This window comes from Diabrotica virgifera, chromosome 1 (assembly GCF_917563875.1).
Source record: "Diabrotica virgifera virgifera chromosome 1, PGI_DIABVI_V3a".
In the NCBI taxonomy this organism is placed as follows: Eukaryota; Metazoa; Arthropoda; class Insecta; order Coleoptera; family Chrysomelidae; genus Diabrotica; species Diabrotica virgifera.
In genome coordinates this window covers 210,523,701-211,358,269 of record NC_065443.1, presented here as the reverse complement: position 1 = coordinate 211,358,269, position 834,569 = coordinate 210,523,701, and the positions used below count along the sequence as shown (strand labels likewise).

General features: G+C 33.1%; 8 protein-coding genes, 1 long non-coding RNA gene and 1 other non-coding gene across 18 annotated transcripts; 5 read left to right on the top strand and 5 right to left on the bottom strand.

Annotated features, from left to right (window-relative positions):
- Positions 1-44,040: 44,040 nt before the first annotated feature.
- LOC114346262 (uncharacterized) lies at positions 44,041-47,739 on the bottom strand. The gene is made up of 2 exons (XM_050662499.1): positions 47,574-47,739; positions 44,041-44,834 (listed from the first exon to the last, which is right to left on the bottom strand). Exons 1-2 carry the CDS (start codon positions 47,737-47,739, stop codon positions 44,041-44,043), a joined length of 960 nt encoding a protein of 319 aa, XP_050518456.1.
- Positions 47,740-61,362: 13,623 nt separating this feature from the next.
- Positions 61,363-85,675, bottom strand: LOC114346214 (60S ribosomal export protein NMD3). The gene is made up of 7 exons (XM_028296991.2): positions 85,246-85,675; positions 84,905-85,190; positions 84,530-84,773; positions 75,829-76,122; positions 73,017-73,284; positions 65,384-65,563; positions 61,363-61,603 (listed from the first exon to the last, which is right to left on the bottom strand). The coding sequence occupies exons 1-7, from the start codon at positions 85,293-85,295 to the stop codon at positions 61,408-61,410; spliced, it is 1,518 nt and encodes a 505-aa protein (XP_028152792.1). The 5' UTR covers positions 85,296-85,675; the 3' UTR covers positions 61,363-61,407.
- Positions 85,676-88,919: 3,244 nt separating this feature from the next.
- Positions 88,920-97,111, bottom strand: LOC114346206 (uncharacterized). 2 transcript variants are annotated; one of them, XR_007697157.1, is made up of 3 exons: positions 96,845-97,111; positions 96,481-96,784; positions 88,920-90,362 (listed from the first exon to the last, which is right to left on the bottom strand). It is a non-coding gene; the product is annotated as an uncharacterized LOC114346206 (long non-coding RNA). The 2 variants fall into 2 exon arrangements; XR_003654985.2 differs by having other exon boundaries at positions 88,920-89,948; positions 96,845-97,110.
- Positions 97,112-97,491: 380 nt separating this feature from the next.
- LOC114346198 (protein FRA10AC1 homolog) lies at positions 97,492-101,003 on the top strand. The gene is made up of 4 exons (XM_028296980.2): positions 97,492-97,863; positions 97,921-98,217; positions 98,275-98,434; positions 100,686-101,003. Exons 2-4 carry the CDS (start codon positions 97,936-97,938, stop codon positions 100,964-100,966), a joined length of 723 nt encoding a protein of 240 aa, XP_028152781.1. The 5' UTR covers positions 97,492-97,863; positions 97,921-97,935; the 3' UTR covers positions 100,967-101,003.
- A 13,138-nt stretch (positions 101,004-114,141) lies between these two features.
- On the top strand, positions 114,142-262,666 carry LOC114346174 (mediator of RNA polymerase II transcription subunit 14). 4 transcript variants are annotated; one of them, XM_050646918.1, is made up of 14 exons: positions 114,142-114,459; positions 136,638-136,770; positions 143,046-143,345; positions 154,389-155,251; positions 164,500-164,659; positions 166,685-166,889; positions 184,462-184,631; positions 186,930-187,176; positions 191,310-192,071; positions 198,260-199,008; positions 209,038-209,199; positions 226,041-226,310; positions 227,487-227,811; positions 256,652-256,910. In XM_050646918.1, the coding sequence occupies exons 1-14, from the start codon at positions 114,290-114,292 to the stop codon at positions 256,687-256,689; spliced, it is 4,554 nt and encodes a 1,517-aa protein (XP_050502875.1). In that variant the 5' UTR covers positions 114,142-114,289; the 3' UTR covers positions 256,690-256,910. The 4 variants fall into 4 exon arrangements, with proteins under 4 accessions (XP_050502875.1, XP_028152767.1, XP_028152773.1 ...); XM_028296966.2 differs by lacking the exons at positions 227,487-227,811; positions 256,652-256,910 and adding an exon at positions 262,195-262,666; XM_028296972.2 differs by lacking the exon at positions 227,487-227,811 and having other exon boundaries at positions 256,318-256,910.
- Positions 262,667-293,675: 31,009 nt separating this feature from the next.
- On the bottom strand, positions 293,676-794,442 carry LOC114346117 (E3 ubiquitin-protein ligase RNF19A-like). Of its 4 annotated transcripts, XM_028296914.2 has the most exons (14): positions 794,168-794,435; positions 707,942-707,988; positions 552,628-552,703; positions 480,942-481,190; positions 451,443-451,558; positions 433,728-433,923; positions 426,464-426,769; positions 422,502-422,646; positions 417,453-417,589; positions 415,429-415,526; positions 325,495-325,763; positions 316,719-316,908; positions 314,156-314,344; positions 293,676-301,983 (listed from the first exon to the last, which is right to left on the bottom strand). In XM_028296914.2, exons 4-14 carry the CDS (start codon positions 481,108-481,110, stop codon positions 301,714-301,716), a joined length of 2,085 nt encoding a protein of 694 aa, XP_028152715.1. In that variant the 5' UTR covers positions 481,111-481,190; positions 552,628-552,703; positions 707,942-707,988; positions 794,168-794,435; the 3' UTR covers positions 293,676-301,713. The 4 variants fall into 4 exon arrangements, with proteins under 4 accessions (XP_028152715.1, XP_028152721.1, XP_028152708.1 ...); XM_028296920.2 differs by lacking the exon at positions 707,942-707,988; XM_028296907.2 differs by lacking the exons at positions 707,942-707,988; positions 794,168-794,435 and adding an exon at positions 610,641-610,899.
- LOC114346146 (uncharacterized) lies at positions 336,298-366,694 on the top strand. 2 transcript variants are annotated; one of them, XM_028296938.2, is made up of 5 exons: positions 336,298-336,445; positions 339,788-340,042; positions 347,780-347,906; positions 362,992-363,088; positions 365,697-366,694. In XM_028296938.2, the coding sequence occupies exons 2-5, from the start codon at positions 339,837-339,839 to the stop codon at positions 366,521-366,523; spliced, it is 1,257 nt and encodes a 418-aa protein (XP_028152739.1). In that variant the 5' UTR covers positions 336,298-336,445; positions 339,788-339,836; the 3' UTR covers positions 366,524-366,694. The 2 variants fall into 2 exon arrangements, with proteins under 2 accessions (XP_028152739.1, XP_028152746.1); XM_028296945.2 differs by lacking the exon at positions 336,298-336,445 and adding an exon at positions 336,507-336,775.
- On the bottom strand, positions 408,824-408,895 carry Trnas-gga (transfer RNA serine (anticodon GGA)). The gene has a single exon. It is a non-coding gene; the product is annotated as a tRNA-Ser (tRNA).
- Positions 584,363-589,902, top strand: LOC114346251 (uncharacterized). Its single transcript, XM_028297026.2, has 2 exons — positions 584,363-586,326; positions 589,878-589,902. Exons 1-2 carry the CDS (start codon positions 584,363-584,365, stop codon positions 589,900-589,902), a joined length of 1,989 nt encoding a protein of 662 aa, XP_028152827.2.
- Positions 794,443-813,343: 18,901 nt separating the features above from the next.
- Positions 813,344-833,605, top strand: LOC126892779 (uncharacterized). Its single transcript, XM_050662488.1, has 3 exons — positions 813,344-814,780; positions 814,907-815,470; positions 833,573-833,605. The coding sequence occupies exons 1-3, from the start codon at positions 813,344-813,346 to the stop codon at positions 833,603-833,605; spliced, it is 2,034 nt and encodes a 677-aa protein (XP_050518445.1).
- The last annotated feature ends 964 nt before the right edge of the window (positions 833,606-834,569 follow it).

The following is an 834,569-nucleotide window of genomic DNA, read 5'->3' as shown; positions in this document are numbered from 1 at the left end:
AATTCGGGAGGCAATTGGCATAACTGGCTGCGATGTACACAAACCTTGTCACCATTTAACGGAATGAGTATTATTCGCACTATCCCATAAAGAATTTAGAGCAAAAGAATCCAGTTTTTGTTCTAAATTGGGCCAGATTTGCCATCACTTTCGCTACATCTAGATTTAATAAATAAGCCATTTCAGAATTGTAAGTCTATAGCTTCCATTAGTTGGTCTTTATTCAATTGTTCTCCTTTAAAGCGAGCACCAAGAAGATTGGCTGCAAAGTGAATCTACTTAGAACAAAATTCGTAGCATTCTTCAACATATTTTAGCAAAATTTCGATATGAGAACTAGTCTGGTCAACTTGTTGGAGAATATTTAATATTGTGTCTTTTACAATTAAAGAAAAGAGGCACTTCTGATAATATAGATCTATCCAATTCTACAAATTTATCGATTTTAATACGGGATGCAGAATTTGTTTAGTATATTGTAACAAATTTCAATTTTTCCGTATTTTTCCTTTTTTCCTGTTTTTTTTTCGGAAAAACAGGTTTTTTTCCTGTACCCAATTTTTCCGGAAATTTTAAATCTCTAGGCAGGACATGTAGCGTAATTAGACAAACTCTAATCGACCAGAATGAACAGAACAACTCACCCAGAAGAATTCTTACTAAGTAAGGTGAAGTAAACGTGCCTGTAGGTCAAAACTTATATAGAAGGATGGTGTGGATGAGGAGGCTAGGAAAATTATTGCCACAAATTGGCAACTGTTGGTCACTAAATAAAACTAAATAATAAAGACTTGGGAAGACTAGGACTTGGCACTAGTAATACAAGATACGAGACTAAAGACGGAAAGAAACGGAAAAATAATTATATCATTCACTATGTTATGCAACTTAATTTTTTTATATATCTTTTATTTTATGAGCCCTTCGTTAAACAAATTTTGTGATTCATTTTTGTAAATTTCAAAAATCATATTCTTTACCATCTACCTATTTACATCTACATTTTATATTCTTATTTAATTATATTATAAATTAAAAATATTCTAAGATTGTAATGATAATAATAAATGTGCCATGTAGAAATGATATAGTTTCCTAAATGCCTCAAAAACCTGACTAAATAGCAACTGCCTCTCGCCTTATTATTTCAATGCTAGTTATTACCTCATATTTTTATATATTTACATTTTTGGATTGTTTTTTAGGACATTTTAATATTGGCTACTTACAGGAATAGCTGTTTTGTTCTAAGTTTTTTCAAAACCAGTTTTTTCTTAATGATAACTACACAATTTTTTATATAAAAGAAAATACTCAAATACAACAACCGACAACACTTGATATCTATAAGCATTAAATCCCGGACTCTAGCCCTCTAATAGACAAGATATTCTCAGATTTTTAAGAAAGTAGATGTTCAAGATACATGATTTTTTTGCAATTGATTTTTTGCATAGATATGAAAATGAATGCACAAAGAATATGCGTTTTCGTACTTTTATCAGTCAATTGTTCAACCAATTGAAAAGAAAAGCTTTATATGATCAATTAGGAGATATAGAGATATTCCATCAGAGAAGAGAGTTATAATAGAAGGTAATTTTGGTTTACATACGGGCCAATCCAAGATAGAATATAAATCAACATGGAGGACTATGCTTTGAAACTCGAAATGATGCTGGAGATGATACGTTGGATTTAGCAACGGCATTAGATATAACGATATTAACACCTTTATAAATGGAAACTGTTTCCTTATTACATACAAAGTTGACAATATCACTCTAAAATATTATTGTACGACAAAAAAATATATTCGTGACGTAAGATTTGCAAGGTACGGTACCTAACAGCTAATGAGACTGTCAATCAACAACAATGTTGCTTTTGCTAGACATTTAACCAAAATATCGAAGAGGACGAATATGAAAAAAAAGAAGGTCTATTTGGAATACGAAAATAGGAAAAAAGTTGAGCTGGAACATAAAAGACGTCCTAATACAATTTGGAGGGATATGACTAGTATTATTAGAGATATTGCTATTGATTTACTTAGAAAAACCTCAGAAAATAAGTTTGAGAATAAGGAAACCTGGTGACAGCAAGAAGAAATTAAGAAAAAAATAAACGAGAGCAGGAATCAGCACATAGGTCATAGGTCAGACAGAGATCTTCAAAACTATACGGTCAACAACAAGGAAGCGAAAGTTGCAGTAGAAAAAGCTAAAGCAGAAGCGTATACCAATTTATATGATCAGCTTGATGCGAGAGAAGATGAAGCACGTATATGTATAGTGATTATAGTGGAACAGAGAGCAACGGAAGTAAAATATTTTAATCAGAGTAGATATATTCGAAACGCAAATAATCTGATACTAGTTAACCAAGAGGATGTGATAAAGCAATGGAAAAATATTTTGACAGTTTATTAAGTGATTTCTTGGTTGTGAAAGCTTCGCAAATTGTTAAGAATGACATCGGTCGAAATATTGCAAGAAAATATTGATTTAATATCAAAATCTCTTTATATTGTCAGCTCTTTCGCCAGTTAGTTGTATATGGTGATATTCTATGCTGCACCTAACGGTATTACTTTGATTATTTATTCGACCATAACTAATGTATGTTAATAATATTCCATACGCTATGGGTTAGCTACATTCGGAAAAATGAAAGATTACCCATGAGCAATTACATCAATGACTTATTTTGTATTTGCTGTATTTTTCTGTAACAAACGTTTATTATTTCTAGAAAAAGAAAGCAAATACAAAAAAGTGATTGATGTGATCGTTCAAAAGTGCTATGTGACATCCAGGCGCAGTGGTGGAGAGAGGAACGTTTATGCGAACATTTTAAAAGTATATGTAATGGCTAAACAATACACATTTAACTATATTCACGAATAACACAAAAATTATAATTACAGTATTGATATTCGTTAGACAAACAACTTGTCTAAAGTTCCTAAATAGGTAATTTTTAGAATCATGGTGAAATAAACGCTTATAAAAAAAGATAACACTTGGTTGTTTTATTATTTCTCTTTCGCACGTCGGAGATATTTTAAGGAAGAACTGGTTGCAAAACATTACAAATATGAATTCTGCATATTTATTAGAATGGTTCGGATTACGTACTTCAAAACAAAAACCCAATTTCTCTCAAAAAGAGCTTAAAACCTATCCAAAAATAATTAAAGTATATCTATAAAACTACAAAATGAATTATGGTCAATTCCTTTTTGAAGTTAGACTTTCCACCACTAACATTTTTTGCATCATTATTAGTGGGGATATAATCTATGATCGATCCTTGCCATCTTGAATTCTATAATTTGTAGGTACATACTTATGTTATAATTTAAAATTATACTTATTCTCAGTTTATTAGTAGAGCAAAAAGATATCATGAATTCCATATAACTATTGTTTACACGTTCATTTAACTGCTGCTTCACTTCTGATATTATCGATTCTGGCATTGGAATTACCCAAGATTACTGCTTACTATTTCTCTTTATTAAATTCATCACGTGTTGTAGTTCATCATAAAAACTTGTTTTCCTCACCTTGTTGCAATTTTCCGCTGCATACCGGCATACGAGTATACTTGAATTACATTAAATTTGTAACCTGCCACTTGTGACTTTCATTTTTTGCGGTATAATATGTTACCGGCCAAACCCGATTTCAGGACAAACTAGTTCTAGTTTGTCCTGAACGCGTTAGGATAAACTAGTTTGGCCTAAGCAAAACTAGTTTGTCCTGAACACGATAGAATAAACTAGTTTGGCCTAGGCCAAACTAGTTTATCCTGATATAAATATGAATACTGCAAGATAAACTAGTAAGGCCTTTAATAATATACCTACAAAACCAAAATAAATAGATAAACTGAATAAAATACTCTGTAATTGGACAACAATCATTTCTATTAAAAGATAATGACTCGTCGGTAAAATGTATGGACAATTCGTAATACAAACAATCATATTTTAAAAAATAACCAGTCATAATTATACCTCAATTGTAAAAATTATTTATTTTTCCGTGGAGTGTTTTGGTCACACTTATAATGGCGAATTATCATTGCTTTTTTGCTTTTGCATCTTTTTGTGGAACAGTTTATGTTACTGCTACATTTGACAAAACCTTGTCTTGATCCAACTGAACCTCTCGTAGCAGCAACTCTTAACGATATTTTAGAGCCTTAGTTTATATCTACGACCTCTAAAAAAGTTTGATGGCAGATGACGAATTTTGATTTGAAAGAGACAGACATTAATACCCCAAAAAGTTTGATGAATTATCTCTAAAATATCGCTAAGGGTTGCAGCTACGAGAGATGCAGTTGGATCAGATAAGGTTTTGTCAAATGCAGCTAGAACAAAAACTGTTGCACAACACAAACAGATGCAAGTGCAGAAAGTCAATAATAATCTGCAATTCTAAGTGTCACCAAGACACTCCATGGAAGAATAAATAGTAATTTTTATAATTGAGGTATAATTATTGCATTGCTTTTATAAAAGAAACACTGATTATTTTTTATATCATGATTGTTTGTATTACCAATTGTCCATAAATTTTACCGACGAGTCATTATCTTTTAATAAAAATAATGATTATTTTCCAATTACAGAGTATTTTATTCAGTTTATTTATTTATTTCGGATTTGTAGGTATATTATTAAAGTTCTTACTAGTTTATCTTGCAGTGTTCGTATTAATATCAGGATAAACTAGTTTGGCCTAGGACAAACTAGTCTGGCCTAGGCCAAACTAGTTTGTCCTGAAATCGGGTTTGGCCGGTAACATATACATATAATAACAGTATTTTTTTTTCAATTTTGAACCTTAGTCAACTTTTACAACATTGTCTTTTATTAATTAGGTTATACCTATCATTTTAGGGCTTTTAAACACTGATGATGGATTATTTGTTAATCCGAAAAGGTTTTGTTTATATGATGTAACCCTTATTTGGGTCTTTTAAATATACCTTTTACAAAGGATCCAGTCTTTTTAACAGTAATTTATTATATCTTTGTATTTCTTTCTATTCATAAATACCACCCTCTCTCATGCTCCCTGGCCTCTTGGTAAACCTCTATAATATATCAATATAATATAACCTCCAATAGCCTCTTCTCTTTTCCCTCCTTTTTCGTCTCCTTTAAGGAATATGTATGTGTATGTCTATGTAATATTCTTTTAATTATTTTTCTATTAAGTTGTCTCTATTATTTTTGTTTTTCAGTTCGTTGCTATTTTTCTGGCGTGTGTCGTATTTTTAGTTTCCATCAAGTTCCGAGGCATCTAATAGTCTGGTTTAGTCCGTGGATGATATTGTATTTTTCACTTACTCTTTCTATCAACCATCTCAAACCCTCATGATGGAAGGCAACAAACTTCACAAGGGGTCATTCAAATGTCATTTATCTCTTATACGCTCTGTCATATGTCAGTATCTTTTCACGTGTCAATGGATTACCTCTCTAACTTACCTAGTTTTATCACATTTTGTAAAAAAATATTTACCTGCTATATATAATTTATGTGCTTCCCAAAAGTCTTCCTAAATTTTATTCTTTTACAATTATTTTCCTACCTTTTATTTATTTTTTTCATAACTGCATTCTTTTTTATTAAATTAGATATTTTTAGTCAATTTTACAATATAACTTTACAATCAATCTGAAGCAGTTATATTACTAAAGGTATCTTGATATTTCCTATTTTGGAAAAAGACTGTATGACCTACAGTCGGAAAAATGAAAGGATACCCATGAACGAACATATAAAACACGCTGTATTTTCCTGTCACCGTGTCACTGATGGTGGACTTGCGCTGGCCAATTTTTTGTATGACACGGTGACAGAAAAATACAGCGTGTTTTATATGTTCGTTCATGGGTATTCTTTAATTTTTGCTACTGTATATTTCCTATTTAATCCTAAGTTCCTCAATAGTTTCAATAGAGATGTATGTATCCACCCCTTTCTGCATCGTGTAGCACTCTCAAGTAGAATAGGTATATATGCCTGCTTTCTCATTTCTCCATTATGTGTACCATTTCTCTTTTTGATCTTCTCCTATTATCGTTATTATTATTTATCCTTATTAGCAACATTAAATTTCTGTTGCTCATGGTTCTTCCGTCTTTTTTAGTTTCTTTTCTTTTTTGTGTTGTTATATCACAAAATACTCTTAAATATATTATCATTAATATCTATTGATTATTAGCCATTTAAGCATCAGGTGCCATCCGCCTTTTATCGACTATGTCAAACGCTCTTTTTAAGTCAACAAACGCACATGTACATATTAGATAAGTGAATGTCCAAGCACCGCATAAATTTGTTTTGAAGTACGAGAATCACAACGAAATATCAAGGAAGGAGAATTTTGTTTACAGGGTGTCGTTATAAATTACTTATTTTTGTAATGAATTAAAAAATCACAGATGGTGGTTTAAAATGTACAGGGTGGTTTAAAAACAATTGCTGCGAAAAGGCGTTATTGAATATTGTTGGTAATACATAAAAGTATAGCTGTTGTTTTTGAATTATTTAATTTTTAAACGACCCTATGCAAATGTTGCTTTTGTACTTGTATTTGTTAACACATTGGGCAAAATCCTTATGTATTGATATCACCCTGTAACTTTACGTAAGATCCTATATCGTAAATCTATTCAGCCGAAAAATAAGCTTTTTGACTCTTCTTGGCAGTTTATACTCTCAGTGATGATAAAAGCAGAAGAAAATATATAGTTATCAAATGTTGTATTATATTTTTCCCCCAGTTTATATATTTTACAAAATTTTAAATACAAATACAGAAAAAAACTAATAATGCTGATACTTTTTTCTTGCTAAAAAAAAAGAAAAAAATGTTAATACCTAAATCTATATATCGGCAAAAAAATTAATCTTCAACTACAACTAAGGAGAATTCAAAAAAAGTTCAAATTCTTATTATTTCTTACCATTAATTTCAATAAGTGTGGTTTCCACTCAATGTAAGTTTAATTTAAAGTAAAAGAAATAATCGTTTTCGTTTTGATTCAATTCGAGTCTCTTGCCATCCTCTGACACCGTGTTTCGGGGTCTATCCCTTTTCAAAGAGGCTATGCAAGTAGACTGAATTGAATCATAACGAAACGAAGAAGAACTGCATATATTAAAATATTTGCAGCAGAGTGTGGTTAGACTGTCCTCTAACGGGGAATGACGAAATGAGTAAAAATAAATTTCGACCACGAGTCAGTATTATGTTTACCGAGATACACTAGTACCAAGCGGCGCCGCTAGGAGAACACTCCAACAATGCGTCTCATATTACTTTAACGAAACGTGGTCATTTTGTACTCTAAAGTGGTCATCGTGTAAGGTATGAAAAAGAAAAGAAAATAATCGTTTTCATTTTGATTCAATTCGAGTCTCTTGCCATCCTCTGACAACGTGTTTCGGGGTCTATCCCTTTTCAAAGAGGCTATGCAAGTAGACTGAATAGAATCATAACGAAACGAAGAAGAACTGCGTGTATTAAAATATTTGCAGGAGAGTGTGGTTAGACTGTCCTCTAACGGGGAATGACGAAATGAGTAAAAATAAATTTCGACCACGAGTCGGGTCTGTATCTCGGTAAACAGAACACTGACTCGTGGTCGAAATTTATTTTTACTCATTTCGTCATTCCCCGTTAGAGGACAGTCTAACCACACTCTGCTGCAAATATTTTAATATATGCAGTTCTTCTTTGTTTCGTTATGATTCAATTCAGTCTACTTGCATAGCCTCTTTGAAAAGGGGTAGACCCCGAAACACGGTGTCAGAGGATGGCAAGAGACTTGAATTGAATCAAAACGAAAACGATTATTTTCTTTTCTTTTTCATACCTTACTCGGTTTAGAGTACAAAATGACCACGTTTCGTTAAAGTAATCTGAGACGCATTGTTGGAGTGTTCTCCTAGCGGCGCCGCTTGGTACTACTGTATCTCGGTAAACAGAATACTGGCTCGTGGTCGAAATTTATTTTTATTCATTTCGTTAATTTAAAGTATTAATCTTGTTAACTTAGTTATGGCAAAATAGATGCAGAAATAACAAATAGTGGAATCAAATCTACACGGTTATACTACTTATACTACACAATTAATAAAACAATCTTCTTCAAGTGCCATCTCCGCGACGGAGGTCGTCAATCATCATAGCTATTCGGACTTTGGAGACGGCTGCTCTGAAAAGTTCATTTGATGTACATCCGTACCATTCTCTCAGGTTGCGCAGCCACGATATTCTGCGTCTTCCTATGCTTCTCTTTCCTTGAATCTTTCCCTGTATAATAAATTGGAGCAAGTCGTATCTCTCTCCACGTGTAATATGTCCAAGATATTCCAATTTTCTGGTTTTGATTGTATTTAACACTTACATTTGTTTATTCATCTTTCTCATAACCTCTTTGTTTGTGACGTGTTCTGTCCATGACATTTTCAGAATTCTTCTATATACCCACAACTCGAATGATTCCAGTTTTTCATTGATGCCGAATTCAAGGTCCAAGCTTCCATTCCGTAAAACAGAGTCGAGAAAACGTAGCACCTAGCAAACATTACTCTTAGCTCTAGCTTTAGATCTCTTGTGCAGAGCACTTTTCTCATTTTGTTAAAATTCTCTCTAGCCTTTTCTATTCTAATTTTAATCTCCTGGAAGTAATCATTTGTGGAGTTGATCATTGTTCCAAGATATGCATATTGGTCTACTCGTTCGACATTGGCTCTGTTAATGAGGAGATTTTCGTTATTTCTTTGAGTTTTAGATATTCTCATAAATTTTGTCTTCTTGATGTTGATTGTTACACCGTATTCTTGGCTATATGTCGCTATTCTGTTAACCAGCCTCTGAAGATCTTCAATATTTTCGGCTTTAACAAAACAATACTAGGACACAAAGATGTAAAAATGGAAGTCAATAGATAAATTCACAATTCGACTGTCAATTCGACAAACAATGCCAATAATAGCATAAGCAAGCGAAAAATGGAAAATTCAGAAAAAACATAAATGAAAAATCAACGCAATCGAAATGAAACATTTGAGAAAAATATACGGAAAACAAAATGGAACATAATACGAAGTAAAGATATCACACAAATCACAAAGCAGAAATCTATTAGTGAGTACATAAACAGAAGTAAATGTTCTGGTTCGGATATAATAAGAGAATTAAACCAGAAATAATTACAAGGCAAATATTAAAATTGGGAAATGTAATAAAAAGGAGTAGGGGGACACCCAGAAGGAAATGGATAGATCAGATCAAAGAATTAGGAAGGAATAAACGGAAAACTATTGAAGAATAAAGAACGATGGTCAAAAGTAGAAATCCATGGAAAAACTGGTTAAAGTAAGAACCGGAATACCAATAATTCTACGCCTGAGAGGACAAAAGGATATGAGAAGAATAAGACTTCCGGGTCATTGTATTCTCCATGTTACTTATTATTTATAAGAATAGAGATGTCCCCCTAGATATTATAAAAACTATTGAAAAGATCTACCAAAACAACAAAATGGAAGTCAGAATGGATGGACAACATACAGAACCTATAGAGATGAGTCGAGTCCTATGATCTTCAATTTTATCATGGATGAAATCATCAAAAGCGTCAATAATGGAAGAGGATACAGAATGGTAAACAAAGCCCAAATATTGATAGCCCAAGAAGAAACACATTGTCAAGCTAGGGAGACGTGGACAAAGAAGTGAGAAATCAAGTACAAAAATCAAATAGAAAAAATCATATAAACTGACATATTAACACTGAGATTAAGTCAAAAATTTATAAAGCCAGTGTAAGACCAATAATGACATATGCGCATCAGAAACAAGACCCGATATAGCCACAACACAGAGACTATTATTATAATCGGCAGAGATGAGAGTACTGACAAGAATTACAGAAAATATGCTGAGAGATCGAAAAAGGATATCTAAAGACATTAGAAGACAATGTCCAGTGTACAGTGATAAACGAATGGACACTAATTAGAAAAAAAGAATAGAATACATAAACACATAAGCTGAATAGGGGAGACACGTGTGATCAAAATAGCAAGAGTATATCACCAATCGGTAGAAGAAGTATCGGTAGACCGCGCAAAAGATGTAGTGACAACCTTCCATAGAGGTATCTATCATCCGCCAATGAACAAGCAGAATTGCTTATAAAGATGAAGAAGAAGAAGGAGACTTGTCATTTAAATTATAAAATTTTCCAAACAGATTTAAATCCACTATAAATATTTACAATGAACAATAGCCAATCTTATTTAAAATGACCATGCCAGACCACTATAATAGGCGTAACAATGGTACAGTTGGTGGCCAAATTATTAGGGAGAAAACAAAAACCTCTATATTTTTAAATTTAACTGATTTGATTTGGAAACTACTTGATTATGTGTCTTGTAGTTATTTTTTTATGTGCAAAAGGCATATTACTAAGATTATCAAAACAAGTTTTGGAAGGCCAAGACAAGAGGGAAATATTTTCTTTAACCATGAATGCAGTAACATACCTGGATTTGTAGAACAGTGCTAAATTCGGTGCGTGCTCTACATTTTCTTGGAAAATAAAATCTGAAGTCTTAACTACGTTAAAAAAATTTAGAATTTATGAAACAAAATGTTTACGAAATTGGCTCAAGAGATGCAAACGAACATCGTGCAAGAGATCGTTATCTACCAAAAGATGTATAATTTTATTTTTTCTATATATAACACCGGTTTATAGCGTCCTGCGCCTTCCGGTTCCTATTCTCCAGCCGCGTCGATCTGTCCAATCTCCTGGTCGGAGATCTCTCTCAGACATGGCTTTCTGGATTCCACTTATCCAGGTTGTTTTCGGTCTGCCCCTTTTCCTTCTTTCCGGGGGTTGCCATTCCATTATTTGCTTTGGGAGTCGATGTTCCTCCATTCTTTGTACATGGCCATACCAACAAAGTTGTTTTTGTTGGACTTCTTCAATTATGTTTGTTTTTCTATTCATAACATCTCGTACCAGTTCATTCGTTATATGTGAGACTCTGGAGATGCAGGCCGATCTTCGCCAGAAGTCCATTTCCAGTGCAAGCAACTTCTGTTCTGTTCGCTTATTCAGTTGCCAGGTTTCACATCCATACAGTACCACGCTTTTAAAGATGCTATTATAAAGCTGTGTTTTCTTTTCTTTTGATATGGTTTTTGACCAAAGTAGCGAGTTCAAAGCTCCTATTACCTTCTTTCCTTTCATAATTCTTTCCTCTATTTCGAATTCTGTCCTTCCACTTTGTTGGATTCTCGTTCCAAGGTATACATAATCAGAGCTTGGCTCGATAACCATATCATCCTCTAGATGTAACTCACTTTTCTGTCCTCCTATACACATATATTTGGTTTTCTTCATATTAACGTATAGGCCCCATTTTTTGTATTCTCGAAACAGCCGGTTTGTCATAAATATTAGATCATCTTTATCCTGAGCAATCACCACTTGATCGTCAGCAAAATGCAGTGTGTATAATGTTGAGTCGTCGTTTAGCTGTATCCCCATTCCAGAACACGATTTGCGCCACTTATGCAAGACCTCATCTATATAGATTTTAAACAGTGTTGGCGATAAGCTGCATCCCTGTCGTAGTCCCTTATTCACCATGAAGCTATCGGATAATCTGCTGTTGATTTTTATGTTTGCTTGGATATTGTTATAGAATTGTTGCACTGCTTTTATTAAAGTTATATTAATAGGGGATTTTTCCAGGACTTGCCATAATTTACAAAGTGGTACGGTATCATATGCCTTAGTTAGATCAACGAATAGTAGATGTATTTCTCTGTCTCTGGCTACTTTTTTTTCATTGAGTTGGTTGAGCGTGAAGATGTGGTCGATACAGGATCTTCCTGCTCGGAATCCTGCTTGTTTTTCGAGCTCTATAGGTGCATATTCATTTTCTATTTGAGCTTTTAAAGTTTTCCCATATAATCTGCTATAGGTGCTGGTTACAGTAATACAGCGATAGTTCTTGCAGTCTTCCTTGTTACCCTTTTTGTGTATTGGGGTTATCCATCCTGTTTTCCAATTTTCTGGTATGTTTTCTCCATTTGTGTAGTTGTTGAAAATTAAGGTTATTAGTTTGATCAATTTTGCAGTTCCATTTTTTATAAGTTCCGCTTATAAGTTCCATTTTTATTTTTTCTCTAAAATCTAATCCTGCAGACTTGACACAAAATGATATGAAAAAATTGGAAGTAAAAATATTTTTGCAGATATTAAGCAAAAATTTAGAGTGGTATTGAAATTTGTCACAAATTTCAAGCAGCAATATCACTTTCATGGCAACTAAGATTCATGTTGAAATATTAGGTTTGATAACGTGTAAACGTAAAGTTAATAATGTACATAAGTGCATTACTTCTTTCATTAAATTTTTATGTTATTTGAAACATTTTTTTCATAAAGTGGTTGGTTATTATTAAAATTATTTAAAAATTATAATTAATCATATCTGTTGATAGATGGTGTTCTTTGGTGACTCCTAGCTTAGTGGACTTTAACATTTTAAGTTGTAATAACTTCGTTATTAAATTATATATGTAATTGAAATTTTTTTTATCTCAAATTTCTAAATCCAATGGCGTACGATTTTTTCAATAAAAAATTTCTTATACAAATTTTCCATTTTTGATTAAGGAAAAGTATTGTGATATGTAGTAAGCTCACGAAATTGAAATAAACATTTTAAATTATGTATTGAAGTAGACCTTTTATTTTATAGGCCAAACTGGCAACAGGTGTAGGTATGTTATCAAAAAAATTCATATTGTGTGAAATTATTTATTAAATTCAGCTAAGCACTTTCGGCATAGCACATGCCATCATCAGAGATTCATTTTACAGGTCATAAATGCCTCATAAAAGAATAATCGTTGATAAACAACACATTAAACATTTATAAAAAATCATATGCCTACGCCTCTTATCTAGGGTGAAAACCCTTTCAAAAACTCTTCTATGATGAGGCATTTATGATCTGTAAGATGAAGCACTGATGATGGCATGTGCTATGCCGAAAGTACTTAGCTGAATTGAATAAATAATTTCACACAATATGAACATACACCTGTTGCCGGTTTGATCTACATTTAGAAGTGTGTAAAGTCATACAGTTTTTATCAATTTCGTTTGTTTTATGATATTTAAAAAAAAATAAAATCGGTTAACTTCAAATTTTATAAAGGTGTTTCCGACCTAAATAGGTCTCACTATATGATAACAAAATAATGTTTATAAAGTAAATGTCTTCTTACTTAGTAAAGTCGACTTAATTGTCTTTACAAAGAGTCGCTAATTGTATCCAAACGTCTGCGATCCCTCTTGTGGAATCGGTACTCACCTGAGGAAACTCAGATGTTCGGATACAATTAGCGTCTCTTTGTCAATAAAGACAATGAAGTTGAATTTACTAAGTAACAAAATATTTACTCAACACATACACTACAAATTACAATATAATATGATTGCCACTAGCCGGATGATTAATATTCTTGGCCATATTAATACATTGCCTCATTAATATCAGATAAGTCTGCTTCAGGTAAATTATTACCATACACTGATATGGAAACAAATATAGTTGATAAGTTTGCTTATTGTCTTTGACCTGTGGAAAAATATATTATAGCATTTGATATACAAAAACACATAATCATTTACCTACAGAAAGCAGAAAAGGATTTGTTAAAATTGTTATTTAAAATTATATCGGGATCAAAAAATTCTATATTATCTCTGTTTCTGTTGTCTGTGGATAATAAACTATTTCGTTAAAACTTGTACAGTAAAAATAAAAGAATGGATATAAAAAGAGGTTGTTAGTCAATATTAAAATAAAATTATGCGAAATAAAACTTAACATTTGAGGAAGTTACTTACAGAAACAATTTGTTGTATAATAAATACAGAAATTAATAAATGAGTTTTAAATATTTAACATCATTTTTCAAAAATGATTTATCTGTACCTATCTTAGTTCTTTGCCACATTGAATAACCATCTTATAAACTCGGTTCTATCTGACTCTCACTTACAATATTACTAACTTGTAATATTATAATATCAAATGTACAGTTGAGCACGCGAATCTTTACCCGTGCGTCATCATTTTAAGCATACGAAATAAGTCGATGATAAGTCGGAAATTGAAATTTACTAAACGCAACACCAAGTCACTTACTGAGACTTGCTGTTGCGTTTAGTAAATATCAATTTCCGACTTATCATCGACTTATTTCGCATGCTTTAAATGATGAAGCACGGGTAAAGATTCGCGGACTAAACTGTATGTTAAATACCTACACATTTTCTGACATGAAAATTCTGCAACTTTACTGTATGTTTGAAGTTTTATTTGTCTATAATGTAGGAGTTATTTCTCTATCTTCTCCATCCATTTTCCTGAAAGTGTGTAAAAAATCGGTGGCGCACAAAATCCCGACAGCCAAAACCCCGACAGCCAAAATCCCGAGGGCCAAAAGACCGACACGCCAGAATCCCGACACACCAGAATCCCGACACGCCAGAATCCCGAAAGGCCAAAATCCCGACATGCAACAATCCTCGCATAAGTAAAAATTCCGACCACTACATTTTGAATATTTATTGTTTCGTTTTCAAATGCAATACCAAATCATATTGTAGAGTATTAAATTTGAAAAATGATTACTTACTAATAAGTACGGGTACTGATTATTATGTATTTTAAAAGAAAAAATTATTTAAACACTTCATTTTATAATATAAAAGCTATACTTACTGAAATGGAAGGTTGTAAGTGACATGATAATTATTAGATATTATATCTATTATATGAAGGTAAACTTGAATTCAGGATTTGATTTTACATAAATATTATTGGACTTTATATTGGCAAAAAAAAATAATTTAATTCATATACCCATGTTAGAAATTTTATTTAGAAAATTAGTTCATATTAAATGGTACATAATTTTGTTTAGTAACACAAAATAAAACAGATGGCCATAAACAAAAAAACAAGAAATAAATGTAATTATATGTTAAAAAGGAACTTATGAAACCTGTCGGGATTCTGGCCTGTCGGAATTTTGGCTGTCGGGATTTTGGGGTAGACCCGTAAAAAATATATTGTGTTTCTGTTTTTCTGTGGCTTTCCATTTTAGTTGTACATAAGTAGGTACATACCCCTTCTGTTGATATGGCTTGTACCATATTAATTATTTTTGGCGTATATGGCCAATGACAGATCTTTATCTTCCGAGTATTCTTCTGGTTTGCAATTCTTCATCTCCATTTCTTTTCCGTTTGGATTTTCGTGCTGATCTTCTATGAAACTTTCCATATGTGTAAATTCTTGTTTTTAGTATCTTAACGCCTTCCAGTAGGCACTAACGAATGAGTGTTTTATTTCTCAGAATGATTTATTTTTATACTGCTACGTTTGAAGTTTTATTTGTCTATTGAAGGGTTATCACCTATTTGTCAACCATTTTCCCACCACTCCTGAATGTAGATCTATCCCAAAAGCTTGTATCTGTTTCTATTTTACGCCATCTTACCCATTGTTTCTCTGCCACTATTCTTACATTATCTACCCATCTCTTTTAAGATCTTCCAATGCTTTCTAACGTCCCCCATGGTCTCCATTCTCGGCTTCTCTGTGTTCACCTGTTATCATCTTATATGGCTATTTCGGCTCAGTACCATTTTATTTTTTGTTATTTCTTCCACGATATGCCTGAGCTTCGTTTACGCTTTATCTCGGTGTTTCTGATCTTATCTCTTAGTGAGATTCCATACATGTTTCGTTTCATTGTTCATTGCGTTGTTTCTAGTTTTTTAGCAGATTTCCTGGTAAGGAATACGGCCTCTAACCCATAAGTATCAACTGGTACTATGCATATATGTTACCTATACATCTTTTTCTTTAAAGAGTTAATAGGAATGAAGATGTTTTTCAAGATAAATGCTAGTTTATCGAAAACGGCCCATTCTTCTTCTTCTTCTTCTTTTTGTATAGACATGACTCTGTCTGTTTTTTCAATGTGCCTCTAGTAAGTTTTCGTTCCATCGTTTTCGTGGTCTTCCCACTGATCGTCTTCCTATTGGGGAACCGTCTCTCGCTGTCCTTACTACCTATTTCTTGTCATTTGGCTTGTGGTCATTCCATTCTCTTATTCTGTTTCTTACCCAATTATTAATGTTGTCCACCTTGCATCTCCGTCGTATAACTGTACTTCTAGCTCTGTCCCATAGAGTCTTGCCATCGATTTTTCGGAGGGTTTTCATCTCCGCTGTTTCGAGCAATATTTTTGTTCTCTCCGTGTCTGGTCGTGTTTCTGCCGTGTATGTCATTATTGGTCTGATGACTGTTTTGTAAATTCTGCCTTTCATTTCTTTTCCGATATGTTTATTTCTCCATATTGTGTGATTCAGGCAACCTGCGGCTCTGTTTGCTCTATTCACTTGATCTTCCACTTCTGTTTCGAGCCTTCCGTAGCTAGATAGTGTGATGCCTAGATACTTAAACTCCATCACTTGTTCTATTGTCTGACCCTCTAGCTCTAATTTACATTATATTTGATTTGCTCTTATAACCATGCATTTTGTCTTTTTTGGGGAATTTAACATGTTAAATTTTCTGGCGGTTTTGATACATTGGTGCAGCATACGTTGTAAATCATCTTCACTTTGAGAGATTGCATCGTCTGCATAGCAGATTATTTTAAGTTGTTTTTCTCCAATTTGGTATCCTTTTTTAGTTCTTACTTTTTTTATTATTTCATCCATGATCAGGTTGAACAATAAAGGACTCAAGGAATCTCTCCGACGCTCGACGGCCTATTCTAATTGTGTTTATTTGATACATCAAATAAACATGTAAATGCAACGAAAAATTTGGTATTGTCAACAGGTTTAATCTAATTAATGTGTTCTTCTTTTAATTTCAGCATCCTGATTTAGTTTTCCCATTTTGATGGCATGGCCCGAGTTAACATAATGTTCAACATTTATGGTATGGTTTTGTATTGTTATATTTGTCTGGTTCTGCCTCATTATTTTTGTTTTACTGTAGTTTATTTTTAGGCCTGCCGCTCCAGAGACTGCATTTAATTGTTGTAACATTTCATTTAGCTGTTGGATATTATCTACTATTAAAATTATGTCATCCGCAAATTATAAATGGTTTAGGTATGATCCATCGATGTTTATACCCTTTATTGTTCCATATGAGTTATAATAAATGAAAAAGAACATAGGAATCTTGACGTACAAGCAGAATTTTCAGATTGGCAATTCTGAATTTGCAAAGGAGGACAATAAAATCAGATATGGAATAATTGGGTTCCTAATATTATTTTATTCTTTGTCCATTGTAAGTAAATAATCTGTCTCTGAAAGTAACTTTCTTCATATGAATGAAATACCCTGCCTTTCATAAAAGATACTTTTTGATAAAGAGATCTCGGCTTCAAATCTATAAAAGTATAAATATTTTCATAATAGCATGTAAGTTTATAAGTACAGGGCGGCAAGAATCTTACGTGTCCTGAATTTCAAAAAGTTCAAGCCAAATAAAAAGAAACAAAACCAAATATACGTATTATTCCGAAGTTGTTATAGTCACTTCCGTTTATTGCACTCGTTGAAATTAAAGATTTTATCGCCCTGTATGTTTTATAACTCCTGGATTACGTAAAAACCTAACCTTTTTCAAGCGAGTTATATCTTAAGCGACAAAGACGTTTTGGTCGGTTTGTTATATTTGAAATATCCCCAATTTGAAAGCTAGGAATTTTTTATATCTAGAAACAAGTTTTTAGTTGGTTACTTTTGTGAAACTTACATATATAGGCGCGTCTACATGTATCCAGTAACTGGCGCCAGTCGCACTGGAACGACAGTGCTGGCATCATGTAAACGCTTTTTTGTTCCAGTCCAGCGCTGTCTGCCAGCGCTGTCTCGAATAGAAGGCTGGTCTATTTTTCGTGCCAGTGGCACTCGTCCGCGTCCCCTCTAACCCTGTGCCAGTGGTTGTAGACACGTGTAAACACAGCGTTCCAGTCGCTGTCGCTGTCGTACCTGTGGTTTCAGTGGCCGTATTAGGATTTTTAATAAGAGTGCCAGTGAGATTGGCGCCAGTTACTGGATACGTGTAAACGAACCTATCCAGCGCTGTCTTAGTCAAGCACTCGCATTCCAGTGAGATTGGCGCCAGTTACTGGATACGTGTAAACGTTACTTCATGTACACGCTTTTTTGTTCCAGTCCAGCGCTGTCTGCCAGCGCTGTCTCGAATAGAAGGCTGGTCTATTTTTCGTGCCAGTGGCACTCGTCCGCGTCCCCTCTAACCCCATGCCAGTGGTTGTAGACACGTGTAAACACAGCGTTCCAGTCGCTGGCACTGTCGTACCTGTGGTTTCAGTGGCCGTATTAGGATTTTTAATAAGAGTGCCAGTGAGATTGGCGCCAGTGTAAACGAACCTATCCAGCGCTGTCTTAGTCAAGCACTCGCATTCCAGTGAGACTGGCCCCAGTTACTGGATACGTGTGAACCTTACTTATTACATATACTTATATAAGAAATAGCAGAATATCATTAAGCCGACAGACTTATTGTCCTTGTTTAATTAAAATTTTGTTAGATTTGGTATTTGTTAGATTTAAGACTCTATGAAGTCCTTATCTCAGTCTGAAATTTTATCTGCATCTATTTTGATGCCTACTCGATCTTCATTATCAACATCATTCTCTTTGTCTTAATCCTTCTGCCGAGTCTGCTTGGCTTATTTCATTTTTCAAATGTTTATATCTTTTTAAAGCGAATTTTCTCCGCAGCCATAGTTCTTGTTACTATCCCCCACCATGTCTTCTTTTGCGTATATATACTATTCTTTCTATAAACTTACTGCCACTCAATTGTTTATAGTTTTATAGTGACCGCAAAAAGCTTTCCATCTTCTTTTCACCGCTCTGTATTTGGTCTTTTAATATCGTTTAAATTTAGTTATAATAACGCCTGATACTATTTCTTCTGTTTAGCACTGTTCAGTAGTTCTAAATAATAGTAATTTTATAATAAAGATATTATTTAATGCTATTGAAATATTAGGGCAGTCAATGAGAGCAAGGACAGGTTATTACCTCCGAATTCTATCCTATACTGCATGGATTTTAATAAAATTTTAAGAATAGCATGAAAATATCTCCTTATTCAAAGTCTACCCTATGCCGATGTGTGCTTTTGTCTTGGGGGCGGTTCCCACCCCTTCTCGGGGGTGGAAAATTTTTTGGTTAAACAACTACGGAAGTTGCTAGAGAACCTAATTCTAAGGAAAAACTGTTCTATAATTTTTTTTTCGAAAACTCAATACTTTTTGAGTTATTCATGGTTGAAAAGTGGCCATTTTCATTGAAATATAACACCTTTCCAAAATGTTTTTTGCGAATACCTTAAAAACAATGCATCTAACTAAAAAAATTATATAAAACATTTTTGTAGCTCATAAAAATCAAAGAGGTTTGTTCCTTCTTCAATCTTCTAGTTACAACACAAAAAGAGATATGGTAGGTAAAAAAATTTGTTTTTTTTGGTGCATGATCAAATCAGTTTATTCAACTTGAAATAACAGAGAAACGGTCGATTTTAGTTGTATAATGCTACCGATACCTTTTATTGTGCTTGAAAAGTCCTTTCAAATATGCAATATTAAATGTCGATTACATTCAAACTAAGCGAGATATGCTGCAAAAAATTGATAACTAACGAATTTTAAGAAAAAAATTGAGAAATATATTTAACCCCTCATCCACAAGAATTTAAATGCATCGTTTTCCTTCTACAATACATTTTACTATAGTGTTATTTTTATGTTCAAAAAGTTGAGCGTGCTTAAAATGAATAGTTTTTGAAAAAAATAAGATCAAATTATAGAGCGCATATTTAAATTTTCTTAAAAATCTTCCTTTTTCTCCATGTAACTTGAAAATCATAAGAGATACTGTTATAAAAAAAATCAAAATGTTTATCTAGAAGAAAGCTACATTTTTGTATGGCATCTTTTTTTTTTTTGGCATCTCTTATCATTTTCGAGTTACATGGAGAAGTAGGAAGATTTTTAAGAACATTTAAAAATGCGCTCAATAATTTGATCTTATTTTTTTCAAAAACCATTCATTTTAAATCCGCCCAACTTTTTTAACATAAAAAGAACACTATAGTAAAATGTATTGTAGAAGGAAAACGATGCATTTAAATATACTTTTTTTACTTTTACTATGCATTTTTTTCTTAAAATACTTTATTCATCAAATTTTTTACAGTTTATCTCGCATAGTTTGAATGTAATGGACATTTAATATTGCTTAATTTATAGGTCTTTTCAAGCACAATAGAAGTTATTGGTAGCATTATACACCTAAAATCGACCGTTTCTCTGTTATGTCAAGTTAAATACACTGATTTGAGCATGCACCAAGAAAACAAGTTTTTTCACTTACCATATCTCTTTTTGTGTTATAACTAGAAGATTCATAAAGAAAAGAATCTCTTTGTTATTTTATGAGCTACAAAAATGCTTTATATAAATTTTTTAGTTAGGTGCATAGTTTTTAAGGTATTCGCAAAGGTGTTATGTTTCAATGAAAATAGCCAATTTTCAACCAGGAATAACTCAAAAAGTATTGAGTTTTCGAAAAACAATTATAGAACAGTTTTTGCTTAGTATTAGGTTCTCTAGCAACTTCCGTAGTTATTTAAGCAAAAAATTTTCCACCCCCGAGAAGGGGTGGGAACCGCCCCCAAGACAAAATCACACACCGGCATATGGTAGACTTTATTTCTTGGGCTATTCCGTACTTACTGTGAAAATATCACGTAAATCGATGTAGTAGGATGGAATTCGGAGCCACATACCCTCATTGACTGCCCTATATGTCTTGAAATCAGTTTTTACTTGACGACACTGACGATTTGTGCTGTTGGATTCCTCTAAAAAAAAGTCAAGTCACTTGGTAAATTATATGTTGTTATACACCACTTTTCCATTCGACCTAAGTATATCGCTGCTCATCTCTTCGAAGATCTGTTCTTACGAGTGGTTAAGTTTCATCCATTCCAGCCAGTCCGATATCGTTCTTTTGGCCGTATTTCTTGCTGTGCCAACCACCTATAAATATTCCTTTTGTCCCTCCCCTGGCAAACAACTAAAAAGGCTCTATTGCATAGCTTTCTGTGTACTGCACAGCTTTCAAAAATGAATTATTTTATGCGATTTTGCTAACACGTTATAAAATTATCAAACTCTTTATAAAATAGGGAATGTAGTACTTGTAGTACACCTTACATCGGGAATGTACGACGTACCTTCAGTCTCAAAATACGCCAGTAGATATCTCACCAGTTAGGGAAGTCCAGGTACAGTATACCTAATGCTAACGAATCAGTAGGGTCTTCTTCTTGTTGTAGTGCCTATCCGTTTCGGATGTTGGCGACCATCATGGCAATCTGTACTTTGCACCCTGCTGCTCTAAAATGACTTGTGGTTGTTGTGTTGAACCATGTGCGTAGATTCTTCAGCCAGGAAATTCTTCGCCTTCCTGGTCCGCGTTTTCCCTTCACTTTTCCTTGCAAGATTAGTTGCAGTAGTCCATATCTTTCGCTGTTTTAGTTCAGAGAAATAAGGGGGAAAAATATCGTGTTGGTGACACATCCCCCTCCAGGCTGAAACCAAATTTTTTGAGTAATATGGTAATCTATAATAATAACCTATATGTTTCCTGCAGCCGATTTTGATGATATACATAGTTATAAACAAATGAAGATCAAAAAACGGTAAATTTTCGCTTTTTTCGTCTATAACCAAAAAGTTAAGTATTTTAAACAAATTTGAGAGTAATAAACTCATAAACCGTATAAAAACTTCAATATGGCGTTCGCTGAATATGTCTATCCTTATTGGTTACTTAGAAAATTGCCAAATAAATCATAAATTTTGAGTTTTTATAAATATTCATAACTTATGTAAAAATTAACTTAGAACCTTCTTATTACATGGAATGCTGAGACTTATGGTGCTTAAATTATACCCTAAATTCCAAAGCAATTGATCAAATAGTTTAAAAGTTATTTAATTTGTTTATCCAAAATTAATTTTTTTTTTTTGCAACACTGTAAGTCAGAAAATGATGAAGTTACAGTAATATTTTGGATAGTTTATGAAAGAAGAAAATTTACAGTATTAATTTAATTTAAAAAAATGACAAAAAATAATTATAGATATTTCAAAATAATTTTGCAAAAACATGTGAATTAAAAAAATGGGGGGGGGCTAACTTTGTCCCTAAATGTCCTAGAACAGTTGTTTTTCTTTCTAAATGTGTATAAAAATTCAGTCTTTCTAAATATGAAAAAATAATTTTTCTACGGGTAACGGTTAAAAAGTTATTCTAATTGTTTATAAGTAAGCAAAGAATGGACATGTTTTTGCAAAATAATTTTACACTGTTTAAAATTATTTTTTGTCATTTATTTTTAATTAAGGTAATAGTATAAATGTTCTTCTTTCATAAACTGTCAGAAGTATTATTGTAACCTCATAATTTTCTGACTTTAGTGTTGCAAAAAAATGAATTTGGGAAAAATAAATTAAATAACTTTTAAACTATTTGACCAATTGCTTTGAAATTTAAAATATAATTTAAGTACAAGAAGTTTCGGCATTCCGTGTAATAAGAAGATTCTAAGTTAATTTTTACCTAAGTTACGAATATTTATAAAAACTCAATATTTATAATTTATTTTGCAATTTTCTAAGCAACCAATAAGGTTGGACATATTCAGCGAATGCCATATTGATGTTTTTTATACGATTTATGAGTTTCTTACTCTCAAATTTGTTTAAAGTGCTTAACTTTTTGGTAATAGACGAAAAAAGCGATAATTTACCGTTTTTCGATCTGCATTTGTTTATAACTATGTAGATCATCAAAATCGGCTGCAGGAAACATATAGGTTAATAATATAGATGTCCATACTACTCAAAAAATTTGGTTTCGGCCTGGAGGGGGATGTGTCACGAGAAAAACCTTATTTCTCTGGACTATTTCTCATGATGTGACCGAGGTATTCGATTTTGGCTGCTTTTGTTGTGGTTAATAGTTCTTTTTCTTTTTGCATTCTCAGCAAAACACCCTCATTAGTATCGTGGTCGGTATAAGATACCTTCAGGATTCGACGATAAAGCCACATCTCAAAAGCCTCAACTTTCTTGCAGGTGGCGTCTGTGAGAGTCCACGACTCAACTCCGTATAACAGTATAGGAAAGATATAACATCGCAGTAACCTGACTTTTATGGGCAATAATAAATCATGACATTTGAATAATTTAGCCATTTTTTGAAATGCCGATCTTGCTTTCTCTATCCTACATTTAATTTCCATGGAATGGTCCCAGTTTTCATTGACGTTCGTAACAAGGTAGGTTTATGTTTTTACTCTTTCTATTTGTTGACCGTTCACTCATCATCAGCCTCTCTCAATCCACTGCTGGACATAAGCCTCCCCTGTTTGTCTCCAAAGTGTTCTATCTTGTGCTTTCTGCATCCAGTTTTTTGTTGTCTTTCGTAAGTCGTCTTGCCATGGTGTTGGTGGTCTTCCTCTACTACGTTTATCGGCTATTGGTCTCCATTCAACTAGTTTGCGAGTCCATCTTCCATCCTTCATTCTGGTAACGTGTCCAGCCCATTTCCACTTTAAGTTACAGCTTCTTTCATGACGTCTATGACTTTGGTCTTAGCTCGTAGATCTTCGTTTCTAATCCTGTCTCGCAGAGTGGCCTCTATCATTGATCGCTCAATGATAGGTGTATGTTTTTACTCTTTCTATTTGTTGACCGTTCACACTGATTCTTCCAAATTGCTGTTCCTTCTTGGAAATCATCATACATTTTGTTTTCTTAGTGTTTAGTGAAAGTCCGTATCTCTGGCTGACTTCTGTGATTCTGTTCATTAACTCCTGGAAAGCTTCAGAACTGTCAGCGAATACCACCGTGTCGTCTGCATATCTTATGTTATTGACACATTCTCCGTTAATTTTAATTCCGGCTTCAACATCATCCACTGCTTCTTGAAAGATTTGCTCAGAGTAGATGTTAAACAGCAGTGGTGATAATATACATCCCTGACGGACCACACGTTTGATTTTGATATCGTCTGATTCTCCTGCCTCTGTCCGGATAGTTGATGTTTGATTCCAGTACAGATTGCTGATAATTCTTAAATCACAGGTGTTTATTCCAATATTAGTTAGTATATCAGTAGGGTCACTCCGCGAAAAATCCTTTGTTCTCTGTTCCATTTTGTGAGAATGAGTTGGTGCCGTGATTGGTCGTTATCGTCGCTCATTCAAAATTTTGTCTCGGGAGTGGATTGCAAAATTGGAGCCGTCAAAATCGAAAGTGACCCTACTGATTCGTTAGAATTCGTTAGAATAGATTCGCTAGACCGTGGTCCAGGTAAGTAAGTAGTCTCTATGACTACTGGATAGCCCAGAACTCAAAGAAGCATCTCTTCTACTTCTTTTTTTTTAGCCTTATATCGTCCATTTACGGACATATGCATCCCCCAACTCCTTCCATCGATACTTCCGATACTTCATACATGTCCGATGAACAACATACTTCCAATATGTGCTCTTCCTCTTGGTCGTTTTGTAAGGTATTCAATATTTGTTTTGTCCAGCAGTGTGGCCTGCGAAGCTCCGTTTGAGTTTGGCAATTTTTGTTGTGATATCCTCGACTTTTGTTTTTGCTCTTATCCAGTCGTTCCTCTTTTTATCTGACATCGTATGTCTAACATTATTCTTTCCATTAGTCTTTCTGTTATGGCTAGTTTATTCATACTTGCCTTGGTAAGGGTCCACGGTCCAGGTCCATGTCATCATAGGAAGGATACTCTGGTTGAACTTTGCTCTTCAGGTATTGGGGTATTTTGCGATTTTTAAGTATCAAATTAAGTTTTCCAAATTCTGCACATTCCAGTCTTTTTACATTTAGTAAACAGTCTTCCTGTATGACCTCAATAGTTAACCTGTAGCACTTTTCTTGCATAAAATTTACCGCTCGTTCCCCTAGTGCGCGCAAAATTGCCTTACGCCCTACGGTTCTTGAGAAAAACGCTTCCGTTTGGAGACATATAACTGCAAAAAATTCTGAAAATTTAAAACAATCATATTTTCTCCTGTACGACCTCAAGAGTTAAGCTGTAGCACTTTTCTTGCATAATATTTACCGCTAGTTCCCTTGGTGTGTGCAGAACTGCTCTAAGCCCTACGTTTCGTGAGCCAAACTGTTCCGTTTGGAGACATAAATGTAAAATATCCTGAAAATTTAAAAGAATCATATGTCTTCCTGTATGACCTCAAGAGTTAACCTGTAGCACTTTTCTTGAATAAAATTTACCGCTCGTTCCCCTGGTGTGCGCAGAATTGCCCTACGCTCTACAGTTCGTAATAAAAACGCTTCTGTTTGGAGATATATGAATGCAAAAAATTCTGAAAATTTAAAACAATCATATTTTCTCCTGTACGACCTCAAGAGTTAAACTGTAGCACTTTTCTTGCATAAAATTTACCGCTCGTTCCCTTGGTGTGCGCAGAACTGCTCTACGCCCTACAGTTGGTTAGCAAAACGCTTTCGTTTAGAGACATATGAATGTAAAAAATCCTGAAAATTTAAAACAATCATATTTCTTCCTGTATGACCTCAAAAGTTAACCTGTAGCACTTTTCTTGCATAAAATTTACTGGCAATGCTACACTCTTTTTTTATTGATTTCCGCCCTTTGGTTCTCTTTGTCAAGTTTTTGGCCTAGATATATATATTCTTGGACTTGTTATATCTCATTGTCATTTATAGTTATACTTCTGGGGTTTTCTGTGTTTGAAGCATCGCTAGTTGCTTGAATAGCAGGACAGTATATCAGAATATCAGGATCGAGTCAATGATCCGGATTCAATCGGCAACATGTGATGTAACGGATATGAGGGGAGAGACGATCGATTCATTGTCCTGACGTCCCTGAGAAGCCGGCATGCCATATAAATAGAGTTTCAACAACCGTTGAGGGAGGTATGAAGGTAATCAGTGGCCAGTTAGGGAAAAGCTTGATGCGACCAATTTAACTCCAAAAGTAGTAACATAAGGCCCAAATTTAACCTTCGTCATAATCAGGCACGATTTCAGTTTGATCGAGAAGTCAAATGCGACCTTCTTCAATGGAATATAATTTTATTCTTTCAATAGAACCTAATGTGTTTACAGGAGACTCGTTATATTCTAGGATCTTTGTTGTTAGTGATGACCTTTTTTACAGTTTTAGAACAAATCTGAGAATTTCTGCAATTTCCAGCTGTAAATATTTTTTGTTTCTTATTTTAAAGATAGCATTATTGTGCTGGTGCCATTCCTCTAATGGTGGGTCCGCATTGGTAAAAATTTGCGTCGAACAAGCTGTTCGTCGTAAATATTTGCGTGCTCGAAGTAAATTGTGCTAGTGTGGACGTGTTCGTCGCATAAATCGGACGCAAGAATTTTCGACGCACACAACGCACACGCTCCATCGGTTATCGTTTTCGAGCGAAGATCAAATGATTGAGCACCGCTTCCTCACTGGTAAAAATTTGCGACGCAAATTCTTGCGAGGAACCATTAGTTCAATACGCATGAAAAATTTACCAATTTGGACGCGCCATAAGATTACGTTGGTTAAGATTAGGTTGATTTTATTAATTTTACATATTTAAACATTTAAACTGGAAAGAAGAAGTTTTAAGAAGAAGTAACATTTACGGATAACAATTGCATTATCTAAGATGTGCAGAGGATATAATATTAATAGCAAGCAGTACGGAATATTAGAAAAGCGAGCTATACCAGCGTAGGGCTTAAAATGAATCATAGTAAAACAGCGACTAGCTCAGTAGATAGTAAAACAGGCCACTGATTACTTATATTTATAACATCTTACAGACTTTTAGAAAGACAAAGGCAAGCTATCAAAAGCTAAATAAGTATGTATATTCAAATGGGAAATAAGCCACAATTTTACCTAAAAATGATTTTATTTTAACGTTTCGACGCCCAAGTCGGGTGTCGTTGTCAAAATACAAAATAATATTAAATAAACAAAAATGTGGTTGCTTAGTAAAAAATTCTTCTAATAATTTATTTAATCTGACTCATTTATATCGGCAATTCTTAAATAAATACTCAATACATAAACAACGACACCCGACTTGGGCGTCGAAACGTTAAAATAAAATCATTTTTAGGTAAAATTGTGGCTTATTTCCCATTTGAATATACTTGATTATAAAAATGCCACAAGAAAATAGCTTCAGAACAACACTAAATAAGTATAGAACTAAATAATAATATATGACATCAGATATGAAAATGAAAGATGGAGTAATGTAGTCGTATAGTGCAGACCTTGAATAAACAGAAAAGGATAAGGAAAACCATGTATGCGAGGTGCATAAAGATCGGTACACATATGCGAGCCGAACTCTTTGCGAACGCTATATTCGTATAGTTTGTACGGCGCGGCGGGCCGAACAGCTTGCGAGCTGTTCGTTCGTCGCTCATCTCGAACTACGACCTGTCGGTTTTGGGGCGAACACAGAGAATATTCACAATTCAATTACGACGGCGCGCGCCGTACGCAGCGATATTGTCTGTACGTGTCGTCGCATCGAGATTGTGTGAATGACGTGTTCCTTCTTGACTTGAAAGAGATAATATGAAAAACGCAATGTAATTTATTTATTAAGCGCAACAGGCCTTGTAGGCCTATGGCTAAAATGTTTACATTTCTGATTACATAAATAATATACTAAATAACTTAATATAACTTACATAACTTATAAAACTTATAAATTTTATTTAATTACACTTCAGTCTTTTTATACACTCCTTCACAACCTCTCTCCATCTCCTTCTGTCCAATGCTAGTTGTTTCCATCTCTCAACGTTACTTTTCTTCAAGTCTTCATACACACTGTCCTTCCATCTTTTCCTTGGCCTAGCCTTTCCTCCTCTTTTGTATTGGTCTTCGTGAAAGTACCATTTTTGGCATTCGTTTACTTCCCATTCTCTCGATGTGCCCCAAGTATCATTCTCTGTGCTTTGATCGTCGTCGTGATCGTTGGCTCTTGATATAGTTCTTCCAATTCTTTATTGGTTCTTCTTCTCCACTGACCTTCTATTTTCACACCTCCATATATTGCGCTTTGCATTTTTCTCTCCCATCTTTCTAAAAGGTCTGTTTCTGACTTTTTGAGCACCCATGTTTCGCATGCGTATGTTACTGTAGGTCTGATAACAGTCTTATAAATTCTTATTTTTGTTTTTCTTGATACGTATTTGGATTTCAATAATGTGCGTAATGCTCCATATTTTTTATTTCTTTTGGCTATTCTTGCCTTTATCTCCCCTTCTTCATGACCATTTTCATCTATTTTGGCTCCCAGGTAAATAATTTCTTTGGCTCTTTTGAACGAGTATGTTTTTTCTCCATCTATTTGTACTATGATGTTATTCTCTTTTTCTTTTTGGATCTCTCCCATTATCATATACTTTGTCTTCTCTTCATTTATTTTAAGTCCGAATTTTTTGGCTTCTGTTATTATGTTTTTCATTAACTTTTGTAGTTCTTTTTTGCTTGTTGCTAATAGCGTCAGATCATCTGCAAATGCTATGCATTGGTGGCCGTTTTTAAATATCGTTTCTTGCATGTTTATTCTGCTTTTCCTGATTATTCCTTCCAATGTTAGATTGAATGCCGTTGTTGATAGTGGGTCTGCTTGTCGTAATCCTTCCTTGGTTTCAAACTTTTTGGATGTATACCCTTTCCAAGCTATTTCGTTTGTTGTGTTTTACATCGTCATCTTTACCATCCTGACAATTTTACTTGGTATCCCCAATTCTTTCATCAGTTCGTACATCTGCTCTCTGTTTACTGTGTCGTAAGCCTGCTTAAAGTCTATGAACAAAGCATATAGTACTGTTTTATGTTCGTAACAGGTAGTCTGTATTTCTTTTAAGGCAAATATTTGGTCAGTCGTTGATCTGTTGTTTCTAAAACCTGCCTGGTATTCTCCCAGTATTTTTTCCGAATATTGACTTAGCCTTTTTCTTATACTTTGTGCCAAGATTTTGTAAACTATTTCTAATAGTGCGATGCCTCTGTAGTTTTCGCATAGCATTCTATCACCTTTTTTATGTATAGGGCATATCCTTGCTATGGTCCACTCTTCTGGCATTTTTTCTACTTCCCATATTCTTTTTATCAGGTCATATATCTCTTTCTGTAGTCTTTTCCCTCCTGATTTTATCATTTCGGCCGATATTTCTGTTATTCCTGGGCTTTTGTTATTTTTCAAGCTCCTTATTTCGTTCTTTATTTCTTGTTCTGTGGGTATTTCTATTTCTATCTGATCATCTTCAATTTCATGGTTTGTTTCATTTTGTACTTCGCTTTTATTTAGCAGTTCTGTGAAATAGTTTTGCCAGTTTCCCATTATTTTTTCCGGCTCATTTAGCAACATCCCTTTTTCATCTCTCATATATGGGTTGTTTTTTTGATATCCTCTTTCCATTTTTTTTGCTTCCTGGTAGAATGATTTTTTTTTCTTTTTTTTGAAATTTTTCTTCTATTTCTTTCAGTTTGTTCTCGTTGTATTTTCTCTTTTTGCTTCTACATTTTCTTTTCATGATTTTTCTCAATTCTCTGTATTCTTCTCTAGTGCTTTCTTCGTCATTTGTGAGATTTTTGAGTCTTACCTTTCTTATTGCTTCTGCTACTTCTTGACATTCTTCATCATACCAATCTTTTGTTTTGTGTTTTCTTTTGGTTTTCGCTAGGATTGCTTTACTTGTGTTCAATATTGCTTCTTTTATATTTTCCCATTGTTTGTCTGGGTTTGACGTTTCTTGTTCCCTGATTAGTCTGTTGGTTATTCCCTGTTCATACTTCTTCTGTGTGTTGTTATCTTTTAGTAGTCCTATGTTGAATTGTTTTCCAATTTTTTCTTTTGTTTTATTGTTTTTCTTTATGTTATGCTCGATTTTGTATTCTGCTCTCACCAAGTAGTTGTCTGCTCTATTACAGTCCGCTCCTCTCATGCTCTTTACATTTATTACATTGTTTGCATGTTTCTTCTCTATTAAAATATGGTCTATCTGATTTACTGTCTTTTTATCAGGGGAAATTCACGTTCCTATATATATATATATATATATATATATATATATATATATATATATATATATATATATCTTTTCGACGTAATTGTGTGCTTCTTATCACCATTTGCCTTTCTGTTGCAAAGCCTATTATTCTTTGGCCATTATCGTTCGACACCTCATGCTTACTATATTTCCCTATTATTGCTCGTATATATTCTCTCTTCCGACTTTGGCGTTGCAGTCTCCCATTATTATTTTGATGTCAAACCCTGGTAATTTATCATATTCTCTTTCCAATTGTTCGTAGAATTCATCTTTTTCTTCTTCGGTGGCATCTTCAATCGGTGCGTGTACATTTATTATACTTATGTTTCGTTTGTCCCCTTTTAATCTTATTGTGCATAATCTATCTGATATTGGTTGGAATGCCATTACTCTTTCCTTCCATTTTCGCTGTATTATAAAACCTGTTCCTAACCTTCTGGTTTCTCCCCCGCTTTTAAAAAATACCACGTCTTCTATTTCTACTATTTCTGTTTCCAATTGTTTTGTCTCTTGTAAAGCTATTATTTCTACATTATATCTTTTAATTTCTCTAATGTAAACGCAATGTAATCAATACCCAAATTATAAATTAAATGAATCATTTATATAAACTTTGCACAAGTGTTGGTTTGTCGCTTTAACGTTGGTTCGTGTACCCGGTTTAAGACCTCAAAAATTCCATATATGCTCAAATATATTTGAGCAATGTGCTAAAAATCTCAACATAGTCACAACTTATGTTATTTCTTTTAGTTGGTTAATCTGAATGGATTTCTGATTCTTTTAGATGTAGTTTATCTTCAGATGTCGTTTATTTTCGAATTATTCTATAATGTCGTTGGATATATCAATGGCACAATATTTGTTGCAAAATCATTGATTATTACCTATTCAGAAATTTAGCTTATTTTTAAATAATAATTTTAATATGCTAATAAATTTAATATTCCCAAAATATTATATTTTTCATATCTACCGTTCATGTATTTATTCATAACAATATTTTTTCATATTAGTCTATTCTATTACTTTATGAAATCACCTTGTAAACATTAAAATTTACTTCTCAGAAATGTTTATTTGCTATTAACTCATTTCTAAGTATACTACTTTTTCTGTGACTAAACTACTAAAATTCAAAAAGAAAAAGTGTAGTGCAAAAACTTATCCCATATTTTGAATTACCGGTACAAAACTTAATTATTTAGTTGTTCGCGCTTTTAACGTGGTACAAGTGTATTGTTTTACTATTTTGAAGTTGGTATTACTAATACATATTACGTTTTTCGTTATTGAAGTAAATTAAAGTTAAAGATGGAAAGTCATTCAGAAGCTGATGATATTGAGCGCACAGAAGATCTACACGCTGCAGATTATGAAGGAACTTCTAGTTATGACTCCGGTGAGTTATCTTAGTTTTCTTGACTATACTCAAAAATTTGAGTTTTGAATTATGAATAATTCCCAACATAAAATTATTGTAAGAAGATAACCCGATAATTTTTTCAATTTCTCATTCGCCGTTCAATCCTTTCGGATTATAGCTTACGCTTTCCTGTATTATCCTATTCTTAGGTGGTTAGTCCTCTTTCTTTCTGTTTTGGTTACAATATATTATGTGGTTTTAGTCTGTGATCTTTGGCTTCTTTAACTGTTACGATATTATTTTGCAGCAGAATTTTCCAAACGGATTTTTGACCTATATTCTGTAATATGATGCTTAGGCCATCGTGAGACAGATTGGATTTACCGTACTGACAACTCATTATGAAAGGTAGTTTTTTTTTTCTTAGACTTTGGTCATAGAACCATAAGGACCACATTTGACATTTGATTCACGAACTTACTGGAACAAGTTCTTGTAGTCTTATAGTACCGTGAACATTGGCGAAGTTGCTTAAGGCCAGACGTATATATCTTTCGCAACATAACAGAGCTCGCCAGTGAAGTTGTACAGGTTTATGTCTGTCTACTGTCCAGTTCTATATATTTCGTAGCCAAGTTTGTTTGCGACCTATCCCTCTTTTGCTATCAAACTTCCCTTGGATAAGTAGTTGAGGAATTTCATATCTTTTTCCTCTCAAGATGTAACCCAGGTATCCAATTTTTCGTACCTTGATCAAGTGGATCAATTCTCTTTGCTCTTCTTATAACTCCTTGTTTCCTATCTTACATAGGGTAGATTTTCTAATTCCCAAATATTAAGAATCATGTTGGGATGATCAATTAATTACCTTGTGAAGTTCGGCGAATTTCCACATTTCGGCCAAAATATCTTCACCACCAGATATGTTGTCTTTTATGCCACGTATATTAAACTCAAGATGTTTTCAAAAATATCGGTAGGACCAAATTACCATTCGATAAATAGACCAGGGCCCATCTGTAAAAATATTAGTACATTTGGACGTTGAGAGGTGACTCAAATTTTTTTGCAGAAATTGCTTGAAAATAAATCAAATAATAATATTTGAGTTATCCTCCCTCTCAAAAAGGTCCGGAACATTGTTTAAATAATCAAAATGTCAAAAAATTAAGGAAAAATTCGATTTTTTTCTTGGTTTTTTGATTATAACTTTAAAAGTATTCATTTTCGAGAAAAGTTGTACTAACATAAAAGTTGCGTAATTAAATTTTCCTACAATATAGAATTGGTTAAAAATTTAAAAAATAGTCACCCTTGTTGCAAAATAGCAATAATTGTGAAAAAAACACAAAAACAAGTATTCGTATTTTACGTTTTTCAACCATTTATGCTACACTTATGACCTTCATATTTCATCCTGAAAAACTTTATGATACAGTAAAACATTACTGTAAATTTCATTATGATCAGTTCAATAGATTTTGCAAAATAAATTTTGCAATCCGGCTTTCGTAAAAAAAATTCATTTTTTCAAAATGTTACAGGACTAAAAATAAAGCAGATAGCAAGTTGAAAAATTTTTTGCGTATAGAAGTGTACTGTACCTTTCATTTGCAATTTTGAAAATTAAAATCGATTAACACCACGGCGTCAGGAATTTTTTTAAATAAACATTAATTATTGGTGCTACGCGCAGGACAGCGGATAGTTTGCTCTGATTGGGCATTCCAATGACCTTTGATAATGATTAATACATTTTAATTTTTATTACATTTCGATATAAATAAATAAATTTGTTTATTGCAAAATAAAAACACCTACTCTATCCTTTGAAATAACACTTTTATTAGCAAAAACTTTCTTTGTTCATATATTTTAACTTAAATAATAAAAGTTTATTATTTTTAAACATATGCAATTGTTTAAACAATATTTCACAAACAATAATAAAATTAGTTTGATTTTTGTGGAATTAAAATATTAAAATACAACAAACTATAGAGTAAGAAAATAATATATTATATAAAGATTGGAAGAAATTTTGGTGGAAATCAACTTGTGTGAATCGAACACCGCTGTCCTGCGCCTAGCACCAAAAATTATTGTTTATTTCAAAAATTTTCTGACTCCGTGATAATTAATCGATTTTAATTTTGAAAATTGCAAATGAAAGGTACAGTAAACTTCTATAATCAAAAAAAAATTCAACTTGCTATCTGCTTTATTTTCAGTCCTGTAACATTTTGAAAAAATGAATTTTTTTGGCGAAAGCTGGATTGCAAAATTTATTTTGCAAAATCTATTAAACCGATCTTATAGAAATTTACAGTATTGTTTTACTGTATCATAAAGTTTTTCTGGGTGAAATATGAAGGTCCTAAGTGTAGCATAAATGGTTGAAAAACGTAAAATGCGAATACTTGTTTTTGTATGGTTTTTTCGCAATTATTGCTATTTTGCAACTAGGGTGACTATTTTTTAAATTTTTAACCAATTCTATATTGTAGGAAATTTAATTACGCAACTTTTATGTTTGTACAACTTTTCTCAAAAATGAATACTTTTAAAGTTATAATCAAAAAACGAAGAAAAAAATCGAATTTTTCCTTAATATTTTGACATTTTGATTATTTAAACAATGTTCCGGACCTTTTTGAGAGGGAAGATAACTCAAATATTATTATTTGATTTATTTTCAAGCACGTTCTGCAAAAAAATTTGAGTCACCTCTCAACGTCCATCTCAAAACAGATGCACCCTGGACTAAAAGGGCTGTCTTTTTAACAATAAATAATTCTTTTAAAAATTTTAAACACGTAATAAATATGTTACAAAGGAATACGCATTAGGTGGACATTTTTTACCCACCCTTGGGCGTTTAATTGTTAACTGTTACGATAGTATTTTGCAGCAGAATTTTCCAAACGGATTGTTGACCTATATTCTGTAATATGATGCTTAGGCCATCGTGAGACAGATTGGTTTTACCGTACTGACAACTCATTATGAAAGGTAGTTTTTTTTTTCTTAGACTTTGGTCATAGAACCATAAGGACCATATGATTTCATCTAAAGTGGGTAGAGAACAATCAGAAGGAAATATACATATATATTTACTAGGATAGAAGTCTAGTCTTTCGTTAGGGATTTCAGATTAAGTGATGGAAATAATCTCGAAAAGCTTCAGCACATGATTGGTCATTAAGGTTTAAATTAAATCAAGTTCTCAAATATATTCAGTTGGAGGTTTAAATTTGCTAAGTTGATGGGATAGTATAATAAGGTTTTATTAAGATATAAGATATAAGATATTATCTTGATACTACGTGATCTTATACTGTCGCCTGTGTTATTTTAAGTTTTTGTCTTATTTACCTATTTTCGTGTCAATTCACTTATAATATTATAGTTCAGGTGTGTTCAGGTTCTGGTATTTTATAGCAGGTGCCATATCAGAAAACGTTTATGCATTATGAACAATTTAATTAGATAATAATAATAAACATTTTCTGTTCAGGTTTATTACTTTCTACTTTTATACATTCTACAAAGGTTCACAAAAGTAATCAAAGTTTTATTTGCATTTTTTCTCCATTTATATTTTCCATTAAAATGTACTGCTATTATACCGGATCTGACAAAAGTGAAATTAAGAAACAAACAACAAATGGTGTAAAAATAATATTTTTTGCATCATAATTTCATAGGAAAAGTTTCAATAGTTAAGTTGCATAGAATAAAAAATTGTAAAAATTTTTATACCTTTAAATAATAATTCAATCTAATCTAGAGATAACTGAACTCATTTCAGCGTTTTTTTGTGAGTTATTAAGAAAACCACAAAAATCAAGTACCTATTATTATACTTATCAACAGTTCCACTACCAAAACAGAAGCCATTACCAATTGATCATCAACTGATTTTCCGTAAAAAATAGTCAATTAATGACAAATACTTCCGATTTTTAAATTGAAACATCAGTAAGAATAAGTTTATTACCATCTGGTTTTTCCAGAAAATATTTTAAAAAATAAACTTAAAATAATGGTAAATAATTTAAATACAGGTTATTTTCTTAGAAATGTATATTTTGCTTTTAATCGCTTAATAATTATTTAATCGCTTAATAATTCAATAATGTTATTCATTATAGTCCAAGTAATGAAGCTTGATATAGGACAAAACCTCGCAATTTTTACAGAATGGATCGATTTGCTTGAAAATTTGAGAATAAGTAGTGGATAGTCCAAGGATCAAAATCTATATGATGCCGAAAGGCGCTTTTACCATGGGGGTGGTTGCCACCCCATCTCGGGGGTGGAAATTTTATACTATATTTTGACTGCAAAAGTTGATAAAAACATTAATTCTAAGCAAAAAATGTTTTATACATTTTTTTTATAAAATTAATAGTTTTCGATTTATTCGGTATTGAAAGTGTTAGTTTTATATCGAAAAAATCAATGTTTTTCGATATAGGCTCATTTACGATTCACTAAATTTTTGCCGTAGAAAAAAATTTTTCAAACCAGCTTCTTAAAAATTAGATGACCTACAATTTCATATTTAAATATTTTTTCGTATCTCTGATGCTAATCTTTCTATTCTGAAGAAAATGGCATTTTTTTACCAAACTACAAAAATTCGTTATTCGCTTTTAACTCCAGTTTTATAAAAACTAATCATTCTAAGCCAGTCAAACTTCAAGAAAATATTAATAATACATAAACAAAGAAGAATAAATCAAGTATCATTCCGCTATCATACTTTAAAACCATCTTGGGGCTGGGAATATTTTAACCATGTAATTCGATGGAAAAAGTGATTGTAAGAGAAAAATGTTTTTTACATTTTCTTCGTAAAACTAATATTTTCGAGTTATTCGCGCTTGAAAATAACAGTTTTTCGACGAAAAAATCGACTTTTTTAGAGGGTTTTTTGAGAATACCTCGAAAAATATGCATTTAATCAAAAAAACTGTAGATATCAAAATTGTATCTTTTAGTAACACAAACCAAATTCTTTTCCAATAATATCATTAAGACCAATACAAATCGAGATACGGCATGTTCAAGGTTAGTTTTTTTCGTCAAGCAAAATTTGAAATATTCAAAGCCAAATAATGGGAAAAATTTGTATTTTTCGAGGAAAACTTTAATAATCTTTTTTCAAGTATACAATTAGACCTTTTAAAAAAAATAATATAGTTATTTTCCTAACAAGTGCAGAAAGTCATACTTTTCCGCACGCGATTGCAGTTTGCCGAACGACGCGAAGCGGGACTTCGGCAAGCAGTCAAGTGCGGAAAAGAGACTTTCTGCAAGAGTTAGGAACAATATTTTTTCTACGAGTCTTTAAAAAATGACCAAATCTTAATCAATTAATTTAATTAATATGAAAACACATACACAAATTAATTCTTTGACAAGGTTGTCAAAACCAAACTTTCAATATAATTAGTTAGCATGACGACGATCTTGGTTTCCATGACGATGATTCAAAACGACTGTTATTGTCTACCCATTCGACTTTCGAATATTATGTCAAAATAATTTTATTTCATCGAATTTTCGCGTTAATTTCATTAAAACAGGAACACAATAAGATACATTTGAAATAAAATACTAAATAGTATCTAAATATTAGTTTATTGCATGTATTATAATTATTTTAAGGCCATATTAAAATATCTAAACGCGTGCGTAAAAGTAAAACGCGTGCGGAAAAGTAAAACGCGTGCGGAAAAGTAAGACTTTCTAAACTAAAACGCGTGCGCGAAAGTAGACATTTTTGCACGCTCGTAGAAAAAAGTTTCTAGCATGAAAATTAAGCTACCTTCCTAAGCTAAATAAAACTACCTTCCTAATTCAAAATTGGTCTTCACCTTTCTGTAGTTCCTTTTATATTTATATTATATCAATACACTCAAGGAGTTTGACCTATTTAAAATGCCTAATTTTGGAAAAATTGGAGTTTAAAGAAAAACTGATTTTTTGCAATTTGGTATTTTTCACCTTTTACTTCAAAATATCTCCGAAAATACTGAAGATACGAAATAAATTATAAATTACTAAATTGTAGCTTTTTTAATGACTAAAATTACCCTGTGCATAGATTTTCATTACAGTGAATAATTAGCCAGATATAGCTGTTTAAAACCTCTATTTACCAGCAAACACCCCCTTACTCGAGCCCTTTAAACCCGCCCCAATTAAAAACTAAGGGATCTTACGGAATTTAATTTACATAGTCTTATAGCTCATTAAAAATCCTACAAAATCATTTTTGAAGAAACTTTTATCGCCAAAAATATATAGAATATTTTTCGAGGTATTCTCAAAAAACCCTCTAAAAAAGTCGATTTTTTCGTCGAAAAACTGTTATTTTCAAGCGCGAATAACTCGAAAAATATTAGTTTTACGAAGAAAATGTAAAAAAAATTTTCTTAGAATCACTCCTTTCATCGAATTACATGGTTAAAATGTAATACAAAATTCCCACCCCCGTGATGGGGTGGCAACCACCCCCAAGGTTTTAGCGTATGATAGCGGCATGATATAGAAAATGATCCTTGGACTATTCCCTACCTTCTGTGAAAATTTTAAGTAAATCTATGCTGGACGAAAAAATTGCGAGCCAAAATGCTTCATTTCCTCAATCGACTATTGGGGCCGACTGACCGGCTCTGTCTCGTCATACAGCTGACCGACTATAATAACTTTTATTTATATTTAATTTAGAATGTGCGTACTGATTTTCAGCCTTAGTAAATGGATTTAATTACCTTCGTAGGAAAGCAACTTTGATACCCTCTCAGTAACCCCTGTTCTACGTTTCGCTTGACCGACCGCAGTATGTTTCTCTACACAATCACAGTAATCAACTGTGAAAAATCTAGCTTTAGTAAATTCAAAGAGATTTTTCAGCGCTGCCTCTTTAGTCCTGTCGCCAGGGGGGGTACAACGGCCTCGTTAATTCAGATGGACTTACCCAAATTTTTTTTATGTATTTTGACCCGTAGAACACGAATTTTTTGGGTAACAGTTGATCCGGATGTCGATAAGATTGTTATAGACCAAGAACTTGAGGAATCAAATAACAGCGATTTTTGGCAAAACAAAACAATATTTTGTATTTTTTGGGTCATTTTAAGCAAAAAATATTTCTACAAGTTTTTTAGTAGGATGCACAGTTTTCGAGATAAACGCGGTTGAACTTTCAAAAAATCGAAAAACTGCAATTTTTAAACCCGAATAACTTTTGATTAAAAAATAAAATAGCAATTCTGCTTAGCGCCTTTGAAAGTTCAAGTCAAATTATGTCGGTTTTGATTATTTGCATTGCTAAAAATTTATTGTGTTATTGCTAAACAAAGCTACAAACAACTAGTGCGTGAGTGATGTTTCTATGATTTCTCATTTAAAATCGAACGAGTAGGTAGAATAGGTACTAGTGCAATCAAGACTATTTCTACGTTACATGCGTTAAAACGCATGTAAAAGCACGGGAAACCCTACGTGTTTATAGCTTTGTTAAACAATAAAAAAATAAATTTTTACCAATGCAAATAATCAAAACCGATATAATTTGACTTAAACTTTCAAATGCGGTAAGCAGACTTGCTATTTTATTTTTTAATCAAAAGTTATTCGGGTTCAAAAATTGCAATTTTTCGATTTTTTTAAAGTTCAACCGCGTTTATCTCGAAAACTGTGCATCCTACGAAAAAACTTGTAGAAATATTTTTTACTTAAAATGGCCCAAAAAATACAAAATATTGTTTTGTTTTGCCAAAAATCGCTGTTATTTGATTCCTCAAGTTCTTGGTCTATAACAATCTTATCGACATCCGGATCAACTGTTACCCAAAAAATTCGTGTTCTACGGGTCAAAATACATAAAAAAAACTTGAGTAAGTCCATCTGAATTAACGAGGCCGTTGTACCCCCCCTGGCGACAGGACTACTTGGTCTAAAAGACTCGCGGACTCAACTGTATTTATACTCCACATAAACATAATATTCAAGTGATAATATAGCTACAGATTCCAAGGAAGCGTATATTGTATATATGTGATAGCCTAGGCAAATTATTTGTTGTTGCAAAAAATAGCGTTTTTTTTTAGTCTGAGACTTTTCTGTGATTCTAAGCCCTTTGATTCGTAATCAATCATTTTAAATTTGCTGCGATTACTTATACACATATTAATATATTATAACTATAGCCTAATAAAATAAAAAAAGTCAAAATATAAATTCGTACAGGTTAAAACAAATTTTATATCAAAGTTTAGGTGGGTACAAAAGATATTTTTAAGAAAGTATCCAAATCATACAAGGGGATCATTGTTTAAATAATTAAAAAGGGGTCATTTTTGCAAAAAAAAATACTTTTTTAACTGCTGAGGTAATTCACTTATTAATGAAGGTCTATGGGATTTTTTTTCTGCAAATTTGAAGGGTAAATATTTCACATAAGACTTACGGAATTAAATTTGACCCCATATTTATTTAAATAATTGTATATAAATCTTTAAAAACAAATTTGCAAAAAATTATTTTTAGCGTTTTAAATAGGCAATATAAAATATCTTACTTTACAGATTAAGTTGCACTATATTACCAGTATAAAGCAAAAAAAAAATTGGTCGAAAATATTTAATATTTTTTGAGATATTGAATTTGTTTATTAAATGTTACTATATTTTCAATTGCAAAAACGCGGTTGTTCCCAAAGAAATATTCACCTGCTCAAGACCTCATTATTTTCGTTTTTATGTATATTTTCGATAAATGTATTGATAAATTCAAATTTCAATTAAACTTCCCCCTAAAATGGCATTTGAAAATTATTCAAATTTGTTTATAATTTGTTTTTTTAATAACGTCGCGGGGATTACGTATTTTGATATGCCGTTTCGATAATTGGATTCCTGGGAATTTTTTACTAATTAACAAAATTTTTTGTCGTTTTTTCTTCTTCTTTTTTTTTTCTTGGATTTACATTACTACGGGCCCTTTTAGGGTTAAATTTTATTTAGAATAAATGGAAAGAATGTCGAATCTCTCAGTTGTAGATTCTAGACCTAAAAATATTAAGATTTAACTAAAATCTCTTAAATAAAATGTGGCTACTTACTGAATTACAGGGTGTTTTATTTAAAAATTTAAAAATTATTGTTACCAAGTACTTTAAAACTATTTGACGTATCCTTATCATATTTGGCAGAAAGTGTGGCTATTATACACCCTACTAAATTGTGATTAATAAACGTTTCTATCTAGTGCCAGAGGCGTACGACAGGGGATAATGGATGATTGAACCTTCCCAAATTCTACGCCACTGCGTGAATTACTATTTTAGCGAAATTTTTCGATTCTCCAATACTTTGTATGTAAACTACTTTATTAGTATCGATAAAGTCATCAGTTTGAGAGATATTGGAAGTTTAAAATGAATGAATGAATGAATCAAAGTAACTATGCCGTTTCATTTTTAACGTCCAATATCTCGAAAACTAATGACTTAATCGTTACCAGTAAAGAGTATATTATTTACGTAGAAAGTATTGGAGAATCTAAAAATTTTACTAAAATAGTAATTCCCTCAGTGGCGTAAAATTTGGGAAGGGTCAACCATTAACTATCCCCTGTCGTACGCCTCTGGCACTAGCTAGAAACGTTTATTAATCACAATTTAGTAGGGTGTATAGTATCCACACTGTCTGCCAAGTATTATGAGGATACGTCAAATAGTTTGAAAGTATTTGGTAAAAATAATTTTTAAATTTTTAAATAAAACACCCTGTAACTCAGTAAGTATCCACATTTTATTTAAGTGATTTTAGACCAATCTTAATATTTTTAGGTCTAGAATCTACAAATTAGAAATTCGACATTCTTAATGAAACTTAACCCTAAAAGGGCCCGTAGTAATATAACTCAAAGAAAAAAAAAGAAGAGGAAAAAAAGACAAAAAAATTTGTTAATTAGTGAAAAATTCCCAGGAATCCAATTATCGAAACGGCATTTCAAAATATTTAATTCCCGCGACGTTATTAAAAAAACAAATTATAAACAAATTTGAATTATTTTCAAATGCCATTTTAGGGGGAAGTTTAATTGAAATTTGAATTTATCAATACATTTATCGAAAATATACATAAAAATAAAAATAATAAGCTTTAATACAGGTGAATATTTCTTTGGCAACAACCGCGTTTTTACAATTGAAAATAGAGTAACATTTAATAAACAAATTTAATATCTCAAAAAATATTAAATATTTTTTGACCCATTTTTTTTTAGTTAATACTGATAACATAGCGCAACTTTTGCTGTAAAATAAGATATTTTATAGTGCTTATTTATAACGCCAAAAATAATTTTTTGCAAATTTATTTTTAATGTTTTATATATAATTATTTAAATAAATATGGGGTCAAATTTAATTTAGTAAGTCTTATGTTAAAGATTTACCCTTCAGCTTTGCAGAAAATAATCCTATAGAGCTTCATTAATATTAAAATGACCTCAGCAGTTAAAAAAGTAATTTTTTTGAAAAATGACCCCTTTTTAATTATTTAAACAATGATCCCCTTGTATGATTTGGATACTTTCTTGAAAATATCTTTTGTACCCACCTAAACTTTGATATAAAATTTGTTTCAACTTGTACGAATTTACATTTTGATTTACATGTAGTGTAATTTTATTTTACTAGACTACTATTGCGTTAATTGATTTGGTGGCACTCCAAACTTATTTATTTGTCCTAAGCGAGACTCTTTTTATACTAATTCCTGATTAGCTATACAGTGATGAGTGTGCTAATAACCAGCAAAATAACGGAAAAGATAGAAAACATAATACGTTGTGAAATAAAAAGAGATGAAACTAGTAGAGATGTGGGAAATTATCAATAGAAACCTATAAATGTACAACATATTGATAGTTTCCCACCTTTAAACGTATCAGAGTCAAACTGTCACAATAAAATTCTCCTGTCACAGTGGCAGTTACCAAACTCCTCCGATACGTCTAAAGGTGGTAGACTATCAATTTGATATAAGATATGAAGCTATATGATAGATGTAAATTTATAGGTTTCTATTGATAATGTTCCACCTCTACTAGTTCCATCTCTTTTTATTTCACAACGTATTATGTTTTCCGTAAGAACTAGCTTTATCTCACACACAACTTAATATCGCAGGTCCGAAAAAAAATGACGTAACTGCAAATTTTGTCAATTTCTATTTATTGCATCATTAACTTCTAAAATACTGTGTACAGATGATACAAAAGCACCAGTGGTGTCATGGTCACCAATTTTTCTTTACAAAACCTAAATTCTCTATTTATTTTTTTTTCTTTTCTTAACCAGTGCCGGAACGGCGCGGCGTTCCCGCACCATGACACCACTGAAAAGCACAGAACTGTAATTATGTGCTGAGCCACTATAGGGTAGTTGCGTCGTTATTGAATTACACACCATTTTAGACTTTTTTTCAGATGAATAATGACGCAACTGTAAATGGGGTTAAAAATGAGGGGACTAAATTAAGATAATGAAATTCGGACCAATAGGGATGAAAATAAAAGCCATCGCTGTAAGAAAAAACGGTATACTAAATATTTAAAAATAGTTTTTTTGTACAAAAAAATTGTAAGATCAAGAATGGCGCAACTGTAGATATGGTTGAAAATGGGGGGATTAAATTAAGATAATGAAATTCGAACCAATACTGCCCTGTTAAGCATAAGAGTCGTATCTCCATATTTAAATATTTTGAGAAAATAAGGAAAAACCTCTTGTCTTTCTGCCATCCTAAGTACTAATATGATTTAAATTGTAATAACCTTAATGTATACATTTTTTAACGTAGAATTTAAATACAAACTTGTTTTTTACAATCTAAGAGTTTAAAACATGTTTTTGTTAGTTACGACAAATTTGCCTAACAATCATCAACTAAAATAGTAATGATGATTAGTTTAACAAATCGTAAGTGACCATCTCTATAGAAAAACTACACTTACCAAAGGTTAAAATGTATATTATAACTTCAATTTTTTCATATAAATGTTTTACAAAAAAATATATTTAATGCTCATGAGACGCTGAGCTGTAACTTACTAGTAAACTATACTGTTTAACTTAACGTTTTACATAACTAAAAAACAACTAAAAAACATTATTATAATTTGTATTTGTAACTAAAACGAAAACTCTAACTTATATCCAATAAATACAGAGCAATATTATGTCAACTGAAATTTTGATTATGATTAGTAATTTATTCATCTTCAGTTACAGGATTTTCGGATACCGGCAAATCATTCCAAAAATTCATTCTGGCAATGGGAATAATTCCACGAAGTCGGTTTATAAGAGTGTCCTTCCTATTTTGACTTATGCCGCGATAGTCGATCTTGCTTTTAGGCTTTTCCAAACCATTCTTTTGGTGCTTTGCTACTAAAAAATTCAATACTATAGCCTCTTGTGCATTAAATGTGCATTTGTACGACAATGACTGATATCCTCTTTCAAAATCAACCTGCACCATATTGTTTAAATATGGCCGAGGATTTATTCTGCTTAATTTATACTGAGAACTTTTGTCTTCCCAGTTGAAAAAATTGTTAATTTTCATTTCAATTAATTTCACTTTGGACGAGTTAGCTTTTTGAACAGCATCTTTATAATCTTCGAAATCAAACACCTTTTTCATTTGCTTTAGGGACTTTTCTACCTGGTGGTGAAATGAGTCTGCCGACATAAATGTATGTCCCGGTTCAAAAAATTTTAGAGATAAAGATTTTAAAGCGACGTCAGAAGAATTTACCAGATACACACAGAAACTAAAGAAAGCCCAGTTTTTATTTTGGGCTGCACAGTTGTCCAACCACAAAATAATATTTTCCACGTCTCTGTTATCCAGAAAAAAAGCATAGAAGGCACTAATAATGTCTTCTTTGGATCGTCCCGATATAGCTTCATGCCAAACTACTGCTGTGGGGAATTGCTTGTGTTTTCTTCCTATTGGAACAATACTTTCATTAAATGCTATAATACGAGGTACGAAACCTCCTTAAACATTTCGCACCGCGGCAGCATAATGACCTAAAAAAATATTACTTTGGGAGAAGAAAACAATATAATGTGACTAGGGCTGTCACGACTAATATTAAGAAACATGTTATCGAAACGTCGCGTCAGGAAGAAATTCCAATTTCCTGTAACTAGCATCGGAGATGGTAGTTGCAGTAAATTGGAATTTACTGCAACTTCTAAAGTAGCCGCCAGCCGCCCATAAGCCCAAAAAATATGTTAAACATTATAATATTTTCTTACCTTCTGAAGATCTGCTGAACATGCCAATGGAGCATGTTCAATTTGGGATTATCCGCTTCTGCATCAATTTGATATTGGTGTCGAGCTGAGTTTGCCTTTTCAATATGTTTATTCCATGAATCACACTCGGCGCAATCATTTTCAATATTTTCGGGATCATGGTTGGTGTTATTTTTATGGTTTTTGAATGCTGCACAAGAAAAGCACTCTTCATATCCAAGTGCAGCGAATGAAATGTTCATTTTACTGACGACTTCCCTATATAAATAATAGGAAAAATTAATTGTTGAATGTTTCTCCTTGAAGTCTTTGTACATAATCACTATGGTGATATCACTTGGAAGGTATCTCCTATTTGGAGCGTGCTCCCTCCGGTAGTGTGAAATTGTAGGCTTGAACGACTCTATATGCTCTCTGATTATAGAGCGATCTATCTTTTTCGAGGAACTAGCGGTACCTCTTTGGGATTTTTTTGCCTTTAACTGAGATGTAGTAGTGGAAGAGAATGCACTTCTGATAATTCGATCATTGTTTGGCAAATATCCAAGGGTGGCCAAGAAATAGCTATTTGTATAACAAGGGAGGAAAGTGCTACTTTTCCTCCCGAGAATGAAGTTTATTGCCCGACGCGTAGCGGAGGGCAGTAATCATTCAAGGGAGGAAAAGGCACTTTACTCCCATGTTATACATATGGTTTTTCCACCTTCCTCAAATAACAAGTAATTTTTTCATTTTTACTTAATTTATTTATGTAACTAACCAACAAAATTTATTAGAATTAAAACTAGCAAGTAGGTAATATATAACTGTCAACTGTCAAATATAAGTCAAATTATTAATGTAAACATTGTTAAATCAGAATAACAATTTACTGTTTTTTACCATTCTGCAAAATACAGTGTTTTTAAATAAACGTTAAAATGTATAGATACTTACGTAATAGAAAATCGATATTGTACGGGGCGTCAATAAGTTATATTTTATGAATGAAATACCATGACATCACTTTTACTTTTCCTCCCTAGGGAGGAAAAATATTTTCCTCCCTAGGGAGGAAAAGTACAACTTTGCTCCCTACAATCAGGTCCGGAAAAGTATACTTTCGGTAGAGGTAGGTGGAAATAGCTATTTGTATAACAAGGGAGGAAAGTGCTACTTTTCCTCCCGAGAATGAAGTTTACTGCCCGACGCGTAGCGGAGGGCAGTAATCATTCAAGGGAGGAAAAGGCACTTTACTCCCATGTTATACATATGGTTTTTCCACCTTCCTCAAATAACAAGTCATCTTTTCATTTTTACCTAATTTATTTATGTAACTAACCAACAAAATTTATTAGAACTAAAACTAACAAGTAGGTACAATATAACTGTCAACTGTCAAAAATATAAGTCAAATTATTAATGTAAACATTGTTAAATCAGAATAACAATTTACTGTTTTTTACCATTCTGCAAAATACAGTGTTTTTAAATAAACGTTAAAATGTATAGATACTTACGTAATAGAAAATAGATATTGTACAGGGCGTCAATAAGTTATATTTCATGAATGAAATACCATGACGTCACTTTTACTTTTCCTCCCTAGGGAGGAAAAATATTTTCCTCCCTAGGGAGGAAAAGTACATCTTTGCTCCCTACAATCAGGTCCGGAAAAGTATACTTTCGGTAGAGGTAGGTGGAAATAGCTATTTGTATAACAAGGGAGGAAAGTGCTACTTTTCCTCCCGAGAATGAAGTTTACTGCCCGACGCGTAGCGGAGGGCAGTAATCATTCAAGGGAGGAAAAGGCACTTTACTCCCATGTTATACATATGGTTTTTCCACCTTCCTCAAATAACAAGTCATTTTTTCATTTTTACTTAATTTATTTATGTAACTAACCAACAAAACTTATTAGAACTAAAACTAACAAGTACGTACAATATAACTGTCAACTGTCAAATATAAGTCAAATTAATAATGTAAACATTGTTAAATCAAAATAACAATTTACTGTTTTTTACCATTCTGCAAAATACAGAGTGTTTTATAAATAAACGTTAAAATGTATAGAAACTTACGTAATAGAAAATAGATATTGTACAGGGCGTCAATAAGTTACATTTCATGAATGAAATACCATGACGTCACTTTTACTTTTCCTCCCTAGGGAGGAAAAATATTTTCCTCCCTAGGGAGGAAAAGTACAACTTTGCTCCCTACAATCAGGTCCGGAAAAGTATACTTTCGGTAGAGGTAGGTGGAAAAATATTTTACATACTTCCTGTATTTTACCGTTATCACCTTTGAGCCTATAGGTAAAACTCATTGACCGTCTTGAATTTAAAGATACTTTTCTTTTCGCATTTTTCTTTTCCGTCATATTTAACACAAAAGTTTTTTGCTCTAAATTCGTTAATTGCCAAAAACTTAAATGTATATTTGCACGTTGTGCTTCTGAAATTTTTTTAGTACAGCATTTTTTGCACTTGCTTTCACATGGATCTTTCAGTAAAAACTTATTTTTCTTGTCTTCTAATTTTTGTTTTTTTCTACTCTGTAAAGACATACTAAATCTTCTTCGTTTACGTAGCTGTCCAGATTTTGTATATAAACTGGCTTTTCGATTTTCGGATTGCTCAATTGCAGCATCAATCATGTTATCGACAATTTCGGTAACCAAGTCGATAACATTATACTGGTTATTGTTATTTGAATTTGTATTTATAGTGTTTTCAGGACAAATAACTATGTTTTGTTGGATAATAATCGAAGGACGTCTAGGTTTTTTGTTAAGCGGGTTTTAGCATTTTTTTCTTTAAATTCCTTTAATTTACTGACCAGTTCTTTATTCTGCTTTGCTAACTGCAATATTCGCATAGATCTGCTATTAGAATTAGCAGCTATTGCCCTAAAAAAGGCTAGTTTATCAAACGAAAAGGCTACGAGTAAAAAAATAATTTCCAAGAAAATAATCAAGTATATTCAAATGGGAAATAAGCCACAATTTTACCTAAAAAGGATTTTATTAACGTTTCGACTTATTTAAAATTGTGGCTTATTTCCCATTTGAATATACTTGATTATAAAAATGCCACAAGAAAATAGCTTCAGAACAACACCAAGAAAATAAGTGTTGGTATAGATCAAAATATATTCAAAATGGTTTTTCTAGTTATAAAGTGTCTGACATTAAATAATTGGTCTCTAAATAATATGTTAGAACATAGATCATAAGTATGGTAGCTACTAATTTACGTCAAAAAAATGTTCATACTGTGGTATTAGTTTTTGTTTTACATTGTAATTACAGTTAAAAAAAACTTATATCTTTTTGAAATGAAACCCCGTATCTCCATAAATTGCCAATTTACATAAGAAAATCATTAAACACAGTAGTAATTATAATAACTCCAAATATTCTAATATACACAAAGCTTTAAAGAGTTTTTAGCTTCTTTTGTAACATTTACAATTTTGGAGTTACGAGGTATTCGCATAAGGCCGACGAAAGGACTAGCTATTTGGAATAACAATAAATTTACAATTTACTCACCTTCTTTTAAAGTCCTCCAAAGTCTGGGTATCACTTTAACACTATAAGGATAACGTTTATTTATTTCTAAAAGAACAATACCCACTGTCCCAACAGAAGCAACAAATGGCAAACAAATAGATTTTTTAGGTTATGTCAAGCGTCAAAATACTAGATTGCCCGCCAAAGCCGGTGTTAAATCAATTTGACGTATCTACTTCATTGTTAAGTAAATATGTCGCATGTACGCTGTGTTAGGTTTATTTGTCGTTAGTCCAGAAAGCCACTGCGCATCCGCTAGGAAAAATATTCTAATTCGGATTTTTTGCACAATCTTACTCAAAAAAGGCTCCTTTTAACAAATTTGCATGTTGCCAGGACCAAAAGGTGGTCAAAAATTTTTTAAACGTTTTTTTTTTGTTTTTTTCCTAAAATTATTTTTTTTGCATGGAAAAAGTTTTTTTAGGTTTTTTGGATCATTTCAAACAGAAAAGGTCTTTAGTGACTTTTCTCTGAAAATGATAGTTTTTGACATATAAGCGATTAAAAATTGAAAAAAATGCGAAATCGGCCATTTTTAACCCTCAAAAACTATGTGAAAAACTAAAAATTTGAATGTTGCCAAGGTAACTAATATTCTTTAAACATCGATTAATGAAATCCCGAAGAGTTTTTTACAATACAATATTCAAAACTCCTTTGTTTTTTAATTGCTAATCAAGCGTGCGCGACACTATTTTTCACCGACATGCGACAGTATGGTGCAAATAAAAGGAATAAATTCGTTATTTCGTAAACCGGCGACTATAAGGAAAAATCCCGAAACAGGTCGATTTTTATTTATAAGTTATGCTATTGTGGCATATATGGTATACTAGTGACGTCATCCGTGTGGGCGTGATGACGTAATCGATGATTTTTTAAAAGAGAATAAGGGTCGTGTGGTAGCTCATTTGAAAGGTTCTTCAATTCTCTATTCAGTAATGTAAACATTTACATAATTATTTATACAGGGTGTCCTTCTACTTCTCTTTTTGTCAAATAATTTAATTTAATAATCTTTTTTGGACACCCTGTATAAATAATTATGTAAATGTTTATATTACTGAATACACAATTGAAGAACCTTTCAAATGAGTTAGCACACGATCCCTATTCTCATTTAAAAAAATCATCGATTACGTCATCACGTGCAGATGGATGACGTCACTAGTATATCATATATGCCACAATATCATAACTTAAAAATAAAAATCGACCTGTTTCGGGATTTTTCCTTAAAGTCGCCGGTTTACGAAATAACGAATTTATTCCTTTCATTTGCACAATACTGTCGGTGGAAAATAGGGACGCGCACGCTTGATTAGAAATTAAAAAACAAAGGAGTTTTGAATATTGTATTGCAAAAAACTCTTCGGGATTTCATCAATCGATGTTAAAAGAATATCTAGCTACCTTGGTAACTTTCAAATTTTTAGTTTTTCACATAGTTTTTGACGGTTAAAAATGGCCGATTTCGCATTTTTTCAATTTTTAATCGCTTATATGTCAAAAACTATCATTTTTAGAGAAAAGTCACTAAAGACCTTTTCTGTTTGGAATGATCCAAAAAACCTAAAAAAAACTTTTTTCCAAGCAAAAAAAAATAATTTTAGGAAAAAAACAAAAAAAAACGTTTAAAAAATTTTTGACCACCTTTTGGTCCTGGCAACATGCAAATTTGTTAAAAGGAGCCTTTTTTGAGTAAGATTATGCAAAAAATCCTAATTAGAATATTTTTCCTAGCGGATGCGCAGTGGCTTTCTGGACTACGTATTTAAACTGCAAATACGACATATATACCTAAAAATATGCAGTTTGGACAATTTTGCTTAACAAAGTGAGCATAATTTCAGATACGACAAACAAATAATATGGTTTAATTGGCCAGTAATGAATGTTTTACGACATTTTGATCTAACAAATAGATGTAAAACTTTAATATGATGTGAAATACCAGAAAATTTCAAAATTACCAAAAAGTGCAGATACGACTCTTATGCTTAACAGGGCAGAATAGGTATGAAACTAAAAGCCATCATTGTAAGAATAAGCGCCATACCGAAACTCCGGACGGTGACTCTTTATTTAATCACTATTTTAAATGTTTAAAAAATTTTAGATGAACAATGACGCAACTGTAGATATGGTTGAAAATGGGGGGATTAAATTGAGATAATGAGATTGGAACCAATAGTGATAAATATAAAAGCCATCATTGTAAGAATAAACGCCATACCGATGCTCCTGGACGATTACTCCTCATTTAATCCCTATTTTAAATATTTAAAAATCGTTTTTTCTTCAAAATACCTTCAAAATATATCATGAAAATTCTCATAGAAAACGAAGTCCCGCCAGAAGAATCCCATCGGAAGTTTTTTCGCAATCCTTTGTTGAATTGTATTAGAGATTTTTGTAGGTCCGATAAACAAAATTTAACGTTAACTGAATAAGTGAGAAGAAGAGCCCAAATTTAAAGACAGATGAGCGAACAATAATGAACAAGACTATATTCGATTCCTTTTTGTAAAATTTAAGATAAATTCATGTTGTTTTATAATCTAAATTTAACCTGAAAATCTCCTGAAAAATTTGGCTTTTTGCAGTTACGGCATTCTTCTTCCGTACCGGCGATATGTTTTCCATCTTTTCCGTTATTTTGCCAGTTATTCGCCCACTCATCACCGTATACAGCTCTGTTCTTTATTATTACATAAATTCTTCTGTTTTTAATTAGGACTTGTATAGAGCTGGATCTTTTGCCATTAATAGGACATACAGTGGAACCCCGATAAGTCGGCCCCCGATAACCCGGAAGTCCGGCTAACCCGGACCGATTTTCATCAGATAAACATTTTGATTATCAATATTTTGTATTTTTCAATTTAATTGTGGCTTATTTCCAATCAAAATAGTTAATTATCAGACAAACCTTTCAACAATAAAAATGTATGTAATATAATATTTGAGAGATAATGTGTATATGTGTAATTTGAACTATACGATATTAAAAATGACTCATAGCACACGCTGCAGAAACAACAGCCACCTGTCTGTAGTATCTATTCCTTTTTATTTCAAACTGTCAGCATTGTTTAGGAAAGACTATTTAAAAAATTCTTTTATAAACAATGGTCTTTAGTATTGTGTGTCTTGTATTGTTCACGTTTGGGTTTGGTGTTTTTTTTATTAATTTTAATGAGTAGGTAGGTACTGTGCATATTTATAAATATATTTCATGTTATTTCAATTCTAACGGAGTTTATCTGGAAGTATACCGTATTTTATTAATTTTTACCATATTCTCCGGCTATCTCGGATTTTCGATAACCCGGATCGGTCGCGGTCCCGATTAATCCGAGTTATCGAGGTTCCACTGTACTTCATTTCCTTTTTGGCTGTTCCAGCTCTTGGCCGATCCATGTCCAAAAACTGTTTCTTTTTTCCAAAGGTATCTGTTCCTAATCACAACTTTAAATGTCGCACTCACTATTGAGGACAGGGTTTGTTAGAAAATAAGTCTTAAAATTAAATTGCATATTTTTGTTAGTGAGATGTTTCAACATTATTTTGAAGCACACAAAACAAAACAAACCTTATCGCAACTTTGAGAAAGTCTCTAACATGACAATGGTGCCAAAATGATAATTAAAAAAATTTAGTGGATATGCAACATTCTAATAAGTAAATAAAATAAAATGATTAAATCGGAAAAAATGCAAATAACGGAAACTCAGTACTGTATATTTTTATTACGGAAGATAATTTGTGTAAAATTTCCTTTTTATTTTAATCTACCTATGTAAAACTCTATCCATGATATACTTACATCTTCCATCCAAACATGTTCAACCAAAACCTATATGAAAACCAACTAAATTGATGTATTTTAATAATTAAGGAACATATTCCCTAGCTTTCATATTATTGTAACAGAAGTCAGACTATTTTAGATCTAGAGTATTTATTATCTACAACGGAACCAAAAAAGTACTGTAGAACATTTTGAGTAATGAATAAAAACATTATGAGTGATGGTTTTATTTACACCAATAACCTGCTTTCTTTTCCTATAAATTTATTGTGAGAACTTTGAATATATTAGACCTGGATCCCGCGAACCAAAAAAAAGTTGATCAATAGCAAGCCGAAAAATTTGTTAATAGCTTAACGCTGTCTAGTCGGACAACCTTTGATGATTGGGAACACTTCAGAGGAAGTTTTAATTGTGGAACAGGCTAAAAATTTGGAACGCCAGACTACGAAAACGTTCCATGTATTTTGTCGGACAGAACTTCCAATTGATTTGTTAGCATTTCATTAAACTCTCATGCAAAAATCAGACTGCTTTTAATCACCAACTGGGTATTTTAATGAGTGGAACACGAAGAATATGTCAAATGACAGGAATCATGTTGGGTAGTAATAGCAGTCTGATTTTTGCATGAGAGTTTAATGAAAGGGTAACAAATCAATTGGATTTTCTGTCCGACAAAATACATGGGACGTTTTCGTAATCTGACGTTCCAAATTTTTAAACTGTTCCACAATGAAAACTTCCCCTGTTCCAGTGTTCCCGTACATCAAAGTTTGTCCGACTAGACACCGTTAAACTATTAACAAATTTTCAGCTTGCTATTAATCAACTTTTTTTGGTACGCGGGATCCAGATCTATATTGAATATTTATATTTATATACAAACTTGGCCACTCAGAATAACTGCCCACCCTGATTTTGTCAATATGTATTGGTTTTTGAGAAAATCGGATCGGTAATTTTAACCTGTGCAATTTTTTTGTAGCTATATCTGTTTTTTTTAACAATTAACATATTTCCTATTTAAAGTACGGTAATTATATTCTAGCGAAATTTATTTATGTTATTTCTATTCTTTTAAAAAATTGAAATAATTCAAATATGCCAAAATATTCTGAAGTAGAACAAAGAATGCAAAGAATAGATTGCCATCACGGTCCGAAACGGTTAAGCACTAAAAGAAGAACAAGAATTGATGCTAAGATTGCTGAAATATTGTGAGACCGAAAAGGAAGCTGGAGAAACTTTATGGCCTCTTGCAGTTCCTCGCGCAGTGAATTTAAAATTATTCTACGCAGTATTTTATCTGAGCACAACTGGCATTATGAGACGATACTTTCAAAATGTTCATGCTAAAACTGATAATCAAAAGACAGTGACACAAGAATCAATAGAAAAGTGACTAATATTATACTGTTTTATTCTCTCTTTTTCTCGTCTGTAATATTCTTAATGCCTAGCTTTTCTTTGCATTTTGCATCTGCAGCATGTGCCCCAGCCATCTCACTTTTTTGAGCCATCCGTATAAGTCTAGCTATTCTTTTCTCTAATTTTCTTCTTCTTTCAATATACCTGACGACAATTTGCCTTTTTCTGTAGTTCCATCAGGGCCCCCGCTACCATATGTGCAAAGTGTGCAATGCACACGGGCGCCATCCTTTAGGAGCGCCAAAACCCGGGGTCAAAAATTTAAAAAAACAAAAAAAACCAAAATTAATTTTAAAATAAAAGTTGAGACATTAAATAGGATTCAGTTTAAACACACACGAAGTTTTATTAGTATATTCAGGTAGTCAGGCATTTTAGTTTATTTTGTTATGCTTTTATTCTGTTCGTTTCATTTTGATATTTTAGCCTACTAATAATAGTCCATTTACCCACGGTTTTGTTGTAAATTTTAAAGAACCGCTTATATTGACATACAATTTTTCATACACCTGAGGGTATTCTCGGGGGTGAGAAAACATTCGTTCAAAATAAGTCCGGAATTGGATAAACTGACTAATTCTAAGCAACTTTTGTTGTATAGAGATTTTCACTAAGTCAATTCTTTTTGAGTTATTTGCGAGTGAGTATGTTCATTTTTCAACAAAAAAAACCGTTTTTAGACGGTTTTTCGCAATTAAAAACTAATTATTTTATCGAAAAAATACTCTTAGCAAAAATATAGCTTACAAGAAAGTGAAAAAAATAATTTATATAATAATATCAAGTCTGCAAAACCCAGTAGAAAGCAGAGTTGTAGCTAATGAAAAGTAGGTTCTTATTCGTCAAATTCCAAATAGAATATTCAACGTGAAATAACCAAAAAATTAAGCACTTTTCGGGGAAAACTCATTACAACTTCTTTAAAATGTATAAGAAAAGCTTTATTTATATGATCTGTAAGTTTCATCGGTTTAAAGTGCTCATTTTTGAAAAAATTTGGTTTTAAAGTAATTTTTTTTTAATCTTAAAAAAATTTATTTTTCCAAATAACTTTAAAATTAATAAGTGATACCAAAAATCTTACGCAGTAAAAAATGTAGATTTTGCTTTTCTGAATATTCTGGATGTTTTCTTTTCCTGTAAGACAAAAATTGGAAGATATGGCTGTTTAAATTTTGCATACACTCATGATTAGTGACTCGTTCAGCCCTTTCGCCCTTTTAAAAATAAGCACTTTGAACCGATGAAACTTCAGATCATATAAACAATACATAAGTAAAGTATCTTGTGGTGAAGCGGTAACGATTAATTTCATTTGGGATGCTAATTAGGGGGTGGTTTACTTGATTTTTTTACCAAAAAAAGGGACCAACATTATTTTAACTTACTTACTTTTGATGTTAAAAAATGTAGGTTCTTTTAAACACTTTAAAAAAATTGTAATGAGTTTTCCCTGATAAGTGCTTGATTTTTTGGTTATTTTACGTTGAAATATTTGTAATTTGACGAATAAGAACCTCCTTTTCATCAGCTACAACTCTGCTTCTACTGGGTCTGCAGACCTTATACATAGGTACTTATACCATTTTTTTTTCACTTTTTTATAAGCTATATTTTTTTATAAATTACTTACTTTTTGAGTTATTTGCGAAAATCCCTCTAACTTGTTTTTTTTTTGCAAAATGAACATAAATTTACTCGAAAACTATCGAAAAGTATTGACAGAGAAAAATCTTTATAGAAGAAAAGTTATTTAAAATTAGTTATTTTATCTAATTCCGGACTTTTTTAAACGTATGTTTTTTCACCCCCGAGAAGGAGTGAAACTCACATTCTAAAGTTCAGTTTTCTGGTTTATTTCAAGCACCTACCCACCTTCAAAAAATAAATAAAGAACATGATCCAAAATGCCTTAAGTGGCGCCAAAATCCTTTTTTGCACACAGGCGCCTGTACCTCTTACGGGGTCCCTGAGTTCCATTATTTTTTAGTGCCTTTATTACTTCTTTTGTCTATGCTTCTATTGTGTCTTGTATTATTTCTTATTGGATTTTCCCATATTCGGTATTTTCTATATTATTTTTCCATGTCATTTTATGTCTTTAAAATATCCAGTAGGCTCATACATTTAGTTTATTTACTATATCATCCAATAGTATTATATACATCGGGGCAAGTCCCACTTGTGAAGTTGTGAGCCCTTCAGACACTTAGACCTCCTACGGCGAGGTCATTTTATCACCCCTATCATACGGACTACATAAGTCCATAAGAACGTGGTCTTCGGCGTATCTGGGGGCCAGGCTGTACCGGGCTACCATGCATGTTAGAAACAGCAGGAGCTGTAAATCTGAGCTCCTCGCCCTGCCGCGCCGAACCTCTAACCGTTCAGCAACCTTATGGCCTCACAAAAAGCCACAAGTCTCTTCAAGGGCAACTCCCTCACCTGGCTCGGCTGTATAAAGGCCGAACCCAGAATCTGCCACCTCTGATAGGCCAATGCCGGAATCTTCCAGCTAGTGATGTTGAAAAAGTAACTATTCGTTACAAAGTACTCGTTACTTACGAATACCGAAAGTAACGATTACTATACAGAGAGGTAAATCGTTACTTTGATTACTCTGATTACTTCGTTACTTCGTACCAATCGTATCAGAACGAGTACCTATTTTGATTTTGAGTATTGTATCTACTCGGTTGATATCGGAGTCGGACCGGTATTCCACGAGTGTTCGGTATCAAGTATTACAGTTAACTAAAATTTTACCTATAAAGGGCGAAGGCTATGAAGAGTTTTACAAGATTACAGGGCGCTGAGAAGTAGCTGAAACAGAGGGAGGTATTAAATGCACCCAGAAACAGATATCTATACGATTTGTCGAGGTAGATAATTCACAGAATTTCACAGATGTTAGTTTTTTTTAAATAAAAATGCAACACATTAGATTTTAATAATAAATACACACTATTCTTTTCAGGCCTAGAAAAAAATACCTTTGATTGACCGGAAAATATGTAGAAATGATAATATTTTTAGACTATGATCATCAACTTTAATTTTATATGTAGATATGGCATTGTTTTTATTAGGCCAGGGCATTTAACACTAAAAACACAGGAATAAATATATTTTTAAATATAGTAGGTACATAGAGACTTGCAACTTTTGCATTATATTTAGGATCAGGATGACGTCTGGAAAAGTCCACAATAAAACAAGAATGTGTGTGTACTTTGTACGCACGTAAGAAGTTATACTTCTACTACATATTATGTGATTTTTAAGACTATACCAAAAATTTAAAAAATAAAAGAATAAAACGCACACAAACACATTGAAAAATGCCACAAAGAAAAAATGATTTCTGGACGATAATAAGTTGGCAAAAATTTTAAATACGCATTTGCTGAAAAAAAAATTATATAACAAATATACTTACAATCATAATATGCATAAAAAAATAAAAAAATAAAACTTGCATCGGGAATTGAACCCTTGAATTTCGTGCCGCTTTGACTCGTAATCGAAGCGTAGACTCACTCGTCCAATCGCACATTATTTATCATGTGGAAAAATACGGTAACTGAACGTTTTACTGTTTGACAATTGTTTTGAAAATTATGTAGTTTAAATTTTGTGGAAGAAAATATAAAAATATAACAAAACAGTAAGAAAACAATATATTAGATGAAGATTGGTAGAACTTTTGTTGGTAATCAAATTAAGTATGTAAATCAAAGCATTACATACCTACTAGATAAATAAATCTACGCCAAAAAATCATAATTTAAAAATAAAAATCGAACCTAATTTGGGATTTCTCTCTAAAATCCGCATTCTTGAGAAAATAAATGTATGTATTTCAACCTAACCCAAATGTATAATTACAATATGATTATAATAAAAACTAGGTACTTACCAAATTAGAATGAGTTTTCCTTGTCCAAAATAGTCCAAAAGTCCAAAAATATAGGTATATGAAAACTATTTAAAAAGGCAGTATAACTATTAACTAACTTTTGTTTGTTGTTTCTTTTCACACAAATTTTAAAACGCAACAACCATAAATAATCTAACTACAGCTGTGCCACAGCCACCATATTGAATAATTTTTGACATGTCATTTGAACATCCAATCAGAACAAAGTTATAATGCGCATGCGCCCGGTCGCTAGGTTTTCCCATATAAAAATTTACCCTCTATCGCCGGTAAAGAAGTATAACTTCAAAAATATGTGGAAATGCATTATTACATTTTAAAGTGTATTAAACGCATCGAAAAATGCATAAAGATGTTAAAATGAGTATATTAAGGGCCAGATTTTCTTATTTCGGGGTATTTGGGGTCACTGAACACGAATTTGCAATCAGAACAGACCTCCGAAGCACCTGGGTGCCCAGGGTTACTGCTAAGGTACGTCATCTAGAGTTTCGACGGTTTGTTTTTGGCACGTAATTGATGAAAATAGATTACTCGAAATTACTGATATTGTGGAGCAGCAATGACAGAACAATTACATATCATTTAATTTCTATCCACTAAATAGATCGGTGGAGGTCGTTATATCGGATCTTATACTTATACGAAATACTGAGAAATGCGATTCTCGATAAATATGATTACCGGTATTCAAATACAAGAGTAATAGTAATCAAAGTATCCTACTAATACAAAATATGTACTGAGAAATGCGATTCTCGATATGATTACCGGTACTCAAATACAAAAGTAACAAAAGTGATCAAAGTAACGAATACTTTAAATGATTACTTTATACAAAAGTAACGATCTGTAAAGAATACTCGAAAGTGACTATAATCAACATCACTACTTCCAGCGGACATGTGAGAAGGTCTCCTATATACTATATCCCCCAAAAGTAACCATTTTTTTTTCTACACTTTATATACTCTTATAACTCTTGCGAGTATAACTCTTCAATGCTCCTCTTGTCTATTTTATTTTCTTTACTACTAAAGTTTTCCTCCGTTATTTCTAGCTGTTTTTCCAATTTTTTTCTCTTTTTTTGTCTACGTCTCCCATGTCCCAGTGATTGCAATTATTGTTCACAATCAGTATGGCATGAAAAGAGATCAAATCCAGAATTGAAAAGATGAGGTCAAATTTTATAAAGATAAAACAAATATTTACTAACAGCGACTGTTCACTACCACTAAAAATCAAACATGGTTTTCTGATTTTACTGTATGGTGTGGAAGTATGACCACAACAGAACACTACTACTACAACTAGCAAATTGGAAACTTGTAGATGTGTCCATTCTCGTTAATACTTTGAAAAGCAAATGACCTTTCATGCACTTTTATATGGTAAGCTGTATGTAGCAATATTATTGACATTTCCCAAGTAACTAAAAGTGGAATACTATTTATTTTCCAACAAACCAATTTATAATTATTACCAGAGAACGGCAGTTCTCGCCAGTGGCGCACATCCACACTCCCCTACACGCGACACTATATATACACGAAATTTTCGATTTTCTAAATCTGACTGAATTGAAAATTGGGCCAACTCCCATCTTAATGTTCAGGAAAAGACTCACCCATTCATATGTCAACCATCCATTTTGGTCCACGGGTGTGGATTTTACGGCCCTTCCTATTTAGGGTCTGTTTTTCGTTCCCGTCCCCAAAACTCCCAAAAACTTCGAAAATTTAATTCCGACCTTTGCGGCTTCTGATAGTACTAATCATTACCTTTCTAACGCATGTCTAATTTTGAGAATCGGTTATACCATTCAAAAGTTACCGAGCTCAGAAATATGACTCATTTTTATTTAAAAAAGGGAAAATGTTTGTCGATATGTATGTATGTATGTGGAAAAGTTAAACCGATCTGAATTTTATTTTCTGTGTTTGAAGAGAGGGTCAGGGCCGATTCAGAACCGATGTAGTTTGTGACTTGACCACCCATAAGCCAGCTATAGGACTTGGTAGGTACAAAACGGCATATTTTTTGGGTGTATATATCTTCGGTTCAAGAAGAGACAGGAGAACCGCAAATACACCAAATTAATAGTATTGAGTTAAGCTTTCAAATGGTGTCTAAGCCGCCAGGATCAGACATACATACGGCTCAGTATAGCCAAAAAACTAAACTTTGAAAATTTTGGTTTTTTGACAATCACTCAAAATTTCAACCTACGAATTGCGCCAATAACTGAGCGTTTGTAGGACTCTAGGCGAATCTAACGGTGTATACCTCATATCCGGGAAAATTCGAATTTTTAAGTTATAGGCTTCATAAGTATGATCAAATATATTTCTTATGGGAAAAACGGTTTTTCAAGCTCAATAATTCCAGTAAGAGCTTCAGTTATCATACTTGACCTTAGAATTATCAGATACTACTTGTCAATACGTTTCAAACTCATGTTTAGTGATCAAAATCGGTTAAGCCGTTTAGAAGTTATTAAGCTACAAAAGTATAATCCAATTAACGATTACTCCCTAAATGGTTTATGCAGTTGTAGTGGTTACGACGCTAAATTTGATCTGGCAACGGGCAATTCGAGTTCATTTACCGGCCATCCCAATATTTTTTTCAATCTATTTCGAATAGAAAAAAAAATCTAGTGTACATTCGATGGACACTAGACCATTTGGGAGATAATGCGACAAAGGCGACTATTTATAAAGCTTAACGTGTAATCGAGAAACATTGCATCTAACTTCATACATTTAATTTATAAATAACTCTGAAAAACTCCTGATACAAAAATAAAAAACCGCTAAACGCCGTAAAAATGAGTGGCGCATACAATATTCCAGCTACAAAAGATCTGATATGAATATTACGTGGCGCGAAAATGTATTTTCATTTCGATGCAAAACAAAATTCTAGTTTTATTTTAAAAGATTTTTCTATAATATTTGCTAAATTTGAAGTAAAACGCGCCACAAAAGAGCAACTTTGATACAGTTTGAATTATGGAAATACATTATGGAAAAATCTTCTAAAATAAAACTAGAATTTTGTTTTGCATCAAAATGAAAATACATTTTCGCGTCACGTAATGTTCATATCAGACCTTTTGTAACTGGAATATTGTATGCACCACTCATTTTTACGGCGTTTGGCGGTTTTTTATTCTTGTTGTTTATACAAAAATAAGTTTAAACTCAAGTTTTGTTTTTCAATGCTAACTGCAATAAAATACAACTTTAATTTCATAAAAAGAAGTGTACATTTGATTAATACAATCCAAGCAGCCGTTATATTTTTCTTGAATTACATGCAATAATTCTCTATCTATATACATGTCTAAAATACACCAATAGATCACAAGTGAAAGAGGGCTCCGAGAAGAAACAGTAGAGTAATGTAATGTACCGAACGACTCTAAAATAAGAGGGCTCTTATGAGGATTGTAAGCATTAAATTGTAAAGACTATACTGGATTAACTGAATTGACAGGTGAAAATAAACTCAGAACTTTAACAAAAATTATATTTATTCCCTTTTTATTTTAACAATAAAATTACTCAACTTCTTCCATTTCGACATCATCAAGAACTAAATCATCCAACATTTCTGCCAAGGTTATATGAGGTGCTGAATCACCATTATCATCAAATGTATCAACAGGTATCTGCTTTGACTTATCTTTGAAAATGTTGATGTTTTGTCTCAGTTCGGGATCTTCTTCCAAATCATCCAAGAACTCGTGGTAGTCACTGCAAAAATTATGTAAAATGAATTATCAAATTAATTAAGAGATTCTAGAATAGTTTGGAAGCAAAAGGATGTTCCCAATAAATTCAAGTTATAGACAACGAGTAATAATAGATAAATTAATATAATGTGGGCAAAAGTCAAAGGAATGAGTCAGTCAAAAAAAGTCACCTTTTAATACAATCAACTGTGGATTAAATAATCCCATATAATATTTGACTTAGACATGCTATAAAAAAGTAGTTTTAGAATCTCGTCAAAGAAATAGTTATTTTATTTTAATTAATATTTTAAACATCTTATAAAAAAAATTTATTTTGGTGGAATGGTTTTGAAAATTCCCTAGGAACTTATTTAATAATAACAGGGTTACAGCATGATCTTAAGCTATACAGTGATGAGCGCGCTAATAACCGGCAAAATAACGCAAAAGATGGAAAGCATAATACATTGTGAAATAAAAAGAGAAAACATGAAACTAGTAGAAGCGGAAATGATCGAGTTAAACGTATAAATTAACATTACAAAATAGGTTCCTACTTTTAGACGTCTTTGACAGGATTATTTTATAAAATTCTCCTGTCACAGTCACAGTTGTCATATTCCTCCGATACGTCTAAAGATGGGGAAACTATGTAATGTAATGTTAATTTATATGTTTATATCGATAATTTCCACCTCTACTAGTTTCATCTCTTTTTAACTTCACAATGTATTATGTTTTCCATCTTTTCCTTTATTTTGCCGGTTATTAGCATGCTCATCACTGTATGAATGAAGACAAGATATCAACACCAGTTATCAATCTCGAATGAAAATTAGTTTTAAACAATTTTCTTGTGACATTTTAACATTAATTATGAACTAGCTAACTCAAAGAGAAAAATTTATAATACAAGGGTTTGTGGTAAGGCAAATGTGAGCCTTGTTCAATTGAAACGCATCTTTGATCAAGAAAAAAATTATCGGCAAACATATCTACAAATAATTACCACTATACTGCCGTCCTCAAATAAAACGCGGTACGTGCAGCCAACTTAAAACCGAGAAATCGGCTCTCAAAATTTTTTCTCAGGACTCTTATATTTTTTGACAACTTTTTAACGCAAAACATGTTCTAATGATAGTTGAACATTATTTAAAAATATATTCTTCAAAAAAATCATATTTTTATCAAAGCTATAAATAAAAATGACATACCGCGTTTTAATTGAGCAGCGGACATATTACTGGATCAGAAATAGTGCCGTATTTCCGTAAGAATAGTTACCAAAAAAGAAAAATAAATAGCTTATAATTGTTTATTATACAGTAAGAGTCACCGTACTAGACACATGGGTATGTACTTAATTGCTATGCTTATGGGCTAATCCGGTCCGTTCTCAGATGTGACTTTCATCCCTGTCATGTTACTGTCAAGAAACTATTCAAAATAATTGTTTTTTGATACAAAAAAATACATTAGTTAATAGTATTACTTACTCTGTTTTAAAATAATTTTATTCAAACACCAAGAATAGTACAATACTTTAAGTTTTTACAACTTTAACAAAATGACAACTATAAACGTCAAAATTAGATCAGCTGTATTTAATACAGCTGATCTACGATTTGTCAACTTTCTATGTTAATATTCAGTTTTTATACATTTTCTGATGTTCTAAACGTCACTTGACATAAAAATAAACATTGCAACAAGTGACGGGTCCAGGACTGTAACAGCTCAATGTTCCTATGTGTCTACTACGGTGGCTCTTACTGTATACGCAAAATACCTACATGTCATACATGTTCAAAATACGAGGTCGCAACACGAGACTCGATAAAAACGCGGTAAATGCGCTGTGCTCAATTAAAACGCGGCAAGTACATGATACTCGCTAGCACATACCGCTTTTTAGTTGAGTACTCTGCAGATACCGCATTTTAATTAAGCAGCTATTGAGATTTAGCACATACGGCATATTCCAATTTGTTTATTTTGGAAGTAAATCAAATGATACGGCTTTCAGACATTGCAGAAGCATAAATAAGGTCACAAGGAAACCACATATAGCAAAAACTCGATTTTCAATTTTTTTGCAGATACCGCGTTTTAATTGAGGACGACAGTATATTTAAGGCATATATTCCATTGTTTCTCCAACCGATGTATACCCTGTTTAAATAATTCTGGTGGCTGTAGTCCAAAGAATTCTTTTACAGCATTTGGTATTTCTTGGCCCATCTGAAAACAATATTCGAAGAGCAATAAATCGGAACTATAGGGTGAATGCTAATATCCTCCATTTCTTTCGTTGTACAGTAGGAAAAATTAAAGAATACCCATGAACGAACATATAAAACACGCTGTATTTTCCTGTCACCATGTCACACAAAAAATTGGCCAGCGCACGTACATGTAATAATTATTGTTACATGTACTTGCACTGGACAATTTTCTTTGTGACACGGTGACAGGAAAATACAGAGTGTTTTATATGTTCGTCCATGGATATTCTTTCATTTTTTCGACTGTAGATTTTCTTTCACTACTTTGGCGACATAAGGACGAGTATTGTCGTGCAGAAGAATGACACCACATGAAAGCGTTTCTGGGCATTTTCGTCATATTGCTTCATGAACCTTATTTAAAGTTTATATAAACTCTATGAGCAAGGGTCCTTCATGGTTGAACAAAATGTCAACATGACCTTGCCCGCAGAAGGTTGAACCTTGAATGAACGCACGCTGATTATATTTGGATGGATTGTTAACAACAAACGCCATTTTTAAATCACAATACTTAAAATCGCACTCAAATACAAATGATAGAAACTGATGACTGTGACGATTACAGACCAATGGACTGTCAATACTGATGGAATGGCCCCGACCCATTCAAACAGTGAATCGAGATTGCGGCCAACATACAAGAGAGAGGTCCTAGAGAGAGACAGAAAAGATCCAAGGAAAATTTGGGCCGTGAATTTCAGTTGCCTATATAAACTTAAATCGGGGAAATGGACCTCATATTTTTAATTTGGTATCAGCGCTGATGGACAAAATTTAAATACTTTTTTGTATCTAAATACGTCAGAACTCTCTTCATCATTAAAGAAGTACTGGTTTTAGTCTTTCTTTTTGGCATATTCTAGTTTGTAGGTTTTAGACGTGCACCATGATATATTTAATAAATATAACTAATTTTATTGTGTATCATTTAATGACAATGACAAAAAGAAAGACTAAAGCCAGTACTTGTTTTAATGAAGAAGAAAGTTCTGACGTATTTAAATACAAAAGTATTTAAATTTTGTCCATCAGCCCTGATACCAAGTTAAAAATATGAGGTCCATTTCCCCGTTTTAAGTTTATATATGCAACTCAAATTACACGGCCCAACTTTTCCCTGGCTCTTTTCTGTCTCTCTCTCTCTCTCTAGGACCTCTCTCTTGTATGTTGGCCGCATTAAATTCGCTTCATACCCATTCCATCAGTATCGACAGTTTGTTGTTACAAACATAACTAACATTACAGAACGTCAGTTGAGTGATTACAATTATTGTTTCCAAGGCTAACCTGACAATGATATATTTCAATTGAACAAGCTTATACATACAAAGTGAATCAATTTTCATAATTCAATATAGGGCAATATAGTAAATTATTGAACAGACAGGTGTCCAAAAGTCATTTAAATCAATAGTGGATTAATAATAGAATTTTAAAGCACAAAAAGTATCAAAGAAAAGTAAAAGTACTAACAATTTTTATACCAATGATTTTTCTATTGAACTTACTTTGCATCAGGATCAAAAGCTGTATCACCTTCAGCAAGTCTTTTGAGTTTCCAAATCCTCTGTCTTCTTCTAAATGACCTGTCTCCATAGTGTTTCTTTACTAAAATAACATCTGGAACTGAACTTATATCAAGTTTGTCGAAGTTTGTGTCATTTATGTTACTGTCTTCTATATTGTACCTAAAAATTAATTTGTTTATATAAACTAGGATGTTCAATAAGTTTTGCGGTTCGATAGGAAAGGGGGTTGCTACTAGCCTAATTTTATTTTGTTATGTTGGTAGACTCTTTATATGAACATGTGTGAAATTTCACTTCAATCTGTCAATTCATTTTTTGTTTACAAGCCATTTTGTATCGACGTGTCGCAGTATTTTTTTTACAATGAAAACATTCAAGTATCATATAGTGAATGAATTTTTCTTTTTGGAAAGTTTAAAAGCAAGGGAAATTTATAAACGAATGTTGAAAGTGTATAATAGACCAGGGCGCATCTGTAAAAATATTAGTACATTTGGACGTTGAGAGGTGACTCAAATTTTTTTGCAGAAATTGCTTGAAAATAACTCAAATAATAATATTTGAGTTATCCTCCCTCTCAAAAAGGTCCGGAACATTGTTTAAATAATCAAAATGTCAAAAAATGAAGGAAAAATTAGATTTTTTTCTTCGTTTTTTGATTATTACTTTAAAAGTATTCATTTCCGAGAAAAGTTGTATTGACATAAAAGTTGCGTAATTAAATTTCCTACAATATAGAATTGGTTAAAAATTTAGAAATAGTCACCCTACTTGCAAAATAGCAATAATTGCGAAAAAAAAAACATACAAAGACAAGTATTTGCATTTTACGTTTTTTAACCATTTATACTGCACTTAGGACCTTGATATTTCACCCAGAAAAACTTTATGATACAGTTAAACAATACTGTAAATTTCATTAAGATCGGTTCAATAGATTTTGCAAAATAAATTTTGCAATCCAGCTTTCGCAAAAAAATTCATTTTTTCAAAATGTTACAGGACTGAGAATAAACCAGATAGCAAGTTGAATTTTTTTTTTGCTCATAGAAGTGCACTGTACCTTTCATCTGCAATTTTCAAAATTAAAATCGATTAACTACCACGGCGTCAGGAATTTTTTTAAATAAACAATAATTATTGGTGCTGCGCGCAGGACAGCGGATAGTTTGCTCTGATTGGGCATTCCAATGACCTTTGATAATGATTGATACATTTTAATTTTTATTACATTTCGACATAAATAAATAAATTTGTTTATTGCAAAATAAAAACACATACTCTATCCTTTGAAATAACACTTTTTTTAGCAAAAACTTTCTTTCTTCATTTATTTTAATTTAGAGAATAAATGTTTATTATTTTTAAACATATGCAGTTGTTTAAACAATATTTCACAAACAATAATAAAATTAGTTTGATTTTTGTGGAATTAAAATATTAAAATACAACAAAATATAGAGTAAGAAAATAATAGAAACTGCGCGTCATAGAAAACGGGCACCCTAAAAAATGGGTCATTTTTTATGTCGCGTATCTCCTAAACCTGTTGTCCGATTTAAATGATTTTTTGAATATGTTATAGCCCTATTCTTTGTCAATATCTCTGTAATAATATTTTTGCAAAACAGGTAAATTTTCATTGTATACCGGGTGTACGAATCAAACTGTGTTTTTTTCTCAAAGTTCGCAACACTCTGTGGATTATTCTAGCATTTATAAAATACTGAAATTAAAATTCAACTATAGCCTCAGGTTTTCTTAACATTGTGTTTTTTTATTCATTCGCTTATGTTGGATAATGCAAAAGTTATGTACTTTAACAACTAGCCATGTTCTTCATCAGTATAGGGTGTTATAAGTCTAAAGTGTTTCAGGGACGAAATAAGTTCGACAAACTTTAAGGGGTAATTCTGCATTAAAAATAATGACAGTTTGCTTTATAATCATATATCCGCAAAAGCTTCGTTTCCGAGATACGGGATGTTAAATTTTTTCTTACAAACTGATGATTTATTTATTGCTTTAAAACCGGTTGAGATATGCAAATGAAATTTGGTAGGTTTTAAGAGATGGTTATTGGGCATTTTTTGACATTCAACTAAGAATTTTATATTCACTATTGGAGCGCATACGGGTAATATGACCGATCATATTATTCGTATGTACGCCAATGGTGAATAAAAAATTCTTAATTGTATATCCAAAAATGTTCAAAAATTACGTTTTAAAACCCACCAAATTTCATTTGCATATCTCAACCGGTTTTAGAGCAATAAATAAATCGTCAGTTTTTAAGAAAAAATTCAGCATCCTGTATGTCGGAAACGAAGCATTTGCGGACATATGTTTATAAAGCAACCGGTCATTATGTTTTCATGCATAATTACCCCTTAAAGTTTATCGTACTTCTTTAGAAACACCCTGTACTGATAAAGAGCATGCCTAGTTGTTAAAGTACATAACTTTTGTATTATCCATCATAAACGAATGAATCAAAAAACAGAATGTTAAGAAAACCTGAGGCTATAGTTGGGTTTTAATTTCAGTATTTTATAAATGCTAGAATATGCCACAGGGTGTTGCGAACTTTGAGAAAAAAACACAGTTTGATTCGTACACCCGGTATACAATGAAAATTTACCTGTTTTGCAAAAATATTAATACAGGGATATTGACAAAGAATAGGGCTATAACATATTCAAAAAATCACTTAAATCGGACAACAGGTTTAGGAGATACGCCACATCAAAAATGACCCATTTTTTAGGGTGCCCGTTTTCTATGACGCGCAGTTTATTAGATAAAGATTGGAAGAAATTTTGGTGGAAATCAACTTGTGTGAATCGAACACCGCTGTCCTGCGCGTAGCACCAATAATGAATGTTAATTTAAAAAAATTCCTGACGCTGTGGTAGTTAATCGATTTTAATTTTGCAAATTGCAAATGAAAGGTACAGTACACTTCTATATGCAATAAAAATTTCAACGTGCTATCTGCTTTATTTTCAGTCCTGTAACATTTTGAAAAAATGAATTTTTTTTGCGAAAGCTGGATTGCAAAATCTTTTAAACCGATCTTAATGAAATTTACAGTATTGTTTAACTGTATCATAAAGTTTTTCTGGGTGAAATATGAAGGTCCTAAGTCTAGCAAAAATGGTTGAAAAACGTAAAATGCGAATACTTGTTTTTGTATGGTTTTTTCGCAATTATTGCTATTTTGCAACAACCAATTTTAACCAATTCTATATTGTAGGAAATTTAATTACGCAACTTTTATGTCAGTCCACCTTTTCTCGAAAATGAATACTTTTAAAGTTATGATCAAAAAACGAAGAAAAAAATCGAATTTTTCCTTCATTTTTTGACATTTTGATTATTTAAACAATGTTCCGGACCTTTTTGAGAGGGAGGATAACTCAATAATTATTATTTGAGTTATTTTCAAGCAATTTCTGCAAAAAAATTTGAGTCACCTCTCAACGTCCATCTCAAACAGATGGGCCCTGGACTATAAGGACTCTTCACCTTCAATTAGCGCAGTAGAAAGATGGGTTGCTGAATTTAAGTGCTTGTACCGGGTGTCCCAATAAGAATGGCTCTCGGCCATATCTCAGGAAGCGTTTATAGTACAGCTTTAAGAAAAAAATATTTATAACAAAAGTCGCCTCGGGAAAAGCCTGGAAATTATTTTCATAATTGTAGGTCCACCGCTAGAGGGCGTAATTAAATATCAAAAATAAAAAAATCAAAATTTTACAAAATTTACCTAATGAAAGGGCACTGGAAATCCAATCATCGTATTCTTCATAAAATTCTGCGCATATTTGATTTTACAAATTTAAGTCTACCTTTGCAAATAAGAGGTGGGGGTGAGTGGGAACCTTCTTATGAAAAAATGGCTGTAAGTCCGGTTCTGCTAAATCGAATTTTGCATAGGTACTTGGTCTTGTTGAAAACAGCTCTTTTTCGTCAATGTAATTATCTTATTTTCGAAATAGCCTAATAAGTAATATGCAAGCTAGGAGGCGTTAATTATTTTCAGAAATCTATTTTTTTTTTTTTTGGAAAATATTAAATACAAGTATGCATTTTTAATCCTTTATTACAAAATTAGACCAAATTAGCAACATAATACCGAAAACATAACTGTTACTGGCACCAGTAAACGAGGTTAAGAAAAAGTAGTGTGCTATGGAAAAAACAAATAAACATTTTCCAGATGTAAACGTATATAATTAATTAAAACAACAATAAGACAAACAACACTATAAAATATAACAAAGAAATAAAAGCAACTACTTACTTAGTCTTAGTGACTGCCTAAATGTTCAAATCGTTGCCCATCATTTTCGATGCAAGCATTTACTCTTTCAAGAGTAGATTGAATAGCAACAGATTTAACTGTTTTAGACTTTTATTTATCTGCACGGATTAAAGTCCTTGTTTTTGCAGCTAGGCCCACTACTCGAGAAAACATGATCTAGAATCTAGAGAATACGACACGCCATTCAAAGCATTGAGAAAGCAGAAATTGAGACTGCTGTTCAATCTACTCTTGAAAGAGTAAATTCTAGCATCGAAAATGATGGGCAACAATTTGAACATTTAGGTCGTCACTAAGTAGTTGCTTTTATTTCTTTGTTATGTTTTATAGTGTTGTTTGTCTTATTGTTGTTTTAATTAATTATATACGTTTACATCTGAAAAATGTTTCTTTGTTTTTTCCATAGCACACTACTTTTCCTTAACTTCGTTTCCCGGTGACATTAACAGTTGTTTACAATTTACACGTTTCTTAAGATATCTCGAGATAGAAAAAAGGTATTGACATGCGGTTTTCGGTATTATGTTGCTACTTTGGTTTATTTTTGTAATACAGGATTAAAAATGCATACTTGTATTTAATATTTTCCAAAGAAAACTAGATTTCTGAAAATTATTAAATAACGCCTCCTAGCTAGAATATTACTTATTATGCTATTTCGAAAATAAGACCAAGTATGCAAAATTCGATTTAGCAGAACCGGACTTACAGCCATTTTTTCATAAGGTTCCCACTCACCCCCACCTCTTATTTGTAAAGGTAGACTTAAACTTGTGAAATCAAATATGCGCAGAATTTTATGAAGAATACGATGATTGGATTTACAGTACCCTTTCATTAGATAAATTTTGTAAAATTTTGATTTTTTAATTTTTGATATTGAATTACGCCCTCTGGCGGTGGACTTACAATTATGAAAATAATTTCCAGGCTTTTCCCGAGGCAACTTTTGTTATAAATATTTTTTTTCTAAAAGCTGTACTATAAACGCTTCCTGAGATATGGCCGAGAGCCATTCTTATTGGGACACCCGGTACAAGCGTTGAAGACGATTCACGTCAAGGACGTCCAAAAACAGCAACAACACCATAAATCGTAGAAAAAATACGGGATATGGTGAGCGAAAGAGATTTAGTAAAAGCCCTAGGAATCTTATTGGACAGTGTAAGCAATATTTTTAGACTGAAGTATTGGGTATCAGAAAGCTGTGTTCATAATGGATGCCACATTCGCTAACAACGGAACAAAAACACATTCGAATGTGACTTTCTCAGCAACATTTAAAGCGTTTGCAGTCGAAAAAAATTATTTTTCATCAGGACAATGCACCGTGTCATATGAACAATTTAACCATGGATAAAATTCATGAATAACGTTCAAATTGTTGGTGCATCCACCGTATTCATCAGATTTGGACCATAGCGACTTCCGTCTATTTCAATACCTCAAAAAGTTCATGCGTGAAAAGCGTTTTTCATCAAATTATGAGGTCATAACAGCTGTGGAAGCGTATTTTGCAATCCTTCCAATTTCTCACTTCAAGGATGGAATTTTTAAATTGGAATCTCGTTGGAACAAGTGTATTGATGTTCAGAGAGACTATACTGAATATTAAAGTGTTTTTCAAATCATAAAATTGTATTCTTCTTATCGAACTGCACGACTTCTCCTTCTTCTTCTTAACTCAGGCGAGACTCGTTAGTCTCTGGCACTTGGTCATAAGACCTTTGTACCAAACCCTGTTCTTCTCCTTAAACTTTAATAAGTCCTGTGGCCTCAACGAAGGCCAACAGTTTTCTTATTGGTAGTTTTAGGATCTCTTCTGGTTCGAACCTCATTTGACCAGTGAAGTCCTGCCTTACATCACCTAGCACACTGAAATGGCATAGTATGTGTATGGCAGTCTCTTCTTCCATTTCGCACTTTCTGCACCATGGTTCATTTATCTTACCTAGTTTGTATAGGTGATTTCTTTAACGGCAATGTCCAGTCACCATTTCAGTGACCGTTTTTATCTCTCGTTTATTGAGGTTCATCAAACTGTTCGAGAGTTTTTTTATCAATATTCTTGATTATTTTTTTAGTCTGGATTTGCCCTTGAGTGGTTCTCCATTTATTTTGATGATTCTTTATCAGCCATTTCTGAACCTCGTTTTTTATAGCATCTTTAGTGATGCCACAGAAAGGTTCTGGGCCTTCAAAAGTTTCTCTCGAGCCTTGTTTCGCTAACATATCTGCTCGTTCGTTCCCATGCACCCCTTCATGACCCGGCACCCATATTAAAGACACTTTATTGTCTTTTGCCAGGTTATTGAGGAGATCTTTGCAGTTGCTCACCAGTTTTGATTTGGTGAGAGGGTTCTTTACAGCCAGAATAGCCGATTGGCTATCTGTGTAAATGTTGATTCTCTTAGCTTTAGGGTCTTCATCAATTATTTCATCAATGCAGGCCACCAAAGCAAAAACTTCAGCCTGGAACACCGTTGTATGTTGACCTAGGCTGTAAGATTTATTATAGTTACATGTTTGCCCAAAGACTCCTCATCCAGTACCATGGGCAGTTTTAGATCCATTAGTGAACCATATTAAGTCCCCATTAATATTTCGGACTTTTTGCTTTCTAGATGGTATAATTTTGTGAGTGAAGATTATTTCTGGTGTCATCATATCTGAGTTCATCATAAAGATGGATTCCTCAAGTATAGTCCCAGTAATGTTTGTGTGGCTATTCAATACATAATTCGGCCTCCAAGTATTGTTTGCTTTAAGTCTCAGGATGGTCATAAGTCTACCGCCGAAATATATAATTCCAGCAGAGGGAGACCTGTGATAGCCTCTAATGAAGCCGTTCCTGTACTATTCAAGGCTCCTGCTATATTTAGAAGCGTTTGTCTTTGTAGGGTGGTGAGAGTGGTCACACAAGATTGCAAAGCCGTCTTTCTCCACCAGAGTACTGACCCATAAGTGACTGTCGGTCGTATCACTGATGTGTACAACCAACAGATCACCTTTGGTTTCAATCCACAGGTTTTACCTACAACTCGTCTGCAGTTCCAGAAGAGTCGCTTAGCCCTATTGGTTATATTGGTAATATGAGTATTCCAATTGAGTTTCGAATCCAGGGTTACCCCTAGATACTTAACCTCATTGGTTCTTTCCAGTACCTCTCCCAATAATTTCAGTCACTCAGACTGCAAGACTTATTGAATGGCTGTTCAATAGTATTTAAATAAGCAAAATCATGTTCCTTCCCATTAATAAAAATCTTTAAAAATTACTCACCCTAAAACGGAATCTCCAGGTTTTAAGACATGACCCAAGTGAGTTCTAGTATGAATAGTATTATCATTTACACCCAATTCAGATGCTTTAACTACCCAAATATCAGCCAGAACATGTCTGTGGGAAATAGCTCCTTGTCCAGGGAATATCTTCCTATCTTTATCCATGATGGGTTCTATGTCCATTACAACATATTCTACTAACTGCTTTGGATTACAAATGGCTCCAAATGGATAACGGTAAAATACTGTAGCACTTATTTCTGCAACTAAGTTTAAACATTAAGTGAAAATTTAGTGAGCAAATTAAAAAAAGAAAATGTAAAATGCAGAGTATTGTATATGTATTTGTTAGATTGCCTGTTTGAAATTACAGTTTTTGGCATAGTTATAGTTATTGTTTCTTTATAGTTTGCTACAGTGTAATTATTCTTAGTAATCAAAACTCTTGACCCACTTGTTCTCTCCATCCTGTTTTAAATTCTCTCTTTGATCTTCCTATAAGTGGTTCAGGTTCAGTGATTTCTGTTATGTGATACCATTTTTTCTTCAGAATATAGGTTGTTAAAACTTACAAGCATTTATTTTCTTCCACTGCTTAGGTCCCAGATATAATTATTATTTCTTCAACAAAATGTAACTCCACCGTTGCCTTGATCATTAATAGATATGTACATGAATGTATTGCCACAAAATTGTAGTAAGTCTGATCTCATGGAAGGGTTCTTTCTCTCTCCTATTAAAAGGCATGCATTTTTCCTCTACTTTTACTACTAGTCCTATTATCATTTTGTTCATTTTTATTTTAGTTTTCTGGTATGTTCCTTGCCATTATCAGTATCCAATCTACTCAGTACCTTGTGCTGTGCCTTTGTTAACTTTATCCTGTCCAGAGCCGGATTTAAGGCAGTGGGTTTCCCTGGGCAGAATTGGTGTGGGGACTCTACCTCCTACCATTAAAAAAATGTTGATCTACTTTTCTTAACCGTAGTCAAAATTTCAAAATCTTTGCATTATTTTACCAGGTTATATTCATTTTAGGTAAGCACTGATGATGATTGGTAAACCAATCGAAAACTACTTATGTGATCGTGATGTAGCCCTTTTTAGGGACTTTAAATATATACCTTTTATAAAGGATTTTACTGTTTTTTGTATTACATGGTATACAGCCAACTACAGGAAAACTTTTTCCTTGTGGATTTTTATAAATATATTTTTAAACAATAAAAAATGGAAGAACTGTAACTTGTTACAGTAATATATTAAAAATAAACATTAAAGTCTGGGTACTCTTCGAGATATTTTGATTGAAAATTCTTTGATTATGTCGGACATATCTAGTTGCTTTAAGACATCGTGTTCAATGCTCATTATAGAGAGATAATTCAAAAGCTCTTGACCCGTCATAGACTGAAGTCGATTTTAAATTAACTTAAGTTTTGAGAATGATCTCTACCCACTGCAGTTAACGGTTAACGGCAGTAATCAGAACGGAATATAAACTAGGTGTCACCTCAACGTTTGGAAGCACATCATTCACATTCTTTTTGTTTTTGGAAACGTATTTGATTATAGGTACAAACCATTTGCATCGCTACGAGTTTTAAATTGTTGCTCACTGTCTTATGAAATTTTGGATAATGCTCCTTTAATCTGATTATGACTTTTAACTAATTATTTTGTGACATCACCTCTAGATGACCATCTATTAGTATTTACTCTTTTAAGAACAATAATATTTCTGCCACGGTCTGCTTTGCTGTCTCTTAAAGACACTGCGTTGCTGTCGCAAAATCAAAGAATGCTATAGCAGCACGACATCACTCAGCTGCAGCTTTTGCAACTAAATTTAGAAAGTGAGCGGCACAAGGAATCCACAACGTCAAGATATGTTCCATAATTTTGCCTGAAGACCATTGTATTTTTCACTCATAACTGACACATTATCGTAGGACTGTCTCCTGCAGTTTTTCAAATTGATATCATGTTCTTGCAAACATGTCATTAGAGAATTAAATATATCTTCTGCTTTATGACCGCACTTGGGCACAAATATGATAAACCTTTCAATAGGAGTGAAAAATTTCTATGTAACGAAATATCACAGTTAATTGATCAGTATGTCATTCTTCAGGTGTCGAGTTAAGAGAAACTTAATAATGTTTTACTTCTTAATCCCTGAAACTATTTCATTTAATACGCTTTGACCTATCAGATATAGGTACAATTTCCTGACATATATGGTTGATGAAAGATAGTTGGCATGTTCGCTTGCAGAATTTGAATATTTGTTAATATGGTGCTTCAAAAATTCATCATATTCAGCTAATAACTCAAGTATTCCCAAATAATTTCCAGTTTGTGATGTATCCTGCATGTTTCCAATTACAAAATCCACTGTGGCTAGAATGTGTATGAACACTAGATAATAATTGACAAACGAAGCAATACACTCGCCCGGTAGAAGGTGAAAAACATAACCATGAACCATGAATATATTATATCACAACCACCATTACACTCCTCTCTTTTAAACATACTTGTCATATTTTGTCGAGTTCCGGTATTTCCTGCCAATATCTGTTTAAATAAACACCTCTTACGATTAAGGCTTTGTGGGGGCACCCGGAATGTGGGAGCTCCGGGCAGCTGGTCAGCATGCCCCCTGCCCTAGTTATGTTACTAGTTTTTAAATCAGCATTGACAATTTTGGTTGCATCTAACAATATTCTCTACATTAATAATGTATTTACCCATTTATACAAAATATTCACTATTAATAGTGTTGTTCGAACAGAGCTAATACTTACTTTGAGCTGTAGAAGGATCTATAAGATGAACTGAATTTGTAACCCTGTAGATTAAACAAATTGGTGAAATTCCTCCCAGTTGTTGAGTTAACTTTTTTGGTAAACAAATAATGCTATCTTTTGATACAGGAACAATATCCACTGAATAGGTAAACTTATAATTGTAAATGTTGCTGTGAATATCATGAGAAATTAATTTCTTTGAATGTTGGTATTTACATGGAAGAACAGCTGACAAGAAATCAACCATCTTTCTTGCATGACCCTCTGTTGTGTAGAAGAAATCCAAGCCACCTAGATAAGCAAACAACATAATCATTTTTACATAACGTAACATATAACAACTATCTCTATGTAGGTCTTACAATATTTTCTATTTTTAAATATGGTAATTTTATAAAGTCAAATAAAAAATGACAAACTAAGGATGTTCACAGTTTTTACTGTATTCCTTCACTCAACGGTTCTCTCTAGTTCTTTATATTTTACCAGTCTCCTTCCTGTAAATTTCTTTTTTCCACTGCTTCGTCCACTTCATCTCTGAAACATCTTCAGGGTATGACTCTCTTCCTATTGAGCTCCACTCAGTTATTCTGTTTATACAGCGTTTTTTGTCTGCTCTTCTGACATGTCTGTACCAGGGTAATCTCTTATGTAGTCTGAATTATATATGAGTTCATTCCCATCATTTCTTAACCTCTCTTATACTGAATTCGCTCTATCGATATTCACTTTGACACTGACGTTAGTAATTTCTTTTTTGGGAAGTTCAGTTGTCAGAAGTGACTGGAAATTACTACACAACCAACGCAGCTGCTCATAGCCAATATTATTAATAGTAAACAATAAACCTTACGCCAATCAATAATTATTTATTTACACCATTATAATGAAATGTATTGATAACAAATGAGAAAATTATTTATTGTACAAAATAAAAATATTTTGTAGAAATAAACGCCATGGCACTTTAACATATCTGCAATCTACAGCCCACCTCGTCATGCAATTTCCACAGATGAATACAAAGCCTTCTTTCAATTACTTGGCAGTAAATTTGTAGCCGGGGGAGACTGGAATGCGAAACACACACATTGGGGCTCAAGACTCCTAACAACAAAAGGTCGTAACCTTTTAAAAGCAATGACCGACAACAACTATGATTGCCACACCAACGGAATCCCTACTTACTGGACAAGTGACCCCAGAAAACTTCCAGATGTGCTAGACGTTTACATAAGCAAAGGAGAATCCAGAAACAACTGTCTAATAGAATCCAGCTATGACCTCTCATCTGATCATACACCAGTTATTATGAACAAGAGTACCACAGTTATCAACAACACACCCCCTCCTCGACTAGCGTCAAAAAACACCAACTGGGCAGATTTTCAATACTACCTAGAAGAAAACATTAATCTTAATTTGCGAATCAAATCTCCAGACGAGATAGATACAGCAGCTCAATATTTCACCACCCTTGTGCAAGAAGCGGCATGGCAATCTACACCACAAACTGAACGCAGACTGACACATACAACAAATGTTTCCCTACACATTCGGCAACTCATTGCTGAAAAAGGTCGTGCGAGAAGAAACTGGCAAAGATCTAGAAACAACATAGATCAACATATATACAATAGACTACGTAGACAACTTGGAGTAGCCATCAAAGCTGCAAACAACGAAACCTTCGAACATTACATTACAAACCTTACAGCAAATGATCAGACGCTATGGAAGGCGACTAAGAAACTCAAAAAACCATACACAACTATTCCTCCCCTCCATAAACCAAATGGTGAATGGGCTCGTTCCAACAAAGAAAAAGCGGACATCTTTGCTGAACATCTTACGAGTGTATTTCAAGCCGAGCCACCAGACCCTGATGAAGAAGTGGAAGAACTAATTAGCGCAGCATGTCAAATGTCCCTTCCAATCAAAAGTTTTACTCCTATAGAAGTCAAGAAAGAAATAACCAAACTCAACTCACGAAAAGCTCCAGGTTATGACTTAATCTCGGCACAAGTACTAAAACAACTTCCTCGTAAGGCCATTATTATGCTAACAGTACTATTTAATCGCATGATAAGTTTATCATACTTTCCAAAAATATGGAAATTTGCAGAAATCATAATGATCCTTAAGCCAGGCAAAGCGCCCAATGAAGTAACATCTTATCGACCCATCAGCCTACTCCCAATCGTCAGTAAAGTTTTTGAAAGATTGCTGCTACAAAGAATATACGCAGATCATGAATTCCTAACATTACTACCAGAACATTCTTTTGGTTTTCGGGAAAATCACTCTACTACACAACAAGTCCATCGAATAGTAAATGAAATATCAAAAACTCTCGAAGAAAAGAAATACTGCAACGCTGTATTCCTAGATATCTCACAAGCGTTTGACAAAGTTTGGCACAGAGATCTGCTTTACAAAGTAAAATTAGCACTATCCAGTAACTATTTCCTCCTAATCAAATCCTACTTATCAAATAGATATTTCTCAGTAAAATTCAAAGACCAACAATCCAGCCTCTGTCCTATTAACTCCGGAGTTCCGCAAGGTAGTGTTCTCGGGCCGCTGCTTTTCTCACTCTACACAGCCGATATACCAGAGTCTCATAATACTACGATCGCTTCCTTTGCTGATGACGTAGCAATACTAGCGGTAAATGAAGATCACATACAAGCCTCACAAGACCTGCAACACCATCTGGACATACTCAGTGAATGGTACACAGCGAACAAAAGTAAATAAAACAAAATCATCTCAAATCACGTTTACAAACCGCCACAACACATGCCCACCTGTAAGAATGGAAAATGTACGAATACCAACAGTAACAGACGTTAAATACCTTGGCCTCCACCTTGACCAACGTCTTACTTGGAAAAAACATATACAGACTAAAAGAAGACAACTATACTTAAAATTTCGGCAAATGTATTGGCTCCTTGGACGCGGATCAAAACTCTACATCCAAAACAAAATTCTTCTGTACAAAGCAATACTCAAACCTATATGGTACTACGGACTACACCTCTGGGGCTGTGCAAAGTTAACATCACTGAATATCATCCAAAGATTTCAGTCTAAGGTTCTAAGATCAATAGTGGATGCACCATGGTATGTAACTAATCAAACAGTTCACGAAGACTTAAATATACCTTTCATCAGAGAAGAAATCCATCGAGCCTCGGAATCACAAAGCGAGCGTACCATTCACCATGACAATGAGTTAGTAAGGGAATTATTCCATAATGGTCCTGTCACAAGGAGACTAGATAGAACCTGGCCTCAGGACCTATTTTAAAACTTTAACATAATAGAATAAGATGAGACATCATTGGAAGTCTCTTCTTCATGCCGAAAAACATGGAACAAATTTACTTAATGATGTAGATTGTAAATAAACATAATTACATAAAAAAAATAAACTCCACAAAATTTTATGAGATTAGTAGACACTCCCACTATTTCTAATAATTCTTCTTTTTTTAATGAAAGATTAAGTTGATTTTAGCAGTTAATAGTGTGAGGTAGGAATTTTTGTGTTGTATGTTTCCTATTCCGAATGTGTCAAAGTGAATCTCGGTAGAGTGAATTCAGTATATTTATTCTATCTCTTCTTGTTACTCTGCAGCTTCTCCTTAGGAATTCCATCTCTGTTGCTCTTATATTGTTTTTGGTTTTCTTATGTATTATCGAGTTTTCACACCCATAAGTCCTTTTTGTTTTTATATACTGATGTTCTTATCCCATGGTACTGGATTAAATTTTCGTATGCAGTCTTTTCTTTGTCCTAGCATATTTTTTATATGTTCTCCAGTTGTTCCTTTATTTAATATTATATTCAATTCAATTCAATTCAGTTTATTGATGTCAATATACAAAGTATTTACATAAGTCAAAGTCTGTTAAAATGCATCATTGAAATACATTGGCAAGCTAACACTTAATAAGTAAAATCTATAAAATTTTATCACCTAGTCTAAATACTTAACACAAAGTTAGAATATTAGCATAAAAACACAAGAGCACACAGAACATTTAAGAGAGCTGTAGGACTATCACAACAGGGTAGCCCCGAGATATTCCTCCTGAGAATAGTAAGCACCCACCAAAAGAAGTTCTTTGATTTTTATTTTGTATGTATCTAAGGGCAGTTCTCGAATTATTAGGGGTAATTTATTAAAGAAATGTATAGCCAGACATGATGGGCCATCTCTGCACCTCTCCAGCCTACGAAACTTTGGGGCAAGGTTCCCTCTAAAGCGTGTGTTAATATTATGAATCTGTTCATGAGTCTGGAATTAATGCATATTGCATTTTACATATATAAGATTATCATATATAATATACTGGCAAGGTAATGTTAATATTTTCCAATCTATAAAAACTTGTCTGCAATCGGCTCTATATGGCAAGCCTGCGACAATGCGAATGGCCCTTCTCTGCAGTCTGAATACATCCTTCGCTCCTGCACTATGGCCCCATGCGAGAATAGCATAGGAGATATGTGAGTGACACAAAGAAAAATATGCCTGCTTTAGTATGGAAGCGGAAACACAGGATGAAAGTCCACGAAGCAAAAATGTATTTGATGATAGCTTTGCCACTAAAGAGGTGGTATGAGCATCCCATATCAGACCAGGGTCCAGCAGAACACCAAGAAATTTAGCACAGGATGCATTGTCCAGTTCATCAGGAATATTTCTAGTTGAAAAAAGTAAGGACTGTGTTTTGGTTGTATTGAGAAACAGCCTATTAGAATGGAACCAATGTTCTGCCTCCGACACTGAACCCCACGAACTCCCCACTGCTGTTACCAAATCCTTACTGCAGGATGAGATTGTTGTGTCATCTGCAAGGAGAGTGAAATGCGCAGTTTGACATGAAAGTGGTAAATCATTGATGTATATCAAGAATAATAAGGGACCCAACACAGAGCCCTGAGGAACTCCTATGCGCAAGCATCCTCTCTCCGATTCAACACCTGCAAATCTCACCCTCTGGCAGCGGTCTGTCAAATAATTTTTTATCAATGATATACTGGAGATTGGGAAGTTATATTTACTCAATTTAGCAGTAAGATTTCGTGGGACACACAATCGAAGGCTTTACTTAGGTCGCAAAAGTTGGAAGACACATAGTTTACCTTGTTCAAAAGCATCTTGGATGTATGTTACAAGATTCAAAATACCCTGAACAGTCTTCAAACCCTTTCTGAAGCCAAATTGAGATTCAACGAAGAGCCCGTTAGACTCAAAGAAACTTGCTATTTTTCCAGCAAGACATTTTTCAAATATCTTCGAGAATATAGGTAACAGAGAGATAGGTCTGTAATTAGACATTTGATCTGTCTCTCCCTTTTTAAAAACCGGAATGACCACCGCAGTTTTTAAAACTTCAGGAAAAACCCCCTCAGCTATACATAAGTTTATGAGCTTGGTCAGAGGACATATTATTAGATTTTTTATCCCTTTGATTAAGCTGACAGTTAAATTAAATGGGTCCCTACTTTTTTTATTTTTGAGAGAGTTCACAATATCTCTTCCCTCATTAAAAGAGACTGGTTGGAATTCAAACATCTGTTCAGCATAAGGTGGTGCATAGTTGAGTGGGTCATTGTGGGGTGCAGGAGTAGGTACGGCTAGGCAGCTCGGAGGTAATGTTTAAAAAATAATGATTAAATTGATCAGGTGTTATATTAGAATTAGTTTCAGTTTTTGTGATGCCTCTATACTCATTAATGATATTCCACATTGTTTTAATCGGGTTATGAGAGTTTGAAATTAGTTGGTCATTGGTAGCTTTCTTTGCTGCTTTTATTGCTGTCCGATAATCATTTTTAATATTTTTTATGTATTCCTGTAGGTAATTTGGTGCATCAAGCTGTTTATTAAGTTCTATAAAAAATTGAATATTATCACGCATTGTTCTCAAGCTATCATTAAACCAACTCACCACACCCGCCTGACCCTTTCTTTTAGAGTAAGACTTTTCCGGGAAACAGGTCAAGAATGCATTGGAAATGATGTGAACAAAATAGGAAAAATTATTATTCGCATTCATATTAGTGTCATTAATAAAGTCCCATGAAATGTCCTCTATCATAGAGAAGAACAAGTATCTTCCTCTCTCAGTGATGGGTCTAAGATATCCAAATACTTGTACTTGTCTGTTCCTTTGATTTGTTTACCTCTATCTATTTCCAGCTGTTTTATTTCTGTATTTTCTGTTGTTAGGTATTTAGTTTCTTTAACTTTATTTCCATTTCATTCTTTGTATATTCCAGTTTTCTCATCATAAAGATGAGATCATCTTGATCTTGTGCAATCACTATTTGGTCATCAGCAAAACTTAGGGTATATAGTTATTCGTTTCTTACTGGTATGCCCATTTCTTTGCACTTTCTTTTCCATGGTTTGAGGGTTTTTTCCAGGAATATTTTAAAAAAGGTAGGGGATGTGGAGCAGGCATGTAGCAGTCCCTTTGTCATCTTAAACGTACTGCACATTCTATTGACTGTTTTGATAGCTACTTTGTTATTCTTGTATAGTGCTTTTACTGCTTTTATTAATACAACCATGGCTTGGTTCTAGGTATCGAGCCATAGACCTTCTTAAGAACCACAAAAGCCAGATGGATGTATCCATTTTCCTTTCAATTAGTTGTTCGACAGTGTATAAAAAATGAAATGCAGTAGAACTCCGATTATCTGTGCTATAATTTCTATTACTCAAATTGCATTTTTGAGGTTTTATCAAAATAGCGTCACTGTAAATCACTTGACGGAAACTCTATATGCCGAGAGGGAGACTCATAATGAAGGATTTATTTTTTTCTCTTATCTTTTTATGGTAGGTGCATATATATGTATATGGTAGGCACAGATGTAAGTATATACATATATATGTATTATACAGGGTGTTTCATTAGTAATTGTCTATGTAGTAACTGGAGAAACCTTAGCACAAAATATGAAGATTTAAGCTAAAACACTTAATAAAATATTCCTCCAGACTGAGATACAGAGTGTTTTATTGCAAATATCCTAAAATGATTTTAGCCCATTGTTTTAACATGTTCCAATATTTTTTGTACAAGCTTGACAAATGGTTTACACATGTTAGAATACTTTAACCAGTGTTAAAAGATAGTTTTCGTCGTATCATTTCAGCATGTTTTTTTGATTCTTTGTTACTGTTTACATACATATCATCCTTTTGCCTCAATGCGATAGAGTGAGTAGATTTGAAGTTATTTGCGTTTAAAGGTAATGGATTCAATAAGATTATGTATTTTAAACATTAGATCAGATTATGTGTTTAAAATACACATAATCTTATTGAATCCTTTACCTTTAAACGCAAATAACTTGAAAACTACTCACTCTATCACATTGAAACAAGCATATTTACATAAAAAGTAACAAAGAATCAAAAAACACGCTGAAATGATTATTACGACAGTGGTGTAGATTGTGAGGGGGAAAATTAAGTAAGTATATATCCCTACAGCACGCCTCTGGTAACAGCGGAAAACTATCTTTTAATAGTAAAGTATTCTAACATGTGTAAACTGTGTGTCAAGTTTGAACAAAAAATATTGGAAGGTGTTAAAACAATGGGCTAAAACCATTTTAGGATATTTGTAATAAAACACTCTGTATCTCGGTAAGGAGTAATATTTTGAAGTGTTTTAGGTTAAATCTTCATATTTTGTGCTAAGGTTTCTCCAGTTACAATATGGACAATTACTAATGAAACACCGTGTATAAAGGCTGTATGACACTATGCATTTTCTTGTATCATTTCTAATATCGTTTCTGATATGTCAAAAAAATGTATAGTGTCATACACAGATACAAGAAACGATATCAGAAACGATACAAGAATTTGTGTCAGGCACAGATTCTTGTACAATAACTGCGCCAATTTCTGCGCAAAGAGCAAAAACGTAAAACCTGCTGGTAAAACTTCTAAATGTCATAATGGCGGCTGAAAATGAGATCATATGATTTATATCTTGATGAATTTATTTGTGTTTTGTAGGTATTATTTATAAATATGTTATTGATACTTAATATACCGTTTGGTATGGACTACTGTTCTACTAATAACCATATATTTAGAATAACTGGGTTTCATATTGCATAATTTTTTAATAGAGGAAAATACAATAGTTCCAATTTGGATCAAACTGAAGATAATTATAATGCAAATATTTTAGCACAAATATCAAAACAAAATAAAAAACACCAATAATCAACAGTCAACGTAAAAATTCTAGTTATTATAACATTAAAATATTTGTTTTTAAAAGTTTATAAATTTTATAAAATCCTTAAAATCAGCTGAAGACGCAGTACTACCATACCAATGTAACGTGACAGGGTGACAAACAAAATTTCGACCAATCACGCGCCGAATTTCATACAGTTTTCGATACAAGAACTTGCATAGTGTCATACAGGGCACAAATGTACGTACAAGAAATGATACAAGAAAATGTATACAAGAAACGATATCAGAAACGATATTAGAAATGATACAAGAAAATGCATAGTGTCATACAGCCTTAAGGAATAAATGTTCTGATTATCTGTACTTTTCAATTATCTGTGCTACATCCGGTCCCGAGGAGCATGGATAATCTGGGTTCTATTGTAAATATAATTCACATAACTTACCATGAATAGGCTTAATTCCTAATGTATTTTCATGTGCCTTGTGTTTTAATATAAGCTGTTCTAAATAGTAAAAAGTTTTCTTGTTTTCCGATTTTTGTCTAACTTGAACCGAGGCTCTCCAAAAGTCTTGAGCTTCTGATCTATGGCATTCATCGCACATTTGATGTGCCACTGTATATTCAACTACAAATACTTGTTGCAATATTGCACCACCTGCAACTTCTCCATGAACAGTAAGCTTTATCTAAAAAATATTAATAGTTGCTTAATATGATTGTCTATGATATTAACATTTTTTTTCTACAATGAAGTATTGGACAACATACAGTTTAGGGCAACCAAACATAACCAATTTGTAGTATGTATTTAACAAACCTTGATTCTTTTTGAGTGAGGTTCAGTCCAAACAAAAGAAGCATCTATAAGCTTAACTCTATTTAAGCCCTTAAGTTTTTTAAGACACAATGTTAAGAGTTCTCTAGACTCTAATGTACATTTGACCCATTCCCCAGGTGGTTGAAAATATCTTTCACATCCTCTGCAGAAATGCAAAGTAGCTTGTTTAGGGATTCCTTCTGTTATGTCCACTTGTGATCGAAGACACCCCACGCACATATTAGCAGGGTTGGGTTCTATAGCTATACCACATTCACAACATAATCTGAAAATAAAATTTTATAAAAATGACATGATTAATGATAAAGAAATATATTTACATTGTTGTTTTTAATGGTTCACTTGAGACTGGTTCTTGAATGTACTCCATCGTTTTAATACGTATTAAAGCTGGTAATGGTAGATCACAGTTTAAGTAAAATATAACGAAAACCCGAAATCGAAACGAAAACGTCAACCTAACTTAAAAGACATAACCTTAAAAAGAACTCGTGTTGTTTTTGAAGTGACATTTCTTGTCTCTTCTTTTTAGTCAAGTCAAAATTTATTAAATCTTGTATGTATAGCGATATAAGCGCTAACAAGCGTTTTGAGAATACGCGATTACAACTACACACACACACATGTTATATTTTACGTAGACTGTTTAACGCGCGTTAGCATGTGAACGGCCTGAAAAGAATGCATGCATGTAGCTGTAATCGCGCATTATCAAAACGCGCGTTAAGAGCTTGTCATGTAAACGTGCACTCAGTGATATGACAGATTGACAGTGACAGCCGGAGCACAGTATATAGGTTTATACAACAATCAGTATAGTCACTTGCCGTGAAGTACGTTATGAAAAAATGTTCCATTTTTCCCACTGCGCATCGAGACCTTGCAGCCGGACGCAAGCGCATAACAGCGTGTGTTATACTGCTCAACATTATTTTTGATACACTGCTCGAAAATAAATAGGACAAATTTGAAATAGATTTTTCGAAATAAGGAATACTTTTCTACAATTAACGTTTACGAAGCTCTTGACAATTTATCGATAGTTTCATAAATAATTATTACTGTTGTTCTGAAGACTAAATGTATCAGCTTTAATGGATTCATTGAGATAATAAGTGCGTTCGCGGGTGCCTGTCGGCGACAAATTAGCAGCAAAACGCATGCGCACTTTAAAATTATATAAATAATATCGTTAATAGATAAATATACAAGGTATATTTACCTATTATAATTTAATAATTAGTTATTAATATTAATTAAAAGTAAATATACCTTGTTTATTTATCTATTAACGATATTATTTATATTAAATGAGGTTAGAAATTGTCGGCGACAATTTGTCAACTGTACCCGCGAACGCACCTTATGTACCTACGATTTTCAACTAAATAATTTTTTCTATATAAACAAAATTTTAGTCTAACAATGGGCTCTACTTTATCTTCATTGGTCTTCTTCTTCTAATGCCTACTCCACTAATGAAGGTTGGCTATAACCACTGCAAATTAGTTTCATTATTAGCGAATATATTTATGGATTTCTAAAGAAGTATTGTTTTCACTCAGTTTTGAAAAAAATGTGAAAGCGTTGAATTATATACGTCCGTCTGTCCGTAAACACAACTCCTCAGTCATTAAACCAGATAGAATGACAAATGAGGTGTCGGATGAAAGCTTATATAATCCAAGGATGGTACTAAAGGTGAGATATTTGGCAAAGGACTTCCAGTTTTAAAAATGCAATCGGAAATACGGTTTTAAATTCTCCGGGATAGTACAAGCGATATATTATTCGACGCACCGTAGCAAGAGGAGTCTTCCTTCTTGTAGGTAGGCTTTAAAGACTGTTTCTTCTTCAATATTAGCCTCCTAAATTGTTTAAATTATCGCACCATCTTTTTCTTAGTCTGCAAATACCTCTTCATCCATTTGGTGACTTATCTCGTACTATCCTATCCTCTGCCATTCTACTAATGTGTTCGTTCCACTCCAGTTTCCGTTTTGTCACTCATCCATTTAGGTATGTCTTCTACATTGCATGATCTTCTTATGTTTTCGCATCTCTCTCTATCCAATAGACTTTTCCCTGATATTCGTCTAAGTATTTTCATCTCGGTTGTTTCTAGTAGTCGTCTCGTTTTAGATGTTTCAGGTCTTGTTTCTGCCGTGTATGTCAATATAGGTCGAAATGCTGCTTTATAGATTCTTGCTTTTGTGTCTTGTCTTAGGTGTTCGTTCTTCCAGATTGGAAGAGATTAAGAGATCCCAGCGCTTTACTTGCTTTTAAGCTTTCTTGTAGTACTTCCTCTTCAACATCTCCGTAACTGGGTATATCTATTCCCAGATATCTAAACCTTGCTTCCTGCTTTAATATTTTCCCATCAATTTCGATTTTACCTCGTAGTGGGTATTTAGATGTCATACATGTGTTTTTTCTGCTGATATTATCATATATTGATATTGTATTTCTTGGCTGTTGTATTGAAGATGTGTGTTAATCTGGAGATTGTCTTCTGTCTTGGCGATTAATGCGGCGTCGTTTGCATAACCTAATATTTGGAGTTTTTTGTTCCCCATTCTGTAACCATGATCTTTAAATACTGCTTCTATTATTTCGTCCATTATTAGATACATTAAAGAGCAGTGGGCTTAACGGGTTCCCTTGTCTGACTCGGCTTTGTACTGGTATAAACTGTGTTAGTTTTCCATTTATCTTTGCCTGTATTCGATTATGGAAATAGATGTTTTCGATGGTTCGTATAATATTGATTGGCATGTATCTTTCGACTTGGATGCGATCGAAAGCCTTTGTCAGGTAAAACATAGATATGCTGGTTTATTGTACTCGATGGCCTTTTCTGTGATTTGTCTTAGTACGGAAATAAATAGTACAATACTGGCGTCTACGCTACAAACGCATTCAATATGCTAAGGAAAATGTGGTCTTCACATCAGATGACAATTAAAACCGAAAGACTATTCAACAGCAACGTGAAGACTGTATTACTATATGGAGCAGAAACTTGGAAAGTGTCAAGAAAATGTATTGGACAGATGCAGGTATTCATAAATAAATGCCTAAGGAAGATTCTTAACATTTACTGGCCAAACCGTATATCAAACCAAGAGCTATGGACAAGAACTAACCAGAAACCTATGTATATCTAAGATAATATGCAAAAGGAAATGGAGTTGGATGGAGCACACACTAAGGAGACCTGACACAGACATAGCGAGGCAAGCCCTAGAATATACACCACATGGAAAGAGAAGACCAGGTAGACCCGTAGAAATGTGGAAAAGAAATTAATGCTATAGGGCTTTTCATTGATTGTCATTTGCTTCGAGCTGCTGTCATATGTTGTATAATCTGTGTATAATACTAATATACACAGAGATATGTCAACAATAGATCAGGCTAGTCATATGCCACTCAATGCATCGGGGTGTAACGCTGATATCAAGTACGGTGGTCTAGCTATCTTTGTCTGTCGTGCGAGTGTGAGCGTATCTACCAAGAGGTGGGAGTAATGGAACGACAGTTACACAGAGGCGGCAGCCATCATATGCTAGAGAGAGAAAGCTGAGCGCCAGTAGAGAGAGAAAGATAGACCACCAACCCGAACTTTTCTGCGTTACTCTATTTTTCGAACTGGCCTAATCTATTGTTATATCTATGAATATACACGGATTATACAACATATGACAGAAGCTCGAAACAAATGACTGTGAATGAAAAGCCCTATTGGGAAAACCTGGACAGAAATAAAGATCAGTGCAAAGGATAAGACAGAATGGAGGCAGACAGTTGACGCCCTATGCTCCGCATGGAGTGAAGAGGAATAAGTAATTAAGTAAGTACTGGCGTCTACGCAGGATCTTCCGGATCTGAATCCTTGTGAGAAATCTAAAAAACGAGGTACTGATGTCTTGTCAAGAGCTAATGAGAAAACTAATAAGAGGACTTTTCTATAGAGGAAAAAAATAATAATACATTCGAATTATAAATTATATTTTGAGAATTTCAATTTTACAATACCAATTTTATTTTTTACAGATATATTCCCTACAAGCATTTCAAATTCATCCTTAAAATAAAGTTTAATAGGTACATAAAATGAACTTATAAATTTCTGTTTTGAAAGGGTTGTAGATACCTACTATATACCTACTCAGATCTATACCTACTCAGCATCATATTGAGAAATCACAGAATCGTAAATATACAGTAATGAGCACTCACACTAATAACCGGCAAAATAACGCAAAAGATGGAAAACATATTAACTTGTGAGATAAAAAGAGATGAAACTGGTAGAAGTGGAACTTATCGTTATAAACGAATAAATTAACATAACCTTGGATAAGAGTTTTAACCTCCATTTTTCACTTTGAGTGATATTGGGCTAGTTTCTGGGTCCGTGTATTTTCATACACCACCACACAAACCCGCCGACACCAATGTAGTTTAGAAATAGCTATCTCTAAACTACAGTGGAACCAGCGGGCTTGTGGGACATGGTATGAAGGTACACAGACCTAGAAACTACCCCAATATCACTCACAGTGAAAAATAGAGTTAGCAGGTTAACACTCTTAGCCGATGATAACATTACATAGTTTCCCACCTTTAGATCTCTGTGACAGGAGTATTTTATAAAATTCTCCTGGCACAGTGACAGTTCTCTTACTCATCTGATACGTCTAAAGGTCGGAAACTATGTAATGCAATGTTAATTTATATGTTTATATCGATAATTTCTCTCAGTTTCATCTCTTTTTACTTCAGAATGCATCCCATGTTTCCCATCTTTGGCGTTATATCCCATATTTTGCCAGTTATTAGCATGCTCATCACTGCATATTGGACTTTTTACACATAGTATCTTAGAATCCCTTGGAAGTAAATAATAAATCATGTACCTAGTTTTATTTTCATCAATAAATTCATGAAAGTATGACTGATGTTGAAAATTCATTTGACATACTGGCAAATAATTGTAATTCCTTCAGAGGAGGTGTCCCTAGAAAGAATAACATATGTTTTATATTAAAATATATTAAATTCATATTGATTAGCAGAATAAATAGAGTTTTTAGGTTTAATTCTCCTCATTCACATAATTTAATACCAGATAATGTCGCCCTACTTCCATATGCTAATGACCTAGTTTTTTATATAACAGCCTAAACCCCATTTTGGACTCCATTCACATTAACCAATATTATCAGATATTCATGAATAGTGTCACCACAATCTTCTTTAACAACATACTATTCTTTCATAGATCTGGTCGTTATCACAATATAATCCCATATATACCAAAAATTCATGCTCGAGTGAGAAATTGGAAATCCAAGCAAAGGATAGGAAAGAGTGGAAGCTGATTCTGGAACAGGCCAAGACCCACCATGGGCTGTAGAGCCAATGCTGATACCTAAAAATGAACTCAAATATTTAGTGGTCTTTTTGTCCCGCAATCTTAACTAGAATAAGCATATTGAAAATATAATTGGAAAAACTATTAAAGGCATGGCTGTGCTGCCTAGTAAGGCCCATATAGATTTTTGAAGCATCTTTATGAAACCAGCACGTAAACAATTATTATAGATTTAAAAATTAGACTCACTATGGATAGAGTAGTAAGATGATACAACGAATGCAGAGGTAACCGTCTATATTTGTTATCAATGGTTTCTAGGAACATGGTTCTTCAAAACAGATGTCAATGATTTTTAGAGTTTAGATAAAGACGGTTATGTACCAAATTCATGAAAAAAATTTACACTTTCTCAGAATCATCCAACGATTTGAAACATATACTCATGTTATGGCGAGCACGCCACTGTGTGTGTTTATATTTCAATATTTAGACTACGTGACATGATAAACACCAACGCTTGTAATTTCGCGGTGTCAGCGAAATGTTCATGGACTATGAAAGGTTTTAAGAAATATGTAGTTTGTATTCATTAATTTTAGTATCGTTTTGTATCTCTTAACTGTTAACATCTCAATAAATTTGTGCATTTCCTTCAGTAGTTACGTTACTCAATTCTCCAACGAACACACCACATTTTATAAAGAATAAGACTGGCGCAGTCAGTAGGATTTTCCAATTAGAAAAAGTAAAGCCTTTTTCTAATCGATTTTAATCGTTAATTGGGAAATTGGAGAATTAGTGACTTAGTAGTTGAGTTCCGAGTGTAAGGCCACGAGGAAGGAAAACTGAAGGAACCCGTAAGCAACTTGAAGAATTCCAAGTGTAAGGCCACTTGTTGTGTAAAGCCACAAAGCAATTCGGAAGTTCTGGAGAGGCGCAACTAGCAACTTCGTGAAATCTTCTCAACCACCAGCTTCAGTGAAAAGCCACTCGACCCTGGAAACGGTGAAGCATTTCCACAGAAGAAGCAACTACATACAGTTTAGAATTTCGACCAGTTCCAGTGTACAGCCACTTGATCCAGAAGGTACAACGTTCTCCACCCGTTCTCTTCCCGTTCCAGTGTAAATCCACCTGATCTGAGACGCTGCAACGTTCTCGACCCGTTCCGGTGTAAGGCCACGTTCTCACGGAAGTACTTGAGGTTAGTCGAATTATAGTAATTTTGTATTTGTTTTCATTTTTTTATTTACTCTGTTCCGCTATTTTCAAACTTTTAAGATATCATATCTAGTATTTGCATTTTTTTTATTTTTTTTATTTGTTTAACTTATTTTTTGTTAATATAATGGCAACTAACGACGTAACAGCAAATACGTCCATAATTTCCGCCAACACTTCTAATAATTATATTAATAGTGACAAAGCTATCAAGCTTATAAATGTTTTTGATGGGTCTTCTTCAAAATTACACTATTTTATAGATTCTGTTGATTTCATTTTTGCAAAATTTGACCCAGCGGATTTACAAATTTTTCCTTTTATTGTAAAAAGCAGGTTAGAGGGAAAGGCTCTTGATTTCATTGGCTCGAAAGAATTTTCGACATGGCAAGAGATAAAAAATGCTCTCCTTTCTCAGTTTGGTGAAAATTTGGATTTGCAGTGTCTAAATTTTGAGTTATGCCATTTTAAGCAACGTTCTAATGAAAAACCGGTAAATTTCGTTGATAGAATTGAAAAACAATTGATAAGAATCAGTAAAGTTATCAAATACGATTCAAGTTTGAACAATGTTGAAAAAAAATGTTTAAATAATTTTCACAGTAAGACTGCAATTCTGACCGCTATTACGGGCATAAAAGAACCTTTGTGTCAAATGCTTCGTTCTTTAAATCCCAGTTCGTTGATTCAAATTAAGCAAATTTTAAACGATTATGAAAACCAACAATATTTCAAACAAACAAATGACAATTTTTCTAAATTAAATATAAATAATGACAATACAATTTCTTCAAGTAATGCAGGTACGCAAAAAACATTTTCTGCGCCCGGTTCAACAAATCAATCGATAAATCCAAATCCACCAATTAAATTAACCATTCCAAAGTGCACTTTTTGCCATAAATATGGACATAAAGCAGAAAAATGTTATCGTAAACCACAATCTCACAATGTTGTTCATAATACCTATTGCGACAACGACAGTTCAGAAAACGAAAAAGACATAGAAATCGAAGTTGATCAGGATTTTTTAGAGCAAATTCCGCTGACAACTTTACAATTTACCAAGTAGCAAATAAACCGCTTCTTTACGCGCATATTAAAAATTTAAATTTAAAGTTATTAATCGATTCAGGGGCAGCTATATCAATATTGAAACCAAGTAAAATTTTAGACTCTTATCAGTTTAATCATGAAAATTTTAAAATATTTGGTATTAGTAACGAACCAATTCAAGTTACAAAGAGCGTAAACTTTAAATTATTTTCGAGTGTTGAAAAATTCTATATAGTAGACATAAATTCACCTTTTGATGGAATACTTGGTTATGATTTTTTAGAAAAGAATAAATGTGTTATTGACTTTGGTTTGAATACTTTATTTGCTAATCATGAGGAAATCCCATTGTTTTCGTCTGATCGGGAACATAATATATTTAGTCTAAATAATATACACGAAAATCAAGTCCGAAGTAATGTTATCGACTCAACTGAAAAAATTGATACTATTATAAGTAAACTAAAATTAGACCATCTTGATGAAAGATTACAAACAAAGATAAAAGATATTCATGTGAAGTTCCAAAATATATTCTCGTTACCTAACGAACATCTAACTTTTAGCAGTCGAATAAAACATAATATCCGTACTAATCCTGAAAATGCCAGTCCGATTTATACTAGAAATTATCGGCACCCTCACGTTCATAAAAAAGAGGTCAATAAACAAATAACAAAATTATTAGAGCAGGGAATAATTCGCGATTCTGTCAGTCCTTGGAATTCGCCATTTTTTATTGTCCCCAAAAAACCTGACGAAAATAATGTTCAAAAATGGAGGATAGTAATTGATTTTAGAAAATTAAATCTTATCACGGTTGACGATAGATTTCCTATCCCGAATATTAGCGATATTTTCGACCTTCTCAATACCTCTAAATTTTTTTCTACAATCGATCTGGCGTCGGGTTTTCACCAAATTCCCATGAATCCCGAAGATATCGAAAAAACAGCTTTTTCCACAGAAAACGGGCACTTTGAATTTACTAGAATGCCGTTTGGGCTTAAAAACGCTCCTAGTACCTTTGCTAGAGTGATGAATGACATATTTCGAGAGCACATAGGCAAAACATGTTTCATTTATATGGACGATATTTTAATTTTTAGTAATACAGTCGAAGATCATCTTAAAAATATCGAAATAATTTTTGAATTAATACAAAAAAATAATTTAAAGATCGAACCTGATAAATGTAAGTTTTTAACGGATGAAATAACTTTCTTAGGTCATTTATTGACACCGGAAGGTATTAAACCAGACCCGAAAAAGATTCAAGCTATTTTAGATTTTCCAGTCCCGCAAAATCAAACTGAATGTAAATCATTTCTCGGCTTATTTGGCTATTATAGGAAATTTGTAAATAATTTTGCTGATTTAACTAAACCTCTAACGGGTTTGTTGAAAAAAAATATAAAGTTTCATGTTACACCCGAAGTAGTGGAATGCTTTGACAAATGTAAACAATTTTTGACCTCGAAAAAAATTCTGGTTTATCCTAATTTCTCTAAAGAATTTATTTTGACGACCGATGCATCGAATGTCGCTGTCGGTGCGGTTTTGTCACAGATGTCCGATAACGGTGAGGATCGACCTATCGCTTTTGCATCGAGAACATTAAATGAAACTGAAATGAAATATTCCACTACAGAAAAGGAATTATTGTCTGTTGTACACTTTACAAATTACTTCCGTCCATATCTATTTGGAGTTAAATTTCGATTAGTCACAGACCATAGACCACTTATATGGCTTTTAAATTTAAAAGATCCTAATTCTAAATTATCACGATGGAGACTGAAATTAAGTGAATATAATTTTGATATTCAGCATATTTCGGGCAAAGCAAACAGAGTTGCAGACGCTCTGTCAAGAATTCGATTAAACCATGTGCATCAAAAACAAAATGAATATACCGAATTTGAGAATGTTAAAACTAACTTAGTTTTAAATAATTTTTCCTACTCTAATGAGCAAATCTTAGACGTTAACAATAAGAGTATTTTATATCTATACGATGAGAATGACAGAAATATAAATCATTTCGAAATTATCAATGATAATTTTCCCACAGTTGGTGACTCGGATTTTGAAAAAATTTTAAAGTTATATAACGAAAATCGTAGTAGAGAGATTAATATAGTTAAAATTAAGCCACACCATTGCCTTGAGAATTTTAATACTTTGAAAAAACTAGTATTAGTCCGAAATAAAACTTATAGCATACCTTATTTTGAAAGCAATATTTATTATAAAATGCTCAGTTTCCTTTATCCAGACGTTAACTTTGTAATTTGTAAAAATATCGTTACTATGCCGCCTGTAGAAGATAGGCAAAGGATAATTTTCGAATATCACAACGACCCGAGTAATTATCACAAAGGAATTAATGAAACTGCAGACAAAATTCGACAACTTTATAAATGGAAAAATATGTATAGAGAAATAACCGAATTTATTACTTTATGCCCTACTTGTCAACTCTCAAAATTTGATCGTAGGAATCGTACTCAAGGTTTAAATGTAAGGCATTCTCCGGAGAAACCATTTGAGGCTTTATCTGTAGACCTGTTCTTTTTTGATAAACAGAAAATGCTCACCGTTATAGATAATCTAACAAAATTTGCGCAAGCGTATATTTTAACTGATAAAAAACCAGAAACGATAATTAGTAAGTTAAAAAATTATTTTTCGCTTTTTGGCCTTCCTAAGATGATTATGTCAGATCACGGGGGCGAATTTAATAATAAAAAGATACAAAGTTTTGTTAATTCGTTGAATATCGAATGGCACCTTACTTCGTCTGAGTACCATGCCTCTAACGGTATAATTGAGCGTTTCCATGCTACCATAACAGATACTTTGCGAAGCTATCTTTTAGAACATAACCAGTGCGACTTAGAAGATGCACTTTTAGTCGCTATATACTCATATAATTCTAGTAAACATCATTCAACATCCACTACCCCCTACAGTTTAGTATTTCCATATAAAAATGATAGGGAATTTGATGAAATTTCGTATAATAATCAGTTAGAAAATATAAGGGAAAAACAATGCGATCAAAGGAAAAAGCAAAAGAACCGTTTTGATAACTTAAGAACGAGTAACTTGGAAGTAAAGTATAAAGTTGGAGATAATATTCTCTTAAAAAGACCAAGAAATCCAAATACACCAAAATCGATATTAAATACAGGACCATATGTTGTTCTGGAAGTCAATGAAACCAATAAAACTCTAAAAATTAAGTTAGATAACGAGGTTATTCGAAAATTTCATTTCAATAATGTAAAACCATTTTATGAGGTTATTAACTAAACGAAGTTGAAGTGTAACACGGCAAGTAGTAGATATGAACTTTCATTTTCCATATTATAAATGACTTTAATCAGTAATAATTGCAACATATAATTCGATTACCTTGTGGTACACTTCATCTACGGCCTTCTCACAACAACACAAATAGAATGAGTTATTGCCGGTGGGTTTCTTTGTTTCATGTGGCCCTACCTGCCCTGTTCGGAGCATATCCAGAGAGGCTCTACACTACAAGCCCAAAACTTCGAAGCTGCAAAGAGGCCCTTCTTGGACACCCCAGCTTCGGTTTTCAGGAGGGAGGTGTTATGGCGAGCACGCCACTGTGTGTGTTTATATTTCAATATTTAGACTACGTGACATGATAAACACCAACGCTTGTAATTTCGCGGTGTCAGCGAAATGTTCATGGACTATGAAAGGTTTTAAGAAATATGTAGTTTGTATTCATTAATTTTAGTATCGTTTTGTATCTCTTAACTGTTAACATCTCAATAAATTTGTGCATTTCCTTCAGTAGTTACGTTACTCAATTCTCCAACGAACACACCACATTTTATAAAGAATAAGACTCTCATACCTTCAATTATATATGTCATAGATTCCCTTAAGGCACTTTGCCACTGGTTGTAACTTCTCAATAGATGTGCCTACAGAATTACAAAATTATCATTCCAGTTTAAGAAAGAACACACCTTCAACTTGAATGTTTAATCTCAAGACATATTTCGTTTATTTTATTTTGCGTTGTTTTGCAACCCGCTTTTCAGTATTTCTGCAAAGGCCTGCTCCTCAAGATGCATATTTAAAAGTTAATGTAACAACACTGAGGACTGTTCATAGAAAGTTTATCACATTGAACAATTTCTTTTCATTCTGCAAACCTAAAACGACAGCACGTCAAAAATGATGTCAATGATATTAAATAGAATTTACGTTCTTACCGATTTTCATCCATGGGCAACAGGAAGAAACTCAAATTTTTATGCTGCCTGGAATTTTGCCACATAAATAAACACACACATTGCCTTTGGGTTAAATTCATCATAATCCCAATTCAAAATCACCAACCTTCTTAGAAAACTGGAGAAATACCACAGTAATGCACATTAAATTCGAAGTAAACCAACTTAACAATTGCAAAATATGAGAAAACAATAATAAATAACTCTAAATAAACAACTGTTTGTTTGGTTATGTTTGGAATAAACGAATAAACATACATAAATAAACCAGATCTACTCACTGTTGCCAAATGTCACCAATTTAGATAGTTACTTGTGATTAATTGTTTGAATACATTCAATCAATAATCAGAAAATATTATTTTTCAAATTTTATACAAGTGTGTACGTAAAGGATTTTACCATTTATGAATTTAATTTTCAGCTTTTTGAAAAAAATCGATAATCATAATTATTTTATTATAATTTTGGAATATTCTTTATCGGAATATTTTAAATCTTGCAACAGCAACATTTTCCTCCTAGTCTACTACGCAGTCTGCTAGGAGTTTCTGCAAGCGCAGGAACCGCATAAAAACTAGAGTGAACTAACTGTTTCGAATAGCAAAAAAACTGTGGCCGGAGTAAAGGCGGGTTGACACACTACTAGTGAATAACGAACGTGGCTCACGCTTATTTTATTATGTATTTTAAAACTCGAGCAGTACGTTTGTATTTATGCAATGCATAGATACAAATGTAATTTACTGCTCGAGTTTGAAAATAGATAATAAAATATGTAACAATGGCAGGGGCAAAATACGTAAGCGTGAGCCACGTTCGTTATTCACTAGTACTAGTAATGTCAATGTCAACCCGCCTTAAAGTAAACTGACTTGATGATATGAGGATTTGACAGTTAAAAAAATAAATATTTTTCTTGGAAAGGAATGCTGATTATTTCCTATTGAAGTTGGATTAATTATATTATATTATATATTACAGAAGTTATGTGAAGGGTAAGTAGAAGCTCCATCATGAATTACATTTTCAATTTATGGGTATATACATTTTAGAATAATTACCTGAAAATGGCTAAAATCCTATCCCAAATGAGATATTTGACTCCTTATGATGTCCATAAGATGTTAATAAATGACTACATACTAAAGAGACCTGGAGATACATCACTTTTAAAAAGGGATAGCTCAAAAGACAAAAACGATTACCATGTTATAGCTGAAAATCACAAATTTTTATGGGAAGAAGACGACCCCGCAGACACTTGGGAACAGCAGTTTGCCAAACGATATTACAACAAACTATTTAAGGAGTACTGTATTGGGGACCTCAGCAGATACAAAGAAAATAAGGTAAAACATTGAATATGTAGTGTAATATATGTTTACTAACTAATAAGAGTTTACAAGATTGCCTTGAGATGGAGGATAGAAAAAGAAGTCATTTCAGGCAAAGGCCAGTTCATATGTGGAAACAAGAAATGTAATGAGGAAGCAGATTTGAGAACATGGGAAGTAAATTTTGGATATATGGAGCATGGGGAAAAGAAGAATGCTTTAGTAAAAATAAGTAAGTACAGCAGAACCTCGATTATTCATCAGGGCACCGGACCAAGGGTATGACGGATAATCGAAAAGACGGTTAACAGAACATTAAAAAAATTAATAATTCATAGTACAACTCACAAATTTCATTTGTATGTTTTGTTTGACAATATAAGAGGGATTTGTGTTCGTACAATCGAATCAATTTAAAATATTCTGAAATCTTTGTTTGTTTTACTGTTGCTTCACATTTTGCGACGGCTGAATTTCTTAATCGGCATAAGATCTTGCAATCTACTTTATTGGCTTCTTCTTGTTGAGAATACCACTCGATGAATTATTGCATGTGCGATGCAGCTAGTGATGTTAGAAGAGAATATTCTCGAGAACGAGAATATTCTCAGCAAAAATTTTCTATATTTTCAAAAACCGAAACAAAAATAAAAACTAGATACGTGTCAAATTATTATAATTTAAAAAATATGTAGGTATATTGTTTTTGCCAATCCCATGAGCCACTAGCAAGGGTGTTTACAGTGTCAATATTTATTGTTTTGGTGCAATATTAACGTGCAAATATTTAGAATGGTGTTCATTTAAGCAGAGAGGAACAAGTTGAGGAAACTGAGTTTGTGGATAAATTAGCAACTTTAAAATATGGTGATGAGTCGGCTGAAATAATGGCAGATTTGGCACTTTATCAGTCTAAGGAGGGATTTTTTGGAAAACCATACGTTGTAAAATCAATTGAAAAACTAGACTGGTAGTTCATCATATGGTGAAAAGGTACATGTTTCGGAACAAAATTAACTAAAATAGTAGTTGATATATTAAGCATGCCTTCATCCAGTGCAGCGACTGAAAAAAGTTTCAGTACTTATGGTTTTTTATCCACTCCTCTAAATGAAACCGGCTCACTGCTGAACCGGCTCGTAAGGTAACTTTTATTGCTCACAATTTAAAATTGTTAGAAGTAGACCAATCCGTGACTGAGCTGGCCACTCGTGAAAAACAAAATCCCACAACTCATCAGTACATTAAAATGCAGATTGTAGATGACTAGGACCCCTAGGATGAGCTAATGATAAAAATAGATTCTGAATCTGAGGTCTCATATTTTATCATACCACATCGATTATTTGCTGTTAAAAAGAAAATTTAATTTTTTTATCAAAAAAATTTTGTGTTTTCTGTTGTTTTTGTAATTTTTTATTTACAAAGAACACTGTTGTTTTGTCTCATAATTTTGTATATAAGATCATGATTTTTAAAACCCTATTTTTCATCTTCAACAATATTCTTAAGTGCGTCATGGGGTTCATTCTCAGAAAATTCTCCATATAGAGAATATTCTCCGATTTTTCATTCTCGAGAATTTTCCAACACTAGATGCAGCTTCTCTAGATTATTTACGCAAATCTTTGTCAATTACAGTAGGTTCATCAACATAATATCTGTGGCTTAGTTTTAAAAGGGCCAATGTCAAATTTTTGTATTTTTGTACAGCTTTCTTTTGAATTTAATATTGACCAAACAAAATGCAAAAAGTTGAAATTGGCCATTTTAACACCGTGGCTTAATGCTAAAAGGGCCAGTGTCAATTTTTTTTTGCATTTAGTTTGGTCAATATTAAATTCAAAAGAAAGATGTACAAAAAAACCAAAATTTGACATTGGCCCTTTTAGAACCAAGCCACACATATATTATCTACAGTCAAATTCCAAGCCTGTGTCAGCTTCTGAATCTGTTTGATCCGCCGTTGTTGCCATTTCAATGATTTCTTTATTTGTCAGCAATGGATAGCCGTTTGTGTCCTCATCACAAATCAAATTAACTTTTTTTTATTTGTATTACATTAAAATGTTTGCTTATGCAGTCAATAAAACTTCTCTATATACACTGACGGTTAACAGAGGCGACGGTTAATGGAGAGACGGATAATCAAGGTTCCACTGTAATTGTGAAATATGTATACTTATTATAAAGTATAAACAACATTAAGACAGTTAAATACCGAAACCTAGTACATAAGTCAAAATCTACAACTTTTCAGGAGAGCGAAAAAAATTCGCAGCTTAATACATGTTTCTTCATTCTCTTTTTTCTTTTCTGTTGAAAAGTATGTGTTGGCATCATTGGCATGTTTTTTCAAAGTAACAAATAAATATTGTAACAAAGAAAAAAACATGTGCAAAGCAGTGAAGTTTTTTCGCTCTCCTGAAAAGTTGTAGATTTTGACTTGAGGTTTCAGTATTTAACTGTTGATTACCTTTTAGGACTGTGTGTTGATTGTTCTAAAAAATTAAACTATCATAGCAAAAAGAAGGAAGTAAAAAGGTTAAATAAAAAAAAGTATTTGCCAAAAATAAACAAATTGAAAGATGCAAGTACTTCAAGTGCTGCTGTAGAAACTATGGAGCCAACAGAAAGTACTGCTATTGAAGAAGTAGTAGATTCTACACCTGCTGATGAGTCTCCTTGGGAAAATCACAAGCCTGTAGAGCAAAAATCAAGAGAAGAAGAAATGGAAGAATATTTGCAAGATTTACTTTTATAATATATATTTTAGATAAGAATAAAATATTAATAAAATAGCTGGCTTTATTTTTATTTAGACAATAATCACCTTGTGTTAAATCTGAGAATCTAGGCAGTCATCGTGTATTTCTTTTTAATTTTTAATCATCTGTTTCATACATCTAACTAAACCATGTTATAATAGGTAAGCAGTTTGATTCTTAAATCATTTGAATGCTAAGATTTGTTCTAATTAAGCGCACCCGAAGTCCCATTTAACGACAATGTTAACATTATGTCACATAGCTCTGTAACCAAAGCACTTAGAGACCTAATTTTTATTTTATTTTGTTACTAGATGTATTGTTTAGTCCCGACTAGATTTTTGTAAAGTTAGAGTGAAGGTAACATTTATTTTAAAATTTTTGAAAATACTCTTAAAAAAACCCAAAAATGTTTAGATTTTATTTTTTATTTTACTTGCTTTTGTACATTTATTAGTAAAACTTTACGCGGGACTTGATATTATCTATCTACAACTACTGTAAAAATTTGGACCTTCTATCATCTAAGGATCCAGAGATATTTGACATCAAAAGTTAAAAAACCTAGTATTCAGGAAATTGCAAAAACACTAATAGGTTATAAAGAAAGCTACCGGTACCAGTGGCGTAACCAAGAAGGGTTTTTGGGGTTATAACCCCCATTGGGATGTACTTTGAGCTTAATTCATACCCCCCAGAGATCCTCCAGTAGTTTTAACCATCCTGCTTATGCCGTTGACCGGTACATGGTAAGTTGAGTGCGGATGTTCAAAAAACAAAATAATTTTGTAGCCATGGATATTTTCCACTATAATGTGTTATATTATATCGTTGGAAAGAGAAGATATCGGACAATAATTTTCAATCGTAACCCAAAAAAACTTAAAAAATCCAATTTTTGGACTTTGGCTGCTCGTAAGCATATTTTTTAGTTCTTTTACATTTCTTGTCTAGATTTGTTGTTTGCTTCACATTTCTGTTAAAATTTTATGGTATAGTATTTTTACTACAAAAGCGATATTACGTAGGTCAAAATTTTTGACGTAAGAGAACTGTCAAAACATTAGAATGTGACTTTTCTTATTGCCACGTTATTATAAAGTCACATTCTAATGTTTTGACAGTTCTCTTACGTCAGAAATTTTGACCTACGTAATATCGCTTTTGTAGTAAAAATACTATAAGTTCATTTATCCATTAGTCCTCTTCATGTGCTGTGCTCGATTATCCAGTGTTGGCTATAGTAATTTTGTTGACGGCAGCTTGGAAAAGGGATGCAAAGGATATGTTAAACCATTTTCTCAGGTTTCTAAGCCATGACGTTCTTCTTTGACCTAGCCCGCTTCTTCCGTCTACCTTGCCTTGTATTAGTAATTGGAGTAGGTATATTATATCTCTCTGGTTGGTGCGTAACATAGGCAAAATGTTTAAGTTTGTGATTTTTAACTGTTCTGATGACTTTTCGTAACTTTTCCCATCTGATGCAAAACAACTTAGTTACAAACTCTATCCACCCAACTCTGGATTCTCTCTGATACACCCAGATTTTTCAAAGGCTTCCAATTTCTTGAGAAGTGTATCTGTTAAAGTACAACTTCGACACCATACAAAAGAGTGGGGAACACAACATCTCACTAATCTAATTTTCAGACTTAAAGTAATTATTGCTTCTCTATATGTATTCTAATTTCTTTGCAAGTGTCCCAGTTCTGATTTAGATTTAAATTAAGCTAGGTGATACACTATACTGTTGGTTCTCTCCAGTTGTTCACCATAAGCTCTTACCACTTCCGGTTGTATTGGCGTTTTACTAACAACCATCACCTTTGTCTTTGCAGTGTTAGCAGAGTTTAGCTATAGATAAATAGATAATTTATTTGACTATTTACACAAAATGGTCTATAGCAAGTCATCAGTACATTATAAAAGTATAGAGCAAACAATACATTAAACATTTGAAAACATTAAAATAATATTTATGGTGTTACAGCTTTGGCAATCAACCTTCTTAATATTCTCCCAGTGTGTATAAGGACACATGGTCACGTTACAGCTTTGGCAATCAACCTTCTTAATATTCTCCCAGTGTGTATAAGGACACATGGTCACTATATACATAGATGATCTTTAATTTGGGTTTTAAACGCCGTAGTTGCGTTTATATTTTTAAATTTTTGAGGCGGTTTATTACCTATACCAGGGTTGGGCAAAACCCGGCCCGCGGGCCGGATCCGACCCTTTTGCTTACTTTATCCGGCCCATTGAGAAATCCCGCAAGCAATTTTTTTAAGAGCGTAATGCACTCATTTATTTCTAATCATAAGAAAACTAATAAGTATTTGTGAAAAATATAAACGCAGAATGAAATATTACATTATTACCGAGGGCCGAAAGTCCCTGAAAACTTCTTTAATGTTTATCACAGAGGTGAAAAAAAAGAGAAAATTTAGTGTGATTTTTAATTTCAAATTATGTCTTTCTCCTTTTAATGATGGTCAAAAGTTCTCTGTTCCTTTTCCATTCTGTGCAACACCCAGTGCCGGATTTACCACTAGGCCGCAAGCAAAAGGGGGCCGCAGCGTTTCGCAAAAAAAATTTTTTGGCAAAAAACTTGAATTTTAATTTTCGAAAGTCTAATTAAAATAACCAATGTTCATATCAAAAATAAATATTAACTCTTGCCAGGGTATAGGAGGCTACAGATTGCAGGTGGATTGTGGAAAGTTCTAGATAGGAATGTGATGAATTGATGTAGCTTGCACTGGCATACGGCAGGGGCCCCGTGTGATCACCTCCTTTCTTATCAAGGCGCCGGGATGACGGATGCGCCCCCCCCCACATCCATCGTCTCCGCTATTATATACAACATAGTATTTGTATATGTAACACATACAAATCTCTAAAGGAGTAGGTACGTATTGAGTCTGAGAGACAACCTTGATTCCTATGAACAAAGAGGAAAAGAGATATAATGCAAAAAACATACAAAAATAAAACAGATTATTGGCAAAATGAAGAGGACAATCAGGAAACAGAAGAAGAAACGGACTCTCGGGTGCAGAGAGCTGATTACTCACTCACCTTAAACTCTAAAATCAATGAAACTGAAGCGAAGCAAAACAAACCCAATAATACCTTTTATCTCAAAAAACGTTACAGAATCGGAGCTTGGAACGTCAGGACCATGTATGAAGCGTCAAGACTAGCGCAAGTAGTAAAAGAAATGGAAGAATTAAGGATACACATTATGGGGCTATCTGAAATAAGATGGCCTGGGCAAGGAGAGACAACAATATCAAACGGAGGAGTGCTGTTACACTCAGGAAACGATATAAAAGAAGACAGGAGGAATGGAGTTGGGATCCTTCTAAGTAAAGAGGCAAAAATAGAGGGCTAATAAAATGGCATCTTATATCAGACAGACTAATAGTAGCACAATTCAATTCTCAAATAAGAAAGATAACCATTATTCAATGTTACGCACCGACAGAGGTAAGCGCAGAAGATGAGAAAGAAAATTTCTACCAACAATTAACAGATACTATCGGAAAGGTGAACAAAGGAGATATACTAGTAGTCATGGGAGATCTGAACGCGAAAGTTGGCAAAGACAACAAGGGAGTGGAAACATGCATGGGAACACATGGACTAGGGAATAGAAACAATAATGGAGAGAAACTCATAGAACTTAGCCTAGAAAACAATCTTGTCATTGGAGGAACGATTTTTCCACACAAAGACTGCCACAAAATAACCTGGATATCACCAGATAATAAAACGCAAAATCAAATAGACCACATTTTGATTAATAAAAAATGGAGAAGTAGCCTTCTAGATGTACGAAATAAAAGATCAGCAGATGTAGGAAGTGATCACCACGTACTAATAGCAGAAATAAAAGTAAAAATTAAAGCAAAACGCGGGAGTAAACAATATAACAAACGAAGAAGATACAATATACAACGACTGAAAGACAGTGAAACCCAAAAAATATGGAGTAACAAAATAAAGTTGAACACAGAAACTGTAAACAACACACAGACAAATATAGCAAACAAATGGGAGATGATCAAAGAGGCCGTACACCAAACCGCACAATAAGAAGTGTTGGGCTACAACGAAGAAAAGAAATCAGAGTGGCTAAGTGATAACACATGGCAACTGATAAAAAAGAGGAAAGACTTAAAAGCCGAACTAAATAGAATACAAAAATTAGAAGATAGAATCAGAATAACCCAAGATTATGCAGATATACAAATAAACAAGTAAAAAAGAGCGCTAGAAATGACAAAAGAAAATGGACAGAGAAGATGGCGCGCTTAGCAGAAGAGGCAGCCGAAACAAATAATCAGAGAGAGCTATATAGAACCACTAAACGTCTTGCAAACAAGAACTTCAACAGTGACAAACCACTAAAAGACAAACAAGGACAACTGCTTACAACAACTGAAGAGCAAACACGAAGATGGCATGAGTACTATAGCGAGCTTATGACAGAAGAAGAAAATGAGCCGCCGTTCCAAGAGGGTAACGACGTAGAGCCAAATGAAAATGATCTAAGGATAAACGAGGAATTCCAACGAAAAAAGAAATAGCTGAAGCAATCCGGCACCTGAGGAACAACAAAGCAGCGGGAATGGACGATATCCCAGCAGAACTGTGGAAAGCGGACACTGAGAGAACCGTGGACCTAATAGCACCATTATTAGCAGATGTATGGACTGAAGAAATCCTACCTAAGGAATGGAATAATGGAATTATAGTCAAGCTTCCAAAAAAAGGGGACGTACAGCTATGCGAAAACTGGAGAGGAATAACGCTGTTATGTTCCATAAATAAAATATTAGCATTTATTGTTTATCAAAGAATCAACAATATAATAGACAAAACTCTCAGAAAAGAACAAGCGGGTTTCAGAAGGGGAAGATCCTGTATAGACCAAATCTCGACGGCAAGAATCATCATAGACGAAACTATAGAGAAGGACGCAGCCTTGATAATGGCCTTTATAGACTTTGCTAAAGCCTTCGACAGCATAAAACATACAGCCCTGTGGAAAATCTTAAGACTAAATAGATTACCTCCAAAGATCATTGGAATAATCAAAATGATGTATCAGCAAACAACATGTCAGGTATTGCATAAAGGGCAAATGACAGATAAAATACCAATTGAAGTAGGTTTAAAACAAGGTTGCATACTGTCACCTTTGCTCTTCAATATATGTCTTAATCATATACTGGAAAAAACAATTGAAAGAAAAAATGGGATCCCTTGGAACTACCTTCAGAATAAGAAACTAGCAGATATGGAATACGCAGATGATATCTGTTTCGTAGCGAACACAATAGATGATATGAAGAACATGTTAAGGAAGCTAGAGGTGAAATCGGCAGAAGTGGGTCTTAAAATCAACACGAACAAGACAGTAGAGATGAGAATAGAAGTAACTAACTGTGACAAACTATACATCAACCAACAAGAAATAAAACAGGTTCAAGAATTTTGCTACCTAGGCAGTATAATCAGTGCAAAAGATGGAGCTCAAGCAGATATTAAACAGAGAATACGAAAAGCACAACAAGCCTTTGGAGCCCTCGCAAATATATGGAGATCAACACAGATCAGCCAAAATACTAAAATAAGGCTATTTAATAGTAACGTGAAAACTGTGCTACTTTATGGGAGTGAAACATGGGCAATAACTGACGGAAATGTAAATAAAATCCAAGTTTTTGTAAATAGATGTCTACGTAAAATTCTAAAGGTATACTGGCCCAATATCATAACAAATGTAGCACTATGGAAAAAACCAAACAAGAACCCATCAGAACAACAATAAAGAGGAAAAGATGGAACTGGCTGGGACACACACTGAGGAAAGAAAATGCAGACATACCAAAACAGGCACTCAAATGGAATGCAGTAGGACGAAGAAGCAGATGACGCCCGACCAAAACATGGAGGAGTACCGTTGAAGAAGACCACAAAAGTATGAAGAAAACCTGGGGAGAAATAGCAACCATGGCCAGAAATAGAGGAGAATGGAGAAGCTTCGTGGATGCCCTATGCTCCTTCACGGAGTAACAGGATTGGATATATATATAAAATAATATTTATGGTGTTACAGCTTTGGCAATCAACCTTCTTAATATTCTCCCAGTGTATAAGGACACATGGTCACTACATAGATGATCTTTAATTTGGGTTTTAAACGCCGTAGTTGCGTTTATATTTTTAAATTTTTGAGGCGGTTTATTACCTATACCAGGGTTGGGCAAAACCCGGCCCGCGGGCCGGATCCGACCCTTTTGCTTACTTTATCCGGCCCATTGAGAAATCCCGCAAGCAATTTTTTTAAGAGCGTAATGCACTCATTTATTTCTAATCATAAGAAAACTAATAAGTATTTGTGAAAAATATAAACGCAGAATGAAATATGACATTATTACCGAGGGCCGAAAGTCCCTGAAAACTTCTTTAATGTTTATCACAGGGGTGAAAAAAAAAAGAGAAAATTTAGTGTGATTTTTAATTTCAAATTATGTCTTTCTCCTTTTAATGATGGTCAAAAGTTCTCTGTTCCTTTTCCATTCTGTGCAACACCCAGTGCCGGATTTACCACTAGGCCGCGGCCTAGGGCCGCAAGCAAAAGGGGGCCGCAGCGTTCCGCAAAAAAATTTTTTGGCAAAAAACTTGAATTTTAATTTTCGAAAGTCTAATTAAAATAACCAATGTTCATATCAAAACTAAATATTAACTCTTGCCAGGGTATAGGAGGCTACAGATTGCAGGTGGATTGTGGAAAGTTCTAGATAGGAATGTGATGAATTGATGTAGCTTGCACTGGCATACGGCAGGGGCCCCGTGTGATCACTTCCTTTCTTATCAAGGCGCCGGGATGACGGCCGGATGCGCCCCCCCCCCCCCATCCATCGTCTCCGCTATTATATACAACATAGTATTTGTATATGTAACACATACAAATCTCTAAAGGAGTAGGTACGTATTGAGTCTGAGAGACAACCTTGATTCCTATGAACAAAGAGGAAAAGAGTTGTCTAAAAGTGAAACCTATATTCTTCAAATAAAAAGACGCCCGAAAAGAAAAGCTCTCCCTGGCCCTGGCGAAGACAAAGAAGATGAATCCACTGAACCCAACTTTAGTGGCAAAGAATATCTACTTAATTAAGAAGATTAATACATTCAATGTTACAATAATTGACAGGCTTTATTCAGAATTGAATGAAAGGTTTATTTCAGTCTTAATGAAGAATTTGGATTTTTAACCAACTTATCGTCAATTTCTAATGAAGAAATCAAGGGAAAAACTTCTATTTTGGCTAAAAAGTATCGACATAGATGGTGACTTTGAACAAGAGTGTGTACAGTTCAAAGGCTTTGTTGAAGGTATATTTTATGAAGAAACAGAACCTCATGATAACAACATTACCAAGCCTCCGAGGAATACACTTTTAGAGTATCTGAAACTCATTCGTGAAAAACAGTTAACTTATTTTCGAATATGGACACGGCTTTGCGCATTCTACTATGCATGGTGACATCTAATGCATCTGGAGAAATACGATTCAGCGTGTTAAAAAGAATCAACAACTACTTGAGGAACTCGACTTCTGAAGAAGATTCTAGATTATCTAGTTTGGCTAGTTCTATTTCAAATTCTGAGCTTTTTCAAGCCATAGACTTTATATAACGATTTGATTAAAGATTTTGCAGTTAAAAAAGATAGAAAAGTAAGTGTTTAGAGTTTAGATATGAGATTTATTATGAGTATGGAGTGGTGTAAGTGTCAATGTTAATCACTAATCCAACTTTATCCAAATTAAGAACATTACATTGACGTTTTTCAGTATAAGAGAATAATGTGAGAATTGAACGATCTAAAAGTATATTTTTTGTATTCTTAATACTTTTATTTTTTAGTGCCCTAGCCTATTACTATTACAGTTCATATTATTTTGCTTGTTATTTTACTTATAATGTCTTTTTAACTTTTCAACCTTTCGTTGTCACCTGTACTTTTACCCCCGAATGAAACAAATGTTATTTAATTTTAACAATTAACTGCAATACTAATTTATAATATACAGTGCTAGTCAAAAGTCCGTACCCCCCCTCTTATTTTTTGAACGGTTATACCTATAATAGTGAAATTTGGAGGGAGGAAATAAACCTTAGAATATAAAAAACCAGGAAGGAGTACAATGCGAACTGACTTCTTGCCAGGAAGGAGGTTGCAAATGGCGATCAGCTGTCAGATTTGCTTTCTATCTCCAGTGACGTACCTTTGAAAGAGGGAAGAAAATAAATTCTTAACGATTTTATTACATCTTTTATGTTAAACAAACAGCTATAGATCAAGAGAAAATACGTATTAATATAATATTTTGTTGAAAAGTCAGTTAAATAACATTTTATTATACTAATAACTTCAGTTAATTGATTGCATATACAGGAGCTTTACCCGATGGTACGCCTATGCAAACAGCTGATCCAATACACAAACACCTTCTATCTCGTTGACAAAAACTTATGAGTCATCCACAGACGTTCAAGATGGCCGGTTCCGCTAGAAATTTTAGGTGTTGTTAATATATGACAGACTCCTTCCTGTTTTTTTATATTCTAAGAAATAAACGGACGTAAGCTTCTCAACTAGTCATGACAGGTGACATAATAGTGACAGATGACGTTACAGAGCCACTGTGACCGATAATTTTAAATGGGACCTTATGGCAAGTGATACCTTGTTTGAAAGGTATTCAAAATACCTATTCAGTCATACTAATTTTTTTGAGTTTAAGTTGATTTTGATTTTGGTGAATAAATTAAATAAACATAATATTATAGTTTCGCATTTAATTAATAAAAATTCAAATGTCCGCCTATAGTTTTTTTGTCAAAAAAGTTGACGTTTTTCAATTCTCTAGTAGTTTTTACGACAACATCAACCTTTTTGACAAGTAGCCATAGTTGGAATTTAGAATTTTTATTTATTAAATGCGAAACTACAATTTTATATTATTTCATTTATTCATCAAAATTAGCTTAAACTCAAACAAAATTAGTTGGTCTGAATAGGTATTTTCAATACCTTTCAAATGATGTGTCACTTGTCATAAGATCCCATTTAAAATTATCTGTGACAGTGGCGCTGTAAAGTCATCTGTCACTATTACGTCACCTGTCATAACTAGTTAAGAAGCTTACGTCCGTTTATTTCCTCCCTCCAAATTTCACTATTATAGGTATAATCGTTCAAAAGATACGAGGGGGGTACGGACTTTTGACTAGCACTGTATAATAAGTTTAGCAATATTAATAATTTTACGAATAACTGCTGTTTGCTAACTTTTTGAATTATGTATTTTCTGTCAATATAGACATTGTTGTTAGAGCTGTTTTGGGGTTTTAGCCAAATTTGTAAACCAAGATTATTTAATTAGTGAATACAACATTTCCCCCTATTTATGTACCTACCGTAATCAAATAGAACATGAGTGGTATTTCTATTCATTTATGTTATGCTTTGTATGTTATACTAATTTTAAAAAGTAAAATTAAAATAAACGTTATGTATTAATATGAAATGTGCTTTATGCTTTAATTACATAATCGTGAAGTTATAGGGGGCCGCTCAAGGTAATTTGGCCTAGGGCCACAAGTGCCCTAAATCCGGCACTGGCAACACCATTTCGTTCGTAATATGATCGGTCCATGGTATTTTCATAATTCCCCTAAAAAGCCACATCTCAAAAGCTTGCAGCTTTTTCATTAAGTTAGCATTGACAATCCAATAAAGAAGAAGAGAGTGGACATAACATTTTTATTATTATCCCGTTTTTTTTTCTAGCGTTCTCCGGTTGCCAGTTTCCAGCTTCGTCCGTCGTTGCATTCGTCAGGGTGAAGGTTCCTTTCCGACATTGCCTTCTGAATGCCGCCTAGTCAGGATTGTTTCGGCCTTCCTCTCTTCCTTCTTTCCCTTGGCGTCCATTTTAAAATTTGTTTTGGTAGCCTGTCGTCGTCCATTGACGTCGTACATAACCATACCAGATCAGTGGTCTCCTTTGAATTTCGTATATGATGGTTGACTTGACATAACATTTTACCATCCGATATATTAGATTTGCAGATTGAATCTTTGGTTACTCAGAAATTTCCTCCTCTTCAAAAAGGCTGCTCTTGATTACTATATTCTCGATCGAATTTCTGAAGTTTATTTTTTATCTGGATCCTTATTGTTATGGCTTAATATAATGGACCATATTAATAATTTCGTAATTTTACTGGGAACAAATTGTTCGCATGTACACACCAGAAAGACAATTGATTATTATTATAACAGTTAAGTGTCTTTCTCCAAATGCTTTAAAATGATTTTATAGTATTTTTGTCAAAAAAAAATTCGTGGGCAGAGAAAAACCTCCACCAAAAACATTAGCGTACATACTGGGTATAGTCCTCCGGCCCGGGAGACATTTTAAAAATTTCATTTTGGCCCGCGCTTAAAAGTAGATATTTGCCCACCCCTGACCTATACAGTAGTCAACCACAAACAGTAGATGACTTCCTACTTATTTTTAAATGTCATCGGTATATATGGTACTACAAACTGTCTCTTAAATATCCTTGTATTGTGCGAGTGAATATCACTGTTACATAAAAAAGTTCTTTTATTCTTATGGATTAGTATCAGTAATTCGAAAATGTAAATTCCATACACTGTTATTGAACCCAGGCAACCAAGTGACGTCATATAACGTTGAGGAAACGTCAGTTTTTTGTTGAATATAACACGTGTTTGAACATTACGTCATATAGACGTCTTTTGTAGGTGATTTTAAATACGTAAGATTAATGACGTTAAAATTACGTTTAAAAAACGTTTTAATTTCAGACAGCCTAAGTCTGACGTCACAAAATTGGGAGGAGCTTGCTTGTTTTTATTGACTCCAAATAATTTCGTTTAGGTATAACGCTAAATATTCATAAGAAATTTCTCATTTATTGTTTGCGCGGTTTGTGTCTTGTGTGATAAAATAAGACTTTTCATTTAGATGTAGTTGAAGAAACATGTTAATTAAGAGATTTTTATGCGTTCTTGCTCAGTGAGTTAGTTTAATGCAGTAATTCTTCTTGACAACTTTGAGATTATGTTTATTTGTTTTTAATTAAGCGTTAAATGAAGATATTAAGACAGCGTTAAATTAAGATATCAAGTATGCTGGAAAATAAATTATTTATTAGTTTCATATATATGTTGTTTCAGTTTTGACACAGTAAGTAGGTATATATAACTAGTGAAAATTTTATAATGTGAGGGCTGGTGCAATCATGCAGAATCAATGTTGCTTCTAGCGCACAAGCGACAAGCGATCTTAAACAAGTGGTAGTATATCTTCGACACATGGGACGTAGGCCTATAGGTTTCATGTTACCTATTTTTATACTATTTTGAAACATCTGAAAGAGGTCACTTTTTGAAAGTATTAAAGACGTGATTTTACCGTCGTATAAAGGTCGTCATATTTTTGACGTTTGAAAATCGTCACAATTATGACGTCAAATCGATGAGACAAATACACGTGATTTTCAACGTCAGTACTACGTCATAGAAACACGTCAATTGGTCATTTTTATGACGTGTTAACTACGTTATAAAAACGTCGTTTGGTTGCCTGGGAAGTTCTTAAAATAGGCCTCTGCAAGAATAACCATACGAAACACCCGCAATACATATCACAATACGCTTTTGGGTCTTGAAAATATCCTTTATACTAGGATAGAGCTACCCCAGAGAGTTATACCATAACCATCGTGGACTGTTTCTTATAGTAATGGCGAGAGTTTTTATTTGTGAATCTCACCCCACCGTGGCGAAAAGGGGTTAATTATTCCCTTTTGCCCAATTGGACATCGGTGAATATTTTTGGACCACACACGACGTCCTGGGAGAAGAAGAGTTTGTCCTTCGATATTAAAAATAGTGAACTTTAGGGCAACTGTTCTACGATTTATTTGGTCTGGCTTTAAAGTTACTAATAAACACGAGAGGGTTGTGCAGAGTAGAAAAATAAAAATATTAAGCGACAAAACATTTATTAACCCGGCATCCGACAGGGGGTGTAGTACACCCCAACAATACTTAAGAGCTTAAAACATAAGGAAATTTTGCACAGGGCCACAGCGGCTAGGGCTAGATAGCTTTCTATTGTATAATCATCCACGCGATGACACATAGTTTTAGTAGTCGTCAGTTTAGTTTCTATAAAGCAATTTTTAAACAGAAAGAGACTAAGTTTTCACTCTAATGGCATACAAAACAACATAATGCTATTCTACACCCCACCAGAATGAAAACAATGGGAACCTTCTCTGGTTACACCTCCGAGGCTTCTACAATTTGCAAGCCATACGGATGCTGAGACTAAGGAAGATGAGGGAATTCTACAATTTACAATTCACGTCCCATCTGCTCAGCGTGGTAAAGTTCCAACGAGAATGGTTCCCTTCATACTCCAATGAGAGTAAATGTAAATCAAAAATGAATAACCATTTTCAATTCCGTTGCAAAACGAAAATACAGCCGAACCATATTCTAGTCCAATCAGAGAGTGCAGCAAGCACCTCTACCGGTTTCGAAACTTATTAAGGCCCCGTCTCACCATCAAATAATTGACAGTTATTTGATCAAACTTGACAGTTAGTGACACAAAGTGACAGTTAGTATGTATAGTTTGTGTCACTAGTCAAGTTTGATCAAATAATTGACAGTTATTTGATCAAACTTGACAGTTAGTGACACAAAGTGACAGTTAGTATGTATAGTTTGTGTCACTAGTCAAGTTTGACTGTCAAGTTTGATCAAATAACTGTCAATTATTTGATGGTGAGACGGGGCCTTTAGTCTCTCATCAGGAGGCATCATCTCAATTTTTAATCATTTAGATTGGAGCCAAACGACATGAAATTTGCCCAAAGGTATAACAACGGTATAACACTCCCCTAGACCTCCGACCTGACCCCGACTTTGCCCGAACTGCTCCGCGTTACGCTATTTTTCGGACCTTGCCTAATCTATGTGTTATTATATCTATGATCCAAACTCTTGCGCAGTTACTCGCACTGTCAACGTCAACACTGTCAGTTTCAGTTTTCATTTTCATGATATGATCATGAGAGTTATTTGTTGCACATACAAACTCTTCAATTCATTTTAAGAAAAAAATGTAAATAACAAATAGTAGGTGTAGAAATATCGTTAAATTTTAGCCGAAGAAACGGATAGCTCAAGTAAAATGGCCCCCGTACCCTTAGAGGGGCTCCAAACGCCCGTTTCCAATGCAGTGGCCCAAAATAATGTAGCTGGTCCCCAGGAAGGCAATAGAGGAGGAATGATGTCTTTAGCTATGTTAATAGATTTTATTGTACAACGCACATACCATGAACTCACAGTCTTGGCTGAGTTGTAAGTAGTTACATTAATAATTTCTTTTGATAATGTATCTTTGCATGTAGAACAGAACATAGTATAGGTTTTTCAAGTTCTGTTCTGTTTCATATGACAACAAATACCTCAACATAAATATGCATGCTGTAGTCTCCATTACCTTTAGTCATTTTACAGGCTTCCTCAATAGGGCACCAGTGGTTAATTGATGTGATTGGCTGGTCAATTACTAGTTAACCAACAATCTATAACACAAATCACCAACTTTTGTTATTTGAGTGCAAACTTAAATGAACAGTGGGACCAATTGATGGAAATCAAGATAAGGATCAAGAAGGCAAGATCAGCTTTTGTCAAAATGAAAAAAATCTTTAACAGCCACGATATAAAATTGGAAATAAAAGTTTGTTTACTAAAATGCTACATATTCTCCGTTCTTTTATATGGCGTGGAGTCATGGACCTTAACTGAAGCATTACTGAAGAGACTCAAAGCATTTGAGATGTGGTGCTATAGATGCATGTTGAGGATTTCCTGGATAGACAGAGTTACCAACGAAGAAGTTCTACATAGAATGGGTAAAGAGCGTGAACTAGTCCTAACCATAAAACGTCGCAAACTGGAATACCTGGGCCATATAATGCACAATGAACAACGATATGACCTTCTTCGGACCATACTTCAAGGTAAAGTGCATGGGAAAAGAGGTCCAGGACGAAGAAGAATATCCTGGCTGCATAACCTCGAAAATGGTTTAACTTGACCACTACTGGACTTTTCAGGGCAGCAGTCAACAAAGTCAGAATAGCCATGTTAGTGTCCAATATCCGTAAAGGAAAGGCACCATAAGAAGAAGGCTAGTTTTATTTTTCATAAGTAGATCATTAATCTTTTCTATTAATATGTTTCTGAAACTCTTTCCTTGTGGCATGTTTTTACTAAATATTTAAAATAAAATTATTGGTATTTTTTATACTGGCATTACTTACAGCTCCTTCTTCTTTTGGCATCATAACCCTGGATGGGTCTTTGCCTGCCTAGCTATGTCCTTCTATTCAGATCTCTCGTGTGCCCTTGTCCTCCATTGTCTTACATTCATAATTTTCAGGTCATCTTGTCATCCAACCATCTTGTTCTAGGTCTTCCTTTTTTTGTCTTCCTATAGTTTTCCATTGTAATATTTTCTTTGTTGATTTTGTATCTTCTTCTCTGGACATGTTCCAACCATGACACCCTCTGACTTTTAACAAATCTTACAATATCGCACCCTTCATTCAATTCATTAACCTGTTTGTTTCTCCTGATTCTCCATGTGTAGTCATCCTCTTGCACCAGGCTATATACTTTTCTCAGTATCTTTCTCTAGAATGTCCTGAGTTGGTCTTTATCTTTTTTTGTCATTACCCAGGTCTAACTACCACAGGTTTCGATGGGTCTAATTAATGTAATTGAAAAAGCTTTAATTGAATATAATTCTATAATAATTTTAATCATTTAATTTAATACAATTCTTAAATTAATTTATATAGGAAAACTTAACCTTCAGTGTAAAATAGTCTAAAAAGTTTTTTGTTATGTAATCTGTTATTATTATATTTATGTTTATTATGTTACCACAAAACCAGCATAGCTACGGCTCTTGGTTTTTTAATGTATTTTTTTGTATATTGTTATTATGTACAGTGGAACCCCGTTAACTCGGATTAATCGGGAATGCGGCTGATCCGGGTTATCGAAAATCCGGGTTAGCCGGAGAAAATGGTAAAAATTAATATAATATGGTATGCTTACAGATAAACTCCGTTATAATTGTCACACAGACACTGGTAAACCACGTTTGCGTTACGCACAAAACCACACATACAAAGCGTCGTCGAGTCTTTTTTAGCTTTATTAGCTTTGCACCGATTGTCCAAACTGTCTTTTGTTATCATTTTGAAACAAAATTCTTCGATTTTAGTTCTATTTTTCTTCCAATCCGATACTGTAGATGTACTGACACCATATGATGCTGCAATATTCGCCTCTATCAATTCTACTTAATGCTTCTAGTTTCTTTCCCATTGTCACTACAACATTTTTACGTTTTGTTGCCCTTACGCAGACAAAAAACACGCAAACACAAAATCTGAATAGATTTACAAACGGAAGCGAAACGACTTTACTACACACAATACCGTCTCTGATGTTATGTTATTTAATAACAGTGATGACTAAGACCATTGTTAAAAAAATAATTTTAATAGTCTTTTAGTTTCTTCTAAACAATGCTAAGGCAGTTTCAAATAAATAAAGGATACTACAGGTGCCTGTTGTTTTCGATAACACGACAATGAATGTGGTGTGCCATGAGTCATTATTTTTACTATGGTATATGTAGTTCAAATTACACAAATACCCATTATCTCTCAAATATTATATTACATACATTTTTTATTGTTGAAATGTTTGTCTAATAAAAATCGGTCCGGGTTAGCCGAAGTTCCGGGTTATCGGGGGCCAACTTATCGGGGTTCCACTGTATTTTAATAAATGGAATAAAAAAAAATGTTCTGTAGATAGTCATATTTGTTCTTTTGCCTATTAATTTTGATATCATCGATCTTTTATTAGCATAGTATGGACAATTCTTACTGGAAATATGTGCATTAATTTTAATTTTACTTAATAGTAAGTTTAAATCTACGCATCTTACCACTCACTTTATTAATGTTGAACATCTGTTTGTTTCTTTGTCAAGCCATAACGAAACTGTTATTATTGGAGCTGTTTACATTCCACCATCATCAAATCAGGATATTTATGTGGATCATTGCTCTGCAGTAGAGTTTATTGTTGAAAACAACCCTAATAGTAGCTTATATATTTTTGGAGACTATAATCTTCCACAAGCAACTTGGAATTATTCTACTGAGGATGGTCTTTCTGTCTCTTGCCCTGCAGAATATCCTGCATTAACAGTTTGTGAAAGTTTTTCATATTTGAATTTAAGGCAGGCCAATGTAGTTGCAAATCAGCATGGAGTATTACTTGACTTATGTTTGTGTAATGATGATGCTGTGGAATCAATTACTGTTGACACAGCGGTGGACACTTTATTGTCAAACAATTACCACCATGTTGCACTTTCATGTGAATTAATTGTTAGTGATATTAATCATTTGTCTTGCGATATTCTGTATTATGATTTTAAGAATGCTGATTATATAGCTTTAAATGATTATTTTGCTCCAATTAATTGGGAGTATTTCTTAGCTAATGATGATATTAACATTAGCATTGAATTAGATTTGTTTGTACCTATTAGAAGATACAAACCATCTGTATATCCTCGTTGGTTCTCATCTGAACTTAGAAAGTTGATATCTTGTAAGAAGGCAGCTCATGCTAAGTTTAAAAATACTAACTCAGCTGGTGATTATTCAAACTTTTCTAATCTTCGAGCTCAGTGTAAAACTTTGACAAGAACATGTTATGATAATTATATTTCTAGTACTGCTCTGAAGGTTAGTGAAAATACAAAATACTTCTGGAATCACATTAACTCATTGAAACAAGATCACGGTATCCCCAATAAAATGCATTATAATGGTACAATTGCTGATAGTGGTACAGACATTAGTAATTTATTTGCTACTCATTTCTCTAGTGTTTATAAAAATGATAATATAGATGTGTCAAATATGCAATACGATATTTTTAGGCAGACTGACATTCCATTTATACAATTTTCCCTAAGCGAAGTTTATGAAGGAATTAGCTCTTTAAAAGGTAAACTGGTTAGTGGTCCGGATGGTATCCCTGCATATTTTTTGATAAATTGTAAATGTAGTCTTTCCAAACCACTAAATTATTTATTTAATTCTTCGTTAAAATTACAACCATTTCCTGTTAAATGGCGGGATAGTTTTATTACCCCTGTATTCAAAAATGGTCTGAAAAATGATATTGCTAATTATCGTCCCGTAGTATTACTTTCTGCAATACCTAAATTATTTGAACTGTTGTTATATAAACCCTTGTCATGGTATTGTAAAAATATTCTGATTGAACAACAGCATGGTTTTACGAGTGGGAAGTCTACCAACACAAACTTACTGCTTTATCAACATTGTATCACTTCTGCCTTTGAAAAGAGGTGCCAAGTTGATTCGATTTACACTGACTTTTCGAAGGCATTTGATACAATGAACCACGATTTACTCTTACAAAAAATCTGATTTCCACACTATTTAGTGAATTGGTTGGAAAGTTACCTACAATGAAGGATTCAGTATGTGAAAATAAAAAATTTTACTTCGATTCCTATAAATGCAAGTTCTGGCGTCCCACAGGGATCACATTTGGGACCCTTACTATTTAAGATTTTCATTAACGATGTAGCTTCATGTTTTAAATATTATAAGTTTTTATTATTTGCTGATGACCTGAAATTATTTATGGAAATTTCTGAATTATCTGACTATTTCAAGTTACAAGATGATTTAAATTACTTTATTAATTGGGCTACCAATAATGCCATGTCTTTAAATCCATGCAAATGTTTTACAATAACTTTCTCGAGATCAACAAATCCTGTAAATTTTGTTTATAATATTAATTCTGTTCCTTTAGAGAAAATTAGTGAAATCAAGGATCTAGGAGTAATTTTTGACAGTTCTTTGACATTTGTCTCACACTTAAGATCTATTACTAGTAGAGCTTTGAAAACTTTAGGATTTATAACTAGAAACTCTAGAGAATTTTCTATTTCTACTTTATCTTTGGAAGCAGTCCAGAATAGGTTTTTGAGAACTTGTGGGTGGAGATTACATATGCCTCAATTTTCTTCTTATCAGAGAATAAATAATCATTTAAAGTTGTTGTCTATTGAAAAAACTTTAATTATTAATGATCTTTTATTTCTTCATAAAATCTTGGAGGGTAATATAACTTGCCCGGATTTGTTGGAGCTAATCAAGTTTAAATTAAACACTATAAATATTAGAGATAAACCATTATTCTCAATTAGTTTTCATTATACCAACTACGGATATACTAGTCCTATACCTAGATTTCATAGACTGGGTAATGAAATTAATAAAACTACAGATCTGCTGGGAGTTAGTCAAACCAGGTTTAAGAACCAACTGAGGGAGTATTTAATGTAATATGTTATTGTGATATATTTATTTGTTAGGAACCAACTGAGGGGGTATTTATGTAATTTTTGTATTTTATATATTTTAAGTATTTTATGTAGGTAATATGTTATTGTGATATATTTACTTGTTAGTAGGTTAGTGTTAAAAATGTCCATATATCTTTATATTGTAAAAAGGAGATTTTCCGTTAAATAAATAAATAAATTAATTAATTAATTTCGCCACTTACAAAATTATTTTAATTGATTTCTGAGTTTGTGTAGTTGTCTATTACAATATACAGTGATGAGTGCGCTAGTAACCGGCAAAATAGCGCAAGAGATGGAAAACATATTAAGTTGTGAGATAAACAGAAATAAAACTAGTAGTGTTGTTAAATTTAGCGATAGTAACATATAAATTGACATTATATTGATTGTTTCCCACCTTTAGACGTATCAGAGCAGTATGTCAACTAAAACTGTCACTGTGACAGTGGCATTTCTCAAACTCGTCCAATTCATCTAAAGGTGGGAAACGGTTGTTTCGTTTTAAACATTTTGTTTTAATCAACTGTTTTAAACATTTGTTTATGTTTAAAACAGTTTTTGTTTAAAACACTTGAATTAAACAAGTGTTTTTTTTTTCATTTTCTTTATTAATATCTATAATGAACATCAAAAAAAATTATTAAATATATTATATAATTTTTTAACATACATATTATTTATTTATTAATAATCGGAACACAGAAAAAAAATTGTAAAACTTAAAACATTTTGCATACAAGAGTTAATCAATCTCTCAAAATTGTTTTAGTCTCATAGTAATCTTGTAATCTAAATCATCAATATGATCAGTCACGTCATCACTGATGGAATTAAGTTCTTTAAAAATGGAAACCAACTTAGAAGCTTTGACAATGCCTAGCGAGCCTAGCCGATTACATAGTTTGGAATGGTAAACCGTATAATAATAATAATAATAAAGGTCTTTATTTTTCCTTCAAGTACATACAGTACACAAAACATCCAAAATATAAACGCGTAATATAATAACAAGAAAGAAAAAAATGTTGAAGATCAATTGGTACTGATTTCAAGAAATCAGCACCTCTGCTTTTTATCTTAAGCAAGAGAAAAAAAATGATATATTTTTTTTCATGTTCTGTAACAAATCGAAAACCGTGACTAATAGGAACATTTTGTAATTAAATATTGTCCAAAAACTATCACATAGTCTATACATGCTACATAACAGGTCATTAACTATGGCACATGTGTTACTCAGTTAGCAATTTAGTTTTAAGATATTTCTTAAAAGATACAATCGACTTTAATTTTAATTCTTTTGCTAATCCATTATATATTTTTGATATTTGATATGTAAATGAGTTTTTGAATTGCTCTGTACGATGTGGTGGAGCTGTAATTTTATTTTTATATCTTGTATTGACATTATGTATGTCAGTTATATATATATATATATATATATATATATATATATATATATATATAAATGTAAAGAAAAAAGAAGTACTTTGTTGACTTGTTTATAAAAAACACTTTTGAGTTTCGGTGGGTTGGAGTCAATAAAAAGGGGCTGTTAGAATACTAATGTGATTGACAAAGATCATATCATGGATTTTGACAACATAAAAATTTTGTGCAATGAAGGTAATAAATTCAAAAGGACTTTTTTGGAAATGGTATCTATTAGTAGAAGTGATCATAGTTTAAATAAAAGATCAGAAATTCAAAATTTAAGCAAAATTTATAATTACATCATTTCCTTATAATTTTAAATAATATTCAGAGCACCATAAATATTTCACTTTTTTCACATCCTTATTACATTTCTTTTGTACTTCTGTAAACTACTAAAATATTTTTTTCTCTACTTATTTATTTCTTCTTTCTTTTTTTAACAAATCATCACGTTATAATATATTTAAATAAATTACTTTTAGCTACTTGTCGATGTAGGCTGATTTTTTCACTGACATTGACTTTTTGTATTAAAATTTTTTTCCAATTTACCGATCATTCAAATTCAAAATTCATTTCAAAAATTTAAATCTTTTGGCCATTAATTTATATTATGCAGTCTGGGAAGAATTCATTTTATGGATATTAATAGTTTTCCTCTTATTTATATGTATTAATGTTAGCAAGTTTTAATAACCAATCTAGATTTATCTGGTGAGTTATATTTTTACATGATCTTTGTTTCCACTTTATCAGTTACTTTTTAGCTCTTGAAAATGAATGTAAACACATTCGAAAGCTCGAGTAATAAAAAATAGTATTCTAACAGCCCCTTTTTATTGACTCCAACCCACCGAAACTCAAAAGTGTTTTATATATATATATATATATATATATATATATATATATATATATATATATATATATATATAACTTTTTTAAAAATATATGCTGGTAATGAGTTTTTGATGATTTTATGGAATAGACAAGCAACATGTAGATATCTTCTCTTTTCCATGCTCAACCATTTTACGTGTTTTAGTTTGTGAGAAATAGGCTGGTGTCTTCTTACACCACAGATCAGACGAAGACACGAATTTTGAACCAACTGAATTCTTCTCTTGTCATCTGAACTAATACAAGGCCCATACACAACATCACCATAGTTAAATTTAGATAAAACTAAACTTTCACACAGTATTATTTTTACCTTGTAAGATAGATAGCGGCGATTATGATAAATTGTTCTTAAACTGAGAAATGCTTTACTCCCACAGGTGTTAATATGTTTTGTAAATTTTAGGTGATTATCTAAAGTTAAAACTAGATTTTTTGCACTAGTTACAGGTTTAATGATTTCATTATTAACAACTGTTTCAATGGTGTTACTCATCTCCAGACATACCCAGCTAGGACCACAAACCACCAGATTAGTTTTTTTAGAGTTTATATTTAATGCATGATTTCTTGCCCAATCAACCAATGATTTAATATCCTGATTAACAGTCTCAATAGCACTTGCTCTGTCAACCGGGTAAAATGAATGGTAAATTTGTGTATCATCTGCATATAGATGAAATTTACAGGTATTCAGGAAAGTCCCAATATTGGTGGTGTATAAAGTAAATAAGATTGGACCTAAGATTGAGCCCTGAGGCACCCCTGACAAAATGATTACAAAATCAGAGCTCCTTTCATCTACTTTGACGCTCTGCTTCCTATGGCGCAAGTAAGACTCAACCATATTCAATGCATCCACGGAAAAGCCTATTGACTTCAAAATTGCACAAAGTAGCGAATGATTAAGAGTGTCAAATGCCTTAGAGAAATCGATCAAAACTAAAATGGTAACTTTAACATCCCTTTCTCTCAAAATGTCATCAGTTATTTTAAGGAGTGCTGTTTCACAGTTAAGATATTATTATTAGAAATATAATCGCGAAGCTGCATTTCCATAATGCGTTCTTACACTTTTGATAGAGTTGGCAAAATACTAATAGGTCGTAGATCCTTATATTCGGTTGGATTGTTACATTTAGGTATGGGTCTAATTAATGCTTTTTTCCATTCATCTGGAAAATAGTTATTAGAGAGGCAACAGTTTATTATACAGGGTGGTGAATCGGAAAACGGGCCATAGGAAACTCAATGTAAAATTTTAAACTGTTGAATTCCTGCTTCCCTAATTATGTTAGATCAAAAGTCATGAGAAGTTATTTGTAGAGGATTGAAGTCTGTATTAAAAACAGAAGTTAAAATTGTTTTACGATTTAAACACATTCCTACACTATCCTACACTATTGACTGAAGAAAATATCTTTATTATTAATACTTTCTCCTTAACTGAGGGTATCTGATCAATTTTATTCTGTTTTAAACAATAAATGATCAAATAAATAAAGAAATTGACAGTTCAAATTGTAAATATAATAAATTCATTGTCACCGAATGCAAACTTATACACATTATTGCAATGTGTGTGGCGTAACTTTGGCGTATTTCTCTGAAAATTGTATTATATTTTTACAAAATTTTGAATAATTATTGTTCGTAGAACAATATTAACAGTTGTTTTCAATACAGATTTCAATTCTCTACAAATAGTTTCTTATGACTTTTGATGTAAAATAATTAGGGAAGCAGGAATTCAACAGTTTAGAATTTTACATTGAGTTTCCTATGGCCCGTGTTCCAATTCACCACCCGGTATGTGTTATATAAGGAATGACTAATGGGCAACATTGAAGTAACATTTTTAAGTTCAAACCGTCTGAGCCTAAAGCAGGGGTTCCCAAACTTTTTTGTACCACGCCCCCTTTTGTTGAAATGAAAGTTTCTCGCACCCCCCCCCCACCCCTTAACAATAAATTGTATATGCCTGGGAACAAAACAAAATCAAATAAGTGTTACATAAAAAACAAAACATTTATTTATATATACATACTGCCATAAAATACAACAATATCAGTTTTAATAAAATACAAAAATTATTAATAAAAGAAAAAATAGATTAGGTTGGTTAATGAGATGGATGGGCTTGCATTTTCTTTACTAGTATGCCTATTCGAGGCTGAGTTTTAGTAAGTGCACAACGCAAGTCACTAGCAGCATCAAGTTTATTTCGATACTTTGTTTTAATTGCCACAAGTGTTGAAAATGCTTTTTCGCACAAATAGGTACTTGAAAAAGGCAAATATAAACGAAGAGCTTCCCGTGATACACTAGGATACACTTTGAAATATTTTAACCAAAATGAAGGTTTGTCCATTATATCAAAGTTGTATTTGGCAGAGGAATCATGTTTTATTTGCAAAGCATCTTCTTGAAGTGATTCAGGCAAGGAGTCTATGTTGACATGGAATGGGTCGGTTGACATTCTGAAAATACTATCGTCACAAGTGTTTGGAAAGTATTTCTGGAACTCTGCAATTAGGCTCTCCAAATGGTTTGATATTCGGATTTTCAAACTTGATCCTTCATAAATATCTCTGAAGCGTGTTTCTTCTGACATTGACTCTACTTTAGGAAAACTCGAATAATTGCAGGGGTTTGCTGACATTTTACGCCTCCAAAGTTGCAGTTTCTCAATATACATATTAATCGCATCACGATGAGTAACTATATTTGAGTTTCCACCCTGCAGTTTTAAGTTAAGGCTGTTCAACGAGTCAAAGATGTCTGACAAATAAGCCAATATTACTTGGGTACAACTTTTTTTGAAGGCCACGCTTAGTTCATTTTGCTTTTGCTGTTCCAAGAAGTTGATTACTTCATCTCGAAGGTCAAATAATCTTGCTAACATGTTTCCTTTTGAGAGCCATCGTACTTCTGTATGAAATAGCAGTGTTTTGTGATCACTTCCTAAATCTTCACAAAGAGATTTAAACAGTCGAGTATTCAACGCACTGTTTTTTATGTAATTCACTACTTTAATACACAACTTTAAGACAGCATTGCATTCATTTGAAAGAGTTTTTGCTGCCAAGGCTTGTCGATGTATAACACAATGTATCCCAGTCACATCAGCATTTTTCTCTCTTACTAATTGTACAAATCCTGAGCGAGAACCAAGCATTGAAGGCGCGCCATCCGTACATACACCGATTAGTTTTTGCCAAGAGATTTCCTGTTTGTCAAAAAAGTCTGACACTGCTTTCATAACATCAATAGCTTTTGTCGTGGTCTCCAACTCTGTAAAAAAGAGTAGCTCCTCTTTCACTCTATCATTTTCAACATACCGAACATAAACAATTAACTGAGAAAGATGAAAAAGGGGTTCGAGGCAGGTTTTGTCTATATTTGATTCAGAGTTGGACGACCATCTCCATATAGCTATTTCAGCATCCTTATGCGTCTTCAGTGAAGCTCAGAAGTCACAATTAACTGAGAACATTGTGCTATGTCGGTACTCTCGTCTAGCTGACTAGCAAAAAATGGCGATTGTTTTACTGCATCAACTACCTGGTTTTGTATGTCTTCGGCCATATCATCAATGCGACGTTTCACGGTATTGTCAGAAAGAGGTATTTGAGATAACTTTTGCTTAATCTGCGTTCCAAGAATAATATCAGCTGCCTTTAACAAACACGGTTTAACAAGCGTCTCTCCCATAATATGGCTCTTCTTTTCTTTAGCAATCAGAAGTGATAGCTCATATGAAGCTTCAAGAACTTTTTCAGATGACTGAGCAGTAGAACCAGTACTATCTAACTTCATGCGTTTTAAATTTTCGGATTTTGTAGCAAAAAATTCCTTTGGTTTGTCTTTAAAAGGGTTATGTTTGGATGACAAATGTCTTTCAAGACGATTAGGTCTCATTGCATCATTACTTAATACTTCATAGCAAATTACATACTGAGGATGTTCGACATTATCTTTACGCATACAAATAAACCCATATTTGATATGACCATCATTATACTTGCGTTTCTTTGCTGAGCTCATCTTGACTACAATTATCTTCCCTCACTCAAATCAACGAAATCAATAAAAGTCAACTACCACAATTAAAATTTCACAACACGTACGCTTTTATAATGCAAAAATAAGTGGTATCTCATCACCTACGCCAAGGTATCTCAAACACTGAGTCACAATCAGTGTTGCCGATGTCACGATATGAAATTATGTTAAGCGGTTGCTAAAATTATCAGATTTGGCCAAAAATTATGTTAAAATTTTTTATCGCCAACCCCTGCCGCAAGCCACAGAACTTGGACAAAATTTCAGTAGAAGTGCTCCTAATTTTTCGGTAGAAATCGTCAAATTTCGGTTGATTTTATTTTTTACTTCTTTTGCTATCACATTGCAAAAAAATGATACTTTATTATACTTCTATTATAGGTACAAGTATTCAAAAATAAACTACCTTCGTCATAATATGATGATCAATAATCATCATTCATCATAAAAATCACTCAAAGTTCAAAATCGGTTTACGTTAAAAAATGTATTTTCTCGGCTTTTTATAAAGCAATTGTCTTCATTTTTTTAATCCATAAGTTACTTAGTTTGATATTAATGATATTGTTTATATGAAAACCACAATCCTCAAAAGTATTCACTATTCAGGTAGGTACATTAGTCCCAATATCAAATATAAAAGGACAAAGGTGGTCATAAAATTGTGTCGCAAGTTGCAAGCTAGTAAATGCAAATGCAAACAAATTGAAGAATTCTTGAAAATTTACTAAACTCTATTGCCAAATCTATCCGTATAAAATTATGTTAAAATTATCAATTATGTTAAAACAATATTTATTATCAGAATGCCATAAAAATTATGTTAAAATATGATAATTATGTACAAATCGGCAACCGTGGTCACAATTGATAAGAGCTGCGTCTGCGGTTAGCTGGCCTGCGTCTGGCGGTTAGGAGGGAAGGAGGGAGGCAGTGCTTCTTCTTCTCTTCATTTGAATGGCCTTAGCTACTAGGGCTATCCGGCCAGGATCCGTGAATATAGACTTGAATATTCAAGAGCCGTACCTGAGGTACATCTGGGCTTAAGCTCATAGCTCCTGAATCTGAAATAATTAAGAGCTAAAAAAAAACTTTGTAATTGTTTATAAGTTCCATAACTAAAGTTCTACTATTAATGGTCTAGTACTACCATGCAAAACCGCACTAAGCACAAAGCACATGCATTGCAAGCAAGCATAAAGTCTAAAGTTTTTAAGCAAGCTACACACGAGTCATTGTTGATGTTAAAAACTTTTGCACTGCGATTAATGTCTTTGAGTTTAAATTTTTAAACAACGCATCAGTTAATGTCGGATCACGTTCTAGTTCCCTTCTAAGCAACTGGGACTCTCTTTGGAACCTAGTACATTCCAATAAAACATGTTGTAAAGTTCCTACACTGCCACATAAACACTGGTTTGAATTCACTACCTTCAATCTAAATAAATGTACAGGAACACTACAATGTCCACTTCTCATACGACACATTTGTGTGATTATACCTCTCCCCAGGTTGGGAAATTTTGTAAACCATGCCTTTTTATATGGAACTGTAACTTGTGAGCAATAAGTAATTCCTTTTGCCTGTCCTATTTGTTGGAAACGATTTTCCCAACCAATCCATAGATTTTCTTTATATTTAATTCGAAAATCTTTAAAGGGGGCCTTTGGTTCTTCACTAATAGGCAGCTTTCTTCCAAGATTCGCAAGATGGTTAGGAGGGAATTTCCCAATAATTCCAGTGTGACTTGGAATCCATGCAAATTTAATTTCTCTTTGTTGTTCATCAAATTCACATAGTTTTTGTTTTAGTTGGAGAGTTTGTGAGTCTATTGCCGCCTTGTAGCTTGGTCTTGTGATTTTTTCTAGAGCACTTTTAGAATCACTACAGATGAGGCACTTTGTAAAATTATTCTGTTGGATTAACTCTAATGCTTTTTTAATGGCAAATACTTCTGCTGAGCAAATTGAATTAGCGGATGGTAATCTTGCTGTTAACTGTGTTCTCTCGTTAAGGTATATCCCAATACCTACATTACCTTGTTTATCTTTGGATCCATCTGTGAAAATAAGTTTATATTCTGACCAGTTATTGAGGTACCATTCCATAAACTTGGTTTGGTTATTTGCCTCTTTGCCCATATTGACAGTTTCATAAGCCATAGGAGAAATCTGAATATTAAGTGGAAAGGAGTGACAAGGAAATAAGGAGCTATGTGCTACCTCATGAATTTCATGTAAAGTATTCTGGAAAGCAGCCAGTATTGGTGGGAAATATTTTCTTCTCCAAAAACTAAAGTAACCCAGAAAAACATTGTGAAATTGCTCAATTGAGGCATATATTGGGTTGTCATAGGCTACTACTTTTAAAATGAATTTAGATGCTAGCCATATTCTTCTAAGATCTAACGGTGTTTCTCCACACTCTGACAAAATTATATGAACTGGAGAAGACCTCATAAATCCCCCTACCACTCTAAGAGCTCTATACTGCACCTTATCCAATTTTGCAAGTAGAGAACGTGCACAACCTCCCAGAAAAATAGATCCATAGTCAAGATGTGATCTAATGTATGCCTTATATAGAGTGAGTAAAGTTGCAGGATGTGCTCCCCACCAAGTTCGACACAAACAACGAATAATATTGACTCCACTGGAAGCCCTCAATGCCATCTTTTCAATTTGACTTCTCCAAGAAAGGGAACTATCTAGAATAACTCCCAAATGAGAAACTTCTTGTTTCCAATCTAAACGTGTGTTATTCACTGATATTAGTGAATTCGGAATATTATTCCTATTTCTATCAAAAAAAATTGCTTGACTTTTGCTAGATGACAGACACATTCCCATATCATGAAGTTTATTAGAAATACTTTCTACTGCACCATTTAATTTTTCCACAACATCCACCCAGCTGTTACCGGAGCAATAGAGGGCAACATCGTCTGCATACTGAGTAATTAGAACATCCTCTGGCACACAAAATGAGATTATATTGATGACAATATTAAATAGTACTGGACTCAAAGGGGAACCCTGAGGAAGGCCCACATTGGTAGTTCTTGGTCCTAGCAGATTTAAGGAAATGGGATCACGAACAGACACCAAACGATTAGTCAATAAATGTTTAACCAATTCAATAAGGAACAATGGCAAATTGAGATCTCCCAAAGCGTCCAATAATTGGATGATTGACACTTTATCATATGCAGAAGAAATGTCTAACATAACAGCAGCGGCTGGTTTCCTTTTTGAGATATTCATTGAGATTTCATTGACCAGATGAATTAAGTTTTCAGACACCCCTCTACCTTTACGAAAGCCAGTCTGGAAAGGCGATAGGATCATAAAATGTTCTACATACCAATCTAACCTTATTTTTATCATGTTCTCTAAAAGTTTACTAACACACGATGATAAAACGATTGGTCTCCAGCCCGAAAGACAATTTATATTTTTATTGGGTTTGGGAATTAAACACACTGTTTGTGATTTCCATTGAGTGGGAATATGCATTCCCTCCTTTAAACATAAATTGAAAAATTTTAACAGGAACTTGATTGCTGACTCTGGAAGATGTTGCAACATAGAAAATGTTATACCATCCTGGCCCGGCACAGTATCCTTTCGTTCAACCAAAACCAATGAAAGTTCGTTTAAAGTGAAGAGTTCACACTCGATAGTATTAGATTTCACTGGGTGAGACGCAATGTCCTCAAATACAGGTGGAGTCAATGAACAAAGCATTTCCTCCCCTAACGATGAATTACTAGGAGTTCTAACTGAGGCTTTAGTGAAAGCCTTATGGAAACTTCTCACTTTTCTCCACATTACTGATATTGGAGTATCAGGTGAAATTGTGGAACAAAACACAACAAATGATTTTTTCTTTTTGGATTTAAGTTCCTTTTTACAATGTGCCCTAATTTTTTTAAAATTAATGAAGTTTTCTAAAGAAGGTACCTGTTTGAACTTCTTGACTGCCTCCCTCTTTGATTTAATTAAAACTGAACACTCTTCATCCCACCAAGGTAATTGTGGTTTATGGAATCTAACACGCTTTTTCTTAGGGATGAACCTGTTTGCTGCGTCTAATATTAGGTTTTGAAAATCTGTGTAAGACTCATTAGGGATGTTGTTAATGTTAGACTCAATATATTGGTTGAATTGTTCCCAATTGGCTTTTTTCACATTAAAGATACTGCGATCTTGAAGAGGGTCATTTCCTTGGGGACTATTTCTATCCTGCCCGTAACACACTACAAAAGGAAAGTGATCACTTGCTCCTATCTCTGGAAAAACTTCCCAGAGGCAGTCCACAGCCAAACCTGGAGATGCTATAGCTACGTCAGGGACACTGTTTGAGTCAGGCGGTGAGATTCTTGTCGCCTCACCTGTATTGAGAAAACACAAGTTATCCTCCTCCAAAAGATCTGCAAGACGATTGCCGTTCGGATTGTTAGATGATGAACCCCATAAAGAATGTTGGCAATTCAAGTCACCTATGAAGAAAAACGGTTTATCACACATTTGAACCAATTCTCTAAAGATCTCCTTACGAAAACGAACATCTGGTGTCTTATACGATCCTATAATAAAAATTTTTTCAAATTTGATAATGATAGCCTGCCATTTTTCAGGCAAGTGAATATGTGAAATATCTATCCTATCAGCTGCCAGAGACTGATGAATAAGTACAGCTATTCCACCCCATCCATCAATCCTATCATCCCTATAGCAGTAAAAATTGGGAATATGCAAGTGCTGTGAAAATTTCAGATGTGTTTCATTTAGAAGAATGATATTAACATCATATTCGTTAAGAAACACCATTAGATCTTGCTTATTGTTAAAGAAACCTTAATATTCCAATGCAAAATATTAAATATCATAACCGTATATATATAATTTGTTACTATTATTATTATTTTTTCTTTTTAATATAAAAAATAATATATTATATTATCTGTAAGAAATAAATGAAAATTCAGTCAACACTACTTTTACTAAAATTAGATGTATTATGTGACTCATCAAAACCTGCAAAATCCATATTATTATCAGAGGTTAAATCAACGTTTTTTGAAAATACACTATCCTGAGGATGTACACGATTGCTTGTTAATGAGAGTGCAAAACTTGGGACTTGTGATCCCGTATACTTTTGTGAATCATTTAATTTGTTTAAAATCGGTAATCTAGGTAAATTTCTGCTTAGATCCTCATTTAATAAAGCTTTATGCGCCTCTTTGTCATAACTAATGTCTTTAAGAATTACTTTATTTTTCCTTTTAACTGGGACCACATGACTTTGACTCTGGAAATGGGGAGTGGAGGATGGGGATTTTTGAAGTGCTTGAGTAAATGCTCTGGGTGAGCTGGATAGTAAAGAAGGAAAATCCCTACTTCTCCTCTGAAACATTCTCGAATTCTCTGGTTTTTCCTTAATTGGGGGAAACAGCTTGGCAGCTTCAAAAAAGGTGAGATCTTGGAAGACCATTACTTCATTTATCTTTTTTTGCCTTTCGAATTCTTTGCAAATTTTATTTGTGGCAAGGTGGTCAAGATCGCAGTATAGGCATTTTGGTACAGAAACTGTGCAGCTTTGTACTGTATGTTCATCGGAACATTTCGGGCATCTTGCTTTTCCCCTGCACTGTCTTTGTGAGTGCCCAAATCTTAGGCATTTGAAGCATTGCTGTACAGGAGGGATGTATGGATCTACTGTTACCAAGTTTGAATATATGATTATTTCTTTAGGGGGAGTTCTTACGTCAAAGAGTAGTTGTACAGTTCCTGTTGGAATGTATGTAACGGTCCCATTGCTATCTAAAACTCTTCTGTTAAGTCTTCTGGCCGATATAATTTTCACGTTTTTTTGTAATTTACTGTCGTTAACTATGTTTTCCATTGAAATATTTATACTTACATCTCTAATAATACCCCTTGATGTTAGCATTTTTTGAGGTATATAAGCAAGAAATCCTTTCTCAAGGATTTCTGTGCTATTTAGTACCATATTTGCCTGTTTGGAGGTGTTAAAAATTACTCCAATTCTATTCATGCCTTTTCTACTAATTTCTTTAATTCCAGTCGTACCCATTGTATGAAATACGTTCCCAATATCCATAGGATGGATATTTCCTGCTTTTCCCTTGTCACTCTCTATCATAATAAGGAATGGGCCGAAGTCAGTGTCCTTGTATTCAACTTTTCTTCTACTAATATTTTCAATCCTAGATGATAAGTTATTAACTTCTGTTAACATGATCTGATCGTTTTGGAATTTATTTTTTAAAGCACAGAGTTCTTTTTCTATTAAATTAATGTTATTTTTATGTCTCGGGGCTAGCATGTGTATGGAATTTAAAAAAATTTGCGAGTTCAATGAAAGCAAAGCATAGATCCCGCCCCCTTTGTCAGGGGGGCCGGGAGAGTTTGTGTCCATCTCCTAAGCCAGCCTCTACTCTACTATACTACTGCTACTATGATTATATAAAGGCAAAACTTACAGAAAAGTCCTTAGTATTTCTTATTCACTACTAACGTATTAACCCGTTTTAACTTTTAACTTAACTACTAAATTAATGTTCAAACACTAACTAACTATATCTACAGTATAATTACTTAATTTATAACAATTTTAACGCGATGATTTAAGATTTTTCTGAAAAAACCGTCCTTATGCTGAGCTGATTTGACGTTTTTCGGGAGGCAGTGCTTGGAAACGCTCGGTTGTCAAATTATGCGCGCTATTGCCACATTGAACGGCTCACATTCCATTCTTTCAAGCCTTCGATTTCAAATTTATGTAGTAAAGTCAGATGTTACAGTGGTTTGTTTTAATTTTCTAAACATCATGGTTAATTTAGAATTTTAGAAAGACTAGGTAGGCACCTGAATTTAATTTAATTTTCGACTTGTCTCGCGCCTCCCCTGACATGTCCTTACGCCCCCCAGGGGGGGCGCGCCCCCCAGTTTGGGAACCCCTGGCCTAAAGCATTAGATTTTATAGTATATAACAGTTTTTGCACCAAATCACAGGATACTGGAGTAAAGGAGAAAAGTTCTCGATTAAGTATCGATTACAGTATTTAAGTAATAGTCGATTGTATTTTGATTGATTGGTAGTTGCGGGATGCATGATGTTTAATACTGATTAATCTCATAGGGTTCTTTTAAGGTTTCTGGAATTGTGTGTTCATTCTTCCCAATATTAAGGAGTTGTAAATTTTTCCAAATATTTTTTATTCCACCCACATTCAGTTTGTGTTGAAAGAAGGCTTTTTTTCATTCTCATATGCTAATGTTGTATAATTTCTAATCATTTTGTAGTACTTAAGGTGAGCTGGCTCCTTAGTTTCCTGCCACTTTTTTTAGCCTTATCTCTTAGTGACATAAGAAGTTTCACATTATCTGTTAAACAAGGATTATATTTTTTTTTAGTGACTTTAATCTTTTTAAAAGGAGCATGTTTGTCGAAAAGAGCCACAATGGAGCTGCTTAAGAATTTTACTTTGTCGTTGATGTTTTCAATGTGATAAATGTTGGTAAGCAGAGTAGAGTTTAAATTAAGTAAAAAAGATTTGCATCAAAGTGTTTGAAATTTCTAACAGTCTTAAAGATTGGGTCAGATTTCTCTGGGAAGATATTGATGTCACAATAAATAAGCTCATGATCTGTTATGTGATCAACAGAACATACACCAAAGGAGTTAATTCTATTTTCATTTGAGACAATTATATAATCAATCAGAGTCTGCGATGTAAGGGTTATGTGAGTTGGCTTATCAATAATCTGTACCAAATTAAAACTGTATAGTAAATCATTAATTTTATGAGCTGGACTCAGATGTGAATTAAGTAAGTCAACATTAAAATCACCCAGACAGAAAATTTCATCACAATCTGTAACCATATCAGCAAGAGATTTTTCAAAAGATTCAATAAAGGTATTAATTATGTAGTTTGGTGGTTTATAGACAACACCTATACCTATCAACAAGTCATTAATATTGAGTTTAATCCACACTTGTTCTATGTGATTGTTAAATTTAACTTCAGAAAATTGCAAATTATTCTTTATATACATACAAACTCCTCCACCTCGACAGTCTGCTGTTCTGTCCTGACGAATTAAATTATAACCATAAATTTGTATAGCACTATTCGGTATTGTTGGCTTGAGCCATGTCTCAGATACACAAAATATATCAAATTGTTTATCAATAACATAATTACCTAAATCAACTATTTTAGGAAATAAAGAACGAATATTAACATGTGCAATTTTTAACCGACCTGTTATATCTTTCTTCAAAAATTTCCTCTACCATTGCCTAAAAATTCTTTGTATCGATTCATGTGGAATCTTTTTACACCAACTCCAACAGGCTAGAAATCCGATTTATACATATCCTTGTTGAAGGGAGCCGAAACCACAAATCGCTTTAGCATGTTTTCTTGGCTGGGTAGCTCCTTAACCATAATATATTTCTCTTTCATTCCCCGTTTGTCTCGTAAAAATTTACGAATATCTTCTTCTGTAGATGTTCTCCTAACACTGTATAGGTATAGCCAAACCTTACTCTCCTCTCCTGTAAAACCACTGAGCTATTTCTGCAGTGCCAATATTTCTTCTAGTGCGAAGTTTTGTCTTTCTCTTCATTACCTCGGTGTAGTTATCGTCTAGTGAGGCTTTATCATCAAATTCAGCATCAATCTCCAACCCTTTTTCCGTAATTGAACCATCACAAGAAGTTTTGTTTATTTGTTTTTGATTATTTTTAGTGTATTTACTAATGACGTATTTACCATTGTCGTCTGTCAACGGAGTGGCAAATGATCTACTGTTTACTACCATCTGACTGTATGTTTTATCTACTGTTTGTGTAGGCAGCATGTTCTGTGTTGACATCAAAGTGGGTTCACTTTCACTTTTTTTCTCACTTTGTTGATAATTACTGTTTACAGTTTTTTTATCTGTGGTTTTTCCAGATACATTTTTTTCTAAAAAGTTGATTCTTTGCAACAATAATCTATTATTTTCTTTTAGAATACCATTTTTATCTTCCATCTCAGTAATCAGTCGTTTTAGCAACTTATTTTCTACCTTTAATATATTTTGGTTGTCTTGTGATGCTTCTACTTCATTAAGGTTATGTTCAGTTTTTTCACAGCATTTTGTCAGGTTCTTCCAACGAACTGTCAACACTGATGGAATGGCCCCGTCCCATTCCAACAGTGAAGCGAGATAGGCGCCAACATACAAGAGAGAGGTTCTAACACTTCTAGAGAGACATGAGAGAGACAGAGAATTTGTCAGGTAAAATTTGCTACAACTACAACGTACCTGACTAGCACTGTCAATGTTTGTTTACGAAAGATGGCGATTATCTTCCCTTTTACCTGATTATCTTCTATCTCATCCTGGCGCCATTAAATTTGCTTCATGGCGATTCCATCAGTGTTGACAGTTCGTTGGGTTCTTCTCACAAACTTCTAAACCACCTCTTTTTGGGCAGCTTGGGTGGAACACATTGTAACACAATTTGCACACTACTATTTTGCACTCTTTCTTTATGCAACATTTGTAATAAATTGAAAAATTATCTCCATCAACTGAACGTGCGTCTTCATCGCCCGCCATCTTGAATCCCCCTCCTGATGTATGATGAGAAGAGCCTTTCTATGTTGGCTGACGATGCAATAGCACTGTGAAGCTGTTGAGCAAGTTTCAATGCTATAGTATTTATATTTTTCTTAGAACGCCACCATGCCAATGGTTTTACATTCTCAATTAGATGTTTAGAAAACATATGGTTTAAAGGGTACACACTTTGCCTGTTAATAATAATAATAATTGAAAATGCTTCTGGATGATAATTTATAATGGATGTATGATAAGTTTATTTCCACTAAAGCGATGATCAAGCAAATTTGCCAACAAATGAGCTGGGGTCACCACAAAATAACTGACAATAGATGTTATTGCAATAGCTAACTTGCAATGCGAATTTATAAATAGTAAATAGTCTGGGGTTCCCCAGGCAATTTCTTATCTATTATTTAGTAGAATAATAGATCAAACACCTTCAATTAATGTTATGTATAAGAAAATATGATTTAAACAATGTTTTCTTCTAAGTTTTATTGGTTAAAAATATTAAATTTAAAAACAAAAAAACATGTTTAAAGCAAAAAAAAACGTTTAAAACAAAAAAAACATGTGTTTTAAACAAGTTTTATTTGTTTAAAACATACATTTTAAAAACAAAAAAAAACATGTTGAAAACAAAAAAATGTTTAAACCAAAAAGAAAACATGTGTTTTGTTTAAAATTAAAAAAACATGTTTTTTTGCAACCCTGGTGGGAAACAACCAATATAATGTCAATCTATAAGTTACTATCGCTAAATTTAACACCTCCAGTTCATCTCTTTTTATCTCACAACTTAATATGTTTTCCATCTTTTGCGTTATTTTGCCGGTTATTAGTGCGCTCATCACTGTATTCATCATAAATATGCTTTTTCAAGAGCAATAAGTATCATAATATGGGCATTATTGTAACTAAATTATGCAATATAAGTATTCAGTAATAATTAATTAACATTTACTTTCAGACTACCTCGGAAAACTGACATGGAAAGAAAGATTGAAATATATAATTTTGCAACCAGAACCAGGCAACTTTTTGTCAGACTGCTAGCATTGGCTAAATGGGCCAATAGTGCTTCCAAAGTTGAAAAATCAGCAGTAAGTGTTATATGTAGTTAAGATTTCAAGTTGTTAAACTAAAAGTCAAACAATTAGGAATTCATGTCATAGATTTAATGACATCATAACCCACCGGTAATTTTTACTCATATATTAGTTTCTTTGCTACCGTCAAGTTTGGCAGGAAAACGCTGTTGCCAAATAAAAACCATATACAGTACAACCTGCCATATCCGGACCTGCCATATCTGGACCTCCCCATATCCGGACGGTTCTGCGCCATCCGGATCTACCAAAATCTACCGAGAAAGGCAGTCCTGCTGTTAAACAACGCACTAAAAGAAGAGCTAAAAGATGGCGAAATAATGTATTATAGAATCTATAAAACGCGTCTATCGACGAAAGTTATTGACGGCGTTGGTTACTGGAATGTATGAAGGAGAAAACGTTTCAGAGACTGTAAAGAAGTAGTGGTCTTGATATCTGGATTTTGTCATATCCGGATCGGTCTGTCGCCACATTGATCCGGATATGGTAGGTTTGACTGTATTTTTATCACAGCAACTACCTGCTACACTGTTTCTCTTTGTCTTTAAGAGTGTGAAACAAAGATAACTATCTGTAATATAAGTGTCAAAGTCATGTAGTCTATAGAAGGTTATGTAAGATTTTTGATTGTTTATTTTTCAAGTTATACTTCTTTAGGCGCGATGAAAAATAAAATTTCATAATTCTGCGCGCATGCGCACACAGACAGTATGCCGTTTAATTGCTAAATCTTTCAAGTTATGTACAGTCCGTCTAATTTACTTACCGTTGCACGTCATTATCTACGCCAGAGATCTAAGTTGACATAGTTGCCAAAGTATAAAAAAATCCTGAATCCATTTTAAATCAAATAAATCACATAATTATTGTAAACGTGGATTATACAACAAAACAAATTAATATTCAATGTAAATAAATAAAAACTTAAGAAATAGAGAACAAGAATTAAGTTATAATCATTTAAGATTTGCAGTGCAAGCGTTTTTGCACTGCATTGTTTAATTATTAAAAAACGGCTCCGAACTCTTGGGAGAAGCCGATAGGTTTCTTTGTATATGTCTACAATAACAACTAAAAGAGTTGTCAGATACCTCGATTATTCCAAGTCGTGATAAAATTAGGTGAAATTTATATTTTTGTAGTAGAGGATCTTTTTATAGTAAATTAAATAATAAAAACAATAAATATAATAGAACAGATACTTATAGTAAATAATATAAACAAATATGAAGTGTCATCACCGCAACTGCCAAATAAATGTTACCAATTTATTCTAAAATGACACCTTCATTCGATTACAGTTACAGTGTGTTCCGAACAAATGTGCTTCATAAAAACGCTTTATAATCCATTGATACAAATTAAATGAAACATATTATTGTGTATTTCTTTAGGTTAACATTAATAGAAATCTTCAAATATTATTTCTACGCGTATATAATAAAATATGTCTAGTGGCTGTAATTCCAGTGTACTCGGCAAAATGATTCTAAAAAAGAACACAGCTACCGCCAAATATTTCGTGTTGGTATCATGCGACGTCACAGGCTATGACGCGGATGACGTGCAACGGTTAGTAAATTAGACGAAGTATATAAATATATCATTGCAAGAAAAGGCGTGAAAAGAATATATTAGTGTTTTTAGTAAATATATTTATTATAATTTTTGTGTCTTTGGATTTGTCTTCCTCAGGAGTAAGATGAGTATTATTAAAACATTTTATTGTATATTTATTATACTTCACCTTGTCTGTTTGTTACCGTGAATTGTCATTAGGTACGTCCGAACCGATACAGACACAGTCCTCGTAGCGTATTTGGTGTAGTATTCGGCCAGAGATCGAGAGGTCTTGAGTTCGAATCCGGAGCAATCCTATACTTTTTTTTATTTTTTTGAAAGCGGTAAGCACAAAATTAGTTTGGTGTTTAAAAAAAATTAAAACAAACTGTTTAAAGTATATTTATTTTTAAGAAATCACATAATAGAATTATAACTTCTTACGTGCGTACAAAGTACTCACACATTCTTTTTTTTTTTCTTCTTCTTTTATGGCCTTTGGGAGATGTTCCCATTAAGCCAGCAACACTTCTTAAACTAAACCTACCATACAACAAAACTATTACGAACCTAATCGACTAATCAAGGATAGGGAAAGGAAAGTGAAGCTGGTTAAAAAATAAAATGTCATTAAAATATAAACTAAATAAATAAAATATAATTTGAAAACAATAAATTTGACATTATATTTAACCTCCAATATTATGACAGATGTCAGTTACCATTTACAATCTCACCAAATATAATAATGACATATAAATTCGTCACTAATTCTAGCCAATGAAATGCTCGCTGTAGTAGGACTAGCATGTCAAAAAAATCTGATTAATTCCTATATATTTTTTCAAATTTAGAATATGGCAACAAGGGGAAAATTACGTGCATTTCTTATTGTTTGACTTTTCCTATACAGTGGAATCTCGATAAGTCAGATTAATCGGGACCGCCGCTGATCCGGGTTATCGAAAATCCGGGCTGGCCGGAGAATATGGTAAAAATTAATAAAATACCGTCTCCTTACAGATAAACTTCATTATAAACTCAAAAACATGAAATACATATGCACACTACATCTAAATTACGTACAGTTTTATACAGCATTGTTCATATCTTGGTAAACAATTCAGTCAGTTTCGGTTTTGTCAATATTATGCTTTATTGTTGAAATGTTTGGTGAAAATTGGTCCGGGTTAGCCGGATTTCTGGATTATCGGAGGCCCACTTATCGGGGTTCCACTATATATTATTATTGCACTATTACAAAAATGCTGTGATCAAAGAATATATATATTTGCATGCTTCGTGGACTTCAAAAAGTCATTCGATAAAGTACAGCATGTAAAATGAATGCAGATGCAAAAAAATATGGGAATAGATGACAAAGATATTCGTGTCATTAAAAATTTGTACTGGAATCAAAATGCTATTGTAAAAATTGGAGATAACTACACTGATGAAATCACTATACAACCAGGAGTTAGACAAGGTTGCATTTTGTCCCCAACATTAACTACTACTTAATGTAAACTACTTAACGGGAATGGGAACTTAATGGGAACTACTTAATGTAATTAGATATGTGGACCATACAGTAATTCTGTCAGAAAATATTGAAGTTCTTCAAATTCTGCTTAAAGGTATTTACAAAGTAGGAGAGATAATGAGCATTAAAATAAACTCAAACCAAACAAAGTTTTTAGTTGTAGATCCACATCCAGATGCAGAAATTTAATTAAATGGAGTCCAAGTTGAAAAGTTCACAAAATAACATATTCGGGAACTGTCATAATGGACGAACTAGATACAGATTTAGAAAATAAAACACAGAATAGCAATGACTGTTACTACTATTATTACGAAAATGAATTTCTTTGCAATAATAATCTAAGTTTAGAACTAAGACAAAGAATGGTTAAGTACCATATTTGGTATGTATTTTTGTATGGTGCAGATTTTATAAAATTTATTTCGAGGTTATAATGTATATTTTAGTTTTTAAATTATTTTTACTGTAATAATGGGTAAGGCCCATAAATAAATAAATAAATAATGGCCAAATAGAGGGCTATAGAAGTGTAGGAAGAAAGTTTCTTAGTTAAAAAACATTCGAGAATGGACTCAGATATCAAATGCAGGATAATTATTCCACATTGCACAGGAATGAGACACATTTTAAATATCTTGGTTGTCATATTACTGAACAATCCAGATAAAGGGATAAAATGTAGAATCGACATTGCCTCCACACGACATTTTTAAAAATGAGGTCATTCTTCTGTAATGATAACTTCTAACTTCAACTTCCATGGACATTGACTCCGAAGCCAATAATGCTCAAACACACACACACACACACACACAACTTCAACTTCGAAAGCGCATGATTAAATGTTACATTTGGTTTGTCCTCTTGTATGATGTCGAAGCATGGACATTAAAAATATCCACCATTAATCGTTTGGAGGCCTTTGAAATGTGGCTGCACAGACATGCACTGAAAATACCATGGACGGCTATGCTGACAAATATGGCAGTCCTTAAGAGAGCAAATGCTGCCCGCGAGCTGCTTGATAACATCAAATATAGAAAGATTGCCTATTTTGGACGTAAGGGGAGACCGGTATAGTATTCTTCAACTTATTATGTTGGGTAAAATCGAAGGACGCATAGGAATTGATAGAGAGCAGGCCTCTTGGTTGAAGAATATCAGGGAGTGGACAGGAATAAAGAAAGCAGAATAACTATTTAGAATAGCTCGAGACAGAGACAGTTTCGCCATGTCAATCGCCAACGTCAAGGGGACTTGATAGGGCACGTTAAGAAGAAGACAGGAATGGAGAAGACTTAGCAATGGTGATGGCGAACATTGGATAATTCTGATGTGGCACATGAAAAAGAATATTATTATCACATATTATAGTAAAGAACAAACTTAATGCACTGAGATTGAACCTTTACAATTTCAATTAGAATTTGTATAAATACTTCCGATTATGAAAATACATAGAAGTACAGCAAATCATCAATATAAATTATTTATTGTTTAAACAGAAATTAGGTACCCTTCAAAACCGGGACTAAAGATTCAAGCTTGACTTTTCAATACGCTTCGATTGACATGTTACCTGTATAATTTGTGCGACTATAATATGGCACTTCCGGTTAGAACTTTTTTAACCGGAAATGATTTAAACACTAAATGTACACGTTTGTTCTTATCTTGCTTAGGTACGTCGAATATTATATCGCTTCCGGTTAAAGCTCTTAAACCGGAAGTCCGAGGTCAAATGTGTCATCTTTAATACCATCTTCGAGTTATAAGCTTTCTTTCGACACCTGACTTGTCATTCTAAACGAAGGATATTCGCGGACGGACGGACACACAGCCTGTCATGAAACCGGAAGTGCATATTTGTTCTCGTCTTGCTAAGGCGCGTCGAATAATATATTGCTTGTACTATTCCAGTGACTTCAAAACAGTAATTCCGGTTGCATTTCTAAAACTGGAAGTACTAGGTAAAATTTCTAAACTTTAGTACCATCCTTGTATTATAAGCCTTTCATTCAATACCTCATTTGTCATTCCACCTGGTATAATGACGGAGGAGTTGTGTTTGCGGTCGGAGGGACGGACAGACGGACATGGATAATTCAAAGTTTTCATATTTTTTCAAAATTGGATGAAAACAATATTTCTAAGCTTATTTTAAAGTACAATTGTGGCACATTCCCAATAAAAATAATGAGATGTCATTTAAATCAATTCGCCCAAATTTGATTGTCATAGAACATTGGTCAAATGCTGAGAAGACGACATGCAACAGGTCAAGTAAAAACAATAAGTTTGGCAACAATGTGAAACCTCTCCTCTCTAGGTACTTCCACTACTGAATTTTTGGATAATATTAGGCGGACCTAATATACCTACCTCTTTTTAAAGTAGTTGTTTTTCACTCCCTCTCACGTAAGGTCAATACCAACCATGAAAATTTGCCGACTCGGTATAGTCGGTTCGCTAAACTAAGACACAACTGGCTAATGATTTTAGTAGGTAATTTTTTAGTTTTTTTGCCAATTTTGCCAAAATTGGCAAAATTACTAATTACTTAGTAATTATTAAATTATTAACTATTTAGTAATTTTTTTTGCCAAATTAGCAAAATTACTGTCTAAAATCACTAGCCAGTTGTGTCTGAGTTTAGCGAACCGACCATAGTAATAATTTCTTACTACACACATCTAAATCGCCCACTTCGTGTTTCTCTATTAGATTATTTAGATTAGATTTTTTATTGTATTTTTTTATTTTGTATAAGCTTTGTCCACAAATTGGTAAAATTTTATGACAATAAAGCATACCTTATTACTTAGCTACTCTAAACAAAGCTCTTCTAATTTAGATTTCATGTGTAGGCGCTGAATTCGTTGGCCATAACATAACACAAACAGAGAAGGCATTCAATTATCTGACATCATTAGACCTTCTCATTTCTAGAATTACTAACAGCAAATACATGTTTCTGAATACAAATGGATCATCTGTTCTGGATCATAACCTAGTTACTGGTAACATTTTAGGTTGATTAGAAGACATATGCTTCATAGACTCTTCAATTACATCCGACTGCCTTCTAATTCGGGTTAAATTAAATATCTTTTCTCCGGTTACTTAAGTTTTTTTTATTAAATTACTTTTTGTTTTTCAGAGAATCATGAACTTTTTGGATAAACAATCCCTCCTATTTGTGGAAACTGCAGACATGTTGGCGAGAATGGCAAGAGAAACATTGGTACAAGCTAGAGTACCAAATTTCCACATCCCAGCAGCTGTTGAGGTACTTACAACAGGTACTTATGGAAGACTTCCTGCTTGTATAAGGGAAAAGATTGTCCCACCCGATCCCATAACAAATTCTGAAAAGAGAAATACATTGTTGAGGTTGAATCAGGTCATCCAGCATAGACTTGTGACTGGAAATCTGTTACCACAGATGAAGAATTTGAAGGTATGTGTTAAGCAAACAATATTATAATTGAAGGAAATATAGTATTTTGAAAACTGCTTCTAATTTGGAAGTTAAAACGTTAAAAATGTCTAAACATTTTCAATTTCTTTGCAACACGAAAATGCAGCAGCTGCATAATGCTCTGGTTAAATCGGAGAGTGCAGGAAGAGTCTATACCGGTTTCGGAGGTCTTTTCCCCCTCATCAGTAGTCCCATATCCTCTTCTCTAAGATTTCCCCAGTCATCACACTTTGGGCCCTTAAAACGTTAAATAAAGAGAAATTGGAAAGAAATCCTTTGTAAAAGGTATAAAATTTTTTTATTAAAAATCCCTTAAAAGGGCTACATCACAACAAAACGTTTTCGATTTTTATAAAAAATCATCATCAGTGTTCGATCTAAAAATAAGTATAACCGATTTAATGAATATAAAGTTATTATTTAAATTTTGACAAAGGTTAGAGCAAGTTGGTTATACTTACAAACTGGATGCTAGCTGAGCCACAAAAGAAAAATATCTGGGTAAAAACCCTTTACATAAAATATAGATGCCTTAAAAGTGCATACTTCAAGAAAAAGGCCTGTGATGGTCACATGGCATTATCCTGTTTGCCAATCATGGCAATCAGTACTAAATTATGTCAAACTGTAAAATTTACTTTCGTACTTCTTAATGTTGAACTGTAAAATATTAGTTATTGCTAAAATCAAAAACGGTCACGTATATTCATGAAATAAACAGTATAACAAATGTTTTTTTATATTGTTACCTTGTTGTATAAAATCAAAAGGCTAATAATTTATATACTTTTATTTACAATTTGTTTTTTTACACAATGTAGCTTAAATAATAAATCTAACATCCTTTTTGATTTTAAATACACCATAAATTGAACGCCAGTCTTTCGAAAAATCATGACAATCATAATATATCAAATTTGTGTTCCAAAACAATACGAAGTGTTGTTAGGAACTTTTTGACTTTTTTTTTTGTTATGTGACAGTTTCGTAGAAGATGAAAAGAAAATAAAAAGAAGATTTATGTTTGCATGGTGATGCATGCACCTTGATAAACAATATAGAAATAATTGAATTTTTACCAAGTTGTCAGAATAAACTTCAAATTAAAATATAATTTTCTTAATGCAATATATCCATACCAGCGCAAATAATTACAGTCCATACCAGATTTAAAACCTAACATTTTGGTCATTAGAGCCGCATTTGGTCCTACATCGTCGGATTAAGGATATATTCATGAAGAAAAGTGCCAACAGCCACGTTTCCAAGTGGGTTTGAAGTTACAATATATTGGTATATTTTCCAGTTATCGTTCACCAAGCGACTTCCAAGACTAGAAGATATAAGCAATTCCAATAGATTCCTTTATTTTCAAGGTACCGTGCACCAAGCGACGTCCAAAACTTGAAGATAAGTCTGTCCTTTTTGCTATTATATCATAAACCTATTTTTATTTCTGAATTAAGCAAAACAGTGCATTTTGAAGTTTTGTTTTTGATTTAATATAGAATAAATTTAATTTCCATTAATATTAATTTGCTAACAAGTTTGTGGGATTGCCATAAATCGACAAAAAATGACTTTAGCCAATCATATAAGAACAAGGGGTTCTTACAAGGGAAAATTGACCAATTTAGAGTCTTATGTTAATATAATAAAAGCTGCTACGCCAAGTAGTAAACCACTTCTTTCAGAAGTTCAATTAAGATATGAAATGAATACCAGTCTATTAAAAGAATTTCAAGATGTTCAACTGCAAATTGAAATTTTAACACCGGAAGACAAATTAAAAGAACAGTATGAGGAAAATGAATTATTTGAAAATAGGTATTTTAAAGCTATGGGTTTTTTGAAAGGTTATATTGAAAGTAACATATTTCAGTCTTCACATGATACTATGAGTTCTACTCCTCAAGTAGACTCCTTAAGTCACCTTTTGTTACCAAAAATGAAAATCAAAGTCTTCACTGGGGAGTTAGAAACTTTGTTAGAATTTAAATCCACGTTTACTAGTGTCATTCATAACAGTCCTTTGTCAAACAGTCATAAGTTTCAGCTTTTGCGACAATATGTGGATGGATATGCAAAACCTATAATAGATAAAATTGAATTTTCTGGTGACTATTACCAAACTGCCTTTGATGCTCTCTGTCAGAGATTTGACAATAAAAGGTTATTAGTAAACAAACACATTAAAACCATTTTTAGTTTAGAGTCAATTAATAAAGAGTCTCCAAAGCATCTAAGACAATTGTTAGATATTGTGTCAGATAGTGTCACTTCAATTGAAAGTTTGCAGATAACAAAAGAGTGCCTAAGTGATTTATTGTTAATAAACATTATTTCTGATAAACTTGATAAACAGAGTTATAGAGAATGGAAAGAGTTTCGCACCAAAGAGGAACTCCCTACCTTAATGGAATTCTTTAATTTCTTAAAAACGAAAGTAGATACTTTGGAAGAAATCCAAGACCAAAGTTCTCATAATGCCCATCACAATAATAATAATAATTCCAATTCTAATTACAAATATACAAACCGTGAAGGTCATAAGAGAGCAGTCCAAGTAAATTTAGCACAGAAAAAGAGTTGTATTTTGTGTAAAGGCAATCATTATATATATTCTTGTATTCAATTCCTCAAACTAGATACCAAAGGCAGATTAGGTAAAGTTAATGATTTAAATTTGTGTCACAATTGCCTAAGAATTGGGCACAGGGCTCAAGAGTGTACACTAAAACCATGTTTGAAATGTCATTTAAAACATAATTCCTTAATACACTTTGATGACATTCAACATGTTTCAGTGGACTCTGACAACAATGTCCAGCCATATGAAACATCAGTAAATAGTATACAGAATGTTAATATGCCACCAATGGCAACTCACCAGCTATCTGCACAAGCAGTAGATTTGCAAAATAAACAAGTTCTTTTGTCAACAGTTGTTTTTAATGTCAGGTCAAATGATAATAAATTAATACCATGTCGTGCGCTTCTAGACAGTGGCGCTCAGATAAATATGATAAGCGAGAGCTTTTGTAAAAAATTAAATCTTCCATTGATTCCAACTAACCTTGCTGTTAGTGGTATAAACCAGGTAGTGTCAATTATCACAAAGAAGTGCCAAATTTCTTTGTTGTCTAAGTTCAATAGCTTTAATATTACATCCATATTTTATGTTGTACCAGTCATTTCAAACCAAATTCCGTCAGCTAGTTTTGATACTTCAAATTTTGTTATCCCATCTAATATTCAGCTATCTGATCCTTTATTTAATGAATCCACTAATGTTGATGCCATTATTGGTGCCAATTTATTCTGGGATCTCCTTACTGATGGCAAAATCAACCAGGGAAAAGGTTTACCAAATTTTCAAAATACACGTTTAGGCTGGATTGTAAATGGAGTTGTTCCCTATCAGACAACTCATGTGTCATGTAACTTCACCAGAGTCATCGCCGAAGATGACCAGTTAAAACATTTCTGGCAAATGGAAGAACTGCAAGATTCTACACCATGGTCGAAAGATGATGATAAATATGAAGAAATATGTCAAAAAAGCACTGCCAGGTCCGCAAGTAGCCAATTTATAGTAAAACTTCCACTGAAGTTTCCAGCTGATTTGTTAAGAGACTCCATGGATACTGCAGCCAGCAGTATTTCTAATACTCCTGATACTCACATTGATAAAAATGATATTTCCAATAATATCAATGAAATTGGAAACTCTGAGAGTACCAAAACTCTTGGAATTCAATTGATGAGTCGCCAAGACCTCCTTTGTTATAAAATATCACTTTGTGAATTGCCTGTTTTATTTACTAAACGTCAAATTTTATCCATTATTTCTAAAATTTGGGATCCAATGGGTCTTCTCAGTCCAGTTATTATACTTGCCAAAATAATTATTCAAAAATTGTTCCAACTTCAAAAACCATGGGATGAACCTGTACCTCCAGAGTTAAATAAATCCTGGAGGCAGTTATATAACCAGTTGCCTCAGTTGAATTCATTACGTATTCCAAGATCCGTTGTTGGACCATACAGTCAAATCATTGGCATCCATTGCTTTTGTGATGCTTCTCTTAATGCAAGTAGCATTTATATATCCAGTGTTGGTAAAAATAATGAGTACAATTATCATATTTTATGTTCAAAGACAAAGGTTACAGCTCTCAAACAATTAACAATCCCGAAACTTGAATTATGTGTAGCTCTCTTAGGTTCTCAACTTATTAATAAGGTTGTAAAAGCCTTACCAGTTGTGAATGTTCCAATTTATATGTGGTCTGACTCAAATATAGTATTATGTTGGTTGAAACTAGAGCCGCACCAGCTACAGGTATTTGTATCTAATAGAGTAGCTAAAATCCAATCTCTCACCACTGTGAATAGTTGGCACTATGTTAACACTAAAGAAAATCCGGCAGATATTGCTAGTCGCGGAATTCTTCCCAAATCTTTTATTGAATCCAACCTTTGGTTTCATGGGCCATATTTTTTGAGACAACATCCCAATAATTTGCCGATTAATTCACTTCGAGAACTAGAAGAAATACCAGAACCAGAACTTAAGCAGTCAGTCCAAACAACCTTATCTTCCAATATACACATAAGTTGGATTTCGAATTTTATTAGTAGATTTTCAAATTTACATAAACTAAAAAGAGTATTTGCATATCTTATAAGATTTACAATATCTATTAAAACTAAAACTAGAGCAGATAGCATGCTTTTAAATGTAAGAGAACTAAATGACTCCTTTTTAATATTAATAAAACTTGTTCAAGCAGAATCTTTTCAAGATGAAATTGTTAGCTTGGCAAATAAAAAACCATTAAATAAAAAATCCAAATTAATTCATTTATCACCTATTTTAGATAATGATGTATTAAAGGTAGGAGGACGACTTTTACATACAATGTTACCAAATAATATAAAAACTCCAATCCTATTACCAAAATTTCATGCTTTAACAAAATTAATATGTACACATTACCATGTAAACTATTTGCACCCAGGACCACAACTATTATTGTCACTAATCAGACAAAAGTATTGGCCAATATCAGGAAAAGTATTAACCAAGCAAATAGTGAGACAATGTATTAAGTGTTTTCGAGTAAAACCACCTAATACTTCAGTGACCATGGGTCCACTTCCTAATGAACGAATTACTATATCACCACACCCTTTTGAAAATGTGGGATTAGATTTTGCAGGACCGTTCCTTTTAAAGGAGAAAAAGGGACGAGGAAGCAAAATTCTAAAAGGTTATGTTTGCATATATGTCTGCTTTGTTACAAAAGCTATGCATTTAGAATTATTAACTGATATGACAACTGACTGTTTTTTATCATGTTTTAAACGATTTATATCTCGCAGGGGTATTCCCACTAATGTTTACTCCGACAATGGTTCCACTTTTAAATCAGCCAATAGAGAATTAAAGTCTATTTATCATTTTTTGAAAACAAATAGCCATACTATTCACAATTTTGCTTTAACTAAAAATATTGCATGGCATTTTTCTCCACCATATAGCCCAAATTTTGGCGGTTTGTGGGAATCGTCTATAAAACAAATGAAATTTCATATGAAACGCACACTTACCAATATTAATTTAACATATGAAAAATTTTTTACTTTATTAACCGAAATAGAGTGTATTTTAAATTCAAGACCACTTTTTGCTAGTTCAGAAGATCCATCTGACCTTGAAACCTTAACTCCTTCCCATTTTTTGACATTACGTCCTTTAACTTCACTTCCTGAACCCAATGTTCTATCAATTCCTACAAACAGACTTAATCGTTTCCAACAAGTTCAGCAACTTCATCAACGATTCTGGGCTCGCTTTTCAAAAGAATATGTCAGCCAATTGCACCAGTCTTATAAATGGAACCAGAATTCATCGAAACCTCTCAATCCAGGTGCTTTAGTGATTATCCATGATTCAAGTTTACCTCCATGTAAATGATCTTTAGGACGAATAGAGAAGGTATTTCCTGGAAAAGATGGAAAAATCAGGGTTGTTCAAGTTAAAACCTCGAAAGGCATCATCACCAGATCCTCCAGACATCTAGCCCAATTGCCTTTAGAAGAATCTCAGTGATCCTCTAACTATTATAACAACTTCCCAAGTGTATTATGTGTCGTGGACTTGTTTGAAGTGTACTTCAACGCGGGGAGTATGTTAGGAACTTTTTGACTTTTTTTTTGTTATGTGACAGTTTCGTAGAAGATGAAAAGAAAATAAAAAGAAGATTTATGTTTGCATGGTGATGCATGCACCTTGATAAACAATATAGAAATAATTGAATTTTTACCAAGTTGTCAGAATAAACTTCAAATTAAAATATAATTTTCTTAATGCAATATATCCATACCAGCGCAAATAATTACAGTCCATACCAGATTTAAAACCTAACAAGTGTATCATCAAATATTTTGAGTCTTACTAATCATAAAGATTTCTGTAATTCTCTGTAAGCGCATCATACAAATAATATCTACTTTAAATGCTTGTGGGTTCTCATTTGGTGTCTGGATTCTACTTTGCAGTTGTGCTCTGTATAGGCTTTATAGATGGGTAGTACCATAGCGTTTTTAAGTTGATTGAATAAGGTCTGATAACATAACATTGAGCTTTACCTTTAGCAATCGATCCTTTGCCATGTTGGAAAGATCACTTAATCCGAAATCAAGGAGTCTTTTCCTTTGTTAATTGGTTGGCAGCCTTGTGATTAAAAAAAATATGGTCATATGATGTGTTTTTACTCCTTTAGTCGTTTTTATTTGAATATCAGACTTGCATCTATTGCTTCTCTTTCTGTCTCAGTTGATGATAGATGTGTCGTTGAGATCCCAATAAATATCATTTTTCTCTTCTAACCTTCCTTCTAGACTATATCATTTTTCTGTATTGTATCAAATGTTATAGAAACTTTTTTGAAGTTATACTTCTTTAGGCGCGATTGAGATTGAGGGTGAATTTATATTGATCTGCGCGCATGCGCACACCGACAGTATGGTATTAGTCGTTATACTGGCTCTGATTGGGTGTTGAAATGATCTGTCAATAATAAATAATTGTTCAATATGAAGGTAAACAAATGTGTAATATATTAGTTTTATTGTTGTGAGGACAGAAACAAAAAAGTTTATAATTGTAGTGACATTTAAATAGTTTTTAAAAGCAACAGGTACGTAATAATTGTAAATGTATCATAGGTACCTACCTATTTGAACCTACCAAAATACATAGTATGTAATACTTTTATTTACATAATTTGATTACCATCAAAATTTCTATCAATGTTCACCTAATATATTGTTTTCTTACTCTATGTTTTGTTGTATTTTTTCAATTCTAAATCATTTCAATTCAAAATCAAAATAATTTAATTTAATTCAAAAATGTCAAAAGCTTAATCCGTTTAGTTAGTCGATCTTCGCACATAATGACACATTGCCTCCGTGGCGAAGCGTTTAAGGCGAATGAACCCCAATATAAGTATATTTATTATATAATTTTATTTTCAGAAAATACGTATTTAGTTAAAAAAATTTCCGACAATTAATATTCAGAAATCATTTGTGGCATTTTTAATGTGTTTGTGTGTTTTATTATTTTATTATTTTAATTTTTGGCACTGTTTTAATAAAAATGTTTGAGAAGTAGTAAGTATAAATTAGTTTAATATTTAAATAAAATATAAATAAAAAGTATATTAATTTCATTTAAATCATATAATAGAAGTATAACTTCTTACGTGCTTACAAAGTACACACACATTCTTTTTTTAATTTCTCTTCTAATCTTCCTTCTAGATTCTAGACTATTAGAGTACAGTAAAACCTTGATATAACGGACCTCTATTTAACGGACTTCGGGTATAACGGACAAAAAATCCGATAAAATGTAAAAAAATTTAAATCGTCCTGCTAATACTATACATGCTTAATCCTGCCCATACCAAAGTACATTTCATAACAACGGGGTCCCCGTGGAACCCAAACGCTGTATTTTACAAAGAATTTCAATAACTTTTTTATTATAGCATATTCAGGACACATTTCTAAATAGTCTGATTTATTTTAAACATATTTTTTAATAACGGACTTTCGGCTTTAACGGACACACCGTCTCCCCAGTTAGTCCGTTGTATCGAGGTTTTACTGTATGTAATTTTCTGTATTGTATCAAATGTTGTAGAAACTTTTTTGAAGTTTTCGAAATACTTTTTAGATGTTTCTTCGATCATTTTAGATACTTATACAAATTCTTTGGCAGTTTTTCTAAAAACTTCTAATTTTTCGAGAGTTTACCTAGACTTTTAATTTATCATTTTAGAAGTTTGATAACAAAAAGATCCAGATAGTTCTACCGATTGAAGCATCTTGATTTATTTGCACAACTCCTGCCAGCGTAATGAATAACTGCCCGAAAAGATTCTAGGCTGTTATTCTGCGAGTTGATACTACAAAATATAAGAAATTTTGGATCAACATTCGCTCGTCCGGAACAAAAGTGACATAACTCAAAAAATGCATAATTCCAGTTATCTTGTTAAATCGACTCCAAAAATTCTATATTTTACCAGGAAAAGTGTCGCATAGGTGTTTACTTCCTACTTCGTCAGATAGCGGTAGTGTCATTATTCATTTGGCGCTAAAATGAATATTTTTATTCGGGAACAATGACACGTTTAAGTTATGCTCTAACGTTCGACGTGAGCGTATCGTTATTTATCACGAAAATTGTTGTATTGGCTCCGTGCGTCTCCCCTCTACTTACAGTCACGTGACACGCTGTCAGATTTTGTCAGGACGTTTTAACATTGAGCCTTATGGGATTATTTTGTTAAACTTGAATATTTTATTTTGTAGTGATAATAACCGAATACAATTGTTAGAATTTATTAGTTATTAATTTATACTGTAATTTATAGTGCAACAAAAATATTTTCTTTTATTCAAGATATATATATATATATATATTCAAGATTTATTGACATAAACTGCGATAGTGAGGTTATGTATACAAAATCAAACTGATAATCAATATTGGAAATAGAAGAATTTATATCAGATTAAGTGCGTTTTTATTTTCTGTTTATATTAATACATAATATCACTAGCCTGACACGGCATTTTTTTAAATGTCTCATTTAAACATACACAAATCGTCCTGATAACATTTCAAAAAACCGCCACCATGAGCAGGTCGGTCGATTTTGCTTTGACACTTTTTAACGCTCAGAGCGAATTTCGAGAAGTGTAGGTATTTTTCGTTAATGTTTAAAAAAGTGACCTTTAGTTTAAAAGAAAAGTGACATGAATCAAAATGTTTACTTTTTTTCTTTGTTAAATCAGATATCATAGTTTTTTTGGTTTGGCTTCTTACACAATTAGAAACATTTACTTATCCATATTTTTTGTTTTTAATTTTGAAATTTTAGCAGTTACTGTTAAGAGCGCAGGCGCGAATATTTTACGGCTGTCCCTACTTTTTCTTTCTTTACACGGCAAACTACGTGTAGTAAAATTCTCACTGGTATGAATATGTAGGGATGACTTTTGAATGTTCTTGAATAACAGTTACTTGTATAATCGCTTAAATTATTAATTCAGTTAATTAATATGATAATTTTGTCACTAACTATGTATTCAGTGATTATAATAAATAATTTATATGCTATGCAATTAAAAATAATACTTAATCGAGAAAAGTGGAAAAGTGATAAACTGATTTTTTAATACTATATTGTTACTATGGAACGCTTACATAAATTTTGAACATCTTTAACAACAAAATACTTGGATAACAGAATATATCCTGGTGTATTCTCTGCTTGGGATCTTCTATAAATAATAAACAATAAATAACTGTTTATTAATTTCACGTCTTTAATCAATTAATTATCAAATACACTATCAATATTATTTAATAAACAACTCAAAATATTCCTGAAGCCGTGTCAAATATCTAAAATTGTCACTGTCTTGTCAGAACATTCTCTTCGCATTGTATGACAAAGATAGCTAATGTTCGATTTGGAATATATTACCACGGACATGGTATTCATTTTTTTCGAATCCTGAAAGAACTAATAAATATTTTTGAAAAATTTAAACGCAGAATGAAAGACTAAATTATTAGCGAGGGCCGAAAGTCCCTTAGAATAAATAAAAAGTTTCTTTTGAATGAGATATTTGAAATTAAAAATCACACTAAAGGACATCGCACACATCTTATGGAAAATATAATGTCACTCAAATTCAATAAAATTTATACCAATAGATTCGTTTTAAATTAACGATCAAATCTTATCATTGCGCCAACTCTCTATTTTCAAAAATAAGAGCAGAAATTGATATAAATAAATCTGAAATCAAATGGGTAGGTACATAAGTTAGAGAGAGAAAAAATATTTTAAAATACCCAGATTTTCGGTACTCCATAAATCGGCGGATTAGTTTCACTAATCCGCTTAGGCCCAGCGGGATTTAAGCTGTTATGAATAGCACTCAGAGCAATAATGATTGTAAACTAACATTTTATGGACTCCAAAAATGTGATTTCGATAAACTTTAATTGCAATTTGCGCCGTAATTAATCATAATTAAGAGTTGGCGCAGTGATAAGAATTGATCGTTATATTAAAACGAATCTAATCGTATAAATTTTATTGAATTTGAGTGACATTATATTTTTCATAAGATGTGTGCGATGTCCTTTTCTCTTAGTTTTTAACACCTGTAACTTATTAAAATAAACATTATAGAAGTTTTTAGGGACTTTCGGCCCTCGATAACAACGTAATCTTTCATTCTGCGTTTAAATTCTTCAAAAATACTTATTAGTTTTCTCAGGATTCGAAAAAAATGAATCCCATTTAAATCTTGAATGAATCTATCTAGCGATATCTAAAAAATCCATTTTTGTCTCTCCTGAAAAAAGTTTTTTGGGTTATGACCTTTCTTCCGGATAAGCGAATATATTATTTGTTTTAGATTGAAAATGGAAGAGTAACTTTCCATGTGCAACATGAATTTGAGGTATCCTTAACAGTAATGGGTGATGGTCCGAACATACCATGGAGACTCTTAGAAATTGACATCTTAGTAGGTGATAAAGAAACAGGTGACGGAAAAGCTCTTGTGCATTCACTCCAGACTCAGTACATCCATCAGTTAATCCAAACAAGACTCGTCGACAACCATCAGCCCCTAACTGAGGTTTACAACTGTCTACACTTTTTCTGCCAGTCACTGCAGTTGGAGGTCTTATATTCCCAAACTTTAAGGTTGATGAGAGACAGGTTAGACGATCACATACATGTTGATGAGTATGTCCCTGGAAAATGTCTAACAGTATCTTACTGGAGGGAGTTAACGAGCAAAGGAAAAGAACAGAGTAATAAAGATCTTCGCTCTGAATTAGGATATCGTTTATCAGTACAAGTTGACGTTCATGATCCGGCCAGGCCTTTGGCTGTGGTACACGTACCTTCTTTAGGCAACAAAGAGAGTGAGATTGCTGATCGAGCCATTAGATCTGAGGTGTTATCTATGGAAAGACTGCTAGTTTACACAATTTATTGCAGAACCAGAAGCAGATTATCAGATATCAAATTAGAATTACAAGGAATGCTTAAAGATATGGAGTGTACGCTTCAAGGATCTCCAGCAATTCTATCAGTAGCTATACTTCAACCTTGTCTGAGAGCAGAACAACTATTGATAACAGTTGATACTCATACTGGCATGCTCCAATGCCATGTACCACAGTATGATGGTGCTCCACTTATACCAGAACTGAATAATGCCTTGAATGGAGACCACGCTAGATTACCTATGCTTATATCAGAATTAAGGTAAGAAAAATCGTATGTATACAGTGATGGACGCGCTAATAACCGGAAAAATAGCTCAAAAGATGGAAAACATTTACATTGCGAAACAAAAAGAGATGAAACTAGTGGAGGTGGAAAGTATCAGTATAAACTTACATTACATAGTTTCCCACGTCTGTGACAGGAGTATTTTATAAAAGTCTACTATCACAGTGACAGTTGTCATACTCCTCTGATACGTCTAAAGGCGGGAAAATATGTAATGTAATGTTAATTTATACGTTTATAACGATACTTTCCATCTCCACCAGTTTCATCCCTTTTTGTTTCACAATGTATTATGTTTTCCATCTTTTGAACTATTTTGCCGGTTATTGGCGCGCTCATCACTGTATACAATTCTAATATAATTGTTTTGATGCAATGTATTATTTCCCCAACTCTTTATCTTTATAGCAACAATTTTATTAAGAATCTAGCTGACCCGGCGAACTTCGTACTGCCTTAGAAATAAATAATGTGTCAAAGTTCAATAAAGAAAAATTAACAGAGAACCAAACAAATACTCAAAAATATTATGGATAAAAAGTTGGATCAATTTAATCCTTTTGATAAACAATATTTTGTTGCGGTGCAGAAATATACAACTATGGCGGTTTTCCAAAGTGCCATTAATTTCTACTATGGTTTGTTTTTAAACCAAGAGGAGTGATTCAAATTTACCGCGCTGTAATGCTTGTTTGTAATTGGTCCAACCGCAGGAAAGTTTACTCCACTGATATAAAATTTTGACACTAATGACATTTATCACATTTTGACACGATTGACATTTCATAGGTTTTCTATTATTCCTTTAATTTTTAGATTTTTAGTCTGCCTTTATATAAGAAGCAGTTATTTTTAGAACTCTTTAGTGACGTATTAATATAATATAATATTTATGGATTACCGTTGTTCTGAAGCTATTTCCTTGTGGCATTTTTATGATTAACTATTTAGATGTATTTTTATTATTAACTATTTAGTATTTTGTATTTTGACAACGAAACCCGATTTGGGCTTCGAAACGTTAATAAAATAATTTTTTCAATTTAATTGTGGCTTATTTCCCATCTAAATAGTTAATTATGGATTACGGTTGAGGGCTGACATGATCAACCAAAAAAGAAGATGTATTTTATCATTTTTGTAGTGACTTTCTTGGGTGTGAATCTGTCTTTTCAGTTTACTCCTCCTGGTTAAAAAATAAACTATAGTAAAGTTTATTCCGAAATTTCGGTTTCGAAAACGAAACATAGGTTCATGCACAACAACTTTGCTTATGATCATCACGTGATCAAATGTGTAGTTTACGATTCTATAAAGGACATACAAACATTCTTTTTTATTTAAGTATATACAGGGTGTAACAAAAATACAGGTCATAAATTAAATCACATATTCTGGGAATAAAAATAGTTCGAATGAACCTAACTTACCTTAGTACTAATATGCACATAAAAAAAGTTACAGCCCTTTGAAGTTACAAAATGAAAATCGATTTTTTCAAATATATCGAAAACTATTAGAGATTTTTTAACTAAAATGGACATGTGGCAATTTTATGGCAGGATAATCTTAAAGAAAAATTATAGTGAAATTTGTGCACCCCATAAAAATTTTACGGGGGTTTTGTTCCCTTAAACCCCCCCAAACTTTTGTGTACGTTCCAATTAAATTATTATTGTGGTACCATTAGTTAAATTCAATGTTTTTAAAACTTTTTTGGCTCTTAATATTTTTTCGATCAAGCAGTTTTTATCGAGTTGCGGCTTCTTTTTTAATATGTTTACATAAAAAATTTATGGGGGTTTAATAAAATGAGGGTACATAAAAATTGTTCCTGGTTAAATTTCCTATCTAAATATTACTTTTTAAAGTCAATGATACTTTTTTTACAAAAATATATTCAAAAGAAAAAGCACAAAGAAACCCAAAAGAAAGAAATTTTGTTTTTTGTCCCATAACTTTTGTCCACGAGGATATAGGTATAGACATTGCTTTACAGAAAAAAAACCCACATATTTCTTCTTTAAAATGTTGTTTAGTAGAGGTAATTAGGATTTACAGTTTTCGAAATATGATTTTTCAAACTTCGCCACTCACAGCAATTTTGGGCAATTTTCCTTGTTATTTCGCAAATATTGTTCTGTAACTTTTTTCTACGTAACTTTGGGTATATGCAATGGTACACGTAATAGGAATAGAAATCAATTACCTTTAAAATGGTCTACTATATAACGTTATACGACTTTTTTTAAAGAAATTATAGTTTTTCAAGGTTTTATACTTTTAACGATTTTTTATAATATAATATAAAAATAAAACAATATTATTATATAATATATTATATATTATATTATATATGTATAGTATATATAATATACTATCATAATAATAATAATATAATGGTATATATAATATAATATATTATATATTATATAATAACTAATATAAAAAAAATATTTTTACATTTTTTAAGATTATTTTTGAATTTTCTCATTATAACTTTTTTTTCTTGTACATGAATATACTATATATTGCTCAATAATGAGGGCTTACTCTCCGTTCTTTAAAATGGTGTATCATATATATTTAAATATGTAATGGAAACCCAGTGATTCTTTGATATTTTTTTACCTGTATTATTTAAAATTATTTCTTTTACAAAAATTACATAAACATTAGTCTTAGAAAACATCACTTTAGTTAAAATCATTTAAACGTTGACATTTAAAAAAATTTCAAAATCAAAGTCCATCTCCTCGTTAGCATTAGCTTCAATATCTTCCTCTGACACTTCAGTTTAGAGTTCCCACAATTAGTACCCATGCACATGCACCTTTTGCAGAATATTGAACAACTAGTTCCTATAGCGATACGCTTTAATTACTATTTTTGCTAATTGTAATTTTAATATTTTTTCTCAAAAACAAAACAACGTTAGTCATTCAAACTGCATATTCAAATACGAAGGTTATGGCCTTATCCTGTGACATCTGTTGTTCGTCTATGCGGCAACAAACTGCACCCTCATTAATTAAGTATTTTATCAGACAGTTAATGTGTCAACAGCTAGCTATGCATTCGGAATTGTTTTTCTTAAAAACCGTAAAAGTAGACGCCAGACTTGATAGTGATTTATGTGATCATCTGGTCAGGGGAAGAGGAATACAAACATGATCATCGTTTGTGGTTGCTTTCTTTAGTCACTACGCAGCATGCGAACCATTCACACATACCGACGCGACCCTCTCCGAGAGACCTAAACGAACACATTTTCGTTGCAAAAATAAAATTACCGTTTGTTTTATTATATCCATTTTTAATTAAATTCCGCAACTCACCCATCGGAATATTGGTGACCCTCGCGAGTATTTTAAACCGCCGCGAAAATTTAAAAAAGAGTTAGTGTTAATAATATTACATTTTTGCCGGTTAATAATATACAGTGAACATCGAAAATGACGACCAGTGCCAACAATAGTGTTTCAGATCGGATTGCAGTGGCCATCGGGAAATTGACAGCCGAATTAGCTGACATGAAAATCCAGCTAGCTAGCTTGTCGCGCGCTCGAGCACAAGCTAACACATACCGTCGAAACCGCAGCAACTCAAGACAAAGACCACATCCTAGAGACAGTAGCTACAGTAGTGAACATAATAGTGACATTTGTTGGTACCACTACCGTTTTGGTGATCAAGCTCAAAAGTGCTCTCCTCCGTGCAAGCTCCAGGGAAACGTCGCGGGCAGTCGGTAGATGCGGCATCCGATCGAAGCCCAAAGTCTCGCCGCCTTTACGTAACAGACTGTGATACAAAAAAACAGTTTTTAGTCGACACCGGTGCCGATCTGTGCGTTTTCCCGCGGAAATATGTACGGGGTGCACGCGAAAAGACTTCATACGAACTATACGCGGCCAATGACACTAAAATCGCGACATACGGCTATGTGAACTTGACATTGAACATCGGACTACGGCGTGATTTTACGTGGCGATTCCTAGTGGCGGACATTTCAAAGCCCATTATCGGAGCCGATTTTCTTTCCCATTTCGCGCTCCTAGTGGACATTGCTAACCAGTGCTTAGTAGACAGTACGACAACCCTTCGAACAAAGGGACTCGTCAAAGAGTGTTTCGACGGCAGCGTAAAGACTATCGCGGAAGCGTCGCGTTACCACGAACTGCTGCTACGATTTCCGGAAATCACGCGACCCGCCGGTATCGTGAAAGACATTCAACATCAAACGAAGCACCACATCGATACAACACCAGGTCCACCCGTTTTTTCGAAGCCTCGACGATTAGCACCTGACAAACTGCAATGGGCTAAAAAAGAGTTCGAAAATCTTCTACGGCTAGGCATCATAAGACCATCGAAAAGTAACTGGTCTACTCCACTGCACATGGTCCCGAAGAAAGGTGAGGAATGGAGACCCTGCGGAGATTATCGACGTCTCAACCAAAAAACAGTTCCAGATCGATATCCAATTCCGCACATCGAAGATTTCGGTCAGGCGCTAGCTGGTAAGACAATTTTCTCTACAATAGATTTAGTGAGAGCATACAACCAGATACCAGTAGCCACCGATGACATACCAAAAACCGCCGTTACCACACCATTTGGGCTGTACGAATACTTATATATGCCTTTTGGTTTACGAAACGCAGGACAGACATTCCAGCGTTTCATAGACGAGATTTTACGTGGTCTAGACTTCGCCTACGCCTACATCGATGACATTCTCATTGCATCAGAATCCGAAGAGCAGCATATGTCGCATTTAGAAGAGATTTTCAAAAGGCTCAAGCAGTTTGGCGTTGTGATAAATCCAGCGAAGTGTCAATTCGGCAAAAACGAGATTACCTTTTTGGGATACACAGTATCAGACGGAGGACTCACACCTCCACAAGAAAAAGTAGCAGCTGTACAGAATTTCACTCAGCCAAAAACAGTGAAAGACCTACGCAGATTTCTAGGTATGTTAAACTTCTACCGAAGGTTCATACCCAATGCAGCTGAGCTACAAGCACCACTACATGATGCCCTAAAAGGTAATGTCAAAGGAAAAGCACCAATCGAATGGACACCACAGCGAATCCAAGCCTTTGACGACTGCAAAAACAGTTTAGCTAACGCTGCTTTACTGAGCCACCCTGTAAACGATGTTGATATCTCCATCACTTGTGACGCTTCTGATTTTTGTGCGGGAGCTGTACTACAACAAAAAACGAATACAGGTATGAAACCTTTAGCTTTCTTTTCTAAGAAATTCTCACCTAGCGAAAAGAAATATAGTGCATACGACAGAGAACTATTAGCTATATATCTAGCCATAAAACACTTCAGACATATGATCGAAGGCAAGGACATAACGATATACACAGACCAGAAACCAATCACCTTCGCCTTTACTCAGAAGCTAGATAAATGTAGTCCTAGACAGTTTAGATATTTAGACTATATAGGACAGTTTTGCACTAACATTCAGCACATTTCTGGTTTAACAAATATTGTGGCAGACGCACTATCTCGAGTCGATAGCATCAAGAAAGATATCGACATCACTGACTTAGCTCTCGCACAAGAAACTGATCCAAAACTGCAAACTTTTTTAAGTGAGAAAACATCACTACAAATGAAGAAAATACGTTTTCCCGAGCAAAACGTGAGTTTGTACTGCGACATATCAACATCTACAGCCAGACCATTTATACCGAAACCACTTCGAATGGCAATTTTTCGCACCATGCATAACCTAGCACATCCCGGAATCAACAGTTCTGTGAAGATGATCACACAGCGATATGTTTGGCCATCCATTAAATCAGATGTGAGGAAATGGACTCGAGCGTGTCTACAGTGCCAAAAAGCGAAAATATCGCGCCACATTGTTTCACCTAGTGGAAGTTATGTACCACCTTCTAGCCGATTCGAACATGTCCACATAGACATTATAGTGATGCCGATTTCAGAAGGAAACAGATACTGTTTAACATGTGTCGATCGTTTCACACGTTGGCCAGAAGCTTTCCCGATGCCTAATCAAGAAGCAGACACAGTAGCCAGAACATTTTTTTCTGGTTGGATAGCTCGTTTCGGCACTCCCAAGCGCATCACAACAGATCAAGGCCGACAATTCGAATCGCATCTTTTCAAGTCATTATGCAAATTAACTGGAACTTCCCATTTAAGGACAACCGCCTATCATCCGCAAGCAAATGGTATGGTAGAAAGGTTTCATCGACAGTTAAAAGCAGCAATTCGATGTCATGAAAACATCCGATGGACCGAAAGCCTACCTTCAGTGTTACTGGGCATACGAGCAGCGTGGAGAGAAGATTTAGGTACTTCCGCCGCCGAACTCGTGTACGGAGAACCATTGTGTTTGCCAGGTGAACTATTGTTTTCGTCACAAAGAAACACCGACGACAATGCTCACATTTATTTAAAAACACTTCGAAACCATTTCGAAAACCTCCGTCCTACGCAACCGTCGCATCATGGATCCAAAAGTACCTTCATTTTCAAAGACATGAAAACCACCTCTCACGTTTTCATCCGCCGTGATACAATCAAAAGCAGCTTAGAAAACCCATATCACGGTCCTTTTCCAGTTGTTAAGCGAGGTGACAAGACTTTTGTCGTCCGGGTAAACGGGAAGGAATCAACAATTTCCATAGACAGATTGAAACCTGCTTACGAACTTCACGACTCTACCCATCACGAAACAAAAGAAATGACCAGCAAAACAAACAACAACAGACCGAAGAGGAAAGCAAGATTTACTGGAACTTACCAAGAAAGTGTTAGTTCAAAGTGAATCGAGTGATTTTTTTTTCTTTCTCCTTGTATAAACTTTGCATTATTTTTTTTTTCCTATTTTCAATTTTCATTATATGTAATTTGTATATATTATATATTATCTATCGTTTTAGTCTCTCAGAAGGGGGTGTATAGCGATACGCTTTAATTACTATTTTTGCTAATTGTAATTTTAATATTTTTTCTCAAAAACAAAACAACGTTAGTCATTCAAACTGCATATTCAAATACGAAGGTTATGGCCTTATCCTGTGACATCTGTTGTTCGTCTATGCGGCAACAAACTGCACCCTCATTAATTAAGTATTTTATCAGACAGTTAATGTGTCAACAGCTAGCTATGCATTCGGAATTGTTTTTCTTAAAAACCGTAAAAGTAGACGCCAGACTTGATAGTGATTTATGTGATCATCTGGTCAGGGGAAAAGGAATACAAACATGATCATCGTTTGTGGTTGCTTTCTTTAGTCACTACGCAGCATGCGAACCATTCACACATACCGACGCGACCCTCTCCGAGAGACCTAAACGAACACATTTTCGTTGCAAAAATAAAATTACCGTTTGTTTTATTATATCCATTTGTAATTAAATTCCGCAACTCACCCATCGGAATATTCCTATCTTCCTACAACCGCAGTTTTTTGTACATCCGTTGGTACATTTACATGCTATTTTTTCAAGTAAATTTGTGGTGCAGGAGCTTTGACAGTAAATATTGGAATTAATCCATATTTTAAAGTTTGCCCTTCCGAGTCAAGTCGATTCAAAGTATTACCTATAAAAAATAAGATTCAATCATAACACACAATCACATAAAAACGTTATAATGAGGAATTTAAAAAATAATCCTATAATCAAAAATCGTTGCAAGTACTTATTACATTTTGAAAAAGCATATCTTATTCAAAAATAATCCTAGAATTTTTTATAATACGTCATTTTAAAGTAAACAGAATAAGCTTTCTTGTTTATTATATAATATATACCTAAATGTAGAAAAAAAAGTTATAATGGGAAATTTAAAAAATAATCGTAAAAAATATAAAAACTCGTTAAAAGTATAAAGTCTTGAAAAAGATAACCTCTTTAAAAGAAGTCGTACAACATTATACAGTAGAACATTTTAAAGGTAATTGATTTCTATTCCTCTTACGTGTACCATTGCATATGCCTAAAGTTACGTAGAAAAAAGTTACAGAACAATATTTGCGAAATAACTAGGAAAATTGCCCAAAATTGCTGTCGCAATTTTGTCGCGAAATTTGAAAAATCATTTTTCGAAAACTGTAAATCCTAATGAGCTCTACCAAACATCATTTTAAAGACAAAATATGTAAGTCTTTTTTCTGTGAAGCAATGTCTATACATACCTATATCCCCGTGGACAAAAGTTATGGGAGAGAAAACAAAATTTCTTACTTTTGGGTTTCTTTGTGCTTTTTCTTTTGAATATATTTTTGTAAAAAAAGTATCTTCGACTTTAAAAAGTTTTATTTAGATAGGAAATTTAACCAGGAACAATTTTTATGTAGACGTGTTTTGTACCAAAAGTGCATAGAACTCACCCTAATGTAACCTGTGCCCAGGGACTAATTCACCCATTTCTCAAAAACGCACCCCTTTAAATGGTAGCACTCCGCGGTTTTTTCATATATAGAGATTCATTGACCATATGAAATAATAAAATCCCGTTAACGTTGTAGTTCCTTTCTATAGTACATAATCAATAGCCTACTAGTATTATAGTTTAAGTACTGAACACAAAATACTTGAAATATTGAAATAAATCAGAGTCCTACAGACGAACCTTCAGCAGCGCAAGGCAGCTTCTTCATAACATGTCCATCCAAGTAGACTGCAACATTTTTGTTGGTCAATAAATTCTCGATGAAATGGTATATATTTTCAGATTGATTACATTATTTTTAAGTTTTTCTAGGATCCGTGTCCGTAAGGCCGTATTAAAGGCGTGTTCTATATCAAGAGGGACAGTTGTAGCTACATATTAATATTGATATTTATGAAAGCTGGATTTTAGAGTCAATGATTAGAACAACATTGTGTAACGGTTTGGATGAAAATCTAATTGAACGGCATTTAAAAGATTGTGCTTCTCAAAAGTAGACGTTTGCTTCAAAGTTTGAATACTAGAGCTTAAAGACCTTAAAGATTAAGGTCCTTAAGGAGCTTAAAGAGTTACTGGTTATGGTAAATGTCTTTTTCTTTGGAGGAGTAGTACTTGATGTGATTTAGAAATGTGTAGCTTTTTTAAAATTCTTCTTTTTACAATTACTGGGGCCAGTGGCCTAAAATTATATTTTGATTAGAATAAATATTATGTTTGTTCTTAAACATATTTAAAACGGTATAACATATGATAAGTTATACGTTGGTTTTAGATATTGGATTACTCAGAGACGCTGTGAAAAGACGCTTCAACATTTGCCTGCCACTGCATTCGAAAAACTACCTCTTTTACATCATAGCGATCATCCCATAACTAAAATTGGTAAACATAAAATGTTTATTCAGCTGCATAGACATCCAAATGTTGTCTTGGTAAGTAAAAATAAGTTTATTACATGTGTTATATTAAAACGGCCCACACACGTCCCGACTAAACCACCCAACTGACGGGTGTGACAATGTTGGGTCTGACCGTTGGTGTGTGTGTGTGTAGGTTTGTACGATAAAAAAAGATGTACAAGACGGTTCGGCCGACCGATTTGGTCCGTGCTATTCTGACAGCTTGACAGGCTAATTGTAGCAATGGTCAGAACGTGTGTAGCAACAAGTATGGTCGGGGCGTTCTGTCGTGGCGGATGACACGGTCGGGACGTGTGTAGGCCGTTTAAATATGTTTAAAGTTGTTTTCTCGTCTTCTGCTGTCTTAAAATATTTTGGATGATCTGATCAGTAACATTTAATTCGGTTTTACCGATTTTTAATTTCGGAAAGCTGAAACGCCAGATGATGTTGTATTATTTGTGGTTTATTTGTTAGTAGTAGAAGAATGTTGGAATGAAATCAAAAACTGCATCCAGCAGGCTGCGGAAGAGTCTATCGGCAAAAGAAAAACAAACACCAGCGCAATAAGAAACAACAAACCATGGTTTTGTCAAGAAGTCAAAGAACTCGCAGAACAAAAGAGAAAATGCTATCTGTTACAAAAGCACTGGAACGCCGGAACAACGCGCCATCTATATAGAAACAAGAAACAGAATAAATTCGCGAATAAGAGCAATAAAAAGAGAGCATTGGATCAAGTTCACAAGTGACATGGATCACGACATCTATGGCGCACAGAGGAAAGTTTAAAAAATGCTAAAAAACAGAAAAAAACAGTAACTGAATTTGTACAGACAAAGGGGATACCAACTGAGACATGGGAAACATATTTCAGAGAACTCTACAAAGTTGAAGACGCCAATGACGAACACGCTTACAATAGAGAAGACAGGTATATCACTAAAGAAACTGAAGTAGAAGCGAGAATGAAGAGCTTAAAGAATAGACGATCGCCAGGTACTGATGGAATACCGAACGAACTGCTGAAATACGGCGGTTAGAAACTTACTAATTGTCTCATAACATTGTTTAACAAAATCTTAGACAGAGCAGAGATACCACAATATCGGCACACCAGTATCACAATACCGATTTTTAAGAAAGGACAAAGATCATGCCCGGACAACTACAGAGGAATAAATCTCTTAATACGACAATGAAGTTATTCACCGGCATACTCGAGGATAAATAGGAATCACAGATAAAGAACAGAGAAGAACAGCAAGGATTCAGAAAAGACAGGTCAACGACGGACGCAATATTTGTCATGAAACAAGTGAAAGAGAAGTCGATAGAATATAACAAACCTGCATATATTTGCTTAGTAGACCTAACGAAAGCATTTGACAGAGTCAGACTTAGCGATATAATAAAGAAAATTAAGCAAAAAAGGATACCGGCAAACATTCTTGAAGTCATAAAACAAATGAACAATGACAACACGACAAAAATTAAAACAAACGACACCACTACGGCCAACATACCATGCATGCCAAAAGCATGCTACGAGCAGCCGAAATGAAGACACTAAGAGCAATAGCAGGGAAGACAAGAAGAGATAGAATACGAAACAACATCATCAGGGAACAATGTGGCGTGCAAGATATAGTAAGATGTGGTAGGCAAAGACGAAGAGAATGAATCAGTCATTTAAAAAGAATGGAGGAGCACAGACTACCGAGAATTGCGCTAGAAGGAAAAACAGCTGGCAAGCGTCCACCGGTGAGACCACCAAAAAGATGGAGAGATAGTTGGCAGTCTACCTCTTAAGAAATACTTCAACGTCGGAATTAACAGATATACAACAAGTATAAGAAGAAGAAGAAGGTTTATTTGTAACAATATATTTGATAAAGGTATATTACATATAACTATTATTTTAAGTGAGAAACTCAAAAAGTATTGTAATGTTTCTCTAACGGTATTGCTGTGATATATCTTACGCAGTCTTACTGTTAAATGTTGATGTAACTTGAAATTAGTCGTCTTTAAATATATATATTTTCTATTTTTAAGATTGTGGAATTAAAAGAGATAGAAAGTAATCCTTGCGAGCTGGATTTCCTATTCTATTTAGCAGTCGTCAAACATTCAAGTATCGATGATAGTCCCGACGATGATTCCATAGAAGCTGAAGCGCCCAAAGTTTTTCTAAAGGTGCAAACATTGATAGAATTTGATACATTTGTTTCTACACACGGACCGTTTACGAGCGTCTCAGGTAAGGAAAATATACATACATAATTATTGTCAAGAGTAGCATTTATTTTTCTATCTTATGAACATAAAAACAAAGTTAAACTATTTTGAAAGTAAAAATAAGTCGACAAGGGAATCTATAATTATTGCATTCACGATTTGTCGTTCACCGTGATAACAATCTTTATTGAACTAGTTCCTTTTATACTCACAAAAGTAAATAAAAATAAACTAAAAGCATTGATTATAAACACACACATAGACACCTCACTCTAAGGTAAAAACGAATTCAGTGTTAAACTCCTCCTACTTACACCTCTTTGCCCCTCAAGCCTAAGTACTACCTGACTGTATGGTGGCGACATTAATTGAAATATTTGCCAAGATTGAAAAACAAATTTGAGTTACCTGCTCCAGCCATTGTCCAGTGCAATAGACGACAATATAAGGGTGGCATTCAGCATTTTCACAAATAATTTTAACGTGCTTGTAATCTATATTATGGAATTCCGATTTTACTTAAGAAAAAACGCTAAAAATTGATTAATGAAAACAGTAGAGGATTTTTAAAATTTATTTATTTATCAATACACTACAAAAGAATAACAAAATGTAAAATACATAATAAAATTAGCAGTGATAAATTACATGTCATGTAAATTACTTTTTTGTAACTTTTCAAACAAATTAATTTCCAGAATTGATGCAAACTAAAATATTTCAAGCTAAGATACATAATTTATTTCCAGATTTAGTCCATTCACTCACGGTAAAATATTGCAAAAAACCTCCTAATTTTAAAGAATCGCTTGGATTGACATGAAATTTGGCTTACGCCTAGCTAAGATGTCAAAGAAAAACAAATGATGTACCGATGTGTGCTTTGGCCCTATGGTTCAGTATCACCCCTTCTCGGGAGTGAAAAAATATATGTTCAAGATAAGTTCAGAAGTGCCTAAAATCACTAATTCTAAGCAACTTTTGTTCTATAGAGTTTTTTCACTACGTCAATACTTTTCGAGTTATTGAAAAATAAGTTCTTTTTCGTTAAATTCCATGTTGAATATTTCAACGTGAAATAATAAAAAAAATGAAGCACTTTTCGACGAAAACTCATTACAACTTTTTTTAAAGTGTTTAAAAAAGGTTTATTTATATTATTTTTGCAAATTTGCAAATTTTGAACAGCCGCATCTTAACCAATTTTTGCCTTACAGAAAAACAAAAAATCCAAAATATTCAGAAAAGCAAAACCTACATTTTTTTACTCTTTGTGATTTTTGGTGTCACTAATAAATTTTAAAAAAAAAATTGTTAAAAAATAAGCCCTTTGAACAAATGAAACTTACAGATCAGTATAAATAATACATAAGTAAAGTAACTTGGGAAGCGGTAACGATTAATTTGATTTAAAATGCTAATTGGGGGCTGATTTTCCCGAGTATTTTTGACCAACTTTATTTTGAGCGTAACTTACTTTTTATGCTAGAAACTTATTAAAAAACAAAAATGAATATTTTTTTGAACACTTTAAAAAAGTCGTACTGAGTTTTCCCCAAAAAGTGTATACTTTTTTGGTTATTTCACGTTGAAATATTTGCTTTGAAATTTGACAGATATGAAACTATTTTTCATTGGTTACAACTTTGCTTCTACTGGGTCTAGAGAGTTCATACATACACCATTTTTTTCTCTTTTTTAGAAGCTATATTTTTGCTGGAAACCTTTTTTTCGGTAAAATACACATTTACTTTTTGAGTTATTTGCAAAAAACCACCTAAAAAGTGTTTTTTTTTTTTTTTTGTTGAAAAATGAACATATTTACTAGCAAATACCTCGAAAATTATTAACTTGCTTAGAATTACTTTTCTTCTTTCCTATATGTATGCCAAAATTTCATGTCAACCCAAGCGGTTCTTTAAAATTTGGAGTAAAAACCGTGATTCAATGGTATTATTGGTTTCTATTATAGTTTTCTACTGTAGTTTTAAAAATAGTTTTAGTTATAGTTTTATAATAGTTAAGATTATATTTAGAAAATTGTATCATATTGTGACTGGCTGTATGGCATTTACCAATGCCAATTAAATAAATAAATAAAAATGTTATAAAACTAGACAATAATACTACTATAATTACAGCTAAATTAATCGCAATAGTTGAAGTATTCAAATATCTACATTATTAATTTACCGAAAATAAAGCCTAATATATAGCTATAAATTTTTACAAAATAACTACAAATATCTAGGAACCTGGGTAAATAAAAACGATGACCAATGTATCTATTAAAGAAATCAGTACACGCATTGAAATTGCAAGACAAGCATTTATAAAAATGAAAAAAATGTTTGTTAATCGAGATCTTCCTCTGGAGCTGATAATAAGAGCCTTAAGATGCTACGTGTTCTCGACTTTGTTACATGGAATGGAAAGCTAGACACTAAAAGTAGACAATATAAATAAGTTGGAAGCATTTGAGATGTAGTGCTATAGAGGGATTTTGAAAATACCTGGATCTAACGAGTTACAAATGCAAAAGTATTAAGAAGGTTACAATGTTACCAAAGGATTGCGAGGTGATAAAGAACATCAATACAAGAAAGCTGGATTTAGGCCAAATTACCAGAGGTGCGAAATATGAGATATTAAATAAATATTGGCAAAGCAGGCGCCAATAAGGTACGGATAGCTGTAGTGATGGCCAACCTTCGATATGAGAAGGAACTTCGACAAGAAGAAGAGGATATAAATAAATGTTGTTCTGATAGTAACATTGTACTGCAAAAAATTGACAATTTATCTAGAAAAAGCAATATAGAACAGTGGCGGCCCGTGAGGTAGTGCCATAGAGCCATGGCACTACCTTGCTAACTATGCAGAAACATATTTTTTATCTTAAAAACATTTTAATGCCTGTTTATTTTTTTTTTGTGAATATTTCTCTTTATTTTTATAAATTATATCAAATCTGGCAACTGTGTAGCGCAATGCAAATCTACCGACTCTGGCCACCCACAGCTGACCGGATAAAGGATGAAAATCATAAAAATCCCAGTGCCGAACGGCATAGTGGCTCGTGAGAAAAGAGAAAGATTGTATGAGCATCCTGTGTAAGTGACAGAGAGAGAGCGGTATTGCACTTTTAACATACGTTTAAATTGGAGTCTCCGTGCCAGGCTCGAAATCTCGAAAAGGAAGTTAGTGGATCTTAAGATACAATGTTTTAGATCTACATATTTCTAGTTTCTTTACGCGTTCGCTTGACGCTATTGTGTTTATTGTCTACTACTGTATTGTATATTTGTGTTTATACTCTACTATATTTTTTAATTTGTAATTATTAGTTAGTGCGTTGTGATCGTGGGTGTCGTAGGTATAAAAATAATATTTTGATTATTTTCTACGTTTAATTTATTTATTGACAATGAATCAAATTAGTATATTAAAAAACTCTTTTGGTGGTTTTTCGTTAGAAAAAAAAACTACAAATTAAAGAACTCGGTCGGCCTTTACCCGATTTAAAAATTGAAAAACAAAGTGGAAATGGACAAAAACTTCGCTGTCGTAAGTTTAATAAAATTATTTATGATAAAAATAGCTGGTTGTGTGGTTGCGAACAAACTAATAAACTCTTCTGTTTTGTATGCGTTTTGTTTGGAGGTGACGAGACTTGGTCAAACAAAGGCACCGATGATTTTGTACATATATGGGAGAAATTGAAATCCCATGAAAAATCTAAAGTGCACATCAATAACGTTTTTAGCTTTTCAATGCTTGGTAAGTTAAATATAAAAACCCAATTAAATTCAGCTTATCGTGATACTCTATTTATATTTTATATCCTTTTTGACCATATCGTAAAACCGCCACAAAAAATTTAGGCAGCTGCCCGGATTCTGGCACTACCTTCCTAAAGTTATACGAGCCGCCACTGATATAGAAGTCTGTGCAAAATAAGAAATTGTACAGAGGTGAACTAAAATCAATATGATTTACTGTTCGATCGCATACTTTTTACATTTAAAAATTATCTAAGGACTTTCTGGAATTACGTCATCGATGTTTTAAAAGAAACTAGTGGTGAGTACCAAATACAATAGATTATTATATTTCTTTGAAAAAATACAACAAATTCCCAACGTTCAAAATGAATAATGTAAGTACATATCTTGATAAAGTGACAGGGAATTTCCAACATATAAATAGTTGAAGGCCATTTGCCTAGGAACAATAGGTAAAAGCTGGATTAAACAGACAGGATTAGAAAGTTTAAAACATCACTAATTAGATCATATTTAAAACAAAGTAAATAAGTAAATTTGAATGTTAATTCTTTTCAAACTAAGATCACAGTATAAAGAGGGAACCTCTATATACTGTGCTAAGATTGTAAAATTAAAATATTGGGAAAAAAAGATATATATTTATTATTTCTTTTTCTGAAGAAGTACTTTCATTGTTGACAATATTGAAACATTTTATTATTATTAAAAGTCGAGAACAATTAAAAACCACGTTAATATTTATATGAAAGTGCTTTAAAAATGAAGGTATATGACTCTTGAGAAGAATTAATATTTTTTAACAAACTTGGTATACGACTCATAATTTTTGACATCTGATTCTTTTATTTTGAGTTTTGAGACATGCAAGTTTTTATCAATAATACATTTTTCCCTAAACTTAATAAAAAAGTTTTCTATATGATTCCAAGGTTTTAAGACATACTGATATTGTTTTCCTGATATTATAAAATACTTGTTAATATCTACTGTATATAGAGACTAAAGCTAATAGTGTAGTTTAACATACAGTTAAGTCCACGGTTATTTACCCGTGCGTCATTCATACCCGGCGAGATAAAACATATACTTTTTATCTAGCATCATTCTCTTCCGCGCATGAAACTAAAGACAAACCAGTTACCGCCTGTTATTAAGTAAAAACACATGTTATTTTTATGAACGCACTAAACTCAGTACATTGAAAAGATCTAGGTAGAAAAAAAGACGTTTTCATATTTTAAATACAATTTGTGACGTTTCTGGTTTGTTTACTTTTGTGGCTGTCAGTATGTTGAATTTTTTGCTGTTTATTTGTCGAATTTTTGCATTTTGAAGTTTGTTTACCTTTACTTTTATCGAAAATAAGTAATTTTCTGTGAATCTTTTCCCTTTTAGTTTTCTGTTTGCTTTCATTAACGTTATACCACTGACAAGTTTTAAAAAGTTTGATTTTTACCAAAAATTTTATAATTTTCCTTTTATGGTCTTCGCAGCTTTCAAGCCAATTAGTAGTTAATAAAATATGGTTAGTCACATAGGTTTCAATTTTTTCAAAAACTGCATTATCGACTTTAAATAAATTAAAAGCCTCGTGAAACTTTTCTAACAATATTGTAGTAATAGTAACAAACAAATCTGATGGTCTCTGAAGAAACTTTTTTTTTTTTTATTGAGAAATTCGCATCAACCCGAAGGTTATTAGCGAGGAGCAGATTTACAATATTAAATATTATATATTTATAAAATTAATAGCTTTTAAATAGTTTAACATATTTGTGAACGAACAATTTGCACCAAGTGCTTTCTCTAAGTTTGTTGGAATACCGTAAATTCTTCTTGCTGTGGAGAAAACTGGACAGTCTACAATTATATGTTTTACCGAGAGTTTAACGTTACACTGATCACATTTCGGTTCAGGTTCTTTTGTTATTAAGAACTTGTGTGTGGCACTGGTATGACCTAACCTAAGGCGGGTTATTGTCACTTGATCCCTTCTTTTGGTGGGGAAACATGTCCATGGTTTAATGTTCGGTTTAATATTCCAAAGATTGGACACTGAAAATTGCCACCGGTTTTGCCACTCACTTAGGATACGCGATTTGATAACACTTGAAACATCACTAGTTGTCACATATTGCACGATAGTAGAGTCAGCTGAGTTGACGGCTTCACGCGCACACTTATCTGCTTCTTCATTGCCTCTTATACCAATATGTGACGGGATCCAGATGAAGATTACCTCCTTATTACGATTTTGTATCTCGATCAGATTTTGTTTTATTTTTCCCAGAATGTAATTCTCTGGGTATATTTTTCCTATGGATTGTAGTGAGCTTAGTGAATCAGTCAAAATGATGTATTTCTGATTTGGTGAGGATATAATATATGTCAGTGCCCCGTATATGGCATATAATTCTGCATTAAAAGTACTGCAGTGTATTGGCAACTTATATTTTTGGCACATATTCGAGGATATAACTGCTGCTCCCACGCCATCTGTTGATTTTGAAGCATCTGTATATATTTGAGAGAAGTTTGTATACTTTGATAATAAGTTTTGCAGATTTTGATGTATTATACTATGGTTAGTAGTATGTTTGTCCAATGAAGTTAAGGTGGTAATTATTTTTGGTACTCCCAAATTCCATGGCGTAGCAGGTTCAAAACTAACAGGATAGCAAGGAGGTAAGGTGGTGTTAAGAGATGAGAGATCCATTTTGATTCGGTGGTAGAAAGGTTTGTGTAGACGTGGTTTATTGGAGAAAAATGTTGATAATCGGTTAAGGTGATCATATTTGAAGGTGTGGTTATTAGGATTTGCATTTGATTTAATTGCATAGGTTAACTTTAAGTACATTCTTCTGTAATACAGTGATGGTTCAGCTGCTTCACAATACAGGCTTTCTATTGGTGTGGTTCTGAAAGCTCCCAAGACAATGCGGAGTGCAGTATTGTGGATTGAATCTAAAATTTTAAGAGAAGACTCAGTAGCCGATGAATATGCTATCGCGCCATAGTCTAATTTAGATCTGATTAGAGTTCTGTAGAGAGAGAGCATAGTTTGTCTATCTGCTCCCCAGTCTTTTTTTGACAATGATTTAATGATATTAAGTCTTCCTTGGCATTCGATTGCCAGTTTCTTAATATGTTCTTTCCAATTTAGATGTTGGTCGAATGTCATTCCTAAAAATTTTACAGTATTTTTCCGAACTAACGAATTGTTATATAGTGAGAGTGAAGGGTGATTAGGGCAGCTTTTCTTTGAGAATAATATAAATTGTGTTTTTCTGTAGAAAATTGAAACCCACAACTTTGCGACCATTTCTCTAGTTGATGTAAGAACGTTTGTAGCATATTCGTGATGTTTTCCATATTTTGACTTCTCGCATAGATAACAAGGTCGTCTGCGTATAAGAGACCTTTCAGTGGTAAGTTCATATTGGTTAGGACATCATTTATTGCTACTAAAAAAAGTGTAGGGCTTAACACTGATCCTTGTGGAATACCATTCTCTAGTTTTGTTTTTGGTGATAGCATACCATTAGTTTTAAGTTGGAATGATCTATTGGTAAGGAAATTGTTAATGAACGCTAGGCAGTGTCCCCTGATATTTAAATTATGTAGTTTCTTGACTATTAGGTGTTTCCAAGTGACATCATAGGCTCGCCTGATGTCAAAAAATATAGCGACGCATTTTTGATTGACAGCAAAAGCTTCAAGTATGTCATTTTCTAATGCTAAAATATTGTCTATTGTTGATCGATTTCTACGAAAACCACTTTGATTTGGAATGATTAGGTTTCGATTCTCAAGAGTCCATAAAAGCCTTTTATTTACAATTTTTTCCATTAATTTACCCATAGCACATGTCAAAGATATTGGTCTATATGCATTTGGATTACTTTTTGGATTGTTTGGTTTTAAAATTGGTATAATAATAGATTCTGACCATTTTGGTGGAAATTTATGTTGAGTCCAGATTAAATTAAATAACCTTAGTAAGTACTGGTGAGCGTTCGAAGGTAAATTTTTTATAAATTTTACCGGAATATCATCAGGTCCCGCTGCCGAATCTTTAAATGAGTTAAGGGCTTCGTTGTATTCTTCCATTAAAAAAGGAGAGTTTATAGGACTTTTATCTATCTCATCGAAGTTAATTAGATTACGTTCTTCATGTTGCTTAAGTGTAATAAAGCTCTGGTTATACTGGGTATTACTAGATCTGTGTTTATAAGTGTTAGCCATTTCTTCTGCGATTTCGTTGTCGGAGGTAATAACCTTATCTTGAATATTTAGTGAGTTGATTTTTAAATTTAAACTTTTTCCCGATATTCGTTTTATCTTCTTCCATATGTCACTCATAGGAGTAGAGCTGTTTATTTTAGAAACATAATCAATCCAGGATTGATGTTTAGCTGTCTTTATTGTCAATCTAGTTATGGCTCGAGTTCTCTTATATTCTAGTTGGTTTTCAAGTGATTTATTTCTTTTATATTTATTAAAGGCAGTTTTACTTTCTCTAATGACCTTTTTACAAGACTCGTTCCACCATGGAACTGGTGTTGAATGTTTCGTTGGAGCTGTTTTACCGATTGAGTTTTCAGCTGCCTTAATAATTATTTGGGTCAAATTGTCTAGACATTCTTCGACATTAATTATTGTTGTCGAGCACTTGTTTATATATGATTCTATCTGTTGGGCGAAATGCTTCCAATCGGCTTTATCTATTTTCCATTTGGGAGAGAAATGGGTTGTGCGTTTATTTTGATTGTTTTCTATAATTAATGGATAATGGTCACTGTTGTATGTGTACTGCATTGGATACCAAGACAAATGTGGGTAAAGATCACTGTCACATATTGTTAGATCAAGTGGTGTAGCTTCTCCAGTTCTTATATTAAATTTAGTCGGGCTTCCGTCATTTAAGAGAGACAAATTAAGATGATCTATAATTTCTTCAATGGCGGTACCCCGTTGATCTTTATATGCGGATCCCCAGATGTGATTATATGCGTTTAGGTCACCCAAAATGATTCGAGGAGTAGGAATTTGTTTAAAAAGATCCTCTAGTTCGTTTCTGGAAATTACTGCTCCAGCAGGTAGATATATGTTGCAAATGTTTATATTAGTTTTCCCAATAACGGTGACAGCAATGGCCTCTAAGTTAGTATTTAGAGGTATTCTTATCGAGTCATATGAATTATTAATTAAAATTGATACACCGCCACTAGCAATGTTTTGGTTAAGTCTTATTTGATTATGACAAACATAGTTTCTTAAGATTATATTTTGATTTGGTTTAAAATTGGTCTCTTGTAAACATACAAAATCTGGATTTTGTTCTGAAAGAATGATCTGTAGCATGGGTAAATTATTGAAATAGCCATTTATATTCCACTGTATTAATTTATTAAACTCCATTTTAATTTATTAAATTTATTTATTGATTTGTTTGTGAGGAGTCACTTTCTGTATCGGATACTAGGTCCTGTGGGATTTGCATCTGTAAGTGTTTTAGAAGAATTTTCCTTAATTTGGTATTTCGGGTCTTTGTAGCTCTGTCTTGAGTATAGGGATATATTTTGTTTAACATATCGATGAGAGCTGTAAAGTTATCTGTATAATTTTCAACGGTAATAAGTGGATCGGGTGAACTCTTTATGTTTTCGAATAGGTCTGTTATCTGAACATAGCTTAGAACAAATGGTGGCGACTGCTGGTTTATGAATGCTTCTAGAGATTTTCCTTTATTTTGTTTTTTCTTTTTCTTGGGATTAAGTGCTATTTCTGCTGGATTGGTAAACATCGGTTTATCAGTGGTATCATTAGGGGGCGGGGGAGGACTTAAGGTATCGTCAATCGTTCTTTTTGAACTATTTTGTGAAGACTCAATATTCATATGTAAGGAAGTTGATTCGCTCTCAGTTTCTTTGGGGTTCAGTTGATTGTTTGTAGTTGGGGTAGCTGATTGAATTGAAACAGATGCTGGTGTGATGGTTGATATTTCTGGAGGATTTAATATTGGGTTTTTTTCTGCTGTGGTTGGAGCAATAGGATTTGGTTTTGGATTGATAGGTTCTGGTATGCTGGTTGATATTTCTGGAGGAGTGAATGTTGGGATGTTTTCTACCGAGGTCGAAGCGATAGGATTTGAGTTTGGATTGATAGGGTTTTTGCAGTTAGTTGCCGTATGCCCATTTTGTTTACAGTTGTAACATGTCAAGTTGCCACTCGATAAGAATATTCTGTATGAAGTATTATCGTAGTTGATTAAAAACGATTCTGGAATTGTGAGGTCTGTTGGGCTGATAAAGATTTGCCTTCTGAAGCTCATTATATGACTAAATTCAGGTAACGGTGCACCAATTTTTAAAAAGGACATTGTAGATTGAATAACAAGTCCCATTGACTCAAGTTCTTTAATTAATACATCATGAGGAATTGATGGACAAACATTAGAGAGAATAATTCTTTCGGAAGGGGTTATATACCTTCGAGCTTGTATAATCTGATTATTAACCACAATGTTGCCGTTATTTTCAGTCATGAATTTTTCTACGATATTTTCAGATGATAAATACAAACATATTCTATTGTTTGATAATCTAGAGCAGAATAGTATATTTTTTGGATGAATGATTTTTCCCAGCGGGAGGAGGTAATCTTGTATTTTCGCATCTTCAATGGAATTAAAAATGATTGCCTGGCGCTTAGAGGGATGTTTTTGTTGAATAAGGGCGGTAGAGTAACTTCTTGGTGTAGAATTATCCATTTGAGAATTTCCTGGTAAATTTATTTCACCGCTTTGTGACATCTTGATCGATTTTTAAACATTTCTAAGTACGGACCTGTCCCCGGCTGGGAAAAAAGCCGAGTGGACACACAGGTCGATGGTAATTAAATGTTTTTGTTTAACGTCAAGCAGATTTCGATATAAAAATTTACAATATTGTTAAATACTAATTAGATGTTTTCTGTGGAAATTACAGTAAAACTGTACTTACAAATTTGGAAAGTTGAGATTCAATTGATCACTAATAATTTCACCAAGTTTGGTTAAGTTTTGAAAACTTATTCTCACTTAATTTGAACTATTTTGTAGAGCCAAAATAAACACACCGTTCCGACATACAGTCAGGATCGGCCTCCTGAAGAAACTTTATTTCTTCATTTGCGCCATAATCTCTGAAAAGTAACATTAATTCGTGTTTCTGTAATATAATTTTATTGTCTTTTAGCAAGTCTTCCTGGCATTTACTACAATTCAAGTTCTTTATAATCTTATAGTAAATATAACCAGCGACATATGTAAGAGCACACGTTTCTAAATTTGTTATGCTACATTTGCTGGAATTTGCCGTGCTTAAAATTTGGTTGTCATTATTTTCCTTTTGCATGTCTAAAGATTGTTCTACATTCTACATGAACTGTTTGGGTTTCAATGGACTCGTCAGATATTTCGACGCTGGTTACTTCGTGGGTTCAATCTAAATTATCAGTCTGTGCTATTTCACAATTTCCATTGTCTAAAGCAATTTTTAGTTTAATATTTGTGTTATGCTTAATGGTAATTCTTAACTGACTAACACTAGGTGTTGGATTGTAACCACCCCGATTGCGCACAGTAGAGAAAAAATTTTCTAGGGGATCTTGGTTCAGAAAAGATGTTAAAAGATATGACACATTATATTTTTGAAGTTCCTCCCACAAACATAAAACTGACAAAATTGTCCACTGAAAGCCGTGTAGACAGTGAATATTATTTCTCTCTTTCTGATTTTCAAAAACTTTAATTTTTTAAAAATATTCTAAACCTGCTTTCAAGTTTTCAGTTGACTTGCTTAAAGTTGACATTGGCTTTCTGTTTGGGTTACTATCACTACAATATTTGCTGTTAAGACCATCAAAAATATTATTTATAAATTTTAAAAATTCGGCAGTATGAGGAGCCGTTTTGGTGTGTAACTGGCCTACAGATTTGGCTGTTGATATTGCTGAGGCAACTGAGTTGGAAAAAATTTGGGCTGCTAATTTTACACGCATTTTTTGGAAATTATTAGGGTTTATGTGAACGTCTGTTATTTTCACCATGCATCGTGCTCTCACATTGGTTCTATCGATGTTGTATGTGTATTCAATATCTTGCCACGATATCTGATTAGAATCGGCAAAAAACGTCAACTTTTTGTTAAGAAAATTATTTCTTAGACTTCTTAATAAGTGGGGTGTATCAAAAACAGTGAAAATCCTCTGATTTCCTATTTCTATTGCAGGTTGATCCTTACATGCGCCTAACAGCTTAAATAAAGCTCTATTATTAGATGCTTGATCACACACTAACACTTTTGGTATATACCCAATATTTTGTAATTTTGAAACAACTTCAACTACAATGTTTTTTAAGTTGTCGCTATGTATTGGACCACCTGTAACAAAATAGCAAATCGGAATCTTCCAGTTATGTAGCAAGCCGCGCATCATGAAAACCAGACCTGTGTTGGCAAGTTTGTTTGTTTTTCCTAAAGCACCTAAATCTTGAAACCCTGCTATAATGTCATCTAATTTATTGTACTCCAATTTTTTTTTCAAACAAATTTCATCAAACATTATCACACAAATTTTTTCCAACTCATCCATTGTCTCTGCTTTTTTCTTCAACTTGTCAATTAAGGAAATGTTTAAACCAGTTCTTAATTTTATGACACGCAACCAAGTTTGAATTGTTTTTACTGAAGGTAATATAAAGTTAAGAGATCTAATTAAAAATTTGTAACAACTAGGAGACCTATAATAAATGGCCAGAGCTAAATCCTTTTCATTGTGACTCCATTGTGAACGAGTTTTGTGTGAAAACTGCTTATTAACAAATGTGTGCACGTATTTGCTTTTATTTTCTAACAGTACCTGTAACATGAATTTGGTTGCCGATTTTTTGTTTTTTGTTGTTTTTCTACAACGCTGACTGTTCTTCTGACGGCACTTCTTCTTTAAAGCACTTACTTGATACTCCAATTTTTTTACCTTCTCCGTCAATTCAGTTTCAAGTTTTGTGGGCAAATTAATTTCAAAACTGGAAATATCACTGAGACTACTACTTGATCTCTTAGGCGATGGAGTTGACCTAACCATACAATCGTCACTTGTAGATTTTTTACGTTTCGTACCGCAATAAACGTATGTAGAGCATACTGTTGTGGTATCACCTAAAATAGGTGTAATCATTGAAATGTAATTTTAATTAAAGCAAAACAAGCATCATCATTATTTCTGGAGTGATAGTAACAGCGCATTAATATTTAAAAAAATCTCTTTTGATTTAATTGTATAAAAATATTTAAATCATTCAATATCCACTGATTTTATATAAAATATATTTTAATAGTAGTATTCTCATTGACAAAGCGCATTAGGCAAACATAAAAATATTTATAAAATTGAGTACTCACCTAAATCAGTTGTTAACTGTGTAAATTTTAGGGCAACAGCATTTTTCCTTAATAACTTTCTTTGGCCACTTTGGTAAATATATTCCACTGCAAAATTATGCTGGCAAATTACCCTCTGTTCAAGGTCACTGATATCCATCAATATAATATCAATGTTCCCGCAGTTTTTTTGCCAAATTTTTGTACTCTCTACGTCTTTCAGTGGAAATTTAAAGAAAGATATATTATTATTTGTTCCATCGTTTCTTTCAAAACAGTAAATCGAAATCGGTAATTCCTATTTCACGTGCTCAGGAAGTGGTGGCAACCCCGCATTGACAAGCGAAATGAGTGTTCTGTGACTTGGTTGTTACTGGATCTAAAACTTGAAATATGACACCGTTGCCGTATCCTCAATTTTTTCATACTATCACATTATGTATATAAAGTTACATTTAAAAAAGTTTTGAAACACCAAAAAGAAAAGCTTTGAAAAGTAAATAATAAAATATTAGTGTAAATACTGGATACAAAAAGCTCAAAAGAGGGTAAATGGTTTTAAATCAAAGTTAATTAAAATTGTTATACAAAAGAAGATAAATTGATATAGTATGAAAAAGATAAATGAAGATAAGATGTATAAATGCTTTTAATTCAAAGATAATTTAAATTGATGTTATTAATTATTATTAATAAATTATTTAAAATCGATATTACTAATAATATGCAATCTTTAAGAGTTGATTGCATCTGAAATATCTGCCTAACAACTTTTCCCAAAAATGGCCTCTTTTCTGTAATTTGTTCAGACTATGAGCGTTGATTGATAAATATACAAGTATACTGGTATAATATTATTTATCAATCAACGCATAAGAAGTCTATCGTATGCCATTCTTGTACATTATGCCATTGATTGAAATTGTACAAGAAATAAACAAAAAAAAGTATGGCAACACTGTGACTGGCAAACATTCAGACGCCAAATAGCAAATAAATTAAGGTTATGTTCGATGCATAGGTACTCCTACAACATGTCTAAATTAAATATATAATTCTCTAAACAAATAACACCGCAGACTAAAAGTTAAGCTGCTACAAAAAAGTACAAATACTATAAATAATTATAAATAAGTAGTAATCAATTATTTTTAGTAGATATAAAATATAAACGTCAAAACAAAACAAAATGCGCTTGCGTCAAGCACAATTTCGATATCGAAATCTCATCTCGACAGGGTAAATGCTGTCGAAGTGATTTCTATTCACTATTACTATTGTAGAGATTCCGAAGTAGTTATGGAATACCGATTTGGACTATTTCTATTCGACTTAGCCACTTCTATTCGATTTTACTTACTTCTATCATCGAAATGAGTTACAGAATAGGCATGAATCTCATCAGATTACCTGGTAGAAGCACAGAACTGGAATCAAAGCTGTTCATATTTTCGGTATAATTATTAAAATCATTACAATAGATGCAATTAGCACCATCTACGAATCATAAGTCAAAAGGCAGGAACTAAAATTCGAATTGTTATCCTCTGCGCTTTTTAAGATGAAAAAATATAAAGCAGAACAGAGTGGTGAATTAGTCGACAAGGGAATCTATAATTGCATTCACGACTTGTCGTTCACCATGATAACAATCTTTAGCGAACTAGTTCTTTTTATACCCACAAAAGTGAATAAAAATATAAACTAAAAGTAAATATGATTCAGATTTGATTACAAAATCGGGCGTCTACTATGTGCTTATACGTTTTTCGATCTCAGCTTAATTTCTTCAGAGCACCTGTGTAGAAGCACTGAACTGGAATCAAATATTTTCATCTTTTCGGTGTAATTATTTAAATAATTACAAAAGATGCAACTATACTCCAGGGAAATAAGCTAGAAATAGACCATGTTCGGGACACTCAAAGATCCAGGTAGCTGACTACTTTTTTAGTTATTGTAGACCTATAGGAAGAAAACCTACCTGTTTCCTGTCTATAGTTCGCGTCCGTTTTTTAATTTTTAACAATTTACTGCAAAAATCGCGATTTTTTCGATTTTTTGCACCCTATTCAAAAGCTAAATAGTTGACATAAAATTACAAAGTTCAATTTTTTAGAACATTAAAAAACTTTCAAACAGCCGATTTTTGAAAGTTAAAAAAGTTAATTTGTTGCTACGCAAACTGCAAAATTAGTTAAAATCGTTATTTGTTAATAACTTCTACTAAAACTACCTTAGAACTTTAGTGTTTCACCCAAAGTTGGGTTTGGGGTACTTACCAAACCCTCAAAATTTGAGACCGATCCATTAATTAGTATAAGAGTTATTCTAATTGTTTATCCCAGAGACCTTTATTTTGTAATAAGATAAGACAGAAAATAATGAAGAAAGGGCAATTCTGCGTATGTCAAATGAAAGTAGAAATCTGATGCTAACAAAATGTACTAAAAAGAGATAAAAAAATTATCTAATATAGTCAAAAATCCTAATGCCAAATTTGTGAAATTTTGTAGTTTATAAACATTTAGAAAAGCTGGTATTTTACACGAATTTTTAAAAATGCAGTTCAGTTGGTGACTAGTCGTGGTAAATGAAGGGGGAGCTGGGAGCCGACAAATGCATGAGTTCAAAAACTAAAAAAGGCAACTTAAATCTACTATCATTTTCTATATCTCGGGATTTACTGAGTATATTTTGATCGTCCTTTTTTTAATTTGTATGTAATTTTTCTGTACATTACAAATATACAATTTGTCTAGACATTTATTAATTAATAAACAGTCTAATTTGTTTAAGCAATTTTTGAAAAAATAATTTTTTTCCAAATATCCCTGATTTTAATCATAGTATCGTTATTAATCATAGAAAAAGTTAAGGTATACTTTAATAAATAAATTATCTTCAATAAATAATTATCTAATAAAAATCATTTATTTATTAAAGTGTATTTTAACTTTTTCTATGATCATTAATGATACTATGATTAAAAAATAGATTTTTGTAAAAATAAAATTTTTTTCAACAATTGTTTAAACAAATTAGACTGTTTATTAATTATTAAATTTATAAAAGAAAGATCAAAATCCGTTGAGTTGATCCGAAAATAAAGAAAATTATATTCGTTTGAAATTGCTTTTTCGGTATTTTAACTCGGTGGATTTGTAGGTTCTCCCTAGGAATCGTTTGAACTACATTTTTGAAAAATCATAGAGGGTGCTGTCAAGGTACAATGTTTGTGCAAATTTTTTAAGAAAAAATACAAATCTCATTCTTTAAAATGGCAATATTGAGATTCCTTAATTATTATAAACAAATTAGCTGTGAATTAAAAAAAACATATGCCTAACTTTGTCCCAAATGAACCTAGGCTAAATTTTTTTATTTGAAAAGTCGTGTTAAAATACTATCTTTTCAAATATATAAAAATATTGTTTCTAAGGACAACACTTTTAAAGTTATTCTAAATGTTCACAAACTACAAAATTTCGAAAATTTGGCATTAGGATTTTTGACTATATTAATTATTTTTTTATCTTTTTTTAATACATTTTAATAATATCACTTTTCTACTTTCATTTGGCATACTCAGAATTGCCATATCTTCATTTCTGTCTTATCTTATTTCAAAATAAAGGTATCTGGGATAAGCAAATACAATAACTCTTAAACTAATTAATGGATCGGTCTCAAATTTTGAAGGTTTGTCAAGTATCCCAATACCCAACTTTGGGTGAAACACTAAAGTTCTAAGGTAGTTTTAGTAAAAGTTATTAACAAATAACGATCTTTACTTATTTTGCAGTTTGCGTAGCAACAAATTAACTTTTTAACTTTCAAAAATCGGCATTTTGAAGGTTTTTCAATGTTCTAAAAAACTGAATTTTGTAATTTTGTCAACTATTTAGCTTTTGAATGGAGTGCAAAAAATTGAAAAAATCTCGATTTTTGCACTAAATTGTTAATAATTAAAAAACGGACGCGAACTCTAGGCAGGAAACAGATAGGTTTTCTTCCTATAGGTCTACAATAACTTAAAAAGTAGTCAGCTACCTGGATCGTTGAGTGTCCCGAGAAAATCCTTATTACTCTGGACCACTAGCACCATCTATGAATCGTAAGGCAGAAATAGAATAGAATAAAAATATTCTTTATTGTCACTAAAAATTTTTACAATTTTATGGACAAAGCTTACATACAGTCAAAAAAAAAATAATATCAATAACAAATACAATTTACTAAAATTAGAATTGTTATCCTCTGAGCTTTTTAAGATGGAAAAATATAAAGCAGAACAGAATTGTGAACAGAGTGACTAATTCACGAATTTTAGTTACTGCCTCTTTTGACTTACGATTAAACTATTTTATTTATTCTCTAGGTACCTTGGATTCAGATCAAACGGAACCTGGGAGTCTGAAAAGAAAATGTGGAATGAAACAAGAATCTTCATCTAGGAGAGCAAAACAACCGGCTTATTTTATTGCTGAGCTAGCGCATGTGATAGCCATGTGTGACGAGAGATTACCATTCGTCACTCTGGCGAGCGAGGTAAGATTCCTTTGCTCTATTTGTTTTTAAAATACGTCATAACTTACACAAATTTTATCTGTTATTAGTACCGTTGGTTGTATTCGTCCGAATGATTTTTGATTGTTTCAGTTGTACTACGTTATAGCCCTACGTATTTCTTTATTTGCTTATCTTATATTGCTAGCACTTTGCTTATCCATAAAAAATCCCATATTTTCCTAAATTTTGCGTCATTTTATGGACCTGTATTTTATTGTGACAGGATGTGTCATAATCTCAAAAAATCCACATGTGTACATTTGTACTTTGTTCTTTATTCTGTTGATTCTTAAATATTTTTTCCTCTTAGGTACCTCACTAACTTAATTATAAAAAATTGCAAGTACGTTGGGGTACTATACTCCAAATTGTAGACATATAGATTTCAAGAGGATAGTATTGTTTCTTCATCCCCGCAGCTGTCCTGAACAATAATCCAGTTACTACCGCATCTACCCGTCTACAACTGTTAGTCTCCATTCTGGTTTTCTACCATCAAGGTGACCTCTTTAGAGACTTGGATCTTCATCAATTCTACTCGATATCAGCGTGGAATTGAAGTTATTATGTGTGCAACATGCTCTATATTAAATAAAGTAATACTAAAATGAATAACAATTTTCAATTTCGTTGCAACACGAAACTACAGCCGCATCATTATTCCAGTTCAATCAGAGAGTGCAGCAAGCACCTCTACCGGTTTCGAAACTTATTAGTCTCTCATCAGGAGGCACATATGATGCTCTCTCTCTCTCTGACCCAACTAGGACAAACCCCGGCGTGCAGTCACGGATTGCAACAAACGAAATGGCAGGGATGCCCTAGCGGCAACTGTTAGCAAAAGACTAAGTTTTCAATGTAATAGCACATAAAACAACATCCAAAAATGTTACTCTACATCCTACCAGACTGAAAACAATGGGAACCTTCTCTGGTAACACCTCGGAGGCTTCTACAATTTGCAAGCCATAACGGATGTTAAGACTAAGGAAGATGAGGGAATTTTACAATTTATAATTCACGTCCCATCTGCTCAGCGCGGTAAAATTCCAACGAGAATGGTTCCCTTCGTATTCCAATCCGAGTAAACATATAAATCAAAAATGAATAACCATTTTCAATTTCGTTGCAACACGAAACTACAGCCGCATCATTATTCCAGTTCAATCAGAAAGTGCAGCAAGCACCTCTACCGGTTTCGAAACTTATTAGTCTCTCATCAGGAGGCACATGTGCTGCTCTCTCTGTCCCAACTAGTACCAGTCACGGATTGCCACAAACGAAATGGCAGGGATGCCCTAGCGGCAACTGCTAGCAAAAGACTAAGTTTTCAATCTAATAGCACATAAACCAACGTCCAAAATTTACATTTACTTTTGATTGAGACTGGCTGAATGACCAAAGTCCAAGCCAAAAAAGAAAAGAAAAAAAAACGTCCAAAATTGTTACTCTACATCCTACCAGACTGAAAACAATGGGAACCTTCTCTGGTAACACCTCCGAGGCTTCTACAATTTGCAAGCCATACCGCGCTGAGCAGATGGGACGTGAATTATAAATTGTAAAATTCCCTCATCTTCCTTAGTCTCAGCATCCGTTATGGCTTGCAAATTGTAGAAGCCTCGGAGGTGTTACCAGAGAAGGTTCCCATTGTTTTCAGTCTGGTAGGATGTAGAGTATCAATTTTGGATGTTGGTTTATGTGCTATTAGATTGAAAACCTAGTCTTTTGCTAGCAGTTGCCGCTAGGGCATCCCTGTCATTTCGTTTGTTGCAATCCGTGACTGGTACTAGTTGGGTCAGAGAGAGCAGCATATGTGCATCCTGATGAGAGACTAATAAGTTTCGAAACCGGTAGAGGTGCTTGCTGCACTCTCTTATTGAACTGAAATAATGATGCGGGTGTAGTTTCGTGTTGCAGCGAAATTGAAAAATGGTTATTCATTTTTGATTTACATGTTTACTCTGATTGGAGTACGAAGGGAACCATTCTCGTTGGAACTTTACCGCGCTGAGCAGATGGGACGTGAATTATAAATTGTAAAATTCCCGCATCTTCCTTAGTCTCAGCATCCGTTATGGCTTGCAAATTGTAGAAGCCTCGGAGGTGTTACCAGAGAAGGTTCCCATTGTTTTCAGTCTGGTAGGATGTAGAGTAACATTTTTGGATGTTGTTTTATGTGCTATTAGATTGAAAACTAAGTCTAAAGTAATACTGTTTATGTCTTTACGTTTGTTGAGAGTTTAGATTCATAAAATTATACTTTTCATGTTACAGTTAACCAAGAGAAACGTTTTCCATCAAGGTTTACAAGTAGAATCGAATGCTACTGGTTTGGTGTTGAAACTGATACAGCTACCTGCTCCTACTAAGGAAATTGGAACGTCGTCGGCCTGGAATGCTCTAATGAAACGACTGCTTTCTGTTTCGATGCGAGTTTTGAGTAAAGGAGTACTTAAGAGTTGGATGGTTGAATTTGTTTTTTATTCTACTCCGTTATCTAGTACGCATCCTAAAGAACAAGGTAAGTGGATGAAATGTTATAAATAATATATATAGAGCCATTCCAAAAAATCGTAAGGCCGTGAAATTACCTATTTCTACTGCTTGTTAGTAGCGTAATTCACCAAGCTGAATGACGTGACATTAATGGTTTGATTTTGTCAATGTAAAGTTTAATTAGACATTCTCTCTTCTTGCCAAATACCTCCATTAATTTAGCTAATTGATTTCCTTAAAGCTCCCCAACCGCTTTCAACGTATTAGCCTATTTGCTGCAGAGCACTTATTGTTCTGTATTTCTTGAATTGTGTCCATTACATCTTCACATTCTAACATTGTTGGTCGAGCATTGTACTCTTCTTATACTGGCTAGATCTCTACATTCTTTATTGAACCACTCCTTCACTTTTTTAGTTTTGTTCTCATATCTAAGCATTTCTCTGTTTCTCTTTTCCACTGAGTATTTCATCAATTCCCAGTTTGTTTCTACTTCTGTCTTCATCTTTTAGTTTGGTGCTGTCATATCGTTTGCATGCTCGTTTTTGTTTTTCTCCTCCTACTGCAAAATTTATTCTTACTAAGAACTAGTCAGAGTCACAGCACGCACCTCTCATGTTCATGACTTTTTTTTGCAACGATCTGTTGATGTGTTTGTTTGATCAAGATATTATCTATCTGCTTCGTAGTTTTACCATAGGAGGACGACCATATTCCTTTGTGGTTCTTCTTTCTATGTCAGTGCGGGCTTTTTATTATTAAGCTGTTTTCTAATGCGAACTATAGCAACCTTTGCTCATTTCCATTAGTGTCTTCATATACAGGGTGTCCAGAAACTCTACCGACAAACGAATACAGGAGATTCCTCAGATAATTTTAAGACAATTTAACCCAATTCACTTAGTCCGAAAATGCTTTCAAAGGGAGCTAGAGCTCTTTGAAGATGTCGTCTTGTAATTAGTTTTTCTTAAATACCTCCAGAACGCTTTTAGTTAGAAAAACTAAAATTAGCAAGCATATTTATCTTCCAGAGGTAAATCGACTCCATCTATTGCGAATTTCTAGTACCGGTCCTAGGCGTCCGTTTTGGGTAGGGCAACGGTTATTTTATCGTATAACTTTTTTGTCTTTAACTTTTAAGCATTTTTAACTCAGGATTATTGATTTATAAGGTATTTTGGTACTAAAAGGTACTCTTGCTTTAAGCCGGTAGGATACACCGTTTTCTAGAAAAATCGATTTGAAAATTTTTCGTTATGGAAATTTGAAAAAAAAATGAAAAAATTTAAAAAAAAAACGGAGTATTTTATCAATTTAAAGCAAGAGTAACTTTTAGTACTAGAAAGCCTCAAAATTTAATAATCTAGTGTCAAAAATACTTAAAAATTAAAGACAATAAGTTATGCGATAAAATAACCTTTGACCTACCCAAAACGGGCGCATATGACCGGTACAAGAAAGTCGCAATTAATGAAATCGATTCATCCCTGGAATATAAATATACGGGGATACGGACGTTTCGCCCCGAACCGTTTCGCCCCCGGGATTTTACCTAACATTTTTAACTAGTTGCATTGAGTTATAAATACAATGTTAGTAATACATTTACCTATTGATCATTTTTTGTTCTTAGCTTAGGTTAGGTTAGGTCCGTAAATTGTAGGTAAGGCAAAATTAGTTTTCTGAGAACAAAATCCTTTGTGTAAAAAAATATGTAAAATTATTTCTGAGAACAATTATGTATTAATCCTGTCTATCTACTATAAATATGTGTAACAAAGCACTTCTAAGAAAAACAAACAAAATAATGAGCAACAGGTAAATGTATTACTAACATTATATTTATAACTCAATGCAACTAGTTAAAAATGTTAGGTAAAATCCCGGGGGCGAAACGGTTCGGGGGCGAAACGGCTGGGGACGAAACGGCGGGGGCGAAACGGTCGGGGGCGAAACGCCCGTAAACCAAATAAACGTGTCAGTTTTCGTTTTTCTAAATAGTTTTTTTTTTGAATTTTTTTTTTGAAATTCAAAAAACGACAAAAAAAAGTACCTTTTAGTACTAGACTACCTCACAATTTAATAATCCATAGTCAAAAATGCTTAAAAATTAAAGACAAAAAAATGCGACAAAATTACCGCTGTCCTACCCAAAACGGACGCCTATTACCGGTACTAGAAATTCACAATGGATGGAATCGATTTATCTCTGGAAGATAAACAGGAGTACCAATTTTTCTAAATAGAAGCGTTCTGGAGGTATTTAAGAAAAACTAATTACAAGACGCCATCTTCAAAGAGCCCTAGCTCCCTTAGGAAGCATTTTCGGAATAGGTGAATTGGGTTAAATTATCTTAAAATTATGTGAGGAATCTCCTGTCTTCGTTTGTCGGTAGAGTTTCTGGACACCCTCTATATTGTTTGTTGCGGAAACTGATTTATACATTTTTTTTTCATATTTTTGCATTATAATTTCTTTCAGTCTAATGACTTTGTCAAGTCATTCCATATCTTCAAGTTATTTAGCTCCTGCTTCAAATCTTCGTTCTTCCTTAGTATTTTATAAGTAGTTCTTTAGAGTACTGTTTTCTCGCTTAAGGATTCGAATTTCTTCTTTAAATTCTTTTTGCTCACTTTTTAGACCTTTTATGCCTGGTTGCACCAACAGATCTTAAGCTCCAGCGTAGCTAAGCTCTATTTATAGATAGGGCCTCCTTGAGTATCACTTACGGTGCACCATAATTTTAGATTCTTACCTTATTATCAATTATAGCTATGATTATATTATGGTATTCTTATTGCAATATATTATCATTATATTATATTAATTCTTATGATTTTCTCGACTTAAGCTTAAGATCTGTTGGTGCAACCGGGCATCAATCCTTCATATCACGTTTTACTTATTCGGCTATTGCTAGTAAACTTTTATCTTCTTTTTTTGTTGACATGACTGTCTGTTTTTTCAATGTTCTCTAGGTCCCTTGTCAAGTCCTTCCATATATCGTCCTATTAGAGGTAAAACTCACTAACTACACTTTTCAGAAAGTGGAGAAAAATCGATTTAAAGGTACAAATTGTTTTTTAAATTCACCTGACTTAAATAGTGGAATTTTTAAGGTAACTTTACAGAATAAATAAAAACAAATATTTCAAGCCATGTTTCGTCACAGGAACTATGATACAATCAATATTAGATCAATTTTTGTAGTTGATGAGTTTTTCCATGAACACAATTTTTGGATATTGATATCCGATTAGAGGTAAAACTCACTAACTACACTTTATACTTGATGAGTTTTCCATGAATACAATTATTGGATATTGAGAAGTTAATGAATGTGTCTCCATAAACTATCATGACTGAAGTTATGATTCAAAATTCAAAATAAGTAACAAAAAATGTTACAAAATGTTAAACCTAAAACAGATTTATCTAACCTCTAACGGAACTAAAGCTGAGTATCTGGTAATGGTAATGAATGATGATGAATAAAATGTTAATAAACAATTAAATAAGTTTCTACAAAACAGTTCCCTCTAGGTATAAAAAATCACACGCGATAGAAACAGAAGAACCCTGAAACCAAAATTCAAAGAATGCATTCCAGATTGTAAGGAAAAATTATTTTAGTGGAATAATAAGTTTTAATGAATTTTACCCTGAAACCGAAATTCACAATAATGCACTTAGTTAATTGTACCACAAATTATCTCAGAAATTAGAAGAGTTAGAGCCTCAGGTGACTTCTCCAGGGCTGGGCAGTACCGTATTGAGTTCAAATCGATGAAAATGTCAAAATCTCAAAAAGTGCACTTAGTGAGTTACCTCTAATAGGACGATATTCAAATTATTTAACTGCTGCCTCAGTTCTTCTTTCTCCTTTAGTATTTTATTGTAGTTCTTTAGAGTACTGTTTTCTGTCTTATGGATTCGATTTTCTTCTCTGAATTCTTTTTGCTCACTTTTTATATCTTGTAATTCCCTTTTTACTTCCTTAACATCACGTTTTACCTGTTCGGTATTGTTAGTAACCTTCTTCTTTTTCTTTTTGTGTAGACATGACTGTATATTTTTCGCCACGAAATATCCCCTTAATATCACAGGATATACCATTGACCTAGTAAAAAATTGATGATTTTTTTCCAAAATTTTAGGATCAAGACGACCAATATATTTCCAATATGAAATGACCACCGTAGACAACACATCAAAGACTGCAGATGCCCTTATTAGCGATTGGAACCAAATAGTACATTTATATACACTCGTACACGATTTAAGCGAATATTTGAAGATAGACAAGTATAGTTTCTTAGCCAACATGTTCTGTATCAAATCCTACAATTACACCAAACTGATTCTTTGCTATGGCTCCGATAAAGGAGCTATGGTCTCCATCACATGGATGAGTTCAGAAAAAATGTTTAAGTTAGCATTTGGAGCCACGAACAGCGCTCTTAATGCTCACTCTATGATCCAGGAACAACTAGAATCTCATCTAAACGAACATAGGAATTTGGCGCAGATCATTCAATTATTACACGAGACTTACGAGCCGCTATTATCTATAAGTAAGTTGCCGACAATTCCTCAATTGGGAATACATAATTCAAGACCACAAGTACCTGTACAAACATTCACCATCATGGCCCAATCGTGCACTCTTCTGCGTCTAGCTTACCAGGGCATGTACTGCTTGGAGCTGCGAATTAGAGGATCCGGTTTGGTTTCCCTGCGTGATGGGGCCTACAGTAGATTTGATAGAAGCAACGTTGTCGATGTGTTCTCTCCTACTCAGGGTTTGAAAACATTTTTATCGAAATATGTCGACGAAACGGCTGTGTTTAGAAGAAGATCTCAATCTGAGGATGATAATCCTCCATCGCCGATGGAAGTGGAAGGCAGTGGGTTCTTAGGTAAGAATTTTTAATTAATAGTATTTGTTTTTTAATTGGATAATATTTGTAAAGGAAATGAAAATGTAGTATGTCAAAGTGTGTAAATAATTTATTTCTTTAGCTGAGCGCTTTCGACATAAACGTCATCATCGAAGCTAATGGTCAAATAGTAAAAAAGTACCGCCAGATTGAGGTGTAATCATGTGCATCTTATGAATATAAATATGATTTTTGATTGCAAATGCTAACTGTTTTGTCATCCGTACAACACCAAACAGATAAAAACGGCCACATACAAGTTGCACAAACACATAAAAACTTTTTTCATGGTATGGGTGTAGGTATCACCCATCCATTCTTGGCCTAGTAGAGACAGCTGACTGACATAAAAAAGTTTTTATGTGTTTGTGCAACGTTATGTGGCCGTTTTTTCTGTTTTTTAGTGTTTAATGTTGTACGGAGGACAAAGCAGTTATAGACCAGGGCGCATCTGTAAAAATATTATTACATTTGGACGGTGAGAGGTGACTCAATTTTTTTTCAGAAATTGCTTGGACATAACTCAAATAATAATATTTGAGTTATTCTCCCTCTCAAAAAGGTCCGGAACATTGTTTAAATAATCAAAATATCAAAAATGAAGGAAAAATTCGATTTTTTTCTTCGTTTTTTGATTATAACTTTAAAAGTATTCATTTCCGAGAAAATTTGTATTGACATAAAAGTTGCGTAATTAAATTTCCTACAATATAGAATTGGTTAAAAATTGACGCATTTTACGTTTTTCAACCATTTATGCTACACTTAGGACCTTCATATTTCACCCAGAAAAACTTTATGATACAGTTAAACAATACTGTAAATTTCATTAAGATCGGTTCAATAGATTTTGCAAAATAAATTTTGCAATCCAGCTTTCGCAAAAAAAATTCATTTTTTCAAAATGTTACAGGACTGAAAATAAAGCAGATAGCAAGTTGAATTTTTTTTTGCTTATAGAAGTGTACTGTACCTTTCATGTGCAATTTGCAAAACTAAAATCGATTAACTACCAGGGCGTCAACATTTTTTTAAATAAACATTAATTATTGGTGCTACGCGCAGGACAGCGGACAGTTTGCTCTGATTGGGCATTCCAACGACCTTTGATAATGATTGATACATATTTCGATATAAATAAATAAATTTGTTTATTGCAAAATAAAAACACATACTCAATCCTTTGAAATAACACTTTTTTAGCAAAAACTTTGTTTATATATTTTAACTTAGAGAATAAAAGTTTAATATTTTTAAACATATGCAATTGTTTAAACAATATTTCACAAACAATAATAAAATTAGTTTGATTTTTGTGGAAATCAAATATTAAAATACAACAAAATATAGAGTAAGAAAATAATATATTAGATAAAGATTGGAAGAAATTTTAGTGGAAATCAACTTGTGTGAATCGAACACCGCTGTCCTGCGCGTAGCGCCAAAAATTAATGTTTATTTAAAAAATTTCCTGACGCCGTGGTGATTAATCGATTCTAAATTTTGCAAATTGCAAATGAAAGGTACAGTACAATTCTATAAGCAAAAAAAAAATTCAACTTGCTATCTGCTTTATGTTCAGTCCTGCAACATTTTAAAAAAATGAATTTTTTTGCGAAAGCTGGATTGCAAAATTTATTTTGCAAAATATATTACACCGATCTTAATGAAATTTACAGTATTGCTTTACTATATCATAAAGTATTTCTGGGTAAAATATAAAGGCCCTAAGTGTAGCATAAATGGTTGAAAAACGTAAAATGCGAATACTTGTTTTTGTACGGTTTTTTTAGCAATTATTGCTATTTTGCAACAATGGTGACTATTTTTTAAATTTTTAACCAATTCTATATTGTAGGAAATTTAATTACGCAACTTTTATGTCACTACAACTTTTCTCAGAAATGAATAGTTTTAAAGTTATAATCAAAAAACCAATAAAAAAATCGAATTTTTCTTTCATATTTTGACATTTTGATTATTTAAACAATGTTCCGGACCATTTTGAGTGGGAGGATGACTCAAATATTATTATTTGAGTTATTTTCAAGAAATTTCTGCAAAAAAATTTGAGTCACCTCTCAACGTCCATCTCAAAATAGATGCGCCCTGGACTATTAGCATTTGCAATCAAAAATCATATTTATATTCATAAGATGCACATGATTACATCTCAATGTGGCGGTACTTTTTTACTATTTGACCATTAGCTCCGATGATAACGTTTATGTCGAAAGTGCTCAGCTAAAGAAATAAATTATTTACACACTTTCGACATACTACATTTTCATTTCTTTTATTCATTCAAGTGTGTACAAACTTATCAGTTTTTCAACTATGGTTACTATTTGGTATACATAGCTTTTCATTCAATAGGACTTCAAGGTGCCTTTAATGACAATTTGCCCATATTGATTTCGAACTTGCGTAGCATCTGCTCGGACAGGCCATCTGCCGACAGGCCAGTCTATTGACGAAGATTTCGTGGCGATGAATATTTCTTCCTACCAATTCCGCTTTTTCCCTCGACCTTTCCGTTGAGTATTAACTGCAGTATCCAGTATCTGCTACCTGGCGAATGGATTTAATGTCCGCAGTCATATAAACCCGAACAAACAACAACAGTATCAGCTATCTCTCATATATGCCCCAGATATTCAAGTTTTCTCTTTTTTATCATCTTCGTCTAGTCACCTTCGCCTTGATATATTCTGTTTAAGACTTCTATGTTTGAAATACGTTGAACACATGATATTTTAAGCATTCTACAATATGACCAGATCTCGAAGGCTTCTAATTTGTTCATCATATTAACCTTCATGATCTAGGTTTCACATTCATGTAGTAATAGAGGATAAACATAACATTTTAGTAACTTGATTCTTAGTTTGTAAGTTCAACTGAGAATTCCACAGTATATCTAAGTTTCATAAATGCTCCTCTTGCAATTTCTATACAAATTTTAATTTCTTCATTAGGATTTACTGTCTCATTTATCTGACATATTAGATATTTAAAATGGTTAACTTTTGTAATTGGCTCATTGTTGACAATTAGTTGCGTAGGGCCAAATTCTTGTTTATTAACCACAAGTAACTTGTATTTGATGTATTTATGCCAAGTACGTTATTGGAGTATTCTCTAGTGATTCGATCTACATATACTGAATTGAAGATCTTCGATACCTTTAGCCACGATCACTGTGTCATCTGCATATCAGATGTTAATAGTTTCTCCTAGAATTCGAAATCTACATTGCCCTTTCAAGGCTTAGTTGAATATTATCTCCAAGTACATTAAATGGAAGTCAGAATAGATGGACAACTTACAGAACCTATAGATATAGGCATCGGAATACTTACTTACTTTCCGTGTCCGGAACACCAACAACTTTAAATTCTGTATTTCCAATGGTTGGCCACATAGATGGCCCTGTCATTTGCTATAATTAAGCCTTCTTCTGTGCAGGTCTCTCTCATCTCTGTGCATGATAGTAGATGCCGGCTGGTCTGAACCGCGCCACAGTCGCAGGTATCGTCCTCCTGGTATCCCCATTTTTTCAGGTTACTAGCACAACGTGAAACGCCGGTTCTTAGTCTGTTTAGCGCTTTCCAAGTCGGATACGGTAAATTGTGTCCAGCAGCCATTTCCTCTCAGGGAGGAAAATGTGTCGCGGTAGCTGACCCTTGCCATAGGTGTATTCGGCGCATCTCTGGCGCTTCGGGGATGGATCTTGATGTTTTCAGGAAGCTTTTCCGAGATCTTAGTCTGCTTGGCTGAGTTTGGTGGTCATATAAGGGGTGTCTTCTCTCCGTCTCCTGCTTTTTTCGTTCTACCCCTGATGTGACCTTCCTCCTGATAGGTGGTGGAGCAATCCCAGCTATGGGGTATACCTCTTCGATAGGTGTCGGTTTTAGGCAACCCGATATTATACGAACCGTTTCATTTACAGCCACGTCGACGTTCTTTGCGTGAGCAGAGTTTGCCCATACTGGTGCTCCAAACTTCGCGGCCGAAAAACATAATGCTAAGGCAGATGTGCGGAGAGTGTGTGGTTGTGCTCCCCATTTTGTATTCGTTAGCTTGCGGATGATATTATTTCTGTCACTTACTTTCTTCTTGACATCTTGACAGTGGTATCGGAAGACAGAGTTCTATCCAGACGGGCGCCAAGGTATTTTGGCGTCTCGTTGTGTTCCAGCATCTGACTAGGCCATTCCACCTCCAGCGGCCTTCGGGCATGCTTGTTTCTAAAGTGGAAAGCACATACCTGGGTTTTTGTGGGATTGGGTTTCAGATGGTTTTTATCGTAGTATAGAGCTAAGTCTCCCAGGGCATCTGTCAGTTTCACTTCGACTTCATTGAAGGTTCTTCCCTGAGCTGCCACAGCTGTATCATCAGCGTAAATAAATTGCCTTGTTTGTTGGTGTATGGGTTGGTCGTTGGTGTATATGTTGTATAGAATCGGCGCGAGGACACTTCCCTGTGGTAGCCCATTTTTTTGGTCCCTCCACCGACTGTTCTTGGACTGGAGCATTACTAGAAGCGTCTATTCTGGAGGAGACATTTCACTAACCTTGTTAGTCGGAAATCCTTTGTAGTTTCGTAGAGTTTTGGGGAGTAGCCGTTGATGGTTAACTATGTGATAGGCGGCAGTTAGGTCTATGAACGCTACTCCTGTTATTTCTGTCCGTTCAAAACCATCTTCAATATGTTGGGTGAGATTAAGAATTTGACTCCAGCAACACTTTCTGGGTCTGAATCCTGCTTGTTTTGGAATAATTTTAGTCTCCACATATTCAGCGATCCGGTTCAATACCATTCTTTCAAATGCCTTGAAAAGGTGGCACAAAAGAGAAACAGGTCTAAAACTCTTTGTATCCGCCGGATCCTTCCCTGGTTTTAAGAGGGCTACCACTCTAGTTTTCCTCCAGATAGGAAAAACAGCGGAATAAGACAGGGAGACTCATTGAGTCCCATGCTCTTCAATTTAATCATGGATGAAATCATCAAAAACGTCAACAAAAGACGAGGATATAGAATGGGAAACAAAGAAGTAAAAATACTCGGCTACGCAGATGACGCAATATTGATAGCCCAAGATGAAGATAGTCTGCAAAGATTAGTCCACAGATTTAACATAAGAGCAAAAGAATTCAATATGACAATTTCATCTCGGAAAACCAAAACAATAGTAATCAGTAAAGAACCAATCAGATGTAAAATAGAAATTGATGGTATCAGTATTGAACAAGTAATGGAAATAAAATACCTTGGAATTACATTGTCAAGTTACGGAGACCTGGACAAAGAAGTGAGAAATCAAGTACAAAAAGCAAATAGGCTGGCAGGATGCCTTAATAACACTGTACTATGGCGAAACCGACGTATTAATACTGAGGTGAAGTCAAGAATTTATAAAGCCAGTGTAAGACCAATAATGACATATGCATCAGAAACAAGACCCGATACATTCACAACACAAAGACTACTGGAAACGGCAGAGGTGAGAGTACTGAGAAGAATGACAGGAAATACACTGAGAGATCTAAAGATGAGTGAAGATATCAGAAGACAATGTAACGTACAGTGTATAAACGAATGGACACTAAATAGAAAAAGAGAATGGAACAACAACATACCCAGAATGGGGGAAACACGTGTGGTCAAAATAGCAAGAGATAAATCACCAATCGGTAGAAGAAGTATCGGCCAACCGCGCAAAAGATGGAGTGACAACCTCCCATAGAGGTATCAATCCGCCAATGAACAAGCAGAGTTGCTTATAAAAAGGAAGAAGAAGTACATTAACAACCTTGTCTGACACCTCTGTGAATGAAAGAGTTCTTCAACTGTTTTTTGTTGTCTACCAGAATAGAAGCTTCTTGATTTTAATATAGATTTTATAAAAGTCTCAGATTTATCATGTATTCCAATCTTGTATCATGAATTCCAATCATTTCTAGATATTCAACAATCATGTTGGACTTTATCAAATGCCTTTTCAAAATCTATAAAGCGGGCTTAAATTGTTTTCTGTACTTCTTCATAACAAATGCAGTATCCCTTTTCTTCTGATGACATGAATAAATCCATATATAACATAAACTCATATGTGGTGTTTTTTTGTTTAATGATAATGCTATATTAAAATACATTTGTTTTAGGTCACCATCGAGGTCCTCAGTCTCCAGCCGGTCAAAGAGAACCAGGCCTCCGTTTCCACCCACCTTTAACGCCACCATCAGGCTCCAATCCTCACACACCCGCTAGTCCCCACACGTCTATGAATCAACCAACCACCCACACCAGTTTTGGTTCCAGTCCAGCTACCTCATTTAACTTAGCATCTCCCACATCGCTACAGCCGAATATAAACCCAAGCCCCATGCCTCACCCTAGTCCAGGTGGTTTAGTCGCCAACTCTCCTTTAAATCCTCAGTTGGCCAGTCCTGGAGGACTGTTGAGTAATTCTTCACCTGGACCACAGAGTACTAATCTACCAGGGCATTCACCTGTAAGCAGTTTCATGCCAACCGGCCACACCGACGGTAGTCCGTTTCCTTCACAAAGTCTATCGTCGCCTGCAGCTTCGACGAATTGGCCTGGTTCTCCTGGTATGCCACGGCCTTCCCCGGCCAGACCTGGCCAATCTCCTGGTGGACACTCGTTAATGCACAGTCCACAACAGTCATCGGATCTCAAAACTGGTAGTCATCTGTCGAGGGTACTTCCTCAGAGGTCTTGGGCTGGAGCAGTACCGACGTTGTTGACGCATGAAGCCTTAGAGATATTATGCTGTCCTTCGCTGCATCCACAAGGACTTCCTGTACCTGAATTAGCGCCTTTGGAGAGATTCTTGGGGTGCGTGTATATGCGCAGGCAGTTGCATCGTTATATTCATACGGAAAACTTTGTAAGTACATATTTTTTAATCTTTTAGATTTACGAAGAATTTATCACATCTTAATTTTTCTTTATCAAATCATTTTTTTTCAATATCTTTTTCACTTATTGGTTCGTAAAGTAACTCTTAGTTAACTTTAAGTAACTTAAAGTTAACTCTTTCTTCTAAAAAATTTGCTACGCAGATCCTCTTGTTCTACTATACAGGGTGAGCCACGCTCAACGGGACGGAGCCTACCGGGGAAACGGCTAAAGATATTAAAAATTCCTTCCGTAGGAATACGTAGGTCAGTACCGGCTACAAATTAAAATTTGTGAAATATATACAGGGTGTCCCAACTTAGCGTAATGATATAAAGTTATATATTTTTAAATGGAACAACCTGTATTTCACTTTAATTTTGAATTCTACTGAACAAAATAATGTTATTTTATTCAACATTCCCTATACCTATTTTTGACAGATTTCGATTTATTTGGGTTTTTCTGAAAATGTACTATTCGCGAAATTAATTAATTACACATTATTGCATGAATTTTAATTAACGTCTTTTTGTCAGTTAATTGTCAACTGACTATGCTTTACATCAGAATAATTACCAATTGAAACTAATCTACTGAGTGTTCGCAATCTGAAGTGCCAATGCTGTACAATATTTTGTATAATTACTTTCTTAACTTAAATGGAACACCCTGTATTTTTCTTTAATTTTGGATTCTAATCAAAAAAATAATATTACTTTATTAAACCATCCCTATACCTATCTTTGATAATTTTCGATTTATTTGCATTTTTTTGAAAATGCACTATTCTTGAAATTAATTAATTATACTTGATTACATAAAGTTCTAACTTAAACAAAATACCTTATATTTGAATGCTGTAACAATTATTATAATCAAACTATTATAAAATTTTATATTAATCTCTAGTGTCTTCAGATCTATTTGCATTATGTTACCTGGAGCATTAAATGTCGTTAATTACATAGCTCATTATACATTATAAAGAATGCCATGAAAAAACAAAAGGTACCTAGCTGTCAAGCTATTAACTATATTGCTTTCAATTAATAGAAATGGCAGATTATTCAATTAGAAGACCGAGTAAATATGATTTTAAGACTGGGTGAATGTGATCAAAACAGTTTGTTAGCATCAAGAGTCTATGCTGAGAGATTTCCCTTAAAACGTCATCCTCGTAAAGAAGTATTTGAAAGAGTCGTAACAAGGTTTCGTGAAACTGGCAGTGTTGTTTATACTAAACGAAAATTGATAAATCCCATAACTGAAGATGAAAATACCGAATTAGAAGTTATTCAATCAGTTATTGAAAATCCAAATACAAGTATAAGGACGATGGCCAGGGAGATTGAAGTAAGCCAAACTAGTATACGCAGAATTCTTAAAAAATATAAATATCACCCATACCATATTCAACTGCATCAGCATTTGTATGGAACTGATTTTGAACGTAGGTTAGAGTTTTGTTTATGGTTTCTAGACAAAACGGGAGCAGATCAATATTTTTTTGATAAAATTTTATTCACTGATGAGTCTACTTTCCATAATAATGGACTCGTGAATCGACATAACTTTCACTATTGTAATACGTAAAATCAACATGAATATAGATGTACTGATCGACAAAACCGATGGTCCCTTAATGTACATGGTGGAATACTAGGAGAACATGTGATAGGACCGTATTTTTTTAATGGCCATTTAAATGGACAAAAGTTTATAAGATTTCTACGAAGAGACTTTTGGATACTTTTGCAAAATATCCCTTTAAATATTAGAAGAACAATGTTTCTGCAGCTAGACGGTGCTCCAGCACATTACACGCGTAATGTTAGAGAATATTTAGACAGAAAATTTCCCGGAAAGTGGATAAATAGGGGTGGTGCTGTCAATTGGCCTCCTAGACAATGAACTGTCAACACTGATGGAATGGCCCCGTCCCATTCCAACAGTGAAGCGAGATAGGCGCCAACATACAAGAGAGAGGTTCTAGCACTTCTAGAGAGACATGAGAGAGACAGAGAATTTTCAGGTAAAATTTGCTACAACTACAACGTACCTGACTAGCCCTGTCCGATTATCTTCCCTCCTTTACCTGATTATCTTCTATCTCATCCTGGCGCCATTAACTTCGTTTTATGGCGATTCCATCAGTGTTGACAGTTCGTTGCTCCTAGATCACCTGGGTTAACATCAATGGACTTTTTTGGGGATATATTAAAAGTTTGGTTTATCAAACTCCACCTACAACCGCGGAAGACATGAAAATGCGTATTCGTAATGCGTTTGCAACAGTTATTCCAGAAATGTTAAGAAAAGTAAAACAGAATTTTGAACACAGAGTGAGGTTATGTATTGAAGAAAATGGACACCATTTTGAACATTTAATGTAAATTAATTTTTTCCAGTGTGTTTTGTTTAACTTTATGTAATAAAGTGTAATTAATTAATTTCAAGAATAGTGCATTTTCAAAAAAACGCAAATAAATCGAAAATTATCGAAGATAGGTATAGGGATTGTTTAATAAAGTAATATTATTTTTTTGATTAGAATTCAAAATTAAAGTAAAATACAGGGTTCCCATTTAAGTTAAGAAAGTAATTATACAAAATATTGTACAGCATTTACACTTCAGATTGCGAACACTCTGTAGATTAGTTTCAAATGGTAAATATTCTGATGTAAAGCATGGACAGTTGACAATTAAGTGACAAGAAGACGTTAACTAAAATTCATGCGATAATACGTAATTAATTATTTTCACGAATAGTACATTTTCAGAAAAACCCAAATAAATCGAAATCGGTCAAGAATAGGTATATGGAATGTTAAATAAAATAACATTATTTTGTTCAGTAGAATTCAAAATTAAAGTGAAATATAGGTTGTTCCATTTAAAAATATATAACTTTATATCATTACGTTAAATTGGGACAACCTGTATACATTTCACAAATTTTAATTTGTAGCCGGTACTGACCTACGTATTCCTACGGAAGGAATTTTTAATATCTTTCGCCGTTTCCCCGGTAGGCTCCGTCCCGTTGAGCGTGGCTCACCCTGTATATGCATCACATTCGCCTTGACTTGTCAATTTCTAAGATATGAAGTACATTTTTGGAAGTGCTTCACAAGATTTTATCTACTATGGTTTGTTTTTTAACCAAGAGGAGTGATTCAAATTTACCGCGCTATATTGCTTGTTTGTAATTGGTCCAACCGCAGGCAAGTTTACTCCACTGTTATAAAATTTTGACACTAATGACATTTCTCAAATTTTGACACTAGTGACATTTCATAGGTTAATTAAGTTATATCGGAGATTTTTGTGTTTTCTGTGTTATTCCTTTAATTTTTTGATTATTAGTCTGATTTTATATAAAAAGCAGTTGTTTCTGGAACTCTTTAGCGACGTATTAATTTAATATAATATTTATGGATTACCGTTGACGGCCAACTAGATCAACCAAAAAAGGAGATGTATTTGGTTATTATTCTACTGACTTTCTTGGGTGTGAATCTGTCTTTTTAGTTTACTCCTCTTGGTTAAAAAATAAACTATAGTTGTATCAAAATAAATGAAGTAAAAAAAGACAGACGTACTCACTAATTATCACTTCGACAACCGGTTTAGATCTCTACAATATACAGATCGTCTTCAGGTCAGCGTTACAAGTGATTAAATGCTACAATTAAAGAAAGCCATAGAAAGCCAGAGTAACTCTGGCTTTCTTTAACTGTAGCATTTAATCACTTGTAACGCTGACCTGAAAATGATATGTATATTGTCGAGATCAAAACCGGTCGTCGAAGTGATAATTAAATGATTGCGAGTACGTCTGTCTTTTTTTACTTCATTTAAAATGAACTCACATATGCAACCCATTCATCATTCAACCCTGTTGATACGGTCCTAGGTTTTTTTCTGTGTATCTGGTTAGCCGATTTCTTATAATTGTTGTCATGATCTTATATGTTGTATTTAATGGCGTAATTGCTCTTAGTGTAGGAAACAGAGGTTGAACCTTGCAAAATGAACACGAGTCCGGTTTTATTTTTTTTTCCGTTATATCAAGGGGTGCTTATTATAAGACAACTTTTTCTGAAAAAATTTCGCCCCGGAACCCTCTTTTCACCCCTTTAAAGGGGGTAATTTGTGGTTTTTGCGGAACGTAGCCCTTCCTGTACCTTTTACAAAAAATTTTTTTATAGATATGAGGAGGACTCTATTTTCTACGATTTATTTCCCGACAGCATATGTCTATCATCCACCGTTTAGAGGGGGTGGCGCCCCAAAATTGACAAGTTTTTAAAAAAGATGTTTTAAAAAAAATATATTTTTCCCTAACTGTAACGGAAATTAAGAAGAAATCCTGCTTCGATTATTCACAAATAAGTGACTGATTTTTTGGTATAGGTTTCACTTAAGGTTAATTGCCCTATTTTTAATTACAGGGTGTTACATTTTAAAAAAAAACCCTTTTTATACCATCTGAACCGTTTATGCTAGAGTAAAAAGACTTTCAGCGATTACCCATGTACTGGTGCTATTTACTTTGTATAATTTTTCCCCGGAACCGCCCCAAAAAAAAAAGAAGAATTAAATAAAGTGATGTTCTTGGAATCCTTCACACACGATGCCCTTTATTAATATGTTTCATATATCATTTTGTGCACGTTATTATTACCCATGCATGGACACCAAAACCGATTTCCTAGTGCAACCCCTGTAGCCAAAAAAAAATAAATAAAATGGGGGGTTGAAATTTTTTTTTGTTTTTTGCTTTTTGATCCATATGGGCATATGCTTCATCAATAGTGCTTTTCAAAAATATATATGGTTATTGCAACATCCCTGCGGAAACCACCCCTATCCTTGAAAATATACTGCAGAAACTACCCCTATCCCTTGGCGAGGATATTTTTACGATTTTCTCATTACCTATGCATTCTTTTTAAACAAAGCTTATACAAGGTTAAAGACCACTATTTACTCTAAAAATTAGGCCCTATTCATTTTTTTCGTATAAGCAACCGTTACGGCACAGTGGCGCCGTAAACCTCATATATGCTTTGGCGGGCTCCAGTTTTTGTTTTTTTTTTTCGTCATCTGTTTGTTTTATGGATAAAGTACTTATGTAAAATAAAACAACACAGTGTAACCTACAAATTATGACCTATGCACATTTGACAATCTTTGCGCCCCAAAGCCACAGTGGTGGCCCAAAATCAATTTTTGCATATTTTCGCCACCTACACGTATTTTATTGCTACCTTAATAGCACAATATTTACCCTTAAGTGGTCGCTAAGCAGTGGCGGATCCAGGGAGGGGTGATGGGGGTGATCACCTCCCCCCTCTCAAACCAAGTGTTATTATTAAAAATATTCATTTATTTTTATAGAAATACTTATATTATTATTTTTATAAGAATGGCGTACTTTTTATGCTTTACCGACAGTAGAGGATCCAGCATCGTTAAGAGGGAGGTGCCAATTGGCTAAATTTCTATAAAAATAAAAGAATATTTTTATAAACTTTGAATATAATATCACTTGGTTTGAGAGGGGGGGAGGTGATCACCCCATCACCCCTCCCTGGATCCGCCACTGCTTAGCGACCACTTAAGGGTAAATATTGTGCTATTAAGGTAGCATTAATTCAATAAAATGCGTGTAGGTGGCGAAAATATGCAAAAATTGATTTTGGGCCACCACTGTGGCTTTGGGGCGCAAAGATTGTAAAATGTGCATAAGTCATAATTTGTAGGTTACACTGTGTTGTTTTATTTTACATAAGTACTTTATCAATAAAACGAACAGATGACGAAAAAAAAACAAAAACTGGAGCCCACCAAAGCATATATGAGGTTTACGGCGCCACTGTGCCGTAATTAGGACCTAATTTTTAGAGTAAATAGTGTTCTTTAACCTTGTATAAGTTTTGTTTAAAAAGAATGCATAGGTAATGAGAAAATCGTAAAAACATGCTCGCCAAGGGATAGGGGTAATTTCTGCAGTATATTTTCAAGGATAGGGGTGGTTTCCTCAGGGATGTTGCAATAACCATATATATTTTTGAAAAGCAATATTGATGAAACATATGCCCATATGGATCGAAAAGCAAAAAAACAAAAAAAAATTTCAACCCCTCATTTTATTTATTCTTTTTGGCTACAGGGGTTGCACTAGGAAATCGCTTTTGGTGTCCATGCATGGGTAATAATAACGTGCACAAAATGATATATTAGGCATATTAATAAAGGGCATTGTGTGTGAAGGATTCCAAGAAAATCACTTTATTTATTAATTCTTCTTTTTTTTTTGGGGTGGTTCCGGGGAAAAAATGGGGGTGCATTATACAAATTTGTAAATAGCACCAGTACATGGGTAATCGCTGAAAGTCTTTTTACTCTAGCATAAACGGTTCAGATGGTATAAAAAGGGGTTTTTTAAAATGTAACACCCTATAATTAAAAAAAAGGCAATTACCCTTAAGTGAAACCTATACCAAAAAATCAGTCAATTATTTGTGAATAATTCCCGCAGAATTTCTTCTTAATTTCCGTTACAGTTAGGGAAAATATATTTTTTTAAAAAACATCTTTTTTAAAAACTTGTCAACTTTGGGGCGCTACCCCCGCTAAACGGTGGATGATAAACAGATGCTGTCGGGAAATAAATCGTAGAAAATATAGTCCTCTTCATATTTCTATAAAAGAAATTGTTTGTAAAAGGTACAGGAAGGGCTACGTTCCGCAAAAACCACAAATTACCCCCTATAAAGGGGTGAAAAGGGGGGTTCCGGGGCGAAATTTTTTCGGAAAAAGTTAGTCTTATAATAAGCACCCTATCTGTATAATAGCATCTTATACCAGAAAAAAATAAAACCGGACTTGTGTCCATTTTGCAAGGTTCAACCTTTGTTTCCTACACTATCTATAATTACTGCAAAGCGTTGAGTCTCCTTTTTTTTAAACTGGTATAATGAGTCCGTTCTTCCATTCTTCAGGCATGTATTCCTTTTCCCATATATTGACCATTAATTTATATATACGGTTTAGAAGGTCATCTCCTCCATTTGCAATCAATTCATTGTTAATCACATCCGGTCCTGAAGTTTTGTCAGATTTTAGTTGTGTTACTACTTCTATAAATTCTTTGTAGGTAGGTGCATCTTCTTCTTCATCCCGGTTATCTGTTGTTATATCTTCTTCTTCTGCGTCGATTGCTTGGTTGCTTGTATTTATATCTTTAAAGTGATTTTCCCAATCTTTTTTGCTTATTTTACTGGTACTTTGTTACCGTTATATTGTTGTTTTATATATTCAAACAATATTTTATTGTCTCTATTATTTGTTTCAATCTCTTGCATTTGATCTGAGGTCCATGTCTCTTTCTTCCTTTTATAAAGTTTGGCCGCTTCTCTCTTTTCTTTTTGGTATTGTTCTTTTTCCTCTTGTCCGCTATGTTCAAGCCATTTGTTTCGTGCCAGCGTTTTAAGTTGACTTTGGTATCGACATTCTTCGTCAAACCATTCTTTGGTTTTTTATTTTCTTGAGGTCCTATGGTTTGCTCCGCAGCCTCTATGATGCTCTTTTTTATATTTGTCTATTCATCTTCTACGTTCGTTCCATCGTACCTCTTAAGTTTTTGTACTAGTTCCTCTGAATACTCTTGTTTTGTTTGTTGCACTTTTAATTTGGTTATGTTCCACTTCCTTCTTTTTCCTACCTTGTTATTAGATTTGATGATTTTCATCTTTATTTTGGCTATTAAGAGTATGTGGTCAGTATCAGCGTTTGCTCCTCTAAAGGATCTCACATCTTGTATTATCTAAAAAATTTTAACACCCCCTATCTAGGAAACAAAGCATTTGCAGACATACGTTTATAAAGCAAACTGTCATTATTTTTTTATGCAGAATTACCCCTTAAAATTTGCCATATTTATTTAAAACACCCTGTATTGATGCAAAACAAGGCTAGTTGTTAAAGTACCTAACTTTTTTATTATCCAACATAAGCGAATAAATAAAAAAACAGAATGTTAAGAAAACATTAGGCTCTATTACTTGGCATTGGGTTTTAATTTCAGTATTTTATAAATGCTAGAATACTGGCGAACTTTGAGAAAAAATCACAGTTTGATTGGACACCCGGTATACAATGACAATTTACCTGTCTAGCAACAATATTATTACAGCGATATCGTTAAAAAATAAGGCTATAACATGTTAAAAAATTCACTTAAATCGGACAACAGGTTTAGGGATTCGAGGCATTAAAAATGACCAATTTTGAAGGTGATGCGTTAATTTCTTGGAGAAGTGTAATATGTTCCAATTGGTATAAGAAAAAACCCTATTGAATTGGGTATTAGTGGGTCTTCTTATTCTCAAATTCTTATGCGTTTTCTTTTTCTTAAGGCCATCGGTACATAATTCGCAAATATTTTACGGCTATCCCTACTTTTTCTGCCTTTACACGGCAAATTACGTGTAGTAAAATTCACACTGGTATGGATATATAAACATTACTAGAATGTCATTCTACTTGAAAATGTCATCATTAACTTAAAGAGATGGCTTTTGAATGTTCTTGGATAACTGTTGTCATAAATACGCATTACTTCAAAATATAAAAAAAAAATAATGCAAGGAAAAATAGAAGGAAAACGGAATGCAGGCCGTAGGAGAATGTCATGGTTGCGGAATTTGAGAATGGTTTGGCTGCACCACTAATGAACTTTTTAGGTCAGTTGTGAACAAGATCTGGGTAGCCTTGATGATTTCCAATCTCCGATAGGAGTGGCACAAGAAGAAGAAGGATAACTGTTATTTGTATAATTGCAAATTATTAATTCAGTTAATAAATGTGATAATTTTTTCACTAACTATATATTCAGTGATTGTAATAATTTATATGTACAACAAAAACTAATACTCAATCGAGACAAAAGGAAAAGTGTTAAAGTGATTTTTTAATAATATATTGTTACCATGGAACGCTTACAATTTTGAACATATTTAACAGCAAAATACTTGGATCACAGAATATATTATCCTGATGTATTCTCTGCTTGGATCTTCCACAAATAATACACAATAAATAACTTTTTATTAAGTTCGCGTCTTAAATCAATTATTTATCAAATACACTATATATCAATATTAGGTTTGTTCTAGCATCAGTTTCAAAGGGTTTGAAACCATCAGCGAATAGTGGACCAGCGTGAATAGAGGGGATAGCAGTGGTGACTGTATTATGTTCTCTCACTGACCAACTGTTTGCTGACGGTTTCTGACTAGTTTGACTGTTTGCTAGAACAAACCTATTATTTAATCAACAACTCAAAATATTCCCGATGCAATGTCAAATATTTAAAATTGTCACTGATTGTCACTGTCTGACTGACAATATGCTGACAATATTCTATTCGACTGAGTGCGTTGTAAGACAAAGATAGATTTGGAAAATATTACCACGGACATTGTGTTCATTTTTTTCGAATCTTGAAAAAACCAATAAATATTGTTGAAAAATTTAAATGCAGAGTGAAAGATTAAATTATTACCGAGGGCCGAAAGTCCCTTAGAATAAATAAAAAGTTTATTTTGAATGAGATATTTGAAATTAAAAATCACACTAAACTTTCTCTTAGTTTTTCACCCCTGTAACTTATTAAAATAAACATTATAGAAGTTCTCAGGGACTTTCGGCCCTCGCTAATAACGCAATCTTTCATTCTGCGTTTAGATTTTTCAAAAATACTTATTAGTTTTCTCATGATTCGAAAAAAATGAATCCCCATTTGAATAGCATTGCAGCCGAAAATGCGTACCCATCCCCTTAAAGGAAAACTCTAGAATCTTGAAACTTCATAGCTGCATAGGTGCCTATTGATGTTATGCTCGAAGATTTGATATATTCGATACTTCGTCGTATAGATTTATTAATTTAATAATTATTATACTGATCTATTAACACTAAAACTAATAATGTATTTTTTTTAGCTAACTGCAATACAAAATACGGAACCAGGAGTAATTCATTTCAAAGTAGCAGAAACTATGCAATGCCGGATAGTGTTGAACACGCAACATTTGCAGAGCTTACATCTAAAAATTACTCCTCTTCCCGAACATAAAGATATGTGGCTTCAGGAAGAACTTCAAGTAAGTATTCTATTTTTTTCCTTTTATTATATTATACACACGGACAAAACTATTGCATACACATGTGGATTGAATTTTTTCGTGCTGTTATCCTTAGCCCCCCTGTATCATAAGAATGGGATTTTTTCCGAATTCGATGTTTTAAAGTATCATATAAATACTATAATCGGATTTAAATTTGATCTGGGCTTTATGCTGGCCAGTATAAATTTTTAAATTGAGTCTCATCAAGGTAAGTCTTCACTATGATGGCGACATGAAGACGTGCATTAACACCAATATGTCATATCCAATATGGCTTTCAAATGGCAAAACATGATCTTCCTAAATGTTTTCAATGTACATCTCAGTTGGCATTCGCCTAATCACCTCCACGTGTTCGGTATGCCCTTTCAAAGCAATACCGCTCTGTAGCATTATGCCGCCACCACCAAAACTAACGCTCTGTATGAGGTTACAACTGACATACTCTTCGCCAACTCTTCTGTAGACGAAGTTTTGTAAATCTTGCTTCCATATTATGATGAACGCTATGCCAGATGTAACTTGCCAAATGCCAGCTGAGTTGGTTGGTAGCCTCTCACTTGAACAAAAGTACTTACCTTGTGCAATTTTCGAGCAAGGATGAAATACATTCACATGTGATCTGTAAAATTTTAAGACATCGACTTCATGTCGACCACTTTTTAATCTAGAATGTAACAATGATGTAATTTAGAGGTTTTTATACCAATTGAAGTGGCTAGTTTCAATTACTTGTACACTTGACGTTTACACTGATGATGGTCAGTTTGACCGAAAACGTTTTGTACTTCCACTCCCTTGTGGATCAATTTTAAGAATTTTTTAATAAATTCATATGCCTACATACAACAGAAGTGTTTACTTCATTCCACGTTGTTTAAGTTTAGTGTTTAAAGCCATAAATTTAACTACTTTTAAAAATATCCTCGAGAACAGTATGCAAACCCTTAGCTAACACATTATTATCCAGTGTTTTTGGATCCTCAACTGATTTGACATTTTTTATAAATTAAGAAAAAAAATTAACTAACGAAATAACTCTTGATTTATCACCATCTATTGAACTATTAGGTTTATTGGGATTAGGCGGTAGAGGCTGTAACGGGCCAAATCTAAAAGGAAATGTGGTAGAATCTGTAGGGGATTGTGAAACAGGAGTAGATACTTTCCTTTTTTTATGTGCATTATGTTCAGTATTAATCCTACTAGGTCCAGGATGAGTAAAGTTTGTTGATTTTTTCATGTACGGTCTTGGAATGGTAGCATGAGATGACGTAATGTCATCAGATACGTTAGGTAGTTTTGGAAAATTTTCTTCAAAATTTGACAATATCGAAAATTTATTGTTACTAACAAATCCGGAAAAAGATTATTCTTTATACCTTTTTGCTTCTAGAAAGGAGATTTTTTTATCTGACATAATGTTTTTAATTTTTTTTGTTCCTCATAAACGGGACAACTTTTGGAGATCGAAATATAATCTTCACTTTTACAATGTATACAAAAAGTTTTTTTAATGTCGCATATGTGACTATCATTTTTAATTTCTGCACATCGTATACAAAATTCTTGTGTACCCTTGCATTGCTTAGAAATGTGACCAAATTTCAGACACTTGTAACACTGTATTACCCTGCCTACAAATCTTTCTACCGGCAACTACACTCTGGGATGTATTCTGTTTTACCGTCTTTATCTACCTTTCTATGCATTCCTTTAATGTCGATAATTTTAGCGGAAGATGCTGTATATTTTTTTAAATAATCAGTATCGTACCTCGTATCTACATCGTGAATTATACATTTGATTTCCAAGAGATGGTTAGGGATATAGTCTTTTAAATTTTCATCCTTTAACTTATTATGTGTTACTAGATGATTTGCATCCAAAATAGATTAAAATGACTTTAACTCTATTTTTTCCTATAGATTTAATTTCTAGGTTTTTGATTTTAAGCTTTTGATACAAAATTTCCCCCACCGCCATTGGATGTAAACGAGATATGTTCTGATTATTTAAATTCTCGATATATACGCAACAGCTACGGAAATCATAATTATTAGAAGAAATGTTATAAAGTTTTACTTCCCTTGTTTTGTCAGTGTTATCACCGGAACTCGCACCAATTTCCATGTCCTGGTCTGGAGAACATGTGGCAACACTTAAATCGCACATTTGCGTCTTATTGTTATTTTCTTCCCCCATTAGGGGAGGTAAATCACTTAATTTTCACAACAATTCCAAATATTTAACCGATATATTTACACAGAATTTAAATTATAAATATAAATATTGAATTTTTAATCACCGCAAAAACTTATCGTATAATGTGATTTTAAGGATCGTCTGTTCACTATAACGATTCCACAACGAACCGATCTAAAAATTATATAGGCCACCTTATATATCAAATTTAAATCCGAATATACCGTTTATATGATACAGTAGAACCCCGCAAATCCGAACCCCGCAAATCCGAACTTTCGGCAAATCCGAACCAACGGAAAGTGAAAAAAAAATTTTAAAATTCAAAATAAAAATTTAAAAACATGTTTATTATGTGAGAAAATAATTACGTAAGATGCTAGCTACAGTATTAAACACTGGAACACTAATGGGTGAATAAAAGCGTCGAGTTAGACTAAACACAATCAATAAAGGAATGTGCATAATACACATTTTCCATGGTATACTATGAACGAAAACATTGAAAAAGATAAGAAACATGAGAAACATAGTGTAATCAATATCCAGATTACAAATTAAATGAATCATTTACATGGTCGAATTCCCATGTCCCGTGACCAAACAAAACTACTGGCGTTAGCGATTTAATATTTCAGTGATCTAAATATTTTTCAGCTTTAGAATATTGGAGGCATAAACGTGCGGATAGAGTTTCATAAAGGGATCGGTGGCAGTCCAAATCTTTTAAAAATCATCTTCGTTAGCTTCTTAGGCTAACTTTCGGATAATCCGAACTTTTCGGAATCCGAACAGGCTGTCCCCCCAATTAGTTCGGATTTGCGGGGTTCTACTGTACTTCAAAAAATCACATTCGGAAAAGAAATCCTATTCCTATGGCACTGGGGGCAGTGCAAAAAATTTCATTTCACACGGTAATTTCAAAATATGCAATATTTTTGTCCGTGAGTGTTTAATACTTCAACAATTGTAATAATAGTACATAATATCTGAGGACGGGGCGTGTACGACACAGGCCGTGGAACAATAGACGGCGTACGGCCCAGTTGTCACTCCGTCCCCGTTGTCGCTCCGTTCCGTCCACGTCCCGTCCTAAGATAAATTATCCTTTATACCTATACAACACAAAACAATATCATTACTGTAAGATGATATAAGTGTTCATATAGCCGCAACAATACTTGCTTGAAACATGAAGGGATGAAGGTTTATGTCTGGGATTAAACTCATAGGAAGTTTTAGTCTTTCACAAGATTCATTTTTATTGGATCATTCATCTTTTATAATAAATACAATTCCTATACAGGGTGTCCAGAAACTCTACCGACAAACGAAGACAGGAGATTCTTCAGATAATTTTAACACAATTTAGCTCAATTCGCCTAGTCCGAAAATGCATTCTAAGGGAGCCTAGGGCTCTTTGAAGATGGCGTCTTGTAATTAGTTTTTCTTAAATACCTCCAGAACGCTTCAATTTAGAAAAACGAAAATCGGTACGTATATTTATCTTCAAGAGATAAATCGATTCCATCCATTGCCAATTTCTAGTACCGATCATAGGCGTCCGTTTTGGGTAGGGCAACGGTTATTTTATCACATAACTTTTTTGTCTTTAACTTTTAAGCATTTTTGACACTGGATTATTAAATTGTGAGGTATTCTAGTACTAAAAGGAATTCTTGGTTTAAGTCGGTAGGACACACGGTTTTCTAGAAAAATCGAATTGAAAAATTTTCAAAAAAAAAACTGACTCTCTTTTAGTACTAGAATACCTCATAACTTAATAATCTAGAGTAAAAAATACTTAAAAATTAAAGACAAAAATGTTATGCGATAAAATAACCGTTAACCTATCCAAAACGGACGCACATGACCCGTACTAGAAATTCGCAATTAATGAAATCGATTCATCTCTGAAATATAAATAAACGTACCAGTTTTCGGATTTCTAAATAGTTTTTTTGAAATTTTTTTCGGAAATTCAAAAAAAGAAAAATTTTCAAATCGATTTTTCTAGAAAACAGTGTATCCTATCGACCTAAAACAAGAGTACCTTTCAGTTGTAGAATACCTCACAATTTAATATTCCAGAGTAAAAAATGCTTAAAAATTAAAGATAAAAGCGTTATGCGATAAAATAACTGTTGCCCTACCCAAAACGGACACCTATGACCGATACTAGAAATTCGCCGAGTACATGGAGTCGATTTCTCTGAAAGATAAATATGTGTACCAATTCTCATTTTTCTCAATAGGAGCGTTCTAGAGTTATTTAAGAAAAACTAATTACAAGTCGCCATCTTCAAAGAGCTCTAGCTCCCTTAGGAAGCATTTTCGGACTAGGTGAATTGAGTTAAAATATCTGAAAATTATCTGAGGAATCTCCTGTCTTTGTTTGTCGGTAGGGTTTCTGGACACCCTGTATATTGAAGAAATTTTTACGCTGATTAAATAAAAAAAAATGTTGGTTTGCGAGATCTTGAGCTTTCAGTGTAAAATTTTACTAGGGCTGATCCCCATGGTCCGCCCATGCTCTATAAATAGTACTTACAAGAAAATGTTCAAACTTTTATTTTCCAACACAGTTCCCCCTCAGCTAAACGCTCTTTTGGCGTCCTGGAAGAAATTTGCTTCGGCGGTGTCAAAACAAATATTTACGGCACACATCACTACATCGTTGGTCGGAAATTTTTCCCCTAAGGTCTTATTTTGAGTTTTGAGACAACCTGTAACCAGTCAGAGCCAAATCTGGAGAATATTGGAGGTGTCCACAACGTCCAATCCTGCATCACGAGTGGTAACCATTGCAGTTGTAGCCAGGGATTTGTGTGCTGGCGCGTTGTCCTGATGGAAAACTACACTTTTCTATAACCTTCTTATCTCTTTTCTTTTATGGTTTTCCGCAATTTTGATATTAGTTGCGCATACATCGTAAAATCCTAAAAAAACAGTAAAATCCTGTATAAAAGGTATATTTAAAATCCCTCAAAAGGGCCACATCAAAATCACATAACTAGTTTTCGACTGGCTTACCAGTCATCATCAGTGCTTACGTGCAATGTACATGCTAACCACCAAGATATTATTTAACAAAAATATGTGGGTCAAAGCCCAGTAAAAGAAGTTCGTCAAGGAAACATTGGTTTAAAATGCTACATTAAGTGTGGATGTTTAAAATATTTAGCTAATCTGCCCCAGGTAACATCTGAGATGTGGATTTGACTTGTTCACATGTTGAAAGGATGACCGGCAAGTGATCACTTGACCTACTTATCCCCAAATTTTGGTGCACTATCTCGATCATGATCGTCACAAAAAAAAATAAAAACCGTGACTTTGACCCCTTATAACTACCTTCGTTGGATAGTTCTAAGGGGTTTTCTCTAACCCTATAACCTCTGGCTTCCGCGCGTTGGGGAAAGTCATGTACACAACTAATTCAACATATTCACGAGCAAAATCCGCTTCTATCTCTCCGACTAATACTTTATAACGTATTGTTACGAATTTACTGATTTATATTTTTTTAGACACATATTTATTTAAATAAAAATACTTACAACGAGGATGACGAAAATTACGGAAAATACTTACTTTTATGTTCCTTTATTTACAAACACTTTCTTCTTCTTCTTCTTATGATAGGCCTCTTGGCCTGTTCCGTACCGATTTTGAGCTTGTATTCGTAGGTGTGATGTTGACTGCCAGCTATCTCGCCACCTTTTAAAGGGCCTTCCTATTGGTCTGTTGCCTGTTGGCTTCGAATTCCTGGCTATACGGGCTATTCTCTCGCTGTCAATTCTCGTCACAGCTGATTCCACTCTCGTCGTCTCGTGTCTTCCCCACCGTACTATATCTTGTATGTTACAGAGATCTCTTATTCTGTCGTTCGGTATTCTGTCTCTCAGTGTTTTCCCAGTTATTGACCTCAACGTTCTCATTTCTGATGTTCTCAGTATCCTCTGGGTTTCTGCAGTGCCACATCTTGTTTCTATCGCGTACGTCATGATCGGTCTTACCCATGATTTGTATATGCGTACTTTCCCTTCCAGCCTCATATCTTTGTTTCTCCAGATGACATCCCTCGGACATCCTGACACGTAACTGGCTTTATTTGCTTGCTTTCGGACGCTCTCTTTAACATCCCCATAACTACATATTTCGATTCCCAGATATTGGAATCTCGAGACTTGTTTAATTAGTTCGTTGTTAATTACTAATTTGCATCTTATGGGTTCCCTTGACACTACCAGGGATTTTGTCTTGGCTGTTGATATTTTCATGTTGTAGTTCTTCGCCACTGTGTTGAAAGTTTGTGCCATTCGCTGTAGGTTATCCTCGTTATCGGAGATTAAGATTGCGTCGTCAGCATAACAGAGCATTTTTATTTGTTTTTCCGCCATCTTATATCCCCACAAACACTTTAATTAATTTAATTTAGTGTTTTAACATGTAATATCTAATTTCTATTCATTAATTTATGAAGCACTACAATCCCTAGGGATTATAGCTAACGGCATGGCGTTCAAAATCCTATTCTTGGGTGAGGCGGATTACTCCTCTGTCATTTATTATTTGCTAAAAAGGGGTAGTTCCCTGGGTTGGCTGTATACCTTATAGTTAAACAAACTGGAACATGAAGTAAAAACCACTTCTATGTAAAAGGTATATTTACTAAAAAATTTTAAAAATCCCAATGGATTCCATAAAATGTGTTCATCAGAACGTTTTCAAACCTATCGGTTCATCATCAGTGAATTTGGATACTTGCAAAATAGCCCCAGAACCAAACAATGGTTGTGATTATAAATAAATCTACATTATGTTAAAATAAAATTAACAAGGCTAAACGCCGATGTTCAGGGATTAAACCTCTGGGAACATAGTGAAACTCTACCCGAGGACCCAATCAACCATCTTAGGTCAACGATGACTACTGTAGTCATCGTTGTAGTCAGTAGTCATCGTTGACCTAAGATGGTTGATTGGGTCCTCGGGTAGAGTTTCACCATGTTCCCAGAGGTTTAATCCCTGAACATCGGCGTTTAGCCTTTTTAATTTTATTTTAACATAATTTAGATTTATTTATAATCACAACCATTGTTTGGTTCTGGGGCTATTTTGCAAGTATCCAAATTCACTGATGATGGACCGATAGGTTTGAAAACGTTCTAATGAACACATTTTATTGAATCCATTGGGATTTTTAAAATTTTTTAGTAAATATACCTTTTACATAGAAGTGGTTTTTACTTCATGTCCAGTTTATTTATTATTTGCTGTGTGTCTTTGCTACTGTCGTTACTCTTTTCCATTTCTTCCTGTCCTTACACTGAACTTTTCAGTCTTTCACATTCATTGCTCTTATGTCTTCTTCTACATCATCCAGCCATCTTCTTCTGGGTCTTCCTATACACCTAGTTTATAGCGGTGTCCAGTTAGTTATCCTTCTCAACATATCTGATTGTGGACGTCTCTGTATATGTCCTATCCATTCTAACCGAAGAGATTTTATGTATCTGACTATATTTTCTCTCTTTAATTCTTCTTCAATTTCGGCATTTTTGTTTTAATTCTTATTTCTTCCTCTCTTGTTACATTGTGGCTTTGTGGCCCAGTATTGTTCTCATTATTTTTCTTTCAAATTCCAGAAGACTGTTTCCATCCCATATGTAACAACAGGTCTTATGTAGATTCATCTTTGTCCTCTTACTTAGAGTCTTGCTTCTCAGTAGATTTCTATTCATTCCGTATGTTTTTTGCCTTTCAGAATTATTTCCTCTGTTTTCTATTTTCCGGTTTTCCCTATTGTTACTCCCAAGTAGCTAATACAGTTTCAAATTTATGGTTCTGTGTTATAAGTTAAAAAATAAACCGTACATTCAAAAACGCAACGAGGATTTTTCCGCACGTATCAGTGGTGAACCGGTCTTTTTATAACGGTACACCTATGGCCTGGAACCTTCCATTTGAGGGAAACGTCCACAGGTCCGCATCGTACGCATCGGATTAATTTTCCATACTGCGTCCACGGTATCGGCAGCGATCGGATTACCGATGCCGCTACCTGCTAGGGTAGAAAAATTACTAAGGTAGACTTTAAAATTGGTTGTTTATTTAATTTAATAATTAATTTATGCATATTAACTATATTTATTAGTATGGTATAATATGATATTTTAATGTATCTCTTTAGTAATAAGAAATCCGCAAAAACGTAAAATATATAGTTCTTTTTTAAATATCTACAAAACGAAACATACTAGGTACATACAACCTGATATCAAAAGAAAGCCTGTAATATTTACTACAAAATGCAATACTAACATACCATTTAAAAAAATGAAAAAAAAATTGTATTTGCAAATAGTGATCACATTGTATATTATATTGATATACCTATGTCAAAGATATTAAATTATTTAAAAATGACACTATACTGGTAAAACTCTCATATGTCATTTTAAATATTTCGAAAATTATTAACTTTAGAGCTATAAAACCTTACACAAACTCTACATGTTTTTAAAAAATACATTCAAAAATGATTTGTAAACATTCTTTATCGGCATAGTAATATTACAGCTTATACACAAATTCTTTCGGTAGACCGCAAGCTATAGTAGAAACACGACAGTAGACCGCATAATAGCACACATTTTCTAACTAATTATACATTTGGATATAAAGGAATACATAAAGCTGTTACAATTTGATTTAAATGGAAAATGTAACTACATCAGTAAAAGTTTCTTTAAAGATTAATTAAAGTTGCCTTTCTGAAATCGGTAAAATACTTTCTGTGTTTTTAAACTATGTATGTACTTGTAACACACTTTGCTTGCTTTTTCATCTTTTTTGATGGACAATGAAATGTCTTGCATCAATTTTACACTTCTCTCAGGAACATCATTAACAAGTCTAATATTTTTTAAAAAGTTCATTACATTTAAGATAGAAAAATGTGTTGTTTTTTTAACGAGAAAAAATTTGCATAGTTGATTACTCAAGATATCTTAAAAAATACCAATAATGAAAAATGAGTACCTAATATTTATGATATTTTAATCCACATAATCAACTTATCATGGACTGTAATATTTTTACCTGAATATACCTATTGTATAATATATAAAATAAAAGGTAAAACTGAGTTTACGTGTTTCATTACCAAGAAGACGATCGTCAAATGCAAATTAGCCGTAGATTAGCTCCCACTGGGCCAAGCGAAATTCCGAACAGAGTGCCTGGGGTGCGTCCACTGATCGGCATTCCGAATGATTCATCGGCACGCATCGCAAAAGTTGCCTCTCGAAGCAACCCTTCGGCATTACCGATGATACGATCCGTACGATGCGGATCAGTGGACGCAGTTACATAAGTTTTTGTACAAGGCAAACTAAAATCCGTTGCGTGCGATGCGGGTCTGTGGACGCTTGCCTTTAGTCAGCATCTAGTCTAGGGAATAAAAGAGAACAAATCGATTAATCTAGAATGGAAGGTTTTGTTTACCTGTTTCGGTGGAGGTCAAACAACCGCTTCTGGGTGCCCTTCTCGATATTCATGTGTTTCGTTAGAAATTAGGCCAGCCGTTACTGAGTCTCTACCCAAAGAATACTCCATCGAACAAGAAGCGAAAGCATCGACTATTTCACGATCCAAATTTCTTTGCGCATGTACGATCCGCCATGTTTCATGTATTATTTCTTATTTCTCAACCTAACCCCTAACAGCTGTTTGTTGTAAAATTATTGTGTTGTTTAATCTTTTCTAATTGTAGAAAAAAGAATAATACTATTAAACATATCTATTGTTAAAATAAACTCTCATTGTGATGGCTCCACGCAAAGGTGGATTTTCTTGTATGGTTCGTACTGGGACGCCCCACTAGATCGTGAACAAATAATTCTCTTTTCAGTACCGAGAAATCGTAGCAGGTAAACGATCGTAGGGGTAGGGCAATGAGAGAAAGTTCTTTTTAAACATTTATGTGATTATCATTTTCATTCATTTTCAAACACTTATGTGATTCCATATACGTACCTATCTATTAAAATTATTTATTCCCAGATTTTTAATAAAGCTTTTTAATAAAAAAACAATTTAAACATAGCTATTTAGTGTTTAATTTAATTTGCAATAGTATAAATTTAGTGTATGGTTCTAGAAATAAAGGTCATTTTGAATTTATGCAAGGCAGGTCCACAACATCAATTTTTATTTTATGACAGCTGAGGGAAAAATTATGAGTGGAAGAGAAAGACTTGCACATAGTGTTTATTAATCTTGGGAAGGCGTATAGCAAAGTTACCAGAAACCTAATGGTATTAAGTAGGAAAGGAGTGCCGGCTGAATATGTGAGAGTGGTATAAGAGATGTATCAGAAGGTAACAGTTAGAGAGAGCGAATGCAGCTGAAACTGGAAAATTTTGTGTGAAAGCAGAGCTTCATTAGGGTTAGGTTAAGTTTCGTATTGAATCCGCAGTTATTAATAACTAGAACTAGCGAATAACTAGAAAAGATAATGTTAGGAATCAGTATATACGAAAAAATTGGGTGTGGATCCTATTGGAAACAAAATAAGAAACAGGTTAAGGTGGCTAGATGCTAGATCTGATGTCTTCTTTCTTTTATATAGGCAGTACTGCCTGTTTTTCTTCAACGGTGCATTTCATTCTGTCCCTAAATTGTCATTACAGCTTTTCCTTGGGCGTCCTATACTTCTTCTGCCTAACGGTGACTTGTCCCTTACTATCCTTGATTCAAACATCCTGTAACGAAAAATCGATGGACTACCCCAGCTAATTGAAACAATATTCGAAAATATTACCCCAACTAACCAAGATAGCCATCGTCACACCCTTAGCTTAGCTCAGTCACTCAGATGTGTGTTCGTCTTGACCTAACCTTAGAATGAACTCTGAAAATTGGAATGGAAGCAAACAAAACAATAATTTTAACTAATCATGTTTATTGTTCATATATATGTAATAAATAAAATGACTTGATAAATTGCATTAACAAATGTATTCAAATTCTTGCCAAAAACTAACAATTCTGGATTATACTTATGGCTTTTGGTAGCTGATGGTATCTTCTTGATGTCGTATGGTACTGCTGTGGACTTCTCTTGACCTGGGCAGATGTTGAGGCCCTAGGTCAGTGCAGCAAAAGATGTTCAGTGTTGCAGCCTAGATTTCATGGTCCATTGTTGTGGTATAGCCCTAGTTCCATCACCGGTGTGGATGGCTTGAAGCTCCCGGAGGGAGGACTGTGATCTTTATTCCCAAAAACTATAAAACAGAGACACATATCAATCATCAAGAAGAAAAACCAAAATATACCTTTGCCAAACAGTATTCAGAAATAGTAATTGGCAAGGGTAAATTACATAGAATTTAGATGAGAATAGTTAAAATTCTGATTACCAAACGTGCATATTAATAGATGAAAAGAAATATAGAAATCAAACACATGGTTGAACATTTGAAGGTTAGATAAAAAAAATTAGAAAAACTGTTAGATGGAGAAATATAATTACTGTAAGAAATTATTAAAAAAACTATATGTAGCTCACCCCAAGAGGAAGATGATTTGTTGAAATAAAATGATTTATTTTTGGAGCTACTTTGCTTTTTAAAACATTTCCACCTCCATTTTGAGAATGAGATATGGGGGTTGTCACTGTCATTAAAATGACATGACAACGAACCTTGGACCGAAATTTGAAATAACGAACATGGAACACGAGAGAAGATACAATGTAAATAGGGTTGCCTATTATAGAATGGACGCCAACCGATTTTTATTAAAGGGGAAAATGGGTAAACCAAATAGAAGAAGATAATTATTAATGAAATATTAAAGAAAATAAGGTAAAATAATTATTTAAAAACAAAATATCAAAGATGTGATGTTTGTAACGTTACAATGCTGCTTATATGTTTAATCCACTCTTCTTTATCCAGGTATTTATATTGTCCACCCCACATATGCGGCTGATTTCCTCACTTCTTACCCTGTCCTGTAGTCCTTTTCCAGCAATCCTTCTTAAGATCTTCATTTGGTTGGTCTCCAGATGTTTTTGTGTTTTGCTTGTATCTGGTCTTGTTTCGGCCTTATAAGTCATAACTGGCCTAATAACTGACTTATACATTTGGGCCTTTGTTTGCACTCTTACGTGTTTGTTTTTCCAAATTGTGCCGTTTAGGCATCGGCCGTTCTACTGGCTTTAATTATTTGTTCTTTTACCTCTTCTTCGATATTGTTGTCAGCTGATAGATTAATTCCCAAGTATTAGATGCTAGATGTGATGAGATAATTGTTATATATCCAGGCGAGTTGAATTTGGTACAGTACAACCAGAGTTTCCAGAAACCTCAGATGTACAGAAAGAAATCGAAGGTGAATAAAGTCATTCTAGCCTCCGCCGCAGAGTTTCCTCGTGCAGCGAGAATATGGTGGTGTTGGAGGTCAATACACATTCAAAGAAATTTCTCAAAAGGAAACAAAAAAAAATGATCAATCTAAGACAAAGTTAATAGAAAATTTGAAAGTATAATTCTGTACTAAGTAAAAAGGTCTTGGGTCAAAAATATCTATTTTTCAAGTTTTTAGTACGAAAAGAAGTAATAGAAATCGATAGAAATTTTAATCTCTATTTTGAAATTAGCTATTAAATTAAACTAAGCATCAAAAATCCATCACGTTTACATAAGTTTACAAAACTTAGTCAATATCGATGTTTTTAACTTAAAACCTTTTTACTTATCAGTACAAAATTGATATATGGGTTATATTAAATTTTACAGAAAAAAATACAATTCATATTAATAGATCAACTTAAAAACACTATAGTTTTAATTATTACTTTGTTTCTAAGTGTAACTCAAATTTCCTACAGTTTTGAACGAATTCCTCATTACTTTTCTTAGTGTAGTGTGAAGTATTACCCCTACCATTCTCCGACCGATATTTCTGTCCCCTGAATATCAAAGGAGCCGACAGATGCTTTCGCTTCTTGTTGGATGGAGTATTCTGGAGTATTCTTTGCTCTACCTGACAGACGGTAGAGGCGAGCGTTTATTTTGGACTTACCAAGTTTGTAGTGAAAAAATTTCTTGGAAAATTGGATTAAAAAGTACGCAAAATCGTATTGATTTTTATGAAGAGATTAAGAATTTGATTTCTGTCACAAACCTTTATTAACCCATTAATTACCAAGGTGTTAAAAAACAAGAAAAATTAGAATTTTTTTAGTAACTTTTATTATTATAATGTAATTAAAATAAACAAGAAAAAAAATTAAAACATGTTTTTTTTGCAAAAAACTGGGTGTTGCGTAGATGCATCACCGTCAATGCCGTGTACTATGTGTGGTATTTCTGAAAGCATCCAATATGAAGGTAGACGTTATATTTTTTGCATGTATAAATTGCCTGACTGAAAAATTTGACGTCTTCTTCGTAATTCTGTCTTCTGTGGCGTGTGATTACTATTTTGGCATACTTGGATTTCACGTGATAGATTTAATGATGGGTTTGCTATTTTTTTTTTCTTTGTGAAATTTCCATTTTTACAAGCAGTAGGACTGACTGGCAACTTTACTCATCCCTTCTCATATTTGAGGTGGACACCAATCAAAAACGCACAGTAAATATTTCAATTATGGCGGTAAATATCAACTAGAACATAACAGATTCGCAGGTCTGGCTTTAAAAATTTCGTTCCCGCTTATATTACTATTTGACCTGTGATGCTTTTACGCAACACATAAATTTGAAATTGATTATAAAAAAGTTCTTTCTTGTATATATTTATTTATATGAAACACATAACTTTTAACGTCTTGTCGAGTAAATAAAAGCAAAAAAAATACTTATTTATTTTACAGAATAAATAACGCTTATTTTAATTTCACATGTTCAAAAATTCAAATTATTCCCATTTTTATTAAAATATATTCTATACAAATTTTAAAAAATTATAAACTTTATTCGTTTTTTAGTAAATGGTAAACCTTCATTTTGTGAAAACCACTTACATTATCCTAGTAAGTGGGTTGTAGTATAGTTGGGACAATCTGTAGAAAATATTTTTTAAGTGGTAAATAACGTTATCAAAATATAATATAGGGTATTAGCCCGGAACGAAGACAATGACTCCTGACCGTGAATTATAAACGTGATGTTTACATATTATGTCGGGTATAAAAATGCTTGAATTTTGAATTTTATTGAATTTATTTGAAAAATTTCTATTCGATTTCGATTTTTTGGTATGGTTATTTTTGAATTTTTTAAGAATATCTATCGAATTTTGAGATATGAACTGATTTTGAATATTTTTATCTAACTTTTGCATATGCGATTATTGAATTGAATTTTTTTTTTTTTCGAATATGTATACTATTATTGAATTTTTATTAGCCAGTTGTTTTTATTATTGATATTTTTTGAGTATATAAATACATTTTCATCGATTTTGTATTAAATTTTGTATGATATGAATTAATAATTTTTGTGTGATAAATGATATATAAATTATTTTTTTAATGAATAATGATTAGTGATGATATACGTTGATATAAGAGCTTTAAGACAAACATTGATATAAGCATATCTTTAACGAACACACCTGATGAGCCGAGATAAGGAATTTGGAGAAAAATTATATAGATTAGAAGAAGAACTAACAATATGATAAGCTGAATATTATGAGGCAATTTGAGACAATAAGAAACCCACTGCTCTTGTCAAATTAAGAAGGTACTAAGTGATTTATAGAAGCTTGAAAGTTTATTAGAGACCCACTCTGTGTTTTGAAGGGTTCATGATTATTCGTGATTAAACAATGGATTTAAAGCAAGGGATTGAGGTCGTGAAATATGTAGAAGAATTTGATCTATGCAACGGAGTTATACCCGCTTTTATTTAGGTAAAATGCAGAGGTTTCGTGGCTAGTATTGAATATTATGATTGTTATATGGAATATGTAGAAGAATTGGAACTTTCCTCTCGAGTAAAGCTGCTTTGATTAGTCGAACGTAGGCATTGAGGGATAAGTAAAGGAAGTGATTATTATGATGTTATATTATGAAATGATAAATTGATGATTAAATGACAAATGATTGTTATATGAAATATGTATATGAAGATAAATTATGTACACTGTAGAACTGTTATTATGTGGAGAAAAATGAAGAAATATAGTTATAGTACCAGACAAGAAGAAGAAGAGAGAGAAAAAAAGAGAATTTTATTAAAATATGTAGGAAAAATGAAAGAATAGACATAAAATTTGTCAGAAATGTCAAAATAAACAAGCAGAATTAAGAATAATATCAAATAAGTAGCTAATCATTGAATTGTGTCTAAGAATTAAAGTTGTAAATTTTTTCTCTAAGGTAACGTAAATTATAAATAACTTATTTTTAAACGTAGATAATGAATTCAGGTTAAATTTTCGCGGAAAATGGAAGTGTTTGAATTAAGGATAGACAATATCTTACAATAGTGTTAGTAGATATTATTAAGCAAAGAGACACACAAAAAGTGAAATTTTTAGACATTCAGCAACAGAGATTAGATTTTTATTATAGTTACGTTATTTTATAGTTAGTAAGGCAAATAGTAACTAATGGAAAGAAGACTGAAATAGGAAGTAATAGAGTAAAGGTTACATTTTTATTAACTGATTCGAGTAATATTAGCTTAGCTTAGGACTTTTAGTTAGATACGAGATTTTTTTTATAATTATTTAAGCCGATTAGATTATTCCCCTGCTTATATGAGATGCTTATAGGCACTAAAAGACTATGTTAAAAATCCGGATAGGTTTATTCACTGTTTTTATGTGGACACTGCTTTTATGAAATAAATTTGTGAATGCAGAAAAGACTAAAAGGCAAGACGGAACAGAAAGTGAATTAGTGATAATAATAAACATTTTTTTAGTGTTAGAAAAAACCGGTTTAGAATAGGAAAAAGAATATACATGTTTAGGGTATTAGGATAGTTAGGAAATTTAATTTTTGAAAATAGTATTAGGTAACCATAAACATTTTGTAAAAGGGAAAGATGAATATATCGTCAGATATTCTTCTTCTCTTCCTAGGATTGTCTTAAAAAAACGGAGGGCATGTAGTATAGTTGGGACAATCTATAGAAAATATGTTTTAAGTGGTAAATAACGTTATCAAAATATAATATAGGGTATTAGCCCGGCACGAAGACAATGACTCCTGACCGTGAATTATAAACGTGATGTTTACATATTATGTCGGGTATAAAAATGCAGTATAGGTGAATTTAAGGGGAGAGTTATTATTAGATACTTGATATGTACAAATGTAGTGGTATAGGTAATGAGTTGTATTTGTAAACAATTATGGTTGAATCACCGTTTATACGATGTAAATATAATGTTAGTAGAACAACAGACTTTTAATTAATATGGACCAGAAAGACGTTATGGAACATATTTATGACAGTTATCCCAAGTAAAAAAAAGATTATTTAAGGTGTTGCGTATACGCACCACTGGCAAAAAATGGATTAACAACCTCTAGTGACATAACGGAACCTAATTAAAGGCATTTTAAAACTTTTCAGGTTCTCGAAAAATTCTTTGACACCCGAGCAGCTGCTCCTCCATACAAACCAACCTCCATGTTCACCTTCTGCAGCATACTGAATCTGCCCCTCAATGTACTCAAAGATTTCATACAGATCATGAAGCTGGAACTGGTGCCGGGCTTGGTACAGCAACAGCAGATGAAGTGGGCCGTTCAATGGGTGCTTAGAGTACCACCGAGTGCTCCCAATTTGGTTCCGCTGGGAATGACTGGAGTGTTGGTGTTCAGGTCCAAGGTGCTTTTCTTTGTAAGTATATTTAGACATTATTTATTCCTAATTGAAGTTAAAATTACGTATAAAACTAAAAAATTACCTACTAATAGAGGATCCGATATAAGAACGACCTTTACCGATCTGTTTAATGGATAAAAATTATTTGATATGTAATTTAGTATGTTAAAAATTATAAAAACAAGGAGTGTGCGATATGGTTTTGTCCAGACTGTATATAATTAATTAATAATTAAAAATTACTAATTTTATAAATTATTTTACCAAAATTTTTTCGGGCCGTGCAGATTTTGTCCAGACTATATATAATTAATTAATAATTAAAAATTACTGATTTTATAAATTGTGCCAAAATTTTTTCGGCCGAGCAGATTTTATTTTAGTTTTTTTGATTTTATTTAATTTTTTAATTCCATTTATTTTTATTTAATTTTGTGTAATTTTGTATGTAATTTTATTTAATTTAATTCAATTTTATGCAATTTTATTTAGTTATATTCAGTTTTTTTTTTCATTTTTATTTCATTGTATTTAATCAACACCTATAGGGTTAAGACCACCTGAACCCAGTCAATAATAGAAAATTCTGAATCTCTATCTAATGTTACCATAAAAAAATGTGTCGCACTTTATTTTTCGGAAAAACTGAACACATCAACCCCTACTGAGAAGCCCTTGGTCAGGAATTGAAAATTCGGAATCTGTATTTAGTTTTACTTTAAAAACATGTGCCGCTCTATTTTTTTTTTTTCGAAAAACTGAACAAATCAACCCCTATAGGTTTAAAACCACCCTGAGCCAGTCAATAATATCAAATTCGGGATCCATACTTAATGTTACCATAAAAACATTTTTTTTGAGAAAATTGAACAAATCACCCCTATAGGGTTGAATCCACTCCGAAGCCAGCCAATCATTTAAAATTCGGGATTTTTATGAGATGAGACTTTCACCATCCAGGTAAAAAAGTGTAAAACTAAAAAGAATATGCTTTTAATTTTCCGCTGCTTTATTTGTGTTCAGTGTTTAAATTTATCCTAAATGTGTACTTTAACATCATTGAAGAATTGTTATCCTTCTTTATGTTTAAAGTTGTTTTGGTATGTAGTATAAGCTTCATTTTATTCATAGAAGTAATTTAAAAAGTTTTGTAGACTTAGTATATGTATAATTAAATATATTACTTTTTAGCTCCAAATTACCCGAATCGGCATTCAGTACCAGTTAAGTATGGAACCTCCGTCCATCGTACTTCCTCTCATCTATGACATCGGCAGCAACGTGACAAGTCTTGCAGAAAAGCGCGAACCAGGCGCCAATCCAACAATGACGGCCGTCAGCCAGTTACTCAAGCACTATTCGCAATTCCAATCTAACATCAACGAATGCTCGATATTCCCCGCTATCAGAGAGCTCTTAATTAATCTAACTCTCCCTTCCGAGCCACAAGTTCCAAGCCCTGTCACTGGTGGAGTACAACAGATCCAGTCGCCGGCTATGCAAATGTCCGGACAAGGTGGTCAAGGTGGTTATGCGGTCAACATGCCAATGGGAATGATGGGACCACAATAATTTATCGTTTCATCTTTGTACGCCATTAGTTAGTAACGAACGAGAGAAGGAAAACGTCTTTGTTTTTATGTATGATGTAAGATCTTGAGTTACATGTATTTTTAAGACAATCATCTTTAAATTTTAATAGACTCTGTCATTTTAAAAAAGAGAGAAACATCTATAATGCCTATCTCTATGCAACAAATAGATATGATTTATTTGTGTATGTATATTTTTATATTGATGTGGAAAAACATTCTGGAAAGTGTAAAGTTAAGGTTTTGAACAGGGTATTAATGTAAATGTATCCCACAATGTACGTTTTCTTATTTATTAACTGATTACTCCACATACTGGCAGTATTGTATTAAATGTAGATATTTTCCTATTGAAATGTATTTATAATTAAACAAAAGTGTGTTATTAAGTTAAACCAGTCCCCTATCTTTAAAAATTCCTAGCAGAATCGTAACTAAGAAACAAAAAAGATACATTATTATATACTAGTCCAGGAACCGAAGCTTTTCACCTCGCAATTTTTACAGAATGGATCGATTTGCTTGAAAATTTGAGAGTAAGTAGTTGATAGTCCAAGGATCAAAATCTATATAATGACAAAAGGCGCTTTTACCATGGGGGTGGTTGCCACCCCATCTCGGGGGTGGAAATTTTTTATTATATTTTGACTGCAAAAGTTGATAAAAACATTCATTCTAAGCAAAAAATGTTCTATACATTTTTTTGATGAAATTAATAGTTTTCGATTTATTTGCTATCGAAAGTGCTAGTTTTATATAGAAAAAATCAATGTTTTTCGGTATTATATTCATTTATTATTCACTCAATTTTTGCCGTAGAAAAAAGTTTTGCAATCCAGATTCTTGGGAATTAAATAAGCTACAATTTTATATTTAAATATTTTTTCGTATCTCTGATGCTAATCTTTCTATTCTGAAGAAAAGGGCATTTTTTACCAAACTACAAAAATTCGTTATTTGCTTTTAACTCCATTTTTTTAAAAACTAATCATTCTAAGCCAGTCAAACTTCTGGAATCTATTAATAATACATCAATAAAGAAGAATGAATAAGGCCAATGACTAAGAACACCGCTAACTTACATTATTATGCTTCCAATTGGATATCTCCCTTTTTTTTTTTTTTTCAAGAAAATATATTGATTTTTTAACCGTAACTTTTTTATTTTTTATCCTAGAAAGTTTTTTAAAAAAGAATTTTGTAGGTTTTTACAGGGCCTATAAGGCTATTAATATTAAATCCTTTTAAAATCCTCATTCGCAAAAAGAGGTGTCTTTGAAAGGGTTGGTAAAGGTGGTTTTTGCATGTTATTACAAGTTTTAATTTTCAATAGCTCACTCAATCTTTGCCGTAGAAAAAATTTTTGCAAACCAAGTTCTTGGTAACTAAATAAGCTACAATTTTATATTTAAATATTTTTTGTTTCTCTGATGCTAATCTTTTTATTCTGAAGAAAAGGGCATTTTTTACCAACCTACAAAAATTCGTTATTCGCTTTTAACTCAATTTTTTTTAAAACCTTATCATTCTAAGCCGATCAAACTTCTAGAGCCTATTAATAATACATAAATTAAGAAGACCAAATAAGGATAATGACCAATTTTAATTAGGGTGGAGGGTAGGGGGAAGTTTCCGATCACTTTTTCGCTGAAAAAAATACGGACTGACATTCTTTTTACTATAAGTCACTTAATTTTTTAGATAGGGACTATTTTTTTATTTCTGGAGATAGATATTTTTAAATACTTTAAATTAGCTTGAACAAGTTATCCTCGAAAAATGCATAGTTTTCCCGTCTTTGAAACTACAATATTTAGTATTTTACGAAGAAGGGCTAGCATATAATAAAGTATAGATCGATTACTATTGGTCTTAAAGCAAATTATAAAAAACAGTTTTGTTTATTTTTTCAAAAGGTACATTTTTGTTAAGCAAACTTGTTTTGATAGAACGAAAACTTTTTGAATTATTAGCAGAAAACTGATTAAAAACAATGATTTTTTCGATTTAAACCAACATTTTTGATAGCGAATAATTCGAAACCTATTACATTTATCAAAAAAATGTATAGAACGTTTTTTGCTTAGAATGAATGTGTTTACTAACTTTTGCGGTCAAAATAAAATAAAAAATTTCCACCCCCGAGATGGGGTGGCAACCACCCCCATGGTAAAAGCGCCTTTCGGTCTCATATAGATTTTGATCCTTGGACTATCCACTACTTATTCTCAAATTTTCAAGCAAATCGATCTATTCTGTAAAAATTGCGGGGTTTTGTCCTATTTTAAGCTTCATTACTTGGACTATACATCACGTCCATGAAAAACGACACCATATTTGTCAAATATTGTACCAAACTAAAATATTGATGGCCAAAATCTCGGACTCGTGTAGGAATATAAGAAATGAGAATAACGATATTGCAAAGGAACTAACAACCAGAATTGAAATTACACGTGACTCATTTATGAAAATGAAACATTTTTTTGCAATAGAATTTTGAGTGTCGACATAAAAATGTGCGTGCTTAGATGTTATATATTTAGTGTCCTTCTATACAGTATACATAGAGGTAGCTAATCTGACTAAAGCGACGACAAAAAAGTGTAAATTTTCGAGATGTGGCTTTACAGAAGTATTCTGAGAATATCTTACGTAGGCAGTGGCAACACGGGAGTGATTGGTTAAATACTTAGTTATTTTTCTTCCGTGACAAACCCGATTATTCGAAAATTGCAGCGAAAAATAATTTAGCGCAATAAGACGATGTCAGTGGCGGCGCAGGATCATAATTTTATGTGGGCAAGATACATTTTGCGAGGCCCTCTGCTCGCGCATAAAGACAGATTTTTTAAAATAAAAACATGTGTCATTTTCATTATTAAACTTTAATTCTTGCAAAATCTAGTCAAGCTTACAACAAACCTAAAAATATTTAAGACCAACCAACGTTAAAAACAGATTAATTTAAATATTACAAGAACATAAGTTTTCTACTTTTTACACTGCTGAATTGTTTAATTACATGCTCGTAATCTATTAGCTTTGATGATCTATCAGCCTCGATAGACAAAATGACAAAATTGCGACCGCAGAAAGTCTTTCCTGTGATATGGTACTCCTTAAATAAATCTTAATGAGAAAGAGAGAAAAGGCAGTTTTTGCTCTTATTTGATTCAGAGTTGGACCATTGGACCACCATCTCCAGATAGCTATTTCTGCCTCTCAGGCGTTATCAATGGAGCTATGTAGTCACAACTCTGAATCAAACACTAACAGAGTGCCTTATTTAAGGGACATTGTCCCACTCGTAGGATTGTGTGTAAATCTTGACATCCTTTTAATATTTGCTTATGGGGAGTATTTTTTAATTTACTTATATCATACAGAAAACCGAAATTTTCATGATGTTGATTTAAAGCCATAAATCTCAAATCCATGTTGGTAATAATCGAATCAAGCAAAGTGTTAAAACAATTTGCTTCATACCGGCTTTTGAGACACTGTATAGGTTGATCCTCACGCTCATAATCAAAGACCCTTTTCTTTTTCGCCACTCTTTTGTTTTTGAATTCGTTCGGCAGATCATAAGAGCTTCTGTCAATAAATTGCTGAGCATCAGACAAGCATTTTTCAAATCCAGTTTGCCGATATTCTTGTACCAGTCACAAAATGTATGCAAATGTTTAAGGGTAATGCTCAAATGGACTTGTACAACAGATTGCCATAGTTTGCTTATCACTTATCACATTAACACGCGATAAAAATTCATATCATACATGTAGATATTACAAATTCTAAATTAACCATTTCGTTTAATACTAAATCACAATCACTGAGAGTGTCTGATCCGTTTGATTTTTCAAACTTTCTATGCATCCTACAACATCATCAAATTGAAATATTATGGCTACGTATCTATTATTTTATTAGTAGGTATAGTTACAAAACAGCGTTTAAATACCATAGTTTAAATTTCTTAAATAGAATGTCACACAAAAAATGTATATTATCACTTATGCACAATAAAAACTCAACCCAAGTAGACTATACGCTTTTCTTTGACAAACAACAGCATGAAAACAAAATCGTCAAATAGTTGCGGTGTACGGGGTAAAGCCTGGGTTTCCTCGAAAGCGGCACCGACAAACAGCGATCGTAGCACTGCTATGAATTACGTCAGATTACGGTGAAAAATTCAAGGTTCTTCACTGGGGCAATGGAATGTGCAAGCTCAGCAAGCGGTGGTTTCCAACGCATCCTTGGAAACCAACGCTATTATTTTGCATGGTACAGTTTTTTATGATGTCATTCATCGCAGTGGTACGATCGGAGGTTGTCGGCACCGCTTTCGAGGAAACCAGCTCTTAAGGCAGTTGTTTGACGAACGGGGAATACCCTATTTTGTTTTGGGCAGCGACGTGCAGTGGAAATAATTCTTTACCGATAGGAACGCAATTTCAGGGAAATACCCTTTTTTGGCCAGCGGTGATTTGCAATGCAGCGGGGATTTCTCGCGAGCGAATCGACGCAAGTACCATGCCGCCGTGGGCGGTTGCCCACGTCGCCCACGCCCTACGCCGCCTCTGGACGATGTGTATAATTAAAATAATGCGCTCAAGGTATGGTCTATCTACTGCAGGTTCCGCAAGCGGAGTACGCAATGCCGAGTCCCCACCCCATGGACTGCTTTGTGTGCTTATGACTATGTATCGCGCACTCCACACGCGCAACACAATCGTCCGTCGCACACGTGCGTCGCTATTGGCCGTGGAACAATTTCGACGATTGGTCCGCAGCGCAGCAGTTATTCACAGCAAGTTTTGGTTGTCAAACAAAAACTTCCTAAAATTGCATTTTACTTGATCTAAAATATTTCTTAAACTCTTGTTCGTTATTTTTTAAAAGTTCCTTCAGTTCTTCTTCTTTTAAATAGACTACTAACATCACCTCTCTCATCTAATAGACAAAATCATCATGTCTTCCTCTTCTTCTAGTAGCAAACATATCAATGTTTTTCTCTTCTCCATAACACACACCTACATCCAACAATACTTCAGACAAAATGAAATATTTATTATTAAAAAAATAAAATGCCTTGCGCAGTACTCATTTTGAATAGACCACCACAATATACGAAGTCTCCAGGCGCATTTAAAACGCCGAGAAAATCCCGGGAGAAGATATACTAATTATTATAGGCGATTTCAACGCCCAAATAGGCAAAGAAAACTGCTTCAGAGATGTTGCAAGAGAAAACTCGATATATGCCGCAACAAACAATAATGGAGAAATACTCTGTAATTTAGCAGCGGCATTAAACATGGACATAAGTAGCATGAGATATAAACACAAATACATACAAAAAATAACATGGATGAGACCAGGAAGTCTGGAGAGGAGTCAAATTGACCACGTACTGATTAAAAAGTCACACAAACAGTCGATAAATCACGTTAGATCTTACAGAGGGGCCAACATCGATTCGGAACATAATATGCTGGTAGTTACAAAATGTAAAATAAAAACAACGGAAGAAACACAGTTAAGATGGGACGTAGATAAATTTAAAGAGACAGGATTAAAAAGAAGATTTGTAAAAGAAGTAAATGCAGAGTTGCAGTTCAAGGAGAAACAATAAATGGAGGAACAGTGGAAAAAAATCAAACAAGGAATAAACAAATCAGCAGAGATAGTGGTTGACAAAATGCAAAAAGAAAGAAGAAATAATTGGTTTGACGAATAGTGCAAACTAGCAGTGTACGAAAATAATAAAACAAGATTGAAATGGTTAAGAACAAGCAAAGAAGAGAAACTAGAAAAATACAAAGATCAAAGGAAAAAGACAAAGAAATTGTTTAAATCGAAGAAAAATAAAAAAAAATTTGAAGAAATTATGAACCGAGATAGAAATAGAGAAAAAAGGACACAATTCAAAAAAAAATGTACCAATACTTAAAACTAGGTAATTGAAAACGAACAGCTAATGTAGTTCTAGAAGCAGAAACATGGCAGAAGTATTTCGAAGAAATGTATCAAGAAACGTATTTAGAAGAAAAAAGAGAAACAATAATGAACCCGGAACAAGATGAAGAAGATAAAGAATTCTATACAGAAGTAAAAGATAAAATATGCAAACTAAAAAACGGGAAAACAGCAAGAGACGACGGAATATATGAAGAACTTATAAAATACGGAAGGTATGCTGTATGCAGAAAATTTTATGAACTAATGCAAAATATATGGAGTAAGGAAATGCCCGAAGAATGAAAGAAGGGAATTATAGTGACAATCCCAAAACAAGGAGACCACAGAATATGTAAAAACTACCGAGCAATTAATTTACTGAATGTAACATATAAATTACTATTCTAATTGGGAAATAAAGTGAACGTCGAAACGTTAATAAAATAATTTTTTTTTAAGTTAAGGCCATCGGTACATAATTCGCAAATATTTTACGGGTATCCCTACTTTTTCTGTCGTTACACGGCAAATTACGTGTAGTAAAATTCACACTGGTATGGATATGTAAACATTACTAGAATGTCATTCTACTTGAAAATGTCATCATTAATTTAAAGAGATGGCTTTTGAATGCTCTTGGATAACTGTTATTTTTATAATTGCAAATTATTAATTCAGTTAATAAATGTGATAATTTTTTCACTAACTAATTCGAATAGTAGTTTACATAAATGCCACAAATAAGTAGCTTCAGAATAATAGTAACATATAAAGTAATGACTGGTATAATTAGAGACAAACTAACAATATACACAGAACAAAGCATAGGAGATTACCAGTACGGTTTCAGAAAAGGAAGATCCACGATAGATGCTATCCATACACTAAAACAAGCGATAGAGAAAACATACGAGTACAACGGAGAAGCACATATACTTTTCCTAGACTTTAAACAGGCGTTTGACAAACGAAACAAAAGAAAAATGATACAAGAGAGTAAAATACCAAATAAAATTATATAAATAATAGAAATGACAATGCGAGATTCCCAAGCAACAATAGGCACCGGAAGAGAGAGAACAGAAATAAAAAAAAAATGAAAAATGGAGTAAGACGAGATGATGCGCTCTCAATGGTACTATTTATTCTATCATTAGATAAGATAATAAAAATGCTGTCAAACGTAGGAACTATAAATAAGAATGCAGTGCAAATGATAGGATATGCGGACAATATAACTATAGTATCAACAGATAACAGGGAATTAAAGAAAATTTTCCAAGAAATAGGAAACGAAGCCAATGTCCTGAGAGGACTTTTTTTGGGAGGTGGCAATCTTCGCAAGACCGTCTGGTAAGGTGTCCCAGGTGTGTCGGATTCAGTCCGTCCTACTTCATCTTGACGGGCCGCCTACCGACTAAACCCACCCTCTTTCTCCAGCCGACGAGTCTGGAACCGCTCTTAGCGAGCATGTCTGACCCGTCGACCTTACTCCTAACTCCCCTCTGGCACTCTTCGCATGCATTCCATGAATTGGATGGCCTCCCGCTCCCCCCTACCGCACAAGCCTTGCGCCAGACCGGCCGGTGAAGCGACCGTCCACGCGCAACCCATGTGCGGGCTGGGCGACCAGTGGGCCCCCCATCTACGATGGAACTAGCAAAACAGAACCAGTTGGCAATTACGAGTAACACCAATCATTCATTCATTCATCAATTCACACTCGCACTCATACCCATTTATTCCAGGTTAAAAAGGGAGGCGGTCAGCGAGGTGGGATGTAAAATGTCCTAGCTGGGATGTAAAATGTCCTAAAATGACTAGCTGTCCCAGGACAGAAAAAACTGAGAGGACTGGAAATGAATGAAAATAAAACAAAATGCATGAATGTAAGCAAGAAAGTGGGTAATCCTTAATGCCTTAAGCAACAATAGAGTTGATGACCGATATTCAAAAATCATTAAATATGACAATGCAACATCGCAAATAAAAACAAAAGGAAAACAGAAAATATAAAACTGAAAGAGGAGTTAGACAAGTCGATTCTATCTCACAAAAACTATTTACCTTAGCTGTAGATCTCTAGAAGATATGTTTCGAACTTTGGAATGGGCAAATGAAGGGGTGGCGATAAACGGCGAAAACCTAAACCATCTGCGATTTGCCGTTGATTACGCTAATAGCAAAAGAGAGAGAATAATTGCAGAAAATGCTATTGGACCTAAATAACAATCAAAGGAAATATGATTAAAAATAAATCTAGCAAAAACTAAATATCTAACCAATGAATCTCTAGACTGCCAAAAATAGTACTCTCACAAAGACCAATACAAAAGAGAAGGAAAGGCAGGCCAAGAAAAAGGTGGAGGGACAGTGTGTACGAAAACCTGTAGAAAAGTAACATTGAGAGATGGAAAGAACTAGCATTGGACAGAAGGAGATGGAGGGAGGTGGCGAAGGAGTGTATAAAAAGACTGAAGTGCAATTAAATAAAATTTTTGAGACTAAAATAAAATATAATTCGAAATGTAAACATTTTAGCCCTAGGCCTACAAGGCATGTTGAGTTTAATAAATGAATCTTTAAATATAACTGGGAATATAACTCTGGACAACAATAATATAGAAAAGGTTGAGCTATATATATATATATATATATATATATATATATTGTTATATTTCTATTTGATCTGAAAATTAAATTTTTATAATTATAAGCAGAATTCAATTTAATATAAAATATTTTCAATTTTCTCAACCACGGGCATATAAATTTAGAACAACCTGTATACAACAAATTGTTATATTTAATTTTAAGAAGTGATTAAACGAAACTCGGGACAATGCGCTTAGAATAAACAAAGTGAATGGCGCGTACCATTATCGTTGTTCGCGGAAGGTTCGATCATTAGCCTATGCTAAATAAAACTCAAGTGAAATCGATAATAGGTCATTATCGTTGTTCGCGGAAGGTTCGATCATTAGCCTATGCTAAATAAGACTCAGTTGAAGTAGATAATAGGTCATTAAATTTTGTAAATAGTAGAAAGTAATTTTAGAATGGGAATTAACTATTTTTTTGGAAATCCATTAAGCATATTTAGAAAGATTAAAAATTGGTTTTGAGGAATACTGCGAATGAGAGTTGGTGGTGAAAGGTTGATTTGTGAATCTGGAAGGGATATTTAGAAAGTAGGGGAATGAATGACAAATAGAGATCAGAATGTTTTGAGCTGTCGAGAAGTGAAGTCGAGTAGTAGACGGTAGTGTAAGGAGAGTGAGAAAGCCGGTGTAGTTCCGTGAGTGTGGAGTATCTATCGTGGAACGAGAGGTAGGCCAGGTTGAGAGTAAAAGAACCTCCTTGAGCCAAGAGTGTCCCGGTAGCTGATTGCAGTTTCGAAAAAGGTAGAATACAGCATCACGACAGAAGCAGGAACGAGAGCTATACGAGCTAGTTTTCAAAGGAGAACATTACTGAAAGCCAGGACGAGGTTTTGATCGCAGCCAAGGATAGCAGGAAACGGGTCTTGTGTGAAGACATTCTCAGTTCACCAGAAAAAGGTCAGTCTCATTTGTTTGGACATGAATGTATGGGTTTTTCGTATTAAATACCACATTATAAATTGAAGAACATAATAAATAATATCAGAAAAGCTTCATCAAACTTAAATAGAATTGTTGCTAATAAATCCTAATAGTTAAATGTTAATAAAAACTTTCAATTGGAAACCAAAAGGAAATAAGATTCCCATTTGTAAATGTTATGTTTAAGAATAATAAGATCTAGCAAATATTAAGCAGTGATTGCCATTTAAATAAAATAAACAATATTTTGATTATAATTGTAACCCATATGTGTGTATTATTTTACTCTTTTCTTTCCTATCCCGATTAGGAACCATTGAGAAATACTTAGAAGCCACGAGAGTAAGTAATTAATTTTATAATTCGCCCTGAGATTGAAAGCATATTGATATGTGATCTGGTAAATTAATTAGATTATTATTAATGCATTGATTAAATTAAATGACATATAAGAATATTATCTCATATCAATAATCAAGATCACATCAACTGTCGTCCAACGTGGAAAGCATGGAAAAGTATTTCTAGTGGCAAATTTGAAGGATAGAAAGAGTAAAGCCGGTATTTGAAAATTTATATGCCTGTGGTAAAAAGTGAGATACTTACATTTGATAACATAAAATTTTAGATCTCTTTAGGTACAAATTTTACATAACTGATTTAATATTTTATTTTTACGATATTTACATTTGATATATTTATTGACAATTTATAATATTTGGGTGAGAAAAAGTCGTCTTGGTAACATACTAGTAAAATTTCATATTTGGCGGGGACAGTACTTCTTGAAAACGAATGTCTGTGACAAGAAGCCAAAGCAAAGACAATAAAAAACAAAAAGAATATTCAAATCAAGAGGATAATTCAGACAAAGAAGATATTTTAGACACAACAATCATGGAAACAGAAAAAAAGAATTGTCAGAATTAGAAAAGATATTACAACTTATGCAACTCCAATCACAAAAAATGGATGAAGCAAAAAGGACAATGGATAAAAATCAGGAGGAAACAAAACAAGCAATGGATAAAAATCAGGAAGAAACATCAAAGAAAATGGATAAAGTGGATCAAAAAATGGATGAAACACAACAAAAAATGGATGAAACACAACAAAAATTGGATCAAAAAATGGATGAAACAAAAAGAATAATGCAAGAAAATCAGAAGGAAACAAAACAAGCCATAGAAGAGAACAACAATAAAATGGAGGAACGCATAGAAAAGTATGAAATGAAAATTCAAGATAAAATAAAGGAGTTAACGAATGGCCAGAAAAAGGAACTAGAAAATTTGGAAAATAAGTTTGAAAATGCTATTCAAGCAATCAGAGAAGAAATGGAAAGAAAGATTGTGGAAATCAATATTCAACAAAATGTAGGAGAAAGAAGAGAAATGGTTATACATAGCACAGATGACGTGAAGATAAGGTTTGGCGGGGATGTAAGAAGATTACACCCAGTGCCGTTCATAAATAGCCTGAAAAAGAAAATACAGCACATCGGAAATTTCGAAACAGCAAAAGAAACTATCAGAAACCATCTAAAATATGAAGCAAGCCTATGGTTCGATTGCAAAGAAGAAGAATTTGACAGTTGGCAACAATTTGAACAAAAATTTTTGAATTATTTCTGGGGAAAAGTCCAACAATTGGAAATTAACAAGGAATTGCAAAATGGGAAATACAATGATAGGATGGGTATATCAGAAAGGACATATGCATTACAAATTTACTATAACGCAAAACATTTACAATATAATTACTCATCGGAACAATTAGTCGAACTGATTGCAAGACATTTCGAAGAAACGCTGGAAGACCGTATCACATTGCAAAACTACAAAGACATAGATAGTTTATGCCAATTCCTACAAATAAGAGAATCACGTTTAAGAGAAAGAAAATCAAGAAGGTCGCGAGAAGATTACAGGCCCCGAGAAACACAGGATTACAGAGATAGAAATCAAAATAGGAGGGACTATACAAGACGAGATTTTAATCCCAGAAGGGAAAACGAAAATAGAGACAACGGAAGAGGAAATTATGAACAAAGAAATAGGCAATGGAATGAGGACAGAAATCGAGAATACCAGAATAGAAACACCACACTCGCAAATCAAGAAAACAGAAATAATGGTAGACAAAATGAACAGGGATATCGAGAAAACCGAAACAGATCCGACAGACCAAGAGAAAATAGAAGAGAAGTAAATAATACCCAGACAGATGAATATGACGGAGAGAGACATTATGACGAAAATATAAACAACGATGAGCAACCGGCGTCTTTTCACGACGGCGCTCACTAAAAACCAAAATTCAAACAGGAATCTTTTGTAACCCCAAGGAGTTTATTAAATTGGCAAGAAACAACGAAAAGAAAAATGGAGTTAATTTAAAATTTGTGGATGGATTTATCAACGAGAAACCAATTAAAATTATGATAGACACTGGATCTGAAATAACATTGGTCAACAGAAAACTAATAGAAGAAGTTAACTTAACAAATTTAATTTACAAAATACCTAGGGTAAATTTAGTGGGCGCAAACAAACGGACATTGGCAACTATAAATGAAGGCATACGAGTAATGGTACGACTGGGTAAGAAGATGTATGCACTACAATGTGTAATAATGCCAAACATGTCACATGACATGATAGTAGGAGTTGACGAATTGGCAGAAAAACATGTAGTGATAGATTTTAAAAATAATACGATGAATCTAACAGAAGAAAAAGAAGAAGAACAGGACAAGGAACAGGAGAAACAAAATACGGACGAATCAGGTAAAGAACAAACAGTGGAAATGAATTTGGCAACGAAGCAAGGACAAAGAAGAAACGGGAGAAAAAGTCAGAAAAAGACAAAAGAAAATGAAACCTGTGGCTCCTCAAAAGAAGAGTTGAGCCCAGAAGAAGAAAAATTGAGAGTATCAAAAGCAAAAGAAAACTGGGATTCCTCAAAAGAAGAGATGAGCTCAGGAGAAGAAGAAATAAAGCTAACAAATGAAAGCGAAAAAGATATGATCGAAACAGTGGCATTTGAAGAGGAGGCATATGAAAACGAGGATGCAGAATACACGGTAAAAGTATGTGAAAAATCTGAGGAAAAAGACAGAAGATTGATATGGGAAAAAGAGAAAGACAACATAATAGCCGACACTCTAACACAGGATGAGGACACTGAAAATAAGGAAACAATTACTCTACAGGTGGGACTAATTAGAGTAATACAAGAAGAAGGGGTATAAGACGTAGATTAAAGTAAGGAAATATACAGGGAGTTGGTTTTGCCTCGAGAAAATTTATTTAAAAATGCAGATAAATTTTATCGAATACAAGGCGGGGATTTGTTATATTTCTATTTGATCTGAAAATTAAATTTTTATAATTATAAGCAGAATTCAATTTAATATAAAATATTTTCAATTTTCTCAACCACGGGCATATAAATTTAGAACAACCTGTATACAACAAATTGTTATATTTAATTTTAAGAAGTGATTAAACGAAACTCGGGACAATGCGCTTAGAATAAACAAAGTGAATGGCGCGTACCATTATCGTTGTTCGCGGAAGGTTCGATCATTAGCCTGTGCTAAATAAAACTCAAGTGAAATCGATAATAGGTCATTATCGTTGTTCGCGGAAGGTTCGATCATTAGCCTATGCTAAATAAGACTCAGTTGAAGTAGATAATAGGTCATTAAATTTTGTAAATAGTAGAAAGTAATTTTAGAATGGGAATTAACTATTTTTTTGGAAATCCATTAAGCATATTTAGAAAGATTAAAAATTGGTTTTGAGGAATACTGCGAATGAGAGTTGGTGGTGGAAGGTTGATTTGTGAATCTGGAAGGGATATTTAGAAAGTAGGTGAATGACTGAAAAGAGAGATCAGAATGTTTTGAGCTGTCGAGAAGGGAAGTCCAGTAGTAGACGGTAGTGTAAGGAGAGTGAGAAAGCCGGTGTAGTTCCGTGAGTGTGGAGTATCTATCGTGGAACGAGAGGTAGGCCAGGTTGAGAGTAAAAGAACCTCCTTGAGCCAAGAGTGTCCCGGTAGCTGATTGCAGTTTCGAAAAAGGTAGAATACAGCATCACGACAGAAGCAGGAACGAGAGCTATACGAGCTAGTTTTCAAAGGAGAACATTACTGAAAGCCAGGACGAGGTTTTGATCGCAGCCAAGGATAGCAGGAAACGGGTCTTGTGTGAAGACATTCTCAGTTCACCAGAAAAAGGTCAGTCTCATTTGTTTGGACATGAATGTATGGGTTTTTCGTATTAAATACCACATTATAAATTGAAGAACATAATAAATAATATCAGAAAAGCTTCATCAAACTTAAATAGAATTGTTGCTAATAAATCCTAATAGTTAAATGTTAATAAAAACTTTCAATTGGAAACCAAAAGGAAATAAGATTCCCATTTGTAAATGTTATGTTTAAGAATAATAAGATCTAGCAAATATTAAGCAGTGATTGCCATTTAAATAAAATAAACAATATTTTGATTATAATTGTAACCCATATGTGTGTATTATTTTACTCTTTTCTTTCCTATCCCGATTAGGAACCATTGAGAAATACTTAGAAGCCACGAGAGTAAGTAATTAATTCTATAATTCGCCCTGAGATTGAAAACATATTGATATGTGATCTGGTAAATTAATTAGATTATTATTAATGCATTGATTAAATTAAATGACATATAAGAATATTATCTCATATCAATAATCAAGATCACATCAATATATATATATATATATATATATATATATATATATATATATTTGTACAAATATTTTCGACCGTACTGTGTTATAGTGGTTTGAAGTTTCAGCAATTCGGTCATGTGAAATAAAAGTATATTTGTTATTTCTCAATATTTCGTCACACTTTTGTGACTTCTTCAGGAGAAAACTGTAAATTTATTAAGATTAGAAATTAACAAAAGCTAAATATTTAATTACTTACAACTATAAGAGTATTAATTTAGATTTTTTTAACATATCGTAAGGGACATTGACTTAATTTTGATTTTGACATTTATTATTTCGGAGTTATGGTAACTGCAATAAACTTTATATTCATAGAATATTGTCTGATATTTAAAATTCTTTTTTTAATAATAAATAGGTCAAAGTAAACCAAAGAAAATATTAACGGAATTTTAAGGTGGAAAGGTATGATTAATAGTAGAAAAATTTTAGAAAGAGACTAGAGTATATTAAATTGATCTATAAAATGTAAGTGATGGTACATAGTGAGTTAGTATAAGGCTGATATTTTTCGAAATTAAATAAAAATTAAGATGGATTAATTATTGGGTGAATAATTGAGTAATTTGTTTGAATTTTTACACTTTTTGAAAATATTTTAAAGGTTATTTATTATTTAGAATGTTACAGTAGATATTACTCAAATGGTTAGTATCAGTCTTATAATTAATAGATTAAATCTTATAATTAATATAAAAATCTTGGAACAAGTTGACAATTATAAAAAACGACTCTTCCTTGAGATGGTACATATTATCAAAACTCCAGAATCTATTAATTATAAGACTGATACTAACCATTTGAGTAATATCTACTGTAACATTCTAAATAATAAATAACCTTTAAAATATTTTCAAAAAGTGTGAAAATTCAAACAAATTACTCAATTATTCACCTAATAATTAATCCATCTTAATTTTTATTTAATTTCGAAAAATATCAGCCTTATACTAACTCACTATGTACCATCACTTACATTTTATAGATCAATTTAATATACTCTAGTCTCTTTCTAAAATTTTTCTACTATTAATCATACCTTTCCACCTTAAAATTCCGTTAATATTTTCTTTGGTTTACTTTGATCTATTTATTATTAAAAAAAGAATTTTAAATATCAGACAATATTCTATGAATATAAAGTTTATTGCAGTTACCATAACTCCGAAATAATAAATGTCAAAATCAAAATTAAGTCAATGTCCCTTACGATATGTTAAAAAAATCTAAATTAATACTCTTATAGTTGTAAGTAATTAAATATTTAGCTTTTGTTAATTTCTAATCTTAATAAATTTACAGTTTTCTCCTGAAGAAGTCACAAAAGTGTGACGAAATATTGAGAAATAACAAATAGACTTTTATTTCACATGACCGAATTGCTGAAACTTCAAACCACTATAAATATATATATAAACTAGAAATGATCACAGCTGATTAGTAATTATCAATTTACAAATTATTGGGTTAACAGCTGAAATGGAAGACTCAGTGTACTCTTTTCTACGATTCCAATATTTCGTTAACAGTCCTGATGATGTTAACGACTGTTAACGAAATATTGGAATCGTAGAAAAGAGTACACTGAGTCTTCCATTTCAGCTGTTAACCCAATAATTTGTAAATTGATATATATATATATATATATATATATATATATATATATATATATATATATATATATATATATATATATATATATATATAAATCCTTTAAATAACAGCTGACTTTTTAGATGAAAATGGGGTTGAAGTTTATTGGGTATCCAGCTGAATAATACCACTTGGTTTTATTCAGCTGGATACCCAATAAACTTCAACCCCATTTTTATATATATATATATATGCTTAAGACAAAAAATAGAACTGTCAAAGCTTAACCTAAAAGCTAATTTAAATAGATGTTCCTTAGCATGGGCAGCATTTGGTCGATTACAAATAGTATTTAAATCAAACTTACCAAATACTTAACTATTTTCTATGGGAAATAAGCCACAATTTTACTAAAAAAATATTAACGTTTCGAAGCCCAAATCGGGTTTCGTTGTCAAAATACAAAATACTTCTAAAATAAACAAAAATGTTGTTGCTAAGTAAAAAAATTCTTCTAATAATTTATTTAATCTGACTCATTTATATTGGCAATTCAGACGTATATTATACATTTTAAAGTAGAAGACTTTAAAATGATATCGCCAATATTTATGAGTTGCGTTCCTGGGACGACTTTACTAAAAGATAATTCATTAGTAAAGTCGTCCCAGGAACGCAACTCATAAATATTGGCGATATCATTTTAAAGTCTTCTACTTTAAAATGTATAATATACGTCTGAATTGCTAATATAAATGAGTCAGATTAAATAAATTATTAGAAGAATTTTTTTACTTACCAACAACATTTTTGTTTATTTTAGAAGTATTTTGTATTTTGACAACGAAACCCGATTTGGGCTTCGAAACGTTAATAAATTCATTTTTTTAGTAAAATTGTGGCTTATTTCTTATAGAAAATAGTTAATTATAAAAATGCCACAAGGAAATAGCTTCAGAACAACATTACCAAATACTTTAAAAGCAAAAACTTTCGATCAGTATGTGTTGCCAGTTCTGACATAAGGAACTGAAACTTACATCCCACGATGGATGGAATAGCTGTTGATGATGATAATGAAGCAAGAAAAAGAAGACACAAATAACAGAACTGACGATAGACGCACACAGCTTCGAAGAGGTTGAAACGTTCAAATGTTTGGGAGTATGAGTCAACAGAAGAAATGAAAGTGTAGATATAAAAAGAAGAAATCAAGCGGGAAACAAAGCGTTCTACAAAAATTAAAAAATATGTAGAGATATGAAGATAATCAACTATTTTCAATGGGAAATAAGCAATAATTTTACCAAAAAAATGATTTTATGTATTAACGTTTCGACGCCCAAGTCGTGTGTCGTTGTCACAATACAAAATAATACTAAATTAAACAAAAATGTTGTTGCTTAGTAAAAAATTCTTCTAATAATGTATTTACTCATTTATATCGGCAATTCAGACATGTATTCTACATTTTAAAGTAGCAGACTTTAAAATGATATTGCCAATATTGATGAGTTGCGTTCTTGAGACGACTTTACTAAAAGATAGTTCATTTGATTACATGAAATCCAACTCAAGAATATCCGCCACAAAAAATCATATCTTTACTATGGAATCTCTAGCGCGAGATTGCCATCGTTGCGTTTAGTTGTCTTTTTAAAGACAGATCACATGCTATGATTTTTTGTGGCGGATATTCTTGAGTTGGGGTTGATTCAGCGTTGCCAGACGTCCCGCTTTTCGCGGGACGTCCCGATTTTTAACTCAAAATTAAATGTCCCGCGCGGGACAGGCTCAATCCCGCTTTTTGGGAATAATTCGACCCTGCGTGCAGCGTACTGAGAAAGCGCAGCGGTTGGCACAAACAAGTGTGGACCGGCCGCCTGTCCAGCGCATAATGAATATAAGCGCGGGCGAGAGAGAGGGTGCCTCTGTGCCTCACGCAATCGGTGCGTGCGACTGCTAACATCTTCTCTTTCCCTTCTGCTCTTTTCTTGTTCTTATTTGAATCGTAAGCGAGTAGCTGTGATTACTTACGAAAGAAAAACGAATACCATTTGTTTTCGAGCTTGAAATCAGTGAGGTAGTGAGTTGCGTTAGGTGCGAAATTTAGTGTAATTGCAATAAGAAAACAAAAGTTCCAGTTTTTTTACGAAAGATGAATGAAACTTATGAAACCGATAGTGATGTTTCGGATTGCTCGAAACCGGAAGACATTACACCCAAGAAGAAAATCAAACTAGGAAAACATCGCCTCACCAAATACAGTTCAAATTGGCAGAATGATCACAATTGGTTGCGTTCTGTGGCGTCGGGTGAGTATAAAGCTTACTGTACACTGTGTAAAAAAGAGTTTACTATTTCACATGGCGGATTAAACGACGTAGTGAAGCATTCCAAAACAAATAGTCACTTGAAGATCACTAGTTCTCGTGCTGCAAGAAACTTAACTAGCTATTTCCAGGCACCGGGTACTTCAACATCTGATCGTGATCGCGATGATATTATATACAAAACGTCAGCTGCAGAAATTACTTCTGTATATCACACCGTTAAACATTCGTTAAGCTACAATAGTCTGGATTGTTTTCAAAAGTTATTACCTCTCATGTACGCCGATTCTAAGATAGCTAAGAATGTTAAATGTGGTAGGACAAAGAGCGAAGCAATAGTTTGTGAAGTATTGGCAAAAGAAGCTTTGAAGGACGTAGTTCAAAATTTAAAAGAAGATTTATTTTTTTCGATTTCTACGGATGCCAGCAATAAAGGAAACCGGAAAATGTTTCCAATATGTGTGCGATATTTCAGTTTTGACAAAGGAATACAAAACAAATTAATAGATTTTGTGGAGAGTAATGACGAAACTGCCGACCAAATAACAAAGGTACTTTGTGAAACACTGGATAAACATAACTTAAAATTATCGCAAGTAACATCATATGGTGCAGACAATGCAAATGTAAACTTTGGTTCAAATCATTCTGTTTTCACTAATCTTCATTCCAAAAACGAAAAAATATTAAAAGCTAACTGTTCAGTTCACATCTTGCATAACATGAGCAAATTTGCATGTGATAGATTAGACATCGATGTAGAAGCTATCATCTTAAAAATATATGGCCATTTCTCACATTCAGCTAAACGTCGTGCGGAATTGATGGAGATATTTGAAACTACGGAAATGGAGTGGGTCGAGTTATTACGTCACGTAAATACAAGATTTTTGTCGCTCTGTCCTGCTGTTGAGAGAATAATCAAGGTTTGGCCTGCTTTGAAAAGCTACTTTGATAAAAAAGAATCATGTGCGAAAGCCATTGAAAAAATTTTTGGTTCTGAAGCAGAGGAAACAAAAACTCTAGCCTACTTGAATTTTGTTTATAATGTGATGAGTGCTTTTGGTACATTAATAAAAGAGTCTCAGGGAAATGACATTGCCATAACCGAAATGCATGAGTCATTATGCCTCTTCCGTTCAAGACTGATTCAAAGACAGAAGGATGGGTTTTTCGGCTACCAGACGAAACTTATTTTAAATAAATTAGTTGAATCTGAAGAGATCAAAGTCATCGAAGACTTTAAACTATTTTACACAAAATGCCAAAAATATATAGAAAAACGTTATAATTTTTCAGATGAGAATATTTTTGCTAGACTTAAATTCCTAAATCTGGAAACTGAAATTAGTTTCGACATGATTGAAAATGCTATCGCTTTATTGAAATTGACAGACAATATTTCGGTAGATCACCTATATGAAGAATTTAACTTGTTGAAATCATCTTTGGACGTATTAGTGGGAAATTCCAAAGACACCACTGCCACCACCGCACAGAAATGGCAACAGCTCTTTCAACAGTTTCCAAAAAAAGATACCAGGAATATGTTTAAACTCGTATCTTTTATATTAAGTACTCCAACGTCAAACTGCTTTCCAGAACGAGTTTTTTCGCAGATGAATTTGAAATGGTCAGATGCGAGAAATAAATGTTCCGTAAAGTTAATTAAAGCAGAATTACTCGTCCAGTTTAATCTACAGCTATCCTGTGAAGAGTTCTTTAAATTTACTAAAGAGAAAAGGGATATTTTGAAAGAAGTTAAATCCTCACAAAAATATGAATAAGTAATTCTTATAAATAATTAAAATATTCTCTTATTGTTCTTATTTTGTTATTCTTATATCTTTTATAACTTTTATTCTTATAAATATATAAAATTATTCTCTTATAATTTGTAACTCTAACTTCTATGACTTTTGTTTGAAACGCCACATTTTTCTAACGAATAAAACGTTTTTGATTCTGATATCTGATTTGTTTTTTATTTTTTTATTCAGAAGACGAATAAGACTCAATATTTTAATGATAAGGTAAATGTGATTTAAAATACCATATTTTTATTAAAATTTATTTTCTATTGATATTTTCACTAGGTGACTATCTTAATGTCTCGTAAACGTAATTTGAACTAAAATAAAAAGATAAATATTCAAATATTTTTGATTATATACCTTTTTTCACTATGTCCCGCTTTCGACGAAACAATCCCGCTTTTTTCACTCAAAAAGTTCCTAAATCCCGACTTGGCAAAAAAAAATCTGGCAACGCTGGGTTGATTTCATGTAATCAAATGAACTATCTTTTAGTAAAGTCGTCCCAGGAACGCAACTCATCAATATTGGCAATATCATTTTAAAGTCTTCTACTTTAAAATGTATAATACATGTCTGAATTGCCGATATAAATGACTCAGATTAAATAAATTATTAGAAGAATTTTTACTAAATAACAACATTTTTGTTTAATTTAGTATTATTTTGTATTTTGACAACGACACCCGACTTAGGCGTGGAAACGTTAATAAAATCATTTTTTTTTTGGTGAAATTGTGGCTTATTTCCCATTGAAAATATTTGATTATAAAAATGCCCAAGGAAACAACTTCAGAACAACAATAAGAAGATAAGTCTACACACTTCTTCTTCTTTTTGTATAGACATGACTGTCTATTTTTCAATGTGGCTCTAGTAGGTTGCCGTCCCATCGTTTCCGTGGTCTTCCCACTGATCGTCTTCCTGTTGGGGAACCGTCTCTCGCTGTCCGTACTACTCTATTTGTCGTCATTAAGTCTAAACACAAAAATGAAAATCTACAAAACGACCATAAAGCGGACAGTGATATATGCTTTAGAGGCATTTACATTAACTGCAAGAGAAAAAGAAGAAGAAGACAAAGTTTTCACTCTAATGGCATATAGCATATCCCACCAGAACGAAAACAATGGGAACCTTCTCTGGTAACACCTCCGAGGCTTCTACAATTTGCAAGCCATACGGATGCTGAGACTAAGGAAGATGAGGGAATTCTACAATTTACAATTCACGTCCCATCTGCTCAGCGCGGTAAAGTTCCAACGAGACTGGTTCCCTTCATACTCCACACAGAGTAAATGTAAATCAAAAATGAATAACCATTTTCAATTTCGTTGCAAAACGAAAATACAGCCGAACCATATTCCAGTCCAATCAGAGAGTGCTGCAAGCACCTCTACCGGTTTCGAAACTTATTAGTCTCTCATCAGGAGGCACATATGCTGCTCTCCCTGATCCAACCAAAACAAACGAAAATTGCAACGAAATTGAAAATGGTTATTCATTTTAGAAAAAGAAGAGTTGAAACTATGAGAAAAATATTGGAACCAAAGAGGGAAACCGAAGAGGATGAAAGACAATTGATGAATCACGAAATACAAGAATGAATGGATCAAAAGAACATAGAGCAGTAAAAGCACAGAGAATTAGATGGTATGGACACATAATGAGAAGAGAGAAAAGCAATCCTTTAAGAATTATAACGGAATAAATAATCAGATAAAAGAACCAGAGGCTGACCTAAACTGAGATGGAGACAACAAGTGGAAGAAGACTTAAGAAGTATGGAAATTAGAAATATAGGAAGGACAAGAGGGAATAATGGAGAAAAGTAGTGGAAACAGCAAAGTCACACCAGCCACTGTAAAACCAAACCCAGAACGGAATGATCCTCATCCACACAAAAAGGATCTTTAAGTGAAAACAGCTTCAGCTTTCTCGGCAGCGTATAGCATGTATATGTTACGGTTGATGTGATAAATCCAGTCTGTGTTAATAATTACCGGTAAATATTAATAATAACCGTAGCTGCTGGTCAATGTGATTAATAATGCCTTTATAATTAGATTTACCGGTTATTATTAATACTTTCCTAACAATTCTAGTTAATGTAATAAAAACGCATTTTGGGCTTCACTATTGTTTATTTATGAAATTTAATAATAAGGTTAAACACTTAAACAGAATTTATCAATAAAAAAACTCAACTAGACACCTTATAAGTAAAAACAAACTCATACAATCGCATTAGGCTTTAAGTTACTAGACTATAATTACTTGTTTTTATAGATAAGGCTATTGTGGCATTTAGAATTACAAAAACGCTTAATTTTTTGCGTTTGCAGCATTTTTAATTGCATTGGCCACTATATTGCAGTATCGGAATCCTTGATTGCCTAAATTAGAATCTTTACGAACGCATTCACTGAGACTTATTTCAGTATCATTGACTGAAATGAGTGTTTCCTTGCAGGTGGTAAATTCGTTTTTTGCATGAAGTTGGTTTAAAATGCCATGCTTATTGCCTAGCTTGTATAGATTTTCATCTACAACATACATAATAATGGCAATAATGTTTCGGCTATCGGCTTTAGCTCTATCAACTTCTGGAATTCGCACTCTAACACTTTGACCTACTTTTGACAGAGAATCTATTATTAGAATGCTTTAACATTCTGTCAGATTCTTTTACAAGTGACTGTTTAGCAAGATGCCGAGACTTCTGAATTTTCTTTTTAAGTTTTGTCAATTGCAGTGCAATGTTCTTCGTCTCCCTCATTTTCTTTAACGCCAATACTGGCATTGTCTTCCTCATTGGCAGTAATTATCTCACACGCATTATGTTCGATTGGACTGTTAGTGTTACCTGTATCTTCAATATTCGCTAACTGGGAATCCTTGGTTGAACTGTTGAGTTCCATATTACCAGGGTGCTTTGCTCCATCAGCAGCGTCATCAGATTGATCTGCTATTGTCGCTTCTAAATCTTATTCTGATTTTGGATAAAGTACCAGGAGGTAACGATGTTTTTAATCCTACTTTAGCCTTATGTATTTCATACATTAAACAGTATATTACACAGTGGCCGCTTTCCGACTACAGATTGACTAACACTGTGGTATGCGCTATGCGCCATATTTAACTTGGGTATGTTACAGTGACTAATAAACCTCCCCACATTCCGCAAGCTTCTACGCACTTAACGGTATTGCAATTTATCACATTTATATTCTAATCCGGGATTTATTAATAATTACCGGTCGATGTGATTACTTCTGGCATATTTATTACTTTCACCTAGCTATTCGGTTTGTATTAATAGTAACCGGTAATTATTAATAATTTCAAATTAATCATACTTACCATAACATATATATTATATGGTGTGGGGGCCTAGACGCTAACACTAACAGAGACGCTCATGAGAAAACTAGAAGCATTAGAAATGGGGGTCTACCTACGCATTCTTTGTATATCCTAGACCGAACATGTCACCAAAATACAGGTAATCCACAAAATCGGAAAAGAGAAAGAAATCGTGAGCACATAAAGAAAGAAAACTGATTATCTAGGCCACATATTGAGAAACCAGATAAGTACCGTCTACTGTAATTGATTGTCCATGGGAAAATAAAGAGTAGGCGCGGGCCAGGCAGGAGAAGACACTCATGGCTCCAAAATCCGCGGAAGTGGTTCGGGGTCACATCGGTCGAACTATTCAGAAGTGCCGCAAGCAAGATCAGAATTGCCATGTTAATAGCCAACGTTCGCAACGGACAGGGCACTTGAAGAAGAAGAAGTAGAGTACATTGTGTTGACTTATGTGCATATGAATTGAGATAAGACTTTTACCCTCCAATCAAAAAGTGTAAGAGTAAAACGTAATTTTTTTTAATTTTTCGCTATTTAATTTCCTGTAATGTTTAAATTTATCCTTAGTCTACTTTATCATCATTGAAGAATTATCATCCTTCTTTATAATATTAATGTCGTTTTGGTTATATTGTGGTTAATTTTTATCTTAAGTTTATTATGCAACTTGCAATGATGTAGTATAAGCTTCATTTTATTTATAGAAGTAAATTATTTATTAAAAAGTCTTGTAAAAGTATACAGGGTTTTCATTAAGAATGTCCAATCTTTGAGTTGTAGATTTTAGACCTCAAAATATTAAGTTTTAACCCAAATCACTTAAGAGGCTACAGTAGCGCGTCATCAAAACATAAAACGCGGTCCAAGATTGCGGCTTTAATTTTGAATATTTTGTCGAGCTATTTGGCACACATATTCGTAATATACACTGCGATGCAAAAAAATCGATCCACTAAAAATTTAGTCATTTTTGAAGTTTCGAAATTCCTAAACCTGTTCGATTTAAGTGATTTTTCTACCACGTTATAGCCTTATTCATTGACAATATCGCTGTAATAATATTGTTGCTAGACAGTCAAACTGTCATTGTATACTGAGTGTACGAATCAAACTGTGTTTTTTTCTCAAATTTCGCATCACCTTGTGGACTATTCTAGCACTTATAAAATACTGAAATTAAAACATAACTATAGCCTCAGGTTTTCTTAACATTTTATCTTTCGATTCATTCGCTTATGTTGGATAATAAAAAAGTTAGGTACTTTAACAACTGGCCATGTTCGTCATCAGTACAGGGTTTTTTTGAAATAAGTGCAGCAAACTTTAAGGGGTAATTTTACACATGAAAATAATGACAGTTTGCTTAATTCGATCCATTTGTCCGCAAACGCTTCGTTTCCGAGATACGGGATATTCAATATTTTTTTACAAACTGACAATTTTATTGCTTTAAAACCAGTTGAGATATGCAAATCAAATTTGGTGGGTTGTAAGACGTAGTTATTGCACATTTTTTGACATAAAATGAAGAATTTTATATTCACCATTGGCGTGCGTGCGGGTAATATTATGGGTAATAATACCCGTTTGCGCGCCAATGGTGAATATAAAATTCTTAATCGTATGTCAAAAAATGTACAATAACTACGTCTTAAAACCCACCAAATTTGATTTGCACATCTCAACTGGTTTTAAAGTAATAAATAAATCGTCAGTTTGTAAAAAAATATTGAACATCCCGTATCTCGGAATCGAAGCGTTTGCGGACATTATGATTATAAAGCAAATTGTGATTATTTTCTCATGTAAAATTACCCCCTAAAGTTTGTCACACTTATTTAGAAACACCCTGTACTGATGACGAACATGGCCAGTTGTTAAAGTACCTAACTTTTTCATTATCCAATATAAGCGAATGAATCCAAAGACAAAATGTTAAGAAAACCTGGGGCTATAGTTAGGTTTTAATTTCAGTATTTTATAAATGCTAGAATAGTCCACAGGGTGATGCGAACTTGGAGAAAAAGGCACAGTTTGATTCGTACACCCGGTATACAATGACAGTTTGACTGTCTAGCAACAATATTATTACAGCGATATTGTCAATGAATAAGGCTATAAGGTGGTAAAAAAATCACTTAAATCCAACAACAGGTTTAGGAAATTCGAAACTTCAAAAATGACAAATTTTTAGTGGATCGATTTTTTTGCATCTGAGTGTAGTAAAAAATGGCGGTACAGAGCCCAATTTGAGAAATATTTTAGTATGTGGAAATTACTCTATAACTAAATACAATATTAAAAAACGAGCGTGTACCGCCATTGAGAAGGACAAAAAAATACACTTTCTTCACATACAGTTTTTTATCCCATGTCTAGATTTTGTGTCATATTGGAACTATATACTAAAAATTTTTATCTCTAACAAGAAATCGAAAATATTATAACTAAATAACCAATTAGTCAACATAGAGAAAGTGTCACTGTCATTTTGACAAACCTGCGTCAGATTTCTGTTCTGTATCGATATCTGTTCAGTGCAGTAGTGTATTATTTTAAGAATTCGTTAGTGTTGATCCATGGGAAAGTAGATGCCGTCCCCTCTTTGTGAACACACACACACACGTGCGCGTGCGCGGAAGTAGTGTTTATTTTATAATTAATTTATTATATTTTTGTGTAATAGAACTAAGTTGTTGGACTATTTGAAAAAATATATTATTGTCAATTGTGAGTTTTACTTATAGGTAAGTATATTTACGTAAAAATATTTCGAATTCTAATGCGAATACATATATAAAGTTTTAGGAGGATTTTTTATTCTAAAAATATTATCAACAGTTTAAAAAAATGGAAAAAGTTCATTTAACGTTCTATTTAAAAAAAGGGTTGAAACTAGTTAGAGTGCTTTTGGCGCTCTATGAACTAAATAAAATAAGACGGCTCTTGTTTCGCTTCACAACGAAATTATTATTTATTATTGTTTTATTATTTCGTGCAAATACCTATGTTAACATAAAGTTTTCACCCATTTTGGTTTATTTTTATAAATATTTATTTACTAATAATAAAATTGTTTTCTATTACTTCCATTTAGCGCGCCTATGAGTACCTATTAGAGAGATTTTGCACCTCTTATTTTGCAATTCCGTTATGGTTATCGTTATACTACGTCTGCGCAGTAGCGAATATATGATCCGTTATCGTTATTAAACATAAGGGATTCCGTAATTTACGGAGGTTTAAAGTAGTGCTTATCGTTATCGTTATAGTAATGGTTAAATTGCTTTGTTGTCAGAATGTAAAAAATAAGTAAAATTACATTTACATAGATTCTAATTTTGATGACCTATAAATTAAAATATCAAAAACTGTTCAAGTATATGCTTAAAATTACAATAACGTTGTGAAGTGAGGTTATGTTTAAATAACGATAACGATGACACGAAAAACCTACTTGACAGGCTGCAAAAACTCTGCTTTTTAACGTTGCCGTAATCGTTATGCTTAATAAAGTTAACCATAGCGGAGCCAAAATCGGCGGTTATTTTAAGAGGTGCAAAATCTCTCTATTATGTCAAAATATTGATCGTAAATAAAGTCAAATATTGCCACTGTTGCCAAAGTTTCGCAGAACTTTCGAAAAAGGGTATGATACTATCTGACGAAGTTGTATTGATGACGCGCTACTGTATGCTCTTTAATAAAATGTGGCTCCTTACTGAGTTACAGGGTGTTTTATTTAAAAATTTTAAACCTATTTTTATCCAGTACTTTAAAACTATTTGACGTATCCTTACCAAACTTTGCAGAAAATGTGGCTATGATACGCCCTACCAAATTATGATAAATAAACTTTTCTAGCTGCTACCAGAGGCGTACAACAGAGCATCGTGAATGGTTGACCCTTCCCACATTCTACGCCATTGGGAAAATTTCTATTTTAGCGCAATTTTTTTATTCTCCCATACCTTCTATGTAAAAAATATACTCTTCATTGGTAACGATAAAGTCATTAGTTTTCGAGATATTTGAAGTTAACAATGAAACGGCACAGTTATTTTGATTAATTTATGACATGATTCATATGATTACATAATATTTAAAAACTAAACTATTTCCCGTATCCTTATCAAACTTGACAGAAAGTGTAGGTACTGTACACCCCACTAAATTATGTTAAATAAACTTTTCTGGCTACTACCAGAGGCGCACGATAGGGGAAGGTGACTGGTTGACCCTTCCCAAATTCTACGCCACTGACTGAATTGATATTTTAGTGTAATTTTTAGATTTTTCAATACATCTTATGTAAATAATATACTCTTCATCCGTAACGATAAAATCATTAGCTTTCGAGCTATTTGAAGTTAAAAATGAAGCGACACCAATACATTAATCAAAATAACTGTGCCGTTTCATTTTTAACTTCAAATATCTCGAAAACTAATGACTTTATCGTTACTAATGAAGAGTATATTCATTATCATCAGTAGCTCGACAACCCTTTTTGGGTCCTGGCCTGTTCTAGGATTTTCCGCCATTCTGTTCTGTTCCTTGCTTTGTTTTTCCAGTTGGTGAAGAGTATATTATTTACATATAAAGTATTGGAGCATCGAAAAATTGCGCTAAAATAGTAATTCTCCCAGTGGCGTAGAATTTGGGAGGGATCAACTATTCACTATCCCCTGTAGTACTCCTCTGGTAGTAGCTAGAAACGTTTATTTATCATAATTTAGTAGGGTGTATAGTAGCCACACTTTCTGCCAAGTATGATAAGGATACGTCGAATAGTTTTAAAAGTACTGGGTAAAGATAATTTTTAAATTTTTTAAAATAAAACTCCCTGTAACTCAGTAAGGAGCCATATTTTATTCAAGTGATTTGGGTTAAATTTTAATATTTTGAGGTCTAGAATCTATAACTCAGAGAGTGGACATTCTTAATAAAACACCCTGTATAATTAAATATATTACTTTTTAGCTCCAAATTACCCGAATCGGCATTCAGTACCAATTAAGTATGGAACCTCCGTCCATCGTTCTTCCTCTCATCTATGATACCATCAGCAACGTGACAAGTCTTGCAGAAAAGCGTGAACCAGGAGCTAATCCAGCAATGACGGCCGTCAGTCAGTTACTCAAGCACTGTTCTCAATTCCAAGCAAACGTCAACGAATGCTCGATATTCCCCGCTACCAGAGAGCTCTTAATTAATCTAACTCTTCCTTCCGAGCCACAAGTTCCAAGCCCTGTCACTGGTGGAGTACAACAGATCCAGTCGCCGGCTATGCAAATGTCCGGACAAGGTGGTCAAGGTGGTTATGCTGTCAACATGCCAATGGGACCACAATAATTCATCGTTTTATCCTTGTACGCCATTAGTCAGTAACGAAAAGGAAAACATCTTTGTTTTTATGTATGATATAAGACCTTGAGTTACATGTTTTTTAAGACAATAATTTTTAAATTTTAATACTCATTTTAAAAAAGGAAGAAATATCTATAGTACATATCTCTAACGTGTAGACGGAAAATTCACTGAAACACAGTTTACCGAAAGCACAATTCACCGAAGTGATATGAATAAATTAATATTAATATAAAATTAATTAAAATATTATCAGGAATAACAGAATAATTAGAAAGCACTTCATCGATTGTTATATCTGGAGATTTACATTTTAGCTTTTAATACTCTGAGCAACACCAATACACTTTATCTTGCAAAACTTTGTTTTAAAAAAATAAATATCCATTACTAATAAATTCGGTTTTCACGAAGGTTTTCGGTTTTTCGTTTTAATATTTTCTTTATGAGAGGGATTAAACTACTAAGGGGCTTTCTAAATTATAAATATAGATTTCGGTCTATATACTGTGTCATTTGTTTCCTGTTATTTGCGATAATGATATTTTAAACTAAATTCTATTTTATATAAAAAAAAAGAATGTGTGTGTACCTTGTACGCACGTAAGAAGTTATACTTCTATTATTTGATTTCAGCGAAATAAAATATTTTTAACAGTTTATTTTTATTTTATTAAATATTAAGCTGAGTTTAATAGTTACTTATCACTTTCCAAAAATCCAAAAATTAAAAAAAAGGCAGCAATTGTCCGCATTTGAACCCGGGACCTCTCGATTTGTAGTCGAATGCTGTACCAACGAGGCTACGAAGGCATTGTTTTGACGGTTTCTCGAACATTATGACAAACCACGGTAACAAATCGACCAAAAGTGAAGTATTAAATAAAAATGTTTTAATAATACGTATTACCTTACTCCCGAGGAAGACAAATCCAAAGACACAAAAATTATAATAAATATATTTACTAAAAACACTAATATATTTTTTCCACACCTTTTTTGGACTGATACTGATATTTTGACTTTTGCACCTGTCTCTGTGCGCATGCGCGCGGAATAATAAAAATTAACTCCATATCGCGCCTAAATAAGTATAACTTCAAAAATTACTTATTAAAACTAATTTATTTATATAATTTCGGTGAATTGTCCTTTCGGTAAACTGTGTTTCGGTGAATTTTCCTAATTTCTCTCTAACGCAAAAAATAGATAATGGTTTCTTTGTGTATGTATATTTTTATATTGATGTGGAAAAACATTCTGGAAAGTGTAAAGTTAAGGTTTTAAACAGGGTATTAATATAAATGTATCCCACAATATACGTTTTCCTATTTAAAACTAGTTACTCGACATACTGGCCGTATTGTATTAAATGTAGATATTTTCTTATTGAAATGTATTTATAATTGAACCAAAAGTGTTTTATTCAGTTAAACCAGTCCCCTATCTATGAAAATTCCTAGCAGAATCATAACTATGAAACAAAAAAAATATACAATATTATATACATCATGTCCATGAAAAGCGAAAGATCCACTATAGATGCTATCCATACACTAAAACAAGCGATAGAGAAAACATACGAGTACGATGGAGATGCACATATACTTTTCGTAGACTTTAAGCAGGCGCTTGACAAACGAAAAAGAAGAAAAATGATCCAACACTTATAAGATAGTAAAATACCAAATAAAATTATAAGAATGATAGAAATGAGAATGCGAGATTCCCAAGCAACAATAGGCACCGGAAGAGAGAGAACAGAAATAATAAAAAAAGAGTGTGCATACTATTTGTAGGCATGTAACAAGTTATACTTCTATTAATATGATTTCAACGAAATAAATATATTTTAATACTTACATAAAACCAATCAGTTTGCTATGGCCGTAAAATTTATACCAAAATTAATTATTTTGAAAAGATAGTACAAATAATATAATATTAAGATTGCTTTTTAATCTTCTTTTCATCATATTTTAATACTTATTATCCTAATAAAGAAGACAAATCCAAATACAAAAAAACCATAATAAATGTATTTACTAAAAACACCAATATATTTTTTCACACTTTATTTGCACTAATGGCGGCACCACACTTCGCTATGTGTTACTTGTTATGCGCCTTATTCGGCCGTATTGGGACCGTGCAAGTTCGGAAAAGCGACACCTGGTTTCTACGCTCTGCAACTTTATTCGCATTTTTAATTATATTGTCCAACCATATGGTCCTGGTTGCTAGATAATTGTCAAGGCCATAGTCCAAAAAAAAATAATAAGAAAAAATAAGATTTAGGTTATGTTATTAAAACGTAAACAATTGTATGTATTAAATAAAATTAGTTATTAAAATGCAGTACTTCAAGCAAAATACAATTAATTAAATTTACCTTTATACAGGGTGAGTCATGAGGAACTGTACATACTCCTACCTCGTATAGAGGCTCCTATGGGGAATAACAAATGACCATTAAAAAGTGTCTGCTCCCATTGTTTAATAATATACAGGGCGAGTTTCGCATTTTGACAGAAATTTGTATTCGTCATAATTTTTGAACGGTCAGATCGATGTGTTCAGATCGTTACACTATTACCACCTAATCAACTAATTTATTCAAACTAGAAAAAAATCAGGTCCGGCTTTAAAAAAATTAGTTCGTTTGGGTCTTAGAAAAAATTTCACCCTGTATAATCTTTTTGAAAATTCTAATATGAATTTTACAAATTAGACAAATAAGCAATTAAAATGGCATATTTATTTTTTTCCGCACACGATTACTTAATTTTTTATAAAAAAATCAAATTTCACTATGAATTAAAAGTTTGGTAAAGTGAACCATAGATTTAAAAAAAATAACTTTTATTACAAAAATTATTTTTTTTGCACAAATAAGTAATTTATGTTACCATCCAATCAACTGATTTATTCAAAATAGAGAAAAATCAGGTCCGGATTTAAAAAATTAGTTCGTTTTGGTCTTAGAAAAAATTTCACCCTGTATACGCTTTTTGAAAACTCTAATATGAATTTTACAAATAAGACAAATAGGCAATTAAAATGACGTATTTATTTTTTCCCCACACGGTTACTTAATTTTTTTATTAAAAAATCAAATTTGTCAAAATCGGAATTTTAACATAAAAATGAAAAAAAAAATGAACTCACGGTTTAACTCGCTACAACTCTGTTCCATTTTAAATTTTTTTCTGAAATTTTTACAGCACATACCTCTTACCATTGTGAAGACTCTGAAAATTGTTGTAGACTTTCAGTCTTCTTCTTGTAAAAGTTGCAAACTTGTAAATCGCAAAAATTAGGTGGAAAAATTTAAAATTTATCAATTTGATCACGTCTATGTTAAACTATAGAGTCCAAAAGAAGTACTATGGGAAGTTTTAGATCTAGACGTGTTATAGAAAAAAAAAATGGTAAAACTTTTAATTTTAAGAAAAACGTTGTTTTTGTAAATTAATTTTTGTAAAAAAAGTTAATTTTTTTAAATCTATGCAAAAACTTTGCCAAACTTTTTATGCATAGTCGAATTTGATTTTTTAATAAAAAAATAAGTAATCGTGTGGGGAAAAAATAAATATGCCATTTTAATTGCCTATTTGTCTTATTTGTAAAATTCATATTAGAGTTTTCAAAAAACGTAGGTATACAAGGTGAAATTTTTTAAATCAAACCAAACAAACTAATTTTTTAAATCCGGGCCTGATTTTTTCTAGTTTGAATAAATCAGTTGATTGGGTGATAACATAAATTAAATATTTGTTCAAAAAAAAATTCATTTTTGTAATAAAAGTTATTTTTTTTTTTTAAATCTATGGTTCACTTTACCAAACTTTTAATTATTCATAGTCAAATTTGATATTTTTTTTATAAAAAATTAAGTAATCGTGTGGGGAAAAAAATAAATATGCCATTTTAATTGCCTATTTGTCTAATTTGTAAAAATCATATTAGAGTTTTCAAAAAGCGTATACAGGGTGAAATTTTTTCTAAGACCAAAACGAACTTATTTTTTAAATCCGGGCCTGATTTTTTCTTGTTTGAATAAATCAGTTGATTGGTGGTAACATAAATTAAATATTTGTCAAAAAAAAATTAATTTTGGTAAGAAAAGTTAATTTTGTTAAATATATGGTTCACTTTACCAAACTTTTTTCATAATCAAAATTGATTTTTTTATAAAAAATTAAGCAATCGTGTGCGGAAAAAAATAAATATGTTATTTTAATTGTCTAATTTGTAAAATTCATATTAGAGTTTTCAAAAAGCTTATACAGGGTGGAATTTTTTGTAAGACCCAAACGAACCAATTTTTTTAAAGCCGGACCTGATTTTTTTCTAGTTTGAATAAATCAGTTGATTACGTGACAATAGTGTAACGATTGACCAAAATAAGAGACACATCGATCTGACCGTTCAAAAATTATGACGAATACAAATGTCTGTCAAATGCGAAACTCGCCCTGTATATTATTAAACAATGGGAGCAGACACTTTTCAATGGTCATTTGTTATTCCCCATAGGGGCCTCTATACGAGGTAGGAGTATGTACAGTTCCTCATGACTCACCCTGTATAATAATTGCATATCATATCAATATTGTGGAGCAATATATAATTTTTCTTCTTCAATGACAATAAGTATGAAATATATGTCAATTTGACAATATGAATTATTTAAGAAAGTTGCAATATAAGATCGTTGCTATTCGCGCACGATCGTTTCTCGTATCCACTCCAAGTAGTACTTGCACACCGCGAATAGGACGAAGTATGGAGGGTTCATTCGTCAATATTCGCTTGATCCGCGCATAGCGAGTCAGCCCGCATAGCAAATACGCCTAACCGTCCAGTTGCCGGTGTTTACCCACTTTAAAGGACAAATATTTTGGCGCATACATCGTAGCCACATAACGCATAGCGAAGTGTGGTGACGCCATAATACATACGTAACTTGAAAGTTTTAGCAACTAACTTCACTTTGTCCTGGGCGCTTACTTCATACTGTTATTTTTAAAGAAGTATAACTTCAAAAATAAAACATGGAATAAGACGAGGAGATGCGCTCTCAACGGTACTATTTATTAAATCACTAGATAAGATAATAAAAAAGCTGCCAAACGTAGGAACTATAAATAAGAATGCAGTACAAATGATACGATATGCGGACTATATAACTATACTAGCATCAGAAAAAAGGGGATTAAAGAAAACCTTCCAAGTAATAGAAAACGATGCCAAACTGAGACGTCTGGAAATAAATGAAAATAAATCAAAATACATGAATGTAAGAAAGAAAAAGAAGACACAAATGACAGAACTGACAATAAACGCACACAGCTTCTATTGAAGCAGTGTGTAGTTTTTTATGCAACTTGCTATGATGTAATATAAGCTTCATTTTATTCATAGAAGTAAATTATATATTAAGAAGTCTTGTAGATTTAGTATATAATTAAATATATTACTTTTTAGCTCCAAATTACCCGAATCGGCACTCAGTACCAGTTAGGTATGGAACCTCCGTCCATTGTTCTTCCTCTCATCCATGATTTCATCGCCAACGTGACAAGTCTTGCAGAAAAGCGTGAACCAGGCACCAATCCAGCAATGACGGCCGTTAGTCAGTTACTCAAGCACTGTTCTCAATTCCAATCAAACATCAACGAATGCACGATTTTTCCCGCTATCAGAGAGCTCTTAATTAATCTAACTCTTCCTTCTGAGCCACAAGTTCCAAGCCCTGTCACTGGTGGAATACAACAGATCCAGTCGCCGGCTATGCAGATGTCTGGACAAGGTAGTCAAGGTGGTTATGCTGTCAATATGCCAATGGGGATGATGGGACCACAATAATTTATCGTTTTATAATGGTTTTATCTTTGTACGCCATTAGTCAGTAACGACCAAGAGAAGGAAAACGTCTTTGTTTTTATGTATGATTAAGACCTAGAGTTACATGTATTTTTAAGACAATAATTTTTTAATTTTAATACTCATTTTAAAAAAGGAGGAAATATATATAGTTCATATTTCTAATGCAACAAATATACAGAGAGAGTCTGTAATCTGGAATAAATTCAATATCTCAAATACTAATTATTTTTTTGAAAAATTCTCAGACCTGTCGATTAGTATTTCAAATTGTACTTTTTGACATACAATAATAATGTATACAGGGTGTCCCAATTTAGAGATATGACGTCATCGTTGATTTTCTTAAATGGTAACACCGTGATTTTGATAGCTATTTTGATAGGGTGTGTAAAGTTATCCACAACTGCAAACTTTCAAATTTTTATTCTCTACCATTTACAAGATAATAGAAAATAACAAAGTTATGTCTGTAATTTGGAATAAATTCAATAATTAAAATACTAATATATTTTTTGAAAAATGCTTAGACCCGTCGATTAGTATTTCAAATTGTCATTTTTGACATACAATAATAATGTATACAGGGTGTCCCAATTTAGAGATATAACGTCATCGTTGATTTTCTTAAATGGCAACACTGTCATTTTGATAGCTATTTTGATAGGGTGTGTAAAGTTTACACAACTGCAAAATATCAAATTTTTGTTCTCTACCATTTACAAGATAATAGAAAATAACAAAAGTTATGAAAAACATGTAATCAAATAATAATTGAATGTAATTATTTCAATTAAGCGAATTCTCATAATGTTGCCCTCAATTATTGTCAAATTCTCAATGGGCAACGTTATGACCATTTGCTTATTTGAAATAATTAAATTCAATTATTATTTGATTACTACTTGTTTTTCATAACTTTGCTATTTTTTATTCTCTTGTAAATGGTAGGGAATAAAAATTTGAAATTTTGCAGTTGCATATAACTTTACACACCCTATCAAAATAGTTATCAAAATGACGGTGTTGCCATTTAAGAAAATCAACGATGACGTCATATCTCTAAATTGGGACACCCTGTATACCTACATTATAATTGTATGTCAAAAATGACAATGTGAAATACTAATCGACGGGTCTGAGTATTAAAAAAACAATCAGTATTTTAATTATTGAATTTATTCCAAATTACAGACATAACTTTGTTATTTTCTATTATCTTGTAAATGGTAGAGAACAAAAATTTGATATTTTGCAGTCGTGTATAACTTTACACACCCTATCAAAATAGCTATCAAAATGACAGTGTTGCCATTTAAGAAAATCAACGATGACGTCATATCTCTAAATTGGGACACCCTGTATACATTATTATTGTACGTCAAAAAGGACAATTTGAAATACTAATCGACGGGTCTGAGCATTTTTCAAAAAAACAATTAGTGTTTGAGATATTGAATTTATTCCAAATTACAGACTCTCTCTGTATATGGTTTCTTTGTGTATGTATATTTTTATATTGATGTGGAAAAACATTCTGGAAAGTATAAAGTTAAGGTTTTGGACAGGGTAATAATGTAAATGTATCCCACAATGTACGTTTTCCTATTTAATAAGTGATTACTCGGCATACTGGCAGTATTGTATTAAATGTAGATATTTTCCTATTGAAATGTATTTATAATTGAAGCAAAGGTGTGTTATTAAGTTAAACCAGTCCCCTATCTTTAAACATTCCTAGCAGAAGCGTAACTAAGAAACAAAAAAAGATACATTATTATATACATCACGTCCATTAAAAGCGACGCCATATTTGTCAAATATTGTATTAAAATAAAATATTGATGGCCAAAATATCGGACTCCAAATGAATATAAATATCTTGGAACTATAATAAATGAGAATAACTATTTTGTTGGGGGAGGGTCGTGTTTGGTGGCATTCGATAGATTTTTGAAAAATATTTGAAACGTATTTTTCAGTATTTTGGGACACCCTATATAATTATTACTGTAATTATATCTATTTTTTAATATTTAAACATCTATTTTTATTTAAAATCAATAAACACGATGCATGATTTAATTATTTTTTCGCTAGCTATTGTAGTTTTTGATAAAATTGCGGAATATTTCTATTTTCCAATTTTTCCTGATTTCTCGGCATTTTCTCGCAAAACTAATTTCAGATTCGGTTTCCTGAGGGTCGAAAACATGTCTGCAAAAGTCTGCAGACATGTCTGCAATTTTGAGCAGCTGAGAATATTTCAGTGGACTACGTGGTCTACAATTGTTACACCACCTCTTTTGAAACACTTTTAGCTGTCTGTCATTTTCTCATACATGCGCGCGCATCTCAGTAGTTGTTGCTAGCGGGCGTCTTATTCTAATTATACCATAGGATACTTCACTGTATTGTTTAAAAATTACTTTCAAAGAAAGAGAAATTCCTGGAAATTCGTAATCGCAATTTCATACCTAATCCTAACCCGATCTCTTAAAAATCATCAATCCAAACGTGATTGAGTTGAAATGTGCTATTATAGGACAAAAAGCCGGAATATCGTCGAAAAAATAATAGGAAGAGATAGTAGATAGACAACCTGCGTTCTGGCACATCCCCTAAATCGCAACCCTTAAATATTAATAAATGCCAAACGGCTTAACGTAGGATGACGTGTGACGTATCGTTGGAAAGGGGATGAAAAAGGGGGTTGAACGCAGTATGTGGCGTGCGCATCGGAATATGCCAAAAGGGCATTACGTCATATCTTCTTTTCTATTGGTCCGATTTTGACGTAAGAGGGCTCGTCGGAACGGGGAGGGGGTAACGAATAAGTTGAGACAAAAAACAAAGATGGCGGCAGTGCCAAAAGGGCATTACGTCATATCTTCTTTTCTATTGGTCCGATTTTGACGTAAGAGGGCTCGTCGGAACGTGGAGGGGGTAACGAATAAGTTGAGACAAAAAACAAAGATGGCGGCAGTGCCAAAACGGCATTACAGCATATCTTTGTTGCTATTGGTCCGATTGTGACGTATGGAGTGTCAAATGAAAGCGGCGGTGACACAGAAGCCAACTGTCAATTCTTCTTCTTCTTTTCGTTTGTCAATTCTTCTTCTTTTCCGTATAATGCCTAACAGAACGTGACATTCGACATCTTTGTTGTCATTGGTCCGATTTTGACGTATGGGGTGTCAAATGAAAGCGGTAACGACACAGAAGCCAACTGTCAATTCTTCTTCTGTCAACGTTCAATATTAACTGTCAATTCTTCTTCTTTTCCGTATAGTGCCTAACAGAACGTGACATTTGACGTATGACGTGACATTTATATGACATTGTTCAGTTTTCCGTCCGACATTTGACGCAGAACGTGACGTAGGACGTGAATGACGTGAAATTCGACGCAGAACGTGACATTTGACGTAGATATGTGACATTCGACGTAGGACGTGAATGACGTGAAATTCGACGCAGAACGTGAATGACGTGACGTGAATGACGTGACATGTGACGTAGGACGTAAATGACGTGACGTGAATGACGTTAAGTTCGAAGCAGAACGTGACATTTGAACGTGAATGACGTGACATTCGACTTGCTATCCTCTGCTGCGCTCTGCTACCGTCTGCTAATCTCTATTACCTTCTGCTCCGCTCTGCTACACTCTGCTGACCCCTTATACCGCTCTGTGATCGTCTGTGACTTCTGTTAGCTTGTCTCTGATGACGTCTGTACGTCTCTGGTACCCTCTGCTAGCCTCTGTTATCCTCTGTGACCCTCTGCTAGCCTCTGTTATCCTCTGTGACCCTCTGCTACCCTCTGTTACCCTCTGCTGCGCTCTGCTACCCTCTGCTGACCTCTGATAACCTCTGTTACACTCTCTAAAGTCAAAAAATAAAAGACAACATTTTATTAATATTATTTATTAACAATTATCCAAATCATTTACAACTTTATTGCTATAATACCATACATATTCATTCAAAGCTTGACTTAACAAAGTATCTGGAAAAATTCCACAAAACGCAGTTAAAGAGTGAAGTCGACTATATAAACTGTTACTCTTATGACAATTTTGCTGAATAAAGTATACAACATTTCTATAATACGAAAAAAACTGTAAATTGTCCAATAACGACACTCGTTGAGACACTAAATCAATGTTTGCTCTCAGGATCTGGCTTACATCATCATCACATAAATAATATTCGATTCCATGTTTCTCGATAGTCAGGAACTTTACATTTTCCATTACCAATTGTCTTAGTTTGCAGAAATCACCACACTCAAATTCGATTGGATCATACTCATCGGAACAGGCGGGCAAAGGTGGTATGAAAAATTCTTCCATAATTTGTATAAACATCTCAATTAGGGTAGTCCACTCGAATGTGTTTAAACTGATTCTTGTACATTTACCATGTTGGTACAGAATAATGGATGGAGAAAACTGTCGAGCTGGAGATAGACCAATTTTTATGTGAAAACATCCTATTGGATATGTAGTTTCCAATAGATAATATGGCTCATCTTTGGCAGCTTCTTCATATTTTTCCAGTACTCGATCTAATTCAGCGTCGTAGATAATTGTCTCTTCACTTTCGTATCCGCTATCTTGAGAAGCCATATTACTGCTGTTGCAACTGAATACACAAGTCGGTTGGAGAAACTCAAACTGAATGTGACGGATGGTTGCTGAGAGAATTTATACTTTTTCAATCCCCCACTCTTTGCGTGTAATTGTCAGCATTTTCTAAAAAATGTATGTCTACGTGGCGTATCGAAATATAGATCCTTAAACTACATCTGAACTAGTAATCCAGCTGTTGTGTTTGCTATCCAATCCTAACCATTTAACATACATCTTATTGCCTTTTCGTCTAAGTACTTTTTCAACCAAGTAAATGTCGGGATTTTTTGTTTTCTGTAATTCTTCTTCGTAAAACCCGCCGCTAATCGGTGTACCTTGCATGTCTTCGAGCAAATACGTTATAGGATTCGTTATCTTAACTTGTACAATTCTAAATAATTCTGTAGTCCAATTGGGCGTGTAGGCCTTTTCAAAGAAATGTTTTGCCTTTGATATACGTACAATGTCGCCAACTTTAAATCTTCGTGGACCAGCAATCTTTAAATGACTATAACTTTTGTTTAAAATGGCTTTTTCGTTGGATTTGTTGACATGAGATGGCTTGTATCCTGTTTTACTGTGCTTTGTATTGTTGTATTCCTCAGTGACTGTAGGTAGTGCATCTAGCCATTTGTATGATCCATGTAAACTGAAATACTTGTACAACTTTGCTTTCAACGTTCTAATAACTCTTTCACAAATGGCAGCCTTCTTAACCGTGTAGGTACTGTAATGATTAATTTCGTGTTTTTTCATTAAATTTTGAAATTTTCTGTTGTAAAATTCGGTTCCCTGATCAGATTGTAGGTTTTTCGGAACTCGTTGAGTATGGGCGAGAATATCCGAAAATGCCCGAGTAATTTCCTCACCTGTTTTGTTCTTTAGAGGGCGTGTCCAAACAAATTTTGAAAAACAATCAATTACAACTAGTATTAGTTTGTAATTTTTATTTTGGTGCGCATAAGGTCGCATTTCAGCCAAATCCATCTGCCACAAGTCATCGATTCCTTTGATTATTGTTCGTCGACGAGGATAATTTTTTCGTGCTGGTTTATGCAACTCATACACCACCTGTTCCTTTTCTTTAGACATTTTTATAAACGACTTTCAATTGCTGTTAGGCGGGTATCTATATTCATCGAATGAAGGTTGTCTACTACATCCTGCAATGCCGCGTTCATTTCTTTTATCTTCTTTTCCATCTTCATATCGTATATCGCATGATGTGCAATGGTTTCTGCAGCCGATTTTATATTCTTATCCGTATCCTTTTTTAGTGTATTCAAATCATCTTTGAATATTTTTTGCAACTTTTGCTCGAGAAGTGGAACTGTGGTTTTATGAAGCTCTTTTCTTACTTCGTTTAGTTCCATGGTTAAATTCTTTATATCACGAGTTTTTTGCTGCAACAACTTATTTACATTATTCTCCGTATCCTTTTTTAGTTTATTCAAATAATTTTTCATTATTTTCTGCAACTTTTGCTCGAGAAGTGGAACTGTGGTTTTATGGAGCTCTTCTCTTACTTCATTTAGTCCGATGGCTAAGCCTTCTATCTCCCCAGTTTTTTTCATCAACAACTCACCATGTGTTTGAATTAATGGTGACTGTATGTTACGCAACTCATTTATTTGTGCATCGACGTATTTTTTCGTTGCAGCATCACCATTTTCTGATGGGTCCTTGACATTGCAAATTTTCACATTTTCAGCATTAATATTTCCGTCAGAAGTATGTGGAAATGTAACTCGCGTCACCTTTTGAGCGCTACCACCACCACCACGAGAATGATGACCGAATTTGTCGACACTCATAATGGAAATGATATTGTCATTCCCAGTTACTCTATTATATTAGCTTCTTTTAGTTCATTGATGATGGCTACAATTTCGTTGTCGAGAGATGTGTTGCCGGCGTCTTTCGAAGCCACCAAGAGTTGAAGACGCTCCACCAATTCATTTGGGTCGTCCCAGTAAATATATTCCCTAGGTGTTTCACTGTAAATCAAACGAGAGTCATCGATAAGCCCTGATCCTTTGGAGGATGCAGCTGGCGAAGGTAGCTGTGGAGACGCTGATTGAGATGATGTTGAACGAGTTGGTAAACGACTATGTGGTGGTTGCTTTAGTGCTGATGATGTAGTAGATCGAGTATTTATCTGTGACGGATTCTGTGATACCGTTAATGTAGACTGTGACAGATTCTGAACTATCGTTGATGTAGACTGTGACGGTTTCTTTGCTACCGTTGATGTAGATGCAGGTCTAAACAATGGCTTAATAATATAATGATATTTGTCTCCACTTGAACCTTTAAGGCGGCCTATTGAATTCAGATGAACTTCGGTTTTCTCTAATAACGTTTTGTATAAATTTTTATCTTCTTCATTGTAGTATTCAGGATCAGGATTATCATAGAAAATAAGGTGATATAGTCCAGGCGTCTCCTGCACCGATCCTCCTTGACCATTTTTGGCGTCATCCATAACCTCTATGGCACCGTCTTTGTTAAACTTTATTCGTCGTTTACCCCACGTCCAGCCCAACAAATCATTGTAAATAGGTCCATAGTTTTTATCGATTTTATCAGACTTCATCCAAAATTCTTTTATATACTCATGACTCATCGGAGGATATTGCTCCATATATTCGTTGAAAGCATCTTCAGAAATATTATCAGGATCAAACATTACTTGTTCGGTTTCGTTATCGTGCGATTGGTGTGTTTCTATGCTATCTTCATATTCTTCATCTTCTTCATCGTTGTTTTCAAACACATCTCCATCACTAATAAATGATACTGGTGGTGTTGGTGTACGATTTTCTGCTATATTCGGCTCTTTTTTTAGTCCTACTTCTTCCTTTTTCACATCTTCTTCTTTTTTAACTTGTCTAAACTTGTTATCGATAGCATGATGCAACGTTTTTGATGATTGCGCAATATCCTTGAGAGGTTTCGAGATTGGTTTAAAAAGTTTATTTAGTGACTCATCTTGTTCTGTCTTGCCTAATTTCAATGCCAAATATTTTTTGCGAATTGATCTAGCCAATTCGGCAATTTTCTTCTTGCGAATGGCAATGGCGACCGCATCATAAGACATCTTGTTGACGACTAAACAATACATCAACTTACAATTTTATATATTTATCAAATCCTTTGCGGTATCGGCCATTGTTAAGGGGAAAATCTTTCATAATGACCAAAGTACCATAGCGGTCTGTCGTCCAACATTCTGAACAGAGTTTTTTAAATTCATCAAACGACATGTCTGGCGATACGTGTTCATCAAATATATGCTTCAAATTTATCTCATCCTGCTTGAATAATACAATCATGTTACAATTGTCTCTTATTAGCTGCTTCGGTATTTTTGAATATGTTTGACATAAATAAGCGGCATCAATATCTTTATGTCTGCACATGGAATAATACTCGCGAATCTTCTGTTGGCCATCACATGCAACATCGTCAAATAAAAAAATTGAGTTTGGTTGTGCTTCATCTGGACTGATAATTTCTTCATTGTCTTTGTATGGAAAGTACCCAACACCTTTGACTTGGGCTATTACATCTTGCAGTAGTTGGTATTTCGGTTGAAAGAGGGATTTCGAATAAACATAGACATTTTTGAATTTGGCGCCATTCGGATTAAATAAAAGTGATAGCATGACATTCGTTTTTCCGCACCCACTTGGACCGCAAATAATGGCTCTAAATGAGTTTGGTAGCAATTTACCATGTTTACTGACTGTCACTTTCTGGACAATGTCCAGATTATCAATTGGCAACGTCTGCTCTTGTTGAACGATCTTCATCGTGTGGCAAGTGTAGTACATAAGTACGGCAATATATTATAGATGTCATCACTTGCATGGCATCAGTCCAATGTTGGTCGTCGAAGGAGGAGGTCTCGTGAACTCTTTAATTATTAAACTGCCATTTGAGCTACATATTCCTGGCGGTTATCAGTACTGTGGACGTAAGTAACTTTGCGACAATTTTGTTGTGTTTTATAAGTAAAAAAATACGTTCTTTATAGCTGGAACAAAACTACAAAAACGTCTTGCACGTGGAGATCCAGGCATTAATCCATTAGACGCAGCTTGTAAACAACACGATATCGCTTACTCGCAACATTCATCTCTCGAAGAACGTCACAAGGCCGATAAGGAATTGGAAAATAGAGCCTGGGAGCGATTCAAGTCGAAAGACGCTAGCTTTGGTGAAAAAACTGCTGCCTTACTTGTAACCGGTGGAATGAAGACGAAAAGAAAATTGGGAATGGGATGTCAGTTACGTCGTGGAAGAAAGGGGCGTTACTCTTTCAATCGCGATGTTGTCTCAAAAATTGCAAAGTCCATGAAGAGAGGAGCATCGTTACACAATACTGCTTTGACTGCTGTACGAATTGCAAAATCCATAATCAAAAGACTTGGCGGCCGAAAAGAAATTGACGTTCCTCGCGTATTACCACTAAAATCTGGAGGTTTCCTACCACTCATACCTCTCTTTGCTGGTCTTTCGGCATTGGGGGCTTTAGCGGGTGGTGCTGCGGGGGTGGCAAAAACTGTGGTCGACGCAAAAAATGCCCAAAAGAAATTGGAAGAGGATATACGTCATAATAAGGCAATGGAACATATCGGTTCAGGCCTGTACCTACGTAAGAAACCCAGAGGCGGATTCGGCTTGTATTTGAAAAAAAACTTCCAATAAAGCTGCCCAATCGTCCGCTGTATGACTTGGACATTGCACATTACGCGAAAATACTTAACATACCACATTTTCGAGGAGTTTTCATGAATGACGCTCTGCCTAGAGACGGTCCTCGACAACGAGAATGTGCAATAGTTAACTTGGATGTGTCCGCGCATAACGGAACACATTGGGTAGCATATAGAAAGATAAACAACGACGTGGAATATTTCGATTCATTTGGTAATTTGAAGCCGACCAAAGAACTTGTGAAATATCTGGGTGCACGTGCCAGAATTTTCTACAATAATCACCAGTATCAAACTTACAATCAAATCGTTTGTGGGCATTTATGCTTAAAGTTTTTATATAATGGACAGTAGTAGATTGCTTATGTCCCATATGTTTCGCGAAAAATGTTTTACAGAATATAGTGAAGAAGAACTAAAACACATACCGCTAGAGTATATTATACGGACTGTTAGACCTTCAGAATTGTTAAGTGTATGGCATAAATTGCCTGGGGAATATCGAGTTAAGTAATATTCGTGCGACAGACTTGCTTACTAAAATAGACCACCTTCAGTGTATAATTTCTGATAACTCGTGCTTCGTACATTACAACAGACCAGATTGGAGGACTCACTGGGATGGACCACCCGATTCTCAAGCATCTTGTCATTTATGTAAACTTGCTTTAGAACAAATAAAAAATATGTGAAAAAAAAATGGTGTTTATTCACCTATATATATAAATCTATTAATCTATCGACTTGAATCAGTCATCATGTCGCAGTTGTTGAGAGTAGTTAGTACCACTTATACATTTTCATTTCAACCACCCACACCAATCGTGTTGGATCCGAAAAAAGATTACGAAATAGCTCTTCGTGCCTTCCATTCCTACAACAGTATACCAAACATTGAAAATAACAAGTTTTATTACTGCAATGACAAAAACAAATGGCAAAACTTTGCTTTTCCCGATGGATGTTATGAAATTGCCGATATTGAAGAATACATACAAAAGAAACTGGGTGCTGACAATGAGCTTAAACCAGAATCGATATTTAGTCTAAAACCTAACCACAACACGTTGCAGTGTCAAATATTTAGCAAATATAGGATTTCGTTTAAGCAACCTGATAGCCTTGGTACAGTATTGGGATTTTCTCCGGCAATACTCAATCCTGGACGGATACATTCTTCGAATCTACCTGTTAGGATTATTAAAGTATCTAGCATACGCTTTGAATGTAACATTAGTACTGGAGCCTTCGACGGTAACAGACCTGCTCATACGATCTACGAATTTGTCATACAATCAAATCCTGGGTACGCAATTGACGAAACTCCTCACAATTTGTTGTATTTACCCGTTGTGTCGCAGCGTGAACTTACCAATATCACTGTCTTGGCTCTCGATCAAGAAGGACGACCTGTAAACTTTAGAGGAGAAGAGAGCACATTGGTGCTGGAACTTAGATCAAGAGGGAAATGGGACTAGTAATAAGGTCATCTACTGCTCAAAGGACACCATTAGTTGTGCAGCCGTCCAAGCGACAACATCATAATAAAAGAACACCATTAGTTGTGTCGAAGCGGAAACCTCTTACGTTCGCAAAAAAATTGTTTTTACAATCACTTGGTTTTAAACTAAAAAATTACAACAATGTATGAAAAACAAGAATGTTCAGACAACATCGTAATGCCTCCAATATTTGATATTTATCGTAAGCCAATGTTTGATGAGTCGATTCGAAAGGCCGAATACCGAACTTATGCACCATTCATCAAATCATTCAACTGTAATGATATTGTAGAATTTAGCATTAATCAAGTTGACTCGTTTTTTGCAATGAGCGAAACCTTGTTGTGCATTAAAGGATCACTCGTCGATAAAGAAGGATCTGGCGTAGTCAAACTAGCCAACAATGTGGGTGCTTTTCTTTTCGATTCGTGTACGTACAGCGAAAGCGCACGGGAGATGGAAACAGTGCGGGATCCTGGTATCGTAAGTGCTGTACGTGCCATGACGTGTTACAATCAAGAAGATTCCCATTATATGGTTATGGCGGGTTGGAATTACCCTAATGATCCCATTCTACACGATGCAGATAATTCATTCAACATACAGATACCTCTTAAGCATATTTTTAACATTTTCAACGATTATCCAATGATTACGTGTGGTCGTCAAACAATAAGACTAGTTCGAGCTCGAAACGACAACGATTGTTTAATTATTACTGATGAAACTACAAAAGCAAAGATTAACATGACCAACATTGAACTCAGAGTGAAGCACATATTTCCAAATGACGAAATTAAACTAGAACTAATGAAGTCCATTCAACAAGATCAACCTATAGTTATTCCATTTAGAAAGTGGGAATTGCACGAATTGCCTACCATTACCAAAGGGGCTAGGCGTGAAGTTTGGGCCGTTAAAACTAGCACATCAGTTGAAAGACCACGTTATGTCATTGTTTTCTTTCAAACAGGCAAACGTAACACGATTACAGCTGATCCTACCTTATTTGACAATGTTAGCATCCAAAGTATTAGATTATCCTTAAATGGAGAATATTGGCCAAACGAGAGAATGCAGTTGGATTTCAGCAAAACTGACTACAACGAGGCCTATTTCAACTATACCGAATTTTATCCCAGCTACGTACATTCCCAACAAAAGCGACCTCTACTCGATTTCTCAGCTTTTAAGAATCGTGCATTGTTCGTCATCGACTGTTCAAAACAAGAAGAAAGCATGAAAGCATCCACTGTTGACGTAAAACTCGATATTGAAGCACATAATGGTTTTCCCGAAAATACCAAGGCCTACTGCATTATAATTCACGACTGCGTAATGGAGTACTACCCACTTACCGAAATTGTAAAAAGTCTAAATTAGACGCATAAAGTGTCAGTAGTACAAGAGCAGTCATCATGAGAGTAGCATTCGTAGATATTCAGGGATTCGCTGTGGACGGGTGGTTTGTTCCCAAAGAACTTACCATCGAAATAGGTTTTAAACGAAGTCATTATATCTTTTTACCTCCGAAACCATTCGATGCGCTAAGTAATGATGATAAGAAGACAGCATCATACGTGGAGAAAAAACTGCTTGGCATTCGATATTCTGATGGAGCAGTAGAATTGTCCAAAATAAATGAAATACTAGAAACCAAGTTGTTGTATGCAGCCGATTACATATACGTTCGAGGAGAACAAAAAGCAGAATTTTTAAGCAAGAAATGTCACATTTTTGGAGTTTTTCCCCTTATTATTGATGTTTGCAAGTTTGATGGCACGCCTCTTGCTACTGGAAACGTTGGTCCTGCTACAAACCCCTGTCACGCCGTTGGACTATTTTCGTGTACAGAAAGAAATGTGGATCGTCTACGTCACTGGTTTTCTTATACAATATTACCATTGTAATTTTTCTATGTATAAATAAATATTTTTAGAGAGAGATTTTTGCTTTTTTATTTAAACACCTTATTTACTGATCAAGTCTTATATTACATGAAGATTCAAATTTTCTCTTTACAATTTCAAACATAATTTTTATAATTAAGATAAATATAGATGCTAATATTACACAAGACATTGCAAAGACATTGTCTATTTCACTTTTCACATACTCGCTGGTGTTGTTGCTGGCACCCATGGTGTAGGCTGAATACGTCTCAATGGATATGTAGCTTGTGGTAGTTTTCTAAAAGCGTAAAGACCTTGCTGCTGCTGCTGTAAATTCAACTCTTCAGGCTTCCACGTTTTGTCCTCAATATGCAGACTATCGAAATGTCTTTTAATTTGTTTTATATCCTCATATGATTTAATATCTTTATTTAACTGATTAAGTTTAGTTTGAAATTCCATAACCCTATGTATGTACTCGGTGGGATTCATATCAATACTGAACATGTTCAGTGTCACAATGTCTCATAAATGCCACGTTCTGCGTCAAATGTCGGACGGAAAACTGAACAATGTCACATATCTACGTCAAATGTCACGTTCTGCGTCGAATTTCACGTCCTACGTCAAATGTCACGTTCTGCGTCAAATGTCGGACGGAAAACTGAACAATGTCATATAAATGTCACGTCATACGTCAAATGTCACGTTCTGTTAGGCACTATACGGAAAAGAAGAATTGACAGTTGGCTTCTGTGTCTCCGCCGCTTTCATTTGACACCCCATACGTCAAAATCGGACCAATGACAACAAAGATGTCGAATGTCACGTTCTGTTAGGCACTATACGGAAAAGAAGAAGAATTGACAAACGAAAAGAAGAAGAAGAATTGACAGTTGGCTTCTGTGTCACCGCCGCTTTTATTTGACACCCCATACGTCAAAATCGGACCAATAGCAACAAAGATATGCTGTAATGCCGTTTTGGCACTGCCGCCATCTTTGTTTTTTGTCTCAACTTATTCGTTACCCCCTCCACGTTCCAACGAGCCCTCTTACGTCAAAATCGGACCAATAGAAAAGAAGATATGACGTAATGCCCTTTTGGCACTGCCGCCATCTTTGTTTTTTGTCTCAACTTATTCGTTACCCCCTCCCCGTTCCGACGAGCCCTCTTACGTCAAAATCGGACCAATAGAAACGAAGATATGACGTAATGCCCTTTTGGCATATTCCGATGCGCACGCCACATACTGCGTTCAACCCCCTTTTTCATCCCCTTTCCAACGATACGTCACACGTCATCCTACGTTAAGCCGTTTGGCATTTATTAATATTTAAGGGTTGCGATTTAGGGGATGTGCCAGAACGCAGGTTGTCTATCTACTAGAGATAGCTTTGATATTTTATGTAGATTTACGGCGAACAAAATTTTCTCTAATAATAGATGAATCTACTGATCTTTCCATCACGAAACATTTATAAGGTATGAAAAAAACTACGTTATTCAAGATTGTTTTCTGTCCCTCATACTCATACCCCATTATTATAAAATGCCATTATCCTCAGCAGATGGAAATACTCATTTTCAAGCTGTGCTAAGTTTTTTTGTGAAAATATTCCTTACAAGGATAATCTCGTTGGTTACGCATCTGATAGAGCTAATGTAATGATGGGTTCTAAACATTCCTTCATGACTCTTTTAAAAAATGAATATCTGAAGTTTTCATTATGAAATGCATGTCACTCTTACCACTTGTGTGCATCTTATGCATTCGAAAAATTGCTAAGATTTGTTGAGGACTTATTGCGAGATATTAATAATTATTTTTTTTCAAGTCCTAAACGTGTTCCTCAATACAGTGTGTCAATTTTAAAACTTACAATGGGCTATATCTCACGAACAAAAGCTGATATCGAAAAATGCTTGAAACCGTTTCTAGGAAAGTACGGGGGAACTAAAATGACATGAAAGAGAACTCACCCCCATCAACCCCCTAGGCCCCACCCACCACAACCAAAAATTTTTAAATTGCAAACCCCTACTTGTGATACATCATTTAAAAGACTATAAAAAATGCTATCCAATGGTATAAATAATAATTATACAGAGTGTTAATATCAGGCGGCTTACTATGACTTTTAGAACACCACCAAAGGACAACAAAGAAGAGCAAGAGAAACAAGAAATGGAAGAAATAAAGAAAATGTTAAAAGAAATGAACGAGGATATCAAAACACAAATAAAAGAACTGAAAACGGAATTGAAGGAAGAAAATGAGGAGATTAGAAACAACATAAGGGAGGTAAAAGAAGAATTGAAACAAAACAACGAAGAAATAAAAAACATAAAACAAGAAATAGAAAATATGAAGAATGAATGGGCAAAGGAGAGGAAAGAGCTAAAACAAAAGAATAAAATGCTCAAAGAAGAAAACAAAAAGATAACAGAGGATCTATCTGATCTTAAACGATCAATGGAAAGACTAGACAAGGAAAAAAGAAAAAATAACCTAATCATAAGCGGATTAATTATAGACAGTGAAGATCCAATAGCTCTAAAACAAGAAATGACAAGCATGCTAGAAAACCATCTAGGAATTAAGACCGATATCAAGAGAGCACAAAAAATTGGCACAGAAACCTGCCTAGTCGAATTAGGAAATGAAGAAGAAAAAGTAGCCATACTACGAAATAAAAGCAAGCTAAAAGAAGTAAAGCATAAGAAAATATGGATTACAGAAGACCTCACAAAAAGAGAGCAACAGAAAGCGAAAGCCTTAAGAGATATAAGCAGAGAGATGAGAGAAAAAGGGAAAATAGTAAAAATGGGATATAATAAAATTACAGTAGACGGAAGGGAATGGAGATGGAACCAGAAAAAAGAAAAGGTAATGGAAATAGCGACTCCAAAAAACTAACACAGTCACACGGAAGAAACGACGTAGGGATCATCCGAGGAACAGGGAGAGAAGATATTGCAAGTGAACAGGACACTAACAAAAAATGTATAGAATTAAGTAGTGATAAGTTTAGAAATAGGAAAATAAATATTAATTATGATAATAGTAATATGATTGGTGATGGGAATAATAATTTTAGGAATAGTATTAAAAATCAAAACAAAAAGAAACAAAAAAGAAAACAGAAAATAATGAAAATATGCACCTGGAACATAAGAACAATGTTAACTGCAGGAAAAATGGAAGAGATAGCAGGAGAACTGAAAAGATACGGTATAAACGTAGCTGCCATACAAGAGACCAGATGGAAAGGAAGCGGCGAATTAGAAAACAAAAACCTCAGCCTCAAATATTCAGGGAGCGAAAGACAAGGGCAGTACGGAGTAGCATTTATGATACTCGGAGATGTAAGGCAAAAAATACTACAATTTAGACCGATAAGTAACAGACTTGCATACTTGCGCATAGAAGCAAAGCCAAGTAATTTGTCACTACTAAACGTATATGCGCCTACAGAAAATGCGAACACAGAAGAAAAAGAAAAATGGTACGATGATATAGAGGAAGAAATAGAAAAGATACCCAAAGAAGACACGATCATGGTACTGGGAGACTTCAATGCCCAAATAGGAAAAGAGCAATACACAGAAATTGTAGCAGGAAGATACACAATACATGAAAGGACAAATGACAATGGACAACAATTATGCAACCTAGCAACAAGAACAGGCATGGTCATAAGCAGTACAAAGTTCCCGCATCCTAACAAACACAAAATAACATGGATATCACCAAATCAGCAAACTAAATCTCAGATAGACCATATTTTGATAAACAGGCGGAGACAATCTTCAATTAAGGACGTAAGATCCTACAGAGGAGCCTGTGCTGACTCAGATCATTTCATGGTAACAGCAAAAATAAAACAAAAAACATGCAGGAGTAAAAATAGAAGTAAACAAACGAAATGGGACACTGAAGAACTAAAAGAAGAGCAAGTAAGAAGGAGATATCAGGAAGAACTGGAAAAATATCTAAGAATGGATGACAATCAAGAATGTGTCGACGTGAAACGGGAGTGGAGCTGCATAAAAGACGCCATACAGGAAGCAGCAGAAAAAACAATTGGCAAAAAAAGGAAGGAGAAGAAAAAAGAATGGTACAACATCGAATGTCAAAAAATTATGAAAAGAAAAGTGGAAGCGAGATTAAAATGGATAAGAACGAACACGGCAGAAGACAGAGAAAACTACGAATCACTGAGAAATGAGGGCAAAAAAATTAACAGAAAACAAAAACGACAATGGATAGATCTAAAGATTCAGGAAATAGAGAACGAAAAATACAACAGAAATTCAAAAAAATTCTATAATAAAATAAAAGAAAACAATAGAACATTCAAAGGTAAATTAAAAGGAATAAAAGACAAACAAGGTAAAATTGTAGAGGAAGAGAAAGAGTATAAAAAAATATGGACAAGTCACTTTAAAGAATTACTAATTGAACCAGTTATAAATGATGAAATAGAAGACGAGGACGAAGAAGAAACGAACACACAGGAACCAACATTAGAAGAAGTAAAAAACATTATAACGAAAGGGAATAATGGAAAGGCACCTGGGAAGGACGGAATAAATCTAGAACTAATAAAATACGGAGGGGACATATTGCATGAAAAAATACATGAATTGATTAAGAAAATATGGAAAGAGGAGACAATGCCGAACGAGTGGGAAATTGGACAGATTATAACGATCCATAAAAAAGGCGACCAGCATGAGTGTAAGAACTACAGAGGTATTACACTATTAAACGTTGCCTATAAAATATTATCGTCAATAATACAAAAAAGGTTAACAGATGAAACAAAAAATATCATAGGACAATACCAATGCGGTTTCGTAAAAGGCAGATCAACAACAGATGCAGTACATACCATTAAACAAATCATGGAAAAGGCACACGAACATCAACATGAAATAGAAATATTATTTATAGACTTTGAACAAGCCTTTGACTAAATAAAGAGAAAGGAAATAATGAAAGCCCTAAAATATCAAGGAGTAAGTAAAAAACTAAGAAACCTAATAAAAATGTCTATGAATAAATCAAAAATAAGTATCCTAACACAAAAAGGGGAAACAGAAGAATTCGAAATAAATAAAGGAGTGAGACAAGGTGACTCACTGTCAGCAACACTATTTAACCTGACAGTAGATTTTGTGTTAAGAAAGATCCATAAGGGAAACCTAAGAGCATCAGGTTACCAACTAATCGCGTATGCAGATGATATAGCGATAGTAACAAAAACACGAAAAATCATGAAAAAAATATTAATGGAGATAGAAGAAGAGGGAAAGAAGATGGGACTAAGAATTAATGAAAAGAAAACAAAATTAATGAGACTCGGAAAAGCAGAACAAAACAGAGAGATAAGGATAGGAAATAAAAAATTCGAGGAAGTACAGAAATTTAAATACCTGGGCGTTATGATAAATAACAAAGGGGAAAGAAAAACGGAGATCGAAGAAAGAATAACTGCGACCAACCGGGTATTCCAAGCAAATAGAAAACTACTAAAGAGTAAAATATTGACCAAACAAACAAAAATGAATATATATAAAACAATAATAAGACCAATAACGATGTATGCAGCAGAAACCATGACTATGACAAAAAAAGAAGAAGAGAAATTAAGAATAAATGAACGAAAGATAATAAGGACAATACTGGGTCCAGTGAAAATCGAAGAACAAGACTATAGAAGGAGAATGAATAAAGAAATTTTAGAAGAATTAAATGGTGAAGATATAGTAAAGAAAATAAAAGTACAAAGAACCAAATGGCTAGGTCACATATGGAGAAAAGGACCAGAATCAGTATCAAAAGCTATGATATTGTGGCAACCAGGAGGAAAAAGGAGACGTGGTCGACCCAGATCTAAATGGTTAACTGAAGTAGAGGAGGACCTAAGAGGAGCAGGAATTACAAAATGGAAAGAGAGGGCAATAGACCGGAAGAAATGGAGACATATTAGTGAACAAATACAATGATCATGGGGACTGATCCACCCCGTAAAATGGATCTAGAAAGCGAAAGCGACGAAACCCCACATGGGGTGTTAAGCCATATACTATACTATGACTTTTAAATTTGTAATGCTATCTCCCGGACTATTATTTTGAATGATAAATGTCCGTCAGTACATTTTTTTTTGTATAAAAACTTAATTTGCCGTTTTGCAAAACAAGTTAAAACATCTGTTTTTTGGTTTCTGTCAGATTCAATAATTTTGGTTTATTTGAGACCTTTAAATGTCATTAGTTTTCATCATTTGTACGATCGGTACTGTCATTAAGCTGCAGTTGTCACGAATACCTCAACGAGTGGGGATCATTTTCATATTTGCGTCCCAGAACCAGTGTTATTTACGAACAGCTCAAATATTTAATGAAAGGCATCCGGACAAAAATTTAAGTCACGTGTACTTCCGCGATTTAGTTGAAAAGTTTACAGAAACGGGATCAGTGCAAAATAAAAAAAGGTTCCCCAAGATTACTGAATAAAGCATCCCAAATTGAGGTCCTTGGAAATTTTGCAATAGAGCCTACTGCATCAACACGTCAAGTATCTGCAATGATAGGACGTTCACATGAGTCGGTTAGAAAGGTGTTGAAATTACATAAGTTTCACCCGTACAAAACACAAATTCTTCAAGAACTATAGTTGATTTTTTTACTAAGAGGAGTAAACTAAAAAGACAGATTCACACCCAAGAAAGTTAGGTACTAGAAACGTCACCAAATTCATCTTCTTTTTTCGTTGATCATATCAGCTTTCGATGATAATCCATACATATTATATTATACTAACACATCGCTAAAGAGTTCTAAAAACAACTGTTTTTATATAAAAGCGGACTAAAAATCCAAAAATTAAAGGAATAATGCAGAAACCTATAAAATGACAGAAGTTCCAAAATTTCAGAAATGTCATTAGTGTCAAAAGTTAATAACAGTGGAGTAAACTTGCCCGCGGTTTGACCAATTAGAAACAAGCATTACGGCGCGGTAAATTTGAATCACTCCTCTTGGTTAAAAAACAAACAATAGGCGATTATGATCCAGACCGACGAATTGAGTTTTGTGAACTCGTGACTGAAAGAATTCGCGTTGAACCGAGATTGTTAAAAATATTTGTTTCACTGATGAATGTACTTTTATGCTGAATGGTAATGTAAATAAACAAAACTGTCAGTACTGGAGTGATGCGAACCCGTGTCGATTCGGAGAAGGTCACACTCAATATCCTGAAAAACTGAATGTTTGGGCAGGAATATTAGGCGATGCTATAATTGGCCTCTTGTTCATACCAGGCAATTTAAGTGGCGACATTTATCTCGATATGCTGGAAAACACCATCGAACCTTTAATTGTGCATGAATTAGAGAACCAAAGGGACGACCAAGGCAACCTAGCTCTAGACAAAGATTTGCTGCATTTCCAACAAGATGGAGCACCTCCTCACTATGCAGCTCCACCAGGTACTGGTTAGATACTAATTATCCGAACAAATGGATTGGAAGGAGAGGTCCTATTGAGTGGCCACCGAGATCACCAGACTTACCGCCACCTGACTTTTTTCTATGGGGTTACCTCAAGTCAGTTGTTTATAAAACTCAACCTGCGTCACTTGAGGAATTGCGAGAAAGAATTACGCAAGCATGTCGAGCTATTATAAGAACAACATTTGCCAAAGTTCTTGCAGAATTTGAAAATAGGCTGTATTATTGTTTACAAAACAACGGAAGCCACTTTGAACATTTATTTAATTGACATTTTTAACAAATTTGTAGTTCAACAAAAACCTTATTAAATTTTTCATTTAAGCCAAAGTTTCACAATTATTGCTTCACCCTGTATAATTATTATTTATACCATTGGATAGATTTTTTTATATTCTTCAATGATGTATCACAAGTAGGTGTTTGCAATTTAAACTTTTTTGGTTGTGGTGGGTGGGTCCGGGGGTGTTGATGGGGGTGAGTTCTCTTTCATGTCATTTTAGTTCCCCCTTACTATCCTAGAAACGGTTTCAAGCATTTTTCGATATCAGCTTTTGTTCGTGAGATATAGCCCATTGTAAGTTTTAAAATTGACACACTGTATACAGAATTTCAGTCGTTCTGAAATGTAAAATTTCACAAAATATTACATCCGTCCCAAACATGCTGATGTATCGTGAATATAATGAGTTGAAATTATTTTTCAGATGCCGTTCAGTAAAACGAATTACTTGCAGCTGAAAATATTTTGGTAAAGCTTAATCATGTTACGACTCTTTTATTCATTTCATTTTTAGATTACGTAGTATTCTTAGTTAATTATATAAATAAAGAAATGCAATCACAGACGCCTAAAATCCATTTAGTGTATTCCAAAATCAGTTCAACTTTAAAAACATTTTTCGACTGTTTAAAAAAAAGAATATATTTTGGACAAGTCAATCGAAAAGATTGATTTTAGAACTTCTATAAATTATTTACGTCTTGAAGAAATATATTATGGCGTGAAGGTACAAAATACTTTTCATAGTCGTACAGATGTAACTCCAGAACAAAAACATTTATTCCAATTGAGATGTCTTGACTTCTACATTGAAAGGTATTACAACCAAATTGTTAAAAGATGGCCCCTAGAAAGGAATAAGCTAAAGAACATTCTACTATCGACCTTGCAAAAGTCAAATCTGGTGAAATTTCATCTATTGCGCATTTGTGTGGCTTATTCCCTGGATTAGTCCATTCCTCGACCTCTACCAGCATGCAGATGCAGGCAATTGACACTGAGTGGCGTCTATTGCGAAATACGGAAGCAATCAAAGATTTAGATGAAGATGCAGAACAGTTTTGGAAGTATGTAGTATTTATTAACCCATTATCCCTCATGTAGGCTAGGGTAGTAGAAAATTTTTTCCATTTCTGCCTGTTTTTCGAGATGTAACTCATCCGTCTAAAGGTCATATTGGCTTCTGCTGGGATACTTCTATTCCAAGTTTCCTTTGGCCGTCCTTGTTTTCTTCTTGCTTGTGGGTTCCAATGTTAGATTTTCTTTGGAATTTCGTTTTCGCTTTTTCTTAAAGTATGACCCAGCCATCCAAACTTCCGTTTGCGTATTTGTTTTCCAATTTCCTCTTCTTCTGCTCCGGCCCATAGCTCTCGGTTGCTTATAACGTCGGGCCACCGTATCTTAAATATTCTTCTTAGACATCTATTTATGAAAACCTGGAGCTTTCTTGTTCTGTTGTTTGTTCTGTAATTATTCGTAATGTATTTATTAAATCTATGTATGACCTCCCTCTTCTAAACCCATTTTGTTCTTTCCTTAGGCCATCATCGATTATGTTTTCGATCCTGTTAAGAATTGTTGTACAAAATAGTTTATTCACTGTGCAGATCAATGTAATTCCTCTCCAATAATTGCACAACTTTAAATCGCCTTTTTTGGGTATTTTAACTATTACATCTGTTTGCCAGTCCTTCGGAAATTTCTCTTCCTTCCATCTTCTCAAATAGGGGTAGTAGTATTTTTGTTGTCAGGTTCACGTCCGCTTTCAATAGTTTCCTTGTGATTTGGTCCATGCCTGGTGATTTGCTGTTTTTAAGACTCTCCATTGCTTCGATGAATTTGTTTGGTGGATTTGTGTTTATATTTAGTTCCAAAATATTATCTTTCTCTGGTGCTATTATGATTTCTTGTCTTTGTATGTTTAGTAATTCTTTGAAGTATTCGGCCCATGTTTCACAGTTTTGGAAGAGTGAACACACGGAACCCCAACGTTTTCTCACTTAACCAGTTTAATTTTGAACCTTCTATCTTTGCCACAGTCCTCAGCAAATTTTGAGCGAATCTTTTCAACTGTGAATATACTTAAACCAAACAGAGAAATCGGTTACAGTTGAGTCCAGGGTTCTTTACCCGTGCGTCATCATTTAAAGCATACGAAATAAGTAGGAAATTTACTAAACGCAACAACAACTGACAGTAAGTGGCTACGGCTCTGATCACGGGTTAGATAGTTAAATATGACGTTATCAAATAAATAGAATGTCAAATGTATGTTTTGCTTTAAAATTTTGGTGCATAATTACAGCTACATTTGAAGTAGCTTAATAAATTCATTTATTATCATTGATTAATCAATAAATAAACAATTTATAAAAAAATTCAATAACATATCTTCTTTTTGTCATTTTATTCACTTTGGCGGAAACTTCAACACTTCCTTAACTGTGTGAATGAGGTTAGCTTTGTATGTTGTAAAATAAATGTAACAAACGTTGTAAATACACTTATTATAGTAATTATGCTGTAATAGTATATTCAACGAGCATGTAATGATGGCTATTACTCACGATGATGAAGTTTGCGACACAAGCCATTGGCGAGTGTCGTAATTCATCAGAGTGAGTAATAGCCATTACATGCAAGTAGAATACTATACTTTTTCTACGACCTTTTTTATTTTAATTAGTAGAAAAATATAATTATCAACTACTAACATTATTTAAAACGAAATATTTTATTTTTCATAAGAAAATATATTTTATATAACTATGGCAACACTGTTAGAATTACACTCGTTGGGCTTATAAAACAATCAAACAGTTGTCATTATGTCATGGAATGGCGGTGTCTTTTAAAAATAAGACATATTTTAAGGCAATTACATGAAAAAGAACGTGTGCTCTCAATTAAAATCTATTGTACAATGAACAGTAAGTAAAACAGAATTCATCGATATGAATTTCATATCCGTAAGACCTTTTACGAAATTAATACCGATTGTTTATTGTTTGCCTTTTAATAACGTCAATCTTAAAATGTCAAATGTTAAAATTTAAACGTAAAAAATATACTAACCCATTGTTAAAGTTAAAAATCCTTTAAACATTTTTCAAATTTAATTGTTCACATAAATTATAATGAATATTTTATTAAATAAACAAGTTTAAGTAATTTTATTTGCTAATAGGTATATTAAAAGTGCCATGCACCACTTGAATCTAACTTCAACCCGTGAGTAATGACCCACGAGTAACTTCAGCCCGTGAGTAATGAATTATTACTCACGGGTAAAGTAATGGGTGTTATTATCTATTCAAAAATAGCGAATAATAAGTATACTATTAAACGGTCGTAGAAAAATCTGTTTGTGTACTATAAAAAACTTCAAAATTCAAAAATTCGACAAAATTTAACAGGCTGGCAGCCACAAAAGTAAACACACCAGAAACGTCACAAATTGTACTCAAAATCTGAAAACATCCCCAAACTTCTTTTTTTTGTACCTTTCAATGTACCGAGTCTAGAGCGTTCATAAAAACAACACGTGTTTTTACTTAATAACAGGCGGTAGCTGGTTTGTCATTAGTTTCACGCGTGGAAGAGAATGATGCTAGATAAAAAATATGTGTTTTATCTCGCCAGGTATTAATGACGCACGGGTAAAGATTCGTGGACTCATATATCAAGTGTATCAATGGAGAAAATAACATGTGAAGAGTACAGGGGGAAAATAAGGAATGTCGCATTTTATACATATTGAGATAAACACCAATAAAGGTTTAATTCTTATGATACCTAAAAACTACTTAGGATATTCTTAGCAGAATGTTAGCAATTTTTATTCTCTAAACTTAATATAATATGAATCTATATTAACTTGCTAACATTCCTTATTTTTGTTCAGTGGCGTGCGGACAATCCTGGTCCTTCGAGTGGATAAAAATTCTTAGAAAATTTATATAGAGTGATCTTTATGTTTATTGTCTTAAATCGATAGCCTAGTCGATAGTACTCAGTTTTTGCTACCACATTGCGAGAAAAGCCAAAATTAATGAAAAAGTGACATTCCTTGTGTTTCCCCTGTACTCTTCATGTATTTTACACGCGAAAAGATCGAGAAAATACGTGTTATAATTTTGAAATTGGAAAATCACTCATTTTCAAAATATCAAAAGATCGTTGGTATAAAAGAAAATTTATTTCACTAATCACTTTTTTGTGTTCAGTTAATTTTAGTTAGTTTTCTTAATAGGTGTTGATTGTTTTAGAGAATAAGAGTGTAATTGTTTTTAAGAACTAATATTTTCTGTTATTTATTATATTATTATATTTTTATTAATTTTACCGGTACATATTTCAATGTCTCATTTAGTTTCAGAAAATATACTATTTTTAATAGTGTTAAATAAACATGACAAATAAAGTTTTAAGTCCTCTTTTCTTTTCTGTCCTCTATTTATATTTCCAGAATCCAGACCTTAGTATGTACCTACTAAATGTAAATCTGGTAATAACAGAGAATCCCAGCAGTGAAAACCTCTGCTCGTTTTCAGTATCATCAGTATTTCGGTTCTCATTATTAGAATGTTGGGTATTATATTCTATTTTTTTATTTTATTATATTTAAACGAATATAATATTCAGTTTTTCGTAAAGCAATGAGAATTGCAAATCTTAATGAAATTTAAACGAAAAAAATCTATCGATTGACTCTACAACCTACCGAATTTTTGAAAGAATTTTACCGATTTTATTTTTTTCCATTTGGGAACATTGTCTGTTCAGTTGAGTATTTTGTCAAGCATAGAATAGTACTAGTCTACAATTGTAGACAACGTGTCTACGGACACGTTATAACATCTGACTACATTGCAGACATTTGATTCCATTATTTTCAAAAGTCAATGTAACGTTTATTTAGTACCATTTCGTACTCTTGCTGTTGACCGTTTTTTAGGTTGTCCCAAATGTGTTCAATTGGGTTAAGATCGGTACTACGTGCCGGCCACGGTAAAACTTGAATCCCGACCTCATTTAGATACTTATGGTTGAATTCTGCGGCAAGGCAACGTGCATTTTCATGCATTAATCTAGTTTAATCAAATTTTCACCAATCGGTGCGAAAGGCATAATATGGTCCTGGAAAACTTCTTCCACGCATCTTTAAGCTTTCACAATGCCTCTATCGAACGCAGCAAGATCGGTACGAACTTTGTAAGAGATACCTCCCCAAATCATTATTGACTCTCCTCGGTAAGCCACTGTTTCTGTTATAGTGTATGGAGCAAACCTTTCATTTTGACGCCTTTAGACACGCTGACGTCCATCTGGACCTCTTAGGGCTATTCTGCTCTCATCTGAGAACACAATGTTCTTCCATTCCTTCCCAGTCTAGTCAGCATATTCCCGCGCAAAATCAAGTATAGCCAAGGGTTACCATGCATCCGGATTTCGTCCGGACAGTCCGGATTGGCGTCCGGATAAGAGAAATGTCCGGATTTTTTTCTTTACAAAAAGAAAATATTTAAAAAAACATTTAACAAATACTCGAAGATCTCAAAGATGTAAATTTTATTACGGTTATTACAAACGAAATCAAACTGACTCCGGTATGTGTTCGTTATTTTAAGCAAAATGAAGGTGTCAACGTGAAACTTTTATTTTTTCACATCAAATTCACATAACTAGTTTTCGACTGGTTTACCAGTCATCATCAGTGCTTACCTAAAATGAATATAACCTGATAAAAAGGCAAAGATGCTGAAATTTTGACTAGGGTTAAAAAAAATATCAGGTTATACTCACGTGCAATGTACATGCTAATCACCAAGATGGTATTATACAAAAATATGTGGGTCAAAGCCTAGTGAAAGTAGTCCGTCAAGGAAACATAGGTATAAAATGCTACCTTAAGCCTGGATGTTTAAAATATTATATAATTTGCCCTAGGTAACATCTGAGATCTGGATATGACTTGTTCACATGTTGGAAGTGAGACGGTAAGTGAAAATGAAATGGTTGGGAACCTCGGAATGATGACAAGACAAACGACAGTTCCACAGGTAGTTTAAAATAACCTGTCATATTTAAGAGTAAGGTATACAGATTGTTGAAATTAGAAATGATGTAACAGCATACCCAATGTGAAAATTATCATTTAAAATTCATTAAACTAGTTGTTGTAGTAAAATGGATTTTAAATCTTCGATCTCTTGATAATAAGATTTTATTACGGTATTTGTTGTCGAACACTTAACTCCTGTGTAATGTGGTTTGCCTATCTAGTTCCACTTACAGTATACGAGAATCCATTTTACTACAATAACTAGTTTAATGAATTTTAAATGATAATTTTCACATTGGGTGTGTTGTTACATCATTTCTAATTTCAACAATCTGTATACCTTACTCTTAAATATGACAGGTTATTTTAAACTACCTGTGGAACTGTCGTTTGTCTTGTCATCGTTCCGAGGTTACCAACCATTTCATTTTCACTTGCCGTCTCACTTCCAACATGTGACAAGTCATATCCAGATCTCAGATGTTACCTAGGGCAAATTATATAATATTTTAAACATCCAGGCTTAAGGTAGCATTTTATACCTATGTTTCCTTGACGGACTACTTTCACTGGGCTTTGACCCACATATTTTTGTATAATACCATCTTGGTGATTAGCATGTACATTGCACGTGAGTATAACCTAATAATTTTTTAACCCTGGTCAAAATTTCAACATTGCCTTTTTATCAGGTTATATTCATTTTAGGTAAGCACTGATGATGACTGGTAAACCAGTCGAAAACTAGTTATGTGAATTTGATGCGGCTCTTTTGAGGGTATTTTAAATATACCTTTTATACAGGATTTATTGTTTTTTGTATCACATGGTATACAGCCAACTACAGGAAAACTTTTTCCTTGTGGATTTTTATTTTTTGGTGAACTTCCGGGTGAAACATCTGATCTTTTAGTAGAACATCTTTTAAAATGCATTAAAAAGTACTTACTCTATTGATTCAAAACTAGTTTGCCTTTGTGCTAATAATTCAAAAATGCACGGTCAAGGATATTTTTTTTTCTTGGACTACCCCGGATTTGGACTTAATAAATTATGGTAACCCTAAGTATAGCTCTACGGTGTTGTGGGAGCAGCTGTGGGGTGCGAGCTGGACAGAAAGCCCTCAATTTTCTTTCTGCCAATTTTCTTCTAATGGTACGCTCACTCAAACTATCATTGCTCACCACAAAAAGACGCGTACGAGCTTCACCAGTGATGCAAAAGCGATTTCTCAACATGTTGCTGACAATGAAGCGGTCATCTCGAATTGTAGTCCAACGTGTCAGCCTTGATCTGGTCTACGGGTGTATAAACCTGTCTCCCGAAATCGTGTGATAGCAGCCCGTAACGTGGTTCAGCCCCTGCATCCTTCAGAGAGCGCTCAAGGCAGCTGCTGTAGAGGAGTGGCACAATATTCCCCAATCGGATATCCAAGATATCATTAATGGATTGCTGAACCAGCTCCAAGAAGTTCTAAGGGTCAGAAGCAGTAACGTCCATTATTATTATTCATATTGTTTTTAATAAGACTACGATTTTTAAACATGGGATTTTTGCTAAGTATCCCTTGATTTTTTGTCAATAATTTTATTGTTTTCTTTTCCTCAAAGGTAGTTTTCACCGTATATTTCATAAAATGTAGTCCAAGATTGACAATTTCTGCAAATTGAAAGAAATACAAGGTGGGCGGTTAATTTTGCCGGTGGGTGTAGTTTTAAGGGCATAGGCGCAAAATGTCGCCTGTCAAAATGTTCAATTTGTTTTAAATGTATTCATTTTTTTCGAATTCTGAGAAAACTAATAAGTATTTATGAAAAATTTAAACGCAGAATGAAAGATTACGTTATTACCGAGGGCTGAAAGTTCCTGAAAACTTCTATAATGTTTATTTTAATAAATTACAGGGGTGAAAAAAAAGAGCAAATTTAGTGTGACTTTTAATTTCAAATATCTCATTCAAAAGAAACTTTTTGGTTATTCTAAGGGACTTTCGGCCCTCGGTAATATGCAATCTTTCATTCTGCGTTCAAATTTTTCAAAAATACTTATTAGTTTTCTCAGGATTCGAAAAAAAAATGAATACATTTATAAATTACGTTGAACATTTTGACAGTCGACATTTTGCACCTATACCCTTGAAATACATTAGGTTTGTTCCAACTCGATACAAAACCGTTCTTGAACGGTTACGAGTATGCGCAGTAACGAAAAATGTGTTACTGCGCATAATTATTCGTTATTCCGCATGCGCGTAACGATTCACGAACGGTTTTGTATCGAGTTGGAACAAACCTACTGTCAGTGGTAGTGGTAAAGTTATTATTTGAAGTTCGAAAAAAATTAAAATAAAAAATTATTCGAAGTTCCCTATTGTTTTTATTAAATTTCTAAACGACCTCCTCCTAAGTGCCTTCTCTATCTAGGTTGGCGATCAGTATGGCAAATTTCTTTCTGTTCTGGGCTTAATGAATTAAATCATGTCCTGTTGTATGGGCCCAATCTTTGATGTTTCGTAGCCAAGATTTTTTCTTCTTCCTATATAGCCCGATCAGGGAACACAAAATTTTACGAAAACCTCCAAAAAAATAAACGAAGGATGAAAATTTGAGAATAGGTAGTTGAAATTGTCTATTATTACATAAGAAAAAGTTTACAATTCTACATCCCCTCCATTTTACAAAAATTGGGAAATACGGGGTGAAAAATATTTTCTCGGGGGTGAAAAAATATCCGTTCAAAATAAGTCAAGAAATTGTATAAAATGACTAATTCTAAGCAACTTTTGTTCTATAGAGTTTTTTCACTAAGATAATACTTTTCGAGTTATTTGCGAGTTATGTTCATTTTTAACAAAAAAAAAAACATGTTTGGGACGGTTTTTCGCAGATAATTCAAAAAGTAAGTATTTTAGCGAAAAAAATATTCATAGCTTATAAAAAACTGAAAAAAATTGTGTACGCATGAGGTCTGTAGACCCAGTTGTAGCTAATGAAAAGTGCTTCTTCTTCGTCAAATTCCAAATCGAATATTTCAATTTGAAATAACCCAAAGACGGAGCTCTGTTCGGGGAAAATCCATTACAACTTTTTTAAAGTGTTTAGAAAAAGGTTTATCTTTGTTTTTTAAAAAACTTCAAAAACTTTAAAAACTTTAAAAAACATTAAAAGCAAGTGAGTTTCAAAATATCGCTGGTCTTTTTTATTTTTTGCTAAAAAAATCGCGATTAGCGAAATCCCTAATTAGCTTCCCAAATAAAATTTATCGTTACCGCTTCACAAGTTACTTTACGTATTGTTACTTATGTATTGTTTATATTATCATTATAAGTTTCATTGGTTCAAAGTGCTCATTTTTGAAAAAAATTGGGTTTAAAATAAAACATTTTCTTTTTAATCTTGAAAAAATGGAATTTTTTAAGGAATTAAGTTAAAAATTATTAGTAATACCAAAAATCTCAAAGAGTAATAAAATGTTCGTTTTGCTTTTCTGAATATTTTTGATTCTTTGTTTTCTTGTTAGTCAAAAATTGGTTATGCTATGGCTGTTCAAAATTTGACTAAACTCGTGATTAGTTGCTCGTTCAAGCCATTTTAACTAAAGCTTTTTCAAAAATAAGCACTTTGAACCGATGAAACTTACAGATCATATAAATAATACATAAGCAAAGTAACCTGTCAAGTGGTAATGATAAAATTTATTTGTGATGCTAATTAGGGGGTGATTTTCGCGATTTTTTTTACCAAAAAATAAAAGATGCCAACAATATTTTGAGCGTAACTCACTTTTAATGTTAGAAGTTTTTAAAAAACAAAAAAAAAACCTTTTTTTAAACACTTTAAAAAAGTTGAAATGAATTTTCCCGAAAAGTGCTCCGTTATTGGGTTATTTCACATTGAAATAATCGATTTGGAATTTGACGAAGAAGAATCTACTTTTCATTAGCTACAACTTTGCTTCTACTGGGTCAACAGACCTCATGCATACACCATTTTTTTCAATTTTTTATAAGCTATATTTTGAGTTATCTCCGAAAAACCGCCCAAAAACATTTTTTTTTTGTTAAAAATGAACATAGTCACTCGCACATAACTCGAAAAGTATTGACTTAGCGAAAAAACTCTATAGAACTAAAGTTGTTTAGAATTATATCCGTCATTTTATCCAATTCCGGTCTTATTTTGAATGTATTTTTTCATCTTCGAGAGGAGGGTATTCCCCTCCATTTTTGTCAAATGGAGGGGATGTAGAATTGTTAACTTTTTCTTATATAATAATAGACAATTTCAACTACCTATTCCCAAATTTTCATCCTTCCTTTATTTTTTTTGGGGTCAGATTGTTCTTTGATCGGGCTAATACCCCTTTTACCTTCGATCTTGCCTTCTAATATTACCTGGAGCTGCTCAAATTCCCTTTTAAATGACAAATTAAGTAAAATATCTGAAGAAATAAAATACGTTCTTATAAGACAATAAACTTATATTTGAGATATATCTTTGTTATACACGTTACAATTAAAAAAATAATCTCTTCAAAATATTGTATACAAATAACTGAAATGATGAAAGGATTCTGTTAACATGAAAAGATCGTTTAGATTTCCGAACAATAATATTAAAGAGCAACATTCACACGACAAAAAATTGCTAAGGGAGGATTATATATAAAAAATATCGACTGAACAATATTTTTCCACTTGACAAGTATACACATAGTTGATAAAGCCGTATTCTATAAGTATGAGGAACTTTAAAATATAGAAAAAGGTTTTATTTGAAAAGTATCACCTTTGTTATTCAAATAACCTATTTTTTGAGTAAAATGTATTCTTCCTAAAAAAATCTTTACTTATTCTTTTTTTTTTTCTGATATTTTAGTATTGTAAGTAAGAATTGACACCAAAGTGGCTTAAAATAGTACTAAAATTAAAAATATTTTTAAATCAATTTAATATAGCTAAAATTGGAAACAGTGTCCATTTGAGACAAAATAGCCTCAAACTCTCCGAGAAAAACTGTGACTTGTCACCGAGACTGCGCTTGTCAAAAGTGGTATGAGTATTTATGATCTCGAGATCTAATCTCCAGTCTTCTGTTTATACCAGAAGAGCTGAGACTACTCTCAGCTCAGAATAAAAAGAATGTTAATAAGTAATAGATCTGAGATCTGGTCAAGTTTTGTCACGTCGTGATGACTGTGATGAAGCATTAAAACTACAATAGAAATGAAAACTGAATTGCGAAATATTAGCAAATTGCGCAATCTCGACAGAAAGAAAGAGTAAAGTAAAATTGGGATTCCTAACCTGACGCTACATATATATCTCCAAAGTCCCGTTTGGAAATCTTTTAATCACTCAAAATTTATCATGGAAATAGTAAAGATAGTCAAAAACCGGAACTGAAAGGAAGTGAACAGACAACTAAAATTTAAATGAAAATATCTACAATATTTAAAAAGACTTGGAAGAAAAAACACAGCAGCAAAAAAATAGAAAAAAGGTCTTTTTGATACGAAGCCACGCAACATTCTAAGCCTTTTGTACGGAACAAGGGTCTAATAAGCAAAGATAAAAACAAATAACGAATGGAATTGAAAAAGAGGTGTAATAAAAGTCCTCCTACTCTAAAGATATAAAATATTTATCTTTGATGACACTCTTCAAGTGGCATATGATTTCTTATAATCACTGAAAATGTATCAGTAAGTAGTAAAGAAAGTAAAAAATAAAGGACATCGACAGAAAACAAAATTGAAATGAAAACGTCTGCTGTAATAGTACATTTAAATAACACATCAGAAAGAAAGAGTGAAATAACATACAATACTCATCTGCGAGGGAACTCTAGTAGAAGATAAGCTTATATTCCCTCAATGTTTATTAGAAAGTAATAAGAAAAGACAAAAACAAAGATTGAGTAGCCTCGGATAGAAAAAAAACAATAGAAAATATTTGAAATAATGTTCGGTATACTGAACGACCACATCAAAAAGAGTCTTCCTAATCTGAAGCTACGTATTAGTCATCTTAGAGGAAATACTTAAGCGGAACAGCAGTTATTATAATTCCTGGTAATTTATTAGAAAGTGAAATTGAAGAAAAAAATCTTCTATGTAAAAGGTATATTTATTTGAAAACCCCAATAAAGGACTACATTAAAAAACAGAACGTTTTCGCCCTAAAGAGAGCCTCATCAGTGTTCTTTGCCTAAAATAAGTACATATAACCATAATTAGTGAAGACAAAAGTAAAAAAATTTAAAGCTTGACCAAGATAAAAAATTAGGTTATACTCACAAGCTCTACATGCTAAGCCACCAAAAATACAGGATTTAGTATACAACATGTCAATGTAAGACTTTTAGTCGACATTTTAAGGGTTTTAACCCATGTATTTTTGGTGGCTTAGCATGTAGAGCTTGTGAGTATAACCTAATTTTTTATCTTGGTCAACCTTTAAATTTTTTACTTTTGTCTTCACTAATTATGGTTATACTTATCTTAGGCAAAGAACAATGATGATGCTCTCTTTAGAGCGAAAACGTTCTGTTTTTTAATGTAGCTCATTATTGGGGTTTTCAAATAAATATACCTTTTACACAGAAGATTTTTTTCTTCAATTTTGTAATTAATGGTATACAGCCAGCTACAGGAAATTTTTTCCTTATGGATTTTATTAGAAAGTAGTAATGAAAAATGAAAAACGATGAACAAATGGGCATGGATAGAGAATAATCCAAATAGAAAAGAGTACTAATTTAAATACCTCATCAAAAAGGAGTGAAATCTGTTCTTCCTAATCTGAAGTTGCACAATATTTTAAGCTTCTTAAACAGAATAGGAAATCTTATAATATCAGGAAAATATATCAGTAGTAATAAGGAAAGACGAAAAAACAACAAACAATGGGCATGGAGAGAAAAAACTAAAATATAATAAATAAATGGAAACATCGAAATAATAGGACATTTTACAGATACATCTGAAAGAGAGAGTGGATAGGGATAGTGTCTTCCTAATCTGAAGATACATAATATTCTGAAACCTGAAAATTATCATGTAAATATCAAGGTAAGGCAATAAACAAAGATATAATAGATATGAACGAAAAACACATGAATACGAACGATTACAGCAGAAATAAAGTGTGAAGAATTAAGGGGTCTTTCTAACCCTGAAGCCATACAACTTTATAGGCCTCTTAAACGGAACAGGAGCTCCTATAATCACTGAAAATATATCAGTAAGTAGTAACGAAAAAAACAAAGAACGATTGGACGTCTTCCTAACCTGGAGATACACAATATTCTAATATTCCAAGAATTTTTATTTTATAATTTTTTGAAAATGAAATCCAGATGGGAAATTGAAACGTCAAAATAAATATAATATGTCATTTTCATTACAATCAATTGTGGTTTGATTCCATATAAAATAATAACTACTCTAAGCCTCGTGAACAGAACAATAGCTCTTATAATTACCGAAAATTTAGCATAGAGGTAACAAGGAAAGACAGAAAACGAATGGCCATAAGCAGGAAACAACTCTAAATAATTGTGTATGCAGGTGAAACGGAGCTCACGTAATAGTCTTTCAGCAGTTTCGAATATAACGGAAAAACTGCATGGAACATTACGTAGACAAGGATTAATTGTGTTAAATATGATAATAACTAATAATAAATAAGATATCTTACAGTGTCATTAATTTATATACCCTCCTACGGATCATTTTGTTTTTAATCACAGTTGAAAAAGTTTATTCATTTTTACCTATATACAGGGTGTAACAAAACGGCAGGTCATAAATTAAATCACATATTCTGGGATCAAAAATAGTTCGATTGAACCTAACGTAAAGTACAAATGCGCACACAAAAAAAGTTGGAGCCCTTTGAAGTTACAAAATGAAAATCATGGCATGACATGTGGCATTAATATGGCAGGACCGTCTTAAAAAAAATAACAGTGAAATTTGTGAACCCCATAAAAATATGGGGATTTTGTTCCCTTAAACTTTCCCAAATATTTGTGTACGTTGCAAGTACATTGTTATTTTGGCACCATTAGTTAAACACAATGTTTTTAAAACTTCTTTGCCTCTTAGTAGGTACTTTCTCGATAAGCCAGTTTTTATCGAGATATTTTGAACATTTGTAAAATCCACCACATATTTGTAAATGGTTAAGTAATTTATAGAATATTATTTTATTAATATTATTATCAGGTCCCTATAATCTTACTTAACCATTTAAAATTGTGGTGGATTTTACTCAAAATATCTCGATGAAAACGGGCTTCTCGAAAAAGTACTAAGAGGCAAAAAGTTTTAAAAACATTGTGTTTAACTAATGGTACCACAATAATAATTTAATTGGAACGTACACAAATATTTGGAGGGGTTTAAGGGAACAAAACCCCATAAAATTTTTATGGGATGCACAAATTTTACCGTTATTTTATTTTTAGATCTTCCTGTCACAAAAATATGACACACGTCCATTTTCAATGAAAAATCTAATAGTTTTCGATATATTGGAAATAATCGATTTTCATTTTGTAACGTCAAAGGGCTGTAACTTTTTTATGTGTACATTTGTACTAAGGTAAGTTAGGTTCAATCGAACTATTTTTGGTCCCAGAATGTTATTTAATTTATGACCTGCCTTTTTGCTACACCCTGTATAACTCTCAAATATACAACAAATACCTTACAAAATAATAATATATAAAATTCATTTTAAATAAATTTTAATATTCCTCATACATTTCTAAAATCAGTATAAAATATACAACCGTCATACAAAAAGTAATATTTTTGCAAAACGAGTCATTTAGCGAATTTCCTAATGGTAATAGTGTTGAGGTATTCAACATTTGCTCTAAATATAGAGGAAAAAAGACAAAAGATCACAATATTTAAAATTTGATCATTAAACATCACAGTAAGCTTTCGAACTATATGAAATCTACATAGATGAAAATGACTGCAAATGTAAAGTTTTCTTTACTTCTTTCCCCGTATATACTATACTGGGCGCTTTAATTAGCTACAATGTATTCGTATAGTCATTGTTGAATAAAAAATAGTAAAAACAAACTCGTATTTTTAATAGTATTGAAACTATACATTAAAACAAGAGGAGAGATTAAAAATATTATATTAGAAACAATAAAAGGTAAGAAAGTATTATACGAATGATACATGAGTGTTAATTGGCGTTAAATCAATATATATTTCAGTACTACGTTACTACAAATGCAACATGTACAGTTAACGAAACCTAAATGTGATTGCTCTTAAAAATCATTGTTAAATAAATTTTCAAAAACGCTGGAGCATTTAACTAACGCTTAAGTTAACAAAATTGGTTCTGCTAAATTAAATGCCAGTAAAAGTTTCATATTGTACGTAAAGAAACAGTATCAAAAATAACAAAGATTGCAAAGGTATTTGAAACAAGGTGTAGGAAAGTCACTAATAAAAATTGAGAAAACCTTCTCGAGGGATATATCCGTCAAAATTCCTTTGACACGGCTGTTAAAACACAGGATCTCTCACATCTCAAATGCTCTTAAAACAAGCTGGTTTAAAAAGTATTTTAACTGCTGAAAATAAGAGAGTCAAGCAGCGGAAAAAATTGGCTTTATAGATTAAAAACTGTTTATCATTGATTTTTATTACAGGATCATTTTCTAGTCCATACGTCTAGAATCGTAAATTAGTGAGCCAAGTGCAATAACAAAATCTATTGGCATGGCCAGCAAAGTTCTGATTTGAACCTCATTGAAAATCTATGGAGCTTCGTAGTCAAGAAACTATATCATGCCAAGAAGGTTGGAATGTGTTGTGACAGCTTATGACATTAATGGCAATCAGCCCTATTCTGCAACTTTTAACAAATCGAATAGAAATGACCAAGTGGAACCGTAATTACCCAAATCGGAATGTTGGAGATCTATCGCGGGTCCTTTTCGTGCTTGGATTGTCATTCTGTAACTCACATAGTAATCAGTGTAAATCGAAAACGCCAACTTCTATTTTACGCGCTCAGAAGGTGGTGGCAACCCCGCACTTAAAAGTGAAATAAGTGTTCTGCGATTTTAAGTTACTGGAAAGGCGCGAAGAATTCATAAAAAAAAAGAAGTATTGAATGTTGTGAGTAGTTTTGGTTTTTTTTTATTCAACAAAAGAATCAAAAATGGCAAGCGGGACATCAAAGAAAAAAACATCTGCTGAGCAGTTAAATTACTTAGTAGACTTTATCTCCGAATTTAAAATATTATTGAACGGTAAAACCAAACCGTCAGAAGCAAATAATATAATAATTGATAAATGGTGGGACGAATTCTCCTCCAAGAATGATACCCATATACAGGGTGTCCAGAAACTCTACCGACAAACGAAGACAGGAGATTCCTGAGATAATTTTAAGATAATTTAACCCAATTCACCTAGTCCGAAATTGCTTCCTAAGGGGACTAAAGCTCTTTGAAGATGGCGTCATGTAATTAGTTTTTCTTAAATACCTCCAGAACGCTTCTATTTAGAAAAACTAAAATTGGTACGCGTATTTCGCGTCCAGAGATAAATAGATTCCATCCATTGCCAATTTCTAGTACCGGTCAGAGGCGTCCATTTTGGGTAGGGCAACGGTTATTTTATCGCATAACTTTTTTGTCTTTAACTTTTAAGCATTTTTGACACTAAATTATTAAATTATGAGGTATTCTAGTACTAAAAGGTACTCTTGATTTAAGTCGGTAGGACACACCGTTTTCTAGAAAAATCGATTTCAAAATTTTTCGTTTTTTGAATATCAAAAAAATAATTAAAAAAAAAACTATTTAGAAAGAAGAAAACTGGTACATTTATTTATATTCCAGAGATGAATCGATTTAATAAATTGTGAATTTCTAGTACCGGTCATAGGCGGCCGTTTTGGGTAGGTCACCAGTTATTTTATAGCATAGTTGTTTTGTCTTTAATTTTTAAGCATTTTTAACACTAGATTATTAAATTATTAGGTATTCGAGTACTAAACGTTACTCTTGCTTTAAGTTGGTAAAATACATCGTTTTTTTTTTGAAAATTTGTTTCATTTTTTTTTCAAATGTCAAAAACGAAAAACTTTCAAATCGATTTTTCTAGAAAACGGTGTGTCCTACCGACTTAAAGCAAGAGTACCTATTAGTACTAGAATTCCTCACAATTTAATAATACAGTGTTAGAAATGTTTAAAAGTTAAAGACAAAAAAGTTATGCGATAAAATAACCGTTGCCCTACCCAAAACGCACGCCTATGACCGGTACTAGAAATTCGTAATGGATGAAATCGATCTATCTCTGGAAAGTAAATAAGCATACCAATTATCTTTTTTCTAAATTAAAGCGTTCTGGAGGTATTTAAGAAAAACTAATTACATCACGCCATCTTCAAAGAGCTCTAGCTCCCTTAGGAAGCATTTTCGGACTAGGTGAATTGGGTTAAATTATCTTAAAATTATCTGAGGAATCTACGGTCTTCGTTTGTCGGTAGAGTTTCTGGACACCCTGTATATTTGGAAATCCATTGTACACGACAAAAATTAAATATACGAATTATCCAAATAAATAACACCACAGACTAAAACATTAAGCAGCTACAAAAATAATTAACCAATGGCTAATTTTAACAAATAAACGTCAAAACAATAATGATGCCAATGCGCAAGCGTCAAGACCAATTTCGATGTGGAAATTTAATCTCGACAGAGCTTGTCTAGTCGAAATCAATTGCTACGTAGAGGTCGAGATGAGTTACAGACTACCAATTACTACAAATCCCCATCCGACTTGCTGACCTCTATTCGAATTGACTCATTTCTTTTCGATTTGTAGTTACAGAATAGGGCTGAATAATAAAAGTATCTCCCTATCACTGGCGTCATTTCGAAGAACCTCCTTGAGAACATCAAATAGATAGGAGCTAGTCAACAGCCATATAAGACCATGCAAAAAGTGGTCCTATTCAGAACGTCCGAATGAGTAAGAAAATCTTTGAGGATATTCCAGCATACTAGGTCACGTTTGGCTGGATAAGAGTTTCGCACAGCTCAATTATTTTGATATCGTAAGTATCTGGGACGAGCAAATTTTCCACTTAGAAAGAGTGAGAAGCTTGGTGGCTTAAATTTAGATAAATATTTTTGCTTTCAATATTCTCCACTCTCTTTGTAACCTCACTGACCACAGCCAGCTTTACAAAAATGAATTTCAGTAAAAAACCTCATAACAAGCAAAGAGCGTTCACATTTGGGTTGTGGGAACTGTACGCTGATTAAAATAAAAAATATTTCGAGTGTTTGGAAGAAAAACAGTTTCGGACATACGAAAATGTTTCTCATACCTCAACACTACAACGAATTTTCAAAAAACGTGACCTATATACCGAATCGTCAGTCTTAGCAAAAAATATTCTAACAAATAAAAGTCTCTAAGAAAAATAGGGTAACTATAACTTGGAATTCTCGAAATTGAGAGAAGACGACAGCTTGACCACCACAGGTCCGTTCTCGGTGACTATAAGTGGTTGAGATTGTTTGTCCAATGTCTCGTTGGACACTTCGATGATGGTCTTATCGTCGAGGCTCTTCGTAGTGGGTTTGCCGTCGTTAATGGAATGGAAAAATTGACTGCGCAATATAGCTGCTTGAGAAGAATACTTCTTAGGTTTTTCGTCTATTTCTATACATATACTGTCGTTGCTGAGCGTGTCGCTAATCTGGAATAGAAAAACACTGGTATTATATATTACGACGATAAATCAAATTCAATAAAACAGCAATAAGGATAAGTGAAATATTGTATAGTATCAAAACTGTATGCATTCAGTTCTCAGAAATCTGAATGCGTTAAAACAACGACATTGTTGCTAGGTTATTATGGTCCAAGTCAAACAATTTACCGTGCACTTCATATATTTAATGTCATCCTAATCCATTGGTTCAAACTTGGCGGCAAACAAGTTCAACACATTTTTCCTCATATATTAGTTTTTTAGCTGCAGTCAAGTTTAGCAGGAAAGCGCAGTTGTCAAATAAAAAACATATATTTATTTACCGCAGCAGCTACCGGCTATACTGTTTCTCTTTGTCGTTAAGTGTGTGAAACAAAGATAACTACCTGTACTATAAGAATGTCAAACTCATGTTATCCTATAAAAAGTTATGTAAGGATTTTCATTTATAGACCAGGGCGGATCTGTAAAAATATTAGTACATTTGGACTAGTTGAGAGGTGACTCAAATTTTTTTGCAGAAATTGCTTGAAAATAAATCAAATAATAATATTTGAGTTATCCTCCCTCTCAAAAAGGTCCGGAACATTGTTTAAATAAACAAAATGTCAAAAAATTAAGGAAAAATTCGATTTTTTTCTTGGTTTTTTGATTATAACTTTAAAAGTATTCATTTCCGAGAAAAGTTGTACTGACATAAAAGTTGCGTAATTAAATTTCCTATAATATAGAATTAGTTAAAAATTTAAGAAATACTCACAATTGTTGCAAAATAGCAATAATTTTGAAAAAAAACATACAAAAACAAGTATTCGCATTTTACGTTTTTCAACCATTTATGCTACACTTAGGACCTTCATATTTGACCTTGAAAAATTTTATGATACAGTAAAACAATACTGTAAATTTCATTAAGATCGGTTCAATAGATTTTGCAAAATAAATTTTGCAATACAGCTTTCGTAAAAAAAATTCATTTTTTCAAAATGTTACAGGACTGAAAATAAAGCAGATAGCGAGTTGAAAATTTTTTTGCACATAGAAGTGTACTGTACCATTCATTTGCAATTTTGCAAAATTAAAATCGCTTAACACCACGGCGTCAGGAATTTTTTTAAATAAGCATTAATTATTGGTGCTACGCGCAGGACAGCGGATAGGTTGCTCTGATTGGGCATTTCAATGACCTTTTATAATGATTGATACATTTTAATTTTTATGACATTTTGATATAAATAAATAAATTTGTTTATTGCAAAATAAAAACACATACTCTATCCTTTGAAATAACACTTTTATTAGCAAAAACTTTCTTTGTTCATATATTTTAACTTAAATAATAAAAGTTTATTATTTTTAAACATATTCAATTGTTTAAACAATATTTCACAAACAATAATAAAATTAGTTTGATTTTTGTGGAATTAAAATATTAAAATACAACAAAATATAGAGTAAGAAAGTAATATATTAGATAAAGATTAGAAGAAATTTTGGTGGAAATCAACCTGTGTGAATCGAACACAGCTGTCCTGCGCGTAGCACCAAAAATTATTGTTTATTTCAAAAATTTTCTGACGCCGTGGTAATTAATCGATTTTAATTTTGAAAATTGCAAATGAAAGATAGAGTACATTTCTATAAGCAAAAAAAAATTCAACTTGCTATCTGCTTTACTTTCAGTCCTGTAACATTTTGAAAAAATGAATTTTTTTTGCGAAAGCTGTATTGCAAAATTTATTTTGCAAAATCTATTGAACCGATCTTAATGAAATTTACAGTATTGTTTTACTGTATCATAAAGTTTTTCAGGGAGAAATATGAAGCTCCTAAGTGTAGCATAAATGGTTGAAAAAGGTAAAATGCGAATACTTGTTTTTGTATGGTTTTTTCGCAATTATTGCTATTTTGCAAGTAGGGTTACTATTTTTTAAATTTTTAACCAATTCTATATTGTAGTAAATTGAATTACGCAACTTTTATGTCAGTACAACTTTTCTCGGAAATGAATACTTTTAAAGTTATAATCAAAAAACAAAGAAAAAAATCGAATTTTTCCTTCAATTTTTGACATTTTGATTATTTGAACAATGTTCCGGACCTTTTTGAGAGGGAGGATAACTCAAATATTATTATTTGATTTATTTTCAAGCAATTTCTGCAAAAAAATTTGAGTCACCTCTCAACGTCCATCTCAAAACAGATCCGCCCTGGACTATTATAGGATGTGAAATTGGTTAAAATATAAACTATCCTATGAAACTGTCTACACACTATTGGCGATTCGGATTAAGATTGCAGCGCCAATGCGGTATCAAATTGAACCGAGCTAAGAGCCATTATAATTATTTACATCTTGTATTTTGCATTAGTTTTGTGTTTTTGAGTAGTTTTGTTCGTTTATCTATGATTTTAGAAGCAATAAAAATTTCAAGATACATCCTTCAAATATACGGAAAATATACATTAAAAAAAATTGGCCGGGGAATGGCCGTTTTGATTATATTTGTAGTTTTGCATTTTTTGACAACAGTCTATTAATATTGGAAATTGATTTTGAATTTTGCTTCAATATGTTGGCAAAAATAAAATATAATTATTTTTACGTACGTACACTACCTTTTAAAGAATAAAAGACATGTTAGTTTTTTATTTACCTAATCATTCTACAGTATGTTGACAGTAAATACATACCTACTTAACATATTAATGACTTCGATCAATAGCCCATTGGAAACATTCCTGTTCGATCCTAATTTGTATAAAATATTTTAAATTGTCAATATAAATTAAAGTAAAACAAGTACGTATACTATTTCACGGGGGACGAGTAGTTTTTGGAATCGGTAACCCATAGCAACAGTCAGAAAATTAAATATCATATCTATCAAATAATTTCAACGAGAAAAAATATATTTTTGTGGAATCTACGTTCGCTTAGTGCTGTGGAATGCGCTGAAATAAAGAACCTATCAAACCATCTTTAAACCTTGTGAATTTCCTACAGCAGAAACCATTGTGCAAAAAAGATAGGACATCACGAAAAGTGCTGAATACCCTCGTTGGCTTTTTACAGTCCTCCAACGAAGAAAAAGGGTTCAGAACAAACATTGGTCTACTTCGTCCGGATTTTTTGACAACCGAAGAAAACATCGATCCCTTCGTCTGAATTTGGTACCTACAGCTTGCAGCATCGAGAAGTAAGGTTAGAATATTTGATTCACTTATTTTAATCTTGCTTTGAGAGTATATAATTTATTGGCATATGGTTTTGTTTTAGTTCATATTCTTTCTACTTTATCATACAAAATATTAAACATTTGGCACATTTCTTTAAAAACAAATTATAATTTTTGGATTTATATCTTAAAAAAAAAAACTTACTTCTTTAAGCTAATTAACATATCTAAATATTGAAATAAACGTTATCAGATATTATTTGTATAATAATCTACAATATTAATCATATTAATTAATACATAATATACAACAACCAGCCTACCATAGCAGCACCCATCGAAGGGAATATCGTTTAATTATAATATAATCAACGCATTTAAAATCAATTTACTTATAATAAAGACATCCTAAGCATTATTAATATTTGGCCCAACATAGCCGTATCATCCTTATACCTAATCCACATCTTCAACAATTTATTTTTTATTGCTTACTTAGCTTATCTACTTATTTTAACTTGGTACTGCAACTAATAGCTAGCAATATTCTTATTAATTAGTATATTCCACAAAACACAGTAAATTTATAACCTTCTCTCAAACCTATTAGCGTTAATTAATTGATAAAAATGGCTAGTGCTGAAGACCTTAAACATCTTGTAGCTCGTCGTGGCACTGTTAAATCCACAGTGACTCGTTTTAACACTTTCCTTGAAAAATGTGTAACTCCTTTATCTGACACAATCCGTCTTGAATTACAAGCGCGTCTGGATGCCTTAAAGGAGTTAGTTGTTGAGTTTGAAAAGGTACAGTGTGACATTGAACGTATTTGTTTATTTGATACAACCTCTAACCTCGGCAATCAAGATGATGAACGAGGAGAGTTCGAAAGCAAATATTATGCCTTAGTAGCTAAAGCAACATTACTTCTCAATCCCACATCAACGGAGCAACCACCCATTCATGGGTCATCTTCATCCATGTCATCTTCGCCAATGCTCAACTCTCATCGTCTTAATTCATATTTACCACCAATCCCTTTGCCCATATATTCTGGCACATATGAAAATTGGACAAATTTCAAAGAAACCTTTGAGGCACTTATTGAGAACAATCCTACTATTCATAAAATCGAAAAATTTTATTATCTTAAATCCAGTCTAAAGGGAGAAGCCGCTCAAATTATTGGAGCACTCTCCGCAACCGAAGCAAATTATGAAACGGCTTGGCATCTATTGTGCGACCGTTATGAAAACAAAAGGGCAATTATTCATGCTCACGTCAAATCCATCTTCGAGCTGAGTCCTACTAAAGATGAGTCGTCTCGTTCCTTGAGAAAACTTTTAGACACTTTCGTCAACCATTTCAAATCCTTGGAAAACTTAGGGGAACGCGTTTTCGAGTGGAGTACCATTCTAATATATCTTTTAACATCCAAAATTGACATCAATTCTCGAAAAGAATGGGAAAGAGTCTCAGCAGGAAAGCAATCTCCCGATGTGAAACACTTCTTAAAATTTTTATCAGAAAGGTGTAAAATTTTAGAATCTGTTGAACAAAAATGCGACCAAAAGATATCTCATAAAAGAGATTGGCATAATGTCAAGTCATCTGACAAATCTTCAACCCTTACCGCATTAGCTCAAGTGCCACCAAGGTGCAGTTTATGCTCAGATAACCATTTTATCTACTCTTGTTCTAAGTTTCATGCCATGCCGATACCGGACCGTTTTGCAAAAGCAAAGGAGCTTCATCTGTGCACCAATTGCTTAAGGTCCGGACATAAAACTTTGGATTGTAAATCTAGCTACTTTTGTAAGACTTGTCAAAATAAACACCATAGCCTTTTACATAGAACTCAATCCGAGTCGCAAAATCATAATAAAAACCATATATCTTCCACATCTAATCTTCCCCAATCTCATCAAAATAATCCTAGCACTTCTAGACAACCAGAGACATCCTGTAACTTATATTCATTTAATCAAAATCCCAATTCATTCATACTGTTAGCTACTGCTGTAGTAAAAACATTTGACAAAAATCGGCAACCCACACTGGCCAGAGCCATCTTAGATAGTGGAAGCCAATCCAATTTTATTACTCAAGAACTATTTGAGAAACTAAATCTTCCATATGAACATGTTAACCTACCTATAACAGGTATAAATCACGTTACAACTTCACTTACTAAACGTGTAAAATTAGAAGTAAAATCTTTAAACGGAGATTTCACTTTCAAAATGCCTGCTCTCGTAATTAATCAAATAACCGATCTAACACCACAGCATTCAATCAACCCTTCTTATATTAATATACCCAATAATATCACATTAGCTGACCCTCAGTTCTACGATCCTTCTGAAGTACACCTACTCATTGGTGCAGGTTTATTTTTTAATCTCATGTGTTCTGGACAAATAAAGGGTAATAAAGGTCAACCATTTTTACAACAAACGAAATTGGGGTGGGTAGTTAGTGGCCCAGTTCCTTCACAAGCTTATTGCTACCATTCTGGTCCCAGTTCTTGCTTTCTTTTATCGGCCGATCCTCTTCAGGCCTGTATCGAAAAATTCTGGAAAATTGAAGAGAATTATATTACGATTCCTTCTAAATACACTAAGGAAGAAGAAGAATGTGAAGTCCATTTTCAATGTACCACAATTCGCGACGACACTGGACGTTTTCAAGTGAGTCTTCCTCTTAAACCTCAAATTGCACAACTAGGCAAATCTTATGACATAGCTTTTAAACGATTTCTATCAATCGAAAGGAAGCTTCAGAAAAATCCCATTCTAAAACAAGCCTATTGCGAATTTATGTCACAGTACATCGAGCTTGGACACATGTCTAAAATTTCGGATCTTGAACCTGATTCTTCTCCTTTGTATTATTTGCCTCATCATGCTGTCGAAAAGAATGATAGTCTTACCACTAAAACTCGTATCGTTTTTGATGCCTCGTGTCCCACTTCTACCGGCATATCACTAAATCATACACTCAAGGTGGGCCCTGTTGTTCAAAGCGATCTTTTTTCCATATTGCTACGATTTAGACAGCACAACTTCGTATTTACCGGTGACATTGCCAAAATGTATCGACAAGTACTGGTCGAACCAGCACAGCGTAACCTTCAACGCGTGATATGGCGAAATGATCCTTCCCAAGAAATTACCATCTATCAGTTAAACACCGTGACATACGGCTTGGCAAGCTCATCATATTTAGCTACTAGATGCTTAAAGGAAATTTCTATACATTCTTTGGCTACATTTCCTGAAGAAAGTCGTAAGCTCAACCTAGATACGTATGTCGATGATGTGGTCACAGGTGCTTCAACTGAACAAGGCTTGATTTCTCTTCGTCGAAACTTAACTTCAATATTAAGTTCCTATGGCTTCAATCTAAGACAATTTTCATCAAACAGTACGGCCCTGCTATCAGATATAAATGTAGACGATCACAAAGAAGAATATATAATAACAGATTCACCAAACAGTAAAACTCTTGGCATATCGTGGAATTCTTTAACTGACTCATTTATCTACAATACAAGGATAACAGCAAATCCATCCATTATTACAAAAAGGACAATCCTATCAACCATAGCTTCTATTTTTGATCCTCTAGGTTGCCTTGGGCCCATGATCGTTCAAGCAAAAGTTCTAATGCAAAAATTATGGATTCAGCGACTTAACTGGGATGATCCTATTCCTGTCGAACTCTATAAGATCTGGAAATCGTTTATAGACAACTTTACTCTCGTTAATTCTTTTAATATACCTCGTCAAGTCACCACGAAAGATACTATTTACATTGAGCTACATGGCTTTTCCGATAGTTCAATAAATGCATATGGAGCTTGCATATATGTACGATCTATTGATATACATGGTCGTATACTTAGCAATTTACTGTGCGCTAAATCACGTGTTGCTCCGTTAAAGGCTATTTCACTACCTAGACTGGAATTGTGTGGAGCACTTACTCTTGCTCGCCTAACTAAAAACGTAATCGAATCTTTAGAACTTACTTTCTCAAAAATTTATTTCTATACCGACTCCACAATTGTTCTATGCTGGTTGGGTCTTGAACCTCGCACTTTAAAAACATTCGTATGCAATCGTGTATCCGAAATCCAGCAATTGACAAAAATAGATGAGTGGCATCATATACCCTCCAATGTAAATCCTGCCGACATAATATCTAGAGGAGCTAGTCCGTCCGAATTGCATGAATGTGATTTATGGTGGCATGGACCTTCATTTTTGTTGCAATCTCAGGATACTTGGCCCTCAAACAATCATATATCGAACTTCACAGCTCATACTCCTGATCTCGATTTAATGGAACTTAATCCAAAATCTATTGTTCTATCATCTCAAGTATCTCATTCAATCTTAATATCTTCACTAGTTAATAGATATTCTAGTTATACTAAACTTCGGAACGTTCTGGCCTATTGTTTTCGATTTATCTACAACGCCAAGACTTCAAGGGAATTCCGGATAATTGGAGATCTCACCTTAACGGAGATGGTCCAAAGCACACATCATCTTGTTAGACACGTTCAGAGAGAAAGCTTTCCTGAGGATATTCACCAATTAAAGTCTCATGGTAAAGTCAAACCTTCCAGCAAATTAAGCTCTCTGAACGTATTCCTTGACGACCTAAACATAATCAGGGTGGGAGGTCGCTTAAGACACGCTTCTATCCAATTCTCAGCTAAACATCCGTTTTTACTTCCACATAAGCATCCTCTGACAGAATTAATTATATTTTATGAGCATAAGCGAAACCTTCATCCTGGAGCCCAGGCGACGCTATCCTTCGTCAGACAATCCTTTTGGCCATTAAACGGTAGAAATGTGGTCAGAAATGTTCTTCGTAAATGTATTCCATGTTTTAGAAGCAATGCTCAACCCATGGACAATTTAATGGGGGATTTACCACCCTCTCGAGTCAATATCTCTCATCCCTTGGCGCGCTCTGGCGTCGACTACGCTGGACCATTCAAACTTAAGGAATCGAAATTTCGAAATCGTCGGTTTACTAAGGCATATATTTGCGTATTCGTTTGTTTAACTACTAAAGCGATTCACATTGAATTAGCTAGTGAATTAACTTCGGAATGCTTCTTGAGCATCTTAAGACGTTTTGTTGCGAGACGAGGTCTATGCACCGATTTGTATTCAGATAATGGTACAAATTTCACTGGAGCTAACAACGAGCTGCAAGGTATATATAATGTATTAAAAACAAATGCCATCCGAGATTTTTCTCAAGAAAATAAAATAACATGGCATTTCATTCCTGCCAGATCTCCACACTTTGGGGGGCTATGGGAGAGTGCCATAAAATCAATAAAAACTCACTTGTACCGTATTATAAACAATTCCAATCCTTTATCCTATGAGGAATTATATACTCTTTTAGTTCAGATTGAAGGTGTATTAAATTCTCGACCCCTGTTTCCTATGAGCAACGATCCCAATGATATGGAAGTGCTGACTCCAGGCCATTTTCTCATTGGTCATCCGCTTAACATGGTTCCTGCTATAGACTATGAGGATTTTCCGATCAACCGGCTCACCCGATTTGAGCTCTTGCAGCGTATGATGCAGCACTTTTGGTCGAGGTGGAAAAATGAATACTTGCATACTCTGCAGCAACGAGAAAAGTGGAGATATAGCAAAGACACGGCCAAATTACAAGGACAGATGGTGCTCCTGAAGGATGATGGTCTTCCTCCGTATCAATGGTCCCGTGGACGTATAAGTGCTCTTCATCCTGGCAAAGACGGACTTGTGCGCGTCGTGAGCGTCGCTACCCCAAATGGAACTATCAAACGTAGCATTACTAAACTGTGCCCGTTACCCCATGAACAATAAACATTCGGTTTTTATTTTTTTTTTTTTACTTTAACCGAAACAACTACTTTTAAATTTTCTTTCATTTATGTAGTATTTAGGTATGTATGTATAAGTATTGTATAATAAGTCATTGTAATTCTGCAAGCCACAGCCTAAGCGAGCCGATTTTTAAGTAATTAGTCACTACCTTTCTTTATTGAAGTGTATCCCTATATAACTTCAAGGGCGGCGGTATGTTCGATCCTAATTTGTATAAAATATTTTAAATTGTCAATATAAATTAAAGTAAAACAAGTACGTATACTATTTCACGGGGGACGAGTAGTTTTTGGAATCGGTAACCCATAGCAACAGTCAGAAAATTAAATATCATATCTATCAAATAATTTCAACGAGAAAAAATATATTTTTGTGGAATCTACGTTCGCTTAGTGCTGTGGAATGCGCTGAAATAAAGAACCTATCAAACCATCTTTAAACCTTGTGAATTTCCTACAGCAGAAACCATTGTGCAAAAAAGATAGGACATCACGAAAAGTGCTGAATACCCTCGTTGGCTTTTTACAGTCCTCCAACGAAGAAAAAGGGTTCAGAGCAAACAATTCCAATAAAGTATAATTATCCCTCTTACATGTTATTTTTGAAGCTTACAAAGAATAATTATTGTAAAGTTACGAATACACTTTAACTGTTTTTAACCCTAAATTTGTCAAAACCAAGTTAGGTTGGGTAGTAAAAAATATTTTTCAATGTATTTGGTCTGTATGTAAGCAAAAGTGCTCGTAAATATGAATTTTGAAAAAAAAAACAAAATGTAACTTTTATATTAACATGTATAAGTATGTATTGAGTGCACTCTGCTAGTTTATGGAACAAAAACGCCTGTGTACTAATATACACATTACACATTGCCAAATTTCGAAACGAAATAAAACACAGTTAGTACTTACAAATTTTATTTCTTACTAAGATTTGAATAAAACAGTAGAAAATAGAAAAGTCTTCATGTCTCTAGTGAAAATCCACAAAACAGTCTTTGCTACTAACAAAACATTAAGGCGGGTTGACATTACTAGTGAATAACGAATGTGGCTCACGCTTACGTATTTTGCCCGTGCTATTGTTAGATATGTTATTATCTATTTTCAAACTCGAGCAGTACATTTGTATCTGTGCATTGCACTTACCACATTACTAGTGTATAACCTTCGTTATTCACTAGTAATGTCAACCCGCCTTAAATGTACATTTGCCACACATGAGTTACGGTACAATGACCACTATGATCCAGTATATTCTATCACTCAAATTCAATAAGAGATTACCGCCCGTCAGCATGTCAGCGAACATTCTGGACTCTTGCAATATCTACTAATTGTGACGTACTGGAACATCATATTCAGCATTTGTAATTATAATAAAAAAAGCATGTCAAAACCATAGTCAGATTCGTTTTCTTTGGTTTTGGGAAGAGATGAAAACTTAATTCTGGGTTCCTTTGACCAAAGTATTACAACGGGAACACAACAATAGTAACTTATTTTTAAAGCTAAAATAAAGTACATACTAAAAAAACTCGAAAAACACAAAAACACAGTATACCTTCAACGTGAAAGAAAATAAATAATGGCTCTTAGCTGGGTTACTTCAATAGCCACCAGAGGGCGTATTGCTTAGGACGAGATGCCAATACTCTGTTACTTTGGTTTCTTTATTTGAGTTTGATTCAAATTGTTGGATATTTTAATTGAATTGTAATTGAAACAATAGTCAGTAATAATATAATATCTAAATGTACAGACTGAAATAGTTTTTGTACACACTTATGACTACTGAAAAACAGGGAGAAGCGTACTTTTGAAGTGAGTAAAATATATAATTCCTATCTGAGCGCTTTCGGCTTATAAAGCCATCTTCAGAGCTATGCTACAATAAAAGGGTCTCTAATGATAATGAATAATCGATCTTAGAATTCAAAAGTTTAACTTACGCCAAAAAGTTCAAAATACCACTATGAAGAGAGAGGTCTTTTCTTCTAATAAGAAGTAGAAGTCTTTTTATATCGTACATGGGATCCCTCTCTCTTCATAGTGGTATTTTGAACTTTTTGACCTAAGTTAAACTTTTGAATTCTAAGATCAATTATTCATTAGAGACCTTTTTATTGCAGCATAGCTCTGAAGATGGCCATATAAGCCAAAAGCGCTCAGCTAGGAATTATATATTTTACACACTTCAAAAGTACGCTTCTCCCTGTTTTTCAGTAATAATATATCTGTCTTTCGTCTTCCCCGATTATAATTTGAAAACAAAATTTTGACATTATATTTAATCTCCAATATTATGACACACGTCAGCTACGTTTTCCAATCTTACCAAATGTAATAATGACGTCATATAAATTCGTCACTAACTCTAGCCAAATAAATGATCCTTGTAATAGAAATGGCATATCATAAAATCAGATCATTTCCTATATTTTTTTTTATTTGGAATATGGCAACAAGGAAAAAATTACGTGCAACCCTTATTGTTTGACTTTTCCTATATTACAGATATTTTATCATCTTCGATCATCGATATTTATTGCAAAAATCTAAAAATACGATACTATTCCGTCCTTAAAAATAATACATTACAATGTTGCTTATACAGTGGTTCTTGTGACTTGTGTGTGACAGGTCGAACCTTAAGGTTGTGAGATATATAAATCATTGCTATTGCTCCTTAAAATATGGTAGTCAAGTTGCCAAAGACTTGATCTCTAAAAACCAAACGAACGAGCTGAATTTTGCTGAGAACATCAATTTTGATACCTCAAAAAAGGTGCAAAAAGTTACTCCCAGCCCGGGCTTTCAGTTACGGACGCGAAATCAATGTTTAAACAAAATTTGTATCAACACGACTATCGTCAAAATTCCTTTTAAAGGCAGAGCATAACTGTCGTATGCAATTTTTGTATTTTGCCGCGAATGAAGTCAGTTTGTATAAAGCTCTTAAATAAACAAACGTTGCGCGATTTTTGTCATTTATTTACGATCATGAGATTAGTCAAATTTATTGCTTCCCTGGTTTAGCAACAAGGAATATAAGCAGAATTCATACCTTGTCAGCAGCGGTCGATTTGGACAATGCGGATTTTGTAGCACATCGAGCTCGGAAACTGCAGCTGCTTCCAATGCTGGTCTTTTCGGCTTGAGAAGACGTAATGAAGCTGACGTTGTCATCGAAACGGACTCGTTCGGATGTGCAGTCTTCGGTCGTGATGCAGCTGCAGGAATCGCTACCAGGAGCCTAAAATAACACAAGATTCGTTTATTTAGGCTGCAATCACATACTGTTTGAATCCGAATTTGTGCATGCAAAATCGATGACCAAGGATGTCGCAAATATAGCGTAACCAAATATCAGTTAATGTTTGTTTATATACAATCTGGCTTTTAAATATTTAAGAGGGGTAATTATTATTATTATGATTTCACAATAGACTTTCACTTTTAATTTATTACGTGTATAAGCCGATTGTAGGGTGATATATCGACAATCTAGGGATCCCTGCACCGCCTGACTTCAAACAAACGGCACCCAACATTACACAATATACATGTTGAACATAGGCCTCCCCTAATTTCTTCCAGTTCTGTCGTTATTGAGCTTCCTGCAACCAATTCCCAGCGACCCTTTTGACGTTGTCTGTCCATTGTGTTCGTGTAGATGGTCTACCTCTACTTCATCTGCTTGTTCATGGTCTCCACACTGTAATTTTTTGGGCTGACCGTTCGTCATTCATTGTGGCAACATGGCCCGCCCAACTCCACTTTAACCATGCTATTCGCTCTATGCCATCTGTCCTGATTTCCTTGTTTCTAACCCTGTCTCTGAGAGTCAGTCCAAGTAGTGACCGTTTCATTCTTCTTTGGGCCACTCTTGTGGCTTTGGTTGTGTCCTGGGTTAACTAATGTGTTTCAGCGCAGTAAGTCATGACATGGAAGCACATATGTTGGTCGAATGTCTTCTTTTTCAGATAATTTGGCATGTTGCTCTTGAAGATCTCTGATAGAGCTCCAATGTAGCCCATGCTAAGGTGATTCTTCTTTTGCAGTTCGGTAGTTTGATTGACCCTGACAATTTGGATTTCATGATCTAAGTATTTGGGTCATTCCATTTCAAATCACTCAATTTTGAAGCAAAAAAAATTTTGGACCTCCGATTTGTCTGAAAATTGGTATATAGCTTCTGCGGGACGTAAAAATAAGATATTTAAGGTCAAAAAATCTTCTTCTTTTTCTCAAAATGTTATTTTATGCAATTTTACAGTGATTTGGTGTTTATTTAAAAAAATTTGCATTTTCTGTCGTAAAGTATCAATGAAAAACATAATATTTTAATAGAAAGGACTCAAAAATGTCATTATATAGCATTATAACAAGTTACTTTGATTTAAAACAAGCTTTTAATCAAATTTTATGGTGTAGAAAACGTTAAAATACCGTTTTTTACATTTTTCTCCATTCCCAAAATACATTATAATCGATTTGGCTGAAAATTTGCGCACAGATAGACAAAATATAGGACTTTAAGTGTTGAGAAGGATTTGAGTTATATCACAATACCAAAAAAGTTACATGCAATATTATAGTCAAAAATATAGGCGTCTACTGTAAGTACAATTAACTCGAAAATATCGACCTCACGACAAAAATTGTTAAAAAGAAATTGTAATAATTGTAAATACGATTTATTTGGAACAATTTCAGTTCCTACCATTTTTGTCGAAAAGTTAAAAATGACGGAGATATTGAGCAAAACAGGTTCTCCTTTAAAATCAAGATGGCGGCTAACGTAACGGAGAAATTCATTCGTGATTTTAAATTTAGGCTACTATTGACTCCCCTAAAGATCAGAAAAATAAAATTTTGGGCAGCTCGGCATTCAAGGTCAAATGCTATTCCGACTGGACTAATATATACTTTTGAGTCTGATATTACTACATGTAACTTTTTTGGTATTGCAATATAATTCAAATCCTTCTAACCACTTAAAGTCCTATCTTTTGGATATCTGTGGGCAAATTTTCAGCCAAATCGATGATGATGTATTTTGGGAATGGAGGAAAATGTAAAAAACGGTATTTTAACGTTTTTTACACTATAAAATTTGATCAAAAACTTGTTTTGATTCAAAATAACTTGTTATAATGCCATATAATGACATTTTTGATTCCTTTCTATTAAAATATTATGTTTTTCATTGATACTTTACGACAGAAAATGCAAATTTGTTTAAATAAACACCAAATTACTGTAAAATCGCATAAAATAACATTTTGAGAAAAAAAGAAGAAGAAGATTTTTTGACCTTAAATATCTTATTTTTACGTCCCGCAGAAGCTATATACCAATTTTCAGACAAATCGGAAATCCAAAATTTTTTACCTGAGTGATTTGACATGGAATGTACCATTTATATGAACCAATGCTATTTCGTTTCAGTCATCTATAAATTCTAATCAATAGATGTTCCATCGAGTTGCAATTTAAAATTTTATTGCTTAACATTATAACTAACTATAATTAGATAAATGGTGAATAAAGTAATATGCAGCAAGCTTGAGTTTTTTAGACATTCTAGGAAAATAAAATGAAACTAGGAGAAAATTATTTCTTACCTTATAATTAAGCATTGATCCTGCCAGAGCTCTAACGCTAGCACCGGCGTCATCGGCTATACTAGCATTGACAGATTCGCTAAGGCTACTCAGGCTGAATCTTTGCGCTGATACCAGGTCTGCCTGAACTTCCAGTCTTGTACCTGCTTGATTTAAACTACCGGCGAGAGCTACTGTGCTAGCAGATTCCCTAAAAATACAAAATACCCTAGTTAAAATATGATAATACCATATTTTATATTAATAAAATCACCTACATAATTAAGAAAAACATGATGGGAGTACTACTACAAAATACGATGGTAACTTACGTATAAATAGATAGTAAAATAATTTTTAAAAGTAATAGTTTTAGGAATCTATGATCTGTATTAAAGAGTAGTGGAAAAACAGGTGAAGATGCATGCAGTAGAGTTGGACGAAATGAAATGTGGTGTGATAAAAATATTCAAATGTAACTGAATCTTCTTAAATACAACAGGTACAATTATTGCATATTACGAAAAATGGATTTGTCACCAACTTCTGGCCCAGAAAAAAATTACTGAAAATACGATACTTAGGCCTAACAATAAATCTAAATACAACAAACTGCCTATAAACAGTATAGGTTAAGAGACAACTAACCTAATTTTAGGTGAAAACAACAAAAAATGGGGACGTGAACACTTTAGCTATCTTAGAGCAAAAATTAGTAAAGAAAAATCCCACAAGCATGAAGTTAAGGAAAGAATAAACCAAGGAAAAAGATCTCTAAGCAGATTCAATAATACATGGTAGCAAAAGGATGTCAGGAAAGGAAGGAAAATAAATAAAATATTTACAACACGATCGTCAAAAATATTTCATTCCACAATGCAGAAACATGGATATGGACAGAATATAACAAAAATTGATTGAAAGCTATGGAAATGGATACGCAGCTATACCGAAGATCATGCAGATTATCACGACGAGACAGAGGTAGAAACCAACTAATTATTGGGACCAAAATACAATTGTGGAAGTTGTTGACCAACGACCATTAAGATAGTATGGACATGTAATCTGAATGAATGAGTCGCGGCTTCCGAAAGTAGCGTGCATTTAGAATCCATCCTAGAGGAGTAACAGTGGAAGACCCAAAACAAGCTGAAGAACTAATACCAAGAAGGCAACGAGCGAGATAAACTTGTACAACGAGATGTGGACAGAATAGTGGAGGATTGGTGGTGGTTGTAGAAATATTGTAGTTATAGTTAATATATATTTAGATTTATACTATGTACTTAGGTTAATTTAGTTTTGTTGATTGTCAGTGTCATTAAATAAAATATATTTAACGAACATATCATGGCGCAGTTCTAAAACCTACAAAGTAGAAGATGCCAAAAAGAAAGACCAAAACCAGTATTTATTTTAATGAAGAGAAGAGTTCCAATGATCGGATTACAAATCTCGAATATTTTGTAAGTTCCACAGAACATAGCATCAAATATTTGCAAGATATGATGCAAATACTGCTGTCAAAAACTACTGTTGTTTCGACTGATAACCCCGCAGCAACATCTTCAATAGCAGAAGAGGCTGAGAGTTCAAAAACGTTGACTAACAGTATAAACTACAACTTACATTTATCAAATGCCGTGGCTGGTCCTGAAAAATTGGAAGAAAGCTTGACTTACTTACAGTTCAAGGACTGGAGACGAAAATTTGAGAACAATATATCCTTTCAAAATGTAGAAGACGCTCCTAATAAAAAATTATTAGCTTTTCTCGAATCATATTTTAATCAAGATAGGTATATCAGATGTGGTCCGGTTAGTAATAAAATTTGATAAAGAAAGTGGCTCAAATTACATAAATCTACTAAATAAATTGGAAGAATATTTTAAAAAGAAGGAGAATGGTCGCTTGAGACGAAGTCACTTCATGAACAAAAAAGAAGAGCAAGAAGAATCTTTTTCCTCTTTTTATAGAGAAAAAGTCAAATTGTTCCAACTTACAGATCCATGCTCAAGTTTTTACGATCAGATTTTAGCCGATCATGTCATAGAGTCACTTTTTGATGCTAACATAAAAAAAATGCAGAACTCTCCCAGATTCAGCAAAGATTGGAGACATTATCAAATTATGCGAAGCTGAGGAAGCAGCCTTAACTGAAGAAAATATATGCAACCAAAGCATTGCAAAAATCAAAGTTAATCAGCCTAGTAGCAATTTAAATAAAAATAAATGCTTAAAGTGCGGTTTTTCAAGGCACAATAATTACAAGTGCTCGGCTAACAACGCAACTTGTGAAAAATGTAACAGAAACGGGCATTATACCAAATGCTGTTTATCAAAAGAGATTCGTTCCGTAGATATTCCAACTGAACCCATAGAAGGACCTGTCAATATAGGGTATTTAAAAATTACTTCTATCGATTATGCTGCTAACAAAAGTAGAAACCGACAAATTGAATTAAAAATAAATTCAATTTCAAACAAAAACATAACATTTTCTTATAAAGCCACCCCTGATACAGGGGCAGAAGTCTGTGCGGCAGGTGAAGAACTTATTGCGTTTGCTTAAATATACCAGATCTGATTTACAACGCTCTACTTTGGCCCTGGAATCCGCAGACAAATCGAAACTTAACGTAATTGGAAGTTTGCAGTGTAAAATAATCTATGAAGGTCGTTCTGTAGTGGAGTTAAAGAGCTGTTAATCGACAGAATGCCCATGATCCATTTGGGTATAATAAATTCAGAGTTCCCAAAGCCAACCTTCAGTGTTACTTCTTTCAATGCTAATGAAGATCGTGGTTCTTAGGAAACCACAGTTTCTCTGTACGCTCCTGTAGGCAGCCATAGGAAATCGCAGCAAAGAATGACATGGTGAGGAACAGAGAGCCACAATAGAACTCTTAGGTCGAGTGAAAGAGTGGTTAAGCGAACACTCATATTGAACCATTGAATCGATAGACAAACAAGACATGTCTACAAAGGGGATGAACATTGGTATGACTCCGAAACAAAATATACGAAGAAATGTAGCTAGGGAAGCCAACCACGGATAGGGGTAAAGATAAAGGGAATGACGATGGTGAAAGGCTGATTTTTAATTGAGTTGTTATGAATTTTTATTTAATTTTTAACTCTCAAACTTTTAGACCAGCGCATTTAGCACCAAAAACACCTGAATAAATCGATTTTTAATACAGCAACTAGAGGCCTGCAACTTTTTGCATTGTGTTCAGGAGGATGTCAGAAAAAGTCAAAAGTGCATAAATATTTCAAAATAATCATATAAAGGGCCAACTTTTGTTACAAGGGGGTTTTTGGGGTCGATGAACACGACTACGCCATCAGAACTGACCCCCCCCCCCGGAGCACCTGGTGCTGTGTCACTGCTAAGGCACGTCATCTTCTGGAGTTTCGAGTGATTTCGGCACTAAATTGATGCAAACAGACTACACGGGGTCTTTTGGCACCAGGTGCTCCGGTGGTCGGTTCTGATGGCGTTTTCGTCTTTAGCGACCCCAAAAAGCACCGAGTAACAAAATCTGGCCCGTGATACACTTACTTGGACATGTTGATGCAATTTTGGATGCATTGTATGCACTTTAAAGTGCAATTATCCATTTCTATCCATTTTGATATAATAGACTTTTTCCTGACGTCATCCTGATTGGACTAAATCCTCATGACTAAAAATCGATTTATTTTGTGCTAAATGCCCTGGTCTATTGAGCTGGTGAGAAGGAATTGATAAAAATGTGTGCACGAAATAGGACTGGAGAAGGACTCAGGGAATGATCGATCGAGGCGGAGATTAAAAATTGGAAGATTTCTGAGAACGATGTGTACTGATATAATAATCATAATTAAGGTTTTGACACAAACACGTATTTTAAGCTTTTAAGTAACTTTCCGTAGAACTAAATTTTAATACAAATTTTTTTGGTTTATTAAAAGGGCGTTGACTAGGAAATCTGGAAGTGATATTACGACATACGAAAATATAAGAGGTCTAGAGTCTAGACATTGTAACCACATCCTTCTGGATGATTTGGCGCGTATTAAATATCCTTTTGATTCAAAGTTCGGTTTCGTAAGATTAACGAAAAAGGCCGCAAACTGTTACGCTTGCTACATGACGTGACTCTGTGATTTATAGTTTCGGGATAATATATATGAACGGAACAATCTGGTGTAGAGCGCTTGATATGGGATATAAATCTATTTTTTATAATTTTTATTGACAGTTAGACATAAATCCAGTGTTTAATGCCTAGTATAATAATTTAATAAATGTATATAAGAGTAATATTTCTAAAAAAAAATAAAAATGTATACTATTTTTATTCAGTTGCAATGCGAAGGCAAAACTGTCTTATTTTTCACTTAGAACAGAGAGCGCAAACCAGCACTCTAAATCGACGATTATCGACGATTTTCGACTCTAATTGGAGTCATCATCAGAGAGGAGTAGGTTTGCTGCTCTCTGCCCCAAGTGACTACTATACTATCATAGTAGTCACTTGGGGCAGAGAGCAGCAAACCTACTCCTCTCTGATGATGACTCCAATTAGAGTCGAAACCACGAAAGCTTATCCCCGCATTGCAACTGACGTTAATGGAGTAGGTGAGTAGCGTCATCTGGCCACTGAAAGGCAAAGTTTTCATCCTAATATAAACATTAATAATATTGAAGGTCCATTACTAGGTCCATTTTTCCGTTGGAACTTTACCAAGCTGTAGACGGGGTTGTGAATTGCAACTTTTTAGAATTCCCTCTTGTCTTCACTGCAGCATCCATCTGGCTTGCATTTTTTAGAAGCCATGGAGGTGTTACCAGGGAAATGGACCAATAAGTCGTCAATTAAAAATCTTTTATTAATATTTTTAATATTTTTCAATAGTATTAATGTTTATATTAGGTTGAAAACTTTGCCTCTTAGTAATATTTCTGTTTCTGTTACTGTTACTAGTAACATTTTCTCCGTTCCTTCCGTTTCTTCTCCAGAAATGGACTTCTAGAGAAGACCAGCAGGCAAATCAAGAAGAGATCGGATACCAAATGAGAGAATACGAGAAATGATGAGAGTGACACATACAATCATTGATGACATAAAAACAAAACAACTAGTATGGTACGGCCAATGTACAGAGAATGCCAGATGACAGGATCCCTAAGCAGATTTGAAAAAGAACTAGTGGAAAGAGAAATCCCTCCGGGTCTATGATTAAACAGAGAAGAATGGCGGTTAGGTGTCGGAGAACGCTGTAAACCGATAGTAGGAGTAATAGTAGTATATAAGAGTAATAGCCTGTGCAGAAAAATCAGAAATATTTGAAATGCACATCAATTATTGCTTTAGTATTAACTTAATGGAGTACAGCGAAATATTGAAATATTTAGTGTTTTGATATACAGATCGGGTGTAGAAATATTCAGTGGTGGTGAAAATGCACATTTCTATTCATTACAATTCTATTCAAACTGAAGACATTTCAAACATTTTATTTCTTTATGAATATGCGTTATGGTTTAATAGCGGAAGTCTACTCCTTAACAAAAAAAGGGCCCCAAATATGACTTTTTCCTTTTAATGGTGATCAAAAGTTATCTGTCTCATCCCATTCTTTATTCGTAATATGATTTGTCCACGGAATTTTTAAAAAGCCATATTTCAAAAGCAGGAAAAACTTTCTCATTAAGTCAACATTAACAGTACAACCTTAGGCGCCATAAAGAAGAATAGAGTGGATATAACATTTTACCATCCAATATCGAAGTTGCAGATTGAGTTTTTGATCACTCGGACATTTCATCATCTTCAAAAGGTCTATTTTTGATCGAATTTCTGATTCCGGATTTAGATTTTCATTAATCTGGACTCCTAAGTATTTCGTTTTGTCCACTTGTTCAATATCTTCATTTTTTATCTGGATCCTTGTTATTACTTTACCTTTATAACTGATAACCATGGTTTTTGTTTTCTTTATATATTGTTAGAGCAAACTATTCCTCAGTATCGCAAATTGTGTTTAGTATCGTCTGCAGGTCTTTGTCATTTTCAGCGATAATGACTGTATTGTCAGCATAACGGATGTTATAGCTTCACCATTTATCTTGATCCCTTCTGTACCGTTTTCAAGTGCTTGTGTCAATAACTCTTCGGAGTATATAAATAGTAATAGTGAAAGTAAACAGCCTTGTCTCACTCCTCTGCTAATATGTTACGCACTTGTACTATTGCCATCTAATTTTACCACAGCCTGTTGGTTCCAATAGATATTTCTCACTGTTAATATCATTTTTGTCGAGTGCTTTTCGCTTTAGACATTCTATGAGAATGTTATGCTTAACTTTGTCAAACGCTTTCTTATAGTTTATAAAAGTGACGTAAACATATTTTTGGTGGTCTCGACATTTTTGAGTAAGAGTTGTGAAACTATATAGAGCTTCTCTTGTACCGAAATCATTACGAAAGCCAAACTGTCTATTACTAATATCCCCTTCAGACTTTCTAAATATTCTTATATGTATCACCTTTAAAAACGTTGTGAATAATTGTGTCATTAAACAGATCAATCTACACTAAGCATCAAAATTAACGCACCACCTTAAAAACGGGACATTTTTTATGTCTTGTATTTCTTAAACCTGTTGACCGATTTGAGTGATTTTTTTAGTATATTATAGTTTTATTCTTCAAGAATATCGATGTAATAATATTATTGCTAAACAGGTCAGTGTTATTGTATACCGGGTATAACAATGATAGTGTGTTTTTTCCTCAAAGTTTGGAACACCCTGTGGAATATTATAGCGTATATAAAATATTGAAATTAAAACTCAACTGTAGCCTTAGGCTTTCTTAACATTTTGCTTTTCGATTCATTCGCTTATGTGGGATAATAAAAAAGTTAGGTACTGTAACAACATTGTATGCTATTCATAAATACAGGGTGTTTCTAAATAAGTGCAACAAACTAAGCCGATGCCGCACTGCAGGATGCTAGATGGTGGCTTGGAGGGTGGATTTTAAAGGTGGATGGTGGAGGGTCGCTGCATCCTGGATGCAGTGAAAGAGTGAAATGAAGTCAGAAGTCAGTATCCAACTGACTGCTGAGGAATCGTTTGTTTCATTTGTTACGTTACATTGGGATTGTTCTTTAGCATATCGTCATATTAGAGGTAAAACACACTCACTAAACTTTTCAGAAAGTGGAGAAAAATCGACTTTAAGGAAAAAATTGCTTTTTAAATTCACCTGACTTGAATATCGGATTTTTTTAATGCAACTGCAAAGAATAAATAAAACAGATATTTTAAGCCATGTCTCGTCACATAGTGGGTCTGATGGGTCCCAAATTGCCCTTCTTTTATGCACAGTACCTATTACGCTTTGCTCCATAGCGAGGCTACCCGGATGAATTATCAAACACGACTGATATGGGTGGATAGACGCCTGGCGGACCACCGCACCGGGTGGGTAGATGGTAGTGGGAGGCCACTGCGGCTACCGTCGTTGTATTATTCGTGGTATAAGTAGCTGGATAGTCGCCAGGCGGGTATCTACCATCCACCATCCTAGCAAACTTCCTGCACTGCGGCATCGGCCTAGGGGTATTTCTGCATGAAAAAATAATGACCATTTGCTTTATAAACTTATGTCCGTAAATGCTTCGTTTTCGAGATACGGGATGTTGATTTTTTTCTTACAAACTGACGATTAATTTATTGCTCTAAAACCGGTTGAGATATGCAAATAAAATTTAGTAAGTTTTAAGAGGTAGTTATTGCGCATTTTTTGGCATACAATTAAGAATTTTATATTCACCACTGGCGTGCATACGGGTAATATGACCCGTATGCACGCCAATGGTCAGTTTGTAAGAAAAGATTCAACATCAAGACATATGTTTACAAAACAAACGGTCATTATTTTTTCATGCAGAATTATTCCTTAAAGTTTGTCGCACTTATTTAGAAACACCCTGTATTGATGAAGAACGTTGCTAGTTGTTAAAGTACCTAACTTTTTTATTATCTAACCTAACATAAGCGAATGAATCAAAAAGCATAATGTTAAGAAAGCCTAAGGCTATAGTTGAGTTTTAATTTCAATATTTTATATACGCCAGAATAGTCCACAGGGTGTTCCAAACTTTGAGGAAAAACACACTATAATTGTTACACCCGGTATACAATGACACTTATCTGTTTAGCAACAGATTATTACATCGAAGATTTATTACATATTCTTGAAGAATAAAGCTATAACATATTAAAAAAATCACTGAAATCGGACAACAGGTTTAGGAAATACAAGACATCAAAAAGGTCCCATTTTTAAGGTGGTGCGTTAATTTTGATGCTTAGTGTATAATCATTACAGTGTTTGGGCCTTGGTTTCTGGTAGTGGAGCAAAGCTCGATAGTAGCCAAGTAGTAGGTATTTCGCCAGATCTGTAATGTTTTTAAAGACATAGTTGTTGTACTTAAATTGTTGTATACCATTTTTATTCAGTTGCAATGCGAAGGCAAAACTGTCTTATTTTTCACTTAGAACAGAGAGCGCAAACCAGCACTCTAAATCGACGATTTTCGTCTCTAGTTGGAGTCATCATCAGAGAGGCGTAGGTTTGCTGCTCTCTACCCCAAGTGACGAAACTACGAGAGCTTATCCCCGCATTGCAACTGACGTTTATGGAGTATGTGTCTAACGACATCTGGTAACTGAAAATTATTATTATGGTATTTTCTAGTAAACGCATCCACGCTGTATTTTGTATTTACTTACCTATCTATATCTCTAAGTACTTGACTACCGCTGGCAAGCGAAAGACTAGCTTCTCCAATGGAAGGATTCGGTCCTTTGGTGCTAACAGCGTCCATGGACGTCGTGTCGGCCGCTCTGGAAGTGATGACGTTCGAGTCTTCGGAAGCAGAAGAGCCTCCGCAACCTCCCGATCGGCACAAAGATACCGGGACCACACCGTAAACGTAAAACAGAAGAATCGGCACACCTATACCGACGGCCAAGCCGGCTAAAAGAGGAGAGATCAGTACCTGAAAAAGAAAAAGGGAAAATTAGATTACAAAACTTATGGATCCAACTAAAAATTATTTATGAACTATTAATAAATATTTCCTTTACTTTATGAAAGATTCAAAAATATAAAAATATATTCTGAGTTTCACCCTCCATTAAAATAATACGTAACTTCTGAATTATACCCCATGAGATTTTTTTGCATAATCACATTCGTGAGACATTCCAGAATAAGGTTCAAGAGTCGCCCACGTGAAAAGTGGTTCAATTTTTTTTAATCAAATTGCAAAAATCAGTATTTTTGGCTCGGACATTTTTTTTTGTAGGTTTTTGAACCATTCTGGATAAAAAAGGTCTCTTATAATTTTTCTCTAAAGGCGGCGCCAGACATGCGGTATTTGGCAAATACTGAATATTTGGCAAATACTGAACAAGTGCTCGCTATTTGCCTATTAGTGTGGAGTTGGAGGAGTTGCTTGCTATTTGGCATTGACCAATGTTAGTGCTTGTCGAATATTTGTCGTGTTCCCGTACGTTGTCGGTCTTTTCAACACTTCAAAGTTAACAAATATTCGCCGTTTGAATATTCTATTCTCATTTACATATTAGTTCAAGCATAAGCAAGTTTTTAAATGTTGGGTTAAAGTTTACATCTAATTTAATTTATCGTTTATTAAAGCAGATACTTTAGTTATTGCTAGAGAGTGTAAAAAATACTGAAAATAGTAAATATAGAGTAGACCAATGAAAGTATTTTACAATTTTTGGATGTATATGAAAATGAACCTATAATATGGAATGCGAATCTTTTAAATCATAAAAATCGAAATGATTTTTACGATGCATGAAAACGAATACACGTTAAGATCGGTGAGAAATACACGATAAGCGAGTTAAAAAAAGAAAAAGGAATCATTAATAGCATCATTTAGAGCACGTTCGCAAACAGCAAAACAAAGCTTAAAAAGTGGTTTGACTAAGTGGCATCATCCACCATCTTCTCATTCTTGGCTTTTTAATAATAAACTTCCACCAGCCTTAATGACAAAAGCGGCTAAATTTATAAGAAGCTCTGTATCAATAACCGCTAAGTACCTACATTTTTTGTTCGTTTAGAATATATTTTTTGTTGTTCCCACAGTGATTCGATACACGAAAAATCTCGAATATGGTGCCGTTAATATAATAATATAACAATAAGGTGCTTGCCGTTTAACGAACACTTTCATGAGCACTCAAATATTTGATATTTAGCAAGCACTTGCTCAGTATTTGCCAAATACCGCATGTCTGGCGCCGCCTTAAAGTTGATCGTTTTCGAGTTATAAGCAATTTAAAATTGAAAAAAACGAAAAATGGCGATTTTCAAGGCTTAATAACTCAGTTAAAAGTTATTATTATGAAAGTAGTGACTAAATCAAAGTTTAATGCCCCCCCCCCCCACAAGATCCTGAAGAAATTTTTGTCATTATTTTATTACTAAGCTGTTATTTTTAAGTAATAATAATGAGCGCCATGCACGAGGTAGGCGGCCGTAAATGGGAGTGCAAGTAAAATGCAGAATTGGACTGCCGGAGTGGCATCTCTCTCGCACTCAGCATTTACGGCCGGCTACCACGTGCATGGCGCTCAACATTATTACTTAAAAATAACAGCTTAGTAATAAAATAATGACAAAAATTTCTTCAGGATCTTGTAGGGGGGGGGGGGGCATTAAACTTTGATTTAGTCACTTTCTGACTTTCATAATAATAACTTTTACCCGAGTTATTAAGCCTTGAAAATCGCCATTTTTCGCTTTTTTCAATTTTAAATTGTTTATAACTCGAAAACGATCAACTTAAGAGAAAAATTATAAGAGACCTTTTTATCCAGAATGGTCCAAAAAACCCACAAAAAAATTGTCCAGGCCAAAAATATTGATTTTTGCAATTTGATTAAAAAAAAATTGTTAAAAAAAATTTGGCCCACTTTTCACGTGGGTGACTTCTTGAACCTTATTCTGGGATGTCTCACGAATGTAATTATGCAAAAAAATCTCATGGGAATATTTTTCCCAACGAACCCGCCGTTTTCGCCTTGTCTAAAAGCTTATGTACCTAGTTTTTTATTTAAAATTTATTTTTATTTTGAATTTCATTTATGTGCTTCAGCAGCCTTTCTGGACATCAGCCAGGCATTTGATAAGGTATGACACCCAGGATTACTTTATAAAATCAAAAAATCTCTACCCAACAAATTCTTTAATTTATTACAAGAGAATTTGAAACTAAAGTGGACGATGAACTATCAAACCGTAACCAACTTCAGTCAAGACTTCCACAAGGTAGTATACTGGGTCCACTACTTTATGACATGTACTGTACACATCCGATTTACCAACCTTTTCACAAACCACCATTGGAACTTTCGTTGATGACACAGAAATATTTGCAACTGGAGAGGATCCAACAGCTGCATCATTAAGAACACCTAGACAAAATCGGACAGTGGTTACAGAAGTGGAAAATAAAAGCTAATGAAACTAAGTCAACACATATAAGTTTCACACTGAGGAAAGACCTATGCCCAAATATTAGCCTAATCAAGTCAACATACCCCAACAGAATATCGTCAAATACCTGGGGCTACATCTCGATTCTAAATTAAACTGGAAACAACACATTTTAAAGAAGAAAAAATTTGAGTTGTAAGTGAAAGAAATTAATTGGCTAATAGGTCGAAAATCTCGACTATCAATTAAGAACAAACTGCTCATTTATAAAACAGTCATCAGACCTATCTGGACATACGGAATCGAACTATGTAGTTGTGCCAGCAAATCAAATACAAAAATAATCCAAAGAACCCAATCAAAAATTTTACGCACCATCGCAAATACCCCGTGGTACATTTCCAACTAAACACTTCATAAAGACGTAAACATCCCGTTAGTCAGCAGTTATTCAAGAAAGAACCAACAGATACCATGAGCAATTGGAAGGCCACCCCAACCAATTAATATTATCACTACTGCAGCCACTAAACAATAGAAGATTGCTAAGGGTATGGCCTATAGATCTTCGATGAAACTAAGGTGAAACCGCTGGGTGATGTACACGCCATATTAGTATACAATATTATAGTTTATATAAGTTATTGTGCTTGTTATCAAATTAACTTATAGAATATTATTAATTCTGATGGTTAATAAATGCTTATAAAAAAAATTATGTGCTTATATCAGTCGAGTCCACTCCGGCCCTGTGTTTGCCCTCCACTTCGCTGTTCCTGCGCATTCCCGTCGCCTGGCGCATTCCTGCCGCCGTTTCCCGGACCTAGCAGGAACTCCCCATCACCGGAAAATACACGACCTACGGACAAACCCACCGTCTACGATTGTCACCGATACATCGCTCTTTTTCCGCCAGTAGAGTTGTTACGAATCCGAATCAGATCACTTCGATCCGGATCTGTTAAAGCAGGCAACGTAAAGATCGGTTTTTAAAGATTTGTACTTAAAGCTCTTTTTTCTTGAAGATCCGAAGTGTAATATTTAAAAGGAAAACTATAATAATAGGATACATAAATTATTTGACTTCTTTTCATTATTAAAAATCGATGTCTCCTCCTCTATCTGTTCTCCTTCGTAAGGATGTAGTGGCGTCATGCAAGTCGTTTGACTATTTCTATCCAATCCTCTCTCTCCTGTGCGTGTTGTTTTGCTTCGGAGAACGAGTAACCAGTCATGTCCCTTATTTGGTCCGACCATCGTAGTGGAGATCTTCCTCTGGATCTTCTGCCCTCTACGTTGCCTTCAACTATCATTCGTTCCATGCCTTATCTTCTTCTAGTTATATGTCCAAAATATCCCAGTATATTTTGGTTGATAGTTGTGCTGAGTCTAGTTTTTATGTTAAGTTCGGCTAATATTGAATTATTTGTGCGATGTGCGGTCCATGGTATGCGCAACATTCTCCGGTAGACCCCACATTTCAAATGCCATTATACGTTTTGAATCTGCTTTTTTGATGGTCCAAGTCTCTGAAGCGTAGGTGGCGATAGGAAATATTAACGTTCGAACAAGGCGTAATTTTGTGTTTTTTTGTAATGTCAGTATTCTTCCATATTTTTGTGAGTTTGGCTGTTGCCGATCTGTTATCCACTGTTAGTAATAATGGAGCCTAAGTAATTAAATTGTCTGACCACTTCGTAACCTGCCAAGTCTCTTATCTCCGGTTGGTTGTTTCTGATTCTATCAATGATCATTACTTTGGTTTTCTGTATATTTATTTTCAAACCATATTCTGTACTCACCGTTCCTAGCCTATTCATAATTTCTTCCAGTTCTTCTGGTGAAGACGCCAATATAACAGTGTCATCAGCATAACGTAGGTTTTTTATTTTTCTTCCTCCTATCGTTGCTCCACCTTGCCATTCCTCAAAAACTTGACGCATAATGTGTTCACTATATATATATTGAATAGAATTGGGGATATTATACATCCCTGCCGCACTCCAGATTTTAATTTGAAGTTTTTCGAAACCACATTATTAACTCTTACATTAGCGGTGTTATTTACATAAAGTGCTCGTAATAGATAGATTAGATGTTCTGGCATACCCATTTCTCTAAGTATATGCCACATTTTATCCCATTTTACGTTATCGAAGGCCTTGGAGTAGTCAACAAAGCACAAATATGTTTCTATGTTAAACTCTCGAGATTTTTCGATAATTTGACGAATATTAAGAATAAATCGATGTACTTTCTGACAAATCTTCGTAAGACTACGAGTATGTATATAGGATTTCTGAGAATATTATCAGTTCGAACGTCAAATGCGTTTAAAAGAAAGACACAAAGAAATGGACAATTTCACTAGAAAAAAAAACTCTTGTGGCATGTCTAAGTTAAATATTATGTTTATATGGGATTAAGCCACAATAATTGATTTTAGTGAAAATTACATCCTTAATTACTGTTTGACGTTTTGAATCCCATTTCGGAAATCGCTTCCAAAAAAGCTTATTTTAAAACAATTGTGTGAAAAATGTGTAACTAACAAGTTGTAAAGACAATATTTCATAATTAAAAACAATGTATTTTGGGAAAGACCAGATGGAAGAAGGTTTGTAGGCCTAGAAAAAGGTGGAAAGATGCAGTCAAGAGCCGATCTCTGGAGAAAATGGGAGTAAGACAAAGGAAAATAGCGGCACAGGGCCAACAAACATGGAAGGCGATGGTAAACGCGACAAAAACTCACGAAGAGCTGTAACGTCAATGATGATGGTGACTTTTTGTTGTCTATGTAAGTGAATACCTGAAATACGAAATATTTTGTGCTAGTAGTTGGTAGTAATATGTAAACGTATGTTTATGTATTATGTAAACGTACTAACAGTTAACATAAAATAAAAATTTCTGTAAGAATTCTAACTATATTATCATTCTATATATTCAGGGAAGATTAAACAATGGCAGAGTAGCGAGACAACTTATGACAAATTATGACACAGTAAATTCTAAAATAGAAACAAAGAAATATATCTAAAGCAGAATAGATCGAACCATAATACTCTGGAAGGTATGAAACGTTACCATTGCTGTTAAAGAAAAACTTACTCGAGACGCATTTAGATACACTCGGAAAAATGAAAGCATACCCATGAACGATCACATCAATCACATATTATTCAGATTATTAATAATCTATCTCTCTCGTTTGTTATTTATGAAAAAAAAGCAGCAAATACAAAATATGTGATTGATGTGATCGTTCATGGGTATTCTTTCATTTTTCCGACTGTAGATCGAAACAAACAAGTACGGAACACAATGAAAATAGATCGAAATATAAATAAGGAGATAGAAAAAGCTACTCATGTAAGGAAGAAAACTTTTACGAAAAATTGCGAAAGTCAATAACAGAAGCAATGACGCCATCATGAAAAGATATATACATATCACAAACACAACAAATGAAGACATAGCAAATACAACGAATGAACGAGTAGAGTTACCATGATAGATGATTCAGATGAGAGATTACAAAACAACATGAAATATGGCAAACAAACATAAGGATAGAAAGGAGTAAAACACTGGTGATGGTAATACACGAAAACCGGAAATTGTAAAAAATGTTAATATTTGGATGATGTTCTTAACTAACATAAAATAATATTTTGTATATCTGTTACTCCAGTGAATGAGTGGTTAAGTCGATTTTTTGCCAAAATGGGTTAAGTGCACCAATGGGTGCAGAATTACTTCCCAGATGTTGTGAATAAGTAGTTAAGCTGTGAGCGGACTCTAGCCAAAGTTATACGTATGTGTATCTTTGTCCATCTTTGAAATTGATGTACTATTTAGATTAAGTCGACTTACCTAAAAACTTAATAAAATAATATCTTAGGAAATAAATGGTTAAAGTGACCTGCCCAGTTATGACCAATAATCGTTTACTGTGCTAAACAGGTTAACTCGAGTTAACGTCTTTTGGTCCACTCTGGCCACTGTGCATAACTGGTTAACTATAATACTTATAGTTATTACATCACGACATTTTATGACTAATTTACAATCTAAAGCAGATATATTTTGTCATTTCCCACTTACGAGTCACTATTGTCGAAATCGAACTAATAAAAAAATTACCGTCCAATTTGACTATTTTAAAAATGTTTGATTTGTATAAGGAAGGACGAGCATCTTCTGCTTGCCTACCTATTTACACTAAAATCTTTCGTGATTTAGGTTTCTCTTTTAAAAAACCAAAGCAGCACACGTCATAAACGTGAAAATTTAAAGTACAAATTAAATTGTCCTCAGAAGGAGAAACTAAAATCCAATTAATAGCCGAAAGAGACGAACATCATAGCATGGCCCAATTTGCTTATGAGCAGAAAAGTCAAGACAAAGCAATTGCTAAAGAAAATCCATCGAAAGGAGTTTATGCATTTGGCTTGCAACAGTGCCTGCCTACCCCTTACCTTACAACCTCAGTTTTTTCCACAAGAGGCAGCTGTGGAGCTTTAACCTCACGGTGCAAGACATGGTAACAGAGAATCAGCCAAAACAACTTGCTATTTGCCATAATCATTTTTTAACACACTTGCTTTATGGAAAAACCGAAGTAAAATTTTATTCAGATACGTGTGGTGGTCAGATTAAAAATAATGCCATTGCATTAATGTTTCTTAATTTTGTTAATCAAAAGCAAACCTGAAGATCAACCACAAAATTTTGGTTAGTTGTCATACGCCTAGGGAGTGTGATACTGACCACTCCGTTATTGAAAGATCCAGGAAAAAAACAATTTAAATAAATCACCTTAACGACTGGGTACAGGTAATCAGAATTGCTAAACAGAAGAATCCCTTTGAAATTGGAAATTGTAATGATGTTGAAAGATAATTTCTTCGATTTCAATTCACTTGTGACGAAACATGACCCTTAGATTATCAAGATTATTAAAAAACTTGATAATGATGGCGAAATGTTTCTATGGAAACCAGTCCAATGGCTTCAATATGTTAAAAACGGCGCCGAAATTTCATTTAGATGCTCATTAAAACAAGAACATCTTTTTAAAACAAAAAATTTTGCTCATAGAAGACGTCCAACTATATTGTTTTGTTTACCTTACATTAAAAAGGAATGAGTGTCGATAGCTACAGACAAGAAAAAAAGACTTATTGTCTTTATTGCCTTTAATAGATCCTTCATTCCATGCATTTTATCAAAATCTGAAAATGAAAAAGGATGTCGCCAATAATCCTGAACTGGAGGAATTGGATACTGACCAAGATATACAACCTAATTCAGAATAAATGTTTTTTAAACTATACAATTGTTTTTGTTAAATTTTAAATAAAGAAATATTCTTTTTAAAGTCATTAAACCGAAAAATAAAATACATAGAGTGACTTATTTTCATTAACATATTGGGTGAATAACTGGGTAAGTCGATGGTGAATAAATGGTTAAGTCTCATATCTTCTCATGTCTCATTAACCTAATCACTTAGCAGTTACAAAATGAGACCAATAATATGTTTGTATTATATCTTAATTTTATGTAAAGTTTTAGCATTCCATCATATAAAATCGATTTATGCTCATTAACCTAATCACTTAGCAGTTACAAAATGAGACCAATTATATGTTTGTATTATATCTTAATTTTATGTAAAGTTTTAGCATTCCATCATATAAAATCGATTTATGACATGTTGTCAAAACTTGTAAGTCGTCTCCTGAAAACTATTCAAAATTGACTTAACCACTTATTCACTGGAGTAACAGATATATTCGTATTTAATTCTTTGTACACATGGTTTGACAGCTTTTGGTTTTTGATTTTCAGTTTTTTTTGCATCTTGACAACAGTTTCCGATTTGAGACTAGAAACAAAAATAAGTACCTGGTTTAAGAGTTTTAAAGCTCCTCGTAAATATTATTGTGTTTTCAATTTATCAATCAAGAGCAAAATGAAAATTAAATTAAATTTTTTTTTAAATAACGCGGGCACATAAATTTGATACTCCCTGTATATTGAGCTGTAAATATTTATTAGAATTTAGTTTGGATGTAAGTAGATTTCTCTTTTAATGAGCTTTCCGATGAACCATTAAAGACTTTTGTGAATAATTAAAGTGAAAAGGACGATGTATTTAGTTTTAAAATGAAAAAGATTGTATTACGGGAACTATAGAATCCACAGGTAGATGGTAATTATCAATTTCGAGAAGAGTGGTTTTAAAAGAAAGTTTGGAATTTTAATATTTGTTTCAACCCGAGTAAATGTTGTAGAGTTTCCCCGAAAGTAATTAAGGATGGTCGGAATAATTTTGAAAATGACTGTTTGTTTGTCGAATGGAAAAGATTGTTTCTGATTCTTGGCAAGTTGGAAGGGGAAAAGTGGTTTGAATGATTGAGAGAGTTTGAAAAAGAAGTCATTATGTTTTTGGTATCGCTGAGGAGCAGTTCGATGTTTTCGTGAATAGATAGTTAGCAAGTACCAGTGGTTGTTTGATAGTGGAGAATAGTGTTGAAAAGTGGAACGAGAGACAGATCAAATTGAGACGAAATACCTCTTTGATTCTGTATTATTGTGAGAAGGAGAGCAGAGAATTTTTGGAGTTTTGTTTGAATCGAGTACGTGTCAAAAGAGGCCCGGCTTGTTGGAGAATTGGTGCTGGTATGCTGATAGTTTTGAAGCTGGAGAACGGAGAGGGCTTTGATGAGTAGCCTTTAACATAGTCAACGAGGGAGAGCTGTTTTGGGTCACAAGAAGACATCAGAGTGAGTAAAGCAAATGTCAGTCAATTTATGTGAAAGAGATTTTTATGTTCGGAAACAAAATTTTTGAGTAAAAAGCATATGAATTAAAATTCCAATATTTCAAAAAGTAAATAGTAAATATAGGTAATCTTCGAATACATAAATTTGTTTTGTTTTAGTTTGTTTTACCAAAGTCATCGGGAACAAACCGATAATTTTTTTTTAACTATAATAAATTTAAGTGGTAAAAATTTCATTCGGACATCTGTGTCCACAGGTTCTAGATTTGAGAGATTTTAGAGTATTGATTTTGATAAATAAAAGACAATTCTGTATGTTTATTTTAATATTTTGCTTTATTTCTTTTCCCTATTTTATCCCGATTAGGATCAACTAAGAGATACTGAACCCACGAGAGAAGATAAGTATAACGTGAGATAATTTAGATTTTTTTTAATAGTATAAAAAAGCACCCTGAGATTTTTTATTCATTTTTATGTATGATTTGCGACAATTAAATAATTAATCAAATAAATAATAATTAATATAAAATCAATAAGAAGCAGATCATAACAATATATAACAACTATAAATCGACTACGTTTTTTGCATGCTTGTTATCCAAGTCATTTATATAAAATAAATGTGATTGAAGACGATAATTGCAAACATTGCGGAAAGCAGGGTGATCTTGATCATATCTTTTTGAATGTACTAAGTTTCAACAGCATTCAAACTCTCTCTATAAAAATTTAATTAAACTTGATATGCATGCACCATTCAATATCCAGTCTCTGCTGGCTACAGGCTCACAACAAATATACAATATCATTATAAATTTCTTGTCAGATACACGCATGATCTTATAAGATTTGTACTCGGGCATGATATTTTTTATGATTTAAGTTCAGATTTGCATCCTTTTTTATCATAAATGTTATATCACTTTATCAGAGATCCATTATTGTTTTTATTGTATTATTATTGTATTGTATTATTTATTGTATCACTATATTGTTTCTGTTTAATTTTGTATTAGGGATAGGATTGTATATTCTTTATTGCAACTGGCTGAATGACTAATGTCTATGCCATTAAATAAAAAAAAACAAAGTATTTGTTTAAAAAAAAATTAAGCATATACCATTTTTATAGATTTGGTTGCAAACTTGATTATTATTCGCTGATGATCTCACAAACTCATACAAAATACCGAAATCCGTAATCGCCACACCTCTATCTATATCGCTCCTTCTCCCAGCAGCTTTCCATTCCATCCTTCAGGTTCAGTCTCGTTCCGTCTAGTAAACCAAATACATCGATGACGTCGTTCTAAAGAGTTTTTATTATACATTCATGTCGCGGGTAGTAGTTTTCGAATAAAGTTTCAATTATTCCGATACCATGATTTTTTGAATATTGGCTTGTTCAAGTAAAGTAGATAAATTTTGTCGTGTTAGATCGTTTTAGTACATAAAATGTGAGCGGATTTTCCAAAAATCCGTATATTTTATTATATAAAGAAAAAACACGCATCATTAACACAAAATCTTATATAGCACATTCACATTTATAAAAATTGCAAACAGATTAAAAGATTCTAGGAATGTTCATTATATTCCTTTTTAAAGATAAATTTTGTGTATCAAAAAATTTCTCGCAATAATTGTTTCCTGTGTAGATTTTCACCGTTTTCAAGGTTTTTCACACACGTTACTATTTTTCTGATGTTTTAAAATTTATTTTTCGAAAATTGTTAAAGGTAAGTCGTTTTTGGCTAAAATTTCTTCACAATCTCTTTAACATTAACTTTCTAGTCAGTTAACAGATCTCAATTTGGTTTTTAATGCATTTCGCTAGAAACTTTGAATTTACAGAATTTTACAAAAAACAAAATTGCGTTTTTGTGATTCACGAACTTAACTTTTATTCACCGATTTGTACCACTTGATTGAGAGGTATTATTTCCCAGAATATTACCATTAAATCCAGCAAAAGAAATGATCATTCAACAATTTCATAGCTTTATTTTTTGGAAACAGTTTTTACTTGTTTGTGCTCTTGTCGTTCTTTGCTTTTCCAATATCTTGATTTTCCTAAAACTTCTTTCCTTGAAATTCTTTATTTGACATAGTATGTTCATTTTTATTATATATTTTTGGTATCTAAGCAAACAATATCACGTAATCCGGGAAAATACGAACCAAATCTTACACTTTTTTTCTTTCTTTGACTAGAAGATTAATAGTTGACACTATTAATCTTCTGAATAGGGTTCCATCAATCGTTAAATATATCAATGTTATGGTGTAGAGATATGTATACCCTTTCATCGGTCCTTTTCTGGTGAAGCATCAGCGATGTTAGCAGCTTCTACTAGCAATATTCCTTTACTGAGTATTCAAACTAATCCTAATTATTTTCCGTATTCCACTACATAGTTTGAAATGAGCTGAATCATTTTTTTAAGAATTATTTCTTTTTGGTACATTAATACTGCATGTAATTGCCTGCTAATCTCTTAATGTTGTTACAATATCTTATAACTGCTTCTTTTTCTATTACAAGCATCATTGTTGTTAAACTTCTATACTTTCCACTTATATAAGAGAAATTCAACAATAGAGGTTTTATATTAAATTGAAGTTGTTAACATTCAGGATATAACCCAAAACCCTTTGGGTATTTTAATATTTTATAGATACTTTATGCCCCAAATACCCTTCCCCTTCACCAAAATCTAGAGATTTCCGGACGCTGTATCTGTTTATTTTTAATCAGAGCGTAGCGGGGATAACAAAATATTTGTTAGTCCAATAGTTAATTTATTTGACAGTTGATTCACTCAAATTATTGATCTCGGCTCGAGAGATAGGTGCTGAATAATGCAAACATACATAGAAGGGATGTAGCGAAAACGCGGCAGAATTGTTTATATAAATGGTCGATTTCATGTGGGGTGTTTATATAGTCCTTTTGTAGCTTATAAATTTTATTTGCAAAGCAATCGGGCAATTCAGGATAAAACAATTTGAAGCTTTCCACAAAAAATTCCTATGTTTATTAAAAATGCAATAGTATTTTAATTGGTGGATAAAACCATTCGTTTTTTTTGGCATATTTTTGAGAATTCCTTTCTTTAACCTACCCCTTAACCTACTATTTCTTACTTAGTATGACCATCTGTTGTCGCTCTCTCTTATTTTCCCAACTGTTTAAGTACTGTGCTTTGTTTCCTTACTTGGAATTCTATTTGTTTTCCAAACTACTGATGATCTTAATCATCATTTCCGGTGTTCTTAATGCCCCTTTCATTCCGGGTATATCAGTATGTGACTCCGGCTGGTCTAATTTGAAAAAAGCAGTTTTACATAAAGTTATACCTTCCTCTTTCAGACAGCAGCTCCTTTTCTTATTTCTTTTGCAACATTTGATGGATCTTATCATTACTTTTGCTTTCTCTACCGCCACTTTCAGCCTACAACATGCTGGATTTTTAGATGCAATTATACAGTCATGGACAACAATATCGAATATTTCGAAATTATCATGTGGAGTGAAATTTTTTAGGCTGCAATCCTTAACTCTCCCAGAGTCATAGGGAAAAGATTTTTTTCCGAATGCGATGTTTTAAGTGTCACATAAATGTTCGATCGAAATTAAATCTGATATGGGATATATTGTGGCCAATATAATTTTTTAAATTTAATCTCATCAAGGTAAGTACATATTCACTATTCTAATAATGCGTTATCGGGCATTAGCTCGAATCTGTCACATCTAATAAGGTCGGCAAATGGTAAGACATTATCCTCTATGTTTTTAATGTACATGCCAGCTGTCATTCATCCAATCACCTCCACAGGTTCGGCATATCTGTTCCAAGAAATACCATTATATGGCATTATGCCGCCACCACCAAAATTAAGCTCTGTATGAGGTTACAACTGGCACCACATGGAAGCATGATTGACAAAATTTCGTCTACAGAAGAGTTATCGAACGGTATGTCAGTTGTAACCTCATTCAGAGTGTTAATTTTAAAGGTGGCGGCACAGTGCTATGAAATGCTATTTTTTGAAAAGGGAATACCTAACTTGTGGAGGTGATTGGGTGAATGACAGCTGGCATGTACAGAGCATTTTAGAAGATCATGTTTTGCCATTTTCGAGCCATATTGAATATGACTCGTGCTAATCCACGTGAAACACGTTTTTATGTCGCTAGAATAGACAATATTTACCTTGATGAGATTTTGTTTAAAAATGATATTGGCCACCATATAACCTATATCTGAGTTAAATTTGATCGAGCATTTATATGGCACTTTGAAAGTCGCATTCGAAAAATTAATCCTAAACCAGAGACACGGGGAGAGCTAATAATTGCAGCACAAAAAATTTCAATGCACATGATAATTTCAAAATATTCGATATTTTTGTCCATGAGTGTACATTTTGTCTTTTTTGTTGATATTATATTATACGAAGTTTAAAAAATAAAAGTGCTATAATGCTGTTTAAAAATCCTTTTTTTACTTTATATTCGTTAAAACAAACGATGGATTATTCATTAATTAGTTTATCGACGGACTGAACCTCAATTCTACTAACAGCTATAAAATCAATCAGCCGAAATGCAAATTCAGCGTTAAATTCGCCCAAAATTACTGAAATCAAGTGGAAAATCCACCGGCGCATTTGCAAATCGTCACATTTTATGTACCAAAACCGATCCACACGTTTCCCCCGCAACCAATTCACTTTTCTCGTAGCATTTCCGCTTCCGGCAAGCGAAATACCCCATTGTCTGGTGGTCGGGACATGTCAGAGAGTGAAGAGGATTCAATGAGTGGCGCCGACTGGCCTGTGACGGAGGAATGGCTCCAAGCCGTCCTCAAGGAACACCACAAAGATTTGCCCGATCCCACGATGATAACCGTTTTAGATTTCAGCGTGCGCCAGGGATGCGAGACCGGAGAAAGTGTGCTTAGCGATATTTTGGCAGTTGCCGTGAAATATAGTTTAAGGTAATGATAATTGAATGTTTATAAATGTAAATCGACGATCAGGAGGACAGCCGAATACAGAAATTTAAAATATAAAACTAATAAATTCAAATTAAATATATTTTGAAAAAAGTTCACAGTATTTACTACATTGCATTTCACCATGATGTGACTTTGTTATCGTAGGCGAGCGGTTTAATCCCCTTTAACATAGCCTAAACCGACTTATTTTTTTTTTCATTTCTACATTTTGATTCGATTCTATATTTTTTTCAAAGTTCAAAGTTCAAATGTAGTTTTTTTTACTTTATGCAAGTGGGCCGGAAATTGGTATTAACAAAAGACAACTTTCCGAATGGCTTCGAATGAATTTTTTTAGGAGTATCTCATTAAAATAAATAGATTTTCTCTCTTCGTTTTTTAGTAATTTGCAATTTTTTCTTGAAAAATACCTTAATTACTGATTTTTGGAAATTTTTTTCTAAAAAAATACAAAATAAATTACAACCTATAAAAAGCTTTATAATCTTTAAAGGATAATAGTCCACGGCGGATCTATTTTGAGATGGACGTTGAGAGGTGACTCTAATTTTTTGCACAAATTGCTTGGAATTAACCTATATAATAATAATTGAGTTATCCTCCCTCCCACTCAAAAAGGTCCGGAACATTGTTTAAATAATCAAAATGAAGGAAAAAATCTTTTTTTTTTCTTCGTTTTTGATAATAACTTTAAAAGTATTCACTTCCGAGAAAAGTTGTACTAAAATAAAAGTTGCGTAATTAAATTTCCTACAATATCAGATTGGTTAAAATTTTTTATATTGTTACCCTTGTTGCAAAATAGCAATAATTGGGGAAAAAACATAAAAAAACAAGTATTCGCATTTTACGTTTTTGAACCATTTCTGTCACACTTAGGACCTTCATATTTCACCCAGAAAAACTTTATGATATGATAAAACAATACTGTAAATTTAGTTAAGATCGGCTCAATAGATTTTGCAAAATAAATTTTGCAATTCAGCTTTCGCCAAAAAAATTCATTTTTTTTACAAATAGAAGAATACTGTACCTTTCATTTGCAATTTGAAAAAATTAAAATCGGTTAACTACCACAGCGTCAGAAATTTTTATTAAGCGGTGTTCGATTCACACAAGTGGATTTCCACCAAAATTTCTTCCAATCTTTATCTAATATATTATTTTCTTACTCTATATTTTGTTGTAAGTTCATATTTTAATTCCACAAAAATCAAACTAATTTGATTATTGTTTGTGAAAAATTGAATACACTTTTATTTTCTAAGTTAAAATATATGAACAAAGAAGTTTTTGCTAAAAAAAGTGTTATTTCAAAGGACAGAGTATGTGTTTTTATTTTGCAATTAGCAAATTTATTTATTTATTTCGAAATGTACTAAAAATTAAAATTTATCAATCATTATCAAAGGTCATTGGAATGCCCAATCAGAGCGAACGTATCCGTTGTCCTGCGAGTGAACCAAAAATTAATGTTTAGTTAAAAAAATTCCTGACGCCGTGGTAGTGAACCTATTTTAATTTTGCAAATTGCAAATGAAAGGTACAGTATTATTTTATATGTAAAAAAATTCAACTTGCTGTCTGCTTTATTTTCAATGTTGCAACATTTTGAAAAAATGAATTTTTTTGCGAAAGCTGGATTGCAAAATATATTTTGCAAAATCTATTAAACCGATCTTAATGAAATTTACATTATGTTGTATCATATCATAAAGTTTTTCTGGGTGAAATATGAAGGTCCTAAGTGTAGCATAAATGGTTGAAAAACGTAAAATGAGAATACTTGTTTTTTATGGTTTTTTCGAAAGTATTGCTATTTTGCAACAAGGGTGACAATTTTTAAAATTTTTAACGAATTTTATGTCAGTACAACTTGTCTCGGAAGTGAATACTCTTAAAGTTATAATCAAAAAACGAAGAAAAAAATCGAATTTTTCCTTCATTTTTTGACGTTTTGATTATTTAAACAATGTTCCGGACCTTTTTGAGTGGGAGGATAACTCAAATATTATTATGAGTTATTTTCAAGCGATTTCTGGAAAAAAATATGAGTCACCTCTCAACATCTAAATGTACTAATATTTTTACAGATCCGCCCTGGTCTATAAGTGATTTCTATCTCGCTGAAGACATTTCACAAAATTTCGAAAATATGCGGTTCTATACATTGCTCTGAAGTGTGTACAGTGTGTACAGCGTGTACGGCGATAAAGGCACGCGGCGAGTAGAAATATTTTTTTATTTAAAACTATTTTTTAGCAAGATAGAAACCACTTATCCTTTTCAAAATTCAAAATATTATTCTCACTTGTAATTAAAGGTTTTCAACAAAAAATGGCCAATAACTCGAAAAGAAAGCATTTTTTGAAAAATTACCAAGAGAAAAAAAATTTATTTTAATGAAATACGCATAAAAAATTTCATTGGAAGCGATTTGGAAAAAATTAATTTTTGTTTATAAGTTATTTGTTAATATCAATTTCTGGCCCACTTGGAAGAATTAAAAAAATATATAGAACCGAATAAAGAAGTTTTGGTGCGGTAGAAATATAAAAAAAGTGTCGGTATACTCAATTTCTAAGCTTCTTTTCAGTGGTAAACCGCTAGACTATTACATTATAACCAACTTAAAACTGAAAAATTGCTTGTATGCTAGTTTCAGTTTGGTAAAACATGACACAACATATAAGTAGATAAATGCAGTGAAAATTTTATAAAATATAGTTGTGAATGTAGTTATTGCATATAATAATCAACTCCTCTTAAATAAAGGTTTCCTCAAACCTGGATTAGAAAATTAGAGCTGTATAACTGTTTAGTACATCGTTATTTTGTATTGTTGTGTATGTGTATTTGGTTTAATAGACTTGATAGTGCATTAGTTGACCTGCTCCTTATGTAAACGTGTATGATTCTTCTTCCTCTCCTTAGCCTTCTATCGTCCACGTTTGGACATAGGCCTATCCCAACTCCTTCATCGACGTGTATGATTAGAACGACTACTTTCCCCAATAATTGTCTAAACATTTTTGACAATGAAACGACAAAATTCAATACTGTTCTAATGCTATGACATATTTCGATTAATTCAATATGTGCAGTTTTTTAATTTTCTTTAAATACGCAGTATTTTTGCACATTTTGTCAACCGTCTCAGGATTTTCTTCTTAGAAGACAAGTTGAATGCTATTTCTTGTGATAATATAATGGTATGGGTCTCTCTCGGTATGCACATTTATAATCAATGCACAAAGTTGTCATTTAAAACCTTTTCGTCACTCCATTTGTAAAACACTATGTTTAATCATCGAAAAAGACTGCGTGTGAGTTTTGTTTTATGACGCTGGAACGAAAGACGTAACTTCTAAGAATATATGTAATTTATATATCAATTTTGAGTTATCAATATATCAAGGCAGGAATAGTTTATTCCTGCCTTTCCAGTTTTATTCAATAAAAGAACACTGTTATCATGAATTATAATGCTGAAGCAGTGGCGACCGTAGCTCAGCGGGTACGGTACTGGCTTATCAAGCCGGACGACCCGGGTTCGTTTCCAGGCACAGGCACTAGACATTTTTCAATTTCTAATTTAACGGCCTCCAAAAAAAAAGGTGAAGCAGAAGCCCTCAACAATGGATATTATTATTAATGATCGCCTTACTAGCCTTATTTACATATAAACTTTACATACATTTATTTGACGGAACTAACTATTTACTATATCAAGAGCTGATATTCATTACAACAATCAAAAAATGAATAGGCCATAGGCACGCCTGAGATTATCTTAAGAAAACTATAAAGTTTTACGTTCAAAGGCATGAATAGGTAAATATTGGTATTTTTTAGGCTTCCTCGAAAATATGTAAAGTTTTGTTTGCAGCTTCTCCACTTGTTATGAAGTGATATTTTCCACTTTATCTCCATTTTACATACCAAGGTTTGCTACACACTATTTTTTCGTTCTTTATTTTCTTGTTTTTTTTTTATTATTTAGTCGTCGTACTTTCGCTCCTTCCATTATTTTACGGCGTTTTCTTGTATTTACTTTGTGTATTATATCCCCTAGCAACATTAATAATTCCGTAATGCATCTTATTTTATTGATTCCTGCAAGGACTAAATCTCCGGTTTATCTTTATTTAATAAACTGTTTCAGGTTTCTGAATACAGTCAAAGGGACCTTTGCCGGTATCACACCGCTTGAATGTGTTCCTCACGAAGTAGAACGAGTGTGTAGAGAGGCAACTTCGGACTTCGGTCAACTTTGGCGAAGTAACTTCGCCGAGAGTGTGGAACCCGTTTTTGAATGGTCCGATAGGACTGAAAACGTTCTGAATCTTTATAAATCCATTTTGGATATTAAAAAAAAAATTTAATAAAATTTTATACCATTTTACATTAGAAGTGTTTACTTCATAGTAAGTTTTTTGTTAAAATTCACTACAGAAATCGGAAATTAAAAATTTTAGCTCTTTTTTATAGAGAATTACGTCAAACAAACGAGTAATCCTCTTAGAAGGGAATTGAACATTCGGCGAGGGTGAAACAAGAACTTTTAAATTTAATGGAAGTCATGCCTATTTAAATAAGCTTAAATCATCGTCAGCAGATTGTATAGTAATTTTTTTTGTTACTGACGAAAAAGTATTTAAAATTCTCGACGAGCAAAGCCACCCTTACAGAGAAAAGCCGACCCTCACTAACGACGTAATTTTAATATCGCCCTTGGGAAGTACATAGCAGTAAAACTTTGCAATTTTCTTAAGTTTATTTTTATTGGCAGTAATTTTAAAGTGACCTAAATGCAGAATTGCATAATTAGAGGGTTGCGGCGGTTATTTTGAGATTAACAACATCAGTGCCACTTTGGAATATACATTGGACAACATTGTAGAACTGAAAATTTTTTTTGAACGTTGGTGACTGGTTAAAAAAAATTTTTGTTCTATATATTTAATGTTGTTAGCAATATTTCGTTATTTTTATACATATGACCATATTAGAACGCAGAGCAAAATCAGTTTCATATAAATCACTAGTTTTTTCCAATGTGGGAGAAACCTTAAGACCATTGAGTGTTAGAATAAATGATTATCAATCATACATCAAAAACAGAGACTTTGACAGATGCATTTGACAAACATGCCTGGGATAATTAACACAGAGTGCAATAAAAAATTGGAACAATAGTCCTGAAAAAAAAAAACAGACAGCAAACAGATGAAAATAAATGAAGCAGCCCTTATCTTACTTAAGAGCACACAGTAGCGATCAACAGGTAGCAACAAACGCGGTCCAAGATTGCGAAAGTTCTGCGAACTTCCAAAAGTGAGGCAACAGTGCGTCGGTAATTCGACACTGCCAGTGACGTTTATACATACTATCAAAAACAATAATTTTTAGAGCCCGCGCAGACTGAAGACTTTTTAGTCGCCCGATAGTTTAGTCAGTCGGCTTCTTAATCAGTACAGAGAGGTATGAAGATGCGCACATTACACCGATTCACCGATGCATATCTGTCTGTACTGATTAAGAAGCCGACTAAACTATCGGCCGACTAAAAATTCTGCAGTCTGCGCGGGCTCTTTTACACATAGGCGCGAAATGTTGCCAAGTCAGTGACGTTCGATTTCCTGTTATAAAAAAATCGATTTTTAGTAGTTCCAATGTGACACAAAATCTAGGCACGGGATAAAAAAGTTTATTTGAAGAAAGTGTATTTTTTTCTCTTAATGGCGGTACAGAGTCCTTTTTTCAACATTTTAGTTATAGAGTAATTTCCACATACTAACATATTTATTTCTAAAATTGGGTTCTGTACCGCCATTCTTTATTATATTACGAATATGTATGCCAAATATCTCAACAAAATATTCAAAATTAGAGCCGCAATCTTGGAACGCGTTTGTTGCTACCTGTTGATCGCTACTGTTTGCTTTTAACGAAGAAAAATGTGTAGCAAACCCATTAACAGAATGTAGCAGGCTCTGCTCTGGTTATTAACCAATACTAAAAGAAGACGTCAGCAAATAATATATCAACATGTTAGTTAATATATAAACAAAATAATAAGAGGTCAGAGACACATCATATACAATTAAATACATAAGCTCACAAAATCAGATATCAATTTAGGGTAAAACATCAGTCTGAGAATTTCAACTCAAAAACGTGGCTATTTTACCTACAAGAATGAGGCCAAGTAAGTCAACCGTCAAATTGGATACTGTGTTGCGCCAATTAACATCTATAGGTTAGAATTATTGCTATTTACGATTTTTTGAAAACTAGACAGATATACAGATTCGGAAAAATATAACGTAGGCATTCACTTTAAACGCTAGGAAGTGAGAAACACGTTTTTGAAACGGCGCGTAACGATATTTGCTCCCCCACCCAAATATCTTGTCGAAAATTTAGTAGTGAAAGTAACTCAAAAAAAGATCTTCAACATTGTTGCCAAACTTATTGTTTTTATTTGACCTGTCGTCTTTTTTAGTATTTGAAGCATGTGTTAATACAATCAAATTTGTTAAATTGATTTAAATGGCAGAAGTTTTGATTTCCAACTCCGAAATCGTTTCCGAAATACAAAATATTAACTACGTAATATTAGTATCTTTGTTAGATATCTAATAACAGAAATAATCAGAATCCAACAGAATTTTTTACAGTCAACAAAGGTCTACGACAAGGATGTTGCATATCACCGAGTCTGTTAAGATTTATGTCGCCAAAGCCCTTACAATATGGAAAATGCAGTGGAATGGGCATCCAAATCGACGACAACACCTGTCTGTACACCCTTCAGTTTGCAGACGATGAGATAATATGTGCAAACGATGAGATAAAGAAGATTTGGAATATATGACTCGCAAATTGAAGGAAGAATACGAAAAATGGGGACTGCAACTGCAGATGAATGTAGAAAAAACACAATATTTATGCCTAGGTGAGGATTCAACTGATATGATATTGGATAATAATCAGAAAATAACTAGCTGTGATAAATATAAGTATTTGGGAATTAATTTCAACAAGGAAGGTTAGGACGATGCAGAAATTAAGAGCAGAATAAATAAAGCAAGAACGATAATTAAATCATTGAACGGAGTTTTGTGGAGTACCGAGATAGGGAAACAAAGAAAAATGAGAATATACAACATCATGATTAAGAGCACATTGGTATACGGATCTGAAACATGGAGAATAAAGGAACACCAAAAAAGAAAAATAGAAGCTACCGAGATGGACGCCATAAGAAGAGCAAGTAGAACATCGAGATTGGATCGGGTTAGAAATGAGGAAGTAAAGCGAATAATGAATTTACAGGAAACGGTCGTAGAATGCATTGAGAAGAAACAATTAACGTGGTACGGACATGTTCAGAGAATGGGGGAGAAGAGACTGCCAAAGAAAATTATAAAATGGATACCTACAGACAACAGGAAAAGAGGAAGGCAAGAACGACGTGGATACAAGGAGTAAGACAATCAATGAGTGTACGAGGATTAGAAGATGAAAACTGCAATGATTTGCAGCAAGGCATCGGACAACGTCGGCGGACGTTTTGAACCCGAATTTATATATATGTTAGATATCTCGCTAATTTTGTAAAACTAATCATAAACTTTTTTCGAATCTGTATATTACTCAGTCTAGTTCTCCATAAAATCAAACTATATAATTTTTTTTGTTCTTTTTTAGGGAAGAACCTGTCGGAGTGACGCATAGTTTAAGTTTTATCATAAAACTCCTGCCCCAAGACCCGTTCAGCAGATTTTTCGTGACCGAGGCACAATTCGATCTTAGGGAGATAAAATTCTACACGCAAGTAAGTCATTTCCATTCATCACAACCAAGACTCATTTCACACATGAAAGAACCGCAGAGTCGTCGCTGGGTTAGTTTATATTCACTCGGTAGAAATGCTCTAATTTTTAACTGTCTGAAATGAAATTTAAGGTGAAGGGGATGTCTTTCATTGGAAATACAATTTACTGAGGATTTCTCTTAAAGAAAAATTAAAAGTTTATGCAGCATGCAAATTTGTCAAAAGCTTTAAACCCCTACTTAATTCAATAAATTATGCATTTACTATTATGCATCAACGATGATAGCATGTTTCGTGAATAATAAACAAGATTTCGATTGGACAGGAAGGTAAAAATGGACAAATATTCAATTACTGGTTTAAAGTTGAAAATATTGCAAACGTTAAAAACTAACAATACGAAAAATACTACACCATCGAGGAGCAAGGAAAATACTGATTTTATCGTCAACAATTACTGAAAGAAGAGCATTCAGTATCACAGAGCTAGATAACGAATGCATCAATGTTTTTCATTTATGCTTAAAATTTGGTATCCCATCCACATTTTGACATGTTTTGCGCTATATGAAGTAACAGAAATTAAAAGGTATCGCGAAGGTTAAAACATTGTAAGCAAGCAAGCATTGTTGCAAAATATTGCAAACGTTAAAAACTAACAATACGAAAAATACTACACCATCGAGGAGCAAGGAAAATACTGCTTTTATCGTCAACAATTACTGAAAGAAGAGCATTCAGTATCGCAGAGCTAGATAAAGAATGCATCAATGTTTTTCATTTATGCTTAAAATTTGGTATCCCATCCACATTTTGACATGTTTTGCGCTATATGAAGTAACAGAAATTAAAAGGTATCGCGAAGGTTAAAACATTGTAAGAGGTTTAAATCTGGTACATACTAACGTAATACAACAGTTATAAAATTAGACATATAACGCAGCGATTAATACAGAAATGTAGGATATCTACCAAATAATCTATCTTAAATTAGCCTTAGGAAATTTAAAATGTACTTCGGTATCATCTCTCTAAGCATGTCTCATTATTTCCTTATGTCCACTCCCGTTTCCTTTTCTAATTTGTTCCAACACAAAATGGGCAATGCTTACTAAAATAGTAATGTAATAAAAATTAATAGTAATTGAGTAAAAAAAAGAATAAAAACAGCATAAGAACGTGGAAAAAATGATAAAAACGGAATCGGAATCTACAAATAAACAATCTGATTCGAATAATGGGACAATAGAAGAACTGAGTACTGAACAATTTTGGTAAACTAGCTATTTAGAATATATACAGCTATAATACCTTCTGATAATGTTACGCCAGTCAATGGGAGCAAGAATAGGATATTACCTCCGAATTCTATCCTACTACATGAATTTTAATGAAATTTTGGGAATAGCCTCTACTTATCTCCTTATTCAAAGTCTACCCTATGCCGATGTGTGCTTTTATCTTGGGGGTGGTTCCCACCCCTTCGCAGGGGTGAAAAATTTTTTGGTTAAAATTATCACGGAATTCGCTAGAGAACCTAATTCTAAGCAAAAACTGTTCTATATTTTTTTTTGAAAACTCAATACATTTTGAGTTTTTCGTGGTTGAAAATTGGCCATTTTCATTGAAACATAATACCTTTTCGAAAGGTTTTTTGCGAATACCTTAAAAACTATGCATCTAACTAAAATAATTATATTCAACATTTTTGTAAGTTATAAAAAAACAAAGAGACACTTGCCTCCATAACTCTTCCAGTTATAATACAAAAAGAGATATGGTAGGTGAAAATAGTTTGTTTTTTGGTACATTCTCAAATTGATGTACTCAACTTGAAATAACAGAGAAACGGTCGATTTTAGGTGTATAATGCTACCAATACCTTTTATAGTGCTTGAAAAGACCTTTAAAATGAGCTATATTAAAGATCCAGTACATTAAAACTAAGCGAGATATGCTGCAAAAAAAAATGGATAACTAATGTGTTTTAAGAAAAAATGAGAAATGATTTTAACCCCCATCCACCAAAATGTAAATGCATCGTTTTCCTTCTACAATACCTTTTATTATAGTGTTATTTCTATGTTCAGAAAGTTGGACGGGTTTAAAATGAATGGTTTTTGAAAAAAAAAAAGATCAAATTAATTATAGAGAGCACTTTAAAATATTCTTAAAAATCTTCCTTTTTCTCCATGTAACTTGAAAATGATAAGAGATACAATAATGAAAACCAAAAAGGAAATTTTTATCTGAAAAAACCTTACATTTTTGTGTGGTATCTTTTTTTCGTATCACTTATTTTCGAGTTACATGGAGAAAAAGGAAGATTTTTAAGAAAATTTAAAAATGCGCTCGATAATTTGATCTTATTTTTTTTCAAAAACCATTAATTTTAAACCAGTCCAACTTTCTGAACATATAAATAACACTATAATAAAAAGTATTGTAGAAGGAAAACGATGAATTTAAATTCTGATGGATGAGGGGTTAAATATACTTCTCATTTCTTCTTAAAATACATTAGTCATAATTATAACTCTCCGTTGTATAATTCCATACACACGAATAATTTTTAAAATGTTCCAATAACAGAGTGAGCTTGTGCTCTATCTTCTAATTAAAAACCATTGCGTAGGTAGGTATGTATCGTCCAAATACGTGCTTCCTCCGTGCACTGTGGCACACTGTAAAAGTGAATCGTTCAATTCTTGTGATTCATTTCTCGTTCAACTGCGTTGAAGAGTGAACGCTAAAAGCAGGGGCGTCATTTGATAGGGTCAGGGGTTGCATTTGCCCCCCCCCCCGACCCTGAAAATGACTGAAATTTACAAAAAATACATCAATTTTCATCATTACATCATATATAATGTATTGTATATAATGCTTGCCCCCCCCCCAATCAAAATTTCAAATCCGCCCCTGGCTAAAAGTCAAAATATTGAGCATGTTCAATTCTTTCCACGCGATTGAACGACAACATTCAATGTCATGGAATGATTCACTTTTATGTTTACATGGATCAATTTGGTTGAAGCAACCAAATTGAAAGGCAAAAGTGAACCCAGTAATTTCGCCTTAATCGCCAAGAAATATACATACTACAAAAAACTAATACATTATATAACATTTTTTACCAAAAAAACTTCTTTCGTCCTGTTAACTAAACAAATATTCCAGATTTAATATTTTCGTATAATGTCTCATATTGTTTGTTTCCTTTCGTACCCGTACCAATGCGCCTTTATGGTAATATTTCGAATTTGTATGCCTGACTTTCTCTTCATTTCTACCCTTCTCAAGTGGGAACATTAAAAATTCTCGTGGCTCCACCACTGCGGAGCTGCACTGAATGCTAATGGTCTTCTGGGTAATCAGTTTTATTATCGATGTTTCTGGCGTTGCACGACATGTACCTACCAAGTAATACTTTTTATAATTGATTAAAAAATTGTATACCACACAATGTCAACACAAGGTATAATTAAAAAAAATTGAAAAAAAGAAAATATATCTAAGGTCACAATCGTAATTGGCAATTCCAGTTTTCATAAAAATGTCACTTTCCTCGTTTCTTTTCCTTTTCAATGCTTTTCGGCTTAACAATTGAGTGAGTGGGCGATTGTGTGCCCGGATCCTACGAAGATTGAAAAACTGCAGCATTGCCAACTTAAATTTTGTCGAAAATGTATTTCCGGTTGTCAAGTCGACCAATGGATAAAAGCAGGGCATGGTGCCCCTATTGATTGATTGACTATAGACCTATAAAAGCTTGTAACGCGAGAGTTCTTTTGTCGAACTTGATTGGCTTACTGTGGATGTATTTTTATGCTAGTTATAAACTATTTTTCAAGCAAATTTTGATCTCTGTTTTTCCTATGTTCATATATATTTGTTACGTTGATATATTAATTAGGGCATACTATAACCTAACAACTTTTTACAGTTTTAATCGCTCAAAACAGAGAACTGATACATTTTATAATCAAAATAATTTGAACAAAAATACCTTCTTAATACAAGAAATTTTCACAAAATTTAGTATAACACATCTTTTGGGCACAAAAGTTGCTTAAACCCTACATGGGACATACAACTAGATAATTTTAAAAAAGAATAACAGTGCACAAAAAAGAAAAATTACGAAAAATAATTCACCACTTCTAAACATATTTATCAACAACATTGTTGTAAAAACAACAATTTAAATCAATTTTATTTAGTTCCCGTTTTTGTATTTAAATATTCATATCTTTTGGGATAAGCTTGCGATGAAGATCTTAGGTGGTAAGAAAAAATCAGAATCCCTTAAACTCGCGTATAGTCCAGGCTGTATCGTCGTCCCCGTTAGGTAAATTATTCCGATTAGTTTTTTTTGCACAAACTTACTCAAAAGAGGTGCTCATAACAAATCCACAGGGTACCGGGAGGTGCCGCGGTCGGAAAATTGTTTTTAAACAAATTAAAAAAAATTTGAAAAACGCGAAAATGGCAATTTTTAAGACTTAATAACTGGATTAAAAATTATTATTATGAAAGTCAGAAAGTGACTAATTCAAAGTTTAAACCCCCCTACATGATCCTGAAGAAATTTGTGTCATTAATTTATTACTAAGCTGTTATTTTTAATTATTAACAATGAGCGCTAAGAGCGTATTGAGGCGGCCGCCAATGTGAGTGTGAGTAAGATGCGCCATTGGACTGCCTGAATGGTGTATCTTACTCGCACTCACATTGACGGCCGCCCAATACGCTCTTAGCGCTCAATGTTAATAATTAAAAATAAAAGCTTAGTAATAAATTAATGGCACAAATTTCTTCAGGATCATGTAGGGGAGAGCTTAAACGTTGTTTTAGTAACTTCCTGACTTTCATGATAATAATTTTTAACCGAGTTATTAAGTCTTGAAAATGACTTTTCGCGTTTTTCAAATTTTAAATCGCATATAACTCAACAACTATTGATTTTAGAGAAAAATCACAAAAGACCTTTTTGCTCAGAATGACTCAAAGAATCACGAAAAATTTGTCCGGAGTGAAAAAATTGACTTTTTGAATTTGTTAAAAAAAATTGTTTAAACAATTTTCCGAGCGCGGCACCTCCTGGCACCCTGTGGATTAAGGACCTCTTTTTGAGTAAGTTTGTAAAAAAAACAAATCTGAATAATTTACCCAACGGAGGCGACGACACAGCTGGACTATATAGTAGGGAACAGGTCGCTCCTCAAGAAATGCGTGTTGTTCTTCTTGCAAACGAATGGTACTCTGTGTGTTAGCGTACCCCCGCGCTCGATTCAACTCGGCATAAATAGAATTTGTGCGATAATTGATTATCTTTGAAATGATTTTAAAATAGGCTCTTTTTCGCTAAATTAAACCCGGTAATACAGACAATTTTATAACGCTTTTATTCACTTCGTATTAGTTGTTTTGTTATTTTTTTTTCTGTTATTAAATGTTCTCTCTTAACCGACAATTTTTAATTCTCTTTCTTCTCTTTAAGTACAACCTTATAATAAACGGTGCCATGAAGCCCGGTCTTAATATCGAAGGAAAATTGAATTGGTCCAAAAATATTAGTTGATGTTATCTTAAAGAAAAGGAATTAATTAACTTTTGTCAACCTTTGATAGAATTAACATCCTACCAAGCATACATGTTTTTAAATAGATGTCAGATAAATTGTCAGAAATATCTGGAATATGATTATATTGTGCGAATAACTTTCTATTTCCTTAAGATTCCTTAAAATCTGTAACTAGGACAAGAGCCACATTTTGACTCAGACATCAGCTAAAGTGCGAAGTTTCTTGAACTCTGAAGCTAGTTTTCTACGTCTTTAAAACACACCAATCCTCCCTCACCTGCTCATTAAACCTAAATTGTTTTTAGAAGCCCCTAAAGGTTAAAATTGGCAATTATTTAAATTAAGTACAAACACAGATATTTCTCGCCCTAAAAACCCTGTCGTCGGCTAATCATCTCGTTCTTTCGCTCGACAAAACATCGCAAACAAGAAAGCATCCCTCCTGACATAATTTGCGGTAGGGAATATTTTCGTAATGGGCCTAATCACGACGGCAAGAAAAGCACGCCTATTCCGAACAAGTTTACACCCTTTGGCCTCCAATTTGGTTAATTAACGATATTTCTGTGTCAATGAAGACGTATTAATTAACCCATCTGATCTGACTTTATTCCGATGAGACGACAGCAGAGACGAACTTGAAATTTCAAGATTTCCATCTCAATTGGTTTTGTTTTTAAACTTTTCAAATTAAGCGAAGTAGGTCAATGGATAAAACAGATACTTGAATATGTAATTACCATTTGCAACTTATTTTTTACAGATTTATATGAAATATAATTAAGTTCATCAGAATATGACGAAAATATTTCGTAATGTGAAAAATATCGAAAAATATCGATAAATTTTTAAATCATAATTAGAAGATAACATAGTTATGTTATTAGTAAACGAAAAATTATATGAAAAGTATATGACCGAAGACTAATATAATTAATGAGCGAATAATAATATTAATAACCTCAGAATAATAAACATCAAATTCGCTGAAGACATCGAAGAGATCGAAGGAGTTGGGATAGGCCTGTGTCCAAATATGGATGATAGAAGGCTAAGAAAAATAAGTGAATACAATATATAAGACTAAAACCTAAGGATCTAAGACCATACTACAGTCCGTCTAATTTACTTACCGTTGCACGTCATTATTTACGTTAGAGATCTAAGTTGACAATGTTGCCCAATTACAAAAAATTCTTGAATTCATTTTAAATCAAATACATCACACAATTTTTGCGGAAGTGGATTATACAGCAAAACAAATTAATATTCAATGTAAATAAATAAAAACTTTAGAAATAGAAAACAAGAATTAAGTTATTATCTTACGTTAAAGTACATAATAAAAACGGGTCTACCCCAAAATCCCGACAGCCAAAATCCCGACAGCCACAATCCCGACGGCCAAAATCCCGACACGCCAGAATCCCGACAGGCCAAAATCCCGACAGGCCAGAATCCCGACAGGTTTGATAAGTTTCTTTTTAACATATAATTACATGTATTTCTTGTTTTTGGTTTATGGCCATCTGTTTTTTATTTTTTATTACTAAACAAAAGTATTTTGTATTAAGTATTAAACAAAAGTCGGAATTTTTACTTATGCGAGGATTGTTGCATGTCGGGATTTTGGCCTGTCGAGATTCTGGCGTGTCGAGATTCTGGCGTGTCGGGATTCTGGCGTGTCGGTGTTTTGGCCGTCGGGATTTTGGCCGTCGGGATTTTGGGCGGCACCGAATAAAAACAGTACATAAATATAATGAAACAAATACTTATAGTAAAGAATATAAATAAATATGAAGTGTCATCACCGCAACTGTCAAATAAATGTTACCAATTTATGCCAAAATATCACCTTCGTTCGATTATAGTTACAGTGTATTCCGAACAAATGTGCTTCATAAAAACGCTTTATAATCCATTTATACAAATTAAATGAAACATATTATTGTGTATTTCTTTAAGTAAATTTTAAATATTTAAGTAAATTGGATGGAGTATACGTACATAGTATACAACAAGTGAATCTGATGTAGTTATTGTTAAGAGATATCATGTATTAAAGTGTAATACGCCCAAGATCAAGACTTACTTATGGAAAAAAATCACTCTTCTAGGATCCATTCTTTTGAGGTCGGAGGTCGGCCGTTTTTCTTGTTTAATGATTATGAGCCACGATTTCTTTTTTACACGTGTCTCTTATCCTATATATCTTCTCTTCTATTATCAATTGCAATTGCTCATATTTTTCATACTTAACTATAAATGTCTCAAATATGACGTTCTTGGTTAATGGAAAAAATAGTCAGATTGAGTTTGAGGCAGATCTAACAAGTGACGTTAATATTAAAACGAATGTGATCGGTCACGAGAGATACAGAAAGATAAAGAAGTAGAGAAACAATACTAGATGAAAAATGAAGACGAAAAGGAAAGGAAAATGGCAAAAAATAACTTTTCATGTCCAGGGCATCTACCAGATCTGAAAGTCAAGTAAATTTTATAACGTTTGTAGTAAACCAGTACAAAAACGCCTTCGTGTACAATGTACAATAAGCTAATCGGTTTATACCAAACGATAAAGGTTCGAAAACAAAAACGACGCAAATTTTTTTATTTTCATTGCTTCAAAGTCAACTGATATAGTTAAAACACAAAGTTCTAACAAAGTTCTTTAAAGATAAAGAAGATACAGAAGATACACTAAAGAAGAACAAGCGAAAAAAAAATGAGATCTATAATAACAGATATATCTGTAAAGATATTTATAGGGAACGATAAAAGCTGGTTTTTGTGTTCACTGTAAAAATAGGTAACCTGACTGCAGTATATTAATAATTTTGTAGAAAAAAATGATGATTTATGTTCATTTAACTAATACTTTCATTTTAACCCTCATAGCACCAAACGGGGCCCCAAAGAAACTCCAGCAAGTGTTTTTTTCTGAATAACTTTTTGCTTCATTTTGTCATTTTAATATGTGTCATTTTAACCTTTTTAAATATTAATTATATAACATTTTTCAAAAATATTTGTTTTATATTTATTTATTTATTTAATAAAATATGCGCTGGGGTCTTTTTGGGACCCCGCTTGGCGTTTAACGTTAGACATAAATTTAGTGCTCTTTCGACTTCAAATCTTTGGTCTTTTCTTTTTTAAAACTTCCACTTTAGAATTTGCAGTAAATAGTCCGATCTGGTTTCATTAACAGTTTTTCTCTGACATTTTTGGTTCGAGTCGAGGTATAGTATAGTCGAAACGGACAACCGTCAGAATGGGCAACAAAGTGACGATATCAATGTTTGGTATATGAAATTGTTTAAGAAGTGCTTAATAAAAATATGTATGTTTAAGAAATTGAAGATGCCGCTGAAGATATTTTAACATCCCATGAACCATTGTAAATTAGTCGATGGATATTAATAGGGTTAAAATAATTAGACAATAAAGATTACGCAAGGGAAATTAAACGTATTTTGTACTTTTAAAGACAAAAAAGCAAGTTCACTTGTTTGTAATCAACACCAAGAGAAGAGTAAAATATATGATCCATAAATAAAATAAATAATAACAAAACTTTATTATTTTTAGTGAAATCTTCAGTTTTTCATGTAAACTATTTTTTTTTCTAAGAAAATAAAAACTTTCAACATTGAATTTTGCACATGTTATTTAGGGCCTAAAGTAACAAAAAAATATATAAAAACAAAAAAGCCAATAAACAAACTGGGGTCCTTTTGAGACCCCGCATGGTAAACAACGTCGCAAAAAAAGCTTGGTGCTCTGAGGGTTAAAAACTGATTTATACTGAAAAAACTTTTTTACAATCTTTAGTAACTACTACTCAGTTATAAAGCACCAGTTTTTATTTTAGTATCAAGAATAAAACAAAACTTAGCAAAAAACGTAGACTCATACTTTTCCTGTCAATAGTGCTACAATTACGATAAATATTCAACACGCGAAGTTTCCACCCAACTGTTTTCAATACTTTATATCAGCGGTTCTCAATCTTTTTGAGTCGTGTACCACCAAATACTTTTTATTATTTTTGGTACCACCTAACTGAAATACCTATCTAACTAGGTGATCTAATTAACTATAATAGTGGTGCTGACTTTGGCTGTTTTTGAGTTTTGTGTACCACCTCAAATAATGATATGTACCACCAGTGGTACATGTACCACAGTTTGAGAACCGCTGCTTTATATCATTGCAGTAAGTATAAACGATCTACGATCCTTCTCTAAACGGCGTGAAGCAACAATAAAATGACTCATTATCATTAAAATTATAGCAGTATCGACCATTCTTTCTATGCAGCTGAAATGAATTAAAAATGAAGTCCATTAAAAAGATAAATGCGTGACACATATACAGTGACCGGACTCAAACTAAAGTTAAATGAATAAAACGGATGTATTGCAGGAGGAAGTGTGTAATATTATTATATTCATGTATTACTTCGGGAAATATAAAGGAATAAATTATATAAATACCTATAGTTTTCTCTACTCGTACATTAGGAAGAAATTATCAATCACTCCTTTTATTTAACGAATACACAATGTTCGCTGACGCCTACGAAAAGTGTAACTCCGAAAAATGCCGTTAAAAGTAGAACTTTCAATGAACGCCGCGAAAAATATTATTTTCGATTATATGATTGTAAAAATTATAATCCCAAATAAAGTGTTAGCGAAAAAGTTTATTTTTTGAGGAGTATCGGCAAAAAACATCATTTCTGTTTGTGGGTTTACGAAAATTATAATTAGTAAAAAGTTCTCAGAAATAATTGTTTTCGTCGGCAGAAACATAAACAGAAAGGGAAATAATTTTTTTCGTCGGCATCTATTATAAACCAAATAATATTTTCATTATAAATATTTTGGGAGTTATAATCTTCGCGGACACGCATATAAAAAAAAATTGTAATCGCCAATACTTATCAGAGTTATTATTTTCACTGGAAAGGTATTAAAAATCACATTAATCATAGGTACCAGCGTGTTATTTAACTAATCCCGAAATTTTACAAAGGTTTTGGAAAATTTTATTTGTTTATCCAGTTGATTTATTTACACTGATAATGACCGACTTATCCATAGTTTACGGAATAAATATGTAACTAGCTATATTGTATCTTCCGCTACAAGTCCAGACACCATTTGTGTCTGCATTTGGTTGTATGTATATCTTTGTACAATAGAAGTGTAGATATACGACGGAGATGCAAGGTGGACAATGTTAATAACTGGGTAAACAAACAGCTAATGACCACATAAGCCGAATGACAACAAATAGAGTAGTAAGGACGGCGAGAACCGGTTCCTCAATAGGAAGACGATCAGTGGGAAGACCACGAAAACGATGTAATGGCAACACACTGAAGGCACATTGAAAAAACAGACAGAGTCATGTCTACACAAAAAGAAGAAGAAGAACAATCTTTGTACCAAACCCTCTCCTTTCGTTAAACTCCAGAAAGAAGTCTTATGATAGTTCTTAGAGCCCTCTAGAACTCTCCATTTGTTTTTATGGCTATGTTTCAGTCACTTTTGAATTTCATTTCTAGCGGCAACTTTCGTGATGACGCAGAATGGTTTTTCTAGAGACTTCATGTGGCAGCTAGTCCGCTACTTCGTTCCCGTGGACTCATAGTCCATGTGGTGAGACCGCTCCCGTCTGAAAAAATTTCTGATTTGGTTTCTTTGCGGATTCCTATTCAAAAATGTTCCCTTTAAACAAATCTGAAGGGTGCCGGGCGGAATTTTTGGGCAGAAATTGTTTAAACAATTTTTTTAAACAAATACAAAAGATCACCTTTTTTGCTCTGGAACATATTTTTTTTAGGTTTTTGGGTCATTCTAAACAAGAAAGTTATCTTTTGAAAGTTATCAATTGATAGTTTTCGAGTTATAAGGCCATTAAAAATCTAAAATATGCGAAAACACGCATTTTCTAGGCTTAAAAACTCATATTTAAAATAGTATTTTTGAGGTTGCCAAGTATTTATATTACAGTTTAAACATTCATTTTCAAGATTCCGAAGAGTGATCGGGTCTAACTTCAATTTACACCGTTGTAATTTAATTGTTAAACATGCGTCTCCATACGGTTTTTTTTTACCGGTGCGGCGAGCTCTATTTTAACAATTTCCCATTTTCCTCTGAAAAATATTTTTTTTAGATTCTTTGGGACATTCTAAATAAAATAGGTTTCTTGTCATTTTTCAAAAAAGATTATAGTTTTAAAGTTATAAGCGATTTAAAATCCGAAAGAAAGCGAAATATTAACTTTTGAGAAAAATTACAAAAAACCGATTTTATTTAGAATGTCTCAAAGAATTTAAAAAAAAATATTTTTCGGAGGAAAATAGGAGATTTACACCGTCAAAAAATCGGATGGACACGCATATTTAATAATTAAATAACAACACGGTGTAAATTGAAGTTAGAACCGATCACTCTTCAGAATCTTGAAAATGAATGTTTAAAGGACAATTTAAGTACTTGGCAACTTCAAAAATACTATTCTAAAAATATGAGTTTTTAAGCCTCAAAAATGCGTATTTTCGAATTTTTTAGATTTTAAATCGCCTATAACTCGAAAACTATCCATTTTTGAGAAAAATCACAAGATACCTTTCTTGTTTAGAATGACCCAAAAAACCTAAAAAAAATATGTTCTAGAGCAAAAAAGGTGATCTTTTGTATTTGTTTAAAAAATTGTTTAAACAATTTCTGTCCAAAAATTCCGCCCGGCACCCTTCAAATTTGTTTAAAGGGGACATTTTTGAATAGGAATCCACAAAGAAACCGAATCAGAAATTTTTTCAGACGGGAGCGGTTTCACCACATGGACTATCATGCCAGTCTTTATCATTCCGTGTCAGTTAATTAAGTTAATTAAGGAGATCATTAATATGACATGTTGTAATATATTATGGGTAATATTCAAACACGGCCTCAGGCGAGTTGAGTAGATTAAACAGAAAAAAATAATTGATAATGGATTTCAATAGGCTTCCGTAGATGGCAAAGTCGGATAAGGATGAAAAGATCACGGAAGAATGTCTGGGTAGCTCATAGTGACATAGCTTATTATCTTTATCAAGTTAAAAAAAACATTTAGGTGGTTCTAATATATCCATTTTGTCAGTTGAATTGCTTATTAACTTTCTTGCTTTGTAGCTCATTCGTTCTAAACATCAAGATAGCAATGTAATTTTGCAGAATTACATTCATTCTTTGCTTGTAAAATTTATATAAGACGTAAGGAATATCCTCAAAGCGACTTGTTTGTATGAATATTTATAGCGAAATATGCAGCCGAGAATAAAGACTTGAACGAGCTAGAACTTTTTCTGGGAAACGAGTTAAGCTGTCATACATCACTTTAGAAGAATAGGAATATATAAACTAATAGTCCAGTTACTACAGGAATAAAAAAGGTACAAACGAAGAGCTGGAATGACAAATTTGTAATATTATTGTCACAAATTTAAATCTTATTAAAATTTATTCTATAATATGAAATATTTTTTGGAGCTATCAGCAAATTGGCTAGTGGACTTCTTTTATTATGTAATTATTATTCAATTCCTAGGAACTTCCTTAGGCAGATCTGTTATATATAAGCTGTCAACACACGATATACCTTTAGTGTATCTGATCCTGGTATACCAAGTCTATTGTATAAAGGCAAAACCGGACCTTCTCACTGTAAAATTTCTAACGAAGTTGTTTTACCGTGCTATGCCTGTAGGACTCTGACTGGGATCATTGGGAACTATTTGGGGCAGAGACAGAATTCGCAACCGTGGTCACTTTTTCCCCTGTATCATGCATCTCCTAGATACGTTGGGATACACATGTATGTGTATTTGCGTGTGTATCATGTTCTCAGTGGATTCACGTGTGTTGGTTGGGTTGTACCTTATTCACATCTATCCTATATATCCCTAGAATTTTCTCTATTAGACCATTGTGACGAGAACATCCACCCCCTAGTCTGTCCTGCTCGTACTCGAGACCTCCTACTCAGTAACAGAGTAAAAATTGAGAAAGCATAATATGGTATTGACAGTCAATTTGAGGCATCGGAAAAGGATGTCACTAGTACCTATCTATTATATGACACGAAAACAAAATTTTCAAAGATTTAGTTGGAATACACGTTTAGATTATACAGGTGGAGATTAAAGATATTAGACGTATAATACGACATGAAAAATTAGTCCAAATTCTAAAGACAAAAAACATAGACAAAAGGGACTTACGAATAATAACAAACCTTTACTGGAATCAAAGAGCGCAAATTGTAATAGATAACGAACCCAGTCCAGAAATTAAAATCAGGAGAGGAGTTAGGGCAGAGATGTATTATGTCTCCATTACTCTTTAATGCATATAGTGAAGCCATTTTTAAAGAAGCATTGCTATCTCAAAGTGAAGGAATAATAATTAACGGAAGATCTATTAACAACATAAGATATGGAGATGACACCGTGATTATGGCAAGCTCTGCTGAACAACTCCAAATACTACTAAACAAAACAAACAATTTCTGTGAAGAATATGGACTAAAAATGAATATAAAAAGACCAAATACATGATAATAACTAAGAAAACAAACATACAAACAAGCATACATTTGGGAAATGTACCGATAAAAAGGGTTGATAAATACAAATATCTAGGAACCTGGATTTCGGAGAAAAATGATCAAACAACAGAAATAAGGACCAGGATAGAAATAGCAAGAAATGCGTTTGTAAAAATGAAAACAGTTCTCTGCAACAAAGACCTTAGCTTAGAACTGAGAGTAAGAGCTTTGAGATGCTACGTGTTCTCGATACTACAATATGGACATTATGGACATACTACATTGAAAGCTGGACATTAAAGCAAGAACACATAAATAAGCTACAGTCATTTGAAATGTGGTGTTACAGAAGGATGCTTAGAATAGCATGGACACAGAGGAAAACGAACACGGAAGTATTGCGAGAAATGGGTAAAGAATGCGAAATAATAAAAATAATAAAAATAAGAAAGTTACAATATCTGGGACACGTAATGAGGGGACCGCGATATGAAATGCTAAGACTGATAATACAGGGAAAGATAAGACGCGGAAGGAGTATAGGAAGAAGGAGAGTGTCATGGTTAAAGAATTTAAGGGACTGGTTTAGATGCAGTTCTATAGAACTCTTTAGAGCAGCGGTGGATAGAGTAAAGATAGTGATGATGATAATATCCAACCTCCGATTGGGAAACGGCGCTTGAAGAAGAAGGAAAGTAAAATACAATCAGTACTTGGTGAAGACACCTAATATGTATTCCTATACTCCTATACATAAATGGATAAATGCATAAAATTATATAGGATACATACAAACACTATTATACTCTTCTACATAATTGTTTTTATTTTGTTATTTAATACTATTAAGTATTTTTTGTCGATTTTTTAACGATTCCTCTTAATTTTCAGGTGGTTCCTGACCTGGATCTATTTAGACAAAACACAGCCGACGCCGAAGACATACGACTTCCTATTCCAAAGTGTTATTATGCCCATTATACGGCAGGTAAAAACTTTTTTATTAATAAAAAATTTAATGTTCTTTTCATCAAACCACCATAAACCACCAACTATAAAAAGAACAAGATCCACTGAACCTCACATTAAAAGTATTAAAAGAGCATACCACGAAAGTGATTCACGAAGGTCGCATATTTGTGGTCAAAAAACATGGCTGCAAGGATGATGGTAGTTTTCAGAAAAAATGTGCATCTTAACTGAAGACCTATTACAAGAAATGATTACTCACGAATTTTTTGTCTGAATTCCAACATAGAAGATATTGATTTTATTATACATTCCTACAAAATCGATTAACAATCCATAAATATTTAACGTAAAAATGAATCAAGTAAATAGAAAATTGTTCTATTTATTGTTGCAAAATAGGAGGAATTTCTGCTAAAATTAAAACGAATATGATATCTTGGGAGTATTGATACCAATTATTCATTTATTTATGATCGATTTATTGAATGTTAAAACATAAATATATAAAATAATAATAGTCTCCCGTTTTATACCGCTAACACAGTTGCAGTGGGATTATAGCAGGGTATTCTGCTGTCTAGGGCCTTCGGTATACAAGGAAGGTAACAGGGCCAGTGCTACGCTTCAACCGCCTATTATTACCCCTGGTTTACCCATGGTACTCATTTTATTCAGGCTGAGTCGACCTGGGGCCTATAGACATTTTTAAAAATGTTCTCTTGTTCTTTGTGTTCTTGTCGGCGCTGGGATTTGAACCCCGGCCTACCTGCATGGCAGTAATGACCGCCTGAGCTACTCCGGCCCAAGTATTAATGAGAGTAAGATAATTACAGTAAGAAAGAGGACTCAATTACCATCTCCTTATCCAACCAGCTCATCGTGTAGTAAAAGACCAATGATGTACCTATCTAATGAATTCCACTTTACTGGAATCAGCCACAGCAAAATGTTTAAATATGGATACAAAAAGGAGTAATACAATCTAGCGAATAAATCAGAATTCTTTTGTGAAATCAGCAAAAACCAAATGTTATAAGTAATAGGAACAAAATGGCTGACAATGAGACAAATACGCTTTTACTGTGAGGATTCACAAGAAATTTGAAAATATTTTGCACTCAATCTTTGAAATACATGAAAGCATGTTCCAACGAATATAATTTAAACATTTACAGGGCAGAGGGAAATGATATAAATAATTTGTCTTGATGTTGAAGTGACTTTTTTTATAGTGACATTAATTGTTCTCTATAGAAAAATGAAAAATTGTCAAGACACGTGAAATAGATCTCGAAGAGTCAATTTACTTAACAAGGGGAGTCCGTTATACCAATGTAAACATTTCATTTAATTATAAAACAAAACTATATTTTTTATATTTCTACTAACCTTTTATTGATATCATATTGGGGTGGAAATTTCATCATTTTCACCAAAAATGATATTCACCAAAATAATCAATTTTGCTGTTTTTATTATGACATTCGCATTGAATTATGACAGCGTCTGTGCGAGGTTGCCAATTTTTGTCGTAAGTTTCAAACATTTTAAATGCTATAAAACTTTTTCACAACGTGAAACAAAAATAAAACAAAGTTGGTTTATGTTTTGCTTGTATTCCGACAAAATGGCAGGTGTTTTCTATTATTGATTACACAAACAATGCAGAATTAATCTAATATTTGCAATAGGTATGTTGGATTTTAAAGAAAAATTTAAATGTAAAATTCGAAATTGTTTACATTTGAAGGGTCAGAGGGAAAAACGATGAATGTCAATTTTTGGTCATTTTGCGATTTTTGTGCAATCTGTTAGAGATTACTACTAGAGTACAGAAAAAGAGTACTATCAACCTGCAAATGGCCAAGGAGAAATAACGATAAGAATCGTCTTAAAAACACGTCACAAGATTGGACGCAAAGGGAAAAAACAATGAATATGTAAGTGTTTCTCATTTTATCGAAAATGCTTCCAGTTAGACATTCATCGTTCTTGGGTTCATGGGTACAAATTAAGCCATGGTTTTTCGGTGCAGTAAATGTAAGAAGATTTATCCTATATACATCGGTATATTTTTTGAAATACTGCAAGTACCCGTCAGAACTCATCATCATCATTAATGACGTTACAACTCTTCGTGAGTCTTTGCTGCGTTTACTATTGCCTTTCACTTTTGTCGGTCCTGTGATACTATTTCCCATTGCCTCACTCCCATTTTCTCCATATCTTCTCTGACTGCATCTTTCCTCTTTTTCTAGGCCGTTCTACAGGTACAGATCTTCTCCCATCGGGCCTTTCCCAAAACACATTTTTTATAAAGCGATTGTCGTTAATGCGTTTCACATGCCCTGCTCATTTGAATCTGTCAGAACAATATTTTATATAATGCGGTTTTAGGCTATGTTTTTTAGGTTTTTAGTCAAATGCTAGAAGGAATCTGAGGATCTAAGGATCCCAGTTAGGAATCTTAAGCAATTTGAACCTTGATCAAGTGTGTTATTTGTGGTCATGTTATCACACAATAATTACAGTCTGCCCGTTTCGCTGGTGATTCCATAAATATAATATAAAAAATGACTTTTTCCTTCTCGTATGTATGATATAATTTCATCTTTTTGTTTCAGGAACTAACGATCCAGAGCCGACTCCCCCCGAATCCGTCCTAGTTTTAGAAAACATCAAACCCTTAGGCTATAACAGCGCCGATTTTGCACGAGGCTTGACTTTACGTCAAACGAAATCAGCCGTAGAATCAATCGCTCAAATCCACGCCCTGTCTCTGTGCATTAAAGTGAAAGAAGGAAAACCTATTACAGAACGATACCCGTTTCTGTTTCAAACAAACAGAGCATCTGACTCATACCAGCAGCTGGTAGAGCGTGGTCTGCCGCAATTATCTCAGTTTTTGGAACGAAGATCAGGCTTGGAGGAAGTGCTAGCCGCTTTGAACGAGCTTAGATCGCATACTAAAGATATAATTGAAAATTTGTTGGCGCCTGAAGAGCCTATGGCTCTTATAACCCATACTGATTTTTGGTGCAACAACCTTATGTTTAAAGAAGATGAAGATAATTGTATATGCGCAATTTTAGATTGGCAAATGGTGACTTATAGTAGACCAACGAACGATTTAGCTCTACTGCTCAACAGCAGTGTTCCAGCCGAACTGAGAAGACTACACACCGGGTCTTTATTGGACGGCTATTGGGTATCTTTGGTAGAAACCTGTAGAAAACTGAAATTAGACGTAGAGAACGAATTAGGTTATGACAGAAAAAAATTAGAAGAGGACTTTAGAAAGTCTCAACTGCTAGCTCTTTTACTATGCATAGGATCCGTCGATTTGGCCATCGGTAACGCACAAATGGAAGAGAGATTGTTAGAATTGCTGAAAGATCTATTCGAAGAAGGCTTGCTCAACGCCGATGTAGCGGCCAAGGCTCAAAACTAAGTGATATTCGATGCTAAGATTTTCATTCTTGTAATACGCATTCTTTGAAGTACTGGTTGTGACTTAGCGAAACGACCGTCATCTTGAAAAAATTAACTATCATTTTATTAATTATCATAATGTTTTATTGTAGTTATTTAGTGGCTTATTAAATGGTTATAAACGCAAAAATTTGTCTATAATTTAACATTAAGTTTAATAAGTAAATACTACTAAGATTAAATCTGTCAAAATTAATTAACAAACTTATATTTTCTCTTGATTTTTTATGAAACGCACCTTTTATCCAATGTATAGCATACATATAATATGTTTAGCTGTTGGTCTCACTGTCTTCTGTTTTTTAGCCTATTTGTCATTTATTCATCGAATTCTAAGATTTATTTGGACCCAATAGTTGGTGTAATCAATATCTGTTTGTATGGCGATCGCAACCTCCTTTTCTAACCGTATTCTAATCTTATCAAACAATTTTGGGATTTATTTTTTTTTATATATTTTATATTACAGTTGGTACATCCAATCAGCCTAATATTTAAGTGACCACTAATATGCAATTGATACACTGAGCCATTGCTATGCATAAAATCCTTCTTCTAATGGCGCTACATCCAAAATTGACGCTTGGTGTCCTGTAATTTTTGATTTCAACATTGGCGGCACTGCACCACTAGCCTCCAAGTTCTGATGTCCATTAAATGTTTTGTCGTTCATTATACTTTTTTGAATTTCCTCCTAAATGTTCCCTCTATATTTCTGTCGTCTTTTTCAATCTGCGTGACATGATCTTAATGTAATCAGCATGTCAAGCAGCAAATTGTATAGTGATTAATTTGTTTATTAGGAAGGTTGGTACTTCCGACGTTCAGTTGTCTGATGACATATTCAAGTGCAAGGTTGGAAAGTGTTTAAGCCAGCTCGTCGTCTTGTATTAACCATTTGTTTATATAAAGCAGGTCTGTCGAAGTCGCAAAGTCTTGTATTATACTATTTAGTTAGTGGAAGGTGCACAAAGCCAATTGGCTTCAGTACGATCCTGCGGACGATGTAGAACGCAATCTGCGCACAAGACACCTATGCCTTGGCGCGATCATTTTGATATTACGGCTTCTTCACATGGCGTAAGTCCAGAGGCTGGCCTTTTCTTGTGTTCCCAACAGAGCTAATTGAGTATTACAAACTGGTTTTACCTCTGTTCGTTCGATAGTTTCTGTCTTTGTTGGCTTCTTTACAAACTTGTTCGGTATTTAAGTCCTCTTAAATGTCGAGGGTTTTTGTTTTTCTTAGATCGTTACTTTGAAGATTCTGTTTCATAGTTTGTTCCATTTTCCTGTTTCATGTTATTATTTTGAATTCTTGAATTCTCAAAAGTGGTCCTTCTTTCCCTAGCTCCCCTTTTCATATATTTTTTTTATTTATCCTTTTCATAGTTTCGTTCTTTCATATTATTGCATCCCTTCATATTCTTAATTGCACCATTTGGTCCTTACCATAGAAAATGTTGAACATTATGCATATCTGGGCAATGACATAAAATTGGGAAAACCAAATCAAAATTAAAAGGAGAACACAACTAGCACGGGTTGTTCTCGGTAAACTAGGATATATGTATCTTAAAAAAACACCTCCATTTCTATAAACTTGTAAAAAGTGTATAACACATGCATATTACCAATGTGTACCTACGGCTTGGAGATTGTAGCCCTTACCAGAAAATCTTCTAAAAAACAATACACAACGCAAAGCGCAATGGAACCAAACGTGATTGGAATATCACTGAAAGATAAGATTAGAAACACCGAGGTAAGACGTAGAACGAAGATTATGAATATCGTTGAAGAAATTACAAAAATGAAATGACGCTGGGCAGTCACATATAGGTCTGGATCCCACGTATGAAAAAAAAGTTGATTAATAGCAAGCTGAAAATTTGTTAATAGCTTAAGGGTGTCTAGTCGGACAAACTTTGATATATGGCAACACTGAAACAGGGGAAGTTTTAATTGTGGAACAGGTTAAAAATTTGGAACAGTCAGACCACGAAAACGTCACATGTATTTTGTCCGACAGAACTTCCAATTGATTTGTTACCCTTTCATTAAACTCTCATGCAAAAATCAGACTGCTATTTATCACCTGTCATAATTCCTGTCATTTGACACGTTCTACGTGTTCCACTCATTAAAATGCCCATTTGGTGATAAATAGCAATCTGATTTTTGCATTAGAGTTTAATGAAAGAGTAACAAATCAATTGGAAGTTCTGTCGGACAAAATACATGTGACCTTTTCGTGGTATGACCGTTCCAAATTTTTAACCTGTTCCATAATTAAAACTTTCCCTGTTCCAGTGTTCCCATATATCAAAGTTTGTCCGACTAGACACCCTTAAGCTATTAACAAATTTTCAGCTTGCTATTAATCAACTTTTTTTTATACGCGGGGTCCAGACCTAATAGCTAAATATGATGATAACAGGGGGACACGGAGAATTCCAGAATGGAGACCAAGGAGGACGACTAGAAGCTTGGAAAGACCTCAAAAAGATGGGCAAATGACATGAGAGCAGTGGCAGGCAAACAGTAGATTATATTGGCGCAAGATAGAGAAAGATGGAAGCAATTGGGGGAGACCTACATTCAGGACTGGATGGAAAATGGTTGACGAAGAAAAAGAAGAGAGCCGAATTTGAGGGACCAAAGATTTAAATACTGCCTACCACAATTTTATCGTTGTTTTTAATGGAGCGAAGTCTGAATAACAGTAAGAGTTACCAAGATACTGCTTTATTAGACCGTATTTTTTCCATCAGGAAGTAATATCTTCTTCTTGATGTGCCTATCCGTGACAACTGTTGATGATCATCATGGCAATCTTTATTTTATCTGCAGCAACGCGGAAAAGCTCCACAGATGTTGTGTTGAACCAAGTTCTGAGGTTCTTTAACCAGGATGATTCATTTCGCATAATGTGCCCAAAATATAACTTTTGGTGATTTGATGGTGGTTGGTGGCTCTTGGTTCTTCCCCATTCTTCTAAGGACCTCCTCATTTGTGACCCGATGTCAGTCCACGGGATTTTAAGAATTCTCCGATATAACCACATCTCAAATGCTTCTAATTTTCGACACATATCTTCGTTCAAGGTCCATGATTCAACACCATAAAAAACGACAAAGAAGACGTAGCATCGCAGCATCCTTACTGTTATACCAAGAGAAAGGTTGTGGCTCTCGAAAAAGGCCCCCATACGGTTTAAGGTGGATCTAGCTTTTCCAATGCGCGCTCTTATATCTTGGTTGTTGGTCCATTCTTCATGTATTAATTATTATGGTGCCGGTGCCGAGGTAGAGGTAGTTGTAGTACGGCACTTTGTCTACAGGGGTTTGGTTGAGGTAGAGTTGACCTGTTATCTTTTTCTTGCTAATGATCATAAGCTTTATCTTCTTTACGTTTATATTGAGTCCATATTGTTGACTGTAATACCTGATTTTGTTCATATGAGGACTTGTAGGTCTTCTAGGTTTTCCGCAAATACTATGGTGTCATCTGCATACCTGATGTCATTTAGGAAGTAATATACAAAATTCAATACGCCAGTCAATGGGAGGAAGAATAGGATATTACCTCCGAATTCTATTCTACTGCATGGATTTTAATGAAATTTTGGGCCTAGCCTCTACTTATCTCCTAATTCAAAGTCTACCCTATATCGATGTGTGCTTTTATCTTGGGGGTGGTTCCCACCCCTTCTTAGGGGTGGAAAAATTTTTGGTTAAAATTACCACGGAATTCGCTAAAAAACCTAATTCTAAGCAAAAACAGTTCTATAATTTTTTTTTTAAACTCAATACTTTTTGAGATATTCGTGGTTGAAAATTGGCCATTTTCATCGAACGGTTTTTTGCGAATACCTTAAAAACTATGCATCTAACAAAAAAACTATTTTAAATATTTTTGTAGGTTATAAAAAAACAAAGAGACACTTGCCTTCATAAATCTTCTAGTTATAATACAAAAAGAGATATGGTAGGTGAAAATAGTTTGTTTTTTGGTACATTCTCAAATTGGTGTATTCAACTTGAAATAACAGAGAAACGGTCGATTTTAGGTGTATCATGCTACTAATACCTTTTGGAATTGCTTGAAAAGACCTTTAAAATGAGCTATATTAACGGTCCATTACATTAAAACTAAGCGAGATATGCTGCAAACAAAATTGATAACTAATGTATTTTAAGAAACATGAAAAGTAATTTTAACCCCCCATCCACCAAATTATAAATGCATCGTTTTCCTTTTACAATACCTTTTATTATAGTGTTATTTCTATGTTGGACCGGTTTAAAATGAATGGTTTTTGAAAAAAAAAACAAGATACAATTATAGAGAACATTTTTAAATTTTCTTAAAAATCTTCCTTTTTTTTCCATGTAACTTGAAAATGATAAGAGATTCAGTAATGAAAAATAAAAAGGAAATTTTTATCTGAAGCAGCCCTACATTTTTTGTGGTATCTTTTTTTCGTATCTCTTATCTTTTTCGAGTTACATGGAGGAAAAGGAAAATTTTTAAGAAAATTTAAAAATGCGCTCTATAATTTGATCTTATTGTTTTTTCAAAAACCATTCATTTTAATCCAGTCCAACTTTTTGAACATAGAAACTATAATAAAAAGTATTGTAGAAGGAAAACTATGTATTTAAATTCTGATGGATGAGGGGTTAAATATACTTCTCATTTCTTTTAAAATACATTAGTCATCAACTTTTTTGCAGAATATCTCGCTGAGTTTGAATGTAATCGACATTTAGTATTGCTCATTTTAAAAGTCTTTTCAAGCACTACAAAAGTTATTAAGTTATTAGTATCGTTATACACCTAAAATCGACAGTATCCCTGTTATTTCAAGTTGAATACACCGATTTGAGCATGCAGCAAAAAAAAACAAACTCTTCTTACCTTATTTCAAGTTGAATACACCGATTTGAGCATGCAGCAAAAAAAAACAAACTCTTCTTACCTACCATATCCCTCTTTGTATTTTAACTAAAAGATTTATGAAAGAACGAATATCTTTGTTTTTTTATAACCTACAGAAATATTTTATATAGTTTTTTTGTTAGATGCATAGTTTTTAAGGTATTCGCAAAAATCCGTCCGAATAAGTGTCATTTTTCAATGAAAATGGCCAATTTTCAACCACGAATAACTCAAAAAGTATTTAGTTTTGAAAAAATAATTATAGAACAGTTTTTGCTTAAAATCAAGTTCTCTAGCCTAGCCTCTTCCGTGCCTATTTTAACCAAAACATTGTTCACCCACGAGAAGGGGTGGGAACCACTCCCAAGATAAAAGCGCAGATCGGCATAGGGTAGACTTTGCTTCTTGAGCTATTCCCTACTTACTGTGAAAATATCAAGTAAATCGATGTATGTAGTAGGATGGAATTCGGAGCCAAATACCCTCATTGACTGCCCTACAAATGTTTGCATTGTTTTCAAAATTGCAAAAGTAGCTTCACTGAAAGGATTCTTTTATAAAAAGGTTCTGATGCTATTAAAGAACTGTTGAACTCTTTTTCTACTAAGTTTATGAACAAGGCGATTACGTTCATCATTGAATTTTTATTTCATCAATATTTGTGTTTTATAAGAACAGTTTTTTAATGGCAATGATTCTTTCTCGTTTTTGTTTAATCGAAATACCAAACAAAATATTTTATTCTGTGATAGAGATGCGCTATTGTCAGCCCAGTAACGGTAACGTTTTGCTTACACAAACAACAATAAAAGATACATTATAATCGTGCAAATTGCATAGATCCGGCATCATATTTCATTTATTTAATCTGTTTTACCACAATGCATGTGATTTGATAGACATTATATTAACAAAAGTCAAGGTTATTCTTTATAGTTATGTAAATTGTGATGTCATGATAGTTTATCAGATGCACACAAGAAAATAAAGATAACTTTTCCTCATTTTCAAAGAATTTAAATGATGTAATAACTTTAACAGCACAAAATTAATTACATTTTTTGTATTTTTTTGAGAAATTGTATTTTTCAAATTGAAAGATGTAATTGCATATTAATACATACCTAGTTTTTAATTCCAAACAACTTTTCATAATAACAAATTTCAATACACCTGGTATAGGAATTATAAAATATGATATCTGATGGTTGCATTTTCGGTTTTAGACCATTCAGAACTTTTTATGAAATCAACTTTTTTTCGTAAAATTAATAATAAAAAAGTTTCCCATATGTGGCCAACTTAAGTAGACATGCATACGGTGAGGACGTTTAGATTGGAATAAATTGAATATTTTTGGGTCTAACAGCATTTTAATAAAATGCTTTTACACTTCAGTCTTTAATTTCAAATGCGCACCTTACGTTACAATTAGTGTTGCCAGGTCCAATTTGTTTTTAATCGGTACATAAGCAAAAATAAATCGGGATTTAGGGTTGTAGATCGGGACAAATAAACAACAATAGCCCAGTGGTAAATAAAAGTCTCTAGCATTAAAACTAAGCGAGTTACGCTCAAAATAAAGTTGGCTCCTTTTTTTGGTAAGAAAAATCGTGAAAATCCCCCCCTATTTAGCACCGTAATTAATCATAACCACTTTAAAATTTACTTTTATATGTGTATTGTTTATACGATCGGTAAGGTTTACCGGTTAGGAGTTCTTAGTTATGAAAAAAATTGGTTTTATAGAAAAAAAATTTCCTAAAATATTGAAAAATGCCCTTTTTTCAAAATAACTTATAAAGTATTAGGAATACTAAAAATCTCAAGGAGTAAAAAGTAGGTAGGTTTTGCTTTTATAAATATGATGGCTTCATTTTGTTTTTCTGTTAGACAAAAATTGGTTAAAATATGGCTGTTCATATTTTGCATACACTCGTGATTAGTGACTCGTTCAGACCCATTCAATCATGTAAAAAATACATAAGTAAAGTAAATTGTTTGTAAAGTCGTAACGAATAATTTCATTTGGGGTGCTAAGTAGGGGGAGTCAACTTGATCTTGAGCATAACTCGCTTAGTTTTGATGCTAGAAACTTTTTAAAACATAAAAATAAAGCTTTATTAAAAAAGTTTTAATTGGCTTTTTCCGAAAAATGCTTCATTTCTTGGTTATTTCACGTTGAAATATTTGATTTGGAATTTGACGGAATAAAAACGTATTTTTCATGAGCTACAACTTTGCTTTTGCTGGGTCTATATAGTTTACGAGTTCACGAGTTTTTCATTTTTTTTTATATTACGCTACATTTTTGCTAATCATATTTTTTCGATCAAATACTTACTTTTTGAGATATTTGTGAAAATCGCCTGAAAACTTGATTTTTTTATCGAAAAATAAACATTTTAATTCGTAAATAACTCGAAAAGTGTTAAGCAAGCAAGTTAAAATTCTATATAACTAAAATTGCTTAGAATTAGTAAATTTATCCTTCTCCTTATTTTAAACGCGCGGTTTTTCACCCCTAAGTAGGGGGTGACTGTTACCCCCCGAGTAAAAGCAAGCAACAGCACAAGCCGTCCAAATTTTCATGCAATTCAGAGTTGATCCTGAAAATTACACGGTATCGCCGTATTTCCCGTTCATTTACTGGACTACAAGGTGTTTCTATAATCTGTATTTAATCCTACATAATAATAATTATCAGACGAAATTACAAAAAAAATGTTTTTATAACATAAAAACTTGTTTTTATAACATAGTTATAAAATTCACTGCAAGTCCTCCTGAAATTGGTTTTCGTGGGTGAAAATCGGGACATTTAGTGTCCCGATCAGGTACAAATCGGTACGCGTCCCCAGACCCCTCAAAATCGGGACGTCCCGCGCAAATCGGGACACCTGGTAACGCTAGTTACAATGTAGTATAAATCACGTCATCGGTTTTTTAAATGGAACAACATATTTTTCTCTTCCTTTTTACATTTTACAACAACAGACGATTACAAAAATATATAATACTACTTATATCATTTGTTTGTGAATTACAGACAAAAAACGTTATACAGTATGTCCCTGTAAGTTGTATCCATATGGAAAACTTTTTTATTATTAATTTTACGAAAAAAAGTTATTCTTCATAAAAAGCTCTACATGGTCCAAAACCCAAGATGTAACCATCAAATATCAAAATGTTTGAATGTTATACGAGGTATGTCAAAAAGTTTGAATTTGACTCAAGAGTAAAGTAGCTTTATTTCTCACAATATTGAAAATTGCTATTATGAAAAGTTGTTTGGAATTAAAAACTATATTCTAATATGCAATTACATCCTTCTAATTGAAAAAAATAATTTTTTGAAAAATTATGGATAAATAACATTATTTTCAGTTTTTTAGTTCTGATAACTCTTTTATTCTTAATTTTACGAAAAAAAGTGATTCTTAATAAAAAGTTCTGGATGGTCTAAAACCTAAAATACAATACAACCATCTTATATCAAATATTATCAATTTTATACGATGTATGTCAAAAAAGATAAATTTAGATCAAAAGTAAAGTCACTTTATAGTTCAGAATATTTCAATTAGAAGTATGTAATTACATACTGGAACATAGTTTTTAATTTTAAATAACTTTTTAAAATAACAATTTTCGATATTGTGAAAAATAAATGTATTTTACTCTTGAGCGAAATTAATATTTTTTGACATACCTCGTATAAAATTGATAAAATTTGACATAAGATGGTTGTATTTTAGGTTTTAGACCACGCAAAACTTTTTATTAAGAATCACTTTTTTTCGTAAAATTGATAATAAAAGAGTTATCTGAATTGAAATAACTGAAAATAATGTTAGTTATCTATAGTATTACGCTGTAATTACTATTTTCTACTAATTTTAATTTTTTAATAACCTTTCGCAAAACGAAACGACAAAATTCACATGTAAATACAGGGCAGATGTTAAACGAAACGTTGAACAGATTGTATAAGATTAATGTTTCTTTCAAAGAAACATTTCTTAATTGATTACGATGTCCCAGCCTCCTAATGTCAAAAATTCTTGAAATCCATAAAGCTTGTCGATTTATGGCTGTTTTTGTTTTATCTAAGAAACCGCAGATCATTTGACATAACAGTTGGGGGTTCGCTTCGAGCCGGTCAGTTTTCTACCAGCGTCTGCATAAGGCACACCCTTCGAGCGTCGATATTATGTAGGTCAACAACGCACTGCTTGTTTACACACAATAAATAGAATATTAATACCGTTCGTTGTTTATTTATTTTTATTACATTTATTTTAATTAAATTCCGCAACTCACCCATCGGAATATATCCATAATTTTTCAAAAAAAAAAATTTCAATTAGAAGGATGTAATTACATATTAGAATATATTTTTTAATTCCAAACAACTTTTCATGATAGCAATTTTCAATATTGTGAAAAATAAAGCTACTTTACTCTTGAGTGAAATTCAAACTTTTTGACATACCTCGTATAATATTCCAAAAATTTGATATTTGATGGTTAAATCGTAGGTTTTGGACCATGCAGAGCTTTTTATGAAGAATAACTTTTTTTCGTAAAATTAATAATAAAAAAGTTTTCCATATGGATACAACTTACAGGGACATACTGTATAATATCAGAAATTTTAAATCTACACTTTTATTGAAAGAATTGCAATTTTAATGATATGTAAGAATTTGGTCACATGAGAGATAATTATTATTATAAAGGTCATTCTGCAAATTGGAGATGATGAAAAATTAGATGTGTTACTAACTGTTCAAGAAAATTCATGCATATCCAAATTCACACACGGAGTAATAGGCCATTGATTATGTACTATAGAAAGGAACTACAACGTTAACGGGGTTTTATTATTTCATATGGTCAATGAATCTCTATATATGAAAAAACCGCAGAGTGCTACCATTTAAAGGGGTGCGTTTTTGAGAAATGGGTGAATTAGTCCCTGGGCACAGGTTACATTAGGGTAAGTTCTATGCACTTTTGGTACAAACACGTCTACATAAAAATTGTTCTTGGTTAAATTTCCTATCTAAATATAACTTTTTAAAGTCAAAGATACTTTTTTTTACAAAAATATATTCAAAAGAAAAAGCACAAAGAAACCCAAAAGAAAGGAATTTTGTTTTTTGTCCCATAACTTTTGTCTACGGGGTTATAGGTATAGGCATTGCTTCACAGAAAAAAAAACTTACATATTTTCTCTTTAAAATTATGTTTAGTAGAGGTCATTGGGATTTACAGTTTTCGAAATATGATTTTTCAAAGTTCGCCACTCACAGCAATTTTGGGCAATTTTCCTTGTTATTTCGCAAATATTGTTCTGTAACTTTTTTATACGCAACTTTAGGCATATGCAATGGTACATGTAAGAGGAACAGAAATCAATTACCTTTAAAATGTTCTACTGTATAATGTTGTACGACTTCTTTTAAAGAGGTTATCTTTTTCAAGATTTTATACTTTTAACGAGTTTTTATATTTTTTACGATTATTTTTCAAATTTCCCATTATAACTTTTTTTTTCTACATTTAGGTATATATTATATAATAAAAAGAAAGCTTATTCTGTTTACTTTAAAATGGTGTATTATAAAAAATTCTAGGATTATTTTTGAATAAGATATGCTTTTTCAAAATGTAATAAGTACTTACTTGTAACGATTTTTGATTTTAGGATTATTTTTTAAATTTCTCATTATAACTTTTTGATGTGATTGTGTGTTATTATTGAATCTTATTTTTTATAGGTAATACTTTGGATCCACTTGACTCGGCCGGGCAAACTTCAAAATATGGATTAATTCCAATATTTACTGTCAAAGCTCCTGCACCACAAGATTTGCTTGAAAAAATAGCATGTAAATGTACCAAAGGATGTACAAAAAACTGCGGTTGTAGGAAGATAGGAATTAGTTGTTCAATATTCTGCAAAGGTGCATGTGCATGGGTACTAATTGTGGGAACTCTAAGATAACTGAGGTGTCAGAGGAAGATATTGAAGCTAATGCTAACGAAGAGATGGACTTTGATTTTGAAAATTTTTTGAATGTCAACGTTTAAATAATTTTAACTAAAGTGATGTTTTCTAAGACTAATGTTTATATAATTTTTGTAAAAGAAATAATTTTAAATAATACAGGTAAAAAAATATCAAAGAATCACTCGGTTTTCATTATTTAAATATAGATGATACACCATTTTAAAGAACAGAAAGTAAGCCCTCTTTATTGAGCAATATATAGTATATTCATGTACAAGAAAAAAAGGTATAATGAAAAATTTAAAAAATAATCCTAAAATCAAAAATCGTTGCAAGTACTAATTACATTTTGAAAAATAATATCTGTAGTATTTTGTATTTTTGAATTTTTTGAAATACACCATTAAAGTAAAAAAATAAGCCTTTTTTATTATATAATATGTATAATATATACCTAAATGTAGAAGAAAAAAAGTTATAATGAGAAATTTCAAAAATAATAGTATTTTTTTTATATTAGGTATTATAATGTATAATACCTAATAATAATGTATAATAATGTATAATAATAATGGTATAATAATGTATAATATAATATTATATAATATATAGTATATTATATAATAATATTATTTTATTTTTATATTATATTATAAAAAATCGTTAAAAGTATAAAACTTGGAAAAGCCATAATCTCTTTAAAAGAAAGTCGTACAACATTATACAGTAGACTATTTTAAAGGTAATTGATTTCTATTTCTATTACTTGTACCATTGCATATATCTAAAGTTACGTAGAAAAAAGTTACAGAACAATATTTGCAAAATAACAAGGAAAATTGCCCAAAATTGCTGTGAGTGGCGAACTTTGAAAAATCATATTTCGAAAACTATAAATCCTAATTACCTCTACTAAACAACATTTTAAAGAAGAAATATGTAGGTTTTTTTTCGTAAAGCAATGTCTATACCTATATAGTCGTGGACAAAACTTATGGGACAAAAAACAAAATTTCTTTCTTTTGGGTTTCTTTGTGCTTTTTCTTTTGAATATATTTTTGTAAAAAAAGTATCATTGACTTTAAAAAGTGATATTTAGATAGGAAATTTAACCAGGAACAATTTTTATGTAGGTATGTTTGTACCAAAAGTGCATAGAACTCACCCTAATGTAACCTGTGCCCAGAGACTAATTCACCCATTTCTCAATAACGCACCCCTTTAAATGGTAGCACTCCGCGGTTTTTTCATATATAGATGTCCATTGACCATATGAAATAATAAAACCCCGTTAACGTTGTAGTTCCTTTTAGCTATCTTATTTTGAATATAATCAATAGCCTATAAATCTACAGTTTTAAAATGTATTTAAAAAACAATAAGTTTAACGAATCAAATTATATTAAATTAATCTACTACAGGAGCTCAGTGAGAATGATTTTAATCGAAGGATTGAATTTAGAGAAATGATAATGGAGCGATGTAATAATGAATAATGACCCACAATTATTATTTGTAGATCATGTAGTATTTTCAGATGAAGTATGATTTTATTTATATGGAAATGTTAACAGGCAAAACTGTACGTACTGATCAGATACCTGGATGACGGAGGCACACACTGAGGATCCTAAAATAGTTAATGTTTGGGCAGGAATTGTTGGCAACATTGTGGGTGGGTCCATTTTTTATTGAAGGAACATTGACGTTGAATATTTAAATATGCGCAGCACCACATGCGCAGGAAGTGCGTGATTATTTAGATAATATTGTCCTTAACAGATAGGATAGGTAGGAGAGGATTTATAGAGTGGCCAGCAAGATCTTCTGATCTAACATCCCTTGGTTTTTACTTTAGGGGTTATCTTAAATCTAAATTACACTTCAATAGGCCTAACAATGTCAAACATTTGAAAGAAAGAATTCTCAATGAGGTAAGACTAATTCGCCTAGAAACATTAACTGGAGTGTTGGAGGAATTTAGAAACCATCTTGGTTATTGCCAGGAAGTCAACGGCATGCACTTTGAACATTTTATTTACTTTTTAAACGTATTGTATTAACACTTCTTTTTGTAGTGCCTATCTGTTTCGGATGTCGGAGACCATCATGGCAATATGTACTTTGCACACTTCGATTCAACAATCGAATACCTCGACAATCGAATACCTCTGACCGAGATATTCGATTTTGGCTGTTTTTATTGTGGTTGTTCCGATGGTATGTTACGGAATCAATTAAAAGTGTAAACAATGAACATATATTTATTTATTTTGGGTAAACAAGCGTGCTTCGTTTATTATCTCGTAAGGGTTTTTAGCGAGGGTGTGTCTGAATCGTTCGCCCGCTGTGACGATACTGCCAGATCACAACACTCTATTCTGTCATGATGCTTGCGGTGTTACACTATGGCTAGAAAGGCAATAAATTACTAACATCTGCGTTTTAAAAATTGAGAACCTTTCTGTATTTTAAGAAGTTGACATAAGGTCTGATAAGGTAATTAATTTATGGGGAATTCAGTTTGTTAAACTGAACACACCAAAAACATATTATGGTTTCGTAAAACTTCTTACCATCTGGTTTGTATATTAAATGTGAATTTATATGACCGTTTTGAGAAAAGTTATTAAAAAATAAAATTAGCAAAAATAGTAATTAAAGCGTATCGCTATATGGTTAACAGCTCTTTTTCTTTTTCTATACTTAATAACATACCCTGATTAGTAACGTGGTCGGTATAAGATATCTTCAGGATTCGACGATAAAGCCACATTTTGAAAGCCTCAATTTTCTTGCAGGTGGGATATGTGAGAGTCCACTACTCAACTCCGTACAACAGTATAGGAAAGATATAGCATCGTAGTAACCTCATTTTTATGGGTATTGATAAATCGTGACATTTGAATAGCTTATAGTACATTCTTTCACGGTTTTTGCTCTAAATCTTAAAGAACCGCTTGGATTGACATGAAATTTGGCATACGCATAGCTTACATGTCAAAGAAAGAAAGTGATATTGTGCCGATGTGTGCTTTTGCCCAAGGGGTGACTTTCACCCCCTCTTGGGGGTGAAAAAATATATGTATGTCCAAAATAAGCCCGGAAATGGGTAAACTGACTAATTTTAAGTAAATTTTGTTCTATAGAGCTTTTTCGCCAAGTTAACATTTTTCGAGTTATCTGCGAGTGAATATGTTCATTTTTCAACAAAATAACCACATTTTTAGACGGTTTTTCGCAAATAACTCAAAAAGGAAGTATTTTGCCGAAAAAAACGTTCTTAGCAAAAATATAGCCTGTAAAAAAATAAAAAAATGGTGTACGCGTTAGGTCTCTGTACCTCGTAGAACCAGAGTTATAGGCAATGAAAAATAGATTCATATTCATCAAATTTCAAATAGAATATGTCGACGTGAAATATCCAAAACACTAAGCACTTTTTGGGAAAACCCATTATAACTTTTTTAAAGTGTTTAAAAAAAGCTTTATTTTTGTTTTTATAAAAAATTTCTAGCATTAAATTTAAGCAAGTTACGCTCAAAATAAAGTTGGTTCCTTTTGTTTTGGCAAAAAAAAAATCGGAAAAACCACCCCTTAATTAGCAACTTAAATGAAGTTAATCGTTACCGCTCCACAAATTGTTTTACTTATGTTGTGTTTATATGGTCTGTAAGTTTCATCGATTCAAAGTGCTTACTTTTGAAACAATTTGGTTTTAAAGTAATATTTTAAAAAAATTTAATTTTGAAAAATATGCATTTTTTCAAAATAACTTAAAAATTGTTAGAGATACCAAAAATCTCGAAAAACAAAAAAAGTCAGCATTGCTTTCTGAATATCATGTATTTTTTTGTTTTTCTGTTAGACAAAAATTGATTCAGATTTGGTGTTTCTAAATTTGCATACATTCGTGATCAGTGACTCGTTCAACCCCTTTTAACTACAGACCTTTCAAAAATAAGGACTTTGAACCGATGAAGCTTACAGATCATATAAATAAACAATACATACACGAGTCAAGATACTTGTGAAGTCGTAACGATTAAATTCATTTGAGATACTAATTAGGGGGTGATTTTCCCGATTTTTCTACAAAAAAAAAAGGGACTAACTTTATTTTGAGCGTAAATTGTTGACTTTTGGTGCTAGAAATTTTTTTTATAAAACAAAAATGAAGCTTGTTTTAAACACTTTAAATAAGTTGTCATGAGTTTTCCCCGAAATGCGCTTCATTTTTTGTTATTTCACGTTAAAGTATTCCATTTGGAATTTGACTAATATGAACCTATTTTTCATTAGCTATAACTCTGCTTCTACTAGGTATAAATAGAAACGTGATATATACACCATTTTTTAAAATATTTTACAGGCTATATTTTTGCTAAGAATGTTTTTTCAACAAAATACTTACTATCTGTTACTTACTAAAAGCGTGGTTATTTTGTTGAAAAAATGAACATATTCACTGGCAAGTAACTCGAAAAGTATTGACTTAGTGAAAAAACTCTATAGAACAAAAGTTACTTAAAATTAGTCAGTTTATCCATTTCCGGACTTAATTTGGACGAATATTTTTTCACCCCAAGAGGGGGTGAAAACCACCCCCAGGGCAAAAGCACATATCGGCACAATATCACTTTTTTTCTTTGACTTGTTAGCTACGTGTATGCCAAATTTCAAGTCAATCCAGGCGGTTCTTTAAAATTCAGAGGTTTTGCAATATTTTACCGTTAAAGAACGTACTATTAGGCATTTTACTACATTTGATTTCTGGGGAATGTTCACAATTTTCATTGACGTTCGTACCAAGGTAGGTGTAGTCCAAGTAATGAAACTTAAAATAGTACAAAACCTCGCAATTTTTACAGAATGGCTCAATTTGCTTGAAAATTTGAGAATAAGTAGTGGATAGTCCAGGGATCAAAATCTATATGATGCCGAAAGGCGCTTTTACCATGAGGGTGGTTCCATCCAACCATCCCCATGGTAAAAGCGCCTTTCGGCATCATATAGATTTTGATCCTTGGACTATCCACTACTTATTCTCAAATTTTCAAGCAAATCTATCCATTCTGTAAAAATTGCGAGATGAAAAGCTTCGGTTCTTGGACTGGTGTATGTTTTTACTCTTTCTATTTGTTAACGGTTCTAACTCGTCCAAATTAATGTTCCTTCTTAAAGATCATCATACATTTTGTTTTCTTAATGTTTAGTGAAAGGCCGAAAGTAACGACGTTATTAGTATATTCAATTGTAACGTAAGATGCGCATTTGAAAATAAAAGAAATAAAATAAAAAATAAAATAAAATAAAATAAAAGAATGAACTATCTTTTAGTAAAGTCGTCCCAGGAACGCAACTCATAAATATTGGCGATATCATTTTAAAGTCTTCTATTTTAAAATGTATAATATACGTCTGAATTGCCAATATAAATGAGTCAGATTAAATAAATTATTAGAAGAATTTTTTTACTTAGCAACGTTAATAAAATCATTTTTTTTTTGTAAAATTGTGGCTTATTCCCATTATAAATAGTTGATTAAAAGTCGAAGTGTGAAAACATTTTGTTAAAATACTGTTAGACCCAAAAATATTGAATTTATTCCAACCTAAACGTCCTCACTGTATATATACAGAGAATACCCTGCGATACAGACAGTATATACAATAATCTTTACATCCTTAATAAATATTACATCTTGTTCCGTCTATATTCATTTCGATGAAGATCTCATTTCCATTTTAATAAAGATATTTTCGGGAACCCTTTTCTCCGACTGTAACGATAAAATCGTCGTAGAGATCGTTCACCGGAGACGAACAGCATTATCATGCATCATAATCATCGATTTTGGTATAAAGATTCGTCGTTGACGATATTTTAGTGCTCCAAAAGAGACCAAATTTCTCAATATACTTCGATAAAGGAATGGTCATGGTCCACAAGTAAAATAAACATTGTAACATACCGTATAGTCCTTATAGTCACGTCATTTTATTAAGGGTTGTCGTGATTCTAATCAAATCGAAGCGTGAAGGGGTTATTACATTTGCACACAAGTTCATTATAAGCATCAGATAAATTCTTATTTTTATTTTATTGGCTAGACGGTTTTTTTTAATTTGAATGTTTTATTTACCCTTTGAACTCAGGTTTTCTTTCGTTACATGATCTTCGGAAAGAGTCTGAATATTTTATTGGAATATGTCAACCGGTTTGATTACAGGACAATGTCTTCCAATTATTTTTGTTTTGGGTTTTTATGTAATCAAAAGCTTTCTCAAAGTTCGTCATTGCTAGGTATAGTCCGTCCGCTATAACTTTTCCCATGCGGTACGATTCATTTTCAATCAAATTAAGTCAAAACAGAAAGTGAAACGTACGCCGATGTGTGTAGTATATAGTATACAGTATACAAAATGTATATACACATCGACGCTCGTTTCAATTTATGTTTTGACTTAATTTGATTGAAAATGAACCGCACCGCATGGGAAAAGTTATAGCGGACGGACTATATATTGTTAGCTTTTCAATGAACATGCTATCAGATGGATTCTTAGATTAGCCATGCCTTTTGTTTTTGTAAACAGTATGGTGATAGAGAATCTGATTTTTTTCTTCTACATGTTAAGTAATATGCATGCATTCTTATTGTTTACGATACTAATTGCTTTCACTCTCTTCTAAGGTCATGTTAGTCTCGAGGTTAACGGTTAACTGGATGATAGCCATGAAGACTATACATAACCATCTTTAACTTATCCGATTTTTCTTCCTAATTATTATGGACCAAGAGCTAGCAACGACGAAAAAAATGTTTTTAAGACGGCTGATTCTTTCATATATTGTTCCCCATGCTTCCTCGAACACCGTACCGGCCATCTGGCTACTGATACAGGTTGCGTTCATTACTGCGCAGCACACTTGTACAGGTAAACATATCGAATTTAAAATTATTGTAAGACGAAACATTTTTTGTCATTACTTTTTAAACGTTATTAGAAATATGAACTGTAATTGCCAGACATTTCTGTGGTTTAAAAAGTAATGACAAAAAAATTTTTAGTCCTAAAATAATTTAAATTCAATATACAGGGTGATTGATGAGTGTGATAAAGCTCAGTAGATCCGCTATAGTAATAGATAGCAATAAAAGTTAATAATAAAAATTGTGGCCAACTTTCAGCTTTACATTACGAAATTAGTTAGATTGTTAGAGGGTGTTCGATAACATAGTGGCAGACCAAACTTATGTTTTTTTTTTAATGGAACACCCTATATTCTATTTTATATTCGAAATCCTCTTAACTTCCCCATCACAAAAATATAAAACTTTGTTATGTTATATAGGGTTTTTACAAAGTTATAACCAATTTTTTATGAAAATCGTAACAAGTTCAGCTCCCTGTATAAATAAAAAAGCACAACAGCGATGGTTTATTGGTGCCATATTTTTTTGTTGATTGTGAAAATTTTTAAGAATTGTTGATAATGCTAATTTTCGTTATATCGAATACAGGGTGAGTCAAAATGCAAGTACATTCTTTTCTCAGAAATTTTAAATGGAACACCCTGTATTTTATATTACTATCGAAAAATATCATTACCGTACTTTAATTTTTGTATAATATTCCCTATGCCCAAATTTGTCAGTTTTCGAGATATTTTCATTTTTCAGAGCAAGTTATTAATTAGGGTGTTCTATTTAAAATGACTGTGAAAATAATGTACTTGCGTTTTGACTCACCCTGTATTCGATATAAAGAAAATTAGCAATATCAACCATTTTTATAAATTTTGACAATCAACAAAAAAATATGGCACCAAAAAACCATTGCTGTTGTTCTTATTTTTATTTATACAGGGAGCTGAACTTATTACGATTTTCATAGAACATTGGTTATAACTTTGTAAATACCCTGTATAACATAACAAACCTTTATATTTTTGTGATGGGGAAGTTAAGAAGATTTCGAATATAAAATAAAATATGGGGTGTTCCATTTAAAAAAACAAAAGTTTGGTCTGCCACTATATTATCGTATGTAACATTCTAACTAATTTTGTAATGTGAAGCCCAAAGTTAGCTACAATTTTTGTTATTACCTTTTATTGCTATCTATTACTATAGCATATCTACTAAGCTTTTTCAAACTAATCAATCACCCTGATTTTGTGTTTACTTGTACAGGTGTGCTGCGCAGTAATGAACGCAATCTGTGTTCGAGGAAGCATAGGGAACAATATATGAAAAAATCAGCCGTCTTAAAATGATTTCTCGAAAGCGCTGCTAGCTCTTAGACCATTATAGGCGTCATCATAATCGGCTCTATAATTCTAGGTCACTTTTACCCGCGTTTACTACTATCCTTCATTGTTGGCGGTCTTGTACAGTTATCTGCAATTGCTGCGCTCCCATTTTGTGCACATCATTTGTTACTGCGTATCCTTCCATCTTAATTGGTTGACCAACTCACCTTCCAGCGTTGGGAAATGGTATATTGAAGAGTCTTTTAACACCCGATCTTAGAACATCTTATTATGTACTAAGAACCGCTCATCTTATTCGGTTTGCTTGATGTAGCGTAGTATGTATTTATCTTTATTCCTAATTCCTTATAGTCTAACAGCTAGTGAACTCACCGACTAACGGTCGTCCTGTGAGGCTAGAAATTTGTCTAGTGATAATTCATAGCACACCAAGGCTAAAAACCATGACCTGGCAGGCATCAGCCGTGCACGTGTATCTACCAGGTGAATCCAAAAGTGCATAGTTTAGGGGTAAAATAAACTTTCTCCTGTAAGGTTTAAATTTAAGTATGTGTTTGAGTAAGTCATTTAGAAGAAATGTGTACAATGACACGCGATTCTGAAGAGCATAAGACCTTGCCAGGCGAGGGGAAAGATTAGGGGTTTTTCCTAAAATTATTTTTTTTGCATCGAACAATTTTTTTTGGGGTTTTTGAATCATTCCAAACAGAAAAGGTCTTTAGTGATTTTTCTCTTAAGTTAATAATTTTTGTTATATAAGCGATTGAAAATTTTGAAAATTGCGAAATCGGCCATTTTTAACCCGAAATCGGACATTTATCTAAAAATTTCCTAAATAACTAAAAAGTTACCAAGGTAGGTAGATATTCTGTAAACATTGATTGATGAAATCCCAAAGAGTTTTTTGCAATACAATATCGGAAACCCCTTTGTTTTTTAATTGCTAATCAAGCGGTCGCGACACTGTAGTATAAGTGAGGACGTTTGAGTTGGCATAAATTCATTATCTCGAGAATGGGAAAATTTCAAGAGAAATCCTCAGACAGGTCGATTTTTATTTTTAAATTAGGACTTCTTGGCATATATATAATACTAGTGACGTCATCCATCTGAGCGTGATGACGTATTCGATGATTTTTTTAAATGAGAGTAGGGGTTGTGTGATAGCTCATTTGAAAGGTTATTTAATTTTCTATTTACTAATATAAACATTAACATAATTATTTATACAGGGTGTACAAAAAATTTTTTTCTTCTATTTGTCAAATTTAATCAAAGTTAATTTAATAAAAAAAAATGTTTGTACACCCTGTATAAATAATTATGTTAATGTTTATGTTAGTGAATAGAGAATTAAATAACCTTTGAAATGAGCTATCACACAACCCCTAGTCTCATTTAAAAAAATCATCGATTACGTCATCACGCTCAGATGGATGACGTCACTAGTATTATATATATATATATATATATATATATATATATATATATATATATATATATATATATATATATATATATATATATATATATATATATATATATATATATATATATATATATATATATGCCAAGAAGTCCTAATTTAAAAATAAAAATCGACCTGTCTGAGGATTTCTCTTGAAATTTGCCAATTCTCGAGATAATGAATTTATGCCAACTCAAACGTCCTCACTTATACTACAGTGTCGCGCCCGCTTGACTAGCAATTAAAAAACAAAGGGGTTTCCGATATTGTATTGCAAAAAACTCTTTGGGATTTCATCAATCAATGTTTAAAGAATATCTACCTACCTTGGCAACTTTGAAATTTTTAGATAAATGTCCGATTTAGGGTTAAAAATGGCCGATTTCACAATTTTCAAAATTTTCAATCGCTTATATCTTATATAACAAAAATTATTAACTTAAGAGAAAAATCACTAAAGACCTTTTCTGTTTGGAATGATTCAAAAAACCTAAAAAAAATTGTTCGATGAAAAAAAATAATTTTAGGAGAAACCCCTAATCTTTCCCCTCGCCTGGCAAGGTCTTATGCTCTTCAGAATCGCCTGTCATTGTACACATTTCTTCTAAATGACTTACTCAAACACATACTTAAATTTAAACCTTACAGGAGAAAGTTTATTTTACCCCTAAACTATGCACTTTTGGATTCACCTGGTAGATACACGTGCACGGCTGATGCCTGCCAGGTCATGGTTTTTAGCCTTGGTGTGCTATGAATTATCACTAGACAAATTTCTAGCCTTACAGGACGACCGTTAGTCGGAGGGTTCACTAGCTCTTAAACTATTAGTTCCTTATTAAGCCTTCTTGTCATCTCCTTGCTGTCTCGTCCCTGCAAGGCCAAAGATAGTCAGTAGTCGCTTCCGTTCTACTAATAAACTAATAAACGATAATAATAATAATATCGTATGGTATTTTTGCCAGGGAGATGATTTCGGATTGTTCCGGTGCCAACTGCATCTTTAACCCTGTTTGAAGTAACTACATAGTGTCAATGTATCACCATTGTTTAAAAAATAATTATGTATCACCATTCTTCGTTAAACAATGGTATCACTAGCCCATGGGGACCGACAGCTTAACGTACTCTCCGAGGCACGGTGAACGGCTCGTATAATTTTTAGAAATGAAAATATGGTTGGTGCCGAGAGTAGAACTCGTACTCTCTGGCTTTTGAAGCCAGTACCTTGCCGCTGAGCTACGGCCATTCACTCATCGTCCATGTCTTGTTTCTATACGTTATTGTGAGGGCGCAATATGGTTTTATATACCGTTATTTTTGCTGCTCTTATGAATATTCTTGTTTGTAACACCGTCGCTAGCGAATAATATGCCCTGTTTCCTCAAATGACCCTAGCTTCCACGAAGTTTTCGTAGTTGTTTCGACTTCGAAGTTGTATTGTTTGTACCATGTACTGGGTATTATTCTTAAAAACGATTTCCTTGGTCCCGTTTTCAAATAGGGTGAAGACTTTCTTTGCAGCTCTGGTGGATTGTGCATCTATGTGTGTGTTCAGAAAGAGGGGATGGCATTAGGTAACATTTTTTATTATTTAAATTAAATTTTGGTGTTGAAGTAGTATGCGTGAAATATTTAACAATGAAAGATTATAACGATTTAAGTCTGCGGTATAATTATCACATGAACAAAGAGAGTTAGTACGCATTCCAATTTTAGCTAAAGGATGTTTTTGCGGAAGATGTGGGTATACGTGTATGGATTTTTCGAGGTTTGTACAAACTTGAGCCAAATAGCCATTTCATTCTTAATTGATAATAGTCTCCCGTTTTATACCGCTAACGCGGCTTTGGGATTGTAGCAGGGTAGTCTGCTATATCTAGGGCCTACGGTATACAAGGAAGGTAAGAGGGCCAGTGCTACGCTTCAACCACCTATTATTACTCCTGGTTATACCCAAGGGACTCATTTTTATTCAGGCTGAGTCGACCTGGGGCCTATAGATATTTAAAATTGTCTAGATTTTCTCGCCGGCGCTGGAATTCGAACCCCGGCCTACCTGCGTGGAAGTCAGACATGCTACCGCCTGAGCTATCCGGGCCCTTATTCTTAATTTTTTTAAGGAATTTTGGAATACAGTCGCTGGAGTACAATACATCTCCGCTTACAGAATCGTATGCTTCTTAAAAATCGACAACGATTTGATGTACGTCGCGGTTGTATTCAAAGTTCTTTTTGAAAATATAGCGTAGAACAAAAATCTGGTCTATGGTTGATCTTCCAGGTATAGTTCACAAGTAAAGTCCCGGAAAACATGTTTTTTGACATCCGAACTAATACTTCTAATTTATTGAAGGATTATTCGTTTTAATTCATCAACAGCCTGCGATCGATTGACATTTTAGACTGTAAGTAGCCTCATAGAAAATAATCAGGTGGTATTAAATCGGGAACTAAGGGTGGACTTAAAATCCCTTTAAAACGGGGTTGTCAGATGCTGCCTCTTTTCACGTCAAAATTGTAAAACTACACTTATTACCTCAAAGAGGTTGAACGAGAGTACACAATTTTCTTCTGAAAGTCTAATATTAGAAACAAAAATCGACATGTTTAAGGACTTTTCCTAAAACTTAATAATAAAGCCATAAATTATATTTCATAAATATGGACTGTACTGTATAATATTCTCAAGTGTTAAGTATGCAAACTTTTTTATAGCTGTACCCTAGTTAAAATCTTTATAATACTTATAGATTACCACAACTGAGTATTTCAAGGAAATATTTTCTTCGCTTAAATTTTCTACCCTTCGGTTCGGTCAAGAAGACGTCGATGTTTTAATGGGGGTACTTACGAAGGGGAAGGTTATAAAGAAATTGCGTGAGATTGTGTTCGAAACATTGATTTGGTATTTTAAAATGCTTTTTAAATGTATTTATCGAGGGCAAAAACTGTATTGGGGATTAAAATTTGCATTATTTTGGCTTAATAAAGCTGGAGTATCTGAAATCAACTGGAAAAGGCCCTTAAAGGGAATGTTTTATAGGCCAAGGGTCCTTTGAGTTAAAAATTATTCAAACAGTTGAGCAATAGTGAATTTTATTAGTTTTACAAGAAAAGGGAAGAAGGCCATGGATTGGTTTTTCTATGAAATTTATAACATAATCAATACTGCTGTTATTTCGGTGTAGAATCTATTTTCCAATGACATATTTAAAATATACACAACCAAACATATGGAATCACCATGTATTTCAAAGCAATATTTATTTCTTTTGAAAAAACTTATTATTTTTGCGAAGAATGAAGCTTTTTATTTAAAATAAACATACCAATAAAACAATCAGACAGCACAGCTCGGTACTTATTGGGACCGTGCAAGTTCGGAAAAGCGACACCTGGTTTCATAGCTCGGCAACATTTTTCGCACTTTTAATTATATTGGCCAATCATATTGGTCCTGGTTGCTGGATAATTGTCAAGGCCATAGCCCAAAAAAATTATAAGAAGAAAAAGTAATGTTAAGGTTATGTTATTAAAAGGTAAACAATTGTATGTAGTAAATGAAATTAATTATTAAAATGCACTACTACAAGCAAAATGCAATTAATTAAATTTACTTTTATATAATAATCAATATATATCAATATTGTGGAGCAACATATAATTTTTCTTCTGCATTGACAGTAGATATGAAATATACGTCAATTTGACAATTTCAATTGACAATGAATTATTTAAGAAAGTAGCAATATTTCTCCGCTATTCGCGCACGATCGTTTCTCGTATCCCCTCCAATCAAGTACTTGCACACGGCGAATAGATTATTTGCCAGGTGTAAATGAAACATATTTATTATACATACATATTTATTTGTACTTAACATACATATTTATGTATGCATACATATTTATGTGTAAACACCACATAAATAAACAAATTTTTGCGTATAAAAACGGAAATATGTCTTATGTGGGATTATCGGACGTGCAAAGGGAAAAGATTATTGGTCTAGTGGTGCAAAGAATGTCTCAGAGGGACATAGCTACAACAGTGGTAGTCGCAAAAACCTATGCTAGGTATGGGGTTAAAGGAATTAGGAAAGCTTAAAAATAGTGCAAATCAAACTCGCCAAAAAGTAATAACGGCTCACCACGATCGTTTCATTGTCCAATAGTCCAGGGCGGATCTGTTTTGAGATGGACGTTGAGAGGTGACTCAAATTTTTTTGCAGAAATTGCTTGAAAATAAATCAAATAATAATATTTGAGTTATCCTCCCTCTTAAAAAGGTCCGGAACATTGTTTAAATAATCAAAATGTCAAAAATTGAAGGAAAAATTCGATTTTTTTCTTCGTTTTTTGATTATAACTTTAAAAGTATTCATTTCCGAGAAAAGTTGTACTGACATAAAAGTTGCGTATTTAAATTTCCTACAATATAAAATTGGTTAAAAATTTAAAAAATAGTCACCCTAGTTGCAAAATAGGAATAATTGCGAAAAAACCATACAAAAACAAGTATTCGCATTTTACGTTTTTCAACCATTTATGCTAGACTTAGGACCTTCATATTTCACCCAGAAAAACTTTATGATACAGTAAAACAATACTATAAATTTCTTTAAGATCGGTTTAATAGATTTTGCAAAATAAATTTTGCAATCCAGCTTTCGCAAAAAAAATTCATTTTTCAAAATGTTACAGGACTGAAAATAAAGCAGATAGCAAGTTAAATTTTTTTTTGCTTATAGAAGTGTACTGTACCTTTCATATGCAATTTTCAAAATTAAAATCGATTAATTACCACGGCGTCAGAAAATTTTTGAAATAAACAATAATTTTTAGTGCTACGCGCAGGACAGCGGTGTTCGATTCACACAAGTTGATTTCCACCAAAATTTCTTCCAATCTTTATATAATATATTATTTTCTTACTCTATATTTTGTTGTATTTTAATATTTTAATTCCACAAAAATCAAACTAATTTTATTATTGTTTGTGAAATATTGTTTAAACAATTGCATATGTTTAAAAATAATAAACTTTTATTATTTAAGTTAAAATATATGAACAAAGAAAGTTTTTGATAATAAAATTGTTATTTCAAAAAATAGAGTATGTGTTTTTATTTTGCAATAAACAAATTTATTTATTTATATCGAAATGTAATAAAAATTAAAATGTATCAATCATTATCAAAGGTCATTGGAATGCCCAATCAGAGCAAACTATCCGATGTCCTGCGCGTAGCACCAATAATTAATGTTTATTTAAAAAAATTCCTGACGCCGTCGTGTTAATCGATTTTAATTTTACAAAATTGCAAATTAAAGGTACAGTACACTTCTATATGCAAAAAAATTTTCAACTTGCTATCTGCTTTATTTTCAGTCCTGTAACATTTTGCAAAAATGAATATTTTTTACGAAAGCTGGATTGCAAATTTTATTTTGCAAAATCTATTTAACCAATCTTAATAAAATTTACAGTGTTATTTTATTATGTCATAAGGTTTTTCTGGGTCAAATATGAAGGTCGAACGTATAGCATAAATGGTTGAAAAACGTAAAATGCGAACACTTGTTTTTGTATGGTTTTTTTTCGCAATTATTACTATTTTGCAACAAGGGTGACTATTTTTTAAATTTTTAACCAATTCTATATTGTAGTAAATTTAATTACGCAACTTTTATATCAGTACAACTTTTCTCGGAAATGAATACTTTTAAAGTTATAATCAAAAAACCAAGAAAAACATCGAATTTTTCCTTAATTTTTTGACATTTTGATTATTTAAACAATGTTCCGGACCTTTTTGAGAGGGAGGATAACTCAAATATTATTATTTGATTTATTTTCAAGCAATTTCTGCAAAAAAATTTGAGTCACCTCTCAACGTCCAAATGTACTAATATTTTTACAGATGCGTCCTGGTCTACAAGCAGCTATAAGAAACCGAAAAATTTCTCACCTGCAACACAAAGGCAGCTTGTGGAAGCTACAGGTGTAAGTATTTCAGTTGAAATGATAAAAAAGTGTTCGTGCCCAAGGAGTAAGCAGCAGGAAAGAGAAGATTGATTGCCTAAATTGGTGTCTTCAATACCAAAAAACTGGAACATCGGGAATTTACAAAATGTGCCATTTTCAGACAAAACCAGGATTTGTGTAAAATCAGATGACCGACGAATTCGTGTACTTAGAGGGCGAGGAAGACAAGCAAAAACGGAAAATGACAGATTTGTTCACAGATGTAAAGCATGAAGTGTCTTGTTCTGGTGAGGGATTATGATCGATAAAAAACTCATTTAATTTTCATCCAATCAACTTTAACAGCAACAGGTATTTTGATTTTATACTAAAACTTGTAGTAAGGTTCTGGAGATGTGCAATGGGAAAAAACTTAATTTTCATGCATGATAATGCACCTACAGGTACCAGCAGAGTGACTACAGACTTCCTTGAAGCAGAAGATATCACTGTTGTGGACTGGATTGCTTGCTCACCCTACCTTAACCCTGTAGAGTGTAGGTAGAGCATTTGTGAGATAAGCGCTTAAATGAAACATTAGAGCTCGCCAGGTTAATCCACAAAATACCGCACGGCTAGTACAAGCTGCTTTTGAAGAACAGAAACCTATTATCGTCTATTACAACTAATTGACAATTTGATTACGAGCGTGCCCACGCAAATTCAAGCTTGCCTAAGGGCTAGGGATGGTAACTCTGACTACGAAAGGAACATTTTGACGCCTGTCAAAATTTTCAATGTAATTTAAATGTAATCATTTTTCGCAGAATGAAAGATTACTTTATTACTATTACCGAGGGCCGAAAGTCCCTTATAGACTAAGAGCCGCTATAGGTGAAATTTCTTAATCATTTTAGGCACGACGGGACCCTATAACTTAAATAGTAGAACCTAAAAGAAAACGTTTGGGCACTGTGCCGTCACTTTTCAATGGCACATGCGTCTACAGTGGCGCATCAAACTTTTCACTTATGGACGGGATACATAAATTAAAGAATACCCTCCCTCATGACCAGAATTTAATTTTTTTCATTTTTTTAAGTTCTATGTGATTAAGACATAAGATTCATCGTAATTTTTACCCACCACCCCCTTCTCCCTACCCCCACCATCAAAAACTTTATTTTTCGATTTTATTTTTTTTTGTGGGATGCAGTCAATTTTAAAATTTCAAAAAATTCACACATTGCTAAGGCTTTTATATAACACGTCTATTTTTTATAGACCTGTAGGTTAAGTGTACATAACCTCAAAAAATTTTTAAAATTTTTTTTTTGGAAAAAAGTATATAACTTTTTTTGGGGATAGCTGTAGATCTAGTTTTTTCTTAGTCTTGTGTATTTTATCAAACACTATATTTCTAATTTTTTTCAGATTTTTCTGTAACGCTGATCACCTTCAAAAGTCCAAAAAACTGTTTTTTAAGTGGGTTTTGGGGGGGTTTGAACGTGTTTTTCTGATTTTTAAATATTCTAAAGGACTCAGTTACTTCAAGTTACATATAACCTATAAAAACAAAATTGATTTGATATATTATGAAGTCTATAAAATAGGGAAAATCCCCCAAAGCCCCCCAAAAAACAGTTTTTCGGATTTTTGAAGGTAGGGAGCCTTACGGAAAAATCTGAAAAAAAATTAAAAATATAGTGTTTAATAAAGCACACAAGACTAAGAAAAAATTAGACCTGCAGCTATTCGTCAACAAAAGTTATACGCTTTTTTGAAAAAAAAAATTTCTTTTAATTTTTTGAGGTTATGTACACTCTACCTATGGGTCTATAAAAAATAGGCATGTTTTATAAAAGCCTCAACTATACGTGTGAATTTTTTGAAATTTTAAAATTGATTGCATCCCACCAAAAAAAAATAAAAACGAAAAATGAAGTTTTTGATGGTTGGGGCAGGGGGAAGGGGGCGGTGGGTTAAAATTACGCTGAATCCTATGTGTTAATCACATAGAACTTAAAAAATAAAAAAAAATAATTCTGTTAGTAAGGGAGGGTAACATTTAATTTATTGTTCCCGTCCATAAGTGGAAAGTTTGATGCGCCACTGTCGACGCATGTGCCACTGAAAAGTGACGGCACAGTGTTCAAACGTTTTCTTTTAGGTTCTACTATTTAAGTTATAGGGTCCCATCGTGCCTAAAATGATTAAGAAATTTCACCTATAGCGGCTCTTAGTCTATTAGAATGAAAAAAAGTTTCTTTTGAAATTAAAAATCACACTAAATTTTCTTAGTTTTTCACCCCTGAAACTTATTAAAATAAACATTATAGAAGTTTTCAGGGACTTTCGGCCCTCGGTAATGACGTAATCTTTCATTCTGCGTTTAAATTTTTCAAAAATACTTGTTTTCTCAGGATTCGAAAAAAATGAATCCCATTTAAATAGCATTGAATCCAAAAGTTCGTACCCATCCCCTTAAAAAAATAAATAAATAAAAACAATTTAAACACTATTCGTTTTACATTAAAATTTTTTATGCTACTGACTTTAAAGAATTTATTGTTTTCTTTAATTTTTATGTATTGGTCATTAAATTGCTTTAAAATAAATAAATATTGTTTGACTCCGTATGATGTTTTTTAAATTCGCTTGAAATAATAAGAAATATCAGATGATTCCATATAAGTTTGGTTTTGTGTATTTCTGTTATTGCATTTTTTTTCCTATTTTTATTTTGCTTTTTCTTTTTATTATTTATCTAATTTTAATTCTAAATGAAATCAAATAACTACACCCACCGGCACAAAATTCCGCCTCCCAAAATTTTTGATTAAGTTTGGCAATTTATAACTTTATTATTTGTGCTCCGATTTTCAAGATTCTTGCACCAGTTTATAGGTACATGTATTGATATCGTTTGGTATTATTCCGATAAGACAAAAATTTTGCTTGCATGGCATTATACAGGGATGAATGGAAGCATTGTATTTTCTCCTAACTTTAAAAAATTCTGTGGAAAAATGGAAGAGCTGATTTTGTTTCATAGTCCTGTCATATTATTCCGGAGGCATCACTAAAATTTTGTTTTTTTGAATTATCCCAATATCTCTTTTCTTGTAAGAGCTGTACCATTTTTTTGTAAATAAAAACACTGATGGACTCATAAAATAGAGGTTGTATTGATAACATTAGAATGGCCCGCATGCAGTCCAGATCTCAATCCTATTGAGAATTTATGGGTTGAATTAAAAAAAGCTATTCGCCGTCATCCTAGACCTCCAGAAAATTTGGTACAGTTAGGCCTTGGTAGAGGAATATCGGGCTATTCCCCAGGCAAGAATAACACATTATGTTTATTCGATGCCAAACAGATTGCGAGCAGTCGTTGCTGTAAGAGGTGGACATACCAGCTATTGAATTGTTTTGTTAATTTTAGTGCGTTTGATATTTTTATTTAAAAAAACCCTTCAAAGCAGTGTTTTTATTTACAGCTCTTACAAGAGATATTCGGATAATTCAAAAACGAAAACAGTGATACCTCCAGAATAATACAAAAGGAGTATGAAACAAAATCAGCCTTCAATTTTTCCACAGAATATTTTAAAGTTAGGAGAAAATACAACGCTTCCATTCACCCCCGGATAATGCCATCTAAGCAAAAATTTTTGGTTACCGGACTAATAACAAACAACACCAATGCATGTACCTACAAACTGATGCAAGAATCTTGAAAATCGGAGTACAAATAAGAAAGTTATAGATTGTCAAACTTGATGAAAAATTTTGGGTGGCGGAATTTTGTGCCGGTGAGTGTATAATCAAAATAACATTATACTAAAATTGTCATTAACCTTTTTTTGTAAGTTAAAATGAGCATAACAATGGGCTTAGCCATATGAAAATGTTACAAAAACGCTGTTCTATTTAGTTTTCGGTCTTTACACAAATCTCAGAAAGGCAAAAAGAGTTTACCACATCTCCAGGACGACACATTCCGGACCTCTTTTTGCCAGAAAATCGATAAGACATGTTTAACGAGAGCCACAACAACGATAACGCCTAGACGTTGCTAGAGACCATTAGAGTGGAATATTTATACGACCCTACATCTCTGTTTCCATCCAGGCCGACGGCAAGTCCGTGCCGCCTCCCGACCATCCGTGAGGTCAATTTGAGGCGGCGTGACCTAATTCTCGAGTGCACCTTGTTCCCGACGCGTCGGCACGAGGACGAACTAAAAAGTTCCTGCAACGACAGAAAAAGGGGTTTTGGAAACAAATTAACCAAGTTTACAACCAGAAGGCTTGGTAGATCAGAAATTGCTATGGTTATAACTTTCAACTTCGAGAAAGGGTTACTGATACTTAATGAAAATTCATTAAATTAATAAAACTTTGTAAACTGACAGTAAAACATGAATTCCTTGCAACCATGAATTTATAAAATCAACGTGGGTAGTTGTTGAATAGTTGATTCTGAGAAAAGACGTACAAACAACCAATATTTTTATTTAAAAATTTATGATTGTGTGGAAATAATGATGCAAAAACAAAGTATGTAATTAAATTGTATAAATTGTAGTTAAATTCCCAATAAATAAATTAATAAAATATAAAATCGAAGTTAGGTCACACCAAAACTGAATAAATTCTATGAAACATAATATGTACTTTATTTTCTTTTTCTTGCGTTTACTGGGTAATATAACACTCACCGGCACAAAATTCCGCCACCCAAAATTTTTGATTAAGTTTGACAATCTATAACTTTATTATTTGCACTCCGGTTTTCAAGATTCTTGCATCAGTTTGTAGGTACATTAGGTCTGGATCCCGCGTATGAAAAAAAAGTTGATTAATAGCATGCTGAACATTTTTTAATAGGTTAAGAATGTCTAGTCGGATAAACTTTGATATATGGGAACACTGGAACAGGGGCAGTTTTAATTGTGGAACAGGTTAAAAATTTGAAACGGTCAGACCACGAAAACGCAACATTTATTTTGTCCTACAGAATAGACTTAAACTCTCCGAACAGAGATTAAACTCTCATGCAAAAATCAGACAGCTATTTATCACCTGTCATAATTCCTGTCATTTGACATATTCTACATGTTCCACTCATTAAAACGCCCATTTGGTGATAGATAGCAGTCTGATTTTTGTATGAGAGTTTAATCTCTGTTCGCAGAGTTTAAGTCTGTTCTGTCGGACAAAATACATGTACCGCTTTCGTGGTCTGACCGTTCCAAATTTTTAACCTGTTCCACAATTAAAACTTCCCCTGTTCCAGTGTTCCCACATATGAAAGTTTGTCCGACTAGACACCCTTAAGCTATTAACAAATTTTCAGCTAGCTATTAATCAACTTTTTTTTCATACGCGGGATCCAGGCCTACATGTATTGATGTCGTTTTTTATTATTCCGGTAACAAAAATTCTTTGCTTAGATACATTATATGGGGGTGAATGGAAGCGTTGTATTTTCTCTTAACTTTAAAAAATTCTGTGGAAAAATTTTGAGTGCTGATTTTGTTTCATACTCCTCTTGTATTATCCAGGAAGTAGCACTAAGTTTTTGTCTTTTAAATTATCCAAATATCTCTTTTCTTGTAAGAGCTGTAAATAAAAACGCTGCTTTGAAGGTTTTTTTAATTAAAAATATCAAACTCACTAAAATTAACAAAACAAAACAAAATTAACAACAAAATCAAACAATTCAATAGTGGGTATGTCCATCTTGCAGCAACGACTGCTCGCAATCTGTTTGGCATAGAATAAAGATGTGTTATCCTTGCCTCGGGAATAGCCGATATTCCTCTACCAGGGCCATAACTGTACCAAATTTTCTGGAAGTTTAGGATAACGGCGAATAGTTTTTTTTAGTTCATCCCATAAATACTCAATAGGATTGAGATCTGGGCTGCATGCGGGCCATTCTAATCTTATCAATCCAACCTCTATTTTATGAGTCAATCAGTGTTTTTATTTACAAAAAATGGTACAGCTCTTACAAGAAAAGAGATATTCGGATAATTCAAAAAACAAAATTTTAGTGATGCCTCCGAGATAATATGACAGGACTATGAAACAAAACCAGCCCTTCCATTTTTCCACAGAATGTTTTAAAGTTAGGAGGAAATACAATACTTCCATTCACCCCCGTATAATGCAATGCAATCAAAATTTTTGTGTTATCGGAATAATATCAAACGATATCAATACATGTACCTACAAACTGGTGTAAGAATCTTGAAAATCGGAGTACAAATAATAAAGTTATAAATTATCAAACTTAATCAAAAATTTTAGGTGGCGGAATTTTGTGTCGGTGAGTGTGAATAAAAATTTAGTCTCACTTCCATTTCCGAAGACCATATCGTTGATTGTCTTTCTGAGAGACTTCTTCCGTTTGATATCCCATCCCATTTTTACAATTTCATCGTTTCCCATTTTCGTTACATTTTGTGTCCAATTTCTTCTTCGTTCTTTTCTCCATCCCACTACATCTTGGACATCACATGTTTGCCTGATATCTTCGTTTCTTACTCGATTCTGTCTAGTTTTCCCTACTATAGATCTTAATTTCTTCATCTTCGCTCTTCTTAGGGCCTGTTTTGTTTTAATTGTATCAGCTCTTGTTTTTATCGCGTATGTAAGTATTGGTCGAACGTTTTATAAACTCTTGTTTTTGTTTTCAATCCTAGATGATTGTTTCTCCACACAATGTGTCTTAGCGCAAAGACAGACGAACCACTCTGCAGCGCTACTCTGTGGATGCACAAAGTGCCTTAAACAGGCGATTTTGTATCCCCAATGATTTTGTAATGGCCGCCGCAGTGGCGAGAATCGACAACAGTAGCTGGCGACAGTGGCTGGATACTAATGCCGATCCTCGCCACTGTGGCGTCCATTACAAAATCATTGGGACTACAAAATCGCCTGTTTAAACCACTTGGTGGATCCACAGAGTAGCGCTGATCGTCTGTTTTTGCGCTTAATGTTGTAACGTTAAAAACGTCACATATTTGTTATTTTATTTTTAAATAATTATTTTACTTTATTTTCTTTAATATTTCATTAACAATAATTTTCTTCCATTTGTTTTACCAGTTTTCTTCGTTAAAAACTCGTTGGCACCCTCTTTTATTATCTTCTATTTAATATATCTCTTTTCATCTAAAATCTAAATCATCATACTGAACGTACCCCGTATATTCTTATTCTGTAAGTAACTGTCTTTCAATACGGAACATACCTGCTACTTCATACGTACTTGGTCGTCATTTCAAATGTCGTTTTCAATGACAGTGTCACTTCATCCCTACCCGCTGACACAAAATGAAAATGGAAGAGAAAAATTAATCTTATAAAAGGCAATTACAGAGCTGATAATAGCTATCTATTTCCAGACTTATTATTCCCTTGGGGTGAGTTTTGTATTTAAGTTTTTTATAGTCTACTTTTAATTTTTTATAATCATTTTTTCTTATACCTAACCTTCAAATGTTCAACCATGTGTTTGGTTTCTATATTTCTTTTCATCTATTAATATGCACGTGTACACTAAGGCTGACAACAATGGGACCATGAAATCTAGACTGCAACGACCACCATCTCTAGCTGCAGGGGCCTAGGGCCGAACATCTGACCAGGCCTACAAGAAGTCAACAGCTGTACCGTTCGACATCAAGAAGTTACCATCAGATACCAAAAGCCATAAGTATAATCTAAAAATTGTTAGTTTTTGGCAAGAATTTGAATAGATTTGTTAATGCACTTAATGAGTCATATTTTTATTATATCTTTATGAACAATAAACATGATTAGTTAAAAATATTGTTTTGTTTGCTTTCATTCCAAACTTTCATAGTTCATTTCTAAGATTAGGACAAGACGAACACACACCTGAGAGACTGAGCTAAGCTGAGGGTGTAGCGATGGCTATCTTGGATGATTGAGGTAATATTTTCGAATATTATTTCAATTAGCTGGGGTAGTCCATCGCGCCTTTTTTTCGTTTCAATGTACTTGCAGTGGCTGCTTTTGTGGCTTGGTTGGCTATTTCTTTATTGTCTCGGTGGCTTGCTGTCCTCCCTAGTATGTTATCCTACGCAAGGGTATAGTGACGTAATCATGTTTTATTGATGGTGATTGGCCATTCAACTCCATTTTGAGTTTTGGTAGATGCTTCCTGAAGAGACAGTCCTGTCATTTTTTAATTTGATCACACCAGCATGAAGATCTGCCTTTTGATATTCTATCTTCGACTCTACCTTCGACGATATCTTTCTATTCCCTCTTTCCTTCTAGTACTATGACCAAAGTATTTCAGAACATTTCTGTTTACTTTTGTAATGATTCTGGTATTAATATTTAGTTCTTGAAGCACAGACTCATTATACGATGTGTTATCCATGGAATTTGTGATATCCTCCTTTAAACCCACATCTCAAAGGCGTTGATTCTGTTTGCGTCAGCTTTTTTGATAGTCTACGTTTCAGAGGCATATGTTGCAATAGGGAACATCAGTGCACGTGCACATATAAGACGAAGTTTTGTGGAACAGTTATTGGAAGAGCTGTGTTCTATAATAAATTAATTAGTCGATATGGACTGTATTAAATAGTGTGATGTATAATGCCTTTTAGGTCCAAACTAATTAAAACTCTCTTTCTTGGTTCAGATACATTATATTTACACTCAACTCCATCAATGACTAACTATAACAACGTGTTTACATATAACAGTAACGACCTAGTACAATAATTAAATGCTGAGTACAATAATCTTTCTCCACCGAGTTAATGTTTATATACACATTTAAATAATAACAAAACATGACAATTCAATGTTACTTGCGGTTATTGATACAAGAACAGATACTACATGGATTAATGACTTTGAATGAGTTTTAAACATATTTTGTACAGGGTGATATTATAATACCACACCTCCCCGTTTTGTTAAGATTACATATTTTTAAAATAAGATTGATTGTCTATCATCGCCGTTTTTAAAAAAAAAAGAAAGTCCTAAGAAGAGAAGAAGAATATCTGAGTGTATATCCCTCTTTCCCTTTCACAGAGTGTTTATGATTACCTAATACTATTTTCAAAAATTAAATTTCCTAACTATCCTAACTAACTGTAACATGGTACATTTCAGATCAATCGATTTTTCCCTAAACATGTATATTCTTTTTCCTATTTTACACAAAAGTTCATATTTTCCCTATACTAAAACTGGTATTTTATAACCTATTACTAGTTCACGTAATTTCACGTCGTGTCTTTTCGTCCTTTTTTTTTTTCGTTCACTAATTCACTTCATCAAAACAGTGTCCACAGTGAATGAAATTGATCCTAACTTTTAAATAGTCTTTTAGTGCCTATAAGCCGTAACTAATTTAATTGTAATAAAATCTCGAACTTTAATACTTCCTACGCTAAGCTAAATATTACCTAAACTTCTATTAAATGGTATATAAAAAAAAGAATTTAACGTTACTTTACTATTTCATCTTATTATTTCAGTCTTATTTTGATTTATTTATATACGCCTTACTAACTTTAAAATATTGTACCTATAATAAAAATGTAATCTCTCTAAAACTTTTAATATGTCTCTAAAAACTTCTAATAACTCTCTTGTACCTATAATAAATATTTAATCTATCTAAGAACTTCACTTTTTGTGTCCCTTTGCTTACTATCTACTAACACTTATTGTAAGATATTGTCTATCCTTAATTCAAACACTTCCATTTTCCGCGAAAATTTAACCTGAATTCATTATCTACATTTAAAAATAAGTTATTTATAATTTACATTACTTTAGAGAAAAAAAAAATTTACAACTTTAATTCTTAGACATAATTCAATGATTAGCTACTTATTTGATATTATTCTTAATTCTGCTTTATTTTGACATTTCTGACAAATTTTATTTTCCTTGTTCCATTTTTCCCACATATTTTAATAAAATTATTTTTTTCTCTCTCTCTCTTCTTCTTGTCTGGTACTATAACTATATTTCTTCATTTTTCTCCACATAATAACACTTCTACAGTGTACATAATTCATCTTCATATAACAATCATTTGTCATTTAATCATCAATATATCATTTCATAATATAACATCATAATAATCACTTCCTTTACTTATCCCTCAATGCCTACGTTCGACTAATCAAAGTGGCTTTACTCGAGAGAAAAGTTCCAATTCTTCTACATATTCCATATAACAATCATAATACTCAATACTAGCCACGAAACCTCTACAATCTACCTTAACAGAAGCGGGTATAACATCGTTGGCTAGATCAAATTCTTTTACAAATTTCACAACCTCAATCCCTTGCTTTGAGGCCGTTGTTTATTCACGAATAATCATGAATAAAATAGGTACTCTCAAAACACAGAGTGGGTCTCTAATAAGCTTTCAAGCTTCTATAAATCACTTAGTACCTTCCTAATTTGACAAGAGCAGTGGGTTTCTTATTGTCTCTAGTTGCCTCATAATATTTAGCTTATAATATTGTTAGTTATTCTTCTTATCTATATAGTTCTCCAGATTCCTTATCTCGACTCTTCAGGTCGGTTCGTTAAAAATAAATCTCTTGCTTATAGCAATGTTTGTCTTAAGCTCTTATATTAACGTATGTCATCACTAATCATTATTCATTAAAAAAAAATCATTTATATATCATTTATCACACAAAAATTATTAATTCAGGTTCATATCACAAAATTCGAGAGAAAAAATTCGATATTCTATAAAATATTCAAAAATAACCGTACTAAAAATTGAAATCGGATAGAGATTTTTCAAATAAATTCAATAAAAATTCAAAATTCAATAATAGCACATATAATAAACTTCGATAAAAATATTCAATTCAAAAATCACTTCATATTTCAAAATTTAAAGATATTCTTAAGAAAAAAATCGATACTTCATAAATTATTCAAAAATCAGCAAAGATAAATATTAAATTTTCAATAAAAATATAAAAACGAGGGAAGCATTTTTAATAAAGATAGACATTCTTACTTACATTTTATCACTTGTGTCTTTTTTCACTGGGTTCTCTGCATTCTTTCCGTCCTGGTCTGGTCCATTTTCCGCCGTCGGTGTTTCCAATCTGGTGCCGCCATCTTTGTTCCTTACAGAAGATTCTCCTCTAATCTGCAGGATCAGCCAGGATCCTGGCCAGAATCCTAACCATTATGGTTATGGTGGTGATCATAATATTGATAAAAGAGATTCTAAATCCACAATGAATATTATTTCCTATAGCTGGCTGTATACCATTAATCACAAAAAATTTAGTAAAATGTAATATATTTTATTTAAAACTCCCTTAAAGGGCTACAACACAGAACGTTTTTTGACTAAAAAGTTCATCATCCCTGCTGTTAACATGTTTATAACATGTTGAGCCACCAAAATGTGTGGACAAAACCCTTTAAATATACAATTATGAAAAGTTTACATTATTATATTAAATTAAACATGATGTTTAAAATAAACCTAGATATAGCATCAGGCTTCACAGGACTCCCCGCACAATAAGGACATAACCTCCGGACCAGCAACCCACGTATTGTATGGGGAGCCTTGCTATGCCTGATGCTATAGCTAGGTTTATTTTAAACATCGTGATTAATTTAATATAATAATGTAAACTTTTCATAATTGTAAAAACACTAAGTTTTCAATCTAATGGAATATAAAACAACATAATGTTACTCTACATCCCACCAGACTGAAAACAATGGGAACCTTCTCTGGTTACACCTCCGAGGCTTCTACAATTTGCAAGCCATACGGATGCTGAGACTAAGGAAGATGAGGGAATTTTACAATTTATAATTCACTTCCCATCTGCTCAGCGCGGTAAAGTTCCAACGAGAATGATTCCCTTCGTACCCCAATCAGAGTAAACATGTAAATAAAAAATGAATAACCATTTTCAATTTCGTTGCAAAATGAAAATACAACTGCACCATATTCTAGTCCAATCAGAAAGTGCAGCAAGCACCTCTACCGGTTTCGAAAGTTATTAGTCTCTCATCAGGAGGCACATATGCTGCTCTCTCTGATCCAACCAAAACAAACCCCGGCGTGCAGTCACGTACCCCGGCGTGGAGTACGAAGGGAACCAGAGAAAGTTCCCATTGTTTTCAGTCTGGTGGGATGTATAGTAACATTATGTTGTTTTATATGCCATTAGATTGAAAACTTAGCCTTTTGATAGCAGTTGCCGCTAGGGCATTTATGCCATTTCGTTCGTTGCAATCCGTGACTGCACGTCGGGGTTTGTTTTGGTTGGATCAGAGAGAGCAGCATATGTACCTCCTGATGAGAGACTAATAAGTTTCGAAACCGGTAGAGGTGCTTGCTGCACTCTCTGATTGGACTAGAATATTTATTTATTTTTTTATTTATTATTAAAACTTACAAACACCACCTAGGTAGTAATTACATGTAAGAGTGCTCATTATTTACTTGGTATAACAATATACACACAAAAAATACAAAAAAATACAACATACACACAAGTACAAAATAAAAACACAGAAAGTAAACACATTAAAAAAAGACACAAATTAATAAAATTTTAAAATTGAGTCCATTACTTATCTATTCATAACACTTTTTAATATCCCTTACACTACAGTTAAAGAGGTCTATATCACAGATATTTATTAACGCATTACACTGATGTTGCATATAGTTTACTATTGCAAAAGAATTATATGGACTACAAGAAAATATGTCATTACTGTTTCCTTTTAGGTTGATCTTTGGCACATGAAACCTAATAAAGTTGATCAAACCACATGTCTTATATTTAACATTGTTAATAATATTATGAATAAACACAACACAATGCATATTTCTTCTTTGCTCTAATGACTGCAAGCCAAATATTTGAAGCAACTCTTTTGATGGCGTAAGATGAGTATACACATTGTATTTCTTAAGGTATTTCTTATATATGATTAATATGAACTTTGGCTTCAGGAGCCCATACCACTGATGCATATCCTCAGTTTGGTCTGACTAAAGCGTTATATAGTCTAATGGTTGTGTTTATACTAAAGTGTTTGTAATTTCTTATTACAAATCCCAATATGGTGCGGCTGTATTTTCGTTTTGCAACGAAATTGAAAATGGTTATTCATTTTTGATTTTCATAATTGTATATTTAAAGGGTTTTTACCCACATATTTTGTGGGCTCAGAATGTTATAAACCTGTTAACAGCACTGATGATAAACTTTTTAGTTCGAAAACGTTCTGTGATGTAGCCCTTTAAGGTATTTTTTAAATATAACTTTTATAAAGCATTCTACTAAATTTTTTTGATTCTAAATATTCTATATTTATTGTATTATTCATTTCCGTCCGCCGCTGCACTTTTAAACGATCAATTTTCAGTAAGTTACAATCTACGACCGATACCTTTGAGCCTTTGCGGCCTTTTTAGCGGGGAGTCGTCATTAGGGTCGCCATGCAGGATTATTATAGCATACTTCAATGTTAAAAGGTGGCGAACGAGGGTTGACATGTTCCATGCGATTAACTGAATATGTTTTCATCAGGAGTACGTTTATTCAAACATAGTGACATGTTTGTCGCTGGATAATGTGGGTATTTACGTAGAAAATGTCGGAAAACGAGGAAAATGTTATTTGACGTGAGATCCTATTTAAATAAATTTGTGTTGTAAGGATAATAAAATAAAAGAAATACATGTGAGAGTGAGATATACAAAAAAAGCTAAAAAAAAAAGGAATATCGAGAAAAATCTCACATTCAAGTGCAAGAAATGGAGAGAATTCTAGTTTCCACCGCTTTCTATCTCGCTAGTCATCATCATCATCCCGTAGATGCCTTTCAGTTATGGCTTGTCTGATACCCTCTTGCCATGTATTTCTCGAGCGCCCTCTTCTTCTTCTCTGCACTGGCCTTAACTCCATTGGAAGTTTTTGTTGGCCACCTGTCTCCATTCATACGTCTTACATGTCCGTACCATCTCAAACTCATGGTTTCAATGGTGTCAATTATTGTTTTTTCAATTTTCAATACGCATTCTTTTCCATATCCCGCCATTGCTTATTTTTTCGCAAAGTGTTAGCCTACAACAAGGTCTCAAAACCTTCTATTTACAGTAGCTTCTTTTTTAAACATTCTGTCATTTGCCAGACCTCAGCTTCATAAGTTGCTTACCTTGTCCAACTCGTTTCTTAATTTCGGTCTCACTAGAGCTTTCTTTAGTAATTGTAACTTCAAGGTAGTTGTATGATTCAACTTTTTTAATTCCACAGTGGTCTAGCACTAGATTATTTCGGCTTGCTTTTCCAATAACTAGATATTTTCTATATTTACCGTCAAACTCTAAGCCTTATATTCTTCATCCAACTTTATGAACATATATCCTCTTACCCTTTACAGCATCCTCATCTGCAGCTAATATGACCTTGTAGTCAGCAAAGTGTAAAGTGAAAAGTTTATCGTCATGTATACATATATCCAAGCTATAACATCTGCGTACCCCATCTATGATATCGTCGTCATGCTAAATTTAAATGAATTTTAAATAAGGTTGGAGCTATTGTGCAACCTTGTCTTAATCCTTTAGTAATTGAAAATTACTTAAGTGATACCACTTACACCATTACTCATTATTCACAGGCCTCAATTTACTGAAGGATATGCTATCTTACGCTTTTTTAGATCTTACGAATATCATATGTGTTTCTGCTGTTTTAGCCAAACATGTTATCAGCACAAGACCTTCCTGCACGCAATCCACTTTACTCCTCCTCTTTCGTAACTTGGTTTTCTATTCCTTCTTTTATAATATTGCCGTAACGTCTGGAAACAGAGTTTGTTTTTCTTCTGTGGCCTTATTTATGGATATTTGATAAGAAGGCTGTTTTCCATTCGTTGCATACCACATTGCAGGTTTTACAAATATTTTATATAAGTGTTGAGGGAAGCTTGCATGTCCGAATTTAAGCTTACAAATGGTCACAATATCATTCCTTGTAAAATCATAATATTGGTTCCACAGCACTGTCGGAATACTTGAATGTAACAGTGTGCATCGTGTGGGGCTATTAGAGCAATAATTTCCAATGCAATTCCCATTTTCCCTTAAAGTTACTCTTAGATATCGTTAAATATTATTGAGCTCCTAAATTGTTCTCCATATACTTGTCGTAATGCTTGTTTGTAATTTGTCGAACCGCAGGCAAGTTTACTCCAATGTTATGAAATTTTGACACTATTGGCATTTCATAGGTTAATAATTAAGTTATATCGGCGATTTTTTGTATTTTCTGCGTTATTCTTTTAATTTTTAGTCTGCTTTTATAGAAAAAAATAATGTGTGTGTACTTTGTACGCACGTAAGAAGTTATACTTCTATTATATGATTTCAACGAAATAAATGTACTTTTAACAGGTTATTTGTATTTTATTTAAAGATTAAACTAATTTTTACTTACCACATACTTTCCAAAAATGTTTATTAAAACAATACCAAAAAAAATAGAAAACACACGGATTCGAACCGGGGACCTCTCGATCTCCAGTCGAACGCTCTACCACTGAGCTATACTCCCTTTGTTTTTACGGATTACAAGATTTCCAGACATAGTGACAAATAGATCAAGTGAAGTATAAAAATACTTTAAATATTACTTAAGACCGCTTTACAGCTTGCAAGAAAACTTGCTGCAATTTCTTTCATGCAAGACTTTCATGCAAGTCTATTGCATGGTCTATATGTGCGATTTTACAGCTTGCAACCCGGCTTGCAGTTGAAAGTTTTACCCTTGACCTAACTTATAAACTTTTGTTTTTTTTTTAATTACTTTATTGCTGTTTATTTAACTTGGTAAATTTCAAAATGCCAAGACTATCAAAAATAGCCAAATATAAAAGGAAAAAGGCGGTAGCAGCAACCTTAAGAATTATTATTGCTGCAGCCAGCCTTTTAGTAACTAATTTAGAACGCCGAGATCGGAGATGGTGGGTAAGACCTTAGTTGAACAAGAAGAGGTGTGATATATCTCTAACAGAAGAATTTATCCAAGTAGATGATGAAAATGACTCTAGTTTTCTACAAATGAATGAAGATACATTTTAATAAACTCTTGGGAAAAATTGAACACATAAGTAATCACGAAGAAATCTGTACTTCGAGATACTATTTCTACGAAACACAAATTAATTATTCCTAAGGTACTTAGCTAGAGGAGAGAGCTTCCGTAGCTTAATATACAATTATAGAATCTCAGAAAGTGCCATTTCATTATTCATTGCAGGTAGAATTGCAAGCTGTAAAGCGGCCTTTACTATCTTATTCCTGGGGAAGACAAATCCAACGACACAAAAATTATAATAAATATATTTACTAAAAACACTAATATATTCTTTCCATACCCTTTTTGAACTGATAGATACATAACTTAAAAGATTTAGCAACGATTTAGCAAATATATCCATACTGTCTGTGTGCCCATGCGCGCAGAATAATAAAAATTCACACCCAATCACGTCTAAAGAAGTATAACTTCAAAAACAGTTATTTTTAGAACTCTTTAGCGACGTATTAGTATAATAAAATATTTATGGATTACCGTTAAAGGCCGACATGATCAACAAAAAAAGAAGATCTGATGTATTTGTTGATTTTTCTAGTGACATTATTGGGTGCGAATGTGTCTTCACTCGTGGTTTAAAAACAGGGTATAGAAGAGTATTAGATGGAAAATGAAAGAAGCAATCCAGAGTAAAAAAAATATCGCAAAGATGACACTCGGGAGATGAAGTTAGATATGTTGCAAGGTTATTATGGGGAATATAGCAGAAATATTTTAAAAATATATTACAATATACTGATTTAGGAGAAAAATAGAAAAGCTTTTCGTATATAATTACAGCTAAAATAAATAAATTGGTCCTAAATCGTTGTTTCGTTATTCAGCTAATTTTTACGCAACAATTTCCGTCCTTTTTCGTGCTGGAGCAATTCACCGAAAGCGTAATTGATTCGTCTTCGTTACTGACCTGCTGCGTCATATTTCATTTACCAAAACTAAGAAGATTTCTCGTTGGCGGCCCAGGCCGCGAGCGGCTGATAGGAACGCTGTAAATAGATCGAGACAACCGAAGGGAGAATCCTCTCGGGATCCTCGGGATTCTGGATACTATCGCGTACGGAGGAATGAGATGTGGAGGGGCGGCAGCATCCGCACCGAACGGGGGAAGGACCCGATCGGCTCCGTCACCGCCCCCCGTATTGATCCCATAGTTCGCAGCCGACGGTCTGGATGGCCCTACGTACACCGCCAGGTGGATGAGGGACTCAAAGGGGATGGGCGAGGTTAATGTGATTATTATTAGAAACTACAGAAATGCTCATGTAATGTGAAAATATAGCTAAAATTATATTATAAGTTTTATTCTCATCTGATCTCAAGTAATACTTTATTTTATTAAAAAAAAATAAATAAAAATTCATTTTTAAACGTTTTGAATATGTTTCATATAATACTATCTTTAGATAATAATATTAATTGTTTTGACTATAACACAAAAGCAAGTTTTTACATTGTAATGTAGTTAAGAATTTTAAAAGTCCGCAAAGTACCAAAACATTACAAATTTCATCCCTACAAAATAGACTTGGTACAGAAAATAGTTTGTACCTAGATATACCAGTTTGTGAGATTATGTGTGACTCACTACAGTGTGAGATTATGACTGGGAAAATAAGTATGTATACTGCATTCGCTCAGCCGAGATTTATTTTGACACATTCGGAATAATAAACATACAACACAAAAATTCCTACCTCACACTATTAACTGCTCAAATCAACTTAATCTTTCATTAAAAAAAGAAGAATCATTAAAAATAGTGGGAGTATATACTAAACTTATAAAATTTTGTGGAATTTATTTCTACAAAATATTTTTACTTTGTACAATAAATAATTATCTCATTTATACATTATAATGGTGTAAATAACAAATGAATATTATGCTCAAGTTTGACAATATGAAACATTTTACGCAATTTAATTATTTAATCTAACATAGTCTAGCTAATTGGTTCTCAGCCATAAATTCCACAGAAAAAAATAGTGTAAATAAGCTATAATTTATTGATTGGCGTAAGGTTTATGTTATTTATGTCTGTTAATTATTAATAATTTTGGATATGAGCAGGTATGTTTGGTTGTGTAGTAATTACCAGTCACGTCTAGCAACCTAACTTCCCAAAAAATAAATTATCAACGTCACTAGACAGTTGTGTCTCAGATTAGCGAATCGACTTTTGTAATCCAAATTCTTTATTTAATATTTGTTTTTCGGATGAATGTCCTTTTTTCCTATCCGATTCTCGGACACACAAAACACATAAAGACGACAGAAAAAAGAAAACCACTGGACTAAAGCGCCTCGCGTTCTCTTGGACTTCACACGGAGAAGACGTCAAGTGGGAATCTCCTTTCCCAAGACTCTCACATAACAAGCATTATTATGATAGTAGCTTCTTATAGAGCATCATCCATGTTTTGTTTTTCCATTTTGCTTTAGGAATTGTTTTTCCAACAAGACGGCGCACTGCCGTATTATAGCATAAACATAAGGTGATACATTAATGAGCGGTTTCCTGGGCAATGGATTGGACGAAGACCAAGATTATTTAATGACCACCAAGATCTCCCGATTTAACAGCACTGGACTTGTTCCTGAGGGTATTTAAAAACCAAGATTTATAATACTCTTCCTGTTTTATTAAAAGAACTAAGTTCACGAATAGTGCATGAATTTAGTCTAGTAATCCATGAAATGTTTCAAAATGTTTGTCGTAGTTTCAAACAGAGACTTTATAATTGTAATCAATTACTTTTAATGGGAAATAAGCCACAATTTTACCAAAAAAATGATTTTATTAACGTTTCGAAGCCCAAATCGGGTTTCGTTGTCAAAATACAAAATACTACTAAAATAAACAAAAATGTTATTGCTAAGTAAAAAAATTCTTCTAATAATTTATTTAATCTGACTCATTTATATTGGCAATTCAGACGTATATTATACATTTTAAAGTAGAAGACTTTAAAATGATACCACCAATATTTATGAGTTGCATTCCTGGGACGACTTTACTAAAAGATAGTTCATTCGATTACATGAAATCAATCCCAACTCAAGAATATCCGTCACAAAAAAATCATAGCATGTGATCTGTCTTTAAAAAGACAACCAAATGTAACGATGACAGTAAAATTCTCGCGTTAGAGATTCCACAGTAAATCGCAAGGGAAAACCAGGAAAAAACCTCGTGATACTATCCCGACATCGTAAGTATTTGGTCTTAGGTTTAATTTACTTTCAAGAAACTAATAAAAAATTCTGACTTTAATATGTTTAAATTATAAATAATATTAATAATACATAGATATACAATGAGTAATACTAAAATATAAAATTTGTATTAACTTAATATGTTATTGACTTTTTGGTAAAATTGTGGCTTATTTCCCATTAAAAGTAATTGATTATAAAAAATGCCACAAGAAAATAGCTTCAGAACAACTTTATAATTGTATTGGAATTGGTGGACATAATTTTGAAAATTTAATTAATAATTGTAGCTTATGGTATGGTTATGAATTTATTAATTTAAAATTTAGTTTATTTTATTTACGTTCCATTTAATACAGTTTCATAGTGATGTTACCAATTTCGTCTTAATGTATTGTTTGACATGACGGCAAAAATTTAGATTGACTGAAATCATGAATACTCCAGCAAAATACCTGACTAATCATGTGCCACACATGGTATATTCACTATTATCCTTATCGTTAAAAGATGTCCCCTTTAGAATAAACATCGATTTGTTTAGCATTTACACAAAATGCAATAAATATTGCCAAATATCAGAGTGGACTCTTCGAGCCCAATGTCTGAGCCATAATACACAACTAAAAAGCGTATTTAATTAGTATGAATGGAAGATACTAGAACAAATAGACATATAATGACGAAAAATGTGCTTTAGTCAGATAGTAAAAAAAAATTAAAAATAAAAATAAAAATACTACACAGAACAGTAAATAATACGACCAAAAACAATCAAGGAATAAATGTATGATAATAGTATGCAAAATAGCGAAGATTACTCAATAGATCATGGGTAGTAAAAAAGTAGAATCAACAAATAGTTTTGTTCATATTTACCATACGTTCAACACCATACATTTCGCATGCAAAATTTTACAGATCCAAACCTGCCATTCTATATTACGATTGCACTTATAAACTTTCATATTTATATGCGTAGGTATATTAGTTATGGCAATGATACTCAAGAATAGATGGAAATAGGACCCACAAGTAGAAAAGATCACAAATGAGAAAAAGGTATATAAAGGAGATCAGAATAGTTTCATGAATATTTTCGTCATTCATGTATGTACACTCACCGTCACAAAATTCCGCCACCCAAAATTTTTGAGAAAGTTTGACAATCTATAACTTTATTATTTGTACTCCGATTTTCAAGATTCTTGCATCAGTTTGTAGGTACATATATTGGTGTCGTTTGTTATTATTACGGTAACAAAATTTTTTTGCTTAGATGGCATTATACGGGGGTGAATGGAAACGTTGTTATTTCTCCTAACTTTAAAAAATTCTGTGGAAAAATTGGAGGGCTGATTTTGTTACATACTCCTTTTGTATTATCCTGGAGATATCCCTAAGATTTTGTTTTTTGAATTATCTGAATATCTCTTTTCATTTAAAATCAGATAATATCAAACCCACTAAAATTAACAAAACAAAACAAAATTAACAATAACACAAAACAATTCAATAGCGGGTATGTCCACCTCTTGCAGCAACGACTGCTCGCAATCTGTTTAGTGGCGCAGAATCGCAGTGACGCAGTGGGATCGAATAAAGATGTGTTATCCTTGCCTGGGGAATAGCTCGATATTCCTCTACCAGGGACATAACTGTACCATTCTGGAGGTCTAGGATGACGGCGAATGCCTTTTGTAATTGATTCCATAAGAGCTCAATAGGATTGAGATCTGGGCTGCATGCGGGCCATTCTAATCTTATCAATCCAAGCTCTATTTTATTAGTCAATCAGTGTTTTTATTTACAAAAAATGGTACAGCTGTTCCCAGAAAAGAGATATTCGGTAAATTCAAAAAACAAAATTTTAGTGATGCCTCCGGGATAATATGACAGGACTATGAAACAAAATCAGCTATTCCATTTTTCCACAGAATTTTTTACAGTTAGGAGAAAATACAACGCTTCCATTCACCCCCGTATAATGACATCCAAGCAAAAAATATTTGTTACCGGAATAATAACAAACGACATGAAAACATGTGCCTACAAACTGATGAAAGAATCTTGAAAATCGGAGTACAAATAATAAAGTTATACATTGTCAAACTTAATCAAAAATTTTGGGTAGCGGAATTTTGTGCCGGTGAGTGTATATATATTTTAACTCTTTTAATGACAATATAAATATGAACACGATCTATTTTATAATGGCTACAATATATAACAATTTCGAATACCAAAAAAAACAAATCTTTTCCCAAATACCGCGAATTTTAGCTCTTCCCTCATAGATGGCGCTCATAAAACAAAAAATCGGAAACCCTATCACAAAACGAAAAACGAATGCATCTCATGTCTCATTTTCCACTTAAAATAATAAAAATAATAATACTATTGAATATGCAAATGCATCAAAATATCTGAAATTATTTTAAAACATGTTATCTAAAACAGATCGATATCCAGAAATATCCTTTATTAGGTATACAGAAATCTTCTGAAACCTTTATAGTATAGAATCAATAGTTCGCTGTTTTTATAAACTTTCTCTACTGACCAAGAGATGGCGCGGCAATTTTGATGTAATAGGTGGGTGTTCATATTTTCATAAAATAATGAGTCGATAATTATTCGCTGTTCTTTATAAACTTTATCTATTGGCCAAAAGATGGCACGGCAATTTTGATATGATAGGTGAGTTAATATTTCCATAAAATATTATTTTCTCAATATCATTAATAGTTTTTAGTAAAATAACAAAGACTTACCGATGCTACTACTCCTCCAACGATGGCAGCATTTCGTTTGTGTTTTCCTGACGACTTATACCTAGTGAACAGCTTCCTACCAACCCAAACTGGAATGCCTACAAAGTAAATGATAAAAATATTTCAATTTTCCATTTTCTTGTAAATTTAACAAATATAAATTGGCTCATAGAAGATAGGAAAATGTTTGATCAGATTTGTTTTGTATTTTGTTTGTATTTATTTTGTATTGAATTATTAAACCACAAAAAATCAGGAAAGTGATATTGGGCTATAACGAAAATGAAAAAGTAAAAACAGCAAAAGCGTACCCACACACTTAAAAGAATATATTTATAAAAAAAATCTAGAAACCTACCATTGGGATTTCTAACATACTTTGTCAATGTCAATTATCAGTAGTAATTGCACAAGAGCTCTAAAATTATTGAATTTTTCCCGAGTGACACTTTGGCAGTTTTAATTTCACGAGCCGAAGGCGAGTAAAATTATGTCAAAAGTGTCACGAGGCAAAAATTCTATATTAATTTTAGAAATCGAGTGCAATTTGTTGCGATTATTTCATGAATAAAACTGTTCAAAACCAAAATTTTATTGTAATTTATTTATGTAAGTACAAATTAGTACAATTAAACACACAGTTGTTATAAATATTTGACGGTTGAAAGTCATCACTTTTATAATTTTTAAAACAATTGTCATTAATTGTCACTGAATGTATTTTTTCATAGCAACGAAGGGCATCTGACGTAATATACTTGACAACGGGAAATTATCAAAAATTATCGGGTATAATATCACAAGAGAGTGAGAATAAATTGAAAATAATGCGATAGTTTTTCGAAAATTTGTTGTCTGGCAATAGATACGAGAGCCCGCAGGGCTCGAGTGGCTATTGCCCAATGACAACAAATTTGAGTAAAAATGAAGCATTATTTTCTTATTTATTCTTACTGTCGTGTGATATTCGTAAGATTATTTTTTAATACGTATATTATGGATATTTTCTTAAATGTGACAGTTGTCAAAACTAGGAAACTGGTTGCCATTAAACAGAAACAATCTACTTAAAAAAATTATATCGGTAATTTTCTACAGTAGATAATTCTCAGTATAATTTTAATCTGATTGGACAGAATTAAATACGTGATCAAATATCTTACTATACGATTGGAAGTTAAAATCATCAAAAAATAATCAGTTTAATTTTTATTTCTGTAGCTTTCTATTGGTCAGAATCTCCTATGAATGAAATAATCTGCGTAATATTGCAATTTAGAATGAATTATGCCCAAATATCATATTATGCATCTTCCCTCCGCAAAATACTTACGATATCAGACTTGATACAAGACTGCTGGAAAGTCCATATTAAAAAGAAAAAGAAAGAACTCGGTATCCGTTACAAGAAAATGTATTGGCTGATGTAAAGAAATTCAGCATTGTCGATACATAACAAACAACTGTTATACATACAAACAAATACTGAGAACAGTATGGACGTATGGTTGCCAACTCTGGAACTGTGTCAATTCAAGAAATATCCACATTGTTCAGAGATCCCAGAATAAAGATTCTTAGTTCATAATGTATTTTGTTAACTGAACTACAAAATTGATCGAAATGAATTAGAGAATTAGATGGGTTGATCTCGTGTTGTCACGTAGTGAAATAAATACAAAAATTGCTCTGTATGTTCCATTTGAAATCTTCTTCTTCTTCAACCTATGTTCGTTCACTGCTGGACATAGGCATCTTTCATTTGCTTCCATCGATTTCTACTCTTGGCAATTCTCATCCACTGCTTGCCCGTGACTTGTTTGATATCATCTGTCCACCTCATTTGCGGTCTGCCTACTCCTCGCCTGTTCTCTCTTGTCCTCCAGTTTGTTAACCTCTGTGTCCATTTTCCATTTGAAATAATAGCATTAAATTCAATGTTAAACCATACATGTTCACTTCTTCGACATTTACGTTGAGACAAACAAGAGTAGTTACGCTAAAAAAATTTATAGTATGCTTACCTATAACCATAGCTGGAACTGTGATTCCTGCCACCAGAGCAATGCCTACAGGTGCCCCCACTAACGTACCTAATTGCCAAAGGATTTTTTTCTTTCTTGACCAGGGTTTCTTACCCCAAAAAGTACAACCAGACGGACTGAAATAAAAAAAAACGGTTAAAAAATAATCAGGCAATAAGAGAATTATTATTTTCATCCTGTTTATTGGTTATATACCAGTAATCTTATGATATTAATTAATATATTGATAATTGATTAATAGATATCTCACATTGATAATTTCTAGTAAACGGCTTCTACTGAATATACAATATCCATTAGCCTCTTTTTTTTTATTAAGTACCAGTCTTTATTTTTGTTCGTAGTTTCCTTGATTTTTAGTTAGTTCCAACATTATGCATGTCAACAATTTGCTTGGAAACGCTTTAGAAAGCCTATTATCCGTTTCGGAGACACGTTTGTTACTTGGTCAGCTTCTATGAAGACAGGCTCAAGGTTACTGACATTGGTGAACAATAATTGTTCTCCTGTTGCTCTATCTACTTTAAGGATATGCTATTTCAGTGAGCAGTGTCGCTTAAGAACATCTGTGATTAGTACGTTTGTGTTTTATGAAGCTTTAACAGTATTTTTACGTAGCGAGCAGACGGTTTTTGTTTGCTTTGATTTGGAATACTGCCCCCGAAAAAAAATTAGTTCTTCCCATTTTTGGACATCTTCCGTTATCATGTTTTTGATACATCACAGAATCGGTCTGGTCTGATAAAATCATCTTCTTTCTAACATTGAAACGGTTCAAAAGAACTCAATCAATTTGCCTCATCCAGAAACCAAAAATTGTAAATGTCATTGTTACATATTTTTGTCTCACCCTGTAGATATAAGAATATCGCTTCATATGCTAAGTAAATTAATTGAATTTATCTTTGTTACAAAAAAATACGTGAGAATTTGTAGTTTATCCGTCTGGTTAAAAGAAAGACGTTATATTATTTTGTAGACATATCTACATTCGGTTTTCAGTGTTTATATTATCGCTCGAAAATTGAACTTATAACAGTCAGTTTGTGATGTAAAAAAGAGTTACATTGTACTTAATGATCGTTTTGGCTCCATGGATCTACGAATTTAGATACGCAAAACGTGCTGCTTTGAGTATTAAAAAGCGCCGGTGTAGGAGTGTGCACTCAGCAATATCTTTCCCGAGAACTGTAGAACGAAGCGAGTTTTGCTGACTTTACAAACTAATTTTGGATGGTTCCCTACTATGTAGGTTGGGCTTAAAACATGTTTTGTTTTTCTATTGATCAAAAAGTGTAGGAAGCTTAGTTATTTTTTTATTAGTCAATGATGAAAGAAGGAAGGATTAAACTTTTTTCTTATTGGTTGATTGGATGAGTAGGGTAGAATGAGAAATGGAGTGGGTTCTTGGAAGGAAGCGGTTTGGTTTAGGAGATCGATTCAAGTTGTGAGATTAAAGAATTCAAGTTTGGGCTTTCAAAGAGAGAGGTTTAGAGTTCAAGAAAAGCTTGTTCCAGCCTCGGCAGGAGCCGCCACGGCGCGGTTTCTGAAGAGTTTAGTTTTCTGAGAAAGTTAAGTTAGAAGATTAAGTTCCGACATAGTTCTTAATCAAGTTTTTAAGTTCCTGAAAATGTAGTGCTAGAAACTGTTCTCCTTTCGTGACTTCCTAGTCACAAGCCAAATGCCGCTATTAGGCAAAGAGCCAGTTTATTTTAGTGTGTAATATACTAAGTTTTTTTGAAAGCAGTCATGGATAAAGTAATGCATTAGGTGTCAATATTAATAATAAATAGTTCAAGAAGTTAATTAGAAGTTATTTAAATATTTTAAAAAGTCAATATGAGCAGATTTGGAAGTTTATTTAGTTTTGCTGAAATTTTTCATAAAAATAAACATTTTTGTACTATTCTTTATCTAAATTCAGTGAAAAGTGCGTGCTTTGGACATTCACAACGTGAAGAATAAGGACAGGACTATATGACAAGGTATTGTTTGTAAACCTTTTTATTGTTTTGTAAACAGAATCTCTTATATTGTCTACAAGAGATCCATCATTTCATTTTTTTATTTCAATTTTAATTAAAAGTTGATTCATTTTATATTTTTTTTGATTGATAATATTATTATCTTATCCCTTTCTCTTGTTCATAAGTGAGAAATCAACATGAGAACACTAAGGTAGGTCATGATATATTTATATTTACGTAAATGTGTTTGTATCTTATGATAACTATATATTTTTATTAACTTGTTACTTTAATTTTTTTTTTAAGTTTTAAGATTGTTTTGTCTTTCATTTTCTTTTAATTATGGCGCTCCTCGAGCAATTGAGTTTCTATTATATTTAAAATCTATTAAGAATCCACACCCCTAGATCTCTGAAGACTTAGAGCTACCGAGGTACTCCGTAAGGTTACGTAGCATCAACTATATTTTTATGTTTGTTTAATTTGTCGAGTTACATTTCGATCCATGCAACGAAGACTATTTATTGTAACTCAATTTTGGTTGAACTGAGATAATCGCGTTTGAAAATTTTTCGCAAAGAGATCGCTCTAAGAAATGACGATATCTTTGGAAGAAATACGCCTTACAACCTGATATTTCTGGTATATTATATGTAAAGGGTTTTAAAGGGTTTCACAGTTCAAACATAACAAAAATCACATTTTTTGCTAAATTTTGTAGACTATAATGTATACTATAGTTTTCGTCGAAGCAATTAAGGAAAAAAACATACTTACTCTATACTTAGTAACAGTAAATGACGTTATCTTTGGAAGAAATACGTCTTACAAATTTAAATTTCTGTTATATTACGTATATAAAGGGTTTTAAGGGATTTCACATATCAAACATAACAAAAAATAGGTTTTTTTCTAAATTTTGTAGACACTATAGTTTTCGTCGAAACAGTTAACGAAAATAGTTATTTTCCTAACAAGTGCAGAAAGTCATACTTTTCCGCACGCGACTGCAGTTTGCCGAAAGACGCGAAGCGGGAGTTCGGCAAGCAGTCGAGTGCGGAAAAGTATGACTTTCTGCAAGCGTTAGGAACAATATTTTTTCTACGAGTCTTTAAAAAATGACCAAATCTTAATCAATTAATTTAATTAATATGAAAATACATACACAAATTAATTCTTTGACAAGGTTGTCAAAACCAAACTTTCAGCATAATTGGTTAGCACGACGACGATCTTGGTTTCCATGACGACGATTCAAAACCACTGTTATTGTCTACTGATTTGACTTTCGAATATTATGTCAAAATTATTTTATTTCATCGAATTCTCGTGTTAATTTCATTAATACATGAACACAATAAGATATATTTGAAGTAAATTAGTAAATAATATCTAAATATTAGTTTATTGCATGTATTATAATTACTTAAAGGCCATATTAACATATCTAAATTAACACGCGTGCGGAAAAGTAAAATGCGTGCGGAAAAGTAAAACTTTCTAAACTAAAACGCGTGCGCGAAAGTAGACATTTTTGCACGCTCGTAGAAAAAATACTTATTATTTTAGACTAGACTTACTAGTAACAGATTTATTGAAGCAAAGCAGTACTATTTAAAAAATTATAATAAAACACATTTCTATAGTTAATCGGAATAACTAAAATTAGAGTCTTACTAGAGAAAACTATAGTAAGTCAAACAGTTTGTCTCAAACTTGCAATAGCTTTCGCTGTTTCTTGTAATGAAGACTTGTAACTCAACTTACTATGGTTTTCGCCTGCAGGAGTGTGGGTCAGTAAACTTACTATATACATGCAAATGCTTTACTGGTTGCCTTAAAATTCATACCTGATTTACCATACTTTTCTACAAAATAAAGCTTAAAAAGAAGAATAATACCATAATAGTAAGTCAAATGTAACGTTTGAGTTACTGTAGTCTTCGTTGCATGGGTCGATTTTATCTTTTTTTGCCTTTGTTATCCACGCTGGGGCTGTTATACAAAAATGGCTTCCAGCGTCGAGGCTTTGACATTTGACGTGTTAATGTTACAACATCAACAATCAAGACATCAACAATCTCGTTACAAGTAATTCATTTATGCCCTGGCATACATAACAAGTTATTTTGTTGTGTTCGCCAGTTGTTTACGGTACTGTTTGGAAATCCAAGCTTTTGCGAACTGATTAGTTGTAGACTTCAGAGTATTCAGTGCAGCTTGGTTGTGAAAGACAATAAATATGTTGGCAAAAATCAAACGTTTCTTTAGGCACTCTTTCACCGTCAATTATTTACAAAATTAGTTGCAGCTCTTAATATCAAACAAACTAGAGAGTTTGCTAGTATCGTTGCTATTTCTTTTTAAGCTCTTTTTAATGCACGCTAGAAGTAATGGTAGACAATCAATACATTCCAAAATTAGTTGCAGCTCTAAACAAGCAGGACAGCCTATGGTTGTTATTCATATTGTTGCTAGCTATTCATTTTAAGTTCTTTTAATGCACGTGACAAGTAATGTCAACAAAAATTAGCTGTAGCTAATTAATTCAAAACAATTTATGACAGCCTAGGGCTAGTACCGTTGCTATTCATTTTAAGCTCTGTTTAATGCATTTGGAATATCGCGGCTCTTTCTAGAGATCATTATATAGTGAGAAAGATGTTATAGAAACAAAATTTAAAAATTATAAAACAGTAAAAAATTATTGCTTCCATATTGGCGTGCATTATTTAGGTAGTAAACGAAACTTAACACATTCGCGGATACGCTTCACAAATAGACACATCTTCTTATGGAGTAAGTGTCTGCATATGCAGTCGTGCCCGTGAATGTGTTAAATCAAAACGCGAATAGTGACTATCCAGGGCTTGATAAGATTTTTATAAACTTATAATATTGTCTGTTTATCATAACACTTTCTTAATTCCACTTGAACCAGCAACATAAATCATACAGTCCACGAACTCTGAAATTACATTAATAATTTCATATAGATATACATTCCTTTATTGTACAAAAATATACTCATTTTGTTTCTCTTACACTTGTTGTTTCTTACCTAAGGAAGTGAAGATCATTGATCTCTTTCATACACAGCCAACAAAATTCTGCGCCACAAACTGCGCACATCATATGATTACATGAACCATCGTCCATTTTAACTATCAACACCTGACAACGAGGACATGGTTTTATATCATCTCCTGAAACAAACAAGGAAATCATAAATATATGAAAAACACTGGAAATATAAATGTTTTGTTCGGTTTTTTGGGTTGCACTAACTATACACCAGAAACGTGAACTATACAGAAACGTGGACGATAACAAAAAGCAATGGAGAAAGGTTAGGCTGTTTTAAACGTAAATTCTCAGACATATCTATAAAGGCGTGCAGAAAAACGGATTATGGTGTAGATGCTATAATTTTAAGCTTTACCACCTTTATAGTGAGCCTATACTAAATTTAAAATAAAGATCCAGTAGAAATAAACAATCCAAGACACGTTAAATGCTATTAGGAGCACTCTCGAATCATAATTTACAATGTATAAACTTTGTAAATCATGATTTGGGATTTACAATGTATACATATACATTGTAAATTATGATTCGGGAGTGCTCCTAGTAGCATTTAACGTGTCTGGGTTTGTTTATTTCTACTGCATCTTGAATGTACATTTAGTATATTATTGGAACAACTTTGCTCTGAGGCCTGGATATTGAAGCAATTAGAGATTATGAAATTGGAAGCTTTTGAGCGTTGGTGTTATCGAAGAATGCTACCAATATCATGGGTAGACAAGATTAGCCATATTGAAGCCAAGAAACTTAAGGAACCTTAAGAAGAAGAAAGGTAATCATTTAATTGTAACCATGTAACGATGTGCCTTCCGCCCGGCGTTCTGCAGCTCGCCGGTAGGAACAGTATGCGCATCGATACCAACGCAATCCCATTAAGTTCCCCACTCAGATGGGTCCAAGGAGAGATGGGCCGCCGAGAGTGTATTTGGTTCCACTCAGTGTACTGAAATGAAAAGGAACTCAAGGCCGCCAACAGGCGGCCAGCCAATTCCCAACGGATTGAGTTGGAAGCAAGCGACAGTGATGCGACGGATTGAGTCGGAACCTGCCGGGGCGAAGGAAGTATTGAAGAAATACTTCGCTGGTAACTGTGGTACCTCAGTGAGCGGTTTCTACCTGATGCGGAGTTGTATGGGTAGCTGTGTGTCGATGTTTTAATTGTGAGAACATTTGTGTATACCGGATTAAGGTATAATGGGGGCTACGAGCCTGAGTGTAGTTATTTATATATTGATTCCATATAGCGTGATTGCTTCCTGTATTTCAATAGCATTGTTATTACGTTTTTGATAATAGTAAATACAGTAGAACCCCGCAAATCCGAACCAACGGAAAGTGAAAAAAATTAAAAAATTCAAGGCAAAAACTTAAAAGCATGTTTATTATACAGAGTAAAACCAGAAAATTGAACAATGTAGATTAATAGAACTTTGACATTTAAAATTTGTTAAAAAAAATGAATACGTACTTTAATATGTAGTGCTTATAAAGGTTTTTTTATTTATAATCGGCTTCGGCATAAACCAATTAATCAGACTTACTTATAAAGGTTAAACATAAACTTACTTCGAGTCTCTCGTAGTCAAATTGAGTCCAAAAATATTGCCCACAGTCTTACGAGAACGTTTTGCGACTCAAAATCAACGACAATGAACTTTGAATTATGTACTAGTTAGGCTAACTTTCGGATAATCCGAACAGGCTGTCCCCCCAATTAGTTCGGATTTTCGGGGTTCTACTGTACATTTATATTTCTTTTACAGACGTCCGCCAAGGGGGCTTTCTTCGGGGGCGGAGCGAAGACGGAATATTATTTTAATTTATCATTTTAATTTTAGTCTGTATATAAATATCTTCAACAATATATTCTAACTTCATGTAGAATTCTGTAAGAAGTTTTTTGACATTTGTTTGAATTTTAATTTTGGTTCCTGTTAAGGCTTGGTTTTAGAGAGCTTTACTTTAAAAACCATCTTAACTGGTTACATAACTATATTTTTTTTAATAATTGAAGACACAAGTGCATGAAGGGTCTATGTGACATTTGCATGTTATTGAGAAAAATGAAGTTAAAGTTTTTATACTACAACTTTTTTACTATAAGATCTAAATAGACTAAATTTATAGGATAGGTAGTGGTAAAACTAATATATTTATTAACACTATTAAAAAAAACTTAAAAAAAATATTTAATATATATTTTTTATATATAAAAAGTGTACATAGATCCTTTATGCACTTACATTTTAAAATTTACTGTGTACATAGATCCTTTACACTCTAGTAACTTAGAAAATATTAATTTTAAAACGTGCTTGGCTTGTTTGAAAGATTTTTAGGTTAAACAACTTTTAACATAAAAAACATGTTTTGAAAAATTTGTCACATAGACCCTTCATGCACTTGTGTCTTCAATTAATAGAGAACAAGAAAACGAAACATATTTATCTTCAACTACATATACTTACTGTAAATGTTATGTTTATATGGAATTAACCATAGTTAGGTTGTAATGACAATTACATATTTTACCTAAAAATACTTAACGTTTCGATTTCCACTTCGGATATCATTCTCAAAAGATTAATGAAGGAATGTGATAAAAAAAGGTTGTATATGAAGGGTACACGGAAATAACCGGCTAAGTCACAGATTAACCGTTTTGAGTTATTGGATTTTTTAACTTTTAGTCCGTTGTATCTTTGTTGCTAGCTCGAATCTTAGACTTCTAACAAAAAAACTATAAAAGAAGGTATATTTTTCACATTCTGTGAATAGTTTAACCTTGCTATTATAATTCCAGTCCAATTTGCTATTAGAATTCAACATTGTATCTTAAAGGGTAGTGACTTAGCTGCCTTTTCCCCTGTTCAATAACAAAAAACAATTGTTTTTTTTTTTCAATTCCGCCATTTTTCAAAGATTTAAGTAAGTACTCGATTTGGCTTTTTGTATACCATGCAAGGCTATAAATTCTTGACGACACACATTTTTCTCGAATACGATATTATTTTCATTGGAGTATCTCACCTTGTATGTAACAATACAATCTCTCAAAGTTGCTTCATTTTCATGTTTCCTAGGGCGTCTCGTTTCCACCGGTACAATGCTTATCAGCCCACACAAATACAGATTGTGTTCATTAACAGAGGTTAAATTATTAAATTCTCTTAAAATTTGTTGTTTTGAAGCCTGCAGAATTTTAGCAAAGCAATTTAATCGCTTGCAGGAACACTCCGTCCCGAACTCATGGCTCTGTAGACATCTAGGTTTCGGCCATATATTGGCTTTTTCTTAGAACTTCGTACAACATGTTGCACAACATGTTCATTTTCACCCTCAGTTTCACTTACATCCATTTTTAGTCAACTTTAATATATTTTTAACACCAAACTACTATACCAAACAACTGCGGAAAGCACTCAAAAGTAAACACTACCTAACACAAAATGAGCGGTGTTATGACTGACCGTCTGATTGATGTCGAAATAAGAAAGTCATCGCGTCTCAATGTTTTCGACTTAGCTCGTTGTTTTCCTGTACCGCGTGGACTTAGTTTATTTTTGTCGTGTATGGGCATATATTTATGGACTTTTCTCGTGACTTGTCTTGATATTGCCTTGTTTAATGGTTTGAGAAGATGCAAACTGGAACTTATTACAAGATGTCATAAAAAATGCAATTTCGACAAAAATGGACTTAGCCGGTTTTTCCCGTGTACCCTTCATACACCCGCTAAATGTTGTTGGAGGTTTTTTAACACATTCTTTCATTAATCTTTTGAGAACGATTTCCGAGTGGAAATCGAAACGTCAAATATTTTTTAGGTACACATGTAATTGGCATTACAACCTAACTGTGGCTAGTCCCATATAAACATAACATTTAGCTTAAACATGCTACAAGTCAACAGTTTTAGAACGCTAATATACTTACTATGTTGCGAATCCTGACTATAACTAATCGACGATGATCGGATATTGGGTGATCTCTGAGCTCTGGCGGCGTCACAGGTTTGGTTAGGGTGCCATTCAGCTTTGCAGTGGTAACAGAAGTATGAGTCGCATCCAGGACGCTCGCATTTCAGCTTGGGACAGCTGGCGCACTCGCTGGCTATGACTGCGAAACAGCAATCAGGGGCGGGGCACCATCGCGTGTCGGGATCCACAGCCAACACACGGCGTACCATGAAATCTTCGTACTTCTCGAAGAGGGCAGGGTTATCCAAGACATCACGAATTTCTAAAAAACAACGAAAATAATAATTAACACCATTATTCCATTAATAACATTATTCCATTAATCCGTTATACAACTATTAATAATGTAAGTCAAAAGGTGTAAGTCAAGTTCTCCCTAAAAATGTAACACCAAAGAATACAGCAACGAGAATCTTGTTTGTATTTATGAATATAATACTTATATTTATTATGAACAATAAAGAGGATTTATTTATTTTTAATGGCTCCTCATTTTTCTGCAACTATTTTCACAAACATCGTATTATCTCATTTCAAACATTTATTGACTAACACCGATTGACTTCTGAGACATTATATATCAACCATAGTTTACTGACTTTTACATGTACGAGGATGTATTGATCTACGTGGACCGGTTATGTGAATAAAGAAAATATGTACTGCATTATACGAATAACTTAGAAGTGTCACTATAAAGTTTCATGTCAAAAGTCAAAGCAGAGTTGTGCAATAAGATTTGAAAAATAAAAAGGATGCCGAAATTGTGAAATTTGAAAAATTGGAATATTGAGCCACCACGAGGTACCAGTTGAAGTCGTTAAGAGGTAAGCAGAATTTCCAAAATATAAAATTAAAATAAGAACTCCATTTTTAAAATTCATTACTCCATTAAAATTAAGTTGCAATGCGAAGGAAAAACCGTCTTATTTTTCACTTAGAATAGGGAGCGCAAACCAGCACTCTAAATCGACGATTTTCGACTCTATTTGGAGTCATCATCAGAGAGGTGTAGGTTTGCTGCTCTCTGCCCGAAGCGACAAAACTACGAAAGCTTATCCCCGCATTGCAACTGACGTTTATGGAGTAAGTGACTAGCGTCATCTGGCAACTGAAAGGCAAAGTTTTCAACCTAATAGAAACATTAATAATATTGAAAAATATTAAAAATATTACTAAAAGATTTTTAATTGAAAACCTATTGGTCCATTTCCCTGGTAACACCTCCTTGGCTTCTAAAAATTGCCAGATGGATGCTGAAGCGAAGAAGACAAGAGGGAATTCAAAAACTTACAATTCATGCCCCGTCTGTTCAGCTGGTAAATTCCAACTGAAAATGGACCTAGCTACTCAAAGGAGTAAAGACCAATATAAAAATAAAATAAAAATTCCATTTTTATTCAGTTGCAATCCGAAGGCAAAACCGTCTTTCGTAGTTTTGTCACTTCGGGCAAAGAGCAGCAAACCTACGTCTCTCTGATGATGACTCCAAATAGAGTCGAAAATCGTCGATTTAGAGTGCTGGTTTGCGCTCTCTGTTCTAAGTGAAAACTAAGACAGATTTGCCTTCGCATTGCAACTGAATAAAAATGGTATACATTTTTATTTCATTTTATATTGGTTTTACTCCTTTGAGTAACTAGGTTCATTTTCCGTTGGAATTTACCAGCTGAACAGACGGAGTCGTGAATTGTAACTTTTTTGAATTCTCTCTTGTCTTCTTCGCTTCAGCATCCATCTGACTTGCAATTTTTAGAAGACATGGAAGTGTTACCAGGAAAATGGTCCAATAAGTTTTCAATTAAATATCTTTTAGGAATATTTTTAATATTTTTCAATATTCTTAATATTTCTATTAGGTTGAAAACTTTAAAACTTTGACATTAAGTTACCAGATGTCGTTAGACACCTACTCCATAAACGTCAGTTGCAATGCGGGGATAAGCTCTCGGTGATTTGTCACTTGGGGCAGAGAGCAGCAAACCTACGCCTCTCTGATGATGACTCCAAATAGAGTCGAAAATCGTCTATTTAGAGTGCTGGTTTGCGCTCCCTGTTCTAAGTGAAAAATAAGACGGTTTTGCCTTCGCATTGCAACTGAATAAAAATGAAATTTTTATTTTATTTTTATATTGGTCTTTACTCCTTAGTAACTAGGAGTAACTAGGTCCATTTTCCGTTGGAATTTGCCAGCTGAACAGACGGGGTCGTGAATTGTAAGTGTTTGAATTCCCTCTTGTCTTTTTCGCTTCAGCATCCATCTGGCTTGCAATTTTTAGAAGCCATGGAGAATGGAGGTGTTACCAGGGAAATGGACCAATAAGTTTTCAATTAAAAATCTTTAAGTAATATTTTTAATATTATTAATGTTTCTATTAGGTTGAAAACTTTGCCTTTCCAAAATATGTTTATACACTTGGCGATCAACGTTCTTGATATAAAATCGTGAAGAATGGCTTGGAAGCTTCAAAAGAAGTAAATTTTCTATTGAAGATGAAGATCGATCGCAAATGCCAGTATCTGTGTCGACCCCAGTAAGTATCGATGAAGTTCATGTATAATTTTGGAGAAAGAAAACGCGGAAAGTTGTTCAAAGTTACATATTTTGTTTTTGCAGAACAATATTCCTGCACATAAATGGCATTTTGCCCTACAAACAATTGGTGATTTAAGGTTCGAATTAATTGAACAAGCCCCTTATTCATCTGGCTCCGTCCGACTATCATGTTTTCCTTTAAAACCTTTTGACTGCCAGCCACAATAAGACGTTAATATATACAGTCGGAAAAATGAAAGAATACCCATGAACGATCACATCAATCAATTATTTTGTATTTGCTGTCTTTTTCTATAAATAACAAACGTTTGTTATAGAAAAGGATAGCAAATACAAAATAAGTGATTAATGTGATCGTTCATGGGTATTCTTTCATTTTTCCGACTGTACAGGGTGTTTGATAAAGAATGGGCCATAGCTTAACCTCAGGTTCCTCAGGTTAAAATAGGCCGATTTAAGCTAACTTACCTTAGTATAAAGTTTATAATAACCGAGATACAGGGTGTCAAAGTTAAACTTTTTTTTTATTTATTATTGAATATTTCCTGACAGGTATGATATAACAACATGAAATTTGGTATGTGGGGGTTTTTTGGGTCGAGAAAACTAAATTCCCTACCAAAAATTATGTATTGCCTAGAGGGCGCCACATACGCCTTTTCAGCACTCATTTATTACGTTCAATTTTTTTTATTCCTCACTCTGTATAATTTTGACATTAAAATTTGTATTCTCCTATTAGTTTTACTTAAAAAAGGTATACTTCTTTCATCTCCCTAAACTCAACCGTTTTCGAGATAAACGCATCTTAAATCTGCGCTGCACCATCATTTTTAGCATAATATCATTGTAGTTACACCCGAAAAATAACTTAAAACCATAAAATTATCCAAAAATGTATTGCAAATTTCTTCAAATGAAATTTGCGATGCAATGACATAAATTTGAGAACTGGCACAATTATTATGGTTTTAAGTTATTTTTCGGGTGGAACTAAAATGATATTATGCTAAAAATGATGGTGTATCGCAGATTTAAAATGCGTTTATCTCGAAAACGGTTGAGTTTAGGGAGATGAAAGAAGTATACCTTTTTTAAGTAAAACTAATAGGAGAATAAAAATTTTAATATCAAAATGATACAGAGTGAGGGATAAAAAAAATTGAACGTAATAAATGAGTGCTGAAAGGCGTATGTGGCGCCCTCTGGGCAATACATAATTTTTGGTAGGGAATTTAGTTTTCTCAACCCAAAAAACCCCCACATACCAAATTTCATGTTGTTATCTCATACCTGTCAGGAAATATTCAATAATAAATAAAAAAAAAAGTTTAACTTTGACACCCTGTATCTCGGTTATTATAAACTTTGTACTAAGGTAAGTTAGCTTAAATCAGCCTATTATAACCTCAGGAACCTGAGGTTAAGCTATGGCCCATTCTTTACCAAACACCCTGTATATGCAAGTGTAATATTACACCCATAAGATGAATCACATGAAGAAAGTGGTAGTCGCATTGCCGACACATAAACGTTTGTTCAAACGCGGGAGCCGCGTTGCTGGCAGCCAACTGAAAAAGTTGAAAAAAGGTCGTAAATTTTCTTCGAACGACAGGGTGATAGAAGCTGTGGAAGCCTGGTTTGCAAAGCATGATATATATTTTTTTTTGGAAAGATCTAAAGGCCTTGCAGGTTTTTTGTAACCAATATATCCAACCTACTCTCCTCTAGAAGAGAAGATAACAGGACGAGAGAAATCAAAATAGAAAACTACACTTTTGAAAGAGCCCAACAATTTAAATATTTGGGAGTAATAGTGAATGGCCAAAACAAGAGAAGTGAAGAAGTAACGGAACGAATACTAGCAGGCAACAAAACATACTGGAGATATCATAGGCTTAAGAAGGACAAGAACTTATCCAGAAATACAAAACTGAAAATATACAGAGTTGCAATCAGACCAGTAGTTACGTACGCAGCTGAGACAATGTGCCTCACGGAAAAAGATAAAGAAAAATTGAGAAAATTCGAAAGGAAAATCCTCAGACGGATTATGGGCCCGATAAGAATGGACAACGGAGAAATGAGAAGAAGAATGAACCTTGAACTAAGAGACATAATGAAGGGAGAAGATATAGTTAGATTTATTAAAGCACAGAGGCTGAGATGGCTGGGACACATAGAGAGAAGGAAAAACGACCTACTGATTAAGAAGATCATCAGATGGAAACAAGAAACTGAAAGACCAAGGGGAAGACCCAGAGAGAGATGGGAGGACCAGCTCATGAGTGATATCAAAATTCTGGAAGTGAAAAACTGGAGGGAACTATGCACATATCGAAATGAGTGGAAGAAAATTGTAACGAAAGCCAAGTCATACAACAAACTTTGACAACATACAAGTGTAATGCGGAGTGATTCACCGCAATAAGCGAATCAGAGAGCTCTAAGTAAGAGCGGCAAACATTCCACCCGGAATGAAAAGCCCTGATGATGATGATATCCAATTAGGAGAATAGTATACAATCATCACCATTGTAACGTTACAAACGTCACATCTTTGATATTTTATTTTTAAATAATTATTGTAGTTTATTTTCTTTAATATTTCATTAATAATTATCTTCTATTCGTTTTAACTTGCTTTTTCGTTAAAAACTTGTTTGGCGCCCTCTTTTATTATTCTCTTTTATTATCCTCTTATATAATCCTCTTTTATTATCTTCTATTTAATATATCTCTTTTCATCTAAAATCTAAATCATCATACTGAACGTACCCTGTATATTCTTACTCTGTAAGTATCTGTTTTTCAATACGGAACATACCCGCCACTGCCTACGTCGCACTCTCATGAAAGTGACACTTCATCCCTACTCGCTGACACAAAATCAAAATGGAAGGAAAAAATAAATCTATTTAAAGAGATGGGCCCATAAAGCCCTATCTATTTCCAGACTTTCATTCTCTTGGGGTGAGTTGTGTATTCTAATTATTTTTTCTTGTAATTACTTTTCTACGTCTAACGGCTTTTTCTAAAATTTTTTATATCTAACCTAACCTCCAATGTTAAAAGCATGGTTTCTGATATTATTTTAGTTTGAAATATATCTTTTTAATTTACATATATGCACGTTTCGTAATCAAATTTTAACTAGTAGTATCAATCTTAATTCCATTTAATATACCCTTGCCATCTACTACTCTTTGAATACTATTTGGCAAAGGTACATTTTGGTTTTTCTTCTTGACGTTTGATATGTGTCTTTATCTTATAGTTTTTGGGAATCAGATCACCTTTCTCCCCCCAGGAGTCTCCAGCATAAGCCTATCGCCGGCGATGATACCAAGGCTGACAACAATGGGACCATGAAATCTAGGCTGCAACGACTACCACCTTCACCTGCTAGGAACTTGGGCCGAATATCTGCCCGTGTCTACAAGAAGTCCACACCAGTACCATTCGACATCAAGAAGTTACCATCAGATACCAAAGCCATAAGTATAATCTACAAATTGTTAGTTTTTGGCAAGAATTTGAATATGTTTGTTAATGCATTTACTAAGTCATATTTTTATTATATCTTTATCGAACAATAAACGTGATTAGTTAAAAATACTGTTTTGTTTGCTTCCTTTTTGAATTTTCATAGTTCATTTCTAAGATTAGGACAAGACGAACACACACCTTGAGAGACTGAGCTAAGCTAAGGGTGTACCGATGGCTATCTTGGATGATTGAGGTAATATTTTCGAATATTATTTCAATTAGCTGGGGTAGTCCATCGCCTTTTTCGTTTCACCATCATCATCAACAGCTATTCCATCCATCGTCGGATGTAATCCTCCCTTAGGTGTGTCCATTCATTCAGTTCGTTGTTTTTTGCATCCATTCGTGGCCAGCCATTCGCTTGATGTCAGCAGTCCATCTAGTTTGCTACTCGTCTTAGTTGTTCTTGGTCGCCATTCAAGAATTCGCTGCGTCCAACGGTAATGTTCCATTCTTCGTATGTGTCCTGCCATGTTCCATTTTAACATGGCAGTCTTAGTATACAATACTTTGACAATTTTGGCAAATCTCAGTTTGGGTTCGGTACAAGGAAAGCATTATTTAGTATCCAACTTCATATACAGAGATATCGAGATGTAAATGTTGATATATATGCCTGATGTGGTGATGTGTCGATTACGAGAAAGCATTTGACACTGTGGAATATGAGAAGTTAATAATTACAATTTTAATTATATAAGTCTGGATGAATGTGACATTTGGATAATTTCCAGTTTGTACGGGAATCAGATAGCTGATATTATAATAATTAAAAGTAAGACATCTGAAGTAATTCCTACTATGGGGGAAGTTGGACAAGATTGTAGGGTCTCTCTGGGGTCAAGATTTTCGGAGAAGCTGTAGAGGATAGAACAGGAAGGGACATCAAAGTTTCATACACAACTAGTGAGCTAGTTTCAACTACAAAATATAATGTTTCACTGATGATGATCTGATAAGATCGAAAACGTTCTGGAAATTTTATAATCCATTTGGATGATTTTTTAAAGTTTTTAATAAAAGAATATACCATTGTACTAGTTTTTTATGACTGGTATACAGCCGACTACTAGGAATTTCCCTTTTATTTTGTAACATTATATTACTTTCTTACCATTAGGATGCATCGGTTCTAAGCATTGAGGGCAGGATATACATATTCGCGACTCTGTGATTTCAACGCGAAGATACTGCTGGAAGCATGGTATACACGCTCTATGGCCGCAAGCCTCCAATTCGCAAAACTCTTCTGGCGTTAACTCTGCGAAGCAGAGAGGACATTCCAAGGATGAGGGCAGAGCTTCACCACTCTAAAAATAAAAGAAAACATTAATATTGATGGTCTAACAGGGACTACAGACAGACAATAATTTCAAGGTGACGCATACACTATTTTGGCCAATATTGTATGACGACTGACAATAAATTACTGTCTTGTAAAAATTGTTCATTTATGTACCATGTACCAAAAAATTCTTCTACATTATTTTAACAAATCCTACAGCTATGTTTCTTTCTTATAAGCATTATGCTTTCTTATAGCTTATAGCAAGAAATAGTATGTATATATTTATATTGACAGATAAAAACACAAATGCTTCACAAATAAAAAGTTTATTTATTAAATTAAATTTTAAAATCAACTATTCTGATAATAATGAGGAAATCAATCCAAGTTACGGCAAAGTTAATTCCAATCAAATGGACAACAATATAAATATGTTAATTTATTATATTTAATGGGAATTGACAGGGCCGGATTTACCACTAGGCCGACAAGGCACTGACCTAGAGCGCCAAATTTGTAAGAGCGCGGAACGGGCGGATTTTGTTCGCGGGGTAGAGCAGCAATTGAATAAAGAAAAACTTCCTAAACTAACAAAATTGTTTTCTAAAGAAAAAGAGAGAGCAAATGAGAAGAACGAGGCCGGCCTGAGTGTTTTATCAACTTAACTAGTGGTTGAAAATGAAGATAGAGCAGAAGCAGTAAGTGAAGAGGACAAAAACGAGCAATCTACGAAAACGAAAACGCTGTATTTATATGATGATACATGTTGGTGATAATGTCGGTTCTGATAACAATGACTATTCTTTGGCGGCATTTAAATTTGAATGTGACCCTGCAAACTGGAGTATATCTGAAGAGTTACGTGATTATGTGGCTCAAAACGATGCATCACAAAACCGGCAACCAACTTACACATCATCAGTTAAATAAGGAAACTGAATACTGGAGGACTGTTCTTAAGCGTGTTGTTGCCGCTGTAAAATTTCTACCCACAAAAGGATTAGCTTCTTGAGGTAGCCATGAACATTTAGGACTGTGTGATCAATGCAACTTTTTAGGTTTAATACAATTTTTATTTTTTATCCGAGTTTGACGCTTCCTTGCAGAGCATTTGAAAGTATATGGCGATGGACTCTCTGTGTATTATTTTAAGTTATATGATCACTATTAACTACTATTATTAAAACCTTAGAAAACATTAATTACGGTAATTTTTAAACGCTTTTATTTAGTTCAATAGATTGCGTCAAATCTTTGGATGTTAATTTGACTACCTTTTCTTCCATGCAAATGAATGAAAATTTGCAGACATATGCACTCGCGGGAACAATACACGAATGGACAACAAAAAATTTTTGTTTATGTTTATTAATTGTTTAAATAAAAAAAAACGATTTTAATGGAAAAAGGCCTAAATTCACTTGTTTTTTACAATGCAGAAACTTGAAACTTTTACGGATTGTAGCTAATGAGATCACCTATACATAATTTCAATTTTTACGTTAATTGTTTACGTTATGCGTTATAAATAAACAATAAAGTTTTAAATTTTGAACACTCATACAGTAGGAAAAATAAAAGAATACCCATGAACGAACATATAAAACACGCTGTATTTTCCTGTCGCCGTGTCACACAAAAAATTGTCCAGCGCAAGTACATGTAAGAATTATTATTACATGTACTTGCGTTGGACAATTTTCTTTGTGACACGGTGACAGGAAAATACAGCGTGTTTTATATGTTCGTTCATGGGTATTCTTTCACTTTTCCCACTGTATATTTGTTACAGTACGATGCAAATGAAAGGAATAAATTCGTTTTTTCGTAAAAAGGCGACTTTAAGGAAAAATCCCGAAAGAGGTCGATTTTTATTTTTAAATTACGATATTTTGGCATATATGTCATACTAGTGACGTCATCCATCTGGGCGCGATGACGTAATCGATGATTTTTTTAAATGACAATAGGGGATATGCGATAGCTCATTTGAAAGGTCATTTCAATTCTTTATTCAGTAATATAAAAATTTATATAATTAGTTGTACAGGGTGTCCAAAAATAATTTTTTAATTAAATTATTTGACAAAAAAGAAAAATGTATGTATTATTAAACACTTTTCTCTAGTTCAATCGTTTGTGTCAAATATTTAGACGTTAATTTGACTGCCTTTTCTTCAATGAAAATGAATGAAAATTTGCAGACATATGCATTCGCAGGAACAATACACGAATAGTCAATAAAAAAAAATTTATATTTAAATAAAAAATTGTTTAAATAAAAAACACGATTTTAATGGAAAATGCTTAAATTCCCTTGTTTTTTACAATGAAGAAACTTGAAAGTTTTAGAGATTGTAGCTAGTTATATGAACTATACATAATTTCGCTTTTTACGTTAATTGTTTACATTATGTTTCATAAATAAACAATATAGATTAAATTTTTTTGCCGATTGCGACTAATTTTCATGTTTGTTAATCATGTTATGTTTTATACATATATTTTAATAAACATGATATATTTTAATGTTTGAAAACTGTTAAGGCCGCGTCTCACCAACAAATAATTTGATCAAACAGTTTGAGCAAACTCGGGAAGTACGTCAAAGTGACGTCACAATTGCAGTTTTTTTGAAATTCTAAAAATCTGTGCTCTCACTATCAGTCTAGTTTGATCAAATTTTTTGTATTGAGTTGTCTAACTTGTTTGTACTTTATTTAAAATTAAAATTTTTCATTATTATCCACAATGAACACTCAGGATGTGACGTCACTAACTGTCACTTTCGGCTTGCTCAAACCAGTTTGATCAAATTATTTGATGGTGGGACGCGGCCTTTAGACTAAAAAGTAAAAAATAAAAAAATATAAAAAAAATTTTTTAGGAAATGCTTTTATTTAGTTACGAGTGACTAAAATTAAAAATATTATAAAAAAATCAACTAAAATGCAAAAAATAAAAGAAATTCAAACACATTCGTTAAAGAAAAGCGTGGGGCGCATCTTCATCGAATAAACGGTTTTCGCTCCACGCTTTTCTTTGACGAATGTGTTTGAATTGTTTTTATGTATTTATTATTTTCAATCCTTAGCAAACTTCTCTTTTATATCCATAGAATATTGTTAATAGTGCTAAAGAATACTAGGGTATGGGTATAAGTTTTTGTTAAAACGATCAGCAGCAAAAGCCAAAACTTGGTTGGTTATGAGAGGGTTGGGGGGCGGGGATCAAGGTGTGGGGCGCCAGAAATATTAATGCCTAGTCGGGTTTAACATGTAAATCCGGCCCTGGGAATTGACCACAATTTATATAAATACACAGTTAAAAATACATTTATTTTGACGTTTCAATTTTCGTCCCACAAATCGTTCCCGGAATACAAATTAAATATTTACCAAGTGGAAAATGGGGAGGTCAAAATAAACGTATTTTCATTTAAAATTGTGGTTAATTCCCATTAGAGATAATAAATAATATTCAAATGCCACAAAAAATAGCTTCCGTAAAAAATATATAAAAAATATAAAAACTACGAACAATTTAAAAACTGATAATTAAACTGTATACAGTGATGAGCGCGCTAATAACCGGCAAAATAGCGCAAAAGATGGAAAACATATTAAATTGTGAGATAAAAAGAAATAAAACTAGTAGAGATGTTAACTTTAGCGATAGTAACATATAAACTGACATTATATTGATTGTTTCCCACCTTTAGACGTAGCAGACGAGTATTTCAACTAAAACTGTCACTGTGACAGTGGCATTTCTCAAACTTGTCCGATACGTCTAAAGGTGGGAAACAATCAATATAATGTTACTTTATAAGTTACTATCGCTAAATTTAACACCTCTAGTAGGTTCATCTCTTTTTATTTCACAACTCAATATGTTTTCCATCTTTTGCGTTATTTTGCCGGTTATTAGTGTGCTCATCACTGTATACTTGTGCAAACCTCCAAAGACACTAAAACTTAAATTAAAATTTCATAAAAAAATGTTAAAAATTAAAATATTTTATTGAATTTTGATTGGACATTAGACAAATGAAAACGATTCCGATAAATAACAATTTACTGACTCTGGCTGGGTCAATAGAGAGATTTTGCACCTCTTATTTTGCAATTCCGTTATGGTTATCGTTATACTACGTCTGCGCAGTAGCGAATATATGATCCGTTATCGTTATTAAACATAAGGGATTCCGTAATTTACGGAGGTTTAAAATAGTGCTTATCGTTATCGTTATAGTAATGGTTAAATTGCTTTGTTGCCAGAATGTAAAAAATCAGTAAAATTACATTTACATAGATTCTAATTTTGATGACCTATAAATTAAAATATCAAAAACTGTTCAAGTATATGCTTAAAATTACAATAACGTTGTGAAGTGAGGTTATGTTTAAATAACGATAACGATGACACGAAAAACCTACTTGACAGGCTGCAAAAACTCTCGCTTTTTAACGTTGCCGTAATCGTTATGCTTAATAAAGTTAACCATAGCGGAGCCAAAATCAGCGGTTATTTTAAGAGGTGCAAAATCTCTCTGTGTTTACCTTACTCTTTCTTTAGAACAAAAACTGCAATATACCGGACAGAGCGTAATAAAAGTTAAAACGGATTTCATAAAGTTGTTCTGAAGCTATTTTCTTGTGGGAATTTTATAATAAATTACTTTTAATGGGAAATAAGCCACAATTTTACCAAAAAAATGCTACAAAACAAAAATGTTGTTGCTAAGTAAAAAAAAAATTCTTCTAATAATTTATTTAATATGACTCATTCGTTAGAATAAGTGAACATCAGTCTTATATTAAAAATAGAGAATTTGATAGATCTCAAATATGTCAACATGCATGGGATCATGAACATAAGAGTTCAGTGGAGAGATTCAAGTATAGTTCTGAAAGAATCAGATAGTAAAAAGAGAAAAATCAAAGAAGCAGCTCTAATTATGCTAAATGAAACCAATTGTGTCGCAAATTCCTCGGTAGAATTCAGTAAGATGTGGTTACCCATACTGAAAGAGGAAGTCAATAGAAAGAAAATACCACGATTAGTAAGTCAATAACATATGTTAGTACAAATTTTATATTTTAGTATTACTTATTGTATATCTATGTATTATTAATATTATTTATAATTTACATAAACATATTAATGTCAGAATTTGGTATTAGTTTTATTAAAAGTAAATTAAATGTAAGACCAACTACTTACGATGTCGGGATAGTATCTCCAGGTTTTTTCCTGGTTTTCCTTCGTGATTTACTATTGAATCTCTAACGCGAGAATTTTACTGTCATCGTTACATTTGGTTGTCTTTTTAAAGACAGATCACATGCTACGGTTTTTTTGTGACGGATATTCTTGAGTTGGGATTGGTTTCATGTAATCGAATGAACTATCTTTTAGTAAAGTCGTCCCAGGAACGCAACTCATAAATATTGGCAATATCATTTTGAAGTCTTCTACTTTAAAATGTATAATATACGTCTGAATTGCCAATATAAATGAGTCAGATTAAATAAATTATTAGAAATTTTTTCTTACTTAGCAACAACATTTTTGTTTATTTTAGTAGTATTTTGTCTTCAAAATTTTGTCTTTTGTCTTTGTTAAGCAATAGGTAAGTAAGTAAGTATGGTATAACGCGCATCGCTGTTTGTTGTTACAAGGGTTTCTATTTTTTGTTGTTGCCACCAAGAACCAAGATATGTGGGTAAAATGCCTTTAGTTGATGTAACATTTTAAAATGTAAATGTTAATCAAAAATGAATAACCATTTTCAATTTCGTTGCAAAACGAAAACACAGCCGAACCATATTCTAGCCCAATCAGAGAGTGCTGCAAGCACCCCTACCGGTTTCGAAACTTATTAGTCTCTCATCAGGAGGCATATATGCTGCTCTCCCCGATCCAACCAAAACAAACCCCAGCGTGCAGTCCCGGATTGCAACGAACGAAATGGCATAGATGCCCTAGCGGCACCTGCTAGCAAAAAGACTAAGTTTTCACTCTAATGGCATATAAAACAACAATGCTATTCTACATCCCACCAGAATGAAAACAATGGGAACCTTCTCTGGTTACACCTCCGAGGCTTCTACAATTTGCAAGCCATACGGATGCTGAGACTAAGGAAGATGAGGGAATTCTACAATTTACAATTCACGTCCCATCTGCTTAGCGCGGTAAAGTTCCAACGAGAATGGTTCCCTTCATACTCCACACAGAGTAAATGTAAATCAAAAATGAATAACCATTTTCAATTTCGTTGCAAAACGAAATCACAGCCGAACCATATTCTAGTCCAATCAGAGAGTACTGCAAGCACCCCTACCGGTTTCGAAACTTATTAGTCTCTCATCAGGAGGCACATATGCTGCTCTCGCAACGAAATTGAAAATGGTTATTCATTTTTGATTTACATTTACTCTTATTGGAGTATGAAGGGAACCATTCTCATTGGAACTTTACCGCGCTGAGCAGATGGGATGTGAATTGTAAATTGTAGAATTCCCTCATCTTCCTTAGTCTCAGCATCCGTATGGCTTGCAAATTGTAGAAGCCTCGCAGGTGTAACCAGAGAAGGTTCCCATTGTTTTCATTCTGGTGGAATGTAGAATAGCATTGTTGTTTTATATGCCATTAGAGTGAAAACTTAGTCTTTTTGTAAATGTTAATGTTTACATTATATTATAAAAATAGATTTGATGTTTAAAATATTCCTGTATTTAACTACCTACTAGATATCAATTGAAGGGTTTTTACCCACATATCTTGATGGCTTAAACATGTAACGTGACCTGTAATAAGTACTGATCATGGAATCATTATTCCGAAACTGTGATATAGCCCTTTTTAGAGATTTTTTTATAAATATGCCTTTCATAAAGGAATTTAACTATTTTTTGTGATGTATGGTGTACAGGAATTTTATTTCCTCGTGGATTTAAAAAAAGTTCCCTATTGTAAACCTATAACTTTATTTTTGTTCAATACTTATAAATGGTGGACTTCAAAGACGCAAAAATCGGACTATAACCCCAAAAAAATAAATTATTGGCATTTTTTATATTCATTTGATTATTTGCTTATATAGGGTGATTGATTAGTAGGTTAAAGCTCAATAGCTCCGCTATAGTAATAGATAGCAACAAAAGTTAATAACAAAAATTTTAGCCACCTTTGAGCTTCACATTACAAAATTAGTTAGCATGTTACAGGGTGTTCGATAACCAGTGGCAGACCAAACTTATGTTTTTTTAAATGGAACACCCTATATTTTATTTTAAATTCGAAATCCTGTTAACTTCTCCATCACAAAAATATAAAGGTTTGTAATGTTATGCAGGGTATTTACAAAGTTATAACCAATTTTGTATGAAAATCGTAACAAGTTCAACTCCCTGTATAAATAAAAATAAGCACAACAGCAATGGTTTATTAATGCCATATTTTTTTATTTATTGTCAAAATTTTTAAGAATTATTGATATTGCTAATTTTCTTTATATCAAATACAGGGCGAGTCAAAACGCAAGTACATTATTTTCTCAGTAATGTTAAATGGAACACCCTGTATTTTATATCATTATTGAAAATTAACATTAACGTACTTTAATTTTTATATAACATTCCCTATGCCCAAATTTATTAGTTTTCAAGATATTTTCATTTTTCAGAGCAAATTATTTTAGGTGTTTAAATTAATCTAAATATTAAGTAAGCCACGACTGAATTGACAATTGAAGATTACCGATTATCAATCCGGTAATCAATGTAACACTGTAGCAAATAAAGAAAAAAAATAATTTATTAGTAATACATTTTACAAACAAAAACACAATCACTACATGCAACATTTTTGAAACAATTAAAAACTATCTTTTTACCTAAATGCAACAAATAAACAAAGAAAATTAGTAATAATTTTTTAAAAAAACACACAAACACAAAATACAATATTTTGTGAAGACAATTAAACACTACTTTTGTATGTAAATGTAACAATGTAACAAATAAAGAACGAAACATAATTTATCAGTAATACATTTTGCAAAAAAACATGTTTGAAAAAATTAGAAGCTACTTTTAATAAAATATTTTTAATATTTAATTACATAAGGTGTTCAAAATTATCTCCTAACACATTTATGTACGCCTAAAAACGATCATTTAATGAGCTACTTACTCTACGGAGCATTTGTAAATTAACACATCGAAATACACTTTGTATTTTATTTTTCATCTTATCCCTTGTTGTTGGAGGTATTTTATAAACTTCATTATTAACGTAACCCCAAAAAAATCAGTCCAGTTTATTAAATTCTGGTGATTTGAGTGGCCACGCTACTGGTCCATTGAAAAATGAAAATATCTCGAAAACTAATAAATTTAGACATAGGGAATGTTATCTAAAAATTAAAGTACGGTAATGGTACTTTTCAATAGTGATATAAAATACAGGGTGTTCCATTTAAAATTACTGAGAAAATAATGTACTTTGCGTTTTGACTCACCCTGTATTTGATATAAATAAAATTAGCAATATCGACCATTCTTGAAAATTTTGACAATACGTTAAAAATATGGCATTAATAAACCATTGTTGTTTTGCTTATTTTTATTTATACAGGGAGTTGAACTTGTTACGATTTTCATATAAAATTGGTTATCACTTTGTAAATACCGTGTATAACATAACAAACCTTTATATTTTTGTGATGGAGAAGTTAACAGGATTTCGAATATAAAATAAAATATAGGGTGTTCCATTTAAAAAAACATAAGTTTGGTCTGCCACTGTGTTATCGAACAACCTGTAACATTCTAACTAATTTTGTAATGTGAAGCTCAAAGGTGGCTAAAATTTTTGTTATTAACTTTTATTGCTATCTATTACTATAGCGGAGCTATTGAGCTTTACCATACTAATCAATCACCCTGTATTATTCATTAAAGCCATATACTTCGTCTTTTTATGTAATCTAAACACAGTTGATCACGCTATATCCGCTATTAATTAGGTGTCATCTGGCTACCATCGGTGTTATCAATATGCCCCTTAGAATATAATACAGGAATTTTGCCAAATATTAAATTACTAAAAGGTATTGATCAACTGACTAATTTTTAAGCCATATAATACAGGTATCGTTTCACAATACGAAATAACATTGTAAAAAATTTTGTTCCGTTTCTGAATTCAAATCTAAAATCTAAATTTTTCTTACAATTTGATATTTTATCTATATAGACAAAAATAAAGTAATATCTTCGAAAAGGTCTTTTGATAGTTTTCACTGGCCATTCTTCTAGTGCAGGGTATGTTGCAGATTGTTATGGAAAACGTTATAGGTGGCATTAATTCTTTGCATCTCCTACCATCTCCTCTACCACCCCGCGTCTGTAAGAACTATATAGATGCAAAGAAAGCCTTGAAGACGAAAAATATACAACAGAAGACATGAGAGATAACCAAAAAAGAATACCAACATGTATGGTATGATGAATATTTGCACATCATAAAAATATGAAACAGAAAAAAACACCTGGCCCAGATGAAATTCCCAACTAGCTGATTAAAAATGGTGGGGAATAGTATATTACATACCTAGCGGGAAAGTACTCTATTTCAGCCGAGCGGCAAGGTAGTTTACCAAGGTGCGATGCACCGAGGTAAACTACAGACGCGAGGCTAGAATGAATTCCCGCGAGGTTTGTATACTATTTTACTCACAATCGGTTAGTAGTTTATGGATTTCTAATACTCACAATCTACCAATAATAATTTCGTTTCAAATATCTGTATCCATTTTCATTATGTGATAAGATGAATTATTCTAAGTAACCTGTGAGATCGTTGCTAGGTAACAAAACAAGTTTGTTGAATTTGACATTTAGGCGATACACGACGCCATTAATTGTACATATAATCCATGCCCCGCTAACTCTAATAAAAAACATGTAATCGTATTTATTTTCCTTCCGTTTAGTCAGAGGCGCTGATGTCGGCATTGTGATTGGTGGAACATGACTTTTGACAAATCCTGCGCTATCTGTGAATCTGTGTTCGTGTTCGTTCGTTCGTTGTCGTTTCGTTCACTTATTTTATATGGTCGGTTATGTGATGTCTTTGGTGTTTGTGTTTAGTTTGTGTCACCATAAAAAGCTGATATTCAGTCGTGTTTTTTGATATTTTTGTTATTTCATAATCGAGTACCTTTTTAAAGGTAAGTTTTTCTGATTGTAGGTACTGTTTATCCAACAGTTTTAAAATACACATTTTATTTCGCGTTTTGTTGTTGGGTCTAATGGCCGATCAGCTGTTGTGTGCAGCCGATAAATTCAACAAGTAAACATATATTTAATCGAAATTAAATACTCATATTTCTATGTAAAATGTCACATTATTGTATAAATAAATTATTAAGAAACAAAAGTTGTTTGTGTTTTACCTTTATTGTCCACTTAAATAATAGTACATTGTTTACCGGGTAGGAAAAGCTTAACATTCCTGGACGACTGTGAAGATTGCTAAGTCGAGGCGCAAGCCGAGACTTAGCAACACAGAGTCCAGGAATGTGGCTTTTCCTACGAGGTAAACATACTATTTTTCCGCAAATCGTTTAAAATTCGACAGATATTGATTGATTTAAAAAAAACGCGATAATTTTATTCCCAAATAAATGGTGCTTTGAAATTCCTAATAAAATTACTTGGGTTACTATGGAAACGTATTGAGGTTGAATTGTCAAACTTGACGCTTATAAATTTAACACTAACAACTGTACGGAAATATCATTTCCTTACAGTAAGGAAATGACATTTCCTTACAGTAAGGAAGTCCTGACTTTTTCTTCAAGAAATTTTGACAGGAATGTCAAAATTTCCTGGCGATTTGCGGAAAAATAATATTAAATATTGGAAGTACCGTATGGAGGCTATGGTGTACCTAGCGTGAAGGCTAGATAACGCTACCCTTCCTATCCAATCAACAGCAAGAACGTTTAAAATTTCACACCTATCATGTCGAAGCTACAGACCAATTATGTGGAGGCCAGATTTGTAGTATCCTTCCAATTTTCCAGGTGCTGAAATACGTGACATATTTTTTGAAGGGTAAGATCGCATTCTACCAAATCACACAACACTTTTTTCTATGATATAATCAAATTGTGTTTATTTTACAAAAATGTCTGATAGTGAATTTGAATGTACGCCACCAGAACTGCGGGTAGCTACAGAGAGAGCTACTGAAGGAATAATTCCTGAAAAAAGCAGGTAGAGGTATGAAAACACCTATGAACTATACAGTAAATGGTGCGTGGCTAAAGGTATGCAGGTAGAAAAGTAACAGATGCTAGCTGGGAAAGTAAAGTAAGTAATAAGTTGCTTCCTGATTACTTCAAAGGTTAGAAATCCATAAATTACTAACCGATTGTGAGTAAAAATTATTACTAACAAACATCAAAAAATAACAGTTAGAATATGGAAAGACGAAAAAATGCCGGAGCACTGGAAAGAAGGCAGAATTATACCAATAACCAGTAACAACTTCAGAGGAATATTTGTACAGAGTACAACACAAAACTCTAACAGACTTCATCAGACAAAAAATCACTCAATTTACAGAGAAGAAAATTGGGAACTTCCAGCACAAACAATTGAGAAACGTCAAGAATGCAACATTAATCTCCACACCTTCTTCGTAGACTTCAGACAAGCCTTATAGACTGTACTGGAAGAAATAATTTCATTAATGAAATGAAAAATCAAGATATACCAGCAAAACTAATCAGATTAATAAAAATGACTATAGATGGATCCTGAGCTAAATTAACAACAGAAGAAGGTAGCAAAAACGCAACTGAGCAACTAAAGAAACAGAAGTACAACAAGGCAATTAATTCCCTGTCAACCACACTATTCAACATAGCAGTAGAAGAAACCGCCAACGCAAAAAGGATTAAAGGGTCTATAGAACAGAAGAGGTAGAGTAGAGTAGGTAAAAATAAGAGAAGTGAAGAAATAATGGGGCAAAAATACAAAAATGAAAATATACAGAGTAGCAATCAGACCAGTGATAACATACGCAGCTGAGACAATGTACCTCAGAGATAAATACGAAGAAAGATTAAGAACAAAAAATATAAGTAGGTTGAATGCTCGAGAGATTAAGAATATTCGACAGGAAATTCCTCAGAAGAGTAAGTTATGGACTCGGTAATAAAGTGTAGAGACTAGGATGACTGGGACACATTGAGAGAAGGAAAACCGATACTGATTAACAAGGTTACCAGATGGAAGACGGAAACTGAAAGAAGGAACGAGGGGAAGACCTAGAGGTCAGATGAGGAGAAATGGAAGGACCAAGTCAAGAGAGATATTCAAATTCTAAAACTGAGAAACTGGAGGGACCTATGCACAAATCGAAATGAGTGGAAGAAAATTGTAACGAAAGCCAAGTCATATAATAAACTTTGAAAATACACAAGAAGAATGCGGAATGATTCATAAGCGAATCAATGATATCTAAGTAAGATCGGCAAACACCAGACATGAAAGGCCTCGATGATATTATATTATGTTATATTCAGTATGGTGCAAGTGAAAGGAATAACTTCAAAAAACAGGTCGATTTTTATTTTTAAATTATGATTTTTTGGCATGTGTATGATACTAATGACGTCATCCATCTGGACGTGATGACGTAATCGATGCTTTTTTAAATGAGGATAGGGGTAGTATGATACCTCATTTGAAAGGTTATTTAATTCTCTATTTAGTAATATAAATATTAAAATAATTTTGTTCCTGGAGGGTGACCAAAAAAATGTATTTTTGAAATTCCATACATTAATTATTATCACAAAAATAAGAATTTATGAAATTTATTTAATTCAAAATACGTTTTGCTGCTGTCAGAAAACAGAAATATTGGTTTCACAAAATAAACATTATTGCTTTTTGCTTAAATTCACTGTTCAACTGCCACCCACCTGCCTCTTGGAAGTAAAATGTATTTTGAATTAAATAAATAACATACATTCTTCTTTGTGTCAATAAATTTAATTCATTTTTTTTTGACACCCTGTATAAATAATTATTATGTTAATGTTTATATTACTGAATAGATAATTAAATAACCTTTCAAATGAGCTAGCGCACGACAATATTCTCATTAAAATAATCATCGATTGCGTCATCACGCTCAAATGGATGTGGGGTATAATATGATGCCAAGCTTTCATAATTGAAGAGATAAGTGGATAAAGGTCATATGTCACATTTTTTGAGAAAATTGTTTTATTAGGTTTTTGTTCTTCTAATGTGCTGTTTAACCTTGTAAAATTACCCATTTTTAGCTAAATAAAAATAACAAGAAGGTATTAAAGCAATATGTCACACTACGATTTTCGAATTGTAGTGGATAAAGGTATTATGTCCAAAATTGCGTTTGGACATAATACCTTTATCCACGTGAAATGTGTAAATATGGAGAATTTTTTACTATTTACTATTTGGATAAAGGTAATATGTCCACAAAATTGAAATATTTGGCTTAAGGTAAATAGGGTATCAGTGAAGCCAGGTGGCCTAACTCAGGCTGCTTCTCAACAGCAGAAGCTACAATATATTATTCAGGTAGCGATGACAACCTACATAGACACGGAGTGGCAATAATTGTTAATAAAATATCTAATAGAGCAGTGAAAGGGTTTGTCCCCATCTCAGAAAGAGTAATGTTACTACAATTAGAGACATCTCACACCACGTTGAACCTGATACAAGTATATGCTCCTACGACGAATGCCAATGAAGAAGAACTAGAATTATTTTACCAGCATATCGAAGAAGCACTGAAAAAAACAAAAAGCAGAGAAATCACGATAGTCCTAGGTGATTTCAATGCAAAAATTGGAAAGGGGCAAAGCGGAAAATGTGTAGAAAAATATGGTCTGGGAAATCGCAATGAGAGAGGTGATCGTCTACTACAATTTTGCCAAGAGCAGAACTTCATTATCACAAACACAGTTTTCAAACTACCCAACAGACGACTGTATACATGGCGATCGCCCGCAGATTCATCGGAGAAAGTAGTTAGGAACCAGATAGACTACATTATGATAAACGAAAGATACCGTAATGCTGTTAAAGCCGTAAAAGCATATCCCGGAGCAGACGTGGCCTCAGACCACAACCCACTTATCGCCAAAATTACACTCGCACTTAAAAATATTAAAAGAAATCAGAGAACAGCTACAATAGACATAAGCAAGCTTAAAGAACCCAACGTAAAAGAATGTCTTCAACACGAACTGCATAAGAACTGTAGAGATCTGAACATAGACACCAATGACATTGACGAGCACTGGGAGCAACTAAAACATTGCATACTAGAACCTTGTAAAGATATACTAAAGACTTCCACAAGGAGAAAAGAGGAATGGATGAATGACGAGATACTGAATATGATGGAACAACGGAGACAATATAAGAACAAAAATGACAATAAATACAGAGAGATTAACCACGAGATAAGGAAGATGATAAAGCAGGCAAAAGAAAAACACTTTGAAGAGAAATGCAAAGAGATCGAGGATCTCCAAAAAAGATACGATCTATTTAACCTACATAAGAAAGTCAAAGAAATGGCTGGACTAAGAAAGCAAAATCTAACTGGTGCACTTCTGGATAGACACGGGGTCGCTATAACAGAGACCGATGAGAAAGTACAACGTTGGGCAGAATACATCGCTGAACTGTTCGATGATGAAAGAGGGTACCTGGAACACATAGAACTTACTTCAGGAGAAATAGGTCCATATATTACAACGGAAGAAATAATACATGCGTTAAAAACAATGAAGAACAGAAAAAGCCCAGGACCTGACATGCTTCCTATCGACCTTTTAAAAATTATAGATGAGCAGCATATTGATATTTTAGTGGTACTCTTGAACAAAATTTATAGCTCAGGCACATTACCCAAAGAATGGTTGACTACCGCACCATTAGTTTGATGTCCCATGTGCTAAAGTTGCTACTGAAAGTCATCCATAACCGAATATATCATAAACTAGACATAGACATTAATGATACGCAATTTGGGTTTCGCAAAGGCCTGGGAACTCGTGAAGCTCTTTTTTCACTTAACATACTTATACAAAGGTGCCTGGACGTCAATCAAGATATATATGCGTGTTTTATTGACTATAATAAAGCATTTGACAAAGTACGACATGAACAATTAATGCATGTTCTGGAATCAAGGAAGCTGGACTACAATGACCTCAGGATTATATCGAATTTATACTATAAGCAACTAGCAAAAGTACGTGTTAACGATCAGCTGTCGGAGGAAATTGAAATCAGACGTGGAGTGAGACAGGGATGCGTGTTGTCGCCGGTTCTTTTTAATGCCTACTCGGAAGAGATCTTGAAAAAAGCTCTGGATGGTGAAACAGCTGGAATAAAGGTAAATGGAGTTCCCATTAACAACATTAGATATGCGGATGACACTGTCATCTTAGCTGAAAATATTGGGGATCTTCAGAGGCTGGTGACCAGAATAGCAGAGTTTGGAGAAGAATATGGGTTAACAATGAATGTCAAGAAGACAAAGTTTATGAGAATATCGAAAACTCAAAGAAATAACGAAAATCTCGTCATCAACGGATCCAATATCGAACGAGTCGATCAATATGCATACCTTGGAACAATGATCAACTCCACAGGAGATTACTTACAGGAAATCAAAATCAGGATAGAAAAGGCTAGAGCAAATTTTAACAAAATGAGGAAAGTGCTCTGCACAAGAGATTTGAAGTTGGAGCTAAGAGTTAGGTTGGCTAGGTGCTACGTTTTCTCGACTCTGTTTTATGGAATGGAAGCTTGGACCTTGAATGCTGCATCAATGAAAAAACTAGAATCATTCGAGCTGTGGGTGTACAAAAGAATTCTGAAAATATCGTGGACAGAACACGTTGCAAACAAAGAGGTTCTGAGAAGGATGAATAAAGAAATGGAAATCCTAAATACCATCAAAACAAGAAAATTGAAATATCTCGGACATATTTCACGTGGAGAGAGATACAGCTTGCTCCAATTGATTATGCAGGGAAAGATTCAAGGAAAGAAAAGCATAGGGCGACGCAGAATATCGTGGCTGCGCAACCTGAGAGAGTGGTACGGATGTACATCAAATGAACTTTTCAGAACTTTTCAGAGCAGCCATCTCTAAAATACGAATAGCTATGATGATTTCCGACCTCCGCCGCGGAGATGGCACTTAAAGAAGAAGAATATGTCCACAAAATTGAAATATTTGGCTTAAGGTAAATTTTTTTAAATTAAATTTAAAGTGTAAAAAAGTACCTTTAGATACCTGTTTAAAAAAGTATAGCAATGCAAATTTATAAAACAAATAATTAACTTGGAACAAAAGACACTAAAATACTCATTACTCAGAAACATTATTTTGTGACATATGACCTTTATCCACTTAGGTATGTCTTCAATTTAAAAATAAAAATCGACCTGTTTCGGGATTTTTCCTCAAAATCATGGCTTACAAAATAACCTTTCATTTGCACCATACTGTATGTGTATATTATACTCTATATTATTATATTATACAGTGGTTTATTTTAAAAAAATATATTTTTCCCTAGTTTTTATTTAGTTTTATATTTCTGATATTTTATCTGTTTAAACTATTGTTCACTGAGTTAACATTGCAATAGTAAACAACAACATAAACGTCGAAAATGGCCAAATAAAGATTCACCGTCGTCTCTCTTGATGTCTTGTATCGATTGTACTGTTCAGTTACTATAAATATATGTCATAATCCTTGTAAACAGAAGATTGTGTTTATCGTGGAGTCAAGCAGATTACGTTATCTCCTAGAATGATAGTTTCAATATTTGGTTATACCAAATTGGACGTTTATGGAAACATTGTAAATGTTTAGCAAGTGATACGGATTACTCCAAATGATTTTAATTATGTGGTTTATTAATAAATATTTATAATCGAAAATAGATTCGTTGTTTTTATTAAGCGATAAGTTATAAGCGATAACTTTTGATATCGTTGGAACTAATAAATCAACCGTTTTTTTTAATTGCAAACGGGTTACATCCATAAAATGGGTTTTAAATTAAGCTGCTTCTTTAGACAGCAAGAAACGATAATTATATAATTTTTTTGTCTTTTAAAAAGAAGTCACTTGGTTCCAAATCAGGTTTGAATATCGGATATCCTATCAATTTATTGTTTTGGGTGCTCAGAAAGCAACGTATCCGAACTAATCTGTGAAATGTATTGTTGCATGATTTGATTTCTCTCTTTTTTCTTCAAGGAAATGATCATTGGACTACTCCTCCTATTGAAGTTATTTATTTAGACATTGAGCATAACTCGTAATATTTCTGTCTCAAAGCTTGCGCTGTGCACTGGTATGAAAGATTCGAATACTGATAAAATTAAAAGTAGCAAACGGAAGACCATATTTGATATTTACCTTAGTACTTGTAGTATATACCGATGTTCTGCTAGTGGCTTGATGAATCTCCACATGGTGCCTGTCATTTTCTTTGGAACTGTTTCCTGCTTTGCTACTATCTGGTACATCTTTACCTAAAAATAACAAATGGATTATTATTTAATAAAGTATTAATGCTTTTATAGCTTGATAGAAAAAGATTGTAATTTTAGATTTCAAATGATCAGTTTGGTTATATCCTGTGTAATATCATATAAGCAACTATTTATGGCGTTAAAAACAATTAGATACTTTGCAGTTGCAGACAATTTTCGCCGATTCTACATATTGTTCTGTTCCCTTTGCCCATTTTAACGAGATGATACCTGGGTGAGCAGTATCAAGTCGAAATACCTGTGATTTATTAAATTTAGTTCAGTGTTGTGAAGTTATAAAACTTTTTTTACGTTATAATAACCTTTTTGATTGCCTTTTGCTTTTGCTGCATTCCCATGATTGCAAGTAGACAAGAAGAAAACATTTAAAACTGGTAGTTCTCAAACACATATTTTTCTTTTTAACCAGAGAACATTTCACACAAATGTAAAACAATGATTTAAACTGTTCATTACACTGATTTTCAGTTTTCCCATTCGTCGTACTACTTTAACACCATCTACTGAAGGATGCAGGATTGAGGATGAGAAAGACTGTTAAATGTTTACATGATAAACTTATACAATATTTAAATTACCCGTTATAATAGTATTAAGTATGTCACAATGTCACTGTTTAAACAGTATCAACATTTTTAAATTGTAGTCATTACTTAAAAGCAAATTTCCTGTTTGACACAATGCTTTTCAAGGCAAACTTTAATATATGCTTTTACTACTTTTTTACCATTAGGTTTTTACTTATTCCCTCATAAAAACAGTTAATCGCGTCACCTAAAACATAGGACCGTAATGGCTAGTTACGTTGGTAGAGTATATTTAGATTTGACTGCCTAGATCTTTCTAGATGAAAAATATTCTGTTTGGTACTTTACGAAATTTCTACGAATTGGGCTATGAAATGATGTCCCATCCACTGCATTCCGCAGATTTGACTCTATACAACTTCTTTTTATTTCTAAACTTGAAAAAGTCAATCGCCGGGCAGAAATTTGAGTCGAAGGAGAAGTTCATCGCCGCCACGGAAGCCTACTTTGCAGACCTCGAGAAAAGGTATTTTTCAGACGGGTTAAAGAAGATCGCTGGGTCAAGTGTATTGAACTAAAAGGAGACTACATTCAGAAATTAATCACAAAATTTCCAAAATTTTCGTTCTTCTTTTGTAGTCTAAGTACCTATCACATCGACCTAGTACATGCCCTTATCTAAACCAATTACGAGTCAGTAATAATATTTTCAATAATCTATTGATTTTTAATTGAACTTTCAATTCAACAGTTTCATAAAAACAATTCATAACCAATGACCATTATTTAATTAAAGTTAAAATTGAATTTGACGATTATTTTTTCTCATCTACTATAATTTTTTCAAAGTTACTATAATTTTACGGCCATGGCATAATACGCCAGTCAATGGGAGCAAGAATAGGATATTACCTAAAAATTCTATCCTACTGTGCATGGATTTTAATGAAATTTTGGGAATAGCCTCTATTTATCTCCCGATTTAAAGTCTACCCTATGTCGATGTGTAAAATAACCACGGAAGTGACAACAGCACCTAATTCTAAGCAAAAACTGTTCTATAACTGTTTTTTGAAAACTCAATACTTTTTGAGTTATTCGTAGTTGAAAATTGGCCATTTTTATTGAAACATAACACCTTTTCGAACAGTTTTTTGGGAATACCTGAAAAACTATGCAGCTAACTAAAAAAACTATATAAAACATTTTTGTAGCTTATAAAAAAGCAAAGAGATTATTTCCTTCCTAAATCTTCTACTTATAACACTTAGGGCCGGTTGTTCGAACGCTAATTAACAATTATCATTATCAAATATTTAATTACTGTCACCAAACTGTCAATGTCAACTTTGTTTGGGTTGCTGAAAACATAATTAATTAAAATTATGAGATATATTATCAATTATGTTAATAATTATTGTTATATTAATTGATTATAGTCTCAGAATTGTAATCAATTATGTTTTTAGCAACCCAACCAAAGTTGACATTGACAGTTTTGACAGTAATTAAATATTTGATAGTGATCATTGTTGATTAGCGTTCGAACAACCGGCCCAAAAAGAGATATGGTAGGTGAAAAGGGTTTGTTTTTTGGTGCATGCTCAAATTGGTGTATTGAAATAAACTTGAAATAACGGAGAAAAGGTCGATTTTAGATGTATAATGCTACCAATACCTTTTGTAGTGCTTGAAGAGACCTTTAAAATGACCAATATTAAAGGTAGATTACATTGTAACTAAGCGAGATATGCAGCAAGAAAAATTGATGACTAATGTATTTTAAGAAAAAATGAGAAGCATATTTAGCCCCCATCCACCAGAATGTAAATGCATCATTTTCCTTCAACAATACCTTGTACTATAGTGTTATTTCTATGTTCAAAAACTTGGACGGGTTTAAAATAACTGGTTTTTGAAAAAAAAAATAAGATCAAATTATAGAGCACATAGGTATTTATTTTTTTTTAAATCTTCTTTTTCTCCATGTAACTTGAAAATAATAAGAGATACAGTAATTAAAAATAAAAACAAAATTTTTATTTAAAAAACTCTACATTTTTGTGCGATATCTTTTTTTCGTACCTCTTATAATTTTCGAGTTACATGAAGAAAAAGGAAGATTTTTAAGAAAATTTAAAAATGCGCTCTATAACTATTTTTTTCAAAAACCATTCATCTTAAACCCGTCCAACTTTTTGAACATAGAAATAACACTATAATAAAACGTATTGTAGAAGGAAAACGACGCATTTAAATTCTGGTGGATGAGGTGTTAAATACACTTCTCATCTTTTCTTAAAATATATTAGTCATCAAATTTTTTGCAGCATATCTCGCTTAGTTTGAATTTAATCGACATTTACTATCGCTCATTTTAAAGGTTTTTTAAGTACTATAAAAGGTATTAGTATAATTATACATCTAAAATCGACCGTTTCTCTGTTATTTCAAGTTGAATACACCGATTTGAGCATGCACCAAAAAAACACAAACTCTTCTCACCTACCATATCTCTTTTTGTATTATAACTAGAAGATTTATGAAGGAACGAATCTCTTTGTTATTTTATAAGCTACAAAAATATTTTATATAGTTTTTTTCGTTAGATGCATAGTTTTTAAAGTATTCGCAAAAAACTGTCCGCAAAGGTGTCATTTTTCGATGAATGGCCAATTTTCAACCACGCATAACTCAAAAAGTATTGAGTTTTCGAAAAATAATTATAGAACAGTTTTTATTTAGAATTAGGTTTTCTAGCCACTTCCGTGACTATTTTTACCAAAAAAAATTGCACCCCCAAGAAGGTGTGGAAACCACCCCCAAGATGAAAGCGCACATCGGCATAGGGTAGACATTGTTCCTTGAGCTATTCCCTCCTTACTGTGAAAATAGCAGGTAAATAGATGTAGTAGGATGGAATTCGGAGCCAAATACCCTCATTGACTGCCCTATAATAATCTCAGTCTCCAGGGGTTACAACTTGCAACACTGAAATAAGGCCGAAAATTGTCTAAAAGTTGTTCTTTTATTAGGCTCGGGACCTATTAAGTGAAGGGCTACTGTTCTGATTTTTACAATTATTTTTCCCCAGTGTTTATTTCGTAAAAACAAAGTTCCAAAGGCTCGTAAACAGTAGTTGTATGAGGTCATAAAGAATAAAGATACATAAAATTGTCATGGTTGCGGTCTTTCTATGAATATTCACGTTAATATTATCATTCCTTTTTATTTATTTATTTTAATATAAACTGCGCGTCAGAGAAAACGGGCCACCCACAAAATTGAAGAAATTTTATATTTTTTATATATTATGTATTTAAAAAAAATATTGTCTTCAGTTTGTTTTGTGTTATAAATTAATGTTTTAAATATTGGAAGGAGTTCGAAGATCAATGAGCGAACGAGGATGCTGGGTTTATTGGCAATGGTGTTCTGCTAATGCAAGACAATGCGAGACCACACGTGGCAAGGAATATATCACACAGTATCTTGAAGGTAACAGTATTCCAAAAATGGACTGGACTTTTTAAAGTCCAGTCCTTAATCCTATTGAATATATGGGGCCTTCTCAATAGTAAGACGTCGTACATCTACTCCAACAAGATGTGAAGAGTTTCGAATAGAGGAATGGGCCACCGTTCTCCAAAGAGACATCAAAAATGATGAGTGCCATCCAGAACCGTGGTGGTAACATACATTATTGAACTTGACTCTAAACTTTTCTCGATCCTATAATTCAATTATTGTTTTAACTGTAACTGTAAAAGTATTGTACATCAAAATGTTCTAAGACATTTTTTATTTTCTCAAATGTTTCCTTATTTTCAATTTGTTACTAATAATAATGTCGGGTTATGTCCGACAAGAGTCACTGAATCAATACGCAATATATTTAATTTGATATAAATAGGAAAAAATAAAGCGATAAAAAATTTCTTAAATGTTATAGGTGGGCCCGTTTTTTTCTGACGCGCAGTGTATAAATTTATTTTAATGCGGTACACAAAAACTACGATAAAAGCGACCATTAAATAATGTTAAATGTTATTGTATAAAAACAATACTTTTGAATTAGAATTTTGGTCATTAATCAAATTTGATAAGAGCTATAAAGTTAATTGCGTAATGAATGGATGGATCATCGGCACTTTTTATTGAGGACGTTAGTTTATTGCAACACACGAATTCCCGCATGTTTTGCATAATTTACATAATTTGAATAGTCCAAGGCGTTTAACAGAATCGATAGATATTTCAAACGTTCAATGCTAATTGCAACATTTGACTTGAACCATTGGGTCAAGAAATTCTTTGTTGATAGTATTAATCCGAAAGTAAAACATATAAACAACTAATTTATAGAAACATATCAAAGAATCCTTGATATGCCTAATTTATAAACAAACATCCAGTTAGGAGTAATATAAAAGAATAATGTTTGCCGAAATATCAAATTATTTCAGTTTCCAAGACTATAAACGCTACTTTAGCACAACTATTTTTGATCGTTTCCCCGCAATACCATTTGTTTGTACCCTTTACTTAAGGTCTAAGAGCTAGCAACGTTTTTGAGAAACTATTTTAAGACAGCTGATTCTTTCATATATTGTTCCCTATGCTTCCTCGAACACCGTACCGGCCATCTGTCTGCTGATACAGGTTGCGTTCATTACTGCGCAGGACACCTGTACAGGTAAATACAAAATCAGGGTGATTGATTAGTGTGATAAAGCTTAGTAGATCCGCTTTAGTAATAGATAGCAATAAAAGTTAATAATAAAACTTTGCCAACTTTGAGCTTCACATTAAAAAATTAGTTAGACTGTTACAGGGTGTTCGATATCATAGTGGCAGACCAAACTTATGTTTTTTTAAATGGAACACCCTATATTTTATTTTATATTCGAAATCCTGTGAAACTTCTGCATCACAAAAATATAATGGTTTGTTATGTTATACAGGGTATTTACAAAGTTATAACCAATGTTCTACGAAAATCGTAATAAGTTCAGCTCCCTGTATAAATAAAAATAAGCACAACAGCAATGGTTTATTGGTGCCATATTTTTTTGTTAATTGTCAAAATTTATAAAAATGGTTGATATTATCAATTTTCTTTATATCGAATACAGGATGAGTCAAAACGCAAGTACATTATTTTCTCAGTATTAAATAGAACACCTTAATAATTAATTATTAATAACTTGCTCTGAAAAATGAAAATATCTCGAAAACTAACAAATATAGGCATAGGGAATATTATACAAAAATTAAAGTACGGTAATGATACTTTTCGATGGTGATATAAAATACAGGGTGTTCCATTTAAAATTTCTGAGAAAAGAATGTACTTGCGTTTTGACTCACCCTGTATTCGATATAAGGAAAATTAGCAATATCAACCATTTTTATAAATTTTGACAATCAACAAAAAAATATAGCACCAATAAACCATTGCTGTTTTGTTGTGCTTATTTTTATTTATACAGGGAGCTGAACTTGTTAGGTTTTTCATAAAAAAATTGGTTATAACTTTGTAAACACCCTATATAACATAACAAACCTTTATATTTTTGTGATGGGAAAGTAAGAGAATTTTGAATATAAAATAAAATATAGGGTGTTCTATTAAAAAAAAAACAAGTTTGGTTTGCCACTATGTTATCGAACACCCTGTAACATTCTAACTAATTTCGTAATGTAAAGCTGAAATTTGGCTACAATATTATTTTAGGACGAAACATTTTTTTGTCATTACTTTTTAAACCACAAAAACATCTGTACATATTTCTAATAATGTTTAAAAAGTAATGACAAAATAATTTTTCCACCCACCTCTACCGAAAGTATACTTTTCCGGACCTGATTGTAGGGAGCAAAGTTGTACTTTTCCTCCCTAGGGAGGAAAAGTAAAAGTGACGTCATGGTATTTCATTCATGAAATATAACTTATTGACGCCCTGTATAATATCTATTTTCTATTACGAAGTATCTATACATTTTAACGTTTATTTATAAAACATTCTGTATTTTGCAGAATGGTAAAAAACAGTAAATTGTTATTTTGATTTAACAATGTTTACATTAATAATTTGACTTATATTTGACAGTTGACAGTTATATTGTACCTACTTGTTGTTTTAGTTCTAATAAATTTTGTTGGTTAGTTACATAAATAAATTAAGTAAAAATGAAAAAATGACTTGTTATTTGAGGAAGGTGGAAAACCCATATGTATAACATGGGAGTAAAGTGCCTTTTCCTCCCTTGAATGATTACTGCCCTCCGCTACGCGTCGGGCAGTAAACTTCATTCTCGGGAGGAAAAGTTACACTTTCCTCCCTTGTTATACAAATAGCTATTTCCACCTACCTCTACCGAAAATATACTTTTCCGGACCTGATTGTAGGGAGCAAAGTTGTACTTTTCCTCCCTAGGGAGGAAAAGTAAAAGTGACGTCATGGTATTTCATTCATGAAATATAACTTATTGACGCCCTGTATAATATCTATTTTCTATTTCGAAGTATCTATACATTTTAACGTTTATTTATAAAATATCCTGTATTTTGCAGAATGGCAAAAAACAGTAAATTGTTATTTTGATTTAACAATGTTTACATTAATAATTTGACTTATATTTGACAGTTGACAGTTATATTGTACCTACTTGTTGTTTTAGTTCTAATAAATTTTGTTGGTTAGTTACATAAATAAATTAAGTAAAAATGAAAAATGACTTGTTATTTGAGGAAGGTGGAAAAACCATATGTATAACATGGGAGTAAAGTGTCTTTTCCTCCCTTGAATGATTACTGCCCGACGCGTAGCGGAGGGCAGTAATCATTCAAGGGAGGAAAAGTTACACTTTCCTCCCTTGTTATACAAATAGCTATTTCGTCTTACAATAATTTTAAATTCGATATGTTTACCTGTACAAATGTGCTGCGCAGTAATGAACGCAACCTGTATCAGCAGCCAGATGGCCGGTACGGTGTTCGAGGAAGCATAGGGAATATAAAGAACCAGTTCTCTTAAAATAATTTTTTCCGACGTTCTTGGTCCATTACAATATTTTACTATTTTTCTTTAAAAAATGGTCATCGCTCAAATTTTTGATATGTTAATCTCTTACCGTTTGAATAACTATTTAGTACTGTCGACAGGGGGGTACAACGGCCTCCTTAATTCAGATGGACTTACCCAAGTTTTTTTTATGTATTTTGACCCGTAGAACACGAATGTTTTGGGTAACAGTTGATCCGGATGTCGATAAGATTGTTATAAACAAAGAACTTGAGGAATTACATAGCAGCGATTTTTCGCAAAACAAAATATTTTTTTGTATTTTTTGGATGATTCTCAGCAAAAAATGGTCTTACAAGTTTTTTCGTAGGACGCGTAGTTTTCGAGATATACGAGGTTAAACTTACAAAAAATCGAAAAAATGCAATTTTTGAACCGGAATAACTTTTGATTAAAAAATAAAATAGCCATTCTGATTACTGCTTTTGAAAGTTCAAGTCAAATTATATCGGTTTTGATTGTTTGCATTGCTAAAAAATACGTTTTTATCTGTTAAATAAAGGTATAAACACATAGTGTTTCCCGGGCCCAATGCATGCGTTTTAATGGACGTAATGTACGTAGAAATTCTTTATGCGCGCCTACTCGTTCGATTTCAAATTAGAAATGCATTGAAAACATACTGCAATTACTATGTGTTGATAGCTTTGTTTAACAATAAAAAAATTAATTTCTAGCAATGAAAATAATCAAAACCGATAGAATTTTACTTGAACTTTCAAATGCGGTAAGCAGAATTGCTATTTTATTTTTCAATCAAAAGTTATTCGGGTTCAAAAATTGCAATTTTTCGATTTTTTGAAAGTTCAACCCCGTTTATGCCGAAAACTATGCATCCTACCAAAAAACTTGTAAAATAATTTTTTGCTTAGAATGACCCAAAGAATAAAAAAACATGTTTTGTTTTGCGAAAAATCGCTGTTATGTGATTCCTCAAGTTCTTTGTTTATAACAATCTTATCGACATCCGGATCGACTGTTACCCAAAAAATTCGTATTCTACGGGTCAAAATACATAAAGAAAACTTGGGTCAGTCCATCTGAATTAAGGAGGCCGTTGTACCCCTACTGGCGACAGGACTAATTATCTTATTTTTTATTTTTAAGAATATGTATTTCCTTCCTTGTAAATCATATAACTTTTGTCCTACAACAGGTATCTTTTTACTCTTTGCATGTAAGTTCTGTGTATTTCGCTTAGCTATCGACATGTTATCGATTGCTTTTTTACTTTTGTACTAGAATAGAACCTTGGATCTCCCCCAATATTATTGAATGTAGATTTTAGGAAGGTCACATTATAGGTTATTTAGTTTCTCAACACCTCAAACTAACAAGATCTTTGATGGAGCATGTTCCTTATTTTCAAAATGCAAGAGCGGCTCCTCATTCGCCCCTCACTGTCTGATTTGCTTATTTATCGCGGTCACAGTATATACAGGTTCACGCGGTGATACCTCAAACAGAAGGTCAACTTTACGTCAACCAAAGTACACTAATGCCCGGTTGCACCAATAGATCTTAAGCTTAAGTCGAGAATATCATAAGAATTAATATAATATAATTATAATATATTACAATATGAATACCATAATATAATAATTAAATAATAGATATAATTGATAATAAGGTAAGAATCTAAAATTATGGTGCAACGTAAGTGATACTCAAGGAGGGCCAATCTACAAGTAGAGCTTAGCTAAGCTGGAGCTTAAGATCTGTTGGTGCAACCAGGCATAAAAAGAGTGACGCACTACGGGCCGGTTGTTCGAACGCTAATCAAGAAGTTGATTATTATCAATCATTTATTGTAATCCATTTTCTTGATGGGAATCAAATCGCGACATGAAAAATACATGTAAAACACTAATCAGTTATTGATTGTAGGTAAAGCAGTAATTAAAATATAGCCGCAGCTCTTAAATTATTAAAAATTGCTTATTATTATTATTGATTTGTAAGTAAAAACAAGAAACTAACATCAGAAAGAGTTTAGTTATGTTTTATTTTAAATTAAAACCAAAATAATAAAATAAATCAGTCAACATAACCTCAAAATGCGACATCTGTCAGAAGTACGCTTAATCAAATATAATTGTAATTAAATATTTGATAATGATCAGTTTTGATTAGCGTTCGAACAACCGGCCCTAAGACTATTTACCTCGGCATCATAATAAATGATGAATGGGCCAACAATCAGGAGATAAGAACGCGCATCGGAAAATCTAGATCCACCTTCAACCTGTAGTCCTGTCGCCAGTGGGGGTACAACGGCCTCCTTAATTCAGATGGACTTACCCAAGTTTTTTTTATGTATTTTGACCCGTAGAATACAATTTTTTTGGGTAACAGTCGATCCGGATGTCGATAAGATTGTTATAAACAAAGAACTTGAGGAATCAGATAACAGCGATTTTTCGCAAAACAAAACATTTTTTTGTATTTTTTGGGTCATTCTAAGCAAAAAATGTATCTACAAGTTTTTTCGTAGGATGCATAGTTTTCGACATAAACGCGGTTGAACTTTCAAAAAATCGAAAAATTGCAATTTTTGAACCCGAATAACTTTTGATTGAAAAATAAAATAACAATTCTGCTTACTGCATTTGAAAGTTCAAGTCAAATTCTATCGGTTTTGATTACTTTCATTGCTAACAATTAATTTTTTTATTGTTAAAAAAAGATATAAACACATAGTGATTGAATGATGTTTTCAATGCATTTCTCATTTGAAATACAACGAGTAGGCGAGCATACACACAATTTCTACGTAGATTACGTACATTAAAACGCATGCATTGGGCACGGGAAACACTATGTGTTTATGACTTTGTTTAACAAATAAAAACTTAATTTTTAGCAATGCAAATAATCAAAATCAATAGAATTTGACTTGAGCTTTCAAATGCAGTAAGCAGAATTGTTATTTTACTTTTTAATCAAAAGATATTCGGGTTCAAAAATTGCACTTTTTCGATTTTTTGAAAGTTCAACCGCGTTTATCTCGAAAACTATGCAACCTACGAAAAAACTTTTAAAAACATTTTTTGCTTAGAATGACCCAGTAAATATAAAAAAATGTTTTGTTTTGCGAAAAATCGCTGTTATGTGATTCCTCAAGTTCTTTGGTTATAACAATCTTATCGACATTCGGATCGACTGTTACCCAAAAAATTCGTGTTCTACGGGTCAAAATACATAAAAAAAACTTGAAGTCCATCTGAATAAGGAAGGCCGTTGTACCCCCCTGGCGACAGGACTACTGGTATAAAAGTAAAGGTAAGAACAGAACAAGAATGGAAAAGAGTTGCCAGAGACAGGGGCGAATGGAGGATTGTTCTGAAGAAGGCTTTGGCTCATAAAGAGCTGTAATGCTACTGATGATGATGAAGAACAGAACAAGTGGGTCGCGGTGGAGGTGTAGGTCGCGATGGATACTACTAGTTAAGTCGCGGTCGATGTCGACAGCACATAGCAAGGAGGTCACTAGCACTGTCAGTCGAGCTAGAACCACTATCAACTGAAGTAGTTTAATGAAATTTGAATGACAAAAAGACTGCTTTTGCGATATTGTGTCAGTCAAGTGATGATAGTGATGAAATGTCAGCTGTAAAATCAGATCCTCCTTCATATTTCAAAAATTTACTGAATTTAATTACTTTAGAAATTCAAAAATAAACTGAATACAAAAAAGGGATTATATAAAAAGTATCAACTCAGATAGCGCAGGTAATGACAACTTGGCTTCGAACGGACCAATCACAGGGAAGCATCCTTGTAGGCCGCGCAGTAGACATCCATGTAAAACAAACTCTTTTTATTTTCAAAAGCATCTATGTAAACCTCCTGGATGGCATCGCGCTAAACCTCCACCGCGACTTACCTGCTCTGTTCTCTTCCATTCACTACAATGTGTTTGTTTTACATGGATATCGGCATCGACCGCGATCTCCACCTCCACCGCGACCCACTTGTTCTGTTCTTACCCTAAGAATACTGCAATGCTTTATGCTACGTCTTCTATCTTTGTTTATGGTGTTGAATCGTGGACCTTGAATGGAGATATGTGCAGAAAATTGGCAGCATTTGAGATACATGACTATATCGTTAAGATCCCGTGGACTGACCGAGTCACAAATGAGGAGGTCCTAAGGAAAATGAAGAAGAACCGATAGGTACTGAACACCATCATATTATCTCAAAAGATACAATAGTTCGGACACATTATGCGAAATGAATCCATATATGCCATCCTACAAGGAAAAATACTTAGAAAGCGAGGTCTAGGAAGTAGAAGAGCGTCCTGATTGAAGAACCTCAGAGCCTGGTGCGGAAGCACGCCAAATAGAATTCTATTTTAGTGACGTCACGTTGCCTATTTTGTGACGTTAGCAAAATAGAATTCTATTTGGCGTGCTCTGGGCCCTGGTTCAACAAAACATCTGTACAGCTATTCCACGCTGCTGAAGACAAGATAAAGATTGCCATAACAATCATCAACTTTCATCACGGATAGGCACATCAAGAAGAAGAACCTAAAAGAACAATGTACGATAAGATCTGTTAACAATTTAATGTCTTTTTGGCTCATTTTAAAATTTCAATAAGACACTTATGACATTTCCCTAAAATTATTTGACAAACTGTTTTGATTGTGGCATTATTTTCACCATAGAGTTAAATATTAGCATAGAGAGAGTGTCATTCAGAGAGAAGTGACGACACCATCTTTTTTATTTGGATTAGTGCTGTTTCACTCTTACGCATAGTAAAGCTGCTACAGTTGTCCTCCTCTTCCGTGCCTATATTCACACTGAATGTCATTATAGATTCTCGATACAATGTGTTAGAAGGAGATGCAGCAAACCAGTCCCTGAGATCTTGTCGTCAGGAAGCGCGGAAGGTAGGCTCCCTCTATGTTAATATATACCTCTATGATTTTCACGCGTATCCGCTGTGAGCTCGTACGTAGAGGGGATATTTACAAATTCTCGAGCGCCAGTAGTGGCAAGTCTGTAAACGTTTACCGGAAATTTGACATAAATGTCAAAGTGATTAATGTAAAATTAAAATTAAAAACATTAATTATAAAAAATATTAGTTGGTCAAAGCTGTGGTATATATTTTTACCCTAAATATACTTACGTTTTAAATACTGAATTTAAGTTTTTTTAATGTTCCGTAATATGTAATTATAATTTAATCTAAAAATCTTAGCGCCATCTACACGATAATTGTGAAAGTATCCGAAGTAAGAAATTCATATTTTATCAATAGAACGTCAAAATGATTAGCAAAATCTTAAAAAAATCGATTACAATTTAATTAATTTTTTGCGTTGTAAATGTTAAGCGATAACAATTAAATAATAAATTTAAAAATTACCGGTGAAAGATAATTCCAGTAATCCGCTAGGAGCGCCACCAGCGAAGCTCAGAGCGTATATGACTTTTCAATAGAGCATTTGTTTCGAGCTTCTGTCATAAGTCGTATAATCCGTGTATAATATTAATATACGACATATGACAGAAGCTCGAAACAAATGAGAAACGTTGAAAAGTCCTATTAAGTAAGTATGTGAAGTCGTAATTGATTATGATCGTAGACACGGAATAGGGCTTTTCATTCCCAGTCATTTGTTTCGCGCTCCTGTCATATGTCGTATAATCCGTGTACATATATCAATAATATACACAGATTATTCAACATATGACAGAAGCTCGAAGAAAATGACAATCAATGAAAAGCCCTATTTCGTGGTTTTTGATTAGTTCTCAAAGAGGTTCAGGATTCAGGTTCGGCTTATATATGCGAAATAATTCGTAGATTGAAAGTACCATGGGACCATGGCACATCTGTTACCCATATCGTTGGTTTGGAAGAACACTGTCACAAGTCGAAAAGTCACAGGAGCGAAGTTCTAAAATTTTAATGTGCTAGTTTTCATTATAATTTTGGTAAGGTAAAAAATAAGAGGTACAATCTTTTACAATATTAAGGAGCCCATTATTATCATTTAAATATAAATAGAAAGACCTCTCTTGTTCTTAACTTTCTACCTGTAATTAGCATTTGGAACAGTTTTTCCCAAAATTTGTTCAGCAGTTTTGATTAAAACTTTTAGACACAAAATAAAACAATAAAGTAATTTATGGTCGAAAATCAGTTTTATTTAATTTTAAAGAAATGAACAAATAAAAATATTTAGATTCAAAGAACAGCACAGAAAACCTGTAAGTAGAAAATCTATAATATATTATAAAAATCTAAATAGTACATTGGGACCACGCGTTTCTCAGGTTTTTTTTTGTAAGCAACTTTGTCAGGACTTTTGCTTTGTAAGCATTTTTCAACTTTACCGAAGAGAAATCTGGTTTTTGGCGCCTCAGATTTAAACTGTGGACTTGTGAATACTCCTTTTCTTCGTAAGATGTTTTGTAAAATAGCACTCCCGGGCACCCTTTCTTTACCATAAACATTTTTAACTCTGAGATTTTAACGGTTTCACCCTCTTCATTTTTGAAAATAGTTTTCATGCCGAGCTGAGAAGAAAGATCCTTTAGGTCAAGCGTATCTTTGTGACACATTTCATTAACGGAAAATGGTTTTCCAGTTTCTTTTTGCCTGCCTGATTATTGTCGCGTACGGCTCAGTTACGTAGATTGCCCCAGATTTGCGAGTTTTGGCAACTGCCTCTTCTATTATGGCATGTACATGATCGCCCTCATTTTGCGTGTGCCCAATAATAAAAAAATTGTGAGTTATAGATTGTACTGACCCTAAATTTAAAACCGCATAAATGTATAAGGACAAGATAAATCGGTTTTTATTTTGTCCCGCACAATTGTCACTGTAAAAAAATACATCTAAAACTTTTGATTTGTAGTCTCGAGTTTGAAACGTTTTCTTGCAAATTTCGTAAATAATTCCAGACGCATGAACCTATTTCATCAGCACCCTTTTTGGCTTCTGCCTCGTGCCAGAGATGACAATATGCTTATATCCTATGAGGAATACCACCATTAGTCGAAATGTTACTGTATTGCTCATAATAATTCTATATAAACGCACATTAGGTATATCCTATAAGGAATACTTATCTACCTAAGACGAAATGTAACTGTCTTGCATTCAATATTACACACAAAATCCAAAAAATACGTTCCTTTTTTAACTTGTAACACTGTTCTCCAAAAAACTTCCACAACAACTATATTGCGCCGCTCCTCCATAAAATGTAATGCATGGGTTTGACAAAGTCAAACTGTCTTGAGTCGCCATCTAGCGGTAATTACATGAGTGCAACTTCTGACAATTTTTCCCATAATAAAGTTTAACATTTAGGGTTGGTTAGAGGGTAAACCTCAAAAATGGCAATTGTGACATTCTTCTTCCAAACCAACGATATGAACGCTCTACAAGCTCTTTACAATCGCCAGTCGCTCATAAGAGCAGAGATGCATCAAAAGGAATATATTTGCAAAGTATTTACTTCCGCCTAACTTAGCAGTTGTCAGGAACACAAAATTAAAGAAATCATTTCAAAAAATCGGCTCAGTCGAATTTATTATTTGAATGGTTAAGACGATCTATGGTTATGAATGGTTAAGTAGGATGTGCAATAATAAATATTCAAAGTGGATTTAAAAAATTATTCAAATTGCCATGTGAATCATCGATATACACTGCTGAAATGATGGCGATACTTTTTGCTTTAAGACACATATATAGTAACGAACTCTATAGCTGCATAATATTTACAGACAGTAAGAGTGTCGTTGACAGACTAACTTACGTACATAAGTCCCAACAACTAAATCATATAGAACTGGAAATTATGACTCTTTATAATAAAATTGCAAATTTAGGAAAAAACATCATTATATCATGGATAAAGGGACACGCGGGCATTAGGGGTAACGAAATAGTAGACAGGCTAGCCAAATCCGCCCTAGAAATAGGCGAAGAACCTTCCCTGAACTTATTACCCATTTCGGATATTGATATTATTAGTAAACGACATCAAAAAGAAAACTGGCAAACGTATTATCGAAACGCGAGAACTGGAAGTAATTACAAACAAATGCAGCCTGAAATTCCCATAAAAAGATGGTTTCATTCTGTATCAAATCGCCATTTCATAAGAGTTATAAATAGATTGAGATGTAATCACGCTCTTACTCCTTTTCATATGTTCAGATTGGGTCTCACAGAGTCACCTAACTGTGAGTGTGGAAAAGAAGGTGATCTACTACATATTCTTCTCGAATGTTGCCATCAATCAGTAAATATAAACAAATTTTATGATAATCTTAATATTTTAAAAATTCCACTTCCCGTCTACCTAAACAATTTGATTTTTTCTGAAGATATTAATACATTAAACACAATTTACGAACATATCAAAAACTGTAAATATAAATTGTAGCAATATAATTAACCCTGTATTTAAGTAATTTTGTTAAAACAAAACAGGCATGTTTGTTAAAACAAAACAGGTATGTTTGTTAAAACAAAACAAACATGCTTGTTTTGTTGTTATTTTTTAACCCTGTAGATTTAAGTAATTATTGTATATTATAATTGAAAAAAAAAAACAAAAAAAAAAACAAAAAAAAAGCAAAAAAGAGAAAAAAAAGAGAAAAAAAAAAGGAAAAAAAGATTAAAAATAAAGAGAAAAAAAGAGAAAAAAAAAGGAAAAAAAACTAAGAAGATGTAAACCTCCGAGAAGTTGAATCGGGTTTATGTCTTGGCGTAGTTAAAAAAAACAATTAAAAAAAAGAAAAAAAACAAATTAAAAATATAATAAAAAAAATATTTACATCCAAAACAATGTATTTATTTAGCTAGTAGTATGTTAGTTTATTATGTAGGTACATATATTTAGAGTTAGAAATACAAAAAAAATTCCTCTGAAAAAAAATGTTTGTCTTTAAAATAAAATGTCTGGCTAATTGGCTCAGCCAAGGCCATCAAATTCACACAAAAAAAGACGATCTCGGTGTTTTATATGGTTACTTTCTAGTAGGAGAACCGTCTCTCATCCTCTTTATCTACTACTCTATTTTAGTTGTCAATAGGCGTATACAATCGTTCCTTCTACTCTTCTCTTTTTTACACAGTCCTTAATGTCCCACTTTGCACCTCCGCTCCGTCGTAAACCTGTACTTCTAGTCCTGTCCCATGGTTTCTTATCATCAATTTTCATCTCTGCTGTTTCTAGCATCCTTTTTGTTCTCTCAGGTTGTATTTCTGTCGCGTATGTAATTATCAGTCTAATAACTGTTTTGTAAGTTCTGACACGGTTAATGAATGAATTAAAGAGGGTTAGAACAAATTGTATCGTGAGCACTGGAGACAACTGAGGGGAGAACTATATTCAACAGTGAACAGTACAGACAGTGTGATAATAATTATTTTATTATGAATGCTTTTATTAACCATTAAAACGTATGGAATATCACACAATAAAGAGAATACTATTAAAAACAAATAAAAACTAGCATACTAATTTTAGATCTGTTTTCTACTTAGTCATTAAAATTTGATGGTGATTATGCCTGTCATAAAACGAGACTAATAATATTAGATTCTACTTAATTGTATTCAACATACCTTTTTTAATGTTAACGTTTTATCAACAATATATTTATAACTACATCACAAAAAACCCATATTACTCACGGAAATTCTCAATGCTGTTTTATTTCGTTGAAGAAAGATAAAAAAGGAGGTTCTAACCGCTTAAATTATGTAGCTTATCTTTAAATAAATATTTTTTAGTTTCCAGGTTAATGTTTTAGTCTAGGCGCCAGAGGGGTCACCGTGTCATATTCAATTCTGATGGACAAACTCAACGGTTTCTTATGGATTTTTGGCTGCTGATTACGAATTTCGAGTGGGGATTTCGATCCGAGTGGTCAAAAAATTCTTATAAACAATTTAATTGTTTATAAATTGTTTATAAGGCTCTGGCTCATAAACTAAAAGATATAAAAAAAATGTTTCAAACAAAAATTTGTTCCTTAATAAAAAACGAAGAAAAAACCGTTTACTAAACTTAAATCGAACAATTAGAACTCAAGATATTGTAAAATTAGTGCACAATGCAAATTGCAAAATAAGTATTTTTCGAAGCTTTATCGATCGCAACTCAGCTTCTGCGCATGAAAATAAGTCTTAGAAGGTGTCGTTTTAAAGCTTAATTAACAGGCTTCCAAACAAAGTTTGTTAAATTACTTGATCTTCATTTGTTTTAAAGTTATACCCGTTTGAAGTTACAATTTTCTTAAACATATTGTACATTCATTTGTTTATAAGGGTTTCAAGCAAATTTGAGCTATAAACATTTATACTTTAGTGAACAATAATGATAGAAAAACTCAAAAGGAACAATTTAAGGTTACGAAAATGTTCATAAGTTTATTTTTGGCCAAGATGTCGATATTTTAATGGCGCGCGCTATGAGGCGCAAGATCGGCTCACCGCGTAAAGGTTCACGCGCTAACTGCTCGATGCAAATTATAATTTCTATGTATACATACGTTATCTTCATTTTTCATTTTTGAAGATCCTAATAAAATTTTATCATATAATTCTTATAATTAAATCATCATACTGTACCTCGTATCACCTTTCATTCTATTTACATTGTCTTCTATTTTTTGCACTAAATGAGAAAAAAACATTAAAAACTAATATTTCAGAAGTATAACTAAAAAGTAAGTTGATATTATTTATTAATACTATTTTTACAAACATTTTTTTCATGCATCTGCAAATCTGCATAGAGATATACAGGGAATATCAGCTTTTTTACATCTGCATAAGTTCTTAGCGAAATTTTAACAGTTACATGGTGGTACAAGTCTGTTCTTGTAGGCAGTAAAACTAAAACTTTTTGAGGCTTCAGAGTCTAATTATCTATATGATATCCATATAAAGTGGATCTAGTTCTTTGCAGCATCATCAAGGCCCGTCAATTGTGTGTATGCCGCCACATCATAAATGCTCGTTTTATATGCAATAATGATGCTGCAAAATAACTCGATCCATTTTTATATGGATATCACATATTGGCTCATTTTCATGCGTAGAAGCCGAGTTACGATCGATAAAGCGTCGAAGAATACACACTTACTTGACTGTGAGCCAATCTTGCGCCTCATACCGCGCCATTAAAATATCGACATCTTAACCAAAAATAAACTTACGAACATTTTCGTAAGCTCAAATTGTTCCTTTTGAGTTGTTTTATCATCATTGTTAATTAAAGTATAAATGTTTATAGCTCAAGTTTGCTTGAAACCTTTATAAACAAATTAATGTACATTTTTTTTAAGAAAATTATAACTTCAAACGGGTATAACTTTAAAACAAATGAAGATCAAATAATTTAACAAACTTTGTTTGGAAGCCTCTTAATTAAGCTTTAAAAGGACACCTTATAAGGCTCATTTGCATGCGCAGAAGCCGAGTTACGATCGGTAAAGCTTCGAAAAATACTTATTTTGCAATTTGCAATTTGCATTGTGCACTAATTTTACAATATCTTGAGTTCTAATTGTCGGATTTAAGTTTAGTAAACGGTTGTTTCCTCGTTTTTTATTAGGGGTTAAATTTTATTTGAAACATTTTTTTATCTCTTTTAGTTTATGAGCCAGAGCCTTATAAACAATTTATAAACAATTAAATTGTTTATAACAATTTTTTGACCACTCGGATCGAAATCCCCCCTCGAAGTTCGTAATCAGCAGCCCAAAATCCATAAGAAACCGTTGAGTTTGTCCATCAGAATTGAAAATGACACGGTGACCTCTATTTGGCGCCTAGACTATTTATTGTTATTCTAGTTCTAAAAGATAACACATATTTTCTTTTCAATGCATAGTTTTTGATAATACAATAAATAAATTCTGCAAATCTTTTCTGGTGCCATGTCTAATTTAAGTATAAGGACCCTTTCAGACTAAGACACTGGTGTCAGACACTCAGGACACTCAAATATCCAGGTAGCTGACTACTTTTTTAGTTATTGTAGACCTATAGGAAGAAAACCTACCTGTTTCCTGCCTAGAGTTCGCGTCCGTTTTTTAATTATTAACAATTTAGTGCAAAAAAGGCGAGTTATTCGATTTTTTTGCACCTCGTTCAAAAGCTAATCAGTTGACATAAAATTACAAAATTTAGTTTTTTAGAACATTGGAAAAGCTTCCAAATGCCGATTTTTGAAATTTAACAAGTTAATTTGTTGCTTCGCCAACTGCAAAATACGTCAAAATCGTTATTTGTTAATATATTTTACTAAAACTAACTTAGAATTTTAGTGTTTCACCCAAAGTTGGGCATTGGGATACTTAACAAACCCTCAAAGTTTGAGACCGATCCATTAATTGGTTTAAAAGTTATTCTATTTGTTTATCCAGGAGACCTTTATTTTGCAATAACATTATTATTTTGAAATAACAGACAGAAAATAACTAATATAGGGCAATTCTGGGTATGTCAAATGAAAGTAGAAGAGTGATAGTATCAAAATGTAATAACAAAAGATAAAAAAATTAATTAATATAGGTAGTCAAAAATCCTAATGCCAAATTTTTGATATTTTGTTGTTTATAAACTTTAAAAATATTGTCCGTAGAAACAATCTTTTTATATAAGTACTCGAAAAGCTAGTACTTTAACATGAATTTTTAAATAAAAAAAAAATTAGCCTGGGTTCATTTGGGACAAAATTAGCCATGTGTTTTTTTTTAATTCACAGCTGATTTGTTTATTATAGTTAAGGAATCTCATTGATGCCATTTTAAAGAATGGGATTTTTATTTTTTGTTAAAAAATTTGCACAAACATTGTACTTTTACAGCACCCTCTACGAATTTTCAAAAATGTAGTTCAAATGGTTATTAAGGGAACCTACAAATCCACCGAGTTCAAATACCGAAAAAGCAATTTCAAACTAATACAATTTTCTGTATCTCCGGATCAACTCAATGGATTTTGATCTTTCTTTTTCTAATTTGTATGTAATTTTTACGTACATTACAAATATGCCATTTGTTTATAAATTTATTAATTAATAAACAGTAATTTGTTTAAACAATTCTTGAAAAATAATTTTTTCCAAAAATTTATTTTTTAAATTATAGTATTACTACTGATTATAGAAAAAGTTCAAGGACACTTTAATAAATAAATTATTTTATTAGATAATTATTTATTGGAAAATAATTTATTTATTAAAGTATTCCTTAACTTTTTCTATGACTAGTAATGACAGCATGATTAAAACATGGATTTTTGGGAAAAAATTAATTTTTTCAAAAATTGTTTAAACAAATTAGACTGTTTATTTATTAATAAATGTCTAGACAAATTGCACATTTATAATGTACACAAAAATTACATACAATTAACTAAAAAAAAGAAAGATCAAAATCCATTGAGTAGATCCCGAGATATAGAAAATGATAATAGTTTTAAGTTGCCTTTTTTAGTTTTTGAACTCGTGCATTTGTCAGCTCCCAGCTCCCCCTTCACTTTCCACGACAAGTCACCATTTGAACTAAATTTTTAAAAATTCGTGTAAAATACCAGCTTTTCGAATATGTAAAATGATTTTTTCTACGGACAATATTTTTAAAGTTATTCTAAATGTTTATAAACTACAAAATTTCAAAAATTTGGCATTAGGATTTTTGACTATATTAAATAATTTTTTTAATACATTTTTAATACAAGTATTTAAATACGTTTCAACATCGGTATTTGTATTTATGATACTTTCCCTTTACTAAAATTTGTGATTTTTTATATCTAATTGTTTTATTAAGTCAATCATAGCCACAGTTATAGGTATTACCTACAAATCACTATTTATAGTAATTAATAACTTTTCAGTTTCATTTTTAAATACATCTACAAAAAAGGTACTACATACATATTTGATTCATTCATGCCTTACAATGTGAATTTTTAAAGTGGTTAAGGGTAATACATAGTGTGGCCAACTCCAATTCAGTTGAATTCGGGACAAGGCTCAAAAAATACCAGAAATCCGGGACTTTTCAATGAAAATCGTACTAGTTTTTTTTGTTAGTTTTTGAATCGTCTTTTCAGGAGACGATAATGAAAAAAAAAAAAGAAACAAAAAAAACTCAAACATTAAGTTTGAGTTTTCGTAGAACTGTAATGTCACAATATAAAATCTATGCGTTTTGGATGTGGTATTATGATTACACTCTACAAATTGTTGACTTTTTTTGATCCCACCAATTCAATTTGATGTGAATTCTTCTTAATGTGATTAGATGTGCAGACGATATAGTAACTCTGTCAGATAATATCGAAGGTCTCCAAATTCTGCTTGATCGTATTCACGGGGTAGGAGAGAAACTGGGCATTAAAATATATTCAAACAAAACCAAATTTTTAGTGTTTAGTCGTGACCCAGATCCCGATGCAAAGCTTCAATTAAACGGAGTCCAAGTTGGATGCTAAAAGTATCGATCATGAACAGCATTGAAGCATTGGAAATGTGGATTCATAGACGGATGCTAAAGATACCCTGGACAGCAAGAAAAACTAATGAAGAAGTACTAAGGAAGGTAAACAAAGGTAGAGAACTGCTAAAGACTGTTAAACATCGAAAAATGTCTTATCTGGGACAGATAGTGAGGGGAAGTCGATATAAAATATTACAACTGATCGTTAAAGGAAAAATAGAGGGCCGTAGAGGTGTAGGAAGACAACAAGTTTCTTGGTTAAAAAACATTCGTGAATGGACTCAGATATCAAATGTAGGACAATTATTCCATATTGCAGAAGATTGAGCAATGGTGATCGCCAACGTCGGATAATTCTGATATGGCACGTGAAGAAGAAGTGAATTCTTAGAAGAATAACGTATTCAAAATAGAATTTTACCGAAACGTTGAAAATTCGGATGGCCCGGAAGCCTTGTCCGGGACGCCGGGACACGACTTCGTAATTCGGGCCATGTCCCGGATTTTTCGGACCAGTTGGTCACACTATTAATACAGCAAAACTTTATTATTTCTATGCCCATTTCGCCGATTCAAGTTCATATAGGCAACTCAAATTACACGGCACAAAGTAGTGGGTCAGGATTTAGAATTATTAAGTATAGTAACGGGTTTCTTAAAGGTTACAGGGTGCCGATGAAAGTTAAAAGATTTAAAGGTAAAAGTCAAACACTACTAACACTAGACGTTGACACTGATTCTGCGATTTATTTATATTTCGATGTAATTAAGAGATCAATTGTTTTACCTAGTTAAAAAGGATTTTCGATTGATTCACAGCTTCTGTGAAATTAAACGATGTGTTAACATACATATATTGTGAAATATATACAACGGTATTTCTAGTGTTTGAGGTTTTGTTTCAATGCATATTTAGCCGTCATCGTCATTCTGATTCACCGAAATACCACAAATCAGAACTGTTTATGGCAAGATCGTTTAGTGCAATATTTCATTGATAGCTTTAATTAACATATTATTATGCGTTTTAAAAATAGCCGCTGCATTAAAATAGCAATGCAAAAATTTACAAATGTTGAAATTAAAATGGTTGTATGTTGTATATTTATATTCTGCTTTTAGTCGCGGCATGTCATGTAATGTTGCAAATTATGTATAATCTTCTAAAGTTTCACGTGTAAAAAAACAGTTTGATTCAATGTAAAACAAGCTGCTATTTAAATATTTTCGAGTAATTTAAATATTTTCTATTAAATACTTCAGTCAAATAATTCTTGAGATAAAGTTACAGCGGTTACATTTCCACTGCTAATGTGGAAAGGAAGGTGACCCCACGAGATCATTTCGTCTTCTTACACAGGGTGTCCCGAAAAGATTGGTCATAAATTAAACCACAGATTCTGGGGTCAAAAATAGGTTGATTGAACCTCACTTACCTATATACAATAGTGCACACAAAAAAAGTTACAGCCCTTTGAAGTTACAAAATGAAAATTAAATTTATTTTCATATATCAAAAACTCACAGAGATTTTTCATTGAAAATCGACATGTGGCATTCTTATGGTAGCAGCATGTTAAATAAAAATTAAAGTGAAATTTGTGTACCCCATAAACAATTTATGGGGATTTTGTTGCCTTAAACCCCCCAAACTTTTGTGTACGTTCCAATTTAATTATTAGTGTGGCACTATTAGTTAAACACACTGTTTTTAAAACATTTTTGCCTTTTAGGACTTTTTCGATAAGCCAGTGTTTATCGAGATATTTTGAATATTTAACGAATCCACCACATATTTGTATATAAGTACGATTATAGAGACCTGTTAATTATCTGAAAATGTATTTATAATTTACATTTTTAGGTATATTTTGAAAAAGAAGCCACATCTCGATAAAAGGTGACTTATCAAAAAAAGACTAATGCCTGGTTGCACCAACAGATCTTAAGCTCCAGCTTAGCTAAGCTCTACTTATAGGTAGGGCTTCCTTGAGTATCACTTAAGTTGCACCATAATTTTAGATTCTTACCTTATTATCAAATATATATATTATTATATTATGGTATTCTTATTGTAATATATTATAATTATATCATATTAATTCTTATGATATTCTCGACTTAAGCTTAAGATCTGTTGGTGCAACCGGGCATCAAAGGCAAAAAAGTTCTAAAAACACTGTGTTTAACTCATGGTACCACAAGAATAGTTTAATTGGAACGTACACATACATTTGGGGGTTTAAAGGAACAAAACCCCCATAAAATTTTTATGTAAATATATTAAAAAGAAGCCGCATCTCGATAAAAACTAGCTTATCGAAAAAATACTAAGAGGCAAAAAAGTTTAAAAACGTTGTGTTTAACTAATGGTACCACAATAATGAATTAATTGGAATGTACACAAAAGTTTGGGGGGTTTAAAGGAACAAACCCCCCATAAAATTTTTATGGGGTGGACAAATTTCACTATAATTTTGTTTTAAGATGGTACTGCCATAATAATGATACATGTTCATTTTCAATTAAAAATATTTAATAGTTTTCTATATATTGAAAAAAATCGATTTTCAGTTTGTAACTTCAAAGGGCTGTAACTTTTTTTACGAGCCCATTTGTACTAAGTTAAGTAAGGTTCAATCGAACTATTTTTGACTCCAAAATGTGTGGTATAATTTATGACCAATCTTTTCGGGACACCCTGTATATTTCCGTCTTCTATCGAACGTTGGATATTAACATGACATGATTCTTTGTTTGGTTTTTTAGAGCATTGTTTAGTTGGTTGTAAAACGTCTCCAGCTCTTGCTTATCCCTCTATCGGCTGTATTAATTTTGATAATTACAATTATGTATTAAAATATCGTAAAACTAAGTAATGCTCTCTTAACTTTGTTGTCCGAGAGAATGCCTACACCATACAAATGAGATGGATCTTCGTTACTAGTGTATAACAGGATTCCATTTTTCGTTGTGCATATTCCAGTCCCTTGTCATCGCATCTCGTTGATTCCTAATATATTTTTTGCAGCCGTTCTATTTCCAAAATTACATTGTCCAGTTTTTTTGTTGCAAACATACTTCTTACATTTCATGTCCCGACTCCTATGTTCCATTTAGTTCTACTCTTTTAGTTGTAGTTTTTTTTCATGGGGTTGGGGTATTTTACGGAAAGGCCCCGCAGTAGCGAGATTGCCTTTTCTTGCCTGATCTTGGCTTCCGAATTCTATGATAAGTAATATTTTTCCTTTGTTAACTATCCATGTTGATTTTCTACTAGGGATGTCCTCTTGAAGAAAGCAAGATAGAAAAAGCAAGTGGAGTATGACAAGGTGACTCTATCATCGTCATTATTTAATGTCGCAATAGAAGGAACAATAAGAGCTACAGAAATAAAGGGTACAATTATAACATCGACGTCGCAACTTGTGGCGTATGCTGACGACATAGCATTAATTAGCAGAAACCTGAACAGTTTAAAGGAAGAATTTACGAAGTTATGCAAGGAAGCATCCAAAAGGGGTTTAGAAATAAATCAAAACAAAACAAAATACCTAATATGCTCAAGAAAAAATCCAGTTAATGTACAAGTTTAAATATTGGTGAATATGAGTTTGAAAAGGTAGAACACTTTAAATATCTTGGAGTCTCAGTTAATGGAACTAATGATAGAAGCATCGTAATCAGTGAAAGAATCCAGGCGGAAACAGAGCCTACTGAAACTACAATAACTTCCTCAAAGATAAGAAGCTTACTCAGAATACTAAACTGAAATTTTACAAAGCAGCAATTAGACCAGTAATCACATATGGTGCTGAAGTAATGTGTCTGACCCAGACAGACGAAGAAAGATTGAGGATCCTAGAGAGGAAAATAATTCGGAGGATAGCAGGCCCACTAAACTTAGGTAATAATGAATTTAGAAAACTCATTAACCACGAAGTAAGAGAACTTCTGAAAGAAGACATCGTCAGATTTATCAAGGCACATATACTCAGATGGATGGGATATATAGAAAGGAGAAATCCAGAAACCGCCATCAAGAAAATTTCCAAATGGAGACCTGTATCAGGCAGACCACGAGGAAGACCCAAAACTAGATGGGAGAACCAGATAGTGGAGGACCTTAAGAAGATGGTAGTCAGAGAATGGGTAACCATAAGCGAAAACAGGAACGAATGGAGGAAAATTGTAGAAGATGCCAAGTCACACAACCAATTGTAAAACCAAAATGTTAATGCGGATTGATTCACCGCGACAAACGAATCGGAAGAGCCCAAAGAGAGCGGCAATCACTCCGCTAGGAGTGTGGATGCCATGATGATGATATCCTCTTAAACCTTTAATGCAGTGGTTTCCCTTTGCCTTCTGCATCCTTATACCTTTGACCACAATTTGACTCATCCTTCTTTAGGACCAACTCATGACCCTAGGAGAAATTGTATATCAGACCTTTTGATTATATATCAGCCCTAAAACCAGAACGCTGCCATCTATGCCTTTCACACCCTTGCCTGGATGCCCTTGTAAACTTCATCCGCGACCCTGGGCAAGAGACCTTTAGCAAGTACTAGTTTTCCGGGTCAGGAAACACCTAGATCGCCCTAGTGAAAACAAATATGGTGTTCTTAGCCTTTTAACTTGCATTGTTCAACATAGGTCTCTCGCAACTCCTTCCATCGATCGCTATCCTGCCTCGAGGAACATGCCATCGTGTAACATTTTTTTAATGTCATCTACCCATCTCATTTGTGGTCTTCCTCTTGGTTGTCTACCTTAGTAGGTCTCCAATATTGTATTGTGGTGTTCCAACGTTGGTCCTTTTCTCTAGAAATGTGGCCTGCGAAGCTCAACAAGCACAACAACGTGGCAATTTTGTTGTGATATCCTCTTTGTGACTTTTGCTTTTGATCTTACCCAATCGTTCCTCTTTTTATCTGACAGTTGTATACCTAGCATTGCCCTTTCTATTGTGGCTGGTTTATTCATATTTGCATTGGTTAGTGTCCAGGTTTGACATTCGTATGTCGTCATGATAGGAAGGTGCACTGGTTAAACACTTTGCTCGAGGTATTTTGCGGTTTAAGTATCCAACTAGGTATCCAAACAAATATGGTAAAATAGGAAAATAGACCAGGACGATGTAAACTGTGACTGTGAGGAAATACAAAATACGAAACATCTCACATGCAAAAACTGTGTACCCTTGAAGATTTGTGTAGTGATACGTAGCCCGGTATTGGTCCGAAATTCTATAAATAAGATGTGCAAATACGATAAAAATATTGCAATAAGTTTAAGCATTATCAACTCGAGCCCTGACTTCTTAGATGTGTCACTAAAGGACATACAGACTTTGTTAAAAAGGCTGGGCTGAAAGGATAACTTTAACCTAGAGATGAGCAATTCATAGGTCAAATGGAAGAGTGGTTAAATGCCCGCTCATATTGAACCTAACCTAACTTAACTTCTCTATTGACGAATAAACTCATCTCCCTATATCTATAATAGGGTATATTTATTTCTTCATCGGTTTTCCAATCCCTACAATCTCACTGGCAATAAGTTCCTATAAACTATTGTAGTTTGTAGATATTTTGACTTTCTTTTCTCACTTATTTTTTATTCTATACATCATCAATATAAATAGGAGTGCTCTCTTTATGTTAAATATTAAAGATTTATTTTTGTTTATTTCCACTTTGTCGGGACTCAGCTATTGTATGACTTGTGCTATTGTTGTAATATGTACTTTTTTATCTTTTGAGACATTTCCAAATCTTCCATTTTTGACCACATTAATTCCCTATCTATATAATCAATGCATGATTATAAAGCACTAAAAGTTATTTAGTCAATTGACTTTTAATGTATTTTATTAAGTATTGATTAATTGATTATTTTCTACGAGTATAAGCAACAAAATTGCACTCTCAATGGATTTTCACAGTGATCGATTTTGAATATAGGCGAGTTAGATCATATGTAGATTTTCGTTGTAAGAAAGCGTGATATGGCCAATATGTTTATGACACCCTGTATAGTTCTTCTTCTTTGTGTGCCGTGCTTGTTTTCAAGCGTTGGCTATCGTCGTATTAACAAGCTGATGAAATGTTTCTCAGTCGGCAGCTATATGAAACAATTCCTCGACCGTTTGACCTGTCCATTGTCTAATGTTACACAGATACGCAGCCAGGACAGTTGTTTTCTTCCAACCGCGTGTTTTCCTTCGATTTTGCCCTGAATGATCAATCGGAGTAAACGATATTTAAGTCCTCTCATTATATGACCGAAGTAATGAACCTTTCTCATTTTTATGAAGTTGATCAATTCTCGCTCTTTTTGCATGGTCTCCAGCACACGTCCGTTGGGTTTGTGTGCTGTCCATTATATTCTGAGCATCAGACGGTAACACCTCAACTCGAACGCTTCTAATTTGTTGAGATTCTTCACTTTTGTTGTCCAAGTTTCACATCCATAGAACTAAACAGACCAAACGTAGCACTTCAATTCTTCAATACTCTTAGACGTGTGGTCAATGCAAGACTTCTGCACAATACAGAACGCCAGCTAATAAAGCTTTTTCGTGTAAGTTCTATTCTGATCGAAATTTCCTCATCACTTTCAACCCTGCAGTGAATCCAGCTACCCAGATATCTAAAGTGTTCCACCCTTTCCAGGATTTTGTTATCTAATTTTAGTACTGAGTCTTTGATATTAATTTTTCCGACCACCATCCAGTTTGTTTTCTTTGCGTTGATTGTTAAGCCCTTTGCAATGCAGTCGTTGTTTACAGCGTTCAACAGGGTTTGAAGGTCTTCCAGACTCTCTGCCGTTATGGCGGTGTCATCTGCGTATCTGATGTTATTAATGATTTCACCACCGATTTTAACACATTCGCGACGATTATTTAACGCTTCATCAAAAATTGGTTCGGTGTAGGTATTGAACAATGTCGGTGACATAACACATCCCTGTCTGACACCACGCTTAATGGAACTTTAGCTGAAACTTCTTGGTCCAACCTAATACCAGCGGTCTGATTGTAATAAAGATTTTTGAGTATGTTAGTAGGTATAGTTAGTTCGATTTAAAAACATCTAAAAAATAAATAGTAACATGTATGCGTTCAGCTACTCTATTATTTTGTTACTTATTAATAAAGTGAGCATACAACGATCCATTAAAAATGTACTCAAATGAATGTAAGTTAATGAACTTAAATAAACATACGTACCCTCTCGTTTTGTATGGCTTTTGGATGGTCCCGAAGCGTTTTGGGCTCGTCTTCTGTTCAAAATAGGACTAGAATAAATGAGATGCCTTAAGGACCATCTGCCGGGAAACCTCTTTTTACGTTGGCCGGCAACGCAAGGCGTTACATCATTTTCGATTGAACCTCGCATGATTTCTCTCTAAGTTGGAATTTTTCTTTGTGTATGTGTCAGTATGGTTTCACAAAGCACATGTTGTACGTATCAACTATCTGCAACAAAAGAAAACATGATTTTAGAAATTATTGTTATCAAAGATGACATAAAGATGATATAAAATAAATAAATACACCAAATGATGAAAAGGTTGCAGTATGGTTTCACAAAGCACATGTTGTACGTATCAACTATCTGCAACAAAAGAAAACATGATTTTAGAAATTATTGTTATCAAAGATGACATAAAGATGATATAAAATAAATAAATACACCAAATGATGAAAAGGTTGCAGGTGTGAGTCCATGATGTATATATAGTATATGAAAAAAGAAGAAAAAGAAGAAGAAAAAAATAAAATGTAAGCCTGGAAACTGGTCGCCTTCTTTAACAACTATTAATAATAAAGATTGTGAGTATTGACCTTTTTCCATATACTATAAGTATAAATAAACCAAAGTAAAATAAAAAAGGAATATATGGTACATTTTGATTCCTCTTACTAAAAATACCAAACAATTTTACAGTGGGGATGACCGTTACGTGATAAGGTGATTATTCGATGTTTACCCTTCTGTGGAATCTTAAGCGCAGCCAAAGTCCGAAAACTGAAATAAAAATGTGTACCATTTTTATTCGGTTGCAATGCGAAGGCAAACCAATCTTACTTTTTAATTAGAATACGGAGTGCAGTCCAGTTCCTTTAACCGCGATTTTCTGCTCTTATTGGAGCTTCATCAGAAGGAACGTAGGCACTGTTCTCCATCAGTGCTATGGAGAACAGTGCCTACGTTCCTTCTGATGAAGCTCCAATAAGAGCAGAAAATCGCGGTTAAAAGAACTGGACTGCACTCCGTATTCTAATTAAAAAGTAAGATTGGTTTGCCTTCGCATTGCAATCGAATAAAAATGGTACACATTTTTATTTTATTTTCGTATTACTCCGTAGAGTAACCAGGTGCATTTTTCAGTTGGAACTTTGCCGGCTGCAGACGGGGGATGTGAATTGCAAGGTGTAGAATTCCTTCCCTTTCGTCTTCACTGCAGCATCCATATGACTTGCAAATTATAGAAGTCTTGGAGGTGTTACCATGAAAATGTACCAATAAGTTTTCAATTTAAAAATCTTTTAGTGATTTTTAATATTTTTCAATATGATTAATTTACTATTAGCATTGAAAACTTGCTTCGTCTTCCGAAAACTGAATTTTTTAAAATTTGTTTGGGTTGTGATTAGCGTTACCAGGTGTCCCGATTTGCGCGGGACGTCCCGATTTTCAGGGGTCTGGGGACGCGTACCGATTTGTACCTGATCGGGACACTAAATGTCCCGATTTTCACCCACGAAATAATTTATTTAATCTACGATTTTTTTTTGCAATTTTGTCTGATTATTATTATTATGTAAGATTAAATACAGATTATAGAAACACCTTGTAGTCCAGTACATGAACTGTAAATACGGCGATACCGTGTAATTTTCAGGATCAACTCCGAATTGCATAAAAATTTGGACGGCTTGTGCCGTTGGTTGCTTTAAATCGGTGGGTGACAGTCACCCCTACTTTGGGGTGAAAAACCGCGCGTTTAAAATAAGTCCGGAGATGGATAAATTGACTAATTCTAAGCAATTTTATTTCTATAGAATTTTAACTTATTTAATACTTTTCGAGTTATTTACGATTGAAAATGTTTATTTTTCGACAAAAGATTCACGTTTTTAGGCGATTTTCAGAAATAACTCAAAAAGTAAGTATTTGATCAAAAAAAATATTCTTAGCAACAATGTAGCATAATATAAAAAAATTGTGAACTCGTCAAGTCTATAGACCCAGCAAAAGCAAAGGTGTAGCTCATGAAAAATACGTTCTTATTCGTCAAATTCCAAATCAAATATTTCAACGTGAAATAACCAAGAAATGAAGGACTTTTCGGGAAAAACCATTTAAATTTTTTTTAATAAAGCTTCATTTTTGTTTTTAAAAAGTTTCTAGCATCAAAACTAAGAGTTTTTTTTTGGTAAAAAAATCGTGAAAATCTCCCCCTACTTAGCACCCAAAATGAAATTAATCGTTACCGCTTTACAAACAATTTACTTATGTATTTTTTACATGATTGAAAGGGCCTGAACGAGTCACTAATCACGAGTATGCAAAATGTGAACAGCCATATTTGAACCAATTTTTGTCTAACAGAAAAACAAAATGAATCTATCATATTTATAAAAGCAAAACCTACCTACTTTTTACTCCGCGAGATTTTTAGTATCCCTAATACTTTTTAAGTTATTTTGAAAAAAGGGCATTTTCCAATATTTTAGGAAAAATTTTTTTACTATAAAACCAATTTTTTTCAAAACTAAGCACTCTCAACCGGTAAACCTTACAGATCGTATAAACAATACAAATATAAAGCAAATGGTAAAGCGGTAGCACTTAGTTTGAATGCTAGAGACTTTTACATAAAACAAAAATAAAGATTTTTTTAGGCACTTTAAAAAATTTAAAAAAAATTTTGCTCGAAAATTGTTTAATTTTTTGGTTATGTCAAGTTAAAACATTCGATTTGGAATTTGACGAATAAGAACGTATTTTTGATTAGCTACAACTTTGCTTTTACTGGTTTTATAGACTTTCTGAACATACAATTTTTTTGCTTTTTTAAAAGCTACATTTCTGCTAAGAATATTTTTTTTTTGATAAAATTACTCGAAAAGTATTGACTTAGTTTAAAAATTATATAGTAAAAAAGTTTTTTAGAGTTAGTCAGTTGATCCATTTTCATTTTGGTACTTATTTTAAACGCGCGTTTTTTTACCCCCGAGAAGGGTTAACTGTAACAGTCATCCCCCAAGTAAAAGCAACTAACGGTACAAGTTCAACTTTGAAGTAGACAGTAAGTAGAACCTAAAACCAGATTTTCATGCAATTCGGATTTATTTGTCCCGATCTACAACCCTAAATCCCGATTTGTTTTTGTTTATGTACCGATTAAAAACAAATCGCACCTGGCAACACTAGTTGTGATTGAAAATTATTCGCTAAAATCTTCTTTTCCAACGATATTTAACACATTATAGTAAAAAATATCCATGGTTACAAAATTATTTGTTTTTTGAACATCCGCAGTGACGGAGCTAAGTGATGGAATCTCTATAAACGGAAGAATAGTAAATAACATAAGATTCGCTAATGACACCGTTATATTGGCAGACACCCTGGAATCGCTACAAGAATTGCTAAATAGAATTAACGATTATTGCATTCTACGGACTAAAAATAAATAAGAAAACAACTAAAATTTATGATTGTCTCAAAAACAGAACATGGAAATGAATGGTTAATGATAGAGCAAACCCAAATAGAAAAAGTTAAGACATACAAATATCTGGGAACCTGGGTTGATGACAAAAATGACCAAAGCAAAGAAATTAAAGTCCGAATTGAAACTGCAAGGCAAGCATTTATAAAAATGAAGACACTGCTTACAAACAAAGACCTTCAGTTGCCTCTCAGATTGAGGGCTCTAAGATGCTACATATTTTCTATATTGCTATACGGAATGGAAGCTTCGACATTGAAGAGACAATACATAAGAAGAATAGAAGCGTTCGAAATGTGGTGTTACAGAAGAATATTGAAAATTCAGTGGGTTCAAAAGATTACCAATGTTGAAGTGCTACGACGTTTAAATAAGGAGTTAGAAATTATGAAAAGTATAAAAACTAGAAAACTGGAATATTTGGGTCACATTACCAGAGGAGAAAAATATGAGTTGCTGAGAATTATTATGCAAGGAAGGATCCAAGGAAGAAGACGCATCTCCTGGCTGAGGAACCTTAGAGAATGGTTTAACTGTAGTTCATTACAACTATTCAGAGTAGCAGCCAACAAAGTGACCATAGCCATTATGATATCCAACCTCCGATAGGATAGGGAACTTTAAGAAGAAGAAAAAGAACCCAGTGGGGATTATAACCCCCAAAACCCTTCTTGGTTACGCCACTGGTACCGGTAGCTTTCTCTATAGCCTATTAGAGTGTTTTATATTTTTGCAATTTTCCCAATACTAGGTTTTTTAAATTTTGATGTCAAATATCTCTGGATCCTTAGATGATAGAGGGTCCAAATTTTTACAGTAGTTGTAGATAGACAATAGCAAGTCCCGCGTAAAGTTTTATTGAAAAATATACAAAAACAAGTAAGATAAAAAATAAAATCTAAACTTTTTTGGGTTTTTTTGTAACAGTATTTTAAAATTTTTTAAAATAAATGTTTTATTCACTCTAACTGTACAAAAATCTACGCAGCACTAAAAAATACATCTAGTTTTAAAATAAAAAAAATACGTCTCTAAGTGCTTTGGTTAAAGAGCTATATGACATAAAGTTAACATTGTCGTTACATGGGACTTCGGGTGCACTTAAATCATTAATACATTATCTCGGATTGATCTGTCAAAACTAGGTTTTGTCGTATTCTATTGTACCGTGTCCAAACATGCCAGGCAGTTGCATAGCTAGAAATAACTGACAAGAACGATCTACTGGAGGCACCAGGCATGGCTTTGCATGAAACGATCTAGAATGGACCAAATTAATAAAAATAAAAAACGAGGACTCTAAGAACAAAACTATATTACAAATGATGTTCAGCGACATGATGTAGAGGTACCAATTCGCACAATATCGGGCAGAAACCAACATTAGAGGACGAATAGCGCTCTCTTACAAAACAGCACTGAGAAACTTGAGATAGATAAACTATGAGATAGATAAATGTTTATCTGGATCTTAAAGAAGGAAGCTCAGTAATACGAGGGAGCTGAGTGCTGGGTCACCATATGACGGAACCTCAAACTACAAACACCCAAACTTATATGGAATCATATGATATTACGTATTATTTCGTGCGGATTTAAAAAAACGAAAACACGAAGTCAAACAATATTTATTTTAAAGAAATTTGATAACAAATATATAACAGTTAAATTAAACAATAAAGTAGTTGTTTTAAAGTCAATAGCATAAGAAATTTCAATGTAAAACAAATAATGTTTAAATTGCTTTTTCTCATGTGATCTCTGTGATCACAATTCCTCTCCAGAACATTATATTGGTTTACGGGCGTTTCGCCCCCGCCGTTTCGTCCCCAGCTGTTTCGCCCCCTAACCGTTTCGCACCCAAACCGTTTCGCCCCCGGGATTTTACCTAACATTTTTAACTAGTTGCATTGAATTATAAATACAATGTTAGTAATACATTTACCTATTGCTCATTTGTTTGTTTGTTTTTCTTAGAAGTGCTTTGTTACACATATTTATAGTAGATAGACAGGATTAATACATAATTGTTCACAGAAATAATTTTACATATTTTCTTACACAAAGGATTTTGTTCTCAGAAACTAATTTTGCCTTACTTACAATTTACGGACCTAACCTAACCTAAGCTAAGCTAAGAACAAAAAATGATCAATAGGTAAATGTATTACTAACATTGTATTTATAACTCAATGCAACTAGTTAAAAATGTTAGGTAAAATCCCGGGGGCGAAACGGTTCGGGGGCGAAACGGCTGGGGGCGAAATGGTCGGGGACGAACGGTCGGGGGCGAAACGGCGGGGGCGAAACGTCCGTATCCCCATTATATTCCATCTTGTATATTTGTGAACAGATCTTACAGTTTTCGTTCTTGCTTGTCTTCCTCTACCTCTAAGTACACGATTTCATGGGTCATCTGATTTTACACAAATCCTGACTTTTTACGAAAATAGCATATTTTGTCAATTCTAAATGTTACAGTTTTGGTTGTGAAGACACCAATTTAGGCGATCAATCTTGTACTGCTTTGATAACTCGGGAACCCATAACTGTCTCCTGCTGTATACTTCTTGGCACGAACTCTTCTTCTTATCGTTTCAACTGAAACAGTTACACCTATAGCTTCCAAAATCTGCCTTTGGAGTTGCTGGTGATAAATGGTTAGGTGTCTTCCAGCTAATTGGACAATTAAACGATCGTGGCGAGCCGGTTTTAGTTTTTGGCGACTTTCCCTTGCTATATTTTTGAGCTTTCCTAGCTCCTGTTACCTAGCATAGGTTTTGGACAGAACGCCCTCTGTAGCTATGTCCCTCTGAGAATATTACTTGCTCCACAAGACCAATAATATTTTCCCATTGTAAGTTCTATAACCCCACATGATGCATATTTTCGTCTTTGGATGCAAAGGTTAGTTTATTTATTTTCATTCAATTTGCAACTCCAGCAAATAACCTATACCGTACCGAGCTGTACCATCTGATTGTCTTATCGAATTGTTTATTTTCAATAAAAACCTTTATTCACGATAATAACAACTATTTTCAAAATAAATAAATATTATTGTGAAATACATGGTGATTCCATATAAGTTTTGTTGTGTGTACTTCTCGAATCAAAGATCCAGACCGTTAAGCAGGACTGTGCCTACCAGAAGTAGGCACAGTCACTTATTTAACTATTTAAATGAATATAATTTGCTGTTTGTAAATCAATCTGGTTTTAGATGTAGGCACTCTACTGAAACTGCATGCCAGTTAGTATGTAACACATGGAAGAAAGATATAGATGACGGTAAAATAGTAATTAGTGTCTTTGTAGATTTAAAAAGGGCTTCTGAAACAATAGACAGGCAGATGTTATTAACGAAATGCAAAAATTATGGAATAACTGGAGTTGTGTTCAAATGGCTAGAAAATTATCTAAACGGTAGATGTCAAAAAACTAAAGTAAATAATAATATTTTAGACGAAATAGGTACTATATATGGAGTTCCCCAAGGAAGCGTTCTTGGACCATTATTATTTGTTTTATATATAAATGACCTACATCTCTATCTTAAAAATTCATTTGTAAATCTGTTTGCAGATGATACATTAATTTCTGTCTCTGGACAAGATTTTAATAATTTAGTTCAAACAATAAATGATGAATTAGATATTCTTAATAATTGGTTGATGGCAAATAAATTGAAACTAAATGCTCAAAAAACTAAGTGTATGATTTTGGGTACTAAGATAAATTGTACTAAATTTAATCAAGGAAATTTTAGTATTAAAATAGGTGAAGATATAATAAGCTATGTAGATGAAATTAAATATCTTGGAATTTTATTTGATCCACAGTTAAATTTTACCAAACATATAAATTTTCTGTGTAAAAAAATTGGTAAAAAAATCGGTTACTTCTCTAGAATATCTAAAGGGCTTTCCCGATGGTCTAGGAAGGTTGTGTATAATACAATAATATTTCCGCATTTTAATTATTGTATGTCACTGTTTATTTCATGTTCAAATGAACAGGTATATCGTTTGCAGTTGCTTCAAAATAAAGCTATGAGAATTGTCCTTGGATGTAGCAAGTATACCTCTATAAACTTTATGCTGGAAACATTAAATTTTTTAGATGTTAATCAGCTTATTACTGAGTCATGTTTGGTGTTAATATTTAAAATTATTAACACGCAAGCTCCTCAATACTTCAATAATTATGTCATTAAAAGATCACTTTTGTTCATAGGCGTAACCAGGATGATCCTAAGGGGGGGGTTACAACTACCTAAAAGGGGGGGGTTACAACTACTGGAAGGTCTCTGAGGGCTATGGTGTTAAGCGTATAGAGCTCAAAGTACATCCCAATAGGGGGGGGGTTACAACCCCCAAAACCCCCCCCTGGTTACGCCTATGCTTTTGTTAGGTCAGTATAATTTAAGATTTGATAATTATCATATTGAAAGGTTCAATTCAATACAAGTGCCATGGAAAAAACTCTTTTTGTTGAAGGACTAAGAATATATAACAGTCTACCATCTAGCATAAAAGATTCACCAAATGTTAAAGTCTTCAAAAGTAGGTTAAAAAAAAATTGTATTTTAAGAATTAGTTGATTTTTCGTTTTTAAGTTATAGTTATTTAAATATATGTAAATGTTTATTTGTAATGTAATAGCTAAAAAGCTAAATAAATCCTATTATTATAGAAGTACTCCACACGGGATATTCATAAATAGCAAATTGTCTCCCCAAAAAGTATACAGAAAAATAGCGTCCAAGAAATAGTACCTTTAGAATATGTTCTAATAAAACGTATAAATGAAGCTCCATGTGATTCTCGATATGAAGGAGGTCGATTCATTGACGGCACTTACGGTTAACATGTACTGAGGATGAGTCCTTTAACACTACAAAAGAAAAAACGAAGTGGTATGTCGTTAACGCTGAAGAAGTTATGCTATCCAAGTGTATGCTGGCACACTTTCTGGGGATTAACAGTGAGGACATCTGATGGCGACATTTGTCCGTCTTGGATAACAAAATAAAGGACTCAGTGTGAAGCGTTGGAAAATCCTGCCGCCCAAAGTAAGAAGAACTGGGTTGGGATTTAAGCATGATCGTATGGGCACAAACGATGAATCTTGTAGTAGACAATCAAAAAGTGTTATGGTCGAAGCGAAGATCGGTGGGATATGCGCATTTTGTCAATGAAATTCGATATTTTTAAGACATTCCAGAAGCCGCTACAGATGAAATGTTTTAACAACTCATTAATCATTCAGAATTAGTCGACGGATATTAGTACATAGTTAAAATAATTAAGACGATAACTGGACGATAATGATTTAATAAGTGAAATTTAAAGTTTTTTCTACTTTAATGACAAAAAAAGCAAGCTGATTAGCAGAACCCAATTAAAAATTATTTTGCACATCATATTTGAAACATTTGGTTGAAAAATCCCATTTTTGTTGGCAAAAAAATATATTAATTTGTCTGGACTAAATTACAGTTCTGTTTATCTTAAAAGGGATATGTTACTATCAACATTCACACAGTGTTGCCAAACACTTATTTTGTTATTTTGAGTGTAAATTTTCCCAGCGATCTCCGAGGCTACAATACTTCCCGACTGATAAAGAAAATACACGGTATCGTAATGGATGACCCTTGAATAAAAGTGAGTGAGATTTTACACAGTGAGTATCAACTGACAGTGTGCACATAATTTTAATTGTATCATAATTTAAAATGATAGATGAAATTGAAAATTAAAAATTTGAAAAGATTTATTTGTGAAAACCCAATGACTATCATGGCTGGGACATGTCCAATGTCCAGAGAAAAGAACATACAAAAACAACAAAGAAAATATTACAATGGAAACCGATAGAAAGCAAAAAAAAAGGCCCAGAATGAGATGGTTGGATGATGTGGAAGACGACCTGAAAACTATGAATGTAAGAAAATGGAGGAGTAGAGCACAAGAGAGGTCTGGGTTATGATGTCAAAAAAAGAAGAATTTGAAATGATAAAGTACGTTTTTTGGCACGTGTTCACCACAATCCAGCAACCTAGTGGTGTTAAGATATCGATTTTTTGACAATCGTATCGTATGGTATTGGGACGAAAGTCAAATTCACATAATATGTTACATGAAAAAAAAAATCGAATTTCTTTCGTTTGAAAGCACTAATTTTATTGCTGAGAAGAGACCATAAGGACCATCTCTCCACCATTGAGACCACATGGACCAATTGGTCCATATTTTGTGGACAAGCATATAATTCCTTTGAACTAAGAACTATGTAGAATATTGTTACTTTTTGTCAGATATATTGCTAAATTACTTCCGTCATGCGCGAAACTGACGATTATATAAACATTATAATATGTACCTAAACTATGTAATTTACTTATTTTTAGCTTTTAAAGAAACCACTGGTATATACGTTTTATAGTGTTTTGCAGAATGACTTAAACCGTTCTATAATTTACTATTTGAATAACATGCATTATACAAATAAAAAATGTAATTTTTATAGTCGGTAGGTATTCATTTTGAGGAATGCAGTACATAATTAAAACTGATTTAAATTGAATTAAAATTCACATCGAATAATTATTATATGACCTAGACTACTAGACTAATGTCTAGAATTTGCTGATTTGTATTCGCCATTTTCTAATAACAGTTTAACACATTTTACAATTATTATTAAGACATTAATCGTGCTCAGTTTCATGCTTTTTAGTCACGGAATTTTTTTTTAAGTCTTCTCACTTGATATTTTTAATGGGTGTTTAGTTCATAGTGAGTTGGTATTTATGTGGTTGTAAACAAAGGATTTTTCTACAGCTGTGGTCACTGAATAGTTTACACCTTGAATGTTACTTTTTTTTATTTATTTTTTGATTTATTCATTTACCTTTTATTTTCATATTTTAGTTTTAATCAACCTATTCCGGGTCCGCCACTGGTAATTAATGTCATTTTGACCGTTGATTGAATACCGCTACTGGAGTATTCATTCAACGCTTTCAACGCAAAAAGTGCGTTTAAACGAAGCAAAAATTCAAAAAATCGCCCACGAGATATGTAAGTGTGTAAACTATTCAATGACCGCAGCTGTACATTGTACATTTGCCCTCGTGGGTCTTTTCAAATTGTGACCTGAAAGAACTTTTGTGTATACTCTACGTATGTAGCTCTAGTACTATAATTACAACGAAAAATTGTAATATTCTTAAGAATTTATATTTTTGCAAAATAGAGAAATTGAAAGATTATTCTTGAGTGTAGTAATTCCATTCCTTGCTATTTTTATATTATGTTAAAATTTTTAAGAACTCTGAAAACTCTAACAAAAATTTCGATGTCATTTTAAATATAAATGTTATTAAATTGTCTGCGCAAAAAATTAAAAAAGCGAACCATTAAACTTAGTTTTTGTGCTCTTTTCAAATGTGCAAACGGATTTTGAAAATTTCAATATACAGGGTGTTGTTTCAAAGTCACAATTACTTTATATTTTTTTGTTAATCCGGACCTGGATTTTTCTTGTGATTAGTAAGTGGGTCGTTCCAATGTAGTAAATAAGTTTTGATTATTTTTAAAATGAGTATTCATTAACTTTAATAATTTATTATTAAAAGTTAATATCTGCTTCTTAATCTCAGTTCTTAAAAATTTCAATAAAATTTCAAAATTAAAGTAATTGAATTGTTTGCGCAAAAAATTGAAGCGAACTAATAAAGTCAGTTTTTTGTGCTCTTTTCAAACATGCAAACGGATTTTGAAAATTTCGATATACAGGGCCACAACACAGGGTGTTGTTTCAAGATCACAATGACTTTTTTTGTTAATCCGGACCTGGATTTTTCTTGTGATTAGTAGTTGAGTGGTTTGGTTTCTAAATAAGACATACGTGTGCCAAATATAAAAAAATATACAACGTGGTTCTAAAGTAATGGATTCAGAAAGAAATGGGCAAAATCGATAAAACACCCTGGTTACACCCTAAAACTCGGTTATAAAAATCGGTAGGGCAATAAATGCAGTATATCTAGAACCGCCTCAGTGACCTCTATTCACCATTCAAGTATTTCCGTCCCCCAGTGAAACACCCTGTATAATACAGACAAACATTATAATAGTAAAGATATGGTTAATTCTTTCCAACCTGGCAAGTCTTTTTAAATGTCGGCTTTAGACTATATTACCTTCAATTAACATTTTTAATTTATTGTGTCACTTCTTCCATATTTTTCATAGTTTTTTGTATACATTTTGTAAACTTGAACAGTTGTATTTCAAGAGTAAACTGCCTATCTGTATTATTCTTTTTTGTTTCTGTCTTCCTTTTGCTTCTTCTTTTTGTATGGAATCATATTATGCATACTTAAGCCGGCCACTCACGGTACTGTGGTGTCGTTCGAAAAGATCGTACAACTTCGTTGGCACATTTGGTGTGCCCACACACTGTACTGCGCCGCAGTATTTGTTCGGTTCTCGACCATGTCAAATAAAACAATAATTTTAGCGTCTCTTGACTTGACTGTAATACTAATTTCAATTGATTCTTCTTGAATCTTTAAAACTAGAATTGCCATTGCCTGTTTGCAAGCGTTTCTATCGTGATATGTTTTACTTTTAATTCGCCATATGCATTCCTGTTACCTATATAACTCAAAAACGCTCTTAAAAAAATTCTCGCTAAATGAAACCATGTCGATTTTCTACATGATCAAAGCAAGTAGTTAAAAAATTTCGTATTTTTGCAGTATCGACAAATTGTAAACGACCACACACGCTCAACAAATCAGGATCAACAGGCCAGTCTGTCTGTGGTCATATTGTACGATTTCGTTGAATGCATGGTCACACCCGATCAGCCAATTCGTCGAATTCGACGAAGTTGAACGACGTCGCAGTACCGTACCGTGTGTGGCCGGCTTTAGACGCCTCGTAATATCATATTATACCATGTTTTTAAACCAGGAGGAGTAAAGGCAAAAGACATATTCGCACCCGATAATGTCACTACAAAAATCACCAAATACATCTTCGTTTTTGGCTGATCATGTAGGCCTTCGACGGTAATCCATAAATATTATATGTATTAAACTAATACGTCGCTAAAGACTTGTAAAAACAACTGTTTTATATAAAAGCAGACTAAAAACCTAAAAATTAAAGGAGCATCGCAGAAAACAAAAAATCGCCGATATAACTTAATTAACCTATGAAATGCAAATAGTGTCAAAATTTTATAACAATGGAGTAAACTTGCCTGAGGTTGTACCAAGTACAAACAAGCATTACGGCGCGATAAATTTGAATTCCTCCTCCCAGTTTAAAAACAGGGTATAATCTTATTAAAGTTAAATTTTCGAATAACCTCTCTCTCACCGTAGAGCTTGATCTAGAACATAGGCGTAACCAGGGGGTGGTTTTGGGCAGGGCCGTAACTACGATGTTAGGGGCCCCGGGGCAAAGGTGTTAGGAGCCCCTGCCGGGGGTCTGGGGGTTTACCCCCCAACGAAGGCTGGGTCCGGAAAAATGTTTGACATTTAACCCCTTGAAAACGCATTTTAATTACGCATTTTAATTTTAATTAAATAACGCAGGTTTATTTAGAGAAAATGCAGGAAGAGATAAATCAGATTGCTGAGGAGACACAGAAAATTGAAAAGGTGGAAGAAAAATTCAAGAATGTGGTAGAATTCGATATGGAAAAAGTGGAAGAAAAATTGACGGAGATAGGAAAATGTCAAAAAAGAGGAGACCGTCGGGAAGTAATTGTATACAGCTCTAATGAAAGCAGAATCCTATTTGACGAGGATATTAGAAAACGATATCCGGTACCTTTAGCAGTGACACTCTCGAGGGCGAATACCGTCACTTCTGTTAGATTTATTATGCTGTGGTACTGGTAGGGCTGATTCCAATGTGCTCATTCCATCTTACCCTTACCCTTCTTTTCAATATGTGGTACCATGTGGTTCCGTTCACGTACCAAGATGTGGTTTGGGGTAAATTGGTTAAGACAAAGTAGCTGGGACCGGGGGCCGCTATTCTGGTTGCATTTTAGTTTTTATTTCACCAAGATAACTAATTTTCTCAGTAACAATTTATATCTTTACGAAAGGTCTCGGGGCCCCAGCTTAGCCCGGACCCCTCTTCCAATGGCATTTTAGGTTTTATTACGCCGAAATAACTAATTTCCTAAGTATTAATTTAAATTTTTATGTTAAGGTCTCGGGAGCCCCAGCTCAGCTGTCCTCAGGGGACCCTTCTAAGAGTTCTGTTCCAATTGCATTTTAGTCGAAAATACAAATTTCTCTAGTGAAAAATTAAAACTTTATGTTTAATTCTAGGGTGCCCCTGTAAGGTCTTTTTAAAATTGTGTCATTTGAAAATATTTCGTTGAAATCGGCTTTTAAAATACATATTTTTATTTTCCTCGTTAAACTCTATTCAGTCAAAAAAGGGTCACCTGCGGGGTACTGCCGGGGCACTGCCCCGGTTGCCCCAATGGTAGTTACGGCCCTGGTTTTGGGGTTATAACCCCCCCTCTTTTGGATGTACTTTGAGCTCTATACGCTTAACACCATTATTATTCCATACCCCCCAGAGACCTTCAAGTAGATGTAACCCCCCTCAGGATCATCCTGGTTACACCTCTGATCTAGAAACACCATTGACCTATATAACGTTCGTTAATTTGCACGTTAGTCATTGCTATTCATTTCCACCCTCATAATAAATTCATTAATCCTCAAACGAAAATTCCGTACGTAATTTGTTCACCTACCGCTGCGCTGGTTCGCGTACATTGTTCATGACTTGCCAAGGATCCTAGTTTATCCTGACTGTAGAGAGTTATTCTGTTTCTAATTATGAAGCTGAGTGTATCGGAGTCATTGAAGTTGCATTGAATGTGTTACCTTGCGATAAACCGTTAATATGAATAAACTATGTTGGCCACGTGTATACCTCAAATAATCAACAACATGACACACAGATTCCCGTGAAATTTACTCACTCAATTGTGTCTCACTATCAAGGAATCCATTTTGCAAGAATTAATACGTGATATTGCCATAATAATAAAACAACGTAAATTTTGTTTCTGGGTTAGAAAGGGGCTTAATGACTGAAACAAGATTTTGCAGGAAAACGAGGAAAACAATTAAAACAACATAAATTCAAAAAGCTACAGTAGAAAAACTAGTTTTATGTATTTTTCAGATTTTTAGCGTTTTACGTCTTTCAGTATTGAGCAATGAACGAGTTTGGCCAAGTGGGAGCATATATCTATCATGGTACTCAATCATAGGTAGACTCAAAAATTTAGTGACCAATTTAGATTGGATGTATATGTATTCGATTGTACTATTACGTTTAAAAAGTTCTTTGACTGACGTGGGGCTCAAAGTACCTGTCAGAGTTTTTTAACAAAGAGATGAATCCCATAGTCCGCTTGCCTATCTATCCGACGGAAAACTAATTAAAGATAATAAAAATATGACTTCAAAATAAGCCTTGAAAAATTTCAAATCAATAAAGTTAAAAATGAAAATCAAATCGAAATACGTGAAAAAAATATAAAAATACTTAAGTACATAATATTATAATGAAAAACACCAAAACACTGCTATAGATTAAAATAAAAACATAAGTTCTGATATTTAATACATAAAAACATCGGGTAAAAACACGGCAGGAAAAATGCTAAAGAATAAAGAAAAGGTCATCAACAATACCGTTTACAGGCATCAGAGAATTGCACCCCCTAGATCAGGGGTGGGCAAACTTTTTTTAATAAGGGCCACAAAAGGTTTTTGGTCTATTACCAAGGGCCGCAATGTTTTCAAATTCTTAACTGGGGGGGGGGGGGGGGTGTTAAGCAATGTTTTTTAATTTGTGTAAAACTATGGTATAATTATTTTATTTTTAAATTAAATAATATTCAGTACAATTCAAAGAATATCCGAAAAAAAGGTTTCAAGACCAACTATTGAAAAATAAGCCAAAGGTGGCAAATTTTTGACACCTAAACAAAATGAATTATTCAGTAGACATCAGAACTCGTTATTGGATCATTTGAAACAAAAACTTCAAAAATATTTTATTAGCTTATGAGTTTCTCGAGATAACACTGTCGAGTTTTTTTAGTTTTGACGATTTTTGCGTTTTTGATATCACTCAGAAGTGAAAATACCGAAATAGTGAAAACCAACACATTTGATATTGTTACCTCACGAAATATAGAAATATATGAAAAATTTCAGGTGGATCTGTCAAGTAGCCTTTGAGTTACAATGTCCACCGCCTATAAAAAGCAGTTGAGAAGTTTTGAGAAAAACACGTTTAGTTTTGACAACTTTTATTTTCAATTTCTTCTGTCTGTCAACTCGTAAAGTGATGCACATCGGAATATGTTTTTAAATCGCAGAGTAATTTACAAAAGAAAATGGAACAGCTGTTGAACGTTTCTCACTACGCTCAACAAGCTGCTGCAAAGCGAGTCGAAGGTAGGGATATTAAACAAGCTGTATTTCCGGTAGTTTTCCTACGGTCAAACTGAAATTTTCAGAGAATATTTTTGAAATTATGTATTTTCATACAAAATAATAAAAGAAATCGAAAATTTCAAAATTTTCAAACCATATCCCTACCCCCTATACCACAATCGCACTTATTTAAGCACGGTATTTGCCGCAAATATACAGGTTGTTTCATTGAGAAACGGGAGTACTTAAATTGTGAATAGAGGTCACTAAGGCGGTTCTAGATATACTACATTTATTGCCTCAATAATTTTTATAACTGAGTACAGGGTGTTTTATCGATTTTGCTCATGTATTTCTGGAAGCATAACTTAAGAACCACCTTGTATATTTTTTGATATGTGACATAGATATCTCTCATTTAAAATCCAAACCACCCAACTTTTAATCACAAGAATAATCCAGATCCGGACTAAACAAAATTATTGGAAAATAATTGGACTAATTCTTTGTTTTTTATATGATCAATGAATAGTTTGAATTTCATTCCAAAGTTTCACTTTGCGATAAACACTTATAAATTTAGCAAAGTGGCAGTGTTTAATTTCTAAATAATTTCCTCCCCTAATTCACAGCATCTTTTAAGAACCTTTTCTAAACTTAATTATCGAATACGATTGTTGATTGTGGTATATTTGTTGAAATTTCATTGAGGGAGCCGATAAATCTCTGTGCCAAAAAACCAAATCATTGCCCGCGTTATGTTGAAAATTTGCGGAAAAATCACCCACTGCGAAAGTGATAATATTAATAGCTGCATTATCTATCTATATTTAGTTATCAATATTAGCAATAATTAGAAAAAATTTTGAAATGAAAATAATTCACTTTTTCTCCTCGGGCCGCAAAAAAATGTCTAAAGGGCCGCACTTTGCCCACCCCTGCCCTAGATCATTGAATCACCAATCACGCTACTTCATAAATTATTATTAACTACTGAGAAAATAAATTATGTTCCTTGTATATTTTATTTTTGAGCTGGGTAAACTCACTGGATTTTTTCATTGGAGTGAGTTCAGTTTATACTTACCTTTACCTTGAGTAAAAACTACATACTACTATATATATATATATATATATATATATATATATAGTCTTTTGAGTCCCTTTTACTTTTCAGTGTCGGGACTGGCACATCCTTTCACGTGTGTACAAATGTTGACCATTGTTTCTTATTGTATGCTAATCGGCTTGCTTCTGCTATTGTTTTCCCCTTCCTTTGGATGATTTTAGCGACTACTGTATCCCAATCTTCTCTAGGTCTTCCTCTACTTCTTTTCTTTTGTATCCTGGCTTCCCATATTTTCTTCACCGGTATGTTGTCTTTCATTCTTTTCATGTGTCCCTACCAACTTAGTTGTTTTTCTTCAATATACTCAAGTACAGATTTCGTCTTAAGATCTGTGCGTATATCTGTGCTTCTTATTCTGTCTCTCATTGTCACTCCTCTAACTCTTCGTAAATACTTCATTTCTAGGGCTTGTATCTTGCTTTTTAGTTTTCTAGTTAGTATCCATGATTCACAGCCGTTTGTAAGCAATGGTCTATATATGGTGTTAAATACAGTTAGTTTGGTTTTTCTTGTGATTTCCTTTTTGTTTAAGAAGCTATTTTTTATTGCATGAAATAGTTTTGATGTTTTACTTATCCTCTCTTCAACATCTTTGTCCTGCCTTCCATTATTTTCGATTGTAACGCCCAAGTATTGGAAATGGTTTACTTGTTCTATTGCCTCCTCATTAATTTGCATATTTATTACGACTGGTTCTTGCGATATTACCATGGTCTTCGTCTTATGTGTATTTATCTTCATACCCTGTTTACATAATGCGTGATTCCATGCTTGCAGGTTATTTTGCAGGTCTTCTTCTTTTTCTGAGATAACTACTACATCATCTGCGAATGCACATTCCGAAATGGTTACGCTATGGAGATTCCTGTACCCTACATGCAATTTCTTTAGTTGTGGTGTGCACTCTATCATGATTTCGTCCATAAAGATGTTGAAGAGGGTTGGGCTCATGACACCTCCTTGCCTTAGTCCTTCAGTTGTTTCGAATTCTGTTGATTTCATGTTTTTATGTATTATGTAGTTCCTATTTCTCTTATAAAGACTTTTGATGATTTCAACTAGTTTATAGTCACGATATCGTGACGATAAACATACTTCTATCTAACAATAAAACATTGAAAAACTTTTGTTTTGAATATTTCCACAAAATTTATTACAAATTAATGACACTACAGCTGTTTCGGTAGATTGCCAGAAGAGAAATCGACTCAACCACCCACGTGCTTCGTGGAATAGTCATATGATACTTTGAGGTATCTCTCTAAATTTCATCCATCGTCAGGATTTAATATACAACACGTCAATGTAAGACTTTTAGTCGACATTTTAAGGGTCTTAACCCATGTATTTTTGGTGGCTTGGCATGTAGAGCTTGCTTAGAATACTGATGATGCTCTCTTTAGAGCGAAAACGTTCTGTTTTTTAATGTAGCCCTTTATTGGGGTTTTAAATAAATATACCTTTTACACAGAAGAGATTTTTTCTTCTATTTTTGTTGGTTTGTAGAAAGATAAAAAGAAGAAACAATGGAAGGAGAGCTACCACAACGTTTCTTCATTAAAAAAAAAAAGATTGTCTGAGTACAATGAATTTGAAAGACAAAATAAGTACAATTTTTCAGATATGTCTGAAGAATAACAACAGGAGTTTATGAACTGTATTGAAAGTTCTGAGGAAGAGGATGAGGGTGATTTCGACGATGATGATGACATTGCAGATCCGGAATCAGACTCAAGACTAGGAATCTAATGATTCGGACGTTTTATCATCTGATCGACATGGCCGCAACAAATGCATACATTCTGTATCATCGAGTCCATGCTGATAAATATCCTAATAGTGATGAACCAAAAGATAAATTATACCAATTACACCTCAATTTCGTGAACAGATAGCTGCTGGTCTTGTGGTTTATAAACAAAGGCGTGCCATCGCCTATCGCGGTTGGTCGACCATCTTCTCAGTCCGCACATCCTGTTACTAGTAGTGTTGGTCAGAAAGCTAAACATCCTGTTGTCGATGTCAGATACGACAACTGCGGCAATTTTCCATTATCGCTAAGTAAATCAGAAGGAAGAAAGAAATGTAAATATTGCAAAAACTCAGCAATCCAATGTGTTTGCCGAAAGTGCGACCTACATTTGTGTTGCTCTAGTTCAAAAAATTGTTTCTACGATTATCATCATAAATAATGTACGTTCCTCGCCTGTTATTTTGTTCCAATAAAAATACATTTAACAAAATATCCTTTGTTTTATTTAACTAAACCGTTATGTCCTCCTTGAGGACGTCTTACGTTTTTTTATCTGGTGAATCAGTCGATAGAAAATTTTTTAAGGGAACATCATATTCATCATTATTATATCAAGATTAACTAAAAACAAAAATTCCTACATGAAAATATGCACTAGTTCAGATTTTCCGGTTAGAGGGTTTTAAGACGTTGCATTACGTTCTGTAAATCATTGTCGTTATCCGTTATCATTACTGTATCGTCTGCAAAACGTAAGTTATTCAAAACTTAGATAGATATACCTTCTATTGAATCTGAGGGCGTTTCTTGAAATACCGCTTCACTGTAGACATTGAAGAGTAGTACGGACAGCACCCAACCCTGTCGGACTCCTCTCTGTATTTTGAAATTTTGGGTGTTCTGGATATCAACTCTTACCTTGACAGTTTGATTCCAATATATATATATATTAGATATATGTTGTTCTGAAGCTATTTGCTTGTGGCATTTTTGTAATCTTGTAAACTTATATCTTAGTGTCATAGCAGATTAAGACTCTTTGCTCGTCGGGTGTTGTGTCTTCTTTCGATACATTTTATTTAAATGTTGTTTGACATATTAAGACACATCGTCAAACCATTTTAAACTTCGGTGTTCTATGCCGCCCATGAAATCAAAACACGTTCCTAGCGTAGATTGATGAACAAAAACGTAATTATACGCCAGGGAAATAAGGCAAAAATATACCATGTTCGGGACACTTGAGCAGCCAGGTTGCAAATTGGATTTTTGGGTACTATATACCTAATACATTATAAATACAAAAATGCCCGTCACAGTTCGAACGAGAATTTTAGTTATTAACAAATAAGTGTCAAAAATGGCAGTTTTTTCGTTTAAATCGCTACAGGTAAAAATACGGTATTTAAATATCTTATTTATAGTATTCTTCTTTTAGTAGATGAGCCAAGGTTTAAAATGGCAGTTTTTGAATTTTGTTCCGATCATTTGTTGCTTGAAAATTGCAAAATAACACTAAAATTTCTAAAATAATTAATTGATTATAACTTTTGCAAAAATGAATTTAAGACTTTCATATTGCATGAAAAGTTGAGACAAACAGTCCATATAATACACAAAAAATTTTAAGACGATTCGTCAATTAGATTAAATTTTTTTTCAATTTGTTTATCCCAAAGAGCTTTTTTTTCGCAATGTTATTGTTCAGAAAATAATAATGATATAGCAATTCTGTGGAAACCACAAGAAAGAAGAATAGTCATATTTTCAACGTATTTAAAAAAATCATTAAAAAGTTATTTTTATCACTACGAAAACATTTTAATAAAATAGAGTCATTTGTGGCTTATAAACAATTTGAATAACTTTGTTAATATTGGCTAGCCTAAAACTACAATGGGATTTAAAAAACTGGTATTTTTACACGAATTTTCAAAAAAAAACTTTTCGCCTAGGTTAATTACGGTCAAAGTTAGCCACTTTTTATTTAATTGACGGCTACTTTGTTTATAACAATTAAGCAACCGAACTAGAGCCATTTTGAAGTTGAAGGTATATAGTTTATGTGTAAAAGTTTGAGTAAACTTTGAACCTCAACAGAGTGGTTAATAAAGCTTTAAAAATGACATCCTATCGAAATCGATTCGTGGTCGGTGGAGGGAATTATTAAAATCCGTGCACTCAAAAAATGAAACTGATTTTTCAAATATATGCTGCGATTAATATCGCCGGAGCGTGTTGGTGGATTTTGATCATCATTTTTTTAATTTGTATGTACTCGTAGTCTTGTAGAGTACGTTATGTACATACATCCCCACCTAACATTACAAAATGTTAGGGGGAATCCCCCTTATCACTCAGGGATATGAACAATAGATTACGACCGATTCTAAGACCTACCGAATATACATACATAATTTCATAAAAATCGGTCAAGCGGTCTCGGAGGAGTATGGCAACTAACACTGTGACAGGAGAATTTTATATGTATGTATAGACTTATATATATATATATATATATATATATATATATATATATATATATATATATATATATATATATATATAGATGGCTATTAACAAATAGGGGTTGGTGATAAAAGAGTGAAAATTAAGGGTTGTATGTATTTTGTAATTCTACATCATATAGAATTAAAGTAGATAATTTTGTCCAAAACAATTTTAAAAAATATCAGGGGGCAACCCCCCTTATAACTTATGGGTATGAAAAATAGATTAAAACCTGTTCTCAGTCCTATAGGATATACGTGTAAAATTTCATAGAAATCGGCCAAGCGGTTTCAGAGTAGTATGGTAACTAACACTATTACAGGAAAATTTTATGTATATAGAAGTAACTGTGAATTAAATAATAAAAGTGGCTAACAATGACCCTCATTAACCAAGAAAATTTTTTTTTTCTACGGTCGTGCTAAAAGAGCCTTTTACGCACGCATTTCGTTTCCGAAAGTTGCACTTTCCCGCACGCCGTGCGGGAAGGAAAATACCTTGTAATATGGCATTATAATATATTATAATAATACCACATCCAAAACGCATGCATTTTATATCGTCGTATTATACATAGTTCCACGAAAACTCAAACTCTGGACTTTTTCCGGTTTCTGTATTTAAATTATCGTCTTCTGAAAAGACGATTTAAAAACATGAATATCAAATAATGATAGAGTTATATTTTAACCCAAGGTTCAATTTACATGGAAATCCAACGTTAGTTGATTTTCTAATTTTTCGTTTTTTGAGTACGATTTCCGGTTTGAAAGTCGAAACGTCAAAAACAAAATGTCAAAAAACAAAAATGTAATTATCATTACAACCCATTCCATTAAAAAATTTTTTGTCAACATAAAAATGTTAAATAATCAGTACAATGATGATATTAAAGTTTAATATTTAAAAAAAAAATGGCCCGATTTTCATTAAAAAGTCCCGGATTTTAGGTAGTTTTTTCAGTCTTGTCCCGAATTCGACTAAATTGGAGTTGGTCACACTAATTATAATACATGCAATAAACTAATATTTAGATATTATTTACTAATTGATTTCAAATTTATCTTATTGGTTCATGTTTTAATGAAATTAGCGCGATAATTCGATGAAAAAAAATTATTTTGACATAATATTTAAAAGTCAGATCAGTAGAAAATTACAATGGTTTTGAATCGTCGTCATGGAAACCAATATCGTCGTCGTGGTAACCCATTATATTGAAAGTTTGGTTTTGACAACCTTGTCAAAGAATTAATTTGTGTATTTTCACTTCTAAATAAAAATTGATATAACTCTATTTTTTGTGGCTTTTTTCCAAACGTACGGCCCTAGAAAAAATATTGTTCCTAACTCATGCGGAAAGTGTCTTTTCCGTACTAGACTGCTTGCCCGAACTTGCTTGCTATTAGGGCTTACAATACCGAGCCAAAATCTCAATACCGGTATTTGGTATTTAAAATTTCAAATACCGGGAGCCCGGTATTAAAACCGGTATTATGAATAAAAAATATACGCGTTATATTTATACTATCCTCAGTTGTTATATCGACTTGTTATTAAATAATATATAAAACCTATTAAATTTTGTTTTGAAATGAGTAGATGTTGTTTATAACATTCCTAGAGAGTAGGAATAGATAGATACAAAAAAGGTGCAAACAGAAAAACTATATATTTGGTTCTAGGATAAATTTTGCATATACATACTAGGATAGTACTCGTACTTTTACTCATGAAATTTGCTATTTGTAAATTAATTTAACTTTAAAATATATTAATACAAAGATTAACTTACTGTGACAAATATTTTATATGGATTACTCTGTATTTCGACCGCTATATATTTTCAATTATTAATAATAATTCAGAAAATAAGTGTGCCTAGTTTATACACCACAATACACAAAAAAATGAAAAATAGATCTGAAAATGTAAAAACAATTCTGATTAATAAATCTTTCGGCTTATTTATAAAATAAAGTAGTCTAATTTTAAATATTTAAGAATTTTTGAACTCAATTTTAAGAACTCATTTTATATTATATTTGTATACAGGAGATTTAATAATTTGGTTGTAGAAGCTGATATGTACACTGTTCGCCTTAAATTAACGACATTCACGCTTTTAGAAAGCGATATACTTGACTTGTTAGGTCTGGATCCCGCGTATGAAAAAAAGTTTATTAATAGCAAGCTGAAAATTTGTTAATAGCTTAAGGGCCGGTTGTTCGAACGCTAATCAACAATGATCATTATCAAATAATTAATTACTGTCAATGTCAACTTTGTTTGGGTTGTCAAAACATAATTAATTACAATTCTGAGACTATAATCAATTAATATAACAACAATTATTAACATAATTAATAATAAATCTCATAATTGTAATTAATTATGTTTTCAGCAACCCAAACAAAGTTGACATTGACAGTTTTGGTGACAGTAATTAAATATTTAATAATGATCATTGTTGATTAGCGTTCGAACAACCGGCCCTATGGGTGTCTAGTCGGATAAACTTTGATATATGGGAACACTGTAACAGAGGCAGTTTTAATTGTGGAACAGGTTAAAAATTTGGAACGGTCAGACCACGAAAACGGCACATTTATTTTGTCCGACAGAACAGACTTAAAGTCTCCGAACAGAGATTAAACTCTCATGCAAAAATCAGACTGCCATTTATCACCTGTCATAATTCCTGTCATTTGACATATTCTACATGTTCCACTTATTAAAACGCCCATTTGGTGATAAATAGCAGTCTAATTTTTGCATGAGAGTTTAATCTCTGTTCGGAGAGTTTAAGTCTGTTCTGTCGGACAAAATACATGTTCCGTTTTCGTGGTCTGACCGTTTCAAATGTTTAACCTGTTCCACAATAATTAAAACTTCCCCTGTTCCAGTGTTCCCATATATCAAAGTTTGTCCGACTAGATACCCTTAAGCTATTAATAAATTTTCAGCTTGCTATTAATAAACTTTTTTTCATACGCGGGATCCATACCTATGTATGTGTAATGAATGTGTTTAATAAATATTTTTACAATGATATTTGATATTGGTAGTTTATCTTCAAAAATAATTTCTTGTAATTGCAAAAAATATCTTAGAAGAAAGTTTATTGTGCATCAATTCAATTTTTAAAAATTAAGCTAATACCGAAATACCGGTATTTTTATTATAAATACCGGTATCGATTACCGGAAAATATCGTCCGGGATCCCGGTATTCGGGATCCCGGAATCCCGGTGCCCGGTATTGTAAGCCCTACTTGCTATCGCGTCGTTCGGGTCAACGGCAGTCTCGTGCGTGAAAGTATCACTTTCCGCATTAGTTAGGAAAATAACTATTTTTTGAAAATTCGTGTAAAATACTACCTTTTGAAATCCCAAAGTAAATTTACTCTACAGTCAATATTAACAAAGCTATTCAAATTGTTTATAAGCCAAAAATGACTCTATTTTAGTAAACTGTTTTCGGAGTGATAAAAACGAGTTTTTAATGATTTTTTTCAATACTTTTGAAAATATTACTTTTCTTCTTTCATGTGGTTCCCACAGAACTGCTATATCATTATGAGTTTCTGAACAATAACATTGCGAAAAAAAAAACTCTTTTCGATAAACAAATTGAATAAAATTTAAACGAATTGACGAATCGTATAAATTTTTTTTGTGCATTATAAGGACTGCTTGACTCAACTTTTCATGCAATATGAAAGTCTTAAGGCCATTTTCGCAAAAGTTATAGCAAATTTTTTATTTTCGAAATTTTAGTCTTATTTTGCAATTTTTGAAACAATGACCGGACCAAAATTCAAAAAGTGCCATTTTAAACCTTGGCTCATCTACTAAAAGAAAAATATTATAAATAAGATTATTAATTACCCTATTTTTACCTGTAGCGATTGAAACGAAAAAACTGCCATTTCTGACCCTTATTTGTTAATAACTAAATTTCTCGTCCGAACTGTGACGAGCATTTTTGTATTTATAATGTATTAGGTATATAGTATATAGTACCCAAAAAACCCATTTGCAACCTGGCTGCTCAAGTGTTCCGACAAAAATCTTATTTCTCTGGACTATTATAAGATTTACAGAAAATATAGTAAATACACTCACCGGCAGAGAAAACGAGCACCCCAAAAAATGGGTCTTGTATTTCCTAAACCTGATGTCCGATTTAAGTAATTTTTTTAATATGTTATAGCCTTATTCTTTATCAATATCGCTGTAATAATATTGTTGCTAGACAGGTACATTGTCATTGTATACAGGGTGTACGAATCAAACTGTGTTTTTTTCTCAAACTTTGGAACACCCTGTGGAATGTTCTAGCTTTTATAAAATACTGAAATTATAACCAAACTATAGCCTCAGGTTTTCTTAACATTCTGTTTTTTGATTCATTCGCTTATGTTGGATAATAAAAAATCTGTTTTTCGTTAATACAGGATGTTTTTAAATAAGTACGGCAAACTTTAAGGGGTAATTCTGCATGATAAAATAATGACAGTTTGCTTTATAAACGTATACCCGCAAATGTTTCGTTTCCGAGATAGGGGGTGTTGAAATTGTTCTTACAAACTGACGATTTATTTATTTCTCTAAAACGGTTTGTGATATGCAAATGAAATTTGGTAGATTTTAAGAGGTAGTTATTGCGCATTTTTTGGCATACAATTAAGAATTTTATATTCACCATTGGCGTGCATACGGGTATAAATATTTTAGATATATCCCGTATGCACGCCAATGGTGAATATAAAATTCTCAATTGTATGCCAAAAAATGCGCAATAACTAGCTCTTAAAATCTACCAAATTTCATTTGCATATCACAAACCGTTTTAGAGCAATAAATAAATCGTCAGTTTGTAAGAACAATTTCAACACCCCCTATCTCAGAAACGAAGTATTTGCGGGCATAAGTTTATAAAGCAAACTGTCATTATTTTATCATGCAGAATTACCCCTTAAAGCTTGCCGTACTTATTGAAAAACACCCTGTATTGACGAAAAACAGGGGTAGTTGTTAAAGTGCCTAACTTTTTTATTATCCAACATAAGCGAATGAATAAAAAACAGAATGTTAAGAAAATCTGTGGCTATAGTTGGGTTTTAATTTTAGTATTTTATAAAAGCTAGAACATTCCACAGGGTGTTCCAAAGTTTGAGAAAAAAACACAGTTTGATTCGTACACCCTGTATACAATGACAATGTACCTGTCTAGCAACAATATTATTACAGCGATATTGATAAAGAATAAGGCTATAACATATTAAAAAAATTACTTAAATCGGACATGAGGTTTAGGAAATACAAGACATTAAAAATTACCCATTTTTTGGGGTGCCCGTTTTCTCTGCCGGTGAGTGTATGAAGCTTCTAGACAGAAGAAATGAAAAAATAGAATACAATGAATGGACAGTAATTGTGTGCAGTATTGGTCATCACATGCTGTGTGATAATCTGACATTGATATCTGGTAGCTTATAGTTTTTTATCGACAGACTGTCTGTTCATTGCCTTTTTAAACACTCAAATTAATGACTTTTGGGAGACCATGAGATTTCACCATGGATAAAAATATCAAGTATATTATTGCATCTGATTTATTTACTTCACCTCTACCTTTCATTTTTTCGAAGTCGTTGACCATGGAGACTGTTTACTAATATTTTTAGATATCGGTTCTCCGTATCATTCAACATTTTTTGTGTTTATGTGACAGTTTTGTAGGTCAAAAATTTATCGGTTGGCATATGTAAAAATATAACTATAAATTGAATTTATAAAAATAATCTCGTGTATCGATTTGTCAACAAGCCAAAAACATTGTTATTATTTATGCCTTTCAACTTCGTAGGAAATAAATATTTGTTTACTTATTAAAAAGTTGAAAACTAAAAATAAAAATATAAATACTAACATTCAGATTCAACGGATGTCATTCATGAGTATTTTTTGGCCACCTGCGACAAACCAATAATTTAAAGGGAACATAAAGAGTTGTCTAATTTCTATTTTAAAAAATCTTCAACAGTTTGTAAATCCATTATTTGAATGGGTCATTTCGAAAACAACACATGACACAATATGTAAATTTTTCAGGAAGCGTAAAAATCTTTCCATGAATATAGATTCAAAACCTGCTAGATACATTTTATGAAAATTTTCAGGGGACTAAAATAACATTAAAAATGTAAATTTTCCAAAATTTATTCGGCATTTCTTAATGAAAGTGCGAAAGTGGCATCAATAAATGTCGTACAATGGCGGATTTGAGCCGAAAACTTATGCCTGTGGATTAATAGATACTTGAACTTTGAAAGTGTGAAAAAAATTATTAAGGATTAAAGGATAAAAACACGAAAAATTTAGGATTTAGCAGGTTTTGATTCTGATAGGCTCAATTCATATAAGTATTATGGGTTATAAATGAAAGTTTCTGAAAGGCAAAAAAGATTAAATGTTACTCAGTTTTTTTGATATTAAGTTTTTAATTTTGTGGACTTAGTTGTTTTTGAAATAAATAATAATTTTTAATGTTTTTTTCTTTCCTTTCTTTCTTTATTTTCAGCAAGAAACAGTCAAAGTACATAGAAACTTATGTGTGTCTATGTCTATACAACAAAAAGACTAAATGTTACTTAGTTTTTTTGATACGTAAGTTTTTAATTTTGTAGACTTATGTTGCTTTCAAAATGAACCATAATTTTTAATGTAACCAAAATTTTCTTTATTTTCAGCGAGAAACAGTCAAAATACATAGAAATTTAGATATATTATAGATGTATTTTATATTGTCAAAAAACTAAACAATGTTTTACATGTTTTAAATTCACAAACGTTGATATGGATATGGACATACGTTGTCTTCGAACTGGCCGACCTGCCATACAATATTTTAAACAGTAACTTGCGGAATGGTCGATTTCAACCTTGAAATCATCATGGCGTCGAAAAGTCATTTTACCCCAAATATGGACTTAGGTTGTTTTCGAAATGATCGATTAATTTGCATATTTTGACTTTGTTCACTGCTGCCCTAAAATGTTCGGTGGTAGAGAAATTAAACCATGTTCATCAGTTAAGAAGCTAGGATATTCTTCTTCCTGGACCTCTTTTTAATGCGGCTTACTTTGAAGTATGGTCCGAAGTAGGTTGTATCGTTGTTCATTACTCATTATGTGGCCTAGGTATTCCAGTTTGCGACGTTTTATGGCTATGATTAGTTTACGCTCTTTACCCATTCTGTGTAGAACTTCTTCCTTGGTAACTTTATGTATCTAGGAAATCCTCAAAATACGATACTTCATTAAAGGTCTACTTCATATAGGAGAACGGATAGTTCTTCAAACGGAAGTTTCCAAACAGTAGTGGCCTATCCACTCAATTTCAAACCACACAATTTTGCATCCAAAAAATTCTTGAGTCTCCGATTTGTCTGTATCTTGGTGTATAGCTTCTGTGTAACATAAAAATAAGACATTTAAGCACAAGCAGTCGTTTTTTTTGCCTTGAGTGTTTTAAATATCATTTTTAGCGATTCAACAGCGATTTGGTGTTTATTTAAATTTTGTAGGTAAGTATATAAAGTGTCAATGGAACAAATAATGTTACAACAGAAGGGACTCAAAAATGTCATTATATGGCATTATATCAAGTTATTTTGATATTTTCGATAAACGTTAAAACGCCATTTTTTACATTGTCCTCACTTCCCAAAATACATATCCCTCCATTTGGCTGAAAATTTGTCCACAGATAGCCAAAATACAGGACTTTAAGTGGTTAAAAGGATTTTTATATTTTTACAATATAAAAAAAAATTACAAGCAATAATATCGAAGTCAAAAATATATAGTCGGGATAGCATTTGACCTTGCATGTCAAACTGCCTAAAATTTTATTTTTCTAATCTTTAGAGAGCCAATAATAGTGCAATAATAGTGTAAACTTAAAATCGCCAATAAATTGCCGTTATTCGGGTCAACGGCAGTCTCGTGCGGGAAAGTATCACTTTCCGCACTAGTTAGGAAAATAACTATTTTCTATGGATGCTATACAATACGCAACTTCTCTCACTACTTACATACATTCAAAACGAATAATTCCTCATGCAGTGAGAAATATTTTTTCTCACGGGTTCTCCTCGTTCTCCTACGGTCTTCCATACTATGATTGCCGTTTTCATGGTAACATGCACAATACAAACACAATTAATGTTGTCAAATAAATGTGTTAAAGCAAAACTTACCAGGAATTACCTTTCGAATCTGTTCAAAAATAACTGTTAGTTAAAATTTAAAAAAATAAGGTATGTAAATTTTAAGAATATTAAATACCTACATGTATGTATATGTATTTTATTTTAATCTATGCATATAATATACCTAAAAGCACCTAAATGATTTAATTTTGAAGTTTGAACTCTTGACAAAACCGCATCCATAGAAAAAGTACAGTGTACAACACATGAGAAAACGACATATTTATCCCTCGCTTGATTTGCAGCACTCGCCTAGTACCTAGGCTCGTGCCAATAAACTTCTGCGCCCGTGAGAAATATGTCCTTTTTCTCTCTTGTTGTACAATGTACTAATTTCGAATGAATTGTACTTACAGTAGACGTCTATATTTTTGACTCTGATATTATTGCATTTAACGTTACAATGTCTTTACGAATATGTAACGTCCTGTAAATTTAAATTTTAAATAGGCTTAGATAATTAAATTATAAAATTGTAAAAATATCACACAAAATTGAAAAATGTATCCATTAATATAGTATAACACTCTGTAAATTTAGATAATAAGTAGGCTTAGATATTAACTTAAAATTGTTATTGTAATACCATACAAAAAAACACAAATAGTCTGGCTAATTGGCTCTGTCAAAGCCATTAATAAAAAAAAACTTTTTTTTATAAAGTCCTATATTTTGGGAATTGAGGAAAATGTAAAAAATGGTTTTTTAACATTTTCTACATTAAATTTTTTTATCTAAAACATCTAAAACAAAATAATTATTATTGTAGTTATACTGCCACATAATGACATTTTTGAGACCCTTCTGTTGAAACATTATTTTTCCTATTGATACTTTATGAAAAATTATACAAATTCATTTAAATAAATACCAAATCTGGATACCAACTAGATAATTAAAAATATAATTTCACAATATCAATGTGAGACAACTTGATAGAAGGAACTATAAAAAATGAAGAAATCTGGGGCAAGACAGAATTTTACACCCTAGTGGATTGGTTATAATGGAATTAGTTTTATGTATTCTTTTTTTTTTCAAGGAATTCAGTATCGACTATTTAGACACATCCAAGAATAATAAAATCTTCTGTAAACATGTTAATTAGTTATTGAAGAAAACTGTACTTTGACTTCCTCGTGACAACTAGTGGAAAAGGACCGAAAACAAAAACAAAATTCGAACATGTAGTCCGCTTAATGAAAATAATAGTCTTAGTTTTGTCTTTATTTTTCAGGTTCTAGGAAACACAAACAAAATATAAACTCAACTGCCGTTTATAGGAAAATCGACATAGGATCCGATTAACGTATCACGGCATTTTGATTATTTTGAGTCGGGTTTATTTTTAACTACTACTTTCTGTTATCTTTAGTTACATAATATGTATTATTATGCTTTCATAAAAATAGTCCATCTATAAAGGCCGACATTTCAAAAAATTGTAAATAAACTTTCTGCATTCTTTCAACAATTCTTATAATCGGATAATAACATCCACAACATGCTTTTTCAAATTGTAATCGTGTTTTTCTAAGAATATAAACAAATTCATTTTTTTTTTCAACAACAGATAAAGTGGGATCTGTCAACGTTCCCAAATTGTGCCAAAAATAAACTCGCTATAATTATCTTTTCATAAACAATAAGAAAAAAGTGAATATGGAAAAATGCATGCGATGTGTGTTAAGGATACACTCTAATGTTTCTATAAACAGAAGGGGTGAGAGAGGAAGACAAGCATCATCTAAATTCACATGTCAACGAAAACTAATTCATGCACAGTGCCTACTTTTTCATTATGTCCTCTGAATTATGTGATGATCACCATTGCAAAATATCAAGTGGATATGTGCTTCCCCAATTGTCGCGTTCTAGCGATCTCTTAAACCAATACATTTTGTCAGCTTTGGTTGATCACTCGCTACTTTGTTTTTGGTCTTCCTCTTTTACTTATCTTTGATCGGTCCGGTCCCCTGAGACCTCAATCTCTCGCTCAATCTTTCGCCTTACATGGGTATACCTTTCCATTTTTCTTTGGGATAGTTTCAGCTTTATAATGTTGGTTTGTGCAAGTGATTAGATTTGGGAAGCGTAGGTCATGGTAGGGAGAACGCATTATGTGAATATTTTGATTTTTGTTGTTGTTGAAAGGGCCTCTTAAGACTAATAGCCTGGGCTGATTATCGGAGAATAGGCCATTTTTGGGAAAAGTTATTTACCAGCAATTTTATTGCTGAAATCGAATTATAAGATCCTATATATTATTAATATAGGTATGCAAAGTCCTCAGATAGTGTGCTACTTTTTTTATAAACAAAATGGCGCCCGAAAATCGTGTTTTTTTCAATTATTGCTCTAGAACTCCGAAGATTTTAACTTTAAAACAAAAACACTCAAATAAAAATTCACCGTGATTAAATTCTGCATAGAGACGTGTTTTTCCCGATCTGCTCCGACGAAAATTTTCCTCGGAAAATGCGGGTTTTCCCAACAAAATCTTTAATTTTCAAATAAAGTTTTAGATAAGTAATTATTTACCAATAATTAAATAATTTGGTGACTTAAAAGCCTTCTTGGTTTAGATTATAGTTCCAGAAGCTGGTGAAAATTAAACGAATATTTTAGCAACAATTCAATTGTTAATTAATAATTTACGGTCGCAATAATAACCAAAATAATTATGATACACTGATCAAACTTTGAAACCTTATAAAGATGAGATGCCTATTTAACATTTTGTCGACAAAATATAAATTTTTTATTTTTTGCATAATCTTTAAATGTTTAAAAAAAATAGTTATAAACAAATTAACGTTTCTCAGAAAGTTTTTATTATATTATAATTTTAAAAAATAGCTAAAATGCGCATTTCAAATATCATGAAAAGGAATGCTTTAAAACTTTTTTCAACCATTTGCAAAAAAGTTATGAAACAGCAAAGTAAACATACGATTACTACGGTGTTAATAATTTTTTTTAATTCTTTCAATGCGTAGAAGTGAGTTTAAAGTACAAGCTAATTATTTATAAAACAATATCGATTATCAGCTTAATGGTTATATTTTAATTAAAGATTATAAATATATTTTTTTGTAATTTACACGCGCGAAAGTAGAATAATACAGTACCGTAGCTACCCGCCCACATACACAACTCGCGCGAGTTTAAGCGTGTCAGTCGCTTCGAGTGAACATTTTATCTCAGGCTCTGTATCAAGCCTACTTTCGCGCTAAATTGCACTAATTTTTGACATTCTTTGTGAGTAATTAGATTGTACCATAGACTCACTTTTAAGCTTTGAAACAATTAAAACAAATTATAAACAATGGAGATATCGTATATTTATTTTGCTGTTTCCTAACTTTTTTGCAAATGGTTGGAAAATTTTTTTAAAGCATTCATTTTCAAGACCTATGAAATACGCATTTTAAGTATTTTTTTAAAATTAGAATATAATAAACAATTTCTAAGAAATGTTAATTTGTTTATAACAATTTTTTTTAAACATTTAAAGATTATGCAAAAAAATGAAAAATTTATATTTTGTCGACAAAATATTAAATAGGCATCACACCTTTATAATCTTTCTAAGTTTGATCAATGGCTCATGATTATTTTGGTTGTTATTGCGACTGTAAATTGTTAATTAACAATTGAATTGTTGCTAAAATATTCATTTCATTTTAACCGGCTTCTGAATTTATAATCTATACCAAGAAAGCTTTTATTTCACCAAGCTGTATAATTATTGATAAATAATTACTGGCCCAAAAAATTTATTTGAAAATTCGAGATTTTGTTGGAAAAACTCACATTTTCCGAGGAAAATTTTCGTCGGAGCAAATCGGGAAAAACATGCCTCTATGTAGAATTAAATTGGGGTGAATTTTTATTTGAGTATTTTTGGTGTAAAGTTAAAATCTTCGGAGTTATAGAGCAATAATTGAAAAAAATACGATTTGTCGGCGCCATTTTGTTTATAAAAAAAGTAGCACACTATGTGTGGACTTTGCATACCTATATTAATAATATATAGGATCTTATAATTCGATTAAAGCAATAAAATTGCTGGTAAATAACCTTTCTTTGTACTTTACTAATTAGACCAACGTATTATAACTATTTTTTTTTTCAAAATTTAAAGATTATGCAAAAAAAAGAAAAATTTATATTTTGTCGATAAAATATTAAACAAGCATCTCATCTTTATAATCTTTATAAGTTTGATCAATGTATCATGATTATTTTGGTTATTATTGCGATCGTAAATTGTTAATTAACAATTGAATTGTTGCTAAAATATTCGTTTAATTTTCACCGGCTTCTGGAATTACAATCTATACCAAGAAATTTTTGATGTCACTAAGTTATTTAATTATTGATTAATAATTACTTACCTAAAACTTTATTTGAAAATTATAGTTTTTGCTAGGAAAACCCGCATTTTCCGAGGAAAATTTTCGTCGGAGCAAATCGTGAAAAACATATCTCTATGCAGAATTTAATTGCGCTGAATTTTTATTTGGGTGTTTTTGTTGTAAAGTTAAAATCTTCGGAGTTATAGAGCAATAATTGAAAAAAATACGATTTGTCGCCGCCATTTTGTTTATAAAAAAAGTAGCACACTATCTGCGGACTTTGCATACCTATATTATTAATATATAGGATTTTATAATTCGATTCCAGCAATAAAATTGCTGGTAAATAACTTTTCCATGAATTTTGCTAATTAGCCCGGAGTATAAGTTTAATTTACCGAATGCTGCCCATGGAATTTCAATTCAACGTTTTATTTCATGGGTATTCAGAATGAAGAGGCTCACGAAAGAAACACTGGAAAGGAGAGAATTATTAAAACTCATAAGACATTTGGGTTGGAAGCAACTAGTTAAGGAAATGCAAAAAACTCATGCAAGTTTAGATATATGTAGTACTCTTAGTTATAATAATTCAACTATTAGCCTTATGGCATGCTAAAATATGTTAATATAATTTATATTCATTGATTGTTGGTTGAACTCCTTTTTCTATTTATTAAAACGACTATTATTTAAACTATTAACCTTACATGTTGCATTGATGAGTAATGGTGTCTGAAGTAATCATAATCTATTAAAATTATCTTATTCAAATAAACTCTTTATTATTTGTTTATACTATTAATTACTTAAAGAGTTAGAATCACATTCATTGGTTTTTATTGTTATTTAAAAAACAAACTAAAGTTTTTATATTTTGGTCAACCCCCCAGACGAGCAAGATCCTTGGAGGAAATAATACTTGTCTTCTTATACGAAGCTACTTATTATTTTCAAGCAATACAACATTTTTGAATTGAAATACATAGGTTAATTGTTACAGTGGCGCTCGTCTGTAATGGACTGGATGTATCAATAATATGTATATTCGGCTCTTCCTTAGCTTGTACGCTTGTCAAATCTATGAATACCATATAAAATGGCACGTTGTATTCAAGTGTTCAACACAATAGTGTTTCTTTTTTTCTGCGTGCAGATACTAATTCTACTGGTCACCTAACACTACTGGACAAAGGCCTCCCCATGAGTTCTCCATGCTTCTGTTTTGTGCTATTTGGTGCCAGTTTCTCCCCATTTTTACTTTGATGTCGTCTAGCCATCGTTTTTGCATATCTAATAGAAAATTGAGAATCGCTTTGTTCGTTCTTTTACATGTAACACAAATCACTTAGTTTGTTTTTCAAAAACTTTTCTTTCTAGAATATGAGATGCTCTAAATGGTTATTAACAAAATATTCCAGACTCTTAAAAAAAGTTCAAAACCAATTTCAGTGAAAATAACCTATTTCGTTGTTTACAATAAAGATCACAAAAAGCATAATCTGTGACATCACAATACTAGACCTTGATCCCGCGTACCAAAAAAAAGTTGATTAATAGCAAGCTGAAAATTTGTTAATAGCTTAACGGTGTCTAGTCGGACAAACTTTGAGGTATGGGAACACTGGAACAGGGGAAGTTTTAATTGTGGAACAGGTTAAAAATTTGGAACGTCAGACTACGAAAACGTTCCATGTATTTTGTCAGACAGAACTTCCAATTGATTTCCATTTCCAAATTGTTACCATTTCATTAAACTCTCATGCAAAAATCAGTTTGGTGTTTATCACCAACTGGGCATTTTAATGAGTGGAACACGAAGAACATGTCAAATGACAGGAATCATATTGGTGATAAATAGCAGTCTGATTTTTGCATGAGAGTTTAATGAAACGGTAACAAACTAATTGGAAGTTCTGTAGTTCTGTCCGACAAAATACATGGGGCGTTTTCGTAATCTGATTTTCCAAATTTTTTAACTGTTCCACAATTAAAACTTCCCCTGTTCCAGTGTTCCAGTGCATCAAAGTTTGTCCTACTAGACACCGTTAAGCTATTAACAAATGTTCAGCTTGCTGTTAATCAACTTTTTTTGGTACGCGGGATTCAGGCCTATACTCTATAATACTCTATCGTATAGCGTATGTCAATAAAAATAAAAAATATGCAATGTAAAAAATTCTTAATGAAGGTCTTTTCAAAACGTTTCCACCGCTTCTAATTGATCGATTAATCCCTAAAAACATTAGAGACCTACTTTAAATGCAACATTCCATCAGTTACTTAAAAATAAATCTATATCCGCCTTTTGGATCGCACCATAGAACCAAAACACTAGATAACAATAAAGGAATTTGTTATTCGAAATTGAACAATGTCGTTTGAATGCCAAGGTGAACGAACAATACGTAGGTTCGCAAACAATAATTTTCTCGGCTATCGCAGTTCGCCTGTTATTGTGTTTTCCAATGCGATGCCCTATTTTTAGAAACAAATTATGTACCTGTAATAGATATTCCAACGAGAGATATCCATGTGGTATATATATGTAGGTAGGTAACAGGGATGAAAATGATCGTTAGCCTCGAGCAATGTAAAAAGAAATCCGACGGAATGTGGCGCGGCAAGCTGAGTGAAATAGAAAAATGTAACAGAAAAAGATAAAAACTGAAGAAGGGATTTAACGCAACGTTAAATAGATTCAACGCAACGTGAAATATGTAGCGAAATTTCTCTCAAAATTTATTATTTATGATCCTTAAGCTAATACCGAACCCTAAGCGCTCGTACGCATGCAGGCCGTTACGCCGCGGTTTAATTGAAAAACCCAAACGCCGCAGTTTTCATAGGAACAAATGCAGCCGCTCAACATGCGTACACATGCAACCGCTCAACGTCGTCAAACCGCGGCGGTTGTATTTTACTAGGGGAGGAATGGGATCGTAAGTTAAACGTTGTCATGTATACGGTACAAACGTCGGCTAACCGCGGCGTCAACCGCTGGCAAACCGCCCTCATATGTACGAGCGCCAATTTATGGCCTCTGTACTCTCTTTTTATTGTCCTGTGGAATGTCCGCACCCAGTGAATTGCCGGTAAAATGACAAGGTTCAAAGAAATTTAACATACAGGTGCTAAAGCGTCCACCCTTCCGATGGAGCTACGATCAGTGCCGTGGTAATTTTACTATGTAGTGGTTTAACTACATTGTGTTAAGATTTTTATCATTGTATGAATTAACTAGATGTTCTGACAAATTTCTATGTCACCAACTAGATGTTCTGACCAAATAAAGCATTCAGCTGGAAACTCGTTCTGCGAAGCTCTTAGAGCAGCTGAAGATAGAGACCAATGGAGAAACATTGTTAGGAATATTGGAAGAAATCACGATCCTCAGTAATGGGGAAACGACGAGAGAGGGATGAATTAATCAACTTAATAAAATCTACCGTCCACACTGACGGTGTACCTTGATATCCTTGGGGACATGATGGTCCGACTGATTTACCATAAAAGTAAATATTTATTAATTTTACAGTACTTTGGGCCACTTTGGGGTGCCCTGTGTTCTCTTCCTTTGCACTACGAGATATATTTTCTAACTCTCTTTGCCGACGTTTAAATTGGAAAACTAATGAAGCGCGTTTCAACGCGTCGTTGGAATTGGGTTTTAGATTCCTTGGCCATTTCTTCTAATATGTTTATTTATAATGTATATCTACAGCGTGTCTACTTGAGTTGGAAACATATGGGAAACTTTTTTATTATTAATTTTACGAAAAAAAGTTATTCTTCATAAAAAGTTCTGCATGCTCTAAAACCTAAGATTCAATCATTAAATATCAAATTTTATCAATATTATACGAGGTATGTCAAAAAATATGAATTTCGTTCAAGGGTAAAGTACATTTATTTCTCTGAATATCGAAAATTCTTATTATGAAAAGTTGTTTGGAATTAAAAACTAAAATCAAATATGCATTTATATGCTTCTAATTAAAAAAAAAACATTTTCCAAACTTTTATCAAATTTATGGATACTTAACTACGTTTTTATTTATTACACATAAGATAACTCTTTTATTATTACTTTTACGAAAAAAATGTATTCTTTATAAAAATCTCTGTATGTCCAAAGCACTAAGATGCAATTATCAGATATCACATTTTATTAATTTTATACGAGGTATGTAAAAAAATATAAATTTCACTCAGGAGTAAAGTACCTTTATTTGTCACACTATTAAAAATTGTTATTACAAAAAGTTGTTTAGAATGAAAAACAATGTTTCAATATGAAATTACATCCTTCTATTTGAAATATTGTGAAATATAAAAGTACACACTATACTCATGAGCGAAATTCATATTTTTTGACACACCTCGTATAAAATTAAAGAATGCTGATATATCATGGTTGTATCTTAGTTTTTAGACCATGCAGAGCTTTTTATGAAGAATATCTTTTTTTCGTAAAATGAATAATAAAAGAGTTAAGTATCATATTTATAATAAATAAAAACTATGTTGGGTATTCATAAATTTGAGAAAAATTTGTAAACTATTTTTTTTTTCAATTAGAAGCATGTAATTGCATATTTGATCTTAGTTTTTAATTTCAAAAAACTTTCTATAATAAGAATTTTCGATATTCAGAGAAATAAATTACTTTGCCCTTGAACGAAATTCATATTTTTTGACATATCTCGTATAATATTGATAAAATTTGATATCTAATGATTGAATCTTAGGTTTTAGAGCATGCAGAACTTTTTATGAAGAATAACTTTTTTTCGTAAAATTAATAATAAAAAAGTTTCCCATATGTTTCCAACTTAAGTAGACACGCTGTATAATGTTTATTTTAATAAGTTACAGGGGTGAAAATCTAAGAGAAAATTTAGTGTGATTTTTAATTTCAAATATCTCATTCAATAGAAACTTTTTATTCATTCTAAGGCATCAAAAGACATCAAAGAAACATGAAACGTAAATCACGTTTCATGGAAATAAAACACTGCTAAACAAATAGACGTCCGGCCATTTATGAAACTTTCCGAAAATAAAAATGTGTTATGAGCATGAATCACACTCGTTTCACTGGTAGGCGGACTTCAAGATTTGTTTAGCCGTGTTTAATTTTCATGAAACGTGTTTTACGTTTCATGTTTCGTTGGTGTGCGGCTTGCCTAAGGGATTTTCGGCCCTCGATAATAAAGTAGTCTTTCATTCTGCGTTAAAATTTTACAAAAATACTTATTAGTTTTCTCAGGATTCGAAAAAAATGATACATTTAAAATACATTGAAAATTTTGACAGGCGTCAAAATGTTCCTTTCCGCTTAAGAGCGCACAATCGAATTTATAAATAAAATGTGTATCAACTCGATGGTAAAAATTCGATATATTTTGACCAGGATGTCCTATCGACAAAAATCAAAATACGTTTTAATAGTCTAAGAGCTAGTGAACCCTCCGACTAACGGTCGTCCTGTAAGGCTAGAAATTTTTCTAGTGATAATTCATAGCACACCAAGGCTAAAAACCATGACCTGGCAGGCATCAGCCGTGCACGTGTATCTACCAGGTGAATCGAAAAGTGCAAATTTAGGGGGTAAAATAAACTTTCTCCTGTAAAGTTTACATTTAAGTATCTGTTTGAGTAAGTCATTTAGAAGAAATGTGTACAATAACAGGCGATTCTGAAGAGCATAAGACCTTGCCAGGCGAGGGGAAAGATTAGGGGTTTTTCCTAAAATTATTCTGTTGCATCGAACAAATTTTTGTTAGGTTTTTTGAATCATTCCAAACAGAAAAGGTCTTTAGTGATTTTTCTCTTAAGTTAATAGTTTTTCTTATATAAGCGATTGAAAATTGCGAAATCGGCCATTTTTAACCCTAAATCGGACATTTATCTAAAAATTTCAATGTTGCCAAGGTACGTAGATATTCTTTAAACATTGATTGATGAAATCCCGAAGAGTTTTTTGCAATAAAATATCGAAAACCCCTTTGTTTTTTTAATTGCTAATCAAGCGGGCGCAACACTGTAGTATAAGTGAGGACGTTTGAGTTTGCATAAATTCATTATCTTGAGAATGGGCAAATTTCAAGACAAATCCTCAGACAGGTCGATTTTTATTTTTGAATTAGGACTTTTTGGCATATATATAATACTAGTGACATCATCCATCTGGGCGTGACGACGTAATCGATAATTTTATTAAATAAGAGTAGGGGTTGTGTGAAAGCTCATTTGAAAGGCTATTTAATTCTCTATTCGGTAATATAAACATTAACATAATTATTTATACAGGGTGTACAAAAAAAATTTTTCTTCTATTTGTCAAATTTAATGAATGTTTAAAAAATGTTTTGTACACCCTGTATAAATAATTATGTTAATGTTTATATTAGTGAATAGAGAATTAAATAACCTTTCAAATGAGCTATTACACAACCCCTACTCTCATTTAAAAAAATCATCGATTACGTCATCACGCTCAGATGGATGACGTCACTAGTATTATATATATGCCAAAAAGTCCTAATTTAAAAATAAAAATCGACCTGTCTGAGGATTTCTCTTGAAATTTGCCCATTCTCGAGATAATGAATTTATGCCAACTCAAACGTCCTCACTTATACTACAGTGTCGCGCCCGCTTGATTAGTAATTAAAAAAGAAAGGCGTTTCCGATATTGTATTGCAAAAAACTCTTTGGGATTTCATCAATCAATGTTTAAAGAATATCTACCTACCTTGGCAACATTGAAATTTTTAGATAAATTTCCGATTTAGGATTAAAAATAGCCGATTTCGCAATTTTCAAAATTTTCAATCGCTTATATAACAAAAACTATTAACTTAAGAGAAAAATCACTAAAGACCTTTTCTGTTTGGAATGATTCAAAAAACCTAAAAAAAATTTGTTCGATGCAAAAAGAATAATTGTAGGAAAAACCCCTATAATTTCCCTTGCCTGGCAATGTCTTATGCTCTTCAGAATCGCCTGTCATTGTACACATTTCTTCTAAATGACTTACTCAAACACATACTTAAATTTAAACCTTACAGGAGAAAGTTTATTTTACCACCTAAATTTGCCCTTTTCGATTCACCTGGTAGATACACGTGCACCACTGATGCCTGCCAGGTCGTGGTTTTTAGCCTTGGTGTGCTATGAATTATCACTAGAAAAATTTCTAGCCTTACAGGACGACCGTTAGTCGGAGGGTTCACTAGCTCTTAGACTATTAAAGGTGAAGAGTATAAAGAAGTAAAAGCAGTTTTTGCATTTTGCCGCACATGAAGTTAGTTTCTATAAAGCTCTTAAATAAATAAACGTTACGCTATATTTGCCATTTTTTTTTCTATTCTCATGAGATCAATAAAAGTTATCACTTCCATTGACCACTCACTATGGAATTTTCATTGTTAGAGCCTAATCTTCAAAACCTATAACATGAAATTTCCATTTTGAGTTTTGGCAAACAAATATGAGGCATTTGAAATATGCCTAAAACTGAATTCAAACTTCCACAACGTTTATTTATTGAACAGCTTTATAGAAACTGACATTATTTGACCCGTGTTGAGCTGGCCCCCCCACTTGCAAAAATTAAAAAACAAATAGCCCCGATTTATGAGCTATTTATGAGCTCTCATATTCCGCAAATTAAAAATTTTGAGCTCGTTCCACTGAGCAGGAATTTAATATTTTAGTGGGGGGGGGGCTGAGTCAGCCCCCCCCACTACTTAAAAATAGGAATATTGAATCGATTTTTGCGGCAGAATTACGAGCTATTTATGAGCTCTTGAAATGATATAGTTTCGATTTTTGAGCTCATCCCCTTCACCCCCAAACAACCCTTTAATTGAATTAACTTAAGAGAAAAATGCTGAGAAAACTTAAAATATATCGTATTGCGGATATAATTCCTATAGCTTATATATTCTAAGAATAAACTATTAAATCACGTGCATTTCGATTATTGAGCTACAACCCCTTCGCCAGAAAACTACCCCATCTTCCCGGCTTAAGAGAGAGTTGTACTTAAAATAAATTAAATTAATTATTTGGCGACTACATATCATTAATTAATTTATGAGCTCCCAAATTACGCGCATTTAGATCAATAAATTGCAATTTATTTTGCATAGTGCAGTCACTGAAGGTAAAAATCAACGATTACCTTCAATTTCGGTGAACCTTCATCGATTTTCACGAAAATTGTTGAGTGGTTAGAGGATAACTCAAGAAACGAAGGTGACATGGTGCCACCTTGCGCCTTTACCCTGAGGGTGGGTACCGCCCCTTCTCGTTGGTGAAAATTATTTTATAAAAAATAACTGCACAAATCAATAGAAGGACAAATTATAAGCAACATTTGTTATATAGTTATTAAAAGTTATTAAAATAAGCAGTCTGATTTTTGCATGAGAGTTTAATCTCTATTTGGAGAGTTTAAGTCTGTTCTGTCGGACAAAATACATGTGCCGTTTTCGTGGTCTGACCGTTCCAAATTTTTAACCTGTTAAAATAATTTTCACCCCCGAGAAGGGGCGGTATCCACCCTCAGGGTAAAGGCGCAAGGTGGCACCATGTCACCTTTGTTTCTTGAGGTATCCTCTAACCACTGACCAATTTTCGTGAAAATCAATGAAGGTTCACCGAAATTGAAGGTTTTCGTTGATTTTTACCTTCAGTGACTGCACTATACAAAATAAATTGCAATTTACTGATCTACATGCGCGTAATTTGGGAGCTCATAAATTATTAAATGATATGTAGTCGCCAAATAATTAATTTAATGTATTTTAAGTACAACTCTCTCTTAAGCCGGGAAGATGGGGTAGTTTTCTTGCGAAGGGGTTGTTGCTCAATAATCAAAATGCACGTGATTTAATAGTTTATTCTTAGAATATATAAGCTATAGGAATTATATCCGCAATACGATATATTTTAAGTTTTCTCAGCATTTTTCTCTTAAGTTAAATCAATTAAAGGGTTGTTTGGGGGTGAAGGGGATGAGCTCAAAAATCGAAACTATATCATTTCAAGAGCTCATAAATAGCTCGTAATTCTGCCGCAAAAATCGATTCAATATTCCTATTTTTAAGTAGTGGTAGTACTAAAATATTAAATTCCTGCTCAGTGGAACGAGCTCAAAATTTTTAATTTGCGGAATATGAGAGCTCATAAACAGCTCATAAATCAGGGCTATTTGTTTTTTAATTTTTGCAAGTGGGGGGGGGGGGCAGCTCAGCACGGGTAATTATTTGAGACAAAATGTAAAAATTGCTTACGAAAAACGCATTTTGATTTTTGTTGATAGTACACTCTGATCAAAAGATATCGAATTTTTGCCGTCGAGTTGATACAAATTTTATTTAAAAAATTGATTTCGCGCGTGTGATTAATTGACCAGAACGTTACAAAATTAAATGTTACAAAAGACAATATTTTGTAACATTTAATAATATAAAAAACTTTATGTAAGTCACGTGTATGTATATTTTTATAAAAATATGCACATGTAAGATACACTAAGTCCAACAGCTGGACAGATAATGGGGAGGGAATAATAATAGATTGGTTATCGTTAGCACGTGGTGGTATGCAAATTATCTTGATACCGAACGTGTTATTGATCTTACAATCAGATTTAAAATCAGGAGATTTTAATGGTAAATAACATCAATTCAGAAAAGCACGAAAAATTAATTAGTACTCTAATTTTCTGTAAAGTGTATTGTAACTAACAAACCTGAATACCTACAATAATGTATCAAATAGTAGTGCCAGTATTTTAACAAAAGCAGTTTAAATATCTTGTTTGACTGAACAAAATACCGTCTAAACATCAAGGGTATGAAATTTTCAAACGACACAAAGGTCATAATTCGATCATCATCATTCTCTTTGCCTTATCCCTATGCGGGGTCGGCTTCCCTAATTGCATTTCTCCACACAATTCTATCTTGGGTCATATCAATGTCAATCCCCTTTACCAACACGTCCTGTCTTATCGTCTCGTCCCAGGTCTTCTTTGGTCTTCCTCTCCTACTCCTTCCAGGAATCTGCACTTCAGCTATTCTTTATATTGGGTGATTAATGTCTCGACGTTGAATATGACCAAACCATCTTAACCTATGCTCCCTCATTTTGACATCAATTGGTGCCACACCTAGACTTCCCCTAATATACTCATTTCTAATTTTATCCTTCTTTGTCACTCCACTCATCCATCTCAGCATTCTCATTTCCGCTACATGCATTCGTTGTTCCTCTTTCTTCTTCACTGCCCAACATTCAGTTCCGTACATCATAGCCAGTCTTATGGCTGTTTTATAGAATTTTCCCTTCAGCTTTATTGGGATTTTTCTGTCACACAACACACCATTCGCTTCTTTCCACTTCATCCATCCAGCCCTAATTCTACTGCATGCATCTCCATCTACTTCTCCATTACTCTGTAATACCGATCCCAGGTACTTAAAACTAGTGCTCTTTACAATTAGTTCACCATCCAAAGATACCATTTTATTTGTAGTAACTCCATCTTTAAATGAACATTCCAACTACATACTCTGTTTTTGTCCTACTAAGTTTTAAACTTTTTCCTCCAGAGCTTGCCTCCACTGTTCCAGTTTTTGTTCTAAGTCTCTTTCACTATTTCCTACTAACACGACATCATCAGCATACATTAAGCACCATGGAATGTTACCCTGTAGTTTCGCTGTTATCTGGTCTAAAACTAATGAGAATAAATACGGACTAAGCATAGAGCCTTGGTGCAATCCTACTTTCACATGAAATTTATCAGTCTCTCCCACACCTGTCCTAACCTCCTAACACTAGTCGTTACTCCCTCATACATATCCCTCACAATCTTTACATATTCACCAGGGACTTCTTTCTTATTGAGTGCCCACCACAGAATCTCTCGAGGAACTCTATCATATGCTTTCTCAAGATCAATGAATTCCATATGAGCGGTTGTTTCTTTACTCCTGTATTTTTCCATCAACTGCCTTATAATGAAAATTGCATCTGTTGTTGATCTGTCCTGCATAAAGCCAAATTGATTCTCGGATATTTCGGTCTCTTCACGTATCCGTCGATCAATTACTCTTTCCCATATTTTCATGGTGTGGCTAAGCAGTTTTATAGCCCCGTAGTTTGTACATTGTTGTATATCTCCCTTCTTTTTGTAAACATGTACCAGTATACTGCTTCTCCATTCGTCTGGCATTTGTCCAACTTCCATAATACTATTAAATAGACCTGCTAGCCACCTTGTTCCTGTCTCTCCCAATTCTCTCCATACTTCCCCAGGAATATCATCTGGTCCTACCGCTTTTCCTGCCTTTATTTTTTGAAGCGCTTGAGCCACTTCCTCGTTTGTTATTTTGGTGACCATTGCTGCTACTGTCTCCGTTGACTCTACAGGCTGTCTGTCAAATTCTTCAATTAATAAGCTGTCAAAGTACTTTCTCCATCTCTTTTTGACATCCCTTTCGTGAACTAGTATTTTATTATTTTCATCTCGGATACATCTAATCTGATTAAAATCTTTTGCTTTCTTTGCTCTCTGTTTGGCTATTTTATATATCTTCGTTTCGCCTTTCTTGGTATCAAGTTGATCGTATAGATTTGAATACGCTTCTGCTTTGGCTTTTGCTACTGCTACTTTCGCTTCCTTTTTCGCCACCATATAGTTTTGAAGATCTGTGTCGGATCTGGATTCTTGCCACTTTTTATATAATGTTCTCTTCTCTTTTATTTTTCCTTGTACTTCGTTTGACCACCACCAAGTCTCTTTATCCTCAAACTTTTTTTCCTGGCGTATTCCCTAGTATTTCAATAGCAGTCTCTCTAATACTACTGGCCATTTTTCTCCAAATTGTATTAGGGCTTCCTTTCATGTTCCAACATATTTTTTCTACTATTCTTCTCCTCAATAGACCTTCTTTCTCATCTTTTAGCAGCCACCACTTGATTTTTTTGTGGTCCTCTCCGATATTTTTGTTTAGTTTCGCTTTTTACTTCGATGTCCAGAACAAGCAGCTTAGGTTGTTGGCTTACTGTCTCACTAACTTATTACCTTGCAGTCCTTGCATTCACGCATGTCTTCTTTCCTTATCATGAAGTAGTCTATTTGAGATTGATGTTGTCCACTTTTGTAGGTAATAAGTTGAGTTTCTCTCTTTTTAAAGAATGTGTTAATTCATAATTCGATATCAAGACAAATTAGATTAAATCTTGTAATCCTGTAGAAACTTTTTGTGTCGTTTGAACAGGAATTGCGGTACTGTAGGTGTAGATAACTGGAAGAAACTGTGTGTATATTAGTGCAGTCACTGAAGGTTTTCACCTCCGATTTCGTTAAACCTCCATCGATTTTCATGAAAATTGGTGAGCAGTTAGAGGATACCTCAAGGAACAAAGGTGACATGATGCCAACTTGTGCTTTTACCCTGGGGGTGGATGCCACCCCTGTTATGGGGTGAAAATTATTTTATTAAAAATAATACCATAAATCGATAGCAGGACAAACTCTAAGCAAAATTTGTTGTACATATTAAGTTATTAACATAAATCAATACTTTTTGAGTTATTAAAGATCAAAGATTTTATTTTTTCGTAAAAAATGCATGTTTTAAAGCTGTTTTTCACGTATAACTAGTGTGACCAACTAGCCCGAAAAATCCGGGACATGGCCCGAATTACGAAGTCGTGTCCCGGCGTCCCGGACAAGGCTTCCGGGCCATCCGAATTTTCAACGTTTTGGAAAAATTCCATATTAAAATTTTTAATATATCATTCTTCTAAGACTTCACATCAAATTGAATTGGTGGGACGAAAAAATGTCGACAATTTCTTGACTGTTATACTAATACCACATCCAAAACGCATGCATTTTATATCGTCGTATTATACATAGTTCCACGAAAACTCAAACTCTGGACTTTTTCCGGTTTCTGTATTTAAATTATCGTCTTCTGAAAAGACGATTTAAAAACATGAATATCAAATAATGATAGAGTTATATTTTAACCCAAGGTTCAATTTACATGGAAATCCAACGATAGTTGATTTTCTAATTTTTCGTTTTTTGAGAACGATTTCCGGTTTGAAAGTCGAAACGTCAAAAACAAAATGTCAAAAAACAAAAATGTAATTATCATTACAACCTGTTTAAATTTCATTTAAACATACGAAATAATTTAAAATATTTCGTCAAGTTCCATTTTCTTTAATGTCAATTTGTCATTATAATATATTTGTAAGTATAGTTTAGATTAGCAATAAGTGACAATGTGTAAGGACATGAAAACAATTCACCGTGCTCTGGACTGTCACAAAAAACTTCAACAAGAAAAGTCAGAAAATTATAAAAAAGTTAGATGAATTTTTTCTCTTGAAGACATACGTTGTTTCTAAAAGTTTGCACTCACAAGAAACAATACTTTGTTTCTCTCCAAATTTTACATATTACTTTATGTAAAATAATAGTTTTTTACTGATCAGAAGCAATACTTCGTTTCTTCAAGTTTTTGTTCTCAAGATAACGCAATATTTTACCACCTGACTCCAGATACTCCAAGAATTATAGTGAAAATTCTCAGATTGGACAACCTCACCCTTCACTCTCCACACCCTTTGGGATTTAAAGACGAACTTTTTTTTCCGTTTTTTATTTTAGTAAGTTTATGTCACGGACTAGTCAACATCTGTAAGTTTGTAAGTTAAGTTATTGTTATATTTATTTCTAAAGCTCAGCTAGAGTAGGGTTTTCAGGTTTTTTTCATTTAACTATATATTTTTTGTACTCTTGTTCACTATTATTTTGTTTTTTCTCATTTACAATATACAATTGTCCTAGTTATACGTTCTTTTTAATTTATCTTTAGCTTTAGTGGAATTATATGTCAGCTCATTTTTCTCTTTAGTACCTTTGCCATCTACAGTATTTCTTTTGAGGCACAATATTGATATTTCGATATTAAAGCAAGAGCTCTTCTATTTACGATCCTGCACCTGTGCTTGTACATCTCTAATCCAAGATCTTTTCAAGATTTTTGGACACTTGGTTAACTCAATTGTTAACACAAGTTGTTTGGTCCTTCGAGCCGGATATTAGAGGCTCTATTCTGCTCTAATCATTGTTTTCAATTTATTGCTCAAACACCGAAATTTCCACTTTGTGAAAAGTTCAAAAATTCCACTAAAATCGTCCTCAAACGTTTTCTCTAGTACCTCTGAAATCCTAAATCATCTGACAACACCACCCAAGCACCACAATAACGATAATCTTGTTCTAACTCATCCCAACTCACAAATTTCTTGCTAGACTCCCTTATTAGCGTTCCAGGTTTTCGAATATAGTGGGACAATTGTATATTAGATTTAATTGTTGGATTTAAAACAAACGGAAAATGGAGCTTGAAAAATCGTTAAAGTCACGGCGTTTAGCTAAGATTAAAATTACCAAAATAAGCAATTGGTTGACAAAGAATTTGGATGATTTAAATATTCACTCTGTACAGGAACGAATTGTTCATTTAAAGGAGGCCTACACTCTGTATACCTCTTCACAAGATTTGCTGGACTCTGAGGAAGATTATGACAATTCCTCAGAAGATTCAGATGTTATTGATAATTTATATTTTTCTATAATCTCAACTTTGCAAGATAAGCTGCGAAATTTTCAATCGCCCTCAAGTAATGAATCACACAATTTAAGTTCCGAATCAGTAGGTCACAACTCTAGTATCTCTCATAAAACAGTAAAACTTCCCGAATTAAAAATAAATTCTTTTAATGGCGACATTAACAATTTTCAAACGTTTCATCAAATTTTTTTAAGTATAATTGATTCAGACTCTTCTCTGTCAACTATTGAAAAATTTGTCTATTTGCGGTCGCTGTTACAGGGCGAACCATACAAACTAATAGAAAACTTGCCACTTGTTGCAACTAACTATCAGTTAGCTCTCACCACATTAGTTAATAGATACTCAAATAACAAATTGATTATTAAGAATTTGCTTTCTAAGATCATTGATTGTAAAAGTTTACAAAACAATGCCCATTTTTCACAATTGCGAGATCTACACATTTCTGTATCAAATGCATACAACTCTCTTTTGAACCTGAACCTCTCACCTGAAAAATTGTTAAATTTAATTTTGATATATCTGGTCTCTAATAAGTTAGACTTTAATACTCTTAGACAATTTGAATTTACCTCAGAAGGTGATCAAATGGATGACTTCAGTAAATTCTTAGAAAATATTAATGTTCGTGCCAAGCATTTGGAAAACTTACACTTAAACTCTCATTCGCCAAAACATGTAAAGCATTCTCTACACACTAGCTTTGATGATAAACAAAGCAGTTCATCGACTCAATCTAACTCTAACAATTCTTGTAGTTATTGTAAAAGAAAATATCACTCAATTTATTCATGTAACGATTTTAAAGCTCAGCATATTAACATTCGTAGAAATTTTGCCAAACAACATTCACTTTGTTTTAATTGCCTGGGCAGTAAACATTCTATCAAGGATTGCGTTTCTAAGAGAACCTGTTTTCATTGTGGACATAAACATCACACTCTTCTACATTTTGATTCTAATAAACCGGGTAATAAAGATCCTCAACCTCATAGACCTAACGTAAACATTGCAGAACAAAAAGAATCAGTCACTCTCTCAAGTAACTCCGAACATGCCGCTCCGATTCGTAATCAACCACGTTCCGATTCTCCATCGCAAAATAGGCCCTCTACTTCGAAACAAAAAGATTCAATAAGTTTAGCTACTTCTAAGGTCAATAATAGGGATTCTATTATATTATTGGGTACATTAGAAGCTTACATAAATTCTTCGAACGGGAAAAAAGTATTTGTGAAGGTATTGCTTGATTCAGCCTCTCAAATATCTTTTATTAGAAGCTCACTGTTAAAAATTTTAAATATTCCTTCACAACAACACATAGTAAAAGTTCGTGGAATTGGCTGTTTGTCTAGTGACTTCAACCAGGAGACCATAGTTCGCATAAATTCGGTATCTTCTAAATTCTAAGTCATATTTGGATGTTCGTTGTTTGGTTTTGGATCAGATCACATGCAAACTTCCTCAAGTAAGCATTAACGCAAATGAACTGAATATCTCTCCCGAAATAAAACTTGCCGATAGTAGCTTTTGCACTCCTTCAGAAATTGATATACTTTTAAGCGCAGAATATGTCAGTGACATACTTTTAGATAAGGTTATTCATCTCGGTAAAAATTTACCTATATTGCAAGATTCCACCTTTGGTTTTATTGTAAGTGGTCGCATACCAAATTCGTGTATAATAAAGAAACCCTCTCATAACATGTATGAAAATCACTTAATTACGTGTCATGCAAACAAAGACTTTTCGGAAGAAGAAAACTTATCGCAATTGCTTGAATCCTTTTGGGAATCTGAAGAAATCCCACTTTCCACCTCTAATAGCTCAATTCATCCTGCAGAAACTAACTTCTTACAGTCAGTAAAAATTCTTGATTCAGGTAGATATCAAGTGTCTCTAAACTTTAAAGAAATAGTCGATGACTTAAACGTCGGCAATTCTCTCTCTGTAGCAAAAAGTAGATTTTTTCAATTAGAAAAAAAACTACACTCGAATCCTGGTCTATTTGAAGGGTATAAAAAAATTATAGATGATTATTTAACAAATAATCAAATTCAACAAGTTCCGTTGGCTATTAGAACTCCTCAAAATAAGGAAAATTATTTTGTTCCACACTTTCCAGTACTCAAAGACAATTCCTCTAGTATTCGAGTAGTATTTGATCCCAATAGTTCTAGTTCTACAAATTTTTCTCTAAATAAAGTATTAGACAAAGGTTTTGTTTGCCAACCAGATCTGTTTCAAATTCTCGTTAGATTTCGTACCTTCCGCCAATCACTAACCTGCGACATAAAGGCTATGTACATGCAAATTAGTGTTTCTGAAAAGGATAGACATTTGCTCAATTTTCTGTGGCGTGATAATCAACGAGATCCTCTAAAATGTTACCAATTGACTCGACTCCCTTTTGGATTAAACTGCTCTCCTTTTATCGCAACACGTGTTTTAAAGCATATTGCAGAAAACAACTCAGATGCATCACTCGCATCACAAACTCTTTTATGCTCCACTTATGTCGACGACCTTCTCAGCGGCGCAGACACACCAAATGAGCTGGAGATACTCTTTTCACAACTTTCTTCATTGTTACAAAGGCATAATTTCTCTTTGCATAAAATACATTCTAACAATATAGAATTTGTAAATCGACACAACCTAAATCCACACTCTGAAGTGAATTTAAATTTGGAAAATTCATCTTCTAAAGTATTAGGTATTAAATGGTCTTCGAAAGAAGACACATTTTTTTCTCTCCCCCGTGTATGGATTTTGAGCCACCACTCACGAAAAGAAAGATCTTAAGTGTGATTGCACGATGTTTTGATCCCTTGGGACTAATCTCACCATGTCTCTCAGCTGCAAAATTATTGTTGCAGAAGCTTTGGATTGCAACTCTCTCATGGGATGAGCCTATAAACGACTCTACTTTAATGAAAGAGTGGGACAAATTAGTTGAAAATTTTAGTTCAATTCAACAACTGAGTTTTCCACGTTGCTTAGTTTTAGATAAGGACGTTGTAAGTTTTCAGTTGCATACATTTTGCGACAGCTCAAATGTCATATTCGCCACTTGTATATATCTCAGAATACTCTATAATGATCAGTCAGTATCATCTCATTTGATAACATCAAAAAGTAGAATTGCTCCAATAAAACAAAAATTAACAATTCCGCGCCTGGAATTAAATGCAATTTTGTTAGGTGTTATTCTGACACAAAACGTTCTTCAGATCTTACACAATAGATTCACTATTTCAAGTACTCATATATACTCAGATAGTTTGATAGCTCTCACATGGTCGCTCTCTAAAAAATTCTCTTATACGCCTTATGTTCAGAACAGGGTAAATAAAATACGATCTATCAATGATACATTCATTTATCATCACATTGGCTCTTCGGATAACCCCGCTGATATTCCCACAAGATGTAAAAATCTAGTAAATGACTCAGACCTCTTTAAAATGTGGACGACTGGTCCAAATTTTCTAAGAAATCCAGAAATTGATTATTCTTCCTTTAAATTAATTCCTCTCACAGTGAATGTACCTGAATTACGTACAACACAAACCTCATTAGCTAATATCGTAAACAAGGATCTCGATAATGATACACTTGAACAGATTTTCTCTCGCTATTCAACATTCATAAGAATACAACGTGTTTTGGCACAAATATTGCGGTTCATAACTAATCTTAAAAATAGAAGATTGTCAACAGCTCTAATTGTTGGACCCTTGTCTGTCGAAGAGATCCATAAATCCACACTCACTATTATTCAATACCTACAACTTAACGCATTCTCTAAGGAAATTTCAGAACTGAAAAACAATAAACCGCTCACGAATAAAAATTTCAGATCTTTGAACCCCTTTTATAACCCGTCGGATTCTACCCTAAGAGTAGGCGGTCGCCTTGAGAATGCAAATATTTGTTTAGACCAAAAGCATCCCATTTTACTTCCAGGAAAAAATTATATAGTCTCTCTAATGCTTCAAAATACACACATCTCATTAGGGCATATTGGTGCTCAATCAACTCTTTCACATTTCAGACTGAAATACTGGCCTTTGAATGGACTTCGTCAAGTCAAACAGGTCATTCACAACTGTGTCAAGTGTCACAGATTCTCCACGAAACCTTCCACGCAGCTTATGGCAGATCTGCATTATAATCGTGTGATTGGTACACGTCCGTTCCAGTATGTTTCGGTAGATTATGGAGGATATTTTCATGTGAAATCATCTCACCTTCGTAAAGCTCCCGTATATAAAGTTTATATTGTATTTTTCATATGTACCACTTCCAAATGTGTTCATTTAGAGTTGGTGACTGGTCTTACTGCTGAAGCTTATATACTATGTCTCAAAAGATTCATAGCTCGACGTTCTGCACCATCATGCATTTGGTCAGACAACGCCACAAACTTTTACGGAGCCAAGAACGAGTTGCATGAATTATACGAATTATTTCTTAAACAAGATGTTTCAGATGAAATCAGAAATTTTTGCACAAGTAATTATATAGATTTTAAATTTGGTACCCCTTTGCACCCAGAACAGTTCGGACTTCACGAACGGGGAATCCAATCTGCAAAATATCATATTAAACGACTCATAGGTAAAGAGATTCTTACTTTTGAATCTTTCTATACAATTTTGTACCAAATTGAGGCCATATTAAATTCTCGTCCAATCACCAAACTGTCATCTGATCCATCTGACCCTAGTTGTTTAACGCCAGGTCACCTTCTTATAGGCAAACCACTCATGGCACCTCCAGAAGTAGACGTCACAGACTCACCAACAAACAAGTTATCGATGTATCAAAGAATTTCTCAGATACAACAGCTATTCTGGAAGAGATGGTCAATTGATTATCTCAATTTACTTCAAAATCGCCCAAAATGGCAAAAACTCACAGACACACTTAAAGTTGGGGATGTTGTTTTAGTCAGAGACGATTTTTCCCCTCCACTTAAATGGAATATCGCTCTCATTACAGAATTAATTCTTAGTAAAGATGGATTAATTCGAAATGTTAGATTAAAATCTAGACACAAATATTATACTCGCTCAATTCGTAAGATCGCCCGTCTCCCTATCGATACAGGGTACGATTAAATAGTAGTAGCCGTTATGTCTTGAAAATACATTGCTAACATTTAGTTTTTTGTTTTCTTCTTCTCTTCTCGGCGGTGGGGAGTATGTTTAAATTTCATTTAAACATACGAAATAATTTAAAATATTTCGTCAAGTTCCATTTTCTTTAATGTCAATTTGTCATTATAATATATTTGTAAGTATAGTTTAAGATTAGCAATAAGTGACAATGTGTAAGGACATGAAAACAATTCACCGTGCTCTGGACTGTCACAAAAAACTTCAACAAGAAAAGTCAGAAAATTATAAAAAAGTTAGATGAATTTTTTCTCTTGAAAACATACGTTGTTTCTAAAAGTTTGCACTCACAAGAAACAATACTTTGTTTCTCTCCAAATTTTACATATTACTTTATGTAAAATAATAGTTTTTTACTGATCAGAAGCAATACTTCGTTTCTTCAAGTTTTTGTTCTCAAGATAACGCAATATTTTACCACCTGACTCCAGATACTCCAAGAATTATAGTGAAAATTCTCAGATTGGACAACCTCACCCTTCACTCTCCACACCCTTTGGGATTTAAAGACGAACTTTTTTTTCCGTTTTTTATTTTAGTAAGTTTATGTCACGGACTAGTCAACATCTGAAAGTTTGTAAGTTAAGTTATTGTTATATTTATTTCTAAAGCTCAGCTAGAGTAGGGTTTTCAGGTTTTTTTCATTTAACTATATATTTTTTGTACTCTTGTTCACTATTATTTTGTTTTTTCTCATTTACAATATACAATTGTCCTAGTTATACGTTCTTTTTAATTTATCTTTAGCTTTAGTGGAATTATATGTCAGCTCATTTTTCTCTTTAGTACCTTTGCCATCTACAGTATTTCTTTTGAGGCACAATATTGATATTTCGATATTAAAGCAAGAGCTCTTCTATTTACGATCCTGCACCTGTGCTTGTACATCTCTAATCCAAGATCTTTTCAAGATATTTGGACACTTGGTTAACTCAATTGTTAACACAACCCATTCCATTAAAAAAATTTTTGTCAACATAAAAATGTTAAATAATCAATAAAATGATGATATTAAAGTTTAATATTTAAAAAAAAATGGCCCGATTTTCATTGAAAAGTCCCGGATTTTAGGTAGTTTTTTCAGTCTTGTCCCGAATTCGACTAAATTGGAGTTGGTCACACTACGTATAACTCAAAAACTATTAGCTTATATTATAAGACAATAAAAAATTAAATACACTATTCACTCAAAGTACTAAATTAATGTCAATTTAAAGTGAGTTATGGGTAATTGAATGTATATTTTTTTCGATGAGTACTCAAATCTAAGTATTCAATCTTAAATAACGGGAAAACGATGCATTTTATAAAATATACCTGCTAAACACTTATCAAAGTATGAACTTCGGAATACCTAACAATTGAGCTCCAGAAGAAGTCAATAGCATCAAAATTAAGCAAGTTATGATGAAACTAGGAAAAAGTGAAAAATAAAACATACGCCATTTCCACCAAAATTAAAATTTATAGTAATCCTTAAAAAAATTTCTTTATATTAGCATAAGTAATGATTTTGACAATTTTCACCGGTTTAGAATGCACATTTTTGAAAAAAAGATATAATTTAAAAAATCAGAATTTTTAAAATTATCGTCATTTTCATTTTCTGTTGATAATAACTATAAAAATACTCAATATACGTAAAAAATGGTAAATAACCAAATTTTAGTTTTTTCTATATCAAATATTATACCGTTTTACCATTTCCGTAGGGTGAAAAATAACCGAGATACAAACGTTTAAAGCTTAAATTTTGCTGCGAGAACCATATAACCGTGGCCATTTAATATTTGATTTTTAAAAAAGTGAGGGGTTTAAAAGATTAGATTGAACGTATTTTAATAGCCTTTGGAATTACCTTTAAAACTGTTTCTAGGAGTACCTGATATCTTAAAAATTAACGAGATAACGGAGTTATTAAAAAAAAAACGATAACATTTTTTGGAAAAATTTTTAAAAGAGTAAGTTTGAAAAATTTTTGTAGCATAAATTTTAATGCTATTAACTGTTCGGTATCTCATTTGATAGATATTTCTAAGTACTTTCAAAAATGGTTAATAAATTTATGTTATAAAATGCACCGTAATTTAAGCTTGAATACTTAAGATTTGGGTACTCGCCGAAAAAATATGCATTCAATTACCTATAACTCACTTTTAGTTAATATTAAAAGGTTTTTTAGTAAGGAGTTTATTTAATTTTTTATTAGCTTCAATTTCGGTAATAATAACTTTTTTATAAAAACTTATAGCTTTTGAGTTATCTATGAAAAATCGGTTAAAAACATGCATTTTTCTTACGAAAAATTAAAATTTTTGATCTTTAATAACTCAAAAAGTTTTGATTTATTTTAATAACTTTATATAACAAATTTTGCTTAGAATTTGTCCCCCTATCTAATTATAGGGTTATTTTTAATAAAATAATTTTTACCCCGAAAAGGGGTGGCATCCACCCCCAGGGTAAAAGCGCAAGTTGGCACCATGTCACCTTTGTTTCTTGAGATATCCTCTAACCATTCACCAATTTTCATGCAAATCGATGAAGGTTGAACGAAATCGGAGGTAATAGCTCATATCCACCTTCAGTGACTCCACTATATGTCATAAAAGTAGAAGATAAGAAGTATTTGGAAAATAAATGAGGACTTAAGGATTGTTTTAAACGCGACAGCAGTGCATCTGATTAATGATACTGACCAAAATTTAGAATACTCGTACATAGTTCTTCAACTTTACGATATGTAATAATATTCTACGGCCCCCGAAATGGTATTACAGTAGATAAGGAAATAAGTAATACATATTTACCTATTTGAGCGTCATTGCTAGGATAAGGCTAACATTTATCGTAGTTATTGTTATTATTTGTTTCGGTTATATCTCCATCTGATTTGAATTTGACTGACGCCACAATGACAAAAACATAAACCTTTGAACTTGTGACTAAAATTTGCATTAAAAATAATATGATGTATGTATTGTCAAAACCTGCAAAATAAACCAGTATAGATAATTAAACTAATCTGTACAACGAACGATCAACAGATGTAATATGTATTATATTCTATTGGCGCCAAAGATATATTGAATTGGCGTTTTATTGAGCCAAAATTAGATACTCGTGGTATATCTACTTGATTGTACTTTAAAGTAGCATCTATTTATACAAGGATATAACGTGCGAACTGAGTTACTGAAAATATTAAAACAAGTTAATAATTTGTCATCTAGCTAGAATCTTTAACAGGTATAATCAAAGACAACAAGAACCTTTGTTCGAAGTCTTACACACTTTTTATTTCCAAGTATTTTATTAACTACAATCTACTCTTAGCGAAAGGCCACACGGGTGGCATCTAAACATTCCGTATATGTCTTTGGAACCTAGGAGTTTTCTATTGGTTCGTTGCAACACGCGGTCATATTTTAACCAATAGGCGGCGAGGTCCTAAACGCATATACGGAATGTTATTCGGTTCCAAATTCGTATACGGAATGTTAAATATTCGTACACTGAAAAAGATAAGTTTTTATTAGAGTCTTTTAAAAGGAGATTAATTTTAAAATACTTGTTACTGTATTATTAAATAAAAATAAAACAATTATAGTATTTGGAATGTTATTTGGTGCGAAATTCATATACGGTATATTAAATATTCGTAGAACAAAAAGACGAATTTTATTAAAGCCAGTTAAAATGTGACTGGTTTTTAATAGTATATTATACAACGAGCATTTAATGATGGTCATTATGAAGCGAGTATAAGGGATACGAAACGAGCCGCCTAGCGGCGAGTTTCGTATAGAGTACGAGCTTCATAATGATAATTAAATGCAAGTTGTATACACGATTTTTTCTATGATCGTTCACAAAAAAAATATATTCAACTTTATTAATTTTGTAACGCAAACAAATTAAGTAGTTTGTCAGTCTGACAGTTTGTTTACATATTGAGAACTGTCAAAGCGTATATATTTGACTCGCCATTGGTTACTGCGCGTGTGCCACCTTTATCGCGAATGTCATATCGCGATTCTAGTGGTTAAAAATCTGTATCATATTGAAAATCTGTATCATAATGAAGCTCATTATGATACAGGTAGTGACATCATAATTGATATATTATAGTATGAGAATAGAAAAATTATTGTTAATGTATTTAAAGATCCATAAGGAAAAAGGTTTTCCTGTAGTTGGCTGTATACCATATAATACAAAAAAAAACGAATAAAGTCCTTTATGAAAGGTCTATATTTAAAATCCCTAAAAAGGGCTACATCACAGAACTAGTTTTCGATTGGTTGACCAATCATCATCATTGCTTTCCTAAAATTAATATAACCTTATAAAATGGTGCAAAGGTTTTAAAATTTTGACTACGGTTAAAAAAAGTTGTACGTTATACTCACGTGATCTTACATGCTAACCACCAAAATATTTGTAATTATGTAATATATGTAAATAAAATTTGTAATATTATATTTTGGTGGTTAGCATGGTAAGGACACGTGAGTAGGTATAACCTACGACTTTTTTTAAACGTAGTCAAAATTTTAAAACCTTTGCATTATTTTATCAGGTTATATTTTATAAAGGACTTTATTCGTTTTTTTGTATTATATGGTATACAGCCAACTACAGGAAAACCTTTTTCCTTGTGGATCTTTAATACCTAATACATTAACAATCATTTTTCTATTCTCATACTATAATATATCAATTATGATGTCACTGCCTGTATCATAACGAACTTCATTATGATACATATTTTCATTAGGATACAGATTTTTAACCAATAGAATCGCAATATGACATTCGCGATAAAGGTGGCACACGCGCAGTAACCAATGGCGAATCAAATACATACTCTTTGACACTTCTCAATATGTAAACAAACTGACAAACTACTTAATTTGTTTGCGTTACAGAATTAATAAATTTGAATATATTTTTTTGTGAATGATCATAGAAAAAATCGTGTAAACAACTTGCATTTAATTATCATTATGAAGCTCGTACTCTATACGAAAGTCGCCGCCAGGCGGCTATATACTATTATTTAATATACTATTAAAAACCAGTCTCATTTTAATTGGCTTTAATAAAAATCGTCTTTTTGTTCTACGAATATTTAACATACCGTATATGAATTTCGCACCAAATAACATTCCAAATACTATAATTGTTTTATTTTTATTTAATAATACAGTAACAAGTATTTTAAAATTAATCTCCTTTTAACAGACTCTAATAAAAACTTATCTTTTTCGGTGTACGAATATTTAACATTCCGTATATGAATTTGGAACCGAATAACATTCCGTATATGCGTTTGGGACCTCGCCGCCTATTGGTTAAAATATGACCGCGTGCTGCAACGAACCAATAGAAAACTCCTAGGTTCCAAATACATATACGGAATGTTTAGATGCACACGGGTGATAATTTACGGCGCCGTAACAGCAGTAAACCCATTAGTTGTCTAACTCCTCCACCAATTGTAGACGAAATAGGAGTTAGTCAACCAATGCCTCGTCAGGTTTACTGCTCTTACTAAGGTTTACTCAGAACACCGACTGTGAAGACACACTTCATCCCCTAGCGACTGACATATAAAGGAATAACATACTGTTGTAGTTCAAAATTAATTTAAAAATAATTTTTATGTCAAAGACCACGGGATCATAAATTTTCAAGACCCTGTATATGGTCAAATTTGTCAATACAATAATTTAGCATTAAGAAGTGTTTTGCAGAAAAGTGAACTTTTATAGTGATTAAGTTTCTAAGAACAATTTGGGTTCAAAAACGTTTTAGAAATTCAAAAGAACGGATTAGTGTGTAGAAATTTTAATGTATTATTTAAAATAACGAACAGTATGATTTACAAATAGACAATGCCTTTTGTATTGTTTTCCTCGAAGGCATTGGGTAGTAAACATACTTTGGCGGTTTAAGATATAGGGTTTTTCTGCTTGTAAATAAAAAGGAATTTTATTCTAATTATGTCTTAGCAATTTGGAAGAAATCAATGAAGCAATTTATGAAAAGCTTGGCACGCATAGGTACCCCATTGTCGTTGATAAATGAGATCGAGCATGCAGTACACAACAAGAAACAAGCATGTCCAAAAGGGGTCCCGATGAATTCGTAACTATTTTAATCCTTCATCCTAATTACAGGTCAACTGGTAACTCTGGCGCGCAGTTAATTATTCGGTAACCCACCAAGTACCGGTGAATTTGTAACTTTCTTTTCTAAGTAATTACTAACGATGTTGATAATCTAATACCGGTATTCCAGGTATGTACTTGTATAAATTACCCTCTTTGAAGGTGGTGTAAAAGTTATTTATCATTTATGTATTGTCTCTTGGACGAGTTACATGAGAAAGTCGAAATAAATTTTGTTAAAATGGCTGAAATGCTTGTAACAGATTTCGTAATGAGTGAACGTGGATGCCAAAGAATTGTTTATAACTTTGAAACAGTGCTGAGGCCGCTTAGATAATCCGATTTTAATTATGTAAAGTATATTGGATAGGTAGAGTGCCTCTTTATATGAAAAAAAAATTAGCAAACTTCTAAATGGTCTACTTTTTGTTCAGAAAGTTTTTAAAAAATTTGAACTTTTTTAAAAAATTTAGATTGCAAAATTATTATGCAAAATCTATCAGCTCGATTTTAATGAAATTTGGTGGACGATTTAAGTAGATATGATAAGGATTTTCTATGCGAATTACGAAGGTTCTAAGTGCAATCAAAGTTGTTGAAAAACACTGAAGAGGCTTATTTTGCCCCTTATTTTGTATTTATTGCTATTTTACAGAAAGGGTAATAATTTAAGACATTTTTAACTAGTCGTATATCATACAAAATTCAATTATCTTTATTATTTTATTTCCCTACGACTTTGCTCCAAAATGAATCGTTTTAGTTATAAGCAAAGAAAGCAGAAAAAAATCAATGTTTTTCGAAATTTTTAAATATTTTAATTTTTTTATTAATGTTCCGGGCATATTTGAGAAGGAGCATAAGTCAATTATTATTATTGAAGTTGTCACCTAACTTTATCTGCAAAAATCCGAATGCCACCTCGCACATCCGTAAATAGACGTTTTTTTACAGATCCGCCCTGGTCTATACATATCATATTGTTTCAATTATTTTATTAAGAGATTTCAATTTTTGTTATTTTTTTATAGGTACATATAATACACAACATGTTTTTGAGCAAACCAAGAACCATTCGCTTACATAATATGCTATATGCCTCGTGTTGGCTTAATCCGTTACTGTTCAAATTTATTTCCTACCTTTTAACCTATCTACCTGGGGTATTAGAAGTAAACAATGGTTTCGAATTCACCTGTATAAAGTTGCGAGTTGGGAGGGTCAGGTAGTAGAAAAGTTACGAATTGGCCGGTGTACATTTTGATTTGAAAAAATTTGTCATTAAGAGTTAGAGTTGGCGCGTGTCCATCAAAAGTGGTTGCACACAAATTACCTAGATGATAGACGAACATACGCAATATTAAGCACAGAAGTAAAAAACACATATCGGGTCAACAAGATCAAGAAAACGGAACAGCGAAAAACGGTCAAAAACTTTAGAACAAACAGAAAAGAAACGAGTAGAATATATTTAATTGAAGAAATATCTGGGATGGAATATTACTGATTATTTCATTCATAGGAGATTCTGACCAATAGAAAGCTACAAAAATCTAAATTAAATTGATAATTTTTGATAATTTCCCGTCGTCAAGTATATTACGTCAGATGCCCTTCGTTGTTATGAAAAAATAGATTCAGTGACATTAATGACAATTAATGTTTTAAAAATTATAAAAGTGATGACTTTCAACCGTAAAATATTTATAACAACTGTGTGTTTAATTGTACTAATTTGTACTTACATAATGTAAATTACAATAAAATTTTAGTTTTTAACAGTTTTATTCATGAAATAATCGCAACAAATTGCACTCGATCTCTAAAATTAATATAGAATTCTAGAGTTCTTGTGCAATTACTACTGATAACTTCTAACTAAATCGCGATTCGCGTAACGAGTAACAACATCACAACATATGAAATGTAATAAGACAAATGCGATGAAATAACAGTACAAGAAACCGAAGATGCAATAAGAACTCTAAAAAATTGAAGAGCATCTGATGTGGACCACAAGGTACTCCTCGACCGGAATGAGAATAGACGTGAGCATACTTTCTTTGCCTCCATTATAGTACATGTAGTTAAAATGCTTGACTTGTTTTCGTGGGCACTTGTTTTTAGTTGTAATATATATTATACCCTCATCGGCACAAAATTCCGCCATCCAAAATTTTTGATTAAGTTTGACAATTTATAACTTTATTATTTGTACTCTGATTTCCAAGAGTCTTGCATCAGTTTGTAGGTACATGTTTTGGTGTCGTTTGTTATTATTTCGGTAACAACATTTTTTTTGCTTAGATGGCATTATACGGGGGCGAATGGAAGCGTTGTATTTTCTCCTAACTTTAAAAATTCTGTGGAAAAATTGGAGGGCTGATTTTGTTACATATTCCTTTTGTATTATCCTGGAGATATTCCTAAGATATTTCTTACAATTGTACAATTAAGCTGTACAATTTTTTGTAAATAAAAACACCGATTGACTCTTCTTCTTCTTCTCGTTGTCCTTATGCTCTATAAGAGCGTCGGATAAATATCTTAAATAGAGGTTGGATTGATAAGATTCAGATCTCAATCCTATTGAGCATTTATGGGATGAATTAAAAATAGCTATTCGCCGTCTCCTAGGCCTCCAGAAAATTTGGTACAGTTCTACAGTTATGGCCCTGGTGAAGGAATATCGGGCTATTCTCCAGACCAGGATAACACATCTTTATTCGATACCAAACAGATTGCGAGCAGTCGTTGCTGTGAGAGGTGGACATTCCCGGTATTGCATTTTTTTGTTTTGTTGTTAATTTTGTTTTGTGTTGTTCAAAGTTCAAAGTTGTAAACCTTCAAAGAGGTGTTTTTATTTACAGCTTTTAAAAGAAACGAGATATTCGGATAATTAAAAAAACAAAATCTTAAAGAGACCTCCAGGATAATACAAAAGGAGTAACAAAATCAGCCCTCCAATTTTTCCACAGAATTTTTTAAAGTTAGGAGAAAATACAACGCTTCCATTCATCCCCTATAATTAAGCAAAAAATTTTTGTTACCGGAATAATAACAAACAACACGAAAACATGTACCTACAAAGTGATGTAAGAATCATGAAAATCGGAGTACAAATAATAAAATTATTAATTGTCAAACTAAATGAAAAATTTTGGGTGGCTGAATTTTTTTCCGATGAGTGTATAACATAAAATCCGTAAGATATTTGTTGAAGGATTTTGGACTATGTATATAATGGAGGCAAAGAAAGTATGCTCACGTCTATTTCGGTCGGGGTGTACAAAGTTGAAAACATGGAGCGGAAAAATTGTTCCGAAAATAAGATCAAATTTACACTACAATGAAAGATACTTATTTTTGACGATAAATGTATATTTTACAAAAAGACTAAGTTTTCACTCTAATGGCATATAAAACAACATAATGCTATTCTACATCCCACCAGAATGAAAACAATGGGAACCTTCTCTGGTTACACCTCCGAGGCTTCTACAATTTGTAAGCCATACGGATGCTGAGACTAAGGAAGACGAGGGAATTCTACAATTTACAATTCACGTCCCATCTGCTCAGCGCGGTAAAGTTCCAACGAGAATGGTTCCCTTCGTACTCTAATCAGAGTAAATGTAAATCAAAAATGAATAACCATTTTCAATTTCGTTGCAAAACGAAAATACAGCCGAACCATATTCTAGTCCAATCAGAGAGTGCAGCAAGCACCTCTACCGGTTTCGAAACTTATTATCGTTCGTTGCAATCCGGGACTGCACGCTGGGGTTTGTTTTGGTTGGATCGGAGAGAGCAGCATATGTGCCTCCTGATGAGAGACTAATAAGTTTCGAAATCGGTAGAGGTGGTTGCTGCACTCTCTGATTGGACTAGAATATGGTTCGGCTGTATTTTCGTTTTGCAACGAAATTGAAAATGGTTATTCATTTTTGTATATTTTACAGTTTACAGGTTTTTCTAAATCTTATATAGCTGCCCTCTACTTCTACAAGAAACCAGCCATATGATCAGGAGCACATTCTGGAGACATTATTTATATGGGAAATAAACCACAATTAAAATGAAAAAAATAATTTTATTAACGTTTCGACGCCCAAATCGGGTGCCGTTGTCAAAATACAAAATATTTTGTATTTTGACAACGGCACCCGATTTGGGCGTCGAAACGTTAATAAAATTATTTTTTTCATTTTAATTGTGGCTTATTTCCCATATAAATAATTAATCATAAGGATGCCACAAGGAAATAGCTTCAGAACAACATTCTGGAGACACTTCAAAACAAGTTTTATTTAAAAACAACTTAAAACTATAAACACAAAGTAGAGAAAAGTAATTACATTTTCATTTAAACATGTTTTATCAATTCGTTATAAATAAAAAATTATTTTAAATTATTGTCCTGGTGTTTTTCAGTCGTCGATGACCGTATATCAAACAACAGTGTATCCATAAATTCATTTAATGAAGTACAAAAACAATTTAACATAACATTGTAAGAAGGTAATTACCATATGTTTAGTTTAAATGATGTTGGATAATAATTCGTCCCAAACAAATCAAACGTATTGCTTGCATTTTACCATATCGAAAGCAATACCTTAAAAAAGTGTAGCAATTGTAGTTAATGAGTCACTTTCTTGAAAAGTTACATACTCATACTAGTAGTACTAGTGGTTTAATATTAGTTCCACTTAATTATTCAGAACAACTGTGAAAATACAAAATATTTTGTATTTTGACAACGGCACTCGATTTGGGCGTCGAAACGTTAATAAAATTATTTTTTTCATTTTAATTGTGGCTTATTTCCCATATAAATAATTAATCATAAGGATGCCACAAGGAAATAGCTTCAGAACAACATTCTGGAGATACTTCAAAACAAGTTTTATTTAAAAACAACTTAAAACTATAAACACAAAGTAGAGAAAAGTAATTACATTTTCATTTAAACATGTTTTATCAATTCGTTATAAATAAAAAATTATTTTAAATTATTGTCCTGGTGTTTTTCAGTCGTCGATGACCGTATATCAAACAACAGTGTATCCATAAATTCATTTAATGAAGTACAAAAACAATTTAACATAACATTGTAAGAAGGTAATTACCATATGTTTAGTTTAAATGATGTTGGATAATAATTCGTCCCAAACAAATCAAATGTATTGCTTGCATTTTACCATATCGAAAGCAATACCTTAAAAAAGTGTAGCAATTGTAGTTAATGAGTCACTTTCTTGAAAAGTTACATACTCATACTAGTAGTACTAGTGGTTTAATATTAGTTCCACTTAATTATTCAGAACAACTGTGAAAATACAAAATATTTTGTATTTTGACAACGGCACCCGATTTGGGCGTCGAAACGTTAATAAAATTATTTTTTTCATTTTAATTGTGGCTTATTTCCCATATAAATAATTAATCATAAGGATGCCACAAGGAAATAGCTTCAGAACAACATTCTGGAGACACTTCAAAACAAGTTTTATTTAAAAACAACTTAAAACTATAAACACAAAGTAGAGAAAAGTAATTACATTTTCATTTAAACATGTTTTATCAATTCGTTATAAATAAAAAATTATTTTAAATTACACAAAAATAATTATTTTTTTTCATTTCGAACAATTTTCTTTAGACAATTTGGGTCATTCTAAACAAAAAAGGTCTCTTGTCATTTTTCTCTAAGGATTGTTGTCGAGTTATACGTGATTTAATTAAAATTTGAAAAATGCGAAAATAGCCATTTTTAAGGCTTAATTAAGCGTATCGCGTAGAACTCTAGGTCTGGATCCCGCGCATGAAAAAAATGTTGATTAATAGCAAGTTGAAAATTTGTTAATAGCTTAAGGGTGTCTAGTCGGATAAACTTTGATATATGGGAACACTAGAACAGGGACAGTTTTAATTGTGGAACAGGTTAAAAATTTGGAACGGTCAGACCACGAAAACGGCACATTTATTTTGTCCGACAGAACAGACTTAAACTCTCCGAACAGAGATTAAACTCTCATGCAAAAATCAGACTGCTATTTATCACCAAATGGGCGTTTTAATGAGTGGAACATGTAGACTATGTCAAATGACAGGAATTATGACAGGTGATAAATAGCAGTCTGATTTTTGCATGAGAGTTTAATCTCTGTTCGGAGAGTTTAAGTCTGTTCTGTCGGACAAAATACATGTGCCGTTTTCGTGGTCTGGCCGTTCCAAATTTTTAACCTGTTTCACAATTAAAACTTCCCCTGTTCCAGTGTTCCCATATATCAAAGTTTGTCCGACTAGACACCCTTAAGCTATTAACAAATTTTCAGCTTGCTATTAATCAACTTTTTTTTCATACGCGGGATGATCCAGACCTACTCGACAACAATCAATTTTAGAGAAAAATCACAAGAGACCTTTTTTGCTCAGAATGACCCAAATTATCTAAAAAAAATTGTTCGAAGTGAAAAAATTATTTATCTACTCTATCTCTTATTATGTATAAGTTTTTAGTTTGTGAAAACTGTCATTATAGATAGCAGTACGTGAAGGGTTTAAAGTGTGCGTGAAGTAACAATGTATTTTAAATGGGATTTACTCTTTCGCACACTTTCATATAATCAAATATCCTTAACTTTCGCGTTGTCATAGTGATGACACGTGAGCAATAAATTACAACAAAATTTTGACAGTTTTGTGGTTTGAAAAAAGTTTGAATTTTTAAATGTCAAAGTTCTAAAAATTGTAGAATAGAAATGTATTTCAGTGACTAAGAGTTGCAGTTTTTTATTTGTTTATCGTTGATAAAATATTGTATGAAACTGTGCGTGAAGTACTTTTTGCGCACTTACGCGATGTATAGCACTCGCACCGCTCGAGCTCTAAACATCGCGTGATTGCGCAAAAAGCATACTTCACGAACTGTGTCATAAATAACTATTTTGTGAATTTGTTTAAAAAAAATTGTTTACAATTTTTCGACCACAGCACCTCCCGGCACCCTGTGGATTTGTTATAAAGATCTCTCTTTTAGTAAGTTTGTGCAAAAAAAATCGAATCTGAATAATTTCACTAATGCGAGCGACCATACAGCCCGGTGTAAAAATGTCTGTACAAAACTCCAGAAGATGACGTGCTTAAGTAGTGACCGTGGGCACCAGGTGCTCCGGGGGTCAGTTCTGATGGCGTATTCGTGTTCAGTGACCCCAAAACCCCTGTGGAATCTATTTGCATTAATTTAGTGCCGAAATCCCTCTAAACTCCAAAAGATGACATGACCCTAGACATCAGGAGCTCCGGGTGTCGGTCTGATGGCGTAAATGTTTTCAACAACCACAAAAACTGGTTGAGTAATCTATTTGCATCAATTTAATGCCAAAAACCCTCGAAACTCCAGAAGATGACCTGTCTTAGTGACACTGGGCGCCAGGTGCTCCGGGGGTCGGTTCAGATGGCTTATTCGTGGTCAGCGACTCAAAAAACCTCCAAGTAATCTGTTTGCATCAATTTAGTGCCGATAACTTTCGAACCTCCAAATGACTTGCCTTAGCAGTGACCCTGGCCTCCGGAGGTCGGTTCTGATGGCGTAGCGACCCCAAAAAGCCTCGAGTAACAAAATCTGGTCCTTAATATGCTTTTTTTGACGTGTTTATGCACTTTTGGATGCATTTGATGCACTTTAAAATGCAATTATGCATTCGCTCCGTGCGTGACCATGGTGGGGATACACGAAACTATGCCAGCGTCCATAGCGGCGAAATATGACAACTTTGGCGAATAATGATTGAACAATATTTTTTTCAATAGATATTTCGCTTACCTTATTATTGGCGTTTTGATTTTTATTATTTCTATTTATATTTTCATACTGACTTTCTTTCCTTCCTCGATTTGGTGGTATACTCCTATCGTCATCTATTTCCATTTTGTGTTACACACACATAGACGTGGATCCCGCGTACCAAAAAAAGTTGATTAATAGCAAGCTGAAAATTTGTTAATTAATAGCTTAACGGTGTCTAGTCGGACAAACTATGATGTATGGGAACACTGGAACAGGGGAAGTTTTAATTGTGGAACAGGTTAAAAATTTGGAAAAAGGTTCCATGTATTTTGTCGTACAGAACTTCCAATTGATTTGTTACCATTTCAAAAAACTCTCATGAAAAAATCAGACTTTATCACCAACTGGGCATTTTAATGAGTAGAACACGAAGAACATGTGAAATGACAGGAATCATGTTGGTTAATAATAGCAGTCTGATTTTTGCATGAGAGTTTAACGAAACGGTAACAAATCAATTGGATGTTCTGTCCGACAAAATACATGGGACGTTTACGTAATCTGACGTTCCAAATTTTTAAACTGTTCCACAATTAAAACTTCCCCTGTTCCAATGTTTCCTTACATCAAAGTTTGTCCGACTATACCAAATTTATAATCCAGATGCAGTAGAAATAAAATCAAGACACGTTAAATGCTACTAGGAGCATTCCCGAATCATAAATTACAATGTATAAACTTTGGAAATCATGATTTGGGATTTACAATGTAATACATTGTAAATTATGAATCGGGAGTGCTCCTAGTAGCATTTAACGTGTCTTGGTTTATTTATTTCTACTGCATCTTGATTGTAAATTTATTGTAGACACCGTTAAGCTATTAACAAAATTTCAGCTTGCTATTAATCAACTTTTTTTTCATACGCGGGATCGAGGCCTAACACAAAATTAATAGTTTAATAGACCCAGCGAATGTTAAAATCTGGTACTAATGATTCACACTGCCTAATTGCTTTCGATGAACACTTAATGTTTACATCGACAATTAAACTATAACGAAAACGTGAAGAAAAACCCTTACAATTGATATTTTCTTCATAGTATGGTATAACTAGACCCAAACCCAGACATCCAAAGTGAAAGTTATCCTCCAACACCAAATTGTTCTATTATATGTGGTCCACAAAATGTTCAGAAAAAAGTCAAACCATTTTGAGCGTAGGGTTTGGGGGGGGAGAGGGGGGAGAAATCGGTAAATTCGTAGTTTTTATGTTTTTCGTAAATATTTCTAAAACCATACGATTTAGCATAAACAACCTTCTATACAAAAATGTTTTACATTAAATTTGAAATAAAAAAGGCCCTATGCATAATCCTTCTAAAATGAACGGTTTTAAAGTTACTGAGGTAGAAAAGTATAATTCTTCCAAAAAAAGGCCTAACCTAAACATCCAAAGTAGAAGTTTTCCTCCAACACCAAATTGTTCTATATAGTCCACATATTGTTCAGTAAAAAGTTACACCATTTTTAGCGTCCGGTTTGGGGGGGAGATGGGGGAGAAGTCGGTAAATTAGTAGTTTTTTACGTTTTTCGTCAATATTTCTAAAGCTATGCTTTAGCGTAAACAATGTTCTATACAAAAATGTTCTACATAAAATTTAAAACAAAAAGGGCGTGTACATAATTGTTATAAAATCAACAGTTCCAGAGTTACGGATGGTGAAAAATGGAGGTTTTCGATACTTTTTATATTTTTTGGGCAATTTCCTACTGATTTTCTTTAACAGAATTGTGTTTTATAAATCAAATTTGCTATTTCAGTGGCCGATGGTATGTTAGTGATAATCCCTTGAAGAAATGTCAACCTCACCACCCAAAATCATCATCAATTGCCCAAAAAATATAAAAAGTATCGAAAACCTCCACTTTTCACCCTCCGTAACTCTGGAACCGTTGATTTTATAACAATTATGTATAGGACCTTTTTTGTTTTAAATTTTATGTAGAATATTTTTGTATAGAACATTGTTTACGCTTAAGTATAGTTTTAGAAATATTGACAAAAACGTAAAAAAAACTACTAATTTACCGACTTCTCCCCCATCTCCCCCCCAAACCAGACGCTCAAAATGGTGTAACTTTTTACTGAACCATATGTGGACCATATAGAACAATTTGGTGTAGGAGGAAAACTTTTATTTTGGATGTCTGGGTTACGCCTTTTTTTGGACCAATTACACTATACATTGCATAGGACCTTTTTTATTTCAAATTTAATGTAGAACATTTTTGTATACAGGGTTGCTCATGCTAAACTGCACAGTTTTAGAAATATTGACGAAAACGTAAAACACTACGAATTTACCGATTTCTCCCCCCTCTCCTCCCCAAACCCGACGCTCCAAATGGTGTGACTTTTTTCTGAACATTATGTGGACCATATAGAACAATTTGGTGTTGGAGGATAACTTTCACTTTGGATGTCTGGGTTATGCCATCTTTTGGATCAATTCTATCATACTATCAGAGAACTTCCAAATATCCGCTTTTTAATTTGACGTTTATTTGACACTCGAACTTATTATTTCTATAACAAATTTTATTAAAAATGGTAAATAAATATTACATATTAACCTCAAATATGTCATATGTGTATCATTATGTTTAACGTCAAATTGTGGTCGCCAAAAATTTCAGGGGACCACGCTAGTTGTCGCATCAGTCATGCACGGAGCGAATAGTAGACTTTTTTCCTGACTATCCTTAACACCATTGGAAAAATTGGTCCTTAGGTGCTGCAGGTATTTAAAAATCGATTTATTCCGGTGTTTTTTTAGTGCTAATTGCCCTGGTCTAACTTTCTGGTTAGGAGGGAGTTGTCTAGGTGCTTACGAGGGAATAAATTTCGGTGTGAGTTTAATTTTATTCGTTCTCATTAAATTTATTCAGTCTCTCCTGCCCCTGTCCTCGCCCACTATATTGCAGGAACATATTGAGACGAAAAAAGGAGTGCTTTATTTAAAAAATTAATAATACACTAAAAGAAGAAGTATTATTGTCACGTTCAGTTAGATTTAGATGAGTATTTTAAAATCTTTCACGGTATAGTTGTTTGTAACAGTAAATTTATTTGATCAGTCAAAATCAAGTTAGAAAAAACTTAATATTCTTCTAGTGTTTTTTCTCTTAAAAAACGCGTAAAAGGTATCGCCCTCAAAAGGACAACGACACTAATAATAGTAACGCAATAAAAAAAATCGAAAAGAGGTTCATTGAATGGCCCATCCAATTATATAGGTAAATGACCTATCGCACGAATAATAAAAAAACTTACTATATAATAATATATGATTTCAACATAAGCATCTAACTGTTTTCTTGTCTATACAATGACATTGGAAAAGATATTATAATGAGAGGATGATATCGACCGGCAAGTAACGTGTCGTTTGGGCATCCTCGCATCATTACGAGGGATTTACTAAAAATGTTTAGTAAATTAGCTGTCTATATAATATGTATCTGGTTAAATAAATAAATTATAAACATATAATATGTATATCGTTAACTATACAAACCTAATACAAATCTAGCCCATAACTATAAGTTATAGAGAGATTAGAATGAAATGGTATTGGATCACATGTCACCAATAAAATTCTTAACTGTATAAGAATATAACAAAACATAATCAATGTCAAAATTTAATTCAATGGATTTCACTAAACCGGTAGATTAGTACAAGTTTACAGTTTACTACTCACAACCAAAACTAGATGTTACTCACTTCTATTTTTTGAAGAAAAGAGGAAACCACAAACTGTATGTCCAAAATCACCTTTTGCTCTCAGTGCATGGCCTACCTGCAAAAAAGAAGGATTTAATGTAAATATGTATACATAATATTATTATGTAAAATAAAAATGTATACCATTTTTATTCAGTTGCAATGCGAAGGCAAAACAATCTTACTTTTCAATTAGAATACGGAGTGCAGTCCAGTCCCTTGAATCGCGATTTTCGGCTCTTATTGGAGCCTTCATTGGAAGGAACGTAGGCACTGGAGCATAAAACTTGGTACTGTTTTTTTACTTGAGCTAAAGTTTTGTCTTTGCGTCGGTAACTTTCTTCTTTTACCGTTGTTCTCTCTGATTATATTTGTTTTTGTTTTCCCTATCAAACGAGCTTATCAACATTTTTCTAGGACCTCTTTGATTTAATAGAAATTCGCGATCATCCAGAGGCACTTTTTGAGATTTGCTACAAAGACAATTAATCAGTGTACTCTGGGCTAATTAGCAAAATTCATGGAAAAGTTATTTACCAGCAATTTTATTGCTGGAATCGAATTATAAGATCCTATATATAAATAATATAGGTATGCAAAGTCCGCAGATAGTGTGCTACTTTTTTTATAAATAAAATGGCGCCGACAAATCGTATTTTTTTCAATTATAGCTCTATAACTCCGAAGATTATAACTTTACAACCAAAACACCTTAATAAAAATTCACCGCAATTAAATTCTGCATAGAGATATGTTTTTCACGATTTGCTCCGACGAAAATTTTCCTCGGAAAATGCGGGTTTTCCTAACAAAAACTCTAATTTTCAAATAAAGTTTTAGGTAAGTAATTATTAATCAATAATTAAATAACTTAGTAACATCAAAGCTTTCTTGGTATAGATTGTAATTCCAGAAGCCGGTGAAAATTAAACGAATATTTTAGCAACAATTCAATTGTTAATTAACAAATTACGATCGCAATAATAACCAAAATAATCATGATACATTGATCAAACTTATAAAGATGAGATGCTTATTTAATATTTTATTGACAAAATATAAATTTTTCTTTTTTTTGCATAATCTTTCAATTTTGAAAAAAAAATAGTTATAATACGCTGGTCTAATTAGTAAAGTACAAAGAAAGGTTATTTACCAGCAATTTTATTGCTGGAATCGAATTATAAGATCCTATATATTATTAATATAGGTATGCAAAGTCCGCATATAGTGTGCTACTTTTTTTATAAACAAAATGGCGCCGACAAATCGTATTTTTTCAATTATTGCCCTATAACTCCGAAGATTTTAACTTTACACCAAAAAAACTCAAATAAAAATTCACCCCAATTTAATTCTGCATAGAGTCATGTTTTTCCCGATTTGCTCCGACGAAAATTTTCCTCGGAAAACGTGGGTTTTCCCAACAAAATCTCGAATTTTCAAATAAATTTTTTGGGCCAGTAATTATTTATCAATAATTATATAGCTTGGTGAAATAAAAGCTTTCCTGTTATAGATTATAAATTCAGAAGCCAGTGAAAATAAAAAGAATATTTTAGCAACAATTCAATTGTTAATTAACAATTTACAGTCGCAATAAAAACCAAAATAATCATGAGACATTGATCAAACTTAGAAAGATTATAAAGGTGTGATGCCTATTTAATATTTTGTCGACAAAATATAAATTTTTCATTTTTTTGCATAATCTTTAAATGTTTAAAAAAAATTGTTATAAACAAATTAAGATTTCTCAGAAACTGTTTATTATATCCTAATTAAAAAAATACTTAAAATGCGTATTTCATAGGTCTTGAAAATGAATGCTTTAAAAAAAATTTCCAACCATTTGCAAAAAAGTTATGAAACAGCAAAGTAAATATACCAAATCTCCGTTGTTTATAATTTGTTTTAATTGTTTCAAAGCTTAAAAGTTAGTCTATGGTACAACCTAATTACTCACAAAGAATGTCGAAAATGTGCAATGGTTATATTTTAATCAAAGATTAAAAATACTTTTTTTTTGTAATTTTTAGCGCAAACGTAGGCCTGATACAGAGTCGGAGCTAAAATGTTCACTCGAAGCGACTGACACGCAGCATGCATTATTTATTAAAGGTGTACATCACGCGGCCGGTCGTCGCTCCGAGTGAAAATTTTAGTTACAGTACTGTGTTACTCTACTTTCGCGCGTGTAAATTACAAAAAAATATATTTATAATCATTAATTAAAATATAACTATTAAACTGTTAATCGATATTTTTTTGTAAATAATTAGCTTGTACTTTAAACTCACTTCTACGCTTTGAAAGAATTAAAAAATATTATAAACACAGTAGTAATCGTATGTTTACTTTGCTGTTTCATAACTTTTTTACAAATGGTTGCAAAAAAGTTTTAAAGCATTTATTTTAAAATTATAATATAATAAAAACTTTCTGAGAAACGTTAATTTGTTTATAACTATTTTTTTTAAACATTTAAAGATTATGCAAAAAAATAAAAAATTCATATTTTGTCGACAAAATATTAAATAGGCATCTCATCTTTATAAGATTTCAAAGCTTGATCAGTGTATCATAATTATTTTGGTTATTATTGCGACCGTAAATTATTAATTAACAATTGAATTGTTGCTAAAATATTCGTTTAATTTTCATCAGCTTCTGTAACTATAATCTAAACCAAAAAGGCTTTAAGTCACCAAATTATTTAATTATTGGTAGATAATTACTTATCTAAAACTTTATTTGAAAATTAAAGATTTTGTTGGGAAAACCCGCATTTTCCGAGGAAAATTTTCGTCGGAGCAGATCGGGAGAAACGCGTCTCTATGCAGAATTTAATCACGGTGAATTTTTATTTTGGTGTTTTTGTTGTAAAGTTAAAATCTTCGGAGTTATAGAGCAATAATTGAAAAAAACACGATTTTCGTGCGCCATTTTGTTTATAAAAAAAGTAGCACACTATCTGAGGACTTTGCATACCTATATTATTAATATATAGGATCTTATAATTCGATTCCAGCAATAAAATTGCTGGTAAATAACTTTTCCCAAAAATGGCCTATTCTCCGATAATCAGCCCAGACTAGTGTGTCACATTTGCATGCTGCAAGATCGAAACGTGTAGTTTTACTTTTGTTCTTAAAGCATTGAATTTTATTTTTGTAAAATTCACTGTTTCGCCTGTTCTTTAATGGTTTCATAAGTTTCATGTATTTGTCATGATTGGCTTTTAAAAGCTGAATAATTCTTGTATGTTAAATTATTGGAATTAAAGTCTTTTTCCATATTTCCTCCAATTTAATTGCAACCTGTTCGGCAATACCAGAAAATTCTGGCTCTTTCTTGCTGACTTTTTATCCTCTTGCAACCACAAAACTTCATCGCTTGTTTGTATTTCGGTAAAACATTTTCAGGTATATTTGGTGGTTGCTAAAAAATGGGGCGGTCCACAGCACATCTTGATTTTATTCCCCATGGTCCTGGTTTATCTATTTTAAAAATCTTTAATTTACAAACAACAATAATAACAAAGTAAGGCATCGCACCAAACATGAGTGAAAATTACACGCACTCACTCACGAAGCGGGACATTTCAAAGGGGTTGGTGAGACTGAAAAAACAAATAAAACTTTAAATATCGTTTAAATTTGTAATTGACAACATTTTAAGTTTTCTTTAATTGATCTTAGATCGAGTTAGCACATATTTTATTCCAAATAATATAAATTGAAATTTCCATAAAAATCAGATATCAGAAAATTCGCTTAGTAAAAAAATTAAAAATACTAATATGCTGAAAAATAACACTAGCAACTTTTTCACGCTATTTCCAATTTCCAGATATAACATTTCCAACTTCTATTTTTTCGATGCACCCTACTGGACAGGCATGGACACACATTCGATACTAAGAACCGCTCAAGCTAGAGAGAAATTTGCTGTAGTTATAGCCAACCTTCAGTAATAGAGAAGGTACCTTAAGAAGAAGAAAAGTCTATAACTTCAATAGTAAAACCTCAAATAAAACATGTATGAGCGCTGAGCAGTATGCCGTCAATATTCAGTGCCACATGCGTCGACAGCGCAAAAACAAACTTTCCACTTATTCTTCTTGCTGTATGTGCTGTAATCTATTATTATCGACCGTTGCCTATCAAATTGGCTATACTTAGTAATTTTGTTAACGGAAGCTCGGAAAGGGGATGCAGAGGATCTGTTAAATCATTCTTTCAGGTTTCTTTTTCGACCCGGCCCTCTTCTTTCATCTACTTAGGCTTGTATTATTAAATGGAGTATATTATACCTCTCTGGATGTCGCATAACATGGCCAAAATATTCAAGTTTACGATATTTAACTGTTCTGACGACTCCCATAACTTTTCCCATCCGATACAAAACAACTTTGTTACAAACTCTATCCCCTCAACTTATTCGTGGGATTTTCTGATACACCCAGATTTCAAATGCTTCCAGTTTTTTGCGAAGTGTATCCGTTAAAGTCCAACCTTCGACACCATACAAAAGAGTAGAGAACACAGCCAGCCATAACATATGCACGGGATAAATAAATTAAAGGGTATTCCCAGTTAAGATAGGCAAAATGTCCTCTCTCCCAGATTTATTTTTTTTTACATTCTATGTGATTAAAAAATAAGACTCAGCAGCGTAATTTTAATATTTTTTTGAAATTAATCTATCTTATCTAAGGTTAAGGATAGAGATATTTAAGCCTGAGCGACTTTTTTGTTAAGAATATAAAACATTTTTTTAATGTAGATCTTTTTAAATTAATCGTAATAAAAATTTTGGGATAAGGGACTTCGTTGGTGGATCGGACAACCAACCCATTAACTACACAGTTAGTCCAAGTAATGAAGCTTAAAATAGGACAAAACCTCGCAATTTTTACAGAATGGATCGATTTGATTGGAAATTTGAGAATAAGTATTGGATAGTCCAAGGATCAAAATCTATATGAGGCCGAAAGGCGCTTTTACCATGGGGGTGGTTGCCACCCCATCTCGGGGGTGGAAATTTTTTATTTTATTTTGACCCCAAAAGTTGGTAAAAACATTTATTCTAAGCAAAAAACGTTCTATACATTTTTTTGATAAAATTAATAGTTTTCGATTTATTCGCTATCAAAAGTGTTAGTTTTATATCGAAAAAATCAATGTTTTTAATCAGTTTTTCTGCTAATAACTCAAAAAGTTTTCATTTTATCAAAACAACTTTGCTTAACAAAAATGTTCCTTTTAAAAAAATAAACAAAACCTATTTTTTTATTTTCTTTAAGACCAATAGTAATCGCGCTATACTTTATTATATGATAGCTCTTCTTTGTCAAATGCTAAAAAATATTGTAGTTTCAAAGTCAACAGACGGGAAAACTATGCATTTTTCGAGGATAACTTGTTCAAACTAATTTAAAGTACGTAAAAAGTCTATCTCCAGAAATAAAAGAATAGTCTCTAGCTCAAAAATTAAATGACATAATAAAAAGAATGTCAGTCCCTATTTTTTTTGCAGCGAAAAAATGATTGGAAACTTCCTCCTACTCACCACCCTAATTAAAATTAGTCATTTACCTTATTTGGTCGTCTTTATTTGTGAATTTTTAATAGGTTCTAGAAGTTTGACCGGCTTAGAATGATTAGTTTTAAAAAAAAATGGAGATAAAAGCGAATAACGAATTTTTGTAGTTTGGTAAATAATGCCCTTTTCTTCAGAATAGAAAAATTAGGCTCAAAGATATGAAAAAATATTTAAATATAAGATTGTAGCTTATTTAATTCCCAAGAAATTGGTTTGCAAAAATTTTTTTTACGGCAAAATTTGAGTGAGCTATTAACAATTAAAACTTATAACATGCAAAAACCGCCTTTACCAACCCTTTCAAAGTCACCTCTTTTTGCGACGGAGGACTTAAAAAGGATTTAATATTAATAGCCTTATAGATCTTGTAAAAACTTACGAAATTCTTTTTTACCAAACTTTCTAGTATGAAAGATAAAAAGTTACGGTTAAAAAATCAATATATTTTTTTGAAAAAAAAAAGAAGAAATACAATTGGAAGCATAATAATGTAAGTTACCGCTGTTTTTAGTCATTGGCCTTATTCATCCTTCTTTATTTATGTATTATTAATAGATTCCAGAAGTTTGACTGGCTCAGGATGATTAGTTTTAAAAGAACTGGAGTTAAAAGCGAATAACGAATTTTTGTAGTTTGGTAAAAAATGCCATTTTCTTCAGAATAGAAAGATTCGCATAAGATACGAAAAAATGTTTAATTAAATATGAAATTGTAGGATATTTAATTCTCAAGAACTTGGTTTGAAAAATTTTTCCCTACGGTAAAAATTGAGTGAATCGTAAATGAGTATAATATCGAAAAACATTAAAAACATAAAACGAACACTTTCGACAGCGAATAAATCGAAAAATATTAATGTTATCAAAAAAATGTACAGAGCATTTTTTGCTTAAAATTAATGTTTTTATCAAATTTTGCGGCCAAAATATAATAAAAAATGTCCACCCCCCGAGATGGGGTGGCAACCACCTCCATGGTAAAAGCGCCTTTCGTCATCATATAGATATTGATCCTTGGACTATCCACTACTTATTCTCAAATTTTCAAGCAAATCAATCCATTCTGTAAAAATTGCGGGGTGAAAAGCTTCGGTTTCTGGACTAAGTTTAAAAGGCAGAGGTACCATTCCAGAATGATTAGTTTTAAAAAAAATGGAGATAAAAGCGAATAACGAATTTTTGTAGTTTGGTAAATAATGCCCTTTTCTTCAGAATAGAAAAATTAGGCTCAAAGATATGAAAAAATATATAAATATAAGATTGTAGCTTATTTAATTCCCAAGAAATTGGTTTGCAAAAATTTTTTTACGGCAAAATTTGAGTGAGCTATTAACAATTAAAACTTATAATAACATGCAAAAACCGCCTTTACCAACCCTTTCAAAGTCACCTCTTTTTGCGACGGAGGACTTTAAAAGGATTTAATATTAATAGCCTTATAGATCTTGTAAAAACCTACGAAATTATTTTTTACCAAACTTTCTAGTATGAAAGATAAAAAGTTACGGTTAAAAAATCAATATATTTTTTTGAAAAAAAAAAAAGAAGAAATACAATTGGAAGCATAATAATGTAAGTTAGCGCTGTTTTTAGTCATTGGCCTTATTCATTCTTCTTTATTTATGTATTATTAATAGATTCCAGAAGTTTGACTGGCTTAGAATGATTAGTTTTAAACGAACTGGAGTTAAAAGCGAATAACGAATTTTTGTAGTTTGGTAAAAAATGCCATTTTCTTCAGAATAGAAAGATTCGCATCAGAGATACGAAAAAAATGTTTAATTAAATATGAAATTGTAGGATATTTAATTCTCAAGAACTTGGTTTGAAAAATTTTTCTCTACGGTAAAAATTGAGTGAATCGTAAATGAGTATAATATCGAAAAACATTAAAAACAAAAAAGGAACACTTTCGACAGCGAATAAATCGAAAAATATTAATGTTATCAAAAAAATATATAGAGCATTTTTTGCTTAAAATTAATGTTTTTATCAAATTTTGCGGCCAAAATATAATAAAAAATGCCCACCCCCCGAGATGGGGTGGCAACCACCTCCATGGTAAAAGCGCATTTCGTCATCATATATATATATATTGATCCTTGGATTATCCACTACTTATTCTCAAATTTTCAAGCAAATCGATCCATTCTGTAAAAATTGCGGGGTGAAAAGCTTCGGTTCCTGGACTAAGTTTAAAAGGCAGAGGTACCATTCCGTGCGAACAACCAATTTAATCTGGATGATTAGGTCGCCGCCCCATCCAGGAATTATAATCAGTCATCATCATCATTCTCTTTGCCTTTTATATATTATAATTATAATCAGTCATAACCGTAAATATTATTCTATATAAGTCCACAAGTATTATTTTATATAAGTCCACGAGGAAAACAAATTCTTTGTAAAAGGTATATTTAAAATTCCCTAAATAAGGGTTACATTAAATCACAGAACGTTTTTGGATTAAAAAATCCATCATCAGTGTTACTAAAAGGCCTAAAATAAGTATAACCTAATTAGTTAGGAAAAATGATTTAAAAAGTTGACTAAGGTTAAAAATGCAAGAGGTCATACTTACAAAAAAATAGCATGCCTGAGCCTGCTGAGCCACCAAAATTTTTTGAGTAAAAACCCTTTAAATGTTGAAAATTGTTGTGTTATACTTATACTACATATTTTTAATAATACTTGATGATGTTGCAAATATTCCTGGATATTACCCAGGGCAACACAGGACTCTTACCACGTGGTTGGAATTTAAGGATTAAAACCTCACATATTGGAGTTCAATGGCCAACTGAATGTAAAAGGACCTTAGAAGGATGTCAAAGACAAACTGTCAATGCAACGTTAGAAAATGCTATATTGTTACTTCAACCACAGAATTTAAAGTTTATGTTGGTATTTAAAATAAAAATAGTATCAAATATCCATATGTTGGGGTTAAAGTTATACGAACTTAAATGAAAAAATGTAAAATATCCAATGATTAAATAATCAGATAAGAAGATAAGATATTTATTAGGTTACTGGTAGTTATGCAGTCAGTATTAGGTACCTAAAGATATTATGTTGGTCATGTCATGTGATATCAATACACTTAGAAAAACTATTATTAAAGCCTTTTACGTTAAAACGTGTAGGACAACAAAATTATGTTTAATGTGTACATAAATGTACAAATTAATTGTAGGGTAATTGTTTTGATGACTGATAATTTGCTCTGATTTCTAAAGCGTAAGTGGACCCAACAAAAGTGGAGAAAGATGGAATATGTAATATGGCTAAAGATTTATATGATATTATATGGCTATTATTTTATATGATATACTTTTCATGTATAAAAACCTGTTTTCTAAGGAATAGAATAACTTTTTCATTATTTATATTCTCAAAGTATTGCGTCATTCTTACCATTAATAAGCTTCTAAAGCTATCTTCTTGACAACGATTTCTAGTCAAAATGCCAATTATATTATTATTTAGAGTTTTTACCGGTTTCATGGACTTTGTACAGAATTTATATGTGACCGTTAGATCGGTAAGAAACGTAAAACACCGTTGTCCAAAAAAAAATACAAATAAAAAACCAAGTTTGCGCTACTACTAGGAACTAGTTACTGTTTTTGGGATGATCGTTTTAACGAAATTATATACCATCATTCAACGACGTTTTTTGTAATTAACATATTTTACCTGGCCCATCTATAATATGCGATTAAAAATTATTTTTAAATTAAAACCATATTATCGGTTACTACTTCGGCATGCCACAGACATTTTATTTTTAGAACTGTAATCTGGGGACGATAATATTTTTTTCTAAAGGCCAACGGCAGACGTACTTTAACACCAATAATCGATTAAATATTACGAGTTGTTAAAAAAGGCGATAAAATTATATGACAAAGACAAAAGAGAAAGGCGACGTTATATGATAAAATAGAAAGTAAGAACTTATCACATACAAAAATGGACAAAATCCCACCCAAATAGATTATTTTGATGACAAAAAAAAACGAAGATATATTATGTGATCATAAGGACTGCTAGGTATTAGTTAGTGAGACTGTGAGCCAACAACTTAAGTTGGACATCGAAGTAAAAAACAAAACGAAACCCAAATATCAGAAGAGGACCACAAAAAATCAAATGGTGGATGTTAAAAGAGCAGAAAGATAATCTATTCAGGGCAAAAATGGTAAAAAAATGAGTTAGAACATGAAGGAAAGTTCCTCAATAATTTGGTGGGATATGGCTATACTAAATTCACAATCAAGATGCAATAGAAGTAAACAAACCAAGACACGTTAACTGTTTGTTACAATGTATAAACTTTGTAAATCATCATTTGGGATTAACAATGTATGTACTTTGTAAATCATGATTCAGGAGTGCTTCTTGTAACAGTTAATGTGTCTTGGTTTGTTTACTTCTAGTGCATCTTGATTGTGACTGTAGTATAGTATTATTAGAGATATATATATATATATATATATATATATATATATATATATATATATATATATATATATATATATATTAAACATTTGTATTTTTAGATTGTCTTGATAAAGGAAATAAATTGTCCGAAAGCTCGACAAAAGTTCAAAGTGTTTCACTTCTAATCAGCCCAAAACACATTGACTGCATTCCCCAAAATTATTCTTATATATATATATATATATATATATATATATATATATATATATATATATATATATATATATATATATATATATACAATATACATCGAAATATGCGTTAACTACCTTCTGGTAGGGATCTATGGAGGACTGCCGCAAGCCCTTATCCCTATTACTGCTCTCCCATACGCCTATCAGACACCGGCATACGTATTCCCATCAAACCGTAGATTCATTTTTGGAATTTCAAACTACTGCGTTAGCCTTTTTATTTTTCCGTTCACCGGGCCAGGTTTTGAACGAATATCGACTAGCGTACTTACCAAACCAGTGAAGCGAATTGAGGGCTACTGCCTGCCCCACTTGGCTATCTAACTGACTATTATTACTTAGACTATGACCTCTATTAGATACTAGAGATACTGCTATTAAAATACTTGGAAAAATATCAGGAAACAAGTTTGAGAATAAAAAGAAATGGTGGTGGTTAAACGAAAGTTAAGAAAAAATAAAGCAGAAGTGAAAACCGCTTAAAGAGTGGCAAGAGACTAGTTGGACACAAAGACCAAAGATATCAAACATAGAGAAAAGATTTTAAATAGATTATTATGTATTCGAGACATCCAATCTTATAAAAGCCTAATGCGACAAGTCACGCAGTCTGTCATGGACATAATTTGTCGCTATGTAAACATTAAATGACGTCGGTAATAATAGACGGAGAGCTAGAGCCGAAAAATCATCGTCATAAGTAATATGGAGTTTTTCCTGTGAAATGTGTCCATTGTATATTGACAATTATGACCTATTGAAGATACTGTGATTGAGAGTGTGGATAACTACAAATACTTAGGAACATGGATAACATCAAATGTAGACCAAACCAAAGAAATTAAGACACGTATTGAAATAGCACGTGCATCATTCATTAAACTTGAAAAGTTTCTTTGTTGTCGGGATATAAGGTTAGAACTACGCCTAAGGATGCTTCGATGTTACGTGTTCTCTACTCTTCTTTATGGCTTGGAAGCTCCGCCTTTGAATTTTGGTGTTACAGAAGAATCCTACGAATATCATGGATTCAAAGAATGTCGAACGTGGAAGTAACTAGAAGGATAGGAAATCAACCGGAAATAATACTAACTATCAAAAGACGAAAACGAGTACTTGGGACATGTGATGAGAGGGCAAAAATACTCATTATTACAACTTATTATGCAAGGCAAAATCCGAGGAAAGCGAAATGTGGGAAGACGAAGAACATCCTGGCTTAAGAACTTACGGGAATGGTTCGAATGCAGTAGTGCAGAGATATTGAGAGCGGCAGTCAACAGGGTCCGCATTGCCATGATGATTTCCAACCTTCGATAGAAGATGGAACTTAAAGAAGAAGAAGAATTATGACCCCTTTCAGGCTGACACCTCAGTGGATACAGGAAGTAGCAATAAGGGACGAAAGGGGAAAGTTAATGCAGTCATTAAAGGTTTTCACTTCCTATTTTGTTAAACCTCCATCGATTTGCATGAAAATTGGTGACTAGTTAGAGCATACCTCAAGAAACAAAACTGATTTGGTGCCACTTGCACTTTTACCCTGGTGGTGAATACCACCCCTTCCCGCGGGTGAAAACTATTTTATTAAAAATAACCCCTCAAATCGATAGAGGGACAAATTTTAAGTAAAATTTGTTATATCATGTTATTAAAATAAATCAATACTTTTTGAGTTATTAAAGATCAAGGATTTGTCTATTTAAGAGCATATGCGTGAAGTTACGGATGATAAAAAGAACATGTTAATTAATTGTATGTTAGTAAAATATTATTTTTATATTATTTCGATATTTAATTGAATTTTTTTTTTCATTATAAACTGTGTCATAAAATAATGGGTACATTTGACATATTCGAATACACTTTTGCTAGATTTATAATATCGAAATAATATAAAAATAATATTTTAGTAACATATAATTAATTAATATGTTCTTTTTATCATCCGTAACTTCACGCATGTGCTCTTAATAGTCCATTCTTTCACGGTTTTTGCTCTAAATTTTAAAGATTGACATGAAAGTTGGCATACGCATAGCTTACATGTCAAAGAAAAAAATTGATATTGTGCCGATGTGTGCTTTTGCCCTGGGGGTGACTTTCACCCCCTCTTGGAGATGAAAAAATATAAGTCTAAAATAAGTCCGGAAATGGATACACTGACTAATTTTAAGTAACTTTTGTTATATAGAGCATTTTCGCCAATTCAACACTTTTCGAGTTATTTGCGAGTGAATATGTTCATTTGTTAACAAAATAACTACATTTTTAGACGGTTTTTCGCAAATAACTCAAAAAGTAAGTATTTTGTCGAAAAAACGTTCTTAGCAAAAATATAGCCTGTAAAAAAGTAAAAAATGGTGTACGCGTTAGGTCTCTGGACCTCGTAAAACCAGAGTTATAGCCAATGAAAAATAGATTCATATTCACCAAATTTCAAATAGAAGTGAAATATCCAAAAAATTAAGCACTTTTTGGGGAAAACCCAATATAACTTTTTTAAAGTGTTTAAAAAAAGCTTTATTGCTGTTTTTATAAAAAGTTTCTAGAATTAAATTTAAGCAAGTTACGCTCAAAATAATGTTGGTCGCTTTTGTTTTGGCAAAAAAATCGGGAAGACCACCCCCTAATTAGCAACTTAAATGAAATTAATCGTTACCGCTCCACAAATTATTTTACTTATGTTGTGTTTATATGATCTGTAAGTTTTATCGATTCAAAGTGCTTATTTTGGAAAAAATTTGGTTATAAAATAAAACTTTTTAAAAATTTTAATTTTGAAAAATATGCTATTTTCAAAATAACTTAAAAATTCTTAGAGATACCAAAAATCTCGAAAATCAAAAAAAGTCAGTATTGCTTTTCTGAATATCATGTATTTTTTTGTTTTTCTGTTAGACAAAAATTGATTGAGATTTGGTGTTTCTAAATTTGCATACATTCGTGATGAGTGACTCGTTCAACCCCTTTTAACTACAGCCCTTTGAAAAATAAGGACTTTGAACCGATGAAACTTACAGATCATATAAACAATACATACACGGGTCAAGAAACTTGTGAAGTCGTAACGATTAAGTTCATTTGAAATACTACTTAGGGGGTGATTTTCCCGATTTTTTTACCAAAAAAAAAGGGACTAACTATATTTTGGGCGTAATTTGTTTACTTTTGATGCTAGAAATTTTTTTATAAAACAAAAATGAAGCTTTTTTTAAACACTTTAAATAAGTTGTAATGAGTTTTCCCCGAAATGTGCTTCATTTTTTGTTATTTCACGTTAAAGTATTCCATTTGGAATTTGACCAATATGAACCTATTTTTAATTAGCTATAACTCTGCTTCTACCAGGTATAGAAACGTGATATATACACCATTTTTTTAAATTTTTTACGGGCTATATTTTTGCTATGAATGTTTTTTCGACAAAATACGTACTATTTGAGTTATTTGCAAAAAACCGTCTAAAAGTGTGGTTATTTTGTTGAAAAAATGAACATATTCACTGGCAAATAACTCGAAAAGTATTGACTTAGTGAAAAAACTCTATAGAACAAAAGTTACTTAAAATTAGTCAGTTTATCAATTTCCGGACTTACTTTGGACGAATACTTTTTCACTCCCAAGAGGGGGTGAAAAGCACCCCCGGGGCAAAAGCACATATCGGCACAATATCACTTTTTTTCTTTGACTTGTTAGCTATGTGTATGCCAAATTTCATGTCAGTCCAAGCGGTTCTTTAAAATTTAGAGGTTTTGCAATATTTTACCGTTAAAGAACGGACTATAAACAGACAAATCTTTGATCTTCAATAACTCAAAAAGTATTGATTTATTTTAATAACATGATATAACAAATTTTACTTATAATTTGTCCCTCTATCGATTTGTGGGGTTATTTTTAATAAAATCGTTTTCACCATCGAGAAGGGGTGGTATCCACCCCCAGGGTAAAAGTGCAAGTTGGCACCAAATTATTTTTATTTCCTGAGGTATGTTCTAACTAGTCACCAGTTTTCGTGCAAATCGATGGAGGTTTAACAAAATAGGAGGTGAAAACCTTTAAAGACTACACTAACTTTCCCCTTTCATCCCTTATTGCTACTTCCTGTATCCACTGAGGTGTCAGCCTGAAAGGGGTCATAATTATCAATATACAATATAGGTCTGGATCCCGCGTATGAAAAAAAAAGTTGATTAATAGCAAGCTGAAAATTTGTTAATAGCTTAAGGGTGTCTAGTCGGATAAACTTTGATATATGGGAACACTGGAACAGGGGCAGTTTTAATTGTGGAACAGGTTAAAAATTTGGAACGGTCAGACCACGAAAGCGGCACATTTATTTTGTCCGACAGAATAGACTTAAACTCTCCGAACAGAAATTAAACTCTTATGCAAAAATCAGACTGCTATTTATCACCTGTCATAATTCCTGTCATTTGACATATTCTACATGTTCCGCTCATTAAAACGCCCATTTGGTGATAACTAGCAGTCTGATTTTTGCATGAGAATTTAATCTCTGTTCGAAAAGTTTAAGTCTGTTCTGTCGGACAAAATACATGTGCCGTTTTCGTGGTCTGACCATTCCAAATTTTTAACCTGTTCTACAATTAAAACTTCCCCTGTTCCAGTGTTCCCATATATCAAAGTTTGTACGACTAGACACCCTTAAGCTATTAAAAAATTTTCAGCTTGCTATAATTCAACTTTTTTTTCATACGCGGGATCCCGACCTAATAGACACATTTCACATGCCAAACTCCATATTACTTATGACGATGATTTTTCGGCTCTAGCTCTTAGACTATAAAAGAATACCAAAATTAAAAAATACTGAATAAAAAAAAATCAATAAAATAAATTAACACGCTCCTTCAAATGACGCATGCAACTGACATTACTCAATGCAAATGACTAATTTTATCACCATATTATGCTATTCTTTGTTATTTATTTTTGCATATTAAAGAAAACTAAAAGATCACTACTGAAAGTGAAGTTTAAATTACTTTGCTCAATGTATTTGAAACATTATTTCGTTAACGATTTTCATTTTAGTAACAATTTTTTCGGACTGAAGGCGGCATTTGTTTCTGTCTGACTGAAGAGGTCCAAGGCATTCGTAGCATTCGTCTCCAAAGTTGTGCTCACAACGAGGCGCCAACCCTCGCTCCGACCAAAGTATCGTACCCATAGTATCCAATACCAGGTAAAATATATGTGTTATAGTCAAAGCCCGAATTTCAGGCACTCCTAGGTTTGACTAGGCAATCCTTAGGTCTGACTGACGGTCTTAGTCAAAGTCCGAAATAAATTACAGTTTCGGCCTTTGACTAGTCAAACCTAGGAGAGACTAAGTTGGTCAGGCAAAGGTCGAAATTTAATTTTATGAAATCGGGGTTTGACTAGTCAAACCCCGATCAGCTATTAAAATGTCGTAATTTGTTGGATTAGGTTTAATAAAACGTTATTTTTTAATTTTAACGATTATTATTTTTATATTTTCGTAATTAAAATTAAAAAATAGTATTTATTATTCTCACATGTTAAGGCATTATGGCATTTAGAGTTGAACAATACGTTAGACCTTTTACACTTAATAATTTTGAGGGGCATTTTTTATTGAGGTAGCATTTTATAAAACCTTGTCCTCCAAATTTAGAATCTTTTGTACTAATAATTTCTCTTAGAGACAGCTTTTGCAAACAATTTAGATTACTTTTTCGGATGTGGTTTGTTGTATTTGTCAAAAAGAGAGCTCTGATGCACATACGTGCATAATTTGTAATCAGGTGGTACATGTTGTGTGCGCTGACAGCACACCTGATGCATAGGTACTATGAAGGTTTTAAAAGAAAAGTTACATGCATGCGTTGTGCACAGACAGAAAAGATTAAAATAAATAAAGGAAAGGCGAATGAAGGTCTTCATTCCCAGGCTAACGCTATGAAACAATTAAGTGAAAAAAAAATTTCGTCCAATTTCGATCAGAAAAACTGTAACAATACCTATCCCCAGCTTTTATAGAGCCAAAGGAGATGCTCGAAATAGTTTGGATATCATACAAGATAAAACAATTGACGGTTTATATAGAGTTGGTAGGAAATACGGAACAATACACACACTTTTTCCAAGAAATTAAATAAGAGAATGCAAAGAGAATTTTCTTACATTTCGAAGATGATCCAGACGTTAAGCTGTCTAAGAGAAATTAGTACAAAGGACTCTAAATTTGGAGGACAAGGCTTTATAAAATGCTACTACAATAAGAAATGCTCTTCAAAATTATGTAAGTGTAAAAGGTCTAACCTATTGTGCAACTCTAAATGACATAATGCCTCAACATGTGAGAATAAATACTAATTTAATAAACGTTTAATAAACGTTAAATTAAAAAATTACGTTTTCTGAAACCCAATCTAACACATTACGACATTTTAATAGCTGATCAGGGTTTGACTAGTCAAACCCCGATTTCATAAAATTAAATTTCGACCTTTGCCTGACCAATTTAGTCTCTCCTAGGTTTGACTAGTCAAAGGCCGAAACTGTAATTTATTTCGGACTTTGACTAAGACCGTCAGTCAGACCTGAGGATTGCCTAGTCAAACCTAGGAGTGCCTGAAATTCGGGCTTTGAATATAAAATATGCATTATTTTAAATGCGAGCGTTCACAGTCAAGCGCAGAGCCAGGTATCGGACCATAGGTTTGGACCATAGTATTCGAGCTTAGTATTTTTTCAACCCTCGACCCCGGTACTCTACGATCGAAACGCAATATGGACAAGGAAAAGTTGATCGGTTTAGTAGTTGTGCGGGAAGCAATTTGGAATAAAAGAAATAAAAATCATAACAATAACATAGTATTGAAGAAATTGTGGTCCAAAATTGCTGTAGAATGTGGTTTTTCCGTATGAAGAGACGACAACGATACCAGGGCGAAATACCTCGTTGTGAACATGAAGAGTACGATGCTCTGCTTCAGGCGAGGATACGATGCGATGGATACGATCATATGATACTAGGCGAGGATACCATTCTTTGGTCTCCGTAGTGAACAAACCTCAACAGAACATTTCAGTGAACACAGTTCAAACTATCTTTCTTGTTTCCGATTGTCTAAGGGTAAAAGATTCACGTCCGTAGGTCAGTATAGAGAATATTAAGCAGTTGATCAACCGCTCTTGAAATTTGACAGTCCTTCCACATTGTGGTCAATGTGGCAACTTTTGCTAGATCACATCTACGTTTTATTTCTTCCTGTAGCAGGGTTGCAAAACAACATGTTTTTTTAATTTTAAACAAAACATGTTTTTTCTGTTTTAAACATTTTTTGTTATTAAAATGTATGTTTTAAACAAATAAAACTTGTTTAAAACACATGTTTTTTTGTTTTAAACGTTTTTCTTGCTTTAAACATGTTTTTTGTTTTTAATTTTAATATTTTAAACATATAAAACTTAGAAGAAAACATTGTTTAAATCATATTTTCTTAAACATAACATTAATTGAAGGTGTTTGATCTATTTTTCTACTAACTAATAGATAAGAAGTTGCCTGGGGAACATTGCAAGTTAGCTATTCCAATAACGTCTACTGTCAGTTATTTTGTGGTGACCCCAGCCCATTTTTTGGCAAATTTGCTTGATCATCGCTTTAGTGGAATAAACTTATCATCCATCCATTATAGTCTAAGAGCTAGTGAACCCTCTGACTAACGGTCGTCCTGTAAGGCTAGAAATTTTTCTAGTGATAATTCATAGCACACCAAGGCTAAAAACCATGACCTGGCAGGCATCAGCGGTGCACGTGTAACTACCAAGTGAATCGAAAAGTGAAAATTTAGGGGGTAAAATAAACTTTCTCCTGTAAGGTTTAAATTTAAGTATGTGTTTGAGTAAGTCATTTAGAAGAAATGTGTACAATGACAGGCGATTCTGAAGAGCATAAGACCTTGCCAGGCGAGGGGAAAAATTAGGGGTTTTCCCTAAAATTATTCTTTTTGCATCGAACAAATTTTTTTTATGTTTTTGAATCATTCCAAACAGAAAAGGTATTTGGTGATTTTTCTCTTAAGTTAATAGTTTTTGTTATATAAGCGATTGAAAATTTTGAAAATTGCGAAATCGGCCATTTTTTACCATAAATCGGACATTTATCTAAAAATTTCAATGTTGCCAAGGTTGGTAGATATTCTTTAAACATTGATTGATGAAATCCCGAAGAGTTTTTTGCAATAAAATGTCGAAAACCCCTTTGTTTTTTAATTGCTAATCAAGCGGGCGCGACACTGTAGTATAAGTGAGGACGTTTGAGTTTGCATAAATTCATTATCTCGAGAATGGGCAAATTTCAAATATCTCAGACAGGTCGATTTTTATTTTTGAATTAGGACTTTTTGGCATATATATAATACTAGTGACGTCACCCATCTGGGCGTGATGACGTAATCGATGATTTTTTTAAATAAGAGTAGGGGTTGTGTGATAGCTCATTTGAAAGGTTATTTAATTCTCTATTCAGTAATATAAACATTAACATAATTATTTATAGTGTGTACAAAAAAATTTTTTCTTCTATTTGTTAAATTTAATCAAAGTTAATTTAATAAAAAAAATTTTTTTGTACACCCTGTATAAATAATTATGTTAATGTTTATATTAGTAAATAGATAATTAAATAACCTTTCAAATGAGCTATCACCCAACCCCTTCTTCTTCTTCAGGTGCCATCTCCGCTACGGAGGTTGGCAATCATCATAGCTATTTTAATTTTTGAGGCAGTAGCTCTAAATAGTTGTTTCGAGCTGCATCCAAACCACTCTCTCAGGTTCTTCAACCATGAAATTCGTCTTCTTCCGATGCTTCTTCTGCCATCTATTAACCCTATCATCTATCAACCCCTACTCTCATTAAAAAAATCATCGATTACGTCATCACGCTCAGATGGATGACGTCACTAGTATTATATATATGCCAAAAAGTCCTAATTTAAAAATAAAAATCGACCTGTCTGAGGATTTCTCTTGAAATTTGCCCATTCTCGAGATAATGAATTTATGTAAACTCAAACGTCCTCACTTATACTACAGTGTCGCGCCCGCTTGATTAGCAATTAAAAAACAAAGGCGTTTCCGATGTTGTATTGCAAAAAACTCTTTGGGATTTCATCAATCAATGTTTAAAGAATATCTACCTACCTTGGCAACTTTGAAATTTTTAGATAAATGTCCGATTTAGGGTTAAAAATGGCCAATTTCGCAATTTTCAAAATTTTCAATCGCTTATATAACAAAAACTATTAAAAAACCACAAGGAAAAGAAAAAGTTTTCCTGTAGTTGGCTGTATACCATCAATCACAAAATTGGAAAGAAATCCTTTGTAAAAGGTATAAAATTTTTTTATTAAAAATCCCTTAAAAGGGCTACATCACAACAAAACGTTTTCGATTTTTATAAAAAATCATCATCAGTGTTCGATCTAAAAATACATAAGTATAACCGATTTAATGAATATAAAGTTATTATTTAAATTTTGACAAAGGTTAGAGCAAGTTGGTTATACTTACAAACTGGATGCTAGCTGAGCCACAAAAGAAAAATATCTGGGTAAAAACCCTTTACATAAAATATAGATGCCTTAAAAGTGCACACTTCAAGAAAAAGGCCTGTGATGGTCACATGGCAAACAGGATAATGCCCTAAGGTAAGGTATACAGGTTTCCCAACACGTGGGATCCAAATTGAGTTGATCACATTTCAATGACTTAATGGCAACTGAATGCGAAATGAGTGATGTTTCTGAAAGGTGTCAAAAGACAGATGGACAACGTGACGTGGAATTTACCCTGTATTACGACAGCCAACTAATTGTTAGTAAAATATTTAATGAAAATTTACATAGTAATAACAAACATCAACAAAGTTGTGGCTATAATTACATTTAAGTAAGTACCTTGAATATGTAAGATGAACGTAAAGTATGAAATGATTTTTATAATGAGAAATAGCCAGAATCTATGCAGCCATCTATACATGTTCCTATTCAAATTGAAGTAAGTCCAACTGTGCTTGTTTTTCAATACACCTTCATACATCTATCCAGTTTTAAACCTGTTCAATTCAACTCGATAACTTGGTATAAAAAATAAAAAATAGAAAAAATCCCTATTTCATAAACATGTTTAGCCCTAGATGCTTATGTTACATAAAACGACCTCATACTTTTGCCAGGTTATTAGTTCAATTGATATTCTTCTTCACTTCCAATATCAACACTCAGGTACCTTAACCAATTAATTCACATATCATTATATCATATCAGTTTCCTCCTGTGACTCATACAACTTATCTTAATTTCAACACTACTTTAATATCAGACTTTCATTTACCACAGACTCTCTAATTTACTCTGCCATTGGTACAATTAAACCAAACACTCCTTTTAATTCATAGTAAATCAAATTTTCAACAGCACAGTTGGACTTACTTCAATTTGAATAGGAACATGTATAGATGGCTGCATAGATTCTGGCTATTTCTCATTATAAAAATCATTTCATACTTTACGTTCATCTTACATATTCAAGGTACTTACTTAAATGTAATTATAGCCACAACTTTGTTGATGTTTGTTATTACTATGTAAATTTTCATTAAATATTTTACTAACAATTAGTTGGCTGTCGTAATACAGGGTAAATTCCACGTCACGTTGTCCATCTGTCTTTTGACACCTTTCAGAAACATCACTCATTTCGCATTCAGTTGCCATTAAGTCATTGAAATGTGATCAACTCAATTTGGATCCCACGTGTTGGGAAACCTGTATACCTTACCTTAGGGCATTATCCTGTTTGCCATGTGACCATCACAGGCCTTTTTCTTGAAGTGTGCACTTTTAAGGCATCTATATTTTATGTAAAGGGTTTTTACCCAGATATTTTTATTTTGTGGCTCAGCTAGCATCCAGTTTGTAAGTATAACCAACTTGCTCTAACCTTTGTCAAAATTTAAATAATAACTTTATATTCATTAAATCGGTTATACTTATTTTTAGATCGAACACTGATGATGATTTTTTATAAAAATCGAAAACGTTTTGTTGTGATGTAGCCCTTTTAAGGGATTTTTAATAAAAAAATTTTATACCTTTTACAAAGGATTTCTTTCCAATTTTTTAAAAACTATTAACTTAAGAGAAAAATCACCAAAGACCTTTTCTGTTTGGAATGATTCAAAAAACCTAAAAAAAATTGTTCGATGCAAAAAGAATAATTTTAGGAAAAACCCCTAATCTTTCCCCTCGCCTGGCAAGGTCTTATGCTCTTCAGAATCGCCTGTCATTGTACACATTTCTTCTAAATGACTTACTCAAACACATACTTAAATTTAAACCTTACAGGAGAAAGTTTATTTTACCCCCTAAATTTGCACTTTTCGATTCACCTGGTAGATACACGTGCACCACTGATGCCTGCCAGGTCATGGTTTTTAGCCTTGGTGTGCTATGAATTATCACTAGAAAAATTTCTAGCCTTACAGGACGACCGTTAGTCGGAGGGTTCACTAGCTCTTAGACTATTATAAATTATTATTATCCAGAAGCATTTTCAATTATTATTATTATTACCAGGCAAAGTGTGTACCCTTTAAACCATAATATGTTTTCTAGACATCTAATTGAGAATGTAAAACCATTGGCATGGTGGCGTTCTAAGAAAAATATAAATACTATAGCATTGAAACTTGCTCAACAGCTTCACAGAACTATTGCATCGTCAGCCAACATAGAAAGACGGTTGGAAGCTTCTCATCATACGGTTTACCATTCCAAACTACGTAATCGGCTAGGCCCACTAGCAATGTCAAAGCTTCTAAGCTCAATTTTTAAAGAACTTAATTCCATCAGTAATGACGTGACTGATCAGATTGATGATTTAGATTACAAGATTACTATGAGACTAAAACAGTTTTGAGAAATTGATTAACTCTTGTATGCAAAATGTTTTAAGTTTTACAATTTTTTTTCTATGTTCCGATTATTAATAAATAATAGTATGTATGTTAAAAAGTTTATATAATGTATTTAATAATTTTTGTATGTTCATTATACATATTAACAAAGTTTTAAACATAAACATAAATATGTTTAAGTAAAACATGTTTAAAACAGTATTAAAACAAAATGTTTAAAACGAAACAACCCTGTCCTGTAGTGACCCTGTGTTTGTGATCAATGATCCCAGATATAAGTATGAGCTCACAACCTCAAACCGGTCAATCAATATCGACGGAGTTACCTATATGCTAGTATGTTAATATCTACCCAAACAATAAAATTTAAATACTTGTAAAGAATAACAGTTGACAGATGACCAACTCAAGACAAAAACAAAATCCCATAAATAAACTTGCCAGAAAGCAAAACAGCAAAACAAGGAAGTCCGAGTTAGAATCATAAAAAAAACCTTTTAGATCAACAAAACAATCAAAAACAACTCAAGTGTTTAACCTCCAAGAATATTCAAAGGTGACCCGAGCATCAATAGGGATCAAAGGTACAATACCAATAAGATTCAAATTATGTACTCATTTCTATTAATGTCTGCCCATAGGTACTTACATCAAATTTTTGAATGAAAGTAATCCCTTGTTTCTGTCAATATGGATAACATAAATCTTCTTCAACTTAAACCTACGTTCATCCACTGCTGGACAGAGGATTTTTCCATTTGCTCCCATCGATTTCTACTAAAGGCCTCCTGCCTTTATATTTAGACAGGAATATTTCCGGGACCTGGGGATTCTTCATTCTGGCTAATGTTAGTCATACCTTTCTGTATGCTACTTCGTTATTAAGTAGTGTACCTTGAATTTTGTCCTCTGATCTGTTTTCTACTAGCAGATTCTCCATGTTCAGCTACCTTAGTGGTCAGCCACGTCTTGTAAAAGTCTTTTTTTAATAACAACTAGAAATTTATAGTTGCGGAAAGGATCAATAAATAGTTGTCAGTATTAAAAAACGGATTATATTGTATTTATGTGTTCAGTGACACCGTGACCTTTTACAGCCACTGAACTCTGGCCGATTACATTGCCGTTCCTGTTTTATTATATCGTCACTGTAGCTGATAAATCAGTCATATGCAGTTTAACAATAATAATTATTGTAGATCATCAGATTCATGTTTTCAATAAATATTTATATACAACATAAACAGAATATGTTTATACTTAACCAAAATATCATCATCAAGAATATCAAGTTTAATATAATAATTGTTATCTGTTTCTCGAATATAATACAAATACAATAAAATAAAATTTGTTTGGTGTTTTAGAAGCAATCTGATTGTGTATGATTAAGAATAGGGCATCGCAATTTATATTAAGGGTGCCTCTGATAAAGTCAAAAAGTCAAGACGTGGTCTGTGGACGAAAGCAAAACAATTCTTGGAGATGACTCCCCACGGTATTCGAAACAAGACGTGATCTCACGAAAGAATACCTTTGGCGATACAGACAAAAATGCAATAGATCTCTCGAACATCAAAAATTATTATTTAATATGAAATAAAAATGTAAAAATAAGACAAAACTGTCTTATTTTTCACTTAGAACAGAGAGCGCAAACCAGCATCTAAATCGACGATTCCAGGAAAATGGTCGATTTTCCTGGAAAGTTTTCAATTAAATATCTTTTAGGAATATTTTTAATATTTGTCAATATTTTTAATATTCCTGTTAGGTTGAAAACTTTAAAACGTTGACTTTCAATTACCAGATGCTAGACACCTACTCCATGAACGTAAGTTGCAACGCGGGGATAAACTTTCATGGTTTGGTCACTTCGAGCAGAGAGCAGCAGGCCTACGCCTCTCCGATGATGACTCCAATAAGAGTCGAAAATCGTCGATTCAGAGTGCTGGTTTGCGCTCTCTGTTCTAAGTGACAAATAAGACAGTTTTGCCTTCGCATTGCAACTGAATAAAAATGGTATACATTTTTATTTCATTTTATATTGGTTTTACTCCTATGAGTAACTAGGTCCATTTTACGTTGGAATTTACTATCTGAACAGACGGGGTCGTGAATTGTAAGTTTTTTGAATTCCCTCTTGTCTTCTTCGCTTCAGCATCCATCTGGCTTGCAATTTTTAGAAGCCATGGAGGTGTTACCAAGAAACTGGTCCAATAAGCTTTCAATTAACGACGTTCTACACCTTCGGCAAAGAATTAAGGATTTGCATGAAATTTTAGTATGTTATAGTTTACTTCAAAAAACTAAGACTTGATTTTTTAAAAATTGTTTTACCGTGCCGTTTAATTACTATTAAAGGTCAAAGTTAAGTTTTAACATGGACTCTTATGGGAATTTTTAAAAAGTTAATAACTTTTGACCCAAATTTACGATTTTTAATTATTTGTGCTTAAATTAAAGGTTTTTTTTTGTAAGGAATAACATATTAAAAAATGAGGATTGTTTACCGTACCATTTATTTGTAATTTATTTATTACAATTAATTCCGTAATTTATTCCGTAATTTCCGTAATTTATTATAATTTATTTTTATAAAGTATTCAATACTGAAACATATGATTTGATTATTCTGCTATAAATGCATTGTTACCAACTTTCGCTTGCATATAAGTTCCCCCCCCCCTTTCCTCTAAGAGGCATACCCCGCAACGAAGGTGTAGAACGTCGTTAAATATCTTTTAGGAATATTTCTATTAGGTTGAAAACTTTAAAACTTTGACTTTTATTATTTAATAATTTCTTTTGCCTCTTTAGAATCGGACCCGTAGCTGAAGTATGTCCAGTGACAACAACAAATACGAAATAATATACGGCTAATCGAATTTAGTCCATTCTTTCACGGTTTTTGCTCTAAATTTTAAAGAACCGCTTGGATTGACATGAAATTTGGAATACGTATAGCTTACATGTCAAAGAAAAAAAGTGATATAGTGCCGATGTGTGCTTTTGTCCTGGGGGTGACTTTCACCCCCTCTTGGGGGTGAAAAAATGTATGTCTAAAATAAGTCCGGAAATGGGTAAACTGACTAATTTTAAGTAACTTTTGTTCTATAGAGCTTTTTCGCCAAGTCAACACTGAGTTATTTGCGAATGAATATCTTCAATTTTCAACAAAATAACCACATTTTTAGACGGTTTTTTGCAAATAACTCAAAAAGTAAGTATTTTGTCGAAAAAAACGTTCTTAGCAAAAATATAGCTTATAAAAAAGTAAAAAAAATGTTGTACGCGTTAGGTCTCTGGATCTCGTAGAACCAGAGTTATAGCCAATGAAAAGTAGATTCATATTCACCAAATTTCAAATAGAATATTTCGACGTGAAATATCCAAAAAATTAAGCACTTTTTGGGGAAAACCCATTATAACTTTTTTAAAGTGTTTAAAAAAGCTGTATTTTTGTTTTTACAAAAAGTTTCTAGCATTAAATTTAAACAAGTTACGCTCAAAATAAAGTTGGTCCCTTTTGTTTTTGCAAAAAAAAATCGGGAAGACCACCCCCTAATTAGCAACTTAAATGAAATTAATCGTTACCGCTTCACAAATTATTTTACTTATGTTGTGTTTATATGATCTGTAAGTTTCATCAATTCAAAGTGCTTATTTTTGAAAAAATTTGGTTTCAAAGTAAAATTTTTAAAAATTTAAATTATGAAAAATATCTTTTCTTTCAAAATAACTTAAAATTGTTCGAGATACCAAAAATCGCGAAAAACAAAAAAAAAGTCAGATTTGCTTTTCTGAATATCATGTATTTTTTTGTTTTTCTGTTAGATAAAAATTGATTAAGATTTGGTGTTTCTAAATTTGCATACATTCGTGACCAGTTGACCAGTGACTCGTTCAACCCCTCTTAACTACAGCGCTTTCAATAATAAGGACTTTGAACCGATGAAACTTACAGATCATATAAACAATATATACACGAGTCAAGAAACTTGTGAAGTCGTAACGATTAAGTTCATTTAAGATACTAATTAGGGGGTGATTTTCTCGATTTTTTTACCAAAACCAAAAGGGACAAACTTTATTTTGAGCGTAACTTGTTTAATTTTGATGCTAGAAATTTTTTTTATAAAACAAAAATGAAGCTTTTTTTAAATACTTTAAATAAGTTGTAATGAGTTTTCCCCGAAATATGCTTCATTTTTGGTTATTTCACGTTAAAGTATTCCATTTGGAATTTGACGAATATGAACCTATTTTTATTAGCTATAACTCTGCTTTTACTAGGTGTAGAGATGTGATATATACACCATTTTTTAAAAAATTTTACAGGCTATATAGTCCTGTCGCCACGGGGGGGGGGGGGGGTACAACGGCCTCCTTAATTCAGATGGACTTACCCAAGTTTTTTTTATGTATTTTGACCCGTGGAACACGAATTTTTTGGGTAACAGTTGATCCGGATGTCAATAAGATTGTTATAAACAAAGAACTTGAGGAATTACATAGCAGCGATTTTTCGCAAAACCAAATATTTTTTTGTATTTTTTGGGTGATTCTCAGCAAAAAATGGTCTTACAAGTTTTTTCGTAGGACGCGTAGTTTTCGAGATATACGCGGTTAAACTTTCAAAAAATCGAAAAAGTGCAATTTTTGAACCAAAATAACTTTTGATTAAAAAATAAAGTAGCAATTCTGATTACTGCATTTGAAAGTTCAAGTAAAATTCTATCGGTTTTGATTGTTTGCATTGCTAAAAAATAAGTTTTTATTTGTTAAACAAAGGTATAAACACATAGTGTTTCCCAGGCCCAATGCATGCGTTTTAATGGACGTAATGTACGTAGAAATTCTGTATGCGCGCCTACTCGTTCGATTTCAAATTAGAAATGCATTGAAAACATCATTCAATCACTATGTGTTGATAGCTTTGTTTAACAATAAAAAGACTAATTTCTAGCAATGAAAATAATCAAAACCGATAGAATTTTACTTGAACTTTCAAATGCGGTAAGCAGAATTGCTATTTTATTTTTCAATCAAAAGTTATTCGGGTTCAAAAATTGTAATTTTTCGATTTTTTGAAAGTTCAACCCCGTTTATGCCAAAAACTATGCATCCTACCAAAAAACTTGTAAAATAATTTTTTGCTTAGAATGACCCAAAGAATACAAAAACATGTTTTGTTTTGCGAAAAATCGCTGTTATGTGATTCCTCAAGTTCTTTGTTTATAACAATCTTATCGACATCCGGATCGACTGTTACTCAAAAAATTCGTGTTCTACGGGTCAAAATACATAAAGAAAACTTGGGTAAGTCCATCTGAATTAAGGAGGCCGTTGTACCCCTACTGGCGACAGGACTAATATTTTTGTTAAGAATGTTTTTTCGACAAAATACTTACTATTTGAGTTATTTGCGAAAAACCGTCTAAAAGCGTGGTTATTTTGTTGAAAAATTGAACATATTCACTGCCAAATAACTCGAAAAGTATTGACTTAGTGAAAAAAAACTCTATAGAACAAAAGTTACTTAAAATTAGCCAGTTTATCCATTTCCTGACTTTCTTTGGACGAATATTTCACCCCCAAGAGGGGGTGAAAACCACCCCCAGGGCCAAAGCACATATCGGCACAATATCACTTTTTTTCTTTGACTTGTTAGCTATGTGTATGCCAAATTTCATGTCAATCCAAGCGTTTCTTTAAAATTTAGAGATTTTGCAATATTTTACCGTTAAAGAACGGACTAATTGGACTTGATGAGAAGATGTCTTCAAATTACCATAAGGTACAGAATAAGAAAATATGGAACAGGATGGAAGCAGAATGCTGAATAACAAAAAATTGGAAAATGGAGCACTACAATAGTACGATCGTGTTCAAAGAATGCCAGATCACAGGTGGCCAAAAAGAGTAATGAATGGGAACATCCAGAAAATAGACGGAAAGACCAGCTGTGAGATGGAAAATATGTATAGAGAAGGCGATGATGAAGGGAGATCCAACAGAAGTTGACTCGGAGGATAAATATCTGTTGAGGATTAAAACAGCGAACTTATAATGGAAAAATGCCAAAGAAGAAGTACTGTTCAAAAATTTTCTAAGAAAAACTTGTAACCCCTATCTGAGTACAAATATGAGAAAATGCAGAAGAAAAAAAAAGAAGACGATGGAGTTGGTTGGCTTTGAATTATTTTAACTGGTTAAACCTAAGCAGTTACTGGTCGCATGCTTACACTAATCGGTCTAATAATGCCGTATCGTCTATGTATCGCAGATTGTCAATTAGGGGAGTGCAATTAGAACGAAAACATGCATTGTTTCGGAAAAATTCAAACAAAAAACAATATATTTTTCTAAAACTTTTTTTGTTAGTTTATATACATGTTAAAGTAAAAAGTTCTACTCGCAGATTTGGCCGCTAATTGTTTATTAATTGTTTAAACAATATCAATTGTTCTGTATAAATAATTTTAAAAATATCGATAAATTAATTATTTTACTTTGATAAAATATGTTTCTATTTTGTTTTTGATTATGCTGAATCCGAATATGGCATTGCAATTTGAAAATTCTTATACAGAAGCTCTTATACAGTGTGTCTGCGTAGCTAGGAACCACATGGAAAACTTTTTTATTATCAATTTTACGAAAAAAAGTTATTCTTAATAAAATGCTCTGGATAGTCAAAAATCTAAAACTCAACCATCAGATATCAAATTTTATCAATTTTATACGAGTTATGTCAAAAATATAAATTTCGTTAAAGAGCAGTACCTTTATATTCCAGAATATCAAAAAATGCTATTATGAAAAGTTGTTTGAAATTAGAAACTATGTCTAAATATACAATTACATCATTCTAATCGAAAAAAAAAATTTCAATTTTTTCTCAAATTACGGATACTGATTATCATTTTATTACAATTATGATAACTATTTTATTATCACTTTCACGAAAAAAAGTTATTCTTCATAAAATGCTCTCACTGGTGTAAAATCTAAGATACAATCATCAGATATCAAACTTTTTTAATTTTATACGAGGTATGTAAAAAATCGATCGGATAGCTCAGTGCGACTAGCGGCTGACCCGCACTTCTCTTCGACGAGAGGTACGAGAGTTCAAGCCCAAGCCAGGCCATCGGAAAAACAAAAAGGCTAACGCGCCAGTATAAAATTCTAAATATGAATCTGGCGCTTAGTCTGGAATATGCGGGCATCTGATCGACCTATGAGGGAGCAGTACGGCAAGAGATAAGGGCTTGCGGCTCGGTGAAACTCCCCCATAGATCCCTACCGAAGGGCGTTGACGCCTAAGAACGGTGTATACATACATGTAAAAAATATGAATTTTTCTTAAGAGTTAAGTGCCTTTATTATTCACAATATTTTAATTAGAAGGATGTAATTGAACACTAAAACAATTTTTTTAATTTCAAACAACTTTTCTTAATAACAATTTTCGATATTGTGAAATGTAAAGGTAGTTTACTCTTGAGTGAAATTCATATTTTTGACATACCTCGTATAACATTAATTAAATTTGATATTTGATGATTGCATCTTAGATTATATACGATGCAGAGTCTTTTATAAAGAATAACTTTTTTTCGTAAAACTGATAATAAAAAAGTTATCAATAGGTTCCAAGTTACGCAGACATACTGTATAAGAGCTAAAAAAAATTTTTTTTGCTGAACATTTATTATTGTTGAAGTTTATTATTAAATGTATTTTAGGTAAGTTTACAGAAAAAAGTTTTGATCACTTTGTATAAACATTTTTTTAACTGGTAATTTTTGGTTTTTGTATTAAATTTTTGTTATCTTTCTTAATTTTCTTAAAAAGAAATATGTAGTTTATTTCATTTCTAAACTAAAATAATTCAGTGTATTTTAAAGATTACATCCTAAGATTTAAAAAAGCACTTACAAAACTGTAATAGATCTGTTCAAACTTGAGTAATACCGTCTTAAAATGGTGGTAATTCTATAAAACTACGAAGATTTCAAAAATTACATTTTTTGAGACGTCATATCATTTGAATTAAATTTTTCAGATTTTTTTGAATGAAACATCATTTAGTAAGATGCTTGAAAGGTAAGTTGTGCAAAATTGAGAGTGTATTAGTTACGCATTTTTAAATCATTTTTAAACAAAATTCATGTAAGGCTCACTTTCCGCTCACACCGTACTTATGCCCATACATTTTATTTCTTTCTATTATAACCATAGAATAGCTTAATTATTCTTTTTTCATGTTCAATTTGTAAAATTTTCAAAGAATTTCATTAAAATAACTCAACCGTGCACTTCGCCGTACGTTAGTTTACAGTGCGCCAATGTTTGTGAGATTGGTGACTTTAGCGTTATAAATAAAAAATTATAGAAGATACAGATTTAATTTTAGAAAATTCAAGTTTTTTTTGTAAAATTTTCTGAATTTCTCAATGGTCAAGTCAGTTTTTTTCTAAAATTTATATTTTCGGAGTTATTTTAAAAAAACATCTAATTTCGTAGTTAGGGTTAAGTTAGTTAGGGGTTAGGGTTAGTTAAACACTCCCGTAAATAGTGTTAAGTACATTGACTTTGAAATTTATTAGACTCTGCCAATTATTGTACAAGTGCGTATTACCGAAGATTGCCGAACGAAGTGACCCAAGTTCATTTGCCAGGGTTACTGGGTGACGAAAAAGTACATAACGACGAGAATACACACAAAACCAACGCTTCGATGAACGAACATTTTTACTCCTTACATTCAAGTTATTGTAATTTGTTATAGATCTGTTGTATTAAAATTTACGTGAAATTCTGAAAATTCTTCACCACATCCACATCTATTGGTCCTTCGAACAACGAATCTACAGTGCCAGCAGAACTACAAAAGAAAATAGCAGCTTTACATTCTACGAACCGACGTCGTACTTGACCCGCTGTATCAACCCCAGGAAGCTACATTATTTACAACACTGAATACTGAATCCTTTTTATAATTTCACATTTTTTCAGTCTCTATTTAATAAATATTTTAAGTACATGAGTTTCAATCTAAATTAATATATTTATTTCGAATAGTGACATATTTGACGTTTTACCTACTCTCGTATTCATTGTGAATGTGCTAGCTGATTTTTTATTTTATTCTGACAGATCGTAACTAAACGTTAATAATAATTCTTACGTACATAATAATTGAATTACAAAACATTTATTTCCGTTTTCTGCACTTGAATAAATCATTTCTTTTTATTTAATTACATTCATCGAAGATCAAATATTTATTTCTTGAAACATCAAACACAGTTTGATTGTTTATATCTGTATAATATACGTCACATACATTAGATTACTAAAATTACATAATTTAATTAACATACATACATAATATTTAATTATTTTGTATCCTCGTACATTTTGGTCATATTGTCAAAAATGTCAGACCAAAACAAAACAAAGAGAATGGCCACTAAAGGTGCTCTTACACGTTTAACAACATATTTTCGAAGTATAGAAAATAATGAAATTATCGACCTCGTAGATTTAGAAATGCGATTATTCAAAGCCGAAGGGCTTTTAGATGTTTTTAATGAGGTTCAGATGCTTATTGAAACTGATGATCCTGACTGCGAGGAAAATTATGACACATTACATGCCATTGAAAGGCAGACTTTTGAGGACAGATATTTTAAAATAATATCTGACATCAAAAAACTTATTTTATCTAGACGACCTACTGAAACGTCTGATTCACGTAGTGTCAATGGTTCAATAGCAGCTAGGCCTACAAATACAAGCAACATTAAGTTACCTCCATTGAATCTAGCTACATTTGATGGATCGTTTGATCAATTCCTCTTCTTTCGCGACAGTTTTAATTCTATTATTAATGATGATACTTCACTTTCCAATGTACAAAAGTTTCATTACTTACGTCTGTCATTACGTGGCATAGCTGCCGACACTATTAAATCTTTGCAAGTCTGCGATGCAAACTACGACATTGCTTGGAGTTTATTGATCGAAAGATTTGAAAATAAACAGTTACTTGTAAACAATCACATTAAAGCTCTCTTTAACCTACCACTAGTCACAAAAGAATCAAATCAAGGTCTCAGACAACTTCTAGACAATACACAAAAACATTTACGTGCTTTAGAAGTTTTAAAACGCCCCACTAAACACTGGGATGATTTGATTATTTATTTGTTAACAACAAAATTTGATAACTCAACAAGACGCTCTTGGGAGTCACAAAATTGTAAAGACAACCTACCAGTTTTAGATGATTTACTGAAATTTTTAAAAGAACGATGTCGTATCTTAGAGTCATTAGATAACTACAATGATAATAAACAGGATCAAAATTCACCACGATACAAAGGTAATAAGTCTGAAACAAGAGCCTTTGTTTCTAACACAGAGAATAGGTTTAAATGCAACTTTTGTAACAAGGAACATAAAATATATTATTGTCCTGACTTCTTAAAACTAAATCCTACTAATAGGTTAAACAATGCAAAACGTCTACGTTTATGCCTTAATTGTCTTGGCACATGCCATCGTACTAAGGATTGTCGTTCTACTGGTTGTAGAAAATGTGGAAAGATCCATCACACTCTGTTACACTTCGAGAATTCACAATCCTCAAATTCAGTTTCCACAGAAAACAATTCTTCTCAATCTTCATTACCTTCCAATGTTCCAAACACTGGGCTGCAGTCAAATGAATCTACTTCTACCTCTAACTTCTCTTCAACACATCATATAAGCTCAAGTGTTCACACTGCTATTAAACCGTATATTCTACTCTCAACTGCTGTTGTTAACGTTTTTGACAAGTTCGGCAACTCACATAAATGCAGAGTACTCTTGGACAACGGAAGTCAATCCAACTTTTTATCTGAGAAATTTTGTGATATTTTACAACTTTCAAAGGAAAAAATCAACACTTCGATCTCGGGAATTAATCAATTAACTCACAATATTAACTTCCGGACATCACTAACATTTAAATCAGATATTAACAATTTCTCGAAAAAAATATCTTGTCTAATTTTGCCCAACATAACAAGTAATTTACCTTACATACACATCAATCGTTCCCAGCTCAATGTTCCAACAAAATTACTTCTAGCTGACCAGAATTTTGAAAAACCTGGTCCAGTAGACCTTCTTATTGGAGCTGACACATTTTGGGATATTTTAAGCGTGGGACAAATCAAACTTGGTCCTGGGTTACCGATCATTCAAAAAACCACTCTTGGTTGGATAATTTCTGGCCCAATTCCAACAAATATTCAACACCACCCCCAACATAATTGTTACTTTTCTTCTACCAGTGAATTAGATTCACAGCTCACAAAGTTTTGGGAACCAGAGGAGTGTCCTAAAACTAAGTTTGTTTCCGAAGAAGACATCTATTGTGAAAATCATTTTAAGCAGCATATTTCTCGCCATTGTGATGGTCGTTTTATCACTACTCTTCCACTAAAGGAATCTCCATCAGTTTTAGGGGATTCTCTAACTACTGCCAAAAAACGTTTTTTAAACTTAGAGAGAAAACTTGAAAATAACATTCAATTGAAATTAGAATATCATGACTTCATACGTGAGTACATTAAACTTGGTCACATGTCCCTAATAAATGACACTAATGATAATTCTGGATTCTTCTTACCTCATCACTGCGTTTTAAAAGAAACTTCAACCACTACAAAGTTAAGAGTTGTATTTGATGGTAGTGCGAAAACTACCACAGGCTACTCATTAAATGACATCATGTATGTCGGCCCTCATTTACAAGATAATTTATTTTACATTTTACTTAGATTTCGTCAACATAAATTCGTACTGGGTGCAGATATAACTAAAATGTATCGTCAGGTTTTCCTTACTCCTGAACAACGTTACCTTCAAAAGATCCTTTGGAGATTTAATAAAAATGATGAAATTTCTGCTTATACACTGAATACTGTTACCTACGGTACTGCATCAGCAGCGTTTCTTGCCATTAGGTCTCTTCATGAAATTGCTCATCGACATATTTCCGAATACCCAAAAATTTCCTCTATAATTTTGCACGATTTTTATGTAGATGATCTATTAACTGGTTGTGACACATCGGAAGAACTCCGAGAAATCAAGGAAAATATTTCATATTTATTATCTTCCTACGGTTTTCCTCTGAGAAAATGGACTACCAATGATTCGTCTCTACAAAATCATTCTGATCCTGATTTTTTGCATTTTGGTTCTGACGAACATAACAAAACACTAGGATTACTTTGGAATCCGTCTTGTGATTCCCTACAATATTCTATAAATATCTCCACAATTAACTTAAAGATTAGCAAAAGACAGATTTTATCCTGTACAGCACAAATATTTGATCCTTTGGGGTTACTTTCACCCGTAACAGTTACATCGAAAATTATTCTTAAAGAGCTCTGGAAACTCAAGATAAGTTGGGATGAATCTGTTCCTGAAAGTATTTACACACTTTGGTCGAAATACTACTTCGAACTTACAAAATTAAACACTTTAAAAATACCTAGACATGTACTTTCTTCTAACCCAGTTTCTGTTCAACTTCATGGGTTTTCTGACGCCTCGGAGGCGGCTTACGGTGCATGTATTTACATATGCTGCACAGATACATTTGGAAATTACACTTCAAATCTTTATTGTGCTAAAACTCGAGTTTCTCCTATGAAACTTGTAACCATTCCAAGACTCGAACTTTGTGGGGCATCACTACTTTCTGAACTTGTCGAAAAGGTCACTTCATCTGTAAATGTCTCCTTTAAAAACATTACGTATTGGACTGACTCTAAAATTGTTATTTCATGGATAAACACCTCTCCCCATTTACTTAAGACTTTTATAGCAAATCGAGTCTCACAAATACATAAACTGACCAACCCTGAATTTTGGAAATATATTAATACTTATGATAATCCAGCAGATCTACTGTCACGAGGTATAAGTCCTTCTTCGCTCAGTAATTCCCACATATGGTTTCATGGCCCTTCTTGGCTCACTTTGCCTCAAGAAGAATGGCCTCAATATACAAAACATCAAGAAGTTTGTATAACTTCTGAATTACCTGAACTGCGTAACAAAACTCTTGTGTTTCATCACATCAACAACGAATTTACCTTTTACTACAAATATTCTTCATTAAATAAACTAACACGCGTCTTTGCTTATGTCTTAAGATTTAAAGACAATCTGTCGATTCATAAACATTTACGAATAACAGGTCCCTTGACCACAATAGAACTCAATAATTCCCTTTTAACCTTAATTAGGTTCGTACAACGTCAGTCATTTCCATATGATTATGATGCACTTTCCAATTCCAACCAAATTGACAAAAGAAGTAAACTTCTTGGCCTAACTCCATTCTTTGATACAACAACAAAATTAATACGCGTTGGCAGTCGTTTACATCATTCGTCATTTGATTTTAACAAGAAACACCCCATAGTCCTACCTCAGAAAGATCACCTCACGATACTCATTGCTCGCCATGAGCATTTGAAACTTTTACATATTGGTCCTCAAGCACTTCTTGCTTCCTTAAGAGAAAATTACTGGCCAATATCAGGGCGCAATTTGGTTCGAAAAATTGTTCGTGATTGTGTCCGATGTTTTAGATTTAACAATAAACCCGAACAGTATCTTATGGGCAATCTTCCGGAGTCACGAGTTACCCCTTCACGTCCCTTCACGGTTTCTTGTGTCGATTATGCTGGTCCCGTTTTATTACGAGATAGAAAGGGTCGTAATTACAAAACTTCTAAAGCTTATATTGCTCTCTTCATTTGCTTCGCCAGTAAGGCTATACATTTAGAAGTTGTCAGTGATCTCACGACAGAATGCTTCTTAGCGGCATTACGCCGATTCACGGCCCGACGCGGTAAATGCTCCGAAATATTTTCAGATAACGGCAGCACTTTCGTGGGAGCAAATAATGAACTCAGACAATTTTTTAACACAAATGCTGATCACATTATTACAGACCTCTCAATCGACGGTATTCAATGGCATTTCATTACTCCACGTGCTCCCCACTTCGGTGGATTATGGGAGTCAAACATTAAATCAGTTAAGCACCACATGAAACGTGTAGTAGGTAATGCAATTTTAACATTTGAAGAATTTACCACGGTTTTATATCAAATAGAGGCTTGTCTCAATTCTAGACCACTCTATCCTCTTTCTAATGACCCAAACGACCCTAACCCTCTTACTCCTGCACACTTATTAATTGGATCTTCATTGACGAGTATACCACAACAAAACTTAATGGACATTAATGAAAATCGTCTTTCAAGATTCCAAAGGGTGCAACAGATATTACAGCACTTTTGGACAAGATGGTCCAAAGAATATGTATCCCATCTTCAGCAGCGGGTCAAGTGGAAGGAGAATTGCCAACAGCTGATCCAGCCTGGACGCATGGTTCTAGTAAAGGATGATGGACTTCCTCCCTTGAAGTGGCAGTTAGGCAGAATTTTAAAAACTTACACCGGAAGTGACAATATTGTGCGGTCGGTTGTGATAAAGACAAACTCTGGTGAGATTAAACGACCGGTTGTGAAATTATGTGTTCTGCCTAACCAAGATCAATAACTTTTGTTTGAAAACTATAATTAATATGATCTTTGACTTTTTCTTTAAGACTTTTTATTGAAACCCGGTCTTTGGGGTTTCAAGGTGGGGGAGTATATGTTAAGTACATTGACTTTGAAATTTATTAGACTCTGCCAATTATTGTACAAGTGCGTATTACCGAAGATTGCCGAACGAAGTGACCCAAGTTCATTTGCCAGGGTTACTGGGTGACGAAAAAGTACATAACGACGAGAATACACACAAAACCAACGCTTCGATGAACGAACATTTTTACTCCTTACATTCAAGTTATTGTAATTTGTTTTAGATCTGTTGTATTAAAATTTACGTGAAATTCTGAAAATTCTTCACCACATCCACAACTAAATAGGGATACCGTTATTTTAGATTTTTTATATGGCAGTAAAGCACAGTTTAGTACAACAAGATAGCATAGAGTGGAAATTGAGAATCCTAATACATACTAAAACTAAAAGAATATAAGAACTACTTAAGTATACAAAGATTTAAATAATTATTAAATTATTTTACATTTTGGTATTGTCAAATCAAAAACTAAAGGCGGCCAGTCACGGTACTTATGCTGGCCACTCACTTACGGATATCGAAGAGGCCATGGCATGCAGGCCAGGACTGAAGGCCGTTATTTGAGTAGTTAAGTTAATGAACTGAAGTTGAGACGCCACACACATGCAGTTTTGTGATCGAGCGTGCCAACGCCTTTACGAAAACTGCATGTATGTGGTGATTTAGTCTTCAATTAACCGCCTGTTAGTCGCTCGGCCTCTTCGATATCCGTAAGTGAGTGGCCAGCATTAGGTGTGGTTCGGCAAAATCGTCGATGATATCAATTCTGCAGTACTGCAGCAGACAGGCCAGTCTCTCTGTGGCCAAATTGTACCGATCTTGTTGGATGCAACGGTGACTGAATTAGTCTTTAGAGATGAACACTCCAATTAATACTGAAGCTATTTTGTTACAGTCAACTGTAACAGTTACTACATTAGTAATGATCTAAATTAACATCTGACTTTATTTGTACGACTACTTTTTACTTAACAGAATACTTGTCGATTATACAGTGATGAGCGCACTAATAACCGGCAAAATAGCTCAAAAGATGGAAAACAGAATACAGTGCGAAACAAAAAGAGATGAAACTATTGGAGGTGGAAATTATCGTTATAAACGTATAAAGTAACATTACATTACATAGTTTCTAGTTTCCCACCTTGTAGACGTATCAGAGGAGTATGACAACTGTCACTCTGACAGTAGAATTTTATAAAATACTCCTCTCACAGACGTCTAAGGGTAAGAACAGAACAAGTAGGTCGAGGTGGAGGTGTAGGTCGCGGTGGATGCTACTCGATGTCGACAGCACATAGCAAGGAGGTCAACTGCGCTGTCGGTCGAGCTAGGACCACTATCAAGTAAAGTAGTTCAATGAAATTTGAATGACAAAAAGACTGTGCTTTTGCGATGTTGTGTCAGTCAAGTGATGATGATGATAGTGATGAAATGTCAGCTGTAAATAATCAGATCCTCCTTCATATTTCACAAATTTACTGAATTTAATTACTTAAGAAATTCAAAAATAAACTGATTACAAAAAAGGGATTATATAAAAAGTATCACCTCAGATAGCGCAGTTAATGACAACTTGGCTTCGAACGGACCAATCACAGGGAACCATCCTTGTAGGCCGCGCAGTAGACATCCATGTAAAACAAACTCATTTTATTTTCAAAAGCATCGATGGCATCGCGCTAAACCTCCACCGTGACTTATCTGCTCTGTTCTCTTAAATTCACTACAATGTGTTTGCTTTACATGGATATCGACATCGACCGCGACCTCCACCTCCTCTTTCACCGCGACCCTAAAACAGGAGGTTTACATCGATGCTTTTGAAAATAAAATGAGTTTGTTTTACATGGATGTCTACTGCGCGGCCTACAAGGATGGTTCCCTGTGATTGGTGCGTTCGAAGCCAAGTTGTCATTACCTGCGCTATCTGAGTTGATACTTTTTATATAATCCCTTTTTTGTAATCAGTTTATTTTTTAATTTCTAAAGTAATTAAATTCAGTAAATTTTTGAAATATGAAGGAGGATCTGATTATTTACAGCTGACATTTCATCACTATTATCACTTGACTGACACAACATCGCAAAAGCACAGTCTTTTTGTCATTCAAATTTCATTAAACTACTTCACTTGACAGTGGTTCTAGCTCGACTGACAGCGCAGGTGACCTCCGTGCTATGTGCTGTCGACATCGACCGCGACTTAACTAGTAACATCCACCGCGACCTACACCTCCACCTCAACTCACTTGTTCTGTTTTTAACCTTAAGGTGGGACACTATGTAATGTAATGTTAATTACTACGTTTATAACGATAATTTCCACGTCCACTAGTTTCATCTATTTTTGTATCGTAATGTAATAGGTAATGTAATATTGATGGATTCGACCGTTACTTGATGGAAGTTCATTTTATCTCACAATAAAACACTGAAAAACGTTTGTTTTTCTATACTTCCACAAAATTTATTACAACTATGTTATTACTACAGCTGTTTCGGCAAAGTGCCTTTCTCAAGTGATATATTTTACAATGTGTTTGCCTTTTTAAGTCTTTAACTGAAGAGGTTGAGGAGTGGGGAGCTGTTTGTCTCGAGTTGGTCATTCAGAATTATATCTGTATTTTTCAATTTATTAATTTCCATTGATTCTAAAAGTGATAGCTTAAGGCCTTTATTTTAATATGTAGAATTTGAAACTCCTCATTGAAAGAATGATTATGATCTAGAAGGTGAAGTGCGTATGTAGAAGTGTCTGTTTTTCTATTGTTGAAAGCCCTTTTGTGTTCTGCTATCCGTTTGTCAAAAGTTCTGCCAGTTTGACCGATGTAAGTTTTCGGACAGTCACCACAAGTTAGTTTGTACACACCACTCTGTAGTTGCTTTCTCTTTCGGCTTTTATTGTTTTTAATGTGTTTGCTTAAGTTGTTGTTAGTTCTGAAAGCTGGTGTTATTCCTTTCTTTTTTATGTATCTGGCTATTTTTGTTGTTATTTTGCCAATATATGTGAGAGAGCAGAAGGTACTGGGTTCTTTCTGTGGTGGTGGATACACTAATTTTAAGGCTTTCTTACCATTTTAAACCAAAAACTCCATAAGAAAGCCTTAAAATTAGTGTATCCACCACCACAGAAAGAACCCAGTACCTTCTGCTCTCTCACATATACTGGCAAAATAACAACAAAAATAGCCAGATACATAAAAAAGAAAGGAATAACACCAGCTTTCAGAACTAACAACAACTTAAGCAAACATATTAAAAACAATAAAAGCCGAAAGAGAAAGCAACTACAGAGTGGTGTGTACAAACTAACTTGTGGTGACTGTCCGAAAACTTACATCGGTCAAACTGGCAGAACTTTTGACAAACGGATAGCAGAACACAAAAGGGCTTTCAACAATAGAAAAACAGACACTTCTACATACGCACTTCACCTTCTAGATCATAATCATTCTTTCAATGAGGAGTTTCAAATTCTACATATTAAAATAAAGGCCTTAAGCTATCACTTTTAGAATCAATGGAAATTAATAAATTGAAAAATACAGATATAATTCTGAATGACCAACTCGAGACAAACAGCTCCCCACTCCTCAACCTCTTCAGTTAAAGACTTAAAAAGGCAAACACATTGTAAAATATATCACTTGAGAAAGGCACTTTGCCGAAACAGCTGTAGTAATAACATAGTTGTAATAAATTTTGTGGAAGTATAGAAAAACAAACGTTTTTCAGTGTTTTATTGTGAGGTAATGTAATATGTTTTCCATCTTTTGAGCTATTTTGCCGGTTATTAGCGCGCTGCTCATCACTGTATTATGTATATTTTCACCAACAGAAACTCATAATCAATGGTATTTCTTGTTCGCAACTATTAATCAACATCATCAAAGCTTTTTTAACTTAGAGCTGAGTTGTTGTCGCCTCGTCTCGACTTTTCTTATTCATTTGTCGCAGAGAATAAATATATATGTATGAATGTAATTATTAGATTTAAATATTGTCCCCGTGGGAATGGCACTTTTTTTAATTCATTAGAACTTCTACATCGGCTGTTAGAAGGGAATATAATAAAGGACAACGAAAAAGCTTTTCTTGCTACATCGACGATAAATTTAACATGATTGAAGTAATTCGAAAACAGACTTCTGTTGAATATAAAGTAGGTACAAATTTTTCCCAAAATATTTAAAAAGTCTGTTATGTATGAATTTAAAGATGAAAACTTGAATAGGTATAAATGATACGATCCAGAAACTAAACAAAAATTATATGTTTTTTTCTAAAGAAACTAAATATTAACCAAACGTAATTCACTGGCCAAGTACCCCAGGGGAAATAAGGCAAAAATATACCATGTTCGGGACACATGAGCAGCAAGGTTGCAAATTGATTTTTTGGGTACAATATACCTAATACGTTATAAATACAAAAATGCCCGTCACGGTTCGGACGAGAATTTTAGTTATTAACAAATTAGGGTCAAAAATGGCAGTTTTTTCGTTTAAATCGCTGCAGGTAAAAATAGGCTAATTAAATATCTTATTTATAGTATCCTTCTTTTAGCAGATGAGCAAATATTTAAAACGGCAGTTTTTGAATTTTGGTCCGATCATTTGTTGCTTCGGAAATTGCAAAATAAAACTAAAATTTCGAAAATAAAAAATTTGCTATAACTTTTGCGAAAATGACGTTAAGACTTTCATGTTGCATGAAAGGCTGAGTCAAACAGTCCATACAATTCACAAAAATTTTTAAGGCGATTCGTCAATTAGTTTAAATTTTATTCAATTTGTTTATCCCAAAGAGCTCTTTTTTGCTTTGTCATTGTTCAGAAAATAATAACGATATCGCAATTCTGTGGAAACTACATGAAAGAAGAATAGTTATATTTTCAAAGTATTTAAAAAAAATCATCAAAAAGTCATTTTTTTCATTCCGAAAACATTTTACTAAAGTAGAGTAATTTTTAGCACATAAACAATTTGAATAACTTTGTTAATATTGACTGTACTAAAACTACTTTAAGATTTGAAAATCTGGTATTTTTACACGAATTTTCAAAAGAAAACTTTTCGCCTAGGTTAATTACGGTCAAGGTTAGCCACTTTTTTTATTTAATTCGCAGCTACTTTGTTTATAACAATTAAGCAACCTAACTTGCGCCATTTTGAAGTTCAAGGTATATAGTTTATGTGTAAAAGTTTGAGTAAACTTTGAACTTCAACAGAGTGGTTAATAAAGGTTTAAAAATGACGTCCTAACGAAATCGATTCGTGGTCGGTGGAGGGGAAATATTAAAATCCGTGCACTCAAAAAATGAAATTTATTCTTCAAACATATGCTGGGATTAATATCTCAGGAGGTTGTTGATGGATTTTGATCATCATTTTTTTAATTTGCATGTACTCGTAGTCTTGTAGAGTACGTTATGTATACATATCGCCACCAAACATTACAAAATGTTAAAAGGAACCTCTCTTATCACTCAGGGATATGAAAAATAGATTACGACCGATTCTAAGACCTACCAAATATACATATATAATTTCATAAAAATAAGTCAAGCGGTCTCGGAGGAGTATGGCAACTAACACTGTGACAGGAGAATTTTATAGATATAAATATATAGATGGCTATTAAAAAATAGTGGTTGGGGATAAAATATTGAAAATTAGGGGTTGTATGTGTTTTTAATGCTACATAATATGTAATTAAGACAGACAATTTTGTCCAAAGAAATTTTAAAAAAATGTCAGGGGGCAACCCTCCTTACAACTTATGGGTATGACAAATAGGTTAAAACCTATTTTCCGTCCTACAGGATATATGTGTAAAATTTCATAAAAATCGGTAAAGCCGTTTCGAAGGAGTATGGTAACTAGCACTATTACAGAATAATTTTATGTATACGGAAGTAACTGTGAATTAAATAATAAAAGTAGCTAACTTTGACCGTAGTTAACCTAGGCAAGAAGTTTTTTTTGAAAATTCGTGGAAAAATACTAGCTTTTAAAATCCCAAAGTAGAATTACTCTACAGTCAATATTAACAAAGCTATTGCAATAAGCAAAAATGACTCTACTTTAGTAAAATGTTTTCGTAATGATAAAATGACTTTTTATTGATTTTTTTTAAACATTTTGAAAATATTAGTATTCATTCTTATTTCATGTGGTTTCCACAGAACTGCTGTATCATTATTATTTTATGAACAATAACATTGCAAAAAAAGCTCTTTGGGATAAACAAATTGAATAAAATTTAAACTAATAGTCGAATAATCTTGAAATTTTTTTGGGCATTATATGTACTGGTTGACTCAACTTTTCGTGCAATATCAAAGTCTTAAGTTCATTTTCGCAAAAGTTATAGCAAATTATTTATTTTTGAAATTGTAGTCTTTTTGCAATTAGCGAAGCAACAAATGATTGGACCAAAATTCAAAAACTGCCATTTTACACCTTTGCTCATCTACTAAAAGATAAATACTCTAAATAAGATATTTAATTACCCTATTTTTACCTGTAGCGATTTAAACGAAAAAACTGCCATTTTTTACCCTTATTTGTTAATAACTAAAATTCTCGTCCGAACTGTGACGGGCATTTTTGTATTTATAATGTATAGAGAAACAATGCAACGTGAAACAGCGTTCTTTCCCTCAAAATTAGTGGTTTACGATCCATATTACGACAGAACGCTTTATTTATGATCGGCGCGAGCTCTTCCATCATTTGTCGGTAATTTTATAATGGAGTGGTCTAACGACGTATGAATTAATCAACTTACTAAAATTTCTACCGCCAGCGCTGGTAGCGTATAAAAGTAATCAAAAGTTATACTGTAAGCGACTATTTATATACGGCTTGAAATGATCACTTTCTTTTTTTTTTCCTGATTTGGGAATTATAAAGCCGAATCTGGACGTTATATAAGTTTTTACTTAATTGCTGTTGTAGTTTTGTTATATTAATATTTAATTAATAATTACTTATTTAATTGCTATAGACCAGCGTTTCCCAACCGGTGGGTGGAAACCCACTAGTGGGTCGCGGGCGGATTTCAGATGGGTCGCGGCGTGGCTCTTACAGTAGCTGAATAGCGTACAGTGACCGTGTTCTTTATTTTATTCTATCATCATGGGTGAGGAGTGGGTCGCGAATATGAAAAAACATCAGAAGGTGGGTCGCCAGACATAAAAGGTTGGGAACCACTGCTATAGACGATAATAATTCTAAAAATTAATTCGCTAAACAAAACGGTAGGTAATGATTACCTTCCACTAATTTAATTAACATGAGCAAAACGATAATTTATAATTAATAGTGTCATAATGCGCGGGAATTATCACAATGTGTTAAGTACTTGAATCAAATTAATATAAATAACTCGAATATAGATTTTACATCATCGTTACATGTGGTATTTGAAACGACATTTTTCTGTTTCATCAATGCAAGAATCCAATATTCTGCGCGTGCATTTATAGTTTCTGCATTTAGTAAACTGGAGAAGATGACGGGGATGGAAAGAAAAATACATACAGACCTCAGTAAATATACCTAACTATTAGTCGTGTTACTACATAAGAGTAGACACACAAACAATTAAATCGTTGTTGTACGACCTTTATCCTACGAGAAATACATGGGATTATATCCAGTCAAGAGAATGTTTTGGAAAGTAGGTACACTTGATATTTCTTTGTGAAATGTAGACCTTAATAGTATCAAGGCTGTTCAAACTAGCTATCAAACCATTTTTATAAATTTTGGCAATCAACAAAAAAATATGGCACCAATAAACCACTGCTGTTGTACTTATTTTTATTTATACAGGGAGCTAAACTTATTACGATTTTCATAGAACATTGGTTATAACTTTGTAAATACCCTGTATAACATAACAAACCTTTATATTTTTGTGATAAGAAAGTTAAGAAGATTTCGAATATAAAATAAAATATAGGGTTTTCCATTTAACAAAACAAAAGTTTGGTCTGCCACTAAGTTATCGAACACCCTGTACCATACTAACTAATTTTGTAATGTGAAGCTCAAAGTTGGCTACAATTTTTGTTATTAACTTTTATTGCTATCTATTACTATAGCGGATCTACTAAGCATTATCACACTAATCAATCACCCTGATTTTGTATTTAGCTGTATAGTCCAGAAAGCCACAGCGCATCCGCTAGGAAAAATATTCTAATTCGGATTTTTTGCACAATCTTACTCAAAAAGGACTCCTTTTAACAAATTTGCATGTTGCCAGCACCAAAAGGTGGTCAAAAATTTTTTAAACGTTTTTTTTTTAATCAAGTATATTCAAATGGGAAATAAGCCACAATTTTACCTAAAAATGATTTTATTAACGTTTCGACGCCCAAGTCGGGTGTCGAATTTGGTATATTATTATATATTAAAACCCAAATATCAAGTCAGAATTTGGTATTAGTTTTGAGAGTAAACTAAATGTAAACCCAAATACTTGCGATGTCGGGATAGTATCACGAGGTTTTTCCTGGTTTTCCCTCGTGATTTACTATGGAATCTCTAACGCGAGAATTTCAGTACCACCGTTGCATTTGGTTGTCTTTTTAAAGACCGATCACATGCTATGATTTTTTGTGGCGGCTATTCTTGAGTTGGGATTGATTTCATGTAATCGAATGAACTATCTTTTAGTAAAGTCGTCCCAGGAACGCAACTCATCAATATTGGCAATATCATTTTTAAAGTCGTCTACTTTAAAATGTATAATACGTGTCTGAATTGCCGATATAAATGAGTCAGATTAAATAAATTATTAGAAGAATTTTTTACTAAGCAACAACATTTTTGTTTATTTAATATTATTTTGTATTTTGACAACGACACGCGACTTGGGCGTCGAAACGTTAATAAAATCATTTTTAGGTAAAATTGTGGCTTATTTCCCATTTGAATATACTTGATTATAAAAATGCCACAAGAAAATAGCTTCAGAACCAGAACAACGTTTTTTTTTGTTTTTTTCCTAAAATTATTTTTTGTGCATGGAAAAAAGTTTTTCTAGGTTTTTTAGATCATTCCAAACAGAAAAGGTCTTTAGAGTGACTTTTTTCTAAAAATGATAGTTTTTGACATATAAGCGATTAAAAATTGAAACATTGCGAAATCGGTCATTTTTAACCCTCGAAAACTATGTGAAAAACTGAAAATTTGAATGTTGCCAAGGTAGGTAGATATTCTTTAAACATCGATTGATGAAATCCCGAAGAGTTTTTTGCAATACAATATTCAAAACTACATACTTTGTTTTTTAATTGCTAATCAAGCGTGCGCGACACTATTTTCCACCGACAGTATGGTGCAAATGAAAGGAATAAATTCGTTATTTCGTAAACCGGCGACTTTAAGGAAAAATCCCGAAACAGGTCGATTTTTATTTTTAAGTTATGATATTGTGGCATATATGGCATACTAGTGACGTCATCCATCTGGACGTGATGACGTAATCGATGCATTTTTTAAATGAGAATAGGGGTCGTGTGCTAGCTCATTTGAAAGGTTCTTCAATTCTCTATTCAGTAATATAAACATTTACATAATTATTTATACAAGGTGTCCAAAAAAATTTTATTAAATTAAATTATTTGACAAAAAAGAAGTAGAAGGACACCCTGTATAAATAATTATGTAAATGTTTACATTACTGAATAGTAAATTGAAGAACCTTTCAAATGAGCTACCACACGACCCCTATTCTCATTTAAAAAAATCATCGATTACGTCATCACGCCCAGATGGATGACGTCACTAGTATACTATATATGCCACAATATCATAACTTAAAAATAAAAATCGACCTGTTTCGGGATTTTTCCTTAAAGTCGCCGGTTTACGAAATAACGAATTTATTCCTTTCATTTGCACCATACTGTAGGTGGAACGTAGTGTCGCGCACGCTTGATTAGCAATTAAAAAACAAAGGAGTTTTGAATATTGTATTGCAAAAAACTCTTCGGGATTTCATCAATCGATGTTTAAAGAATATCTACCTACCTTGGCAATATTCAAATTTTTAGTTTTTCACATAGTTTTTGAGGGTTAAAAATGGCCGATTTCGCAATTTTTCAATTTTTAATCGCTTATATGTCAAAAACTATCATTTTTAGAGAAAAGTCACTAAAGACCTTTTCTGTTTGGAATAAACAAAAATATCTAAAAAAACTTCTTTCCATGCAAAAAAAAATTTTTAGGAAAAAACAAAAAAAAACGTTTAAAAAATTTTTGACCACCTTTTGGTCCTGGCAACATGCAAATTTGTTAAAAGGAGTCCTTTTTTAGTAAGATTGTGCAAAAAATCCGAAACAGAATATTTTTCCTAGCGGATGCGCAGTGGCTTTCTGGACTAGTACAGGTGTGCTGCGCAGTAATGAACGCAACCTGTATCAGCAGCCAGATGGCCGGTACGGTGTTCGAGGAAGCATAGGGAACAATATATTAAAGAATCAGCTGTCTTAAAATACTCTCTCGAAAACGTTGCTAGCTCTTAGACCATATGGATTCATGTTGAAGATACCTTGGACGGCAAAGAAAATTATCCAGAGTCTAGAGGAAGTGCACAGGAGGGTCAACAAAGATAGGTAATAATTACTGAAGACTGTTAATAGTTCAGAGAAATAAGGAAAAAAATATCCTGTTGGTGACACAACCCCCTCCAGGCCGAAACCAAATTTTTTGAGTAGTATGGACATTTGTATTAATAACCTATATGTTTCCTGCATCCGATTTTGATGATATACATACATAGTTATAAACAAATGAAGATCAAAAAACGGTAAATTTTCGCTTTTTTCGTATATAACCAAAAAGTTAAGTATTTTAAACAAATTTTAGAGTGATAAACTCATAAATCGTATACAAAACTTCAATATGGCGTTCGCTGAATATGTCTATTCTTATTGGTTGCTTAGAAAATTGCAAAATAAATAATAAATTTTGAGTTTTTATAAATATTCATAACTTATGTAAAAATTAACTTAGAACGTTCTTATTACACGGAATGCTGAGCCTTCTAGTGCTTAAATCATACCCTAAATTTCAAAGCAATTGGTCAAATAGTTTAAAAGGTATTTAATTTGTTTATCCCAAATTAATTTTTTTTGCAACGCTATAAGTCAGAAAATGATGAAATTACACTAAAACTTTTAATAGTTTATGAAAGAAGAAGATTTATACTTTTAATTTAATTAAAAAAAATGAAAAAAAAATAATTCTAAATACTGCAAAAGTATTTTGCAAAAACATGTGAATTAAAAAAGGGGGGGGGGCTAACTTCGTCCCTAATTGTTCTAGGACAATTGTTTTTCTTTCTAAATGTGTATAAAAATTCAGTCTTTCCAAATATGAAAAAATAATTTTTCTACGGGTTTTAATAATAGTTAAAAAGTTATTCTAATTGTTTATAAGTAAGCAAAAAATCGACGTCTTTTTGCAAAATAATTTTACACTGTTTAAAATTACTTTTTGTCATTTTTTTTTAATTAAGTCAATAGTATAAATGTTCTTCTTCCATAAACTGTCAAAAGTTTTACTGTAACCTCATAATTTTCTGACTTTAGTGTTGCAAAAAAAAATGAATTTGGGATAAACAAATTAAATAACTTTTAAACTATTTGACCAATTGCTTTGAAATTTAAAATATAATTTAAGCACCAGAAGTCTCAGCAATTCGTGTAATAAGAAGGTTCTAAGTTAATTTTTAAATAAGTTATGAATATGTATAAAAACTCAAAATTTATTATTTATTTTGCAATTTTCTAAGCAACCAATCAGGATAGACATATTCAGTGAACGCCATATTGAAATTTTTTAGACGATTTATGAGTTTCTTACTCTCAAATTTGTTTAAAATGCTTAACTTTTTGGTTATAGATGAAAAAAGCGAAGATTTACCGTTTTTTGATCTTCATTTGTTTATAACTATGTATATCATCAAAATCGGCTGCAGGAAACATAAAGGTTATTAATATAGATGTCCATACTACTAAAAAAATTTGGTTTGGCCTGGAGGGGGATGTGTCACGAGAAAAATCTTGTTTCTCTGGACTATAAACACCGGAAAATGTTTTATCTGAGATGTATATTGAAAAAAAAAATTGATATAGAATACTATAACTAATTTTAAAGGCAAAATAGGAGGTCGGAGAGGTTTAGGAAGAAAATAAGTTTCCTGGCCAAAAAACATTCGTGAATGCACTCAGATATCAAATGCAGGACAGTTATTCTAAAGTGGCAGAAAATCGAGAAGCCTTCGCAATGGTGAACGCCAACGTCGAATAATTCTGATATGGCGCGTGAAGAAGAATAACTATTTAATGGTCAAAGTCAAAACTTTCATCCTAATAAAAATATTTTTAAAAGATATTTAATTGAAAACTTATTGGACCATTTTCCTGGTAACACCTCCATGGCTTCTAAAAATTGCAAGCCAGATGGATGCTGAAGCGAAGAAGACAAGAGGGAATTCTAAAACTTGCAATTCACGACCCCGTCTGTTCAGCGTGGTAAATTCCAACGGAAAATGGACCTATGTTACTCAAAGGAGTAATATAAAATAAAAATGTATACCATTTTTATTCAGTTGCAATGCGAAGCCAAAACTGTCTTAATTTTTGCTTAGTTCAGATAGCGCAACCAGCACTCTTATCGAAGATTTCACCACTTTTTAGTGGTTCTTCAGAGAATGCATAGGTTGCTATCTCTGTCCTAAGTAGAAATTTTAGACTCTATTAGTCCACGCATTGCAACTGATGAGACGGTAGTAAGTGCGTAGCGGCATCTGCTAAATAAAAGTCAAAGTTTTCATCCTAATAAAAATATTTTTAAAGATATTTAATTGAAAACTTATTGGACCATTCTCTTGGTAACACCTCCAAGGCTTCTAAAAATTGCAAGCCTGATGGATACTGAACTATTTAATCCTTGAATTAGGGACTAAAATAAATAACGACAAAGAATTTGGAAAATATTCTAAAATGTAAATAACATATTAGAGGACAATTAATATTGGTATGTTACCATACATACATAACACGCATTAGATTCTATCATAAATTATCATAATTTACATACACTGTAATAATGTTTTAGCAGATTTACCCTCTTTCAGTTCATAAACTACCTTTGTAATATACGGTATTACCTTTACTGAGTTATGAATAAACAAAAATGTTAGGACTTAAATATAGGTACGTATTAAGTAGTTTACTAGAAGGATGGTAATAAGAAAATAATAATATTAGCATCATGACTTCTGCTTATAATCTGCATAAATTGACTAATAAGTTTCTAGAAGTACATTGGCATGGTCAATTTTACTGACACTACTGTAATTATTCGAATTGGAAACTTACAAACTGAATGGCTATTTTGCAGTTGCCAGCGGGTAAATTTACTGACTTTTGGCAAAGAGTTATGGGGAATATATCAATGAGTAAATTGATACAATTTCATTCGGTTAAATTTACTGATCTGTAATATTACATTTGAGTAGTACATTTGCACTTTTCTTATAGAACTTTTACGTCGTTTAATAAGGGTTACAATTTCTTACCGTATTATAATTATTTAGTAAATCGGCAGATTTACTAAAAAAAATTTACAGTGTACTTCTAATGGAATTATATTATACAAATATGAAACAAATCCTCCAGAGGATAAGGCCACACGTGTATATGCCTCTTATGCCTGTTAACTGTGCGCTTTCCATGTTAGTTTCTGATCGAAATATACAGGGTGTAACAAAAATACAGGTCATAAATTTAATCGCATATTTTGGGACCAAAAATAGTTCGATTGAACCTAACTTACCTTAGTTCAAATGTGCACGGAAAAAAAGTTACAGCCCTTTGAAGTTACAAAATGAAAATCGATTTTTTCCAATATATCGAAAACTATTAAATCTTTTTTATTGAAAATGGACACGTCGTATTCTTATGGCAGTAATATTTGAAGAAAAAATTATAATGGAATTTGGACGCCCCATAAAAATTTTATGGGGGTTTGGTTCTTTTAAACCCCCCCAAACTTTTGTGTACGTTCCAATTTAATTATCATTGTAGAGCCATTAGTTAAACACAAGTTTTTAAAAACTATTTTGTCTCTTAGTACTTTTTTCAAAAGTCAGTTTTTATCGAGATATTTGAATATTTGTCAAATCCACCACATATTTGTATATGGTAAAGTACGGTTATGGAGACTCGGTAATAATATGAAAATTTATTTATGATTTACATTTTTAAGTATATTTTGAACCATATTAAAAAAGAAGCCACATCTCGATAAAAGATGCTTTATCAAAAAAATACAAGGAGCAAAAAAGTTTTTACAAACACTGTGTTTAACTAATGGTACCGCAGTAATAGTTTAATTGGAACGTACACAAACATTTGGGAGGTTTAAAGGAACAAAACCCTCATAAAATTTTTATGTAAACATATTAAAAAAGAAGCCGCAACTCGATAAGAACTGCCTTATCAAAAAAATACTAAGAGGCAAAAAAGTTTTAAAAATAGTGAATTTAACTGATGGCAACACAATAATAATTTATTTGGAACGGACACAAAAGTTTGGGGGGTTTAAGGGAACCAAACCCCCATAAAATTTTTATGGGGTGCACAAATTTCACTATAATTTTTCTTTAAGATGTTCTTTCCATAAGAATGCTACATGTCCATTTTCAACAAAAAACCTCTAATAGTTTTCGATATATTCAAAAAAATCGATTTTCATTTTGTAACTTCAAAGGGCTGTAACTTCTTTTGTGTGCATATTTGTACCAAGATAAGTTAGGTTCATTCGAACTATTTTTGGTCCCAGAATATGTGGTTTAATTTATGACCTGTATTTTTGTTACACCCTGTATACCTAAATATTTAACTGTGTTCTTTATTGGGATACCTTTTTATTTTATTCTTGTCAATGTAATCTGTCAAGTGTAATTATTTGTGTGTAAAAATTAAAATAATTACTATGAAACTCTAGTTTTGTGACTCACACTTGGTAAATTAATCTCAACTTATTAAAACAAAATTTGTGACTCAAACCTTGATCAAAGTATTTTCAGTAGTAATTGCACGAGAGCTCTAAAATTGTTGATTTGTATCCCGAGTGGCACTTTGACATTTTTAATTTCACGACCCGAAGGGGAGTGAAATTATGTGAAAGTGTCACGAGGGCAAAACAAATCGGTAATTTTTAAAAGCTCGAGAGTAATTCGGTAAGATTATTTCATGAATAAACCTGTCTTTTTAAATCATTTTAACTAATATTTTATTGATATCTTCGCCTAAATATTTGCTAAATCTGTTCATGGTGTTCTCTTTGACAAACTGTAAAACATTAACTATCATTAATGTCATTGAATGTTCATTTTTGCGTAGCAACGAAGAGCATCTGACATCATACTTGACGACGGGAAATTATCGAAAAAAATTACCGCTGTAATTTTTATTTTTGTATCTTTCTATTGGTCAAAATCTATGAATGAACTAATCATAGAAATACATACGCGCAAAAAAATGTTGCTAAAATATTTTGCTCTGGAATATTTTTGGCTGGAATTTGTTATTAATTTAAATGCTTATTATATAACTAATAGTAGGGGAGGAAAGTATGCTAAATGTGCAGTCACTCGATCGCTTTGGGGACCTATTGGGTTGTGAAGAGTAGGTTCTAAAACTAAAAAAAGTTAAGTACAGTTTTCCATTTTAGTGGGGACTTTCCATTTTTAATTTAATTTTCCATTTCCAACAATCGTTTTCCCGATTATAGCGTCATTTATCCATAATTCGAAAAAATGTTTCAAATAAAAGTTACTTATTTTTACGTAAGGAATCCGAATCAGCAATAAAAAATAGGGGCACCTATTTCAAATTTTAAAGTAACCCCCCACCCAACATCCGTGGGGGGTCGTGATTGGTGCCATTCGATAGATTTTTCAAACATACTGAATAAGTGTATTTTTCAGTTTTTCAATCTGATGTTCATTTCGCGAAATATCACGGGGATTCGTATTTAAAATTTTAAATTTACCCCCCCCACCCCTAATTTGGGGTAAATTTAAAATTTTTGGGGTAAATTTTGGGCAAATTTTAAATTTGCCCAAAATATTGAGCACGTATTTTTTAGTTTTTAGATATATCATTCATTTCGCGAAATATTCGCTTTTTTCTTGTGAAACTTTGTGACTCACCCATTTCCTTACGCTCCGCCCAAATCGTCAGATTTTTTAAATATACACTGTTTTGCATGTACTTAACTTACCTTATCTTAATCTGACGATTTCGAGTTTTTCTAAGGATATATTTTTTTTTCGGTCCCCCCTTAACGAACTCCCCTGTGTTTAGAGCCAATATATGGTAGAGGTACATCTACATCTACAAGGTACCAGGTTTCTCCCCATATGATAAACTGACGCGCCCGGGTTACTGCAAAAATCCCCGCTTGGGCTCCCCTACCATAATAAACTAATAAATATATACTATTTTTTCAAATCGTGTCAACAAACTTTGAAAAATTAAAATCGGTCCATTAGAAACCGAGACATTCCAAATTAAAAAATAATAAATTATTGACGATGAGACATTTTTGCTTGCTCGTATAACTATGGTTTTGTTCAACGTAACAAAAATTAGAGCAACTCATTTTAAATATACTTATGATGATATAATAAGCTTAAAAATGAATGTTGAAAAATGAACTTTTGTCAGTGTTTGACGAAGTTATATTATATAATATATAAGTTTAAAGTATACAATTTAATTTTAAAAAACAATCAAATTTGTTTATAACGATTTTTCGGAGGTATGGAATCAAAAAATTTAGTAGCATGTTAATAAGAACTATAATAGTACAATAGAAAACGAACATTTTGAGCTGTACTAAACTCATTTTGATGCAGTTTTCGCTAAAATACAGTATGTAATTTTAAATTGATCAGCTCGTGCAGTTAACTCAACGTTTGTTTGGTTTGCTAAAAAAAACAAAAGATGATTTGAAAAAAGGATATTTATTAGTTTATTAGTTATAAGCATTTAAACAATAATTTTGTAAATAAGACGGGAGTCGTGGATGCGTTTCCGCATTCTGATTCATTTTTACAAAAAAAATTGACAATAGAGTTATCGCAAAACATTTTTGAGGCATCACATCGATGCCTCGCTGTCCGAGCACTTATAACAGGTGTTCTCATTCTAAATTGTTATGCAATGAATGTAAAAAAACATTAATGTATTTCTTGTTTTTTCTCAACACATAACGCTGTTTTAAAATAATAATTTGTTATGTTATTATATATAATTATAAGATATTTTAATTATACTGAATAAAATGAACTATTTTAAATGGGAAATAAGCCACAATTTTACCAAAAAAAAAAATGAATTTATTAACGTTTCGACGCCCAAGTTTACTATGGAATCTTTAGCGCGAGAATTTTACTGCCATCGTTGCATTTGTTGTCTTTTTAAAGACCAGATCACATGCTATGATTTTTTGTGGCGGATATTCTTGAGTTGGGGTTGATTTCATGAAATCGAATGAACTATCTTTTAGTAAAGTCGTCCCATGAAACGCAACTCATCAATATTGGCAATATTATTTTAAAGTCTTCTACTTTAAAATGTATAATACATGCCTGAATTGCTGATATAAATGAGTCAGATTAAATAAATTATTAGAAGAATTTTTTACTAAGCAACAACATTTTTGTTTATTCAGTATTATTTTGTATTTTGACAACGACACCCGACTTGGGCGTCGAAACGTTAATAAATTCATATTTTGGTAAAATTGTGGCTTATTTCCCATTTAAAATAGTTCATTATAAAAATGCCACAGGGGAATAGCTTCAGAACAACTGAATAAAATGTTTTATTTTTTCATAAAGTTTTATAATTTTCATATCTTTCGTAAAAACGCTTCGGGCAAGCAGTCGAGTGCGGGGAAGACACTTTCCGCATGAGTTAGGAACAATATTTTTTCTACGGCAGTACGTTTGGAAAAAAAGCCACAAAAATTAGTTATATCAATTTTTATTTAGGAGTGAAAATACACAAATTAATTAATTGGTAAACAAATTGGTTTCCATGACGACGATTCAGAACCATTGTAATTGTCTACTGATCTGACTTTTAAATATTATGTCAAAATAATTTTATTTCATCGAATTATCAGTAGTAATTGGACAAGAGCTCTAAAATTCTATATTAATTTTAGAGATTGAGTGTAATTTGTTGCGATTATTTCATGAATAAAACTGTTCAAAACCAAAATTTTATTGTAATTTATGAAGTACAAATTAGTACAATTAAACACACAGTTATTATATATATTTGACGGTTGAAAGTCATCACTTCTATAATTTTTAAAACATTAATTGTCATTAATGTCACTGAATGTATTTTTTCATAGCAACGAAGGGCATCTGACGTAATATACTTGACGACGGGAAATTAACAAAAATTATCAGTTTAATTTGTATTTCTGTAGCTTTCTATTGGTCAGAATATCCTATGAATGAAATAATCAGTAGTAATTGCACAAGAGCTCTAAAATTATCGAATTTTTCCCGAGTGACACTTTGACAGTTTTAATTTCACGATCCGAAGGGGAGTGAAATTATGCCGAAGTGTCACGAGGGCAAAAATTCGATAATAATTTTAGAAATCGAGTGCAATTTGTTGCGATTATTTCATGAATAAAACTGTTCAAAACCAAAATTTTATTGTAATTTATTTATGTAAGTACAAATTAGTGCAATTAAACACACAGTTGTTATAAATATTTGGCGGTTGAAAGTCATCACTTTTATAAGTTTTAAAACATTAATTGTCATTAATGTCACTGAATGTATTTTTTCGTAGCAACGAAGGGCACCTGACGTAATATACTTGACGACGGGATATTATCAAAAATTATCAGTTTAATTTTTATTTCTGTAGCTTTCTATTGGTCAGAATCTCCTATGAATGAAATAATCGCGCTAATTTCATCAGAACATGAATACAATAAGATAAATTTGAAATAAATTAGTAAATAATATCTAAATATTAGTTTATTGCATGTATTATAATATATTATAATGCCATATTACAAGGTATTTTACTTTCCCGCACGCCGTGCGGGAAAATTTACATTCACGCACGCCGTGCGGGAAAGTGGCTCTTTTAGAAAAAAAAAACATTTTTTTTTTGTATTTCTTGGTTAATTCTAATCAAAAAATGTTCTTACAAGTTTTTTCGTAGGATGCATAGTTTTCGAGATAAACGCGGTGGAACATTCAAAAAATCAAAAATTGCAATTTTTGAACGAGAATAACTTTTGATTAAAAAATAAAATAGCAATTCTGCTGACAGCATTTGAAAGTTTAAGTCAAATTATAACGGTTTTAATTATTTGCATTGCTAAAAATTAATTTTTTATTATTAAACAAAGCTATTTGTTTATAAGCCAAAAAATTGTTTATAATTTTAAAACATTGCTGAGGCCCCTTAAATAATCCGATTTTAATTCTGTAAAGTGTATAGCACCTCTTTATATGTAAAAAAATTAGCCAACTTCTAAATGGTCTACTTTTTGTTCAGAAATATTTTAAAAAATTTTAACTTTTTTAAAAACATTTACATTGCAAATTTATTATGCAAAATCTATTAGGTCGAGTTTAATGAAATTTGGTAGACCATTTAAGTAAGTTATAAGAATTTTCTAAGCGAATTACTAAGGTTCTAAGTGCCACCAAGACCAAAGTGGTTAAGAAACATTGAATAACAACAGGCGTATTTTGCCTCCTTATTTTGTATTTATTGCTATATTATTGCAGAAAAGGTAATACCTTAAGACATTTTTGACTAGTCGTATATCATACAAAATTCAATTACAGTAAAACCTCGATACAACGGACCTCTATTTAACGGACTTCGGAGATAACGGAAAAAAACCGATCAAATGTAAAAAAAAATTAATGCAAAAAAATATGAAAAATCGAATTCTGAAAGAAAAATCAGCAATGACAGGATCATGGCACTGCTTTATACTAATCCCGATAGATCGCATGGATTGGATTGACAGCTATATTGACAAATCTCGTAAACCTAGAGTTGTCAAAGATATAATGCATCATCTGCCCGTTTCATATTAGGTCATTAGGTATAGCTCTAATAAGGCATGGTTCACCAACCACAGATATTTTCAAAAATTGGATTTTACAGAATTTGTACCTGCAGTGAGAAAATTTCAAGAGAAGAAACTGGAAATACCACCGAAAGAGGTGAAATGTTTATTTATTTTAGACCACACTCCTGCTTATCCCCCTGAAAATATTCGTCATTCAGAAGATGGCAACTTTAATTGTATGATTCTGCCAAAACATACATCGCTTATTCAACCCATGGATCAGTGAATAATTTTGGCAACCAAACTAGTATATTGCAGAAAGTTTTTAGATGAGGTAGAAAAGTAATAAAGTAGCAAATAAAACTAGATTTCTTTTTTAACGTACAGATTTGTACACTGTATCTAGATACAGTACCTACATATTTTCAAAAAAAATTCATTGAGTTTAAACCGATTTTTATATAACGGACTTTCGGCTTTAACGGACATCCTGTCCCCCCAATTAGTCCGTTATATCGAGTATCGAGTTATATCGAGTTTACTGTATCTTTATTTTATTTCTCTACTTTGTTCCAAAACGAACCGTTTTAAAGTTATAAGCAAAGAAAGCAGAAAAAAATCGATGTTTTTCGAAATTTTTAAATATTTTAATTTTTTTATTAATGTTCCGGGCATATTATTTGAGAAGGAGCATAAGTCAATTATTATTACTGAAGGTGTCAAAAATACACGTTTTTTTACAGATTAGTCCTGGTCTACTAGTAGAAACTGTAAATTTTTTAATAAACTCGGTCAACTTAACGTTTAAAACTTACTTTGTATAAATGTAACACGTTAAATTTACTTCAAAAATTGACGTGTCACCAAACGAAACGCACGCACAAGTCTCTCTTGTTTTGCGAAACAGTCCACACACTTACACACTGAGTTTTTTGCACTGCTGAAGCTGAACAATCAACCAAACACGAAACTACGAAACGAACCAACAATTCACGCGAACTGACGCAAAATGTAAACAACTATGATACGTGCAGGTATCTCAGCTCCAAATGGTGGTTGGCTTGATAATGATTTGATAATGGATATTGTGAATGTGACTCGATGGAGTTTCCGAATAATCCATATTACCACCACCACTTCGCGGCTGCAATTCATAAACAATAATATACTCACACCTATTTTAATAGTGGGAATTATAAATATTTTTAAAAATAGACGCTATATTAGTGAGGAGAAAAAACTATTGAGGTTTTGGACAGTCAAATTTATTATTGTTGTAAAGGTAATTAATTGCTGAATTTAAAATAATTGTTTTCAACATGATTGCCGACTAGTAGTAATACAGGTTTTTCCAAATTTACTCCTTTTTTCTTATTTTTTGACTAGTTTATATCAAAATTAATTAACCCATTCCTGACAGCCAGATATTGTTATTGTTTCGATTTTTAGGACAGACGTTACAATTCGGTCTATAAAACATTATATCTATTTTGTCCTACTTTTCTTACATTATCTGACTGTTTTTTAACGACTAAGGCCACGTTTACATGTCAAGCTCTTAACGCGCGTTTTGATAACGCGCGATTACAACTACATACATACATTCTATTTACGCCGTTCACATGCTAACGCGCGCTGATCAAGGGAACGGGGTCTAGCTCACGTAGTCCGTAGAGGTTTTATCACGTGACGTAGAGGTTTTGGACATCTTGGATATTAAAGCACCCTAATATGTCTGTGTAGATTTTGGCGTTCGATCCGACCATCACTTGTGACATCGTTGCCGTATCCTCTATTTTTTCATATTATCACGTTACAATTTTTGTGATATTATACACGAGCGTGACACCCTCAAAAAAGCGCTTAGTTTTCGAGATACTGACCACAGAGGGATGAATGGCTAATTTTATTCATACTTTATATTTTCGAGGGTGCTGAAAACGAAAATGAAGTTTATTTTGAATTTTATGTGGGGGAACATTGTCAAAATCGCAATTTTAACCTAAAAATAAAAAAAAAGAAATCACGTTTTTTGCGTTTACCTCGCTACAACTCTGTTCCATTTTAATATTTTTTTCTGAAATATAGCTTTTTCTGACACTATATAGCTGTAACATTTCTGAAGACAAAGGTATCTGCCTCAAGTTTTTATTCTTATCATGATAAAGGTTATAAATTTTTCAAAGAAAAAGGTACGGATTTGTGCATTGCAAAGTTTAATCGCAAAAGTTGTGTGACGAAGTTTAAAATTTAGCTTCTCAATCACGTTTATTTTAAAGTAAAGAGTACAAAGAAGTTTTCTGGTAAGTTTTAGATCAAAATGTTTTATAAAAAAAATAGTGCAACTTTTAATGTCAACATTAGAAATCCCCAATATAACGCTTATTATTTGAGGGACAGACAAGCTAGGTCTAATTTCTCACATTTAGTACTATCCTTGGATTATAAGCTTTCATTTGACACCTCATTAGTCATTTTACCTAGTATAATGACGGAGAAGTAATAGTACATTGTTTACCGGGTAGGAAAAGCTTAACATTCCTGGACGACTGTGAAGATTGCTAAGTCGAGGCGCAAGCCGAGACTTAGCAACACAGAGTCCAGGAATGTGGCTTTTCCTACGAGGTAAACATATTATTTTTCCGCAAATCGTTTAAAATTCGACAGATATTGATTGATTTAAAAAAAACGCGATAATTTTATTCCCAAATAAATGGTGCTTTGAAATTCCTAATAAAATTACTTGGGTTACTATGGAAACGTATTGAGGTTGAATTTTGTGTTTTCTATCATTTATGTAGAACACTAACAACTGTACGGAAATATCATTTCCTTACAGTAAGGAAATGACATTTCCTTACAGTAAGGAAGTCCTGACTTTTTCTTCAAGAAATTTTGACAGGAATGTCAAAATTTCCTGGCGATTTGCGGAAAACGTTATTATTCTATTATTCTTGTAGGTACATTTAACATTCATTGAAATTATGAAAGAAATATATAGAAAACAGCATGGCAACACTGTGACCCACAAACATAAAAATTCAGCTGTGCGTTACATAGGGTGCTTTAATATCCAAGATGTCCGATGTTTTATGTAAGGTAAATTCTCTTCTTATATGTCATGCTCATGCCAAATAAAGTCTGGAGTTCCATAGCAACAGTAGTTTGAAAGTATATGTTTCATTGTGTACCTAGTACCTCACAGGATCTGAATTCTGAAAAATCTACTTGATTCAATGTTTCGGACAGCAGTAAAATATATTTTGAATTATGCTAATGTACAAATAATTAAGCTATTGTTTAAATTACTAAATAGAGAATTGAATAACCTTTCAAATGAGCTAGCACGCGACCCCTATTCTCATTAAAAAAAATCATTCATTACGTCATCGCGCCCAGATGGATGGCGTCACTAGTGTGATATATATGGCAAAAAATCATAATTTGAAAATAAAGATCTACCTATATATTTTGAATTATGCTAACGTACAAATAATTATGCTAAAGTTTAAATTACTGAATAGAAAATTGAATAACCTTTCAAATGAGCTAGCACGCGACCTGTATTCTCATTAAAAAAAATCATTCTTTGCGTCATCACGCCCAGATGGATGGCGTCACTAGAGTGATATATATGGCAAAAAATCATAATTTGAAAATAAAAATCTACCTATTTCGTGAGTTATTTCCAAAATCGTTCATTCACGAAATAATGAATTTATTTCATTTGGCTTTTACATGTATGTATTACACCGTTCTTAGGCGTCAACGCTCTTCGGTAGGGATCTATGGGGAGTATCACCGAGTCGCAAGCCCTTATCCCTTGCCGTACTGCTCCCTCATAGATCGATCAGATGCCCGCATATTCCAGTCTAAGCGCCAGATTCATATTTAGAATTTTATACTGGCGCGTTAGCCTTTTTGTTTTTCCAATGGCCTGGGCTGGGCTTGAACTCACATACCTCAAGGCGAAGTGAAGTGTGGATTAGCCGCTAGTCGCACTGAGCTATCCGATCGACTTTTCCGACCGGCTTTTACATACTGCATATAATTTATGGGCGCAACCGTATGGGCGCGTTTTTCAAGAGCCACAACCTTTCTCTTGGTATAAAAGTAAGAATGTTGAGATGTTACATCTTCTCTGTCCCTTTTTATGGTGTTGAATTATGGACCTTGAACGAGGATATGTGCCGAAAGTTGGAAGCATTTGAGATGTGGCTATATCGGAGAATTCTTAAAATCCCATGGACTGATCGGGTCACAAATGAGGAGGTCCTTAGAAGAATGGGGAAGAACCGACAGGTAATGACCACCATCAAATCTCGAAAGTTGGAATACTTTGGACACATTATGCGAAATGAATCCAGATATGCCCTCCTCCTACAAGCTATCCTGCAAGGAAAAATATTTGGAAAGCGAGGTCCAGGAAGAAGAACATCCTGGTTGAAGAAGAAGAACATCCTGATTAAAGAACCTCAGAACCTGGTTCAACACAACATCTGTGCAGCTTTTCCGCGTTGCTGCAGATAAGGTGAAGATTGCCATGATGATCGCCAACATTCGTCACGGATAGGCACATTAAGAAGAAGAAGAATATAATTTATAATCATTATTTTCAAAGTGCTTATAGAATATGCTGTAATCAACTTACCAATTTTAGTAAATCATTAAATTACATACCTGAAACAAAAATGAATAATTAGATAGGGGGTAATATAAAATATTGATCAAATTTCATTTTCCGTCGACCGTCCATTTATGATTAATTTTAACACCCTCAAAATCATTGATTAATGACCCCTATTAATGAATGATTTTCTATTAATGAACGATTTCATTATAGGCAACACAACATACATTGCTTGCATAAATTAATTAAACGCTCTGTGATTGGCAGTGACCTGTGGTGTAGGCAACCAAACATATACCTATTTATATTCCCACTAAAAAATTTAAAATCAAGTAGCCGCTGTTAGTACTATCTGTCATTGTATGTCTCAAAATGTTGTTTATCGTTAAGTAAATAAAAATTTAAACTAAGATATCTTTATTTCTGAAAAGTACGGTCGACGGAAAAGTGTTGTAACGAACTCGTGAATTAAAATGGCGATTAACAATCTCGAACATTAACGCGCTCGCACCGCTCACGCGTTAAAATATCTCAATTGTTAATCGTCCTTATTAATACACTTGTAGGTTAAATAACTATTAAATATCTTGGTTTTAATAGTCTGAGATTAATGAATGAATTTAAAAGAATGAATTATGTTTCACACTATTGGACGAACTATAACTTTCAGTAGTAATTGCACGAGAGCTCTAAAATTATCGATTTGTTTCCCGAGTGACACTTTCGACAGTTTTAATTTCACGACCCGAAGGTGAGTGAAATTATGTCAAAAGTGGCACGAGGGCAACAAGTCGATAATAATTTTAAAAATCGAGTGTAATTTGCTGAGATTATTTCATCAATAAAACTGTCTTTTTTAAATCATTTTAACTATTATTTTATTGATATCTTCACCTCAATATTTGCTAAACCTGTTTCTTGGTGTTCTCTATGACAAGTTGTAAAACATTAATTGTCATTAATCTCACTGAATGTTCATTTTTGCGTAGTAACGAAGGGCATCTGATGTAATGCTTGACGACGGGATATTATCAAAAATTATCGGGTATAATATCACAAGAGAGTGAGAATAAATTGACAATAATGCGACAGTTTTTCGAAAATTTGTTGTCTGGCAATAGACAGGAGAGCCCGCAGGGCTCGAGTGGGTATTGCCCAAGGACAACAAATTTGAGTAAAAACGAAGCATCATTTTCTTATTTATTCTTACTGTCGTGTGATATTCGCAAGATTATTTTTTAATACTTACATATAAAATTCAAGTCTTTATATAAAAACAGTCAGTGACATTGATCTCAATTAATGTGACACACATTTTTCAACTTGTCAAAGTGAAAAGCACAGTTTAGCAAAAATTTAGATGAAGATATTAATAAAATATTACTTAATTTCTTTATAAATACCATATATCATGAAATAATCTTACCGAAGTAAATCGAGCGCTTAAATTTGCCTATTTGCCTATTTTATTTTTAGCTTTCTATTGGCCAGAATCTCCTATGAATGAAATAATCACTGTAATTTTTATTTATGTAGTTTTCTATTGGTCAGAATCTCCTATGAATGAAATAATCAGTAGTAATAGCACAAAAGCTCTGAAATTATTGAATTTTTCCCGAGTGACACTTTGACAGTTTTACGAGCCGAAGGCGAGTGAAATTATGTCAAAGTGTCACGAGAGCAAAAATTCTATATTAATTTCAGAGTTCGAGTGCAATTTGTTTTTGCAGTTTTTATAAATATTTGACGATTGAAAGTCATCACTTTTATTATTTTTAAAACATTAATTGTCATTAATGTCACTGAATGTATTTTTTCGTAGCAACGAAGGGCATCTGACGTGATATACTTAACGACGGGAGATTATCAAAAATTATCGATTTAATTCAGATTTCTGTAGCTTTCTATTGGTCAGAATCTCCTATGAATGAAATAATCAATGAAATTTCTTATACTAAAAACTAAGTAGATATGTTTCTATTTGTTCATAGAGGGTGAAAGGCGACTGAGAAAAGATATTGATACAGTACTATAATATTCCTAAGTGAAAGCCGGAACGTCAAATAAACTTAATTTCAACCTAAAATTGTGGATTATTCCCAACTGAAATAGTAAATTGTATAAGGTGCCACAAGAAAATAGCTTCAGACCGACTCTGCATCAGTCAATATGTTTAATCTAACAATAAAATACTGAAAATTTGTGTTTTCAATACTTTTAAAAAATTATTTATTATAAATTGATGTTACTACAGCTGTTTCGGTACCTTCAAACTTTTTAATTTCTTGCTGAAAAATATTGAATTGGCTATGGACAAACCATAGGTCATACATAGATATGTAGCAGCTAAAGGATTATTAAAAAAAAATAATGTTAACAAAATGTTTGGAGCTTTTGTGTTTCATCTATGTATGTGTATCATCAACCCAACGTAAAAACGGGATATTTAGACGTCCCGGTAGACTTTTTTAGGATCCCGGGTACGATTGTAAAAAAACGGGACAATCCCGTTTTTACGGTACGTTTGGTCGCCCTAAATTTTAGTGGAATATGAATTAGTAATAAGTGTTATTAGTGGATCCGACCTCGCATATCAATAAAGACAACGACAGAATGAGGAAGGAAGAATTCTGCAACAACGTAATAGACATTGAATCATTTTATGCTAAATTAACTAAATTTCTTATTGTACAAAATATACTAAACATGTTCCTTGAACTAATATGTATTTAAAAATATAATATTAATGAACTGCTAAAAAAATCTACAGCTATTTTGACCGTTAAATCAAGGTATTCATACAAATACATAAAAAGTTAATTGTAATACAAAACACAAAGTTCAAAACAATCATTAATCTTATTATATTTCTTATAAGTGTTGTTAAGTTTAACGGGTTCTGGACACTTTAACATTTTGTGTTATTTTTAGAAGAACTGGCAGTTTGGAGTACTTGGAGTTGTTTATTTTAAATTTAATAATATATTCATGCTGTATAAAATAAAATAAATAAAAAATAATTTTATTTCAAGAAAAAATCAGTTTACATGCAAAAAACTTAGATGCTAAGTACACGATGAACATATTGTTTGTGTGTGTACTTATTCTATTTATTATAATCAATAAAATTAATCTAATGGAGGTAACTGATTATTAAGAAAACAAGAGAAAATTCACTTAACCTAATAAAGATTTACAAAAGACTATGTCTATGTTCTATAAAGTTTTACATTATTACTAGAATATGTTATTTATTTTTATATTTTTTATCCAGCTAGAAAGTGATTTCTTTATCTTAATAAATTTTTTATTTTTAAATTCTTGAGGTAAAGAGTTAAATATTTTTGGAGCTGTGAAGAGTAAGCTTTTTTGAACAGCCGTGTAATATATTGGTGTAGTAGTCGTTAACATATTATTAGTAGTAAATCTAGTTAGAAATTGATGGTTTGAGCTGGGTTTTGGTAACTTATTATTACAATAGAGTCTGACAATGGTTTTAATATAAAGTTGAAAAATCTGCATTACATTTGCTTCTATAAACAAATCTTCTGAAGAAAAATATTTCTTTTTAAATAAAATGATTTTTAAAATTGTTTTTTGTGTTATTATTAAGGGGGATAGAACGTTAGAATAACCTGCACCCCAGGTACATATTCCATATGTTAGGATAGATTCGACTAGGGCTTTATATATATTTATGATAGTATCCTTTGTTAAACATTTTCTTAAAATGTAAAATTTGTACATAATTTTTCTTAATTTACCACAAATATATTCAATGTGAGGTTCCCACTTCATGTGTTTGTCAAAAAATACTCCTAAGTATTTAATTTTATCAACAACTTTAATAGTTTGACAATCACATTTTTTGTGATCCTTACATGTGTATTTATGTACTTTAAGAGCTAAAATTTCTGGTGACGTGGCTTCATTCATTGTGAAGCACATAAAGTGGGACTTCTCGATATTCATTGAAAGCAGACTGACATCAAACCAACTTTTAATTTTTGCCATGATTTCCTCTGCTATGGTAAGAGTTTTTTCCCAAGTGCTCTCACAAACAACAATGGCTGTGTCATCTGCATAGCATATAATATTAGCCTCTTTGAGAACTGAAAATAAAAAGTCCATGTATAACACAAAAAGCACTGGACCCAAAACCGTCCCCTGTGGCACACCGTACGTTACTGGAGCTGATTCACTTAAAGTTTCATTTATTTTGACCTTCTGGGAGCGATTTTCCAAATAAGATTTGAACAAATTATAAGGAAGACCTCTTATTCCCTTTTTCTTAAGTCGCTCCAGCAATATACGGTGTGACACAGTGTCGAAGGCCTTGGCCAGATCAATAAAAATGACCATACACTTCTTTTTATTGTTGAAACTATTAATAATTTGATCTGAAAGTTTAATTAAGGCATCTTCTGTGCCATAGTTTTCTTTAAAGCCATATTGGTTTGATGATAATAAACTATGCTTCTCCAGGTAATTACATAATCTTAACTTAATGCATTTTTCTATGATTTTACTTATGTTGTTTGTGAGGGCAATTGGACGATAATTGCTAACTATATCTTTTGGACCACTTTTGTGAATAGGGACAATTATTGTTTCTTTCAGTGCGTCCGGAAAGATGCCTTGCTCAAAGATAAGATTTACTAAGTATAATAAAGGTTTAATGAGAAATTTACTGTAGCACTTAATTATATTATTTGAGATACCATTACCTATGTTTGAGTCACTGTTTTTTAATGTGTTTATAATTTTTTCCATTTCACCACTCGAAAAAGGTTTTAAAAACAGGCTATTATTTATATTTCCTTGCTCTATTAAAGAATTTACAATGTGATCTGGTGGTTTTTTTATTTTTGAGGCTAACGTTGTAACAACTAGCTGATGATTTTCTGTTGGAGTGAATGAAAAGGGAGTGGTAAACTCCAACAGAAGTAGTAAAAAGAAGAAGATCTACTTAATGTAGCCAAAGGACAAAAATGTGTGGCTTCTCCGTTGAAGAAGCTGGAGTAACTAAAATACAACTTTGTAGTAGTATTTGTATGGAAGGATGCCAAGACAAAGAATATCGAATTGATACAGGACTAGAGATGAGAAATCATTAATAGATAGATATAACTTGAATGGCTAGCTAAATATGTATGAGAAGGGCCACTTGACACTCAAGGAAGGATTCGGCCAATTTGCACGGCTATTTTTGGCCAGACAATAGATTAAAGGAAGTGACAATGATGGCTCGAAAAGAAGATATGAAGATAATGTTCAGAAAATAGATAGAGTAAATATAATAATATACTGAAAATAGAATGAATTTTTGGGCGCCAGAAGAAGGATAACTAGGTTAACGCTCTTCCAGGTATTCTACGCTGCTATAGAGTATGTTAAATTTGTAGTACAAGTATGTGAAAAGTTATTAAAGATTATTAAATTATAAAATATACTACTAAAAATAAAGGAGTAATAAGAAAAAAAAATCACAATAAATGTATATTTATTGAATGTAACTACTAGATCTTTTTAACAATCTCTGAGTTAGGACAAGTAACTAGTGTGTAACTCTAACATGACAGGAAAAAGTGATACTAGTGAAAGTCAATTACAAAATCATCATACAACTATGATCTAAGAATACTCTTTATAAGGTTAGAAAAACTGACTACGGGTACCTCTAATACAGGAAGTACAACTTACAACTAGGTTAGTAGAACCCTCACCAAATAATAATTGTACGTTTATAATACGTACACCTTAATTAAATACTACCTGATACTATATATAACATATAAATACCTCACTGTGAGTGGGACAGGCACAAGCCTTATTGAATAAATAAACCTACGAGTGGATACACAGATCCTTTTCCTAACTCGTGGTTTATAATAGTAATAATAACAAGTGAAACCAAAAACTAATCTGAGGGATTAGAATCCAGAAGTTCATATGAATTTAATAAATTAAGGTTAAAGTTAAATAAAGTTAATAAGTTAAAGTTAAGTAAAGTTAATAAGTTCAAGTTAAATAAAGTTAATAATTACAATTTTGACTAATATGTGAAGTTAATTTTTAAAAATTTAATTAAACATATACTAAAATAATGGAATGAGTTTAAATAATTATACAAAAGTGGAACACAGCCTAAAAATAATCAAGATAAGAGTACCGACTACTATTATCAGGGAAAATATCTGAGCTCAGAAATTTATACCTTTATAGATTGCAGAGTGTTGGGGAACGCTATCAATTAAATATTATGTTGTAAAGAAAAAAAAACCTATAAAAAATATAAAGCAGGAAAAATGTGTGTGCAATTGAACTATAAAAAAAAATGTACTAAATATCACAAAACCAGTCTGTCTTTAATAAGAGCACAGTAAATGTTCCCAAACAAACCACTCTTTCCTAATCTTGAAGTTGATGTAATGAGCACCCAAGGGTGCTAACTCTCGCTAGCAGCTGTCCTGCTGGAGGTACAGGAGAGGAAGACTGGTAGAAAGCAGCTGAAGGTACTCAAAACTGTTGGAAAGCAGCTGGAGGTACTCAAAAAAAGAAAATGTGGAAATAATCCAGGCTGGTCGCCTATTGATTGTTTCTCTCTGTGTGGTCTGGCCTTGGTGTTGTTGTAGGGTGGCTTTAAGATTTCATGGTAGGTGCTAAAAAAAAACAGTGTGGTGTTACTACCAATCTACCAATGTCAAAAAAAAGAAGCAAGAGATACGAGGAGGTGTTTTTATTCCTATGGGAATAAGAAGAAATAGGTCATTAAGTCCAAAAACTTGAATGACTAGACAGCTTGACCTTTTATCAGGTTGCTATCAGATGACCTTGGTCAAATAACACAAGTAATTTCCAATTGAAATACAAAATATAATTACTGTGAAAGAATATTTTATTATAATATATACACCGGTATATAGATATATTATACAAGGATGAAATATAGTAAGACTAAGCGATGGATACTTATTTGATCATCGTTCAAAAGATAGGAGTTCTGTAGACTTGAAAGGAATATAAAAAATGGAGTTTAAATTAGCTCTATTTTCCAACTGGAAGCACAAATTAACAACGAATATTGAATTATCTCTAGATGAGTTTGATCCATGAAAATAAAACATAAAAACCATGAAAATAGACTATGTGAAACTTAGTTAGCAAATGTCAAGGACTTCCAAAATGGCTGAATAAAATACTTAATAAAATGTGTATTTACCGGGGTAGAACTCATTGGATATAGTATGCTCTAAAATTCTTCAAATCCACTGCTGCTGGATAACTTCACTATACTTTTATTGTAATATTTAATCAATTTGGAACTGAGAATTAGAGGTGAATAATTGAGTCTAATGACCCCGCACACTACGATTCAGACCGAACACTCGAGAAACAATGGCAATCCAAGGCTCACGTTCACAGCTGAATCCTTCGTACCCCTCGACTAAGCATTGGCTGTCAAAGTGGGGAAACCAATGTTGCCACGTTTTAAATGTGACGTCATCAAGCATTTAAAAATTCTGAGATGGGTTTAAGTTCTATTTGAATAAACATTGAAAGAAAATAATTCTGAAAATAATTAAATAATATTTTGGATAGTTAAATAATATCTTCCCATCAATAATCGATTCTATAAGGGGCGGAACGTCACATTCCCTTTCAACCACCAGAAAAAAAAATTTTATTTAAAAAAATTTTTTTTTTTTTTTTTTTTTTTTTTTTTTTTTTCCAAAATATTAAACTAGAGTAGTAGTGCTTAGTGTATCATTCCCCGTTGATTCGCAAGATTACAAATAATCACCACTAATAATCAAGGGAAAGTAGGATGGTCACTGCAGCAAATAACGGAAATTGCAAAATATGACCCGAAGTCCTAGTAAAAGTGCTAAAGATGAGACATAATTTATAATGACAAATAAGTGTCGAATTGGCAGTAAATCCAAAGTTGAACTATCCATGGACATCAGATTTATAAGGAGTATATCCAAGGACGAACAACCAGGCAAAGGTGAGAGCCAATTCATACCATAACGCAAGTACATATACTAAAGTCACCAATGAAATCAATAACTATAATAAGTGAAGAATCAAACACTCAATCCTAAATTGGACTAGCAATGGACACCAGATTCGTAATAGCATATCCAGAGAAGAACAACTAGGAATATTTATAGAATAATTTTCACCAATACCAACTAATATAAATAGTGAACATACCAAAGGAATGCAAACACATTAACCAAAATAAATGTGGAATCAGACACTCAATCCAAAGTCAGACTATCAATGGACAACAGATTCACAAAAGCATATCCAATGAAGAACGACCAGGAAGATTTATGGACCAATTCACATCCATACTAAATCATATAAATAAATTAGGTCTACGTACACCCACATCCGGTAATACGAACCTATACAACCAAATAAACAAAATAAGTGAAGAATCGGACACTTAATCCAAAATCGGACTAGCAATGGACACCAGATTTATAGGAGCATATCCAAAGAAGAACGATCAGGAAGATTTATGGACCAATTCTCACTAATACTAAATAACTAACTAAATTAGCTCTAGATCTACCCTCATCCGGTAATATGAGCCTATCGAAACTAAATAGTAAAAATAAAGGATGAACTTATAAGTTCTATGACTCCATGGTAAATACAAAATATGACGGGAACGAGCTCCCAATCTTTCATAAGACTGTATATTCATGTGAACATACATAGGATTATCCAGGAGATATTCCTGAATCTAAGCAACAATTAATGCCTAAGGAAAGAAGAGGGAATCTACTAAAAAGAAAATCAATAATTTGTCCCAGTGGGTTAATCACTAACATTACGACTCTACGTCTATGGAAAGTCAAGCATCTATATACTATGAACTAAGAGACATAAAATAAGCAAACTAGACTTCCCTATTATCGTGTGAAAATGTGCCTGGAATATTTGGAACAATTGCACAAGAATGGTTAGGAAGTGTTGTACACCATTTCCCAACCAGAAATATTATCATGGATAAACATCTGCCTACTCTGACAAGAAAGACATGGATTACGAAATCGGATAGCAGTGATCAGTTGCTGAACTTCGAACCCACGTATTCACCAACTTTGAGCATTAACAGACTAGTTCATAAGAAGAAATATGAAGGACTCAAGAATTCATTTATAAATCAAAATTCCAAATTCATTCCAGAATCATCCTGTGGAGGAAGTAAGAATCCGAATTAATATAAAGTATTTAAGGTACCTGTGACAAATATCAATAAAGTAACCCAATAACAAATTAACAACCACAACTTCTTTCCAATATGGCAAATCCAATGACATGATATAAAAACAATAAAAAAAAATAATAGGTATGTAATCAAATATCCAAGATATAACACATAATCTAAGATATGGTAGTGTAACATAGCTCCATCTATATTAAGCAAGAATACTTGTATGAGCCCACACATCCAAATATCTTAATATATAATAATCAACAGCCCTTTTATTCTGAGAGGTTGAGTACAAAACTAAGAGTACAAGTGGAGGTTATTAACTTGGTAATACTACTGGCTGGATTAGTATTTGAGAATATTTGTCGATAATGACTCAAATGCAATCTATAATACAAAAAATAATAATAAACTCATACAAGCGGTATTACCCAAGAATTCGGTACCTAATAACTAATACGTGAGAAATCATCAAGCCATGCCGAAGGATAAAAATTGCTATGGTCAGGCATTATCTGGTGATTAACAATTTAAACTAAAATACTATACCATAATAAAACTAATTAAAGGCAAACACAGGAAGATATTAGCTTAAACAACCCTGTTAAGCTAATCTTCTTCCGATGAAGTTGAAGAATCCACATCGTCCATGGTGTTGTCAGGCAGTAAATCCTTTACATGAAATTGACCAATTCGCTTATTAGTCGAATTGTCCTTTAATTCATAAATCAAAGGAGATATTACCCTTGAGACAGTACATGGGACATATTTCTGGCAAAACTTTGCAGAAATGGCATCACCCTTATTGGATTTGACAAAATTGCGCTTTAAGACTCGATCACCAACAAAGAATCGCAGATCTCGTTTCCTCAAATTATAGTGCTGCTGGTTCCTTAGGTAAGAAGTTTTTAACTTCTTCCTAATGTCTGCGAAAATATGAGGTAACGTCTGGAGATCATCTAAGCGATGAAGTTTCTCAGATATTTGAGGAAGATTTTCGGAATTGTCTGAAATTACACCAAAATAATCACCTGATAAAGCCACATTCCTACCAAAATTCAAATATGCTGGAGAGCACTGGGTAACTTCATGGACAGAAGTCCTTATGGCTTGAGCTATGGAATGAATATATTGATCCCAAGCTCTGTGATCAGGGTAAGTATAGGACCTTAGAGCTGTGACAATACTGCGATTTACTCTCTCAGTATGATTTGCTTGTGGATGGTAGGCAGCATTATAAAAGGTCTTTTGAACCTTATATTTAGCTAGAAGATCTTTAAAGGCCTTCGATACAAACTGAGGACCGTTGTCACATGACACAATTTGAGGAACACCATACACCAAAAAGACTTGTTCCTCCAAATATTTTAAAATTGCTGGAGTTGTGGCCTGGCGAAGGGGACAAACTAAAGGAAATTTAGTGAAATAATCCACAACTACCAGGCAATAGGTATTACCCTTGTAACTCCGAGGATAAGGTCCAATGAGATCCATTGAGATCATCTGCCAAGGAAAATTTATGTTCCTGAAGGAACCCATAAGTCCAGCCTGTGGTAGGTTACTTGGTTTACAAGTAGCACAAACCATGCATTTAGAAATGTACCTTTTTATAGACTTCCGCATACCAGGCCAATAATATAATTCGGCAATACGGTGATAAGTCTTATAAAAACCAAAATGACCCGCCGTAACTTCATCATGAAACATATGCAGAATATTTTCCCTATTTGGCGTAGGTACAACTATTTTCCACTCCGACATATTGGATAAGGACTCTATCGGACTTAAGATGTGTTTGTACAGAATATTATTCTCTACCTTAAAATCAGGATATTTTTGTGGGTCTTGAGTGACCCTATCAATCATATTCTGATACCACATATCAGGACTTAAAGAGGACAGATCTAGGACATTAATATCATGGACACGTGAAAGAGCATCTGCGACCACTACCCCGTTTGCCTTTCTATGGACAATCTTATATGAATAGGCAGCCAGTTTGCATATCCATCGAGAAAGCCTCTGTGAAGGGTTTTTCATACTATGAAGCCATACTAAGGAACTATGATCAGTAATTATAGTGAAATTACGACCTTCCAGATAATAACGAAAAGCTTCTAACCCATGGATGATAGCTAAGAGTTCTTTCTCCGTAGTTGAATAGTTTTTCTGGGCCTTGTTCAACTTCTTACTAGTGTACGCTATGGGGTGTTCGGAGCCATCTTTCAACTGAAATAATACGCCTCCAGAAGCTGTATTAGAGCAATCTGTCATTAGATAAAAATGCTCATCAAAATTAGGTGACATCATAACCGGAGCGCTCGTTAAAGCATCTTTAACGCGCCTAAAAGCTTCGTCAGCCTCAGGAGTCCAAGTAATGGTCTGTCCCTTTTTCCTGTTCTTCAAAAGATCAGTAAGAGGTGACAACAAAGTAGAGTAGGACGGTACAAATCGCCGATAATAGCCACACATTCCCAATATCCTACGGACTTGGGTGGTGGTCTTTGGTATAGGAAAATTTTTGATAGCAACTATTTTCTCAGGATCAGTCCTCAGCCCCTGGTTATCCACAACATAACCCAAGAACTTAAGACTAGGGCGACAAAACTGACATTTATCCAGATTGACCGTTAGATTAGCTTCCTTAAGACGTAAAAATAACTTATCTAAAATTTCCATATGAAGGGAAAAATCAGGAGTGACAACCAAAATATCGTCTAAATAATAGAAAACATAGGGCTCTAACGGTGGACCAATGACTAAATCCATCAGACGACACATTGTCTGAGGAGCAGAAACAAGACCGAAAGGCATGGTGACAAACTGGAATAATCCTTTACCACTGACAGCAAAAGCAGTATACTTCTTGCTCTCTTCACTCAGTGGGATCTGTAGGAAGGCCTTAGACAAATCAATAGAAGAGATGTATTTGGCATTCTGAAGTTTGCTCAAAATCACATCTATTCTGGGGATAGGATAAGCATCCCTGTTAGTTGTGATACTGTTTAGTTTTCGACCGTCAAAGCAGATCCTGAAGGATCCATCCTTCTTCTTCGTTAACCAGAGCGGAGAACAGTAGGACGATGTTGAAGGTTCTATGATATTTAAAGCAAGCATCGAATCTACTTCCTTTTCTAAATCTGCCTGCCAGGCTTGAGGTATGGGGTACTGATATAATCTGAAAGGAGTGGGATTTCCCACTTCGATAGTGTGAGAGATTAACGACGTACGACCTAGTTTGTCTTTTGAAGAAAGAGTAGTAAATTTAGAGATCATACTCTCTAATTGCCTTTGTTCAGAGCTTGATAAACTAGCAAAATCGTGAATAGCACTAAGGGTAGATAAATTAAATTCAGATATGGAAAAAGAAAAATCAGAACAACTTAAGGTACTATTGAAAGCATTGAAAAAGTCCATACCTAAAATTATAGAATTCTGCACGGAAGGAATAACATAAAATGTAATTTCCCTACATAAATCTGCCACTGTGATTTTAATTTGGAGTTTGCCCGTAATGGACTGAACTGTACCATCTGCAGTAGATACTTGCAAAGATGAAATGGGCATAATGGGAATACTAGAATTTTTCAATAAATTTAACGAATGTGCCCCTATCAATGAAATATTAGAGCCACTATCTAACAAAGCTAAACACGATTGTCCTAAAATTTGAATAGGAAGATATGGCCTATTATCATTTTGTTTCCTAACTAATAACGAATTAATATCTAGATCTAAAGTATTTGGTTGTCTACAACCGTTATATGGAACTAACCCAGACGTATCATCATCATTAACAAAACTAGAATCTAATATAGATAATGGAACCACATTACTATCACAATTATTATTGTTACGTTGAACACTACCAATCAAAGAAGCGTTTGTAAATGACCATCTGTGATCATTTGAATCAAGCGAATCTAACGTATTATCTATAGAAATAAATTTCTGGTTTAATTTTGTTTTGTGGTGTGTGCTGCTTTCTTGAACGACACCCCTTTCCCTTTTCGTGAAGATGGGTTTGGGTTGCTGGATGTGCTTGGTCCAGCAGTTTCGTTTGACGATGGGGTTTGATTCCCTGATTGGATGTTGGACGGAGAAACGTTCAGGGGACGGACCTCCGACGTGTCGTTTCCCGAACACTTAGAACAGTTTCTTTTAAGGGTGTTCTCTCGGCCACAACCATGGCAGAAAATACGATTTTGAGGAATCCCACAATTGTAAAATGGGTGACCAGGCTGATCACAATTCCAGCAGACAAGAGAACTAACAACCGAAACATTATGTTCATGACCCTTATTTAGCCAAGAACGTTGCCTAAAGGAAGTTGGCTGAGAAGAAGAGTTAGAAGAGGATCGAGATGTGGATGGAGGTTGAGAAGACCAGGATAACGTTTCCTCCAAACGTTTGCATTTTATAGTAAGGTCATCAATGTTCTGAATGTCCATAAGAGCTAATTGTTGATGATAAAAGGGCAATAGACATTTAAGGATGATTTTAATTTTAGCTAAATCTGACAAAGGAGTGTCTAAACGACTACACATACCTAATATAGTATTAATAAACATAGTAACAGATTCCCCAGGTTTCTGCTTATGATTCTTAATTTGATCTAATAAATCATCCTGGAATGAATACGGAAGAAAATCTGACTTCAACTTTTTAATCAGATCAGACCAACAAGAAAAATTACCCCTGTTATTCATAAACCATGTAAAAGCGGTCCCGGTGAACAACTCAGCAGAAGCAGCAAACAAATCCTCTTCAGAAACACCTCTAGATATTCGAAGACATTCAACCCTTTCTAAAAATGACATCACATCAGTGTGCTGTTTTTCACCTGAAAATGAAATACCCCATTTGTGTACTTGAACAGGTTTGGAGTACGTAAAGCTAGGTACATTGACTGAAGCATTAGGAGTAGAGGTAGCAATGGGGTTAACTCTAGAATCAAGTTCACCCTCTAGTGTTAATATTTTAAGAGAAACAGACCTCTTGAACGGTTCCTGTTCTTCAGAAGGACAGTGTAGCAAGTGTACACGGGCAGAAATATGGCCTAGACGAGATGTTAATCGCGCATACTCTGTATCCTTTACAGTTCCCCTAAACTTTTCGATTTTTTTAGACAAGCTGTCCAATGTTTCAGTGATTCCTTTTTGTTGTTCCTCAAAAGGAAGGGATACAGCTGAAATTTGGAGAAAACTTCTATTGCCAGCTTCTTGTTTCAAAGCACCTCTCAAAAGATTGCGTTTTTTATCGACAGTTGTCGACTCCTCTGGCATTATGTCCCGAATCTTTAATTCATAATCCAATTCATCCACCAGAAGATGTTCAGCTTTAAAAGCACACATGATGAGAGCAAAGTTATTGACAAATAGTCCAAAGAACAGAAATATGAAAAATATGAAAATATGAAAGTTTGCACGCAAAATATATATAATATAAACCGAGAAAATATCAGCAACACACCAACAAAATCAAAATAGCCAGCAAAAAAAAAAAATATATATATAATGCAGTATATAATCTAATAAATAAGATCAAATAAATATATAAGATCAAATAAATGGATAAATAATCCAATAAATATTGTATACTCAAGTAAACCTACTACCTAAATACTGGAAGTAAATTTTTTATTTATATGTAACTTACCACCACTCTAGAAAAAATATATATCTATAATAATAATAATAATAATCAACACTTAGTTGTACCTCCAACTATACCACTATTGACTGAAGAAATAAAATTGTTATATGAATTATATTATTAATAGCAATATTAAATATAAGTTCCCAATAAAAATTCAAAATCTAACCCAGAATGTAAGCTGCACAAACATATACTATAATGAGGTCCCAAAATATAAACAAAAATCAAAACAGCGTTTAAGAATACCTGATATGTATCAGAAATTAAAAATAAAATAAATAAGTAACAATATGTGTATAGGATACCAAACGGAAATAACAAAGAGATTTCAGATAAAAGAGAAGAATTGACCTAAATGAATACTGTCTCAGACCAAAAATAAAGCCACCACGTTGGAAAGCCGATGTGACAACTAGCTGATGATTTTCTGTTGGAGTGAATGAAAAGGGAGTGGTAAACTCCAACAGAAGTAGTAAAAAGAAGAAGATCTACTTAATGTAGCCAAAGGACAAAAATGTGTGGCTTCTCCGTTGAAGAAGCTGGAGTAACTAAAATACAACTTTGTAGTAGTATTTGTATGGAAGGATGCCAAGACAAAGAATATCGAATTGATACAGGACTAGAGATGAGAAATCATTAATAGATAGATATAACTTGAATGGCTAGCTAAATATGTATGAGAAGGGCCACTTGACACTCAAGGAAGGATTCGGCCAATTTGCACGGCTATTTTTGGCCAGACAATAGATTAAAGGAAGTGACAATGATGGCTCGAAAAGAAGATATGAAGATAATGTTCAGAAAATAGATAGAGTAAATATAATAATATACTGAAAATAGAATGAATTTTTGGGCGCCAGAAGAAGGATAACTAGGTTAACGCTCTTCCAGGTATTCTACGCTGCTATAGAGTATGTTAAATTTGTAGTACAAGTATGTGAAAAGTTATTAAAGATTATTAAATTATAAAATATACTACTAAAAATAAAGGAGTAATAAGAAAAAAAAATCACAATAAATGTATATTTATTGAATGTAACTACTAGATCTTTTTAACAATCTCTGAGTTAGGACAAGTAACTAGTGTGTAACTCTAACATGACAGGAAAAAGTGATACTAGTGAAAGTCAATTACAAAATCATCATACAACTATGATCTAAGAATACTCTTTATAAGGTTAGAAAAACTGACTACGGGTACCTCTAATACAGGAAGTACAACTTACAACTAGGTTAGTAGAACCCTCACCAAATAATAATTGTACGTTTATAATACGTACACCTTAATTAAATACTACCTGATACTATATATAACATATAAATACCTCACTGTGAGTGGGACAGGCACAAGCCTTATTGAATAAATAAACCTACGAGTGGATACACAGATCCTTTTCCTAACTCGTGGTTTATAATAGTAATAATAACAAGTGAAACCAAAAACTAATCTGAGGGATTAGAATCCAGAAGTTCATATGAATTTAATAAATTAAGGTTAAAGTTAAATAAAGTTAATAAGTTAAAGTTAAGTAAAGTTAATAAGTTCAAGTTAAATAAAGTTAATAATTACAATTTTGACTAATATGTGAAGTTAATTTTTAAAAATTTAATTAAACATATACTAAAATAATGGAATGAGTTTAAATAATTATACAAAAGTGGAACACAGCCTAAAAATAATCAAGATAAGAGTACCGACTACTATTATCAGGGAAAATATCTGAGCTCAGAAATTTATACCTTTATAGATTGCAGAGTGTTGGGGAACGCTATCAATTAAATATTATGTTGTAAAGAAAAAAAAACCTATAAAAAATATAAAGCAGGAAAAATGTGTGTGCAATTGAACTATAAAAAAAAATGTACTAAATATCACAAAACCAGTCTGTCTTTAATAAGAGCACAGTAAATGTTCCCAAACAAACCACTCTTTCCTAATCTTGAAGTTGATGTAATGAGCACCCAAGGGTGCTAACTCTCGCTAGCAGCTGTCCTGCTGGAGGTACAGGAGAGGAAGACTGGTAGAAAGCAGCTGAAGGTACTCAAAACTGTTGGAAAGCAGCTGGAGGTACTCAAAAAAAGAAAATGTGGAAATAATCCAGGCTGGTCGCCTATTGATTGTTTCTCTCTGTGTGGTCTGGCCTTGGTGTTGTTGTAGGGTGGCTTTAAGATTTCATGGTAGGTGCTAAAAAAAAAACAGTGTGGTGTTACTACCAATCTACCAATGTCAAAAAAAAGAAGCAAGAGATACGAGGAGGTGTTTTTATTCCTATGGGAATAAGAAGAAATAGGTCATTAAGTCCAAAAACTTGAATGACTAGACAGCTTGACCTTTTATCAGGTTGCTATCAGATGACCTTGGTCAAATAACACAAGTAATTTCCAATTGAAATACAAAATATAATTACTGTGAAAGAATATTTTATTATAATATATACACCGGTATATAGATATATTATACAAGGATGAAATATAGTAAGACTAAGCGATGGATACTTATTTGATCATCGTTCAAAAGATAGGAGTTCTGTAGACTTGAAAGGAATATAAAAAATGGAGTTTAAATTAGCTCTATTTTCCAACTGGAAGCACAAATTAACAACGAATATTGAATTATCTCTAGATGAGTTTGATCCATGAAAATAAAACATAAAAACCATGAAAATAGACTATGTGAAACTTAGTTAGCAAATGTCAAGGACTTCCAAAATGGCTGAATAAAATACTTAATAAAATGTGTATTTACCGGGGTAGAACTCATTGGATATAGTATGCTCTAAAATTCTTCAAATCCACTGCTGCTGGATAACTTCACTATACTTTTATTGTAATATTTAATCAATTTGGAACTGAGAATTAGAGGTGAATAATTGAGTCTAATGACCCCGCACACTACGATTCAGACCGAACACTCGAGAAACAATGGCAATCCAAGGCTCACGTTCACAGCTGAATCCTTCGTACCCCTCGACTAAGCATTGGCTGTCAAAGTGGGGAAACCAATGTTGCCACGTTTTAAATGTGACGTCATCAAGCATTTAAAAATTCTGAGATGGGTTTAAGTTCTATTTGAATAAACATTGAAAGAAAATAATTCTGAAAATAATTAAATAATATTTTGGATAGTTAAATAATATCTTCCCATCAATAATCGATTCTATAAGGGGCGGAACGTCACAACGTCTCTCCCACATAACTAAAGTAGCTATTGAATTTTTCTGCTATTTTCCTGTCATCCTCAATCAAACTCCCATCCTTACTTACTATATTAGAAATACTAGGTCTATTGCAGTTTTCATTTGTGGCATATTTTATAGTTTTCCAGATTTCCTTAGCATTCTTACAGTTTTTATCAAATAGATTTTTAAAATAGTTTTCTTTTGCCCTACCTAAAGTTTTGCTTAAAATATTTCTATATACTATATATTCTTTTTTGAAATTTTCATTAAATGGGTTTTTAGCACAAAGTTTATTTAGATTGTCTCGTTGCCGAATAGAGTTCAACAGCCCCTGCGTAACCCAGGGTTGTTTCACTCTATTTTTGCATTTAATATATTTTACCTGTGTTGCTATATTAATAAACTGTGTAATTATCCTTATTAAACTATTGGTGGCAAGATTCGGATCCTGCTCCCTCATAACATCATCCCAACTCTCAGTTTGAAATAATGTTAGCAATCTATTTTTATCTAACACTTTACCATATCTCCCTTTTTTGTTATTATTATTAAATTCATTATTTAGAGTTATATTCAAGAGTATGGGATAGTGGTCCGAGTGACTACCTCTTAAGACTACAGCATTGCACTTATTTACTGACCGCACAAAAAAGTGATCTAAACAGGATCTCGAGTTACCATCAATTCTTGTAGAACAATTAATTTTACTCTTATACCCTTCCACAGAAAATACATTTAGATACCTACAAATAAGCTCTTTAGACCTGGGATTATTAACATTTTTTGTTGAGGAAATATCTACATTTGTGTCACCACAGAAGACCTCAATCTGGCATTTTTTACTATAACGAGTGTGGATTAGTTCAAGGCCACTAATTAGATTAAATTGATCTACATTATGACATCTATAATAACCAGTAATACCCACTGAATACCCATTTTTACTTAAAACTATTCTAAGAAATTTACAATTTTCAATTTCAATCACTTCCAATGATTTTAAGAGTTCACATTTGACATAAAAAATAAAGCCGTCACATTTGTTTATTACACTTTCATTGTAACACAGCTGATATCCTGGTATGTTAAGATTTTGTATTTTGTTTACAACTTTATTTATCTCTGACAATGCAATAACGTCGAAACTTTTATTAAGATACTGAAGGTATGAGATCAGGTTGTCAAAGTTTTTAGGCAAGCTTCTTATGTTAAGGTGAATTATGTTTAAATCTCGATCACAGTAATCAAAGTAATTTATATTATTTAAATTATCCAGAGTTTCCGTCTCATATATTTGTACTTCATCACAGATAGTGTTTGGTTCCATAAAAGGTTTTAAAGATATCAGTACTTACTTCAGGTACGGGTTACGTAAATGGGGAGTGGATACTTATTTTCCTTCAGTTTGCATGATTGCCTGCACATGGTAGGAGCTATGTATTTTTATAGAGGGATCCCCCTCTTTTACTCGTGCATATACATTACCATTCTTACTCCATACAAAGCGATATCCATTCTCCTTGAGTTTATTTGCCTCCCTTAGCAGGTTAAGGGTGTGAACGGTGAGTTCTTCATTCACATAGATCCTAGTATCACAAAGTAAGTTACATCTCTGACCGGTTAGTGGACCAGCGGAAACCTTATTCTTTAAAATTTTTACCTTATTTTCAGTATCCACGGTGGCTATTAGTAAGTTTTTCCCATTTTTAGTTTTGTGATTTCTAACAGCCCTAATATTTTGTTGCTTAAGGCTCAGATCAACATTTTTTAATACAGAGAAAGCTACCTCTTTTGCCTGGTTTGGGTTCTCTGTAATGAGATTTGAGACTCCTGATATAACTAGGTTGTCTTTTATCTTTTGGTATTCCATAGTGTTAATAAAAGATGATGCATAGCCTAGTTCTTTTTTCAAGAAACAGTTTTCGTTTTTTAATTCCTTAACAGTTTCAGATAGTACCTGGCCTCGTACTCTTTCTGTCTCAAGTAGTTCGTTAAGATAGTTTAATGAATTTTTCATTTCAGATACGTCTTTTCGGAGATCCATCACCAATGTTTTTAATTCGATTATAAGGTTAGGTTGTTCAGCGTCTTCTTTTTTTGGTACTGGCAGTTTGGCCTTTTCCGTGTTTGTTTTTCCATTAGCCTCGTTTTTGGGTTTGTCCTTGTCATCTGGCAACGCTGCTGACCCAGACCCTGCAAACATAACCCTATCAGGATCACACACATCACAAATCCAGCTTTTCTTTTGCCGGTGCAACACTTTGGCGTCGATTTCTTCCATTTCTACACAGGGTAGGTGAAAATACTTGCTGCAAGTTCCACACTGTATTTTAAAAATACTTTTTGATATCGTTTTATCACATTTTCCGCAGAGCAAATTCGGCGCCATAGTCACTCAACTGTCACCTCCTGTCACTATCATTCATAAAGTATGTACATGTATACATTCATAAAGTATGTACAAGATGGTCTAGTACAAGATGATCTAGTACATAGATGGATTTTGAAGGAGTATACCAGGAAAAACAAATACAAGACTAAGTATTTATTACTATGGGCAACTTAGATATAATATATAATATATAGATAATAATTTAGATATTTTCATCAGAATTTAGAGATGGTCCAGTATTTGGATTTTTCTTGTGTTGTTGGGTTTAATTTTTGGACAGGATAGATCCCAAGAGTGTTACCATATGTAAAAAGCTTATCAGAAAAATTTAAGGAAGTAAGTATAACATGACAAAAACATTCACAATTCACAACAACCAACAATCTGAGATCTATCCTGTTTAAAACCATATCCTACAAGACACAAGAAAGATCGAAAAACTGCATTTATAAAATACCCTGTGAATGCAACAGTTTCTACGTGGGAGAAACTTCAAGACCATTAAATTTCAGGGTAAACGAGCATGAAACATACGTCAGGAACAGAGACTTCGAGACAATGGAAAGGTGCATTAATAATCATGAAAGAAACATACATGAAAAAGAGAAAAGTCAATGAAGCAGCCCTCATCCTACTCAACGAAAAAAAATTTGTAGCAAACCCATCAGTAGAATGCAGCAGGCTTTGGTTACCAATACCAAAAGAAGAAATCAACAACAAGAACATACCAACAATATCGGAATATACATAACTCAATCACAGTATCAATCAATCTCATACACAATGCACATGCAACACATAATAGGTATTTACACGAATGCGAGTACAGGTAACCCTTACATAACATCTATAAAACAGCAACTATGACAGTCGAATGGGAAAATAAAGCAAACAATACTAATCCCATAGCAATCCGTAGAGGCGTAAGACAAGAAGATGTAATATCCCCAAAACTCTTCACCTTAGCTCTGGAAGACGTCTTTAAAGAACTGGAATGGGAAGACATTGAAGACATTGGACAATAGAGATTTGCGGGCCACAATGCGAGACAGGAAGATAAAAGATGGAATGCTGAAATACAAAACTGGAGACCGTGGGCAGGAAGAAGAGGAAGACCTCAGATGAGATGGAAGGACGATATTGTAAAAGCTGCAGGAACTCACTGGAAAAGCGCAGCCAAGGACAGACAGTTATGGAAAGATTTGGGGAAGGCCTATGTCCAAAGTTGGATAGAGATGGGCTAAAGAAGAAAAATACACGAATACACTCTACCTACAAAACTTTAAAAAAACTTAATTGTAAACAACTACTGCATCTATGATACTGATTTCACAAATAATACACAAAATAACAAAAAGAGTCAGAATTTGTTACCACTAGGGTAATAACCTCACCTTCAACCAATTTTTTCAACAACACACTTGCTGTGGCCTGTGAAATCTAGAAAAAATATCAGTGGCGCACCCAGGGATTGCTTGGGTATTAAGCTTCCCCTCCCCCGGGCAAATAAAAAATATACAAAGAATATTTTTGAGCAATTTGAAACAATTTGACAACCTAATAAATCTAAATACAATCTTCCCAGAATTTTTAGAACAATGTTTTTTGAGAACGATTTCCGTAGTGGAAATCGAAATGTCAAACATTAATATTGTTCTGAAGTTCTTTTCTTGTGACAATATTATAGTCCAGGGCGGATCTGTTTTGAGATGGACGTTGAGAGGTGACTCTAATTTTTTTGCAGAAATTGCTTGGAATTAACCCATATAATAATAATTGAGTTATCTTCCCACTCAAAAAGGCCCGGAACATTGTTTAAATAATCAAAATGTCAAAAAATGAAGGAAAATTTCGATTTTTTCATCGTTTTTTGATTATAACTTTAAAAGTATTCACTTCCGGGAAAAGTTGCTCAAAAATAAAAGTTGTTTAATTAAATTTCCTACAATATAAGATTGGTTAAAAATTGTTAAAATTGTTATCCTCGTTGCAAAATAAAAATAATTGCGAAAAAAATTTAAAAAAAAAACAAGTATTTGCATTTTACGTTTTTCAACCATTTCTGCTATACTTAGGCCCTTCATATTTCACCCAGAAAAACTTTATGATATGATAAAACAATACTGTAAATTAAGTTAAGATCGGTTTAATCGATTTTGCAAAATAAATTTTGTAATCCAGCTTTCGCAAAAAAATTTATTTTTTCAAAATGTTGCAGGACTGAAAATAAAGCAGATAGCAAGGTATATTTTTTTTACAAATAAAAGAATATTGTACCTTTCATTTGAAATTTGCAAAATTTAAATCGGTTAACTACCACGGCGTCAGGAATTTTTTTAAATAAACATTAACTTTTGGTGCTACGCGCAGGACAGCGGTGTTCGATTCACACAAGTTGATTTCCACCAAAATTTCTTCCAATCTTTATCTAATATATTATTTTCTTAATCTATAATAATTTGTTGTATGTTCACATTTTAATTCCACAAAAATCAAACTAATTTGATTATTGTTTGTGAAAAATTGTTTAAACAATTGCATATGTTTATAAATATTACACTTTTATTTTCTAAGTTAAAATATATGAACAAAGAAAGTTTTTGCTAAAAAAAGTGTTATTTCAAAGGACAGAGTATGTGTTTTTATTTTGCAATAAACAAATTTATTTATTTATTTCGAAATGTACTAAAAATTTAAATTTATCAATCAATATCAAAGGTCATTGGAATGCCCAATCAGAGCGAACGTATCCGCTGTCCTGCGCGTAGCACCAAAAATTAATGTTTATTTAATAAAATTCCTGACGCCGCCGTGGTAGTTAAGAGGAAACAGTAGCAAAAACGCGTTCCAAGATTGCGGCTGTAATTTTGAATATTTTTTCGAGATATTTGGCACACGTATTCGTAATATAATAAAGAATGGCGGTACAGAGTCCAATTTGAAAAATATATTAATATGTGGAAATTACTCTGTAATTAAATACAATATTAAAAAAACGAGCCTGTACCGCCATGAAGAAGAACAAAAAAATACACTTTCTTCAAATAAACTTTTTTATCCGATGCCTAGATTTTGTGTCATTTTGGAACTACATACTAAATTTTTTTATTTCATTAGTAGTTCCAAAATGACACAAAATCTAGGCATCGGATAAAAAAGTTTATTTGAAGAAAGTGTATTTTTTTGTTCTTCGTAATGGCGGTACAGGCTCGTTTTTTTAATATTGTATTTAATTACAGAGTAATTTCCACATATTAATACATTCTTCAAATTGGGCTCTGTACCGCCATTCTTTATTATATTACGAATACGTGTGCCAAATATCTCGAAAAAATATTCAAAATTACAGCCGCAATCTTGGAACGCGTTTTCGCTACCTGTTGATCGCTACTGTTTCACCTTAACCGATTTTAATTTTGCAAATTGCAAATGAAAGGTACAGTATTCCTTTTGTACTCTGGGCTAATTAGCAAAATACAAGGGAAAGTTATTTACCAGCAATTTTATTGCTGGAATCGAATCTTTATGATTCGAAGGAATAATATAGGTATGGAAAAATTAGGTTGGAGAAAATGTAATCTCAAAGTTCAAAATCGGTATACGTTAAAAAAATGCATTTTCTCGGCTTCCCATGGAGCAATTTTCTTCAATTCTTTTTTTGTTCCCAAGTAACTCAAGTAGAGCCATCTAACTAACGCATTATTAAATGTCAATCTTGCTTTTGTTTTATTATAATAAATTAATTTATTTATAAGAAAAGAAAACTACATATTTTTTCCAGTTGTAGACTTTTTTTAGATAAACTTACTACAAGTGTACCTTTTAACGTTAAAAACACAAATATTCTCATTTGAATGCTGTATAGTTACACTGGCGGGCAAAAAATGTAGGTCACTTGATGAATTATACACGTTTGATGCCTCGAATTTCCTAAACCTGTTGTCCGATTTAAGTGATTATTTTAGTATGTTATAGCTTTATTATTTAAGAATCTTAATGTGTTAATAGTGTTGCTGTAGACAGGTAAATGTCATTGTATACCGGGTGTAACAATCATACTGTGTTTTTTAAAGTTTTAACACTGTTGAATATTATAGCTTCAACATAGATAAAATATTAAAATTAAAACTCAATTATAGCCTTAGGCTTTTTTAACATTTTCTTTTTTGATTCATTTACTTATGTTGGATAATAAAAAAGTTAGGTACTTTAACAACTAGCCATGTTCTTCATCAATACAGGATGTTTCTAAATAAGTGCGACAAACTTTAAGGGGTAATTCTGCATGACAAAATCATGACCGTTTGCTTTATAAACATATGTCCACAAATGCTTCATTTCCGAGATACGGGATGTTGAATTTTTTTCTTACAAACTGACGGTTTATTTGTTGCTCTAAAACCGGTTGAGATATGCAACTGAAATTTGGTAGGTTTTAAGAGGTAGTCATCGTGCATTTTTTGACATACAACTAAGAATTTTATATTCACCATTGGCGTGCATACGGGATATATATAAAATATTTATACCCGTATGCACACCAATGTTGAATATAAAAATCTTATTTGTATGTCAAAAACTGCGCAATAACTACCTCTTAAAACCTACCAAATTTCATTTGCATATCTCAACCGGTTTTAGAGCAACAATTATAAGAGCGACAACTGTCAGTTTGTAAAAAAAAATTCAACATCCCGTATCTCGGAAACGAAGCATTTGTAGACATATGTTTATAAAGCAAACAGTCATTATTTTTTCATGCAGAATTACCCCTTAAAGTTTGTTGCACTTATTTAGAAACACCCTGTATTGATGAAGAACATGGCTAGTTGTTAAAGTACCTAACTTTTTTATTATCCAACATAAGCAAATGAATCAAAAAAGAAGATGTTAAGAAAGCCTTAGGCTACAATTGAGTTTTAATTTCAATATTTTATTTATGCTATAATATTCCACAGTGTGTTCCGAACTTTAAGGAAAAAACACAGTATGATTGTTACACCCGTTATAAAATTACATTTACCTGTCTACCAACAATATTAATACATTGAGATTCTTAAATAATAAATTTATAAGATACTAAAAAAATCACTCAAATCGGACAACAGGTTTAGGAAATTCGAGGCATCAAACGTATATAATTCATCTAGTGACCTAAATTTTTTGCCCGCCATATAAACAATCTTTATTTAAACAAATTAAAAAATGTTGTTATAATAAATAAATTAATTTAGTATAACAAAACAAAAGCAACATTGACATTTAATAATGCGTTAGTTGGATGGCTCTACTCTAGTTACTTGGGAACAAAAAAAGAATGAAGAAAATTGGTCCATGGGAAGCCCAAAAAATGCATTTTTTAACGTATACCGATTTTGAACTTTGAGACTACATTTTCTCCAACCTAATTTTTGATTGGAATTTTGCTATTTTTGGCAATTTTCACTCGTAATATCGATAGTTTTTATTATAATAATATATTTTATGAGTATTTAGTGTAGGAAACAGAGGTTGAACCTTGCAAAATGGACACAAGTCCGGTTTTATTTTTTTTCTGGCATATCAAGGGGTGCTTATTATCAGACTAACTTTTTCTGAAAAAATTTCGCCCCGGAACCCCCCTTTTCACCCCTTTAAAGGGGGTAATTTATGGTTTTTGCAGAACGTAGCCCTTCCTGTACCTTTTACAAAAAATTTCTTTTATAGAAATATGAAGAGGACTATATTTTCTACGATTTATTTCCGACAGCATCTCTCTATCATCCACCGTTTAGCAAGGGTGGCGCTCCAAAGTTGACAAGTTTTTAAAAAAGATGTTTTTAGAAAAAATATATTTTTCGCTAACTGTAACGGAAATTAAAAAGAAATGCTACGGAGATTATTCACAAATATATGATTGATTTTTTCGTATAGGTTTCACTTAAGGATAATTGCCCTTTTTTTAATTACAGGGTGTTAAATTTTAAAAAACCCCTTTTTATACCATCTGAACCGTTTATGCTAGAGTAAAAAGACTTTCAGCGATTACTCATGTACTGGTGTTATTTACAAATTTGTATAATGCAGCCCCATTTTTTCCCCGGAACCACCCAAAAAAGAAGAAGAATTAATAAATAAAGTGATTTTCTTGGAATCCTTCACACACAGTGCCCTTCATTAATATGCTTCATATATCATTTTGTGCAAGTTATTATTACCCATGCATGGACACTAAACGCGATTTCCTAGTGCAACCCTTGTAGCCAAAAACAATAAATAAAATGGGGGGTTAAAATTTTTTTTTTGTTTTTTGCTTTTTTATCCATATGGGCATATGCTTCATCAATAGTGCTTTTCAAAAATATATATGGTTATTGCAACATCCCTGCGCAAACCACCCCTATCCTTGAAAATATACTGCAGAAACTACCCCTATACCTTATCCAGCATGTTTTTACGATTTTCTCATTACCTATTCATTTTTTTTAAACAAAACTTATACAAGGTTAAAGACCACTATTTACTCTAAAAATTAGGTCCTATTCATTTTTTTCGTTTAAGCAACCGTTACGGCACAGTGGCGCCGTAAACCTCATATATGCTTTGACGGGCTCCAGTTTTTGTTTATTTTTTGGTCATCTGTTTGTTTTATTGATAAAGTACTTATGTAAAATAAAACAACACAGTGTAACCTACAAATCATGACCTATGCACATTTTACATTCTTTGCTCCCCAAAGCTACAGTGGTGGCCCAAAATAAATTTTTTCATATTTTTGCCACCTACACGCATTTTATTGCGTTAATGCTACCTTAATAGCACAATATTCACCCCTAAGTGGTCGCTAAGCAGTGGCGGATCCAGGGAGGGGTGATGTGGGCGATCACCCCCACCCCTCTCAAACCAAGTGATATTATATTTGAAGATTATAAAAATATTCATTTTTTTATAGAAATACTTATATAATATTAATATTATTTTTATAAGAATGACTTTTTATGCTTTAGCGACAGTAGCGGATCCAGCATCGTTAAGAGGGGGGTGCCAATTGGTTAAATTTCTATAAAAATAAATGAATATTTTTATAATCTTTGAATATAATATGACTTGGTTTGAGAGGGGGGGGAGGTGTTCACCCCCATCACCCCTCCCTGGATCCACCACTGCGTAGCGACCACCTAAGGGTAAATATTGTGCTGTTAAGGTAGCATTAATGCAATAAAATGCGTGTAGGTGGCGAAAATATGCAAAAATTTATTTTGGGCCACCACTGTGGCTTTGGGGAGCAAATAATGTAAAATGTGCATAAGTCATAATTTGTAGGTTACACTGTGTTGTTTTATTTTGCATAAGTACTTTATCAATAAAACGAACAGATGACGAAAAAAAAAACAAAAACTGGAGCCCGCCAAAGCATATATGAGGTTTACGGCGCCACTGTGCCGTAACCGTTGCTTATACGAAAAAATGAATAGGACATAATTTTTAGAGTAAATAGTGGTCTTTAACCTTGTATAAGTTTTGTTTAAAAATAATACATAGGTAATGAGAAAATCGTAAAAACATGCTCGCCAAGGGATAGGGGTAGTTTCTGCAGTAAATTTTCAAGGATAGGGGTGGTTTTCGCAGGGATGTTGCAATAACCATATATATTTTTGAAAAGCACTATTGATGAAGCATATGCCCATATGGATCAAAAAGCAAAAAACAAAAAAAAATTTTCAACCCCCCATTTTATTTATTTTTTTTTTGCTTAAGGGGTTGCACTAGGAAATTGCTTTTGGTGTCCATGCATGGGTAATAATAACGTCCACAAAATGATGTATGCAGCATATTAATAAAGGGCATTGTGTGTGAAGGATTCCAAGAAAATCAATTTATTTATTAATTCTTCTTTTTTTTTGGGTGGTTCCGGGGAAAAAATGGGGGTGCATTATACAAATTTGTAAATAGCACCAGTACATGGGTAATCGCTGAAAGTCTTTTTACTCTACCATAAACGGTTCAGATGGTATAAAAAGAGGTTTTTTAAAATGTAACACCCTGTAATTAAAAAAAGGGCAATTATCCTTAAGTAAAACCTATACCAAAAAATCAGTCAATTATTTGTGAATAATTGCCGCAGGATTTCTTCTTAATTTCCGTTACAGTTAGGGAAAAATATATTTTTTTTAAAAACATCTTTTTTAAAAACTTGTCAACTTTAGGGCGCCACCCCCGCTAAACGATGGAAGATAGAGAGATGGTGTTGGAAATAAATCGTAGAAAATATAGTCCTCTTCATATTTCTATAAAAGAAATTTTTTGTAAAAGTTACAGGAAGGGCTACTTTCCGCAAAAACTACAAATTACCCCCTTTAAAGGGGTGAAAAGGGAGGTTCCGGGGCGAAATTTTTTCAGAAAAAGTTAGTCTTATAATAAGCACCCCTTGATATACCAGAAAAAAAATAAAACCGGACTTGTGTCCATTTTGCAAGGTTCAACCTTTGTTTCCTACACTAATTTTAAAGATATGAAAATTGGTGTAGAGAAAGAGGATAAAAATAAAAAGGTAATGGTTCGAAAATTATGATCCTATTGTTTATATATTTGCCATAAATGCCGGTCAACTTTGACGGGTTGTATCTCAGGAACCACTCATCCCAATTAAACGTTTTTTCTTTTAAAAGAAGCGTCCTGCAGCTTTTTTTCCAATACCGATTTCATTATTTAATTTAAATTATTATTTCCACAGATATTCTATTTGTTTATAAGCCAAAAAATTGTTTATAATTTTAAAATATTCCTGAGGCCGCTTAAATAGTCCAATTTTAATTCCGTAAAGTACATTAGATAGGTACAGTGTCTTTTTATACAAAAATCAAAGTTATTCTTATGTATCATAATTATTGTGGTTATTATAGCGACCGTAAATTTTTAATTAACAATTCAATTGTTGCTAAACTGTTCATTCAATTTCGATCGGCTTCTGGAATTATAATCTATACCAAAGGATCTTTTATATTACTAAGTTATTTAATTATTGATGAACAATTATTTATCTAAAATTTTAGTAGAAAAATAAAAATTTTGTTGGAAAAACCCGCATTTTCCGGGGAAAATTTTCGTCGAGGTAAATTGGGAAAAACACGTCTCTATGTAGAATTTAATTACGGTGAATTTTTATTTGGGTGTTTTTGCCGTAAAGTTAAAATCTTTGGAGTTATAGAGCAAAAATTGAAAAAAACACGATTTTCGGGGGCCATTTTGTTTATAAAAAAAAGTAGCACACTATCTGCGGACTTTGCATACCTATATTCTTAATATATACAGTCATAAGATTCGATTCCAGCAATAAAATTGCTGGTAAATAACTTTTCCCAAAAACGGCCTATTCTCCGATAATCTGCCCAGACTATTTATATGTAGAAAACATTCAATTTGCTGTCTGCTTTATTTTCAGTGCTGCAACATTTTGAAAAAATTAATTTTTTTGCGAAAGCTGGATTGCAAAATTTATTTTGCAAAATCTATTAAACCGATCTTAATAAAATTTATAGTATTGTTTTATCATATCATAAAGTTTTTCTGGGTGAAATATGAATACTTGTTTTTTATGGTTTTTTCGAAATAATTGCTATTTTGCAACAAGGGTGACAATTTTTAAAATTTTCAGTTAATCCTATATTGTAGGAAATTTAATTACGCAACTTCTATGTCGGTGCAACTTTTCTCGAAAATGAATACTTTTAAAGTTATAATCAAGAAACCAAGAAAAAAATCAAATTTTTCCTTCATTTTTTGACATTTTGATTATTTAAACAATGTTCCTGACCTTTTTGAGTGGGGGGATAACCCAAATATTATTATAGGAGTTATTTTCAAGAAATTTCTGCAAAAAAATACGAGTCACCTCTCAAATTCCAAATGTAATAATATTTTTACAGATGGGCCCTGGTCTATTATGCAATTTACTATTTTAGTTGGGAACAAGCCACAATTTTAGTTTGAAATGTAGGGCCGGTTATTCGAACGCTAATCAAAACTGATCATTATCAAATATTTAATTACAATTATATATGATTAAGCATACTTCTGGCAGATGTCGCATTTTGAGGTTATGTTGACTGATTTATTTTATTATTTTGGTTTTAATTTAAAATAAAACATAATTAAACTCTTTCTGATGTTAATTTCTTGTTTTTTACTTACAAACCAATAATTATAATAATAAGCAATTTTTAATAATTTAAGAGCTGCGGCTATATTTTAATTACTGTTTTACCTACAATCAATAACTGATTAGTGTTTTACATGTATTTTTCATGTCGCGATTTGATTCCCATCAAGAAAATTGATTACAATAAATGATTGATTATAATCAACTTTTTGATTAGCGTTCGAACAACCGGCCCTAAGTTTATTTGATGTTTCGATTTCCACTTCGAAAATCGTTATCAAAATAACAAAAATTGTGGCTTATGTTCCACTAAAATAGTAAATTGTTATTAGTTAATTAAAAATGTAATTTTCAATACACCAATAATTGTGGTTCAATCTCATATAAGCATTCATAATACTGAAACTTTTTCCTTGTTGAAAATATTAACATAATTTAAAGATGTTTCATCATTTCCGAACCCTAATGAAGTTTTGACACGATAGTGTTGATTTGTCAATAATGTTCGTTATGGTAGGGGAGCCCAAGCGGGGATTTTTGCAGTTACTCGAGCGCGTCAGATTATCATATGGGGAGAAATCTGGTACCCTGCAGATGTACCTCTACCTACCATATATTGGCTCTTGACACAGGGGAGTTCATTAAGGGGGGCCCGAAAAAAAAATCTATTCTTAAAAAAAGTCGAAATTGTCAGATTAAGATAAGGTAAGTTATGCACATGCAAAAGAGTGTATATTTCATAAATCTGACGATTTGAGCCGAGCGTAAGGAAATGGGTGAGTCAAAAAAAGTTTCACAAGAAAAAAGCGAATATTTCGCGAAATGAATGACAGATCGATGAACTAAAAAATATGTGCTCAATATTTTTTAAAAATCTATCGAATGATACCAAATACGACTTCCCACGGAGAGGGGTGGGGGTAAATTTAATATTTTAAATACGAATCCCGCGATATTTCGCGAAATGAACATCATATCGAAAAACTGCAAAATACACGTATTCAATATTTTTCAAAAATCTATCTATCTACCAAACACGACCCCCACGGAGGTGGGGTGGGGGGTTACTTTAAAATCTTAAATAGGTGCCCCCATTTTTTATTGCAGATTTAGATTTCTTACGTAAAAATAAGTAACTTTTATTCGAAACATTTTTTTCGAATTATGGATAGATGGCGTTATAATCGGAAAAAACGATTGTTAGAAATGGAAAATTAAATTAAAAAATGGCAAGCGAACACTAAAATGGAAAACTTTACTTAACTTTTTTTGGTTTTAGGACCTACTCTTCACAACCCAATAGGTCCCCATAACGCTCGAGTGACTGCACATTTAGCATACTTTGCTCTCCTACTATTAAACCAAACATTGACACACTATATCAACTGAAGGAAAGCCGACGAAAAATCTCATTTCCTCCCTATTCACTCCATCGACGGATTCATAATATTGTTGAAACTCATTCCAAATCAAACAGTGCAGCGCATAAAACCAAGCTATAACGATAAACAGATTCGATGACTTATGAAATTCCCTTGTTCCATGGAAAAATTAAATTAGCAACGAGTTGGCAAGCATTTCGGTAAATTCGACGTGGTCACAATGACGTGACGCGACCGCGACAGCACAGAATTAATTCTTTTATTTATTTAACACCTGTTTGATTTTTTTACTACTGATCCGTTCGTGTGTGAATACAAGGTTTTTGGCATAATATAGCTGATGGCGCGAACTTCGTCTATTAAGCATTATCTCTCATACATACTCATCCCCATGTATTTTTGTTTATCCTCCATATCATTACGTACGGGAGTTCTTATAAACGTAGTCCGAAAAGCGAGCTAATCTAACAAGCAATAGAAAAAATTGCGAACAAAAGTACTCTATAGACTTGAGACTGACTATGATTCCAAAAAATCCTTTTATCTACTCTATGTCATATTATGTATAAGTTTTTAGTTTGTGAAAACTGTCATTATAGATAGCAGTGCGTGAAGTGTTTAAAGTGGGCGTGAAGTAACAATGTATTTTAAATGGGACTTACTTTTTCGCACTGTTTTTGACACCCTTTCATATAATCAAATATCCTTAACTTTCGCGTTGTCATGGTGATGACATAATGAGCAATAAATTACGACAAAAGTTTTGACAGTTTTGTGGTTTGAAAGAAGTTAGAATTTTTAAATGTCAAAGTTCTAAAAATGGTAGAATAGAAATAAATTCCAGTGACGAAGAGTTACAGTTTTTATTTGTTCATCATAGATAAAATATAATATAACTGTGCGTGAAGTACTTTTTGCGAACTTACGCGATGTATAGCACTCGCTCCGTTGTCGCTCGTGCTCTAAATATCGCGTGCGTTCGCAAAAAGCATATTTGATGAACTGTTTCATAAATAACTATTTTAACTCGTTAAAACATTGATGAAGGCGGGTATAAGAACTAAACCGACGCTATATACACCAGGCTGTCTCGTCGCCCCCCTTAGGTAAATTATTCCGATTCGTTTTTTTGCACAAATTTACTCAAAAATAGGTCCTTATAACAAATCCACAGGGTGCCAGGTGGTACCGTGGTCGAAAAACTGTTGAAACAATTTTTTTTAAACAAATTCAAAAAATCAATTTTTTTAGTTCGTTCAATTTTTTTTAGATTCTTTGGGTCATTATGAGCAAAAAAAGATCTCTTGTGATTTTTCTCTAAAACTGATTGTTGTCGAGTTATACGCGATTTAAAATTTGAAAAACGCGGAAAATGGCTATTTTCAAGACTTAATAACTCGGTTAAAAATTATTATTATGAAAGTCAGAAAGTGACTAAATCAAAGTTTAAAGCCCCCCCCCTACATGATCCTGAAGAAATTTGTGTCATTAATTTATTACTAAGCTGTTATTTTTAATTAATAACAATGAGCGCTAATAGCGTATTGAGGCTGCCGTCAATGTGAGTGCGAAAGAGATGCACCATTCTAAAGAAATTATGCACAGATTCTGCAACAAATCTAAAAAAAATTGCACGAAGTGAAAAAATTGATTTTCCTTTACGTGCGGGTACCTCCCGGCATCCTGTGGATTTGTTATAAGGACCTCTTTTTGAGCAAGTTTGTGCAAAAAACAAATCGGAATAATTTACCTAACGGGGCGACGATACAGCCTGGACTAATAGTGAAAATAATATTAGACCAGGTCATTTAGAAGTAAAAACACCGTAATAAATCGATTTTAAATACAGCACCTAGAGACTTGCAACTTTTTGCATTGTGTTCAGGATGACATCAGGAAAAACGCCTACAATATAAAAATGGGTGGAAATACATATGTAATTGCATTTTATAGTCCATAACATGCATCCAAAAGTGCATAAAGATTTAAAAATCAGTATAGTAAGGGCCAAATTTTGCTATTTGGGGATTTTGGGGTCAGTGAATACGAATACGCAATCAGAACCGACCCCCGATGCACTTGTTGTCCAGGATTACTGCTAAGACAAGTCATCTGGCGTTTCGAGGGTTTTCGACACTAAATTAATGCAAATAGATTACTTGAATTTTTTTGGGATGGCTGAACACGAATACGTCATCAGAATCGATCCCCAAAGTACCTGATGCCAAGCTACGAGCAATCTGTTACTGTCGAAAACCCTCGAAACTCCAGATGACGTGCCTCTACACTGCGCCTGGACAGCAGGTGCTCCGGAGGCCTGTTCTGATAACGTATTCCCGTTAAGCGATCCCAAAAACCTCCGAGTAATCTGTTTGCATCAATGTAGTGCCGAAAACCCTCGAAATTACAGATGACGTGCCTTGGCAGTAACCCTGAGCACCAGGTGCTTCCGGGGTCGATACTGATTGTGTATTCGTGTTCAGTAAGCCTTGAAAATGGCAATTTTTGCATTTTTCAAATTTTAAATCGCGTATAACTCGATAACAATCAATTTTAGAGAAAAATGACAAGAGACCTTTTTTGATCAGAGTGACCAAATTACCTAAAAAAAATTGTTCGAAATGAAAAAATTATTTTTGTGAATTTGTTTAAAAAAATTGTTTAAACAATTTTTCGACCACGGCACCGCCTGGGACCCTGTGGATTTGTTATAAGGACCCTTTTTGAGTAAGTTTGTGCAAAAAAATAGAATCGGAATAATTTCGCTAACGGGGCGACGATACAGCTCGTCTAATATTATAAAGTATCACATATTTTCAATGTCTCATTCAGTTTTATCACATTGATATAAAAAATTGTTATTGAAAGCACATTTCACAATAATTTTGTTATCCTAATTGCTTATTAATATTTTAAATAAATTACTCCAAAATATGTATTCCATGTTGATTTGTTGAAAGTCTTACAATACTATAAATGGGTAATTCTTTTTAATAAGATCGTTAAGAAATAGTTACTAGATCGTGACTTATCGCGGATCATTATTGTTATCGTTATGTACAGGAAAATGCATAAACAATTGCGCATTGACAAGGTATGTACAAAAATAATAGGCCAGCGTCGGAATTAATTATAGAAAATAATCTTAGCCCATTAACTTCCAATTTCTTTTAAATTTTGATGGAAAAAGTTGTGTAACAACGTAATTATATTTAAATTATAATTATTTGTTAAAATATATATACCTATTATTTTTAAAGAAGTCCCATATTATCAGGATTGTGGTAAGTTAAGTGAGTAAAAACTAAAAAAATATTTTTTAATACTGTATCGAATATTTTATTCAAAACTAACATATTTGAAAAATTTAAGTAAAATCCTTTATAAAAGGTATATTAAGTATAAGTATAATTTATTAAAATTCCCTTAAAAGGGCTACATCACATCATATGCAGAACGTTTGTAGATCTGATTACAGATCATCATCAGTATTGAACCTAAAATAAGTATAACCTAATAAGTTAAAGCAAAATTTAAAATGTTAACTGTTAAAAAAAAGGTTTAGGTTATACTCACAGGATACTCACATGCTAAGCCATCAAAACTGAAAATATTTGGATAAAAACGCTTTAAAATTATACTGGATACATTTACTAGAATTGTTATAAATAACATGGATAAACATGGATAAAGCTAAAGTTTCAGAACTGTTTAGATATGTATCTTCATTCTCTTTGGGGATGTTATAATCAATTTCTGTTACATTTAGTTATTCAGTTTTTTCCAAATTACATTTTAAAAAGTTGTTTGTATTAATTAAAAATATGTTTTTTTTTCTTTAAACTTATACCTAGATACTTAATTATAATTTGAGAATCTGTAAAAAATCGTTTCTTCAACCTATATTTGTAATACTTATGTAGATATTAGGTTGTCATTTTGTTGACTTATTAACTATTTGTATGTTACTCAGTGGACCTGTTTATAGTTATATTAAAACTTCTGAAACTTATTTTGAATATTATTTTTATCAATTTTCCGACTTTTTGCTTCCTATATATTAGGTCTGGATCCCGCGTATGAAAAAAAAGTTGATTAAAGCGCGTGATACACACGCAAACTTTAAGTATGCGGGTTTAAAGATCGCGGACTTACTCGGCTCGCCGTCGATGATACACGGCAGACTTCAAGTACGCGGTTTTAAAGATCGCGGTCGCCGTCGATAGCAAAAAATTTAGAAACTGACCTCGTGGTTAAATTTTTTATATTCTGTGTACCTAATTTTGCTGAAATCTTATGTTTTTTAGTAGAGTTTGATTATTTTTTTGATCAGGTTTTGTTAAATAGAAGAATAATTTGATTTTTTATAAGTGTGGTAAGCTGTCAAAATCATGATGTGAATTATAGCACTTGTTTTTGATCTATTTTAATTTAATACAAGGTAGGCATAAACAAACAAAATATCATAGATAAGATGGTAATATTTTCATCAGGAGGATAAAACAGCCTATAAATAATTAGGTTTACTCAAAAACAGATAATCAAAAATAATTTAGTATAGCTTAAAATAGTGTTTTACGGTTTTCTCAAAACTTCTAAATGTAACTTGTCTCCTTTCAACAATAAACGATTGAATTATTTCTAGGCAATTTGCTTAATTAGTGAAAATATAAGTATAACTTTAAACGCAATAACATGATGGCTCGAGGCTCGCGGCTCGTGGCAGTGATACACGTACGGGTTATGAGTAAGATTTCAAACTTGTTGGATCGACGGCGTACTTACTCGGCGGATTTAAAGTACGCGTACTTGCTGTGATACACGCGCGAAAAAGGTCGTCGAGCCATAAGTTCGCGTACTTACTCGCGTGTGTATCACCCCTTTTATAGCAGGCTGAAAATTTGTTAATAGCTTAAGGGTGTCTAGTAGGATAAACTTTGATGTATGGGAACACTGGAACAGGGGCAGTTTTAATTGTGGAACAGGTTAAAAATTTGGAACGGTCAGATCACAAAAACGGCACATTTATTTTGTCCGACAGAATAGACTTTAAACTCTATGAACAGAGATTAAAATCTCATGCAAAAATCAGACTGCTACTTATCACCTGTCATAATTCCTGTCATTTGACATATTTTACATGTTCCACTCATTAAAACGCCCATTTGGTGATAAATAGCAGTCTGATTTTTGCATGAGAGTTTAATCTCTGTTCGGAGAGTTTAAGTCTGTTCTGTCGAACAAAATACATGTGCCGTTTTCGTGGTCTGACCGTTCCAAGTTTTTAACCTGTTCCACAATTGAAACTGCCCCTGTTCCAGTGTTCCCATATATCAAAGTTTGTCCGACTAGATACCCTTAAGCTATTAACAAATTTTCAGCTTGCTATTAATAAACTTTTTTTTCATACGCGGGATCCAGACCTATATGGCTTTATATGCATCACATAGTAAGAACTAACGGGACATTTTTTTTACATTCTTATGAAATAAGTTTTGGAACACCTTGTATAGTCATGGGCTACAATATTATAACAAATATTAGCTCTTAGACTAATACATCCTTTCGAATTCTGCCTGAAACCTTTTTAAAAACTGTTTTTCGAAATATTTTTTGATAATGTACACCTTTGCAACCGTAAAACCGACAACACTGCACTAGTTTATTTAAATTATGTTGTTTGTATTCTAAAAATATACACGAGCGGTATTAATTCGGACAATTCAAATTCAACAGAACCAAAAAACACTAACATTCTTCACAAAAATCTTGAATTTATTTTAATAATTAGCAGATGTTTGTTTATTTGATATATATCTAACAATAGAAAGTTTCAATCGTCTTTCTATAGTCTGCATATTGTGTATTCTATTTAGCACTACCAGAAATGTTCTATACGAGGTCTGTCTCAAAAGTATTCCGACCTTTTTTCATCTTTGGGCGAAAACGTTCTAGTTCTATTGCTCTATATGGGCACAAGCGCAATAGTTACTAAAATACACACCACTGCCCAAAAATCGTTCGCACTTATTCGTGTACAGTTCACAAGTAGTTTTGCGTTTTGAAAGATGAACAGGCTACAGCACAATGAAGTAAATAAACTGATTAATTGGTTGAATAAGTCTGTTGAAAAAGGTCTCTCTGTCAACTGTCACTAGAAGATTTGAAAAACTTACTTCTATCATGACTTTCTTGACTGTTAGTTAGCGTCATTTTCACTAATCGTATCAGTTTGTCTGGCGTATAATTTTAGTATAAAAATTTGATTGGTTGTGGATCTTCCCTGTCTGAAACTAATCTGGTATTCTCCTATCTCTGTTTAGTAGGATTTTATTTTACTTCTAATAATTTTTGCCAATATCTTGTATACTACATACCTATTGGATTATTACAAATTTACAAATTCGCACGTTTTACTATGAACGTAATGATGACAATATGCTAAAAAGATCATAACCGGTGACGAGGTTTACGGTTATGATTCAGAAACAAAACAATAATTTCCATAATTAAAGTTTATCTACGTTTATACATTGTATGTTCATTGTTTTGTTTTTTCGATTATGAAGGAGTTGTACACAATGAATTTTAGGTTCAAGTTCTAACAAATCTTGCGCGACGCAGTGAGAGGAACATGGTCTCATTTTTGGGTGAGCAGCGATTGGTTTCATCATTATGATAGTGCGCCAGAGCATTCAGCGAACTTTGTAACGTATTAGTGCGGCAGATTCGTGCAAATATTATAAGAATTGTGCATTTAATGATAGAAGCACATAATTTGGACCACATATACTACACATATAAAGGTTCAAAAGATACGAGGCCATCTCAGATCTTGCCTTTTACAAAAATGGGTGCATTCAAAATGGCGACGATACATATATGACTAATAGCACGATAACTTTTAAACGAAAAGTCCGACATCAACCAAATTTGGTATATGGGTTCTTTTTTTCATGTATAGGATCGAGCTCCTGAACCGGAAGAATCGGTTCACCAAAAATTGTGTTTTTCCTGATTTTTTATGTAAAAATGTGTTGTTTTTTTAAAATCTTTCACCCTGTATTTATAAATTTTTTAAAAAGGTAATACCGGCATTGAAAAGAGCGTAAAAATATTTTTTTGGAAATATTTTGAACTTTTTAGTTATTTTAAATACCATGTAATAAATGCATAACTTATCTTCACATGTACCTATGTGCGGCAGATTCGTGCAAATATTATAAAAATTATCGTGCATTTAATGGGAGAAGCATATAATTTGGGCCACATATACTACAAAAGTTCAAATTTAAATACGAGGCCATCTCAGATTTTGCCTTTTACAAAAAAGGCGGGTATTCAAAATGGCGACTATACATAATATGTGACTAATAGCACGATAACTTTTGAACGAAAAGTCCGATTTTAACCAAATTTGGGATATAGGTTCTTTTTTTATGTATAAGATCGAGCTCTTGATCCGGAAGAGTCGGTTCACCAGAAGTTGTTTTTTCCTGATTTTTTTTGTAAAAATATGTTGTTTATTTTTTCAATTCTTTCACCCTGTATATATTAACTTTTCAAAAAGATAATACCGACGTTAAAAAGAGCGTAAGAATAATTTTTAGGAAATGTTTTGAACTTTTTAGTTATATTAATTACCATTTAATAAAAATGCATAACGTATCTTCATATGTAGGTACCTATGTGGGGCAGATTCGTGCAAATAATAATATAAGAATTATTGTGCATTCAATGGTAGAAGCATATAATTTGGACCACACATACTACAGATACAAAGATTCAAATTTGTATACGAGTCCATCTCAGATTTTGTCTTTTTCAAAAATGGCGGGCATTCAAAATGAATCTGTCGCCCATAGGTACATGTGAACATACGTTATGCATTTATTAAATGGTAATTAACATAACTAAAAAGTTCAAAATATTTCCTAAAAAATAATGTTTACACTCTTTTCAATGGCGGTATTATCGTTCTGAAAAATTTATATATACAGAGTGAAAGATTTGAAAAGAAAACAACATATTTTTACATAAAAAAACAGTAAAAACACAACTTCTGGTAAACTGAATCTTCCGATTCAAGATCTCGATCTTAGTCATAAAAAAAAACATGTATACCAAATTTGGTTGAAATCTGACGTCTCGTTCAAAAGTTATGGTGCTATTAGTCACACATGTATAGTCGCCATTTTGAATGCCCGCCATTTTTGTAAAAGAAACAAAAACTGAGATGGCCTCATATCTAGATTTGAACCTTTATATGTGTAGTATATGTGGTCCAAATTATATGCTTCTACCATTAAATGCACAATAATTCTTATAATATTTGGACGAATCTGCCGCATATAGGTACATGTGAAGATACGTTTTGCACTTAATAAAAAATGGTAATTAACAGAACTAAAAAGTCCAAAATATTTCCTAAAAAATATTTTTACGCTCTTTTTAATGGCGGTATTAACTTTTTGAAAAATTAATACACACAGGGTGAAAGATTTGAAAAAAAACAACATATTTTTACATAAAAACCAGGAAAAACACAACTTCTGGTAAACCGATTCTTCCGGTTTAAAACCCCGATCTTAGTCATCAAAAAAGGAACCTATAAACCAAATTTGAATGAAATCTGACGTCTCGTTCAAAAGTTATCGTGCTATTAGTCATATATGTATAGTCGCCATTTTGAATGCCCGCTATTTTTGTAAAAGGCAAAATCTGAGATGGCCTCGTATCTAAATTTGAACCTTTATATGTGTAGTATATGTGGTCCAAATTATATACTTCTATCATTAAGGCTACGGCTCCACGGGCGAGAAATTGACGCTAGCAGTAGCAGTAAAATGAACTTAAGGTTCCGCGGAACGGAATGGGAATAGCCGAACTGAACCGACAGGACTTGTGCGTAGTCGGTTCAGTTCGGCTATTCCCATTCCGTTCCGCGGAACCTTAAGTTCATTTTACTGCTACTGCTAGCGTCAATTTCTCGCCCGTGGAGCCGTAGCCTAAATGCACAATTGTTTCACATCGGCTGCACTATATGTCCCAAAAGTTTTAACACAAAATGTTTATCGAATTTTTTTCTTACTGAAGAAATTTATTTAAACACTAACTAGTTATCATAAATTATAACTCAATACTTAACTAAACTATACTATCAAATTATGAGGAGTGATCGATGCTACTAATAGACGCAAATTTCTTCGCCTGTCTTTCATGAGGTCATGGGCGGAATTCAGATCAGTTTCTTTTAGTTGTTCGTAAATTCGCCGTCTGAATTGTACCTTATCTTGGGTTTCCCAGCCTCCATGGTAAACTTTCTTAGACAGTAAAGCCTAATAATCCTCTATTGAGCGTGCCTGCGGTAAGTTTGTTGTGGGTTTAATATAAATTTTTGATTAACACATGATAATATTTTTTTATCGCCAACCGTCACTAAAGTCATTCATTATTGTACTCATTTGCTCTCATTTGCGGCAGTAAAGTAACACTTTATTGTACCGAAAGAAGAATTTTACTTTACCTGCCGCGATTAATCAAATTAACCGAGATTGAATGTAGGTGGTGGATGGCAGTAATCGATTATTTATTTGAGTGAACTTATAATTTATTTACTTTAATTATTGAAAATATTGTACACAATTTACGTTATTATTAATTAAATTTATGTCAAAAAGTGAAATTTTGTAGTATTTTGCAATTATATTCATATATAATTAATCAAAATTTTACCGATTTAGTAATTATTCAATATTGATAACTATCTATCGATTAAAAATCGGAAGCGGCATGCAGAAGTCACCTGTCATCACTGTCATATTTAAAAAATTTAAATTGAAAATTGTATTTATTATAATAAAAGTGTTAAAACGAATATCAAATTATTGTACAGTAGTGCTGCTTTGGAAATGGAAGAAATTACATGAACGCCACCTGAAATACGCAAGAAATCGTTAGAGGTAGTTTCAGAACTCTCCAGAAAAATCCATCGAAAAATACAATAGGCAATATGACATATTTGAAGCATGGCGTGAAAAAAATTGTATTACAAATTATAGTGAAAGTGTTTTACTAGCATATTTCTCTGAATTGCCTAAAGAATATTCTCCATCGGCTATGTGGTCCTATTATTTAATGTTAAAGGCAACTTTGACCACAAATGAAGACATAGATATAAGCAATTATAAAAAACTTACAGCTTTTTTGAAACAAAAAGGAAGGAATTACATTCCCAAAAAATCAAAAACCCTGCCGCAAGAAGAAGTGCTAAATTTCTTATTAAATGCACCTGATAATGATTATTTTTAATGATGAAGGTAATTCAACAAAAGTAAAATTACTATTACATATTATATTGTACGTAAAGTTCTTTTTCATATCCTTGAATCTTGAATCTACCATGATTTATGTATAATGTCTTTTTATTTGATGTCAATTATTTTTTTTTACATTTTTTACTTGCCTATTTGTTCTTTTTATACCTAATATAGGCCGTGCCTAGCAAGTGGTTGCGTAGGCTAGCGGTATGTGTATCTACCTATGGACGTGTCAGTACTTGGTTCGAATCCCCCGTAAGGGAAACTTTTTTGTTTAATATTAATGGTTATTGACATACAGTGAAACCTCGATAGAACGGACCTCTATTTAACGGACTTCGGATATAACGGACAAAAAATCAGATCAAATGTAAAAGAAAAATTGAATGCAAAGAAATATGAAAAATCGAATTCTAGAAAAAAAAAAACAAGGACAGGATCTTGGCATTGCTTTGTACTAACGCCTATGGATTGGCTAGATACTATAATTGTTGGTAAATCTCGTAAAACTAGTGTTGTCAAAGATTATCAAAAGGCATCATCTGCCCGTTTCATATGATAGTTCTAATAGTGCATGGTTCACCAATGATATTTTCAAAAATTGTTTTTTAATGGATTTCTACCAGCAACGAGAAAATTTCAAGAGAAAAAACTGGTAATACCGCCTAAAGAAGGGAAATGTTTGTTGATTTTAGGCAAGCTCCTGCTAATCCCCCTGAAAATATTCTAAATTCAGAAGATGGCAACTTTAACTGTATGTTTTACCAAAAAATACATCGCTTATTCAACCCATGAAACAGTGAATAATTTTGTCAACCAAATGAGTATATTGCAGAAAGCTTTTAGATAAAGCAGAAAAGTAAAAAAGTAAAAAAGTAGTGAACAAAACCTTATTCCTTTTCAACTTACAGATTTGTACACTGTATCTAAATACAGTACCTACATAATCTCAAAAAAAATTTTTTTGATTGATTTGAAACCTATTTTTATACAACGGACTTTCGGCTTTAACGGACATCCCGCCACCCCAATTAGTCCGTTATATCGGGGTTTTACTGTACTTAGACTATTATAAGGACTAAGTACACACACTCTTTTTTCATTAGAAGGATATAATTAAGTAAGTGTTAAGTAAGTGTTAATGTTTTTTATGATTGGCGATAAAATTTTGTATGCACCACGTCAGTAAAGACTCTTTATCGAACTCGTCTGTTATTCGCCTTGCTCGCTACGCTCGCTCCGCTCATAATACCAGACTCGTTCGATAAAGAGTCACTTTACTGACTTGGTACATAAATAACTATTATTTTCCTTTCTCCCCCTCTATTTATTTTACTTTCTTCTTATCTCACTTTCTTTCTTATATCCCATAACTCTTCTGAATAATTTTTAACTAAACAAATTAATTTTATCTAACAATAAAACACTGAAAACGTTTGTTTTCTATACTTCCACAAAATTTATTGTAACTATGTGACTACAGCTGTTTCGGCACTTGAGAAAGGCACTCTACCGAAACAGCTGTAATCACATAGTTACAATAAATTTTGTGGTAGTATAGAAAACAAACGTTTTCAGTGTTTTATTGTTAGATAAAATGAACTTCCATCAAGTAACGGTCGAATCCATCAATTAAATTAATTTTAATGGACAATTATCAACAAGTTAATACTGCTCTTGTAAAAATAACGGTTTTTGAGAACTTTTTGTTACATTTATAATTTGTTATATTATTATTTTGTTATATCAGTGGGTTATCCTTCAATATAACCTATATTTCTTATCATTAAAGTGCGGGTACTTTTATAAACCTAATATAGATAAATAAAGTAATTTGTATTATTTGTTGATTGCATTAGCTAGTCTCTAAACATTCATATTATGATCATTTTCATAATCTATTAAAAGTGCAATTAATATAACAGAACTGATTTTGGTTTAGTCTAGACTAAGGTTGAAAAAATATTTAAGAATAAGAACGAAGGACAAATTATAATCAAGACGAGAAAGCCGCATAATCCAACCGTTCAAAACGAGATTTGCTCTAAGCTACAAATTAGGGAGTGCTGTTAGGCTTGGCTGCTCCTTCGAATGTAGAGAACAAGAAGTGTAATAGCATGAAAGCAGGTATTAATGTCACAAAGGAAGTTAAAGAAACTTCTAATTAAATTAAACATAATTCAATTAAACAGCATGTTTAATGCAAATAAATAGTAATAAAATATGGCAAAGTTTAAAGAAGATTATTAGTACATTATACTTAGATGAAAACATTTGATTCCAAAGCATAGTTAATACAAACTTCACGGCAGAGCTAAAACATCGAAACTGTTTAAGAGTAGTAAGGGAGACGGTTCTCCAATAGGAAGACGATCAGTGGGAAGACCACGAAAACGATGGAATGACAACTTACTGGAGGCACATTGAAAAACAGATAGAGTCATGTCTACACAAAAAGAAGAAGAAGAAGAAGAAAGAAAATGACTACTATGTATACAATCAGCGAACGCGTCGAACACTCTTTCAGAACAGCGTCAAAAGGATTCTACTTACATATTATCATGCACTCATCGGTTCCGGCACGTAGCGTTTAGTTTCCGAAAAATATTGATTTTAATGGTTTTAAATATGAACAATTCACACTATCCGGAACGTATCGTAATATCAGACACCTCTTTGTAAAATCAGGTTTTTCGGAGACTACGCTACGTGCCGGAAACGATGAGTGCATGATAATATGTAGAAACCTTTAAGCGATACACCGCAGAGCTACCCGTGTTGAGCTGCCCCCCCCCCCACTTGCAAAAATTAAAAAGCAAATAGCCCTGATTTATGAGCTTTCATATTCCGCAAATTGAAAATTTTGAGCTCGTTCCACTGAGCAGGAATTTAATATTTTAGTGGTGGGGGCTGAGTACTTAAAAATAGGAATATTGAATCGATTGTTGAGGCAGAATTACGAGCTATTTGAGCTCTTGAAATTATGTAGCTTCGATTTTTGAGCTCATCCCCTTCACCCCCAAACAACCCTTTAATTGATTTAACTTAAGAGAAAATGCTGAGAAAACTTAAAATATATCGTATTGCGGATATAATTCCTATAGCTTATATATATTCTAAGAATAAACTATTAAATCACGTGCATTTCGATTATTGAACAACAACCCCTTCGCAAGAAAACCACCCTATCTTCCCGACTAAAGAGAAAGTTGTACTTAAAATACATTAAATTAATTATTTGGCGACTACACATCATTTAATAATTTATAAGCACCCAAATTACGCGCATTTAGATCAGTAAATTGTAATTTATTTTGTATAGTGCAGTCACTGAAGGTAAAAATCAACGATTACCTTCAATTTTGGTGAACCTTTATCGATTTTCACGAAAATTGGTCAGTGGTTAGAGGATACCTCAAGAAACAAAGGTGACATGGTACCACCTTGCGCCTTTACCCTGAGGGTGGATACCGCCCCTTCTCGGGGGTGAAAATTATTTTATAAAAAATAACTGCACAAATCAATAAAAAGACAAATTATAAGCAACATTTATTATATAAAGTTATTAACATAAGTCAATACTTTTTAAGTTGCTAAAGATCAAAGATTTTAATTATTCGTGAAAATAATGCATGTTTTGAAGCGGTTTTTCGTAAATCACTGAAAAACTGAGTTTTTAAAAAAAGTTTTTACAAAAAAGTTAATAGTAGTTTAATTCGTATAGCTTCTAATAGATAGTATACAGCATCTATAGATTAGTATATATTCTAAGAATAAACTCTTAAATCACGCACCTTTCGATTATAGAGCTACAACCCCTTCGCAAGAAAACCATCCCATATTCCCGGCTTAAGAGAGAGTTGTACTTAAAATAATTTAAATTAATTATTTGGCGACTACATATCGTTTAATAATTTATGAGCTCGCAAAATATACGCATCTCAATTATTGAATTGCAATTTTCTTTCTATAGTGCAGTCACTGAAGGTAAAAATCAACTATGACCTTCGATTTCGGTAAATCTCCATTCATTTTCACGAAAATTGGTGAGCGGATAGAGGATACCTCAAGAAACAAAATTAAAATTTTTTAAAGTATAAGTTTTGATGCTGTCCACTTTTTCTGGAGCTCATTTGATAGGTATTTCTAAGTACTTTGACAAGTATTTAGTACGTGTTATAAAATGCATCTCTTTACCGTTATTTAAGCTTGAATCCTTAGATTTGAATAGTCGCAGAAAAAACTATACATTTAATTACCTATAACTTACTTTAAATTAACATTAAAGGGTTTTTCAAGTAAGCAGTTTATTACATTTTTAATTAGCTTCAATTTTAGTGATGAAAACTTTTTTGTAAAAAGTTACAGTTTTTGAGTTATTTATGAAAAATCGCTTTAAAGCATGCATTTTCACAAAAATTAAAATATTTATCTTTAATAACTCAAAAAGTATTGATTTATTTTAATAACATTATATAACAAATTTTGCTTAGACTTTGTCCCTCTCTTGATTTGTGGGGTTAATTTTAATAAAGTAATTTTCACCCCCGAGAAGGGGTGACATATACCTCCGGCTAAGTCGTTATTGTTAATATTGTTTCTTGAGGTATCCTCTATCCGCTCACCAATTTTCGTGAAAATGAATGGAGATATTTCGTCATAGTTGATTTTTACCTTCAGTGACTGCACTATAGAAAGAAAATGGCAATTCAATAATTGAGATGCGTAGGTATATTTTGCGAGTTCATAAATTATTAAACGATATGTAGTCGCCAAATAATTAATTTAAATTATTTTAAGTACAACTCTCTCTTAAGCCGGGAATATGGGATGGTTTTCTTGCGAAGGGGTTGTAGCTCAATAATCGAAAGGCGCGTGATTTAAGAGTTTATTCTTAGAATATAAGCTATACGACTTAAACTACTATTAAATTTTTTGTAAAAACTTACAGTTTTCATTGAATTACGAAAAACCGCTTCAAAACATGCATTTTTTTCACGAATAATTAAAATCTTTGATCTTTAATAACTTAAAGAGTATTGACTTATTTTAATAACTTTATATAATAAATTTTGCTTATAATTTGGTATTTTATTGATTTGTGCAGTTTTTTTTTTATAAAATAATTTTCACCCCCGAGAAGGGGCGGTATCCACCCTCAGGGTAAAGGCGCAAGGTGGTACCATGTCACCTTTGTTTCTTGAGGTATCCTCTAACCACTGACCAATTTTCGTGAAAATCGATGAAGGTTTACCGAAATTGAAGGTAATCGTTGATTTTTACCTGCAGTGACTGCACTACCTATACAAAATAAATTGCAATTTACTGATCCGAATGCGCGTAATTTGGGTGCTTATAAATTATTAAATGATATGTAGTCGCCAAATAATTAATTTAATGCATTTTAGGTACAACTTTCTCTTAAGCCGGGAAGATAGGGTGGTTTTCTTGCGAAGGGGTTGTAGCTCAATCATCGAAATGCACGTGATTTAATAGTTTATTCTTAGAGTATATAAGCTATAGGAATTATATCCGCAATACGATATATTTTAAGTTTTCTCAGCATTTTTCTCTTAAGTTAGATCGATTAAAGGGTTGTTTAGGGGAGAAGGGGATGAGCTCAAAAATCGAAGCTATATAATTTCAAGAGCAAATAAATAGCTCGTAATTCTGCCGCAAAAATCGATTCAATATTCCTATTTTCAAGTAGTGGGGGTTTTGCAAGTGGGGGGGAGCAGTTCAACACGTTTCGCAGAGCTGGGTAACTCTGGAGGATTATAGCCTTAGCACGGTAAGGGCACACTGCTACACTGTTCATCATAACTTGTGGGAACAAACGTAGAGCACGAGATAAAAAACAAAGAAATCAGAGCTTAGAACAGACCCTAGAAATGAATAACACTTCTTTTTCTTCTTGTCGTTCCTTCTCCTATCGGAGGTTGGCTATCATCACAGCTATCCGTACCTTATTGGCGGCGGCTCTGAAAAGATCAACTGAGCTGCAACTATACCACTCTCTTAAGTTTCTCAGGCAGGAAATTCTTCTTCTTCTACCTATGGATCTTTTCCCATTAATTTTACCCTGCATTATCAGCCTTAATATCTCATATTTCGCACCTCTAGTAATGTGACCCAAATACTCCAGTTTTCTTGTTTTGATGTTCTTTATCACCTCGCAATCCTATAGTAGCCTTCTAAGCTTATATTTATAAACGCAACGGAAACAATCAGGGAGGCGACTCCAGTCGCGGATTCTATATCTGTCCCAAATACTTAGACCGTAGGGGTCCGAGAGAAGCAGACTCTGCGCCAAGTATCAAAAATCACCTCACTTAGCTCAACAAAGGAGATGAAGAAAGAGGTGAAAATGGCTGCTGTGACATGGTCGAAAACAAATCCACAGCAAACCAATGCGAGGGTACCGGAAACCTCGAGGGTAAAAAGAGTTCTCGGGACAATACCATTACCACACCACTCCACAAAGAGTTGCTAAAAAACCAAGGCACTCTAACAAGCAGACTAGATCATATAGCAGTCACCAAAGTATTCAGATGACGGTGGCACAAAGACACCATTCTGATACTCGACTAGATCAGAAACAGACCTGATCATCAACAAACTGGAACGAGCAGGGGATGAAGATACTATCGGAAATCAGATTCAACTTCTGCAGTTCCATAAAACATCGTTTAGTAGACACTCTATACGTATACTGTGCTAACGATTATGCAAAAAATGGACTGCTGAGGTTGTGAGGACTCTGAATGGCCTGTGGGATGGAGCAGACTTAACTGTAAACGATCCAAATAATATGACCTAGCGCCCCATGATACTCACCCGCGTCCTCTAAAAAGAGGCTGATAAAGCAATTATCACGACGCGTCTAAGGATACAAAATTATGACCTAAGCCCGACCGCACATCAAAGAAACATGAAACGTAAATTACGTTTCATGGAAATAAACCACTGCTAAACAAATATACGTCCGGCCATTTATGAAACTCTCCGAAAATAAAAATGTGTCATGAGCATGAATCACACTCGTTTCATTGGTAGGCGGACTTTGAGATTTGTTTAGCAGTGTTTTAGTTTCATGAAACATGTTTTTCGTTTCATGTTTCATGTTTTTCGTTTCATGTTTCTTTGGTGTGCGGCTTGGCTTAGACAGGACACTGGTTGTTAAAAAATCGGAAGATCAGGAAGACTCCTCCACATATCGAAAAACGGTCGTTGATGAATCTTCCAATAGTGTAACGACAGTAAAGATGAAGACTCAAAAAAATAGTTCGCTAGGCATATTAGAGATGGTGTATTAGTCGATATGGCATATAAGTCTGATAAATCAGGGACAATATGTATGTGTACCAACGGTTGGCAATATAACATACAAAATTATATCCATAATACTGTCTAGAAGACTAACTCCATACGCAGAGGAAATAATAGGCCACTACCAAAGCAGATTCAGACCGGGAAGGTCGACCATAGACCAGATCTTCGTCCTAGGCCAGGTGTTGGAAAAAACTGGGAATTCAACCGCGATGTACACCAAATCTTCGTGGACTTTAAACAAGCTTACGATTCTGTTAGCAGAGAAGCATTGTGGGAGACTATGGTAGAAATGGGAGTGCCTGGAAAGCTGGTACGATTAGCACAGGTGAGCACGGAGAACGCTTCCGCACGAATCAGAATTGGCAGCACCACGTCGGAGGAATTCCTCATCGACACCGGGCTTAGACAAGGAGATCCTCTCGCCCCCCTGCTGTTTAACTTAGCACTGGAACATGCAGTAAGGAAAGCTCAGCCACAACTGACAAACGGATTTGCCGCCCAAGGATCAAAGATACTATTGGCTTTTGCGGATGACGTGGACACAATTGCACAATCCACCAGAGATGCAAAAGAAGTTTTCACCCTATTCGAGAACGGAGCAAAGGAAGTTGGTCTTAAGGTCAACGAGGACAAGACCAAGTACATGGTGGTTACGAAGAACCCAAGACCAAGGGTTAGACAAAACGTAACAATTAATGAATACAACTTTGAAGTCGTCAAAGAATTTAAGTACCTGGGGGCGATCATAACATCTGAAAATAAATATGAAAAGGACGTGGCAGCCAGGATCATTGCAGGAAACAGGGCATATTACTCATTAGGGAGCGTTTAAGTATTACGTAACGCGTACCCCCCCCTACGTAACGCACTCTTATGGGAGTTTAACTATTGCCTAACGCAATTTTTGAAGATTACGTTACTGCGTTACGTAATACTTGAACGGTCCCTTAATGACCGTACTTATGCAGATGAAAACATAGTACGATACATCAAAGCAAACCGAATAAGATGGGCGGGTCACGTGCTAAGATCGAGTGACGAAAGACTTCTGAACGCCACATTCTGGGAAAGACCCGATGACAGGTCAGTTGGTCGCCCAAGAAAGAGATGGAAGGACGCAGTAGCCAGTGATCTACGCAAAATGGGAGTTCAGCAATGGGAAATAGCTGCTCAGGACCGACAACAATGGAGGGAAATAGTAAACGCGGCCAAGACTCACATAAGGTTGCAGAGCCAAATGATGATGATGATGACCAACGGTTGGCAATGGATAGGACTGATTGGCGTAATACACTTGGGAAGGTTGAGGCTCTTTCATAGGGCTGTACTCTAGGGAAACGGCACTGCGTGTGTATTGGTGTTTGTACATTTTATGGTCTGTTAATGTCGTGAGTTTTGTTTTCTTGCTGTTGATTCTACTACTGATTGCATCAGTTCAGTAGTTTGATTCCTTGTTTTGTTCAATACTGAACTGATTGCATCAGTTCAGTAGTAGAATTGCAATCTTGCTGTTGATCCAGAAGAACTACTGTATAACCAGGGGGCATATCAAATATTACTTAGGATGACATCACTTTATTTTTATTTCTTCTAGCACTTATTTCAAGAATTACAAGAATATCATTATATAAAAGACGCAGGTAACATAAGGCAAGAAAAAGGACACAACCTGACCGCGCTAGTTTTTATATCGAAGTGACTTTAGACTTCAGGTGTTTTAAACACAGCCAGTAGTAGTGGCAGATGTAGACATGTGCCTTGGGGGAGGGGGCTTCCAATCCGTCCAAACACCAACCAAAAAAGACATAAAAAGGAAAAATCCAAACTACATAAAAGACATAAATAATATCTTAATTGCATAAAGTTCCCTTAATTTTCCTAACTAGCGGGTTTATTGCGTTGAACTTGTTGATTTTGGTCCTTCTGGGGGGAATTCCCCTAGTCACCACCGTGAATCCGTCACTTGACAGTTAGACCAGGAAGGATCTGTTTTTAAGGTGGATGTGAGAGGTGGCATTCGGATTTTTGCGGATAAAGTTAGGTGATAACTTCGTTAATAATAATTTACTTATGCTCTTTCTCAAATATGCCCGGAACATTAATAAAAAAAAAATAAAATATTAAAAAATTTCAAAAAATTTCGTTTTTTTTTCTACTTTCTTTGCTTATAACTTTAAAACGATTCATTTTGGAACAAAGTCGTATAGGAATAAAACAAAGATAATTAAATTTTCTATCAAATACGATTGGTTAAAAATTTCTTAATTTATCACCCTTGCTGCAAAATAGCAATAAATATAAAATAAGGGGGCAAAACAAGCCTGTCCTTATTCAATGTTTTTCCATCACTTAGGTTACACTTGGAACCTTCCTAATTCGCTTAGAAAATTTTTGTAATGTGCTAAAACCGTCCACCAAATTTCATTAAAATGGACTTACTAGATTTTGCATAATAATTTTGCAATCTAAACTTTTTTAAAAAATTAAATTTTTTTAAAATCTTGCACAACACAACCTAGAACATACAAAGATTTGTCAATTTTTTTACATATAAAGAAGCACTCCACCTATCTAATGCACTTTACAGAATTGAAATCGGATTATTTAAGCAGCCTCAGCAATGTTTTAAAGTTATGAACAATTTTTTGGCTTATAAACAAATTAGTGCTGTGGCCAGGAGAGGGTGCTCCTTTATTTAGATGGACTTACCCAGGTTTTTTTATATGTATTTTGACCCGTAGAACACGAATTTTTTGGGTAACAGTTGATCCGGATGTCGATAAGATTGTTATAAGTAAAGAACTTGAGGAATTGCATAACATCAATTTTTCGCAAAATAAAACATTTTTTTTTGTATTTCTTGCGTAATTCTAAGCAAAAAATGTTCTTACAAGTTTTTTCGTAGGCTGCATAGTTTTCGAGATAAACGCGGTGGAACTTAAAAAAAATCGAAAAATTGCAATTTTTGAACGCGAATAACTTTTGATTAAAAAATAAAATAGCAATTCTGCTCACAGCATTTGAAAGTTTAAGTCAAATTATACCGGTTATAATTATTTGCATTGCTAAAAATTAATTTTTTTATTATTAAACAAAGCTATTTGTTTATAAGCCAAACAATTGTTTATAATTTTAAAACATTGCTGAGGCCCCTTAAATAATCCGACTTTAATTCTGTAAAGTGTATTAGATAGGTAGAGCACCTCTCTATATGTAAAAAATTAACCAACTTCTAAATGGTCTACTTTTTGTTCAGAAAGATTTTAAAAAATTTGAACTTTTTTAAAAACATTTAGATTGAAAATATATTATGCAAAATCTATTAGGTCGATTTTAATGAAATTTGGTAGACCGTTTAAGTTATAAGAATTTTCTAAGCGAATTACTAAGGTTCTAAGTGCCACCAAAGTGGTTAAGAAACATTTAATAACAACAGGCGTATTTTGCCCCCTTATTTTGTATTTATTGCTATACTGCAAAAGGTAATACCTTAAGACATTTTTGACCAGCCGTATAGAGGAAAGTCGCCAATTATGGAATACCATTTTGTTTTGGGGATATAAAATAATACCTTTATAGAAACGAAAACAATTTAACGTTATGACACATCAGTCATACATTTTTATATAGTAATTAAAAGCCTTCTATTAAATATATTAATTAACAAAAAAAAAATCGAACCAAAAAACAAAATCCCAAATAAGTAACCAAATATGGAATAGGTACCCATATATGGAATATAGGCATAAACCAACATATCAATAACAAAATTGGACATAAACATCTGAGATCAAATAAATTTAAATAAGAGAATTGTGAAAAATGAAAGAAGTAGCTTAATTCACTTGCAGACATCACAGATCCATATATGAAACTCTGGACCAGCACAATCATAATGAGCCCACTTGCACTTAAGCCACTATTCCATAATTAGGCACCAACGACTGTCCATATTTGGATTTGTACATTAGTTCAAACTAGTATCAACATTGGTTCAAGTCGTAATGTTTTAATTACAGAAGGTATCAAAATAAAGGTATTGCATAATAACCAATAATACATCGTTGAATATATTTATCTTTGAAATTTTCTGCGAGAGGATAAAACAAAACGCGCCTGTCAGACACGTATCGTTTGCGCATCTGACACAGAGGTGTGAATACGATAATAAAGAGAGCGACTGAAATAGAGGATGGTCTTGTAGGGCGCTTTCAACTTATATTTTCGGAGAAATCAAGGAATTCCATATTAGGGCACTATTCCATATTTGGTTACTTTCCTCTATCATACAAAATTCAATTATCTTTATTTTATTTCTCTACGACTTTGTTCCAAAACGAATTGTTTTAAAGTTATAAGCAAAGAAAGCAGAAAAAAATCGATGTATTTCGAAATTTTTAAATATTTTAATTTTTTTATCAATGTTCCGGGCATATTTGAGAAGGAGCATAAGTCAATTATTATTACTGAAGGTGTCACCTAACTTTATCTGCAAAAATCCGAATGCCACCTATCACATCCAAAAATAGACGTTTTTTTACAGATTAGTCCTGGTCTAAGTGGAATATTAACAGATAATATTGGTAAATTATTGACAAGTAAATTCGTTTGGTAATTTATTATGAATGTATTTTTTCCTATTATAATAATATAATAATATAATAATTATAATACCGTCATTTACATGTAATCGCCGATATTCGGTGCTAAAAACACACTGAAATCCAATAAATTCGCAAAAATTTATATTTATTTAGTGCTTAGCCTTTGTTTGTTTATGTGACTTACATAACAGTAGAAAGTATCACAGTCGTAGTAGGTATTATAAAGATAATCGCTATGTCTAATTTATTTCTTTCGACACGACTCCAAAGAAGCGTTTAGAAGATATCGTGCAATTAGAGCTTTCTATTTTAATTTTTTTACAGATTTGTAAATATTTTTATTGGGAAATAGAGATCTAAAAAAGTAAGTAAATTATACATTAAACAGGAATTTAGTTATATACCAATCTGACTGGTTTTAAAAAATATTTACTAACAGTGGTCCAAGAAACAGATTTCCACATTTAATAATCACTAATCGGCGTATTTACAGGTTGACTATAATACCAGAATTCTTCGGTAACTAATACATATCCTAGTTTTTCTCGAGAAAAACCATTTGCTTCTACAATCACTTGAAACGGGTCATTCAATACAAAGTTAACACCTTGGCTGCATTACGAGACAAATAGACCTCGTATTACACTAACGGTTGGCTGCGTTGACTGTGTCGTAAAGCACTGTGTCAAAGGTTCATTAATTAAGGGATATATTATAAGCCTTGTAACGCACTCAAAGTAAGTTTATAAATATCTCTAAACGCAGCCAAGGTGTTACGGTTTATTGAAAACAGTCACTTTATAGCTCTATGTGATAAAATCTGAATAGCGCGCTTATCATACACTATAATGAAATTATTTCATATATCATAGTACGAAAGGAACAAAGTGTTCAAAGAAAGAAAATCTGCGAAATGTACCTCTTGCTATGTAAAGAGCCTCCACTCTTAAAATCCGTACTTACTCTCAAGTAAATTCCACCCCTAAACATCACAGAGTCTCCATTAAACCATCCCGTCTCTATTATGTTGCGCTGTGCCGCTCACTGGGTCGACAAATAACTCTAACAAGTAGGTCGCGGTGGAGGTGGAGGTGGCGGTCGATATCCATGTAAAACAAACACATTGTAATGAATGGAAGGGAACAGAGCAGATAAGTCGCGGTGGAGGTTTAGCGCGATGCCATCCAGAAGGTTTACATCGATGCTTTTGAAAATAAAATGAGTTTGTTTTACATGGATGTCTACTGCGTGGCCTACAATGATGCTTCCCTGTAATTGGTCCGTTCGAAGCCAAGTTGTCCTTACCTTCGCTATCTGAGTTGATACTTTTTATATAATCCCTTTTTTGTATTCAGTTTATTTTTGAATTTCTTCAAATTTCATTAAACTACTTCACTTGATAGTGGTTCTAGCTCGACTGACAGCGCAGATGACCTCCTTGCTATGTGCTGTCGACATCGACCGCGACTTAACTAGTAGCATACACCGCGACCTACACCTCCACCTCGACCAACTTGTTCTGTTCTTACCCTTAGGGTACCCTTAGGCTCTAGGGTTCTTAAGGTTCTAGCCCGACTGACAGGGCATGTGACCTCCTTGTTATGTGCTGTCGATATCGACCGCGACTTAACTAGTAGCATACACCGCGACCTACACCTCCACCTCGACCTACTTGTTCTGTTCTTACCCTAGAACGTCTATTCCCTATCAAGTGAAGTAGTTTAATGAAATTTAAATGACAAAAAGACTGTACTTTTGCGATGTTGTGTCAGTCAAGTGATCATAGTGATGAAATATCAGCTGTAAATAATCAGATCCTCCTTCATATTTCAAAAATTTACTGAATTTAATTACTTTAGAAATTCAAAAATAAACTGAATACAAAAAAGGGATTATATAAAAAGTATCAACTCAGATAGCGCAGGTAATGACAACTTGGCTTCGAACGGATCAATCACAGGGAAGCATCCTTGTAGGCCGCGCAGTAGACATCCATGTAAAACAAACTCATTTTATTTTCAAAAGCATCGATGTAAACCTCCTGGATGGCATCGCGCTAAAACTCTACCGCGACTTACCTGCTCTGTTCTCTTCCATTCACTACAATGTGTTTGTTTTACATGGATATCGACATCGACCGCGACCTCCACCTCCACCTCCACCGCGACCCACTTGTTCTGTTCTTACCCTTAATACCCCAGGCTGTGGGTGAAAAATAGGTCGATTTCAGGCTATAATTCAGGAATTTTTGAAACCTATCAGATGTTGTAAAGGACGATGCCAGGAATAACTTCTACTAAAATGTAACCAAAAATATTGTGCGTTTTTTTTCTATTGCGATTTTCATTTGTTAAATTTGCAATTTTTAATGATTTTTAATTTTGCAGCTTAGGATATTGATTTTAAAGAAAAACTTTTTAATAGAAAGTTGTAGTAAATTAAAAAACCTACAATTTGAGGTACGGTAAGTTTAATTTGGTTAACTGGTTATTGCAAAACATCCTGCGAAAGGTCCAAAATGGCCGTTTTTTACAATTGCGTTATTTATTGTAAAAATATTTTTTTTTATTTTTTAAAGCTTTAAAATGAAGATCTTTCAATTCCAAATATAAAAAAAAAAATTGTAAAGCTAGATTAACGAATTTGTTGCTTAGATATTATAAATTGTTTATCCCAAGAGGTCAAATGTCGAAGGCTATAACTTTTTGAAAAAAAATCGTAGAGAGTTGATGAAACATCTAATCTCCTTCTAAAGAATTACATTTTCATATTCTGATGTAAATAAATGCGTAAAACTTTGTTAAACCTCTAATTTTTGGGTTTGAAAATAAGGGACAAATTTCATTATAATCATTTAGAGCTGAAGCGGCCCTGTACATCCTGTAAGTTTTTAACTTACAGAATATTGTTGCTGAAGATGAAACGAAGATTTACAAAAAAATAAAAAAATTCTACGACCAACTGAAGCCGAGATAATTTTTGGGTTTGAAAATAAGGGGGCAAATTTCGTTATAAACATTTAGAGCTGAAGCGGCCCTGTACATCCTATGAGTTTCTAACTTACAGATTATTGTTGCTAAAGACAAAACGAAAATTTATAAAAAAATAAAAATTTTCTACAACCAACTGAAGCCGAGATAATTGTTTTTTTTTTTTTCTTAAGTAGTAGTGCCTTTATTTATAACAATTAAGAAATTATTTTACAGTCATTGACTATAGAAAGACTTATATTATCTTAAAACAAAAATTATTATAAAATATAATTACATTTAATTATTAAAAATTATTTTTAAAATCGGTGCTTTTGCGAGCGGCCGAATTTTGCAAATCGCCCGGCTCGCTTCAAATCCGCGCGGTCGGAAAATTTTTACGTAACTTGTATTAAATTTTGACAGAAAGCAATTTAATAATATTGCCATTATAATATACAGTCTATTTACCACTGTATTTGTTTTTCTTGATAAACTTTTATATGTGAAATTTCATTTCTGAAGAAATAATATTACAAAAATGATACATATATATGAAATATATAACTATATTTTTAATTTTTTCATTGTTATATAAATATAATTATAATAATGTTACTTCTTACTATAATATACAATATAAAACTTTTTCTTCTTGTAGTGACTATTCTTTTTGGATTTCACATATAAAAGTCTATCAAGAAAAACAAATACAGTGGTAAATAGACTGTATAATACAATGGTAATATTATTAAATTGTTTTCTGTCAAAATTTAATACAAGTTACGTAAAAATTTTCCGAGCGCGCGGATTTGATATGAAGCGAGCCGGACGATTTGCAAAATTCGGCCGCTTGCAAAAGCACCGATTTAAAAAATAATTTTTAATAATTAAATGTAATTATATTTTATAATAATTTTTATTTTAAGATAATATAAGTCTTTCTTTGATCAGTGACTGTAAAATAATTTCTTAATTATTATAAATAAAGGCACTACGATTAAAAAAAAATACAATTACTTCGTTTCGAAGTCATTACCTGTCATAATTCCTGTCATTTGACATATTCCACTCATGAAAACGCCCATTTGGTGATAAATAGCAGTCTGATTTTTGCATGAGAGTTTAATCTCTGTTCGGCGAGTTTAAGTCTATTCTGTCGGACAAAATAAATGAGCCGTTTTCGTGGTGGGACCGTTCCAAATTTTTAACCTGTTCCACAATTAAAACTGCCCCTGTTCCAGTGTTCCCATATATCAAAGTTTATCCGACTAGTCACCCTTAAGCTACTAACAAATTTTCAGCTTGCTATTAATCAACTTTTTTCTCATACGCGGGATCCAGACCTATTAGATTATTAAATAATAATCTAATAATTTATTAATCGTACTAACAATTAATAGAATTCTTACTAATTTGGAAGGTGTAGGCACATGAAAATTAATTATTTCTGCAATGATTGGTAGGTATATTTATTTTACAAAAATAAACTAACATTCCAATTTGACATTTAGGAATATATGCAATAAACAAAATTACAAAATAACAATAAAAATATAACCAGAGAAAATATAGACAATAAACTAACAACACACACATGTAATACCATGAACACAAAATTAAGTGAAGTAAATGATATTGATACAGATGACAAGATAAAATTAAATGTCAACAGTAGTGGTTTTTACCTCAGAACAGTTATAGGTCTGGATCCCGCGTATGAAAAAAAAGTTGATTAATAGCAAGCTGAAAATTTGTTAATAGCTTAAGGGTGTCTAGTCGAATAAACTTTGATACATGGGAACACTGAAACAGGGGCAGTTTTAACTGTGGAACAGGTTAAAAATTTGGAACGGTCACAGCACGAAAACGGCACATTTATTTTATCCGACAGAACAGACTTAAACTCTCCGAACAGAGATTAAACTCTCATGAAAAAATCAGACTGCTATTTATTACCTGTCATAATTCCTGTCATTTGACATATTCTACATGTTCCACTCATTAAAACGCCCATTTGGTGATAAATAGCAGTCTGATTTTTACATGAGAGTTTAATCTCTGTTCGAAGAGTTTAAGTCTGTTCTGTCGGACAAAATAAATGTGCCGTTTTCGTGCTGTGACCGTTCCAAATTTTTAACCTGTTCCACAATTAAAACTGCCCCTGTTACAGTGTTCCCATATATCAAAGTTTATCCGACTAGACACCCTTAAGCTATTAACAAATTTTCAGCTTGCTATTAATCAACTTTTTTTTCATACGCGGGATCCAGACCTATTAGTTCTGGCATTTTGACGTATTCAGAGGTACCAAACCAATTAACTTTACAGTTGAGCATCAGTTTAGTTAAGAAAATGATGGAAATACGGCACCCAGCTTAAGCTTCTCCTTAACTTTTGACACAGGCTTAGCTAAGCAAAACCTTAAGTAGCTATTGAAATACCGGCCCCAATAAGACATTTTTATATGTACCTACGTAAAGTGTGTTTATTCTTCTGTATCTATACTTTTACAATCAAGATGCAGTAGAAATAAACAAACCAAGACACGTTAAATGCTACTAGGAGCACTCCCGAATGATAATTTACAATGTATAAACTTTGGAAATCATGATTTGGGATTTACAATGTATATACATTGTAAATTATGATTTGGGAGTATTAATACTCCTAGTAGCATTTAACGTGTCTTGGTTTGTTTATTTCTACTGTATCTTGATTGTAAATTTAGTATAGTGTACATTTTTCTTATACCTTAAAAAATAGAATATGTCGTGCGTCGTGTATCCAGTCCTAAAGTCCACTAAACGATCCCAGAAAATTCTCGACGTCATTCAATCAATCAACTACTTACTCATAATGTAATCCTACATTCTCAATTTCCCAGAACGCATTACTTCTTATCTGTTAAAAGCACCTCCAATCTGACAGTGATAACATGGCACTTTCTGTGATTATAATGATAATGTTTGGATACCTTGAATCTATCAATCGATTTCGCAGGCGATGACGTGCGAAAAGGCGCAATAAGGCAATTTCAACCGGAAAAAGATCGAATAAAAAACCTTCAGCCTCGAAGCACAAGGAACAACAGATGCAGCGCTGGAGCGGTTCGGAATATTAAATAACATTGGAGACTGTGGCGTGAACAAAGCCTTGAATGTCTTAACGATGTGTAAGCTTTGTTTGTAATCAGTTAATTCGAATAACAAACACAATGATTAAATCCAACTGCTATTTTTGTTGGATTTGTGGGGATTGTTAAAATATAAACGCCCATATATTATCCATTTTTGGCTATTTGAAGTAAACTGCTCTCAAAAGTTAGGGATATAGAAAATTCTGCTGATTTTCATAGTGGATTTTTTCGCGAACAGACGGATTCCGCTATTTTTTTTTCATTTTAGCCTTTTCTTTAGTATTTACACAGTTGTGCAAAGGTTTACTCAAACTTATTTTTTGTACTTATACCGGGTGGAAGAAAAAAATATGTTTTTCTTGTGTTAAGTTTGAGACACCCTGTAGGGAGAACGATGTACAAATGTGAGTATACATCAGAATAATATTGTAGTCTTATGTTTTGTGAACATGCTGTTGTTTGAATGTCCCTGATATCTTTAGAAACAAAAAATATAGACGGTTTTGTAATTTAACATATGTTTTAACCGAAACAAAAGTTTGAGACACCTTGTAGGGAGAAAAAGGTACAAAGGTGAGTATACCCCGATATTATGTTGTAGTCTCATATTTTTTGAATATTTTATTTTTTTAATTTCTCTGATATCTTTAATAACAAAGAAACTAGACGGTATTACTCTTTAATATGTTTTTCTATGTTTCACATGTGTGATGTGACGCATGTCGTCAGTTAAAACACATATATTAAAGAGTAATATCGTCTAGTTTCTTTGTTATTAAAGATATCAGAGAAATTAAAAAAATTAAATATTCACAAAATATGAGACTACAACAAAATATCGAGGTATACTCACCTTTGTGCCTTTTTCTCCCTACAAGGTGTCTCAAACTTTTGTTTCGGTTAAAACACATGTTAAATTACAAAACCGTCTATTTTTTTTATTTCTAAAGATATCAGGGACATTCAAAAAACAAAATGTTCAAAAAACATAAGACTACAATATGATTTTATATATACTCCCATTTGTACCTCGTCCTCCCTACAGGGCGTCTCAAACTTAACATAAGAAAAACATTTCTTTTCTTCCACCCGGTATAAGTACAAAAAAAAAGTTTGAGTAAACCTTTGCATAACTGTGTAAATACTAACGAAAAGTCTAAAATAATAAAAAAAAATTAGGGAAATCCGTTAATCTGTTCACGAAAAAATTTACTATAAAAATTCAGCAGATTTTTCTATATCCCTAACTTTTGACGAGCAGTTTACTTCTTCAACTAGTACCAGCACATTTAAGTAAAACAAACTGTATTATTATTTATGAAATAAAGTATACAGTGCTAGTCAAAAGTCCGTACCCCCCCCCCCCGTATCTTTCGAACGGTTATACCTATAATAGGGAAATTTGGAGGGAGGAAATAAACGGACTTGAGCTTCTTAAGTAGTCATGACAGGTGACGTAATAGTGACAGATGACGTTACAGAGCCACTTTGATCGATAATTTTAAATAGGACCTTACGGCAAGTGATACCTCCTTTGAAAGGTATTCAAAATACCTATTCAGTCATACTAATTTTTTTGGGTTTTAGTTGATTTTGGTGAATAAATTACATGAATATAATATTTTAGTTTCGCATTTAATTAATAAAAATTCAAATGTCCGCCTATAGTTTTTTTGTTAAAATGTTGACGTGTTTCAATTCTCTAGTAGTTTTTACGTTAACGTCAAGCTTTTTGACAAGTAATTATATGCGGAATTTTGAATTTTTGTTAATTAAATGCGAAACTACAATTTTATATTCATTTCATTTATTCATCAAAATTAGCTTAAACTCAAACAAAATTAGTACGACTAAATAGGTATTTTGAATACCTTTCAAACGAGGTATCACTTGCCATAAGGTCCCATTTAAAATTATCGGTCACAGTGGCTCTGTAACGTCATCTGTCACTATTACGTCACCTGTCATGACTAGTTAAGAAGCTTACGTCCGTTTATTTCCTCCCTCCAAATTTCACTACTATAGGTATAATCGTTCAAAAGATACGAGGGGGGTACGGACTTTTGCTAGCACTGTCATAGCTAGATGTTTAAAATATTCCAGCAGTATAATATTTACTTTTATGTGACATTTAGTCAGGAATCCCAGGCCTATTTTCACCATTTACTACTAACAAGCTAATTTTTCGTGAGTAGCTTCATTTTATGTCAAATAATGACAGTTATTATTTTCCCCCGTAACTCTGAAAATATCGACCACACGAAAAAAATTGTAATGAAAGAAATTTTTTAGAAACAATTTTAGTTCTCATACTTTTTGTCGAAAAGTTGAAAATGGCGGAAATATTGAGCAAAAACGGTTCCCGTTTAAAATCAAAATGACGGCTAACGCAACGGCGGAATTCAGTCGAGATTTTAAATTTGCACTACTACTGACCCTCTCTAAAGATTAGAAAAATAAAATTTGAGACAGCTCGGCATGCAAGGTTGTGCCTGTTATTCGTCAAACCCGACTGGACGGACTATCCCTGCTATCTTTGTTATCTACCACACACGGAAATTTTTGTAAGGAAAGTTGGGCGTCTCGCCAAAATGACGCTACTCACGAAAAATTAGCTTGTTAGTAGTAAATGGTGAAAATAGGCCTGGAATCCCTGACTAATTTTTCATTTTTGTATATTGCGTCTTCAGTGTGCCTTGAGTTTAGATTTTAAGCTTAGTCATTTAATGATGGTGGAAATTGAGTTATCTGTGTATGTGACAGTTTTTGAAGTGAAAACTTCTTTAGGGACGTTGTGCACTTTTTGGATGGGGGAAAAGCATTGAATTCGCGACCGTATACACCCATACCTCGCTTTACGGCCTAGATACGTTTCACGAAACATGGCCGCAAAGAGAAATGCCGTATAGCGAATCAATTATTCTAATACAAATTCATAAAAATTTAATGGGATCGGTTCAAAATTTGTTAAACATGTAACATAGTTTGCCGTTAAAAATGCATTTTATATGTTTATTTTATTTAAATAAAAAATGCATACAAAAAAAGCACATACACTGGTATATCAAATAATAATAGATTCCAAAAACCAAAAATAATCTACAAACTCCAAGCTTTCTTGTTGTATCTCCATATAACGGGTAAATGATTTTTATTTATGCTGTAATAGGCCTTGGATTTTTGGACAAATTAGAAGTGGTTTTAGCTTAAAATCACCAGTGGCATTTGCACCAAGTAGCAAAGTTAATCGTTCTTAAGACCATTTATTAACCAGGAGCAGATTTTTCGGTTTTTGAAATGTATCTGCGATCAGGCATTTGCTTCCAACAAAGTCCTGTTTTGTCTACGTTAAACACTTGTTCAGGTTTATAACCACCTTTCTCTATAATTCCCTTTAAAATGTTAAGATATTCCTTAGATGCGGCCTCATCTCATTTTATTTTCAAATTATGCATAAACAAGTGGAAATAGAAAAGAGTGTGCATCGAGATTGCGTTTGCTCGAGAATGACAACATGGGGCCGCTACAGCGAAACATTTTAGGCCGTAAATCGAAACCGTGCCGTAATTGAACAGGGCCGTTATAGCGAAATGCCGTATACAGAGCGGCCGTATAGCGAGGTATGGGTGTATTTATTATGTGTATCTATACATAAATTGTGTAGAAGTATTTAAATTTAAAATAAATGTAAAACCTATTTTTGGATGGGAAAAAGCATTTACATATTTCGCGATCGTCATCGCGACCGTCATCTCTTCGGCGAAATAAATTTTGTACGTATATGTATTATGTGTATGTATATGTATATAAATTGTGTACAAGTGTTTAAATTTAAAATAAATGTAAAATCTATTTTGGGATGGGGAAAAAGGATTAATTTCGCGACTGTCATCGCGACTATCATCGCTTCGACGAAATAAATTTTTGAAGTGAAAACTTCTTCAGGGACGTTGTGCACTTTTTGGATGAGGAAAAAGTATTAAATTAGCGACCGTCATCGCTTCGACGAAATAGATTTTTGAAGTGAAAACCTCTTTAGGGACGTTGTGCACTTTTTGGATGGGAGAAAGTATTAAATTAGCGACCGTCATCGCGACCATCATCGCTTCGACGAAATAAATTTTTAAAGTAAAAACTTCTTGAGGGACGTTGTGCACTTTCTTGTTGGGGAAAAAGTATTAAATTAGCGACCGTCATCGCTTCGACGAAATAAATTTTTGAATTGAAAATTTCTTTAGGGGCATTTGCACATTTTGGATGGGGAAAAGTATTGAATTTGTGACCGTCATCACTTCGCTGAAATAAATTTTGTACGTATATAATTAAGTGTATGTATACATAAATAGCATAGGGCATACGCATCGCGTATATGATATAGGTATAGCACTTCTTTTTGGATGGGGAAAAAGCATTCACCTCGTAATTTATATACTATAAGAAGTTTTCACTTCTGTCGGCACTCCCACGAGTGCCTTCAATTTTTTTTTAAAACACATATTTAGCCCAGTAAATGACCGTTTTGGAGTGTAATTTTCCTAGTGACGGCGGATTTGCTTGAAATTTGGATTTAGGCTCTTACCCTCTACTTCATTATTGGACACTTTGCATATGGTTGATTTTACTTGGGGATAAAAGCCATCCCTCATGGTGGCTGGAAAACAATATGTTCAAGATAGGTCCCAAAATGTATAAATTGACTAATCCTAACCAACTTTTGTTCTATAGGGTTTTTCTGCTAAGTCAATACTTTTCGAGTTATTTGTGAGTGAACATGTTTATCTCCAAAAAAAAAAATCACGTATTATTAACAAAAATGTAGCCTATAAAAATCGAAAAAAATGGTGTATTTGTGAAGTCTATGGATCCAGTAGAAAGAAAATTGTAGCACATGAAAAATAGGTTCTTATTCCTCAAATTCCAAATCGAATATTTCAACGTGAAATAACCAAAAAATGAAGCACTTTTCGGAGAAAACTCATCAAAACTGTTTTAAAGTGTTTAAAAAGGCTTTATTTTTGTTTTTTAAAAAAGTTTCCAACATCAAAACCAAGAGAGTTTAAATTAATCGTTATCGCTTTCTTTACCATTTTCTTTATGTACTAGGCAGTCCGATAAGTACTTAGCCTCTCCGCCCGATGGCGCCACTATCGCAAATGAAGTGTACTTACTGTCATTTAATGCGTTCTCGTACACGACTAATGTCAAAATTTCAGCCAAATCGAAATTATAGCATTGTTGTGATTGCGTGTGAAAGTCAGCGTGTCCGCGGATTTTAATAAAATGGGAAAAGAGCAATATCGGTCGGTGATTCAATTCTTGTTTTTGGTAGGGAAATCACGCAGCAAAATCAAAGAGCGCTTGGATGCTGTGTACGGTGACTCTTGTCCTTCGATGGCAACTGTCAAAAATTGGTTTAATGAGTTTCAACGTGGACGAACGTCGGTTTTTGATGAGCCACGCGTAGGTACCCCGAAAATGGCTACCACGGGCAATAACGTGACAAAAATCCACGATCTTGTATTTGCAGACCCCCAACTGAAGGTGCGCGAGATAGCTGACACAGTAGGTATCTCAAAAGACCGCGCAGGTCATATCGTGCATGAAATTTTGGGCATGAGAAAGCTGTCGGCCCGATGGGTGCCGCGTTTGCTCACTTTAGACAATAAGCGCAATCGTGAGACCACTTCAGAGCAGTGTTTGACGCTATTTAAGTGTGATCCAAAGGAGTTTTTACGTCGTTTCATAACCGTCGACGAAACATGGATTCACTGGTATACACCAGAAATCAAGGAACAGTCGAAAGAGTGGACAGCACCCGGCGAACGTGCTCCGAAGAAGGCGAAGACTGTCCAATCGGCCGGAAAGATTATGGACAGTATTCTCTGGGATTCACAAGGTGTGATCTACATCGACTACTTGGAGAAGGGCAAAACGATCACAGGGCCCTATTATGCCGAATTATTGGGCCGATTCGACGCCGAATTGAAGAAAAAACGACCCCATTTGGCAAAGAAAAAAGTGCTCTTCCACCATGACAACGGCCCGGCTCACATCTCCGCCGTCACCATGGCCAAATTGGTCAAATTGGGCTACGAACTGTTGCCCCATCTACAGTAGTCTCCAGATTTGGCCCCGTGCGACTACTATTTGTTTCCAAACTTGAAAAAGACACTCGCTGGGCAGAAATTTAAGTCGAATGAGGAGGTCATCGCCGCCACGGAAGCCTAATTTGCAGGCCTCAAAAAAAGGTATTTTTCAGACGAGTTAAAGAAGTTGGAGCATCGCTGGGTCAAGTGTATCGAGCTAAAAGGAGACTATGTAGAGACATAAATTGCCACTTTTCCAAAAGTTTCCTTTTTCTTTTGTAGGCTAAGTACTTACTTATCAGACATATTGTTTGTATGATCTGTAAGTTTGACGGGTTAGAAGTGTTTATTTTTGAAAAAATTTGGTTTTATATTAAAAAAACATTTAATTTTGGAAAAAATTACCTTTTTTCAAAATAACTTAAAAAGTGTTAAACATTTCAAAGAGTAAAAAAATGCAGGTTTTGCTTTTATAAATTTTTTGTTTTGATTTTGTGTTTCTGTAAAACAAAAGATATGGCTGTTCAAAGTCTGCATACACTCGTGATTAGTGACTCCTTTGACGCACTTTAATCCGGTGAAACTTACAGGTCATATAGACAATACATAATACATAAAGTAAGTAGTAAAACGGTAACGATTAATTTCATTTAGGGTGCTAAATAGAGGGAGATTTTCACGACTGTTTTCCAAAGAATAAGGGGCACACTTTATTTTGAGCGTGAACTCGCTTACTTTGATGCTAGTAACATTTATAGAAAATAAAAATAAACCTTTTTTTCAACACTTTTAATAAGTTTTAATGCGTTTTCTCCGAAAAGATATTCATTTTTTGGTTATTTTAAAACATTAAAACTTTTTTAAATGGTTTACAAAACTTTATTTTTAAAAACTTTTGTTTTTTAAAATGTTTCTAGCATCGAAACTAAGCGAGTTACGCTCAAAATCGTGAAAATCTCCTCCTATTTAGCACCCCAAATGTAATTAATCGTTACCGCTTTACAATTGACTGTATTGTTTATATGATCTGTAAGTTTGGCTAGTTCAAAGAGCTTATTTTTGAAAAAAAATGGTTTTATAGTAAAAAAAATTTAATCTTCAAAATAACTTAAAAAGTATTAATGATTCGAAAAATCTCATTTACTAATAAAGTTTGGATGTTTTTGTTTTTCTGTACGACAAATATTGATTATGATAAAGCTATTCAAAGTTTGGATATATTCGTGATTAGTGACTCGTTCTAGCCCTTTCAACTACAACCCTTTTAAAAATAAAGATTTAAAATAATATTTTAAATGATCTTGTTGTCCTAAAAAACATATAAAATGGTTTTGTAAGCATTTCATAGCTTAAATCTAACTGAGTTATGAGTAAAAAACCAATAACATATTATTTTAGGAGATATCTTAACGCGTATACTGGAGTGTTGCAAGATATACATAATGTGTTATAGAAGCAACTTTTCTTGAGCTACACTTTTGCTACTGGATCCACAGACTTCACTAATACACAATTTTTTTCGTTACTTTATAAGCTACATTTCTGTCGGGAATATTTTTGAGTTATTTGTAAAAAACCGGCTGAATACGTGTTTTTTTGTTTAAAAAACATTTTCACTCGCAAAAAAATCGAAAAGTACCTAATGACTTAGTGAAAAACTCTATAGAATGAAAGTTGCTTAGAATTAGGCGATTTATCTATTTTCCGACTTATCTCGACCATATTTTATGTTTTTCACCCTCGAGAAGGGGCATTCACCACCAAGTAAAAGCAACCCTGGGCCCTGATTCTAATTCAAATTTCGACTCAAAACAAGTCGCATTCAATATGGCGACGTTGAAATGAGACTGCGCGAGCCTTGTGGATTTTAGTTGAACTAACGAAATGACGTCACAAAATAGCGACTATCGAAATTAATAGCGACTCCAAAAAAGTAGTTGATATTATAATTTCGAGTCGAAATTATTGTGACACGGACATGAATGAATATGAATGGACGAAAGCGAGGTTAGGTTTAGTTTAGGAGATGTGTTTTGTTTGTTTCTTGCAAGGAAAACTAAAGCAAAAGTTATTAATATGGCTGGGTTTTATGGAAATTTGCTGGTTTTGGAGGAATTAGAATAGTATTAAATTAGAAATATAATAATTGAGAATTTCCGCAACGTGAATTATCAAATGAAAGCTGTAAGGAAATAATCTGGGAAAATTAGTATAAAACAAGGAAAATTATGTACCAGCTATTTTATTGCTGGACATGCTGGAATCAAATCTTAAGATTTCATATATTAGTAATATAGCTATGCAAAGTCCTCAGAAAGTGTGCTATTTTGTTTATAAACAAATTAGCGCTCCGAAATCTTTTTTTCAATTATTGCTCGGTAACACAGAAGATTTTAACGTTAAACCAAAAACATTCACTGTAATAATTTAATTCTGCACATAGATATTTTTTTCAGATTTCCTTCGACGGAAATTTTCCTCGAAAAATTCGGGTTTTCCAAACAAAATCTTTTATTTTCAACTAAAATTTTAGGTAAGTAATTATTTATCAATAATTAAATAACTTGGTGACATAAATCTTTTTTGTTAAGAGTGTCTTGAAGATATGAAAATTTGTATGTACAAAGAGGACCGGAATAAAAAGGTAATGGTTCAAAGATTGAAATCCTGTTGTTTATAACTCTGTCGCAAATGCCGGTCAAATTTGACCGGTTATACCTGGAACCACTCCTCCCAATTCAATTTTTTTTTCTTCAAAAAGGGCACAGAAGCCGTGCCCTTTTCAACAGCGTTAACTTAATTTAATTTAATCTAATATTTTCTGAGGGGTTCTATTTGTTTATAAGCCAAAAAATTGTTTCTTTATAACCTTCCTGAGACCGCTAAAATAGTCCAATTTCAATTCTGTAAAGTACGTTGAATAGGTATAGTGCTTTTTATACGAAAATCATAGTTATTCTGGTGTATCATATTTCATGCCATCAATTTATTTAATTATTGATAAATAATTACTTCCCTAAAATTTTAATTGAGAATTGCAGATTTTTTACTCCTGATTTTCCGAGTAAAAGTTTTGTTGAAGGAAATCGAAAAAAAAATAACTTTGTGCAGAACTAAATTACGGTGAATTTTTATGTGAGTGTTTTTGGTTTATAAGGAGAACTAAAACTCTCTAAACTCTCTCCTAAAAAATCTTAGGAGTTACAGAGCACTAATTAAAAAAAAGAAGATTTAGGAGTGCTAATTTGTTTATAAATAAAATAACACACTTTCTGCGGACTTGTCATACCCCATATTACTAATATATATGCAATCTTAAGATTCGATTTTAGCAATAAAATAGCTGGTAAATAACTTTTCCCAAAAATGGCATTTTTTCGATAATTTTCCCAGACTATCAACAACTGTTGCGGTGGTTGCGTAGCCAATAAATCCAATAAACCGGAGCGTCAACCCGAATTCTGAGCAGTGTCAAAATGATAACGTTAATATCCCCAGTTGTAAATAATATCGAAATGAATAAGAATCGCTATAAATTGCGACCATCATGGCGGAGTAGAAATTCAATAGCGACCTCGAAATGAATTAGAATCAGGCCCCTGGGCTCAATTCCAATAAAAAATAGTAGGGGGTAAAAGGAACCTAAATCCAAATTTCCATGTATTTCGGTGGTGACACGGAGAATTACACGGTATCGCCGTATTTCACATTCAATTACTGGCCTAATTATGTTGCAACAAACTTGCGATCTTTACAGCACATATTCCATCTAATTATGTCTGTTAGAAAGAGCAGTGTCGGAAAAGCATCACCGATCCTTATTTTCGTTCACTCCCAATGTCTATAAAACATGTCGTTATCCCCTTTTGCCATTCAATGTTTAATTATGTACATAAAAAAATACCGCTCCCGGTGGATCTATCAACATCAAATCCGCTTTGGCCTTCCATATCAGAAATATCTTGCGCTTCTTGGATTAGTGAAACGAGCGATATATAGTTCGTCTCAATAATCCAAGTAATTGCTGTCGTCTCCCCCACACATTACCACGTATTAATGAGGATGAACGTTACTGAAAACGGCGGAATAAAAAATAAATTGACCTCGTCGGTACGATACAATACAAGGACTTTTGTTTCATGTTAAAAAGAAAAAGGTCGTTGACGAGCAAATATTTATGGAAATGTCGACCTTCCGCAGCAAACTTCCTTATTTACTTTGAGTGGCCCGCAAGATGGATATTTGTACGTCTCGGTTTTTATCATTCGTTGACTTTGTTTGCACACTTAAAACAATTTCTGTCAAGGAAATGCACGAATATCTAAAAATAAACTTGTCGATAAGGTTTATTAAGTAGAAATATATTATATTGTAAAATATATTACACAATATGTAAACTTTCATTATTATTTTAGGATCAGATGTATATCTGGGACGTCTCAAAACATCCATAATATGTAACCACACACACACAACAATGTTATATCTAGAAGATTATAATAAAACTGATAAGTACAACGCGAGGCAAATATTATGGGAAACAAACATTTATGATACAATAATACATAACAGTTTCTCATCTAAAAAAAAACAACTAAATACATACATAATTTGTAGATGCAACAAGCGAGAATTAATTTCGTCCACTTTTGAGGCAGTGAACAATCGTCCCTTGTAGGATACGAGACATTTATTTGACGATAGGAGTTTCAAAATTTTTCTGTCTAAAAACTTGAAAGCAGTTAATTTGTGACCTATGTAAGAATCAGTCTCAAGATTATCTAAAAACAAACCAATCAACCATAAATGAATTTATAGTTGAAGGTCCTTCACTTAGGCGGCCGATGCACTCTTCAGATCATTTGAGGCAAGAACCGGGAAACTGAACCTTTCTTCTTTTATCTGACGATGACAACACACTATTTAAAATCATCATCCCATTCCTTGAGGAGGCAATAGACAAGGATCTCACGATCAATTCCTACCAACTACTATTTTTATGACTCTTTTTGGCGTGGCGGCTCGTCAGGGTCGGCAGTGCCGACCCACACATTTATGGACACATTATAGATTTTTTTTAAATATATAAGTTAATCAGAGTTGATGATATTCGTTTCTGTGAAATAAAAAAAATCTCTGTGAGATAATACAGACTAAATTTTATTCATTGTTTTTAAAAGAATTCGATCGATCCTCGATCCGAAACTTTAAGTGATCCCTGTGCGCTGTGCGTAAGAGACTTTTCAAATTAATGATCCTAGCCATGCACCCGATTGCGATTGTGTGAATTCTTATAAGGCCCGCTTCGGTAAGCCGTACCCAGATTGACCATTTGCTTGTAATAACAAGCTATGGAATATTAGCCGATAGGCAACCAATTATACATTCCCCGTATTTATTTGAATGGCAAGTACGGCACATAAACAATCTGCCGAGCGGTAATCTGCAAACGGCAACAAGACACGTACCTATAGACCAGGCGCGCCTCTGTAATATTAGTAACATTAATTTGGACGTTGAGAGGTGACTTATATTCGTTTGCAGAAATTGCTTGAAAATAACTCATATCATAATATTTGAGTTATCCTCCCACTCAAAAAGGTCCGGAACATTGTTTAAATAATCAAAATGTCAAAAAATAAAGGAAAAATTCGATCTTGTTCTTCATTTTTTGATTATAACTTTAAAAGTATTCATTTTCGAGAAAAGTTGCACCGACATAAAAGTTGCGTAATTAAATTTCCTACAATATAGGATTAGTTAAAAATTTTAAAAATTGTCATCCTTGTTGCAACATAGCAATACATTGCGAAAAATCATAAAAAACAAGTATTCGCATTTTACGTTTTTAGGACCTTCATAATTTTACCCACAAAAACTATATCATCTAATAAAACAATACTGTGAATTTCATTAAGATCGGTTTAATAGATTTTGGAAGATAAATTTTGCAATCCAGCTTTCGCAAAAAATTAATTTTTTCAAAATGTTGCAGAACTGAAAATAAAGCAGACAGCAAGTTGAATTTATTTTTACGTATAGAATACTGTACCTTTCTTCTATATGTAAAAAAAATTCAACTTGCTATCAGCTTTATTGTCAGTACTGCAACATTTTGAAAAAATTAATTTTTTTTGCAAAAGCTGGATTGCAAAATTTATTTTGCAAAATGTATTGAATCGATCTTAATGAAATTTACATTGTATTATTTTATTATATTATAAAGGTTTTCTGGTTAAAATATGAAGGTCGTAAGTGTAGCATAAATGGTTGAAAAACGTAAAATGCGAATACCTATTTTTTGTTTTTTTCGCAATTATTGCCGTTTTGCAACAAAGATGACACTTTTTAAAATTTTTAACCAAACCTATATTGTAGGAAATTTAATTACGCATGTTTTATGTCAGTGTAACTTTTCTCAGAAGTGAATACTTTGAAAGTTAAAATCAAAAAACCAAGAAAAAAATCGAAGTTTTTCTTCATTTTTTGACATTTTGATTATTTAAACAATGTTCCGGACCTTTTTGAGTGGAAGGATAACTCAATTATTATTTCCAGAGAATTTTCAAAATATCCATTAGACAAGTTCATTAAAAATGATCCATTATTCTTTAATCAAATAAAATAAGAAAATGGATTTATATGCTGGAACAATTTTATATGCTGATCTAAATATTTTCTGAACGTGGCATACAACTCAGGCTTAGCCCGCTACCCTAGACTCTGGGATCAGATTTAGAAGCAATTGGTATCTCATTGCTACCACCTGAAGAAGCTCCACGAAAAAGCGAGCTGATATATAAAGCGACTACTTAGGGCAGAAAAGCCACACGGGTGCCACGAGCCCCACGGTCTTTTTATTACCACCAGACCGACAACAAACTATTCAAAACACATTTCATTCCTTGAAGAGCTAATAGACTAAAACAAAGATATCTTCCTTAATTCCTATCCATTACTTTTTATATCCCTTTTTTAGAGAGAAATAACGGCAAAGCAAGTGTTACATAAATACGGTATGCATAGTGTGACCAACTCACTCCAATTCAGTCGAATCCGGGACAATGCTGAAAAAAATACCTAAAATCCGGGACTTTTGAATGAAAATCGGGCCATTTGTTATTTTTTTAAATATAGGACTCTAATATCATCATTTTATTGGTTATTTAACATTTTTATGTTGACAATGATATTTTTGATGGGCTTAATCAAATGATACGCCCAAACACCTTCCCGAGCTGCTGTCTCTAAATTAATGCTCGATGAAGCTGTTGGCTTGAAAAATTGAGTCAATTTTTTGCTGCTGGACGCGGAGCAGATACCTCTTCGGTGTTTTTCACTTTTGATGTGACTTAGTATATCCGCTCTACCACTGTGGGCGATCGAAAATTCTTACTTACTACTTACTTTTTTTTTTTCAAAAATAGAAATTCTTCTTCCAATATTTTATTGAAAGTGCAATATCGTTTTCTGTTTTTACTTTCTTGTATTGGTTCCATATTCATATTAACAATAATAATATATAGGCATGATTCATTGTGACATGAATTATTATTGTTTTTGAATGGTCTTTTCGGAAGACGATAATTAAAACACAAATAAAAAAAATTCCACAGTTTTCGTTTTCTTTCATAGAACTATTAAAATTTATACCATGATAAAATTTTTTTTTTCGTCTCAACAATTTAATTTGATGTAAATTCTTAGAATAATAACGAAAATATAGATTTTTACCAAAAAGTTGAAAATTCGGATGGCAAGGAAGCCTTGTCCGGGACGCAACTTCGTAATTCGGGCCATGTCCCGGATTTTTCGGGCTAGTTGGTCACACTAGGTATGCATCTAAACATTCCGTATATGTATTTGGCATCTAGGAGTTTTCTATTGGTTCCTTGCGGCACGCGGCCATATTTCAACCAATAGGCGGCGAGGTGCCAAACACGTATACGGAATGTTATTTGGTGCGAAATTCATATACGGAATGTTAAATATTCGTAGGCGGAAAAATATTACTTTTTATTAGAGTCAGCTAAGATTAATTTTAAAATATTTGTTAATGTATTATTAAACAAAAATAAAACAATTATAGTATTTGGAATGTTATTTGGTGCGAAGTTCATATGCGGAATGTTAAATATTCGTAGGCAGAAAAATATTACTTTTTATTAGAGTCAGCTAAGATTAATTTTAAAATATTTGTTAATGTATTATTAAACAAAAATAAAACAATTATAGTAATTGGAATGTTATTTGGTGCGAAGTTCATATGCGGAATGTTAAATATTTGTAGACCAAAAAAGACGACTTTTTATTAAAGTCAGTTAAAGATGACTGATTTTAAAATATTTTGTTAATGTTTTATTAAATAAAAATAAAACAATTACCTATAGCATATGGAATGTTATTTGGTGGGAAATTCATATAAGGAATGTTAAATGTTCGTAGATAAAAAAGACGACTATTTTCTTCTGGTAGCACAGAAACTTGAACAGAATTTAATAGCTGAAACATATCTAAGACATACTCAACACGTGCAAGTCATTAAAAATTCTGCCTTAGTCAAATAAAGAAATAATAATGTCTCTCAAATCTATACCATTCCATTTATCAATTTCGCACCAAATAACATTCCATATAGGTAATAATTGTTTTATTTTCTTTAATAATACATTAACAAAATATTTTAAAATCAGTCTTCTTTAAATGGCTTAATAAAAAGTCGTCTTTTTAGTCTACGGATATTTAACATTCCGCATATGAATTTCGCACCAAATAACATTCCAAATACTATAATTGTTTTATTTTTACTTAATAATACATTAACAAGTATTTTAATCAATCTCCTTTTAACTGACTCTAATATGAATTTCGCACCGAAAAACATTCCGTGTACGCGTTTGGCACCTCGCCGCGTATTGGTTGAAATATGACCGCGTGCTGCAAAGAACCAATAGAAAAGTCCTACGTGCCAAATACATAATACGGAATGTGTAGATGCATACGGTATGCGGCAAAATAAATAGTACTGAAATTCCTATGGCTCAAATTTGAATGTGGCAGGCGCCGAAACGTACTAAGTGGTGTCTTAACGTTGTTATAACCTATGTGAATATCGTGTTAATGTTAGGTGCTCCAGAATGGTTCTCAATTTTGCAGAAAAAATATTTATGATGGATTACTATTTTCGGGCATACGGAAAAGGTCACGAAAACGATCCAAGCTTAAAATCAACAATGGTTTCAGCAGGACGGGGCAACCTGTCACACTGCCAGGGGAGTCTCTTCGAATACCTACTGCGCGATCATTTTGTGAGTTGTCACTCACCAGAACTAATGCCATTAGATGCGTACATATGGGAAATGCTGAAGGAGTCAGACAAATTCACCGTCTGCCATTTCGGAAATGCGGACTAGAATTAAAATTTTTTTCGTGTCAGAGGCAGTGGTAGATCTAGAAATATGCCTTAGGAGGGAAAATTTGCCTTAGGGGAAACTACCAATGAAAAACCAACCAAAAGACAAAAAAGATACACTTAGATTACATAAAAGACTTAAATAATATCTTATAGGCACTAAGTTCCCTTAATTTTCCTAACTAGCGTGATTATTGGGTTGAATTTGTCTTTCTGTGGTTTCGGTTTCATGTCAGCTAATATATTTTTATATTTGAACAATTTTTTTTTTTTAATTTTGGACCTTGATAGGGAGGGAAATTTTCTAATTTTCCCTCCCCGCCACTGGCCAAAGGGCCTCTATAACATCTGTTTCATCGGGAACGTGCGTCGTCGTGAATAATGTTTGCAAGGCTATATTGTATACTAGATATTATATAAATAATCATAAACATTTCAATATTCATTTCAGTACTGTTTATTTTGCCGCATACTGTATATAGGTATTTATTTTTGTTAAAGTTCTTTGAAGTTCATTAAAAACTCTGCAAAACATGTATTTTTGTTATCTGTTATCTGCAAAGTGATTTTCCGCACTTGACTTCGGGTCGTTCGTGCAACGGCAGTCGCGTGCGGAAAAATATAACTTGGCGCACTTGTTGGGAAAATAACTACTTTATAAATAGCAGATACCTACTTTCAATTTCTCCTTATAGAAATCCTTTTCTCCAATACTACCTCCGGAAAATGTTACGATATTAGAATTAACAGGAACAGATGTTTAATAAAATGGAAACAAATAAAAACCTGTAGATGGTTTCTTCGGTAAGGAACCGCATCTATTGTAATAGTACATTCCATGTCAAATCACTCAGGCAAAAAATTTTGGATCTCCGATTTGTCTGAAAATTGGTATATAGCTTCTGCGGGACGTAAAAATAAGATATTTAAGGTCAAAAAATCTTCTTCTTCTTTTTTCTCAAAATGTTATTTTATGCGGTTTTACAGTGATTTGGTGTTTATTTAAACAAATTTGCATTTTCTGTCTTCTTCTTCAGGTGCCATCTCCGCTACGGAGGTTGGCAATCATCATAGCTATTTTAATTTTTGAGGCAGTAGCTCTAAATAGTTGTTTCGAGCTGCATCCAAACCACTCTCTCAGGTTCTTCAACCATGAAATTCGTCTTCTTCCGATGCTTCTTCTGCCATCTATCTTTCCCTGCATTATGAGTCGTAGGATACCATACTTCTCGCCCCGCATCACATGTCCGAGATACTGTAGCTTCTTTTCTTTAATTGTAAGTTCAACTTCCTTTTCTTTACCTATTCTTCTCAGTACTTCATTGTTTGTAACTCTATCTACCCAGGAAACCCTCATAATTTTTCTATAGGTCCACATTTCAAAGGCGTTAAGTCGTCTCATTGTCTCTACATTTAACGTCCATGATTCCACTCCATAGTATAGAACACTGTAGACGTAACATTTTGTTAGGCGTACTTTAAGAGCTAATGTTAAATCTTTGCTACATAGGACCTTTTTCATTTTTATAAAATTAGAACGTGCTTTTTCGATTCTGACTTTTATTTCTGCAGTGTAGTCATTATTTTCTGTTATAAGTGTTCCTAGGTAAGTGTACTTTTTTACTCTTTCGATCTGCTGGCCCTCTACTATCAAGATTTCGTTAGTATTATGGTTGTTTTTACTAATTTTCATAAACTTCGTCTTTTTGATATTGAGAGAGAGTCCGTACTCCCTACTACACTTTACTATTTTACTCATGAGTCTTTGCAGGTCTTGTAAACTATCGGCTATTATTACTGTATCATCTGCATATCTGATGTTGTTAACTAAGACTCCATTTACTCTTATGCCGACTGTTTCATCTTCCAGAGTTTCTCGCATTACCTCTTCAGAATAAGCGTTAAATAATAGAGGTGATAGTATGCAGCCTTGCCTGACTCCTCTCTTTATTTCCATTTCTTCAGATGTTTCTTTTTCAATTCTTACTATTGCTCGCTGATTGTAATAGAGGTGTGTTATTAGTCTTAAATCTCTTTCATCTAGGTTTTTATTTTTTAGGATTTCCATGAGTCGATCATGTTTTACTTTATCAAACGCCTTATTGTAGTCTATAAAACAGACGTAAAGAGGATGGTTAACATCCAAACATCTCTGTGTCAGCACGTTGAAGGAGAATAATGCCTCTCTGGTACCCATACCATTGCGGAACCCATATTGAGTGTCACTAATATCCAGCTCCAGTTTAGAGTGTATTCTGGCGTGGATAATTTTCAATAGAATTTTCAAGGTATGTGACATTAAGCTTATGGTTCGGTAGTCACTGCATTCTTTTGCATTCACCTTCTTTGGCAAACACACAAAGGCTGATGTCAACATTTCTCTAGGGATGATTCCAGTAGTATAGATAGCGTTGAACAGTTCTACTATTATGTCCAGGTTTTTCTCGTTGACCAACTTTATCAGCTCGCTAGGCAATTCATCTGGACCAGCAGATTTATTGGTTTTCATAGAGTTTTCTGTCGTAAAGTATCAATGAAAAACATAATATTTTAATCGAAAGGACTCAAAAATGTCAATATATGGCATTATAACAAGTTATTTTGAATCAAAACAAGTTTTTGATCAAATTTTATAGTGTAAAAAACGTTAAAATACCGTTTTTTACATTTTCCTCCATTCCCAAAATACATCATCATCGATTTGGCTGAAAATTTGCCCACAGATAGCCAAAAGATAGGACTTTAAGTGGTTAGAAGGATTTGAATTATATTACAATACCAAAAAAGTTACATGCAGTAATATCAGACTCAAAAGTATATATTAGTCCAGTCGGGATAGCATTTGACCTTGAATGCCGAGCTGCCCAAAATTTGATTTTTTTGATCTTTAGGGGGGTCAATAGTAGCCTAAATTTAAAATCACGAATGAATTCCTCCGTTACGTTAGCCGCCATCTTGATTTTAAAGGAGATCCTGTTTTACTCAATATCTCCGCCATTTATAACTTTTCGACAAAAATGGTAGGAACTGAAATTGTTCCCAATAAATCGTATTTACAATTATTACAATTTCTTTTTAACATTTTTTGTCGTGAGGTCGATATTTTCGAGTTAATTGTACTTACAGTAGACGCCTATATTTTTGACTATAATATTGCATGTAACTTTTTTGGTATTGTAATATAATTCAAATCCTTCTCACCACTTAAAGTCCTATGTTTTGTCTATCTGTGGGCAAATTTTCAGCCAAATCGATTATGATGTATTTTGGGAATGCAGAAAAATGTAAAAAACGGTGTTTTAATGTTTTCTACACTATAAAATGTGATCAAAAGCTTGTTTTGAATTAAAGTAACTTGTTATAATGCCATATAATGACATTTTTGAGTCCCTTATATTAAAATATTATGTTTTCCATTGATACTTTACGATAGAAAATGCGAATTTGTATAAATAAACACCAAATCGCTGTAAAATCGCATAAAATAACATTTTGAGAAAAAAAAAAGAAGATTTTTTGACCTTAAATATCTTATTTTTACGTCCCGCAGAAGCTATATACCAATTTTCAGACAAATCGGAGGTCCAAATTTTTTTTTGCTCCAAAATTGAGTGATTTGAAATGGAATGACCCGTATATTTATGTGTATTTATGTGTAACCTCATCTATTGTAATAGTGTATATTTTATAGAACAATTGAAGAGGTGGATTCCAAAAGGTCTTAAGTCAAAAAAGTAAATTTTTCAGGAACGATTTTTTTCTATTTTTAAGAATATAATTAAATGTTACTTTGGAATAGAATCAGTCATGTAATTTGGAGGTTCAAATTCTTGTTTCAAGACAATTTAAAGTAAGATTTGAACACAAAATCATGGCTTTTAAGAAGTTAAACATTGGGTTTTTTTTTCAAAACGACCTTAAGTCAGTGACTTAAGCACTTTTGGAAAATTCAAACGACCTTAGTCAGTGACTAAGCACTTTTGGAAAACATTACTGATTTGAAATCTGTATAGTTGGTATAGTATACTTGACTTAAGCTGTTATGACATGAACTGTTTTTCTAATGTTAGAAATGATGCACTAGAATCAGATCCAACTAAAACCTCAAAATGTGAAAAAAATGACTTAAGCCCTTTTGGAATCCACCTCTTCAATTATTGTATACCAGGGCATTTAGGAAAATATAAATCACTTTTTAAATACAGCACTTATCGAGTTGAAACAACAAAAGCCAACAATAGAAAAGTGGGTGGAAATGTATAAAGCGCATAAAATGCATGCAAAAGTACATAAACATGTCAAAATCTATATCTATAATAATAGTCTCCCATTTTATACCGCTCACGTGGCTTTGGGAGTATAGCGGGGTAGTCTGCTATAGCTAGGGCCTACGGTAACAGGACCAGTGCTACGCTTCAACCGCCTATTATTACCCCTGGTTTTACCCAAGATACTCATTTTATTCAGGCTGAGTCGACCTGGGGCCTATAGAGATTAAAAATGTCTAGTTGTTTTTGCCGGCGGTGGGATTTGAACTCCGGCCTACCAGCACGCGACCCAAGCATACTACCGCCTGAGCTACGCCGACCCTCAAAATCTATATCTAAGGGCCATATTTTGTTACTCGGTGGTTTTCAGGGTCGTTGAACATGAATACGCTATCAGAACCGACCGTCGGAGCACCTGGTGTCCAGGGTTACTGTTAAGGTACGTCATCTGGAGTTTCGAGAGTTTTCGACATTAAATTGATCCAAACAGATTACTCGGGAGTTTCTGGAGTCGCTGAACACAAATACATTATGAGAACCGACCCCCGAAGCACCTGGTGCACAAGTTTACTGCTGATGTAGATCATCTTCTGGAGTTACAGGGGTTTTCGTCACTCAATTGATGCAAACAGATTACTCGGGGGTTTTTAGGGTTGCTGAACACGAATATGACATCAAAATTGACCTTCGTAGCATCTAGTGCCCAAGGTGACTACTGTGCACGTCCTGGACACCAGGTGTTCCGGGAGGTCGGTTCTAATAATGTATTTGTGTTCAGCAACTCCCAAAAACCGCCGAGTAATCTGTTTGCGTCAATTTAGGGCCAAAAACTATCGAAGCTCCAAAAGATGATATGCCCTAGTAGTAACTGCACCAGGTGCTCCAAGGGTCGGTTCTGATTGCGTATTTGTGTTTAGTAACCCCAAATACCTCCAAGTAGTCTATTTGCACCAATTTTGGTTCCGAAAACCCTCAAAAGGCCAGAAGATGACGTGTCGTAGCAGTAACCTGGGGCGCCATATACTTCGGGTGTCCACTGTGATGTCGCAACGAACCCAAAACCACCCAAGAAATCTGTTTGCATCAATTTAGTACCGTAAAACCCTCGAAACTCTAGATGACGTGCAAGAGCAGGAAGCCTGGGCGCAAGGTGCTCCGAAGGTCGGTTTGGATGGCGTATTGATGTTCAGCGACCCCAAACATCCCAGAGTAACAAAATCTGGTCCCTAATATACTGATTTTGACATGTTCATGCACTTTTGGACAGGGCGCGAGGATATATATCCACTGATATATATCACGATATATATCATGATATTTATATTATAAATATCGTGATATATATCACGATAAAATGATGTTGGATAATCGAGTACAAATATAAAAATAAATAAGCAAAATCATTGGCTAATACTCGTAAAGTAAATGTGAATTTAGTTGGAAATATATAAAATGATGAAGGGTCATCATTCCATACATTTCTGTGCAACTATATACACCGGTGTTTCGGCCTATTTGGGCTTCGTCAGTATAGTGTAGCAAGTTAAAAAAGTTGTTTGTTAACTTGTAAAAGGATTACTACAGGAGCAAGGTTACCATTTTTGGTCAGATTGTTAGAAGACCCGCAGTCGCAAGGCTACAACTAACATTGCCAATAAGGTTGTAGCCTTGCGACTGCGGGTCTTCTAACAATCTGACCAAAAATGGTAACCTTACTCCTGTAGTAATCCTTTTACAAGTTAACAAACAACTTTTTTAACTTGCTACACTATACTGACGAAGCCCAAATAGGCCGAAACACCGGTGTATATAGTTGCACAGAAATGTATGGAATGATGACCCTTCATCATTTTATATATTTCCAACTAAATTCACATTCACTTTACGAGTATTAGCCAATGATTTTGCTTATTTATTTTTATATTTGTACTCGATTATCCAACATCATTTTATTTAATAATGTTATGGGTTTTCATTTCCTCAGGTAGCCTTACCTCCTTGGCAATGTTAGTTGTAGCCTTGCGACTGCCGGTCTTATAACAATCTGACCAAAAATGGTAACCTTGCTCCTGTAGTAATCCTTTTACAAGTTAACAAACAACTTTTTTAACTTGCTACACTATACTGACGAAGCCCAAATAGGCCGAAACACCGGTGTATATAGTTGCACAGAAATGTATGGAATGATGACCCTTCATCATTTTATATATTTCCAACTAAATTCACAATCACTTTACGAGTATTAGCCAATGATTTTGCTTATTTATTTTTATATCCCGATATATATCATGATATTTATATTATAAATATCGTGATATATATCAGTATTTTATTTCGTACTAATTTTTACATAAGAAGGCATTGTGGCAAATGCTAAGGACTTTCTAGAAAGATTGCATCCTGTTTCAGTGGCAGTTGATAGAATGCAACGAGACTCAACGATAATTGCTGTCGCCGTAGAAATTTGGATTCAACTGGAAAAAGATCTGAGTGATCAACCAATTCAAATTAAGAACGTTTATTACAAAAGGAGGAGGTTCATGGCTGTAGGTTCGCCTCATTTTTTGGCAAACCTACTGGACCATCGCTTTTTGGAAGAAAGACTTACTGCCGAACAAAAAGAACAGGCTTATGAATATTTAAATTCAACACAGATTTTTTTCCGTTTGTAATGGCCCTAACTTCGAAGTCTAAACCTTTTCCGTCTTTCGTGTATGCTCCAAATTTAAAAAAAAAACATCTCCATTATAATGGTGGAAGTCTGTTCCAATCGCTGAATCTGCTTGGCCCGATAAAAACATATTTCTCGAACGAATTAACCAATTACTTACAGCAGTAGCCTCAACGGCAGGCATTGAAAGGTGCTTTTCAAGCTTTGGACTTGTGCATTCCAAATTACGAAATAATTTAGGAACAGAAAAGGCTGCTAAACTTGTATTCATGTTTAAATATTTAAACAGTTCTTCATACCAAAAACATGACAATTTGGAATGGATTTGGCCTGAACAAGAAACTGAAAGAAGGGAAAATGAAGAGGCAGAATTAAGTCTTGGGTGCTTTACTGGTTTTGATTCAGACACTTCCGATGTTGAACCTTCATCTTAATTAATTTTCTAAATGATTTTGTTTTTTAAATGTTCAGAATTTTAAGTTATTTTGGAAAAATAGAAATACCTATATTAGGCCAGGGTAATAAGACAAAAATATACCGTGTTCGTGACACTTCAGCAGACAGGGTACTGAAGCGTTTTTTCGACAGGTAATACCTATAGGAACAAATTGTAACTATTTCCTGCGTAGGATCTGGCGGCCATTTTTATTTATAAACAACTAACTGTCAAAAAATGGCATTTTCGCCTTTTTTTTTCAAATCAATGGAAAACAGTGAAACTTATGATTTTTTTAGTACAAATATCTTCGAGATTATGGAAAAAGCTTTAAAATGACGTATTACAAAGTTTGATATACTCATTTATTGTTAATATAATTGCGAAAAAAGGTCGGAATTGCAAAAAAAATTATTATCGCAGTAACTGTTGTAAAAATTAGTGTACAACTTTGAAATATTTGTCAAATGAGGGTTATTTGGTGCTTAATATGTGATACAAATTTCAAAGCGATTCATTCAATTGTTTAAATTTTATTCAAATTGTTTATCCTAGAGAACATTTTTTTTGCAATAACATAAGTCAGAAGAAAATGACGTTAGAACCATTTCACAGGTGTCAAATGAAAGAACATGAGCTACATTTTCAACATGGTTTAAAAAAGTGAATAAAAATGCATGTATTAGTAATAAATAATTACGCAACAGTATCGTAAATTTTTCTTTATAAACTTTTTGAATAACATTTTCCAAAAAAATTAACTTTTTTACCCTGTTTTAAGTGTACAACTACCAAGTAATGTCATTTATATCATAATTGATAAAAAATTGTAATAAATATATATAATTTCTTATATGACAAAATAAAAAGTTTATAAGGAAAGATTTACGATACTTTTACATAATTATTTATTACTAATCAATGCATTTTTTTATTCACGTTTTTTAAACCAAGTTGAAAACATAGCTTATGCTCTTTCATTTGACACCTGTGGAATGCTTCTAACGTCATTTTTTTCTGACTTATGTTATTGCAAAAAAAAATGCTCTCTGGGATAAACAATTTGAATAAAATTTAAACAATTGAATGAATCGCTTTGAAAGTTTTATCACATATTAAGCACCAAAGAACCCTTATTTGACAAAAATTTTAAAGCTGTACACTAATTTTTACAACAGTTATTACGAAAATAATTTTTTTTGCAATTCCGACATTTTTTCGCAATTATATTAACAATAAATGAGTATATCAAACTTTGTAATACGTCGTTTTAAAGATTTTTCCATAATCTCGAAGATATTTGTACTAAAAAAACCATAAGTTTCCCTGTTTTCCATTGATTTGAAAAAAAAGTGAAAAATGCCATTTTTTGACACTTAATTGTTTATAAATAAAAATGGCCGCCAGATCCTACGCAGGAAATAGTTACAATCTGCTCTTATAGGTATTACCTGTCGAAAAAACGCTTCAATACCCTGGCTGTTCAAAGGTCATGGAAAAAACCTTATTACCCTGGACTATATGTTTATGTTAATGTTTTCAATATTTTTAGTTACTTTAGTACTTATACTTACTTTAGTTACGTTTAGTAGTGACGCCTATCATTTTGTTTGATGTAACATACTACCATACGTACGTTTATATTTTTGACAAAAATTTTTGTATTTTTTATTTAAGTAAAAATATATCTTTTATTAGATATGTATTTTTTATTTAAAGTAAAAATATATCTTTTACTCTTACATTCTACAATTAGAGTCTTATTTTGGTCAATTTAGTTTCTCTATTGAAATATTTTCCAAAATATCATAAATATCATATAAATATCACACTTTGCATATACAGATTCGGCACTTTTTTAACTACCCTATGGGTTATTCAGTGTGTGGAATAAAGATAATATTTAATTGTGTGAATACAAGTGAGATGCAGTCACGATCTCGAATGAGTGGGTTTGATCTTGAAACAGTGTTGCTACATTTCTGTTACATCTTTCCTTCTAAAATATTAGTGAGATACATAAGAGTAAAATAGTATTTAATTTCACTAGAGTTCATTGTAAAATTAAAATTAATATTGTCACAAAAAAAAACTTAAATAAAGTAGCAATGTAATAGTTATTTTCTAAGCGATTCTATTAATTACTTAATTAGTTAACAAAGAACATTGACTTAAGGAATTGATGCGTGGCAACTACGCGTTATTCCCCTCAATTCGTAGCAAAATAAGCCACGCCCTCCTGCCAAAATTAAACTTCAGTTCAGTCCGATATCCTCTGCCGGTGCGATAAATGACTTAAGGTTCTGCATCGCGCCAAGGGAACCGAATGAAACTAACTACTGGCAGCTAATCTGGAAAGCTCAACGTAGGTGGCGCTCGTGTAGTTGGAGGTCATGTCAACTTACGTCAATACTTCAAATCAATCTATTTCCAAGTAAATATTGCATATTTGTTTCGCTGTGTGAATTAAACTTGAGAAAATAAAATCCCTCAATGTTGTGCTGTGCATTTGTGCTCATCGAGAACATCAAGACACAGGTTTCCCAAAGATATTCTGATGAGAAAAAAGTGGATTGTAGCAATAAGAAGGGATAAATATGTGCCGAGAATAAATGCACGTATCTGCAATAAACATTTTGTTGAAACAGATTAAGTATTGCCCCCCAGATTCGACTGTAAAAAATAGAATACTTCACTATAAAATTCAGATCAAAATTTATTATAAACGCACGGATTAAGATATGCAATTTTATATACATTCACACTGTTGCCACATCTACAATCGCTTTTTATGGAGTGAATATGTAAAAAAATTTATATTTGAAGTAATAATATAGAAAAATGTGAAATACTAATTTTAAATATTTCTCAAGTTCTCAATATTTTTTAGTGACTAAAACATAACCTGACCAAACCTAACCTAGCGTCATCGAAAATAATATAAAAAAGTTAACAACTGAACATTTTAGTGATATATTATCTTTAAAATATTCTTTAAAATGACTAAAACATAACCTGAGCAAACTTATGAACTTAATCGAAAATAATATAAATAAGTTAATAACTGAAAATTTAAGTGACCTAGTACCATTTAAATATTCTTTAGTGACTAAAACATAACCTGATCAAACCTAACCCTAACTTTTTCTAATTTCACCTTAAATTTAAGGTCGCCTTTCACGTAGACAAACACCCAAATAATTATACTTAATTAAATTAACACATTCTACATTTCCATAAGGAGTTATAATTTTTTTTAAATAAGACAACATTGCAGAATCAACTGCGCTCACCCCATGCTTATACCAAATTTACACCAAATGCGCAACTGTCATGGCAGTCATATTTTGAAAATATCACATTTTTAAATAAGATAAACACAAAAATTAATGCTGAGCGCACTTAATTGTGAATTTTAAATTGATAAAAAAAGTAAGGCAGATCGCACATATCATATTATACACAGTTGTCAGACTCGTGTGGGGAGTTAATCAATGCCAGATAAATACCCTCTGAGCTATAGAAATAAAACATTGAGACGATGATTAATATAGTTTATCATTCGATACGTGTTTCCTTTTTCCAGTAACTCTCGCATCCCTTCTCAATTCGTTTTTCAACGCACAAACAGTCTCCAAGATCCGTATATTTCGGCCATAATTTATTATTTATTAAATCGTAATCAAAAACACCATATACAAACTTCACGAATAGTCAAAACTTTGACCTCCAACTACACTAGCGCCGCCAGACGGGAGCAACGGCGTAGATAGGTGCCCTTGCACGATTGCAGCTTTCTATGCATATCTACGCGGTATTTACGAATGGATTCTTATTTTTTATGGATACGTATTTAAAATATATTTCACCTAAAACATTGTTCTATTGTTCTATCTAATAAAAAGCTTCTATTTTTTGTGGCATTTACTTATGTAATTTATTATTCTAAATGGGAAATAAGCCGCAATTTAACTTAAAAAACTCCTACTTCGAATGTCGTTGTCAAAATACAAAATATTATCTAATAAATTGAACAAAAATGTTGTAGGTATCCTTCGCTTGATTTCTTCCGTCATGACGTTTTCTTTGGCGATCAGTATGTGAATTTGTCCACCGCTTTAAAGGTAGAGTTATCAACAGCGAATTGGTGACCGATGTTTCTGGCTCTATTGTTGGGTGTTGATGCCATCGTCTTAGTTTTCTCCTCGTTTACTTGCAGCGCTATATTTTTTGAAGCATTTGAGAAGGTGACATTTCTTCTAGCTTGCGTGTTGTCGGGAAACTAGGTCCACGTCATCTACATATGCCAAAATTTGAGATGATTTATTAAAAATATTTCCTCTGTTGTCTATTCGGGCATTTCAACCGACTTTTCCAGAGCTATGTTGAAAATGAGACACACCAGCGCATCTCCTGGTCGCAGCTCAACATACGTTTCAAACGCCATTGTTCGCCCTGTATTTCGAATTTACGCATTGTAGCCTTAACCAATATTATCAGTTTATCAGGGATGTGGAATTCATCCATGGCTTCATACAATTTAATATTTGTCCTTATTTCGTTGCATATAGGTCGTCGTCGAGATTTCCGTCCAGCATTTTCAACTTCAGATTTCGTAACTATGGATTTTTACGGGGTTGGGTAGTTAACCCAACGCCAAACCCCCTTTTCGGAGGGCCATTTCACCCGCTCTCGTCAGTTCCCGACCCAACTTTCCACCCGGGCTTGGATACCGGATCTCTAGGTTGGGTTGCTCGGTTAAGAGGGGACACCAACGTGAAGGTGAGAGTCGGATTTGAGTAGAAGAGGCTAATTGGAGTAAACTGGAATCAACTCCATGTTTTCGCATTCTACCCCTTTATCCCCCAAAAAAATTTTTAACCTAAATAACAAAATAAGTACTTTTTTTATAAAAATATAACCAACCTAACAATAACAATTCTAAATAATTAAATTAAAATTAAAGTCATTTTAAAAAATATTTTTTTATAAGAAAACCAACTGAAAAATTTATTCTAAATAATGAAATTAAAATTAAAGTCATTTTAAAAAAATATTTTTTTATAAGAAAACCAACTGAAAAATTTATTCTAAATAATTAAATTAAAATTAAAGGCAAAAACAATTCTAAACAAGTAAATGTTCTAACAAACCACCCTCTTGCAGTGAACAAAAACCGAATCGATCATACAATGAAGATCTCATTGCATTCAGCTGATCTGGCTCTACCTCACTGCAGAGCTGAACAATTTTTTGTTGTAATTCTGCTAAAGTGGTCGCTCGTTCAAATTCATGCTGATATATTTTGGATTTTAGCATACCCCAGAAATAAAAATCTAAAGGTGCTAAGTCTGGTGATCTAGGGGGCCATTCTATTGTCCCTCGAGTAGAAATTAATCGTCCCGGGAATGTTTGTTCCAAATAATTTCTGACTGCTGCTGAATTGTGTGCTGGGCAACCATCCTGTTGAAACCAGACATCGTCGAAGTTGGGCGCGACGTTTCGAATTGCGGGAATAATCTGATTTTGCAATAATTCTAGGTACTTACGTCCATTCAGATTTCCCATAATAAAAAATGGACCAATTATATGATCGCTATAAAGTCCAGTCCACACATTTAATTTTTTTTGGGTATTGTGTTCGCACAGCAATAATCAATCGTTTATTTTTCCTAGACCAATAGCGGACGACAGATGGATTATGACGTCTGTGGATGGTGAATGAAGATTCATCGGTAAACATAATATTTTTTAAAAAGTTATTGTCGACATTCGACTTCTCAATCATAGCTTGACAAAATTGCATACGTTTAAAATGATCGTCTGGGAAAAGTTCTTGTGTGGTTTGCACTTTATAGCACTTGTATCCATTTCGCTTTAAAATGTTCCTTACAGTGCTCTCCTTTAGGTCAACTTCGTCGGCAATTTGTCTGCTCGAACAAGGCTTTTCTTCAGCAGCTAAGCAGACTTGCATTTCGCGAGCTTCGCGTTCGACAGAAATTACTTTCGGTCGTGATTGATTCGCAGGACGACATTTTCTACAGTTATTTATGCAACCAAAATTTTCGAAATGTTTAATTATTGACCGAACTGTTTTTTTTTTGTTGGAATTGGGCGATTTTCAAAATCACCAATAAATAAATGTATTATTGTCAGAATAGAATGTCCCACATAATACCATTTTATCATTTGGATCTTTTCTTCTCGTTTATAAAAGTTTGGCATGTTAATTATTATTTTTTAATTTTCAACCTTATGTGACAACAGCTTGTAAATGTAAACAATAGAACCTGAAATCTGAAATTCGACCTGTTGAACGCGAAAATATGAAAAATAGAAGCAAATCATAAGCCCCGCCTAGCCTTTTAGGGAAATGAGGGGAATATTGCTGTCTGTCTAGTAAAGTTGCGCTGTTGTCACTCATCAATTTGTAAAGTCAGTGTTCTGTGTTAATTAATCAAGTAATTGATGGAATCGTTTAAAAAATACAATTAGGTACATCACTACTTCATTTAAGTTTTGTTGGGACAATATTAATTTTCATTCGACAGTAAACTGTAACGAATTTAAATATTATTTTACATTCAATATCCGTCTAATATTTTAGAAGGAATGATATAACAGAAATATAGCAACACTGTCGAATTGTCAGACTCGTTAGTTGACTGGAGTGGGGAGACTATCCACAACATGAGTGGATTGTGTCTCACTCGCATTCAAACAATTAAGTATTATCTTTGTTCCACACACTGAATAATCCATAGGGTAGTTAAAAAAGTGCCGAATCTCGGATATATATCATATATCCGATATTTTGATATTTATATAAATATCATGGATATTTTGTGCCCTGCTTTTGGACGCACCTTATGCACTTTTACGCATCCCGACGTCATCCCGAACAGAATTCAAAAAGTTGTAAGTCGATAGGTAATGTATTTAAAAATCGATTTATTCCGGTGTTTTTTGTTTTAAATTCCCTGGTCTATTTGTGCCATCACATCAGCAACCTAAAGGCGTCTCTTAAAGTGTAAAATTCTTTAAAAACCAGTCATTTTTTTAGAAACTATAAACTTCCTTTTGCTATACATACATATACTGAAATACATTATACAATATTATTATAGCTCATCTATTTTGAAATGTAACAGAGAAACTGATGGAAAAGTTTCTGATACTGTGTAATAATAATATTTTAATCATAGAGGCGTCCATTTTAATTGATTTGTTATGAAACGACCGACGATATCTAATAATATTTTGCAAACAATAGTAAACGAAATGTACCGTATTAGCTATTATTTATTTACTGTTACATTTCTAACAACTAACATCGTGCAAGGATTTCAAACAATGTCGAAATAGTAAAAATATTTTTGTGATACAGACACCATATTGTTTATTCGTTAAATAATATTTTATCGCCAACCGTCTTAAAGTCATTTATTATTGTATTCATTGTGGCAATAAAGTGGCCCCATCCTAGGATAAACCAGGATGAAAATGGCCTCCGTCCTAGGACCCTAATTAGATGAGAAAATGTAAAAATAAAATATTAGATGGAACAAAAGTTACAAAAATAAAGAACCCTTTTTAGAGAATCTAGAGTACATTTTAGGGAATTTTAGAATCGTCGTTCATATCTTACTTGCGAAGAAATAAAAACATTAAAAATGTATGCCTTTTTATATACAATATTTACGGGAAAAAGTACCATTATCTATCGTTTTTACGTGGCAAAATAATCAGTCTTTTTGACACGTTACAGTACAACAATCCGAAATAAATGGATTCTGAAAGACCACAACAATTTTCTTATGCGTTATGATTTTTATAAGAATTTATACAGATAAAACGAAATTATTAACAAAAAAAAATTTTTTTAAATTCAAATTTAAACACACATCATCTATTTCTACAGCAACATTTTATTAAGTCATATTTTGGCCGCTATAACCAAATCCTAATCTATACCCCAATAATTATAACGGACCCTATATATTTTTGGGAATAAACCACAAATTGCAGAATAAACTGTTTGGTATAAGATGTACGAGAGTTAATTAAAACATCTAGATGTGGAGATTGAAGAAGTCTAAAAATAACGCCTATTTTAATGCCTCAATTTGGGACCTATTCCTATACAGATAATTGAAAAAAAAAGCTTGAGACGAAGATGAAATCACTTTAGATTTTGTGAAAAAACAATAAACGTTTGTATATGTTTGTGGTGTGTGTTTCCGTGTATGAAAAATGTTTTATGATGTTTTAAGTTTTAATGATAAAACATTAGTCGGAGAGATAGAAGCGGATTTTGTGCGTGATAAGTAATATGGAAAAACTATACGGGGATATGTTGAATTAGTTGTGTACATGACTTTCACCAACGGCCGGAAACCAGAGTTGGGGCCGAGGGTAGTTATAAGGGGTCAAAGTCGCGGATTTTATTATTTTTTTTATGACGCTCATGATCGAGATAGTGCACCAAAATTTGGGAATACGTAGGTCATGACGTACCTAAGTAAAATCTCTAGGGGCTCAACGCTGCGTGGCCGACAAAGGGGTGGGGGTAGGGGTGAATATAAAAAATATAAGGGGTTTTTTGCGACGTTCGTGATTGAGATAGTGGACCAAAATTTGGGAATAAGTAGATCATGACATTACTAAGTAAAATCCCCAGAGCCGGAAACCAGAGTTGGGGATGAGGGTAGTTATAATGGGTCAAAGTCGCCGTTTTTATTATTTTTTTTTGTGACGCTCATGATCGAGAGAGTGCACCAAAATTTGGCAATAAGTAGGTCATGACGTAACTAAGTAAAATCTCCAGGGGTAGCACGCTGCGTGGCCGACAAAGGGGTGGGGCAGGGGTAAATACAAAAAATATAAGGGTTTTTTTTGCGACGTTCGTGATTGAGAGAGTACACCAAAATTTGGGAATAAGTAGACCATGGCATAACTAAGTAAAATCCTCAGAGTCGGAAACCAGAGTTGGGCATGAGGGTAGTTATAAGGGGTCAAAATCGCCGTTTTTATTATTTTTTTTTTGTGACGCTCATGATCGAGATAGTGCACCAAAATTTGGGAATAAGTAGGTCATGAGGTAACTAAGTACAATCTCCAGGAGTGGAACGCTGCGTGGCCGGCAAAGGGGTGGGGGTAGGTGTGAATATAAAAAATATAAGGGGTTTTTTGCGACGTGCTAGATTGAGATAGTTCACCAAAATTTGGGAATAAGTAGACCATGACTTACCTAAGTAAAATCCCCAGAACCGAAAACCAGAGTTGGGGATGGGGGTAGTTTTAAGGGGTCAAAATCGCAGTGTGTATTTTTTTTTGTGACCCGGCACAACATTTGTCCCCCACGCAGCGTTCCGCCCCTGGAGATTTTACTTAGTAATGTTATGATTTACTTATTCCCAAATTTTGGTGCACTATCTCGATCACGAACGGCAAAAAAAAACCCCATATATTTTTATACTCACCCCTGCCTACCACCCCTTTGTACCCAAGCAGCGTTCCGCCCCTGAAGATTTTACTTAGTTACGCCATAACCTACTTACTCCCAAATTTTGGTGCACTATCTCCATCATGAGCGCCACAAAAAAAATAATAAAAACCGCGACTTTTACCCCTTATAACTACCCTCGTCCGCCACTCTGGTTTCCGCCTCTGGGGATATTACTTAGTTATGTCATGGTCTACTTATTCCCAAATTTTGGCGCGCTATCTCGATCATGAGCGTCACAAAAAAAATAATAAATAACGGAACTTTGACCCCTTATAACTTCCCCATTCTGGTTTCCGGCTCTGGGGATTTTAATTATCTATGTCATGGTCTACTTATACCCAAATTTGGTGTACTCTCTCAATCACGAACGTCGCAAAAAACCCCTTATATTTTTTATATTCACCCCTACCCCCACCCCTTTGTCGGCCACGCAGCGTTGAGCCCCTAGAGATTTTACTTAGGTACGTCATGACCTACGTATTCCCAAATTTTGGTGCACTATCTCGATCATGAGCGTCATAAAAAAAATAATAAATTCCGCGACTTTGACCCCTTATAACTACCCTCGGCCCCAACTCTGGTTTCCGGCCGTTGGTGAAAGTCATTTACACAACTAATTCAACATATCCCCGTACAGTTTTTTCATATTACTTATCACGCACAAAATCCGCTCCCAGCTCTTAGACTACATGCTTCATTTACAAATTTAAAAACAATTTTCATAAAAAAAATTTATGATTTTTAAAAATAAACCTTACCTAATCTGAAATATACTTTGCAAACAACAGGAAGATATAAACAATACCTGAAAAAAAGAAAAGTTTATTAATAAATGTGTAAAAATAAGTTGATAAGCAGAAATCAAGACATAGTTAATAGTCCTTAAACCCACCATTTAAAAATAAAAATTTAATAGTCCTCAAGCCCGTTCATGCTATTCATGTCGAGTCAGACAACTTTTCTATTTCGGAAAATTTTCGGGAGGGGGGCGTTTCGTAAATATAGAAGTTTCTAAACATTGGTCAGTCCGACAACTGGAGTACCGTTTTTTTATCAAACAATCCTCCAAAAACATCATCATTTTTATCATTTATGACTCCATAGAGGGGAGCGCACGCATCATAAAGTCATAATATTTATACCGGTATAGCTCATTTTTGCAGGATTGTTTATTAAAAATATTTACAATTAACTGGTAATATTGTCCAACAAATTTTTAAGGGTATCTACTCCAGTTGTCGGTCGTACCAAAGTTTAGAAACCTCTATATTTACGAAACGTCCCCCTCCCGAAAATTTTTCGAAATAGAAAAATTGTCTGACTCCACATAAATATCTGAATAAACGAAGTCTTATGAGGGAGGTAATATTTCTTTAAATGGTGGGTCCAAGACCTATAAAATTAATTGGAAGTATTTCAAATATTTTTCAATAACTAAATTTTTCTGTAAGGCTAAGCAAAACCAGAAAAGCGAATAAGGAATACTAATACACATGAACTATTTGCTGCGGTATTCACCGTTGCTATATTACTATATCCTACGTCGTACGAATTATATTTAAAAAAAAACTCGTTTGTTTGTATGGAAATTATATTCATAGAGATAGCTTATACGGGCCACGATTTCATCAAAAATAAAAAACGATATGCAAAATAATGTACAGAGAAATCAAGGACATTTAAAGTACGTAGAGGGCTAAGGCAACGGGCCGCTGTCATACAACATTATTGAACCTGACCTCAAAATTATTTAATGATAAAGCAGGAAAACAGACATTGATGGAAAAATATATTACAAGAAACAAGTTGTTGCTTTTGCTGACGATATTGTATTTATAACGCGATTCGAGATCAAAAGTAGACAGAAAAAAGACAATACCTAGAAAAACAAAGACAATAATAATATACAAGGTATGGTAGTAAAACATGGGTTGTAAAGCAGAACAATATACAAAGATTGGAAAGAAAAAAATGCAGACAAAAATAACGACTACAAGTACATAAGATTGAATAGAAAGATGTCAAATTATACCTATATCAGCCGAGCATACTTATTACGTCGGTCAATAAGTCCCGGCAAATACTATTGACTGTATCAAATAATTTTCACCCCCGAGAAGGGGCGGTATCCACCCTCAGGGTAAAGGCGCAAGGTGGTACCATGTCACCTTTGTTTCTTGAGGTATCCTCTAACCACTGACCAATTTTCGTGAAAATCGATGAAGGTTCACCGAAATTGAAGATAATCGTTGATTTTTACCTTCAGTGACTGCACTATACAAAATAAATTGCAATTTACTGATCTAAGTGCGCGTAATTTGGAAGCTTATAAATTATTAAATGATATGTAGCCGCCAAATAATTAATTTAATGCATTTAAGTACAACTTCCTCTTAAGCCGGGAAGATAGGGTGGTTTTCTTGCGAAGGGGTTGTAGCTCAATAATCGAAATGCACGTGATTTAATAGTTTATTCTTAGAGTATATACGCTATAAGAATTATATCCGCAATACGATATAAGTTTTCTCAGCATTTTTCTCTTAAGTTAAATCAATTAAAGGGTTGTTTGGGGGTGAAGGGGATGAGCTCAAAAATCGAAACTATATAATTTCAAGAGCTCATAAATAGCTCGTAATTCTGCCGCAAAAACCGATTCAATATTCCTATTTTTAAGTAGTGGGGGGGCTGACTCAGCCCCCCCCCACTAAAGTATTAAATTCCTGCTCAGTGGAACGAGCTCAAAATTTTTAGTTTGCGGAATATGAAAGCTCATAAAAAGCTCATAAATCAGGGCTATTTGTTTTTTAATTTTTGCAAGTGGGGGGGGGGCAGCTCAACACGGGTAAAATAATGAACAAACAATAGAAATAAGGGGCAGAATAAAAATAACAAGAAATGCGTTTACAAAACTGAAAACAATTCTCTGCAATAACGATTAGAACTGAGAGTAAGAGCTTTGAGATGCTACGTGTTTTCGATACTGCAATATGGACTTCAAAGCTGAACATTAAAGCAAGAGCACATAAATAAGGGAACATCCATAAACTACGTCGTAAAAATTTTGGAGTTTTTAATACCTTCCCCCCTTCCGTCGAAAAGCGTCGTTTACAGTTTACCTCCCCCTCTACCGACGTCGCAATTGCAACTCATGGTCCCCTTTTTAGTGATTTTTTTTAATTCCATGTTATTTTTGGATTTTTTAAAGTTAGCTCTCAAAGTTTATTTACGAATGTATCCAAATCAGTATTACTATGTAGCTCATTAATATCCGCGTACTTTTTTCTCTCAATTCACTGTACTAGTTCACTGTAATTAGTTTTATTGGGACAAAAGACAACACTTTTATCAGAGTTCCTATGCTTTCTTAACTGCATCATATAAATTTGATACTTATTTTGTTTTGATTTCAATGCCATTTCTTTTATGAAGTATAAAAATACAATGTACTAACTACTAAATAGAATAGAATATTTTATTTCTATTCATTCTTGTAGAATTGTTTCACAAAGAGGACAGAGTATTCAGTAAATAAATGAACAGTTAAATATTTATTGCTTCCAGACGTTGTTCTGTATAGGAGCGTTTGTTTAAAGACGTAGAACAATGTTTTATTGTTTGATTTGTTATTCTGAACAAAACTGCTAGCAATATTATTAAGGCAGTGAGTGATAAAAACGAAATGAAAAGTATGAGATAAAAGTAATATACTAATTCTTTTTAATTCTAAAATAGGTATATTTTTATATTCGTGAACGTCAAACGACGTCGGATGTGCATTCATCGCCCCCTCCCCCTGTCGTATATCGTCGTAATAAGCAAAGTCCCCCCTCCCCCTTTTCAACGACGTAGTTTATGGATGTTCCCTAAGCTACGCAGCGTTGCCAGACTTGGTACAATTGTACCAATTTGATACAATTAACAACCAAACTTTTGATACTAAAGTATCTTAAAGTAAAAACCTCCAATTTTGTGATATAAGAAATTTGCTTCAAATAACATTAAACAACGTTTTTTTAAGTTTTTGTACAAAATGTGTTGGGTTAGTACATTTTGTGTCACCATTTCAGTCATTCCAGTGCATTTACAAAAATTTCTCTGGCAACACTGAGCTACAGTCATTTAAAATGTGGTGTTACAGAAGGATGCTTAGAATAGCATAGACACAGAAGAAAACGAACATGGAAGTATTGCGAGAAATGGACAACGAATACGAAATATGTAATAAACACAATGAAACTAAGAAAATTACAATGTCTGGGACACCTAATGGGATCAGCGATATTAAGACTGATAATACAGGCAAAGATATGAGAAGGAAGAAGTATAGGAAGAAGGTGAGTCTCTTGGTTAAAAAATTTAAGGAATGGTTTAAATGCTGTTTCATAGAACTTTTCAGAACAGCGGTAGATATAGTGAAGATAGTGATGATGATATCCAACCTCTGATTGGGAGACGGCACGTAAAAAAGAAGAAGAAGAGGGAACAGAGCTCAAGAAAAATAAAGTGGGGGAGGAGATTCATCAGCATTATATAAAATGTACGCTTCTGTGGAAATGGCATGTTTTCCATCGAAAATCCTTTGCCTGTGGGAGATTGGCCCCTTTGAAAATATCTTGTAAAATTTCTAGTGTTTTCCACGCTGTCTTTAATTTTATGTATCTTTAGTTTCTTGCCTCCGGTTTTATATTTCTTGTTTATAGCTTTTCTTCTTCCATTTTTCCCTCCAATTAAGGTTCGTTTTCACGCTACGTCTTATTGTACGTTTTGTGTGATAGGACAAATCCTATCACACAAAACGTACAATAAGACGTAGTGTGAAAACGACCCTTTATATCGACAGATAAACCCGAATGTTTTCGAACGAATTTAACACTGTTTAAAATAAGATCTACCATTTATTTGAGAAGTAGCTACTAGGTGTGACAATAGTAATTCAATATGCCGACTGTTTGCACCACTACAGAAGGAGCACAAATAATAAAATGGTAATTTTGGGACACGCTGTACAAAAACCTATTAATTTATTTATTACAGCTTTCAAAATATAATAACACCTGTAGAAAAAACTGTATTGGTCATTACTAATCAATGTCATTTCATTTTATTTCTTTTTTATAGAACTAATTTTATTGTCACACCCACTAATTCTAAAAATAGCTAATCAAAAATATGGTTTCAAAGCTATTATTTGGAAAATATGTAACAAATGTTTTACTTTTAATTAAAAGACGTAATTTTTCGCCCATTTTAATCTTAACTGAGTATAAGTACTGTAAATATGATACTGATATTAAAATTAATTTTACTCTTACAGAACCTACGAAACAAATTCGTTTGGTGGCTCCTCCTACTAATGGTAGGGGGAGCAAAGTAAATGTGCAGTCACTCGAGCGTTATGACCTATTGGGTTGTGAAGACAAGGTACTAAAACCAAAAAAAGTTAAGTAAAGTTTTCCATTTTAGTGGGACTTTCCATTTTTTTAATTTTCCATTTCCAATAATCGTTTTTTTTTTAGATTATAGCGCCATCTATCCATAATTCGAAAAAATGTCTCGAATAAAAGTTGCTTATTTTTACGGAAGGATTCCAAATCTGCAATAAAAAATGGAGGCTCCCATTTAAGATTTTAAAGTAACCCCCACCCCTCTCCGTGGAAGTCGTGTTTGGTATCATTCGACAGATTTTTGAAAAATATTGAGTACGTATTTTTTAGTTTTTCGAACTGTCATTCATTTCGCGAAATATTCGCTTTTTTCTTGTGAAACTTTGGGACTCACCCATTTCCTTACGCCCCGCTCAAATCGTCAGATTTTTTAAATATACACGGTTTTGCATGTACTTAACTTACCTTATCTTAATCTGACGATTTTGTGTTTTTCTAAGGATAGATTTTTTTTTGGGTCCCCCCTTAACGAACTCCCTGCATTAAGAGCCAATATATGGTAGAGGTACATTTTCAGGCTACAAGATTTCTCCCCATGTAATAATCTGACGCGCTCAAGTAACTGCAGAAATCCCCGCTTGGGCTTCCCTACCATAAACGAATGCGAGGTATTGTAATGCAACGTGGCCATTTAAAACAATTCGCCCAAATTTTAGTGCACTTTTTCAAATGCTAAAAAATACGACAGGGTCAAATAAAAACAATAAAGGGCCTAGCCGGGTAAGATGATAAAAAGTGCCCCCAACTCGATTCGAATTCCATATAGGTCACCGTTTAGCATATATAGTGAAACTAACTTTCTGAAATTTTTAGCCCCCTAGGTGGTCATGTGACCCCCCTAGAGCCTAATTAGGCTTTTTATGTTTTTATTTTTTATCTCAGCCGCATCGAGAACTAGCGAAAAACTTAAGAAAAAAGTTGTAAACTTTAAAAAGTTCTGTCCGAAAAAATTTTTTTTTTAATTTTTGGCGGGAAATTTAAATTTTAGAACGATTTTAAAATTTTAATTGAGTATAAAAAAATAACTAAGACATTCGTTTTCACGAAAAAAATATATAACGTGTATTTTTGCATAATATATCACCCTGAATTTTTTCAAATTTTTAAAATTGGTGAAACGCACCTTTAAAAATAAAAAACTGCATTTTTTCGGTTTTTTTTTTTTCGTTTTTTGATACAATTTTATACATATTTTTCAAAAAAGGTAATACCGTCACTAGAATAGGTAAAAAATTTAAAAATAATTGGGGTTTGCATAATAAAAATTTTTTGTAACACCATCCATTTTCAAGATACAGGGCGTTGAAGAAAACAAAATTTTACTTATTTTTTACGATTTTGCCGAAACTACTGGCAACATTGTAATAAAACTTGGCGGGTTTTAAGAGGTAGTTATTGTGCATGTTTTGACATACAATTAAGGATTTGATATTCATCATTGGCGCGCTTAGGGGTAATGGTCTGAATTTTCAAAGAAAAAAAGATAGTACGTCACTGACATATTTCAAATTAACAATCATTTTTGAATTCCTCATTCAATTTGTGATAAAAAAACTATCTTATCATTTTTTCATACGTGGCGCCGTTTTGCTGCAAAAAATAAAATATCTTAACGCTTCCAAAATATTCGAATTAGTTCTTATAATGGACGTACGAGTTTACGTATGTAGATGTAGAAACTACTAATAGTAGTTCGAATACTTTGTAAGGGTTAAGATGTTCTATTTTTTGAATAAAAATGGCGCGTCATATGAAAAAATAGGAAGATTGATTTTTTGTCTCAAATTAAACGAGGATTTCAAAAAGGATTGTTAATTTGAAATATGTCAGTGGCGTACTATCTTTTTTCTTTAAAAAGTTCAGACCATTACCCGTATACGCGCCAATGATAAATATAAAATTCTTAATTGTATTTAAAAAAATGCACAACAACTACCTCTTAAAACTCGCCAAATTTTATTACAGTGTTGCCGGTAGTTTCGGCAAAATCGTAAAAAATGTGTAAAAGTTTGTTTTTTTCAACGCTCTGTATCTTGAAAATGGATGGCATTACAAAAAATTTTTATTAAACAAATCCCAATTACTTTTCAGCTTTTACCTATTCTAGTGACCGTATTACCTTTTTTGAAAAACATGTATAAAATTGTATCAAAAAACGAAAAAAAAAAAAACCGAAAAAATGCGGTTTTTTATTTTTAAAGGTGCGTTTCACCAATTTTAAAAATTTGAAAAAATTCAGGGTGAAATATTATGCAAAAATACACGTTATATATTTTTTTCGTGAAAACGAATGTCTTAGTTATTTTTTTATTCTCATTTAAAATTTTAAAATCGTTCTAAAATTTAAATTTCCGGCCAAAAATAAAAAAAAAATTTCGTACAGAACTTTTTAAAGCTTACAAGTTTTTTATTTAAAGTTTTTCGCTAGTTCTCGATGCGGCTGAGATAAAAAATAAAAACATAAAAACCCTAATTAGGCTCTAGGTGGGTCACATGACCACCTAGGGGGCTAAAAATTTCAGAAAGTTAGTTTCACTATATATGCTAAACGGTGACCTATATGGAATTCGAATCGAGTTGGGGCACTTTTCGTCAGCTTATCCGGCTAGGCCCTTTGTCAGCAATGTTAGCCTCTCCTGGCCGATTCCTCCCTAATAAAAATTTGGGGAAGATATTTTAGGCAGGATATGTTTCTCTTATTTACTACCATTGCAAGTGGATATTCATCTTAAATTCTTTCCTATATCGTATACTTAACATAACTATTTTTAAAAACTAGAATTAATGGAACCAGTCAAGCAATACAAAAACGGAATACAGAGAAGGCCAAAATAAGAAAAAAAGAGTGTATTAAAGTAAGGCATCTACGAGTTTGACAAAAAATTAGGTGGCTAGATGACGTAGAAAACGATCTCTGGGAGTTAGTCGTAAAAGGATGACAGCCCAGACCCGAAACAATTGTTTGGAACAGGCGTGGTTCCCGGTGTTACTCAGCCTATTAGGTTTAGAAAAATCGATAGCAAGACAATATGGCACAGAGCTAGAACTACAAATTAATATACGACCATACGACGGAGATGCAAGGTGGAGAACATCAAGGAGTGGCTAAGAAAGAGAAGAGTAGAATGGAACAATCATATAAGCCGAATGACTACAAATATAGTAGTAAAGACGTCGAGAGACGGTTCCCCAATTAGACCAGGGCGCATCTATAAAAATATTAGTACATTTGGACGTTGAGAGGTGACTCAAATTTTTTTGCAGAAATTGCTTGAAAATAAATCAAATAATAATATTTGAGTCATCCTCCGTCTCAAAAAGGTCCGGAACATTGTTTAAATAATCAAAATGTCAAAAAATTAAGGAAAAATTCGATCTTCTTCTTGGGTTTTTGATTATAACTTTAAAAGTATTCATTTTCGAGAAAAGTTGTACTGACATAAAAGTTGCGTAATTAAATTTCCTACAATATAGAATTGGTTAAAAATTTAAAAAATAGTCACCCTTGTTGCAAAATAACAATAATTGTGAAAAAAACATACAAAAACAAGTATTCGCATTATACGTTTTTCAACCATTTATGCTAGACTTAGGACCTTCATATTTCACCCTGAAAAACTATATGATACAGTAAAACAATACTGTATATTTCCTTAAGATCGGTTCAATAGATTTTGCAAAATAAATTTTGCAATCCAGCTTTCGTAAAAAAAAATCATTTTTTCAAAATGTTACAGGACTGAAAATAAAGCAGATAGCAAGTTGAAATTTTTTTTGCGTATAGAAGTGTACTGTACCTTTCATTTGCAATTTTGCTACGCGCAGGACAGCGGATAGTTTGTTTTGATTGGGCATTCCAATGACCTTTGATAATGATTGATACATTTTAATTTTTATTACATTTCGATATAAATAAATAAATTGTTTATTGCAAAATAAAAACACATACTCTATCCTTTGAAATAACACTTTTATTAGCAAAAACTTTCTTTGTTAATTAAAAGTTTATTATTTTTAAACATATGCAACAATATTTCACAAACAATAATAAAATTAGTTTGATTTTTGTGGAATTAAAATATTAAAATACAACAAAATATAGAGTAAGAACATAATATATTAGATAAAGATTGGAAGAAATTTTGGTGGGAATCAACTTGTGTGCATCGAACATCGCTGTCCTGCGCGTAGCACCAAAAATTATTGTTTATTTCAAAAATTTTCTGACGCCGTGGTAATTAATCGATTTTAATTTTGAAAATTGCAAATGAAAGGTACAGTACACTTCTATAAGCAAAAAAAAATTCAACTTGCTATCTGCTTTATTTTCAGTCCTGTAACATTTTGAAAAAATGAATTTTTTTTGCGAAAGCTGGATTGCAAAATTTATTTTGCAAAATCTATTGAACCCATCTTAATGAAATTTACAGTATTGTTTTACTGTATCATAAAGTTTTTCTGGGTGAAATATGAAGGTCCTAAGTGTAGCATAAATGGTTGAAAAACGTAAAATGCGAATACTTGTTTTTGTATGGTTTTTTCGCAATTATTGCTATTTTGCAACTAGGGTGACTATTTTTTAAATTTTTAACAAATTCTATATTATAGGAAATTTAATTACGCAACTTTTATGTCAGTACAACTTTTCTCGGAAATGAATACTTTTAAAGTTATAATCAAGAAACGAAGAAAAAAATCGAATTTTTCCCTTCAATTTTTGACATTTTGATTATTTAAACAATGTTCCGGACCTTTTTGAGAGGGAGGAGAACTCAAATATTATTATTTGATTTATTTTCAAGCAATTTCTGCAAAAAAATTTGAGTCACCTCTCAACGTCCGTCTCAAAACAGATGCGCTCTGGACTAAATATGAAGACGATCAGTAGGAAAGCCACGAAAACAATGTAACGACAATTTACTGAAGGCACATTGAAAAACGGAGTCATGTCTACACAAAAACAAGAAGAAGAAGTTGTGATATAAAGAGGAAGCTGAATATGTAACTGTGTAACAAAACTAAAGCTTTTTAGTAGATAGATATAATGGACTTTAATGTGGTTGGTTGGTTGGTTTATTCTGAATGCACTGCCTTCTTTTTACATACATACTCTGCACTGTAGTTGGAAAAATAAACTTCAGTTTTAGCATTGATTAAAACTGTGTAGGATATTAATCAATGGTTATAGGTTATAATAAAATCAACATATAGTATGATCAAATTGATCCAAATAATGGCCTAACCCAGACATCCAAGGTAAGAGTTTTCCTTCAACACCAAATTGTTCTATATGGTCCACATATTGTTTAATAAAAAGTCACACCATTTTGAGCGTCGGGTTTGGGGGGGAGAGGGGGTAGAAATCGGTAAATTCGTAGTTTTTAGGTTTTTCGTCAATATTTCTAAAACTATGCGGTTTAGCATGAACAACCTTGTATACAAAAATGTTCTACATTAAATTTGAAATAAAAAAGGCCCTATGCATAATCCTTCTAAAATTAACGGTTTTAAAGTTTCGGAGGTAGTATAGTATAATTGGTCCAAAAAAGGCCTAACCCAGACATCCAAGGTAAAAGTTTTCCTTCAACACCAAATTGTTCTATATGGTCCACATATTGTTTAGTAAAAAGTAACACCATTTTGAGCGTCCGGTTTGGGGGGGAGATGGGGGAGAAGTCGGTAAATTAGTAGTTTTTTTACATTTTTCGTCAATATTTCTAAAATTAAGCTTAAGCGTAAACAATGTTCTATACAAAAATGTTCAACATAAAATTTTAAACAAAAAAGGTCAGATACATAATTGTTATAAAATCAACGGTTCCAGAGTTACGGAGGGTGAAAAGTTGAGGTTTTCGATACTTTTTATATTATTTGGGCAATTAATGATGATTTTGGGTGGCGAGGTTGACGTATCTTCAAGGGCTTATCATTAACGTACCATCGACCACTGAAATAGCAAATTTTATTTACAAAACCCAATCCTGTTAAAGAAAATTTCTATAAATTGCCCAAAGAATATAAAAAGTATCGAAAACCTCCACTTTTTACCCTTCGTAAGTCTGGAACCGTTGATTCTATAACAATTATGTATAGGAACTTTTTTGTTTTAAATTCCATGTAGAACATTTTTGTATATAACATTGTTTACGCTGAAGTATAGTTTTAGAAATATTGACGAAAACGTTAAAAAACCACTAATTTACCGACTTTTCCCCATCTCCCCCCCCCAAACCGGACGCTCAAAATGGTGTAACTTTTTACTGAACAATATGTGGACCATATAGAACAATTTGGTGTTGAAGGAAAACTTTTACTTTGGATGTCTGGGTTAGGCCTTTTTTGGACCAATTATACTAATGGTACTATCTCCATAACTTTGGAACCGTTCATTTTAGAAGGATTATGGATAGGGCCTTTTTTATTTCAAATTTAATGTAGAACATTTTTGTATAGAAGGTTGTTCATGCTAAACCGCTTAGTTTTAGAAATATTGACGAAAAACCTAGAAAACTACGAATTTACCGATTTCTCCTCCCTCTCCCCCCCCCCCAAACCCGACGCTTAAAATGGTGTGACTTTTTCTGAACATTATGTGGACCATATAGAACAATTTGGTGTTGGAGGATAACTTTCACTTTGGATGTCTGGGTTTGGGTCTAGTTATACCATACTAATACTACTTATAAAATCGCAATCAAAATCCCGCACTATGCAAGCGATTACGAAGGCACGGTTTGATGACAAATCTCTATTTCGAGAAGGTGACGACTAACAAGCCTTAAAGTATCTACTTGGAATAAATAAGTCAAGGAAGTAGGGGCGACATTGAAAATTAAAATGTTTTCCACAAAAAAAATAAGACATTTCTTGGGCGACATCATTACCATGCAGTTCTTGTATGAGGTTCTTAAAAGACCAACACATTCTACGAACTACCATTTAAAACCAGTACCAAGTACGCTCTTTAACGACAGTAATTCAAGTAAAAATAGGAGTTCACAAAAACCATTAGTATCATTATTTAATATTATCAACTTTGGAATGTTCATTGAATCTTGAACTTTCTTTTTGTTTTCATAGATTTGAAGTGGTTGTTGATGAGTGGTTTAATAATTCAAGTGTTTTCAAAAGAGGGAAATTAGCAAGGTTAATAAACCTTTCTTGTTATTCATTATGCGTCAATATACCTGAGATAATTTTTCGAAACTCATTGTAATTTAAACTAAAGGGGCAAACACGACAACTAAAGCAAAACACTTGATAAATAATATAAAGTCTGATTGTGTGGCTGAAGCTTAAAATTTTGTATTTATTTGTAAGACAAAATAATTACTAATTATGGAGAAAGAACACAAATTAAAATATACCCGAACGCAATAAGAGGAAGAGAAAAGCAAAAGATATTGTTTAAAACATAAAATGCTGAAATGGTTTTGGTCATGTCCAAATGACCAATTCACTGCAGGTCATCGTTTCCAAGTCCTACAGCAATTACCTCAAAATTACATGAAAATCTTGCTGTTGAGCTCTTTTTTAGGTTAAGAAACATATTATGATAATCGCTGTTAACCAAATTTGGACAAAAAGACATAAATTCAAAGCCAAATTAACGAATTTTGTGCATTGCAATCGCAAATTTTTTATGAATGATTGTGTCGCGCGTGCTTTTTGGTAGCAGAAAACCATTATGTGTTTATTGCTTTAACTTTGATTTCAGGAGTAGAAAGGAAGTACAGGTGTCGCCCACAACTAAAAAATAGCACAAATAATCCTTCGGATTTGTGGCGGAAAGAGTCCAAGTCGCGGGGAACTCTCAAACCAATACCTTTTGCAACGTCCAATGTGAGCAACCGCGGCATCCTAAGAGCCGAATAATTTTTAAACTTCAATTTTTCAAATGAGGAAAAAATTCTACATATACCTACCTACTACCATTTTTAGCACCAACTATAGATCGTTCGAATTCGATGCGAAGTTCAACCACGTTTTTATCCCTTATGCTTTTTGTGTACTGAAACTGGACATTTCGATGTAATATAAGGTTCGAATTGTTTAATGTCCTGTGCCCATTTCTTCTCGATGATAAATAAATTTTTGAAGTCGTGGAGTAAAAAATATGGTTTTATTGACAGCTACTGAATTATGACATTACAGGCGTTGGCTAGGTAAAATTTAATAATAGACTGCTAGAAGAGGACTAATCTGTAAAAAAACCTGTATTTTTGGATGTGAGAGGTGGCATTCGAATTTTTGCAGATAAAGTTAGGTGACACCTTCAGTAATAATAATTGACTTATGCTCCTTCTCAAATATGCCCGGAACATTAATAAAAAAATTAAAATATTTAAAAATTTCGAAAAACATCGATTTTTTTCTTCTTTCTTTGCTTATAACTTTAAAACGGTTCGTTCTGGAACAAAGTCGTAGAGAAATAAAATAAAGATAATTGAATTTTGTATGATATACGACTGGTCAAAAATGTCTTAAGGTATTACGTTTTCTGCAATACATATAGCAATAAATACAAAATAAGGGGGCAAAATACGCCTGTTGTTATTCAATGTTTCTTAACCACTTTGGTGGCACTTAGAAAATTAGTAATTCGCTTAGAAAATTCTTATAACCTACTTAATAGTCCTGTCGCCAGGGGGGGTACAACGGCCTCGTTAATTCAGATGGACTTACTCAAGTTTTTTTTATGTATTTTGACCCGTAGAACACGAATTTTTTGGGTAACAGTTGATCCGGATGTCGATAAGATTGTTATAGACCAAGAACTTGAGGAATCAAATAACAGCAATTTTTGGCAAAACAAAACAATATTTTGTATTTTTTGGGCCATTTTAAGTAAAAAATATTTGTACAAGTTTTTTCGTAGGATGCACAGTTTTCGAGATAAACGCGGTTGAACTTTAAAAAAATCGAAAAATTGCAATTTTTGAACCCGAATAACTTTTGATTAAAAAATAAAATAGCAAGTCTGCTTACCGCATTTGAAAGTTTAAGTCAAATTATATCGGTTTTGATTATTTGCATTGGTAAAAATTTATTTTTTTATTGTTTAACAAAGCTATAAACACGTAGGGTTTCCCGTGCTTTTACATGCGTTTTAACGCATGTAACGTAGAAATAGTCTTGATTGCACTAGTACCTATTCTACCTACTCGTTCGATTTTAAATGAGAAATCATAGAAACATCACTCACGCACTAGTTGTTTGTAGCTTTGTTTAACAATAACACAATAAATTTTTAGCAATGCAAATAATCAAAACCGACATAATTTGACTTGAACTTTCAAAGGCGCTAAGCAGAATTGCTATTTTATTTTTTAATCAAAAGTTATTCGGGTTTAAAAATTGCAGTTTTTCGATTTTTTGAAAGTTCAACCGCGTTTATCTCGAAAACTGTGCATCCTACTAAAAAACTTGTAGAAATATTTTTTGCTTAAAATGACCCAAAAAATAGAAAATATTGTTTTGTTTTGCCAAAAATCGCTGTTATTTGATTCCTCAAGTTCTTGGTCTATAACAATCTTATCGACATCCGGATCAACTGTTACCCAAAAAATTCGTGTTCTACGGGTCAAAATACATAAAAAAAACTTGGGTAAGTCCATCTGAATTAACGAGGCCGTTGTACCCCCCCTGGCGACAGGACTATAAATGGTCTACCAAATTTCATTAAAATCGACCTAATAGATTTTGCATAATAAATTTGCAATGTAAATGTTTTTAAAAAAGTTCAAATTTTTTAAAATCTTTCTGAACAAAAAGTAGACCATTTAGAAGTTGGCTAATTTTTTTACATATAAAGAGGTGCTCTACCTATCTAATACACTTTACAAAATTAATTATTTAAGGGGCCTCAGCAATGTTTTAAAATTATAAACAATTTTTTGTAATAAACAATAAAAAAATTAATTTTTAGTAATGCAAATAATTAAAACCGGTATACTTTGACTTAAACTTTCAAATGCTGTCAGCAGAATTGATATTTTATTTTTTAATCAAAAGTTATTCTCGTTCAAAAATTGCAATTTTTCGATTTTTTGAATGTTCCACCGCGTTTTTCTCGAAAACTATGCATCCTACGAAAAAACTTTTTAAGAACTTTTTAAGAAACTTTGTAAGAACATTTGTTGCTTAGAATTACCCAAGAAATACAAAAAAAAAGATGATATATTTTGCGAAAAATCGATGTTATATAATTCCTCAAGTTCTTTGTTTATAACAATCTTATCGACATCCGGATCAACTGTTACCCAAAAAATTCGTGTTCTACGGGTCAAAATACATAAAAAAACTTTGGGTAAGTCCATCTAAATAAAGGAGCCCGTAGCACCCCCTCCTGGATACAGCACTAATTTGTTTATAAGCCAAAAAATTGTTTATAACTTTAAAACATTGCTGAGGCTGCTTAAATAATCCGATTTCAATTCTGTAAAGTGCATTAGGTAGGTAGAGTGCTTCTTTATATGTAAAAAAATTGACATATCTAGTTTTTGTTCTAGTTTTTGTTTTGCAAGATTTTAAAAAATTTTAATTTTTTTAAAAAAGTTTAGATTGTAAAATTATTATGCAAAATCAAGTAGGTAAGTCAATTGTAATAAAATTTGGTGGACGGTTTTAGCACATTACAAAAATTTTCTAAGCGAATTAGGAAGGTTCCAAGTGTAACCTAAGTGATGGAAAAACATTGAATAAGGACAGGCTTGTTTTGCCCCCTTATTTTATATTTATTGATATTTTGCAGCAAGGGTGTTAAATTAAGACATTTTTAACCAATCTTATCTGATAGAAAATTTAAATTATCTTTGTTTTATTCCTATACGACTTTGTTCCAAAATGAATCGTTTTAAAGTTATAAGCAAATAAAGTAGAAAAAAAAACGAAATTTTTAAAATTTTTATTTTTTTATTAATGTTCCGGGCATATTTGAGAAGGACCATAAGTCAATTATTATTAACGAAGTTATCACCTAACTTTATCCGCAAAAATCCGAATGCCACCTCTCACATCCACCTAAAAACAGATCCTTCCTACCCTCAATGACAGCTACTGATAATAATTACACTCGGCGTAACTTCAAACAATGACTTACGCACTAAAGTTGTTAATGAGGTAACTATTTTAAATAGACTGCGACTCAAAATAGTCCGAAAAGCTAGTTTATAATCTCACCAAAATGCTACGATTCACCAATAAGTTTATTGCCTTTTTGCATAGTAACAAAACTTTACACTTTGAAAGCTTACAAATACAATTAATCGAGGAAGCGAGTGCAACACTAATAAGCTCAATTAGAATTTACACTAGTTGGCAATTTATTCAGTTTTCAAGAAGTTGAATGACTCTAATTATTAAGCTATTAATCGGTATTCGTAAAATCGATTCGTAAAATAGCATAATGGAGAAAATTTTCTTGCATATGCGATTTCTTTAAAAAAAATTCAATTTTCCTAGGTAAATTCCTTAGGAAACCCACACATTTTTTTACATATTTTACTGTCCTTGATTTCATGTTCCAGTACTCTGAAAGGCATGAGGGATAAAATCATGGAAACAAAATTCATCGGGAACCCGAGGGTCTACTCTGCATCATCACAATAATGGACTTTTCAATCAAATCCGGAGTATTAGTAATTTTTGGAATCCACTATTAGGTTTGTTTATTATTTGTATATTTTAGATAAATATCTGACTTGTAGATAATTATTATTTAATCCGATGTTTTGTTATTTCTTACATATCTGCTTTAACTTGATTAATACAGTGGACTTCTCAATAATATCTGGAGCATTAGAAATTTTTGGAAATCCACTATCTACTATTTGGAAATATAAGTTTGTAGATTTTAGGTAAATATTATTCTTGTTGTTTTCGAGATAGTTATACAATGAACTCTGGTGGAGAAACTGGCAAATTATAGCCACATCCAAGCTTTAGCATAACATGAGGCATAATAAAACAGGAACGTACCACCGCCACAGAGCCTACAGCTGTAAATGTTTGTAAAATGTTCATAATACCGAAATAAGATGAGTAAACCGTGATATTTGGTTGTGAGAATACTCATGGAAGTTTTGAAAATAAACGGTAAAACGAATGCATTAAAAGAAGCGGTTTAAGACTGCTAAATTGAAGACCGCGAGACCTCTAGAATATCGAAATAATGTTACTGGATATTTGTATAAAAGTTGACGAAAAGGGTATTTCTATACTTAAATATTCGATTTCTAATTAATTATATTTGTGGTAAACAGTTGTAGAGCCTTTATATTAATTGTCAGATTTGTTTATATACCTGCACATACTTATTGAAATAGAATAATTAAGTTTGCGTTAAATTGTAGTCGAGTTCTTTAATTACTGGTATGTATTACTGCTGAGGCAGCACTACTATCTCAAAGTGAAGAGAGCTATTAACAACATAAGATATGCAAATGACACTGTGATTATGGCAAGCTCTGCTGAACAACTCCAATTACTGCTAAACAAAACAAACAGTTTCTGTGAAAAATATGGACTAAAAATGAATATAAAAAAGACCAAATACCTACATGATAATAACAAAGAAAACAAATATACAAACATACAGACAATAATGATCAAACAATAGAAATAAGGGCTAGGATAGAAATAGCAAGAAATGCATTTGTAAAAATGAAAACAATTCTCTGCAACAAAGACCTTAGATTAGAACTGAGAGTAAGAGCTATGAGATGCTACGTGTTTTCAATACTGGAATATGGACTTGAAAGCTGGACACTGAAGCAAGAACACATAAATAAGCTACAGTCCTTTGAAATGTGGTGTTACAGGCAGTCCCGGATTAAGAATCTTGAGGCCCCTAGGCAACCCAAGCTATGAGGCCCCTTAAGGTCTCCGCCTTCTCCCTCTAAAACCACCTCGGTTAACCCCTCCATCTCCATCCTGCATCTGTAGTTTTAAGTTCAATCTCTTCTCTCTGTAATGATTTACTGACAGCGTTGATGCGTTATAAAATATTACACTTAGCCTCTTGAACTGTTTCATCCTTTTGATTAGTGTTTTCAGCAAGAGAATGCACAACAGATTTAAAGACGTTGTAGCCTTTAGACAAAGCTCTTCTTGCGTCAGTCCTTGCACTCCATCTTATGCTGCTTGTTCTTTTAATGACTAGATCGTGGCGAATGGGATCGCTTAGTGAAGATTCATTTAAGCATTTGATCATAACTTTCCAACGGTAGGTAGAGGCTGAAAAAAAGTTGTACACGGACTGAACAAATTCAAAATACGACATTACTCCAACGCAACTTTCAGCAGCACTTACTCCAATTAAATTAAGCGAGTGTACAGGAAAAGGAATGTAAATTGCAAGTTAGTTAATCTTAGATAAATGAGCCTGGATACCATTATATTTGCCTAACATGTTTGCTGAATGATTGTTTCCTCATGTCGTTTACACCAATGCCCCAGTCGGTTTAAACGATTAAAACAGAATAAGAAAGATTTTCTCCAGTATCGCTAATTATGGGTATGAATGTGAGAAAACCCTCATGCACTTTACCATCAGCTGGATTTACATATCTTAATAAATAGTCAACTGGTCAATATGAGACAAATCTGGTATTGAATCGACGCTTAAGGAGTAGTATATTTGGCTTCCTTAATTTCTTTAACAATTGTATTCAAAACGTGATTTCTCATTACTTCTATTATTTCTTCCCAGATCTTTGAAGATAAGTAAGAAGGCTTTCCAGTACCGTTATTAACTGCCTAACTAGTTCCCATTATTTTCTGAACGAAGGATCTCTATATCACTTCTAAATGTTAATCCGCGAGAAGATAGAAACTTAACCACAGAGACTACTCTTTTCAGAACTAGAATCCAGTAACCTCGTTCTTGATCAAATTAAATTTCCAAAGAGTTATCAATTCGACCATAAAGGCGCTGCTTGTCGATGAGTGTTCGCCAAAAAATATACATGGAAAGCAGTAAACATTTCCATTTGAGGGAGAGTACGTTAGCCAATCTCTTTTAATTTTTGTTACACTGATATATTTTCGAAAAACCATAGATTGTGTAAAAAATCTTGTAATGCCCTCAAAATTTCTTTTTGGTGCTGAAAAACTTCCATCAAGATTTTTACATTCTGAAGAAACTTTCCCAGTCCAAAATTTCCATATTTCTTCAGTTATGGTATTCCATAATCCTATGTTGTTTCCGAATTCTGGGCCCAATTTACCTGTAACTTCAATTTCTTTAAAACAATTTCGTTTTTGGTTCTTTTCTTGAACTGGAATATAACTGCCATTGTATGTTTTTTCATCTTCTTCAGTTACGAAAGCGATGTTTCCCTCAGTTTTTTCTATTTTATCACGTGCATTTTCATTGGTTGCAGCTTCACTAGCTGTGGATTTCCGTGTGAAACCGAGTTTATGGTATTGCGCGATATTTGAATTTTTCAACATATGTGATTTATAGTTTTTATTTAATTCTAATTATTATTTTTTCGTTTTGGGGCCTACGGCCCCTAGACAACCGCCTACTTTGCCTAATGGTTAATCCGGCACTGGTTACAGGAGGATGCTTAGAATAGCATGGACACAGAAAAAAAACTAACACGGAAGTATTGCGAGAAATTAATAAAGAATACGAAATTATAAACACAATAAAAATAAAAGTTACAATATCTGGGACACGTAATGAGGGGACAGCGATATTATTAGAAATAGCAGATAATAAAAGGTACAAATAATAGTAAACAAACTATTTATTTTAACCGAAAAACCGTAATATTACAATATACAAAGAAATTAAGACATGTGTTTCTTCTACGAGATATTTTAACAGACTAAATATCTAACGCAGAACTAACATACAGTTCTGGCATTCACATCCCCTGTAACATGATACTTTATGCAATTTTAGGTAAGAGTGTATCGGCCTAATGCATTCTAAGAATTGGCTGACCCATCAAGAAAGACCCCACATGTGTATTCTAACACTTAACAAAAATAATAAAGTTGAATTCCAACATCCCCTCGCAACTAAAATTATTTTTGAATTAGTCAAACAGACCCCTTTACTACTTAAGTACTCTTCCCTACCCTATTCAGCGGTTTAATCAACATATCAGCTATCATATCTTCGGTAGGACAATACCTAAAGTTAACAACCCCTTTTTCATGCAATTCCTTTACGAAATGATGCTTTGTACCGAAATGTTTTGTCCGATTACTGAATTTGTGATTTGCTAAAAGTTTTAGACAGCTTTGATTGTCTTCGTATATAACTATTTCCGGCTCTAAACCCACAAATTCCTTTATAACCTGTTTTAACCAAATTGCTTCCTGACATCCTTCAGCCAATGCTATGTACTCTGCTTCAGTTGATGATAGAGACACGCAATTCTGTTTTCTACATCCCCAATTTATAGGCGGACCCCGTAATAAAAATATATACCCGCTATTTGATTTTCTGTTCCCCTTGTCTTCTGCCCAGTCAGCGTCTGCATAGCCGTATAATGCACTATCTGTTCCTTCTTGTCCTAAAATAATTTACTTTTATTTAAATATCTTAACACCCTCTTTGCTTCGTTCCAATCTACTTCATTTGGATTTTTATTCTGTTGGCTTCGTATGGTGACGCTTGCCAATATATCCGGTCTAGTATTTACCGCAATATATAATAAACCACCAATCAGTTGTTGATATATTTCACTGTTTTTCACCGGCTTTTCTCTGCTAGGCTTATAGTATCCAACATCCAGCGATATATTGAACTCTTTTCCATCTTTCATCATAAACTTGTTCAGCAATTTGTCAATATAACTGGCCTGATTTAAACTACATATCCCTTTATCGCACATTTCAATCTTCATACCTAAATAATCTTGTAATAATCCCAAACTCCTTATATAAAAATTACATTTTAGTTTCTGTTCAAATATATCAATTATTACCTGTGTATCCTTTGCTGCTATTAAAATGTGATCCACGAATATAAGTACGTAAACCCTTTCATTATTTATTACCTTGATATATATTGTAAACATGTATCAATATTGCTTTTACAAGAAATTTTCCTTAATGACGTGATTTCCTCTTGCATAGCTTGCTTCCATTTTTCACTATCACTTATTTCAAGCGCTTCTTTAAAGTTTCTTGGTTCTTCTTCTTGGAATTCTGTCAACTTTGCTATTAGGTGGAACACATTTATTTACTCTGCTAGATCTACGATCACCTGGATTCTCTATACGCTGTGAGCTCGTAAGTAGAGGGGATATTTACAAATTCGCGAGCGTCAGTAGTGGCAAGTCTGTAAACGTTTACCGGAAATTTGACATAAATGTCAAAGTGATTAATTTAAAATTAAAAGTAAAAACATTAATTATAAAAAATATTAGTTGGTCAAAGCTGTGGTATATATTTTTACCTTAAATATACTTACGTTTTAAATACTGAATTTAAGTTTTTTTAATGTTCCGTAATATGTAATTTAGCGCCATCTACACGATAATTGTGAAAGTATCCGAAGTAAGAAATTAATATTTCATCAATAGAACGTCAAAATGATTAGCAAAATCTTAAAAAAATCGATTACAATTTAATTACTTTTTTGCGTTGTAAATATTAAGCGCTAACAATTAAATAATACATTTAAAAATTACCGGTGAAAGTTGAATTAGTAATCCGCTAGGAGCGCCACCAGCGAAGCTCAGAGCGTAGGTATATCGAGATCTGTATCTATTTGATAGTTAGAATCACCGTCATCGTCATGGGATTGTTCCCAACTTAAGCTCTCATATGTGTTAGATCTATCCGTAGAATTTTCTATTTCCTCCATGTTTTCAAAATTTGCAACCTCTCTGTCTTCTACGTCGTTTGGCTCTATTTTCTCCCGTTCCATCATGGACCCAATGAATATTTCCTCACTTTTTGCCTCCTTTTTCTCGACGCATATATTTCTCTTGGAAAACACCACACGACGGCTAATTGTAATACGTTCTGTATCTACATTTAACAATCTGTATGCTTTTGATTCATCGGAATAACCTACAAATACCACTGACTCACCTCTTGGGTCAAATTTATCCTTCATTTTTTCTTTGGGAATGTGACCGTAGACCCAAATATTTGCAAATTCGACACATTCGGTGTTACTTTATGCCACAATTCATAGGGCGTTTTTTCTTTCGACTTAGTAGGTAATCGATTTTGCAAATAATTGGCTGTCACTATCGCTTCCCCCCAAAATTTCTTTGCTAAACCCGCATCGATTAACATGCACCTAGCCATTTCAACTAGAGATCGATTCTTTCTCTCTGCAACCTCGTTCTGTTCTGGAGAGTACCCTGCTGTATATTGAATTTTTATACCTTTACCCTTTAAAAATTCCCTTAAATTATTATTTACGTACTCGCCACCCCTATCTGATCTAATTACTTTTGGAACCCTACCTAACTGATTACTCGTAAATTCTATAAACTCTTTTATACATTTTGCCGTTTCATCTTTATGATTTAATAAATATATAGTTGTATATCTAGAAAAATCATCAATTAAAGTCAAAATATAACGTTTACCCCCTGGAGTAACAGTCTTCATGGGCCCGCAAATATCCAAATGTAATAAGTCAAGAATATTAAATGTATTGCTATGAGAAAATTTTGGAGAACTCTTACGTAAAATTTTACCTTTCATACAGCATTCACAAGTTTCCCTAATCCTACAGTCTGTCATATCAATCCCGACTGCCATTTTCTTTTCCATTAAGTGTTTGACTGCATCCATGTCCCTGTGTCCAAACCGTCTATGCCATGTATGTTGACAGTTGCTGGAGTGCTCCAAAACACTCAATCCATGGTCCACAGTTGAAAGTTTGTATAAGTCCGGTGAAGGCACCGCACTCGCGACGACTTTTCCGAGTAAAACGATTTTACACTCGTTTTTATCGAACTGCACATTATGTCCCGCACTTGTTAGCTTTTTCACCGAAAGCAGATTTGAGTCTAATCCCGGCACATACAACACATTGTCGATTTTTAAATTTTCCACTCCCGATACAATCACGCACTCAATAAGTCCTGTCCCTATACCCTGAACCTCGGAGTATTGCCCGTTCTCCGCCAAACTTACAACGCCCTTTCTGCTACCGTCAAATTGGGTATAGAATCCTTTGTAATTAACCATGTGGCTCGATGCTCCTGAGTCCACATACCACGAAGCAGAATCCCTTTTTCCGTCCCTTGAGCTATAATTGACCATAAAACATGCATCATCAGTACCTTCAGTGACTTTATTGGCCTTTTCCTTTTTAAACGCTTTGTACTTAAAGCAATCTCGTTTAAAATGGCCTTTACGGTTAGAAAAATAACACTGCCTTGCTTCTACCCTTGCAGTACCATTATTTTTGTTACCCTCGTATACTGATTTCATCACCGACTCCTCCTGATTTCTTCCCAAAGCTCCCTGACGTCTCCTGTACTTATCTATTAATTTACTCGTGACAAATTCTAGAGTAAATTCACTCGATGGCCTACTTTCCAGCGCTGTAATCAAAAAACTGTATGAGTCTGGAAGACTTCCCAGCAAAATTCCTGCTGAGAACATGTCCTTAATTTCCTCCCCTAAGGCGGCCAATTTATTCAACGACTCTAGGAATAAACTAATGTGTGCTTCCATACCACCATTCTCCTCTAGCGATAGCCTACAGATTTTCTTTAACAAAAACACCATACTAGACAAACTTGATTTCTGATGATACTCCCTTATCGCTACCCACGCATCGCGCGCAAATTCCTTATTCCGGATATGCACTAATTGATTAACGTCAACAAGTAAGGCTATAGTTGACAAAGCCTTATTATTTTGTTTTTTCCAAGAACTGCTTCGGTCTGCTTCTAATGGTAACTCGTTCGAAACTAATTCCCATAGATCAGCATTGATGAGTAACATTTTTACTAAATAACTCCACGACTGATAGTTCTGACCGTTCAACTTTTCGACGTTATATTTCACACTTTCCGCCATTCTGTATTTCGGTTACCACGAAAACTTCGCGACTGTACACTTTTATTATCTTAATACAGGTGAGCTAAAACGTAACTGGGCCCATAACCTATTAGAAATAGCAGATAATAAAAGGTACAAATAATAGTAAACAAACTATTTATTTTAACCGAAAAACCGTAATATTACAATATATAATATTACAATATACAAAGAAATTAAGACATGTGTTTCTTCTACGAGATATTTTAACAGACTAAATATCTAACGCAGAACTAACATTCAGTTCTGGCATTCATATCCTCTGTAACATGATACTTTATGCAATTTTAGGTAAGAGTGTATCGGCCTAATGCATTCTAAGAATTGGCTCACCCATGAAGAAAGACCCCACATGTGTATTCTAACACTTAACAAAAATAATAAAGTTGTATTCCAACAGATATGAACTGCTAAGACTGATCATACAGGGAAAGATAAGAGGAGGAAGGAGTATAGAAATAAGGAGAGTGTCATGATTGAAGAATTTAAGGGACTGGTTTAAATGCAGCTCTATAGAACTCTTCAGAGCAGCGGTAGATAGAGTAAATATAGTGATGATGATATCCAACCTCCGATTGGGAGACCGCAATTAAAGAAGAAGAAGAAGAAGAAGAAGGTATGTATTACATTTTGCAAAATATTACTTTCCGCAATTTCCAAATTTATAAAATAAAAGAGTTAAAAAAAGATAACCAATTATTTTGTAAAGAAATCAACAATGTGGGAGAGCATCGTAAAAGTGATGGACATCTTTTTAGTAAATCCAAACCATGGACAGTGAAATAATTGTAGTATCTTACACTAAAATTCTAGTAAAAATTGACACATAGGTTTCCCTTCTTCTCCATAATATGGTACACGCCATATGCCTTCAAGACAAACACGAAACAATTTTTGATCAATTGCATTTAGTGCAATTAATCAGAGAAAAAATAGAAATAAAATCAGACGTAAAAAATAAGAAATTCGCATAGAATATTTCGAATAGGTACGGTACATTCCATGTCAAATCACTCAGGCAAAAAATTTTGGATCTCCGATTTGTCTGAAAATTGGTATATAGTTTCTGGGGGACGTAAAAATAAGATATTTAAGGTCAAAAAATCTTCTTCTTCTTTTGTTCTCAAAATGTTATTTTATGCGATTTTACAGTGATTTGGTGTTTATTTAAACAAATTTGCATTTTCTGTCGTAAAGTATCGATGAAAAACATAATATTTTAATAGAAAGGACTCAAAAATGTCATTATATGGCATTATAACAAGTTATTTTGAATCAAAACAAGTTTTTGATCAAATTTTATAGTGTAAAAGACGTTTGCATTTTCCTCCATTCCCAAAATACATTATCATCGATTTGGCTGAAAATTTGCCCACAGATAGCCAAAAGATAGGACTTTAAGTGGTTAGAAGGATTTGAATTATATTACAATACCAAAAAAGTTACATGCAGTAATATCAGACTCAAAATTATATATTAGTCCAGTCGGGATAGCATTTGACCTTGAATGCCGAGCTGCCCAAAATTTTATTTTTCTGATCTTTAGGGGAGTCAGTAGTAGCCTAAATTTAAAATCACGAATGAATTCCTCCGTTACGTTAGCAGCCATCTTGATTTCAAAGGAGAACCTGTTTTGCTCAATATCTCCGCCATTTTTAAATTTTCGACAAAAATGGTAGGAACTGAAATTGTTCCAAATAAATCGTATTTACAATTATTACAATTTCTTTTTAACAATTTTTGTCGTGAGGTCGATATTTTCGAGTTAATTGTACTTACAGTAGACGCCTATATTTTTGACTATAATATTGCATGTAAATTTTTTGGTATTGTAATATAATTCAAATCCTTCTCACCACTTAAAGTCCTATGTTTTGTCTATCTGTGGGCAAATTTTCAGCCAAATCGATTATGATGTATTTTGGGAATGGAGAAAAATGTAAAAAACGGTATTTTAACGTTTTCTACACTATAAAATTTAATCAAAAGCTTCTATTAAAATATTATGTTTTGATACTTTACGATAGAAAATGCAAATTTGTATAAATAAACACCAAATCACTGTAAAATCGCATAAAATAACATTTTGAGAAAAAAAGAAGAAGAAAATTTTTTGACCTTAAATATCTTATTTTTACGTCCCGTAGAAGCTATATACCAATTTTCAGACAAATCGGAGGTCCAAATTTTTTTTGCTCCAAAATTGAGTGATTTGAAATGGAATGGCCCGTACACGAACCTGTGTTCTTTATATAATTCGAAACGTATAGCTATTCGACCCAATCAAAAATGTCTACTTTATACTGTGCTTAATACCCGTCCAGTTTATCAATTACTTTAAATACATTGTAGTGAATAGTTGTTATTCTATTTTTAAATATTTGCGCAATACATTTACTTTCTACAATCTACAAGATTGAAAAGGCTAGACTGTATGATCTACTTAATATCGACGGATGGATATTTTTTAAATTCAGGAGAAATCCTACTACGACATTGGTATTACTGCAATAGTAAAAATAAAAAATATGTAAATCCAATCGTCACCAGACATCTCGTAACGTGACAGTTCGTAACCGCGACAGTTCGTAACTATACAAATTCGTAACGGATAAATCATAATGTCAAAATTGAATTATTCTGTTTCTTTTTGTTGACTGGAAACTATCTTAATTACAGTTACAATTAAAATTACGTTTATCAACACATTTCATATTTCGGGGAGAAATAAATTTTTAAAATTGTCTTAAAATAAATATAAACTAGTAATGTAAATTGTATTAATTATTATAGTAAATACATCATTATTAAACTGCTTTTATTGGTTTCATTATTTTTTAGGTTAGGTGCCGAAACACCAAAAACGGTAAAGAAGTTAGTAGGTCCAGACCAAATTCCAGTATAAAAGTATATACTCCAGGGAAATAAGGGAAAAATATACCATGTTCGGGACACTTGAGCAGCCAGGTTGCAAATGGGTTTTTTGGGTACTATATACCTAATAAATTATACATACAAAAATGCCCGTCACAGTTCGGACGAGAAATTTAGTTATTAACAAATAAGTGTCAAAAATGGCAGTTTTTTCGTTTAAATCGCTACGGGTAAAAATAGGGTAATTAAATATTTTATTTATACTGTTATTCTCGTAGTAGATGAGCCAAGGTTTAAAATGGCAGTTTTTGAATTTCGGTTCGATCATTTGTTGCTTCAGAAATTGCAAAATAAGACTAAAATTTCGAAAATAAAAAAATCGCTATAACTTTTGTGAAAATGACCTTAAGACTTTCATATTGCACGAAAAGTTGAGACAAACAGTCCATATAATGCACAAAACATTTTAAGACGATTTGTCAATTAGTTTAAATTTTATTCAATTTGTTTATCCCAATGAGCTTCTTTTGCGCAATAATATTGTTCAGAAAATAGTAATGTAATGGCAATTTTGTGAAAACCACATGAAAGAAGAAAAGTCATGATTTCAAAGTATTTGAAAAAAATCATTAAAAAGTAATTTTTATCATTCCGAAAACATTTTAATAAAGTAGGGTCATTTTTAGTTCATAAACAATTTGAATAACTTTGTGAATATTGACTGTAGATTAAAACTACTTTGGGATTTGAAAAGCTGGTATTTTTATACGAATTTTCAAAAAACACTTTTTGCCTAGGTTAATTACAGTCAACGTTAGCCACTTTTATTATTTAATTGACAGCTACTTTGTTTATAACAATTAAGCAACCCAACTAGCGCCAATACGAAGATGAAGGTATATAGTTTATGTGTAAAAGTTTGAGTAAACTTTAAACTTCAACAAAGTTGTTAATAAAGCTTTAAAATAACGTTCTAACGAAATCGATTTGTGGTCGGTGGAAATGAATTATTAAAATCCGTGCACTTAAAAAATGAAAATGATTCTTCAAACATATGCTGCGATTAATATCTCCAGAGCTTGGTGATGGATTTTGATCATAATTTTTTTAAATTGTATGTACTCGTAGTCTTGTAGAGTACGTTATGTACGTAAATCCCCTCCTAACATTTCAAAATGTTAGGGGGAGGTCCCCTTATCACTCAGGGATATGAAAAATTGATTACGACCGATTCTAAGACCTACCGAATATACATATATAATTTCATAAAAATCGGTCAAGCGGTCTCGGAGGAGTATGACAACTAACACTGTGACAGGAGAATTTTATAGATTTGTAAATATATAGATGGGTATTAACACATATTAACAGATGGTGATGGAAAAGTGTAAATTAAGGGTTGCATGTATTTTTTAATCCTACATCATATAAAATTAAGATAGACAATTTTGTCAAAAAAATAAAAAAAAATGTCAGGGGGGCAACCCCTCTTATAACTTATGGATATAAAAAATAGATTAAAACCTATTCTCAGTCCCATAGGATACAGTTGTAAAATTTCATAAAAATCGGCCAAGCCGTTTCGGAGTAGTATGGTAACTAACACTGTTACAGGAGAATTTTATGTATATTGAAGTAACTGTGAATTAAATAATAAAAGTGGCTAACTTTGACCGTAATTAACATAGGTGAAAAGATTTTTTTTGAAAATTTGTGAAAAAATACCAGCTTTTGAAATTCCAAGGTAAATTTACTCTACAGCCAATATTAACAAAGCTATTCAAATTGTTTTCTAGCCAAAAATGATCTACTTTAGTAAAATGTTTTCGTAGGGACAAAAACTACTTTTTAATGATTGTCTTCAATAATTTGAAAACCAGACCATTGTTATTTCATGTGGTTTTCACAGAATTTCTATATAATTATTATTTTCTGAACAATAACATTACAAAAAAAGCTCTTTGGGATAAACAAATTGAATAAAATTTAAACTAATTGACGAATCGTCTTATAATTTTTTGTGCAATATACGGACTCTTTGACTCAACTTTTTGTGAAATATAAAAGTCGTAAGGTCACTTTCGCGAAAGTTATAGCAAATTTTTTATTTTCGAAATTTTAGTTTTATTTTGCTATTTTCGAAGCAACAAATGATCGGACCAAAATTAAAAAACTGCCGTGTTAAACACTGGCTTATCTACTAAAAGAAGAATACTATAAATAAGATATTTAATTATCCTGTTTTTACCTGTAGCGATTTAAACGAAAAAACTGCCTTTTTTGACCCTTATTTGTTAATAACTAAAATTCTCGTCCGAACTGTGACGGGCATTTTTGTATGTATAATGTATTAGGTATATAGTACCCAAAAAACCCATTTGCAACCTGGCTGCTCAAGTGTCCCGACAAAAACCTTATTTCCCTGGAGTAATAATACAATGATAAAACCTTATCTATACATTATAGTAGACTTGTTTAACACAGTGTACAAAACGGGACACATACCGAAACAATGGATACTCTCCACCTTTTGTGCTATCCCTAAAATTACAAACGCTAAAGATTGCAATGAATACAGAACAACATCATTAATAAGTCATACTCTCAAATTATTCTGGAAAATAATACATGGTCGTATAAATAAAAACTGGAAGAAGGAATAGATGATAGTTAGTTTGGGTTCAGAAAAGGACTAACAACCAGAGAGGCGTTATTTGCGTGATAGCTCAAAGACGCATGGATATGAATGTGGATGAGCATGTTTGTTACGTTGCTTTTGAAAAAGCATTTGACAAAATAAGACATGAAAAATTAGTTCAAATTCTAAAGACAAAACACATATACAACAGGGACTTACGAATAATAACAAACCTTTACTGGAATCAACGAGTACACATTGTAATAGATAAAAAAACCCAGTCCAGAAATTGAAATCACGGTGTAAGGCATGGATGTATTATGTCTCCATTACTATTTAATGTATATAGTGAAGCCATTTTTGAGGAAGCGTTACTATCTCAAAGTGAAGGAATAATAATTAACGGAAGATCTATTAACAACATAAGATATGTAGATAACACTGTGATCATGGCCGGCTCTGCTGAACAACTCCAATTACTACTAAACAAGACACAGTTTCTGTGAAGAATATGGACTAATAATGAATGTAAAAAATATATATGATAATAACTAAGGAACCAAATATACAAACAAGCATACATTTGGCAAATGTACCGATAGAAAGGGTTGATAAATACAAATACCTAGGAACATGGATTTCAGACAATAATGATCAAGCAACAGAAATAAGGGCGAGGATAGAAATAGCCAGAAATGCCTGGGTACAAATGAAAGCACTCTGCAACAAAGACCTTAGATTAGAACTGAGAGTAAGAGCTTTGAGATGCTACGTGTTGTCAATATTGCAATATGGACTTAGCTGGACATTGAAGCAAGAACACATAAAATAAGCTACAGTCATTTGAAATGTGGTGTTGCAGAAGGATTCTTAGAATAGCATGGACACAGAAGAAAACGAACACGAAAGTATTGCGAGAAATGAGCAAAGAATACGAAATAATAAATACAATAAAAATAAGAAAGTTATAACATCTGGGACACGTAATGAGGGGACAGCATCGTAGGTACAGAAGCAGAGTGTTCAATAACTCACGAATGGCATTTGCTCTATTTTAACTAAGCTTTTTTGATCTGCCTCACTGTCCAGAGTTTTCGGAGCATTCTTCTAGGCAACCACATCTCAAACGCCTCTAAGCGATTGATCGTATCAGCGATCGAGTCCAGGTCTCTTTAACATTCTTTGACGTAATTTTAGGTTTAAGCTGTGGTTACAGAAAATTGATATCATTTTTAGAACCGTTTTGTGTGGTGCTTCAATTCTGTATTTGATCAATCTCTTTACTTGAATCTAGTTTGTCTGTAATGTAGCATCCCCGATACTTAAAGTGAGTAACTCTCTTAATGCTTGTATCTATCCCTCTATCTGTAGGGAAGCATTGTCGTGAGGTTGTCGACTAAATATCAAAGATAAATTTTGTCTTAGAAGCATTCATTTTTAGACCCTTTTCTCTTCGTGTCGTGTTTACGCAATCCAGTAACTCTTGGAAGGCCCTGGAGACTGTCCAATTCATGATCAGTTCACCACTGATTTTCACTCCAAAGTCTTTATGTTGCAAAGCCTGTTTGAAAATTATATCCGAGTGGATGTGAAATAGATTAGAATACAAAGATTGCAATGGGCCGACATGTGATAAGAATGGGAGAGGATAGGCTACCAAAAAGAGCACTGAATGCTAGAATGCAGGGAAAGAGACCGGTTGGAAAGCCAAGAAAGCGCTGGGAAGATACAGTAAATATCGACGCACAAGCCCTTTTAGGAGTCCGTGTATGGAGAAGAGCAGCCACAGACAAGCAAGTGTGGAGGCAAAAAATAAAGAAGGTCAAGGCTCAATTTGGGCTGTAGTGCCGTAGAAGAAGAAGAAGATGTGAAATAACAATGGGGATATAATGCATCCCTGTCTGACGCCTCTTTGAATATAATACTCGTCGGTTAATCTCCCAGCTACCATCAATGCTTTGGGTCTTAACACGTTCCGTGCGGATGGCATACATGTGAGCCGCATGATAGTCACATAGTTTGTATTTTTTTAACTCAGAGGTTGTCAAAAAATCCGTAGTTATATTTAATAAATATTTATTTGTTTTGTATATCAATTTTTCCCTCATTTTTGAATTTACTGATTTAATATATTTAATATTTCACAGCAGTGTAAGATACCTGGAAGCTTGGTCCATACCAACTTCTGGCGCCCGCAACTTAGTTTATTTTATTTATCTCCAATATTCTTCTATTTTTATTATATTATCATATTTATCCTATCTATTTTCTGAGCATCTATTCCTATCTTCATTTTGCCTTTTCTAGTCGTCATCCCTATTTATTTTGATCTACTGTCTTCGACAGGCATGAAAATTGGCAGTATCCATCCTTGAGTGTCAAGTTGTCGTTCACTTGCATATCTAGCTAGCCTAACTCCATTCAGTAAAGCTGTCTATTCACTTTTATTATCAGTTGATCCCACTTTCTTCACTCATTTCATCTTATCATTTTCCCCATACAAATACTACTGCCAAAGTAGTATTTTGTTACATTGGCGCCGGATGGCGCGCATGTATGCCATTGATTATACACATTTTAAATATGAATTTTTTTTGTCAGTCATGAGTAATAAGTATTAGGATGAGACACCCGCACGTAATGTGTTAATATGTTCACAAGCGATCCATGCTGTACCCTATCAAAAGTCTTTTCGTAATCAATGAAAACCGTTTAAATATATTTACGATGGTTAAGGGCATTTTTGGAGAAACTCATTTAAGCTCACTAAACTCGTTACTTTGGTTTCCTAAAATTAGTTTACGTATAAAAATGACAATCTACAAGTAGGTTGTAGAACAAATTTTGACGTACGAATCTCAATGTTGGCGAATGACAATGAAAGAGTAGAAAAAACTGGAAGTAGTAAAAATAGACTATCTAAGAAGAGCGTGTCGGATATCCAGACTTAACCCATTAGCGCCCACTGTACTCATTTAAGTACAGCTGCTATTTTAACATACTAGTGCCATTATACAATAAAATAGTTGCAATTATTCGTAATTACAGGCAACTAAATACCTCTAAGACGACAACCTTAACAGATTTCGTTGAATAATTCAGCTGGTTTGTTATTTTTGATTTATTGTTTATGAAATCAACACGTGCGTTTTTTATTTCCTCGACATTAACTTCGTAAATTTACAATATGTTTCTCTTGTTTACTTCTTTTTGTCATCAAATGGTTTACGTTAGTTTATAATTTTAAGTTTTTTTTTGGCTTTGGCAGAGCCAATTAGCCAGACTTACTTGTGATTGATTGCAGATTCATAGTCATAAATTTCTTATTTCATAACATATTATATGTAAGTACATACTACAATATTATTTTTATAGATACATAGGTACAGTGTGTTGCTTTTTTTTACTTTGTTTTTTATAATAAGTTTAGTAAAGGGCTTAAGTGATTAATTTTTCAGGATTTTAATCATAACGTGATTTATTTATTGTTAAATTTAGGTGTACTCGTATGAGTACAATGGGCACATGGGAGTATTTTTGATATTTTATAATTTTGCTACAGATATGACATCTGTAGATGATTTTGAGAGTATTGGTGTTCGAAATTTCTATGAAAAGAAATACGAAGGTTTACCTTCAGCATTAAAAGATATTCGTGCTGCTAATTCGCGGTCTGAGGTGGATATTGGTATTATACTTCCAGATCCAGATATTCTAACTGATGAGGAAGACATTGAGGATGATAACTTTATGAAGGCTGTTTGACACTACTTAAAGACGTAGGAGAAATTGAGGTTCATTGCTCTTCGTATGCAGACTTAGAAGATGTAACTTTGGCACTGCGGTTAAACAGATTACGGGAACAAAAGTGTTTAGGCCCGCAATGGACAAAAACTTGTACAAATTGGTGGAACATCATGGTGGAATGAGCGGTTTGAAATCGTTAAACATGAATTACGAGACTTAAATTAAGTTTATTTAGGTTGTAATGCAAAATCAATGTTTATGAAATGTAGACCTTCCGGAGATATTCTGCCTACTGTTAAGAAACATGAAGGATGACACTTTCCAAAAAAACTTATGAAACAATTAAGGTGTGCTCAGTATCATCAAAGAGCCTGATGGAGTTGGTGAAAAGTGTAATATAACTCTTTGTATTGATAGTGACTGTTTTAAAAAACTTTTCATTTAAATTAATTTTTTCTGCTACATTATTTATTAACACGTTGACGGACAGTGCGTCAAATGTATAAGCAAGTGTTGTGACACTATAATATGAATTTTGCAAAGTGGAATAGGGTAAATGCAACGTCTATAGACGTTGTGTCACATTACATCAATCGAAATTAGACATATATAGAAGTTCTGTCCGTTTAAGGCGCTGTAGTGCCCAGTGTACTCATTTGGGTACATATTATTATCTATATCTAGGTAATTCTATTTTTTTTTAATATAGTTACATTTGAAGTTTTGTTACAAATAATATGACTAATAAATACCCAATGAAAAATATATTAATTCTTCAAATTAGATCTCGTGAGCGCTAATGGGTTAATCAGATTCCAAATGAACAAAATAAGAACAAAAATAGGAAGGATTTACAATATCGTAGATACAATAGAATCCAAACAACTTTTATGGTACGCGAATGTAATGCGAATGAAAGATGAACGATGGCCAAAACAGGCCGTAAGCTATGTTCCATGGAATAGGAGAGGAAGACCAACATTAGAATAGGAGAAGGAGAATAAAGAAGGAATCAGAGGAATAATGAGACATAGCGCCAAAAATGAGGAGGAATGGACCGACCGAAAAAGGTGGAGATCGAAATGCGGGATGCGGCAAAGGCTGTTGAGCCCCCGTAGAGTTAAGCCAAACAATTCGTCATGTCAATGACTTCTTATTCTTCCATGAATAATGCGAAGAAAAATATTCAATGTGTGTCTCATCAGACTAATTAACCTGTATTCTTCTTTGTTCCATAAGGTCTAGTATTTTTTCTGTCATTTATTGTTGTTTCTTGAATATATTAGTTCCACTATGTTCTTCTAGTATCTTGGTCATTTGTTGGGGAAATAATTTCGTTGTTTTCTATTCTTCCTAATGAACGATTATTTTTCTTATACCATAAAATTATACACTGTAATATCTATATTTATATACCTTGACAATCTCAAAAAGGTCAATCACGTAATCCAAGTAATTGCATAACCCAATAGGAAAGTAAAACCATTAAAAAAATTCCCATATACTTATAAGAGCCTTGAAGTTACATTGAGAAAAAACTAATTACAAAATAACTAGTTTATCAATACGAAATAAAATTAAGAATTTCAGTATGCTAATTTATAAAACGAGCTATTACAACACTAGAAACAAATATTTAAGGAAAAAATAAAAACAGTTTTTTTTAATTAGAAAAAGAAGTCGCATCCACCAAAAGGTTAGTAGCGACGGAACAAAATATAAATAACAAAAGTAAACAACTACAGATTGTACAAAATGTTTATGGATCTTAGATAATGTACGCCGTTGCTCCCGCTTGGCGCCGCTAGTATAGTTGGGGGTCAACGTTTTGACAATTCGTGAAGTTTGTATATGGTGTTTTTGTTTACGATTTAATAAATAATAAATTATGGCAGAAAAATACGGATCTTGGACTGTTTGTACGTTGAAAAACGAATTGAAGAGAAGGAATGCGAGAGTTACTGGAAAAAAGGAAGCCCTTTAACAGCCTCCACTGTTTATATAGCCATCTATTTCCTAACTGCCCTGTCCCAGTTTCTTAGTCTCTTGTTGCCACAAAATCAAATTTATATTTTTTGGCTTCGTTTACTAGATGCTTCAGTTTTCCTTCCTGGAATGATCCTCTTATATTCCACGTCGCTATTTTAACTAGTTCTTCTTTATTGCCATTATCTCGTTTATTATTTTTTGATTCTTTTTTCCGTTTTCTTTGCCGGGTCATCTTTGTTGGGTCTCCTAATACTGCATTCAGTTCTAATTTTTTGCAATGTCTTCCTCTATTCTTTCCAGCTGCTCCTTTTCTTTATTCCATTTCTATAATTCATTATTTATTGTCAGTCTTTGGTATCCTGTTTTTGTGCTATTTCCTTTGATTTTCTCTTCCTTAGCAATTCTTCTTATTTTGGTCATTATTTTCCTTTCCGTCCTTCTCAGATCATCATTTATGTATATTCTTTCTCTCAGTTGCTTGAGTTTAATCTTATTTTGCATAACTTTGGTCTTTTCTGTCTTGCTATCCATCTCTACCAAATATATTTTGTCTCTCAGCTTTCTTGCTTCATTAGCGTTTACTTTGTATTTTGTATTTTGACAACGAACCCCGATTTGGGCTTCGAAACGTTAATAAAATTATTTTTTCAGTTTAATTGTGGCTTATTTCCCATCTAAATAGTTAACGTTTACTTTTACTCGCATTTCCTTTTCTATGAATTTTTCTACCTCATTCCCTAGCAAGAGTGGTTGATCGGTGTCAATCTGCAGTCCTTGAATCGCAATATTTTTCCTTCTTCCCTCTCTTTCTAATTTTTGTACTCTTTCGTTGGGAGATCTTTAATTCATTTCGTAATTGATTAATATCTTGAAGCGCCTTTTCATTAATAAGTTTCAGTTCTTCCATTTTCTTTCGATATTCTTTTTGCTGGAATGCGAGAGTTACTGGAAAAGGAAGTCCATATCGAAGGGTAAGCTATATTAATCATCGTCTTAATATTTTATTTCTATAGCTCGGACCAAAATATCAATATTTATGTTGATCTGAGTTTTATAGTGAAGTATTCGATTTTATACAGTCGAATCCAGGGGCAATACGTAATCTGTTTCAACAAAATGTTTATTGAAGATACGTGCATTTATTGTCGGCAGATATGTACCCCTTCTTATTGCTACAATCCACTTTTTTCTCATCAGAATATCTTTGGGAAACCTGTATCCTGATGTTCTCAATAAGCACAAAGGCACAGCACAACATTGAGGCATTTTATTTTCACAAATTAAATTCACACAGCGAAACAAATATGCAATATTTACTGACTTAGAAATAGATTGATTTGAATAGTTGACATAAGTTGACGTGACCTCCAACTACACAAGCGCCACCTTTGTGCTAAGGGTATGATAGGGATCTTTGATACTGAAATGAAACATAAGCTATCTTTCATCAAAATATTTAACTTAGACATGCCACCAAAAAATAGTTTCAGAACGTTGTCAAAAACAAACATAAAATGTTAATTATATGACAATCAATTATGGTTTAATCTCATATACATAAATACAATATTGAATGGCAAAAGATATAACATTCTGTCAAGACTCACACCTGTCAAGTGAATAAAAAGTACATACTGTCCAAGTCCTATTAGGAGTAGGACAGGCCAAGACCTAGGTGGGAAGATCGTTTAAACGAGGACGCAAGCAAGATTCACGTGGCAAACTAAAAACGGTTAGCAATGGACATGATGGTTTACTGGTGAAACTGGTAAAATAGGCGGAATGGGACGTTTCATCGCCGCCGGTTCATCACTGCCGTTTCGATGCCGCCGATTCATCGCCAGTCCATTTCATCGCCGCCGGTTCATCACTGCCGTTTCGAAGCCGCCGATTCATCGCCAGTCCATTTCATCGCCGTCCGTTTCATCGCCGTCCATTTAATAGCCAGTTAGTCAGTTGATTTTGTATTATAGGAGATAATACGACACGACGTTAAATTCAGTTCAAAACTTATGACAATTAAAAAGATAAAAAATATTATTGTATTTACTGTTCTATTTCTACTTCCCCTAAATTTTATACTAAATAGTACTAAATTTGTAGTGTTAAATGGCGTTTGTAGAAATATACAGTATGTCCCTGTAAGTTGTATCCATATGGAAAACTTTTTTATTGTTAATTTTACGAAAAAAAGTTATTCTTTATAAAAAGCTCTGCATGGTCCAAAACCTAAGATTTAACCATCAAATATCAAATTTTTTTAATAATATACGAGGTATGTCAAAAAGTTTGAATTTCACCCAAGAGTAAAATAGCTTTATTTTTCGTAATATTGGAAATTGCTATTATGAAAAGTTGTTTGGAATTAAAAACTATATTCTAATATGCAATTACATCCTTCTAATTGAAAAAAAAATTTTTTGAGAAATTATGGATAACTATCATTATTTTTTCAGTTATTTCAATTCTGATAACTCTTTTATTATTAATTTTACGAAAAAAAGTGATTCTTAATAACAAGTTCTGGATGGTCTAAAACTTAAAATACAACCATCTTATTTTATCAATTTTATACGAGGTATGTCAAAAAAGATAAATTTAGATCAAAAGTAAAGTACCTTTAGAGTTCAGAATATTTCAATTAGAAGGATGTAATTACATATTGAAACATAGTTTTTAATTCTAAATAACTTTTCATAATAACAATTTTCGATATTGTGAAAAATAAACGTATTTTATTCTTGAGCGAAATTCACATTTTTTGACATACCTCGTATAAAATTGATAAAATTTCACAAAAGATGGTTGTATTTCAGATTTTAGGCCATGCAGAACTTTTTATTAAGAATCACTTTTTTTCGTAAAATTAATAATAAAAGAGTTATCTGAATTAAAATAACTGAAAATTAATAAGTTAGTTATCCATTTTTTCAAAAAAAAAATTTTTTTCAATTAGAAGCATGTAATTGCATACTAAAATACAGTTTTTAATTCCAAACAACTTTTTATAATAGCAATTTTCAATATTGTAAAAAATAAAGCTACTTTACTCTTGAGTGAAATTCAAACTTTTTGACATACCTCGTATAATATTCAAAAAAATTGATATTTGATGGTTAAATCTTAGGTTTTGGACCATGCAGAGCTTTTTATAAAGAATAACTTTTTTTCGTAAAATTAATAATAAAAAAGTTTTCCATATGGATACAACTTACAGGGACATACTGTATATGTTCAAATTTATGTAGTGTTAGGTTGGGTTAGGTTAGGTTATTTCCTAGAATTCCTAATTAATGTTAAAAATAAATAATAAATGTAACTGTCGAAGATTGGTCGGAAATAAATCAGTTAGCGATTAACTGACTGGCGATGAATCGACCGGCGATGAATTGGCGGAATCGAAAGTGCGGCGATGAAACGTCCTAGACCCTAAAATAGGCTAGGAAAGCCCTAGTCGGGCTTTGAGGTTTCATAGTACCACAGATGCTGATGATTTCGAGTAGAAACAGTTATTGCAGTGCATGCCCACAACCGGATTCTTCATTTTCGTGCTTACACGATCTGGTTTAAAACAATTTGAGGTGCGTATGTATTGGTGTTTATTTATAGGTTGAACACTCCATATTTCATTTTAATTTCAATATTATTTAGTGAAAAACACTTTTACACATTATTTTAAATTACACTTTTACATATTTTAAATATCTGCTTTATAAACATTTATTTTTATGTTATTCATCATTGCATTTTTTCTCGCAATAAACAAAGTTTAAAAACACACTATTAATGCAGTGACATGAAAAACAATTCAGGCTTATCTTGGCAAAAACAATAAATGAATAGAATTTCAGCCATATCAGTTTACGTTTTCGTTTTTAATTTATTTTTTTTATAAATGTGCTAATTACTAAAAATTTTAACTTCTAAGTTTAGAGCCAATCAAAATTTAGTTTTGAAAGTCGTTTACTGTCTTTGCGTCTGAAACCGCGCAAATTTCCATCAACTGAGCGAGTTTTATAGGGAGCGGATAGTTGGACTAAGAGACGGTGATCTTCCTTTTCGGAAAATTGCGAATAGGTTTCACGGGAGATTAGATAATGTGAAGAACACCAAAGCGTCCAGATCACCTAAGGTCCATGGCTCTAAGGCTACACCCACATTGAAACCGTATTTTTCCCGATCCGACATTGGGCGACCGTGCCGACGTCGGACGACCGTCGGCCGACCGACGGTCACGAATAAACCAGAACCGAAATCGGAAATAAAATGATTACCGAACTGAGCTATTATGTGGGCTCATCTACAGTATAAATCTTTTTACACCTAGACCATAGTCTCAAACTATGTACAATGATCTAAGGCAAGGAAACAAAGGTTAAGGCTTAATGGAATTAGGCCTTGATCCCGCGTATCAAAAAATGTTTATTAACAGCAAGCTGAAAATTTATTCATAGCTTAAAGGTGTCTAGTCGGACACACTTTGATGTATGGGAACACCGGAAAAGGGGAAGCTTTAATTGTGGAACGTGATTTTAATTGTGGAACGTGTCATCCTGGCAAGTTTATGATTGTAGCAGGTTGTTTTTAAGTTTATTCAGTAGCAAACTTTATATAGTATATAAAAAAATGTTTGTCCGACAAATATGTTGGGCATTTTAATAAGTCCGACACGTACAACATGTTAAATGAGAGGAATTATGTTGGTGATAAAATAGCAGTCTGATTTTTGCATGAGAGTTTAATGAAAGGGTAACAAATCAATTGGAAGTTCTGCCCGACAAAATACATGGGACGTTTTCGTACTCTGACATTCGCAACTTGTAACCTGTTCCACAATTAAAACTTCCCCTGTTCCAGTGTTCCCGTACATCAAAGTTTGTCCGACTAGACACCGTTAAGCTATTAACAAATTTTCAGCTTGCTATTAATCAACTTTTTTTTTGGTACACGGGATCCAGGTTTAAATATAAATCTACAAAAAGTAACAAAACACTAAATGAAAGAAATCTTTATACTATCAATAAGGAAAAAAGACGACTACACTTTGTTGCCACAGCCTTGCTTTTGTTGACGACAGTGTTGCCAAACCTCTTAGTCGATGGTCTGCAATACACGCTGTACGCAGCCTACGGCGTCTATTAGAGACAACCGGCTAAGTCGGTGGTCACTTCAATACACCCCGTTATTTGAATTTGTTTTAGAATTACTCTTTTTTAACTATTTTGGGTTGGAAGATAGTTTTTGTTTCTCAAAGTTTATTAAAAGTAACGAAAATGAACAATTTTGCTACGGCGTGACGCTGTACGCAGCCTACAGCGTCTATTGGAGACCACAGCCTCAGGCACGTGTTGCTACTAGACTGTCGATATACGATTCATTCTAATCAGACGGCGTGGTATCAGCGCGCTTCTATCGTCCATAAAAAATACGTAGCCCTATCTCTGCCACGTTCCGTTCCCAACGTGAAACTGTTTATAGGAAGTCATGCGGCAATGTGAAACAAATATAAGATATATTAAAAGGCAGGATTTTTGTACCAAACCCTGTCCTTACGCCGTTGAACTCCACCAAAAGGTCATGTATTCTGCGAGCAATCTTTTTATAGGGATTCAACAATTTCTCCTGGATCTATACTTTTTGCCGGTGTATACTCGCCTTTTGTCACTGAGCACTTCACATTCACAAAGGATATTTTATAAGGTAATAAAACATAGTCTAGTAAAAATAATATTTGCATATCGATATTACTTTCATTATTTAAATAAAAAATTAACATGTTAACGTATTTCCCATACGTCAGCAGTTGACACAATCTTTTTGATATGTAGTAAGTAGTATTGTTAAGGAAAGTAATACGGTCCAAAGTTTGAACTAGTCTTAAATGGTTGTTAGTTAAAACTTAATTTGATCTAATAAATTTGCAGCTTAGTGTAACAGGTATAACAGGAGACTGGAAATACCTGAATTACTATTTAATAATAATTAATGTCAACAGACAACTACGTGCCGTAGGTAGTACGCTAGGGAAGCAGCTTGAAATTTCAAAGAAAAAAATGTGGTGTAAATTTGTTTCTCCTTATTCAAGAAGTATTAAAGCAAATTTTAAAGTCTGAACACCAACCGAAATTAGCACAGTTTCGCCATAGTCTGATTTTTTTGTCATTTCATAACTGTCGATGAAACTTGGCTATACCATTATCCTTTGTTTGAATCCATCCATTGTTTGAATTCTAGTATAAAGCTCTATAAAGAAAAACTCTTTAAGTGCTTACATGTGCATGTTTAGTTGTGGCTTATTGGCAAGAAGTGAGGGAATCTCAATTTGAGTATATTATTTAAACCGTTTGTTAAATAACCAATATTTTTGTACATGCCGTTAAAAATTAATAATAGGGATGTTCACAAAAAATTAAATAGTCATTTTAAACATGTAAAACGATTAAGAAACACCCTAGGAATAATTATCTAAAATATAAAGAAAATTAAAGAAGCCTGTCTATAAAAAAACTTCATTATAAATATAGAATTATTTTAAACGCTAGAAAAGGCTTTTGACGTCACTTGTATACTCAGCGCGCGCCATTTCCACAGTGTTATTCTATACCTGTTTGTGTTTGACGTTAGTTCGTCATTTTCTTTTGTTCTGTTCTTGTTATATCAGGGCTAAAGTGGAGTTTTGTAGTGAATTTGTTTAGTTTAAAGTGGATAGACTGTTTCAGACTGTTTCTAAGAACATATTTTGGGTGGTAAAAATAAATAAATAAAATGGAAGGTTTCAAAAAAGCTGATTCGCACAACCTACCCACTGTAGATGTAACAATGGTGTCTGATTTCTTGCCAATTTGTAAAGAAATATATCAACCACAGAGTAGTGGAATGTTTATTTTAATAAGTTACAGGGGCGAAAAAAGGGAAAAATTTAGTGTGATTTTTAATTTCAAATAGGTATTTTAGTCCTGTCGCCAGGGGGGGTACAACGGCCTCCTGTATTCAGATGGACTTACCCAAGTTTTTTATGTATTTTGGCCCGTAGAACACGAATTTTTTGGGTAACAGTTGATCCGGATGTCGATTAGATTGTTATACACAAAGAAGTTGAGGAATTACATAACAGCGACTTCTCGCAAAACAAAATATTTTTTTGTATTTTTTGGGCAATTCTAACCAAAAAATGTTCCTGCAAATTTTTTCGTACGATACATAGTTTTCGAGATAAACGCGGTTAAACTTTCAAAAAATCGAAAAATTGCAATTTTTGAACCCGAATAACTTTTGATTAAAAAATAAAATAGCAATTCTGCCTATCGCATTTGTAAGTTCAAGTCAAATTATGTCGGTTTTAATTATTTGCATTGCTAAAAATTTATTATTTTATCGTTAAACAAAGCTATAAACACCTAGTGCTTAAGTGATGTTTTCAATGATTTCTCATGTAAAATCGAAAGAGTAGGTAGAGTAGGTACAAGTGCAAGCGAGTCTATTTCTACGTAGCATGCAATAAAACGCATGTATTAGGCACGGGAAACACTATGTGTTTATAGCTTTTTTTAACAATAAAAAAATAAATTTTTAGCAATGCAAATATTCAAAACAATATATAATTTGACTTAAACTTTCAAATGCGGCAAGCAGAATTGCTATTTTATTTTTTAATCAAAAGTTATTCGGGTTCAAAAATTGCAATTTTTCGATTTTTTGAAAGTTCAACCGCGTGTATCTCGAAAACTATGCATCCTACGAAAAAACTTGTAGGTACATTTTTTGGTTAGAATGGCCCAAAAAATACAAACAAACGTTTTGTTTTGCAAAAAATCGCTGTTATGTAATTCCTCAACTTCTTTGTTTATGTAATTCCTCAACTTCTTTGTTTATAACAATCTAATCGACATCCGGATCAACTGTTACCCAAAAAATTCGTGTTCTACGGGCCAAAATACATAAAAAAATTTTGGGTAAGTTTATCTGAATAAAGGAGGCCGTTGTTCCCCCCCTGGCGACAGGACTATTTCATTCAAAAAGAACTTTTTGTTTATTCTAACGGATTTTCGGCCCTTAGTACCTAATAATGAAATCTTTCATACTGCGTTTAAATTTTTCAAAAATATTCATTAGTTTTCTCAGGCTTCTAAAAAAATTAATGCATTTAAATAGCAAGATTTTTACCAAGATTTTGCGCCTACCCCCTTAATAAATTTACCCGCTTAGGTATAGGAATACGTTGTAGTAAAATAGTATCGTTTAATAAAATATTTTTCAATTAAACCAAAAACTTTTTATGTACAATTTCCTACAAATTTAAATGATGTCTAGTTTATAGTAGTCCAGAAAGCCACTGCGCATCCGCTAGGAAAAATATTCCGATTCGGATTTTTTGCACAATCTTACTCAAAAAGGACCCCTTTTAACAAATGTGCATGTTGCCAGGACTAAAAGTGGGTCAAAAATTTTTTAAACCTTTTTTTTTTTGTTTTTTTCCTAAAATTATTTTTCTTTGCATGGAACAAAATTTTTTTAGGTTTTTTGGATCATTCCAAACAGAAAAGGTCTGTAGTGACATTTGTCTAAAGTTGATAGTTTTTGACATATAAGCGATTAAAAATTGCGAAATTGGCCATTTTTAACCCTCAAAAACTATGTGAAAAACTGAAAATTTGAATGTTGCCAAGGTAGGTAGATATTCTTTAAACATCGATTGATGAAATCCCAAAGAGTTTTTTGCAATACAATATTCAAAACTCCTTTGTTTTTTAATTGCTAATCAAGCGTGCGCGACACTATTTTCCACTGACAGTATGGTGCAAATGGAATAAATTCGTTATTTCGTAAACCGGCGACTTTAAGGAAAAATCCCGAAACAGGTCGAATTTTATTTTTAAGTTATGATATTGTGGCATATATGGTATACTAGTGACGTCATCCATCTGGGCGTGATGACGTAATCGATGATTTTTTTTAAATAAGAATAATAGGGCTCGTGTGCTAGCTCATTTGAAAGGTTCTTCAATTCTCTATTTAGTAATATAAACATTTATATAATTATTTATACAGGGTGTCCTTCTACTTCATTTTTTGTCAAATAATTTAATTTAATAAAAAATTTTTGGACACCCTGTATAAATAATTATGTAAATGGTTACATTACTGAATAGAGAATTGAAGAACCTTTCAAATGAGCTACCACACGACCCCTATTCTCATTTAAAAAAATCATCGATTACGTCATCACGCCCAGAGGGATGACGTCACTAGTATACCATATATGCCACAATAGCATAACTTAAAAATAAAAATCGACCAGTTTCGGGTTTTTTCCTTAAAGTCGCCGGTTTACGAAATAACGAATTTATTCCTTTCATTTGCACCAAACTGTATACACATGCAACGGTGGAAAACAGTGTCGCGCACGCGTGATTAGAAATTAAAAAACAAAGGAGTTTTGAATACTGTATTGCAAAAAACTGTTCGGGATTTCATCAAACATTCAAATTTTAAGTTTTTCACAGTTTTTGAAGGTTAAAAATGGCCGATTTCGCAATTTTTCAATTTTTAATCGCTTACATGTCAAAAACTATCAACTTTAGAGAAAAGTCACTAAAGACCTTTTCTGTTTGGAATGATTCAAAAAACATAAAAAAACTTTGTTCCATGCAAAAAAATAATTTTAGGAAAAAAACAAAAAAAAAACGTTTAAAAAATTTTTGACCCACTTTTGGTTCTGGCAACATGCAAATTTGTTAAAAGGGGTCCTTTCTGAGTAAGATTGTGCAAAAAATCCGAATCGGAATATTTTTCCTAGCGGATGCGCAGTGGCTTTCTGGACTATAGGGTCGGTCAGATAATAATAAATACTTTATTAAGTACTATGTTATGGACAATATGGTATGTTATATACCAAGTCTTTTAAGCCTCCCGACAAATTGACAGATCATAAACTAGGTTTGGCTTCGTGTTTACTAATTAAATACGTAAAGAACTGCACACTTCAAACGCACTTCGTAAATAGGTATACAAAACTTTATCTTGAAAGCAACAAAAAATCAACGTAAGGATTTCATAGTTATGTTTTATTTGTAATCGCTATAAAGTAATATATTTTTTTAGTTATAAGTGAAATAGTATAACCGCCAAAAATTAAAATAAAAGTGGTGCCGATCAAACAGTTATTGGATTAAAGAGAAAACGAATTAAAAAATAATTTCTCAGCTTTGACAATAATAATAATTACCTTACGTATAAACATTATTTTTTCTACGAGCGTGCAAAAATGTCTACTTTCGCGCACGCGTTTTAGTTTAGAAAGTTTTAGTTTTCCGCGCGTGTTTTACTTTTTCGCACGCGTTTAGATATTTTAATATGGCCTTAAAATAATTATAATACATGCAATAAACTAATATTTAGATACTATTTACTATTTTATTTCAAATATATCTTATTGTGTTCCTGTTTTAATGAAATTAACGCGATTATTTCATTCATAGGAGATTCTGACCAATAGAAAGCTACAGAAATCTGAATTAAATCGATAATTTTTGATAATCTCCCGTCGTTAAGTATATTACGTCAGATGCCCTTCGTTGCTACGAAAAAATACATTCAGTGACATTAATGACAATTAATGTTTTAAAAATTATAAAAGTGATGACTTTCAATCGTCAAATATTTATAAAAACTGTGTGTTTAATGGTACTTACATAAATAAATTACAATAAAATTTTGGTTTTGAACAGTTTTATTCATGAAATAATCGCAACAAATTGCACTCGATCTCTGAAATTAATATAGAATTTTTGCTCTCGTGACACTTTGACATAATTTCACTAAATTAAAACTGTCAAAGTGTCACTCGGGAAAAATTCAATAATTTCAGAGCTCTTGTGCAATTACTACTGACAATTCGATGAAATAAAATTATTTTGACATAATATTCAAAAGTCAAATCGGTAGACAATAACAGTCGTTTTGAATCATCGTCATGGAAACCAAGATCGTCGTCATGCTAATTATATTGAAAGTTAGGTTTTGACAACCTTGTCAAAGAATTAATTTGTGTATGTATTTTCATATTAATTAAATTAATTGATTAAGATTTGGTAATTTTTTAAAGACTCGCAGAAAAAATATTGTTCCTTACTCTTGCAGAAAGTCTCTTTTCCGCACTCGACTGCTTGCCGAACTCCCACTTCGCGTCGTTCGGCAAACTGCAGTCGCGTGCGGAAAAGTATTACTTTCTGCACTTGTTAGGAAAATAACTATTGACAGTATTTTTTACATGTAATGTCAACTAAATGTATATTTTGCTAACCTGAATACACATTTATTTTTAATATGTTACGGGCAATAATGTAAATCCGGCCAATAACGTTAATAACCGGTCAATATAGACAATGACCTGTTGAATTAGTCATTGTCGACAATGGCCGGATATTAACGTTATTGTCCATAGAAACTGGATATTGATGATAATTTTAAATTCTTGATAACTTTTCCATCATTGTCCGGTCAATGTCACAATGCCTGTTGTTAATCGGTCAATGTTGAAATTTAGACTAAAAGATAGGTTATGTTTATTATTTGCTTCATTTCTGTGCTCGTGCTGAAATTACTCGTAGTAAATTTATGTAAAAAGTGTTACAAAATGTCATGGTTCACTATCTTGTCAAAATAAAAATGATTAGTCTTCAAAAGCTATCTTATTAAAAAAAAATAATAGGACATCATACCTAATTTTATTTATTTATCAACATTGGTCATTTCCTTTTGGCCACTGTCGTTATTGACCGGTTATTGATGAAAACTCTAATTTTAGGTTATTTTTTTACATTTGGCTAATAGCTAATGTTATTGTCGTTAATGGCCGGGCATTGTCGTTAATAACCAGGGGAAATGGACATTCACGACAATGCCCAGTCTTTAACGTCAATGGCCAATTTACGTCATTGTCCGTAACATATACACATTCATTTACTACAATTAAGTTTGAGACATCTCAATAGTTCTGCTTCCCTTCCCTTAATCGCAAATATTTGTCACAGCGCAAAAATACAGATCTAGATTCCAGTCACAGCGCACGCTAAATAATGACGTCACTGGCTTGATGACGTTTCTTTCGCGTGTATCTAACCTTTTAATTTGCGTAACAGACGTCTGTCTTTTGTGGCATGCAAAAAATTGATTACCATGGTTTATTCCATTCCAGGGTGGATATCGTTTCGGTATATTTTATGAACTTTGTGTGTGTGTTTGTGTATAAACATGCCAATATGACCGACACCAAGATAAACACGACAGCAGGAAGTACGTTTCGTAATAGCCCAATAAATGACCGTTTTGGAGTGTAATTTCCAGGGGCAACTCCGAATTGCATGAAAATTTGGATTTAGGTTCTACTTACCCTCCACTTTAAAGTTGAATTTGTGCCGTTGGTTGCTTTTACTTGGGGGGTGACATTTACCCCTTCTCGGGGGGTGAAAAACGCGTGTTTAAAATAAGGCCGGAAATGGATAAATTGACTTATTTTAAGCACCTTTTGTTCTATAAAGTTTTTTACGTGAATCAATACTTTTCGAGTTATTCGCGATTTAAAATGTTGATTTTTCGACAAAAAAACTACGTTTTCACACCGTTTTTCCCAAATAACTCAAAAAGTAAATATTTTATCGAAAAAAATATTTTTAGCAAAAGTGTAGCCTATAAAAAAACGAAAAAAATAGTGTACCAAAAAAGTCTACAAATTGAGTAGAATCAAAGTTGTAGCTCATGAAAAATACGTTCTTATTCGTCTAATTCCAAATCGAATAATTCAATGCGAAATAACCGAGGAAAGAAGCGTTTTTTTGGGAAAACCTTATTAACATTTTTAAAGTATCAAAAAAAGCTTATTATTTGTTTTTTACAAAAGTTTACAGCATCAAAAATAAACGAGTTACACTGAAAAAAAAGTTGGCCCCTTTTTTTGGTAAAAAAAAATCGTGAAAACCTCCCTCTATGTAGCACCCTAAATGAAATTAATCGTTTGGCTTTACCATCTATTTTAACTGTATGTGTATTGTTTATATTATGATCTGTAAGTTTGATTGGATTGAAGTGCTTATTTTTGAAAACATTTGGTTTTATAGTAAAAAAAAAAAATTTCTAAAAATTTTTGAAAAATTTCATTTTTTCAAAATAACTTAAAAAGTATTAGTGATAAAAAAAATCTTAAAGAGTAAAAAAATGTAGGTTTTGCTATTATAAATATGCTAGTTCATTTTGTTTCTCCGTAAGACAAAAATTGGTTAAGATATGGCTGTTCAAAATTTGCATACACTCGTGATTAGTGACCCATTCAAATTTCTCAGTTATAAACCTTTCAAAAATAAACACTTTAAACCGGTGAGACTGACAGATCATATAAAAAATAGATAGGTAAGTAAATTGTTTGTAAAGCGGCAGCGATTAATTTCATTTGGGGAGCTAAACACGGCGAGATTTTCATGAATTTTTACAAAAAAAAAGGCCAACTTTATTTTGAGCGTAACTCGCTTATTTTTAATGCTAAAACTTTTGTTAACAATTAAAACAAAGTTTTTGATAAACACTTTAAAAAAGTTTAAATGGGTTTTTCCGAAAAGTGCTTAATTTTTCGGCGATTTCACCCTGAAATATTCGATTTGGAATTAGACGAATAAGAACGTATTTTTCATGAGCTACAACTTTGTTTTTATTCGATTGATAGACTTTACTGATACACCATTTTTTTGGGTTTTTTTATAAGCTACACTTTTGCTAAGGATAATTTTTTCGATAAAATATTTACTTTTTGAGTTATTTGCGAAAAACCGTCTGAAAACGTAGTTTTCTTGTCGAAAAATCAACATTTTCAATGGCAAATAACTCGAAAAGTATTGACTTACGTAAAAAACTCTATAAAACAAAAGTTGCTCAAAATCAGTCAATTTATCAATTTCCGGTCTTATCTTGAACGTATGTTTTTTCACCCCCGAGAAGGGGTGACTGTCACCCCCCAAGTAAAAGCAACCAACGGCACAATTTCAACTTTGAAGTGGAGGGTAAGTAGAACCTAAATCTAAATGTTCATGCAATTCGGAGTTGCCCCTGAAAATAACACGGTATCGCCGAATTTCCCGTTCATTTACTGGGCTATAGTTAGTAAAACAACTTCAGGAAGCTGGGGATGTAGGCAATAAAAAACGAAAAACTGAGGGATTGTAGGTACTTTAAAGAATCTAGTAAAGTTTCAGTATTAGGACATGTTCGCCCAGATTCGTAAAAATTAAATGTATGGTCTGGTGTGGTGATCGACTAGCGGGGAAATTTTTTTACCTGACCATTTAAGGTAATGAAATGAGAATGTAGGATCCAGTAGGAAAACGTTTTGAACAAAAGACAATGACAATGGAACAAACAAGAAAAGGAAGTAAAAATAAGAATCAGCAAGAGAATAGGATATTATGTGAAAGGAATATGAAGTCACCAAAGAAAAATGAACGGAAAGTGAGAGAAGGAAATTAAAAAAAGGATAGAAAATATGTAGATATAGATAGATATAATGTAAAAATGTTTAAATACGCTACTTATAACAAGAGCTCTTTTGAAAATATAAATACCCTTGCTGGCCCTAAAGTTGTGCTCACAACGAGGCGCCGACCCTCGCTCCCTGGTATCCCTCGTACTGCTCGTATTACCATATTATCGATCAAAATCACTAAGAGGATTTAAACCTCCGCGGGGATGAACCGGGTTGACATCCTATCGTAGTGACAAAAAAAAAACAACAAAACAAAAAACAAAAAAAAAACTAAAATAAAATACAAAAAAGAATGCACTTATTTTAATATTAAGATTAATATTTTTATTTGTAAAATGTATACACTCTGTGTTCTTGATAAACATTAAGTAATATAATATATTTATATTTATTAACATAGTATGTACATTAGCTGTAATGAGTAGGTAAATAAGAAGTAAAAAATTGTAATAATATTATAATAACCAAGTTTCACTAATTGGCAATATCTTTAATACATTTACTTTTGATTGAGACTGGCTGAATGACCATAGTCCAAGCCAAAAAAGAAAAAAAAATATATTATCGATCGCCAGATGGATTATTTTAAATGCGGGCGTTCACCAAAATAAAGAGTAGGATACTAAGCTCTAGGCTAGGATACGATGCGATGGTCTCCGTAGTGAACAAACCCGAACTATTTTGAATCTAGATAGCAACTGTTGCTATCTAGAGTCCAAATAGTTAATTTACCCTAAGGTCCAGCAGCCTATATGAATTGGGAGTTCTACGTTGGCGTGATGTAAAATCAAGAAAAAGTTCAAACATCACATAATATTAAATACAAAAATGTAACATTACAATAACTGTATACCTTTTAAAGCGTTTTCACCTAGTTTGGTGGCTCAGGAATGTATACCTTGTAAGCAGCACCAATGATGAAATTGATATTCCTAAATCGTTCTGTAATGTAGCCCGAAAGGGTCGTTTTTAATATAAATATACCTTTTATAAAGAATTTTTAATAAATTTTTGTGATTTAATGGTACACAGCAGCCGACTACAGAAAACTATTTTCCTTTAGTCCAAGTAGTGAAGCTTAAAATAGGACAAAACCTCGCAATTTTTACAGAATGGATCGATTTGCTTGAAAATTTGAGAATAAGTAGTGGATAGTCCAAGGATCAAAATCTATATGATGCCGAAAGGCGCTTTTACCATGGGGGTGGTTGCCACCCCATCTCGGGGTGGAAATTTTTAATTGTATTTTGACCACAAAGGTTGGTAAAAACGTTCATTCTAATCAAAAAACGTTCTATACATTTTTTTGATAAAATTAATAGTTTTCGATTTATTCGCTATCGAAAGTGTTAATTTTATATCGAAAAAATCAATGTTTTTAATAAGTTTTCTGCTAATAACTCCAAAAGTTTTCGTTTTATTAAAACAACTTTACCCAACAAAAATGTACCTTTTGAAAAAATAAATAAAACCGTTTCTTTTAATTTGCTTTAAGACCAATAGTAGTTGAGCTATACATTATTATATGTTAGCTCTTCTTCGTCAAATGCTAAATACTGTAGTTTCAAAGTCAAAAGACGGGAAAACAATGCATTTTTTGAGGATAACTTGTTTCAACTAATTTAAAGCATTTTAAAATATCTATCTCCCGAAATAAAAACAAAGTCTCTAGCTCAAAAATTAAGTGACGTATATTGAAAAGAATGTTGGTCCCTATTTTTTTCAGTGAAAAAGTGATCGGAAGCAACCTCCTAATCACCACCCTAATTAAAATTAGTCATTGACCTTATTTGGTCTTCTTTATTTATGTATTATTAATAGTTCTAGAAGTTTCACCGGCTTAGAATGATTAGTTTTAAAAAAAAATGGAGTTAGAAGCGAATAACGAATTTTTGTAGTTTGTAAAAAAATTCCCTTTTCTTCAGAATAGAAAGAGTATCATTAGAGGTACGAAAAAATGTTTAAATATAAAATTGTAGCCTATTTAATTCCCAAGAGACTGGTTTGCAAAATTTTTTCTACGGCAAAAACTGAATGAGCTATCGACAATTAAATCTTGTAATAACATGCAAAAACCACATTTACCAACCCTTTCAAAGTCACCTCTTTTTGTGACTGAGGATTTTAAAAAGATTTAATATTAATAGGCTTACAGACCTTTTAAAAACCTACAAAATTATTTTTTACCAAACTTTCCAAGATAAGAAATAAAAAAGTTACGGTTCAAAAATCAATATATTTTTTTGAAGAAAAAAAGGAGAAATCCAATTGGAAGCATAATAATGTAAGTTAGCGGTGTTTTAGTCATTGGCTTTATTCATTCTTCTTTATTTATGTATTATTAAGTTAGAAGTTTGACTGGCTTAGAATGATTAGTTTTAAAAAAACTGGAGTTAAAAGCGAATAACGAATTTTTGTAGTTTGGTAAAAATGCCGATTTCTTCAGAATAGAAAGATTAGCGTCAGAGATACGAAAAAATGTTTAAATATGAAATTGTAGGTTATTTATTTCCCAAGAACTTGGTTTAAAAAAAAATTTCTACGGCAAAAATTGAGTGAATCGTAAATGAGTATATTAGTGAAAAACATTGATTTTTTCGATATAAAACTAACACTTTCGATAGCGAATAAATCGAAAACTATTAATTTTATCAAAAAAATGTATAGAACATTTTTTGCTTAGAATGAATGTTTTTATCAACTGTTGCGGTCAAAATATAATAAAAAATTTCCACCCCCGAGATGGGGTGGTAACCACCCCCGTGGTAAAAGCGCCTTTCGGCATCATATAGATTTTGATCCTTGTGAGTATCCACTACTTATTCTCAAATTTTCAAGCAAATCGATCCATTCTGTAAAAATTGAGAGCTGAAAAGCTTCGGTTCCTGGACTACTTGTGGATTTTGTAAAAATAATAAATTGTATTAAGCTAAAAGCTTCAGAACAATATTACGTCATTACTTTTTAATTTATTTTAAGATTTAAAATATAGGTATATTAAAAATGTTTCAACCTCTTATGTCTTGTGTCTGCACGCATGGTATAATCAATACTTCTTACTGATGATTGTCTAATACCTTTTTTAGTAGATTTAATGCCTACTACAAAAATAGAAGTTTTTACACTTCCTTTTATTTTTAAAATATAATTAGCAGCAATTCCTAATGATTAGCATGTAATTAATTGACCATTAGGAGTTATTATTGAATTATAATAAAATATTAACGTTTCACAAGTTGCTCGACCTAGTTTTGCAACAATCCGAAGGCGCTCTGTCGCTTATGGATATATTTTAATACTAGAGGGTAATGTCTCCACGAAACAGCTGACTGAAAGATTAAAGTACAACTACTTCTACGTTATTAGTGGTATTCTAATTGATATTAATTATTGTTACTTTTGGTACAATTTATTGTTATTCAGTGGAAACACTTTTGATGAGACCGCTATGGAAGCTGGGTTTTTTGTTTGTTTAAAAAGGAAAATCCATATTTAAAGAACACCCAAACTGAATTTAAACGGTGAATTAATGGTACATTAGAACGAAAAAATATATGAATAATTTAATTACGAGAAAATAATAAAAATAACATTAAAATATTTAAAATTTAAAAGCCAAACTCCCAGTGGTTGGCTGCATACCACAGTTTTAAAAAGCTTACTATGAAGTAAAAACTTCTTGTGTAAAATGATATAAAGGTTGGTTGTTATCGGCCGTTGGGTCACGTCCATTTTTTCGAACGGGGATCTTTATGTTTTCTTAAAAATGAAATCCTTTAGACCTAGCATCATAACAATAATGGTAGGGGAGCAAAGTATGCTAAATGTGCAGTCACTCCAGCGCTTTGGGGACCTATTGGGTTGTGAAAAGTAGGTCCTAAAACCAAAAAAAGTTAAGTAAAGTTTTCCATTTTAGTGGGCATTTCCAACAATGGTTTTTTCCGATTATAAAGTCATCTATCCATAATTCGAAAAAATATTTCGAATAAATGTTACTTATTTTTACGTAAGGAATCCAAATCTGCAATAAAAAATGAGGGTTCCCATTTAAGATTTTAAAGTACCCCCACCCCACATCGGTGGGAGGTCGTGTTTGGTGCCATTCGATAGATTTTTTAAAAATATTGGATAAGTGTATTTTACAGTTTTTCGATTTGATGTTCATTTCGCGAAATATCGTGGGATTCGTATTTAAAATATTAAATTTACCCCCCACCCCTCTCCGTGGGAACTCGTGTTTGGTATCATTCGATACATTTTTAAAAAATATTGAGCACATATTTTTTAGTTTTTCGATCTGTCATTCATTTCGCGAAATATTCGCTTTTTTCTTGTGAAACTTTGGGACTCGCCCATTTCCTTACGCCTGGCTCAAATCGTCAGATTTTTTAAATATACACTCTTTTGCATGTTCTTAACTTACCTTATCTTAATCTGACAATTTCGAGTTTTTTTAAGGGTAGATTTTTTTTCGGACCCCCCTTAACGAACTCCCCTGTGTTAAGAGCCAATATATGGTAGAGGTACATCTACAGGGTACCAGGTTTCTCCCCATATGATAATCTGACGCGCTCGAGTAACTGCAAAAATCCCCGCTTGGGCTCCCCTACCATAAGTATAAAATAGTTTTATTAGTTTAATTATGTAATTTAAGGGTCATCAGACGTCATTATGTGGCTAGTTCCGACTACAGTATCCGCCAAAATACCGAATATAAAAAAATATATTTATGACTTAATGTTTATCATACATATGTTCAAAATGTGCACCATGGCGTTGTTAACGAGCTTCATAACGTTTCTGAAGATCATTAAACATAAAGAAAAGTGGTTGCTGCAAATGTTGAAAATAAGTTATCATTCTGGCATATTTTTAGAGCAAAATATGGAATTCTTCATCATACCCCAAATTTAAGCATCAAGTGGTGTTAAACCCGGTGAATGAGGTAGATACTCGAAATCTGTGCGACGAAAAATTATTCTGTTACCAGAATGTCCACGGAGCGAATTTATGGAGCGTTCGGCTGTACGGCTTGTTGCGCCATTCTGTTGAAACCATTGGTTACGGATTCAAATTGTGAAGATTTTAAAATTCACAATTTTAAAACAACTTAAGGGTTTTTACCCGTATATTTTGGTGGATTAAAACATGTAAACCTGTGATAACACTGATGATGGAATATTGATTCCGAAAACGGTCTGTTGCGATATAACCCTTTTTAGGGATTTTAAATATGTATACCTTTTACACGATAAGGTTTTTATTTTTCGTGATTCGTGGTATACAGCCAATTACATGAATTTTTCCTTGTGATACAATTAATTAATTACTTCACTCGTGATCTTTGGATCATTATTCGTTTTTTGCCATATTGGCTTCTTTTTTGTGACTTACAAAGTTTTTTGTTACCACGTGTTCTTTGCTAGTTTTTTTAACTTTTAACTGACTTAACTGAATGTTTCACTTCAATATTTGTATATGGGTCATATGATAAGCTATACTTCACTTCCAACTGTATTTGCTGCATATCTTTTATACGGTAACACCACGTGCTTTGTTCTCTATGTATGTTTTTCTTATACATATTATTACTTATTTATTGTAGATGAACTGAGGATATGTACTTAGTATACGAAATGTCTTCTAATAAAGGGATAAAGTAGCCAATGTCTCTGTATTTTATTCTCCACCTTTTGCTTTAAAAATTGGGCTAATATTCGTTACAGTGTACCATTTAACCAATTATAGTTGGCGTCGGATATATATAATTAAAAAGAAAAATCATTTTATAGTCAATTTTACACGTTTTATGTTTAGTGCACAAATGCATCTATTTTAGTAACACCCTGTAAGTATATGCAACCAAATACCAAGAAATGCAATGTATTTTAAGCTTTCATTTCCATTTAGGTATTTACGAGTTGGCACATCGAGAGGCGCCTTTCTTAGTAATTCTGGACAAGAGATGAATCACGCAGTGTGTAATGCTGTAAAAACACATTTTCAATTGGTGACATCACGACCAACGAACGAAAAATGGCTATTGCTTATTGCTTTGTTGTCTGTATTCTAAACTACTCCAAATGCTTCAAAAGAACTTTATTTCTTGCTTTTATTCATTAACCCTCAGAGCAGTACTTGGTGAAGTGAAGCCCATTATAATAATCGATTTTGCATATTGGGTTTTGTCAATTTTTGTCCTAGTTAGTTGTAAAAGGTAAAGTTTACGTTTGTCACTACGATTTTTGTACCATTATTGGTCTTTGTGATTGAAAATTATAAACGACTCATTATCCCATATTTGATCCCATTATCCCTTTAACGACAAAAGATTTGAAGTCGATAAAGCACTAAATTTATGTTTAACGTTAAACGCCAAGCGTGGTCCAAAAGAGATCCCAGCGCATATTTTATTGAATAAATAAAAAATAGAAAACAAATATTTTTGAAAAGTGTTATACCTATAATTAATATTTAAAAAGGTTAAAATGACACATGTTAAAAAAGATATCCTCAAAAAAAATTGTGTAAAAAGTTATTTAGAAAACACACTTGCTGGGGTCTCTTTGGGACATAGAAATTGAATTTATTGGGTTCCAAAGCAATGTTCATCTGGATCAGATAGCATATTCCTAATACTGTTTCAAGAGGGATTTGATGCAATATGTTTATGAGGTAAAAAAAAAGGTAAAATTTATACTAAAATCTAGGAAAATGGGCCACTCTTGCAGAATCACACAGATCGATAAGCAATTAGTTACGTTAACAAGAATTGAAAAATCTTAAACGACTACACCAAGAATAAAAATTATACTGAAAATCCTTTGCAGTCATAGTGCAGTCACTGAAGGTTTTCACCTCCGATTTCGTTAAACCTCCATCGATTTTATTACCTTTCAAATGAATTTTAGATGAACCTGATATCATAAAAATTAACGGAGCTATTCTAAGCATTTTTTTTGCAAAAATTTTTGGAGCATAAATTTTAATGCTATCAACTTCTTCGGGAGCTCATTTGATAGATATTTCTGAGTAGGTACTTTAACAAGTGTTTAGTAAGTATGTATATGTTATAAAATGCATGGTTTTCCCGTTATTTAAGCTTGAATACTTAGATTTGAGTACTCGCCGAAAAAAATATTACCATAGAACGGCAGTTCTCGCCAGTGGCGCACACCTACACCCCCTAGACGCGACACTATATATACACGAAATTTTCGATTTTCTAAATCTGACTGAATTGAAAATTGGGCCAACTCCCATCTTAAAGTTCAGGAAAAGATTCACCCATTCATATGTCAACCATCCACTTTGGTCAAAGGGTGTGGATTTTACGGCCCTTCCTATTTAGGGTCTGTTTTTCGTTCTCGTCCCCAAAACTCCCAAAAACTTCGAAAATTTAACTCCGACCTTTGCGGCTTCTAATAGAAGCGATCATTACCTTTCCAACGCATGTCTAATTTTGAAAATCGGTTATACCGTTCAAAAGTTACCGAGCTCAGAAATATGAGTCAATTTTTATTTAAAAAAGGGAAAATGTTTGTGGATATGTATGTATGTGTGTGGAAAATTTAAACCGATCTGAATTTTTGAAGATATTCTTGTTTAGGCGCGATTCGATTGAGGGTAAAATTGTACATAAATCTGCGCGCCTGCGCAGACAGTATGTACACAGACAGTATGTAGTTCATTGCTAAGCTTTCAAGATAGGTATGTATGTATCTGTAACCGTGCAAATAAGTCATTAAAAGAATATATTAGTGTTTTTAGGAAATGTATTATTTATTATAATTCTTGTGTTTTTGGATTTGTGTTTCTCTGTAGTAAAATAATAAAATATTATGTAAGCATAACACTTTTACACTATATGTCGCCGTGTTGTTTAATTATATCCGAAACTTACATGTCAATTGCAAGGACCTCGCTGGAGTAGTTGGTAATGCGTTAGCTCTGCGATTGGAATGACGCGGGTTCAAATCCTGGGCGATTCATATTTTTTTTTTATTTTTGGTTGTTTTAATAAAAATTTTTTGAAAGTGGTAGATAAGAAAGTTAGTTTGATTTTTAAATAAAATACAAATAACCTGTTAATATATTTACTTCGTTTAAATTACCTATTATATAATAGAAGAATATCTTCTTACGTGCGTACAAAGTACACACACATTCTTTTTTTTCTGCGTTTGAAGAGGGGGTGAGGGCCGATTCAGAACCGGTGTAGTTTGTGAGTTTTGACTACCCATAAGCCAGCTATAGGACTTGGTAGGTACAAAACGGCATATTTTTTTGCGGTATATATCTTCGGTTCAAGAAGAGACAGGAGAACAGTAAATACACCAAATCAATAGCGTTGAGTTAAGCTTTCAAATGGTGTCTAAGCTGTCAGGATCAGACATACACACGGCTCAGTATAGCCGAAAAACTAAACTTTGAAAAAAAATTTTTTTTTCGACAATTACTCAAAATTTCAACCTACGGATTACGCCAATAACTGAGCGTTTGTAGAAGGAGTCTAGACGAATCTAACGGTGTATACCTTATATCCGAGAAAATTCGAATTTTTAAGTTATAGGCTTTATAAGTATGATCAAATCTATTTCTAATGGGAAAAACGGTTTTTCAAGCTCAATAATTTCTGTAATAGCTTCAGTTATCATACTTGACCTTAGATGCATAAGATACTACTTGTCAATACGTTTCAAACTCATGTTTAGTGAACAAAATCTGTTAAGCCGTTTAGAAGTTATTAAGCTACAAAAGTATAATCCAATTAACGATTATTCCCTAAATGGTTTATGTAGTTGTAGTGGTTAAGACGCTAATTTGATCTGGCAACGGGCACTCCGAGTTCATTTACCGGCCATCCCAATATTTTTTTCAATCTACATATTTCGAATAGAAAAGAAATCTAGTGTACATTCGATGGACACTAGATCATTTATCCAAAAGCTACCATTTATAAAGCTTAATGTGTAATCGAGAAACATTGCATTTAACTTTATACATTTAATTTATAAATAACTTTGAAAAACTCCTGATACAAGAATAAAAAACCGCTAAACGCCGTAAAAATGAATGGCGCATACAATATTCCAGCTACAAAAGATCTGATATGAATATTACTTGGCGCGAAAATGTATTTTCATTTTGATGCAAAACAAAATTCTAGTTTTATTAAGATTTTTTCATAATATTTGCTAAATTTGAAGTAAACGCGCCACAAAAGAGTTTCAAAATTAAAACTGTATCAAAGTTACTCTTTTGTGGCGCGTTTTACTTCAAATTGGGCAAATATTATGAAACAGTCTTTTAAAATAAAACTAGAATTTTGTTTTGCATCAAAATGAAAATACATTTTCGCGCCACGTAATATTCATATCAGATCTTTTGTAGCTGGAATATTGTATGCGCCACTCATTTTTACGGCGTTTAACGGTTTTTTATTCTTGTTAAATATACATTCAATTACATATAACTCAGTTTGAATTAATATTACAAAGTTTTTTAAGTAAGAAATTTGTTCGATTTTTTTATTCTATTCAATCTTAGTAATAATAACTCCGGACCGCAGACGTTCGGATACAATTAGCGTCTCTTTGCAAAGACAATGACGTCGACTTTGCAAAGTAACAAGACACTTACTCAACATGCACACTATACATGACACTAGATACCTAACTGCAAAAATTTACCGTACCTACCATACCAATGGGCATTAGTTGTCGAGGCATTAGCTAAAAAAAATAAAAAAACTTTTTTGTAAAAACTTAGTTTTTGACTTTTTTATGAAAAACCGCTTTAAAACATTGATTTATTTTAATAACTTTATGAATTAACAAATTTTGCTTAGAATTTACTTCTCTATCGATTTATGGTACACCACCAGTGTAAAAACGCAAGTTGGCATCATCATGTCACTTTTGTTCCTTGAGGTATCCTCTAACCATTCTCCAATTTTCATGAAAATCGATGGAGATTCAACGAAATCGGAGGTATGTAATAGCTCCAGTGACTGAAATATCACTGCAACTGCAATCGTTTTATCAAGTAGGAGTTACGAAAGTCCACCCTGTATAATCTGCATATCGACTAATGTTGAGTCTCAAAAGGAGCTTACACCAGAAAGAAGTAACCCTTGGTGCATTCTTAAGAGATTGAAAGTGTATTTGATTTACTCGGTCAATATGCAGAGCACTGAAGAGTAAGAAAACACCAAGGGAGGCGGCGCAATCATACCTAGGGATTAGGGACCATCTGAATTAGTTCGGCGCAATAGTGCCCTCAGCTGAACGTACCTCAGGTAAAATCGGCGCAATCGTCCCATACTCTTCGAAGCAGGGCCGGATTTACCACTAGGCCGACAAGGCACTAGCCTAGAGCGCCAAATTTGTTAGGGCGCGGAACGAGTGGATTTTGTTCGCATGGCCTAGCTCTGAGTACACACTGGCACAGTTTACAGCTTACCACACATTAAAAGTTTAAAAAATATAAGAGCGATGATTTAACATACCACTTTTAAACCTGTAGACCACCTGTAGCACTCTCTGTGTATAATTTTAAGTTATATGATCGCTATTAACTATTATTATTAAAACCTTAGAAAACATTAATTACGGTAATTTTGTATTTATTATTTTCAATCCTTAGCACACCTCTCTTTTATAACCATAGAATATTGTTAATACCTAGTGCAAAAGAACACTAGGGTATAAGATTTTATTAAAATAATCAGCAGCGAAAGCCAAAAGTTGGTTGGTTATGAGGGGGTTGGGGGAGATCAAGGCGTGGGGCATCAGAAGTATTGACGCCTAGTCGGGTTCAACATGTTGTAAATCCGGCCCTGCTGCGAAGGGCCTCGTGTCATCATCACATTTTTATAGTCCGTCCGCTATACCTTTTCCCATGCGGTACGATTCATTTTCAATCAAATTAAGTCAAAACATAAATTGAAACGAACGTCGATGTGTATATACATTTTGTATACTGTATACTATATACTACACACATCGGCGTACGTTTCACTTTCTGTTTTGACTTAATTTGATTGAAAATGAATCGTACCGCATGGGAAAAGTTATAACGGACGGACTATATAATGCAATACATTTATCATGTAATATAAAGGCTTTTACAACCAACAGTTTCAACAACTCTCAAGATGTTTCACTGATGATGGTTCGACTGATCGAAAACCTTTTGAAGATATTTCTAATCCGTTTGGATAATGTTTGCAGAAAACGTATAGGTTTTCTTAACATAGATATAAATTATATTTATTAACGTAAAAAAAAAACTCATCAAATACCTGGCTAGTGGCTATTGCGATGTCCTGAGAAAAACCTCGTCCTCATCTGGTCAATACAATCAAAATTAGAAAGACGTCATATCTAGGACACATAATGCGCCATAGGGAATTTGAGCAGCTCCAGGTAAGAAGGCAAAATCGAAGAAAAGGGTTATAATAGCCCAGTAAATGACCGTTTTGGAGTGTAATTTTCAGGGGCAACTCCGAATTGCATGAAAATTTGGATTTAGGTTCTACTTATCCTCCATTTCAAAGTTGAGTTTGTGCCGTTGGTTGCTTTTACTTGGGGGGTGACAATCACCCCTTCTCGGGGGTGAAAAAACATACGTTCAAGATAATCCCGGAAATGGATAAATTGACTGATTATAAGCAACTTTTGTTCTATAGAGTTTTTTACGTAAGTCAATACTTTTCGAGTGATTTGCGATTGAAAATGTTTATTTTTCGACAAAAAAATTACGTTTTCAGACGGTTTTTCGCAAATAACTCCAAAAATAAATATTTTATTGAAAAAAATATTCTTGATAGAAGTGTAGCTCATAAAAAAACTAAAAAAATGGTGTATTAGTAAAGTCTATGAACCGAGTAAAAGTAAAGTTTTAGCTCATGAAAAATACGTTCTTATTCGTCTAATTCCAAATTTAATATTTCAACGAGAAATCACCCAAAAATTAAGCAATTTTCGGGAAAAACATATTACCATTTTTAAAGTACTTAAAAAAAGCTTTATTTTTAATTTTTTACAAAAGTTTCTAGCATCAAAATAAACGAGTTACGCTGAAAAAACAGTTGGCCTCTTTTTCTTTGGTAAAAAAAATCGTGAAAATCTCCCTCTACTTATAATCAGTCAGTTTATCCATTTCCGGGCTTATCTTGAACGTATGTTTTTTCACCCCGAGAAGGGGTGACTGTCAACCCCCAAGAAAAAGCAACCAACGGCACAAATTCAACTTTGAAGGGGAGGGTAACTAGAACGTAAATCCAAATTTTCATGCAATTCGGAGTTGCCCCTGAAATTTACACGGTATCGCCGTATTTTCCGTTCATTTACTGGGCTATGAGAAGAAAGAAAAAAATCCTGGCTCCGAAACATCAGAGATTTTACCCACACAACAGGGAATGACTTAATTCATCAAGCCTTGAACAGAGAGAAATTTGTCATATTGATTGCCAACCTTAATAGAGAAGGCACTTAAGAGGAGGAGAGAAAAACCTACATATTTCCCTGGACTAAAATATTGGTAAACTTTTTTTTATTTAATTTCTAATAAGTAACGAACATGTACAAACGTTGATAAAATGTTTTACCTGCATGAATATTATGATTATATCGAAATAACACACCTTTGCAATGAATGTAAAATACCCACTTTTATAATTTCAGTTTTATGTGTTAAACCATCAGTAACTCAAGCCGTGTTGTGTAATCCATTTAAACTGGTAGGTATATAAAATGAAATTATCGTCCTTGTATATTCAACCAGCATAACACTTTCCTTTTTATTTTAATCAGCCGGTCGCTGGCTAGTTCGAAGGTTTTCTGCTCGATCCAAGTGTTTGTAAAGAAACACAAAATGTAATGGTCTCTTGAAGGAAGTTTTTGTTAGTTAGCATTGCTATACTGATCACGTAAAATGAATGAAAAGTTTATTTGAATTTGAAGAGGTAGGCTAATGTCATCCATTTTCAATGAAAGTCTAGAAAAAGTTTTAGTTTTTTAGGTTGGCATCAATAATTTTGATAGTAGGAGAAAATTCTGTAATTATAATTAACAAGGCATAGAAACATATAACAAATCTGCCTATATGTGCTTTGTAAATCTGACCAAGTCTTTTGACTGCGCTATATTAGATATTATAAGATCAAGATATTATACGACCAAGCCCGGACTAGCCCGAGGGCCGGTGTTTTTGTTAGCATCTATCCATAAAATTTTTTTTAGATTATTACCCAAAGATGATGCAGCTACTGGTAATAGGAGTGTACAAATACTAGCGTATGTATGCGGATGACATCGATATCATAGCAAGAACACAGATATACAGAACTTTTATCAAGCCAGTCCTCACTTAGGCGTCAGAAACGTGGACAATTACAAAAAGCGATGAAGAAAGGCTAGGCTGTTTTGAACATAAAATACTCAGATACAGTCAGAAAAATGAAAGAATACCCATGGACGATCACATCAATCACTTATTTTGTATTTGCTGTCTTTTTCTATAACAAACGTTTGTTATTTATAGGAAAAAGCAGTAAATACAAAATAAGTGATTGATGTGATCGTTCATGGGTATTCTTTCATTTTTTCCGACTGTATATTTATAAAGGCGTGCAGGAAAACGGATTATGGCGCTTTACCACCTTTGAGCTTTACCCCAATCCCCTTTGTAAAGCCAATGATGATGATTATGATATTCAACCAGCATAACACTTTCCTTTTTATTTTAATCAGCCGGTCACTGGCTAGTTTGAAGGTTTTCTGCCGTTCAATCTAAGTTGTAAAGAAACACAAAATGGAATGGTCTCTTGAAGGAAGTTTTTGTTAGCATTGCTATACTGATCACGTAAAATGAATGAAAAGTTTATTTTAAATTAAAGAGGTAGGTTGATGTAATCCATTTTCAATAAATGTCTAGAAAAAATTTTGGTTGTTTAGGCTGGCGTCAATAATTTTGATAGTAGGAGAAAATTATGTAATTATAAATAACAAGGCATAGAAACATCCAGGGTGATTGATTAGTGGGGTAAAGCTCAATAGATCCGCTATAGTAATAGATAGCAATAAAAGTTAATAACAAAAATTGTAGCCAACTTTAAGCTTCGTATTACAAAATTAGTAAGAATGTTATAGGGTGTTCTATAACACAGTGGCAGACCAAATGTTCGAAACTCACAAAATATTCACAAAATTCAAAGAAGTACGTTCCTTATTTATATTATTGTACATATGCGGCATTTCCCATCTCTAGTGACGTCAAAAATATGATTCTGTCACGTAAAGCAAAAACCCAAAAACGTAAAAGTGACAATATAAAAAAAATTCATCTCCCGTAATTAGCAGATCATCTCGTTCAAGAAAGAAATTAGAAAAATAACCCCAAAAGAGACAAATATTTGTGTTTCTCTCCACATAATAATATAAAGGATAATTAAATAGAAGATACAAATACCCAGAGTCTCTCCCGTTAAGTATTTAGTAATCGTAAATTTGGTCATCTGATTCGTAGCAAAATTTGAGTTGAAATTCTCGTCATACCTAGGCAAGTGGTATTAAGTTGGAGGTAAGGACATTATTTATATTTATGAGCTCATAATATAAAGACATATAGGTCCGTAAAGTTGGCTTGTCCACTTTTATATAACAATAAAATTTTCATGCCATAATTTAGTGCTCATTTAGTGCTAATTTTGTACCGCAGTCCCGAATTTTGTGCTCTTTATTTATTTAAAAAAGCAGGTGGACAAGCCAGCTTAACGTTAAGCTGGCTTGTCCACTCTTAGTACACAATGAAAAAATAAAATTATTCAGATTCTAAATAGGCTATAATTTAGTGCTCATTTAGTGCTAATTTTGTACCCTAAACATTATAATGAAATATTTGTTTAAACAATTTGTTATAAACAAAATTTTAAAAAATTAAAAAATCGAAAAATTTTTTATGCTAGAATTTAGTGCTCATTTAATGCTAACAAAATACCCATATCCTGAATTTTGTGCTATTTATTTATTTAAAAAAGCAGGTGGACAAGCCAGCTTAACGTTAAGCTGGCTTGTCCACTCTTAGTACACAATGAAAAAATAAAATTATTCAGATTCTAAATAGGCTGTAATTTAGTGCTCATTTAGTGCTAATTTTGTACCATAAACATTATAATGAAATATTTGTTTAAACAATTTGTTATAAACAAAATTTTAAAAAATTAAAAAATCGAAATTTTTTTTATGCTAGAATTTAGTGCTCATTTAGTGCTAACAAAATATCCATATCCTGAATTTTGTGCTCTTTATTTATTTAAAAAATCAGGTGGGCAAGCTAGCTTTACGTTCCGCTGGCTTGTTCACTCTTAGTACAGAATGAAAAAATAAAATTATTCAGATTCTAAATAGGCTATAATTTAGTGCTCATTTAGTGCTAATTTTGTACCATAAACATTATAATAAAATATTTGTTTAAACAATTTGTTATAAACAAAACTTTTAAGAATTAAAAAATCGAAAATTTTTGTCCATAATTTAGTGCTCATTTAGTGCTAACAGAATATCCATATCCTGAATTTTGTGCTCTTTATTTATTTAAAAAATCAGGTGGACAAACTAGCTTAACGTTAATCTGGCTTGTCTACTCTTAGTATAAACAATGAAAACATAAAATTATTCAGATTCTAAGTAGGCTATAATTTAGTGCTCAGATAGTTATAAACATTATAATAACATATTTGTTTAAACAATTTGTTATAAATAAAATTTTTAAAAATTTGAAAATAGTAAAATAAATTCTTTTTGAAGTTATACTTCTTTACCGGCGATAGAGGCTGAATTTTTATATGGTAAAACCTAGCGACTGGGCGCATGCGCATTATAACTTTGTTCTGATTGGATGTTCAAATGACATGTCAAAAATTATTCAATATGGCGGCTGTGGCACAGCTGTAGTTAGATTATTTATGGTTGTTGCGTTTTAAAATTTGTGTGAAAAGAAACAAATTTTTAAATAGTTTTAAATAGTCTTTTTAAATAGTTTTCATATACCTATATTTTTGGACTTTTGGACAAGGAAACCTCATTCTAATTTGGTAAGTAGTTTTTATTATAATCATATTGTAATTATACATTTGGATTAGGTTGAAATACATACATTTATTTTCTCAAGAATGCGGATTTTAGAGAGAAATCCCAAATTAGGTTCGATTTTTATTTTTAAATTATTATTTTTTGGCGTAGATTTATTTATCTAGTAGGTATGTAATGCTTTGATTTACATACTTAATTTGATTACCAACAAAAGTTCTACCAATCTTCATCTAATATATTGTTTTCTTACTGTTTTGTTATATTTTTATATTCCACAAAATTTAAACTACATAATTTAATTTTCAAAACAACTGTCAAACAGTAAAACGTTCAGTTACCGTATTTTTCCACATGATAAATAATGTGGAAATGGACGAGTGAGTCTACGCTTCGATTATGAATCAAAGTGCCACGAAATTCACGGGTTCAATTCCCGATGCAAGTTTTATTTTTTTATTTTTTTATGCATGTTATGATTGTAAGTATATTTGTTATATAATTTTTTTTTTCAGAAAATGCGTATTTAAAATTTTTGCCAACAATTATTATCGTTCAGAAATCATTTTTTCTTTGTGGCATTTTTCAATGTGTTTGTGTGCGTTTTATTCTTTTATTTTTTTTTAATTTTTGGTATTGTCTTAAAAATCACATAATATGTAGTAGAAGTATAACTTCTTACGTGCGTACAAAGTACACACACATTCTTGTTTAATAATTTGTTATAAACAAAACTTTAAAAAGGTATAAAAATGTAAATATTTTTATTCTGCAACTACAGTAAAACCCAGATATATATTATTTTCGGTCCTTTACTGTAATAATAACTAATAACTTACTTTTTGCTAACAAAATATATATTCATTGAATGTTGTGTCCTTTGTTTATTTTAATCGAGCCTAAATCATATTATGTGATATAAAAAATATTTTAATAATTTATATACTGTAATGTATTATAAATAGTTTATTCCGTTTAAGATAATTTGACCTTAGGAGCCAGGATATCACATCTTTAAAGATGGCACGTCATAAACCCTTTTGTATTGAAAGGGACTTTTATGCGTGAAATATGCCTCCAATAGTGTTTTCTCATGGTTTTTAACTACAGTAGAAAAAATTGGAGACTTTAACTAAGGCTCAAACAGGAACATATGTTTTAAATCCTTTTATGATTGGGTTGCTAAATAATAAGAAAGACTTTTTTTAAATCTGTAAAGTCGAAATAATTTCCGCACCCTGAAGTCAGTATTCGTCTTGACGTTGACTTGACCACTTCTGTAATATTTTGTTTATTAAACAGGCACTTAATAATTGCGTTGTTATTGAATGTGATTTATGTATTTACGTGAGTGATATTTGTTAAGGGGGTTCTTACATATGTAAAAGTATATGCAATTTTAGCGATTTTTGTAAAGGCCTCCTGACAAAACTAGAAGAGATATCGAATATCCCCCCCTAATAGTGAAATATCGAATATCCCCCTTAATAGTGAAATAGTTGTGAAAATGAGTATCCCTCACGTTGGTAGGAAAAGGAACATTTCACCGTCTAGAGTGGAAACTGCTTATGAAAAGTGGAAGCATCTGCTTTATTATGATGACGATTTTAAAAAATTAAAAAGTAAAGAAGTATGGCTTGACTTCTGTGAAGAGCTGGGTGGCAAATTAAAGCATACTACGTTATATAGTAGAGTATGTAATTTAAGGAAAACGAAATTCACCGAACCCACAATTGATGAAAATATTAGCAAATGTGTAATTAATAAAGATCAAGACAGTTTTTTTTTTTCGAACAGTGACGAAATTAGCTTTATAGTTTATGGTAAAAAATCAGAATATGAAGCCTTATTAGTACAAAAGACATATAAAAGACGCGAAACAAGAAAAAACAAAGTTTATACAAGGGAGTCATTGCGTTTAGATTCATCGCGTAATTTTTCGCGATGGATTACGTTTGCAATTTGGGCTGGAACAAAAATACCCTGTGGATTCAATATTCTGAATCATTCAATTACTGATAATGGTAATTATGGTACTCTTCAAGGTAAGTTTTTTAACATTTTCTTCATTCTTTATAACTTAAAATCAAAATTAGAATTAGTGACACAACAAAAATATTTAGTAGTATAATTTAAAATTATGCAATAGTTTATTTCTTTCATTAACTCTTTGAGCATGAATATTCCCTAAATCTTATTTGGCATAAATCTATACATGTTAAATTTATGATAAATGTCATTTATGGTAAATAAGTTTGATGGGAAATGAGATTTCGGCCAAATGAAATAAAAGCCAAAAGAAATTTCAGTCAAATGAAATTGATGCCAAATGAGATTTAGAGACTATAAATACACCTCAAATAAGTTTTTATTTTAAATAAGCTTCCGAAATACCTACATAATTATCTATAGCAAATTTGTTATAATCGTAATATTAGGACTATGAGATTTTATATGTCTGACTCTGACTGACCAAAACAATTTAACAGTTAAACTCTTAGAAAATTACGATTATCTCCTAAAATTAAATCGACAAAATGGGCCCTTTTCATGCGGACGTACACATGTAAGTATTAGGGGGGTAATAAATTATGAAGATATTTCGATTATTATTTTTGCCCTGGCTATTCCCTTTGCCCAGAATAGCGACTGTATCGATAAATAATAATCGAAATATCTTCGAAATAAGTGTGAAGAAGTTTAGATTAGATTATTATCTTTGCCCCGGTCTACCCTAGGTATTTAAGTATTTTTGAGTTCCTATTACATAATAAATAGACTTAATAGATTATGGATAAATAGATTAAATAATAAATAAATAAATAGACCACAAAAATATATCTATCAACCCACAAAATGTTCAATGATACGCTTCTAATTTTTAATACGAATAAAAATTTATCAAATCGAATTTGTCCACATTTGTATTTCATTAAGTATGAAAAGTGACATTTCAAAATAATATTGATACCTAAATATGTTCCTGTTTTCAATCTTTTAATTATAAAATTTGTGTACAAGACTTATTTTACGTTATTATTATTACATTATAATCTTATTTTTTAAACTTTAAATCATATAAAAATTTTATTTAGAAAAATGTAATTTTTTTAGGATATTGTAGCTGTGGTAGCAAACTTCTTTGTACACTTGATAATGAAACTTATTTTGAAGATGTGCAAATGGAATGTGTTGTCAAGAAAGGAAAAAACTTTGGCAAATGCAAAAAACGCTATTTGAGGGAACCATTTCGGACGGAAGTTGCAATTGAATTGACTAATAAAGGAGCAGAAATGTATCGAACTGAACAAGCTAGAGGAAATATGGAACCAGGCGATCAAGAACCACCTTTTATGCCTAGTGCACCTGTTTTAAGAGTTGCTAAAGCTGGACATGTCCGTTCACAATACATTCATTCAGACCTTTTTGAAGCAATACGTATTATGAAAACTTCTACCTGGAATAACGCAATTCATGGCATTGGTTATGATCCCTTTTTCGTGCACTTTTGGACCGCACATCAAACAAGATTATACTTTTATTATGCAAAAAATGAAATTACAAGCGTTTGTCTAGATGCGACAGGAAATATTGCAAATAGCATTGAAACGATTGGAGGAACAAAAGCAGGCCCTGTTTATTTATATTCGATTTTTGTTAACAACGATGCAGGACAATTTAGTGTAGCACAAATGCTGAGCTCAGTACATAATACTAATGCAGTTATGTACTTCCTTAACGAGTGGACTCGTTTAGGTGCCCCTCAACCTAAAGAATTCACGTGTGATGGAGGAAAAGCGCTCATAATCGCCAGAATTAAAGCATTCACTCAGTACCGCACCATCGAAGAATATGTTAATGCTTCTGACCTCCCTCAATGTTTTATTAGAATGGATGTTGCTCATTTCATTAAATTGTACGTTAATTTTTTGAGTGACTTGACAAAATCTAAGAAAGTTAAAGTATTTTATAAAGCTGCTATAGGACAATTAATATTATGTCAAACTATAGAAAGAGCAACCACTATTCTAAAAGCAATTTTAATAGTGGCTTCTTGCGAAACAGATGGATTACTCATTAATACAAATGAAGACAGTAGTTGTGAAACGCAAAAACAATTTTTAAAAAATATAGTTCAGCCACATGGTTTAGAAGAGGCTCTTTTCGACGAAGAAGTAACAGAAAAATGGGAATCAATGAGGCCAACTAATGAATCTATTTTTGACGACACAAACGAAGAAAGTGAAAACTTAACAGATAAACCAATAAATTGTTGGTCAGATTGGTTTGAAAATGTTGAAAAAGAAGTCGAAATGGTGAAAACAAAAGAAACAGGAATACATGACAATCCATTTAATTTGCCAGAATTTTGCGCACGTTTAAAGAAAGACATTAAAAGCTTCCCGTTATGGTCTTATATTTGGGTACAAAAATTTGGATTTGGTAAAATTCCGGCTTCCAGTTCTGCAGTAGAAAGCGAAATAAAAAAATATAAAAAAAGATTTAATTGAAAAAAAAATTGAGAGCAGATGCAGCAGTTAATGCGATTTTAGAGTACCTGGTTGGTCGCTCTAATATAATTCAAGCGAAAACAGATGCAATGAAAAAAAAAGAAGATAACGTTGAAATTACTAAAGGATCTGGAAATGAATCGGAGAAAGATCTTGATGCAGAAAGAAATTTAATAATTGCTACTGAACCAAAGTCAATCTCAATTAAGGAAGATAAAGAATTCGTAAAAGGTATGTAAAAGCTTCTAACTGAAGTAGGTATTTCTTATTCATTACACCTTGTTATATATTTTACAACTATTTTTATTTTCTCTCATGTTTACAGATACAATTCAAGAAGAGAACGTAAGAATAATTAATACCAAAGAAATAATATGCCAATTGTGTTCATCCAGTTGTGCACAACAAAAAAAAAAGGGAGTAGTGAAATGTTGTGCAACAACTGCAGTGCTGTAAACAACGTACAACAAATAATCGACTTAGGAAAAGAAGAAAATTGGCGTGGTCAAGTCACTAAGGCATCAAAAAATACAACTAAAAAATCGAGAACAAAATCTGCAAAGTTATCAAAATACTTGGATCAAAACCAAACTACTTTTGATTCACTGTTTCAAGATAATTTGCAGAAAGTGCCTATTCTGAAGAATGGAAATGCTTTAATTTAAAGGTAAAATTAATCAGTTTATATTAAATATTACTTTGTGTTGCAAAATAGTTAATAGTGAATAATTACTTAATTTAAATGAACTCAGTTCAATCAAATTATGAATTTATTACGATAAACAAAATAATTAAAATATTTAAAATTTTATACCGGTTTCTTTTATTCTAGGGTGTGAAAATTAAAAAACAATTGTATTCATTTTATAACACGTGTGCAATAGATTCAATTGTACAATCGTTTATTGTTGGAGCAATAGACCATTCTGAAGTCGAAAATGCATTAAAAACATTACAAAAGGATTGTCCATTTATTGCACTTGCACTATATATAAAAAAGATGGGAGTTGCACAATCTTATGTAAAACGAGGCAGAATTTTACTGGAGTTTCATGAAAGTGCTATACAGAAGACACTAAACAAAACAAATAATGAACTTCAAAAAGTAATACACGTAGACTGCAACACAAATGCTTTTGACATGATGTTAAAATTAATTGAAAAATTACCAATTAACAGAATAGTCATAAACTGTAATAATGGTTGCCCTCAAAGAACCCGAGAAACGAATTAATATTTTTTGGATAACTTACTCTTTAAGGAAGCTTTAAGCGAAGTGGAAATGCAAGAAGCATTAACAGCTGACAGAGATTGTAGCAGAAGAGTATGCTTAGGACAATCAGAAGTGCAATATGATTCAAGTGGTACGTTTTAAATGATTAAAATCAACAAAAGTATTTTATTTTTCACGTGTACACATAAATTAAAGAAAATCCATATACTTAAAATAATTTCTTTACAGGTCCAATTATCTTAATTCAATTAACGGACATCAGGACATTACCTCATCTGGATAACATCCCGATAAAATTTCCCGATGTACTTGGGACCTCTGATTATTATTTACTGGTAGGAGTAATCCGTTACATTAACAATGACCTTACGTCGACTAATGGATTAGGAAAACTGTCCATGGGACACTACACAACAATATGTCGCAGTGTCTCAATGCAGGAACACAAAGAACTCTAACCAAAGATGTGGACAAAAAAGTCAACATAGAATTTCTAATATACATTAAAGTTGAAAAAACGTATAAATAAAATCAATTAAAACTGTATCACCATGCCTTTATATTTAGACTGTAATTCTTTTCTACATTAATAAAGAGCACCAAATTTGATCTCACGATGTCTTATTTAGTTATTTGCACACAATTTGCGCTAAATTGGATCACTAAAAATTTTCGTTTTTATTACTGTTTAAAATTTTAATGTTTTATAATAATCTTTATGGTACAAAATTAGCACCAAATGATCACTAAATTATTGCATAAAAAATTTTTCGATATTTTAATTTTTAAAAGTTTTGTTTATAACAAATTGTTTAAACAAATATTTTATTATAATGTTTATGGTACAAAATTAGCACTAAATGAGCACTAAATTATAGCCTATTTAGAATCTGAATAATTTTATTTTTTCATTGTGTACTAAGAGTGGACAAGCCAGCTTAACTTTAAGCTGGCTTGTCCACCTGCTTTTTTAAATAAATAAAGAGCACAAAATTCAGGATATGGATATTTTGTTAGCACTAAATGAGCACTAAATTCTAGCATAAAAAAATTTTCTATTTTTTAATTTTTTAAAATTTTGTTTATAACAAATTGTTTAAACAAATATTTCATTATAATGTTTATGGTACAAAATTAGCACTAAATGAGCACTAAATTATAGCCTATTTAGAATCTGAATAATTTTATTTTTTCATTGTGTACTAAGAGTGGACAAGCCAGCTTAACGTTAAGCTGGCTTGTCCACCTGCTTTTTTAAATAAATAAAGAGCACAAAATTCGGGACTGCGGTACAAAATTAGCACTAAATGAGCACTAAATTATGGCATGAAAATTTTATTGTTATATAAAAGTGGACAAGCCAACTTTACGGACCTAAGACATATCGGTCAACGGACTATTTTAGTGCGCGGAACATTTATGTAAGTTTAGATACAATACCGTAGTTTTTCTCGTAGTTTTCGTTCGGACATTTTCATTAGATTTAGTTTATAAAATCTGTCATTTTTGTTTACTGTTCATAATTATTTATATTTAGGTACATATTATTTTATTTATACGTATATATCTTCTTCTTCTTTTTCATACAGAGGAAGAATTATTTATATATGTATATATTTTTCACTTCTCTTTAATTTCATTGTTTGATTTAGAATAAATGTGTTAAATTCTTATCTTATCATAATTCATTGCTCTAAATTTATCCCTTTTGGAAGCAGTCTCGCTGGTACTTTTAGTGGTATCAGCTAATTACCTTTCTCAGCGAACCAGCACCTATAGAACCTGAGATTGGAACAATTTCATTAAAGTGGGGTCTATTTACCAGCCTCATAACACCAAAGTTATGTTTTTTTTTTTAAATGGAACACCCTATATTTTATTTTATATTCGAAATCCTGTTAACTTTTCCATCACAAAAATATAAAGGTTTGTTATGTTATATAGGGTATTTACAAAGTTATAACCAATTTTATATGAAAATCGTAACAAGTTCAACACCCTGCATAATTAAAAACAAGTACAACAGCAATGGTTTTTTAATGCCATATTTTTTTATGTATTGTCAAAATTTTAAAAAAATATTGACATTGCTAATTTTCTTTACATCAAATACAGGGTGAGTTAAAACGCAAGTACATTATTTTCTCAGTAATTTTAAATGGAACACCCTGTATTTTATATCACTATCGAAAAGTACCGTTACCGTATTTTAATTTTTGTATAATATTCCCTATGTCTAAATTTATTAGTTTTAGAGATATTTTCATTTTCCAATGGACCAGTAGCGTGGCCACCCAGATCACCAGAATTTAATAAACTAGACTGATTTTTTTCGTGTTACATTAATAATGAAGTTTATAAAATACCTCCAACAACAAGAGATGAGATGAAAAATAGAATACAAAGTGTATTTCGATGTGTTAATTTACAAATGCTTCATAGCGTAAGTAGCTCATTTAATGCTCGTTTTCAGGCGTGCATAAATGTGTTAGGAGGTAATTTTGAACACCTTATGTAATTAAATATTAAAAATACTTTATTTTTTCATAAAATACTTTAAAATACAAGTAGCTTTTAATTTTTTCAAACATATTTTTTTGCAAAATGTATTACTGATAAATTATTTTTCGTTCTTAATTTGTTACATTGTTACATTTACGTACAAAATTAATGTTTAATTGTCTTCACAAAATTGTGTATTTTGTTTTTGTGTTTTTTTTGTTAAATTTATTACTAATAAATTACTTTTCTTTTTTTATTTGTTACATTTACATACCAAAGTAGTTTTTAACTGTTTCAAAAATGTTGCATGTTGTGGTTGTGTTTTTTTTATAAAAAGTATTACTAATAAATTATGTTTCTTTCTTTATTTGGTACATTGTTACATTGATTACCGGATTGATAATCAGTAATCGTCAATTGTCAATTCAGTCATGGCTTACTTGAAATTTGTAAAAATTTAGACACCTAAAATAATTTCCTCTGAAAAATAAAAATATCTCGAAAATTATTAAATTTAGACATAGGGAATTTTATATAAAAATTAAAGTACGGTAATGGTACTTTTTAATAGTGATACAAAATACAGGGTGTTCCATTTTAAATTACTGAGAAAATAATGTACTTGCGTTTTGACTCACCCTGTATTTGATATAAAGAAAATTAGCAATATCAATATTTTTTTTAAATGTTCACAATAAATAAAAAATTATGGCATTAATAAACCATTGCTGTTGAATAGGGAGTTGAACTTGTTACGATTTTCATATAAAATTGGTTATAACTTTGTAAATACCCTGTATAACATAACAAACCTTTATATTTTTATGATGGAGAAGTTAACAGGATTTTGAATATAAAATAAAATATAGGGTGTTCCATTTAAAAAAACATAAGTTTGGTCTGCCACTATGTTATCGAACACCCTGTAACATTCTAACTAATTTTGTAATGTGAAGCTCAAATTTGGCTACAATTTTTGTTACTAACTTTTATGGCTATCTATTACTAACTATAGCGAGTCTATTGAGCTTTACCCTACTAATCAATCACCCTGTATAACAAACGTAATTACATGTGCTTTGTAAATCTGATTAATTAAGTCTTTGACTGCAGAAAGATGATGCATCTACTGGTAATAGGAATGTATAAATATTAGCGTATGCGGATGACATCGACATCATAGCAATAAGAAAGGCGGATCTGATCCAATCGTTCACGTCATTGGAAACAGCAGCAAAAAAATAGGGCTACACGTCAATACAAGTAAAAAAATATATATGTGAAGATGACAAACAGTAAGAAAGTAGCAAAACCCGAAGATCTAACGATTGGAACTTACTACTTTTGAAGAAGTATGAAAGTTCATATATTATTATCTAGGCTCACAAATAAACCAAAATAACACAATAACTGCAGAAATCAGTAGACGTATGTATCTAGCAAATACTATGGATTAAAAAAATTTTAACATCAAATAATATACCAGGGGTGGCCAAACTGTGGCTCGCGAGCCACATGTGACTCTTTGAAGGATTATTTGTGGCTCTCAATAAATGTACCTGAATTACTTTTAATTCTTGTGTTTCAAAATGTCTTAAATTACTGACAACAAATATAAACGAATAAGTGTAACATCAGAACTTAGACAAGGAGACTCCTTATCGCCGTTGCTATTCAATTTGGCCTTAGAATATGTACCTAATAAGTAAAATATCATCTGAGTTGACAGAGCGATTTGCAAATCGAGGATCAAAACTATTGTTGGCCTTTGCTGATGATCTAGGTGTATTGTCCTTTTCATGATCATTTTTCAGTGCGTAACAAATGATAGGAAAAAGGGTAAGTCCGTGATAATACACATTTATGACATTTATTCTAACATGACATTTTAGTTAAATCTGACAGTTGTCACATTTTATTTTCAATTTGGAATAAAAACAAATCAAATGTGTTTCTTGCATTTATAAAATGGTATTTTCTTTGATTTGTATAGTCTTATAAATTATACAGATTATATTTGTAATATTATTATCTAATTAAAAAAAAATATTTTTTTATTATGGCGCCATCTATCGACAACTAGAATAAATGTTATAAAAATGTCACCGACGAAATGTAATCACCGACGTGCCTTTTTTTCTGTCAAATACAATTTAATGCGTTAGAAAGAAATCGAAAAACTGTGACGCACTGAAAGATGATCATGAGAAATACTGTAGCCGCTCATTCTACACGAGACGGGAGAGAGGCTTTTCACAACTTGAGGAAGAAACAAGTAGTTTGGGCCTTCGGATAAATGAAAAGAAGAGGAAATAGATGCTAGTAACTAAAAGTTCAAGACCAAGAGTTAGGCAGAACATAACTATGAATAACCACAACTTCGAAGTAGTAAAAGAGTTTAAATATCTAAGGGCGGTAATCACAGATGACAACCACATAGAAAAACAGGCCATACCATCATTATCAAGATCTTAGATGCTAAAACGAAAATTTAAAATAAGACTGTACATAGCGTATTTTTTTTCATGCATGGCAATTATTCTCCCAATTCTTACATATGAAAGTGAAACATGGATTATATACATCAGTGGGAATTAAATTATAAGCTGCTGGTATTTGAAAGGAAAGTGTTTAGAATGATATCTGGCCCTCAAAGAGATGAATTGACGGAGAGTTGAAGAGGCATCGCAAAGCTGAGTTGGTGACTGTGTATGATAGTGAAAACATCATCAGGCATATAAAAGCTAAGATACGATGGGCAGGTCATGTGGTACGATCATAGGAAGAGAGAGTGTTAAAGACAATATTTTTTGAAAGACGATAGATTAGTATGCCATTCCAGAAAAAGATGGAAGGATGATGAAGAATCCTGAAAATCCAAATGAAAAGTATCCTGAACTAGTAAAGGCTGCTTGTAGAATTATTTGCACATTTGAAATAACGACGTGAACCATTTTATTTCAAAAGACTAAGTTTTAGTGGTTATTCATTTGATTCAAAATGGTTCTTCATGTTTTTCATTTTATTTCACTTTAAAATTAGTGAAATCAAAACACTGACAGAAAAATTTCATACATTTTTTACACTTTTTAAATAATAGTTTAATTGCGGCGCGAGAGAAATTTCAAATTTTGAAAAATGGCTCGGCCTATCAAGGAGTTTGGCCACCCCTGATACAGTGAGGACGTTTGAGTTGGAATAAATTCATTATCTCGAGAATGGGCGAATATAGAGAGAAATCCTGAGAGAGGTCGATTTTTATTTTTAAATTATGATTTTTTGGCATATATCTCATAATAATGACGTCATCCATCTGGGCGTGATGACGTAATCGATGATTTTTTTTAAATGAGAGTAGGGGTTGTGTTATAGCTCATTTGAAAGGTTATATTTAATTCTCTATTCAGTAATATAAACGTTAACATAATTATTTATACAGGGTGTCAAGAAAAATTAATTTTGAATTAAATTAATTGAAACAAAAAGAAGAAGGTATGTAATTCATTTAATTTAAAATACATTTTAGTGCTGTCAGAAAACAGAAAGAAATGTTGATTTCACAAATAAACATTGCTTTTCGCTTAAATTCAATGTTAAAGCTGCCACCCACCTGTCTCTTAACGGTTTGAACATTGAATTTAAGCGAAAAGTAACGTTTATTTGTGAAATAAATATTTTTACCTGTTTTCTGGCAGCAGTAAAATGTATTTTGAATTAAATAAATTGCTTTCATTCTTCTTTTTGTGTCAAATAATTTAATAAAAAAAATATATTTTTGGCCCCCGTATAAATAATTAGGTTATTGTTTATATTAGTGAATAGGGAATTGAACAGCCTTTCAAATGAGCTATCACACAACCTCTACTCTCATTAAAAAAATCATCGATTAAGTCATTACGCCCAGATGGATGACGTCACTTGTATGATATACATATATGCCAAAAAGTACTAATTTAAAAATAAAAATCGACCTGTCTCAGGATTTTTTTCCAAATTCAGCCATTCTCGGGATAATGAATTTATTCCAACTCAAACGTACTCACTGTATGTAGTACCAAAAAGAACGAAAATATTGCTATACAAAACTCTTTATCAAGCCCATCCTCATTTACGCGTCACAAACGTGGACGATAACAAAAAGCGATGAAGAAAGTTTAAGCTGTTTTGAAAGTAAAATCCTCAAACATATTTATAAAGGCGTGCAGGAAAACCGATTATGGCGTAGACGCTATAATTTTGAGCTTTACCGCCATTATAGTGAACATAGTATCGGTAGGTCCATCAAAATATCAGGCTATGCATCAAAATAATCAGGCTATGCATCAAAATAATCAGGCTACGGTGGCTAGGTCACTTGAGAATGAACGAGATGGACCCGTCAAGCCACATTTATAACCAAATATCAGATGGAGTGAGGAAAAGAGGCAGGACTAGACTAGAGCACGGTTTAAGGACCACGCGGAAGATGACTTATGAGTGTTAAGAGTACGAAATTTTAAAGCCAAGGCAAAGGATAGGAAACTGATTCTAGAACAGGCCAAGACTCACCAGGGTTTGTAGAGCCAATGATGATGATGACGATGATGATTCTATTTTTTAACCAGCATAACACTTTCCTTTATATTTTAATCAACCAGTCGCTGGCGATTTCTAATGTTTTCTGCCGTTCGATCAAAGTGTTTGTAAAGAAACACAAAATGATCTCTTGAAGGAAGTTTCACACCTAAGAGGGCAGCACCAACACAAACAAAAATCAAAGTCGAAGGACTGCATACGGAATCCACGGAATACTTATACAGGAAAAGAATATCAGAGAAGATTGCTGAGAATGGACTATTAGAAAACGATAACATCGATGAAAGCTGGCAAAAACTCAAAAATAACATAATCGACGCTGCAACAGAATCACTTGGAGAGAGAAAAGTAACGAATACTCACATATTAAAGAAGAAAACCCCGTGGTTTAGAGAGGAAGTTAAGATAAAATGCGAAGAAAAGAAGAATGCCTTTTTACAATACAGAACAAAACAAACACAACAGGCATACAACCACTGCAAACGAATCAGAAACGAAACGAATACTTTAGTGAGACAAATAAAAAGGGAGCACTGGCAGAGTTTCTCAAAACAGATGGAACACGACTTCTACGGAACACAAAAAGAAGTATGGAGAATGATCAGAGGGCAAAGAAAGGATATGAACGAATTAATAAAAGCGAAACACATTCAGAAGGAAACATGGGCAGGCTACTTCCGATCTCTATTTGCTAAAGGCGACGATAATAAACCAGCAACACCTGAAGTTACGACAAACGAAGAAATAAACATCGAGGAGGGAGAGGTAAAGGAAGCATTAAGAAAATTAAAAAATAGAAAATCTCCAGGAGAGGACAGAATATCGAACGAACTCCCAAAGTACGGAGGACAAGATCTAACTAAACAACTATTAAAACTAATACAAAAAATAATAGAACAAAACAGAATACCACAAGAATGGAGATCAAGCATCCTAATACCTCTCTTCAAAAAAGGAGACAAATCAGACCCGGAGAATTACAGAGGGATTAACTTATTAAACACAACATTAAAATTAACAACAAAAGTGATAACAAACAAATTGAATGAAATTATAACATTAGCAGAAGAACAACAAGGTTTTAGGTCGGGAAGGTCATGCACTGACGCTATATTTATAATGAGGCAAGTTCAAGAGAAATCGTTGGAATACAACAAACCGGCATATTTATGTTTCGTGGACCTTAAGAAAGCATTTGACAGGGTCACATTAAAGGACGTTATCCACTTGTTACACTCCAGAGAGGTACCTCTGGGAATAATTAAAACGATAGAAAACATCTACCAGAACAACACAATAAAAGTAAAAGTGGAAGATGAACTAACTGACCCAATTGAAGCCGGCAATGGGATAAGACAGGGGGATTCCTTGAGTCCTTTATTGTTCAACCTGACCATGGACGAAATAATAAAAAAAGTAAGAACTAAAAAAGGATACCAAATGGGAGAAAAACAACTTAAAATCATCTGCTATGCGGATGATGCAATACTAATATCTCAAAGCGAAGATAATTTACAACGTATGCTGCACCAATTCAACATAATCGCCAGATTTAACATGTTAATTTCCTCAAAAAAGACAAAATGCATGGTTATAACAGCAGATCCAATAAGATGTAAATTGGAGCTGGAAGGTCAGATAATAGAACAAGTGGTGGGAGTTTAAATATCTAGGCATCACACTATCTAGCTACGGAAGGCTCGAAACAGAAGTGGAAGATCAAGTGAATATAGCAAACAGAGCCGCAGGTTGCCTGAATGACACAATATGGAGAAATAAAAATATCGGAAAACAAATGAAAGGCAGAAATTACAAAACAGTCATCAGACCAATAATGACATACGCGGCAGAAACACGACCCGACACAGAGAGGACAAAAAGATTGCTCGAAACAGCGGAGATGAAAACCCTTCGAAAAATCGATGGTAAGACTCTATGGGACAGAGCTAGAAGTACAGATATACGACGGAGATGCAAGGTGGATAACATTAATAACTGGGTAAGAAACAGAAGAATAGAATGGAATGACCACATAAGCCTAATGACAACAAATAGGATAGTCAGGACAGCGAGAGACGGTTCCCCAATAGGAAGATGATCAGTGGGAAGACCACGAAAACCATGGAACGACAACTTACTAGAGGCACATTGAAAAAACAGACAGTCATGTCTATACAAAAAGAAGAAGAAGAAGAAGAAGAAAGTTTTTGTTAGTTAACACTGCTGTAAGTACTGATCACGTAAAATAAATGAAAAGTTTTATTTGAAATTGGAGAGATTTTAGCTTTTAGACTGTGGTCAATAACTTTGACAGTAGCAGGAAATACTGTAATTATAACAATTATAATATTTATAATATTTATTATTGTTAATAATTAAAGAAACATAAAAAAAACCTGTCTACATGTGGTACTATCCTTTATAAAAGGCATATAATTTTATTAAAATCCCTTCATGGGCTACCTTTTAAATGTTGTAGTAGGGGAGGAAAGTATGCTAAATTTGCAGTTACTCGAGCGTTATGGGGACCTATTGGGTTGTGAAGAGTAGGTCCTAAAACCAAAAAAAGCCAAGTTAAGTTTTCCATTTTAGTGGGGACTTTTCATTTTTTTAATTTAATTTTAAATTTCCAACAATCGTTTTTTCCGATTATAGCACCATCTATCCATAATTCGTAAAAATTTCTTGAGTAAAAGTTCCTTATTTTTATGTAAAGAAGCCAAATCTGCAATAAAAGTTGGGGCTCCTATTACAGATTTTAAAGTAACCCCCCACCCACCTCCGTGGGGGGGGGGGCGTGTTTGGTGCCATTCGATAGATTTTTCAAAAATATTGAATACATGTATTTTGCGGTTTTTCGATCTGATGTTCATTTGGTGAAATATTCGCTTTTTTTGTGAAAATTTGTGACTCATCCAGTTCCTTACGTCCTCAGATCATCAGATTTTTGAAATATACACTCTTTTGCATGTACTTAACTTACCTTATCTTAATCTGACGATTTCGAGTTTTTCTAAGGATAAATTTTTTTTTGACTTCCCTTAACGAACTCCCCTGTATTAAGAGCCAATATATGGTAGGGTAGAGGTTCATTTACAGGGTACAAGGTTTCTCCTCATGTGATAATCTGATGCGCTCGAGTAACTGCAAAAATCCCCACTTGGGCTCATTAAATTTACATTATTAATTATAATTCCAAACGATGAATGAAATTGTTAGAGATATGGTCCTTAGGCATCGCATGGGGTACACTTTAGGATCTGGGGTAAATTAGTAAGCACCAACTACTATGGAACAAAAACTGTGGACCCAACAAATGGCACCAAAATCTTAACAATTTTTTTCTCGTAAGCTGCTTGTTGCACTTACGTCTGTGATACATATCCCTTTAAAGTCCTCATTGGATCGCATGACTTGTATTTGCAAGATACCTGGTTTGAAAGTGTTACTTTAATTTTATCTTCTTTTATATATTTTGTATGCCTTATTTTTTATAGAAAATAATTGTTAAAATAGATGAAAGTCAAAAGAACAATCCGCTGTTACTAGCAGAGGTGGATTACCACATTTGCTGCTCTATTTTTGATGCCACCCTTTTTGAAATAATTTAGACCCTCCCATTTGTGGTCAAAAACATAGATAAGTCAATTAATTTTAATTATTGTTGTTCGCCAAGAAAACTGTCTTCTTCAGCAAATGTCAACTATTTTTTCGGCACCTTTTCAGAGAAATATTATATTTTCGCTATAACTGAATTCCCTTAAAAGAAAAAATTGATAAAAAATGATAGTAATTATTTATTAATTTCAAATGAAGATGTTCTTCTTCTTCTTCTTTTTGTATAGACATGACTGTCTGTTTTTTCAATGTGCCTCTAGTAAGTTGTCATTTCATCATATTTGTGTTCTTCCCACTGATCGTCTTCCTATTGGGGAACCATCTCTCGCTGTCCTGGCTACCATATTTGTTGTCATTCAGCTTATGAGGTCATTCCATTCTGTTCTTCTGTTTCTTACCCAGTTATTAATGTTATCCACCTTGCATCTCCATTGTATATCTGTACTTCTAGCTCTGTCCCATAGAGTCTTACCATCGATTTTTCAAAGGGTTTTCATCTCCGCTGTTTCGAGCAATCTTTTTGTTGAAAATGAAGATGTTGAAGGTATAAAATAAAAAATTATGCAGAAGGAGGCGATGAAAAAGAAACAGAAGAAATACTTGTTGATAATCCGATGTTCCAAAATTATTTTAAAAATCTAATGTGTCAGACTAACAACAGAAATCAATAATGATCTATTGTCTTTTGTTGAAAAAGTGTTTTTTTATTTGGTGGATGGTCAAAAATTTAATAATAATTGTCACTGGCTTAATCACAATAAAAGTGAAAAAAAACTGTACATATTCAGTATTTGTTTGTCATATTCTGATGACGGTTCAACCATTTTTTGTCAAAGTTTTAACGGTTTTAGACATTTAATTCAAACAGTAAATGAGCATGAAAATGCTCATAGAGATTATTACATACATCGTCAATATTACAAAATAAAAGATAATGAAATAAAACAAAAACAATCTATTGCAAATTTTAAATAAATTGCATATTGCATAATACAACTTTAGGAACTACTAAGTAGGTTTAAGCTGCTACATGTGACATCCAAATATAGATAAAAATACTTGTACATAAAGGTACTGTAATTTCTTAGTTAGTCATTAAGAAACTCTTCTACTGAATAATATGGTCTTTCAGATAGATTGCCTTTTGTCATTTTACAGAAGTTGTAAAGAGAGATTGTTGTATAGTTTTTCTGCAGAATATAATATAGATATCATTACTAATTCAATGAACGGGATCAGTAAATAGACATCAAAGCTTGAATTTCCAGTGGAGTAGTCATGATAAGGCCTTGCTGGAAAGGCATGTAAGGTGTTTATGAATTACACAAACAGTTTCAAAAATATATAATGAAGGAAGTGTTAAAATGTTGTGATCTTTGAAGTGACTTCTGCAATGTGTTGTTCTTCTGAGGCCAAACAGATACCTACCTAATTGCTCTTTATTGTAATTTAAAAATAAGATGGGGTTGGATAGCTGTATTAGAACACCAAAAACGAAGACCATATCTAATATATGACTCAAACAAAGAAAAATAAATATGTTATTTTGGAAGATGCTAAATTTATTAGAGTAAATTAGAGTCGGATCTGGTTTTTACAAGTAAATTTGCTGAGATTTCCGGTATAACCGGAAGTAGCAAATAGATGAAAATATTTTCATTAAACAGATGACCCTTCAAAACCACATAATTCAAATTTTCTTGATTCTGTTGCCTTTAGTTCTCAAGATATTTCTAATAGGCCCTTTATTTGCCTCACCCTGTAGAAGGGTTTTGTATATGGTTATTTTTGTTTTTTTTGGCTTAAGTTTCTCCGCTTCTCATATGTCTACTCAGTCCAAAATAGCATTTGTTTGCTAGGATTATCCTTCGCTTGATTTCTTCCGTCATGACGTTCTCCTTGGTGATCAGGGGGCGTAAGTATGTGAATTTGTCCACCACTTCAAAGGTAGAGTTATCAACCGTGAATTGGTGACAGATGTTTCTGGCTCTATTGTTGGGTGTTGATGCCATCATCTTAGTTTTCTCCTCGTTTACTTGCAGGCCCATATTTTTTGAGGCATTTGAGAAGGTGGTATACATTTCTTCTAGCTTGCGTGTTGTAAGGGCAACTAGGTCCACGTCACCTGCATATGCCAAAATTTGGGATGATTTATTAAAAATATTTCCTCTGTTGTCTATACAGGCATCTCCGACCGCCTTTTCCAGAGCTATGTTGAAGAGGAGACATGCCAGCGCATCTCCCTGTTGCAACCCAACATGCGTTTCAAACGCCTGTGATTGTTCGCCCTGTACTTCAACTTTGCAAACAACTTTACGCATTGTAGCCTTATCCAATCTTATCAGTTTATCAGGGATGTGGAATTCTTCCATGACTTCATACAATTTATTTCTTAGAACAATATCATAGGCCGATTTAAAATCTACGAAAAGATGGTATGTGTCGATATTGAATTCATTGGTTTTTTCCAGTATTTGCCTTAGCACAAAGATCTGGTCTGTTGTTGATCGACCAGGCCTAAAACCACTTTGATATTCTCCAAGAAACTCCTCTGAATGTGTACTTGGCGACTATATAAGATACTCGAAAATATTTTGTAGGCTGTATTAAGGAGGGTTATATATAGTTTCTACATTCCAATTGATCACCTTTTTGTGTAACGGGCAAAAGATTCCAATACACCACTCTTCCGGGATTTGTTTCTCATTCCAGGCTCTCAGTATTATTTTATATATTTGATTAGCCAGAGTAGCACCTCCATATTTAATAAGTTCCAGGGGTATACCATCACTTCCTGGAGATTTATTATTTTTCAGGTGTTTTATTGCATCCCATACTTCTTGAATTGATGGAGGTTCTAATGGTGTAGTGTTGCTTGCTCCTGTGGGTGGTTGATTTGGATCTTCTACTTCGATAGTAAGTAGCTCTTTATAGTGTTCCACCCACCTTTTCAATATTTCTTCTTTTGTATTGAGTATGTGCCCCTCCTTATCCTTACATAGTCTTAGCCTTGGTTACTTGGTTTGAATTCCTTTCTTGCATTATTTAGAGTTATAGAATTTTCTTGTTTGATTTTCCTTTTTTAATGTCTCAAGTTCTTCCAGTATTGAACCTATTTTCATAGGTTCGCATTTTTCTTCTATGAATGAATGCACTTCTCTTCTCTTCTAAGGTCTTGATATTGAACAATGGAATTAGACGTAAAAAATAGACTAGGACAAACAAGAGACGCAAACGAAAATTAAATCCGTACTGTGGGATGAGAATGTCAGCTTAAAAAAATAAATAGATAAAACCATGACAAGAAGTCTCCTCACTGATAGGTGTGAAAATTGGACAATAAAAGAAAACCAAAACCAAAATAAGAGCAATAAAGATGGAATTCCTAAGGAGAAGCTGCAAAGCAACAAGAAGAGATAATATAATAAATAATATAGAGATTAAGAAAAGAATAGGAATGAACTCAGATATGAGATATAATAGATTACATCGAACAGAAGAGATTAACCTGGTACAGACATGTCAGAAGAGCAGACCAAAATCATTGGATAAATAGAATAACAGAGTGGAGCCCTATAGGAAGAGAGCCAAAGATCTTTCAGAGACAAAGCAATGGAAAGAATAAATCTACAGGAAGGGGACTGGCAAAACAGAAAGAATTGGAGAGAACAGTTGAGTGAAGGAATACATTGAAATACGTACATTCCTGCCTACAAGGATAAGAAGACTTTCTTCCCAGACTTTAATTCTCCTTGTTTTCAATCTTATATTTTAACCGTAAAACATCCATAATACTAATATTCGCTAATGTTATTAATAGCTCATTTCCCATGTTAATTTTTCTTGGGAGAGTAATCAAAAGAACACATAAGTATTAGTATTAACTTTGAAAACAGAGAAAGTAACTTGTGTTGATTTTCTCTAATTGTAAAGATAATAAAATAGTTTTAAGCTATACTGTTCAGTTCAAATCTTAGGTTGTAATAAGTAAAAACTTTCTACAACAAATTTCATATAAGGACAAAATGGAAATACTTTCTTACAACCTATATAATTTGAACCGCACATACCTTACTTACTAGATACTGATATAAATTGTTAAAAACAGGTCAAATAACAGCTGTAGTCAATCTATATCTGTAGAGGTTGTTTTTTTACTATAAAAACATTAGTAGTAGTGAAAAAAAACTTACCTTATTCTGTATTCGTTGTATCAAGACAGATACTAACATATGTACACAAATATTATTAATAAGAGCTGCACAAACACTACAACTGCGGCGTTTGCATTAGCGTTGAAAATATCAAAACAAAACTAATAAAAATTAATCATAAAACCAGAACACTCAGCTAGTACATGTTCTCAATATTATTATTTTCGCGTAGTGACAAATAACACCATTGATAGATTCCTACGACAGCTCACAAAACTGACTGATTGAGATTGAAAATTGAAATATGAAAGGTGAATAAAAAAATGACAAATGCAAGTCAAGGTTGCCACCACTTTCTCTCGCAATTGTTACCAATGTACAAAAACTAAAAAATACGTTATTTTTTATCAAAGCAATGCTAGACGAAAATATATTGTTCATAAACTAAATTCGAAGTAAAACCGAGAATATTTTGTAAAATATACCAATAAATAATATAAACCGCCATGTTTCTTTATAATATTATGTATTAGCAGTGTTGCCAATCGCATTTCTCTAGATTATCCGATAATCGCTCGAAAAATATCCGATTTGTCACGAAAAGGTACGCTAGGTCAAAAATTATTCTGTTATTAAAATCAATGTTGTCAATGTCATTCTTTTAGTCCCCTTAACAACCATCAAATAACAAAATCCGTTGTTCGTACACCAATCAGTTGATTGTAATCAACTATTATGACTGCATCATTATGATAATTACCATAATTGATTGATTAATTAATTATTAATTATCAATTAACGTAACAATTATTAATTAATCTAATCTCATAATTGTAATCAATTATGTTTTCAGCAACACGATCAAAGTTGACATTGACAGTAATTAAATATTTGGTAATGATCAGTTGATTCCATTTCTGATTAGCGTTCGAACAACCGCAACCGGCCTTTTAATCTAGTGGATTCTCTATTTCAAAGTTTAAAAATTTTCGTTTATAGATGAAAATCTCCTATCCTAGCTGATTATTACCTAATTCATGTATGTAAAATATTATTTACTTACTATTATTATATTATTCGTATTTTGTATTATCGTAAGTGTTAAATTCTAAATAAATAAACAAATCTAAATATTTCATTATTTGGATCGTTATATTAATTTATTATAATTATTTAAGTAAAAAAAAACACTTTTAAATATTATTTTATTAAAACGTAATAACTACCTAAAACTAGGTACTGGAAAAATAAATAATAAATAAATCAATACAAAATAAACTACAGCTACCTTAATAGCATAGGCGCAAAATTTCTGGTCAATGCTTTTAAAATGCATTTTTTCGAGTCCTGAGACAGAATGAAAGATTACATTATTACCGAGGGCCGAAAGTCTCTGAAGACTTCTATAATTTTTATTCTAATATGTTACAGGGGTAAAATGAAAAGAGAATATTGAGTGTGATTATCAATTTTAAATATCTCATTCAAAAGAAACATTTTGTTTATTCTAAGGGACTTTCAGCCCTCGATAATAATGTAATCATTCATTATGCGTTCAAATTTTTCAAAAATATTGATTAGTTTTCTCAGGATTTGAAAAAAATGAATAAGTTTAAAGAATATTGGTCCGAAATTTTGCGCCTACGCTCTTTTAACAACTAAAGATTTATTACAACTAAAACAATAGAAATATATTTGACAGTCTTGTAGTTATTAAGGTATCAAAGTGATTATCCATAATACCCGTGGTGTGTTCAACGTTAATGCCCGACTAAATAATTTTTATAGGCAAAAAATTTGAAGGATTTTTGAGTTAATTAGTAGATATCTAGATATTACTAGTTTCAAATAAGTAGATTTTTCTACAACCACTATTCCAAATGCATTTTTCTGCACAATTTTATGTTAATAAACTTAATATTTTCTCACAGAATAACTGACAGTATTGTGCAGAAAAGTGACGTTTCTGTGCCGGAAAGTTCTTTTCTGCATAGTACCATTACATTCCTCAAAAAAATCATAAATATAATTAGGTATAACATTAACTTCTAATAACACAAAAATATACTGGGTGATTCATTAAAACTAAAGATCATGGACTATGCTAGACTTTCGTGACGCACCATGTATATTTAAATATATGTTTATAAAGCGCCCATTTGAATTTAAAAGTTAACGGGTCACAACATTTTTTAATAATTTTCTAAAATAAGTACACCAACAATTTTATTCCATAAGTAGTTTCCATACTTTCTAATTTCAAAATTTCACCCTGTATTATTGTTAATTATATTTCGTTAAAATTGGTTGTTAAGCAGCTTTTAAAAATATAAAAATATATAGGGTGTTCCAATAAAAATAAAACATATGGACTCTGCCAGGCTTGCGTCAATCACCCTGTAGATTTAAATTAATATTTTTAAAAATGCACATTTATATATTGTTATGATCTGCTTTTTATTAATTTTATATTAATTATTATTTATTTGATTATTTATTTAATTGTCGCAAAAAATCTCAGGGTGCCTTTTTATACTATAAAAAAAATCCAAATTATCTCACGTTATACTTATCTTCTCTCGTGGGTTCAGTATCTCTTAGTTGATCCTAATCGGGATAAAATAGGGAAAAGAAATAAAGCAAAATATTAAAATAAAAATACAGAATTGTCTTTTATTTATCAAAATCAATACTCTAAAATCTATCAATTCTAAAAACCTGTGGACACAGATGTTCGAATGAAATTTTAACCACTTAAATTTATTATAGTTAAAAAAAAATAATTTATCGGTTTGTTCCCGATGACTTTGGTAAAACAAAATTAAACAAACAAATTTATGTATTCGCAAGATTAGCTATACTTCCTATTTACTTTTAGAAATATTGGAATTTTAATTCATATGCTTTTTACTCAAAATTTTAGTTTCCGAACATAAAAATATCTTTCACATAAATTGACTGACCTTTTGCTTCAATCACTCTGATGTCTTCTCGTGACCCAAAAACAGCTCTCCCTCGTTGACTATGTCAAAGGCTACTCATCAAAGCCCTCTCCGTTCTCCAGCTTAAAAACTATCAGCATACCAGCACCAGTTCTCCAACAAGCCGGGCCTCTTTTGACACGTACTCGATTCAAACAAAACTCCAAAAATTCTCTGCTCTCCTTCTCACAATAATACAGAATCAAAGAGGTATTTCGTCTCAATTTGATCTGTCTCTCGTTCCACTTTTCAACACTATTCTCCACTATCAAACAGCCACTGGTACTTGCTAACTATCTATCCACGAAAACGTCGAACTGCTCTTCAGCGATGCCAAAAACATAGTGACTTCTTTTTCAAACTCTCTCAATCATTCAAACTACCTTTCCCCTTCCAACTTGCCAAGAATCAGAAACACTCTTTTCCATTCGACAAACAAACATTCATTTTCAAAATTATTCCGACCATCCTTAATTACTTTCGGGGAAACTCTACAACATTTACTCGGGTTGAAACAAATATTAAAATTCCAAACTTTCTTTTATAACCACCTTTTCTAGAAATTGATAATTACCTCTACCTGCGGATTCTATAGTTCGCGTAATGAACAATCTATTTCCATTTTAAATCTAAATACATCGTCCTTTTCACTTTAATTATTCACAAAAGTCTTTAATGGTTCATCGGAAAGCTCATTAAAAGAGAAATCCACTTACATCCAAACTAAATTCTAATAAATATTTACAGCTCAATATACAGGGTGTATCAAATTTATGTGCCCGCGTTATTTAAAAAAAATTTAATTTAATTTTCATTTTGCTTTTGATTGTTAAATTGAAAACACAATAATATATTAAAATCGACGGATCCCAGCGCTTTTTATAATTCTTTAAAACAAGGACACACATAATTTTATTCCATAAGTGCCTTTCACACTGTATAACGGTTTTTGAAATTTGAATTGGATTAGTATGCCTTAAGTCTTAAGTGGATGCACTTGTGCATTTAAATTCTAAACAAAAGAATCGGCACATGTCCCTTTTGTCAAAAGATGAAAAGTATCGGATGTCACTAACATTCATCCAGTATAGGCTATTTATAAAAATTTGGGTGGATGCAAACAAAATTAATGTGTTGTTGGTATTGGGAATATATGGATGAGAATGTTTTAGTCGATGGTAGATACACTGAAAAATATCCGCAAATATCCGATTTATTTAAAGGTACGAAGAAGATACGACAACTCTCCAAAAGGTACGCAAATCGGATAATTATCCGCCGATTGGCAACACTGTGTATTAGTATGGTTAATGGTAAAGTGTGTTGCATATCTGCAAATTATTGCCGCTATGCTTTGTTTTTAAACCACGAGGAGTAAATTAAAAAGACAGTTTCACACCCAAGAAAGTCATTAACAATCCCCAAATGCATTTTCTTTTTTGTTTGATCCTGTGGGCCTTCGACAGTAATCCATAAATATTATATTATACTAATACGTCGCTAGAAAGTTCTAAAATCAACTGTTTTTCATATAAAAGCAAACTAAAAATCTAAATAGTATGTTAAATCCAAACCCTCACATTCAAAGTAAAAGTTTGTTATCCTCCAACACCAAATTGTTCCATATTATGGTCCACATATAGTTCAGTAAAAAGTTACTCTATTTCGAGCGTCGGGTTTGGGGGAGAATGGGGAGAGAAGTCAGTAAAATAGGTTTTTACGATTTTCGCAAATATGTATTACGAAAGCTATGCGGTTTCTCGTAAAGAAGGTTCTATTCAAAAATATTCTACGTCAAATTTAAAACCAGAAAGGTCCTATGCATAATTTTCTAAAATCAACGGTTCCGGAGTTATGGAGGGTGTAAAAGTGGAGGTTTTTTCGTATTTCTTATATATTTTTTTGGACAAATTATATTATTACTAAGAAAACTAATTTTCTTTAACAGGATTGTGTTTTGTAAAAAATGTAATTTGCGTTTTCAGTAGCCGGTGGTATGTTGGTGATAAGTCCTTAAAGGAACGTCAACCGCACCACCTTCTCAAGTGGTGCTACTTTTTAAGGGAAACACAATAGGTCATATAAACCTGTGGTACGGAGAAACCCACTCTGAACTTTCTATGGATAATTTCTTATAAATATCTTTCCAACAGTAAATTCCAACAAAATAATTTTAAATACCTGAAATATTTCTTGCATGATAATGATGATTATAATGCAATGACTTCTCTCATGCAAAGTCCTCTCCAAATACAACATCGTCCTCTTCTACATCTTCGTCTATGATGGTTGTATCCCTATTATCGCATCTTAGGCCTGAGCAATTGCTGCATATGCTTGAGCACTTTTGACCACTCTTTCAGTTTTTCTACACTCACAAGATGTATTCTTTTTTGCAAGTATACACACGGGAGTTGCAGCCAAAGATCTTATACACATAGATTTGGCCGACTACGAAAAATAGCGTAACGCGGAACGCGGACGCGTAAATTCAGGTCGGTGGTCTATCTATCTCTCTCTACTGTCGCATAGCTTTCTATCTCTAGCATATGATGGCTGCCGCCTCTGTGTAACTGTCGTTCCATTACTCCCATCTCTTTGTAGATACGCTCACACTCGCACGACAGACAAAGATGGCTAGACCACCGTAATTGATATCGACGTTACACCCCGATACATTGTTTAGCATATCCCTAGCCAGATCTATTCTTGACATATCTCTGGTTGCAGCACGTATTGTTGTAATAGGGCTTTTCATCGATTGTCATTTGTTTCGAGCTTCTGTCATGTGTGAGCGGATTCTTCTTCTCATTCAGTCAGTGCTGTACCTGGCGGTAGGTTCTGAACGAATGCTGGCTGGAAGCTCCTGAAGTTGGTGGTAGTGCAGCTAACTTGAACAAATAATGTATAGGCTGCTTTGCAATAGCCTTTAAGTAAGACTGATAGCGAAAGCAATCTAGATCTTCCATGTTCGTGGCACCTAACATTGCAAGAAGGAAATGCTTTCCGGTGTCAGGTACTGCACTGAAGACTAGAAGCTTTCTACGGAGAGCGTTGTTGGCTTGAACTGTCCTATTCAGTGAAATTTTCCACTTCTTGTAGATAGCTGATACCGTGTCACTTCCTGTAAAGGCATATATATTGCAAGGAGACATTCCTTGACATTCCCAATGCCTCGCTGAATGTCAGCAATAGTGTAGACTTTTTCCTGTTGATTGGCTTTCTTTGGTATTGTTACACAAATTGACCTTTTCGGATTATTATGTTTTTAGGCACTAATATTTATTTTGAAATAAAGAGAGACTTACTTCGTACTTTTTTATTTACACTTACAATAAACACTTAATATTAATAAAACACAATACTAATAAAACAAATAACTAAGGACTCACACGTACTAATTTATTTATACCAATTTATTTGACCGCTGCGATACAAAACAACAACTGAATTCCTAATTACAAAAACCCTGTTATTTATACAATGCTTAATCATCTAGATTGATTATTCCTGAATACAAAAATTCTTTAGAATACAAATAATATTTACAACTTTAAAATAATTTACTCCGGAAGTATAGAAACAATCGAACATCATAAAAAAAGGTTGAAGAGTGATTTATTACTTGTACACTAGTTAGGCCAGTAGCTTAAGGCAGTCGGTCGGTCGGATAATGGCGTCACATTGTCCCCTCCTTAAAAGATGGTTCCTCCTAGAAACTTGTCGGGACTCGAACTGGATGCTGGTATCTGCAACTGGAACCTCTTTTACAACTCCCTATTGTATAAAAGTGGCAGGGAACGGTCTTCGCTCCGCATCAGTAACTATGCGAATTGCAACAGACTAATACCTGGACCTCGGTGTCTTTAAAAATTTCTTCCACCATATTAAAGACGACCCTCCAGTCTAATTGGCGGCATTCTAACTTTGGCATGGCTAACTTTTGCATGTCGGACTCCAACACGTGCTCTCGCAATTGAAATAATGCATCCCACACATCTTGGTAGGTAGGTTGTTCATGGACAGTGTCTTTTGTTACCAGATAGAAAAGGTAAAGTGATGCATCTTGGAGTTTCAATGCTTTGCCAGGAGCTGGCCGTTGGCATTGAAGTTCTGCAATTCGGCCAAACTTCCTTCGAAAGGCGGATGCCAACCCTCGTGCGTCTTTGATACTGGCCGGGATGGTATGGGCCAGTGGATAGTCATCGGGAAGTGCGAGTAGATCTTGCTTTTCTTCAGTGGTAAACTCGCTTTACCGGTATCTCCATAGGCCCCCATGAATTCCTCAAATGTGAGGTCAGGTACTTCTCGGACTTAGTTTACTTCCACTTCTTCATCTAGGTCGTGCTCTCCCTCATACGACGCCAACCGGTTATGGTGGACTAACATCGGCTTTCCCCAAGTAATTTTGCTTATTCGGTAGATAACGTCGCGTCGTTAATCTTCTTCACAATGAGGTACGGACCTTCCCAGAACTGCTGCAACTTGGGAGAACAACCCGTTCGCTTTTTTGGATTATAAAGCCAGACTTTGTCGTTTTCCTTGAAACATCCCTTCTCGGCTTGGGTATCGTACCGTTTCTTAATCTATAGGCCATTACGAAGAATGGAAGGTACTGGTCCCAGTCTCGCTGATGATTGGACACCGTCTTTGTCAAATACTTGCCGACTGTCTTATTCATACGCTATACAATTCCATCCGATTGCGGATGATAGGCCGTAGTTCTTGTCTTCTTCATGCCTAGTCTATCACAGATTCCCTGAAATAGATCGCTCCCAAAGTTCCTTCCTTTGTCACTATGGATCTCCAGAGGCACTCCAAGTCGGCTAATGCAGTCTTTGATTAACACATCTACAATAGTGGCGGCCTTCTGGTCTGGGATTGAGTAGATCTCAATCCATTTCGTGAAATAATCCATTATGACCAACATGTACTTGCATCCATTTTCACTTTTTGGAAATGGCCCGGCAATATCCAAAGCTATTCTTTCAAACGGACTTTTAACATTGTAATGTCTCATAGGAGCCTTTCTTTTCCGATAAGGTCTGTTACTTGTCGCACAGGTAGTAGATTTCTTACACCAGTCCTTTATATCGTCGGAACTATTCGAATTCTCTGAAGGGTTTTCTTTACACAAAAATTATTCCCTCCTGACGAATTGTCGTGTAACTGACGAAGTACTTCGGCTATTCTGTTCTTTGGAATAACCAACTGTGTTTCCTCGCCGAACCATCATCATTTTTCAGTACTCGTTTAAGCAAGCTGTCTTCCAAGATAAAGGAGTCCCACTGAACTACTGAGCCTAGACTGTAACGTTACAAACGTCACATCTTCGCTATGTTATTTTTAAATATTCTTGTTCTCATGATCATTTTTCAGTGCGTCACAGTTTTTCGATTTCTCTCTAATGCATTAAGTTTGATGAGACGGAAAAAGCGGTAGCTCCGTGATTAAACACAAAAATAATGCAGCATTACAATGGTTATATACATAAGATGTCTATTCCTAACCTACGTTTGATTCGTTGATATTTAGAATGCGCGTTTTTTCTAGCCAATCAAATACACGTATTACGAACATTTGACGAAAACTTCGTCCATTTTGGCCATTTTTTAGAAGTGTCAAAGAGTCAAGTGACGGTTATTATTCAGGTCAGTATTTTGTGTACCTGTCATTTTGAAATTTCGAATTCGACTTCCCTTGTGTTTCACAACTTTTTGTGCATTATTTTGTGTTTTGGTTTAGAATTTAGTTCGTTAAAAGTTAGTTTTGTATTTTGGTTTAGAATTTAATTCGTTAGAAGTTAGTTTATACTCCAGGTCATTATGCAAGAAAAATATCCATAGTAAGGAGACGTAACTCATGGCTGAAGAACCTTAGGAACTGGTTTGGATGTAATAACAATGAATTATTTAGAGCCGCGGTTTCAGAAATAAAGATCGCACTGATGATTACCAACTTTTTAAGCGGAGACAGCACCTAGAAAAGAAGATGAAAACACAGTTTATCGATAGTTTTGTGTCATTTTTTAATGTTTCCATATTTATAAATTTAATATTTAAATATTTAAATATTTAATTTTAAACAATATTGTTTACTTTTTAATTTTATTCCCCTTTATAAAAAATGCCTACATGTTAACATATTGTGTAAAAATCAAATCTACTAAATTACTAATTAGTTTAGTTCCACAAGCTTTTCATCTAAAGTACGATTCTGGCATCTGGCAGATTCGTCAATAAGTACATGAAATAAGTCTCGACACACCCAATACAGTATATGACGTCATAATTAATGACGCACTGAAAAATGATCATGAGAACAAGAATAATTATTTTATTTTATTTTCTTTAATATTTCGTTAATAATTATTTTCTGCATTTGTTTTAAATTGTTTCCCCGTTAACAACTTGTTTGGCGCCCTCTTTCATTATCCTCTCTCTTTTCTCTAAGTCATACTGAACATACTTCATCTTCTGTAGTCATTTATTTATAATAAATGAATAATTTTAGTGTGATGAATACTACAATTCATTGAATGTTTTTTATTTTCCCCAGAGTAACATCTGAAAATTTTTTTGATACTGTACAATTTTTATGATTAATAATTTAAATTAACTATATATGTTGGAAATCCCATAAAATTGATTTCGTTGTTTAAATAGTTCGAAATCATATCCCTTTTTTACCCTTGTCGACGCCTGTGTTGTTCCTTGCTAACATGTTATTGAAATTCACATGTGTCGCGAAGAAGACGTTTACCACTTGAGATCCAAAAATTCTTCATCTATGATATAAGGAATGAGATGCATTCGAGACATCGAGAAGTGTACACACGCGAAATATTGTTGGTTTTCGCCGTTGATGCTTTGATTGTAAGTTTTTACCTTTTATTTGTTTTTACCTATATATCTCCTTTGTTTCGTTTTTGAAATATTTACCAACCAGTTAATTTAAATTTGTGTATGTATTGCGCTTATGGAGAACTCCCACTTTTCTCTCAATAGAAGCTATCAGCAGGGATAAAAATTCATTCGCAGGTGTTGTAATTAGTGTTTATTGCTTGTTTTTGATTTTATTAATTGTCTCGTACAGTACCTGCTATTAGTAAACATACAATATACATTGACGTAATAATTACTTTATGAGTATTTATTTTTGATTTGTTCTGAACGATTACTACTGCACATATTTTTTCCTGGTTAGAGCTCTGTGGTCTTGTTTTCTTTGAGGAAAATTTCTCAGCTGTGTTCAAAATTTTTCTGATGGGAGTGTGTAACGTTACAAACGTCACATCTTTGCTATTTTATTTTTAAATAATTATTTTATTTTCTTTTCACATCTTTGCTATTTTATTTTTAAATAATTATTTTATTTTCTTTTCTTTAATATTTCATTAATAATTATTTTCTGTATTTGTTTTAACTTGTTTTTCCGTTAAAAACTTGTTTGGCGCCCTCTTTCATTATCCTCTATTTTCTCTCTCTTTTCATCTAACATCTAAGTCATAGGTACTAAACATAATTCATATTCTAGCATCTGATCTAATCTTGTGTTCCATGTTCGTTGTTTCAAATTTTATATTCTATGTTCATTACCTTATACCAGCGGTTCCCAACCTTTTTCCACTGCCGTACCCCTTGAGATAAATTTATTTCAAATTGTACCCCCAAGAAAAAAAAGTTGCAAGAACATTAATCATGGAAAGTAAATATTTACGCAAGAGTTTTTTTTATCTTTTATTTGACAATAAAGTTATTGTTCCAAAATTAGGCCTATATATGTTTCTAGTAAACTTAGTAAATTCTAAATACCAACTGTAAAAAAATAATAACAAAGTAAATACAATGCTTCTTATCACAAAAACATACTAGAATTAGCAAATAAGTTTATTAAAAAAAAAGAAATCAAAATTATTCTCAAAACAAGTCAAAACTGTTTTAGTGTGACCCTTGGGCCTGTTTTGTTACACATAATATTTTGAAATCAATATCAAAGGTTGATAAATACACTCTTAAATCAGGACTTGCATTTAGCTTATTCCTATACTTATTCTTAATGAAAGCATAGGAAGAGAACGATCTCTCAACTAGTTCTGTGTTTGTAAAAGGAAGTAAAAGCAGAAGGGCTTTTGTGGTTAAGGGTCCATATTCATCCCTAATGCTCACCCAGAATTGTCCAAGGGGTTTCTTCTTGAACTCGGACTTCAAGGAGGAGTCAATGTAGCAGTCTTGACGTTTTCTTCATTGAAAGGATCTGCAATCCAATTCTCTCCGTCACCTCGTTTAGGAAAATACTTTCTAAAAGAGTCCTTCAGGTTTGTCAAATGTGTCACTATTTGATGTTTCACTTTGTCAGATATGGACAGATTATTGTCACTCAAAAAATCATGAAGCGTGCAAAAAACTTCAGCTTGATTGTTTTGAATACAGGTTTTCCAAAAATCAATTTTCTTCAGCATGGATTTAATTTTGTCAGCAACTTTGAATACTGTAATTGAGCTGTTCTGTAACTCTAAGTTGAGTTTATTGATCTGAGAAAAAATGTCAGCTAAATAAGCAAGCTTTTGAAGCCAGCCACTATCATGAAACTTGGAGGCTAAATAAAAATAATGCTCTTCAAAAAATACTTGCAATTCATGTCTGAGCTCAAAAAGTTTTATAAGAACCTTCCCGCGAGATAGCCACCTTACTTCCGTGTGCAAAAGCAACGTGGAGTGAATGCCACCCATATCTTCACAAAGCACTTTGAACAGTCTGGAGTTTGTTGCATTGGCTTTAACAAAGTTGACTACTTTAACTGCTTCATTGAGAACATCATTCAAAGAAGACGGCAACTTTTTGGCTGCAAGACTCTGTCTGTGGATGCAACAATGGCACCATGCTACGTGGGGAGCCACTTCTTTTACGCGCCCCCGAAGACCGATATATATATGCCAGACATTGATTTTCTTCCGTCAGTGCATATACCACACAATTTACTCCAGTCTATTTCTTTTTCACAGAAGTAGCTATAAATCACATTGAACACATCTTCCCCTGTAGTACGCTCAGTTAATGCATGGCACAGCAACAGATTTTCTTCAAACTCCTTGTTGGGATTTACATACCTTGCAGTAGCAAGTAAGATTGCTGGGGCAGCAATGTCCGTACTTTCATCAACTTGGATGGAAAAAAAATCACTTTCTTTTAATTGCTGAACCACTTTTTCTTCACTGTACTTTTTTTCTTCACTGTACTTAGAAATGTCTTGAATTGGCCGTGAAACTGTGTTGTTTGACAGCGGGATGGAGCTCACCTTACGAACAAAGTCCTGACCAAACATACACTGAACAGCATCTTTTATACAAGGAGCTATCAAATCCTCACCTATTGTGTGGTTTTTACCACTTTTTGCAATATGGTACCTAATTTTGAAAGAGGCTTCCACAGCATTTTCATTATCTCTATTAACTGATGCGAAATAAGAAGAAACCACGCCATCTTTCCCATAATTTTTTCAGAAAGTCGTTCAAAATGGGTAATTTCTTTATTTTTGTGCTGGGCGTGTTTGGATTCAAGGTGGCGCAAAAATAAGGAAGGTTTCATGCTACCATTACTTAAAACTTCTCCACAAACAACACATAGTGGGTTTGGACTTTCCTCCTCTCCAGTAAACGAAAAGCCATATTTCAAGTACTCATTTGAATATTTTCGTTTCTTTGAGGAAGTTCCAGTACTAGTACTAGATTTCTGAGGTTTACTATCACTGGTACTCACACAAGAAGAATGTTCTGCTGCTGAGTCCCGGGACGTACTAGGCTTGCTAAGCACCCGACTTGCCGTATCAGTCTGATTTGTTTTAACCGATCCAGTTTTTAACCACTTTTCCATCTTCTTGATTACAGTTAAATCGTTTACAAATCAGTCAAAAACTAACACGCACAATAAGCAAGTAAAAAGTAAACTGAACATAAAATCACGTAATGAAGAGCGACAGACGACAGTCAACTACTATGGAAGCGAACTATGCGAGCACTGACTGAAGGCGACGGTACGGTAGCAGTGCATTGTGATAGTGGCTAAGTGAGTGGTGGAGGAGGAGCGGCAGAGGGCGAACTGACCTTGACGAGCGAGCGTGAGTCAGACCATCGGACGATTCGGCGCGCCAGTACTGTACTGTACTTTTCAACCACCACGTACGTAACGTACGACAAACACATAAGTCCGCCATTACCAAATATTTTCGGCGTACCCCCAACCAGGTCGTTGCGTACCCCAAGGGGTACGCGTACCCCAGGTTGGGAACCGCTGCCTTATACCCTTATACTTACTTGGTCGTCATTTCGATGACAGTGACAATTCTCATAATGGAGGTGGTGGAAAATTAATTTCACTATAAAAGCAATGGATTGTTGTTCTGAAGCTATTTCCTTGTGGCATTTTTGTAATTAACTATTATAAATGGGAAGTAAGCCACAATTTAACTAAAAAATGATATTATTAACGTTTCGACGTCAAAATCGGACGTCGTTGTCAAAATACTATTTTGACGTCCTATTATTTGGACGTCGAAACGTTAATAAAATCATGTTTTAGTTAAATTGTGGCTTATTTCCCATTTAGAATAGTTAAAAGCAATGGATTCTAAATATGTCATTTTTGTAATTAACTATTCTAAATGGGAAGTAAGCCACAATTGAACTAAAAAATGATTTTATTGATGTTTCGACGTCAAAATCGGACGTCGTTGTCAAAATACTATTTTGACGTACTATTATTTGGACGTGGAAACGTTAATAACATCATTTTTTAGTTAACTTGTGGCTTACTTCCCATTTAGAATAGTTAAAAGCAATGGATTTTAAATAAGGCCGTTTTATTTCAACAGAATCTTATCTTGGGGTAAGATTAAATATTCTATTTTCTTGTATTCAGTATTGTCCGTTGCATTCACAGTTTTTTTATAATCATTTTTCATATACCTAACCTCCGTCTTCTAAAAGCACATGGTCAGTTTTAAATATCTATTTCTTTTTACCTATTAATATGCACGTGGTAATCAAATAATTGAACTAGTAATCATCACTATTAATTTTATTTTATTCCTTTGCCATTTGCTACTTTTTACGATTATTTGGCAAAGGCACGTTTTGGTTTTTACTTCTTGATGTCACTAATATATGGCTCGTCTTCTAGTCTTTGGGAATAAAATAAACCGTCTCTCCTTTTGGGAAGAACCATCGCCGGCGATGCCACTACAAGCAGCTACCCAACATCTGCAGTTGCAACAGCTATCCAACATCTGTAGTTGTACCAGCTAAACACCACCAACAAACTAGAGCTACATTGACCTGACGCGGACCATCTAGCCCGGTCGAGAGAAGTCAACAGCTGTATTAAGGAGTTACCATCGAACCAATACCAAAAGCCATAGGTATAATACAAGAATTGTTAGTTTTTGGCAAGAATTGAATATATTTGTTATTGCATTTAATAAGTCATATTTTGTTAGATCTTCTATGAAAAATAAACATGATTAGTTAAAGTATTGTTTTGTTTGCTTCCATTCTAAGTTTTCAGTGTTAATATGATTGATTAAGACAAGGTGGACTCACAACTTGGGAGATTGAGCTAGTCTACGGTAAACGATAACTATCATAGTTGGTTGAAATATTATTTTCAATATTATTTCAATTATCTGGGGTAGTATATCGTTTCAAGGCTTGATATTTCTTGTCAAGATGGTCGACAATTCTCTTCTTTCCATTTCCTAATTTTCTGTAGAACCGGATCTTTATCTTGTTCCTCCTTGATCTTAGTAAGCGTCACTCGTCGTTGACTACTGTTGTTCTTAGTACTGCTTCCTTCTTTTGACTGTTTTGTTGCAACGGAAACACTCCGCTGGTCACGGCCTTCTAGAAAGGGAATCAGCGTTCCTGTGGCTAACTCCGGCCCGATACTCGATCTTGAAGTCGTTTAATCCGTCTGGCTATCTAACCCTCTGGATTCTTAAACTGTATTAACCAATTAAGCGGCATGGTCCGTTCGGATTAGAAACGGTCTCCGATAGAGGTATTCATAGAAGTGTTCCACTGATTTCACTACTGCTAGAAGTTCTCTTCTTGTGACACAATAATTTCGTTCAGGTTTTGAAAATACTTTACTAAAATATCCAAGGACTCGTTCCTGTCCTCCTTGAATCTGAGACAGCACTTCTCCAATTCCCAATTACTTACATCCGTATCTAAGATGAACCCTCCTTCTGGGATACCCTAGTATTGGCGCTGTGATTAACCCTTATCCGGGCAACACATTTTACTTACGTAACCGGGCAACTCGGGTCCGTTGGGCCCACTACTGTTCTTGAATATACTATTCATATTTACCCATATATTTCTAATATTCTTTTTTGATTTTTTATTATTAAAGTTAAATTTAAATTATCTAGATTAAAAAAAGGTGCTACACGTTTACCTTGGGGGTGCGATCTATCTGAAGGATTTGCACAAAATAATGAAATGCAAGAAAACTTTTGTAGAAAAAATACTTATCAACAAGTAATAAACAATTAGAGCCAAATAAAGACTACCTCGATACGGAACAAGTTGCTCATCTACCGTTATGCGTTTTCCTGGTAAATAGTATTTCTGAAAGGTTTGGTTGACTTGATTCCACACATCGCGTGTTGCTGCTAATTTGTCGTTCCGTCTGCGTTCAGACCTCGTGTCCTTATCGTCAAATCGAACAAATCTTAGCAAATTTTTGAATCGTTTTAACCCCATGGTAGCTTTAAATATAGTAGGTCCATAAAACTTACTACAAAATATATCTACACTATGGATATTGGCACTCAGGTGCCCTGCAGTTAGTAGTAGTCCAATAGAGGCATATAGCTCTGTAGAGTCGCAATATTTCCAGTTCTCTATCCCCAGGACTTCTTAGGCTTCCTTCTTAATTGTACACTTCACTATTTCGTTCATAATTTTTTCGTCCACAAACAAACAAAAGGAATCAACAGGATCATCTACACTTTGACCAGGGACTAACATTACTTTATGCACTTTGCTTTTTATTATGTCGCAGTATCAACGGCGGATCCAGCAACCTTGCAAGGAGGGGGCAATGAAATAAAAATGTTCTCGTCACTCGCGGACGCACGATTCTTTTTCGGTATGGGCTATTTTTCTTCATGTACCATGTGCTTTCAGAACGTTAGTTAATATCATAGCTATCTTAATTTTATTCACGGCCACCCTAAATCAACCACGAAGTACTTTTTTGTCCTGGACTGCGTTTGCCTTCTATTTTCACTTGCATAATATTTTGTAGCAACCTATATTTGAAACTTCTCATTATATGTCCAAAATACTTCACTTTTCTCTTCTTGATGCCTTCTATAATCTCAGTAGTCTTGCTGAGACGTTCTAGTATTGTGGAGTTTCGAATCTTCTTCGCCCAAGATACTTTTAAAATTCTTCTATAGAACCACATTTCGAAAGCCTCAAGGCGATTTAGGTAAGTAGATCGATTTTATTTACAGTCCAAGACTCGACACCATACAGTAAGACCGAGAAGACATACTTTGGAGAAGGAATTCTGTTTTATGTTTCATTCCGTTATTCAGTTGTCAACAGGACACAAAACTCACTATTTATTTTCAATAGTAATTATCTCTTTCTTAAAAATAGACGACACCAGGCGAAGTCTCAAGGAGGGGGCAATTGACCCCCCTTGAATCCGCGCCTGCGCAGTATCGCATACGTCCTGTCGGTTGTGGTTAACTCTTCCAGTTAATTCCATCCTTAGTTTCAAAAATTACACACTCTGAAATCTGGGAACTTGTAGCTGCACATTATTTTTCATTACCACTCAATACTACTTGCTGATCATCCTCTTCACTTGTTTCCGAAAAATTATCTTCAATTTCAGAGTCACCTTCAATGCTACCTACTTCAGGAGATTCTTTATCATAGGAATCCCATAAATTATTAGCAATATCTTGCTAATAAATTGTATTAGCACTATCTACTTTCACTATAATTTAATATAATTTTAGGAGTTAGTTTGATATCGTAACATGGATATCAAACGACTGGTAGCAGAGGCATTATTTATTTCAAAATATGTATAGGTACCTACCTAACAATATTATTGCATTCCAACAATGATTATCAGTTTTTAAAATTCATTTAGAATCATATAACACCTATTGTAAGCATCTCTTTGATGTTCACATCAAAGATATGTTTATATTGTTTGTGACACGTTTAGACTTTATTATTGGATTTCCGGAATCATAAAAGTCGTTTAGATAATCCACAAAAACAATACCTGACTGCCAGTTTAACTTCTGTAACAAAGATTTAGACTTAAGGTATAAATAAAAATAGGGTCCGACGGACCCGTGTTGCCCCTCTACGTGACAAAATTCTTTCGACGCAATAATTTCAAAAATGATAATGAATATTTTGAATAGCTCATGACAATGTTGAAGGAAACATACTTCACAAATTCGGTGATGCATAAAATTCAATAAAAATTTTTTATCACTTTTTGATAAAAGAATTGGCGTCTCGGGCCCGTTGGACCCACCTTGCCCGGATAAGGGTTAAATGCCTCTTCAAGGTTTCAAAGGCCGTTTGGCAGTCCCTATCCCGGCAATAATCCCTTGCTTTCTCTCAGGGGCGTGCGGTGAAATTTGAAACAGGGGAAGCAATTTATAAAAAAAATTGTAAAAACACCTATTTATAATGTAATTCAGTTCTTCTACCATTTTTCGAAAACTTGTCTATAACTTCCTTGTACAAACGTGGATATTGTGACATTTCTTTACTCCCTAGGGAGTAAAAGTACCTTGTCTCCCTAGGGACGAAAAGTAGGTACGCCTTTCCTCCCTACAATCAGGTCAGGAAATGTATAGTTTCGGTAGAGGTAGGTGGAAAAAATATTAGTAACTCACTGGCAATATTTTTTGTGTCAATACTCAATATCCTCAGTCTCATATAAAGCTGTTAGTTCTGAACTTAATTAAATCAAGTCAAAATATTGTCCATAAAGACGCATCAAAGATTTTGTTTGTTTTTCAGGAAAATGTGTGTTGTGAAAACAACAGTTATTTACATTAATTTGCTTTTATAAAAATATCTCTCTGTAAATCTGTTGGGACAATCTGTATTGTGTTTAAAATATTTAATTCTCTGAAAAACTTGAGTGTAGCGTTGTGTGTTTCATAAAATAGACATCTGCATTTTTATCGTTTCGGGGTAAAAGCAGGTCATGTTGCCAAAGAAGTGTAACATGTGTTTTGCCCTTTGCAGGGCGAATAGTGTAAACTAAACTATCAAAGATAATAGTGCAGAGATTTGAATAGAATTTCAGTAGTCTCTTTCTGATGTCAGAGATGAACACTTTGTTCGCTTGTGCGTCTCTCTTCGCCGTAAAAATACTCTCTCCGCAATAATTAATAGATTAAAAAGACTCTTACTCTCTCTCGTTTGCTATTAAGAATATCATTTATCGTTAAGCCGCTTATTTGTTAAATTCGTTGTTTTTTTTTGTTAATAAATGTTTTGTTCGCCGGATACCCTTATTTATCGCTAATACACAACCCTTTCTATCGTATTAATTAGCACCTTTAAAACCAGACCAAATCAAATTATTCGAACCAGTTCTCCTAAAAGTTCATTATTTTGTTTATATCGAAGGACGGGACATACGGGTGTGGTCCTAAAATATTCACCTATGTCCAATTAGGCAAAAGGTAATAATTAAACCATTTTTGCCACGGTGGGGTGAGATTGAATAAAAACTCACACCATTTGATGGTCTACATCGACCCGGATTTTTGGTTGGTTTTCGCGTTTGTGCCGCTTTTTCGGACATTTTTGTGTGTAATACCTCTACAAGACTTGTTAGTTCGCGTCGCGATAAACTCTAAGTAAAAGAAAGTGAAGTTATTGTGTGTGGTTAGTAGCTGCCACCTGTTGCTTTATCAATTGGACTAATTTGGTGAGATTTTTCCATTTTTTAAAACTTTTATTGCTGATCCAAGGTAAACTCTGCTCAAAGACATTTTACGGTCAAAAACACTTTTGTAGACATTTAACGTAGACGCTGTATCTCTCTGTGAAACTTAGACTCTTATTCTCTCGCCGCGCTTGTTAATTGACAAAAAACTCTCCAGTGTAATTTAGATTTTGCCGCGTATCGATAGACTCTCTCTCGCCGTGTGTTCAATCGAATTCGGGATAGAAATGGAAGACCTCAAGAAAAAAAGGACGCCTTTGAAGGCTAAAATTACAAGGATCGAAAACTGGCTCTCACAAAAGGCTAGTACGGAAAAGGATGCGCTACAATTTCAATTTCGGCAAACAGAATTAAAAACCTGTTTTTTAAAATATGAAGAAATAATGGATCAGATAGACGAGATTGATGAAGCCGGTACTGAAGCAGAAGACAGGGTAACAACTGAGCAAAAATATTTCTCCATTCTCGCGGGCCTACAGCGTAAGATGGACGAGTTATTGTTGGGCCCCCCTCCTCTCAGATCAAATAGCACTCAGTCAACTGTGGCCACTGCTAAGGTTAGGCTTCCGGAGATCACCATGCAAACGTTCTGCGGGTCATTCTCTGAGTTCAACTCGTTCTACCAGCTCTTCGAGACGCTAATAGTGAACAATGAAGAACTCAATAATGTGCAACGATTTATTTACCTTAAATCGTTCCTGCGAAATGAACCCCTCCAGTTGATCGACAACATCGAAGTTATCGACGAAAATTTCGATATAGCTGTAAAAACTCTCAAAGATCGTTACGAAAACAAATCGCGAGTGATTAGCTTACACATTCAAAAATTGTTAAAGGCTCCATCTCTAGTTAAAAGTAATTCAAAGGCGTTACGCGAATTTTTAACTCTAGCTCAGCAGACGCTGCTCGCTTTGAAAAATATGTCCGTACCAATTGAGCATTGGGATTTACTATTAATTGAAATATTTTTACAAAAATTAGATTTTTCTACACATAGGGCCTTTGAATATGATATTGGGACAAAGACCTTACCTACCCTTTCACAGTTTTTTAAATTTCTCGAGAAAAAGTGTGATATTCAGGAAAAATTAAATGTTTCAGATCATGATAAAAAGGTTAATAACAGGTCTCAATCAAAAACATCTTTCTTCTCATCAGTTGACCAACCATCACACTCTTTCTCTGATAATAATTGTACTTTTTGTAGAAGTAATGCTCATAAGGTTTATCAGTGTAATGATTTTAAATGCCTCTCTTTACAGGAAAAATTTAATTTTGTAAAAGGTAAGAAACTGTGTTTTAATTGTTTGGGTAGTAAACATTTCTCTCAAGATTGCGGCTCTACTCGATCATGTACTTTGTGTGGGGGTCATCATCACTCATCCCTCCATGGAACCTCTGAAAATGTCTCCTCCTCTAATAACATCAATAGGCAAGCTCTCTCTCGTGAGCGCAATGCTCAAACTCCTCAAAATTCTCAAGGTGCTTCTCGTGTTGTCGCTCCCATATCTACTCAGCATTCTTTTAATAATCGCAGCCAAAATGAAGCTTCTACTAGCTCATCCAGACCTCCTTTAGATATGCAAAAGTCTCCAGATTCTCAGGCAGCCACATCTCTCTCCGCTTTATCAGTTAAAACTGATGTATTGTTGGCTACCGCTTTAGTAACCGTTTATTCGAAAGACGGCAGACCCATGCATGCCAGAGCGCTCCTAGATAATGGGAGCCAACATTCGTTTATCTCTCGTGATTTGGTTGAGAAGTTAAAACTCATCCCTTATTTTAAACAGCTACAGATATCAACCATATCCGAAAACACCTCACTCTCAAACGAAATGTTAAACTTAGAATTTTTCCCCTATAATGTAAAGGACAGAAGTTTTAAAACTTCTTTCGCTGTACTCGATAGTATAACTTGTAGGCTTCCTAGAGCTACTATAGATAGAAGTAAAATAAAAGTCCCACAGGATCTCACTCTCGCAGATCCCTCGTATTCTGTTCCGGGTAAAATTGATTTGCTTCTAGCTGGTGATATCTATAGTGAATTATTGACGGATGGATTTATACGGTTAGGAAAAAATCTTCCCATTCTTCAGAATACTCACTTAGGCTATGTTATTTTTGGTACAATTAATCCTCAGGTTTTTCACCGTAATTCACATTTGGCTATCTCTCAGTCAAATGTTTCTCTCTTTGTTCAATCCGAACCCGAAGAAAATCAGTTGGATAAGTTGCTTCAACAATTTTTCGAAATTGAAGAAGTTCCCCTCGTTAGTAAATTAACTCCCGATGAAGAATTAGCGGAACAAATATTTAGCAAAACTACTCTTGTATTACCTTCAGGCCGCTTTCAAGTAAATCTTCCATTTGTCTCTGAAAACGCTAATAAAATGTTAGGTGAATCCTTTAAAATGGCCTTTAAAAGATTTATGAAATTAGAACATAGGCTCTTAAAAAACGAAAGTACATACGCTCAATATAAATCTTTCATTAATGAATATCTTCTTCTCGAACATGCGAAAATAGTGCCTCTCTCTCTAACCAACGAAAAGTTAGAAAATAAATATTTTCTACCGCATCACTGTGTGTTTAAGGAAGAATCTTTAACAACAAAGCTTAGGGTTGTTTTTGATGGTTCGATGAAAAGCTCTAGTGGTTATTCGCTCAATGATATTTTACTCAAAGGTCCTACTCTTCAACCGGAACTTTTTGACATTTTGCTACGGTTTAGATTGTATTCCTTCGTTTTTACAACGGATATACAAAAAATGTATAGACAAGTTAGAATAAATCCTGCTCAAACCTCTCTTTTAAATATTCTGTGGCGTGACTCCCCTGAAAAAGACATTGCGTGTCTTGAATTGCAAACCGTCACGTATGGAACTAAAAGCGCTAGCTTTCAGAGTACTCGCTGTTTAATGGAACTGGCACAAACTCATCAGATTGAGTATCCTCTGGCCAGTGATGCTCTTCAAAATAGTTGTTACATTGATGACATTCTCTATGGCGCTAATGATGTACAGACTCTCCTTAAAGCTCATAAGGAAATAACTAGTTTGCTTGGAACCGCTTGTATCTCTCTCCATAAATGGTGTTCTAACTCAGACTTGTTTTTAAAAAATATCTCTTCTCTCTCTTCGAACACTACTTATGTAATAGCTCCAGATAATGGCTCCAATAAGGTTTTAGGTTTATGTTGGAATCCTATTCTTGACACCTTCTCAATCTCTCTCCCAAATTTTACCTTAAAGGACTCGTACACCAAGAGAGAAGTACTGTCAATGATTGCCCAAATATTTGATCCTCAAGGCCTAATTAACCCAGTTACAGTTGTCGCTAAATTAATCATGCAACAAATTTGGATTTCCAAAATTAATTGGAACGATATCATAGATGCAGATACGTTGCATGAGTGGCTAAATTTTGTTCGCAGTCTCTCTAATTTTAAGGATTTAAATATACCTCGGTGTCTCTTCTTAAGTCAAGAAATCACCAGTGTTGAGATTCACTCATTCTCGGATGCAAGTTTAAAGGCTTATGGAGCTTGCATCTACCTACGTGTGATTTATAGATCAGAACAAGTATCTTGTTCACTTTTAGCATCTAAGAGTCGTGTCGCTCCGCTAAAACCCTTGACTCTCCCAAGATTGGAACTCATGGGTGCGCTATTGTGTAGTAAGCTCACAGCAAGGATTGCTAATATTATTGAAGAAAAACTCTCTCGCTTAGACTCTATAAATATGTGGTCGGATTCAGAAATTGTTCTCGCTTGGCTTCGTTCGCATCCCTCTCGTTGGACTCAATTTGTAGCAAATAGGGTTGCACAAATTTTAGATAATTCTCCTAACGCTCATTGGAGGCACGTACGATCCAAAGAGAATCCTGCCGACATACTCTCCCGAGGAATGCTACCCGCTGAAATACTTAAATCTTCTTTGTGGTTTCATGGTCCTCAATTTTTGAATCAATCTCGGTTGGATTTGTTGAAATACAATCCAAAAGTTTATACCTCCAAGTTACCCGAAGAAAGGAAAGTAACTCTTCACATTCGAAATGATCAAATAGATTTTTTCACCTCTCTTTCTGATAGGTTCTCTAATTTTTCAAGGTTTGTAAGAACTTTAGCATTTATATTCAGGTTTGCCAATAATGCCAAATCGCCTTCTCATAAGTTATCAAATTCTCTTGAAGTAAGCGAACTTCAAAACGCTGAACTGAAGATTGTTAAGATGCTTCAGTATTCTTCTTTCTCGCTTGAGATTTCTGAGATTAAAAAAGGTAAAACTCTATCCAATAAGTCTCTTTTACGTTTAAACCCCTTTTTGGATGAAAATGAAATGCTGCGTGTAGGAGGTCGCCTTGGTAATTCAGACGTCACATTTGATCAAAAATATCCTCTTCTCCTTCCCTCAAAAAATCGTGTAGTACGTCTCATTCTTCAGAGAGAACATATCAGACTTTGTCACTCTGGTCCTCAAAATACTTTATCTCAAATTCGACTTAAATATTGGCCTTTAAATGGACTACGTGAAGTTAAAAAGGTCATACACCAATGTATGGTTTGTTTTAGATTTAATGCCAAACCCGCTATTCAGATTATGGCAGATTTGCCAAAGGAACGTTTGCAATCCTCTCGAGTATTCGCTCATGTAGGATTAGATTTTGGTGGCCCCTTTCAGATTAAAGCTTCCAAACTCCGCAAAGCTCCCTTGATAAAATCTTATATTGCTCTTTTCGTTTGTCTATCGACTCGAGCTGTTCACATCGAAGTCGTGTCCGGCCTTTCTACAGAGACGTTTCTTCTCGCTCTAAATCGTTTTATTAGCCGTAGAGGCCTCCCTCAGACTATATTCAGTGACAACGCCACGAACTTTTTGGGAGCTCGTAATCAGTTGTTTGAACTTTATAAGTTTTTAAAAGAAAAAGAAAACTCTCGCTCTATTAATGATTTTTTGGCATCATCGCATATTCGCTGGAAAACCATAGTTCCTCGAGCCCCTCATCATGGTGGCATCTGGGAAAGCGCTATAAAGAGCGCAAAGCATCATATCCGTAGACTCATGGGTGATATTAAGCTCACTTTTGAAGAATTTACCACTGTTCTCACTCAAATTGAAGCTGTGCTCAACTCTCGACCGCTTTGCTCCCTCTCAAATGATCCCTCTGATCTAACCTATCTGACCCCTGGACATTTCTTGATTGGACAATCTCTTACGTCATTTCCTGAAAGGGATGTAATCCACATTCCCGAAAATAGATTAAGTTTATGGCAACATCTCTCTAAACTCCAGCAAATGTTTTGGAAAAAATGGTCAATTGACTACTTGAACAGACTCCAAAATCGCCCTAAATGGTTTCTTCCTCATAAGAACCTAGAGCCCAACGATCTCGTCTTGTTGATTGAAGATAACACTCCTCCTCTTTACTGGGCTCTAGCAAGAGTGATTGATGTCTTTCCCGGAAAGGATGGCCGAGTAAGAGTTGCATCGGTCAAAACTAAAGATGGAGTCTTCAAGCGCTCTATTAACAAATTGTGTCCTCTACCAAATGACTGTTAAAATTAAGTTAAGTTTAGTGTTTTCGCTTAAGAACGTTGTAAGTTGATTTATGTTAGGTTAGGTTTATGTTAAAGCCAGTGCTTCAACGCGGGGGAGTATGTTGTGAAAACAACAGTTATTTACATTAATTTGCTTTTATAAAAATATCTCTCTGTAAATCTGTTGGGACAATCTGTATTGTGTTTAAAATATTTAATTCTCTGAAAAACTTGAGTGTAGCGTTGTGTGTTTCATAAAATAGACATCTGCATTTTTATCGTTTCGGGGTAAAAGCAGGTCATGTTGCCAAAGAAGTGTAACATGTGTTTTGCCCTTTGCAGGGCGAATAGTGTAAACTAAACTATCAAAGATAATAGTGCAGAGATTTGAATAGAATTTCAGTAGTCTCTTTCTGATGTCAGAGATGAACACTTTGTTCGCTTGTGCGTCTCTCTTCGCCGTAAAAATACTCTCTCCGCAATAATTAATAGATTAAAAAGACTCTTACTCTCTCTCGTTTGCTATTAAGAATATCATTTATCGTTAAGCCGCTTATTTGTTAAATTCGTTGTTTTTTTTTGTTAATAAATGTTTTGTTCGCCGGATACCCTTATTTATCGCTAATACACAACCCTTTCTATCGTATTAATTAGCACCTTTAAAACCAGACCAAATCAAATTATTCGAACCAGTTCTCCTAAAAGTTCATTATTTTGTTTATATCGAAGGACGGGACATACGGGTGTGGTCCTAAAATATTCACCTATGTCCAATTAGGCAAAAGGTAATAATTAAACCATTTTTGCCACGGTGGGGTGAGATTGAATAAAAACTCACACCAATGTGTTTTTTTAATGTATTAAAATTGCACAGCTAAAGAAAGTCTAGGTCATCAAAATTCTTAAAACCTATTTTCCATTCGTTGACATATTTGATCGAAAATCTGGTAAATTGTATAGTTGGCGGTAGCACGATTCGACATCTCCAACATTATCAGTGCGTACCTATTCGTTTCCTTTTAGGCTTAACTTAACTTCTTGCCATCATATTATTCGAGCATTTTTCAAAGTCATCTCTCTCTTTTTGTTAATAATATCTTTAAATACACTAATTTTTTTACACAGAAACCAATCTCGTTTATCTTGCATTGCAATACATTAAATAAATTATCTGAGAATGGAAATATTTCTGAAAAAAGCTAAGTTATAAAGTAAAATTCAAATAATCTTTTAAACTATCCAAAAATCCTCTCGAGCTATTTATGGTTTCTGTATCCCACATTTCACATTTTCACCATTTTCCAAAACACTAATACATATTTTATAATATATTTATATAAATAATATTTATATTTAGTATTTATAATATAAATAATTCTATGTACTTATTTATATAAATAATTCAATAAAATCCATCTTCATACTTTCAAAAAATCAGTCAACGAAGCCCGTCATTGTCAAATGCTGGTAAATCCCATTTAAATTCACCAAAAACATCTTCCTATGCAATTGACAAAACTGCTTATAAGCTAAAGATATGCCCCAAATTTGAACTCACCGCTCACCATCTAACCCCGATGATTTTTACATAGGCTTGAGTCGCTGGAGAGAAGCAACTTAAAAATCAGATTATTATGCCGATATAACTCCGAATACCACCGTAGAAATACGATCATGGTCCGAGTACGGAAGGATGCAGCATACAGCGCTGCTTATACTAGTATGGGTACCTATTTCATTGCTTAGTTATTTACTGTATGACAAAAATAGAGTAAAATACGTTTGTCTTTTCTTATTAGGTAGGTACTTGCTGCTTGTACTACATAATTAAATATTCTCGTACAGTGGTGTCATGGCAAAATTAGCAGTGCGGGAACGCAGTGCCGGAACGCACTGCTAATTTTTGTTTACAAAACCTAAATTCTCTATTATTTTTAACTTTTGTTAACCAGTGCGGGAACGGCGTTCCCACGCGTTCCCACACCATGACACCACTGTTCTCGTACGCAACTTAAAATCCTGCTTATTATGTGTTTGTTCAATTTTTTTAAAATTATCTCATTTACTCAGATGGTACGGCATTACTACGGAAACCAAGGGAAGCAATGCTTCCCTTGCTTCCATGGACTGCACGCCCCTGCTTTCTCTATAAGTCGCGTTAATGGCTTAGCGATATCTGCAAACTTCTTGATGAACCTTCGATAGTAAGTACATAGTCCCAGAAAACTTCTCACTTGATGTTTGTCAGTCGGTTCAGGCCATTCCTTAATGGAATCAATTTTTCCTTTATCCACGGCCACTCCTTCCTTGCTGACCTAAATAATTGACTTGACTTTGAAATAGGGCACTTCTTAGGGTTTAACATCAACTGGGCAGCTTTAAGTCAATTAAAAACGTCTTCTAAATTCTTCAGATGGTCTTCAAAAGTCTCCACCAAAACAATTATGTCGTTTAAATACAACCAGGCACGTTTTCCAAGATAACCCTCTCAACACATTTTCCATAGGCCTCTCAAATGTCGCAGGAGCATTACAGAGTCCAAACGGCACAACTTTGAATTCCCACAATCCAGATCCTGTAGTGAAGGCTGTCTTCTCCTTATCCACTGGGTCCATTTCTACCTGCCAATATCCCAACTTCATGTCCAACGTAGAAGAAAACAATTTACTTCCAGCCAATGTATCGTCGATCGGAGGCAGAGGATAACTATCTTTCTTGGTAACATTGTTCAACAATCGGTAGTCCACACAGGACCTCGCAGTTCCGTCTTTCTTCTTGACCAGGACTACCGGAAAGACCCATCATCGGCTCGTAAAAGGTCCTATTACCCGTCTTTCTTCATTTCTTAAACAATCCTTTTAGTTTCCTCTCTCTTCGCCTGTGCTAATCGTCGAGCTGTTTGACGAATTGGCCTAGCGTTACCAGTGTCAACTTTATGTTTGACAACGGTAGTTCTCCCTGTCTTTCCTCCTTTCGGTACGAATATGTCACGATACCGCCGAAGAAATTCCCTTAATTTCCTTTTCTCCACTTGATTTAGAGACTGGCCTGCAACTGCAACCATTTGGTCGAACTTGTCGTTGGAATTGTATGATGTTGTCGTCTGGCGGATTATGGACGTCACGGGTACACAAGTTCCTACTTTTGTCTCCTTCTTGATCTTGATGGTCACTGGGTAGTCATTGACATTAATCAATCTCACGGGAATTTCTTTAGCAGAAGTAACCAATTCCTTTCCAATTATGATTCCTCGGCCAACCTTCTCATCATGGTTCCATGGCTCCATAATAACAGGTGTTTCTTCATCTACAATTCTCTGTAGCCGCGCTACGATGATCGTTTCAATCCTCGCAGGCACAACTGTATCTTCTTTAATGGCTGCTAGCACAGTGCTGTCATCATGTGGATGAAGAAATACCTCCTGGTTGCCAATTTTCATTACTCTATTCTTAAAATTCAATTGAAATCCTTGCAGATTCATTATGTCCATTCCTAATATAACATTCTCTTCGATGTCACGGTAAACGATACCAGCAGCTATGACAGTATGGACGAACTTTTCTGCTCCAATTCCTAATTGTATCTGGATTTCTCCGTGGGTGTTGGCATTTTCATCTGTGGTAGTCCGGAGTCGCAACTTCGTTGGTAAGAGTTTCTTACGGCTGTTTATAAATGACGGTCGTATAATGGTCCTGGTCGCTCCGGTATCCACCAACAATGTATACTTGTTACCAATTATTTCTCCATCTACTTCTACATACACTATATTCACGACATTTCAAAGAAGCTTTAAATGGTCTTTAGGGAAGTTCCGAGTCGAAGCTGATCCCTTAGGGCCTGTCCGTTCTCGTATTTCCTGCTGGCGGGTTTCTTGATTTGCGTTCTTACTTAAGCTCCGTGCGTGTCCCTTTTTACCACAACTGCAGCAATTCATGGTCTTCGTTTTCTTCGATGTAATGCCTTTCACCATATCAACAAGCTGGTCAAGTTTGTCTTCATCCTCTTCTTCTTTCACAGTTTGAACTTTACTGTACCCACCAGACCTGCGTGGCTGATTCGAACTCGAGGGCCTCGGACTTGTGACGAGCCATGAGCTAATCGCAGTGTCCTCTGCATTTCAAAATCACGAAGACCATCAGTAAATGTTTGAACAGCCAACATTTCCATCATGTCTTCGGGAGCTGTTAGATAAGCAAATCCTACTAACCTGGCAATATCTAAGCTGACATTCTTGAATAGCTTCATCTTTCTTTTGTCTTCGATTTTTAAGCCGCGCCTGATAGACATACTCCAAATGTTCGTGACCACATCGCATGTTTAGTCTCTTCATAAGTTGTTCAAAGTTCAAAATCATTCGTCTCCTCTACTGCTATATGGTCTCAAGTACACCCAAAGCTTCTTTTCAAAGAGTAATAACCAGTTCCACGAAGACTTTCCGTCGAAAGTTGGAACTTTAACGCGAGCAAAACTTAGACTCCCTTCAACTATCGATATTTAGATCCTCTCATTATATAATCGAAGTATTGAAAATTTCTCATTTTTATGATGTTGATCAATTCTCGCTCTTTGTGCGTGGTCTCTAGCACACGTTCGTTAGATATGTGTGCAAAACGTTCGTTAGATATATGTGCGGTCCATGGGATTTGTTCTAACGCTTCTAATTTGTTAATGATTTTAATTTTTGTTGTCTAGGTTTCATATCCATAGAACAAAACTGACAAGGCGTAGTACTTAAATATTCTTAAACGTGTGGCCAATGACAGAACTAGTGCACAGTACAGAACGCCAGCTAATAAAGTTTTTTCGTGTAAGTTTTGTTCTTCCTCATCACTTTCAACCCTGCTATCAATCCAGCTACCCTTTTTATTTCGGGATTTTATTATACCCCATTCCACGAATATACGTCTGTTTTGGATTATCGCGACAACGAATATTTTCTTCTTCTTCCTCTTTATAAGCAATTCTGCTTGTTCATTGGCGGATTGATACCTCTATGGAAGGTTGTCACTCCATCTTTTGCGCGGTCGGCCGATACTTCTTCTACCGATTGGTGATTTATCTCACACTCACTTTATCTCAGTGCTATTTTGACCACACGTGTCTCCCCCATTCTGGTTATGTGGTTGTTCCATTCTTTTTTTCTATTTAGTGTCCATTCGGTTATATACTGTACGTTACATTGTCTTTTAATATCTTCGCTCCTCTTTCGATCTCTCAGTGTATTTCCTGTAATTCTTCTCAGTACTCTCATCTCTGCCGTTTCCAGTAGTCTTTGTGTTGTGGCTGTATCGGGTCTTGTTTCTGATGCATATGTCATTATTGATCTTACACTGGCTTTATAGATTCTTGACTTCATCTCAGTGTTAATATGTCGGTTTCGCCATATAGTGTTATTAAGACATCCTGCCAATCTATTTGCTTTTTGTACTTGATTTCTCAGTTCTTTGTCTAGGTCTCCGTAACTTGATAATGTAACTCCAAGGTATTTTACTTCCATTACTTGTTCAATACTGATACCATCAATTTCTATTTTGCATCTGATTGGTTCTTTACTGATTACTATTGTTTTGGTTTTCTGAGATGAAATTGTCATATTGAATTCTTTTGCTCTTATGCTAAATCTGTGGACTAATCTTTGAAGACTATCTTCATTTTGGGCTATCAATATTGCGCCGTCTGCGTAGCAGAGTATTTTTACTTCTTTGTTTCCCATTCTATATCCTCTTCCTTTGTTGACGTTTTTGATGATTTCATCTATGATTAAATTGAAAAGCATAGGACTCATTGAGTCTACCTGTCTTATTCAGCTGCCTATATCTATAGGTTCTGTAAGTTGTCCATCTATTCTGACTTCCATTTTGTTGTTTTGGTAGACGTTCTCAATAGTTTTTATGATATGTAGAGGGACTTCTCTATTATACAGAAGATGGATTACATCTTACTACTCTGTCAAATGCTTTCTTTAAGTCAATCAGACATAGAAATGCTGGTCTATTATACTCTAGTGATTTCTCAGTAATTTGCTTTATGACGAGTATTGCATCTGTACACGATCTTCCAGTACAAAAACCCTGTTGTTCATCTGCTAAACTTATCCTCTGATTCATTATGTCTTGGTAAGATTTTAGTTGTAAGTTTTGGGGTAGTATTTAACAAGTTGATACCTCTGTAGTTTTCTGGCTGCCTTTTATCTCCTTTTTGAATAGTAGAATTAGTTCGCTTGTTCTCCATTCTTCCGGTATTTTATTGTGTTTTATGATTTTGTTAATTAATGTTGTTAATTGTTCTGTCATTGCTGCTCCACAATATTTCAGTAATTCGTTTGGTATTCCATCCTTACCTGCAGCTTTTCTGTTGTTGAGCTTTTCGAGTGTTTTTCGTACTTCCTGTGCACTTATATTAACATCTTCATTTGTGGTAATTTCTGGTGTTTCCGGTTCTAGCATCATTTGTTCTTCCTCTGCATAGAGCTTTTTTAGATAGTCAATCCATGCAGTTTTGTTTGGTGTGATCGAGTAGCTCGACAGAACTGTTGCCGGTCTCAAGCCCGGATAAAGGAGGAGAGGGTCTACAGCCAGGTTAGCACCCTACTGATAGACGTTAAAACCATAGCTCATAGAAACAGGATTATGCCTCGAATATTTTACTGTGCAAAATATGAAGAACGAAAGTAAATTGCAAATTATATCTATTGTTGTTTATTGGACTAATTATTATAGCAAAATACTTTCGTACTTCTTATGTTGCACACTAAAATATTCATTGTCGCGATAATCCAAAACAGACGTATATTCGTGGAATACACCATATCTAATTTTAGTACTGAGTCTTCGATATTAATTTTTCCGACCACCATCCATTTTGGTTTCTTTGCGTTGATTGTTAAGCCCTTTGCTTTGCAGTACATTCGTTGTTTCATCATCAGTGGCGTTACAGCTCTTTATGAGCCAAAGCCTTCTTCAGAACAATCCTCCATTCGCCCCTGTCTCTGGCAACTCTTCTCCATGCTCTAATTCCAATAGATTTTAAATCAGTTTCTATGTTGTCCTGGTACCTAAGTCTCGGTCTTCCTCTTGCTCGTTGTCCATTGTTGTAAACATTCGTTGTTTACAACATTCAACAGGGTTTGAAGGTCTTCTACACTATCTGCCATTATGTCGGTGTCATCTGCGTATCTGATGTTATTAATAATTTCACCACCGATTTGAACACCTTCGCGACGGTTATATAACGCTTTCTCAAAAATTGGTTTGGTGTAGGCATTAAACAATGTCGGTGACATAACACATCCCTGTCTGACACCACGCTTAATAGAAACTAGCTGAAACTTATTGATCCACCTTAATACAAGAGGTCTGATTGTAGTAAAGATTTTTGAGCCATCTAATGTCACATGTCCAGACCAAGTCCAAGCATTGAAATATGTAGTAATGTATGTGGTACTCTACCAAAGGCGTTTTCGAAATCTATAAAGAATACGTAAATATTTTTCCTAAACTAAATGCCCCTTTGTAGAAGTATTCGCATGCAAAAAAGAGCTTCCCGAGTACCCATATCATTTCGGAAACCAAACTCCTTATCACCAATTATCCCCTCACAAAGATTATAAATATACCTATGCGACAATGCAATATTTTCATAAAAATTTGAGCGTCGTGTGACTCATTAAACTGATAAGTCGATATTCGCTACACTGTGTGGTTTTCCTTTCCTTGGGACTAGTTACAAATGTTGATTCTAATCAGTTGTCTGATAATTTGCCACTGCTTTATACCTTGTTAAAGGAGGTGATAATCGCAACACTCTCGTTATCTAATAGATGTAACAATTATGTGGGTATTTCGTCAGGACCAGGACCTTGCTTCGTTTCGCTTGGTCGATGGCCTTCTGAGATTAGGATCGGTGGTCCTGTATCTCTGCTAGAGGGTACATCTTCGTAGATTCTTTGGTCATTTTTAAATAATTCTGTTATGTAATTTTCCCATTCGGTAAGTGTTCTTTAATATCACTTATAATTCTACCACCAGAGTCTTGCAACATACTTTGTAAATTCTGGATTTGCCTGATAATTATTTTAGTTTTTTATGCAAGTGTAAGCTATCGTGTCGTTGCTCAGTTTCTCAATTTTTAAACAGGATACTGGTAGCATCAGTCTTTTGCTACTTTAATTCTTTTTCGGATTTCTTTATGTATTTCATTGTATTCTTCTCAGTGGCGTAGCTGACAGGCCCGCAAGGCGGGGGGCCGACGTTAGGAGGGGCCCCTTAAAGCCTTCAAGCTTAATACTTCTACTTTCTTTAAATTGGGGACCAAATAGTCCAGTCGGGTTAGACGAACAACAGGCCTAACCTTGCATTAGGAGCTGCCCAAATTTTATTTTTCTAATCTTTAGGGAGGGTCAATAGTAGTGTAAATTTAAAATCTCGACTGAATTGCGCCGTTGCGTTAGCCGCCATCTTGATTTTAAACTAGAACCGTTTTAGCTCAATATCTACGCCATTTTCAACTTTTCAACAAATAGTATATGAACCAAAATTGATAAAAATGTGATTTTCTATAATTTCTATTATCACATTTTTTTCGTGCGGTCGATATTTTCCGAGTTATGGCGCAAAATATTGATAGAGCATAGTTATTGAATTATTTCGTTTATTATTAGTTTTACGACAAAAATGTTTCTATACAAAAATAGAGAAAATTAAATTATACACAATTTTGATTTGTTTCATTTTTTGCTAAAATTAATATTTAACATAGTACGTATGCGGTAATCGCGCGAGCGTGACCTGATTGATTTTATAGCAATTGTTTTTGTTCAATATCTACGCCATTTTAAACTAAAATTGTTCAAAATATACTTTCTTACAATTTCTTTTTAGCAATTTTTTTCATGCGGTTGATATTTTCCGAGTTACATGGGAAAATAGTAAAAAGTGTTGGGGGATTATAATTATTGAATTGAATCTTGTTTCCGAGCTGACCCAAAATTTATAATTCTATCCTTTAAGAGAGATCAATAGTAGTGTAAATTTAAAATCTCGACTGAATTCCGCGGTTGCATTCGCCGCCATATTGATTTTAAATGAGAACTGTTGTTATGAGATATTAAGCAAAAACGGTTCTCGTTTAAAATCAAGATGGCGGCTAACGCAACGGTGGAATTCAGTCGAGATTTTAAATTTATACTAATATTGACCCTCCCTAAAGATTAGAAAAATAAAATTTGGGGCAGTTCGTAATGCAAGGTCAAATGCTATCCCGACTGGGCTAAAAACATATTTTAGTAATAAGCATCAAAATAGGGAATTTGAATGGAAGTAATGAAGCGGGTAATTGATGTAACTCTTACTCTTTTCGGGTGCACTTTAGCGTTTCGTAGTTTCGTGGACATGTTGGTAGTTTAGATGAAAGTGAATCCCAAAAAGGTAATTTTTTGTCGGTGGTTCTTTTACTAGCTTAATATGATTCTGTTTTAGCTAAATTAATCGATAAAAACAATAACGTAAAAAAACAAATTATTTGAGCCCCCAAATACAAAACGAAGTTATGGCTGGTTCAAGAAACTGAAAACAAGTTGATTAATTTAATAAAAAAAAATTGATTTTATTCAATCATTCTAATACCACTCAAGATATTTCGAAACACGATCAGCTTAATTTTATTTTCCGGTACCTATGTAACTTGCGATGAAAATAATTTATCTTCTGCAGAAATTGTTGAAAGTTGTTTGGCATTTATTCGCATGTTAGACCAAAGTGCAGAAGGTCTTATAAATGAAATTTTAAAATTTATACAATCAAAGCACCTTTCCGTACACAACTGCAGAGGAAAGGGGTATGATGGGGGAAGCGTTACGAGTGGTGTATATTCAGGCGCACAAAGGCGTATTAACTGATATTGAAAAAACAGCTTCCTATGTTCATTGTGCATCCCATAATCTGAACCTAGTGTTGAATGATGCCGTTGTTGGTGTACAGAAGTTGGTTTCTTTAGGATATAATTAAAAAGGTTGTTTTTTAGTGCAAGTATTAAAAGATAGGATGTACTATGTACTATTACATATGACTTTGGATCCATCGCGTTTGCCAACACTTAAAAGGTTATGTGAAACCCGGTGGTCATCCAGACATGATGCTGTTATGGCTTTGCGTCGAGTTTTCCGACAAGTAGTTATTAGAGCAAATGAATAATTTTGAATTTGTCGTTTACATGCTATTCAATCTAAAGTACTTAAAATAAAAAATAAAAATGTATACCATTTTTTATTCAGTTGCAATGCGAAGGCAAAACAATCTTACTTTTCAATTAGAATACGGAGCGCAGTCCAGTCCTCTGAATCGCGATTTTCGGCTCTTATTGGAGCCTCATCGGAAAGAACGTAGGCACTGTTCTCCATACCCTAACTGACCAGCGCCGAGAGTTTTTCCCACCCACTGCAACCGAAGTGAAGGTATTAGGTGACTAGCGTCATCTGGCAATTAAAAGATTTTTAAATTGAAAACTTATTGGTACATTTCCCTGGTGACACCTCCAATGCTTCTACAATTTGCAAGCCAAATGGATGCTGCAGTGAAGACAAAGGGAAGGAATTCTACACTAGGCAATTCACATCCCCCGTCTGCAGCTTGGTAAAGTTCCAACGGAAAATGCACCTGGTTACTCTACGGAGTAATACGACTATAAAATAAAAAATAAAAATGTATACCATTTTTTATTCAGTTGCAATGCGAAGACAACACAATCTTAATTTTCAATTAGAATACGGAGCGCAGTCCAGTCTCTTATTGGAGTCACCCACTGCAACCGAAGTGAAGGTATTAGGTGACTAGCATCATCTGGCAATTGAAAGATGAAGTAGTTTTCAATCCTAATAGCAAAATTAATAATATTGAAAATATTAAAAATATTACTAAGATTTTTAAATTGAAAACTTATTGGTACATTTCCCTGGTGACACCTCCAAGGCTTCTACAATTTGCAAGCCAAATGGATGCGACAGTGAAGACAAAGGGAAGGAATTGCCAGATGACGCCAGTCACCTAATACCTTCACTTCGGTTGCAGTGGGTGGGAAAAACTCTCGGCGCTGGTCAGTTAGGGTATGGAGAACAGTGCCTACGTTCTTTCCGCCGAGGCTCCAATAAGAGCCGAAAATCGCGATTCAGAGGACTGGACTGCGCTCCGTATTCTAATTGAAAAGTAAGATTGTTTTGCCTTCGCATTGCAACTGAATAAAAAATGATATACATTTTTATTTTTTATTTTATAGTCGTATTACTCCGTAGAGTAACCAGGTGCATTTTCCGTTGGAACTTTACCAAGCTGCAGACGGGGGATGTGAATTGCATAGTGTAGAATTCCTTCCCTTTGTCTTCACTGCAGCATCCATTTGGCTTGCAAATTGTAGAAGCCTTGGAGGTGTCACCAGGGAAATGTACCAATAAGTTTTCAATTTAAAAATCTTTTAGTAATATTTTTAATATTTTCAATATTATTAATTTTGCTATTAGGATTGAAAACTACTTCATCTTTTAAAATACTTAACTTTATTAATCTAACATCAACACTTTTGCAATCTGAAACGGCAGAGTTAACGGTCACCCTTCAACTTTTTGAAAAAACTCTTGATAATCTTCTATTTAGAAATGAGAAATTCGTGTTCCGAAACTTTAGCCAAAGCAGCAGGAATAGCAGAATAGTGGGGTATTATACCGTAATTTAAAAACAAACGGATAAAACGTAAAAAAAAATTTACGATGAGCTCAGCTGCGACGAAAAAATAACTTTTAACAAAAAAAGTTTTATACTTAATGTTTTCAATGTAAATTTAGATATAATATTGCAACAACTTACTAATAGCGTTGAATGATAAATATAGACTAATAGGTTTGTCGGATTAAGATACATGTATAATAGGTTTTCATGTCTATTCCCAAAAAATCTATTAATACTAACTAATGAAGACTTACCAAAGAAAGGCCAAATATTGTTATTTACACTTAATTATACTGTTATTAGTTGTCGTTATGTTTATAATACGAGGCCCACAAAAATGGTCGCGGGAGGCCCCGCAATCTTCAGCTACGCCACTGATTCTTCTCTGTTTATAGATTTGCACTGCCTCCGAATATGCAAATAATAAGTAAATACTTACGGATGCAAAGTGCTCAAAATAGAGCACAATGGACAAAAATGAGGGAGGCCTATGTCCAGCAGTGGACGCAAAGGGCTGAGTGGTGTTGATAATGATGAAGACTGCCTTCGAACGTTCATTAGATTTAAGATATCATTTTTAACTGTTCGTTGTTTTAGACGATTTTCTTGAGCGGCGGTGATTATTGTCGTTATCGTTTGTTAACAGCAATCATTTATCTTCTAGTCCAGCGGTTCTCAATCTGTGGTACATGTACCACTGGTGGTACATATCATTATTATTTGTGGTGGTACACAAAACGCAAAAACAGCCAAAATCAGCACCACTATTATAGTTAATTAGATTACCTAGCCATATAGGTATTTCAGTTCTTCTTCTTCTTGTGCCACTCCTATCGGAGATTTGAAATCATCAAGGCTATCCTGACCTTGTTTACAGCTGACCTAAAGAGTTGATTAGTGGTGCAGCCAAACCACTCTCTCAAATTCCGCAACCATGGCATTTTTCTGCGGCCTGGATTCCGTTTTCCTTCTATTTTTCCTTGCATTATATTTTGAAGTAATACCTATTTATGTCCTTCATCAGGTGACCCAAATATTCGAGTTTTCTTTGTTATATCGTTAACAACATTTCTGGATCTTTTCCTGTCCTTCGTATTACTTCAAAGTTTGTGACTCTTTCAACCCAACTTATCTTTAACATTCGACGTTAGCGCCACATCTCGAAACTTTCAATATTTTTTATGTTGCTCTTTTAAAAAGAGTCCAGGCCTCTACACCGTATTATAGCGTGTTCAATACGTAACCTCTCAGCATTCTTAATCGAAGATGGATGCTTATATCTCTGTTGCAGAAGAATTTTCTCATCTGTATGAAGGTGGCCCTGGCAATTTTGATACCTACGTATGTTTATTTCATTATTTTGGTCTCCAGTTTCGTTTATTAAAGTTCCCAAGTATTTGTAACTTGATACTTTTTAAATTTGAATGCTGTTTATACTAACTTTGCTGTTTGTGTCATGTTTTTACTGAAGACCATATACTTGGTTTTTTTGTTTTTGATATTTATACCATAATTGTTGCAAGCAATATTTATGTTTGTAAGTAATCGTTGTAATTCTTCTACTGTTCTTGCAACTAGTACAGTATCTTGATTACAATTCGGTATTTCAGTTAGATGATACCAAAAATAATAAAAAGTATTTGGTGGTACATGAGTCAAAAGATTGAGAACCACTGTTCTAGTCCAATTTTATGAAACTTGTTAATTTCACGAGAAACTTTATTTAGAGCGCATGGGTCTTGGAGTGTATCTAGTGATATTTTGGAGATTTTCTGATGTCATCATCATCATCATCATCATTCAACCCGGATCTATCCACTGCTGGATATAGGTCTCCCTCAGTATTTTCCATGCATTTCTGTTTTGTGCTGTTTGCATCCAGTTTTTGTCGATCCGTTTTATGTCATCAGACCATCTGGTTGGCGGACGACCTCTACTCTGATATGCTTCTTGTCTTGGTCTCCAGTGTATTATTCGCTGTGTCCATCTGTTGTCCGACATTCTAGCTATGTGTCCAGCCCAGTTCCACTTTAGGGTCATAATATTTTCTATGGCATCCATCACTCCTGTTTTCCGTCTTATCTCCCTGTTCGTAATTCGATCCCGACGAGAAATGCCTAACATTGAGCGTTCCATGGCTCTTTGGGCAACACAAATTTTATTTCTTACTTTCTTGGTTATTGTTAAAGTTTCTGCACCATAGGTATAGTATAAAAAATGAAAGATTACCCATAAGCGATCATATTAAACAGATCTTTTCTATGTTCCAGAAAATAATGAACTAGTACCAGTACTATAAGAACAGCTTATATAAGTATTACATGTACTTGCGTTGGCCAATTTGTTTTTGTGACAAAGTGACAAAAAAATACAGCATGTTTTATATGTTCGTTCATGGGTAATCTCTCATTTTTCCTACTGTAAGTACTGGCAACACACACTGATCAAAGACTTTTCTTTTGAGACACATAGAGACTTTTCTTTTGAGACACATTTCTGATGTAGGGATAGGAAAATAAAACTTAATAAATCAGATTTGTTTACTGACAATTTCACTGATCTACAGAGTACGAAGTATAACATCTCATTTAATTTAAAAGTTTATAGTAGTCCATCGATCACTCCGAAAGTCTGTCACAAATATCTTTCACTTTTCAGATATATAGAATATAACATGTACACCTAAAATTACTTAGAAAAAAAGAAGCTATTCGCCTTAAAAAATACAGAAATATGTACAGCGTTTTCCGTTCTTCAAATCAATACTACAGTATTATTACATTTATACAAAAAGTACAGATTTATTACTAATATTATTTATTCATTTTTTCACTATTTATTAATAGTACATTTTACTCAAAAATAGAGCACGGTCCCTGAGCGATTTGATAACAATTATCAACTTACAATACTAAATCCAGAACTGAGTTTAATACCAAACTAAAACGGTATATCCACCATTTCTATAAATATCCACACAAAGCTGAAATATTAGACTATTAAGGCCAATTTTTAATAAATAACTACAATTGACGCAACAAATTAGGTTATGTGAGGTTAGATTTTTATGAAACGTCATATCATATTTGGCCTGTACAAATTGAGGGTAACAAAATAAAGTAAAAGGGTTTATAGTCATTAAGTTGTACAAATGTTAGCAAAAGGGATATAAACATAATCACTTATATAAATTGTTTTTATTTCAGCCTTGTTTAGACAACTGTATAGAATGTAGATAAGTCAGGTAAGTTGTTAAATTGAAGAACATATTATATAACATCATTATAAGTCATTACTGAAACTTAAATTAAACCTAGGATTGGATTTAAGGATAAAGCTATTGCCCTGCTACGTTTTTACAACTTTGCTCTACGGATCTGAGGCCTGGACGTTGAAACAATTAGAGATTAAGAAATTGGAAGCTTTTTATCGTTGGTAATATCGAAAAATGCTACGAATATCATGGGTAGATAAAATTAGCAATATTGAAGTTCTTGATAACGTTAATAACAGGAAAGAAATTATACAGACAATTAAGATGCGGAAGCTTGAATATTTCGGTCATATAGTAAGTCCTCGTTATAGTCTGCTGCGTTTGATTATAGAGGGCAAAATAAAAGGTAAAAGAGATGTAGCAAGAAGACGAACCTCCTGATTACAAAATAGGGGAATGGTTAAGTCAGAGCTCTAACCACCTATTTAGAGCTGCTGTAAGTAAAATAAGAATTGCCATGTTGATATCCAACCTTTGATAGAAGATGGAACATTAAGAAAAAGAAACTTAAATTGCTAAATATTATAACGTCATGCTACGTCAAAAAATTACTAGGTATTATGGACTAGAAGATTCCCTTTCTATTTATTAGAAATTGTGTCTATGTCCACCATTCTTTTATGTTCATAGGTACAGACCATTGCAAGTTTACTTGTTCATTTTTTCAGTCCATTTGTGGTGAGAGTGGTGAGAGGCTGAACTTTCTCTTCGAAAAATTGATTGATTCTATTTTTATTTATTTATTACCTCAATTGGTATTTACTTCACACCTAGGGTATGTTATTAGAGGAGACCATTACCTACAGAATCCTAGCTTATCACGAAAGGTAAAAAGGTAAAATCCAGGGCCACAGAGGAATTAGAAAAGAACAGATGTCAAAGGCAGATGCCAAATATTTCGGCCATATAATTAGGGGATCTAAATATCA

What these genes read in the sequence shown, in the direction of transcription:
- LOC114346251 (XM_028297026.2), top strand. Translation starts at nt 584,363, where the DNA reads ATGTCAGACCAAAACAAAACAAAGAGAATGGCCACTAAAGGTGCTCTT. An exon ending in GAGGAGTGTCCTAAAACTAA is followed by an intron (nt 586,327 to 589,877) that starts GTTTGTTTCCGA and finishes AATTTGTTTTAG; the next exon opens with ATCTGTTGTATTAAAATTTA.
- LOC114346174 (XM_028296966.2), top strand. Translation starts at nt 114,290, where the DNA reads ATGGCCCCCGTACCCTTAGAGGGGCTCCAAACGCCCGTTTCCAATGCA. An exon ending in GACATCCAAATGTTGTCTTG is followed by an intron (nt 164,660 to 166,684) that starts GTAAGTAAAAAT and finishes TCTATTTTTAAG; the next exon opens with ATTGTGGAATTAAAAGAGAT. An exon ending in TCGTCACTCTGGCGAGCGAG is followed by an intron (nt 184,632 to 186,929) that starts GTAAGATTCCTT and finishes TTCATGTTACAG; the next exon opens with TTAACCAAGAGAAACGTTTT.
- LOC126892779 (XM_050662488.1), top strand. Translation starts at nt 813,344, where the DNA reads ATGGAAGACCTCAAGAAAAAAAGGACGCCTTTGAAGGCTAAAATTACA. An exon ending in TATTGTTGGCTACCGCTTTA is followed by an intron (nt 814,781 to 814,906) that starts GTAACCGTTTAT and finishes TATTTTAAACAG; the next exon opens with CTACAGATATCAACCATATC. An exon ending in TACCTTCAGGCCGCTTTCAA is followed by an intron (nt 815,471 to 833,572) that starts GTAAATCTTCCA and finishes TTTTTATTTCAG; the next exon opens with CCTTGTTTAGACAACTGTAT.
- LOC114346262 (XM_050662499.1), bottom strand. Translation starts at nt 47,739, where the DNA reads ATGATTGATGCTGCAATTGAGCAATCCGAAAATCGAAAAGCCAGTTTA. An exon ending in ACTGAAAGATCCATGTGAAA is followed by an intron (nt 44,835 to 47,573) that starts GCAAGTGCAAAA and finishes GAAATGTTTAAG; the next exon opens with GAGGTTTCGTACCTCGTATT.
- LOC114346117 (XM_028296926.2), bottom strand. Translation starts at nt 481,110, where the DNA reads ATGCGAGGTTCAATCGAAAATGATGTAACGCCTTGCGTTGCCGGCCAA. An exon ending in AAGCCATACAAAACGAGAGG is followed by an intron (nt 451,559 to 480,941) that starts GTACGTATGTTT and finishes TGTTATTTTTAG; the next exon opens with GTAAAGATGTACCAGATAGT. An exon ending in AGTTCCAGCTATGGTTATAG is followed by an intron (nt 415,527 to 417,452) that starts GTAAGCATACTA and finishes TTTACTTTGTAG; the next exon opens with GCATTCCAGTTTGGGTTGGT.
- LOC114346198 (XM_028296980.2), top strand. Translation starts at nt 97,936, where the DNA reads ATGGCTAAAATCCTATCCCAAATGAGATATTTGACTCCTTATGATGTC. An exon ending in GCAGATACAAAGAAAATAAG is followed by an intron (nt 98,218 to 98,274) that starts GTAAAACATTGA and finishes AGAGTTTACAAG; the next exon opens with ATTGCCTTGAGATGGAGGAT. An exon ending in GAATGCTTTAGTAAAAATAA is followed by an intron (nt 98,435 to 100,685) that starts GTAAGTACAGCA and finishes ATTACCTTTTAG; the next exon opens with GACTGTGTGTTGATTGTTCT.
- LOC114346214 (XM_028296991.2), bottom strand. Translation starts at nt 85,295, where the DNA reads ATGGAGTACATTCAAGAACCAGTCTCAAGTGAACCATTAAAAACAACA. An exon ending in GAACCATTAAAAACAACAAT is followed by an intron (nt 85,191 to 85,245) that starts GTAAATATATTT and finishes TTTTATTTTCAG; the next exon opens with ATTATGTTGTGAATGTGGTA. An exon ending in GCTTTTGATCCTGATGCAAA is followed by an intron (nt 61,604 to 65,383) that starts GTAAGTTCAATA and finishes TAATTTTTGCAG; the next exon opens with TGACTACCACGAGTTCTTGG.
- LOC114346146 (XM_028296938.2), top strand. Translation starts at nt 339,837, where the DNA reads ATGTCAGAGAGTGAAGAGGATTCAATGAGTGGCGCCGACTGGCCTGTG. An exon ending in GCCGTGAAATATAGTTTAAG is followed by an intron (nt 340,043 to 347,779) that starts GTAATGATAATT and finishes GTTCTTTTTTAG; the next exon opens with GGAAGAACCTGTCGGAGTGA. An exon ending in TTATGCCCATTATACGGCAG is followed by an intron (nt 363,089 to 365,696) that starts GTAAAAACTTTT and finishes TTTTTGTTTCAG; the next exon opens with GAACTAACGATCCAGAGCCG.